Source organism: Anomalospiza imberbis, chromosome 16 (genome assembly GCF_031753505.1).
Source record: "Anomalospiza imberbis isolate Cuckoo-Finch-1a 21T00152 chromosome 16, ASM3175350v1, whole genome shotgun sequence".
Classification (NCBI taxonomy): domain Eukaryota; kingdom Metazoa; phylum Chordata; class Aves; order Passeriformes; family Viduidae; genus Anomalospiza; species Anomalospiza imberbis.
This window is the reverse complement of record NC_089696.1, coordinates 14,076,132-15,192,850: the sequence shown is the minus strand read 5'-3', so window position 1 is coordinate 15,192,850 and position 1,116,719 is coordinate 14,076,132. Positions and strand designations below refer to the sequence as shown.

Genomic DNA, 1,116,719 nt, shown 5'->3' with positions numbered 1-1,116,719 from the left:
GAAGGGAAGGGAAGGGAAGGGAAGGGAAGGGAAGGGAAGGGAAGGGAAGGGAAGGGAAGGGAAGGGAAGGGAAGGGAAGGAGCAAATTACAGCCCTGGCTGGGATTTACCAGCGGGAGCCCACGGAGGTACTGCCCAGCCCTCCCAGCTGTGGTCACAGCTGCTCCTTTCTGGCGTCTTGTGGTGGCAGCGCCGCTGTCACCGTGCTGGGGCGTGGGGGAACCGGGCCACATCGGGCACTGTCACCAGGGAACACCAGTGGTGACAGCTCAAGAGACAAAGGGGACTGGCATGGGTCCAGTGAGAGCCTTTGGAACTGGCCCAGAGGTGTCTCCTGGTCCTGAAGACCCTCCTGGTTTTGGCCTTGTCCTGGACAAGGAATGGTCTGGGAGTGCTGATGAGGGAATTGTGACACCTGGCTCTTCTCCACTGCGGGATCATCACAGGCTTTGCCAGCTCAGGATGGCCAGAGAGGGACAAGAGGAGCAGCAGTGTGACACAGCACCCACGGAGACGGGAGCAGAGCCACCTGAGCCCCACCCAGCCCCTCATCTGCAGCCACCTCAGCTTTGGGACCTGGTGAACCCCTGGTTTGGGACACATCACACCCACTCCTGACCCACCCCAGTCACAGAAACCCCTCCACGTCCCCAAACACAATCACTTCTCCCAACTTGCCCATATTTGCAATAAAAGTACAGGCTATTGGCTCTCACACACTGGAGGTTTGCCCTCAGAAACTACTGCAAGGGAAGAAAAGCACCAGGAGAAGCAGCAGGGCCACAAGAACATCCCTGGAACAACTTCCAGCCAGGACATCTCCACCACAGCGTGGCCAAGGGCAGCCAAGGGCAGCCCAGGGAAGCCACCACAAGGACTCTTATCACAGCAGTGGCTGTGTGTGGAGTATTTCATTTGGCACCCTTTGGAGCTCTCATAATCTTTTCCTTTATGATTAATATTAAACAAGTCATATTCCTTATGGAATTTCCTAACTCTGTCTGTTTATATTTTTCTCTACATCAGAGTTAATATTTTAAGATCGCCGTTCTCTTTTTTTTTTCTCTTTTATTTCACGTTCATCTGTTTTTCCTCATTTTATAAATCAGGTTTCTTGTTTAGTAGTCATGACAACATCTGCCTGCGGTGGTTACACCACAGCCTGGGGCTTTTTATTTTCTTTTCTTCCCCCAAGCTGCCTAAGAATTAAAACAAAAAAAAAAATCCTTTAAATAAATAAAAGCATAAAATGAAAGGGGCAAGTTGGGAAGCGCCTCCTCCTGCTTTCCCTCCAATGACCCACTTCAACAAGACTTCCCAGCATGGTGGGTGAGGACTCATTTGGCTTTAATCCTGCAAAGTCTTATCCACTTAGTTCACTTCAATGGGAACATCAAGTCAGGCACATATGAAAGTCTTTAAAACCTTGAGGTCTGGGCCTGAGAGGCACAAAAGCGAAAAGCTGGAGTTGCATTTTCCTTCTGGGCGTTGAGCTCGGCACAACAGCACAAGGGTTGGGGTGGGATGGGGTGGGATGGGGATGTGCTGCTCCCAAGGGGAGGATGGGGTCACTTCCAGGAGATGCTGGAGTTCAACATCATCTTCTCAACATGGACCACCACGAATCCGGCCACCACAGCCACCCCATGGCTCCCTTGCGCTGGATTCCCAAAAAACCCCAGTGGCTCCTGGAGGCAGCAGGACCCACCTTCACACCCTTAATTCAATTACATCCTGTCAGGACAAGCTGGAGATCAGGCAAAGGAATTCCACAGCAAAGTAGCATCACATCACCAATTGCATTCCTAGCATCTAGGGAATATTAAGGAATGTATTTTTTTCCCCTAAATTCAGTCTTTCAGGATGCTGGGCACCAGTAGCTGAGAGGAAATTTAGGCTTTTGGAAAAACAGGAGTGACTTCTTCCATGAGCACAGCAAGTGGCCACGGAGTTATGGATCTGTGCTTGCCCATGGAAAGACACCACTAAAATTCCATGGGGTGTTTCACCCAGGGAACCAGGAGATGGCCAGGAACACTGAGAGCAGCCCTGGATCCAGAGGAGGCAAGGAGGAAGGGAAAAGGCCAGGAACTGAACAAAGGCAGATGAACCTTCCATGCAGCAGAACCTCTGGGAACCCTGAGCCACGGTGTCCAGATGTTCCGAGGTCGCTGTAACCTGACTCCGAGAAGGAAGAGGATGTATTCCTTCAAATTCCCCGTGGTGCTTTAATTTACTGCAGCCTTGCCGAGGCTGCCTGTGGTGATCACAGGTGGGGTTTCACACTGACCAGAAACGTGGAGTTGGGGGCAAAAGACTCCAATCCTTTCAGCTTTGGCTGCCAAGACGGTTGAGGAACAGATTTCCATGAAAACATCTCCCTTTGCCTGCTTTCAGGGGCCAGAGGAAAACCCTCCAGCGGGGATTCTGCAGCACCAAGGACCCTCTCACTGATGGCCACCAGCACCTGAGACTGCCCAGCCAGGACTTTCCAGCTGATCCCTTCCTGTCTGGGTGGTGGAGAAGGGGAATTGGGAAGGAACAAAACATTTTGAAGCTCCAGTTCTTATCTGTGCTCCCATTTTTTCCCAAATAACCCCAGGAAAATGATCTCTCTCCATCTTCAGGATTCCACTGTCCCTGCAGTGTTGGCCCTGCAGCACCATCCCTCTGCCCCTGGAATCTCAGAGGTGGAGCTGATTTGGGTGCACTGGGTTTCAGGGTGCCCCCCTGACCCTTTTCCCTTGGCTCTGCTCCCTCTGAGGTTTCTGGCTGCAGGGATGATCCGTGTTGGATGAGGAGAACTGGCAGCTTTGCTCCAGAGGGATTTGTGTGGGGATTACAACTGCTTTTCAAGGGCTGGCTGTGGAATAAATGACATTAATCATGCCATTAATGCAATCCCTGTCTCTTTCCCACTCCCCTCTCCCCACTCCTGCCATTCCCAACCCCATCCAAACAATCAATGCAATCTGATTTGTTTTTCCAGAGGAAATTTTGAAATTTCTGTTGACTGAGGCATCCTGAGTTTTCTACTGCTCCTGGATTTTGGCATCTCAGAGGGGCTGGCAGCTTCTCTGAGGGTGACCATGATGTAGAGCCTGGTCTAGTGTCCCTGCCCAAGATGACCTTTAAGGTCCTTTCCAACACAAAACATTCCAGGGTTCTATTTAATACCCGCCCCTTTCTGCTTCTTTGCTCACAAAGTGCAGGGAATCCATCCATGAGCCATCCCAACCACCACTGCCACAGCACACTGGCCAAAATTTGGGACAAAACATTCCCAAACTGCTCTTCTTGTGCATTTTTCTCCTAGACTTCCTCAGCCTTTCCAAAATTGGCCTGATCTGGGATTTCTCCCTGCTTCCAAGCTTTCCTAACTGGAGCAGGGTGTAAATTTAAAGTGCCACTTCTGCCCCCCGAACAGCTCCACGTGTGGACACCAAGCCCAGAGCAAACCCACGTGGTTCCTGCAGAGCTTAACCCGGCCCCAGAGGGAGTTTCACGTGTGGAAAAAGTTCCTCAGGAACGTGGACAAAGCAGCACCGTGCTCCTGGCAGCGATGGAAATAAAATCCAAGAGGAAAGCAGGAGAGGTGAGACCTCGTGCTGCAAACACCTGCCTGGACTGTGGGTTTTTGGGGCTCAGCTCAGGGTTTAGAGCAGCAGCAAAAATCCAGGATGCTCTGCACGATGCCAGCGTAAATCATGGAATCTTTTCCATGGATCAATCAAAACCATGGAATGGTTTGGGTTGGAAGGAACTTCAAAGCTCCTTTCCAGCCCCTTTCCATGGCAGGGACGCCTTCCACTAGCCCAGGCTACTCCAAGCCCTGTCCAGCCTGACCTTGGACACTTCCAGGGATGGGAGGCCACGACCTGTTGGGAAATGTTGTTCCCAACAAAAGGGAAAGTGAGATTGGGGTTTGCAAACAAATTCTCCAGGGAAGGACCACCACTGACCACAGCACAGCATCTCCACCCCACACCCAGGGCAGCACCAAACAAACCCCAGCTGCTCCACGAGGATCCTGCACTAATCTCTGAGCCACAGCTCCGAAAACCCCAGTTTTTACAGGAAGATGAAAGCAATGAGTGCCACAGGTTTCCTGCAATTTCTGGCTGTTGCATCACCAGAGAGATAACAGCCCTGCTGGAGCCTGGGGAAGGGGATGGTGCAGCTGTGTAAACTGCGTGTGGGCTGAAGCATCCCAGGGCTGCAGCCTCATCCCAGCGCTTCCAAAGCAAAATAAAACCTCTCTGGGGGCAGCAGCGATTCACAGGAACATAAACCCACAACCAGCCAAGGAGTTCTTCTCATCAAAGCAGGAAAAGGGAAAATCCATCTTCACCTCCGTCCCTGAGCAGCTCAGGCACCAAGATCCATCCCTCTGAAATGAGGTGGGGTGTGTTGAAATGGCTTTAATTAAAGCTGTCCAGTCATTGTGTGAGGGTGACTGGGGAAAGTGACACCTCTGTCTGTGGATGGTTTCACACATAAAAGCACACACTCATTGAACTGGGCAGGACAGAACTGATTGGAATATGCAGATTACTTCTGAAAACCCCTAAGCTGACCCTGTGGGAGGACACAGGGCACAGGGAAGCTGTGGCTGCTCCATCCCTGGAAGTGTCCAAGATCAGGTTTGGAGCTACCTGGGGTAATGGAAGGTGCTGGGGTTGGAATTGGATGGGCTTTAAAGTCCCTTCCAACCCAAATCATTCCAGTTAAACCATGCCAGGAAGCCACAGTAAGAGCATATCAAAACTGCTCTGACAGCCAGTGATCCCAGAAGGAAGATGAAGGAGCAGGGATGGGAAGAAGCCTCCTTTCAGCCAGGAAAAATCACTTTACCAGCAGCAAAATCCTCCTCTCGCTCCAAGAGCACCACACCAAAGGCATCATCCCACTCCAGCCCCTTCCCCTCCTCGAATGGGCACATTCTGTCTTCACATGTCCATCTCTGACACCAAGAAATGATTTTCTTCATAATAAATGTATTAAAAATCCTCTTTAAAATAAGTTTCTCATCTGCCATCTGTTTCCAGTTAGGCTGTTCTGATTTCATCTCCTTTTTATTTTTTTGAAATGGAATAGAAAACATTATTTAAAGGTCCTGTCATCTTGCTGGTGGGAGGAAAGATCCCAAATCCCAAATCCCACCACTGTCCGAACAGCAAAGGCTTGGTGGGAGCCAAGAGCTGGGAAAGTGCAAAGGCACCAGCTCAGGTAAGGACTAAGGGACAGAAAATGGGATTAAACTTGGAGGACCTTCACCATCTCTTCAAACCATTGCACTGAAACTGGAGAAATTCACAGATATTTAAAGATATTTGACACGTTTTAGTGAGTGAGTTCTTTGGCTTGGGCACAGGAACAGGTTGTGATGGTTTTATTCAGCTTTAGCAGCTACACCTAAACGTAAATAAATAATTATCCCTGGAAATATGGTGCCAGAACATGGTGAAGATCATGTCATGGACACCAGGAACATCTCTGGTTTGCAGCTGCTCTGGCTCTCATCAGACAGAAATGTTTTATGCCCTCACTCACAGCCCCCTGCACTCACATGTGCACCACATCCTTTGTCTCCCAGCCTGGAGCTGAATCCTGAATCCCATCTGGGAAATGCAGATGCTGGAAGCTCCAGCTTGGATCATTTCACTGACAGCATCCTCAGCATCGATTTTCCCCATCCTGCCCAAGCACCTGGAAATTCTGCTGCAGGGCACAAAGGTTCTGGAGCACGCAGGGATTCTGAAAATAAGGTGCAAAATCCAACCAGGGAGCAAACCCAACCACCCTGAGCTGCCCCAGAGCCCAGGAGGTGAAGTCTCCCTGCCAGCCACGTCGCTCCACGAGCTCTGGAAGCTGTTCCTGGAGTGGCAAGAGCAGACAGGGAGCAACACAGAGAGAGCCCCTGTTCAGCTCTAATGTGGCCAACACGCCAGGACTGGGCGAGCTTCCACCCCATTTCAGCAAAGCTTGCAATTTTAGGATCCAGCTGGTGATTCTGGGGTCGGTGCTCAGCAATACTGCCGAGGGCACCGTGGCCCACCCGGTCCCTGGGGCTCTCTGGCACAGAGGTGGCACCAAACTGTGCCACCAGCACCAGGCCAGCCTGGCACACGTGGCAGCTTCCAGCAGGAACCTGGAACTCTGCTGGAACTTGTCACCCTGTTCTTTTAAAAGTTTTAAAGTTCTTTTAAAAGTTCTCCATGCCTTTTGATGTTTACGTATTTCTACTGGAGTTCTCATGCATGTTCATGTAAATAATGATTGTTTTGCATTCTTCTTTGTGGGAGGAGAGAATTGATGGACTGTTGGTTTCACCAGTGTGGTTGGAGAGGTGGCAGTTTCACCCTCCAATCCACTGTCACTTTTAGAATTCTATATATTGTGAAGTCAGAAATAAAACTTCCTCTTTTCCTTCTTCTGTGTCTTGAGTGAGCGTGTGAGTTATTTCATATCGCAGTGTGACAGAAACTCATCCCTGCCGTGCTCCTGCATGGCCAAAGCCACTGCAGCTCCTGCTGGCCCTGAACCCAAGAGCCCCAGTCAGGAGTGAGAACCAACCCTGACCTCCCTGCTGCGTTTTCCAGCCATGGCAGCGCTTCCCACCCCGCGGGCTGCGGCACGCACATTCTTCTGTCTCTCAGGATTTTTTCATAGAGGAGCACAGAGAGAAGAGAAAACAATTTCTATTTCTGCTCCTTGTTCTCCCATGTGGAATGTGTTTGGAGTATTGTTCACCTGGGGTGATTGCTTGGTTGGGTTCTGGTGAGGATTGTTGGAGCTGATGGCCAATCCAACCCACCTGTGGCTGCACTCTCAGAGAGGGTCACGAGTTGTGAGTTAGATATGGGAGTTAGAAAAGCAGGTTCGTAGTTTTAGTGTCTCCTTTAAATAGTACATTAATGGATTATAGCACAGTTATAATAAAGAAATCATCCAGCTTCTGAACTGGAGTCACTCATCAGCATTCCTTCCCACCAGTTCACCTGCATTTACAACAGCGGGCCTCCTGGGCAAATCTGATCTCGTGGCTGGGCACCACATCTCCCTCTCAGGTTTACCAGCAGAGCCAGGAGCAGCAGCAAAGGTGAGCTGACAGGGACAGGACAACCAGAGACACTGCAAGCCCTGCTCCATGGGACACCAGCCCCTTCTGAGCCCACACCAGCACAGACACCGGCTGCCCGGCGCTGCGGAGCCCCCGGGAGCCACGCTGGGCTCCCAACTCTCCAACGGCCCAAGCCCAGGGCTGTGGGATGCCCTCCAAGCCCCCGAGGTGCCAGCAGGATGAGGGATGGTGAAGGAGCCCAGCTCAGGCCTGCTGGAGTCACTGCTGCTCCCCTCTCCAATTAATCAAGTTCCCATACTGATTAACAGCGTGATTCATGGCTCTCGTTAGGAGCATTCTGGAACAAACAAGGCTGTATTTCAAGGCCACTGGCTTAATGGTTAAAATAAATACCTTCCAAATTTCTATTTTCAAGTAGCTGAACCTTTTCCACCTTTACAACTAATTCAGACTTCCTTCAAATTATTTTTCTAAGTAATATAACAATTTGTTTTTCATTAGAGCTTGTCAAAGCCGGACTTGGGTTTATTTTGAGAGAAACCAGCGCTCTCCAGAAACTGTTTAGTACAATCTGAATGACGCCCAAAGGGGTTATTGCAGCCACAATCAAAATAGAGTTTACAGCACTGGCTTGGGGTGACACTTTATTTAATGATTAAAAAAAAAAAAAAAAAAAAAAAAAAAAGAGAGAGAGAAGCGAAAAAGCCCCCAGCGCCCTGAATCAGGAGCTAATTAAATGCACTCCTCTGGCTCCCAGTGAGTGTTTCTCAGTGCCTCTGACTACTGCAGAATGCAAGGACTTAACTTGTTGCTAACTAATCCCAGAGCCCATTATGGGAGCAGTGTTATTTACTGGTTTGGGGTGGTATGTGCTGCTATTCCCGCGTCTGGCACAGCAGATCCTATCGAGCTGGATGTGAAATCAAATATCAGAGTCATTAAACAGTTTGGGTTCTGCCTGCTTAACTCAGAATGTTTCTTGTTGGGGGGCGTAGAGCTCAGTGTTTAATTTAAGGGGGTTTAAATGTAACAGAAAATCTGCCCTGTAACTGCTTTGATTTCACATTCCTTCTGTTTTGCTGTGGGGAAAAGCTGAGCTGGAGCAGTGCCAGGGCTGAGGAGGGGATCTGGGGATCCAGGAGGGCCTGAGGGGCAGGGACACCCCGGCCACCCTCACCCGGGACCAGGATGGCTGCAACCTCCATAATCCCAGCCCAAGCTCCAACATTCCCCGAGAAGCTCGGAATCTCTCTCCCTGCACCTTCCATCTCACACCCCAGGAGATTTAAAAACCCAAAGCGGATTTTTGAACAACTGAACTGCAAAACTCTTTTCCACGGGCCCATTCCTCCCGTCTTGTTCTCCTGTGCATTTTCCTGGGACTCTCTGTTTGTTGTTTCTAAACCACAACAAAATCAACAAGATTTGGACTTTGGGGAAGGCTGAATTTCCTCTGCCCAGCCCAGGCAGTGACACCCAGCCAGAGCTGCTGGGCTGGGGGGACCACGCTCCCCAGCATCCTTAGGGATTTATAAAAAAGCAGGAAAGGGATTTTTTTAGAGGGGTATGAGGCAATAGAAAAAGGGGAATGGATTTAAACTGAAAGAAAATAGATTTACATTGGATATCAGGAAGGAATTCATCCCTGGGAGGGTGGGCAGGCCCTGGCACAGGTGCCCAGAGCAGCTGTGGCTGCCCCTGGGTCCCTGGCAGTGCCCAAGGCCAGGCTGGACAGGGCTTGGAGCAGCCTGGGACGGTGGAAGATGTCCCTGCCATGGCAGGGGGTGGCACTGGGTGGGCTTTAAGGTTTTTCCCAACCCAAACCATTCTGGGATTGTGTGAACTGCAGAACAATTCCTGAATTTTCTGCCTTCTTCATCCTCCGGCGAACTGGGCTTTATTCTCACACACGCTGACAACACCACTCTGCATCCACACAGAAAAACTCCTCCTCGAGCAGTGCCCGTGGGTGCCCAGTGAAAGCCCTGTCGAGGGGCCTGATGCTCCTGCCACGAGCCTGGCACTGGTGTAACCCTGCTAATCCTGCTGGAGACACCCCTGATTTACACCAGCCTCGCCACGAGAACAAACCCAGCTCGGGTCTGACAAGTGAAAACAAACACTGGATTCAGACACTTTCTGCAGGGACGGGGGGCTGGTTAATTTTTGTTCCCTCTCTCCAGGCTGCTGCTGTGACCTCTGCTACCTCCTAAGTCAGCAACACAATCTCTTGCAGCTGTGGCACTGCAGCAGCCTGATTTAATTTGTGTGTGTGTGGCTGCAGGGGCAGCTCATCCCTCCAGCATCTCGTGGTGTGGCAGAGGCAGCGCTGGGACAACGGGGGGCTCGGTCCTCCCCTCCCAAAAAAAGAGGGGGGAAACCTCCACTTGGCCTCCCCTGCCTTCCTGGAGAGATGGGAACAAAATCAACCAGAGGGAAACGTCCTTTTCCATCAAAATTTTTAAGAGGTTGGGGTTTGGCCAAGCCAAGGAGGGAAAAAAAAAAAAAAAAAAAAAAGCAAGAAAATATTTGTTCAACAACTGTTTTCTGCCTGAAAAGAAAAAAAAAAAAAAAAAAAAAAAAGGAAAATGACTTTGCTGCCTGTCCCTGGTGCAGTGCCCAGCTGGGCAAGGGTGCTGCTGGCAGCTCGTTTTCCAGGGGAACAGAGCTGGAGGTTTCTGCCACATTCCCCCTCAGGGTCCCTCCCCCAGCAGGTCCCCCCTTCCCTCTGCAGCTCCCAGAGTCCCCGACTGCTCCTTGGCTGGATCCTGGGAGCTGCTCGGGGAGGGGGGGCTCCTTTCAGGGCTCTGAACCTCGCAGGGGCTTTGGCTGAGGAGGTTTCACCTCTGCCTTCTGCAGGGCTGGAATTGTGCCTGGCTCCTGGCACTGTCACCCCTGTGCCCCTGCACTGTCACCCCTGTGCTCCTGGCACTGTCACCCCTGTGCCCCTGCACTGCCACCCCTGTGCTCCTGGCACTGCCACCCCTGTGCCCCTGCACTGTCACCCCTGTGCCCCTGCACTGTCACCCCTGTGCCCCTGGCACTGTCACCCCTCTGCCCCTGGCACTGCCACCCCTGTGCCCCTGGCACTGTCACCCCTGTGCCCCTGGCACTGTCACCCCTGTGCCCCTGCACTGTCACCCCTGTGCCCCTGCACTGTCACCCCTGTGTCCCTGCACTGTCACCCCTGTGCCCCTGGCACTGTCACCCTGTGCCCCTGCACTGTCACCCCTGTGCCCCTGCACTGTCACCCCTGTGCTCCTGGCACTGCCACCCCTGTGCTCCTGGCACTGCCACCCCTGTGCCCCTGACACTGCCATCCCTGTGCCCCTGGCACTGTCACCCCTGTGCCACTGCACTGCCACCCCTGTGCCCCTGGCACTGCCACCCCTGTGCCCCTGGCACTGTCACCCCTGTGACCCTGGCACTGCCACCCCTGCCCCTGGAACTGTCACCCCTGTGCCCCTGCACTGTCACCCCTGTGCCCCTGCACTGTCACCCCTGTGCTCCTGCACTGTCACCCCTGTGCCCCTGCACTGCCACCCCTGTGCCCCTGGCACTGCCACCCCTGTGTCCCTGGCACTGTCACCCCTCTGCCCCTGGCATTGCCATCCCTGTGCTCCTGGCACTGTCACCCCTGTGCCCCTGCACTGTCACCCCTGTGCCCCTGCACTGTCACCCCTGTGCTCCTGCACTGTCACCCCTGTGTCCCTGGCACTGTCACCCCTCTGCCCCTGGCATTGCCATCCCTGTGCTCCTGGCACTGTCACCCCTGTGTCCCTGGCACTGCCACCCCTGTGCCCCTGGCACTGTCACCCCTGTGCCCCTGGCACTGTCACCCCTGTGCTCCTGGCACTGCCACTCCTGTGCCTGCACTGTCACTCCTGTGCTCCTGGCACTGTCACCCTGTGCCCCTGCACTGCCACCCTGTGCCCCTGGCACTGCCACCTCTGCCCTTGGCACTGTCACCCCTGTGTCCCTGGCACTGTCACCCCTGTGCCCCTGGCACTGTCACCCCTGCCCCTGGCACTGCCACCTCTGCCCTTGGCACTGTCACCCCTGTGCCCCTGGCACTGCCACCCCTGCCCCTGGCACTGCCACCCCCGTGCTCTGGAGAGGGCTCCTGCTGAATTCCATCCCGGGACAGCCTCGCTGGGAGCAGGGGAGAACCTCCAACAGCAACACTCAGGATCTGGAGTGGGGGGAGATGTTCCTCAGGCAGCCCAGCTCCTCCAGGAGCTCTGTCCTGCTGGGGGACCGGGGGGCTGAGCTCACCCAGGGCCTTCTCCAGCCACCAGCAGCTTCCAGGGGCCAAGGCAGGGAGTCCAACTCCACAAACCCATCCAGATCCAAAGGGATTTAAAAGCTTTCAACTCTCCTCACATTCTCAGCTCCCCAGATTGTGCCTTTATGGCTGTGAGTGGGAATCAAAGCAGTGCCCCTGCCTTTCCAACAGCACCAACTGTGGACTTTCCAGGCTATTTATTCATTTATGGATTTCAGTTTCTGATCCTGAAGCTCCTTCCCACCTGGCACTGCCAAATCCACCCCGGCTCCTTCCAACCCTGCTCTACCTGCCAGCTCTGAGGGGCAAGGTGGCTTTTTCCTGCCTCTTTTTTTGGCTTCCCTCTCGCTTCCCCTCATCAACTCATTTGCCAAGCAGTGGAATTTTACTGCCTGGCTTCCAAGGAGCCAAGAAATACGTTTGGTGTGAGCTGGGAGTTAGACAGCGTGAAAAACACACAGATCAGGGTTTGAGGAGCCAGCTCCAGGGTTTGAGGAGGGAGATTCAGGGTCTGAGAAGGGAGATCCAAGGTTTTGAGGAGGCAGATCCAGGGTTTGAGAAGCCAGATCCAGGGTTTGAGGAGGCAAATCCAGGATTCGAGGAGGCAAATCCAGGGTTTGAGGAGGCAGCTCCAGGGTTTGAGGAGCCAGATCCAGCATTTGAGGAGGGAGATTCAGGGTTTGAGAAGGGAGATCCAAGGTTTTGAGGAGGCAGATCCAGGATTTTGAGGAGGCAGCTCCAGGGTTTGAGGAGGCAGATCCAGGGAGCAGTGAAATCCCCACCAAGCTAAAGGATTTGCCTTCCCCAGCAGCACTTCCAACCTCCCACACCCCACAAACTCCTCGGGGTATGGGCAGGCTCTGCCCTGGTGCTTCTACAGAGCCAAGAATAAGAGTCCAGACCTTGCCTGGGGTCTCCAAGACCCTCTAAGATATTTTCTGCCCCCTTCCAGGTACTGACAGCCCCGTTTTAAATTTGATTTCTCCTGAATATTGGGGTGTTTCAGATCCAGGTGTGCATTTCTGAGGCCCACACCCCACCTCTGCTACGAAAACCAGCCAATCACAGAATTGTTAAGGTTGGAAAAGCTCTTGAGCATCACTAAATCCAACCATCAACCACCACATTCACCACTAAACCACGTCCTGAAGTGTCACCTCCACCATTTTCTGAACACTTCCAGGGATCATTTAATCCTGGCAGAAACAATTGGCAGCAGTGCCCAGGAGGTCCATGGAAATGGTGGGGTTTGACCTGAGCTCACAAAGAGGACGTGGCAAAAACCCCGAAGCTGAGGGGCAGGAAACCACAGCAGGAGGGGCCATTCCTGGCCAGGAGCAGCAGCACCGAGTCCTTCATGGATCTGCTGGGAATGGGCTCATCCCAAGGGTCCCTGTGGCCCCTCCAGGGGGGAATCGAGGTGCTGGCAGCACTCTGGTGCCCATCAAAGCCACCCTAAATCCCACCTGGGTCCCATCAAACACAAACCCCAACAGGAACCTCCTGAGCACGTCCAGGATGGGAACGAGGTGGAGCTTCCAGCTCCCTTGGGATAACTCCAGGCTGGAATCCCAGCCCCACAGGAATCCCCTGGTGGACACACATCCATGCTCAGGCTGCTGAGCACCTCCTCTCTGATGTTTCCACCCTCTCTAAGCTTTTTTCCTTACAAAAGTGAGGCAGGCAAGAAGAATAAGTTCACACTTGGAAAAAAAACCCCACTTTCCTCTTTTAAAGCCCAACTTTTTTTGGGTTCCTGACAAAGCAGTATTCTCCAGGCCAGTTGGAATCTGGAAAAATACGCTCACTCAACCTCGCCACCATGACTCCAATAACAATTATAAAATGTCCAATAAAACTTGTCTGTAATGTCAATTCAAATCTTGAAAAGCAGAATTAAGTGGTGTATCAACATTAAACTTTATTGCTTCCTTTGCAGAGCACAAGGATTGTCAATAAAAGTCATTCTGAATGAAGAAAAGGGCAGTAAATATTAAATAAACAGGTTTTTGTTGAAATGCTGTAAATGCACCAGAGCTGCCTCTTACAGTGGGAGCCTTTCTGCCTTCTCAGACTCCCCTCGTGATCGAAATAAGTCACTAATTGCCAGCTATCAATAAAGGGCCAATTAAAGGGGCTTGATGCCTGCACTCACTGGCTGTCGTTAGGACATTTATGGGGTGGGCTCGGCTGTTGCAGGTCCCCTGGCTGTGTCTGAGGTCCCCCAGGGCCCTGCTGCTCCTCAGGGGCCCTGGAGGAGCCGGGAAGAAGCTGGAGGTGACAGGGATGGAGCAACCCCGAGGGGACAAGGGGAAGAGAGGGGAGCACTGAACATGGAGTGGGTTGGGGTGGCAGGGACCTTGAAGATCATCTCGTTCCAACCCCCCTGAGGACACTTTCCACTATCCCAGGGTGCTCCAGCCTGGCCTGGGACACTGCCAGGGATCCAGGGGCAGCCACAGCTGCTCTGGGAATTCTGTTCCAGGGCCTGCCCACCCTGACAGGGAAGGATTTATCCCCGATCTCTAATCTAACCCTGCCCTCCTTCATCTTAACCAGAAGAGAGGGTAGGTTTTGCTTTGTCTGTGGAGTTTTCTTGGGGTTGGGCTGAATAAAATCCTCCCAGTGCCTCCAAAAATCTCAGCAGTGCCACCAACACAGCTGGCACCTCTGGAGTGCCACCCCAGGAGCTCTGTGGGTCAGACCCCTCCCTCCATCTGCCCAAATCCATCCCAAGCCAACCAAAGCTGCCCCAAAAAGGTAAAAGCTGGCGTTCAGTGGCACCCAGACACAACAGGAAGCGTTTGGGAAGCAGAAGGAACCGGGAGGGCACAAACCCTGCCGGGGTTTCTGTCAGACCTTTAAAACCTGAGCAGCATTTTTGTGGTTTACCAGGGGGCTTTATGAGCTGTTCTCCAGTTTAATCATCACATGAACTCACAGGAAGCAGTAACAGCTCCTGAGTAGGAATTTCATGATGCTGAAATGATGCTGGACAAAGGCAGGGCAGCAAGGGCTGGAAATGGAGTTTGAACTCTGCCAGGACAGACAGGAGAGGAATCAGATGGGCTCGAGGAAAGTATTTATGCAGCAGCTTCTGTCCTCTGAGTTTTGCAGAGGTACAAAAAAACCCACCCCAAAAATCAACTGGAACGTGAATCCATTACATTTTCAAGGAATTATTTTCATTTCAAACCTCGGCACAGGCAGTCTGGTATTTGTGAAGAGCAGCTCAACCCTCTTCAGAGATAAAGAACAATCCTCGAGCGATAAATACAGAAAGAAGAATCCCTTCAGAGATGGAGAATTGTCTACAAAAATTAACTCTTGAGGGAATCACAAGGATTCCCCACAGACCCTTTGCACGGATCCTGGGCTGCCATTTCTCTGCCACACAGAAACCAAACATCCAGCAGTGGGAAACAGCCAGGAATTCCTGGCTGGGAATCATCCTCACTCTCTGGAGCCTGAACTCCCATCCTGCCCCCTGAGCCAGCTCCTCCTGGGAGGAGTGGGGAAGCCCAGGAGAGGAGGGGACCCTCAGGATGATGCCTTGTGAAGGCTTGAGACTGGACAGAGCTCAAGAATAAAGCAGGGATTTATTAAAAAGCCTCAGTGGATCCACTTTGGGCAGCACAAGAGCCCAGCCAGGGCTGCACCCAAGATGAACCAAAGGGGTCCCAAAAATGGACTCAAGGTCTCTCGCTGTGATCAGTTCTGCTCCATTTGCACACTGGAGTTCATTGTCCCATTCCAGCTTTAGCCCATGCAGTCCCATCCTGCTTGTTTTTCTCTCTCCAGCCCACGTTGTTTGTGCTCTTGGGCTGAGATTTGGATCATTTGTCCTTGGTCCTCAGCTGGAGAAGGAATTGTTTTGTCTCCCTGCTCTGTGCAGAGAGCTCAGCATCCCCTCATGTGAAGCTCAGACCCACACACCAAAGCAGCACAGAATGTGAAAAATAGAAAAGCCAAAACCTGAGGCATCATGACATGAATCTCAGAACGACAGCCTAAAATCTGAAAAATAGAAAAGCCAAAGCCTGAGGCATCAAGGACACGAAGCAGGAGCAGCTCACCTGGAAGAGGATCTGCAGGAGCCCGTGCAGGATGCTCATCCTCCTGCCCAGCAGCAGGAAGAAGGGCACCACCAGCTCGATGAAGTGGTTGACCAAGGTCTCGAAGCGGTGGAACCACCAGGGCGAGCGGTGCATGAAATAGGAGATGGGGCTGGGCACTGGCTGAGTCTGCAATATCAGAGGGAAAAAAGGAATTAATCCCCTCCAAAACTTGGTATGGAGGGCTGCTACAAAGTTCTGGCCTTATTCCTTATTTCTCTCCCCAAGTTTGCCATCCTGCACCTCTGGGAACTCGCTTCTTTGCAGACAAAATGACTTCATTCAAGTTCTTCTGCACATCTTTAAACAAATTAATCTCTTAAAAACCAAGAGTTTTAATTTTCCCTTTTGTCATCATAACCAAACCCCATCTTAAAATAACCCTGCTATTATTGAACACTGAAATCTTACACTTAGATCAGCACTGAGGGATGTTAAACTGAGTGAGGATCCTCAGAGCAACGGAGCAGACCCAGAAACTGAGCCTAAGATTTGCTTGGGGTCAGGCCTTGGGTCAAACAGAGCCAGGAATGGAAACCAGATTTCAAAACCTCGGAGATCTGCTTTCAAAATGTTTAAAATTCAAATAAATGTGCTGGTAGAGCTGCTTTCCAAGATGGTAATTTGGGAGAGGAAAGTGTAATTCCTCTAAACATGCTCTACTGGTTAAGGTATTTACATACTGGCCTTGGGACAATATTATTCTTTTGTCAGCCTGAAATTTTTTGACACTGGGAGATTTTTCCATCCAGGACAAGAAAACGGCAATTTTTTCAGAGGGAACAACCCCAAATTCTGATATGCTAATAAGTGCCACCCCAAGAAATCCCACAACTGGAGCAAAAAATAAATGTGAATTTATCTTAGCGCATCTGACAGGCTCAAATTCCCTGATATTGTTTTAAAACTTCAACAACAACAACAAAAAAAGAGAGAGGTCGAAAACACAAATGTTAATTGAAGGAGACACAACACATCTTTAAATTATTTGCAGTTAAACCCAAAATACAAACAAAACAGGGCAAATCCTGAAGGATGCACGGCAGCCAAGCACGCTCCCGCTGCCAAATCCCACAACTATTGTAATTCCTTATTAGCAAAGCTGGGATTAATAAAGCCTGGCCTGGGCTGGAGGCTGCTGTGGCCCCTCAGGACAGGAGACCGCATCCTTCCTTCCCGGATGGAGCCGGGCCGGGGTCAGGGAGCTCTGCCAAGGCCACTCCGGCCAGGCTGGGGGGTCAGGGCAGCCCCAGGTGTCCCCCAGGGTCCTTCCCTCCACCAGGACCTGCTTCCAGTTAATCCCGTGCTGGGCTCCTCGCAGCATTCCCAGGGAGGCTCCCAAAGGGATTTTTTTGATCCCAAATTGCTGAGAAATGCTTTTATCCTTCCAAACGGGCAGGTTGTTCCTTGGCTATATTATTATTATTATTATTATTATTATTATTATCATCATCAACATCATCATCATTATTGTCATTATCATCATTATCATCATTATCATCCTTATCATTATAATAGTATTTTAATTTTTATTGTATTGTATTATTATTAATTATTATTATCATAACCATACTTATAAATGTATTGTTAACATCATTACCACAATTAGTATCATACTACCACAATTTATCACCATCATTATCACAATAATAATCATTATTAATGATTTATTATAATTATAAATATAATATTATTATTGTTGTTGTTGTTATTCTTTTTATCATTATTATTATTTTTTTAAGTGCTTGAACCAATCCTGACCCAGCTGAGGCATCGATCCAACAGGTTGGAATGTTTGGCACTCATGGATGAGGTAGGATTACAAATGGCACACCTAACTTCTAATTGCAATTAATACCTTAATGTGCCTTGTTCCCACTTGTTGTTGGAGCTGGATACTGGAGATACTGACTGGAGATGCTGATCCCAAATTGTTTAAGGGCAGCAGGAGAATATTCCAGCCTCAAGTCCCACTGCAGGGAACTCAAGGCCAGGTTGGAGGGCGTGAGGGCGGGCAGGTCCTGGCACAGATTCCCAGAGCAGCTGTGGCAGCCCTGGATCCCTGGCAGCGCCCAAGGCCAGGCTGGGTTTTGGAACAGCCTGGGACAGTGGGAGGTGTCCCTGCCATGGCAGGGGTGGGATGGGATGAGCTTTCAGGTCCTTTCCAGCCCCAGCCAGTCTGGGATTTGAGGATAAAGCAAAGCAGTGATTCACATGTCCCAGATATCCCTGAAACGCTGCTGGGGGAGGAGATGTGTGTGTGTGTGTTCCTCCAATGCCTTCCAGATGCTGCGCAGCACAGGTTTCCTGGGAAGGGAGCTGGGCTTCCCTGGGATGGGACAGTGAGGCAGGAGCAGCCTGTGAATCACCAGGAGCCTGGGATGCTGGAAAATCTCCTGGATTCTTTTTGGGCCCGAGTCCACCAGAGGCACCTATAGCTGGGGAAAAGCACCCTTCTTTTGTCAGCCTGAAATCTTTTGACACTGGGAGATTTTTCCATCCAGGACAAGAAAATGGCAAATTTTTCAAATTTTTACAAATTTGGGTATGTGAATAAATGCCACCCTAAGAAATCCCACAGCTGGAGAAATCCCACCTTGCTGGGATTTTGGAGAGGGAATTTGCCCCACACCTGCTGTTCCAGAGAAATCCTAATCCCATGGGAACATCCCGGTGCTGTTGGAGGTGCTGGTGTCAGGGAAGAGGGAAAAGCTTTCCAGGATTCTTGTTCCTGGGATTTGGAGCTTTGCACTTTGCTTTGTGGCTGTGCTGTGAGGGGAATTATGGAGCCCCAGAACGGTTTGGGTTGGGAGGGACCTGGAGGATTATTATTTAATTCCCATCCCCTTCCATTATCCCAGGCTGCTCCAAACCCCGTCCAGCCTGGCCTCGGGCACTGCCAGGGATCCCGGGGCAGCCACAGCTGCTGTGGGCACCCTGTGCCAGGGCCTCCCACCCTCTCAGGAAAGGATTTGATCCCAATATTCCATCTTAATCCACCTTATTCCATCTTCCATCACAAACCTGCTCTTTTTCAGTTGGAAGCCATTCCCCCATGTCCCGTCAGCCCAGTGCCTGATGAAAATTCCCTCTCCATCTCCTCGTCCTAGGAAGGATCCTAGAAGCAGCTGGGAGCTCTCCTACATCCAGAACTGTGATCTCCTGACACACAGACATGGGAATTGCAGCTCCAATTGCTGGAACTCAACAATCCCAAGGGGGATGCACACGGAGAGGGAGCAGAGCCCGGGGCTCGCAGCAGCCCCGTTTCTGGGCACCTCTGTGAGACTGAAAATGTCTTTAAATTAAAAAAAAAAAAAACCCACAACAATTAGCAAACCCTGGCTTTGTGTGTCAGCACAACATCATAACCCTGGTGCCGGGGAGGAACCGCTGCTGCAAACGCCTTTGGAAATGGGAGCAGGAAAATGAATTCTGTAATTCACGGGGCAGATTTGTAAGGTGTGAGTGCTGCTGCAGGAACTCTGGGTCGCCAGCTCGGGCCAGTTCCCTGGCTTGGATTGAGCAGGTTTTATGAGGGCTGGTAACAGAGTCTAAAAATACACACAATAAACTGGTTTTTTTTCTCCCTACGGGGTCTATGGTTTAATTATGTTCTTAGTGAGAGCCATTAAAGTGCTAAGTACCTGAAGACTCCTAATTTACTAAACTGCACCCCACTAAAAGCCAACAGAAGGCCATTATACAGAGGAGTGAAGGCTCTTCTTGGGGGCTGTGAATGCCCACTCCCAGCCCCGTTATTTCCACAGCTTCCCAGAAACTCCAAGGGAGGATTTAATCCCGGCTTTGGGGAGCCCAGCCCGGCCCGGGGAAAGCTCCAGGCTCTTCTACAGGGAAACAAATCCCACATTGTCCTCAAACAACCCAGTGCTCAGACAGGGCTGGGATCGGGGCAGACTGGGATAGGGGAAGGTGTCCCTGCCCAAGGAATGGGATGGGCTTTAAGGTCCTTCCAGCCTAAACCACCCTGGGATTCTTTACTGGGCTCACAGCACGGCTGCCATGCAAGCAGCTGAGCAGCAGGGGAGTGTGGGGTTGGAGGGTAAGGAATCAGGGGACCATGGAATGGTTTAGGTTGGAAAAGCCCTCTAAGATCAACAAATCCAACCAAGTGCACTGCATTGGCAGAGAAATCCTGAAAAACAGAAGGAAAGGGAACAACAGCAAATAGGAATACATAATGAGAAAAAGCAACTATTTGGTCAAAAGAAACAGAATTCCAGAATGAGCCGGGTTGGAAGGGCTCTGAATTCTCATCCAGTGTCATCCCCTGCTGTGGGCAGGGACACCTTCCCCTATCCCAGGCTGATCCAAGCCTGGCCTTGGACACTTCCAGGGATCCAGGGGCAGTCACAGCTTCTCTGGGCACCCTGTGCCAGTGTCCCATCATCCCCACAGGGAACAATTCCTTCCCAGTATCCCATCCAACCCTGCCCTCTGGCAGGGAAGCCATTCCTTGTCCCATGGAATCATGGACTATCCTCCCCCCTGACCCCACAGAGGTGCAGTGAACACGTCAGGAGCAGCTCTGCAGGCTCCCACAGCCAGGAGAGAGGGAGGGAAAGCCTTTGGCACAGCCAGGCGAGCGTGAGGAGCAGCAGTCCCCTGGAAAAGCAGGCTGAGAGGTTTATTAAAAGTTTTCTGGAGAGCTGTGGAAGATCCAGATGAACTGCAAAGCTCGGCTCTCCAGCTTCCCAAGCACTGAGGCATGAACTCATCTCCTCGGCTTCAAAGCAAAGCCCCACGCTTCTCTTGTGCTTTGGACCAAAGAATAAAAAGGATTCTCCACCGTGGAGCCTAATTGGATCAGCGTGGTCCAACAGGCTGCTCCCTGCCAGTCCATTCTGCTTCAGATGCTGACCTGGCTCCTCAGGCATCTGCAGATCAAAGCTCCTCGTTCCCAAGCCCGACGGGAACATCCCCCCAGCCCCGTGCCAGGAGAGGAGATCAGGGAGGGCACTCCCAGCTGCTGGGAAGTGTGGGCAGATGAGGGTCCTGCCTGAAGCCAGCCTGTCTCGGGTTCTACAGCAACCAAGGATTCCTAAAAAACACCCTGCTTGGAACAGGGGGAGATTCCGGAGCTTCCTCACCATGGAAAGGCTCCACGTGGGCAGCGACCTTGACTGATGAGCAGCAGAGGGATTTTGTACAAGGATTCTCATGTAGGGAAGGGTTTGGGAAGGAAACGGAGCAGGGAACTGCTCAGGCTGGGTTCAAACCCAGCAGCGTCTTGTGCTGGGGGTATTTTATCTGTACACTCAAAGCTCCACGTCCACGCTACTGAAATACTCACGACAGCTAAGCGGTTAAAAATAGCCCCTTCGAAACTTTCCAGTTATTAATAAGATTCCAATCCAAATAAAATCAGAAGGAAAGGAAAAAAAAAAAAAAAAAAAGAAAAAGCTGGATCTGGCTTGAAATGCACACTGCTCTGACATCCAGTGGGTCACAAGGGGTCAGCTCTTCAGCAGCGCAACATCAAAATAATCAAGCCTCGATAAAGTAATAAAAAGAGAAGTTGCCTGTAGGTTCTTGCTGGTCAGAGCTCCCCTCGCCCAGTCAATAGGAATATTCAGTCCATAGAAAAACAGACTGGAATCTGCCTGTTTAAGACAGCAGAGCAAGCCAAGGAGATGTGTGTTTGACTCGGTGCCAGCACGGCCATAAAATGTTGGCAATTTAGTAGAGACGTGGTGCCGCGCCACTCTCCCAAAGGACCTAAATAAACTTCAGATGGAGAACATATATTTTTACTTTTTATATATATAAAAATCTGCTGGTTCATTTTTAACTCCTTTCCCCAGCCGGCCCATGCTCGGAGGTTTTTCAGAGCTCCAGCAGGTCCCCGTTCCTCCCATCTGAGTGAAGGAAAAGTTAAAAGCCTGAAAAATCCGAGCAGTGCTTCACGTCTGGAGGTTGGGTTTCTTAGGGAATGGTGGCTGCAGCTGCCAGAGGGGAAAGGGGGCTTGGGGAGAAGATTCTGCTCTGCAATTTCATGCCTCAGCTCTGTAAAATGTCCCAGGGAATTTGCTGTTTTCCTGTTGCCAACGTTGTAAAGTTCCCGGGTGGAGGTGAAACCTCCCTGCCACCTTCTGTTTTGGTCAGGGTGAATCACCCCAGGAGGATCTGGGGGACACTGAATGATGGGGGCTGGAATCCCAACCACCTGGGTGGGGGCAGAAGGCTCCTTTCTGTTTGCTTTTCCAGCCTGCACCCAGCTCCCGGTCTGAGCCTCCCCTCTCCAGGAACAGAGCCCACATTTCCAGGGCCCACAGCATCCCTGTTTATTGACACTGCTCCTCCGTAACGTGCTCCGAGCTGCTCCCGGAATATCCAGTTAATTGGGGATGGATTACAGATTCACCTATTTATTCTGGACATTCTTGGAGAGGTCCTGAGCTAAAATTACACAAGGAACCACTGAGCTGTTGAGGCTATTTATTTGTTCAAAAACCCGTTCAAATAGCTGGCGGGGCCTGGGGCAGACATTTTGGCTCTGGTGGGGCCAGGAAGAGCTGGTGGAACCAGCTGTGGGTCCTCCCTGCCTTTGGGGTTTGTCAAGAGCAGCAGAGATGGGGCAAGTCGGGCTTAGGGAGTGGGACAGGCTGGAAGGTCCATCCATAAGAATCAGAGAGTGGGAAGAATCTCCAGGATGGTCAGGTCCAACATTTGACCCAACACCACCATACGGTGGAGAAAACCCAAGATTTAAGGGAAACACAAGAAGGTTCCACCCCAAAGGCAAGGTGGGAGCTGAAATCCCTCTCCAGCTTTGCTGTTTCCATCAGATGGTGCTGTTCTGTCTCACACTCCAGGATTTTCCAGCTCAGGTCCCTGGCTTGGAGCTCCCTTTCCCCACGGATCACTCACCAATATTTTAAATTGCCATTTAAGAGCATATTGCAAATGTGATCCTTTAATTGGTCACTGTTATGACTCTCTATTAGAGAAGACAAGTTTTTCCACACAAGGTAAGCCCTGAAAATGTTTAAAAACAACCCAGGGCTGATGTATTTATTATGCATTTCTCCATATATAAATAATTCCATGAAAAGGGGACGTAGTGAGTGGAAACTCCATTTAAAATGTGATCCCAGATGGTGGCAAAGCTCTAAAATTGCAAGGCAACATGTAAAGAAAGATTAACGACCTCAAACAGGGCCAAATTTATGAGGTGAAAGCCCCTGTAATCCTGGAGAAAAATGATACCAAACCTTCGACCAGACAGCCAGAAAATACCTCTGCTTACTCCATGTGCCCTCTGCCATTTTACATTTTCCTTTAATACTCATTATTTGGGGTTCAGTTGGTGTTCTCTGCTGCAGGCCAGAGGTTTTGCTTTGGTTCATGAGCACGGCGAGGGATCGGCCAGCTCCCACCAGGCCCCACTGATAAATCAAGGAGCAGGAAAGTGATGGGAGTAAGCAGTGGAAAGGAGGAAAAACAGAAGCCAGGACACCTCAACAAGGCTTGAGCATCACTGCAGGACCCAGAGCTCCCCCATGGAGTGGGCTGAGGGACAGAGCTTAACAATTCCAGCATTAACCCCTTGTTGTGCCCAAGTGGGAAACGTTCCTAAGGGAAGGATGTCAACATTTCTTCCCAAGGAGCATGGGTCGTCCCAGGCCAGCAGCATCTTCTGTGTCTTAACTCCAGCCAGGAGCAGCCCATCGCCCTGGGCACCTCCAGCATCCCCTGACAGTGCTCCTGCTCATCCCCCTGGCCATCCCCAGCTCAGCGAGGTCATCTGGGCTATTCCACTACGACGTTTTTCAAGGATTCTCCAACTTCTTCCACAGAGTTCCTTGCACACTCTGGTGCCTTGAAGGGCAAGCCTATGGTTTTGGAGAGTGGAAGAACAACTTTCTGAACATCTTTCTGAACATCTTTGCAATGGCTACACTCAGAGGACCCAGAGCTTTACCCTTCCACTCGCAACCCCAGAAACACCCCACGGCTGCTCTCCCACAGCCCCTCATTCCCTCTTTTTTTTTCCCCTTTAAAAAGTCCAGTGCTAAACCCAGGCCCAGTCTCCTTCAGAGGGCCTTTTTTTGGTGTGTGCTCATAAACACGAGCTCAGCACCAGGCCAAGGAACACACGGAGCCCCGGCTCGTGCCTGTGTTTGGATTAGGCAGCTCCGTGGCCTGGACGTTTACAGTCGGGTTGGGGTTTTTTTTTTTTTCTTCCCCCCGCCACAACTCGAGACAAACAGTGAGAGCTTTCATAAAATGTGCTCACAAAGGGTAAATTGTGCCATTAGGAGCCGACTACCTGGTTGGTCACTGGAATTCTCCGAACTGGAACGCCACCGCACTCCCAGCCAAAGCCAGCGCCGGGAGGGGGAACTCGTTTAACTCTGCCACTGCCCGGGAGACAGAGCACACCCAGCACAGAACTGCACAATCATTCAGGTTGGAAAAGAGCTCCGAGACCATCGAGTCCAAGGCCACCACCAACCCATGTCTCCATGTGTCACATCCACATGGTTTCAAATCCAGCGCCGGCTCCACAGGAACCATCGCGACTGGTTCAGCTCTGAGCATCCTGTCCATCCTGGAGCATTTCTAGAGCAGGATGGGATGAAAATAAGACAACGGGAAAAAACAGGTTGCTGTCCCAAAGATGGAGCCAAAAGCTTGGGAGAGTTTGTTTCTGTTTTAGGCTTTCTCCCGAGTAACAAAGGATGCAGCCGGGAAGAATTTAGGACAATCAAAACAAGGCACAAGAAAACTCTTGGCCATGAGAAGCTGATGTCCAAACTCTGTTGGGTGAATCCAGCAGCCAATTCTGCTCCCCCTCGGCAAAGAACGAGGGCCTGGAGTGGCAAGACAAGGGGGAACAGCTTCAAACTGAAAGAAGGGAGAATTAAATTAGAGATTAGGGAGAAATCCTTCCCTGGGAGGGTGGGCAGGCCCTGGCACAGGGTGCTTGGAGAAGCTGTGGCCGCCCCTGGATCCCTGAAAGTGTCCAAGTCCAGGCTGGATGGGGCTTGGAGCAACCTCGGATAGTGGAAGGCACTGGGGTTGGAACTGGATGGGTTTTAAGATCCTTCCCAACCCAAACCCAAGTGATTCCGTGATTCCATGAGCTGCACCTCTTCAGCAGTGACACGGGCATCTCCTGCTGTGGCCATCATTCCAACAACTCTTTCTTAAACAATTAAGAGGTTAATTTAGTGACTTCTTACAAAAACATAACATACTCCAGGACATAACACACACAGTGATACAGAACTTCAAATCCTACTAATGTTAGGAAACAGGCTCGGGCACCTTTGGAGTCCTGAACACAAAACCGTGCTTGTCAGAAATATCCTTGTCGTGCTCAAGGCCTTCCTTGGCTAAAACCAATAATTAACTACATTTTAAAGGACACAGTTTCAGGGAAGTTCTCCAGCACACCCTTAATAACTCCAGTGGTTTCCCTCCTGACACAAAAACGTGACGGATTCCAAGCAGCACGTGCCGGAGCAGGGAGTTGTGCTGTTATCCAGGAGGGAAGAAGCCTCTCCCAGCAGCACCAATGTCCAAATCCTCTTGCCTCGAGCTCTGGCAAGTTCTGCCCTTGTGTAATCGCTTGTTTTGTAAGTGTTGCTTGGTTCTGTGCTTTTCATATAAAAAGAAATCAAGAAATTCTCCAGGCAGATAAATTCCACCCAATAAATGTGTCGCTCCTCTATCCCCATGGACATAATAATGCCCTCACTCTTGTCCCAACTTGGAGCGCTCACAAATCACCATTAAAAATAAATCTGCCAACCTAAGGCAAGCAGCTCATTTTTAATAAAGCCTTTTACCTCCTTTCCTAACGCCAGACAAGATCCTGGAGCAGCTCAGTGCCCGAGGGATAGCAGCTCCCATCCTCTGTGCCAGCCCATCCCAGTGCTGCCATTGGGCTCGTGCCCTGTGTTTTCCTGGGATAGGTTTGGGGCTGGATTTCTTGGTGCCAGTGTTGCTGTGGGGCTTGTGCCCGGTGTTTCCCAGGAAAGGTTTTGGGCTGAATTTGTCAGTCCTGGTGCTGCCATGGGGCTCATGCCTTGTATTTACCCAGGATATGTTTTAGGCTGGATTTCTCCATCCTGCTGTCACCCTGGGGCTCGTGCCCTATGTTTTCCTGGGATAGGTTTGGGGCTGGATTTCTCCATCTCAGTGCTGTCACAGGGCTGGTTTGTGCCTTGTTTTCCTGGGATAGGTTTGGGGCTGGATTTCTTGGTGCCGGCGTTGCTTTGAGGCTCGCACCCTGTGTTTCCTGGCGCAGGTTTTGGGCTGCATTTCTCAGTCCCGGTGCCACCCTGGGGCTCATGCCCTGTGTTTACTCAGGCTGTGTTTTGGGCTGGACTTTTCCCATGTCCCACACCCCATCACCCCCGGGAACAGCTCCCAAACACTGCTCCCATTGATGCCGCGGGGCCGGGGCGATGCCGGGGCAGGGATGGGGGGTGGTTTGCCTGCCGAAATTCGGTTCTGGCTGGGTGTTTAATATTCCCCATCATGCCGGGCTGTTTCTGCTCGCTGCTGCCTGTCAGTTAAGCCCGGGGATGTTTATTTTAACGGCCACTTGTGGTCAAGGCTGGTGCCAGTTGTACGGCATCGGTTACGCAGATTTAGCGCTGGGGACTCGGCCCCCGGCTCCCCGAGCACGGAAGGCAGCCAGGGCTGCCCGGCCTAATGTGAAACAACTGAACTCTTCCAGCAGTGCCTGCTCCAGATTTAACCCTTGCTGGGCAGGAGCTGGCTGGTTCCACAGCTCGGCCTTCCCACACTATCCCATATCCTGGCCCTCGTCCCATCTCCTGCTTCCCAAACTCCCCCGGCAGCAAAACGTCTCGGGGTGATGATCTGAAAGCACCAGAAGGAGCAGGGAATGTCCTCGCTTGTTTAAGGGAGCAGTTTTTAGGGGAAGGAGAGGATTGTTATGGATTTATCATTACTCCAAGCGCACAGTACACTACTGGGAGTGGTCACAAATTAATTGAATTAACTGGAAAAGCCCTCCAAGATCATCTGAGTCCAAGCTGCGACCGATCAGCACCCGATCCACCAGACCAGAGCACTGAGTGCTACGGGATGCTCTACATCCTGGCCTGGTGGGCTGACACGTGCTTGAGACACAAAGCCAGACCAGCCCAGCTCCCTGACAGGACCCTGACCGTGGCACAGCCCCCTCCCCAACCCCAAACCTCGTGGAGGGTGACCAGGCAGGGCAAGGCGAGCCCCTGCTGCTGCGCCAGAGCCGGGCCCATGCTCAAACGTGGAATAACCCGGGGCCCGCAGCAGAACTGTGCATCATTTCTGATCGCCTGGACAGGCTCCAAGATGCTAATCAGCCCCAGATTAAGTCATCAAGCAAACTGATGAGCAATCACATTCTGTCAGTGCAGCTGCACGGCATTACCCGGCGCAGAGGGAAGGGAAGGCGGCTCCGTGCGCGGATCCGACGGGAAGGGAGCACGAGGGCTTGGAGGAGCTGGGCTGAGCTGCCACGGGCTCTGCACAGCAGCAGCCCCAGCTCCTGGCCCTGCTCCTGCCCCCAAAGTTTGCCAATATCACGCCAAGGTGATCGGTGTGGCCGTGCCCAGCCCGATCTCGAGGCACACAGCTGCTCCCATGGCATCCCAGGGTTTTCCTGGATTACCACACGTGGCAAGGGGCAGCTTTGGTTTCCACGGAGAAGCCCTGTGGGAGTGCTTTAACTGGACCATCAAAGATGCTGCTAATAGCTATGAGGGGCAGTAATTAACAGAAACTAATTAATGGTGAAGCACATGGAAAACTGATGCTCAAATCCCAACTCCATTTGGTGGGAATCTGTCAAGGGGAAGAGATTCTAGGCTTGTTCTCAACATAACCCAGGACTTTGCAGAGTTCTCACCCAGACAGAGCTTCTTCCTAAAACCTGCCCAGGAAATAAATCAAAACAGGAGGAGAAGCAGCCTAAATGTCCAATAAGGAGATGCAAAAAACCTCTGGAAGTATCACCATAAAATACTAATTCTGAATTTTTCTGCTCTAAAAGCAAACACAATAAAATAGATAAATGCTGACAATATTAATTAAGAGTAGGATTTCTACTCATGTTTTAATACTGCTTGAGAGGAAATGAATTAACTGGAGTTGCTAGCAGGGAATTGACTCCTTTTACAGATCTTGGACATGGATACACAGCACCACATCTCCAGCCATCCCTTCCCTGTGGTTTTCTCATCACTTTCTTTTGCTCCATTGGGAACTCCCCTCCCAAGACGATTGTTTGCCTGGATGTGAACACCTGGAAAGTCACAGAATCCCTGGAGGGGTCAGGCTGGAAGGGCTCACAGTGGGAATCTTCTCCCATCTCCCTGCTCCAGCAGGGTCATTCCAGAGCACGGGATTGTGCCCAGACAGCTCTGGAATATCTCCAGTGAGGGAGATTCCACAGCCTCTCCTCAGGCACACAGGGAAGGGGGATGATGACATTTAAAGCAGGACAATGACCCACAGCTTCTTTTCAATTCCTTCCTCTAAAAATAAAAATTAAAAAACAATTTAAAAATTAAAAAAAAAAAAAAAAAAAGAAAAGAGAAGAAACTCTGCATTTCAGGGCAGGTGATGGAGATGAAACCAGGACACAACGTCAGATGTTCGATAATAAAAACCTGGGAATAGCAAGACCAAGCTGCACCGTGTTAAAATTCAAGGCTAATTTAAAATCTTGTTCCTTAGTGCAAAAGCTGGAAAGACGCCCAAGCAGAGGGAGGAGGGAAAAAATAATAACCAAGCCAATTGTATATTTCTCCTAGAAATTCCATGTCAGGAGGTACCTCAGGACTGCACCCGCGGGCTCCAATTTCAATAAATCAACACAGCGTGCGGGGCAACGGTAGCACAAAGTCCTGCTCTCCCTGCAGAACCCAGCCAGGTAAAATCACCAGGAACAAAATGCCCATTCTTCCTGCTCCTTGGCAAGGGGACAAATTACTTTCTGCACCTCTCTGTGCTGAAGGAGTGGTTATTAAATGCAGTCGGGGCTGCCCTTCCAGCTGAAATCGAGGGCGGAACCGAGCGAGCGCCGCCGGCCACGAGGGATCCGGGGAGCAGCGCCGGGATGAGGCCACCTCCACGCGCCTCCCTGCCCATCCAAGGGTTTAAATGATTCGGGTTTGGGGTCGGGATGGGCACAGACGTGCCGTGGGCACGGTTTTTCGTCATTAATTTATGGATTATTCCGACAGTCGCCGCCCAGCCCTGAGCGCGGCCGGGAGAGAGAGAGCGAGGAGGTGAGAGGTGCTCCGAGCTGTCTGCTCATCCCAAACGTGTCTGCACACAAAGAATCCTGGTGCTTTTGGCTGAAGAGCAGCTTGCCCATGTCTGGGACACGGCTATGTGAGAACCGTGAAAATAGCAAGGAAGGGAGGGATCAGAAACACTTATGAGAGGAAAGGAGAGAAAAAAAAAAGAAGGGCTGGCCCTAAAACACAACATAAAATCAGTGATTTGAAGAGGGGTGTCCCCATGTCTTCATTCACCGCCTCCACTGTCTCCCCACAAGGACATTTCACACCATTTCTACTACAAATCACTTCACATTTCCTTTACAACCAACCTCCCTCTCTTTGTTCCTGGATGGGACCAGAAGCTCCAACTCCAGACATTATCCCGAAGGATGATGGGAAAAGCCAGGGTTTGGAGCACTTCTAACTCAGTGCTGAGAAGGAGACAGTTGGTGGGAACAAAAAAAAGAAAAACAGTATATAGAGATTTCTGTAAGAGATTTACCTTTTTTTACCCCTGAAATGTGAATTTTCACCGAGTCTCCCAGCACGTGGGATTTTGGAAAGCTCTGATTGAGAGAAGTGGGATTTATTCCAGTCACAACCAGCACATCCAAGCAGTCACTGGGTCCAACCCCTCCTGGAAGCCACATGCCAGTGGGAGATGTCCCACAGCCAGTGACCCTGAGTGCTCCAGAAAAACAGCAGGGAAAAGTAAAGAGTTCAGGATCCAACTATTCCACAAAAAACAGCAGTCAGCCCAAATCTAGCCACGGGCTGGTCCTTCGGGAAAGCACTGCACGTGGCACTCGGTGCCCTGCTTGATGACAAGATGATGCTCAAGGCTCCAAGGGTTGGATTGATGATCTTGGATTCTGGGATTCAGTGATTCTGGGGAGCAACAGAACACAGCTCGTGGGAAATCTGGGTTTCTGTGCAGCATTTCTGCACAGACACAAACTCTCCCTGGATAACCCCTCAGCTGTTTGTTGGGATTTAAATTCCACCTTTAGCTTGCCACATAAAACACCTCGGACTTTGTGCCTTCCATAAAATATTCCAGAAGGCAGCTTCTCACCCCCACAGGCACCTCAGTGCCTTCAAAGTGCACCCCAACCCCAAGAGAGAGCTGCTAGAACCTCTCTATTGGTGATTAACACATTTCCAAGTCCATGCATTAATTAAAATAAAATTAACAAGCCGGGAAATGAAACTCCTGAACAGCACTGGCCATTGAAACATCTTTAGCTCAGCACAGCCAGCAATTTCCTCCTATATTTAGGGAAAATATAGTTATGGGGCTGACCATTGCCTTGTGTAAATAACAACATTCCCAAATTTGGCCTTTTCTCCCAAATTTACCCTAAACCAAGACAAATACAGAAGGAACTGGCAAATTTGGGAAGCCCCTCGGGGTTGGATGGGCAGGAGAGTCCGTGGCTGCTCCCTGGATGGAGGAGCCAGTGCAGAATTCATGGAGAGGGATAATTTTAATGGGATTTTAGAACGGGGACCACCTCAGCTGCCTGAAGTGCAGATCTCAGGAATGCCATCCAGGCCCTGCAGAGCTGATGGAGCAGCAATTTCTTCCAAAACCAAGGAACATTGGGAACGCTGGCGTGAGGGGCTGCTGGAGAGCAAGGCCAAAGGCACAGAACTCCTCTTTGCTTTGTCCACCAGCAATATCTGAACTTCATCCCTCATGGCTTCACCCAAAAAACACAGCTCACGTGGAAAACAGCAGCTGCTGAAGGGGAGGAGGAATTACTGCAAGGAATTCAGCAGAAGCTGCCATGGTCACTGGGGAGGGAAGTGCCTAGAGCATGGAATCTACTGGTTTGTGATCAATAAAAAACACCCCACAATGATTCTGGGCCACATTACACCAAAATACCTTTTTCTAGTATCAGTCGTGGAAAAATTTTAACCATAAAATTTAGGCTGAAGTCCGCGAACGCCGAATTCTAAAAAGCGACAACTTGGATGGCTCCTAAAATTCTTTGAACAAAATCTTCCTGCTATGTTTTACCCAGGAACTCGCAGAAAGAGAGAGAACTCCTCAGGGATCACTGCCATGAATAAAACAGAGGCGTGCAAACATTGATAATTCCCTTCCAGCCAGCTCCCAGCCGGCAGGGGAAGGGTTAATGCTGGGAGCACTGGAGCTTTATGGTGTGCACAGCCCAGAATTAGCTCCCACCCCAAAATGAAACACCGCCAAAGCTGTCCTGCATTAAGGGCACTGGAACTCCATAATAATTTATGAACTGGACTCTGGTTTTTTACACCCCGGGCAAACAATGGCGAGGCAGGAGGTCCGAGGAAGCCGAGGGTTAAAGGTGATTTTGTGTTACCTGAATTCCCTTCAAGAACTCAGCACATGACCATTAGCCTGCTTTATCTGCCTCTATTAAGAAGAGCTGATGAAAACTTTTAATCTGTTTCCCAATGGCTCCAAGCACTGGAGGGGATAGGAGATTGTTTCGTGGGGAGCACGGGGATATAAAAATAAAATTAAAATGGAAGTGGGGAGTGGGGTTGGCCAGGCCTCAGTGGGGATTGAGGAGCTGTGTCCTCACTGTGGGCACCTGGCCAGGGGTGACACTGCCCTGTCCACACCTCTGCCCGGGCTAGGGATGGATGGGATACCAGGGAGGAATATCCCTGATGGGATATCAGGGAGGAATTCCTGGCTGGGAGGGTGGGCAGGCCCTGGCACAGATTCCCAGAGCAGCTGTGGCTGCCCCTGGATCCCTGGAGTGTCCATGGCCAGCTTGAACAGGGCTTGGAGCAGCCTGGGACAGTGGAAGGTGTCCCTGCCCAGGGCAGGGGGGGGCACTGGATGATTCCTAAATTCCCTTCCAACCCAACCCATTCCATGATTTCTGGGAGAAAACACCAATCTCAAATTACCACTGCCTCACTACAGGTGATAAATCACATTTTTTTCCCCACATCAGGATGACTTTCTGCACATTCCCTCATGTCCTTCACACTGCCCCAACACCAGCCCTGCCCCAAGGGGTTCTTGGTCTTACAAATCCCACCCTGCACCCTCCTGCTCCCAGAGCATCCCAGGCACAGAGCCCAGGGCTCTCCCTTCTCCTCTGCCACAGCAATCTGGCCCCAAGGACTGAGCAAATTTATCCCGCTTTGCCCCAAAATCCCAGGAATTTGGCTGACAACGAAGCTGCCAGAATGATTTCATGGGCTAGATGTGTGGGGATTTCAAAGCAGGGAGGGTTCCCCTGCTGCTCCTCAGCTTGGCACTACTCTCACCGTACAAGAGGTTTAACTCCTGGAGCAGAAGTTGTGTGTGGAGAATCCGAGTGGAGAGCATCACCCAGGGAGAAGGGAATGGGATGTCCCCCAGTCCTACAGCCCTGCCTCACCCAAAATCTGCCTCCACTCCTTCAGCAGCCACTGCAGTGCTCTGGCAGAACATTTTAAATATCACCTCTCCACCCCCAGGCCCTCGTGGTGCATCCCTCTTAAACAAACCAGGATGGAATTAACCCAGTAGCTCACCCAGCTGCAGCTCCAGCTACTCACTGTGCATGTGAGGATTAAAAAAAAAAAAAAAAACAGAACTAAACTGGAAACCCTGGAAGGGGAATATTTATTTATTTATTTATTTATTTATTTTGAAGTGGATTTTAATTTTTTTATTTAGTTATTCACTTGGAAGTGGATTATTTATTTGTTTATTCATTTGGAAGTGGATTATTTATCTATTTATTCATTTGGAAGTCGATTATTCATTCATTTATTTCTTTATAATGGATTATTTATTTATTCATTCATTTGGAAGTGGATTATTCATTTATTTGCAGAGCCAAGCCAGACGCATCTACTGCCTTAAAGCCTCTACAAACTCGAGCCACTGCTCAAGGAGAACAAATTGGGGATGTTTCCAACAGAAACAAACAGCACAGGCCCGAAGCAGAGGGAAAACACTGAGCACTCCCCAAAATCTGCTCAGTCCGAGGTGACAGATGAAAGCCCTTCAGCACACCCAGAGCACATTCCCAGGGCTGCCCTGGCAGATTATTTCCCTCTGCAGGCACATCCATCACCCACTGCCACCCCCAGCAAACAGCAGCAGGGACACTCCTCCCTGGAGCAAGGCTGGCTCAGTCAGGGGGAGATGGGTCACTGGGATTTACCCTCACATGGGACAGCTCCAGGAAATCCAGGAGCTCTGGCAATGCAGACATCTGTGGGGATCCCCAGGGATGGGATCCTGTGCCACACAGCCTGTCCCTGGCCCCCGGGCAGTGATCAGTGTGCCCAGCCCTTTGCTCAGCACAGGGAGCCTGGGACAGAGCCCTGCCAGAGCCCCGGGGAGCAGGGGCTGTGGGATGGCACCACTGACAAGGGCTGTGTGTTGAGTCTTAACTTCTTTTTGCCAGGGTTGGGACTAAGTGCATGAGTCACTATTTCTTGTTCAGACTCAGGTATTTGTTAGTTTTTATCTCTGTCACCATCTCACAAAGCCTGAGTTCTGCAGCACTTCAACAAACTGAAAAAGGAGCCCTGTCTCTCTCTATAAGGCCTTTTAAGGATAAACTGTGCAATTAAGAATCGACACCAAAATTATTTTCACTTTTAACCCAATAACCAACCACCCGTGCCCGCAATGGGGACTTTTTTATCCAATGACACAAAACAACCCAAACCCATGGAGAAAGAGAAGAAGAAGGAGAAGAAGGAGGAGAAGGAGGAGAAGGAGGAGAAGGAGGAGGAGGAGGAGGAGGAGGAGAAGGAGGAGGAGGAAGGAGGAGAAGGAGGAGAAGGAGGAGGAGAAGGAGGAGGAGAAGGAGAAGGAGAAGGAGAAGGAGAAGGAGAAGGAGAAGGAGAAGGAGAAGGAGAAGGAGAAGGAGAAGGAGAAGGAGAAGGAGAAGGAGAAGGAGAAGGAGAAGGAGAAGGAGAAGGAGAAGGAGAAGGAGAAGGAGAAGGAGAAGGAGAAGGAGAAGGAGAAGGAGAAGGAGAAGGAGGAGTAGAAGGAGTAGAAGAAGGAGTAGAAGGAGAAGGAGGAGGAGAAGGAGGAGGAGAAGGAGGAGGAGAAGGAGCAGGAGAAGGAGCAGGAGAAGGAGCAGGAGAAGGAGGAGGAGGAGGAGAAGAAAGAAGAAGGAGAAGAAGAAGAAGGAGAAGAAGAAGGACCAGCCTCTGCCCTAAAACCTCCATCTTGATTTATATTTATTACTACATTCTAAACCTTAAACTCTGAGTTTTCCACGCTGTGATATCACACAATTCTAATCAAACTCCACACCCACAATCCCCCTGCTGTCATTCCATTTTGGAAGCTTCTCCACGGCCTCAGGTCAAATGCAGTGTTCTCCTGGGGGCCAGCACAGAAAGTTAAAAAAAAAAAAAATCTCAGCAGTCAGGGTTCCAACAGCTTTGGACCCTCCAAATCCCACTCTGAGCACAGACAGGGCAAGAGCAGCAGGAAAAGGAATTATTTCCTTCACCCCTTTGCCTGGCGTGGCCCATCCCAGATGGCACCAGCACCACCCCCCTGTTCCAACTAAACCAAATAAATTTGGATTAATCCTGGTCAGCACAAGTCTGGAAAAAACTTTATTTGCTCAGATCCCAGGCCAGGAAGTGGAAGCCAAGGGGCTCAGGTGCCTGCAGTCCCCTGGGATGGCCAGGACACTGCCAGGGGTGTGCAGCTTCCATGGTTTTGCTCCCCACCAAACCCCAGGGTGACCACAGAGGAACAGGGGATGGCACCAGGGGACAGAGTCAAAGCACCCCAATTTCTACAGGCACAGACCACAGAAGCTCTAAAATATAACCCTTGGGTGCTTAAAGCAGCCTGGAGCCCAAAGAACAGGAGGATTTTTTATTTAATAACCAGTCCTGCAGGTGCAAACAAGGAGGGAAAGGCAAGGGAGCTGTTTTCCCTTCCCAACAAGTCTGCAAGGGTCAAAACATCCCCGCCCCGGGCTGGTGACAAAATTATATTTATTTATATTATTTATATTTATATTTATATTTATATTTATATTTATATTTATATTTATATTTATTTGTGTGTGCTGGAGCTGAGGGTTTGGGGGAGCAGTGGGCAGAGCACTTTGCTGATGATGCAAAATCTCATTTTTTAGAGCAAGATCACAAAATCCCACAATCCCTGAGGCTGGAAAAGCCCTCCAAGATCCTCGAGTCCCAGCTGTGCCCGATGCCCACCTTGTCCCCAGCCCAGAGCTCTGAGTGCCACCTCCAGGAATTCCTGGGACACCTCCAGGGATGGGCACTCCAAACCTCCCTGGGCAGTTCCAATGCTCAGAATCCCATTCTCTTGTCTTTCAGCTTGTGTTTGACACCAAAATGAGAAGTAAATTCATGACTAAACTAATGAATCCCTCCTGCAGAACACGGGATAACCAAGGTGTTGGGATGTGGGTACCCAAAGCTGCAATCCCACAGAACAACATCCCCCAGCCACAGATCTGGAACCCCAAAAGCCATGGGGCCACCAGAGGCCTGTCCCTGTCCCCAGGCTGGGCACAACGGGGGCTTTGCAGTGGCTTTTGGTGGCAGCCAAGGAACACCAGAGAGCCCGAGGAGAGGATGGGAAGAGAGGGAGAAAGGAGGAAAGGCAAATGAGGGATTTCACACCTGGAATGTGTTTAGGAGACGCAATTAAAACATCTGATCCCTGTCACTAAACCGCTGGGTTGAGATTCCTGCTCCTCTGGGAATCTGTGCCAGGGCATCCCCACCCTCCCAGGGAGCGATTCCTAATTCCCAATATCCCATCCATCCCTGCCCGCTGGCACTGGAAGCCATTCCCTGTGTCCTGCTCCTCCATCCCTTGTCCCCAGCTCCTCTCCAGCTCTCCTGGAGCCCCTTCCGGCCCTGGAAGGGCTCTGAGCTCTCCCTGGATCCCTCCCTTCTCCAGGTGAGCAATTCCAGCTCTCCCAGAGCAGAGGGGTTCCCTGGGAGGAGCAGCCCCCACACCCAGAATGGCAATGCCAGGCTGGGAGAAGCAGAACCCACTAAAAACAAATAATCAGGAATAGCCCAAACCTTCCTCCTGTCCCTGTAACCTTCACAGACAGAAACAGGAACTGGAAGTTGAGCAGTCTGGGGGTTTTAGATCCCTCAGGAGTCAAAGCCAGCCCTTCCTCTCCCTCCTTCCCCAAAGCCCCGTGGAATCTTCAAGCAAGTAAGAAAATAAAAGCCCAATTAGAGCTACTGTAACCCCCCAATTGTTTAGACATAATTGTCTAAATAAAATAAGGGGCTTAATTAGCAAGATCATCAACATAAAGGCAGGTTTGAATAAACATTCACTTCGTCAGTCAGAAGCACTTAAGGTTTCTCTTGATAAGAGCAATCTCAGCTGGATGCAGATGTTTCTAATAATGCAAATATTTTTTTCTGCTTGGAATAATTAAGCACAGTATTTTTTAAAAGAAACTCTGCAAAGGCTGGTGCTGGGAATAATCAATATTTCCCTTTCTCCCCCAAGAACCACATCATGAATGCTTGATAAGGGAATTTTCAACAGCAAGGGAAGTGTCCTCACACTGAGGATTTACAAGAAATACTTTTGTGCCCCACTTCAGTCAAACAAAAAAAATCTGTCCTTTAAAAGCCTCTCCCAGCCCAAACCATTCCAGGATTCTCTGATTTCAGCTGAAATAAGAATATAAATGGAAGCAATTTATGCCCAGTGAGAGTGGGTTTCTATGCATTAATACAAATGCATTTTGCCCAGTGGGATATTTTTAGGGGCAGATGAAGGAAGGACTCACAGAAATGACCTCCTGTGATAGATCTGATGTTGCTCCAACCCAGCTGACTGCTCCTGGCCCTGCAGAGATGCCAGGATGGGATTTTCCCACTCCATGAGCCCTGTCCCAAGGCTGGACTCCATGATTTTGCAGGTCCTTCCCAACCTGAATTATTCCATCCCTGCCTCTGTCCCCGCAGGGCTCAGCCAGCACGGTGGTTTGGGAGATTTCACCCACGCAGGAACATGAAAAGCCACTTATTTAATACCCTCTGAATGGGCTTTGCTCCTTGCTGGAGATCAAGGGGAAGAACACGATGGTAAAAATAAATAAATCACCCTGCAACTTAATGCTGGTGGTGCCCAGGGCAGCTCCTGTCAGTGCTGAATTCCTCCTCCCGTGGCTGATCCTTCTGCACACGCTGCTAATCAGCTCAGCCCTCCCTCCCCTCTGCCCCAAACTGCATTTAAAACACAAATAATAATAATAAAACATCATTAAAACGTCACCAGACAAAGCAAATACACCAGAACCCCAAACCTGCTCTCGCTCATATTTTGTCCCAGCCCCTATAAAATTAACTTTTACAACTTTTACTGGCAACTCCAACCTGGGTCGAAATTATTCTCTGATTACTGTGCCCATATATCTCAGGGCAGCCAGTGACCCTCATCCAATTACCTTCAGGAACACTTTGCACACACCCAGGCTCCACAATTAAATCTGGGATAATGCACACCCCGCTCCCAGGGCGGAAAAGTCTCCCTGGATGATTTGAAATGGGGTAAAAACAAAACAAAAAAAAAAAACAAAAAAAAATTGCTCTTTTAATCCCAAAATCAATCATGCACAAACTTTAACGGCCTGGGAGGGTTGTGAGGGTGGGTTTTTTTGTTGTTTTTCAAACACAAAAACCCAAATAAAAGCCCCCTCAGCATGCACGGTGCTGGCTTTAATTTCCTTGAGTGAACAGCGTGTTTGCAGGGAAGAGGTATACCTGGAATTTGGGCTCGTTACTGCCCTATGAAATATGTCTCCAATGCCAGGCCTGGCTGGGGGATGGAGTTAAGCCTGACTTAGTGCAGTTGCTCCAGCCCAAGTGTCAGGAAGGTGGAGTTTAATTAGCCCGGGCTGTGCTGGGCACTGCAAGCAGGTTCTGCTCAGGCTGAGCAGCTCTGGCTCCCACGGCCCCAAAAGCACTGAAGGGGAAGGAGGGAGAGGAAAGGGGTGGAAGCTCCAACTGGAGCAGATCAGAGACAGCTCCCAGATTGCTCCAGGTTTGGGGGGATGGCTCCCATTGGATTTATCCCATTGGATTTATCCCATTGGATCTGTCCCATTGGATTTATCCCATTGTATCTGTCCCACTGAACTTATCCCATTGGATCTCTCCCATTGGATTTATCCCACTGGATTTGTCCCATTGGATTTATCCCACTAGATTTGTCCCACTGGACTTATCCCATTGGATTTATCCAACTGGATTTGTCCCATTGGATTTATCCCGTTGGATTTATCCCACTGGATCTATCCTGTTGGATTTATCCCATTGGATTTGTCCCACCGGATTTGTCCCACTGGATCTATCCTGTTGGATTTATCCCATTGGATTTATCCCACTGGATCTATCCCATTGGACTTATCCCACTGGATCTATCCTATTGGATCTGTCCCATTGGATTTAAGTTTTTGGGAGTTTTAAACCCCCCAGGACTCAACCCCAGCCCTTCCTCCCCCTCCTTCCTAAAGCCCTGTGGAATCTTCACGCAGGTAAGGAAATGAAAGCCCAGTCAGAGCTTTAGGGTTTCCCACCAAGCCTGGAGGAGCAGAGATCCTCTGGGAAGAGGGGGATGCCCCCAAAGGATGCCCAGCCCTCGGGGATGCTCCCACAGAGCCTGGCACAGCCCAGCCTGTGTTCCCAGTTTAATTCCTCAGGGATCAGGGACAGTCTGGGGCAGCAGCTGGGGATTACTGCCCCCCACACGATTCCCATCCCCATTTATCCCAAAATGGACACATTCCTCATCTGCCAGCAGCTCTGCTCCTGAGCTCTGCATCCACCTGGAAAAGGGGGAGTTCTTTGGGGAAAACCTCCTGTGGGCAAAGCCAGGGCCTGGAAGCACAAAATAAATGTGGAAGCTAAAAAGGCCTGGAATCTGCTGCTGATTATTTGAAAATCCAATTTAAAAATATTTATTACAATATAAATTCTATACAACTGTGTGTAACAGCCAATGTCTGCAAGCTTGAATTTGCCATGCAAAAAAACAAAAAATGGAAGAGAGTCAATAATAAAATGGCAGAAAATCCCAACTCTAGAGACATCCAGAGCTGCTCCAGCAGCACCCCCAAAAGCCAGAGCTCAGTCAGCAGATAAAGAGCAGAACAGTGCAAATCCTTACAGAAGAAAGACTGAATTGACTGCAAAAAGCAGTTCTAAAGAATAACCAATAATCCCCAAGTTAAGCAGCACAAGAGAGAAGCCCAAACAGAATCCTGAAATCTCCTGAGCTGGAAGGGACCCGCGAGGATCATCAAATCCAGCTGCTGGTCCTGCCCAGGACAATGCCAACAAGGCCACCTGAGCCTGCCAAAACCTGGGCATCACCCCTGACGCCGAGAACCCTCCAAGAGGGGTGACTCCACCACTTGGGAGGGAGCTGGAGGGGAAGCCACGCTGAAAAGAGCTGTCGGGGAATCCTGACACACGCAAAGAACTGGAAAGGACAGGCAGGGAATGGGGAAGAGGAGTGTGAAAAGAGGAGAGGGAGGAGAAGGCCCCGTGATGCCCTCAGGTACTCCATGTGCAGCTCCTGCCTTTGGCTGGGATGCACAAAGGGCTCCTTCTTCCGAGGGAGAGGGAGCCATGCAGAACATTCACCATGGCTAATTAATTTCGGCCCCTCAATTACCAGGGGGATCTCGTGACACAGCTTTATTTGTAGCCTCTTTTTTTTTTTTTCCCACTTTTTTTTTATTTTTTAAATAAACAAAAAGCAGATAAGAAGCGTGACACCTTTAATGGCTTTACAATGGCTTTACAACGGCTTTACAACGGCTTTCCTGCCAGCTCATCCCACGTGGAGAGGCTTGTCCTGCCCTTGGGAGTCCCAGCACTCATCCCTAATCGGATCATCCCTGTGCCAGCCACAGGGACACCACACAAATCATGGGATGGTTTGGGTTGGAAGGGACCTTAAAGCTCATCCCAGTCCAACCCCTTTCCACAGGCAGAGAGACTTTCCACTGGAATACCCATCCAAATCCTCCAGGCAACGGAAATTCAAGTGGAAAATGGAAAAGCACTAAAAATGGAATGAATTCAGATAACAAAGCAGAAAAAATCCTGTTTTATTACAAAAGATTTGCTGCCTCACTCGCTGCATTTGGGCAGGAGATGCCCGGAGTTCCTGGACAAAAACCACAGGAATAAACAACACTGTGGGTTGTTTCTTTTTTTTTTTTAACTGGAAAAGGAAAAGCTGTTGTTTCTACACCCCAGCACAGATTTCCACATGAAAATAATTCACCAAACCCACCACAGTCGGAGCTGCTGCCAGCGTGCCCGTGGGGAGTTGGGGACCTTCACAGCAGAGCCAAACTCCCCAAAAATGTGACAGCACCTCGATAACGCTGGGGTGAAGCCCTTGTTCCCTCCTCCTCCTGTCCCTGCAAAGGACACGAGGGCCTGGCAATAATGGGGACATTCTTCCACCCACCCCAAGCCTCCCACGGCAGGGCCCAGGGCCTGCCACAGAAACGGCCCCATTTTAATTTAAAGGAACAAAAGACATTCCCGGAGCACCCTGGGGCTGGAAAGAAACCCTAAAGCCAAGAGTTTGTGTCCACAGCTTTAACATCCGGGGGGAATTCCATGGGGTGGTGTCTAAAAGACCAGGATCAACCGTGTTGGATAATGTAAAATAAATTCATGGTTTGACAGCTGCTGGAGCAGAGTTTGCCTCTCACAAACCAACTTCTGCAACCCAGAAGCTCTTTCCAAGGAGAAGACCAACGTGAAGCCTCCAAAGAAACTGGGAAGTTTTCCACAAATCCCTGGTTTAGCTCGACAAAAGCCAGCAGAGGCCTTTCCCCGTCCCAGAGGGAGGGTTTGGGATGCTCCAGTGCTCTGGGATGTCTCTCCCAGAGCCAGCCCAAGCCAGGGGCTCTGCAGGAGCAGCTCTGGTGCCTTAAGTTTGAGCTTTCGTGGTTTCCAGATTCTGGACTGCATTGGTTTGTAACTCTGAACTCCATTTGAAGTTCTCCTCACAGCTCAGTCACACAGAACAATCCTTTTTTGTCGGATTAAGCCCTTTTCTAACCCAGAGATGGGGTAACTGAGAGGCGTTTAAAAACTTTTATTCTGTTTTCAGTCTCATCTGAAGGGTGAGACCATAGAGATGTTATAATTCACGCCATCACAATCAGAAGCCAGCTATCTCTTAATTATATTATAAGCTTTTCTTGGCCTATCATCTTTTGCTATACTATGCTGTAGATGCCCTAAAGTTAAAAATCTAAAATTACCCCTCGTGGGTCCTACTCCAATGCATCTTTCATAGCTCTATTTCTCTGAAGTATCTAAGTCTTATTTGCAAGGCCATCCTTTGAAACTTGTTTCTGGTTCCATCTCTCTCTCAACAATGCCCCTTTCTCCAGAAATTCCTATTTCTCTACAAATGTTTCTCTACAAATTCATGTCCTGCATTTTTCCAGCCCCAGAACCAAGGACACCGCTGCAGCTCCAGCCCCAAGAAGTGCAAACACCAGGGAATGGAGGAGAGCAGCCTGGGAGGGTGGGACTGCATCACCTGAGCTGGAATTGGGCAATGAACCCCAACATGGAAATGGACCAAAACTTAGAAAAGTGTGAGAACTGCTGACCCAGGGCCCATCCTGGGTGTAGCCACAGCCGGGCCCTTGCACTGCCCAAGGTGCATCCTTGGAGGCCTTTTCATAAATCCCTGCTTTATTCTTTAACCCTGCCCAGCCTCTGCTCCAGGCAGCCTCTCAAGGCACCAGCAGGATCTCTGGGATCTGGTCCCATCCAGGAGAAGCTCCTGTGGCAGCTCCTGAAGGCTCTGACAGCCCCAACGCCTTCCCAGCTCTCTCTACCTCGTGGACGCACTGTGCCAAAGGCACGAGAGCTGAAATTCCTGGTTCCTCCAGCTCTGCATCCTCCTCCTCATCCCACATCAACGTCCCTGCCCCACCAGGCTTCCACTGGCATCAGCTCCATGGCACCTCAGCATTCCCAGGATTTCAGCCACCCCACACCCCCTCCAAGCCCGGCTCCCCTCCCACCTGTGCCAGGTTTTCCTTCTCCAGCAGCACAGATTTGGTTTTAACCCCACGATCCCGAGATCCATCAAAGCCCTGTCCTGGACTGTCAGAGCTCTCCCACATGGAAGGGTTTATGACACCAGAGCTGCAGATGGAATTCCTGTCACTGGAAAAGGGGGAATACCCCAACCCCACTGCAGAGCAGAGCAAGTGCTCAGCTGGGAACCACAAAGTGCCTCGGAATTCCTTTCTTTCCATAAAGATAAGCCTTGGATCCCCATGGAATGAGCAGATCCCGCTGCAGGCCTGACCTGGAATTTGGGGAGATGAGCAACTCCTGATGGTTTTGGGCTCTCCAAAGGCTGCTTTAAACGAAAAATGGAAAAGGAGAGGCCTCTCCTGCCAGACAGCTCAACATAAAGCACATTTTTGGGCAAACTTCAAAAGTTTAAACCATCCCCGAAACTCAGGCACGGAGCAACATCAATCTGGCAAAACATCAGCCGTGCTTGGAACCCCAAATCCAGCCAGAGGAATGCTGGGCCTGGGAGGGATGGTTCAGAAGGAGATAAAGTATTACATTTCTGCTAAATCTCAAGCAATAAAATCAAATTCCAGCTTGCAGGGAAAGGAAGGGAAGGGAAGGGAATGAAAAGGCCGATGTGGAATTGCTGGGTGAAATTTGTGTTTCGTTTACTTGAGAGGGACATTTTGGAGTTTATCAAAACCAGCTGCTGTCACAGCCACACATCCGTGGTCCTGGACCATGGATGTGATTTATCCCATGAAATCTGTAAACGAAACAAGACAAAGCTCTCAATATCTTCTATAATAAATTCTTTCGACAGGTAAAGCAAATCCTGCAGCAAGTTTTCCTAACGGGTTACAATGACAAAAATCAGGAATCCAGGAGCTCTGGGTGGTTTTTAATTTTTAATGGGTTTGGGCTCTCCAAAGCCACAAAACCACTAAAAATGTGGAATATTAAATGATGAGTTCATTACTGTCCACTGACACCGTAACTCTGACACACCCATGGCATGCTCAGGACTGGGATGAAGAAATTTCCCAGCAAGGAATCCTTCCCAAGATGCTTTTAGGAGAGCAAATTTTGGCTAAAAGTTAAATATTTGGATAAAAATCCAATATTCCCATGGGCTGGCACCCTCCCAGCATGGACTCATGACGACATCAGGCATTGTGGAAACTCCTGGTTCCACACCCGAAGCCAGCTCCTGGGATTTGATGGTCCTTGTTCCCCTTTCCCAAACCCAAGGTCTGGCATCACTTTGGGCTCCAATCTGCCAGCTGGAAAAATGGGGATCATTTTCAGGAAACCAGGACTTGGGAAGTGGCAACGAGATCCATGGATGAAGGAAGGACCAGAGTAAGAGGAGGAGGAGATCTAAAGAAGTCAATTCTCTGTTTTTTGGGATGAAAGGCAGCTCTTCTTTTACAGGAGAAACAAACTTAATAATTTCATCCACTACTCCAGGATAAAAGTTCCTGCCTGGAATCTCCAGCAGGCCCTAAAAAAGGAGGTGGACTAAAAACCTCCAGGGAAATTCATCAGAGTATGGGTATCTAGGGGTTTAGTCTGGGAATGTCACAGCACACCCTACAAAGGGCTCTCCTGCCACAGAAACCACAGGGATTGGCTCCACCATTGCAGGGAATGGGGCCAAAAATGCAATAAAAGGCTCCTGGATGTTCCAAGGAGCTCCTGGGACAACTCAGGGAAAGGCAAACCTAAAGTTCTCCCTGAGGATCTGGCTAAATGATTACATTTGAGCTAAAAACCAAAGGGATTTCACCCTGTTTTGGTCACCACCTTTAAGCAGCAGCACAAAAAAAAAAATTCCTGAATCTGGTAGAGAGATGTGAATTAGGATCAGCAGTGAGAGATTCCATGGAAGTGGAGGAATCCATGCAGCCTCTGGAGCAGGGGCACAGCTGCTCCCAGGCCCTGGCACAGCCCCAGGGCAGCAGTGACCCCCTGACCCCACTGCCCCCTCAGCCTTCCCAACCCACTGGCTCCCTACAAACTCCACTGCAGCCAGATTCCTGGCATTTATCATCCCATTTATCCCTGTATTTCAGCATAGTTTGTGTCCTGTTTTATTGCAATGTTCTTATTGCTGTTCACACCCCTAAAATGTGAACTGGATCCCGAAATGCATCCCAAAATTCCCCTGTCTGCAGCATCACCTCCCAGCCTTTATCCATGTAACAGGCAGCCCTTTGTTCCTCCATGGAGGAGTGTGTGTAACCCATCCTGTCCTATCCTAAAGGGAACTTTTCCTTCAGTGCAGGGTGCAAATGGAAGCAAAGAGCCAGAGGAATTCCAGAGGCTCCCCCAGAAACCCCCACCCCAACGGCTCCCGTGTAGGTGACAGATAAAATCCTGGAGGAGAGGAAACATCAGACATCCAGGAGAAGTTAGGAACATCCTGACTGGCAGTTAAACATCACTCCATGGGTGATGTTGAGGCAATCCCACTAAAATCCTGGATTCTTGCCCAAAAAAGGGCTCTGGGAGGGAGATGCAGCCTGGCAGGAGCACAGGACAGGAAACCTGGATTCATCCCTGGAGGATCAAACAGGAGATGGTGCTGAGCCAGGAGTGAGGGAAATCCCTGCTCCCCTGGGTCACTCTTCAGTTATTCCAGCTTGGAAGGAGAGCAAGACCCAAAAATTCCTACAGGATACAAATACAGACACTAAACAGGGCAAAGCCAGGGATAAATGGGTTTAGACTTCCAGAGGGCAGGGTCAGATGGGATACTGGGCAGGAATTCCTGGCTGGGAGGGCAGGCAGGCCCTGGCACAGGTGCCCAGAGCAGCTGTGGCTGCCCCTGGATCCCTGGCAGTGCCCAAGGCCAGGCTGGACAGGGCTTGGAGCCACCTGGGACAGTGGAAGGTGTCCCTGCCCATGGGGTGCAGGAATCTGGAGAGGCACCAGCACCTGAACTTTAATCTCTGCAAGTCTCAAACCCAGTTCCTGTCTGCAGCATAAACCCAAAGTTTCATCAGGAAAGTCAGGTCTGACCAGCTCTGAGACCTGCCTTTGATAGCTGTGCCTAAATTACCCTTCCCCTTGTCCTGGCACAGCAGAGAGTTCCTGGAGCTCTCCCTGGCTCCCACTCCCTCCTGTCAATCCCTGTGCACTCAGAGAGTTCAGGTTCAATGCTCAAAGGGAGGGAAGTGTCCATCAGCTCTGTTTACCAACACAGCTGCTGAGGGACAGGGAAGGGAAGGCAGCTGGAGAGCTCAGGATCCACCCTGCTCCCTGCCCATGGGGAGCTCCTGCTGGAGCTGCTGGAAAAACCCTTTGTGATGATTTTTAGCAACTTAGAATTGTGGCAGCTACACTAAAAATCATTAACGAGCGACACAAAGAGCCCAAAACCATTCCCAGCCCCTTCCTGCTGCTGCTGGATTCCCACATCTGTGCTGGTGTTCCCAATCCTTCAGCTGAGATCAGAGCAGGGCAGGGTCTCACATCACCTGCCAAGCTCCCACAGGCTGCTAAAATTGTAATTAACTCCTGGAATTAAAATATTCCCCTCTTCACCTCGGGGCCAAGGATAACACATTCGATGATTTCTACTGTGGGCTGCTCACAAACTGCTCATGGCAACTCCTGCCCTAAGGATTTACCAGCCCTGATGGATCCCACGTGGAGCAGGGCCACCTCCATGGGGACACTCCTGCTCCTTCAGCAGGTAACAGGGATCAGGGAGGGGGTTTTGTCCCTCTGGCCTGCTCAGGTGAGACCCCAGCTGCAGAGGGGAAGGACCTGGAGCTGCTGGAGCCAGTCCAGAGGAGGCTCCAGGATGGAGCAGCTCTGCTGGGAGAGCTGGGATTGTTCACCTGGAGAGGAGAAGCTTTGGGGTGACCTCAGTGTGGCCCTGCAGGACATTTTAGGGGCTCCAGCAGTTGCTGGTTGAGGACTCCCCGCTCTCTCCTCTGCATGAGCAGCGGTGGCCTGACACCCTTGGGTTATAAAAGCAGAGATATTCCTGGGGGAGGAGAGGGGTGGAGAAGGGATTTTGGTCCCAACTCACCAGCAGTGTGGAATACTGCACTGTGGGAAGAGCAGAACCAGCAGCAGGACCCCAGGAGTTCTCCTTTCTTAGGGAAGGGGAGTGTGGCAGGCACATTCTTCTCCCTCTCAGGATTTTTTCATAGAGGAGCACAGAGAGAAGAGAGAGAAAACAATTTCCATTTCTGCTCCTTGTTTTTCCCGTGTGGAATGTGTTTGGAGAATTGTTCACCTGGGGTGATTGCTTGGTTGGGTTCTGGTGAGGATTGTTTGAGCTGATGGCCAATCCAACCCACCTGTGGCTGCACTCTCAGAGAGGGGCACGAGTTATTAGTTAGTGAGATATGGGAGTTAGAAAAGCAGGTTTGTAGTTTTAGTGTCTCCTTTAAATAGTACATTAATGTGTATAGCACAGTTATAATAAAGAAATCATCCAGCTTCTGAGCTGGAGTCACACATCAGCATTCCTTCCCACCACGTTCACCTGCATTTACAATAGGGGAGTTCATGGAACTCCTTGGCTCTGGGATAAGAAATCCTGCTCCCACCAAGCTTTAATTCCATGCCCTCAGCAGCTGATGGGAAACCCCAGCACGGCCCAGGGCAGCCCTGGGGAAAGGTGGGCACTCCCTCTCCTCATGCCAGAGTCCATAAACCCATGGATGCACTGCAGACACCGCCCAGCCTGTGTTCCAGTCAGAGGGACCAACATGGGTGGGAAACCCAGTCTTGTCCTGGGCTGACTGGGCACCATCCAGCTCAGTCCTGTCACGTGTCCTGAATAATGCTGAGGCCAGAAAAGCCCTTCCAGCCACTGAGACTGAGAGGGAACAGGAAGGATCTGATCCTTGGAAAGCACAGATCAGTGAATTCCTGGGCAGGAGGAAGAGAAATGCCATTTTTAATACAGATATTTCCACGATCTTGGCAAGGGCAGCAAGTCACAATCCCTATTTTCCGTGTAAATTGGTCAAGAGGGAAAAGCCTCTGGAGAGAGCTTGGAGGAGTTAAAGCTTTCTCCCTGGAATGGGGAATGACAGCAGGGTTAGGAAAAAGTTTTATTTCTTTGTCTTGAGCTATTTGGAGGCAGACTAGAAAACTTGGTTATAAAATTCCATAAGTAGAAATCCCAGGAAGTGGAAGAAATGGGTCTGAAAATGGGAATACTCCTAAGGCTGGGAAGAGAAACCAATGTGACTCCACACAGGGATTTCATAGATTCAAAATTATTAAAAATTAAAAATTCCCAATTAAAGAAACAAAAACAACAAAACCCAAAACAAACAGGAAAGGGTGTTGTCCTGTTTTAAACTGGTGGGAAAAGGCTCCCTCCTGCTTTTATGTGAATTTTATCCCCAAAGTGGCTGGTTTTTGCTGCAGCACAAATGACATCATACAGGAGATGACTGGATGGTTCCACACACGATTTTACTGATCTGGGCAGTTTTAAGGCTTGAAAGAGCTAATCCACCCTGAGTTCCCCTCCCAGCTTTTCTGGAGAATGCATCCCAAGAACGATAAGCAAATTATCTGACATTATATCTAATTACAGAAGCTCCTAATTACACATCCCCGTTCGGAGGCAGCGGAGCAAGCACTGCGCTTCCCAGAACAGCAATTCCTGCAGTGCACAGTAAATCAGCTTGTGCTTGCCACTGATTTGAAACTTTAACCTATAAATTAAATTAATAAGAGACAAAGGCTTCTTTTGTGCATTCGCAAGCCTGTAGGATTTTAGAAATAATAGGACTGGAAAGTGATTTATATTCCAAGATTAAAGGTCAGTTTGGCGCACACGACTTTGGAGCAAAACACGGCAGAGACTTCAAATTAACTCGTTCCTGTACCCCCCAACCCTGGACTGCTCTTTTTCCAGAGCTACAAGGGCTTGATGTGAGAACTGGAGTACTCGGAAAGATGGAAAGAACCTGGAGAAATATGTGGAATTCTTCCTGGTCTCTGGGGAGGAAGGAAATGTGCCTGGGAATTGGCTCGGGCCATCTGAGGTGATCACTGAAGTGACACAACCTGTGAGCTGCACTTCCAGTCAAGGTATGTCCAACATGGAGAGGCTAAAACCACTGGGAATTGTATGGAGGTGGCAGAAATTACCTGGAAATTGGAGCTATGCAAATAAAGGGAAGGGCTCAGCTATTTTTAAAGTTCTGCCCATGGTGGGATTTTCTCCTGGCCAGGTCCTGTTTTATTCTGGGGGAATGACAATTCCAGCTGAGCTTAAAACCTTTGGTGCACAACAAAAAAATATTATAATGGAATGGTTTGTGCTGGAAGGGGCCTTAAAGTCATCCAGTTCCAACCCCAACACCTTCCACTGTCCCAGGCTGTTCCAAGCTCCATCCAGCCTGGCCTTGGACACCTCCAGGGATGGGGCAGCCACAGCTGCTCTGGAATCTGTGCCAGGAATGTTACCCAGAGAACTGGGATTGGTCATTACATTTATTCCCAAAAGAAAATCCCAAAAAGAGAAGGAAAAGGAGGGATGTGCACCCCAATCCACCACTGGGATTGCAGCTCCTCCAGCAGAACTGAGGCAAGGCACCTGGAACGAGGGAAAATTCCCTACAAACACTGAGAAAGGTGGGAATGGGTGGGGAAAACGACTCTCCTCAAACTGCACCTGCTGAGGAGGAGACCAGGAAAGAGATTCTTTAATATCCCTAAAGAGATTCTTTAATGTCCCTAAAGAGATTCTTTAATGTCCCTAAGTGCCAGGATGGATGAGAGGAAATGACTCTACTCCTGGCTATGGGGATTAGCTCTGACCCTTGGGAGAATCCAGAGGTGGATCCAGAGGTTCTCACTGGGAGAATCCAGAGCTGGATACATTGGGATGAGGGCCCTGGGCAAGGTCTGGAGGCCCCAAGGCTCCAGACTGGAGGATGAGGACCAAGACACCTTCGTAGAAATCAAGGAGCTGCCAACAACAGCCCAGGAGGCTCCTGGGCCTTTCTGTTCCCTAAAGCACGAGGAAAACCAGACCTGGTAAAAAGTCCTTCCCTGAGAGGGTGGGGAGATCCCAGATTCCCAGAGAAGCTGTGGCTGCTCCTGGATCCCTGTCCAAGGCCAGGCTGGAGCACCCTGGGATAGTGGAAGGGGTTTGGAACTGAACGGGCTTTAAAGTCCCTTCCGACCCAAACCATTCTTCTAAAGACTGGAAAATGCTCTTCTGCCACTTCCCCCTCTCATTTCTGTCTTCCAGAAAGCATCAAAATTTGTCATCTTCCTTCTCTTTGTGCATTTCTTGAAACACCCCATTAACAGGCTCAGAAATCCATAATTTCAATAATTACCAGAGCCTTGCCTGTGTTATCTTCCGAGCTGCCAAACCTCCTGGGCCCTGCACGTTCCAGGAGCAGTGCACTATTCCCCACAGCCCTGGGAGGCTCAGGGAGGTGATGGGATCCAACATTCCTGCCCCTGGAGCAGCCCAGGGAGGACAAGAGCCACGTGCAGGGGCAGAGCAGGGTGGAGTGGCTCTCGTGAGGATTAATCTGATTAGGATTGAAACAGACCAAATGCGCGGAGTGGGGAGGAAAAGGGAGTATTTAAGGGAAGTGAGGAGGGTCCTGGGTGGTCTGTAAACGGGTTGGGAACAGTGGGAGCGTGTGAGGAAGAGATGAAATCCAATAGGTGTACAGGAAGCTTTCACCAGGCTTAAAACAAATCCGTAAGAAAAACAGCAAAGAATCCAGGAAGAGGAATTGTGTTACTGCTGGAGAGGGGATTGGCATAATCCCAACGCAGAGTGACTGACAGCTCTGCTGCTGATCCCATACCCCAAACCCTCCCCGGGGGGGAAATGTCCCTGAAACCCTCACTGCTTTATCCTGCTTTGGGCTGGTGTTGCTGGGAGTCGTGGAAAGCTGAGGGAACCACGGGGGGCACCAGGGGCAGGTGCCACCCACCTGCTCGGGTGGCAAAGGGGGAAGCCCAGGAGGTGTTTTTGGGCAAATACAGATGCTTTTGGTGAAGAATCACAGAGAGAAAAGCAGATCTGAAGCGCAGCAAAGAGAGGAATGAAATCCTGCCCCAATCCTGGTGCTCCACTGCCCGTGGAAGCCATGTCTGGCTGGGATCATCACTGGAACTTAGAATTTACTTGGAATTCTGGAATGGTTTGGGTTGGAAGGGACCTTAAAGCTCCTCCAGTGCCACCCCTGCCATGGCAGGGACACCTTCCACTATCCCAGGCTTCTCCAACTTGGCCTTGGACACTTCCAGAGATCCAGAGGCAGCCACAGCTTCTCAGGGAATTCCATCCCAGCCAGGAATTCCTTCCCAATACCCATCTTACCCTGCCCTCTGACAGCGGGCAGCCATTCCCTGTGTCCTGGCACTCCATTGTGCCAGGATTCTCCTTTGGGAAGTTTCTCCCTCAGCACCTGCCCTACCTCCCATTTCCTCCAGCAGGCCTGACTTCCCGAATCCAAACAACCTGGGGCTGTTTTCTGAGGCTGATCTGCAGCTCCACCTTTTTATTTTGATAAATTCTCTGACCAGACACTCCTCCCCCTTTCTCCTGAATTCCCTTGCCAGGGTCCTGGACCCCCTGCACACAAAGCTGATGCTGATTTTGGGGTGTTGGGACTTCACCTCCCACCCGCCTGCTGCGTTTGGTGCTCCGGGAACACGAGGTTGATCCTGCCCCAGCCCTGCCCGACAGCAAAGCCCTGCTCCCACCAGGACCTGCCTCTGGAAAGCTGCTTCCCTGCCTGCTCTGCTTGGAATAAAATATCCCCCACCACATCCCTGCATAAATCTGCTTTAGTTCTGCCTCAGGCCGGCGTTATCAATCACCTCGTTCTTCCGGCACATCCTTTGAGCCCTGGAATTCCTTCCCACTTTTTAAACCCGGCCTAACTGGGCATCACCGTCAGTATTTATCATTCTGTCTCCTAAAACTGCAACTCCACCAGGGTGGTTACACTTCTGGGAATTCACTGCTCGGAGAGCTCAGCCCTCGTTTTCTGTGCTCATTTCAGTGCCCATTTCCGCAGCACTTCCAAACCCTGGGAATCCAGGACTCCTTCCCAGAAGGGCTCAGCTGGAAGTGACATCCCTGAATCTCTGCCAGCAAACCCGACCTGTGCAAACCCAGCGCGGCAGATCCTCCAAGCCAAGCCCAAATCCCACTCTTAAAGCCTTCGCTCCCTCTTTTTTCCAAGTGATGGGCACCTTCAGAAGAGCAGAGCCAACCCAGCCTTGGGAAGAACAAACCTTTCCAGCAAACTGCACTCAAAGATCCCTTGAATCCATGTCAGAGACCTGGGATTCATCTGGAAAGCTCTCTGAGATCAAGCTCTTCTTGCAGAGCCCCATACAAAGTCCAGATACAGCCTAATAAGCTTTTGATGTCCTGCTGACATTTATCTGCCAATATTATTGCTCCAAGCACTTACCCTGTGATGGATCTCATTATTTCCTTGATCCCAGGCCAGCTCAGCCCTTGGCCCTTCCTCCAGCCTCCTGGAACTCCCCAAAACCCAGCAGAGAGCCCCAAATCCTCAGCTTCCAATCCCCCCCAAGCAGCCCTTGGAGACATGGGAATAAAGACAAGTGGTTTTGCCATTCTGCCTCTGGAAAGGTCAATTCTCAAAACTTCTGACCAAATGGGAAGGAAAAAAACCAAAAACAAACCAAACAGCTGAGCACCAGTGTGTTCTTCCTTTGGTATCAGTCACCTTGACTCAAAGAGCAGTTTGCTTTTGCCCCAGGAGATGGAAATAAACTGCATTTACAGCCCCCCACGGGCAGAACTTTGCTCCCTCCTTGCTCTCCTTGGCTAGAACTCATCAACAGCAGCTTTGGTTCCTCCTCAGAGCTGTCCCATGAGGGCAGAGATGGAGCACAGCTCACCTCCCTCCTGTTTTCATGGAAACACAGCTTCCAGTGGATGGCTTTTCCTGTTCCAGGCTCCAAATCCCATGGCCAGCTCTCAGAAGTGGCCCTGAGCTCTCAGCCACGTGTCCAGCTCCCCCTGAGCCCTGCAAGGCAGAGGCTGCTGGACTTCCCCAAACCCTTCTCATGACTTTTGGGGAAATCTGGGACATCTCCCCACGTCCAGGCTGCCTCTTGTGCCAGACTCGGACACAGCCCTGAGCTAGAACCAGCAAAATCCACCAGCAAAAGCCTCCAAGTTCACACCCTGCACGAAGGAAGGAGAAGAGACACAAATTATTCTGCATTTAATTAAATTTAGGAAGGAATCCTAAATTTTGTGAGGGTGCTGAGGCCCTGGCACAGGTCCAAGCACTGCAAACTTAGGATGCTCCATAAATATTCTTTAATATAATTATTAATAAAAAGATCCTCAAAATTATTCACGTGGTGACTTTCCTTTAATAATTATTGTTTTCTGTTTAATTCAGCACCACTTCCCTCGTCTGAATTTGCAACTTCAGAATTTTCAGCACGAAATCTGAGCACCTGCTTTCCCTGCTAGGAACATTTTCCCTCCCAGCCATGCAAACTGTTGGAACGAAGCCCACCCTGAGCCATCCGGGCTCATAAAAGCAGCTCATTTTCTGATTCATCCCAACAGATTGCTAAATATTATTTACTTTTCGTTTCATAATGGCTCGGAAAAAGCTGGATGAAAAGCTTAACGAGGTCTAATCCAGGGGAGAGGAGGGAGAAAAGGAATGAAGAGGCGGTTAAGGAGCAGTTTGAGCTTCCTTATCGCCCTTATCAGCACAGCTATCAGTCAGCAAGACCTAATTAGGCACAAAAGCCATTGTGCTTCATGCAGAGCTTCTCCAGGAGCTGGGGCTGCAGCTCTGACAGCCTCTGCTTGGGAGCAGCACTTCCACAGCACTTCGGGACAATCTGTCCCCTTCACGAGTGGCTGTGCAGGGTCTTGGGGACGGAGTGAAGCTTTTCTCAGCAGCAGCGACACTTTTGGAGCTAAAACGGGGCTGGGATTAAGCAGAGCTCAGTGAAATCCTCCAGACTTTGCTGCTTTGTGGTGACCAACCCATCCCAAGCCCCTGCAGGGAAGCAAATCCTGGATCTCACTTCCAACTCTGACCGAGATTCCTTGCTCCAGGAGTGGGGTTTAGTTTTGCTTTCCCTTTATCCCTTTGCCTCAGAAAATCAATTCGGGTAGGAAAAGACCATTAAGGAAATCGAGTCCAACATTCCCAGCAGCACCACCGTGGTCACCCCAGGCCCATGTCCCCAAGTGCCACATCCAGGTGGGTTTTGGTCACCTCCAGGGATGGGGACTCCACCACTGTCCTGGGCAGCCCTTCCAATGCCTGACCACCCCTTTAGGGAAGGAATTTTCTCAAACATCCCATCTAAATCTCCCTGGCCCTGAGGCTCTTCCCTCTCCTCCTGTCCCTTATCACCCCCTGGCTGTCCCCACCTGCCAGGGAGCTGTGCAGAGCCAAAAATTCCCCCCGATCCCCCTTTTCTGCAGGCTGAGCCCCTTTCCCAGCTCCCTCAGCCCCTCCTGGGGCTCCATTCCCCTCCCTGGACGTGCTCCAGCCCCTCCATGTCCCTCCTGTGCTGGGACAGGTCAGTGAGGTCCCTCAGGAGGGACCCATGGCTGTGTCCAGCAGCTCGGCGTGGGTTCGGTGCCCAGCAGGGCTCCTGCCCCAGCAGCTGCTCCCACAGCTGCTCCCACCAGTTGGTGGCTGGATTTTCCAAGATATCTGTCTGGAATTAAACAGCAGCAGCAGCAGTTTGGCAGCCAGTAGGAAAAATGCATCACTGGATTGCATCCCACCCCGAGCACCTCCCTGGTGGGACAGGAGAGACGAGACCGCGCAGGGCCTGCCCATCCCAAAACCCCTTTGATTATCTGAACTGCTCTGCCAAAACCTCCACCAGCATCCAAAGGCTCCTTCTGGAGTGGCTGGGGTCAGAAATGCTCCCTCTCCTGCCTGTGCCACCAAAGCTGCTCCGTGCCAGGAGATGTGGGCAGAGGGAGCTCTGCAGGGCTGTGGGATTTTCCAGCCTGGCTCTTACCCGAGGGGATTTGCTCTGCTGTGCCCGTGCCAGCCAGGCTGCACTCCCAGACAAAGCTTGGAACAAGGCAATGGTGAGGCCCTGGGGAGGGGGAGGTGCTCCCCCATCCCCATCCTCATCCTGGCTCAGACCTGGTGCCTCCTAAGAGGGGCTGGAAAGCTGCTCCAGCCCACCTGGGAGATGTCCTGCGAGCTCCAGAAACGGCCTGGAGCGGCTCAGAACCTTCCAAGGCAGATTTTCCCAGAGTGGCTGTGGGATGGAGCTCTTGGGCTCTGGGAATGACCCCTCTGGGGCAGGCAGGGACAGGGGGACACGCTCAGGTGGGGTGGGTGTCCCAGGCACCGTGGGATGGGTGTCCCAGGCACCGTGGGATCTGTGCCAGAGGCTCCAGTGGAAGCGGAGCTCCAGCTCCAGCCTGCAATCCTTGCTCGTGGATTTTGTCAAGCCTGGTGCCCACAGCAGATTAATCTGAATAATCCTGATGCCAAGCAGACCTGAGACCATGAGCAGCTTTCTCCCTGCGGCAGCTGCACCAGGAACAGCTTCCACTGAGGGAAAACTCCCCTTTCCTGGCATTTCTTGCAGGGCAAAGAGCCCTCTAACCACAGTGAAACAACAGCAACCCCCGAGGAGGGATAAATAAACCCATGGAAGGCAGATTCCAGGACTTCTCCTGCCAGGTGCCAGCCAGGTGTGTCCATCTGGATGTGGTGATGTGGACACATGAAGCTGCAGGACACCACAGGGACTGGGATCCCATCCCACAGCCACTCCAGGTGCAAACCATGTCCTCACCTTGGAGCCCCTGGCCTGGACAGCACAGAAATCCATGGAGAAGGAGGCAAAATTCCCTGTTTGTGGTGTCTTGCCAAGCTGGGATTAGAGTTTGGGGCTCCTGGCACCCACAGGCACCATTAATCCCCCAAGCCTCATGCCAGGCAGTTTCCACGTGCCAAAGCTGTGCCTGGTGCTGCAGCAAAGTCTTCTCCAGCTCCAGCAGAATTCCCTACCACACTTCCTGGAGCCCATCTCCTCCTGAGGGACCCAGGAGCGTCAGGCTGGTAGGAAAACCCCTCTCCTGTGCCAACCATGCCATTCCCCTCTCCAAATCACACAGAGAGCCCTCAGTGAGGAGCAGAGCCCCAGCAAGGCTGGGATGAAGGCCCTGCACACCAGAAGGGAAGGAGGAAGGGAAAATGACCCATTTAACCATAACACCACTGGTCCATCCCATGCACAATTCCTGACAAAAGTGGAAATGTTCTTTTCCACGGGCAGAGCTGCAGGTCCTACTACAAATAAATAGTCCAGGCAGGGATGGAGGCCATGTGTTTCCATTAATTCTCTTGGCACAGGAGCCCATGTAGATCTTGGATGCAGCTCGTGCTGGAGCAGGAGAGCTGGGGTGGCCAACATACATCTCAGCACAACCCATCTGGCCCAAAATCCATCCCTGACCTGCTCCAATCCCCACTTTTATCATCCTAATTACGAGCAGATTCCCGGCTCCCTCCCTCCTTCCCAGAGGTACCTTCAGCTGCCCCCTTTTCTCCCTCCCTCTGGCTGAAACCAGCAGGTGAATCCCAGCCTTTAGGTTTTTTTGTTCCATTATTGCTGGTGGACAAAGTTTGGCCTCTTTCATTTTCCTTTTCTTGCAGCCTCTTTTGTGGGGATTACAATAATTGATATTGATAACGAGATCTGCCCCTGCCCCAGGTCCCAATTACTTGCACAGGCTGGGGATCCTGCCTTATGGATCTGACAGGAATGGTCTCAATTATCCCTCTGGGCTCCAGGAATGATGCTGGGATTGATCTGGGGGAGCTGGGATTATTGGGGCTGATTGTTGTGGGCTGGGGTCAGCGCTGGAGCTGGCCGGGGGCTGGCTGGGAGCTGCATTTTCCCGGAGTGCTGCCAGGTGCCAGGAAAAGTGGAAAATTTACTGCAGCCACCCCCATGCTGAGGATTAGAAGGACAGCACTGAAGGGGCTTTTCATCCCAGGTTTTACTGGGGATGAAGTTGGATCCTTGGTGCTGTGCGAGAGCCGAGGAGCAGCAGCCTTTGGACACACTGAGGGGGAACCCCAGTGAAAGTAAGTGAGAGCCACACAGAAAAGGAGAGTTAAAGCTGAGAAGGCAAACAAGAGCCTTTTGGACCTGCAAAATCTTATTTCATGAAGTAATGAACTGTAAAGTTGGAAAAGCCCTTTAACAACAGCAACACCAGCCACGTTCATCACCATGTCCTCCAGTGCCACACCCACGGGGGTTTTGGCCACCTCCAGGGATGGGGACTCCACCACTGCCCTGGGCAGCCCTTCCAATGCCTGACCACTCTTTTAGGGAAGGAATTTTCCCTAAATATCCAACCTAAACCTCCCTGGCCCAGCCTGAGGCTGTTCCCTCTCCTCCTGTCCTCTGGAGCAGAGCGTGACCCCCCTGGCTGTCCCCTCCTGGCAGGAGCTGTGCAGAGCCAGAAATTCCCCCTGATCCCCCTTTTCTCCAGGCTGAGCCCCTTCCCCAGCTCCTCCTCATCAGACTTGTATTCCCTAATATTTGATGGCCACAGATTCCAGAGCAGAGACATTATAACCGGCAGTGGCTGTGGGGTGAATCCAGGGAAGGGAATATTCCTTCAGGACCATTCCCTTCACCAACCCAGAGCTTCTCACCCTGGGAACATCACTGGATGCAACATTTTCCTTTTTACCACCATTTATATAAAACTCAAATGTAAAAATAGAGGCGAGGAGAGAAGGGGAGCCGAGTTTGCCTCTGTAATCAGAGAGGAGACGAACCCAGAGCCAGCAAAACCCCCAAATTTATAATTAAAATGCAACATAATCACTGCAACAGATGTCAAAAAGATAAACCCACGGAGTTCTGAACTGCCAAGGATCTGCTCGGCATGTTGGAGAGCACAGGGATGCTCTGTTCCTGTCAAATGGCCACCTTTTGGGGGTGTAAGCAGGAACAGCACCACCAAAAACCTCCTTTCTCTTTTCTCCTTTCCCTGCCCTGCAGCAGATTTACAGTGGAAGTTCTCAGCAAAGCTCAGGTTTGCTCCTGGATCCACGATGGGGAGGGGAGGGAAGGAGAGAAATTGGTCTTTGAGGACTGTGGTTGGGAAAAACAGCATCACCCAGCTGGCACAGGGACATGGCCTGGCTGCCAGAGTCTGGGATAAAGAGGGAAAACATGGAGAGCTGCCTGGCAGGAGAGGAAAGGTTGGGGGAAATTATTTTACAAAAGAAAAGCAGACAAGAGAAATGAGGTTTTGTGTGCACATCACTCACCTCGTAGTGATAATCCATGCAAGTTAGTTCTCTCCAGCAGCGATCTCCTCGGATTTTAATCAGGCCCTGGGGGGGACAAAGGGCAAAAATACTGTCACAATTATTTTATTTTACTTTGTTTTGTGTCTCAAGGTGCCGACTTCTGTGGTTAAACTGCAGAGGTTGAATGAGACCCACGGCACATCCACAGCCCGGGTCCAGTTGTGCTTCCTAAGGGAACACAATGGATCTGACTCATCCCACTGCCTGGTTACTAAAAATGTGACATAAATCCTTGTGGAATATGCCAAATTCCCCTTCCAGGAAGAAGCCTCAGCCACAACTGAGCCTCTGCTCAGGTCTGAGCAACACAGGGCTCCTGGCATAGCTTCCAGAATCCCTGGGAAGCAGCAATAGGAAAAATCAGGCTCTGCCCCTGGGATAAGAGACAAAACCCAGCAAGATTCAGGATTTTGACATCCAAACCCAACTGTTTCCCTCGGGCAAAGCCACCTCTGCTGCCTGTGGAAAAGGGAGCAGAGCCATGGAGCTGGGGATGGGGACATGGAGCCAGGTGGGGACACGGAGCTGGACACAGAGATGCAATTAAAATAATTAGAGAAACAAAAGAGGGGCAGGGGAAGGAAGCTGCCAGCCCCAAACACAGCTGGCTGCACTGCTGACAGCTCTGCCCCAGCTCAGGTTAGAGGCTGGACCAGCAGGTATCCCCTGCCCTGGGACTTCAGAACAACGAGAGGGGACATTTCCGAATCACTGGGTCCATTCCAGGGCTGGCAGCAATATTGGGATTGAATTTCTTTGCCTCAGAGATGAAGAGCAGAAAGGAATCAGTCGGCCAGAGCAGGAAAGACACCTGGGCAGGGATGGGCTGGAGCAGGAAGACAAGCAATCAAGGCCGGCTTTGATGTCCGGGAGAGGTCCCTGATTAGGATCACAATATCCCAAATTGAGGAAAGCTTCACTAGTCAAAAGGTTGAAGCAGCTCTGTCATCTGCATACAATTAGGGGGTATTTGCCTACCTCTGACATTGCCCTGATTGTGATGGTCCTGCCTTCCCCGGGAGAAAAACCCTGGGCGTTTCTGGGAGCATCCTGAGGCTTCCTGCCATTCGCAGCAGGGAAGGGATCAGTGACCTTCCAGGGCTAAAATGTGAGCTCAGAGGAGGAGATTCCAGCGTTTATGAGTTCCATCTAAATTCCCAGAATTGGAACAGGTTGGAAGAGACCACAGTGGCTCCCTGCTCACGCTAAAACAAATCTTCACTTGCAGCATTAAAGTCTAACATGTTTACAGCTCAAAAGAAATTCAAAATTCCAATTAAAGACCCTCCAAAACTGTCCAGACCTCGGAAATACCCATGAATATCCAGTTCCCAGGGCTGTATATCTGTCTGACAGCTGAGAGCACAGGGCAGAGCAGAGCTGATGAACTCCTGCCTGGCAGAAAAGGGATGCAAAGCGATATCACCCAGCCCTTCTGGGATGGCAAAGCAGTTTTACCTCCAGGGATTTACTCAGCACATCCCCTCCATCCCTCTGGAGCTGGGACAAGACACCCTCACTGTCAGCAGCCACTCCACCCTCCCCTCCCCAGCCTGTCCTGCCCTCCACGCGTCTCTAAAATGACAGGATCAGGCGATAGCATCTCCCAGGATGTGCTGCAGCTCCAGCCCTGGCAGGGCCAGGACACACTGAGGAAGCTCTGTGCAGGAATGCTGGAATATTAAAACAGGACAGTTATCTTGATGACCTTCCCTCCTCCTTTTCCCGGGCTGTTATCAAGCTCTATTATCCAGCAGGGGTAATTAAAACTGCAATTAAAACAAGGATGGGGAAAAGCAGCGCTCTGAAAATCCTGATTTTCCCTGCAATGACTCACTCGGGCAGTTCATCCCTTTTTGTTTACTAGAAAGCTTTCGAACAGGAAAGTCTTCATATCAAAGATGTTTTGCAGCATAAGAAACTCCCACTCTCATCATTAAGGGGTTTCAAGTCAGCTTTACCCTGAGCTGTCCTCGAGGCCACTTCACTCCCACACTGGCACCTGAGTTTTCCAGTTTTCCCAAGGATTTGGACCAAGAAACGTGCACAAGAAAATCTCTGTGTTCCGAGGCTTCAGCTCTGCTGAGAAGAGTCAGGAAGGGAGAAGGAGAATCACAGAAGCCTGGAACTGCTGGGGCTGGAAAAGATCTCCGAGCACCAGGCACGGCACAGCGGCACGGCACATCCCGGGGACTGCCGGAAATCGGGGACTTTTCAGGAATACAAATTAAATCTGAGCTCAAGGCAAGTGACCAGGTGGCCAAGTGAACCAGCAGAGGCCCTTTCACCTCCGTGGCCTCGCTCTGAATCCAGGATTATTAAATTCCCACTGCCGGCTGGTGGCTGCAGGGACACGGGGTCGGGCACCGGTGGCACTCCGGTTCCTCGGGATAATGAGAGCTCCTGGCCTGGGAAAGGGGAACTTGAGGTCCTTGTCACAGGAATTTACAGCAGGAGGAGTAGAAAACGTTGCCCCTGGATTGAATTAAGCTCCAGAATGAAATATGGGCTCAATTCCTCCTCCCCTGCCAGGTTTGTTCCCTCCAGGGCACGAGCTCAGGGCAGGATGGAGATGCAGCACCTGCTCGGACCTGGAAAACCCCGAACTCCAGGCTCCCCTAATTAATTAAGGGGAATTAAATCCAGCAGCCTTTCTCACAGGGCAAGGAAAATTACATTTAGGATTTTTTTTTTTTTTTTAGATTTACTTTAATGGTGGATAATAAAATTCCTGGGTTTAACCACTTTGCCCCCACACTGTCTCCATGCACCAGCCCTGCTCTGGAATATGGAATAAAACAACCCCAGAGCAGAGGAAGCATTCCCATATTTACAGAATGCCAGCAAACAGAATCCAGGGGGATCCAGCAGGGATCCAGCCTCCACCTGAAGGGAGGGAAGAGCTCAGCTCCAACACCAAATCCTGCCCTTTCATCTTCCCGTGGTGGCTGTGCCCGACTGTGCCCCTTCCAGGCTGCTGTACTTGGGTGATTCAAAGTGAAAAAAAGCCAGAATAATTAAAATGTCATTCAAGCCCTAAGCCCATATGAGTCACTGCTCCAAAAAATATCTGAAAAATTCCTTCAGGAGTGGGGGATAATTATATTCCTCCCTATCTATTGATTTTTCTCTACAATGCAGATGTCAGATTTTCCACGGCTTTTTTTTTCCTTTTTCTCCTCTTTTTTTTTTTTTCCCTTTTTTTCTTTTTTCCCTGGAGTGAGTGTCAAGGAGGAACAAAGCACTTCTTTGAGACTTTTTCAGCCCAAAATTAATTCTGAAAAAAATGGTACAGACAGGCCAATAGCACGGGAAGCTGAGCAAAAGCTTGGTGACTCAAGCTATGTCTGCAAAATTCCCTATTGATCCCGGCTCCAGAGGGAAGGGTGGGGAATGGGGCACCCACGTTACAAATTTAGAGTCAATTTAAAGACCTTTCTGCATCTTTGCTGTAAGAAAGATGGGCAAAAACCTACCCAAAATTCCCGACTAAATTCTAGATTTTCATTTTGCTCCTGCTATAAATAAGGAAAGCTTCCAGGGAAAATCCCAGCTCCGTGCACTTCCCACCTCTGCTACCCACAGGAAAAGTGGTTTCACCATCTCTGGGAAAGCCAAACCCTCACCAGGGTTTTCTGAGACAAATTTAGACCCCAGTTTGTGGGAGAGGAAGGAGCTTCCCAAGGTGAAATCTAAAAATAAAACCATTTCAGGATTACATGGCAGGGCTGGAAGAGGCTCCTGGAGAACCTAAATCTGAGGCATCCAACGAGACCAACTTCAGCTGGGGGTCTACAGCTCCCTCAGAGCCCCAGGACCCCAGACCTCCCACATCTCCCTCCCTGCTGATGGATCAAGGTGCGTGGTGCAGGAAGGATGAGCTGGATCCCGGCTTTTCTGTTCTGCAGGGAATGTCCCACAGGGAGCAGGTGGCACAGGCACAGCTTCTGCTGCAGCTGTGACCGCAGCAAGCCACAGGTGAGACCCAGAGCTGCACCTGATGTTCCCACCAACCTCACTGAATTCAGATTCCTGCTGCTCCTTCCACGAGAAGAGAGGAATAACAGGATGCTCCATGCCTGGAAGGGTTTGAGGACAGGCTGGATGGGGCTTGGAGCAGTCTGGAATGGTGAGAGGTGTCCCTGGCCATGGCAGGATGGGCTCCAAGGTCTGCTCCAACCCAAACCACTCCATGGTTTTACAATTCCTTAGCCAGGGAAGCACAGCAGTGTGCTCCTCAGCTGGCTCTGCTTTGCTCTGCACCTTGCCCATCCCCTCCCAGCCCTGTTCCGCTCCAAGCCTGGCACCTCCACATCATCCTGAGAACGCTGTGAGTGTCCAAGGCCAGGCTGGATGGTGCTTGGAGAAACCTGGGACAGCAGGAGGTGTCCCTGCCCATGAGGGTCCTTCCCACCCCAAACCACTGGAGCATCCTGCGATGATCCAGGTGAGCAAACCCCACCTGCCCGCTCCCTGCTGCACAGAGGGGCTCTGAGGTGGCCCCAGGAGCTCGGGTGAACCTCCAGGAGCTCGGGTGAACCTCCAGGGAGCCAAACCAGAGCCACCACAACCCCAAAGCCCCGCACGGGCGCGAACCCTGCAGGAGAACTCCCCGAGGTTGGCTTTGCTTCCCTTTAACTTGCTGCTGCTTGCCTCCCTCAGCTCCCCCAGAAAGCCCCTCTGAGAAACCCCAGCAGCATCTGGGGGGCTCTGAAGGAGCAGTGGGTGAAAGGGATTCTGCAGAATCCTTGGCATTGGCGGCTCCTGCCTTTTCCAGCCACCAAGGAACAGCAAGTCCCGCTGCCAAGGGCTATTACCAGACAAACCGAGAGAGATCAGAGGCACAAAGGAGGTTGCTAAGGAGTCAAGTGTGGGATCCCTGCAGAGAGGAGGAGGCTGCAGCTGGGACGGCAAAGGTCAGAACATTGCAGACATCATTTTCCAAAAATTCCCATGAAGGGCCGGCGCGGGAGCCGGGAGCTGGCCCCGCCGCGCTCGCCGAGGAATAATGAGAAAGGCAGCGAAGAAAGCTCCCTTTCTTCCCTCCTACCCACGCTAATGTAATAAAACAAATTAGAATAATTATTCTCCATTTCAGGGCCGTAATGCCCGGGATGAGGGCACGCCTGTCACCGAGCTGACATCTACATCCGCTGGATTCTGCTGCTGCTCCCCCCTCCTGCGGCTCGGGATCGCCCCACTTCCAACTTTTACTAGGTTCCATTTTACTGCAGGCATCCAGATTCTGTTTGCTTCAAAGTCTTCCTTATTTTTGCCAGAAAGTTCATCTCCCTTCTTAGCTAATCACAGCCCCACCCTTTCCAGTAACCTTTCAAATGCCACCCACGTCCTGACACTTTTAACAGGCTCCAAGCAAAAACAAAACAAGGAACACCAGGAGTTTCACACGAACCACAAGGTTCTGAAAGCATTTGCTGCAGTGGGTTAAAAGAAATACTTTTGAACAGCAAAGAAAATTCAGAACTGTTTAAAAACATATTAAATATCAAGTGATGTATAAATTATCTAGAAGGAATTGATCCTTTTTTTTTTCTTTTTTTTTTTTTGTGAAAAGATATCTCGGAGAAAGAGGGACAAATCCACGGAAAAAAAGATTGTGATAATTTAAGGGGAAAATAATTGATTATTATAATTCTTTCTGTACTATTTTTTCCCCAAAGCTGTCACTTTAAATGATCTTTTATCCTCCTGCAAAAGGGGAAAATATCTCTTGTGTAGATTAGAAACAGCAAAGGATTGAAATTATTTTCGAAGTCTCTGCCTGCCAAAAGCTGCTCCCAACTCCTCTGTTCTGCAGCCACTTCCGAGGATGTTCCTGAACAGCCCAGGGGGCTGAGCTTGGATTTGGGAAGGGGGGGGGCCATTCTGACAGAAAGGGAAATCTGGGAAGTGGAAAAAAAAAAAAAAAAAAGAGAAATTTTGTTTACAGGAAGCAAAGCAAGGGGAGGCACGGCCAAGTTACAAATCCCAAGTGGAAAAGATGCTCTTGGGTTTCCCAAAAATTCCCCTAAACTCCCCCTAAATTCCTCCTCGCGTGTGATGCGAGGAGAAGCTCGTGTGTGATGTGAGGAGGAGCAGAGGGAGCAGCTCCTGGGAAGGGCTCTCCAAATGGGGAGGATAAAAGGGAAGGAAACCCTTCCTGAGGGACCCATCCCAGATCCTGCAACACCTTAAAGGGCAGCACACAGAGAAGGTGTCGAGGGCACTGCACACAGGGCAGATTTTTACAGAAAAATACATTTCTGTTATAAAGAATAAAATTATCACAGAACACACCTATTAAAGGATCTCGTTCCTGGGACAAACCCGAAGTTTGGGATTGGCCTCATGGCCCCGGGACCCATCTGGACACAGACCCCAGAGCCCTCCCAGCCCCAACACCTGCAGCAGGCAGGCAGAGATTGGCAGCTTTAAATCTGAATTTCCTTGCTTTGGGCACTTCTAAATGAAAGTGGTAATGTGCTTTAAATCCCATTTCCCTGGTTTTTCACTCCACTCTTCAATCCTTTCCTGCAGAAACTAATCAAGATGTCTCAGACTCACCCTCACTGCTGCAGCCACCTTCCCTGGTAACTCATTCCATATGGCTGGGATGCTCTGCAAGGCACAGCTCCACCTTCACTCCCTGTTTATTCCCACTTTTCCAGCCTGCTGCTGCACCCCCAATGCTCAAAGCTCCCCCATCTCCTCCGTGCAGCCCCAGCAGGGATAATTATCCCTGTTTCCCGTGGCTGCCCCACCCCTGGGAGTGTCCAAGGCCAGGTTGGATCACCTGTGACAGTGGAAGGTGCTGTGGGGTTGGAACTGGATGAGTTTTAAGATCCTTTCCAAGCCAAACCATTCCGGGGTGATATTCCTTGTACAGAACATCATCAAGTGGGTACAAGTGAGCCAGGAGTGCTTTGGATAACAGACACATCCCAGCAGGGCTGAGCGATCCAGGGAAGTGCTGATGGACACCAACCAAGCACGCAGGGTGCAGCCTGAGCTCCCACCCCAGGGGTCAGCCAGGGAATGCTGCTCCTGCCACCAGGAACAGCCCAGGGCAGAGACATCAGGAGAAGCCCCCCAACGCTGCCCCCTCACCCACTGCAGGGCTGGAGGATGAACCTGCTGCTCCAGGGCTCTTCCCAAACCCTCTGAGATCCCATTCCCGTGCTCCTGCAGCTTCCAGGTGTGCTCAGTGCTGCCGCAGTTGCAGGCAGGTGTTGATGACAACCAAATTCTCACATTTCTGAGCTCCCACAACGCCCCTCAGCCCCTGCACTGATGAAGAAACAGAAACTCTCTTTTATGGGTTACTTTAACAATCCCTGACCACTTTCAGGGCACAAGGAGCTGCTCCAGGCTTTCCTCAGGATGCTGTTGGCAATTCATCAGCTCCAATCCAGCCCTGGGCAGGAATCTGGGCTCCCCCAGGACGTGGCTCTCACCTGCAGCAGGGAATTCCCCAGAATGTATGGACTCCATGAAGTTATCATCTGCTCTCCGGCCTTGCAGGAAAAACCCAGGACTAATTTTTGCTGAATGGGGTTTTAGCCACAAGCTGTATTTGATGGAGAGCTCCTGAGCAAGGCTGCTGCCCAAAAAACCCCCAAAACAACCCAAAAATGAAGCAGAAACTCTTCCACCTGGGAGGGAAAGCCTCACCTTGGAAGCACAGGATGGGGATTCAATCAGAAGCTCCCCAAAAAGCTCCAGGCAGAGCTGGCACCAGTGGGACCGGGCTTTGGGAATCCACGAGATTCAGGGAGATGCTGGTCCAGGGAAGCACAGCTCCAACCAATCCCATTTTTGGGAATCGGGGGTTATTAAACTCTGCACTTTGGCAAAAGGGCTGCCAGGAGCTCCCTCAGGACCCCCAGCCTGCAGTGAGGGGCTGACACCACCCCAAACCCATCCACCACCGAGGGAATGGAGCAGCTGGAAAAGCAACTCTGCCTGCTGGATTAAATATTTGTGTTTACTGCAGAGAGGGGCAAGGCTTGGAGAGCACAGCAGAGTCCCCAGGAAGCTGCAGATGACAAAAACACCTCAGTGCCACCAAGCCAAGGACCCTGCTGGCAGTGGGGCTGCTCCTCTGGGCAAGTCCCCGTGCTTGGTTAACATGGAATCACAGAATTAGCCAGACTGGAAGAGACTTCCAGGAGCACCCACGTCCCCAAGTGCCACATCCAATGTCTCAAACACTTCCATGGTGACTTCACCACCTCCCGGGGCAACTCATTCCAATGCTGACCATTCCTTTAGAGAAAAAAGAAATAATTCTAATATTTAATCTGACCCTCCTGGTGCAAGCTGAGGCTGTGTCCTCTCATCCCTTTTTTGCCTGAGGAGCGGCAGGAATCTCAGCACACACCTCTGCCTCCCACCTCGTGACTCTGATGGCATCACAAACCCATACTTTGCGTCTTCCAAACCACAGGAAATCCGAGTGACAGAGAGTCACAAACAAAAATGATGAAGCCATCAAACCACCGAGCTCTTCTGAGGGAAAGCAGCCCTGCAAATGAGTGTTTGCATCACTCACTGCCTAACGAGCTGCTGGCTCACACAAAGAGCCCCTATTCTGTGGCATGTTCCTGGGAAGCATCCCTCTTTACATCCTGCTCTAATGGATGATTAGGAACATCAAACATATAGATTGAATCACGTAATTATGCCTTTTAAAAAGGCAGCAATATTTGAGCTCAGCCCAGCACTCGCTGCCAATCAAACCCCGGCAGCAGCGCCTGCCTGAGCTCCTCGCCTCCCACCACAGCTGGGATTATCCCACTTCTCCCTAAACAAGCCCAGCCAGCTCCTGTGCACAATACAGCAAGGTCTGGACATGATTTTCTGGGAGGAGGTTTAGCCAGGAAACAGCAAAACTCCCTAATCATGAAATGGTTTGTGTTGGAAGAGACCTTGAAGATCGTCTCGTTCCAACCTCTCCTCCAACACTTCCTCCAAACCAGACCAGCTTTGCTCAGTGCAAAGTCCCAGGTTGTCAGAGCTCCACGTGGAGAAATATCCCAAATATGAGACACTGAGTGGAGGGAAAAGGGGCTGACAAATGAAATCAGCCCCATGGTTCAGGAAGTGACCATGGAAAACAGGAGAGCGCTGGGATGGGAACCTGGAGAGGAAACAGCACCTCGCCCAGCCAAGGAACATTCCCAAAACACTCCCCTAACACCCAGCACAAGGTGAGGAAAGCCCAGCTGCCCCCAGGGAATGCTGCTTGCTTGGAGGATTTCCCAAGGAAAGCCTCACCCCAAGCAGCCCGGAGAATCCCGGGAGAGGCGCGCGGGAAAGCCGAACTTCCTGCAGAAAACACCAGCGCTGCCAATCCCACCCTGGGAAAACTCCTGCTGCACGTGCTGAGCTCCTGGCCAGCTCAGGACGAAACCAAAGATGCACTGGGAGCAGGTGCACCTGGGTTCCAGGAGGATCCTTCTCCTTCCCACTGCCTGCCAGCGCTGTTCCTCCAGCCCAGGAGAAATCCTACATGACTCCAGGCCCCAAAACATTAAAGATCCCATCAATCACTCACTTGGGGGGGTCTCCATTTAATGACCTTTCCATGTTTTCCTCTCCCGTGGCTGTTGGTGATATATCAGCACCCCAGGCACACAGGGACATGTCTCTTCCCAAAAAAATCAGGAGTTATTGCTCTCCTGGCAAAGCTGAGAGCAGCACAGAGGTAACGGGAACAGAGATGTTTGGGAAGCACAGTTTTCCTTCTTATCCAGCCTGACCATAAATTCAGAATATATGAGACACATTAGCAGGAAAAAAGCTCAGGCAGATCCCAGTTTAGAAGGAAAGCAGGAAGCAAATTGGTGATCAGACCAATTTTTAAGGAAATTGGGGATGTTTGGCTACACTTGGTGTAAATTCACTTGACAATCCACATCACAGCTGAGAACCACAGAATCCTCGGATCACTGAGGCTGGAAAAGACCTCCAAGATCATCATCCTGTGACCAATCCCACACTGCCAACCAGAGCAGATCCTGAGTGCCACATCCAGGCATTCCCTGAATCCAAAGAAGCATCAAGATCCTGGGATTCAGCCTGCATCCCTCAGCGATGAAGGGCCTGTGCTGACATTTGGTTCAGATCCCACTGGTGAAAAATGCCCCAAATTAAGCCTTCACCCTGAGATCCCTGAAAAAATTCCAAGGCAAAATTCCAAAAAACCCCAACCACTCCTCCTACAGTGATGATCCTCAGCTTTAAAGTTTTGGGATGTTCTGGAAGGTCCAAGCAGATGGACGCCCCTGCCACGCCTTGATTTTAACAGGGATGTGTCAGGTCCTGATGGATTCCCTTACAAGCTGCTTGGGAATTCCCTCTGGCACTGGGACAGTTCTGCAGCAATTGTTCTGTTTGGAAGCATGGAGCACAGAGTGACAGCTCAGAAAAGCAAAAACAAAGGAGAAGAAATCCGGGGAAAGCTGGGAATTACCAGATTCCAAGAGTCTTGTGGAAAAGCCACAACGCCCAACTTCCCTTTAATTCCTTTGGAAGAGCCCCTCAAGTGCAGCACCAACACACCCACACAGACCGTTCCCTCCTGCTTTTCCTCCTCCAAACAAAACCAGGAGCGAGCTGAAGGATCCTGAGGACCAGAGCAGGGAGCTTTTCCTCGTTATTGGGGAAACTCCCAAACCAACGGATCCCGAGGTGCTGGACTGGGGAAATTCCCAGCTGGGATGGGACATTCCTGCTGCTGTCACCTCCAAGAAGCCAAACGTGAGTTCCCACTCACCGCTCCCAGCATGATCCTGAAAATCAGCCAGCGGAAGCTCCAGATGACAATTCTGGAAGGAGGAGAGCCCTGGGGCAGGCGGGACAGGGTCCAGAGTGGGCACAGGAATATTCCCAGGAATCCTGTCTCCAGGAGCTGTGATTCCCATCCTGCAGGGCCAACGAGAAGTGGAGAAGGAAATTATTACTGTGAGAGTGCTGGAAGTTATCCTGGAATTAAATTTAAAGGGAAGGGTTAAAAAAAAAACCACCTTGAATGCTTTTTAAGGTTAATTTGGGGGAAATCAGGCACCAGGTGCCCTAAAACAGACATCCCACACAGGGGGGGATTCAGGGGTTTGCAGCTTTGGGGTTGTGTTGTTCTTCTCCAAGAACAAACAGCATAAAAGGGGGAATTTTATAAAAATTAATAACTTCTATGAAGCAGAAAAAATGAGATTGAGGTGCCCTGGGAAGTGGCACGGGACAACCAAGCAGTGCCACTGATTCCTCCAGTCATGGATGGATCCAGTGCCATGGACTGGGCTGGATTTTTGCCAAAATGGGGCAGGTTTAGCTTTGAAAAACAGTGATTAACATCCCGTTAGGTGTTATCATCAACACTCGGTGCAATGAGAAGCTCATCATTTTAGTCACAAAAAAAAATCAAAATGGTACCAGAATAGTCCATTAGACCACTGGATTTTACACATCCCTGGATTTAACCAAATTAGCCTGGAGTGAGCTCAAAGCAGAGCCTTGGGATCCCACCATGAATCCATTCCCTGGATCCTCTGGAGCAGACAGACTCCACCTAATCCATGCAAATCTGTATTTTGCATTTTCTCCTCCATCCCAGCCTATAAATATTGGAATGATTATTCCAAGAGAGGCAGAACACACAGCTCTGTTTTGACAGGTGAAGTCCAACCCTCACCACGTCTGGAAGCACCAATTTATCCCTGCCAAAACAAAATTGCTGCAGCTTTGTCCCACCTCAAATTATTCTGATTCTCAAATATTTCTGCGTGATAGAATTGTACTCTGAAACCATTAAAAAAAAAAAAAAAAAAGACATTAAATGGCACATTGGTGAGGAGAATTCCTGAAGATTCCTTGGTGGAGCCATTAAGGCACTGATATTCTCAGCTGTGCCAGTTAAACCAGGCAGTGTCCATGGCTCCAGTCCATTCCCAAGGTTTCTCCAGGCACTTCACCAGTTTGATCCATAACAATTCCCTTCACCCATCCCAAAGAAGCAGGGAAACCCATTCTAAACCCATCCATCCCTTCCAGCTTCAGCCTGAGCCCCCTGATCCCCCACCCCAAGATTTTTCCAGCCCCTGATTTGATGTTGTCACACAGGAAAAACCACTTTGAATTCGCTTGAAAATATTTCCAATAACAGTCGTGAAACCTCCTTCTTTTTTTTAATCTTAATGCGCAAAAACCCCTTAAATCAAAATGGAACTTTTAGAACTCCGATTATTACACATCAAAGCCATTAAAAACTCTCCCTCCTCCCCCCACACAGCCTGTGGTTCCCAGCACAGCTCCCCCAGATGCCCAAATTAATGTTTCTGGAAGGAGAAGTAAGGAATATTGTCCCAAGAGCAGCTGCAGCAGGGAAGCACCGGCTCATCCCAAAAGTGAAAGGTTAATTGTGCCTGAACCCAGCTCCGGGGCTGACTGGCACCAAAAGGGTCGTAGATCTCCCTCATTCCTGCCGGCACAAGAATCCCACTGTTATCCCTGTTTTCATATGGTAATCACCACCCTGCCCTGCTGGGGATGGGTGTCGGGGTGGGATCCAAACTCCTGCATCCCTGTGCATCCATTCCCTTGGAGAGCAGCACTCTCCTCACCCAGCAGGACACACCAGCAGCTTTCCCTGCTGCATTTTTAACCCCAGCTGCCAGGAAGGGGCACAGAAGGACGCCGGCATCCTGCAGGACACTTCCCGCACATCCCATGGCTCCAGGAGGATGCTCCCAGCACCCGCGTGGGCCAAGCCAAGCCAAGCCTTCCTGGCATGGCCTAGACCACGAGTTCAGCCTTGCACCTGTGCTTTTATCCCAAAGGGATGGGCTGGAATCCTGGCACCAGCTGGCACAGCGGGATGGAGCTGTGCCGGGAGGAGCACGGAGTAAACAGCACTGCCAGCTGCTGGGACACAGCCCTGGCACCCCGGCTGCTCTGCAGCTAAGCCGGGCCCAAGCCGGGTTTAACTGCAAGTGCAGCCAAGGACAAACTCTGCTCACGGGCTGGCACAGGAGGCTGGGCCCCAAAATTCGCCCAGTTTGGGGTTAAATCCTGCCCGGCTCTGGCTGCTCCCTGGTGAGCGCATGTGGGGCTGTACTCCTGCCTCAAGGTCCTGCTAAAACCAGGCTTAGGGGCAGATAAGCTGGGAGAGGCTCTAATATATCCATAACCCCCTTCCCAAGTCTCCATATTCACAACCCCCTTCCTGATGGAGTCTCCACAGCTGCCTATGTGGGATCAGTTTTCTGGGATCCATCACCCACTTGCCCGCTCCATCCATCCATCCATCCATCCATTCATGGATCCATCCATGGATCCATCCATCCATCCATCCATCCATCCATCCCATCCATCCATCCTCACCCTAGACCTCTCCTGGCCTCTTCCTTCTCCATCCAGCACGGACTCATCCTGACCATAATCTGCCATTCCTATAAAAACATTAAACTTGTAGAAGACCTCCAAGACCCCCGAGCCCACTCGTCTTTCAGGCTTCATCTCGTGCAAACAAAGTGCAGCTGGACACTGCTCCATGGCCACTGGAAGTGCTGGGGGTGGTGGGATTATCCCAGATGCTCCCGTGCTGTGGTTTCTATAAAAATTCCAGCTCAATCAGGATGATTTGAGGAGATGAATGTGTTGAACACCACAAGTGAATCCACAGCTCAGAGGAGGGGGGAGCTGGGCTCCAGCTCACCCTCACTGGGTTGTAAGATGATGCCAGGCCCAAGATTACCAAATCCATCAGCAGAACCTCCCGTTCCTCCCCGCTGACTCACACACAGTTGTTCACATCTGCCCTAAAAGCCTCACACTCCAAATCCTTCAGATTCTTAGACAGCTCTGAGGCTGGAGCCACGTCCCTGCTGAGGGTTGAGTGTTGTCACCTCTGAACACCACTCAGGGGTTCACAGAGCCCAAACACACAGTGACACCTGAAGGGATCAGCCAGGTCCCCCCACCTGGCAGGGGAACCCTGAGGAGCAGCTGGTTCCTCACTGCCCTCCCAGCTCAGTAACTCCAGGATTTCTCCAGGGTTCCTCAAGGACCCTCCCAGCTCAGTAACTCCAGGATTTCTCCAGGGTTCCTCACTGCCCTCCCAGCTCAGTAACTCCAGGATTTCTCCAGGGTTCCTCACTGCCCTCCCAGCTCAGTAACTCCAGGATTTCTCCAGGGTTCCTCACGGACCCTCCCAGCTCAGTAACTCCAGGATTTCTCCAGGGTTCCTCACTGCCCTCCCAGCTCAGTAACTCCAGGATTTCTCCAGGGTTCCTCACTGCCCTCCCAGCTCAGTAACTCCAGGATTTCTCCAGGGTTCCTCACTGCCCTCCCAGCTCAGTAACTCCAGGATTTCTCCAGGGTTCCTCACGGACCCTCTGAGCTCAGTAACTCCAGGATTTCTCCAGGGTTCCTCACTGCCCTCTGAGCTCAGTAACTCCAGGATTTCTCCAGGGTTCCTCACTGCCCTCCCAGCTCAGTAACTCCAGGATTTCTCCAGGGTTCCTCACTGCCCTCCCAGCTCAGTAACTCCAGGATTTCTCCAGGGTTCCTCACTGCCCTCCCAGCTCAGTAACTCCAGGATTTCTCCAGGGTTCCTCACTGCCCTCCCAGCTCAGTAACTCCAGGATTTCTCCAGGGTTCCTCACTGCCCTCCCAGCTCAGTAACTCCAGGATTTCTCCAGGGTTCCTCACTGCCCTCCCAGCTCAGTAACTCCAGGATTTCTCCAGGGTTCCTCACTGCCCTCCCAGCTCAGTAACTCCAGGATTTCTCCAGGGTTCCTCAAGGACCCTCCCAGCTCAGTAACTCCAGGATTTCTCCAGGGTTCCTCAAGGACCCTCCCAGCTCAGTAACTCCAGGATTTCTCCAGGGTTCCTCACTGACCCTCCTAGCTCAGTAACTCCAGGATTTCTCCAGGGTTCCTCACGGATGCTCCCAGTTCATGAACTCCAGGATTTCTCTCCTGGTTTTCGCCCTCCTCTTGCTGCTGTCACATGGCAGTGGTGATGAAGGTGAGGAAGGTGATGATTTAAGGTCCCTCTCAACCTGAACCATTCCAGGATTCTGCAGTGAGACGCGTTTGCTGATGTGGCAGTGCCAGGAGGTGAACACTGCCACATCCTCCACGTGCACCAAACACCCTGGGAAGCACATCCCAAACCCTCCTCCAACTGCAGCAATTCCCACCCCTGACATTTTGTAGGGCAGCAAAAAACACAGACAGGAAAGAGGCATCTCCATGACCTGGGGGCACTCAGAGAAGAAACTGGGATAGAATCATGGAGTGGTTTGGGTTGGGAGGGATCTTAAAGCCCATCCAGTGCCACCTCTGCCATGGCAGGGACCTCTTCCACGGTCCCAGGCTGCTCCAAGTCCTGTCCAGCCTGGCCTGGGACACTCCCAGGGATGGAGCAGCCACATCTGGGACAGCCCCACTTTGGGGCTGGGGGATGGGAAGGCAGATATTGGCCATTGGGAGCTTCAGGAACATCCACACGGAAGCCATGGAGCATCCCAAAACCAATGAACAATCTGGGAATGAAGGGAGCAACAATCTCCAGTAACATTCCCCAGTCCTGGAGTTCTGGGGATGAAACCCATCCCACAAACAGCAGCAATCCCTCATCAGGGCTCTCTCCAAGAGACAATTCCCATCCTCCAAGCCCCATCCTTATTCCCGGGCTGCATCCCGGGGCTCACTGATACTGCTGGGAACGAAAGGGTCACGTTGTTGACCCACCTGCTCCTGTTTTCCTCACTTGGATCTCGTCAAATTTCAGCAGCTGCAGGGCAGCACAAAGCCCCCCATTGTTATCTCTGGCGCAGCCGGAGAGGGAGCCACGGGCTGGGTTTTTTTTGTGGGGGGGGAAAAAAAAGGAATAAAATCAACCGCCAACGGCGGCTGCGCCCACCCCACACGCGCTCCGAGGGTTCCGGACGCGTTCGGAACTTGGCGTGGCAAAATCCATGGTTTGGGATTTTCCAGAGGTCTCCCCCGGGGCAGGGGAGGAGGAGGAGCGGGAGGATGTGCTGGAGGGGAGGAGGGAAGGGAAGAAGCAAACCCCAAACCCAAATACACTTTCTCCTGTTCCTCTTAGGGTTTTCAAGTGTTTTGCCTCTTCCAAACGCTCGAGCCCCTCACGCAGTGGAGGGTTTGTATTTGTAGCTCGATGTCAAGTGATGTCTAATTTTCATCTTTTTTATTTACCATAAATAAATTCACCATCCCAAGCTACCACAGCTTGGCCATGGCTGCAGAGGAGTCAGCACAGTCCTTTCCCCCAGATCTCCTCATCCCAAATAATTTTATTGGACAATCAGGGAGAAAGCAGTGAGGGAGGAAAGGGCTGAAAGCCTTCAGAAGATAAAAGCTAGGTTCAAAAATAACGAATTTTATTATTTTCTGGTTTTTTGACTAAAAAATATCACCAGGCCAAAATCAACCCTCATACCTGGCTAAGCTAGAAAGAGCTCATGTAATTAATTCTTATTAATTCCCCTTCCTAAAACACGGCACAAGGTGAAAACAGCCAATTGTTTCTCTTTGTACAGGAACACCCACACATCAAATTTACCCAGAGCACGTCTGCACGGCACAGACAAATGCTGCTCCAACAGATCCAGATTTTCCAGCTCCCAGTGCAGCTGTCTCCCTATGGATATTGTGTGTCAGACAGCCCAGCAGCCAAGGGGAGGGAGATATCCCATCCAGACTGACTTTCCCTGGATTCAGACCTGAGCCCACCTCCCTGAAACCCAGCGTGGATTGGTTTCAGCTCGAGCCTTAAAGCACCTGTTGGAAATATCTGAGCTGTGCTGCAGAACGAGGGGTTTATCCCTGCTCCAGGGTCTGGATCACTCCTGACTTGGGGGGTGATTGAATCCCAAATGACACTTTGGGACTGAGCCTCTCCAGGCTCACAGCAGCTTCCAGCTCCCAGCCCGAGGGTCTGGCAGCCAAACCAGCTGGGAATCCTGGAGCCTTTTGGGACAGAGCTCCCCGTGCTGTGCCCAGGGATGGGCACGAGAGCGGGGATGGCCCCGGAGCCTCGGGCACAGCCAGGTCGCATCGGGGCCATTCCATGCAAACACCAACCCCAGAGCCGGATGTGCTGCAGCTCACATTTAAAGGGTTGATTCTAAAACACCAAACCTTGACTTTAAAGTGCTCTCCTCCTCTCCCTGGCCACTGGCTGGAGCTGGGCAGGGAGGTTTTGGTGGGATACTGGGAAAAAGGCACTGCCCAGGCTCCCCAGGGAATGGGCATGGCCCCAAGGCTGCCAGAGCTCCAGGAGAGTTTGGACACCACTCCTAGGGAGGGACTGGATGATCCCTGTGGATCCTTCCATCCTTCAGCAACTTCCTCAAAGGAAACCAAAGCTCCAAACCATCCCTAGAAGAGCTGCCTGGACAACACACCCCCCAGCCAGTCAAAACCCCAGAAATGCCCCAAATCCTGCTCCTGCCAGCTCACCACAAACACCTCGTTCATCTCCAGTGTGGAAAATCAGTCCTAACCAAAGCAGAAGCACCCCCAGTTCCAGCTGGGTTTGGCTCTCACAGGTCCCAGTCATCACCTGTTGGAATGAGCTGGTTTTCCCAGTCGTTTTTCCTTTTCCAGAAGGACAACAACCCTCCCAGACTCCCTCCCTTCACTCCCCAGCTTTGCAGCAGCAGTAGAAACAGAGGCACAAAGACAAGAAATGCTCCAGTTCATGATGAGTTTTCCCAGTTTCCCTCTAACTGGACAGGATTTGTGGTGATTCCTAATGGAGACCCCAATAATCACAACCTGCAAACATCAAACTCCTGTTAATAACCTCAAAGAGCAGCTCTGAGTCTCCTCCATCAACAGACAGAGCACACATCTGAGGATTAATATTGAAATAATTCAGGTCTTCCAGTCAGTGGGAAAGCAAAGCCCAGGCACTTGCACAGCAAAGCTCTCTTTTTTATCAATATAAAGCAGAAAGTTTCAACTTTATAGCCTAAAAACACTGCAGAGCAACAAGGATAACTCATTTTGAGGTCACCCCCAAAAAATCCCCCCAAAATTCTGAGGTGCTGCTCTGAGAAGTGGAGCTGGACCAAGACAGAGAAAGGATAAATGAGAAAGGATAAATTATTTAAAAAGGATGCAATTGCCCCTCAAATCTCTGAGGAGGAGACAGCAAGGAGAGCCCATGATTTATTGCTTCTCCTTCAGTGGTGCCTCTCATCCCAGACCCCAGAACAAAGGGACACCTCTCACAGATGGGGTCTCGAGGCTTTTGAGGGCTCTGAGAGCCAAAAATCTTTGCTGAAGCTCACAATCCCCTTTGGCACCACGTCCTGGGCAGAGCCACCCCAACCCCAGGACACCACAAACCCAAGATCCGATCCAGCTTCCCACAGCCAGACCCATCTTCAACCACCGTTGTGAAATATTTTCCATTTCTTGTTCAAAGTCACCTCAGCCTGGGGATACTTCACATTTCTGCAGCCACCAGAAAAAAGTTCTGGCTGTTGTTGGAAGATTTGGGAGAACGTTAGCAGGAACTTTTGTACTTAAAGTATAAACTACCCAGAAAAAAAAAATAAAATTTAGCATAAAAACTTTTAAAAGCTTCCAAGTGCTCTCCAGGGTAGTCATTAGGAACTACTTAGGTAACAGGAGGGTGATAACTGGGAGTTAATGCAGCGTTAAATTAGCCCTCCTTCCATGCAGAACTTTAAGTGACAGAGGAATCAGTTGGGAGGATTTTTATTTTATTTTTTAAATAATGAAGTTAATGGATTTCCTGTTTTTAGCTCTGTGGGCGGCTGTCAATTTGAGGGATCTGTACATACTGGATTTAATTACTCTGTCTTCAAGGAAGGAAAATAAGTTCAGCCCTGTTCCTATGAACAACCAGGAGCTCTCCAGCTTGGCCTCAAGGTGAGGAGAAGGTGCCCACACTGCTCAGGGAGGTTGAGATGCCCCTGGAGATGGGAAACAGCATTCCCTGAAATCCTCCTGTCCAGAGAATTTGTGGCTGCTCCACCCCTGGCAGTGTCCAAGGCCAGCTTGGACAGGGCTTGGAGCACCCTGGGAGAGTGGAAGGTGTTGGGTTTGGGACTGGATGAGCTTCAAGGTCCCTCCCAACACAAACCATTCCAGGATTCCCAGCATCTCGACCATCCCAGAAAACCCTCACACGGCCAATGAGGTGTGCCTCACATCCCAGGGAGCGAGGGGAACGAGCCCAGGAATGGCTCAGAGCCCGACAGGGCAGAGCACTCCCAGGGCCCCCTCTGACCTAGAGGCTGGCCAAAGAAAGGGGCAGGGTCCCAGCATGCTTTAAGTTGGAAAAGCCCTCCAAGGTCATCAAGACTGACACCAGACAGTTCCCATCTAACTCGGGCCACGCTTTCCCAAATTGTGGGAGACCAGGATCCAGCTCCCTGCTTTGAAACAAACGTTGGAGACAATTCCAGTGAACCTGGCAAGGCTTCAGTCTGAGCCTTAACGCAGGAGAGCTCCACCCCTGACAGTCACCCAGGCCAGTGCACCCTTTCTGATGGAAATCGCGGAATGCCAGGATCTTCAAAGTTGGGAAAGACCTCCAGGACCATCAAGTCCCAGCTGTGCCCAGTCCCCACCTTGTCCCCAGCCCAGAGCACCTCCAGGAATTCCTTGGGCACCTCCAGGGATGGGTGTTACACTACGACACAAAATAACTTACACAAGCAGGTTAGATGTAAAAGGAAAGAAAAAGAACTAAAAAAAAAAAAGCAAACTTTATTTTCTGACTCCACTATATATAGAATAGCAAAAGTGACAGCGGATTGGAGGGTGAAACTGCCACCTCTCCAACCACACTGGTGAAACCAACAGTCCATCAATTCTCTCCACTCACAAAGAAAAATGTAAAACAATTATTATTTATATGAACAGCGTGTGAGAATGGCAGTAGAAATATGTAAGCATCAGAAAGCATTACAAACTTTTAAACGAACTTTAAAACTCCCAAAAGAACAGGACAACAGATGGGGACTCCAAACCTCCCTGAGCAGCCCCTTCCAAAGCCAGACCAGCTTTTCCAAGGAGAAATTCCTCCTGGTGTCCAGCCTGAAGGAAAGCAGAGCTTGTGGGACACACAGCCCACGTGTCCCACAGGGAAATGGGAAGGGCTGGAAGAGCTTGGCTGAGAAATGGGAACAGCCAGGCAAGCGACAAGCGACACCACCAGGAGCAGGCGATCACAGCTACAAATTTGCTACAAATACATGAAAAATAGAAAAGCTGAAATGCTAAGGCATCACTTCAGCACCACACGAGGACACAGCAGCACATTCCCGCTCATCCCAGAGCCATTCCCAGCTTTTTGCACAACCTGCCACACTCATCCCATCTGTTCCTCCCGGGCGGGCCCCGTGCCATGTGCCCGAGGAGCTGAACGGCTCCCAGCAGGTGTCTGCTGGCTCTTAAACCTTTCTTCTTTTCTGGCAGCTTCAGAACCCATGAGCAGCTGCTCCCCCTGATGCCTTAAGTTTGAGCTTCCATGGTTTCCAGATTCTGGACTGCACTGGTTTGTAACTCTGAACTCCATTTGAAGTGTCAGCAAGTTCTCCTCACAGCTCAGGCACACAGAACAATCCTTGTCCAGCCCCAGAACCAAGGACACCGCCGCAGCTCCAGCCCCAAGAAGTGCAAACACCAGGGAATGGAGGAGAGCAGTCTGGGAGGGTGGGACTGCATCACCTGAGCTGGAATTGGGCAATGAACCCCAACATGGAAATGGACCAAAACTTAGAAAAGTGTGAGAACTCCTGACCCAGGGCCCATCCTGGGTGTAGCCACAGCCGGGCCCTTGCACTGCCCAAGGTGCATCCTTTGAAGACCTTTTAAATAAATTCCTGTTTTATTCCTTTAACCTTTTTATTCCTTTAACTTTAATTCCTTCCTGTCCAGCCTCTCAAGGCATCACCCCAATCCCACCTGCTCTCCTCCCCATCCCAAACTGCCATTCCCCACTCACACACTTCAGGCAGCAACAAATCAAACCCAACACCCTCCAGGCACCTGGCGAGGGCTTTTGCCAGCAGACAGCGAGCCAGCCTCGAAATAAAAAGCAAATTAAACAAATTTCTCCTGCTGTGTCACGTGAGGCCCCCACTGCCCCGCACTGATTCAGGTTTAGCCTCGTGCGAGCACAAGTTTCACCCCGGGTGTTTGCAGGAGACAAATCCAGGCCAGGGGATGGTTTTCCCCAGGGATTTGAAGTGAATCTCTTATGGAATATCATCTCTGCCTCCCTGATTTTTTTTTTCCTGAATGGTGCTTTTAAAGCACAGCTTCTGTATGGGTTAGGGTAAAAATTGTTGGGTAATTGACTAACCTCAAGGCAGATATCCCTGTCCAACACCCAAGAGACACAGGAGGGACACCAAGGGTGGGATCTGAAAGGTCTGTGTGAGAATTGTGGAGTTTTTAAGGTTGGAAAAGATCTCTTAAATCATCAATTCCAATGATCAATCCAGAGCCACCATGCTCACCGTGTCCCCAAGTGCCACATCCACTGGGGTTGGTTTTTGAACAACTCCAGGGATGGCAATTCCACCACTGCCCTGGGCTTGACAACTCTTTCCATGAAGATAATTTTTTTCCTAAATTCTAAGAGAAGACCATGAGTGGTTTCTGATGGAATTTACCTGAGCAGAAGGATTTTTTTCATGGAAAGGGTTTCAGGCATTGGAAGTGCCCAGGGAGGTTTGGAGTGCCCATCCCTGGAGGTGTCCAAGGAATTACTGGAGGTGGCACTCAGAGCTCTGGGCTGGGGACAAGGTGAGGACTTTAAATAGTCTTGGAGGTTTTTCCCAATCTGAATGATTCCAGAACTCCTGCACCATCTTTTACACCCAAAACCGTAAAAAAAAACCAAAAAACAAACCCAAATCAACCAAACAACAAAAAAAGATCCTATTTAAACAAGATACCATGACAGAGGTACTTTTATAGTACCTATAAATATCATTTTTCTGATTCTAAAAGGGGATTTGCTCTGTCCACGCTCAAGGCTGTTTTTCAGGATTACAGTCAAATAAGAAAATGGGCATTGCCAGGTCCTTTTGGACATCCTTTCATCCCAATCAAGGCAAACAAGAGTCTCCATTCAGCCCCATCCCTCATGGAACTCAACCAGCTCCAAGGAAGCTTCGGGGCTGGAAATCTGCTGTGATTCAGGGCTGCTTCCATCCAGGCCTTTTGCAACACCATGAGCTCAGAAGTGACCAAAGTGACCCCAACACCCACAGCCTGAACCTCCAGGAACCTCCAGGAACAAAGGAAGGGGGAGCAAGAGGGAGGAGACCAAAAGCGGATCTCAGGAAATCAAAAAGCTGCTTTCAAAAGCTGATTTTAAAGAGATCTGAGGAGATGGAGGAGGGAGCAGCAGCTTTTCGGTGATTATGGGACAAATGGCAAAAAGTCAGCTGGGTTAGGAAGCTGTTCTCTCCCTGCACAGTGCAAAGAGGAGCAGACACACACACACAGAGGCAAAAATGCTGATGGTCAGACACCTGAATTAGGGGGCCCAGGCTGAAAACCTCCCTGGTGATCCAAAAAAACCCAAAAAAACAAAAAAAACCAAAAAAAACAAAAAAAAAAAAAAAAAAAAAACTGACAAAAGCCCTAAATAAAAATTAAAAAAAAAAAAAGAACCAGTCCAGCATCATTTCATAAACTAACACAGAGTGCAGTGAGAATTCCTAGTCAGAGAATCCTGGCATGGTTTGGGTGGGAAGGGACTTTCAAGATCAGCTCATTCCACCCTCTTTCCAGGGGCAGGGACACCTTCCTCTGTCCCAGGCTGCTCCAAGCCCCATCCAGCCTGGCCTTGGGCACTTCCAGGGATCCAGGGGCAGCCTCATTTTCATGGCTCCTGGAGAAAGTCACAGGGTTGGATAATCCAGCAAAAATCCACCTAGGGCAGCTCCAAGGATCCCCTCCACCAGCCCTGCTGCAACCACCAGGAGCCTTCCTGGTAAAGGGAGCAGGGGAGCAGAAAAGCAGCGTGTTTTCCCCCAAAAAATTCCCATTCCCTGGGTCCTGCTGCCTCGTGGTAAAGGGAGCAGGGGAGCAGAAAAGCAGCGTGTTTTCCCCCAAAAATTCCCATTCCTTGGGTCCTGCTGCCTCGTGGTAAAGGGGGCAGGGGAGCAGAAAAGCAGCGTGTTTTCCCCCAAAAATCCCCATTCCATGGGTCCTGCTGCCTCCTGGTAAAGGGAGCAGGGGAGCAGAAAAGCAGCGTGTTTTCCCCCAAAAATCCCCATTCCCTGGGTCCTGCTGCCTCCTGGTAAAGGGAGCAGGGGAGCAGAAAAGCAGCGTGTTTTCCCCCAAAAATCCCCATTCCCTGGGTCCTGCTGCCTCCTGGTAAAGGGAGCAGGGGAGCAGAAAAGCAGCGTGTTTTCCCCCAAAAATTCCCATTCCATGGGTCCTGCTGCCTCCTGGTAAAGGGAGCAGAGGAGCAGAAAAGCAGCGTGTTTTCCCCCAAAAATCCCCATTCCCTGGGTCCTGCTGCCAGCTGGAAGGATGCAGCAGCTCCATGATAACACAAGCTAAGATTTTCCTGTGCTGCTGGGCAGCCTGGCTGGTGGCTTTGCCACGTGAGTGACATCAGGGCCACTTGTGAGCACATTCCCAGCCACATAATGAAGGATTTTTGCTTCTCATTTGAAGCAGCAGCTTTTTACATTTCTCTGGAAACCGCTGGAATCGACCACATGAAAACAACAATCAGCCAGGGCAGTGACAAGTGATATTAAACAGCTCCTCACAGATGTCCCAGCACCACAAAGCTTGTTCCCCCTGTAAGGAATCCAAATGACTTCAGTGCCTAAAATGAACCAGATGAATGATTTCAGTCCTCACTCTGCACTTATTAAATCAGGCTGAAAAATCCTACAATGCTTTGGGGTGGGAGGGACCGTCGAGATCATCGTGTACATGCCCCAGAACAGAAGGATCCAGAAAAAAATTAAAAAAAAAAAAAAAGCAGTTTTTTAAATGTTCAGCAACATGAAACCAACCTGGAACTGTAAACCTGTAAAAAGCAGGTATAGCTCAGGGATTTTCCAGACAAATAATCATCCATAGCCTAAAAGCTGGGAAAGTATCCTGCCACTGCTTTAATCCTGCAATTTCAAGTGGATGGCAGCACCTCTTGCCCCAAGAATGAATTCAGTTTCTGGACTGGAATCGCTGGCCAGGCTTTGATGCAAACGTTCAGTCACTGATGGGGAGCTTGTCAGGCAAGCTGGGGGCTGGGATTCCCTAACTGCAACCATGTGGGAAGGCAGCTGGAACAGCAGCACTGCTTATCCTGGTGATTTATCAACCACCTGAGGCCACGTGTGGCACCCAGTGACACCCTGGCTGCAAGAGGAGGGAGAAATGTCCTGGTTAAAAATCACTTGAAACGAGAAAAGGGAACCAGATCCAAGCTGAAAATATCTGTTATTTGTTGCAATGATTATTAACCAGCCCGTTTTTAAATGGTATTGGGTTTTATACACAAAATAAATTCTGTTTTTTTAATATAATCACGATGATTTGGCTGGAAGGGACCTTAAAAATAATCTAATTCCAAATTCTCAGCTGGGCTAGAAAAGGATTTAAGAGGTCAACCCTTTATAAAGTGAGAGCGTCCCACTCTAAGTGACCACATAAGCACAGATATTAAAGATAAATTATTTTTTGAAGTATCCAAAAATGTGGAAATAAAGAGAAGAGAGCACAGCAAAGCATCCCAAAGGAAGGAAAACTGCATTTCCAAAGGAGAGCCCAGATCCTCTTCCTGATGCATCTGCAGAGAGGGGAGTTTTTAGCATCCGTGGCATCCCAGGACTCAAAAATGAAATCAAACACTTCAAGATATTCCTGTACAGGATAATTTTCCAAAGAGAAAGTGCTGACCCTTAAAGAGCAGCACGTGTTGGGAGCTGCTTTAATTTCATTTTACCTTAAAGCTTCACCAAGGAGAAGTTCAAAATGCTGTTTGTAACTGAGTCAGAGTTAAAAGGTACTCAATAAAAACCTTCACTGATTTCTTCTGGCCATAAATCCAAAAGGTAAGATTGTGCAACACCAGTCCTTCATATTTAATAATAACAAACAGATGGGAAAATATTCCAATAAATTATTTGAACTGTCCAAGCTGTGTGCCAGAAAGTCCTGGCCAAATTCCCCTGCTCAACCATCTCTGGGGCATTTTCCCTGCAGGTCTCTGAGCTCTCCCTGTTCCTGCAGGGGGAAAAGATCAGCATCCAGTGACTTTCTTTTAAAATAAATTGAAAAAGAGGTGAAATCACCAGTGGAGCTACATCCTAGGGCTGACACAACACAGCTGAACACGAGGGAGGGTTTTCCACGACAGAGAAGGAGCTACAGCATGGCTCAAACCCCCAGGGATGGGGGTTTATCCCTGCTCCAGGGTCTGGATCACTCCTGACTTGGGGGGTGATTGAATCCCAAATGACACTTTGGGACTGAGCCTCTCCAGGCTCACAGCAGCTTCCAGCTCCCAGCCCGAGGGTCTGGCAGCCAAACCAGCTGGGAATCCTGGAGCCTTTTGGGACAGAGCTCCCCGTGCTGTGCCCAGGGATGGGCACGAGAGCGGGGATGGCCCCGGAGCCTCGGGCACAGCCAGGTCACTTCGGGGCCATCCCGATGCCTCAGGTTTTGGTTTTATATTTTCACATTCTGTGCTGCTTTAGTGTGCAGTTCTGAGCTTCATTATTAGGGGATGGCGAGCTCTCTGCACAGAGCAGGGAGACAAAACAATTCCTTCTCCAGCTGGGGACCAAGGACAAATGATCCAAATCTCAGCCCAAGAGCACAAACAACGTGGGCTGGAGAGAGAAAAACAAGCAGGATGGGACTGCATGGGCTAAAGCTGGAATGGGACAATGAACTCCAGTGTGCCAATGGAGCAGAGCTGATCACAGCGAGAGACCTTGAGTCCATTTTTGGGACCCCTTTGGTTCATCTTGGGTGCATCTCTTGTGCTGCCCAAGGTCGATCCATGAAGGAGATCCTTTTAATAAATCCCTATTTATTCTTTAACCCTGCCCAGCCTCTGCTCTAGCTCAGCCTTCCCAAGGCACCAATTCCATGCAAACACCAATCCCAGAGCCGGATGTGCTGCAGCTCACATTTATAGGGTTGATTCCAAAACACCAAATCTTGACTTAAAAGTGTTCTCATCCTCTCCCTGGCCACTAGCTGTTTGAAAATCTGAATGAGCCAGAAAAATGTTATTAGGAACGTTATTAGGAATATTAAGAAGCCATGTAAATGAGCATGGAGAATATTTACATTAGATGTTGTGATAAAGGGGACAAAAAGTGGGACTTTAAAGCTTAGCAAAGGACAGATGGGAAGAGCTAGAGCTCTGCATTATCCCCTCAGACACCTCCCTGGCATTCCCCTGCCCATCCCTCTGGGAATTTCTGTCTCCAGCACAGCTGGGCAAATCCAAGTGCACTGACACTGCCCCACATTTACACCTGGGATTTCCCCCTGCTGGTTCCCAACCTGTATTTAATGAATAAAAAGGTCCCGGCAGTGTTTGCCCTGGTGACAGTCTGTGACAAAGGGCTGTGGCTGTCTTTCTCCCTTCCAAAACACCAGCATTCCCTCAGGAACCCAAAACAAGGGACAAGAACCATTTCCCTGGAGGTTTCTGCCCCTCATGCTTCACCTTTTCCATGGCTCCTTTCCCCCCCAGGATCCTTTCACACCTCCTCCCACTCTAAGCCACCACATGAGCACAGATATTAACGATAAATTATTTTTCAAGTATCTAAAAATATGGAAATAAAGAGAAGAAAGCACAGCAAAACTCTATTATTTCTTGTGGCTCCTTCAGGTGCCAAGATCCCCAGTTAGGTCACCCTGGAGCCTCCTCTCCTCCAGGCTATAACAAGGACAGGTAATTTTGGGATGCATCCAGGCCCACCCCTTAAAAAAGAGCAGGAAAACACCAGAAAATTGCCCTAATAGCAGCGACTGCTCCGAGTCCAGGCACGGGAGCTGAGGTGCAGCAGAGATTTCAGCTGGAATTTGCTTTGAAATCCTGACACTTATCTGCTTGGAGTAACAGCAAATATGTACCTTGGCTCCTTCCAGCTTCCCAGGGATGGCTGGGAGGAGGATGGCTTAACACTGCGGTTTCACCCGGCCCGAGGATGGAAAAAAAGCCCATGAGAAAATGATTTCCCTGGCCTTAAAGTAAATAAATGAATCCCATTTCTTGAGGACTTGCAGGGATGCAGTGAGGGGGTGGCCAGAAATATTTGGCTAGGTAGCACTGCCCTGAAATCAGGAATGGGAACATGAGTCTGGGACACCCCAGGGCTGGGGGAATATTTCAGGAAATCGAAGCAGCCCACACAGGGCTCAGCAGGAAGCAGGCTTGTGTGCAAAGATGCCACGAAGGACAGAAAAACACAAAAGGATTTCAACTCCCAGGAAATTCCTGTCAACAAACAGACCTTGGGGACAGCAGGAGAAGTGGCAGCTCCATTCCTGAGCTCCCTGGTGGTTTTGAGACACGGCTCAAGCACTTTGTGCTCTTTCCCTTTAGGTTTTGCACATTGCATCCTGGAGTGATTTAACCCCAAATCAGGAGTTCAGATGATGCAGTGAAACCCCATAAAGTCCCTTCAAGTCTGATTTTTAATGATGCTCAGTCATTAATGAGCTCCCATTTCAAGGCAGGGGAATACAGAAAATCTGGTTGCTAAGAGTTCTTCACATGCACAACCTCACTAAACCACACCATTTCTGTTACCACTGAAGTCTAAATTTGTATTTATCTCTCAACTACAACATGTGTTCTTCCTAATTTAAAGATGGCAAGGCAAAAAGAACTGCATCAATTCCAAAAATCCTGACTTTTCATTTTGCTGATCCAGAAGTCTGCTCAACCTCAGCACATTCCCACAAACAATACCAAGGAAACAACATTTTTGGCCAAAGGGACTTCAAGAAGAAGTCCACAGACAGCTCCATTCATGGAGTTTGTTCCCTGCTCCAGGCAGATCAAGGAGTCTGGATTTAGAGGAAGATCAAACTTGACCTCTGGCTCTCACTTCCACCAGTTCTGATGCATGAAGAGAACACAGAAAATGCAATAAACCTCAAAACAGAGACTTGTGAAGAATCCCAGAGAATTCCAAAAGGGGCTCTGCCAGCATAAATACAATTAAACAATATTTAACCTTCAGTAGCATCAAGCTGTCAAATAAATATCCCAAAGAAGACAACTTAAAAGAAGGGAAAAAAACAATCCCATTCCTTCTCCTCCTTCCTGCAGGAAAAAAGGGATAAGAATAGATAAGAACACAGGACAAATGTCCTGGAAAAAAGCCTTAATTTTATTGCTCAAACCAATGGATTTTTAATCCATGGCCAAAAGAAAGTACCAGATAGGAACAGACAGGAAAATGGAATTTTTTTTTTTTTCATTTTTACTGCAATGCTGTGGCTGCTTCCAGCTGGGATCCTGCAGGGAGATGGAGAAGGTGTTCCAGACCAAGAGCTTTTCCAATCCTCTCACTGATTGATGAAAGACAAAAAAATCAATCATTTAACCTGACCCAAACTTCTTCTCTGCTCATCAAATATTCCTGATGGAAAGCAACACAAATCCACAGACTTCCACCCAAACCTCCACACCCCAGATCAATGAAAAGGATAGAGAATATCCCAAGAGTTGGATTCCTTAAAAAGGGCCCAACCTCCCTCAGAGCTCCCCACACAACTCCCAGCTGCCCTGAGGTGTCCAATGCCAAGATCTCAACCCTTTAATTAATAATTCTTCCACAGAAGAACATCCACCAGGACCCACCATCCCCAGGAAAAACAGAGCTCCAAAACTCCATGAGAAGGGCTGGAATCACCCTCACAAACCACTGCCAGGAAACTTCTATGGGATGTAGATCAGGGCAGAAAAAGGGCATGGGATGGGAACGAGCCACAGAGAAATCAGATGTTGGAAGTGACAGTGGATAATGGAAAAGAAAAACTCCAGCAGTTCCTTGGATGCCCTTCGGTTTATTGTGATTATCCAGGGGTTACTCTGCACATCAAGGTTTATTTAACTTCAGGAAAACACAAAAATAAAAATCAAACTTCTTCCCCCGTGCCAGAGCTGAGCTTTGGATGGAAGCAAGCCTTGAAGGCAGCTCTGCCCAGCTCTCATCCTCCCTCCATCAAAAGCCTGGAGACAGCACAGGGAATTTAAACAGCTCCATGCTGAGAGGTGTCAGCCTGTGGGAGCCAGCACTGATCCATTGTTTTCACTGGAGCCTCCCCAGCTGGTCTTTCTCGCTAAAAATCAGGAGACAACCTTCCTATCTCCCACTTCTGAGTGGATTCTGCTTTTAGGTGGGTCCTGGGCTCACAAAACATTCCCTGGAGCTGGCAGTTTCCAGGTGAAGCCAAGCAGGTGGGTTTTCCCCAGAGTTAGGGACAGCTGGCAAGTACTGCAGGGACAAAAAGTGCCAAAATTGCTTGGCATCCCAACATCCTTCAAGCACAAAGGTTTGCCATCCAGCAGAATTCCATAAATCAGGTGGAGACCAGGTTGGACAGGGCTTGGAGCAACCTGGGATAGTGGAACCTCATGGAACAAGATGAGCTTTGAGGTCCCTTCCAACCCAAACCATTCCATGATTCCATCAAATGAAGCCAGTGTCCTCTGCAGCTGCTGTCACACCTGCCAAAAATCCTCTTCAAAACGCTTGTCTGGGTTTGTTTTTTTTTTTTTTTAATAGAGCAAAAGGCTGAAAACAATCCCACAATATGACATTTACAGGAGCACTTTGTGGGGGTATTTCTGGTCAGCCTTGCTGGGGGACTTTGTTTTGGTTTTCCTGCAGGAAAACTCTTCTTTTTTCATGAAATGGGAACAACCAGAAGAGGGGGAAGCAACGAGCTCCAGGATATTTGTGATCACAGCTGGAGCAGGCTCAGAGCAGCCCCACATCCCTGATTTTCTTTTCCAACTCCCTCTGTGCCACAGGACACGGGAGAACCCTGCAGGTGACAGTGGCCATGCCACAGCTCCCATCCCAAAGCCCATCCCAGCCCGGGCACGTGGGGCTCAGCTTTCCCCAAGGATGCACAAAAGGAGGATTGGATCCTTGGGCTCATTAAAATTCCCACTCCCCGAAGGAGTGGGGGAATAAATCACCCCTTCCCAGCCACATTCCAGCTGGGGAATTCCATGGGATCTCCTAAAACCCCAAAGCAGGGGGTGCTGTGTCCAGGTCAGCCCGTCCCACCCTGAGCCCTGTCCCCAGGCATTGTCACACGATCTGAACTCCAGCCCAAAGTGGTGGCAGCACTTCCCTGGTTTATAGTGACTTTGGAACAAGCTTTTCTTGGTTAAAAAAAAATCCATTTATTAGCACAAACAGGGAGCAGTCAGCCCTAATTGGGATGTTTGGACATTCAAATCCTCCTCAAAACGTGAGGTTCAGCTCCACCTCGCTGGGAAAAGGCTGCTCTAGGATTTTTGAAAGAGCTGAGCTGGCACTTGCCTGACCCCCAGGCTTGCTCCTGCTCTTGCACAGAAGAACTGGGAGCAGGCAGAAAGCCTGGGGGTTTAATGGGAGGATTAACACAAATCCAGGGAAAGCTTGGGAGAGATAACAGAGAGGCTCCTGCAAGATAAGAACAAGTGCTGGCTTGATAAGGAACCCAGGAGAGCTCAGGGCCAGGATCAAACTCTGCAGGTGAACCTGAGAACAGGTTCAGTCTTACACAACAGGAGCAATTACAGCTAATTACACTAATTGCCTTTCTCCTAGTGTAGAATCATGAATGGTTTGGGTTGGAAGGGACCTTAAAGCCCATCCAGTTCCAATCCCAAAACTCTCCACCATCCCAGGGTGCTCCAGCCTGGCCTTGGACACTTCCAGGGATCCAGGGGCATCCACAGCTTCTCTGGGAAAGCCATTCCAGCCCCTCCCCACCCTCACAGGGAGGAATTCCTTCCCAACATTCCACCTATCCCTGCCCACTGCAGTTTAAACCCGCTGCCCCCCATCCTGTCACGATCTGCCCCTACAAGAAGTCCCCCTCCCTCTTTTCTGGCCCAGTCCAAAGTCACCCCTCAGCTCTGCTCCAACAGCCAAACCCTGAGCTGAAGCACCAGACAGGAACAGGAGATAATTCCCTCAGCCACACCAGACAGTTCCCATCTAACTCGGGCCACGCTTTCCCAAATTGTGGGAGACCAGGATCCAGCTCCCTGCTTTGAAACAAACGTTGGAGACAATTCCAGTGAACCTGGCAAGGCTTCAGTCTGAGCCTTAACGCAGGAGAGCTCCACCCCTGACAGTCACCCAGGCCAGTGCACCCTTTCTGATGGAAATCGCGGAATGCCAGGATCTTCAAAGTTGGGAAAGCCCTCCAGGATCACCAAGTCCATTTTTAGAGAAAGATCACAAAATTCCATAATCACTGAGGCTGGAAAAGCCCTCCAGGACCATGGAGTCCCAGCTGTGCCCGATGCCCACCTTGTCCCCAGCCCAGAGCTCTGAGTGCCACCTCCAGGAATTCCTGGGACACCTCCAGGGATGGGCACTCCAAACCTTGCTGGGCATCCCCTTCCAAAGCCTGACCACCCGAATTCATCCCAAATTTCTCCCAAGAACGAAACCCCTGCCTGCAAAAGGCATTTTTGTTTGTTTCCTTTTTCTCGAGGCCGGGCCAAAAGCCGGTCACAAGAGCTGTGCAGAAACAATTTGCTCAGGGAAAGGCTCTCCCACTTTCTGCAAGGCCAGCGTTCCCATTCCACCCACTTACATTCCTGGATTAAGGGAAAATAAAATCACATCCGCAGGCCGGTCAGCAGTGACACAGGTCGAGATCCAGGAACGTGGCAAAGGGCTGGAAGAAAATTCCAGGCGTGGAAAGCTCCTTGGAGAAGTTCTGCACTCCTTCCAGCACCACCATCTCCACCAGGCCTCGTTAAGGAGGATTTTATCCCTTCAGCTCATTTGCATAATTGCGGCAATCAAAGGCACTACTTCACAGTAATAACTTTAATGGCACATTTTTCCTTAAACATTCTTTTTTTGAATGCACCGAGGTCGGTGCAGCCATGTGCCAGGAGAAATACAGGCAGGAGGTGACTCGGGGGGAATGTGGGGTGTGGAGAGGGACCAGTTGCTTTTTCTTTTGGGATTATTTCTGCTTTATCACGCTCAAGGTGCATCCCAGAACGGAAATATTTGTCAATTAAACAGCAGGCTGGTTGGTACACTGGGAATTTCCTGCTTTTTTCCCCCATTCATTTTGCTATTATTGTCTTATTAGGAGGGAATCTGGCTCGTTTCCAGGTTAAAACCAGGTTTTGGAAGGGAGAGTCCAAATCTCAGCCTTTGGTTTGGCTTTACAGAAACCTGGGGTGGTCTGAGTTGGAAGGGACCTTAAAGCCCATCCCATTCCAACCCCTGCCATGGGCAGTGCCACCTTCCACTGGAGGCTTTTCCTGAAAATTTGGACCTCTGGGCTGTATCCCTCAAATCCATGGAGATAAGAACATGGAGATAACATCTCCAAAGCTTCAGCAGCCTTGTAAGGTTTATTTTGAAGACAGGCAAGGACCACTGGCCTAATTTTTAACATAAAACACAGACTTAGAGCAAACAAGCTGAGATCCAACTGGAAGCTGACAGCAGAAGCCAGCTGGGATTTCCACCCTCCAGCTCCTCCTGTCTGTGTCCTCCAGAAAACCCAATTTCACCTCAAACCGCAGCTGTTCCACCAGTGCATCTCCAGCTCCATGGTGCTGGGACGTTCCTCATGGAAAGCTTCCCCAGGAGCACGGGAGCATCGTGGCTTTGCCCAAGCAGGCTCCACACCTCACCCCTGGGGCAGCGGATTTGGGGGAACACTTCCCCTCTTTAGCGGGGGGTCGTGTTTTCCTTTAGAGTGTTTTCCTCACTCTGAGGCTGACATCTTTACTTTTCCCCCTGGAAATATCTCTCAGCCCCAGCTTTACAGGCCCTGAACCAAAGCCTTGCCCCCAGTTTTACCGGGAACAGCTGCCTTTGGTGCTGGTTAGCACACAAGGGAACGGGCAGCAGCTGTGGCAGGCACATTCTTCTCTCTCTCAAGATTTTTTCATAGAGGAGCACAGAGAGAAGAAAGAGAAAACAATTTCTATTTCTGCTCTTTGTTTTTCCCATGTGGAATGTGTTTGGAGAATTGTTTACCTAAAATGATTGCTTAATTAGAGTCTAGTAAAGACTGTTGGAGCTGATGGCCAATCCAATTCACCTGTGGCTGCACTCTCAGAGAGGGTCACCAGTTGTGAGTTAGTGAGATATGGTAGTGAGAAAAGCAGGTTTGTAGTTTTAGTATCTCCTTTAAATAATATATCAATGGATTATAGCACAGTTCTAATAAAGAAACCATTCAGCTTCTGAACTGGAAGTCACACATCAGCATTCCTTCCCACCGCGTTCACCTGCGTTTACAATAAGCAGCTCTCCCTGCCACACGGGGAATGCACTGGGAAGAAACCAGGAACTCAGGAGAGGCCGTGTGGCTTCAGGCCCTGCTTCCTCAGTGCCCCCAGCCACAAGCTCATGCTGCAGCAGGCTGCTGACAGCAGATAAATGCCACCAGCCCCCAGACCAGCCCGGCTCGAGCCAAAGCCCCGCTGCCCTTTAAGGCAGGCCCAGCAGCATTAAACCCAGCCATGGGGCGAGGCTGGGCAGGGAATCAGACAAGCCATAAATTAAAGCAGAGGATATGAATTCCGTGCAGGCTGCAGCACTGGGGTTAACGTGGGTCTGGAAGCAGTTTAGGGAAAACCTGGAGTGGCTAAGGGCCAGCTCTGAGCTGAGCTGCTCTGGCCTAATCGTTTCCTTCAGGCAGGCTACTCCAGCTCACTAATAGGTTTTAATAAAAACTTCCAATTGGGCCAGTAAACCCCTCATTAAGCTGTTTTTAAAGCATGAATTTAAGAGGGCCGGGGGTAAAAGGTCAGGGGGAGTTTTTAATTCAGACCGGCTGGCAAAAGGTGCTGTTGTGATTGAAAACACCAGAGTTCAAGTGTCCAGGGCCACATAAACATCCGACTCTGTCACTAGACCTGCTTAAGTGACAGCTTGAAAAATAGATTTAATAAGACAGAGAGAAAAGTTTCCCACTCTTACAGCAGCAATAGGACCAGCAGATCCCAATATTAGGCAGGAGCAGGAATGGTCTGGGAAGCAGCTCCAGCCCTCCCATCCTGGTGTGGGGTGAATAAAGAGCAGCCCGTGGCCAGCTGGGTGCCCAGGCACTGCCAGGGGCTCTGGGATCCTCTGGGATCCTCTGGGATCCTCTGGGATCCAGGGTGTCCTGCTGGGAATGGAGCAAAGTGCTCTGGGAACAACACAGAGCAGCCCAACCCCACGTGCTGCTGCCAGGACCAGCAGTGCCATGGGATGCCAGCTTGGGAATCCTGTGCTGCCACGTGGAACGTCACAGAATCCCACACTGGACTGGGCTGGAGGGGAGCTTTAGGTTGGTCCAGCTCCACCCCCTGCCATGGGCACTTTTCCACTCTCCCGGGTCTACTCCAGCCTGGCCTTGGACTCTCCCAGGGATGGAGCAGCCACTGTTCTCTGCCAGGGAATTCTCTTGGGCAACCTCCCCCTCTGCAGAGGGGTCTGCAGCAATCTCCAGCTTAGCTCTGAGCTGGGCTCAGCCCATCCCCACCTTAAGCCAAGCTTTGGACCAGCACCTGTGAAGTTTGACCTCAGTTGTTTCATTTTCCTCTCATTTTCCTCCATGACCACAGAGCTGCTCTCCAGGCTGGTGCAGCTAAAGGAAAACTTCCCCCCTTCCCTGGGAACACTCACTGAGCAGAAACATCTCCTCCATCTCACCCAGAACCCCAGCTGCGCACTCGAACATTTAATTTTATGTCAATGCACATCTAAAATTCGAGATCCCTGAAGACCTTTTAAAAGAAAATCCTCCTTGGAACAATTTGCATTGAAGCAAAGAGTGAGGATTTAACAAGTGATGGAGAATTACATATACTCGCTCTCAACTTTTTATTCTACTTCTAATCAAAACACACTTCAGCTCAAATTCTGAGCTAATAGATGCAATATCAAACTGGGGGGCATTTTGGGCAGGAACTCAGTTATTTGCTCATTCCATGTTTACAGATAATGGAAAAAAACCTCCAGAGTTTGTTCAGGGATTGTCTTTTCTCCACACCAAAATGCACAAGGAAGTTTACTGGGAGAGGGAGGGGGGGAAAAAAGAAAATTTTTCTTTGCTTTTAAAATGTGCTTCTAAATCTGGCCTGCAAGGAGTGCAGGAGCCAGGCTCCTGGAATGATCCCTAAGGAAACATTTGCTTTGGCTCCAAACGGGACACTTTGGAGCATCAGGAGTCAAATGGGATCAGCTGCTCCTCCATCCTTTCTGTTTAATGATCCACTGATAGCCACGAGGGCAGCAGATGCATTCCTGCCTCTCCTGCCTGCTCCTTGCTGGGAACAGGGATCCTAGAACCACTGGGATAATTCAGGATCTCTCTGGACAGTGACCTCATTTTCCCTGGATTTCCACTCGCACAGATCCACTACAACTCACTCCATCCTTGCAGTTTTCCTGCTTTTAACTCCCCAGTGCCACCTTTTTTTTATTTTCTGACCAAGACAGACTCAGGACCCTCAAAGTTTCTTCTGAATATCTGGGGGCTCCTTAAAACCAGAAGGCAGAGCAGAAAAAAAAGAGGAAAAAGCCTGGAAAAGAGCAGCACCTTTTCCAAGCCTCTGCTAGAGCAGGGATAATAAATCCCTACATGGAATCAGATTTCCACTGGGAAAAGAAAGGAGTCCTTGGAGGCAGAAGCTTCCCCAGGAGCTCCTGCTCTTGGAGAGAACCCAGGGCCAGAATCAGCAAAGGTGGCACCACCACAGACCTGGTGGGGCAGTTTTGGTCTCATTCCGAGCCAGGAGAACATAGCTCCTGAATTTTCAGGAAGGATAAAGCAGAAATTGGCCCTGGGGGCTCTTTTTAATCCCAGCAGCTTAGAGGGAACCTGGAGAGAGAGGCAGAGCTGAGCCAGGCCAGGCCACCAAGACTCCTGGAAGGGGCTCCAGCAGGGAGAACATGAGGGAAAGGCCTTGGAACAGCAAAACTCCAGGAGAAGATTTAGGCTGAGGAGGGAGAAGCCAGGAAAGCTCTGGAGAAGCAGCCTGGTCCTGCAGCTGTGCTCCAGGGAGGGCAGGCAGCGCATCCAGCCATCCATCCCAACAATCCATCCATCCATCCATACCAAAATCCATCCATCCATCCCATCCCAACAATCCATCCATCCCATCCCATCCCAACAATCCATCCATCCCATCCCATCCCAACAATCCATCCATCCCATCCCATCCCAACAATCCATCCATCCCATCCCAACAATCCATCCATCCCATCCCATCCCAACAATCCATCCATCCATCCATCCATCCCATCCCAACAATCCATCCCAACAATCCATCCATCCCATCCCAACAATCCATCCATCCCATCCCATCCCAACAATCCATCCATTCATCCCATCCCAACAATCCATCCATCCCATCCCATCCCAACAATCCATCCATCCATCCATCCCATCCCAACAATCCATCCATCCCATCCCAACAATCCATCCATCCCATCCCATCCCAACAATCCATCCATCCATCCATCCCATCCCAACAATCCATCCCAACAATCCATCCATCCCAACAATCCATCCATCCATCCCATCCCAACAATCCATCCATCCAGCCATCCATCCATTCCAAAAATGTACCCATCCCATCCAGCCATTCCAAAACTCCATCCAGCCATCCCATCCCACCCATCCAGCCAGGAACAGCCTCACCAGAACAGTGCCCTTCCAAAAATAAGGAGGAGAAGTGGCCCTGGATCTGGATCTGTGCCCATCCACAGGGAAGGACCCAGGTGCCTCCAGCATGCCCTCACTGAGGGCACCCCGCTGGGTCCAAAGCCAGGTTTACAGCAGAGTACCACTAAACTAAGCCTAAAGTGACCCCAGCTCAGCTGCCTGCAGAGCAGCACAAGGCCTGGCTGATGCCCACTCCAGGATCTGCATCCCCGAGCAGCTCCTCAGCTTCCAGGGAGCCACAGCCCAACCTGGGGCTCTGCACTCCTGGTTCCCAGCTCCTTCCCTCCACTGAGGAGGATTTTTAATCACTTTTCCCCACCAGGAGTAAGAGCAAAGAGCAAAACCTGTGGCAATACCAGCTGATCCCACAGCTTGTTGTTACTTCCAGGCTCTGGAGTTCTTCAAAATCCACAGGGACAGCCTGGAGATTGAATGGAGGCTACCAAAACCCATTCTGAGATGTAGCAAAAAAAAAAACCTCCACACTTCCTGGAGGGGGATAGGAAGCAGTCAGCACTTAACAAAGAACTCTCCAGGATTTTTCCTTTTTTTTAAAGGATCTTGCTTTGAAGTAGATGCTCCCAAAGCATGAGGCTTCCAGAGCTCAGCAATATTTAATGTACTGCCCCAGCAATGGATGACAATGTTGTTGTTTCAGCTATATTATAACAAAAATATTGTGGTTTTCCTGTGCTCTAACAAAAGGAACTGGAGATTTACATCTCCTTCATCTCATTCCGAAGGAGCCCTCACGCCAAAAACGGGGAAGGGAGAGACCCCACTGCGTACAAAGGGCTCCTTGGAGGGGGATCTCCACTTGGGACACAAGGAAAAGCCAAAAAAATATGAAACACCACTTGAAAAAAAAAAAAAACAAACCGTTTTTCAACACCCATCAGCAGCACACCCAGAGGGTGAGCAACTCCAGTCCAGCCCTCTGGGTTTGTGTTGTCCTGGATTGAATATCCACATTTAACAGGGAGGAATTATCTGGAATGCTTTATGGAGCAGAATGGAGAAGTCTCCACATTCTGGCCTCCACTTGAAGAAGCTCCACCTCAGCATTCCCAGAAAGCCTCAGGCAGTTCAAGGAGCAACTTGAATTCCAGAACATTCCACTGGGAATGAGGAGACAGCCGCAATTCCCAAAAGGAAAAGGGCCCAAACCTCCCTGGGACACACAAATGGAATTTAGCCATTCTTGTGCCTCCTTTCTGAATAACCAGATTCCATCTGGGAACACAAATCCCAATTCCAACCACGATCCAGAGTCCTTCTCCACCCACCCAAACCATGCCAATCCTGAAGGGAGAACACGCAGCCAAACAGGCTGATTTAAGGTGCTATTCCATGGAATTCCCAGAAAACCAGCAGTTCTCCCAATATTTCCACAGACAGGAATGCTTCCAGCAGGATTTCTAATCTTCCATTTAAGAATGGGTTGGAAAACTGCAAAAAAAAAAAAAATCCAACAGGGAAAAGAAAAATTCCAACCTCCAAGAGAGCAACACCTGCAGCTCATGCCAGGAAAAACCCAGGATAGGAGTAAGAGGTTCCTGATATCCAAATCACCTGTGGAAAGGGAATTTGGGAGGAAGAGATTCCCTCCCAAGAAAGTCCTTCAATCCCTTCATCCCAAACATGACCCTTCCATCAGCTCTCCTCAGGCTCAATTTACAGAATTTCCTTTCTTTAAGGGCACGTGGGCAGAAAGAAATGCAGGGAAACTTAATCAAAAATCAATGCAGTGAAATTCAATCAAAAGCTTAATAAAAGAATAAACTTCATTAAAATACGCTTAAGTTAAAAAAAAAAAACCAACAAAAGAAAAACAAAATTTAAATATGCCATCAAAAGAAGAAAAAAAAATCAAAATTTAAACATGCCAGAGGAAGAGCAAACAAGCTGGAATAATGGAAAGGCTACATACCCACATATGCATCAACAAAATATTACTGCAGCTTTTGGCTCATTTTTAGTCACTTACCAAAGGAATACCTGCAAAACAAAATGAAGAGAAAGCCAAAGAATTAAAACTGGGGCTGATAAATTCCAGGGAACGACGTCTCGTGCTGGTTTTGTTCCTCACTTCCAACATTTGGGGTTTCAAAACGCTGTCAGGGAGCACAGGAAAGTCCCGAGTTGCACAAGATGCACCATAAAGGGGCAAATGCTGCTGCATGGAAACGGGAGAGGAGAAAATTCCTGAATTTCTGGGCTGCTCAGCACTCCAAGGAATTGCTTTGGCCAAAGCAGCAGACACAAAAGGAAAATCCCTGCCCCAAATCCCAGCAGGTCTGGGCTTCCCAAGGGCTGCTCCTGCTCTTCCCACTGCGATTCCCTCCAGCCTCAGCTGCAGCACGGCGAGTTCCTGTAAAATTACCAGTTCTGACCAAAACTGACTGCTAATCCCAAAGCTGAGCAAGTTTTCAGATGCTCTTCTTCAAATTGTGCTTATTCCCAGCATGGCTTCAATCCCACACCAGGAATTTGTATTTATTTGTATTTGTTTATTTATATTTCTATATTAATATGGATTTGTATTTATTTGTGTTTGCTTATTTATATTTATATATTTATGTGTATTTATACATATTTGTATTTGTTTATTTATATTTGTATATTCATATCTATTTATATTTATTTATATTTGTTTATATCTGTATATTTATATGTATTTGTATTTATAAGTCTTTGCATTTATTATTTAATGTATTGTCGTTTATTATTTATTGCATTATTGTTTATTGCATTATTATTAATTGCATTATTATTAATTGTATTTATTTGCAATTGTTTATTTTAGTAATTATTTAATATTTTATTTATTTATAATTATTTATTATTTATTGTATTTATTGTTGTATTTATTAGTAATTTATTAGTAATACAATTGTAATTGTATTATTGTAATTGTATTATTATTTATTGTAGTTACTTGCAATTGTATTGTAATTGTATTATTATTTATTGTATTTGTTAGTAATTGTTTATTTGATTATATTTGTATTACTTGTATTTGTTCATTTATATGTATTTGTATTTGTTTACTGAGTTTATTTGTATTTATATGTATTTATTGATTGATATTTGTATTGATATGTATTTATTTATATTTGTATTGATATGTATTTATTTATTGATTTGTATTTGTATTTATATGTATTTGTTTAATGATTTATATTTGTATGTATTTGTTTAATGATTTATATTTGTATTTATTTATATGTATTTGTATTTGCAGCATATTAAACTAACCACCCAAAAAAACCCACCCCCCAATACTAAGAAACACACCAGATTCCAAACATTTTTAGAAGGATTTGCTACAACTGAAAATCTCCTGAATAAGTTGCATTTTATACTCATCACTGATGGCTTTTTGAACCAATCAACCTCAATATTTCACACCATATTTAACAACAACTTCCTGCAGGTTTACTGATGTATAAAGAGAAAAACAAAAAGCAGGATAATTTGTAATTTAATCAATAATAAAAGCAGCTTTTAATGAAGTTATTTGTCATTAAGGGAACCTCACTCTGCTGATCTCCACCAGGCTCCTGGTGCTGCTCAACACCAGCTCGCAGGAATTATTCTCATTTCTTGGCACAAGTTAAGAACCCCCTGAGGCTCATTAAAAACACACGCCCAGCCCTCCCCAAAATGAGGAATTAATAAAATATTGTATTTTGCTGAACCACATGAAGTTCTCTGACGTGTGCCTGGTGCTGATTACATCAATCCAGGCTCCCGGCCTCGTCATGTGATGACAGGCAAACACTTGTGGATTTATTTCTCTGAAGAAGCCTGTGAGACAAATGCCAAGGAAACCAAACCAAATGGCCCGCTCCGAATCCATAAAACCAGCAGGAATTCTTGCAGGGATTTCTTCGTTTTTAATAGGTACAAGCAGGGCAGGTACCCAATTCCCATGGATTTCAGGCTGGGGTTTAGAATTTAATCACCAGTTTTCCTTTTCAAGGTGGCTACAACGAGTGAACAGAAGTATTTATTAAAAAAATGTGGGGTTTGGGTTGTTGTTGGTTTGTTTTTTTGGTTTTTTTTTTCACATTTTGGTATTTGAAACATTCCCAACAGATAATAAGGAGAAACATTTGATTTGATTTTGCAGGCTTGGGGGTAAATTTCACCTGCAGAACTTTCGATCTGCACGTTGTCAAACGCAGAAATTCTGCTGATTCAAAGGATATTTCACTTGGATTGCATAAGATTCTGCTGATTCAAAGCATATTCCACTTGGATTGCATAAATCCCATTAAAAAGTGATGTCACAGCTGCTTTCTGCTGGGAGAGACAACATTTTTAGCCCTGACTTGTCAGGGGAGGAAAATCCATGTCCCACTTAGCCAGGATCAGCTGGGAATCATAAACATCATTTAATATTTGAGTTAAATTGTTTTCACCACCTTGTCCTGATGATTAATTCTAGCTTCAGTATATTCCTGGAAAGGAAAAACTGAGAGCAAAACCTGCTTTGAACCCCATTATTCCCAAGGAAAACACTTCCTGCTGTCAGGGCTTTGAGGACACGGCTCTGCAAAAGCTCCCAGGGAGCAGGAATTCCCCACCTGACACAAAATGCCACCTTTTCCAGAGAATTCCTTTTTTCCTGCATGCAGAGCAGGAGGGATGATGGTTTTTGCTTGCTGGAGAAGGAGCTCATCAGCCAGACTTGCCCCATAAATTCACATTTCCTTCTCCACTCAGCTACCCCATAGAGCTGCACAGGTTATTTAATGCAGGAGTTGTTTGGGACAGGGGTCTGTAAACCGGCAAAATATCCCCAAAAATATGTATTCCAAATAGAGTCCATCAAAAACAGGACAAACCAGGCAGATTTTACCTTCGCATCTATAAACTCTGTTTGTTTCACAGCTATAAATTCTGGACGTTCTGAGGAAAACCCAGCTGAATTTGTAACAACAACAGAGTAAAACCAGTTCCACCCCAGCAGTGCCCAACACCAGCAGCTCCTCCCAGCTAAGTTCCCACAGGCAGAGAATTCCCTGCTCATCCCTAAATCTGCAGCTGGTGTTAACAGCTCCCACTGCTGCTCCCCACGCAGAACATCCCCCATGGAAAGTGATCCCAGATGGCAACTTCCATCTCCATCACCAATCCCGCTCCTTGCCTGGGCTCTGGAACCTGGGATGAGGGAGAAGGTATTGGGTACAAGGATATTTTCTATTCTCCACCAGGATTTGGTCCCCAAAAGGAGGTTTCCAGGAGGTGTCCACACGGTGGGAGCTCCCCTGGGAGGTATCCCATCCCTGGGAAGGTTGGGAATGTGGCATTTTAACTCTGCAGGTCTTCCCTCTGGCAGGGAGGGATGGATCCCCATATCCCAGGGGGTCACCTGCCCTGGAGCAGCCCCAGGCCACAGCAGGCAACCAAAAGGAGCTTCCTTCCAAAATTCCAGCCACAGGGAAAGCTGCACGAGCCACCTGCCACGAAGCCAGCAGGGTGTTAAGAAGGGTTAAGCCATGGAAGCACAGAAAATGTGGGAAATGCACCTGTCCCAGGAGAGGATTGTGAGAGAATCACCTCAGCCAGAGGCCTGGCCAGGCAGAAATTGGGATTTTCCCTCCCTCTGCAGGCATCCAGCCTGGGATTATTCCACGTGGGCATTTTGGAGGCTTTTCCTTAAGCCTGACCTGGATCTTCCTTCCCACCACACAAGCCAGCAGCTTCTTGTCCTGTCCCCAGAGAGACAGGACAGAGAACAGGATCATCCTGGCATGGTTTGGGTTGGAAAGAGCCCAGATCCCATCCAGTGCCACCCCTGCCATGGCAGGGCCACCTCCCACTGTCCCAGGTGCCCAAGCCCTGTCCAGCCTGGCCTGGGACACCTCCAGGGATGACTCCACAACCTCTCTGCTTCTTTCACACACCTTATCTCTGTCTCCTTCCCTTCAGCTCATTAATTTAATTCACTTTTTCCCTCAGCTAATCCAACTCAGCTCCTTCAGCTTTTCCCCCCGTGCCAAGGTTTGAGCCTCTCCTGTGCCCGCAGCCACTTCCAGAGCAAAGGGACACCCAGACACTGCCACTTCCCTGGCTCTGAGCAGTGGAAAAACTCATCCACAGCTTCCAAAAGTTTCTGAGAGCTTGCTGGAAAACCACAATATACCAACCAAATTAAAGCTGTAAACACTTAGGATGGAAAACACCCTTTTTTTTTTTTTTTTCCTGGGACCTGGGGATTCACTTCCCCAGTCCAATTGGGAAACATCCCTGGCAAAATCCCTCAAAACGAGATCCAGGATTAGCCTGGTGCACCATTATTTTCAGAACATCATTAACTTAAAAGTGTGGGGGTAAGAAACCTATTTGACAGCTGGTTTTGGTCCCTGCCAAGCCTTCAGCACTGCACAGCCATGGTGGGGGGAGGAAATCGGCTGGAATGGGAGCAAACGAGACCAGTCTGGTTTCTGGATTCGCTTTCTTGTGGTCACAGAGCTCTAAGAGCTGGGATTCTGTGCTCTGTAATTACAACATCCACACTGGAACGGGAGGAACAGGGCTAACATTAAAAATAAAGGAGAAGGAGGTTTGCTCCTCGTGCTGGGAAAGGTGCCTGGGCAGGGCTGGAGCCAAGCAGGGGGTGAGGAATGGGATGTGCATCCGCCTGGCTCTTCCCAAAACAGCACACTGTGCTCCCCTGGCAAGGCCTGGTCAGGAGAGCAAACGGGAATTACGCAGCTGAGCCCCAGCACTCACCAACTCTGCCCACGCTCCTTCCCAAAGTCCAAAATGATTCCAAAGCCTGGCTCAGGTGACTGCCCAGGTTGACAGACTCCAGTGGTGCTTGCTCTGGTCAAATCCTGCCAGTGCTCAGGTGGCAGCTTTGGGAACCCCACTGGGAAAACGGGAACAGAGCCCAGGCTGAGCATCCCCAGGCTGGGAGGAGCCCCAGCAGCAGATGCACAGCTGGACACCGATGGAAAACCTCGGCATCAGCTTCAGCCTGGACACACCCAGCACCCAGAACCAGTGGGAATCACCTCCTGAGCACTGCTGGGATCCTGCTGCTACCAGCAGAAAGGTTCTGCAGGTAAAATCCCAGCAAAGCAGCATGTCAGTAGGTGGTTGATTAAAAAAGGAATCCCTTAATTGCATTAAGGAATCTCTCTGGGGGTGGCCCCCGCTGCCCAGCACTCGGCAGCACTAACCCAGCCATGGATCAGCTCCTCCAAACCCCAGCTGAGCAGATCCCACTGGCACCTCCCAAGGGCTGCTCCCACCCCAACCCCAACCCCAACCCCAACCCGGGGCAAGGAGGGGAAACCCTGCCCATGCTGGGAGAGGGGGAGAACACTCAGAGCTTCATTTCTGCCATCAGCCACGATTCAGTTTCCATCCCTCACCCCAGATGTGGTTCTCATTAGCTTCATTAGCTCCCAGTTGTGCTGCAAGGCAGCGGTGTCACATGGAATTAATCTCTGTTTTCATTAATGTGTCATCCCCAGCGCTCAGGGCTGCTCGCAGCATTCTTTGAAACCGATCCATTCCCTCTCTTCTGGGCGGGGAGGAAGTGCCAAAAAGCAGCTTCCTGGGCAGGAAGGATGACCCCCTGAGATCCTGCAACTCTGGCTTGATGTTTGCAGAGATCATCTTTTCTTGCTGGGGACGGAGGGAGGGCAGCTCCGAGCAAAAGGGATGCGAGGCTGAGATAACAAAGAAATTCCTGAGTTTCCCTGCCAAGGCCTGATTAAGGAATAAGATATTCTGGCTTTTCTAGGTGTTGTTTCTGGGGTATTTTGGCGAGCTGGGAAAATAAAGCCAGGTTGCAAAAAGGGTTCTGTTTACAAGGCACTAAAACCCTCCAATTTAGCAAAGGCACCAAGGTGATATTGGTTAGTGAGATTTATCTAAAGATATTTCTTTTTAATACAAAAAACTGGACACTGGATTCAGGCACAGCAGGAATTTCTGCTTCCACTTCCACCCTGAATGGAAAGCTGGTCTCAGTTAAAGAATTACAGCCCCTCAGTACAAGCCTGTATCACTTCCAGACATGATAAAGCAGGATGGAGACTGATGGGAAGCCCCTGCCAAGGTCACCCTGTCAAGCACAGCTGCCACATCCATTCCTGCCTGTGCAGTGATCCCTGAGAACTTCCCACGTGTCCTGATAAAACCCAGGACACCCAGGTTGGAAAAAAAAAAAAAAAAAAAAAAAAAAAAAAAAAAAAAAAAAAGCAAAAGGTCTTCCTGAATTATCCAAACTGCTTCAAAACCCCTGAGCCACCGATTCCTGCTGCCTTGGGCTGCTGGGAGATTTTCCAAGGGGGATTTTTCATCTGCTGCTTGGGACAGGGCTCCTCCAGGCCAGAGGAAAGCCCAGGACGGGCAGAGGGATGGAGCTGGGATAGTTGGGATTGTTCAGCCTGGAAAAGCTTCAGGGTGACCTAACTGTGACCTGCCAGGACCTGAAGGGAGCCTGCAAGAAAGAGGGAGAGAGAGGATTGACCAGGAATGGAGGGATGCCTTCAAACTGGCAGAGGGCAGGGTTGGGTGGGATAGTGGGAAGGAGGGTGAGGATGGTGAGGTCCTGGTGGCCCCTGGAAGTGTCCCTGGCCAGGCTGGACAGGGCTTGGAGCAGCCTGGGGTTGTGGAAGGTGTCCCTGCCCATGGCAGGGCTGGAATGGGATCATCCTTAAACTCCCTTCCAAACCAAACCACTCCAGGATGATCCTGTCCACACTCTTGTGCCCTCAGCATCAAAGGGTCACAAACAAAAGTGCTCAAAAATGGGAATGTTTTGCCAAATCCAGCCCTGATTCACACCCTGGCTGCTTTCCACCCCGGAGTAAGAAACTCAAAGACCTGGCTCCAACCTTTCCTGGGCTGGATCACTCTGGACAAAGCACCTAAAGTCTCAGAACCCAAAGGTGGAGAAAATAAGAGGGAAAAAGCACTGGAAGAGGTTCATTTAATGGCCACTCACGTGCTCCTGGAGAGGGAAAACACTCCCTGAGCACCTCCTGAGCCCCAGCAGCCACTGGAGCTCAGCCTGACCCAGCCCTCAGCTTGCCCTGATTAAACCCTGCATGGTTCAAGTGCTTTTTAATGAGAATAAACCCCACAAAGCCTCCACCACGCTCCAGCCCTTCCTCTTTCTCTGCTGCAGATGAACTCCTGAGGACACTCATTTAATTGCAATTAAAGCACCTGCCTCAGAGCCAAGCCTTCCTGACCTGCTGCACACTTGGCCTTCCAAAATGTCCTTCAGTGTGAAGCTTCCAAGCTGTTCTGTTCCAGCATCTCAAGATGAAAAACCACCAGGAACTTGGGGGCAGAAACTGAGGCACCTCCTCCCCACTGGGCAATTTTTTGGGCTTCAAAGGGCACATTTCATATTCCTTGCAGGATAAAAAGGTGCTGCCTGGTCCTTCTGTAGCCTCCCCAAATCCCTGCCTGATCCTCCTCTAGCCCCCCCAAATCCCTGCCTGGTCCTTTTGTGGCCCCCCAAATCCCTGCCCCCCCCAAATCCCTGCCTGGTCCTTCCCTGGCCCCCCCAAATCCCTGCCTGGTCCTTCCCTGGCCCCCCCAAATCCCTGCTGGCAGCAGCTGCACCACCCTTTTCCCCAAGGGAAGAACACACTAAAAAGAACCTCGTGCTACAACATTTTATTTATTGCCTTGTTTAACTTATTCCCTTGAGCTCCTGTAACTCAACCAGAAAGAAAATAAAGGATTTAAAATCCCACAATCCCAGCTTTTTTTTTTTTTTTTCCCTTTTTTAATCTGTGCTGTCTGACAATGGGCAATGAGCTTTGGGAACACAAGAACCCAGGGGAAGGAAGGGTTTTCAGATGCCAGTTGGAAATGCTGGAAGGGAGGAAACAACAGGAGAAGAAACAGGAGATCAGTGGCAGAGTAGCTGAAAAGTTTGTTTCTATAAGAAAATGTAATAGCTCTCTGGAGACACCTTACTGGGGGATAAAAGTGAATTTATCCCAGAATTACTCAGTCATTTTAGAAGTGCATTAGTGACTCTGGTACAGAAACTGATTTAATTCCGCTGAAATTCCTGCAGAAACCGATTTAATTCCTGCTGGAAGCCTCTCCCACAGAGCTTGTCCTGCTCAACCCCACAAATGGAGACTTCTGGAGTCACCTGCCACAAGGATTTTGGCTAAACCAACCAAGCTTCTCCCATCTTCTTGTTTAAATGGATGAAAACCCAGGCTAGGAATATTCAGGAGGGAGGAAGTGGGGAGAAAGGCAAAGCCACTTGTATGGGACCAGTGGAGCTGCACTCTGGACAAGCTGGATTTGCAAAATTGATGTTGGGCTAGGAGGAATTCCCACAAAAATCTTTTTTAAAGATCTTGAAACAGCTTCTACTCGACTCAAACTGACTGCTGTCATTTTACTCCTGCAGAAATGACAGGAATAATCAAGGTTAAAATGAGCATAATGATTCAGCACTTCACCCAACAGGTCAGGTATTAAATATTCCTCTGCCCTGGCAGATTTTGAACTTCTTTACAGTCTCCTACTTCAAAAGGAAAAAGTTCAAAGTGGCAGATGGGGAAAAAAGAAAAAAAATAAAGAAAAACACCAGTATTTTAAGGCAGACACACTGAGCTCCTGATGGAAGTGTGACACCATCACATGGGTGGCCTTGACCCCAAACACACCCAGGTTTAGTTTGCACAGAGCCACAGCTGGTTTGGGAAACACTGTGCCCAGAACGACAAAAACTGCCACACTTCAAGGTGGAAAGCACTGGCAATCAACCCCACACTTCCCAGGCACCAAAATAAATAAATAAATTTCCCTGCCAGGTCACTTCACTTTGAGAACCACCAAAGTGCATCTTTGGGGCAGGCACATTCTTCTCTCTCTCAGGGTTTTTTCATAGAGGAGCACAGAGAGAAGAGAGAGAAAACAATTTCCATTTCTGCTCCTTGTTCTCCCATGTGGAATGTGTTTGGAGAATTGTTTACCTGGGGTGATTGCTTGGTTGGGCTCTGGTGAGGATTGTTTGAGCTGATGGCCAATCCAACCCACCTGTGGCTGCACTATCAGACAGGGGCACCAGCTGGGAGTTAGATATAGTAGTTAAAACAAGTAGGTTTGTAGTTTTAGTATCTCCTTTAAATAGAATATTAATGGATTATAGCACAGTTATAATAAAGAAATCATCCAGCTTCTGAGCTGGAGTCACACATCAGCGTTCCTTCCCACCGCGTTCACCTGCATTTACAACACATCTGATTTCAGGCTGCTGGGAGTCCAGGACAATGAACTGCCAAAGCCAAGGGACACAAGCCAGGCCTGGTTCTTGGGATTTTAGGCTGCCCAAATACTCTTTACCCTGCAAGCAGCTCAGAGGAGCAGTTTTTTGAGGGGTTTAAGACCCGCCAAGCCCTCAGCTGTGCTGTCCCCAGGCCTGTGGATATTCCCCAGCTGCCAGGTGGGGCCAGGGCAGGCAGAGAACGTGTCCTGCCCTTCAAAGGCCACACTCTGCTCTTCTAAAGCTTCCCCTGGCTGAGCCCAAGCCAGCTGGGCAGCAGTTGAAAGAGCTGCTCCTTCAGCAGCCCAAAACAAATAGGGACATTTAAAATTAAAATAGACAAAAAGGCGATAAAAGGAATAAATTGTCCCTCACTGGCCTAAAGAAGAGAGCTCTATTCCTGCTGATCCTGCTGGACCTTCCCTGGAGTGGCTTCCCAGGGAGGCTCAGCAGAGGATTTTGGTGGATGGGGAGAGCCCAGGGAGTGGCACACAGGAGCCCATGCTGGCCAGTGGATAGGGACAGCAAGATTGTACCAAAAAAAAAAATCAAAATAATGTTTTTATTTTGAGTCACTGGATGATTTTTTTTTTTTTAATTTGGGCCACAGGAAGAATTTCCTGCTCATTTCAGAGACCTCTCTGCTGGGCTGCCTCACCACTCCAGCCAGGAATGCCTGGCATGGTCCTTCCCACTTCAGGAGAGCTGTGCTCTCCTGCAGGTGGCTCTGGAGAAGCAACAGAACCCATCAAAACCTCTCAGCCTGCCCCAAACTGGGAGCAAGACAATCACTGCACCACCTAACCCCACCTACAAACCCGTGTGAGAAGGAAGGTTTAAAGGCAGCCTTGGTTTTAAGGGCAGCACTGCAGCTTTTGGGTACTCTGAGCTCCTCCCTTTCCAGCACCACAGCTCCTGAAGGACAGGGAGGACTGAGCGAGTCCTGCTTTGCTCTTTCCCTGTTTCCCTGCACGGGAAGCAGCCTGCATCCCTCTTTCCAGGCAGTTCCATGTCACACTGCAGGCACCACAGGAATAATCTGGGTTTGGCCCATTCCAGAGGAGCTGATGGAAAATGAGCCCACAGCTGGATGAGCTGGGCTGCTTGGAGTCTTCTCCCTCAGCCCTTCCCAAGAACCACCTCATTTCCTGTTTAATACTGAAATTAAGCAGAAAATCAGCTGAGGGAACACCTCTAATCCCCCCTTTTCTCTTATCCCTTCCCCCTTGGTGTGCTTTTGTTGCACACCAGGCTAAATTTCACCCTCCAAATCTCAAGGAGCAAAGGAGGGGGAAAATAAAAATAATCCAGCCTTATCTCTACTATCAGGAGTCAATTCCTTTCAACCACAACAGGCTCCAGGTGCATTCCTGCCAGGATCATTGTCCTGGAGCTGGGAGGGGACCCCAACCCTCATCCCTGAGCTTCCCCCTGCTCAGGAACTGGGCTTTGGACAAGGGCTGGCGAGGAGAGGGAAAGGCTCCTCTCTGTACCCCCATCTTTGCCTCTTCCTTAAAAAAAGGTGCCAAAGCAGCCACTCAGAGCTCAGCAGGCACAGCTGGAATTATTTTGGGAAGACCTCAGGAGTTCTGCAGGACTGCCAGAGGAGTCAGCACCCCCCATGCCAGGAGAAGTGGGAGCAGAGGAGAGGCACAGCACCCACTGCTCCAAGACACGGAAAAAAACACATTCCAGGTGGGTTTTAAAAAAAAAAAAAACAAAACTACAAGAGCTCTACAGCACCAGCACAGGGAGCACTCCAGAGAGCTGTGGGCACTAATGAAGAAAGCCTGTCTTAATTATCCCACTGCTCCAGCAATTAACAGCTCAAACCTCCAGCCTTGGATTCACCAGAGCTCAGCTACAAAACCATGGCAGCTTCAGGGGGGAGGTTGCTGGCATTTTTTTTTCTTTCTCCCCTCCAAACAGAAACGCAATGAAGAAGAAGCCAAGGATCACAGCCAGGTTTTGCTCCTGTATCCCTGGAAGCCAGAGCAGGAGGATGCTTGAATTCCTGCCCTTTCACATTAAAACACCTAGAAAATAGACAAGAAGTCCTGGAATAATTTGGAAACAGGCAGTGGAAAACCATCCACTGAGTTATTTGTCCAACTCTGGGCTTGGTCTCACAGCTTTAGGTTGGTGCTGAGTTAAGAGCTCAGAGAATGGAGCTTTTCAGAGGCTGTTCTCCTTCACCCACTTACATTCCAGCTGGAGTAGGATGGCAGTGAATGGGGCAGCACATGCAAACCCTTAAAATCAAATCCACTCAGCCCATCTGTGGGGAAAAGGTGTCCTGCTTTGTAAGGCCAGAAAATTTGGGAAGAATCTCCCTGGGCACCTCTTGATGGAAGAAGCTTCTCCCTCCACGTGAGCTCAGCTGCAGGCAGAGGCACCTCAGGAGGTGACCTGATGAAATTTGGGGTTTTCAGGGCACATCCTCTGTCAAACAATGCATTTGGGGCCTTGACAAGAACAAGGACAACCAAACCCCTTTATTTTAGCACCACAGCCCTCCCCTGCAGCAGGGTGACTAACAAGAGTCAGGGTTTCTCCTTTTTTCCCCCCCACCAAACTGTCTGTGCTTAGCCTGAAGCACAGAACTGCAGCTCTCTCCTGGGCAGAGCTGAAAACTCAGAAACCACCCTAGAAGCAATTATTGAGGGAATTCCCTTGCAACAGCCATGAGGGGAAGCACTGCAGAGCTGGGATAACACAGTGTGGAATGCCACGGAATCATGGGATGGAGCCACAGGGATCATCAAACCCCACCCTGCACCAATGAACAGAGGAGAACTCAGGGCAGAGATCCCAGGTAAGACAGAGCTGGGACATTCCAGAAGTCATTTGTGCCCATAAATCATTCCTGCCAGGTGCTGTCCTTCGCTCACATTCCTACATGGATAATCTGGTGAGGAGCAATCACAAATTGGACTGGAAACCCAAACTGCACCAGGGAAAAAGCAGAGCAGAGGGACTGAGAACCCACCAGATCTGTCCAACGTTGACCAGGGAGAGGTAGAGGAGCCACAGCAGCGACATGAGGACCATGTTGGCACAGCCAGTCAGCAGCACAAAGGCTGCCACTGCCAGGCCAGCCAGGGCCAGGCAATCCAAGGTGCTGTCCATGGCAGACCAGTCCAGGAACCAGATGAGCGTGGGTGCATAGCTCAGGGCACCCAGGCCGACCTTCCCCTTGAAGTATTTCTTGACATCCTGCAGGTAGAGCTTGCAGGGGAGCAGCCCCCTCTCTCCTATCAGCTGCTTGTTCTGCTGGAAGGCCACCAGGAAGGCCACGACTGCAAGGGAACAAGGAGAGGGAAAAACTCTGTGAGGAATCACCCAGGATGAGGGAGCTGATTTGAATGCAGAGCTAGAGAAGCCATCCTGGGAAGGAATTTATTCCCAAGTCCTTATCTCCATTAAAATCCAGCACAGCCATTAGAGTGCCCAGCAAAAGGTTCCCTGGCTTGCACCTGGAGGATCTTTAAGGCCCCTTCCAAGCCAAACCACTCCAGAATTCTGTGGTTGCTATGAACCACAATGCAGCAGGCAAAGGAATTCTATAAATCCTGTCTTGGCTTTGGAGAACAGATCTCCACCTTCACATAACATTACCTGGGCATCTATCAAGTACCTGAATCTTTTCCTTGTACTGAAAACACTTCATAGATCAAAATATTGTTAATTAGACAGCTTAAGCTCATCTACACCATTAATGATGGTGTTCACAGAATCCCAGGATGGTTTGGGCTGGAAGGGACCTTAGAGATCCTCTCATCCCACCCCTGCCATGGCAGGGACACCTTCCACTGTCCCAAGGTGCTCCAAGCCCTGTCCAGCCTGGCCTTGGGCACTGCCAGGGATCCAGGGATCCACAGTTGCTCTGGGCACCCTGTGCCAGGGCCTTACACCCTCCCAGGCAACAATTCCTAATTCCCAATCCCCAGTCTCCCATCCATCCCTGCCCTCTGGCAGTGGGAGCCATTCCCTGTGTCCTGTCCCTCCATCCCTTGTCCCCAGTCCCTCTCCAGCTCTCCTGGAGCCCCTTTAGGCACTGGAAGGAGCTCTGAGCTCTCCCTGGAGCCTTCTCCTCTCCAGGTGAGCACCCCCAGCTCTCCCAGCCTGGCTCCAGCCCTGGAACTGCTCCAATTCCTTCCCGTGCTGAGGAGCCCAGAGCTGCTCAAAGCACACTCAATCCTTTGAGCTCATGCTTCACCACCACAACTGCCCAGAACAGCAGCTCTGACCCTCTGCATCCTATCACACTCTGGAAGGTTGGATATCCAAAAATCTTACAATTTTCCCACCCCTTAAATTCCCACTTTTCCATGTCCTTACAGCTGTACCATTTACAGTGTTTCTGCTCCAGCCCTGGACACTCTTAGGCCAGCCAGCTGCTTTTTTTAACAGCACATCAGCAATTTAATTACAGCTCATAGACCTAGCATTTCATGTCCTACAGAGAAAGTTGGGCAGTTTTTAGGCATTATCTCATATTTTAGGCATCTCCTGCAGTTACCAATTTGCAGTTTGTAACTCCAGTAATCTCAATGTCTCAGGGAAAAAAAAAAAAAAAACTGAGGAAGGCCAACATTTCCTGATTAGGCTGCATCCACTAATTTACCAATCCTTCAAACATTACCCAAACACCAGCCACGTCATGGGCAGCAGCACCAGAGCTCCTGGAAAAAGCCAATTTGTTCCCCTCCCCAATCTTCCTTGGTTAATGATCAAATCTGTTTCCTTCCTTATCTCAATGCTGGCATTCTGCAAACAACAACCCTGGTGTTCATCTGGTGTCTCTCACTGGGAGCACTGGGGGAGAGGCTGTGTGAAATCAGAGCCCAAATTCCTATTTCTTTGAAGTCTGAAGCAGCAGCAACCCAAAGTCTGCAGCCCCAGGGAATCCGACTGGAAGTCCCATTCCCCAGACAAAGGTCTCCAGTGGGTTCCACTTAATCCACTTAACGCTCCCCCAGCTCTCTGCACACAGCCATGGGTTTTATTCTCATTTAAAAACCACTAAAAGTCATCATCAGCACACAGCAGAGGTCAGTGGGAGGGTTCCCTTTGATTCCAGCAGATCCTGAACCCCGGCGATGGCACAATAAAGTTGGGAGTTAATGGGTTGTGTCTCTTCCCATCCATCTTTTCTACACAGTGAATGATTTTACAAATAAAAGACATTTTTCTTCAATTATTTTACTCAATTATGGGCAGGGAGAGACATAAGAAAAGTTGATTCAAACACTACAGAATCAGTTCTGGGACACAAATTAAGTGTTTTCTATTTTATCCATATTTTTCTACCAACACTCAGCTCAGCACAACTGTGTAATCAGAAAGTCTGACACAAAACCAGCAGAAATAAAATTCCTTTGAGCTTTAGACAGCTTAATATCTTCATTTTTGGCTCTAAAAAAGCCGACTGAAAGCCAGTTCTGCCTTAAAACTCCGTGGCTTGATTTCCCGTGATTAGCACTGCAATTTGCTGCACAGTTATGCAAAAGTGCTAATCAAATTCACCTCTAAATGCTCCAGAATTGCTGCCCCAACCCATAAATGCTGAGCAGGTTTTTGCCTAAAAAAGTCCAAATTAGACCCCTGCACCGTGCACAAGACAAACAAGGAAAGGGTAAATTAGGAAAAACAAATGCCAGCAATTCCAGCAAAGCGCACACTGGATGGACAAAATCCTGCAGGCAGCAAAACATGGGTTGGAGTTGCCATGAAATTCACATTTTGGATGGCCCAGCTCAGACTCCAAAGGGGTTTTCCCATTTCCCACTGCTGGGATTTCCCACAGCACCATCCACAATGAAAAGCCAGCAGCACCAGCCCCGATTCCGGGAGGATTCACCCCCACCGTCCCACCCGTGTTTGATCCATCACCTGCCAGGTGATGCTCACATTCCCAGAGCTCCATCCCGGATCCAGCTCCCTCTCCTGGACACTCCCCATGCTCAGTCTCCGCATCACTCCAGGCTCCCTCTCCAGCACCTTTGGGGTGGGCTCATCCCCCATTTTCAGCTGCCACCTCCACCCACCCACCCCTCCCTGCTCCATCTCCTGAGGTTTCCTCCTCAGGCAGCAGTTCCTGTGCCGCTGGACACGGGGAAGAGCTGAAACCAAAGACAGAGACTGCAGAGGATTTCAGCAGCACTGGAGATGCCCAGATCCAGGAGGGGAAAGGGGAGGTTATTTATCAGCTTGTCATTGCTTCCTCTCTCTGAAGCCCAGAGAAACTGGAACCTTAAATTCAGTGTAACAGACCCTGCTGCCTTCTCCAGGAACATTCCCTCTGACCATGGCTTGGTCAGGGGGTAAAAAAGTGCCTTTTCCTTCAAAGCCTGTGCTCCTTCCTCTTCCTTAACCCTCACTCTGGAACCTCTCTCCCTGTGGCCTCGTGTTTGGGGATTTCTCTGCATCCTCCAGCTCAAACAACTTTGCTTCCACTTTGGGTGCCGACTGGCACCATCACCACCCTGCAGGGCTTGGGGCACACTGACTCACTTCTCCTTGCTCCTGGAGCTTTTCCCTGGCATTCTGCACCCCTCCAGCCCTGGCACAAGCCCCACCACGCTTCCACCACCCCTGGGCTCACTGCCTGTGCTTCCCACAGACAGTTCCAGGATTTGGGAGTGCCCAGCCCCGTGTTCCACCTGGATGTGCCATTCCTGGGGCTGTGCAGGTGGCAGGAACAGAGCAGCTCCAGGTCTGCCTCCCACTGCAGAGCCTCTGACAGCTCACATGGGAGCTGCCAGCTGAGCTTTACATAATACATGCAAATTACCAGGGCTGCTAATAGACCTTCCCTACTTAGCCTCACCTCGGAAGGTGCTTCACTGTACTTTTCCATTAACTCCCCCCCTCCACCTTCTCCTTCCCCTCCCAGCCTCCCCTGTCCCCCCAAACCCAGCGTGTTCCTTGTTCAGGCCCACACGGTACCAATAACCACCACCCATCCAAAGGGATTCGCTCCATCCAGATTTCCCTGGCACCTCAGCTCCTTTCCCTCAGTCCAGGCTCAGCCTGTCATGGTGGGAGAATGAGAGAATCCCATTCTTCATGCTCAGGAAAGATTTAAAGATGTGAAATCCAAAACTTTCCGGTCATATGGCTTCTTCTGTTCTCCCCCCCTCTTGTTAAAAGAGGTCTTAACTTTTCCTTAATGCCCTAACCACAAGAAGAACTGAACCAAGGACACAGAGCTTTGCCTGGAAACCAAACTACATTTTGCACACACACAAAAACTCAGCCTGGAGCAGTTTATCAAGTGCCCCTTTAACCCAACGAGGCATTTGAACAGGCCCTGAGCTGGGTGCTGCAAGCTGAGGTCGTACTGCTGGAAAGAAGAAAGAGCAGAATATTCCTGGTATTTTATTACCAGAGAAATGAATCAAATAAATTTCCAATTGATGAATTCCCCTGCAAAGTTTTGCAACACAGAAGCAACAACACCAGAGCACTGAGCAAAAGGGTGAAGCCAAGCACTCACAAAAAACACACAACAAAGTGCTCTGGTTTTTTACACCTTTTTTGTTTTCTTGCCTTTCACAGCCAAGCTGAAGACTTTGGGGTGGTTGCCTGGGTGGTTTGAAGTGCTTATCTCCCTGCTGCCTCCTTGTTTGAAAGGGTGTGGAAATAGAAAAAGCTTCCCTTTGGGTCTCAGGCTGTTCAAAACCACCCCAGCCCGCAGCTGGAGGATGCCCTTGGAAGATCCCTCTCCTCCAGAGGGGCTTTGGGCAAGGAGAAGACACGGAGAGACATTCCCTTCTCCACTTGGTTATTTTTTTTTTTCCCCATTCCAGGGGGATGCAGCTGCTCAGAGGACCCAGAGCTGATGTACCGCTGGTGCTGCACAGCCCTGCCAAGGAGCACTGAGCTGGAATAAAACCTCTCAGGCAGCAAAAGCGCCTGAAGATGTTCTCTAATCCTGACCAGGCAGGCTGAAAGCTACTGGGAGCCTTTGAATAAAACTGAGGGAAGGGAAAGCAGGGGAGATGGCAGAGAAAGAGAGGAGGAAGGACACCGGGGAGAGCCAGGAGCCTACAGGAAGCCAAACCCCCCGAGAGGGCTTTGGATTTCAGATTTAGGAAGAAGGAGCCTGAACCTCCTGTAGCTCTGGCGCTGGGGAAAGAAAATACTATTAAACAATACATAAGGAGAAGGAAGATAAACTGGATTTAAATAATAGCTTTTATTTCAAAGCTCTCCACAGAGCCTGGCTGAGATTGGGGATGGTGGTATCTAATTACCGAAATTTCTACTGCTGGAATCTGATGAGGGTAATCACCCAAAAAGAGCACTTAAAAATGATTTAGGAGGGTGAAGGGACCAAATAATGCACATTTGTTGTCGAGAGCTTTGGGACCAGCTATTTACCAGTAAGAGCACTTCCAGCAGGACCTCAAAGTATTTCTGGATTGCCAAAACACCGATCCCTGTCACAGGGAACACACGCACACAGGGCAAGACCAGGATGGAAAAGCTGCAAATCTAGGAGCAACATTTGGCCAAACCTCTGCCCTGCTCAGGTGAGACCCCACCTGCAGCCTCCAGCTCCAGGGTTCCACCACAGGGACGACCTGGAGCTGCTGGAGAGAGTTCGGAGGATGAGCAGAGGGATGGAGCAGCTCTGCTGGGAGAGCTGGGATTGTTCACCTGGAGAGAAGCAGCTCTGGGGTGACCTCAGTGTGGCCTTCCAGGACCTGAAGGAGCCACCAGGAAGCACAGAGAGACCATTGCCAAGGGACAGGACAGTGCTGTAAGGACCAAGCCTCACAGAGCCCTTCCAGCTGGATTCACTTTCCCTGCCCTCCCACCCCTGGCAGCAGCAGGTGGGGCTGGTCTCTGACCTCTCCAAACCCTCAGATCTTCTCCCACCTCCCATCTTCAACCTGCCTCTCACACAGCAGCTGCTTTGCCAGGGACTTCCCAGGCTTGGGCTGCTTCTGGAAAACCCCTTCAAAAGACACAAAAAAAGAAGGGGAGAGTAAAAGCAAAGGGGGAGGGGAGGGCACACAGAAGGACACTCCACACCTGCCTTGCTCTGCCTGTCCTCCTTCCACACAGGAAGACCCTCAGGGAAAACATCTCCCATACCTGCAGCAGGCAATGAACACCCCCTTGGGAATGGGGTGGGGGCAGGAAGGAGGTGACAAACCCTCAGAGCACACTTTGGGGTCACTGCACACCCCAAATGGTGTTTCTCTCCACCCCATCTTCAAGGTTCTTCACTCTCCCACCCAGGAGGGGAACAATCCCTCAGCTCCCAGAGCTGCGCTCCGATCACATTCCCCAACACCTTAACACAAATCCCCCCAAAAAAAGGAAAGGGAAAGGAAAGGGTTACACATAAAAGGGTGAAATGAAAGAAGGGGGGAAAACATCCCACGGCTGAGGAATGTCAAACTGTCACAACGGCATCAACCGTCTCCTCAGCGAGTCTGAGCCTCGGCGCGCGCGGAATCGCCGCGTCTGGGAGAAAAATCAGCTGTCACAGTAAATGCTTCCATCTCCACAAAAAAAACTGGAAAAGCAGCTTGGCACAGAATTGTTTTCTGCTGTTTCTAAAGCCAGGCACTCCAAAGAGATGAAAGGGCAAAGCCTCCTTCCCACTGGAGCATCCAGAGGGAATCTGCCTGCTCACGCACAACAAGCACCTTCCACCCCACAAATCCTGGTGGGGCACCTCTCCTGCACTTCCAGCCCCAGCAGTGCTGCCCATAGGAATCTCACCTGTCTCAAACCAGGCCCAGCTACCTGGCTTTGGGTCACTTGGCACCCCAAACCAGCAGCAGAACTCCCCAGGGCCTGAGCACAGCCAGGCACAAGTTGCACAACAAGCAGGTGAACTTTTCCTTTCCTCCACCTCTCCCCTCAACAAGGGACACAAACATTCTCCTGCCCTGCTCCTTCCAGCTTCAGTACCCCAAACTCTCCCTCTGCCACCCGACCCTCCAAAAGGTTTCATCCCCCCCCCACTTCCAGCCCTCCCCACTCCTCTCTCCCACTTGAAAAAACAGCCACAAAGAATTCTCCCTCTTTTTTTAGCACCCCACACTCACTCACCAACCCGCAAGCTCAGCTTCACCCTCTGGCTCAGCCCCTCCCAGCTCCTTTTCTCCTGCAGCCCATCAGTTTCAATCACTTCCACCTGTATCTCACCTGACCCCCCCCCCAATCAGATCCTTGTTCCCCACCTCGCTGCCCAGGTGTCCCACTCACCACAAGCTCCCACACCTCTGATTTCCACCCATTCCCACCCCTGCAGCCAGCCCCTGCTCCCTTCCCACACCCGCTTTGGTGTGGCACATTTATCACCCCAAATCCACCCCCGGGAAGCAGCAGCCTCCACCGAAGGCACAGCAGAGAGCACTAATCAGTTTCTCATAAGGAAACTGCAAACTGAGCCACGGGAAACTCAGCAGCCTGGATTTACACACGGGGGAATATCGGAATCGCTTTCATTTTGACTGAAAGAGTCATAACCTCGCATTTCACTGAGAGCTGAAACCAAACTAGAACCAGAGCACGTGTCAAAGCCATACGAAACTACAACTTCTGCATGGTTTTGATGCAAAATAATCTAAGCAGGCTGGCAGGCTACAAATTCTAACGATTCTGTGGACAAATCTGGGGCAAGTTTAGAATTTGTACTGTAGTGTGTTACTTGTCAGTTTTGGTTTCACTGTAAATATTTTTAAGCGGAGCACCAGTGGGCTCTGAGCACAGCTCTCAGTGCCAAAGCAGGAGGCAAACGAGCACGGCAGAGGCTGGAAACTGCTTTCACTGTGGAATATTTTAAGGTCATGTTGACTCTAGGTCCTGGCTGTTGGTGGTGTTGGCACCCAGGGATGGCATCTGTCCCTGCAGTCCTGCTGCTGCACAAGACAAAGAGTTCCTCTCTTGCACTGTGAGCGCACAGCTTCAAGGGAAAGGATGAGCAGCTCTGCTGAGAGGTACCAGCCTCGTGGTGCGAGCAAACATCTCCTTCCAGCCCCACCAACCCAATCCACCAGGGACGTGGGAGCGGGAAAGAAGAGAACCATGGAATATGCAGAGCTGGAGAGGACCCACAATGATCATAAAATCATAGAATATTCCCGAGTGGGAGGGACCGCAAGGATCGTGGAGTCCACGCTGTTCCCCTACGGGCCATCCCCAAGGCTGTCACCACGTGCTCGGGGAGCGGTGTCCAAGGGCTCCTCTGGCTCATTCCCCTGGCTCCTCTCGCTCATTCCCCGGGGAGCCTGCTCAGTGCCCCACCACCCTCGGGGGGACGGGGGAAACCTTTCCCCGCTCTCCCCCAGCCCTCCCTGGCACAGCTCCAGCCGTTCCCCGGGCGCCGCTCGGGGACACCGCGGGGGCAAGCAGCGCCCGCCCGGCACTCACAGTACAGGAAGGCAATGGAGCGCAGCAGCACGATGCGGGTCAGCCAGAAGGTGCCCGGGGAGAGCGGCGAGGCCGCGGAAGCGAGCCGGGGCTCGGGGGAGGCGGCGGGGGCCGCTCCGGGAGCTGCAGCCGGGGCTCCGGGCCGGGCCGGGCGGCGCTGCCGCAGCCCCGCGCTGGGCGCCGCCATGTCGGGCACAGCGAGCATGTGCGGCCCGGCGGGGCGGGCCGTGAGGGGACACGGCGGGGACGGGCAGAAATTACGGGGAAAAATGGGGAAAAACGGGCAGAAATGGGGAGAAACGGGGAGAACGCTCTGCCAGGCGGGGCCGCCGTGTCGCGCGCAGCGAACATGTGTGCGGCCCGGCGGAGCGGGATGTGAGAGGACACGGCGGGGACGGGCAGAAATTACAGAAAAAATGGGGAAAAACGGGCAGAAATGGGGAGAAATGGAGAGAAAGCGCTGCAAAGCGGGGCCGCCCTGCCGGGCACGGCGAGCGTGTGCGGCCCCGGCGGAGCGGGACGTAAAGGGACACGGCGGGGACGGGCAGAAAGTCGGGGCAAAACGGGCAGAAATGGGGAGAAACGGGCAGAAATTACGGGAAAAACAGGCAGGAGTGGGGAGAAACGGGCAGAAATTACGGGGAAAACAGGCAGGAGTGGGGAGAAACGGGCAGAAATTAGGGGGAAAACGGGCAGAAATGGGGAGAACGCTCTGCAAAGCGGGGCCGCCCTGCCGGGCACGGCGAGCGTGTGCGGCCCGGCGGGGCGGGCTGTGAGGGGACACGGCGGGGACGGGGAAAAATAGAGGGAAAACGGAGAGAATTCTTTGCGAACCGGCGAGAAAATGCCAGGTTTTATTTGGAAAATAAGAGAAAAGAGGCGGTCAGCGCGGCTGCGGAGGTGTGAGAGGGCTGGAGCAGCTCTGTGATGAGGCTGCGGGAGCTGGGGAGCAGGGAAGGCGAGAGGGGATCCCATGCGTCCAAATATTTCCAAGGGGTTTTGGAGGATGATGCCGGGCTCTGTTCGGTGGTGCTCAGTGACAGGATGAGGAGAGATACCCTAAGGTAAATCAGAATCCAAATCGCAGAATATTCTGGTTTGGAAGGGACTGCCCAGGATGATCGAGTCCCCTCAGTGAATGGCTCACGTTGAATCCACAGCCTTGGAGCTGTCAGCACCATGCTCGGACCGGCTGAGCTCAGGACAGATTAACACCACAAATTCCACCTCAATTTACAGAAAAACTGGTTTCCATGGAGGTGGCAGGGCCGTGGAATAGGGAGGGTGTGGATCTCCCTTTCTGGAGACATCCCAAACCCACCTGGACACATTCCTGTGTCACCTGCTCCGGGTGACCCTGCCTGGGCTGGGGAATTTAAGTTCATTTTCAGTCCAATTCCCCAGGTTTTCCTCATAGAATCACGGCATGGTTTGGGTTGGGAGGCACCTTAAAGCTTAATCGGTTTCAATTTTAGGCACCTTCCACTGTCCCAGGTTGCTCCAAGCCCTGTCCAAACTGGCCTTGGACACTCCCAGGGATTCAGGGGCAGCCACAGCTGCTCTGGGCATTCCATCCCAGTCCCTTCCACCCTCACAGGGAAGGATTTCCTCCTAAAATCCCATCTAAATTCACTGTTTGTGATGCCACCATGATTTTTATTTAAAATAATTTACAGACGTCAAACACTTGGCTGCGTGGAGGTCATAAATAATATTTTTGAGCATAAACATACATTGAGTATCCCCTTAGTAAACACCTCGGTGCTGGTCGCTGAGAAAGCATCTGCTATCAGGTGTAACATTATTCAACACTTCCCAGCCTCTAAACCAGTCCCTTCTAAATGCCCCTTTTGTTTTTCCAGTTTCCCATCACTGCTGTTTGCATTGTTCTCCTTAGGGGAAAAAAAAATAGAAAAAATGCCACATAATGGTGCATTGTATAGGGAAGGAAAAATCAGCTGTTTGTTAAAGGCCACTGGAATACTGCAGTTCTGGATCTGCCACGAGGTTTGGAGAGGAAAATTTAAACAGACGGGAGCTAATGGTTTTCTTTGTGGGGTCTTTTACAGCAAATTCCACATTAAACGGGGGTGTCTGTAAAACAAGCTGGATAAATGAGGGAATTACTGCGGGAAAGTGGAGGGTTTAGGCTAAAGTTTAGCAAAAAAGGAAGAGTAATTGGGGCTGGGAGGCGAGGTTTTCATGGCCGAGGGGCGCTTTGAGATGTGCCACATCGTGGACCAGGAGCACCTTCCAACAAGACGAGCTGCAAATTTTAAGCCTAAACCAGCAGAAATGTGTTGTTACTAAAAAGGACTCAATTCTCATAACAGGCAGTGGAAGCATTTCCTGGCTTTCCTGGAAGATGATTCAGGCTAGAAAGAAAAACATGTGAAAAACCAGTAGTTGATCAGGACACCAAATTACGTCTTTTCTGTCCCAAATACGACTCGAGGATCTTTGTGTGTCCCTCCCAGCTCAGATATTCTGTGATTCCACGAATCCCCTTGCAGGGACCATCACCTGTGCTGGCTTTTCTGCTCACTTCTCGATTTCTTTTTTTTATTTTCACCTGGCGACTCGAGGAAAGAAAACAGTGCAAACCCCGAGCAAAAATAACTCGGATGAAGTACGTGAGAGCGAGGTTTGGAGCCTTTCAAGCCTCCAGGGGAAGGCGATTCATGAATGCCAGGCGGGCGGGGGCATCACTGATGCTCATCTTCATTCACCAAGCCACCCCCAACGCCACGTCCCCTATTTTGCTGTGTTCCAAACCAGCTGCAGGAGTGCCAGGGGAACAAGCCTTTACTGTCACAGCAGCCAGCAGCTGTCCCCAGCAGCACCCCAACCCCGCTGGCTGGCCCTGGCACCCAAAATCGCTCTGTGTTCATTCAGCTCTGGCCTTTCTCCCCTCTGGCTGCCAGGATTTGGGTTGAAAGGGAGCAGAGAAAGCTGAGATCAGGAGCTCAGGAGGCAGCATGAGCACGGGGGGCTCCTCTGAAGGGAACAGACAGTCAGCTGTGGATAATGCAGGCACACACCGAGCACTCAGCTGTGCTTGCTGGAGGGGACATGGGCACCTCACAGAGAATTCGGGAGCTTCCTTCTGCCAATCCATTTTTTTTTCCAGCAGTAATAATTCTTCCCTTTAAAATCCTCAATTTTCCCTGTGGAAATCTGAACTTTAACTCCAGGATTAAGGCTGGAAAGGATTTTTAGAGGAAGAATCACCTTTTTTTCTCATGTATTTGTGCAGGTTAATGAGGAGGGGCTGGTTCAGAAGAGGGATCCTTACGTGGTACCATAGGACAAGCAATTAATAATCACAATAATTGTAATTGATCATAATAATCCCCATTATTTTGAAAAGATGCCATCCAGGCTGTGCTGTGCAGGAGGAAAGAAGAGATCCTTTGCCAACACCTCACCTGGCATTTAATGTGCAATTCATACATGGGTGGGTTTTGATCCTGCAAAAACATTTTTGGTTTTTTGTTGGGATCTTCAAATACTTGAAAAAATAGCAAATAAACTTTATGCAATAAATTTTGACTTTAAAAACTGACATCAGATGTCCTTTTTCTTTGGTATCCACCGCTCAAACCTAGAAGAGGATTTAGGAATCCCAGGCGCTCCTCTCCACTTGCATTCCAAGCAGGAAAGAGAGAAATCAGTGGAGTCCTGCCCAGTGCAGGTGTGCAGAGGTTTTTTATCTACACCAGGTAAATATTCATGTTGGAAAAATGCTGCTGCAGGTCACAGAGTTGTGGGATTGGGATGGAAAAGCCCCCTTGGATCATCCAGTGCCAAGGCCACCCTAACCCATGTCCCCAAGTGCCACAGCCACACGAGCTTTGGGTGAGGCAAGGCCCATTTTGTGTGAACAAAAGGCAAATTTTGGACCTGAAGTGACCTGCAAGGAATGGATCTGCATAAATTTGGCCTTAAAATTGCATGAGCAGGCAGCAGAGCCTTCTCAAGCACCCAGTGTGGAATGGGACCCAACACTATTGTCCACCTTGGGGGCGAAGCTCGTTTTAATTGAAATTAATAGAAATTACCACCCGTCTTTTTATTCCTTCTGTTCAGATAGCAGGAGTTTTTCTGGAAAGGCTTGAACATTGTTTCACAGCAGCCTCAGATCTGCCACGTTCTTGGGGCTGAGCATTAATCCTGCAGGTGTCAAAGGCTGATTTTAACACCACAGGTTCCTCTTATCTGATCAGGGTTTGTTTTTAATTCCCCATAAAGCTCTTTCTCTTTGCTCCTTGGAATTCCCATGTGCAATCTGCTGGCAGGTCAAAGGAGGCCATAAATAAATGGGATAAATGAGAACTTTCCCCCTTGGTCAGATGAAGGATGGAGCCCAGTTTGGGAGGAACACGGCCTGTGTGTGCATCCCAGAGCACATCCACGGGCTCCAGAGATTCCACGTGCTCTCATCCTCTAAAAATGCCTTCCCTGGCTGCCACTGGAAAGGAAATTTTTCCTTCCTGGCACGAGCAGGGCTCTGCCTGCTCTGGAGCCAATGCACACACGCTCTTACTCCTGAAGGAGGAAGGGGTATGGAACAGAGGAATGGGACGGGAGGTGGAGCAGCCTCCATCCCACTGGGGTGCTGAGGATTCCCAAGTGGGAATGTGATGGAGCCAGGCACACAGACCTTGGATTTACTGCCTGATTCCCAGAAACACTGGCTGAGCTGGCCAGGAACTTTCTTGGAGGCCACGTCAGAAAATGAAGCAATATCCCAAATATCAGCCTCTGCCGTGCCCACTCCATCAGGAAGAGCTGGATGTGTTCCCCCAAATCCTTGCTAAACTGGGTGCACTGGGCAGCAGGAACCTGGGTTGTTCCCTCCCAAATCTGCACCCTTTTCCTGGGAATGCTGATGTCAGGGCCTGCTGTGTCCAGCCAGGATGACACAGCCTGTGGGATCCTGCCCTCTGCTCCAGCCGGTGCCCATCCCTGGGCAAACATCCCCATCCTTTGTCATACAAAAATCCGGCCACGACCCCGCAGGACAATCGGCCCCACTTGAACCCACTTGTTCCCTGAGCATTATCTCATCCCATTTCATGGATGAGTGAACTGCTCAGGAAACCAGAGCTCCTGAGCACCTCCAGGTGCTCCAGCTCCCTCCTTTCCCTGTGTTCTGGCTGTGTGAGGCCAGGGAATTGTGCTCCATCCCCCGAGGAGGGACACGGGAACACGGAATGGTTCGTGCGGGATCACGGACGTGCGGCAGGACACGTTCCCTGCCCCGCTCCCAGGAACGGCCTCATCCCCCAGCCCATCTCTGGAATAAGAGGAAACAACCACCCAAAGTCACCTTCCTCCTTCTACCTGTGCTGGACAAAGAGGAATTCAAGCCTGTGGGCTGGGAAATGCAATTCCCTGCCTCAGGCAGGGCTGGGGAGCCCTGGAAGGCAGCAGCGAGCAGGGAAGAAAACCAAAGTCTGTAATTCCTCCTGTCCTTGGGGGCTTCTTTTGCAGGAATCTTTGGAGCTGAAGACAGGGAGCAGAAAAAAGAGGTTCTTGTTCCCATTCCTACCTCCAAAACTCCTGAGCATCCCACAAATCCCTTCCCAGCCTCAGTCACGCACTGAAGCTGGGATCTTCCGAGGAAGGAGCTCCACAGGAGGGGCTGGATTGGGCAAAAATGGACTAAAAATAATTATTATTGCTTGGACTCACCCCTGGCTAAAACAGGTGAAACACTGGAATTCTGTGAGTCAAGGTAAATTGCCCAATGAGACAGGATTTATAGGAATATGCATTAATTATGTGCCACAGGAGAGGGGGAGAAAAGATTTTCCCAAGTGTCCAACAGCACTGCAAAGTCACCAATCCATAGCCCAGGGAAACATAAACTCATCCCCAATCTCATTAAAATTTAGAAGAAAATTTCAGTTATTCAATTAGCAAGTCCAACGCATTTAGTTCGCCTTGAGCCTTGAAATAATTTTTTTTTAAGACGCTTTGAAAATTGTATTTCAAGTATGTCAGGCGGTAACTCTGCAAACAGAAAGCTGAAAACTGGAAAAATTACAGTTTGGGGTTTAAAAAAAAATAAAATTAAATCCTGCTTTGCCATTTGAGAGAACAAATTAATTTTCACATAGAAAGCAGACGGATGTTTGGGCACATTTAAACACATTTAAATTCAAAGCATACGGTTTATTTATTACACATCACAGTAATTAAACACAAACCACCATGTTCCCGGTACTTTTTAAACGCTGGAATGCTTGAAGCCCAATTTCTTATTTTTCCCCTATCAATCTTATACGTGACCCTCTATTTTTCCGGCGGGAAGTAGCAGATGAAATGTGAATTTGGGGAGCTGCTTTTATTTCCCCCCCACCCCCCAGTCGCAATTAGAAGGCTGAATTCCGCGGATAATTAGAATCAAATGCTCCAAAGAAATGCTGGAAGAGCAGGGCTGGCTCGGAAAGGGACAGATTTTGGGGGTCACCCTCCCTTTTTTCCCCCATCCAAAGGCTCACCCCGAGGTGCCGCATCCTCCTCCGGCCGGGACCTCCCTGGCGCTTCCCGGTGCTCGGGATGGAGCCCGCTGCGGGAAGGCTGCGGGAAGAGAGGAGGGACAGTCGGGGAGGGGACACGGAGGGTCTCGTGTCGCTTTCTTCCAGCGATTCCCCGATTTCCTCCGTTCCTCGCCCGTTGGGAGAGAGCGGGGCCGAAGCGACGCGCTCGGGGCTGCGGGAGCGCACGGCCCGCGGGCACCGGGGATCGGCTGCGGGGGACACTCAGGGAGCTCTGCCCTCCCGGCCACGCACCGAGCGCCCCAAAAACCCCTGGAAAAGGGGGTTTGAAGTAACCGGCGGTGCCACAGCCGGAAAAGGACCCGGCCGCTCCATCCCGCACCCGCTGCCCGCTACCCCGGCCGCACACCGGAGCGTGAAACACATCCCCACCGGCGGGGGGTCCCCGCCAGTACCGCGCGGCGGTGAAGCCCCCGGACGACTTGCAGCGGAAAAAGCACAGAGGAGCCGAAAGAGGCAGCCGGAACAGCGGCGGGTGCGCATCCACCGGGCCCGGGCGGCAGCGGAGCCCTCAGCGGGGCTCTCGGCGGCACCCGCGGCCGGCGGCGGCTCCGGCCGGCGGAGCGGCAGCTCTGAGGCGGCGGGCGGGCGGTCACGGGCCCGCCGCCCGGAGCCACGCCCCTTATGCAAATCCCCGCGCCCTCTCGGCCAATGGCGAGCGGCGGCGGAGGCGGGGCCGCTCGCCCTGCCCTTAAAGTAACTTGTTGCCAGGGGCCCCGTTTCGCACTGGACGTGGAGCGCGGCGCGGGCAGCGCGGGGCCCCGGCGGCGGCAGCACCGGCTGCGGAGCGAGGGGGGAGACGCGGATTTTTGAGCTGAGTTTTGAGCGTTTCGTGTCTTTTTTTTTTTTTTTTTTTTTTTTTTTTTTTTTTTTTTTTTTTCCCCCATTCTAGAGCTTCTTGCTTGTGCTCGCTTTCCCGCGGCGCCCCGCGGAGGGTGCGCGCCCCCTCCACCACCACCACCACCACCCCCCGCCAGCCCCGGGCGGGCACAGCGCGCGGCCGGCCCGGCTCTGCCGCCCGCCGATGCTCGACATGACCGAGGAGCACGACAAAGCGCTGGAGGCTCCGTGCAGCCCCGCGGGCACCACCAGCTCCATGTCCCACGTGGACTCGGACTCGGACTCGCCGCTCTCCCCCGCCGGCTCCGAGGGGCTGGGCTGCGCCCCCGCGCCCGCCCCGCGCCCGCCGGGCGCCGCCGCGCTGGGGGCCAAGGTGGACGCGGCCGAGGTGGACGAGCGCTTCCCCGCCTGCATCCGCGACGCCGTCTCGCAGGTGCTCAAGGGCTACGACTGGAGCCTGGTGCCCATGCCCGTCCGCGGCAACGGATCGCTCAAAGCCAAGCCGCACGTCAAGCGGCCCATGAACGCCTTCATGGTGTGGGCGCAGGCCGCCCGCAGGAAGCTGGCGGACCAGTACCCGCATCTGCACAACGCCGAGCTCAGCAAGACCCTGGGCAAGCTCTGGCGGTGAGTCCCGACCCGCGCGGATCCCCCGCGCCGCCTCCTCCGCGGGGCTGCGCGGCCGGACTCCCCCTGCCAGCGCTTCTGCAAGGCTCCTGCCCGCTTTGTTTTTGTTCGTCTCTGTTTCTCGGGGTTCTCGGAGCCTTTCGAAGGGAGCTGCCATCCCCTTCCCCGAGCATCCCGGCGCGCTGCGAAGGACTCGGCGGTCCCTGCTCCGAAAAATCCCCCGAGCAGGGGCTTTGGGCACCCTCGCTCCTGCCAGGGGTGGATTTTCCCTGCTCCGCCACGGAGATGCACAAGCCCTTCCCTTGCCTGCGGCTGCTCCATCCCCACGCGATGAGACTTTTTTAATGACTTGTTTTATGGCTTTTCCAATTTTTTTTTTTCCTTTTGGCTCGCTTGATGCTTTACAAGCTATAAACGCTGCTAAACTCATTTTTAGCAGTTATTTTAACGAGCTTCCTAATTTCCCTGCTTATCTGCTCAGTGCTGCCCGGGGATGCAAACTTTTATTTGCTGAGCAGCGTCCGAACCCCCTTTGCTTTCCAGGGCTCTTCCACGAGCCACGTTTCTCCCTGTGGTTTATCCCATGGTGTCTGCCTGTACCCAATTCCCATCTTTCCTGCATGCTCGGGCCAGCGATGCTCCCGCTGCGGTTTGAGCCTCTCCAAGAGTTTGCAAAGAGAGGTGTGGGCAGGGGGCAGAGAGTTTGGGAAGCAAAAATCCCATCCCTGGTGCCTTGGTGGTTTTTTTGTAAGCACCAAACAAAGCTGGAAATGTTTGTGGCGGTGAGGGGGTGGCATTTGCAGGGCAAACGTGGGAATTATATTTTGTAATTGTGTTAGAAATGTGGAAGGGGGATTTTGTTTTGCCTGGTTACTCCTGTCTATAGTGGTTGGGTTTTTCACGCTGCTGTAGTTGGTATTTTAATCCATTTTCTTGCCGTGGATTTTAACTCCTTTTTACCACAGCAAATTAATTTTGTAGTTAGCTTGCTGAGTGCATGAGAAGTGGGGACGTGCGCGTCTAAAAACAAGAAGAAAACTTCTAAGGAAAAAAAATCCTAATTTTGGCTTCTTTTTTTTTTTCCCCCTCTCTTCCTTATTAAAACAACCAACCCCCACCAAAACCAGCTTGTTGAGCGAAAACGAGAAACGTCCCTTCGTGGAGGAAGCCGAGCGGCTCAGGGTGCAGCACAAAAAGGATCACCCGGATTACAAATACCAGCCCCGGAGGAGGAAAAGCGTCAAAGCCGGGCAGAGCGACTCGGACTCGGGGGCTGAGCTCAGCCACCACGCCGGCACTCAGCTCTACAAGGCCGACACGGGGCTGGGGGGCATGGCCGACTCCCACCACCACGGGGACCACACAGGTAAAGGGCAGCATTCCCGCTGATCCCTGTGCCTTGGGGGGTGGGATGGGATGGGATCCCGCTGCTTCCCACCGCGCAGAGCCCAAGGCAGGAGATGTTGTCCCAAGAGCTGTGCTTGGGAGCATGGCCGTGATTTTCCTTAGTGAGTGCTCGTAGAGCTGCCTGTGCCGTAGGGAATGCCAAAGCACCGGGATCCCGGTCTCCCTGGATGGGGAGAGTGACTTATTCTGGGCTAATTATTTGTGTGATGGGATAATAAGGGTGCCTGGGGAGCAGGGTCCTTGGGGCAGAGCTTCCCAGCACCGGGAATTGGCGTGCTGATTCTGGAGCGCTGGGAACATCCTGCAGCCTCAGACCCCGCTGGGATCGCAGCCCTGGGTCCCTCGGCAGCCCGCAGGGAGAGGATGAGCTCCATCATGGGCTTCACCCTGTGAATGCACCCCCTGGTGCTGCCAGGGTGTCCCAGGGTGATCCTGATGGGCACAGCGTGCTCCCAGCTTCATCCCATGTCCCGAGTGGGAGGCTCGTCCCAGGGGGGACGTGGTCACAGGGGTGGACATCCCCCGTGTCCGACACGGCGCCGCAGGTTTAAATCCCCAAAGGGAGCAGTAACAGACAGGTGAAACACGTTTATTGAATGGTGTTCTGTGTGGAGTTGGGTGTTCTGTGGTCACTGCTGAAGCCTCGCTGTCCCTTCATCCCCAGGCCAGCCCCACGGACCCCCCACGCCGCCCACCACCCCCAAAACCGACCTGCACCACGGCAGCAAGCAGGAGCTGAAGCACGAGGGCCGGCGCCTGGTGGAGAGCGGCCGCCAGAACATCGACTTCAGCAACGTGGACATCTCGGAGCTGAGCAGCGAGGTCATCAACAACATGGAGACCTTCGACGTGCACGAGTTCGACCAGTACCTGCCCCTGAACGGCCACGCGGCGCTGCCGGCCGAGCACGGCGCCAACGCCGCCTCCTACGGCGCCTCCTACGCGCACTCGGGCGCGGCCGCGCAGGTGTGGACTCACAAGAGCCCGGCCGCGGCCTCGCCGGCGGCGGCCGAGCCGGGCCAGCAGCGGCCTCACATCAAGACGGAGCAGCTGAGCCCCAGCCACTACAGCGAGCAGCCCCACGGCTCCCCGGCGCACTCCGACTCCTACGGCTCCTACGGCGGCCAGGCCTGCGCCACCTCGGCCGCCCCGGCCGCCGCCGCCGCCTCCTTCTCCAGCTCGCAGTGCGACTACACGGACCTGCAGAGCTCCAACTACTACAACCCCTACCCCGGCTACGCCTCCAGCCTCTACCAGTACCCCTATTTCCACTCCTCGCGCCGCCCCTACGCCACCCCCATCCTCAACGGGCTGTCCATCCCGCCGGCGCACAGCCCCACCGCCAACTGGGAGCAGCCCGTCTACACCACGCTGACCAGGCCTTAAGGGATTCCCGGAGCCTCCCGAGGCTTCCCTGGAATTATGCACTAATGAAGGAATGAGGAGGAAGAGCGTGGAGTGTTCCAAAGTGCCTCCTGAGCCGCTGGGAACTTTCTGCTGGTCGCCGCCTTGCTTCGAAACTCCCCGAAAGGACAGAGCTCTATTTTTTTTTTCTTTGATCCGTAGGGTTTAAGAAATTCAAAAAACTAAAAAAAAAAAAAAAAAAAACCCAAACAAAAACAAAAACCAACCAAACAAAGGACAAAAAAATTAAAAACAAAAGAGGGGGAAAACAAACAAACAAAAGGAAAAGGACCGGCGATGCCTTTTGAGTAAATGAAGGACAAAATGTTGGACTGAGCCGAACTCGCTCGGCCTGGAAGTTTGGCCAAGTGCAAAACGTGGAGCAGGGGTGGAGAGAAAATGGGGGGGAGACAAAACAACAACAAAAAAGCTGTTTGAGACTTTCAGGGTCTATTGCAATGTGAGGAACGGACCAACCTTGAGGGCAGGAACTCACTGGGACCAACAGGGATGAGCCCCAAAATCCCAGAAAAATCCCGTGGGAAGAGTCTGATGGGACCAACCAGTTCAGTGTCTGTAGTGTTTGTTGATTTATTTTTTTTATTTTTTTTTAGTCAGGAGTTCTTCTAAGCAAGGTTTGGCTGTAATTAACATTTTGTTTTGGTTTTTGTTTTTTGTTTTTGGAAGCTTCAAATGTTTTTGGTTGTTTTGGTTTGTTTTTTTTTTTTTCTAATCTGTTAAATATGTATTTATGTTCTGTATTATTTTGTCTTTTAATTAATGAAGTCATTTTGTGCAAAACGAAAAAAAAGTAGAATTTTTAAAAGATTTTAAAGACGGGGAGGAGCCTAAAAAAATAGTGGAGATGATACAATAAACTGGTGTTATGAGTCTATAGATTTTCCTTGGTTTTTGGGTTTTTTTCATTTTGGGACCGCTGCAGGAGCCGTGCTGGAGAGAGGGACTGAAGGAATCCGCCTGGAAACTCCAATGGGAATGTCAAATAACGAGGGGGGGAATTACTAATTCAATTGGGAGGCTCAAATGCTGCCTGAAAAGGGCAGGTGATTTTCTGGCCACCTGTTTTGGGCTGTTAAAATCGGATTTCAGGAGTCTTCGGAGCCTTTCAGAACCAGGACTACTTTAAAGGAGCTGTAATTCCATGAGAAACCGTCGACTTCTGCTTTAATTTTGGCTTCTAGGGACCAGATATCATCCATCAAGCTGTGAAACTAAAATCTCCTCCACTAAAAAAATGGGTTTAGGGTACTTAGTTTTTAGACTAATATTTCATTGATATATTTCTACTTCTTCCATTGTATGCTGAGCATATAAATAACCATCTATTTTATGGGAACTCGTGCCTTTAAAAGCCTTTGTAAATCTAAACCCACCTTTCAGAGGTTATTCATCTTTTTACCTTTTCTACGTTTTCCTACTCTTTTTTCTAAAAAATATTTTTTTGCATATTTCCTTTCGTGGGGAGGTGGGGAGGGACACGCTGGGCTGGGGGAAAAGACAAAAAAAGCTCATTTTTATGCAATCTATTTTTCTGTATAAAGTTTGAAAGACTTTTGGTTGTTACTGATCTGTTCTCTTCACTCGCTTCTGACTAAGCAATGCTAACTTTTGTACAGATCCATTTGATAAAATTAAAAAGTGCTTTTTATCAAGGATGTGTTCTGTTTTCTTTCTGCTTGAGCCTATTTTCTGTTCTGGGAAAAAAACCTGGGAAAACAGCTTGGAAGGCGACGGAATCTTCAGAATAAAATATTTTCATCAAGGATTTATTTCCCTTTTAGTCTGGATTATTTTTTTTCCTCGCTCCTTTTTCCCTGCGCTTTGTGTCTTACTCTTGAGTTTTTGGGTTTTTTTCGAAATACAGATAAATTAATTTGATTCTTCCTTTAAGAAGGGCATTTCCATGCCCATAATCCTGAGGATTTCCGAGGATTTCAGACTGCTCACACGAGGCCGGCTTTGCAAGGTTTTAGCCCCAGCTGATTTTCCTCCTGTAGGAAATTTACAGGAAGAAATTCCCTTTTCTGCTTGGTAAATAAATCCCTCTGAGTTAGGAGAGCAACCAAATTACACGTTGCACATCAGGCTTGGTGTATTCCTTTTTTTCAACACGGTCATTAACGTTGTTACATTTTTAACTTTTATTTTGGTTTCTTGCAGCAAACATTCCCTCTGCTCGGGGAGCAAAGGGGTCTCAACCTGGGAGGAAAAAAGCTGGGATTCGGGAATTTCAGCCCTCCCTGCTTGAGAGAAAAGGCTCGAGCAGGGAGGGGAATAAATGTGATGACAATTAATGAAGCTGCAGCCCATTAAGAAGGGCTGGGGGGCAGAATCCCAGGCGGAATTTGGTGTTTGCAGCCTCTGCCAAGAGGGGCTGGAAGGCGACACCATTTTCTCCGTGCTCCTTTCCAGCGCTCCTGGCAGAAGGATTTCATTCCAGCCGGAGCCAAAGTGCAGCGTAATTCCCTTCCCTCCCTTCTCCTCCTCCCGTGACTCTGCAGATTTCACTTTAATCCTGATTTATGCCTGGAAAATGGATGCGTTTTGGCTCTGCCCTTGAGGTTGGGGTTTGCCTCCAAACCCGCACGCTGTGAGGGAGGGGGAAAAGGAAATAAAAGGTGAGATGGGGATATTTTTGGGGATGATCTTTGCTTTCTGCTGGATGTTTGATGGTACAGCTTGGAGTGGCTTCACTGGTGGCTGATAAAATTAAAATATCTATGTGAGATCAAATGGTGAGTCACCCAAAATAACGACATTAAAAATTGAAAATCACCCCAAAATATCAAAGACTGCACTGAAGCACCCCTGGTTCCTGGGAGAGCACGGGGAGGGGGCCCTGTGCATCCAGCAGGATGGATCCTGTCTCCTTTCCCTCCTCCCAGGGACGTGGGTGACAGCAGTGCCACGTCCTCGTCCCAGCCAGGAGCTGCAGGACGAGCGTGGAGCTGTGCTCTCATCCCAAGGATTGCACATCCCAACCAGGCAGGTCTTAAATCCACCTGCTGTGGCCACGGTTGGTTTTACTTCCCATAAGCTTTGCGAAAAGAAATTTGATTTTTGCTGTTATTTACAGGAATAAGGTTATTAAATTGTATGTTACAATATAGATCTGTATTGTATTTTACCATGGAATTGGGGTTGGGAGGGATCCACAAGGATCATGCAAATCCAATCCTGATTTTAGATATCATAATTCTATATTTTAGATCCAGTCCATAGGTTCAAGGGGTGATGGGAGCTTTGGAATCATCAAATCCTGGAATGGTTTGGGTTGGAAAGGACCTAAAAGCTCATCCTGGTCCCATCCTGGGCAGGGACAACTTCCACTGTCCCAGGCTGCTCCATCCAACCTGGCCTTGGACACTTCCAGGGCTGGGGTGTTGGAGAGCTCCTGGAAGCAATTCCAGGGAACAGCTCCTGGAGTTTTGTGGGGCTCTGGGTAAAACTCAGAGATGTTGCAGAATGGATTTTCAGGAGGGGGCCAGGCAGGTAAAATGCAGCATTCTGGACACTCCAGTGCTAAAACTCAGGGTTTAGGGGGAGCTGCACATTCCCAAGATCTCCCAAATTTCATTCCCTACCCGTCAATTTACACTTGCTCTCAATCTCCCATGGAGAGGAAAACACGGATCAGTTTTTACCCAAAAAAAAAGAGAATTTTGATCAGAAATTACTGCTGCGCGCACAGCTGCATTTCCAGCCTTGTCCTCCTCTCCCCTTTGCCGATCCAGGCTGAGGGAGGAGAAGGATTTTCCGTGAGTTTTCCAGGCTGAATGGCAGCATTGTGTGTCCCGTGCTCGGGGCTGGTGGCTCTGTGCTGGCGTGGGGCTGGAATGTCTCTGCAGAGTCAATGAGATCAGGTGAAACCAGGGCTGCCTTTTGACCCCTGCCTGCCAACAAAAAAAGGCTTCTCAAGATAATTGCAGGAATCCACGGGTGAGAAAAGTCCCTCCATTTTATTTTTGGAGCAGGGAATAAAGAGTGTTGCTGTTTAGCTCAGACAGTGCTAGTTAGCAAGAAAGAGGAAATTAATTTTATAGACCATATCCACATTCTTTCTGCAGGCTGGAAAAAAAAAGTCCCTTCCCATCCTCCTTGTTTTATTTTTTTTCTGGAGTGACATCAACTCGAGTTACACTTTTTTTTTTTTTTTTTTTTTTTTTTTTTGTAGGTCTGCTGCAAAGAAATGATTAAAAGGAATTTTTATGACAGCCTTGGGCTTTAATAAACTTCCACATAGGGATGTCCCTGCCTGTGCATTGACCTCTTCCCTCTGCCACCTTTACATTCCCAGGGCTGGATGCTCTCTGTGGCCTGGGATTTGGATGGAGGGGAATAAAAAGAAATAGAAAATAAAAATGCCTGGAGATGTGATGTCATTTGGGATACCGGGTGGATTCCAGGAGGGCAGGAAAATCCTTTTCCAGCTGATCCTGGGAGGGCAGAGCTTTGCTGCCACAGGGATTTGGGAGCAGGAGAGGCACATCCGAGCCCATGGGAGGCTTGGTGGCCATGAGAAGGTTTTGGTGGCCATTGGGAAGGTTTTGGTGGCCATGAGAAGGTTTTGGTGGCCATTAGGAAGGTTTTGGTGGCCATGAGAAGGTTTTGGTGGCCACCTGAGGAGACGGCACTGCAGTGACCCCAGCGTGGCACAGCCCTGTCCCCAAGGAGCTGGGATGAGTTTTCCTTTGGGAACCTTTAGGGAAACTCCAACACTGCTGGAAAAGCCTTCAGGGCCATGAGGTTGGATTTAGGGCTCTGAGGGCAAATTCCTAAACACCAACTGACCAAGGGCTCCAAAGTCCCTTTTTGGGGGTGGGAGGAGGGTATTTCACATCAATTCCCGACTGTCCATGAGGGATACATGGAAAAAACCCAGGAGACAACACTGCCACGGCCTCACCACTGCCCTGCTCCTCCTCAGAGGCCCTGCAGAGGCTCTGCCAGGTTTTTTTGGGAGTTCTCCACATTAACACAGTGAGGGGACCCTGCAGAGGATTCCAGGATCCCGGGAGAGCCCGTCCAGCCTGGATCCATCCCCTCTCCAGCAGCACCAGCTGAGCCAGGGCAGTGCCATTCCCAGTCCATTTTCTGCCTGTTCCAGGCAGGAATTTGGGATGGCACCAGGCTGAGGCTTGGGGAGGGAAAGCCATTTCCCAAATGAGTCAGCAGCAGCTAAAAATAATCCCCCTGGAGATAAACCCAAACCACAGCAAATGGGGCTTATTCCAAAATGCCTCATTCCCTGCTGCCCTGCACCCCCAGCCCGCCCAGCTGGGAGGCTGCAGGGCAATCCCTGCCGGGGAATGGGGTGCAGGGGATGCTGCCCGGTGGGATTTGGGGAATGAGAGCCCTCCAGGCAGCACAGGTGGCTCAGGGCGGGTGTCAGGCTGCGGGGCTGCTGTGGCAGAGTGTTTGCAGAGGTTCCAGCTGGGGGGTGAGGCCGGAGTGAATGAGGTAGGAAGGGAGTTTATGATATTCCAGGCATCGTCTTTCCATAAAGCCACGCTGTCTGCATGGGAAAACTCAGTTTGAGCAGAGCTCAGACACCAAACCAACCCCGGCTTCTGCTGCAGCCCAGCACCACAGAGGGATGGGACACTGGGGGGTGGCTGCTGCCACCAACCCGGGCCCTTTTTCCCAGAAACAGTTGGGATAAAGGGGTGGCTGCTGCTGAAATCACAGCTCTGCCCTTCCCAGGCTTGAAAGAGCCGCCAGCATCGCTGCTGACCCCTATTAAACGGGTCCCATATGGCCCCAGAGCTCAGGCAGGCCCAGTGTGTCACTGGCCTAACTGCAGGCTCGGGGTTGACCTGATTTGGGGCAGCCCGGGTTAAAAAAAGCCAGTTGGACACACTGAGTCAGGTTTAAAAACCCCTTCTTTCAGTTTATCTTAAACAAATCAGGGATGAAAACCAAGCTGCTCCTAATCCAGAATAAGAGGAATTCCCTCCGTGCTTTGAACCCGCTCTGGGGCTGGGCTGGTTTGGGGAAAGTGAGGCAGAGGCACTGCTGGGGTGGGAGGAGAGGTCCAGGAGGGATGGGGAACCACACACCTGTCCCAGCATGGCACCTCACACAAATCCCATCCCAGAGCATCACACAAATCCCATCCCAGAACATAAATCCCATCCCAGAGTATCACACAAATCCCATCCCAGAACATAAATCCCATCCCAGAACATCACAAAAATCCCATCCCATCCCATCACACCCATCCCATCTCAGAACATCACACAAATCCCATCCCATCCCACAAATCCTATCCCAGAACATCACACAAATCTCATCCTGGAGCATCACACCCATCCCACCATGGAACCTCACATCCATCCCAGCACCTCACCCTGATCCCATTCAATCCCTTCACACTCATCCCAGGATGGAATCTCACCCCCATCCCACCCCATCCCATCCCATCCCATCCCATCCCATCCCATCCCATCCCACCCCTCTCCGTGTCCCCTCCTCTCTCTCCTCAGCTCTGCCCTTGGCTCCCTGTCCCTGGATTTGTTTGTGGCTGTGTGCTCAGGCAATATTGGGACTGTCAGAGTGACATTAAAACATTTACCCAAAACACCTCTGCCTGCCTCTCTCCTCCCCTCTCTCTCCCCCCTCCTCCTCTTTTCCTCAGTTTTCTTTTTTTTTTTTTTCCTGGCGCTGTCAAAATTCCCAGCGCGGGGCTGGGAAAGGGTTAAACATTTGGAAAGGTCTCGTTTGAGGTAGAGTGAATTTTAACCACCACACACATAACGAATGCGCAGCAGCCTGAATTGCTGGTGAGGAGCCAAGAGCACAAGAGAGGAGCTGCTGAATTTTAATGATTCATTATTGCATGGAAGGCCTTTGTCTTCCTTTATCCGGTGCACAATAAAAGAATTAATTGGACAGAAAATGGCAGGGCAAAGAACTGACAAGTCATTAAGGGGCTCTGAATGGCTGATTAGGTGCACATTGGGGGTGGAATTTCAACTGCACTGTTGCAGCAAGGGCTCCGGAATAATAATGGCATGGCACAGTTTATATTTTGTATGCAGTACCAGAAAGGCCTTTCTGTCGGCATTGTGGGGCTATTTATTCTGCTGTCTATTTAGCCATTGTTGGCATTGTGCTGCCAATAAGAATGCGCAAACAAAGTTGGGATTTTTTTTTTATTTTCCCTTTTTTTTTTTTTTTTTTAGAGGTGCTTGTGGGGGGGGTTGGATTTCAACTTTAAAATAATTGGGGAAGCAGAATCTCGCTCCGTGCGTGGTTTTATTAATTTTGCTCTCTCTCTCTCTCTCTCTCTGTGTGTGTGTGTGTGTGTGTGTTGAGGACTGGCTGTAAATATTTAGACTTGCCAGAAGGAGCTTCATTTAGCACGAGGAAAAAAGAAGGAATAAACTTCTCCTGCTTTCTTTTTTTTGTTTTTTTTTTTGGCTTTCCCCCATTCCCAACGAGGCGGCGAAGCCTCGCGCAGCTGCCGGAGCCCCCGTGGTGGTGAAAAACGCCGGGCTTGGGGCAGGGAGCACTTCCCCAGCCCCACGCCGGGAGGATGCAGCCCAAGGAAAAGCAGCCAAGTGGAATTATTGGTCGCTAGGAAGTCCCTGGGACACCTCGCATCCTTCGGGGCGGCTCCTGCCGCAGCCGCGCTGCTGTTGTTGATGTCGAGTTTCAATAAAACCCCACACACGCACGGGAGGGGAAAAGGCAGGAATAAAAGCTGGGTAGGTGTGATTCCCATGAGGAATGGGCTTGGTTGGTAAGAGGAATAACAAACAGGAATCGCAGTTTGCTGTCGGGGCTGGGTGCAGCTGCTGCAAAGTTTCAGGGGGGAGAAAAAGGAGACTTTAATGGAGATCCAGCTTCCTTTTCCTTTTCCTTTTCCTTTTCCTTTTCCTTTTCCTTTTCCTTTTCCTTTTCCTTTTCCTTTTCCTTTCTCCCAGCTGATTGATCTCATCCAGCTCCTCCGAAGCATCCCTGGATGTTCCTGCAAACGAGATGGGAAGGACTGGGAAGGACTGGGATGGACTGGGAAGGACTGGGATGGACTGGGATGGACTGGGATGGACTGGGAAGGACTGGGATGAATGGGGATGGACTGGGAAGGACTGGGATGGACTTGGAAGGACTTGGAAGGACTGGGATGGACTGGGAAGGTCTGGGAAGGACTGGGATGGACTGGGATGAATGGGGATGGACTGGGATGAATGGGGATGGACTGGGATGGACTGGGATGGACTGCGGTGGATTCCAGCTCTGCCTCCCATCCCAATCCATTCCCCATCCCCATCCCTCCCCATTGCCCAGCCCAGGGGGCTTAGGAACCCTCCCGCCCCTCACACGGTGTCCCAGCTGGAGAGCACGGGGACAGCTCCGTTTGCTCCTCCTCCATCTCTGATCCCAAACTTTCCTGCTGGGGATGGATGGGAGCAGAGGGAACTTCATCCCTACGTGATGCCGTTGGGGTGGTGGCTTTAGAGGAGGGAAAACCATTCCCGACGGGAAGTCAGGACCGCGAGGGAGGCACCGGTGCCCCAGGAACTCCGGGTGCTCCATCCCTGGAGCTGTCCAAAGCCGGGACGGGGCTCGGAGCTGTCCCTGCTCCTGCCCACATTTGCCCTGATTTTAATTCCTCCTTGGAAGCTCAGGGCAATCAGGGGTTAACGACACCTGTGAAATCGGGAAAACGGGAGCGGGGATTTGGGTGTCCGGGACATGGATGAGCTGCAACCCTAAACTTTTTTGGGAAGGAGGAAAGGGAAAATCAAACAGGGGCTGGGACCAAAAATGCCACTCCCAGTAGGATACAGCAATGAGATAAATAAATAAATAAAATGTTTGTTAAATTAATAAATTAATGAAATTAATTAATAGATTCATATTCAGTGAAACAAAAATATTTCAATAAAATGCTGCAATAATATTTGAGGAGTGGCACTCTTCATTCAGAGAGGGAAGGGATGCGTGGCAAGCACAAATAGGATAGAATAGAATAGATAAAATAAAATAATATAAAATAAAATATAAAAAATAATTTAAAAAAATAAATTGGGAAGGTAACTGGTTCCACTGGAGTTTGTTCTTCCTTCAGCTTCTTAACAGCGTGAAAAGAGAATCAAAGGTATATCTAATATATTTAATATATTTATACTCACTTATATTTCATATATATTTAATATATTTTTGTATATTTATTCTATCTATCTAGTGCAATTTGTGCTTCAATATTTTAGATATCAATTGATATATTTTATATATTAATATAGTATAAAATAATTTTCTAGAATATATTAATATATACATATAAATGAAAAAAATTAATATTTGTATATATTTTTAATTGTATATATTTGTATATTAATATATTTACGAATATTTAATATATTTATATATCCTTAAAAATTATTTTTATAAATTTATATGTTTAATGAATCTTTAATAGATTTGTATATATGTATTTTCTAAATGCATATATTTTGTATCTATTTTTATTTATTTATTATGCATTCATGTGGTTTTGAATTTATTTGATGTACTTTCTAAATGTATATTTACTTCTACATATATTAATATATTTACAGCTATATTATAAATACATATTTATATATTTATACTTATATTTTTATTTTTAAACTTTATATAAATTTATATATATATATATATATATATATATATATATATATGTATATTTATATGTATATTTATATTTATTATGCCATTGGTGCTCCTGGCAGATGGAATTCCTACAAATCCCCCTTTTCCCAGCCAGGAGACTCCAAGGAGAAGCTGCTGGGACCTCTCCAGGTGGGCAGGGACGTCTCAGGAGCTCCAGGGAATCCCTGGAGCCACCTGAACCCCGCAGGATCCGTTGGCTTTGGGATCCTCTCCTGGTCCCCACATGGAGATGGGACTGAAAAAAAAATGGAAAAAAAAATCCAGCAAAAATCCAAATTTTGGGAGAAAACAATTCCAGGGAGGAGGAGCTTGGAGCAGAATCCATTGGAACAACATCAGGTGAGGTTCCGGAGCCAGATCCGAGCCTGGAGCAGCTGGAACGGGACACGGAGAACCCCAAAACCACTCCCAAACCCCAGCTGGGAGGGAGTGGGTTTGTCTGAAGGGAAACAACCCCCCGGAACATCCGAGTGGAGGAAGTTTGTGTTCTATTCCTGGAAAAGCAGGAGAGATCCGCTGAACCCCCCCACCCCAGGAAAAACAGGGATTTCAACAACCGGCCCCGAACCACGGAGATTCCCAGAGATTGTTTTTATCCCAGAGAATTTCAAGAATTCTGCTTGGGAGAGGGAGGGAAGTTGGAAATCTCTGGTTTGTGAGTGAAAAATCCTGACTTTTGGGTATTTCCAAGGATACATTTCTAAATCTCTAGGAAAATACACTCAAACCAGGATAAATCCAGAATTTTGGGGTCTTTCCAGGGATAAATTTCAAAATCTCTGGGAAAATACACTCAAATCAAGATAAATCCTGAGTTTTGGGGTCTTCCCAGGGATACAGTTCTAAATCTTTGAGACTATACAGTCAAAGCAGGATAAATACAGATTTTTGGGTTTTTCCAGGAATAAATTTCTAAATCTCTGGGAAAATACAGTCAAAGCAGGATAAATCCAGAATTTTGGGTTTTTCCAGGGATAAATTTCTAAATCTTTGGGAAAATACACTCAAACCAGGATAAATCCTGAGTTTTGGGGTCTTCCCAGGGATACATTTCTAAATCTCTGGGAAAATCCACGCAAGGAAAGGCTGTGGGAATGATGCTGGGATTTGGGATGGTGAAGGAGCTTGTCCTTCAGGAAGGAAGGATCAGCCTGGGGGAGCAGCTGAAGCTTCCTTAGGGAACGACGGGCAGAGTCTGGGAATGGGAACAGCGGGATCCCAAACTGGGGCTGTGTCCTCATCCCGCCCTCAGGACACCCCAGCTTTCCTGGGAATTGCCATTCCAGGGGTGCCCCCCCATTCCCACCTCCCACAAGCTCCTGGGCTGTGCTGAGCTCCCAGCCCAAACCTCAGGACACGGATTTCCAGCCTGGAATTACTCCAGCAGCATCCTCTGGATTTTCCCTTTTCCCTAATTACAGGGATTTATTTTTATTACCACCACGGGCTTGTTCCAAACCCAGCCAGCTCAGGGAAAGCTTCCTCTTGGATCTGAGCTCTTGGATCAGGCCGAGGCACTCGGGGGAGCTTTTCCTATAACAAATTATCCATTATTTGCTGGTTCTCATTTAATTATCAGCCAGAAGCTGCAGATATTTCCCTTCCGCATGCCTTGGGATGGAGGAGCAGACCCCCAGTGCCTGCAGGAGGATCCCATTCCCACAATCTGGGACCAGTTGGATCCGTGGGATTGGGTCCCAGTTTGTTTGGAGCCAAATATTCCCGACATCAGACACAAGGAGGTGGATTTTGGCCAAGGCTCCTCCAGCCCAGCCTCCCCTGTCAGCTCTGTGCCCAACACCTGCTTCACCTTTTTGGGAAAAGACCCTGGAATTGCCTCAAACCTCAGCTGGACACAGGATCCAGAAGGATTTGAGGCACCCCTGCTCCGTGGGCTGAGCTTCAGCTCTCAGGGAGTTTAGGAAAAGTGGGAAATGGATGATTTTGTCTTCTTGAAGAAGGTAGAAAATGAAGATATTTTTTTGGGTTCTTATCCTCAGGGCATTTTTTCGTGTCCCATGCAGCAGAGGATCCCGTGGAGCAGCAGGGAAGCAGAAATGTTTTAATTCCTTTAAAACCAGTGAGTTTTGCCATGGATTTCACTGGAGACCCCCTGACCTTTGGAAGTGGGCTTTGCCTCTCCCTTAAAGCTGCTCTTGGTGTGTCTCATCCTACACAGGATCACCTGAGTGTGGGAATGATCCTTTCTCCCAACCCTGGAATGGTTTCCCCATGGATTCCCTGTTGCAATGAACTGTTTGGAGAGAATAATTCCCAAGGCTCTGCCTCCATCAGGGATATCTGATGGTGCTGACTCTGATTTATTGGATTTGGGGAGGTGGGATGTGCTCTGCTGCTGCCCAGACCGGTGCTAACAGAATTCCACCCCTTTTCCCACATTGGAAATGAGGAATTTCAGTGCTGGATCCAGTGCTTGGCTATTCTCTGCAGGACTGCAGCAATAACCAAGTCCTGGAGGAAAATCTTCCCCCTCGGGACACCTGTGCCTCCCTTGGAAATGGGATTTGGTGCCATTTCTGGAGGTGTAAAGCTCCATAGCAGCAGTTAATATATGCATACTTTGGGTTCCCTCATTACCATTTCAGTTGGCTCGTTTACATAATAACACAGAACAGAGGATCATTTGCATAAAATTAAAAAAAGGGAGAAAAAAATCAAATAACTGAATGTTGCTTTTATTTGGAGAAGGAGCCTGTGAAGTTATTTATATCCCCAAAGTCCTGAGGAGGCGGATCCCCGGCAGGGAGCCGTGCTTTCCACACAAAACAGGACTTGACCACTTCAAATTATTCATGGAATATCAGCTCCCTCCGTGCAGGAGGGTTGTTTTTTTTTTTTTTTTTTCCAGCAGCTGACGGGAAATCCCCTCCCAGCTGCAGCAGGAGCAGCCCCACTCAGAGCCAGACAAAAGTCAATTCCCCCGGCTCGGCTCCGCACCTGAAGGGCTGGGAATGAGGGCTCTGCTCCTTGGAGACCGGTGGCGTGCTGGAAAAATGCCGTGGAAAAGCGCTGCTCTCTTCCAGCACTGCTGCCTGGTGGTCAGAACCTGATCTGGGGGAGTTTCACCCGGCCCCATCCCACATCCAGCGCCGAGAGCCCAAGGAAAGCTCCTCGTGGGCTTCCTGGATTTCCTGACGCGTCCCGATGGAACCACAGGATCATTCAGACTGCAAAATCCTCCAATCCCATCAAGTCCAAGCTTGGGTCCATCACCACAGTGTCAATGGAACCACAGCACTGAGTGCCACGTGCCAGAAGGAACTGTCCCAATTTCCATGGGCAAATATTCCAGCTGGCCTTCCTATGGGATGGCTGCACGCTGCAGGTGGTGTCACCAGAACCATTTGGGTTTGGAGCCGGATCATTTGGAATCACAGGATCATTTGGGCTGGAAAACACCTCCAAGGCCATTGAGTCCAACCTTTGATCCATCACCACCGTGTGAATCGAACCACCCCGTGCCAGAAGGAATTATCCCAAATTCCATGGGCAAATATTCCAGCTGGCCTCCCTGTGGGATGGGTCACTGCAGGTGGTGTGACCAGAGCCACCTGGGCAGCAGAGGAGCCCCCAGGGCCCTGGTGAGGCCGTGGGGAAGGGTGGAAACAGGGGGATGGGATCGTTATTGAGGCCATGTGGATATTCGGGGCAGAATTCCAAGCCTGGCAGGCTCAGAGAGCTCGACCCCACCACGCCCATGGCCAAGAATTCCCATTCTTGTCGGCATTCCCAGAGGAGCCAGGGCAACCCTTGCACTCCCATTTTTCTTGGGAGCATCATGCTGAGGGACAGGGAATTCCCAGCAAAACATTGTCCCATTGTCCCCTGGATTCCAAAGAACAGGGAGAGGAGGCAGCTCTGGGTCAGGTTTCCAAGATTCCATCTCCTCTGTAGGACCTTGCCAGGTTTGGCACTGCTCATCCCAAAAACCTCCAGGAGGATGGGCACCGGTGGGGAAAATGTGGAGGTCAGCTCCTAACGAGGGTTGTGGTTTAATTTCAGGGGCAGCTTCAGCAGGAGTTGCTGGAATAAATCTCTCCATGCTCCAGAGGCTTTGGATGTTCCTGGGCCAGGCTCAGCTCCCGTGACCCCTCTGCAATCCCAAGTCACATTCTCGGTGTCCAGAAAGATGCTGCAAGTTTGGAGACTCGGAAATGAAAGGAGGATTTGGCCTGAGATTTCTCCCACCAAACCTTTCTCACGCAAATCCCAGCCCTCTGCACGCGCCTGGAATTCCAAATCAGCCCCAACTGCACCGCTCAGGCTCCTGTTCCCTCATGGAACCCACACTTCCAGCTCTGTCCGTGCTGGGAACAGCACACGGCTCTCCTGGTGGAGATTCCACTGGGTGAGACCCAACCAGCTCCAAGATCTTTGGATCTGCTTGGAGCTGGATCCAGTAAAGGGAATTCCCTTGGGAATGAGGGAACCCATCCTGCTGACACCCTGGCCGTGCTGCAGGGAATTCCAAGGCTGTTGGGTGTTGGATTATGTCTTTTTCTGACCCAGAGATGGGGCAACTGAGAGGTGTTTTAAAAACTCTTATTCCATTTTCAGTCTCATGAGAAGGGTGAGACGACACAGACGTTACAATTCACCACAATCAGAAGTTAACTACTTCCAAACTAAAAGTCCAAAAGTTAACCACAAATCTATTTCCCACGGTTGGGAAGTGCTGTTCTGTGTCGCAGGGCAGGTGCTCTGCCTGCAAATAACCAGAAAAATAATTATGACCGCTGTTAATTGCCAAAAAAATTAACCCCAACCCCACTCCCGTGGCTTGTAACTCCCTGTTTGGCAGAGCCAGTGGAGGACGTGGAGTTGCCTTTGCTGTAGGAAGAAAACGAGATCCTGGCTCAGCCCTGGAGCATCCCAGAGGGAATCACCAGCTCAGTTTTTGGTGTTTTATTGCCAAAAAGCAGAAGATTTAGCCCAAGCCGTGTGTTCCCTGGGTGGAGCCGGGTGCAGAGCTTCTGATTTGCAAGGGAAATGCTGGGTAAATAATCCTCCTTACCCGGGAGGCCGCCCCTTCCACTCCCCTCGTTATCCCCATCACCTGACAAGCCTCTTTTGCTGAACTTTTTACTTTCATCTACACTCTGGCCTCGCTGCCACAGCTCGAAAAGGGTTTCATTTTTAATAACTTTAAAACAACTTTAATTAACTTTAATAATAATAATAATTTTATTTTCATATTTAATACTATATTTTAAATAATAATATATTTAATAGAATATATTATACACAATAATATATATTGTAATAATAATAACGTTATTTTTAATAATATTAGTTATTATTTTTAATGATATTATGTTATTTTTGCCCCATGTGCTCATCCCGACTGAAGGATTTGTGATTCCTTTACCTCCAGGACTGGGGGCTCTGTGTTTGCTCCCCACTGCTTCTCCCAGGACATCCCAGCTCATCACACCCTCCGGGCTCTCAGGACCTGCCCAGGCCCACAACCAGGATAAAACCACTGGAGCAGCCCCCTCGGAATTATTCCCAGCTGCTCGGTCACTCCGAGGGCAAAGGGGCCCTTTTTTCTGGGAATTTCTGCTTGTTCTCCTCTCCGAGGAGGGATCAGGACACAGCACAGGGCCTCAGGGCTCTCTGGGATGGACGGTGGAACATCTCCCTTCCCAGCTTCTCGCTCCCATCAGATCCAATTTTCTCCTGAGGTCAGTCTTCCCTGTAACTTTATTCCCTTTTCAAAGGTGATCGAAGCTGGATCATCCCAGCTCCTACAGCAGGGAGAAGGAAGGAAGGAGAGTGCCAGCTCAGGTGCTGGTTCTGGGCTCGGGACCTGCCTTGAGAGGCATCAATGCCTATGTCCCCATCCTCATCCTCATCCTCATCCTATCCTTACCCCATCCTGCTTCCCATGCTAGTCCCCATCCCTTTCCCCATCTCCATTCTTTTCTCCATCCCTGTTCCCATTCCCATCCCTGGCCCCATTCCCACTCCCTTTCCCCATCCCTGTTCCCATTCCCATTCCCATTCCCATTCCCATCCTTATCCCCATTCCCACTCCCTTTCCCCATCCTTGTTTCATGTTCCCATTCCCATCCCTGTTCCCATTCCCATCCTATTCCTGTTCCCGTTCCCATCCCAATTCCCATCCCCATTTCCATTCCCACTCCCATCCCCATCCCTGTTCCCATTCCCATCCCTGTTCCAATTCCCATTCCCATCCTTATCCCCATTCCCACTCCCTTTCCCCATCCCTGTCCCCATTCCCACTCCCTTTCCCCATCCCCGTCCCCATTCCCATTCCCATTCCCATTCCCATTCCCATCCCTGTCCCCATTCCCACTCCCTTTCCCCATCCTTGTTCCCATTCCCATTCCCATTCCCAGCAAGCAGCTCCCCCCATTCCCGCTCTCCCCCCAGCCTGTCCTGGAGCAGGAGGACCATGCAGATGAGATGCAGATGAGATGCAAAAGAGGGGGCCCAGGATTTGCATCCTTAGCTCGGTGCAGAGGCTGCTTGGAGCACCCCAGGGCGGGAGGGAATTGTTTTCCAGCTCTGCTGGGGGTGTCCATGTCCCTGCTGGGCCTCGAGGGATTTTGGGATGTGGGATTTGAGGAGAGCTGGGTCTGTGCAGCCTTTGAAGCTCCTGCTCCTCCCTGTGCAAGCGCAGCTGCAGCTGTCGCAATTAACTGCCTCATTTTTTTCCTATTAATTACTTTTTTTTCCCTTCCCGGTGAAATTCCCTGAATTTTAGCTGGTAAAGGCGCTCTTCCCTTTCATCCCAGAGCTCTGCACCCCTCCCTGCTCCTACAAACTCTGCAGAGTTCTGACAGAGCTGTCCCGGGAGAGGGTCTCGGTGCTCCCCAAAAGCAGCTCCCTCCTGGATAATCCCAGGAATTCCAGAAGTGGATTTTACCGAGAGGGATGTGACTTTCCCCACTGTTTTCCACAACAGTGAAGAACTTCCCCGCCTGTAGGAACTAAAACTCCTTGTCCCCATTTGGCAGCATCTCATCCCAAAGGTCCCTCCTGGCTGCGGCTCCTCAGGAGGGCGCTGGGTGCTGGAGCCCGGGGTATCCCTGGATGAATCCCAAGGGATTGGGCAGCACCGAGAGGGACAATCCCGGGATTCCCGTGTGCCTCTGGCTCCTCCTGAAGGAAACAGCCCCGCGCGGCTGCGGGAGCAGGGCAGGGGCACGGGTGGCTCCCGGTCCGCAGGGCCGGTTGGGGTGGGATGGAAGCAGGGAGGGACTGGGAGGAGAGCAGGAATCCCATCCCGCCGGGTTGGAACGGCGTTATCCCTGCCCGCGGCAGCTCCAGCGGCACGGATCCCACATCCTGGGGCAGCTCCAGCGGGCACATCCCGACGCAGGGATGGAAGGATGGGGATGGAGGGGTGGGATTTGGAGGGATGGGACTCACAAATATAAAGATTGGAGGGATGGGATTTGGATGGATGGAGACTGGGGGGATGGGGCTCACAAATATGAGGATTGGAGGGATGGGGATTGGAGGGACAGGGTCTGGAGAGTCAGGGTTTGGGGGGATGGGGTTTGGAGGGACAGGATGGTGAGATGGGATTTGGAGGGAAGGGGTTTAGAGGGATGTGGATTGAAGGGACAGGGATTGGACGGACACTGGCTCACAGGGACTGCCTCAGGAGGGTGGAAGGAGCAGCCAGGGGCTCAGCCCCTGCTTTAGAGCCCTTTTCCATGCAGAACCGACCCTCTGAGAGCAGGACAGGAGGTGGGTACAACCCTTTTATTCAATCTCCTTATCCCCAGGGGCTTGGAATTCTTACCCTGGGCTTGGATTCTGTGCTGTGCTGCCAGTCTCCACTCCCAGATCCTGACAGGGGTAATAAACCTCTCCTTGCTTTGCTGGGAAGAGTTTTCCCAGTCAGGCTGAAGGGATGACCCGCTGGGCTGGGTTGCTCCAGGGCCACCAAGGCCTGGATGGCCTCCCTGTCCCTGCTCTGTGCCAGAAAACCCGGCTGGCACAGAGCTGGGAGGTGGCTCCTCATTCCCCAGCCAAGGCACAGCCCTTTTCTTTTTCCTGGGGCAAATATTTCATGCTAATTGTCACCGGATTTCTGTGGGGTGGGCTGCAGTGGGAAGGCAGGGACACGGCTCTAAAGGGACAGGGAAGGAAAAAGGGATGGATGCTCAGGAAGAAAGCAGCCCCCAGGGGGCTGAGCCAGAGAATCCAAATATTTGGGTTGGAAGAGACCTTTAGAAGCCATTTCTCCAACCCCAAAACTTGCACTTAGCTGGGGATAAAGGTTGGAATATTGACTTCACATCCCAATTTCTCACCGTGTAGGGCCATTAGGGTTTTCCCAAATTCTTCCTTTCTCCCACCCTTCTCCTGGGTGACGTTGACCCCGAGCCCTGTCACCCCAGATTTCCTGTGGAACATTTGGTGTCCAATATTCACAGAATTCACAGAATCCACATCCGAGGTGACTCTCCTGCGGAGAGAAGGACAAACCCTGGGAACTGCTGCAGAGCAGAGCCAGCGCTGCCACCCAAACGACTCCATGGAAGAATGTGCCCATGGCAGAGCTCCCTGAACATTCCAGGCAGGATCCTGCCTGCTCCTGGATGCCACTGCAACAACATTCCCAAAAATCAGCCAGGACTCCGCTCCGGGGGCAGCAGGAATGGGGAGGTGCCAGGGGGGCTCCTTGCTGCCCCCCACACTCCGTGCCCAGGGAATTCTCTGCCCAGGGATGGGGTTGGAAAAGCCAGGGATGCCTGAGGGTTGAGGGGGGTCCTGCTCCCTGGCCACCCCCGTGGGTAAATCCAGGTTGGCTCCAGGAGCTCACTGTGCCAGGCGCCCGGCGCTCCTGGCAGCCATCCCGGCCTCCTCCATCCCATTCCCGGCTCCTGCCAGCCTGGACACTGCTCCTTCCTCTGCAGGGCTGCTCCTCCAGCCCCTGCCAGGCTGCCCGGGACCCCACGGCTCCAGTGCCCTGCGTGGGCACAAACTGGCCCCAGGGAATTCTTGCTGGGAGTCTGGATGGCTGCTTGGAGCTGCTTGGCCAGTTCCAGGGAAAACTCCTGGCATTCCTCTGGGATGGCACCGTGCAGGCTGTGAGGCACCTCCAGGTTGTGTGTGTGCCGAGCCAAGAGGGATTTCACTGCCAGAACAGCAGCTCTCCCCCTGCATCCCTCCAGAGCTGCCGAATCCATCATTTTTCCATGGGATCTCTGACAGCAGCTAACACTTCTCCCCAGCGCTGGGCAGTGCCTGCTCCCAGCTGGGTTCTGGGTGGTTTCCATCCCTGGACAGCTCTGGCTGTCCCTCGCTGGGCCCTGCTGGGGCTGCTGCCACCCCAGAGTCTCCTTGTGGGTGGACGTTCCCAGCCCGGTGCCTGTGGTGGTTTTTCCAGGGAGAGCCGGCGGCTCCTGGCGTCCCAGGCCAGCCAGGGCTGGGCTCTCTCCAGCCTGCAGAGAACAAGGAGCCGATTCAGGAGGAAACTCAAGAGTGTGCTGCTGTCCCTTCACACCTTCCCAGCCAGCCCATAAACCCCTCCAGAGCAGACCTGGAGGGCACAGAGGCGTTTTTGGCTTGTGGCTCTGGCCAGTGGCACCTCGCCCATCGTGGCTCTTTCTCCTTGACCCAAGGTCCCTCTCCTGGTGTGGCTCAAGGTGGCCTCGTGCCAGCTGGGGACAGCACTGGAGGGGCTCTGGGTTCACCCCAAAATAAGATGAGCAGGAGATCCTCGGCAGGGGCGGGTTTGGATGGGGATCTGCTGTGGGGATCCAGAAACAGGAGCAGAGTCCCTGCAGCCCCCAGGAGCCGTTCAGAGCTGCCAATTCCCGGCTCCTGCAGCCCCATCTCCCAAAATTCCCCCTGCTTCCCACACCTGAAGGCTTTACAAGACAAACACCTAATCCTGCGTGGAAATTAGAGCCACATAATATCTCTTTTCACTCCGAGCCGAGGTGTTGAGTCTGATTACAGCACACACTGTTTGCTTTGTGCCAGGGCAAAGCCCCTGTAATTTCTCGGCCAGTCAACGTCGCTCCTGCCACGAGGCTGAAAATCCACAGGCTACTGTGCAAACGAGCTAGCAAATATTAATCCACGGGAAATGATCTGGGAGGGCAGGCAGGGAAAGGGGAGGGAGGTTATTTATACCCCCTTCCCCCCCGAGATTAATAATGCCAAATTAAAAATGGAAAAAAATGAAAGAGGGGAATGAGGAGGAGGAGGAGGAGGAGGAGGGGGGACACATTCCTGCTGTCGCTGCTCCCTGATTTCCTGGGAGGGAAAATGCCCCAGTTCAGAAGATCCTGGAATGTCCAGAGCTGGAAGGGACCCACAGGGATCATGGAGTGCCAGGATGGATCCTCCCTGGTCTCCCAGGAGCTTTGGAGAGTGGCAGAGCTGGGTGAAGCTCCTCACGTTGTCCTGACCTGCCCCGGGCTTCCCACAAGGAGAGAGTCACTAAAAAGTGCCATGACTCAATTTCCCCATCTTTAAACAGGGAATTTTGAGGCTTCCTAATTCCCAAGGGCATCCTAGCAGGATGAGAGGAATGGATGCTCAGCGCTGGGGTGTTCCCCACACAGACACCCCTCGTTTCCCACCTTACAGACCCCCAGGACTGGGGGTTTGGGGCTGCAGCCCCCCTCAGCTCCCTGCAAGCTCTGCCCTGCTGGACCAGCAGCACCTTCAGCAGGGCTCTGCAATCCAGCTCTTGGGCTCTTCCCAGGAAAAACAGCACCTCGGCCTGGGAGGCAACAGGGGTGATGTTGTGTGCAGAGAAAGGAGGATCTGCTTTAACCCCTGTGGGTTTGCAGGGGAAGCACCCTGGGGACTCCAGGAGAGACAGCCCTGGAGCCTGGCCAGGCATGGGATGGGATAACGGGATAACGGGATAACGGGATAACGGGATAACGGGATAACGGGATAACGGGATAACGGGATAACGGGATGGGATGGGACGGGATGGGATGGGATAGGATGGGATGGGATAATGGAATAATGGGATAATGGGATGGATGGGATGGGATGGGATGGGATGGGATGGGATGGGATGGGATGGGATGGATCCTGCTCCTCATCCTGGTCCTGCTGTGCATTCCAGTCTTGCTCCCATCCCAAACCTGCTCCCCATCCCGGTCCTGGTCTGCACCCCGGCTCTCCTGCTCCGCTCCCACCCCTCCTGCCCTGCCATTCTCCTGTCCCAGCCCTGCCCTCCCCTTCCCGGGGCTCAGCCCGGGTTATCCCCAGCTGGGCTCGGGGCGATGGAGCCGGGCCAGCCCCGGCAGTCGCGGCTCGCCCGGCGGTGGCACGGCCAGGTCAGGGGTCCCTGGGGTCACTGGAGCCCTCGTCAGGCGGGTGTTAATGAAGGAAAGCCAGGCCCCTGCGTTGCAGCGCCCTTAAATCTCCGGGCAAACGGGAGGAGAGGAATTCCTGCTCCCAGCGGGGCCCGCGGGGTCACTGCTGGTGGCTCCGGGCGGTGCCCACGGTCCCACACAACCCTCTGCAGGGATCCTCATTAAATTAAAAAATTAAAAATGCCAATTCAGCGAATGCAGCTGGAGGCGGGCAGGAAGAGACGCCCTGGGTGGATGCAGCTGTGTCCCACCACGCTCCCAGTCCACGGCTGGCACATCCCTGCTCCACGTGGTGCCCACACGGGATTTTGGGGCCAGTGCCCAGCCGGGATTCGGAGCGGGAGGAGCAGGGAACTGTTCCTGCAGCACTCCAGTTTTCCTTTCAGCCTCCGAGCTGCCTTGCCAAGTGTTATAAAAATATATCAGTGTGAGCCAAAACATTTAGCACTCCACTTATTACTTTAAGGTTATAGGTTAAACAAATTCCTTCTCAGAATTTACTGTGTTCATTTTAGCTTCACAACACAGCCCTGCTAGTGCTGGATATATTTCACACTGTAATTCCTCCCTTATGGATTGCAGGGGGTGGGGGGGAAAGGAGAAGAGGAAAGGAGCTTTCTAAATTTTTATGTGAACAAAAGCTACTATATAAACTAGCTGCAAACAAGTCCTCTGCAAGAGATAGTTTGTAAAACTTATTTTCCAGTAACCAATAAAAGCAGGAATGAAAGGTAAAGTTTGTTTTTACCTTACCTAATAACTACTTTTTTTTTTTTTCTTTCTGGGTTTTGCCCTTTTTTGGGGGGCAATAAAGCCTAAAAAGAAAATAAAGAGCCCAGCTCACACCTTAGGCAAGCAGGTGGGATTGTTGCAGGGAAAGTGCAGCTCTGTGAGCTGGGCTTAAACCCCTCTTGGGGGACGAATGGATTCAGGGAATGGGAATGGGGTGCCCAGAGCAGCTGTGACTGCCCCTGGATCCCTGGGAATGACCCAGGCCAGGCTGGACGGGGCTTGGAGCAGCCTGGAACAGTGGGAGGAGGCCCTGGGGGTGGATCAAGGTGATCTTTAAGTCCCCTTCCCACCCAAACCGCTCTGGGCCTCAGCTCCATCCTGCGACGCCGTTCCCATGGGTGTCACAGGGAAATGCTGGAAGCAGCTCCAGGGTCACACAGTCCCAAAATAGTTCAGCTTGGAAAGGACCTCAAAGCCCACCCAGTGCCACCCCTGCCATGGCAGGGACACCTTCCACTGTCCCAGGCTGCTCCAAGCCTCATCCAGCCTGGCCTGGGACACTTCCAGGGATCCAGGGGCAGCCACAGCAGCTCTGGGAATCTGTGCCAGAGCCTGCCCACCTCCCAGCCAGGAATTCCTTCCCAAAATCCCACCTTTCCCTGCCCTCTGGCAGTTTAAATCCATCTCCCCTTGTCCTGCCATGACCAGTCCCTATAACAGCCCCTCTCCCTCTTTCAGAATCCCCCTTACGGGACTGGGAGGATTTTCCCTTGGTGCTCCAAGCTGCTGCTCTGGTTTCTATGGAACAGACCTCAACAGAAGGGGTAAAAAAAGCCACAAAAAAAACCTCAAAAAAACCCCATCAGGTCCGGTTCACATTTGGGGTTTGGATTTCACCTCGGAGGGGAGGGAAGAGGGAAATCAGACATGGAGGTGTCGTGTCTGTGAGCTCATAAACCGGGGCCAGCAGCTTGAAGATGGAGGAGCTGAGGGACTGTTTAGAGGTTTCCATCACCAAAATGAGGAGGTGGAGGAAGTCTGGATGATAGTAACCCCATATTAAAAAATTCTGCCCTGTCAACAGGCGAGGAACTACACGGTGGAAATCCGTCTGTGCCGCTGGAACTGGGAAACCAGATGTCTCCGAGCAATAACTGTCCTGGGAAGGACGACAGGAACACGTTTGCCTTGAGTTAGAGGGGGGAGGGGGAAAAAAACCCTAAAAAAATCCCAGCCGTGGTTTCAATTAAAACGGCTCAACCCAAATATTGCTGCTATTAATGGGATGTCCAGCTGTGAGAGCACCGGGGAGGATCCGTGTGCAACATCTGCAGCCGAGGGGCTGCGGGGCTGCTCACGGCTCTGCCGGTGGCTCAGCCCACGTGGAAGGGGAAATCCAGGCATGGCAGAGGCCAGGGGCACAGCAAACTGGGCCTAACTGGGCAAGGGAGGGGGTTTGGGGGGGTAAAATCGGGAATATGGCATGAACTCATGCAGCAGAAACAAGGCTTGGGTGCTGCAAGAGAAGGAAGCACTTTGCTGCTCTTCCAGCAGCTGGAAGAAGCAGCACTTGGGCTCCTTGCAGCTTCTAAACTGGGTTTAATAATCCTAAACCCAAGCCTAAATTGCAGTGCTGGGATGGGAGCTCATAAAGCCGGGATTTGCAGAGCAGGAGCTGCTCCCACCCTCTCAAGGAGTGTTGCCCTGCTGTGTGGACACTCTGGAAAGATATTCCTGGTCCCCTGGGTGAGATCCGGGGATTCTGTGCCCTCTGAGGGGAGGCAGGCTCGGGATGAGCACCCAGAGCCCTGTCTGGGATGGTGGGCAGGAGCTGCTTGCTGAAAATAGTCCTGGAATCGTGGAATTTGGGTTAGAAATTGTGGAATTTGGGTTGGAAAAGATCAGAAGTCAACTGTTCTCCCACCAAACCCTGTCCCCAGGGGCCATGTCCACTGTCAAATCCCTGCAGGTGACAAGAAAATGCTGGAATGGGGCTGGGCTGATGGGAACTTTGCAGCCTGGTTCCTTCTGAAATCCCTCTCCTGAGTTCCTGTTCCTTAGGAATTCCTACAAACCCAGTGGGATAAAAACTGCAGATGTGGCAAGATTTGGGAGACACGTAGAATAAAGAAAGGGATCCTGGAAGGGTGCAGAGAGAAGGCAAGGCAGGGGAAATGTCTGCTCTTGGAGAGGAAAACGTCAGCAGCTGTGGGAGAGGGAGGCAGGGAAGTGTGGAGTCCTTGGGAGTGATGAAACCTGAAGAAATATCTTGGAAGAAAAGTCTGGAAAATCCCTGATTCTGTGGAGAAATAACAGAGGAGGAGGAAGAAGGTGTGCAGGGAGGTGGGAAGCTCCAGCCCTGCCCCCTTTGCATCCTGGTTCCTCTCAGAGAAAGGGGAACACTGGGATGGGGGAGGAACAGGGATGGAGCACAGGGCTGTCCCTCCACACCCTGACTGGGGCAGGCACATTCTTCTCCCTCTCAGGATTTTTTCATAGAGGAGCAGAGAGGAAAGAAAGAGAAAACAATTTCTATTTCTGCTCCTTGTTTTCCCCATGTGGAATGTGTTTGGAGAATTGTTCACCTGGGGTGATTGCTTGGTTGGGTTCTGGTGAGGATTGTTGGAGCTGATGGCCAATCCAACCCACCTGTGGCTGCACTCTCAGAGAGGGTCACGAGTTATTAGTTAGATATGGTAGTGAGAAAAGCAGGTTTGTAGTTTTAGTGTCTCCTTTAAATAGTACATGAATGGATTATAGCATAGTTATAATAAAGAAATCATCCAGCTTCTGAACTGGAGTCACACATCAGTATTCCTTCCCACCGGGTTCACCTGCATTTACAATACCTGACCAAAGTCATCCATCCAAATTCCTTTGTCAGAGGCAAAGCACAAAAATCTCCCCATTTTTCCATCCAGACCGGTGCCCTGTTGCAACCCCAACCTCCTGGGACACCCCTGCTCTGTCCCACCCCATCCCTGCTCAGGGCACAAACCCATCCAGCATTTTCCATCCAGACCTGTGCTCTTATGTCCTTCAGTGTCTCCCAGTGTCCCCAGTCTCCTGGGACACCCCATCACCACTCAACATAAACTCCTCCAACCTTTTCCATCCAGATCTGTGCCCCAGTGTCCCCCAGCGTTCCCAGTGGCTCTGTCCCACCCCATCCCTGCTCAGGGCACAAATCTCTCCAACCTTTTCCATCCAGATCTGTGCCCCAGTGTCCCCAGCCTCCTGGGACACCCCTGCTCTGTCCTACCCCATCCCTGCTCAGCATAAAATCCTCCAACATTTCTATCCAGATCTGTGCCCCAGTGTCCCCCAGTGTTCCCAGTGGCTCTATCCCACCCCATCCCTGCTCAGGGCACAAACCCCTCCAACCTTTTCCATCCAGACCTGTCCCTCTGTGTCCCCCAGTGTCCCCCGGTGTCCCCAACCTCCTGGGACCCCCCTGCTCTGTCCCACCCCATCCCTGCTCAGCATAAAACCCTCCAGCATTTTCCATGCAGATGTGTCCCCCAGTGTCCCCAAGCTCCTGGGACACCCCCTCACTACTCAACATAATCTCCTCCAACCTTTTCCATCCAGATCTGTGCCCCAGTGTCCCCCGGTGTCCCCCAGTGTCCCCAGTGGCTCTGTCCAACACCATCCCTGCTCAGGGCACAAACCCCTCCAACTTTTTCCATCCAGACCTGTGCCCCAGTGTCCCCCAGTGTCCCCCGGTGTCCCCAAGCCCCAGGAGCAGCCCAGTTCTGTCCCAGCCCGTTGCAGGGCTCTAGGTGAGTGCGTGCCTGCCATGGTTTGGTGTTTCCTGCCCGGGACAGGAGCAGTGTAATGTCTGTCTGCTTTTCCTGCTTGTCTCGCTCCAAGGAGCCACACGTTCCTCCCTGCCCGTGTTTATGGAGCTGCAGAAGGAGCAGAAGGAGCAAAAGGAGCTCTCTGCAGCAGCAGTGGCGACTTGGCCGGGCTCCAAGGGGACCCTCAGCCACTTCATTTGCAGGGGCTGCAGTCAGGGCGGGGGGAGCCCGCCGGGGGAGCAATTCCAGCGCTCAGACGCCTGCGCCGGGCTCTCATTTCTACCTCATTAACTTTACAGTTTGACAACTTCACAAGGCAGGGACTTCTGTGGGGATGGCTGCTGCACAGCCCGGTGGCAGACGGTGTCTCCCAGGCCGGGGGTGACCTCATGCGCTGGTGCAATGGGTTTTCCTGCAGCCCTGGGCTGGCAGGGTGTCCCCAGGGGTCACCTCGGGGCCCCTGGCTGCTGTCACAGCTCCTCCAGGTGAGGCCTGGCCATGGTCTCGCACACCAGCAACGGCCCCGGCCCCGCTCTGCCCAGACAAAGGGAAAGCCAGGCTTATGGCAAAGTTAGTTAAAATTAATTAGCTCTCTTAAAGACGGAGAGGACCCAGTGCCCTCTTCCCAGTGTTCAGCGGTCTCAGCACAGACGCTGAATTAAAAGCTCTGTTTTCTTTTGCCATAAAGAAAACGACTCCAAGGCGCGCGGGGAGAGGCGGAGGGTTGGAAACACAACTTTTATAACCTTTCTTCTGTTTATAGGGATGGTTTAACCTTTCAGACTTTCCAAAAGCTCGTTGCACAACCCCTGTCTGGGCTGGCTGGGGCCTTGTGCCGTGGCAGGTGACTCAGGACGGGCTGGAGCAGCAGGGAGGGAGGAGGAAGAGCCATGAAACACAAACACCCGGAGCTGGAGAGCCTCAGGAAAAGCCCAGAAGCAATAGCTGGGAAAGATTACAAATTCTCACGCTCCAGTGCTCTGCAAAGCTCCAGTGAACAGGGGGAAGGACAACCTTTCCCTTCTGGACACGTTGGCTGCCTGCTTGATGTTCCTCCAGCTGGCCTGGGTCGCTCCTGAAGACGAGGGAGACCCAGCTTGATTAAATTCCTCCCCTAAAGCCCGGAGTGGGGACTCCTCCAGCCCCAGCAGGAGCTGCTTTGTCGAGGAGGCAACGCACCCATTACTTCCCGGGATTTGGGATCCAGCCTGGCCTGCTGGAGGCTGGGAATGCTGGGCAGCAGTGACAGCTCTGAGGCTGGCTGTCCTTGCTCGTCACCGAGGCAGCAAGGCCAGCTTGGCACAGTGACCCAGACTGAGCCTGCAGACCCCCGAGCAGCTCAGGCCGAGCCCACAGCTCAAGGAAATGTAGGAAACCCAGGAAGTGAGCTGGGCAAATGCCTCTCACGTGCTGCTCGGCAGGGAGGGCAGGAAGAGCTCTCTGGAAACCTCCCCACATTCCTCTGCTACCCCAAGCCACATCCTGGAGAAATCCCACTGGGAATGTGGACAGGACAGTTGGTTGAGGGGCTGCTCCATGGGATGAGAGCGGGATCATGAGAGGGAACACAGGGAGGTCACGGAGGGACTGGGAGGAAGGTGAGGAGGAGGAGCAGAACGTGCCGGGTGTCCAACAGAGGAGCTTTGTTTGGAACCACCACAGGTGTGGAGCAGAGGGTTCTTCCTGGTAGAGGAACAAGTGACAGGGTCAGGTCCTTGCTTGACCTGAGGGAGGTGAGATTAGATAAGAGCCTGTCCATGCAGTGCCAAACCTGCACCTGGCACTGCCCAGAGGGGTGGGAACCATTCCTGCCATTCCCAAATCCCTGCGCCCTGCAGGAGTCCTCTCCCCTCCTCGTGGGAGCTCAGCAGGAGCTTTGTCCTGCAGGATGAGTCGAAGGTGTGATCCCCTGGCCATCCATGGAGCAGAATCCATGCTGGGAGTCACTAATTAGGAACAGCACAATTCCACCCGGGAAGATTCAGAGGCAGAGATAAAACGTGGGGCACAACCCCCTACAGATACAAAGTGATTCTATTTTCCCTTTCCTCCAAAAGGAGATCAAAGAGGCGTTTGATGGAGTTAAAACTTGGGGCCAGCTCTTTTGATGGCATAAATTGACTTCCCTCCAACTTAGTGCAGGTGAGAATCTGGCTTTATCTATTCAAATAAAAGCTGGTGCAGCACACGAGGTTATAAACTCAGCGAGGCAGGATTATTGTTACAGCAAACAGCTCCGAGCTGCCAAAATGGTTGGAGTTAGATGGGAATCAGGATAGAAAAGGTCATGGCTGTAACAAAAATGGGAGTATCAGGCTGGATTAGTTCACCAGCAGGCGAACAAAGGGATGGGGTGCTTGGAAAAATGCGGTGAATCCCTGCAAGCCTTTGAAAGCAGCCCCTGCTCAGCCACAGTTTGCTGCTGGTTGGGCAAAGGGTTGGGCACGAAATGCCCACGAGGTGAATTTCATGGAAATTCTTCACCTTCCCCGAGCCAGAGCGGGGCAGGCTCCTGATGAAAGCTCAGCTCTCCCTCGGTTTTATTTCCCAGGCTGAGCTGGGGTTTGGGAGGCAGCAATCCCTGCCTTGGAGTTCACCCCCGGCAGGCTCCTGCTGCCTCCACTGGTGGAGCCGGGTTTGGGGTCTCAGCAGGCTCCGATTTCTGAGGAATCACCAGCTCTATGTGACCAGCAGCCCCTCTGCCACCAGCAGGGACAGGGATGCCCTTCCTTCCCTTGGGATGCAGCAGATCCCTGGCCTTGGGGTGCCCTGGCTTCGTGGATAAACAGCCTGGGAATTCCCAAAGCTGTGGAGTGGGGCTGAACTGCCCTGGAGTCGGGATTTGGTCTGGAGCTGGGGTTTGGGGGTCAGGGAAGGCTGAGCACCCCCAGTTTCCCTTTCCTGGTGCTGGGGCAGCCTCAGCTCTGCCGGGAGCACTGGGACCAGCACGAGGCATGTCACCGATGCCACGTGGATCCCTGAGGGGACCTGGAAAGGAGCCTCATTTCCATCCCACCGTACCCTGCCCGTGCTCCTCTCCCACACGAAACCCTCACACAGCTGATGCTCACTCATGCAGCAAATTAAACCTGCAGAAAGATGTTTCCAGCTGCTCCCAATTAATTGGGTCGCCCGATCCTGCGTGGCACGGTGGTGGCATCACCCGTGGCCTGGGGACACTAGCCACTGCTGGGGAAGCCCAGCTGCACCCAGCTCCAGCAGCCCCTGCAGCTCTCTGCTGTGGGAGCGAAAAGGTTTGGACCCTCATTCCAGAGCATAACCCCCAGATCGTTTTAAATTGGTTTTTATTACCGTGAGGAGGTTTCTCGGTCTGTGCCTGCCTCCGATGCTCAAGGCAGATCCTGGTGGGGCAGGACCAACTTTACAGGAAAGGGATCCCCTGCAGATGCAGCTTGTGCAGAAATTTAGGTTGGAATTGACGATCTCTGAGTTTTTTCCAACCTAATTGGTTCTGTGATTCTGTGGAAAGCAAAAGGATGAGCACACAATTCTCCTGACAGACCCTGGAGAACCATCCAGGGCCTGAAGGGGCTCCAGGAGAGCTGGAGAGGGACTGGGGACAAGGGGTGGAGGGACAGAACACAGGGAATGGCTTCACATTCACAGAGATTAAGATTAGGTGGGATATTGGGAAGGAATTCTGCCCTGAAAGGGTGGGGAGGGGCTGGGATGGAATTCCCAGAGCAGCTCTGGCTGCTCCTGGATGTCTGGAAGTGTCCAAGGCCAGGCTGGACAGGGCTTGGAGCAGCCTGGGACAGTGGAAGGTGTTGGGGTTGGAACTGGAAGGTTTTAAGGTCCCTTCCCAACCCAGACCATTCCAGGATTCCACGGGGTGGTGCTGGCTGGGCTCTGGTGACCTCTCCCATGTGCCTGAGCAGGGCCTGGAGGAAATCACCCCTCAGTGAGTCCCTGGATCTCAGTGCAGGGAGGAATCTCAGATTCTCCTCAACATTCCAAGCCATTCCAGCTCCTGCTGGAAGGAGTTCAGGCCTCATTTCTCCCAATAACTTCTCACTCAGCACCTCCCTGCTCTGGGTACCAGCGTGCTCCCACTTCAGACGCCGGGTAATTCTCTGGGAATTCTCCATTCCTGCCCAGCCAGCTCGTCTGTTCCCTCATTCATTCCTGTCTGCTCCCTTATTTATTCCCCACGATCCACCAAGAGTTAAAGGAGAAGAAAACATTTGGCTGGTGGTGGTTTCCAAAGCCTCATTACAGCTGAAATCAAGTAACCACTAAATCTTGTGTGGTTACAGAGGTCACTGCTGTTCTGGCACGGCGGCGCCAATCCCGGGGCAGGAATTTCGCTTCCCTCCCAGGAAAAGTGCGCACAGAGTTGAAGGGATGACAAGGAGCAGCCTCGTGGGGACCACAAGGGCTCTTTCATGCCCGCAGATCCCAAGTTTTCCCCACTGGAGCAGGGACAATGCTCCGTGTTTCCAGGCTCTGGCCCCTGGGCAGGAATTTCAGAGGGATTTGCCACCAACTTGGAGACTTTCCTGGCTGTCCTGTGGAATAAGGAGGAATTCCTTGAGTGTGCACAGGGATGGAGCCGAGCCAGGAGAAGGCTGAGCCTTGTGATGGCATTGTTGGGAATGCTGGGAGTGCATTGGGATACCCCAGTGCTGCTCCAAGCCCTGCTCCTGGAGGGATGGGAGTTTAGAATCTGGGAGTTGTTATTCCAGAGGTGCAGGAGCGTCCCTGATGCAGCAGAAGATGAAATTTTCCAGTGGCCAAAGGATTTCTGGCCCCAGGAGAGGCTGCATCCAGGGATTTGCAGGCTGGGCAGAGAGGCTGAAGTTTGCAGGGAAATTCCTTCCCAGCTGGAGTGTGCTAACAGCTCCAGAGCGAATCTCCCAGGGCAGAGAACTGAGACATTCCATTTCCACAGGGCAGAAAGTTGGGAGAGGATGGAGCAGGGCATGGAGAGCCCGGCAGTGCCACCCACGGGGTTTAGGTATACCAGCAGAACTTTGGGTGCTGGAGATTCCCAAAAATTTGGGAGAAATTCAGAAATTCAGAAACAGCTGAAATTTGGGAGAGTGGAGCTGCCCACCCGAAGGTCCAGAAAAGCCAGGGATGCTCAGGGAAAAGCAGTGGATAAACAAAATCCCTGGAAAAGGCTGGAGCAGAGAGTTCATTCACTTTTCAAACGGCCTTAATTCCATTCCTTCCATCCCGCGCCAAGGGAATCAATCCGAGCTGGAACGTGTGAGCTGTGAATGGAGAGGGCTGCTCAGGGCGGCTGAGCTGATCTGCTCGAAACTCTCACCTTTAATTAGCTGGAATTAATTGTCTCGAGTGCCACACGCAGGGCGGGCTGGGGATTTAGAAGGAAAAATTCCAGAGGCGGCTCCATTGCTTTCCTGCTCAGGAATGCCACCAGAGCTGATTTATTTCAGGGGCGCACGGCAAGGACCGAAATGAAACACGTGCCACACGAACAATGATGCACCTCATTTAAATGTCCCCTTCTTAATTAAACCTGGGTAATTGCGCTGTGCCCTTTTATTGCCCTCCCGGGGCAGCGGGGTTGTAAAGTCACTTCACACACACTCAATTCCTGCTCTCGGCTTTTCCAGCTCCTTCTGCTCCAGCTGGCTTTCCAAGAGGGATGGTTTGTTCCCAGGGCCGTCGGGGTGCAGTGCAGGGACACAGGGAACAAGCAGGATTATGGGATATTGGGAAGGAATCCTTCCCTGCGGGGTGGGAAGGGGCTGGGATGGAATTCCCAGAGCAGCTGTGGCTGCCCCTGGATCCCTGGCAGTGTCCAAGGCCATGTTGGATGGGGTTTGGAGCAACCTGGGATGGTTCCTGCCTCTCTGCTCTGTTTCGAGTCCTGGGGGGAATTTAAGACCACCTTTGCACTTGGTTTAGACCAGGGCTTAATCTGCAAAGAACCTTTGAGAGCAGCCCTTGGATGGAGGCCTCGGGCAGTTTTGGTTCCTTCCAGAGGAAGAACTTCCCAGATGTGCTTCCCATGGAGAGAATTCATGGAACCACAGCCTGGTTTGGGCTGGAAGGGACTTTTGGATCATCCTGCCATGAGAAGGACTCGCTCCCCTAGGCCAGGCAGAACAGCAGGCTGAGCTCATTGCCAGCAAACCCTCACTCCTGCTGTCCCTTCCTGACCCTTGCAGCAGCCACGGAAGGAGGGGATTCCCAGGAGGAAACCCCACAGGAGGATCAGAGGCTGTTCCTTCATGGAATTCCAGCCATGGAAGTGCAGCAATTCCAGGCCATCCCTTGGGAGAGACAGGGACGGGCGAGCTCTGGGGACACCAGAAGGTGACAAAGGCACCGCCCCCATTTTTGGGAATGCTCCTCCTGCCCATCCTGCTTTTCCATCCCCCCCAGCCACAACGCCCCGTTCGTTCCGGTGCCATTTGCCCTGGCACAGCTCCACGTGGGATCAGGGCAGGAACAGCATTCCCTGCCCTCATGTCTCATTTGTTTGGGCATCATCCCGGGCTAATCCCCAGTTAATTACTGCAGGATGATGCTTCCCACGAATGAAAGAGCACCTTTGTGCCTGCTTCAGTTCAGCGCTTCCAGAGCAGCATTTCAGGGCACGACTCCGTGGGCAGATGGAGCAGAGCAGGAATTCTGCATCCCGTGGGAGAGGCTCTCCCACCAAGCGAGCACGGGTGGGTCAAGCAGTGCCTTTCTCTCCTCTGTGGTTTTGGGGTTGGTTTTGTTTTCACAGCTAATTTCCAAAAGCCTTGGTGGGGATCAAAAGGGCTCAGCAAACTCTGGCGTTCATTTTTTGGCCAATCCTGCACAAAATTCATCAGCTCTGCCGTGTCAGCTTCTGCTGTTTGAACTAAAGGGGGAAAAGAACCCCAGAACAGGAACAGTCTGGATTTGATTTTTATAGGGGCAGGTACGTAGGAAAGGCACAACTCCTCCAAATACTCATGGAATCCTGGAATGGTTTGGGTTGGAAGGGACCTTCAAGCCCATCCAGTTCCAACCCCAACACCTTCCACTGTCCCAGGCTGCTCCAAGCCCCATCCAACCTGGCCTGGAAATGTTTTCCTGGTTCCTTGGGACACTGCAGGTCCTCAGGGTGAGGATCTGTAAGAGCTGCAGGACATTCACCTGTTTCACAGGCAGAGCAGCCTCTTTCATATATTCCTCATCATTCCAATTTTTGGGAAGTTTTTGTAGTATGGGAATGATCCCTCTGGAGAAAGAAGAAAAAGAAGGATGTAAGAAACAGGAAAATCAGAATAAATATCATCACAGATGATGAGAGCTCCCACGTGCCTGCAAATGAGGGATTAAATAATTATTGTAGACTTTAGCAGGAATTCTGCTTTATATCTGTGGGATTCTTTACAAATCCCAGTTAATTCTAATCCACAGCATCCCTGGAAGGAACAAACACAATTTTTAGGTGGGATAAGTTTTAAAGCAGGAAAAGAAACCCAAGAGGTGTGGGAGCAGATTTCCCTTTCCCTTTCCCTTCCCTTCCCTTCCCTTTCCTTTCCTTTCCTTTCCTTTCCTTTCCTTTCCTTTCCTTTCCTTTCCTTTCCTTTCCTTTCCTTTCCTTTCCTTTCCTTTCCTTTCCTTTCCTTTCCTTTCCTTCTCACAGTTCCTCCACAGGCACCCCTCTCCCACAAGGAGAAATCCAGGAGGATGAAACACTGAAAACAAAACTGAGATAAGCACTGGGATTTTCTCATCCATCTCCTTTCCCTCTCAGCTTCCCTGGGTAAGAGCAGCCACGAGGTGCCCTCAATGCCAAGATGGGATTTCTCTGTTCTTCCCTCAGCCCACGGGGCTGGGACAGCACACGGAGTAATTAATTTTGACTTACAGAAGCTGGATTAAATTGGATCGAAAGGGGTGAAAATAGGATTAGGAATGGAGTTTAGCCAAGAGCAAACAGAATTAAAACTCACGGAGGGCAGCTCAGCACAGCTGATGGCAGTGATGGGATGAGAGGAGACAGCCTGGCACATTTCTGAGGGGCCATGGCAGAGATTGGAACCCGGTGCCCAATTGGATGGGGGAGAATTCAAAAATAAAGTATTTTTTAAATTGTTCTTGTTGGATTTCTTGATGTTTCCAAGGATTAATTTGAAAACAATTGTGCAGAACAAGCAGGAGTCTCCCTAAACCCCAGCCCACATAAAAGTGTGCAGGGCTTTCAACACATGCCCCGAAATCTAATTAGTCTGGGATTATGCCTGTCACAAATCATCAGAGCTGGAAGGATCCTTAGCAGGAAAACCAACTCCTCTCCCTGAAATCCTCCTCGCAGAGCCTGCAGACAAACCAGGCTCGGAATTTCCGCTTCCAACTCTTCTGTGGTGAGAATTCCTGGGAGTCCTCTGAGTCCCATCCACTGTCTGGGCTTGGAAACTCTTGGATTTAGGTCTGGCTTAGCCCGGTGTTGCTGCAGGGAATAAGGAGCTGGCTCTGCTGGGCTCAGCCTGGGAATGGGTTTGGCCTCTCCAACGGCTCTGCACGTCCTGAGCTCCTTTCCCATCCCTCCTCTTGATCCCAGTGGGAATCCTGTGCACTAAACTGGAGCAGGTCCCGCTCCTCCCTTGCCACTGAGTCAGTCCTTGTCTAACCCAGAGGTGCCCAGGCCTGGATTTGCTGAGAAATATCCCTAAAACAGGAATGTCCAACCTTTGCATGAGGCCTTGCAGCTTCCCTTGCCAACTGCTGAGCACAGAGCTTTACATCCCTCCCTCCCTGGATTTTTATCCCTCTCTTCCTGCCTTTACATCCCTCTCTCCTTTCCTTTCAATCCACTTCTCCCTGGATTTTTATCCCTCTCTCCTTTCCTTTCAATCCCTTTCTCCATGGATTTACATCCTTCTCTCCCTAGATTTTTATCTCTCTCTCCCTGGATTTACATCCCTCTTTCCCTTCATTTAAATCCCCTTCTCCCTGGATTTTTCTCTCTCTCTCCCTGGATTTTTATCCCTCTTTCCTTGCCTTTAAATCCCTCTCTCCCTGGATTTTTAGCCCCCTCTCTTCCTGCCCTTATATCCCTGCCTCTACATCCCCCTTTCCCCGCCTTTATTCCCACCACATCCGTGGAAGTTCACAGCCCGAGGGTTCTCAGCCGTGCTCAGTGAGCTCTGAATTCCCTTTCCGTGTGGGAATCCCGCTCCTGCAGCCCCGGGGAGCTGCACAAAACACGGATTTCTGTTGCTTTCCCTGGGGTTTCCCTGGCTGCTGGCACTGCTTGGTGCCCTTGCCCTGGGGGAGATGCTCCACCAAGGTTTTCTTTGCTCCGAGGTGGCCCAGAACATTCCCAGGAAACCTCAGCGCTCCCAGGAGGAGCAGCACGATGTCCCATGTGGCACATCTGCTGTGGCACAGCCACTGCCCCACAGCCCAGGGCTGTCCCCCTCCCCTTCCCCACGGGAATGGCCATGACCAGCAGGGAAACGCTGGGAAAATCAAACAGGATCGAAAAACCCCTCGGAAAAGCAGCTCCTCACAGCTGACACGAGCTCCAAGCTCCTCCAGCAGCGCCTTTAATGCCAGAACTTTTCCTTCCCCTCGTTCCTGAAGAATTCTGCAGGTGTTCCCTCCCATCCCTGCCTGGGAGGATCAAAGCCGAGGATCTGGCAGGCTCAGCAGGGATTTGTGCCTGCTCTGACCCACCTGGGCAGCCAAGGGGGGGCTCTGGGGGCAGTTCTGGGGGACAGTGTGGGGACAGCAATGAATCCCAGCTCCCCAAAAACCCCAAGGAGGCTCTCAGGGGCTGCCCTGGCATCTGCCTCAGCTGTCCTTGCCTGGGTGTTCCCTGGATTCTGCCAGGGCTGGAGACTGAGGCAGCAGCGTCCTAAAATTGCCCCAAAAGCAGCGTGGGGAGGGGACTCAGTGTCACCAAGTCACCCACCCTGGTGGTCGCCATGCTCCACATCCACAGCAGGGACGTCCAGAATGCTGTTGGATGGACCCAATTCCAGAATTCTGTTGGATGGACCCAATTCCTCCCCCGCCATGCTCAAAGGAATTTCGAGCCCTGAAACGAAAACCTGGCCTCGCTGGAGTGTGGCAGTGCAGGTTTCCCAAATCCAGGGATTTTCCTCCATTTCCTGGTGCCCAGGAGCTGCTCCCAGGAGCAAAGAGTGCCAAGGGCACCAGGCCCATCCTCTTTTCCCAGGATTTGGGAAGCAAATGGCACAGGATCAGCCCGTTTTTAGCTGCAGGGGAAGGGGAGGGGGTTAATTTGATTTTTTCTCCGGGTTTGTATTTTTTTTTTTTTTTTGTCTCACTGCTCCAAGGCAGTTCAGATCCCTGTCACTTTTCCTTCCCCTTCCCAGCGTTCTGCCTCCCCCTTCTCCTCGGAAGGTAACAGTATCCCTGCTCAGACATGCATTCCTTTCTAATAAGGTATTGTGCCTCTATTTATGCATCTTAGGTGCAGTCTGAGGCAGCTGCTGCTCCGCAGGGCCCTGGTGAGGAGCAGAAAATCCAATCCAGCCTGGAATGTGCGGGTGCAGCAGGACATCTGTGCCCAGCCAGGGGCTGCTGCCCCAAGGCCTCCCCTGGGAGCTCTTCCCGGCTCCTTGGGCTGCTCTGCCAGGGGACTGGGGGCTGTTTGGGGTGCCACAGGTCGGGCAGGAGCGTAGATCTGGGATTTTGGGAGCTCTCCTGGGCTCAGGTGTTTGCAGGGATCAGGTTTGCCTGGGCAATGGACGTGGATTCATGGAATTACAGAGTGGGGTGGGTTAAAAAGGATTCTCAAAGCCCGTCCAGTTCCAACCCCAACACCTTCCACTGTCCCAGGTGGCTCCAAACCTGTCCAGCCTGGCCTTGGACACTGCCAGGGATCCAGGGGCAGCCACAGCTGCTCTGGGAGATCCATCCCAGCACCTCCCCACCCTCCCAGCCAGGAATTCCTTCCCAATATCCCACCTAATCTTAATCTCTGTGAATGTGAAGCCATTCCCTGTGTCCTGTCCCAAATCCCTTGTCCCAAATCCCTCTCCAGCTCTCCTGGAGCCCCTTTAGGCCCTGCAAGGGGCTCTGAGGTATCCCTGGATCTTTCCCTTCTCCAGGTGAACGTTCCCAGCTCTCCCAGCCTGGCTCCAGCCCTCGGGCTCTCTCCAACCCATCCAAGTCCTTCCCAGGCCGGGACATGTGGCCCAGGGGCTGCCTGTGGGGTGAAACTCCCAAATTGTTGCCCTGTGTAGCAGTTGAGGATTTTGGCTGCTCCCAGCTGCTCAGGGCAGGTGTCCCCTGTCCCGTCCCTGCCCGGTGCCACCCCCGTGACACCGTGACGAACGTGACACCAGGACCCAGCTGGCACCGGGAATTTCAGCAGCTCTTTTGGGATTAAGCTCTTTCAGACCCCACTGCTTGCCAGGGCCAACTTTCCCTAATGATTTTCAGAGCAATAAATCCTTTTCCTGCCCAGCAGCGTTCGCTCCTGTGGCTCTGCAGGGATGGTCCAAGGTGGCTCTGCTTTCCCAACCTTGGGAAAATCCCTGGATTATTACTGCTGACCTTCATCATGTTCTGAGCTGTTTGAAAAGAAATCCTTTTGGGAAAAAAAAAAAAAAGGCTCCTTAAAATCAGGATTTAAGAAAACTCCACAGGCATTTGGAAGAACCAAGCACAAAAGCTGTTTTTGGGAATCACAGCATCCCTGTCAGTACCAGGGTGGGAAGCCTGAACACTACCCTAAATCCACTCCCCATGTCCTACCCCACTTTTGTTTCCACTTCCATGAATTTGTTAGCCCACAGTGACCTTCATAACCCCATCCCTCATCTCCTCCAAGGCCTCTGTTTCACCCAAAACATTATTATTATTATTATTATTATTATTATTATTATTATTATTATTATTATTATATTATTATGATGCCACCCTGTGCTGACCCGTGGCCTTTCCCCTCTCACATCCCGAGCTGCTGGAGGTTTTTTTGGAGAGCCAGGGGGGCACCTGCACCCCGGGCAGGGTCAGAGAAGCACTCGCAGGGCTCATCAAGGAGCTAATTAATGACCCTGCTGCCGGTGAGGGAGCCCAGGGCAGGGCGAGCAGGGCTCTGCCATCAGCCCTCCCTCCCTGATTAGCTGTCGCTAATGAGGCTGAACTCTGAACCCGGCGGAAAGGGGGGATCCGCTCCCTCCGGGGGGATCCGGGGGGATCTGCCGGGCAGGACGGGGTAATCTCCCTCCTGCGCCCGCCCGGATAACGCAGCCCAGCTGCAGGAGCTGATTAATTGGCCACTTCCAAAGCCCGGCCTGATTAATTGGCCACTTCCAAAGCCGCTCCAGCCTCCGCCAGGAACCAGCAGATAGCCCCCGTTAACCCTTTCAGCACCTGGCACTCCCCGGAGGGGATTGGAGATGTTCCAGAAGGAGGGAATAAATCCAAGTTCGTGCGGGGGTGAGCTGCCCCAGGGATGCACAATCCCTGAATCCGTGTGTCCTCCCTCTGCTGCAGCTCCTGGAGAGTCCCCACCCCAAACTCTGGGCTACCAAATCCCTGGGGGTGGCAATGAGAGGGGGACAGGAAACTGGGAGTGGAGTTAAGGTGGCGTTCAGGTTTGCCACCCTGGTACTGGCACGGGTGATTCCCAAGAAGAACTTTTGTGCTTGGTCCTTCCAAATCCCTGTGGAGTTTTCTTAAATCCTGATTTTCAGGAGCATTTTTTCCCCCCAAAGGGATTCATTTACAAACAGCTCAGAATGCTGGGTTTGTGTGATAAATAAAATGCAGCTCAGCAATGAGCCTGATCTCCATATTTTTCCAGGAATTGGGGATTGTCCTCAGTGCCCATCAGATTTAGACATTCCTAGGGACAGGAATTCCAGTGCCTGCCTTTTGCCCTTAGAATTGTGAGCTGCAGACAGCAGCAGGAACAAGCAGGGAGTGATTGAGGTGTGCTGTGGGTTCCTGATTACTTAAAACCAAGGAGTTTTTCCCCAAAATTCTGCTCCAGCTCACGCAGGGCTCCTGAGCTGGGTGTGGAAAGGAATGTCCTGTGCTCCGTGTGGAGCCAGACGTGAGGATCATCATGGCTCTGCTCGGATGGGAAGAACACCCCAAGTGGGTTTTCCTTCTGTTTCACGTAGGAATATTCTCCAGGAAGGCTGGTGGAGGAGCTAAGGCAGCTCAGGGGGGAATCAAAGGGGAGATGTCTCTGTTCCCAACCCAGCTGCAGCTTCCTGCTCCAGAAAATACCCCAGGAGTGGGAGCCAGGGCCTCGCTTCCCCATCAGGGGTGAATGATGGAATTGTGGGGTGAGGGAAAGGTGGAATTCCCAGAAATTCTCCTCCTGAGGGGAGCACAAAGAGAGTGTCTGTGTGCTGCCCCTGGGATGCAGGCGGGCGGGGAAGGAGAGGGTTTTCCTCTGCTGGGCACGAGTTATAAAGCACATTTTGATGGAATGACATCCTGTCCATGTGGGATCAGGCTGTGAATGCCAGGGGAGTGCTCTGGAGCCCATCCAAGGCCAACAGCCCAGTTTTCATCAGGGTTGGCCTCCCAGAGTTCCCCTTTTTGCTCCCTCCAGAGCTCTTTATCCCCTTGGGGTTTTTGACATGGACCTTGTGGCTCAGACCACACTGGGATATTTTCCTACCTGAGGAATCCAATGAAATCTGGAGCCACAATGCACCTTTCCCATAAAAATGACATTATATTCGGGGGGGGAAGGGGAAGAAGAGGACCCAGCTCTTCCAGGTGTTTTGACAAGCTCAGTGGACGTTGCTAACAGGTTATCCAACCATAAAAGTGATTTGGGGAGAACAATGGTGACATTTCAGCACAAGTTTTCCAGCGAAACACTGACATTCCGAGGGGGAAATGCCTTATCTTTCAAAAGCTGGATTGTTCAGGTGCAGTGGCAGCACGGAGCTGATTATTTACATCGGATTTACCCTGGTGCTGGATGGACAAAACTGGGATTTGGCCTTTCTGTGTCAGGGTGGGTGTGGGGACAGGCAGGGAGAGGTGGCCCACCTGGATTCCATGGATTTAGGGAATTTTCCCAATATCTGATCCTATTTAATCTTCTAATTAACTTGGATAACCTAATCATGTGCATGTTTAATAAATTAGGAGGTGACTTTTCTTCTGGAGGAACTGGGGAGGGGTCACAACTCCAAGCCTGAGTGACCCTAAAATGAGATTATTGAGAGACAAATGCGAGGTATAACCCAGGAATTGCAGGAAAAATCCATGGGCATTTTGGGAAGGATGGAAAACAAACCAGGCAGGCAGGGGGCTTTCAGCAAACAGCCTGAAATTATTGCAGTTGAGCGCACGTTGAGTGTGAACCAAGAGCCTGCTGGAGGAATGAAGGGATGAGGGAAAAGGGAATTGGAAAAGCAGATGAGAGCAATCCTCAAACCACAAAAGAGAGGGAAGGCTCAGCTCTCCACACGCTGCAGAAAGGAAGGCTTGGATTTCAGGGCAAGAGGCTCTGGATGAATTTTGCTGAAAGCTGCTGGAGGGGAGCAGAGGGAAGAACTGTCCCAGATCTCCTGTGGAAGTTCCCCTGATTAAAGAGCAGAAGGGAAGGGACACGAGGGACCCCCGGGGCCGACGCTGTGGCAGCACCAGAAGCTCTTCCAGGGGCAGGGAATTGCTGCCCGGTGATCGGGGAGTGATGGAATTGTGGCGTGGGGGAAAGGTGGAATTGCCAGGAACTCTCATCCTCGGGGGAGCACAGAGTGGCTGTGTGCTGCCCCTCAGATCCCACGGGCAGGGGAGGAGAGGTGCCCTGGCAGCACCAGCAGCTATTCCAGGGGCAGGGAGAGGTGGGAGAGCCTCCCCCAGCCCCTGGTGTCCCCACCCTGAGGAGCTGCACCCGCAGGGCTCAGCAGGAGCCTCAGCTCGGTCCCTCTGGGACAGGAACAGTTTCCTTTTGCGGGCAGGTATTTGTTAATCACCTGCTGCCTCTGATTGTGTTACCCGCTGAAAAGGGATCCTCGGAACGAGCCAGAGCCCCGGGAGCAGAGCAGGGATAACATTTCACTTTGCTTGTGCGCTAATCTCAATCCTCTTCTCCCAAATCCTCTTAAACTCGTTTTTTTTTTTTTTTTTTTCCCCAGCCACCTGCGTTTTGATCAAACATTACGAGACTTCTTCCCTCGCTGAGCTCCTAACGAGCCTGCTAAAATATTTATGGACGGGCTAAACGCTGAAAATCTGATCTAAAACTGTCTGGTCTCTGCTCTGTGCCTTGCCCCACCTTTTGTCTCGTCGGGCATTGTCATTTTAGGACGTGCTGGTCCTTTCAGAGGGTTGGGACCGAGTAATCGAGGCTGTCATCACAGCAGAACTGGCTCTCGAGGCAGAAATCTCCCCACTGCTCCCTTTTCATTTCCTGGCTCGGCAGCAGGGGAAGAGATTATGTGATCTGATAGGTAAAATTATCCCGTCAGAGGTGAATGTCCTCATAAAAGGCTTTTGCAGGCTTGGTTGTGTGATATCCCTGAGAAGGGGACGTTCATTGGGAGCCTTTTATTGAAGGGAATTCTCAGTCCCTGCAGAAAGCCAGAGGGACAAAAGGTGATCCGAGCTGTAGGACACGCACACAAACACACAGAGGGGTCAGGGATGCAGAAATGTTGCTTTTCCCTGAGTGGAAGGAGAGGAAAAAAACAGGAAAATCAACAAAACGCCCCAGTTTTGGATTTTGGCTCAAAGCAGAGCAGGGTTCTCCCAGTTGGGTAAAATTTAGGGTGATGAGCTTGGGCTGGCTGTGTGAAAAAGGAGAAAATTATCTAAAAACCTTCATTGGTGGCTTTGGGGAAATGGGTTCAGGGTCAATCAATCAGGAAAATGGGATTCTTACAGGGAGACCTTCTCCCAGACCTCTGCCTGGTGCTGTCACTGTTTGGGAGGTTTTGAAAGGAGGTTTTCAGGAGGTTTTGAAAAGAGTTTTTTAAAATTGATTAAAAACCCAACCAAATTTCTTAGATTTACTTGGAATGATACAAAATCATGAGGGTGAGGAAGGTGCCTATTGGGAATTCTCCTCTCTCTGCCCAGGAGCTGGTGGGACACCATGCCAGGGCTTTTCCCAGCTCCTGGCTGAGCTTTTCCTGGGAGATCTGAGCCCAGGAGGCTTCACCAACAGGAGGAAAAAATGAGGACATGTCCCTTAATCAACCTGGGGGATTCTGGGGAAGGAGGAGCAGCAGCTCCGTGTTTGCTCTTCAAACCCCGCAGCAAACACTGGGATTTGCTCCTGCTTCTTGGGAAGGCTGGAGGGGAGCACACTGCACTTCCCAAAAGTGTGGTTTCAATTAAAAGAAGAAAAAGCTCCAAAACTCACAGTGGGTTAAACATTCCAGTAAAAACCATTTACTCTGCTCTTCCCTTGCAAAGTATCCCCGGTTTCTGTGGGTGATTGCAGGCAGGTGGTTCCTGTTCCTATTAAAAATGAGTAATTCCAGCTCCCCCAGGATTCCTTCAGAGACAATCTGCACAGAGCTGCAAGTCCAAAGTGCCTTTTAAACCAATAAGTGTTTCCCCTCCACATCCCACAATTCTCCTTCCCGAGCATTTTGAAGGAGCTCTTGGATCGGGATGGTCTCGCTGTGCTTAGGGAGGGGAAATCCTGCTGTCACAAATGAAGAGATTCCCTGTTCCCTGCAGCCTTCAGGAAAATCCACCCTGGAGCTCCTGGTGTGGGAGGAGTGGGAACTGCCAGTTCTGGCCATTTTTTTTCCTAATTTCCCTGTTTCTTCATCCTAAAGGCTCTGCTCCTGATAGGGTGACATCTCCACCAGGAGAGGTGGGAAGGGACACCCTCAGCCTCACTTTGTGCCACTCCCAACTTCCAGTCGTTGTCCCAACCATTCCAAGGACCTGCATTTGCTGACCCTTCCCAAAAGGGAATTCCCAGTGCCTGGATGTGCTCAGGCTGTCCCTGGGCTGCAGAATTCCCAGTTCCCCAGTCCTTGTCCAGCATGATGTGACTTGCAGGGGGTGAGTGGGAATAGTCACTTCTGCCCATTCTTTTCCCAATTTCCCAGTCTCCTCATCCTGATGGGATGACATCTCCAGCAGGAGTGGTGGGCAGGGACACCCTTGGCCTCACCTTGTGCCACTCCCAACTTCCAATCTTTGTCCCAGCCATTCCTTGTGAAGGCTGGCCTAGAGCAGAGACTAGAGAGTTAAAAGAATAAAGCAGGGATTTATTAAAAGGATCTCCTCCATGGATCCGCCTTGGGCAGCACAAGAGATGCACCCATGATGAACCAAAATGGTCCCAAAAATGGACTCAAGGTCTCTCACTGTGATCAGCTCTGCTCCATTGGCACATTGGAGTTCATTGTCCCATTCCAGCTTTAGCCCATGCAGTCCCATCCTGCTTGTTTTTATTCTCTCCCCAGCCCACGTTGTTTGTGCTCTTGGGCTGAGATTTGGATCATTTGTCCTTGGTCCCCAGCTGGAGCAGGAATTGTTTTGTCTCCCTGCTCTGTGCAGAGAGCTCGCCATCCCCTAACATGAAGCCCAGACCCACACACCAAAGCAGCACAGAATGTGAAAAATGTAAAAGCCAAAACCTGAGGCATCATTTGGTTCCTGCTGCGTTTGCCGACCCCTCCCAACAAATCCCCTTCCCAGCTGGGCATTCCCAGTGCCTGTGGGATCCCGAATTGCCCAGCCTGAGGAGGCTGTGTGAGGACAGGGAGCATCCCTCAGCTTTCCTGCTGCTCCAGGAACACCTGAAGGGATTTGAAGGAACCGTGACTCTCCCAGTAAAGTTTGGAGATTCCCATTCCCAGCTCCTCCCTGGTGCAAGAAGGAGACAGAACCTGGAGAATATTGGAGCAGAAGGCCCGAGGGCTGCAGTTTCACAGATCCCCCGGGGGAATAAAAGAACACCACATGCCCAGATCTTTGACTGAACATCGGGATGTTTAATCTTGCCCAGTCAGCAGTTTTTGAACAGATTCCAGGAAAGCTTTTAAGCCTGATAAAGCCGGGCCTTTTGCATTTCCAAGTGATACTTTAGCTCCCAATGACATGCTCCACTTGTCATTCGGCTTTAAAGGGAGGTAATTAAAATCTTCCTCCGAGTATGGTTACACCGGGAAGAGAACCCAACGTAAACTGAAATAAAAAGGGAGAGACAAGCCCACAAAAATGCAATTTAGCAGCTGAAAAATGGCGAAGCAGGCGAAGATAAAAGTATCAAATGCACAATTGCTGTTTGCCCAAGGAGGGCTGAGTGATCTGGGAGGTGCAGAGACTTCCCCAGCAAAAACAGGGCCGAGGCCAGGGAATTTCCAGCAGATCTTATTTGCAGATTTTAGGGCCACTAGAAGCCACAAGACAGACTTGGATATGTGGATTGGAATCCTGGCAGCCCCTGCTCTGCGAGGTGGGAAGTGGAGGTGAAAGAGGAATCCTCCCCCCAAGCTGGGAGAGTTCAAGGAAAGCTTCCCAAGAAAAGTTTTGAGGAAAAATGGATCAGATTGGGTTCAAAGTTAGCTCTGCTGGATTTGGGAGGGGAAGGTGGAGTGGGATGAATCCATGCAGGATTCCTGAAGGAAGGAGGGTGCACAGCTCCAAGGGGCTTCTGTGTAGGGCAGGTGAGGGCCAGAGGGAAGAGCAGAATTCCATAAGGATGGCAGGAGCAGGGAGAGCAGCTCCGTGGGACTTCAGCACAGGATTCAGCACATTCCCCCCTAGAATGGCCACGGCAGGAACATCTTCCCTTCTTGCAAAAGCCTCAGGCTGTGGTGTCATTGTCAGCTCTGCTCCGTGGGGAGGAGGAGGAGGAGGAGGAGGAGGAGGAGGAGGAGGAGGAGGAGGAGGAGGAGGGTGACTGAAGTGCATCATTCCCAAAGAGCCCTCACTCCCAGACAGCTGGAACAGCTCAGGGATGTTCCAGCCTAAAAGCAGGGAAATGAAATTTTCTCCTGGGATAACACCGAGCCTGCATCATTGCACAGCCGTGCAGAGGAGCTCAGCAAAACCAGACACAACCCACCTCTCCGGGATCAAATGGAAAATAAAAATCCTGTTTGTTTTTTTTTTTTCCTGGGGTCATGCTCTGATGCCAGACTGGCTGGAGCAGCTGGGGTAGAGCCCTGGAGTTTCCCTCGTGCCGCCGGAATTCCCTTGGGCTCTGTGTGTTTATCGGTGTCATTTGCTGATGTAAAATCAGCTGCTTGGGGTAGTTTCCCTTTTTTTAGGGATTATCACTCCCTAATTTCCCCACCTCTGTGGCAAAATCCTCCCCCCTGCTCCAGACAGGCCCAAATTCCAGCACGGAAGAGCAGCAAGCTGCGCCCTCGGATGGGAGAGCAGGAAAAGCCTGATTGCAACAGCTCCAGCTTCTTCTCCCGCCTTTCTATGGGTCAGTGTGAGCCCAGCGAGGGACAAAGTTCTGCCAAGAGCCCCTGGAAGGGCTTCCCTTCTCCAAAAAACAATGGGAACACCTGGGGGGAGGAGTGGAGGGGGGAAAGCAAGGATGAGCTGCTTGGGATGGGAGAAAGCGGCTTCAGAGTCATCCCTAAATTTCTGTGTGTGCCCACAGAGGTGCTGGCATGCACAGGACAGCCTGATCCCGTGGGAATCATGGAATTATGGAATGATTTGGGCTGGAAGGGACCTTTAAGCTCATCCAGTTCCACCCCCAACATCTTCCACTATTCCAGGTTGCTCCAAGCCCTGTCCAGCCAGGCCTGGGCCACTGCCAGGGATGGGGCAGAGGGAGAAGCTTTGAAATCCTGGGATGTATCACAAACACAAAAAGTTGGTTTAGATGAGATTTTGGGGAGCAATTCTTCCCTGGGAGGCCCTGGCACAGGTTTTCCAGGGAAGCTGTGGATGCCTCATCCCTGGAAGTGTCCAGGTGTTCGTGGAGGAAGGAATGGTAGAGAAAAAACCTGGAGCTCTTGATGAAGATTCCTGAATATCTCCGTGATCAGCAGCCCTTTTCTGCCAACCAAGCATGGAGAAAAAAAAAAAAGGAAAATTAGGAATTTTCCCTCTCCAGATCTCTTGGTCTGGTACTTTTAAGATGGGAAAAGAATTATTATTCAATTACTATTAAATTATTATTTTAATTTTTCCATTAGATGGGAAAAGCAGCAGCAACCATTCCTTACCCTTCCTATTGTTTTCCACTTGGTCCCCAGGGAATATTTTTGGAAGCCTGGGAGCACTGATTGCTATAACTGAGTGACCTCTGGGAAAACAGGAGCTGTGCCTTGCCTCGAGTCCAACTCCAAGCAAACCCCAGCTCAAAAACAGCAGGAAAAGAGCTAAAAAAAGTGCTGTGTGTGGAATTTCTCCGAATGCTGTTGGGAAGGGCAGCAGAGAAACCAACATTCCTGTCTCCAGTGAGCATTCCACAGAAATTCACTGAGGAAAGACAGAGAAAAACTCACCCAGCCAAGGCACAAAACAATTCCAACAGCTCCACAATGCTGGGATGTGCTTTGCCACTCCCCGCCCCAGCCATTCCTCAGCTCATTACGGGGAGCTGGTAATTCCCAACCCGGAATCCACGTGCTGCAGGAATGGGGTGAGGTGGGAATGGGACAGGGATGGTAGGACCAGATATGGAGTCAGGCATAAAATTCCAGACTGCTTCAGGGTGATGGGAACACTGAAGACTGTCTAGTCCCAGCCCACCTAGAACACATTTCTCAGGGTTGTGCCCAGGTGGTTTTTGGGTATCTCCAGGGAAGGAGGCTCCAAACCCACCCTGGACAACTGGAATACCAGGCAAGTGGAGAGGGAGGCAGCACAGCTGTGTCCCACACAGGGGGTGATGGAGATGCTGCCAGGTGGGCTGGGACAAGGACTGGGAAGGGCTGGAGCTGGAGCAACATCTCCAGCTTGTCCCACACCTTGTGGCAACCGGTGGGAATCAGCCTGGATTCCTGGTGGTGGGACACCATCGGCAAAGGTCCAAACTGGGATTGAGCAGAATCCCACAGCTCCCCTGTGTCAAGGAATGTCACCTGTCTCAGCAGGACAGGTGACCCTGGAGCTGTTCCACAGTTCCTTTCCCAGGGAATTCCTGATCTCCCTACATCTGCCTCGTGCTCCTGGTGTCCCAGCACCAGGAAATCTCCCAAATCCTTTATGGAATAAAGCTGCAGGTCAGCAGGTGACTCAGCCACAGCCACTTCAAAGGGAATCCAATTCCTGAGAACTCTTTTCTTTTCCTTGATAAAGGGACTTTCCTTTTTCTCTTGATTAATTAATCACAGAGCAGAGCCATTGTTGGATCCTAACGACTTCTCTTTATCTTCATTCTTGTTTGCTCTGCTGTGAAAAACTCATTCCAAGAGAAGACTTCAACCAGGTCGTGTTCCAGTGGCATAAAGGAAGGGAAGGGGATGGAAGCAGCATGACCAGGGTGAAAACCCAGCCTTGGCTGGAGCAGGGACACGAAATTCCATTGGGAATTCTCAGGGCCTGAGTGTGGATCTACAGGGACCTGCCTTAGCCACAAAAACATTGTTTAACTTCTCCAAGTTGATTTAATGTGGGCAGTGGAACTGGTCTGGCCAGTTTGAGCCATTTTCACTTCCTCATTCTGGTTTTCAGCGGATGTGGGAAATTAAGGAAAGATTCTGTGAGGGAAAGCTGAAATCCAGCAGTGGCTGGAAAGAAATGGAGGAATTTGCTGAAAGATCCATCAGTTTGGAGGGCTTCTTTTCACTACTGCAAAATCCCCTCCTGTTTCACGTTCTCCAGAGATGTTCCCTCATCAAGGAGAACCTCACAAACTCTTGATCTCCAGATTGGAAGAATATCCAGTTAATAAAGCGGAGGGGAATTGGCCATCTGGTTTTGGTTATTATTTCAAACTCTGTGGATTAGCAATATCTTCTTGTTCTTCTTGTTCTTCATTTTTCTTCTTCATTTTTCTTTTAATTCTTCTTCTTCTCCTTCTTCTCATTCACTTCCTTCTACTCTTTCTCTTCCTCCTTCTCCTTCTCCTCCTTCTCCTTCTTCTTCCCCTTATCCTTATTTTTCTTCTTCTTCTTTCCCATTTTTTAAGGAATGTGTTGGAAGCTGTTTCCACATGCCAAGTGATGAGTCTTCCTGCCAGCCTCCCTCCCCACCAGACAATTCCTTGGACACGGGGCCATGCTCCAGAGGATTTATATGATTCAATCCCTGATGAAGGGGTTAAAAGTGGCTCCTTCCAAGCCAAACACATTTTTGAGGCTGGATCCTGTGGCAGGTATCCCTGGATACCAGGGATAAGGCTCCAGCTGGAGAATTTAAGGCTGGCCCAGTCCCTTCTTCTTTAACTGGTATTGAACTGGATCAAGGATGATCTTTTAAAGGTAGCTGCCATATATTTCTGGAGAGGGATGCATTGGATTGTGCGCATTCCAAGGCCACAGAGAGGGCTGGCCAGTCCAGGACAATTTTTAGGAAGAAATCTGGGCACAGATTGGTGCTGTGTTCCTTGGAAAGGAATAAAAACTAACAATATCAGTGTCTGTAAGATGGGACAGCAACCAAAGTTTTGGGGATGAGCCTGGAGCCCAGCTTGGAGCAATCCTGGGAGAACTGGAAGAGAAAACCCGCTGTGTTTCTGCATCCCGGGTTTTTGCAGGATAATGGGGTCCCCAACGGGGTGTGCAGCAGAACACACCCCAACAGCCAGGGATAAGCACAGGCTGAGGAAAGCCCCTTCCTGAGCCTGCCCTGCCTTTCCCGCTCCTCCAACACCACCAGGGCCGTTTGGGAATTAGCGGGAAATCGAAACCCCACAGCTGGCGGGGCCACCTGTGCCTGCAGCCCCCCCAGCCGTCACCCGCTCCCTGGGGACACCCTCCAGCCATGGCCAGGGCCGGGACACGGGGTCAGCCGGGGAGGAAGGGGCTGCCGGGGCCCCAACACTGCGCCCGTTGTGGAGCGGGATTAGGGTGGGAATTAGTGCCGCTGGATCGAGACGGAGGCACGGGCAGCAACTGGGGGTGTCCTTTCTGCAGCCCCTGCAGGGAATCCAGCGTGTCTCGGAGCGGGGCCTGTGTCGGATCAGCACAGCTGGAGCAGCGCCGCTCCTAATCCGGCTGCACGACGCCAGCTGCCCGCCCGAGGGGCCACGGGGATGGGATGAGTCCAGGGCCAGCCCCAGGATGGGCTGGACCTGCCGGAATCCTCTGAGCTGCAAGGGGAACTCGGCCATGGCTGGAGGCTTCTGGGCTCCACCTGTATGGTGTAGCCTGGTTCCAGTCCAGGTGTGTCAGCCTCCAGCTCCCTTTGCTGATCCTTCTCCTTTCCCTTTGGATATTCCTGGCACAGAACAGTTGGTTCTCCTGCTGATGAGTGTTTGGAAGGCAGAAGGTGGTGATGCTTCATCCTCCTCCTCATCAGCCTGGCTGCATCCCTCCGATCCACAGCCACATGCAGCACCATCCTGGAAAACCATCACTCTTCCCAAAGCGCTCTGAGATCCCAAAAAACCAGTACCAGACACTCCCTCTCACCCCAGCTCCTATTCCTGGGGTAATTAGTCCCTGTGAGTTAATTCCCAGCTGTTGGGCCTGGCAGATGGATCCCAGATCCCACGGCCCCCTCCGGATGCGGATCCTGTCCCAGCTCCGCGCTCCCAGCTCCGGAACACGCGGCGTGTTCGCCTCTGATTAGGGTTGCTCCTCCTTTCCAGCTTTCTGTCACCACACCATTGTTTTACAACTTGATACCTCATTTATTTTCATGACAACAAATAATTTGGCAAGTCCTCCCCAGCCTTGTTCTGGCAAAATCCCGCTCCGAGATTGATAAAGCTGTTAAGCTGAAGGGGTTGGGGGTTGGTTTGTATGTTGGGTTGGGGTTGGGGTTTTTTTTTTAATAGGAACTTGAAGACTTTTAGGAAGTCTTTGAAATATTGGCAGCTTTGTTTTTCTTCTTGAGCTGTCACTCAAAGGAGAGGCGGCCAGGCCAAAAATGGGGAGAGACAGAGGCGTGGGGAACACCAGAGCTTTTTCCTGTCCCAAAATCATCCTGCTCCCTGCTCAGCAGGAGCCAGGCTGCTCCTTGCCCTCAGCATTCCATCCAGCAGGAGGCAAATCCCTCATTCCCAAGGGCTTGGAGCAACCTGAGACAGTGGGAGGTGTCCCTGACCATGGCAGGGGGTGGCACTGGATGGGCTTTAAGGTCCCTCCAACTCAAACCATTCTGGGATTTCATGAAGCAGTTCCAGGGTTAAATCCAGCTCCCTACAAAAGGCTGGCATCCGTGGGATCTGCATGGATCAGAGCAGAGCTGTGGATGGACCAAAATTAAAGTTTAGAAGAGAATTTCTCTGGTTCCTACATGGCTCTGACCTTCTCCTGCCTCTGGCCGTACCACTGTGCTCAGCCTCCACTGAGGGTCTGCAAGAATTCCCTCCCCTGGAAAAACCCCTCCAGCCTTCTCCCAGGCTCCTGGGGAAGCTCCAGCTTTAGTTTGGATCCCGATAAGTAAAAACAAAGAGCCCAAGTGGAGCAAAACCAGATGCAGGAATTAAACAAACACAAACTCCATGTCCCCAGTGTGGAGTTGGCTCTGATTTATCAACTCACATTGAGCTGGAGAAGAATGAGGCCAAAGATCTCCACATCTCCAGCTCTTTGGAGATTTCAGGAGCCCCCAGTCCATGACTTTTCTGTGCTGGCTCACGGCCCCTTCTTGTCCTCGTTGGAATGTGACCTGAGTGGGCCATGCAGATGGCCCTGCCACCTCCCAAAGAACCCCACCTCTGCAGCATTCCTGGGCTTTTCCACCCCAAAAATAACGGGACAAACAAAGGGGAAGGGATGTGGAGGGAGCACAGCAGCGTGGCCAGCCGGGAGGGCAGGGAAGGGGGAATGCCTGGGGATCCAACTCTGGGATTTGGAGTTAACTGGAGTAACTCTGGAGTTACTGAAAACTGGGACATGGATCGCTGGGGGACACTTAGACAGACAGATGCTGAGGAAAGGATGGATCACAGGCTAATTATAATTGTCATTATTTATTATTATTATTATTATTAATCCAATCTCCTCCTTCATGTTCTCAAGTCTTCCAGCGTGTCAGAGCTGGTCCTCCCTCCATACCCACTGGGAAAACTCTGGAAATTCTGGGAGTTTTAAGGCAGAAAAGTAATTTTAACAGGATGGAGTTGAGCACTGAGGGAAACCACTTGAGGATGCACTGGAATCATCCTCCTGGAGAGCAGGTTTGCCTCACAGGTACCACCTGAGGCAGGAGAATGGCTGGGATGGCCTGGGCAGGTCCTTCCCAGCCTTGTTTTCCATCACTCCATGGGAACAACATCCCGTTTTCCCAGGGATGCTTCACCCCGCAGATACACCTGGCTCTGTTGATCCCAGTCCTGGAATGCCACCAGTGCACCCTGGAGTTAACCCTTGTTTATATCCACATCAGCGTGGAACAGAAACACCTCAGGCCTTGCAGAGGTTTAGTCTGGAGCCCTAAACTGGGCTTTGTTTTTAAGCCACTAATGGGGTTGCTGTCCAAGGCTGGGATTTTTGTCGTGCCAAGTCCTAAAACGTGCAGTGGAGCTTCTGGCAAAGGCCAAAATCCCACAAGGAGCTGGAAAGGCTCTGTCTCCATTGGCAGTGCCCAGGGTAGGGGGGGGTGGTTTCTGGGACTGAGCAGGGAAAATCCATGGGATAAATTAAGATGTGGCTGCCTCTGGCTCAGCCCATCCCTGCCACTGCTGGCTGGAGAAAGCCAGAGATTTTTTGGGCAAGAAAAAGATTGATTTCCACCTCCAGCTCTTGCTGCATGAAATTGGTGGTTTCTGCTCACCGCTGCCTTTTTTTTTTTTTTTTCAGGGATTTTTTTTTTCCTAAAACAGCTGCTATTGGATCTATTGTCAAGGTAATAGCTCCTATTTAAATGCACGTGGATAATTGGGAAGGCTCCCATCACTGGGCACTTTTTGGGTTTAATTTCAGTGATTCCTGAGCCCCAGACTTGTCCTGTCCATGGTTTATTCACAGGCAGAGCTGATAATTGCAGTTTCATCTGGAAGGAAAAGCATCCTGTGCAGTAACGAGGATTCGATGGCAGGAGGATCCCAGCAAGCCATAAAAATACCATCCAGCAGCCCAGCTGTTCTTGCATTTCCTGCAGTTCTCCTCGTCCCAACTGAGGCTGCTGGCTGAGCTGTTCCCTTTCTTTTTGAAGGAATGGGAACAACTAGGCAGCCAAAAGGAAATTAAGCCTGGAAGTGAAGGCAACTTTCCCAACTGGAGAAGGATTTCCTTTGCAAGTGCAAGAATTGGGACGTGCTGGAGGGTGCTGCAGAGGAACTGGCACTGAGGGAGTGGAAAAGTAGAGGCCAGGTCTAATTCCAGTGATTTTCCTACTCTGGTTCACAATAAATTGAGATATTTTCAAGTTAAAGGGTCTGTGACCCTGGAAGGGAAGTCCTAATTAGCTGGGGTCTTCTCCAATTAGCTCCCAACTCCGCTTGACCCCGAGGTGGTTAATTAGGGGCTGCCAGGTCATGAAGGTGCCTCCTGTGAAGTTGTTTTCAGCTGCTCCTGAGCTGGCTGCAAAGTTTGCTCCGTGGGGAGGATTTGGGGATAAGCTGAGGCCACAAGGATGCTGCAGATCCAGCTGGCATCCAGGGGTGATCCTGGGATCAGAGTGAGGAAGAACAGCCCAGTCCTAAGGATTTATGGATGATTAACCTTCCCTTCTATCCCAATGGTCTCTTTAGTCCTGCCTAACATGGAGGGCCAGAGGAAGGCCTGAATCACTTCTCCCTCCTTATCTTCCTCCATGTCCAGGAATTTCCACTCTGCTCCTTAGACAAGGAGTGCCTTGAACAACCATCAGGAGGGGAGACAAGTTTTTATTTTCAATTTGAAATGAAAACAGTTCCAAGTGGGCCGTCATTCCCTTCAGACTGTTCGTCTTGGAGCTGCTTCCCAATTCCTCCAGCATGTAATCTTCCCATTTCCTCCAGGCCAACTCCTCTGCACACTTATAATTAGGGCTGGTTTTTATTGCTCCCTCTCCCAAACCTCAGGCTCCAGGAGATTCCAAAAGTAGCTCCTGTCCCATTAGTTATTTATTATTATTATTATTATTATTATTATTATTATTATTCTCTTGTTCTGGAGAGAGAGGTTAAGGAAGGGGATGAGGAAAATGTTTTGTCTGCTGTGTCCTGGAGAAATTTGGGAGCCAAGAGAAAGTTGGGAATGATTGGGCTGGGATGTGTCCAGTGGCACCAGGAAAAACTCATCAGCCATGAACTTCACCCAGCTGCAGCCAAAGACATTGGATTTCACTCGTGATAAAGGAATTTATCCAGAATTTATCATCAGGGCTTGGAGCCTCCCACAGACCTTGCAGGGTTTTCCCCGTGTTACTCTTCAGGAAAAGCAGCAAAAAGGTCAATCCAGGCTGGAGTGGAAGGCAGATCCCTGGCTTTAAGCTCTGTCATGGGATCTTTTGTTCCCTGCACAGCCACAGCCCCTTGGGGACCGTGCCAGGCCGGGTCTGGCTCCGACATCCTGACAGGCTCCAAGGATTAGCCAGGAAAATTGGCCTTGGGGAGCTGCTGCCACAGAGCAGAATTCAGCAGCTCCTCAGATTTTTGGGAGGAAAACAGCCCTGGCCCCTTGCAGGTTTGAAAGGGAATGCTTTCCCAGCTGGAATGAGCCAGCATTCCATGACCTGCCAACCAAAAACCTTCCCAACACAAGGGGGGGAATTTTTTGAGGGAGGTTCTGACTCCTGCACTGGATTTTGGACACAGGAAAAATGTCTGGATGACACTAAGGAGATTCCAGCGCTGCTCTCAGCGCCCAGAGGGATGTTCCTGTGGAAAACTGGGGTGCAGCAGATTATGAGGTATCCAACATTTTGTGGGAACCAGAAGCCATTAAATCTCCTTCAAATGAGAGCAGATTTCCTGGCTGTCACTGCTCAGTGACTTCCAAGATCCAAGTTTTCCTTTGGGTGGTCTTTTCCTTGTTATCCCATCTCTCCCTGTCACTCTGCCTCCCTCCCTGAGCTGCAGCAGATCCCAGGATTTTGCAGATTGTTTAATTCAAAGTGTGGGGGCTGCCTTGGTATCTTTTCCCTAATTTATCTTCTTGATACCACTCTTGGAACAGGGACAATCCTGGCTCCCAGAGATCTCAGCTCAACATCCCAGCAGTTTCCCAAGTTGTTTTTCCAGCCCGAGAACTCAGGGCAATCCCAGGCTCTGCAGCCCACCAGGTCCTGCCAGAAATCCCTGCTCGGGGAGCAGGACTGGCTCTTTCTTTCTGATCCCCACAGAATTCTGGGATTCTTTGGTTGGAAGGGACCTTAAAGCCCATCCTAATCCATGCCATGGGCAGGGACACCTCCTGCTATCCCAAGGTTGCTCCAAAACCCTTCCTCGGATGGTTTGGAACGCAAGAGTTGGATATCCAGGCAAGAAAAAAGGAACTTTTTACAATGAGGGTGGGGAGAGCAGCTGTGGATTCCCCATCCCTGGAAGTGTCCAAGGTTGGATGGGGCTTGGAGCCACCTGGGATAGTGGGAGGTGGTGGGGCTGGAACTGGATGAGCTTTAAGGTCCCTTCCACCCCAAACCATTCCATGATGTTGGAAAAGGTCAGCAGCAACAACACCTGAAGATGTGAGAAGACTCAAAATGTGCTTTTTTTGGGGAGAGGAATAAAGTCCAAAATATTTTGGAATGTGTGTAAAAAGCATGGAAAGAAAAGATTTTTCCCTTGCTTTGCAGACTTCCCATATCCAGAGGATCTGCTCTCCAGGAAGGAGCTCTGGGATCAGGATCCCCGCAGGGATCAGCTCCGCCAGCCCAGCTCAGGCTTAAACTCCTGACCCGGGAGCAATTTCCATGGACTGGTGTCCGGTGTCCGCCCTCTCCAGGAAAACAGGGAGACACGGAATCATTTTCCCAGTTCAAGCCAGCAGCACGGTGCTGCTCCCAGTGCCACATTAGCGCTCAAATCCCTTCATTCCTCGGCAATGAAATGGATACTGATCATTAGGAATGGGCAATAAACTTCCAGACAGGAGAGGCAAAGTTCATCCCGCCGTGGACAGAGGAGGATTTACAAATATTTCAGCCTGGCGGAAAAATTCTGCTAAAATCAATTTATTTACCAGTATTTGGGTGAATTTCTTGGATTTCTTTTTTGAAAGAATTCAGTTTTTGGGATCAGGGAGGTGAAATGGGTATGGAAGGGCCAACAAAAGTTGGGTTGGTTACAGCTTTTTTGTGGTGCTTGAAATGTAGGGATTGAAACAGATTCATTGCTATTCATTAAAATAGCAATTTTCAGGTAAAAATTGAGATTTTTCTTTCCCCAACTTTCCATCTTTCTTGTTAATAAATAAAATTTTTCATTAATATTTTTTATTTTGATTATTAATAGGCTTTCTTGCCACGTTTTTAAACACATCGGTCAGAACTTTCTGTATAATTTTTTTGTTGTTATGATTATGATTATAATTAGATTTATAACCTTATAGTAATTATTGTTATTGTTATTTTATTTTATTTTGGTTTATCTTATTTTAAATACTACTTGGAAATACTGGGATTTCCAGCAATTTGGAATTCTGCTGCCGAGTCCCTTTGCCTGATAGAGCCCATGCTCCAAGGGGCACCGTTATCCTGCTCTTCCCATGGTTTGTGTGGAATTTGCTCCAAATTTTCCCCCTTCAAGCTGATTCCATGCAGTGCAATCCACTCATCCCAGTTATCCCAGTGGTGGGGGGAAAAAATACTCCCAGCAGTGGTGGAATTTTTAGGCTTTAGGGTGGGACCATTTAGGGTTGTTCAGGTGAATCAGAGTTCACTACATTTGGTCGGTGCTTCCGTGATTGTATTCCAAGGAGTCTGATTTCCACTGGATATCATCCGAAGGTCAGGGATTGCTGGAATCCCATGGAATTCCTGCCCTGGACACATTTCAGGCCACCCTGAAGCTCCAGGAGATCCCTCAGCAGCTGCCAAACAGGGAATTGGGAAAGACACTCCCCATCACCAGCCTTGAATTCCCAGAAGAGTATTCCCTGCAATTCCCTGCTCCAGGGGGGCTGATGCCCAGGCCTGACCCAGGCAAGGCTGGGAAGGCAACTCCAGGATTTTTAGTGTCCACTTGGCTGTCTGTGTTTATTTTATTCCAACAACTTGGAAATCTGGGATAGTTTATGTGTTTGATGGACCAGAACCTGGAGTTCGATGGACTCCAGGAGCCTGAAGTGTTTTCCACCATCCCAAGAATGAAGTAGCTGATGCAGATTTTAGAGCTTTTTATTCAGAAACCTCTGGAAAAACTTGGATTAATAAAATTCCACTCAGGTCCAACCTTCCTCCCCTTTCCTGACACATTCCCTCTCAAGGATCCTGCTTCTCTGGGCTTGGAGCATAAAAATCTCTCTTATTCTCAGGAGAGCTCTCCTTGTTTGCTTCCAAATAACAAACCAGGTTGGAATTTTCCTAAGAAAAATGGTGAGATTCCCATCTGACTTCTTTGGCATCTGGATGGGAGCAAGGACAGACAGAAAGGTGGATAGACCCTTGGGAACTCCCACAAATCCACCTCCATCCAAAGGCTGAGACAATCCCCTGAAAGTTGTCCCTTTTGAGGTGTCTTTTGGGGAAAATGGGATTTTCCTGCATTGCGGCAGCACCTCAGAGGAACCCCCCCGGCTCCAGGGAATTCTGAGCGTTTCAAACTCGGCTCCAGCAGAAGTTCCAAGCTCGGAGGAGCCGAAGCAGCTTCCTGGGATGTGTTACAGGAGCCTCCCCTCTTTGTCAGCCCGCAGAGGTCACAAACTGTCCCAGCAGCAGCTGCTGAGCCCGTGCTCCTGCTCCAAGCTGTTCCAGCTTTTAACTGGATTTACCGGGAGGGAAAACGAGCCGGAGCTCTCCCATTAACTCCATCCCTGGCTCCCTTGGCAGCTTGCACAGGCAGCTGCTGCCCACCCGCTCCTCCGCGGGAAGCCACAGGGTCAGGATTGATTTTCCTGGAATTCTGGAGCATTTAGGGGCTGGGTCCTTTCTCTGGAGGGGCTCTGAGTGCTGGTATCCCTCCAAAAGCTGGAGATTCCTGCAGGGCTGAGCTCTTCCCACCAGCCTGAGCATCCCACACTCCTGGGGTGAGGCACATTCCCAAGATTCCCATCCTGGTCCCATGCTGATCCCATCCTGCTGATCCCATTCCAATCCTATCCTTGGCTCTCCTCTTGCAGTGATTCCCATCAAATTTCCATCTAAATCGCCCTATTTCCCACTCCTTTGGACAGACTCAGGGCAGATCCATCTCTGACATCGAGATGAAATCCCTCCAGCACCTCAAGCGTTAACCCAGCTCAGAAAACCGAAATTATTTTCCTTTTTTTTTTCTTTTTGGAGAATCTTTCGGCCTTTTTTATTCTCGTGTTTGGGGTTTTTCGGAGCTGCTAACTGACAGCTGAATGGGAGATATGAATACAGAAATGATTCTTCGCTGAAAGCTGCAGAAAAGCCGCAACCCTCAGATCAAACAACTTTTTTTGTGCCACAGCAAAACGAAATCCGTGTGATTTCCATATTCCTGGCGCCCGGAGCGTTGCCATGGCTCCCTGAGGACGGGCTGGCAGGAGCAGGGAGCAAGTGGGAGAGTGGGAGCCGCTGGCCAAGGGTTAAGGAGCTGCTGAATTATTCAGCCCCATCCCTGCCAAAGGGGGGTCTCTGTGATCCCTGACTGGATGGATCCCTTTAACCCCTTCTCCTCCCTCCCCTGCGGCATTCCCTGAGGAGAGGAAGGGAAGAGTGGATTTCCATTGCTCTGCTTTGCTTTCCTCCCTTCCCTGGTGCTCATTTCCTCTGGAGATGGGATCACAGCAGCCTGCGATAGTGGAAGGTGTCCCTGCCCATGTCAGGGGTAGAATTGGATCACCCTTAAGGTTTCTTCCAACCAAACCGTTCCCATATTCCATGGACACTCCCATTGTGTCACCTGTGCCTCAGTTTCCCCATTTGCTGAAAGCTGCAGAAAAGCCGTGACCCTCAGACCAAACAACTTTTTGGTGCCGCAGCAAAATTAAATCCTTGTGATTTCCACATTCCATGCTGCCAAAGGGGGTCTCTGTGATCCCTGCCTGGATGGATCCCTTTAACCCCTTCTCCTCCCTCCCCTGCGGCATTCCCTGAGGAGAGGAAGGGAAGAGTGGATTTCCTTTGCTCTGCTTTGCTTTCCTTCCTTCCCTGGTGCTCATTTCCTCTGGGAATGGGATCACAGCAGCCTGCGATAGTGGAAGGTGCTGTGAGGGTGGAGTGGGATTATTTTAAAGGTTTCTTCCATCCAAATTGTTCTGATATTCCATGAACACCTCCCTTGTGTCATCCGCGCCTCAGTTTCCCCATTCCCACAACCACAGGGATGGTGATGCTCCTGGAGGAGCTTTTTCCTGCAGATTCTGGGATTTGCTGGCCCTTCCTATTTGGGACGTGCTGTGCTGTGGCCATGGCTTGGGGCATCCATTCTCCAGAGGAATTGGGAATGTTGCCCCTGGGAACTGCTGGAGAAGGGTACAGCCCAGCTGCTGACCAGGACAGGATGGGATTCACTGCCCCAAGAACCTCTTTGGAATATTTTTCCCCAAACTGACATGTTTGGCATATTGGGAACATGGGCTTCTTTTCTCTAATGGAGCAAAACAATGAAAATTCTTGGAAAAACCCCAACTATGCTGGTCGAGACTCCCTCATTAAGGAGAGTTGTGCTTTCAGATGTTTCTCTCTCTTTCCAGCTCTCCCTCACTATTTAACTCCAGAGAAACCCAGGCTGTGTCCCATCCAAACTCCAGAGATTTTCTTGCTGGAAATCACATTAAAAGCACTGCCAGGGCCAGCTCCTGATGATTGGGCTGTCCTGTGATCCGAAAAAAAACGGGGGTAAGGTGAGGTAACAGCTCCGAATCCACCTCTTAGTCACTGCTGGCCATGAAAAACTGCTTTGGTTATCAAAGAAAAATGTTGAAGCAGACCCCGAGAGCCCCGGGGGAGCCAAGGACCTGCTTGGTGCCAGCAAAAAGAGACGGATTAATGAGCTCCAGGGCCACTTGCTCCTGGATTTTTTTCTTTAACCTTTCTTTTCCAGAGGACTTCCAGACAGATAAAGGACAGCGCCTGGTTAATCATTTATCCATCTGCATATCCAGCCTCTCTCCTCATCGTCTTCTCCGGGCCTCAGAGGGAAAATTACCATATTTATGTGCTGCTCTCTCCCCCGCAAGCCGACGGAAGCAATTTGGGCGCAATAGGAAGTCGTGTCCCGTCCAATTCAGTGGGAAAAATTGGGAAAAAGGAGCGGAGCAAAAGGCAGGAGCTGGAGTGAGCGGGGAGGTCTGTCAGGAGAGGGGCGGCCCCGCGCGGGCCCGGCCTGCCCCGGAATGTTTTCCAGAGTATTTTTAGTGGCTGGCCCAGGGGGATTTCCTCGCTGTCTGCCCGGGGGTTGGGTTGCTTTGCTGAAAAGCTCCGGGCAGAGCTCGGGGCTGGAGCTGGAGCTGGAGCTGGAGCTGGAGCTGGAGCGGGAGCTGGAGCATTCCCGAGTGCGGGATCGCGCCGGGGCGGGCTCCTGCTCCCAGGGCCGCGCAGGGCTGCCCTCAGCCCTTCCTCAACATTTCCTCAGCCTTTCCTCCACATTTCCTCAGCCTTTCCTCCACATTTCCTCAGCCTTTCCTCCACATTTCCTCAGCCCTTCCTCCACATTTCCTCAGCCTTTCCTCAACATTTCCTCAGCCCTTCCTCCACATTTCCTCAGCCCTTCCTCCACATTTCCTCAGCCTTTCCTCCACATTTCCTCAGCCCTTCCTCCACATTTCCTCAGCCCTTCCTCAACATTTCCTCAGCATTTCCTCCACATTTCCTCAGCCCTTCCTCCACATTTCCTCAGCCTTTCCTCCACATTTCCTCAGCCCTTCCTCCACATTTCCTCAGCCTTTCCTCCACATTTCCTCAGCCTTTCCTCCACATTTCCTCAGCCTTTCCTCAACATTTCCTCAGCCTTTCCTCAACATTTCCTCAGCCTTTCCTCCACATTTCCTCAGCCCTTCCTCAACATTTCCTCAGCCTTTCCTCAACATTTCCTCAGCCCTTCCTCCACATTTCCTCAGCCCTTCCTCCACATTTCCTCAGCCCTTCCTCCACATTTCCTCAGCCTTTCCTCCACATTTCCTCAGCCCTTCCTCAACATTTCCTCAGCCCTTCCTCCACATTTCCTCAGCCCTTCCTCCACATTTCCTCAGCCCTCCCTCAAAATTTCCTCAGCACTTCCTCCACATTTCCTCAGCCCTTCCTCCACATTTCCTCAGCCTTTCCTCCACATTTCCTCAGCCCTTCCTCCACATTTCCTCAGACCTTCCTCCACATTTCCTCAGCCCTTCCTCCACATTTCCTCAGCCTTTCCTCCACATTTCCTCAGCCCTTCCTCCACATTTCCTCAGCCTTTCCTCCACATTTCCTCAGCCTTTCCTCCACATTTCCTCAGCCCTTCCTCAACATTTCCTCAGCCCTTCCTCAACATTTCCTCAGCCTTTCCTCCACATTTCCTCAGCCTTTCCTCCACATTTCCTCAGCCCTTCCTCCACATTTCCTCAGCCTTTCCTCCACATTTCCTCAGCCCTTCCTCCACATTTCCTCAGACCTTCCTCCACATTTCCTCAGCCCTTCCTCCACATTTCCTCAGCCTTTCCTCCACATTTCCTCAGCCCTTCCTCCACATTTCCTCAGCCTTTCCTCCACATTTCCTCAGCCTTTCCTCCACATTTCCTCAGCCCTTCCTCAACATTTCCTCAGCCCTTCCTCACATTTCCTCAGCCTTTCCTCCACATTTCCTCAGCCTTTCCTCCACATTTCCTCAGCCCTTCCTCCACATTTCCTCAGCCCTTCCTCCACATTTCCTCAGCCCTTCCTCAACATTTCCTCAGCCCTTCCTTGACCTCAGCCCTTCCTCAGGCTTTCCTCAGGCTTTCCTCAGGCTTTCCTCAGCTCTTCCTCAGCCCTTCCTTAGCTCTTTCTTGGCCTTTCCTCCACATTTCCTCAGCCTTTCCTCAGCCCTTCCTCATCCTTTCCTCAGCTCTTCCTCAGCCTTTCCTCCTCATTTCCTCAGCCCTTCCTCAGCTTTTTCTACACATTTCCTCAGCCTTTCCTCAGCCCTTCCTCAGCCTTTCTTCAACATTTCCTCAGCTTTCCCCCAGCCTCTCCTCAGCCTTTCCTCATCCTCTCCTCACCCTTTCCTCAGCCTTTCCTCCCTGGAATTCCATTTTGTAAATAAACCAGCACACCAAGCTGTGTGGCCTTGCAGCATTCCCTGGATAATGCATCTTTCCTCTCAGTGTTCTCCTGCAAACCCACAGTGATAATATTTTTGTGGGATTTTTGATGAGTACAGGTCAGGAATGGCCCAGCTGGGTGCAGGGACCATCCCCAAGAGTCTTCTCACACCCACTTGTATTTTTCTTCGCTTGAAACCCATAAATTAATGACAAAAAAGTGCTTTTAGGGTGATTTATTTGGTTGCAGCCGAGGTGCAGCAGCTCTGCAGTGTCTGATTCACTACTGAAGGTTTAATAAGACGATATTTTAATAAAAGGACAATTTAATAAAATTACATTTTCCCTCAGGCTTCTGGTGGGTGAAGGGTGAGGGGGATATGCTCCCAGCTGGCTCTGGGTGTTCCCTGCATCCTGCATTTTCCACTGCCAAAAATGCCTCTGGATTTCAGGTGCTTTGATCTCCTGCAACCTCTACTGAGAGACAGGAAAATCCTCACTTGCAGAGGTCAGGAAAAACGGGGAAATCTCCAGAACTGGGGCCATTATGGAGTTTGCTTGAGGAGCAGGTGTGCTGGTAGCATCAATCCCTGCTCTCATCCCAGTCCCCACAAAATTCCCAACTCCAGGAGCACTTTGGCAGCATTTAAAGCATCCCCAAAGTGAACGGGAGATTCCTGGCAGGAAAACAGCCTGGAAAGATAAGAAACCCCACAGTGGGGTCTTCTCTTGCTCCATCAGTCCATGTGACCTCTGAGCAGGACAATTTCTCCCCTCTGCACCCTTCGGAAGGACAGGATTTTTGTCCTGGGGAAGGTGACTCAACCAAGTGGGTGCAAAATTTAGGGGCTGAAAAAAACAGCTTAAATCAAAGGAGCTGGGCAAAATTCCCCTCTCATTTCCCAGGAAAAGCAGGTCCTCAGCGTGTGCCTGCGTTGGGATTAATTTGTTAATTGTTACCCGCTGTTAGCAACAGTTGCCATGTTTAGGGTTGAGTCAGAAATGCTGCTAAAAACCCTTAATTCAAAGGCGCCTCCACGAGTAAAATCCGCCTTGGAATGGGATTTCATGGCAACTACAGCAAACACAACCCTGCCTTCTCCATCCAGCCCTTTCCCAAGCTGGGGAAATATAGATAAGTTCTGTGGTATTTCAAATTTTTTCAAGTGTGATTTTTTTTTCCCCCCTTAAATGTTTATTTCTGGATTATTTCCCCATGGCAGGGCAGTGCTGGGGGTTGTGTGTCCCATCCTGCAAGGTGGAAAAGCTGGGTTATCCCTGTGTGATTCCTTGGAAAACCAGTGCAGGGATTGCTCTGGATAAAGAGGAATGGACATTCACAGAACCCCAGACTGGTTTGGGTTAGAACAGACCAAAACTTTTCCCATTCCATCTCCCAAGATGGGGACATCTTCCACTATCCCAGATTGCTGGAGCTGGAATTCATTAAGCAGGGACCCAATCTGAGTCCTACAGCCAATAAATGTAAAATTCCAGAGGGGAATGGATGGATCTGTGGATATTGAGGCCCCACAGAGCTCCCACAGGTAGAGTTTGTGGTCCCAGTTTTCCTGCCCAAGTGCCTTTTCCTGACTTGCTGGCACTTGTTCCTGGAATTTCCCATTATCACTGCATCTGAATTACTGGAATGCCCTCCTGGTTTTTCCTTGGCATCTCCTGGCTCTCTCTCACAGTGCTAAGCCAGGAAATTGAGAAGACAATATTACAACAATCCCTGTGAATCCAGGGTAGGCAGAGGCAGATATGCCAAAAAAATAGTGTTAAAACCTCTGTGTGTCCAGGACTGTGTGGTCCCTCCTCCTGAAATATCCATGGGAATCATTTAGTGAGCACAATCCCTCCCCTGCCTTCTCCACGTGCTCCTGAAGTTGTCACAACTCCAGCTTTAACCATGGGGGAAGTTGGATCTTCCACCACAGCAGGTGCTTCGATCCACTATTCACAGCAGGAATAACCAGTATAGCTGGATTTTTATAGGACAGAGGGAGGTATCCAGCACCCCCCAGTAATGAGGGGGTATAAAGATGGTAAAGCAGGAAAGGAGGAGAGCTTGAAACAAGGAATTATTCCCAGAAATTCCCTGCTGCTGGCTCGGAGCAAAGGCAGTGCCCTGGGAACTGCCCAGAACAGGTGAACAAGGGGTTTTTTGGGAATGCCACTTGTTTCTCTGGAGCCAGCTGGGATCTGAGGGCTGGAGAAACCACTTCTTTTATTGGATTGTCAGGGAGTTGGGAATCACGTTAATGGCCCCTCCCAGAGCTCATAAAACCAGAGGGATGCTGCCAAAGGCAAAGGACGGAGCCACACCAGTGCAAGAGGAGGAGGAATCAAAGCTTCTGACACAATTTTGTGGGAATAAGGTCAGAACATTTTGTTTTGGCTGCCTGAGTGGGACTTTCCCAACGGGATGCAGTGTGGAAATATTTTGACTCTTTTTTGGGGTAAAGGAGGTAAATCCCAGAGTCCAACTGCTGTGTGATTCCCAGCTGAGTGGGGTGATGGAATCCCATGAGGTGTGGGTGCAGTCAAGCTGTCATTCCCAGTACTGATCCCAAATCCACTCTGCTCTCCCAGAGGATCGGGTGCTCTGCCCTTGACGGCCACTCCATCAACCTTTTTTTAGAAATGACCTTTCCTCAAGGTGCAACCTCCTAATCCACCTGAAATTCCTGCTCTGCCTTCATCAAGGAATAAACTCCCTCTGGAAAAGGCAAAGAGGTGCCTGAAATTCAGGGCAGACAATTCCCAAATATGCTGATGGAATGAGCTCCACTCCCCCTTGGAGCATGGCAGGGAACTCATGGAAGAAGTGAATCCACCTCTTTACTCAGCAGCATGACTTAATTCCAGCAGGGAAAAATGAGCTCACAAGGGCTGCCAGTTTCCCTTTCACCTTCCCTCTCCCTCCTCCCGGAATGGGAACGGGCAGGGGAGGGTTGGGCTCGTGCTGACAGCGTCGGCTGAGCTGTGGAGGAGAGAAATCTGCACAGAGCTCACCCAGCTCATCCAGCTTTTCCGTGGAGAGAGGATGAGCAGGGAAGGAGCTTCTCATCCACCCCCACAGCTCCTCCTGCCTGTGCCCGGCTCGGGCCAGCTCCATCCCCCCCTTTTCCGTGGGAAGAGGATCGGTGTCAGTCTGACACCTCGTTATTACTCATCCCGGTGGCTTTGGCACGTAGGGATTTAACATCACACTTTCCTCTAAGTGCTCTAATTCCTGCAGAGCCTCTTCCAGCTCCACTTGGAAGTGGTGGGATGACAGAGGGGGTTGGGATTTCACAGGGAGAAGTCCAGGTCAGAGCCTCAGCCCGTGCAAATCCTCTGGGATGAGCTGGATTTCAGCATCCCAAAGTTGGCAAAGTTGGAAGTGCAGATGTCCGGGCAAAGCAACGATCCCCGGAATTCTGTTTAAATGATGGGAATAAAAGGAAAACAACTTTAGGAAGTGGATGTAAACCATCCCTAATCACAACCAGGAAATCAACTTTGCTGCTGAGGGGCTCGGGGTGGGGACAGGAGAAAGGGAGAAGGAATCGATTTTTGCCGTGTTATGCTGAGGTCACACTGACAGACATAAAGCAGCTGCCACTGGCACTGCTGGAGGCACAACCTGACCACAGTGCTCCAACTTGGGGGAAAAATCCGCTGGCAGGACACCCCCAGCTCCAGGGAAATCCATCCTCCTGCAGATAAGGAGTAAAACACCGGCAAAGATGTGCTGGAGGCGATTGTCCTCATGGACGTGGCCACTGGGAAATCTGCTGGAGAAACAAGCTGAAAGAAAATGCGGAAAAAACCCAGAAGAAAATCTGCTGGTTCCTCTCTCCTTGGGGACTTTTCAGTCAGTGATAAAGTCAAGTGATGGTTTCTGGTTCTGGAGCTTCCAACTCCCAGCCTGACAGCACCACTGAGGTGCCTCTTCATCCTCTCATGGAACTCCGGTGGATATTGAGTCTCTTCCTTTTCCATTCTTCCTCCTTATGGGCCTTTCTGACCTTCAGCAAGAGCAGAAGGCGAGCTCATCTAGGGTGGCCACAATTCAAGAGGAATTTCTTCCTGGAAAGGCTGGTCAGGCGTTGAAAGGAGGTCTCAGGGAGGTTTGGAGTGCCCATCCCTGGAGTTGTCCAAGGAATTCTTGGATGTGCCCCTCAGTGCTGTGAGCTGGGGACAAGGTGGGCATCGAGCACAGCTGGGACTCAAGGATCCTGGAGGGCTTTTCCAGCCTCAGTTCTGGGATTCTGGGATTCTCATTCTGGGATTCTGATCACATACAGCCAGTGCCCAGAGGGTCGTGTGTGGGATAATTTAGAGTGACACCAGCGACACACCAAGTACCCAAAGCGGGAGAGCTGAAGCATTCAAACAGACCACATGGGCCAAAAAATGATCTGATCAAAAACTCCTAAAAATACTGTGGAACAACAGCAACAAAGTCACTCCAAAAGCAGGGATCCAGCTCCAATCTCTCCTGGATGGCTCTGAGCACTCCTGCATTTATGAATGTTGACATCAGCACCGGATGGTGTTTTTTATTTCGTTTCACGCTTTGTTAACTTCTCTCAATTACGTGGAACGCTCTTTTTTTTTCTTTTTTCCTTTTTTTTGGTGGTTTGTTTTTTTTTTTTTTTTTTTAAATACCCAAACTTCTGCCTGTTCCCAATTACCAAAACGAATAAAAAAATAAAAGAGGAAAGAAAAACAGAGTGGAAGAAGCTGGCACCGAAATGAAGTCAAGCACACAATGGAACAGAAGAGTTGGAGGCTGGAGAGATGGAGGAGTTAAGGCACGTGGTCGTAGGAAGCAGAGGAAGGCACTGACAAAGATAGAAAGAGGCCTTGAGGATTTCACAAACCCTGAAGGAAATGTCAAAGATATTTCAGTGATAATTATCCCTGCCTTCTGCTCTGGGTATTTAGAGGATTTATGTTGTCTTGGAACAACAAAAAAGCCAAATCAGTGCTGCTTTTTGGGGGGTAATTTGTTAAATTTTAATAAATGCAACCGAAGCTTCGCCCTGTGCCAGAGGTTCACCTTCAGCAGGAAAATGGAGTTATCCAGACCTTTAAATAGCTCAGGATATGTGGTTTGCTGGGCTTTTGAGCCTTTCTCCAGTGTTCAAAGTTGTTTTTAACACAATTGAAGATGGTTTTGATTCAATTATTGCATTAGTGGGAGGCTGAGCAGGCTCGGGAGCAGCGGGGTTATGGCTCTATGAGTTAATGTTCACACCCCTTTTGGGTGTCCCAGAGGAGCGCCGCGGGCTGGCGGCCAAATTTGAGCTTGACTCGGCTCCCAGTGTGTGAGCCAACTGTTCCTGCATTTCATTTCTGTCATATCCTGGACATTAAAACACCATTAATCCAAACCTTTTGTTTCGAAGAACAACTGTGCTGTAAAACAGCGAGAGAAGCTGCCAAAGTTCCCTCAAAGCTGTGTAATATCGTGGTCATCCTCACAAAATGGGATGCAAAATTAAAAAAAAAATTGGGGTTTTTTGTGTTATTTGGGTCTAAACATGCTACAAATAAGATTTTTTTTTCTTGCTTGGCTTTGCTGTGGGATGAGGGGGGATGAGTCCAAGAGCAGGTTTGTCCCTATGGGATTCCACAGCAATTCCCCCCATTTAACCATTAAATAAGGGACAAGCTGGGAAAAGATTTTGCTGTTGTGAAATGTGTTAACCCCAGGCTTTATTTTGGAAGTGGCTCTGTCCTACTTCCCTTGGCTTTTCCCAGGTAACATGAGAACCACTCCAGCTTTTTTCTTCCCAAATTGCTGGGTGATTCAGCAGGCTCTGGGAGACGCCTCCAGAGGCACGTTCCCTGGATTGGCCACAGAAGTCAGGGATATAGTCAGGATTCCAACAGCTTCTCCGTCTCCATGTGGATCCCATTATTTTATCTGTGCTCGTTTAATTATCTCACTAATTATTTTAATGGAGGGACCGAAAAGGCAGCAAAGGGTGAGGCTAGAAAACCCACGAGCCAAGGGATTTGTCCTTTGTCCTAAAAACACCTCAGCAGCCATCATTCCCAGAGGGATATGGCCTTGCATTCCCAGGGCATGGGTAGGCACGGCCACGTCCCCATCCCAAACATAGCACCCAAGGAAAACACGGAATCAGAGAATCCTTGAAGCTGGAAAAGCCCTTTAAGATCAGCAATTCCAACAGTGCATGAATCCAGCTGTGTCCTTGTCACTGAGGGCATTCATCCTCCTCCAAACCCTCACTCCCAGTCACCCTTCCCCATATTTCACAGCCTCCCCATGGAATCTTGACTTCCTACTGCAGAGGTCTTGGCTTTTCAATCCATGGTCAGACGAGCGGGGAGATTCAAACACCACCATGCACCTTCCTGCTCCACCCAAGTGGGATCTGCTTCCTTGGCTTCCCGAGGCTCTGGATGAGCTCAATCCATAACCACTTCCCTCTCCTCATGGTGCCTTTGGGATCAGGATGATGATGATGATGGTTATGGCCAAGTGTCAGGATGTGATTTTTCACTGTGGGGTGATTTTTGGGATGTCCTACGCAGGGCTGGGAGTTGGGCTCGTTGATCCTTGTGGGTCTCTTCCAAGTTTAGATATTCCATGATTCCAGGACACCCTTCAGCAGCTGCTCTGTGGCTCCCATGTGCAGGGACTGAGTGCTGGATTGGGCTCCTTTCCCAGAGCATCTAGATCTCCAGGAATCCCCCATCCCTTGAGGAATATTCCAGGTAAAACTCTCCTGGAGCTTTTCAGGTGCAGCAGTGGCTGCATAATTTTAAGGACCAAGTGTTTCCTGCACGTCCCTTATTCCTTCAGAGCTGGCAGTTGGAACTGGATGTTTGTGGAACAAGGGGAAGTTAGGAACTGGAAGGAGGATTTAGGAAGCAAAGCCCTGCAAGAGGATCTCTGGCACCAGACATCCAGGAGCCACGGAAGCAGCACTGAGCCTTCCAGACTGGGTTTGGAGGGGCTTTAAAGGAAGTTCAGACCCTCTCCCTAAAAAGGAGACATCCAAACATCAACATCCATGACTCAGCTCATGCCTCTGGATCAACCTGCCATTCCCAAAGAAAACCTGGGATGCCCTTGCCAACAGGTTGGGCTCCTTCATCACACGCTCTCTGTCTTTCATTCCAGGGCTGATCAGGGAATATTTTCAGAGGAATTTAAACCACTGTAAATCCAAGCCCAAGGTAGTGCCAAAAGAAAGAAAGAAAGGGGTTGGGGGTGGGGGCTGGGGAGAAGAATAAATCCTATACCACCAGGAGAGAGGGAAAGATCTTTCCCCAGACCACAAATTCTAAAGCTCCCAGACGAATTTATGACCTGGTGGTTAAACCAACACTCCTGGAGTCCAGGATCCCTCCTGGAACAAGCTGAGATAGATCCATGAGCTGTGTTTTGGGCAGGATGTTTTGCCCCCATTTGCTGTAGTGTTGTCTCCAAAATTTCCCAAATCCCATCCTGAGCATTCCCCCTCCTCTCCCTGCCTTAAAAGCCTTGTTTTGGCTCCGGCTGCAAGGAATAACAGAACGGGAAAGGGGAGGGAAAAGGGCTCTCCGTCAGCTGCTAAACATATAAACCTGCAGATTTATTTGGTAGGAATAATCCCTGAAGGAGAAACAGATCCAATACTTCATCATCCCACAAACTGCCCACATCTGTTCGGAGACAGCAACAGGCGGCCGGGAACATGTGCCAGGAGCGGCTCGGAGGCAACCTGTCCCTGCTTCCCTGGATCCCACATCCCATTCCCAGAGATGTTTCTGGATGCTTCTCTTCCATGGGGAAATTCCCTCGGCTTCTCCTGGGCTGGGGAAGTATCCTGGGACAGCCTGAGGAGTTCATCTCAAAGTCTGTAGTGGGATATATTGGAAATGTCCCCAGAAAAATCCAATGTGCAGCTGACTTTAACCTGGAATTTTCTGCCATAAGCACCAGGAAAAATATTATCTCTGGTGGCTTCAGCCCTGGAGGTGATGGCACAAAGTGCTGGGTGACTTCCCATGGGGAGCACAGTCCACAGCACCCTAATTTTGGTATTTAATTAGGATTTCAGCTCTTTGGGAACACAGAAATAAGGAATAACCTAGTGCCTCAGTCTCATGAATTGTTACAGGACCAGGATCATTCCAGCTGGATCAGGAGCCTGGCAGGACAAAATCCACCCTGCAGAGAAGCACTGAAAAACACCCCAAATCAGCCAAATTTCATTGGATGAATCCACTCAGCGCAGAAACCCTTGGAGGAATGGATGGAGCAAGGTGCTGTCAGGCTCTCCGGGTTCCAGGACTTCCAGGGCCACTTCCCATGGGGAGCACAGCCCACAGTGCCCTAATTTTGGTATTTAATTAGGATTTCAGCTCTTTGGGAACCCAAAAATAAGGAATAACCCAGTGCCTCAGTCTCAGTATTGTTCCTGTCCATGACCAGGATGCTCCCAGTTGGATCAGGAGAACAAAAGCAGGAGAAAAAAATCCAATCCCAGTTGGATCAGGAGAACAAAAATTCAGTGCCTGCAGAGAGGCACTGAAATACACTCCAAATCAGCCAAATTTTGGGTGTTGAATCCCCTCAGCAGAGAAACCCTTGGAGGAATGGATGGAGCCAGGTGCTGCTGGGCTCTCCAGGGATTTCCAGGATTTCCAGGCTCTCCCTGTTTGGCCACTGGAGAAGGGAAGCAGGGGTGGATCCGTGGCTGTCAAAGGGCGATTGTGGGGGTTTGGAGCAGGGCAGGGTGAAAGGGGCTGGCCCTGGAACAGCCTCCCCAGGCTCCCCTTTGAGAACCAAGAGGCTCCGTTGACTTTTCACACCTCATTAAGGAGGAAAACTCACCAGGCTCCCGGTTGACATTCCCGGGATCGTGCTCCCAACCGGCAAACAGCGGCTCTGTGTTCGGACTCTCGTTATTTTGGGGCCCAGGCTCAGCTGGAAAAAGCTGCTTGACAAAACTGCCCCGAGAAATCTCCTCCCTGAAGAGTTTAATTGTCCAAGTTTATGCTCCAATAAAATCCCCAAGTCTGGGCCTTTGGTTTTCCAGAGGGAAAACGTTCCCGCTCGGATCCGTGTGGAACTGCAGCACCTGGGCTGGGGATTGTCCCCTTTGCTGGGCATGGGGTGTGGGACAGATTTGGGATTTCTGGCTCTGTGCCTGCAAAAAGCTGGATCCAGGGGGACGATCCACAGCCTGGTGTCACCTGGAATGTGCCCAGAGCAGAGTGGGCATGGAAAAATGGTGGATGAGGCCATGGAACAATGGTGGACAAGGCCATGGAAAAATAGTGGACAAAGCCATGGAAAAGTGGTGGACAAGGCCATGGAAAAGTGGTAGAGAAGTCCAAGGGCTGGAAATGTCTGGAAGGAGCAACTTGAGGGATGCTGTGAGTGTGAAAATCCCTCCCTGAGGACTTATATAAATGCTCCAACTTCACCCTAATTTTGTCCATGAGACTATCATAGGATCCCTGCTCTGGACTATTCACGACAAAATTTTGAAACACAAAATTAAATTATAAAGGCATCACCACAAATTCCACTTAATTCATTCTATTTCCCATTTAATTTGAGTGACATGCAGAAAAAAAAATTACAGCAAAAAATAAAAAGATGATTTGTGTGAACACGTCATGGCTGCATAAAATGGCAGGTTTTCATTTGGCTACTTTTTAGTTCCTGGAGTGGGAGAACTGCAAATAAAAACAGCCCAGGAAGCTCCAATTCTGGGTCAAAAGCAACAGTTTATGTCACAACCCCCTCGGGGGATGACTTTTGACGCGAGAAGCAAAATGGGTAATTCGGAAAACACAATCTGAGGGACTTAATGCAGATTTAGGACTGAGGAAATCAATTTTTTAAATGGGAGGCGATTTTTGGAAAGAGTTGGATCCAAGAGGAGACACAGAGATTCCAGGGGGAGAGGATGGAAATGACTTTTTTTTTTTTTAGTGTGGGATCATGTTTCCGGTGGAAAAACTGACCTGCAGGGACTGAGTTCCTCCTTTGTGTCACTGACCATCTGCCAGGACATGATTCTTTCTGGATATTAAAGGTTCAAAATCCAAATGCTGGAAGGCCATGTTTAAACCTGAGCCTTGTGCATCACCCAACTTCCTCCACATCCCAAATGAAAATCCTAAAATTGAGCTCATCTGGGACAGAAGTGATGCCCTTTTTGAGGACAACATTACAAATCCCTTCAAAAAACCATCATGAGGTGTCTTCAAACCTTCTCCATCAATTTACGAGGAGCCCAGACTCCAACCACTCTGTTCTCTTGGCTGCTCTAACAACTCCAGCATTCCAGAGAAATCTCAGCAGCTTTTCCTCTGTCTTGTCCTAGGATATTGCAACTTTTTGAGTGTCTCAAGCCCTGCTGAAGGTCAGGAGATGCCTGGACTTGGTGTTTTGCATTGGAACAGCTCCAGCTTGGAGCATTTTGGTGGCACAGACACCAAGCCAGGCCTTGTCTGCCTTTCCCTGTTTCTCTTCCTGCCCCTCTCAGGGTGGGATTTGATCCTTTTGAGGGGAGGTGGGTGCCAGCTGAGGTTTTTCCTTGTCACAGTTTGATTCAGATGAGCTTGGAGGAGAACTCCTCTCAGCAACTGCCTGGAATGTGTGGAGGAGGTTGGAGTTCAGGTTGGTTTTTTCACAAAGTCTTCCCTGGGTTTTGGTTTGGAAACCCCAAATTCAAATGAAAGATTAGGGACTGAGATAAAATAGATCTGAGATCCAACTCAAGCTGATTTTGCTTTCACAAACCCCAAACCATCCTGGTTTGTTCTTCACAGAAATGAGGGAGGAAACCCCCCAAACTTTCATCTGACCCCTCCTCAAAATTCTTTTGATGCTCAAGATAAAATGGGAGCGAGATTCCCACAATTCTTGGGGGAAGAAGAGGCCTCAAAACAAGAGATTCTGGCCCCGGATGGACGTGACCCAGCACAGCTTGGCAGCCCAAATTCTGAAGTCATTGATCCTGGAAAAAGCAATAAATCCATTTGACAGCTCAAGAAAAGCCAGTCTGACCTTGGGCTTTGTTTTGATCCCACTGATGCAGCTGGAGACCTGCAGGAGCACAAAAATGGCAGCTCTGAGCCAGCAGCCAATTGGAAAGTGGGTGGAAAAAATCCATCCTGCTGAGATGGGGAATAGGAAAATGTCTCTCCAGGACAGCAACATCCCTGAGATCATTGGCTGAATTTATTCAAAATCATAAAATCACGAAATCACTGAGGTTGGAAAAAAAATCTCCAGGATCATTGAGTCCAAGCTGTGCTGGATCCCCACCTTGTCCCCAGCCCAGAGCACTGAGTGCCACAACCAGGAATTCCTTGGACACTCCAGGGATGGGGATTACAAACTTCCCTGGGCAGTTCCAAAGCCTGACCACCCTTTCCATGGAGAAATTCCTCCTGATGTCCAACCTGAGCTTCCCCTGATGCAGCTTTGGGCTTTTTCCTTTCCTCCTGTCCCTGTTCCCTGGGAGCAGAGCCCGACCCCTCTGGCTGTCCCCTCCTGTCAGGAGCTGTGCAGAGCCAGAAGGACCCCCCTGAGCCTCCTTTTCTCCAGGATAATTCCCCTTCCAGCTGCCTTTCCATAGGCAGGGAAAAGCTGGGAAAACAGCCCTGTCCCCTGTCAGAAACCGACTGAGTGTCCAACTGGCTCCAGTGGGATGGAAAACGCAGCATGTCCCAACAGGAACTGTTTACTTCTTCCTCCCACCACCTTGGGCTGAAACATCAGCAGCCAGCTTGGATTTTGGAAGTTCTCAGAAGCTCTGGAAGCTGCACAGGGTTTAGGACTCAACCTCACCAGGCTAAAGGCTCGCAGGCCTCCAGGTCAGGGCCTTTTAAGGACTCTTTTATTGCAGCTTTCACAAATCCATTAAAAAAAAAAAAAGGAAAACAATCCTCCTGAAGATTGCACCTTTGAAACGACAGCTACCTACAAAGTTTCACCACAGTAGTTCAAAGTGTTGGAAAAGACACTTTTACATTTAGCAGGGAACAGCAGGTTTTAATCTGTTGTGAGGTTTTTTTCTCCCCAGCATGTTCTGAGTCTGTTCCATGAGTGTTATCTGTCCGGTTTCCAGGTTTTTATAATCCACTGGGGCCTGTGTAAATCTCAGGATTTCCTCTGCAGACTCGGCTCATGTTCCACAGCTGTGCTGTAGCACATGTGTGAGGAAATTAGAAATGAAATCAGCTGATCCAGCGTGGATTAGGACAAGGGGAGAGAGACCCAAGCCTTGCAGGCTCCACAGCCTGTCCAGGGGGTCAGTGCCACCCTCCGGAGCATGGCCATGGGTGGATCAGTGTCCCCTCACAGGAGGAGTGACATGTGCCCCCCTCATCCCCACCCAGGGGACACCTGAGGCCTTTCCTCAGAGGGTCGGGAGACCCTGGAACAGATTTCCAGAGCAGCTGTGGCTGCCTCATCCCTGGCAGTGCCCAGGGCCAGGTTGGATGGGGCATGGAGAAGTCTGGGATAGTGGAAGGTGTCGCTGCCCATGGTGGGGGGTTGAAACTTAGATGACCTTTAAAATTTCCTCCCAACCCAAACCATTCCAGGATTTTATGGTTTTCTGATGGTGTTCCCCATCTCTTGCTTGTCCAATTGCAGGAAATTTGAACCATCAGAAGGTGTCAGCTTGGAGGAAGCCACGTGTGGTTAACTGAGGTCGTGGTTCCATAAATGCTTTGATCTGGATTCACTGTGTCCATCTGCTCCTGCTGCACTTGGTTCCTGCAAATCTCCTCCAGCTGGGAACCAACAACAGGGAATGGACCTTGCAGGATGCGCAGAAAGGGCAGGGTGATGTTTGATCCCAAAACCTGCAAATATCCCACAAAATCGCTGCCAGCAGCAGCCAGTGGACCTTTCAGGATGCGCACAAAGGGCAGAGCAATGCTCAGCCCCAGCATCTGCCCATGACAGACACTTCTTGGGATGTTGGGAAATTCCCAGTCCCAACATCTGTCCATGGCAGATATTCCATGTTCCATGGACTCCATGTGTTCCATGTGCTCCATGGGCTCCGTGTGCTCCATGGGCTCCACAGTCTCTGTGTGCTCCATGTTCTCCATGTCCTCCATGTGCTCCATGTTCTCCACGGGCTCCACATGCTCCATGTGCTCCATGGTCTCCATGTTCTCCATGGTCTCCACATGCTCCACAGGTTCCATGTGCTCCATGGTCTCCATGGTCTCCATGGTCTCCATGTGCTCCATGTGCTCCATGGTCTCCACATGCTCTACATGTTCCATGTACTCCATGAACTCCATGGTCTCCATGTGCTCCATGTTCTCCATGGTCTCCGCATGCTCCACATGTTCCATGGTCTCCATGGTCTCCATGGTCTCCATGGTCTCCACATGCTCCACATATTCCATGGTCTCCATGGTCTCCATGGTCTCCATGGTCTCCGCATGCTCCACATGTTCCATGGTCTCCATGGTCTCCATGGTCTCCATGTGCTCCATGTTCTCCATGGTCTCCATGTGCTCTACATGTTCCATGTGCCCCACGTTCTCCACAGGCTCTGGCAGAGGGGGGCAGGGCTGAGCCCCTGGGGCTCTGGGGTTTATTTGATGCCCCCTGAGCTGTCAGCGGGTGTGGGGCTGTATCAAAGCTGGGCTTAGCGTGGGCTCAGACTGAGGGGGCCAGGCAGGGGTTAAGTGAAGCCTGAGGGCTGTAGCAATTTGGGGCTGAGCCTTTCCCTGCCAGCAAATCCCACTTCAGAAAGATTCCCCCCACACAGCCAACTTTTGGCCCTGGAGATGGGTTTGCCATGAAATACCCACGCCAGGTGAGTTCTACCTGCTTGAAGTGCTCTGGGCCCAGGAAGGTCACCAGGGAGGGTCACTCCTTCCCTCAGAAGGATCCAAGCACAGCCCAGGAACCTGCTGTGGGATTTCTCAAGCCAAACCATCGTTTCATTATTTTTTTAGACAATTTCCTCCCACTGACAGTGACAAAGAGCGCAAATTCCCAGGTGCAGGACCATTCTCCGCTCTTATTAGTGATAGGAAACCTGGCAAAACTCTCCAGGCTTCCCAAAGCTGGGAACACCAGGAAAGGGAAGGGAATTAAGGTAATTGCAGTGTTCAGCAGGACAGAAGTGGCACTGCAAAAAGTGTGGGCAGCTGTGGGTGAACCCTGCAGTTCAATCACCCCGAGCAGGTAAATTCAACCAACTCCTCACCTGAATGGTTCCTCCCTTTTCCAGCACCTGGAGGATCACAAACATCCCTTTATCTCCGGATTGTCTCATGTGGAATTGGCAGCTGGGCTGGCTCCAAACGTCTGTGTGAAGTTGGAATTCCTTAAAGACTTTTCAAGGGGTGAGTGCTGCATTCCACAGTCTGGCAGCACCCCGGGCCCTGCTCCTGGAGCAGGAGACAAAAGGGAATGAGGCTTGGAGAGCAAGTTCCCAACGAGATCCGTAGATGTGACACCCCTGTGCCTGGAAAACCCCACTCCTTTTCCTTTTAAAGGGGTTGGAGGAGCAAAAGAACAGGAATCTAGCCCAGCTTTCCTGCATATTCAAGCAGCATTTCTCCCTCTAGGCCACGGGCTCGTGCGCAGGGAAACAGAACAAAGGGAAAACACAACTGCTGTGAACTGGGATGAACTTCCAGCCAAAGTTAGGAGAAGGAATTCCAGCTTTTGGGAGCTGCTTGGTGTGGTGTCCACTGCTCCTGACTCTTGGCCAGCTCAGCTTTACATGGATTCATAGTCAATAAATTCCTACCCTGAATTCCTGGTGGGCTCTGGTGCCAGTTTGGAAAGGGTGGTGGAGCTGGTAGGACACTCCTATGTCCAGCTGTTCCTGGCTTCGGAACCTGGCTGGAATGAGGTTTGTCATCCACATGCTGTCACCTGGGGTTGAGGTGAAGGTGCCTCCAGCAGGGAGTGTTTGGTTTCTCCCTGGGCAAAAACAGACATTCCATGCAAATACTGCTCCAGACAGTAAAATTCTGAGGAAACAGAGCTGGACTTAATCCTTAACCAGCATTCCTGCTCGTGTGGAGAAGGATGTCCCAAGTGAATTTCCTATAATCTTGGTAAGAAACAGCCCTGAGCTCCAGAGCTTGGTTTCCTGCACGGAGTTCTTGCCCTTCTGGGGTTTTGATGTCTCAGGAGGTGCAAACTCTGCCTTCATTTTCCTCCCTGATGAAGCACCTGCACTAATTGCATTTTCTGGCTCTTAGAGGGATTTTTGAGGAGTGCTGCATTGGGATCTTGCTCTGGGAAGTCAGAAAGCAGGTCTGGAGCAGGGAAAGCTCGGCAGAAGTGGCTGAGAGCTTCCCAAAAGCTGGGATGGAGAGCCTGGGCAGTGTGTGGAGCTTCACTTGCTGCTGGAAGCCAGGGAGGGGCTGGAAAACGCCTGGAATTTGGATCCTCGGGTGCTTTTGCATCACCCACGAGGCTCCGGGCACAGCCATGGGGTGTGGGATTGGCACATCTATGGGGGGAAAGGTCCCTCTTGAAGCTACAGAAGCTTCCAGCAGCTTTGCTAAGCCAGTGCTAGCAGCCATGGAAAAAGTTTGGAGAGATTTCCCACTTTCTCTCCACCTGTTTGGCTCTTTGGCCGTGGTCGGGTGAGGAGTCTCCATGCACGCTGTTGGATTTATGGAATTTTGGTGTTTCACGTGCAATCCTGGGACACAGAGGAGGATCTGGAGTGCACGACGCCCTAACAAGGGCTCTTCCTGCCACCTCTGCTCCGTGGGAGGCCCAGTCCATCCCCATCCCTGCCCTGTGGCCCCATCCCAGTGGCGGATCCGCATTCCGCGTCCCAAGGATCCCGGCTCGCTCCATGCTTGTTGTTCCTCCCAAACCACCCAGACTGCAGACAGATGTCCTCCCTCAGATCCAGCTGTTCCGGGGGAGGGAATTGCAGCTCCCAGCTGTTTGTCCCTGCTCCCCTGCCAGCAGGGCCACCGGGGTCAGTGCTCCCTCATCCATCTCTGTCCGGAGAGCTCCGTTAGCACGGACCTGCTGCTCATTCCCTCTTGGAATTCAGCTTGGGTTTGTCCGAAGGAGCTGGGGCAGAAAGAACCTTGGGAAAACTCCTTCCTTCCAGCCCAATATCAGCATCCTGCAGGACAGGATCGAGCTGACACCACTGAGCTTCCCAGTCCATCCTTTTGGTGCCAAAAATTCCTTGGAGCGACTCATTGTGGTGCAGAATTCCTGCTCATCCCTCCCTCTGTCCCGTCTTTCCCTGCATTCCCATCCCAAGGGAAGCTCGGGGCAGTGGATCCTGGGCCATGAGCCTGCAGATTCTTAGGATTAATCCCATCCTGCCCTCTCCTTTGGCAAGGCAGGGATCCCCCCTATCCTGGCTTCTCCCTGCTCTGTAAAACAGGAATGACGATCCCGACTTTTCCCACCTCCCTCGAGGATTATTGGATAATGCTTTGAAAACACTCGGGGGGTGAAAGCCCAATTATTGGAAAATCCAAACAATCCCAGCCCTCCTTGGGAGTGGGATTTGTGATTCCCAATAAAGCAAATGTGATTCCCAACAAAGCAGGAGCCACTAAAATCTTGGGAAATTTGTGTGAGTGCATCCAAGTGGGCAGGAACAGCAGTTTGAGCTCAGCTTAACTTGATTCATGTGGGTTTTGACTCAGATTAGCTGAGCTTAAAGGGAACAAGGCTCCTATTTCTGCTTCTGATTCCTAAGCTTGGGTGGGATTTTCCCCCTACTTTTCTACTCTCCCTCTTTTCCTTCCTCAAACGACCTCTCCTGGATCCTCATTAGGTTCTGGAAGTTTTGGGTGTGCTGGTTTTCATCTCCAGCCCCAAAGTGTTGCTCATCTTCCTTTATTTCAAACAAAAAGCCAAACTTTGGGAAAAACTCCCTGTTTTCCCCATTTTTTTCCCCCAGACATGCACAATGCATCAATGCATTCCCCCTGTGGAAAAGCAGCAACACATCTGGAGAGTGTTTTCCAAGGAATTATCGGAACAGTGTCCTCAGCTTCGTATTTTTATGTGCCACACATTAAAAATTACTGAGGGGAGGAGGGAAACCATGAGAAATGTTAAAAAACCCAGCATTTTTTTTAATAAAGATATGTTATATCTATCATCATTATTATAAAAATAATTATTATATTAAAAAATAAAATAAAGCTTAGTTTCCATTTGGGAAGGATGGGAACTGGATCTTATGGAGGAGTTTGCAGTTGGAAAACTGTGATTTGATGATTTATTCCTGATTTTTTTTCCCTGGGGGTGTCCTCAGGAAGGAGGGAAACATTTGGGAGCAAAGGGGATCAATGTTTTAGGCTGGGCTGAGAATCCTGGGGACAAGCAGAGCATGGATGTGCAGGGATTTGGATTTTGCCTTGTGTGGCTCTGTCCCTGAGGCTGCCGAGATTCCAAGTCCCACAGATCCTCTGGGAGCGGATCTTGGGAAAATCTTGGTGATTTCAGAGGTTGTTGTACTTCAAGCGTTTCTGGGAATTGTGTAGAAGGGCTTTGACACTCAAAATGTGATTTATGGATCCTGGCTGTCCACGGAAGGGATGCGGGGATATTCTGGATGCACATGGGCACAGATATCCCTCATTTTGGGACACTCCAAGCATGGAGGTGCTGTTCCAGATGGAAAAACAATTCCTGAGGAGCCCAAACAAGCAATAAACTCCCAAGAAATGCTCTCAGTAAATAAATCGTGACCCCAAATCTGTTGCTTCCTGCCCTTCCTTTCCATGCATCCCTTGATGAGCTGCACTTGGCAGGTTCAAAAGCACCTGAATTCCTTTATGGGCTTGTTCCAAGGGGATATAAAGCATTCCCAGGAACCAATGGGAAGAAGGATCCTAAAAGCCATGGTGACAGCTGCATTCCAAAGGCAGAGAGACAAAGGAATGGTAGAATAATCTGGAGTGAAATAAAGATTTTAATAGGAAAACGAAGTCTTCGGAGAGTGAACATGATCCAAAGCAAACCAGACCTTTATTTGGGAATGTGGGAGATGGAGGGAAAAAAAATCCTCTCATTTTTTCCCCCCTAAAGCAAATTGTTCCTCATGGAGCAGTTTCAGATTTGCTGTTAAATTATTAAACTCCTTCTCCTGGGAAAAGAGATCAAATAAACATCTAGCATTCCATAGTTTTTGTGTTTCATAACTGAAGGAGGTTTGGGTGAGTGGAAAAGCAGCCTGACTGTGGATAACCAGGCAATTGGAATAAAATCATCAGATGTTTGGGAATGCTGAGGAGATGTGGAGCCCTCCAGAAATCAACAGCTTAAAACAACAGGAAAAAAAAAATCATTTTATTGGGATCTGGAGGCCAAGATTTTCCCAGACTGGAGGAGGTTGTGTCCCAACACATTGGATGGAGGACGTGGGGCATTTGTCTGTGCTGGAGCAAGGATAAAAGTGACAAAAACATCGGGATGGATCAGGGTTTATGTCATGGATCAGAGCAGGTTTGGTTGGACGTGTGGGAAGGAAGAGCCAGGGAAGGAGAATCCAGCAGGAATGGGATCCTCCAGACCAGCTGTGAGGGATAGGGTGGAAAATCCCCCCAGGACCAAGAACTGGAGGAAAACCCTCTGGCATTCAGGGATGGCAGATATTCCATGGATGGGAGCTATTCCATGGATGGGAAATTTTCCATGCCCTAATCCCAGCACCCTCACCCTTTTCCCAGTCTAAATTGGCTTTTCCCAGTCTCGTTTCCATGCCTGGAGTTTGCCAGTCTTGGAAGTCAGGGAGAAGATCCAGGAGTGCTGCAGTGGGTGCTGAGGTGAGCCATCCATGCAGGTGGAATTCCTGCTCCAGGAATGTGGGACAGGTGAGGGATGATGGATGGAGGGGATGACGGATGGTTGTCCCACCTCTTTTTCACCTGGAATTAGGCCTGGATGTCCCCACACAAAAATGAGGCATGGGAGAGCTTTGAGATCTCAGTTTTCCTTATCAGAAGCCATCCCAAAGCAGAGATTCCCAAGGAAAGGAAACTGATTTCACCATCCCAGGATTTCCTTCCTGATGGCTCAATCAGATCTGTGCAAATCCATAGGAAGTTGGGGTTTTCTGGATGCTTTCCTGAAGGAAGATACAATCCCACGTCTTTGGAAATTTGCTTTTTCAAAGAGGGTTTGGATGTTCAGCTTGATTTCCATGAGCAACAGGGAAATTTTCCTGGATCTTGATGGAATCTACCCCCAAAATAATGGAGGTAGGATGTGGGAAATTCAGGTTTTTCTCTTCAAACAGAGGAAATTTCATCCCTTCTGCTGATCCAGAGGATCCATCAATCCATATCTTTTTAGGGAAAAGCCTTTTCTGAGCTGTCCACACTCCAGGATTTTATAGTTTTCCTCTTTTACTGTCAGGTGAGTCAGGGTCAGCACCAGCACTTGGCCAATTTGGAATAAATTTTCCACAAAATTCCCTTTCTCCTTTGTTTTCCATGACCAGGAAATTCTCTTTTCATGGATATGCAACCAGGAAAAGGAAACACAGAGGGGGAAAAGCATTGATCTAGAAGGAATCTTTGAGTTTGAGTTTTGGCTCCCCAAATACTGAGATAAAAATCAGGGAAATGGGATGGAAAAGGAAATTTTCCATGGCTCGTAGGCTGAGTCGAACAGATTGTGTGAAAAGTCCTGGGATGAAGCAGCACTTTTCGATCTGGAATCAATCCTGGCAGGAAGTGGAAACATTTGCCATGGAGTGGGAAACAACACATGGTTGTTGCATTATATTTACCCAATAAAGTCCCTTTTTTTTTTAATGTAGGATTGGAAAAAAACAGCATTTAATAAAAGAAGGATGCTGGGAATGCTTTTCCAGTTAAACAGGGAGTGATGAGGAATATTTTTGTCCATTTTCTCAGGATTTTAGCAGGTAGGGAATGATCCTTCCACGATCTGAAAAAATAAACAAATGATGGGAAAATAAACAAATATCTTTGATTTTTGCCTGACGATGTTGCGGGGAAATATTCCTGCTGCATCCAGAATACAAATCATTCCATCTGCCATTCCCGCAGAGGAGAGAAGCCCCTGGACACCTTGGAGCTGAATGTTCCTGAGTGCTCCCCGCTGCCAGGCTGGGGGAGAAGCGCTCGGGAAGCCGGGCTGAATTCCCGGCTTTGATTGCCACGTGTGTGGGATGTCACAGGAGGAGCGTGGGCAGGGAAGCAATGGAAGGAGCGTTCCCACCTCCACACGGCATTTCGGGAGGAATCAGACCCCGCCTGGAAGGAGAAGGGCCCGCTGGCGAGGTTTGGGGTTGTGTAACGGGATGGAAGCGCCGCGGGAGCGCGCGGGGGGTGGGACGCGGGATGTGTCACCTCCTGCCCCCACACAGGGCTCCAGGTGAGGATCCTGCTGGATGTGGGCTGATCCAGGAGGGGTGACAGCTTCCCGTCGGATGTGGTCATGGCACAGGGTCCATCCGGCTGGTGAGCTGCTCCGCGGTGCAGGAAGGTTTTCCGTGCAAACCTCGGGAGTTGTCTCCGTGAAGGTGCCTTTAGGAGCACAAAGTGTGGCTGGAGTTCTCCCAGAGTCTCTCCTTCGCTGGGTGCAGGGGCAGCTGATGACCCCACTTGGCCAGGGGTTTAGAATCCCAGAATCCCAGAATCCCAGAATCCTTGAGGTTGGAAAAGTCCTCCAAGGTCATCGAGTTCAGGCTGTGCCTGATCCCCACCTTGTCCCCAGCCCAGAGCACTGAGTGCCACATCCAAGAATTCCTTGGACACCTCCAGGGATGGGAACCCCAAACTTCCCCGGGCAATTCCAAGGCCTGACCACCCTTTCCATGGAGAAATTCCTCCTGATGTCCAACCTGAGCATCCCCTGGCACAGCTTGAATCCTTGGATTTCTCAGACTTGTCAATGGGTGGAGGTTCTGCCAGGTCCTTCACACCTGGAGGGAATTTCCCAGGATGGGGACTGGGGAATGGAGGGTCTGTGGGTGACCCCTGCCATGGCCATGGGAATGTCAAGATCATCCAGTGCCACCCCTGCCTGGGCAGGGACACCTTCCACTATCCCAGGCTGCTCCAAGCCCCATCCAGCCTGGCCTTGGACTTTGCCAGGGATCCAGGGGCAGCCACAGCTTCTCTGGGAATCTGTGCCAGGGCTCCCCACCCTCCCAGGGAACAATTCCTGCCCAGTATCCCATTCATCCCTGCCCTCTGGCAGTGGGAGCCATTGCCTGTGTCCTGTCCATCCATCCCTTGTCCCCAGTCCCTCTCCATCTCTCCTGGAGCCCCTTCAGGCTCTGGAAAAGGGGCTCTAAGATCTCCCTGGAGCCTTCCCTTCTCCAGGCTGGATAATCCCAGTTGTCCCAGCCTGGCTTTGGAGCAGAGGGGCTCCAATCCTCTCATCCCCTTCCCAGCTCCCACAGGGGCTTTCCAGTGATGGAAATGTTTCCATTTCCAGGGAAACAGCACCGATTCCTTAATTCTTACTGCTCAGAGCTGGTTTCCACAGAAACATTTCGAACTCTGAACCTGGAGGATTTTCTTCCCTCCACTCTCCCTTAGCCCATTCCTGATGGGAATTATCCCAACCCAGAGCAGCTCAGACCTTCCCAGTGTCCTGAACTTTTCCCAACCAGGTAAATCAGGTTGGGAAAAGGCTCAGGATTTAAACCAAGAGGACACTTGTGCTTATTCCTAATCATTTTTAACCTTTGCCTGTTGGAAAACCTCTCTGTGGTTGTCTGGGAAGGGAGAGACAACTGGAGACCAGGAAAAAACAACTTTCCTTTTCTCGGAGTGCCTGCAGCTGTCAGCTGAACCCATTCCTGCCCTCTCCAGAACAACAGCTGGAGCAGCCAAAAATGGGATGCTGGGCATGAAGCAGAGCTCCTGCAGGGATCATTTACAGCCAGCACCTCGCAGATGCCACTTCCGTTAAAAAACATAAACTGGGCAGGAAAAAAACACCCCACAGATGGAAAAATTATTTGCCTGACATTGGGAATTCTTGTTGTTACATGACCCCCACCATGTGTTGTGCTGGAAAAGGCAGGAGGGGAAGAAAAGGGAAACTGGAGGAAGGAAAAATTCTCCGTGAATTCGCTTTTCACCTGTTGTCTCAGGCTGGGGTGTCTGGGGATGTCTGCGCTGGTGGGGGCAGGATGGGGCCACTGGTTTGGCTCCAAGGATTCTCTTCCCCAGAAATAATTCAAAAAGGATGGAATTTTCTCGCCAGCAAGTGGGGTTTTTTATTTGCTGCCTTGTGGAGTGATGAAATTGGGTGTTCTTCCCTAGAAAATCCCATTCCAGCTCAAGTTGGAGTGAAGGAAAATTTGATAATGGGCTCTGATGTGTTTTCTCCTGGTTACACAGGAAATGTGTGGCTGGAGAATGGGATGGAATGGAGGGATGGAACAGAAATCCTGGCACAGGGAGGTTCCTGTGGGCCACGCACACCTCACTCCATCCTTGCTGCATCCAAATCTGTGGAAGCTCAGTGGGATCCCAAAATCCTGACACACACAGAGCCATGGAGCTGGGACAAGGATGTGGGGAGCCTGCATGGATGAAGCATCAGGAAAAGTTTGGGTATCAGGGCAAAGCTCTTTGGTGGGGCACTGAACACGGTTCCAGGGAATGGTCACATTCCCAGGGTTCCAGGAGCCTTTGGACAACACTCTCAGGCAGAGGGTGGGATTGTTGGGGTGTCCTGGGTGGGGCCAGGAGTTGGATTTGATGATTCTGATCCCTTCCAGCTCAGGATATTCTGTGATTCCATGAAAACATCCCTTCCACCAAAGGAATCATCAGCCCTTTTCCCTGCTGTGAAGATATCCATAAGTTTTGGGGAGATATCAATGTAATTTGGGAAGATATCAATAGAATCTGTGAAAACATCAATGTAATTTGGGAAGACATCAATGTAATTTGGAAAGATATCAATATAACCTGTGAAAATATCAATGTAATTTGTGAATATATCAATGTAATTTGGGAAGATATCAATATAACCTGTGAAAATATCAATGTAATTTGGGAAGATATCAATGTAATTTGGGAAGATATCAATATAATCTGTAAAATCATCAATGTAATTTGGGAAGAAATCAATGTAATTTGGGAAGATATCAATGTAATTTGGGAAGATACCAATAGAATTGTGAAAATACCACTATGAATTGTCAATATCCTGGAGAAAACATTCCCAGGATTTCTCCTCCGATGGTTCCCAGGTCCAAAGTTCCTGCAAACACTGATTAGTTCCAGCCCTGCAGTTGATTAATCACTGCTTCTCCTCAGTGCTGCAGGTCTTGTCAACATTTCAGGGCTTTGTCCGGGGCTGATTTCCAGCATCATCCACTTAATCCGAGCTGCTCTCTTCCCGCACACGGCTCATCCCCAGAGTTCCACCTTGGGCTGGAGCCTCTCCCAGCTCCAGGAGTGAGAACAGAGTAGCCAAAAAGTGGGGACAGGAGCACGGGTGGGACAGAGATGGGGAGGAAATGGGGGGGCTTTGAGGGGAGATGGAGGCAGACCCTTCCCAGGTAGGGTGAAATAGGAAGAGAGAGAGGAAAAGAGGGGGGAAGGAGGGAGAAGAGGAGGAAAGAGGGGGGGAAAGAGGAGGAAAGAGGGGAAAAATGGGGAAAGAAGGGAAAATAAGGGAAAATAAGGGAAAAGAGGGGAAAATAAGGAAAAAGAAGGGGAAAGGGGAGAAAAAGGGGGAAAAGTAGGGTTAAGAGGGAAAAGAGAGGGAAAGAGGGGGAAAGAAGGGAAAAGAAGGGAAAAGAAGAGAAAAAGGGGGGAAAGAGGGGAAAATAGGAGGAAAGAGAGGGAAAGAAGAGAAAGGAGGGGAAAAGTCCTGGCACAGGAAAAGTGTGGATCCTCATCCTTGATGCTTTTCAATGTTCATCCAGGTGAAGCCCAGGAATTTCCTCCTCATCTTGTGCCTCTTTTGGGGCTGGATTAGGGAGCTGTGGGGTCTCTTCAGACTTGTCCTAATGTGACACAGGGCTTTTCAATTTCCCACAGCATTCCAAAACTCTGGAAGCTCCACAATGTTCATCTGAGCCACCAGGACCAGGATGACAACCCCAGAACAGGTGAGACTTCCCTCACCTCCTCTTTGTCCTCCCCTTCCATCCACAGGAGCCTGGCATCAACCCCCCTCCAAGCTGGGGCTTTCTGGAATGAAATTTCGGCATCACAGACACGGATTCACTTCCCAGATCCCATCCATCCCATCTCCCCCTCACTCTGAATTTGGGAAGCTGCACAGCCCCACATCCCCTCCCTCCAGAGCTTCCCAGAGCTCTGGGAAAAGGCGGCGAGTGCGAGGGAGGAGGGAGCTTCTGCTTGGAACTTCAGCCTCCCCATTAGGAGCGAGCGGGAAGCATTTGCTGGTGGGAGAATGTTCCCGGTGACAGGTCCTAAAATAATTGTGGAGGTGACATGAGTGAGCGACACCGGTAATGAACACGAGTTGGTGGAGCTGCCATCATTTGCTGCACAGCTCTGTGGTCCCCAAGGAGGCTCTGCCGCCCCCGCCGGGCCTAATTTAAGAGAAAGTTTGGGAGTTCGACTTCACCCTGAGCGGAGCCGCGGTGCTCCAACTTTTCCCGTTCCTCTGGTGGAAGATAAACATTAACTCTTGGCTGCTTGAGGGTTGGGATTTGATTTCCAGCTATTTTTCAGCCCTCTGGGAGAAGCGTAACCCCATGGTGACTCAGTGTCCCAAAAAATGTGCCCAGTGTGGTGTCCTCACCCATCGGGATGATCCCAAAGGAGTTCACCTCTTTTTAGTAGGAGATCAGGAATAATTTCCAGCATTGGAAGGAGCAAATGTCACTTCCAAAGGGTCCTTTTGCCTCTGGCTTTCAGGCAGTTATGGTACAAATATTGGGAAAAGGTTTTAGGATCAGGACAGCTGATCGTGGCTGCAGGGCTGGAGTTTTGTCAGGATCTGGAGGTTTGCATACCCTTGGATTTTTTTCCAGCTCTGGAAATTTAGATTAAATGCTTTGAGAGGGACAAATCCCTCTGGATTTGGAGCAGAGCTGGACCCTATCTGTGAATAAATGGAGACCTTTGGGGTGTGATGGTTTAATTTAGAGGTGGCATCTGACGTTGAGCTGAGATGATCCCAACCTCATCCAGTCTGGGAATTGCCTAGATTTTGCGCTGGGAGCCATGAGGGATTTGGACTGTGGGATCAAACTTCCACCCTGGATCCTTTGGGAAGCTCAGGATACTGAGGGATGATTTGCTGCTTTATCACACACCAAGGAGAGAGGAATTCAGCTCCAAGTTCCTCTTGCACCAAATCCAGGTGATCATTCTTGTTCCTCCCTTCAAATCTCCCAGCAAACTTCCACTTGTCCCTCCAGCAACAAGGATTTCCCATGACCCTGGGAAAAAAAAGCTGACATTTTGCTGGAGAAATCAGCTGGATCTTCAGGAGCATTCCTTTGGGTTTTTCCATGATTTTTATATCAGACAAGGGCAGGAAGCTCCTGTTTGTGTCAATCCAGCAAGGACACCCTGTTCCCTCCCTCCTGACATTACATGGAGCAGGTTAAAGAGAGGAGGGAAAGTTGGGATGAAGGGTTGGGAAGCAGCTGGAGGAGAGACACCGGAATTGCAGGATTTGGAGAATATTTCTCTGAGTTTTCCTCCTCAATCTCTGAGATCCCTCAAACTCCAAATCCATTCCATGGGATGTATCCTCCCCTCTCCGTATCCAAAATCTTCCCACCACACCACTCAAATCCCTGCCAAATCCCAATTTCTGCTGGGATTACCCATATTCCAACCCCTCCAGATAAAACTTCCCAACATTATCATTCCAGATAATTTAGCTTTCCTCTAAATTAATTAAATCACTAATTTTCTGACCCTTTCCTTTTCATCTGGGAACTCGCGTTCTGGAGAGAATTCCAAACTCCCTCCTACTTTTCTTTCCTGCATCTTTCCTCCAGAGCATTCTAATTAATGATTGTCAGCTTCAACGCCTCCAGATTATTGCAAATGAGCGATGCCTCCCTAATTAATAACGTCTTAATCACGTTATCAACCTTTGCCATTGCCAGACAGACTGCACGGAGAGGATTCCTTCCTTTGGGAAGCTCTCCACGGAAATGATGGATGGTTTGGAAGGAATCCCTCTGTGTTTTACACGTGTTTTCACCATGTTTATCCCAAACACCCCATTCCGAGATAACGTTATCAGCAAAGGCATTATCAGGGCAGATTTCCTTCATTTATCACCTGCTCTAGGTGTCAGGGTTAACAGGGTTGGGAATCCTTGGATTTGCTCTCCTTCGCCTGGGATAATTGCAATTAAAACATTGATTGTTTTAATCTGCTGCAGATAAGGAGCGACATCCACACAGGGCTGGCATCTCCAGGCCCCGCATTCCAGAGGGTTTTTCAGTGCAAATCTGGGAAATATTACAGATCTTTATTCCCCTCTAGTGGCACATCCACAAAAATCCAGCTGAATATCCAAACTGCTCCTTCCTCAGGGATCAGATTTTTTTTATTGCTTTGCTTCCCAACCCAAATATGCAGGTGGTGTTTGGTTATTAAATTGATTTTTGATACATCGAGGGAGGAGGAGGCATTTCCAGCTGCTGCTTTTTCCAGGATGGGAATGGGGATCACAACATGTTTTCCTGGGAGAGATTCACCTGCCACTCACCACAGGATAAAATCAGGAATAATTTGGAGCTTGAGAAGAAGAACTGATGGGCAGAGGAGCATCTTGGGAGAGTCAGCATCACCTGCCTCGAAGGTGCTGGGAGAGCAACTCAATCCCAATCCCTGCATGGAAGAATGGGATTGAGGGGCTCCCGGGGAGGAATTTGTTAGAGGGGAACTATTCTGGGCTTGTTGTGACTTTTTATCCTGCAGGAGGAGGAGGCTGAGCCCATCTGGGTGTCCACATGGTGAGACTGGGATCCAGGGCTGGGAGCATTCCTGGAATGCCCAGCTGGGCCACTTCGGATGGGTTCACCCTCTAAAGCAAACCTGGAAAATGAGAGAGATGTGGAAACCCAACAGAGATGGGAGAGAAGGAATAACATCAATGGGAAAATCCTGATAGCTGTGAAATGTAAAATATTCCTCTTTTTTAAGCTTTTGTGGCAATTTTGGTTGACTCCAGAATTCCCCAATTTCCAGCTTTGGATTTGATTCCTTCAGGCAAAGTGGAAGAGGGAAGATCATGGCACCTCAATTCCCTTGGGAAGAAAAAGCAAATAAAATCCACTTTTTTAGCACCAACACTCACTGAAGACTTCCTTTTAAAAATTAATAAACGATGGAATTAACAGCAGAATTTCCTTTGGAATTGTTTTCCTAAAATGCAAGAGTGGCCTCTAGTGGTGCCATCTCCTGAGTTGTCCTTCCCAGGCTGTGAAAAACAAGTGATATGACTTATTAATTAGTAGCAAATAATTAGTATCAGGCTTACTAATTAGCAACAAACCATAATTAGAAAATTTAAGAACTCTCTTGGGAACTCAGCCCTCTTTGCCCAATAGTTTTTCTGCTCCTTATCAATCCTGATCTTCCCAAGCCAACCTTATATCAAAAATTAGAGTGAAATGAGGCGAATTTTAAATTGGTATTATTTGGGACGTTTGATGCTCTTACAATGGGAGATAAAGATAGTTCTGAATATTTTTTATAATAAATGAAGGCTTGGAACAAAGTTTTGTTTGAGGTTTGGTTTGGGGTCTGGTTTTGCCCTGTTTTGGGGTCTGGTTTTGCCCTGTTTTGGGGTCTGGTTTTGCCCTGTTTTGGGGTATGGTTTTGGCCTGGTTTGGGGTCTGCTTTTGAGTCTGGATTGGGGCGTGGTTTAGGGCTTAGTTTGGGACCTGACTGGGGGCTTGGTTTAAGGTCTGGTTTTGGTCTGGTTTGGGATCATCTCCACAGCCCTGCTGCAGAATTTTCATGCAGCACTTACTGAGAACTAAGTAAAATAATTTTTTCCCAGGATAAATCCACACATCCCACATTTGCTGTCCCCTCAGGAACACTCTGAGCTGGACTCTCCTTCACCCACCAGTGACTTTTTATTCCCACCTGGTCAGACAAACCCTAACTGAGTAAATTATTCTAAAGCATTGAGAAACCGCTTTTGGGAGTGGTGATCAATGCCAGCTCTCTCCAAAGCTGTGCCAATCACTCCAGGGGATTATTTCGATTATTCCTGGTTTATTTCCTCTTTTTTGCTGCCAACTTCAGCCCCTGCTTTGTGCAACTGCCTGGCAATTCTCAGGTTCAGCAGGAGGGGAAATGATGATAAATAACTGTGCCAAAAAAAGACAATGGTTTTCAGCTGCTCTGGAGGTTTGGGTAAAGCAGCAAATCCCACAAATTCCCTTTCAAAACTGAGGGAAAAGGGTTGGATGAGGATGGTGCTTCCTGGCAAGGATTTATCAGGAATAGACAGCACACAAAAACCATCACTTATTTCTAGTGAGAGTCCCTCAGTCACGGGGGAAAAAATGTGGGAAGAGGAGTTGCATAGAAATTCTTTCTGGATTTCTAGAAATGTTTGGATCTGGCTTTTGGGGTTGAAAATTGGAACTTTTTGCCCTGAGGATGGATCTGTACAACGGAAAATCCAGTGGTTATGTTGTGCTGCTCCTTGTTCCTTGCATATTCCCATGTCACAGGGAATGGCTCTGCCCAAAAGAGGGCAAACCCAGCCCAGCCATCTTCAGGAGAATCCTGGGAGTTATGTCAAAAACCTCCTGGGAGTTATGTCAAAAACCTCCTGGGAATTATGGCAATCACATTCTGGAAATTATGGTAAAAACCTCCTGGAAATGATGGCAAAATCCCCCTGGGAGTTATGGCCAAAGCCTCCTGGGAGTTATGGCCAAAGCCTCCTGGGAGTTATGGCCAAAATATCCTGGGAATGATGGACAAAACTTCCTGGGAGTTATGGTAAAAACTTCCTGGGAGTTATGGTAAAAACTTCCTGGGAGTTATGGCAAAAAACCTCCTGGGAATTATGGTAAAAAAACCTCCTGGGAATGATGGCATACACATCCTGGGAATTATGGTAAAAACCTCTTGGGAGTTATGGTAAAAACATCCTGGGAATTATGGCAAAATCCCCCTGGGAATGATGGTAAGCACATCCTGGGAATGATGGCAAAACCCCTCCGGGAATGATGGCCAAAGCCACCTGGGAATTACAGCAAAAACCTCCTGGGAATGATGGTAAAAAAACCCTGGGAATTATGGCCAAAACCTCCCTAAACTGGCGGGGCTGAGGGAAGAGCAGTGGAAATTCATGGCCAAGCTCTGCTCCAGACCAGGCAGGAGGAGGAATTTCCCTTAGGAAAGCACAAGATTCCATTTTATATGGAATGGGAATGGTTTGGGTTGGGAGGGGCCTTAAAGCCCATCCAGCTCCAACCCCAACACCTCCCAGGGTGCTCCAAGCCCCGTCCAACCCGGCCTTGAACACTTCCAGGGATGAGGCAGCCACAGCCTCGCTGGGAATCCGTGCCAGGGCCTGCCCACCTCACTGTAAAAAAATCTCTTAATATCTCATCTAAATCAACCCATTTTTAGGTCAAACCCATTCCCCGTTGTCCTGTCAAGAATCCCTATTTTTGGAGCTGCAGGACAAGGTGTCCTTGGCTGCCTGGCAGTGACTCGTGGCAGGGCAAACTGTGCCCTCCCCGTGCTCCTCCAGGCGTGGCCCAGCTCCTTTTCCTCGGGAGCACAATGATCTTCCCTGACCTTCCAGCTCAAGCTGTTCCCACAAAAGAAGGAGCTCCAGCTGCTCCACAAAATCCCTTTTGCACCGAGCCTTGCAGTTGGCTTGGGAAACTTGCCCGGGAAAAGCTCCTTCACGAGCTCAGCTTGGAATCTTCCAGAATTCTCGGTCCTCTCAGGAATTTAAAATAGCAAAAAATTAAATGTAAAATCCTTGGATTCTTGGTCCTTTCAGGAATTTAATGTAAAATCCTTGGGTTCTTGGTCCTCTCAGGAATTTAAAATAGCAAAAAATTAAATGCAAAATCCAAGGATCTTTTGGGATGCTGGTGAAGGTGAGCAGGGTTTGTGTCCTGTTCCAAACCCTCCTTGAGATGGTGAAATCACATCAAAGTATTCCCAATAATTTTGAGGATCCAGGAGGCTGGATGGGAACGCAATCCCTTGGGAATGAACCCAGCCTCGAGTGTGTCCGTCTGGAGGGACAGGGAATGAGGGACTCAATTCCAATTGGACCAGTGGGATTTTCCCAGGGAATGAGGGACACAATTCCAACAGGAGCTGTGGGATTATCCCAGGGAATGAGGGACACAATTCCAATTGGACCAGTGGGATTATCCCAGGGAATGAGGGACACAATTCCAATTGGACCAGTGGGATTATCCCAGGGAATGAGGGACACAATTCCCACGGGAGCTGTGGGATTATCCCAGGGAATGAGGGACACAATTCCAACAGGAGCTGTGGGATTATCCCAGGGAATGAGGGACACAATTCCCACGGGAGCTGTGGGATTATCCCAGGGAATGAGGGACACAATTCCAACGGGAGCTGTGGGATTATCCCAGGGAATGAGGGACACAATTCCAATTGGACCAGTGGGATTATCCCAGGGAATGAGGGACACAATTCCCACGGGAGCTGTGGGATTATCCCAGGGCACCTCCCGTGCTTCATCCAACAGCACTCCAAATCCAGTTTGCAGGAATTCATTGGGATTCCAGGCTCTGGAAACCACAAATATAAAGTCAGCCCCATTCTTTTGTTGGGAATAGTGGGGCTTGGAATATTTTAAATCCATATGAAGCACAAGTGGTGGTGCCCACAATTCCATATGAGGCTCAGCTCGGATAAAAAAACTCCCATGGATTAAATCAAACATTCCAAGAAACAACAGCAAACCCCACATTCCCATTGTTTGTGTTACAAATTTAGACCAGAGCTCCTTGGAGAAGCTCCTTGGTTAACCCTTTGTTTGCCTGGGTTTCCCTGGATTTCCAGAGGCTGGGAAATCATGAGGAGGTTTTACAGCTGTGAAGCTATTCCCACTATTCCTGCCTCTCCAGCCTCCCTGCAGCCTCTCCAGGGGGGCTCTGAGGTGCACAAACCTTCCTTTCTCCAGGGGAAAACTCCCAATTTTCTCAGCCTCTTCTCTCCTTCTTGGATATTGTTGAATTCCCTCTTTTTTGGACTCCCTATTCCTCATTTTTCTGCTGATTTTTGTCTTTTTTTCTCCTGTGTGGACAAAATCCAAGCTCTATAAATCCACTGTGTAAACAGGAATATCCTTCCTTGAATGGGATTATTATTCCCAAAAAGCAAGCTGTCATTCCAAGAGGCAAAAGCCTGTTTATTCTGGAGACACCAGCACTGCTTACATAAAATCCAGACTAAATTAAAAGCTCCCATTTGGACCATTCCTGGACAGTTTGGGACCAGTTTTCCAGGTTTTCAGACCCCCAAATCCACTTTTTTCTCCAGTTTAGTCCCTGTTTTCCTGTCCACGTGTGGAAACTCCCGGCAGCAGCCTCACCCCCTGTGGAAGCAGAGCTGTGCCCACTGCAATTCCAGATTTTTTTGGGCTTGGAGAGCTTGGAAGAGCTGGGATCCAGAGGGTGCCCCATGGAGAGGTGGATCCTGCTCGGGATCACACCAGGACAGTGGGAAAACTTTTTTTTTTAATAAAAATATTTTCATTAATAAAAACCTTTTTCTTTATAAAAATATTTTATTTATAAAACTATTATTTTAATAAAATATTTCACTCATAAAATATTTTCCTTGTAAAAATATTTTTCTTTTCACTTTTTGAATTTATTTCTATTCAGAAATCCTTTGTTTAATTGAAAGAATCATCACCTGCTCATTTCATTAAACTCCACCAATTCCAAACCATTCCTGACAAAACTCATCCACCAAGGATTTTTTTCCCTTATTTATCCCAGCCCCACCCATGGATTTAAAGGTTGTTTTCCTTCTTTTATTTGGAAAAGCTGTTCCAAAGCTGTGTCAGCTTTTCCATGGAAACAGCCCCGCCTCTGCTGCAGTGCTCAGAGCTGTGGGGAGCACTGGGAATTGGGGCAGAACGGGAATTTCTGGGAGCTCCGATGGATCAGGAAAACTCCTGGGAAGGGAATATTTAAACCTGGAATGGGAAAGCAGAGAGGGAAAAACTCCCCTTTCCCTCCTGGTGTTCCCAGGCTGATCCAAGATTCCCTTTTCCTTCTCATCCCTGCTGAAGGAATAATGCTGGAGCTGCCATGGGAACCCTGGATCTTCCACCCCAGCTGCAATTTTATGGGGAGCAGTCAGAAACAGGAAAAGGAAAATGAAAAGAGGAATGGGAAAGGAAAAGGAAAAGTAATGGGAAAGGAAAATGAAAGGGAAAAGGAAAAAATGAATGGGAAAGGCAAATGAGTAGGAATGGGAAAGGAAAATGAAAGGGAAGAGAAAAAGGAAAAGGAAAAAAGAAAAAGGAAAAGGAAAATGAATGGGAAAGGAAAAGGAAAAGGAAATTAATGGGAAAGGAAAACAAATGGGAAAAATAAATTCAGAGCCCAAAGCGACTTTAAATAAATCCCCAAAGTGTTTTTCCCAAGGAAGTGAGCGAGGGTAAAAAAGTGTGGGCATGAAAATCATGGAATTCTGGAATGGTTTGGGTTGGGAGGGACCTTCAAGCTGATCCGGGTCCATGGGCAGGGACAATTCCCACCATCCCAGGGTACTCCAAACCCAATCCCGCCTGGCCTTGGACACTCCCAGGGATCCAGAGGCAGCCACAGCCTCTCTGGGAAACCCATTCCAGCCCCTCCCAGGGAAGAATTCCTTCCCAATATCCCATCTACAGCTCCCCTCTTTCACCTCAAAGCCATTCCTGCTTTTCCAGCTCATGCAAAAATCCCAAGGGTTTTATTGTGGCTTCGTTGTTTCCTTTTTTTCCTTTCTCCTGCTTAAAAAGATGCCGAAAACTTCCAAAGAAAAATTCTTTCCATGTGATCCCAGCACTTTCCCTCTTGGCTGGAACTCTGGATGTGGTTTTGGGTTCTGTGGTGGAGTTTTTTTCATCCATTTTTTTTTTTTTTTTAATCCAAATTTTTTTCACTTTTTATTTCCATCCCTGGGAGAGGCCCTGCGGAATTCCAGACTGGCAACAAATCCCAAGGAAGCTGGAGCGGGACAAAGGCGCAGGAGCCCGGCACAAGTTGGTGCAAGCAAAGAAAACCAAGGAAAAAATTCCTTTTGCCAAGGTTTCCTAAGGATCCAGCCTGACTTTCCGTGTTTCTCTTGGATCCCAGCACGGAAGCTGCAGCCTGCCTGGAGAACTGCAGCAGCAGCAGCAGCTGAGGAACAGCAGGGGAAGGAAAATCCAGGGATTCTGAGGAGCCAGGTGAGTTACAGGGATCAGGATAAAGGGACGGGATCCCCTGTGGGAACAGAGCATTCCCACCGCGCTGAGCAGATTCCTTGGGAAAAGCAGGAATGAGGAGCTTTGGAAGCGCTGGGCTGGCTTTAATTTGTCCCAGTTCAAATTCCCTGTCCCGTTTTCCACCCTGCACAGCCCAGGACGGAGCTTTTCCCGGCGGGATGCTGCTGCCAGCGGGATGGGGATGGATCCGCTGTGCCCACGGGACACAGGGCAGGAAGGAGCCGTTTCCCGGAGTCTCCACAGGCGTGGAAACTTCCAGGGAATTGCGCTTCTCCAGCCCTTTGGAATGTGCTGCTCGCTCCGGGATGGGAGCGTGGCCGGGCGGGATCCAGGCACCGCATCCCGGGGGGAAAATCCCAAATTCTCGCTGAATTCCCAGCATTGGCAAATCCCGGAAAAGCTGCTTTTCCATCGGGAAGGGTGAAGGCGGGATCGGTGCCCGCCGCTTCCATCAGGGGCGTTTGTCCTGCGGGAGAAGCTGCCCTGGGAATGACTTTTACTGTAATTCCTGCTGAATCACCGCCTGGGCTGGCTCGGGAGCCGGGAATTCTGCCAGGGAGCCGCCCGGCCTGGAGCAGGGACAATTCCAGGACACTGCAGGAGTCAGAGGTGCCGGCAGGGACACGGAGAAGGAAAGAGGGAAGAGCTGTTCCTTGGGAATCAAGAACATCCTCCTGCTCCCTGTCCCAGTGCAGGGTGGAATCCCGGGATAAAGAGAAGGAAAAAGGGAAAAGCTGTTCCCTTGGGAATCACAAACCCCCTTCTGCTAGGGCAGGATGGAACCTTGGGAATTTGCAGGAATCCAGGTGCACGGGAGCGTTTCCATGCAGGCACAGCCTCTCCTCCCGCAGCACCCCCAAGGAATTGTGTTAAATCCATCCAATCCCCCAGGGGTGCAGGGATATTTCCTTGGGAACCTTGTCTCTTCCCATTCCTGGTGAATTCCTGGTGAATTCCCAGCAGGTGAGCACCCCAGTGGTTGCTGCTCAGGGCTGGCTCCTCCCAGGATGGAGGAATTCAGGGAATCAGCCCCACTGGAAATAGACCCAGGCTCAAAAAAGCACCAGAAAATTAAAAATAAACTGGATAATTGGAAAAGGAGCTGCAAATTCCCAGACAAATGTTCACCCAGGTACTGCAAATCCAGCTGCAGCTCCACTCCTGGATCTCTCCATGGCTGGATCCTGTTTTTCCCTCCATTCCTGCCTCTCTCACAGCTCCAGCAGCACGTCCAGCCCCTCTTCTCCATCATCCCAGGGTTGGATAAACACCCTGGACAAGGACCTCGCTCATCCTCTCACCACAACACACAGTGGGAATTCCTAACCCACTTCCTTTTTTGGGATGCAAATATTCCTGCCTGGGAGTTCTCAAATCCCTTCTGCCACAGCCCAGCTCCTGAAGGACCTCTGGGATATTTTGTCTGACAGGAGCTGCCGGAGCTAGGCACCGGAATCCAGCAGCATTTTCCTTGGAAAACACACAAAATCCTCCAGTGTTTTGGGCTTTTCCACAAGGAGCTGCCCACTAAGAAATTTTAGATCCTCCTGGGGGAGAAAATAAAACAAATCCCGGGGAAATCCTTTCCAAGAGGAAGCGCAGTGTTGGACAATCCCAGCCCTGAGGATGCCTCGTTTCCTGCTGCTCCCGACCCAAGGAGCTCCAGAGCCGTGAGGAACTTCAGGCTGGAGAGAAAATCAAAGGTAAAAAGGCACAACTGGAATATTTTCCATATTTCTGGAATGGTGCTGAGCTTCGGGGCCGGCACACCCGTGAGTTTTCCATCAAGGTTTTGGGTTTAACTGTGGGGTTTTAATCAAGGTTTGTCCACAATTAAAAGGGGCAATGCCTGATGTTGTCCATTAATTTAAAGCAAGGATATTCCTGGATTTCTTGTGCAAGTGAAGCCCTAGGAATAACAGGAAGGAAAATATCAGCAGGAATTCAGAGCGTGGCTCAGGGAATCCCAGAATTTCTGAGGTTGGAAAAGCCCTCCAAGACCATCAAGTCCATCCTGGGCTGGTTTTTAGGATTTTCTGCCCATTTAATCTTCCTGTGTTTACATTCCTGGTTGGAAACTCAAAGGTGGCTTTAAAAAATAATGGAAATTAAAAAGGATTTAATTACGTGGAATTCAAGCCATGAATGCTGATGGAAAAGAGGGATTGATCCCTCCTCCAGCTGCCACTGGAATGAGGTACGATTACAAATCCAAAGGTATTTCCAGTCCTGATGGATTTCAGGAAAGAACATTCCCTGCTCTCGGAGGGAAAGTCGTGGTTTTCCTGCTAATAGGGATTTCTTGGATTTCCAGGAAGGTGGAAAGGTGGCTGACACTTCTTTTGCAGCAGGGAAGAATGGGAAGAAAACATTTCCCAGGAATGCTGGTCCGATCCCACTCCTGACAGGTTTTTCCTCCTTTTCCCCCCCCTGCTGGCTCATTTTGTTCCTAGGGAAGCAGCTCCAAGGCTGGAAGTTCTCCCTCTGGGTATCCATGGAATGAAATCCATGAAATCTGTGAATCCTGGATTTCCAATGGAATCCAGGCCATCCAGCACCCCCTTCCCAACCTATTCCAGGAATTCCAGCTGGTGGAAGAGGAGCCATTCCCAGCCCAGGGTCAGCACAAGTCCATCTCACTAATTGGACTTTGGAGAAGATCCATGGAGGCATCGATCCAAGAAATCTGTCCTGGATGAGGCTCCACGGCAATCAGTGGAATGACACTAATTACACATGGAATGGGAATGAGCAGCCAATCTCCAGCTCCAATTCTTCCCTGGGAACAGGTCAGTGAGGAACCAGAGAAAATTCCTCTTCTTTTCACCTGTTCCTAGGGAGGGATTGGAGCTGATTCTGGGAGAAATCCAGGGAAAAAAAATGCCTTAGATGTGGAAAATAGAGGAATTTTCTCTGGCTCCTCACAGACCTGTTCCTATGGAACGATTGAGCTGAACCTGGGAGAAATCCAGGGAAAAAAAATGCCTCAGATGGAGAAAAAAGAGGAATTTTCTCCCTGGATTTGTCCCAGAATCAGCTCAAATTTTCGTTAGGACAGGTAAGTGAGGAGCCAGAGAAAATTCCTCTTTTTTCCCCATGTGAGGCATTTTTTTCGCCTGGATTTCTCCCAGTATCAGATGAAAATCAGACAGATGAAAATCTAACAAAGGATTCCCAAACCCCAGGATTTGTGCCGAGCAAATCCAGTTTGATGCAGCTCTTTGGGTTTCAATTCCACACATGGGAAAATTGAACAGGAAAACACACACAGGAATTCCGACTGGAAGAGAATATGGGAATGGATAAACCATGGAAAGAAGTCACCAGCAGGAGGCTGCCAGATAACATTTAAAGATAAAAATGCTTTTGATTTATTTTGGTTTTGTTTTTCTTTCTGGGCTTTTTTTTTTTTAATTGAAATAAAATTCCAGATTTTACCCTTCATTTTGAATTTTTTGGGATACTGAGGCACCAAACAAACCAACAGAGCATCACTTTTGTCTTTTCCCCATAAACTTCCCATGGCGGTTGTTCCAAGAACTTCTCCAGCAGAGCTTCTGCTCCCAGCAGGTTTTGTTTGGCTTGGGATTTTTTCCCCCCCATCCCTTTGTTGACCTGATGTCTCTCGGCAGCTGTCACAGGTAATGCCAGCCAGGAATTGCCTTTTCCAGCGCTCCGAGGGGCACCATTCCCACCCGGAGTCTCCCGGTGCCACTCCAGGATACGTTAATAATTAACCCCAAGGAAATCACTCGCCAGGTGGCCCTGATTGGGATCGCCCCGTTAATGGTTTGTGTTCCCTCTCCTCTCCAGCTGCTCCCGAGGATGAGCGCCGTGATCCTGCTGCTCCTGCTTTCCGCCGGGAATGCCGGATCCCAGCCGGAGAAGGCGCTGCCCAGGCGGCGCCTGGCGTGCGTGAGGTGCTGCGGGCCCTCGGAGCAGCCCATGTCCATCTTCTCCCAAAGGTCGGCCAGGATGAGTGACCATCCTGAATATTCCGTGCCCAAAATCCAGCCCACCATTGACATCACCATCCTCAAAGGTGGGTGCAGCTTGCTCCCGGCCTTCTCCTTGCTGCTCTTCCTTGGTGCTTCCCTACAGCAAAATTCAGCTCAATATTCAGAACAAGGGGTGCCCAAAAGTGCCCAAAATCAGGTCAAGGGGTGCCCAAAATGTGGTGGTGCCCAAAACGAGGTTAAGGGGTGCCCAAAATGTGGTGGTGCCCAAAGGTGTGCAAAATAAGGTCAAGGGGTGCCCAAATGTGTCCCAAAGTGCCAAAATGAGGTCAAAGGGTGTCCAAAAATGTGCCCAAGGAGAGGTCAAGGAGTGCCCAAAATGGGTTTGTGCCCAAAATGAAATAAAGGGGTCCAAAAAAGGTGGTCATGCCCATATGTGCCCAAAACAAGGTTAAGGGGTGCCACAAACATGGTTGTTCCCAAAACAGGGTCAAAGGGCACCCAAAACAAGGTCAAAGGGTGCCCAAAATGTGCCCAAGGGTCAAAGGGTGCCCGAAAGGCTGTCATGCCCAAAATGTGTCCAAATCAAGGCCAAGGGGTCCTCAAAATGTGGTGGTGCCCAAACATGGTCCAAAGTTAATCCTTCTGGGAATTGGGAAGCTGCTGATCTCTGACTGATATTCCCAGATTAATCCTTCTGGGAGTTGGGGCACTGTTAATATCTGACCATGGATTAATCCTTCTGGGATTTGGGAAGCTGCTGCTTATCTGATCAATATTCCTGGGTTAATCCCTCAGAGGAATGGGAAGGTGCTGATATCTGATTGATATTCCCAGGTTGGGCAAATGCCCCAGCAGCTCCTCTGCTGCTTGTCTCCAGGCCATTCCTGGAACCTGAGCTTCCCATCCTTGCGTTTGACACGCTTCTCCCTCACCCTGGCAGGCGAGAAGGGCGAGATGGGCGAGAGAGGATTCCCTGGAGCTGCCGGGAAGGCGGGAGAGCGAGGATCCCGCGGCCTGAGTGGCCGGAAGGGCCAGAAGGGCCAGCCCGGCCCCCAGGGTCACTCCTGCAAGCAGCTCTTCGCCGCCTTCTCCGTGGGCCGCCGGAAGCCCCTGCACAGCTCCGACTACTTCCAGCACGTCACCTTCGACACGGAATTCGTCAACCTCTACCAGCACTTCAACATGTTCTCCGGGAAGTTCTTCTGCTACGTCCCGGGGATTTACTACTTCAGCCTCAACGTGCACACCTGGAATTTCAAGGAGACCTACGTGCACCTGATGAGGAACGAGCAGGCCGCGGCCATCCTGTACGCCCAGCCCAGCGACAGGAGCATCATGCAGAGCCAGAGCCTGATGCTGGATCTGCAGGAAGGGGATGAGGTTTGGATCCGGATGTTCAAGAGGGAGAGGGAAAATGCCATTTACAGCGAGGAGTCGGATGTTTACATCATCTTCAATGGGCACCTGATCAAACCCGCCCTGGAGTAGGAGCTCCTCAGCTCCAGGGCAAAGCTTTGGGCCATCCAGCAGTGTCTTCCCTCTTGAAGTGCATCTGTAATTCCATCTGGAATGGTTGTACCCCTGTAAGAGTTGTTTTTCCACATCTGTGTGGATCCAAGCTGCGCAAGAATTCCAGAAGGTTCCCAGCTCCCTTTGTGGCCCCTCAGGAGCATCCCTGGAGTTTGTCCACTTGTCAGCAAAAATTTCCTTTCTTTCTCTGCATCGCCCATTCCATTTGGAATATTTGCAGCCCTTGGAAGGGTGGTTTTTCCACTCATTTATAGATGGAGGGAACTGTTCCAACTGCACAAGAATTCCAGAAGTTTCCAACTCTCTGTGTAGCCCCTCAGGAACATCCCTGAAGAGTTGCCAAGTGTGCAGCAAAAATTTCCCTTCTTTCCCTGCATCTCCCATTCCATTTGGAATATTTGTAGCCCTTGGAAGGGTGGTTTTCCACCCCCGTGTGGACAAAGGTGATTGTTCCACCTGCACAAAAATTCCAGAAGGTTCCCAGGTCCCTGTAAAGACCCTCAGGAACATCCCTGAAGAGTTTGCCAAGTTGACAGCAAAAATTCCACCTTGCTCTGCATCTCCTGTCCCATTTGGAATAATTGAAGGGAGGTTTTCCACCCCTGTGTGGATGGAAGGAACTGTTCCACCTGCACAAAAATTCCAGAAGGTTCCCAGCTCCCTGTGTAGCCCCTCAGGATCATCCCCAAAAATTTGCCAACTTGGCAGAAGAATTTCCCTCCTTTGCTGTGCTTTAGAGAAAGAATTGTAATAATGAGGATATAATTATGATAAAATAATTATCCCTAAGGACCACAGCAGTTATCCAGGTGCTAATTAAGGAATTTTGTTATTCCTGCAAAAATATTGGCTAATTAGAGCCACCTCACTCAGCAGCACCAGTCTTACTCCTCTCAGGCAGGAATTTTGGCATTAAAATCAATATTTTGCACAGGAATTAATCCCAAATTCCGGTTTGGTTGCATGCTGTGTCATATTCCATGATTCCAGCAGAATGGTGGAATTAGAGAAATAACAGCAGATGGATTCGGGAAAGCTTTTCCAGGGAAACAGAGCTCGGTACAGCCACAAGCTCCAGAGAAAAACTTCCCAGAAGAGCATCCAACCTGCCTGGGAATGTGCTTCCCAACTGAGCAAAATGGTGGGAATTTGGGATTTGCCCAGCTGGGATTTCAGGCTGTGCCCCCATCTGGACATTCCTGTTTTGGAGCACCATCATTCCTGGGAAATGGGGGGAAAACTGGAAAGAAAAAGGTTTTGCTTTTTTATTTTTAGGGATTTGGGGTTTTTTTCCACAGAAATTACCGTCTTGGAGCACCTTCATTTCTGGAAAATGGAGGAAAAATGGGAAAGAAAAATGATGTTTTCTTCAAGCAGTGATTTTTAGGGATTTGGGTTTTTTTCTTAAAAAATTATGGATAGGACCATGGTGCATGCAGCAAAATCCATCACTTTATCCCATTCCTTCTTTTCCTTTCTCCCAGTCTCTCGTTTGTGTCCCAAACCTTTTGTACAAAGAATCCAGGGAAATGCTTGCCAGGAAAACGCTTCCATGGATTTCACCTTCCCCGGCTTTGGGAAAAGTAGCTGAAATAAAGATTTTGCTTTCAGTACCTGGGGTTGTTTCTCTCTTTTTCCATAAGTTTTTCCATAAGTTTTTCTGCATCTTCTAGTTAAAAGCACCACACTGACCCTGGAAAAGTCTCTGGGGGAATTTTAGCTCCTTTAATCCAAAGAATTCCCAAAAGGAAGCTGTCACCCACTCCTTTTCCCCTAAATCAATGCCAAGTCTTCAAGATCTCCCAGTTCTCCTGAAAATAGGGACTTTTAAGTAGAAAATTCCACATAAAAATGGATCCCAAGCTTTGGAATCATGAGTGTGCTCCTGCTTCCCTCAACCTGCACCCTGAAAAGGAAACCTGGGAAATTTCCATGGTTTTAAAGCCACATTGGAGAACTCCACATCTTTTCCTACTTCTAAATCCTCCCTGTCCCATCCCGAGGTTGGAAAAAGAATTCCCAGGCTGGCAAGAGCTCTGTGGTGGAGCAGAGCATTCCCAGCTGGTCTGGAATTCCTCATTCCTACAGATCCAGCAGTTTTCCCACAATTTTGGTTCATTCCCATCTCCCGTTTGCTGCACTGACTAAAATTACAATTAAAAATTCCCTGATTTTTGCCAGGGCTGGGAAAAAACCACGCCCAGAATGTTTTCAATCCACAGAATTCTGGAGAAGTCTCTTTCTCCTGGGAAGAAGCAAAAATCCATCATTTTTATCCCTGAATAAACATATCTCCAGAAGAGATATTTGGATTTTGGAGCTCTCATGACTCATCCCAGTGCCAGGAGCAGGGAAATCATTAAATCCACATCGATTCCAGGGGCACAACGACCCTTCCAAGCATCCAAAGGGATCCACAAGATCCAAATTACCCCTAATGGCCTAAAAACCACCGGGAATCTCAACCTGCCGAGGTTTTGGGGGAAAAACTGGAATATGTCAGAGCTGAATGTTCCCACTGCCACATTTTAAAACACTTTTTCAGGGCTGGAAATTTCATTTTGGGAAGGAAATTTCCCTAAAATCCAACTTCAACCTCCCCTGCTCTGCTTGTTGAGCTCCCTCTATCCCAGGAATGCCACAACCCCTTGTTCCCATCTCCTCCCAGCCTATTTTGGGGATAAAGAGGGAAATCATGAAATCTGCATCAATTTCAGGGGCAAAATCCAGAGGGTGCCCACAGGATCCAGATGGCCTAAAACCCACCAGGAATCTCAGCCTGTTGAGATTTTTTGGGAATTAATGGGAATCTCTAAAAGCTGAATGTCCAAAGATTTTCTCACTGCCACCTTTTAAAATCCCTTCCCCACGCTGGAATCCCTAAAATCCAAGTGAAGCCTCCTCTGCTCTGTGTTGTTCCACTCCCTCTGTCCCGGGAATGCCACAACCCCTCACTCCCATCTCCTCCCAGCCTGTTTTGGGGATGAAGAGCCTGTTTGGGTGTGGTTCCATCCCTCTGGATGGATTTTTCTCGGGAATAACAACAGGCACCGCTGCCTTGAGCAAACTCTTCCCTTCCTCTCCAGGAGGAAACTTTGGATTTACGACAGGAACGAGATAACATCGAGGCTGATAAGGAAACCAGGCAACAGATCAGGCTAATGGATTGCCTCTGGATGAGTGGAATGGGATTTAATGACTCCAGCAAGGATCTATCCCACCCCAAGGATTGGGAGAAAATGCAGGAGATGGGAGGGGAAAGAGGGAAAACAAACAGAGAGGCTTCCAAGCCAGGGAGCAATCCTGGCTAAAAGCTCGGATGGAGACTTTGGCCTTCCACACCCTCCCTGCAGACTGGGAATGGCAATTCCCAATCCCTGCACAGGCTGGGAATGCCAATTCCCAAACCCTGCACAGGCTGGGAATGGCAATTCCCAATCCCTGCACGGGCTGGGAATGCCAATTCCCAATCCCTGCACACGCTGGGAATGGCAATTCCTAAACCTTGCACAGGCTGGGAATGGCAATTCCCAATCCCTGCACAGGATGAGAATCTCAATTCCCATTCCCAGTTTCCAATTCCCTGGGAATCTCCATACTTCCCTGGAATGAGAGGTGGGATTCATTTGGGGGTTCCCTGTTCTTGCTCCCTGCTCTGCTCCTGTAAATCCCGAGGATTCCTCATTCTCTTGATTTTCCTGAGTGATTTTATTTTTCCTGGCAAGATCCAGGCAGCAGGACCCCGAAAATCCGTGTGTGCTCTCTGCCCTCAGCACCTTTCCCTTGCTTAATTTTGGGAGATTTCCTGTTCACTCCCAGCTTTTCTAGGAAAACTCCCTGGGATTCTGATGGGACAGGGCCTTCCTGTGGGGAAAACTCAGGATTTGTGTCCTTGTAGGGTTGGATTTGGCCCCAGAAGAGATGTGGGAAGAGGTTCATCCCCTCAGGAATGGGCAAACAGGGAGGATGAGCTGGATCCCTGGGATGAGGAGGGATTTGCTTCCCTATTTCCAAACGTGTGGATGTTTCCTCCCCAGCTGCATTTGTATTCCAGCCAAAAGCTGCTGCAGAGATTTGGGCACCCAACAATTCCTGCCAGACGTTGGGAATGACAGCCTAATGCTATTTCCAGGGAAAATCACATTAAAATCAGCTCTCCAAGGAATTGCTTCCTCTCTGGATCATTCTGGAAGCAAATCCCTCTCTGCTGGCTCCAGGCTGGAATGCTGCAATCCCAAAGCCACTTCAGGAGTGCAATTCCATGTGCAGGAAACTGAGGAATTGCCACTGGATTTGGGGTTTTGCTGATCCAAAACCCAGCACAGAGCCTGTGAATTCCCAGGGGATCACACTGGAATTGTCTCCCTTTTTCCATGCAAGGAAGAATCCAAAACAATTCCTCCAGCAGATCATTTCCCCCTGTTTTTCTGTGTTTTCATCCCTTTTAAGTCAGAATCCTGAATTTTTCCAGAATGGAAAAGACACCTGGACAGGGATGGGCTCAGTGCTGTCAGAGATCTTTTCCCACCTCAGTGATCCTGTGATTCCAGGGATGCAGAACCCTCCATTCCCATTTCCTGCCTCTGTCTGCATGGCCCAGCTCAGCTCCCAGGTTTTTGTCAGGTTAGAAATCCACGGATGTGCTTTTCCCTCCCTGAAAACGTGCTGGAAAAAGCCAAACACCGTCGAGTGCCATGAATTAATTCCATGGAAATGCCTCTGATTCCTGTCAGGAGCCAGGCACAGACACGTCAGGAAATAAAAGAACTCCAAGTGAGGGATGTGGGGCCGTCAGCCCTGTCTGGCACCTGGCATATGGGGCTGGAATCTGTGGAAAAACGGGACAGGGATGCAAACAGGATGCTCTCATTAATTCTGGGAATGCATAATTAATTAATTACCCTGCCCAGGGGAGCTGCTGTCACCACGGCTCCCAGAGCCAGCGCTTCTCCTCCGGGGAAGCAGGAATTGTGTATGGGATTTGTGCTGCCTGGCTCTTGGAAGCAGGAATTGTGCATGGGATTTGTGCTGCCTGGCTCTTGGAAGCAGGAATTGTGCATGGGATTTGTGCTGCCTGGCTCTTGGAAGCAGGAATTGTGCAGGAATTGTGCTTGGGATTTGTGCTGCCTGGCTCTGTTGTTCCTCCTGGGTGCAGGAATTGTGCCCAGCATTGCTGCCCCACCCCTGGAAGTGCCCAAGGCCAGAGCTTGGAGCGCCCTGGGATAGTGGAAATTGTTCCTGCCCATGTCAGGGGTTGGAATGGGATGAGTTTGAAGTCCTTCCCAGTCCAAAGCATTCCATGATTCTTTGTTTTGCTGGGAAAAGCCAGGAGTGCATAAATTCTTTGAGGCCTTGGAGGGGGTTTTATCCTTTATTTTTTCCCACCAAATTCCCCAGAGAAAGCCGTGGTGGGATTCACCTCTGGAGCAGGGAGAGGAAAAGGCCCAAATCTCCCTCTGGAATATGAAATAGGGATCCTCGGGAGCAGTGGGGGCTGCAGTCCTGGATCTCCCATCCCAGAGAGATTAAACCAGGATTATAAACCCCAAATCCAGCCAGCAGAGGTGATCATTGGAAGGTGAAGGGAAAACTCTTCCCTGATAATTTCCAGGTCACTGCACTTCCAGGCCTGGGCTGCGTTTCAATCCAGGGTCAAATCCCCATGGAAATTCCTGTGTTATCTCCCACCCCCACAGGCCAGGATTGTTCATTCCCAGCTTTTCCCAAGGGCTGCTGCTTTTCCTGTTGGGAAAAGCAGGTTCATCCCAGGCTGGGGGAATGGGATACATCCAATATTTGGGATGACTCCTGGCTTGAGGTCAGGAACAGGATCCAGGGCTTAAAGGCTCAGGAGCCGGGAGCCAGCGGGGACAGCTTCACCTTCCGTGACTTTTCAGGGAATGATGGGCAGATAGGGAGGATTAAGTGTTAAAGGGAGAGGGAACACAGAAACCCCGGAGCGTCGCCCATCCCATGGCAACAGCGCCGGATTTCCATGGAGTTCTCCAAACAACACCCAAACGGGCGGGAATGAATGGTTCAGGAAAACCAGGAGCAGGGTGAGGTGAGCAGATGAGGCATTCCAGGTGAGTGAGGGGCTGGAGCTGGATAAAATATCCTGGGAATAAATCTGGGAATGAAATCAGCCGCTCCTGCCTCAGCTGCAGTTCCAAGGAGCAGGGAAAGGCACCGGAAACTGGGATTTGTAGGATTTAAGGATGCTGCTGATGGATCAAGGACTTTGTGGCACAGGGAATGTTTGGATCCCAGGGATAATCCCATCCCGGAACCTCGGGGAACAGAGAGCTGGGAGTTTAACTGGGAGTTAAAGAGGGAAGGTACAAAAATTCCATCCGTGCCCTGCTCTTACTGCAACATCAATCCATTGAAAAATCCTGGGATAAATTCCACACTTCAGGCACTTTCCTGGGTTTTTCCTCCCTTGGGAAGCAGCCAGGAGAGATCCCAAAGCCAGAGGATTCCATGGTGACCCTGCTGAAACACGGGAAGTGCCCAGTGAAGCCCATTAATCCCAGTTCCTCTGGGATGCCCACCTGGAATTTGCCCTTTGGAGTTGCTGACTCCTAATGCCACTTGTCCAAACTGAATCCATGACTTCCCCCCCTCAAATAAACCCATTTTTCATGGAATAAAAAGTGAATCCCTGAAGGAAGCTGCTCCTGTATCCCAAAGGTTGCTTGGTGGATTTTTCCACACACCCTTCCCTCACATCCTTTGGTATCCAGCAGCTGGAATTCCCTTTATTGCATGGATCTCATTAAATATTCATAGCTGGAGCCTGAACCAGAAATTCCAGTTTATTTTTTATTTATTATTTTATTTAATTTTTATTTTATCCAAATGATTTTTCCACCTCCTGAAGGTCAGATGGGCACCAGGCAAATTTTCCATGATCTTCTCGTGGGTGGTTTTTTGGTTTTTTTTTCCAGCAGAGCAGAGCCAACATTTGGAATCCTTGGATGAATCAAAGGAAAAGCTGAATAAGCTGGAATTTGGAAGGATTGTCTGTTGAGGTATTAAAAATGTCACTCAGTCCCTGGGGCTGAGGGATTGGGGTTGGAATGTGTGGAAAAAAAAAGGGATCTGGGGAGTGTCGATGCTGTCTGGAGCTTCCTGGGAAGGGCTGGCTGGGAGGACAGATTTTCCCGTGAATTTGTCAGTCTTTGTGGAAGGATGACATGTTTTGATGGAATGTGTGCAGGGACGTTGGCAGCTCAGCTGGCTCCTCAAAATTCCACTGCCAAGCTGCCAGGAGAAGCCCAGGAACCGTGTTTGGGATTCAGGGAAAAGCCAGCGGAGCTTCCTAAGGCATAGAGCAGGTCTGAGGAAAGATTTTTTTAGGGTGGGGAGGGAATCCTGTGGAGCAAAGGCTGATTGGCACTGGGAGAGATGATCTGCAGGAGCTGCTCCCCAAAAAAATATTCCTTGGGCCAGGAAAAAGAAACAACTCTTCCAAAGCAGCATTCCCATGGCACTGAATTCCCCAGGGAGCTGCTGGTTGGAAAGGGAATTTTCCTGGGAATTGGGGCATTGAGAGCTTTCCTAAGTTTGCTCCTTAAATATGATGGATTGCAGCATTACCAACGTGGAATGTTGGATGGGCTGGCTGGAATTTCTGGTTTCTGGGAATTGGGATCTCCATCCTGATCCGAGGGGATGGGAAAAGAGGTGGGGTTGGTCTGGGGCGTGTGGAAAACGAGGCCCAGGTTCATCCACCTCTTTTCCAGGGTCTGTTCCCTCTGGATAAAACTTCCCTTGGTTAATACCAAGGATTTGATCAAACCCCATGGAAAGAGGGAAGAAATGCTCTTTGCTCTGCCCAAGCCAGGGTTTAGCTCCTTCCCAGAAATCTGAATTTATTAAAGTCCTTTTTCTTTCCAAGGCAGATTTTCCTGCCCCGACCTTGAGCTTTCCAGTGATTTCCCACTCGGGAGCTTTCAGGAGGAATCATTTCAGGTGGAAAACTGAGGGAATCACAGCTCAGCTCACACCAAACCTATGGGAAAAGTTAATTTTATTAATTAATCAGTTAAACCTGGCTGTGCTGGGATTTGGAATGCGCTGTAGGACAGGTGAGCACTGCCTGCTACTGGGAGAAACCTGGGAGTAAATTACTCATGGTCCCAGCCGGGCTCTGGGTGCATCCTGTGGTTGTATCTCGGTGTGTCCAGTGAGTTCCTGGCTTTGGGAGTGTCACATCCAAGAGAATAAATGGAATTATGGAATGATTCAAGTTGGGAAAAACCTCCAGGATTGAAGTGCAAACACCCCCTGGAAACTGCACTAGTCAGGGGGGGGATTGAGCTGGGTTTAATTTCTGAAAACACAGTTTTGAGTCCAGATTTACACTCATAGGGGATTGAGCTGGGTTTAATTTCTGGAAATGGAGTTTTGGGTCCAGATTTACACTCGGAGGAGATTGAACTGGGTTTAATTTCTGGAAATGGAGTTTTGGGTCCAGATTTACACTTGGAGGAGATTGAGCTGGGTTTAATTTCTGGAAATGCAGTTTTGAGTCCAGACTTATACTCAGAACCAAGGAATGAACACAAAATCTCCCCAGGAGCCCACAGCCATCAGCACTGACATCACAACAAGGGGGTCACAGCACATTTCATGGGGTGGGAAGGTGGAAGTGTTATGGCTACATTGATTCCTTTCCAGAATGTTTTCCTAATCTGGGTTTTTTTATCCTTTCTGGCTTTGTTTGAATGGTTCCAGGCTGTTCTGGCTCCCTGGGATGGGTTAATGACAAGAAAACAAAGCAAAGGCAGCACCCAGCACATCAGAACCCATTTCCAGAGCAGTGCTGGTGCCTTTTTTGCATGAAACTCTGAAGAAATCTCATTTTCCTTTCAGAAATCCCCTTGAAGAATTCCCAAAGATCCCAGCAGAGCTGTTTGCTGCTCGGAGCTGATCCCAGCAGTGCAAAGCAGCCTTAAGCCAAGCTTAACAAGGGAATTAGAGCTGGCTTAGTGTTGGCTTGCATCACTAGAGGGGTACAAAGCCTGGAAATCATTCCCCGAAGGACCCAAAGTGGTCCCAGATGTCAGATCCATCAGGACACCACAAGAGCTTGGCACTTCCAGCTGGGAAAAGCAGGGAAGAGCCCTCTGTGTACATTTCTTGGATCTTCTAGGGCTCCACATTTGTCTTTTGCATGAACCTTGAAGTCCCCAAGTCCTCCAGGGGACTCTGCAGTGCCCGGCCATGCCCTCACACCTTGCTGGTCTGCATGTGCCCGTTGAACTCCGCGTTCCTCTGGGTCAGCATGGACTCCTGCAGGCGGCTGCTGTTCTCCTGCCTGTGCTCCACGGGGTCTCCATCCTCCGCTCCATCACCCTTCCGGAGGCAGAGAACTTTCTGGAAGCTCTGCTTGAAGTTGTCGGAGAGGAACCCGTAGAGGATGGGGTTGGCGCAGCTGTTGGCGTAGGACAGCACCACCATGAAGAAGTAGAGCCCTTCCAGGACGGGGTCGGCGGGCAGGATGAGGATCAGGTTGACGATGTTCATGGTGTAGAAGGGCAGCCAGCAGAACACGAAGACCACCACGATGATCACCACCATCCTGGTGACCTTCCGCTCCGACCGGCGGCGCCGCGTGGAGCCCACGCGGATCCCCGAGGACTTGACCTTGACCACGATCAGCAGGTAGCACAGGCAGATGACCAGCAAAGGGCCGAAGAAGCCCAGCACCGAGGTGTAGATGATGAACGCCGCCGACCAGACGTTGACCGGCTCTGGCCAGTTCATGTTGCACGTCTGGAAGTCCTCCTGCACGTCCGAGAAGATGATCACGGGCAGCACCACCAAGAAGGAGAAGGTCCAGACGGTGGCACTGATGAGCTTGGCCACCCTGGGGCGTCTCCACTTGGTGGATTTGATGGGGTGCACCACGGCCAGGTAGCGGTCCATGCTCATCACCGTCAGGCAGAAGATGCTGGTGAACTGGTTGATGCCGTCCACAGTCATCACCAGCCGGCAGAGGAAGGAGCCGAAGGGCCAGTAGGAGATGGCGTTTTGGGTGGCCAGGAAGGGCAGGCCCAGCATGAAGAGCACGTCGGCCACGGCCAGGTTGAGGATGTAGATGTTGGTGACAGTTTTCATCTTGGCGTGGCGCAGCACCACGTAGATGACCAGGGCGTTGCCGCTCAGCCCCACGGCGCACACCAGCAGGTAGCAGATGGGAATGAGCACCTTGTGGATGTACTGGAACGGGGGTGGCTCCGGGAGCGTCCCGTTCTCCGTCGTGTTGGGCAGCAGAGAGGAGTTCACCTCGCCGGGAGCAGCTTCCATGCTGAACGTGCTGGAAAAGTACAGAGGATCCATGGGGTTTTGTTTTCTCTCCGTGGTTTTTTCCTCTTAAGAGAGATCAAACTTCAGGGGCATCTTGTTCCTAGAAGGAAAATTCAAAAATTCAAAAATTTGAAAATTCAAAAATTCAAGGAAAAGGGAGACAGGAAGAGTGAATTCAAAGCAGACTTCTACAATCACTTCCATTTTCTGTTCTATTCAGGATTTGGGGTTGGATTATTCAGACAGGGAATGGGATCAATTCCAAACAAAGGAATTGCACAATGGGAGAATCACTGTGCTCATCCCAGCAGATCCCATGTTCTGTTTAATTTTCCCAGGATCCAGGGCTGGGTGTAGCTGTGATGGATTTTTCCCTGTGAGGGTGGAGAGGCCCTGGAATAGAATTCCCAGAAAAGCTGTGACTGCCCCTGGATCCCTGGAAGTGTCCAAGGCTGGGCTGGACGGGGCTTGGAGCAACCTGGGATCGTGGAAGGTTTTGGGGTTGGAACTGGCATCAGGGGAGAAAGCAAAACTTTCCATGACCACGGAAAACCCTTGGAAAAAAAGCCCTGAGCTGCAAGACAGAAAGGATGATGTCTGAGATCTTCCCCACCAGGTCAGGTTGTGTGCACAGAGAGGGGAAGGAATAAACCCCTTTTTTTTCCATCTCTCAAGATTATTTTTTGTATTCCTGCATCCTCTCCTCTCACCCTGAACTGCTTTTTATCCCAAAAATCCCTTTTTCCTGTAGGAAATCCAAGCTGCAGTGGGCAGCTCCAGGACAGCTGAGCGGATTTGAAGCTGGAATAAATGTTACCAGCCATTCTGAAAAAGGTGGAGATTTTCCAACGCCCCTTTCCTGCGGCGAGCTTGATTCCCAGGAATATTTTTCCACCTTTTTGTCAGAGTGGGGTTCAATTTATCAGGTGGAGAAACTTGGAAACATCACCTATTAAAAACGGAGATTCAAAGCACCAAATCCCACAGCAAATCCTGGTGAAGGTGGAAGAAAAACCCAGCAATTCTTGCTGCCATCACCTGTCGATCAGATTCCCACAATAATCCGGGGGTTTGGATGTGGAATCACAAACAGCCAGCCCACAGCGCTGGAAAAACTCCTTGTCTCCAGGAGCAATCCGAAACCACCTCCATCATGGCTGGGCTTTCTCCTGGGGTGAGAAAACCTGGGGGAGAGGAGGAGCCCCTGCAGCTCCCGGGAGGAATCACAAATGTGCCGAGCTGCTTTGGGAATGTGCAGATGGGGAGTAGGTGTCTCACGTGGCTGGGTGGAGATGCACCAGGGGAAAATCGGGAGTGCAGGGAGAGCTGAGGGAGCTGCCGGAGCTCCGGGGGGTGGGGATGGGGCAGGAGGAGCTGGATGTGCTGCTGCTGGAATATTTGGGGTTTAGGTGTTGGGAGGATCCCTGCAATTCCCAACATCCCGCTGCAGGCAGAGCTCAGCCAAGCTCCTTATAAATTAAACAGGAGTGGGTCAGAGCCTGGACAAAATAACACAGGAAAACTCCAGTGCTTGGACAAAATAACACAGGAAAACTCCAGTTCTGGCTGAAAAAGTGGAATTTTAAATACTGATCTTCAACTTATTTTGAAATTCTGAGTTGTAGCAAACCTCAAGTTATTTATGGGGGAATTCTGGGAGAAGCCGAAGCTGGGACCCCTCATTCTCGGCTGGGATAGGTTTGGAAATTCCCATTTTCCTGCTGTGACCCCAGTGGGATCACTGAAGGAAAGAATAGGAAGGAAAAATACACAGGATGGGGCAGTTGGGGTTTATAGACTCATATCCATGGAGCTGCATCCTTGGGATTGGGAATGTTCTTCCCAGACAAGCTCAGCACATCCAGGCTGGGCCCGAAAAGCCCAAATTTCCATCTGAGCCTGGAAAAAATTGGAAGGCATGGAAAGAAGCAGGGCTAGAGCTCAGCAGGGAAGGTCAGGAGGTGGCTCATCCTCTAAAAAATGGCAAAGGACACTTTTTCCAAAGTCCCTTTTCCCACAGTGCACATCCTTGGATTCGGGACTGGAGGAATTACACAACAACTTCAGTCCTGGTCCTTCCACCACCGCTGGAGTTCAGGCCTTGGAAAGAGGAGCTCTTTTCTTTGGATACTTCCAATTTCTTCTCCGCCTGGAGGAATCCTCCAGCCCCAGATCCCTGTTTGCAGGGGGCCTCGGGCTCTCCCAGCCATCCATTGGCATTCCAGAGGTTTTCCATGAAGGACTTGGATGTGCTTTCCATGCAGAGGTGCGGATTTTTTTGCAATTTTTTGTGGATTTTTTTGGATTTTCCAACAGAGAGGAACTTCCAGGTTCGTTCCCTCACCAGCCAGATTTTTCCTGGAGTCAGGGACACTTTGTCACCTCAGCGTTTTGGGGCTGTTCCCGTGGGTTTGTGGGAATATTCACCTTTCCCTCGGGATTTCTGTTCTGTGGGATGAACTGTACAACATTCCCTGTCACACCGAGTGGATTGGGAAGGGAATCCCAGAACCCTGGAATGCTTTGGGTCGGAAGGGACCTCCAAGCTCATCCATGAGCACCTCCCATTATCCCAGATTGCTCCTGCCTGGATGTGGACAATTCCAGGGATGTCCCAGTGCATTCCCTGGGGGGAAATCCCTTTCCTAAGGCTCTGGTGCAAATCCTTCCAACTCTTCCCTGACTTTTTCAGCACCAGGAAGGAATTTACTCCATCTGGACATTCCCCATTCCTAGGATTTGATGTCCCAAAGTCCCTCAGATCTGCAAACCAAACCCAGATCCCCATTCCACCTTTGCTTCCCTCAGCCTTTGCCTCGCAGCCACCAGAATTCCGGGATTTTTCCTGGAAAAAACCCTGACCAGCTGCAAATCCATGTTTTCCTGGCTGCCTTGGAGGAGCACAGGGAATTTTTCCCCCTGTCCAGGTGACAATTTGTCCATCACCGGCACAATTTGGCCTCAGCTCCTTTTGTCACCACGACCCTGAACCTCCACAAAGGGTGATTAAAGATGATGATTAAAGGTAATTAAGAAGCGCTGATTGATCCCTCATAGCCTTGTTTGGTGTTCTTAATTAAGGGATTAATAACAAACACGCCTCCAGGGGATTTTCTCTCATCCAGCTTTTTTTTTCCCCCCTTTGATTTCCAAGCCCCCACCCTGGGGTTGTCCATAAATTCTGGGTTTTCTGCTTAAAATCGAGGAGCTGGGAATGTAGACCTGGAAAATAATCACTGACAGAATTCCAAGTTTTAACAGAGCAGCATCCAGGAAAAAAATCAGCATTCACAGCAGCTGAATATATCTCTGTCCCTGCTTCCCAAAAAAAAAAATTCAGGGAATAAATAGCAGAGGTGTTATGGTGTTAGAATTTCACATTTGTGAAAACTCCTAAATAAACCTGGGGGAAAAAAACCCAAGGATTAACAGAACAGCGACTGAAAAAAATCATCCCAACATAAGGAAAAACAAACGTTTAAAATCGAATTAAAATTTTTAATTTCAAATTAAAAATGCCCAGACAGATCAAGGCTGAAGTTTTCCCTGGCTCTGGTCACAGCAGGAAAGCAAAAATAACTCCATGGAGAACATTGCATGAGAATGGGGCAGGGATCAGGCAGGAATTGCAGGAATTAAAACTGATTTTCCAAGCTGGATTGGATCCTGCTGCCTGTTTGCCTCTGGAATCATCACTCTCTTATCCACAATAATCGCTGGGAATGGAATTACAGCACCAGCATGGCAGGTTGCTGCTTCCAGCAGCAGGATAATGAGGGATAACACAGCCAGTGGGAATCCAGCCTTTTCAAACTGCCTTGGGAGGAAAAACCCCCGGAGAACTCTCCAGGAATTGTCTCCCGGCAGCAGAACTCCCATCCCGTGGAGCTGGCTGCAATAAATCCCTGGGGCTTTGATAATTTCTCCCTTTTGGAGCTGAGTGTCCATCACCTGCTGCTTCCCAGAGAGCCCGTGGGGCCTCATTCCTTGGGTTTGGGCGGATGGAGCAGGCAGGAGAGGGAGGGAGCTGAGGACACCTGGCAGAGCAGCTCTGGGATAACTCAAAAATCCCGGGAAAGCTGGGTGGGAGCAGCAGGAAAACGCAGCATCACCCTGAGAGCTGCCTCAGCTCTGAGGGATGAAAATGTTCTGTACAATGCAGCAGGGACACCTCGCTTTTCCCATTCCCACCACCCGGAGTTAAAAACATCCAAGGAATCCGTTCAGCTTCTCCTGAAAAGGAACTTTCTCCTTGGACAAATCTGCCTTTGATGCTTCTCGGGGGCATTTGTTGCCTCGAAAAACCAAATTATGGATTTTTCTCTGTTGAAAACAAAACTTTCTCACATGAAATTGCTCCTCTGCTTCCACTCTCTGAATTGGGACTAAGCACCCATCAGCTGAATTCCAAGTTCAACAACTTCTTCCCGCTTTTAAGCCCAAAAAAATATTTTAAAATTGTATATTTGGCACCACCTTGTTACCCCTCAGCTCATCTCAGGTTTTCTCAGAGCACCTGAGAAGCTGCTCCTATTTTTTTAGGAGCAAACAACCCATGAAAGAACCCATAAACCCAAATCTTGGCTGAATGCTTTTTTTTTTTTTTTTTTTCCCAAACACGTTTAAGTCGTGCTCGGGGATTACTCACTTGGGCTGAGCTGCTCCTGCCACACCAACACCTGTGGAAAGCAAATGCTGCTGGGTTTGTCCCAGGTTTAAGATGGGTTTGCTCCTCGATTTAAAATTGGTTTGGTCCCAGATTTAAACTGGATTTGCTCCTGGATTTAAACTGGGTTTGTTCTTGGATTTAAGATGGATTTGCTTCCTGGTTTAAGATGGGTTTTCTCCTGGATCTAAGATGGGTTTGGTCCCAGACTTAAACTGGGTTGGTCCCAGATTTAAGGCTGGGTTTGCTTCCTGATTTAAGATGGATTTGCTCCTGGATTTAAGGTGGGTTTGGTCCCAGACTTAAACTGGGTTTGGCCCCAGATTTAAGGCTGGGTTTGGCCCCAGATTTAAGGCTGGGTTTGCTCCAGGCAGAGCAAGGTGTGGAGCTTGTGGAGCTCCATCTCTGCTCCCCCACCGGGCAGGGGGGCTGGGGTGGAGCTCCCAAACCCGGCTCCAGCTCCAGCACAGCCCCAAACCCAGGGGTTTCCTCAGAGGTTTCTGTTCTGCCCTTCCTCTCTGCAATCCAGGGACACGCGGAGATTTCAGGGCTATTCCAGATGGGTGCAGGAGCGCTAATTCCAGCCTGGGGCTGCTCCCAGGCTGAGGGAGAGCGGGAACAGCCCCGGGCCCCGCGGTGGAAGGAGCTCAGGAACAGCAGCTCTGGGGGTGAAATTCCAGGATTTGGGGTGTCTGCCTTGGATCCGTCCCACTCCAGCACTGCAGCTCCACTGCAGCCACCGAGCCCTGGCTGTCCCCAGGAGCTGGGGGTCCCTCAAGCACCCCCAGACTGGTCCCAGCACTCTGGGAGCGGCTGTGGGGTTTCACCCGGGGGTCTCCTCCTCCCCAGAGCTACAAAAGTCTCTGCTTGAGCCCAAACCGCCTGAGCCCGGCTGTTCTTGCCCTGCTCTTCCATGCCAAGCTCTGGGCTCCGGGGCTGGGAGCTGCAGGGAGCCAGCCCGGGCTCAGCCGGAGCTGCTCCCGGGCCCCAACCTGACCCCCCCATGTCACCTTGGCCTGACCCCCCATGTCACCTTGACCTTGACATCCGTGCTCGCTGACCCCCCCTGGAGCAGCTCGCACCCCCTGCGCTCCGTGCCGTGTTTTATCCCAGGGCTCTGCTCGCTCCCTGAGCCCCATCCAGGGCTCTCCACATCCCCGGGGGGACAGCGGCCCCGGGCCGTGCCCGCTGGTGCCTTTCGCGTCCCTTCCCGGCTCCAAAGCCGCGCTCAGGCTGCTCCTGCTTCAAACGCGGCATCGTCCTCACGACCGGGGTCCCTCCCGGGCACCCCCAGCCAGGATTGTCACCCCACTGCCCAGAGGATCCCTCCCGGGCACCCCCAGCCAGGACAGGGTCACATCACTGTCCAGAGGGTCCCCCTCGCCATCCCCCACCCAGGTTGGAGCCACTCCAGCACCAAAACCCCCTCAGAAGGGCAAATTCGGTGTCTCCACAAGCGGGACCGACGGCTCCGCTGCCTCCTTCACCCCAGCCGGCCCCCCCAAGCAGGGTGCGCTTTGCGGATCCCCCGCCTGCCCCGTGCCCATCCTCCCTCCCCGCAGCGATCGCTCCCGTTCCCCGCATCCCGGCTCGCCGTTCCCGGCTCCCGGCCGCGGTTACCTGCGGCTCCAGGGCTGCTCTCCCGCTGGAGCAGGAGCCTGCCGCTCCCGCAGCCGCGCCGGGAGCGCTCCCCGCGCTGGCCGCTCCCCCGGGAGGAGCCACGGGGCTCGGAGGGGCCGGGGGTGCCGCAGCCCTGGGGCCGCCCCCTGCTCGGCAACTTGGGCTGGAGCTGGGAGCGGCGGGGAGCGGGAGCGCTGCGCAGGGAGGCTCTGCCCGCCGGTGCCCCCGCGAGTGTGTGTGTGTGCCACCTCCCCATGTGTGTGCCACCTGCGAGTGTGTGTGCCACCTCTTCCTGTCTGTCCCCTTTCCCACGTCTGTGCCACCTCCCCATGCCTGCGTCCCCCTCTCCATGTCTGTCCCCTTTTCCATGCCTCTGCCCCACTCCCCGTCCTTGTTCCCCCATCCCTGTTCCTCTATCCCCATCCCTGTCCCCCATCCCTATCCCCACTCCCTCATCCCTGTTCCTCTATCCCCATCCCCATTCCCCCATCCCCATCCCCATTCCCCATCCCTGTCCCTCCATCCCTGTCGCCCCATCCCCGTCCCCCCATCCCCGTTCCCCATCCCCATCCCCGTTCCCCATCCCCATCCCCGTTCCCCATCCCCGTTCCCCATCCCCATCCCCGTTCCCCATCCCCATCCCCGTTCCCCATCCCCACCCCCGTTCCCCATCCCCGTTCCCCATCCCCATCCCCGTTCCCCACCCCCGTTCCCCTTCCCTGTTCCCCCATCCCTGTTCCCCCATTCCTGTCCCCCCATCCCCGTTCCCCGTCCCCATCCCGGGCTGTCCTTACCCGGCTCTGCCGCTCCCGCAGCCCCGGGGCTTGAGCCGGAGGGGGAAGAGCTGCATTTCCCCCCTGCTCCAGCTCCTGTCCAGCCCCGACCAATCCTCCAAAAGCTCCCGCAGGCTGCGAGCGAGACCCTCCCGACCCCCAAAGGCGGCAGCCGAGCCCGGGGTGCGTTTGGGGACAGCGGGAGGGCTCTGACACCCGCGGGGCTCTGGCTTCACGCCCCTGTCCCCGGGCAGAAGGGGAGCCCGAGTGCCAAGGTCGCATCGCGCCTCTCCCCGGGGAGCGGGATCCCATGTGGGGAGGTTTTCCTCCAGCTGGCTCCGAGTCAGGCCCTAAAATCGCTCCCTGGTGGGAAGATGGGGGCTGAAAATCCAGGCTGCGAGGGGAGCCCGGTGTTGGGATCGCTCCCTCCTGAACTCCCCGGGGTGCTGCTGGGCAGGAAGGGGCTGAAGTATTTGGGGTTTTGAGTATTTTGCGATGCAACAAGTGCGATAAAAGTGAGGCAGAGCTCTCCCCCCTCCTCCCCGCACCCTCCCTGCGCTGTCACACATTCAAACATCACTCCCAGCGCCACCCCAAGCGTTTTCTCCCCAATTTCTGGGCAGCTGGGGGGGCTCAGAGCAGCTCCGAGCTCAGCCCCTCCTCATCAGCATGCACAGAGCATCGCGCTCATAATAATGGATCTGATCTTAATCCTCTGTTAAGGCTTTTCAATTAGAGCTGGGTGCTTGAGTCAGACGTGTGAACACGGGGGGGAAAAAAAAGCGAGGCAGAGCTGCTGCTGGCATGTCAGGCTGGAATTCAATCTGCTGATGTATTTATGGGCATGGGTTGCTAAATGCGAGCGAGACTCCAGCCCGCTCTCGCCATGACAATGGGAAGAGTCATCTGATAAAAATAGAATTTGGCATGACAAACAGCCAAGGAGAGGAGCTTCGGATCACCTGCTCGGCAAACACGCCCAGAAAATGCCCACAATTTATTGTCCAGAAATGATCCCGCCGGGAATGGCAGCTTGAAGCCAAATGGGGTTAATTTAAAGGAATTACCTTTATTTTATTAGAATTTATTGGCGGTTTGTGCTAGGGAAAATGTTGCTGGATAAACACGGTGGTGCCTAAGTTGCCCTGAAGAAAGCAGCGCTTTTCCTGTAAATAAACACTCTGGGAAAAAAGGAATTTTACCGGGATCTGTGCTGGGAGACAGGCAGGATTTTCAAAAGCTCTCAAGGCTGGTTCAATTCCTTACCCACTCGAGCCAACAGCGCCGTGTTGGGGCTGAATGGAGGGAACACAAAGCCCGGGAGAGCATTCCCTGCACTCCTGATTTCAGTGCCCGATTCCCCCGGGCAGAGGGCAAAGAGCACAGGGAAAAGAGCTCCTGGCACCCATGGGTGGCACAGAGACCTTTGGTGGCACAGGGACAGCACTCCACAGGGACGGGAGAGTTTCTTTTCCTTTGAATTTTTCTGTGCCTCTCCTTTTGCTGGATGGAATATTTGATGGTCCGTGCGCTTGTGACATTTTTTACACTGACAATGCTGAGCAGAAGGGGAGCTGAGATGGAGATAAAAGCCTCAAAATGAGGGATTTGGGCTGGTTCTGCTCTTCGTGCGTGTCCTCGTGGCCGAGAAGGACAATGGGATGGTGGGATGTGCTGGGAAGAGCATTCCCAGCAGGACAAGGAGTGACCCTGCCCCTCGGGGTGCTGTGTCCAGCTCTGGCTCCCAGCACAGCAGGGACAGGAGCTCCTGGAGGGATGTGAGGATGAGGAAGGGCTGGAGCAGCTCCGTGCCCGGGAGAGGCTGAGGGAGCTGGGGCTGTTCAGCCTTGAGAGGAGCCCTGGCTGAGAGGGGCCCTCAGCCCTGGGTGTCCCTGGGTATCCCTGTGTGTCTCTGGGTGTCCCTGTCTGTCCTTGGGTAGCCCCATCTGTCCCTGGGTGTCCCTGGGTGTCCCTATCTGTCCCTGTCTGTCCCTGGGTGTCCCCCTGTGTCTCTGGGTGTCCCTGGGTGTCCCTGGGTGTCCCTATCTGTCCCTGTCTGTCCCTGGGTGTCCCCCTGTGTCTCTGGGTGTCCCTGGGTATCCCTGGGTGTCCCTATCTGTCCCTGTCTGTCCCTGGGTGTCCCCCTGTGTCTCTGGGTGTCCCTGGGTGTCTCTGGGTATCTCTGGGTGTCTCTGGGTGTCCCTGGGTGTCCCTATCTGTCCCTGTCTGTCTCTGTGTGTCCGCGGGTGTCCCCAGGTGTCCCTGTCTGTCCCTGTTTGTCCCTGGGTATCCCTGGGTGTCTTTGGGTGCCCCCAGGTGTTCCTGTCTGTCCCTGTCTGTCCCTGTCTGTCCCTGGGTGTCCCTGTCTGTCCCTGTTAGTCCCTGTTAGTCCCTGGGTGTCCCTGTCCTGCAGGGAGGGCTCTGCTCCAGAAGAACGTGCAGGGGCTGATCCCAGGAATTCCCCCTGAACTCCTGCCCTGGGCAGTGCCCAGCCCTGAGCAGATCCCACAGAGAGTGTGGAGTCTCTCCCTTGGGGATATTCCCAAATTTCAGGATGCAATCCCATTCTGGGATGACCCCTGTGCTCCCTTCTAACCCGCCCCATCCCAGGATTCCATGATCCGTGTCCAAACCCCTCCCAAATCCCCCTAATTCGGCTCCAAGCCTCCTTCTTCTGCCCCACCCAGCAATTCCACGTCCCGGCGCGATCCTGGATGGGTTTTCCCCCTGGAATGCTGAGGATGGGGAAATGCTGCCACACGTCCCAGCACCAGCCCAACTCAACTCCTGCAAGCGTGACACGGGGGAGCTCGGGGACAGGAGCTCGGGAGGCTCCTCCTGCCTTTGGAATCTTGCTGAGGCAGCAGGGATGAGCTGGATCCTTATTTTTAGAAGGAAGAACTCCTGGAGAACTTTGGCAGCAGCTTTTCCCAGTGGAGATTGGCATTAAGGAGGAGGAATGAAGGGTGTGGAATCACCTCCAGGAGAGACTCGGGTCCAAGCCTGGCTGGAACTGGGTGGAAATGTTGGAATTGAATCCTTAGGGCTGGATTGACTCTGATTAAGGTCTGGAGTAATTAAATCAAGATTCCTTTAAACCTCAGAACTGCAGAGGGACTGAGGAGCAGAAGGTCCTTGGGTTGCTCCCAGTTTTGGGAGCCTTTGCTCCGAAAATGGATTGGATGGGAAGGATTTGACAGAGAATTTTCACATCCAGCAGAGGAATAAGGTCAAACCCAATGGATGCAGTGTGGAAATGAGAGAAAATCTGCAGAGCTTGGCCAGGCTGGGAATGGACAGAATCAAAACCATCCCAAGTGGTGAAGGAGCAGCTTTATACTAAAAAAAAAAAAAAAAAAAAAAAAAAAAAAAAAAAAAAAAATCAAGTTGGAGGCTTTGGAAAAGAGGGAAGCAGTTCCTGGTTACACAGAGGGTTGGGGTTGGACATTTGTCCATTCCTCATTCCCACAAAATTCCCCAAAGTGCAGGATGGCCTTGGGAAGATCCCAATCCCTGCCAGACACAGCATTTCCAGTCAATGAGAGACTCAATCCCAGCTCGTGAGGAACTCAATCCCAGCTCCTGAGGGATCCAATCCCAGCTCCTGAGGGATCCAATCCCAGCTCCTGAGGAACTCAATCCCAGCTCTTGAGGGATCCAATCCCAGCTTCTGAGATTCAATTCCAGCCTTTGCCTGGAATTCCCACCATGTTTTCCTCTAAGGATTTTAAATACTGATTTTTAACTTGACCGGCCTGAGGAAAAGGAGATGAACGGGATGAGAGCTCTGGAAATTGCTGGGAAAATCATGGATCAGAGTGGAAATCATCACTTGGAGTTTCCAGAGCCAACTGAGATTTGGGCTCTGGTGAGCCCTGAGTTATTCTGTTGCCATAGAAATAAATTGATGTGTTTGCTGCTTCTCCCTGCTCTGGAGATATCCACAGATATCCATCACCACCTCCAGCCATGGTGCTTGGTTCCCAGTTTTTCCTTCTCTCAGGAATTCCATCTCCAGCAGTAAGTTTTATTTTTATTTTTATTTATTTTATTTTTATTATTTTTTATTATTTTATTTTATTTTTATTTTATTTTTATTTTATTTTTATCTTTATTTTTACTTCTATTTTTATTTCATTTTTATAATTTACTACTATTTTTATTTTTAAATTTTATTTTTATTTTATTTTTGTTACTTATTTTAATTTTTATTTTAATTTTTGATTTTGATTTTGATTTTGATTTTGTTTTTTCAACGCTGGTGTTCAGCCCGAGCACTTTGGGAGCTCCCAGAACCCGAGCTCAGCTCCCATCTGGGAGCAGCTCCATGACATTCCCACTTTGCAGCCCAAGGTTTTCCCTGCGCCGAGAAAATCGGGAATTGCAGCAAGGCTGAGGCGGCTTCACCTCCCTTTGTTCTGCTCCTGAGGGAGGGAGGGAGGGAAATCAGCGCCTGTCAAAGCCTCTCCAAGGGGCTGGAATTCCAGACCCAGCTGGTGCCAAACTGGGGAACTGGGCTGCGGGAAGATATTCCCAGCTGGATTGTTCCCCCTGGGAGTTCTGAGCTTGGAACTTTCCTCAGAGGGGGAAGCCAAAGGGTTGGATTTGGCACCTGGGGGGAAACTGGGCTTGGAATTTGCAGCTTGGCTGGGAATTTGTTTTTCTTTCCGTGGTTTCCCAGCTGTTTCCCATGGAGCAAAAATCAGGATGAGCAATAGGGAAAGGCTGGGAATGTTCAGCCTGGGCAGGAGAAGCTTTGGGGTGAGCTCAGTGTGGCCTTGCAGGGCCTGAAGGAGCTCCAGGAAACGGAGAGGAATATTCCCAAGAGATGGAGGGACAGGACACAGGGAATGGCTCCCACTGCCAGAGTCAGGGATGGATGGGATTTTGGGAAGGAATTCCTGTCTGGAATGGAATTCCCAGAGAAACTGTGGCTGCCCTGGATCCCTGAGAGTGGATCCTCCAGCCTCATATCAGTTAAACTCAGAGTCGAGCTTTAAATGAGTGCTCAGAGCTAAGCCTAAAATAAGGATTAAATCCACTTTGGGATAGGTGAGCCTCTGGAAAAGGGTTTATCTTGTCTTCAACTCTTATCAGCTTTATTCTCCTGTTCCTTCAGCCTTACATGAGTTAAACTCAAAGTCGAGCCTTAAATGAATGCTCAACAGCTGAGCCTCAAACAAGAATTAAATCCACTTTGGGATGGGTGAATCTCCGGATAAGGATTTCTCTTATCTGTGACCTTTTTAAAGCCTTTTCAGCTTTATTTTCCTGCTCCTCCAGCCTCATACGGGTTAAACTCAGAGTCAAGCCTGAAACAAGAATTAAATCCACTTTGGGATGGATGAGCCTCCAGAAAATTATTTATCTTGTCTTCAACCCTTATCAGCTTTATTCTCCTGTTCCTCCACCTCTTATCAGTTAAAGTCAAGCCTTAAATGAGTGTTCAAAACCAAGCTTAAAACAAGAATTAAATCCACTTTGGGATGGATGAGCCTCTAGAAAAGGATTTCTCTTATCTGTGACCCTTATCAGTCCTATTTTCCTGTTCCTCCTATCCCCCCAAATTCCCCGTCCTTGGAGAGGACGGGTTCGTGGTTTGCCGCTCTCCGTGGTGCTGCACAGGCTCTGAACGCACCAAAAATTCCTTTTTTTGGCCTCATTTTCCCCCCAGCTCCCACTCCCAGCGGGGATTTATTCTGGCCTGAATTCCATGTTTTCCAATCCCCAGAATTCCGCAGGGAAAGCTGATCCTGAAACACAGCAGTGCCTTATTCCTGCTCCATTCCCACTGAACCCACTTTAAATCCCATTAAACTTCCCCACTTGCAAACAAGTCCGAAACTTCTAATTTCTTCCAGTGAGTCATTCCCGGACGGAATTGTTCCCTAAAAATCGTGGGTTGCGGCTGAGGTGCCAACCACCAACATTGAAATTGTTTTTCACACGAGGTTTGAATAAATCCATTCAAATCCTGACAATTCCTGATATCCCTGGATTGTTCTCCCGGACAAAGCCAAACTGGAACTTGCGAAAAATCCCATTATTTTTGGAATTTCTTCTTTCCAGCGCCTCCAAAACGTGGTGAAATTCCTGGAATTACAATTTCTACCATGCCAGACTCTGAATAAAGTTAAGGAAAGGGTCAGGAAGGGAAAGGGGCTCCCAGAATTCCCTGGAGGAAAAGGATTCCTGCATTCCTGTCTTTCTCCTCAGTGATTTTTGGGAATATTTTCCCATTGCAGATGGAATTTCTGGTGAATATTCCTACCTTGGGAAGATAACAACGCCCAGCTCTTATCAAAATCCTTCAGAATCCCACTTATGGGAAAAAAACACTCCAAAATGAATAAAAATGGTTTTATCCATAAGGACCCAAAGCTCTTGGGATCAGAACTCTGGGAATATCAGCCTTTTCCTAATGATCTCTCTGGAGTGCACTTGGGAAAGATCTGCTGGAAGAAAGAATTCCAGGAGCAAACCCCTCTCCTGCTTCTTCCCAGGGCACAATAAAGGAGATTTTTAGTATTTTGGGAGCTCTGGTAAGACTCTGCTTCCTCCATTCCAGGGCGCAGCCAATTTTCAGGAGCCATCCTTTAAATCCCTCTTGGAAATAAAGAAAGATGGAATTCTCCAACCAAATCCACCCCTGAGTACTAAAAATAACATTTTAATGCTTCCTTTTTACCTCAAAAAAAAGGGTTTTTACCCCACATTTTTAAAATGGGGGGAGATTAAAAATAGACCCAGTGCCAAGGCCCAGCCCAGCCTCTGGAATTTTGTGGAATTTGTTCTGCTCCACTGGCAAATCCCAGATTTTCCCCTCGTGTGAAGGAGTTCGGGCTGAGTGGAAGAATTTTTAGGGTGAAAAAAAAGGCATTTTTTTGGGATGGATTCGTTTCAGTTGTGGCAAAGTCGGGGAATTTTCTCCACTAAAAGAGAAAGGAAAGCTGGGAAAATCCACCAAAATTCCGTGTGATTCTGGGAAGATCGATCCATCTTCCCTGGGTTCTGTTTCCCATCATCAAAAAGCAGAAAACTTTGCCAAATCCCAGGAATCCCATGGAAATAATCCCATGGAAATAACCCTGAAGTGGCTGCAGGGTGGTCTGGTTGGGAAAATCCAAGAGCCATGAAAGCTTCTGGACATTCCAGATTTAAATTCCAGAAAATAAAGCAAAATTAGGACTGGCTTGGAGCAAAAACTGGGAAAAGAGGCAGGAATTCTGCTCATTCCTGTCCTGATTTCCAGGAAATTGTTGATCCCAAAGCTGCAGCTCCAAGATTCTCCTGTTCTGGAAACCCGGGATTGGGAAGGCAAAGCAGGAAAGTGGGTGAGGAAAAAATCCAGGAATAAATCCTTTGCCACCTGCTGGAAAAATCTGCTAAAGCTTGCAAACACCGAGGTATTTAAGGAAAACACCAGAAATTCCTGCCCTGCCTGCGTGGGAATCCCTGGAAAAGCTGGCAGCTCCTTCCTGCCGTTTGTTCTGGGGTGAGAATTTAAAAATCTGTTAAAAATCCACACCAAAATAAAATTCTCAACCTCTGATTCCTCCAGAAAATGCTGGGATGGGTGGGGGAACAAGGAGAGAGGAGAAATTCTGGACATGAATGGGGAATCTCTGGCGTGGTGGAGGAGGCTCCGGCCCCGAATCAATCCTGTTGGACAGCAAGTCTTAATTCCAAGAGGAATTTTGGTTTTTTTCAGAGGAAAACTCCTTCACTTCTCCTTGCAGAGCAGCAAAACCAGCTGGAATTTTATTCCAGAGGCAACTCTGGCATTGCTAAACCTGAGATCAAAAAAGAGTTGGGAAATTGGGGATTTATGGCTCAGTTTGGGAATTTTGGGAGTGGAATTGCATTATCCCAGCTTTCTTTTTGCTTTTCCTATTCCTGCAACTCCAAACCCTTCCTGTTTTCCTGCTGCCATTTTTTTTAAAGTTTGATTTATGGGTGAATTGCTCCCTAAAGTGATCACAGAAAATCCTTTCTTTTTTCCAGCCTGGGATGTGGGAATGCCTCAGTTCCCAATCCCACAGAGGAAAATGGGATCCCTCAGGCCCTGATCCTTGCACTTCCCAGATTTAGGATCCCGTTTTCCCTCTGGCAAATCCCACCAGGAAAACATGATGGGAACACCGTGTTTACCTCCCTGGCAGATTTCTGCCGTTCTATTTTTATTCATTCCCTGTGGGACATCATCCCAAATAAGGTTTAATTTATTCCCAGCTGCTGGTGTTTATTTAATTCCCATCTTTTTCCACCTGTGGAATAGCTCCATCCCAGCAGATGTTCCCTGAAATTTGAGGATGGAGCAGGAGCAGGAAAAGCTGCTCAGAGGGAGGGGTTGGGGTGGGGTGGGAAGGTGAGACCTGTCCTGGAGCTGGGGAAGGGAAGGGAAAAGGGAAAATGAAAGGAAAAGGAAAAAAAGGGGAATGAAATGGGAAAATGGGGAAGGAGGAGAAAGGGAAAAGAGGGAAAGGAGGAAAGGAGGAAAGGGGGAAAGGGGGAAAGGGGGAAAAGGGGAAAAGGGGAAGGGAAGGGAAGGGAAGGGAAGGGAAGGGAAGGGAAGGGAAGGGAAGGGAAGGGAAGGGAAGGGAAGGGAAGGGAAGGGAAGGGAAGGGAAGGGAAGGGAAGGGAAGGGAAGGGAAGGGAAGGGAAGGGAAGGGAAGGGAAGGGAAGGGAAGGGAAGGGAAGGGAAGGGAAGGGAATATTGACCCATGGATGCAAAATTTGGGATGAAGAGAATCCCAATCCCAAAGCTGCTCATCCCTGGGGTTGTGCAGCTTTTCCCAGCCCAGTTCCTCACTGCTTTTCCAGAATTTTTTATTATCCCAGCCTCCCTCTCTCCAGCAGATCCAGTCTAAAACAATTACAATAATCTGCCAAATTGCCTCTGTTTTCCCAGGAATGAAACATTTCCACTGCAGCCAAATGGGCCCTGCCCGTTCCTCGGGAACATCCGTGCGCTCCGATGGCACAGGCAGTTAAATGGAGCCTGGAAAATAATCTCATTTCTGCCTCCTCTGCTTTTCATTCCATTTTCCCTCCAGACCAATTATCCCCAGGAATTGAATCACAGGGATTGGCACCGCTGCTCCCTGCGGGAAAAGTGGGAAAACAAGCGGAACCACTGAAGGGAAAGGAGGGAAATGGTTTGGGATGGAAGGGAAAGGGGCTGGCAAAGGGGCTGGGAATTCTCCCTGAGAGGCACAACTGCTCTGAGATCCTTCTCCCAATATTTTCCTGCCCTTGGCAGGGTGGGAATGGGATCAAACCTCACCCAGCAGAGGAGATGCTCCTGAAAACCAGAATTCTGGTGATTTTTAAAGTTCTTTTCAACACAAACCATTTGGGTTTTATAGAAAATAAAAGGAATTCCATTTCACCAGAATTTCCCAACCCTTCCCCCTCCAACTTTCAAACAGGCTGGGAATAAAATCCCTCTTATCAGCAGAGGGTGATAAATGTTGGGATATTTGATAAATGTGTCAGGGTATTGGATAAATGTGTTGGAACATTTGTTTAAATGCCTTGGGATGTTTGGATCCTTTTTTCCCAGCCCATTTTTTCACTTTTTATGGATTAAAGGCTGAGGTTTCCCACGCTGAGGTTTCCCTTTTTCCAAGTGCTGCTGGTTGGGAGCGGTGGGAGCAGAACTTTGCTGCGTGGAATCCTGGGAAACGCGGGATAAAAGCTGCTCCAGGGTTTTCCCTTCGGTCGTAATCCTATAAAATATAACAATTCTATATTATTAATATATTTAGCAATAAAAAGAGGGACGGTTTAGATGGGATTTTGGGAAGGAATTTCAGGCTGGGATGGAATTCCCAGTGAAGCTCTGGCTTCCCCATCCCTGGAATGCTCAAGGTTAGACAGAGTTTGGAAAAATCTGGGATGGTGGAAGGTGTTGGAGTTGGAACTAGATGGGCTTTAAGGTCTCTTCCAACCCCAATCATTCCAGGAGTCCCTGATTTCTCCGTCAGGATCCAACATCTGGGCTATCGGACAGAATCATGAGGAGAAATCCATGAAAAACCCCAAAGGACAACCCAAACTCTTGGATCCCAAACCCTCGTGGACATTCCCAAAGGAATGGGAGCAGCTTTTAGCAGGAATAACAATTCCTGGATTATCCTGAACTCAGATAACACAAAATCCAAGGAATTCAACACCACACCCCATCCATGGGCTCTGCAAATGTCCCTGGCCAGGGTTTTTTGTGGGAATTTTGCCTTTAAGGATTTCCCCCCCCTGCCTTTGAGCAGCTGCTTTTTAAAGGTTAAAAATCCCTGTAAAACAGGAAATGATGGAATTTTGGTCTGGTCATTTTTCCCTGGTTATGGACACGTCACATATTTATCAAGTGCCCAATAATGGCTCCATGGCATTTCCTGGGGGAGCTGATGTGGATAATTATGGAAAAAATGATGGATAACAGCTCATCCACAGGCTTTGCTTCCAGGGAAAAGCCAGAACACAGCACCAGCTCCACACCCCAGTGCTGAAGTGGAAATTCAGGATTGCATTCCCAAGCTGGTTACATTTTCTATTTTTTTCTTGAAAAAAAATTAAAATTAAAAATCCTTGGATTTATCTCAGCTGGTGCCATGGATTGGGAGTGGTTTTCCAAAGGGCAGATTGGCATCAAACCTGGAAAAATTGTGGAAAATTTTCTTTTTTTATTAATAATGTCTGAGCAGCTTAAATTCCTTGCTGAGTGGGTGATCCTCAGTTTTATTGCTCTCATTTAAAACTATAAATATTTTATTTCCGCCTGGATATTGTTATTATTACTAAGAAATATTCACTCCTACTCCTTATTATTCCTAATAAATGTTCACTCCCATTTAATTATTAGGATGAAATCCCCCCAAAATAGGCACATATGCTATAGATAGATTGCAGATGGAAGAAATTGATTTTAAGGCAGTTTAAACTCTGGTTTATGGCTTTTATTAGAGGAAAGGAAAAAAGGAAAGGAAAGGAAAGGAAAGGAAAGGAAAGGAAAGGAAAGGAAAGGGAAAGGGAAAGGGAAAGGGAAAGGGAAAGGGAAAGGGAAAGGGAAAGGGAAAGGGAAAGGGAAAGGGAAAGGGAAAGGGAAAGGGAAAGGGAAAGGGAAAGGGAAAGGGAAAGGGAAAGGCCTTAAAGCATTTTAACCCAAGTAGAAGAAAACTGAGTGAACACAACATTTTAATATATAATTTCTCAATTTATTTCATATGAAAGCTCCCAGATTTTTTTTCCACACTTGCCAATGGCTCAACAGAAAAGAAGGAATAATTTTTCTCCCGGATTTTGCAGGCCGAGTAGAGAAATCACTGTTTGTAACTGGCCACCTTCAGGTCCACGGGGTAGCGAACTCGGTAGCTCATGCACTTCTGCTTGTCAATAAAAATGCTGTTGGCTTTGACAGCGATCTCCTTCTCCAGCTTCATCCTGGTCTCCTCCAAATTCTTCAGGTTCTGCTCTGACTCCGTCAGTTTTCTCTTCAGGGCCTCCAGGAATACTGTGAGTTCTTCCACTTCGCTCACCAACCTGGAAGGAGTTGGGTTAAGTCATGAAAAATCAGGGGATGGTGATCCAAGAGATTGGATTTGGGGTGAAGATTAACTACAGAATCTAAACTTCATCAGGAAAAATCCTCAGAAAAATCCAAGAAAAGATTGGACTTGGGATAAACATTAACTACAGAATCTGAAATTCATCAGGAAAAAATGTCAGAGAAATTGCTCAAAAAGATAAGATTTGGGATAAAGATCAACTACAGAATAAAAAATTTATCAGTGAAAAACGTCAGAAAAATCCAAGGTTGGATTTGGGATAAAGATCAACTACAGAATCTAAAATTCATCAGGAAAAAAATGTCAGAAAAATCCAAGGTTGGTTTTGGGATAAAGATCAACTACAGAATTGAAAAGTAATTTCTGACTTCGAGTAAAAAAATTAAAAGTCATGAGGCAAAAAATGAAAAGTTGTGCTGTAAAAAAAATTTAAACCTTCCCAAAATCACTTTGGGATGGAACAGGAGCCTTGGAGGAGTTGATTAATTAGCTAAGTTGGGGTTAATTGCCTAAACTGGGGTTGATTTAACGACCTGAACTGGGGCTCATCCCTGCAGAGCTCGACGTTGGGCCGTAAGGATCTGTCGTAGAGCCTGCTGTGAGCCACATTCAGGTGAGCTTCCTTGTCCCTGATGGCATCTTTCAGGTTCACAATGTTGGCTTCCTCCTCCCCAATATCCTTCAGGACCTGGAGAGGAAATCCAAGGGGAAAAAAAAATCTTCAAACAATGATAAATATCATCCCTCAAAACATCTGTTCATGGTGAAGCGGTAAAGTTTTCACCACCAGTCTGGAGAGTCAAGTGCAACAAGAATAATTTTCATTTTAGATGAAAATACAATTAATTTTATTTTATTTAAGATGAAATGCAAGAATTAAGGTTAAATACAAGAATTTGACCTGCTTATTTTTAATGTTACACTGAGAATCACAGCTTTAGTTTAAATAAACCAGAAAATATTCTGCAGCCTCTCCCATGCCCCAAAACCTTGGGAGAGATCCCAAACCTCTCCCATGTCTCCTGTGGGATGAAAACATATCCCATCTCCATGGAGTGCTTTGAATTGTAAATTTTAACTGGAAATCCAAGAAAAAAAATCTATTTACTCTGAAGGAGAGCTGCTGATCAGCTTGGAAATACCTGGTTTTCTCAAGAAAATGGAAAAGACAGGAAATCCTGAAATTCTTCCCCTCATAACCATTGATACACATGCAAAAAATAAAGATATCCAGCTGTCATTCCCAAATCCTAAGGAATTATTACTTTTTCCACACTTGCCAATGGCTGAAAGAGAAAAAAGGAGCTGCTCCGTATTGGGAAAGGGGAAGGGCCCAAAGCCACCCCTTGTTCATAGGAAAAATAAAAGTACTGTGGTGGTTTTGATCTCTTTATTTTTATTATTACATGGAAAATCCCATTTTCAGTCTAAAAAGAAGCAGGAAATATTCCCTCAAAATCTCTTCCATGTGTTCTGTGGGATGACAACACATGCCCAGCCCAGGAATTGCGACCATGGGCTAAGGAATGACTTTTTTCCCACATTTCCAATAGCCTTGCTCCAGAGATGAGGAAAAGCTTTACTCCCAAAGTTTTTAAAGAAGGAGCAGGACATAATTAAAAAAAAAAAAAAGCAGTAAATAACTTTTAAAGAGCACAGAATTCCACATAAAATCCACAGGAGGAGCTACTCCACGTTGGAGGAGGCTGAAGTCACCTCCCAGGTTGACTTCACTGCCATTCCAGAAAAATCTGGGAATCCTGGCTCAACCAGAGCTCCCTGGTCAACCAGTTTTAGGGTTTAATTCAGAATTGAGGTGTTTTATTCAGGATTAAGGTGTTTAATTCAGGATTGAGGTGTTGTTTAATTCAGGATTAAGGTGTTTAATTCAGAATTAAGGTGTTCAATTCAGAATTAAAGTGTTTTATTCAGGATTAAGGTGTTTTAATCAGAATTAAAGTGTTTTATTCAGGATTAAGGTGTTCCATTCAGAATTAAAGTGTTTTATTCAGGATTAAAGTGTTTAATTCACGATTAAGTCGTTTTATTCAGGATTACAATATTTAATTCAGGATTAAAGTTCTTCACTGAACTCCATCCCACCAAAAAGCACCGAGATCACAACAAAACCCCGAAACCTCTCCCCGCATCCTAATCTGACCCAAAACCACTTCACCCCGATGCCGATGAACCCGTTTTTTTGGGCGGATGAACCCGCCAGGCTGCCAGAATCCCACAAAACACCCCGGACCTGCTGCAGGTGTTGCTCCAGGCGCACTTTGGCATCATGCAGCTCCCTGCAGCGGATGCCGAAGGCCTCGTCGCTCGCCGCCCGCTGCATGCGCAGCTCCTCGGAGGCGTCGTGGATGATGCTGTTGATCAGGGATCGGAGCTGCGCCGATGCCAATTTTTCCTGTTCCGCCCTGGAAATGTTGTCGTGGCTGAACTGGGCCCAGGATTTCGGGGTGGAGGCGCTGGAAGAACAAGGAATGGGGTAAATTAGGAGTTTTGTCCTTAAAAATTGATTCTTTCCCTGGGAAAGCGGGATCGGCTTCTGGTTGGTTTGGCTCTTGTGGATTTCTTGTGAGGGGTAGGATTAATCCTTCAGTGAGTTAATAAAAATTGTCAAATAAATTAATAAAAATTCTTGGGTAAATTAAGTATTTGGATGAATCAATTAAAATCCTTGAATAAATCAGTTAAATCCTCCAATAAATTAATAAAAAATATTGGATACATTAATAGAATATTCTAATAAATCAATAAAAAATCCTCAAATAAATTAATGAAAATTCTTGAATAAAATAAGAAACATCTTCTAATAGATCAATAAAAATCCCCAAATAAATTAATAAAAATCCTCCAATAAATTAATGACAATTCTTGGTAAATTAATAGAATATTCCAATAAATCAGTAAAAATCCCCTAATAAAGTAATAAAAATCCTCGAATAAATCAGTTAAAATCCTTGAGTAAATTAATAAAAATTAGTGGATGAATTAATAAAAATCTTCTAATAAATCAATAAAAATCCTCAAATAAATCAGTTAAAATATTTGAATAATTTAATAAAAATTCTTGGATAAATTAATAAAGTGTTCTAATATATCAATAAAAATCCCCAAATAAAGTAACAAAAACCCTTGAATAAGTCAATAAAAATTCTCAAATAAATGAATAAAAATTAATAAACTCTCACTCCTGTGGCTTCAGAGGGAACTAAAGCCTGAGATAAAATCAGTCCAAGTGCTTCCATCTTGAGCTAAAGCTGCTCAAGATGTTCACACACATTTTTTGTCCAGTCTTGGCAAATAAACTCAGGAATATATCCAGGATTTACAGGCTGGAAATAAAAAACCCAGGATCTTGACAGGCTGGAGAAGGGAAGGCTCCAGGGACACCTCAGAGCCCTTCCAGAGCCTCAAGGGGCTCCAGGAGAGCTGGAGAGGAACTGGGACAAGGGATGGAGGGACAGGACACAGGGAACGGAGAGCCAGGGACAGATGGGATATTGGGAAAGAATTCCCTGTGAGGGTGGGGAGAGGCCAAAATACAATTCCCAGAGAAGCTGTGGCTGCCCCATCCCTTGGAAGAACCCAAGGATGGAGTTTGGAGCAGCCTGAGATGGTGGAAGGTGTTGGGATTGGAACCGGATGAGCTTCCAGGAACTTCCAACCCAAATATTCCACGTAGGACATCCAGCACGACCCTTCCATCCATGGAGCAGCCTCGAAGCTCTTTCCATGCCCAATCCCAGCAGGGACTGAGCGTTCCAGGTGTGCTGTTCCAGGGGGATCCTGGGAATTACTCACTTCTCCTCGAACTTGACGGAGCTGGGGTGGAACTGGACGTTGGTGCTGTCGGTGCAGTAGCCGACGCATTTGTCGTCGATGTGATACGTCTCCACCTTATCCGACCAGTCCAGCTCACAGTTCTCCTTCTGGATCCGGTTGGATCTGGAGAGTTGGGATCACAGCTCAGCGGGAAGCAAGAGGATTCCCAACCCATCCCTCCTGGGGAAGCGCAGCTCCAGCCTTTGTGTTCCACAGGGAAATAAGGCCACGAAATTCCTTGTGGGCGGGAAAATCCCAAACTCTCCCTTCCTACCGCCGTGTCCTGGAAGAGGAGCCTGACTGAGATGGGATTTTGGGAAAAAATTCCAGTGTGAGGGTGGGGAGGCCCTGGAACAGAATTCCCAGAGAAGCTGTGGCTGCCCCTGGATCCTTGGAAGTGTCCAAGGCCAGGTTGGAGCACCCTGGGATTGTGAAAGGTCTCTGCCCATGGAACTGGATGATCTTTAATGATATTTAGATTAAAATTGCTGCTTTGTTGTTAATTAGAGTAACACATCGTTCAGTTAATTATAATTATAATTATTCTAATTACAAAAGCCTGTGGGTTGTTATCAGCTGATAACACCAGGTGTCACTCTCAGCCAAGGAATTGGGAATTCTCTTGGAAAATGGGAATAAAATGAAGTTAAAATGGGACTAAAACTGGACTAAAATGGGGCTAAAATTATCTTAAAACAATTAAAACCCCCAAATTAAACTCATTAGGCTCTTCTCATACTCTAATTAATATAACAGAGCTACTTTATATTAATTGGCATTTACAGACATTTTTTAAAAATCAGTATTTCTTTTACCAGGTGGAAAAGGAGCAGATTAAAGGATTTTTTAAAACTAAAATATGAAGTTGCCAGCAGTTAATTCCTTTATATTGACAGATTTTAGGATACAACAACATCTTTCCAAAGGGTTTGTCAGAAATTCCAAGGAAATAATCCTTTGGAATGGCAAGGAACACCCGGCCTGGCACAGAAATTCCAGATTTAAAGTTCACACTGACATCTGGTGGCAAAAAACTTCCTCTTGGAAAGCTCCTTTGAGCCCAAAAATCCCTTTAATAATACAAAGATATTCCCAAGAAGATATCCAGAGGATATTTTTATAGCACTGGAATTTAGTGTTGGAAAACAAATCCAAAAGAGTTGTGGAAAGCAGGAAAATTTATATCTACCTGAAAATCCAGAGGTTTCCAGGTTTAAATGGAATTCCCACAGCTCCTAAGCCTGGCCTGGCTGAGATCTGTGTCCACCTTTATCCCAGGAATTATTTGGCTGAAGAATCCTGGGAAATGTTTTACCTTATCTGGGTGGTGGCTTGGATGATGGTTCTTTTCAGAAGATCCCGGATATCCCGGATCAGATCCGCTTCCTAAAGAAAAACAGGGACACTTCGTGGATCCAGAGCAGGAAACACAATACTGAGGAGCAACTTGTGGATAAATCCTTGAATTTCCTTATCTACTCTCACTTTGTTATGGTAAAACTTGGAATTTTGGAGTCACCAGATCCTGAGGGAACTCAGCTCTAAACCTGTGGAGGCTGAAAAACCTGGAATGCTTCAAAAGCCTGGGAATTCTGTGGATTCCATGAAAAAGTCTGAGTGTTACCCTATTATGGAAGGAATTTTTCCCTGGCACAGATTCCCAGAGAAGCTGTGGCTGCTCCATCCCTGGAATGTCCAAGGCCAGGTTGGACAGGGCTTTGAGCAACCTGGGACAGTGGGAGAGGGTGGGAATAGTGGGAAGAGGTGGGAATTGATGATTTTTAAGATCCCATCCATCCCAAACCACTCCACGATTCCATGATCACATCAGATTAAATGGAATCAATTAATTCCTTGCTCAGTTTTGATATAGGGAAAAATCAGGGAATATCCCCATGCCTGGAACCAGGTTAATCAGGATGGACTTGATAAGCTTTAAAGTCTTTTCAACCTAAAAGTTTCCCTGATTCCCTGAATTTTGTAACAATTCCCACTTGGAAATATTCTACACCAACTCTTCCCTATTTATAACTGGAAAAACCTCTTAAATGTTGATTATAAATCAGAAATTACACTCAATTCCCATTCAAAATATTCCTAAATCCTATCATGCCCTCTATGTGGAATTCTAGAACATCCTGAGTTGGGAAGGAGCCAAAGGGATCAAGAAATTCCTGGCTTTTCCCAGGATAATCCCCAAAACTCCACCAGGTTTAAACATTTCAGTCTGATCCATATTTTTTGAATATTAATCCTCTGGTTTAATGAGTAACTGATCATGAACCGACTCTGATTGGAGGCTGCAGGTGAATAATTATTAATTAATTTATGGGACATTGGAATAGGTATAATTCCAGGATGGAAAATACCCAAGCCAATGTGGGTTTTGTAACATCAAGCACAGGAATGACACTAGAATTTTACAGGAATCTTGGTGACAAGGTTGGATCATCACCTTGGCAAAACTCGGGAAGAATTAATGACAGAAACTGCCAAAATTTGGTCAATTTGCGCATAGGAACAGCTGAGGAATATCCCAGTATTCCTGAACTTTTGGATTGTGGTGTTTTAAAGTGTAACCTGCAGAGAGGAGGGGATTTCAAGGCGAGTAGAGAAGGAATTTATGCCAGAATAGGGTTTTTGTGTTGGTGCAGGAAAACTCCGGGTTGGTTTTGTTGGGGTCTGGGCTGAGGGAGGAGGGACCTGCTCTCCTCCAGCCACACTTCCCAAAGTGATTTGAACACTTTTTAAACACAGCAAGGACTGGGAAAATTCCTTGGAGTGACACCGGGAGTGTCGGAAGGAGCACCAGTCCCCGGAACGCAGGAGACACTTCCAGCAGCCGCAGTTTCACCTCCACATCGCTGCTCCTCATTTCAGCGCTGTCACCAACAGGGCAGCAGCGCCAGGGCTGTCACCAGCCTCAGGTGCTGCTCACCTTCAGCAGCTGCCTCTCCACCTCATCGATCACCAGGTCCGGGGGCTGCCGCCGCTCCCGGCACTCCAGGTTATCCACGACAACCGCGTAGGGCACCTCGGTGGCATCGAGCGCCCGCTCCAGCCGCAGCTTCTGGGCCGCCAGCAGCTTGGTCTCGGCGTCCAGCTCCATGATCTCCTTCTGCAGCTCCATCCTCCAGAAGTGGGTGTCCTGCAGCCGCTGGCCCAGGGTGGCCTTGGAGTATTGCTGGGCTCGCTGCGCGCTGGCGGCCGCATGCTTGACCAGGCGCTTGGCCTGGGCGCGGCCGCGCTCCGCCTGCTCGCCCGCCGTGAACGCCTCGTAGCAGACGCCCGTGTTGCGGCGGTGCCACTCGGGCAGCTGGTATTTGGCGGTGCGGAAGCCGGCCATGGCCATGCCGCAGCAGGAGCGCGGCCTCTCGCTGCGGACCACATCGCAGATCTTGCTGGGCAGCGGGCAGGAGGGAACGACCGCGGGCTGCGGCTCGTCGGGCTGCGCCATGGCGGAGCCTCCGCCGCGCCCCGCTCCCGCCCCAGCGTCCTCCCCTCACCGCAGCAACCAACGCCAAGGCGGGCCGGCGACTTGATGGACAGCCACGAGCACCAATCAGAGAGCGGATCCGCCCCGAGAGCGGCGCTGATTGGTGGAGGAGCGGTCTGCGCCCGCCCCCACGCGGCTCGTTGCCGTGGTAACGGGAAGGCGGTTGCGGTTAAATGGGGAAGGCTGCGGTGATGGCGCCGAGCTGCGGAGGGCTGAGGGGAAATGCCGGGGATTTTGGGAGGGTGAGGGCACCTCGTTCCAGGAAGGAAGGAAGGAAGGAGGGAAGGAAGGGAAGGAAGGGAAGGAATAGCTTTTGGGTAAGGCTGTGGGACCAGTCTTTGTCTCAATGTCTCTGTTGTCTACATGCTGCTGGAGGAGCGTCTCAATGTCCTTCCCAAACTGAGGGGTCAGAGCTGGACACAGCACTCAGGGTGTGCCCTCACCAATGCCCAGTACAGGGGAAGGATGACCTCCCTGCTCCTGCTGGCCGCACCATTCCTGATCCAGGGCAGGAGCCATTGGCCTTTTTGGCCACCAGCGCACACTGCTGGCTCATGTTCAGCCGGCTGTCCAGTGCCCCCAGGTCCATTTCTGCCTGGGCACTGCCCAGCCACACTGTCCCCAGCCCACAGCATTGCAGGGGCTTATTGTGGCCAAAATGCAGGACTCGACACTTGGATTTATTCAACTTCATCCTGTTAGACTCTACCCATCCTTCCAGCTGCTCCAGGTCTCTCTGCAAGCCCTCCTACCTTCCAAGAGATCAACACGTGTCCCCAACTTGGTGTAATCTGCAAAGTCACTAATGAAGGACTGCCGCCGTGCCTGCCCTGAAGTTCCCTGGCTTTGCCTGCCCGGCTGAGGCACAGTCAGCAGCGGGGGACACTCTCCTGTTTCTCGATGAGATCTGGGGAGTGGCTAAGACAGAGCGCTGCACTGTTTGCCTTGTTAGGAGGAGAGGCGGCGCCCGAGAAGGTAATGAGGGAGTCAACTCAAGGCCAGGGAAGAAGTCTCAGGTTTAATGCAAGCTCCGAGGAGCTCCGAATGCCATTGTCCCAGCGGCCGAAAGAGCCCTCGAGGCTTTCACAATCCTCTTAAATACGAGGGCAATAACCAGGGGGAAGGGATGCCCACCACCCAGTGGGGGGATTCGGGGGAGTGGAAGGCGGAAAGACAGACAGACACACAAACCAATGGGGGAAGTTCAAGGGAGGGACCTCTGCGCCTCATCCACTCACTGGATGCCCAAGGTGGAAGATTCTGGGCGAGCGGGATGGGGAGCCAAGTGATGGACAGCGTACCAGGGAGAGGACAGGGGAATGACTGAGCATTTTCAGGGAGATTGGCATTGAGGGAAAGGCGGAAAAGCTCAGGGTGGAACCACTGGGAGTAAATGGGGGGTGAAGGGGCAAACCATTGCAGAACTGTTACAGAGATATGAAAACACAATACAACAAAGGACTCAATCCCCTCATCCATGTCATCAGTGAAGATATTGAACAGAGCTGGCCCCAGCACAGAGCCCTGAGGGACGCCACTGGTGACTGTCCCCAGCTGGATGCAGCTCTGCTCACCACCACTCTCTGGGCCCCTGCTGGTTTTAGGCTGCTCAACTGAACACATTTGTGCTCTTTGTTCTGGTTTTATTCCCACATATTCGTTGTTGAGGCCTTTCCTGTGACTCTGGTCCGGGCAAAAAGGGAAGAAAAGGGGGAAGGGGGAAAGGGGAATAAAAGGGGAAGGGAAGTTTGGCTCTCCTGCAGGAGATGTGGATCTTGATGAGATTTGTGGAATTCTCTGCCTTGGGAAAGGTGCATTTTCCAGCTGGCAGAACTTCGGGATGAACCTGGCAGGTGTGGGCAGAATTCCTGGAGTTCCACAGGGAATCCCACGCTCCAGGTGGATTTTAAAAGCACCTCCCCATTCCTGCAGAGCTTGGGGGATCGCTCCTGTTTTGGAAAACTGAGAATGTACAAAACAAAACAGGATTTGAAGGGAATTATTGCTCAGATTCCGGCTTCTCCCAACACTTCAGAGCTTCGGGGGCAATTTTGGGAAGGATTATGGATATCCCTGCTGGACTATGGATACCCCTGCTGGATTGCAACAGCTGGAAGAATTCCAGCCTCCAATCCTCCTCATGCTCTGGAGCTGATTAGCTCTTGGAATAATCCCTGGAATGCGTATAATCCCAGGTCTGTTCCAAGGTTTCGGATCTTTTCCAAGGATAAATTGGATCGGATGGAATTTATGGGATTTACTGTGTAGGGAAGTGCTGATGTAATTTATTTAATTCCTTCATGGAAAAGAGGGATAGAGGATTTTTTGGGATGCTGGCAGCAATTTGGGAAGGGTGGATGAGGGATAAACCTGGATCCAAAAATCATCCCTGGGACAGCTCAAGGAAAGAGAAAAGATCCTGCCGCTCCTGTCTTTCCAAGTTTTCCAGCCTAATAAAAGGATCAGGGATGGATTGATCCTCCCGGGGAGGGCAGAGGGACACAAGTGTCCCCTCATCCTGGTGTTCCCGTGCCCCTCATCCCAGTGTTCCCCCATTCCCGCTTTTCCCGGCACACGTTCCTCCATGTGCCTGCGGCGCCGCTGCCGTGCAGGAGCCGCTCGCCCACGCAGCTCCAATTCCCCGTCTGGAGCAGGGAAAAAAACCTGGAGCGATCCCAATCCCAACATTCCCGGCTGGCTGCTCCCAGTGTGGGGGGACAGAAGAGGGGGGCACTTCCAAGGAAATTTTGGGGTTAAGGAATGTGGCTGTGCCACAGGGAGGGATTTTTATCCGGGCTGGGGGGGGGATTCGAACACAGGGATTTTATTCCCAGCGTTTGGAGCAGGAGATTCTCCGGGATAAAGGGGAAAGTCGGATGTGCTGGGATTTGGGGCGAGGCCACGAAATTTGGGATTTGGGGAAGGAAGGGGGGGGTTTGAATATTCCAGGTGTTGCTGGCTCTGACCCCAGCACTGTGCCTGGAGTTTTGTGGGATTCCTTGTTTTTCCACTCAGGGATCATTCCTTGTTTTCCATACAGGGAACATTCTTTGTTTTCCAAAGCAAATCCCTCTTTTGGGAGAGGCCACACAGAAAAGCAGGAAAGGAACAGGAGCTTCCCTATAAAATATTCACCGGCTCAGCTCCGCTTGAGCCTCCTGAGGAATTTTGGGATCTGGGATAATGAGGCTCCACTGCTCTTCCCGCATTTCAGCCTCCTCCTGGCTCATCCCTTATTAATGTGCCCTTTCTGTGACTTTTCAGGATGACTCTTCCTGCAGGAGCTTTTGATCCCTTTGTTCCTGCTCGAGGAAGGGAAAGCACCACTGGAAAAATGGGAGAAGGGAATTTCCTTCATGCAATTTGTTTGGATTGATGGGATTTTATGGAGCATCCCATTGCAGCCCTGCCATGGATGGAGACACTAGAATTTTTTCATCCCAGCCGGGACAACATTTTTATGGGCAAGAAGGAGGAATTCTTTTCCTCCTGGGATAATCTGGAGCACAAGAGGAGCCTCCTGGAAAAGCTTTCCCATTCCAGGAGGAACCTGGAGGCTCCTGCTGCTTGGATCATTCCCAGGATGGATCATTTATCCCATTTCCACCTCCTTTTTTATCCAAAAATCCCACTTTTTTGTGGGATTGACTCTGGAATGGTCAGGCCGGGATGATCCTGGATTGCTCCTGGAATGGTTTGGATTGGGAAGGGATCTTAAAGCTCATCCCATTCCAACCCCAACGCTTCCCATCATCCCAATCTTCTTCCAGCCTTTCCTAGGACACTTCCAGGGATCCAGGGGCAGCCACAGCTTCTCTGGGAATTCCATCCCAGCCCCTCCCAGCCCGGAATTCCTTCCCAATATCCCATTTATCTGGCAGTTGGAAGCTATTCCCCCTTTTCCCATCATTCCATACCCTTGGGAATATTCCCTCTCCATCTTTCCTGGAGATTTCAATCATTCCCGCCCAGCTGAGGGGATTTTCCTGGGAAAACCAGGAAAGGTGGTTTTATCCCACTTTTTAAATGCCGGGAATTCTCCATCCTTGGAACGGAAAGAGGGAAATCCAGGAGAGTGGGAACACTGGGAATTCAAACTGAGGGAAAACCGGGAGCAGGAGCAATTCCAGAGGGAGTGAGGTCAGCGGGAATCCTCGGCAGGAAAACCCGGCTGGTTCCCATGGAAACGCCCAGCCAGTATTTCACACTCCACGAGTTTAAAGTCGGCATTCCATAAAAAAAAAACACGGGAAAAACCCAGGGAGGGAATCCTGAGGGAACCCCTCCAGTACCTTTATTTTTCCTTCATGGAATGTTTGGATAAATAGGAACATTTGGGAGTGGAGCACAATTCCAGGGAGCTGCTCCCAGTTCAGACACTTCCAGGTGATTTTCCAAGATTCCAGAGGGTTGGAATCATTTTGCCATGGGATAATCAGTGGCACAAGGAGCTAATTGGAAACTAAAGGAATTTTAAGGGATAAATGAAATAAAATTAAGGAAAAAAGGGAATAAAAGGAGCCTGGAGGTCAAGAATCCATAAATTCCTGATTTTCTTCTTGGGAAAAATATGGAATTGCTGGATCTGGGAGGAAAAGGGAATTTTAAGCAATGAGAAGTTGCCATGGACAACTAGAATTCCAGCCCCGATGTGGGAATTCAGGAATTCCTGAGTGGAGCAGGGATTCCCTTCCAGCAGCAAAGCCCATGGAAGAGAGAAAATCAGGAGATGCAGCTGGAAAATCCAATTTAAAAAGAATAAAAAAGGCAAAATTCCCAATTTGGAGCTGTTGTGGATCCTGAAGGGTTGGAACTGTGGGAGAAACGGGAAGGGGTTTTCTGGGATGAGGTGGGATGGGTGGGAATGGGAATTGACAAAAATATTCCATAACTGATCCTCAGAAAGTCAAATAATCTGGAATTTTGGGGATTATTCCCAAACTCCAGTGGCAGCACTGGGCTGGGCAAATTTGGGAATTCTCTCCCCAGAGAGAATTCCAAAAGAAATCCATGGATTTAGCCATAAACCAGGAGTAATGATGAAACTGGATTGGGAATTTTTTATTCCTTATCTCCTTTGGGGTACACCAGATTGATTTATTGGAGCCAAAATATCCTAAAAATCCCCTTTAAATGGGAAATAATCCAGGAATGAACCCCAAGGAGAGCTCGGAATCTTGGGAAGCTGCTCCAGCTTTCCCTGGGAATCCTGCTGGAATGAAAGCCCCTCCGCAGAGCAATCCCGAGCCTTTGGGATCACAGAATTAGGGAATGGTTTGGGATGGAAAGCTCAGCCAGCTCCATCCCAACATCCCACAATTCCAGGTTGCTCCAAGCTCCATCCAGCCTGGCCTTGGACATTCCTAAGATGAGGCAGCCACGGATTCTTTGGGAATGCTGGGATTTTAGGGAAGCTGTGCATTCCCATCACGGAAAACGCAGTTCCTGACAGAATTTGGGATGGAGGCCGGGCTGGACATTGGGAAGAGGAGAGCGAAGCAGATAAAAGGAAATTTCCCAAATTGTCCTTGGAATGTGGGATGGCATTGGGAAGAACCTCCCAGGTCCTGGAGGGAGCTCATTCCTGCCCTTTACAATCCCACATGAACCCCGTTATCCTGCTTTTCCCTGGCTAAAACTCCCTCTGGGGAGGCTCCTTTCAGCCTCTGGATCATTCCCAAAGATTTGTTCTTATCCAGGCTTTTAGAGCCAAACCCAGCTTTACAAAGCTGGGCTTTAAAGCCGAACCCAGGCCCTTGGAGACAAAGCCGGGCTTTTAGAGCTAGAGATGGGCCCTTAGAGACAAGGCTGGACTTTACAAAGCCAGGCCTTTAGAGCCAAAGCCAGGCCATACCTAAGCCGGGCTTTCAGAGCCTAAGCCAGGCTTTTAGAGGCCTCCCATGAATATTTTAGGCCAGAGCAGCACAGGGATGAGGCCGGTGAGAGCTGCAGGGATGGGAGATGCTCCAGGGGGAATTTTCCAGAATCTTCCAGCTGGATTTGCTGGGATGAGCTCGGATCCTCCAGGGTGTCCTTCCCTCAGGGTCTGGAGCACTCAGGGAAAGTTCTGGAATGGGAAATGTTTTGCCTTCTGGAGTTGGCATCAGCTGTGATTTCATTGCCGTGTGGGCTGGAGGCTCCCAGTTTTCCTGTTTTTTTGTGGATTTGGGAGGGAATTCCTGGCTCTGCAGCCCCTCTGCACCAGGAATTCCAGGGGCCCTCAGAGCTGGGGCTGCGTCTCCTCATTTCTATCCCAGGATAATCTGCCAAAAACAGAGCTTCTGGAGCTCTCACCTCATTTTTGGGATCACCAAATCATTTGGGCTCGTTTGACCCCTCCTGCTCCAGGTTTTTAGAGGCCAGATAAGGAGCTCATCCCAATTATCCGTAGAAAAGATGATTTCCCTTTTTTCCAGCTTCATTCCTTCCTTGTTATCCCAAAAAAATGAACATCCAGGCCAGGAGGCCAAGGAATTTCCCAGATAGCAAAGAGAAATTAAATTACTTTATTCCCCCCTGGCCCAAGGGGGTGAATTCCTCCCTGAACTCATCCCTGAGGATTATCAGGAATAAACTCCGACTTTTCCAAAGTTTTTAACCTGGCCCAAAGGTTCCCTGACCTTATTCTGGGCTGAAAATTCTGATTGGAGAAGTGCTGAGCTTCCCAAAAAATAATAACGGCTTGGAAGTGGAATTCTGGGAATTGGAGGTGCCGACCTGAATTTTGGGAATGCAAAGTTTGGATGAGGGAAGGAACTTTGTAGGGAATATTTAGGAAGTGCAGGTGGCTTGATTCTGGTTATTCCCAATATCCAAAATTCCTTTAAAAATGGATTTCCTGGAAAACACCAGTGTTGCCTTCAAATTTCCATCTCCTGGTTTTCCCATGTTTCATGAAATCCTGGGAATGGTTTGGGTGAGAAAGGGATAAAGCTGATCCCATTCCAAATCTCAGGTTGCTCCAAATCCTGTCCAACCTGGCCTGGGATTTTTCCAGGGATGGGACCACCCAGCTTCTCTGGAAAACAGAGAATTCCTGCCATGGCTCTCCCACTGATTTTGGATATCAGCTGGGATAAAACCCATAAACCCCTGCTTTTTCCTCATTTATTTCAGGGACAGGGTGATACTGAGAGCTCTTGGAAGCAGAGAATTCCAGGGATTTGGAAGCCCAGGGTTCAGGGGCTCCTTCAGGATCCAACCGGCTCCAAAGGAAATCCACGAGCTCATTCCCTGCTCCTGGAAATTCCCGTGAGGATCAGATCATATCCAAGGATTTTCCCATATTTGAAGGGCAGCCCCAAATCCTTCCCGGCCGGGTTTTCCCGGTTTTCCCTGGAAAAGAGGCTGCCAGCAGAGGGCACACAATCGATGGAGATGGGAACCTGCTCCCAGCTCTTCCCGAACCCCTTCTCCAAGAGGACAAATGGAGGCAGGAAGCGACATTCCCGAGGTTGGAGAGGGTCGGGAATAGGATCTGGGATCCACCAGAACTTCCAGGAGTTTGGGATGTGATTATGGATCAGAAATCCCTGGCTGCTCCTTCCCAGGGATCCAGGATCCCTCAGAACTTCCAGGTGCTTGGACTTTAGGATCAGAAATCCCTGGATGCTCCTTCCCACGAATCTTGGATCCCTCAGAACTTCCAGGAGTTTGGGATGTGATTAAGGATCATCAATCCCCAGCTCTTCCCTCCCAGGCCGGGTGGGAATGCCATAAATCCCAATAAACCAGCAGAGCCGGTTAAAGGAACCGGGAGTGATCCATAAAAAATCATGGAAAGAGCCAGATGTGACTCCCAGAGCAGGAGCAAATCCTGGCTGTTGTTCCCTGGCACCTTTGGAATATGGTTTGTCCTTCCTGATCCATCCTCAGCCGGAACATTCCTTGCTCCATCCCAAACTTTAGCAGGGATGCAAATTCCCCTCTGGATGCACTCCCTGATCTTGGATTTGACTTTGAGGCTGGAAGGGAAAAGCCGAACAATTTCTCGGATGGAAAAGTGATTGGGAGGCTCTGCAGATCCCAAATTCAATGATTCCTCCTGAAACATACAGAATTTATTCATCCCAACATTTCCTGGGTGGATTCCTGGCTGGATGAACTCCTCCAACTCATCCAGCTCTCCGTCAGCATCCTGGATAATTAATTTCAGGAATTAGCAGCAATTCTCTTGGGTTTGGGATTTGGTGCCACCAAGGGGGAAAGGAAAAGGGAAAGGGAAAGGAAAGGAAAAAGGGAAAGATGCAAAATAGGGATTGCATCAGAGATTCCACACTTTGCTCCCAGCTAATTCAGACAAATCCTAAATTCCAGAGTGAAGATGTGGCTGGGAGTTGGTGGAGCTCTTCTGGAGTTTCCCACTCCGGAGTTCTCCAGTTCAGGAAAAAGACTTTTAGAAGGAAACAGGAGGTGGAGTCAAATGGGAATGGGGAGAAGAAGGGGCCAAGCAATGCCTCGACCCCATCCCAAAGGCAAGCAATAAAATTCCCAACTTTCCAGCAGGGTGTCAGGAGAGCAGGATGCTCCTGGGAATGCTGAATCCATCCCCAAATCCATCCCTGGAGGAAAGAAGCCCACACTTTCCTGGCATGAGGATTTATTCCTTTCCATAATTCCTGAGGATCCCACAAGGAATTGGGAGGAGGAGGGCAGATCCTGCTCTCTTTATTCCAGAGTTTATTCCATTGGGTTGGAATTAGTTAAAGTTGTTTTTTTTCCACCCGGACACCTTCCACTATTCCAGGATGCTGCAAGCCCCATCCTTGAACAATTCCAGGGATGTGGCCGGAGCAAGGATCCTCCTCACCATTCTGGAATTCTCTTTCCCAGAGTCAGGAATCCCAAAAGCTTGGGAAACAATGGGACTGAGACCCCCAGGTGAGCTGGAAACCCCAAATCCTTCAGAATTCCCACAAACTCACCCCGGTTTTCATGGAAAACATCAGCAGGAAGGGCAGGAAAAGAGGGAATTCAACCCCAGGGAAGGAATTCAAGCAGAATTCAACTGGAAGATCCTGGTGATTCCCTTTGGGTTTTCCCGTGTGCCTCATCCCAATCCTTCATCCCATATCCCTCCTACCCCCGTGGCATTCCCGCAAGCAGCCCTGCAGACAGGTTGGATCACCCTGATGAATTTTTGGGAATGCTTGCATTCCATCCTCGAGGTCTTTTCCATTCCTCTCTCTCCTGCTTGGCAGGGTTTTTCCCTTTGTATCCCACACTAAAATTGTCACACCCCGTTCATCCCAACCTGGGAACATCCCATAAAAACCTTGGAATCGCCGCTAGATCCCAGCTCTTCAGGAGCCCCATTAGGCTCAGCTTTGGGTGCTTTGAAAGCCGCCTGACCTCTCTTCCCAATCAATTCCCAGTTATTAACCGGGAGAACATCGGGAGCTGCATTTGCAAATGGAATGTGCTGCTGGATAATGAACTCCTGAAAACATTCCAGGGGACGGGAACCCATCCACTCCCGGATTTCAATCCCTTCCGCGCACCCCCAACCTGAGAGAATTCACGGAATTCCAAGGAATTCAAAGGGATAAAACTTCCCGAGCGGAGTTGAAGGGCTGGAGCCTGTGAGGACTTTCCCTGAGCTGTTTCCTGGGATGCCTGTGAGTTTTTTGGGAGTTAAACCCTGGAACAGCTGAGCTGCGAGCTTAGAGCCGAGCTTAGTTATTAAACCGCTTCTACCTCCCACCTGGGCTCAGCCAGGGGCTGGGGGAGCGCCGGGAGGGGCGATCCCCCCTTTCAGGGCTCCATCTCCCTTTTTAGGGGCGCATCCCCCCCCTTTTTGGGATCTCCCCCCCTTGGAGGTGCCGGAGCCGCGCAGCCCTCGCGGGATGGAGCGGAACCAAACCCGCACCGCCCGCTCCAAATCCTCTCCGCCCGCCCGGGGATGCTTTGGGGAGGGTCCCCGGCTCGTTGCCCCCCACCCATGGGTGCCCTCCCGTCCCGCAGCGCCGCGCGGAGCCCGAACAAAGGCGGGGGAGGGGGCGATGCGGGGCTGCCCCGGCTCCTCCCGGCCCCCGCCCCCGCCGCCCCCGCTCTCCCCTCCCCTCGCTCTCCCTCCTCCCCCGGTAAATCCGAAGTTTCCTGTTGGGCACGGGCGAAGCTCGGCGGAGCTGCCTCCTCCTCGCTCCTTGGGATTTACCGTCGGGAGAGGCTCGGGAAGGGCCCCCGCCACCTCCTCTTCCTCCTCCTCCTGCTCTTCCTCCTCCTCCTCCTCTCCCCAGCCTTCCTCCATCCTCCATCCCCGCGGGCGGGCGCCGCACGCCGAGCCCCAACCCCTCCCTTCCCCCCGCTGGATTTTGGGGGTGTCACCGTGCCTGGGGGGGGCTCGGCCACCCCCCGGAGCCGCGATTGTCGCCGGTCCCATGTGAGCTGCAAGGCACGGCTATGCCCCTGGGGACACCGCGCTCCGCCCAACTAAGGTAGGACACCCCCCAAGAATCCGCCATCCCCCAAAATCACACGCCAGAAGGCTCCTCCAGGGGGTCCCCGAAGGGTGGGGGGCACCCCCAGCTCGCCGTGGGGGGCGGGAGCGGCCGCGCCCGGGCGGAGGCTCGACCTCCCCCCGCCCGCCTTTGTTGTGGCTGGAGCGCCGGGACCCGGCGGAGCATCCCCGGGAGCCGCGGGGGAGGGGGCCCGGCCCTGACCCGCTGCCCTCGCCCCGCAGGTGCCGCTGGCCGCGACCATGAGCGCCGGCGAGAGCCGCGAGCCGCCGCGCCCGGCCGAGGTGCGGGTGCCCATCACGGCGCTGCCAGCGCCGCGCCGCCCCGCCGAGCAGCCGCCCGAGGATGCCGGCAGCGGCTCCGGCAGCGGCTCCGGCTCCAGCAGCGGCTCCCCCGGCCGAGAGCCGCCCGCCGAGCTGGGCTCCGAGGAGGAGGAGCAGGTGCCTTACCCGGCGCTGGCACCCACCGCCTTCTTCTGCCTCAAGCAAACCACCCGCCCGCGCAGCTGGTGCCTCAGGCTGGTCTGTAACCCATATCCTTTCCCTCGGGACACCCCCCGGGACACCGCGACACCCCCGGGACCCTCCCCGTGGCCGGAGCATCCCGGCGGAGCTGCGCGTCCCCGCTGCCGGCAGCGCCCGGGGATGCCACGGAGCCACCGGCGTGTCCTCGGTGTGTCCCCAGTGCCAGCTCGGAGAGGGGGACAAGGGGGATTTGTGGCAGCGGGACACGCAGGGAGCGTGTCCCCCGTGTCCCCCGTGCTGGGGACACGCCAAGGTCCCGCAGCGGCTCCGTGCGAGTGTCCGGGACGGGCAGGACGGAGCCGCTCGGTGGGTGCGGAGCCGCGGCCCCCCGAAATTCCCAGCGGGAAAAATCCCTCAACTCCACTCGCGGCTCGCTGGGATGGGAATCCTCGCAATTCCAAAGGCGACCTTGATGTTATTGGGATGCCGGGGGGGATCAGCCCCTCCGCTGTTTATATAAGAGCCGCGAGTGCACGGGAGCTTTCCCGACCGGGAGAAATGGAGCTGGAGTTGCTTTGGGAAAGGCACATTCCCGAAAAGTCCCCTCCGCTTTTGTTCTGCTGCAACTTGCAGGGAAGGAAGGGAACAGTGAATCCCTTAAATCTCCACCGTTGCCGGTGTCCTTTCCCGGGTTTAGGAATGTTAAATAATCATCCAGCAGCGTTTTCCTCTGGCTCGTGACATCCAGGAGATGGAATTTTCCTCGGAATGCTGGGTGCGAGAGAGTTGTCAGTTTGTGCCCAGAATCTTTGGGAAGTGAGCTTTTAGCACAGGCATTGTGTGGAGAATTCCTGCTTTTCCCTGCCCCCCATCCCTGCCTGCCTCTCTCCCCGTTATTTATTAATTTATTAGCCCCATTATTTATTAATAAGCTGATTATTGATCTGCCTCAGCTCCCCACACAAAACCCTGGTTCTCCCCAGCAGCCGGCCCAGCAGGAATTGCACATTCCTCCCGGAATGCTGCCCCTGGGTTGGGAGCTGCAGGAATATTTGGAGGGAAAATCCCATGGATTTGGGGCTCCTTTTGTTTTGCACAAAATGTTGACCAACTTTGGTCCTGTAGCGATTCCTAAAAACACTCAGGGATTCATTAAGGGTTGGATTTAGTCAGGAAAAATCCCTTTCCCAAATTCTTTTCTCTGGAAAATGGAGTTCCTTGGCCCCAGCTGATTTCTTGGCTCTGCTCTCGTTGGGTGAAGTCTCTGCTTGCAGCAAATCTGGGCTTAAATTCCTCTTCCTAAAGTGCTCCTTGCTGGTTAAGCCAGGCCTAACATCGCCAGTGCCCTCCTGGGTGCTCATTCCAGCATTCCTGAGAGCCTGGATGCTGGAAAAAAGGGATCTGGGGCAACTGCAATTGGGAATAATGATTCCGTAAGAAAAGTGGGATGGAGCTGGCCTTGGGGAGGGCACTGTGTTGTCACAGGCAGGAGTGAGTCAGGATGGATTTATTCCCTAATCCAGGTGCTTGTGATGGAAAACTTTGGGAGTCTGTGGGAGGAAAAGTCGTTTCCTTTGGCTTTGGGGGAGTCTCTGGGTTTGGCATTCCCAAAATCTCCTCTGGCAGGAGGAGAATTCCAAGGCAGGTGTTTTGGGAGAGGGTTCAGGTGTGCTAGGGCTGGGCTTGGATTTTCCTGTTGGGAATTCCCAGCAGAGCACCTGCCTTTCCCAAACTTCCCCATCTGACAAAATATCAGCTGGAAATGGGGCTGGATTGTGAACAGCCAAGCAGGAATTCCATAGAAATCCCAGGATTTCAGTGCTGGTGTGCTTGGATGGCAGCAGGAGGGATGAGTTCCTTGCTGGGATTTATTCCTGTTTTCCCAGTCTCCAAAATCAAATCCTTGGATTAAATTTTTCAGGAAGAGCTGGTTAGGATTTTTGGAGCCACCTCAGAGCAGGATCTGGGTCTGGGTGTGTTGGATACACCTGGAAACGGGGAGCTTGGGAAAAATTCCATGGAGTGGGACACTTGGGAAGCAGCTGGATGAGGGGATTGGAGGAGGAGCACGGCTGGATCAGTGCAGTGAGGGCTGGAATTTCTGGGAGATTTTCCACAGGGAAAAGATCCCACAGAGGGAATTTCTGGCTGTGTGGGTTTGGATTCTCTTCCTGCCCTTCCCGAAGCACAAATCCATAAATCAGGAAAAGGAGTGTTGGGTTTTCCTTAGGATTTATGTAAAGGAAGGATGGGAATTGGGAATGCTCCCAAAATCCTCAGATCTTCCCGATGTGCCCTTCTTGGATGGGGCTTTTTGGTTGTTTTTTCCAGGGAAGTTGTCCTTGCTCCCACTAGGATTGATTTGGTGGGAAGAGGGAAAGGTCTCGCTCTGTGCCCTCCAATTCCCATATCCCTCTTTTCCCTGTGCTTGCTGGTTTGGGAATTCTCCTCCTGTGAAATTCCAACTCCAGGGTCCAATTTCCAGCAGCTCCTTTAGGCTTATCCCATGGGACACTCTGGGAATGGAGCTGCCTTCTGACGAGGCACCCAAAATTCCAACTGTGCTTCCATCCAATAAACCCCATGAGGATCTCCCTTTCCCACCCAGATTTTCCAAGAGCTGCCAGCCACTCCAGATATTTTTGGGAATCAGAGCTATCCCAGCCCTGTGGCCCAGAGCAGGTGGGAATCTTCCCAAAAAACGTGATTTGTATGGAGCTTAAGCAGGAAGGGGTCACTGGGAGGCTTTGGAATGGCTAAAAAAAGCTGGAGCCGGGTTCTGGAGGGGACAGGTGGGGCGGGATCAGTTTACGGAGCCGGGACCGTTCCCGGGAAACATTCCCAGCCGGAGGCATCAGTGGGAAAAGGGGGATGGGGCAGATGGAGGAGCTGCACTTGGGGGTTTCAGCCTTCGGGAATGCCAAGAACAACCTGGGAAAATGATCCTGGAATGGATCCTGCTCTGCCTCCCCCTCTGCTTCCAGAGATTTGGGTTAATAATGTATTCCAGTTGAGAATTCTTGAGGAAAAGTGCTGATTTTGGGGGGTGGGAGCACTAATTAGGAATGTGTTAATTCAATTAATCCGAGCAGGGTCACTCTGATGTCACTTCTGCTGTGCAGTGGCATTCCCTGGATTTATTCCTGGATTTTATGAGCTCAGGAATCTCTTCCTGAGCTCCAGGGTCACCTCCAATCCCAATTCTCACCCCAAAATCACGGATCACAACACACAAACAACCCAAACATCATTTTTTGGGATACAAGTCCTTATCCAAATGGGATTTTCCCTCAAATCCAGTTGGATTTTCCCTCTGTTTCCCTGCTGGGCTTTGAATTTCCCCCTTTTTTTTTTAATCCACATAAAATTGGGAGCAAAGTTATTTATTTTCCTTCGGATTGGATCTCCTACGTCTGTTTATTTCTGGAGGGCCGTGGGTGGCATTTTGTGCTGTTCCCACGGGGATCTGGGATTTGCCACCCCTCAGGGTCATTCCATGGCTTTTCCCGAGTGGATCCATGGAAAGTCAAATGGGGTTTCCTTGAATATTTGGGATTAGCAAGGAAAGGGTGAATCCCTGGATGTCCTTGGGAGGAGTTGGAAGCACCTCCTGGATTTTTGGGTCATGGATGTGACCCTGGATGGGCTCTAATGTGGAGGAAAGCTTGGAATCCATCCCGGGACATCTCCAAGGGGCTTTCCCTTTGGAAAACTGGGAAAAATGGGATGGAGGGATGGGAGGCACAGCACTGGGAATCTGCTTCCAAGCCTGGCTTTTCTAGGATCCCTTTATCCTAATCCATGTTTTATTGCCAATGGATTCCAGCATTATCCATCTCTGCATCCCCAAATCCAGGGTTTCTCACAGAAAATAGGAATTCAGTGATTCCAGGGTGGTTTTGGGACTGCTCCTGATTTAAGTGACAGATTTTCCTGGGCTGGATATTCCCTGGAAAATCCCCTCCAGTGCATCTCATTGGATTTTCCTGAAGATTCCTCATAATCTCTGGGAAATATCCTCAATTTATTCCCTATTCCAGACTAATTTCAGGGCAGGCTGATTCCCATTTTCCATGGTATTTTTGGATGCATGGATCCATGGAAATCACAGACTCCACTTGGCTTTTCCAGTTGCCTTCAGTTCCTCCCCTCAAATTTGCTGGAATCAACAAATCCCATTCAAGTTTGGAGTTTGGTTTGGAATTCTGGGTTGTGGATTGAGTCCAGGTGTGTTTTCCAGCATTTCAGGATGGCAAATTCCTTGGAACTGTGGACCAATGTATCCCAGGAGTTGAACTGGGAATGCAGCAGATCGCAGGCTCCCGCTCATCCCTAGGGTTGGATCTGGGGCAGCAGGATCCCAAATTTTCCATGGATATTTCCTGAATGACCATTCAGCTTCTCTGGGGTGTTTTGCTGGTTTTGGGGATTTCTTTAATGGAAAAATGGGATTAGATTGATTTAAACTCACCTTTCCCTTGGCTTTGTGTTTGGGCACTCGGGCTGATCCCTTTGGATCCCTGACTTTTCCAAGCTCCAAGTGGAATAATTCCATTGGGACAACAGGGATCGCTCTTGTTTGCAGTCAGTAAACTGGGAATTGGGATTTTCTCCCCATTTTTGCATGGATTTGGGATTTGTTTCCCAATCCCTGCTGCAGCCAAGAATTCCTGCTGCCCATTCAGAGTTTTCCCTGGATTTCCCCACTGGTTCCCTGTCTGGGCTCTCCTCGGGCTGCTGAAAATTCAGGAGGAATCCCAGGGATGCCCATCCAAAGCCATCCAGGTGTGTTTTCCTTTAATCCCTCGGAATTCCATCCCCTGGAGTGCCTGCGCAGTGTTCCAAGGCTGGAATTCCTCATGTGAGGAATATTTTCCGAATATTTACACAGATGTTGGAAACTCAGATTTTGCTCTTAATTCTCAAGGCAGCAGCTGCTACTTGGGGCAAATCCCTAAATCCCCAATCCCTAAATCCTTGGGATTTTAAGGAAAATACACTTTAGAGGGAATATTTTGCTGCTTGGGATATGAAGGAAGTTACTCCTGGGTTATTTCATTATCTCACCTAGGAGTTAATTCCAGAACTTCCTATCCTTTTCCTGAAGCAGCACGGGAAGGGAATTAGAGGGTGATGAGCTCCGTGTCCAGGGCTCTTCCCGACCTCCCTGGAAATCCGGGAATGGTCACTCTTGAGTGGTCTGCGAAACTTTGACAAAAAGCAGCTGGAAAAGACAATTTTCCCTTTTTTTCCCAGATAAAAATCCGGTCTGGGCATTGCAGCAGGAGCAGGGATTTGGCAGCGGATGAAATGCTCGGTTCTGGGATCTCATTTTCCCTCTTTCCATGGACAGATGGGAATTGTGTGAGCTCACAATGCTCCCAGTATTTGGTTGTTTTTCCCTGGAATGCCAGAGGAATGGGATGGCTCTGTGTGTGCAGCTATTCCAGGCAGGAATTCCAGCAGGGTCTCTGCTCCCAATCCCTTCCCTCCATCCCAGCAGGGAGGATTTGCCTGGATATTAAAAATCCTGGGAGATCTTGCTGGAAGCAGGAGTTGCAGTGTGGGTTTTTGGGATATCAGCCCCATTCCCAAGGGATGGAGGACATTGGATGGATGTGACAGACAGGGATGTTTTGGGAAGAGCATCCCGTGGGATTCGTGTGGAGCTCATTGTACCCAAACTCTCTGATCCTCTCTGCGGGTTTGTCTGGATTTTCCTGCTGTCCCAGGAATTCCTGGGAGATTTGGGATCAGAACACAGGTGTTTCCATGGATTTCTGCTCCTGTCTCCGAGGATATGGAGAGAAGGAGGAACTGGCACGTCCTTTATTGGGAATGACAGGGAGGGAAGGACGGGAGACAAAGCAAAATGTGGGATTTGGTGCCACAAGTGGGAATTCTTTGAGATTGGGAAAGGGCTCATTCCAAGGCCTGGCAGCTCAGGTGAGATGGAGCTGTTTAATCCCAAATCCCAACCTGCCAGGGATCCCAAATCCATCTCCAGCTTCCCTTGGGACAGAGCTGAGGGCAAACAAGGCAGGATCATCCCTGCTGGAGTCACCTTAGGCCCGAGTTTAAGCCAGGCTTAACCCTGCCTTTCCCGAGACCCAGGAACAGGGAGATTCAAGAATTAGGGAGCTGGGAGCAGGGAGATTCAGGAACAGGGAAACTCAGGAATCAGGGAGTCTCAGGATTCAGGGAACCATCAGGGAATGCTCTTGGCCCGGCAGCGTGTCCTGATCCCAGCTCCTGCTGGATGTTCTCCAGGACTTCTGCACATTCCAATGGCTCCTGGAGGCTCCAGTGCCAACAATTCCTGCTGCTCCAGACATCCCTGGGATTCTGTCTGCCTGGGAATGCTGGACCAGAATCCCTAAAAAGGCTCCAGGGCTGGGGCTGCCAAGAGGGATGAGCTTGATCTGGCTGCGCATCCCGTGGGGTTGGTTTTCTGGAATTCTCGGATGTGCTGCCCTTTCCAGAGGGTTGGGAAGCCAAAAGCTCAATCTTTTCACCGGGAGCCTGTCCCAAGCTCCTTTAGACTGGATGTTGGGAAAAACTTGGTTTTTCCATGGAAGTTCTCACCAGTCCATAAATATTGCCAGGAATGGGATCTCCCCAGGTTGGAAGAAACTTGGATAAATGTGGAATTATCTGGGATGACCTCAATGCTTGGATTTATATCCTGGCAAGTCCATGAATTTCCAGATGATGTTTGCAGAGGGCTGGACAAGTTTGGGACAATGGCAGGAATGACAGAATTCCCACCAAAGGGGCCGGGCTGGATTCCCTTTGGAATGGTTGGAGTTGCTCTATCCCAGTTCACAAACTGGTGGCCCAGGCCAGAGCCAGCAGCTCCTCACAGCCTTTGGAACAGGGATCCTGGAATATTCCCTCAAGTGTCACTGTTAGACATAAATCCTTTGGATCTGATCCAGGTATCCCAGATTTTCTAGCAGTGCTTTTTGGGATCGGTGCTTGGGATCTGAGCATTTTCCACCTTCCTTCCCGGTGTTCTGGAGCATCCCTTTTATCCCAGAGCATTCCTGGATTCCCAGAGCATTCCCAGTGTCCCAGACCAGGCTCAAAGAGAAATCCCAATTGTTATAAAACTCCTCTGGAACAGTTCATATTCCAAGCACAGCCTAATTCCTTGAATTGTGTAGGGAAAATCCTAGGAGTGGGGTTGGGCTTAGCTCTGATTTGGGAAAGGTTTTGGAATTCCAAAGATTTACTTTGGAGGAAAAACGTGTGGAACAGGAGGAAAAGAAAGTGAGGAAAAGGCTCTTTTCCAGCTAAGCTCAGCACAAATTCCATGGATTGATTCCTGCCTGGAATTTTGGGGATTGAAAGAGGTAGAAAAGTATGAAAGGGACAGAATTTCCCAGGAATTTTGTAATTGAGGGATCAAGCGTTGTTGTCCCTTCAATTCCAGTTGGGAACAGGAGGTGACGATGGAGAAAAGTTCAACTGGACTGAAAAAATGGGAATATTTTAATATCCCCTGTGTTGCCTGATTCCAGAGTGTGGAATTTCCAGGGAATTTCCCTTTAGCAGCTCCCAGCAGAATTCTGCTCCAATTCTTCCCTCATTCCCAGGAATTTTGCTGTTAGAGCAGCGAATTTCCCACATTTTTCTCAAAAGTCTATTTCCTTCCCTGTCTTTTCCAAGTGAGATTCCCACCATTCCTCTCTCACCTGAGCTTGGATATCCACAGGATAACGGGATTTCCTGGAAGTGCTGGAAAAGATCCAGCCAGGGGATTTTCCAGGAGCGCTTTGTGTTTCCTGGGAAAGCCAGGAGGGAATTCCAAACCAGAGTTTGGATCTCATCCTCCTTCATCTCCCTTTTCCCATCTTTTTCATGTCCTGTTCCTCTTGGAACCCAACCCAGCTTTTTTTTAGGATGAGGAGGGAATTCCCAGTTTGAATCCAGGGAGAATAAATTTATCCGAGGAATTGGGACTTGGCAGGACATGAGGGAGCAGAGAAGGAAGAAAACCATGGAATTTTTTGCCTTTCCTCAGTTTTCATGGCAAAATCTCATTTTTTCCTTTGAGAGCAGCTCTCAGGCCACAAAAAAAAAAGGGAATTATCCCTAAAATCCTCATTTTATTTGAAATCCCAATTGGAAAAGGCGATTTGGGGACACGAGTGGGAATTTCGGTGCTGTTCCTTCATCCATGCACATTCCCGGTGAAATTCCCACAGGATTTTCCACCCCACGCCCAGGAAAAGTTGTTTTGGGTTTGGTTTTTTTTGGGATGGGGGGAAGGAAAGGAGGAATTAATGAGCTTGGAGCCGTTGCCATGGCAACCTGTTGCTAATGGATCTCTGGGGTTTCCTCTCCACCTCCAGCCACGTTTCCTGGGAATATCATTCCCATGGCAACGGATGGCGCTGATCCCTCCCGGCCACTGCCTTGGAAGGGCACAAAAAAGCTCTTTTTTCCATCATCCCAGGAATTTTTAGTGGGAAAGAAAATTCCTGCTATTCCAGAGAGTTTTTTTGGAATGCTTGGAGTAAAAATTCCCAACTTGATCCTGTCTTTTTTTGGGAGTTTTTCATCCCAAATTCAACCCTCACTTCCCATGTGCTCTTTGCTGCCTCCTCTTCCTCACGCTCCCCTTTAAGTTGGAATTCTGGGAGAAAAACCCAGGAAAAGTGGGAATTTTGTGGTGTGGGATAATGAGGCATGAGGGGATCCCCTTGACCTTGGAATTTTGGGAGAAAAACCTGGGAAAAGTGGGAATTTTGTGTCAAGTTAATGAGGCACAAGTTAATGACATTGGAATTTTGGGAGATAAACCTGTGAAAAGTGGGAATTTTGTGCCAGGATTACAAGGCACAGGGGGAACTGCTCATTCCTTTAAAAAATTCCCATTCCCTTTCTGTGTTGGCTTTCCATCACCTTTGGATGATAAAGATTCCATCAAATTCCTTCCTCCCAGCCTGAGCTCTTCCCTCTTCCCAATCCAAATGGATTTGGATCCAAATGGATTTCTTTGGATGAGCAGCACTCCGAGGAACTGCTTTTCCAAGGAAAACTGGGTTTGTTTCTCTTTCAATCCAGGGATGGTCACTCGGAGTCATTATCCAAAGTTTTCCTGTCCCGTGGCCATCTCTGGTGGATTCCTTGTTTTCCAAAGGCTTCCCGGGAATGATGGCTTTGCTAGGGAGCCTGGAATGATTGGATCTTCATTTAGCCTGTTTAACCCAGAGGTCCTGGAGTTCAAACACTTTTCCAGCTTTTCCAGAGGGTCCAGCTTGATCCACCCTGGAATCCCAGGAGGATCAGCACCATTCCAATAGCAGGAAGATTTTTAGGGATTTAGAACCCAATCTAGTGCTTCTTGCTCTTCCTTTTCCCAGAATTATTCCTGGAACCCCGCTCCTAGCCGGTGTGGTCTTGCCATTTTCCGTGTCCATTCCGTGCCGGATTCCCAGTGGTGCCTGGAGATGAAAGGTTGGATTTTAGGGAGATTTATGGATTCTGGCAGCTTTTCCAAGGATGTTCTGGCATCCTTGACCTTGGAGGAGAAGCTGGGCAGCACTGCAGGTTCCCACTTGGCTCCTTGGCGTGAATTCCCAGCCTGTCAATCCTGAAAATGCTGATGTTGGGATTTTAGCGGAGCGTTAGAAATCCGGGATAATTACCTTGGAATTAGATCATTCCATGGGAGAGGTTCACAGCTGCTCCTTCCTAATCCGAGGTGCTGATTTAAGCTTTATTCCCTATTTCCTCTTGGATTGTTTACAGGGAAAATAAATTGGCTCCATTAAAAAAAGATGGAATTCTTGCTTTTCCGGCAAATCTAGGCCGTGATTAAATCCTTCCATGGTAAAAAAGTAATTCCAATTATTGGAGAGCGAATTTTTTCCAACCAAAGCTTAAGTGGTCACCCTCAGTTAAATTCCACCTTTTACCAATTTAATTAGAAAACATTCATTCCATGAAATAATCTGGGAATGCTGGGAAGGAATCGCCAGTTGCCAGGACAACCCATTTCTCCCTGGCTCCCTTTTTAATCCTTATTTTTCCTCCCCCCTTTCTTTCTCCAGTGTCACTTTGGATCATATCATCCTGACGGGAGATTTCATTATTTGGGAATTCAGGCAGCCTGGATTGAAAGGCAGAGGGATTTTTGGGAAGTTAATGGAATTTAGGGAGCTCTTCTTGTATCCGTGCCTGTCCTCCACGGAAGGTCACAGGGAGAAGTGGGAATGACAGGGAAAGCTGGGAAATCAGTGGAAGCAAACAGGAGGCATCTCCTCCCTTATCCAAACACCTCATTCCAGCAGATTCCAGCTGGGAATGCCCTTGAATCCAAGTTGGATTTGTGACATGGGACACGGCGTGGGATCCATGGGATCCATGAGCTTCTGGTCAGTGAAATTCCAGTGGCAGAATGACGGTGGCTCAAAGTCTGCTGGATCCGGGATTTTCCTGGAAAACCACTTCCCTCTCTCCCATCCTTTCTCCTCCCCACTGGAATAATCAGGATTTCAGGTTGGGATGGAATTTTGGTTCATGAAGAAAGAAATCATTCCAGAGGAAGTCATGGACACCGGGCTGGATCTCACCTCAAAGGGTTGGTGGCAGGTCTGTCCACATTCCATAGGAATGGATTGGACATTGGGAAAAGGACCCCGGGCAAAATCCTGACAAAGATCCAAAGCCTTCAGTGCAGCCTGGATCAGGCCAAATCCCAGAAATCCCTGGGTTTGCTCATTCCAAGGAAACCCTTGGCTCAGTGTCCCAAGGGTTTGACATCCCAGGATGAGCTGTGGCTGTGTTGAAAATCCAAGGACAGGATTCCTCTTGCATTGCTGGGAAAAATGGGAAAAGCTCTGGAAATACATCCAGGAATGGTGCAGCACTGATTTCCACGGAGATGATTTTGGAGCTGGATTTGGGGGCTGTTCCCACATTCCTCAATTGTCCCACAGCTCCCAGAGCTGCCAGCCTGGATGTTGGAATCTTGGGGGAAATAGGATCATGTGGAATTTTTGGGAATAGACACCCGACTTCACAAGTTAGCCTGAAAAACAAAAGACTCGAAAATAAGGTTATTCCTGAAAAATCTTGGATTACTTGGAATCCACTGAAATCCCAGCCTCCTCTGACTCCGGAGCTCCGGAGGGGATAAATCCATTCATTCCGGCCCCGTTCCTGATCCATTATTTATGGCCCAACATTTGCTCTGGAAAACATCTCTGTGTGCTCACTGCCAGAACCTTTGGATCCCGCGGGATTTTCCCTGTTTAATGAGTCCTGGGGGCGGGAAGAGGGGTCAGGAGAGGGGGAGACTCTGAGCGTCTCCGCTCGGGTTTTTCCTGCTCTGGGTTGCTCCAGTTTTGTAGGAATTCTCCTCCCAGCCAGCGAGATCAAAGGAAAAAGGGAAAATAAATCCGCGGAGCCACTCGTTGGGATTTCCCTTTGGAGACACCTAAATTGCAGCTTTGCTTTTCCATCTGCTAATTATCCATTGTTGGATTTTTCCATTTAATTTGATGGTTGTTCCCTTTTTTTTTTTTTTTTTTCCCTTTAATTCCACTTTTTTCTAGGAGCACTGGGTTCTGCGGGAAGCTCATCCATGCCGTCCCAAGGATGCTCTGGAATGAATCCTTTTAGGATCATTCCCATTTTTCTGCCCCCTCCCTCGCCCTTGTGGCTCTGGCTCCAATGGGATGATTTATTTTCCATTTGCCAAAGGATGGAATAATCCATATCCGTGTGCCTCCGGCTCTAATCCCTCTTTTTTTTTTTTTTTAACCCTGGGCAATTGCATTCCGAGTGGGAGGGGCTTTAAAGCTTTTTTGGTTTTTTTGGGATTTGGAATTAAAAACCAGGCTGGAAATGCAGAATGGAATGTGAGGAATATTTTGCTTGAATTTGTCCTTTCCCCTTGACTTCACTTGAATTCCAAATAAATCCGGGAATTGCTCCCTGCTCCCAACATCCTTGGCCAAGGATCAAAAATTCAAATTCCTGAAAAATCAAGAGAGTCAGTGAAGCTTCCTGGCTCCATCCCCTCCATCCTGGAGAACTTTTTTCATGAACTGTGTGGATTCCAATTTCCCTTTCCCGCTAATTTTGAGGGAATGAACCAGTCAGGCTCCTGGAAAAGGCAGCTTTTCCACGCTAAACAGAGGGAAGAAAGAGGATTTAGAGAAATTAGAGGGGATGTTCCCAGCATTCCTGATCCATTTGCAGTTCCATGGGAATGTGGCAGTCCTGTTCAATCTGTGCAGCCTCACTGATCCCCAATAAATCGTTGGGATCATTTGATGCCATTCCCTGTTCCCAATCCAATGTCACTCATCCCACATGCCAGCGCTGCCTCCAAACATCCCAGGCAGCTTCCAGCCCTTCCCAGATGTGGATCTGGACTCCCCAAAGCCTTTTATATCCAGGTATTTAATGGGAAAATCCATCATTATTTATTTTTAATCTCAATTTCCTCATCAGATTTTGCAATTTTGGTGTCTTTCCTTTTTTCCTGGACTTACATGATTGGATGCTCCATCCTCCCTGTGTTAAGCAGGAAAGGCTGATGTTGGGGCAAGGAAAATAAGAAATCCATGGATTTGGCTTGGCACAGGGACAGTGACCACACTAATGACACTTACAGGGATCCAGGGGCAGCCAGAGCTTCTCTGGGAATTCCATCCCATCCCCTCCCCACCCTCCCAGCTGGGAATTCCTTCCCAAATCCATTGAAACCTCCTCTCTTCCAGTTTAAAGCCATCCTTTTTTTCTGGGGGGAGGAAGCTTTTAAAGGTAAAACAACTCTGGGAATATTTAAATTTTTCTCTCTTTGAGCAAAATTCCTCCAAAATCTGATACATCCTGGATAAAACCATGTGATTCCACACAAACCTTGGCCTTTCCCTGTGCTGGGCAGGGAAGGAGCAGGATTGGCTCCAAGAAAAAGTTTGGGAAGAGCATGGAGATGTCAGGGCTTATCCAATGGAAGGGGAAAAATGCCCGGAACCCTTCGGTGTTCCCGAGGTTTGTCAGGAAATCTTTCCTAATGACTTCACTCCGCTTCTCCAGATGGAGTTCCGATGGGGTTTGGAGGGAGAACATCGGAAAAGATGGATAACAACGGGAATTCAACAAGGACACCGGCCAATTTTCCTTTGCAATCCAATTTCCACAGGCAGGATGTGCCACTGCAAATGCCAGGGCTATTTATGGATCCTGGGATCAAGGGGAAATGTAGAAAACTTTGGAATTTCAGCAGCTTTATTGGGATCTGGGAGGAGGGAGAAGCTGTTAATGCTGGGAATGGTGTGGAGGGAGCTGGGGGACACATCCAGCCCCATTCCCTGCCTGAGGAATCCCAAATCCTGCTCCTTCCTTGCCTTTTGTTCTCCCTGGGTCATCCATATATGGGGCTTTTCCAGGAGAAACCTCCCAGCAGGGCTCCAATCTAAACAGTGGCAGCATCCCAGGATTTCTGCAGCTCCAAGCTCCCGGAACAGCTTCCAGCTGGAATTAGGAGCCGTTGGGAATTCGGAATCCCAAGCAGTTCTTTTGTCATTGTCAAACTCCCACCTGGAATTTGCTTGGAATTTGCTCTGGCTGTATTGGAAAACTGAAAGGAGAAATCTCTGGAATGCAAGAGTTCCTGGGATTGGAGCATTTTTAGGAGTTTTTCCCATTTTCCCCTTTTTTTGGTGGCTCTACAAAGCTCCCATCTCTGCGAGTTGATCTCTCCATGGATCCGTGTTTTGTGCAATCCAAAATCTGCACCTGCAGGGATCACACTCGGAATTCCTGCTGGCAAACTCAGAGGGTGCATCCAGAATTACCTGATTTTTTGGGGTTGGATCAGAAAGGAAGAGGAATATTCCCTCTGCTCCATGCGTGTGTGAGCAGGGAAGGGCTGATCCATGAGGAAAACGGACAGAGATTCCCAGGAAAGCTGTGGTTGCCCCTGGATCCCTGGAATTGTCCAAATCCAGGCTGGAGCAGCCTGGGATAGTGGGAAGTGTTGGGATTGGAGCTGGATGAGCTTTAAGGTCCCTTCCAATTCCAAACCAGTCTGGAATTAGTCTGGATCAATGATAGCATCCAAAACTTCCCAGTTCAATGGGATCATCCCCTGGATTGTGATTGGGGATTTGGGATAATTAGGGCAAGATTTGATCCTGGATATGTCAGTGTTGTATCCATGGATATCAGCTCCTCGTGTCCTAAGGTACAGGAGGAAAAGCAAGAAGAGAAATGGGAAAACCAAAGCTTTTCCATCCTTCCTGTCCCTGTTTTCACAGGATGGAAATATCCTGCTCCAACCATAAATCCAGATCCCGGGGGGAATTTTTTTCCCTCTGGAAATGGAATTTTGTGCCGGCATAACCTGGCAACCCACCCACGTCGGAGGCCAAGTTATCCAATAATTATTGGATATTGGACTGGGAGCAGCTTCCTCTGCATCCCTGGGCTATTGATCCTTGGAGTATCCCAGGATCAGAAATGCAGGGAAGGAAATGGGAATTGGCATTTGAAAGGTGGCTCTGCTGGGGATAATAATGGGATCATTTCCTCTGGAGCAACAGCAAAACTGGGCTGATCCATCAGGGATGGGGATGTGAGGTTTGGGCTAGGCTGGCACTGGAGAATTCATGGAATCATGGAATGGTGTGGGTGGGAAGGGGCCTTGAGGATCATTTTGTTCCAACCCCAACACTTCCCACTATCCCAGGGTGCTCCAAGTGTCCAACCTGGCCTTGGATGTTCCAGGGATGAGGCTGCCACAGATTTTCTGGGAATCTGGGGCCTCACCACCTTCTCAGCCAGGAATTATTTTCCCAATATTCCATCTAAACTTGCCCTCTGGCACAGAAGCCCCATCCATATCCCCTGGACAGGTAGCAGCCCGTTCTCCAGGAACCTCAGATGACTTCCCAAATCCTTCCGAGATCCCAGGAGTGGGCACTGAAAGGAATTCATTGCTTAAAATGAGCTGAGAATTTCATCCCAGAATTAAATTTCAGTCAAATTCCTGCCCTCAGGAATTTTCTGGCTGGTTTGGAGAAGGAAAAGCATCTTAAAATCCAATGTTATTGACTCATCCTCTCCCACGCATCCTGCAAATGTGGCTTTGGGAAAAGCTGGAATTTTGTGGATGGGAAGGATCCGTTTGGAGCAGGAGCTGTGTCCAGGCTGGCTCCTGTCTCCCATGGGATGATGGTGCTGAGGATTTGGGGAATATTTGGGTTCAGAGGCTCTGGAAATGCCCACTCCAGAACGTGTGGAGCTGTTTGCAGTTTGGTATTGGAGCTTCCCGCTGATCCTGGCTTTTCTTAGGGATAACTCTGGCCCTTGGGAAGCCAATGTATTTTTGAATTGGATTCAGTTGCTTTTAAACTTCGGTAAAATTTAGATTTTGGCTGTGGAGATGCTGGATTTGGATGATTTTTCCTGGAAATGGGACATTTATCCCTGAAAACAATTGCTGGTGGTGTGGGATTTCTGCTTTTCCACACTGCTTTCCCAGGCTTTTTCCATTAAATCCCAGAAAATCTTTTGTCTCTGCTCCCCTGTGACACTTCCACCTGATTTTTCCTTTCCCTTTATCCTTCCATCCCCTCTCCCGCCTTTCCCTGCTCCACTTTTCCCAGGAGTTCAGCCCCTGGTCACAGCCAGGTCAGAGCAGGATTGAAATGAGGCCAGGCTTTGTCCCAGTTGGAAAACGAGGAATATTTTTGCTCTTGGAAAACATTCCCGATGTCACTTCACGTTAGGCATGACACCACCACCAGCACATTCCCAGTGTCTGCTAGAAAATCAGGGATTTCTGCTGGAAAATCAGGGATTTCTGCTGGAAAATCAGGGATTTCTGCCTTTTCCAAGAGAAACCAGGTGCTCAGCAGGTGGGAATTTCTCCTCTGCTGCTTTTTCATGTTATTTTTCCTGGGAAAAATCTCTCCTTCAGGGAGAAGGGATGGGATTGCTGGGAATGGGAGAGTTTAAAACATGCTGGGACTCAAGGATTTGGCCACGACCAAATTCCTGCTTTATTCCTATTGGGATTTTTGGGAATCATCGAAAATCCCATGGGATTTAAGGCTGAGGAGGGGGAGTGGGGAGGGAAAAGAGCATTGGATGTTTGGATTGGGATCAAAGGTTGGGATCAGCCTAACCTGGGCTGCTGATCCCTGATCCCAAGGATCCCAAATCCCCCTTTTCCATGGAGCAGAGGTTGGGAATGCAGCTCTACCAGGGGCTGCTGCATCTGCCAGAATTCCACCCCAAAATTCAGAATTCCATTCTCATCCAGCCTCAAAGCTGCTGGGATTTCCCTGGATTTGTGGTGTCCCCCAGGGCATCCAAAATTCCATGGCTGATCTCCCATCCAAAGGGGTTGGAAAACAGCAGAAAAACTCTGATTCCCAAATCCAGGCCTGGATTCCCAACTCCTCCCGGGATCTTTAGGAGGGAGCAGCAGTTTTGGAGCTGTTTTGTAGGGCAGGATCAGGACAATTCCAGCATTTCTATGATCTAAGGTTTCTTTGGGAATATTTTGGTGATAATTAATCCCCATTCCCAGCATTTCCAGAGTCTCCAGGAGCTGCTGGATCTCCAGCTGCTCAGAGCCATAAATATGGAATTTGTGTCAGCTTTATCCCTTCGGATTGGCACCCAGAGGAGGGAAAATGCCTGATCCAGCATTTCTGTCCTGTAAAAAAAAATCCCAAAGCCAGCGATTTTGGATGTCAGGAAACCCTTTGGTGTCCAAGGTTGTCATTTTGATCTCCTCTGGTTTTCCTTTCTGAGTGGAAAGAAGTGAATGTGCCCTCGAAATATCGGAAGCGCTGGGATTTTTTTTTTTTTTTACCACCTTTTCAAGGAATTAAAAAAAAAAAAACCCCACAATTTCTGGGAATTTTGAGAATTGGATTTGAGGGGTGTGAGGAGTGTCCAAGTCCCACCAGTGGGAATGCTGGAATGCACTGGGGCACTGTGGAATTCCCTGGAAGAGGAAGAAGCAGCAAATTCCCACTTTTTCCTCCTGCACAGCTTAAAAGTGGTTAAGGTAAGAATTGGGAAAAGTGGAGGAAAATCCATCTGAGAGCTCTGTTCATTCCCAAGGCATAAAATTCTGGAAAATAGGGACTTAGAAGGCAACGCTTGAAATGATCCCACTTTGTGGAATTAATGGCAAGGTTTTTTTAATTTTAAAATCCATTTCCAAGAGGAGAAATCTTCCCTTCAGCAAAATGGAGCAAAAGGAAAAAGATCCCAAACCCTCAGGCTCCTGGAGCATCCTCATTTTCCAGCCCAGCAGAGTTGGCAAAACTGCTGCTTTTCCTTCATTTCCCATTTCTCCTGGTGAAATAAGGATTGGGAGGTGACAGGTGTGAAGTGGGAAAGGCCTGGGATACAGATCTGGCATTCCAGCTCCTTCTCCCATTGGATTTGCCTCTTCCCAGTTGCTCCCAGCTGGAAATGTTGCTCCAAAGGGAGAATTTGAATGGGAAGTGGGAACGGGACCGTGCCCGGGTGTCCTTGTGTTCATCTCTGAAAATTCCAGGAATGCTCATGGATTTAATGGATGAGGTAAAAGCTGGGTTTAAGTGCAGGAGTGGCTCCCACCTGCAGAATTCCCTATTAATTAGTGGGAATTAAGGAATGATCGCTGCATGGAGGCAGGAGAAGGATTTACCCATCAGCTGGGTCCTGCTTTTTGCCAAGAGTCAGAGGGAAAGGCAGGGTTGGATCAGAGAATTCCAAGAGTTTTAAAATCTCTTTTTTGGCCTGGCTTCTAAAATAGGGCACGGAAAATCCTGTGCGGGAGAATTCCATGGAATTCCGAGGCGCTGCAGGGAGGGAGAGTTTGGGAAAGGCAGGAACGGGCAGGTCTCATCCAGGAGCAAAAGCTGGGCTGGGAGGGAGATCCCTGGATAAAATTATCCAGCATTAAAGGATGACCCCGGGGGAGCCTCTCTCCCTGCTCCCTCCTCTTCCCATAGGGAAAGCTTCTTCCCATCCCGGGATTTGGGATGGGATGCAAATCCAAAATGCCTCGGGCTGGGGGAGGCAGCACCCTTTGGGATGGGATGGGGACGAGGTTTTTGTGTCACCGCCGCCACCTGCCCAGACATTCCCACCCCCTGGCACAGCCCGGAGCCTCTGGAATTGTCCCAGGCGCAGAAACCCGAGCGGGCGCTTTAATCCTTGGCTGCGCCAGGGAAAATCTCAAGGTCACCGCGAGGGTTCGGCTCCCCCCGCTCCTGGAATCTTTCCTTTTATGTGGGAAGTGTCGGGATGGCTCCTGGCCAGCTGCTGGTGTCCCTGTCCCCTCCTCCATCCCGGGAATCGCCGCTCCATGGGTGTCCCCAAAGGAATGTGATGGGCGGGATGAGCGGAGCCGGCCCCGGGCACTCAGCTCTAGCGTATCAAACTTTTAAAAGTTTTATATAAATATAAATATAAATATAAATATAAATATAAATATAAATATAAATATAAATATAAATATAAATATAAATATAAATATAAATATAAATATAAATAAATATAAATATAAATGTAACTATAAATATAAATATAAATATAAATATAAATATAAATGTAACTATAAATACAACTGTAAATGTAAATACAAATATAAAATATAACTACACAACTGTAAATATAAACACAAATATAAATACAAATATACCTATAAATATAAACACAACTATAAATATCAAATTTTAATTTAAAAATTTATCAATCATATAAAGCTTTATAAAAGTTTTATCAAATTGGATTTTATTATTTTAGCTGAGTTAACAGCTAACCTATTGAGTTCCCATAAGAAGAAAATTCTAAGGATGAAAATCAGTTTACATAACAATCTATTCTTGTAAGAAAAACAGTTCACACCTAAAAAATAAAAAAAATTATCCCATGGAAATTCATTTTAAAAAATATAAACTATCTGGAAAGAGAAAAGTTTAATAAACATATACACAAGCAATTTACTAACCAATAAAATTTTAGTAGATTGCAAACTAATTAAATTTAACACGGTACCTTTTAATATTCCTATAAATATAAGCTAGGTAAATAAAAATTCAGCCTTTCTATGTTAAAAAACCCAAATATCTCAGTTATCTTTATATTATGACACAGCTTCTCTTCTCTACAGCTTGGAAAATCTTGGAGAGGCTGGAGCGGGGGGAATTCTGCATCCCATTGTGAAAAACACTAATTGCTTGTTTTTTAAAATCTGAAAAGTTTATTAGTAATAAAATAGTTATAAAAAAATAGTAATAAAATTAGAGTAATAAAAGTTTGGACAGTGAGGATCAGGACACTACGAGACAAAAAAAAGCAAAGAATTACGGACGTCCGGATGTTTTTGGGCACTGAGCTGCCAAAAACATTCCTTGTGAATGAAGGAATAACCCTTAACAGCAACAGCCTGTTGCATATTCATATATCTCACACATGATGCATAAATTCCTTGCAAATTAAGAATTTTTCTGGTTGTCAACTTCTAGTTAATCCTGGTGGCTCCATAAGGATGGAGAGGAGGTGGAAGATGTTTGTCTTTTCTGATAAGGGGGCCGTAACTCTTTGTGTGCCCTGTCGCTGTTATCTCTGTGCGAAGAGTTTCTTGATTCTCTTATCCCTTTTCTTGAGCTAGGAAAAAACATCTTACATCGCAGAGTTTCTATTTTAACATTGTGTTATAACCTAGGACGGTATTTAACACGTAGCACTTAACACTTAGGAGAATTAATACAGCATAGCTTTCTAACATCACAAATATAATATTCGTTGTCATATTTGCGAAAAGCCAATCATAAAATACGCATTTTTCACACCATCAAACGGGAAAATGCGGAGCCGTGCCGAGGGCTCTGCCCAGTGGGAATGCTCGGCAGCCGAGGGCGGGGTGGGTCCCTGCTCCCCTTTGGGAGGAGCATCCCAAAACATGATTCCAGGGAAGGGAGCTAGGCAGGGACAGCTGGGAGCGGGGCAGGAATGTCCCCGAGCTCTTGCTGGCAATGCCAGGCCCAGCCCAGCGGGATTCCCACCATCCACACCCCGGCGTGGGAGTGGGAGCAGCTGGATCCCAGCCCCCCCCACCACCCCGGCTCATGGAATGCTGCTGGGGTGGGAAGGAGCAAAGCCCATCCCAGAGCACCTTTGGAGTCACCCAGGTCCTGCTGAGACCTTCTGGGGGGGTCTCAGTTGGGAAGGGACAGCCTCTGAATCCAAGGAATATCAGCGTGTGTGTCCCTGTTGGGATCCTCCTGGAATGCCACATGAGTTCTGTGTCCGGCTGGGAGGGGAGCCCTGGCACAGATTCCCAGAGATACTGTGGATTCCCCATCCTGGGAGTGTCCAAGGCCAGGCTGGACGAGACTTGGAGCAATTTGGGATAGTGGAAGGTCCCTGCCCATGGAATTGGATGAGCTTTAAAGACTATTCCAACCCAAACCATTCTGGGATTTTTTTTTCCGAGCAATCCACTGCCCTTTTGCTGCTGCAAATCCTGCTGTGATCCTGCTCTGCTCCCATCCGGGTGTGCCTGGACACAGGGACGTGGGACATTCCGTGCCACCAGGGCTGTCCCATGCTCCCCCTGGACAAGGAGCCAGATCCATTTGAAACTTTAAACAGGATTTGGGGAAGCAGAGGAAAGCTCCCGATGTGTGGGAAATCCATGGATATCCAAGAGGGGGAGATTCCATTGTGCAAACTGGGAGATTCCCACCTTTGGAGCTGGGAGATTCCCATCCTTGGAGCTGGACTCATCCTGAGGTCAGAATACAGGATTTTCCCGGAAGTTTCTTTCCTCCTCTTCAATCCCTCCTTTTGAGATTGCTCTGGTTTGACTGGGAGAGCTCATTGCTGATTCCTTGTCCCCATGGATATTCCCAGCTGGGAATTCCTGCTGGAATGGCTCAGTCCTTGCCTTAACCTCAGCCTAAAATATCCCTGATGTTCCCGCCCTGCAATTCCCAGCTGGATTTCACATTTTGGGATGCACTGGAAGAGATTTTAGGGCTGAGGGGTTTCTCCCAGCAGAGAAGGAAATTCCAATCCTCATTTCCTTGGTGTAATCCCATTTTCCTGCGTGTTCCATCCCTTCTCCCTGTCCTGCTTCCCACTGGCAGCCGGGATGTCTGATCCATAGGGAATGTTGGTGTTCCATAGGGAACCATGCTGAGGCTGCTGTTGGCAGTTTGCTCCCTGCTCCCACCATCCCACCTGGATTTTTCTATGCCTTGGAGCCAGGATTTGCTGCTGAGCTTGGCTTGGGAGCCTCGTGGTGGGATGAGAATGACAGGAACTCAGGTCAGGAATCGTGGGAGAGGCTCAGGGCCAGCTGTGGAGGTGATTCCCAACATCTGGCCTGGCTAAACATGGCACAGAATCCCCTTGGAATGGGCCAAACTGAGAAATTCCCACTCCTAGTGGCTCCTTCTTGAGCATTTCCCACCTCTGGAGGTATCCAAGGAATACCTGGATGTGGCCCTCAGTGCTCTGGGCTGACAAGGTGGGATCAGCAGTCCTGGAGGGTTTTTCCAACCTCAGTAATTCCAGGATTTTATGGAGAGGGAAAGCACTGCTGGAGGCATTTCTGTCCCTGTGTGCTCTGGGCTTTGCAGCAATCCCAGGTTTTTTTTCCCTGGATTTCTGGAGATACCCAGTAGCCAGCAGGTTTCATCCCCAGCCAATCTTCCCTCTGGATCTCACAGAATCTCTCCTTCAGCCCAAATTCCAAATAAACATTGCCATGTTTGGAAATCTCCCTGCTGGGCCCCCCCTTTCCTCCGTGCAGGAACTTTGGCTGGAGGGTGACTCATCACAATCCCTTCCCAAACAGCAGAAATTCCCAACGGAGCCACCAGCCGGGATCTGCAGGGGCCTTTGGATACCACAAAATCCCATCCATTCCCACCCCTTTGGCCTCCAGATGGATTTTCCCCATTTTTCCCCCATTTTTGGATTTTTTTGGGCACTCGGAGCTCCTCTGCCAGCAGCAGCAGGAGCAACACCCTGGATGTGCCATTCCATGGGGTGATCCCAAATTTGGGAACATCTTTTTCCCACTTCAACTCTTTCCAAGGCACACCCAGGCTGGGTTTATCCCTCTTTCCTTCCATGGAGTGGATTTTAATGGAAAAATTCACTTTTCTTGGAATCCTACTGAGCAGGGGCTTGGGGAGGTGGCTGAGAATAACAATTAGTGCTGGTCAGCCTGACTTATTAATTAATTAATATGCTGCTAATTACACTTAGATGAGGGATAACCTTTGAGGTGTAATTAGAGGGGCGCAGTAACTAGCCAGGCTGGGGTGGAGGGGAGAATTCCCAACCCAAGTTGGGATCCAAAGCTGCCTTTGGCAATCCACAGGGCCAAATCTCCTCTGCTTCTGAGATCAGATCAGAATCAACCAAATCCATTCCCAAAATTCCTGGTTTTCCAAAAATAGGAGAGATGATGAACCAGCAGTCGTGAAGGCAGGGTGGATTGATGGGATTTTGGGAAGGAATTCCTGGCTGGGAGGGTGGGCAGGCCCTGGCACAGATTCCCAGAGAGGCTGTGGCTGCCCCTGGATCCCTGGCAGTGCCCAAGGCTGCTGTTCCATCCTTGTGGATTGGTATTTTCCGTGCTCAGGGAATGCTGGGATGAGTCTGGCTTGCTCCTGGCATTTCTCTTTGGACACTTCCACAAAGTCCCAGAGGATTTGGGGGTTCCCTAAATCGTGGGATGTTATGGAATCACAGAGCCATGGAATGTTTTGGGTGGGAAGGGACCTTGAAACTCATCCGTTCCCATTCCATGGGCAGGGACACCTCGCACTATCCCAGGCTGCTCCAAGCCCTGTCCAGCCTGGCCTCCCAGGGATCCAGGGGCAGCCACAGCTGCTCTGGGAATTCCATCCCAGCTCCTCCCCACCCTCCCAGGGAATAATTCCTTCCTCAAATCCAATTTAAATCTATTTATTCCCTCCTGTCCTGACCCTGGTAAGTCTCTTCCCATCATCCCTCCCAGTTCCAGAGCCATGATTTCGGAATACTCCTGGGATATCTCACCAGAGCTGCCTCAGCTGATGAGATCTCCTTGTCAGGGGCTGCCAGGAGCTCCCATCCCTTTCATCCATTGCTATTCCTGGAAAACATGATTTTCCAAGGCTCGGGAGCTGCACTTGGGCAGTTCCTTTAAATAACCCTGATGATAAAGCGTTATCCATGGAAAGGCCATCTGTTCCTTGTGCTCCCAGAGCAGCTCCTCATGCATCCCTTCCTCCTTCCAGCATTCCCAAAGTTTCCAGCTCAGGCTCTCCCCCACCTGTCCCACCCATTCCAAACTTTTTTTTCCTGATTTTTGCATGCCCTAAATCCAGCTCTCCTTGGAGGGAAGGTTGGAACTTCACCTGAAGTGCCAGGAGCTGCTTCCCTTGGAATTCCTGCTTCATTCCACAGGGCTCTGGAGCAGAGGGATCAGTTCACCTCAGTGATCTGTTTCCTGTGTTCCCAGACTGTGCAAGGCAACTTCTTCCCACATCCCTTCTTCCCTCCAGAATTCACAAAGTTTCCACCTTGGACTCTCCTACCTGTCCCACCCATCCAAGCCCTTCCAGGCCATTTTTCCCAGTTTTTTTTGTGTGCCCAAAATCCAGCTCTCCTTGGAGGAGAGTTCACTCTCTGCCCCTGAAGTGCTGGGATCTGTTTCCCTTGGAATTCCAGCCTCGTTCCACAGGGCTCACGTGGGGCTGGGCTGGAGCAGAGGGAGCAGTTAACCTTAATCAGGGCAGCCACAGGAAAGGTTGGGAAATAATTCTGTTGGAATGTTTGGATTCGGAGAGCTGACATTAGAGCGGGTAAATGTCAGAGGGAGTTTAAACAACGGAACAACTCTTAGAGGGACACGTTTTCCTCTGGTGGATTGGGCTGCAAATCCACTTCCTTTCCACCCAGAATTTCTAAGCAGGGCTTGTATTCCCACTTGGAAATCTGGCCATGAACCTGCTGCTCCCTTCCCCCCTGCAGCCCAACTTTTCTTTGGATCCCACTTGTGTTTTCCCAGTTGTTTCCACCTTTCTGTGTTGGCTGGGTCCCTCTCCAATGCATTTTCCACTGATCCCACCAACCTGGATTTTCTGGAGCATTCCAGGGTCTCCAGTGCCATTTCCCACCTGGAATGGCCCGTTGAGGATGAGCAGGGATGAGCTGGAAATAGAAACTCCCATTTTTGGGGCAGGCATCGTTCCCTCTCCCTAAGGGACAGGTTGGGATGGGGGATTGGGATTGTCCTGGGCAGGACCAGGAGTTGGATTTGCTGATCCCTGGATCCCAGCTCAGGATATTCCCTGATTCTCGCTGGGAGCAGAGAGCTGGAGCTGCTCACGGGTGGAATCTTGGCAAAGTGCTGGCAGGGAATTTATGGAATGTGCAGACACTGGAAAACCATTGCTATTCCTGGGAAAAGGAAGGGGCACAGGGAGGAGCTGGAGGTGCTGCTGGGTGGACTGGGAGCAGCGGATAAACCGGGATCCTTGTCTGATAACCCATTCCTGGTGGTCTCCATGGAATCATTTGGAATGAGATAAGGACTGGGCTTGGAATAACCTGATCCAGTGGAAGGTGTCCCTTCCAGATGGGATAAATATCCGTGTTCAAAGCTGGAGCTGGGCACGATCCAAACCACAACTGATTTCCAGGTTGTGCTTTTTGGGACAGGGTTGTTTTTCCAAGGGTTTTGTGTTGAGATTCCCTGAGGAATTTTGGGATGGCTTAAATTTGCACACCTTTCCCACCCCACCAAATGGATTCTCCATCCTCTGGATGGGCAGCTCTGGCCTTTGGAGCCCCAGGGAGGTTCCTGCAGGATTTGGGATGATCTGCTCCACCTGGTTTTAGCATGAAAGGGAAAATTTGGGTGGCATCAAGAGGAGACCACCATGGTGGGAAGGGTTATCCCACCAGGAGCACCCTCACCCCAGCATTCCATCACTCCATGGCCACTTCCCAAGTCGTGTGTTATCCTGGGATAACAACTCACCAGTCCAGCCATGGACATCCCTTAATTTGCTCCTCCCAACTTAGAATTTGGGGGGGATCCACCTCCAGGGGCAGGATCCCTCCTCCAGGAGCAGGATCCCTTCTCCAAGAGCAGGATCCGTCCTCCAGGAGCAGGATCTGTCCTCCAGGAGCAGGATCTGTCCTCCAAGAGCAGGATCCGTCCTCCAGGAGCAGGATCCATCCCCCAGGTGCAGGATCCCTTCTCCAAGAGCAGGATCCATCCTTCAGGAGCAGGATCCATCCCCCAGGAGCAGGATCTGTCCTCCAGGAGCAGGATACCCCCTCCAGGAGCAGGATACCCCCTCCAGGAGCAGGATCCCCCCTCCAGGAGCAGGATCCAGTCCCCACGAGCTGGATTCCCTCTCCCAGCTCATCTTCCAGGGCTTCCCCGCTCCATGGCTCCCATCCTCCATCCCAGCTCCTGGCAATTACTCAGCTGTTTCTCAGCTGTTCCCTGGAGCGGCAGGGATGAGAAGGCAGCAGAGATATTGCTCCGAGGTTTTTTTTTCCCATATTTTATGGCTGGGATAAGCTGCTCCCGAGCCGTTGGAACAGCTGTGGGTCGGCAGAGCCGCGTGCCGGGCGCGGCTCCGGAGGCAGCGCCGAGCCCAAGGGCTCCAGGTGGTTCTTTATGACCCCTGCTCCCGGTGTTCCTTGTGGCTGGGGGGGCTGATTGCCAGGCTTTTCCAAACGAGCCTTCTGGGAGCTGTGGGATTAGGGAAAGGCCGGGAAAACAGGACTGATCTCCTCAGGCCCCAATCCTGACAAATCCTCACGCGCTCCCTGGGCAGCGTTGGTTTTACTGCTGGGTTTTCCCGAGGCTGATGGATCACCTGCTTCCCTCCCTTCCTCCCTCTCTTTCATCTCCTGGGATTTGTTCGGAATCCTGTGGATTTGTTTTGATGGGATTTCCTGGTTTTCCGTGGCTGAGGGCATCCTGGCCATGCACTCGCTCCTTGCTGCTTAACAGATCCTGCAGCTGCCACGGCCCAGGTGTGGCTTTTCCTGACCAAAAGCTGGATTTCCCTGAGAGAATCCCTTCCCTTGAGGTTTTCCAAACACTGCAAGCTCCTGATCCTCTGGGATAAATCCATGGCACAGAGGAGGAGAAGCCTGAGCAGGCCGGACCCTCTTGTTCCCCTGTCAGTTCATTTGCCTCCAGAGGCTGCTCCATGAAGAAGTACTGGAATTGCTCTCCCGAATTTCTAGAGCTTGGCAAGGTTCAAGCAAAGCCTTCCCTGGCCCCTTTTCATTTCCCAAGCCCAATATTCCAAAGAAAATCCCTTTGCTTCCCGTAACCTGCAGGCAGCTCATTCCTCACCACACCAGGCTGGAGCAGGGCGGCCTCATGTTTAACTGAATCGGAAAGGAGAATCCAAGAGGGAAAACCCAAGGATCCCAAGGCTGATACCGCAGCACTTTTTGGGATGATCTGAGGGTGCCTCACTCCGAGATAACCCCGAGGATGCTCAGGTGCAGCTCCCACCCACGCTCCGCTCGGCAGGACCCGCAGAGCCTCGCCCACATTCCCGGGTTGCCCTTTCCAATCTGGCAGCCGCCAGGTCCTTGGGAAGCGCCTCAGCAGCGTTCCCTTGGCAACGGCGGGAGCTGGGAATGGCAAGGTGTGTGGGAGAAACACCAAACCCCACATCCGGCCACTTCCTTACGGGGACAGCCCCATCCCGAAGGATTTTTCCCCTTTTTTTTCACAGCCAGGGGGGTATTTTTAGCTCTGACACGTCCCAGGGATCAAATATCCCACAGGATCGGGGAATTGGCAGGGGGGAACCCTCGGGATTTACCGTGTAAGCTAAGCCTGGCCCCGGCTGCCAAGGATGAGCTTGGATTCCCCCGGCTGCTGCTCTGGCTGAACTTGGGGTTACCTCCAGCATTCCCCATCCCGAGGAATGACTGACACAGCGGGAAAAATGCCAGAGGTTTTCCAGCAGAAGGGGGAACAAATGAACTTCGTGTGCAATCCGTGGCAGTCTGGGCTGGTTGCAGCTCCCTGCCAGCTCTGCTCTCCTTCTCCTCCTCAATTTATTCATTTGTCCGTCTGCTCCCAGGGAAGGTTTTTACAGGAGGGTTTCTCTTCCCTTTCTCAATCCAGGAAACCAGAAGGAAAAAAGGAGCTGGGGAAGGAATCTAGGCCATCCCATTGTTGCTCTATCTGGGGCTTAAAACCATCGAGCTGGGTTTGTTTGAAAGGTTCCATTTCTGTCTCAGGCTCGCTCGTTTGATTTTATTTGGATTTTCCTTTGTTCACTCAGCTGGAACAGGCGGGCGCAGAGGGAGGGGAAAGCAGAGGATTCCAATAATGGGGTTTTGGCAGCATGTTGGGCATAAAACAGCTTTATTTGGGATTTTGGTACTTTTTTTTTTTTTTTTTTTTTTTTTTTGCAGCAGATGAAAGGAGCTCACGGAGGGGCTGGGGCAGCGGCTGGTGATCCCCAGGCTGTGTCATGAGTCGTGTCCCACCCCAATAGCTGGGATTTTGCTGGGAATCCCTGTCCTTTTCTGCTGGGAATTACTGAGAATCCCTGTCCTTTTCTGTTGGGAATTACTGGGAATCCCTGTCCTTTTCTGTTGGGAATCATTGGGAATCCCTGTCCTTTTCTGCTGGGAATCATTGGGAATCCCTGTCCTTTTCTGCTGGGAATTACTGGGAACCCCTGTCCTTTTCTACTGGGAATTATTGGGAATCCCTGTCCTTCTCTGCTGGGATTTACTGGGAAGCTGTTGGTGATTGATCCATGGCTCCAACCTCGATGCATCCACCCCACTCCTGTGCCCACTGCCCCCAGGGCATCCCAAATCCTGCGATGAACACGGCAGGAGGTTGAATCATGAACTGGGTAGGGTTGGAGGGGATCTGAAGGATCACCTAGATCCAGCTTGGAGTCTTGTTCCCACTCTGGGATTTGGCTCCCAGCTGGAAGCCACCCAGACCCAGCTTTTTCCCCCATGGAGTTTCCTTTGGGTTTTGCTTCCTGCAAATCCAGATTTTACTGTTTTGGTGCAGTCTCAGAATGTGCTGATGGAAACCTCCTGTTTGGTCGTTTTAATGATGTCAGGAGCCCAAAACTTCCCATATCCCTGGGATGGAATTTTGGGATGTGTGTGCTATGGCAGTGTGGGATCAGGGAGTGGTTTGTGTTGGGAGGGACCTTAGGGATCATCTCATGCCATGGGCAGGGATGCTTCCCACTATCCCAAGTTCCAAGTTCCACCCCTCCCCTCTCCCTCCTTCCCTGACATCCCACCCAATTCCCCTGGTGTTCCTGGTGGGACTGGATGGGCTTTAAGGCCCCTTCCAACCCAACCCAACCCATTCCAGGATTCTGGGAAGCAAAGCTTTGCTGTCTGATCATCCCTAACCAGCAGCCAAGGTGGGATTCAGATAAACTGAGCTTATCCTGGGCTCAGCTTGACAGGCTCGAGCCTAAACCGTTGTGCACGTGCTGAAGAGCTCGGCTGAACAGGAACCCTTGGGAGCGAGCAGGAATGTTTTTGGGAGGAATCATCTCAAATGTCGAGCTGATCTCCAAATCCTGGTGGGAGTAAATGTCACTGGAATGGCTGAGCCTGTGCCAGCCATGGGGGGAGTTTGGGAAAGGCTGGAGTTGATTGGAGCAGCTCCAGCAGGCAGCAGAAGGGGGGGTAACTCCAGGATCCCATGGAGAGCAGCATTCCCGGGATGGTGACGGAGACAGACCCAGAGCTCGGGGCTCTCCAGTGGGCTTCTCCTTCCTTAGGTGTGAAACCACCTTTGGAAACCTGGGATCTTGGAACAGTAAACTCTGGGGAGCTCTTGGAGGACATCTCTGAAGGGCGAGCTGCACTCTTGGAGTTTTCACCTTTTGTTTTCCCATGGGATGAGGGGATGGGTTTGGAGCAGCCAGTTCCATCAGAGCGATGTCCACACGAAGTGTGGATGGGGAGACGTTGGATCCAAGGTGTAAAATTCCCTGTGAAAGGCAGGAGCTGGATTCCTCGCAGGACAAGGGGTGATTGTTTTAAACTCAAAGAAAGAAGACTTGGATTGGATATTGGGAAGGAATTCCTGGCTGGGAGGGTGGGCAGGCCCTGGCACAGATTCCCAGAGAAGCTGTGGCTGTCCCTGGATCCCTGGCAGTGTCCAAGGCCAGGCTGGATGAGGCTTGGAGCACCCTGGGATAGTGGAAGGTGTTGGGGTTGGAACTGGACAGGCTTTAAGTCCTTCCCAGCCCCAAACGCTGCTTTTTGGTGGGAATTCTCTACATGGACATCCCTTGTCTCACCCTCAGCAGGGACAGCTCTTCCCAAATTCCAGGAGGGTGCTGAAGGAGCCTCCTCAGCCTCCCTGCACTCATGCTCATGGCAGGAAACATCCCTTGGAGTGGCAGCTCCCAAAGAAACTTCCTGGAGCAGTTCGGAGCTCCAGGCAGGGCCCGGATCCGCCCGGATCTGCAGCAGGAGCCGGCTCCAGCTCTGTGCTCAGAGCAGATGGAAGGAGCAGCATTTCCCTCCCACGCTCCTCCCCAGGAGCCCCTTTGGAGCGATGACATTTTTCCTTTAACCCCCTGATATTTTTCCAGGATCTGAATGAACAGCCCACACACGAGCATGGGTTTTTTCCTCCCTTTCTTTTCTGTCTCTCCCTGGATCCAGGGAAGGGGCTGCTCCGAGTATTTCAGTCATTTGGATAACCAGGAAAAGCCCACCTGGCAGCTCTGCTCAGAGAGAATTCCTCATTAATTGGAATTCCAGGGAAAGATGAGAGCTGAGGGGAGGTAATTTTGGTGCTGCAAGTGTGGACATCACCTTCCCAAACCCCCCACCATCCTCAAGTTCTCCTTTCCCAGGGACCATCCCCAAGGGATGAAGGATTCCTTTTTACCAGACTTCCCAGGGTGTAGTTTTCCATGGAAGAAGAATATCCCTGGAAGTATTTAAACTTCTGCTGCTTATCCCTCGCTCGCTAAGTCCCAAAGCTTGTTAAATCCCAAGCTTTGGAGCAATGGTTTAATGTCTTAAGCCTTGACCTGAATTACCTGCTCTGTGTCCTAGGATTAGGAATGTTCTGGACTGGGAAGAGTCCTCTCCTCCTCCAGTTTTCCCGTGTTCCAAGCAGTTCTGCATTTGGAAGCTGGATTGATTTAAAGTGCATTTGGGAGCAGCAATTGGACTTTTCCTGATTGGAAGGCTTTTTTCCTGTAAGCAGATCGGGAGGGTTGGAGTCAGGCTTAAAAAGCCTTATTCATCCCTAATCCCAAATAATTCCGTCTCCGTGGCTTTTAACATGATTAAATCAGGGCAGGCTGTGACGACACCCGGCAATTCCGCTTCCCAAAGAATATTGGATTGAACCCGGAGCGAGGCTCCTCGAAAGGAGGAATTTGGTGCTTGGGTTGGGCAGTCCTGAGTTCAGCCCCCTCTTCTCCCCTGGGGTCCAGGTGCTGCAGAATTCCAGGCTGGAAAAGCAGAGCCTTTTCCCGTGGGTTTTGCCTCATCCCTGGATCTAAAGCAGTCCGTGTTCCCTGCTTGTGCTGCTCTCCACGTCCCAGGATTTCCTGGTGTAGAGCTCTTTGTGCATGGATGGGATGGAAGGTGGAGTGGGGTCACCTGGATTGTCATGGCCATGGATTTGTCTGTCACCAAATGCCAAATCCCCAGAACTGCATCCCCTTGGAACTGCATCCCCCTGGAATTGCACCCCTCTGGAATTGCACCCCTCTGGAATTGCACCCCTCTAGAATTGCATCCCTCCACTGCCCTCCTGCAGGTGCTCCCCTCTGGAAAACCCCAGGAATAATTAGCTCCCTGTGTGATTCTGGTGCCAGTCACTCAACCTCGTTATGTCCCAGTTCCTTTGTGCTGAGCCAGCAGATAATCCAGGAAAGGAGCTTTCCAGAGGGTGCTGGGGGATAAACCCATCAGCAGCTCTGAGGTGCTGAACCACAGGATGTGCCAGAACCCTGGGAATACAGCAGGGAAAGGAAATCCTTGGGAAAAAATGGGATTTAATTGCTGCTCCTCATAACAGAGCTCCCAATAAGTCACAATTCCCAGACAAGGAAAGCCCCAAGGCAGAATTCCCCACTGGTGAGAGGGAATCCTGGGATGGGGTTTATGTCTGCTCCATAAATTCACATTGCTCTGATACATTCCCAAAGCTCTGCAAGTCCAAATTCCTCATGGATCTAAAACCGTGTCATTTTCCAGGTCTTTTTTTCCCCAGTCCTGCCAGTCCCTCAAAAAACAAAGAGAGAGGGATTGAATGAGAGGGGGGGATATATCCACGGATTGGGATCAGGGCTCTGATTCCCAAAGCTCCCAGGCAGTTTGGGAAGGGAGACACCACTCCCATCCAAATGTGTCTCAGTGTTGTCACAGCTGCACAAGCTCCCAAAATTGAAGCCGGGGTCACTTCCAGGGATGGATTTTTTGAACCAGGGTGTGCTCCATGATTTTTTCTGGAGCCTGGAAAGAGGGAGAACAGGCTCGGAATTCCTCATTTCCCTCAGACTCCTGATCTGCCTGTGGGGATTTCGTTTAAGTCTGGCTTTACTCTTTCAAATAATTTCTTCAGCTCTTCCCTGGCCACCCCACAGCCACCACATCTCCTTTGGCACCACTTTCCCCAATATCAAAATATTCCCTCTCCACCTTGGCCTCCATCTGAGATTTAATGTGCAGGGAGCACTTGTGAGGGGAAAAATACTCAGATTTTTCCTTGACTTCTCCTTCATTTTTAATCCTTCAAAGGGCTGTTGAGTCCCGATTCAAAGGGGCCTCGTGTTTCTGTGTTTTGGGGAAGATGCAACTTTGTCATGGCAAAACAGCTGCAAGGAGACATGAAAACAGAATAAATGTGGGAACAGAATAAATGGGAGAACAGAATAAATCAGGAGCTGCAGAAAGGAAGGAATGGGATGCTTTTATCTATTCCAACATTGTCCCCAAATGTCCCCATTTTCTGTCACTCCCTGCTCCTTTCAGATCTGCCAGATGGGGACGTGGCACTGCAGGGGATGAGGAGAGATAAGGCAGTGGGACTTGGTTAATTATTAATATTAATATTCCCAAAGAATCGATGGGAGCTGTGGAGGGCTCCGAACCTCAGGGCACAAAGCTCAGCTTTTGGCCCCATATTTAGAATTCTCTCATTTGGGAGATTTGGGCTCATCCTAAAGGCAAACTGGACTTGAGGTTTGCTGAGAACTTGAGCTGCTTTTGGAGGTTTCAGGGCAACAAATCCCTGGGGAAAAGCTCTGAGCCAAAACTGCCTTTCCATGGTGCAGCCACTTCCTCCCAGCACCTCCTTCCCAGGTTTTAATTAAAAGCAGCTCCATCCTGGTGGTGAGAACGAGCCAAGGTGATCTCCAGGGCCACCATCCAGAGCGGGAGAAGTTTGTCCTCCTGCTGTCCTTCCCTCTCCGCAGGCTCTGGGGTTTCTGGAAGCACAGGCAGTGTTTAGGTTTAATTGGAATCTCCCGAGCTTCCCATCCTCAGAAAAGATGGAAAAGGGAGATCTGTGGATGCTGCTGAGCTCCAGCGAGGCGCAGGAGGTGGGAGGTGGATCCATATCTGCACCTGCCCATGCTGTCCCTGCTCTTCTACAAACCCAATTCCATCAAATCCTCATTTCCTTCCCATCCTGATGCTCTGATGGAGCTGCAACAGGAATTTGCATGGGATAATGGAGATCTGGAGGGATAATGGGGATTTGGAGGCAGCTCTGCCCCCGTGGGGTTGCTGGGGAGGAGAGGGATGCTCCTCTCTCAGCATTCCCAGGAATCCCTTCCCAGCTCCCCCATACCTCGGGAAGTTGGGAATGTTTTTGCTGTGCTGATGCCAGGGCATGGCTCTCACTCAGCAGGGTGGGATGGTGCCAGGGTGGAAAACCCCCAAATGGGAACATTTGGCTCCCTCATCCATCCAGAAGTGGGGCTGGAAAGGGGGAAGCAGGAATTCCCACTCGAGTGGGAGGGAATTCCCACTCGAGCTGAGGCTGAGCCTCAGCTGGATTAGAGAAATCCCAAAAATCCAGTGCAGGAAGGGGTTTAGAGTCTGGGCTTTTGTCTGATTTATTATCAGGGGATTTTGAGGCCTTCAGAGAACCCGGAATGGTTTGGGTGAGGAGGAACCTTAAAAATCAGCCGGTGCCACCCCTGCCAGGGCAGGGACACCTCCCACTGTCCCAGGCTGCTCCAACCTGGCCTTGGACATTCCAGGGACAGAGCAGCTACAGCTTCTCCAGCCAAATTTGTCCCAATATCCCATAAAATCCCATTCCAACAAACTCCAGCCACCAGGCCCAAGCGCTGCTTTGCCAAAAATCCTCATTTTGGGTTCATCCCGAGGTGCTGTCCCATTTCCTGACCTTTTGGGTGGCCCTCGGGTCATTCAAAGGATCTAAACGAAAAACTACAAAGCACTGGAAGCATTACAAAATGAAGCTGAGCCACTGTGAAATAAAGGAAAGAGAAGCCAAGGCAGAGAATGACAGGAAGATTGCACCAGAGCTGCAATCCCCACCATCCAACCCGACCTTCGAGAGGATCCACGCTCACATCCCATAATCCAGGCTTCCCTACAAATCCATCTGGACTCATTAACATCTCGGGAAGCTGCGGTTCCCTAGGAAAGCAGGGAGATAAATCAGCAGCTCCTTTGTTTCCCTGTTTGCAGGGCACCCACCGCGCGCTCCGCGGGGACGGGTTTGTTTAACGGGAGCACCCGGCGGCGCTGGGAGCAGGAGCTGCTCGGGGTGGCTCATCACAGGCAGTAATTGAGTGTCACACCGCTTTTTCCCCTGGTTTTTATTCCCATTATTCATCAGCCGGAGGGAAAAGAGGAGCTGACAGGCAGGCGAGGAAGAGCCAGGGCCTGGCGGGTGCCCGGCAGGCAGCGTGGGTGGCACCTCCCGAGCTGGCACCGAGCCACCCAGGGGACACTGAGTGACTGCACGGTGGCCACTGGAGACTGACCCTAGCAATATTTTCCGAGGGTTTCTTGGGAAACAAAAGGCTAATTCCCAAATTTAGCTGCGTCACAATTAACGGGTTCTAATCTGCAAGGAAATTTTTTTTTTTTTTTCTTCCTGGTTTGGTTTTCTTTTCCCTTTGCCACCTTTTTCTTTCCCATGTTTCCTTCCAAATCCCTTTTTCCTTTCTCTGTGCAGCCCGCCTGGAAGTGTTTTTTTCTTCCTGTTTTTTTTTTTTTTTCCCTTCAAATTCAATCGATTCCTCCACATGTCTTAGAGCTGGAGCATCGAAGGAATTTCCAGCCTTTGCCACCTTTTTCTTTCCCAAATTCCCCCCAGATCCCTTTTTCCCTTCCCTGTGCAGCCCCCCCCAGGATGAGCTGCCCCGTTATCCCATCCTGGCTGTGCCTCCCTGTGCTTCTGTGGGACTGAGCCGCTTTCCAGAGATCATTTGAGGCAAGAAAGGCCCAATTAACTGCTCACTCCAGCCCTCACCTAATTGAGAAGGGAATTGAGGATTTTTACTCAGTCTGGAGACAGCAAAATATTTTCCTCGCTGGGGAAGTTGTTTGGCACAGTCAGAGAGGGACAATCCAGAAAATTCCAGCTGGGAAACATCAGGTCATGGCAGGCATTGAGGGATTCCATCATGCCAAGCTCGGTGTTTACAGCTACTGCAACATCCTGGGTGGAAAAAGGGGGATTTTGGGATCTAACTCACGGCTGGAAAAAGCAGTGGCAAATTCCCATGAAGTGCTGAGGGGTCTCTGCTGCTTGCAGCTGGATCTGAGAATTTTTTTGGGAAGAATTCTGGTTTTCCTGGCGGTGGTGGTGATGCCGTTGTTGTGGGGTTTGGGTTTTGCTAGAGGCCGGGGAATTTTCTGCTGGATTCGTGGTGGGAAGTGGGTTTGTGGATCCCATGGGTGTGGTAGGAAGCTGGAGGAGAGCTGGGCAGATCAATCCAAGGCCTGGATGGGCTTGGAGAAACCTGGGAGTGGTGGAAGTTGTCCCTGCCTGTGGCAGGAGGTGGCACTGGATGAGCTTTTCCAAAACCATCCCGGGATTCTCTAAGCTGGACACAGCCAGGCTGGGGATTGAACCCCTTGAGATGTGCACGTCCTGCTCTCCAAACTGGAATTTGCAATGGGAAACATGGAAAAGTCAGACCCTGCTGTTCAGACCACGACAGGAGGAGCCTGTGGCCATTCCCATCTCATTCAGAGCATGGATAAGGACACGGGAATCTCCTTGGATTTGGTGTTGGATGCCTTGGAGCAGTGGGAGAGACAGGGATTGTCCTGTTCCATCCCACATCTCCACAGAATTCTCCTGGATCCAGAGCCAGTCTGGAATATCCAACCCAGAGTCTGTAGGGACAGCAGTAACCTCCAAACCCCGGTGAGGGCAGGATCCGTGTTCATTAGGGCTGCAATTAACGCTGCTAAATGAGTGTGGGGCCCCCAGGCCTGCAGGGTGTTCAGCAGGGCCAGAACTACCCAGGTTGGATGAGAAAATCCCAGAAAATCCCAGAGGAGCCACACGCAGAAAAGTTCCAAAGAACCTGAAGTGTGCCAGGGTCTGCACTTCCCAATGGCCTGGATTTTGGGAGAATCCAGGCTGGGGAGAGCTCCTGGGGCAGCTCAGACAGAGCCCTGGGGGCTGGAGCTCAGGTGGGAATTCCCGTGAGGAAAACTCGGGTGTTGTGTCTGCCATGAGCTCCACACCTTGGATCCCTGCAGCTCAAACCTCCCAGAATTAACCCAGTGAAATGGGATGAGGTATTCCCTGGATTTATTAATGACTGGAACATGGGGTATCATGCTGGAATTAAATCCATGAGATGTGTTCTCCCAGAGGAGCAGCACAAAGCCTTTCCAAGGATTGCCCTGGCGGCTTCATCCTGGTGCCTCTTTGGATTTTTCCCAGCCTGGCTGTGCTTGGAAATGAATTTATACCTGACTTATGTTGGGATTTATATCTGAGAAAAGGAGTTTGGCACAGACAGCTCCAGAAAGTTCAGCCTGAGGTGGGAATTGCTGATTGGAGCTCGTGTTTGTTGCTGGCTGTGCTCAGCCTGGAGCTCTGGGAGGCCTGGGATTCCTTCAGCTTTGATTCCCAGCCTTGTTTTAGCTTTGTTCTGTTACTGAGAGGGGAAGAAAAAATCCCCGATTTGGGTTGTTCTTCCTGCACACAGAATTCCCCAATTCCAGCTGAAAGCTTGGAGTGATTCCCTCTTGGAAATCACCCTCAGAAGTGTTCTTTGGAAGGAGGAAATGGAGATAATGAACAGTGCCCTGGCAGAACTTGAGAAATTCGGGTTCATCTTTGCTGGGCTACCAATTCCCGTCCTTCTTTGCTTCCTGGGAGTTCCTCTCCTGCTCCATCACATCCTCCCCTCCTGCTGTTTCATCCTCACCTTCCATTCCCAGCCCTGCCCACTTAAACCTGGGTGAAATCCACAGGAAAATGTTGGTTTAAGTTCTCTGCTGGATTCGGGCCAGCTCTGGTTGGATTTGCAGATGTGCTTGAGCCAGGACTAAACGCTAAATACCATCACTCAGGGCTGCAGCTCAACGTTGAAATATCCATCAGTGCTCAGAGCAAAAATCTGTTCCTTGCAGCATCCTCAGGGTGCAAACACGTGGGAAGATGGGACAAATCCCCAGGATTTCCATCCCAGTTTAAAGCCTGGCTCATCCACGCCTGGCTGGCACCTGTTGCTCTCCAGGGCAAACTTCCCTGGAATTTTATAAGTGTTTATAAATGATGCTTTGGGGTTTCTCCCCAATTTCAGACACCACGCCTGCTGTGATCCCTAAGGAAACACCCCCCAGCCCTGGCACTGCCCCTCTGTGCCAGCTGCAGCTCCCTGAGCCCCCTGCTAACGAGCAGGGCCTTAATTAGTGGCAGGGCCTTAATTAGCAGGAGGAGGGAGAAGCTAGTCCCAAATTCATCCTGGATCCAACCCCACATTTCTTTGCTTGCCCCGTGCTCTGCTCCTCCTGGGAGGGACAGGAACCTCCTGCAGGGGAACCCTGGGGATTCTGAGGGACCTGAGGTAGGAGAGCTTGGGAAAAGGGTGGGGAAAAGGGATTTTGTCACCTCTTTGCAGCTCCCTCTCCGCTCCTCGTGTGTTTGGGTTGCAAACCCAACCTCGCTTGTTTGGGTTGCAAACGCTGCAGGGGGAGTTTTTCCCAGGAGCTTTCTTTTATTGCTGTGTGAAAAGAAATAAAGGGGGGGAAAAAGGCAGCCCAGTAACTTTTCCATTAATGCCGAGCTTTGGGAGCCTTTTGTTTGGTGGCTTTGTTTACAAAACCTCTTGGAGCTGAGCTCTGTGAGACCTTCCCTAGGAATTAGTGCTGGGATCAGAGCTCGGAGCCATTCCAGGCTTTTTGGGGAGAATCTCAGGGGGCAGCCACTGGGCCTTGCTGATGTTCCTGGGGAGGAGCTGCTGGGATGATGGATTTAAGATGGGAAAAAGGAGCTTTTTTTTTTTTTTTTTGGTGATTTATGGAGTGACTCAACTCATTTGTGTGATGGGCACAAATATTTGGGAAGTGTGGTGAAGGAATTCCCATCTCCATCAGCTCTTTTTATCCCAGATTCCCCCTCTCAGAATGAGCTCCCAGCCCGTCCTGCTCAGACCCACCTGGATCAAGCCCTCAGTGGGATGTGCATCCCTCTTTTCCACCTGGCTTTTCCTGGAGCTCTTTTCCAGCTGCAAACCGGGAATTTTGGGTTAGAAACTCCGCAGCTGAACCTCGTGTGGCCTGGAAATCTGCTGGCTCCTTTCCCTCAGCTCCAAAGGGATGGCCAGGGCTCCTTCCTTTCTGCCAGCTGCACCTCGAGATGGTTTTTTGTTTTGATTTTTGGGGATATTCCAGTTGGAGGCTGGCGGAAGAGCTAGCACAGAGACAAGTCCAGGCTGGTGGGAGCTCTTCCTGGTGTGGCCACCCAGGACAGCTCTGGGGTCACAGATGGCTGCAAAAGTCACTTCTGGGGACTTTTCCCTCTTCCCACTGCGACATCCTGATCCCAGAGCTGCTGGGATCCCACTTGGAGGTGGGATTCCAGTCCCTGGCTGGGTGGGAGAGAATTCCAGGAGGGCTCTGCAGGAGGAGGCTGCCAGAGGCACTGAATGGGGTGTTTGTTCTCCGTGGGATTTGGGGATATCCAGGGAGCCACAATGCTGCCGGTGGAGCATTTTCAGGCTGTGCAGCAGAGAGGGATGGGGAGTCCATGGATTTGTCCTGGTGACAGATGAAATCCAGGAGTTAAATCCACCGTGGATCCAGGTGTGATCCATGCACAGCTGGACTGGAGGATCCTGGTTGGATTCTTCATATCCTGTAACCTCCCAGAGCTTTGGGATAAAACCATCCCAACCCTCAGTTTCCCTAAATTAATTTATTTCTCATTCATTTGGAACCTGGCAAAGATTCAGCTGCAGCAATGAACCCAGGGATTCACAGCTGCCACTCTGGATTTCTCCTCAAATTCCTGTATCCACTCCCTGTGGAGCAGATCCTGGGAGGAGATTCAGGACCAATTCCCTGGTTTTGGGGTGGATTGGATGTGGGAGCTGTTGTTATCTCAGCTACCCCTGCTGCATCTGCCTGTGCCTCATTTTCTTTGGTATTTGGGGCCGTGTTTGTCATCCTGGCAGAGCCGGGATAAAAGGGAATAAATCCGGAGGGAGGAGAAGCACAGGGAGAGGATGAAAGAGCGTTTGGGGTGAGGAGCAGGGAAGTGCATTACTCACACAGAGAATTAAAGATCAGGAGCCTGTCTGGGATCCCACAGCAGCCTGGGAATCCCCAGGATAGAAACAACATCTCTGGGATGTGTGGGAATGTGTTTATGTTGGGATTGTGCTGCTGCAGCTCAGGGATGTGTCACAGCTCCTGGGTGGATTCACCCATCCCAAATTCAGCCCCAGAAAAGGAAGGAGAACCTGGGAATCCCTGGGAAATATTTACCCAGGAATCCAAACCTCCAGCAGGGACAGAAGTGGTTTTTTTTGTGACCAGAAGCAAACCCTCAGGCAGGAATTCCAGGTGGTTCAGCTCCAGCAGATCCTTAGAAATTCCTTTTCTCAGCGGTGGAATATTTGTGGGACCCCACACTGGGGGCACCCCATGCCCAGTGCTACAGGTTCTGATCCCTTTTGGGGGCTGAGGATGGGGGTTCAGGATCTCTGGGATTCCTCAGAGCTTCAGTGGAATGTGTCCAGTTCTTTCCATTGACCAGCTAATCCAGGATGGGAAAATGGGATGGAAAAAACGAGATTTCCGTCTCACCTGGATTTTTCAGGGGAAATTCAACCACTCAGCATAAATATGAGGGGTTTGGGGAGAGTGAAAACCCCAAAGTGCTGCACTGAGATGACCCCAGGTGTCACCTCTGTCCCCAGATGCGGCACTGAGTGGCCTCTCCATCCCCTGCCCAATCCCAGAGCAACCCCAGGTCGCTCCATCCTTGAGGTCCTTCCTGAGCTCATGGGAATTTGGGGAATTCCTGCACTACCAAGTCAAAAATCACAGCTGAGAATAAAGCTCGGCTTAACTTTGAGCTCGTTTAAATGTCAGCCCAAACTGCCCCTGGAATCAGAGCTGCTTCAATTATCCTGAAAAAATAATTGCCTCTGTTCCTCAGGAGAATGTGCCAGGGATCCCAAGTGGAGCGTGAAGGATTTGATTGGGGATTTGAGTTTATTTTCCCCTCTTTTTGTCGCTATTGCAGTCAGGAGAAAAAAAATAAAATAAATAAACCGAGCCCAAACCCTCTTTTGTGTGCCAGTGATGCTCTCTTTGAAGGGAAAGGTCACTCCATGGAATTGCAGGATGGGATTGGTGTAGCCTGGCAGGGGTGGATGCTGCTGCTCCTGCAAATCCATCCCGAGGTTACGGCTCTTTGCGAATGCCACTGGAATTCAAAATCAGCTGAATTCAAATCAAAATGAAAAAAATCCCAGGATCTCCCTTGGAAAAGGGAGCCCGGAGGGGGCAGATCGTGAGGAATCCCAGGGTTGTAGGATCATAGGAGTGTGATGGATGGAAAATTCCTAAAAGTCTGAATCCTGGAATCTCCTGGGCTGGAAGGGATCCCCGAGGATCCAACTCCTGGCCCTGCACAGACACCCCAAGATCCAGATGTGTCCTGTGGGAGCCCAGGATGCTCAGGCAGGGAACAGAAAGTTGGAAAGCTCCAAAATCCCATTTTCTTTTGTCCCTTGTCACCTCTTTTAGCCACACTCATTCCCAGGCCCAGCCCAGCTCGGGAACACCGAGGGCTCTGCTCCAGGCTCGGGGCTGTGGCTGGAAAAGCTCCACTGAGCTCTGCACATCCAGAGCCAGGGAAAAGCTGGGAAAAGAGCTCCTGGAGCGTGACAGGGCCTGGAGCTGGTCCCGCTCCCCCAGCCCAGCACGAGCCATGGAAGCTGGGAGCGTCGTTCCCGGGGTGAAAAGGGCATTCCCTGTCTGGATCCGGCTTTGGGAGGGATTTGTCTCCTCCAGCCCAGCACGTGGCTGGAGCAGATGTTGTGGACAGTGCAGCAGGAACGTGTGGCTGCTTTGGATCCAGCTCCAGCCCGGAGCTGGGAATGCTGCCAGCTCCCCCTTGCTGCTGCCCCTTCCCGAAATTTGGGGCCAGGCAGCGCCCGCTTCTCCTTCTCCTCAACTGCAGCTGCAAAATCCTTTCTCTGCTGAGTAAGCCCAGGAAGGATCATTGGGAATGGCACGGGATAAATCCATCTGTCCCTGGGTGTGTGTGCCGGGAGCTGGCCCTGGAGTGTTCTTGTGGGGTGGCTGGGTGGGCACTGGGTGCTGTGCCCTGGACATTCCCTGGGGAGCAGAGGGGAAATAAAATCCCCGAGGAGCAGAGGGGAAATAAAATCCCCGAGGAGCAGAGGGGTAAAAAATCCCTGGGGAGCAGAGGGGAAATAAAATCCCTGGGGAGCAGAGGAGGAGCAGGAGCTGCTCAGGTTGGGGTTCATGCCCAAGTTAAGAGCAAAGGCCAAGGGAGAATCCCAGAATTACTTAGGAAAAACTCTCTGAGATGGGATCAACCCACTGCTGCCAAGGCCACTGGTGACCCCCAAAGCCACCAAATGTCACCCAGGCAGTGACAGCTCGGCACAGGGGGAACAGGATCAAACCCAGGAGCTGCCAGGGCTTGGGGCTGAGCAGGAATGAGTTTCTCCTCTAAACAAACCCCTCACTCTGGAGCAGCCCTGGGATGGTTTTGATGAACATTTTTGGGAATTCCACACGTCCTGCCTGGGGGGAACATGTGGCTCTGCTGGCCCTGCCTCCAAAATCCCAGCTCCTGGAAAGATTGGCATTATTATTGTCCCTTTTTTTTGCTTCTTGTCACCTTTTTTAGCCACATTCATTCCCAGGGACATTTCCTCTCCATCTGGGGCTGTCCTCAGCAATTTTGGGGCCAGGTGACAATTTTGGGACCAGGCTCTGCTGTGTGCTCACCCTGGAGACAACAGCGTGACAATTTTGGGACCAGGTGACATTTGGCTCTGCTGTGTGCTGACCCTGCCTCCAAAACCCCATTTCCTGGAATGACTGGCATTATTATTGTCCCTTTTTTTGCCCCTTGTCACCTCTCTTAGCCACACTCATTCCCAAGGCCAGCCCAGCTCGGGCTGCTGGGGACAGCAGGGTGGCAATTTGGGGACCAAGCTGTGCTGTGTGCTCACCTGGGGACAGCAGGGTGGCAATTTGGGGACCAAGCTGTGCTGTGTGCTCACCTGGGGACAGCAGGGTGGCAATTTGGGGACCAAGCTGTGCTGTGTGCTCACCTGGGCACAGCAGGGTGGCAATTTGGGGACCAAGCTGTGCTGTGTGCTCACCTGGGGACAGCAGGGTGGCAATTTGGGGACCAAGCTGTGCTGTGTGCTCACCTGGGCACAGCAGGGTGGCAATTTGGGGACCAAGCTCTACTGTGTGCTCACCTGGGGACAGCAGGGTGGCAATTTGGGGACCAAGCTGTGCTGTGTGCTCACCTGGGGACAGCAGGGTGGCAATTTGGGGACCAAGCTGTGCTGTGTGCTCACCTGGGCACAGCAGGGTGGCAATGTGGGGACCAGCTGACACTCACAGGACGCCGGTGTCACAGCAGGGCCAATCCACAGCCCAGCATCACCTGAAGGGTTCCTGCTGCCACTGCTGCTGAGCCAGCCTCAGGAAAAGCCCAAGCCAGGCTTAACTTGCAGAGCCCGAACTGCGGCTGGGGGGAGGTGGGGATGGCGATCCCGGCTGGAAGTGCAGGAGGAGCTCCTGCCCTGCCTCCTCCTGCCCTGGGTGCTTCTCCCAGCTTTATTCCCCTCTGCTCTGCTGTCGGAACCCAGAATGTCCCTTGGACACTCTTGGATGTTCCGGGCCCAGGTCAGAAGCATTTGAGATCCTGGAATGCAGCCACAGACCCCTGTGGCTTTGAACCTGATCCATGGAACAATTTACCAACCTTGCAGGAAGAACAAGAAATCACAGAAGTTCAGGTATTATAGTAGAAGTAGTCACAAAGTGAGAGGAAGAGTTTTTGAGGTCTGTACAGGGGGGTTTAGGCCTTGTACAGAGGGGTCTGAGTTTTGTACATGGGGGTCAGAAGTTCTAAGATGGAGGGACTTGGGTGTGCCCTGTCCACTTTCCTTCTTCTTCCTAACCTCCATGTTCTTGGTGATGTTGGCACTCACAGATTGGTTTAGAGTAGAAAGTCACTGTTCAATACAGGTGATGGGCATTGGGGAAAAACTGTAAACATCTGATACGTAATGTATGATATAAAAGAGGGCACCAGCCCCCTGGGCGTCAGTATGTGCCCTTGCCTGACTGCTGAACGGACCGCAGCAGCTCGGGGAGAAATCTTTTAGATAACACACAATAAACTACCTTGAGACCGGACGGCTGAAGACTGCTGAGTCTTTCTTTGGAGGCACGGGTTGGAGGAGAGACTTCCACCTTTCCGGGCCACCCCAATCAGGGAGTGAGCCCGGACACTCGGCTGCTCGTTGCTGCTCTTTGCTCCCTGGATCATCCCGGTGCTCCCTTGGGAAGCCAGCCCTGGGCTGGGCCGCGGCTCCTCCTCTGGATCATCCTTGTCCTTTGTTCATCCCTTTGCTTTGCCATTAGTAACTTGATGATCATCGTTATTATCATAATTATTAATTGGCATCATCATGGTTATAATCATTATCTGCACTGCTATTTTATTATCATGTTATTGTAGGGTATTACTATTATCTATTACTGTGGCTTTTATATTATTTTTGGTTTATTTGTGTTTGATTTTGTTCAATTTTATTTTATAAATATTATAAAATTTAAAATAATTTACTTAGAATAAATTATAATTTATAATAAAGTATAATAATATATTATTATACTTTATAATAAATAATAAATTATTATAATTTATTGAAATCTTTTCTCCCCCTTTTCTCCCCCTTTTCTCCCCCTTTTCTCCCCCTTTTCCTTTCCCACATTCCCCACCCAATCCCGGGAGCAGGACATCCCTGGAATGCTCTGGAATTCCCAGGATCTCTTTGTGTGTATTCCGTGCATTACTCACATCTCAAACCACCCAAACTGAAACTTCCCTTGGCCGCCTCTCCCGTAAACATTTGCTTTTTTTCTTGGAACCAAACTGGGATTTACAGCTCCGGGATTTTCCTCAGCCTCTGGACAGATCCATAATAACCAGGATCCTGCCAAATCCCAGGGGTTAAAATCATGGGTTAAGTCTCCAAAATCCCCTGAGTGGCTTAAAAATAATAAGATTATGGGAAAATAGTGCCATGATCTTGCTTCTGTGCAGTTCCTGGTTGTCGGGCCTGTGGCTCCGGCCTCTCCCTCACATGGAACGAGGGTTGGGATTGGGAATTTTTAAAAGGAGCTGCTCCCTCTGGAGCACCTGGGAATTTGGGAATTGTAGCCTTCATTCCAAGCATGGGATGAGAGCTGTGGATTTGTCACAGTGGTGATGCCATCCCAGAGTTTTTTTTTTGTTTGTTTTTTGTTTTGTTTTGGTTTTTTTTTGTTTATTGCAGGAATGTTTGTAGGATTTGGGAGAGGGATGGTGGAGATCCATAATAACCAGGAGGCTGCAGGATCCCAGTGGATTTGGCAGTGGAAAATAATGGGTTAAAATCCACTGAGTGGCTTAAAAACAATCTTATGGGAAAATAAATTCCACAAATCCCCCATGAAACTGGCGGGGAGCATCAGGAGAGCCTCCCTGGGAGAGTCAGGAGCGTCGGGAATGGTGGGGGCAGAGCCTGGGTTTTGTGGTGCCGCTTTTAAACTCAGGACTAAATCCCAGTCTAAGAGCTGCTGTCGACCCCTCAAAGCAACTGGGAGCCCCGGAAAGGGAATCAGTCTGGGAATTTAAGCTCGGCCCAGGTGTTCTGAGATGTGTTTTCCGTGGAATTTCTGCCAGAGGAAGAAATGTTGAGCGAACCCTTTGCGATCCTCTGTGCCCCCAGCGCCGATCCCCCTTTGGCTCTTTCCCCTTCCAAGGATTTGGGAAGCTGCAGCTCTTCCCGAGCCTCCGTTGCCATGGGAACTGCCGAGTTCCCGGTTTTAGGGGATTTGCCGGGAGGATCCCGGTGCCCACGAGGAATTTGTGCCACCCCTCATTTTCCCTGACTCCCCTGCTGGAAAAGTGCTCTGGGAACATCCCCGAGGATGTTCTATGGGAATTCCCTCTCCAGTCACATCCTTGCTCTTTGTGCTGCTCCAGGACCTTTTTTTCACCTTTTCCTCACTATTTTTTTCCTCCTCTGGGGGTTTCCCTGTCCTACCAGAACTGGATTTTTCATCCCTGGTGGATGTTCCAAGCTGCTCCAGGCTCTAAAGGATGCTGGGAATGTGATCCCTAATCCCACCCTGCCAAGAAGCATCACCCCCCATCCCAGAGGACTTTTTGGGGCATCTCCATGGGGCTGCTGGAGCCTGGATGGCTTCGGGAGGCTCTGGAAAACAGGAAATCGGGTTCAATCCCAGTTTTTAGGGCTCCAGGGCTAAGGAAGGGGCAGTGAACTGAAATTCCCTTCAATTCCAGCCCCATTAGGGCAGAGCTCTGGGAGTTATCCCGCTCTCCACTGAGGGATTTCCCTGCCATTTATCCCATGGGGAACTAAACAGGGCAGGAGGGGAATTTGGGCTGGAAGGGCTGAGGGAGGACAGGAACATCCCTGGGAATCCCAGGCCTGAGCAGGAACTTCTTCCCTCCCCTGTTCTCTTCTCCATCCCAAGCAAAACTCTTTTTTTTTTTTTTCCCTCCCTCCTTTTTCTTCCCTCCCCTCCCCCTTTTCCCCCTCTCTTTTTCCCCCTCCCTTTTTTCCCCTCCCCTCCCCTTTTTCTTCCTCTCTTTTTTTCCCACCTCCCTTTTTTCCCTCCCCCTTTTCCTTTCCCCTCCAAACATCCATGAGCACAAACCTCTGGCAGAGCCTCCCTTTTTCACTTGGAAAATCCAAACATCTCCTCTGGCATCCTAAAACCACCAAATTCCAGCTCTGGGGTCACAGGGATGGGGACAGCAGTGGCTCTGCCTGGATTTAAGGAATTAAGAACCAGATTTCAGCTCCAGGGACAATTCTCCTCCGGGTGGTGATTAGCCATAAAAAAGCACTTTTAGATCAGTTAGGAGATGGAAAAAAAGGATTTTTTTTGGGGGTGGGATGAGCAGAGCACCTGATCAAAAATCCAGGGAGCTCCGCGGAGCCTTTGAACAGTTCCAAATCCACAGGCTCTGATTTTTGGGACTTTAAAGGGGAAAATAAATATCTACAAATAAAGGAAATTTATGCAACTTCAGGCACAGGAGGCTTGGGAAATAGTACAGGAGCCCTGTTTATAGGGAATTTCATGTGGATCCCCTCACTCCACAGAAATACTGGGAATGGGATCTGGCCGTGGTTGGGGTTTTCAGGCAGGATTTGGGTGTTGGCTCTGTGGGGTTGGATTATCCCTGGGCTTCCAGTCAGAGAAAAGTATCCAAACAGCTCCTAAAGGTGGGAAAAATCAGGAAGAAATCATGGAAGGGAGGGAGAAATGAAACCAACATTGGAATTTCAGCGATGGAAAAATCCCACCAGGAGCTTCTCCAGCTTCATTCCCAGGATGACTGGGATTTTATTTCATTTATTTCTTGGGTTTCCTACCTTTATTTCCATTTTGTGTTGGTTCCTAGCTCCGAGGTGTTCCCAGCTCTGAATTAAATTTTATTTATTAATTAATTTTTAATATTAAATTATATTGTTTTCCAATTAAAGCCCCTCTAAAATAAGAATTTGGGATCAGATTTTAGGTAACTGCAAAATCCCAGTGATTTTTCCCTTTTTTTTTTTTTTTTTTTTTTTTTTTTTTTCATCTGGATGAATAAGAACATGCAAAACTGGTTTGAGACTGAAGCTCTGATCTGCTGCAATAAATTTTATCCTGAACGGATAAAATCCCAGATAAAATATTCCTAAGTAATAAACATGGAGGGTTTTTTATCTAGGAATTGCTGTTATCAGAAATAATTCAATGTTTGTGCCTCTCTCTGCCTCCCCCAGGCGTGGGTTTGGAAGCACAAAGGTTTATTCACATCCAGATGTTTCCAATTATTTTCCCTAGAAACAGTTCTCTCGCTCCTGCTTAATTTGTGGAATTATTCCATCTTTTTGTGGGATTTTTAATTGTCCTGCCAGCAGCAAACAGCAACTTTGGGCCTATTTTGCGCTGATGCAAATCACCACTTCCTACTTAGATTAATTAATTGTCGGTTAATTGAGCACTGGCGGATCCTGTAAGGAATATGGGGGAATTTTGGAGACTGGAGACATCCAACTGGGAGTCCTTCCCTTCTTTTTCATGCCCTCTGGATCCTGAATCCCAACATTCCCATCCTTGGCCCCACCAGCTTGGCTCTGTTTTGTCTTTGTCCATCAGGATGTGAAATCTGTCATTCCCTGAGATGTGGAATTGAGAGGACCTCATTCCCATCAGGATCTTGATCTGAGTGGAATCTGACATTCCTTGAGTTTTGGGAATGGGGTTGGAATGAGAGGACCTCATTCCTATCAGGATGTGGATCTCAGAGTGGAATTTGTTATTCCTTGAGAAGTGGAAATGGGCTTGGGATGAGACAACCTCATTCCCATCAGGATGTGCATCTGATATTCCTTGAGTTTTGGGAATGGGGTTGGAATGAGAACCTCATTCTCATCTCAGAGTGGAATCTGCCATTCCTTGAGTTTTGGGAAGGGGGTTGGAATGAGAACCTCATTCCCATCAGGATGTGGATCTCAGAGTGGAATCTGTCATCCCTTGGGATTCGGGAATGGGGTTGGAATGAGAGAACCTCATTCCCACAACTCCAGAGGGAAACAAGGAGAGCAGGGTTGGAGCACGGAACTCGGCACTGTTCTGCTGGTGGTGCCCTTGAGTTGCTCTCTTGCTGTGGGGTGATTCCCTGCTGAGAAGCTTGGAGCTCGGAATAGCCCGGGAGAAGGGGTTTGGACGGGAGGAGGGTTTGGATGTGCTGGGTGTCCCCTCCCGAGGCTGTGCTGTCCTTAACCCGGCGTCACCTGGTTCGAGCACGTGAGCATGCTGGTGATCCTGCTCAACTGCGTCACCCTGGGCATGTTCCAGCCCTGCGAGGACGTGGAGTGCCAGTCGGAGCGCTGCACCATCCTGGAGGTGAGGACCCCCAGATCCCTGGGATTCATGGGATGCACTTGGGGGGTGGCTGCTCTGGGAGACGGGAGCCCCATGGTGTTCCTTTTCCCCGGGAAGAGCTTTCCCACAGGGATGGGGTTTCCACAAAGCCTGGCCTGTGTGGGATCTGCTTGGGGTGAGGCCTGAAGGCTGATGTGGATCTGTCCCAGCCAGGTCCCTTCTCTCCATCCTTAACAAGGGCTCAGAAGTGGGAAGCCAGATCCCACTGGATTCCTTGGACACCACAAAACTCATGGACTCCCATCCCTGGAAGTGTCCCAGGCCAGGCTGGACAGGGCTGGGAGCACCCATGGAAGGTGTCCCCATGGCAGGGTGGCACTGGATGACCTTTAAGGTCCTTTTCAACCCAAACCATTCCAGGATTCCATGGGGGGGAATCTCCCTCACACTCCATTGGCTCGATCCCAGCCAGCTCCTGCTGGGATTGCTCCGTGCCACGTGGCACCAGGACGGCCTTTGCCACTCCTTTCCCTTCTCCATGAGGAAAGAGCATGGAACGAGCCCGTCCCTGCTCCCCTCCATGCCAGGAGAAGCGCATTTGGGAATTCTCCCCCATCCAGAGCCCCCCATCCCTGCTGGCCACCCCGAGCTCAGGGGACATCAGGCCTGTCCCCTCATCCCTCCTGGAGTCCCCTCGCTGCCATGTGCCCGCTGGAGCAGCTTTGGAAGCACATCCTGGGGCATCTGCTGTGTGGGCAGCTCCTTGGCTCCCAGCACATTCCTCGGGCTGGGAACGGCTTCCCTCATTCCCAACCCCAAACCACTGATGTCTTCAGCTCCTTTGGATCCCACATCCCTTGGAATGTCCCAGCTGTACGGGAAGGCCACTGGGATCCTCCATGGAATCCCAAACTGGTTGGAAGGGACCTTAAAGCTCACCCAGTTCCATCCCTATCCACACCTTCCCTATCCCAGGTTGCTCCAAGCCCTGTCCAACCTGGCCTTGGAAATTTCCTGACAGGCTTTAGGCAGGAAAGGGATGGAAAATCCCCATTATCCCTCCCCTGTCCCAGCCTGCAGGAGGGATTGGAAGCTGGAGCGTGAGGTGGAAAAGCCTGAACTTCATTATGGAGGAGTTTGCACGTCAGTAATTAAATGAACTGCAATTATGGAGCAAAATTTCTGTGTAGCTCATTAAGGGCAAGTTGGTTAATTAAGACAAGTCCCTCTCCAGCTCTCCTGGAGCCCCTTCAGGCCCTGGAAGGGGCTCTGAGGTTTCCCTGGAGCCTTCTCTTCTCCAGGTGAACATTCCCAACTCTCCCAGACCAGCTCCAGAGGGGCTCCAGCCCTGTAATACCCTCATGTCTTATCAGGGGATGAGCAAAAGCTGGGGGGCACTTCCCAAGCCCTGGAATGAGCCAGGAGCTGTGCCAGGGGCTGCCAGCACCCCGCAGGTTTGATTTTGGAGTTGGGAGGTGGCACTTTGGTGACGGGAACATGGAATGTTCCTGTGCTGGGAGCACTCAGGACTGACTGAAATCCTCTTTTCCCTTTTTCCAGGCATTTGATGACTTCATTTTCGCCTTCTTTGCTGTGGAAATGGTCATCAAGATGGTGGCCCTGGGCATCTTCGGGCAGAAGTGTTACCTTGGAGACACCTGGAATCGCCTGGACTTCTTCATCGTCATGGCAGGGTCAGCAACCCCCTCTTCCCTTCACCCTGAGGGCAGGAAAATCCCAGGGAGCCAAATCCATGCCTTGTCCTGGCTGCTTCTCACAATGCCTTGGGAGGCAGAATCTCCCAAATCTGATTTTTTTTTTTTTAATCCTCTCCCCAAAACCACACTGGGTTTGGGGGTGGGTTGTGAATATCAGGCAGAGCTGTGGGGGTTTGGAGCAATCCTTTAATCCTAACACATCCTGAGCTGATCCAGAGTTGTCCCAGTGCTGCTGTCTCCAAAAAAAAAATCAGCTCAGCCCCACTCCTGCCCTGTGCCAGCAGCAGAGGCAGGCAGGCATGGGGCAAACAAGGAGAACTCAGCCCAAAAACCCCATTGGGAAGGTGGAAATCTCAGTGGGAAAAGCTGGATGGGAGCTCACCCAAATTCCAAACTCCTCCTGGTTTTACAGCTTCGTTCCATCTCCCCCAGCTGCTGGTTTGTGCAGGATGTGTTAATAAACAGCTCCGAGGATGATCCCACTGCTTTTGACACCACTTCCCTCACCCCCACGGGGAATAACTGAGTGGAGTAAAAGCTTGGCCAAGCTCAAACTTTTTTTTTTTTTTTCCCCAATAAATAAACAGCTTTGGAAAGCCCAGGCTCTCCTACCTGCTCACTACATCCTGGGAAGGGATGGAAAGCTTTAATTACTGCCTGACTTCTGAATTCCTGCGTTCCTAATGACCAGCCCGGGGTTAATTAAAACATCCTTGGAATATGTTGGGGTGTTTTTCCCTTTCCATTAGTGCTGTGCCATCTTCCCTGCACTAATGGGGTTTTGCTGTGCTCCGTGTTATTTCTCTGGAATACAGTTAGGAATGGTTTCAGTGCTCTGAATAAAACATGAGCTCTCCTAAGCGGAGCTTCCTTGGAACTCGGGTGCAGTTCCAGCCCAAGAAGAAACATCAGGGACAGCAAAAATAACCCTTTATTATTAATTATTTTTACCTTAATTATGTTTTCCAATAAAGCTGCTGCAGTGTTTAAGGGAGGAGTGGTAGGGGAAGAGCAGGGATATCTCGGGATCAGGATTCTGCTCAAGGTGTTGAGGGTGTTTTTCCATGTTGGATCTGTGGGATAAGCAGAAAAACCCCAGCTCCCCAGAGCTCCCCCAAACCCAGGATTGGGGCACCCCATGGAGGCAGAAGGGCTGAGCCCTCTGCTCATCCTCAGGGGCAGCTTTAGCACTGGGAATTTTGCTGTTGGAATGAGGGGGAAAGTGGCTGGTGAGGACATTTGGGAGTTTTCCAAGGTTTTTCCCCACCTTCCATGGCTGGAATATGTTTGGGGAGGATGAAAACAGCAGGAGACCCCACTGGAGGTGTGACATTACCCAGGCTGGAGATGAGAAGAAGAAAAACCCCTTCCCTGGCTGATCCCAGACCATCTCCAGATGGTTTTGGTGGATTTGAGCCAGACCTGGGATAGGATTTCCCACCTTCCCTGGCTGATCGTGGGAAGGATCATCCAGAATTCATCTCCAGATGTAAGCCAGACCTGGGATATGATTTCCCATCTTTCTGGCCCATCCTGGACCATCTCCAGATGGTTTTGGTGGATTTGAGCCGTACCTGGGATATGATTTCCCATCTCTCCAAAGAGAGGCTGGAGCTGGGAGTATCCCTGGGGGAGGAGAAGCTGTGCCAAGGGCTGGGATTCACCTCTCACCACCACCACCACCCTTCAATCCAGCGTGTCCTCCTAAAACTGGAGCTGTTTTTAGCAGGGAACTCACCCCTGGAATAACAAAGCTGCTTTTTCCAGCGAGGGGGTGGATGTGCTGAAGTTATTCCGAGGTTTTTTGTGATAAGAAGGGGAACAAGTGATCAGCAGGGCTTTGTTAGCCCCGTTCTGCCTCCTCAGAGGAGCTGGTTTGCCTCAGCAGCAGCTCCAAAGGGAGCAGGGGAACTACAAGTTAAACACAGCTCCTGCCTCCAGCACGGATTGTGTCTGAAGTTCCTTCCAGCTCCCAGAGTCCTTTCATGTTTTCCTCACCCCAGAAATGTTCCCTGGAACATTTCAAGCCCGGTGGAACTCGCGGGCTCTCCGTCTGCCCAGCAGCTGAGTGGAAAGCGTTTCCCCTGCAGCAGGGATGGTGTTCAGGAGAGCTGAAATCCAGAGGTTCCTGGTGCATCCAGTCCCTGGAGACATTCCAGGCTCCCAGGATAAAATTTGGATTTGACAGCTGAAGGTTTGGAGCTGTTGATGGCAGAAGACATCTCAAAGTCTCATGTCTCTTGTTTTTCAGGGCAGGGGATCACCTACTGGGTACCAATCCACCCAAAATTCCCAGCTCCAGTGGATTTCTGTGGGGCATTTCCAAGGGATTTGGGATTTAGAGGTGGGATGTGAGCACAGGACCCAAGGGTTGCCATCCTGGTCCATCCAGTCCCTGGAGATCTTGGAGGTTCTCAGGATAAGTTTTGGGTTTGACAGCTGAAGGTTTGGAAGCTGTTGATGGCACAAGACATCCCAGAGCCTTGTGCCTCCCATTTTCCAGTGTAGGGAGTCATCTACTGAGTGCCAATCCATCCAAAATGTTTGGGGGGAGTGGGGAAGAAGAATCGAGAAGAAAATGTTATTTTTAATAATCAAATGGAAAGCAAATGATTTGTGCTTTTTTTTTTTTTTTTATTGGTTTGGGTATTCAGGTTTGGTCACAGGAGGACAGAAAAGCTGGGGTGCAGCTCCTTGTCCTGGAGAGTCAGGGAATCATGGAATGGGTTGGGTTGGAAGGGACCTTAGGGATCATCTCATAGGCAGGGACACCTCCTACTATCCCAGGGGTTCCAAGCCCTGTCCAGCCTGGCCTTGGACACTCCCAGGGATCCAGGAGCAGCCACAGCTTCTCTGGGAATCTGTGCCAGGGCCTCCCCACCCTCACAGGCAGGAATTCCTTCCCAATATCCAATCTAAATTTCCCCTCTTTCAGCGTGAACCCATTCCTCCTTGTCCCATCACCACAACCCCTGCTGGAGTTTCCCTCTCCAGCTTCCTTAGAGGTTTCTTCACATCCTAGAAGGAAAATCCTGCTTTCCAAAGTGTTCCCTGTGCTGGCAGTAAAGGCTGGAAGGAACCTTAAAGCTCATCCCATTCCACCCCTGCTGTCAGCATCCAGGAGCACACATAATCAGGGAATATGATTCCATGCAGGTGGTTTTATTGCAGAGCTCTGGGAATCAGGGGTACAGACCCAAATCTGACTCCGACCTGGCTTTCGAGTTGAACGTATTTTATATTCTATCGTCATAGAACTTACATATTAATTATTAAAGTGATATTGTTCTATTGTATACATTGATCTAATTCATGCATGAATTTCTTGTGATCTTTCTCAAGCCCCTGACCACAGTTTCTCATGATTATTCTTACGATTAAACAGTAATTATATTTAATTACTAAACAATCATTGCATCTAACAATTATATCATTTATCATGTACTGGTTACACAGGTGCAGCTCTAGCAAGCACAAGGCCTAGACTTTCCCAGGGCATTTTCCCAGGGTATTTTCCCAGGGCCTACTAAGCCAAACTTCCCTTCTAACTCCCCAAATCCCCATGATTTTAAACCCTTTTGCTATCACTGCCATGAGCAGGGATAACTTCCACCATCCCAGATTGCTCCGAGCCCCATCCAGCCTGGCCTGGGGCACTTCCAGGTGTGGAACTGCATCCATGGAATTACAACCAGGCACCCCTGGGCTTGCAGGCAGCGAAGCTTTCCCTGCCCCCAAGCCTCAGCATGCCCATCCTGACTGCTTTGCTGTTTTCCCTGCAGGATGATGGAATATTCCCTGGATGGACACAACGTGAGCCTCTCCGCCATCCGCACCGTCCGCGTCCTGCGGCCCCTGCGGGCCATCAACAGGGTCCCAAGTAAGTGACAGCACCTGGGCACGGCCCTGGGGAAACTGGAGAACCACGGGAATAACCCCCCCACCAAACACACCTGGATTTCTGAGCTCAGTCTGGGAAAACTGGAAAACCCTGGGAATAAACCCACCCCCACACCTGGATTTCTGAGCTCTGGGAAAACTGGAAAACTTTGGGAATAAACCAACCCCACACCTGGATTTCTGAGCTCAGTCTGGGAAAACTGGAAAACTTTGGGAATAAACCCCCCCCCACACACACACACACAGACCTGGATTTCTGAGCTCAGTCTGGGAAAACTTTGGGAATAAACCCACCCCACCTCAATCTCTGAGCTCAGTCTGGGAAAACTGGAAAACCATGGGAATAAACCCACCCCCATACCTGGATTTCTGAGCTCAGTCTGGAAAAACTGGAAAACTTTGGGAATAACCCCACCCCATCTCGATCTCTGAGCTCAGTCTGGGAAAACTGGAAAACCTTGGGAATAATCCCCTCCCACACACCTGTCTGTCTGCTCTGTGTAGCTAATGAGAGGAAATCAATTAATTTAATTTTTAATGGTGAGTTAGAGATCGTCATTGTCATAATTGGTGTCAGGAAAGGGCAAGGGAGCAGGGAATTGACCCTCGGAGCTGTTTTCCAAGGTTTTTGTGACTTTTCTAGGGAAAACAACTCTCTGGTGGTGTAAAGTAAACAATGTTCCTCCAAAGGAATGGAAAAGGTCACTTCCAAGAGGGTTCTTCTTGCCCTGCTGGGTTCGTTCTCCCTCCTCAGAGATTTAAGATCTTTCCAGGACTTTATGTTCAGGATTAGCAGCTCAGGAGCTTCCCTTGCTGCTAAAACCCCAGGGAGGGTTTGCTCCATGTGAAACAAAATTGGGATCATCCTCGATAGGAAGTTCAAGTGGCTCCTAAATCCATTTTCAAGTGGCTTCAGCTGCTTGGCTTCTAAATCCAGTTTTAAATCCGAGCCACCACGTTGGAATAATTCCCTGCTGGAATCAGCCAGCTGCTGAGCCAGCCTTTGCAAGGTGCTCGTTCCACAGCAATTCCATCCTTTTCCAACCCAAATCCACCTCAGTCAAAATGCAGCAGCATTGTATGGAAATCACAGGGATCCTGGCAGGAAAAAAAAAAAAAAAAAAAAAAAAAAAAAAAAAAAAAAAAAAAAGGGATATTTCCTGTGCTGTTGGACTGAGCCAGCCCCAAATCCTGCCTGGATTCAGCACATCCAGGGACAGCCAAACAACCGCCCTCAGAAGGGGTTTGATTCTGAGGAAAATGTGAGGAAACAGAGAGATGTTTACACCCAGAAACCTCGGAAATTTCTCTCAGAACTCCCAATTCCACAAGGTTTTGTTTTTTTTTTTCTGGAAAACAAGGAATAAAACCAGTGAATAGCACAGAAACGTCCTTAGTTAAAAACAGGGCCGCAAAAAGGAGAGGCCAAAAGGCTCCAACCCTTTGGAGCTTTGTTTTCCTAACGAGGTTTTGTTGCCAGGGTTTTGGAAAGCACAACACCAAGTTTCCCTCTGGGATTTCGGGTTCCAGAGAAGTTTCCCTCTGGGATCTGGCACTCCAGAGAAGTTTCTCTCTGGGATTTCGGGTTCCAGAGAAGTTTCCCTCTGGGATCTGGCGCTCCAGAGAAGTTTCTCTCTGGGATTTGAGGTTCCAGAGAAATTTCTCTCTGGGATTTGGGGTTCCAGAGAAGTTTCTCTCTGGGATTTGGGGTTCCAGAGAAGTTTCTCTCTGGGATTTGGGGTTCTGGGGATGGCGGGGAGCAGAGGGACCATGGGCTGGTCTTGGAGCCCTCCAGGCTGGGACAAGGATCAGGCTCCCTCTGAATTCCTTCAAATCCACAAAACCCTTCACTATTCCCATGGAACAGTGCGAATCTCAAGCTGGGATCCAGCTGGGCTGAGGGCAGCAGCCGGGGGAATTGAAGGATTTACACCGAGCTCCAGGGATCCAAACAACTCCAGCTTGAGGTGGAATTTTGCTCTGAGCCCAACTTGTGTTTGTCTCCCTTAGCCCTGACACCAAACGAGCCTTCCAGGCTGTTTGCACTGCACTTCCCACGGGATTCTCATCTTTTTCCAACAGGCAGGTGATAGAAAACATCCCATTTTTTGTTAATGTTCTGTGGGATGAAATCCAGCACGTTCAATCCGTGTTTGGAGTGGAGGTGCCCGAGGAGCAGCTGGGCTGGGCTGACACCACCAAAGGGGATCTGAGCACCAGGATTAGGATTCCTAGAAATTATTCCCAGAAATATCCCCATTCCTGGAGGGTAGATCATCCAGCCTCCACTTGTCCAACCCCACCCACTCGGAACATCAGGAATTTTGCTGTTTCAGACCGAAATATTCCAGACTCTGTGGAGAGGGGATGGGAAAATCCCTGGATTTTGGTGGATTTTTGTGGTTACATTTTTCATCCATGATGGCACAGCTCAGCCAAAGGATCTCCTTGGAATTCCAGCCCATCCCAGCATCATTCCCGCCATACCCAGCTCTGGGATTTGGGAATGGGATTTTCCGCCAGATAAAATTTCCAGCTGGATCAGAAGAGATGAACCTGGTGCTAAATGCAGGGGAACAGGGAGAAGCAGCCTGGAGATTCATCCCTGGGATTCCTGGGCTCTTCCCTGGGATCCAGCCAGCACCATCAGCTCGTGGCTTCCAGGCACAATAAATTCACCCACGAGATTCTTTCAGCTCGATGCAGTTTGTTAAGAAAAGAAAGAAGAACCCCGGCCAATAAAAACATCATTTCTATTAGAAATTATTCCTTCCAAACCACTGTAAAAGTGGAATTCCTGCAATTTATTCACTTGGCAGGGGCTGGAGTCAGGGATTTTTTTTTCAGCAGTGGTCACTAGGTTGGTTTTTTTTTCAAATCCATTTCACTGCTTTATTTTTATATTTATTTTTATACTTATTTTTACATTTATTTTATACTTATTTTTATTTTTTTCTATTTATTTTTATGTTTATTTTTAATTTTTTTTTTAATTTTTAATTTTATTTTTGTGTATTTTAAAAATTTATTTTTATTTTTATGCTGGGGGGGTTTAAACCAGGCATCCCACAGAATGGGAATGAAAATCCCGCTCCTTGAGCCTCAATGATGCTCTTTTCCCATGGCACTCTCGACATTCCAAGGAGAGCCCGGAGTGGCTGGAGAACAGCTGGATTCAATCTCTGGGATGGATGATGCCACTAAACAACCCCAAATACCAAAAGCAGCTGAGCAGGGAAAAAAAAATTGTCTGGCACGGGGAGAGAAATTTTACCCATTTTTGGAAAAAAGAGGGAGGATATCAGTGAGAGAGGGAAGAAAAAACCAGGAGAAAATCCCAGCATGGTCCTTCCAGGCGGGATTTAGTGTGTCCTTGCTTTCCCTAGGATGGATTTACCAGGAAAATGTGGGATTGCTCCCGAGGGGGTGACAGTGCTGGGCAGGGCCAGGAGTTGGATTTGATGATCCTGGTGTGTCCCGTCCCACTCGGGGTATTCCATGATTTTGTGACAAGACACATTGGGAATAACCACCAGGAATTCCAACCCCGCTTTGGGAATAACCACCAGGAATTCCAATCCCTCTGTTGGGAATAACCACCAGGAATTCCAACCCCATTGTTGGGAATAACCACCAGGAATTCCAACCCCGTTGTTGGGAATAACCACCAGGAATTCCAATCCCTCTGTTGAGAATAACCACCAGGAATTCCAATCCCTCTGTTGGGAATAACCACTAGGAATTCCAGTCCAGCTTTGGGAATAACCACCAGGAATTCCAACCCCACTTTGGGAATAACCACCAGGAATTCCAACCCCTCTGTTGGGAATAACCACCAGGAATTCCAACACCCCACCCCCCCTGCCACTTTGGGAATAACCACCAGGATTTCCAGCCCCTTTTCCTCCAGGCCTGCAGCTCCAGAGGATGGGATTTGCTCCATCCTTCCCTCGGGGTGGCACAGGGACAGGGACAGGGATGGGGGTGGTGGCACAGCCTCTCCTCTGGCCAGGATCCAGGCCAGCAGCAGGAATTGCAGCAGAGCCAGGGCCCAGCTGGGCACGGAGACCTCACAAGGCTCTGGATGCAGAGGCCATTACTCATCCCTAATTATTAATTAGCTGGGAATTCTTGGCTGGGCTGGTGGATGCCCTCGTGCCACGGTGGCAGCTCCGGCCCCGCTTGGCTCCCTGGGATTCCCGCTGGCAAATCCACAGGAGGGATGGTGTGAAGGGATCCCAGCTCCTGCCAGCAGGCCCTGGGAAAGCTGGGATAGACCCTCGGGAATGTTGGGATAGAGGGAAAACTCCTGGAGCCCCTCATGCTCCCAAAGCCCATCCCTGAGGGCTGCAGATTCCAGGCTCAGCACCAAGGAATCACAGGAGGCATGAGGAGCAGCTTGGGAGAAGCCACTGGAATCTGCTGGGGGACAGTCTGAGGGCCTGGGTGCAACGGGATGAATGATGGAGAGCGTTTCCTGGGAATATCCAGGGAGAGGAGCCTGCAGGCAGGCAGGAGAAGGTGTTTGCAAGGGAGGATTTTAGTGGGTAAAATCCCTCCAAAGCCAGCCGCCACAATTCCCACCGTGCCGTGAACTTCAGCCCTGCTCCCTATGGATCCCAAGGCTTGGATTTGGCTTTAATCCCACCTATAATTCAGGATTTGCTTTTGCTCTTCCTTTTCTTCCTCAGTTCATCAATTATCAGCTGTTGGACAATGCTTTATCCCTATCCCAGACGTTCATTTAACCTCTGCCGAGCTCCAAGTTGTTATTCCCATTTTATTCCCATTTTATCCTGGAGTTTGGAGGTGCCCTGAGGTGTGAGAGGGGGCAGCTCCCAGTCCCAGCCCCGTCCCTGCCTCCTTTCCCAGCCTCTCCCAGCAGCGGTGCTGGGAATGCCAGGCTCAGCAAGGCTCTGCAAGGCGCTCATTGCTCCAGTCAGAATATTCCAGGTGGAATATTTGGCATGGAAATCAGCATTTCCCTGGCACCAGAGGCTGGAGGAACTCGGGGTTCATGGAGATCCTTGTGCAGAGGTGTGGGATTGGTGGGAAGGTCCCCACAGCCTCTGCATGGGGAGGGAAAGGGAGCAGAGCTTTCCTCGGAGGAAAAGCATCCTGCTTTCCATCCTCAAAAAAAATACCCCAGAATTCCCCTCCTTTCCAGCAAGGAGAGGAGTTCTCCATGGAAAAGGAGCTGTCTGTGGTGGAGGCCCAGCCCCCAGCCCACCCTAGGCTCCGTGGTTTTTAGGGGAACAATTCCTGTGCTCCATGAGGGGAGTTTGCAATGTTTACAAATCCATATTTTATCAATTCCTCCAGAGGCTGACGATTCCTGGGAGCATTTCTCCAGGAAATTTTGTCTTGTAGGCTGTGTGTCCTTGAATGCTAGAGAAAACACCTGGAAATCCCATCCTTGAATCCACGCTCTGGAGATTGCTGTTATTCCCATTTCCTGCCAAACCTCTGGCATTTTCCCCTCCCTTTTCAGCCTCGGCGTTTAGGGGAAAACACCAGATCCCAATTTTTCTGCCCTGGCTGCACATCCAAGGTGGGAATGGTGATTTCTGCCCATCCTAACGTGGTTTTCCCTTCTCCCCCAGGTATGAGGATCCTGGTCACGCTGCTGCTGGACACTCTGCCTATGTTAGGCAACGTCCTCCTCCTCTGCTTCTTCGTCTTCTTCATCTTTGGGATTGTCGGGGTCCAGCTCTGGGCAGGGCTGCTGAGGAACAGGTGCTTCCTAGACAGGAATTTTGCCATGTAAGTACAGCAAAACGAAAAATTCTCCACCTTTTTCTTCCTTTTCCCTCCACCTTTCTCTCCCTTTTCCTTCCTTCTCCAGCAGGGGATTTTTCTGTCCCCTGCTGGAAAAATCCCAGCGCTCAGCAGGATCCTTTTTGTCAGGAAAAAATCCCATTTGTCAGCAACTTCCTGAGGGTTTTGTGAATTCCTGCTGCACCTGAAGGACGAGGATGGGAGTGGGCTGCATTAGCTCTGCCTGAGATCCCTGACTCTGGGAGTTGGAGGATTTAGAACAAATTCCCAGCTCTCCAAACAGTTCAGGTCACCGAGCACACCCCAACCCCTGGCCGGGGCTGGTGATTTGGAGATGCAGCTGAAACCCAGAGATAAATCCTTGTCAGGGATTTAAGATAAGAAACTGGATGTGAGGAGCATTAAAATCATTTGGAGACAGCTCTGAGTGTGGGACAGGCGTCGGCGATGGGCAGGACCTGAATCGTTCAGGCTGGAAAACACCTCCAGGATCATCAGACCCAACCTGAAAGAGGCAAATTTCCATTTGGGTTCTTCCAGGCTGGGCAGCTGTGTGGAGCAGCCCCTCTGATAATAAACCTTCATTGCCCTGCTGAGCCTCACCTGGGACCCCCCCAGCCCCGCCCAAGGCCCAGATGATCAATTTAAGCCCAGCCCAGGCTCTTAGGCCTGGTTTGGGCTGTGCTGCTGGTGTTTGTCTTTGCTCCTGAGCTCTCTGGGTAAATCTTGGATCTGGCTCATCCTTTGGACCCTGCTGCCAGCCCTGGGCTCTTCCTGCTGGGTTCAGAGTGGGATTGTGGAGGTGCTGCTGGAGCTGGGATGGGCTCCTGGCTCATCCCAGGCTTTGGGGCACCCCTTGCTGCTCCCTGAGCTGTCGTGCCCCTGCCCCTTCCCGGGGTTGAGGACACACCTGGATGAAAACCAAGCACGGAAAAGAGGGATTTTCCTGGAAAAGCCCTTCCAAAGGCTCCTGTCAGAGATGTCAGCGGCTCAGAGGTGAGGAAATGCCCCAGCCCAGCTCTTAGGGCACCTCTAACTCTGTGAGAGGAGATGGAGCCTATAATTACATCCCTGGGTAATCATCCGCTGTCTGCACTCGGATTGTCTGCAAGACAGGCAGGGATCATCCCTCAGGTCCCGCTCCTGCCTCTCACTGCTGGCTCCTGGGGCTCCCCCAGCCTCTCCCTGTCCTCTGGACCAGCTCTGGTGGCGTTTATTCATCCCAGCAGAGTGGGAAAATCCATGATCCTGCCATGGGTGTGATCCCACTCCCCCTCGCATGCCCCAAACCCTCCCCTGCACCCCCAGCATCAATTTGCCTCTCACCAAACCCCTCCACGCTCAGCTCCACCCCGGAGCTGCCCTTCCCAAGCCCAGATGATGCTGCCGCAGCCTTGCTTGGGTGGCCCCGGTGCTGTAATTAACTGCAGCGAGCCCCTCTGGCTCTCTCTCTCTCTCTCCGAGTCAGGTTTTTAAACGCTCGGTGATTTTCTGCGAAGCGGAGCTTTCAAGATGAACCACAGGGGAAGCGTTCGCTAAGCACAGACATTAAGCAGCAGTTATGTAATGGCCATTAGCAGCATCAAAGGCCTCGCAGGATTTTTCTTATCAGGGCTTGCTCCTTGTCAGGGAAGGTTTTGGGATGAGCTGTGTTTGAAGGGGTTTGTCTGGGATCGCCTCCTTCCCCCTGGGATGGGTTCTGCCACCCCCCAAAGCCATCCCCTGATTCATTGTGATGGAAGTTGCAGCATCCCAAAGGAATTTGGGGAAAGAGGGGTGCTCATGGGGCAGGAAAATTCCAGCTTCCAGTTCAGTGTCAGCGGGAGAAATGTGGGGTTTTCTGGTGCCTTCACCCCGAGTGCTGCTGCTGGGTTGGGCTCTTTGCATTAATTTTAGACCTGAGAAACCCACAATGATCCAGTCCCTGCATTTCCAGCTATCCCTATTTCCTGGAACTCGGTTTTAGAGAAGTTTTGGGAATCCAGATGGAACTATTCCCATTTTTTAAAATAATTTCTGACTCCTTCTCTCACCCAGGCATCAGGGCATGGTTCCCCCCTGCAGTGGCTGTTAACACACCAGTAGCAAATTGTAAAGGAAAAAAAGGCATGGAATGACCTGGAAAACACTTCAGGGTTCCATCTTCCTGCCGTTGGACAGATCATGGAATCCTGGAATGGGCTGGCTTGGAAAGGACCTTAAAGATTCTCATTCCACCCCCTACCTTGGGAAGGAACACCTTCCCCCATCCCAGGCTGCTCCAGCCCGGCCTCCAACACATCCAGGGCTGGGAAATCCACAATTCCTCAGGGCACAGAGGTTTCCCAGCCCTTCAGGAGGCTGGGAGGGGCTGGGGCTGAGATCCTGGCTCTGATTTCCTCTACAGCCCTGGAGACAGGGAAAACCTGAAATATTGGAGGGTCTCCCCTTGGTGCTGCTGCCAAACCCTCCCAGCTGAAACCAAAACTGCTTTAAACAGAGGATCTGGACAAAATCCAGGGGCCAGCAAGGCAGGGTCTTAACCCCAAGTTTTCCGGATGAAAGGAGGTGTAAGTGAGCTCCCAAACAGCTGCTTCAAATCCAGCTTTGCCTGCTGTGTTCTGCCCTGCAGCTTCCTGCGCCTTCAGCTCTTCCAGAGGCATCAGATGGAAGGACTGACTTTGATTTTTGCCATCATTCTTCTTTCCCCATGGAAACCTTTTCTTTTCCATCCCCCTTGAAAGTTGGCAGCTCAGAGAAAAGCAACTATTTTTAAGTCGAGTGCATTGTGAGAGAAATTTGGGGACTTTTTGGAGGTGCTTTGGGATTTTCTGCTTTTCTCTCTCAGTCTTTCAGAGCTGTGCTGTTACAGGGCTGGAATGAGGTTATTTAAGGATTTTTAGTGGGGATTCTGAAGGAATTGCTGGGTTGTTGCAGGACTGGGTTGGAACTGGGTCTCTGCTCGTTGGGACATGGGAGAATCTCTCCCTCCTCGCCCAAATTGATCCTTCAAAACCTGGGATTGCATGGAAGAGCAGCGCCAGAACGGGCTGTGAGGGATGCCAGGAGATCCTGGCACTGGGAGCTGCAGGAGAAACTCCCCAAGGATTCTTTGGTGGGAAGGAGGAAGGTTTGCTGTGCCCTGGTGGGAAGGACAAGCAGAGCCAGCAGCTCCTGGGTGACATCTCCAGGATGGTTTTTCTCCCCCTCGGGCTCCTTCCCACCCTCCTGAGCTGCTCCCGGTGGAAATAAAGGAATTGGGTCAGGCCCAGCCAGTCTGGGCTCTTCTCCTGGGGCTGCTCCTTGTGCTGGGATGCAGAGCAGCATTTTCCAGGCCGGGAGTCTTTCAAGGAGCTCAGTGGCTCAGAAGCAGGAGAGGGGAGGGAGCTGGGAAGTGTTCCGTGTTTCTCTGCTGCCTCGGGACACTTGTGGTGCGACTTTTCAGTCTTGATTAACTCGGGAGCTGCTCGGTGTTGTTCTGCCTTTGGCTCCTGGGAGCAGGCTCAGGAATTTGTCTGAAAGGTGTTTAATTGTTCCTGGTGGCATTGCTCAGCAGGATTCGCTGGGAGAGCAGGGAATTCATCCTGAGTGCTGAGCTCCTGCCTCCTCCTCCTCTTCCTCCTCTGCTCCCCCAGCTGGGCCAGGGCTGTGCTCAGCTGTGCTCCAGTGGTTGGGATGGATGGGCTGGGAGGGTTTCCCCTGGGGGAGGCTGGAGCAGAGGATAATCCAGTAGGAGTGGGAGAAAAGTGGATTTTCCTGCCCCTCTCTCTTGTCCTTCCTGCACATGGACATGCCGAGGGACAGAGAAAGGGAAATCCAGGAGATGAGCAGGATTGGGTGAGAGAGGTGTCAGTCCTCTCTGATGGGATAACAGATGTATCCTGGGGCTCAGCTTCTCCTGTCTTTCCCCCAGAGCTCTCCTGATTAGAGGGCTCATTAGCGTTAATGAGTGAACTGTCTCTACCTGTTGGCAAGGAACAGGGAAGTCAGGAGGAAATGGAAGGTCCTGGCAGAACTCATCCATTTATTTGGGGGATATTGAGGATTTCCTCATTCTGCAGCATTCTTGTTTCTCATTCTTGCTCTCCTTTCTTCTTTCCCCCTTTTTGGTTTTGCCAGGGGAAAAAAAAGGGGGGAAAAGGTTTTAAGAAAAGGTCTGAAATTTGCAGTGTTTGCTGCCAGTTTGGGTCCCTTCCCCCCTCACTGGGTGGTGCTGGAGCTTCCCACAGGAGTGGCTCCTTCCCAGTGGGAAGGACAGGGAATAAGGGGCAGAAAGTGCCCCCCCGGTGACTGATTTTGTCATAGGGACAACTTTTAATTTGGAAATGTTTTTGGGGACAGCTGCAAAAGCGAGGAGAGCAGAGGAAAGGGAAGATTGAATCCTTCAGGCAGCAGCAGAACCGAGCCAGGCTTCACCCACCCCTCCTAGCAGAGCTGGTTTTTGTTTTCCTGCCCAGATTTTCCTTTCCCAGCCACCAAACTGCTCCAGATTCGAGCCCAGATCTTCTCTGTGCAGCTCCTTAGACCCCAGCCCGGGGCTCTGTGTCCTCAGAGAGCTGTTCTTCATCCCAAAACTTCCCAAGTGGAGATTCCTGGGACGCACAGAGCCCCTCAAGCTGTGGGTGCCTCGTTCCAGTGGGATGGGGACTGATCCTGTAGTTTGCCTTTTGGGAGCTGCAGTCACTTCTCAGGTGTCTCCTCTCTGCTCCTTGCTTCTTTTCCCGAATTCTCCAGCTCTTCCCAAGTTTTCCTGCATCTTGGCCGTGCTTTAATCTTCTGTTTAATCCTCCCAGTGTGTGGCACTGCTGGGTGGTGTGTGATGTTCTCCAAAACGGCTGCTGCAGCTCCTGGCCCGTTCTCCAGCCTGTTTCATATGGAAATTTCCTCCCAGGGAAGCCAGCTGGTGGGAGGGCAAGGAAAAGGCTTGGGGAGGAAAAACATCTTCCAGGTTTTTGTTGAATCCAAAGCCCAGAAACAGCGCAGGTGATGTCACAGTTTAGTCTGGAGCTGTGGGGTGTGCAAGGAGGAGCTGCTGAGCACAAAGAATTCTCAGGCAACAATTCCCAATTCCCAGGACGGGCTCCTCTTCCCTCTCCCCATTCCTGAAGCTGATGAACCCTCCACACCCACCTCAGGTAATTGGATCATGGAACAGAACCAAATTCCCCAGGGAAGTCGCTGAGGGCTGATTTCCCTCAGCTCTGCCCTGCAGCAATTGTTCTCTCCTTAAAGTGCAGCTGCAGAGCGATTCCTGCTTGGCTCCAGGGTTTTGGGGAGAAATTCCAAGTAATTGTCTGGAATAACACTTGTTAAAGCCAAATCTCTTCACCAGATAGGGACGTTCAGAGAGAGATAAAAATAGAGCTGTCCTGGCTGGAAGAATTACCTGGTTATCTTCTGCCCACATCTTTTATAATGTGTGTTGCCTCTCCCTTCTCTCCCGGTGATTATGGAGCAGCTGAGATCCCTGGAGCTGGGAAAACACTGGATCAAGTTGGCTCTGGAGCAATGCAACTCCTCAGCTGCAGCCCTGAGTGCTGCAGGCTCTCACCAACGCTGAGCACACGGCCCAGAAAGTGCCAGAGCTGGGACACGACTCGGGGAAAAGCAGCTCCTGCCCTGCTGCAATTCCAGCGTTTCCTTATCCAGGCTGGGACAGAGCCATCGGCTTTATCCAAGCCAGTTCCACCAGAAATGCACCAAGCACGTGGTTTTCCCATTATTGTGGGCTCTTCCTTTTTTTATAGAGTACAGAGGGAGTGGGAGATGGCCTCTGGCTGGGTCTCTCCTTGTGGGAGCTCAGCCCCTCATCAGAGACGTCCTGAGGGGCACAATTATTGGGAAGCTGCTCTGCCACCAAAATAAATATCTTCAAATCCTTCCAGAGAGCCCAAAAGCTCCCTGGATTTTGGAGGAGACCCTGATCTGCTGGGATTTTCTCTCCATCCCCTCTCATTTCATGCTTTTACCTGCCTTGTTTGCCTGGGGGGAAAACTCAGACTGGTCTTTACGGGGAGATCAGCGGGGCCTTCCAGGGTGTCAAATTTGGTTTTTAAATTTTGACAGGGACTCGCTGAAGGGTGGAGGGATAGCAACCAGCACCTTTTCCTGCTGCTAAAATCAGGGATGAGCCGTTTTTTCCCCTCATCCTTTTCCTTCTTTCCCCCCCCCCCACTCCAGGACGTACAACCTGACCTTCCTCCACCCCTACTACCGGCCGGATGAGGCGGAGGAGAACCCCTTCATCTGCTCCTCGCACCGGGAGAACGGGATGCAGAGGTGCTCCAACATTCCCAGCAGGAAGGAATCCAAGGTGGAGTGCACCCTGAGCATGGAGTCCTACAGCCCCAGCCTGGGCAGCCCCGAGCCCAGCAGGAACTCCTGCATCAACTGGAACCAGTACTACAACATCTGCATGGCCGGGGACGTGAACCCCCACAACGGGGCCATCAATTTTGATAATATTGGATATGCCTGGATTGCTATTTTTCAGGTAGGATTCTCCCAAAAATGGGATTTTTTTCCTTCCCTGGTTTGGTTTTGTTTTTGGTGTTTTTTTTTTTTTTTTTTTTTTTTTTTTTCCTGTTGATTTCCTGGTTTTTCCTGGTTTTGGGTTTGTCGTTTTTTTTTTTGCTTGGCAAGGTTTTGGTGAATGCAGCAAAGTTGGAAGGAATTTGCTCAGCCCTGAGTGAAACTGCAAATAAGGAAATGGGGAATAAATGAATCAGGCAATGAATGGTGCAAGAGAGCATTTGGAGAGAAGAAACTTTTATTTTGAAATCATTTGAAAAGAGGGGAAAGAACTTCTGGAAGCAGCAAAACTCATGGCAAGTTCCACCTCTGCAGATCAGATAAATCCCAGGGATTTTTGGGAGCAGGGTCTTCATTGTTGGAGCATCAGGAAACTGAAAGTGCTGTTGAGGTTTTTAAGCAAGATTTCACTTTGTGCTAAAATGAAGGAAACTGGCATGGATTAGGCTTGGTTTTAAATCACAGGGTGAGCCTGGTGAGCATGGAATGCTGGAAGAGGGAACAATCCGTTCTGGCCAGAATTCCTGAGAGGAAATTCTTCCCCCAGGGAATTTCAGTCTCTTTTGAAGCACTTCAGAAAAGACCAAAGTGTTTCTCTCTGAGACTGGGGGAGATTTTACAGGTGATAAAACTCTTCATAAGGGAAGGATTTTCCACGGATTTTCATGTCCAGAGGCTGTGGTTTCCCAGGGCTGCCCCAGCTGGAAGATCCCCGTGTTCATTCCCATTTTTAATGTGCATTTTTTGGTGTTACAGCCTTTCTTTGGCTCTGGCTGGGTGTCCTGGTTGATTCAGTCTCCCCAAAGTGGAGGTGACTTCTGTTCCTAGAGCAGAATTCTCCTTTTAGCTTCGTTAATGAGGAATAATTACTCATCCAGAGCTCTGTGTTTCATTTGTGGATTTCCTCCCAGTTCCATGTTACCCATGAAGTTCATAACTTCCAGCTTTCACCCGGGGAATGTTTGCTCTGAGCACCTTCCCTGCTCCTCAGGAGCTGCCCTTGGGTCACAGTGCTGGTGCCAGAGGCTCAGAACCAAATCCAGAGGGGTTCAGGCAGATCCCACTGGGATCTGAATCCCAATTTTCCCATTGGGAAAATGCTTTGGAATTAGTGAGGAAGAGAGGAGCTGGTGGCTGCTAGTGAGTGCTGGATAAAGGGAAGAGGGAATTCTCCTTTTCCTTCTCTTTGATGGATCTGAGGGATGTTCCCAGGAGATCCCACCTGGTTCCTTTTCACGGGAAAAGGACACCGAGGGGGAGCAGGAGCTTCTCCAGAGGGGCCCCGCTGCCTTTTTCCGTTTTCCAGGCTGCAAATCTTCATTCCATTTGATTTCCTCATCCTTAAAAGGCTCAGTTGAATTTCAGGAAGGACCCCCCAGCCCCAGGAGAGGTTGCAGCTGATTCCTTTGGGCAGCACAATGTCTGGCAAAGTGGGATCTCGTGTCCTCAGATGGTTTTGGCAGCTGCCAGGAGGTCGATGATTCGTTTTAGCGCTGCTCAAGCCATCCAAGGGCTCCAGAGGAATTCCAGCCAAAACCTCTTCTCATGTGTTTATTCCTGCTGGAAGTCAGGGCTCATTTTTGAGGAGCTGGGAATGATTTAACTCCAGGTAAAGAGGGCAGCAAGGTGCTGGCTCAACCTGGGTGTGGGAAATCATCAGTGCAGGAGGTGAGGTGCTAAATCCAAACAATTGCTGGAAGCAGGGAACATTTAGCAAATAAATCCGTGGGATTGTGCTGGATGGCACCAGGTCAGCATGGGATGAGGGCTCTGAGGAAGTAGTGCAGAAAGTCCAGCTGATGGATTTAGGAGCTCTGAGCTTCCCTGGGGATGGTGTTGGGTTACTGGGATGAGGCAGGGCTGGCTGTGCCGAGCCATTGTTCTGCAGGATGATGAACCCGTGGCTTTGTGCAGGAATTCTGATGTGGGGAGAGCCCTGAGGGCTGGCAGATCTCCTGTGGGAATCGTGGTAAGCTCAGGTGGCTGCTGGACAGAGCTTCCCTCAGGATTTATCCCAAGTGAGCTGGGAATCTTGGGTTTTTCAGCCTGGGAAAGAGGGGCCCTGGGGGGAGAGACTCTTGGAAAGGGTCTGGAGTGCCAGGACAAGGGGGAACAGCTTCCCACTGGCAGAGGGCAGGGATGGATGGGCTCGTGGGGAGGATGGTGAGGCCCTGGCAGAGGTGGTCTCGTCCCTGGGAGTGTCCAAGGCCAGGTTGGGATGGTGGGAGGTGTCCCTGCCCACAGCAGGGATGGGACTGGATGGGCTTTAAGGACCCTTCCAACCCAACCCATTCCATGATTCCATGACCTGGTGTGGTTTAGGAGCTGTCAGAAGGTGGGGGGGAATGAGATGAGCCCCACAGGGGAGATCCAGCAGAAACTTTCCAAGTGCAGGAAGCGCCCAGGAGTTTCCAAGGGCAGTTTGATACCGTTCAGACCACGAATGAACCAAACCAAAAGCAGAAAAAAAGCAGAGTTTGCAGAAAGTCTGAAGATTTCCACTCCAGAACATCCAGCAAACTCTGCCCCAAGGATGGGTGAGCTCTTCCAGCTGCCAGAACTGAGATTTTAAAAGACATTTTGTTCAGTGGGAGTGACCCTGAACTTCCCAGAGCTGGGACAGCAGGAAAACAGGGAAATGTGTTGTCCACCTTCTGAGGAGAAGTCAGAGACAGGAGAACCTGGTGCAAAAAAAAAAAAAAAAAAAAAAAAAAAAAGAAAAATAATCAAGGGAATGGCTGAGTGCTGTAAAGGATGATAATTCCTTATGTAATCCTGAAAGTGATTCATGTGTTGCTTCCCCTCATTTGTTGTGCAAGAGGCTAATTCGTGTCTGTATTTGTTACAAAGGCACGTTCTGTGGCAAATTAGGTGAACTAATTAGCTTATTACAGACTAAATGAAAGGAGATGGAACCTAAATTAACTGTGAGGTTTGGCATGATATGAGGATCCCTTTATTGCACATGAATTCCAGCCCCAACAATCCGAGCAGTAATTACAGGTATTGTTGTCACACGGCGGATGATGAATTACCCACCTCAACAAAGTCCAATTTAATTGGAATTACTGACAGTCCCAGTGGAGCAACCAAAACCTTCCCACCTCCCTGACCTGCAGCCTCGGGGTGGCCAGGCCTGAGTGCAGAAATCCTGGTAAAAAAGGGGATTTGGAGGCTGGAAGTTTGGCAAGAAGAGATATTTAGGCTGCTTTGCAGAGCAGAGAGACTTTGAGTGGATAATTTCACATAGGATTTGTAGGGAAGCAAGGCCTCTACTCACACTTTACTCCAGGGGCAATAGTTCTGGCAAAAGTTGAAGGAAAAAGCAGTCGCAGGCAGATCCAAGAGGAATGGTTTTCCCACTGGCTGCAGCACTGTCCAAAGGTGCTGTTAATCCCCTCTGCTCCCCCACTCCCAGGAGTCCTGCAGAGTTTGGGAAAGAACCAAAAAGCTGGAACAGAAGGAGAAGGTCTGAGGTTTCCAGCTGTGCCCAAAGTCATTTTGGGGCTGTGTTTTCAGGAGCTGTCACACTGGCTGCCCATGTTTTTAGTGTTCATTGAGCAGAGAAATTCGGGATTCAGGACCAAAAGGAATTTTTTTTCCTCCGATGGCTCAGCCTTTAAATTGGAGAGCGTGTCAACAACGCTTCTCTGTGCTGAATTTGGCAAGAAAAGAGTTTGGAGCTTTTCATTCCCACTGCTTGGAGATGATGCTTTGTCACTCAACTCAGATCTGTTTTGGATCACCGAAAATATTTCCCTGGAAATGACGGGGTTTGAGCTCTGTTGCTGTTGCTTTTTTTAATTTGGTCAGCCAAATAAACAGCACTTGCTGCATTTGAAGAGCTCTCAGGCTGAATACCCCAGCTAAAAATATCCAGCCCTTTTCAAGCAGCTCGGAGCGTGCTTCCAAGAGGGATTTGTTGCCTTTGGAAAAAATCTTAGTTTTGAAGGCTGGGAGGAGTTGTCTGGTGTAGGACAGGGCAGAGAGGCCACCCTGATGCCAGGAGTGGTCCCATAACTTATGGGGGTGCTGGACGGAATTAAAACCTCATGTAGATGAAGTGTGGACTTCCAAACCTCTGGAGGTTTGGGAGAGTTTGATCCAAGCTCAGTGATGGATTCCTGTGTTTGGAGTAGGAAGAGGGGTCCTGCAGCAGGCCCTGGCCTGAACTGGAGTCCAGTCAGGAGAGCAAAAAGCTGCTGGTTTTGAGGAACATCAACAATTGATCCAAGGGAGCGGCTGCAGCTGTGTCAGGGAGGTTGAGGTTGGATTTTAGGGAAAGTTTCTTCCCCCAGAGGGTGGTGGGGCACTGGAACAGCTCCCCTGGGAATGGGCACGGACCCGAGGCTGCCAGAGCTCCAGGGGGGTTTGGACACCACTCCAGGCATGCCCAGGGTGGGGTTGTTGGAGTGTCAGGGTTGAACTCTGCTCCTTCCAGCTCAGGATATTCCAAAAGTCCACAATTCTCACAGGGAAATCTCACTTTGCTTCGGTTGCCCCAAATCTGCTCTGTGACCTTTCCCCTGAGCCAAAGGTGCAGCTCCTTCCCCCTGAATTCCCAGCCTGTGACCCCGGTCCTGCCGGATATGATTTGGAATCAGTTGTAAAATCCCCTCAGCTGAAAGCAAAGATCTCAGCCTGCCTTTCCTTCCCTTCCCCTCATGGCAAACCCTTCCTCCCCCAGCTTGGCTCTGCCAGAAATCTGGGATTTGTGGGGCTCCCTGTGCCCACGGTGCTACAGCTGAACAGTTAAACCCCTTCCCTTTGCCAAGGATCCTTCACACAAACCACGGGGACACGGGATCACCCTCCCAGCAAACCCGACTCGGGAATGCGGGCTGGGATGGGATTTGTTGGAGCAGCAGCTGAGGGAAATCTGGGAGGGTTTTGCTGTCGGGTGGGAGCCTTGCATTGTTTAGTGTGAAACAACAACAATTCACCTTCCCTTTGGAGCCAAACTTGGGATTTGGGCTGGTCTTGATCCCAGAGCTACAATTCCATGAGGTTTTGGGTGACAAACAACAGCATCAGTGACGTGTCTGACTTTACCCCATGCTTCATTTCCCACTTTGCTTCTCAAAATCCACCAAGAACTGCCAGCACTGCCCAGGCCTCGCATTTATGGGAACAGGTTCGACAGGTCAGGAGCACAAGCAAAATTTCCTTTTTTCCCATTATTTAGGGCCACTTTTCAGAGCAGATTCCTGCTTTGCAAGGCTCAATTTATAAAGAAATGATAAGGCCTCGAAGTGAAAGGAAAAGCATCTGTTCAAAGGATGTTACTCAATGTAATAAACCTGTTTTTCTGGCCACAGAGGTTCCTTAACGAGATGTTTCGGGAGGAAATAATTAAAATTGTGACGTTGGCTTCAAAAATAGGGATCTGATTATCTGCCAAGCTCGCTCTGCCTGTGGAATATTCCCTGGAATATGCACTGGGCAGTGCTTGGGAGCCAAATCCATGTTGCCCAAGAGGGTGGAATTCAGATAAGAGGCTTTCAGAAATGGAGGCTAAAGGCCTTATAAAACTTCCTGAAGCCATCAGGGTAATTAATAACTCTCACAATTTATAGCACTGGATCCCATCTTGATACGTTTGATGAAAATAAAATATCAGAAAAGCCTGGCAGCAGGGCCAGGGGAATGAGGAGATAAAAACTAAATGACCCCAAACACTCATGGCCATCCTCAGAGTTGCTGTTGGGTTCAGGATAATTGATTTGGATGCAGATAATTCCCATTTTTTTTTCCCCAAAGGACCCAATTTGGGCTGAAGAAAAAGCAGCTGAGTGTAAATTAGAGATGTCAGTCAAGATGAAGTCTTCACATGTGGGTTTCTCTGGGTTTCCAGAGTATCTCCTGCCTCAGCCAGGCTCTGAGCTCAGCCAGCAGCTGCAATCCTGGAATCAGAAGGAATTTCTGGTTGCCAGAGCTGTATTTTATCAGGATTTTAATAAGGGAGAGATGCTGATCTTGGGTGCTTGCTCAGGGAGGCTGTCACTCCAAATGAAGTTTGTTCAAGTAATCAGAGCAGGGAAATCTTGCCATGAGACAGCTCCAGGCTGGAGTTTTGTGTGCTCTGCACTGGGTTCTGATCTTCCCTCGCTGCACACGGTGATTTTCCAACCTTCCCTCGACTGATCAGTGGTACCTGGAGGTGGGTTTGGAGCTGCAGCTCTGGCACCAGCCCTTGGTGCTTTCCAGCAGCCAGGAATCCAGTCCTTGACTAATGGAAGCTGGAGTTTGAACGAGGTTTTCTCCCCTGGATGATTCTTTTTGCTCTTTGTTATCTGACACTGAAGCAAAAAAACCCGTCCCGCTCTCGAGTCGGCTGCAGCCAAGAACTTGCAAAGATTTTGGCAGAGCTCAAAGAAAAGAGGGTTCATGATGAAAACTTCTCGACACAATAAAAGAAATCGTTCTGTGCAAGCTCTGAAGTGACCCCAGAAAAAGCAGTGTAAACCTGCTGCCTCCCTGGGAGCACCGAGGAGGTCTGAGTTAATTGCCAGTGTCTTTAATCTCCATTTCCCTCGTGATTTTCACTCTGGAATTTTAGATTGACTCTGATTAGCTTGCCTAGAAGATCTGATTCTGTCCCCAATTACTCTCCTATAAGTCAGACGAGCATCTTTATTACAGCTGATGAAATTACTGTGGCATGAGCAGAGCAGGGGGATCAGAATCAGCAAAGACCTAAAAAAATTAAATCTGATTGGGTTTTGTCCACACTCATCCTGCTCCTGTGACTCAGGTGCTCAGCAAGTGTTCAAGCCAAGCATCGGTGAAATCAAAACCTGTCTGTGCGTTCCCCTGAGGGAGTTTTCTGTTCTTACAGTGAGGGGAGAGAGAACTGGACAAAACTGAGAGATTTACTGGTATTAATGGGAAAGAAATTATTTATCCCAGCCCTGGGGGAAGGGGTAAAGAACTGGAGGAGCAGGGAGGGACCTGAGCATCACCCAGGAGCTGAGTGGGGTGAGAGGACAGCCCTGTTCTCCTGGCAAGGCAGAATTCTCTTCCCAGGTCCCTCCCAGGTGTGGAGCAGGAGCAGCACCTCCAGCACCACCCTGCCAATCATCTTAATTGAATCTCCCAGCTCTGGCCCTGCAGCTGCTGATTTTCCTGTGCCTTGCACATCTTTCCCATCAGAGCCGAATTAGGAGCGAGTTCTCACCCTCTTATCCCGCTGATAAATAATTGTGGGTTGCCTTGGTGGGAGCCTTTGAACTGGAGCCTTTGGAGAGGCTCTTTAACGGGGCTCCGTGTGAACAGGCAGGGCTTGAGCTGGCTTTAATTACTGAGAAGGGATTGCCCAGACTGGGAAGCACCAGGAAGGTGCTCCAGGGCTTTGGGAGACATCCCTGGAGGGCTTGGAGGGGCAGTTAAGTGGATTAATCAGAGTGGGGATGGAGAGAAGAGAAAGTGGAATAAGCAAAGCAGAGCTGAAAAAACATCCTGGAGTTCCTGGGGGCATGGGGAGAGCTGCTGGTTCTCCCTCATGGAATCCCACAGGGCTTTGGGCTGGGAAAAAGCCCCCTCCAGTTTGGACAGGGACACCTTCCACTCCCCCAGGCTGCTCCAAGCCCATCCAAGCTGGCCTGGAACACTTCAGAGATGGGAGCTCAGCTGGTCTGAGGAGACACGGGTGGGATCAATGCAGCAAACCTTGCGCAGGTGCCCCAGTTTGGCTTCCAAAACCAGTTAAAGGCTTTAGCTGGGGTTTATAAAGCAGCTGTTGGCAAGTCCTGGTGCTCTGGTTCCCATTGCCACCAGGGCCTTGCTGGGGATGTGCATTTTTCCTTGGATCAGGGACAAATGACCTCGGCAAGTCCTTGAAATCCAGCAGGGATGAGGCTGGAAGGAGCCCAGCCCTTGCAGGTGGCTGTGCACGTGTTGTCCTGCGTTTCCCCAGAGCTTTGGGATTAAAAACACCACTGGATGTCTAGGAGCCTCCTCTTTCCTAGGAGGGCTGCTGCTCCTGGATCCTGGCAGCCCTGGGAGGCCAGGAATGAATCCCCCAAGGGGTCGAACACCAGGGCAAACCCCAGAGGTCTCTTTGTCCCTCTTGCATCCCCCTGCTCTACAAATGAGCAGTAAATAACACAAATTCTAATTACACCTGGAATATTCAGAGAGCTGGAAGAGCATTTTCACCCTCCAGAGGAGGAACAGGGGGTGTTGATTGATTCTTGTGGGAAATGCTGCCTCTCATGCAACAAAAATATCCCTCCAAGGGTTGGTGGGCCCTCAGTGCTGGCTCAGAAGCCCTCAGGTGACTACTTTTTTTTTTTTTTTTTCCTCTGTGTTTAATGGGTTTAATCCATCGGATTTGAGGATTTCCAGCTAAATCCAAATCCAGTGTAGAGGTGCATCCCATATTTTTGGGGTCCCTGGGCTGGTTTTTCATCCCTCATTGGGAATGGCTGGAGAACCTTCTGTGCATGCAGAGGGGAGTGAGGGAGGGAGCCGGGGCAGCACAAAGGAAATAATTCCTGGGTAAGGGGCAGAGATTTGGTGTCACCTCCTGGCGAGATCCCTCTGTTCCCCTAAAGGCTGTGGGAGGCTCAGCTGTGCACAAAGCCCTCACAGAGCAGGGACCTGCCCCAAAAGGACTTTGTTCTCCAGAAATGTGCTCAGGGAGGGGCAGGAAAGGGCAGGAGGGGTTTGATTGCTTGGCTGTTCCTCATGGATGAACACCCAGGCAGCTTAACTCCTTCCCACTGGGAATAACACCACCACGGGGAAAAGGGGGATAAAAAACTGCCACGGATTGATCCCTGGGGTTAATGATGAGTAAAGAATTCTCTGGGGTTTTGTCAAAGCTGCTTGTGGCAGGACAAGGGGCAGTGGTTTTAAGCTGCCAGAGGGCAGGGTTAGGTGGGATTTTGGGGAGAAATTCTTCCTTGTGAGGCTGGAATGAAATTCCCAGAGAAGCTGTGGCTGCTCCAGCCCTGGCAGTGTCCCAGGCCAAGCTGGACGGGGTTTGGAGCAGCCTGGCACAGTGGGAGGGTGTCCCTGCCATGGCAGGGCTGGGATGGATGGGCTTTGAGGTCCTTTCCAGCCTGAACCACTCTGGAATTCTGGGAAGCAAAGCTTTGCTGAGTGGTGGCTGATCAGCGAGGGTGGGATGTGGAAGAGCAGCTGAGGGATGTGAGGAGGAGCAGTTTGTAAAAGCAGCCAAGGTGTCAGACCCGATCCCCACGGGCCTTTAACAGCCCTGACATGGGAAACAGCTGCAGAGACAAATTTCACAAATGATCTCCTTGGCAGATGAGCTTGGTTGGCTTCAGCTGTGCTCCTCCTCACTCAGTGGGGTGAACCTCCACGAGCTTCCACACGGGAAGAAGCTCGGAAACTTGCTGGGAAAACATTTGGAATTGAGGGTGAGAAATCCCAAAGAGGCAGCAGCAGCCCCGAGCTGCTCTGTGGGTTCTGATGGTTTTGCGTGGTCGTGTCCTGAAGATCCTTATCCAGGAGTTTTCTTCTGTTCCTTGAGTAAAAAAAAAAAAAAAACAAGGAATTCATGGATTCATGCCTGACTTCCCTGCAAGGTTTTATTCACTGCTTCAGGGTTTATGGATCAGCTTTTGGGGACACACCAGGCAGGAAATCCCCTACACCCACAAGGTCTGAGCCTTCCCTTCCCACAGCAATTCCTTCCCTGCAAACATGGTTTAAATCAGGAATGATGCCACTGAAATTGGGACAGGAGCAGTTGTGGGGTTTGCCAAGACCCCCCAGGCTCACATGGGGGATGTTACTGGGAGTGGGTTCAGACAGGAGCTCGGATTCTGATGGAAATTGCAATTCCAGGATGCAATTTCAGCTCTAGTAGCAAGCCAGCACTGGAAGTTTGGGGTATTTTATCTAAATAAAAAGTGTAAATTACGTGGCAGAGCTCGCTTTGCTCCGCACACAGCCTGGGTGGTGTTAATTAAACCCTCAGCTGCTTTTTTTAGTGGAAGGAAGGCTGAGAAAACGAGCCTTAAATCAAGTCTACATTTAATTAAAGCCTCTCTTCCATTCAGATGCTCTCCCACTATGATAGTGGTGGTGCAGTTGGAATGCTGAGCCAGGAGGAATCAACAAGGAAATGGGGTTTGCAGAAACAAAATTATGTCAAAAATGTGGGAATTTTCTGGGTTACATTACAAAACCAGCAGCTTTAGGGAAAACTCCAGATCTCTGCAGGGAAAGAGGTTTTTTTTTTTTTTTTGGGGGGGGGGGGGCGGAATTAATCCCTCCTTGGAATTTCTTTGCCTCAGAACCAGTGTTTCAGGTGGTTTATGTGAATGTTTCATGGTTTTAATTGTACCAGGTTCCTGTAGGAACCTCAGGCCAGTCCTTTGGCCACATTCCTTCTCTCTCAAACAAACTTGGGATGGATCCCGAGAGTTTCTGTGGAGGGATGGGTACCTGGCACTATGGGAAAATTGATATTTAACAACTTTTTGGGGTGACTTTTTTCCTCACACTCTTTTTCTCTGTCTCCCTGTAGGTGATAACCCTGGAAGGATGGGTGGACATCATGTATTATGTGATGGATGCACACTCTTTTTACAATTTTATATATTTTATATTGCTTATCATAGTAAGTATGGCTTGGCAGATTCTCCTATTCCTTGTCCTTGGGGGGTGAAGTTGTTCCCTGTTTTTTTCCACAGGGAAGAACCAGGTAGGATTCAGGGCTTTCCCTCCCTCTTGCCTTCCCACTCTTGGTCTTGTGACCTGGATGTGTCTGTGCCCAAAAATCCAGGTTTCTCCTCCTTTAACCTCCTCCATGTGCCAGAGGGAGCCTCGTTTCTTTGGAGGGCCCTCAAACCTTTGAATTTCACCTGGAACCCTTTAAATAATAATAATTCTCATAGCAGCAGTGCACCTCTCTGAGCTCCCACATTCCTAAAAACAAAATATCACCTGCTGGAGCTGCTGGGGGTTGTCTCCAGAAGCTGCCAGTCCATCTCCACAAGGTTCTGGTTTTCCAAAGGGCACAACCTCCTCCAAGAAGTGGAAAATTGAAATATTTAAGGCAGGAGGGGAAGGTACCACAAAGATTTCAGGCAGGACGTGGGATGGTGTTTAAAAGTGATTTTGTGACTGGATAGTCCTTCCAGGTAGCCCTGTCCTTGTCAGGGTGGGTTTGGAGGCCTTGGGAAGTCCAACCAGTTCCCAGCAGCAGTGGGAAAACCTGGATGAGAGCAGGGTGAGAGTGCCCTGGAGCAGTCAGGGATTTCTGAGCTGGAGCAATGGGCCATGAGCAGAGATTCACGCTCCACTCCCCTGAGCTGTTCTCTCCAAGTGGATCCATGTGGAAAAGCCAGAAGGTGACTCCTGCCCAAGTCACCTGGAGCTGGGAAAGGCACCTCTGCTGCTTCTCTGGCAGCATCCAGGCTGATGTGACACTGGAGAGCAGCACCACAAACCATCTCCACACAGCTTCCCTGAGGATTCACCAGACAATTCCAGGTTCAATCCATCCATGCCCAGGGCTGGTCCTGCCCTGAAGTCACTCCCTTTTCACCTCTCAGGGCACCAATTCCCTGCTGGGAACATTTGGCATTTCCCTTTGGCTGATTTAGGAACCTGGGTGGTGAAAAATCACTTTGTGGGCACCACAGCTGAGGGGAGGATGCAGCTTTTGGTCACGTCACATTCTTGTCCTTGGGACGTCATTTTGAGAACTTGGTGTCACCCAAGAATGTGTCAGCTCACCCAGAGACTGAATCAGCCCCTCGGGAGCACTGAGTGTCCTGGAGATGCTTTTCTGTGTCAGGGAGCCTCAGGAGCACCAGGTCACAGGTCCATGGGCCCTGACCGTACCCCCAAAATGATTTCACACTCTTGGGGCGTGAAATGATTGAAGAAAAGAGGATGTTTCAAACCAGCACAAATTGGACTTGAAATCATCTTTCCCTGCAGGTTGGCCGAATTTCAGGAAAAGGTTCTTCACTGAAAGAGTGATTGGGCACTGGAATGGTCTGCCCAGGGAGGGGGTGTGGAGTCACCGTCCCTGGATGAGTTTAACAAGACCAGGAGGGGAAAATGTGGCTCTCGGGGCCATGGTTTGGTTGATGAGGAGGTGTTAGGTCATAGGTTGGACTCAATGATCCCAAAGGTCTTTTCCAGCCTGGTTCATCCTGTGATTCTGTGAATGTCCAAAGCAACGCTGCGCTGGGGACCGTGTGTGTTTCCTGCACCCGTGTTAGCAAATGTCACTGCTTGGTGGAGAGGAGGGTGGAGAAGGCTGTTGCTAAAATAATTGATCATGCTTCAGAGCAGATTTAGCAGCTCAGGCACACGTTGACAGCACATTTGGCGAGCAGCCCTGGGATTTGGCGCGTTTGGAAATCCCAGGATTGCCGAGAACCGTGTGTGGCGGCGAGGAGCTTCCCTCGCTGCGTGCCATCCCTGCTGACTCCTCCCCCTGTCCTCCCCCCCAGGTTGGCTCCTTCTTCATGATCAACCTGTGCCTGGTGGTGATCGCCACCCAATTTTCAGAGACCAAGCAGCGGGAGAACCAGCTGATGCAGGAGCAGCGGGCGCGCTACCTGTCCAACGACAGCACCATCGCCAGCTTCTCGGAGCCGGGCAGCTGCTACGAGGAGCTGCTCAAGTACATCTGCCACATCTTCAGGAAGGTGAAGAGAAGGACCATCCGCCTCTACAACAACTGGCAGAGCAAACGCCGCAAAAAAGTCAACCCCAACAGCAGCGGCGGCGGCGGGCAGAGCCAGCGGGGCAGGAGGAGAATCACCTCCATCCACCACCTGATCCACCACCACCACCACCACCACCACCACCACTACCACATCAGCAACGGGAGCCCGCGGGGGCCTCGTGCCAACCCCGAGATCTGCGAGCTGGAGCTGCAGGTGATGAAGCCTGGCCGGCAGCTGATGCTGCCCCCGCCCGCCTCGCCCAGGCCGCCGGGCCCCGCCGGGGCCGTGCACAGCATCTACCACGCCGACTGCCACGTGGAGGGGCCCCCCGGAGGCTGCAAGGCCACCAGTAGCCCTGTGGGCAGCAAAGTGGCCGGGCTGGGCAGCCACGGCAGCATGAACTACCCCACCATCCTGCCCTCCCCCGGCGGCAAGGGCGGCTCGGCGGCGCTGCCCAAAGGGAAGAAGAACGGGAGTTCTCCGGTGGCCGCGGGGAACAGCCCGGGGAATCTGGGCCTGGATTCGTACGGGAAGCTGCAGCAGCTGGTGGGAGAGCATGGTAAGGGCAACCGAGCTGGGGTTTTTTTGGGAGAAGGGCAAATGGCTCAAGAGGCGAGGTTTTAGTGGCAGCTCTGCGTGGTGCTGAGGGCTGGGATGATGGGAGTGTGCTGGAGCCAGAGGTGGGGCAGGTAAATCCTTGGATTTACCGTCATGGATGGTCCAGGCCACTCTGGAGGCCTCTCTGCTGTGGTTACAAAATCAGGATTTGAGGTCTCGTGTGCTTTGTGATATCCTGGAGGTGCTCCCACTCTTCCCAGAGCTCTGCAGCCCCTGGGATTACACCTGCAGTGGATGCTGGAGCTCCAGCAGAGAGGCCCCAGGGGCTGGGAGATGGTGCCTGGAAGAGGATGAGCAGGTGGAATCTGCAGGAGAAGCACAAGATAAAGCAAACTGAGATGTTTAAAACAGGCAGGCACTGAAAGAACTCGAACCAGACGCTTCCAGTTCTGCTCTGATGGGCCCAGGAGCCTCTGAGTCTCTTTTTGGCAAGGAGGAGCAGCAGTTTCAGTGCTCAGAAGACGTGTGGAGGGCAGGACAGGAGCAGAGCTGCACATCTCAGGCTTTCCCTGTGTGCAGAAGAAATGTGGAAGTGAGTTCTCCTGCAGATTTGGGGCTCCATTCAATCTGGGGAGCATTTTGGGGAACTGTTCAGTGCCTCTGTCCCATCCTCTGTGCACGGATGCAGCCACCCCAGCACAGGCAGGGAGGTTTTATCTCCCCTCACATATAAATCACCCCCTGGAGCAGTGATTACACGCAACACTTGGATTTCTATTTTATAAAATGTTTTTCCAGTCCTCGTGGCTGGAGCTAAAAGCTGCAAAATACTCTTAAGCCCTCCAACAGTGAAAAGTCACAAAGATCCAGCATCTATTTTTTAATCTCTTTAAGCCAAACTCGTCATTTGGTTTTTCAATGCCTGTGTTTTCCAAAACTGTTTATTTGCGTCTGCATGGACACAAATATTTATCCTGGTGATGGATGTGCTGAAAAAATACCAAGCCTGGCTTGGGTGTGGGGGGGGGGGGGTCACAGGAAAGCTTGCTTGACAGAGAGTTCGGGAGCCTTGCCTTTGTTTTGTTAATTTTGTTGTTTTTAAAGACCACACAAAAGGGTAAAAGTGGATTGTTTATAGGAACTGCCTCGGGCAGGCGCTTCCGAACGCTCGGGAGCTTGGCACGGGGGGCAAGGTTACTGCCAACAGTTCTGTTGTTCAGCAAGGACTTTTTATAAATCACTGCTTCATCCTTAGCTGTGCCAATTAATGAAGGTTTTTAGGAGAATGCGTTTTTACCTTGAGATAAAAACTCAGGCTCTGCAGAAGGCTGGAACTTGGAAAGAAAGGAGCAGGAGAGCTGTTGAAGTCAGAGTTTGGATCCTCCTGCTTGCTGCTGGGGTCCTTTTTAGGAGAAGAAAGGCCCAAATCTCAGTCCCAACTGTGACATCCTCGAGCCACCTCGGTGATTTAGGAGATTTTCCTGCAGCCTGGGGTAGTTCTTTGAAAGCTGGGATTAGATTGAGTTGTCATTAATAATGCAATTACAGTGTCCTCTTTCCACAGAGGGATTTCAGCCCAGAGGATGCCAAAATGCTTTAAACAAATCTCCTGGAATTGTTTTGTCTCTTCCAGAAGTGTGCTCACAGCTGGGAAGGGCTGGAAGGAGGGGAGAGGCTGCTCATCCATCCCCTGAGGGAAATGGGCTGGGGAGGGATTTGGGGCAGACCTGGAGACCCTGTGAGTGCCCAGCTCTTCCCTTCCATGGATCTGCCTCTTTCCAGGCCCTTCTTCCCACTCAGCCATTCCTGCGGGGCTGAGTCAGGGTCAGTTCTGCACCAGGAGTGATGGATGTGACTTCCAGGGGTGCTGGATGTGACTTCCAGGCTTTGGGATGATCTTTAAGGTGCCGGCGTGGAGCTCTGCCAGGCACAGCCCCCAGTTCCCATTTCTCCATCCCTAAAACTCAGCAAAGGAGCCATGAGCAAGAATCCCAAGCTCTCCCAACCCTCCCTCAGCCTTTTTGGGGGGAAACAAAGAGCCTTTAATTCTCTCCTCTCCTCCCAAGCCAGCAAGCAGAGCGTGTTCAGTGCAAGACTTGTGCAGGGAGAGCACAGAAGTGTTAATTGAGAGCTTTAAGGAGCATTAACAGCCCGGGCTCTCCCAGCCCCAGCTGGAGGCCAGGTTGGTGTCTGCTGGGCAGGATGCAGTGGTGGGAGAGAGCATTCTCCTGCCTCTTTTGTTGTGGATTTGAAGAGCTCCGAGTACAGCCTGTTCCCCGTGTTCCCGTGCCCTGCAATGCTGGAGGTTATTTTAGCAGGCAGCCAAGGAGACTCTGGTATTTTGAAGACATCTGCGGCGCCAGGGCTTTTCATATCATTTTTAACACTTTGATAGCATTAAAAGCCATCTGGCAAACCCCCTCCCTGTGCTGCTGCCGGGGCTGGGCTGAGCCTTCCCCCCTTGGCTCAGTCCCGAGCAGGAACGCCGTGCAAGGGGCAAAACATTCCCGATCCCGGCGGTGGCTCTGACGCAATGCCCAGGAGCCAGGCCTGTCCTCCAAGGCCCTTCTGAAGGCCACTGACACCCACGTGACATTCCGGCGAGGAAAGTGTGTTTTGACTCGTCACATCCCGGTTTTCCAGCGAAGGGTTGCGTCGGCTTGGCTTGGAGCTAGGGTTGGAATCAGCTTTCCTGCTGGGTGAGCTCCAAGCTCCAGGGCTCAGAGCCAGGAGCAGCCACTGCTTTTAGAATGGGCTCCCCAAAACTCATCCAAGTGGTCGCCATCCCAGCTCCAGACAGGGACCACAAGTGGAGGTGGCACTCATGGATATGGCTTCATGGACTTGGTGAGCTTAGAGGTCTTTCCCATGGTTCTGTGAGAGGGGGAAATTGTCCCTTTGCCTTGTGTCCATGAACCTCAAGGAATTGATGCTTAAACAGAATTCTGTGGGAAGGATCCCATGCTCGTGCCATTAATATCTGGTTCCTAAATATAAGGAGACTGAGAATAAGGTTCCTAAATATGAGGAAACTTAAGGATTGGACTCCTAAATATGAGGAAATAAAATCTGGGTGCCGTTCCACCCAAATCATCCCAGTTACTCTTGTCCCTGTCCTTGGTGGCTCTCAGTGCGTGGTGGCTCTCAGTGGTGTCGCATGGTGGCTCTCAGCAGTGGGTCTTGGTGCATGGTGTCTCTCAGTGGCGGCTCTCAGTGCATAGTGGCTCTTGGTGGTGTCTCGTGGTGGCTCTCAGTGGTGTCTTGGTGTCTCACAATGGTTCTTGGTGCATGGTGGCTCTCAGCAGTGTCTCAGTGTCTCACGGTGGCTCTCAGTGCATGGTGTCTCCCGGTGTCTCATGGTGGCTCTCAGTGGCTCTTGGTGTCTCTCAGTGTCTCATGGTAGTGAGTTCTCAGTAGTGTCTCTCAGTGGCTCCTGGTCTCTCCCGGTGTCTCATGGTGGCTCTTGGTGCATGGTGGCTCTCAGTGGTGTCTCACGGTGCCCTTGTCCCCGCAGGTCTCCGCCGGACGCCCAGCCGGCTGTCGGGGCTGAGCGCGGCCGGGGCTCTGCCCAGCCCTGGTGGCCCCGGGCTGAGCTGCGAGCTGCAGGACTGTCCCTTCTGCGCCAGCCTCCTGGACGACCCCGAGTTTGCCCTCAGTGACTCCGACAGCAACGGCGACTCCGACAGCAACGGCGTCTACGAGTTCACGCAGGACCTGCGGCACGGTGACCACCGGGACCAGCTGCAGCAGCAGCGGGGCAGGAGGAGGAGGAAGAAGAAGAAAGCCAAGGAGAGGAACAAGGTGATGAAACTCTGGAAGGCGTTCGGCACCAAACTCAAAAGGATCGTGGAGAGCAAATACTTCAACCGCGGGATCATGATCGCCATCCTCATCAACACCCTCAGCATGGGCATCGAGTACCACGAGCAGGTGAGTGACCTCAGAGGCTCCTCAGGGTTTGGGTGCTCCTGGAGGGGTGGCTTGGGGTGACTCTAAAGTGATTTCAGGAGAAACGAGGATTTTCGTGGTTGGAAATGGGGCTGAAGATGATCCCATGAGGAGCAGGAGAAGCCTTAGGGGTGTGGGACAGCTGGAAGTGCTGCTGGGGGTGTGCAGAGCTGAGATGTGTGTGTTGGATGTGTCTGCTCAGAGCCTGGCTGCTCGTTGGCTGGGAATTATTCATACAAATAGGAATATTTGTGGTGGAAATACCTTTGGTCTGATGGTTGTGCTGGAGATAACCCAGGCAGAAATTTCTTCTTTGATCTGGACCTTCAAATAAGACTTAAACTATCAGGCAATACTAAAAGCAACAAAGAAAGAGAAATTAGGGCGTCCCTGAAGGCTCCAAACCCTTTAATTTGCTCTCACAGGGTGTGAGTAGGACTTTGTAGAAGTTTTTGGAGGGAGGGAAGAGGAATGGTGCCATTCTTCCCAGTGTTGGGGTGGCAGCTGAGGTCAGCTTGGGACTGGAGGGGCTGTGCCATGGGAGAGGAAGCTGAGACAGGAGAGCATCTCCACTTGGTCACCCTGACAAAGTTCTGTTCTTCTGGGCTATTCTTGCTTGGAAAAATTGGGGATTTTCCACTGTTTTGCAGAGGCGTGCTCGGGAATTTCTCGTGTCACCTCTGTGTCAGGTGCAGGAAACGCATCCCAATGAGGCCAGGATCTGTTTTTCTGGGATCAAAGGCATCCAGTGCTTCCCCAAAACCTTCCCTGCAGGGTCATGACCAGGTCAGGGTTATTTTTAAAGCTGCTCCTCCTCTCTTCCATGTCTGTCTGTTTGGGAATGAGGAGGAAAGGCAGAGCAGCATAATCCACCCAAAGGCAGGACAAGAGGCTCTGCAGCTCCTTCTCCATCATTTCCCAGGATTAAGCACTGCTCAGGACCATGACAAAAAACCCTCTGGAGTGCTGCTACTTCATTTTCTCTGCGCTTCTGTGCTTTAACCTCCCCTATTTTAGGTTAAGACTTATTTTCTTTCAAAAAAAAAAAAAAAAATAGGACTCAGCTAAAACAACCTCAGCCGTGAACGACAAATCAGAATTACAGCAAAGTGTCCAAATCCAGCAGAGATTGAGCTGTCCCTGTCAGCTCCCTGTTGAATCCTGCTTCGTTGTTCCACAAGAAGTTCTAAAATTGGGAAATACACCTTGTCAGTGCCTTCTGAATAGGCCATTCATCCCTCATTTCTGCATGGATACTCTTTTGTCAGGCAGATACAGCTTTGTCAGCCCTTGGATTTTGCTGTGATGGGAGCTTGGGGAAAACCTGAGGCAGGCAGCAGGAGAAAATCCAGGGATCACATGGAGTGTGTCCCCAGTCAGTCCCATAAAGGCGAATTGGGATAATTACAGCCTTGCTGCTAACAAAGGAGAGCTGTAGCTGGCTGGCTTTTATTGGATTTTACCTTGTAAAAGCTTGGCTTTAGGGCATCTCAAAGCCAATGGCAATAAAGATTCCGAAGCTTTTTGGCTGTGGAGTGGCAGATTCCTGCCAGCTCTGCTCGCAGTCACTGCCCAATAAAAAGGGAGGAAAATGGAAGTGAAACCTGGAAAAGTTCTCCCACGTGCCTGGGACACTGGGATAATGAGTTGTGGAGTGTCAGAGCCCAGCGTGGTGACACCTCGCCCAAGGCCTCTCCTCCCAGCCGTGTCCCAGGGGCTGAGGCACTGTCCAAGTCCAACAGGAAACTGCTCCAGCTTTTGGCACAAAGCTCTGTGGCTTCTGTGGGCAAAGCGGGGGGATTTGGGAGCCCCCCTCGTGTGAGAATTGGCTGCAGGGCTCGGGGTGGGGCTGCTTCGTGTGGAGAGCAGGAGGAGGTGTCTGGGCAAAGTGTCCCGGAGCCACAGTGTGGTGTTGGGGTGGAGGGAGAGGGAAAGGCTCCCTTTGGGGTCGTGAGCCTGACAGGAAAAACAGTGGGATCAGAGCTTTCTGGGTGCTGCCCAGCATCTGCTCCCAGAGAATTCCAGGTGGGAAGTTCTGAGCCTCTCCAGGCTGTAACCAGGTGTGGGTGTTGCCGTTGTTGTCTTCTCCATCCTCCCAAATCTGGAAGCCATTCCCCACTTTAAAAGGATTTAGGAGCTGCTCTGTGGCTCTCCTCTGTTTTCCTTGCTCCCACCAAGCTGTTCCATGTTACTCCAAGAGCAGTTTTTAGGGAATCCAGGGAAGCCTGTGCTCTGCTGGTGGCTGCATAGGAAGGGCTCTGCTGGATCCCAGCAAAACACAATCACAGAATCCTGGAATGGCTTGCAATTTTAAAGTTCATCCACTTTGCCATGGGCAGAGACACCTTCCACTGTGCCAGGTTGTTCCCTATCCAACTTGGCCTTGGACACGTCCAGGGATGGGACATCCACCACTTCTCTAGGAAACATGTCCCACCAACACTTCCCACCATTTATTCAGAGTGAAGGAGCTTCAGCAGCTTCTCTGCTCTTGACTTTGACCACTTTTTTTAGGCCGTTTTGTGGCTGGATCAAACTGCAAACAAACCAGAGCAGCAACCCCAGGGAAGCCCATCCCAATCCTCAGTGTCCATAGGGAAATGCCCAATCCCGTTTATAAAATTTATTCATGGCTTCTTGCTTTTTTTTTTTTCTTTTTTTTTTTTTTCCCCAACTTCTTCGTAGTCCCCAGTGGCTTTGCAGATAGATGGACGCAGAAAATCGATTTTTATTGGAGCTGATCAGAGCCAAAGCATCAGCGCGGTGTGTGCGGGTGGGAAAGGCGAGGGGTTCTGAGGAGAGATGGGGCAGGGCTGCTCCTGCTGCTCCTCCTCTCATCCTGGGACGCGGCAGAGCTCTGCAGAGAGGTCTCACGGAGCCCTCTTGAGGCAGTGGAGCATCATTGTCCAGGTCCTGTGGATGAGGGAATCGTGGCTGGAAGGTGCCAGGCTGGAGTCAAAACCCCCCGGGCTCCTGGGACTTCTCTGTCTTCGGAATCACAGAACATCCTGAGTTAGGAGGGATCCTCAGGGATCATCCAACCCTGCACAGACCCAACAACCCCACCCTGGGCATCCCTGGAGCACTGTCCAAACCCTCCTGGAGCTCTGGCAGCCTCGGGGCCGTGCCCATTCCCTGGGGAGCCTGGACAGTGCCCAGCACCCTCTGGGGAAGAACCTTTCCCTAAAATCCAACCTAAATCCCTCCTGTGGGACAACTTCATCCCATTCCCTGGATCCCGTCGCTGTCGGAGCAGAGATCAGGAGGAGCTGAGGTTGTGCTGCCACAGCCTCCAGACAAAGAGAGCCCTGGCCACGTCCAAGGCCCCTCAGGACTTCAGTCTGGGTTTTTACGGGAATGTGAAATTCCCACCAGTCTGCTCACCTGGCTGCTCTTGGCTAAATGGCACCACCCCCTTTAGTGCACGTGGCTTGGGTGAAGTCATGGAATCATGGAATGGTTTGGGTTGGAAGGGACTTGAAATATCAGCATCTCATTCCCCCCCAGCCACGGCAGGGACACCTTCCACCATCCCAGGCTGCTCCAAACCTCATCCAGCCTGGAGCTGGACACTCCCAGGGCAGCCACAGCCTCTCTGGGAATCTGTGCCAGGGCCTGCCCACCCTCCCAGGGGAGAATCTCTCCCTACCACCTGTTCCAAACCATGGTTCCCAACCCTCCAGGGGATCCTGTCCCGTGCCTGTGGCCAGGACGGTTCCTGGGGAAATGAGGAGATGCCAGAACTGCTTTGCAGAGCTTTTCTCAGGGCAGCAGAGCCCCGTGGTGGCAGGAGATGGGGCAGCTGCTGATGGGAAGTGTTTCCTTGGCATTGCAGGCCCTGGGAGCAGTCGGATCCTGCCCGGGGCACCCGCAGGGTTCAGAGCCAGCTCCACCTGGGACATGGCCGGGAATTCAGAGGTTCCAGGGTGCTGTTCATTAGCAGCAGCACAGCTTGGATTTCAAAGGTTAATTGCCTGCTGTGGAGTCGTCCCTTGGTTGTTTTGTTTTGTTTTTTTTTCCCCTCCTGTGCTGTGTTTATTTATTTATTTTTTATTTATTTATTAATTTATTAATCCGTTCATCCCCGGCACAACGAGCGCTCCCACGGATGAGGAGAGCCAAGTACCAAGATCCTTGCATTAATCTTCCAGGCGATTTCAGAACATTGGATGAGTTTTGTTCTGCATTCATTGCAGCTGACAGCTCTCCAGAGGATCTGAGAATGTGCCATGGCACTGCAGCACTGAGCAGGGAACAGGGCACTCCAAAGGCACCACCTTTGGCCTGGTGGGCTGGCATACCTGGCACAGGGATCCTGTTCCAGGACGTTTCCAAGTGGAAAACCGATTCCTTTTTGCCCCAGAGTCAGCATCACCGAGTGCTCTGAGGAAATAATTGCTGCTCCTTCAGGCTGCCTCGATTCCCAGCTCTGTGGTTATCCAGGAGAAGGACAGAGCCCCTCATTTGCCCAGGAGAGGTGCTGGTGTTATCCCTGCAGAGGGAAATGATCCATGAGCCCCCCACTCAGCTTCCCAGAAGAATTCACTGAAGGAGCTGTTGATACTTGTAATGATTCCACATAAAAAGCTCCATTTACATCAAATGGCACTAGAAACGTTATTTTATATTCTCTCCTCAGCAGAGAAGTACAAATTAGTATTTGTTCCAAGCTATTGCTGTTCAAAGAGCTTTTAATTGCTTTTCTGATCCCTCATCCATGGCGTGTTTCGTTGGGAGCAGCTGCCTTTGGAGCAGGAGCTGACCTTGAGGTGCACCCAGTGGTCCGTGGCTTGTCAGAGGGAGAGGAGTGTTGGTTTTGAGTAGAACATTTTATTATTATGGAGTAAAAAGTCATTCTGCGTGATTGAAGGTAGCGCTCGCTTCAGCAGTGACGTCCTGTTTTAGCGTTTGTCAATTTTGGCTTGAAAAATTGGTTTGGCATGGAAAGCTCAGCACTTACTCAGAAAGCAGAGCAGGATTTTTCAGCAGTGTTTGAAGCAAATTGCTGAAATTCCTTTTGAGTTGTGAGTCAATAAAATACTACCCTGAGCTGAGATTCGCGCTTTCAGCTGGCAAAACTTGTTCTCCCTTCCAGATTTCTGCAGGATCCAATTTTCAGGACTCACACAATGGCCGGATTTGAGGAAAACTGATCCCCCCAGCCCAGGCTGGGATGTGAAAATTCAGCCCAGTGTGTTTGTGGCTGTTGTGTGGATGGTGTGAGCCTCATGCTGCCCTCAGGAGTGCTTTGGGTTGTGTTTGGGCTGTGCCAGCTGCATTCCGAGCGCTCCCTCCCCTGCTCCCTCCCCAAGGTCCCAGCAGTGAGAGGACAACTCTCCCCAAGCCTGGGTTGGATCAGTGGAGAACACATCAGTGATGGAAATTCTGCATTTTCCACAAATTGGGGATAACCTGAATTCTGTCTCCACCTCAGGGAAGGGCTTTTCCTGGGGAACTTTGGGAAGGAAGGGATGTTTTCCATCTTTTGTGCCCCAAGATGTTTTTATTTCACACCCAGGCCCTCTTGCTGTCAGGTCAGCACCAGGTTGAGGATCCCCCCTGGTCAGAGCCAGCAGCAGCTCCCACGTGGAGATTTCCACCTGGAAGGTGTTATCCCCACCTCAGAGGGAATCAGAGGCAGGGTAGCAGGAAGTGGTGGCAAGGAAAATCCAGGTGTCCTGGCTCGCTGCTGGATCATGGTCATGGATAAACCATGTCCTTCCACACGGAGCTTCCTCTCTCCCCCTTTTCTCCAATTTAAGGGCTCCTCCCCTGCTCTGTTTTCCTTCTCTTGGGATATTTTTTTTTACTATATAAGGGAAAGAGATCCCAGAGATCCTTCCCTTCCTGGGAGCAGACAGGAGCAGCACCTCAGCAGGGCAGTGCTGAGGTCATAACTCACCCTGGTGCTGGCACCCTGGGCAGAGCCAGAGCAGTGGGGGCTTTGCTTCCTCTGGATGTGCTCATTAGCCATGGGAATATCCCCAAATTCCCTGTGGAACTGCAGGCACGTTTCCCAGTGCCTGCTTCCCCTCGCTTCTGCCATTATTTGTCCTCTCTGCTGAGGGGTTGGGATAGAAAGGGACAGTGGCAGGCAGGCAGGTGACAGTGACAGCTTTCCCTGCTGCCTGCAGCCTGGGGGTGTGCTCAGTCCCACAGCGTGCAGGATGCCCCAGATGTGGGTTTTTTTTCCCATCTGGATCCATCCCCAGTGCCCTGACCCCACACAACCCCCTCTCCAAAGCCCCGGGGTGGCACGGGGCCGGCAGCTGGCGGCTGCAGCCAGGATGTTTGAGTTTCAGCTGGCAGGTAAAATAAACCCAGCAGGATCCAGCCCCCAGAAGGAGAGCAGAGTGCTCCTGGCAGCTGCATTCCATCAGGAATGTGTGGAAATGGCAGCCAGTCCCTGCTGCTGGGACAGTGGCTCTGATGTGCTGCAGGGTTGGCACCGTGTGGCCGCTTTGTGCAGAGGGACACGGGCACGGAGTGGCTTCCACACCACAGAGGGGCTTTTGTTGGGTCTGGGCCTTCTGCTGCCAGCCAGATCCCTGCTTTTCATCTGAGACTGGCTTTGGGAAAGGAGGGTGAGGGTGGCTTTGAGCAAATCTGCGTTCCACAGGCAGCCCCTCAGTGACAAAGGACAAGTTCCAGGCACAGTCTGCCCGGTGCCAGCTGTGGTAAGGGACCCCAGAGATGTCACAGTGCCCCAGCCAGGTCCCTCCAGCAGCTCCCATCCTCCCAGGAGACTCCAGAAAAAGCAGGGACAAAAGCAGGGAGAGCAGAGAGGGAATTGGGAAAGGCTGAGGCAGGAAAACTTTGGCACCTTGGGAAGCAAGGAGTGGCTGGGGTTGACACAGGAGGGATGGAACTGCTGGAACACCATCAGCTGAGGATGTTTCTGCATCCATCTTGTGTTTCCTGGGATTTTTTTGTTCCCTGAGACCAGGATTGCAACGTGCTCTGTGCCAGCCAGATGTGTCAGGTGGCATTTTAGGAAATATTTCCTCACTGGAAGGGTGGTTAAATGCTGGAAGGGGCTGCCCAGGGCAGTGGTGGGGTCACCATCCCTGAAAACGTTGGAAAAATCAGTGGATGTGGCATTTCGTGTGGGTTGGTGGTGTGTTGAGGATCTTGGTAGACTTTTCCAATTTTAGTGGCTTTGAGTAATTGCAAGGAATGATAAAACTGGGAATGGGAGCAGAGCCTTGCACCTCTAAAGCAGATTAATCTGAGAAAAACGTTGTGAAGGCATGGGGGGACCAGCCAGGTGGGATTAAAGATGCTCAGGGTGGCAATGCTGCTCCTTCCCCCGGCACCTGAACAGCTCCATTCCCCCAGCTGCCAGCCCAGGCAAGGATTTTCCTCAGCCTTTAACCAGGGACAGTGAGATTTCCCCGAATGACGACTGAAGTTGAAAATGTCACCTTGCATCTCCTCCTGGGGTTTGTGTCCCGGGATGGGGATGCTTTTTTAGGAGTGGGGTGGAAAGCTGGTGTGAGAGGAGCGAGACTCTTGGAAATGAGGGAGGTTTGGCATCCCTGCTCACATTCTTTTTCCAGCTCTATTTTTGTTTGCACTGTCTGGTTTACAGCCCTAAAGACAGCCTGACTCCCAATTTGGAAAAAACACTGTGCACAGGCCTTGGAGCATCAGTGGCAAAGCTTTTTTAGAGCAGGGAGGATGGGCCAGGAGACCACTTTCCCAGGAGTTTTCTCTCCTGCCTGATCCCTGTCCAGATGAATATCTCCTCTCTCCCTGTCCTTGTCCTCTCCTTGTCCCACATGCAGACAAGTCTGAAAGTTGTGACTGTAGTAAAAAAGAGAAAACAAATTAAAAAAAAAAAAAAAAAGAAAAAAATGAGTTAATTTTATATTCTCCAGAGGGAATTGGCTTTGCTGCAGGCAGATGGATCCTGTAATTCCCTGTCTCTCGACATGACTATACATGGATTGGTTCTTTCCTTTGGATTGGGGTGGGGTGGGAGGCCAGGGGGTGCTGGCAGCTCCCAGAACTGCACCTGGAGCAGAGCTGGGATCGGGGGCACAAATCCCTGGCTCTCTGTTCCCCAGGCACATCAGGCAGGAATTTCCCAGCTCTGAGCTGCCTCAAATCCAATCAATAAACGGGAATAAATGAAACCATTGGGGAGAGAACAGGATATGGGAGAGAATCAGCATTTTCCTTTAGTTCCTGAAGGGTTCAGGGGCAAAACATCCACCCTGAGGGCATCGTTTGTCCCGGATGAAGAGTTGAAAGTCCTTTGTGGAGATGATTTTGGGCCAGAGAGGCCGAGAACAGCGTGGGTTGCTGGGCAATTATCTCCTCAGAGTGACCTGTGTGTGCTGCAGAGCCTTCCTGGAGCTGCCAGGAGCAGGGATGAGCACCTCGGGTGGCTCTGGAGGAGCTCCTGATGTGCTGCTGTGTGTGCCAGGGGGGCTGGGCTGCAGACTGGGCACAGCCAGAAATCCCAGTTTGTGCCTCTGGAAGCGTCAGAGCCAGAGGTGATGCAGGGAACAACTCATAACCCCCCCCCCCCCCCAAAAAAAAAAACACTTCTGCAAAATATCCGAAAGCGTTTCCCATTTCTCTGCTTGTCTCCCTGGCTGTGTCCCCCCTGTCCAGGCTGGAATGATGGCATTGGCATCCCTGCCCTCCCCTGCCAGGCTCGCAGCACACACAGACACCCCAGAGCAGCAGGAATCCTCCCTGGCTGCAGTGGGGGGAGTCTGGTGGCTGGGGGATGCTCCTCAGCTCCCTCCTTTCCCAGGACCAGCTTTTCCCTCTTCCCGAGGCTGTGTTTAACCTGGAGAGGGTGATGGACAGGCCGGCTCAGACTCCAGACAGGTAATGAGGGAAGGAAACCATGCAGTGCAGTTTCCCACCCAACTTGCACAAGTCCTTTTGTATTTCAGAAATTATTTTAAAGCCGTGGATTTCCTCCCACTCCTCTTTTTTCTCCTTTTTTTTCCCCCCCTCCTTCTTGCTCGTCAGGGTGTAACAGCAGAGGGTTTCATCCATATTTGATTTTTTCACTCTGACAGGAAACCTGAGTGCTGGATTTATGGCTGCAGCTGTCACTCCTCTGCAAACAGGCAGGGAAATGAAGGTTAACAAGTTTGGGCTCAGGGGAAAGCTTGTAAAACAGCCCTGCAGAAGGCTTTGTGTCACCACACCCGCCCGAAGAACAGATCTTTTCCGAGGTTCTCCAGCCCAGGGTTATTTATCATCATCTGCAGTGAATATTTTTCTAATTGTATCTCTCAGCTGGAAACTCTCGAAACCCCAAATTGAATTCTTTTTCCTTGTTTGATAGGGAGGGGAAACGCAGGCTGGGGAGCCTGGGGGACTGGTTTGATGGTTTAAAAAAACCCCAGTGGCACTGGGCAGGCTTGCTGCAGCCATATGTTCAAATCCCAGCGGGGAGCACTCACCGGCAGGCACAGGGTGCTCCAGAACATTCCTGGTGTGTTCTCCAGATGTCCCAGCTCCTGTGGCTGAGGGCAGGGATGCTCTGCCTGTCCCCCAGGCTGCCCAGTGTCCCCTGCCAGGCTGGCACTGTCCCCTCGTGCTTCCTCACTCCCGTGGCTGAAGTGTGAAGTCCTGGCTGGGTGATTTTTAAGGGAGGTTTGCTGAAAAGAGACAAAAGGACCTCCTGAGTTTGTTTAAAGGAGGAATTTGGCCTGGAAAGTATCAGATCTACTCGGGAATGGTGTGCTTGGAGTAGAAGGACTCGTTAGAGCATGTGGCTGTGTGTCTTTAGGGTCGCTGCACTCTGCTTTGGGCTCTGTGTGGCTCCAGGGAGCTGTGTCAACAGGATGTGAAGTTTTGGCTGTGTCCGTGGACTTTCTGTGCCTCAGCTGGCCTGGAGAGGAGGAGGCTGAGGGGAAACTCCTCGGGATCTGCAGCTCCTGGGACCAGGGAATGGCTGGAGCTGTGCCAGGGAGGGCAAAGTTGGATTTTAGGGAAAGGTTCTTCCCCAGGGGCTGCTGGGCACTGTCCAGGCTCCCCAGGGAATGGGCACAGCCCTGAGGCTGCCAGAGCTCCAGGAGGGTTTGGACAGCGCTCCAGGGATGCCCAGGGTGGGGTTGTTGGGTCTGTGCAGGGCTGGATGATCCCTGTGGCTCCTTTCCAACCAGGATTGGTATTTATGATTCCATAATTCTGTTTTGGGAGCCTGCTCCCTGCAGCTCAGAGGCAGCAGGTCCCCAGTTCCCCCCTCACTCCTCTCTCCCAGCCTTTGCTGCTCCCCCAAACCTCTGCCGTGCCCAGTTCTGCACCCAAAGGTGCCTTTGGGGCTTTGTTGGGCATCTCCAGGGAAACCTCTTTGGGTTTGTGGAGTGCAGGGCTTGGATTTGAAAAGGAACTCGAGGAATGCTTCAGTGGGGTCAGGTTTTGGGGCAGCAGTCGGTCCAGCCATAAAAGTTGGGAGAGGAAGCAGTTTGAGCTCTCAAAGGCAGAGATGCAATGGTATCCTGCCACGTGAGTTCGGGGTGAGGCTTTTATGCTAACATAAACTTTATCTGGAGATGGTTTGGAGGGAGACAGACTCGGTTCTGACTCTCCCACAGAAATCTGGATGAGCTCCTCACCTGGGAGGAAGCTGCAAAGCTGCTTTTTGATGTGCCAGCTACTCCTGCACCTTGTTAACACATCTGTCTCTCAGCGTGACCTCTCTTAAAGGGTTTAAACGCTGATGGATTCTTTTGCTTTTGATGTCTGAGCTAATGAAGTGCTGGGTCTCCTCTGTTTCATATTCTAGTTCATGGATTGAGGCTCAGGAGCAGCCAGGATTGGAGCTGGGCTTGGTTTGAAGCTGACTGAGGGACAGGTACACAGAATCACAGAATGATGAGGTTGGAAGAGACCTCTGAGATCATCAAGTCCAACCTGTGCCCTAACACCTCAACTGGACTATAGCACCGAGTGCCATGTCCAGGCTTTTTTAAACACATCCAGAGATGGTGATTCCACCACCTCCCTGGGAAGACAGTTCCAGTACTTTATTATTCTTATGGTGATTTTTTTTTTCACTAATATCCAACCTGTACCTTCCCTGCCGTAGCTTGAGGTTAATTCAGGCTTGGCTGCCACGAGCTGAGGATGCTTCCCTGGCTCTGCACAACCACCTGAGGCAACTCCTGCCTGGGGCTGAGCTCCAATAAAGGCCACCATGAGGCAGGGGAGGAGGAAATTCCGTGCTGTGCTCAGCTGTGCAGGGGTCAGGGTGCTTCAGCAGCAGCAGCAGCCCGTGGTCACCACGGCAATGCCAGCTCATTGCCATGGAAACACTCGCCACCTCCTCCAGCCTGCCTGTGAGCAAATAATTGCTTGAGATCTGCTGTGGATGCCACAAATAAAATAATCGGGCAGCTTTCAGCATGCTTTGGGAGCCCACAAGGAGGATTTCCATCAGGGCAAGAGTTTTTGGGAGCTCGTGGCTTCCTCGGGGGCTCGGTGTTTGCACGGGGTTGGCGGTGGAGCTTTAGGAGTTTATGAAAGCCACCAGGCAGGAGCTGCAGTCTAAATTCTCTAACTCCCACTCTCAAATTCAGCCTGGTGTTGCCTGTTCCATCCCTACCTGGAGGATTTGGATTGGTTTGGCTCTTTCCTGGGAGCAGGAGGTGGATGCAGGCCCCGGAGCAGTCTGGGCTCTGCGGGGGTTTGGAGCAGCCCTGGTTCCGTGTCTGCTCCTCGTGGCTCTTCCCGCAGGAGCTGCTTCTTCACTTCTGCCACTCGGAGCCACGGCAGGGCTGGGAAAAACCAGGGGGAAAAAACGTTGATTGGGGCATGGAAGAGAGAAAGTTGCAAATGAAATAATCCCAGAATCATTTGGCTTGAAGGGACCTTGAAAGGGATTTTGTTCCCCGACCCCAGGCTGCTCCAGGCCTGTCCAGCCCGGCCTTGGACACTGCCAGGGATGGGGAATCCAGTGAAATCCTGGTCTGTTTATTTTTCACGGCTGTCCCTGCCTGCCATCTCCTCCCCATCTGCATGTGGGATGTGCAGGGGGTTGACAGAGCCCGGCATGATTGGAGAGGTGTTGTTATTGCTGCCGTAATTAGTGGCAGGTAATTAGTGTTCCTTAACAGCCCCCTTTGCCCAGCTCACCAAGGCTGAACTAACGACCCCCAAAACCAAACTCACCCACTCCTGCCTGGGGAAGAGTCTCAGGTGTTCACCAACCTCACAGTAAGAGTGAACTGCAATAATTTTAATTAGTGCTGCTGTTATTAGGGCTAATCCAGCTGAATTTCATTATTTTAGCAGTGATTTTATGTCATTATATCAAATTAGAACCACTGATTTTTATTTTTTCCTGTATCATTTTGTTCCCATAACAATAAAACCACACTGAAATCCAGGGCAGGCTTGGGGGTGAGACATCATTCCTGCAAAAGGAATCAGAAAAATCTCATGGAAAGTCACCTCCTCTGTTTGAAGTCCTGTTTTCCAGACCTTTTTCTTCTTCTCCCAATGTTAGGAATAAATACGGCACGAGAAGCACAGTGCAAAGCCAGCACAGTGATTTCTGTGAATATTGGTGGTGGTTTCATAGAATTTCATTTCATTGGAGGTTTCTTTTTGCCAAGAAGGTGAAAATGTGGGAGCACTGGGCCATCTCCAGACTCTGAAATCTAGAAATTCTGCCAGGTGCAAATCCTGGGCCTGGATAGAATTATGGGATACAAACAGGGATGAGGAGAAAGACTCACTGAGCTCTCCTGCTGCTTTTTGCTCCCTCTTGGAAATTCCAGGCTTTCACTCAGTGCAGTGTCCAGGTGATCCCACTGTGCTGAAGGGCAGCTCCGCCTTGGAATTCCTCCCTGACCTCTGGTGTCCTTCCCTCTTCCTTGGAATTCCTCCCTGACCTCTGGTGTCCTTCCCTCTTCCTTGGAATTCCTTCCTGACCTCTGGTGTCCTTCCCTCTTCCTTGGAATTCCTTCCTGACCTATGGAGTCCTTGGAATTCCTCCCTGACCTCTGATGTTCTTGGAATTCCTCCCTGACCTCTGGTGTCCTTCCTTCTTCCTTGGAATTCCTTCCTGACCTCTGGTGTCCTTCCCTCTTCCTTGGAATTCCTTCCTGACTTCTGGTGTTCTTGGAATTCCTCCCTGACCTCTGATGTTCTTGGAATTCTTTCCTGACCTCTGGAGTCCATCACTGCCTCAGCAGAACAAGCTGCTCTCGTCTCAGGGAGCAGGAGGGATGTCGGTGCTTGCTGTTGTTTTTTCAATTCTTTATTTCATTTTTATTGTTGTTTTTTAACCTTTTTTTTTTAATGTTTATTTTTAAATTCCTCAGGCAGAAGTGGTCTGCAGCTTCTCCTGAGAGCCATGGAGAGCTCTGCTCCCTGCTGGAGCTGTGCCAGGGGAGGTTTAGGTTGGATTTTAGGGAAGATAGATTTTAGGGAAGATGCCTGACACCTTCCCTGGAGGGTGTCGGGCACTGGAACAGTTCCCCAGGGAATTGGATGGCCCCAGGGCATGTGGACAATGCTCCCAGGGTCTCGGGGGCCTGGAGGTCGAGGTGACCCCAAGAATGTAAAAGTCCTTTCTTCCCAGCCCGCGCGGCCAGAGAAGGAGTCGCAATGCGCAGGGTCGGCTTCTCAAGGTCATTTATCTTCTCTTATCTAGAACATTCTTTCTCAAGGAGCTGTGGTCTGTCTGGCAGGTCAGTCTGTGACAGATTCCCCCCCCTTGGGGCGGTGTTCACATTTTATCCCAAAAACTCCATGTGCCACGTTTACAATAACGTGCCAATATCTGTCATTTCTGTTGGGCAGTGTGTCTGTACCTTAAACCAACAGAAAAGTGTCACCATCACAGCGAGACATGGAGGGCAAGGAGAAGGAGAAGGTCAGGACACGCCCAAATCCCTCCAGCTTGTCCCCTTGAACCCTACTCTAAAAAGCCCCAAAATTCCACTTTTTCACCCTGTGTTAACTCAACTTCCTCACCACTCAAACCCTTGTGGCTTGTAATTCCTCACACAGAGCTGGCAGCTTTTCCCAGGGGCTAAAATGGAAGCCACAGGTGGTTTTGACTCCGTGTCAAGGTCTCCAAGCCCCCTGCCAGGGTCTGGAGCCAGCCAGGGCAGCCAGAGGGATGTGGATGTGGATTCCCACACCAGGGATGCACAGGTGGGATTTTTGCAATGCCTGAGCAGGGCAGGAGCTGGACTCTGCCTCCCAGCTCAGGGCATTCCATGATTCCGTAATTCCCGAGCTCAAACGGAGCAGCAGCTTCTGGGGAGCCGCTCGTTCCCGGCGCCAGCTGCACGTGCTGGAGGCTGCTGGCAAGCACAGCCTCTGCTTTTGTACCTTTTTGTCTTTTTGCCTTCCCTTTCTGATCCTGGTGGATGGGCTTTAATTGCTGCTTTAGTCTGGTGCTGGTGGCTAAAAGGAGGGATCAATAATTCACTGGGAAGAACAGCGTGGAGCTCCAAGGTTCCCATCTGCCTGCTTTGGCTGAGGACTGCAGCACCCTGGGCTCTCAGAGCTTTGTGTTTTCCCAGACAAAAAGGAGCTCAGGATGGTTGCTGGGGTTGCTTTGGGTTTGCTGGAGGGGAGGAAAGGTGGATTTCCCCTGGATTTGTTCACCTGGCTCTGTGTTGGATCTGAGCAGGGAGGAGCTGCTGCCTGGGTTCCAGATGTGGGTTTGCAGATGTTCATTTCTGTGCTGGTAAACCTTGGAATCTTCAGCACTTTGGGAGCGTTTCTGTCTTTGGGAAGCTGTATCAAACTTGGGGCTGGACCAAGTGCAGTCCAGTCTTGGGAGATAAAAGGGCTGGAGGTTCCTCCAGCTGTGCTGTCCCCACTGGATGTCCCTGAACTTCACCAGCCTGTGGAAAACATGAGATACCTACCCTAGGAATGACTTGGATCCAAGGATCCCAAGGGATCTCTTTGGTCCAGTGTCACAAAAACCACAATAAATAGAGCTCAACTCAGCTGATCCATCCCCAGGCTCTAAGGCAGGATCAAGTGTTCCCATGTCAGGGTGCTCAGAGGTTTCCTGGCATTGAGAAGGTGAACAGCCCTGGTTAATTGGGATTAGCTGGAATTGGGATTGTTCAGCCTGGGGAAGAGAATTTGGGGTCAGTGAATTGTGGCCTTTCAGTGCCTAGAAGGAAATCTGCAAGAGAGATGGAGAGAGATATTTTACAAGGGCCTGGAGTGCCAGGACAGGGGGAATGGCTTCAAACTGACAAGAGGGCAGGGACAGATGGAATATTGGGAAGGAATTCCTCCCTGGGAGGGTGGGGAGGCCCTGGCACAGGTGCCCAGAGAAGATGTGGATCCCTGGAAGTGTCCAAGGCCAGGTTGAACGGGACTTGGAGCATCCTGGGACAGTGGGAGGTGTCCCTGCCCATGGCAGGGGTGGCATTGGATGGGCCTTAAGGTCCCTTCAACCCAAACCATTCTGGGATTCAGTTTCCCAAAGGGAAACCCCTAAAGAACTCCCTGTGCCCAAACGAGACACACCCCCAGGTTTTCTCCTGCTGCCCTCCATCATTTTCATTTCCTCCTTCTGTTCCAAGACCCTTGAACCTTTTAAAACCTCTCCCAATCTTCACATCCCACTCGGGCACTCTGAGGTCGGGTCCAGCCGCCGGCTTCCATTTTTTTTCAAGAATTACCCTCTCCTTGAACTCATTTCCCCCTCCAGCCTCTCCGGCTCCTCTCCTGGGCTACACAGATGACTAATCCGAGGGTTTTTTTTGAAACGCAGACTAAACACATCCCCACCTTCCTCCCCAGCAGCAGCCCCTGCTGTGCTCCCCTGATGTGTTTCATCTCCCGATGCCCGCGGATCACCAAAGTGCATTTTTCAAAGGGTCTCTCCATAAAGCTCTATTAGCAGGGGATGAGTAATGGCTTGACAAACCAGATTTAAGTGGCCCCTTCTGAATCATCTTGGCAGTAATAGGGGGAGTGTGTCCATTTTTTGATTAAATATTTCCAGTGCCATTAACTCGGCCGAAGTAAACAACTTCTATTGGGTTTGCCTGCTAATGACAACCCAAAGGTCTTTGATCCCGGGGTTTCAGAGAGCCAGGAGCTGGATAAAGATCATGGAATGGTTGCTAAAGTGTCATCAAAGAGCTGGGAAATGGTTCTTTACTCGCTCTGTGTGCGTGTCCTGCCCCCTTCAGTGCTTGTGGTGCCGCCTGTGATGGGCATCTGGAACCTCTTGGGCAGCTGTGGGGTGTGGCTGGAGGATTTTCCCAAGAAAAATCCATGATTGGCCTTCATTTCTTGTGCAGATTCCTTCAGGCTGGGTCTCTGTTGCTCCTTTATGCCTGCAAGGGGCTGTAGCATGTTCCATGGGTTTTGTGCATATCCCAGTCTTAAATATTCCAGCTCTTCATATCCCAGGACTCGGTTCACACCTAAAAGGAAAAGGTAGAGTCTTGTTCTTCTTTCGAATTAATGAGATTTGAGATATCTTTGGCCTAAATATAAAGCTATATTTCTTATTATATTTTTAAAGGACCATAAATCAGTAGGAATGCTGCATTATATTTTAAAAATTAATTCTTTGTGGTTAACCAGCCAAACAAAGCTGATTTCAGGCATTGTGCTGATGATTTTGGGGCCATTAATTATTGACTTCAGCACAGAGCGTGGTCAAGAACAGCTTTGCAGTGGGCAGGAACCATGTGGATAGAATTCCTTGTGTGAATGTAATTTTTTTTATGGCGAGGGAGAAGCCAAATTTCTTGGATGAGAGTCAGCCCAGGCCCTGCTCTGAGCTGTCCGGCCAGCAGATCCACTGGTGCTGCTCAGCATATGGATGGGAATGATTCAGGCTGGATGAATTCCCTGGATTTTGGCCAGAGGCTTTTAAAGGAGCCAAAGCCATGCAGGGTGGGATGGCAGCAGAGAGAAACCTGCTCCTATTTCCAGGGAAAATGCTCCAGTAACAGGTTCTGGGATGTTGGGAAGGGGCCAGAGCATCTCCTGGTGGATGATCCTGAGGGTGATCCCTGCACCCAGCACAGGAGACATTCCACATTTCCCATTTTCCCTCCTTTTCCTGCCAGTGCAACCAGCGTGCAGAGTCCAGTTCTCCCAGCTGTTCTTGGGGCTTTGCTGGAGCCTTTCCCTGCTTATTTGGAGAGCTGGCTCCTTCCTGCTGTGACTTCTCATTTAATAACTGAACCTGAGCACTGCTGGCCTGCTTTGGGGCATTGTTTTAGAGAGTTTGGGTGGGTTTTTCTCATTTTAAGGCTTATTTTTGAGCCATCTGTCACTCCAAGTGATCCTCCATCTGGATATAAGCCAGCTGATTGCCCTGCTTTCCCAAACAGTTCTGCTGATAACATTCCAGATTGCCCAGGTCCCGTCCTCCAGAGGCTGGAGGAGGCAGCACTTGATCTAATCCTGCTTGGCATTTCTGTCACTGGAAATGAAATTGCATTTTGCTGAATGAAACTGAGAAATGGGAAAGTAATACTGCAAATATGTTCTGCCACGTGGGACCTCCTGCCTGGGAAGCTTCTGAGGGAAGCTGATTATCCCAGAGAACAAATTCTGCTCTGTGGCTCTTCTTGCAGGACAGGGAAATGTGGCATCCAGGGATTCTTCTGGACAGAAAACACTCCCAGCCTGTGGCCAGGGATGGGTTGAGTTGGAAGGGACCTTAAAGCTCATCCAGTGCCACCCCCAGGGTCACCTTCCACCATCCCAGGGTGCTCCAAGCCCTGTCCAACCTGGCCTTGGACACTTCCAGGCATCCACAGCTTCTCTGGGAATCTGTGCCAGGTCCTCACAGGGAACAATTCCATTCCAGCATCCAAACCTGAACTTGAGGGACTGGCATAAAAATCTTGGGGAGTGCCTGAGTGTCACTGCAGGAGAGGCTGAACTCTGCTGGTTTGGGGTTTCAGTGCTTCCTCCACCCCCCAGTGTCCCGTTGGCAGCTCGAGGAAGGAGCGGATTTTTGCTTCTGGGTATGGAATCATTAACCATGGAGCAGAGAGTTAAAAGGAACTCTGCAGAGCATTAGGAGATCAAGCAGGTCAATTGAAAGGAGGAGAAATTACCATCAGTTATCTTCAATTAAATTGTTATCGCTCCACATGAAGGATCCCATTTAGAGGGAGGCATAAAACCTGAGAGCGGAGGTGACTGAGGGAATAAATTCCCCATTTTTCATTCCAAACCCAGAGAGGGAGCATCCATCAGCAGGCACAAGGAGGAGATCTCTTTTTCCTTCTGTTTCCAGCCTACTTTGAAGCAGAGCCCATTTGGAAATCTCTCAGTGACACTTTTTTTTTTTTTTTTTTTTTTTTTTTTTGTTCAGTGGGAAGCACAAACTCTTTAAAGCCACAGCTTTTAGGAGAGGCTTTAATAACAGAGAACCCCTTCTTGAGTAGGACTTGTGCTTCTGAGAGGTTGTGGTTGTGTCTGGCTGTTAAATGTGGGGCAGTGGCACCCCAAAATAGCAAAATATCTCAGTTTCCAGGGCTGGGATATCCTGGTTCAAGTCCCTGATCCCTTTCCAAGGCCAGAGAGCAGAAATAACTTTGAACTGTGCTCACGAGCCTGGGAAAACACCACCCAACCCCTTTTTTTTAGGAAGTTATATCTCATAAAGGAAGGCAATTCCTGTGGTCTAGATGGACTAAACCAGTTTGAAGTTGATTTTCAGACATGAAGTGTCCAATCTTGTAGTAAATAAACTTCATCCAAATGGTTTACACAGGAGATATTTTCAGATGCAGGAGTTGAAAAGCCAACTTGTGTTGTTCCTGGGTTTTTTGGGTTTGTTCTTTTCAAAGGCAGGGAATGCAGAGGAGGGAACAGCCAGGTCTGCAGTTGCTCGGGGGGCTCTGCTTGTTTGCTTTGCTGGGTTGTTTACTTACCTCAGAAATATCAGAATTGCTCAGTTTGATCTTTGACAAGCAAAGGAGGAGAGAAAAATAAAGGTCAAAACGGAGCCTTCATCTTTGCTGGGGTGTCACTTACATCCCCTGACAGCTCTGCTTCCTCTGCCTCCTGAAAGTCCCTGGAAAAGGAGCTTTTCCCAGCCTGCTCCAGAGGCAGGGGAATGACACAGCTGGAAATAAACCCCAGCAGACTGCCGAGTGCAGGGCAGCCTGTCCCTGCTGTGTGCACCTGAGCACTGAGTCCCTGCTGGGAGATGTCACAGCTTCCCTCCTTCCCTCTTCCTTCTCCTGGGAATGCTCAGGTTTCTCCCTGTGAGGGTGGGGCGCAGATTCCCAGAGAAGCTGTGGATGCCTGGAAGTGTCCCAGGCCAGGCTGGACAGGGCTTGGAGCACCCTGGGGTAGTGGAAGGTGCCCCTAGGTGGGACTGGATGGTCCATAAAGACCCTGGGTTCCTTCTCCTCTCCCTGCATTCTCTGTGGGTTTTTATTCCACGCCATGGGGCTGCAGACAGGTGAACTCTGTGGCAGTGGAAAACCTGGTAATTGGAGAATTATAATTGCCCAAAAATGAGGTGAGGGGAGGAAACACGGAGTGCCCGGGAGGCAGGCAGGGATTGACAGATCATTATTGTGCCTGCTCAGAGCCTCTGTGGGCTGAATGAACATCTAAAGCAGAAAAGCCAACATAAACAAGTGCTGCAAATCCCATTGACAGCTTTAGGCTCGGGACTAAGAGAAAAAACAACCCAAGTGCAAAGGATGTTTATGAGACTCAATGTTCTGGGTTTGTTTACTGCTCCTCAGGGCTCTGCCACTCTCAGATCTCCCGGCTCAGGAAAAGTTGAGCTGCTTTGGAGGGGGATTTCTGAAGGAAAACAACGTTTTTAACGCTGGAAACTTCCTTGGTCATTCAGCAGGAAGGAGGTGGTGTGGAAGAGCTCTTTTCTCCGCTGTGAGGGATGCAGGTGTGATTATTTTAGAGTTTCAGAGCAGAAAGGTGTTCAGTTGTCCTGCTGGGACTGAGCCTAAATTATGTAAAATAGCAGCTGGTGGATGCAGCAATCAAAGGAGATGAGGGAGAAGGTGGGCGAGAGGAAAAAGAGGCACAAAGAGATCCCGGTCCCTGGAGAACTGCAGGAATTCAGGTGCACAAAGATAATCTAAGGCTGCAAATTCCACCCTTCATTGTCTGCTTGGAGGAGCCATGGATAATTGGACCATGATGGGTTTCTCTTTTATTGGATTCAGTGGTTCCAGGAAGGCTCTGGGGTACTTGCTAAAACCACAAGTGGCAGATTCTCAGCTTCCGAGGTTTTCAGACCTAAACTGTTTAGGAAAGGATTTTTTTTTTTTTTTTGGTCTGTTTATCTGAACTTGGAATGAACTGTTTGAGGTTTGTCCCTAATAAAAGCATAGTTTGGAATCGCTGGAATATTCTGCAGCATAAATATGGCCTTGAAAATGGGCAAAGAGGGGATGTGTTTTGCCTGCAGTCAGGGCTTGCTCTCATTTAAACTTAAGGATGCTGAAATCTTCCAAACTGATCCCACCCAGCTCCTGCCCTTCCCTTGAATAGTGGGACATTTAATCCTGCAGTCCAAGGATGATTTAAATTTGAAATTCTAAAGTTTAGACTGAAATCTGAACTTTTTTGAGGATTCCCTGGGATGTGCCAGTGGGACTTGGGGTTAAGCCATTCTGTGCTGGTTTTTGGTCACGGTTTCCAGCATGGCCATTCCCATTCCAGCCTCCACATCCGGACTGGGGGATCCTCATGCCAGCATTGCCAATCTTCTCCCATATTCTGGGGATTCCTGAGCATTCTCGATCCTCCTGCAATTCCACGTGGTCACCTTTTGGCCCTGGAATCCTGGACTGATGTAAAGGTCAATAATTGCAGCAGCAGAAGGTGTGGAGATCCCCAAAGCTGCTGGGGGGTCCTGCTCATCCTCTTTGTGTTTGGAAAAGGAATTTTTTTCCTGGTGCAGCTCGGAGCCCAATGGAGGGCAGGTATTTTCCCTGCCAGAGTTGTTGAGGCTTCAAAAAATAATTGGCAAAAAGCAAAAACCTCCACTTTAGACCAACTCTCCTGGAAGTGCCTCATTTTGCTGCCAAGCTTTGTTACACATCCCAGTCCGAGCTGCATTTCATGACAGAACCATTGCTTGAGCCAGAAGCCTGAAGTTTCTAGCTCTGAGCAGCTCAAAATGAGACACTGCAGCAATTTGGAAGTGTTGTTGCAATTTATTTTTCTCCCAGCCAGAAAGTTGGACGAAAATAATCCTCGCCATGAAAAGCTTTGGTTTCAGCAAATCAACGATTTGTTTCACCCGGAGAAAAAGACTCCTGGAAAAATTCCTGCTCGGGGATTGGCTTTAATTCGGGCAAAACCAACAGTGGCTCCTAGTGGCTGACTGCAGGGGAATGGCCAAATCCATCTTGAGTGTCCCTTCCTTGACCCTCCTCGTGGATCTTTGCTCGTCAGCGCGCGGGAGGAGCGGGAAATTTGCGCTGCGAGCAATAAACCATTTCAGAAGGCATAAAAATATCCCCGTTTCCCGGGCTCCCGTTGGTGTCAGGAGAAGATAATTACACTGGAAGGCTGGAGCACTGGATGTTTGGCTCATCTGCTCCTCAGCATCCACTCCAACAATCCCCAAGCTCCCAGCAGAGCTTGGCTGCCGTTCAGGGCCATCCGTCCTTGTCCGTGCCCGGCGGGTCCTGCCTGGTGTCCCGGCAGGATCCTGCTCCAACATCCCTGCTCACAGCTGGCCCTGTCATCACATTAGTGCTGCCTGCCTCCAAACACCATCCCAGAAGGATAATGAAGATCCCTGAGGTGAGATTTTGCAGTGTCAGCCATCTGTCAACCTTTCCCAAGCGTCCTGCCGTGCTCCAATCTGCTGGATCAGCTCCTGGGCACAGCTGCTGACGTTCCAGGCCACCTCCTTGTCCTCTCCTGTCCCTGTCTCTCGTGGCCTCTCTCCCCTCCCTGACAGATCACTGCAGATTTTCTCCCGGACTTCAATAGGAAACAAAAGTCACAGCGCTGGAGACAAAGCAAAAAGGGCACAAATTGTCAAAGGAAATTGGGAAATAAATTCAGGATTGGCTCAGTGCTCCACAGGAGAATCTTGGGTTTGCCTAAGGAAACTTGGGATTTTAGAGAATAACAATGTACAAATTCCTTTTATTTGCCCTAGGGTGTTTTTGGGGTTGTTCAGCTTTTCAGACCCAACACTGACTTTTTTGGTGGTGACTCTGAAATTGTCTTATCATGATGCACTCGCTGACCTTTGAGGTATTTTCCAACCTTAGCGATTTTGTGCTGCTATATCCACATCATTCCAGGACTGGGGATTTTGAAGTGACCACCAGAAAGCCCAATTTTCATGATAAAATTGTAACTCTTGGCAGCAGCAAGGGGAATTTGGAGAACCCCACAGTACGTTTGCCTTCGATGCATGAGGCTGCTGCTCCGTGGGAGAGGATGAGGTGCTGGGAATAGCAGTGGGCAGGTTTTCCATGTTTCCCAGGAAAAAAGTGCTGGCAAACAGCAGGGAAAACATATCCACCCCAGCAGATTCCTGTCAAGAATGGTGGTGGCTTCAGCAACAGGATGAGAGGAAATGGCCTCCAGCTGTGCCAGGGGAGGCTCAGGTTGGACATCAGGAGGAATTTCTCCATGGAAAGGCTGGTCAGGCACTGGAACTGCCCAGGGAGGTTTGGAATCCCCATCCCTGGAGTGTCCAAGGAATTCCTGGATGTGGCACTCAGTGCTCTGGGCTGGGGACAAGGTGGGGATCAGGCCCAGCCTGGATTCGATGGTCCTGGAGGGCTTTTCCCACCTCAGTGATCCTGGGATTCTGTGTGATTCCTTGCTGACGATTGCCATTCATTTCCCAGCCTCAGCCTGCCACCCACACCCTGTTCCAGGAGCTGTGCCTGCAGGGACGCGAGAGTTTAATGAATTATTTTGCTCCTTGTCAAGAATTCCCTCGTCCAACCCTGCCAGGGGGGACCCTGGACGTGCCAGGTCCTGACAAAGCGCTCGGGGACGGTGCCAGCGCCGCGTCCTGTCCCCGCTGTGGCTTGGAGCAGGACAGCCTGGGAGCCTGCAGGGCTATTTTAGGATCAGTCTCTGTGGAGAGCTGGTCAAATCTCATCCCAGAGCAGCCCTGAACCTCTGATGAGGGTTTTTTTTTGTTTTTTTTTTTGCCTCTCCTCATGGTGGTTTGGCATTGTGAGGGGAAGGAATAGGAGGGATGAGCTCTGCCTGAAGTGAGGGAATAGGGCCGTGCTGCTCAGGGAAAGAAGTGCAAATTTCCCAGTCCTTCCCCGGTATCCCATTGCAATTCGAGTTTATGGATTAGAACCTGGAGCTCTGGGTGCTCTCCCCCCGGATAAATGGTTGAGCAGCAGACAGACGAGTAATTTAGCAGTGAATGATGGCTCATTAGCAGCCCACGGGCTGGAGGAGATGTGTGGGCTCTTCCCAAATCCCAGTTAACTCTTTCACCCTCTCCTTCCATTACCAAGGGTTGGATTTGCTGAGTGTGGAGCTCAATGTGTTACAGAGCCTCAAGGAGTGCAACATCATCCCCCAAAACCAGCCGATTTTTACCCCCTAACGAGGGATGGGGAATAAAGGAAATTATTATCAGTCCAGGAGATGAGTCAGATATGAAAATCACACCTTTTCCCAGACAATGTTATTACACTGAGGAAAAGGAAATGAAAAATATTCATTTTGTCTCACAAAAGAGCAGGCCTGGAACTAGAAATGCTCATTGCAGAGCTGGGTGCTGTTGGAAGGAGCAGCTCCAGTGAAGGAGCAGATCAATCCCACCTTTTCCCATTTTTTCTGCCACGTTTGGGAGCCTGGGTGCTGAGCAGGCTTTGCTACACTTCCCAGGAAAGGAATGGAATGTCTGGAAGCAAGGTTGGAGCCTGAGGGAATGTGGTGCTGGGATAGAAGAGGGGCATGGGAAAATCTGGGGTTTCAGCTCCATTAAAATCCTGTGCACCCAGAGAAACTCAGAAGTCCTGAATGCAGTCCTGGCACTCAGGGCCACGCTGCTGGCACTTAAAATCTGCTGGTTTTAGGAAAGACCATTTTGGGGTTTTGGGGGCAATTCCCAAAGGGAAATAAGTACTTCAAGAGACATAAAACTGTTGATCCCACTGACTTTAGGTGTATTTTTTTTCCCTAATGCTCTTAGGAGATGTCTGGAAGAAAAATGCTTTGTTTTAATGAACAGAGCTGTGATATTCCTATATCATATAGGAATATCCTCTATCCCTATATTGCAGCGTCCTTAAAGTTCTGCTGGAGTCAGTGCAGTAAAAGCAGAGTGATCCATGTGAATCCAGGCAGATTCCAGCCGGGATAATTCTATCTTAGAACAGTGAACAAACCCTTTCCTTTGCTTAACTTGAATTATTTTGGGTTGGGCACAGTTGTTCTCCAGCTGCTCCACAACTGGGCTGGAATCCTGTGATTCCAGTAAAACTCACAGGGAACTCCAGGAGGTTTATCTGCTGTTCCCTCAGACACTTCCTTTTTCCTCCATGGCTCCCCAGAAGGAGCACAAATCCCAGTGTGAGGAACATTCCAGCCTTTCCCATTTTCTCTGACCGCGTTGCTTTTCTGCCCGTAGCCAGACGAGCTGACCAATGCCTTGGAGATCAGCAACATCGTCTTCACCAGCATGTTTGCCCTGGAGATGCTCCTGAAGCTCCTGGCCTTTGGGATCTTTGGCTACATCAAGAACCCCTACAACATCTTCGACGGGATCATCGTGGTCATCAGGTCCTTCCCCCGACGTGGCTTTTCTGCTGAGGGTTCAGATGTGCTGGGGAGCGGGGTGGGGATCTATAATAATGCATAAAAATGCGTAAAAATGCATAAAAATGCGACGATCCCCAGATGTGGGAAGAAATGATAATGTCTGGCTCCAGATCACAAGGCTGAAGGATAGCTTTATTAAAACTATACTATATTACATTAATATACTATTTAAAGAGAGACTATCCTATTCTACATACTTACTTCTTACCTAACTCACTCACGCTCGTGACTCTCTGCTGAGAGCCCGAGCCACAGCTGGATCCTTTTGGTCACTGACCCCAAACAACGTTCACCAGGATCCAACCCAGCAATCACTGCCGGTAAACAATCTCCACACCACATTCCACACGGGGAAAACAAAGGAGCAGGGATAAAGATTGTTTTCTCTTCTTCTCCCTGTGCCTCTCCTGAGAGACAGAATGATGTGTCTCTGTCCCAGCCACACTCCGGTGCTGGGATCTTTTGTGGTCACCCCTCAATCAGTAATTTGGGGCAAAGAATTCCAGGGACACAGAGATGTAAGCCAGGATAGTGCCCTTGGCACAACCCTTTGATCCAGACAAGGTGCAAGGTTTGGACAAGTCAAGGTTCTGAACAAAGGTTATTCCATGGTCTGATCAAACCAACCCCCGCAAAAATCCCCCTGGATGTTCTGAAGGGAGATAAATGCCTAAAAAGACATAAAAACTATTGGTCCTACTGATTTGAAGTGGTTTTTTGTTTCCCTTATTCCCTTAAGGGCTGCTGGAAGAAAAATGTTTTGTTCTAATGAATAGAGCTGTGCTGATATTCCTATACGATAAGAATACGTATTCCTGGGACAAAATTGTGATCCACATTATCGTAGTGGTGAAGACATGAAGAACCTTGGGAGAAAAAAAGGGAATTAAGGAGAAATTTTGGGGAATTGACCTCAAAACCAGCTCTAAAGCAGACGAGCCGTGCCACCAGAGGTGCGACCGCACCGCTGGGGAGCGAAGCTGCTTCCCCAGGAGCAGGAAAGGAGCAGGGAAAGGGGAGATTCCTGGGGGGGACCAGGTGCCAGGGAGCAGAACCGCTGGTGCTAGCAGTGTCCCCGTGTCCCCACAGTGTCTGGGAGATCATCGGGCAGTCGGACGGGGGCCTGTCCGTGCTCAGGACGTTCCGGCTGCTCCGCGTGCTGAAGCTGGTGCGCTTCATGCCCGCCCTGCGCCGCCAGCTCGTGGTGCTCATGAAGACCATGGACAACGTGGCCACCTTCTGCATGCTGCTCATGCTCTTCATCTTCATCTTCAGGTATTTCTTGGCATTTCAAGTATTTCTTCAGGTATTTCAGCTCTTTCTCCAGGTGTTGTTCCGCTTCGGGATAGGGACATGCCACCCGTGTGGGGTGGGGGTGATGCCTTGGGAAGGCTGAGCTAGAGCAGAGGCTGGGCAGTGTTTTAAAGCAGGGATTTATTAAAAGGATCTCCATGGATCCACCTTGGGCAGCACAAGAGCCCAGCCAGGGCTGCACCCAAGGTGAACCGAAATGGTCCCAAAAATGGACTCAAGGTCTCTCACTGTGATTTGCACATTGGAGTTCATTGTCCCATTCCAGCTTTAGCCCATGCAGTCCCATCCTGCTTGTTTTTCTCTCTCCAGCCCACGTCGTTTGTGCTCTTGGGCTGAGATTTGGATCATTTGTCCTTGGTCCCCAGCTGGAGCAGGAATTGTTTTGTCTCCCTGCTCTGTGCAGAGAGCTCGCCATCCCATAATGTGAAGCCCAGACCCACACACCAAAGCAGCACAGAACCTGAAAATATAAAAGCCAAAACCTCAGGCATCAGGGGGAGTGCTCACAGTGGGATATTTACCCCTTTCCAGCCTGCTTTTCATGGAATGCCATCATTCCCGAGGTGAATGAAGGTTGCAAACAGTCAATAATTGCCCCTCAGAGGCTCCTGAGCTGTGCCTGTCACTGACTGGACCATACCAGTGTTACATTTGGGGTGGAAGTTGTGCAGATTCCAAGATTTCTGTCTGTGTGACCCTCTAATGCCCCTCAGAATCCTTTGCCTGGAAACCAGGGAGCTGGCAACGTGGTTTGTAATTTTTCCAGACAAAGGAGATCCTGGATTTTCCTTCAGTGCAGACAACTGGAATGAAATGTGAGGCAGGAGAACCGAATTGCAGGGTCAAGAAAAAAAAAACACTGGGAGTGGAAAAGTATCCATAAAACCCCTGCAATCCTCCCTGCAACCACATTTCACCCAGGTGTTTCTTCCATCTCCCTCTTTCCCCACTCCAGCATCCTTGGCATGCATCTTTTTGGGTGCAAGTTCAGCCTGAAAACCGACACGGGAGACACAGTTCCAGACAGGAAGAATTTTGATTCCTTACTTTGGGCCATTGTGACGGTGTTCCAGGTAAGCTTTGTGTCCTCAGGGATGTTTTAAGAGGGAACATGAGGAGTTTTCATTCCATGAACCTCTTCCAGGAGATGTGAAATTTGGAGTGAAGAGTTATTAGGGCAGAGATGGTGTTTCTGGGTCTAAAAGCCCTGATGGAGAAGAAATCTACTCAAAATCAGCACTGTCCGTGTCTCTTATCAGTAAAAGGAGGGAATTCACTCTTATTTTCCTTTTTGCTGTTCATCCTGCTCCTACTCTGCAGATCTCTGTCTCCTTCACTGCCTTTTGCAAACAATTCTGTGTAGCTGGGGGTGACAAATCCCCTCCCAAATCAGAGCTGGAGGTGCTGGGGAAGCCTTGATATAAAAAGTTGTGTTTCCTCTGCAGCCTGGTTCATGCCTGAAATTCCTGGCAGGTTCCACAACAGAGGAATCAGCTGGTTGTTTCAAGGATATTTTAAATACAAAGATTAGACTTTTGTGTTTCAAAGCTCAGGCTTTAGAATCTGAGTGCAACAAGTGTAAATAAAGTTTCTAAAGGCAGAGTAGCATCACTCAAGGTGGAAACCAGGCCAGAGCCTTCCCTGTGGATATAAATTCTCGCAAAGGAACAAGGACAAATCAGCGTCAGAGCTTCCCATTTTCCCCTTCCCAACACACAGATTGCTGCATTCCTCCTCCCAATCCCTTGGGAGATGCAGCTGGCACGGAGCACAGAGGCTCGGTCCTGTGTCCCAGGAAGGTTATTGAGCAGCATGACTCAGTGCAGCACTCCTGTCCCCAAAACCACCTTGGTTCAGGGGGTTTGAGGCCATTTTCATTGCAAGAATTAACATGGAACATGAGCCTGTCATCCATTTTTCTAAGGCTCCAGGGTTTTTGAAGCTGCAGAGTGAAAATCCCTGAGGAAGATCCCTCAGAGCAAAGTTTTGCAGTGATGGGGATTTTTTTCCCAATGTTTTTACCTAAAGGAAACAACTTCCCTGAGGTTCTGGAGCCACCCAGTGTCATTTATCTCATTAAATATCCTGTCCCTTACCCCTTCCTTCAGCTCCAGCTGCCTTCTGAAGAGCAGCCTGAAAGGAGACAAGATCTGTGGCCTCAGGTGTGTTATCTTCTGATGGTTATCAAAGGAGGCAACATCTCCAGGGAATAATGGGATTAGGACAGTGCCTCCTTCACCTTGGGATAGCTTGGATCTAAACTGTCCTCTGTGGGCAGGGGAGTGCCAGACCTTCCTGCAGGGAGGGGAGGCTTGGCCAGCAGAGGTGCAAAGATCTAAATAAAGGCAAATTTCCACGACAAGGTGATCTGAAATCACATGCAAAGAGCTGAGAAAGGCAATTCCTGCTGCCTCATCTCATGAGACCTGCCTGTGGAAAGGTCGGGAGGAAGGGAAAATGGCAGGATTTCAGTGCTCAGAGGAGTGGAGGAGCTGAGGCTCTCCCCCTGCCCTTTCCCTGCAGATCCTCACGCAGGAGGACTGGAACGTGGTGCTCTACAACGGGATGGCCTCCACCTCCTCCTGGGCCGCCCTCTACTTCGTGGCCCTGATGACCTTTGGCAACTACGTGCTCTTCAACCTCCTGGTGGCCATCCTGGTGGAAGGATTCCAGGCAGAGGTGAGAGATGCAGGCAGAGCGAGGGGGAGAGACTTGACACACACGTGTGGGGATGATCCATCAGGGAAAAATCCACCCAGGCAGCCCAAAATTTAAATTTAAGGGGTGCAGATGATCTGTGCTAGGCATGTGAAGCTCTTCTGGATCAATATTTGCAGCCCTAAATTTAAATTTAAGGGGTGCAGATGAGCTGGGCTGGGCATTTGAAGCTCCTCTGGATCAATCTTTGCAGCCTTAAATTTAAATTTAAATTTAAGGGGTGCAGATGAGCTGTGGTGGGCACTTCTGGATCAATCTTTGCAGTTAAAGCCCACTGGATGTGGCATGGGGATTGGGGGACCAGGACTCTGATCTCCTACACAGTCTCCTGTGTTATTTAGAAGAAATAATTTAGGATTAATTTTACTCACCAAATCTCCCATATATCCCATATATAGGTTTGTGTTTCTATGTGATGGGGACTCAGGCTTTCGATACATTCAAAAGTTGTGCTAAAATCCAAAAGGATTAAATCAGCTGGCTTCCCTTGGTAAGGGCTGGTTACCTCGTCCTGAAGGGAACTCAGGGCTCTGAGCAGGACTTTCTCCTCCTGAGGCCGTGCTCTCCACGGCTCTATCCTGTGATTCCACGTGTTCCAGCCCTGAGGACCAGGCAGGATGAGCCCTGTCCTTCCCTTGGGACTCTGTCCCCTCTGGAATATTGAAAGCCAGGAGCACAGCTGCTCAAAAGCTGCTCCCAGGTCCCTGACAGTGAATTCTCAGATCTTTAGGACGATGCTTTGAGGTGGAAGGAAGTTTTCTCCTCTCAGGGATCTTTGCAGGGAGCAGCTGCCATTCCTCCCCTGCCCTCTGGGAGGTTGAACATGGTGCTGATGTGAAGCCAGAGCTCTCTGAGTGCCTGATTGCTCCTCCAGACAAGCTGTGGTTTCCCTGCTCAGCCCTAATGGCTCCTTTCAGAGCTGTTACAGACCATGATTTAAATGTGTGCAAGCTCTGCTTTTCCCCAGCCTGGATTATTCACCCCAAAGGCCAGTAACCACAGGCATGGCATTTGCAGGGCACATTTTGCTCTCCACTCCCATTTATTATCAATCCTGACATCAGGCCTGTGGGCTTGTCACTTGTCTCAGGGAGAGGCATTACACAAGCCCCTCCTCAGCTGCCAGGGCTCCTCTCGAGCCTTGCACTGGGAAATGATGGAATCCTGGAATGCTTTAGGTTGGAAGGGACTTTAAAGTTCTGGTTCCAACCCCCTGCCACGGGCAGAGAACCTTCCACCAAACCAGGCTGCTCTGGCTGCAAACCAAAGGCAAATTCTCGTGGAGCTGGGTTTGCTTTTGTCATCCCTGGTTCTGCTGCTACGCTGGGAATTCTTGTTTTGACCTCTTTGACTTTGCCTCTGACAGGGGCTGTTCTGAGCAGTCACAGAAGTCACTGAGGGGAATTTCTCCTCCATTTGCTCAGGTGTTTCTTTTATTTATCTGGAGAGGAACTCCTGGGACAGAAGAGAGCTGCTCTCAACTCAGAACCATCAGCAGGGCTTCAGCAAGGACACAAAAAATTGTCCTGGGAAGCACAGCACACGCTCTCAGCCTGGTCCCAGCTCCTGATCTGCCTCTGGAGCAAGTTTGCCAGGAGTTTTCCTTAGAAGAGAACAGACTTAAATGGCCACAACCCCATTTTTAGTACATTTGTGTTTAGTACAAGTAGCCAGACTTCCAACAGGGCCATAATTGCATATTTGTGTTTACACCGTTCCCATGTCATTTTAAAATCTCCCCCAGAGCTGCTCTGGGAGAGCAGGCAAACCTTCCAAAATTGTGCAGATCTTTCATCCACTCTGCACTGGTGTTTCTGCTCTGAAACAAAGATGAATCAGGGAGCTCGAGCCGCTCAGTCATCCTGGCTGCAGCACTTTGCAATAAATCACAGGCACAGTGAAGTTCATTGCCACTTCAGCACCGTGTCTCTGGAAACTGTGGGGATTTGTCCAGGCACCAGGCAAGGAACTGTGCTCCTTTCTCTGGGATCAGCTCTTTAATCCATCCCTTTGCTGTCAATTTGCACAGATTTCTGCAGTCGTGAGGAATCCAGCCAGAGTCCTGCTGGCATTCTGCTGGAATCCCTCCCTCAGCAAGGAGAACCTGAGGACGGCTCCTCTGTCCCGGGCTGATCGTGTCTGGTAGCAGATCTGTCCAACAGGGAAGAGGAGCTGGGCTCCCAGGAGGAAAGGCAGGGTGAGGGTGGCTGTTCCCTGTCCTGAGCTGCTACAGGGCTGCCAGGCAAACTGGCCTCATTCCCTCTGCCTCAGGTTGCCAAGAGATTTCCCAAAACAATCCCAGCCAGCACGGAGAAAGCAAATCAGGCTTTCCAGATCTAAGTCAATTTGAAAGTGCTGTCAAACACAGAATTCAAACCCCCTGACACCCTTTGACATCAAACCCTAAATGCTTCCAGCTGGGATCACGGAGAGAGCAAACAAGGAGCCCCACCGCGCCAGGTTTTTCAGTCATTCCTGCAATTCCAGCTGCTCTGGGATGTTTTCCCCTGGGATTTGCTGTTCCTGGAGCAGTGTAGGAAGCACAGAGACACGGCAGGGACATGGTGACAACCACAGCATCGTCCTTTCTGTCCAAATGAGTGAAAACAAGGGAGAGGGACTTGCCTGAGGTCATTCCCAGGGTGGTCTCAGAGGGAATTTGGCATAAACCACCCACGGGGAGCAGAGGTAGCTCTGAGCTGCTGAGGGATCCTAATGAATTGGGTCTGTTAATTACCCTGCTCCTCTCTGCAGGGAGATGCCAACAGGTCAGACACAGATGAGGACAAGACATCTGCCAACTTCGAGGACGAGTTTGAGAAGCTGAAAGACCTCGGAGCAACAGGTGGGGCTTTGTGTCTGCATTTTCCTGGGAATCTGGGAGCTACAGCTCTGCTCCCACAATGGAAGGATCCAATGGAAGGATCCAGTTAATTTAGCAATTAATCTGACTGCAAAGTCACCGGAGCAGCTCTGCAAAGTGTAAGGGAGGCTAAATGAGCGTTGATATTTCCTTTAGACAGATGTTTTTCTAATTTAAACGTTCCCCAAGAATTTTTAGCTGTGTCTCCTCCCTCCCCCTGCACCATTAGCACAGAGTGCTTTGCTGACAGCAATGTTCTCACCCCACTTCTCGGCAGCTTTTCCAATCAATCAAGTTCTCATCTGTTCCTTTTGGTTTCCCACACAAAATGCATTTGGGTGAGGTTTGATGGATGGAAAATGTTGCTGCTCATTTGTGTTCCAGGAGGGTCTGGCAGTCGATTTCAGGGGAGGCCCACACTGCTCTGGTGTACCAAAACCATGGAATTGGAGGTGACAGCCTTCACTTTGCAGCCAGAGGGGTGACAAAAGGGGATCACACTTTTTAACAGTGAATGATGGCAAACAGGAGCCTCTTCCGTTCCTGCTTCCTTTGATTCTCAGCTTGGGCTCTGTTAGGATCCCTCCAAATGCTTCTAAACCAGGATTTGTTTCAGCCAGGGAGATGCTGGATGTGGGGAGCAGGTGGAATTCAGCTGAGGAAGGGGCCGAGTCATTTGCTGGGGAAGCTGAGGCAGAGGTCCCTTCCAAACCAAGCCACTCCATAATTCCACAATTCCTTTGGAGGACACCGAGTTCCCAAAAGCCCCTTAAGAGTTTGTGGCGTTCACCCGACACCTTTCAACGCCCTGGGGGGATCCCACTGCCCACAGTGGCAGAGTTCCTGGAGGTCCCCAGGAGCAGTGTCCCCTCACATGGTCTCCTCTTCCACGCAGAGATGAAGATGTACTCGCTGGCTGTCACCCCCAACGGGCACCTGGAGGGCAGGGGGGCCATGCCCCCGCCCATCATCATGCGCACGGCGGCCACCCCGATGCCCACCCCGAAGTGCTCCCCACACCTGGACTCCCTGCACGCCCTCGGGGACTCGAGGAGAGGCAGCAACGCCTCGCTGGACCCCACGGGCTACGACCAGAAGTCCTTGGTAGGTTCTCGTGGCCAGCAAGTGACACAGAGCACTGTGGGGGCTTTGTTTCCAGGTGTGGGGTGTTCTGGGGTGGATGGGTATTGTAAATGCAGGTGAACCCGGTGGGAAGGGACGCTGATGTCTGACTCCAGTTCAGAAGGCTGAATGATTTCTTTATTATAACTATGCTATAATACATTCATGTACTATTTAAAGGAGGCACTAAAACTACAAACCTGCTTTTCTAACTACCATATCTAACTCACTCCCAACTCGTGCCCCTCTCTGAGAGTGCAGCCACAGGTGGGCTGGATTGGCCATCAGCTCAAACAATCCTCACCAGAACCCAACCAAGCAATCACCCCAGGTGAACAATTCTCCAAACACATTCCACATGGGAGAACAAGGAGCAGAAATGGAATTGTTTTCTCTCTCTTCTCTCTGTGCTCCTCTATGAAAAAACCCTGAGAGAGAGAAGAATGTGCCTGCTACAGAAGGGACCCACAAGAATGGAGGGGATGGCCCTTACAGGGGTTGATCCCACAAGTTTGGTGTTATCAGCACCAGCTGAGCTCAGCTTAGGGTCATGGAGACATTTGGGACAGGCGTTGCTGGAAAATGAAAAGGAGGGTGGTGGAGGTGGGAAATGTGTAGAAAAGCAGGAGGAGAACAGAGCTGGGGTGTGCAGTGCTGGGGCAGGGCAGTGACAGCAGAACAGCCAGGACGGTGAGGTGGAAAGGGAAAACAGGGAGGTACCAGGATCCGGCGTTTTCCTGCTGCCCTGGAAGCCCTTGCCAAACCATCTCACTGGAGAGCCATGACCTGAACGAGTCCAGCTACCCCCAGCCCCTCAGAGGAGGAGCAGGGATCTTTTCCAGCCACACCTGCCATTTGGGATGTCTTGGAGAAGCTGTCAGGTGTTCTGTGAGGATGAGACCTGCAGCCCCCCTGGTGTTTGGGGGTTGTATCTTGAATTTACACTGTGCCGGTGACAGTCCCACAGCCCTGTGGGAGGGGAAATTGAGGGAATAAGGGATGAAAGGGTTTGGAATGAGGAGATGATCTTCAAGGTCCCTTCCAAGCCAAGCCATTCCATAATTCCATGATTCTTTTGGAAGGCACTGAGTTCCCCAAGGCCCCTTAAGAGGTTCTGACATTCACCCGATGCCAGGATCTGATGCCAGATGCTGCTCTGGCAGCCGTGCCTGCAGCAGGGGGGCGGGAGGGCAGCTCTGGGCACACAGGGAGCAGAGGCACCAGGCAGAGTGGATTTCTGCTGCTGTTTATCCGTCCCACTCCTCTGCTCCAGAGCTGCGAGATCATGTTCAAATCAAGGCAGCAGACCGTGAAGGCACCTCACGCCCAGGCACAGCCACCACCCCCCTTGCTAAGCTGCTCAGTCAACATAATGCCTTTGAAAAGAAAACAGAGCTGACTGCTGTTTGCCTTGGGCTTTCATGGCATTGCGAGCTGCTGGACAGGGATGTTCATGCTTCCAATCCCTTCTCGGGGAGCGTGGCAGTGCCACCAGCCAGAGGCAGATGAAGCAGGCTGGGGAGAGCTCTCCAGCACGGAGGAGGAGGAGGAGGAAGGCAGTTTGCCTTGGTTTGTGGTGGGAGGAAGCCGTGGAGGGAAAAGGAGTTTTCCTCCTGGCTTTTCTGACAGAGCTGACCTTAAGCTCTGTCATCCTGGGAATTGCCTGGTACCTGCCCCAGTGTGCCGACACGCACTGAAATTTGTGGAGAGGAGGAACAATCACTCCACTGCCTCACACAGCAAATGGGAGGAAAGTAATGGAAAGAGGGGCACAATTCCCACCAGGCACTCGGGTGACTCATGTTCCCTTTGGAAGGCAGGGGAGTTCTGAGCTGAAACTACCGGAACGTGAGCAAAGTTCAGCAAAATGCCACTTATTGATGTCTTTGGGTTCATTTTTATGGAGAGTTGGTGTTGCCAGGGAGTCACCAGGACAGAGGGTTGGTGGCTGTGCTCCAGGTGTGGTCCAGGACCACCTTCAGGTGCTCCCATCCCAAGGCTGGAATGGAGTGGTGCTGTGTTGGTTTGCATCACAGAAGTGATGTTTTGAGAGAAGCTGCTAACAGTTTCTTTTGTGTTTGACAAAAAAACAATTAGTAATTAGCTTTGAGAATTAACAACCTGTTAAATACTGAGAAAGTTGACACTCCTTCATGAACAGGGATGTAAAAACTTATCCATGTTGGGAATTTCCCTCTTTTTCTTTTGCTTGGAAAGCAGGTAAACCCACCACATGAATTAGTGCACTAGCCAAGAAACCTCAAATTAACAACTAAACTGTCGCTATCGGACTCAAAATGAGTACACAGAAGCTTGGTGAGTTCAAAAGAGAAAAAGAGCAAATTTTATTTCTGACCTTGCAATATATGGAGTTCTAAAAGTGACAGTGGATTGGAGGGTGAAACTGCCACCTCTCCAGCCACACTGGTCAAACCAACAGTCCATCAATTCTCTCCTCCCACAAAGAAGAATGCAAAACAATCATTATTTACATGAACATGCATGAGAACTCCAGTAGAAATACGTAAACATCAGAAGGCATGGAAAACTTTTAAAAGAACTTTAAAACTTTCAAAAGAACTATAAAAGAAAACTTAAAAAATCAGGGCAACACTAAACCACGCGGGAAGGGGAGACCATAACTTTGACCAACCCGGGCAAAACTCCCCAATCTTTCGTGTTCCTCCTGCAAACAACCCCTCCCTCTCTCCCTTCTCTCCCAGTCCAGCCTCCGCAGCTCCCCCTGCGCCAACTGGGCCACCAGCAGCAACTGGGGCAGCCGCCGCTCCAGCTGGAACAGCCTGGGCAGGGCGCCGAGCCTCAAGAAGAAGAGCCAGTCTGGAGAACGGGAATCGCTGCTGTCCGGAGAGGGCAAAGGCAGCACGGACGACGACTCGGACGACGCCAAGTCCAGCACGCTGAGCCGGCCCTCGCCGCCGCGCCGGGCGGAATCCCTGGATTACCGCGGCTCCCAGGAGCTGCCCGAGCTGCTGCGGGTGCCCTCCGTGCGCCAGCTCGGCCTCGGCCCCGCCGCCCTGCTGCCCGCCGAGTTCCGCGGCTGCAACGGCAAGATGGGCCACGGCCCCGCCGAGTTCTTCCTCAGGGTGGACGGGCACAAGGAGGACACGCTGGACTACGAGGATGACGTGGAGGATGTGAGTCCTGAGGGAGTAGGGGGCTCGTGGTTTTCCGTTCCTAAAAGGATGGGTGGAAATCCGACGTGGAAATGTGTTGTCGTCTCAAGGCTGGGGTCGGGAACGGCGATCCCGAGCTGAGGGATAGGCCTTTGCTTCCTGAAAAATGCCTTTTTTAAGAGGTCTTTTTAGGCCTGTGACATTCCCATGAGGTAAAGCTTCCCTTTTTTTTCCACAAATGCCTCATTTTTGGGCTAATTGGGATTGCCCTCCTCCAAAATGAGCTGCAGATGCAACAGGTGAATGGCTTTACTCAAAGGAGCTGTTTGGTGTCATGAAAGCTTGAAAACCTAAAAAGAGATGTTTTCAACTTAACTTTTTGGCTGCTTGAGGCCTTTTTGGGTTTGGCACAGCTCTGTGTCTCAAAATGACACCTTCCCAGAAGTCTTGCTTTATCCTGTCCATCTCTTCCCTTTTTCCACCGCTTTCCTCCTTATTTCTCGGACAAATGTGACAGTGGCCACCACAGCTCTGTCCCAAAAGCTGTGACCGCCTACAGACACAATAAAAAGCCATTTCCTGCCCCCCTCCTTCCACAAAAATACTGTGAAAGTTGAAGAGGCAGGAAAATAAAAGAGGAAGAAAAGGTCTTCCTTCTTTCTTATCCAGAGTTATTGCTACCGGATCCGCAAAGCCCTGGAGCCCTACAAACCCCAGTGGTGCAAGACTCACGAGGACTGGTCCCTCTATTTGTTCTCCCCACAGAACAGGTAAGAAATTCCAGTGAAGTTCCAGCCCAGCAGGTGTTTGAGGTAATGGAATATTGCATTCCTAGCCAGTCTCCCCTTGGGAAAAAATCCCTCAGAGCTTTAGAAATCCAGTTCCTGATTTGAGGTGAAGTTTTCCTTCAGTGTGGGCAGAGCGGCGTGGTTCACCCCATTGCCGTCAGTGGTTTAGCCAGCATTAGTAATAATTAATAATTAATGATAGGCTGAAGCCTGTGGAGATGCTGCCTCACCGCCTGGGCTGGTGCTGGTGGCACATCAGCAGGAGGGTTTTTTTTTTATTCCTGACCCAAACTTCTGAAGGATCTGTTTTTCCCACCTTTCTCCAGGTTCCGAGCGATGTGCCAGAAGGTCATTGCCCACAAAATGTTTGACCACGTGGTGCTTGTCTTCATCTTCCTCAACTGCATCACCATAGCTCTGGAGAGACCAGACATCGACCCCCTGAGCACGGTGAGAGGCATTTCCTTCCTCTATCCCCCATCCAGATCTTCATCTCCTGAGGACCAGACCCTACAAGATGAATGCTGGGTTTCTAAGTTGTGTCTCTTTGTTGTTCTGTGTTTTCCAGGAAAGGATATTCCTAAGTGTCTCTAATTACATCTTCACTGCCATCTTCGTGGCTGAAATGATGGTTAAGGTAATTAGAGCTTCATCCCACGGCCCAGAGCAAATTCTGGCAAAGACCAGAGTTACCATGCCAGAGTCACCATCTGGGTGAAGATTTCAACATCTCCCTTCTCCTGGCTGCAGGTGGTAGCTCTTGGCTTTTTCTCTGGGGAGAACACGTACCTGCAGAGCAGCTGGAACGTCCTGGATGGAGTGCTGGTCTTTGTATCCATCATTGACATCATTGTGTCCATGGCATCAGCAGGAGGAGCCAAAATCCTCGGAGTCCTTCGTGTGTTGAGGCTCCTGCGGACGCTGAGACCTCTCCGGTACGGGTTGATAAATCAGAGGGTTTGGGAAATGCACAAGGTCTTGCTTAATACCTCAAAAAACTGAAATACAACACAGGTAGAAACATCTTTGGGGATTTCTAAACTCGGTGAGAAACTGTTTGAAAACAGTGAAAGGAATTCCAATTCATCTTCCCCAGCTCGGACACACACGGCTGGGGTTTGGAGTGAGAGGTGTTGTCAGAATCCAGAGTGAGGGCAGTCAGAGCCTCCTCCACGCTGCAGTTTTATCAGCCCTTCCCAAATCACTCTTCCCAAATCTTCAACTGCACAGCCTCACAGGCATTCCCCAGCAAAGAGGGATTTGCAGCTGAACAGGTGCTGATGAGGATTTGATAAGCTCCAGCATCCTTCCCTGCTCTCCTGACCCTGCCAAACATCCCTGCAAAGCAGCTCCTCCCTCAGCCAGGCACAGGAGGGCAGAGCTTCCAGTGTTTGAGAACAGGAGTAAAGATAATTTGTATTTTGGTTATGATTACGCAGTAAAGAGAGATATTGCTTGGGGGGGATTTGGATCGGCTCCTGTTCTGGTTTCATCCTGCTTGGCAAGAAACAGGAGCCTTTTTTTTTCCTGAAATTTCAGGGGAATGAGACAGTCACTTCCAAAAACCTGGAAACTTTCTGGGACAAAGCCATGCTTGTGAGAGTGGTAGGAAGAGGGAATCTTTCCGACCACAAGAACAACAGCTCTTTGTGCTCTGTGTCACCTTAGTGACCAGGAAATCAGTGTTTCTGGCTCCTCGCTGTTCTGCTGGTGACACCAGCATCCCCTGGCTTTGCTGGCTCCCCAGGACACCCTGGACAAGTCACCATGTGTGACCCACAGAAGTGGGGACAGAATTCAGGGCACGGGCAGTTCATCAGGAAAGGGAAGGGGGGAAGAGGGAATTGGTCTTTGAGAATAACTAGGCCAGATCCTATGAATAGAAAGGAATTCATCACCTCTCACCACGGCCTCACGGAGCACAGGATGGCTCCAGGGACCGTTCCTAACACTTTGGAGGTGCAGTTCAGTCTCCACGTGATTTCTCTCGAACAAGACCCTGTGGAAATGCTGCAGCACAAAACGCTTTTCTCTGGGCTTGGCAGGCACAAGGCGTCACTATCCGTGTGAGCTGCAGCTCCCTGAAAGCTCACCCTCTACAAGCCCATCCTAAAATCAACTTTGATGCTTTTCAGGCAAAACCCCCACCTGGCCCTTGCCCAGGAAAGCTTGGCTTGGGCTGGTTCCACTGCCACAGCCCCAGGGGAGGGCAGTGCATTCCCCAGGCTCTCCTGCAGGAAAGCAACACTCCTGCTCCTCCTAACACCCCAAAGCTGCCTCAGAGCACACCAGCAATCTGCTTCCCAACGGGACTGACCCTTTGGCTGTGCAGCTGCTGATCACAGGCTCTGTTAGCTAAGAGCCAGTTCAGGAACTAATTAGGAAACAGACTGGAATGACTCTGTTTGGAAAGTTGTCATGGCCACTACTGGTGGAGGAGCACCAGACGTGCTCTCCAGGCCCACTGGGAAGATGTTCACGTGTTGGGAGAGGAAGGAGGGTCCTGCCTGTGTCCCTGTGCTGGGATCAGAGCCTCTGGGGGGATCAGGCTCCTGGAGCGAGGTACAAACCTCCCACACTGGGAGCTCTGGGATGTGCTGCCCTCAGGGAGTCTCCCCTCCTCACTCTGCCCTCCTGTCACTGTTTGAATTCCATCTGGGACTGGGAATGTTCTGGTTGTCTGAAGAAATCCCTGCCTGCAGGTAGAGGAGGGTTGTGCCAGCCCCAGAGAGCAGAGGAGAAGCAGCAGGGTGACAACAGGACATGCATGAAAGTTAAAAGATTCGTTGTTTTGTCTTTTTTTTCTAGAGTCATCAGCAGAGCCCCAGGTCTGAAGCTGGTGGTGGAAACCTTGATCTCCTCCTTGAGGCCTATTGGGAATATTGTTCTCATCTGCTGTGCTTTCTTCATTATCTTTGGGATTTTAGGGGTCCAGGTAAAGTGTTTCCCTCCCCTGTGAGTGACTGCTGTGAAAGAAAAGCTGCTTTTCTCACCCGCTGGGGCTGAGGTGGAAATAATGAGCTGAAATGCCTCCAAAGGAAGATTTCAGTTTGGGAAGAGCCAGGCTTTAGGAGAAATGATCCAGGGTGGGGCTGGCAGCTGCTCCCAGCGAGGATCTCAGGATTAGGAGAACAGACAGACCTCCCTAACAAACTCTACTGCAGGAATGAAAGATAAATCAGAGAGCAGACTTCTCAAAGCTGCTTATTTTTTGTTCAATTTTTTTTTTTAATTGGTGTTCTCAAATGCAGCTTTTTAAAGGCAAGTTCTACTACTGTGATGGCCCTGATGTCAAAAACATCACCACGAAGGCTGACTGCACCAACGCTCACTACAAATGGGTCCGGAGGAAGTACAACTTCGACAATTTGGGGCAGGTAAAGTCCTCCCTGCAGGGGTTTTCTGTGCCATCTTTTCAAGGATGGACACTTGAAATGTGTGGTTTTAGGAGGGTGTGGAGTCTCCATCATAGGAAGCTTCCAAAATTGATGTTGCGATCATTTATCAGTGGGTTAATATTTGCACTCGGTGATCTTTGAGGCCTTTTCCATCCTTGGTCATTCTGTGATTTTAGCTGGAAATCTCTGTCTTTTACCCTAAACGTGTAAATATGGATCAGATCAACCCTTGATCTCTTGCTATGGTTGTACAATTCCTTGGTTTCAGGAGTGTTGTCCTAAAGTCACTTCTTTGGGATGCAATCCCTCAACTGCCCCTTTTATTCTTGAGGTTTCCTGCTGTTCTGTTTGCAAATGAAGAAAATAAAGTGCTTTATATGGCTGAAAAGCAGGCCAGGCCATAGGAGGAGGTGGGAGCTCCTTCTCTGGGGGACTCAAAGGCAAGACCAACCCCTTCTGTTGGTTTTGCAGGCCCTGATGTCCCTGTTTGTCCTCTCCTCCAAGGACGGCTGGGTGAACATCATGTACGACGGGCTGGACGCCGTGGGCATTGACCAACAGGTACCTGTCCTGCAGAGCCCAGCTGTGCTCCTCTCCCCAGCCTCAGGCCTGGGCACTCCAGGGTTTTTGAAATCTCAGCAAGCAGCAGAGCTGTAGAACCTCCTTGAGGTTCCTTTTGCTGATTGAGCTGCCAGTTTTCCATTTTTTTGGAGCTGCTTCCCATGTAGGACAAGCTCTGACGTCAGGGGATGTAGGATGAATTAGAATGAGGGTGCTATGGGAAACCACCAAGAATGTTGTGGAAAAGGCATTCAGTTTGTGAGTTTCATGGCATTTTCTGTGGGAAGTCGAGTCTCGCATGAGTAAGACCCACCCAGAGCCACAGTAACACTTTGGACTTCATTTCCCCCACTTCTGAAGATCTGGTAACAACTGAGAAACATTAAGCAGGAGCCCACATCTGAAAAATTCAAAATCTGGAGCCTATCTTTAGCTGAAACAATCTTGCTGGTGGGATGATGCTCATCCACTGAGACTTAGCTGAAGCTGTGTGAAATAAATGCCAAAATAATCAAATCCTGTAAGGCAGTTTTGGGTGGGTTTTGCACCAAACTGTAAAATCTTAGTCAGTGAGAAGGTGAATGAGAGGAAAATACTTCGGGAAAACCCTCCTCCCAGTCCTCCCCTCCTCCCCACACAACTTGTTGCTCCAAAAAACTGACTCAACCCACCCGGTCTGTGCCGCTTCTCCCTCATTTTTCCCTCCCCTCCAGCCCATCCAGAACCACAACCCTTGGATGCTGCTCTACTTCATCTCCTTCCTGCTCATCGTCAGCTTCTTCGTGCTCAACATGTTCGTGGGGGTGGTGGTGGAGAACTTCCACAAGTGCCGGCAGCACCAGGAGGCGGAGGAGGCGCGGCGCCGGGAGGAGAAGCGGCTGCGCCGCCTGGAGAAAAAGCGCAGGAGTAAGGAGATGTACCTGTCTGGTCGGTAGAGTGCCTTACAAACCAAAATCTTTCTGAGCCCTGCCTGCTCCCAAAGCAAGAATTCCTTTTTTTTTTTGTTTTGTTTTTTTGGGGTGTTTTTTTTTTTGTTGTTTGTTTGTTTGTTTTTTGGTTTTTTGTTGGGGTTCACAGGTTGTGTTGCTTCGTTACCTCTTTGGCGGTGCCTTAAGGCTCGGGCTGGTGACACCTTGGGATTGTCCTGGTGGGAAATGTTCACCTGGCTGGGGGGAAAATGCTCCTCCAGCAGAGTCCTCTCCACAAGGCCACGAGGGACACGGGGGTGAGCAGCTTCCCTGCTCCCCCTGTGCCTGGAGGCCACTCCGAGGCTCCCCCGTGCCTTAACGCGCCGCCTGCATCTGAGGATGGTGGTGGGGTTTGATTTGGGAATTCTTTCCTCAGCTAAACCAGTGCTGATGCTGTTTGGGAGTCCTGGAGCATGGCCCCGCATGCCACAGACACTGCATGGGGGCATGGGCAGAGCCACGGCCTGGGGACAGCAGGGGAGCCCCAGGGTGGGGCTGCAGGGAGAATTCCTCTTGGGAACATGTCCATGGCAAGAGATGCTCGTCCCATTCCAGGCTGGGCCTCAGTCCTGGGACTGTTTTGTCCTTGGAACACTGGCCAGGGGCAGGGCCATTAGCCAAAAGAGGCCTTTAGCCAAAATGTCCTTCTCAGTGGATCTCATAGGGACCATCAAAGCCCAAAACCACCTGAGCCTGTGCTCCTTTCCTGCCCCAAACCTGTCCATTCCCATCTCCCCCAGGCAGGCTGCACCTGGGAGGGTATTCCCAGGAAAACTGCCAGGAAAGCAGCCCCAGCTTTCCCAGAAGTTTCAGTGAGCAGGGAGAGCCTGCCAGGCGTTTTTGAGGGGTGAGCAAACCTGGCTTGGCCACTGAGATCAAAGCTGAGCTTAGTCAGAGGCAAGGCTGAGCTTTTCTGGCCCTGTTTGCTTGCAGCAGTGCTGTGACTCTGCCTGGCCGTGTCATCTCCTGGAAGGACCAAATACTGTGATAAATTGCTTGTGTCCCACACATCAAGCCGTGGATGTCCATTTCCAGCTGGAAAAGCAGCCCAGCTCCAAGGACACGGCCCAGGCTAGGCTGGGAAAAATCCCATCCCATTCCCCGCTTCCCTCCAGGCCTGGGGCAGGAGCTGTGTCCCTCACAGCCCCTTTCCTGCTCCTCTGGTGCTCCTTGGTAGAGCCAGGGGACACCTCAGCACTAAGTGGTGGCACTGCTGTCCCCACAGGACCGTAATGACACCACAGGGAGGGCCGAGCCCTTTTGATTTTAGCCAGTTGTGAGTTCAGTGCCTGGCTCAGAATGAAATCCAGCTCAGACACTGAGTCTCTCCAGAGATTTCCAAGAGTTCAAATGCAATTTCCTTCCCCTTTTCCCATTTTGCTTTGGGAGTGTGAGGGTGGAAATACTGAAGGCAGCATTTCCAGCACAGGGAGGAGAATCAGTTTTAGGGTCCCAGGGGTCCTCCTTGTGCAGCTTCTACCCCAGTGTGCTGACCTAAAAGACATTCGGGTAAACTCGAAGTTTATATGAAATTAAAAAAAAAAAAAAAAGCCATTTTTAAGCCTCTTACATCCTTAGAGAAAAGAGAGGCACAGGTATGGAGGCACAGCTCAGTTCCTGATTAGGAAATAAATCCTATTAAAGCCTGGCTGTGACTCCACAGCTCAGACACCAGAAAGAGCCAGTCCCTGTCAAAGTGATGGACACGGTGACATTGTCCCTCTTTATCCACCACCTCCAAGGAGCTATTTCAGCCCAGCCATTGCACAGATGAGGGTTGTAACATTTCGTGGAGAGCACACAGGGAGGAGGACAGATTTCTGGAAGGGGATCAAGTCAGTAGAGCAGCTGAGAAGTGAAAAACATTTGGCCATGTGCTGGGCTTCCAGAAGGTTCCCTGAAAATGTCTGGCTCTACCTGCAAGGACAGCTTGGCATCCAAACTGGAGCTTTTAACAAGGTGAACCCGAATATCTGCTACATATTTGGGAAATTGCTGTTTCCATTTCAAAGGATTCTTTTTTTTCTATAGATTGGGAGGGGTTTGAACCTCCTGGGTGATTTAGGTGACTAATGGATTTGATGAAAAAACCGTGGCAGACTCAGAAAGATGTGAGCTGTGACTGTGGGCAGTGTGTGTGTGCTCGTGGAGCTGTGGGATCTGCATGGTGACAGCAGCTGGCAGCTTCCTCTGCTTCCATGTGTCCCTTCCACTGCTTCCATGTGTCCCAGCACTCTGTGTCACCCCTGTGGAGCAGCCTGGCCACCCCAGGGAGAGGAGGGAGGAATGTGGGAAGGCTGACAGAGATCCCTGCTTTGACCTCAGTCATCATTCCCAGCGCTGCACAGACCAGGAGAGGAGGAAAAATTTGTGTTTTAACAGGAGGAAAATCCAGCCTAGGCCACAAATGCACCCTCTGGGCTTGCTGTCTGCCTGGCACCTTGTCTGTCTATCCTGTCCCCTGTCTGTGATGTCCCCTGGGGATTGAGGGCTGGGGGATCTGTCCCTTCCTGCACACGCAAAAATGCACCACAGAGCTGTGGCAGGCTGGGCTTGGGGCTGGGAATGGGTTAAACCTCAGCTGGGTGATCTGGGTGCCAATCCCAGGCTGGAGCCAGGATTTGGAGCTCAGCAGAGGGATTGCTCCATGGAGGACACAGCCCTGGAATGGGTTAAACCTCAGCTGGGTGATCTGGGTGCCAATCCCAGGCTGGAGCCAGGATTTGGAGCTCAGCAGAGGGATTGCTCCATGGAGGACACAGGCCTGCAGCAGGACCCAGCTGCTCAGGTGGGATGGGGAGTCATCACCTGCTTTGGGGTGATTTTTTAGCAGAATGGTCCCTCTGAGCCCAGTTCTCTGCTGTCACCACCTCAGATCTTTCCAAAACATTTCTTCTTTCCCCATCTTCTTTCCCATTTCTTCAATCCCACTTTGCTGCAGGGATTGGCAGCAGGTTCACTCTGCTCGAGGAGACCAGAGGGCAGGGGGTGAGGACACTGAGAAATGCATTTGATGTGGTTTTAAAGGCAGAGCTGCTCAGTGAACTTTTTTATGTGAAGGGGGAAAAAAAATTTCAAGATAAACCAGAATATTTTTCCTGACGCTGTCCCTGCTCCATCCATTACATCCAAGTGTAATTTAACAATCCTGCTGCTCTCAGCCTTTTAATGAGCTTCTCAGAAGACACAGACCCAAAGCAGCCTCCCCAGACTGAAGGTTTTCATTAAAAACACGTGGATCAGCTTGATCTGCTCTGCCTGTGGGATGCAAACCCAGCCCTCCTGGATCTGCCTGGCAGGCCAGCTCTGGGCTTCAAAGGCTGCAGGAGGGTCTGGGTGACACTGGGGGCTGAAAGCAGAGCAGGAAAAGCTGGAAATCACAGCTCTAGCTGGGAGCAGAGTGCCTTTCAGTGGTGTCCCTTGGGGAAGACCCCAAAAATTGAGAATGCAGAAATACTTTTCCCTGATTTCAGCTCTATGAGAGGAGAGTGGCCACAAATCTGCTCCTCCAAGGCTTTTCCCACCAGAGCTGGGAATTGTGGAAGGATGAGGGAGATTTTAAGCCCCAGCAGAGGTGCCTTTCAAAGCAGCGACTGGAAACCTTTCCCTAGAGGGTGGCACATGGTAATATTTCAATTTAAACACCCTCTCAATGCCACAACCTCTCTGTATCCAGCAGAATCACTTGAGCTGGAACTAAAATTTTGGGTGCTGTATCCCTGAGTGTTCAGAGTCTCCAAGCAGGGAATTCTCAAACCCTGCTGCTTGTTTTTCCAGGCAGCTGCAGGTACAGAGCTGCTCTGTTCCAGGCATGAATAACCCCATTAGGGCTTTCTAATGTTTCATGCAGAGCGTTGTAATGGAGGAGCTGGAGCTGGGAATTGTAATGCCAGCTAAAAATGCTTTTAAGCCAGGGGAGGACGGGGCTTCATTAATTTCCATGTCAGCAGAACCACAAGCAAAGTTGAAATACTCTGCAGAGAGGTGAGATTCAAGTATTAGCCAGCATCTAAAAGCAGGAGGAGGAAAGGCTGGGATTTTCCTTTTTTCATCTGTTTGATGGTTCCTTTTTTTCCCCCTCCATCATTTCCACCAGCTCAAACCAGCAGCTGAAGGGAAACTTGTCTGTGTTTGATGGAGAGAGAGCATTTACAGAGCACAGAGTGCCAGGACAAGGGGAATGGCTTCCCACTGCCAGAGGGGGCAAGGTTCTGGGATATTGGGAAGGAATTCCTCCCTGGGAGGGTGGAAAGGGGCTGGGATGGGATTCCCAGAGAAGCTGGGGCTGCCCCTTGATCCCTGGAAGCATTCCAGGCCAGGTTGGATGGGGCTTGGAGCAGCCAGGGACAGTGGGAGGTGTCCCTGCCGTGGCAGGGGTGGCACTGGATGGGCTTCAAGGTCCCTCCCAACCCAAACCCTTCCATGAGGACAGAAATCTGCCAGCTGGCTGATGGCAGTCTCACCCCAAAGCCCATTTCCCAGAGACCCCAAGGCACAGGTTGTGCTTTGCCTGCTGGGATTAGCAGTGGATCCCTGGTGGCTGTGCCCACGCCCCGTGGAGCAGAATCTTCCTCACCCAGGTTCTCCCACAGACCCCGCAGCTCTGCTTGTGCCAGCAGCAGTGTGGGGGTGTGCAGTGAGCCCTCAACACAACTTGGGGGCTTAAAATTCCCTCTAAGAGTTAAAAACGTGAACTGGGAGGAGCCCAGAGCTCTTTGCTGTGCTGCCAACAGAGGCAAAACTTCCTGAAGGGCTTGGGAATGGTCAGAGCTGGGGCTGTGGAGCTCTGGAACTCTGCCTGTGCTGCCAGAGCTGTGTGGGGCTGCTCTCCCTCTGCTCCCGTCCTGCTGCAGCCCCTCTGCCTTCCCGGGATCGCTGACCCAGCCCAGCTGCTCGGGCACTGCCCTGGGCACGGCCCTGGGCACATCCCTGCTCCCTCCAGGGAAATCCCTGGGCACATCCCTGCTCCCTCCTGGGAAATCCCTGGGCACATCCCTGCTCCCTCCTGGGAAATCCCTGGGCACATCCCTGCTCCCTCCTGGGAAATCCCTGGGCACATCCCTGGGCACGGCCCTGGGCACATCCCTGCTCTCTCCAGGTACATCCCAGCTCCTTGGGCACATCCCTGGGCACGGCCCTGGGCACATCCCTGCTCTCTCCAGGTACATCCCAGCTCCTTGGGCACATCCCTGGGCACAGCCCTGGGCACACCCCTGCTCCCTCCAGGGAAATCCCTGGGCACATCCCTGCTCCCTCCAGGCACATCCCAGCTCCTTGGGCACATCCCTGGGCACATCCCTGGGCACATCCCTGGGCACATCCCTGCTCCCTCCGGGCACATCCCGGCTCGCTCTGCCAGCCTGGCACGGGCAGCATCTCCTCGAGTGGACAGTGCATGGGGTCCCCCCGAGCATGGCCCTGCTGCATGTGGTTATTGTCACCTCTGTCACCTCCATGCCAGCTGTCCTTGGATGTTTTCCCCCTGCTGGAGTTCCCTTCCTGTGCCTTACTCTGGCTTTGGGCTGTGTGCATCCTAAAGGAGCCAGGCTTCACCCAGAGCTCCCTCGGGTTAAGCCTGTCCTAAGTTTTCCCAGCAGGAATTTGGGCAGGGCTGAGAGACCTGTGGGAGCCCTGTGTGCTGTAGGACAGAGCCACCTCTGGGCCTGGCTGCTTCCTCCTTGGTTTTTTCCTCTCCAGCCCATGGACAGAAGGAGTTCTGATGCTGCCAGGGAATTTAGGAAGTTTTCAGCTCATGCCTGACAGTGGAAAATGTCTTCTTGTGATTCTCCTTCTGTAATTAGTTGATAAAACAGAATAAACACCTGATTTTTTTTGCTGAATGGTGAATAAATCAGGCATTTGGGCAGATGAGGGGTGGTTAAAACCACCTGCAACCTCTTTTCCTTATGTGCTGCCAGCCCATCCCTGCTCATCTCCTGGACTCCATTAATCAACCATTCATCATTAATAAAAATCCCTTAATATAGCACTTAACTATTGAGGGTATTCTCAGACCTCCCAAGGAGTTATTTGCACTCCCAAGGAGACATTTCCCTAAAAATAAAAAAAAAATTAAAAAAAAAAAAAAGGACAAGGATGTTGTAATCCTGAAAACACATGAAAGCACATCGTCCAGGCTGAAATAAATATTATACTGCAATGGTTTGATTATTATTTTTCAAGCAGGCTGAGCTCAGTAGCACAGACAGCCTCAGCAGTCCAAGATGACTTGTAGGATTAAGGCACATGAAAGCAATAGGAAAAAAAAAAGTATTCAAAAACAACTCTGGTTGCTTTCATCTTGTTTTTCCACACCCTTTAGCAGAGCAAAAAAAAAAAAAAAAAAAAAAAAAAAAAAAAAAAAAAAAATAAAACCCTTGGTGACCCTGGTCAGAAGGAAATGTTTTTCAAATGCCTCCACTGTACTTTTAACTACCAGGAAAGAAAATGTACTTGAAAGAGAGCTGCAGATTCTGTTTCCCTTTATCCAATTAATTTTAAGGTTTTGGATTCTGATCTGGCATCAGCTGCACCAAAACCAAAACAAAAAACTCCCACATTTCAAGAGTCCTTCCATCTGAAATGTATTAGCAGGATGAGAGGAGTGGGAGATGGATTTCAGGAGGGCACTGAGTGCTTCTGAGCTGATTTCCCTCCTTATTGCCAAGGTGAAGCAACTTTTTCTGAGCTCTTCGTGCATTGAAAGCTGAATTTGCTGAAATATTTGCAAAATCCCCTCTCTGTGAAGAACAATCCTGCTCTGACTTGGTGTGACCTCAGTGTCTCTTCCACTTGTAAAATCCACAGTAATGCAGCCTTGGCCTTGTGTAAACTGGGAATATTTACATTGCTGCAGTTTGAAAGGAATTTGAGTGCCCACAGCCATCCCTGTGGTCACACTTTCATTGGAGAGAGGCACAGGCAGTAAATGCAGTCCTGGGGTCCAAACACTCTCCTTGGAACACTCCCAGGAATTTGGTCACAGGCAGAAATTGCCACATTTTGAAGAGAAAAAAAGGAGGAATCACGACCAGAGGCAGAGATATAAAATTCATGTAAATGGTTTTAGATGCAGCCATGCCCCGAGCCCTAGATATATTGTTTAATTATCTCTTTTATAAATATAAATTTATATTTCTTTTTCCAGAGGAGCTTGTGCTGGTTGTCCTGCAGAGCCAAGCGCTTTGTGGCTGTGTCCTGTGTGCTCCCATCCCTCAGGAATGCCCTGCTGCTTTTCCTTAAGCATTCCAAAGGCCCCAAAAACCTTCTGGAGCTCGGGGCATGTTCTCCTCCCCCCTGGAATATTCCTGGCACCTGCAGGACTGGGAGGGATGAGTGCTGCCCCCAGCTTTGCCCTCGCCTGCAGCTGCAGCCTTGCTGGGTTTGGAGCTTTTCCCTCGGCTTTGGGTCCCGTGTCCATCCTGCTCCTCCCCTGCTTCCCGTGCCAGGAGGAGACTGTGGGACAGAGGGAAGGACCTGGCTGGCACCTGAGTCTGCTCATCCCAAAATCCCCACCGGGGCTGTGCTGGGAATCACTCTGGAATTACACAGGGATCAACCAGGGATCACACAGGAATCACTCAATAATTACACAGGGATCACTCAGGGATCACACAGGAATCACTCAATAATTACACAGGGATCACTCAGGGATCACACAGGAATCACTCAGGGATCATTCATCAGGGATCACACAGGAATCAGTCAGGGATCATTCATCAGGAATCACTCTGGGATCACACAGTAATTACTCAGGAATCACTCAATAATTACACAGGGATCACTCAGGGATCACACAGGAATTACTCAGGGATCACACAGGGATCATTCATCAGGGATCACACAAGAATCACTCAGAGATCACTCAGGGATCACTCAGGAATTACTCAGGGATCATTCATCAGGGATCACACAGGAATTACTCAGGAATCAATCAGAGATCACTCAGGGATCACTCAGGGATCAATCAGAGATCATTCAGGAATCACCCAGGGATCATTCACGGATCACTCAGGAATCAATCAGAGATCACTCTGGGATCACTCAGGGATCACACAGGAATTACTCAGGGATCACACAGAGATCACACAGGAATTGCTCAGGAATCACACAGAGATCACACAGGAATTACTCAGGGATCACTCAGGAATCACTCAGGAATCACTCAGGGATCACACAGGAATCACTCAGGGATCACTCAGGGATCACACAGGAATCACTCAGGGATCACACAGAGATCACTCAGGAATCACTCAGGAATCACTCAGGGATCACTCAGGGATCACACAGGAATCACTCAGGAATCACACAGAGATCACTCAGGGATCACACAGGGATCACACAGGAATTACTCAGGGATCACTCAGGGATCGCACAGGAATTACTCAGGGATCACACAGGAATCACACAGGAATCACTCAGGGATTACTCAGGAATCACTCAGGGATCACTCAGGGATCACACAGGGATCACTCAGCCACTTCCCATGGTTTGTCCACCTCCGCTCTCCACCCCGTGTCCGGGTGGCCTTCAGGCCCCGTGCTGGTGGCCAGCAGCCCTGCAGCCCCCTTGGCTCATGGCTGTCCCCTGTGTCCCCACAGAAGCCCAGCGCAGGCCCTACTACGCCGACTACTCGCCGGCCAGGAGGTACATCCACAGCCTGTGCACCAGCCACTACCTCGACCTCTTCATCACCTTCATCATCGGCGTCAACGTCATCACCATGTCCATGGAGCACTACAACCAGCCCAAGGTAGGAGCTGCCCCCAGCACAGCTCCCGTGGGGGGAGATTGGCCATGGGGACGTCCCCAGTGGTGCTTCAGGGTTTTGGATTTTATGTTTTCTATGAAAAAAATCCTAAGAACTGCTGGCTGCGCTTTGCAGATTTTATATTTGTGATCCTGCAGTTCTTTGGTGTGTAACTCTAAACTCCACACGCAGCCTGAGCTGCTGCTGTCCCATTTTGGGGCAGACACACAATTCCTCTCCAGGCCTGGCAGCCAAGGACACCTCACTGCCCCAGGCCAGAGAGATGGAAACTAAAGTGAGTTGGGAGAGCAAACTTGGGGTCAATGACTTCATTAGCTGAAGCTGTAATTGGAACATTAACCCCCAATATGCAAATGGACCAAACTCATAAAAGTGTGAAAACCCATGGCCGTGGTCCATTTTTGGGTGTAGCCTTCGTCTGCCCTAAATGTACCTGAAGGCCCTTCAATAAACAGAAACACTTTTTATCCCCTAATTTTGTCTGGCCTCTGTTTTTAGGTAGTCCCAAAGAGGCATCCCCAGTTTTTGGGAAGCCTCAGCATTCTGATCCAGCTCTGTCACTGCCTCAGGCAAAACCTCCATTTCCACACTCCCAGCTAATGGAGAGTGAATTAAGCTTTTACCAGGAAAAGACCAATCCAAATATTTCCTCCCCTGATCCCAAACCTGACTGAGCCTCACACTGGAAAACAGTCCAGAGTTTTAGAACATTCCATTAACAGATATAAACTCGGAGTTATGGCATGCAGAGCGTTTCTTTTCCTCAATGAATGCCGAATAGACCAATTTAAAAGTACAATCCTCACTTTTTTAATGCGTTATAAAATCATTCTCCCCTCAGAACACCTTTGACATAAATCACAGGGGCTGACAGATAAATTTATATCAATTTATAAATTTTCCATTTCTTTATCATTTATGAAGCTCTGGCTCAGCATTTACTTTTCCTGCATTCCATGGTAACCTGCAAATGCCTCCTGGATGCTGAGCCAGAGGGTAATGTGTGGGTATGTGTGTGCGTTTTACACCAGGACAATTCCTTTGTTTCCCATGGAAATGTTGTTTGTCCAGATTAGGTTTTATTTACTCTTGGTTTGCGTTCACTTAACACAGAGTTGTAAATCCAAATGCAAACGGTCACAAACGATGGCAGAAGTCGGGCTCAGGCTTTGGATGGAACAGGAAATTGTCCCGTGTTTTTTAAGCTGCCATTTTATTTTAGGTACTGGAACAAAAATAGGAATTGATGCCAACACCTAAGAAACTTCCAGCTCTCATTGCCAAAAATCAGGGCATGACCATGCCCTGGTGACCTCACTGTGTGTGGGGTCAGCAAAGCCAGGCATCACACAGAGGGGACAAAAAGAGCTTTCCTGTGCCCTGGGGTTTCCTGCAGGCTCCTCTCTTGCGTTTATTTCCAATTTTGTCTGGTTTGATGCTCACAATTCCCATTTTTTATTGGAAATTCAGAGTCCTGCGCTACACTAAACTAAACCCCCCCTCCCTCCCTCCTGTCCCCCAATCCCTCCCCACCCCAAGAGCTCCTTCACCCTCCAAATGTCTATTTTAAGGCCCCACAAGATTCCTGTGCTATTGTTGGCCCCCGGCTCCAATGAAATCCATTATAAACACTCATCATCCCCAAGTATAAACACTGTGGATTCCTGACTTCCGAGGGCGGCGCCGTGGACAGCGGGAGCACTGCACCAAATATGGACACGCTTTGCCCAGCTCTGGAGATGTCCCATTTTTCAACAAGGAGAGGTTTCATCCATCTCCAAGGTTTATTTATTTTCCTCAGCTTTTTAAGCAAAGCCTTTGTCCCGAGGGCTGGAATCAAGAAATGATCCATCAAGGCTTTTCTTCTCCCCAAGGCTGGGCACTTCAGACCAAGGAATCTTCAGGAGATGGGGAAGGGGTGAATTTTTTTCGTGTCTGGCCCAGGCTGAACAATTTGTGCACTGAGCTTGAACCTGACGTATTTAGCAGAACTAATCTTAGTGCTTTGGAGGGTTTTGTTTGACTCGGGGGCTAAGCCTTTATTTGAGTTCTGCTGGGTGATTTAGTGAGCTCCACGAGCCTTTATGACTTTATTCCTGAATTTTCTGTGCTCCTCTCACCCTGCTCCCTGCCAGTCCCCCTGTGGGGGTGTAGGAAGGGATAACTGGGCTGGCCTAACTGGGATCTCTCTTTCCAGTCCCTGGATGAAGCCCTCAAGTACTGCAACTACGTGTTCACCATCGTCTTTGTGTTCGAGGCACTGCTCAAGTTGGTGGCCTTTGGTTTCCGGAGGTTTTTTAAGGACAGGTGAGAGCATTTTGAACCCCCGTGGATTTGGGATGCAGGGCTGGTGTGACCGAGTTTCAGAACCAGATTCTGGGTTTCTGTGGTGACACACAAAGAGCCCAGCGCTGGCTCTCAGTGGGTGCAAACTTTGTAGTGTAAGAACTAAAAATCCTAATAACTGCTGGCTGTGCTTTGCAGGAGGAATTCAGGAAATCTCCCAAAATTCCACATGTTTTTTGCATCTATTCCCCCAGTATTTCCCTTTTCACCAGGCCTGACCAGCTCAGCTTAGAGTTCAGAGACACTTCCCAGTCAGCCCCCAGCCACTTCCCAGATTTTGTGGCTCATAGGATGTGAGCTGGTTTTGTACCACCTAAAAATCACAGGCCCAGATGAGAACGAGGAGATGTGTGGGAAATAGATTTGTAGAATTTTTTTTTAATTTAATAGAAAGTTTATATAGTATATATTTGTATATAAACTTTGAGATAAGAAATATTGATTTAGGAATATTATGGAATAAGATAGATATTGTTGAGAGAAAAACAGAAAAAAATAAGTTTTAAAGGATGGTCTTATTAAAAAAACCCTAAATACTTTGGAGAAATAGAACTATAAAATATATATTGTATTAAAACTCAAGAGGAGTAATTTTAGATAATTAACTTAATCCGACAAAGAAGCATTTGGGATTTGCTGGTGCCTGTTATTAACATAAAATCCCCTCCTCTTGGATTATCCATGTATAATTGGAATGTTGGGTGTCCTTCCTGTCTCTGCAGGTGGAACCAGCTGGACTTGGCCATAGTCCTGCTGTCCATTGTGGGGATCACTCTGGAGGAGATCGAGATGAACGCTGCCCTTCCCATCAACCCCACCATCATCCGCATCATGAGGGTGCTCAGGATAGCCAGAGGTATGTCCTGCTCTGGGCTCTCCAGCCACCCCAGGAAATCCTTTGGAGATTTGTCCTTCTAGCCCTGCTGGTTCATTTCCAGTGGGGAAGGTGAAATGGCAGCTCAGAGACCAGCTGGGGGTTCCATGGGGTTTTCCAGTGGTGTCTGGGGTTGGGTTCTGATTCCAGCCTGGGATCACAGAGCTTTTATCCTGGCCCAGAGCAGGGTGGGAAGTGATGGCAATTAAGGCTTGGGAAGATGCTCTTCACTGGTGAGGTGCCTCCCATTTTCCTGCCTGGGCACGGTGGGGTTCTTGTAGGTTTTTGTCCATTTTCATAGAATTCCAGGATGGTTTGGGTTGGAAGGGACCTTAAAGCCCATCCCATTCCACCCCTGCCATGGCAGGGACACCTTCCACTATCCCAGCCTGGCCTTGGACACTTCCAGGGATCCAGGGGCAGCCACAGCTTCTCTGGGAATTCTATTTCAGCCCCTCCCAGGGAGAAATTCCTTCCCAATATCCCAGAACCCTCTGGCAGTGGGAATGCATTCCCCTTGGGACTGACAGGGGGATGTTCAGCCCTGTGGGATGCAGAGAACTCCCCACGTGTGCAAACATCAGTAAGAGAGATCTCAACCCTCCCTGCAAGACCTGAACCTCGATCTCCTGCCTGGATTTGCCCTGCAATACCCCCCAGCCCTGCTGAGCAGGACTTGCTCCTCATTTCAGTGCTGAAACTGCTGAAAATGGCCACGGGCATGAGAGCTCTGCTGGACACGGTGGTGCAAGCCCTGCCCCAGGTAAGCCCCCAGAATTCCTCCATGCCCGGGGTGTTCCCCTTGGGGACAGAAGTGCCTTTGGGGCCTGGGGACAGCTCTGTGTTTGGTGGCCTCCAGAAGCCACCTGGGGAGGGTCTCAGCTTTCTCCAGGCCATGGGAGTGGAGTTTTGCGTGGCTCATCCTGGAGTGTGTTTGATGGGAGAAGCAAAACGATGGGAAAAGAGTTCCCAGAGAGCAAATTCCTGTAGGCAGAGCTTGTACAAACCCCAAATTTCATTGGCAAGTTTGGGAAACACCAGCAGGGACAGAGAAGGATGTTGGAGAAAGCACTGGGAGCTTCCAGCTCAGGAGTTTTATTTGGGAGGCAGGAAAAACCACAGTTATTGACAGAGGTTCTGCAGCCTTGGAAAGGCAAACTGGGGAGATGCTTCTGAGGGTTAAAAGCTTGATTTGGGGTCACCAAATTCTTCTGTGCTGCAAGAGAAACAACAACACTTCCAGACTTAGGGAATTTGATAGGATCCTGCAAGTGTTCACTTCCTGGGACCTCTTTTTTATGGATCCAAGAAAAGAAGGAAAGGAACTTTTTGCTGGCTTCCTGTCCTCCATCAGAATTCCATGGTGTTTGGTTTGTTTTGTGGTTTTTTTTTGTTGTTTTTTTTTTTAGTTTTATCCTTTTTTCCTTTTTGAGGTGTGTTCTGCTCGTTTGTGGGTGTGCTGGTGTAAGCTCTGATGGTTCAGTGTTGGAGTTAACTCAGATTAACCCTTCCCATCCCAATTCCCTGGATCCCAGGAGCAGCCAAGGGCAGACCCCATGTGGGTGGGAGTCTCCTCCAGAGGATGAGTGGCCACAAGAGAATCAGCAGCAAACACGGAATTACCCAAAAACACCCCTGGGGCTCAGTTCCTAAGTGCAAAGCAACCCACAATCTATTCCAGGAGAGCTGGACAATGGGGGATTTCTTTTCCTTGCAAAGACCCCTTTGCTTTGCTCTTCATCATTGCCATGAAGATGTTTCTAATCCCAGCATTTGCCCTTTGCCATCTGGATTTCCTTAAGGATTTGGGCTGAGGCTAAAGCAGGGATTTACCAGCCTGACCCCTGGGCTGGCATTTCAAGAAATCCTTGGATTTGTGTCTGTTTTTCAATTTACAAAGCATTGTCACCACAGCCCATATTTTCTCTCCCTCCTTGTTTTCTGTCCCCCCTCCCCAAACAATACCCAAACAATAGGGTGGCTCCAGGCCAGGTTTTTGATTTCCTTGGGGTGTTCTTGCAGTTTGCATTCCCAGCAAGGTCTCTTGTCAAGGGAAAACCCCAGGGATATTCCGAGCAGATCTGGTGCAGATAAAAAAATGCCACTTTGGTCTCCAGTGAAGCTCAGAAAATGAGAAGGGAATTTTAAGAAGAGCTCTCTGACAACCATCACTCTTCATAAAGCTGCAGCTTTCATTTCCAAGGCAGGGCATGAGTTCCTACCCTAATTAAATTAGCATCCTAAAACCACAGCTGGAAAATCCTCATAGAATGTGGTTTCTAAGTGACAAAAAAAAGCTAATTTAATGTTTATTCATTCAGGTTTGGGGGGAAATTCTTTGTCTGGTGTGTGGAGAATGCCCATTTATGGGCTGACAATGACAAGGAACTGTCACTGCACTTCTGGGGGGTGATTTTCATCAGCTTTGGATTTGGTTTTTATTCAGCAATTTGAGTAACACTTGGAGAACCAATTATCCCCAAATTTGGGGGAATGCAGCATTTTGATCCAGGACTGTCGCAGGATTAATCTCCTCTTTTGGGATTTCAGACTGAGCTTGAGCTGCTCTTTTCAAAGTGTTCCTGCCCTGCTCCTTGTGTGGTAACCTCTGCCTGCCAGGTCAAAGACCTTCTCCTCCACCTGACCTGTGGAAAAAAATGAGATGGAAAAGAGGAAAAAAAATGAGGAGAGCCCACAGAGACAGAAAGAATGGTCAGGGAATGATCTCAGATTCTCTGCCCACCTTCTCCATGCCCTCCCAATCCCTGGTTCTTGTTTTAAGGATTCAGTGTTAGGGAATCAGCCATCCCCCGTTAATGGAATACATTCATGTTTATTCTTCCTACTAAAAAAAAATAATCTGGTGAGGTTAGTCTGAATTAGCAAGGTTTGGTTTTTCACTGGATGTAATTTTGGTTTTTTTCTCGTAGCACTTCTCCTGTTTGGAGCAGTTGTAGATAAAATAATCTCCTGCAGCCTGGTGAACAGGAGAGCAGTGAACTCCTTTAATCTCTCGGTGTGGAGCAGCTTTTCAAGACCTGCTTCAAGTGTTTTTCTCTTCTTTCTGAGCTCCTGCTCGTTAAGGCTCCATAATGAATTACACCACTCATCCATTACTGATCATTTCCTTGCTCCTGCATCTGGTGGCTGCTGGGTTGGCAGCAAAGGCTGCTCTCTAAGGCTCCTGTTTGATGGTTTTCCTTTTAGTCCTTTAGTCCTTTTCCTTTAGTCCTTTTCCCATTCCCAGCTTTCCAAAGTCCCTTTTTGTATCAGATTTGGGGTATTTTCCAAATACTCCTTCTGAATCAGATTTGGGTTAAAATGCTCCTGGTGGAAGCGAATCCCCCAGCAGTCACTGCTGAGCTGCCACAGCTCTTCCTGGTGGAGAGGACAACTGGAATCCAGCCCAATTCCCACCCTACAACAACAATAAGATGTGGAACTTCTCTATCAGAAGATCTGGGTTGTTTTCCCTTCTCTGGTCTCACGTGATCCGTGGATTGGCACATTAATTCCCTGCAGGCTGTACAAGAGACTCCTCTCTGTCTTCAAAAGCTTGGAGCTGCCCCCACAGGGACTCTGTGCCAAGAAAAGAATGAAGAACTCCTCATTCCAGCAGAGCCCTGAGGGGCAGGGCCTGAATTCGCTCCTGACCAGGAGTTTATCTCCTCTTGGTGCTGTCTTGTCTTGGTGCTGGGCTTATCTCAGTTTGAGCTCCTGGAGAGCTTTCCTGGCATTGTCCCACAGCTGCTGGGGGACAAAACCAACAGCCTGCCTTTGCCAGCCCCTGGAGAGCCACAGGAATGGGAACCAGGCAGCAGGAATGGGAATGTGTGAGCAGGCAGCACTGGGGATGATGGATTTGGGGAGATGGGGAGGTGTGGGCTGTGCTGCAGAGATCCCTGAGGGATCCCTCAGTGACACAGAATCCCAGAGCTACAAAAATCCTGCTGGCTCCTGGGGCTGAGGGGACACAGAAAGGGGACCTTGCTCAGGTCAGCCTGTGAGGTGACTTCACCCTCCAAGGTTCTGGCTCTCCACCAGTGCTGGAATTCTCACAGATGGCCTCTGTTTCCCAGGCAGATGTGCCCATTTTCTCCCAGACCTAGTGCATAAATCAGGCTGTGTTATCCCACTGCCAGGGTTACTGCCTTGGCTGGAGAGTGATGGAAGGAAGATGGGGAGAGATCATGGCCTTGGAAAGGCTTGGCAGGAGCTTAATTTTATGAGGAATTGCTCTGGACAGGCATCCCAGGGAGCTGAGTGCATCAAAAATGGGAATGCTAATGGATGTCAGAGCAGGAAGAGGCTCAGGAGGAAGAGGCTTCACCCAGAGAGGAGCAGAGGAGACACAAATTCCATCAGTGCCTCTCCCAGAGGCAGCTGGGTGCGTGGAGAGGGAAGCCCTTCCTTTGAGCTGAGGAGGTTATTCCAGGACTTTTGCAGTGGTAGGGTCCAGATCCAGCTGGGATTCACTGGGAGAGTCTGGAGCCCCTCCTGGAGGCTCTCCCTGCCCCTCTGGAGGGCATAAAGGACAATGCCAGTGTCCCAGTGCTGCCAGCCTGCATTCCAGAAGGGAAGAATCACAGATAGTCACCAGCATCTCCAGCTCTTGTGGCTTCTCTGGGGTCTTCAGGGCACCAAGAATATCTCCAAAACATTCTTCATCTGTGCTCCTGTCCCTGCAGTGCACCGGGTTCCAGTGCCATCCTTTCCAAAGGCCATCCTTTGAAACTTGTTTCTAGTTCCATTTCTCTCTCAACAATGTCTGTCCTATTCCATGGCATTTCTTATCTCAAGGTTTGCACACAGATGCACATGGTGTGGGCCTTCTGTCAGGCTTGGAGAATTCTCTACAGATCCATTTCCCACATTTCTCCTGATGGATAGCCCCTGGCTGCTGGAGAGAGGGGATATCTGGAGTGTTCTGTGCCCAAGTTAAGGGGAGCTGGATGAATCCCAGAGCCTGGGCTGAGCTGTTCAGTTCTGCTGGAGCAGAACCCCTTCTCAGGGCCAGCTGGGGCTGAGGCTGCTGCCAGAGCTGGATTTCTGTTCCTGCTGGAGCATCCAGCACAGGCATCCCAGCTTTGGAGAAAAGCTCCTGCCCCCTCCCATTCCCTCCAGCAGCATGATTCATGCACCATCTTCTCCTTGTCTGCTCTCAGGAGATCTCAGAGTGCTTTGGAGACATTGATTATGTATCCCCGAGGGGATTCCAAAGGGGAACGGAGTTACAGGATGGGAATGACTCACCAGGATCACAGACACACCCAGGCTGTGCTCAGCCCTGACCCAGCTCCTGCTCCCCAGCACATCCCTGGGACTGTGCCTGGAGCCTTATCCATGCCCTTGGTGGAGGCCATGGGCTGAAGACGACTTTTCCTTTTCCTTTTCCTTTTCCTTTTCCTTTTCCTTTTCCTTTTCCTTTTCCTTTTCCTTTTCCTTTTCCTTTTCCTTTTCCTTTTCCTTTTCCTCCCCCTCTTCTTTCTCCTCCTCCTCCTCCTCCTCCTTCTACTCCTCTTTCTCCTTCTCCTTCTCCTTCTCCTTCTCCTTCTCCTTCTCCTTCTCCTTCTCCTTCTCCTTCTCCTTCTCCTTCTCCTTCTCCTTCTCCTTCTCCTTCTCCTTCTCCTTCTCCTTCTCCTTCTCCTTCTCCTTCTCCTTCTCCTTCTTTCCCTTCCCCATTCCCTCTTCCTTCTCCTCTTTGTTGAAATCCAGATAACACCTTTTACAGACAACCTGGCAGAAACTCCCACGTTACCCTAACTTCTTTGGAATTCCATCAATGCCATAAGTTTCCAGGCTGATTTTTCAGGCATCAAAATCCTCAGGCTGCCTAGAGCAAAACCCAACACCCTCTTCTGTTACCTCAAGCTCGAAAGTTTGTTTATCCCTCTTATTTTCATTCCCTGTAATTATTTGCTCGTTTGCCTCCCCAGCAGTGCGTGTGGTGTGTTTGTGCTTGTGCCTGCTTGTTCCTAATGGCTCCCAAACCATCAGTGGTCCAGCAGGCAGGAGTAGCAAAAGCTATTCCAGAAGGCAGCAGAGGCAGATGAAATAACCCAGCCCAGCCATCCACATCCCTGTTTTATCTTTATTATTCCCTGGAGGATTGTAATAATGTTAGGGAAATTGCAGAGCCAGTTTAGGCTTTATAGCAATTACAGCCTGCACTGGGTGATTGGACTATTCCCATTTCTTTAATATAAACAAATCCCCTCTTTCATCAGCAAGAGCTGTGTTAATTTTATAATGACAGATATCACACTGATAAACTTTCTGATTAAATTAAGCACAGTACAAATAACCAAAAAAAAAAAAAAAAAACTGTGGCTGTACAACCTCAGAGAAGAAAACTCTCCCAAACTCAGAGTTCACTAAAATGCACCTCAGAGATCAGGAATCCCTGGGCCTGACTGCCTGGATCACCTCCTAGCTCTTTGTTTTTTAGGGATAAAATCCTGCTGGTGGTACAGAGAGCTCACTTTGTCTCAGTTAGGAGCTGCTAACAGAGAGATTAAAGTGGCAGCAGAGACAAATGTGAGCAGGTGGGAGCAGGTCAGGTCACTCTGCCCTTCGTGTTCTCTGCCTGAATCACCAAAAATCTGCTCCAGGAGATGTTTCTGAGGCTTGGATTCCGTGCTGGGATGGGATCCAGCACGGAGAGCTGTGATGCTGGTGGTGTGAAGAGCTTTTGTGCTGTTTTCATGTCACTTGTCACCCCCTTCAGCCACCCTGGGGGCTTGGAACACCTCCAGCAGCACCTGGAGCTGCCAGTGCTGGTGTTTGGGATAAGGATTTTCCTGTGGGACACGGAAAGCTAAAATCCAGGAAGTTCTTGTTGAGAAGGGCCTGTAAAGGAAAAGGCTCAGGGAGCTCTCCTCTCCCTGGAGCACGGCAAGCCCTCCATGCCAGTGAAACCTTTGGAAACCAGCTCCTCTCCTGGCTTGCTGCTGCCTCAGAGTCCCAGCAAAGGAAAGGCCCCCAAAAGCCAAACCAGAGCCCAGTCCCAAAGCAGCCCTGCCCTGCAGACTGCCCTGGGGGGACCAGTGGAGGGTGATGGAGAAGCTGCTGCTTCCCCCAAGGGCATTTCTGCTCCTTCCCCCACACAAAGAACTCCCTGGGCCCCAAAAGGCAGAACTCTGAGAGGGACCAGGGGAAATCTGCTGGTCCCAGGGGAAATCTGATATGCCTCTGGCCCCCCATCCCTGCTGTGCTTGTGTTGAAAATGTGATGGAGTGATTTCATTCATGACCTCGACTTGCCTGACCCTTGTTCTGCTTTCTCCTTGTGTAGGTAGGGAACCTTGGCCTACTTTTTATGCTCCTGTTTTTTATCTATGCTGCCCTGGGAGTGGAATTGTTTGGCAAGCTGGGTGAGTAATGGGCCCGAGGCCGCTCGCTTCATCCGGTTGGTGTTTATTTGGTATCTGGCTGCTTCCTTTTCTCCCTCTCTCTCTCATTCTTGGGCCTTCCTTAGCTTCACACTCATGTTCTGAAGATGGACGTTTTCTCTTGATCTCAGGGTCAGAGCTGACACACGAGGATGTAACACAGAACCTTTCTGACACACACACACACATTCAGGGCTTTGGCCAGCACCACCCTTGGCTGGAGAGGAACTCTTTGCTGTTTAAATATCATTGCCCAGCATGGATGTGTTCAGGTTTGCTACTGGAGACACAACACGAGTCTGCAGAGCTGGATGGGGGTCAGACTCCTGCTGGAGAGATGCCACCATAAACATGTCCCTGCTCAGAGCTTCCCCCACAGCCCATCAGTTCTCAGCACTTGCTGCCACTGCTCCTCCAGCTCCCAGGGCTCCTCTGTCCCGTGTTCCCAGCATCACCTTCCCCCCTCTCCATCGATCAGGAGGCACCCAGTGCTTCCTGCTTGTCCAGCATTAATTAATCCTGCAGTCTGAGGATACTGCAGCTGCTCAGGAAGGTGCCCATCACTAAAACCAGAGCAAACCCCAGCCTTGCCCAGCCTGGAATATGCTGTTGGAGGGAGCTGTGTCTGCATCCTCAACATTTCCATCCCAATTAGAGCTCCAGGAGCACCAGCAGGGCCCTTCCTGAGCAGAGTTTATGGCTGTCATTAATCCCCTTTATGAGCCCAGCCCTCTGCTCAGATTACAAGTGCCTCAGAGCAGAATAATTCTTTCAACCAAAACCAAATTATTTTTCAGTCTCTCACAAATTCCGGGGAAAGAATTAGTTCTGCACCCACCCTGAGTGAAGCAGTGTGGGTTTATATTCCATCCCTGGAGTTATGGGTGAATTAGTTCAGTCACAGGGGTGAAAAATGGCTCTTCTGGTGTTTCCACGCACACCTGGGCAATGCCAGCCCAGGGAACCCCACTGGGGCAGGACTCTGCTTCCCAGCCCAATTTAATGGGAATATTCCCTCCTTTCTCCTGATCAGTCCATGCCAGCCACAAGAACCATCAGCCCTTTCTCCCCCAGGACTGGTCATTTTTGGGTTTTTCTTGGATTTTTTTGTTTTGTTTTGTTTTGTTTTTCCTTCCAATTTACCTTGGAATAATTACCTAAGACTGAAATGCCCAACCAAGAGCCATTGCTGCCTGTCCTAATGGATATTTAACGAGGCTGTGTTTTATGGGAAGATGGATATTTCATATGTTCAATTTGCATTCATTAGGCTATTAATTCTCAGGGGGAAAATGTCAAATTGCTCCACTTTATCTCAGTGAAAATATCCCTCGTGGTGGATGTAAAAAATCATCAAGGCAAGAGCACAATCAAGAGGAAAACAGACAGAGGAGGCTGTAGAGCAGGAGTAAAGAAAATCACAGAAATCAGAAGATCATGGAATGGTTTGGGTTAAAGAGGACTTTAAAGCCCATCCAGTGCCATCCCTTGCCATGGACAGGGACACCTTCCACTAGCCCAGCTTGCTCCAAACCCTGTCCAATGTGGCCTTGAATGTTTCCCGGGATGAGAATTCCACCACCACCATTTCCACACCTCCTGGTGTCCTGTCCCACGGTTCTCCAGCTGAAAACACCTTTCCCCCTGTCCCCCCTGTTCCTCCTGAGCAGGATCTCACCACCCCCTGGTGCCATAAATCCATGGGACGTAGCTCAGGGTGCCACCCCCAGCTTTGGGGGCTGCTGTGCACAATCCAGCATGGCTTGTCTGATGTGCTGCTCCTTCCCTGCCCCACAGATTGCAGTGAGGAGAATCCCTGTGAAGGCCTGAGCCGCCACGCCACCTTCACCAACTTCGGCATGGCCTTCCTCACCCTCTTCAGGGTGTCCACAGGGGACAACTGGAACGGGATCATGAAGGTGTGTGCAGTGTCTGGGTGCTTCCTCCTCTCTGGAAGGCTGTAGGTACAGTTTTCAAATGGATTTAGGCAACTCTTGGGTGCAAACAAAAATGTTTCCTCTTAAAACATCAAAATGGGACTTCCTAATAGAAAAGCCAGGTGTGTTTTCAAGATTTGTCCTAAGTCTCACCCAGCCTGAAGCTTTGCTCCTGGATATAATATTGAAGGAAAATTATGCCAGGTTTTTGACTGGGAGGAGTAACCATGAGCTCTGTGTGCTGTGTCTTTGGGATGTGTCATAGAATCACAGGATCATGGAATGCTTTGGGCTGGAAGGGACCTTAAAGCTCATCCAATTCCACCCCGTGCCATGGGCAGAGACACCTTCCACTACCCCAGGTTGCTCCATGCTCTGTCCAACCCGACCTGGAACACTCCAGGAGATGAGAAATCCAAAACTTCTGGGCAACCCATCCCCCTCTTTGTAGGTGCCATACTTCATGATCCCTGTACTTTCTCTTATCTGTTTTAGTCCTACCCACTTTGTGTTCTTTTGGTGTTTCTGCACCTGGAGCCCAAGCAGAGCCTCACTAACGCCTGCCCTGTCCCCCCCTGCTGCAGGACACGCTGCGGGAGTGCACGCGGGAGGACAAGCACTGCCTCAGCTACCTGCCCGTCATCTCCCCCGTCTACTTCGTCACCTTCGTCCTCATCGCCCAGTTCGTGCTGGTCAACGTGGTGGTGGCAGTGCTGATGAAGCACCTGGAGGAGAGCAACAAGGAGGCCAAGGAGGACGCTGAGATGGACGCTGAGATCGAGCTGGAGATGTCCAGGGGAAGCGGCGGGAGCAGGAGTGGGGCCGTGGCCGCGGAGAGCCGGGCGCTGCACGGGAACCTGGAGCACGCCAAGGGGAAGCACCAAGCCCTGGTGAGAGCTGGGGTGGGGAGGGGATGGATCCCACCAGCCTGACCAGCAGATTCCAGCCAGGCAGATTCCACAGGGGGAGACAAGGAGCTGTCCCAGCCCCTACAGCAGGGATGTCACCACCACCCCACGCCCCGAGGCAGCTCCCAGGGTTCCTGGAGCTGGAAGGTGCTGGAACATTATCCTGGCCATTATTCCAGACGAGGGTTCAAAGTCCATCTCTCCACTTCATTCTCAAGTTGTGGATTTAAGTTCAGAGCCATAAAAGCCACAGGTCCCTGTCCTGCTGTCCCGGCCAGTCTTTGTCATTTTTTCAGGGCAGCAATCCCAAAAATCCTAGGAATGCTGGCATTGGGAGCCCTGGCACCTCCAGCATGGGATGGGATAAATTCCCTTCACGTGGGCACTGCTCAGGTTCTGTTTAATCCCACTTTGGGATTTCCAGAGGATCCTCCAGCAATTCAGTGCTGCTGTAAACCTGCAGGTGCCCATGGCTCTGCTTAGGACATGGAGAACTTGGGAATTATCAGAGCCCCTCAGCAAGGAACTGCACGTTCCTGGGTTGCTTTCTGGAGGTTCCTGGGTTGCTTTCTGGAGGTTCCTGGATTGCTTTTGCAGGTTCCTGGGCTGCTTTTGGAGGTTCCTGGGTTGCTTTCTGGAGGTTCCTGGGCTGCTTTTGGAGGTTCCTGGGTTGCTTTCTGGAGGTTCCTGGGTTGCTTTTGGAGGTTCCTGGGTTGCTTTCTGGAGGTTCCTGGGTTGCTTTTGGAGGTTCCTGGGTTGCTTTCTGGAGGTTCCTGGGTTGCTTTTGGAGGTTCCTGGGCTGCTTTTGGAGGTTCCTGGGTTGCTTTCTGGAGGTTCCTGGGCTGCTTTTGGAGGTTCCTGGGTTGCTTTCTGGAGGTTCCTGGGTTGCTTTTGGAGGTTCCTGGGTTGATTTTTGGAGGTTCCTGGGTTGCTTTTGGAGGTTCCTGGGTTGCTTTCTGGAGGTTCCTGGGTTGCTTTTGGAGGTTCCTGGGTTGCTTTTGGAGGTTCCTGGGTTGCTTTCTGGAGGTTCCTGGGTTGATTTTTGGAGGTTCCTGGGCTGACTTTTCGGACACTGCCTGCTGTCTGCTCCCTGTCAGTCCTCCAGGAGAACAATCAGAAATGCAGGGGGAAGGAGGGTGTGAGATAATTGTCTCAGCCCATGTCAGCAGCCTGTGATTAAGAGTGAACATGGAACTGCTTTGTCACCACGATCACAAATAAATCTACCGCGAAATCAGTGGGGGCTTGGAGATTAAATTACATTAAATTAGATTTTTGTGAAATCTATCAGACTCCATTAGAGCAAGGAAAAAGATTTGGTTACACAGCGATGGGGAATTGGCCGTTTGAATGTTGTTCCTCACAAACATTCCTGCAGGGAAATGCACAGGTTGCTTTTCTAATTGAGGGAAGGGAGGGCACCTCCCTCATCTTCCAGTACTCCCCAAGCACATCAGGAGCCAGGCAGAGCCTCCTTTGAACCCTGGAGGTGATGAGGGGGAGAAGTGTCCCCTTCATCCTTCCACCATGTCCTGCCACCGTCCCACCAAAGCCCAGGCCACCAGGCTGAGGTGGCTGATGTCCCACCCATCGTGGTGTCTGAGCTGTCCCAAACCTGTCCCTGCACAACCACAACCTTTCCAGCCTCTGTCCTTTCCAGCTGGGAAATCCCAGAGCAATCAGCCCTATGTGGGATAGGAGTGAAATCCTCTTTTTAGCCCTTAAAATGTGCATTTGGTGTGACTCCAAATGTTAAACCCAGAGATGCGGGCAGAGCTTTTTGTTGGTGGAGAAAACAGTGCCAGGTTTGATTTTATTGTTGTTATTGCAAGAACTTGTTTATGATACTGAGGAAACTGAGGCAAGGGGGGATCAACACCTCAGGCTTCCAGCAATCCCCAGAGCTGCGGGTTCAGGAGATGCTCCAGGGAGATTCCCAACAAACCAGAAGGGCTTCAACCCCCTCTGCCCAGTCCCTCTCAATCACCCCCCATGCCCAGGTCCCATCCTGATTTCCAGGGTATGGGATCAGGCTCTGGAGTGCAGCAGGTGTTTCCCAGCAAGGAGGAGGAGCAGCAGTGATGTCTCCAAACCATCCTCACTGTCCAGAGCAGCTCTCCAGGTGGGAGCCAACAAATTTCCCATTCATGGTTCATATTTCAAGCCCTTATTTCATTTGAAATTTACCCACGTCCCTAATTCAGTCAGATCTCAACAGCTGATCCTTCAAAAATTGAAGTGGCTGATGTCAAGGGCTTTCTGTTCATTTGTTCCAGCCACAGACAAGCTGAGCTTTAGGAGCCAAATCCTGAGATCCTTCTGTTCAGGTGCTGAGACCTTTTGTTCTCGGTGTGGCTCCGGGCTGAGCAGGAGCCCCTGGCTGCCCCCAGCCCAGGTGATGCCGTGCTGGTGGAGCTGGGGTGGCCAAGGACCAGCTGGCAGTGGCTGCTGAGGCTTTAATCCATCAGCTGAGAGCCCTGGGTGGCTCCTGGGCACAGCCACAACTGGCAGAGCTGGATGCCAACGAGCTGTAAATACCTGCTGCCCCCCCCACTTCCCAGCCAAGCTGCACGGGGGAAAAAGCAAGGAGTAATTCACCTTGGGGTGTGCATCTTCAGGGAGCTGAGGGAAGACATTTCTAAGCCAGAAATACAAGGGAAAACCAGATTTAACCAGATCCTTGGTGAGCTCCAAACCTGAGGGATCTCAAGGACAGGTTTTGCTGGCAGAGCAAAGCAAAATACATTTAATTTAAGACATGTAGCTGGGAAAATGTTTTCAATCCGTCACTGGGAGCTGATGTGAAAGGAGAACCAGAGGGATTCGCTGTGTTTGAGATAAAAGGGTAACCTGGGAGGGAAACATGTCCAGCCAGGCTGCAGGGCCTGGCCCAGGGGCTCCTGCTCTCCCAGCACTTGGCCAAGTTCTGGCATCACCTCTCAGCTTCTCCATCAGCACCTCAGGGACATCATTTGTGTCCCTAAAGCTCCCTGTGACCCCAGGATGGATTTGCTGAGTGGGGTCAGGTTTAAGGATTGAGGTGAGCTCTGTGTGGGCGCTTCCAGCCAGACCCATTTCAGTGACAACAAAGAAAAATCCCTCTTCTGCCCCCACCCTCACTGCCACGATGTCTTCTCCTTCCCTCTGCCTCCTTCTTCAGGGCTCAGTGGAGCCCAAAATGCTCCAGGTTTTAGGAGAGAGGCCTCGAGGTTTGCAGTGGTGTCGATGTGTTTAAATGTCTGCCCTGTGAGGGCGTTCTGGGGAGAATTTCCAGAAGGACCTGTTTTGGCCCCTCTGTCCTCTGTTTGAGGAGAAGGATGTCACCCTCAGGCCTCCTGAAAGCATTTCCTTGGAACACCAGATGGGGAAAATGTGAGAAATGCTGCTTTTCTCACGTGTTTAACAAATGGCCTCCTTTTTCCTGGCCTTTCCTTTCTCTCTGTGTGTCCAGGAGTTGACTTTGGACAAAAAGTTGACTTTTTTAGTGGTGGGTCATTGATGCCTCCCTTTATTCCGGCCGCATCCTGAGCTCCTCCCTCAATGTAACTCTGCTGTCCTGTGTCACCACGGCTCGGGGTGGGATCCCAGTGGGCACAGCAGCACAAAAGGGAAGGAATTCCCTGTAAATCCCCCACTGGGCTGACCCCATCTCGCTCTCCCGTTGCTCTGCAGGGCGGTGCAGCCTCGCTGAGGGCCCAGGACTCCCAGAAGCTGCTGACAGTCCGGAAGATCTCCGTGTCCCGGATGCATTCCCTGCCAAACGACAGCTACATGTTCCGGCCCGTCACCCCGGCCACGGCCCCGCTGCCCCTGCACGAGGTGGAGATGGAAACCTACCCCTGCAAAGCCCAAAGAGGTACCACCCTCGCAGCTTCCCCTGCTCTGAGGCAGAGTTTTGGGGTCCTCACCACAAGAAGGATGTGGAAGGGCTGGAGCGTGTCCAGGGGAGGGGATGCAGCACCCGGAACAGCTTGTGGGGGGCTCAGCCTGGAGAAACTCAGGGGGAAGCTTCTCACTCTCCACAAATGCCTGACAGGATGGGGCAGGGTCGGGCTCTGCTCCCAGGGAACGGGGCCAGGATGAGAGGAAACAGCCCTCAAGTTCTGCCAGGGGAGGTTTGGATTGGATATCAGGGAAAATTTCTTCACTGGAAGCATCAGAACAGGCTCCCAGGGCAGTGGTGGGGTCATCATCCCTGGCAGTGTTCAGAAAAACTGTGGATCTGGCGCCTGGGGACTTGATTTAGCACTGGCCTTGGCAGTGCTGGATTAATGCTTGGAATCCATGGTCCTTTCCAATCTTCACAACTCCATGATTACCAGCACGGGGCAGGAGCTGCACAGGGGGGTTCAGTGGGGAGCAACCCACCCAAGCATGGCCTGAGCAGGGCTCGCTCCCGTTTGATTCCATCAGCACCATGGTGGTTTCCCACATCCGGCATCATTCCGCGTTTCCATCACTTCCCCAGGAGCAAGCTCAGAAGCAAAGCTCCCGAGCACAGGCACAGGTTTTTAGCTGAGGGAAAGGGAGCTGTGCATTCCCTCTGACTCCTCCTCAATAACATCCCCAGGCATAAAAGCCAGAGCTGGGATTGCTTCCAGCACAATTCCTCATGTTTCAGGCAGGCTGCAGCCTCAGGGCAGTGCCTTTCAGCAGCACACGAGGAGTTCAGAGCTGCAGGAGTTTATTTGGGAGCAGAAAGATCAGAAACCACTCTCTGGTTCTTCCCAAGCCTGGCCTTGTAATGAATGTCATGGAGAGACCCCATAAGCCAGGAATCACAGAGCCTTTGAGTGGGCATTCATCCTCTGCATCCCAGCACATTTCCCTGAAAATGCCTTTCTGTCTCTTCTGTCGAGCTGCTTTGAAGGGGAAATTGTTGGAATTTTGGATGTTGAGAATTTTAGATGTTTTTATGTTGATAGATTTTGATTTTTAAAACAGTATTGTATTTAATGGGAAGCTGTAGAGAAAGTTTTTAAAATTAAATGATAGAATTGAGATTATGAGTGTGTAGTTTGATTAGAAGTGTATAATATTATATAGTGGAAAATTTAGAGTTTAAGGTTTTAAAATATAGTGATATATGTGAAGTAAAATAGGGGTTTTAGAGTGGAGGTTGGGATTTTAAATTTTTTTTATGGGTTTGGGTAGTATTCTGTCATTGGATAGAAAAGTTTGTATTGTGGGATATAAGGGATTAGTTATTAGGTTAAAAGTAAAAATACAACAGGAAATCGATCTGAAACACAATCTCTGCCTCCCTAAAAGCACACGTGCTCCTGGAGGGGCTCCCAAGAACTTTACTCAGCCTGGTTCCCTTTGATCCAGCAGGGTTTGAAATGCCAGAACTGCCCAGTGAGTTTGCACACCCTGATTTGCTCTGATTTCCTTGGGAGAAGGAACTCTGTGTTTGCTCAGACTCTCTGGGAGCCAGGTCATGTTCTCTGCTCGGTGTTTATTATTATTTCACCTGCAAATTCCTCGTGAAGGAAAGAAAACAGTGGTTGAGTTTCACAGGCTGCCTCCTGGGGCTGCTTTTCATCCCTGGAGTGGCTGCAAAGCAGGATTTATATCCATATAAAACTGCCGGCACGTTGGCAGGGGTGGGTAGAGCCCACCAAGGATTCTCTGATGTTTCCTAAATTCCTAAATTTCTCTCCAAGAGCACTGGAGGGATGGATATGATGGATATGGCTTTACATGGTGGTAAAACCTGCAGCACCCCGAGCTGTGCTGCTCCTGAGCTGCCCAAACTCTGCTTCAAGTCACAGATCCATAAATTATATCCGAATAAAACTGAGCCCATGGAGACTCCCGTGAGTGTTTCCATGGGCTTCAGGATGTCTGATCTTCTTCCAGTACTCCACAGACCACACAGTGAAAATCTTGTGGGATGAGCAGATCTCGGGATAGTTTGGTTTTAGATGCAGTTTGCTGATTTCCTAGAAAAAACAGAAAAAATATCCAACTCCAGAGATCTTCAGTGCTCCTGAGCATCCAGTTTGGAGGGGGTTTGGGTTTCCTATATGAGAAGAAACTTTCCTCGATGGAAAGTTTCCAACAGGAGGAAATTCCAGCTGAGGACAGGGAGTGGAGCATTGAGTCTGGATTTTATGACCGTGTTTGTGACAGACTTTATGACAGAGTTTTTCTGCATCATAAAAAGCATTTTATAAAGCCTGGAATAGCACGTGAACAGCACAGGCTCAGCCTGAAACTCTGGGTCTAGGAGAGCCCAAAAAAAATCTGGGGAGAAGCGGGGTGGGGGTGGGAATTCCTTCTGTGGTGTTCTGGAGAAAAGCTCCAAAAGAAAAATTATTAAACACTCACTTTTCTTTGTCCCCACCAACAAATCTGTCTGTGAAATGCAACTGTGATGTGTCTGGATGGCTTTTGTCAGGGGCTCAGGTTCCCTGACCCCTGGGTGAGATCTCTTGGAGTGATGGATAACGGTGTTTGTAACACGGAGCTGGGCAGCGCTGGAGGAACAGACGCTGGGTTTCAAACTAATGAGGACAATAAATCCTGCAGCCCAGAACCAGAGAAGATCTTTCAAACAACTCCCAAGTGCAGTAAAGCAGCACCACGGATGGGCTGGGGAGGAGGGATGGCCTTCAGACCCAGCCTGGGAGGCTTTGGGAAGAGAGAGATTCCAGCCTGTCCATAGCTCAGGGCTGTCAGAGTGCTTGGAGCAGCTCCTGGTGGGACCGTGCTGAGCCGAGCTGTGCCTCGGGGACAGCCCCTGCTGGGCTGGGCTGTGCTGGGTGGGAGAACTGCCCTGGGCCTGCAGAAGTTGTAGAATATCCTCCGTTAGAAGGGATCCACAAGGATGAGAGTCCTGCACGGACACCCCAACATCTGTGAGCTCCCTGCCATCCCTGCTGAGGTTCAAAGCAGCAGACAGGACAAGGGACAAGGTTTTAAATCCAAGGTTTATGCTGAGGTTTGGCATTTTGGCCAGGCCAAACAGGTTTTTCCTTCTCCCTCCTGTGTTTACTCCCCTCTTGAAGCTTCTGCCTCAAACCTTGAGAGCCCCCAGGCCAAGGCATGACTGCTCCCTCTGTCCTGCCCTAGGATCCATCACCTCCATCCGCTCCCAGCCCGTGGGTGGGAGCTCCTCGCTGAGGGTGCCCACGGAGGCGCTGCCGGTGGCCGCGCGCTGCCCCGGCCACGAAGGGCGGCACCGCTGGAAGGGCCTGGCCCCCCACGGCTCCCCCCGATCTCCTGCTCTCAGCAAGCTGCTCTGCAGACAGGTGAGGGGCCACGAGCACCCAGAGGTAACTCCTGTGTTGTCACCTGGTTCCCTCCCTTCTTTCCCTGTCCTCTCTTGTGTTACTTGGCTTGGAGCTAAGAGTGGAATTCCTGTTTCAGAGCGAAACGTGCCATGAATTTTAATATATTCCTGTCTTAGCAAATGACATATGGGAAGGCCTTTTTTCCCTACTTCCAACTTCATGGCTGTGCTATTCCAGGAAACAAGACCTAAGGCATGGGGAGAAGGTGCCCCAATCCATTTTACCAGTGCTGGGAGAGCCCTCCACCATGATGGGTTGTGCTGGCTCAGGATTTGGGGCTGGAGCAAGACCAAGGCCCAGCAGATGCCAGCCCTGAACATGAAGGCTCCTGCCAGCTAAAGTTTCTCCTCTTGTACAGGAGGGTCTGGCAGGACTGGCACAATGGGGCAGGGACGAGGTGGGCTGTGTTAGACCCACCAACACTTTGCCTCGTGCCATGGGCTCCCCATCCCTGTGAGTGTCCCAGGCCAGCTTGGATGGGGCTTGGAGCAACCTGGACTGGTGGAAGGTGCCCGTGGCAGGGTGTGGAAGGAGATGAGCTTTAAAACCCCTTCCAACACAACGTGGTTCTATAATTCTGTGTCCATCACTGGAGGTGCTGCTGCCCAGCACATCCCCAGGCTCTCACCCCACTTCTCTCCCCCCCCTTCCAGGAGGCTGTTCAGACAGACTCGGTGGACGGACAGACTCCAGAGCGCAAAGACAGCCTGCAAGCAGAGCCTGGAGAGCCCCAGCCATCAGCAAAGCAGCCCCAGAGCACCCTCACCCCCAGCCCTCTCCATTCCCCGCTCCCGGCCACCCCTCCACGCTCCCCCCCATCCTCCCCACACCGGCCCCTCGGCCCCCTGGCACGGAAGCACACGTGTGGCCAGCACGGCGTTCCCAGCCGGCCACCCAGCCCCACCAGCCCCCCCGGCCCCGAGGGCTGCCAGGGCGAGCCCTCAGACCTGGCTGACGAGGAGGTTCGGCACATCAACAGCTCAGCCAAAGACTGGGCAGAGGAGCACTCGGACCCCGGCAGCCGCTCCACCTCGCCCTTCACCTCCCCGGCCCCGTCCCCCGTGCCCCTCAAGAACTGCAGCACAAGCAGCCTCTCCCGCAAGGAGAAGGACTTGAAGAAGTTCTACAGCACCGATGCCAAGGGCTTCCTCAGCAAGCCCAGCTGGGCCGACGAGCAGCGGCGGCACTCCATCGAGATCTGCCCCTCCGGCAGCACCCTGGACTGCGGCTTCCAGGAGCCCACCGAGGACAAGCAGCGGCCCCCTGGCCACGTCCAGCTGGAGGCCGACTACATCCACGGAGCCCGGAGGAAGAAGAAGATGAGCCCGCCCTGCATTTCTATAGATCCTCCCATGGAGGATGACGGAGCAGCGGCCCCACGCAGCAAAGCCTCCGAGAACACCCTGCTGCGGAGGAGAACCCCGTCCTGCGAGTTCCCGGCCTACCGAGAATCCCTGGAGCTCCCAGAGAGCCGAGGTGAGCACCTCAGCATCCCCAGCTTCTCCTTCGAGCAGCTGGACGGCGGCTCCTTGAGCAGCCTCTCGGAGCTGCTGGACAGCGGGCAGTCCACGCCGGCCTCCGTGGACTCGCGGCCGGACGCTGAGCTGAAAAAGCAGGATCACTTAAAAACTGAGAGGGGCAAAGAGCTGCTGGGCTCTGCCAAGAGCCCCCTGCGCAAGCAGGACTTGGGCCCCGTGACTGCTGCCACAGAAGAAGGCACGGATGACCCAGTATAGCTGCTGGGATGGGGGACAGGGGGGAGTCTCAAGGGCTTGTCACCAATGTGGGGGTTCCAAAGCGAGGGGACCCAGGGCTCAGGGGTGGCCGTCACCACGGCCGTCCCCTCCCGGCGGTCACTCGTTGGGAAGCGCTGTGGAAGTTTGCAAAAAAACCACACACACACACACAAGTGAAAATATGGAAAAGAAACCAAATGAGCGGCTGGACGAAACTGGGGACGGGGTTTTGGAGGGATTTGGCAAGAGGTTTTGGGGTTTCTTTTCTAAGGGGAAGGTGGAGGGGTGGCTTTGTTCCTCCCACCACGCTCCGTGGCCTCGATCACATTGATTCAGGTCTGAGGCGGTGGTGGTTGGGATTGGGGGGATTCACTTGGGGTTTTGTTGTTTTGTTGAGTTTGTTTATTGTTTTTATTTTAAAGATGCTCAACTTTTCCTGAGGCACCTTTTTGAGCAGTTACGTTACGCTGGAGTGCCTGGGAGCTGGACATTGTCTGTATATCAGCAGTTCTATAAATAAAAATTCTGTATTTGTGAGCTACAAAATGAGGAAACAAACAAACAAACAAAAAAAAAAAACCCTGGAAAACAGACCCACAAAAACTCTCTCTTCATAATGCACATATTTTTATAGAGAAACAGAGATGCTGTTTTTTGCATTACATGGGTGGTGTTTCCTTGGGTTTTCTGTGGAATTAATTATTCCAGCCATTGATTTTCCAAATGTTTCTCCTCTTTCCTCGCTTCCCTTCCCTCCACCATCACCCCACCAGCTTCTTCTCACAGCTGATGCTTCTGACGTCTCGCTCATTTTCTTTTGTACTTTAGAGGTTGTCCTAATTACAGACAAAAAAAACCAAATCACTACTGAATTGTAGCCAGTGCAATAATAAGTTATTCATTCTTCTTGTCTGTCCAACTGTCCTGTTGCTTTTTCCCCCCCTTTTTTTTTTAACTGAAATTCAGGTTAAATGTCGCAATAATCTGAACTAACGTGCACAAAGACGGTTTCTTGTGTTACAAAGAGAAAAAACTAATGAAAAAAAGGAAAAATAACTACATTTACAGAGAGATTAAAAAAAAAAACTGAACAAATAAATAGTAAATTATTTAAGAAATGTATTTTGTTTACTGCAGTTCTAAGTAAATTATTGATACAGTGTGTAAAGGTGTAAAGAGCTGTCGTAGGTGATGTTCTTTGTGAGCATTTAAGGTGATGATTTGTCCTCCTCGTGGCAGAACAACTCCGACCCTCGGGGCAGTTTGCACTCCCTGTCCCTCCCTCCCCATCCCTGGACACCTTCCCTTCCCAAGGCCCTTCCAGAAGCCTCTAGAGGAATCCAGGTCACCTATTAACACCACTTTGGGTTTGGTTTTTTTTTGCCGCTTTTGGGGTTGATTTTCCTTTTTTACCCTCCTTCCCCACCCCTCCTGCAGGCCCTGTGTCCATGGCACGGGAAATAGGAGCAGGAAGGAGCCCGTGGACACCCAGGGGGGAACAAACCCATCCACTCATTTCCGTTCGGTTCCTTCCGTGCCGCCTCATATTTATGCCTTCACATTTATCTTCTGTTATCGATGCATCCATTACTCCAAAGGAAATGTATCTTGCTTCACATCTATTAAACTGTATAAACTGGAAGCGTGGCCTCCCTTTGTGCCGCAGCGGGGGGAGCCCAGCTGTCCCTGCCGCTCCCAGAGCTCGGCATTCCCTGAAAACTCTTTCCTCAGCCTCTCCAAGCTGCAGCCCCCCAGGTGTGAGCCATCCCTGCTGGAGCTGGAGGCTTCTCCCACCTCCTCCTGAGCTCAGAGAAGCCCTCACCTCACCTCCATATGTTGATCCGGCTGCTTCCGAGGAGCACCTGCGCCGCTGTAATTAAGAGTCATTTAGAATTATTGTAAATAATGATTCTGTCTCGGTGGGATAGCGAGGAATTCCAGAAAAGAGCCACAAAATCCATGATTAACAGCGCTTTGGGGAGGATGGCAAACTGCTTTTGCTGCAGTTTAAGGAGGGGTGGTGAATCCCTCTGCTCCAGGCTGAGTCCTGCCTGGAGGGGTGGGGGATGCTCCAGATTGTCCCTCAGCATCAGGGGACACGCAGGGTGTCATTGACTGCTGAGATTATTTAGCTTTGCTGGAAAAGGCCTGAATTCCCTTCTGGCCCTGTTCCTGAATTCCCTTCAGGGGGAAAATCCTCTCACCTCGGGGTTGGTGGCTGATGGTGGTGAGGGAGAGGCGGGTGTGGAACAACGTGGAAGGGCTTGAGGCCATGGCAGTGTTGGGAATGAGTTGGGATATTTGCTCCTGGTTCTGGCTCTGCTCAACCTGACATCCTTCCCAAAGCCCTTCCCAAACCCCTCAAAGCTCATCAGGAACTCAGAACAACCCCATGAGGCTGCAGGAGCATCCTGGCAGCGTGGGGAGAATCAAGCTCAGACTGAATTTCCCAAGAGCAGAGAGTGACCGTGGATTGCTCCCTGATGCCTCTCTTTTGGGGACACTCACCTGGACTTGCAGGTGCAAAACCCCCCCAGCTGCATCCCCAAACCTGGCCATGCCCAGAGAAACTATTTAACATGAGCAGTGTTAATTTTGTTGATTAAATCTCTGCAGCATTAAGCAATTTCCCCCTGGACTGTCTGCAAGCCTCACTTAAGATCGGAAGTGAAAAGCACGGGGTAAATGCAAGTCATGATTATTTAATTGGATCGATTTCTATTTTGCATTTTTAATGGCCATTCAGTCCTGTCCATTAATCAGCCAGGCTCTGCCCCAGCACTCTCCATTCCAGCAAACCCACAGCCCGCAGGGATGGGCGCTGTGTCCATCTGGGCTGGCCCAGAGCCACCTCAGCACCCTTGGAGGAGCAGGAATCAAACAGGGATTAAAAACCACCATGCTGAGGAAGGAAACCATCACAGGGGCTCTGCTTCAAGGGTAAATCTCAGATGGCATCGATCTGAAATTCTCTTTGTTATGCTGGGGAGGGGAAAAAAGCTTTAAAAAATATCAACCACCAAATCTGACGCCATCCTGGGTGCAATTAGCCCCAACCTTAATCTGTCAGAGCTGTGAGATCATACAGGTTGCATGAATGCTAATAAGCATTTGATATTTGTACAAGCTTTCTGGGGATGAATAATTCAATTGACTTCATCCATTAAATTTCCCCTATTAAGTTTTCAAACCATGGCTGGGTTTTAATGGCTGGGGCCACCTCATCCTCCAGACGAGGGGGCTTAATTAGGAATTTTAGCACACCCTGACAGAGCCACAGGAGCTGAAATCTCTGTGGCTCTTTGGGTTTTGAGCAGCTCGTGTCTCTCAGCCGGAGCCCTGCTGAGCCCCTGGAATAACTCCAGCTCACACCAGGTGAGTGCTCCATCCTCTTCCAGCATTACGGTGCTGTCACAGAACGTTTTAGCCCTTTCCATGGGGTCAGCCCCTCTCTGGAGGTTGGGAAGGTGCTGAGGGGCTGCTTGGGATGAGGGATGCGCAGTGGCACTGATGCACCCCCTGGATTTTGGCACCACTTCCATGGGTCCCTTCCAACTCAGGATATTCTATAAGTCCACGATTCCCTGGCACTCACCGATGCAGAGACGTCACCAGGAGTGTCCCATACCCAGCTTGGGCTGCCCCTCATGCCAGGACCCTTCACCCGTGCCCCTCACTTGTAGGTCAGCGTTGGGTTGTTTTTTTCCAACTGTGGATGTTGGGCTATCCAGTGAAAAATAAATCTGTCCACAATGAAAGGGAGAAAATACCAACGACCCTCATTAAGTCACACCACAGGGAAGTTCCAGATTAATGATTTGAATATTTGATTGAAGTCCCCTGGAGCAGCTTCTTCTGATTCTGCTTTGCCCCACGTGGAGGCACAAGCTGCCGAGGGCCCGTGGCCACGTCTGCATGGTCTGTTGGATGCATGAAAAACAGCCTTCCCACCTGAGTTATTCCCAAAAAACGCAGTCATCCCTGGACACAAGCAGGAGGGGTCCATGCCTGGCAGGAGAAGGAGATTGTTTACCCTCCCCTCTTCTCCCTGCTTTTATTCCTTATGTCCTTATCAAATCCAGCTGTCCCTCTGGGCACCCTCTCCCCCGGTCTTCCTCACCCTCTCCCCTCCCTGCCTCTGTGGCAGTTTATTCTGACTGGCTCATTAATTCATTTTGCTCGTTAACCAAAAGAAATCTCACCAATGATAACGAGTTCCAATACAAATGAATTCTTCAGGAAAGACCAGGCACTTCACAGCTCCTTGGCAGCGTCCATGCCCAGCAGGGCCCCTGGCATGGGGCTGGTGGCCACATGGACACAGGGATCATCCCTGGAAGTGTCCAAGGACAAGGCTGGACAGCAAGCTGGGATAGTGGAAGGTGTCCCAGCCCATGGAAGGGGGTGGAATTGGATGAGCTTTAAGGTCCTTTCCAACATAAACCATCCTGGGATTCAGCCACGGAACACAAAACCCACCCGGCTTCACCCAGGTGCCTTCCCACCACCAGGTAATTCACCAGGAATTACAGCAGGAGTATCCCCCTGTGTGTGCTGCTGCGAGATCCCACTCACTCCCTGGTTGATTTGAGCAGCAGGAGCAAAAGGCAGGGAAGACAAAGGGCAGGGAAGCTCTCTGCAGCCTCCTGGCAGGCAGGGATGAGTCAACGCTGTGCAAACAACTCTAAAAATACAAATGCTTTATTGCAGATTAATGACACCATCAAATGTATTTCACTGGCCATTTACCAGGTGTTGATAATAAATATTTGGGATTCGAAATAAACTTTTGTGCTGTGCCACTGTGGTGTTGTGTCTCTCCCACCCTCCCTGGATCAGCCCTGGGGCTGCTGTGATGGGGCTTGAGCAGGTAAAGGAGACCAAGGAGCTGCTCCTGCTCCCTCCCTGCAGCACCGGGTGCCTTTCCACTCTGTTTTCCAAGGATCTACTGCTCCTGCTGCAGCTGCAGTGGGTGAGCCCAGAGCTGGGGTGATACATCCCACAGGTATCCCCCGCTGGCACTGCAGCTCTGCTCAGGAGGAGGAGAGCCCCTGCCTGCCCTCCCCGGGGCTCATCCAGAGGCAGTTCCCAGGGAAACCCAGGGAAAGGGCTCACCACAACTCTCCAGCCTCCCTGGGAGCTTCTGGACCTGGAGCCAGGCAGCCTGGGCAGGTCACGGTGCCTGGGTTGGATTCAGAAGCTCCCAGTGACAGAGCTCCCAGCAGTTTGGATTTTTCCAGCCTTTGGCTCTTGCTGGGAACGAAGCAAACATAATTCCCTCAGCTGTTCCACTCCGTGTCTCCAGCACGGAGGTCAGTGCTGCAGGGACACTGGGAATGGTTCTCCAGGAGCTGGGATCCAACCTGGAAGAGGTGACAAGTCAGTGATCAGCAGCAGCATGTCCTTCCTCCCCGGGAGCATGACTGCGGCTCCAAACAGCCCAGGGAGGCTTCCCGTGAAAATCACAGGATCAGGACAAGTCCCGGAGAAAAGGAGAATGTTTTAAACAGCCAGGAGAAACAGCAGCATCACTAAATAACATCCATGGGGTCACCACCATCCACAAACCTTCATCATGCCTGGAAATCAAACTCTCTGATGGAGCATTAATTAAGTTTTCCAGCAGGATAAAACCACTTCCTTGCTTGGGATTTCACTCTGCTCACAAAGATTAAAAATACAGCTAATTAAAACAAGGCTGGCATGCAAAGAAGGGAAGAATAAAAAGTCTTGTCATGGCTGGGAGGGGACAGAGTCCTTCCAGTTGCAGGTACAGATGACTCACGGCTGCTGAATAACCCCCCTGCTGTCTCTCTGCCATGGGGAAGGTCTCCTGTTGCTGGGAGAACTCCTCCAGCAGCTGTGTATCACCTGCCAGGCAACAAAAATGTCCTGAAATTGGCTCCAAGGTAGCTGGTAGCCAAGTGCAGTGTTAATTAAACAGCCTCACTAGCTGCTCCAGACAGCTGCTCCAGAACTGCTCTACTTCCCCCCCACCCCTGATCATTTTCAGTTCAAATGAATTCTTTTCCCTGAAGCATTTCTGAAGGGCTGTGGAGAAAGGATAACATTTCAGGCATTCCCTCCCATCCCTCCTGCTTTCTTGTCCCTTTCTTCTCTTGGCCAAATTTGTTTGGCCTGAAAAACCGAGTTGAAACAGGTATTGAGCAAGAACACATCTCTTGAAATGTGGAAGGGCTTCCCCCACTCTTGCCACCCATCCCCAGAGGGTCTGGCAGCAATGAACCACCCCAAAAATCCCTCACGGAGAGGGGAAGGTGGCCTGGGATGTGGAAAGGAGAAGGATGAACCACAGCAGGCCATGGCCAGGCTGGGCAGCCTCCACGGCCCTGACACAACCACAGAACCACAGAACAATGAGGTTGGAAGAGACCTCCAAGATCATCAAGTCCAGCCTGTGATGTGTGTGGGCGGCAAATTTCCTGGCACAACCACGGTCCCGATGGCCAGCACCGTGTCCCCAGGCCGGCGCCGTCCCGTCGCCCTCACGCCGCGGGCACCATCGCAACAAGGCACCACCAGCGGCCACAGCTCTTGCAAAGCCTCAGCACGTCCATCCTCCTTATTTGCACACCCGCCTCACCCTTTCCATTTTTAATCGGAGGGGGATAATTAAGCCAGCAGCCTGCTGTTCCCTCCTTTTCCCGCCGCCATGCAGACCCAGCGGCGTGAGGGCACTTCTGACAGCCATGGTTAACACCCGCCCTGCTGAGGGCTCTGCTCGCCAGCGGGGCTGAGCCTCCGGAGAGCACAAAATCCACCATTTCCCTCCTTCTCCCTGCAAACACCTCCTGCCTCCGGCCCTTGCCCGGCAGCATCATCTAGCGGCCATGGCCTCCACACGTGGAATTGTAGGATGGGGAATATCCCGAGCTGGATCATCCCAGCCCATCCTGGGATCCCGTCCGGCTCCAAACACCCCAAAACCCCCCCGGCCTGTGTGTGCATCCCTCAGAGCGCTGTCCCTGAAGCCCGGCAGCTTTGGGGCCGTGCCCATCCCCTGCGCCCCGGTTGGGGTTGCTTCAGGCTTATATTAAATAATTATATTAATAATAAATAAAGTTCTGGACACGTGGCGCTGCGAGGATAACGGGGCAGCGCCGGGCGGGCTCAGCGACTGAGGGGAGCGGATAGGATCCGCCCGGGAACACCCGTGCCGGGGATGCCGTTGGTACCGGGGGTTCCGGAGGTGGGGTGGCCGAGTTTTGGGGCGATTTTGGGGCGATTTTGCGGATCGGGAGCCCCGCGAAGCGAAGAGAAGCGAAGCGAAGCGCGCCGCCGGGGAAGTTTGGCCGCTGCGCCGCCCCGTCCGTCGCCACGGCAACCGGCGTGCCCGTCATGGCGGCGCCCAGCGTGTTCCTGCTGGCCGTGAGCGGCGAGATCGAGAGCGGAGAGGTGCGGGAGGGCCGGGGACAGCGCGGGAAACACACCGGGACAGCACGGAGGGATGGGGGGATCGCCCTGGCCCGGTCTCGGTCTCGGTGCTGCGTCGCCCGCGCGGGATGAGAATCTGAGCTCCCTGAGCCTGGCTGGCCTCGGCCCCAAACCCAACCCGTCCTCATCCCGCCCAACCCTGCACACCCTCAGCGCCCCATAACCCTGCCTGGCTTCATCCCCCTTCACCCACCCCTGTCTTAGCCCCTCCCAAACTCAGCCCGGCCTCAGCCCCCAAACCCATCCCAGCCTCAGCCCCCAAACCCAATTCCAGCCTCATCCCCCTCAGACTTATCCCAGCCTCCTCCCCCCCAAACCCATCCCAGCCTCATCCCCCCCAAACCCATCCCAGCCTCATCCCTCAAACCCAATCCCAGCCTCATCCCCCAAACCCTATCCCAGCCTCATTCCCCAAACCCAATTCCAGCCTCATCCCCCTCAGACTTATCCCAGTCTCCTCCCCCGCAAACCCATCCCAGCCTCATCCCCCCCAAACCCATCCCAGCCTCATTACCCAAACCCAATCCCAGCCTCATCCCCCAAAGTCATCCCAGCCTCATCCCCCAAACCCAATCCCAGCCTTTTCCCCCCAAACCCATCCCAGCCTTTTCCCCCCAAACCCATCCCAGCCTCATCCCCCAAACCCAATCCCAGCCTCATCCCCCAAACCCATCCCAGCCTCATCCCCCAAACCCATCCCAGGCTCAGCCCCCAAACCCATCCCAGCCTCATCCCCCAAACCCATTCCAGCCTTTTCCCCCCAAACCCATCCCAGCCTTTTCCCCCCAAACCCATCCCAGCCTCATCCCCCAAACCCAATCCCAGCCTTTTCCCCACAAACCCATCCCAGCCTCATTCCCCAAACCCAATCCCAGCCTCATCCCCCAAACCCATCCCAGTCTCATTCCCCAAAACCCATCCCAGCCTCATCCCCCCCAAACCCATCCCAGCCTCATCCCCCAAACCCATCCCAGTCTCATCCCCCAAACCCATCCCAGGCTCATCCCCCAAACCCATCCCAGCCTCATTCCCCAAACCCATCCCAGTCTCATTCCCCAAAACCCATCCCAGTCTCATCCCCCAAACCCAATCCCAGCCTTTTCCCCCCAAACCCAATCCCAGCCTCATTCCCCAAAACCCATCCCAGCCTCATTTCCCCCAAACCCATCCCAGGGCTCAGCCCCAGCCCCAGCCTGTCTGTCCCAGTCTCGCTGGCACGGGCTGCCCTCAGCCCCCTGACTCGGGTAGATCCTCACCCCCAGAAATTCCCGGTGAATTCCCAGTGAACCCGCCCCTCTCTCTCTCTCTCTCTCTGTCTCTGTCTCCCCCGCAGTTCCCGGGATTCGATGACCTCTACTGCAAGTTCTCCTTTGTCTACGGCCAGGACTGGGTCCCCACGGCGGTACCGCCCCTGTCCCCACCCCGTGTCCCTGTCCCCAACCCCGGGCTCAGCCCGGCCCCAGGCTCACCCCAGGCTTCCCTGCAGGGCCTGGAGGAGGGAATCTCCCAGATCACCTCCAAGAGCAGCGTCTCGCCCACCACGCTGGTCTGGAACTTCCCCATCGACATCACCTTCAAGAGCACCAACCCCTTCGGCTGTGAGTGCTGGGGGGGGCGCGGCCCTGGTGCCAAACCCCCCCTCACCCCCATTTCCTTGCAGGGCCACAGATTGTGCTCAGTGTCTACGGGCCTGACTTCTTTGGCCACGACGTTGTCAGAGGTTACGGAGCTGTCCACGTGCCCTTCGTGCCAGGCAGGTGAGTGCCAGCCGGACCTGCAGGACTCACACGCGCCCTGCTCCGGTTGTTCTGGAAGAAAAAAAGAAAAGAGCTCCCAAAAATCTCCTCACCGTGCCCTGTCAGCTCACAGAGATGCTCTGGCAGAGCTCTTTCATCATCAGAGAAATTCTGTAAAAGCCCAAAGTGGCCTGGAAAAAGCCCAGATTTGAAGCTGAGTTACTCACACAGTCAATCCTCCTTCCCGGCACTGGGAGTGGAGGAAGATCTGTTGTTCCTGGGCAAACAAACCCTTTCTGTGGGAAGGGAAAGGACCTGATGTGGCAGGAATTCTGTGCCTTCATAAACATAAAAATCCTGCTTTTTATCCATTCCTGAGGTTCTGGCCTCTCCTCTTTGTTTCAGGCACAAAAGAACCATTGCCATGTTCGTCCCAGAGTCCACCTCCATGCTGCAGCAGCTCACAAGGTAATAATTAATGACTTTAATTCATTAAGGAGTGAATTTCTCTCCTGTCCTTAGCCACAAAAGCATTTGCAGCCTCTCAGTGGTGCAGAGGTGTGACTGCTCTGTGCCATAATCAGTTTTCTGTAGGTAAAAATCCCATTTTCAGGTGTCTAAAAGGGTCTTTGAAGAGCTTTCATAAAAATATTAACAACATGTTAATTATATTAACAACATATTAACAACAATATTCTATTAATATAGTAATATAAACATATTATATTGGTGTAAAATATATTAGTATAGAGTAATATAACAGATTACATTAATATATAATATAACAAACATATTAATTACCTGCTAACTGCAGGTAATTAATTACTGCCTGAATCTTCCTGGGGAAGGACAGCCACAGGAAGAGCAAACCCGTGAAAAAACAATTCCCAATCCATTTTTTTTAAAGAAATTCAAGGTCTCAAAGCCTCTGTCGTTCTCCGGGTGATCAAGAAGAATTTTTCAACAATATCTTTGCCACAGAAAGATTCTTCTACCCCAGAAAAAAACCTGGATTTAACAAAATCTGTATGAAATCAGGTGCAGCTTTTTTTCCTCAAGGCAAAGCTTACCTTTGATTGAAGTAGATCAGTAAAGAGAATCAGGCTTCAAAACCCTCCTGGGCAGTCTCACTGACGTTCATTCATGGCCTGGATCAATCTCAGCCACCCAATCCATTAATTTGCATTTTGCATTCATTATTTTGTATTTTGCATTCAACAAATTGTATTTTGTATTCATTATTTTGCTTTTTGTATTCATAATTTTGTATTTTGCATTAATTAATTTGTATTTTGCATTCATAATTTTGTATTCATTAATTTGTATTTTGTATTCATAATTTTGTATTTTGCATTCAATAATTTTGTATTTTGCATTCATTGTTTTGTTTTTAGTATTCATTATTTTGTTTTGTTCGTTCATTTGTATTTTGCATTTAGCATTCATTATTTTGTATTTTGTATTTTTTGTATTCAATAATTTTGCACTTTGCATTCAATAATTTATGTTTTGCATTCATAATTTTGTATTCAATATTTTTAATTTTGCATTCAATATTGTATTTTGTATTCATTATTTTTTGTATTTATTAATTTGTATTTTATAGTCAACTATTTGTATTTTGTATTCAATAATTTGTATTTTGCATTCATAATTCTTAATTGTGTATTCAATAATTTTATATTTTGCATTCAGTAATTTGTATTTTGTATTCATAATTTTGTACTCAATAATTTTGTATTTTGCATTCATAATTTTGTATTTTGTATTCAATCACTTTTAATTTTTCATTCAAGAATTTTGTATTTTGCAATCATAATTTTTAATTTTGCATTCAGTAATTTGTATTTTGCATTCAGTAATTTGTATTTTTCTCCTCCTAGCTGGTTCACGGGGAGACGCCCGGAATTCACGGACCCCAGGGTGGTGGCGCAGGGCGAAGGGCGGGAAGGTGAGTCCTGGCAGCTCCTGCTGGCAGCTGCTGTGCTGGAGCAGAGCTCCACAGTGAGCCCCAAACCCTCCTGTGACAATCCCTCCCCGTCCTGTCCCTGCCAGTGACCAGGGTGCGCTCCCAGGGCTTCGTCACCCTTTCCTTCAACGTGATGACCAAGGACCTGCACAAGCTGGGCTACGACGTGGGCCAGGGGCCTGGGCCACAGGGCCTGCACGAGTCCTGAGCCCCCCGAGCTCTCTGCACCTTCTTAGGGAAACTCCAACTCCAAACAACACCAGCCCGGGAGGATTTGGAGTTTGGAGTGTCCAACTCCAAACACCAGCCCTGGAGGATTTGGAGTTTGGAGTGTCCAACTCCAAACAACACCAGCCCGGGAGGATTTGGAGTTTGGAGTGTCCAACTCCAAACACCAGCCCTGGAGGATTTGGAGTTTGGAGTGTCCAACTCCAAACAACACCAGCCCGGGAGGATTTGGAGTTTGGAGTGTCCAACTCCAAATAACACCAGCCCTGGAGGATTTGGAGTTTGGAGTGTCCAACTCCAAACACCAGCCCTGGAGGATTTGGAATTTGGAGTGTCCAACTCCAAACAACACCAGCCCGGGAGGATTTGGAGTTTGGAGTGTCCAACTCCAAACAACACCAGCCCGGGAGGATTTGGAGTTTGGAGTGTCCAACTCCAAACACCAACCCGGGAGGATTTGGAGTTTGGAGTGTCCAACTCCAAACAACACCAGCCCGGGAGGATTTGGAGTTTGGAGTGTCCAACTCCAAACAACACCAGCCCTGGAGGATTTGGAGTTTGGAGTGTCCAGTTCCAAACAACACCAGCCCGGGAGGATTTGGAGTTTGGAGTGTCCAGTTCCAAACAACACCAGCCCGGGAGGATTTGGGATGATGGCCAAGCCCAATCCTCTCAGTAAGGCTGAAGTATTGTGGAAATTGATGTTATTGATAACATTCAGTGTTTCATGCATAATTATTGTATTTTATTCCGTGTTTTTAGGGGTCAGACTTTCTCAGAGTAAGGCCTGTAACAAAATATTTTTATAGCAGCCTTTTGTACACTTTTTTATAGAATTAATGACACAAAAAGTTTCAAGCTGTATTAGTTTCCCTGCAGTTAAAACTTTGCAAACCCAGTTTCTTCTTAGTGGCTTTTTTTTTGTGTTGCAAATGAGGAATTGAAATTATTGCACCTTCCAAAAATGGTCCTGTGAAATGCATCCCCCTCTAAGCTCTTCTAGGCTGAATAAACTCTGATGTATCAATAGATTCATTTGTCTTTCCGCTGCTAAAGGGGTTTCTTTCTTTGTGCCAGGATGTTTTTAAGCCCTAAATCATCCAAGCTCTGCTAGAGTTAAAGGTAGAAGAGAAAAAAGTGTTTCAATGCAGTGACTAATTGCTGAGTCATTTCCCTGTTTAATTTTGGGCATGTAACCTCTTGTGTTTGACTGCAAATCCCAGGAGAACGACACCATCTCCCTAAAAGGGAACTACCAAGACCTCCAAGTGTAGAAATCCCAGGAAAAACACCAGGGATGAACCACAAATCCTCCAGGACACAGGTCAACAAAACACCAAGGCAGAGATTGTTCTCATCCACAGTGGGATGGAATAAATTTAATTTCTGAAAACATAAAGTGGTCACTGGAGCGTTGCTGGGAGCAGCAGCACCTTTTATATGACACAGAAATACTTCTCCAAACGTTTTTAGGGATAATTTTTCATCTCCTGCCTTGTTTTTGTTGACTCCACACTTCCAGTGGAGTTGTTTTGGTCATTTGTAATCTCTGAGCTGAGTCTCGTTGCAATCCAAATTCAGAAGCATTTCCTGTTGGCTCAGAGGAGACTCAAGGAATTTTGTTTCCTTTTCAGAAGTTTGGGAAGCAGGATAAATATCAGTGTTTGAAAGGCTTGGGAGGCAAACACTGCACCTCCTGCTGCTGCCTGAAGACCCAGTTTCCCCTGGAGCGCAGTTCCTGCCCACATTCCAACTGCAGCAAAGCTGCACAGGAACCTGGCACAGCCCAAACCTGGGATTTATTACAGCCAGCTCCTCATCCTGCTGCTCAAAACCCCTGAATTCCTCCTGAACCCCTGAATTCCATCCTGCTCCTCATCCTCCAAACCCCTGAATTCCTCCTGTTCCAAAGGAACTCATGGATGTTTCACCCCGGTGGCACCAACCAGACCTGAGCCAGCTTCCCCCTGACAGCTGAGGGGAAGGGAGGTTAAAAACGGTGAACAGCAAAAATCCTGAACTCCATAAGACAGGATTAAAGAACCTTGAGGTATTTAAGCTGCTCTCTAAGCAGATCCCACACTGCTACCTGCATTATTAGGGCTTTTTGCCTATTTCCTCTGGGTTTAGTTGGATTTTGGGGTGGTTTTGTGCTCCTCAATGGCTTGAGCACATCTAAGAACGTCACTTACCTTCCTCAAGGGTTGGGCAAAGTTTCCTTAAGTTTCCTGTGAGTGTTTCCCTCAGGGCATCACCCAGGGGCTGATGTTTGGAGTTTCCCAAGCCTCGTGCCCGTTGATATCCCTCAGAAACTTCTCCCAGAAGTGGCCTTGCTGCTGCCTTTGTCATTGCCTGGTTGAAGTCTTGGCTCCTCAGGTGTGGCAGTGTTTGCACCTGGGGACAATCTGTGAATAAAGATGGACACAAGACCTGGACACGACACGGTGAGCTGAGCAGGGAGCAGTGACAAGGAAGGGATTTAGGATCCCTAATGGTTCATGGAAGTTAAACCCTGGAAGCAGCAGTGCTTTAAGAACAGCTAAATCCCAGTAAAAGCCAGCAGCAGGAGCTCACGGTGATTTCCTCTCACCCAGCTGGAACACCCTGCTCCTTTCCTGGTTAATCATTCTCCCTCCTCTCCAAACCTGCTCTGAAATTCTCAACCCCACAAGAGCAGCACGAGGCTCTCAGCTGGAGCTCTGCTTGGTTCCCCTGAAATCTCTCCCAGACGGTGAAACTGGTCATTATCCTCCGAATTCCAGATGGGCAGGGAAAATCTGGAGAACGACTTCTGACACAGGAGGGGGCTCCGAGGCCATCACAAAGCAAGGAGCCTGGGAGATGTTCGGGGTCTCTGCAGCTCTCCTGGCCTGGAAAGGCTTTGGATTGACTCCATGGGACTTTTCCTGCTGTTACCCGGGAGGGAGACAGCCAAGGACAGGGACTGAACAGCAGCTTGGGGATCAAACCCTCCAGAAAAAGGAGAAGAATCACTCGGACAATCCTTAGGAATTGGTATTTACCGCCTTTCCTACCAAACAGCAGCAGCAGCAGCTCCTGCCCTCTCGTGGCTGCTCCCAACCTTTAGGAAAGCGCTGGAAGTGATTAATATCAATTAACTCCGGGGCTGAATGAAGAATTCCGAGTTTTTCCCGTTCCTCCATGGAAGCCGCTCCGTGCTGGCTGCCCTGGCACTGCCCCTTGTCCCCGGAGCAGGGGGCAAACACCTCCCGGGGCTGCTCCACGGGGAGCGGGGCTGAGCCAGGGATCTGAGCATCCACAGGAGGCTGCCAGGCTGCTTTACACCAGCAGCTCTGTGGCAGCAGGGAATTATCTCCATCTGAAAAAGAGACGGATTCAAGCTGACAGCAGCTTCTCCCCAGCAGCAGTGTCGGGCTGGGAGCAGGAGATTTGTGAAATGCTCCAAAGGAAAAAAAAAAAAAAAAAAAAAGAAAAAATCATACACTCAAGCACAGAGCAGCCACGTTTGAAGAAAATTGGGGATTTAGCTCCAATTCTTGACAGGTTTTAAGTGTTTCCTCCCATTTGTGCCACTGGAGATTCGGGAGGGATAAAGGCCCTGGGTCCGTGCTGGACACGGATCTGGGGGGTCACAGGACAGCACAGCTGGCGTGGGAGCAGTGGCAGAGCCAGGCTGGGCATTCCCCATTCCTGGGACACCCAGACCCGGGGAACAGCAGGAACCCCCACCCTGGGCCTCTCCCCTTTGGGCTGGCAGCACCTGGGCCCCAGCAGCAGCTGGATGGGCTGGTGGCCCTGGAGAGCCCACCCAGGGCATCTCCAGGGGGTCCCTCAGACCCGAGCCCCCCGTGAGGGCACTGAGAACCCCCCAGCAGCCAGCCCAAGGTCCAGGCACCCCTGAGCAGCACATCTGCAGCAGCCACCAACTCCAGTTTGGGATGTTTTCCAGGCCAGTCTTCCAGGCCACACCACCCCCAGCAGGAGCCCAGCAGAGCTGGGCAAAGGCCACCCCGATCCCACCCTGTCCCCTCTCAACACCCACCCTCGGGGTGCAGAGGGGATCCCTGAGGGCTTTTTCCATCAGCTGAGGAGTCCTCTGGGAGGCAAACGTGGGGGAGCTCAAACCCCAAGTTCTGCGACACTCATGGATATTTGCAAACCCAGGAGCCACCTCCACTTTTGAAAGCAAAAACTCCCAAACCTGCAGCTCCCACCTGGCTGCAGAGCTGCCAGTAGCCTCCAGTGCAGCCCCACTGGGGCTGGGAGCACAGGACAGCACAAATCCCTCAGATCCCATCCTTAGGGCATGGAAAGCAGGGCTGAGCCCCCGGGAGGGAGCGAGGGAACAACACGAGCTGCATTCCCAGCAGGATCTGAGGGATCCAGCCTCGTCCTTCAGAGGGAAGAGCAGCAGACGCATGGAACTGCTGAAGGTGTCTATTTTTGGCTCCCTATTCAGGCCAGGATATTTAAGTACCCAAATTCACCTCAGAGAATATCAGCACTCCATTTAGTGCCAGACTTGCTGATGAAGATATTAAAAAAGCAGAAAAAACCTCCTCCACCATCACCCAACACAACCCCAGGCAGCCCACGGACTCCAGGGCTGCTGCAGCACAGCAGAGCTGGCTCCCCGGAGCTTGGAAAATCCCTGAATTTCATTCCATGGCCACAAAAAGCACTTTAGGAAGAAGGCAGACGTGATTTGCACAGGTTCTAGGGGAAGAAGGACACAAAGGTGTCTGATGATTTTTCATCGCAGGCATTACTCCAGGTGGCTCAGCCATGGTGCTGTGGAGAACTCCAGGAGGGCTGGGGAGAGGATGGGTGGGATGGGGGGGTTTGGGATGGATGGGTGGGATCAGAAGGAGGGTTTGGGATGGATGGGTGGGATCGCGGTGGATGGGTGGGATCAGAAGGAGGGTTTGGGATGGATGGGTGGGATCAGAAGGAGGGTTTGGGATGGATGGGTGGTATCGCAGTGGATGGGTGGGATCAGAAGGAGGGTTTGGGATGGATGGGTGGGATCAGAAGGAGGGTTTGGGATGGATGGGTGGGATCAGCCCTCGCCAGGTCAGCGTCCTGTGGAGGATCCTGGCCTCCATCCGCTCCAGCTGCCCGGCCCGTGCTCCTGCAGCCCGGCCAGCCCAGCCACGGGTGCTGATCCTGCAGGCGCCGGGAGAGGGGTGGGTTCACCCGGGGGTCATCAGTCAGCTCATCTCCACAGGGAAATAAATCCCAAGTCTCCGCTCCAGCAACACCCCCCTGGCTCGGCTGGAGCTCTGACCCAACCTCCAGCAGCTCCGCTGGTCAACCAGGCCAGGAGCCAGGATGCCATTCCTGCCTGGGAGGATCTCGAAGGGATCAAGCTGCAGAGCTGGCAGCAGCCGTGTCCCAGCGAGGTCTCCTGACGGGAAGCAGCAGGCAGGGAGCTGGGAAGACAAGCTCCACCTTTGCTCTGGCTTTATCCAGGTGGTTTGAGGTGTCATTGATTTTCCTTCACCTGAAATGGGAACGTGTTTGCTCCACAAGTGCCAAGAGCAGCTCAGGCAGAGCCATGTGAGCTGGCCTGAGAGGACACAGGTGATCCTGGAACGCTTTGGACAAAGGCCTGGAGTGACAGGACACAGGGAATGGCTTCCCACTGCCAGAGGGCAGGGTTAGATGGGATATTGGGAAGAAATTCCTCTCTGTGAGGGTGAGGCCCTGGCACAGGGTGCCCAGAGAAGCTGGGGCTGCCCCTGGATCACTGGAAGTGTCCGAGGCCAGGCTGGACAGGGCTGGGAACAACCTGGGATGGTGGGAGGTGTCCCTGCCATAGCAGTGGGTGGGACTTTCTTTAATCTCTCAGGGAGATATTTCCCAAAACCGTGAGGGTCCCACAACTCAGTCTGGATCTGGGACAGCTCTGGGCTCTCCCTGCACAGCCCCAGGATGGGCTGTGTCCCCCCAGGGTATCCCCACATTCCTCATTTACCTCCTCCCAATTCCCTATGGATCACCGGACCCTGCCAGTGAATCTCCCTGGCACCAAGGGGAACTTCCAACTCCTCGGCTTCCACAATTACAGGGTACAATCAATCACCAGCAGAACAGCAAAACAGAAGTGCCACCACCACATCCCACACTGCCTCTTCACCATTCCTAATCCCGAGCTCCCGAACAAACAGCAGTCCTTAGGAAATCCAACTCATACATGGGGAAAAGGTGATGTTTCAAGCTAACTTGAAAAATATGGGAGTTTTGAACGTGAGGGGCTCATAAATCCCGCTGGTTCCCTGAAATGCAGCTTGCAGGGTGTTGCAGAGGCTGTGCCAAAGCCAGAGAACAAGATGGGCCCAGCCCTTTCCCCACAGTTCCATGAAAAGCAGCAGAAGGGCCAGAGCTGCACCCTCAGCCCAGCACAAAGAGGCAACTCAAACCTCAGCAAAATCTTCGGCAACAGCGGCGTGGGCGAGGGGAAGCCAAAAGATAAATCCTTATCCAGAGTCCTCTTCCTCTGCAGAGCAGGCAAATCCTCCTCACTCCTCTGGAGAGGAAGAGGAAAAGGAAATGTGGGATGGGGGAGCAGCTCTGCAAGCTCAGCAGAAAGCTCGACCACGGGCACAGCTCTGCTCAGCACGGGCTGGGGCAGCTCAGGCTCCCCTGGCTCACACAGCCACCAGAACCCACCAGAGCTCCCCAGAATCCACCTCCTCTGGAAGAGATCAGTCACCACAGCTTCCAGCCTGAGCCATCCCCACATCTTCCAAACAGTGAGCAGATGTCACTGAAAACGTGCAGTTCCAAGAGGCAGAATCAGAGAATCCCAGAATGGTTTGGGTTGGGAGGGACCTTAAAGCCCATCCACTTCCAACCCCAACACCCTCCCCTGTCCCAGGCTGCTCCAAGCCCTGTCCAGCCTGGCCTTGGACACTGCCAGGGATCCAGGAGCAGCCCCAGCTTCTCCAGGGACACCGGAGCGTTCCTGGGGCAGCAGCTTCCCCCAGCTGAGTCCAAACCAGAGACTTTTCTCCCCAAAGCCGCCTTTCCCACAGCCACACCTCCAGCATTAATTAGTTATCATTGATTAGTGATCAGCCTGATTGGCAGCAAACGAAGCAGGGAACCTGGAGGGGCTCTGGAGAGGCAGCTCCTGCTGGTGCCTGCTAATGAAGTGCCCTTCAATTAACACAGCCAGGATGAGAGGCCTGGATTGCTTCCAGGCTGGAAGCAGGCGCCCTGCCAGGTGATCCGTGCCACAGAGCCGAGGCTGAGCTACAGAAGTGGGAAGTGAGGACTCCTCAGGTCCTGTCCCAGCTCCCCAGCCCTCCTTCCACAGCCACCTTCCCCACGTTCCTGCCTGGACACAAATCCAGAGCCTCCAGCGAGGCACCGCCCCAGCTCCCTCCACGGGAGCTGTTCCAGGGGCAGCGTGGTTAAAAGAAGGAATTCAGTCACCTGCAACACAACCAATCTCCATTTTTATTGAGTCAGTAAGGTCTCAGCTGAGCCTGATTTCAGTGAGCCATAGAAACCCTCCTCTCTCCCAGCCAGAGCAGCCTGTCCTGGGAAAAGTCACGGATGCATCAAGGAATCCAGAGCATCCCTCAATCCTCCTGCCACAAACCTTCCATCAGCTCACCCCAAACCCATCAGCTTCCTGCAAACCTCCACCAAGCAGGGCTTGGGTGGGAATGGGAGAACAAACACCACGCAGAAGCCTGGAAAAAGCCACACAGCTGGAATAGAAGCAATACAATTTTAATTCTGACCAGTCACCTCCAAACCCCTCGTCTTTCCACTGTTCTGATGGCATCGTTTAAATATCACATCTGTGACACCGCTGGGGGGAGAAAAAAAAATGACACAAAGATACAGACATTATGGTACAATAGTACAAATGATAAATTATTTATACAGTAAATAATGGCAATAGTCAGCACAAATCCAGAAAAAGCAGCTGGCTCCCAGGGTTATGAGCAGTTTGGGAAACATTGGAACACTTGGAGAGGAAGAGTTGTGCGAGATTCTGCTGGGAAAAAGAAATCTCCTCTTTCTCCCCACCTGTGCAATATTCAGGCACAGAGAACACCTCGAGCTGGACCAGCAAAGGGGCACAAGGGGAACAAGAGCTGTCGTGGCTATGGAACTTCCCAAAAACTGCAAACACCACAACCCACCAGGGCTTCCCTTCCCTGCCCCCTCCACAGAGCTGAGTTTCTCTGGAGCATAAAATTGAATAAATAACTGAGCTTATTTAGGGGGGAAATTATGCCAAGGAGTGTGTGGTGTGTGTGTGTATGTGTGTGTGTTAACTTTTTTTTTCTTTTTTTTTTACAAGATATTTAATACTTTTCTTTTTGGTCAATTTGACCAGTAAGGCTATTTTGGGCTACTAATGTTTTAAAAATCAAAAAAAGGGAAAAAAAGCACTTTGAATATTTGCAAATTGAGAGAAAAAAAAAAAAAAAAAAAAAAGAAGAGGGGGAAACGGAGAAATGGGGCAGAGGGGATGTGATAGGGCACAGAAATATCCTCCAGAAATGTGGGAAGGCCAGGAGGGAGGGAGGATGATCCTGCAGAGCAGGGAAATCATCACAAATGAGCTGGACCATTCAGAGCATCCCCAGCCAGGACAGTGACCCCCCTGTGTCACCCCCTGGGGACACAGCCCAGCCCAGGAACATTTACCAAACCAGCTCTTTCTCCTGCTAAACTCAGCTCCTGCCACAAGCCCTGTGCCAGGCTGGGATCTGGGCTTGCTTAGCCTCAGCCTAAATATTTCCAGCACCAGAATTTGGGCTGTGGCTCCTCAGGGAGCCTCCTTTGGGTTTGTTGTGCCATAAATGTCTCTATTTAATATAAAAGGGATAAAGTTCTGGGGGCAGTGACTTGGGAGGAAAAGCAACAGTTTGCCATTCAACAGCTTCATTAAGCCAGGGCTCCCTCCCAGAGCAAATTTACAGTGACAGCTCCAACTGCAGATTATTTCAGCACTTGAAATATTTCTTATCAACCTCATCTTGCCTCTAGAAAGTTCCCCAGGACATGGCCAGGACTCCTGGCTGGGCAGACAATGCCCCATCCCACTGCAGTTCAGGGGACAAGGGGACAAACCCAGGGTGACCTTGATTCCAGTGCTGGTCAAATCCAACTGGGAAAACAACCTGGGAGGAATCTGGTCACAGATCAGCTGGAAAAAAACACTTTCCCCCCCATCTGCAAGAATCACACCCTTCCTGCTCTACACTTTCCAATAGCTTCAACAACAACAGAAAAAGTCTTTTTCTTTGCTCTGAAAGGCGACATGAATGGGGTTTTGTTTTGTTTTTAAAGACAGGCTGGGTGTGGACAGCAATCCTCTTCCCTCCTCTATAAAAACAAGGATTGGGAAGGCTCCTTGTCAGTTCCAGAGGATCCCAGAGGATCCCACATCTGCACAGGAACATCCCCACACTGAGCATTCCATACACTACCAGAGCTACCCTGCCCTGCACAGCTCCAGTCTGGGCTTGTCCCTAAATCTGATCGTCCTTCAGCCTCCCCTTCCCACCAGGAGATGGATCCCAGTCTTTCCATGGGATCCACTCCTTCCACGGGATCCAGCCCCTCTCCAGCCCCACAGGGAATTGTTCCACCACAACACAACTCTGGCAAATTCTGTTTTCCCCCCTCTTAAATTAAGGAAAGGCCACCAAGCCCGTTCAGAGGTGCCCTGCAGGCAGGAAAAATCCCTTGCCATGGATTTTTGGGAGAGGCTGGTGCTCCAGCAGAACCCCTGAGCGTGGGGAGGAGTCCAGACATGAAAATTCATTTAAAAGGGATAATTCAGCTCCCAAGGGGTGGCTGGACATGGAAGCAGTTATCCTACAGAGTGCACCTTCCAACAGGAAAAATCAGCGGATAAAATGAAACAAGTTCTGTTTGTACATCAGGATTTTTAACAGCTCCTCAAGTTTTACAAGGAAAATAAAACCAAACAGCCTCTCTTGGGATCGTCATCAAGGCTAAAAGTCTGCCCAGGCTGGGGATTGGGAAATGGGAACAAATCAAGGGAAAGGCGACTTTAGTGTTTTTTCTTTTTAATGTAGTCTTAAATCATGTTATGCTCAAATTCAATTCATCTAAAAATAATTAGTCACGAGGATTTGTTTTTGATTTGCATTATGAATACTTCATTTAAAAGTAAATATTTTAGTGTTAATCTTCCCTTTTAAACTCTCTTTACAGAAACAAAGAGCGAAAACCATAAATAAGAGGGCATTAAAACCATAAAAATGACATTTGCCAATATCTTAATTTTTCAGCCAGACTTGATAAATCTATCAAAACCAGACAGTTAAATAAGAACCACATTATAAAAATTAGCAAAAAAAGGACTATTAGGTAACTCTGCAAACTCAAAATATGAAACTGTACTAAACAAAATATGTGCAAAAGTATACAAGAGTAACTGCATATAGCAAGGTTAAGCCTGAATTAGTTTTAAAGCTTGCCCCGGTGAAACTGAATTCGAAGTTGTCCCACTGTATTTCTTTTTTTTTTCCTTTTCTTTGTTTTTTCCATTTTTTTTTTCTTTCAACTCACATTGTAAGTCAAATAAAAACAAAATACACATGAAAAAACTTCCAAACGAAGCTGGTACTGGACAAGCACAGAGCAGGACACTCACTCAGCACGAGTGCAGCCACTCACAGAGTTCCAGGAGTCCTTAGAGTAGTGTAGGAATTCAACGCTGCACACGACAGCACAACTCGAGCATGGTCTTGGGTGTTTTGTCTGGGGTTTTGTGTTCTTTTCCTTTCGAGACAAGCTTGCTGTTGTCAGTCACACCTCAGAGATACCAAAGCAGTGCGAGTTTGCAATGTTTAATGCATAAAAACCAAGCCCCCCTGGGCCCTCCGGGTCGGTCTCTTCTAAGAGTAAGGACTATGGGTGAACCAACAGTCTAGAACTGTGTGTAGTTATGTGCAAAACATTCACTAGCACTCGGAATCTCAGGTCTATCTTACGGGCAGAGGAAGTGACAGATGCAGGGGAAGAGTAACTTCAGGAATCCAGCACATGATCTGACATCTACAAAATAGCCAAGGGAGTTTTCCAGTGGCAGGTTCTCTCCCTAGAAAGTGTGTTTGAAATGATTAACAAAGTAACAAAAATGGGCAGAATCTAACTTTGGTGAAAAGTCTGAACATTTCACATGATGCTCAACAAGCCAAAGTAAGGTACCATCTGTAGCAAAGACTAGATTTAGATTAACTGGTAAGTAGAGACAACTCTTCAAAGATCATAACTGTAAACTGCAAATCTACTTCCAAGTCTCTCACACACCGTTCAGTCCACACAGGCCACGTTCGTTTCGCTGGAAAGACTTCAGCCTGGAAACACTAAGAAAAGAAAAGTTCCTTTAATTGGGTCTTTATAGGAGGAAAGGGTTAGTTGTATTTGCAGCCTGGGAGGCTGCTGGCGGCATTCCTGTACTGTGCAGAGCTTGGGGCATTGATCCTGCAATGCTGAGCCCCTGGCCCATCCTGATGGTGCCCATGGCCGGCAGCGGTGCCATCCCCACGGGCACGGGGGCCATGGAAGACAGAGGTATTGGCTCCATGCTCATCGGGGGCACGGCGCTGAAGGAGGGGCTGCTGCCCATCACGGGACTCGCTCTCATCTGGTTCAGGGTCAGAGGCTGAGGCTGGTTCACCTGGAAGGGGTTGATTGGAGTCGCTGCAGCAGCGGCACCTGGGGAGGAGAGAAGGGACAGTGAGGCACTGCCGGCAGCACCAGGGGCTGCAGTCATCTGTCCTGGCAAAGAACACTCCCTGTGGGCATCCCCATGCCCAAAACACCCTGTGGAGCATCTGCCCCCCAGCAGAGCACAGTGTGCTCCCTGGAAGCAGCCAGTGCCTCCAACACCCCTTCACTGGCCAACAGCTCCCACCTCTGACAGCCCCGACCGGAGTCACGGGTTCCAAATCTGGTTACCCGCAAAAGCCCTAACCACGACATCCACATCACTGATTTGATTTTTTTATATGCTACTTTGCAAGCTCTCTGTGCTCCTTTACTGCAGAGAGTGAGTTCACATCAGATATTGGGAAGAAATCCTTCCCTGGGAGGGTGGGCAGGCCCTGGCACAGGTTCCCAGAGAAGCTGTGGCTGCCCCTGGACCCCTGGAAGTGCCCAAGGCCAGGCTGGACAGGGCCTGGAACAGCCTGGGATAGTGAAAGGTGTCCCTGCTCATGGCAGGGATGGTTTTTAAGGTCCCTTCCAAACCATCCTGGGACTCTGTGATTTGTGTGTTTGCTCCAAGCTCCCAGCAGCCACCTCCATTTTCGTGTTTCTGGCACCGAGCTCGGACAAGAATTCCCAAAGTAAACAACTTGTTTCCGAATTACAGCGGTGCTCGAAAAAGCAGAGCACAACTTTCCCAGCCTCTGAGGTTCCCTGGATTGCTGCCAGCCCTACAAATTCCTTTTAGTGTACAAGCCTAGGATTATTTGGATGGCCCAGTGACCCCTCACAAACTTTTTGTAGTACCCGGGAAGGGCAGATACACAGATTTCCTCTCTCTCCCTGCTCACTGCCAAGGCTGCTCAGAATCACTGCTTTTTTCCTACTCAGGGATTTTAATAAATTGACTTTTTCTTCCATTGGAAGAGTGATGAAAATAAATACCGAAAGAGCATTTCCAACTTTTACCCTATGAGCAACACAGGAAAACATCAGTGCAAATTCAGCTTTTAAAAAACACATCTGCCACATGTTTGGTGTCACCATTTCAGTCTGCTCCAAGCAAGGGCTCACTTCTAACAGGCTCAGCTTGCAGGACAACTGCAACAGCCAATTTTTTTTTTTCCACAATACACTGAGAATGTGTTTTCAGATCAAAACTGGCTCACTGTGCCAGCCTAAGACAGACTAACCAGCAGCTCACTGAATTACCCTGCAGAGTTTGCACTCTGGGACTTCAGGCTGCAGTCAGAGATCTCCTGTGCCTGCTGCAGCTCCAGGAAAAGGGCAATTCCAACCTTCTTCCACAGGGAACTCCTACCTGTTACCTTCCCAAGGCAATCTTACCTGTTTTGACAAAATCCAGCTGAAGTTCAGCCATTTTTAACAAGCCCAAACCTTCTAACACAGACCATTCTGAGTGAGGGGGACTGCTGGAATGAAGTTCAGCTGCAGACCAGGAGCAGAGACTTTGTGTTTTCAGGGACTGTCACTGTGCTGGGTGAGCCCAGGATGCTTCCCTGAGGCCCTCCTGCTCTTGCTCATGATCTGTTGGCTGAAGTAACCAACAAAACCAAGCCCAAATCACCCACCTTTAACTCCAGCAGCACCGAGCTGTGCAGAGTTTTCCTGCAGGAAGGGAAAGCTCAAACAGAAACTGTTTGTGGAGGACTGTGCAGAAACCAACCTGGTGCCAAGAATGGGTTCAGAGAAGTAACAGGTTGTGGTGGCTTAGACACCAGAGAATCCAGGTTCACCAGGGCAGCGTTGGGGCCCAGGAAGGACTCCGGGGTTTTCCGGGCCGTGCTCTGTTTGCCCGATGTCCCACTCGAGTGCTGGGACTCAAAGAGATCAGGACTCGTGGTACCACTGTGCTGAGATGGCAGAGTGGAACCTGATTCAGCTGCAACAACACAAAGGGACAAAGAGAACTCCTGGTTAATGCACAGAGGCAGGCAGAGAGAAGCCTGCAGTGTGTGAGAGCAGAGGTGCTTTATGCTAAGTTTGTGTTAGTCAGGGCTCAGTGTTTCAGGCTGTTACACCCTCTCAGCATGCAAGCAGGTCAATGTCCTTGAGCAGAGCATGAAGAAGCTACAGTCAGAGTTGAAGTGCTCTGCTGATGGAATTCCCACAGCTTTGCTGCTCCAGGTGGGACTCACAGGCTCCAAGGAACAGATACTCCAAAGCCTTGGCTCGTGCCCTGGCCCTACACCACCGCTGTGCCCTTCCTAGCTGGATTCCAGCCAGCGTTTTCTTCTCAAAAAGCCCAGCTGTGCTTCAGGCAGAACCATCCTGAGAGCAAAGGTAGCACAGCACTGACAGGGTCTGGCAGTTTTGATTTACTGACCACTGACCAGAGGAAAAATAAATTAAGAGTATTCACAGAAGGTACTTTCTCATCATCCTGCTGGAATGTACACATTTGAGAGATTCAGTCAGCATGGTTCTGGTTGAGTCTCTGAGCATGAGCCCGGCTCCAAACATGTTGGACACTGGAAATTAGGAAGTCCAACAAATTTCTGGGTCAATGCAGCAGAAGGTCACAGGGTGCAATTCCACGGATTACAAAAGGCCCATTCCCCACGAGTTCATGCACAGGCCAAAATGTGAACAAGGAGCTTTTACTGCTGCATCATCACTTCCTTCCCTTTGTGAAAACTGATTTTTTTGTTCAGTAAAATTTAAGATCAGAGACATTTGTTGCCGTGACTGTCACCCAACCTGTCCACATGCTAAGAATTTGATTCGTACCTGGCTTTTTGGAAGTTCGAAGTGTGTCAAATTCAGAAAAATCATCTTTAACTGTACCATTCAAATTACTGAAGAGGTCAAAAGATGTACTTCCTGTTCAAAACAACAAGACAGCCCTGTCATTAACACATCTTCGGTTGCATCACACAGCTGATCCTCCTGGAAGCATTTCCTAACCCATTCCTATTACCAAGAAGCCACCACAGGTTCCAGGGCAGCAGCTGGGAGTGCTCCTACTCTGAGCTGGGAGAAGGAAAATGTCACAGAATTGTCCTTTCTGACAGCATGGAACAACTAAACCGAGCAGTTTGCTTTTGGATCAGTGTAGGGCACACCTGAGCATGCTGGGGTTTGGTTGATTGAGTGTCTGCATTAGAGACAAGCAGATCTTGCTGTGGAAGGAAGGAGAGAACAGAAATGGATTTACAGCCTCTACTATCAAGTGTTAATCAGCCCTCAAGGAAAACACCACCAGTGATTATTTCATTTCTGTTTCCCAAGTGGAAAGGAGGAGGAATGCGAGAGCAAAGGCTGTGGAGATGGCAAAGCACCAGCTGAAGCACCAGCACTCACCCAGAGTTTGCAATCAATGAAACATCACCATTCCCAAAGGTGGACACACTCTTACCTCAGACTGGAGGCACAAAAACAACACCTAAATGATCAGCAATCACACTCCTGAACAGCTTTAAGGTTTGTGTGGGTATTTTTAATTAGCTGAAATGTTTTCTTCGTTTACTTTTAACCTTCAACACATTTCAAGCAAGAAGAGCTCAAGATGACAAACCCCAAGAGAAGGAGTGAAAATGGAATATAAAACCAATATTTATCAAGAACAAAGAGCCACCATAGCCAAATGCTCATTTCACAATGCTCCAGTTATTGCCCTTTGCCCAGGGAAAAGCTGCTTAGAAACTTTTTGCAGCACTCGGATTCCTTTGTTTGCTGTGTACGGGGATGAGTGACGAGCAGAAAATGCATTTTGGATGCTTCTAGCCACGGTGCCAATATGAAAATGCCAGGTATTAACACCCATCAAGGTTGTATTAGTTACAAACCATGAAAAGACAATTACAGCAGCACCTTCTGCATCTTTACCAGGGCTCAGGGAGGGTTTCACACTCTCAGTCTGAAGGAACAAACCTTCATTTGCACCTCTAAAAGTCTCCTCGGAGCTGCTCAACCTGTCAATCTACATCTGCAGAGGCATCCATCTGCAGAGCTATTTATCATGAGGAAAGGTGAAATTAGAGTATCACTCATTGCCAGAAATGAAGTCCTTGTCTAATTAAAGATAAAACCCAAGAGCAGCAGCAGTCCCAAGTGCTCAGCAGGCAGCCACAAATACCAGGAGGAGCACGAAGCAGCACCACTAATTCAGAGCTGTAAGTCTGAATAATTACATTTAAATTTCTTTTTCCTGCTCGTTATTACAAGTCCCTTTTATTTTGAAGACCAATTCTGCCAACTGTCCAGCTTCTTTGAACCACACAATGCAAGAAATCCATTTGGACTTCTCCTCATTACTCAAATAAGGTGGATATGGGATGAGAATATTGCTCACCAGAAGTAGAGAGAGGTTTGTTTGCAGGTGCTGATCCCCAAGGATCCACAGAAGATTTTGCTGCAGTAGAAGATGGCTGAGCAGGAGCCCAAGGGTCCACATTTTTTGCCAGAGGCTGAGCTGTGGATCCTGCTGGTGCTGCCCAAGGGTCAACAGAAGCAGCTGGTTTGGCACCTGCAAGAAGAATCAGCAGAAAAGAAGTCAGTGCAGCTTCCCTTTGGAAAGCTTTCCTTGGAGACTGACCCCTCCCAGGAGCCTTTCCTCCCAATTAACACTGAGCATTAATGGGAGCAGCAGCTCAGCACCAGCCACTCCCAGCATCGGTCACACTGACCAAGAGCAGCACCAGGAAATTCTGGGCAAGGCAGAGGAATGAACAATTCCCCTCTCTGAACCTGGTACAAATACCTGCAGTTCCAATATGAAAATAAACTTGCCTCTGTTCCTGACATTGCCACCACAAGTGACAATCCCTGGCTGGAGGTGACCTAAATCACAGGCTCTATTTATGAGCTCAGGGGAAAGTGAGTTTATAAAAAGCCCAAAGGTAAAAGGTGTGAGATACACAACATTAACCCTTGGACAAAGGAATCTGTAAGATACAGAGGGAATGTTTTCCAGCTCTTTTAACCACACTGCTATTTTATAAAAATATAATCAGCTCCCCTGAGCCAGCTGTGCTTTTTTATTCCCATTTCTAAGCACTCCTGACACACATCTAAGCTGCCCACTGATAGCCCTTTATTAGTTTTAACCCAATGCCTGTATGTTCAAGGTTCTCATTTTTACTCGAAGAGGCTGACAGCTCTTCATTCCTACAAATTCAATCACAAAAGGTTTAATTCCCAAATGAGGATTTTATAACCCAAGAGAGCAGGACAGAATCACCCACATGCAACAACTCTCACCTTCAATATCCTGCAGGTTTCAAATTACAACTGAAAATTATTTTAGCTTTTAAAACTCCATTCAACTCCCCTGGCATCCCAATATTCCTGTAAATCAGGAATGTTGCACACAGTGGCACAAATTCCAGCTGGAATTTTGGGTTTTGTTTCATCAGCAGGCACGTGGTCGCTACAGCTCCGGAGCAGGAAATGCCGAAACTCTCCAAGGAAGCCCCATTATTCCCACACCAGTACTCCCATTTCCTTTATCTGCCCCCAGTGCTGAGTTAGGAGCAGTGCCACACTAATGACAGCATTTCCCATCACCAGCAGCTTCCCAAAATGTCCTTTCTTCCCTAAAAGGAGAGTGTGCTCGGGAAATTCCCTTCCCAGAGCTTCCATCAGCTCCTCTGAAACGCCACAGCACTGGCAGGATTTGGGAAATGCAGTTTCATGAGTAATTTTTTTTTACCAGCAAATTCATAAACTTGCATCTTTGAGACCATCCCTGGGAGCATCCAGCAGGCTGGAAGCAGGGATTGTGCTGTGGTGACAGAATGCTGGGAAGCACTGAGGAAATGCTATGGCTGGAACTGGTACAAGGAAAATCCTGTCAGAGGGTGACACATCAGGCTGGAGATTTGAGGAAAGGGGATTTTGGTTGCTTTTAGCCATGGAAAAATAAACGGAATGGCCTTAGAGCCCAAAATCTGGGCTTTTTCTCAGTTCCTATCACCAAAAAAAAGCAGGTTACACTTGGAATGATGACCTGGCAGTTGGCCCAGGAGCTTTGTAGGTGCCTTTAATGCCATCATGAGCAGGGGAAAAAATCCCCAAACAAGACATTTCATTATTAAACTTCCAATTTTTCATCAGGAATCTGATGGTGGTGTGTGGATTGCAAATGACATGGAAGCATCTCAGAGCAGAGGTTGTAGAATCACCAGCCCGAAGCAGAACTGACAGAACAAAGCTGTCAATCTTCATGGAAAAGCTTCATCAGGATTTGCACAGAAGCTCCCTGACCTTTAAAAAAGTCAAGAATTCCAGCAGAAAAATAGATCCAGCTCAAGTTCCAAGTGTTACCCTGTGAGAAGCCATCCACTTTCTTTCAAAGGAGTAATTCCTTGGACAGGCTGTGGCTGACCCAGACATCAGCCCACCATACAGGCAGCAACACACAGAGAGAAAAAAAACACACAAAAATGTGGCTTAATTGCTCTTTAAAATGTGAAACACTGCACCTTTTCCTTCAAAAATATTCCATGGATTTAGCACTGAATACCTATGGAACACAAAGTATTTTAAACGGCAACCTGCATGTTTTTGTCTGCTACAAAAACCTTCATTTAAGTAATTTAATCCTTTTGGTTCTGACCATACACAAGCACATCACAATTCTCTAGGAGCATCTAAGGACATGGTAATTCACAGTGATGGCCTTCCTAAGCTCAGCACCCTGCCTAAATATCAGATTAAATTCTGGGAATAGTCTAAACCCACGGCACTGGACACAACCAGCAGCAGGACACGAGCTGGACAAGTTGGTTTTGCTGTAAAGACAACAGAAATGCCACTCTCCTCTTCCTCAGCATTCAAACTGCACACCCGGAAACCCAAATGCTTAAAAAAATGCAACTGCCAGTGGCTGGTTTCTGCTTGGAAACGAGCAATTTAGTGAAATGAATGAAAATGGACTCATACATTGTGCAACTTTGAAATGCTCAAGGTTAAAAAGCAAAACCTTGAAAATGCCGGTGCTCCTGGCAGTTTGCTCTTACCAAATGATTGCCAGGGGTCAGAGGCAGGGGCTGCAGCTGTGGATCCTCCCCAGGGATCCGTCTGGTTGGCAGCAGCAGCAGCAGCAGGAGGTCCCCAGGGCTCGGTTTTGGGCGGGGCAGGTGCCGAGGAGGGCAGGGCATCCATCAGGTCCAACAAGGTGGTGTGCTGAGGGCAGGAATAAGCTGAGCTTTACTCAAGAGCTTTGCCAAGCTTGAAGTACAAACCCGTGAGAGTGAAGAAGCAATTATTTATTATTATTATTATTATTATTATTACTATTTTTCCTTTTACACGCCTGCATTGTCTAGCTCCAAACTTAACCCACATGGAAGAAGCTTTAAGCTACACAACAAAGCAAACCCAAAAGCATAAAAGAGCTCAGTATTAAGCTAAGTTTGTGTTACTGTATTTCAGCTTTTGGCAGCATAACCGGGAATTTCTTAGGCGAAGGCACTACCTCCTTCTTTTTGGGAATTTTAATTGTGTCTCTGCGACTCTCCTCCAGAGCCATCTGTAATCTCAGATCGTCCCCGCGTCTGAGGCGCTCCTCCTGCAAAGGAAATCAACACTGGTGATATAGACCACGAGCCTGCTCTGAGCTGCTGCTCCCTGCAGGGCTCCAGCCCTGCCACCCTGTGCTCCACAGGGCTGCAATTTCCACAGAACACACGCCAGGGAAAGGAGCTTTCCTCTGATTCCTGCCTCAGGAGCACCCCGACCCTGCTGCCGTCACAACAGCAGCCAGTCTGCTGGTTGGGATTTACCCTGGTGGTGTTCTGTTCCTCCCAAAATTCAGGTAGAAACACCACGGAACTCCAAGTGAAGAAGGCATTTTTAAATTAGCATCATGGTTTCTCAGCATTCAGATCACCACTGAGGGTTGTAGGGAACTAAACTGGAATTTCCCTTGCTTTTGCTCACTTCCCTCCGCGTTGGTGCAAGATCCACCAAGGGAATCATGTCCTGCCAACTCCATGTGTAATGTGAAGGTTTAAACATCTGTAACTACAATGTTTATGCCACATTCAACTCCTTTAGATATCTCTGCTTGCATCATGTCTCTCAGAAGTTGACTAATCCCCCAGCTTGTCATTTTTGAAGCGACTTCAAATGCTTAGATTTATATTTTTGTTCCCTTTATTGCCCAATAATGATAAAGTTTACTGGGTGATAGTTTCCCCTTCCAAGCACTCGTGCTTAACACAGAATTGTAAACTGAATTGTCAGAGGATGCCTCTAAAATATTACAGGCACTCAGCATGGCGGACTTGAATTTTCACTCAGAGCTGAGATCTGACTTTGCTATATATTAAAATGTTTTATCCAAATTTACTCCAAATTCAGAATGGAGCTCCTAAGAATTAGCACAGCAAGGTAACCCAGGTGACAGACTGGGAGTGAAGTGACTTTCCATCACTGTTTGGATAGTTCTGGTACTTTGGGTCAGGTCACCCTCCTGCTCCAGGAAGTCCCACCGAAGGAACGGAGCGTTCCAAGTTCCACTGGAAGCGGAACGCACTGACATTAATGGAGCTCTTCGGGAGCAGTCGTGATTTCAGCTCCTCCTAACTGAAAACAGCTCCAGCCACGGGATGATTAACATCCTCCCACACAAAGTCTTCTCTCTAAGTGACTGGCATCTTCCACTAGTCTCAACAGCTCGGAGGCTGAAGTTACTTTAAAAAGAGATTTAAAGAATAATATTAAAAAAAAAACAAACCCACACACAAGATTCCACCTGGAGCAAAGCCAAGCTGCCATAAATGGAATGAAATGAAATACAATAAAAGGAAATTAAATTTAAAAATAAGATAAAGTAAGATAAAAAATAAGAATAAGATAAAGTACTATAAAATAAAATGAAATAAAATATAAAATTTTAAATTAAAAAAAAATAAAAGCAAAAAATAAAATAAAAATAAAAATAAAATAAGAATAAAATAAGATAAAAGTATTATAAAATAAAATGAAATTAAATAAAATATAAAATTTAAAATAAAAAAATAAAAACAAAAAAATAAAAAAAAAAATTTAAAAAAGTAAAATAAGAATAAAATAAGATAAAGTATTATAAAATAAAATGAAATAAAGTGAAATATAAAATTAAAAATAAATAAAAATAAAAAATAAAATAAATAAAAGAAAATAAAAATAAAAAAGATAAAGTATTATAAAATAAAATGAAATAAAACAAAACATAAAAATAAAATAAAATTTAAAAATAAAAATAAAAGAAAATAAATAAATAAAAGAAAATAAAAATAAAATACAATAAGATAAATTAAGATAAAATAAAAAATAAAATAAAAATAAGATAAAATCATATAAAAATTAAAATAAGATAAAACTTTAAAATAAATAATGAATTAAATAAAATAAAAATAAGATAAAATAAAATAAGATAAAATAAAAAAATTAAAATTTAAAAAGAAAATAAGATAAAATACTATAAAATAAAATTTTAAAAATAAAAATAAAATAAGATACAATTAAGAAATAAGATAAAATAAGATACAATTCAAAAATAAGATCAAATCCAATTAAAAAAATCAAATAAGACCCAACAAAATTCAAAACTAAAACCAAACAGGCTCGAACAGGCTCCACACAGCAAGCCAGGCTGCGATGATCTGAGCTCTCCAGGCGCGGAGCCTTTGGAAAAGCCCCGGGGCACCGACCTGCTCCGCCACCTCCCGGCTCATGGCCAGCGCCAGCTGCAGCTGCAGCTCCTCCTCGCCGCTGGTCTGGGGCCGCGCCTGCTCCAGCTCCGAGGACACCCGAGGGGACGTCGCTGTTGGGAGACAAAGCCCAGCACGTTGAGCACAGCAGGAGGAGAGGCCGCGTTCCTGCACCCCGTGCTGGCTTTCACAGCTCCCTCGGGGTGAAGCTGCTGCCAAGGCGGAGGGGGTCATTTAGCTCTGCGTGGCAGTTCAGATGCTTTAAGGGGAAATATTCCGGGAAAATCAGAGGTTTTTTATATCTTGTGATATCAAGAAGTAACCCCAGCTCATGCTGGATCGACCCTGAGTGTATCAGAGCTCCTGACTTAAAAATTCATTGCTGAAGGAAACATTTGTGGGTATTTCTTACATCTTCCTTACTTTTCTTACATCTTCCAGTGTCAGTAAGGATCGGCTGGGAGTGGGCCAATATCAGGGTAAAGCTGGATACCACCCACTTTTCTGTAAAATAATACAGTCTTAATGGGAAGATAAAGAACTATTCTTAACTGCGGGGCAGGCTTGGGGATAAACAAACCAGCTATTCAGACTCCAAACTGACACAAATACAGGATCAGTCTCTGTTAAAGAAGAGTTTGGTAAATGGGTTGGGGGTGTTGGTTGGTTTCTGGGGTTGGTTGGGGTTTTTTGGGGCTATCTCCTCCCCTCCTCTTCAAGGAACAGTCAACTTTGACAGCTAAAATATGCAATTTCTCAACACACAAACCATCTTTTAGTGATGTCTTTACTCCAGGAGCATGTGAAATTCCCATCCTACACCACTAGCAGGTTTAGCACTACACAGTAATTAAACAATTTTGTGCTCACTCTCTCTCAGACAATTCTTCAGCATCCAAATCATTCACACAGGAATTTTACCTCGCTTTGGCAAGGAAGTTTGTATTTAGTGGCTGGACTGATGATTAGTTTGGCAAAATATATACTGATATTTAATACATTTAATTGAATGTTTCAAACTAGCGTGTCAAGCTTGAAGAAATCAAGCTTCTTCCTACCAGCTCAGCTGGGCATGTGAAAATGAGACTGCCAAACTCAGTCTGAAAACCACTTTTTCATCTCTACTTTAATCCTCCAAACACTTCCCAGTCTTGTCTCTCCTTAAGTTTCAGGCCAAAATAACATCACAAAACAAGTGGAACTTTCTCATCCAGCAGGGCAGAAGGAAGTGGAAACAAGGAATGACCTTTCCTCCTCCCCACCACACCCCGAGGTGCCCTCCCACCCCATCAGCTTCTAAAGGCACAAATTAATTTATCACCCACAACGATTCTTCCACCTTGTGCTGATCCTGAAGCTCTCAAGCCAACCTTATTTCATTTGAGATGCTACTCATAGCTCAATTCGATTACTCTTTCAAACTTTCTCATATATAAAATAATTAAATTTAGCCTGGTTGATGAGTACTTACTGCTCCAGCAGTCACTGCCAGGCTCTCCAATACATTACATTAAAAATATGATGATTAAAGCATGTGATAATTCCCAGCCACTCACCTAATACAGGTAATAAATTAGCACTAATTCTAATCATTCTAATCCAAAATGGATGATTTTAAACCAGGACGGAGGTGGAAACACTTCCCTTTGGAGCCCAGAGAATGTTTTCTGTTTATCTTTGCCAGAAGAAGATGGAGCAGTTTATGGCTGTCAAATACCTCAGGCTTGCAAATACCAGAGAGAGAAAAACTATTTGAGATAAAGGGGCAAGAATTCATGGTATAAACTGGCCATGCATAGATTTGAGATGCAGATGGAGAAGAGCAGTTTTGCAGCAGGGATTAGAGAAGGGAAGAGTCCTAACTGGTTTAAAAGCAGAGCCTGGGACAAATGGGACAGACACCAGCAGAGTCACCTGAGAACAGATGGCACCTGGACTGGGAGCAGGGAGGAACCTTCTGCTCTGCTGGGCTTTTAACTGTGGGGGGGAAATGGGATTTCCTGCATTTCCTGCATCCCAGCTCTTCCATCTCTGTCACATCACTGCATTCCACAACAACCAAGAGCCTGATGGCAGAGTGGCATTAAAATTCAAATGATGCAAAATGGGTTCAGTCCCATTGCTCTTCCTCCCATTTCCACACAAAGGACTTGCTGAACTCACTGCCCAGTGCATTCCTGCCTGGAAAAGCTGTTAAAAGCAGAGATTGCATCCCACTCCAAGCCTTTCCCTGGCTCTGCACTCCCAGCCAGGCATGGGAAGGGCTGGCTTGGCTTTGGCAGGGAGCTCCATGAGCTCCCAGCAGATTCCAGAGCAGCAGCTCCGGGATCCCCACGCGGATACCACGGGCTCACACATACATACAGGTTATTCCTTCTCACTTTCAGGCTTTCCAGCAATTCATTCTACTTGATTTCATTAACTCTAAAAGGTATTTCCAGCTCCTTTTGAATTAAAATAAAAGGGGAAAACGTCCATTTGAAGTTCTTCCTTGGGCCTCAATAAAAAAACAAACTATAGGAATGTTGCTGTTTTCCATGTAAACCTCTGCAGTGTTATAAAAACCATCCACATTAAAGAGCTGCCAGCACTTTTTTTTTTTTTTTTAATAATTAAGGGAAATTCAAAGCACCATTCTTGGGAGTAACCTGACAAGTTTTATCTAAGATTCCTGTCCATATGGGCCTCATCCTGCTGTAAGGTCAGAACTCCCAGGATCCAGCAGAAAGGTTACAGCCTTAGGAGCAGGATGGTGCCACACAAAGCATCCCTTATCCCCAGCACATGACAGTTAACTCAGATGTTTATGTAAGATGGGACTCAATAGATCAATTCTGACCTGCTAAGCCCTGCTTTGCTGGGAATTTGGGGATCCCTGTCCCTCCAGGAGCAAATCTGTGGGATCTGTTCCTGCAGGGAGCACAGGGCTGGCTGCTCAAGGAAATCATCTGGAGGCTCAGTTAATCACTAAAGCAGGATTCTACTGCACCATCTGTGCCTGGCCAGGCTGGGACAGCTCCCAGACACATCTATTGATAATTTCCTATATTTTGGCTCTATTAAAAGGCCTCTGAGGCTGGTTATAGATCTGGCTGAGTTAAAGTGAAATATAGGACATGAAGAGCTGCATTAATAATAAAAATCAGACTGTATTTTCATTCAGAATCCTGAATCCTTGGGTTTTGGGGCTGTTTTTGTCATTTCTCGGTTTTTTTCTTTAGTGTCAGGCTAATTTGCAGGTGGAATTCTGAAGACCAGAATTCAGCTCTCAGTCACATTTGCTCAGAATGAAAAGCTGCTTCCTCGCACACTCAATGAAACTACAAAGGTGGGCAAAACCAAAAGTGACTTGAAAATTTTAAATAATATCAAGGTAAGGACTCAGAAACCAACAGCAATTCACCTGGGGAGCAGGCAGAGATCCCACCTGTCAGTCTGCCAGTGATAAATAAAATGGGATCATTTTAAAAAGCCAAATGATGGAAAGGCAAGTGCAAGCTGCTTAATCTAGAAGGAATTGTGTAATCCACCTTTCCCCCGGGAATGAAGGGATCTTTCAGGTACAAGAGGAGAGCTGGTAACACTGATGAATGTGAAGAGGTGGAGCTGCTCAGCCTTTCTGCAGGATTGCACTGAGCAGACTGAGAGCTGCTGAAATTCATTTAACACTCAACAAATCCTTCAGGTTTGTTTTGCTGGGAGCATTTTCCTCTTAGGTGATCCCTACCCCCGTGTGAATGGACACAGTTGGATAATTCAGTGTCACTACAAAGTCTGGATGCACCAGTGGCACCTCCCACCTTCAATCTCAGCACCAAAAAAATATATGTATGAAGAGAGGATTTAATCAAGCTGTCAAATGACATCTGACAGGAGTCTGCCACATTCCTTCAACACCTCAAACTGCAGGAATTCTCCACGCTGTTCAGCCAGATTCATTGCTGGGTGATATTCCCTATATTCCCTGACTAAGATGGAAGGGCAGGGATGTGTTCCAACCTGCAGAGATGCAGAACAGATTATTCAAGAAATAATTATTAAATAAAAACCAAGCCCTTTAAAAACAGGAGTGCTCTGAATGGGTCAGTCTGCCCAGAGAAGCTGTGGCTGCCACATCCCTGGAATGTTCAAGGCTGGAGCAACCTGGGATAGTGGAAAGTGTCCCATAGCAAGGGCTGGGACAAGATGAGCTTCAAGGTCCCTTCCAACCCAAACCATTCTGGATTTCAAAAATTTCCTATTGTGTCAAACCCAAAACAGCAACTCCTCTGAATTATTTTCTACTCCAAGCAAAAGGGGAGACAAAACAGAAACAGATGAGTGAACACAAACTTGCTGAGGCTTCACAAAACTGGTTTTAAATAACGAGTCAACTTAATGGGAATAATCACTGGAAATATTAAACTCATTAATTCAGCTACAGCAAATTGTTCACAGAATTTTTCCAGGGCCAGGTTAAAGACTTGGCATTTCCCAAGATCCACAGAAGCCCTTCCCAGGGCATCTTTCAGCATCTCCTCTCTCCAGCAGGCTCTGAGCACAGCGAGCTGAGCTGAGCCCACCTCGGGCAGTGCTGCTGGAATCAGGTCACACTTGAGCTCTGTGTGTCTCTGAAATCAGCGTTTGTGTCTCTGAAATCAGCGTTTGTGTCTCTGAAATCAGAGTTTGTATCATTGAAATCAGCGTTTGTGTCTCTGAAATCAGCGTTTGTGTCACTGAAATCAGCGTTTGTGTCTCTGAAATCAGGGTCTGTGTCACTGAAATCAGGGTTTGTGTCACTGAAATCAGAGTTTGTGTCTCTGAAATCAGAGTTTGTGTCTCTGAAATCAGCGTTTGTGTCTCTGAAATCAGCGTTTGTGTCTCTGAAATCAGGGTTTGTGTCACTGAAATCAGAGTTTGTGTCTCTGAAATCAGGGTTTGTGTCTCTGAAATCAGCGTTTGTGTCACTGAAATCAGTGTTTGTATCATTGAAATCAGCGTTTGTGTCTCTGAAATTCTGGCATCCATCCCTCTCATCCCATGGACCCCATCCCATTATCCCATCCCATCCATGGACCCCATCCCATCCCACTCCGGATCATCCCACCCCATCCCATCTTCCCAAACCCTCCTGGAGCACAGGGAAAAAAGGAAGGATGAGGGCACAACCCAAAATAACACCTGGACATCCCAGCTTGGGCATAACAGGACTGGATCTCTTAAAAAGCATGGCCTCAGTAAACTTGGTTTTAGAACATCTCCAGTGTTTGCCAGGCTGGGAGCAGCACCCCAGCTCAGGCTTAAGAGGTCTAAATTAAGAACATCCTACTTTTCCTCCTGCAGCCATAAATCCAGAATCCTATTTAAGTGGTCACTGGCAGCTGGAGATGAAACAAGGCCAGGAACAAGAGGCTGAAGTTTTTGAAAGTGGGTGACAAATGTCAGGCAAAAACCCAATTATTTAGACCCAGAGGCAGATCAGGAGTGAGGGATTATTGCTCCAAAGGATTTAAAATATCTCTATAAAGATATTTAAAATATCTTTATATCCCTTCCTCTCCCCAGGAAGTTTAGTTTCAGCACCACACAAGAATATTTCCAGATATATCTGATATCAGATTTGATGCAACTCTACGGAATTGGCACATTTTCCAAAATAAATAAAAGTTATGCATTTTGTCATGGAATATTTAATAGCTCCTAATCTGAGCATTAATTGTCCCTGGTTTGAAGCTGGAAGGTAAAACCAATTGTTCCCAGTATGTCAGAAATTGCTGACAACATGGAGGTTGGGAGGAGCTTTATTTCTGCTTTTTGCTTTTGAGTATCTCTCATGGCTTCCATTTTCAGGTTCTGAGACTGTGTAGTAAGAAACCCCACAAATACTTTTACAATTCACATGCCATAATGTGCTCCCTGCAATTATCCAAGCACAGAGATCTTCAGGGCCAACAAAGTCAATAAGCAAAGCTTTGGGGGAAAGGATTTTATTAAAAACCATCAAGTTGCACCATTTCATTTTGCAGAGTTTCTGAAGGATTTTAGAGATGAAATGAAAATATTCTCAAGAAAACAGGGAAAAATATCCTTATTTGCCTGCAACATTGAGGGATGATTGGACATCAGTCAAGAGATCCTTTTCCATCTTAATTGTCTCTCACTATACAAGGTATCAATACTGATTTTGTTTTGTCGCAAAGGATGAATCTGGGACACAAAAAGCAGCAATTCTTTAAGAATGCCCCTTGTGGCTCAACATCAAGCAAAAATCCAATTGTTCCCATGCAAACCTGCACAGGCTGGGAAGCTGGAGAAGAGGAGGAGTTTGAGGAGAGTTCAGTCAGTGCTGGCTGTGCAGTGCAGCTGATTCAACATTCTCAACAAACTGACCCAAAAAGGCTTCAGTGATTTAACCAAAACTGCACTTTTAGTCCCTGAAAGGAGAGGGCAGAGCTCCCTCACATCCACTCCAGTACCCCAGTATCCACTGGAAGTTACTGGTGAGCTGTCCTGCAGCAACTACCAAACTCTCAGCTCCTTCTTCTGCAAGAAAGCACTAAAAATGAAATTTTATAACCCAACATAAATTCTTCAAGCAAGGGGAATGAACTCTGCAACCCCCACCCATCGTGGCTAGAAGGAGCAAGAGTAAAATGTGCTGGTAGCAAACCACTGAGGGATGAAACATTTCCTGTGGTGGTGCTGCCAAAAAGGCTCTGCCACTCTCCCAAACTTTATTTCTGTTTGCCTGCTAAGCAGACGTGCTGAACATGCAGCAAAGAGGGTGGCTGGACATTTTGAAGAGGCAAATCTCATGCTGTAGATGGCAAATCTGAAAGTCTCTGATCTTTTCTTCAAAGGCTCAGAGGAATGAAAGAGAATTCTGCCACAATATACAGAGCAGCAACAGCATCTTAGAGATGTTCTAAGGGGAGTATTTCCCAGGAGCGAAGCAGACCTTCATTCCTTTTACAGATTTTTTCTGAATCCAGATTTTCAGCACAAAAGAAGGGTATTAATAATAAAAAAAAATAATTTAAATATATTTTAAAATTTATTTTTAATTTTCTTTTAAATTTTTTATTTCTATTTAATATATATTTTTATTTAAATTTAATTTTTTTTTAAAAAAAGAACATATGATGATTACAATCTCTTTCACTTTAAATAATGAAAAGCATCTTTTCCATCCAACTTAGCAGGCACAGGAATAACTCTACATTTATGTAAGAGATTAAATGTCTGGATTTTAATGAAACTCCTTCCTCGTTTCCTGGGATAAAGCTCTTCCCAGTTTCCCAATATCAGAAGGACTCAGCACAGCTGTTCTGGAAGGTGCTGGTTTGCTTTGCTCCACTCAATTAAACCAGACAAGAAACACATTAAAACCTCTAAACAGGCAACCTGAGAGCCACCTGGATTTTTGCTGATCCACAGTGAAAAAAATCCAGGAGAGCTGGAAGAGGAAGAGAGGAAGAACCGAGGCAGGGGAGGAGAAAAAACCCCTGAGATTTCTAAAGCTTCTTAGGAGGTGAGGGGAAAAATAAAAGCTTAAGGAATCTTTACCTCCAAAGCAATCCTGCCACAGGACATACACAGGGAGGAGGGAGCAGTAAATCCACCCTTGGAACACTGAACAGCCAAACTCGCTGCTTCTCCCATCAAAATTCCTAAAGCATCCCAGGAACAATTGAGGAACACGCCCTGCATTGCTCAGCCCTGCTGGGAGGAATAGTTTGGAGCCTCTGGCAGCATTTAAGATTCCAAACAATAGTTCCAAGCATTAATTAAAGTTGGGACTGGTGGAGCAATAATTCTGTGAAAGCCAAGGTGTGCTCAGCATACCTCAGTCACTTATTTCAGCCCACCAGCCCAAGTTAAAATTAATATTTTAAGCTACTTCTAAATTAAGAACTTTTGTTGTAGTCAACAACAATCTATAGATTTGAAAAGGAAAAATGTTGTTATTGCTGAGGTAACAATATACGAGCTTTTCTTTAAAAATTCACAGTGCTCAAGGATGGTTATTATAGAAAAACTACACAAATGCAGAAAAAATATTATTACAGAAAAATTAAGATGTTTGTTATCCTACTGCTAATTAAAAGTCAAGATCAAAAATTCTCATAGCTGGAAACCTTCACTCACATTTTTTGTACCCTCTCTGCTAAAAAAATTCCCTTTGGAAATATTTTTTTCTGCTTGTCTCCAGAGCTTTAAACAGAGATTTTCTCCATCCTGTTTTGATTTTCCTGCTATCTCCTCCTGCAAATGTCAGCAGGGCTGACCCCACTCCTGGATTTATGATTTAAGAAGCACTTTGGGACCCAGGACATGACAAACTTCAGATTCTTAGAGCTGGTGCTCAATGGTTCCTGCACCCTGGCTCAGTCACAGCCCTCCACACACTCGAAACATTCATTTAAAGAAAAGATTTCCCTTCAGAATTAGACCACAACCACTGACATTCCAGCCAAAGCAGCTTTCATCAGATCATTACTTACATTAAGGAGGATTTAGTGCCAAATCAGGCCTCTTCCTGACATGACAGGGAGTCCCACCAAGCAGTGGTGGAAAGAATTTGTTCTTCCCACATCACTGTATTCATTTTTTAAGAATGAAGTATAGTATTTAGTACAGACACACACCAAACACAGAGAATTTAAATACAAATTTAAAGCAGTCCTCCTCCAAGAACTGCTGAGTAAGCAATAAAGGAAATTAAACAGCAGCATTGTTGCCAAAGTACAATAGGAGCAGCATAAAGTAGCAAAATTATTCAGGAAATATTCCATATTTCTTATTTATTCTTAATCCAAGACCAGGTTGGACAAGGCTTGGAGCAACCTGGGACAGTGGAAGGTGTCCCTGAGCATGGCAGAGGGGTGGAATGAGATCAGCTTTAAATTCCCTCCCAACCCAAACCATCCTATGATTCCATCCTGAACAAAAAGAACACATCCTCAAGCACTCCTTTTAAAACCAGAAACGAACAGAAAATCCCTTTCACACCTTCCCCATCACAGCAAACCCTGGAACATGCTCACAAGAGCAGCCTGGCAGTGCTACTTTTGGAACTGACAGTGAACAAGGGCTTTTAAAATCCATTTCCATCGCTACACACATCCTCTCCAAAGCAAATATTTACCCAGGCATCTGCAGGGACATCAACAGCACAGAGCAGACCCACAGAGATGCCAGATCCCCTGGCAGGCAGCATTTCCACTCTCCCACAGGCACCATTCACTCCCACCCCCAGGAGCAGCCCTCCAAAGAAAAGCATGAACACCTTGGGATGTGTTTGCCTGTACTTACAGCCGTGGTAGGATGCTGGGGACCCTCCAGACTTTCCATACTCCTGCTCTGAGTAGCTGGTGGACAGGTTGGGCTGGCTGGAGCCTCGGCCAAAGGTGATCTGGTTGCTGCCCACCCCAGTGGCCACCTGAGCCATCCGTTCTTTGGTCTTCAGGGCTTGGGCCCTCTCTGTCTTGAGGCGCTCGTCGTCCTTCAGAAGGGACACCAGCTGCTTGGATTTCTCCCTCACGTTGATGCCCTGGTCTTTCCCATCTCGATCGATGTACTGAAAATCTTTCAATGTCTGGATAGCAAAAATATTCTCTTTACACTGCTGGGCCACCCTCTCGGACCCAGTTTTAATCAGGTAATCTAAGAGAGTGAGGGCTTTGTAGACGTGTCGCCAGTTCTTGCCGTGGTCATTCAGTCGTTTCCAGATCATGCTCATAATTTCAGAAAAGGCCACAACATTGTAGGTCAGATCTGCTATTTCAGTCATCAACGAACTGGAAGGACCCCAGGGGTCATTCGAGGTTGCTTCCCGAACTTTTATTTCGGCCTCTGAGTAATTGTTGACAATGTTCTTCATCTGCCGTCGGATAGACGAAGTCGTCATTTTTATTTCCCTTTTTACCAAGACAGATTCCACAACACAAACAGCGAAGGGCTAAATTTGCTCTTCTAGGAACGCTTCTGAACTGCGAAGGCTCCGTAGCAGTGGCGTGGTTGGGACACGTTCCGCTACAATCATTTCCTCTCCTCAAGAGAATGACACGAGAAAATGAAAATCATGACCTGAGTGAGGAAAGAAAGCAAAGCAGGTTAGTTGGGTCTGATTGTTCGGCACAGCCAGCAAGCCACACACGCTTGGGAGAAATTTTCCTAGATTAACTTTTTCCTCTTCAAATTTCTTCGGATTTTGAAGACAACTTGTTCTTCTCACAAGTCACATTAAACATTTAAGATTAAAAACCTGAAGGGCTGAGCAAAACAAAAGCAAGAAGACAATCACAGTGATACAAAGGCAAAATTTTAAAAGCAAACCAGAAACAAAATCCAACCTGGAGACTTATTTTCCAACGTAAAGCCTACTTAGAACTTTAAATTACAGAGCTCAGATGAAACCACATGAGAAATTCCATGTTCAGCAGCCCTCTGACAGTAGGAATCTGCATCCAGAGAGAAAGAGGAAATTTCCAAAAAATCAACCAAGCATTTCTGAAACCCTGGGTAGTTTAAAGGCCTCTCAGCCTCAGGACAGAGATCCTGTGGCCCAACATACTCCAACTCAAGGTGACCTTTCACGATAAGCAGATTAGAAGGAACTCTTTTTTCTCAAATGCATTTACTTTGTTCATTTGACAACACTCAGCAGATCCACACTTTCTGCTCTGTGTGTCCTTTGCACAGCACCAAAGAATTTTTAATTCTATGAGAATGGAATTGTAAAGCCAAAATGATTGGCGAGAAAAGGCAAGGACAAGCTGTGGAGCTGGAAAGCCGTGTCAGTTCTTTAGTTAAGGTCACTGTTTCAAGTAAACAGAAGCCTATTAAGCTTTGGAATAAATTACTTGAGCAAGCTGGCAGATTGGCCATTCCATGAACACAGAGTAGCCCTGAGAGCCACCAGTGGCACAAACACTGAGCAGGGACTCCGGAACTGAGCTGGCCACGTTCACAGAGATGCCCATCCACACGGCCTTTAATAATGCTCCTCCAAACACTCCCATCCCTCACAGAGACACTGGAGACAAGGAAAGCACAGATTTCAAACCTGACATTGTTATCATTCTTCAAATTACTGAAGTGCCATTTGGAATGGAAGCAGAATTCAGTGTCAGCACAGGTCTGTAATGGCTTTTTTTAGCATAAAGAGAAATTCCCTTTCTTGGAAACCTTTCTGGGCAGGTTAAATTACCACAGAACACACCCAATGAGATATTTTATTTGATCTTCTTCCACTGAAGTTGATTTTTGGCAGAACAAAAGCCTCTTATGACATGATGGAAGATTAACTTTGAATGAGACCAACACTAAGCTTCAGGTAAACTTCATGCCCCAGTATTTAGAACCAGCTGTAGGAGAGGACATGGATAACAGCAGCAGGAATAAAAAGGGGCATCTCCTGGGACATTTAAGTTCTGTGTGGATCAAACCCAGAATGTGAAAATGTTGATCCTACACAAACATTCCATGACTCTTCCTTCCCTCTGGAATTTTACATTGCCCAGATTTGTTGGCTCACCTGCCCCTGTGATCCCTCTCTAATGTGTGACTTCTAAAAGGTGAGGAAACAATAAAAATTAAACAGATAAAGCAGAATGTACATCTTATTTAGCCTAAGCCATTTCTTTTTGCCAAGAATGGGTTAGGCAAGTTCCCAGCAAAGCTGAAACCAGTTATCCAGGGGATCTGGAAGGTCACACTGAACTGGGAGCAGGCTGCAGGCAGGAGCTCCTGCAGCTGGAGGCAGCACAGGATCCAAGTGCCAGCAGAACCATGGACACAATCCTGATGATTATACAGACCCCAGAGCAGAAGAATCCAATCCCCCCCATAAAAACTGAGCTTTTTCAACCAGAAAAGCAGTGAATAACATGACAAATCAAACCCAGGAGAGCTACAAAACCTTCTAAACCAGTTGGATTAGAAGTCCACCAAGCCTGACATCCTCAGACACAAATCCTTGTGCAAAGAGCCTGAGATTACTCCCTCGTATTCCTCATATTCCCTTGTATTATCAGCAATTGGGACACCCTGGATGCCAGCATGGACACACTGGGCCTCTCCCACCCCCTCTGGAAGCCACCTGAGCTCTCTGTGTCACCCTCAGCAGGTACAACCAGTGGCAGAGTGACCACAATCAACTAACAACTCCTTCAGGTTTCTGAGAAAGAACACATCCACTTTGGGCTTCTTTATGTCCCTCATGGTTTTATGGGAATTGGCCAACTCCTTCTGAGCTGAGGTTTTCTGAAATTCAGGCTACTTGGAAGCTTCTCCGTATCTCCATCATCCCTGTGGTCTTTCCATGCATAGATTAAACTCTATTTTCTTGGGATACACACAGTTCCCAGCACTCTGCATTTCAGATTTGGCAGCAACAGAAGTTTGTATCACAACACAAATAATTTACTGCTTAGCACTCCCCATGTATCAAATACTTCCTAAAATTCCACGTGCCCCTTGGGAGTTGTACTTCTACTGCACATTTCTTCGCCCTGTGCATTTCACCTGCCACTTTATCCCTCAGCAGGTCTCAATCTTTCATCATTCCTTTCAATTCAAGATTAAATTCAATTTGACTAATTTGCTTCCATTTAGCCATCTTATTATTTCAGGCCAGTCTGCTAAAGGGAGTATTTGCAAGAGCACTGATCTCTGGAAGGACTCGGAGCCCTTCCCTGTGAGAACCAACGTTTACTCCTAACCCCACTTCCTGTACTTTAACCCACTGCAAATCTATGAAAAACATTCTTGCCTTACGGAAGTTTTATTTCTTTCAAGGCCAGGGATGAGAGGCCTCCCCAAAATCTTTTTACAAGTACACTACAGGAGCAGGTGCCTCACCTGTGTCTCCCCAGTCAAAGACAAGTTTCTTACTTTACAACTTCACAGGCTTTTGGAAAAATCATTTTAATACCTCACATGTAAAAGTCCCTGAAGAATTAACCACCCTCACAATACAAGACTGCTTCCCTTTTCTCTCTCACACACCAAATACAGCCATTTTTACACAACAGCATGGGAAAAATACTCCAAGTCTCCTAAGCTCTGCAAGATGAGTAAGAACAACCCAACCCTGGATCACTTCTGGAGCTGATTAAATGCAACACAAAGCTGACAAGGTCTAAAAAAACAGAGCAAAGAGCCTTCATTCCTTCCCAATTACACCCCACTAGGAAAGCAGGCACTTGGTTTTGGAGAAGAAACCAAAGGAAGAACTCCTTTGGAAGCTTTTCTAAGTCTGGAGGAGCGCTTCAGAAAAACAATCCCAGAGCAAACACAGGAGAGAACACAATGGGTAAAGAGAAACCAGCAATTTACACACTTCCAGGAAATTCAATATTTCACTTGTTGTTCTGTAACAGACTCAAAACCCATCAATCCATCAACGCTGAGGGATTCTTCACTTTCACATCTTGGAGTCCTGAAAACCAAGGCCTTCAATGAGAGAAACATTAAGGTTTGTTTTTTTCCTTTTCTTGATAGACATGTTTTCATCTTACTCTACTCATAGCCCATAAAACCCAACTTACTCTAAACCTCATAATGAACCCCCAGGGGAAGACAGGATGGAAAGCTGATGGAGCTGCTGTTCCCCTCACCAAAGCAGCTGTGCCAACACTCAAGGTCCTGCCTTGGCAGTGGGACTGAGCTCACCTTAGAGCTCTGGTTTTGTCCCTGCTTTACTCACTCTGCTCCCTCACCACACAATGGAAGCCTTTTTCTGGATTATTCCAAATCTTGCAGCACCACAACCTCTTTTACCATTAAATAGATCAAAAAGCCAAACACCCCAACTGCATAAAAGTGAGGAACAGTTTCTAACATATCCTAACAAATTCTTACATAGAAAATTTAGATTTTTTTTTCCAGAGACCTCAGTGAATTAACTTCTCACAACAAACCACAAGGAAGCACAATGCACTTGCAACTTCAGCAAAAATGTGAGTTTGCATTTTTAACAGCAGAGTTGCAAAGAAAGCAGAAAGTGAGACCACTTGATTAAAGCTGTTTCTGGTTAGCAGAAAAAGGCTTGAATAGATTTCTGTGAAAGTTAAACAGTTCAGTCTTGGGGAGCCTTCCTCATTTTTGCTCTTGGTCCCTACAAGCCACTTTCTCTGATTTTGAAATACCTTGACATCTGCAAATGGCAAAGCAAGCAGATGTGCAGACAAGGAGGTGGAGCTTACCTGTGTTACCAGGGCTAAGCTGGAGGGAAACACCCCGTGCCCTTTTCCCTATTCCAGCAGTTCCATTACAAAAATCACGAATTCTCCTGGTGCTTTCCTACACACAGCGTGCAGACAGAAGCAATTCTTGCCTGAACTCCTCATCTCTCTCACGAGAGATGAAGCTCAGTGAATGAAATCTGCATGAGAAAACATCTTTAACTTGCTGAGACTAACACAGAACCACGGCCAAGCCACAAAGTCCTTCATGAACTCAGTTCAAAGCAAACAGCCCCACAAATCCACCTACAGACAGGCTTTCAGCAGAATCCATTCACACCTCTGGAATGTAAAACTCTAACCAGGATTTGTCTGCACTGATAAAATGTCCTTCATATCAGACTGAAGGTAAATATCTGCACAGCCCAGCTAAGCGTGCACCAGAAATATATGAAAAGCCTTCAATATCAAGTGTGAAAATTAACATTAAACATCAGGAGTTCACCTGACACGTGCATAAAATTTTAATTAACAGTATTACAGACAACATATATCCTTAGATTAGACATTTACTGTAAGTCACATGCATGAAAAGGGAGGTTTGGAAAACAGTTATTAATTCAGTCAGTCTGTGATCTGAATCTGCAGACATCAAATCTACATAAAAACATCCCAGCCTTGCTGCCTCCCCTCTCAGGTGGGAATACACAGAGATCTGCTCTCCCTGCTGACAAGCTGCAATGACAGAGGCAGGTGATGCTCAGGGACCTGTATTCCAGGATAAATCAGGGAATTCTTGCCAATCTGCAAAGGATCAGGCTCAGAGAAGCTGCTGCCATGTGCTGACTGAGGAATCTGACAGACAGACACCGACAGCACACCTGCACACACAACCCCAATCCCAGCAAGAAGTCAGCTCCTATTTATGGCAAAGAAAAAGGATTCCCATTGCCTGACCCTAAATCCACATCCTGCTTTTCCTGGGATAGCTCATTGTGTGTCTAAATCCAAGCCCACTGTGTTTTAGGAAGTCTCATTTTCCACAAACAGCTCAGAAATCAGAAAAATCCCAAGCACAAACCTTCATACAAACATCAGGAATATAATGCAGAAAAAACTCATTTTTCTTATACTAAATCCACACTGCTAGACAGATTTTCAAACTTAACTAATTCTCTTATTTTTTTCTCTCTTCATAAATTATTCTCAGAGAACAACTGGCTGACCAGAGGGTACCATTGCCCTGCCTAGGATACATTATTCAACTGCAATCCAAACACTGCTCCCAAAACCAAACAGGAAAAGGGGCAACTGTGCATCGTGGCCACTTGGAGGACAGGACTGAGAGGAGACAAGACACTTGGCACTACACAGAAAAGCCAACAAGCAGAACACTTATTAGCTCTCTTTTGCTATTCTACAGCAGAGAAAACAGCAATTCATGGGAATAAAACAGCAAAATGAAGAGCCTGAAATTCCCATCAATGCCCTTCCTCAACCTTCAAAATTATTTAGGAAATGAGTTACAAATACAGATTGGCAAATGGTTTGGAGAACAGGGTTAACTCCAGATGAAAGGTTTAATTTCCATTTTTCACAGCTTAAATGCTTGTCTTCAGTGTAATTTCTGAGGAGAGGAAATGGTTCAAAATTCAAAGTTTGGAAGCTTTCCACTCCCTTTTACAAATGAGAGAACAAGGTCAGCTTTCACAGACAGCAGGTGGCCAAATTATTTCTTTATTTAAAGAGTTAATGGTGAAAGATAATTCTTCAAATTTATGCATATTCATGAGTGCCAAGGTTCGATTCTGCACTGGTTTTACAGTCCTGTCTCAGCATCACTGAGGGAAAGGAGCTCCAGCTTGAGGAGACTCTTAGCTGTAAACGAGATTTACAGACACAAACCTGGTTCTGTTTTCTCCATACCACCTTTTGTTACTCCTTGCCTCCTTAAATTCCCAGGATTTGAGCTCCATGGGGAGCTCATTTCTAAGAGTGTATGGGAAAGGGGGGTGAGGAGCAAATCTCTAACCTACCTCACACAGCAGCACCACCTGGCCATGTCCTTTTGGAACCTGCCAAGCCACAGCTGCTGGGGCTTTGTCACCCCCAGCTCCCCTGGCCTTTGTGGGGTTCTGTCACCCCATCTCCCCTGGCCTTTGTGGGGTTTTGTCACCCCATCTCCCCTGGCCTTTGTGGGGTTTTGTCACCCCCAACTCCCCTGGCCTTTGTGGGGTTTTGTCACCCCATCTCCCCTGGCCTTTGTGGGGCTTTGTCACCCCCAACTCCCCTGGCCTTTGTGGGGTTTTGTCACCCCAGCTCCCCTGGCCTTTGTGGGGTTTTGTCACCCCATCTCCCCTGGCCTTTGTGGGGTTTTGTCACCCCATCACCCCTGGCCTTTGTGGGGTTTTGTCACCCCATCTCCCCTGGCCTTTGTGGGGTTTTGTCACCCCCAGCTCCCCTGGCCTTTGTGGGGTTTTGCCAGCCCCAGCTCCCCTGGCCTTTGTGGGGTTTTGTCACCCCATCTCCCCTGGCCTTTGTGGGGTTTTGTCACCCCATCTCCCCTGGCCTTTGTGGGGCTTTGCCAGCCCCAGCTCCCCTGGCCCTTGCAGCTGGAACCATTGACAGGGTGGCTGTAAATGTGCTCTGAAGGGCTGGGAGAGGGGACAGCTCTGCCATACCTGCAGATCATCACTCACGACCCAAATCCAACCTGCACTGGGCTCTAATTTTAGGATTACCAGCTTTAACAATAGCTCTTTAAAAATAACACATTCCTCCTTCTACAGCCAGGTCAAGTGTCACCCACAGTGCCACCTGCACTGTGGGCATGTTTGTAGGCTTGATGTGGCTTTTTTGTAGTTGTTCACTTACTAATTTTTTGAGACTATTTAATTTTTTTTTTGTTTCAGAGGTTTTTGAATAATCTAAATTGGCTGTCTGGTTTTCTATGATAAGATAAGACTAAAAGACTTTGCAGAATATTAAGACTAAATTTAAGACTAGTATTTAAGACTAAATACTTTGGAGAAATAGAGCTATGAAAGGTGCACTGTAGTAGGACCCACAAGGGGTAATTTTAGATGATTGGCTTGAAGGCATTTACAGCATGGTGTGGCAAAAGCTGATAGACCAAGAAACACTTCTAGTGTGTTGTAATTAGGAAATAGTTGGCTTCTGATTGTGGTGGCATGAATTATAACATCAGTATTGTCTCACCCTTCTCATGAGACTGAAAATGGAATAGAAGTTTTTAAAACACCTCTCAGTTACCCCATTTCTGGGTCAGGAAAAGGGTATTGTCTGAGATGGCACATCTCAGTTTATTCTCCATGCAGCAGGTGTGCAGTAAATATCAGAATATTGCAGAATTACACACCTGTGTGAGGCCAGGCCATTACACACTGAAGCAGAAATGCCAAATGCAAATTAATCCAACAGGGCAGTGAAAATACCTCCCCAAACTTCCCAAAGGAATTTGTTCTCTGGGGATTACCTGCTTCAAGGAAAGCATTTCATCTGTTTTCTCACAAATTGAGTAGGAAAAAAAAGACCACCCAATGTGTGCCTTGACTGAAAGGTAACAATCTGAAATAAATTCAGCTTTCCAAGTATACTTGAATTGTATTTTCAACTGAATTAAGGGCAGTAGGAGACACTTTTCTCCCTTCACATTTTCCTTTTGGAAGGAAAGAGGACATCCAATATTCTTGCCAGAGGATGTGCCTTAGAATCTACTACTAATTAGAAAAATCCAGCCTTGTCACTTAGGCTGTTATGGGGTGACAAGCACCTGCTCAGGCCCTCACACATCAGCTTAAACACAGGAAGAACTGCAAAAAGTAAAAGAGAGCAAAATGTCACCTCATTTCTTTAACCCCAGTGTTCTCCTATAGCACTGCAATATTTAAAATTCATATTCACCTAGATGTGTGCTCATATCTCAGACTCCGTATTTTGGGAATGCATTTTGGGAAGATAACTGCTACTTAAAATTACCCAACGATTTCATTAACTAAATTGATTTTGCACTTTTATTAATATGAAGTAAACGTCACCGAGTGCGGCTTCTCCCATCCTCCTACACACACCAGACATGAAACCACATTAATACACTCAGTAGGCCAGAGGCAAATGCTCACCATGACAAAGATTAGGGGGGAAAAACAGTTTAACTCTCCCATGTTACTACTGGTAGAAGCTGAAGGATTAATACTTTTATTTTATGGCATGGATTTCTAAGGAAAAGGATAGTTCAAGAAGTACAAGATGCCAAGAAATACCTGTCCATTCATCCAAACGCTATTTTTTCCATTTTAATTAAGTACGCTTCCTGCCAGCACAAACTACAAGCCTGCAAAGAAAACAGAGATTGATTTAATATCCTACTTACATTCATCAATGTCCATTCATGGCATAAAATTTCAAGTGCCTTCCCTCACAGCCAACAGATTTTGCACAATCATCTTGAAATGTCTTAATTCAACTATCAGAGCTGGTACCAACATCAGATTGCTTTAAACCTCAGAAATTCAGGTACATGAGCTGTCTGCTCATGAGATTGGAGATCAGCAGAAAATCCTTCCCTGGGAGGGTGGGAAGGCTATGGCACAGACTCCCAGAGAAGCCGTGGCTGCTCCATCCCTGGAAGTGTTCCAGACCAGGTTGGATGGGGCTTGGAGCAGCCTGGGAATGGGGAAAGTGTCCCTGCCATGGCAGGGGTGGAACTGGATGAGCTTTAAGGTCCCTTCCACCCCAAGCCATTCTGGGAATAAACTGCTGTTAAGATTGCAAAGTAGGAAACACATCCCAAAATCCTGCCTGAGGAATATTCTGGCCAAAGGCCAGGGTTCCAGAGCAGGATTTGCTGCCCAGCAGTCGGGCTCAGAGGAGAAGTGAGGATGGGATTTTTCAGCTCCTGCCTCTCCACTCTGCCCCACACCAGAGCCACAGGTGGAACAGCTCCGGTGACCTGACCCCACACACCGGGGCAGGCAGGGGGACAGGCGGGGCTGGGGCTGCTCACAGACCACACCACCCAACCAATTAATGCCAAGGTCACTCTAATTACTCTAAAGAACACCCCAAATAAGGGGAGCACCAGGCATTTCACCAGCAGTCTCCAGTTACAGCTCACTGGGCAAAGCTGCACCTGGGAAGCTCAAACTGGAGGAGAAGTTGATGGTTTGGCTTTGGGACTTGGTTCAGCAGGTGACTGTGCAAGGACTGCAGACTGGCCTTCTGGGAAATCTCCTTTTCCTGCCTAGGGACAAAGCAATTCCATGTTGAAGATGGCCCCAGAGAAGGAGGAAATTTGGTCCTTCACTCTCCAAATTACCAAATTTCATAATATCTTAGCCCTGGCCTTTTCCCACCCCGATTTTAGCTCTGTCCTCAACACCAAATGTTCAGCTTTCCCTCTGATTCCTCCCTGTCTCCTATCTTTTCACACCACAGTTTCCAAAATCCTTCCCAAACCAACACACCTCTTCTCCCTCTTCCTCTCAGACCTGTCTAACGTGTCCAGCACCACCACCTTGGCAGGAGCAATTCCAGAGGAGAGGTCCCAGCTGTGCCACCAGCAACCTGATCTACACCGGATTCTGGCTCCCAGGAACTAGAACTCAAGAATATTGAATAATATAAAAATAATTCGCTTTGGTCAATTTCTGTGGTGCCCTAGTTCCAGATTCTGAGCTATATTTTTAAGTTCAGCTTTGATGGAAATGAATCACTTAAAGATTTTTTTTTTAAATATCAGCACATTTGACATAAGGATTTTGCCTCGTTTTTCTGCTTCAAACTTTCCAATTCCTTCATTCATGCACAAAAAAGAGTCATGTTTGATCAACAATAAAAATTTTTGTTATTATTTTATTATTATTTTGTTGATTTTTGTGGAATTGGAAAAAAAATCTGGTTTGAAAATGCCAGTGAATTCCACATTCTCCTATGCAGATATACAGAAATTTTCAGCTGTCAGCATAACAATTCTTCAAGTTTTCTGAATCCATCCTCCAGCAGTAAAATTCTACCTACTCTTTTATCTATTCTGGATATTTAGACGGAAAATTATTTGAGTGGGAGGCAGCTTGTTCATTTCAAAGAGGATGACAAAGACTTGTTACTCAAAAGCATCTGTGCCTGTTCCTTCATTAAAGGTCATTTTCTTCCAGTCAGCTCTTGCAGAGAACATCTTCTACCCCTCAGCTTTGATACCCTGCAAGCAGCAACTGGATCATGGCCTTGGGACTCCAGACATCTCCCAAGGAACCCACATGGAAAAGGCAATAACTACTCTGTTTCCAAAGCAGTCGATTGTGGCTTGGGATATATTGAATAAAATGCAATAAATCCCTGGTGTAGCACTGCTCCTCCCTGTCCCTCCCAGAGCTGCCTGGTGTTTATTGTTTTGACCATTGTTTTCATGCAAGTCATTAAAAACATTCTCTCGTTTGATTTAGAAGCAGAACACAAAAGTGGCTTAAAAACTCACCCACTCCATTGTCTCATTTTTTTTTCAAGAGCTTTCCACCTAGTCCAAATGCACAGAAGAAATTCAAGCCCATTAACATCCATCAGAGAGCAGTAATGAATTCATCAATATTGCTCCAGTCCACGGGCACGGCACCGTGCTGAATCATTTGGTAACTACATCTGCAGCAGGAAGGGCTCACACAACCCTCCCCACCTCCCTGAAGAAGGGAAAATGAATGTATTGAGATCTCCCTCAGCTCTGTTTTCTCTCTGGATGGGGTTGCTGGTGCCTCTCCCCACCAGGATTCCCACAGCCATCAAATCCTCCTGGTGCTGCTCCCCCTGGACATGTCCCTCCATTGCCAAGCCACCTGCAGGCTGGCAAGGAGCTTTCAGTGCTCTTTCTTTCTAGAAATGATACAAGGATTTGGTTTTCCCCTGGTTTTTTTTTAATGCATAATGTAAATATATTAAGCCTTAAATCGAGTATTTAATTTGCAAAGAAAAAAAAGAAAAAAAAAAACCAACAAAATCCCCTCCACACCAGGTTACTGCAATCACACTGAACTATGATTTTATTTTTGTGTCTATTTACAGACAAACCTCTTCCTGCAGCAAGAAGTTTTCCTAACATGTTCTATGCATAAGAAAAGCTAAAAAGCTACCAAAATCAGCCAGTCTTAAAAGAAAATAATATCAAGTAACATGGACGTTTAGCTGCCAAAAAAAGCCCATACCTGTGGCTGGAGCACAACAGTATTTAGTTACTGTTCTCACAACAAAGGAAAAGGAACCTATTCTTGAAAAAAAAAAAAAAAATCAGCCATAATGATACAAACAAAATTATCCTTAAATGTAGATTGGAAACGACTCTGCCTGCTTTGCCTTGCCCAGGGATGCCAAGGCTGGTGGGCTCTGCAGTTTTCTATCTCTCCAAGTCCCTTCCTTGTGTTTACACTCAGTTCTAATGGCATCTCTAATTAACCCCATGAATAAACAGGGTTTGTTAAGGTAGCCCTCACAAAGCAAGTACAGCTAACTGAGGTCTCAGCACTCTGCTGCCTTAACACAGAGGATGTCTCAGAACATACACTCACACATGTGTCTACACATCCTCAACTCCCACGGCTTAATTCAATTAATACTATTAAATCTTTAATGCTTGCCTTCAAAGGCTTTTTTTTAATTTTTAATAGCTCTCATAGGTGAGCACGAATGTTTTAAATCTTTCTGCTATATTTTAAATAAACTCCTCTTTTCTTGCCACTTTGATGTTTGCCTTTCTGACAAACCTCTGCTCTGTGAAGCTGCTGCGACTTTGTTTTGTGTGCAAGGATGACATTACAAGCTCCAAAAGATATGTTAATCACCGAGCTGGAATCTGGGATTTTTTTAATTCCTCTCACCTGCCCTCTGGGCTGGGAGTTGGCACCAGAACAACTTTCATCAAAACAATGAAACCCAGGAGGAGAGAAGAGGCAACTGGAGGGAGGGGGCTCTGATTTGCATCTGTTTAGCATGGAAGTGGCAGGCAGGGCTTAATTCTCTTTTACTCGGCTTTCCCATGAAAGGAGATTTTATTTCAATAGTATTTTATTTCAATAGTATTTTATTTATTATTAAATAGTATTTTATTTAAATAGTTAAAATAGGAGTTTTGACAAAAGACTGGTCAAGCTGAATGGAAATATAAGCCTTGTGGCATCTAAAGGCACATCCATTTCACACATCTGATGGGCACTAAATGTGTTTTTAATTCTCCCCTCCTCTCACTCCAAACTACCTTGAGACCCCTCCCCACCTTGCCCTGCCCCGTTTCAAAATTTTGAATTTGTGAAACAAGAGAGAAAGCTTTGACAGCACATTTCAGGCCTTTCTATAAAGCATAAACTACAAGAAATGAAAAAGAAAAGAAAAAAAAAAACCACAGAGTTTCCTCCTCCTTTAAAGTTTATTTTTCTTCTGAGTAAGAAAAAGAAAATCCTTCTTAAAATAAAAGTAAAAATCAGCATTTCCAGGGACAGGAAAAGGCACTATAGTATTATATACACTATCCAAGCTGACACAAAAAAGAAGAGATTAAAAGCTTGGCTGGAAGCCAAAGGCATCCAGACACAATTTTGTACAGAGCACAGAGAACAAAAGTGTTCCTGCATTGAGGATGTTGGAGCGTGTTTCCTGCACTCACACCTGAAAGCAAACAGCACTAAAAACCAGGGATCCCAGTCAGCCCCAGATCAACAGGTCCCCCACCCCTCCAGAGTGAAAGATGTGCTCACACTTTGCTTGATCCAGACCATCTCCTGCAGAACAGACCCCCCCCATAAAGCAAATTAAAAACAGAATAATAAAGACAAGCTACAAAACTCTCCTGCTGTTCCTCACTCCTCAACATTTCAGCAGAGCTCCTGTCACACAGAGTACTCCCCAAAATCCCACATCTCCAGCCATACAACACGTCCTGACTTTTAAAGCCCACGTAAATACTCCTGGAGGCATCCTATGGCCGTATTATGATGAAATTAAATATAACCAGACACTACTGGTTGGCAGACAGACACCAAAATGGCAATTGCAGCACTCAGTGTGTTTAAAGCAGCAGGCCAGGCAAAAGGAGATTATTCACTAGGTAGTCAAACGTAAAAAAGAGCCAGACATTTCAGTCTGTCTCAGTGTCTCACAAAGGGGTCAGCGATTTGTAAATTTTAAACACAACACTTAAGCAGTTTTGCAGACTAAAAATCCTTTGATGATTTACCTCAGTGCTTCTCTGCAATAAACCAGTTTAAAAGTGATTTTGCTGTACTTGAGCTTTTATACTTCAGCTTCTCTACAGGAATTCTGAAAGCCAAGTCAAACCAATTATAACATTCCTGTATTTTACTTCCTTATTAAAGCTTCCCAAGAGAACCAGTAAACATATAAACATAAATATCTTTCAGAGGAGTCACCCAAGTACCAATAAAATCTTCAGAGAGCAGTAGCTTTGTTGAAAAAGTATGAAATACCACGATCATAGCCTGGTGCAAGGACAGTCATGCTGTTCTTCTGAGCAGCAGATAGAAATTTCTGCCTTAAAAATATACACAAATTGAAAAGATTCTCAAAAATGACAGTATTAAATATTGACTTCTGATCTGCATTTGCATACTTCTAAGAAAAGTAGTCTGTGTCACCTATGCTGTTTATCTGAAAACATTCCAACAGAGGCATTATCTTGACTTTCTGAGAAACTCTTCTAAATTGGTAGACAAAGTTTAACTTCGCGAACTCTGCTCAACAACAGCAGCAAAATATAGTAACACTTCTCAAAGGTAATAAGCATTCCATCCTTAAAAAAAAAATCACTGCAAGCAGCAGAACACTGCAAGAAGCAATCAAACCCCTGCAATAAGGCAGGATGGGCTCAGAAGGCAAATATTTCATTAGATAATACAACAGAGGGGAGTTTGTGCTTTCCAGTGGTCATCAGAGAAAGAGGTTTTCATCAAGTAATTAAATACCTGGGCAGGGGCATTTTAAAGATGCATCAGATCTTCCTGGATCTGAATATTGAGGGTAATGCCTGATCAGGAACCTCTAACCAGACATTACCAGTCACAATCCAGCAATGGCACAAAATGGAAGGGCGTTTCTCTGATTAATTAAGAGAATAATTAAAAATATTCAAGTTCTGTTTTTCAACTAACAACTGAAGTGCTTTCCTTTACGTGCACCATGTGGCAGAGCACGCTGTGCTTGACCATCCACCAGAGAACAGGCATGTTAGAACAGCTCTGCAGATAAGGATTAATTAATGATCTTCAATTCTGCCTGATTTCATAGGTTAGAGCAAACATTTCTGCCTTACTGCTGTTGTCACAAGCCTCATCCCTGTCCAAACAGAGCTGAAAGTCAGTAGAAAAGCAGCTTCAGCAGCAACTGGGTCAACAGATTTGGCTGAAGAAATCCTCATCACTAAAAAGAAAGAGATAAATAAAAATCAGAATGACAAAACTGAGGTGATGCTTGGGGCCTGGTCACCCCCACGAGGAACCTCCTGGGAACAGAATTCCCACCTAGAGGGAAACGTGTCTGAGGGGTTCTTTTGTGCTGCCATCTCAGGGGAGGAAGTTACCTTTAAAAAGACTTTGTTTGGTGTCTCCCTGAGGAATATCAGAACTGTCTGTATCAGTTGTTTCAGTGGGGTTTGTCCCACAAAGGTTTTACTTGTGAAGTGCACAGCTCTTACACCAGCGAGCAGTTTACTCCTGCGATTACTCCCGGTGGACTCAGAAGAACTGTGTGAGAAAGAAGGAGCTTTGCCAACCTAAAGGTTGCACAATCAGGGGAAAAAAAAAAGTTCAACCAAACCAGGGAGGGGGATAAATTGCAACTGACAAAAACTACAATCAAGAAATAGCTGGTGACAGATTGTTATTTAAGTACAAGGAAGTGATTTAAACAGGAGCAGTTGTAATAAGATTATACGATTCTCTATTAAGATTCTTAAAATGTCTTTGTTCTAGCAAAGCTCTGAAAAGACCATTGCCCTTGCAAAGGTTCAGAAACTACTAAATTGATGTTAAGTCTAGAAATTAATATGATTTGGGAGAATAAAGATAAAAATGTAAAAGTACATCCCAGGCATCATTAGTACCCTGTCACCCGTGCTGGTACTTTTCCCTAGCAGGAGTACCACGTGTGTTGTAGCATTTCTTGGTGGCAAAACTCAAACCCATCCAACAGAAGTATGGAGCTTGCTCTGCCTGGGTTTCCGCTTTTAAATAATGAAAACTCCCAGGTGAATTTTAGAAGCCATCACATTATGTGACATCTCCAGAAGGGCAGGGGAGTTTCTATGAGGTTATACTGGAGAGTGATTAAATCAGTGTCTGGCTGCTGAATTTCAGCCATGACCCCCAGACTCCACCATGTATTTTAAGTAATCAGTTCTAAAACTCCAACCCCCAAAATTGGCCTTAACTCCTACAATACTGAAAAGCAAACAAGGCAGAGGAGTCTTCAGATTTCTGTCTGGTACAATGAACATAAAACATCCGTAACTACAGTGTCTGGCATGGTTTTAAATTTATAAGCAGATTTGAACTTTCAAAAAAAAATTTATTACTTAATTTGTACAAGTATTGTTTACTGAGTGCTGCATTCTGAGAAAAAAAAGCCTCAAAGAGCCAGGTCTGTCTCAAGCCTGTAGAAGCAGCAGAGGCCTTCCCTTGCCTGGGTCACCCTATAAACTCTCCTGGACCTCATGACCATTTAGGATTTATTATATGGTGACACTGAGGGGCTCAGGCACTGCAGACAACATAGCTAAAACAGCTCTGGGAGGAGAGGCAGGGACAGGGGCAGGGTGGAAGGAAAGGCAGGAGCAGGGTGGAAGGAAAGGCAGGAGCAGGGTGGAAGGAAAGGCAGGAGCAGGAACAGGGTGGAAGGAAAGGCAGGAGCAGTGTGGAAGGAAACTGCAGAGGTCTCGTGCACAAATTTCAGCTAATTACTCAAGGCAGCTCAGGGAGCTCCGCTCCTGGTGGTGGAAGGAAAACCATGCCTTGAAAACAATTTGTATGGATCACAACAACAAGAGTGTTTGAGACTCCTTCAAACTTCCCCCAGCCACCTCCAGCATAAAACACAGATAAGGGGAGCCTCCAAGGTGGAGCTGCACCCAGGCCTGGGCTGGGACTGGTTTTACCCAGTCCCAGGGCAGAGGCAGCTGCACTCCCACTGCCAGTGGGGACCTGTCCAAGCCTGAGCTCCTGCTACCCCACCTGCACAGAGCTGGATTTGGCAAGCCAAGGCACAGGAGGCGTGAACAGCCCAGGCCTGACCTTGAACACAAGCTCGAGGCACCAGTTAGAGGCACTTCTGTTAACAGCCCTGGGTGACAGGAAACAGAGAGACAAACTATTAACAATTAATGTAACACAGGGCATTGGCTCTGAGATCAATTCAAGTTCAATTTTTGTAACAATACCAGAAAAATGAGCTGAAAATTATCTATACAGAAGAAAAGCATCTTGCTAGCATAACTCAAAGTTATATTTCCATATAGAAAGGTACAATAGTGAATTACAAACTGAATTCTGCAGACATCTCCAGTGCCAGTGCAACCAACAAACACAAAGTACTTCTATTCTGATCTTCTAATTAGTGTCATCATTCATACAAACTCCACTATTAGATATTTACCTAGAACTCAATCTTGGTAACTTAAGCTACTCTCCTTAAACTCTGCCTACAACCACTGGTAACCTACAGAAAACACCACAGAACCTTCTGACCCAACTGCTTCACCTTTATCAATGGTCTGGAGCAGCATCATAAAACCAAGCAAACCCCAAATCTGGAAACCAGAGACAAAACCGCAATTTTTAAAATGATAAATAAAGAATATCAGTTTTCCTGTAGCTTTCTACCTGCTGCACCACTCACCGAGAGGCTCAGCCCAACAGCCACTGAGTTCCAGATCCATCCTGAAGCCCACAGTCTCCGAATTCACTCACATTCAACCATTCTGAATTCTTTGTCCATGCGGAACACGAAAACAGTCCTGTAACAACCAGCTAAACTGATTAACTCAGGCTTTTTAGGGTCTGTTATTCAGCACAGCCAGTCTGTACCAAACCTGGAGCACACCAACGCTAGCAGACCTACAATCAGCCCCGGCAGGTTTTATTCCAGAGGACAGCAATCCATGTTGTTCTCCTCCATGGAGGCTCCTGCCTTCTTAATGAGCAGCCAAGCTACTGAAACACACAAAAACCTGCTGTTCTTTGAAGCACTTAAGCCAGCAGGATACTGGTACGGTTTAGATATTTTCCCTGCACAGATCAGAGCAAGGCAAAGTGGGAAAAGAACATTACAGGCGTTCCTACAAAGCAGGCACATTTCATTTTCTATTAGCAACATCCCAAGGGACACTTTAGCACTCGGCAAATATGGCCCTGGAAGACTGGGAAGTTGCTTCCTGAGTACCAGTCATTAAAGAAAGGTATTAGAGTAACTTATATTCTTCTACACCAAGCAAAAGCCAAAGTCATTTCCCCATCGCATGTATGAGACCTAAGAAAAGCAAGATCAGGAACATCATAACTATTCTTTAATGTATTTCCCCTAAACTGATTACCATTTAATGATTGCTCTCCCTCTCTCTCTAAAGATATAAGTTATATATAAAAATATAACAACCACAGAAACAAAACCCCGGTTTCTGTATCAAGAGAGACTATCAGCATTTTTATGAAGTAACAAATTAGGCCTTTGGCATTTCCCAGCAGTGATCCAAGATTTGAGGCTTCTTAAAAGCTCCAAGTTTTAAAGCAATCAAATGGCTGACAGCTGGAACAAAACTAGCATGATTAACCAGTTATGTAAATAATGATGTGGTCAGTGCAAGCTGAATTCATTTCTGCTGCCTGCATTATACTGGACATCAGATGTTCGTGAACTCTTCATTACATGTGACTGTAGGAATAATGCAAGTGAAAACAAACTTGAGCATCACCAGCCAGGCTACCTGATAGTCGGGGTCTCTCCTCTGGTCCTTCCACACCCATCAGGTAACTCATAAGGAGCACTTTTTTAGCCCAAATATTACCCACCACTGCTTAGCTTCTACCTAGGGAACAAGTCCATGGAGAGGTGGAGAAAGATGGAGAGAGGATATTTATTTACAAGGGCTTGGAGTGACAGCCAAGGGGGAATGGCATCCCACTGCCAGAGAGCAGCGTTGGATGGGATTTTGGGAAGGAATTCCTCCCTGGGAGGGTGGGGAGGCCCTGACACAGGTTCCCAGAGAAGCAGTGGCCACCCTTGGATCCCTGGCGGTGTTCAAGGCCAGGCTGGGCCTTTTTTTGGAAAAACCTGGGAGAGTGGAAGGTGTCCCTGCCATAACAGGGTGGGACTGGATGAGCTTTGAGGTCCCTTCCAACCCAACCCATTCTGGGATTCAAAGATCCTGTGAGTGCTACCTTGCATTTCTTACAGGCTGATAATAATTTCCATTCCTCAGCAGATGTAAAAGTCAAGCTGCTGTGTCAGAGAGCTGTTGTGACACAGGAGTAATGTTGCAGGGTAACTTCATGGAATAGAGGAAGTTACAATCAGCACCCCCAAGTCAAACTTCCTCAAATGGAACCCACAGTCAATTTGGCCTTATCAGAATCCGCCTTCAGGAATGCGCACTCATGGGTCATTTGTGCTTGATAAATTTTGATAACATAGTTAAATATTTAATATGGGTAAGATTATCTCTGAAATTCTGCCGAGCTAGTTTACCATTACTTCGAGCTTATAAAGGAAAATTTATCAAAAGTTTTGATTCTTCCCAATAAAACGCTACACTTGAGTTTGTTCAAAAATAACACATCTGAGAATCAGCCAAGACAAACATATTTAGAAGTAACTCCTAAACAGGCTGCATTTTGCCAAAGATACCATTACAATAAACTTCTGATTTAAAAAAAAATCATTCATCCCACATTTCACACCCCAACAATGCAATTTCCTATGACCTTGTGTCTCACGAAACACAGCAACACACTGAAATTATGCAAGAATTCTGTTTTACCATAAAACACGTATTTCAGTGGAGAGAATAATAAAACTTAATCTCGTGGCCTGATTTGCATTTTGAACTCCTCAAGTCAGACTCTACAGCCCATAACATCTGCAACAGCTTCACAATCCCAACAAGTCTTTTAGGCCTCCTGTTGAAAATGGATGAGCATGAGCAATTCAGGTTATTTTCTTAATAGATGAGAACAAGAAATAAGTCCAACTGCTGTAAATTTAAAATCTCACTTGGCTTTTCAGATCAGTGTCGATAGCATACTTGAAAAGGGGGAGGGGGAAGCGTTACACACCCATAAAACTGAGACCAAACGCTACCAGTTTTAAAGCCTCAGAGCTTTAAATTTTAACATGAATATTTTAACATTTACATTGAAGCCTTACGGCTTTTAAATAGGGGACTTCCATTGTGGGTAGCCTGTGATGATTACTGTTACAATATATTTCACAGCAATATTGTAATACAGCTCGCTGACTACCCAACCCTAATCTCTAGCATCACAGGCACTGCAGGTAAATTTTTTTTTAAATATATATATATATATATAAATATGTAACGGTGTAAATATATATATAGGGAGAGAGAGAGAGAATATCACAGAACCACAGAAAATCACAGAATTATCAGGGTTGAAAGGGACCTCTGGAGAACACCTAGCCCAAGCCCCCTATACAAAACAGACCCTTAAAAATCACTAAAAGCATTATCACACATCTCCCAAACAACGATATTACTGAAAATACAACAAAATAACCCCCGCCCCGCCACGATGGAGGCGAACAACGCCGGGGCGGGGGTCGGACCGGGCGGACCGGAGCCCCCCCGCCCCAGCCGGGAGCCCCCCGAGCCCGCAGGCCCCGCCATCCCCCGCAGCCCCGGGAGGCCCATCGGCAGCCGGGCCCAAACTTGGGGCCGCGGGGGCCCAGCCCGTCCCCGCCGCCGCCCGCCCAGCCACCCACCGGCGACAACAAAGGCCACCGCGGCCCCGCGCCCTCCCCGCGGGGACCCCCGGGGGCCCTTCCCGCGCCCCGCGGAGGGGAAAGGCGGCGCTGCTGGGGCTGCCCGCCCGTTCCCCCCACCCCTCCCCCGTCCCGCAGCCCGCGGGAGCCGCGCTGACCTGCGGGCGCGGGGCGGGCGCGGTGTCCCGGTGTCCCGGTGCCCGGCGGCCGCGGGCTGCGCTTGACACCCACACGCACCATCCAACATGGCGGCGGCGGCCGCGGGGAGGCGGCGGAGGAGGCGGAACCGGCGGCCGCGCGCGGCCCCGAGGCGCGGCCGCGCTGAGGGCGGGGGGGACGCGGCGCTGCCCGTCCCCTCCTTCCCTGTTCCCGTCCTTCCCTCCCTGTGCCCGTCCTTCCCTCCCTCTTCCTTTCCTTCCCTCCCTCCCGGCGCGGCTCCTCGCAGCCGGACCCAGCGCCGGTGAGGAGCGAGGCAGGATCGGCCCCCCCCCCCCCGCCCCGCCGGGCACGGGCGACTTTGGATGGCTGAGCGCCTGGGGAGGCCCCTCAGGGCTCAAAGCGCCCAGGGGTCCTCCAGAAACCTGGGTGAAATAATACAAAAGAAGTCTGTCATTACAAAATAACCCGATTTATGGGTCAGGGGACGCTTTAGAGAGAGTCCGGGGCTGGCTCTGATGGAAGCACCTGGGGATCCTCCTCAGTGTTTAGGAGGAACTGGGTTCAGGGCTAGAGATCCCCCAAGACCCAGGGACAAAAAATACAAATTAATTACTCTCAGTACAAAATAACCACATTTGTGGACCAGGGCACACTTTAAAGCAGGTCTGGGGCTGCCTTTGATGGAAGGAGAAGGCTTGGGGAACACAATCCACCTCCACACAGTGCCCAGGAGAAACTGGTTTCAGGGCAGGGCAGCCCCCCAAAAATCGAGGTCCAGTGTGGGCTGGCAGCAGAATCCTAGAATGAATTCGTTTGGAAAAGACCTGAGATGATCAAGTCCCAACTTGTGGCCAGCACCCCCTTGTCAACCGGACTATGGCACTGAGTGCCACATCCAGCCTTTCCTTAAACACCTCCAGGGCCAGTGACTCCACCGCATCCTTGGGCAGCCCATCCCAATATTTAATCACTTTTCCATGAGAAAATCCCTCCCGCTGTCCAACCTGGCACAGCTCCCATCGCCTCGCACAGCACAGGTACTCCCACTGAAGGTGCCAATATAAAATGACCCCATTTATGGCTAAGGGGACGCTTTATGGGCACATTTGTGGATCAGGGGCGCCGCGCTGGGTGATGAAGGGGAGCTCGGCAGGGGCACAGAGGCACGAACGTGGCAGGAGGAGCAGGACGCTCTGGGTGGGTCGGAGCACACGTCCTTCCCCTCGGGATAATGACTAAACCTGTGTCCGGCACCGCGGGCTGGAGGAGGGTACTGCTCCCATTGTAGTCCGCCCTGAATATATTTGTTCCCATCTTAAAACCGGGAGACAATTCAAGGAAACGGGACATGGCTGCTCAGGAGACAGTGGGGATTGGTGTGGGCCAGGGGAGCAGCTGGATAGCAGAGCTCTGCTTGGATCACTGCCGGCACAGGGCACTGCTGCTGGTTATTTAAAACCCAAATTCCTGAGGAATTGTGCCTTACAAAAGCATAGGGAAACAGAAATGTGGAGCAAAATCCAGTTTATGAGTCACTGCTTTTAAGTGAAAGGAAGGTCAGGCTGAGCGCTGCAAACTTCATCAAATCCCACAATGGTTTGGGAAGGGACCTTAAAAATCATCTCCTCCCCCCCGACAGGGGCAGGGACACCTCCCACTATCCCAGGCTGCTCCAGGACCCATCCGACCTGGCCTTGGAAACTTCCATGGATGGAGCATCCACCGCTTCCCTCCCATGGAGCCACTATCAAATCTGCCACAGATTTGAGGTTTAAATACAGAAGGACGGGGACTGCAGTGAAACACTGGGTGAGCTGCATTAAAAGCAACTTGTTTAGAAATGCTGCACATTCCAATGCCTTGAACGCCATCTGGGAGCTGGGAAGCTTCAAATCTTCTGCAGTGAGCTGTGATTCTGGCTTAGCTGTTAACCTTGAGCTAGGCAGGATTAAATTCTGGGTGAAAAAAATAAGGGATCAGCACACATCTGATGGTATCAGCAGGAGCTGAAAGAATACTTCCCCCTTTTCTTCTTTGCAAGAAAACAGCAGTGATGGAAACCCAATGTTTCTGGGCATGTTCATTAATCCTAATGATCAGGTGCTGACAGCTCTAAAGGAGGGGAAGAAAGCTCTTGGTTAAAATAAAATGGGAAGAACAGGATTGTTCCTGCTGCCTTCTCTCCTGCCTGTGTTCCTTCCAGATCTGGGCAGATAGCTCTCCAGAGCAGGAGGCAGCTTCCTCTCCATTCCCAGCTCCATCCCAGGTGTTTGTCTACATCATTAGGTGTGCAAATCAGCAAACCCAGCAAAAACCTCCCGCAGCTGGCACACTTCCACCAAAAAAACACTTTTCTATCAACCAGCTCAAGCCCCATAGTGCAAGTAAAACAAACCAGCCAAGTAAAATCACTTCTTTTTTGATTATTATATCTGTGTTAATGCCTTAAAAAGTGCAGTGTTCCTGCTGCCCTGGGCAGGTACATGAGTGGTAGAGCTGCACCAGCAGAGCTCTGCCCAAGCTGCACAGGGATGTTCCCTCATGGTGGCCCCTGAGTAGACTCGTGGCAGTGGATTTATGTCTCTTGTTTCATATTAGCAACAGGAGGTCACTGCATTTGTCCTGTGATTTTAAAGCCAGGAGCTGGTGCAGAACACTTCCCACTGCAGCCCTGCCCCATCCCTCTCTGGAGCAGGCTGTACCTGGATCTTGACCCGAGCCATCTCTGATCCTTCCTAGCCCACAACATTTCAGCTGCGTTGGCAGAACCAGAGTCCAAGGCCACAATTTGCAGCCTGAGTTGGGCACCAGGAGCTGCGGCACCACCCTGATAACCAGCAGAGCAATCCACATGGAGAAGACAGCTCACAGACTCGTAGGTTGTCCTCAGGATATGGAAGGGACTCACAAGGAGCATGAAATCCAACTCGTGCTCCTGCACAGGACAACACCAATGATCAGGGACACCTTTCACTAGACCAGGGTGCCCAGAGAAGCTGTGGCTGCCACATCCCTGGAAGTGTCCAAGGCCAGGTTGGACAGGGCTTGGAGCACCCTGGGATAGTGGAAGGTGTCCCTGCCCATGGAGGATTTTTGAGATCCCTTCCAACCCAACCTGTTTTGTGATTCTATAAATCCCACCCTGTGCCTGAGAGCATTGTCCAAACACTCCTGGAGCTCTGGCAGCCTTGATGCCATGACCATTCCCTGTTCATTGCCCCAACACCCTCTGGGTGAAAACCCTTTTCCTGATAACCTAAACTTTCCTGGCACATCTTCACGCCGTGCCCTCAGGTCCTGTCACTGGTCACCAGAGATGAGCTGGTGGCAGTAGACCCAGCGAGTGGGAGTAGGCAAGGAGCAGGAGGATAAGGAGCAGGAGGATAAGGAATGGGATGTCTGGAATGCAGGAGGCTCTCCCAGAGAAGATGAGGAAGGCACATCCTCCCCCAGCTGCCCTCCCAACTAACCTAGGGAAGAGCAGCTGCCAGGGAGCCTCAGGAGGGGCTGTTCCACAGCCATAATGGGAATATCGCCCACGTGGGGCTGAGCACACCACTAATTAGCTAATGAGTTTGTTCCAAATGTCTGGCCACAGTGCGAGGGACAACAGAAGCAGCACTCGAAAAGCCCCAAACAGTGACAAGTGCATTTGTCTCTTGTCGCTGACCCCAGCCCCGCATTAACAAATAGGTCACAACCAACGGTGCTTTGCAGTGATCTAATCCTCCTGCCATATGTCGGCTGCCCGAAAAAACACTGCACAGAGAACGCCCCAAAGCTCTGCAAAAATCCCAAGGAAAACTCGATAAATATATCCCTGCCGTTTGAAATTTGATTTCCTCACTCTATTGTTCCTCATTTCCTGAGAGCTGGCTTGGTGGATCACATTCTCTGCTTCTGTCTCCAGTGCTTGTAAGCAAACAAGACTGAATCTCATTATCCTGATGCATGGCCCTGGCTGCGTGCAATCCGATCTCTAAATCACAGTCATTTTGCTCCATTACTGATTTTCCTTCCCACTCCTAACCTGCAGGCCTTCAGAGGAATCAATGCAGAAATAGAGATGAGCATCATCTAATGAAGGTGTGTTTAATGTTCAGCGCTTCAGCCTGGATTAAATAGCCAAGTCAGGAACTGCCTCGTGTCTCAGGAGGTTGGGCACCCTCCACTCCAGTGGCAGCTGGAGCTTCCCAGCCTTCCTGGGAAGCCACATGCTTCCACATGGGGTAAATGGGGACTTCAGTCCCTAAGAGCCCAATTTGGGAAATCTGCTAATTAAATAGTCTGGGCAAACACAGTCATCATTGTCCTTAGAGCCAGAGCAGTGAGATGTTTCTCAACAAGCACAGACCCTCCCCGGAATTTTCTGAGCTGTCTGCGTGTTGCTGACAGTTATAGAGAATATATTCAGATTATACAACTTGATGTTCACCCCGGGTTATTCTCTCCTGGATTCATGAATATTTCATTGAAATATGCAAAGTCTGAGTTACAGTCTTGTCTGCTTCAATTAGACACACGGATCCACGGGGTCTGCAGCCCTACCACACTTCCAGGGTTTGTCTACAAAGCGAGGAGAACCAGAATAAGAGTTTAGCTCCCATCATATTTAGCCTGGCTTCTTCAAGCATCTTTAAATAAGGGAGAAAAGCAGAAGGATGGGAATGAGGGAGAGTAGAGCCAGTGAGCCTGTGCCTGAGTTCAGCTGGAAGCAACCCAAGCTAATCAGAACAGAGCCAGCAGGAGGGGGTTCGTTCCTTCATGATGCAGACAAACTTGTAGAACTGTTTCCAATGCAAATATTCCTTTTGACAAGTTCAAAATTAATACACCTCTAATATGGGTATTCAAACCAGACCTTTTCTGAACACGTTGGCAGATTCATGAAAAGAGAAGGGAGAATGCAAGCCCAGCACATTCTGATTTTCTCAAAATGAATGTGCTCTGACAGTGCAAGAGGCAGTGACGTTTGAATGTGCTTAGTTCTAGTAATTACCAAGTGTTGTGTTTCTTTAGAAGCTGGAGCTGTTCTCATCTGTGGGCACCTTCCCTCATTCCTTTCTCCTTACTGCTCCCGAGGTGCAGTTTCTCCCATGCCACTGCAAGAAGCCAAGGCTACTGTGCTGCTTACATTAAATCCCACTGAAGCCTCGGGGTGAAATTCCACAAGTTATAATTGAACTAAGTCAGGGTGTTGTGGTTCCTGCCCTTCCTCCACCACCCCTTCCCATTCCCTCCCTGCCACCAGCACCAGCTTATACCACCTGTGGTGAAGATTAATCAATTTTTGGGGGGGAGTGCTGCTTCTCAGCCAGTTCAGCTCCCTGAACCAGCTCACCAGAGGCTCAGATCAGCACCCACATCAGCAGAAAAGAGAGGACAGGGCCATGCAAGGCCACACCGACTGCTGAGGAGGTGTTTTTCTGGGTTTATAGGACACAAGGAACACATTTGACCTAAAGAGCCTGGATCTGCTGCTTCTTTCCAGGCTGGGAGCACTCACCCATTAGGACCATCTGCACAGTTTGGAGCGGCAGACTCGGGCCCAGCAAAGTCAGGCTCGTTTATTGTTACCATCTGGCTCCCCCGAGCAAGTCACCAAGGCAGAGCCTGTAAGCTCCTGCTGGAGGATGGGCATTCCCTTTTGCTTGGTACAGTTTGTTCTATCCCTCTTGACTTCTTCCTGGTCACAACAAGAGGACTTCCTGCCAGGATGGAGCTGATGGACAACATGACCCATCAGAATTCCTCCTCCTCATTCCTGCAGCCACCCAAAGAATGTCACCCGGAGAGTCAGCCCCTCCCTTTTGCCCCAGGCCCATCCTCAGACTGATAGAGGCTTCATAATCACTTCCAAACTGCAGGATGACCTGTGCAGTTGCACAAGGATCTCACGTGGCCAGGGATTATCCTCACTCCTCCCAGCTGTTTCTAACCTTGAGGGAAAACGCCCTGTGGGCTTGGCTCTGAGGAACGTGTCAGGAGCTACACTCCTGGTTCTGCAGAATCCTCTGGGATTTGGGTCTCCTCTCTCCTGTTGGAACAGGAATTTTGGCTCGTCCTGGCTGGAAAGGGTGGCAAAAGACTTTGTACACTGGTAGAAGAGGGGGAAAATGATGTGTACCTACAACCAAGCACCCAGCCTGTGGCCACTGCTGGCAGAGGACGTGGTCTAGCACAAGGAGTTTCATTTTTAAGCACAAAACCCCAGAGAGCACCACCTTCCCCACAGGAATCAGATGCAGCAAACCATCCACCCCTTACCTGGGGTGAGTGAGGGGTGCCAACACTGAAATCAGCATCATCACACCACAGTGTGGTGCTCACAGAGATTTGGGGCATCATGGGGACAACTGGAGCTTCCTTCACGTGTGCTCTGCTCCCAGAGCATCCAATGCCTGGAAAGCCACCTCAGCTCCAACGCTGGAAGCTGAGCTGCACAGCTGCAGCCAGTTTTAGCTCAAATTTCAGAGCCTTGCTCTCAGACACAAAGGTGTGACCCCCAAAGCAGAGCAAGTACTGGAAGCTGCCGGTATTTTGTGTCTTTTAAACAGAGAGGCTGGATCAGTGCTGCCACATCCCTGGATTACAGCTGGATGCCCATCACTGAAAAGCTGGTAGCTTTCCCCCTTGACAGATGAAAAGTGAGAGCTGTCTGTTTGGTTTGTGTTTGCACAGCATCCAGCCAGTCCCTGAATTAGTTGGCCCAATTTCTGGGTTTCTGATTCCCACTTCTGCAAGTAACTTCCTCCATTCCCAGGCTCACAGAGCCAATTGAAACTTTCATATCTGCATGCACGGTTGTGACTCCAAACTTGTCCCTGCTGCCCCATCTCATCTTCAGCAGGGCTTCCCAGGAACTTTCACTCTGTAAAAAAACCCTAAACAATGCTGCAGAGCTGTAAATACATGGTCCCTGGGTGATAAACAAGCAGATTAAAAAAATTCACCAGCTGGGCTGGAAGAGATTTGTGTCAAGCCATCAGGACTCCACAAAGCAAACCAACTGCACAGCACTGCAGGCAAGAATTCCTCCAGAACGTGTTCAATCCTAACACTGCCCAGCCAAGCTGCTCCATGGATCAGCCCTGCTCCGAGCTCCTCAAAAACTTGGTGGAAGGAAAACATTCCTCTTCAACAACAGCAAGTCTCAGGAGCCATTTGAGCACCTCAGCCAGTCAAGCAGGTTATAATTGGCTGTAATTAATACTCCTACGAGCTTCCACATTCTTATGGACTGAGATGGAGAAATACAGGATTGCTCCCTGACCCTGTGAACACGAGAGGAAGTCAAGGGGGTCTGCTGCATTCTGATTTTTAGAAATCAAACATCTCTGATAGGAAAAGGTGAGAGAGAGGCAAACACCAGCGCTGCTGGGAACTGGCTGTGCACGGCCCCATCTTTTCTGGGACACAAACCACAATAACCTCAACCAAAAATAACTGCAGAGCAAGTTGCTACAGACAGCAAGTTTCCTCTGTCCCTCAAGATGCTTCCACGTCACTCTGAGCATTTTGGGAGGGGCATGGGGTGCAAACCATGCACAACCACAACAGATTTTAGCAGTACTGAAAGTGGCCTTTGGTGAAACATCAGCTGAATAATCCACTCCAGGAGAGTGAAAACTAAAGAAGCCCAAAATGCCTGATGTCATGAAAACCCCACATGTGTCACCAGCGGGCCGGAAGAAGGGTTTGTGGCACCTGCACAGCTCAGCTGAGTTCTTTGCACTCAGCAGGATCTCCAGCACCTGGGGAGGAAGGGCTGGGCTGTGCAGGCCATTTCCTCCAAGAAGCCACCGACTGACCCTTAAATGAAAACTGACAGGCACTTCCACACAAGCACCCTGGGCCTTGCTCTTCCTTACGGGCACGTTCCAGAGCGTGTCTGCATCAGCTTTTCCAGCTTGCACTTGAGAGAGAAACGTGAGACTCCCGTGTTTTCCCTCCAGGCAGGGCAGGACCTCTTGCTTTGCTCTGAGATCAGAGCCTGGGGGAAGGCAGGGAACTGGAGATGCTGTCACTCAAGGGTGCTTCTTTCAAGATGCATCTTGCAGACACAGCTCCAGTTTGGGAGGTGCCCAGAATTACTGAATCCAAGGAGAAGAACACAGCGTGGAATTCCGTCTGCTCACTCACTTATTCCTCTTATCCGAGAATCATGGACTGGTTTGGGTATGAAGGAACCTTAAAGATCATCCAAAGCCCCACCCACGGCCAGAGACACCTTCCACTATCCCAGGTTGCTCCAAGCCCCATCCAGCCTGGTCTTGGACACCTCCAGGGATGGAGCAGCCACAGCTGCTCTGGGCAACCTGGTCTAGTGCCTCCCCACCCTCACAGGGAAGATTTTTTTCCTAATACCTAATCTAACCCTACCCTCCTTCAGCTTAAGGCCATTCCCCCTGATCCTATCACTACACACCCTTGTGAAAAGTCCCTCTCCAATTAGATCCTCCCATTATCCTCAAACATTTGCTATAAACACTGCCAGTGCTCAGCTTTTGGACTGGACACCTGCTTTTAAGCAGGATGGATATTCTTATCTTCCCACACACTGGCTCCCAGCTCCAGACCTTCATGTTTACCATCCTACAGAGCAGAGGCCGAGAGCAGCACCCACGTGCTGTTTTCCTCAGCTCTCCTGGGTTTCTCCCAAAAGCTCCATCCCTGTGAAGCTCCTTTCTCCAGACTCTCCATGGACTGGCACATTTTCCACCCTCAGGCCTAAAGCCTCCCCTGAGCCTTGCAGACACTTGGCACGTTCCCTAAGCCTTCTGCACCCAGAGGTGCTCAGGGAGATTTAAACATATGCTAAAATGATTTATTGAACTGTCTCTGCCCCAGGGAGCCAAGAACAGCACAGCTGCAAACCACTGGAGGCTGCATTCCTGATCCCAGCTGAGGCAGCAGCAAGCAGGCATCAGGCTGGGATATAGAATTTGTGCTAATCTGGTTTCCAGAGGGAGAAGACAGGTGTCCACACTGGAGTGGGGCTGTAGCCCCTTCCCAAGCTGTTTTTGAGGGTCTCCCACAAGTGATTCCAGTCCTTTGTGCCCAGTCTAGACTGTTCCTGTTGCTCCAGAAGTTCCCTGAGTTCCTCCAGCCATCTCACCCTCCACACTGTCCCTTCCACTTGAAGCTGGAGCTTGTCCACAATCAAACTCTTGCCCCTGTTGCTCAGCTGATCCCTTCCAGGGCACCCTGTGCCCCGTGGTGCCTCCAGCCCCCTGCTCCCAGGCAATGCCAGAGGCTGTATTATGCTGAGTTGGGTCACACAGGGATCATTGATCCAACTCCTGGTCCTGCAGAGACACCCCAACAATCCCACCCTGTGCCTTGTGTTGTCCAAACCCTCCTGGAGCTCTGGCAGCCTCGGGACTGTGCCCATTCCCTGGGGAGCCTGGGCAGCAAAGCCCAAAAACCAGCAAAACCCAAACCCAGTTCCTCTTTCAGCCTGAGAGAGGAAGAGAGGGGAGGAAGAAGGAAGGAAGATGACAAATCTGCATTTCAGATGCTGAAAGGAACACGGTGTAGAAACAGATATTTTACAGGATTTTGCCAAATGCTTTGCTTGCTACTGCAAGTGCATCTTGTGCCAAGCACACCTACATGGGAGGGTTTTTATTACCTGTGCTAATGTTAGTGCCTTACATCATGAGCCCTGTCAGAGCAATGCTGTTCCTTTGCCATCAGCTTCACAGGGAGGGGGCTCCGGACCCATTTTCCTGGGGATCTCAAACTCTTCTATTGAAGCAAATGCTGTTTCCAGCTCTACAGGAATACTTCAAGAGAAAGCAGTGCCTTGGCTTTCTATTGAAGATGCAGAATTGCCTCCTAGGAGTGCTGCATTTGCTAAGAGAGCAGAAAGCAAGAACACACATCTTGGAGCAAACCCCTGGGCAGTGTTCCTTTAACACGGGCCAGATCCTGCTCTCATTTACACACAGATATCTGGAGAGGCTTCCATGAAATTACCCTGGATTGCCACAGCTGATGTGTCAGAAATCATAGACCAACACAGCCCTTAGGAGGAATTAATCAGTTTTATTGTGGCTTCCTAAAAAACCTGCACTCAGTTTTCCCTCTTGCCTTGCACAGGCAAAAATCACCACTCAGGAAAAGTGCCCTGACAGGGCTCTGCCACCAGAGCAGCAGCTTTATTCAGCTCGGTTTTCCAAAGGGAGCAGCACGGTGTGGGCTGGGACAGACAAGGCCACGTGTGGATTGTCCCATGTGTCCTTTGGGGCTGATTCCAGCCCCAGCTGATGACAGGCTGGGCAGAGTTTTCACAGCCACTAAATTACTAAACATTTCCTGCAGATACTCAGCTGAGGACAGGAGAGAGGTCAGAGCAATGAGGGACAGCCCAACCCTGGGTGACACTTCAGGGAATATACACACACCTATAGAGGAAAAAAAAAAAAAAGCAGCACTGGACAGCGTGGCAACAGGAATAAATCAGAGTGACAGCAGGGCTGGTGACTCTGGGGGGATTCCCGAGTGCATCCCCCACGAAAAAGGGCAGCGTGGAGCATCCGGGGAATCCACAGCTGCACCTGCATCCGTCCGGCCACACACAGAGGCCTTCAGTGCTCCATCTTCCCTCCGCTTCCTCCCTCTTGTCCTGCTGCTCCGTGCCCTGAATAGGCGGTTTCAGGAGCAGCACAGTGCCCGGATTCTCTGCGGTTCGCGGCGCATCCGGCGCTGCGCTCCAGCTCTGCCCGGGATGTGGCACCGCGCACATCAGTGGCCAGCAGGGACCCTCCTCCTCCACCCTCCCTGTCCCCACGGCTGTCACCATCTGCGCTGGCACTGCCCAAATTCCTGCTGCACGTGGTTCCTCTCCCACCAGCAGCTCAGCCAAACGCACCATGCCCCAGCCTCAGGTCACTGCTGTGCTGGCGGTCCCCCAGAGCCCTGGGAGGTGTCACCATGGCCCTGGGAGGTGTCACCTGGGCATGTCCCCCCATCCCCAGCAGCCCTGCGGGGAGGGGACAGCTGCCCAAATGTCCCCCCAAAGCAGCAGGGTGGGTACGGAGCCGAAGGAGGAACCAGGGCCGCTCTTGCCACACTCCCAGAGGAAGGCATGACGTGAGCTGTGGCTTAATTGGTTATTAATAACTTCTTTGTTAACCAGCCAGCCCTAAGGAGGAACCGAAATTTGACTACCCCGGTGGCAAGCTCAGTCACCGGCAGCCAGCGATCATTCACAATTTCTCCCTGTATTTTTTTTTGTTGTTGTTCCCGGGAGTCGCAGCCCCCTGCGTGAGTCATGGCGGTGACAGCAGGGTGACAGCACGGTCCCCTCACCTACGCACATGGCACAGCCTTCTGCAGTGGGTTTTTCTTTTTAATTCCTAGAAAAATAACAGATGCTTTTGTTGAGGGGGAGATTCTTGGAATCCATTCAGGCTGAGCCTGGATGTGACCGAACTCCTGGCTCCCCTCGAACAAGCCCTGCGGGAGCCGCGGAGATCCCCTGCCCATGGGTGGTGACTCCGCCAGCCCATGCCGAGGGCGAGGAGCCTCCCCCCACGGCAAACACCGACAGCAAACAGCCTCCACACCCAAATCCCACGCCTCCTGCCCGCTTTCTTTGGAACTTCCACTTAAAGGAACCCTTTTCATTTGTCTCCCGTGTGAATCAAAGCTGGGACCCTCTGCACCTCCACGCTGCGCTGACAGAATGCAGCACAGGGGGGTTTTCCAGCTTCAGCTGTCTGGGAATGGCTCCTGAGGACTCACAAGAGCTGACAGAGCATTCCCCACTCCCATCCATGCCGCAGCAATCAGCCCATCTAGGAAATTTAGCATGGGGACCTGGGCTTCTCCATAGCCCAGGCCCAAGGATGGAGATTGGAGGCCAAACACCGTTGCTCATCCCAGGAGCCACCATCAGACATTACCACAGCAGGATTCAGCAGAAAACATTCCTCCCACAGCTTAGATTAGAGCCTGACCTGCATGAGCGCACCCAGCATGTCCCAGAGTTCCCCCCAGGTGTGTCAGCGACCACAGCAAGGCCCCAGGACAGAGCCAAGGACCAGGACACCACAGCCATGGGGCACACAAGATCTGCTGCCAGGTGGACACCGAGGACCTGCTCCAGGTGGATCTGGACAGCTCCATCCTCTCCAGGTCACACCAGGGAAGACTCAGCCACCACAGAGAGGAGCAGCTCACCTTTTCCTCTTGGTGCATCCCAGGGAAGAGCAGGATCTCAGGAGTAGCTCCAAGACACAGCCACAAGAGAGAACACTCCCTTCTCATCAGTCCAATCCCAAGAAGTGGCCTCCAGGTCCTTTTATAGAGCCCAGGGAGGCAAATAACCTCCAGTTGTGCTGGCCCTGATGATTAATGGTTCACACCTCTGTAAACGATCCTGGCCTGAGCCCCCATCCCAGCGTGCCCAGAGCCAGGCACTGACAGTGACCTCATCCAGCAGCCAAAACAGAGTCCTGGGAACTCCCAGGAAGCCCTCACTGTTCCCCTGTGGCTGCTCTGTCTGGACTCTCCCTCCTCACCAAAACAGGGTTTGGCCTTTCCCAGGAGGCCAATCCCAGCCACCATCCAAGGCTGTATCCCTCCTGAAGGGGTTGTTCCGGAGGACCCCGTCAGCAATCCTTTCTTGTAGGTTTGGGGTTGAATTCCACTCCTGAGGCTTCATGACATCCACTTCTTTTCCAGATCCATTTTTGGGGCCAAAAGCCTGCCCTCGGATTTCTCCCATAAGAGCACAGTCCCACTTCCCAACCCACCTACATCACAGGCAGGCAGGCCGTGCTCTGATTTACCAGCTCAAAAACCCCAATACCAGCCCCAGCCACCCATGCTGACCCTGAGGAGATGCAGCTCCACGTCTGGAGACCACCAGCGCCTCAAGGAGACTTTCATGGCCACGCTGGACCCAGTGTGGCCAATTGTCTCTGTGTCTGCTCCTCCTGTAGATGTTTTCCCACAGATCCTGTGGGATAATGTGAGGTCCAGAGGGGTCTGATCCTCTGTCCTCAGCTAGACCAGGGTGTAACTGGTGATACAAGTTCCTCAGTGTGGGCTGAGAGGCTGAGTTATGCACAAGATCCGGCGCTCGGGAGTCACCGACGTGGCCTCTGCTCCAGGGGGAAAATGCTGACTCTGAGATCCTGTCTGGGAGCCCTGATGTGGCATTTTCTAGCCCAGGATGTCACTTCCTCTCTCTGTGGGGCCTCGGTGGGGCTCGAGAGACATCCGGGTCCCCATCGGAAGGGCTGATTCCATCCCTGGGCACATGGGCAGCTGCAGCCTTTATCCTACAGGATTTATCCGCATTCCCCATCCCAGGCACAGCCTGGATCCTGCCTGCGCTGCACTCCCAACCCCCAGCACAGCGCTGTGTCCTGGGGCAGCATCCGTCCCTCTCCCTGCTCCGGGGGCAAAGCCCTGGGTCTGCAATGAGCCAGCTCCAGGCCCAGCTCAAAGCCTTGCCCAGCCCTGCCCCATCCAGGCCCAGCTCAAAGCCCCCCGGGAGGCAAAGCCAGGCTTGAGACACCCCCTCCATGGGCAGAGCAAGGGGTCACTGAGGCAGCAGCAGGAGAGGAGCTGGGGAGCCCGGAGTGGTGTCCATATCAAAGCTCCCCAGGCTGCAGAGGAAGGGGAAGAGGCTCCCCTCCCTCCTCTTCCTCCCTCCCGCGTGGGGATTTTGCAGCCAGGTAAACACAGGATGTTGATGAAACAGGGCTGGGCAGATTGGGCAACCCGGGAGTCAGCAGGAGCTCCAGGCAGCTCCCAGCGCCTGGAATGGCCCTGCAGCCGGGAAGGGGCAATGCCAGAGGCCCTGGCACCTTCCTCCACCTGTCCCCAGGGTCACAGAACTCCCGGGCTCGCAGGGAGAGGCAGCGTGGGCTCGTGGCCAAAGCCAGGGCAGGGTGGGCTGCCACATTCTGCTCTGTGCCCTCGGGTGATCCTTGGGATCCCTTGGGATCTCCTTGCAGGCTCAGCTGAGCTCATTACCGAACCCCAAAGTTCAAGCTTTGACACCCCACCAACAGCAACCGTGTCACTCCTGTGTCCCTCTGAACACTGGGGACGTGCAGGGCACAGGAATGAGGGGACAGATCCCCCAGGATCCCACCCTGCCGGGCATCGGCTCACGGCTGGCACAGCGACTTGGGATGGGCACCCGGGGACCAGCTGAACACTGCAGGGTTTGGCTGCCGACCCAGAAACGGGGCCACAGCCCAGCCCAGCCTCTCCTGGGGTGCAGGTGCTGCTGTCACCCCCACCGTGACTACGTGAGCTCAGGCAGCAACCAGGGACAGCGAGCCACGAGCGGGCCACCAGCGAGCCACGAGCGGGCCACCAGCGAGCGGAAGGGACCCGGACCCTGCCCGGGGAGCGCGGCCGGGGCAGCGGGAGGGGTCGGGGACGGGTTGTGATGTAGGAGGTGACAGAGATGTCGAAGGGGCTGCGTGCCTCACTAGAGCCTGAGCGGAGGGGCAGGCGGCGCTGTCCCCAGTGTCCCCAGTGTCCCCAGTGTCCCCAGTGTCCCCAGTGTCCCCTGGGGCACTGCTGCCATCTGCTGGCAGCATCCCAGCCTGCTCCGGTCCTGAGCCGGGCCACCGCGCCAGGCCTGGGGACCCTCTGTGAGCCCACTGGCCTGTGCCCCCTCCCAGGTACTGTGGGACCGCGTGTGGCTCCAGTCCGGACACCCCAAGGTGCCTCCAAATCCCCCCTGCTGCCCCAGGAATCCGAACCCCAAAACTGCTCCCGGTGTCCCCCATTTCACAGCTGATTGTCACCCCCCATAACCCACTCCTGGGCTGCAGGTTTCTCCCACACCGAGCCCTTCCCGGACACCCTCCCTGCCCTATTGTTCTCCATGTGGGATGGCCTGGAGTGGCCTCTGCATCATCCATTTGGGCTGATGGGGCAGGGACAGGATCGGGCCCTTGGCTGCAGCAGTGGGGGAGCAGCGGCTCTGCTGGGCTGCTTTCCCCAGGGAACATCCAGCTCCACCCCCCCAAGGCTGCTGAGGGGCAGAGGAAGATCATCCCAAGATGATTTCCTGCAGCATTCCCATCCCCTGGGTCTCTGGGATGTGGGGATTTGCTGAGTCCCCTGCTCCCTGTGACAGCCGAGCACACTCGGAGCCTCTTCCCACGGCCTCCCTGACCCTCCTGGCCTTCCCAGCACCTCCGTGTCCCCTGGGAGCAGCACATCCCAGGATAACCATTGGGGACTGTGCCTCGCTGGGTGTGAGGACACCCAGTGGCACCCTGCACATCTCTGTCCTTCCCACGGGCACTGGGAGTGGCCTCAGTGGGGTGCTAGAGGGCGTTTGCTTTTCGGATGCAGTCGGGAAGTGGGAATAAGGTTTGGGAGAGGCGAATCGCCGAGCCCATGTCCCCGCAGTGGCCCTACAAGCACCGTGGCTCATCCCACCCCGGGCAGATGGCAGCAGCATCCTGCTCCTCGCTGGAAAATGCCCAAATCCACGGGCAGGGACTGCGCTGCAGCTGTCCCTGGTTTAATTCCTCGCAGCAAAGCGAGGCAGTGTCTGGCGAATTTTCCATGCGCTCCGTGCCCCAGCCCACACACAGGAAGGCTGAACAGCTCCGGAGACCTTCCCGCTGGGAATGCTCCCCGGCGTGCGAGCCCTGCAGACTCCGTGCCTGACGCCCACGGGAGCAGCAGGAAGTTTTAGTGCTCAGTTTTAGTCTAAAAGGGATTTTTATTCCCTAAGCCCTGCAGAGAAAACTGGGAAAAATCAACCCGCTCAAGGGACCACAGCCCAGAGAGCCAATATCAGTTGTGCTGAAAGCTCTCTGTTCGGAGCTGGGCCACGGAGGGTTCGCTCTGAATTCCAAAGAAAGCAGGTGTGTGCACCCACCCACCTGCCTCTGCCATTCCCACCCACCGCCATTCTCTTCTTCTGGAACAACCATTCCCACCAAGCCCCCTTTGGCAGCTCAACCAGAGACTCCCCCATCAGCGCTGTCCGTGCTCTCCAAACACCCTTCCCAAAATCCTCAGCCCGTGCCCGGCCCATCACCATCCCTTTTCCATCCAAACCCTGGCCGCTGCCCACCACTCACCGCAGGGGAAACGCCAAATCCTTCTGCCATCCTTTGGCACATGGATCTCCTGGCACTCGGGTGGGCTGGCACGGCTCTCCCCGCCTCCGCCGCACATCTGGGCAGCTGTGGCCGCGGCAGGCCCCGCGTGGTGCCCCGGCAGCGCTGACATCAGCGCGGTTTCCTGCCCGCCGCCGCCGCCGCACCGTGTGCGCAGCCCCGACCCCGGAGCCCCGCGGGCCCCGGGACCCCTCCTGCAGACCCCCACAGCCATGGAATCGGTGGCCCTGTACAGCTTCCAGGCGACGGAGAAGGACGAGCTGCCCTTCCAGAAAGGCGACACCCTGAAGGTACAGGGCACACGGGTCACCAGCTGTGGGGGTTGGATGATATTGCTTTGGGGTGACAGAGTGGGCCCATGGTGACACCGGTGCTTTATTTGTCCCTGACTTTCACGCTTCTGGGGCTTTCTGTGGGATATCAGGAGCCAGCCTCGAGGATTTTGGAGTGTGGAGGAGCATTCCCTGCTTGCCTGTGCCACCAGGCACAACTTCAGAGAAGGACACCCCCAGCTGGGACATGGCATGTGGCCTCCCTGGCTATCAGTGCCACCAGCTGTGTTCTGCGGCAGCCCCTTGGGTCTGGGACACCTCTTCCCTGTCCGAGGGGCACTGGAGGTCACAGGGCAGCGGGGAGCATGTGCCCGAACACCCAGCCAGGCACTGGCATCGGGGTGGGCTCTTAGATGCCACCTGGCAATCCCAAAAAGCTCCAGGGGGGCTCAGAACATCCCCGGGGGGCAGCAGCCCTGCGATGGGAGTGAGGGCAGCCCCTCCCTGCCCATGTGCTCATCCCTTCGGGCTCCTCCCGGACCCCTAGCACCCTGTAGCCCCCCGGGGTGGGGACAGAGGCACATCCAGGCTGGAACCCAGAGCCCCAAACCCTCCGTGCCGTCCCTGCCTCCCGGCGTGTTTTCCCCGTGCCCTGACCCGGGGTTTCGGATCCTGTTTTCACAGCTGTGCCGGCCCCGGGCCCCTGCGGGGGAGGCTGGAAAATGTTGTCACACGGAAGCGGTGTCAGCACCCACTGCCACCGTCCCGGGGGACGTGGGGGCCTGGCTCATGTCCTGGCTACTCCAGGGACAGATTTCAACCTCTTCCCTGGGCAGGGGTTTGGGACAACACCGGGCACCTTCCAGCTCTGTGACCCCAAAGCCCCCAGAGTGTGCCAGCACTGCCAGAGCCCCCTTTTCCCCAGGGGATGCTTGGTGGGTGTTGTGGGGTCCGGAGCAGCAATGGGGTCCTGCTCAGCCCCTCTGCCCTCTGACACCTCCCTGCTCCTCTCCCACCTCAGATCCTCAACATGGAAGATGACCAGAACTGGTACAAGGCTGAGCTGTTCGGCCGTGAGGGCTTTGTCCCCAAAAACTACATCAAGGTCAAGCCACACCCGTAAGTACCATCCCACCAGCCAGGCAACAATCCCAATTCCCAAAGGTCTGCCACGAGCCAGGGTAGTCCCACACATGGGGAAACTGAGTCACAGAGATGGGGGGTCAGTCTGCCAGTGCCACCACAGCCTGAAGGGACAAGAGGCAGCAGCACGCTCACGTACCCCCAAAAATCCAACCCTCACACCGAGCTGCCACTAAATAAATGATAACTGGGGAACAACAAAGCGTTATGGGATTATGACTGCATTAAACACAATCCTATTACCGTGTATTAAAGCCCGGCCTAATCCATCTCTGATTGAACCTATGTTTTATATATCCTTAGCCCCTGGTAAATCACATTTAAATGCCAGAACGAACGCGTGGGCTCGGGGCAGCCCAGGGCACATCCCACTGCTTCTCCAGCTTGGGATAACAAGCGGGATGGGTGAGACACAGCCTCTTCCATGCAGCACCTGGAAGGCTGGATCTGTGCTAAACTCCATGGCTGATCATTCACCGGGCAGTTTTTACAGCAGCAGAGAATCTTCCCAGCCCAGGGACCCAAAATACCCGGGTACAGGGTTGGGAGACGGGGACTCTGCTCTTTGAGCTCGTTTGGGAGCTGCCGGCGGTGCAGCAGGAGGGGTTTATCCCGGCACCGAGGGATTTCTGCTTACCCCTGGAAGGGCTGTTCCCACCAGAGGCCAAGGGACGCGGAGGAGGGGACAGGCAGCAAAGCGGGGCCGAGGCACGGGGTGACAGCCCAGGTGACAGGATGCGGTGGCGGCTGTCGGTGACGCGGAGGGGGCAGCGCGCCCACAGCACCCTGCGGTGCCCCCCGAAAATTCCGGGATGAACCCGGAGGGGGAGGGAAGGGAGAAACTGCCGGCGGAGGGTCGCAGCCCCGTGAGGAGCCCGATGCAGACCCCTCTCCCGGCGGCACCGGGAGTCTCGGTGCCTCCACCCCGCAGGCTGCGGGTGCGGCGCTGGGGTGTTCCCCGGGCGCCCGGGGGTGCCCGCGTGGCTCAGCCCGGTGCCCCTCGCAGGTGGTACGCGGGCAGGATCTCCCGGCACCTGGCAGAGGAGCGGCTGCTCCAGCGCAATCACCTGGGAGCCTTCCTGATCCGCGACAGCGAGAGCGCCCCGGGCGAGTTCTCCCTCTCCGTCAGGTAAGTGCCCCTGGGACGCGCGGCAGGAGGGGAAGGGTCCCTGCAGCCCCCGCTTTGGGGCCACCCTCGTGTGTGCTGGGGAAGCACCCTGCCCTGTCCTGGCCACCTCGGAGGGTGTCCCCAGCACATCCAGCACGGCCTCGCGCAGGACCTTCCCCTCCTTCCTCTCCTCCACAGCTCCGCCTCCATCCCCGCTTCTTCCTGCTCCCTGCACCGCTCCCCTGGCAGGGACACCCTAAACACAGCCCCGTGGGTGATGGCGGGGCTGGGGCCGAGCTGCAGCACGGCCTGGGAAGCAAAGCCCGGAGCACCCCCAGGGATGCAGGGCTCAGCATCCCCAGGGATGAAGGGCTCAGCATTCCCAGGACTTCGGCACTGGCTGTACAACGGGCAAAGCCTGTCCCCGGGCATCTGTCCCCGGGCATCTCATCCCTGCCCTACCCCGACCTGGGGAGCAGGGGGCGGCCCCAGGCCAGCCAGGCACTTTCTCACACTTTTAATCCCTAATTGAACGTTTCGGGAGGTTCTTGTCCCTAATGAAAGGGAGCTGTGCTCTGCCCTGCGTCACCAGCAGTGCAGCCAGGTCCTGCCCCTGCCCGGGGCACCCCAACCTGTCACCCCAGACACACCCTGCGAGGTGGCAGCAAGGGACATCCTGCCTGCCCCATCCTCCTGCAGTACAGGGGTCCCCGGGGAGCACAATCCCAGCCTCTGCAGCCTTCTGGCTTGTGCCCAGACCTGCAGCTCTCACCACGCCTTCCCCAGATGTGGCCCTAGACAAAGCCACTTGCCCTCCATGTGGCTGGCACGCTGCCACCCCTGAGCCCCCACTGTGCCAGGGCCAGGCACCAAGCCTTGGCTGCCTGTGGGGTGAGTTGCAGCACAGCTCAGCTGTGGGTCCTCACTGCAGGGCCAGGAATGGCCCCAGTGCCACCATCACTTCTGCCATGGCAGGAGGGGTGCAGTGAGACCCATGGGCTCACCCTGACCTTGCCAGCATCCCCAGACTTTACCCACCTCAGAGGATGCTGCCAGGATGTCCCCAGGGTGACATCCATCCATCCATCCATCCATCCATCCATCCATCCATCCATCCATCCATCCATCCTTCCATCCACCCACCCTCCTTCTGCAGCTACGGGAAGCACGTCCAGCACTTCAAGGTGCTCAGGGAGAGGAACGGCAAATATTTCCTCTGGGAGGAAAAGTTCAACTCCCTCAACGAGCTGGTGGATTTCTACAGGATGACCACGATCGCCAAAGAGCAGCAGATTTTCCTGTGGGACGAGGACCAGACCCAGGAGGTACCACCATGGATGGGGCCGTGGGTCCCAAACCCCTGCGTGAGCCCCCTCGAGGCTCAGTGTCCCTGCAGAGGGACAGGGACATCCCTGGCTGGCACTTACCCTTTGGCTCGGGGGGAGAGGGTGCAGCAGCCTGAGACAGGCAGTGCTGCAGGGAGGAAGAGCTCCTGGAGCAGCTCAGCGGGGCAGGGCAGGGCACACATCCCTGTCCCTCGGGCCAGGAGTGATGCCCAGGACAGGTGGCAGAGCCAGGACAGGGCATGGCCAAACTCCAGCAAAGCCAAGCTCTAGGGCAGTGGTTGTGGAGGTGCCAAAACTGGACTTTGGGAGCTGGGATGGGGAAGGCTCCAGCACCTGGAAGGACCTGGGAAGGAGAGGGTGCCAGCTGCCTCCAAGGGTCCCCTGGGCACCCATCTTGGGTCTCCCAGCAGCAAGAACAGGGAGTCTTGTGCCCTGGGGTGTTCCCCTGCAGCTGGGCTTGTCCCCAGCACTCCACTCTTCCCTTTTCTTGCTTCTGTCTCTCCAAGCAGGCACCCCAAGGCTCGTCCTCGTCCCGTGGTGGCACAGCGTCCCCATCAGGAGCCAGGCAGTGCTACCCAGTGCCGGGGGCTGGCAGATGGGGACCCCTCTCCTCCCACCAACCCCTGCCCTCGGCTTCCCTGCAGGTGAAGAGACCCCGATTTGTGCAAGCCCAGTTCGACTTCTCAGCCCAGGAGGGCTCCCAGCTGCCCTTCCTCCGCGGGGACATCATTGAGGTCCTGGACTGCCCTGACCCCAACTGGTGGCAGGGGAAGATCTACGGCCGTGTTGGGCTCTTCCCCCGGAGCTACGTCCACCCCATCCACAAGTGACCTTCAAGTGACCATCCACGAGTGACCCTCACCACGCTGACCGGACAGGACCCGGCCCTGTTGTCCCCACTCACCAGAGCTGCCCACGTGGCCTGAGTGTCCCTTTGTCCCCAGGATGGTGCCTGGTCCTTGACCCCCTGCTCTGTGTCCCCCAGCCCAGGGATGGGGCTGCAGTGCTGCTCCCCGGGGAGGGAGTGTGGAGTGCTCAACCATGGCCATAAAAGCTTTTCCAGAGGCACAATCCAGTGGGATGACAGCAAGAGAGGGAGTGAGCCCAAAACCCCAAACCTTGAATCCTCTCCAAACCCTGTAAGCAAAGCCCCAGCTCCAGGGAGGGCTGCAGGCAGCCAGGACACAACCAGGATCCACAACTCCATGGAGGAATCCCAGGACTCAGGGTACCAGGGAAGGCTGATCCAGGGGGATTCCATCCTGTGGGTGCTGTTCATAGCTGCAAATTGTGGCGCTTTTTTATATTCTTTTTTTATTTAGGGCCAATAAAATGTGTTTGGGTGTTGCCCCTGAGAGTGGCTGCTCCTTTTCCAGCACTGCCAAGGTGGTCCCATCCCTCCATTCATGCAGGTGCTGCTTCACTGCAATTTTGCTTCCCTGCAGCTCCCAATGCCTGTCCCAAATCCCCCCCCAGGGATTTTCTGCCCCCACAAATGCCCCCCACACCTCACAGCCCCTGGGATGTACTCAGGGAATGCAGTGCTCAGAACACCCAACTTGTTGCACCAGTGGATTTAAACATCACGTCCCAAACAAATGAAAAATAGCGCCCAAATCCTCATTTTTCCCCTCTCCAAGCACCTCTTCCCCACCCCAGGGGCTGAGCAAAATAGGCATAACAGAAAATACTGACACACATCAGGACAATGGTGTTGATGCCACAGACCCAGGCCCAGAACGGGGGTCCTGTGGGGTCCTTGAGGGTCACAGCCCTGGTCCCGTTGCCCTGGGTGGCTCTGGGTGTCCAGGCTGGCTGAGCAGGAACCTGTCACAGAAACATGGTGAAGTGTAGGGGACAGATGACCCTGGGGACAGCCACCTCCTGGAGCTCAAAGCCCCAGGTCTGGGAACTTGGAGCTCTTTGCCACCTCGCCACAACCCAAGCCCTTTCCTCAGGGCTGGAACGAGACGATCTTTGAGGAACCTTCCAGCCCAAACCGTGATCCCAGGATGTGACATCCCCTCCCTGGTGGGTGTGGGGGCAGTTGGCACCCCTGACAGCTACTGAGGACCCGACCCACGCTGAGGAACACCTCAAACTTGCAGCTCACACAGCTTTTTCCCCTCTGCCAAGCACATTTCCTTGGCTCTATCCCTACGACCCGCAGCGTCCTGCTCGCATAATCAGCCGACACTGAGGAAGTTGCCCGGGATCCACCGCAGCAGCGACTCCCGCCCCGGGCGGGCAAAGCCCTTCGCAAACATTCATTACCCATCCCCGGGAAAGCCGTCCTGCCTTGTCACGCCCTTGTCACCGGCAGCGAAGCCAGTGCCAGGGAGGGGCTAAGCAGGCCCTGAGACAAGCGCCCCTCTTCCCAAGCGGCACAATACCGGACCCCCATTCCCCGGGATCGCTGCCCATCCCCTTCCCACCCCCTGCACGTGGAAGATGCCGAGAAACAGCCGCTCCTGCAGCCGCTGGTCCAGCCAAGCCTCCGCCGAGCCCTGCCAAAGCCCTGACCCAGATTCGCTCCTTGTTATTGTCTCCCCGGCCGGTGGCACCGTGCCGGGCGCTCCCCAGCGCTGACTGCGCCGCCCCGGGCGCGGCTCCGCGGGCACCCCCGGGGCAGCCGGGGATGTGCGGCCGGCGCTGCCCTCCGCACCCGCCCGAGCTCCCCCGTGTGCGACCGGGACCGGGCTGCAGGCGACCGGGGAGAGGCTGCACCGAGCGCCCCGTCTGCATCGCCAGCGCTTTCATCCATAAAATAATCCGGGGGCTTGTGTTCCTTCCATGAGCCAGGCTGAGCGGAGGCGCTTTGCAGGCTCGACCGGCCCCACGGGTCTCCCCGAAAGCCCCGGTCAGCAGCTGCCCACGAGGAGCAGCTCCCGGACACCGGCCCGCGGCCGCAGTTCCCTCCAGGTGTCCGTGGAGGAGAGTGAGCTGCTGCTGGTGAAGATGGAGGTCAGGGATGACAGCAGTGCTGCCATCATCACCGCGAGCATCAGACCCCGCAGCCCTGCGGGAGAGAGGGAGCGTCAGGGAGCGGCTGAACCGGGACAGGATAACCCCGGGATGGTGCCTACCCCTCTGCAGCCACACGCTGGGATCTCCTCTGGGGCGAGGATGGGGTTTGGGAACATTCAGCTGCACCCCGGGACCTCACATCCCCTGACCTCAGTGCTGGAGTGACCCTCGGAGGGGCTGCATGGGCTGTGCCATGCACAGAGCCTCCCACACCGTCGGTGGGGTCCCCCCAAACACAGAGCCTCCCACACCATCGGTGGGGTCCCCCCATACACAGAGCCTCCCACACCATCGGTGGGGTCCCCCCAAACACAGACCCTCCCACACCATCGGTGGGGTCCCCCCAAACACAAACCCTCCCACACCATCGGTGGGGTCCCCCCAAACACAGAGCCTCCCACACCATCGGTGGGGTCCCCCCAAACACAGACCCTCCCACACCATCGGTGGGGTCCCCCCATACACAGAGCCTCCCACACCATCGGTGGGGTCCCCCCAAACACAAACCCTCCCACACCTTCGGTGGGGTCCCCCCATACACAGAGCCTCCCACACCATCGGTGGGGTCCCCCCCAACCTCCAAACCCTGGCAGCAGCCCTGGGGTGCAGCAAAGCCCAGTGGGGATGGAGTCACCCCCTGGCACCCACCTACCCCTGGGCATCAGCTCGACCACCAGCCTGGGCTAGGCGATGTTGGAGCAGCCCACGGCGGCCCCACACACACGGGTGCCCTCCGCGGGGTCCACACAGGCCACGGAGTCTGGGGGACAGAGGCAGGTGACATGTTGAGACCCCTGACAGGGTGGGGGCCAGCCCTGCACCCCTTCACCCCCCCATGACCCCTCCCACTGAGCCTTTGCCATGGCCACCATGGCCAGATCTTGGCAGGACACCGGCTGGAGGAGCAAGGAGCACATCCCACCTCAGAGGTGAAAATCCACCTCTGCCTCACCTGCCTCACTCCCACCCTCAGCTCCAACACTGCAGGGCCCATCCCACCCCTCACCTCCTGCTGCCCAGCCCGGTGCAGGCCGGATTTTCCCACATTAAACCCAGTGACAGCTGCCCCGGGGGGATCTCCAGAGCCCCGCCAGGACCCGGGGCTACGGCCAGAGGCAGCAGAGCCCCGGGGCAGGCACTGCCCATCCCCACCCACGGGGCCAGCCGGGTTCGTGCACCGTTGTGGCAATTTCCTGGGCATGGGCAGCACCAGCAGCTCCTGGGATTTGCGTGGCAGCCCTCCAGGATCATCAACACCCAATTATTTCTATGTCTCAACGAGCGCTGAACCCTTTTTTTTTTTTTTTCTTAATTGTTATGCTCATAAAATATTGAAATGAATGGAAATTAATGTCAGGCATAAATATGGATGGGCTGCCTGTCTCTCCGGGCTGCACCCGCCCAGGCAGGAGCACGGGGACGAGTACAGGTGATCCCTGCACAGGACTGGCAGCACTGTCCTGGTTCTCCTGCCTGGTGACCTCCACCAACGCAGCCCTCAGCCTCCCAGTTTGTCTCAAACACCAGCGGTGACACCTTGGGACTTTCCACAAAGGAGCATGGGGTGCGCTGGGAGCACGACTCAGTTGTGGGCAGACCACAGGCCGTGCTCAGCACATCCCAAGGATGCCAAAAATCCCAACCTGGACTCAACCCTGAGGTCAGAGTCAGCACTGAGGCTCCAGTGACTCCTTCCTGCAGCAGCCCTGAGCAAAGCTGCCATCAGCGCTCTGTGCCTCAGTTTCCCGTCTCTAAAACACCACGTTGTGCACGGCTCCATGCAAATCGTTGGTGGCTGGAGGGTGGAAAAGGTTCCAAAGGGCAAGGCAGTGTCTGGATGTTGTATTCCAGCTGAAATGCCTGCCCCAGGCCTCAACTCTACCTATGAACACTTGGTGGCACCTCGGAGTGAGTGGGAAGCAGGATCCTTCGAGCCAGGAGCAGAGCTCAGTGTCATACCCCACTGCCTCACTTTCAGACCCGCTGCTAAAAATGGAAAATTAGTTAGGACCTTGTAATTAATGCTTCCATCTGCAGGAAAGGGGCCGTGTCTGCAGCGGGTGCTGCCTGTCCAGCTGGATCCACCCGGGGACGCCTGGAATGATGAGGACCAACCTGCTCAGCCACAGCCAGCCAAGCCTGCAAACAGGGGCTGCACCCAGTTCAGGGCCTAAATTCACCACGTGGGGTGAAGAAACCCCCGGGATGGGGAGATGGGGGAGCCAGGTGAGGATCAGGTGGAGATGCTCCAGGTGTGGGGCTGTGCCACCCCGATCCACCCCCGCCAGCAGAGCCAGCACACAGCACACGATGGCTGGGATGCAGCATTTACCCCACATGCAATAAATCATTAGTGCACACACACCCCGTGAAAGAGTCTGTAAATCTCCTGGCACAATAAAAACACCTGGAGCGAGCGGCTGAGGCGGCCAAAACCACAACACGCTCCTGCCACGCCACACACCCACACTCCAGCACCCATCTGGGCCATCTCCCATCGCACCCAAAGAGGTCCTGGGTGCTGGCTCAGTGCTCACCTGTGTCCATTTGCTGTCCCCATCACTGCCAGCAGCGCTGGGATTTCACCTAAAACACCCAGGTTTGGTTCCAGCTCCCTCAGTCTCTGCTGCAGCAGTCACTGAGCAGGCCACGGCGTGGGGAGGTCATCTCTCCACTAGGAAATCCCTGCAGGGCCAGCCACAAAGTCACCAGCTCCACCTGGAACACCTCCTGAGCTGATATTCTTTGGGAGACAAACACCTGGATCTTCCCCAAGCTGATGTGACATTTGGGGACATGGTGTAGTGTTGAAGCTGGCAGTGCTGGCTTGGACTTGGTGATCCTTTCCAACCCTAGTGATTCCGTGATCCCAACAAACTGCTGTCACTTTCCTGTGTCCCCCAGCCCCGCTGCCACCTCCTGCACGGGCCAGGCCAGGGCTGGGCACAAGCCCATGCATGATTTGTCACTGTGGGACGAGCAGGGCCACTGTGCCTGCACAGAGGAGCACTTTGATGGCCGAGCACCCGGCCAGACAGGCGGCTTTGCCCCGGGAGCCTGACTCAGGCAGGGCCCTCATTTATCCAGCTGTGAATCCAAATGAGCCACACCAACGCCAGGGACAGACACACAGCCCATGGCACTTCCCTTTTTTTTGCATTGGCGCAAAAATCTGACCCCAATTCTTGAAATTTGTCTTCAGCTGAGCTTCCAAGAGAAAAGCTCAAGAGAGCTTCCACAGTTCTGGCTTGTGAGCACCAGCTGGTGAATCCAGGGTGGGGTTTTTTGTCCATCTCACAGTTATTAATGAGATCTGTCACAACCAGATCTGGTGATGTGACCGTGACCATGCTGCAAATCCTGTAGAAGAAGGGACAGGACAAGACAGGACATGACAGGACAGGACAGAATAGAATAAATGGTTTCATTTGGAAGAACCCTACAACAATCATCTGGTCCCACTGCCTGACCAATTGAGGGCTGACCAAAAAAATTAAGGGCATTGTCCAAATGCCTCTTAAACACTGACATGTTTGAGGCCTTGACCACCTCTCTAAGAAGCCTGTTCCAGGATTGGAACACCCTCTCCATAAAGAAATGCTTCCTAATACCCAGTCTAAACCTGCCTCAGTACAGCTTTGAACCGTTCTGGCAGCTCCCACTCGATGCTGCCCCCCTGGACCCACCCTGGCTCCGAGCTCCTGCACCAGCACAGGAGGGGTTAACCACAGGACAGAGCTCTTTGCCTGGAAAATATTGACTTACCAGCCGGCACGTCGGGAGAGGGGGGAATCTCAGAGGAGAGATAAAAAAATAAATAAATAAATACATACATAAAAAGACAAACCACCCAAAGCCCTGTGGAGCCGCCCAGGACCCTCCCACACCCGCACGCTCCGGGGGGCTCCGGGCTCGGCTCCGCAGGTGTGAGGGCGCATCAGCCGAAAGAGTTAATCGGGCTGGGCAGGGAACGTGTGAAGGCAGCATGTGACTGCAGGTGGGGCAGGGCGGAGGGATGAATCACTCTTTTCCTTTTCCTCTTTTCACTTCTTGCTGTTACCTGTCCGGCCCGGCACTGCGCGCCGGCAGAGCCCCGAGCCGTGCGCTGCCGGGGCGATGCGCAGGAGGCTGGGGCACAGCGCCGAGCACCCCCCCGGCTGCCCCGCTCCTCCGGGAACGAGAGCCAGGCACGGCACCTCGGCCGAGACATCCTGCTCCTCGCTGCCCTGCGTTAAGCCGCTTTTCTCTTTGTTTCTTTCCCAGTTTTTTTATTTCATCCGGTGTTAGCGTTGTCTTGGGAGAGCGGAGGATGAGGAGAGAGCGGACGCGGGGGTGAAGGACCTTCCTGGTGCTGTAGGTACACCTGGGGCTGTCTGCCCCGTCACGCAGCCCCTGCTGGGGGAAGCTCCGCGTTTTCCTTGCCTGGAGCCCGGAGCAAGGCAGAAACCAAACCCTCCTCCCCGGCAGGAAGAGCTCCGGCGTGGCAGGAGCCGTTGGAAAAGGGAGCGGTGCCTTCCCCAAGCTGCGCGTTGAGCCGGGGAGGGTGAAGCAAACTGTGTATTTAAAGACTGGAGAATAATTAATTCCTATTTATTGCCGACATCCGGCGCTCGCTGGGGGCACAGAGCTCCCTCGGGAGAGGGGACCTGCGTGCGGGGTCACCATGGCTTTCTCCCAGGTGCAGTGCTTGGACGACAGCCACGTCAACTGGAGGTCCAGCGAGTCCAAGCCCGAGTTCTTCTACAGCGAGGAGCAACGCCTGGCCCTGGAGGCACTGGCCTCCCGCGGCCCCGACGCCTTCTATGAAGTCCTGAAGAGGGAGAACATCAGGGACTTCCTGTCCGAGCTGGAGCTGAAGAAGATCCTGGACACGCTGGAGACGTACGACCCCGGCTCCGAGTACATCCCGCGGCACGGCAGCAGCGGCGGGGACAGCGAGGGCGACCGGAACAGCCAAGGGGACGAGCAGGACATGGCCCCTTCCCTGGAGTACTGGCCCCAGAGGTCCGACCGCTCCATCCCGCAGCTGGACCTGGGCTGGCCCGAGACCATCGCCTACCGCGGGGTCACCAGGGCCACCGTCTACATGCAGCCACCCATCGAGGGCCAGGCGCACATCAAGGAGGTGGTGAGGAAGATGATCTGCCAGGCTCAGAAGGTGAGGTGCGCCGGGGGGACGGGGCAGGATTGGCCCCAGGGCACCGTGCTCCAAGTCCTGCCCAGCCGGGCAATCCCTGTCCTGCGGGAAGCTCTGCCCGAGCAGAGGCAGCGGGGCCAAGCGTGCAGGTTTTTCCTTGTAATCAGTATTTGGGGATCGGGTTTTGCTGAGGATGCTGCCAGCCGGCTTCAGCACTCCTGGCAGCAGCACAGCCCTTCCCAATATCCACACAGCAGCACTGCTCATCCCAGCGTCCCTGCGGGGCTCTGGGGAAAGCTGCTGGGGAGCAAAATGGGTAGAGCTGTTCTCCAGCTGTGAGCCCATGGTCCCAGCCACTCCACAATCGTTATTCCCGGTGTGACAGCACGTGACAGCATGCAGGAACCTGGGATTGTGCCCTGGTTTCAGGCCCTGGGTCCACCAGCTGTCCAGTGCTGACCCTGGGGTCATGGCCCAGCCTCAGTTGCTTGTGTCCACCATCCGTCCAGTCCATGAGCCTGGAGCAAAGTAGTCAAAGCTTCTGGTCTAGCACTGACCCACACGAGGGTCAAACTTGGCCCGAGATGGCTGCAGGGCTCCAAGCTGGCTCATCCTGGCTCTCAGAGGACAAGGATGAGCTGGTGAGCAGGAGGGACAAGGCTGGGCAGATGCTGAAGGGATTTGGGTTGAGACTCGTCCTCCCTGTGGCGTCAAGCCGAGGAGCAGGGAGTGGGGATGCATGAGCCATCACCCAGGGAAGGAGGGAGATGGTGGCCTGTGCTGAAGGTCAGCAGAGGTGGGAAGGTGCTGCTGGTGTTTCCCAGTGGCCCAGTCCCAGGAGGGGTTGGTACCTGCTGGTTTCTTGGTGCTTTGAAGCTCCTTGAGTTCAGTGCATCCAGTACCGTGAGAGCTCCAAGGAAGGAGCTTCCCATCGCAGAGGATGTTCCAGCAGGGAAACGGTGAGACCCTGCCAGGGTAGCTGTGGAGCAGAGGGGACAGGCTGGGATACATCAGGTCCACCCGGCTGCTCCAGAGATAGTGCTGGGGTTTGCAGATCCTGCTAGGAGAGAGGGAAACCTGTGACATGCAGCCAGCAGAGCCTCTCCAGACCAGCTCGGACAGAAAAATGAATCTCTCAAAACATCCAAGGCAGCAGGATCACGAGAATGGCTGTTGGGGGTGTCAGGGCTGTGGGCAGGAGCCATCTCTGGCCACTGTCACCTCACAGAAGTCAAGGTGACTTGTGCTCACCTGTGACATTTTCCCCGCCAAAGCGCATTGCAGCGAGGGCAAAGGGAAGGGAGAGCTGACATCCCGTGGGATGGAGGATGGGAGAACAATCCCACAACAAACGATGTCTCATCTTTGGGTCTTTCCGGCCGCCTCTGACTCGGGCTTGCAGCTCCCGCCTGCCTTTGCCTACTCACCGCTTCCCACCTGCCCCCACGCAAGCAGCTCCTCCTGAGTCATCCCACGCCCTGCTCCTGCTCCCAGAGCTGAGTCAGGCACATCCCCACCTCCCCTGGAGCCTCTCCAGGACACGGGGACGTGGCCACGGTTGATGCTGCTGTGCTCATCACCTGCACTCGATGGTCCCTGAGCAGGGCTGGGCTCTGCCTCCCGCTCCAGACGGGCCCTGACTGTGGGATGAGACATGGTGACACCACTGGTGACATGCAGGAGCCTGCTCAGAGCTTATGGTGCCTCAGGAAATGTAGAGATGGGTGAGTGCTTTGTGCTGCAGGGTCTGGGGGTGGCAGGAGTTACAGGAGAGTGGGGTTCTTCCATGGTCTCACACCCCATATTTGAGCACAGAAGTCCTTGCAGCTGAACCTGCTGTCACACAGCGGGGCCCAGGTGACAACTTGTGGGCACTCCTAAGGGTGGGGGACACTGGGCTAGACCACCCTGCAGATTTCTGCCAGGGCTCAAGGTCTTCACAGCAGCTCAGAGGTGAAAGGGTTTGGCTGAGGAAGCTGCGAGTGGACAAAGGCACCGTCCTGCGGCCACCATCAGATGTCACACACACTGTCCATGTGCTCCGTCCTCCCCGGGGAGGTCCCTGCCCCAGTGCTGTCCGCCACGTGCAAAGGAGCACAGGCTTGGGAGAGGTTCACAGTTCCCTGCCAGAGGATGACCCTTGCTCCAGACGCCGTCCCAGACGCTCGCTCTGCTCCCGGTGCCAGCCCCAAACCCCGCCGTGTGAGTCGCTGTCCCATGGCCAGGAGAGCGAAGTCCTCTGGCGCTGGCCCAGGAGAGTTCAGAGCCCACGAGAGCAGTGCTGGTGTTGGGAGGTCACACAGGCTCACAGGGGTGAGGAATCCCAGGGATATGAGGCTGCTCTGAGGGTCAGAGGAGCCCTGGTGCTCGCAGGAATGAGGCCAAACGCTGCCGAGCTCAGAGCCTCAAACCCAGGCGTGCCAGAGAGGGAGAAGCAAATGATCCTGTCCTCTTGCTGGGAATAAACAGGAGAAAGGAGAGGCAGGATCCCGTGGCCACATCCCTGAAAATCCCATCTTTGTGGCCAACAAGCAGAGCTGGTGAGGGATTCCCCCAGGGACCTTCACCAGGCCGAGCCGTGGCACGGCCGTCTCCTTGCTGCGGATCCCTCAGGCTGCAAAGCTCACAGGCTGGACATCAGGAACAATTTCCTCATGGAAAGGGTGGTCAGGCACTGGAAGGGGCTGCCCAGAGAGGTTTGGAGTCCCCATCCTGGAGGTGTCCAAGGAATTTGTGGACGTGGCACTCAGCGCTCTGGGCCGGTGACAAGTGGTGATGGGTCCAAGGCTGGACTTGACAATCCTGAACGTCTTTTCCAACCTTAATGATTCTATGGTGGAAGGGAGGAAGATCTCCCTCCTCCTCTCCTCTTGGCTCTCTCTGACCAGAAACCAGAGCATGAAAACATTGACCTTGGCCCGGAGCCAGCGGAGAGAGCAGTGACTCTGACCTCCTCTCTTCACTTGAGGCTCCAGGTTGGGATTGTGGTGATGTAATTACCCTGAGCAACTTCCAGCGAAGGTTGGGAGGCCCTATTAATTACTGTTTACAAAACGTTCTGCTGTTCCTGGATGAAAGGGTCGACAGGGGAGAGCAATTATTAATGTTACTTGTCCCACCTCTCCTCCAGCCCAACACTCTTCCTCTAATTGTGCCTCGGTGCCTGCCTAATTTATTAAATGCCCACGTGGTGCACCCCAAAAGTCATTATCTGATGATTCATAGTGAGACAATAAAGAGCTGCAACTTCCTCTATAAAACATGATCCTGCAGTTTAGGCACTCATCAAAGCCGTTCCAAAAAATCACAGGAGCATTTGGGATTTTTTGGGATTCATTTGGGATGTCCAGGGGGATACAATGCTCCCTGCTCCTCAGGGATTTGGGACCCAGCACATCTGCAGGCAAGAAAAGCTTCTCCTGCATGGGCACTGGGAGCCTCCAGCTGTAGATTTAGGGCTGATTTCCTCTGCACCCTCCAGGAGAATGGCAGAGGGATGGCAAAGCTTCCTGGGATGACACAGCAGCAAAAGGGCTTCAGGAAAGGGAACGTCCCAGCACCGAGCACTGCCCTGGTGACAGGGACAAGGGACAGGCTCGCTCCTCACAGCCAGATGGCACAGCTTGCTCCAGACACTCCCATTCCCCAAGCTGGGAAGCAAAGAGCGAGCAGGATTTCACTGCTCCAGAGCAGGCAGACCTCCACTCTTTGCAGATTACCCCTGTGCCAGGGTTTGGCATGCCAGGGCTCAAGCCCAGCAGCAGATTTCACCCAGACAAGGACAGTCCCCACATGGGGAGTGCTGCCAGTGCTCTCCCGGCCCCGTGCCAGGGCACTGTTGGCACACTGGAGTGAGATCCCGGTGACAAACCAGAGCCAAGCCTGTCCTGCAGGCAAGACACGGTGGGGAGGGCAGCAGGAGCTGAGCAGTGACAGGATGCACCCAGCTGAGCAGGAGGAATCGGGTTAAAACGTGGGCAAGTGGCTGAGAGCTGCGCTCCCTTCCCGCGCCCGAGCTGGCCACCCTGGGCCACTGCCTGCGGTGTGTGAGCAGGGCTGGGATGGGGCACAGTGCCCTGCCCACAGCCCTGCAAAACTCCCTCGCGCCTTCAGAGCCACAGCTGTGAGCCAAGGCCTCGGCACTGCCGGGGCCACAGCGGGAAAATGTTCTTTTCCCTCAGAGACGAAGGTCAGCGCTGTCCTCATCCCCATTCCACAAGTGCTCAGCTTTTCCTGGGGTAAACACAGCACACAGGAGAAGTGACGTGGGCAGGGAGCATCAGGGTCAGAAGCAAACCGTCTGCCACCAAACCAAACCCACACTGTCCCACCAAGGTGTCCCTTACCCAGGACTCATGGGAGACAGCTCAGCTCCTCCCCAATTTCTTGCTGAACATGGCAAATCCAAGCCCCAACTGCTTTGAGCCCATCCCACTTTGCATCCATGCACATCCAGCAGCTGATTCCTGCCTCAGTTTCCCCACCAGGACAACATGGATGAGCAAAACACACAAGTGGGTGCACAAGGGAGTGAGGATTTAGACTTTCACAGCAAAGCCTGGGGAGAGGCTCTTGGGTGAGGATAAATGGGAATTCAGTTAAAATCGAGCGGCAAAGCCATAAAGTGCCCCCTCACCTGCCTCACTGGCACCTCCCAGAACACTCCTGGGTGGCCAGGGCTGGGGACACCAGGGTGGCATCAGGGACAGCAGGGCTGGGGCTCCCCACACAGCATTGCTCTTGCCCCCATCACCTGCAGAAAAGGAAGAGGCAGCAGTGTCATAACAATCCTCTGCTTAATTAAAGCTCTCTCCACGTCCTGTGGCACAGAACTAATTAAAAGGCAGCTCGTTGCTTTGAGAGCTCCGGACTGGACGTGTCTGAGTGTGCAAGCACCCAGCACCATCCCAGCCCCTTCCTTCCTGAGGGAGGAGCACCCTGGGGTCTCCCTGGTGTCCCCTCTGGCTCAGCCACGTGCCATGGCCAGCAGGGCCCTCCTGGAAGGGCAAGTGGCCGAGAGCACCCACCTGCCCCCAGCCCAGGGCACCTTCCAGGAACAGCCACAGGGGTGGGAGGAACTCCAACCATGGGACAATGACAAACCAGCACCCTGATGCTTTTTCCTGGGATGAGGGGAGGCAGAAATCCCAGTGGGGCTGCCCTGGGATTGCCTCCAGCCCCTCTGCCTGCCATGAGCTGCTGCTCACTGCCACAGGTGATGCCATCACCAGGGAATCAACACCCATGGGCACAGGCAGACATTCCAGTGAAACTCCCAGCGTGGCCCAGATCCACTTTCCTATCAGCCCCAGCTGTAGCTGGGACAGCATCAAACGCCCTGGGGTCCAAAGGCAGCTCCAGCTTGTGACTATCAGTGACACTGCCTGTGACAAACACAGCTGCCACTGCTGTCCTGGCTCTGCTCCCTCCATCCAGCCTGGGAGGAGGGAGGGATGCTGTGCAGGAGGAGCAGCAGCCCAGGCTGGGCAGTGAGACCAGGACAGATGGACACAGCACTCAGTAGCTGGGCTTGATGATCCTGCAGGTCTTTATCAACCTTAACCATCCTGTGACCGTTGTGCATCAAAGGTGTCCCCTTCTGATGCTCCCTGCAGTGCTGATAGCAAAGGGACACCAAACTTCTCAGCCAGAAACTGGACTCTGAATTTTGTGAAGCCTGTTAAAGGCAGGAAAGTTAGATTCACCCTCAGTAACTGTTTTTGATCAGTAGGTTATGCTCTGGATCACCACTGAAATGGTTAGCGTTGGAAAAAACATCCAAAGACCATCAAATCCAACAATTAACTCATCACTGCCAGGGCCACCACTAAACCATGTCCCCAGGTGCCACATCCACCTCTCTTGGCGATCAAACTTTCCACAGTGACAGCAGAGGAATGGGAGGACTTTCCATCCTCAGACTGTCTGGAGCTGGGGGCAATCCTGGGCTCCCCCACGCCAAATTCCAGCCTCCCACAGGGAGCCTTTGCTTTGCCTCACAAAACAAGCTCTGACTGTACCTTGGGTTATCCCTGGCCACTCTACCCAGACTCATCTCTCCTGTCCCCTCTCCAGGTCATCGCCGTGGTCATGGACATGTTCACCGACGTGGACATCTTCAAGGACCTCCTGGATGCTGGCTTCAAGAGGAAAGTGGGAGTCTACATCATTTTGGATGAGACCAACGTGAAGCACTTCCTTCAGATGTGTGAGCGAGCCCACATGCACGCTGGACACTTGAAGGTAGGGATGACCCGAGGGTCTGGAGCCAGGGAACCTCCTCCAAACGCAGGAGAGAATCAGAGTTACCATCCTGCTCCCTCCCGTCCTGGGAGAGACACGCCAGTTGTGAAGAGTTTAGTCCATTTTTCCTGTAGCCAAAGCTGGAGGTGATGCCCAAATTCGGGAGCAGCATGGAGAGGTGGGTGAGAAGATGGGATGTGGATTTACCCCCAGCAAAGCTGGATGCAGAAAGCCCAGGGGGCTGCTGGTACCCAACCAGCACTGGGACTGGGACAGAGGAGAGGCTGAGGGGTGCAGCCCTGCAAGGGTGGGCACAGCAAAGCCCAGGGCAAACCTGCGAGCTCAGCTCCTCCCGAGGAACGAGCTGGCGATGGGGAGGGAGCAGCAGATGCTGTGCCAGGGCCGGATCCGTGCTGTCACCAGCTCCCCGCCTGCTGCTGCCCCAGGGGCAAGACCGGCACCGCTCTCCCGCAAGTCAGAGGCTGGAATTAAAAAACTTGATTTTCCCCTTTTCCGGAGCCTCCGCCCCAGCACGGGGCCGGGAGCGGAGCAGGGAGGCTCCCACGCTGCCTGAGGCCCTGGCAGCTGCCAAGGATGCCCTCACTGCTCTCACTGTGCTGGGCAGTGCACGCTGGAGGGACTGATCTTCCCGGCCATGGATGCACGTGGAATCACTCCTGTGCATGGATCCCATGGAAAACCAGGGAAGGCAAAGCACTAGGAGGGATGCCTGTCAGTGCAGGGGCTGGTTGGATGGGGCTTGGAGCAACTTGGTCTAGTTTAAGTCGTCCTTGCCCATGGCAGGGGGTTGGAATGAGATTTAAGGTCCCTTCCAGCCCAAGCGATTCTGGGATTCCCCTTCCACATCCCTGTGTGAGCAGAGGGTGCAGAGAAAATCACCTGTCACAGAGCCCATGCAAAGGCAGAAGAAGGGGCAGAGGAGAGGACAGGGGGTTATTTCAGCCTCAGGAGCAGCAGCCAGAGCAGGGACCCTCACTCCAGCCACAGGACAGTCCCAGGCTCTGCCCCGGGCACAACGCCCCCATCACCAGCATGGCATGCAAACACACCAGGGCAGCCCCACAGGCCCACTGGGGGCTTGCAGACCCCCACCCCTGGCCACCAAGGCTCGGCCTTGCCTGTTGCTTGGCAGAAAAGTGATGTTGCTGCTGCTGACGTCAGCCGGCCGCGCGCCCGCTGCCAAATGCCCGCCGGGAGGGCCCGTGCCCGGGCAAGCTCCCCAGATTTGCTTGGGGTGAGGGCCAACCCCTGGCTGAGCAGAAACACGTAGGAGCCACGACACCCTCACACCTGGCTGGCACGAGGTGGGGGCAGCGGGGGCTCAGGGACCCCCCAAGCCTCACACCTTCCCCAGCTGCCGTGCCCGCCGGCCTGGCTTAATTGCTGCTCCCAACAATTAAAGCAAGCACAGCCCAGCTTTTACCCGCGTCCCAGCTCCCTGGAGAGCCTGGGATCCCGCAGGCTGCTGCCGCTTCAAGACCAGAAAAGCCAGCGCTGACGCACTCCGGTGTTTTCCTGCATTAGCAGCCCGGCGGCAGGACTGGAAAAGCAGGAGAACATCTGCAGAGCTCTGCAAATGTCTAGAAGTTGGGATTTGCCACATATTGCAGCCAAATCGCTGGCACGGGGTGCGGGAGGAGGTGAGGAAAGTAGGGCAGAGTCTGGGAGCTGCTTCTTGAGGCAGGAGATGTTAACGAAACGTCCCTCGTTATCTCGGTGCCGTCGCTGGCAATTAGCAACCGGCTTGGGCAAGGCGGGCGCTGCTTGAGCAAGGTCTGCCTGGGGAGTGATTCACCCAGTCCGGCTCCTCGGCCGTCCCGCTGCCTCGGCAGGGATTATAGAAGCAGATTTTACCTAACAGCAGTGATAGGAGGAGGAAAAGGGATCAGCACCGGGAGCGTTGTTGTCTGAAAAACACCCGGAGCTGCTCCTTGGGTTTGGGCAAAGGGTCAGCTCCGAGTGGGTGATGGGCAGAGGGTGAAGCCTTGGGTGCCACTGCTCTCTCAGCAGCCCCACAACATGGGACAGGGGCGGGAAGTGCCATCCCAGCCCCCTCAGTGCAGCACACTGGCAGGAATTAGGATGCTCAGCACCAGTTTCGCCCCAGCCACAGCAAGCGAAAAGGAGAATGCTAAGAAAAACATGAAATTCACAGAAAAGTCCCCCCAAACCTTCTCCGTTCAGTGAGTGGAACTTCCCTGGAAACACAGTCAGGAAAGCCGTGGCTTTCACATCATCTGCACTGAATTTCCCTGCCAGGGGTGGGGGAGCAGGGACTAGGGGTGCACCTGGGCTTCGGACTGTGCCCGGTCATGGTCTCCAGGGAGAGAGGAGAGCCCGGGGAAGCAGATGAGAAAGGCTGGAGGAGGGGAAGACAAATATTTTTGATGCTTTTCTTTAAAAAACAAAACAAAACACACAATAAAACAGCCATGGAGGGCATGACCCAGTGATGACACAGAGCCTTTTGCAACAGCATTCTCAACATCCCAACAGGAACAGGAGGAATGCAGGCGCTTTCTTAAGAAAATATTTTCTCCCCACCCAAAAGGAGCCCCTTTGCCGTGGGAGATGCTATCTGCTCTGCTGTGGAATGTGCCAGGGCCCTCCATGGAGACACCGGAGACAGGAGCCAGACTGGGGATAAAAAAAGAACAAAAGCATTTTCACAGAGCCAGGGCTGCCCCTGCATCACTGGGTTCCCTGGGGAGGACACCCTACTCCACTCCAGGGACCTGCTCCCACATCACCAGGTTTCGTTTCCCGAGGGTGAAAAGATGTTTCCCCACTACCTGATTTCCCACCAGCCCCTAAAAGCAGGACTAGATGCCCGAATTTAGGAGCACAGCAAAGGGGGAGCGTGGGGAAGGACAAGCCCACCGCCAGCAGGTCCAAGTGGGCTGTCCTGGGGTCACCACCTCCCCCTAAAAGCCCCTGCAGATCTCCTGTGGGAGCAGGTGTGGAACCTCCTCTCCCATGGTGGCATTTGCATAGATTGCAGGAGCTGGGGAGCGCTTGGCAGCACCACCACACAGCACTCGCCCACGGACACCGAGTTCAAGAGATGGCAAACACAGCCTGGCACATGGGCAAAGCAGGAAACTCTCCAAGCCGAGCCCATGGTGGCCTTGGGCGAGTTATTTTATCTCCCCATCGCTGTGGCCTCCTTTGAGCCAGCCATGAAGAACATTCCCAGTCCTCAGAGGGGCTGTGGAGCATCCAGAGGGGCGTTCTTGGAGGGCTGGGTGGTGGACTCACAGCCGCTCTTCACTCCTGCCCACACCTCTGCCTTTGCTCTGCAGAACCTGCGCGTCCGCAGCACCGGGGGGACGGAGTTTTTCACCCGCTCGGCCACCAAGTTCAAGGGGGCTTTGGCCCAGAAGTTCATGTTTGTGGACGGGGATCGAGCCATGTGTGGCTCCTACAGGTAATCAGTGACATCTCCTCTTGCCCACCCCTCGGAGGTGTTGGCCAAAGGATCGATGTGAACCCTCATGGTCCAAGGCCCCAGGACCCAGTGCCAGATTTGCTCTCCTCATCCTAAACTGGGAGGAGATTTTCCAAGGAGATTTGGAGTGAGCCCTAAGGGGTTCCCACCACTCCCTTCACCGCCAGGTCTAGGACACCCACCCTTCTTGGAGGTGGTGGGACACACCAAGTGTTTCTGTGCTGATGAGCACAAGGAAGGACCAAAGCACCAAACCACAGCCGGTCCCAGCTCTCACGCCAAGCTCGGCTTTCCCAGTCAATGTCCTGCACAAAGTATTTTTCATTTTGTTCAAAGGAAAACTTACTTAGGTAGAAATGGACCAGCCCCGGTCAGGTTTCAGGTCTAAAAGACAAGTTTTACAAACAGGGAGCTGCAATATTTCCTCTTTTCTGGCCATAACAAATAACATCCACTTACGAGTCACTTCTCTTAACCCAAACTGAGACAGGAAAAGCAGCCAACACTAAGGCGAAAAACTGACCCCGCTGCAAATACCTTTTATTTTTACTTCAAGTCGCACTGTGCTCAGGACTTCAACCCTTCACTCTAATTTGGGATGGGAGCTATTTTGTCAATCCCATTATTATTAATGTTTACAGTGAGATCATGTCCCTGCTGGCTCCATCAGTCCCCCGGGGAAGGCCAGGCCTGGGGAGAGGTGCTGTTTACCAGTTGAGAGTCTCTGATGTGTTTCTGTTCCAGCTTCACCTGGTCCGCGGCCAGGACGGACCGGAACGTCATCACGGTCCTCTCGGGCCAGGTGGTGGAGGCGTTTGACAAGCAGTTCCAGGAGCTCTACCTCATGTCCAAGGGGGTGAGCCTCAAGTCCATCTCCATGGGTGAAGAGCCCGAACCCGAGCCCGTAACGCTGCCCTCCGTGGTGCCGGTGACCCCCGCCAATGCCGTGGTGAAGAAGCTGATAAACCCCAAATACGCCCTGGTGAAGGCCAAGAGTGCCGACCAGATCAGCAAGACCTCATCAGAGAACCAGGACAAAAACCAGAAGAGTGAAAACAAAGGCAAAGCACCTCCCGAGGGCCAGGGGGGCGACCGGCACGGTGACGTGGCTGACGTCTCCCTGCTCATCCACCCCGGCCTCCTGAACCTGGAGAAAGCCAACATGTTTGACTACCTGCCCACCTGGGTGGAGCCTGACCCCGAGCCTGGGAGCGAAGTCTTGGGCTACATCAACATCATCGACCCCAAGGTGAAGAACGTGAAGCTGTCGCAGATGAACCGCATCAAAGTCTGCGATGTCTCCCAGGCCAGCGCCCAGCACCGGCAGATGCTGAAGAACAGGGAGATGGAGGCCAGGAAGAACTCAGACCAGGAGCTGCCTCTGCTGTCCCCCAGCCACAGACAGATCCCACAGCCCCCCATGGAAGCTCCTGCAGTCCCCACTACCACCCCCATCGAAGGCATCAGCTGGACAACGCGGCAAGTGGGGACATTTGCCTCTTCACCGCTGGGCCACCATTTGAAGCCACAGGAGGAGGCACTGGAGGACGTCAAGCCTCCAGTTCCAAAGCCAAGGACCGTCCCTGTCGGTGTCCTCATGACCAAAGTCACTACAACCTGTGACAGCAGCACTGCCCTGGAGGGTGACACACAGCCACCACTGGCCGACCACACGGGTCTGAAGCAGGAGCGGGAGGAGAAACCCAACCGAGCTTCCAAGGAGACCTGCCACATCCAGCCGGAGCGGCCAGCAGCAGCTCCACAGGAGGACAAACGGCCTCCCTGCGCCCACAACGGGCTGGGAGAAGAGGAGGAGGAGGAGGAAGAGGAGTACATCACCCTCAGTGACCAGGAGAGCTACTCCAGCAGCTCTGCTGACCACAGCTACCGCCGCTCCAACGCCTCCTCCATCTCAGACGAGTACTTTGAGGTGAGGGATCGCTACGGGCCCCTCCGGAGAACCAACTCGGACGTCACCCACAACGGGGAGATCCTTCCCATGCAGAGGAAGCTCAGTGACCCTCACATCAGCCGGGGCACCTTCATCAGCCCCCTGGGCAGCCTCCCCTCCCTGAAGCACTTGCGCTTGGAGGACACGACGAAGAGGAGGAGCAACGCCGTGGAGATCAGGCCCATGCTGCCCCGCGCCATCCTGGATGGCAACAGCTCCTACCCCAGCAGTGCTGCCCAGGTAGGACTTTTTGCTATAACCTTTTGTTTCCCCAGCCTACAAAGGTTTGCAAACCTGGAGGTGACCCAGTCAGCTCAACCTAGGTGTGATGTCGTCCTGAGTTTTTTGGTGTCATCCCGACCTTTGGTGTTGTCCTAGATGCTGAGATCAGACTTCCCATAAAGGAGAATAACACCCTGCACGTGGCCATGGTCACCCAAGAGGTGACCAAAGACGTGGTGGCCATTCCACAGCGGTTGGTGTCCAGCAGTGGGGGTGGCTGTTAAAGGGGAGGGTTTTGGTAATTAAAGATTATCCCACTGCACTGGGCTGGGGGTGGAGCTCCAGCCACAGCTGGACAGATGTGCTGGGGCTCGCTGAGCTCCATCCACAGCCCATCAGCGGTGGCATCACGCCCAGCTGGGGACAGACTGTGCACGCAGGCGTGTCCTTCTCAGGCTTGTTTTCCAGCGCCCTGCCAGGGTGATTAGCATCAAAGGGAAAGCGCTCGGACACATAATTAGGCAGAGCAAGACAGCGGAGAAACAGGGACAGCAACCTCTGTGGGCGAGTGCCACAGTCAGCAGCTTTGTGGCTGATCCACGAGTGACGCCAGACCCTGTCACCGCACAGGGCCAGCACCCTGCTGCAATTCCATGGGGAGCAAGGCCGGAACCCCGCTGCCAGGAGCACGAGGTCACAGCAGCATCCCCACCATGGCCAGAGCATTGTCCCACCCAGGGGTGATGACACTGCCATGCCCCGATTTCCACCCGAGCTCTGCAACCTCCTGCAGCTCTGCCAAGCATTCCGTCTTCTCAAGGCTCCCCGCCCGCTGTTTTTGGGGCATTCCAACCCCCAGGGCTAAACCAGCAGCTGAAATCACTGAAACTGCCTGAGGTTACCCCAGCTGAGCATCTAATCTGTATTTACAGGGAATTAAATGTACCATCCCAGAGTCCACTTGCTTCTCCCTTCCCAGGCAGTGACAGGGAGCTCAGAGCTTTAATCCTTGCACATCAAATACCCCCGAGCCCTGCAGGGCAAGGAGCATCGAGCTCTTTGATGCTCTGTGACCCAGGTCCCAGGTGCCACCTTGCTGGGGACGGCTGGGTACGCTGGTGTTCCTGCAGTAACTTGTTCTGGCCCTTTGATGAGAGGCAGATAATTAGATAATCAGGGTTAGGAGAGCCAGCACTCAGTGGAGAGGTGCAGGGAAGAGTTTCTCCCATGTGTAAAAATAATAAATCGAAGTAACCCTTGACTAACTCTTGAAAACTCAAATTTGACAGAAATCACTATCAAGTCTCCCAAGTTTTTTTTTTTTTTTTTTTTTTTTTTTTCTGGGTCCACATCTCTTAGGTGTTGGCCCATTGCCCAGCATAGCCCAAAACACAGGTGCCCCTCACTCAGGGCAAACATCATGTTTTCCATCTCACAGAAACCAATTTCTCTCCCAGTTTCTCTCTGGAAACCACCTTCCCTAAATACACAGCCCCATTCACAGCTGGATGCACAGCAGGCTCAAGGAGGATGGACACCTGGGTCCTCTCCTGCCCCTCTCCCACGTGCAGAGCCCCCAGGTCTGTGCAGAGCAGAGCTCTCCGGACAAGCCCCCCTCCCATTCACCCCTTAGGGACAGGGAAAATCCCCACCCCACCAGTGCCACGGCCACATGGGGGGCCCTTACCTGGGTACAGGACCCTGCTGACCATCCCTGGCAGACGATGAGGAACAGGGGCAGCATCTTCAGGTCTGGCCAGAATGGAGGCAGCCTTGGTGTGGCTCGGGTTTTTGGCAGAGAGTGACCGCTGGACGATGACCTGTGGAGAGCCAGGCAGGAGGGCTGAGCAGCAGCAACATCTACTCCACATCAGCCTCTTCCCTGCCAAACTGCATCCCAAATGCTGGAGCCACTGGGCATCGGGCCCAAAGGCAGTGTAGACATGCACCCAACCCACAGCGGGGTTTCTCTCCAGACCAGTAACGGGTTGGGGTTACCCTGTAGCACCAAAAAAGCCCAGTGCAACCACAGCAGCACATCCTCCAGCCAGGAACCACCATTCCCCACCACCATCCCACCCCTCTTGCCCCTTCTAGCCAATCTCCTCCCGAAAGAGTGCCCACAATGACATGGAAACCGAGTCCAGCCTCCTCCTCCCACAGCTCCACTCAAACCATCACACCTCAAAGCTCTGGCCAAGCCATGTCCGTCCACAGCACAGCCACCCCTCGGGCTTTATGGTTCCTAAATAGGCAACATCTGTAGGAATTGCTGATTTCACAGAGCCCAGAGTCTCTCCAGAGGCTCCCAGAGGAGTGCTCAGCACCCAGCAGGATTCAGGCTCTCCTGGGCAAGCACTGCCTCATTCTGCTGGCGGGCAGGAGGGGCAGGGTGCTGGTTCCTGGGGTAGGATACTTGGTTTAAGCCATGGTTTAGCTTCTTTCCAAGAGCCAGAGCATGTCAGGAGCCACAGGAGCCACCACCCAGCTCAGGCACATGATGAGCTCAGAGGGAGAAAAGCCAAATCACCCTTAATCCCTCTCACCTGAAGCCATCTCAAACCTTAACACTGATTTTAAGCACCTAATTAAATCAATCTCCGACTACCTAAGCTAAACTGCTTTAACACAACCCTCCTGGTCAAAGCAGGAGGTGTCAGATCCAGGGTCAGGGAGGACTTTGGGACTGCCTGACAGTCGAGCTGCTGCCAGCAGCAGCACGGTGAGGGCCGTGGCAGAGGCAGGGCAGGTTGGCACAGCTAGCTCTGCAGCCTGCTGGCCCCAGCTCGTCCTGCCATCTGCACCTTGGCTCACCAGACCCCACCTCCCCTGGTACCTCTGCACAGGTGCAATTGCACCTGCAGATCATGGCGCAGGCACACCCAAGGGGGAGATAAACATCTGGTGGCCACAGCCATGTGTGACAACCTTACCCAGGCCAGAATTAGGATTAATGGTGCTCAGAGCCGACCCAAACGTGTGTCTCAACCCAGCTAATGAGAGCCACCCCCGCAGTGGTGTTGCAGCTCACTGCTGTCTCCTGACCCCACCTCCTCTCCCAGCCCTCCATCCTTTCATCTGATCCTGGCACTCACCTGATCCCACAGGCTGGGTCTGGGTGACTGAATGCTCTTTGGGGCTGACGTGAGGGCTGAGATGATTAACGTGGGTGTTCAGGCTGCTGCTGGAGAGAAGGTGTTGAGATGCCTTGTCCTGGATCTCCAGGCAGGAGGAACTTGGCTCGGGACAGCCTCCAGACTGCCAGGGCTGCTTGGGAAGTGTCAGAGAGTTTGGTACCAGAGTCAGGAATCAGACGAGCAGTCAGGGTTAATATTTGAGGCCGTTCCGAGCTGCCACTGAATTTGGGCAGGGCACCAAGGGACAGAGGGATTTGTCCACGAGGACACCTGGCACAGGTAGGTGAAGAGGCGGCCTTGCAGGGAGCAGCACCCTTCCAACAGCCAGAGCTCACTGTGTCTCTGCTCTTTCCCAAACAGGGGACTCACATCTACCGCTACCGACCCAGGGCCCCGGCGGGCAGAGAGCCGGGCAAGGAGGTCTCCTGCTCCCCGACGCACGAGAAAACCCTCAGGGCCACCAAGTACAGAGGGGAGGGAGCAGAACCCAAAAAGACCATTGCAGGCAGCCAGCCCTACTGGCAGAGCAAAACCTTCAGCCCCAGCAAGCCCACGGCACCCGGCCACCTGCCCCCAAACACCCCCGGAGCGCCGGGCAAACGCTTCACCTCCCTGCAAGAGGGCCAGAAGCCAGCCGAGGAGATGAGGACACCCCTGGGCATCCCGCTCTCCAAACTCTCCCAGTCCAAGCACCTCAAGAACAGGGTTGTGGGGGCTCAGGCTGCTTCTGTGGACTCCAAAAAGCCACCCCCCGAGCCCACGGGCCAGAAGGACCAGTAGGGGCTGGGGACGGTGGCCTTGCAGAGCTGGTGGAGCCCAGGCAGGCGCCACCGCCTTCCTTGGGGCAGGGAGTTCTTGTTTACATTTACCAGCACCACGTGGCCGTGATGGACAGCCCAAAATCATCCCTGTCCAGGGCAGAGCTCCAGAGGCTGGGTCTCGGAAGGGGTGCATGGCACCCGCCCTGGCAGGTGGCAGTAGTGTTGGGAACAATCTTGGATGGCACAGCCTTTAAATAGGTCTCTTCCAGGTTGGGGTGACCTCCGACCTCGTTAAAAGCTGGGAAGCATCATGGGGGGAGCTGGCACCCAGCGGTCTGTGGGATCAGCTGGCAAAACCCAGCCAGCTCCTTATCCCAGAATGCTGCCTGGAAAAGGAGGGATCGTCCACGATTGTGTTTTCTTCTGGTTATTTAAGAGACTCTTCTGTTACCATTTTGCACAGCAGGTCCCACTGCAGTCTGCCCTCCCTTTGGAGGGTGACCCCGTGTCCTGGGACAAAGACTCCTCAAGGGACCCACCTCGTTTAAACTTGTACTGTAAAAAAGCAACTTGTTCATTAAAGCTCCCTGGTCCCACGGCAGGAGAACCTCGCCTAAGACTATTAAAATGCAAGATTTGGTGGCCTTGGACTCAATAAACTGCAGCTCAAGGTGCCTTGGCACTAATGTCCAGCCAAATATTTTCTACCTCCCCGAGCATTTCCCCAGCACCCCCGTGTGCTCCCATCCCCAAACCTCCAGCAAGCAGTAAAAGAAAAATAAGAATAGAAGCCCCTTTTCACTGCATTTTTTCCTAGGAAATGGGAGCCAAGGTGTGAGCCTGAGCCCTGACAAGGACTATGTGCCATGAACAAGCCCTCACAAGCGAGCTCCCAAGCCCTTGGCAGCTGCCCCGTGCTCCTCCTCAGAGCTGCCAACCAGCCCTGGGCTCTGCCCTGGCTCCCCACTGCCTCCCTGCTCCTGGGGGGCATGGGATGATCCCTCCTTGGAGCACCCCCCAAACCCACACAGGAGCATTTTGGAGCCAGAGGCATCACTTTTTGGAGGGAGGGATGGGAGGCACCCACCCCACTCCCCCCACACCCCATGGCCACCCACGCAGCAGCCTGGGGAGATGAGCAGGGAGGGGCATTGGCACCCCCAAACCCACAGCAGCTGCTGAGGCTTGGGAGAGGAGAGGAGGCTCCAGAGGCTTCACAGAGGGAAGAGACAAAGCAAGACCCAGGAGCATCCCTTGGTGGATTCCCCACAGCCGGTCCTGCTGTCTCCTCCTGGATCCCTTCCATCCCTGCAGTCCAGCCCCTCTGCTTTGCCCCCTCCAGCGCAGCAGGATGAGGTGGGAATGTGCTCCTGGGCGATCTCCCTCCCACAGGACCCTCCCCACGGCTGCTGCTGCCTTTAGCCCAAGTGCAAATCCCTCAGAGATCAGGCACTGGGATCCCCATCCAGTCCAGCTCGAGCAAATCCCAATTCCCAAGCCTCTCCCACTGTCCTCCCTGCCTGAGAACGGCGCTGTCCCTGCAGCCCTCCACTTCCACGGCCAGCCCACAGGCTGTCCTCACCCCAGAGCATCCCCCTGACCTGAGGCTTTTGGGGAGCTGGCAAAGGGGCATCGCCCACCCTATTCCCCCTCCATCCACCTCCCCGTGTTCCACAGGGACTCAGCATTTGGGAGCTCCTCCTGCTCTTGTGCAAGAAGCCCTGGCCCCACTCCAGAGCTCGGTTTATCCAGGCGCCGGCTACTCCCAAGCTTTGCATGGGCGTTGGGCACCAACAAAGGCTCTCCAGAGGCAGAGGCCGGGTGCTGAAAGCAGAGATTTGTGCCTGGGGGTGCAGACCTGCTCCCTTCCCAAAGGCACTCGCCAGCAAGTCACAGCACCCACGCCTGCCAAGGAGGAAGAGCAGGGAAAAACCCTGCAGGCAGCAGGAGCTCAGCTGGCAGATGCTGGGATGCAGCACAAGGGCTCTGCTGGGATTAAATCCCCGTGGTGAATGGCAGGGGGGTGGGATGGCTCCAGTTTGTCTCATCTGTGATGCCAGAGCTAGGCAGAGCCATCACAAAGGTCTGTGTTCAGCAAAGGTGGTTTAAGCTGACAGAGGGCAGGGCTGGATGGGATATTGGGAAGGAATTCCTGGATAGGATATTGGGAAGGAATTCCTGGCTGGGAGGGTGGGGAGGCCCTGGCACAGGGTGCCCAGAGAAGCTGTGGCTGCCCCTGGATCCCTGGAAGTGTCCAAGGCCAGGTTGGAGCAGCCTGGGGCAGTGGAAGGTGTCCCTGCCATGGCAGGGAGTGGAACGAGATGAGATTTAAGGTCCCAATTCATCCTGGGATTCTACTGAGTGTCCTTTATGAGCTGAGCCTGACAGGAGCTGGGGCAAACCGAGCACCCGTGGGGCACACCCACCTCCAGGCTCCCGAGACCTGGGGAAAAACCTGAGCAACCAGCAGCTTGTCTTTTGGCTCCCCTGGATCCTCCCCTCTGCCAAGCACCCTCACCTCCCTGCAAACACCGTGCCACGTTCACAGGCAGCAAAGCCAAAACAAACCAGGCTCTGCAGTTTCCCCGGGGGATTTTCCAGGCTTTGCCTACCTGCCCTCCTCCTCTGGCTCCTCTGCACAGCTGCACCTGGCAGAGACAATCCTCAGAGAGCCCCACGGCCAAGGACAGCTCCAAACAACAATTCCCAGCATCCAGGCACTGCGGCCACTGCTCGGATCTGCCCCGACAGGCAAAGTCCTCCTGTGCCTGGAGCAGCTCTGTGCTGCTGTTGGGGTGGATAAGTGCTACTGTCCCTTCTCCAGAAAGTCTCTGTCCTTTCGCCTGCCTTTTGTGAACAGGCCTTGCTGCGTCCAGGGCTCTGCTTTGGCACAGGGGAGCAGCCACAGGACTGGGCTGGGGCTGCTCCCACCTCCACAGCTCTGGGTCAGAGCCTTTCCCACCTGCCTGCCTGCACAGCCTTCCCCAGGAGATGGTGGAAATCATCTCAGGAGAGCGTCTAGAAACCATCCTCTGCAGTTAAACACCTGCCTTTGAAGCTGGGACCTGACTTTTTGCTTCCTGCTCCTCAGGGCCAAGAGCCCCGATGGCAGAGCCAGGCTGATGAAAGCTCCCGGCCTCCCAAGGGTGCTCTGAGGCAGAAAAAGGGGAGACACAACAGTGCTGGGGGCTCAGGAAGGGCTGGTGATGAACCACCCTCACTCCAAGCCGGAGCAGGGCACCAGGATCCACATCCAACCCTGCAGCAGTGCCTTGTTCCTGCACCACCTCCTGCCGGGCACATCCCTGGGCTCTGGGATCCTCTTTGGAGAGCCCACCAAAACTCCTGGAGCAGAATTGGGAATTCTGCTCTGCTGTCAAACCCCTGATCAGTCTCAGAGCGAGACACAAACCTGTGCAGCAGCGGTGTCCACAGGAATGTCTCCAGGGCAGGGGACAGCCCCACACGGAGCTCCAGGGGAGTGTTTCACAGCACCTGCCCTGGTGGAATGGCACACAGGGGCACCACAGATTTTATTGAGGTGACTGCTGCAAACCTGCTGGGGCATCTTGGCCACCAGATTGCTCAGACTGAATATTTATTCCCAAGACCACCCTCCTGGGGAAAGGGGGTCCCCTCTGAGTGGATCTGTGCTGTGCCAGCTCTCACCTTTCAGTGCCAGCACCATGGCTCCCAGGACCGTGGGGAGTGTCTGTGGCGTGTGTAGATGCCAGCTGCCAGCCCCCCTGCACGGGACAAAGGCACAAAGTGTTGGAAGCACAGCTGGATTTGGGCTTGGAGCAGTCAGAAAATCCCAGTGAAAGTGCCAAGCTTGCAGGGACATGCCTGTCACCTGCCTGGTCCTGCAGACACTGTGCTGGCCGTGGGCAGGGGGAACAGCTCCTTGGTGGCTCTGGAGCCAAGGGGGGACAGCAGCCTCACAGATGAGGTGGCAGGGAGCAGCTGAGAGCCACAGGGGCTGCAGCCCCACCAGGGGCTTGGAAGGGGAGCTGAGGGGTGGCTGGAGGGGAGGGATGCAGCCCCACACCTCCACACAATCAGGAGGACACCAGCCAGCCCCAGATCACATCCAGGACGTTGATCTCATCTTCATGCCACCTCTCCCTAAATCTCCCCTTAGTGCACCCTCAGCTCTCCTGCCAGCCCTACAGTTTTATTTTCCCAGCACCTGGTGCTTAGCAGGGTCCCCTTTGGCCATCATTTGTCCCTTTCCATCCCAAGCTCTCCCTCCAGACCTGCTGCAAACCCCAGCCAGAATCCATCACTCAGCACACCAGCAAAAACATCAAAAAGTAGGAGAATTTTTTTAAATGGGTCAAAAATGGAACCAGCAGTCACTGGGCAGCATCCAGGGACGTCAGGGCTGGGATTTGGAGGGATGTCCAGGGTGATGCAATGATCACACCTGGCTGAGCTCACACCACAAGAGGCCTTGTGGGCAGGGAAAACCCGAGATGGGATTTGCCTGAAACCAAAGACTTGCAAAATGCACCGTGTTATGGACACTCTTTGAATTGTTCTGAACTGGGATGAGATAAGGAGGGAGGACTCACTGCTGGTGTCTCCACTGGCACTACCAGGGGAGGGAAGGTCCCAGCCAAAACAACGACCCAAAGGGCTGCCAGGGGTACACGGTGCCATGGGCTCAGAGTGGGGCTGGGAGCCAGGAACCCAAAATTTCCAGCTCCAGCTCCATCACCTCCAGATCACAGAACCGTGGGTTGACCCTGCACAAAACCAGCCGGCCCCACAACAGGGAAGCGGGGCCAAGGAATATTCCTGGGGGCTTTGGGAAGGGAGGGCTGCAGGCTGCCTTGAGGGCAGGGCCAGAGGGAGGGAAAGGAGCCAGGTCAAGAGCTCTCAGGCTGTAGATTCCACAATAATAATCCTGTAATAGGAGCAGCTCAGCTCATTGCTGGTACAAATAGGTACACACACAGGAAAAGTGCTTAAGCAGGGCTGGGGGAGGAGTTATTCCAAATAAAAAGGTGAAACGACAGAGGAGAGGTCGAGGGTTGAGTCGTCACCTGCTCCAGAAAGCTGATCAGGGACTGGCTGGATGGGGCAGGGACATAAACCCCACTGGTATAACCCCCTAAAACCCCTCCAGGAGCACAAAGAACAATAATCAAACACAAGCAGAAGGGTAAGGGGTGTGTTTCAATGAAAGACAAAAATTGGAGGCCAGCAGATGCTGAGCAACCCACCTGGACTGGCGTAGAGCCCCTGACCAGAGCATCAGGACAGGGGACAGGGGAAGGCCCCAGCCCAGCACGAAGGAGTACAGACCTGTGTGTGTGTGGAAAAGGAAACACAGGAGCTGGGACAGGTGACACCCCCACCCAAGGGCTGCTCCAGGAGTGACACAGCAGGGAAACAGCCGCCTCTGTGGGGAAACCTGGAAACCTGGAATGGTTTGGGTTGGAAGGGACCTTCAGGACCATCACATTCCACCCCTGCCATGGCAGGGACACCTCCCACTATCCCAGATGGCTCCAAGCCCTGTCCAGCCTGGCCTTGGACACTTCCAGGGATGGGGCAGCCACGGCTTCTGTGGGAATCTGTGCCAGGGCCTCCCCACCCTCACAGGGAAGGATTTTTTCCCTTGAATCCAATTTAAATCTCTCCTCTTTTATTTAAAACCAATGTCCCTTGTCCTATCGCTATCTGCCCACATAAAAAGCGGGTCTCCCTCTTTCTTATAAGCCATTTAAATACTGGAAAGCCACGTTCAGGTCCCCATGGAGCCTTTTCTGAACCCCTGTGGCACACACCAGCACAATCCTGAACCCCAGAGTCCCAGGGGTGACGAGGCGTGTCACAGACCACCCTGGCCCAGCCACAGGGAGCAGAGCAGGCAGCTCCAGCTGCCCCGGTACCCACGTGGGGGTGGGCACAGCCTCGTGGAAATGAGATATAAAGCAGAGACTCCGAGCTGGGACACCTCCCTCAGCAAAAGCCGTGACACCACGGGAGGACAGCACCTGGCACAGTGACAGTGGCAGTGCCACCACCACATCTCCACCCAGAGCTGAGCTCAGCCATCCCCAGCGCTCAGCTGGGGCATCTTCACCAAATCCTTGTTTGGGGAAGGGAATGAGGCCAGAAGGGGCAGGAAGAGGCAAGAAGAGCTGACTCCACACCCTGGCCCCGAGCTGAGACGGGTTCCCACAGCCAAGACAGCGGCTCTGATTTGACATCTCCTCACACACCTCCCAGCAACCCTCTCCCAGCAGCAGGGCTGTCTTGCCCTGTCATGTGGGAGCAGTCCCTGGGGATTAGGAAGGTGCTGGGCAGGCGTTGTTTCCCATGTCACCCCTCCTCGCCCAGCTCTGCCCTCCTCCTGCTCTGCTCCAGCACATTCCCACACGGGGCCGAGGATCAGCGTCAGGTGATGGAGAGGGGCCCTGCAGGATCATGCAGTGGAAGAGCAGAGGTGTGAGCTGCCCAGGGGGGCTCCACCAGCCCTACACCCAGGAGGGGAGCACACATCCAGCTTCAGCTGCTCCCCAGCACCTGAGCCCACAGTGCTGGACACAACCCGAGTTAAATCAAATCAAACCAGCCAGAAGAGCACTTACACCGTGATCTTGAATATCCTAATTCAGAGCCTCTTCCATGGCGTCTGGACCAGGCTCTACACCACAGCCATGCCTGGCATTCCCAAGGGAGGCACTGCCTCTCCTCAGCTGCACTTGGGATTAGCCGTGTGTCTGGGAGAGTCCCTGTCAACACCAGGAAGGAATTCAGACCTGGAATGACCTCCTGGAGAGGAACCAACTCATGGGCAACCATGCCATGACCTCCTCCAGCGGCTCCTCAAGTATTTTCCCACTGCAAATGCAATCCAACCACAGCTTGAGAGCCCTGAGCAGCCCCACAAGAGGACAACCGAAGCCCTCACCCAGCACAGTCCCACCGACAAGGCAGAAAAGCCCCAGCCAAGGGCTCTCAGCCACCTCCTCCCAACACAGCCTGAAGTGGGAGCCCAAAACAGTCTACGTTTTCCTAGCACAGTGCCAGCCAAGCATCCTTGGTGTCTTCCAGAGCTCCTCATGTCCCTCAGAGGGATCCATCACTTGTCACGTCAGCACCAGCCAGGAATTTTTCTCCCCCTTCTCCAGGAATTTTTCTCCCCCTTCTCCAGCAGCCCTTCCCCACAGCCCAGCTGGAAGATTCAGCCCTGGACAAGATATTTCATCATTGTTTCTCCTGGATTTCTCAATGCTTAATCATTTTTGCAGTCGTCTGCAAATGAGTCGAAGCCTTTGCTATGAGGAAGCAGAGGTATCTCCACCTCCCTTCCTGGTAATTCTGCAAGGGTGGGAAAAAAATAAAAGCACATGTGACCGAGGCATTAATAAGACATCCCAAATACAAAAACAAGCTAATTAAAACCACGCATGACCTATTCAGAAAATAAGTCCTTTCAACCTCAAGAGGAGAGGAGAAGCCTTTGAAGTCAGGCTTCATAATCCAGAGACATCCCTGCCTCCACCAGTGACCTCACCTGGAAACTTGTTCTTACCCAACTGTCGCCAAAGCCTTCCCAATAAAAGCTGGCTTTGGAGACAGCTTGGGATTAACAATTGGCGAAGCCAGAACCTCGGTAGAACGAGTTCCCCAGGGTACAGAGGACTCTCCAGGGGCTCTTTGCCAAGGCTAGGACGTCTGTGCAGCTCCTCACATGTTCCTAGCTGGGTGGGAAACCATCTCCCAGCAGGATTTTGGGCTGCCCTGCTGCACCCTGCCATGAAATGTGGAAGGTTGGGGTCCACCAAGAGGAGATTTCCAGAAGAGGAGGGTCTGACATCCCCACTGCCAAAAAGAAGAGCTGAGGGAGCAGCACTGATGCAGTGCCTCAGCTTGGGAGAACGTGGAGCAAAAATCCATCTGTAAACACAACATCTGCTGGGAGAAGAGGCAGGAAAGCCCAGATAATCCTGGGCTTTGAGGCAGCCCCCAGCAAGGACCAAAGAAACCCCTCGGGACACAGCCCTGCCTAATTGCCCCGAGTTTCACACTTCCCTCCCACACTCGCCATTGTGGCCACCACAGGGATGGGGACATGGGGCCAGTTTGGCAACGCCCCTCGTGTCTGCAGACACTCATCCCAACCCACTGCTGGAAACAGCCATTGTCTGTAGGGTTTACTGTGAATGCAGCCAGATGCCAAGATAATCCCCTTATTAGCCTGATTCCTCTTCTGTTGCATCCTGCCTGACTCAGAGATCAGAGAAAGCTCAGCAGACCAAAGAAACGACAGCACTGGCTGAGGGAAGGCTCAGGAAGAGAAGTTCAGGGGTGTCCATGGAGCTCCAAACACAAGGCTGTGTGGAGAAGGGCCCAGGGAGCTGCAGAGGTTCCCACTGCAGCAGGCACTGCACAGGGGTCACCTGCAGGTTCACCTGGTGTTCGGCAAGAGGTGACACCACAGCCACCCCCCGAGCTGAGAAGGAGCTGGTAGGACATCCACCCCTTCTGGGCAAAGCCACGGAGAGGCTGGAAAACAAAGGGACCAAGCATGTCCCCATGGCTTAGCAGGACATCATTTGGTGAGAGAAGAGGGGAAGAGACTGAAAGACAACCTCAAGCTACCAGTGATCTCTTTCTTCAAATTCTGACCAGCAAGAACAAACTATCCCAGCACAAATCCTACCCCAGCTTCCTTTCCTTTTAAATGCCAGCAGGGATCTGTGAGAACCCCACAGATCACAGAACCAGGGACCACAGGCACACACGTGCCCCAGCATGTCCCCTGAGCTCCTCCTGGATCTTTGCTGGGAGCAGGAAGATGTGACACATGAGGGGAGTGAGTTTCAGCAGTTTACTGGATACCAGGACAATCAGAGATTAATCCAAGTGTCACTGTCCAAACTTGCAAACCGAATTTGTGCTCCAAAAGCGACCAAGATGATTGCAGGAATAGTGCTGTAGGATTTTTCGATGTATGACTGGGATATGAAGAATATTAGTTATATGGAAGGATGCCCTCCAGCAGGACAGAGCATTGTTTTCTGGGGGAAATACAGAGCACAGCTGCAGCACCAGAGTCACCAGTGCCACCTCTGCCACTCTGGAAGGCCTGAGGTTGTGGAAAGGGCTGCTGTGTCCCTGTAAGCTGCCTGTTAAACCCACGGTGCCTTGCCCAGGGTCAGAGAGCAGCTCAGGAGGGGAGACAGGGCTCTCCTGGAGCCGGGGATTCCCAGCAGCAGCGCTGGGCTCTGTCCCAGGGGGGTGCAGCCTCTCCCTTTGCATGAAGCACTGATGGATGTGCACAGACAGCCCCGTTTTGGGCTGCTCCATCCCCCACACCCCTCGGAGGGACAGCCAGAGGATCCCCCCACAGCTCAGCCCAGGGCCTGGGGCTGCAGAAACGCCGTGCAGGGAGCGATGGCGCATCCAGAGACGCTGGATGAGCACAGGGACAGATGCTGAGCGCCTCCTGCCTCAGCCTCTGCTCTGCAAAAGCACTTTTCCTGCAGCCAGCCACCTGCAAAAGCACATTTCTTTTAGCCCCAGCAGAGCCCAGGACAGATCCACCTGTTCCATCAGAGCAGGATTGCTCCCTGCGGCAGGTTTTCTTTCTCTCCAGCTTTTCTGAGCTCTTTGCTCTTGATCTCTGTCTCGCTGTCTCCAGCCCCCCAGGGCTGTCTGTGCCAGGCTCTCTCCTGCTTGCCCTAGACCTGGTATCACAGGCTCTTGAGCTGTTTTACCTCGGATAAACTCTTCCCCTGGTTACCAGCGTGAGCAGAGGCTGCACACAGGGAGCTGTGAATGAGGTTAAAACAAGGGGAAAACATCCCTGTGGAAAAGTACCCGATTTCCAGGCACTGTACAGGCTTGCATATCCTGTAGCAAGGCTTCCTTTCCTCAGAAAACCCACGAGCCCCAGAGGAATTAATACATTCCCAGTTCAGTCCCTGGCTGTCCCACATCCTTTGGGAATGCTGGAAAGCATCACTGCCAGAGATTGGAGGCAAACCCCGGCAATGCAGCCCAACCTCTGAGCACATTTCACCCACAGCCTCTGCTACAAGGCAAGTTTGGGAATCCTGACACTCACCCACACATCCATCGGGGCCCCCTGGAAAGGACCATCACTGCTGGATCTGTCTTTGAACTCGTGGGATGTCACAGACAGCATCTGCCCACAAATTCCCATTTTTTATCCCACTTCTTCCAGGAGCATCCTGCAGTAGATGCTCTCCCCCTGTTTGGCTGTACAAGGTTTGAGCCCAAAAATAACCTTCTGATAGCTGGAAATAAGTCCTGGATTGGTCACAGAGTTGAAGGTGGGGCTACTCACCAAGATTTTGGTGAAGATGGAGAGCAGGAGCACCAGGCTGGAGAGGTACATCCAGATCCTCTCCCCTCCAAACCTCTGCTGGAGATGCTCAGGAATTGAGACAATCTGCCAGGGAGGGAGATTGCCCTGTGCAGGCCCCATCCTCCTGGGATGGTCCTGGCAGGGCAAGGGGACAGCAGGATTCCCAGAGCAGAACTCAGGAGTCCCACAGGATTCCTGGGAGTGGGGACCTGTCCAAGGCCATGCTCCCCACAACAGGCTCAGGGCAGCTGTACATCCCCAGATGAGATGTAGACAGGCACAAACACCCAGGCCAGTGCCAGAAGAGCATAAGTTGCCTGTTAGGAAGGAGGAAAGAGAGAGAAAAACATGGACACTGCTGCAGCTCAATGCTGACTGCAGTTCTAGACCCTGTCTCTGCTCCTGATCTGCTCCTGGTTCACCCTCGAGGGCACATTTGCACCCACAAATGGCTTCAGAGACCCTTGATACCCTTTTGGGTATGGGAACATAGTGGAGACCCCCTGGCTTCCCTCAGCCCTTCAGCTCCTGACTGGACATTTCCCACCAACTCCTGGAGCACCACAAAAACCAAATGCTTTTTTGTTGTTGTTTCTGCAGGACCCAAGGACTTTGGATACAACGTGTGGGGAAGCAGGGAATGGGTGACTTATTCAGCCATGTCCCTGTTAGGACCTGCAGGGGCTGGATTAGGAACTCGGCTCCAAAATGTCCTTTTCCCTGGGCACGTGGAGCTGAGCTGACTCCAGCCTCACCGCAGGACACTGGAAAAAGCTGAGTTAGCAGGGCTGTGTTAATTAACCCCCTGAGCGGCTCCTCCCAAACCTTTCGAGACTGTGAAATGGTCCATCTGCTGCGACAGAAGTCATTGTCTTAATCACACGACACATTTCTGACATTCCACTCGGAGCCGGGTGCCGGAGCCTTCGCTGCTGGCCAAGAGCGAGGCGCCGGTCTGCGGGGAGCCGAGGAGGAGCTGCAGGTGCTCACAGGAGCCGTGCCAGCTGGACCAGCTTTGGTGCTTCCCCAGGGGATAACTCAGGAAAAGGAGGTGGAAAAAAATAAGGTCGGAACTGGAGCAACAGGGCACAGACGGCTCCGTTGTTCCTAAAAGTAAAGTGTGGCCAAAGAGCCCCCATGTGGGATGAGGGGGGTGTGTGCGTTTAGCAAGAAAATCCTTCAACACGTAAAATTCAGGTAGCTGGATGTGATGCTCCCACAGCCCAGCTCATCTGGACGTCCCTGCTGGGTTTGGGACTGACATTCTTGTCTCCAGGAGGATGAGGAGCCACACGTTGCTGTGTTTGCCACAAATCCTGCTGGAGGTGGTCCTGTGAAAGGAGAAGGACCAACAGCAAGTTTGTCAAAATCAGACAGAAATAAGAGGGGAAAAAAAAACCAAACTTGGGATAGCCATTGTTGGAGTCACCAGGGGCATGCAGGAATGGTGGAGATGGACGTTTGGCCCCACAGATCCCTCCCCAAGCTCAGAGCAGGCTGTGGGAAAAACCCAACAGCAGCATCCTCTGTGCAATGAGAAGGGAAACACAGCTCCAAGGACATAAATTCTGGCAGGAGGAGGTGGACAGGGTGGGGGGAAAGCAGTGGAGAAAGCAGGGGGGGATTCAGTGGGGCTGATGTCCCTGTGCCCAGGGTGTCACGAGAGGGACACAAGAGTGTCTGTACTTACTGGCCACCAGGCCATGTCACTCCCAGCAAGGAAATAGCCACTGACAGTGTTCACCCTGCAGGAAGACTGGGAGGAGGAAAGATCAGCACAGAGCACCCTTTCCCTAAAACCCAGACAAGTCACCAGGACCCAAGTCTCCCAGACAAGAAGCCAAGAGACAGGAGACTCGATAATTAATGGGAGCTCTGCAACTCGAGCTTAATTACACGAAACGGTGGCTGCACCCCAGGTACCTGGAGCCATGAATAGCAAAAGGAAGCACCTGGAGAGGGGGAAGCAGGGAGGATGTTCCTGTCCTAGTGCCATCCCCAGCAGACAGGTTGGCTAATAGGACACAGCTCTGGCCAGGGTTTTTCTGCAAGGCAGAATAAACGCAATTTATCTGAGAGTCTTTATCTGAGGCTGTTCTAGCTGATCGTCTTTGCTGTTATCAGGGCTGTTATCAGGGCACCTGGCTCAACACCCTGTAATAGACGAGGGGCAGAGCTGCTCACACCCAGCAGACAGAGGCTGGGGGAGAGATGGTTAATTGGTTAATTCTGTGGTTAATTCCACCTTGCTCCCAGGCTATAGGAGCCTTTCCATCGGGGGTGAAAGGGGCAGAGGACTTAAACAAAACAGAGCAAGTCACAGAACACCAGAATGGTTTGGATTGGAAGGGACCTTAAATCTCATCTTGTTCCAAACCCCGTCCACTGTCCCAGGTTGCTCCAAGCCCTGTCCAGCCTGGCCTTGGGCACTCTCCAGGATCCAGGAGCAGTCACAGCTTCTCTGGGCACCCTGTGCCAGGGCCTCCCCACCCTCACAGGGAAGAATTTCTTCCCAATATCCCAGGTAACCCTGCCCTCTGTAGTGGGAAGCCATTTTTCCTTGTCCTGTCACTCCAGGCTCTTGCCCCAGTTCCTCTCCAGCTCTCCTGGAGCCCCTTTAGGCACTGGAAGGGGCTCTAGGGTATCCCCCAGACCTCTCTCTTCTCCAGATGAACACCCCCAGCTCTCCCAGCCTGGCTCCACACAGCACAACACCCAAAATAACAAGTGAAAACAACAAGAAAATAACAGAAGCTTTCAAATATTCCATACAGAAAATATTCCAGCCCTGAAAAGAAAACCTATTCCAACAAGACAGCAAAAAGGAACAAAAGGTTCTTACCCATATTCCCACACCAAGGTTTAAGGAAAAATAAACCACTACAACAACAAAGTCAGCAATGCTGAACTGCTGTGAGGGGGTAAGAGATCCAGCAGTGGAATTTAACTCCTTCATTCCTCAGCCTCACCGGGTGACTGAATCAGTAACTCATTAGCAGCCCAAGGGCATTCATCATTAAACAGCCCATAGCAGGAATTGTGCTTCCAAAGGTGCCTGGGTGGGCAGCCTGGCCTCCACTGCTTCCCACCCCTCTCCACTCCCCAGGCAGCCAAACCCACCTGATTTCAGTGTCTCACAAATGGGCAGGGTTGAAAAATGTCTGAGTGACACCTCACGTGCTTCCCTCCCTTTCCACCACTCCATCAATAGCCAAAGGACCAGCAGCCCAGCCTGATGGATGCAGTTTGTTCCCAAATTCCTGAGCCCTCATCAATATCATAACTGCACTGCATGAAACCAGGCAAAGCTGGGGGTTTTCTGTGTTTTAAAGCAAAGATCAAACAGGAGTTTGGTGAATGCCTGAGGTGGAGCCTGGCATAGCAGCTGACCAGAAGAGACCCCCACAGAAGAGATCACAGAATCATGGAATGATTTGGCCTGGAAAAGTCCTCTAAAATTATTAAGTCCAACCATTATTCCACACCCACACTGCTTTTAAATCCCTGGTGATTCCACCACTGCTCCGGGCAGTCTGTGCCAATGCTTGACAACCCTTCCCATGAGATTTTTCCTAATATCCAACCTAACCTCTTCTCCTGGTGCAACTTGAGATTGTTTCCTCTTGCTATGTCTCTTGTTAACTGGGAGAAAAGACCAACCCCTCACCTGCATCCTCCTGTCAGTGGAGAGAGGAAGACACAGCAATTCCTCTAAAGGACAACATGAGACAGGCACAGGAAACCACCTCAGAATCCCTTGTTTTGGGGTATGTAGCCATCAGTTTGCTGCACTGGACGCTTGTCTGGCTCATTCCCAAGTGGCAGCACACTTCCACAAGGTTTCACTAATAAAATAAACACGGTGCAGTTAATGTGCCCATCACCGAGTCAGGTCAGCATTTCTCCTCTCTTTGAAGGAGCCGAGGCAGCACCGGGAGCAGCTCTGCACATCCCTGAGAGGAACTGACCTTCCCCCTCAGTGCTCAGCTGGAATTTGACCTGCATTAACACATCCAAAGTACCCACACGAGTCAATAAGTCAGCCTGGTGTATCCATTAACATCAAGGAAAGCACCTGGTTTTATCCTTTCAAGTCAATGAACCCTCCAAAGTCCTGGGAAGTTTGTCTCCAACATAGAAATGGTGTCAACAAAGGTAAATTTTCACTTCTGAACACGCCAAAAGCTTTATACTCATTTGTAGGACATGATGGAAAGATTAAACCAAACAGCCTCTAAATGCTCATCAATTCCACCACTGTTTTCTCTGCAACAGCTGAAGAACTTGGGAGTCTCTGGGACTGGGAGCTGCTGCCTGGCAGCCAGCCGGCCATTCCACCCACACCTGCCCAAGGAGGGTTGGGAAAACAAACCTGGACAAGTTCAGCTCTGCACTATGGTGTATTTTTCAGCTCGTCCACGCATTCAGGGCAGGCAAGAAACCTCAAAACCCCCCCACCCCCCAGTTTACTGGTGATGAGCTGATTTGATTTTACCAGCTGGAACCTACACCCCCCACAATATTCCCAAGTCACAGAGTCACAGAATGGTTTGGGTTGGGAAGGATCATCTCATTCCAAAATCTTGTCATGGGCAGGGACACCTTCCACTATCCCAGGTGGCTCCAAGCCCCATCCAAACTGGCCTTGGACACTTCCAGGGATCCATGGGCAGCCACAGCTTCTCTGGGAATCTGTGCCATGGTCTGAGCAAGTCCCTGTTGCTCCCTGCCATCCACCTGCCATATTTAAGGACACACAGTTTAGAAGACTAAGGACCAGCACATGAACATTTTTAGAAAGCTCACACAAAACAAGTCTTTATTCTTTGTCGCAGAAAATAAATACAGGTGCATATTCCATATGCTTTTCTATAAAAGCACTCCTACAAAATCACTGAACTGCATACAACAGTACAACCTTTTTGGCTTTTAAAATGCAAATATTATACAGTCACTTCATTTTATTATCATTTACAGCACTTGTAGCAAGCAGCTTTGGAAAAGGAATGCTTAATTTAGAAGCCAAATTCTTGCCTCAAGTGTTTTGTGGGATTTTTCCGTCGTGTATAGTGCAACTAACCTAAAAGCAACTAGAACAGTTTTTGTAAAACGTTTATTCCCACCAACCCCCCCCCCCCGACCAAAAAAACCCTGCAAAGGGAAAAAAAAATATTGTCTTAAAAACTGTTCTACCTTGATACTTAAACCAAGAAAAAACAAGAAGTGGCTCAATGGAAATATTAAGGTAAGCACAATGCTTCACAGCTCGTTCTCTGTTCGATTCCAGTTTGGCCCGGGGTGTTTCTTTAGAGGAAGAAGCTTTAATCATCCACTCCTATATTCCTGAACAGGTAGGACATGGACTCCCCATTGTGGATCCTGCGAATGGCTTCTGACAGGATCATGCTGATATCCACAGTCTTGATTTTAGGGCACTGAAGTTTTTGTATTTCATGTGGAATTGTGTTTGTAACAACCACCTACAGGAAGAAAAAATGGTCAGGACAACGTAGCTCTGTTGTTTCCCACCTTTTATACTGGAAGGGTGAAAGGGAGAATTACAAAACCACCCTGACTGACAAAGTAACGTTTTACATCACTGCCAGGGTCACGATCTCAGGAAGAGCCATGTGTTGCCATAGGTTCCGTGTATCCATGGATACTAATGGCACTGTCCCTCCTTCCTTTCATTCAGCCACACAGATCCAGAGGAGGTACAAAAATATCACACCCACTGAAGAGAATGGTATACTGATACTGACAGTCCAGCACCTCACCACTTCCCACATTTCCCCCTGCTATAAAGACATGTGCATGCTAATATTCCAGCACACAATTCCATAGTAAGAAAGCCTGAACCAGGAACTTCCCATCTAAATCTTTCATGGCAGCATATGACAACAATCAATCCAGGAGAAAAAGCCCCAGATCACTTGACCAGAGCTCAGACTCCACACTCACTTCATCGATGGCAGACTCCTCGATCAGCCGGGGAGCATCTGAGGACAGCAGCCCATGGGTGGCCATGACAAAGATCTTGTAGGCCCCTCTCTCCTTGAGGGTCTCAGCTGCAGCCAGAAAGCTGTCAACGTCATCTATGATGTCATCCTGCCAAAATCCCAGAGTCACTGAGGGTTCACCACATCAGACAAACCAACACAGCAGATCTGACTGACAGCACAGCTTTAACAAGCGTAGCAAACCCCAAACTATCCGAAAATTGTTCTTTTCCTTGACAAACCCAGAGATTACACTCTGCTTTAGAGAAGAGTGCATCAAGGAATGACAGAATGGCCTGGGTTGGAAGGGACCTTAAAGCTCATCTCATTCCAAGCCCTGCCATGGGCAGGGACACCTCGCATTAGACCTGGCTGCTCAGCGTTCCACACAGCCTGGCCTTGAATGCTTCCAGGGACAGGGCAGCCACAGCTGCCCCCATAGGGCAAAATTTCTTCCTTATATCCAATCTAACCCTACTCTCCCCCTTGTGCTGTCACTGCAGGCCCTTATCAATAGTCTCTCCATCTTTCTTGCAGGCTGTCCTCAGGTACAGGACAGGCACAATTAGGCCACCTCAGATCCTTCTCTTTTCCAGGCTAACAATCCCAGCTCTCTCAGCCTTGACTCACAGCAGAGCTGCTCCATCCCTCTGATCATCCTGGTGGCTTCCTCCAGACTTGTTCCAACAAGTCCAGGTCCATCACCTCAGCTTCACTGGCATTTCTAAAGTCACCAGTAGGAACAGGGTGATGCTCCCCTCCTCCTGTGGTGTGCATGCAGTGCCTGAACCCCTTCAGGTAAGCACTGAACAGAATTTCACCTGCTCTGCTCATGGAAACAAGGTCCCAATGCTGCTTCCAGAGTGGATCCCTGCAGAGCTCCCAGCCAGCTCTGAGAGTGTGCTCAGTGCTGTCCCTTCCTATCAGAAGTCCAGCAGCAACCAAAGTTTAGTGGCTGATACAGAACAGCTACTTAATTTCTGCAACTTTAACATGTTTAATATCATTTATGAGAACTGATGGCATCTCACTTACCACAATGATAGCTATTCTTCCTCCTACATCTCCAACAACTGTGATGGGTGGTTTTTCCTTGGGAATCAGCACTGATTAATGGCAGATGTTTTTAGAGGGGTAAAAAGGAGAAAGAAAAGAGGAAGTTTATATAATTTATTTGAACTATGGAAATGTCTGATGGGTCACCACTATTAGAGACATGAAGCAGCAACTATTTCAACATCACTACTGAATGAAAACCAGCAAGATTCTAATGCATAAATAATTTTAAAGCTTAATTAAATTATTAACTATATTCATTTATACCTGAATTCTTTACCAATTCAATCAATTCTTAATTTCAGCACAGAAACAGTGGCTTGCAGACACAACCAGTTCCGTGACCCATTGACACCCACGCTGGGTTTGTGCCCTGCAGTTGTGGTGGTTAAGATGTAGGTCACATCCACACTCAAGCATGAAGGAATCATCTTCTCCCCACTAAGAAAGATGATTTATTTTCCCTCTGTGCAGAACCACTCTATCACATAGACAGTCCATCCCTGCCAAACCCAATCCCTAAACCCACAAAAACACCAGGTAACACTTTCCCCCACACACTTACTTACTGGGGATCTCCAGGCTGGGGTGGATAGCAGCTACGTATTTGGCTGTAGGAGGGGAGTGCCGACCGTCCACCATGTCAGACTCAGCATCCTGAGCTTCCCCGTGGATCACGGCGATTCCCAACCGCAAGCGCTCAGCAAACGACTGTGCCCTGCAGGGGAAGGGTTAAAAGAACCCAGGAAAAGGTTACATATCAAAAAACTCACCTGACTACAATCCTAACCTATTTCCATCTTATTTCTAATGTTTCAGAGGGAAGTCAAACCATCCTAAAATTTTAGGAGAATTCATGGAAGAATTCAGTTGCCGCTCAGTATCTTTTTTTAATCAGGTTTGTTAAAGTCAGAATAACCTTCAAAGTGCCCATATGGGCCTTAAAGCTACAAAATAAATGCTGCAAGTCACAAAATGCTGACTACTCCCTTCTGCTTTGCCTAACAGCCAAAATAACACTTCCCAGCCTTCAGCATCCTCGGGATCTCATGCTTTAGCAGGACACATCTAACAGTAACCAAGAACAGCCTTGATGTCTGGATTGTCAACATTTAATAGGAAAAAAAAAATACTCATATAAAAAGAGAAAACAAGTGTTCACCTATTTATTTAGTACTAAGTAAAGACAGTATCCCTGACCTGCTGACACACAACCTGAGATACCCTATGGAAAAGGGGATCAGATGATCATTCTGCCTAACAAACCACACTTGGGAGTTGAACAGCTTGCATTTTTTAATTAGCTGACACAAAGTTCCTTCACACTGCATTATTTCTTCAACTAAAATTAGAAATTTCTATAAAGAAGTGTAAGGTTACTTGGGGGAGTGGGAAAAGCAGGGAGTCAGGAAAACAGGAATTTGCATCCCAGATATTGGAAGCAGCAAATACCAATTAGCACATCCATCCCACCCTACCTTGCACGCCCAAGGGTTTGGGATCCTGCCTAAGCCACCCATCCAAGTCTCCTCTGGTCCAAGCACATCCAGAGTGATTCACTCTGCTCTAACATCAGCACCTCAGACCAGTGCCTGAATCACCTCCTCTGTCCTTAAGCCTTATTTCACTATCCAAACAATTCAAAGTCCAGAGAATGATTTGCCCATCGTGATACTCAGTTAATTAAAAAAGAAGAATCTTCCACCCTGTGGTTATCATACAGTTGCAATATTTTTGCAAGTAGTTAATTACAGGTAATTATCATTACAAATATTAAGAGTTATGACTTAGCAGGAATAATCCTATCAATAAAACCATATTAATTACCTTAAAATGCACTATTAAACTGAATAAAGTTCAAAGTAACAGCCAAATGATTTATTAATTTTCCAGTGAGCTCAGAAACCACTGACATTCCGAACTTCACCACAAAGGATTCTCTTTCACAAGCAGGCATTCATCAAAAGTATTTTCCTAGATTGTTTTCAGCCTGAATTAGGCTGAAACATCCAATTATCCTTCTCCCAATACAACGTAACTCTTCACATACTGTCCTTAAATACTCACAGGAACATGTGAAGAAGCTAAACAATACAGTTCTGGATCCTCTCCTCTACAAATCACTGCATGATGTGCAATTCATCTGTCTATTTGCTGGCATTGACAATTACTGGATAAGCATTAAAATGGTGCAACAAACCCTTGCCTCCACCCAAGAGGCAATACTGACACCATGGAAAAGAAATGCAAAAGAAACAAATGTAAAATTACCTGGCCAAAACAAAAGAAATCACAAAAAGTACTGCTGGAGAAAAAGATGACAAAAGGTGGTTTGTTACAGAAAACATGGAAAACACAGAGTATCACAATTCACTGGCATGGAAGCCCAAGTATCTTTTCAACAAACTCTTGGTTTGTCACCACGCAAATACAGCATCTCTTAAACCACCATCCAGCTCTCACAGCACCTGCTGACAGCACTGTAATTCCAGAGTTTAGAACAGTCAACTAAAAAGCTTCATGGATTAAGAACAGTCATTCAGCCACCAGAGACTTCACAATCACAATCATCTCAAACAGCAAACCCAGTTTCACCATCTGTGTTTAGGATCTGATCAGCCATGTTCTTAGTTATGCCCATGTTAAGAAACTCATCTGGATTAATGGCATTACACTTCCAGCCACTTTTCCTCATTTACAGCAGGAGATTTATAATGTAAATGCACACAATATAACATGATTAAAAACCTTCTTTATCATAAGCACTGCACTGATTTACCACATCCTTTTGTACTTCTTTTAACTCTCCTTAGATTTATTATGATTACAGCAATGATGTAAAAACTACACAGCTGACAGAGGAGAATTGGGAGGGGTGTGAAGGCTGCATCTTCTAATTATTGCCCTCACTAATTATTTGTCCTTCACTTGATCCTAGGAACAAAATCCCGACAGAGATTTCCTGCTCTAAGGCAAGAGAGCAGATCTTACCCACCTCTTTGCAGACGCAGGAGATTTGGCCACAATTACAGCATTCCTGTAGTCTGGTATCTGTAGTAAATAACAGATAGCAATGTCCACTTCATATCTTTAGACAAATTTAAACTCAGTAAGAATCAGAGAACTTTATTTTGCCAGAAGAATTTTAAGCATCGAACATTTTACCTAAGAGAGCAACCTCAAGAATCCATGATACATGATCAGGGTTGACAGCTCAGTAAAAACATGTATTTAGAAAATTCAGATATTAACTTCAAACCTTTTATAAACCCCATTTTATAGTACAGATAACAGAAGAGTAAGTGCTTTAGGACATCAGTGTTACACCCACAAGTGTTGAAAGAAACAGGAAACCATCAAAATTAAAGCTTCCTGTTCAACCTAAGTTGTCTTTCATCACTAAAAACCAGCATTTTACAACTTCCTATTGTCTTATAGAGTACCCCAAGAAAAGTCACACCTCTCCATCACATCACAATGACTCTTTCTCTGGACCATCAGAAGGGACAAAACTTCCACAGTCACTGCACTGATCCTGGAGGCAGTCTCACAGTGCTGCAAACTCTGCCACGCTGGTCAGCACCAGGAGATGCTGCTGCAAATGCTGACAGCACCAGAGGGATGAGGCCAGCAAGTCTGGGTTTCCCTCTGATGTCTGACAGGTGCTTCAGTCAGGCTTCACAAGCACAGTCTGCTCCTGAGTTGGCTGTCTCTGCCCCATTCTCGTACTGGTTTTTCACTCCAGACTCCTGATCCCTATTTAACCAGCATTTTAGTCTCCATCTCTCAAAAGTTTCTTATTCTCACCTCCATTTTCCCTGCAAACAGTGACTCCACATCAGATTCATCTGGCTTGTAACTTCCCAAGCATTCCAGCATTCACACTTTCAGTTCTCCTTTCCAACAGCAACTACAACTGCACTCCCTCTGGCACCTCAATTTACCCCACTCCTTGCAAACTCAGCCTTTTCCTTCACTGCGCTGCCCTGGGATGATCCATCTCTATGGAGAGCACCTTAAAGAGAACCTGTCTGTCCTTCCAGCCAAAAAAGACAGCCCTGAGCCAAGCAAAGTCCTACAGAGCAGGTCCAGTCCTCAGAATCCCAGTGTTAAGGGATGGAAGACACTTCACTAAGTACCTGCAGATGGATCTGATAGGGATGGAATTCACAGATTTGTGGGGATGACACCCTGTCATGCAGCTCAGCACCTTGTCAGATGTCAAATACCCATTCCAGAGCACAGAAATACTTGGGGTTTCTGCAAACGCAGGCAAAGTAAGTTCTTCCACAATCTTATCCACAATATACAAACTGCACTGGCTGATTATTTCCAAAACTCTACCTGAAATGGGCATGGGAAAGAAAAAATAAGTTCTGAATTTGGGCAAGGACTCAACCAACGGAAAGTAAGAAATTTTCTGAGGACGTCAGGCAACATTAATAATCCACAATGTTAGTAACTCCACCTATCAACTGGGAATTCAGCATGTTCTGTCCTCTACAAAGACGGAGTTATACAAGAGGCTGCAAAGATTAACATGACGGAAGGTATGGACAAGGCAGGGCCTGTCACTCGACATAACAAAGGCTTTGATCTAGTTCAGACACCATTGCCTCCTTTTTCTTCTGCCAAATTAACAAATTTGTTCTCAGCTCTTCAAAAATGAAGTCAGAAAGCCAGAAATGTCATCCCAAAGACTCTGAGGTGTCAAGGTGTCCATGTAACAAAGGGCTGTGTCACTCTGGGATTAACACCTGCGCAAAGGAAAGAGAAGCCACAAAGTATCCAACATTTGCCAAGCACACAGAGGAAAACACCAAACTATTTTCATATCACAGGAATTTCACTGACTGGACTGTCTTCATCCCAGAACAGCAAGTGATTCTCTTCACATCTAGGCATAAATTTCCAACAGGAAACAACTACAAGCCCTCATTCTCCTAACTTTCAGTGAAACGTTTTTTAAGTGACTTTCATTCTTATCAAGCTGGACTCCATTTCATGCTCCTCAGTACATCTCATCATGATTCCCATGGCTTTGAAGGCTCTGGCATTCCCAGCACAGGATATCCAGCAAGTTGTGGCCACCAGGAACTTGAGATGAATACTGAATTCCCCCTGAGCAGCAAAGGATCAAAGTTTTAAGCACAGATACTATAAATGATCTGGCTGGTGAAGGTACTTGCCAGTACAGATCCCATGTGATCAGATCCATTCAGATAATTCTGGTTTTAGAAAATCCCCTCATGGATGAGCAGAGGGATGAAGAACTAAAAGTATCTTTTAAAACTTCTTTACACATACTTCAGATCTCTACAAATAGCCACATTTTAGACTGCACAGCAGTGCCAGACTCAAAGCTGCAACAATTCTGTGTAAACCATTAAAAGCTCAGGAACCACAATGTGCTTCAAGACCAAACCAGGACCATGATCTTGTTATTGACCATAAACCACAGTTTCAAGCAACACATAAAGGCAAAACTTGTCTTGTGTCTGTGTATTTGGTTTTCTACTTTTGTTCTTTCTTTTTCTTTTTTTTTTTAAGTTAGGAAGTGCTTACAAGGTGCAATACTTCTTTCCTGGAACACAAGATGAATGACTGTGGCAAAGCCAGAGCCTGCAGAGCCTGGAGTTTTGTTCTGCCATCCGCTTTGACTCTATTACCAAATGAAATTATAATGAGGCATTGAAACAGATTTTAATACTGTCATAACAAAACCATGTTGGTTTGGGTTTCTTTAAGGGGGTGGGGTGGGGTGTGTTTTGTTTTTTAAACTGAGGCATTCCTATCTTTATAAAAAGAAATAGCTTGGATTCAAAAGCAAGAGTGAGCTAAACCCTTTCACCAGGAAGAAAGCACTTGCTTTATTCCAAATTACCATTAGTCAGAGGCTTAACGTGCATCTTATACCTACAATTATCATTTGCACATTTTGTACAGGCCAATCTACCAGTAGCACTTCTCAAAACCCTTATAAAAATAAGATGGAGAAACAGAGGCACAGAACATCCCAAGTTAAGCTCCTCAAGTCAAGACATGCAGTCTGAACTAACAGTGAGTGAGACTTCCACCCACCAGCCTGAATTTCAGAGCACAATCAATAGGCTCTCTCATAGTTTACAACTTCCAAAGTGTTTCTTATCATGTGATTTAAATTTATACCCACACAAGCAGCCCATCCTATAAATGTCAAGGAAACTGGAAATAGAAAAGGAAGAGGACACTGAGAGCAAGAAAATCCTATTTTTTTCAGTGTTAGGGGAATATATCTAAGAAAAAAAAAACCAGCATTGCTGCATGGCTAAGAAAACACCAGCTCTTCAGGAAAGCAAAAGTTAAGTGTGGAGAAGAGAAGAACCAACAGCTCCCAACACCACTCCCTGCCCCAACATGACCCTTCCCCCTTAAAATTCAGTTTGAAGAGTTTATCTTTTCAGAGGGATTTGTTTCAGATGCCCTGAGACATGACAAAAAAAGAATTTAGAAAAACAACTGTAATAACAGGCCTTCCTCACCTCTTCTTGGATGTACTGGAGTAAAAATGGGGATGCTCTCAAGTTATCAACTGGAATATTGAAGAAACCCTGAATTTCCTTCTGATGTAGATCCATAGTAATAAGATGAGTTAGTCCTTTAAAACAAAACAGTAAGATATACAGAGAAGCCCATCAAGACAAATAAGAGAGAACAGACATTTATTTTTCTAATAAATTCACTGCAGTTTGTCCAGAAAATTTCTAAGCTGTATGAGAACACTAAAATACCTAATACATTAATTTCAGTCCCTCTTAAGCACACTGGCATTAATGTGTTTTGAGGCTTCTAGAGTGACTTTTTTAAAAGAACCTCAGAACGCTGCACATAACTGACTCTGCAGTGCCACACTGAGGCAGGAAGATCCTTCTCCACTGGACACGGGACAAAATGGAAGCACTCATTTGTCCTATGTCACACAGCAAGACCCTGGCTCGCTCATTAGTTCTGAACTCCTGAAAAAGGGGCCAAGCTCCTAATCAAAAACCACTTCTCTCGAAATAACAGCCCAGATCCCATCGTTTGTTGTAACTGCCTGCTTTTTCCCAGGGATGGGAGTGAAAGGAAAGAAGCAGAAAATGTGTTGAAGGCTGTGAAGATGAATAATCTCATTCTCCCACATGGTCTCAAATGTAAAGGACAAAGTGCATTCATCCAACAAGTAAAAAAAGTAAAAAACAAGCCAGAAATGACAAGGCACAACTGTTCCAGACTGTAAGAAAGGCAAAGGTTGGTATTATGAGAGAACCCAAAGCAGCTCAGCCCAGCAGACTCATTTTGCCAGCTCAGTACAACTCAATGTAAAATGGTTGTATTGAATTTGGGGTTTTTATGTACTCATAATTTGGAAACATTTCTAATTACATTCTCCTTTTTACGTAGGTTTTAAACACATGAAAAGCTTGGCAGTTATTTTTGAACAGAGTCCAAACTTGTGTACAGATCTCTCTAAACCTGGAAGCTGACAGCAGGAGCCCCCCTTGCTCTGATTTAAGGACAGCCACATTCTTACCAGCTTTGCACATCATGGAGGCCAGCAATTTGGAGACAATGGAGCCCCTTTTCCTCATCTTGCACTGTTTGCTGTAGGGGAAGTAAGGAATCACTCCAATAATGCTTTTGGCACAGGAGGTCTTACATGCATACACCATGATCAGGAGCTCCATGATCGTGGTATTCACATCCCTGCAACGAGAAACAACTGCTTCTGTAGCTGGTGCATAAAATTCCTCTATTCACCACAGTATTTGCACCCAGCAGAGATGGAGAGGGCACATTTTTAGAGAACCGGTCATCAACTAAGATCTACATTTCTGCTGCCATTAAAAAAAACGACTTAGCATTTGTAAAGTTCTTTTCACATAAAATTAAAGAATTTCTGAATCACAGAACACATTGCCCAGGAAACGTTCCTCCTACATCTTCACTTTGTGATGGTGGTAGAGAGAGGGAGCTGAGCAGAGAAGAATTTAAAGAGATTGACATAAGCAAAAGAATACACTTAGGGAAGGAATGCAGAGACCAAGAGGAAGGTTTTATTGATATAGTCACTAAAATTAAAATTGTAGAAGCTACCTTATGCCAAAGCTGTCTTTGTGTACATATAAAAACCCAACAAAACCAATACCAAAAACCTTCCACAACCTCTATCTAGTTCATATAAGCTTATTACATTGCATCACAAACATAAAAGGTGATAAAAAATGGAAACCAGAAGCATTGCTATGGACAGCCCACATCAAATGCTAGCACAGGGTCTTTAAACAGTTACTCACTTTGAAACTGTTTGGATGATAAATACATCCTTTCCTCTCACAGACTCCTGAATCTGCACTCGTGTTTCTGCCAAGAAGAGAAATATGTAATATTTGCAAGAGCAAAAACCTCTTTTTAGAGTCTAAGAAAAGGGGAACCAATAGATTCAAATCAGTGTCAGGTGCATTTTCAGTTTTGCTAATTAAATGCTCACCTCTGTTTGGCTCTTGATAAACCTGAACCTTCCCCATCTCAACTCCCAAGCGCCTGCAGGAAGAGAAATAAGGTAGAAGTCAAAAAGGGGAGAGGAAGGGCAAATCCCATATAATGCAACAGTTACTGAAAAGGCTGCATTCCGTGGGAGAAAACCAAGGAAACAAAATCCCAAACCATAAAACCAGTTAATTACAGTGAGCATCTCTTTAAAAAGCACCTACAATTTCCAAAAACTGCACTGCCGACTATGCTAAACTTATTTTCCAGTCAAGCTCAGGACAAGCAGCAGGAAAAAAAATGCTGGAATACTAAATCATATAACATTTTTTAATTTTTAATATTTCTTGCCCCAGATATATATATATATTTTTATATATATATATATATATATATATATATACACACACGTGGCAACATACATGTGCACAATACTTAAAAAATATTGCTTTTAAATCACTCTTCTCTATAGAAGAAAGTCAATGCAGAGTGAAGAGGAAAGAGTAGCAAGCACTGTTCTATGGATACTGGAAGAATAATATCTGCTGTATTTATTACCTGTCAGCATTAGCTAGACCTCATCACTACAAAGAGATCAGAGTATGCTCTGCACTCAGGCCCAAATTCTTTCTATACATAACTTCAGTTCCTTTGCACTCCCCTTCCTCTATCACACCTAACTTTGGGTAAATAAGCCTCTGGAAGAAATCCATCTTGTCTAATATTCCCAGTAATGTTATGCATCCTAATTAGCACTGCAAAAATGTACATAAATCCTAAAACTTCTGCTACAGCTATTCATGGATTTAAGCTAAAGAAATTTTCCCATCCAAAATATGCAGAGAGCAGGAGGGATGTAGCTTTCCTGCCTAAAAACACCCCAGTACAAGGAGTGAAAACTTCTGCCATGATGCTTTAACACTATGCAAACATTAATTTACCCCACGTGTTTCCTATGAAATGCTGCAGCCAGTCACAGCCTGCCACGGAACAATTCAAATACAAGTTACTCTCTCTGTTACTGAGCTGTTGAAATACACTTTCCAATAGAGCACACTCCATATTCTTGCAAATCATGGCAGTTTTCCCACGTAACCTTCCTTAAATAGGGAAATCAAGTGTCCAGTAAAACAAATCCCATCAGAATAACCCCAAGATGGCAAGCTCCCTGCAGACTTTACTTACTCAGCAATCCTCTTGGACAGTTCCATGCATGAGGAATTGGAATTAGCTGAGAACAGCACCAGCCCACCCTTGGTGATATTCATGATGGCCCCAATTTCAGTTGATGGCACACAAAACATCAACCCCAAGTTGTTTTGCCGCTCCTAAAAGACTGTAAGAGATCAAAGGTAATTTAAATCCATGTTTAAAAAACAAAACAAAACAAGACACACATTTTCTCTGTTTAGAAAGTGTAGTCTCCCAGAACCCTGGATATTCCAGCATCCTTAAAATCTGTAATCCCCACTTTAATAGCACCAATTTTTTTCTTCCTTTTTAACTGTTCTCCTCAGGCTATCATTCAGTAACACTGATGCTTTTATTCCATCAGCTTGTCCAGTTCATTTTCCAGAACTGAGCAACCTTTATTGACTTTTCCAAAATCACAGTCTGGGGTAGAATTGAGCCAAAAAGAGCTCCTGAGCCCTGGCTACAAGAGTCTATTTCCAAAGCTGAGTCTCTTCCCATTACTCTGCAGTAACTTATAAACTTACAAATAAGGATGAAATGTAAGGAAGAATTCAGTGAAGCTGACAGCTGTAAATAATGACCTCTTGCACAGCAAATCCCCTTGCTGAAGCAGCTGTTGTCATTCTTTGAAAGCAATATCTCTCCTGTGAAAACAGGAGAAAAACATCAGGAGGCAATCAGTTTAATTTGGTTTTTTTTTTGTTTCAAATAAAGGCACAAACCACTAATCTCACCAAGGATTTGATGGGATTCCATGTTTTTATTATTCTTTGTAAATCACATTTTCATGGTTACTTCTACTATAAAATTTTAGTCTAAAGGGGAAAAAAGATCCCATTGACCAGCAGCCCTGGACAGATGGGAGCAGCATTCAACTCAAAATCCTGCTGCATAAACAATCCAATCCTTCATCATCCATTTCAGCATTATGTAGGAGACTGGACATATCAAATAGGAGTGGCATAATTTAAACCAAAGTAAACAGAAGTTACAATGAAATCAGTAATTCTTTCCTGGTAAACATCTCCCTGCTGAGAAACAGAATTACCTAATAGTCAAACGTAAAATTGGTTAGAAAAAGCTGATGACTTAAACTATTAAGTACTCCAAAACAACAACCAAAAGAAAAAGAAGGGGTTTGTATTTACAAGAACAGCTGGCTAGGTCTGTAACGAAACTCCTTCACACCTCCTTTACAACCAGACAGTCTGGCTCAGTTTAACTTTGCCAGAGGAACCAGATTCACTCTTGTGAAGAGCCAAAGTCAAGTCAGGAACTTCCTAACAACAGATCTGCTGGTGCCGAGGCTGAGCTGTGCTCAACTGCCGTGAATGAAAACCTGCCTATCATCAGAACTGTGCACAGACTGAGCACAAACAGCGACAGCTTCAGCCCCCAGAATGTCTGAATGTTTCACTGCACTAAAACCAGAGGGGCCTCCCATATCCCCAAAGCAAGACCTGTATCCCTCCCAAATTAAATACCTAAAAAAAAAAAAAACCCAAAACATTTCTTATCTAGTGTTTCTCTGCTCTGCTGCTCACTCTCTGCAACTCCCAGCTGTCACCTAATGGCCATCACCTATCAAATATTCATGATGGCTTTCAAGATCCATCTCAGCTCCACCAGAATGAACAACCTGAAAGGATTTTAGGTCTGAGAACAGCACCTGAGAGCACCTTGCTTGTGTGCCTGGATGGGAACAGCGTGGAGGCAACTTTCTGTGTTACTAAAAGCAGTCATAGAGCGTTCAGAAGGCGTGTTCTTATCCAGTTGTGTGTCCTCTTTGTTCCATAGATTAGGGAAATGAGGAGCTGATTAAGAGATCAGAAAAGATGAGTTGCTGGCTCCCAGCTATTGCTGAGGGTGCACTTTACACCACGATATACTGATGTATTTACAAGCAACAGTTAACATTGCTCAATGTTATTACAGGTCAAGGACTTTCTTGTGGATGTACTTCAGCAGCTGCAGGTGGGCTATGGTGTGTGTGGGCAGGGAAGTTGCATTTCAGGAGTAATATGGATATATCAACCTTCAAACAGGTGTTGGGATAAAAGCAAGCTCACAAAACTTTATTAGATGTGCAAAGGCGTGACTCCACAGGGGTACATGGGACAACAACCTTTGGTTTGAGGTGGGCCAACCTTCCAAGATTGAACACAAGGACCACAGAACAGGCTGCAGCACAAACACCTGCCTTTCCTTTTGGGCTGCACACACTTACACAGACACATCGTGATGAGCACAACAATTACTGGGCACACATGGCTTTATACCTCCATCAACTGAGCATGTCCACACAGAAAGCCACAGAAGCAGGAATAAGTGGATGGCATAAGGAATGGACCCCATGGGATGGAGGGAACCTGCACCCTCTCACCAATCTCCCCACAGGGAATTTTCCCGTCCCTCCACACTCACCGATCCCCGTGGGCTAACAGACCCTGCCAGCCCACACCTCCCTACCGGTCCTTCGGATGCTCCAGGTGGGTTACACAGGCCCCGTGGATCCCATCCCTCCGCCCCGAGAGCGGCCCGGGCACGCCGCAGCCCCACGCCGCTGCCCCTCACCTGGGGGACTTGCGGGCAGCCCGAGCAACCCCGAACAGGGGCCGCCCAGCAGAGGGTCTCCATCCCCTGAGGGAAGGGCGACGTAGCCCATTCCTCAGGCGTCGGAACCCCGCGTGGGGAAGGGGGATGTCCTGCCCTCACACAGCCGGCTGAACGGGGCTGAGCGGGCGGGAGCGCCCCTCGCTGAAGGCCTTACCTGCCGGCTCCGGCCCCCCGGCCCCGGGAGAAAGCGGCCCGGCCGGAGGGGAAGGAGGGGGAGAGGCAGAGGCGGCGGCGGAGCTCAGCCCCTCCGGTGCTCCGCGGGCAAGATGGCGGCGGGGCGTGAGGGCGGGAGCGCGGGCGGGCGGGGCGGGCCCGAGGCGACGCCCCCCCCCCTTCCCCCTTCCCCCGCCGCGCTGAGGGGAGCCCGGCGCCATCTTCCGCCTCAGCGCGCCGTGCTCCGGGGCACCGGGACGGGCGCCGTGCTCCGGGGCACCGGGACGGGCGCGCCGCGTCTGAGGGTTTTAGACTCGTCAGTGCTGGAGGAGACCTTCAGGACCGTCCAGTCCGACTGTCAGCGCAGCAGCACCACGAAACCGCATCGGATGCCTCTTCCAGCACCTCCACCACCTCCCTGGGTGCCTATTCCAATGCCTGGCCACACGGACAGTGAATTTTTCTGATTTCTAATTTGTATCTCCCATGTGTCAGCTTAAGGCCATTGCCAAGACCAACCCCCTCACTACAACACCCTTTCAGGGAGTTGAAGACACCCTCCAGAGTAAACAAACCCAGCTCAGCCATCCCTTATAAAATACATTTTCTAGGCCCATCATGAGCCTTGTCCTTTGCTGAAAGAGAGAAGCACGGATCCGAGTCCCCAGCTGTGATGATGGAGGGGGACCCCCAACACCATACAATTCAGCTGCCGCCCCACCAAAAATTACCCTGGTGCAAAATCCAGGTGGAATAACGCAGTGATGTCCAGAGGGTGCCGTTATTTCGGAGCTCCCACATCTGCATCCCCACCAGACAGGGATGGAGGGGCGGCTCCATCCGCGCCGGACACCGAGCTACCGTCTAGCCTTTGCCATCAGCAGTGTTTATAGAAAGAGAGGCATTTCTGCAAAGTAAATTTAGAACAGAAGCTATCAGTGGCCTCTCAGTTCCGTGTCAAAAGCGCGCACGATTTATCCAGAGTCCTCTCAGGACTCTCCTGGCCACATGCATCGGTTGAACTGCACAAAGATTCTTCTGACATCTGAAATGAGGCTCTTATTTCAGTCGCCCTGTTTAAAAAGAAAAAAAAAAAAAAGCTTTATCCCAAGACACCCATGACAAAACTGCTTTGAGGAAGTTGCAGTCATCCCACACAGATACACATCCCTCCTTTAAATACAAAACCCAAACACCATGTTTTTTCCCCAGACTGCACAGTTAGAACCTGTTTTAAACTACACTTCTCAGTACACCCAAGTTGAACAGCATTTTATGGATCAGAATTTTAGCATTTAGCATAAAGCTACAAATCAGGTACTTTCTACTGCAGCCTTTCTCACAAAAAGCAATTTAATTTGATTATTTCTGGACTGCAGGGTGCACTGGAGCAAAGCTGATCATCCCAGCAGATATTTCTGCCCACACTGGCCTTAACATAAAAGAGGAGAAAAAGCCACAGGCAAGCTCACCAAACATGCCTAGGAATGGACAACATTAAATTCATCGTTTGAAACCATGTTTCTGCCTCTACAAGCTGCGTTTTCCACTTTAAATATTCACAGGCCAGTGTTTTCCCCAGATTTCACATTTGTTTCTCGCTTCATGCATTCCAAGACTTAGTTGTCTCTTTTTCTGATTTTTTTTTTTTTCAGCTGAGTCGGAGGTGGGGAAGGAAAAGCCATTTAACGTGGAGCAGATGTTGAGCACTCCACTTGCAGGCTCACCAAGCCAGGACATCTGTTAGAGATATGTGAGCAAAGAGGCCATCAAGCCTCTTGGATGCTGCAGTGATCCTCTGCCTTTCCTACATCCTCTTCCAAATTACACTGAGGTGTAAGGGAAGAGTCCCATCCCTCACCACCTCCACCATTCCCAGTCCATGTTTTTTTGCTTCCAGGCTGGTGCTTCCACACAGTTGATTCAGGACCATTGACCCAAGCAGGTTCTTTTTTTTTTGTTTCAGGGTTTTCAGGACAAAAAGGAAGGGGGGTGAGCTTTTTGTTGGCCTCTTCACAGAGCAGCAGAGATTTCTCTTGGCATCAGTTTCCCTCGCGGGATCCCGCTACAGGCTGGTGTGGCAGGGGAGTTTAATGCAGAACAACCAGAAACAACACATGGAGAAGCACTGACCCATAATGTAATTAGCAGCCTTCCCCAGAAGCATTTTTCAATACCCCAGGGCACTCAGAATTTGCTGACTGTTTTATTTGTGCTGCCCCAAATTCCTGACATTGCTTAAGCAAACCACAGGACCGGGAAATAAGTGATCCTGTCTTCCGATCCTTTTTTTATAAGGCTACTGCCTTTATTTTCTCAGAGAAAAAAAATCAATTTCTTTCCCACCTCTGTCTTCCTGATCAGAGGAACACCAGTTGAAATCTCAGCTGCCAAGGGAGAGGGATTTGTTAATTTGACAATACTCTATTCAAATGCTAAGAGTTCAACAAACACTTGCTCCAAGATGAGCACACAGGATTTTGTTTCATTCAAATGATTCAATTAGCAGCCGTCTAAGGAATTCTGAAAATTTTCTGGGTGTGAAAACACTGGCTCACAGAGGTTTGTTGTTCTTAATCCAGATGTTACCCTGGCAAGCAGAGATGTGCAAAAAAAAAAAACTCCCCCACACCACACCTAGTCCAGCCAAGGTGAAGGGCACTGCTCACCCTGCACTGGGCTGGATGACAGCCTGCATCCATCACCGGAGAGAAAATAAATGCTGCTGTCACCCCAGCTCCTGAGCTCCATCCATCACTGATCAACCAGGCTGGCTTTTGTTTGTTTGAAGTTGTTTCTGTTAAAAAAAAAAAAAAAAAAAAGTGGACATTAAAGCTCACCTACCAAACCAGCTGACAGTGAGAGCTATCAGACATGGTGCACCAAAATAACACTCTGATTTCATCATGACAGAGCCCTGTGGATAGGTTTGGTCTCTCCCAACAAATAAAGGCATCCCAAAAACATCCTCTACCCTACACAGGTAGAGGCCACAGGGAGGCTCTGCAGCACACAGACACCTCCACACTGAGCACAGACCAAAAGCCATCACTCCCCTGCTCCCCTGCCTTCAGCTTTATTGCCTGGGGGACAACTGTGTCCAATTTCCAGATGATTCTGCCATGGATACTACCCAGATAGGGAGGCAGAACTCAAAACAACTATAAATGCATTTTGGAGTTGATGGAGGGAGCTGTAATTTTATCAAATCTTGGGAATGATCCGGAAATAGCATTCTCCATGCCTGGAGGGAGGTCCTGGAGGAGGGGACATGTCTTCTCTGTGTGAAGGGATGTGGCAGACAGCACGCATTGCTTTATCAAATATTACTGCTTGGCTGTCTGTAGGAAACAGGCACAGACTCATTTGTCCCAGACCTGTTCCCCCCAAGTCACAAAGCTCCGACTGAAGAACTCCCTTCAGGGTTTTTTTTTCCTGTTTCCAACTGCGCTCCCAGCTCCGGATCAGTCTGTAATGTTTAACAGATCTGCTGCATCAGCTCCAGCACAGACACGGGGTTATCACCAACCAGCCTCCCAACAAGGCGATGAGGGGTTTGTGGGAATACCTGGGGTGCGACAGGTGCTGCACGGACAGACGGCTTGAGCTGGATATCAGAGTGAGGGTCTGGGCAAACACAAAGCCAGAGGTGGTGCCTCTTGTTTAGCTCTCAGATTCCCTCTGCTTTGCTGTGGGAGGGCAGCTCTGTCCTGCAAAGTCTGTCTAAGATTCTGTTCACGCCCATCACCTGGTGTTTACAGGTGTGGTTTGCCCTTTGATTGGCCTTTAGGCAAAATTGGTTGGACTGCACAGTGAAATCATGTCATTTTAGGGAATTTGAACAGCTACACAGTCCATGACAAACACTAATTAGTGCTCTGTTCCTCTTTGTCCTACCAGCTGAGTCCCAGCATGATTTGCCATTTGCCTCACTAAGCTGCAGCTCCTGTCCAAAGAGCACACAGGCACTATGCCCTGTGCAAGCATTTAGGGAGCACAGCAAGGGCTTGACTCGGTCACTGCAGAGCAACTTTGCAGATTAAAGCAAAATTCAGTGTATGAGAGCAGGTCCTATGTTTTGCATGGACAACTGTGGGGTGCAAAGAAAGATTTGGTACCAGCCTTGGCCTGTCGTTGAGGCAGGACGGGAACAAAGAGACTCCAATTCAGAAGACGAGAAGAGAACTAAACTCAACTGATTTATTTCAAATACATCACTCTTTTTATAGAGAACATCATGCAGACCAATTTCATTGGTCTTAAAGTAAAAACATCTCACACCATTGGTGCGCAGTGAATGACACACAGTGGCAGAACATATCTATAAACAATGTGAACAACAAGAGAGATAGGGAATTATTTACATTCCTTTGAAACTCTTTCCCAGGCCCAGCCTGGTAGAAAGCTCTCCTTTTCTCTCTGACTGAACTGAGAATATCCATATTGGCCCATACACTAAAAAGGAGCTAGAAGAGGTTTAGGGAAGCAGAAAACTGCAATCAGCAAAGAGTATAATGTGTCCTGCCCAGTTTAGTTCTGACCAGGACCAGCGAGAGCAGATTAATGCTCTCACTGGGAGTGGGACCCTCATCCAGCTGCTACACCAAAAAAAGGCTGAGCCTTACTCAGGCCTCTTCAGCCTTCCCCACTTATTGACACTACTACCAACATCTCCTTCACAGAGAAGCTTTCGACCAGAACCTCTCCTCTAATTCACTGTATTATTTCCTGCATGATTTCAGCTAGGAAAAGGTTCTGCTCTCAGACCTCTGTGCATTACCTTTGACCTTATCAAACAAGTCAATCCCCCAAGTTCAAGACTGGGACACTTAAAAATTTTACTCACCAGGAAAGTCTCACCAGAGGAGAGGCATGGGGACTGTGAAGCTTCCCAGAGGCTTTTATTGTCTCATTAAGCTCTTCTTAATGAGAATTTCCTCACCTGCTGCATGTCCCTCCCATTCATTTGCATTCACTATCCTGCTGATGGTACTCAAGGCTGTCTTAACTCCCACTCCTTCCTCTTTCCTCATAACTATTCTGATCCCATTTTTTATCTCCCTGATCTCATCAAGGTCCCAGGGAGAAAATAATTTCTCCTCTTTTGTTACTGCTTGCCACATCCTCCTTGGCTGGTTTCCTCCCTGACATCTCTGCAGCTTCTCCCAGCTCCAGAGTCACCTGCAATAGTCTCTCCTCCAAAGCAAGGCAGCAACAGCTGCTCGTGGTGAGATCTCTGACTTAAATGCTTGCTAAAAACTTGTTCTCTCAGCTAAGGCTCCCCGTGCACAGCCTGGATCACACACACCTCAGTGCCTGGACCCCGAACCCCCCAGTGGCTCTGCCCATCCCAGCCCGGTGTTGGCAGGGGCGGGGCGGTCGGATCGGCCCCTCCGCAGGACCAATGAGCCTCACACCGGCAGGGCAGCGGGTTCAGCGCCTTTCTCAATGACTGCAAATACTGGGGGGGTTCAGGCTGTTCCACTCCTCCCATGGCATCTGAAAGAACCTTGACAGCAGAGCTGCGTCAGAGGGAGCAACAGCTGCCAAAGCAGCCGTTCAGCCTCCTCTGATTGCCTGCTGGAAAGTATTTCCCCCTTTTTTTCATTCAAGCTTTTCTAGATAAGCATATGGCAAATGGAAATATCAGAGAGAATGAACTGCCTCCTAGTTGGGAATGAGGGACTGACAATTATCCCTGTGATAATGAGATAGTCTGAACATGAGGGAACTCGATACAATGGGAGATTTATCTTGGAAGCAGTCCCTTGGCAGCCTGGCCTGTCTTGCTGTCAGCACGGTTTCCCATTGCACAAAGGGCAGGGATCGTCAGACCCAGGATGACAAATCCATCTCTATCCCAAGCTCATGCTGCTCCATTACCTACAGCTTTTCCAGTGGTAATTCCTCAGATCATCCAGACACTCTGCTTCACTCAAACCACGTTCTCCCATGGGAATCTGTACCCACCTTTGATCTCCAAATGACCCAGAAAATTGCTTTCTTTCCTACAACAAACCAGGTCAACACTTCAAATCCTGACCTTCAAGGCTGCCAGGGTTGAGGAGAGAGGCAAGACAGGAGTCCAAGGTCCAACACTCATGGAGACTCTTGTCACAAGGAATTATGTGGACTCTGCAAAAAGATAAGGAAAACCAGAAAGAGCAAACATGGGTCCGCAAAACCTTGACATGGCAATCGATGCTGTAGTTTACCACCAGGAGCAAGTAAATAGCCCCAGAGTTATGTGCTGCATAGCAAACATTGCAGTTTTATCTGCATGACAGGCAGCAATTTGTGGCAAAGGTTAAATCTCTGTTCACTCAAACTTGACACATGATGGTCGTGTTACATTCCCCGTTCTCAGTGGGTTTGTGCATGAATGTGAGGTTAAGTGCCTTTAGGATCACGACCTTCATTCAACACTGCATGGCCCAGCAGGCCCATAATTAATCCCCAACATGTTCAAGTGACAGCTCTCATTCGTAATGTCATCCATGCAGAGCAGTGAGGTACGTGTAAATTCCTACAATCCGGCTGGGAGTCGGAGATTTTCCAGCCACTGGAGCAGGGAGGCTCCAAGGCAGGTTTCTGACAGGACGAACAGGACAATTGGTAGGTTGGACTAATTTACAGGTAAATTTGGTAGGGCAGGAGAGGGAGGTGTGATACAGTCACTTCTCGCTCAGCTGCTGAGGATGGGCTGGGAATGACAGCACTGAGGTGTTGTCATGACCAACATTTTCTACTGTTACATGACCAACATTTTCTACTCACAAAAATGTCAGAGTTCCAGAGGCTTATGAAGCCTGTAAGAAAGTCCTCATCTTCTTCATCCCGGACAGCTTGCAAACATGAAGCTTGGCCAGACTCAGCTCAACCACTTGTTCTTTTTTCTTCTCCCAGTCACTGTTTTTCAGATGTACCCAAAGGTACAATAACCCAACAATAACCCAAAACCATAGTCTGGCAATCAGATCCATGTGCCCCTGGCAGATCCTCACACCCAGGTCATGTCCTGTCTGCCTCACTCATAGAGCTGCTGCTAATACCAGTGGTTTGTTTCCAAATTCTAGATATTTAATCTTTTTATCTGCTTGTTCTGTTACCAAAGATGAACCTGCTCGGTCAGGTTGGATCAAGTGTTTTATCTCACAGGCAACACAACAGGCTGGGTATGTTTTACACAAGTTTATTGGGGGTTAATATTCATTCACCAACAGCACAAAGTATCAGGTCTGCACTATTTAAGGGCTGGAAACGTGTCAAACACAAACAGAGACTAGCATTGCTCAGAAATACATCAAATCTGAGTAACAGCAGCACAAACACTCATTTGTTCTGTCTGAGGAGAGAAAAGGGTGTCTTACTCACTATTCCCTACAAAAACACATACAACCATTGTATTTAACCCTCTTTAAATAAAGGCTCCATACACAAGAGTCAAAATGCACAAGGAGTAAAATGCTACTTTGACCCACCTTGCTGCAGCTCCAGAGAGTTCTTCCATCCCCATTGTGGGTTAAATCACAGCATATTTGAGATATCTCCAAAACATGAAATCACACCTCGCTAGCATGTGAGCTCTGAAATGAGGGAAAATGCAGAGAAAAGAACGACCCCTTCCACACCAGCACCTGCTCAGACCCTCGGGATCTCCACTTCCGAAGCAGACCTGGACTTGCGCCGGTTGCTCAGGCTGCCCAGGACCGACTCCTCGCTGAAGGCCCCTTCGAAGGTCGACAGGATGGACTGGCGAAACTTCTCCTTGAAATCCGGCCCCACAAAGACATACAAGATGGGGTTGATGCAGCTGTTGAAGAAAGCAAGGCTGGAAACCAAGGGGATCCCTATGTAAAGGGCCAGTTTCATCTCATGGCTGGAAGAGTTTTTGGATATTTCCAGCAAGGAGAAGACGTGATAGGGGAAATAACAGAGGAAAAACGAGACTGTGACAGCAATGATGATTCTGTAGGGCTTAGCAGAGTTGGCCAACTGCCTCCTTTTCAGCTTGACAGCCACGACGCTGTAGCAGATGAGAATCACCATGAAGGGGATGAGGAACCCACACAGGAATCGCGTGATGATCATCGCTTTGTGCCGCATCCTCCACAGCCTGCGCGTTGCCTCCGACGTGTGGTCGTCGGACAGCGCGAAATTGTTGTAACAGCTGGTGACGTTCCTGGAACTGACCACAGTGTCCCGAAAGACAAGGTACGGGGAGCTGAGCAGGACAGCCAGGACCCACGTCCCCAGCGCGATCCTGGCCGCCAGCTCCGGGCTCCTGCAGTTGTGAGACCAGACGGGAAAGGCCACAGAAACGCAGCGGTCAATGCTGATGACCGTCAGGAGAAAGACGCTGGCAAACATGTTGAGGAAGGCGATGGTGCTGTTCAGCTTGCACAGGAGCTTCCCAAACGGCCAGTGGAAGCCCAGGGCGGTGTAGGCGATGCTGAGGGGCAGGAAAAAGGTAAAGATGAAGTCAGCTATGGCCAGGTTGAGGAACCAGATGGAATTCACCGTCTTCTTCATCTTGAAGCCTGCAATCCAAATGACGAGGCCGTTCCCTGTCACCCCCAGCAAACAGGCAATGCTGTACACCACCATGGAGAGGACGTGCATGGTCTTCTGCAGCCCAGAGTAGTAGTCATGGTCAGTGGCATTCTCAGGCTGCTCCGTGGGGCAGCTGGCAGAGAAGGCGGAAGGGGAAGAAGAGGTGCTGTCCATCACTCGCAAGCCAAGACCTGGAATCACAACAGAGTTGTTATCTGCAGCTCAAGAGAGGTGAAAATATTGGCAAGCAACTGTACACAAAATGTGTATGAAAAGCCAGATTAGATAAATGAATTTATAATTACTATAAAGTCCTTCTCTATAGCATGTGCAGCTGCACCTCACAGAAACCACCTGACCAGAGAAACCTACCCCTATTTTGGTGTTGGTGTCAGTGTGTCAGAACAACACCTTCATCACCAGCCCACAGCAGCAATCCAGCATGGGCCAGCAGCAAAACCATGGAAACCTAGATCCCCCCCACTGTGACTAATCCTCTTTGGATGACCAGTTACAAATTATGACAGCAAAAACCATCTAGACTGGTAACAATGATGTTAACAGACTATTCCTTCACCAAGCCCCTTCCAGGGAGGTGCAGAACAACACCTGAGCTGTATCCAAGTGTAACCACAGACTCTTTACACACCCACTGCCCTCTGGTGAGCCCACCCTTCTCATCTCTCTCCTGTTCATCCTGGCACTTGCCTTGGCAGATCCTGGCGGGGCTCCCCGTGCTGCTCCTTGGCTGCTCTGCCCACAGCGGGTGGTCTCACCCTCCTGACTGACTCCCCTTGTGCTGCTCCTCTCCAGGGTGACTCACGCTGCCTCGCCCCATTTTCCTATGGCTTGGGATCACGAGGAATTTAGTAGGATCACTTATTCCCTAATCTTCTTCCTCAATTTGTGGTGTGTTGGTTAACCCCTGAAGCCCCAGAGGGTGCAGGTTCCCTGGGGCCTGTTGGCCAAGCCCACCCATTAACTCAGATTTGATGAATGAAGGAAACACGGCCCCACTCCTGCCTGTGCCATTCCTCCCCTTGGCTTCTCTCCCTCCTGAGCACCACGAAATCCCTCTGGGCACTGGGGTGCCCTGCCGCCAGGGGGGACAGGGCCAGCTCTGCTCCCCACAACAGCAGCAACGTGCCCAGCCTGTGCCAGGGCCTGGCACACCCACTGTCCTGGAGACACAGTCGTCACAGCCTGGGCTGGGGGGTTTTGGAGGTGCCTGGAAATGCTCCCTGCCTGCTGCAGGGTGTTGGGGTGTCCCATCCTTGGGCTCATGGGGTGGGACTCTAGGAACACTGAAGGGCTGGGGGAGAAGCACCTGGGGGTGCACGGCAGGCAGGGCTGGAGCTGTGGGTGACGGCAAGGGGTGACGGCACAGGGGTGACGGCAGAGGGGCAGAGGGGTGACGACAGAGGAGGGGTGGCGGCAAGGGGTGATGGCACAGGAGTGACGGCAGAGGGGTGACGTTAGAGGAGGGGTGATGGCACAGGGGTGATGGCACAGGGGTGACGGCAGAGGGGTAACTGCAGAGGGGTGACGGCACAGGGGTGACGGCACAGGGGTGACGGCACAGGGGTGACGTTAGAGGAGGGGTGACGGCAGAGGGGTGACTGCAGAGGGGTGACGGCAGAGGGTTAACTGCAGAGGGGTGACGACAGAGGGGTGACTGCAGAGGGGCAGAGGGGTGACGACAGAGGAGGGGTGGCGGCAAGGGGTGACGGCAGAGGGGTGACGGCACAGGGGTGACGGCACAGGGGTGACGGCAGGGGCGGGGTGACGGCACAGGGGTGGCGGCAAGGGATGACGGCAGAGGGGTGACGGCACAGGGGTGAAGGCAGGGGCGGGGTGACGGCACAGGGGTGACGGCAGAGGGGTGACGGCAGGGGCGGGGTGACGGCACAGGGGTGACGGCACAGGGGTGACGGCACAGGGGTGACGGCAGAGGGTTAACTGCAGAGGGGTGACGGCAGAGGGGTGACGGCAGAGGGTTGACGGCAGGGGCGGGGTGACGGCACAGGGGTGACGGCACAGGGGTGACGGCACAGGGGTGACGGCAGGGGCGGGGTGACGGCACAGGGGTGACGGCAGAGAGGTGACGGCACAGGGGTGACGGCACAGGGGTGACGGCACAGGGGTGACGGCAGGGGCGGGGTGACGGCACAGGGGTGACGGCACAGGGGTGACGGCAGGGGCGGGGTGACGGCACAGGGGTGACGGCACAGGGGTGACGGCACAGGGGTGACGGCAGGGGCGGGGTGACGGCACAGGGGTGACGGCACAGGGGTGACGGCACAGGGGTGACGGCACAGGGTTAACTGCAGAGGGGTGACGGCACAGGGGTGACGGCACAGGGGTGACGGCACAGGGGTGACGGCACAGGGGTGACTGCAGAGGGGTGACGGCACAGGGGTGACGGCACAGGGGTGACGGCACAGGGGTGACGGCAGGGGCGGGGTGGCAGCGTGGGGTCCCCGGCCCGGCCAAGGTCACCCGCGCTCCGGGCACCACGTGCGGGCCCCGCCGCCAGCCCCGCCCCGGCGCGGGCCAATGGGAGGCGGGCAGGGGGCAGAGCGCGGCGCTGATTGGTCCAGGCGCTTCCCAGCGTATTCCCCGCCGCCGGACCCGGGGCGGAGCGCGGCGCTGATTGGTCGAGGCGCGGAGGGGGCGGGGCCCGGCCGGGCTATGGTAGCGCGCGGGCTCCCGCGCGGTAGCGGAGTCAGGATCGGGTAAGGACCGGGACCGGGACCGGGACCGGGACCGGGACCGGGACCGGGACCGGGACCGGGACCGGGGCCGGGGCCGGGGCGTGCGGCGTGGGGAGAGCAGGGCCGGGGCACGGCATCCCGCTGCGGGTCACAGCGGCCAGGCAGCGCCGGTCCCCGCCACCCGTGGCAGGGGCAGAGGGGGGCGTCCCCAGGCACTCGGGGTGTGGGAGGTGATGGAGTCGGGATACAGGGGCTGCAGAACTAGGTGGAGATAGAGCTTCGGGGATGGGGTTCTCCAGCTGAGGTGCCAGGTGTCCACCGTGGTGGGGGGGGGGGGGTCGGGGGTCTCATCCTGACTGGGAATGGCAGCTCTGTCCCCCTGAGCCAGAAGCAGTGAGTGAGAGTGCTGCAGCACCCTGTGCTGGGGGGACATGCAGGACCTGCATCCTGCTCAGAGCCAGAACACCTCCTCTCGCAGCCCTTTGCCCTGCCCAGCCCCTCTGGCCGTGAGGGTTCCCACCCTGCCAGCGAGGCCTGGGCTTGGGCCAGAGCACGGCTGAGCATCCCTGCCCAGCAAGGGCGGCGTGAATGGACTTTGGCAGCTTGGCACAAGGAAACCGTGTGGGATTGCTTAGTAACCTGCTCACGGACCTTCACCCGTCCTTGCGGGGTTAATGAGTAAAAAGAAGCATTGTTTCCTGCCAAGGCAGCAGCTGGGCTGTTACTCCTTCCCCAAGAGCAGCAGTGGCATCAACTGGGCCAGAGGGCTCCTGCCAGGCCTGGGCATCACCCATGCCATGGAACAAAGCAGAGGCAGAGCTGCTGCCTCTCAGGCCCTCTCCGCTCCACAAGATGCTTCAGTCAGGGTTTGGGGCAGGACTCTGAGCTGCTGGGGTTTTGCCCAAGGGAAAGCGGCCAAGAGGTTTAAGCGTGTTGGGCACCACAGCGTGTTAAAAGTGAGATCTGTGGGTATGAGCACTTCACTGCCCTTGGAATTAAACATCAGGCACTGCCGAGCTGGGCAGGGGGAGCTCAGGGAGGGGTGGTGATGGGAGAGTATCAGACATTAACAAAGCACAGTAATTAACAAACTGATCTTAAATCAGCAGGGGAAGCCTGGGGGCTGTGCGTGTTTTCCTCACCCAACAGCCCATGGCTGTTCTCAGGGAATAGGTGGGATGGCAGCAGGCAGCGCACAGGGACGTGTGTAGGCACCCAGCCCTGCTGCCACCCCACAGACTCCCTGCTCCCCTGGCAGGTGACTCAGAGCCAGCAGCAGCACCATGGCGAGCTCCACACAGGGCCTCCCCGGCGCCGAGCTCTGGGCCTCCCATAACAAGATGGTGATGGAGCCGCTGGACACCAACGACCCAGAGGTGAGAGCCCCTTCCTGGCTCCGGCCCAGCTGCTTCATTCATCCCCCAGCCAGCCGTGGGGATGCTGACCTTGTCAAGCCAAGGACATGGCAGGGTCCAAGGCTGAGCTGCTGGAACCCATCCATCCTCTGTGCCCTCTCTGTGACTGGTCGGGATCAGCTGCGCCAAGAAGGGATCACGTCTCTGACCTCCAGCACCTTTCCAGGCTCCTCTCCAAGCCCTGTCCCTGTGGTGGGGCATCCACATCTCCGTGCAGAGCCAGCATGGCTGAAGCCATTTCTCTCCTCTCCCAAAGGTGCACAGCATCATCAAGAAGGAGAAGCAGCGGCAGAGGCTGGGGCTGGAGTTAATTGCATCGGAGAACTTTGCAAGCCGAGCAGTCCTGGAGGCCCTGGGATCCTGCATGAACAACAAATACTCCGAGGGTTACCCAGGACAGAGGTATGGGGCTAGGGCTGGGGCTAAGGCCCACCAACCCAAAGCCTTGCAGGGAGGGAGAGAAACCCCCCATCCTGCCAGGCCTCACCTCAGGGAAGGAAGCAGTGTCCTTATGCTGGCAGCCAGGCTCTTCTAGGACAGGCTCTGACCTTCTCGACCTCTGTCCTTGGCCACACAAGGGACTGTCTCAGCGGGGTCATGTCTGCTGTGGCTGCACAAAAGGGGCATCACCCCAGTTTCTCCCCAGCTTGGTCACAGGGCTTGTCTGAGTAATGAGTTTGGTTTTACCCCTGCCCTGTCCTTTACTGCAGGTACTACGGCGGGACGGAGTTTGTGGACGAGCTGGAAAGGCTGTGCCAGAAGCGAGCCCTGCAGGCTTACCAGCTCGACCCCCAGAAGTGGGGAGTCAATGTCCAGCCCTACTCAGGTATTGGGGTGCTCAGGAGAGCCAGGACGGTTTGCCCAGGCCCCTGTGTGCCCCAGCATTCATAACCAGCCCGGTGCGCTCTCGCTGCAGGGTCACCCGCAAACTTTGCGGTGTACACGGCCCTGGTGGAGCCCCACGGCAGGATCATGGGGCTGGACCTGCCCGATGGTGGCCACCTCACCCACGGCTTCATGACGGACAAGAAGAAGATCTCTGCCACCTCTGTCTTCTTTGAGTCCATGCCCTACAAGGTAAAGAGCTGCTCCAGCCAGAGCCAGGGTGCAGTTTTCCTAAGTGTTGGTGTTTCATAAGGTTAAAAATACCAGCATCGGGCTGCCAGCACCCTCTCCTGCAGGACAGCACTGCAGCTGATCTTCACTGCAGCGAGGTGGCTAAACCCTCCTCTTCCTCTCCCAGGTCAACCCCAAGACCGGTTACATCGACTATGACAAGCTGGAGGAGAACGCCCGGCTCTTCCACCCCAAGCTGATCATAGCAGGTAAGGATCACACCTGTACCAACCTCTCTGGTGGCACAGCCAGGGTGGGGGTGCCTCCCTGAAGCCAGCAGCACCCCCGTAAGCTCATGGATGCTGCAGTGCCAGGAGGAAACCTCCAACACAACCACGCTGGAAGGAGCTCGTGCACTGTCCCCAGCTGGGCTGTCCACACTGCAGGCCTGGTCCTGGGGCTGTCCCAGGGTCCTGCACATCTGCTCCTGTCCCCTCCTCACCGCCTGTCCCCGCAGGTGTCAGCTGCTACTCGCGGAACCTGGACTACGCCCGCATGCGGAAGATCGCCGACGACAACGGGGCCTACCTCATGGCCGACATGGCCCACATCAGCGGGCTGGTGGCCGCCGGCGTGGTGCCCTCGCCCTTCGACCACTGCGACATCGTCTCCACCACCACCCACAAGACCCTGCGGGGCTGCAGGGCCGGCATGATCTTCTACCGCAAAGGTGCCCGACCTGCCTGCGCTGCCGGGAGAAGCGCTGCAAGTTAACGCTCCTCCCTGCTCTAACTGGGAAGGAGGGAGGGCAGAAAGATCCTGGGAGTGTCTGGGGAGCTTCCCTGGGCTAACCCTGGCTCAGATTTGAAGAGGAACAACCACTGTGCCTGCTGTGAGCAGCCAGGGGGTGAAAGCAGCTCGTGGAAGGATGGCTGTGCTGCCTTGTCACCATGTCCTCCCTGTCTCACAGGAACCCGCAGCGTGGACCCCAAGACAGGCAAGGAGACCCTCTACAACCTGGAGAGCCTCATCAACCAGGCGGTGTTCCCAGGGCTGCAGGGAGGTCCACACAACCACGCCATTGCAGGTATGCAGCCAGGCTGGCTGCCAGCTCCAGCATGGCAGAGGGAGCTGGCAATGTTGTCCTGGCAGGGCTCTGACCCCAGCAGCAGCACGGGAGGTTCCAGCTGCCTTACAGGGCTCACAGCCTGGGGACTCTGTGGCAAAAGGCAGCTGGTTGATCCAGCATTGCCCAAGGAGTGACCAAGTGTCCTATCCTGTGTTTTGGCTCATGGCAATGCCACCAGCCTGGAGAGGGGAAAGGAAGGATCAGTCCATTAGTTTGTTCAACTCCAGTATGGCTTCTGCTAGCAGTGCCATTGCTGGGGGGAGCCCCCCAAATCTGACCCTGCCTGCCTCTATCCACAGGGATCGCCGTGGCGCTGCATCAGGCCATGACACCTGAGTTCAAGGCTTACCAGCAGCAGGTGGTGGCCAACTGCAAGGCACTCTCATCAGCACTGATGGAGATGGGCTACGACATTGTCACGGGTGAGGACACGTCTCCGCAGTGGGATGGGGCTGACCCTGGGGTCTGACCAGGGCAGCTCTTCAAGGACACCGTGGGCAGGGCTCTGTTGGTCAATTCCTCACCCCTTGTTACATCTCAAGTCTTCTTTTGGTGAAGTTTCCTGCGGGAGCAGCATTTCCCCAATCCCAGCAAACCCCTCTCTTTGCAGGGGGCTCTGACAATCACCTGATCCTCGTGGACCTGCGCAGCAAAGGCACAGACGGCGGCCGGGCCGAGCGGGTGCTGGAGCTCTGCTCCATCGCCTGCAACAAGAACACGTGCCCTGGTGAGAGATCCCACAAGCTCTGCCAGCTCCTGGTCCGCTCCAGGAGCCAGGCTGGAGTCCCACAGGCGGTGGTTTGGGTGCCAGGTTTGGTCACATGTGCCCCGCTGTGCTGCAGGTGATGTCAGCGCCCTGCGGCCCAGCGGCCTCCGCTTCGGGACGCCGGCTCTCACCTCGCGCGGCTTCCGGCAGGACGACTTCCGCAAGGTGGCCCAGTACATCCACAAAGGTGAGCCAGGGGCGTGTGGGCCAGGCCTCAGCTCCAGCACCAGCCTGGACCAGGGCAGCTCCCCCGGGTGAGGAGGCACCAGCTGAGCCACGCTGGAGCCATCGCCACGGCTGGCAAGGGAGCACACCCACCAGTGAGGAATAATCATCCTACCTCCACATCTGGATGTGGGGGAGGGCATCTGGCCACAGCTGGGACCAGCCAAACTCTCCCCACTGCACAGGCAGCGGGCTGAAAGCCTGTCCCTCTCGCAGTTTTCTCTCAGTTGTCCTCAGGAGTTCCAAGTTGCTTCCCTGGGCAGCAAGTCCCTCAGATGGGAAGGAGGGAGGGAGCAGGGCTGTGTCCCAGGGAGCAGCAGGGCTGGGAGAGCCATGGGAGGCAGCAGCTGCGAGGGCTGACCAAGACATCTCCCATCCCGGCAGGGATTGAGCTGGCTCTGCGTGTGCAGAAGGACATGAGCCCCAAGGCCACGCTGAAGGAATTCAAGGACAAATTGGAGGACCCAAAATACCGTGGGGAGCTGAAGGCACTGAAGGAAGAGGTGGAAGCCTTCGCAGGCACGTTCCCGCTCCCAGGGCTGCCTGTCCTGTAAGGGGACACAGCCATGCCCGCTCCCAGAGCCACGGGAGTAGCCGGGATCGTGGCACACCCACAATCCCCAGCCTGAGACCAACATCCCAGTGCCTTCTCCCTGCACTTCCCTGTGGAGCTGCAGCAACAGCTCCTCCTTTGGCTCTTACTCCCCTTTCCCCTCCCATGTGGGGCACAGGGACCCCAAGAGTACAAGAGTACAACCCCTGTGGGGACACCAGCCCTTCCCCGCTGTGTCACCACTGGGACCGAGCACCAGGACACCCTCACCTCATGGCCAGGTGCCATCCAGCTCCTGCTGGCTGCGGAGCAGCAGATGACATTTAGGCTGGTCTGTCCACATTCCCTGGACACCCTGCCCATGGCAGTGTGAGGGACAGGGGCTCCAGCTGCACCAGAAACCTCACAGCCACTAAAAGTCCCCCTGGTTTCAGCCTCGAGGATTCCCCTTCATCCTCTGTGCCTTGCCACCTCCACAGGCTACGACAAGGCCAAGCCTTGTCCTGAACATCCCTCCTGGGATCACCATCCCATCCTAACCAGTATTTTCTCAGACCCCTTGGCACAAAGCTTAGGTTGAACCATTTTTTAATAAGCACGGTAAAATTAAGAATTTAACCACAACGTATGACAAGAATTATAAGCTTTAAAAAATACAACCAAGTGTTTTTTTCTTTTTTTTTGTATTTCAAAAATATCTGAGCCCAAATAAATATTTTTTTTTAAAAGTACATTTCTCAGACTAGTCATTTGGTGTTAACATCTGTTAAACTCTTGTGCAGTAACACTTACAGCACGACACTAAGACATGCTTCTTGGATTTCTCCCGGTCACACTCGCCCTAACTACTGACGCAAGCATTCGGCACGCACAGGCACACACACGGAACTCAACATGCAGGAATAGGATACAGTGCTTTTAAAATAAGATGAGAATTCATCACAGCCTCCTGGCAGCCTTCAGAGGCAGCTCCGAGCCCAGCCCCATCCCCGTGGCCAGCAGCCGTGCCGCCGGCAGGACCGGGTACCCTGCTTCTGCCTTCCAGTTAAATCCGTCTCAGGGAGCAGTGGGTGGGGGTTTGTGACCCCTCCAATATCGGGGTGCAGTTTGGTGCTCTGACATTGTGCTCTGGGGCAGGTGTTCTCCTGCAGCCTGGGCAGCTCCCTGAATTCCCTCACACCCTGTTACAGGAGCCTTCTCACTGTGCTGCTACAAGCCCCAGGTCCTGCCCAGCTCCGGGAATCTGCAGCATGGGCTGGCCCCCACCACCAGACCAGGAGGCTCAGGACCCTCACACTCAATAAAACCCAAAGAACTGGTCTGGGGGCACAGAGCCATCAGCTCCCACCCCTGGAGTGCCTCTCCCACCCTCCCACCACGGTGAATATTGCTAGAGTATAGGCAACTCCTCCCTGCCGAGGCAAGGCAGCTGTGGAGCTGCTCAGAAGTGATTGCTATCAGATGAAAGGAAATCTGAGCACTGTTTCTCTGAGAAATGAAACCTTTGTAGGGTTAAGATCACCTACAGCTATGGCTGAGCCTCCTGGGGTGGGAGCTGGAAGCAGTGGGTTAGTGGAGAGCAGAGCAGGGGCTGGCAGCTGGGAAGAGCAGGAGTGGGAGACGGGAGCCCTCCCTCCTGGCCGGGGGAGGCTTCTGCTCTGATGAATTCTCGGTCAGCTCGAACATCTCCTCTCCCCGGCAGCGAGGGGGCAGCCAGCCTGGCCGTGCGGGAGCGGGGACATGCTGGGCTGGCAGCCCTCACGAAAGCAGGGGACGGCCATGCAGGGTACCGCTGGCCCTGGCAGCTGAAAGGCTGGTGAGGATGGCACTGCCACTGCCAGGAACCCACCCTGCTCCTCGTGGAAGGATGGCTCAGGCAAGACGACGATGACACACGTGCCAGAACGCGTGGCGGGAGCTATCAGTGCAAAGGTTGTGGCTTGTTGTTAGTCCGTGAATATCAGGAACTGGTGAGGAACCACACCAGAGATGGGGGGAAGTCCAAAAGTGCCAATACAGGGATCTGTACTGTACAGCAGCAGAAAAACAGAGACAGAGAAATTACAGAGGAAAGAGGAACTCAGCTCCCAAACACCAGCTGCCCTTGGAATTTCCCCAGTTTCTGCCACCACAAGCAGAGGGCTCCAAATGCACAGAGGTGCCACAGCCCGGTGTCAACTCCCCCTTTTCCAGTCCAAGTTCAGAGGTTACACTGCTGAAAGGAGGACAAACACTCCAGGGCGTGTTTCTCCACAGCTCCCAGTTGCAGATAATCCCAGAGCTCCCGTTGGGAATGGGATGATGTTCCAGCCAAGCCCCCAGGGCATCCTCCCCAGTCAGGGCTCCTTTGTGGCAGAGAGGTGAAGCAGGTCAGACAGGTGGTAGTGCAAGTATTGCTCAACACAGCCTTGAACTACTACAGGTTGGACAGAGGGAGTAAGAAGTGAGTTATTTATCAATTTATGAGCACAGCTGAACACCACAGGTCGAGACCACTGTGACTAAGATGAGCCACCACGAATCATCTCTCCCACTCCGTGCTGGAGGAAGACATGAGTGAGTCAGCAGGAAAAAAAGTCTGTCCCCTCCCTCCCTCCTTAAACCCAAACAGCACTAGGTGGTTTCTCACTGCTTTGAGCACTGCTCCAGAGCAGGTTGCTGGGAGCTTTCATCTGCCTGGTGTCACCTGCATTACTCATCTACCCAGATGCCTCTTCCCCCAGGGAATCTCACCTCAGCTTTACTGTGGAAGTTTGGGTGTGCACAAATCAATCAAGGGGCACCTTGAGTCACTTCAGGAAGCAGCCAACTGGATGGACACGGAGGCCTTTCACCAGCAGACTCAGCTCACATGAGACAGGAGGGCACAGGCAGGACAGGAAGAGGCTTTGAACATGCTATAAAGGTGAGAAGCTCACCTTCAGCAAAGGCCACACTACACTGCTTCCAACCATGACCTCAAAACACCATCACAAGCAACCCCTGACCCAGGAAATCTCTCTGGAGTGTACTACAGGCCAACTTGACTGAGCCACCACAAACAGCAATAACCTTAAAAACAACTTTTCTGCCCTGCTGGTTTATACCCCAGAGCCCTTTCCAGGGGAGAGGAGGAGGTGGCACAATCCTGAGGCACTGATGCTGGTGCAAAATGACAGCCTCCCCAGGGAGCCTCCCTGCCTCCAGACATGGTTTTGGAGGAGTGCAGGTCTCACAGCAAGTCTCAGTGGGGTCTAAGCCATGCTGGGGAACCCCAGGCTGTACACAGAAACTTCCCAGACTCAGAAGGAAGATCACATTCATCTCCAAAACTGCCTCACATTATCACCATAAACAGAAGTTTAAAAAAAACCCCAACAAACCAAAGAACAGATCAGCTCTTGTATGATGTCAGCTGCTCTCACCCCATAATCAGCATTAAAAAGAATTAAAACCAGGATTAGCTTTCCTAGAAACCAAGATTAGCTTTCCTTTCAAGGTACTTAGAAGTACCTTGGGAGCTGCTACTGCCACATGGCACCGGGCAGAGCAGCCCAGGCTCAGTATCACCTACGAGACTCCAGAGGGAAGTGCTGTGCCCAGGCACAAAGCTTTGGGCACTGACAGGAACGATCTGCGAGTGTCACCACGTTGGTGGCACATCCTTTATGGCACAGAAGCTTTGAAAGGAAAAGTTCTCAGTAGCCAGGCTCAGAGAGCAGCAGTTCTGCCCCATCCAGAGCCACCCAGGAGCCCCGGGAGAGGTAGTCAGGACGTGACAATGGCTCAGCCAGGAGCAGCAGGCAGCAATGCCAGCCCTGTTTTACCACAAAGCACAAATGCCAACTCCCCAGCAAAATAAAATAAAATAAACTATTATGGTTAAAACATAGAATCCAGTACCTTCATCCCCAATCTCTCCTGAGCGCTTGTACCTCACCAGCCAGGCAGCCTGTGCTAACAGCGTGGCTCCAATGGAAATCACATTGTTTCCCCATCACAAAAAGCACCTAAAAAGAGGGCCCTCACCCTCCTTCAGTTCCCTTCTGTCTTTAAAAAGCCACCCCTGACCTCACAGTTGAGGATTCCCAGCCTCCCTGCAGCCTGCTCGGAGGCCGCCCAGCAATCGGACGTGACAAATGAACAAGGCACAGTGCTCTACATGAACAAGGCACAGTGCTCTACATTCGCAGCGGCCGGCGCCTCCCTCGGGGCTCACCAGCCTCAGGGAGTGCTTCCACCTTCCTGATTTTAACAAAGCTGGGAGACACTGGGAAACCCTTTCTGGAGAGAAGCATGAGTGCCTCCACTGTGCTCCCACTCACTCAGGGACAACCTATCCTGGGAAGTGCCCAGAAACTCAGTGCAGGAAGGGACACCATCCACTGTGGCTGTGCATGGACCTGTGAGCTGCTGCCCTGCCAGGGGGCTCTGAGCTACACTCCCGTGACAGTCACATCAGTGGATACAAAACTTCACATGGCCTTTACACCTCTGATCACAGCCCTGGCTCCTTGGAAGGGAGTGACAGTGCTCAGGGTTCTGGCAGAAGCGTGCAGGACACTGTGCTATATGGGGGGGCTGCACACTAGTCAGTATTGATCCCCGAGATAGCCCACCTCCCCTCATGCCATAACCCCCGGGATGCTGCCGTGATCCACTTTAACAGTGCCCCTTCTAACGTTTACAGAGTGCCCGACGGTTTATGTGATGGAACATCTACGCTTTTGGCTACAGGGAACACCCAGAAATCCACTCCTGCAGACCTGGATTTCTGCGGAGCAGAGACACCAACACCTGGGCCCCTTCCCGATGTGTGAGAGCTACTGCAGACAGCGGCAATGTCAAGCACGGATGAGCTCTGTCAGACTCCGAGCACGTGGGCACACGGCCTGTGCAAGGCTAGATTTTGTACAAAAAGCTGGGAACATAGTCAAATCTGAGCAGGGGGTTGCCCCCCTGCCCCGGTTCCTGAATGTAGTGCAGCTTCAGCAGCTCGGCCAAGTACTGCACGATTTTGATATCTTCATTTGCAAGGCCCAGTTGAAGCTTTAGGAAGTTCATCCTGCGATTCACAACGGATTCCTCCGGTTCCCTTTCGCTGATGGGAAGGTGCAAATGATGGCAGAAGGTGTAGAGGAAGGCTTTAGAACACAGCTGGGTGAGGATGCTTTGGACGTGCATGTAGTAGGTGCTGCCACGCTTGATCTGCGTGCGGTGGTCGGCCAGCCGGGCCACCACGGTGCCCTTGTAGAGGGGGCAGCGCAGGGTCTTGCTGTCGGCGTCCAGGATGCTCAGGTAGCGGCTGTACCGGCTCAGGGCGTGCAGCACGTTCACCCCGGCAGGGGACACTGCCCTGCAACAGCAACAGACAGGTCAGGGCTGCAGGGGAGCCAGGATTTAAGCAGCAGGGTGTGTCCGTGCCCTGTATCCCGTGGAGTTTCTCCCTAGCTGATGAGCTGGTGCAAGATCTCTGTGGGTGAATAAAACCTAGCGGGGGACAAATTGGCTCTCCAGCCTGCCAGATCCTAAAGAAACCTCAATTCCCTGGATCCCCACATGCCCTGATCTGTACTGTGCATGCTGCAGCATAAACCACCACACTTCTGGTCAGCTTCCTCCCTCAGTGACATGCAGAGGGACATGCAGAGGACATTTCTGGTGAACAGACACATCTTACGGCAGCTGGAAGCCTCCCGATGTGACTCAGAAACCCAAAGCAGTCCCCCTCTTTCCAAGATCTCCACATTCCCCCCAAATCGCTTTGGGAGGGAGCTGCTCTGAGGTGGTCGAAGCCCTGAGTGGAGCAGAACCTTGCGAATTTCCTAAAAGAGAGAACCATCCTTAACCCACAACATTCCGTGGCTGAGTCTGGCTCTTTGTCACTCAGGTGCAAACCCACAGCATGCTCACAAGGATACAATTACCCACCAAGCTTAACCTAACGTTATTGAAATGCAAATTACAAGCCTACACAAACCCTTCAGCTCCTCCATTCTTCGTGGTGATAGTTGCTGGGCTGAGATACAGTTCCCAGCCCCAAACTGGGAGCCCCAGCTGGTGTAGGGGCTGCCCCAGTGCCCAGGCAGCACCTGGCCATAGGAGACACAGGATCCTTACTGGAATAAATAGTTCAGCCTCTAAATTCCTTCCCAGAGCTCTCCTACAAAAGGTTTGTGGAGAGCGCCCACATTAAACTGAACACTTAATTAACATTCCACAGAGGAGAGCTGAAATGACTGACACATGTTACAGGCAGTTCTTAAATAAAGATTTCTGTTTATAAAAATGGCATCTAACCACAAACATTGAGCAACGAGTAAACACTTGGGGTTTTTAAAAACCTCACTGACAGACAGAGAGCTTGCGAGCAGCTGCTGAGAGAGCTGTCATCCTGCCTCACAAGCACAGAAATGAGAGCAAACTCGCAGTTTTGGATAATTTCAGCATCCACATCCCCCAGCAATACAATACTCTGCAGCTCAGAAAGCAGGTTTCTGTGTTTTAATTTTCCTGCTGTTTACAAACACTCCTGCAGGAGCTGTTCCAGCCTGGCTCTGAGCACTGTCTGCCACTCTGACTCATGTTTTCCACACTGGTGACAGCAATGGCCATTCCCTGCCATACCTGCACCCAAAGCACAGAACACATCCTGGAACACACAAAAAAATCCTTTTCATAACATCAACAAGGGCAGGGCCCTTGAGCTGAGCAAACATTCTTTGCTAATATGAGCTGTGAAGCCATAGTTCAGGACTGAGTGCGGGGAAGGGGCACTTGTTTTTGGGACAGTTCTCACCCTAAGCAGAGGTTTCCTACAATCCCAACACTGCTCCTGCACAACTCCAGGGACCTTTCTTCTTCACCAGCACAGACTGAGGTGCTGCACTCCAATTCTAACCTACAGACCTCAACACCTCTTCAATAGGCTCCAGAAGAAAAAACCCTCCCCTCCAGCACAGCACCATTTACCCTAATATTCCAGCTAGAAATGTGAGAAGAGTTCCAGCAGGAGATGGCAAAGCAGAGCACCCAAGGGGCTCCAGGAACACTTGTATCAGATCAGGCAGGAACCCAGCATGACCCAGGTGTTTGTTCTCTGCTTTGCCAGGCAAAAACCTCCTGGCCAAGTAACTCACCTGAGGCAGGCAGCAAGTGCTGTTTTAAATATTGACTCCCCAGTGAGGCTGGATACAAGGATAAGTCTACTCCTTTTCCAAAATAAATCCCACCAGCAGAAATTCGTGGCATCTATGTTGGTAATTAAGAGACCACCCCTGCACACCCACTGCCCTCTGAGATGAAGTTCTTACCACACACCTCAACTCTACTAAAGCAATCAGATCCTTGCATTTACCTCTGGAGTCCAATCAACTTCCACTTCTGGAAATCCACCAAGTGCAGAGCAGAGGTGACCCAGTGCTTCACGGGCTTGGCGTACGCGCCGCAGTTGGGCACGAAGATGGAGAGCGCCGTCACGAGCCTCTTGACCATGGCCTCGTCCTCCCCCAGCACGACCAGGGTCCTCCCGCTGAGCAGGGAGTAGATGGCGGGGTGGGCAAAGGGGTACTGGCGGATGAAGCGCAGCGCGTTCTGCCCGGCCCTCTTTCTGTGCCTCTCCCCGGCCGCGCAGGCCAGGTGGGCGGGAGACGGGGTCCTGTCGGAGCACGTGGAGGCGGCGCTGCTGATGTAGCTCGTGGAGTCCGAGCACTCGTCCAGGCTGCTCTTACTCACCTCCCTGCTGCCCGTCAGGTAGCGCGAGTCGAGCTCGTAGGGCAGGAGCCCCCCCGAGAGGCCCTCGTGGGAGGGGAAGCCCCCGCGCAGCCCCTGCTCGGCCGGCCGGTACGGCTGCGGGGGGATCCGCACCACCCCGTCCTCCTCGCACGGCTTCTGCCCCAGCTCGGGCAGGGGCTCCAGGAAGTTGGGACTCTCCTTCCCGATACAACAGGCAGCATCCACCTGCACTAAGCTTTCTTGCTTTGACATGTCGTCCTGCCCATCGTCGACGCCCGGGTTTGCTCTGGGGGTGAAGCGAAGGCCTCCCTCGTCATCATCGGCGTAGGGCTCCTCGTTAATGGCACTTGGGTAGCTCGCTTTGAAGTCCTCTGGGATGAGGGACTCGGAGGGACACGTGCTGAGCACCTCGATGCTGTCCTCGCTGACCGTGCGCCGGCTGCCCACCTTGCTCCGGCCCGCCTGGGGGCTGGGAATGACGGGCAGGCTGGCCTGGCTCTCCGACTTTGCCAGCCCAGATCCCGACTTCTCCGTTCCCAGCACCTCGATGCTCTCCCCGCTACTGATGCTGCCTTTGATATCTGCATCCAGATAGTCCAGGTTCTCCTGGTGCTCAGACATCACAGACTCAGACATTTTGGGCTCTTCAGAGTCCTCCATTTCCTGCTCCATCTTGATGGGCACACACTCCACACTGGACTTGTAGGAGCCCAGGCTGATGATCACTTTAGGAGCAAGGGACTCTTCTGAACACTTTTCATCTACGGCATCTTGGCCGAGCCCCTGGCAGCCTCTGTACTGTCTTTCAGGAGGTTTTTCATCCAGGAAAGACACATCCTCAAAGAGGAAGTTGGTGACACTCTGTTGCTTTAGGAGAGCCCGGCTGATCTGCTCTGTCAGGAGGTAACAAACATCCCCTCGAAAAGTCCTCTCGATATGGTGCAACTGCTCAAGGGTCTGGGTGAAAAAATAAACATCACAGAGTTCCTCCAGTGTCTTCAGCTTCTTGTCAAAGCACTTGGCAGACTTGGCTTTGATGAGTTTGGGGGTGTAGGATGGCACGTGGGTGTAAAGGTGAGTTTCTCCGGGCTCAGCGGGGTCGGAGGCAGTCGGGTCCTGATCGTTGCCCACGTCAGCCCGGTCCAGGGCACACTCTGGCTCGTAGGGGTGGAATTCAGAGTCCTTCAGCTTCCTGTAGGGATATGACCGGATTTGCCTCAGCAGGTCTTGGTGCTCGATGATTGACTTTTCCACACTGGCCAGCTCGTTGGCCTTCTCAATGGCCTGGGTTGTGTAATACCCCTTGTCGTTGGCTTTCTTCTGTTGCTCAGTCTCGTTGTGCAGGACGGTCCTGGTGTAGTCAAGATCTTTTAGTTTCTTTTCCAGTTCATTGGCGAAAGCTTTCCGGTTCCCCGTCTTCAGGCATTCGGAGGCTTTGGAGAACTCGGTGGAGAGTTCCTGAAACTGCTGCATGATTTTGAGCTCGTCAGCAGAAATATAGGCCATGCAGAACGGCCTCACAAAGCCCCTGGCCTCCAGGTCATACAGGGTCAAGTGGTGCACGTAGGCAAAGGCCCCTTCCTTGGAGTCCCCCAGCACCACCTTGGAATCCTCCACAAAGTTCAGCTTCGGGTAGGCAGAGCCGGGAGGGTGCCCCACAAAGGATGCCTGGTAATCCACAGACATGATCCGCAGGGAAAAATAATTGAGATCGAAGGTGCCCGACACCTTGGCGTCATCGGGGATGGTCAGGAGGGGCTGGGGCCCCACTTGCTCCGAGAACTCGGAGATGAGGATGAAGTCCCGGGTGAACTTGGAGCCGGCGACCTTGGCCCAGGGGTTGGCGCCCTGGCCGGCGAAGGGGAACAGCGGCACCGAGTACTCCTCGGGCAGGGGCGGCTCGCGGTACAGATCATCCTCCAGCTCCTCCTCCCTGGTGAAGGCCACCACGTCAGGGGCGCTGATCATATTTCCCGCAGGACGGGACCGACATGGAGCAGCGACGCGCCCCCGGTCCCGCCGCCACCGCCGGGCCCCGCGGGAGGCACCGGCGCAGCCCCGGCCCGGCCCCGCCGCAGCCGCAGCCCCGTGTCCCCCTCACGCCGCCGCCATGGCCGGAGCCGCCGCCTCCTCACGGCCCCGCAGCCATCTTGGAGTCACATGACGCGCGGCCTCTGACCCCGCCGGCAGGAAGCGACGCCACCGCCTCCTCCTCCTTCTCCTCTTCCTCAGCTGGCTTTGTTTATATTTAACGTCGTCGCCCTTTGTCGTTACCGATCCCGGGACGGGCCCAGCGGGCGGCGGAAAAGGGGGAAAACCGAGGCGGAGCGGCGGCGGGAGGGGACACTTGGTGGCGCCGCGGAGCATCTCGGGAGTTGTAGTTCCGTGCCGCCGCCGCGGCTGCGCTTTACGGCAGGACGTGACGGTGAGGGGGAGCGCCGGCGGAGCGCGGGAGGTCTGGGAGGTGAGGGGGAAACGGGGGGAGAAAAGGACGAAAGGAAAGGGAAAGGACTGCCCCGGGTAAGGGACAGCCTGAGGGGGATCTGGGGTGACGAGGGGGCTGCGCTGCCCCGAGTAAGGGACAGCCTGAGGGGGATTTGGGGTGGGGAAGGGGCTGCGCTGCCCCGGGTAAGGGACAGCCCGAGGGGGATCTGGGGTGGCGAGGGGGCTGCGCTGCCCTGGGTAAGGGACAGCCCGAGGGGGATCTGGAGTGACGAGGGGGGTAAGGGACAGCCTGAGGGGGATCTGGGGTGGCGAGGGGGCTGCGCTGCCCTGAGTAAGGGACAGCCTGAGGGGGATCTGGGGTGGGGAAGGGGCTGCGCTGCCCTGAGTAAGGGACAGCCCGAGGGGGATTTGGGGTGACGAGGGGGCTGCGCTGCCCCGGGTAAGGGACAGCCCGAGGGGGATCTGGGGTGGGGAAGGGGCTGCGCTGCCCTGGGTAAGGGACAGCCCGAGGGGGATCTGGGGTGGGGAAGGGGCTGCGCTGCCCCGGGTAAGGGACAGCCCGAGGGGGATCTGGAGTGGGGAAGGGGCTGCGCTGCCCCGGGTAAGGGACAGCCCGAGGGGGATCTGGGGTGACGAGGGGGCTGCGCTGCCCTGGGTAAGGGACAGCCCGAGGGGGATCTGGGGTGGGGAAGGGGCTGCGCTGCCCTGGGTAAGGGACAGCCTAAGGGGGGATCTGGGGTGGGGAAGGGGCTGCGCTGCCCTGGGTAAGGGACTGCCCGAGGGGGATCTGGGGTGGGGAAGGGGCTGCGCTGCCCCGGCCGTGGGGGAGAGGGCAGCCCCAGCTGGGCAGGAGAGGGCCGAGGGACAGGCTGCGGGACCCCCCCCGACAGCTATGCCCAGAGCAGGATGACGCCTTCTCCATCCCCGAGGGGCTGCCCTGAGCCTCCCGGCGTGGTCGAGCGGTGACACCGGCGATCTCTCCATCCCGGCAGCATCCCGGGACGCGGAGCAGAAGCATGGCCTGGCCTCGCCTCCTGTGATGAACCTCAACGCGCGGCTGTTCAGCGGGGCCAGGATGCTGCCCCAGCCCTGGCGCTGCTTCTCGCGGGCCGCGGAGGACTTGGCGCTGCAGAGGATCCGCAAGGTCCTGTGCGTGGCGGAGAAGAACGATGCTGCCCGAGGCATCGCCGAGCTGCTCTCCAACAGCAGGATGCGGCGGGTAGGAACAGCCCGCATCGCGCTGCTCCCTGGTGCACGGAGACAAGGGCTGGGCGGGTCCGTGTCGTGTGTGGCAGCCCCAGCACTCTCGGCAGAGCTGGGCATGGATGCTTCACATCAGCACGCTTGGCGCTGGTTTTGTCTCTGAACACACAAGGGTACAAAAATGCACTTGCCCAAATGTATTTGGGAGTCTCAGGTCCTTGTGGGTTAAGTCCAGTGGGAACTCGGCTCCCTCTGCCTTCCCATGGTGAGGGCTCCCCGGGTCCTTCCTGGATTAGCAGTGTATGACAAGGGCTTCAGAAACTGACAGCATCCATTGGCATGCATTTCCCTGTCTAAAAGCACCACTTCTGCAGCATCAGCAAGTGTCAGGGGTTTACTGGAGGTCACCAAATAAAGCAAAAACAGGCTGTGGTTTAGAGAAGAAAAATTCAAAGATTTCTGCTCTCTGCTGCTCTGGTAACAGTTTGCATAATCACTTGCTGTTTCAAAACTAAGGAATTTCCAAACTAAGGTGCTACTAAACCGGAATCAGAGAGTCACTGAGGTTGAAAAAGATCTCTGAGATTATCTAGTCCAACCCATGATCCCCACCTTGGCACCCTGACCAGAGCACTGAGTGCCACATCCAGTTGGTTCCTTCAACACCTCCAGGGGTGGTGATTCCACCACTTCCCTGGGCATTTGCAATGCTTGATAACCCTTTCCATGAGGAAGTTCATCCTGATGTCCAGCCTAAACCTTCCCTGGGACAGCCTGAGGCTGTTCCCTCTCATCTTGTCCCCTGGGAAAAGAGGCTGACCCCCACATGGCTCCAACCTCCTTTATCTGAATAAAAGGTGTTATTGAGAACCTGGGCGCTGACAGTCCCAATCAAACATCATCCTGCTTCTGTGGAAAATGCAGTAAATACACAATCCAGAAACTTCCATGAGTCCCGGTTAGGTGGGAGGTAGCCTTGGGGACACTACTTGTCACTTGGAAAAAGATAGGAGTTTGTCAGGAGTTTCTGAATACTGGCCCCATTAAATCAATCAGTTCCTCATTATTCATGGGGAGATAACCCTGGAACCACCTTCAGGAATGGTTTAAAATCCTCTTACCTTGGAAATCACCATTTCAGTGTCTCCATAAATGATACAGGAGATTTCCGTCCCCTTGCTGCAGTTCCCATTAGCTCCAGTAGCTGGTTTTCCTTTGCCATGTGCCTCTTGTGCTCCATCCCAGTGTGGACAAAGCAGGGCAGGATGGATTTGTTTCCTGTTAAAAATTTTAATTTAAGAAAAATTTAAAATTTGTGTCCTGTTAATTAATAGCCAGAAACTCAGGAATTCTCCTTTTCCTTCCAGAGAGAAGGGTTTTCCAAGTTCAACAAAATCTATGAATACGACTACCACATGTTTGGCCAGGTAAGAGTTTTCTCTCCGTCTGCTGCTGGATTAATGAAGTAAATATACTAATTAATAAAAGCCATTTGTCAGGAGTTACAAAACATGGCTCCAGCCACAGGGATGTTCTGCCCAAAGATGAGAAAAACTCAGATGTTTTCTTGGCTCAACCACCTGTTTTGTTGCTCTAAATCTTTTAACTTCCCGGTTTTATGCCAGTCAAAAATTTGTTGCTGTTTAGAATTGGGGGCATCCTACAAAAGTTGAGGATAAGGCCATGGATAGAGCTTGTTAGGATGTATTAGTTTTGGTTGCTCCATCCCTGGAAGCAATCCAGGCCAGGTTGGATGGGGCTTGGAGCGACCTGGGACAGTGGGAGGTGTCCCTGCCCTTGGCAGGGGCTGGCACTGGATGGGTTTTAAGGTCCCTCCCAACCCAAACCATTCTGGGATTAACAGGAGAAAGGTGTCACTAATCATTTAAATTGAGAACTGAAGGGAGATTTTGGGGCTGTGGGTAGTTTTTGGTGAGTGATGGGCACTAATTTCCTTGCTGTGTCTCTTGCAGAACGTTACCATGGTGATGACATCCGTGTCAGGACATCTACTGGCTCATGATTTTGTCATGCCATTTCGCAAATGGTTGGTACCTCGTGCTCCTGGCAGGAAGGGGAAGGGCTCTGTCACCTCCTGGCCCTCACAGGAGGGGCCTGTCACCTCCTGTTCTCATCCTTGGCACTGCAAGCATCTCCCTGACACATCCTCAAAGACAAAGGGGCAGGGAGGGACTCTGACTCAGAGCAGGGTGATGACTTCCAAATTTTATAGAAAACAGACAAAATATTGTTTCAAATTCCTGTCTTCAGAGTGCTAAAACCCCCTGAAGACATAATACTGGTTAAAATACATCAAGGCAGACACAGGGAATTAAAGTGGTTCCAAAATGGGGTGGTTTTGTGTTCTTTGTTCAGCTAGGAGCTGTTCTGGGAAGCAAGGTGCTTTCTCTGCCTTACCTCTTTTTGTACTCTGGGCTTCAGATAGGACAAGCTGCTTGTTGCCTTCCAGATTTGCTGTTTTCTCTGGCTGGTTTTCATTCTGTTGCTTTTAAATGTTACTCAGCATTTCATGTGAACTCTCTGTTGTCTGAAACAAGGCCTGTAACAAAATACATTAATTCCAGTACTTAGATAGCACCAGGTAGCGTCTCACAAATGGTGGTTTAGTTTATGTGATGCACACACACATTTCTCCTCTGTTTTCCAGGCATAGCTGCAACCCTTTAGCTCTTTTTGATGCTGAAATTGAGAAGTATTGCCCTGAAAATTACCTGGATATCAAGGTACATCATGGTTAAGACTTTGAAACTGAGCTCAGGTGTTGGTTCAACAAATACTGTCCCAGACAGAAGGATGATCTTACCTTTGTCCTTAACATCCACATTTCTGCAGTTTAGCAGATTCCTCCTACATTTCCTAGGACTATATATGCTGTTCAGTTGTGGCACTGAAACTCTTGTTCATGTACAAGTAGTGCAGTGAAGGAACAGCTAAAAATAGAAATGTTTTTTTTCCAGCAAGGTGGAATTGATGATAGTGTCTCAGTCCTACAGAAAAAGACATTTTTTAGAAAACAGATTGTGGTACAACCTGCTCCAAGCCAAACTTTTTAACAGAATTAGGTGTAAATAAATGACTCAATTCTTTTAAAAGCTGCCTGATCTCTCGAGACACACAATTACAAAATGTTATTGCAACAGCCCATCTCCATGGATACACATTGCATTTGGTGTTCAGTGAGTCATTCTGAAATGAAATGACAGAGCAAGTGGCCTGGAATGTTCTCCCTGTGTTGTTTTTCTCCTCTCAGAGAACCCTTGAACGAGAAATCCAGCAGTGCCAAGCCCTGGTGATCTGGACTGACTGCGATCGAGAAGGAGAGAACATTGGCTTTGAGATCATCCACGTGTGCAAAGCTGGTGTGTAGAGCATCTCCATCAGTCTGAGTTCCATTAATGGTTTAACAACTCCTTTAGCAGAGGCAAATTCTCAATTTTAGTGTGTCTAGGTTAAATGCTGGCTAATTCTGATAAACATGTGGCTGTGATAGGCCAGAAATGCATCCAGCTGTTGGAAAGCTGACGGCACATTCTCTCAGTAGCTGTTTATTCGTTGCTCCTTTCTGTTGGTGTTTGAGTCCCTCTGATTTCTCTTCTGTGTGTGTCTGGCAGTAAAGCCAAACCTGCAGGTTTTCCGAGCCCGGTTCTCCGAGATCACACCTCACGCTGTCAGAGTGGCCTGTGAGAACCTCACCCAGCCCGACCAGAAAACCAGCGATGCCGTCGACGTCAGGCAGGAGCTGGACCTCAGGATAGGCACGTAAACATCTGTTACTGGAACCTCAACACAAGGCAGAAGTGCCCTCTGTAATCTCATAAACCTGATTTTTAGATCAGATATTCTGCTGGATCGGTCCGTGTCTCACAAACGGGATGCACCCTGACTGGTTGCAGACTTAGGATGTATTATCTGTCTGTATCCTGCAAGCAAAAAGCAAGAGACACAGGAAAATAACAACATCCATGCAAACACAGATCAGAGACAAGATGGCAGCCCATGCAAAGCCTTTTTCTACATATTCTGTGAACCAATAGCATAAAAGAAAAGGTGTAAAGTCATTATACTCTAACCAATATACTCCTTTTCTTAAAGGACCCACATGGGTTTAACATTAACAAAAGGACTTCTATGAACCTCAAACAATACACAATAATTCATTATTTAAGATGGAAACTTTTTCTATCATTGCAATGCATATATCTAGGATTTTCACATCTTGAGCCATCAATAAGTTCTTGTTCTTTCTTGTTCTTTATGATAAATATAAATGTATTCACTTGGTTCTTAACTTTCTAGCTTCCCATGAGAAGGTTTAGAAATTTCCCAGCGTTTTTCAGCTTTAGAAAGTGTCTTTTACCTTTTTATATTCCTACAATTCCTCTCTTATGTTTTACTGGAAGTGTGCTCTTTGAATCAGAGCATCATCAACTCCCAAGATCGAGTCCAGCCAGTGACTGATCCCCTCCTTGTAAACCAGACCAGAGCACTGAATGTCACATCCAGTTCTTTCTTGAACATCTCCAGGGATGGTGACTCCACCACCTCCCTGGGCAGTCCATTCCAATGTTTAAAAGCCTCTTCTGTGAAGAAATTGCTCCTGATAAGAGGAAATTTCTCCTTGAAGCAAATATTAAATTAGTAGCTCATGCAGCACTGACAAGCTCTTCAACTGAGTATTAAACAGAGTAAAATTAATGCTCAGAATATTAAAAAGATCTGAAATACTGTGATTATCATTCAACATTGTTGTATTCAGTTGTGGTGCCCATTTTATTTCCTCAGGTGCTGCCTTCACCAGATTCCAGACTCTGAGGCTGCGGAAGATCTTCCCTGATATTTTAGCAGATCAGCTGATCAGCTATGGCAGCTGCCAGTTCCCAACACTGGGATTTGTAGTCGAACGCTTTAAAGCCATCCAGGCCTTTGTTCCTGAAGCCTTCTACAAAATTAAAGGTATGTTTGGGGAAACACAGTCCTGGGCTCCATCTTCCAGGGTTTGATGTGGATAAAAAGGAAAAACGTTGGAGCAACTGACACAAAAACACTCCAGAGACGATTTTTTCTTCCTCTGCCACAAACACTGAGCAGAGCTGGAAGGTTTCCAAGTTCTTTTGTGGTATTTCCATTTTGTGGCTCCTCCATCAGCCAGCTCTGTTGTCCATCACAGTGACCCACGAGCACGAGGACGGCAGTGTGGTCTTCAACTGGAAGAGGAACCGGCTCTTCAATCACACAGCGTGCCTGGTCCTTTACCAGATGTGTATGGAGGTAGGAAAGCTTGTAAATAGTTGCATAATCCAGATTCAGCCAAACATTCCCCGTATCTGTCTTGTTCAAGACTTTTAAAGAAGAGTTTGTGTAAACTCCTAAAGGATATGTGGGTTTTGCTTACTCTGTTTAGGATCCGGTAGCGACTGTTGTTGATGTTGTGAGCAAGCCAAAAAGCAAATGGAGGCCCCTGCCCCTGGACACTGTGGTATGTTTGAACTCGGGGAAGGGTTTTCTGAAAAGAGCTTGGAACAGATGTTTTACTCACTGCTTTGAATTATCCACTAATACTTTTGGGTTTTCTGGCTCTTCCCAATGCAGGAACTGGAAAAATTGGCTTCCCGCAAACTGAAAATAAATGCAAAGGAAACAATGACAATAGCAGAAAAACTCTATACTAAAGGGTAAGAAAGCAAGACTTGGCTTGGTAAACTTAATTCTTTTAAAACTAAATGGCCTTTTGTTCAAAATGGGAAGCATCTTGGAGCAACTCTCAAAGTGCTCTCCTGTCTTTCTTCCTAAGATTCATTAGTTACCCTCGAACCGAGACCAACATTTTCCCCAAGGAGCTGAACCTCTCTGCCTTGGTAGAGCAGCAAACACAGGACCCAAACTGGGGAGGGTTTGCCCAGAGGATTTTGGATCAGGGTGGGCCAACCCCTCGGAGTGGAAACAAATCCGATCAGGCTCACCCTCCCATTCACCCCACAAAATACGCCAGCAACCTGCAGGTGAGTGTAACCAGAGGGAACTGGATGGGTTGTGTTGCTTGATAAATAAAGATAAAAGTCTTAATGTGGGCATTAGCACAAAATCCTCACCCGAGATCCCACTGATGATGTGATGTCTTGTTAACCTGGGAGGACACTCACCCTTCTCACTGTTTGATCTCAGGGCAATGAGCAGAGACTGTACGAATTCATCGTGCGCCACTTCTTGGCTTGCTGCTCTCAAGATGCCAAAGGACAGGAAACAACTGTGGAGATCGACATTGCCAACGAGCAATTCATTGCTCAAGGACTCATGATCCTGGCCAGAAATTACCTGGAAGTGTATCCTTATGACAAGTGGAGTGATAAGGTAATCCCCTTGAGTAACATAAGTGGGAGAGGCTAAAGTAGCACTTTGCTGCCAGCTTCAGACCTCTCTGCACAGCATCTTTTGACCATTTCTGGCTGTTTGACTCAGAGCCTTTGTCCTGAGTGAACAGACCAGGAAGCAGTTTCAAAGAGATTCTCCTTCCCTTCAGGTTATCCCGCTGTATCACAAAGGGTCTCGCTTTCAGCCCACCACAGTGGAGATGGTGGATGGGGAAACCAGTCCTCCCTTGCTCCTCACAGAAGCAGACCTCATTGCTCTCATGGAAAAACATGGCATTGGTCAGTATTGCTCTTGGCAGAGGGAATTCTCCCCAGGGAATTCTCCAAATGTTGCTGCAGATAAGAAATTACTTAAATCTGCAGAAAAAAGGGATATAAAGGGCAAAGTCCAAACATCCTCAGGAGCCTGCAGAGTGCCTCCAGTACCCAGGGAGATGGGACATTTTGGGTTCAGGGTGTGCCACCAGCACCTTGCTGGCCTCAGTGCCAGCAGGGCATGAGGGCAGTGCTGCTCCTCACCATAAGTTGTGTCCTTGTCCCTGGGCATAGGGGAGATCACTCCTCGGCTCCCGATTTGACTGACATCTCTCTGCTTCCAGGGACTGATGCCACCCACGCCGAGCACATCGAGACGATCAAGACGCGGATGTACGTGGGGCTTACGGCGGATCAGCGCTTCCTGCCCGGCCAGCTGGGCATGGGGCTGGTGGAAGGTGAGGGGAGAGCCCTCACAAAGATGGCAGAGTCCTTACTTGCTCCTTCCTTTCGCTTACCATTCCGTATATTCCTCAGGCTATGATTCCATGGGCTACGAGATGTCCAAGCCTGACCTTCGAGCTGAGCTGGAGGCTGATCTGAAACTGATCTGTGAGGGGAAGAAAGACAAATCTGTAGTGTTGCAGCAGCAGGTCCAAAAGTACAAGCAAGTCTTCGTTGAAGCTGTGGCCAGAGCCAACAAGTGAGTATTGTCTTTGCCCTCTTCCTTTTGCTTTGTTTTTCTGGGAGGTGCTGGCTGCTTTTCTGGGGCTCAGCCTGGAGTGGGGGATCCTGTCACACTGTTTCCCTGGAGCTCTGCCCTCTGTGTGTTGGTATTTGCATGGGAAAGGATGACTCAAAGCCTGGCAGACTGTCAGGAGTTCCTCCCAGCTAAGGGTTTAAACCAGGATGAGCAGTTAAGTTTAAATTTGGGGATGGCAACATGCACTGACCTCTGATGTTGTACCCACACCTTTCCTGTTTCAGAAATGTGGTGCTGAGTCAATGTGCTCGTGGAGAAGCTCAGAGGGGCTGTGTGGGGGCAGCAGGCTCTGAGTCACTGCAGCACCTGATTGCTCTTTACAGAAACACTCAGGATGCTCTGCTCATTTCTTTACAGATTGGACCAGGCCCTGGCTCAGTATCTGGGAGAAGCTGCAGAAGTTCCAGAGCAGGGTGAGGTGTACCCAGCAACGCCCGTTTCTGTTCGGAAATGTCCCCAGTGCAACAGTGACATGGTGCTGAAGACCAGGAAGAATGGCGGGTTGGTGACCTCTCTTTGTAGCCTCCTGTGCTGGTTTGTGTTTCTCCAGGCTTTTGTTCACCTCCTTTGGTAAAAGCTTGGAAACCTTGGGCTGCAGCTTGCTCACTCCACCAGCTCCATGAGCTGTGTGGACTCAGCTGAATGTCTTTTCAAGTAGGTATTTCCCCTGAAAAATTGCAGTTTTGACCACTTCTGATGGCTGAGAAGACACAAGAATGGATCCCCAACTGTCTCGAGTTTGCATCTTCCTCATCCAGCGCCTTTGTCCCTCTGCAGGTTCTACCTCAGCTGCATGGGCTATCCAGCCTGTAAAACTGCAGTCTGGTTCCCTGATTTCGTGGTGGATGTGACCAGGGACGAGAGCGTCTGTGATGTGTGTAAACCCCATCCAGTTCACAGGTAGGTCGTGCCAGTTATCCCTTGTTGGACAGTGGGGCAGAGACTTCCATGAGCTAGGCTGGGCAACCATTTTCCATTCCAGTCTTGGAAAGCTAGAGCAGCACTTGGCTTGGGGGTGGAAAGAAGAGGGGTTGGGGAAACTGTCCTCCATATAGCAGAATCTAAACAATAAATAAAAGTTCAAGTATGAATTGAGGTCTGTTGATGAGAAACTGCAGACTTTGACTCTTCCTTTCCTTGCAGACTGAAGTTTAAATTCAAGAAAGGCAGCGTTCCCCCTGTGATGCCCCTGGAGTTCGTTGGCTGCATTGGAGGCTGTGATGAGATGCTGAAAGAGCTTTTAGACCTCAAGTACTTGCACAGATCATCCCAACCTGCATCATCCACCTCCCAGCCAGGGCATCACCTGCAGGCCAACCACTCCCTGAACAGAGCCAGCAGTGAGACCAGGCAAGCCAGGGGGACCTCAAACCTGGCACGGGGACACCTGCTCTCTGTCAACTCCTCCAGGACCCCCAGGGCTGCTCCTCCAGCTGCTCCTCCAGCTGCTCCAGACGATGGGAATGCTGTGGTGTGCAACTGTGGGAGTGAGGCGCTGCTGCTGACCGTGCGCAAGGACGGCCCCAACAAGGGCCGCCAGTTCTACAAGTGCAGCTCCAGCACCTGCAACTTCTTCCTCTGGGCTGACGAGCAGCCACAGGACAGAGGCAGCTCCATGCCGCTCCAGCCCACTGCTGGAAGAGCCCCAGCGGGATTCCAGCGCCCAGGAGGAGGGAGAGAGCCCTTGGGCAGCAGCAGCTCGGATGCCGGAGGCGGCACGGTGTGCAGATGTGACCAGCCCGCGGTGACGCGCACCGTGCAGAAGGACGGGCCCAACAAGGGGCGGCAGTTCCACACCTGCCCCAAGCCCCGGGAGCAGCAGTGCGGCTTCTTCCAGTGGGCAGATGAGAACGTGGCACCAGGTACGGCCGGGCTGGGGGCAGACACCGGGGCTGCAGGCTGTTCTTAAGCTGAACAAAACAAGGAGCTGCTGGAGAGGGTCCGGTGGAGGCCACAAAGATGGTGAGGGGTCTGAAGCACCTCTGTGATGAGGAAAGACTGAGGGAGCTGGGCCTGTTTAGTCTAGAGAAGACTGAGAGGGGATCTCATTAATGCAGCTGAATATCTCAGGGAAGGATGGTGACAGGCTTTTTTTGGTGGTGTTCAGTGACAGGATGAGGAGCAATGGCCAGAAACTAAAACACAAGAAGTTTCACCTCAACATGAGGAAGAACCTCTTTACATTAAAGGTGGCAGAGCTCTGGAACAGCTGCCCAGGGAGGTGATAGAGTATCCCTCTCTGGAGGCATTCAAACCCACCTGGCATGGCAGGGAAACTGTGCTGCTCCCTCTGCCCTAGTTTAGGGGTACAGGGAAAGGGCAAGTCATTCTGGAGCTTTGATCAGAGATGAAACTGTGTGGAAAGATGCTGAAAAGAAAAATAATGACAAAACAAGGGTGCAAAAGAGAGAGAACCGACAAAAAGAGACATAACCAGGTACAGAGGGGGAGATGGGGTCTGTGAGAGATCCTCCTCCTCCTCCTCAGACATTTAGGCCTAAAGGGGTAAAATCGAGTTTTCCAAACTACTTAAACCCCAAGTTCTTCTCTGCCACGTTTTGTTTCTGCTTCAGCTGCAGACCAGAGCATGCAAGCAGGCAGATCAGCTTCCCCCGTGCTGTTCCCACAGGTCTCTAATGCTGCAAGACAAATGGGTAACATTTCACTGTTCAGACAAGTCTGAAGCAATGCAGGTTCAGGAATAATCTGAGAATCTTTGATCTATTTTGAACTTACCTTGTGTTTCTCACCTATTCATGTTTTCAAAGATCCTTAAATTCAACTTGTTTATCTCTAGGTCCTTCTGGAGATGACTCTTTGAACCACTTTGGCAGCAATGGATACTCCAGAGGGTTGGGAAGCAAGGCCAAGAGACCAGGCAATCTCTCCTCAGCATCTGCTGCCAAGAAGCAACGGACCTGCAGCATTTGCCACCAGCCTGGGCACACAAGGAAAACCTGCCCTCAGAACCACTGAGCTGGGATGGTCCTCTTGAGAGCCTGCAAGGACCAGGCTTGTGAACTCTGCAGGAACCACACAGAACTGGACTCTGGGAACAAGTCCCTTGAGTGTTTTTTGGAGGGGCTGGTTGCAGGCTGCTCCTGCCAAAGGATGCCATTTGTTTCAGCAAGGGTTCAACCAACTTGGAAAAGTGGTTCCACTACCAACTTTTGTTTCCAGCTCTTCTGCTGAGCAGGTTGGGAAAGTCTGAACATTTCAAGGAAGCATTTGGAAGCTGAGTCTGTGGAGAAAACTGCACTGCACCTTCCCCCTGCACCATCCTGGTGGTTGTTCCTGGCTTTCCATGCAGGGAAGAGCTGGATCAGGGCCACCAGGACAGACACCAGGGCTGCCAAGCTCTGCTCAGTCCCTGGCTTTCCACAGTGTGGAATTTAAGTTCCCTTCTCAGTTGATGTTATCTGAGCAACATTCCCCTTTTTTTGTCACCCTTGCCTGGGTTGTCCCTGCCAGTGAAGGAGGGTCAGGTGCAGAGGAGCTGGATCTGGTGCTTGCCCTGGGAGGAGCTCAGCTGCAGTGCTCAGGAAAAGCCCTCATTTTAGATGGTTCCTGAATCTGAAGGCAGGTTCTTCCTCAAACTTGGAGACATGCCTTTGTGATGCTGCTAGCTGATGAAAGTTATTTTTGTCAAACTAATGAGTTTCTTATTAAAATATTATTTAAATTTTAAATTTGATGCAGTGACACCTTAACTCTGCCTGATTTTCTTCCTACATAAAATAGTGAAGCTTTTACTGTAAAAGCATCCAGCCAAATCTTGCTCTTTCCAATCACTGGAACAATAGAGGAGCTTTCTTGGCAGAAACTCCCCACAGCAATTTAGAAGTGAGCTACAAAGAGATGGGAAAAGTGGTTTTTATCTCACCAGCTGCATCTGCTGACCTGGGACAGACAGACAGAGCTGGCTGAGCTGAAGAGAAGCTCTGTTTTCCTGTTCTTCAGACTGAACTCCCTGGGAAGCCAGGCTGCCTCTTCCCTCGTTGTTGGGCCTTCCTCTGTTCATCAAAGGAGGGAGATCTGCAGGATTCCTGTGTGCTCTGCTGCCAGGAGCTCCAGTGCTGCTCAGGATCCTGCCCCTGGGCACGGAGCAGTTCCTGGGGTCAGCACTGAGGGGGGACAGGCTGGAGCACTTGGAAGCAGAGCCCACAGCAGCACAGGTCAGAAAGAGAGCCTGAAACCCTGCAGCAGTCCATTGCTATCAGGCCTAAATCCATGCAGAAAGTCGGGAGAATTTGGGTTGCAGTTCCCTGTAGCCCTCACTCCCACCATCAACAGCCGGGGCCTAAAAATACACACCCTGGGCTAAAATAACAGCATTACAAAGGCTTTGGAATGCAGCCACTGAGCCAAGGCAGGGCAGCAGCCTGGCCAGCCACCTTGGAATGGCAACAGAGTGGGAAGCAGCTGTGCAGGACACAGGGAGCAGGTTAAACCTTGCTGGTGGATCAGCCAGGACCAGCTTTAGGAGTCTCAGCCTGGTCAGCGCTCAGCTGAGCCCTGTAAGTGGTACAAGGTCAGTGTCCAGACAGCTCCCACAGTGCAGCCAGGCACTCTGTGCGTCCATGGCTTTGGAAGAGGAGGAGGAAGACTCTGAAGGATGGGATCTAACCATCACCAAGCTCTCCAGGCAGCAGGGACACACCCTGGGTGGTTCCCAGGAAGGCCACACAGCTGGGGAGTCACTTCAACCCTTAGCAGGGGAAAGGAGACAAAGGAGAGCTGACACCACAGAACCAGTGTGCACAGGGAAGGTTTATTCTCATCACTAACACCTGGGAAGTGGTTTGGAGGAACAAAGGAATTGTCAGACTGGTAGGAAAAGCAGTTTTTTTTTCCTCCCATAAACAAGATGATAGCTGTAAAGAAAACTAAACCACAACAGCTGCTCACAGTGAAGTCCACAGGATTTCTCCAGCTCCCCCCGCGTGCAAAACCAGCTCTTCCCATTAAATACAAGAATAAATTGCTTTTCTCTGGGACTAGAGCCAGACCAAACCCTACTAGCAGCCACTCAAAGGAAAAGAAAACAACAAAATACCCAAACAAAATATATCTTCTTAATAAAAAGCATAAACCACTTCAGTTCTTGCAAGCACTCTGCTCACAACATCATTCCTGCCCTGCTTCCCCACCCCATTCCGTAGGGCTCCAGGGCAAAAGGACCTCAAGACAGCAGCAATACATGTGTGAAAAGGTGACCAGACAGACTGGGAGGGGACAGGTACCTGCAGACAGACACTGGCAGCCACCCACCCACTGGGGAGGGGAAACGGCCCTGCTGCAGCCTCCAGCTGAAACCAGGAGCTTCCCCAGAGCCAGCAGCTCTTCTTCAGGACATCTTCCAGCAAAACACTGCGTGGGACAAGGGCCCCTTCTCCGGGGCAGCATCAGCACTGTCAGAACAAAGAGGTAGGGCTGAGCTCACCCCTTCTGGCTGCTGGAAGGGTTTCCAAGGAATAAACCCCCATCCCCCATTTGCCATGGCTGTGCCATCCAGCACCCAGATCATCCACAGGGCTTATTTGGGATTGGCAAAATCCTACAGGGGGGTGAGGCTCCCCCCTGCCCCGAGTGCTGGCACAGTGAGGCCACGCGGGGTGCTGGTGACAGGACCAGCCCAGGACGTGGCACCTGAGGGGTCTGCAGGACACAGCAGTGGGAAGGGGCTGCTCCCCTCCAGCTCCAGCTGGTCTCAGAGCCTGAGGGGGAACCTGGCAGCTGGGACAGGCAGAGGACACCGAGAGCCAGAGACCAAGCATGCTTCACTGGGCTCCCAGCAGACAGAACTCACATGTGTGGTGTGGGCTGCCCTCACCCCGGGTTCAGCAGAGCCTCTGAGCCAAAGGCTCCTTCTGCCAGCACCCACCTCTGCTCAGGCACGTTTTATTCACCCAGGAAATGTTTTTTTCTTTCCTCATAAAGTGCAAGAACTTTGCCTCTTACTGACTAGTCAACTAGAAGCATCACAGCCCTCACAGCGGGGAGCAGCAGGCAGGGAGGGGAGCAACACCCCACATTCAGGAGCTCCCGACACAGCGGTCACTTCAGCAGGACCTCTGGCTCAGATATGGCCCTGTAGAGCACAAAGCCCATCTCATCAATTTCCTCTTCCGACAGCCCGGAGAACAGATTGATTTTGGGGTTGAAATAGGAAGGCAGGACTCCTTTCTCCAGGGAGGCCACCAGCTCCTCGAGCACCTGCTGGAACCTGTCAGCAAGGCTCTCCTCTGCCCAGTCTGAAGCAGCGTCACTGAGGTGCAGGATGACGTGGGTCACGGGGCTGCCACCCAGTTTGTGCAGGCTGGGCTGGCTCTTGCAGGCGCCGTTCAGGATGCGGAGGCAGAGCTGCCGAGCCCCGGAGTCACCAGCGTCCAGCTCCTTCACCCTCGAGACCTCCGCCCTGTAAAAGCTCTCCAGCCAGAGGTTTTCCACCAGTCCTTCAGGAGGAACAGCCAGAAGAACCTTGTCCTCCATTTCCACCACTGGGAAGAGGGTGATGCTCAGATCAACCTGATCGTGTTTGACTTCCAGCTTCAGCTCCCGGGAGGCCACGACGGGGTGGATGGCACAGCCCAGCAGGCCACCGATGGCAGGCCAGTTGATGGAGGCCACCAGCAGCTTGTGGAGGGTCTCGTTGAGCACGCTGGAGGAGAGGTACCGGCCCACAATGAACCTGTCCCAGGGGCTGCACCCACGAGGGAAATACCCCAGATCGATCCTCTTGATCATCCAGTACTGGGGGTTCCTCACCACGGTGTCCTCTCCCGAGATGAGGCTCCAGAGCCCGGCGTCGAGGACCACCGGGAGCATGAGGTGGATGTGGTCAGCTGCCAGGACCTCGAGGCCATCGAGCAGGGCTCCGCTGAGGAAGAGGCGGCCGAAGGGCAGCTCCGGGCTCTTGCTCCTCAGGAAGTTCTGCAGCTGGGTGCAGATGCTCCTGGCCAGCTGTGGGACAAGGGACACTTGGATCTCGGGCACGGCCAGCTGGCTGCTGTGTGAGAGGAGCTTCTCCTGCAGCGTGAGGCAGCGCAGGGGGCTGGACTTGACTTGAGGAGCCCCCAGAGGGGCCGAGGAGCCCCTGGGATCTGTAGGAAGGGAAGGGAGAAGTCACAGCTCTGAGCACATCATCTGAAACCCTCAGCAGCAGAGGGGAAGGCAGGAGTTGGGTGCCCAGCTCTCAGCACACCCCTCTGGAGGTGACACCGACCTCACCAAGGACTCCCATCGAGCCCACTGATGTTAAGAGCACTTCTTATCCATGCAGAAACCAAACCAACCCCAAAACCTGACTGCTCCCAGCCTCACTCCTCAGCCAGAGATGGGAACCAGGCAAGGGACTTGCTGCCAGGGGCAGAGAACCACAGAATATGCTGAGTTGGAAAGGACCTAAGAAAATCATCCAGTCCAAGTCCTGGCCCTGCACAGACACCCCAACAATCCCACCCTGTGCCTGAGAGAAGTGTCCAAATGCTCCTGGAGCTCTGGCAGCCTTGGGGCCATGACCATTCCCTGGGGAGCCTGGGCAGTGCCCAGCATCCTCTGGGGGAAGAGCCTTTTTCCTAAAATCCAACCTAACCCTCCCTGACACAGCTCCTGCTGTTCCCTCATGTCCTGTCACTCACTGGTCACCAGAGAGATCAGTGCCTGCCCCTCCAGCTCCCCGCACGAGGATCCTACAGACAATCCTGCTCTGGGTCCATTATCTCAGGACATGCCCTGGACCGAGCTGGGCCAGTTTCCCACTTGGAAAAACGCCATCTCCATGGGCAGCTGGACAAGGCAGCCTTTGTCTGCAGCAGCTCCGGAGCGCACCTTCCTGCAGGCACAGCTGACCCAGAAAACGAGCCCAGCCAACGCTGCTCCAGAGGAAACAAACCCCAGCAGCCCCTGCCAGGACACCCCGGGTGTCACCAGAGGTCCTGTTTCCACAGGCATTGCCTAAAAAGGGGCCGTGGCTCGGGAGCCTCCCAGGAGGGCAGGCTCAGCGGGGTCGGCTTTCCGGACACCGAGCTAAAAATAACGCGGCGCTCCCGGCACGGCCACCCCGAGCACGCCAAGGTGATCTTCCTGGCTGGGCACCAGGAGCCTCACCTGGCACCAGAGGCCGAGCTGGAGAGAGCAGAGGCTCGCTGAGGTCTTCCCTTCTCTGCTTCTTGGGGGGTTTTGGTGTTGTCTTGATCAACGCCAAGTCCTGCCAGCTCTCCTCCAGGGACTTCTGCTCAGCTTTGGGGTCGCCCTCATCCCGAGGGCTGGTGGCTCGGTCGATCAGCTGGAGGGAAGAAAAACCCAAGAGGACAAGATGTTATCTTTGTTTTCCATGAATTACAGCTGGCAACAGCTCCTCTGGAGCACACCTGTGGGGGGACAGCCCCACTCAAGGCTTCTGCTCAGAAAAACACCCAGTTTGGGGGGCCACAAATGTGCACATCATCTTCCTGCAGGTTTTACGTGGAAAACAGATACCCAAATACAACTTAAGTCCCAGGTGCCTTTTGGGATGGGATACCATATCCCAAATGCTCCAGGCAAACAGAACATGGATACATGGTCCCACAGGGTGGGAGCAGGCAGCTCCATGCCCATGGCACTGCTTCCAGCACCCGTGGCATTTGTGCCATATGCAAGGAACCCGCTCAGGAGCAAACGCAGAGTTTGGGGCACATCTTGCCCCACCACACCGGGGCCAACCCAGCTTCTCCTGGGCATCTTCTGGTGCTCTGATCCCCGCCCCAGCCTTACCCTCTTGACAGCCAGCGTGGCGATGGCCAGCACGGCCGCGCCGCTGACGCCCAGCACCAGCCTGGCGTTGGCCAGCAGCACGTCGAACACGCTGCCCAGCCCGTCGATGACACTGCCCAGCCCGCCGTTCTCCTGCCGCCTGCCCCGCTGCTGCCAAAACGCCGCCATGGTGGCCCTGCCGAGAACAGGAGTGTCACCCCGGGCCGGGGGACCTGTCTCCCCGGGACAGGCACAGCCGCAGGGCCGGAAGGTTTGGGGAACAAGGGGTTCCGCTGGGCCGCCTTCCTCCGGGACAAAGGCTCCCGCCGCCGCCGGGACGGCTGGGTGCGGCGAGGGAGCAAGGGTCACCCGGGGAAAAGACACCCCGGGGGAGGGACGGCCCCGGGAAGGAAGGGACACCCCAGCGAACGGGCGCCCCAGCGAAGGAAAGGGCACCGCGGAGAAGGAATGCACACGCCGCGGAAGGGTCACCCGCTCCTCACCCAGCCCTACCGCAAAGCCTCGCGGGCACCGGGGCGGTACCGCGGCCCGCGGGAAAGGGAGTCCTCCCGACCCCGCTGACCGAGGGGAGGCGGCACCGGGACCGGGACTGGGGCTGGCACCGGCACCGGGACCGGCACCGGGACCGGCCCGGGCCCGCGCGCGCCCCCGCGCCGCGCTCACCGCGCGCCCCCGGCGCGGCCCCAGCCAATGGGGGCGCGGGCTGCGCGGCCCCGCCCACCAGCGCGCGGAAGTAGCGCCCGGCCCCGCCCAACCCCGCGTGCGTCACGGCCGGGGCGGGGCCAGGGGCGGGGTCCGCCAGGGGGCGGGGCCTGCCGGGGCGCGGTGCCGCCGCAGGGTCCCCCCGCCCTTCCGCCATGGCGGCCACCGGCGTCCTGCCCTTCGTCCGCGGCGTCGATCTCAGCGGCAACGACTTCAAGGTGCGGGGGAGCGGGAGCGGGGGACAGCCCGGCCCACAGCGCCCCAGCGGGCCTGGGCCCCGCGGGGTTGTCAGGCCTGGCTCGGCCCCCGGGGCGGGGGAAGCCCGGCCCCGGCCCCGCCCGGGGTGGGTGACCTGGGGCAGTCCCGGTCCCGACCCCGCGGGGACTGCGGGGTCGGGAGATCCCTGACCCCCATCAAGCCGCTGTGGTTGAGCAACCCGGCCTTCAGCCCACGGGGTGCCAGAGAGATCGGTGATTCCCGAGCCTCCAACTCCCCATCCCATAGGACTGCCGACCCCAGCTCCCAATCCCGCAGGACTGCCGACCCCAGCTCCCCATCCCATGGGACTGGCGACCCCAGCTCCCCATCCCATGGGACTGCCGACCCCAGCTCCCCATCCCATGGGACTGGCGACCCCAGCTCCCCATCCCATGGGACTGCCGACCCCAGCTCCCCATCCCATAGGACTGGCGACCCCAGCTCCCCATCCCATAGGACTGGGCGACCCCAGCTCCCAATCCCGCAGGACTGGCGACCCCAGCTCCCCATCCCATAGGACTGGCGACCCCAGCTCCCCATCCCATGGGACTGGCGACCCCAGCTCCCCATCCCATGGGACTGGCGACCCCAGCTCCCCATCCCATGGGACTGGCGACCCCAGCTCCCCATCCCATAGGACTGGCGACCCCAGCTCCCCATCCCATGGGACTGGCGACCCCAGCTCCCAGTCCCGCAGGACTGGGTTTCCATGGCCCCCAGCTCCTAGGCCCCTAGGACCGGGTGATCCCAGCCCTCTAGTTCCCAATTTTATGGGACTGCTTGATCCCAATCCCTGCAGCTCCCAGTCCCTTAGGACTGGGTCATCATGACCCCACACTTCCCGTAGGACTGCTCGATCCCAAACCTCCCATGACCACAGAGCCTCCATCAGACTGAGATCCCCGGATCCTCATCCCGTGGGACAGGTGGTTTCCTCACCCTCCTCCTCCTCTGCAGGGCGGGTACTTCCCGGAGCATGTGAAGTCCATGACGAGCCTGCGCTGGCTGAAGCTGAACCACACGGGGCTCTGTTACCTGCCCGAGGAGCTCGCTGCCCTCCAGAAGCTGGTGAGCCCCATGTTTTGGGATGGAATGGGGCTCCCCTGTCCCGCTGGGGCCGTAGGATCCGACGGGAGCCTGCTCCCTGCCAGCCTCGTGGCTCAGCAGCGAGTGCTCCAGTGTCTAATAATAGCACTGAGCTACAACGTGTGGTTGAAATGGGATGCAGGAGCTGTCAGGAGTGGGGTTGGGATGGGCTTGCACTCGGTTTCACCCTGTTTTCCTAGAAAACCAGATTAAAAACCATGCTTAGATCCTCTACCCTGCAGCAGAAGGGAAGGGTGATGGTTACAATGGGGACAACCAAGGTTTTTGGGGCTTTTTTTCCTTTTTCTTTGCTGAAGTATGTAAAAAGCAGGAGCTGGCAGCTGCCTGGCTTTGTTTTTCGGGTGGTTCAAACAGGCCCTTGGTGGAGCTGTGGCTCAGCTTGGCTTTGGTGGTGTCCCCAGCACATCAGGGACCTCATCCTGTCAGCGTCAGACAAACTCAGTGCTTTAAACGCTGCCAGGCGTCCCCGTCCCCGTGCCAGGTGCAGGGAATCCCTCCGTGCCACTCCTGCCAGCCCTGCCAGGTGCTCGGGGCCCACAGCAAGACTGAAATCCTGGCATCCCGCCCACAGCCTGCCAATGCCTCGTGTTCCTGAGCAGGCAACAGCCGGGCTGGTGATGCTCAGAGGAAAACGTTTCCCCAGGGGAATTCCTCCTCCCCCAGCAGTGCCCACGTCTGCCCGTTTCCAGATCGCCCAGCTTCCAAGGACTGTGTGCACAGGGATCTGTTTGTGTGGGCATCCCAGAGCACCCCAAAGCCCACAGCAGGGCTGAGGTGTCCAGCCAGGGCTACCCCAGGGGATGAGGGCTGTGGAGGCAGCGCAGGCACGCTGCGCCAACCAACCGGTTTGAGACTGGGAGTGTCCCAGCAGCCCGGTGTGTGACAGGGCTTCAGCTCTCGTGGGATGGAGGAGCCTCCACATCAGTGTGGGGGCCCAACCCTTGCCCCGCACAGCCCCGGCTCCTCTCTCTGCTCACTGGGGCTTGCCTGGGGCTTCCCTGCAGGAGCACCTCTCCGTGAGCCACAACAGCCTCACCACGCTCCATGGAGAGCTCTCCGGCCTGCCCTGCCTCCGGGTGAGTGTTCCCCTCCTGCCTCAGGGGTCCCCAGGCACCTCTGGGATCTGAGGGCACACGAAGATCATACCTGGTTACCCTGGGGGTTCAGCAGGCAGCTGCATTCCTGCCTCTCTCCCCTTTGCAGGCAATCGTGGCTCGTGCAAACAGCCTGAAGAACTCAGGAGTCCCTGATGACATCTTCCAGCTGGATGACCTCTCAGTGCTGGTGGGTGCAGAGTCTTCTCAGCTGATGCAGGAGCCAGCTCAGACTCCTGGGTCCCATTCCTGCACCTTGGTGGCTCCTCGTGCTCCTTGGGAGCACCAGTCCCAAGCCCATGGCTGAGCTCCAGGGAAGCTGGCTGTCGGCAGGGTGACCCTCTGGCAATGCCTCCTTTAAAGGCTGATGCCATGGATGGGCTCCCTGGGTTCCCTGTGTGCTGCTCCAGCTCCTGCTGTGGCCCTGGAGATAGCCCCCGGTCCTGAGGTTTGGGTGGTGGTGGCTGGGTGTGGCGCTGAGGGTGACAGCTGCTTTGTGCTCCCATTTTCCCAGGACCTGAGCTACAACCAGCTCACAGAGTGTCCCAGGGAGCTGGAGAATGCCAAGAACATGCTGGTCCTTAACCTTGGCCACAACAGGTGGGTCCAGGCTAGAGTGACCATCTCCCCATCCTGGCCATGGACACCTCTGTTGGTCACACTTTGCTCTGGCTCCTGCTCTCTGCCCCTCCTCAAGGGAGACCCGGGGCTGCTGCAGGTCCTAGGCCCTCCTGAATTTCCCCATATCCCTGCAGCATCGACACCATCCCCAACCAGCTCTTCATCAACCTGACGGACCTGCTCTACCTGGACCTGAGCGACAACAAGCTGGAGAGTCTCCCACCACAGATGAGGCGCCTGGTGCACCTGCAGACCCTCATCCTCAACAACAACCCCCTCCTGCACGCGCAGCTCCGGTACGGCCCCGCTCCCCAGGCTGGCTCCCAGTCTGGCAGGGCTGGGACTGAGCTTCCTGCTCCCTCCTGACGCTCTCTCTGCCCCCCGGCTCTCCCTGGTCCTCAGGCAGCTCCCGGCGATGACGGCCCTGCAGACCCTCCACCTCCGCAACACCCAGCGCACGCAGAGCAACCTGCCCACCAGCCTCGAGGCCCTGGTGAACCTGGCAGGTAGGGCCCCACAGAGCCCCCCAGGGGCTCTCCCAGCCCCAGTGTTGGTCTGGCTGCTGGTGTCACCCCGTTGTTGCTTTCCCCAGATGTGGACCTGTCCTGCAATGACCTCAGCCGCGTCCCCGAGTGTCTCTACACCCTGGGCAGCCTGCGGCGCCTCAACCTCAGCAGCAACCAGATCACAGAGCTGTCCCTCTGCATCGACCAGTGGACCCAGCTGGAGACCCTCAACCTGTCCCGCAACCAGCTCACCTCCTTACCCGTATGTCCCTGCCCTTACGTGCCATCCCTGCTCGTGGTTCCATGGTTCCCCCTCACCCCGCCATCTCCCCCTTCCCCAGTCGGCCATCTGTAAGCTGACCAAGCTGAAGAAGATGTACCTGAACTCCAACAAGCTGGACTTCGATGGGATCCCCTCGGGCATTGGCAAGCTCACCAACCTTGAGGAGTTCATGGCAGCCAACAACAACCTGGAGCTCATCCCTGAGAGCCTGTGCAGGTAAGGAACACACAAGTGGATCTGCTGTGTCCCCAGGAGGGAACACAGAGGTTGTGTGGTCACAGGTCACCCTGGGCTGGCCTGTCACCAGCATCACTGTCCCACAGGTGCTCCAAGCTGAGGAAGTTGGTGCTGAACAAGAACCGCCTGGTGACGCTGCCGGAGGCCATCCACTTCCTGACGGATGTGGAGGTGGGCACCCAGTGCTTCTCTGCCTTGGGCTGGCTCCACCACAGCCTCAGCAGCTCCCTGGGACCCCAGGGCTGTAGGGTGGGCTGGATGAGGTGAGGGCAGGGGAGCTCAGGGCCAGTACCTGCAATCTGCCGCATGGTTCAGCCCAGGCAGGCCATGGAGCTCCTTCCACATCCCCTCATCCTAGTGATGCCTGGAGTGCTCCAGAGTTCTCCATCCCATGCCACACTCCCAAATGTCCCTGTGGGCATGTACTTCATCGAGGTCTCTGTGCCCTCCCTGGCAGATCCTGGACGTGCGCGAGAACCCCAACCTGGTGATGCCCCCGAAGCCGGCGGATCGCTCCTCGGAGTGGTACAACATCGACTTCTCCCTGCAGAACCAGCTCCGCCTGGCCGGAGCCTCCCCCGCCACCGTCGCCGCCGCCGCCGCGGGTACGCGTGCAGGGATGGGGGCACACGGCCCCCGCCTTGGCACGGCCCTGGGAGAGGCTGGGCAGTGAGCCCTGCTCCATAGGGTGCCCCACAGGCGGCGTGGCCGCCTCTCACCCCATCCCCGTGTCCCCAGGGAGCAGCACCAAGGACCCGCTGGCCCGCAAGATGCGGCTCCGGCGGCGCAAGGACTCTGCCCAGGATGACCAGGCCAAGCAGGTGCTGAAGGGGATGTCAGATGTGGCCCAGGAGAAGAATAAGAAGATAGAGGTAGGGTCTGGGGTGGGAGAGGGGCCCTGAGGGCATCACAATGTCCCTGGCCTACCTTGGGTGCCAGCAGAGTTCCGGTTGTCCCTAATTTGACCTGTTCCCATCCCACAGGAGAGTGGGGAGGCGAAGGCGCCAGACCTGAAGACACGGCGCTGGGACCAGGGCCTGGAGAAGCCACAGCTGGACTACTCGGAGTTCTTCAGCGAGGACGTGGGGCAGCTGCCCGGCCTCTGTGTCTGGCAGATCGAGAACTTCGTGCCCACGCTGGTGGACGAGGCTTTCCACGGCAAGTTCTACGAAGCCGACTGCTACATCGTGCTCAAGGTACCCGGGGAGGATCAAGGGTCCCCTGCATCCCCTGCCAGGAGCTGCAGCCATCCTGTCTCACACCCTGTCCTTCCCAGACCTTCCTGGATGAGAACGGTTCCCTGAACTGGGAGATCTACTACTGGATCGGGCAGGAGGCCACGCTGGACAAGAAGGCCTGTTCCGCCATCCACGCCGTCAACCTCCGCAACTACCTGGGGGCTGAGTGCCGCAGCATCCGGGAGGAGATGGGGGATGAAAGCGAAGAGTTCCTTCAGGTGAAGCCAACCCCCAGCTCCCCTGTAGCCCCCGACCCCTCCTATCCCAGCCTCACCCCCGCCCTGCCCCCAGGTCTTCGACAATGACATCTCCTACATCGAGGGTGGCACGGCCAGCGGTTTCTTCACCGTTGAGGACACGCAATATGTCACCAGGTACAGCTGGGGACAGGAGCTGGGGGGGATGTGTGGGGCAGGCAGTGCCCCATGTCCCACCACGGCTGTCCCTTCCCCAGGCTCTACCGTGTCTATGGGAAGAAGAACGTCAAGCTGGAGCCGGTGGCGCTGAAAGGGACATCACTGGACCCCCGGTGAGTGGCCAGGGGACAGAGGGACCTTACAGAAGGTTCAGCAGGATCCACCTGAGACATTATAGCTGCAGTTCTGTGGTGCAAATGGGCTATGCCAGTACCTTTCTACGAGAACATGGGTTCAAACCCCCCTTGGTGCCCTGCAGGGACCCCCAGGTCCCCATTCTCCCCCAGGAGAATGCTCAGCACACCCCATTCTCTCCTGAGTCCTCTCACCTCTCTCCTCCAGGTTTGTTTTCCTCCTGGACCATGGCCTTGACCTCCTGGTGTGGCGTGGGAGCCAGGCCACGCTGAGCAGCACCACCAAGGCCAGGTAGGGCTGGTGGGGGTGCCGGGGTGTGGGGAGCCCAGCTGCCATCTCACCTGCTGCCACTGCAGGCTCTTTGCCGAGAAGATCAACAAGAACGAGCGGAAGGGCAAGGCCGAGATTACGCTGCTCACCCAGGGCCAGGAGACCCCCGAATTCTGGGAGGTGCTGGGAGGCCAGCCTGAGGAGATCCGACCCTGTGTCCCCGATGACTTCCAGCCCCACAAGCCCAAGCTGTACAAGGTGGGGAGCTGCATCCATAGGGCCACCAGCCCTGCTGAGGTCCTGCTGCTCCCACTCACCTCTGTCCCGATCCTCTCTGCAGGTTGGCCTCGGTCTGGGCTACCTGGAGCTTCCCCAGATCAACTACAAGCTCTCCGTGGAGCACAAGAAGAGGCTGAAGGCTGATCTGATGCCAGAGATGCGCCTGGTAGGATGGGCCGGGGAGGTTCTCCCAGTCTGACCAGTGAGACTGGTTTCATGCCCCTTCTGCCTCCAGCTGTGCCCTGGGAGAGGGAGGTTCAGCCAGCAGTGCCTGGCTGGGGGATGCTCCGCTCTGTCGGGAACAGGCAGGGTGTTTTCCAGCTGGGAAGGCCTGCAGGTGCCTGACCCCTCTTCCCTGCGGTGCCCTCAGCTGCAGAGCCTGCTGGACACCAAGAGTGTGTACATCCTGGACTGCTGGTCCGACGTCTTCATCTGGATCGGGAGGAAGTCGTCACGGCTGGTGCGGGCGGCGGCGCTGAAGCTGAGCCAGGAGCTGTGCACCATGCTGCACCGGCCCAAGCACGCCATGGTCACCAGGAACCTGGAGGGCACCGAGTGCCAGGTGGGCATGGACCCCTCAGATGGGTGCTGGGTGCCTGGGAGGGGACTGAGGCTGAGGGTCTGTCACCTGCTCCCCAGTTTACACCTTGAATGACCGGACGTGGCACCTGGTGCTCTGGTCTGGTTGATGAGGTGAGGATCGGTCACAGGTTGGACTCTATGATCTTGGAGGTCTTTTCCAGCCTTAATGATTCTGTGATGCAGGTGTTCAAGTCCAAGTTCAAGAACTGGGATGACGTCCTGCGCGTGGATTACACCCGGAACGCCGAGACAGTGCTGCAGGACGGCGGCCTGGCCGGCAAGGTCCGCAAGGACGCCGAGAAGAAGGACCAGATGAAGGCCGACCTCACTGCGCTCTTCCTGCCCCGCCAGCCCCCCATGCCCCTCAGTGAGGTAGGGCTGGGGACCCCCATGAATCCCCCTTGGCGTGGGGCCGGGTGCTGATGGAGCAGCTGCGGGGCTGACACAGCTCATGGGGCCACAGGCGGAGCAGCTGATGGAGGAGTGGAACGAGGACCTGGATGGCATGGAGGGCTTCGTGCTGGAGGGCAAGAAATTCACTCGCCTGCCCGAGGAGGAGTTTGGCCACTTCCACACCCACGACTGCTACGTCTTCCTGTGCAGGTGACACCTGGCTTGTCCCCTCTCAGGGGCTGCTGGACCACCTTGTCCCCAACCTCCCTGCCCAGTCCTCCCGACTGTCCCATCCCTCACATCACTCCCTGTTCCTGCCCTCAGGTACTGGGTGCCAGTGGAGTACGAGGAGGATGAGGAGAAAAAGAAGAAGGGTGAAGGCAAAGGGGAAGAGGAGGGTGAGGAAGAAGAGGAGGAGAAGCAGCCCGAGGAAGACTCCCAGTGCATCGTCTACTTCTGGCAGGGCCGGGAGGCCTCCAACATGGGCTGGCTCACCTTCACCTTCAGCCTCCAGAAGAAGTTTGAGAGTCACTTCCGCGGCAAGCTGGAGGTGACACAGCTTGGGGGTGACACAGGGGTGCCCCAGCTTTGCCTCTCTTCTTCTTCGTCCCCTCTCTGCCCCTCAGGCTGAGGCAGGGGACAGCAGCAGAGATGGGGGCTGGCAGGGGGATGCAGCTGGGGCTTGGAGCTGTGTTTGGGAAGTCCCTATGCCCCTTCTGACACCCACCCCTGTGCAGGTGGTGCGCATGACCCAGCAGCAGGAGAACCCCAAGTTCCTCTCGCACTTCAAGAGGAGGTTTGTGATCCACCGGGGCAAGCGGAAGGACCGGGTCAGCGCTCCCCAGCCCAGCCTGTACCACATCCGCACCAACGGCGGGGCCCTCTGCACCAGGTCAGTGCCCCAGGGCTGCTCCGTGCCAGGCAGCACCCACGGGTGCCAGATCCAGGTGGGATACCTGCTGGCGGGCACAGCTGCTGGGTCTCCCTCTGATTTGTGCCTCGGGGGCTCCGTCTCCAGGTGCATCCAGATCAACACGGACGCTGCTCTGCTCAACTCCGAGTTCTGCTTCATCCTCAAGGTATGACGTGGCTGAGCGTCCTCAGGGCTGCCTGGGGGCCCTCCTGCCCCTCTGGGCAGCCCTGACTCCACTGTCCCCCAGGTGCCTTTTGAGAGCACGGACAACCAGGGCATCGTCTACACCTGGGTGGGCCGGGCAGCTGACCCTGACGAGGCCAAGCTGGCTGAGGACATCATGAACCACATGTTTGATGACTCCTACAGCAAACAGGTGAGCGGGGCTCAGTGCCACCTTACCTGGGTGACAGTGACCACCCAGGCCACACTCAGCCCCGTTCCTGCCCTTTCAGGTCATCAATGAGGGAGAAGAACCCGAAAACTTCTTCTGGGTGGGCATTGGGGGCCAGAAGCCCTACGATGAAGATGCTGACTACATGAAGCACTCACGGCTCTTCAGGTGGGCACTGGTCTGGAGGGGGACGCTCCAGTCTGGGCTGCTTGCCTGTGCTCTATCACATCCCTGCCCTCTACATGAGCCGAGTCCTAACAAACTCATGCCTGATGCTGTCCCTGTCCATCTCCCTGCAGATGCTCCAATGAGAAAGGTTATTTCTCCGTGTCAGAAAAGTGCTCAGATTTCTGCCAGGATGACCTGGCAGATGATGACATCATGCTACTGGACAATGGGCGGGAGGTGAGCTGGGGGCATGAGGCTGTCCTGGGCCCAGATCTTCCAGTGGCTCTGTGGGCTAAGCCCAGCTGCTGATCCTTTCTGCAGGTCTACATGTGGGTGGGCACCCAGACCAGCCAGGTGGAGATCAAGCTGAGCCTCAAGGCGTGCCAGGTAAGACTTCCCTCCATCCTGGGACTGTGTGTGGGAGGATTTGGGCACTTCCTTCTCCCCTCGGGGCCCTGATCTGGGTGCTGCAGAGCTCTGGGCTGGGGAATTCCAACCCCGGAGGTGGGTGAGGGCCAGGACCCCCACGGCAATGCTCTGCCCCAGGTCTACATCCAGCACATGCGCTCCAAGGACCCCACACACCCCCGCAAGCTCCGGCTGGTGCGGAAAGGCAACGAGCCCTGGCCCTTCACCCGCTGCTTCCACGCCTGGAGCGTGTTCCGCAAGCCGCCCACCTAAGGGCAGGGGGCACCCGGTGCTCCGGCCACGGCCCCCCTGGCACGGCTGGACCCCGGCACCCCGCGCTGCCGCCAGCGCCAGGCTCAGCCTGGAGCCGCTTCCCCCCGAGCTGGGGCCAGTGGGGATCACTGGGGCTGTCCCTCTGTCCCCTCTGCTCCCAGCACAGGGCCCAGCTCAGCCCCTTCCCTTCCTGGGGAGCATACGGGGTGGTGTGGGCCCCTGTCACACCCTGCTTGGGGATGCTGCTGCCCCAAACCAGTGCCGAGCTCCCCCCGTGACTGGGGGACAGGAGTGACTCCCAGTTTGGGTGGGAGGATGCTTTGCTAAGGAGAACTGGGGGGAGTGAGGGGCTCTCAGCCCTGGGCCTTACAGCTGGTCCCTGCTGTCCTGGGGGAGGGACCCCCAGCAGGGATCAGCCCATCTGAACCGTATCAATAAAGGCTGTACTTCTCACCTCAACTCTGTCCCAGGCTCTCACTCACTCCCAAGTGGGGTCACCCCCAACCCTGATTGTGCCCCTCTGCATCTCAGCACTCACCTGGCTCCAAGGCTCAGCAAACACCTGCAGCCCAGGCAGCTGATATTAAATGCTTTATTTTCAATATTAAAAACCAGTATTTTTAATAACTAAACAATGCTAAATTCATCTTACCAAAAAAAAAAAAAAAAAAAAAAAAAGATGAGGTTTGGTGGGGGAGGTTCTACCAGGGACGCTACAGCCCCGGCCTCGGCCGGCAGCAACAGAGCCCGAACCCCCCCAGCCACACACGTACCGCAAGAGAGCCCGGGGGGGCCACAGGTCCCCAAAAGGAGAGGGGCAGGGGCCAGCTGAGCCCTGAGCCCCGTGGGAACAGCCACCATGGGCCACGGGACAGACCGCAGCCCCCCAGGAGGACGAGGCCAGGCTGGGAGCCCAGGGGGGATTTGGCACAGTGAGACCCCCGGGGTGGGGCAGCCCAGCCTGGGGCAGGAGGGGGCTGGGGCAGCCCCATCTGCCCCCGCCCAGCACCAACATGGACCAGGACCAAGAGCCCGTGTGTAATTCCACAGCGTGATCCCATCCCAAACCCACCCCGTGGCAGGAATTAGTGTCAGAAAGGAGCAGCAGGCACAGAGCCCAACCTGGAGAATAGCCCTTGGAGAAGCCACTAAGAGAAAAAGGCCACCTGTGACCCCCCACCGTGCCCCTCCTCGGGCTGCTCAAGGCCTCTGCTGCCCACCTGGGAGCCAGGGGATCCCCGCTGGGCTCCCCTGGGGACAGTCCCTGTGCAGCAGCCAGAGCCTCCTGGCAGGCAGGGAACGGGGCTGTAAACTGCAGGGAGCTGGGCATGTAAACACAGACCAGGGTACGGGGGGGCTGTGCCCGGGGGCTTCTGGCCCCCCACTGCCCCAAGGGACCAAAACCGGGGGACAAAGCAGGGGTCCACAAGCCCCAGCCCTCCCCGTGGAGCCGGGGAAGCAGCAGCATCCCCCAGGAAGGGGGCTCTGGAGCAGGGGACAGTGACACTCGACCGTGTATAAAAAAGGAACTGATCTTCCCCGGGAAGAGTTTGTGCCCCACGGCCCCGGCTCGGGGGGCCCGGGGCCGGCGGCGGGCAGGGAGGTGTGTGGGGAGTGCCGGAGCCGGGCTGCAGATGTTAGAGAGGAGACGAGTCTACGTTACATGGGGAGGGGGCGCGGGGGTCCAGTCGAGTCGCGCATCCCGGGAATCCGAGCACTGAGATGGGTCAGGGAGGCCGGCGATGCCTGTGGGTGAGGCAGCTCCTCAGAAGGAGTTGGTGGGGATCGGGACAGGCATTCCTCCTGCTCCCCCTCCTCTACAAGCCCCAGGGATCACAACTCCATCCTCCCACCATGGATTAGGAAGCCAGGGCACTGCGCTGGGGTCCCAGCTCCATATCCCACTCCCACCCCAGGGACCACCAGCCCTTCACAGACCTCACTTGATGAGGATCCCCGTGGGCCGGGCCTCGTCCTCGCTGGTGTTCCTCAGGTTCTGCTCTGCTTCCTCCGAGGACCTGGGGCAGAGCAGGGTGAGAGGCACTGCCACGGCCCCTCAGCACCATTTACCCCATTCCCACCCCACTCACGCCAGGAAATCCTTCACTTCCTCCACGGTGATGTCCCCGGTGGTGTCCAGCGGGTTCTCCATGCTGCTGCTGGGGGAGTCGATGGGGCCGGGCGAGAAGGTGGCCGAGTGCTCCTCGGGGGACCCTGGGGAGTCACGGGAGAGGAGGGATTGGGGACAGCCAGGACGCAGAGCCAGGCTTGGAGCAGGGCTGTGGGACACCGTGTGTGTGCAGGGACAGGGTGGTCACTCACGGTCGCTGTCCGAGGGGGAGTGCTGGCTCTCGGAGCTGCGTGGAACGTGGGTGCCGTTCGCCTGTGGCAGCTTCGGTGTCACCGTTGAGCTGTTGCTGCAAGGAAACAGGGAGAAGTTATGGCCAGAACCAGTGTCACGGGGCGGGTGTACAGGGGTTCCCACACAGCAAAGCCCCCCACGCCCCCGAGACAGCCCACCTGAGGCAGGAGGTGTCCTGGAGCCGGGCGACCTCCAGCCGGCACAGCGGCTCCGTCACATTCCTGGCGCTCAGCGAGAAGCGCTCAAACTCGGATGGTGAAATCAGGTAGAAACCTACAGGGGGGGCAACAACGAGCCTCAGGAATCCCCCACAGGGCTGCGGGTGAGGTCAACATCCCATCGACACAGATGTCACCTGGTGTCCTCACCTTGGCCGTGCTTGGTGAAGACACAGGAGGCAATGCCACTGATGTCCTCCTTACGGATGCAGCTGTAGTGGACCTGGGGCCGCAGGCTGGGCACGGTGAAGATGTGGATGTCCCCCAGGTTGGTGAGACAGGCCAGGCAGTTTTCCAGCCGCTCTTCAGAGCTAGCACTGGCCAGGCTCACCAGGGCCACCTTCCGCACCCGGCAGCCCTCATGTGCTGTCAGCTTGAACTTGGTCTTGGCGCTCACTTTGGGCAGCGTGAACACCTTGGGGAGGAAAGAGGAGTCAGGCTCAGGGGAGAACAGGAACCTGCAGGGTTTAGGGGGATACCTTCCCCTTGGATTCACCACCCTAGAATAGGCATAGGAGTGCCACTAAAACCTGACTGGTCACCTCCAGTCCCTGCGTGATGAGGACATCCAAAGAGGACATGGGACATTTTTCTCTACCACAGTGGGACGCTGAGCCCCGCACTCACCTTGAACTGTTCCTCGGAGGAGATGAGCATGGAGTGGCTGCCCTGCATGTCGGGAGCCTTGGCCAGGTCCCGAGACACCTCGTAGGGCTCGGGCAGGGGGTTCCCCCGCCCGTCCAGCACCGCAATGGCCACCACTGGCGCCCGGTGCATCAGCTGGATCTCCTTCCCCAGCACCGCCTCCACCGCCCGCTCCGAGAACTTCTCCTGCGACGGCACCTCCAGGGCGTAGGCGAACACCGACCCGGAGTTGGTCCCTGCCCACATCGTGGGGCCGTGGTGGGCAGCTGTGGTGGAGCAGTGTCAGAGTCCCCTCCCCACAGACCCGGCCTGGGGCCTTTTCCCTGGGGAGGGAGGGACGGAGGGAGGGAGGGGGGGGTCTCACCATCGCGGAGGAAGGTGTCGGCAAAGTAGAGGCACCGCACGACCCCCGAAAGCGAATCATCGGCCGAGCGAGGCTCGATCCGCCGCTGCACCGGCGTCATCTCCACCTCGGGGGGGCCCGCCTGCTCCGCCAGCTGCGCGTTGGCCTCCTGCACCTGGGGAGGGGACACGGGGTCAGTCCCTGCTTGGTGGGGACGGGGAGCTGCCATGGTGGCCCCCACTCCATGCCCACCTTGCTGGAGGGGCTGCTGGCGTTGAGCCTCTTCTTGCCCGACACGCGGCTCTTGCGGATGCGGCGGAAGGACTGGCGCAGGGACTTCTTGAGGGACTTCACGCGGGACAGGGGCCCCTCCATGGCCAGCGAGTCGTTGGGGTGCAGCGTACACCTGCGGGCATCGACACTGCTCAGCACCCACCATGCCACTCCAGGGGGTCCCCAGCACCGAGGTCCCCCCATACCTGGCTAGCACGGGGTTGCGCCGGTAGTAGTCGAAGAGTCCAAAGCCGTGGCTGGTGCCGAAGGCCACGAGGTTCCACTCGGAGTGGAGGGTGACGGCGGTGACGGCGGCGGGGGGCACGCACTGCACCAGCACGCTGGGCTGGAAGCCGGGGGGGAAGTGGAGGGGCCCATTCCGGGGGGCCAGCCGGTCGTGGCCCTTCCAGGTGAAGCCCTCACGGTCCTGCAGCAGGTCCACGGTGGCCACGCTGACCGCGTGCTCCGACTTCTCGTCGCTCAGCTCCATCACCAGCACCTGCAGGGACAAGCACAGACAGGGGGACACGCTGGACCACCCCCCCCAGACAGCCAGCTTGCTGCACATCAGGGGTTAAACCCATACTAGGAGCCCTTCAAGGACAACCATGGGGGTCTGTAGCCGCCTCATGCTGTGGGTCCCCAGTGGGAGAGCCGAGAGGTGCTCGGCAGCCCCTGCTCTGTCCTTGCCACCTTACCTGCCCCGCCGTGCCAGCCACCACCATCTTGGCCGTGTACTTGCAGAGAGCGATCTTCTGCACGCCCAGGCGCGGGTCATCGCTGTAGGGATCAAAGCAGCCCACCTGCGGGAGGGGACGGCTGAAGGGACAGCCAGGAGCCCGCCCAACAGCTGTGGGACAGCCCCCCCTGCACACCCACATCCCTCCACCAGCTGTGGCACACGGGCCACTCTGGGCATCACGCCCAGGAAAAGTCTGTCCCCACGCACCCCCCGGCTCTGTCCCCCATGGTGGGGCAGACCAGCGGGACGGGGCCCACGGAACAAGCGTCCCTTGTGTCCCCACAGTGCGTCACACAGCAGCTGTGCCCTGAGCCGGGGGACACGTCCCCGGGGCGCAGCCGGGATGGCTCCGGCAGGTGCATCCCCCGTGCCCAGCTCTGGGTTTGTCCCCTCCAGTGCTGGCAGAGCCGGGAGGGTGCTGAGCTCCACGGTCGTGTCAGCTCGCCCAGGGGACCTCACCTTGCGGAATGGAGGCCACTCCTCCTCGCCCGCCTGGTTGAGGCTGTCGTTGTGCTCACAGTCTGTCTGGAAGATGTTGGCGGTGCCCAGCTTGTAGAGGGGCTTCAGGGAGACCCCCGAGGCGTCCCAGAACCGCACCGTGCCGTCCTCGTGCCTGGGCGGGGGGGTCCTGTCAGCGCGGGGCCCCAGCATCTGCCCGGCTAACAAGAGCTGCCTGTGTGCTGGCAGCCACCGTGCCAGAGCGGGGGGACAACGGGGGACAGCGCAGCGGGTGACACACTCGTGCCCGGCCAGAAGAAGAAGGGGCAGCCCACTCGAAAAGAGGGAGTGGATGCTACCACCATGCCATCCCACTCCCCCGCCGCAGGAACCAGTGTGGATGTGTCCCCCCGCGTTTTGGGTTTCCCAGGCCCCCTCCCTGCTGCCAGCCCACTCACCCGGTGAGGAGAAGCCCCCTCTGCGTGGGCTCCTGGGCCAGGTTCTTTCCCCCATCAATGGGCCAAGCCTGGAGGGAGGGATGGAGAGGGGATGGAGGAAGGGATGAAGCCCACCGGGCCAGGCTGGAAGAGGCTCAGGAGGACCCCTCCCCACCATCCCCATCACTGACCGCAGAGGATTGCCGGGGGCTCTGCTGCTCGCCCACACTGACGATCCTCTCCCAGAGCTTGAGGGGCACGTTGGAGACATGGCAGGAGCAGGTGATGGCAGAGGAGTGGAGAGGTGCCAGGTATGGGGCGGGGATGGTGGGCCAGCCCGGCGTCTGCAGGTCGATGGCCACCAGCTCCTCCTCCACCAGCACCACGAGGGCTCGGGGGTTCTCAAAGCCTGGGGAGGGGGGAGATGGCTGCTGCACGTGGAGACCCCCACACCATCGCCCGCTCCCTGGGTGGCCCTGGCAGGACGTACCTCCCTCGGGCACCTCTGCGCTCTGCACAGTGAAGAAGTCAATGACGCGGGAGGTGAAGTCGAGCGTGGCCAGGGTCTGGCCCTGCAGCACGCTGACGCAGTGCCTGTCACCGTAGCTGGCCCGGGGCATCCCCCCACTGAAGATGATGAAGGGGTTCCTGGGTGGGACGAAGCAGCTGCCATCAGACCCTGGACCCCCAAGTGGCCCGTGGGCCCATGCCCAGCCCACACACCTACCCTGACTCGCAGGTTCGCCAGAGGATTTTGCTGATGGCTTTGCAAGGGAACGGCCCTGAAACGAAGACACCAACACTGGTTGGAGCACTGGGATAATGTGGGGGATCAGCTCCCAACCCCAGAGCCCCCCCAGACCCCCATCCTGTACCGTAGGGGATGGTGGACATGACGGGCTGCTGGCTCCTCTGGCCGGTGCCGCTCACTGCCCACACCATGTACCCGCCGTCGCTGTGGGAGCTGACGATGCTCTTCCCACTCTGCTCCCAGGCCAGGCTCTCCAGCTGCTGCGGGGCCACACGGGGGGCTCAGCACTCGGATGGGGACACACACACGGGGCCACAACCCCGCCGGCCCCACGCCAGCCCCGGTACCTGGTTCCCCAGGAAGAGATGCTGGACAACACGAGTGCTCTGCTCCCACAGGACCACCAGCCCCCGGCTGTACCCGATGAGGAGCCGGCTGCCGTTGCGTGGGTGCTCCTGGATGGACTCCACGGGCCCCAGCGCCTTCCCACAGCGGTAGTCATCGGGGACACTGCGGGGGGACAGGCACAGAGGGGTCAGAGGGGGGCTGGGGGTGCTGGGGACAGGGCATGGGGCCCGCAGGGCTCTCACCTCTGCAGGATCTCATCTGGGAAGAGGGTTTTGTCCTCCAGCAGCGTCAGGGTGGGCAGGGTGACAAAGTACACGGCACCGCCCTCGGTGCCCAGGCAGACCATGGCACCAGCAGCCATAGGCAGGACCACGGTCACCCGTGTGATGCCAGGGGAGCAGCTGGGGGGGGGGGAACAGGGGCTGCCTCAGCACCGTGTTGGGTCTGGGGGAGCATCAAAGAGACCCCAAACCTCCCCTGCTCCATTCCTACATCCCCATCTCCCCGAGTGCAGGAGGACAGGGAAAGGGACAGCCTCAGTGCCGACAGCAATTAGAGCCATTAATCACCCCCGGGCCCTGCCAGCACCAAAAAAAGTCCAGAGCTGTTCCCTGCGCTCAGCATCTCAGTTCGGATCAGAGGAGCATCCCAGTGGGGAAAACACCACCACGGAGAGGACCTTGGCCACCATCCCGCCCCAGCAGGCCGGCTGCTCCCACGCGCCGTTCCCAGCTGGCAGCGGCACCGTGGCCGCAGCCCCGCGGGGGAGCGGCTCCGACCCCCCCAGACAAGTACTTAGCGCTGCCGGACCCTGGGCGTCCCGGGAGGCCGAAGCTGCGGGTCTCCTCCAGGTGGGAGCAGCCCTCCTTCTGGCACACCTCCCACAGGTGCAGCGTGTTGTCGTCCAGCAGCGAGAGGAGCCAGCCCTGGGGATGGCGGGACGATAGAGGGGTGTGTGAGGTGCTGGGGGCTGCTGCCAGGTTCTCCCCCGGGGACACCCACGTACCTGGCCGGGAAGGAAGTGCAGCTGGGTGACAGTGGCCGTCTCCTTGTGCAGGCCTGTCAGCTCCACACCCGGTGCGCCATATCTGGGGGGGCCGTCAAAGAAACAACGAGGGTAGAGCCCCCCCCGCCCCTTCCTCAGCAAACCTCAGGACCCTCGGAATTCCCTCAGGTCACAGCTCTGCCTGCAAACACCAGTTTAGCCCCCAGTCCCCAGGAGAGCCAGGGCAGAGCATCCTCGGCCGCACCCCATGCCAGAGCTGGCCATGGTACCACCATCCCCATCTGGGACCCACCAAGCACCTCCAGCTCCAACCAGGACGCTCTGAATCAGCCTGGAATCCACCAAGCACCTCCAGCTGGGACACTGCAGGTCAGCCTGGAATCCACCAAGCACCTCCAGCTGGGACACTGCAGGTCAGGCTGGGATCCACCAGCCACCCCCTACCGGGGTGTCCCAGGTCAGGCGGCGGCCAACGCACACAGCTGGGGTGGGTGTGCGAGAGGCGCCGGGAGCCCCGGCACACAGCGGCAGCGGGGTGGGGTTCGGCATGCGCCGGCACAGCCTCACTCACCCGACTGGTCCCGGCTCCTTTGCTCGGCAGGAACCACGGCAGGACCCGCGTAGCAGCTCCAGCACCGCACAGAGCAGCCCGGCCTGGCATCCCCAGCGCCCCCAGACCCAGCCAGCTGCTCCCCCCCAGCCCGGTGTCACCAGTACACTGTGCAGCCCCATCTGGGCATGCCGTGTGCCGGGGGTACTTGCCCCTGGCCACCTTCTGGTGCCCTCAGCACAGGGAACCAGCCCGGCGGCTCTGCCTGGCCAGACCGGCAAGAGCTGTCTGGCAGTGCTGGGCACAGCTGAGCTGGCAGAGCCAGGTGACAGCCACGGAGTTTTGGGGAGAACAGGCAAGAGGGCATGGGAATGAAGCAGGGAGCACACAGAGGGCTCTCGGTGCTACGTGCTCGGGGGATGCCACCCATCCTTGCTCATTCTGGGGTCTTTCCCCACCCAAAACAGTGCCACAAGAGCCATCAGGGCAAGTGGCTCAGGCACGCTAGTGTCACCAGCATGTGGAATGGGGGTCCAAGTGCGGGACCCCCAGATGCCTCAGGAGACCCCCCCAGGCGCTGGCTGCCCCTCAGTGCCGGGCTGTCTGCAACCAGATCCGCCCAGCCCGGCCGGGGAGCACCCAGGGGTGCCCCCACTAACCAGTAACGCCAGTCAGGCCAGCTCCGGCTGCTGCCTCGCCCAGCCCCGGCTTCCCCGGCACCGCCAACCTCCAGAAGCATCACTTTGGAGGCAGCCGGAGCGAGGCCGTGTAGGCACGGGGTACCACGCTGGGTACCACCCCAAAACCATCCCCGCAGAGGATGCTCAGGGCATCGCAGCCCCCCGCAACCGCATCCCCGCGGTGCCGGGGGGAGGGGGGGCTCAGCTGGGACCGGCACCGCGGGCCAGGCGGGCGAGTGGGGCGGCCGGCGACGTCGCGGCCGGGCTGGCACCCGGGCGGCCCCGGCAGAACAAAACACGCCATCTTTGTGCTCGGGAGGCAGCGAGCCGCCGGCCTGGGGGAGGGGGAGTGCGGCCGCCCCCCACAGCCCGAGCCCGCTGCGGGCGCAGCCGCCCCCGCGCCCCCACCCCGCATTCCTGCGGCGCGGGGCCCCCCGAGCACGGGCCGCATCCAGCCCTGGCCGCCCGCCAGCAGCCCTCTGAAGTCTCCCTGCACGCTGCCGGCAACAAAGCCCGGCCGGCCCCGCTCGGCGTCCCCCCGCTTCGGCCCCCCACCCGGGACCGGGCTCCGCGCCCACCGCAGCCCCTCTCCCCGGTGCTGGGCCGGCCAGAGCCCCCGCTGCCCCCCCGAGGGCTGCGTGGATGACAGGATGGACAGGAGCCCCCCGGGATAAGCGGGGTAACAGCAGGAAGGACCCCACTTGGGATGCCGTCCGGGACGGCCGAGCCCCTTTTCTCCCCCCCGGCGTTTTGGGCGAGGTGGGGGTTTCCTCCAGCCGCCCCCTCGCCGCCCGGCCCAGCTGCAGCACAGCTGGACGGAGGGATGGACGTCAGCCGAGTGGGGGCTGCCGGATGGGCCAGAAGCAGCACAGCCACGTCTCCAAGCATTCTCCGGGATGGGGACAGCCGGAGGAGTGAGTGCGGGAGGGTCCGGGAGGTCCTTACCTCCTGCTCATGTGGGAGGAAAAGGATACAGCTTGACGGCTCCCGCCTTGGTGCCGATGGCCATCACACGCAGGACGGGGTCGTAGGCCAGGGCGCTGGGCTGGCTGGGGAAGCCGTGCTCCACCGTCTGCCATGGGGACAGGCACGTCAGAGCGGGACCCCCCCACCTCTGACACCCCCAAACCTTCCACAGCCCCCCTCACCCCCACAACTCCGATCCCGCACCGGCCTGAGCATCACCCCTGCGAAGGGGGATCACGAGGATGCTGCTCTGTCCCCCAGTGCCACCAAGGAGGGCCTTGGGGAAAGGGGACATCACTCCTCACCCAATTTCCACCCAGCACCCCAAAACCCAGCCCAACAGCCACACCACGGGCCGGGGTAAGGCTGACCTTAACGAGCTGTCCCAGCACCCGCCAGCACTTTGGGGGTGGGACCCCCCTGCTCTGAACCTCGGAGGTGGGGACACCCCAGGAGAGGCGAGCGGGACCCCCACTGCGACATCACCGGGCGTCCCCGATGCCGGGCGGCAGAACCAGGCGAGCGGGACCCGCCAGCGCCAGGGACGTCCCCGCCGGAGCCGCGTGTCGCCCGAGGGCACCTTCCCAAGGAAGTCCCGGCCGTCCGGCGTGCCCGGGCTCGCCGGCTGGGGAGGGGCTGCCCTGGCAGCGGGGGGCACCCACCGGCCCGGCCCGCGGTGCGGGGACCGCAGGGCTCCCGAGGGCAGCTCGGCTGAGCAGCGACGGCGCGATCAGACGATACGGAGGCCGCCGGAGCCAGACTGGCCGGATCCTGACCTGCTCCCTTTGTCTGGGGCATCCGAGAGGCGCAGCGGGGCGGCTTTCCGCACCCGCCGGCGGCAGCCGCTGTCACCGCCGCTCCTGCTCCCCTCCCAAGGGACACCTTCAGGAGCGTGAAAACGTCCCCAGCCCATCCCAGGCGTCCTGGCCCATCCAAGTAGGTCCCAACACGTCCAAGGGGCGAGGAAGTGGATGCTCGCGGGTGCCGACCCACGCAGGGTCATGCTGAATCCCCCCCGGGATGCACGCTGCCCTGGAGGACGGAGCTGGGACAGCAGCAGCACAGGGACACCACAGCGATGCTTTAGGCCAGAAACCAACACGGTGACACCGGCAAAGATTCCCCAAAAAGCGCTGTCGCAGTTCCCCAGCACTCCCAGTGCCAAAGGGGGACCCGGCTCAGCCCCCCACCCGCAGCCCCCGCTCCCGCCCGCAGCGGGGCCGCATCCGGCAGGCTGTGCCGGCCGGCCAAGGCGCGCTCCCGGCCAAATTACAGCAAATCCCGGCAGATCTGGAGCTCGGGAGGAAAAACAACCCGTAATGGGAGGCAGGTGGGCAGCCGGCGGCCCCAGGGCTGGGACGGCCGGAGAGGGGCTCTCCTCAGCCTCCCCCCAGGACATCCCACTGGCACACACCCACCCTGGGCACTCGTCCGGGCAGGATCCGGCCGTGGGACCGTGCTCCCCAAAAACAGGGGGGCTCAGGCTGGGCTGAGCCTTGCACCCCGGCCAGACCCTCACCCACGGCAGAGAGTTGGGGGGCCAGGGCTGTGCTGGGCAGGGGGAGCTGGCTCTGACCCCTCACCACTGCACATCCCGACACCCGCAGCCCCTCCCGCTGTGGGACAGCCGGGGGTCGCTCCGGTGCACGGCAGCGTCCCCGGCAGGAGCTGGGCAAGTAGCCCACAGCAGTGCCAGGACGCTGCCGAGTGACGGACAGATGGGCACGGTTTGGGTTCATCCAGGGGGCACTGCCGGTGGTCTCATGCCCCGCGGCCAGGGCAGGAGAATGGTCCCGTTGGCACAGCCCGGTATCCCGAGGGAAGGGTCTGGCACCCCAGGGCTTGTGGGGGTCGCTCCAGGGTTGTTTGAGTGTTTCCCACCCCAAATGAGGGGGGCAATTGGTAAAACTCGGAGGGAGGAGGGAGACAACCGCTAACCTCTCATGTCCCCACAGAGACACATCTTTGGGGTGCCAGGGAACCCCAAAAGCCCAGGGGGTCATTGCCACAGCCCTTCCGGCTGACACAGGGGGTCCAGCCCCCCAGTATCCCACCCCTGGGGAGACTGGGGTGAGGGGCTGAGCCCCACATGGGGGATGCAGCCAGGGATGCTCCAAGGCCAGACAGGGTGCGGGACCGCGGGTCACCCCAAAACGCCCGTGAGCGAGGCCTCGGGGAATGCACGGGACAGGGGGAGTGCGGGAACCGGGGCGCTCCAGGGAAACCCCCCAGGAGGGGCCGGGGACAGGGATGTCGCGCTGCTGAGGGGGTCGCCTCCTCTCCCGGAGTGCCCGGTGCCCTGCACCGCACGGGGAGGAGCGCAGCCCCCCCGGATCCGCACCCCGCACCCGGCGCTCCCGGTACCCGCCCCCGGGGGTGCATCCTCCCGCGGCGGCCCAGCAGCCTGTCCCGGGATCTCCCGGCCAGGCAACCCTGCCCTTCCCGCGTGCCCCTTCCCCGGGAGCGGGGAGGTCCCGGTGCGCGGCTCCCCCGGGGGTTCAGCCGGTCCCGGGGGGCGGTGCCCCGCACGCTGCTCGCCTCCCCGCGGGCAGCATCCCGCCGGGGTACCAGAGCCCCGCGCCATCGGGGGGCTGCCCGCACGCCGCACCCTGCCCGGTACCCCCGGTGCCTCCCGGCGGTCGCCGCCCCCCCGGGATCCCCCGCCGCGCCCCCCGCTCGCCCTAGACGCACCTTGCTGAAGGCGAAGAGGTCGTGGCGGAGGCGGTCGCGGTGCGGGTCGGCACCCTGCCGCCGGAACCGAAACTTCATCATGGTTGGGCCGGCGGCGGCGGCGGTGGCGGCGGCGCGGTACCGGGCGGGGCGGGCGCGGCCGGCGGTCCCGGGGCCGGTCCCGGGACGGCGGTGGCGGTGGCGGTGGCGGGGCGCGGCGCGGGGCGGGGCGGGGCCGGCAGGGGGCGCGGTGCCGGTGCGGGGTCCCCGGTGCCGGTGCGGGGTCCCGGTGCGCGCGCCCGCCGAGCCCGGGCAAGCACCGCCGCGGCGGGGGCGGGGCGGAGCCCTGATGGACAGCTCCGCCCGCCAATCACCGCGCGGCAACGCGCGCCGCGCGCCGCGTCCCCGCCCACCCGCGCTGCGCCTGCGCCGCCGCGGCCGCCGATGGGATATGTAGTCTTGCAACTCAACGCCCTCTGCACTGGGTTTATTTATATTATTTTTTAAATCCTCTTCTTTCGGTGTCTTCCCTCCCCGAGGGCATGGTGAGAGATAGCGAGGATACCCCAAGCCTGGTCATCGTGGTCACAAAGACCCCACAAACGCGGGGTGTCGTGGATTTAGGGTCTCATGGGGTGCCCCACAGCCATGGGGTGCATCAACATGGCGGCGCCCCAGCTACTAGGCCCGGAGCATCCTGCCGGCTCCCAGAATTAGCATTCGAGCCTCATTCCCGGCTGGCGACTCATTATTCCCGCCAGGGCACCGGGAATGTTGTTCCCCACTCCCTCCACGGCATGATGCCAAGGTGGGAGGGGGAGCAGGCTGCCCTGCGCCCAGTTTTGGGGTGAGTCAGCCCGGGCAGGGCACGGCTTCCCCTCCCTGCTGACTAACCCCGGCCCCGGGGAGATGCGGCACTGGGGTGACGCAGGGTTCTGGGGCGGAAAACAGCCCGGGGGCGAGCGGGGAACGATGGCCCGGTGATGGGCTGGGGGCTCATGGATGGCTGGAGGGGCCTGAAGCGCCGGCACAGCCCCGGCGACTGAGGGTGGGGAGGCTGGGTGTGCTCTGAGGAGAGAGAAAAGGAGGAAAAACTCAAAGGAGGAAGAAGGAAAACAGAGGGGGGAAAGAAGGGGGTCGTGAAAAGGGGAGGAGAGAAAGCAGAGAGGCAGAGGAAGGGAATAAGAGATAAAGAGGTGTGAAGAAGAGAGGAAAGGGGGAGGGAGAAGAGGAAGAGAGAGGAGAGCTGGAGAGGAGGATGAGAATAGGAGAAAGAAGGGAGAAGAGCAGGAAAGAAAGAAGAGAGGAGGAAGAAGCAAGGCCACAGACCAGCAGATCCCATCCATCCCTCTCTGGCACCTCGCACCCACCCCATCTCCCTCTTGCAGGAGGGAGGCACCAGGAGGACGAGGGGCTCAGCACGAGGCCGAAGCACAGGGTGCTGGCAGGAAGGGGAGAAGGCAGAGATCCCTGTCCCTGCTTTCTAGGACAGCCAGGAAGCACAGCCACCGCATTTGGCCGCCCTGTCCCCAGGGAGCCGGTGACTCCCTTTACTTAGAACCAGTTCCCTGCTCCAAACCACCTCATTCCTGCCAGGGGGAATCGAGGCACGTCCCGGTCCCCAGTACCACACAGCCAGGCCGAGAGATGCTTTCTGCTTTTATTCAATTAATGCAGCAATCTATACAAGAAAAAAAAAATGAAACCATGAAATTCCAAACCCTGACAGTGAAGAACCAAATTCTTCCTAAGAATCAACTGGAATTAAAACGATTCCCCCATGTCAGACTGTACATAAAATAATCTCTGCTCCATTTACAGCGTTTCACACAGTACTTCTCGTATCTCAAACTTCAGAACTGTACAACTTTGTTACAAACCACGCTTTTTCCTAGGAAAAGCTTACAGAAAAAAATATTGCCACTTTCTTTTTTATTATTTTTTTTTAATTTTTATTTTTTATTGGTAACAAAAAAAAAATTAGAATCTTTTAAAAAACAAAAAATGAAAGTCAGCCAGAACTTCTAAGTGTGGGCAGGGGAAGGAGCAGAGACATTTCTCACCTGAACGTTTCTCCTCCCAACAGGGAAAGGGAACACTTTTGGCAGGTAAAAGACTCTTTGCTGCTGGTGGGGGTCTAGACCCTGTCCCCCCCCTGCCGAGTCCTCCTCAAAGCCTGGCAGCTGTTTTGATCCACGGGCTTGGCTAATTCCACCACTGACCCTTCTCGAGATACGGCAACAGGAACAAGCCCCAATTCCTCCTGTTCTTTGTGGAAAAGCAGGGATGAACCCCACCTTCCTGCCCCTTCCTTAGGAAAGACAGTTCTCCTGGTCTGGGCTGTGGGTCTGGGCACATGGATTGTCACACTGGATGTAGCTCCCAGTTTGGGGCTGAGCACGGACACGCTGTGGGTGGATGGAGAGGTTGGACCACACACAACCAAATCTGACACAGGACAAACCAACGGGGCCAGGGCTGTGCATGAGCCTGGCCCAGGGGAGGAGTTTTGCCTACAAACTCGAGCTCACCCCACTCCCTGCTCAGCACCAGCCCCATGCCACCAGCCTGACCTGATGCCTGTGTGCAGCCCAACAGTGAAAACCAGGAATTCCAAGCCACAGTTTCAACCAGACAGGTTACAGGAAGGATCCAGACCTCTGGATCAGTGTGAAAAACATCTTCTAGTTTCGAATCCAGGTTTCACTCCGATGTTGTTCAGTGCAAAAGAGTTAAAAAACCATGTTATCTACACATATACATCCGTGTCTATAGAAAATGTCTGTACAAGTGGGAAGATGGCCCTGCCTGCACGCTGGGGACTCCTCTCCTGAGGGATCCTGCTCCCTCTCTCTCCAAGGTGTCAAGCCCCAACCAGTCAGGTTAAAAACCAAGAGCAGATCGTGGCTGGAGAGGAGCTCCTCCTGTCCCCCCAGCCCCGGCTGCCAGCTCTGACCCACTGCACAGATGGGAACAGGGAAGGAGGGGAAAGCTCCCGAGCAGGACATGCAGGAATACCAAAACAAGCTGGGAAAGGAATCCTGCACGCGTACAGCCTGCACAAGGATGGGATGAGGCGGTGGCTGGGACCAGGCTAGAGGTGTAAGACCTCAGCACGTCCAGAGACGGAGTCAGCGCCTCATCCCATGGAAGTCCTGCTCTGGGAAGCAGCTGTGGAAAGGCCAGCTGCTCCAGCTTCATTCAGAGTTGACACCAGGGTAGAGTATCCATACTGGAGAGGTAGGGATAAAACTGGGAGGCAGGAGGGAGAGCTGGGACCTCTGGCAGTGACCTCTGTCACAGTCTGCACCCCCAGCAGAGCTTGGCACCGTGACTAGAACAGGGCATGGCCAGGATGGATCCAGAAAGACAAAGCCATCAGGAGGAGAAGGGATCTCTGCTCCCTGCGTGCGGTTTTGCTGTCAGGGGAACGCCAAGCTGCCCAAAACGGGGGGTTTGTAACCAAGAGCTGGCCTGGATTCACAGCAGAAAGCTGGGAGGATGAGGAACGCTGCTTCAAACGCTACGTGTGGTCTGAAAATGGCATTTTCAAGGTTTCACAAACAGCAGAAGCACAAACTTTTGGATCTCTGGACTGACACGACACGTTCCTCTGGAGGCTGTGCCTCAGCACGGAGCCAGTGGGGGCTCCCACCAGGAAAACCACTGAATGATCAGACAGGCACTGCAGACCTCACCAGCACTGTGCTGAAGGTGATGGCAACATCCTCCGAGCTCATGTGACAAGATCCAGCCTGAGCAGAACCCCAACACCAGGAAAAAATCAGCAGGGAAGGAAAAGGACAGCGGGACCCAGATGTCAGCAAATGTCCTCGATCAGCACTGCAGGGAACAATGCCTGCGTGGTTGTTTTAGAACAGGAGCCCCTCAAGCCAGCAGCAAACAAGTTTCAAAATATATTACATCTTTTTATTGCCAAGCGTGCAGACCATGAAGTGTGTAGGGGACACGACACTAAGAAAAACTACAATTGGAGGGAGGACAAAGCAATAAAAATTTAAAAATAAGACTACTCCTTACCACTGCCAACACTTGGGCTCAAAGAATCAACTGGAGGAAGTTTTCCTTAAAACTACAGCTCTAAATATGGCATTGGGCCCCAAACTTTGCAAACACCAAGGCTTTGGTCTGGGCTAACACAAACCAGGTGGGAGAAGAGGATGATGATGGCAGATGCTCTAACACAACTCCACAGGGCTGAATGCCTGATTCTTCTCAGCATTTCCTGTAGCAACCAGAACACTCCCTACCCCAGGAACACAGGCAGGAATAAGCCAGGAGAAAGCAGGCAACTTCAGTGCTGGATGCACTGAACTGGGGCCAAACTCGAGCCCTGCAGCGTCCCTGCTCCCTGAGCCAGCCTCGGAGGGGACAGAGCTGCTCAGCTCCCCCAAGGCCACAGCAGCTCCTGCTCCACGAGAGTGCAGCCAGTCCTTTGGGATGGGACACTGTGCCGGGAATGCTGCACCGACTCAGCTCTCTCCACCTGGAAGGGGCAGTGGAGAAGGGCTCTTCTCGGGGGTCTCAAGGCACAGGCCCTCACAAGCACAGCGTCTCCTACTCCTCTTTGCTATCCCCAGCTCTGGGAAGCAGCACGTGCTCAGTGTGATCCCTCACTTGGCAGCCCTGAGATTCCAATATGGATCTCAGGACAATGCTGGGCCACGTTTCCTTCCTCCTCAACCACAGCCCCAGTCAGACCAGCACTGAGAAACCAGAGCTCTAGTACATTCTTCTTGGAGAGGGCAGCGCAGGGACACAGGGCTGTGAGCCCATGCTGGCTTGGGAAAAGGGTCTGGAAAGGAAACCTACGGCATTTAAAACACTAAAGTGCAACAAAAATGTCCTAAACCCTTTGAAATTGATCGCTGCAAGAGGGGTCTGCAAAGCTTCAAACTTCCAGTTACTGCAGGGCACCCTTAAAACAGACCTGACAACCACCAGGTAAAAAAAGACCAAGGAGCCCTTTGGTGAAACAAGGAATACGAGCCCACCACAGAATTTCAGCTCCTGGGGTCAAACATCATATTTAGAACATTTAGAAAGGGAAAGTGTTAAAGCAAAAAAAAAACCAAAAAACCAAAAAAAAAAAAACCCACCAAAAACCAAAACAAAAATACAATTCTCGAATCTTGCGCAATGAAACAGTTAAACTTTTTGGTGTTTTCAAAAGAAATCCCAACAGACAACCTGGCATAACTTCATCTGCTTCCTAAGGGAGAGATGCCCCCTTGAGCCATGACTCAGGACACCATGTGCACTGGACATGTTCCATCCTCATGTATGTCTCAGCATTCCTCCATTCATAAAACCAAATCCTTCCCGTTTACTCTTCAGCCTGAAAGGAAAAACCAAAACTGAAGCTAGATGGAAGATAGCCAGAGGGAGGAGAAAGTTTTCACAGACTGGAGGCCAATCTCATCAGCTCCACGAGCCTGGGAAGTGCAATCCTCAGTGTCGCCTCATTTTCACTTTCCTGGCGGGGCTGCCGTCCTCCTCCTCCTCGTCACAGTCCTCCGTGTACTCGTAAGACCTTCGCCAATAGTTCTCAGAGCTGAAGTTGCTCCGTCTCCTATGTTTTGGTAAGAGGACTGAACGCCTGTTCTCCTCCTTATCCATTTCTAGAATCCGTGGCCTGTGGAGAGGGAGGGAACAGGAGTGAGAGCACACCACGACGGGATCCAGGCCTTCCTCCTGGACGCTATCTGCAGCTAACCTGCCGTGATAGCTCTGCCTGTTTCCCCTCTGCTTTCCCAGCACTGGCTACTTGGCAGAGCAGGAACAGATCACCAAGCTGCACCTCCCTAGGGGAGCTGAGAACTTTGCTATGATGGGCCAGTTTCTTCCCTTCCCAAGGCAAGCTTTGGCCTTTACCTCCACCAGTAACACTTCCAGTCAATCTCTTTTTTTTTTATTTTATTTTTTTTTATTTGCAGCTTGTGACCCCAAGAAAAATCCCTTGGGCAGAGGGGTCTGTCTCTACTGCAGCAGAATTTAGAGCACAGAGCTGAGCTCCTTATGGTGCAGATCACACCACAGCTCCAAAATCCTTTGTCCTCTCAAATATTAACACAGTGTAATTGTTATGTATGCAGAGCTGCCTCTGATCACTTTCTGGCAGGACTGGGTTGGTGGGCTGCACACACCATTTACTTTATCTGAGTGGTTCCTGAGAGATCCCACTATGATATCCAAGAGAATTACCTGTTATACTGGAGTCTCTGAGGCCAGAGAAAGAGAAAAACATGTTTTTCACACCCATCTGCTGCAGGAGCCTATGCAAGCCATCCCCCACAGCCTGATAAGGTCACATCAGGCTGAAAAACAGCTCTGACGGATGTGCACATTTGTCCCGCATGATCGCTCCTCTAATCGGACACCGGCCCTCTGCGTGCTCCCAGGGAAGCTGCATCTGCAGCCCAGCTCCAGATCTTCATCCATCTTCCAGCCTGCATCCAGGTGAATGAACACTGCTCACAAACAAACCATCCCCACCCTCCTCCCTCCAGGACAGGTTCAAACAGGGTTGGGACTGCATGGCAGCCAAGCCCTGCGACCAAGTCAACTTTTGGGTTGTACTCATTGTGCAGAGAATGCCATCTGGGTCCTCAATTGGAATATGCAGGACAGCTGGCAGACTGGCTATCACTCACAGCCATCAGTGTGCTCACACCAAGGTGTTTAAAGGAAGCCTTGTGCAGAGCTCAAGCTTGTCTGAAACCTCAGCAAGGAGCTTCCCTGAAGGTCAGGCTTAAATATCCACACGGTCTGGTTTCTCACACAAAAATACACACACGCAGCTCTGGAATCAAAACAGGCCTGAGAAGCTTCCCAAGAAGTCCTTAACCTTTCCCAGATAGCAAACCCTCATGTTCCCTCCCAGGACTGCTTTCATAATATAGTTTAACTCAGCTGCACAGGTTGCTTGGCAATAGAGGTCAAAAATGATTAGCTGCAGGGAAACTATTGTTCTGAACGACTGCATTATCAAAAGCCAGCCAAATCTATTGCTTCTTCATTATGCCACTCACAGGATAAACAATGTAAGCTGCTTACAGCCAGAGCTCAGCCTCCACAAGTCTGGGAGGAACGTATAAAGAGCTCATTCTGATAAAACAGATCTGGGCATTGCAGAAAGCACCTGGCAGGTGCAAATCAGAATGGTTTTAAGTATGTTCTGAGGCCAGGGACCTCAGCTATGCACAGAGACAACATCCCAAACATGGCTCTTAGGAGAGATGATCCTACCTGTGGGCAGCATCAGGATCTGCTTTGCGATGGGACCGCTTTGGTTTCAGGATCTGGTCCCGGTTGCTTCCCGACAGGCGGTCAGAGTTATAACCTGGTGGCAACACAGAGCTACTCAGGGATTTTGTTTCCAATCGAGGTGCATCTAGTCTTGTTCTGCAAATATTGAAAGAGAAGAGAATTTGCAAGGAGTTTCTACAGGATCACAGCAGAACCCTCCACCCCAACCACACAGCTCAGGAGGAGGGGCAGGAATACCCCATTTCACAGCACAGCAAGCTGCAGCTTTGTGGTACTAGAAGCTTCACAGAATCACAGAATGGTTTAATTTGGAAGGGACCTTGAAGATCATCTCATTTCCAAACCCCTGCCCCAGGCAGGAACACCTTCCACTAGACCAGACTGCTCCAAGCCCTGTCCACCCTGGCCCCGGACACTTTCAAGGATGGAGCAGCTACAGCTTCTCTGGGCAACCTGTGCCAGTGCCTCAGCACCCTCACAGGAAAGGATTTTTTCCTTATATCTAATGTAAACATACTCTCTGTCAGTTTGAAGCCATTGCCCGTTATCCTGCCTTGGCTTAGGGACACACAGTCATGAGGTGAATGCAAAAGGTGCTGAGCTCACTGCAACCCCAGCTCTGGGATAAGGAGCAGAGGTGCTGGAGCAGCTGTGAAATCCCATGAAATCACTTGGCAATAACTCACAGCTCCAGTTAAGCCACCTGGGTGGGAGATGCCCTGCAAAAGCATCATCACCTGCAACAGTAATAACTGCTTCCACCTGGAAACTCCCTCCTGCCCACGGCTCTCCTGGGGTCAGGTGTTCCTCAGCTTGACTAAGAGGTGCAAAGAGTTGAAGTACGAGTCAGGAGAAGGTGTAGCAAACAGAAGCTGCACCACATCCCTTCCAGCAGCTGTGCTGGAGAGCAAGCACAGCTCATCCCAAAGGAGAACTGTCACAGGACTGTAGCCATGCACAGGTGGAGGAGGCAGCAAAAATGAAGGGGGAGAACCACTACTTGCTCTCCAGTGCTGAACTTTAGCTCCTGAGGGAGGTTTCCACAGGAGAATCCCGATCTAGATTTCCATTAGGAAACACATCCAGTTGCCAAGCTTCTCTCTGCCATCAGGGAGAGCCTCCTCAGCTAATCAGGGTGATGCCAGTCTGGCACAGGCAAAGCTGGGCATGGCAGCCTGAGTTTGCCCAGCATGCCAGAAACGAGGAACACTTCCACGGGCAGCTGCCAGGCTGGAGCCTGTGCTAGTCCACGCTGTCATCCTGAGGTGTTCTCAGCTCTAGGGCTGGACCCAGTCCAGCCTGAACACCAAAGGCCTTGCAGATCCTGCCCGTGAAAAGGGACACGGTTTAAATACCTCTCAAATACAACAGCAACTGCAGGGCTGCAGTTCAAACAAACCAACACCCAATACACTGCAAGGGCAAGGGAACATCAGCCATGCTCCCTCTGGCCAGGTACAAGGAGAGGTGACACTAAAATGGAGAACAGTGTACCTTCAAATAGAGAAACTCTACTTATGAGAGTGAAAGCAGAATGGCAGCAAAAGCCTCTAAAATTGCTTTACCCACCTCCCACGTTACCTCTCCCAGCATCTCATAAATTGAGAGCACCATTCCTCCCCTCCCCTGGCTCAAAGCACTTCCAAACCCTGCTGGCTCCTGGCAGCCCTGTGATCTGATACACAGGAAACACTGAGCACTGAAGTGTTTATGACCTGCTTGGTAACCACACTGCTCTGGAGAATCCTGCAAAACCCCACTGCTCCTCCAGCTCCCACAGCTTTGCTCTCCTGCTGCTCTCAGCGAAAACACGCTCGGAGCAGAGGCAAGAGCAGAGCCAGACTCAAACGTCTGGGAATTCAGAGCCCAACATCCCAGCTCCGACCGGGACGATCCAACTGATCTGATCCGGAAAGCTCAGGGCTGATCCTCACCACGAAGAAGAGGAAGAGGATTTTTACGAGGCTGCTGGCTGCTCTCAGGCCACCAGGGGAAGTAGCTGCTTTCCTGGTTGCACAACACCCTGTTCCAGGCACAGTCGCATGATCGGGGGATCGGGAATGGCGATCCACAGCGCGGCACAAGCAAAGGGCGCGGCGGCCCCGCCGCGCGCGCAGGGACACGCAGGGGACACGGGGAGGTGGCTGCCCTGGCCAGGGATAAGCAGCAATTAATAAGCTCTGATGGCAGCAATCACAGCCCAGCCTTTGGCAAACATCGCCACGGATTCACCACAGCTGCGAAAGCTACGCAGAAATAATTACCAGGGGGTTCATGCTTTGCTCAAGAGAAAAATCCTGGTGTGGTTTCATCTGGTCTGTCTGTTGGGTCAGCCCCTCACTGTCTGATGGGCAGAGACACTTCTGCTCTGACATGAAGCAAATCAGGCCCCAAAATTCAGGGTGGATGGGCAAACAAAGCCAGCAGAGCTTAAGGCTCTGTCCCTTCAGCAGGACTGCACCAGATCAGCTGGGTACAACCAGGGAGACCTCACTGCTCCTCCCAGGATTTAAAGGGGACTTATAAAAAACACAGAGAACAACTTTTTATGTTGGGAGATGGTCATAAGACAAGAGGGACCAGTGTTAAACTAAAAGAGGGAAGATTTAGATTGGATATTAGAAAGAAATCCTTCACTCATAGAGCAGTGAAGCACTGGCACAGGTTGCCCAGAGAAGCACAGGCTGGACGGGGCTCTGAGCAACCCGGTCTAGTGGAAGGTGTCCTTGCCCATGGAAGGGGCTGGAACGAGGTGAGGTTTAAGGTCCCTTCTTGCCCAGATGCACTTTGAGGGCAGCCAGGCTTGATTGGAACAATCCAACACCCTCAGCTTATCAAGGCTGGAGAAAGCAAGAGGCAGAGCCAGTTCAAACAGGTACATTGGATATCTACACCAGTTTGGGCAGCTTTAGCTTATTTGAGTCTGTCTTTTCCAGAAAACTGCTCCACAACCTAGGACAGGCAGCTTCTCTTTCCCAAAGTCCAGCCAAAACAGCTACAAGACTTGGGAGATGCCTCCTTGTCAGCAATTGTGCTGCTTTTCCCTGGCTGCTCCAGCACCATGAACACAACAGCTGTAAGCTCTTATCACAACCTCTCACCCCAAACCCCATGTGGCCATACCCAGCTGTGGGGTGGTTTGGCTACAGCCTGCCTTTCATCCCACTCTATCTCCTGCCACATCTCATCCTGCCTCCCCGGGTCTGGGCTGATTTTGCTTGGTTAACGCCTCAGGGCTGCTGTTTTTCCTGCCTTCATTCCATGGGTTTCTCTAACCAGATGTCCAACTCCACTCCACTGGCTTTGTGCCATATCCTCATAATGTTGCCAGACTTGTTTTGAAATCAACTAAGCCACCCAAAAGCTCATCCAGTCTGGATCCAGACCACTTGCCTGCAAGCCTTATGCCAGCCTGGACCACAACCACAGCCCTGCCACCAATGCCCACGTTTCTGGCTGGGTTTACAGGACTCAAAGTGTGTATTTTCATTTATAAAGATGCTTCTTGACAGTAGAATTACTGCTAACACCTTCCAAGGCACAGTCAGCAGGGGTCAATGTGTGGCAGTCACATTTTTTGGTCTCCTAGTAGAAGGAACTCGTAACAGAGGACATTTCTAGGCAGAAAATAAGGTTTTAACGAGGGACTTTGGGGTGGGCTTAGTTTACTTTGTCTCTCATTTTCTTAAGAGCTTTAGGAACAAGCACTGATTGATGAAATGTCATCAAGAATGCTCTTCTAGAACAGGAAGCCCCTTTCTAAAACAGCTTATGGAGCTTGGCTTCCCAGCACAGACTCGAAGGACAAGCTCTGTAATGAGCATTGAACTATCGATGTGTTTCCCTCCAAAGCCAGTGTCTTCCTCGCTCCCCAGGAAACAAAAGCCATGATACCAAGAACACTTTCTCTGCTTCACAGGACATTCTTCATCACAAGCATCAGCTTCAAAAGACCACCCAGGTAACTCACACACGTGGGTATCACAGGACCAAACACCTGAACACACAGCCCAAAACAAGAGAGTTTGATACCCTAGGTGTTTGGAGCTGGGCAGCCAAGGGAAAGAAAGCCAGTTTGGGCACCAGAAGGTCTTGCAACCCCAGACATTACAACAAAGTGCTGCTGCACAGAGCCAAGAAGCGATTAACCCTGCAGGAACAGGTTCCAACCACTTCCACTGCCGGGTACGGCAAGACACGAGCGAGCGTCAGAGTGACACCTAATCAAGGTGTAAGATCAAGCCAGCAAATTAACAAACAAGGCAGTCCTCAAGTGTTTAAGCATCATGACACCACATCCACGTTTATCTTGCTGTCTGGAGGGCTTCAACACTTACTTTCGGAGGATGATGACAGCTCTCCTCTCCTTGATGTCCTGTGGTCGAATGCAGTGTGTGATTTCGTCGGCCGCATACCCACTGACAACAGAAACAAAAAGCCACCGTCAGGGAGATGCCAGGCAGAAGCAGAAAGTGGTTTCCAGCCTCAACAAGTCAGTTTGGCCAGTACTTCCTAACTTCCACCAGGAATTCCTCCTCCAAACACCACCCCCAGGCACACAGGAGCTAGACTTGCAGGCAGGAACAAACATCGGGCAAGAATGAGGACAGTCAGGGGGTTTTGGGGGGTTTCATGACTCAGTTTTTCAGCATACCCCAGAGGAAACTGCCACCTGCTCCAGCACTGTGAATAAAACATGTAGAAATGTAGAACTGTAGATTCAGACAATTAATTTATGAAGAAATTAGAAAGCAACAGGGGAAAAAAATGGGCACATTCCTCCAAAGCATCATCTCAAACGTGCCTATGAGAAAAGCCATCTCTCACAGCTCAGATGTGCAGCACACCCAGACCCAAACATGTAACACATCAGGGAGGTTTTTTAGTCACAGAGGGGTGCAGTCATGGTAACAGCTGAGCCTCTCACCCCCTTTCCCTGAGCACAGACACCTGATCATCCTCCCCATCATACAGCACATCCTCAGCCACCACAAGAACATCACCAGCCCTAACCTACTACTCATGGGGTAACCTACAAATTCAGACCTGCAAACCAAGCTGCACTCCTCTAAAACCTTCCTATAACAGGGTGAAACAGCTCCCTGGGCTGAGGAAAAGCCCAGGCTCAAGCAGTAGCTGTTGTCAGCAGGAGTGTTTCACTGTGTGACGTGACTCCAGATACTCCACATTTTCAGCAGGCTGGAGAGGAGCCACAGCCAAGGACAGCCCCGGCTTCCAACAACACACTGGAGCATTTCCTGATGGCTGCTTCTGTTTCCAGCTGGGCTCCTGTGCCCAGCAGAGCAGGTGAGATCACGGTGGGTCCAGGGAGAGCTGCCACCACACCTGCTCTGACACACAAACCGTGCTGGGAGCACATCCCAGTCACTCCAAGGGTGTGAGCCAGCAGATCCCAGCGGTGGGGCCTGCCCTCTACCTGCCATTCGGAGAGTGTCAGCTCACCGAGAGCCTTCTCGAGTCCAGTATGGGCAAAAGAGAAGCTGAGCATCTTCAGAGCTTCCTGAAACACCCAACAAGGGCAAGAACACCTTGGGAGACACTTGGCTGAAGGCTGCTCAAGCTTGCACACCCAGCCTGAAGCAGAAATCACCAGGCCCAGTGTCCCCACAAAGCATTACCGTGCCACTGCTGGCACGCCAGGGTCAGGGGCTGGCAGGTTATTCAGGACACCCTGAGCAGAGAACAGAGCTCAAACACACAAGTCCTCCCTGGGGACAGGACCGGGTTTCCTTGATCTGGTTAGATAACCCACCCACTCACCCAGAAACACCTCCTCACACACAGATTTACTGCTCTGCAAGGACAGCTGAAAGTCTAAGGCCTGCCCAGTTGAAGCAGGGGTGGTGTCCATCCCCACCGTGCTCCAGGCATTGCAGAACACAAAAAGGGGCTTATGATGATGCTCTATTATGTTCCTGGAATCTCTGCATCAAGCTCCAGTGAATTCATGAATATCACCCACATTAACATTCAACTCAGCATCCTCATCAGCACCCTGAACACCAGGGAAGGGTCTGCTTCCAGACCTGCACTCTTCATCACCAGGTATCAGCCTGGACACTTCTTTTCACTCCTTCCCCAGATCACTTCCAGAGTGGCACCAGGAAGTTTGTGGTCCCAGATCCATGTGGGCAACATCAAACAACTGCCACACCACCCCGGTCTGAGACCATAAGGGGGACACACCAGTCTGGCCTCAGTGCCAAACTGGTGTGGGAAACTCTGCACTATATCATATATAGTGATGGAGTGCCTCTGCACAGGCAGAGAAACGAGAGCAAAGGATTATTTGGTTGTCATACTTGTGCTACCTCGTGCCAGCATGAACTCACCCACTGCCCAGCCTTGCATGCCCTGAGGATGGGTGAAGGGGCAGACCCTGAAGGAAAACACCCATCATGATATTAAGCACAGATTTCTTGCCCAGAGAAGAAACTCAAAACAGCCTGAAAAGGAAAATCATAAATTCCTGCCCATGAGAACACTCAAGTGTGACATCTCCATCCCAGAGCGTTTTCCAGAAGAACATGGGGAAGTGCTGATGTTTTCCACACACTACCCCAAAACCAGACCCCATTTCCAAACTAACCTGTCAAACCTTACACCCCCAACTCTTCCCTGAGTCTTTTTCCATCCGGAAGAGCCGCTGCTGAGCCAGAATTGATTCACACAGAGATAAAAGTGGATATTTTTGTGCAAACATCACCAGAAAGGAAGCCTTGAAGTTCTACAGACTCTAACAAGAAAAGCATGAACAAATCTCTGCCTCATCACCACTGGCACACGTGGAACTTCCTCTGCACCAACAGCCTGTTCTGAGGGATCAGGCTATTTTGGAGCAGACAGCTGCAGAGAGATTCCTCCAGCTGGGAAGGAAGGAGGTTCATCCTCCAGCGACTCCAACCTGCTCTGATTATGCTTCCACCAGGCACGCCTCGAGACAACAGGAGGGACACACATCACAGCACTCCCCTGCCATTACAAACAGCCAGGAGACGACCTGGAGCACTCTCCAGCTGCGGGAGGGAAGCCTGTATGGCACAAGCTCTGGGAACTTGGGAAATGTTACCTGTGCCTTTCGTTCCTCCAGCTGCAGCGGCACTCTTTCCAATGCTCAGACAACACACCTGGCAGTTTCAGTGCTGAGATTTGCTTCCTATGACAGCAGCTGCAGGGCAGGGATCCACCTGGAACCCCCCATCCTAGGTGACTCCACACATCCCCCGTTCCCTCCTTTTTCCCAGCCCAAGCATTCTCAAAGCACACGCTCCCCAGATGAAAAGGCAAATTCCTCCATCTCCCCCTCACTGCTTCTATCGATTGATGCTCACCAAATTGTTGTTAAAATAAGAAAAACCCACAAACGTGGTGAGGTCAGCAGCCCCTCCCAGCGAGCTGATGGCTCACAGGACTGGGATCCAGCAGCACACACTGAGCTGATGCTTCCTCCTGGCCTGGCTGCCACTGGGACAAACCTGCAGGAGCACCTGCTTCCCAGGGCTGCAGGACAAGAGGGGACTGGAGGAGGTCATCTTCTAGATCACAAAAGCTACAAGAGCAAATCCTCCCTGCGGATGTGAAAGCAGAGGAGAAAGGGCCTTGCTGGAAGAGGGAAGGGCTCATTAGCAGGTCACAGGGTGGCTCAGCCTTTGCCTTCTGGCAGAGTGGCACAGCCCAGCCACGTGAATCTTGCTCCACCTCACCTGTCAGTTGAGGTCTGAACACTTTCCAAGGAGTCTGAGGCAGGTTCAGGGCTGGCAAACACCACATCCTGCTTCAGGGCAGGCAAACAAAGTCAAGGGAGGGAAACTCTGCAAAATCCCTACTGGGTCAGCAGCTGTGGAATTAGGAGCAGGAACGGGACAGGGGCAATCTGGGGCCAGCATGAGAGTGCTGTGGGGTCAAAGAGAGGGATTCAACACCTTCCTTTAGATCCTCAGGACTTCCACACAGCCCCCAAACACACACGGCTTCCCTGGAAGGGCTGCAGGCCAGAAGCAGCCACTGGCCCAGCAGGATTTGAATCCCAGACATTACAGGCATGCCACCTCTATCTGTGCCCGCTCCCCATCTCCAGGGCAACTGCCTCCAGCAGCTGTTTACCCAGAGGAGAAAACGCCAAGTTTGGAGAGTTGACTTAGTCATGACCAAGGGCTGGATTTGGTGACACACCCCTGAGCACGGTCTGCACCTCTCCTGCTCCTCCAGATTGCTGGGGCTAGATGGGAGACCAGGAGAGCTGCTGTGAGGCAAGGAATTGATTCCAGACAGGATCCTATCAACACACATCAGCCACTTTGGCAGAATCTCTCCTAAGTGAGTGTAAAGTACCTGCTAACTGCTGTACCAAATTTGAAATAATCCCTGTTTTAAAGTCTATTACTTGCTGGAAGGCAGAACATCTGACCACGATCAAGCTGCAGTGGGTGGGTCAGAAAGCAGCCCTTGGATTTGGAGGGAAAAGATATCTCAGATATCTTCATCTGGTTTGTAGGATTGCTTCAGCCACATGAAGAAACTGATTACAGCACCTGAGTGACACTGGCCAACAACCCAAACACCCCTGGGAGACACCTCACTCCAATTCCATGAGCCCTGAGCCAGCAGCCTCTTCCCAGCAGTTTTGAAGGAAGAGCAAGGGTCTGGAATAAGATAACATCATTCCCTGGTCCTGGAGAAGAGAAAGCATCTCTCCTTCCTCCCACCATCCTTCACTGCAGATCCTCCTCCGGAGTTTTTCAAGAGGCTTTGACTGCAAGACTTGAGGCTGACCCTGCATTAACAGCTCTGCCAGAATGCTTCCAAGCAGGATAAAACTCTCACTGTCCTTAAAAACTAAGGCCTCTGGCTGTAAAAGGAAGGACAACTATTTATCCAGGCCTGACAAGGAAAGACAGCAGAAGGGCTCGCATCAGCAGCAGGAAAATTAGGGTAGAAAGTTTCCCTCCTGGTATCTTAGAGAAGTCAGGGAGCAGAGCAGCTGCCTGGGGATGGAGCTTGCTCTGCAGTAAAAAGATACAGAGCAGGATGGGTCCCCTTGGGTCCCATTTCACAAAATCACCCTGACCTCTGCCCCCTGAGCCCTGTCAAACCACCAGAGAACGAGAAAATGTCCTCAGCACCATTCCCGACCCCCTCTGCAGCCTCCCTCATCCCTGGCTAATCCACACAAGTTACCTAACATCGGGGTACGGCAAGGATTAGTTAATGTTTGTGCAGCTTTTCCGAGATAAAAGCGACGTGAGATCTCAGCATTTATTATTGATGCACCAGTCAAGGAGGCCGTGTGTTTGTGGGGGGAAAAAATTCCTTCCCGAACCCTGCAGCGATCAATTTACAAGCCAAAGCAAGGGATTGTATTACGGCCCGGGAGCCCGGAAAAGTGGCCTGGACCTTCACCAGTCCAAAAAAACCACTCCCCAAAGGAGGCTAGAGCTGGTAGCACTGCTGGCACAGTCCTGGTGATCCCTGCTGCTGGCAGGCAGCACTCTGACCTTCAGGGACACAAGGCACCGGCAGCCCCGGTGCCAGGCTTCGAGCTGCCCTCCCCAGGAGCTGGACACCAGCAGAATCCCTCTGCTCCAGCCCTTCCTGTCCCCTCACCTGCCTGCTCCCCCTCCCAGCCCGTACCGGGAGGCAGTGGGATTAGGAAGCAGGCATTTCCCGGTGCCAATCCCAGCTTTGCTGCCGGCCAACTGCGTGACCTTGGGCAGGTCATTCCACCTTCCACGGCTCTTCCTCAACACACACAAAGTCCCTTCCTGTGCCCGTGACCCGCTGCACTTCCAAGTGACAATCACGCGGGGCTCTGCACTCTGGTCTCCCCGTCATCATCACTGGGCAGGGGAGGGTTCAGCATTCCCAGTTCACAGACTGGGAAGACGAGGCCACTCACACCTTCTCTCCACGATTAAGGTCAGGTCAGAGAAGCACCGGCCGAGCTAAGAATAGACCCAGGAGCCCAGTCCCTACCAGCTGCTCCGCTCTGACCACTCTTGGGCAAAGGATCCATTTTGTGTCTCAACGAGTTATTTTAACCATTTACGGGGACTCAATGGCTAGCTCAGCTCTGCTAGCACGCTCCCACCAGCATTCGCCTCAAGCCCCGTGGAGAGGGCACCCACCCAAATCCTCACCCACAACGACGGCAGGACGCCCCCCCTCTCCCAAAATCCCCGCTTCACCCCTTCCAGCCCAGCGAAGCCCTGAGCACCTAGAGGCGAGGGAGATGGAGCCCGAGGCGCCGTCGGGGCACGCATCCGTGCGCCTCGTGATCCGCGTTACACAACCGGGCCCCGGCTCGTTAGCGGAGCCTCGGCAACGCGGGCGAGTTACCTGAGCACCGTGACGCTCCCCCTCTTCACGGGCAGGAAGAGAACGGGCTCCGAGACCCTGATGGGTTTGAACTGGAATTTACACCCGAAGCAGAGCGCCGAGTCGCTGAAGAAGGACACGGAGACGATGGGCCTCTCAAAGATATGGATGGGGTCCACGTGGGAGACAATGCAGCCCCCCGGCTGGTAGTCGTTGATGACGGCACTGTTCACAAAGCCCTCGGGGATCACCCGGTGCTCCACCAGCTTCCTGATCACCAGGTCGTGCACCCACTCGGGGATGGCGTCCACCTCCCCCCGCGGGTACAGGCGCTCCTGGCCGGGGCCTCGCCGCTGCAGCTGAGACCCGTAGGTGTAGCCTTCCCCGAAAAAATACTTGTTCCGCAGCGGCGCCCGATCCACCGTGTGCTCCTTGTAGAGCCCCTTCTCCGCCCGGGACACCACGTCCTCGATGCGCGCCTCGATCTTGGCGCACTCCTCGGCGCTGAAGAGGCGAAGCTGGCGGATGCCGCTCTTCACTTTCCGAGCTTCCTCCTCCTCCTTCTGCTCCTCGTAGTCGCTGGGCTCGGAGCCGGAGTCCTCCTGGTGCCGCCGCTTGCGGTCGTACGGCGGTTCGGGGGGCTCCCGCGGGAGGCCGCCGCCGCCGCCGCCGCCTTTGTGGCCGTCCCGGTAGGGCATCATGGACTTGAGCTTCTCCCGCAGGTCCGTGTAGCCGCTGCCGGCCATGGCGCGTCCGCAGCCCCCGCCTCTATCGATCCCGGCGCTGCAGGCGGCGGCGGGCGGCGGCGGGGGACGCGCAGCTGCTGCTCATGGCACCCGCCGCCCTGCCGGGAGAGAGAGCCCCGCAGGACGGGGAGGTGAGGACGGGACCCCGGTACCGCACCAGACCCTCTCCCGCCCCCCGCCCCCCTTCCTCGGGAGATGGGACCCCGCTCCCGGCGGGCAGAGCTCCCGCCCTCTCCCTCCCTCCCGGGGCAGGGGCGGCCCGGCGGACGCCACACTCACGGCTTGGCCCGGGGCGGGCGCGGACAACGTTGCCGGTGCCGGTGCTCACGCGGCGGCAGGGCCTGGCACATTCCCAGTGGCGGACCCGGACGCCCTGCCCGTTCCCACCGCCGCGGCTCTGCCCATGGCGGGGGACAACCGGAGGAGGTGTGGGGGGTCCCGCGCCGTGCCGGGGGACAGCGGCGGGCGGGGGTCTGGCGCGGCCCTTCCCGCTACGTCACCAGGAGCCGGCCCGACATCCCGGATCGCCGCGGGGCCGCCCCGCCCCGCGCCCCGCCGCGCACGCGCCGCCACCGCCCCCGGCCCCGCCCCTCTCGCGCACGTACGGGCAGAGCGCGCGACCCGGCCCCGCCCCCACCCCCCGCGCGCACCCACCGGCGCCGTTAACCGGCAGCGGCGGCCCCGCCCCGCGCGGCGCTGATTGGCCGGGGGGCGGCCGCGAGCGCCGCGGGCCGGCGGCTGATTGGGCGGTTGGAGCGCGCGCGCGGCGGCGGCGGGGAGGGTGGGGGCGCGGAGGCGGCGGCGGGCGCGCGGCGGCGGCGCCCCCTGGCGGACGCGACGAGCGCGACAGGCGGGCGGGAGTGACTGAGGCGGGGGGGGGGGAGCACGGGGAAACTGAGGCACGGGCGGGATAGAGGGGAAACTGAGGCACGGGAACAGGAAACACATGGTGATCGATGGGGAATCAGACACGAGGGGCAGCATCCCCCCTGCAGCCGCGAGCGTAACACAAAACCACGGACACCGAGTCATGCCGGGCTCCTGAGCGTGTATAAAACCCCAGAACAACAGCAGGTTGGTGCCAGGGGGACAGCTGCCACTGGCCAAGCTGGGGACACCCCATGGTCACTGCACCCTCTGTCCCCCATGCCGGGGGTCCGGGCCATGGCGGGCTCAGAGCAGGGTGATCTCGCTGGGTGGCAGCGTCAGCCTCTTCTCCCGGGCACCCAGCAGCCTCTCCATGTGCGCGGCCACCACGCGGCACAGCTCCAGGCCCTGGAGAGGGACACACCGATGGGCAGTGGCCGTGCCACCGCTGTGAGAGCCCCAGCAGGGCCCCCACGATGTCCCCAGGTGTCCCTGACCTGCTCCAGCTGCAGCTGGGTGATGCCCTGGGCCAGGAGGTCTCCCAGTGTGATCTCCACGTAGGGAGAGCTGGATCCGGCCGCCGGGCGCTGCGTCCGCGTGGACTGGATCTCATTCAGCGAGAACTTGGCGATGAGCTCCTGGGAGGGGGACAGGGGGGTGGCCCGTGTGCCCTGGGAACCCCTCTAAGGGGACTGGGAACCCCGGCTTGGACAGGGCTTAGAGCAAACTGGTCTGGTGGAAGGTGGCCCTGCCCATGGCCAGGGGGTGGAACTGGATGAGCTTTAAGGTTTGTTCCAACCCGAGCCATTCCATGATTCCACGTGTCCCACACGGCCCCACACCTACGTGGGTCTCCTTGCTGAGGAAGTTGAGGCCGTTCTGGTTGACGGCCAGGATACAGGGCGAAACGATGGCGTTGTTGCTGCAGCTCTGGATGTAGAAGAAGGACGAGCCAAACATGGGGTAGGCGCTCAGCAGCCCTGCAGGGTGGAGGACGGGCTCTCAGTGCCCACTGCCACCCCCATCTGCCCAGTCCCCAGGGTGGCCTGCACCCAGGAGCAGCCAAGGGAAATAAGTGTCCCGGGTGGGGCCTGGAAGCAGCCTGTCCTGTCCTGCCAATCCATCCTGCATGGGCAGCACCCCAGGCTCTGTGCAGGGACAAGGGCTGCCTGTCCTAGCAGCATCCCATCCCCATCATCCTCACCCCCCAGGCAGCATGGCATGCCCAGCAGCATTACATCCTCATTAGCACTATGTCCTCCTCATGAGCACTGCATCCTTTCCCTGCGGGTGTCACCTCCCCGTGCCCATCGCTGTCCCCTCACCCAGGAACTGTGCCCTGGCCTGGTGGGCGCTGAGTGCCTGGGCTTGCTGCACGTGCTGGGTCACCATCTGCAGCCAGGACTGGGGCTTCAGCAGGCGGAAGAGCTGCGGAGGGACGTAGTCCTGCATCTCCCGCCTGTGGGGAGCCCGAGGTCAGGGCCAGCGCTGGCCAGTGGGTCCCAAAGCCCACGGGACATGTGTTTCCCCCCCCTCCAGGTGCCCCGTCCCCTGCCCTACGCGGTGGGGAGGTGGTGGCGGTCCTTGGCTCGGTGCTGGAGGGCGGCCAGCTTGGCCACGTGCGGGAAGTGCTGCTCTCCCGGCCTCGCCGGCGGCAGGACGGTGAACAGCCCCTTGAGGTAGTCAGGGAGCACCTGGGAGGGGGACAGAGCACAGGGACACGGCTTGGGGACAGGGCACGCTCTGAGGGAGACAGGGAGGTGGCCCTGGGGGAGGCTGATGGGGTGGCCCGACCTGGTTGTAGTGGACGGTGACGTAGAGCTCGTTGTCGAACTTGAGGGGCTGGCTCCAGACCACGCGGCGGCACCAGAAGGTGTAGCTGGTGTCCCGGGGCTCCGTCTCGGCAGCCACGTCCAGGACGTATTCCCGGCGGGTCAGTGGCCGCACGCTCTGCCCTGTGCCACCCAGGAGTCTGAGTATGGCCACCACACGGCCCGCATGGCTGTCCCATCCTGGCTTGTCCTGTCCAGTCTGTCCCATCCCTGCCAGCTCCTCACCTCTGTCGGTCACCACAAAGAGGATGTATTCCTCCAGAGCCTCTGGATTCTGCAGCCCCATCTCACAGCACAGCTCCTCGATCACATCCAGAGCCACCTGGGCACAGGGACGGGTGGCTGGGACACTGCCACGTCCCCCCGTTGTGCTCGGGGCCACCAGCTTGGCCTGCACTGAGGCTCATCCCAGTGATGATCTGCTTTTCCCAGAGGATGAAGTCCCGCAGCAGGGACAGCCAAAGGGTGCAGCCCCCCACACATCCACACCCTCTGGGTGCCCACAGCTGAGGTGTCACCATGATCTTGGGGTGCACTGAACCTCCTGTCCCCTCTGGCTCACCGAGCACGTCTTGATCTTGAGGTGCCTCTCGATGCCGCCGGGCAGGAGGAAGAGCTGGCGCTTGGCACTGCGTCCAGCCTGCATGGGAGGACAAATTGGGGTGCAGGGGGACCCTTCACACAGCAAGAACCCACAGGACACCCCAAATCCTGCAGCTATCCCTGAGGAACCATCTCACTGGGATCATCCAAAGCCCATCCTCTCCACCTGAACCATCATGCCCACCCCCCACTCCATGTCCACAGAGCTCCATCCCCACTGGGGACCCCTGAAGGCTCAGGGTAGCCCCGAAGTGGTGAAAAGCAGACCCTAAGAAGGCCTGTGCTCTCTTGGGGAGACCCCCAAAAAGCATCACCCTCCATTCCAGGGTGGTGTCTGAGGGAGATCCCAAGCCCACAGGGAGAACCTGGCACCATGTGGGTACCCAGAACTGCTGGGGGGGATCTCAAGCTGACACCAGCCCTGTTCCACCCCACGGGCACCCACGAGCCCCTGGCCTCACCACCATGGCCTTGAGCTCCATGCTGCTGGGGAAGAGGCTGCGGCCGCCGAACTGCAGGGTTTTCCTCAGGTTCTGCTCGCAGGCTTTGGCGATGCCTGGCAGGAGCAGGGACCGGGATGAAGGATGGGGCAGAGCTGCCACGCTGGCTCTGTTGGAGCTCCTTCTGAGCTCTGTGAAACCTGGGGTGTCCTTTCCCACCGTATACCCAGCACCCTGGGGTGTGCACGGCCCCTACCATGGAAAGGCAGCTCCGGGTGCCTGCTGGCATCCTGCAGGAAGGCCAGGAGGAAGGGCCGGAGCACCTCAGAGCACTTGTAGTAGGCAGCGAGGATGTAGAGCAGCCTCCAGCCCCTCTGGCAGCTGTCCCTGTGGGAACAGCCAGGGCTGATGCCCTAAGCAGGGCGAGGGTGCCCGCGGTGGCACCCATCAGCACAGCCCTCGGCACAGATGAGGTCCCCGGGTCTCCCCCGAGGCTGGAGCAGCTTGGCCTGGACAGGGGTGCAGGTGTCCCAGTGCCAGCCTCTGCTGTCCCACATGGGTGCAGGCACTCACGGCTTGGAGCTGGTGTTGTTGGTGATCTGCTTGATGATCTGGCAGTACACCTCATCCCGCAGGACCTCGTGCTCCGCACACAGCTGGGGGACAGGCACAGCTGCCACCTCTCTGCCACCCCCTGCCCAGGCCACCCCCAGGACTCACCGCCCCAGGGATGGATTTACCTTGAGGATGGTGCAGACGATGTCCAGCTCTGTCTGCCCCCGCTGGGGGTGGTCACCCATGAACTTCATCACAGCTGGGGACAACAAAGCCACACGGTGACACAGGTCAGCATGTCCCTCCCCCAGGGACGTGCTCTCCTGGGGGGGCACATCCTGGGCCCATGGAGCAGTGGGACCAGAGCTAAACTCCCCTAGGACACCTCCTCTGCCCATCCCAGTCCAGCCCCACCCTCCTCCAAGGACTGAGGGACAGGGGACAGGACACTCGTGCCCCTGCCTACCTTGGAAAGCCTCAGCAGCCAGTTTGTTGAGGCCACCATCCACAAATTCAATGAGTGACTCCTGAATAGGAATCTGGAGCAGGGTGAGAGGGCCAGCTCTGGGACCCTGCCGGGACCTCAAAGAGACCTGCAGGTGACAGCAGGACAAGGGCACCCCAGAACTCCACTTCCCCATACCTTGGTGAACGTCAGCATCTCCAGCACACTTGGCACCTTCATCCCACGGGAGTCCCTGGCAGAGGGACAAGGGAGCAGGTGGGCACAGGTGTCCCCACCATGGCATGCCCCTGTCCCACCGCTGGACACTCACGTGGTCCCACGTCGGGCTGCACGGAAATGCCGCTGGGCAAAGGCCAGCATGGGACAGGCCCCGGTGACATCCCTGAGCTGCTCGACACCATCTCCCTCCGGACCCTCCACAAAGGTGGCACTGGCTGGGGACACCTGCGGAGCGGGGCAGTGGGCACCGGGCACAGCCAGCACCGGGGGGCAGCCCCGGGCCAGGACCCACCTCGGTTTTGCGGTCCAGCTCCTGGGCGGCGGCAGTGGAGGCCACTGCCACGGCCACGGCCGCCGAAGCCGCCACCTTGCCCTGCTTGTCCCGGGGCGGCTCCTTCCTCTCCGCAGGCAGGTGGACGAAGTCGGGCGCCGCCACGGGCTGGACGTACTCGGCAGGGAAGAGCCCTGACCTGCCATGGATGGCCCCAAACTTCCACCCTGTGCCAGAGAGAGCGTGGGGATGGCCCCGGGCTGGCAGCCATGGGGTCACCCCTAAAGTTCTGCTCCCTCCTGCCTCTGCACCCCCAGCCCTTTGCAGGGATCTGGCCAGGGGTTTTGGCTGGAAGCAGCTGCAGTTTGGCATCACTCAAGGGAAAGGTATAGACCAGGGGCCACAAAGCCTGTCCCCTGAAGGACATGGGTGGCACCAGGATGGGACCTGCAGGGGAGCAGGTCAGTGCCAAAAAGACCCCAAATCATCCTGCTGAGGGGTGACAGAGGCAGGACCCTGCCTCGTGCCCCAGACCCAGGAGGGGACACAGCTCAGGCACACACACAGGGACAGTGTGGCACCCACCAAAATCCTGGGTGCCTGTCTTCAGCTCCTCCAGGTACATCACCTTCTTGCGGACCACGCAGCCATAGTAGTGGTCTGCAGGGACACCATGGGGACACCATGGGGACATAAGGTGTCACAGGATGCAAGGCAAGTACACAGCCACCTCCAGGGCAGGGCAAGCCAGCAGTCTGCTGCCCCTGTGTCCCCCATCAAAGGCATTTTGGCATGGGGACCGTTGGGGGTCCCTCACCTCTCTCAGGGTGCTCCAGTGACTGCAGGTGGATGATGTCCCCTTTGTGGAAGCTGAGCTGGCCCCCGTCCTCCGGGCTGTAGTTCCTCACGGCCACCACATACTGGGAGTCCTGGGCACAGGGGGTCTGGCACAGCCCGTGCACGTAGGGACACCCACACCCCACCCAGCACAGGGACTTCAAGCACCTGCAGCCTCAGCACCATTCCCCCAAATCCAGCCACGGTCCCATTCGCAGCATGCCCTCCTCTGCCCGCCCCAACCTCCCAAACGCAGGCACAGGGGCAGGGTCTGACCCCCAGGACAAACCCACCCTGGCCCCAGGGCACCCCCCACCTTCCTGAGCTCTGTGATGAAGTGGTCGACCATGACCTTGACCTGGGGGGCTTTGGGGGAGAAGAGGATGAGCTTCTCGCCGCGCAGGTTGAACTCCAGCATGTTCCTGGATGGGGTGGTCACGAAGAGCACGTCGGGGTAGCTGGGACAGGGCGAGGGGAGGCTGAAACACCTGGCATCTGCAGCACCCACAGCACCCACCCCACCCTGGCCACCCCTACCTGTAGGCCCGCAGCACCCGCAGCTGCTCCCCGGGGACGTTGGTGCCCTTCACCACCCGCAGCAGCTTGATGCCAGTGTGGGACACAGCCAGGATCTGCACACCCGTCCCCACGCTGCCCTGGGGGCCAGGACAGCACCTCAGCCAGGGGCACGGTGACGCGGTGCCCCCCACGCTGCCCTGCCCCACAGCTGGCCCCTCACCGTGGCAGGGAAGAGGCGAGAGAAGTACACCTCGCAGCCATCCCGGGCCGCGGCAATGATCTCCCTCTTGACATTCTCGGTGGCCACGGGGCTGAAGGAGTCCAGCTTGTTTTCCGCTGTGGGGAGGGGGAAATACCTCCCGTGAGCACCCCCTGCCTGGAGAGGATGTGGACAGAGCTCCCAACAAAAGCAGGGGTGCTCATGCCCTTCCCATGCCTGGCAGGACTGTGTTGCAGGGACAGATGTGTGTCCCCCAAGCAGCTGGCTGAGACCTGACACAACTTGTGATGTTGTGGAGCACTAAATTACAGGGGCGGTCGTTGCTTTTGGAGGCAAAACTACCCAAGGTTAAGCAGAGCCAGTCCTAGCTTGGAGATAGATACCCAGGAGATGAGGACAGGCTCAAGAGAGGCTGGGTGTGAGCCCCCAGGCAGGGAGCAGCAGGACACAGGGTTACCAAAGAGGGATTTCAGGCGGAGCCGCTCCTCGTGGCTGATCCGGATGCAGGTGTCAGACAGCACATCATTGAAGATCTGGGAAAGGGGGTGAGGAGCAGTGGGGTTGTGTGGAGAGGAGCAAAAACCCCCCCAGCCCCAGCTTGCAGCAGCCCCAGCTCCTCCACGGCAGCTCAGCAGGGGAAGGCAGGGTGGCCTCAGCGGGATGAGTAAGTCATCACCCCACTGGGCAATCATCACCCCATCTCCCAGGGAGCCCCGGGGGGCTGCGGGGCCAGCCGGTGCCTCACCTGCCGGAAGATGAGGTCGAGCAGCAGTGGGTTGTTGATGGTGTCCTTGGGGTAGAAAACCTGCCAAGGAGAGAGACCAGGGCTTGGTGTAAACCCCTTGTCCCGGTAGGACCTTGGTACCAACCTGTCCCCAAGCGTCCCCATAACCTGTACCTCCTTCCGGATGAATATTTTCCAGGGCACGTTGTGGTAGGTGTAGAAGTCCTCGCTGCAGCTGCGGTGCAGCTGGGTCTGGACCTGCTGCGCCTCGGACGGGAGCTCCCGTGAGACAAAGACTGCAAAGGGACAGAAAGCCTTGCGATCTCCAGGGGGAACCACCAACAGCTGCCTTCACCTGGGGAAACTGAGGCACGGGGAGCAGCGCTCTGGCTGAGCCGGACACAGCAGTTATCCCACCAGGCATCAGCCGTGCCAGTGGGAGGGTGAAGTGCCTCACTCCGCCGTGGTGCCCCCAGTGCCACAGCTCTGCCCAGCAATACCTGGGGGCTGTGTGGCTGCAGGACGTCCTGTGGGTGCTCGCAGCTGGTACCTGGCACTTGGCACCGGCTTCACCGCAGCCACCACGTCCTTGGGCCCCCCCTGCGAGGCACAGAGGGGCTGTGTTCAGTGCCAGTGACACCCCCAGCCTCGTCAGGGGGACACGGGGGCGGCCACATCCCTACCCCAGCTGATGGCACCCGGGCTGCTGAGAGCTGCTCCTTCAGGATCTGCATGGCTTCCTCATGGGGGTCCAGCTTCTTCCCAAAGAGCTTGCTGCCGAGACAGAATCACACATCAGCTGAACCCCAGCACCAGCTGCATCCCAGCATTCCCTCTACTTGGCACCAGCTGCATCCCAGCATTCCCTCTACTTGGCACCAGCTGCAGCCCCATCACTCGGGACACCCCATCGTTCCCTACACCCCATCATTCCCTACACCCCGGCATCAGGACCAGCACGTGCACCCCCAGGCAGGAGAAGCCCGAGGCTCGGCTGGGGACCCAGGTGTGTACCTGTGGGGCTGGGAGCTGCGCGGGGCTGGCTGGCACTGCCGGATGATGTTGCGGATGTCGTGCGTGGGCCGCGGGAAGTGCTCCGAGTTGAGCCGGGAATGCCGCACTGGCTCTCCCGGCCACCGCCAGCCCACGGCTGCTGTGGAGCCAAGCACACGGCTCAGGGGCCCTGGCTCAGTGCCACGAGCCCCTGTGGCCACCCCGTGGCACCGGGACCCCTTACTGGCTTTCTGTGAGTAGGGCCGTGGTTGGGGGATGTGGGCTGGTGTCCCCTCTGTCGCTCTGCCCTGCAAGGGACACGATGCTATCAACACCTGGCACCTCCAGCCGCTCCCATCCCCAGGGGCTGCCCCAGAGAGGTGCCCTGAAGCAGAGAAGGGACTCAACCCCTCCCGGCCCTGTGTACTGACCGGGGCTCTGGGTGGTTGGTTGACATCTGCCCGGCGCCGTGGGGACGGGTCTGGCTCTGTGCCTTTGACAGCAAAGAGAGCTCAGTCAGAGCTGTGGGGCTCTGGGTGCAGGGATGTTCCCCACACCAGGGATCAGACAGGGAAACTGAGGCGGGGAGCTGGCTGGGGATGTGGGAGTGCTCGAGGCGCTCACCCCTCGGCTGACGCGTCTCCGCAGCCACTGGAGGTTCGCTCCGGGTGGCATCAGTGCCACTGTTCCCCCCTCCCACGCCACCTCCTCCCTTCAGCCTCTGCGAGAGGATGGATGGCTTCTCCAGCTCCTGGGGGACAGGTATCAGGACACAGTGGCCAAGTCACCTGCACCCCAAAATGCCTCGGGCAGGGGGACACCCCTCTCACCCCATTGCCGTAGGAGAGCACGGGGTCAAAGAGACTGTCCAGGTAGCGGTCCAGACCCTTCTGGCTGCGTGGCTCCCCAAATTCCCCATCTGTGAGGGGACAAGGCATGAACCACTGCCATGGCAGGGCTTTGTCACAACGCTGGCGGACAGGGGCTGGGGGGAACGATGCCCTACCATGGGGGTGATACGCCTCCATGGAGGGCAGTGTGGGGGCTTTCACAGCTGGGGGAGGAGGCACTTCATCCAAATCAAATCCATGTCCCAGCACCCTGCAGAGAGGGAGGATGCACTCACCGAGCACCCACTGGGTGCCAGGTTTCCCCTCAGGAGCCCACCCACCCCTGGCACTCATCCAGCCTGGTGCCAGGGTTCCCCCCACCAGCCCCACAGTGGGGCACACATCCCTGCCCGGGTACCTACGGCCGGCTGTCCCTGCTGTGGCTCTCGGTGCCATCCCATGCGATGAGGAAGCAGGATTTCTGTCTGGGGAAGCCCCGCAGCAGCTCGAGGTCAGAGACAAGGTCCAGGACATAGTCGTGTCCAGCCAGCTCAGCCCACTGGGCACCCGCCTTCATAGCCACGGACCAGCCACGCCAGCCCTCTGCCAGCCCTCTGCCAACAGCCAGACACTGGGGATAGGCACACGCTCCACAGGGACACCCTGCCCACGAGCTGGACATTCAGGCTCCCAGATCCTGGGGACACCGAAGAGAGCCCCAGGTGACACCGTGACCTGCGGGGCGGGTGGGTGCCAAGCCAGCACGTACCTGAGCTTCAGGACATCCCCTGCCAGGTCCTCGCCTGTGCTCCAGGAGTGGATGGGGCAGGAGAATTGGTCACCTGGGAGGGATGGACAATGAGCAGGTGCCACCAGTCCCCCGTGCCCGTGAGGGTGGTCCCCCTGGGACCGACCCTCGCCAGCGCCATGCCCAGCGCCACGCTGCCCGCACCGTTGAAGCAGTGCAGGTCCAGGGCCATGCTGGCTTGCTGCCGGTTCGCTGTCCACTCCAGCAGCGAGGGTGGGAAGGTGCGGGCGGCCGCGGCGCCCAGCTGGGAGCGGGCCATGGCGTGCATCAGCTTGCGCTGGCACACCGGCTTGTAGCCAGCAAAGGCGTAGTCAGACACAAACCTGAGGGGAAGGGAGGATGCTGCAGGAGGGATGTGGGCAGGATCACGTGTGCCAGGTTGGGACAGGGGACCACAGAGGGATTAAGAGCATCCCTGGAGGGATCTCGACAGCATCCTGGGCACAGGTGCCAGGCTGGCCCAAGGCATCTTGGAAGGATCACAGAGCATCTCTAGTGGGACTTGGCCAGTATCCCTGGGTACATGTGCCAGGCTGGCCCTGGGGAGCCTAGAGGGACATGGGCACATATGCCAGCTCGGCCAGAGGGATCCTGAAGGGACCTCAGAGCATTCCCAACAGGACCTGGCCATGTGTGCCAGGCTGGCCCAAGCAATCGTGGAGGAACCAGTTGGGGCCTAGGCAGTAACCTTAGCCACAGGTGCCAGGAGAGTCCTGAAAAGCCCCAGCAGTGTTCCCAGGCATGAGCACCAGTCTATTCCTGAGGGTCCCAGCCATGCCCATTCCCCTTCCCAGAGCCCATCCCCAGCTCACTTGAGCAGGTACTTGTCGAAGGCGGCGGACGGGGGGAAGGCGCTGAGGCAGGTGGCCAGCAGCAGCCAGCCCCGCTCCTCGTTGTTGACGTTGGTGTTCCTCCACACCTGGTTGGCAGCTTGTGCCAGGAGCTCGTCCCGCAGCCCCGGCACTGACAGCCCCTTCTGCACGATGTAGTTGCCAAAGAGGGTCTCCTGCGGGCCGCCCAGCCCCGGGTCCCCCATGAACCGCAGGATCTGCCACAGGGACAGCCAGGTCCTCCCTCTGACCCCGGGCACAGAGCGGGCAGGCAACTGCGGTGATGGATCCCGTGCCATCCCACCTACCAGCTGGAAGAGGCTGAGAGCCTCGTGGCACAACTCCTCATCCAGCCGGGTGAGGGGGGCTTTCAGTGGGGCCGTCAGCATCCCAAATGCAGGTTCCTGCGGTGACACCCGCACCCATGGCTACCTGGGGACAGCCTCAGGCCACGAGGGGCTGGCCCCATGGTGCTGAGCATGGTGTTGGTGCTGGGTGGAGCCTGTGGGGCTGCCAGAGGGCTGGGGTGAAGGATGGGGCCAGCAGCGTCCTGGGAGTGTGGCAGGGAGGGGCTCAGGCTGTGCTGGCAGCACCAGAGATGGGTGGCGAGGCCCTGGCACAGGTTGCCCAGAAAAGCTGTGTCTGCCCCATCCTTGGAAACGTTTAAGGCCAGGTTGGCCAGGGCTTGCAGCAACCTGGTCTAGTGGAAGGTGTCCCTGCCCATGGCAGGGGGTGGAACTGGATGGTCTTTAAGTCCCTCCCAACCCAAACCATTCTGTGGTTCCATGGCAACACCTTGGCGAGGCTGAGAGCCTTATCCAGCCCCGGTGCTGTCACTCAGGATGCCGGGGACTGGGAAATACAGGGCAAAAATAGGGATGAGGAAGAGGAATAGGGCAAAGTGACGGTGGGTGGGGCCGGGGTCCCGGGAGCAAAGCGACCTGGTCTCCCGCCCCAGCGTTCCGGATCCGCCCCGCGTCGGGCGTCCAGGAGGGCTCAGCGGGTCTCTCTCCGATAACCTCAGCAGGGTCCCCCCGGCCTCTGGAGACGACAGGAACCCACGGGGAGGGAGGGAGGTGGCAGCCAGCTCCCCACAGCACCACAGCCACCCCGGATCCAGCCTCTCTTGCTACCCGTGGTGTCCCCGGGGTGGGAGCCGAGGCAGACCCCGGTGGGACAGTGCGGGGAGCCACCACGGGGACCCTGAACCTCACTGCTCCACCACGACCGGGCTGCCAGGGACTCCCCAAAAGCTGTCTGCCCGTCGGGAAAAGCTTCCCCGCTGCCGGGCCGCGGCGCCCACCTTACCTGGAAGTGGCCCCGCACGTACTTGGCCATGGGGTAGTCGTTGATGTCGAGCGGGAGGGTGAGCTGGGGGTCGGGCTGCAGCGCCGGCGGCGGCACCAGCACCACGCAGCCGGCATTCACCTCCCGAGCGGCTGCGGCACAGCGGGAAGCTACGGCACGGCCGTCGGCAGGGGAACAAGGGGCTGGGAGCGATGGCGGTGCGGGAGCCGCTCACCTGCAGCGGCCTCCAGCAGCCCCATCAGCTCGGCCGGGATCTCCAGGTGGGTGACATCCACCACCTCCCTCCGCGTCAGCTCCTGCCGCCGCAGCACAGGGATGTGCCCGCCTGCCGTGCTGGTCCCTGCCCCGGCACCCACGGGTGCCGCGGCCAGGAGCGCAGGGATGGGCAGGGGTGAGGGCACAGCAACACGGGCTGCACATGCATCACACGCGTGCTCTCACCCCCGGGGCCGCACATCTTTACCTGCTTCATTCGCTCCTTCTCCTCCTCGGCCCGCCGGCGAGCATCCTCCTTCCTCTGCAAGCAGAGCAGCCATGCTGAGTCCCACCAGAGGAAGGGAGACCCTGAGGCATCTCGGCACCCTGGGTTGCCATTGACCCCTCCCCAATATCAGCAGGGTTTTCAGCCCAAAAGGGCACTGCCCATACCCAGTGGGACACGGAGGAGGTGGTAGTGTGGCACGTGGGGGGGCTCGCGATCTGGGGATGCCACTGTGTCCTCTCCAGACTGAACATGCAGCAGGGTGGCAGCAGGTCCCCTGGACCCCCTGGGATGTGACAGGCCCCACCTCACCTTGAGGTACCTCCGGCGGTTCACGTAGATGTGCACCAGTGACCTGAACTTGATGAGCGTGTGCCGCATGCGCCGGTACCGCTGCCTGCAGGAGGGCACCTGTCACCCTCTGCCACCCACCTGTGCCCACCCGCCACCCCCGGGGACCCCCACCTGGCCAGGTATCCCCGCGCCCGGCTCTGCAGGAGGACGATCTTGCGGCGGAGGGAGCGGAAGCGCCGCTTGATGAAGAAGGTGCGAGCGTAGCGCTGGAGCGTGAGCGCGGCCAGGTGATGGGCACGGGATCTCTTGCTCTCCAGCGCCTGGTACAGCTGCTCCTTCAGGAAGAGCTGGGAGCAGGGGTGAGGCCATGAGCTCCCCACCTTGGCCACCACCCCCAGGGCATGACCAGAGCCAAGCCCCCTCCTGGGACAGTACCTTGGTGACACCGACGTAGTACATGCTGGGGTTAACGGGGCAGAGGCTCCTCAGCATCTCCACACAGTTGGCTCCATTGGGAATGACATTGGACCACATATCAACGAGGCAGCGATACCTGGGTGAGCCCATGACACTGTCACCACACAAGACCACGCTGGAACACCAGCACAGACCCTCCCTGGGTGTGACAAACACTGCGCCTGGAGATGCAGCTTCTCCCAGAGCTGTGTATTAACACGAGGGGTTCCCAGCTCCCACTGTGGGGGAACCCCAGCCCAAATGCTGCTCCCAAAACATCCACAACCTCTGTGGTGTCCCCTGGCTGGGATGGCAGCGCCCAACCCACGGTCCCCAGGCACCTGTCGATGAAGACAAGGAAGGGGATGCGGATAGGGTAGCCCTCCTTGCGGATGCGGATGGTCTCCAGGATCCCCGAGTACCGCAGCTGGGTCTTGACCACGTCAGCCTCGAAGAGCCCTGGCTCCTGAGGCGGGGATGGGGAGAAGCATCAGCAACTGCATGGGCAAACCCCCACCTACCGTGTGCCCACACACTCCCAGTGCCAGCGGGGCAGGCGGCACGGGCACCAGCAGCGGCAGGAGAGCCCCGGCTCTCACCTTCTTGTTGTTGGGCTTGATGCAGCGCACAAAGAAGGGGTTGCACCTGTGGCACAGAGACCCTGTCAGCCACGGGGAACAGGAGACAAAGCCAGCCCAGGCACCTCGGGCTCAAGTCCAGCTCCCAACAGCCCAGAGGACGGCCTGGCTGCCCACCCTCTCCACACTGACCTCTCCATCCTCTCCACTAGCTCCAGGAGCGACTGCTGGAACCGTGCGGCCACGGTAGGAGCCTTGTACCGCCGTGTCCTGGTGCTGCTCCTCCTGATGAGGCTCCTCTGCCGGGCCATCACCTGAGCATGGCCAAAGAAGAGGTTGGCCACCACCTTGGGGAGACAGGAAAGGTTAGAGAGGAAGGTGGCCGGGATGGTGCAGCTCTCCCACATCCTCTTCACAGCCCGGCCACTCCTTTTTTGCCCAGCCCTAATTGTGGCAGGATTGCCTGGATAGGGATGGGGATGAAGATATGGATAATACAAAGCACAGGAGCAGCCCATGTGCCTGTTTCTGCCAAATGCTTGAGGGGTCAAAGCCCACAGGATCCCATGGGTGGAACCAGCGGCATCCTCTGCTTCTGGTCCCCCTGGGTTTTACTGGCCATGGGGACATGCTTGGGGACATGGAAAGGGATGTATGGAAGGGGGCTATTGATGCCCAGAGCCAGCACCAGGCAGAGCCCTACCTTGGTCCTGCTGCTGATGAACAGGTCCAGCACATCCTGACGGACCTGGTCATAGTTTTTATCCAAAAACTTGTGAACCTGGCAAATAGCAAAAACTCACGGTGAGGAGCCTGGCAGGATGACAAGGTGAGGCAAGGAGCTCCAAGGTCCCAGCCAGACCCCCAGAGATGCGTTTGTCTCCTTGGTGCAGGATCAACCTCCTCTTTAACCCGCCTTAACATCCCTGCTGGACATCCCAATGTCACACACCTGGTAGGTCACCTTCCCTGCATAGTGCTTGATGGTGAACTCGGGCAGTGGCATCTTTGGCTTAGTGTAGAGTGGGTTTGTCCCGTGGTGGTAGTGACACTTCTGGAGGAACGTGTGGTCAGTGGCCTGGGAAGGGACACAGGAGTGACACACGGCTCAGGCGATTCAGCAGCAGGTTGGAGATAGGTGATCTCCAAGGTCCTTTCCAACCCAAACCATTCTGTGATTCTTTGGGCTTATCTAGCCTGGAGAAACCTGGGGGTTTCCCAGGTTGTCCAGGACAGCCCAGGAGAAGAGCAGCCCTGGGCCATGGTGATTCCCCAGCCACAGTGACCTCCCAGTGCTGGCTGCACCTCATCACCAGGCAGCCCTTCACCTGGGGGAAGCAGCTCTGGTCATCCAGGATCCGGAGGATGCCGTAGGGTTTTTGAGAGATGAGGTCAATGCAGGGCTGGTTGTCGCTGAAGGGGATCTCCTTCCACTCGATCTGCTCCCGGATATACTCCTCCTGCAGGGTGGGCACCAGGTCAGCCCTGTGCCCCCAGCCCCACAGCAGTGCCCAGCACTGGGGCAGTGCCCAGCACTGGGGCAGAGCCCAGCACTGCCCAGCAGCCCCACCTGCTCCTCCTGGAACACAATCCTGTTGAAGAAGAACTGCAGATACTCGTTGGCGTAGTTGATGCACAGCTGCTCAAAGCTGTTGAAGTTGAGGTCCTGCAAGAAGGAAGATCCATGGAGCCTGGGAGGATGGAGCTGGGATTGAGCCAGGATGGAGGTGGGATGAATCCTGCTCACCTCGAAGCCGTAGATGTCCAGGATGGCAATGGAGAGAGCCTCCTGCCGTGGGTACACCAGCTTGTTGATGCGGTCTGTGAGCCAGCCGAAGAGCAGAGAGTAGAGGGTCTTGGCAATGGCATCCCTGGGAAGGGGAGAGATGAGCAGAGTGCTGGAGCTCTGGAATGGCACCAGTGTACTCCACTGCCACAGCCAGCACCCACCACAGCATCAGTTTTAATCACCACAGAGTCTAATCCACACTGGGGAACCTGATCATCCCCTTTCCCAGCTGGCATTTCACATCCCACGCCATCTCTGGGGGTCAGACCCCCCCACACCCTCCTGCAGTGCTGCCTCCCGTCCCTCTACCTGGCATCCACGGCGCTTTCAACAGTCAGAGGGGTAAAAATCTTCTCCCGCTGCGTTTCCTGGTTGGGAGATGGCATGATGGGGTTCCAGCAACATCCGCCCAGGTGGTCCCCAGGGCCCAGAGACCCCCTCCCAGCCTGTGTCCCCCTGCACTCACCGTCACCTTGAAGGTGATGGCTTTCTGCAGGCCCTCAGGGGACACCTGCAGCAGCTCAGCCACCGTCCGGATCTCCGTGGCACTCACCACCGTGGCGACCTCCTGGCAGTCGGTCTGCAGGACACGGCGATGCCGTGGCATTGGTGAGAGCCCCCATTTGCCACATCCCAAATCACGCCCGAGGAGCGCAGCTTGGCTCCCCACGGGGTACCTCGTATTTCTCAAAGTAGACGTTGCCCAGGTGGAGGACGGAGGAGAGGATGCGGAAGATGCTGTTCTGCTCGTCCACGCTGAAGTTCAGCACCTCCATGGTGTTGAGCAGCCGGCGGAAATCCTCAGCGTCATCCTTGCCGGGAATCTCGCAGTTCCCACCCTGGCACAACCCCCTCGGTCCATCGGTGGGTCCCGGGGGGGTCAGCACCCGGCATGGGGGGGTCACCCTGCCCTGGGCATCCTCTTCATCCACACATTGAGGACTCGGGAACCCACCAGCCCCCCAAAAATCAGGCCGTGGGAGGCCGGGGAGGGGACACACTACCTGGTTCAGGTAGTAGTAGGTCTCGGCGCCCTGCAGGCAGTACCGCTGCCGCTGCTGGGACGGCAGCCCTGCCAGCATCTCGTAGAAGATGTGGTAGTTGCGCTCGCTCTTGGCCTGGAGAGCAGAGGGCAGAGCTGGGGAGGGGGTGGCAGAGGGGGCAGAGTGGGGGGCAGAGCCCAGGACCCCCTCACCACACACCTGGAAGACCACGCGGGACTTCTCCAGCAGGTACTGCGAGGTTATGGCACCGCAGATCAAGCCGCTGCAGGGGTGAGAGTGGGCACCTGGCTGGCAACCTCGGCGTGGGCAGGGGCTGTGGCCCCCCAATGCACCCAGCCATGTCCCAGATGCCCCCCCACCAGGGATGGGTGGGCAAGGAGAGGTGTCTGCACCTGGCTGTGTCCAGGGGTGATATGGGGCACCCCCTGTCAGGATCAGTGGGGCCGAGAGAGGATGGGATGGGATATGAGGACAGGGATGGGGACTGGGAATGGTAAATATGCCAGCCAGGTCACAGCATCCCTGCCCCTACCCCAGGGACAGCCACGTGTCCTCAGGTGCCATCACCTTTCCAACACCAGGTTTGTCCCAAAAACATCCCTATGTGTCCTCCCAGAGCCAAGGGACAAGGGGCTGGCTTGGGCTGGACAGCCCTGGGGCAGCGGGGGACATGGGGTGGGAGCAGCCACACACGGGTTACTCAGCATTACTTACTCCTCCAGGAAGATTTCCACAAATTTCCCAAACCTGCTGGAATTGTCATTCCTCACGGTTTTGGCGTTGCCGAAGGATTCCAGCAAAGGGGTCGCCTCCAGGATCTGTCATGGTGATGGGGAGAGCTGGGGGGTGAGCCTGGGCACCCAACACACCACGGGGCAACTCCAAGGCTAGGGCCCCCCCTTTGACACGCTGCCACCCTCCCTTCCACCCCATGTTCCACTCACACACCCATGGGTGCCCAAATCTGAGGTGTGCACCACAGCCAGGTTAAATGAGGATATAAGAGAGCACTCCATCTGTGTGCATGCACTGATTTCCTGCTGTCCCTCCCATCTTTCCCCTGCAGCTGGGGTGCCACGGCCCCCTAATTGCCACCACAATTCTCTGTCCTCCTGACCCATCCCAGCCCACATGTCCCCTCGGTACCTCTATCTGCCATGGTCCAGGTGGAAGCGTTGGGACAAGGAGAGAGCAGCAGAGCCGTGAGGAGGGATGGAAAAGAGCACTTGGAGGTGGGAGAAGATGATGGGGACATGGGGATTCAGGGATGTCCCCAAGGCAGCACCCTACCTGTGGGGCAGTGCTGCGTTTCTGGCTGACAGCTGCCAGGTAGCTCAGGATCAGCTTGGTGGCTTCGGTCTTCCCTGAGCCGCTCTCCCCACTGAAACACAGAGCAGGGGCATGGCTGGGGCCATCACCAGTCAAGCAAGGGATGCCCCCCCCAGCACCCCATCCCCAGGGCCAAGCCAGGCTGGTGGCAGCTACCCAGCAATTAGGGTGGCGTTGATTAGAGGCTGTGCATGGGGACAGCCATGCCCCACCTGATGACGATACACTGGTTGTGTTTGGCATCCATCACTTTGGAGTAGGCGACGTTCGCGATGGCAAAGAGGTGCCTGGGGTGGGCAGAAGCAGGGGGTGGGAGGTGCCACGCCGGCCCAGCACAGGGACCCCCAGCCGCTCCAGCACCCAGTGACCCGGGGTTCCCCAGGCTCTGCTGCGGGATCCGAGTGTGGGGGACGGAGGGTGGGAGTGACCCCATCCCCACAGGGCGTTTGGGGACAGCCTGGTACTCACGGTGGGTTTTCACCCAGGGCTCTGCCTTCGTACTGCAGCACCTGCTCCTTGCCGTAGATGTTGTAGAGCCGGTACGGGTTCACCGACACCAGGATGCTGCCGATGTAGGTCTGCCAGAGAGAGAGTCCACACTGCGAGCCCTGGCTCGCAGGTCCTGGCTCGAGAGGTCCTGGCTGCGAGCCCTTGGCGGGGGGTGACTCCCCAAAGACCCCACCCCAACTTTGGGGGATGTTGTGTCCCCCTAAGCTTACGTAGATGAGCTGGCGCTCGAACCGCGTCCGGATGTTGCTGAGCACTGCAGCCTCCTGGAGGTCCCTGGCATGGAGCAGAGGCTGAATTAGCGGGTGACAGAGGGACAAGGGAGTATCTGCTGTGCCCAGAGAGTCCTCAGCATCTCCAGGCCCGGGAGGCTGAAGCAGAGCCCATACTGGGATGAGATGGGGTGGGATAGCAGGGTCAGGGGTATGGGGGGCTGCAGCCCCATTGTCCCCCCACAGCACTGAGTCATGGCGTAGGGGACAGGGACACTCACTCCAGCTGGGTCATGTCCTCCAGCCCATCCTCCTCCTGTGGCTCCTGGTACCTTACGATGGGCAGGCTGCACAGTGACTGCATCTGCATGGAGCAACCAGCCCATCGTAGCAGGGATGTGCCAACACCCTCAGCTGTCCCACCCAGTCACCACCACCACCCCAAAACACCATCTGTGGCCCCACACCAGGGGACACGCAGTCAGCATTGGAACCCCAGGAAAACACCCCACAGCCCCAAAACCAGTCTCCCAGCAAGAGCATTGTGTGTCAGGTGAGAGCAGCAGTGCTGGAACACAGAAACACGAGGTCACCAAGGCCACCTTGGGGCCGGTCCCAGGAAAACCTGGTCCTGGGAATCCCGGTCCCGCTCACCGTGGGCCTTCAGTGGAGGTGATGGAAGGGGGCTGCAGCTGCTCCCCCCGGCCACGTGCAGGGGTGACACAGGACAGATGTCACACGGGAGCTGCGCTGGCGCCCGGCCAGGGGGTGGGCAGGAAAGCGGACACCCCGCCGGGTCACCGTGCCACCTGCACCTGTCCCCGCCGGATCGGGTCTCTGCATTTCCATACGCCAGAATCAAGTGTCCCCAGAGGGGCCGCTCGTGGGGGGGACACACAACCGGTGATGATCCCCTCTTGCGGTCTGCTCCCCACGGGAGGACCCCCGCCAGCACCCAGACCACCCACAGCCATTTAGCCCCACGCTGGGCACTGCAAACCCCTGTGCACCGGGAGAGCCACCCTGGGCACTGCAAACCCCTGTGCACCGGGAGAGCCACCCTGGGCACTGCAAACCCCTCTGCACCGGGAGAGCCATCAGGCACCTCAACTCGCCACCCTGCCCCGGGTCCCGCCAGCTGCCAGCTCACCCCCGGCTCCATCCCCCCGAGGGGGCTCCCCGCGGGCGTTACCTTGCTGCGCCAGGGCTGCTTGCTGCCCAGGTACCCGTCTGCCCAGGGGTGCCTGTCCCGCCAGCCGCCCGCCGGCGAGCGCTGGCACAGGTATCGGGCGATGTCGGCTCCCCACTGGCCCGCCCACCGCCGGCCGCGCTGGGTGGGCTGCTGGGGGAGGCCCTGCTCGGTTGTCCAGGCGTCGGGCATCTCCCGCACCCGCACGACGTGCTGCGTGGACCAGTGCTGCTTGTACATGCGGGATGCGCGCCGGAAGGAGCCCAACCTCTGCACCTGCGGCGTCACCACCGCGTAGCGCCCCGCGCCCTCCTCCCCGGCCGCCCCGTCACCCTCCGTGGGCTCCGCCAGCCCCGGGGGACGAGCGCCGTGCCGGGGGACAGCCGGAGAGCCGGGGGCTCGCCCGTGGGGTGGTGGGAAAGCGGCACGACGGGGCGGTGAGGGGCTCCGGTTGCCACGTGCGTTGGAGGGGAGGATGGGGCGCCCGACGTCGGCCCAGCCCCGGCGCCCCGAGGGTGGGCTCGGAGATCGGCGGGTGCTCCCGTCCCGCCGGGATGGGCGCCGGGGCAAGGAGGGCGAGCGAGTGGAGGGAAGGCGGCTGGGTGGTGAGGATGAGGGGGCTTTGGTGGGGGCTATGCTCCTTACGAGCAGAGAAGCCAGGGACTGCGCCACGGAGCGCCCCTTGGAGAGGCTGCGCCCCCCCACTTCAGCAGATGGCCTCGGTGGTGGGGAGTGCGGGGCCATCCCGGCAAGGGGCTGCCCGATGCGCTGGATGAAACTTTTGGGGGTGCTGGGAGCGGGGCTGGGCGGAGGGGGCACGCCGGCGGGACCCCGCGGGGCGCCCTGCCAGGGGGGCAGCTCCTCATCCCAGGAGGGGCCGCGGGGGCCGAGGCGGCGGCTGCCGGGGCGGGACGGTGGTGCCCGGAAGGGGGTCCTCTGCAGCGGCTTCACCGCCTTGGTGGGGGGCTCGGGAAGCCGGGGCCAGGCCTGGGGGAGCGGCAGCCCGGGGGGGCTGCTCCGGCGCGATGACAGAGGTCTCCCCGCCGCGGGGCCCCCCAGGCGCCTCCCCCCCGGCCCCGGGGAGCGCGGAGCGGGCGGTGGCGGGGTGGGGGACTCGGGGCCGAAGCGCCGGAGGCTGGCACCGAGGGAGGGGGATCGCCGTGGCCCCTCGCCCCGCGTGCTACCGGGGCGCGGACGGACGGGCGGCGGCGACGAGGAGCGCCCGGGGTTGGCGAAAGGGTTACGGAGCGAGGGCCGGCGCGCAGCCCCCGGCTCCCGGGGAGGGGGCGGCCCCCAGGGCCCCGCCGGTGGGGAGGAGTCCCGGTCCCCCAAACCGGCGCTCTCCATCCCCGCCAGCCGGCGGCTGGAGAGCCTGTAGGAGGGCTGGGGGGTGCGGGACCCCCGAAATCCCCCGGCACCTCGCGGCGGACGGCTGGCAGGAATCGAGAGGGATCGCTGGAGGAACTGCCCCAGAGGGCTCCCGCACGCCCGCGCTGCCGAAACCGGGCGTCCCGGGGATGCCGCGGGGCTGGGGGCTGCCGGAGGCGGCGGCGGCTCGTACTCGTCGTAGTCGTCCTCGTCACGGGCGGCGGGAAGGTGGGGGGACGGCGGAAGGGGGACGTCCAGGCGGTCCCTGCCGAAAAGCTTGACCTGGGGTCGGGGGAAGAGCCTGAATTTCCTGTTGAGGGAGAGCTTGGAGGACAGCGTCTCCCGCATGCCCCGGAGCGAGGAGGCGCTCAGGATGGAAAAAGGATACTCCTTCTCTTCTTCCTCCTCTTCTTCCCACTCCTCGGGCTCCTCGCCCTCAGCGATCTCCTCCAGGCCCAGGGCGTAGGGGTTGCAGGAGGACTGGGCGTGTGGCGCCCACCCCCCCTCGCTGTACTGGATGCGATGCTCGGGGTACTCGCCCCCAGGGTACCCCCTGGCAAAGGGCTCCCCAAAGTCCTCGTAGGGGTCCCCCCTGTAGCCAAAGGGCCCCGCTGCCTCCTCACCATACTCTGGGTCGCTGCTGTACGGGTCATAGAGGCTGAGGGGAGACCCACCACCAAACGGTCCCTCATCCTCGAGCTCTGAGTCACCGTAGGGGTGCCCTGGCTGGTCACCATCCTCCCAAAACCCCCCGTAGTAGTCATACTCCTCCTCTGTCTCATAGCCAGGGTAGTCAGAGTAGGGGGTCGGCACTGCATCCTCGAAGCCGTACCCTGCTGGGTAGGCTGGGTTCTGCACGTAGCCTTCCTCCTCCTCGGAGTAGTTGTGCCGGGGGCCGTAGGCTCCATCCTCGTCCCCGCTGTAGCCATGCCACGGGCTGTAGGCTCCATCCTCCTCGGCGTAGCCGTGTTGGGGGCCATATGCTCCATCTTCCTCCTTGGGGTGACTGTGCCAGGGCCCATAGGCTCCATCTTCCTTCCTGGCATAGCCACGGCGGGAGCCGTAGGCTCCATCCTCCTTGCCGTAGCCTCGCCGGCGGCCGTAGGCTCCGTTCTCCTCCTCGGCCCAGCCGTAGCGCGGCACTGGCGGCTCCGCGGCCGCGCGCTGGGAGCGCCGCCGGGATGGCCGCCTCACCATGCTGCCCTGCCGCGAAGTGCCGGGCGCCGACAGCCCAACACCGCCAGGGATCCGCTTCATGTTGGCCCGGTGCCTGAGGATCTCGTCTTCCGCGGGGAACGGCAGCTTCTTGGCACCGATACGGGACAGCCAGGCCGTGTCAGTCGCCCGGCTGCCCCCCACCAGCCGCCCGCGCCGGGAGAGCACCTTCCTGGCCAGCCAGCCCGTGGCAGCGGCCGCCTTGCTCAGCACCTGTGCCCGGGGCTTGAATTTCCTTTCCGGGCGCCGGCGGAAGAGCAACGCGCTGTCCTCGGGGTCCTGCCCGCCCCGCCGCACCAGCAGGAAGGATGGCCTCGATGGTGACTCCTTCTTGGCCTCCTCCTTGGCCTCCTCCTTCCTCTTCTTGCCCACCTGCTTGAAGCGCATCATCAGGTTGGAGGTGGACTTCAGCACTGCCTTGTTCTTCTTTTTCTTCCTCTTCTTGGTGCTGTGCTTATGCAGCCCCCAGAAGAAGCGGGATGTGTTCTTGAACTGCCCCTTCTTGGGCCGACGCAGCCCCAGGTTCTTGAAGCCCAGGAAGAGCTTCGAGGTGCTGCGGAGGCTCCGCTTTGCCCGGGCCTTCGGAGGCGCTGCCACCTCCTCCTCGGCTGGGCTGGCTTCCACAGAATCTTTGGGCTGGCCCTTGGCCTCTGCACCCTTGGCCCCTTTCTTCTTCTTGTCGATTGCCAGCCCCATCATCAGCTTGGAGGTGCCCTTTGTGTTCTTTTTGGCTGTTGCAGCGTTGCTCTCGCCCTCCTCTTCCTCCGTCTCCTGCTGCGCCTTCTTCCCACGGCCCAGTTTCTTTGCCATTCCTGCCTTGGGCAACCCCTTCTTCTCCTTCCCCTTCCCCTTCTTGGGCTCCTCTGCAGCCACCTCCTCCTCATCTTTCTCCTTTTCCACCTCCTTTTCCTCTTCCTTTTCCTCCTTTTCTTCCTTTTCCTCCTTTTCTTCCTTTTCCTCCTCCACCACCTCAGTCTCCTCACTCTCCTCTGCCTTCAGCAGCTCCGCATCCGAGGCATCCTCTGACTCGTTGGGATCCTCCTTCTTGCCCTTCTTGCCATCCTTCCCTTTCCCTTTGCCCGCCTTCCCTTTGGGCTCCCCCTTCTTGCCGACCATCCTGGCAGTGGCGGGCGCTCATGCTCCGGCCCCGGCGGGGCCCTGGGAGGTGATGCCCTGTGCCGGCAGGAGCCTGCTCCCGGTACAGCGGCCGGCTCCGGACCCCGCCGCCTGCCCCGGCTGGGTATTTACCTGTGCCCGGGTTTGGCGAGGCACATGCCCGTGCGTGGCTCCCTCGGGCGCCGGTGGCCGCCCGCTTGGCATGGCGCTGGGGCGCTGGGACCCGGCCCCGGGGCAGCCCGGCGGAGCTGCTCCTGCCTCCCGCGCACCCCGCGAGTCGGCAGCGCGGTGCCGGTGGCTGGGATGCGGCTGTAACCCAACCGCCAGGCTTGCGGTGGCATGAATAATGTAAGGGATGCACCACGCCAGCCCCGAGACTTTTCCGAAGGAGCAGGGAAGGGCCCCTGCTGCTGGGAGCATCCCCCACGGGGAACGCTGCAGGGGCAGCACCGTTACCCCAAAACGGGACCCTGCCACCTCCCCATGCCTCGGGGCTTGCTCTGCCCCTCCCTGAGGAATCAGCCTCTTCCTCGAGTCAGCACGGAGACGGGTGAAGCCCGGGGATCCGTGAAGCCGAACGGCGGCACCAAGAGAGAGGTGGCAATTCTGCAAAGCCCAAGGCAGCAGCGGGAACACACCCAAGGGGAGCGACGCGAGGGAGGGACCCAACACCAGACCAAATTCCACAGCCCTGCTGGGAAGCACTGAGGAGCCCAGAGCCTTCAGGGGCACTCCTCATGCCATGCCAGGTGGCAGGTATGTGTGGGGTGCCACACGTGTCCACACACAGCTGGCAAGAGGGGTTGCATGTGCCACACGTGTGGCCTGTGGCAGTGCCAGCAGCGTGTTTGCACACACACGTGCCCAGGCACGGGGTGACCACATCAAATGTTAATGCCAGGCCTGGATTCCTGCAGCTCATCAAAGTTTAAGCAGCAGCAGTGGGAACTCACTGTCCCACATGGATCAGTGCACGCAGCAGTGAGGCTGGTGTGGGCAGGGGCAGCACCTGCTGCAGCCCTTTACAGGGGATATGTTTGGGGAGACAGAAACATCCAGCTGTGCAGCAGCTGACAGAACCAAAGAACCAGCAGCAGTTGCTGGACTGAACCCACTGACCTCCCCCAGGATCAGAAGAGCCCAAGGCTAGCACCTCCTGGCACTGTGTTGTCCCCAACCTTGTCCCTCCCTGCCACATCTACAGTGAAGCACCATCCACCACGATCCCATGGCTTTGCCTACTCCCTGCATTAATTTCTGGGATAGACACATCCTGGTCTGCACAGATGGAGGCAGCTCTGGAGTGCAGGGTGGGCAGAGGGGCAGAGTGGGATGAGAGGCACCTGGCAGGCATCAGGAGAGGGTCTGTGACAGAAACACAGGATCAGCAGAGCCCTACCTGGCACTGCCACAGTCCATGCGCAGGTCTGCCACGGCCACGGAGCCACATGGGGCTGACAGAGCCTGCCCTGCCAGGGGCACAGACACCTGCCACACAGCATCCCCCACCCTCCTGGCATGGCCACACAGAGCCTGGGCACCACGATGTGGCAGGGAACCACCTCGGGCAGGGACACAGCCCTTCTCTCTCTGCTGGCAGAGAGCAAAGGGGTACCTGGCTGGTGAAAAGCTGGTGCAGGTCACTCCCTGCATCCCACCACTCGTGCAGTCCTTGCAACCACCACACTGCCCTCCACAGTCCCTACCTCTGTCCCCCAAGGCAGGGCAGCCCCGGCAGTGCTCTCAGAGCCCTGGCACAGCTCCCGTGCTGTTGCCATGGCCGTGCCCATGGTGCATCCCTGCCCATGACAAGGGTTGTCTGAGAGGGGGAATAAAGGGAGAGGGAGGGGCTTCATCCCACACAGATGCTGCCTTCCATGGTCCCAGCCTCCATACCAGACCCCAAAACACCTCGCCACGTTCTTCACCCTGGTTCACCTGCCTTTGGCACGGCAGAGCTGGCCAAGAGGCTTTAGTGCCCAGGTGCAGTGGGATGGAAGCGAAGCAGGGGGTTGGAGGGGCACCCACATTTGGTGGCTGTTTCCTGGGTGTCTGGGCACGGCTGCATCCAGCAGCAGTGCACAGGAGGGACCCTGGGTGCAAAACCTGGCAGTGAGGGGTCTCTGTGGTGACAATGGGTACCAAGGCTGTGGTAGAAGGTACCCAGAGCATCCTTTGGTCGGGTGAGTCCTGAATGTCTCCAGCCACATGAGTGAGGTAGGGAAAGCCACCTCACCCCAGGGACACGGCCCGGAGCAGCCCCGGTGCCACTGCTGCAGCCTGCGGCTGTGCCATGGCTGGATGCAGGGAGGGGATGGAGACTTTGGCCTTGGGGGTTCACCCGCCCCAGCCCGGCAGGACGCGCGGCTGCCCAGGACTGTACCTTTGGAGTGCCGGCATCGGCGGGCAGAGCTCCAGAGGCAGCAGCTCCACGTCTTCAGGCAGGTCTGCGGTCACCAGCCGGCCCCGGGTCTGCTTACAGCCTGTTTCCAGTTACAGCCGGAGCAGGGCTCCGTGCCACCACACCACACCACGCCACGCCGGCCCCGGCGCTGCCGTGCCTCCCGGGAGCCCCGTGCTCTGGCACTACGGAGCCAGCCCAGGCACCTCCTGGCTGCGGCAGCACCTCTCAGTACATCCCCTTCCCTGTCTCCAGTTCTGCATCATCGCACATCCGCTCTCAAACACCTGTGAGCAGGTGAGGAAGCCCAGCCACAGCTCTTGTCACTCCAGCCACAGCTCCAGGGATGCTGGGAGCATAGGGATTAGCTGGACCCTTCCAGCAGTGTGACAATGGCACAGCCCTCCAAGCCCCCGAGGCACAATGGGGGTCTTTCCTTGCACCCCCCCAAGCACACATCAGCCCCCTGACCTGGCTAATTTCCACCCCCTCCAGTTCCTGCCTCCAAAACAAGGACAGGGACTCAGCACATGAGCAATACACGACAATCCCTGCCTGCCAGCTGCTGCCTGCTCCCCACGAGGGAGGTGTTATGGGAGGAGATAGGCCAGAGCAGATGCTAGAAGAACAAAGCAGCTGGGCACGATGCTGGCGTGCACCCAGGAATATGCTGGCTGGCAGCCCTGGAGCCAGGTCACAGCCCTGTGCCATCACCTCAGTCCCAAAGCCAAGCCCAGGAGCTTTCCTGGGGCAAAACGGCCCCGAGGTAAAAGGAATGTGGGGAAAGGGTGGTAGGAAACATGGGGTAGAGGGTTCCAGGGAGGGAGGGAGTGTTCAGGTGAAGCTGCTCTGCTCTGGAGGGCAGTGGGAATATGGAGCGGTGGAGAAGGTGGGCAGGCAGAAGGTGAGATAAGGGAGGATAAAGACAGCAAACAGCCAGGCAGGGACAGGCAGAGGTGAGGGGACACCACACGCCTTGACCGGGATAACCTGAACAGCAGCGCCCGCTTTAAAACCACAATCACACACAAAGGTCCCTTCCCGGCAAAGCCCCTGCGGCACCTGCGAGCCCAGGGGAGGTGCCGCCCAGCTGGGGCACCCCGAGCCACTCACCTGGGGTAGCCAGCTGCCCTGCATGGCGCGGGGCTGGCTCGGTGCTCTGCCGGCCCCGCGGGACCATCCCTCCCCCGGCAGCTGCGGGACCCGATGCATATTTGATGACTGCTATTATTCTCATCTCCACTCGTGAGCAGAGCGATGGGAGCTGATCTTCCCTCACAGAGCTGCAGGGGTGAGGGCCGCCTCCTCCTCCTCCTCCTCCTCCCGTGGTCCCTGTCCCTCGCACCCCTGGTGACACAGCTGGACTGTCCTGCATCCCTCCCAGGATGTAGGTGAGCCTCAGTGTAGCCCAGATGTGAACAGCTGGAAATGGCCCTGACCCATTTGGGCCCCCAAACCAATGGGAGTTTAGAAGAAATCACAGAATATGGGAGTGAGGAACAAATGCATCTCCTCACAGCCCTCTCCAAAGGTGGGCTTGGGACCAAGCAGCTGCAGAGGTTCTGGCAGGGATCTAGGCACCCATTACCCCAAAAATATCAGAGCATCCTCTCCTCCCTGGATAAGCAGCACACTCCACCTGCCTTCACAACACTCCATTCTCCCCATTCCAGCACTGGGCTCCTGCATCCCACCAAACTGGGGAGCGTTGTCCTGCAGCGATGGAGCCTGTGGCTCTGCCCAGTGCAGGGCAGGGAGAGCATCGTGCTGCAGCACCCGAGCCGGGAAAGCCTCCGCTTCCTTCTCCTCCAGGCAGGCACGTCCCAGCTGTAATGCGGTGGGTATTTATTATGCTGATTCCTCAGAACGCGAGGGCTTAACTGCAAATTACAATCAATAGCCCCAATCCCCTCGGGGCAGGTTCATCATTTAGCAGGCGCAACCAGAGGAATTCAAAACTATTTGCCAGCCATAAATCCTCCTCTCCGCAGGCTCCCCAGCCGGCTCCGCGCCACTCCCGATGGCTGGTTGGGGTGACCCTTGTCAGCATTTGAGACAATTAAGCTGTCACTGCGGATCGTGACTCTTATATACGGCCCTGAGCAGCACTTTGAGATGTCACCGTGATGGGGTGAGGGGAGCTGGCTGAGGCAAGCCTGCCGCAGCAACCATCTCTCATTGAATTAAATGAATGTATTTGGAGGCAGAGTCACTCTTTATTACCTTGCAAACGATTCCTGACTAAATTAAATTATAAGAGGAATGTTCAGCCAATCAAACCTGCTTGATTGCCTGGAACATGCATTTTAAACAAAGCACGCCTCGAGTCGTCGCTGGTTGCTTTGCAGCGCTAGATGGAGGGTGGCTGATGGGCTGTGGGGAGGCTGAGCCACCCTGCTCCACACCTGGAGTGCTGCACGGCCCCAGGGATGGGGCAGGATGAGCACAGCCCCCTGGGCACAGCATGAATGAGCCAGGGAGCAGCTGCAAGAGCAAGGGAAGGGCAGGAGCACAGAGCAGGGCTGCTGAGGGCAGCTTTCTCTGAGCATCATCTAGACAAGGCTTTCCTCCTACAGCAGAGAAATGCAGGGTGTTGCTCTTCTGGGGGCAAATTCACAGCTCCTGCCTGCACCCACCCTCCTGGAGAGCCCTTCTCCCAACACACAAGGAGAATCTGATCACATTTTCCTTCAGCAGCTCCCCAGTGAGGGGCTGTGGTCAATGCATAAAATCCCAGAATGATTTGGGTTGGCAGGGAGCTCAAAGTTCATCTGATTCACTCCCTGCCATGGACAGGGACACCTTCCGCTGTCCCAGGTTGCTCCAAGCCCTGGCCTGGGACACTTCCAAGGATGGGGCAGCCACAGCTTCTCTGGGCAGCCTGTGCCAGTGCCTCACTACCCTCACAGGGGAAGAATCTCCTCCTAACACCTCATCTGTATCACCCCTTTCAGTTTAAAACCATTCCCACTTTCCCTGTCAGTGCACGCCCTTGTGAAAAGTCCCTCTCCACCTTTTTCATAAACACCTTTAAATACTGAAATACTGCAAATTCCATAAACCTCAGGAGGCTGCAGTACAACCCTAATGCTGCAGCAGATTTCCCCCTTGCCCTTTGGACCTTGTCTTTTCAGGACTTGGAGAGCTCTTGGAGGCAAACTCACTCCAGCACGAACTGCAACGTTTGCTGCTTTTAACATAAGTGCAGAACAATTAGGGAAGCTCCTGGAAGAAGGAATACTGCAATTAAATGGTGCATTTTCAAATGCAGCTATAAACTTGCTGCCAAAAAAGCTACTCTCTCTGAAAAAAGAAGTTGGCTCCTTCTAGCTTAACTATTTTTACTTCATCCCCGTTCCAATTTTAATCATGTATGTGTTCATTTTGAAGAGGATAAAATGCCCATTTTCCTAAATGAAGCTAATTAGGCAGAGGGAGTTTTAACAATGATATGCCAAAATCAATTTGAAACCCACACTGAGGTAGCAGCAGCTATTCAAAGACGGGTTTTAGCAGGTAACACTGTGCATTTCAGCCTCACACCAAGCACCCCCTGGCTCCCAGCACTACCTGGGCTGAGGATGAAGCCCTGTCAGCAGTTCTGGTTGCCCGGCTCCATGCCAAGGCTTGGCAGGCTGCAGGATTTGGATGGAAAAGTCAGAAACTAAGGGACAAAACGAAACCAAAATTAGTCTTTGTGAAGGCAACTCTGCCTGTGTGACCTTCATGTGAAATGGGAAGGGCGAGTTAATGTGCTGGAACAGCATCCCACCCAGCTCACACCGGGAAGGGCCAGCTTTCCACTGCCAGACAGGGATAATGGGGATCATTTGGAGCTTGTCCTCCACTCGCTGCCTCCGTGGTCAGGATTTCCTCTGTGCCCCAGCTGTGAACTAAGCCAGGAACAGGGAAGGGAACTTACAGAGTTCAAAGTCACCTTCTCAGCTTGGGCACTGTGTATGGTATCTATTTATCTCTCATCACCAGTCTCTTGCAGCCACTTCACCTTCTATTGCCCCCTAAATCTCCTGCGACATCAGCCAGGATTCCTCAGGTGGCCAAAGGTAAAAACGAGAGTTAGGAAACACACCAAGCCAACTACCCACCATTCACATGAAATAACTATTTTTTATTTTCTCAAATAAAATAATCCTTCCATTTCTGCTCGATCAGGTTGTGAGGGGTGGGAAGGAGCAGGGAGGAGGGGAGGAACCCTGCTCAGACAGGTGTCACACCTGTCCTCACAGTTCTGCATCCACGTCAGACCGAACCCTTTTCCAATGAAAGAAAATAAAAGCTATTGGCAGCTCTTGAGCCCAGAAGGCAAGAGCTGTCCTCTATCAGGCACTCTGAATTGTTTAGCAACAGTATTCAATGGAAAAGCATGATTAAAAAAATCCCAGATTTCTGATGAACAATATCCAGACAAGCAATGTTTAACAGGGCTGGGGTAAAACACACAGCATGGGGTGGTACCTTGAGCTCCAAAGAGCTGAAACTGCAATTTAGGGGCATGGGTGATGAGACCTCCACCTTGGGGGCTGAAGGGCACGACAACTCCTGCCCAAGAAAGGAGAAATTTGCCAAGGCAGCTCCTCAATGAGTAAGATGACAGACATGAGTCCTCAGCCCAGACTACAGCTCTTGGATCACACCCCACTGCAGTCTGGCCAGGCTAGACTTAACCATTAACCATGACTAATTAACCATTACCAGTTTAATTTCTCATCTCTCAGTACCAGGATGTCCTACAAACCCCACTGCAAGGCTATGGAGAGGCACAGAATGCCAGGTTTAGTGTTAATTGAGGTGGGACCATTAAAAATAGGGGTTGTCTCAGCTGCAGAGACATGTCCAGAGAGCAGGGGAGGGAAAACTCTGATTCTGCTTCAGATCAATGCTTAAATTAAGTGACTGGATAAGCAGCAAAGCATCAGCAATGTTCTCTCAGCCCAAAGCACAGGGCCAGATTTTTTCACACAAACCCAAACACTTCCCACTGGGAATGCACATGGATTCACGTGCAAACCCCACAAGGGGCAGGACACTGCTGTCTGTGGAACTGTGCCCTAGAAGAACTGGCTCCTTTTACATTTTTAAGAAGTATCATTTGGCCTGAAATGCTGCCAGATGGAAACCCATCTTCCCCATCCCCACCTGCAAGCACAGTAGCCTCAATTCTGCCTTTCTCCAAGAGAAGGAGCTTCACAGAAGCTTTCTTGGCTCTGGAACACATCTCCCTTTTTCTTTTCTTTTCTTTTTTTTCCTTTTTCTTTTTTTTTTTTTTTTTTTTGCTGTGTTTTGTTTTGTTTTTACATGGTCAGTTCCAATTGCAGTGATTAAAGGCAAGGCCAGGCACCAGCAGTTACTTCTTTACGATCTGAATGACATCTTCATGCTCCATCATATGGGTTAAGCCCACTCTTTGAGGGCTGTACTTTGTGCTTGTCCCCTTTGAAGCAAAAAATGGAGAGAAGGGTTAGAAGACCAGTCAGAGACAGCTGAAGACAGGGATTCCAGCTGCTGTCTAACACTTACCCACACCAAGGCATATTTGAACTGGCTGGCTAATGATCTGTGAATCCGATGGCACTGCAAGACAGACAGGCAGAAGTTGAAGTATTTACATTCACCACTTTGCAAACAACTTTTTCAATACCCAGGAATTAAAAGAAACTCGAGTCTATGCCAGAATTTACAATAAAGACTTTAAGAGCCAGTTAAAAGCACTTGAAACCATACAGAACAGGTACAGGAATCACCAATCCCATAAAGCCCCATTCCATTGTTTCCATGTGCTTTTTCACTGGGCTGCATTAAATAATTACTGTTTAAACCTTTTATAGCAGCTGTGAAAGAAACCTGAGGCAGATAAAAGGCAACAAAAGGCGAAGCACAACCAAACACTGACATGTCCTGAGCTTTATGGAGCACAAATCACAGCAGGTCCAGGAGTAACTGCCTGCTGCACACAGGGAAATGTAAAAGATGCAGAAAAATTACCACATGTTCCACAGAGGCCCCTTTCCGTAGAATAATGGCATCTGTAAAGTCTGGTCTCTCTGTGGAGAAGCAGAAGAGGGGGGAAAAGCATTGGATTTCTATCAGGAGTGTTCTAAAATGCTGACACCATCTCACATCACCTTGTGCTTACTACTCCCAAATTCCTCCTTCCTGCTCCCAGAAAGAACAGGGATCCAGTACCTAAAAGCATCAAATCAGCTCTCCACTACCCACAATTGCAATTACCCACTCCACACAGTCAGCACCTTCCTCACAACCCACCTGATCTGACTCCATCCCAAACCCTTGACTTAAAGAGAAACAAAACCACCTAAGTCAAAACACACCTGGCTGCTCAAGGAAAAACCAAAATCCCCAAGATTTCAGAGCTTAACAAGCTCAGGAAATTCCTTGATCTCCTCACACCCACCCAAGTTCAGCTGCACACAACCAAACAGAGCAAGTTATAGATGTGCCTTCACCATTGGGAGAAGTTGCAAGTGGGTTATAAAGCAAAAGGAGGCTCAAAGTCACCTCCAAGGGCATGGGAATCACCAAATCAGCAGGAACAGGAAACTTCCTTCTGGGTTGTGATGGGCTAAACAGCTCACCACAGTGTGCATAACAAGGAAAAAGCTGTGAACTTGCACACTTTATTCCCCTATATCATGCAAAGAGTTATGAAAATTCAGCTCTTGTAAAATACAACAGCAAGGCCATGGTGGGATCCACACACGGCAGGATCAGACAGAGGAGGAAGCATTTGCCAAGAGCTGAAAGATGATTAGGGAGGGTGTTATTCCAGCATTTCCAAGGTACCGGCCCTGTCTGCCTTCCACGAGCAGCAGCAGCATCTGTGCCTTTCAAACCTTCTGTTCAGCTCGTGGTCACTTACGTCCCCGTTTCTTGGTGTAGATGCAGGTGAGTGCCAGGTACTCCCAGAGCTTTTCCAGCAAGTAGTCCAGGTTCAGCTTCATGCCACAGCTGCAAAACACCAGGATCATGTTTACTGCTGCTGTGATTTAGGGATCCAGAAGAACAAGGTGAAATGGTTTTATTAAAGTGCTGGAGAATGAGGGCAAAGTCTTTAATGAGGGGAAAGTCTTTAATGAGGCAAGGACAGGAAAAACACAAGGTAAAACTACCTTAAACTGAAAGAGGCCTTGGTTAGATTAGATATTAGGAAGAAATTCCTTACTAAAGGGGTGGAGAAACCCTGGAACAGATTGTACAGAGGGTTTCATGCTCCATCTCTGGAATTGTTCAAAGCTAGGTTGGATGGGGCCTGGAGCAAACTGATCTAGAGGAAGGTGTCCCTGCCCACGGCAGGGGGTGGAATGAGATGAGCTTTAGGGTCCCTTCCAACCCAAACCAATCCATGATTCCAGAAGGGTGAACAGCTTTGAAGCAGCAAAGCCCCAACAGATATATCAGCACATCTAAGGAAACAAGCCAGACTGTTTGACTCTGTCCTGCAGACAGCACAGAAGCCAAGCTGCCTGCATCTCCAGGGGAAGGAAATCTGGGAAAAGCTGCACAGCAGCTCTGCTTCTCACCCCAGCAGCCCTGGGAGAAGTCCCTTCCTGGGAGAAGCTAGAGAAAGGGGTGTGAAATGAACCCTCCACCAGGCAAACCAGTAGAAAAGGCAATGTGACAGCTCCTACCTGATGACAACACTGTGGGGCCTCCGAGCAAGACGATCCACCTCCTCCATGGATATCTGGTCAATCTTGTTATAAACCTAAACCAAAGGGAAAACAACACAGCCCTTAAAAAGGCAATTCAGCAACATGTACAAAGAACAAGGTAGCTCCAGCACCTGAAACAGAAACACAGATCTTGTCAGAAGATAAGCCAAGACTCTCAGTAGAACAAACTATTAAAATTCAGAAGGCTGAATATAAATTTTGGCCTTTTAAAATTCTCCCTTTGGGATGACTTGGAACACGTTCTTTGATTTCATACAGACCCAGTGGCTACAAACAGAGCCCTAAAGGGACCTCTGGCACACAAGGGACCAGATGTGAAAAGTTAAACACGGAGCTTGCAGCAGGAGAGTTGGAGGCTCCACACGTGGGAGCAAAGCCTGGCACTAGGATTGGAAGCTCTGCTGCTCCAGGGCAGCACCAGCCACAAGAGGGCCCAGGAAACACACACAGCACATAGCTGCACATCCAAAGCCTATAAAAAACTCCCTGTCGAGCTGTTTTCCACCTCTTAAACTCCAAATCATTTCTGTTTTAGGAGCCAGGAACAAGGTCATGGAGTAATAGGACAAGGGGGAATGGCTTTAAATTGAGAGGGCAGGGTTAGATGGGATATTGGGAAAATATTCTCCCCTGTGAGGGCAGGGAGGCCCTAGCACAGGTTGCACAGAGAAGTTGTGGCTTCCCCTAGATCCCTGGAAGTGTCCAAGGCCAGGCTGGACAGGGCTTGGAGCACTCTGGGATAGGGGAAGGTGTCCCTACCCATAGCAGGGGTGGAATGAGATGAGCTTTAAGGTCCCTTCCCACCCAAACTGTTCCATGATTCTGTGAAGCTCCAACGTTTCCTTTGGCACAGAAAAGAGATGCTGGTGTGACAGAAGCCAGGCTGCCCAGGATACTCACATAGAGGCATGGCATGTAGACCCTGTTTCCGACAATCACATCAATGAACTCATCAGGGGAACAATCCTCTCGGAACAGGACCTCAGCGTTGAAGATTTCTGAGGTGGGCACTGTCAAGGCCCAAATCCCAACACATCACACGGGCTGAGCTCCCTGGTGACAGCCTGTTGCCAACCAGCCAGCACCAAAGTGACACCAAGGCTGTCTCACAGCAGGAAGCACTTAAACCATGAGCTGCTGATGGCTTAAGGGTCTTCCATTTCAGGAAAGGATACTGTATTCATGGAGGATGAGCTGAACCAGCTTCTCAGAGCACTGAGTCAACGTGACAGTGGAGTTGAAGGAGATGCCTCCACCCTTCTTGGGCTGCAGGAGGCAAAAGAGCAATGTAAGAACATTCTGCAAAGCCCAGAGCCCCCTCAGCCTGTCCAACACAAGGGGCAGCACCGAGTGAGCTCAGCTTTGAGCAGACAAGCTGTGCCTCCAGGAGCTCAGGAATCCTCACCTTGAAGTAGATATTTGGTTTGCTTTTGTTCAGCCGGATTCCTACAGATTCCAGTTCTTTCTCCAGCAAGGCCCTGCAGGGACACGTCACCTGTGAGGCTGAGCGTGGCCAGGTGACACCCAGACCTTTCCCTTTTTGATTCTTGTGTTGATACAGCCCTGCCACAAGCCTAAAACCCCTGTAATGCAGGTCAGAGTCTGTGGTGGAAATCCAGGCTGACATTCCCATCTCTGACAGCCGTGCTGTAGGAATGACCCTCCAGCTGAGCACGCACTCCAGTCAGCAGGATGCTTCTCATGGAATACAACCCCCATCTTGTACTCAATGATTTAATTCCTCATTCCCCAGGTGCTCTCCACGATTCCTCAGGGAGCTGGCATGTTTTCAAGCCCAGAGCCCAGCTCACACTCACCTCTGCACCTCGCCCTTGGTGGCATCCAGCATCATGATAACCACGTCTGCTGTCCTGGCCACAGCGATCACCTGCCGGCCTCTGCCCTTCCCTGGGGACACAGGAGGGGGATGCACATCAGCAACTGGAACCAGCTGAGTGCTCTGACAGATGGGGACTCCTGCCCCATGCAGCAGCTTGAAAGCAAGGAAAAAGATCCTGCAGTGCTGTTCTGGCTGCAGTCAGCTGCTGGAAGCCCTGGCAGCAGCTCCAGGCAGCACAGAGAGCTCAGCACAGAGGACACCAGTGCCAGAAGGTGCCTTAGGAAACAAAGACACTGTTCTAGTGACCCAAGGGAATGGCTGGAGCTGTGTCAGGGAGGGTTAGGTTGGATGGTTGGATATTAGGAAAAGGTTCTTCCCCCAGAGGGTTCTGGGCACTGCCCAGGCTCCCCACGGAATGGGCACGGCCCTGAGGTTGCCAGAGCTCCAGGAGGGTTTGGACAACACCAAGCACAGGGTAGGATTGTTGGGGTGTCCTGTGCAGGGCCAGGAGTTGGACTGGATGATCCCTGTGGGTTCCTTCCCAGATGTTCCATGACTCCCTGATTTCCTAAGCTATTTTCAGACAAACAACCAGCCAAGGAGGACAATGACAACACAGAGAGACAAAGCCAACATCTCTTCCCAGAATCAGGAGTCATGGGAGGACTGGCAGGAACTCAGGGAATTACTCAAACAAGGTTAGTATTTAGCTGTAATTCTCCCTCCTCCTCTCCAGCATCTTTCTATAGATTTCCTCAGTACCAGAAAACAGATGAGCCACTTAACACTCAGGCAAGGATGTGAGAAGTGACTGGCTTGCTTTGGCTCCCACCTCCAGAAAACCATCTTTGTGCTACATATAGACCCTTCTGTGGGCTCAGGGACAGGAATCGTGCCTCACATAGGATCAAGGACTCAAAAATTTGGAAAGACAATGTAGGAACTCTTGGCCCAGGCAACATGTGTGTATCTGAGACACCCAGGGGCACTACTGAGGGCAAATCCCTCCTGTACATGAACACAGACATGAGCCAACCTTGAGCTGCTCCTTCGATGATTCCAGGCAGATCCAGCAGCTGAATATTGGCTCCTTTGTACTGAAAGGGAAATGGAAGGATGGAAAGTTGAAAGCGTCTCGCAGGGCACCCGAGCTGCCCCAAAAGCCCCAAACACTGTGCTGGGGGTCCACATCCTGAGGAGAGTGGAATTGGATGGAACTGGCAGGCCAGGGGAACCCTGCACAAAGCTCGTGGCTCTGTCCTGAGGCAAATTCCAGAGCTACGGGCTGTGTTCAGCAGCACACACAGCTTGCATTAGATCCTGACCCCCTAAAGCATCCTGTGGCTGAGCTGGACAAAGCAGCAGGAAAACAGCACAGCAGTCACACATTCCCAAATTTGGGGAATGGAAAGGAAGAACAACCCTTCTTTTCTCAGTCTAATGAGAAAACTCAGTAATGAACAAGTGCTACATCTCTTACTGTGATAGATCAAACTATTCAGGGGTGCTGCAGGTCTTACAGTACCAGGAGAAAACCCAGCAGACTCTTATTCCTAGGATTTGGTCTCCAGGCATTGGCTCTCCAGATGTTGTTGCAGCTCACAGCTCTGCTTGAATGTGTTACTTTAAACTCCTTTTCCCACAAATACAGTTACTTTCATTATTTAACTCTCCCTTCCATCCTGAGCCAGATTTCCTCATTACTCTTGGACACTGTTCAGTTTGATGCCCTTTATTATTTGCTTTACTGATGGATGCTGAGGTCACCACTAATAAAACCCCTCAAGGACAGGAATAGCTGCATTTTGTTTTGAAAGTGATCACAGCACAGATTGCTTCTGTAAAGCTTCATTAAAAACAAATCTGTCAAGGTTTGCAGCCAGCTGGTCACTGGCACCGACAGTGGCTATACAAAATTCAGTTGAGAATTGTTGTATTGCTCTGGTCAGTCCAAGAGCAGCACAAAAATCCTCATCAGGCAGCCAATCCTGAAGAGTTCAGGGAAGTGCTCCATCAGCACTCACACGTTTAAAGCAAAATTCAGCTTTGGAGACCTTTGGATGTGCGTGTTCCTTAGTGGCAGCACAAGTGTGGCTGGTGCAAACACACTTACACAGCTGGAGGAGAATCCTGCTCACCTCTATGACTCCTGGGATGCAGGTCAGCGTGGTGAACTCGTAGGACGCGGCCTCGCTGGCAGTCGAGGTCATTAAACTCAGAAACGTGGACTGAAATGCAAGAGCTCAGCATCAGCAGGCAGGAAAATGAGAAGGTTCAGCAAAACAAGCAGCACCAAAGGGCTCCTCAGGCTGTGGAAGCTGTGCTGTGGCTGTTCCAGGCACAGGGACTGAGGTGGTGACACTGTGATGGAACTCAAGTAAATCAGTTTTTTTCTTTCCTCAGCACTGCTGGGGCTGGGCAAGAACAACGTTCAGGCAGCAATGAGTTCCACAGGGCAGAGCACACAACATGAAGGAGTGTTTCCCCGTCTCCAGCTTTCAGCTAGATCACAGAATCATGGCATGGTTTGGGTTGGAAGTGACCTCAAAGCCCATTTCATTCCACCCCTGCCATGGACACCTCCCCCTATTCCAGGCTGCTCCAAGCCCCATCCAACCTGGCCTTGGACACTTCCAGGAATCCAGGGGCAGCCACAGCTGCTCTGGCACCCTGTGCTAGAGCCTCCCCCTCCTCACAGGGAAGAATTCTTTCCATGTATCTCACCTAAATTCCCCCTCTTTCAGTGTGAACCCATTCCCCCTCTTCCTGCCACTACAAAGAATCCCTTTCCAGCTTCCCTGTAGCCTTTGCAGCTACTGGAAAGTGCTGTGAGGTCTCCACACAACCTTTTCTTCTCCAGCCCCAACTCTCTCAGCCTGTCTCCGCTCTCCAGTCCTCTCTCCAACCTCGTGGCCTCTTGCTCCAACAGTTCCATGTTCTCCTCATGCTGGAGACACCAGAACTGTGCCCAGGACTCCAGGTGGGATCCCACCAGAGGAGCTTTAAAGTGCCTCCCAACCCAAACCATTCCACGCTGCTGTGATCCCAAACCTGCTCTGCAGCCACTGCTGTGGCAGGCACATTCTTCTCTCTCCCAGGGTTTTTTCATAGAGCAGCACAGAGGACAGAAAGAGAAAACAATTCCATTTCTGCTCCTTGTTTTCCCCGTGTGGAATGTGTTTGGAGAATCGTTCACCTGGTGTGATTGCTTGGTTGGGTTCTGGTGAGGATTGTTGGAGCTGATGGCCAATCCAACCCACCTGTGGCTGCACTCTCAGAGAGGGGCATGAGTTATTAGTTAGATATGGGAGTTAGAAAAGCAGGTTTGTAGTTTTAGTGTCTCCTTTAAATAGTACATGAATGGATTATAGCACAGTTATAATAAAGAAATCATTCAGCTTCTGAGCTGGAGTCACACATCAGCGTTCCTTCCCACCGCGTTCACCTGCGTTTACAGCACACTGCAAACCCCAGCCTGGAGACACAGGGAGCACAAAGCCTGACTGACCTTCCCCACAGAAGGAAAACCGATCAGTGCCACCCGGGCATCTCCCGATTTCATCACATCGAAGCCCTCGCCCTTGGCAGCCGGCGATTTGGAGGGTTCCAGCAGCTGAGCTCTGTATTTTGCAAGCTTTGCCTTCAGCAGGCCCAGGTGGTACTCTGTGGCTGCAATGACACAAAGACAAGAGCTGGGTGGCAGAAAGTTGCTGGTGATTTGCTTTTGGGGGCGAGAACCCTCCTAAAAAGGAAACACTTATGGATCTTGGTCAGCATCTCGAGCATGGCCAGGCACCGAGCTGCCCCCAGCTGTTCCATCACTTTATGGAACCCTGGGCACTGAGAGCAAACCTTCCAGGGACCTGCACGAAGTCAGAGTGGAGGGAAACAGCCAAAAAATTCCTGAGTTAAAGGAGCAGGGCAGAGGGAGAGCAGGTGCAGGAATGAAGGGAGCCAGTTCAGGAGAGAGGTCACAGGGGGAGCAGCCCCTCCTTACACCTGCTCACAGTCAGCACCCCAAAACGACCAGCTTATTTTCCCCTCCTCCTGTCAGCTTTTAAAGACACATTTAACCCAGAGCTCACATGTGTGAAAGTACTTTCCTGCCTCAGTCCTGGCAAAACACTTGAATTTACACCTGAACCAGAAAAAAAAAGGAAGGTAGCTGTCTCGCTTTGTAACAGATAAGGGCATGAAAGCAGGAGCTCCCAGGTTTATTTCTATCATTTACCAGAGCCCACAGCCCCGGCAGCAGCTCTGGCAGAGCCCACGGGGAGCCCCCAGAGCACTCAAAGAGCAGGAGCCTCCTGTGCCAGCGGGACTCGAGATGGGCCCCGCTCCCAGCTCCGGGGGGGCTGCGCCTGCAGCACAGGGCAGGAAAGAGAGCGGCCCCCGCCCTCCCCACACAGCCCCAGGGCTCACCCTGCTCCCAGCACCCCCGATCCAGCCCTCTGTGTCCCCAAAGACCCCCCAGCTTCACAACGCCCCCCTCCTGCCCCCCACCTCTTCCCACAGAGCCCCTCCCAGACCCCACAACGCCGAGCCCCCACAGTGCCCACAGCCTCTCCCAGCCCCCCATAGCTCGCAGCCCACCTCACCCCCAGGCTCCCCACAGTTCCCAGTCCCCTCTTCCCTCGGAGCCCTCTCAGCCCCGCCATAACTCAAAGACCACCTGTGCCCCCCCCCTACCCCCAGCCGCCCAGCCCGCCCGCTGTCCCCGGGTCCCGGCCGCCCTCCGCACCTTTGTTCTTCTGCGTGCGGGCGATCTCCTTCTCGATCTCCGAGATCTTCTCTAGGATGCCCATGGCGGGCCCCGCTCCGCGCCCGCCGGAAGCGCCGCCGGCCCGGCCGTCCGTCCCCGTCACACGTCCGGGCCGCAGCGCACTGCGAGCTCCGGCCGCGCCCCGAGCCCCGCGCCCCGCGTTCCGCCCGCCGCCCCCCCGGCGGCACCGGGAGGGTCCCCAGGGAGCTGACCCCGCGTGGGGGCGAGAGCTGCGGCGACAGGAGGCTACGGAGGGAGAGGCTCAATGGGAAAGGTCTCAGAAAGCAGGGGAGCCCCTCACCGGGACTGCCTCCTCCTGCTCCTCTAATTAAGGCTGGATCCTGGAAGGACCGTGGAGCCGGGGGGATCGGGCTCTTCTCCCGGGCACCCAGCGACAGGACACGAGGAAACAGCCCCAAGGGGGCCGGGGGAGGTTCAGGTTGGGCATCAGGAGGAATTTTTTTCCCCGAAAGGGTGATTAGATATTGGAACAGTCCGTCCAGGGAGGTTGGTGGAGGCCCCATCCCTGGAGGTGTTCATGGAAAAGACTGGATGTGACACTCAGTGCCACCAAGTGAAAAGGTGGGGATCGGACACAGGCTGGCCTCGATGCTCTCAGGGGTCTTTTCCAGCTTTAATAATTCTGAGAGTCTGTGAATTAAGGCCATCAGAAGCTGCTGGGATTCCTGGAGAAGCCCTCAAGGAAGGGGACGAAGCACAGCGATGCCCAGGAATCACAAAGTGCTGTGGTGGACAAACACACACGGACACAGACCCCTTCAACAGAATTCGTGTTTAATTTGGATGTTGATCACTCCACAAAACTCCTCCTCGGCCCCCACACAGACACCCTGCTGCAGCCAGAGTGCTTCAAGAGACATCACATCCTCTCCCAAGCCCAGAGATCCCATTTCTCACCTCTGCCCCCCAGATCCTCCCTTGGGCCATTCCCTCTCACCACACCACGACGTACAGAACATCTCCCCTCAACTCAAACAGGTCAAAGAAAAGGAAAAAAACAAAGCAACGGCCTTTGAGGAGGGAAAATCCACACACCAACAGCCCCTGCAAAACCCTCAGCTCCACAGCCTGCTCGGCTCCTGCCACACATGACATCCAGACAGTTCTGGATCTAAGCTGCAATTCCCTTCAGGATGGTGGGAAGAAGGCAGGCACAGAGCAGGATGCTCCTTCCACACCCTTCTCACAACATATCAAGTCTTAAAAAAAACCAAAACAACCCAACTTCATTGGTTTAGGGATAGTTACACGTGTTAAACACCCCCAGGACCATCCTAACTCAGCTTCTGCCAACGAACAGGGTTAATTCAACTAAACCATATCAGAAATCCAAGTGTCCCTCTGGCACTGACAGCCCTGGGGAGCGCAGGGACACTGGTGCCACCAGCAGCATTGCACAGACAGCTCCAGAGGGCTGGGAAAAGCCCTTGGAGCTGGGCCCCTGCACTCACACAGCACCTGGGAAGGAGGCTTCACTCCCACACTTGGTCACAGTGGAGCAGCACCACTGGTTTTCACCTCTAAAACCAGAACATCTCCCAGCACCACCCATGAGGAGACCCCTCTCCTCCAAAGGGGCTGAGTTTCTCCAAGAGGAGCAAATTAAAATGGGAACACGCTTCCCAAACGTTCTGCTCACAGCCCCAAATCACCTCAGTGCTGTCCCTGCACATCCCCCAGCAACAGCCAAGGCACCAGCACACAGTCCCTGGGAAGGGCCAGGTCTCTCCCTTCTCCCCCAGGCATCTGTCCACGGGGAGAATGACTGATCCACGGAGAGCAGCACGCGCGAGGCGGGCGAATTCCGCATCATCTCCCGAGACCAGGCACTCCAAATCCCAACTTGGAATAGAGGAAAGGGCTCTCCAAGCCCTGACTCCTTCCTCCTTAAGGCTTAAACAAGTTATAACTGCTGCCAAAAGGGAAATTAGTTAAAAAGAAGCAAAACCCAAAGCACCTCGTGCCGGCACGCGGAGGCTTCAATCCCCTCTCCCAGGTGGAAAATCCATCCTCAGCACCAGCCGTACCACACGTCTGCCTGGAGGAAGCTGGGCTTTAAAACAGCCAGAAAAAAGGGCAAACTAAACTCTCACAAAGCCCCACAGGTGGGGCTGACAAGGTAAAAACACAACTGAGGCCAAGTTTTAAAGTGTCTTTAAAAAAACCACCCCACACGCATGCACACGCTTTGGCACAGGAGCGTTATGTCACTTGGAACATTCAGAGTCGGGGGGAGCTACTGAGAAGGGTTTTTTTAAAACTTTTTTCTTGTTTTTCCTTGTAAAAAGGTGTCAAGCAGTGGTGGTGAAGCATGAAGGGGGAGTACAAAGGCTGAGCGGTCCCAGGGCGACGCTGCTCAGCGTTTGTGCTCTGGTTATGTTCCCAAAGCTTAGCTGGATACAGACACAGATATAAAAACACAGACATTCCTGGTTTTCAATGTGAAAACAGTAACATGGAATCCAGTATTTGTGCATTTGCCATAGGGTCCTTTGGCAAAGGAACCATAAAAATAGATTTTTTTTTTTTTTTAATAAAAGGGTGTTTTTTTTTGTTTTTTTTTTAACTTTTTTTTTTACCCTTAACTTAAGTAAAGAGCAAATATACACCTACAAGCAGAGTTCAGATCCACTTTACTGAGAGCCTGGAAGTCCGTACATCAAATTAATTCCCAATGGCGTATCCAGACACAGGAACAGCTCCCAGCTCCAAAGGGCCAGTGTTCCTGAAAGATCTGCAGCTACCTTGTTAGCCAGCAAAGCCTCATTCCAGCCTTACCTCAGCCAACACTCCCCCAACAGACTCCACAGCTGAGCCTCACACCCAGGACCTGGCTCTGGGAGCACCACAGCTGGAAATCTGGGCAAGAAACCTGAATCCTGGTGATTTCAACCCACATCAGGATGTAACAAGGAAAATATAAGCCTTGAGCTTACATTTCCTTATTATTTAGAGGCCAGAGCACTGATTCCAGCTACTGAGAAACAGCTTCCAGAGGAGAGCCGGGAGGAACTTCAGTGACAGAGAAACGAGCTGTGCAACAAGAAAGTGCATTAAAGTAGCTTAAAACCAGAGTAAAGATCAAATGGCCACTCGACAGGAGGGAGAATCAAGCTCCAGCAGCTCCTCGGGCTGGGTGAGTTAACATCCAGGCTCTCTCTCTCTCGAGTCCAAGGGCAGGAGAGAAGCGTGCATTGCCGTGCTCCCACAGGGACAGTTCTCCTGGCAGGCCATGCTCTCCTGCCCGTTTGCTTCTGGGCGCTATCAGATGTGGACAGCTGTCATCGGAACTCGTAGATAGGAGCACTGTGCTCGGGAACGTGTGTTAAATTCAATGACTGATACCTGGCAGAGAAGGAAGAGAGGATTACACAGAGTTCCTGCTTGGCAGCCACAGAGCAGACACTCTGCTGGCTGCTCTTCTCTCCCCGTTTACACACCCAGAGTGCTCAGACATCCAACAGCCACTTCCCACCGTGCCAAAATCCTGGCAGGACTCAGCATTGCTCCTCATCACTCTACAACTCCCTGACAGGAGGGTGCAGCCACGTGGGGGTCGTTCTCTTTTCCCACAAAACTAGTGATAGGACAAGGGGAAGCAGCCTCAAGTTGTACCAGGAGAGGTTCAGGTTGGATATGAGAATAAAATTCCTCACTGAAAGAATGGTTTAGACCTGGAATGGCCTTCCCAGAGAAGTGGAGGAATTACCATCCCTAGAAGTGCTCAGAAATCAAACAGACATTCAATTTAGGGTTTAGAGGGAATGGCGGTATTCGGTCAAAGGTTGGACTTGATTATTTTGGAGGTTTTTTTCCAACCTTAATGATCCTGTAATTCCCACTCTGGTCCCTCTGAGCCACCTGCAGCAAGGCAGCATTCCAGTGGGCTGACTGTGGTGGTTTTTTGGACTCCCTTTGAAGTTCAACAACTTTCAAGTTCAAACAGTGTTTGCTACAAGTGCAAATTACACATGAGTCTTTCAAAGCTCAGCTAGAGGGAATGTGTCTGAAAGCCTCCTGGTTCCTTCCCTCCCCCTGAGAGCTTCCAGCCATCCACCTGCTGCTCATGACAATGATGCAAGGGAAAAGAGCTCTCCACAGCTACTTGTCTTCAACAAAAACCCCACCAATTAGCTTTGACTGTTCTCTAGTCTTAACAGCAACACCCCAAGGACCTCAGAATACAAAACACTGGCCTGACGAGATTTCTGCCTAAAGGGAGCAACAGCCAAGCTGCTCCTTAGGAGAACCGAGCTCCCTCACAGCACTTCTCCAGACCCTGTATCATCTTCCCTTCTCCATCCTGCCATCCCAAGTTTCCTCCCCCTTCCCATAAGGGCAGCACTTTATATCACACCAATGGACTACACCAGCCTGCTCAGGCCAGCCATGGCCCACATCCCCCGCTTCAGCCCCAAGGTCCAACCACCAGCCTGAATCTCCTGCCTGGACACTCCCAAGATTGGGGACAAGCAGGAGAGGAGTCACAGCTTGGTTTAAATCTTCAGGAGGCAGGAAGCTTCCTTACCATTCTGAACTCCTATGGTAGTAATAGCCCTCTATAGATGCTGCTGACTTCTGAAAGCAGATGTAATAGAAACCAGCAAAGGAAGCACCACTGATGTCCTTGATGGTGTGATCTGGGACTAGGAACTGCTCCTGCATTCAAAACATAGGCTGCATCTTAAAATGTTGGTCAAATACAGCCCCACCCCACCCCACCCCAATCTGCCCTCCCAAACCAAGTATTGGCACCCACTAACATGAAGACATTCCTGGCTGAGCACTCCCTGCACTCTCAGCAGCCCAGAGCAGAGACCAGTGTCCCTTCACCACCTGCCACTGCAGGGACCTCACAGGGAAGCAGATAACTGAGAACAGAATGGGTTTTAAGAGTGCAAGAGATCAGTTTCAACACCTGTCCCTTGCAAGCCAGAAGCCCATTGCAAAACTGGGAGTCAGAGCCTGAGAATGAAGAGAAGGCCCCAGGGAGTTACCACTGGAGCTTTTCAACACTTATGGGAGCTTATGGGAAAGGTGGAGAGGAGCTTTGCTAAGGACATGGAGTGACAGGAAGACAGGGAATGGCTACCCACTGCCACAGGGCAGGGTTAGATGGGATATTGGGATGACATTTTTCCCTGTGAAGGTGGGGAGGCCAAGGCAAATAGGACCCAGAGAAGCTGTGAGTGCCCCTGGATCCCTGGTAGTGTCCAAGGACAGGGCTTCAGGGCTTGGAGCAACCTGGAATAGTGGGAGGTGTCCCTGCCCTAGGCAGGAGGAGGGAACAAGATGAGCTTTAAGGTTCCTTCCAAGCCAAACCAGTCTATGGTGACTCTGTGATGATCCCAGCTGAAGAACAGAGCTGCAGACTGGCCAAAGCATCAAACACAGGCCCCACACGGGGACTGGAGACATCAATTCTCTCATCCTCTGCAGCATCACCAGGCAAGATTTTCCTGTTGTGTTTTTAGCCATGACTGCAGCCCTTAAGGACACAATTAGCTGGCTAGACAAGAGTCATACTGGAACTTGCAAGTACAGTGGGTTTTGGGGTTGACAGGGTGAGATCTTTCATTAAACCATCATAGCTGGAAAAGCTCTGAGACATCTCAAGTCTCTGTCAGTGCCTTGCAAGCAGCTCAGCAGAGAAGGAGACAGGCAGGGTTTACCTTCCATCTCATGAAGACATAGTCCCCATTTTTTAGATCTTCATAATCAAAGTCATCAGAGTTAAATGTTTTTGCATACTGGTAAAAAGCCTGGAACTTTCCCTGAAACAAAAAAAAAAAAAAAAGAAAAGAAAAGAAAAGAAAAAAAAACAACCCAGGATGTTTATTCCAGGAATAGAACTTCTAGTACCAGCTGCTGTTTAGGAGGGAAATCTACCTACTGACACTCACAGCAATATCCAGCCTGGCTGGAGAAGCTCCTGCACTTCCAGAGGAAGATACTTTGACAGAAATACAACAAACATCAAAGCTTGGCAGACAACAGCCAAGGTCAAGGGTGGGGGGGTGATCAAGTGGTTGCTGTGGCCTCACAACACAGCAGCAGGTACACCCTGCCCTGAGCAGGGACACAGGTACCAACTACCCTACCCGTGCTCGTGGGATCCCTTTCCCCTTCTCCATTCCATTTTGCAATAAGTCTCCAAAAATAAGGAGTGTGTTCTCTTAGGGGGTCAAGAGATAGGGATTGCTCCTGCTCCCTTCCAACCCCCAGGCAAACAAGTGGAAAACAAAACATCCCCTCCCTCATCACAGATCACAGCTTGCTGAAGAGACCTCTACTTGCAAAGATCCCAGTGGGAGAAGGAGGGAAACAGCAAAAAGGAGAGGACTCCAGGCCTTTCTGCCAGCTCTTGCGTTGGCACACACCGCACCTCTCCTCCAAACCAGCAGCCCAGACCCACCCTCTGCCCCCAGATTTATTTACCCAGTGTTTACGATCCACGTCTTCGTCGGCGTCCCACTTGCGTGTTAGGAACGGGTGCTTCTTACTGATTATTTCACCCTCGAAGAACGTGGTGAGGGTTGGGTACTCCTGGCAGAGGGGAGACAAAGGTGGGGTCACAACTGTCACCTACAGACACAAACCCAAGAGCAGACAGAGCTCCATGCACTCAGCAAAAAGCATCTCCCAGGGAGAGCTCTGGGCAATCTGAGGCGGCTGCTGCTCCCATCCCTTGTCCTGCCCCACACCTCTCCAAGGCTGACTCTTTCACGCTTTTATTCCAGCTTTTCTTCACTTTATGAAACCAGGAGACATGTCAGAGCTGGGCTGTGGGGAAGGATTTGGAACACAAGCAGCTGAGGGGGCTGCCAGGTGGGGGTCAGGCTCTGCTCCCAAGGAACAAGGGACAGAACAAGAAGAAATGTCCTCAAATTGCACCAAGGGGGGTTTAGATTGGATATCAGGAACAATTCAAAAGAGTGGTTAAATGTTGGAACAGGCTGCCCAGGGAAGTGGTGGACCTGGCTGGGTCCTGGGTCACTGGTTGGACTCAATGATTTTAGAGGGCTTTTCCAACTTTAAATGATTCCATGGAGCTCCCAGCTGGATGATCACCTGTGACATTTACAGCCAGCACCATTCCCCAGCTGATCCCCTTTGATCAAATCTACACCATGCTCAACCTCACCACTTCCTATTTTTGGCAGCAGCTTCTCTCACTCCACCAGGAAAAAAAAAAAAAAGCCTTCACAGAGCCCCCCTTTTGTGTTGTTTTGCAGTTAACACTCACCTCTGTAAGGCCTTTAATCTTCAAGTATCCACAGAGGTAGGAGTTTTCCATATCCACATGCTGGAAAAGAGTGTAAAGTCCAACCATAAAAACAGGCATGAAGGTGCATACTTGATCCAAAGCAGTTTCTAACCTTTCCAAAGATAATTTCAGCTCCAGCTGGTACCCACTGCCCTATATTCACAGCACTTTTCCATTATGAGAACCACCTGGAAAGATCATTTGCAGGTGCCCAGCTCACCTCTGGAAGCCTCCACATCCCAGGCCTGCTCCCAAGACAACACCCTCTGTCCAGAACTCTCCAGCAGGAAGCAAATCCCCTTTCCAGCCGGAAGGGATCTGACTCACAGTGTTCTCCAAGAAAAAGCATCCCTGGAAGAATCACCCACACCCCCAGCATTTTACAGGCCTTTCTCCTAAATCTAAAGCTTTTATGCCACCTGCATTTTGAGTTACCAGGCTGCATCTCTCTGCCTGTGCTGTGCAGAAACTAGGCAAGGATTTGCCTGCTCCTTTAAAAGCAGGGATTTTCCAAGGGATTTTTTCTTTCCCCCGACATCTCCAGATCCTCTTTCAAAACACGCAGTGAGTTATTCAGGGAAGTGCAAACCTCCACCCGTGAGAAGATGGATATCCTCCACCTGTGACCAAAGGACAGCAACGTTTCCCTGTGCTCAGCACAGGGAGAGGAGGCCCCCTCTCCTCAGCTGACACATGCAAAACAGCCACGATTTCGGCACAAAAGCAGCGTTTTTAAGCACAAAACCACAGCCAGCCCCTGCGAGGTGACAGCGTGCAGTGGAGCTGAGCAGCCATGGGATGTCCCCACCACAACAAATCCCACCAGGAACGCGGAGAAGCGAACATAAAAATACCCCGCCGGCTTGGAATCATCACAGAATCACTGAGGTCGGAAAAGAGCTGAGATCATCCAGCCCATCCTGTGACTGATTCACCACCTTGTCAACCAGACCACAGCACTGAGTGCCACGTCCAGTCCTTCCTTAAACACCTCCAGGGATGGTGACTCCACCACCTCCCTAAGCAGCCCATTCCAATGTTTAGTGACCTTTTCTGCGAAGAAATTCCCCCTGATATCGAGGGGTAGGGTGATGCGGGTGCTGTCGCAAGGGGCCGGCAGGGCGGGATCGGCCACCGCGGCCTGAGGCGAGCGGGGGGGGGGACCAGCTCGCCTCAGGCCGCGGTGGCCGGGCCCTGGGGGGACCAGCTCGCCTCAGGCCGCGGTGGCCGGGCCCTGGGGGGACCAGCTTGCCTCAGGCCGCGGTGGCCGTTCCCGCCCCGCCAGGGCCCGGCTCGCCCCGCCACCCCCCTCACCTGCATGACGACCTCCACCTCGTAGGCGTTGCCTTTGCTGCGCTGCTGCCCGCGGAACTTGGCCCCGCTGTAGAGAAGCGAAGTGGCCACTCCGGGCTGCGCCGTGTTGATGGGGGGCGGCGGCACTAGGCTGCTTGCGGCCGCTCCGGTGGCAGGGGAGGAGGCCGAGCCCCCCGCCCCTCCAGCGCGGCGCCTCTCGCTCCGAACCGGCATCTCGGGAGGGTCCCCGGGCGCCAGCGTGGCCGGGGCCGGGGTGCGGCCGGGGGACGCCGCCCGCTCCGCTCCGCTCCGCTCCGCTCCCTCACGCCGCGGCCGCCGTTGGGTCGGGGCCTCCTGGCAGCGCCTCCGCGCGCTCCCATTGGCCCCCGCGCGCGAGCCTGAGGGGCGTCCCCTGACTCTGATTGGCTGCTGGCACGACGCCGGGGCGGCCATTGGTTGTGCTGCCACCTGGCGCTGCTGGGAAATGTAGGTTTTTTAGCCAGGCGGCGCGGATTGGCTGCGGCTGCTGGCAAGATGGCGGCGCCCAGGGAGCGGCGCTGAGCGCGGCGGGGACGAAGTTGCTATGTCGTCTGTCGCGATGTGGCGCGGCTGTCGCCGCCTGTGGTGGGCCCACTCCCCGTCCGCTCGGCTCCCCCGACCGCCTCCTGCAGATGCTGGGAGCGGCCCGGTGGGGTCATGTGGGCGCCGGGCCTATGCCCCGCCGACAGGTGAGGGAGCACAGGAGCGGCTCCAGCCCCGTGTGGGGAGAGGGATCCTCCCCTGGGGACCCTCATGCCGGGGTCACCCAGGGCAGGGCTGGGATCGGCACGGCCTCGCTGAGCGGCCCCGGGGCTGGGGCTGTCCCCCGCGCCCTTTCCCTGGCGTTAATGTGTGTTTGGAGCGGGCAGGGTTCGCTGGCAGCACGGCCGAGCCCTCGCTGAACCAGTTTGTTACGCTTGTTTTTGTGTTTTGTTGGGTTTTAGGGATTATGAGGGAATGGGACTCAGACGAGGGGGTTCAGGTATGTTCTGGCCCGCGTATACCTATCCAGAGATTTTGCTGGAATCACGTGGGTTTGAGAACAGTAAAATTAATGTCATTTTGTCGGAGGTGAGGCTGCAGTATCGCGGTGACTCATGACAAGGTTTTGGGAGTCACTGATGAGCCTCGGGGCTCCTCTGGGGTACACACACTTTAATCTGTTTTTAGAACTGTGCCTGAGGCCCCAGAGCTCACAGGTCACCGAGCCTGAGCAATTCCTTCAGTTTCCCCGGTGGGAATGTGCTGGTTTTAGCCTGGAATAGCAGACCTGCAGGCTGACCTGTTTGCTGTGCCCTTCACGAGTCAGATTTATGGCTTTGGGATTTACAGCCTGGTTGCTGTTGTCAGGGGAATGGCTCATGGATTCTTCCTGCCTTGTGGGAGGGGTGTGAGCCTTTGGGAGGGTGTAATCCCGCTCTCACAGTGTTAGGAGTGCTGGTAGCAAAGGATGCTGCTCCCAAAATGAGACCTGAAATTTCCTCAGGCTCATCTTGTTGGTGGAGCAGGTATATTCCTGAGCTGGACTGGGATGTTTGGGCTGCAGTGTCCTTTGGGATTAATTTGTCTAGAGTGACTGTAATTGTAGACTCTGGAAAGGCTGACCCTGAAGCAGAACAACTGAGGAGAGGTGGGACAGGCCTGCTTGAGAAACCAGCCCTGCCACACCCTGAGGCAGCTGAGCCCCCAGCCTGGCAGGAGTGTAGCTGGTTCTCTTTGCTCCTGGTGGAACTCACTGCAGCTCACAGCTTGGAAACTGTGGATGAAGGGCTGGGGTTTTGTGGCTAGGCCACCTCGACAGCACCAAAGCTCTGTCTGTTCTGAGCTGTGATGGGGAGCAGGGGAAGGGGCTGAACATTCTCTGTTTGCCCTCTGAATGTTCTCTTTGCCTTCTGTTTCTGTGCCTAGAGAGGAAGAGGTTCTACCAGAACGTGAGCATCTCGCAGGGGGAAGGTGAGTATGGCCACAGGCATGGGATGGGATGGGATGGGATGGGATGGGATGGGATGGAGGGGCTGAGCCCTAGGAGAGGTGTCATCACCCCACACCACATCAGCACCTGCAGCCCAGGCTGTGGCAGTGGCAGGTTTGTCACCAGCTGCTGTGCCCCCTTCTCATCTACAGCAAAGCTGCATGGTGGGAAGCAGCTTCCAGGACCAAGTGTATCCAAGTGATGGTGGGAAACCTGAGTATTCCTGGTCTCTTGCTCCTCTCAGCTCCAGCTCTGAATCTGCTCCTGCTGTGGGGTTGTCTGTTGTTCCTTAGTGCCTGCTCCTCTTTGATTCCCCAGGATTTCTACTCTGATTCCCCAGGAGGCTTTGAAATAAACCTGGATCACCGAAAGCTGAAAACGCCCCAGGCCAAGCTCTTCACTGTCCCCAGCGAGGCCTTGGCCATTGCAGTGGCAACAGAGTGGGATTCCCAGAAAGACACCATCAAGTTCTACACGATGCACCTGGTGAGCACGGCAGGGTGGAGTGCTGAGACCTCCAAATGCAGAATGTGGAGGCAGCAGGTTGTCCTGCTCCTAATGAGCAGAAAGTTAGGACTTTCTCTGGGCTGGCCAGGTGCCTGTCTAGAGGGAATCTGTGTCACTAGTGGAACGTGAGAAGGGGCTGGACAGTGTTATTTGGAATAGTGAGGGGCAGGAGGAAACTGAGCTCTGGAGCAATCCAATTCTTCCCTGCTGATTAATGAGCTGTTTCCAGGGATTCTGAAAGATTTGAGAAGATACCTATTACATTAGCCATTTTGTAGCCCTGCACCCCTCAGTTGTTCATTTGCCACAGATCCCTCTGCTTCTTCTTGGCATTGTACCATGGAAGTTGCTGTTTTTTCAAGCCTGGAATAACAGCAGTTTCTACTGCTTTTATCCCCAGACCACTCTGTGCAACACAGCGCTGGACAATCCCACGCAGCGAAACAAAACGCAGCTGATCCGAGCGGCTGTGAAGTTCCTGGAGACAGACACAGTCTGGTATGAGATGGGGACCCAGCTGGATTTTGGAAAGAGGGTTGGGTAAAATGAGGGAAGACATCTGCACTCACCCAGTCATGGCATGGCTCTGTGCTGGTTTTTGCCTGAGGGATTGAATTAGTTTAGATCAATCCTGCTTGTGCAAACCTGGTTGTAGTCTGTGCACCCAAAGAAGGAGCATTGGATTTGGTCCTCTGTTTTGGACACCTCCCTGCTAGGCAAGGGTGAGAGCAGTGGGAAATGAAGATCTTGGAGAAAAGAAAACATCTTTGAAAGGCCTGTGGGGATCTGTCAGCCAGTCCCTGTTATTCCTGTGCCAGTACAGATAGCTCAGACTACTTGTACCAGTCCCAAAATGCCCTACATTCCTTAAAGTCCCTGTAAGCTGTAGGATCAAGCCTGTTCATGCCCAGGCTCCTGTCCCAGCCTCCACTGGCAGCTGCACGGTTCCTGTGGAGAGAGAGGAACAGGCTTGCCCCAGCTGCCCTTGTGGCTTTGGTCAGACTGGGGGAGCAGGGAATGCTGAGCTGAGCCACTGGGCAAGGAGAAGCAGGAGTGGCCCCACAGAGAGTTGCAGTGGGGTTTGTACCCTCCTCTAACTGCTAAATATCACTTCAGTCTGTGGCTTGGGGCTGCCTGCAGTTTTCAGTTGGCTGGTTCACTGCTCTGTTTGGTTCTGTGATGTCCCAGCTATCGTGTGGAGGAGCCTCCAGCCTTGGCAGAACTACAGAAGAATGAATGGGATCCCGTGGTCGCCTGGGCTGAGAAAAGGTGAGAGCTCAAAGGGTTCCTGGCTGCTTAAGGCCCTGCCCTGCTGAGCCCTGGAGCTCTGGTGCTTAGAAGTGCCAGGGCCACAAGCCCCATGAGCCCTGGGCCTTTCCCCTGGGCTTTGCTAAGGGTTTGGGTGATCGTTCCAGGTACAATGTGACAATTGGCTCCTCGACCAGCATCCTGGGGCCAAACATTCCAGCCAGCACCAAGGAGACCTTCGTCAGCCATCTGGCATCCTACAACATGTGGGCCCTGCAAGGTGAGCAGGGCTGGGCCAGTGAGGAGGTGGTTCCTCTCCACGGGGCAGGAGAGTGACTGGAATGTTTTTCATCTCCTGCTCCAGGTGTGGAGGTTTATGTTTTAAATCTGCAGGTCAGGCCCTGACCTGCTTTTGTCACAGGCAGGGATTCTCTTCAGTGCCACTGGTGTTCAGGGTCTGACTGTGCTGTCCCATGAGCTGCTTGCTCCGCCTTAGCACAAATAACTTCTTTAATGCCAAACCTTCTAATGATCTAATCCCTATCTGTTGTTACCAGGAAAAGAAATCAGGCTTAGTACTCCAAAGTGCCCACACTGTGCACTGTCCTCACTTTTTTATCCTTATATCCCACTTAATCTTGCCTGAATCATTTGAATGACACTGAAAGATAAAGAAATGAAGGGAGGTTTGCTTTGCTCCAGACCTGAATGAGCAGCAGGAAGTGAAACCCACAAAAGACACAGAATTCTCAAGCTTGGGGGGATATCTCTTGCCTTTGCACAGGGAAAGGTTGTGGCAGAATAAAAGGAGGTGGTGTCCAGGGCATGGCCTTTGTCACTGTGGTGGCAGGGCCAGCACAATGCGCTTGCCTGGTGTTAACCACAGATCTGAGTGCCCAGGTGCGGGTGGGAGGATCACTGGCCCTCCCTGAGGGGATACCACAGCCGGCCTGTCTCTTCAGAGCATGTGAAGATGCTGCTGTAATGCTGCAGAAAACAGCCATGAATCTTGTTTGGTTTGGGTTATTCCCTTCCAGGTATAGAATTTGTAATCACCCAGCTGAAATCGCTGATTCTGTCCATGAGCCTGATTGACAGGCACATTACAGTAGAGAAAGCTGTGCTTCTGTCTCGCCTGGAGGAAGAATACCAGGTAAATTATGTTACAAAACAGCCCTATAATTCAAATAGCAATAATCTCAGCATGACAAATGCATCTCCCACCACAAATAACTGGCAGGGGAAGTGCCTGCTATAGCAGGAGACGTTCCACTCCACCAGTCTCCATGTCTGAGAGCGTTTGGAGCGTGCTGCTGCAGAGCAGCACCACGGGCACACCAGCCCAGAGTGCTCCCAGGGCTGCCAGTTTCTTTTCACAGAGCCCAGATGGCTGCTTTTCTCCCTCTCTAATCTGAAGTGCAAAGTTGTGGCTGACTTCTCTTTCTGAGGGTTATCCAGCCTGGAGGCTTTGGTAGACACCAAGATACCAAGCTTGCTGGAAATTAGCTTGGTGTGAAGCTCTCCTTGTCCCAAAAGTGGCTGAAGTTGGGAATCTTTTCATCCTCCTGTTAAGAGGCTTTGCCTCAGACCCCAGTACAGATGAAGCACATCCTGATCTCGAGATATCCCTGCCTCAGCAGTCGAGGATCATCTCAGTTCCTGGGGGTGGGGGGGTTACCTGTGCTTGACAAACATGAGAAGGGAAGCTGAGAGTTGCTGAGATGCTTTGAGTATAATCCATGTTCCTCCTCTCCTTCAGATTCGGCGCTGGGGCAACGTGGAGTGGGCCCACGACTACGACCTGTGTGAGCTGCGTGCTCGCACGGCAGCTGGGACTCTCTTTGTTCACCTCTGCTCAGAGAGCTCAACTGTAAAACACAAGCTGTTGCAGGACTGAGGCAGCTGGGCAGGGCACAGAAAGAAAATGTCCAGCTGGGAATTGCTGGCCTGAACCCAGTGGATGGTAGCCACCTTCCTCCCATTCCACTTTTCCTGGGATCAGCTTCATGTGCTGTGGTTTTGTGGACAACTCTTCACTTGGATTGCCTGCTGCAGTGCAGCACACAAGGAGGAGAGGTCAAGGTGAGTTTCCTCTGAATCCCCAAGCCAGCAGCTCTGTCCTTTCCTGGTGTCTGTAACTCATCAGAGGAGCTCCCACAGAAGAAACAGCTTCCTGGGCAGGGCACGGCACAGACATACCCAGCATATGCCACATGTCTTCATAGCTGCCAGCTCCTGACACACACTTGTTATGGAAATCTGAAAACAGACTCCACTGCATCTGTTGTTCATCCCTCGGCGTGCCTGTCTGTAACACCAGGGTCTCTGTGTTCCATTAAAGACTCGCCCCTGTGAGGTACCAAAAGCTGCGTGTCTTTGTTTCAGTCACCAAACTGTGGGGCGGGTCCTGAGCTGCCAGGTTGTGGGCAGGTGCTGGGATGGCTCCAGGTATTAAAAATCACAGACCAGAGCAGACAGTAACTACTGTGTGAACCACTCCGTGCAGCTGAGGAGGTAGCAAGGAGACAACTGTATAGTCGTGGAGCAAGAGGGGTAAAACCAGGGCTCCAGCCATCTTCAGAAGCACAGAGCATGATGAGCTGAATCTGTGTTTGACAGGCAGCACCAGCCACGGGGTTTTGTGAGACCTGCTGTGCCCCTGGCGAGCACAGCCACCCTCTCGTTTAACCTTCCCACCTTCTCCCTGCTGCCTGCCTGGAGCAGCACCGCCCCGGCCAGCACCGTTCTTCAGAAGCTGCCCACAAGCGAGCATGGCAGCGCCTGTCACCGAGCAAGGAGGGGAATTAATGACTCCTCACTTGGCTGTCGTGAGCGGCGGCGCGTGAGCTCCTGTGGAACCATTGATTTCCCTTCCTGCTGGCTGGGGGCTGCTCTGCTCACGCTGCAGAAAGCCGATTGCGAGAAGGGGTGAGAAGATGAGGCTCCCAGGCATACGGAGCCCCCGCCAGCCTTGTGCTCGCTGAGCTGGAAACCTGCTGTTATCTCGGGGGTGGTTTGATGGAGAGTGTTCCTCTCCCGAGCTGCTGCCTCGTGCCAGCAGCTCACAGGTTCCTGCCACTGAGCTCACAGGTATCGAAGCTTTCAGGCATGATATGCTACAATGATTTGGTTCAATCAGCTCACAGCTGATCCATAACCCCTTGTGACCAGGTCTGAGTTGTCTGCACGGGCTTTGTGCCAATGTGATGGAAGAGACAGGGCTTTGGATGCTTTTCCAGAGTCAAGAAGTAGCTTTTATTTGCAGTTTATGGTGGATGGAAGAAGTATGCATTTGGTCTGAAATGTCCCAGGCAGCTTGGCCATAGAGAGGCAGCTGTCCCTGCTGGGGGCTGTCCTGTGTGCCCCAGCTGAGGCAGCTCCCCAGCCCTATTCTGTAGGCTCCAGGATCACTGTGCTATCCAGCTCCTTCTGCAGAGTGTTGATGAAGCAAATAATCTTTTTGATACAGGCACGGTTTCTGTCGCTCTCGGTTTGGAAAGCCTGGACAGATTGAAACCAAGCAGTGAATCTGCAGGTGTGTCAAGGTCCAGCAAAGATCTGGGAGTGTATCTCCTCACAGTGTCCCTGCCACTTGGGCCAGACCTGTCTGTGCCCCATCCCCCTGAGTGTGAGAGTCTCTTACCTTCCCTGTCACTGAGATCTGCCACTGGTAGGTGTTGCAGAGCATGTCACTCTCTCGCTTATCAATCTTCCGCAGGCGGATGCTGTGGGACATGTTGATGATGTTGACAATGGTGTTTTTGTCCTCAAAGAGCTGGGAGGTAACGTGACCGGATGAGAGGAGGGGTGAGCACACAATGAACGAGCAGCACAGCAGTGCTCAGAGGGAGAAACCCTCTGTCTCAACCTGGCAAATCCCTACTCATCGGGATGAATCCAGGGCTCTATCCTTGGCCTTGCTGCGGTGTAATGGGGCATTATCCCTAACACAGGTGGGGAAACAGAGGCAGCACCCTTGGCCCCACGTGCTGAAATGGGGAGATCAGTGCAAGCAGGGCTGCTGTGCAGCTGGTGTGGAAGAAAGGCTGTATATGCTCCAGCATGCCTGGAAATGGAAAATCACACTTGGAAGGGATTCCTGCACTGCTGGCGCTGGCCGTAAATCTTCATTTTTGGATAGTCCCAGCTTCTAATGGAAGCGGTGACTTCCCTCATGGCTCTAAATAGAGGGTGGCTTCACTAACCCATAATGAGTCTCCTCCTGCAGCCAAGTGCAGCTGTTGGGCAAATGAATTCCCTTCTCCATGGGAATGGATGGCAGTGAAGCAAAATGGGTGCACGGCAGTGGTGCGGAACTGCCACCATCTGCACAGGCCATAAAGCAGCAGCTCCCCGGGGGCTCAGGGGTCTGGTTTGTGTCTGTCAGCTTGTGATTACCTGGACTGACAGGGGGCTGGGATAATCTGGACAGAGCAAAACCGCAGCTAATGCAAATTCAAGTAATTTAGCCACTAAATGAAGGAATTAAAATGAAGGAATTATGGAGGCAAAAAGGGCAGCAGCGTTGCTGAGTGGAGCACTGCAACAATGTTGGTGCTTTTGGAAAGGCTCCTGGGATCTTTGCTTGCACAGCAAGACTGAGGGCTCGGTGGAAGGCTCCATTTAAAGTGTCATGTCCTGCCTCCAGATCAGCTCATGGGCTCAGGAGCTCCAGGAAGGGATTTTGAAATCACTGAGGCAAACAGAGCCCTGGTGTAAGAAATTCAGAGCAGTGTTGGGATTCTGCTGAGAGAGCAGGGAGAGTCTGAACAAAACCAGCCATGAGGGAGTGCAACAAAGATGCTGCCTGAGTGCCTGGAAATCAGCCAGAGCAGTGACTTGTGCTGGAGGCAGGAGGGAGATTTCCTCAGCACCTCTCCTGGGCTGCTGCCACCAGCTCTGGCAGTGCCCAGGGAAACCTGCAGTGCAGTTATCTCCTGTCCTAGTCAGTGGAGATGTTCAGAGGCACCACAGTTTAGCCAAGCAGCTGGACCCTCTAGGAAGGAGGTTATGCTGTGGTTCAGGTATGGCTCTGGCAGCAATGAGCCTCCTTGAAATTCTGTCCCTTCAGAGAAGAGGCTGTGGCCTCATTTTCTTGCCTATTCTCTCACAGACATTAATGGTTTTGGTGACCTCACCCTTCGAAGATCATCTGGAGAATCCTCTTCAAGCTCACAGCGGTCCAATTTCTTCAGAGTGGCCATGGCAATCTCCATCAGCTTTTCATGGTGTTGATTTTCCAGGTCCCGGCACTGGCTAAACGTACAGAACATGGCTGAGGAAAAAGCTGACCACACCACTCATCTATGGAGATTAAATGACCTCCTGTAACTGGGACCAAGTGTCTGCACAGGGGGATTCTGCAGAAATGAGCCTGACTGCTCCCAGAAGCTGCTGTGGTGTCAGGATATCAGGATACACACTTTCATTTCTTAATCATACACTGAGTCTCATCTTTACTGCCAAATATGACAGAGGAGTGAGAGAGGACCTGGGATTGCCAGGGAAATTGGAAGAGGCCTGCAGGTGAAAGCTAAGCTCTGAATGCAGTGCAATTATTTGCACCAGGCCATCAGATTTCTAGATTTAAAGCAGTGTGACCTGACACTCAAGCACTTCAATATTCTCATATAACTTTTTTCATCACACATCAAAAATACAAAAATGAACACCATTTAAAGAGTATTCAACCAGAATTGTAGATATTTCATTTACTGCTATGGCAGGAAGGTACCTAGACAACAGTCTAACCAGATCTTCCCTCTGTTTTGTCTTCTCTGCATGGAGAAGAAAGGAAGATTCCCAACAGGGTGAAAGCTGCCTAAATCCTACAGACTTTCAGCACAGTAGAATTTAGATCTTTCTGTGCTCTCCATAGTCTCCACATAAAGAAGCTGGGCACGTTAAATGACCGTTCCTCAAGGCTGGGAAAATATATTTTCTATTAATTAAAATTAAAAAAAAAAGTTTTTATAGTGGAAGCTCATTTTTTGATTTAGAGGTGAGGTGTATGTGCATGACTGGAAGGTCCAGGCCAACCTACTGTGAAAAGGATATATCCCTTGAATGCTTTCAGTGAATGTTGATGCTATGACATCAATGCTTCTTTTAAAATCCTGTAACAGTTCCTTAACAGAGAGGAAAAAGAGGAAATATCACAATGAAAACTTGCACAAACATAACAAGGAGTCAGAGAGTCTAGGAGGAATCTACAACTTATTGTAATTTGGAGTCACTGCTGTTATTAGCACAGTCAGAAACTGAACTGCCTCAAGCATTTAAAGTGTTTTCAAGATTTTATTCCCTTGTTCAGGGACAGAAAATCAGAATCAGTTTATTGGAGGGAAGTTGACTGAATACTACCTTTACCCAGTGTCTGGAGTAAGCCAGGGGATGCTTTGTTACCCTCACCTAAGCAGTGCCTGGAGAGGGCTGGATTCCCATACCCTGCCTTACTGCAGCCTCCTTGTCCTTGTCTGTATGAAGAGCCTCTTGTCAGAAGCACAACCCCTGCCTGGGCTTTACTGCAGCTCTTGGTTTAGTCCTCAGAAATTAAAATTGCAGCTGCCTGTTCCCTCTCTCAGAAATAGCTGATGGAGAATCTGTGAAGTGTTGCACTTAAATGTCTTGGTACCTGAATCCTGCACATCCAGCAGGGCACAGAGGGAGGAATGTTTCTGCTCATCCCATCAGTGATTGCAGATATGTAAGGGCCAACTCAGAAAACACTAAAAAGGCACGATCCTGATGCAGTGAGGATCTGTTTTGAGCTGCTGCTTCCTGCCATTCCTGCTCACAAAACTAAACTGCTGCAGACAGGCCACAGCTCCTGCCTGCTCATTTTTAAACAGATTAGTTTGGGTTTTTTTCCTTCGATGAAGATGCTCATCAGCAGCCTTGCCCTAGTTTTTGAGGAAAAATCTGGGGAGGAAAAAGCAGCTATTATGCAAGCAAATGCAGCAAGCTGAGCAGGAACGTGTATAATCTTATAGCAAAGATCAGCTTCAAAGAATGATATCTCTAGAATTCCAAATGCATACCCCATGCTATGCAGCAACTTGTGCAGACTTATAACGTGATTGCACAACCTGCCTGCCTCTGAAGTGTGGGAAATCAGCTTGGATAGATGGGATGGACATACTGTGTTCTGCTCTGAGAAACAGAAATCTGCTGTAAGGTATCAATGTCCAGGGCCTGATTTCGCTCCCATCAACTTTGAACAGAGAAAGAATAAGACGGGGACAAAACATTTCCAGAGTGGAAGTCCTGGGCCTCCCTCTTTGTGAATAAGCTGCTACACAGGGCTGCAGGGACAGAGAATTGACTCCCCAACATTCTGGCTGTGAGGTCCCACAGGTGTGAGCTTGGATCTCACCTCCAGGTCGTAAGACACCAGTGCTTCCAAGGTCATGAGTGCATCCCACAGCTGATTAATGTCCTCCTTGCCCTGGGCTCGTTTAGACTCAGCAGTTTCACCACTCCCAGCCTGAGAAAGCTCATCCAGCCTCTAAACACAGAGATACATGAATTAGAGTTTGTGTTCAGCACTCCATTGCAATTTAATTAACTTGTTACATGTGTGAGAAAAGTTCCTGCCGCTGATTAGCTGAAATGAAATGTGATGATTCAGGGAAGTCTCCAGATTTACATAGTGGGTAGTCAACAGTGCTGAGGTTTGCTGCTGCAGGAGGATTGGGAAAACTCTTCCTCATCCTCCACTCAGCAGAAGACTTTGCTCCTTCTATGCTTCCAATTTTGGTTCCCCCTCATTTCAAGCAAAAAAAAAAAAAAAAACCAACAACATTTAATTCTTGACATTGCTGGCTGTGAAGAAGAAATTAACAATTGGTTTGGAGAAAAAAAGGCAGGTGTAAATCCTGATCCACTTCCTGCCAAGGAGAATCTTGACTGATTTCCAGTAGGGTCAGGATTTAGTATTCTGAATATGGAATACCTATCATTGCCTGCCTTCCTCTTACAGCAAGGATTTATTGCCCTTCAGAATTATGTATTGATGTCACTTTTGTATCAGGCAAGATTTATGTTTGCTTGGATCAAAAAAAATCCTCTTGTGCTGCATGTGTTATTTTCAAGTCTGTTTAAAATCAGTTAACAATCAACTGCTTAAAAAAGGAGGAAAAATATATATGTTTTATTATGTCTAATCCACTCTCCTGAGAGGGAATGGAATGGGGTGAAATAAAGAATTGTGTTAAAAAACCCTGCCAAGGCTTGTGTTTGGAAATGGGGTGGATTACCCAAACTTTGCAGTTTAAAAGGGGGAAGGGGTGAACAAGGTGTCTTCTTTTCTAATGTAAACAAGTTAGGAGGCTCAAAAGGCTCCAGAGCCACTCAAGCTGCACCTCTGGGAGCAATAACTTCAAAGTTCAAGGCCTTTAATCCTCCGTAACCAACTTCAGAGTGCACAGTGATTTTACAGGTTACCCAAGTTTACATGAAAGGATTACAGACAGACAAACAGCCTAAGAACAGCTCACAGACTGCAGTCTGTTGGGACCTCTATGCCTTTTAAACTCCTCCAGCAATTTTAAATGATGGGGAAATGATGTTAAAACACTGTGTTCAGTTTTGATACAAACTCCTCTAATATTTATATGAAAATTGGCATGCTGAACCCTGTGTCCTGTTTATAGAGAATCACAGAATCCCGGAATGGTTTGGGTTGAGACAGACCTTAAAGATCATCCAGTCTCACCCCCTGCCATGGGCAGGGACACCTTCCACTATCCCAGGTGGCTCCAAGCCCTGTCCAACCTGGCCTGGGACACTTCCAGGGATGGGGCAGGCACAGCTTCTGTGGGAATCTGTGCCAGGGCCTCCCCACCCTCACAGGGAAGGATTTCTTCCTAATATCCCATCTAAGCCACCCCTCCTTTAGCTTAAGGCCATTCTCTCTTTTCACCCCTTGCAGCCCAATCCATAGCTGAGCCTGTAGGTCAGACAGAGGTGAAGGGGTAAAATCTGACCTCAGCTGTGTATCTTTGGGTTTTGTTGCTGTTTCTTTGTTTTTGTAGGTGTGAAAAATGCATATTATATGGCTCTACGCAGATATTTACTATATGTATTATGCTAGGTTGGAAAGTTATGTTGTATTAACATTTTAATAATATAGTAAATGTAGTTTTGTAAGCTTTAGCAGTTAAAATAGAAATTATGTGTGTATTCTTTTAATTAGCTCAAGAAAAGGAAAAGATAATAAAAAAATTCTTTGCACAGAGATAACAATTACAGAAACCCATAAATTTTCCAAAGGAGAGGAGTTTATGGTTTTCCTTATCAACGGAAATGAACTTTTTCAAGCTGGACTTAGACTGGAAGGCGCCTGGGGATTATAGAAAATTTTTGACACGTACCAGATGGATTTCTTGTTTTAAATAAAATATATGCATATTTATAAAGTGTTTTGTATATGCAACAGATTACCCTTTTTAAGGAGTAAAATTTCTTTTAACAGGGTCCCCCCTTTTCCTGGCTTACTTTTGTCCAGAGAGGGGTACCCAGCCCGGGCTGTAACTCTTTGCTGTTATTGTCTCATTAATTGTCCTAACTCTAATTGTGTAACCTTTATTACTACATTTGTATTATTTTTTATAACTATTTTATTTTTATTAAACTTTCTAAATTTTTGAAACAAGTGATTGGCATTTATAACATAGGTTTTGCAGGGTTTGCTTTGCTGGTTTAGGCTTATTTCATGGAAGATACAGTGAGAATTCAAGCACAACTTAACTGAATATTCAAATCAAACTTCTGATGATCTTTTAGGTCCCTTCCAACCCAAACCATTCTGCAGTTCTGTGACTCTGGTAGCGCTGCCAGCCCCTGGAGCTGCTGGATGCAGATTTCCAACGTGAGTCAGCAAGGTTCAAGGCCCCAGGAGCAGAGTGACTCAGCAGCTGTCAGCCAGTGACGGGCACTGAAATAAAAGTGACCTGGTTTCCAGCGGGAGCCAGCGCTTGTGGCTCTGCTGGTGTCACTTGTCAGGGACTTGCTCTCTCAGCTGACAGTGTTACCAGGCTTTACCCCTCCCTTATTTTATTTTTTTTTTTTTTTTCCTGTGGAAACAAAGTCATGATCCATCTATTATACATGGTTAGAAAAGGATCCAGCTAGAAGCTACGCCCTGAGCAGCCACAATGGGTGGCTGTAATTGAGCATAATGAAAAGAGAGAGTTTCTGCTTTAAAGGACTAGAAATACATTAAAATAACTTTCTCTAATTTTTTTTTTGGTTATAGTTATTTGAGCTGTTGTTGAGAAAATGAACTGAAGCAGAAAATTACTTGAAAATAAACTGAATACCCTGCAATTTCCTTCCTTTTCTTCCTGTTTTTTCAATGAGGGAAGAGCTATTGGAGGCTTCAAATAGAAGGGGAGTAGCAGTAAACATCTATCTATCTTAAAAATCAACTTTATAGAAATATTTAAATTAAAAGGAAGGTTGAGCATTTCCATTTTCTTAAATATTGATAACTTTTCTGGATGGGAAAAAAAAAAGTAAAAAACTCCACCCTGTTTAGCCACATTTTTTGTAAACACTTGAAGGACTTTTACCTTTATAGATGATAACATTATGACATATTAGTTTTGTTCTACACTGAATTCCCAGTATATATAAAGGCTGTGTTAGCTGGTTGTAGTTTGCCCAAAGGGTAGAAATTTCAATCCCCATTTTTTTTCCTACATAAAATATTAAAAAACTTTTCACATTATGTCAATGACATTATATTAGCTAATAAACCAATTTTTCTTTGTATAAATTTATGTTGTAAGAAACACATAAGGAAATATTAGTGAGTGAGCACTGGAAGAGGTTTCCCAAAGGGGCTGTGGAGTCTCCATCCTTGGAGATATTCACAGTCCTGGACAGCCTGCTGTGAGTGATCCTCCTTGACCAGAACCAGATGACTTCCAGAGATCCCTTCCACCCTCAACCACGCTGTGATTCTGTCATTAGGGATCAAGTATTAATTTCCATTACAGCACTGTCAATCCAGAATAATTTTCCTATATTTAATGTAGTTACCCCCATTTTCAGCAAAATTAAAAGCTGGTATAGGATGCAGAGAAGTCATGTATCAAACAAACAAAAGTATAACATTACCCTTTGGTTCCGACTCTCAAAGTCTGAGATTATTCTCTTGCTTTCTTGCTGGTTGACTGCCAGAATTTCATGGAGTCTTTTGTAGAATTTAGAGACCTCAGCTTCTCGTTTTTCATACTCTTCCAGTCCATATTTATACAGGTTCTCACAAACTAAGACAAACTCCTTCTTGTATGTGACAGCAGAGTCAAGGTCTTTTGCTTGCTCAGTGGAGCAACACGTTATGTTCCTTCTGCCTCTGCAAATCTGAGCATCAAGAGCTACTAGCTACTTTTATGTAAACTCTGTGGTTCTTGCTGGGAGCTGCCAAATATTCTGTCTGGGGCAGGACTGGGTCACCCGTTCACGTTTTATGCATAGGATTTTGCTGCCTTAAGGGTATAGAGAAAGCTATGGCAACTTGAGAGGGGAAAAAGGCCTTGAGGAAGAGAAGAAAATACATTCACTTGTCTGACTCTTCTGACACAGCAGCAGAAGGAAGCCTACAACCCTATCTGTCTTCACAAGTGTGAATACAGTGCCTGTGTAGTTAATAAATACAGCTCTGGAGCCCACAGCCAGAGCACAGAATAAACTACTGACTTGGTAGCATCACAAAAATAACGTCAATTTTTCTTCTGCTATTATCTTGGCAATGGAATTGTTTCTGGAGTCTATTGTAGTTAAGCCATAATGCATTTTTCCCCAACAGTGTAATGCAATTTTAAGGAAGGTCAAGTTACTGGCCTTGACAATACTCTATTAATCTGAATGAGAAAAATAAAAAGAAAAAAAAGTGTCTGCTTTCTGCTCTCCCGTGTAGGAGCAATGATCAGAAAAATGTGCTGGCCTGGAAACTTCACGTTGCCAGTTCTGGCAGGTTGTGAGATATGCGACTTGTATCATTCTGATTAGTCTGTTCCTATCTCCTACCACTTCAATTTCAACATGATTTTAGCAACTGTGCTCTTACAATCCAACCGACAGAGATTTATCTTCCAGCTCATTTTAAACTTTAAGTGGATTCCAGACTTAAAGAAAGTAAAAAGTCTTGATTTTTGAAGGGTCAGGAAAGGAGGCTACCAAAATCGTGTTTGATTCAAGGGAAGGAAAAGGAATATGGTAATTACAGCAGTGAGAATTTAAAATGCTGGGATCTCATGACCTGTTGGGGATAGAAATGAGTGGTTTTACAAATGGGCTGTCTCAAGCTGGGCTGGCCGGCTTGTCAGTAATATAAACCATTTGTTTGGAGCCCTCATATTTCACAAGATATCATGCCTTAAAGCTGTCAGTGGTCTCACAGCCTTGTAGTGTAACTTTTGGTACCGTTCCAAAATTGAACACAGACTGCCTCAGATCTTAGATCAATGTAGCTTTCAGCTCTGGACAAAAGCAACAGATGAAGAGTCCCTGTGGATGCACTTCCTTCTTAACTCAAGGCATTACCTGTCAGCTGTAGGTATTCCAAACCCAGGAAGGATATGCCTGCAGCAGGTCCCCCACTCCAGGGAGGGAAGCCAGTTTGGCAGCTTCTGTATCCTCTGCATGCAGACTGTCAAACAGGAATGATCCATTCAGGTACTCAACAAAGGCTGCCTTTGAAGAGAAACAGAGCAAAATAAGTAAAATAGAGACACCAGCCTGCTGCCAGTCCTCAGGATGTGTCTCTCCTATAAGCACCACAGCAGCAGCAGAACATGGGTGCAGACACAGTTACATGAACACAGCAGAAACACCAAGCAAGCCACGAAAGCGCCTTGCAACTGGAGTGAAACCCATCCCAGGGGCTTTGCTGCTACAGCTCTGTAGCCTAAGGATAGAAAACACTGTTTCATCTTGTATCAGATCACCGAATCATAAAATGGTTTGGGTTGGAAGGGACATTAAAGATCATCCAGTCACACCCCCTGCCATGGACAGAGACACCTTCCACTCTCCCAGGTTGCTCCAAGGCCCATCCAATCTGGTCAGGAACTCTTCAGGGATGGGGCAGCCACAGCTTCTCTGGGCAGCCTGTGCCAGTTGCTAGTTTAAGACATTACCACATACAAACACTTATTGCAAGGTTATTTAGCCTTGCAATAGAGTGACTCAGAGCAAGAGTCACTCTAGATAAGGAGTTGGTGAACTTTGGGGAGGGACAAAGGGAAGAGTTGCAGCATCCTCCCTGGCACTAAGCACTCAACTTAAGCCACTCTGATCTTCTAGAGGTCTGGAATACAGAGCCAGGCTACAACTGAAAGCACCATTCCACCTGGTCTTGCTTTCAGCCCGTTCAAAGGACTACTGTGATCTCCAAAAGTCCTGGAGAGTTTAACCATAAAACTAATGAAAAGCTTGACTTAGTGTGAAGGAGAAAAAAAAAAGACACTTCACTATGAAAACGTTAACATTTCCCTCAGACCTGTAATTTTCTTAATCTCACGTCAGGCTGATAAGCTCCCTGGGTATGATTTACTATTTAGCTTTGCAGGGTCTCTATCTGTAGTTTCATTGTTCAGCTCAAAGAATTATGTTCCTCCACGTCATGTGTATTCCACAGCAGCTCCTGTTTCCATCCAAAAGATAAGATTCAGAGATCACAGAGATTAATCTGAGCCTTAGTTTTAGCAGCGTTGATGTTAACCTCTCATTAAATCTTCAAGCAGGGAGAAGACAAGTCAGTATGTGTTGTGCTTCTTTCTCCTGAGACAATACATAGCCAGCCAAAGAAAACTTACCTGGTGGTACTCCAGCTCTTTCTGCTTTGCATCTTTTACCTCCTGCAGAGCAAGGACCCGAGCCTCCTCTTGCTCCAATAGCTTAGTAAGATCTTGATACTTTAAAGCTGCAGCTTCTCTCTGAGAAATATAAATAAAATATTTGTATTAGATTATCCAACATTGCTCAATGAGTCAGGGCGTAAGCAACTGATCTTTCTAGAACATGCACCAGAGTGCCATCTGCCTCTCCATTTCCTCATGGGCTTTTTATTAAACTACTTAGGAAGTTTCTAATCTAATCCTCATCCCATTTTTTGCTGGCATATTGCTCTGTTTCTGCATTCAGTGCATCAGATAATTCAGTTGCAAGAAGCTTTTCTCTCTCCATTTTCTCATCTTTAGAGTTGTTTTTTTTTCCTCTTTTAGCAGGAAGTTCTATTTTGACTTCTAGAATTTGAGCTCCAATTTGATCAGTCAGCGAGGTTAATACATTTTCTAGGGAGGAGAAGGTTCTTTGGAGGAGTGGATGGCGAGGTAGTACCAGGGGCAAGCACCTCATTAGCTTGAAACTGAAGCTTGACAAATTTAACTATGCAATTCTCAGACGTCCCTGATGAGCAGGGGCTGCATTCCATGACCTGGAATGCACTTCCAGTCCTATGGCAAGAGCAATGTACATTCCAAGTACAGGTCCTGCTCTGTGACAAGCAAATTTACAATTAATCATGTTCTTTGGTTACTAAAAAAAACCCCAAACCTTGAACAAAAATCTCTCTTTGTTCCTTTGAGCCCTGGAATGATAAAGCAGCTCCACTGGTTACTGCTGAGGATGAAGAGTCTTATTCTCAGAAATCAAAAGTGGGAAGTGCATCCAGGCACCTGCTTGCCTGGATTGTCAGTTTGCTACTGAAAGAAATCACTCTGTGAGCAGCAGGACCACCAAGGCTCCTTCCCCCTGGATCCATGTCTCCAGACTGATTTCCTCTGAGATTCTCTAAGAAGACTCGCACTCACACTGCAGCCTCTCTGTGGCAACACGAACCAGGCCCCTCTCCCCCACACAGCTGCTGATTTTCACAAAATCTGTGAAGACATCATGCTTCTGACACCTCTACCTCTCTGTCAGATTTGACAGAATTTGGCCTACAGGTTCACAGCTGTTATGTGGAAGCAGAATAAACACTGTGTGTTTCTGTGAGCCTGATTTCTGCGGGGAACCTGCCCCCAGTGCTGGAATATTGCTGGCACACCAACAAAGCAAAGGCTCTGTAAGATGCTGTTGCCTGATTTCCCAATCAGGGAATGCAGAAATCTCACCGTGGAGTTTCTCACGAGCTTGAAGTCCAAGTACACCAGGCTTGGAAGATGAGCAACAACAAACAGCCTGTAGTGCTCTTCACTGCAGAAAGGGTTCCCACTGAGGTTCAGTGTCTGTAAGCTTTTTAACCTCCTGAGATAGATAACCTGTGCCAAAGGGAAAGAGCTCTGTATTTCCCAGTGCTGAGGAAACACAGCCTTGGAATTTATTGCTTTTATTACAGTTGAGCTGCAATATGTATTCTGCTCTGCTGCCAAATTCACACGACAGTCAATTATGAGTTTCTAATGGTTTTGGGAAAGGAAATACTTAAATTCACGCTGGCAGAATCTAGACAATGGGTGGAGAGAGGAGGCAGATGGGCTGCACAAATCACAGGTCCTAAATTGGTAAGATGCCCTCAAAAGAACCCCAAATAAATCCTAGCCTCCCCCCTTTTCTAATGTGCAGCCACTTTTTCCTTTTCTAGCTTTCATGGGAGCCAATAGGAATTTTGCCATGGCTGAGAGCAGTCACAGAACTGGGCCCCCATGAGTCAATAATCTAAAAGAAAAATGGCTGCAGTAAGCACTTAACACCAGAGGACCAAAACCATAGCTCAGACTACTTAGAAGTCCTAAGAAGAATTTTATCACCTAAGGAGGGGCTTGGACACAATGGCAAATGCCAGTTTTAGAATATCTGATCCTTCAGCAGGGAATATTTGCAAAGCCAGGGAACACTCACATCTTCCAGAATGGTCAGGTTATTCTTCCCTATGGAGAAAATCTGCAGCTCTTGCAATGTGTCCATGTGCTCAATTTTAGATATTCTGTTATTGTAGAGACTGAGGTCCTGCAGTTTGACAAGAGTATCCAGGCCCTCAATTACTTCAATATTGTTGAAGGACAGGTCTGGGGAAGAATTTATAAATCAAGCATCAAATTATTTATTGCAGAACACCCTGATTCTGCCCTTTAGTTCTAGATGTAGCAGTTTAGGTACAGATTTTTCTCAGGGGTGGTCCAGGTCCCACAGGAAATGCTCAGCATTAAATCATCCTTTATTCCCATCTACTCCTTGCAATTGTCTGTGCAACTTTTAAATGAGAGGAAAAGCTGCAGTTAGTCCACGCAGAGTCCACATACACAGCCTGAAAGGGACTTCTGCCTTACGGGGAAACACAAAACAAGAGGTGAGGAAATGCCCTTAGAGGGGAATTTTTGTGATAAATCTCCACTGTCTTGTTTCTTGCAGACTCTGTCCTGCCACACCAATGCCACAGTTGTGGTCACTCCCACAGGACCAAGATAAAGCAGTTCCATGTCAGTGGAATTATGCAAAGGCTCACTTTAGCTGTTTCACTTATTGAAATGTCCTCTTCCCCTGGCAGAACATCTCTCCTAACACCTACGCTCACCATGACTAAGGGCAGGATTTGCCTTTGGACTGGTACTGAGCAAGCCAAAAGTCCAAAAACATTTTATGAGGTCTCTTGGGTGGCTGAGACACTTGTACAGCAGCAGCTGAGCCACTGCAGCCTTTGGGCAAACAAAATAAGTGAGTGTGCTTCAAAACACTGTGCTTACACTGATCAGCTGGTGATTCACAAGTGCCTCAGTCATCTGTGGAGCAGCACAGTGCAAACAACTGGGTGGAAGAACCCATTAGACATTTCCCAACATGCTTATGAGCTCAAGCCCTGCATGCTGAGGATATATTTAGAATTCCAGCCAGCAACGTGGCTGCAGTTCCAGGGAATGCTCTAAGCTGTGCATCTGTGTAGCTGCAAGCAGTCACATAAGGCTACAAGGATGGGCACTCCTTGGGACAAGGATGACACCAAGCCCTTAAGGATATTGGGGTTGTAGGCTTTGGAACGCCTGCAGCAGCTTCGGAAACAGAATGCAGGCTTCTAAATCACAGAGGTGTTTCCATAAATATTCCTGAAAGTCACCCCTAAACACAATACAAACCTTGGAAACAACCTTGAAACCTCAGTCTCCTGTTCCTGCCACATCAAACATATTAAACCCAGTTTTTAAACATTTGAAGGATTGTTTTGCAGCTCTGATACTCAGGCATTTTGACATTTGACAGTCAAATAAGGAGACACACAGACAGCTGACAGCCTTCCCAGGGTAAGCTCCTATCAGTCGTGTTTGAGAAGGAAGGTGACATCTAGGTTTATCACAGATTGCTCTGCACCTGCAAAGGCATCCACCCTCCTCTGTCTGAATCTCACCAAGCCATACAAGGTGAACCAGACTCTCCAGACCTTCTATCTTCTCAATGACGTTGTTGTCCAGCTGCAGTTTAGTCAGATTCTCTAATGGCCACAGATTATCAATCTGCAGGATGTCTAAAGCGACAGGGAAAAAAAAAAAAAGGAAAGAAAAAGAAAAGAAAATTGCTTTTCACATGAGCCAGCTTTGTTTTAGCAGACACTGTCTTGCACAAGGAAAACACGTCCAGTCTTGCCTCCAAAAGGATTTTCAGCGTGTGATGAGTGCCCTGGAGAGCTCAGAGGTGCACTGGCTGGACGAGATTTCAATGAAACAGCCCACTTAACCTCAGTGTCCTGCACCAGCACACGCTGCTCATCAGCGAGGCCAACGAGGCGTGCAGGGGATGCTGACTATGGCCCTGCACTCCAGTGGCTTTATGAATCCACTACTAGGAGGCCTTGACCTTCATTTTCCTCTCCAGCTCCAAGCAGGAGGTTTGGGATGAGACTCTGCTTTTCTCTGCATTTGCAGTCTAGCAGTGCCCAGCTCCTGCTTTTGTAAATGACTCTCCTGCTCCCGGGATTCTCAGCACAGGAGAGGAAGTTGGAGTCTAGTTTTTCTGTGAAGGCTGCAGTTTAGAACTAATCAATATCCCTGCATTTAGTTTCCTCCAAAAACAGAATCACAAGGGCAGGCCGTTAGTCACCACAGCAAAGCATCAGGACCAAGGTGACAGGAAATACAGAACATTCTCACTCCCATTCCTCTTTCCCCTGCAATGGCTTCCCAGAAGATTTCATCTGCTGTCCTGCTATCCTTATTCAGTGAGGGCACCATAAACCAAGGAATTGCACACGCAAAATATTCACACAGCTCTGGGTTTTCTATTTGCAAGCAAATCTATGCAGGATCAGGTCAAGGGAGTCTTTTCTAAGAAAATCAACTCATACACACATTATTTTACTGGAGCACACATAGAATAATCAACTGAAATTACCCCCCTCCCTCAAATACTCAAATATTGAGCCAAATGGTTTTTCTTTTCATTTTTTTGAGTGCAAGTTTACGACAGGTTTGACAGTAAGAGGCAAGCCATGGTAATGCTATGGATGACCAGAGAATGCCATCAGATTGGACTGTAATCACCAGAATCTCCCAAACAGCTCTCACACAATCACCAGCCGTGGCAGAGCCTGCCCAGGGTTGGATTTGGCCACGAACTGAGGGGTCCAACAGGCCTGTGGCCTGTAGGTGTCACCACAATATAAATGTTAAATGAGAACAGCAGTGACAATAAGAGAGGGAAGTGAAGCAGTTTTGAAGTCACCCATCAGCAAAAGCTCCCTCTGATGAAGTTCCTTTGTACAAGTGTGAGCTAAAGTCCAAGTCCAGATGTTAATTTTCACATAATAAATCCAAGCTAATAATGGTTGCTTAATTGCCAGTTACCCACTTATTCTCTTACCTTCTAGCAAAAGAAGAGGCAAAATATGTATATATTCTGATACTCACTTTTAAAACTAAATTGTAGCTCTGTCACAACCTTAACGTTAATACTTTCTTCTCTGGCAATATCTCCAAGGTCCTCTGGACACTTCTCTTCAATGGCTTTCTGAAGCATTTCATCATCAATAATGTTTGGCTCAATATTATTGAAAAACTGACTCATTGTGAGACGAAATCAGCCTTAAAGGGAAGAAAAGAAAATAAATTCAATCACTGCCTGGCTACTCTTTCCAGCAGTCATAGAATCCCAGAATCCCAGAATAGTTTGGGTAGGAAAGAACCTTAAAGATCATCTCATTCCATCCTCTGCCATGGGCAGGGACACCTCCCACTATCCCAGGTTGCCTCAAGCCCCATCCAGCCTGGCCTTGGACACTTCCATGGAAGGGGAATCCCCAGCTTCTCTTGTCAGCCTGTTCCAATGCTTGACAACCCTTTCAGTGGAGAAATTTTTCATGGAAATTTAAATATCCCTAATGTTGCCCTGGAGGCAATGAGACTATTTGTCTTTTTCAAACTGTGCAGAGTTAATGAATCGCCGTGAAGGACTTGAATCTTCAAACTTTTGCTTGTGTAAGATGTTTATAATTACAGGGTAAATTCTGATTTTGTTTTTTTTTTGCATGGGACAGCGATGATAAATGTCAGAGCTTAGAGAGGTGTGTTCTCATTATGGCATTTCATTAACAAACCAAACCTCTCTGTGGCTGTGTGCAGTACAGACCGAGGAGCAGCAGGCCCTGGATTTATCCACCCTTCACCTTCCTCTCTCTCTTTCTTGTACATTCACAGAATCGGTTGGGTTGGGAGGGACCTTAAAGCTCATCTTGTTGCAGCCCTGCCATGGACACCTTCCAGTAGCCCAGGTTGCTCCAAGCCCCAAACTGGCCTCGGACACTCCGAGGGATGTGCGCTTGTCCAGCGTCTCTTCGGACATCGCCGGTTCCAAGCACCCCTGCCCGCCGCCTCTCGCTCCCAGGGCCCACCGAGGATCAGATCCCGGCCCATCAGGCCTCTCACCCGCAGGTCCCCCGGGGTCAGGGTCGGTTCCCGGTTCCCGGTTCCCGGTTCCCGGTTCCCGGTTCCCGGTTCCCGGTTCCCGGTTCCCGGTTCCCACCCGCGCCTCAGCGCCCGTCGCTAAGGAAGCCCGGGTGCGTTGCTAAGGGCGGCACGTGACCGGCTCAGACGCCAATGGGAGTAGTGTGGGTGGGGAGGTCAGGGACCAATCAGAGCGCGAGAAATCCGTGTCAGCCAATCAGCACTGGGACCGTGCCCTGGGGCGGAGTGGGCTCTGATGATTGACGTTCCCTTTGCCCAATAATGTTACAGATAGTTTCGGGCCTCGCCCAATAGGGAATGGCAGTCTCATTGTCCTCGCTGTCCATCAAAGGGAGGGAGGGGAAAGAGGCGGGACTAGAGCGGGGGCGGGCCCTTCTCTTGACAGTGATGGACACGCTCTTTGACCAATGGTTTTGCTGCGCGTCCTGCAGCTGTCCAATTGAACGCGGGGAGGCGGGACTCAGCCGCCAGAGCGCGCTGTGGTTGGTGCGCGCGGCTGTCGGTCAGGGCGCGGTGCGGGAGGGGTGGGCGCTGGGCCGCTGTTTGTTGTCATCCCAAGATGGAGTTTCTGCTGGGGAACCCGTTCAGCACCCCGGTGGGGCAGAGCCTCGGTACGGCGGCCTGGGGAGCGCGGAGGGGCCCGGGGGAGCCCGGGGAGACAGCGGGGGCTTCGGCCAGCGGGCGAGGCTGGAGGCAGCGGGGGGTTCTGGGGCTCGGCGAGGGGCCCTGGGGGCTCTGGGGGGTCTGTGAGGAGCTGTGGGAGCGGTGGGTGGAGAGTCTGTGAGAGCCCATGGGGGAAATTTGGGCTCGTAAGGGGCTCTGGGGCTTGGTGGAGGTGTCTGGGGGTTATGGGGATCAGGGCGGGTTGGTGGGGGGGCTGGGGGTGGTGGGGCTGCTCTGGGGGCTCTCGGGGCCTCGCCAGGTGTGGGAGGGTCTCTGGGGAGCACGGATTCCAGGGCTGGTGGGGGCTTGAAGGGGCTGGAAGGCTTTTGCGTTTGGGGAGTGCTGGAGGCCTCAGTGCGGGTCTCTGGCGTTCGTGGGGGGCGTGGAGAGATCCGAGGGCAGAGGAGGCCTGGGGAACAGGCTGCTGTCCATGGGAGGAGGCTGCCTCCACGTCGAGATGGATGCAGGAAGGTTGTTGCATCCCACAGCTCATTTTCCTGAAGTTGAGTGCCTTCCTCCAGACCACCCCGTCATTGATGTACTTGTTCCTAAAATACTGAAACCTCCCCGTACCTCTGAGTGGGCGAGGGGGTGATGTGGTTTGGAGACACAAATAAGTGCTCATTTTTCAGCCTGGAGGCTGATTCGTGGTTTTGGTAACGTTTTTGTGCCATTAGCAGGTTATTCTGAGCCAGCTTTCACTGCGTGGCCAGTCAAGGCCTCCCTGGGCTGCTGTGGCTGCTCCCTCCCTCCCACAGACCTGTTCTTTCATGGCTGCTCATGTTTTGGTCTGGGTTGCCATGGCTGGGGCAAAGAAGAGAAAGGAGAAAGCCTGGACATCACTCGTGCAGAGTTTGGTAACTCTGAGTTTTCACCTCAGCTGGGTGCGCTCTCAGTGCCTCCTGCTTTCCTCTGTTGGGCCCTGAAGAAATTTAAGATCTCTGACATTGCGGTGGGAAGGAGCAGGCTGGCTCAGGTTCCTGCAGTGCGGGAGGACGGGCAGTCCCAAAGCCAAGGTGATGCTCAGTTGAGCATGTCTCCTGCGAGGCAAGGCTGGGAGAATTGGGATTGTTCAGCCTGGAAAAGAGAAGCCTCGGGGTGAGCTAACTGTGGCCTTCCCATATCTGAAGGGAACCTGCAGGAAAGATGAAGAGAGAGGGTCTGGAGTGACAGGGCAAGGGAGAATGGCTTCAAACTGACAAGAGAGTAGGGGTGGATGGAATATTGGGAAGAAATCCTTCCCTGTGAGGGTGGTGAGGCCCTGGCACGGGTTTTCCAGAGAAGCTGTGTCTGCCCCATGCCTGGGAGTGTTCCAGGCTAGGTTAGACAGGGCTTGGAGCACCCTGGGATAGTGGAAGGTGTCCCTGCCCATGGCAGGGGTGGAATGAGATGATCTTTAATGTCCCTTCCCACCCAAACCATTCTGTGGTTCTATAACATACAACTATGCATAGTCTAGTCTAGAACTATTCTACGTTGATTTATGGAATGATGGAAATCTTTGAAAATCATAGTGGAGAAAACTTTGCAGAGTATCAGCTCATGGCCTCAAAGTTCTTTTCTAGTCCTTTCCTCATCCCCATGTGCAGGGACAACCCCTGGTCGAGGTGAAAGGCCCTTGCATGGGTGAGTCTCACGCTGTGCTTTGAGCATGGCTGGGCTCTCTTTGCCAGGCTATATGGAGCATATGTATAACTTGCTGTTTATCCTCAGCCATCTGGGCTGTTTATTTCTTCTGCTGAGGGAGGGAAGTGCTGGGAATCAGAGGAGAATAACGAGAACAGCTCAAGAGAAAGGTGATTTTAGAGTGAATGGGCTTTGTTGTGCTTGGCCATCAGAGCACCCCTGCCAGGACAGCTGCTGCTGGGCCAGGCCTCTGCCGGCAGCCTGGGGAGGGCAGGCTGCAATTTCTCCTCTCTTCATTGGCAGCTTCTTTTAGTGGTTTGAAGGAACTGAAGAATTGCTGGGGGGCTGGGAGGGAGGAGTGGTAAAATCTGCTTTTTTAGCTTTCTGCCTGTTTAACTCCGGAGTGCAAAGGTTTTCACAGCTCTCACATCCCTTCGCTCGCTGAGCAAGCGGCCGCTGCCAACTTCGAGGCTTTGAACACTGAGCTGCTTCCATCAGATAAGGTTAGGTGTGCAGCTTCCCTTAATGCAAAATTCAGCTGCACTTTCAGAATGTTTTTCTTTACTCCCAGGGGGAAGAGATAACTGCAGATTTTATTTTGGAAGACAAATTTTTCTGCTTCTCCTATCGCTGCCAGTTATCCCTTTCTGAGACAGCAGTAAAACAAAAGCATGCCTTGTTCTCAGACACTGCTATTTGCCCAGTGCTTCCACAGTTTGTTTTTCCAATGAGCTTGTGGAATATAATTTTCACTTATGCTTCTCTTCATTCTTTGAAAGAAATGGAATAATTTTGTATTTCTGTTTAAACATATTGTGTTGTACACAGTTGTGATGTTTTCAAGCAAGGCCTAACACTCACCATAAGGGAGAAGTGCAGAAAATCCTGTAGGTCCATCAGCACACCAAGAATGTGTGTTCTCTGCCAGGAAGCAGCAGAAGTTCACGAGAAGATTTAATTAGGGCTCTGCAATATCTGCAGATAAATGCCAGGTCTGAAAGAAAAAAGATGTCAGAAAAGGTTTGGGGAGAGCTGAGAGAGGTAATACAAGGGATTTTCTCTTTTCTCCTCTTTATCTGGATAATGTCTGAAGCTAGGCAGGCTTTTTATGTTAACTCTTTTGCTTAATGTGGGAAAGTAATGCTAGGATGAGCTCAGAGGATTTGTAATGGAGATGGATAGAGTCTCCTGCATCTAAAGTGCCAGTTGAAATGGCAGCCAGGTTCCTCATGGCTGAAACATACATGATTTTTGGACTGTCTTATATGGTACCCTCTGTTTAATTCCCAGTGGAGACATAGCAGAAACAATATAAGCCACCACCATGGCTGCTAATTACAAACCTCACCTAATTTTGCTATAATACTTTACTTTGATTGACCTGTGGACACTCAGCTGACCTTGTGTCTCCAACAAAGTCCTCTCCTGAGAAAAGTGGTTGGTTTTTGGTGGGGCTGTGTGGAAGGCAGGTAGCTGTGCCTGAGAGATTCCTGAACTCAAAAAAACCATTTTAATTCCACTTTGCTTTTTACCTGGAGGTTGCTGTGAAGGGAGCTTATAGCATCATTTTATGTATAAACCAAAAATCTCACCCAGGATTTTGTAGCAGAATCCAGTACTTCCCAAAGGTTTTGTGAGGTGCTTTTCAGAAGGTCTTTGGGAAGGCTGGTGAGAGTCTAGAGGGTGGAATTGGGTGCCATGGATTTCATAGGCTGCCAAGTACATCGAGGTTGACAAGATCCTTTGTGGCACTGGGTGCTGGCCCAGTTCTTAGTACTGAACTGTTTATTTTTTCCAATTACCACTGTAAATACTATCTTGAAGAATACCCTGACCAGTGAGGAGCAGAAGAGCAGGAAGATGTGTAGTAAAGCAGCTCTGACTGAGTGCTTGCTATGTGGAGAGGGATTGGCCTGGAGAAAAAGCTGCAATTTACAGTAGTGGGAATTTGCCTTGAGATTCACCATCCTGCCATAAATTGCTTTTTTATCTTTCTTTGTTCAGTGGAGCCATCTTTAAAGTGTCACCACTCAATTCAAGGTTATTAGAACAAATACCCCTGCTGCAGGTTAGCGAAAACATCTTCGATGATTAAAGCTGATTGAATTACAAGAATGTGGAGTGCTGGTGACTCTTTTTTGGCCATTCTGCTTATTTGATAGTGGCCATATGCCTTACACATGAGGACACAGGGAAGCCAGCTTTAGGGTTTTTTGTTTGTTTTACTCTGGAGACATTGCAAAGGCTTCAAGAAAGTGCTTCTTTTTTTGAATCCAAACCAAACCTTGCTGCTGCCCCCTCATGCAGGTGCAGAGGGCTGACCTGGGGCAGTGAGGTGTGAAATGGGCTCCTCATGGGGTGCTGGACAGGGGCAGCAAGGTCAGTTTTGGTCAGGCTCTGGTCAGGGCTGTGTGTGCTGCTGAACTGAGCTCTTCTCACTGCAGCCCCAAATATGCCTGACGCAGAGCCAAAGGCCTCTGGGGATGAAGTTCAGCAATTAAGTGCAGCAAGACTTGAAAGTTAATTTTTAACACTTCAGTAGAAATGAAGTTGTCCTGTGTAGCTGGGAGTGGGGATCAGGTGCTGCTGGTTTGCAGCCCTGGTGCCTGTTGCTGAGAGGAAGTTTCAATGCACAGTGCTGGTCTGGGCACTTGGAGTCTGTTTTTGGAGGAGAAACAGTGTGGTGATTTAAGGAGGCTACAAAAACAAGGTTTCAGCAAAAGATACAGAGGCACTTTATTGAAGCAACAGTGAGGCAGACAGCTTCTCAATTGATTTTTATCAAAGCACTTGCAGTTTCCATTCAAGGCTGTTAAATTGATAATATATATGGTGGATACAGGCTGTTTTCAAAGCTGCTGTTTTGTTCCCCCCCCCCTTTTTTTTTTTTTTCCTTTTTAATGGGAAAGTGCTTTAGGGGGTTTAAAACACCTTTTATTTTCCCTTCCATAAGAAGCACTTGAGCCCTTTCTTCAGGTTTCTTATATCTGTAAGATTTTTATGATTCTTAGAATAAAAACAGTTCCTAAATAAATGAGTTGATGACTACATGTAGGAACAGAGAAATGCATTAGAGCCAGCAGCCCATGGTAGTCCTGTGGGAGGCATTAATCCAGGCTTTCTTGTCCACAATTTCCCTAAGTTCCCTTCAGAGTAAACTTACTACTTTGCTGTGCTGTGAAACATTTTTTTTAATAGATGAGCCTTTCCCCAATACTAGAAATCAGTGTTTAAAGTGTACACCATAATCTTCGGATGTGGTCCACATAAAATATCATTTTTGCAGTGTGCTGTTGGGCTCTGAATCTTCTCTCTCATCATTCATTGCCTTATAATGAAATAAAAAGTCCTTTGCATTTACCCACAGCCATGGAAGCATTGTCCCTTATTCTAAGGAAAGCTTTTCTCCATACAAGGTGACCGTAACTTCTCTTGCTGTATCAAAAAGATGAACTTTGCCTTTGCCTGCAGTGAAATGGGCACAAGAAGTTCTCTCCTCAGAGCTGAAGTATTTTTCTAGGTACTCCTGTAGCTGGTCAGTTTTTAGAAATCCAACCCCCCACTGCTCATTCAGAATTGTGCTTGTCATGCAAAAAGAGCCTGATAAAGTGCTTTTAGTTTTATAAGATTATTTGGATCTGCTTTCACTTCATGACAATGGATTATGTTGTAAGGAAAATCTCCATGAAATACAAAAATGGATATCTTTGCTCTTTAAAGGAGCAAATAAATACTGAGTCATGAATCTGGCAACTTGGAGAAACTACGTACACGTGTGAAGCTGGGTAATTAGTATAATGCCATTTAATACTGGGTTACTAAGACTGGATTTATTTTATAGGCACAAAAGCAGATTGTAGTTCATGAAGGTATTATAACATGTATTTTTGGGTAATGCTGTTTTATCTCTTTCAGCCTGGTACGCTTAAATGTATATTCCATATGCTTCTAATAGCCATCTATATGTGAGAGTGAGGACAGCTTGTTCCCAGTTTGGTACTGCTCTGTTCATGAACTCAGCAGATTTTTTTAGACTTTATATTTAAAATATGCTTGCCTAAAAACCACAGAAAATCCCCACAAGCCCTTCCAACTGATGTAATATTTCATCCAAAACAATTTTCCCCCAAAAAAGTACTCTGTGTTTTCCTTAGTGAGGAACAGCTTTAAGGTAGGCAGACTTTTCTATGATTTCATAAGCTACGCTGAGTTTCTAATTAACAGTTTTTGAAGGTGTTGAAGGCATTTGTGGCATTCTCAGTGACAGTGATCAGTGGAGGGACAGCAGCAGCTCTTGCAGAAGTTTTGGTGAGATGATCCTTGCCTGGGAAGGTGCTGCCTGATGCCTGCAGGGCTGGGGCTCTTTGAGGCTGGCCTGGCAACCTCCCTCCTCATCTGGTGTTTCCTTCTTGGCCAAAAACAATTTCATCCTCTGTGTTTGGGTTTAAAATCTGTACAATGGGTAGGGGATAAGAGCATAAATGTTTGGAGAGCACAGGGAGAAAGGATGTTGTGGGAGCCCTGTGAAATGAGGAAATGACCCAAAAACTCAGCCTGTGAAACACAGCAATGAGTCTGCACAGATCATCCAGAAGTTTTCCTCCTTCTCATTTGCATCTGCCTGGGGAATTCCTAGCTTTCTGTGTAAAAGAAATTTGTTGCTGAGCATAAAAATCCCACCAAGGATAGATAAGTCTTATCTTCTGTATTTGTGTAGTTATTCTATTGATGGTTCTGTCCCATCGTTTCAGTTACTGCCAGTGGCAAAAGGCTCTGTTAAAATTGATGATTCTTCAGTACAAAAGGTACTGGTCGAAAAGCTTTGCTAGAGCTGGGACTCTCTTCCCTTAGGAGCAGCTCCTTTCATGTTTTTATACAAGCCAGGGAGTCAGATCTTCCAGCTATAGGTAACATTTCCCACTGCTCAGGAAGGGGAGATGCAAATAAATCCAGCCAGTCTCTTATTGGCAGCAGTCTTTAAATTTAAATATACGGTCCATGATTGTTCTCTACCTGCCAGAATTTTAAGATGAGCTCCACAATACAGTAACTCATTTCAAAATCAAGGATTAAGGATGTAAAAAATCCATGCCCTGTCTGTGTTTGAGCAATTCCTGGCATGGCTGTGTTTGGACTATTTACCCATGCTCCTGTATCACTTGGTTCACAGCATTTGGCAGCTCAGTGTAGTCTCAGGGAGCATCAGGAGACTCAAAAATGAGGAGATACTCAGAAGGAACCTGTTGAGTAAGTTGGTTACCTTGTAGCCTGCTTATTCCTTGAGAGTAGGGCAGCCTGTTCCCCAGCTGGACCTCGGAAACCTTCTGGGTTAAATTAGCTTGGGAAGAAATTCTTTTTTCAAATTCAGATCAAAGAAAACATACACAAAGTGAAGGCACAGACTTGTGTTGTAAGCTGTTTAAACTGTGTTCGAATACCAAGAATTTTTCAGAGCATTGGTTTCATGTTTTTAAGGCAGGAAAGACTTTGTTTCATCCCAAATGTGGTCAGGAATGTTGAAGATGTTAACTTGAACATGTTGCATCCTCTTTATTTCCATGGGATACATTTACTGCAAGAAATATGACTCGTTTGCTATTTGACCCAAATAACAAAAATAACAAAAAAAAAAAAAAAAAAAAAAAAAAAAAAAATCCCATTTTTTGCCTAGCTTAATAAATGCAAAAAGTCCCTTTTAGAAATCTGGTATTTCCTGACTATTTTTTTTAACTTTTATTTTGTCTCAATTATAGCTTTCTGCATTTATTTTACCTTGCCTTTCCTTGCCCATAAACACAAAAAACTACCTTGAGCATATTAAATAAATTGCAAGCTTCAGCAGCTTTGCCAGGAAAGTTTTATGATAATCTGAGCCTGCAGGTGACAGATATTTCATAGCTTTGTCTTTTGAGACTAATAAATATATCTGTACATTAAATAGAAGCATTTTACTTAAGCTTTGGTGACCTAACACGTACTGAAATACAGATAATTTTTTAAGAACATCTGCAAGGCTTTAATTAGTAGTTTTGTCCAAGAAGTCCTGTCTAAGGTTTTGACTGAGATGATCCAGAGATGAGGTACTATGTTGTAGCTTTTCCTCCAAAACCTCATTGATTGCAGTCTGTTGGGCTCAACAATTTCCCCTCTTTTACTTAAGTTATTGAGGATCTTAATTCCTCGGTTTTCACCAAAAAGCTCTCTGCCCAGTTAACAGAGTGTTAAGGAATTTCATGAGTTAATTGGTTCCTAATTTAAGGATTAGGAGAGAAAATATGGAAATTTTATTGGAATATTTCATCTGCAGTGAGTCTTGAAATCCGTCTCCACGCTGTGACCGGAGTTATTTCCTGAATTCTGTCTGGTCTTTTCCCGAGCAGTTGTTATGGGATATAGGTATGATAATAAGATGATTGATAGTGGGATGGAGAGGTTGGGCTGGATGCAGCGTGTATTTGGGTTTGTGTTACCCCGAGCTCACATTTAAGCTGTTGCAGTAAATAGCTTGGTTTTTTTCATTATCTTTGAGCTGCCCTTTCTCTACTGATTTTCGGTGGTTTTAATTAGAAGGGTATTTTGCTGAAAAGAGCGAACTCAGACCTTTGCGAAATTTTCTGCTAGTACAAATAATGGTAAATCTGAAATCACTTATTAGACAAGGAGTTGTTATGGCAACTATAAGATGGTTGGCTAATCAGAGAGTGAGATCAGTTTTTATTTACAAGTGTAATGAGCAATTAAGTTTGAGCAGCTGTCAGACTTGGAAAGTGATTAAAGTTCAGCAAACAACCCAAATGGGTCAGTGTTCAGTTCTGATGGTTTTCTGACACTGCAGCTTGATCATCTGTGGGTTTTACCTACTATAATTAAAATTGCCTTTTAAATCCCATCCGTGCCAATGACTTGGCATAGCCAATGAGTAGAAAAACCCCTTTTTCCTACCAGGTTCCTTAATGGGTATTGGCCTGGAGTCTTGCTGTGGGAAATGAGGTATTTCACGTGTAGCATTCCTTAAAGCAAAGCTCAGTTTGGATGCGGAATCATCTCCTGGCTGTGGGGATCACCAGGAGGGAGCTGGGGCGGCGCAGCCTGGCTCAGCCTTTGCACCTCTAAAGGCTCCCTTTCATTAGAGGCAGCATTACGCAGTTGTTGGTTGCTTAGGGAGCTGCTGCTGGGCTCAGAGGAAGGATGTGCACAGTGTGCATGAGCATGAAACCCAAAGGAAGTGGAGAAAGTTGTGATTCACCCAGAAACAGGAGGGAATGCCCAGGAGAGGCTGACCTTGGCCCCAGCTGGTCACAGTGGACAGGGCAGGCTGCTCATCCTCGTGGCTTTCCCAAGCGTGAGGAGCTGCTTCTCTGCAGATTCCAAAAGACTGCATGTGTTCACACTGGGAGGGTTATCCTCCCATCCATACTTTGCACCAGATCAGCCTATTTCATTGCTGGGCTTTGCTTCCCTGCTGCACGTGTTAAATAAGCCAAACTGTTTGTAAGCCTTGCTCAAAATTTGTGTTCTAGTTAGAATTTTAACTGTCCAAAACAGTTAAACCAGTAGAGTTATTTTCCAAAATTATGCTGCAGTCCCATGATGCATTTACATTTTTATTAATTTCGCCACACTAATGGTATGATGTAATAGAGGCAATTGCAGTGGAACTTGAAATGGATTGGGACAGCTCCTGACCTGAAGAGTTTACAAAATTGTGTGCCTAGATAGCACAAGTTGGTGAATGGGGACTTAAGGGGAAATTAAAATGACAGTCTCAGAAATAGGCATTTGCATACTTGACCTAAACTTCTGGTATTTACATTTTCTATTTATCAGTCTTTTTCAGGCTTATCTACAGCAGTGGCACATGAGAAAACAGGGCTGTAAAAATGGAACAGAATTTTTAGTAGGGTTATTAGAGACCAAGAAATCCACATTTCTCAGCCCCCAAGATGGGATTGCACATACGTATCTTGTTATTGCTGTTGCCTGATTTGCACTCGGGTTTCCTGAGGAGATTGCTTGGGAGTGTTTATCTGCTAAGCTTCTGCAGGCATAGCAAGCAGAATGGGCAGCTGGCAGTGGAGCCTTTCAGTCACCACAGCATTGGCAAAAGTCATTCCTGTCACCTCATGGAAGAGGAGCCAGCTCTTCCCTCCTCCCCTGGTGGAAACACTTAGAGTATTCCAGATGCTGATCCTCAAGCCGTGGAGATTTTGGAGAATTGGGGTGGGGTTGGAGCTTGCTGCCTCTTGCACGGGCCTGCTGTTGTTCTGTAGAGCAGTGCAAGGGAAGACTGCAAAACTGAAATGCAAACTGAAGCTTTCACACAAGAAAACACAACCCATCCACTCTCAAAAGCTGCAGACTCGTCTGTCTGGGTCACTCTACATGTGGGATAATTGTGGTTTTCCAGAGATGCAGCTCTTTCCTTCCTAGTTGTAGGAGAGCTGGGGTGGGAACATCCACTTGGAATAGTTACTGCAAGAGTTGTTGCATTTCACTTGTAACACATTTTAATTATCACATGTGAACATTTGCTTAAAAATTCCGTGTAGCGTGCTGCAGCAAAGCAGCTAAACCTGTTCTTGTAGGAATGAGTGATTTTACCTATTTTTTCCCCTCACTCAATAGTATTTTCAGTTTATTTTAAGCATGTGAAAATGTGGGCAAGTGATTTTAGGAGTAACCTGTAAAAAATAATACAAATAATTCTAATGTAGGAGCGTGATGATTCTTTCTGCCTCATAGTTTGTTTGCAGCAAACATGTTATAAGTGAGCAGGTGGGAGGGGGATTTTGAAATATATGGGGATGGATTTTTAGAGTTTGCAGCTGACATGGATTAAAAATTCTTAGAACATTTCATCCATGAAAGGCAATTAGTTTTGTTTTATGAATATGAAAAGCACGTAGCTTGTAAGTACTGGAGTGAAGTCCCAAGTGAGTTATTAGAACTTGCTTTACTCATGTAGTACAAAATTGGCCATCAAGAGCTGATAGATTTCAAATATAGCTCACTGACACACTGATCATCCATAACTTTTCATAAAGTCATTTTTTTGGGCTCACCTGTAATTACTGGATGCTGTTGAAGTCCTGAATGGGGCAGATAGTCACACATCAGGACACCTCCTTACTCTTGATGGTGATTACAGCATGTTGTGCTGCTGGGAGATGGAATTGTGATACCTCTCAGCCTGCTTTTCCTACTTTCAGCTGCCCCTTTCTCTGAGTTCTCTTTCTAAGTTAAGGCTAATAAAATTAATGGAGTCTGCTTTTTTTTTTAGCAGTTGGTTTTTTTTTGGCATTCGGAAAAATTAATGCAGTCATTGGTTTTGGATTTTTGGGGCTGTCTGTATGAGTAGCTCTCATGGAAAATGATGATTTTTTTCAGCTTCTTTGTTTATTTTTTGGTTTTTTTTTTTTTGGGGGGGGGGGCCAAAACTGTTAGAAAATTTAAAATTTAGGTAATTCTAGTGTTAATCAACAGATGTTATTCATCCAGTATGTCAGTGCTTTAATACCTGCGATTCTCAGTTAAGGAACCGGTAGCCCAAGTTAAAGAATGAGGTAGCCCCTCCAACCATCCAAATTCCACGGAGAAACTAAAACAGGATGAAAACTCTTTGGCAACTGGTGGGCTACAATCTAAATTCTGCCTGTGGAAATGACTAAATGTTGATGATCTTGTTATAAAACACTGGCTGCTGGACAGTGTTCAAAGGAGGAGGAGATTTGGGTACCCATCCTGATGCACTGACCTGTTAAAACAACACCGTGTTGATAAATTCTCCCACACAGAATCGCACGGACGCATCGCAGCAGTCACAGTTAAATTTAGAAAAGGCAAATCTGAAGGAGACCATTTCATCACCCAGGAGATTTTAATTCATGCTTTCGTGCCTCTCATCCAGAGAAGAAAGATGGACACTCAGAGTGGGATGATATTAAACTGCTGGAAGTGTTGCCTAATAGATCACAGATGTCTGTGGAGTGGCAAGTCATCATCCCCCCGACACAACGGGACGAGGGGACACTGTCACGAGATGTGATATGTCATAAAGGATCATTGATTTGTTGTTCCCCTACTGTAAATCAAACATCTCCATTCAAATCCATTAAAATCCATTAATACAGGGTGCAGATTTTAAAACTGCTTTGACATTTCTGATTGAAGGCTTGGGCGTATCGATTCCTGACGTGAGCAGGTCCTTGTTTGTCAATCAGAAAGTAGCACCATCATCTGAAAATCGTGGGTTGGCAGCGAGGTGGGAATCTACCCAAGGTCACTGTTAAAAGAGATGAGGAAACGTGCAGTGAAGGCTGAATTTTGGGGAAAAGTGCCTCTGAATCATGCAAATGGCTTGATGAGCTGGGAGCTGCTTGTGTATGACCTCGCTCTGAAGGACGGCTATTTACAGTACATGGGTCAACATGTGAGCTCTGATGAGTGTCAGGGCATGGGAGGAAGGTGGCTTTCTGTGCTTTGTTTCTAAAGCTGTGTAGAACGGGGAAGTCAGATGGATTTCACTGTGTTTTAAAGAAGCAGTAGTGTCTCTCTGCCATCTGCTTTGGAAGAGAGCAACTCACATACACATGTCATTCAGTGGAGTTTGCTGTCAGCAGCAACAATTTCTGCTGATGGGGGAACTTCAGGGAGAAGATTCATAACAAAAGCCTTTATTGTATAGAAACACACCGTTCTGCTTGGGATCCAGCTTCCAAATGCTTTTAAGGACTGTGACTAAACTACCATTTATGCCTGAGATGAGAGACATCTGAGTACAGAAGCTGCCTGGACCAGGTTGTCCTGCCAGGCCTTTTTTGTGCAGCACAATTGCAGCTGGGAAGGTCCGACTGGTTTTACACCCTGCAAATGTATCAAGACCTTTGAGATGAGATAAACTAAGTGAGCCATGCTGATCTGCTCCCTTGCCTGCTCTGATATTATTATAAGGCTTTCTGTTTTGGTTTTCTTTTTGTTCAGGTGAAGCTCTGATCTGAGTATGAAAGAAAAGTCTTCTTTGTTGTACAGCTGTTAATATTTGTTTAACATGTATTAATCCATTCACCTTGCTCTGCTTCTGAACCTGCAGTGCAGCTATGCTCAGTTAATCACCTGGAGTTTCCTGCACCTGAGAGGCTGAATTTGTGGGTGATGTTTTTTTCTGCAGCATATCTAAATCACGAGAATGTTGTAGCATGTCTGTGAGTACCATGAGGTCCTTGAAAAGGCACAGTAATTACGTACTATAGATTCATGATTGCAGGTACGTGTGATCTGGAAAGCAGGTTGGAGGAAGTTTGGCATTTGGGTGGCACCTTCAAAAAGAAGAAAACCTGAAAGTTAATTGGAGAAAATGACAGTTCCCAGTTTACTGCTGTGCTTTCCAACAGCACTCAAGCTAAATACTCTTTAGGATTGCACGTGTGCATGTCCACAGTGTCTCTTTATTTTATTTTAACATAGACTCTGCAGCCATTGCCAACTATTCATTTATTCAGCACCAGAAACTTTGGCAAAACAATGAATGGAAGATAAATTATTTGATCCCAAAGAGTTTTAGTGTGAGCATAGCTAAAAGCCAAGTGAAAAATCGCAGTGGTCCTGACAAGTGGATGGCCGGTGCTGCAGCAGTCCAACCCAAATCACATTTTCTGTAGTGCTTTGCCGTTCAGATTGAGCCCGTTTGTTCTAGCTGACTGGCTTTTTCCTTGGAAGTGTGAAGCTCAGCATTTTCAGAGCAGTGTGAAATAAGGAATGTAGAAAAAGGACTTGGAGCAGTGAGGTGGCTAATTGAAAAATGCTCTTGGAGCTGCGCGCTCTAACAAAGAAGCTGGCAGGGTTTTATGAGTAAGTCACTCCAGAGCTGAGTTTTGATCTTGAATTTTGAATGAGTCACATTTATATTTTAATAGGAGCGTTTCGATAAAAAGGAACAATCCTCCTGTTGGTTACCATAATGTCTAAGTGGCCGTGACTGTCTTTTTAAAAGCAAATATAGAGAAACAAGAACAGTCTGTTGGGTCCAGGAGTATCCAAGTGTGTTATTTGAGTGTGTCTGTTTCCCAAGTGAGATGCCTTGAATTCAGCAGCTTTGTGAGTGCTGGAGGTCTTTGGTCTTAGGTCTTATCTTCATTTTACTTGGACAGCTGAAATATGTTTCTATGGCCTCTGTATGGTCTTTCCCTGGATCTTATTGATGGTGCTGTGGGGTCATTGATGATTGAATCCAAGGGAGACAGCTGCAGTCACAAAATGTAATGGTGCTTTGAAGTGTAAAACAGTTCTATAAGCTACAGCTCAGAGATCATTTGAGCAATCTTGTCTGGTTTGCATTGCCTTGCAAAACTCTTGCTATTTTCCTGAAAGCCCAGTCTGTAAAAGCATTTTGCTTTTACCCTCAGCTGATGCCCCTCGCTTCTGAGAGAGCAATGCTGCATTGAAGGGAGGGGAGCCAGAAGGATGGAAGCAAAACCCTGCTGTTACTGTGGCTCCTTCTGATCCCTGTTATGCAGAGTGAAATATAACATATCTGACTGTTTGATTTGCTAATTTCAGTGGTGGAGCACAGCTGGTAGGCAGGTGGACTGTTAAGAGACAAGACAAAGATCTAAGATCTGCAATCTTATGAACTTGCAAGCAAAAAAAGCAAAAACAACCGCAAACCCTAAGATGTTTTATGCTATTTGAACACCAAACGCTGTTGGAGGGAAGGGGAGAAGTTTGGACTTGGAGCTTTCTTGGTTTTGGATCTCTCTATCACAGTGCACTTGTGTGCATGTGTCTTGCATAAATAGAAGGTGATTTTGTGTGTGTCGTTCATCCCAAATGTATGAATCGAGAGTCTCTGGAGCAACATCTGGAGAAGACCCAAGAGAGAAAACTGTGAGTTTTCTGAACATAAAGATCTGTTCATTCATGAGAATCTGATATTCAAACAGAAAACTGCAGTTGTGTCCTTTCCATTTAATGTTATTTCTAGCAAGTGCCACATTTAACTTTCCCTTTTGCCTTTTATCCCAAGATCATTCTACAGCACCATAAAGGCTGGTACTTATAGATGGACTTTTGGAGAGACTTTTACCCTGGTGCTGTCATCATTCAGACTGGAATAGCTGCTCTCAGTGCTTCCAGCAGTCAGAATTCCAATCTCAGCTGTACAAACATGCACATGGAGCAGTGGTATGGATTGAAGAGAGCCGAGAAGAGCTTCTTGAGGATAACCAGTGTTAGTGTTTCTCTGTGAGGCCGCTTTTGACCTGGTTTCAGGATGGGTGATAAAAGTTGTTCTATTTTCTTCCTGCATTTAGAAGCTAATTCCTGCCCTGCCCTGCGTAACCTGTTTGTTACGTGGTGATTGTACAGGAATTTCTAACCTGGTTTCCTTGTGGTGACACCTCAGGTCAGAGCAGGTTGTTTGGGCAGAGGTTTGGCTGTGGGTGTGTGCACCGAGACTGTTTGTACTGGGAGCTTTACACTGCTGAACCCTCTGAGTGCTGTAAATGCTACAGGATGTCAGCATGAGCAGGGAAATGCTGATATTGCCATTTGGCAGAGCATGGAAATTTGGCCACAAGAGTTGGATCTCAGAGGGAAAGTGTGAATGAAGAAAATAGCACCGTTTTTTCTCCTTTCCCTCACAGACTACAGATAAGCTGATGCTGTGTGTGCATAGGCAGTGCCCAAGGTCTGCTGTGTGTCAGGCATGGAGTGCCAGATTGTCTTTCTTCCCACCAGAACATTTATGCTTTAATTTGGGACACGTGGTGGGAACTGATAGCATCTTGTTTCAGAGAGAGACTTTCTGATAACCTCAGTGGTGGTATCGTGTCTCTGTGTGAGACACAAACCCAGCATTATCCCAGGGCTCAGAGCTGCTCCCGAGTCAGGAGCTGTGCAAGGAGCCCTTGGCACCAGGCTGGGAGCTGCCAGCCCTTCTGTGATGCAATTAAACTATACCACAAACTCTTCAGTTCAGGGCAAACTCCTCCTCATCACCTTCCCTCTTAACATTTCTTATTGCACCCTGGAATCCTTTGGTCACATTCCAGAGTTCATGTGTGAATGAGCTGGTGCCTTTTAACGGGTCTGAAAGAGGTTGAGGAACTGATTACTCTTCCAAAGGGGACTTGCATGATTTGCATGCCATTCCTTTGCTGTCCTGTGTTAGTTTCCAAAATCTGTTTAATTTTGTCACTCGTGTCTGGGTGCTATTTGAGGAGGAGCCTTCCAAAATGTCCATGAAATACTGATCAGGTTATTGAGTATTTTTAATTTCCTGCATTTTGGTTATGTTGGGTAGGGATTCTCCTACAGCTGAGTGCAGGCAGAGCTGTTTCTCTAGAAATCCAGAACTACAACCTGCTGTGTGTTTGCTCCAGAAGAGCTCTGCAGGCTCTCAGTTCGTCATAGCACAATACTGCTCTTCAGGCAAATCCCACCCAAACCTTCTCTGCAGCCAGTGAGCTCCTTTGTACAGCTGAGAGAGCACTGCAGCAGCAAATCTGGGTCACACACCCTACAAAGGACACACAACTCCAGATGACAAGTGCTCGTGTGCTCTCTGTTGCTGAAGAAGAGACTAAAATTAGCTTCTGACTCTTACTCGAATTAAAAATTACCCAAGGGGAAAAGAATTAATTCTCAAGAAGGCAACTGTTATGTCTTAAACCCACACAGTCTCAGCTGTGTATGCAGAAATGCAAAAATAAAAAGGTAGCAACCAAGTTTTTTGGGAGAAAGGGGATTTTGTTTTCACTGGAGTATCTCAAAAAGGGAATATGACCAAGGTTATCAGGGACCACAGTTGAGCATTCTAGTGCTAACCTCTGTACAGTGATGCAGCAGCATCTCTTTACTCTGCTATCTTCAAAATATCACTTTTTTTTACCTATGGAGTGCTGCCATATCCACATTTTGTCAAAATAAACCTTAAATCCGTGGGTTTTACAAGACCAGCGAGTGAATTGGCTGCCAGCACAATCTTGTGCAGGATCAGCATTTTCCAAAATCATATAAAAAGTGATTATAGCGGACCAGAGAGAATAAACATTGCTAAGTTGCTGCCTGATGCCAAATACTGTCAAGAACACACAAATTTGTTAATACAGTTTAAGATTAAGGAAACAAATGATGTGCCCAGCTTAAGGAATACTCTCTATTTAAGGCACAATCTCTTATTTTGGAGCATTTGGCTTGTAAATCCTTTGCAGCTCTGGGGATCACCTTCTCTAGCATATCAGATGTAGTCATGGGGTTTTTTATCTCTGAGTGTTAAGGGTTTTTTTTCTAATGTTGAATAAAATGTTTTCTTAAGCAATAAGGACTATATGGAGGTGAAAGCAGATCACATTCTGTAGCAATAAAACCTTATGTAGACTCTAAGAACACAAAGCAACTAAGAGAAGTGATTCTTGCAAGTAGCTTTGCACAAAGATAAATTCCTGTATCCTAGAAAACATTAAACAGCTCTGCCTGCACTGTAAATGCAGTAAATTAAAAATACTCAGTAACCTGTCCAGTATTTATTGGACATTATGGAGGCTGTGCATCTCTCAAGCATAAAGAACTTTCATTGACCAACGTGAACTTTACCATGAGGGGATGATGGCTGAAAAAGATCCAGCTGGGAGATTTTCAGCTTCCATTCCCTCCCAATTGGTACCAATGGGTACATTGCAGTGCTGCTTCTCAGAATGAGAAGTGAGGTCTGTAACAAATGTTTTCCCGTTCCATAATCTCCTTTTCCATGATGTCCTCTCCCTTCTGTTCAGCTCTCCCTTCTGGGGTTTTGCACAGCTGTCTGGTTTGTCTCAAACTTCTGTAATTGCTGTCCTTGGTGGAGCTGCTTTAACCACAATTTTGGTGTAGACAAGTCACTGAAACTTGAATTACCCAGGCACAGTCTTTCTCCAAATAATGTCCCCAAATAATTATGGCCTGTGGGCATCTGTATCCTCAGTCACAGTGATGGAAATATTAATAGGAAAAAAAACACTATTGGTAAACAAAAAGAGATGTGTGAAGTCCTTGGAGCCTGGTCATTCCAAACAGAATCTGCCTTGTCCTGGGGTACAGATTGAGGTTAGATGTAGGCAGAAGGATAGTTGGAGAAGATGGTACCTGTGATTTTGTTTCTGCTTTGAAATGTTTAAAAGTGGGTTTGCTTACCCTCTTTGTCTTCCAGCATTGCATGCCAGGGATCTGTAGAAGAGCCCAGAGTAATTTAGAGAAGGTCATGCTTAGCTCAAAGGTCTCCTTTCTAGATCTTTCTAGTGACAGGCTTTACGTTCAACTTGACATCATTCCTGACTGTGGGTAGCAGATAGGATCTGAATGCTGCAAGTGAGGAGTGTGAAAAATTCCAGGGATGTTCCAGGCACTGCTAGACAGAACTATATTGATTTAGGAGGAAATCCCAAGGAGGAAATAGTTCTTGTCAACTGATTACTACAAGTTATGGTTATGCTACTCCTGCAGACATCTATAAATTAAACTGCCAACAGTTGGCATCTGCCACTGTCACAGTGCTATAGGTCATCCTTCCCTGGGAATTGAGTGATGCCAGAGTGACTTAACCTGCCACACAAATAATGAGGGAAGATCTGGGAGGAAGGCAGAGCTTGGGAGGTGTGTACAGAGCCCCAGCATGGAGAGGGACATAGCATGGGACAGATGTCATGATACCATGACCTGAACTGTTATGTGCCAAATGTTTTCACGTGCTGGTGGGTCTTTTCATGCTGAAATTCCTTGAATTCTGTCTCCAGGTTGCTATTTTTCTTCTCTCAATTCATGTGGAGGTATTACCTGCTGAAACAGGGAGGAGGTCATGCTGGTTTTGGGGGGATATTTTCCTAGCTCATAACTTGCCAGCAATGCAGCATCTGAAGAGTTCAAATTGGAATTAGCTGACATTTTCCTACTCTCCCAGGAATTCAGGAGTCTTTGAAGAACAGCCCATCTATGTGGGCTGGAGGGATAATTGATTCTGTCTGGAAACCTCTGTGCTGATCCCTAAAACCAGGATGGAAGGATTGACATTGTTTACTGCCAGCAGGGATTTGGTCTTTTTCTGTCTGTTGCTGAATAGTTTCAGCTCGGAGTAACTGAAGATGGATTGAGGTATAGACCTAATCAGGAAGATGTGAAAAGATTTATTTTTCTTTACTTCACAGAAAAGGCCACAGATGGCTCTTTGCAGAGTGAAGACTGGACACTTAACATGGAGATCTGTGATATTATCAACGAGACAGAAGAAGGGTATGTGCCATTTCAGCAGACTTGGAAAGGTCCCTGAACACAGTCTTCCTCTAGTTGCACTCAGCATGTGAGGAGGTGCAGCAAGGCTGGGGGCAGATGCTCATGGTTTGAATGCAGTTTGCAGATCAGTTGCTTGGTTTTCCTGCTCCTTAGACCTCTCCTGCTCTCAGAAAATACTTTATGATGCACTACCTGTAGGATTCAGGACAAGAGGAAATGGCCTCAAGTTGTGCCAGGAGAGCAACTTACTTAGCTGACATATTAGGAAAAAATTCTTCACTCAGAGGGTGGTCAGGCATTGGGTCAGGCTGCTCAGGGAAGTGGTGGAACCACCATTCCTGGAAGCATTCAAAAAACACGTGGATGTGGCATTTTGGGAGGTAGTATAGTGGTGGGCTTAGTGCCGAGTTCATGGTTGGACTCAATGATCTAAGAGGGCCATTCCAACCCAAATGATTCTGTGATACTTACTGTGGTCAGTCTCTGCTTGGGAGGGCTGGCATGAAAAACTTTTTGGAGAGGGTGCCACCTTTGTTTTTCAGCAGGTGTATCTCTTTGCAATGCCTTTACTTTCAGCTATTTGTGTAGATAGCTTTTCTGACACACCTCCAGCACCAGAAAGCTTTGCTGCTTGCAGTCTGCAGAACTGATCACTGCTCTTACTCCATGGGCTTGTCAGAGTGGCTGTCAGTCTTCCCTGCCTAATCAACAGCCTGAATTTTTGGAGACTTGGGGCATTCCTCCAGTCTTGACTTCTGTGGTACCTTGTCTCCTCACATATTTCTCCATAACCCTGATTTGGTTGTAGTCAGATGATCTGAAGTTAACCCACATGCTTATGTCCAGCTGAAAATGGCAAAGGATTAATTTTCCCACAGTTTATGGGATGTGAAAAGCCTGTCTGAGCAGTCTATTAAAATGGTGTGTTTCTCCTTCAGGCCCAAGGATGCCATTCGAGCACTGAAGAAGAGGCTGAATGGAAACAAAAATTACAGAGAGGTCATGCTGGCGCTGACGGTGAGTGGGGGCAGGCTGGAATGCCTCAAAGGGCAGAATCCTTTTGTCATTTTCCTTTTCCTGGCACTCTCTTGAATGTACACACTATTTCCTTTAACAGCCACTGCTCTGCCCTTTTCTTCTCTCCAATTGCCTCCTCACTTCCTTGGGGAGAGCTGCTGGAAGCTTTGCATAGCGGTTTTCCGACTCAATTGATTTCTGCTTCTTTTCATGGCTCTTATTCATCCCAAGGACTGACTGAGGAAAGTTAGTGTGGCTCAAATGGGTCTGTTACTCTTTGAGGTTTTCCTTTCTACTCTCATTTCCCTGTGTCCAACTGTTCCTCCACTCCAAGGCAACAGCTGTGGACATATCTGCAAGTGAGGATGATGAACTTGCCGTATTTTCAGCTTCATAAGTAGCTGATGCACAATTTCCCTTGTGAATGAATCTCTGTAGGAGACAACGCATTAATTTATGCTGATCTAATTTCACTCAATAAAGTGTAAATTATATTCTGTGCATTTAGACAGCACTGCTAAGGTGTGGGATAATTTAGCAGTGACCTTTTCTGCTGATGGCTTTAGCTGGAGGTTTCCTGGGTAGTACAGCCCTCCTGAGTGGGGTGCTGGGCTGGCTGTGGCAGTAACTAGATCGAGTTATCCTGCTGTGGGGAGGTGATCTGCATGATTCTTTCACAGAGCTCTTGTTGCATCTCCCTGACGAGGCGTAACCGTACTTTCTGTCTTCTTGCCATTTCCTATCCTGGATTGTCATTTTGACAGATTACCAAAGTCCGAACCATGAGATTATCCATTGTGCAGGAAAGAGCAAAATCCATCAGGAATGAGCCCGTGTCATCATGGCTGATGAAAGTAGCTGAAGGAGGAGAATAATTACAGATTCCTCAGTACAGAGTCGCAGTGGTTATTAGGCATGGCTGTAAGGAGAAGTGACGCGTTGGATTTATCTCCATGCTAATCATGTTCTTCAGAGAGAAATCAACAGCTGTTCTTCCATGGCAGTTGAATGGCAAGTGGAAGGTGCCTCCAGCTAGGTTGCAGGGGGAAAATGTGTCAAAGTATAACCTGTCAGAGCATTCACAGGGGAGTGTTTTGAATGAGTGAAGATCATTCACCTGAATTCCCAACTCTAAAACATGGCTTATAGCTCGGAGCAACTGGGTCCAGCTGTGTTCCAGGCACATAGAAAATGGTGGAGTGGCACAGCACGATAATATCTCACTGTGACAGGATGTCCTCTGTCTTACCTGCTCCTGATGTGCTGCTGGGTACTTGGCTGTTCAGCTGCACTGGCTGGAAAGTTCTGCTTTGAAGACGAAGAAACTTCCTATTTCTTTACCTTGAAAACAGGAAAGGTGGATCACAAAAATGCCCAATATGTTAACAGTGGGTGAGGAACAGCTGAATGTGTGTGTAGAGAAGTTTTTTGGCAAAACTGAGGAAGAAGAGAAGTAGTAAGAGTATAAGTGTAATCACCCTTCTATCTTCTCACCCTCCTATCAAAAAATCTAAAATAAATTTTAAAATCTGGTGCTGTGTGTATGTATGATCAAGCTTTGCTCCAACAATGAATGTTGGGTTTTTTTGTGTGTGTAGGTGTTGGAGACCTGTGTGAAGAACTGTGGCCATCGCTTCCATGTCTTGGTGGCAAACCGTGACTTCATCGATGGAGTTCTGGTGAAAATCATCTCACCCAAGAACAACCCCCCTACTATAGTACAGGATAAAGTCCTAGCACTGATTCAGGTACACAGCTTGTCTCTGCTTCCATATGTTGCTGCCTGAAATAAGGACTGTCTGCTTTGATGCCACGCATCACTAAACATGCTGTCATCGTTAAAAATGTGGCAAGTTTTTTATGTATAAACTCAAACAATATATCCAGATTGATGGGGGAAAGCAGACATGAACACACGTAGATATTTTATCCAGGGAGAACTGTCTGGATTCTAGTTAGAGGGGTACCATGCTAAAACAGGAGGATTTAATAAAAGGTAAATTGATGCTTTTGCAATTTAGCAGTCATATCTGGAAGCTGGAGACTTGCCTCGGTGATGAGCTTGTCATCTGAGGCCAGGAGATTTCAGAGGATTGCGCTTTTGGTGTCAGCTGCAGAACACTTGCCTTTCTGTGTCTGTTTCCCTGACTGGAAAATGGAGCTGTTTCCCTCCACTTGAAAGCATTATGCATTCCTTTCAGAGATGGTTATAGAAGAGTAAATGACCATATAGGAATTAAAATGGTTTTGGTGTCTTTTCCGTGGTTATTGTGCAGTAAAAGCACACTGTCAGATCCTTGCCTGCAGTGGGAAGTTCAGACATGGGCCTGTCTGCCACTTCTCCTTCTGTGCAGCACAACAATAAACAGCCGTGTTAATTCCACAAACCATTAGCCACACATGAGGAAACATTGGTGCCTGCCTGGAGGAAATCTGACAATTATAGGAAGCTTTATCACTAAGCTTCCACAGGCTACTGCGTACACCAGAGACTAAAAGACACTGCGTATTTAAAATGATATAAACCTGCTGCAGTGTTCCTTGTGGGGAGGTATTTACAAATGCGCAGCATCATTTGCCAGATATACTTCTGATTTTTATGGCAAAGCATGCACTTGGATTTCTGCTGCTTTATTTCTTATTTGGATACAGGGATAGGGCATCCTTAGAGCATGACAATGTGAATAAGTGATTTTTGAATAGGAAATAGGTAGGGTGGTGGAATTAGTGGGCATTGTGTTGGGGTCTGTGGGGTCCCTTTATTTCTGGTATATGATTTTGTGGCTTTTAAAAAAAGTAGCACAAAATTAATGAAATTATTAAAAGCAATTCTTGTGCATCTGACTGAGCCCTCAGGTTTCTGCCTGCTTTGGTGGGAGAGTGGATGCATGCAGTGATCAAGAGATGAGGTTAAAAACTGTCCCATAAAGACAAACTGGGTGTGTTTCCATGTTGTTTCAGGGGATGTTGGTTTTGCTGGGCTTTGGGATTAAATGGATTCCCAATCATGAATGCAGCTAAGATGGGAGTGTTTGTAACATAATCAGAAATCCACAGTCATTGCCTCAGTGTATTAAACAGAGCTTTATCTGAGGAGACTTCGTGCATAGAGCTAAAAGCCTCACTCTGGGTACTTAATGCCTTTTGATATAAAAAGCCTGAAAATTATGAAGGTTGCCTGTGGGTGGGTTCTGTTCGTGTCTCTTTAGCTGGAGGTGGTAGGGGACTTTGTTTTCCAGACTGCCTGACAAGTTTGGAAGAGTGATGGCAGTCACTCATCCCAGGTGCCCTATGGACACACCCCCCCAAAATACCCCGTGACAGCTTCACTCAGCTTAGGCTGTGCTCTGTAGAGCTCCCTGGGGTTGGAGTTAACCCTGTCCCAGAGGGCTGATCTCAGCTTTGCCCCACCAACATTGTATTTATCCCTTTCTGTATCCAGGGTTTTTTTAATTGGAGAATTAATAAGAACGGAAATGAGGATTAATAGCCCAGACTTGGAAGAGAGCTGTACAAACAGCACATGTCTTCAGGCACACAGCTGTGAAATTCATGGGCCTTTCCATAACAAGGGGAGATAAAGCTGCCATCCAGTTTCTTATCTAGAGACTTGTTTTGAGATGTTGAGCATCTTGTGTCTCACTTTCTCAATCTATTTCCCAGTGTACATGAATTAGCATACTTTACATAGTGCTTTTCCTTCCTTCTTCACCTTGCTAGGAGGCCTTGGAAATATTCCTTGTCACTGTGCCCTGGTAAGAGCTGGCCTGTCACCCAGTGTCCAAACACTGGGATGGTCCCAGTGGCTGGATTTACAATGGTATTTATGTGACCTTTTGGGCACACTGAGGATCCAAGTGGGATTTATCCGGAAGTATCTACATTTGATAGTCTGGCCCAAAGTTACAGAAGCTCTGAATTCAATCTCCCCTCTGTCCTACACGTGTTTGGACAATGGGCAGGTCTCCTAAGCTCTAGTGTAGCTCCTTATCCATAAAGCAGAGCTAATATTGCAGCTGCCTAGTTGGGTTGTAAGCTGTCTAGGACAGGGATTGTCTTACAATGTGTGTAGACAGCACTTAGGACAATAGTGCCTGTCCTGCTTGTGACCTCTGAGACACACTAATGTAGGTAATGCTCCCAGCTCAGGTGAAGAAGAATACAGATGGAAGTGTCTCCTTTCTCCAGGGAAGAGAATTGCAGAAGAGAGAATATTTTTAAAAGGTGGAGTGCAGATGAAATGTGATCATTTTGCAAAATCCACAGGAAGCCAATGAAAGAGGGGATGCATTAGTACATCCTCCTGGACAAAAACGCTTCACTAAAAACTGGGGATGGAATGCAGCATATTTTTCCCTCTAAGTTTCTTTCAAGTGATGTTTATTAAATAGAACATCTCTTGCCTAACACTTTTCACTTTTGCTTGCAAATAGAGTTGAAGTGGTGAACACCATTATGTAGAAGCATCATTCAGATGGCTTCTGATGTAAATTGAAAAGGCAGTGAAATGGCAAAGGTGGAGTTACTTGTGCAGTCAAAACCTCCATCAGAATTGGGGATGTTTTGGAAGGTCAGTTCCAAGGAAACAATGGCTGTGTGCTGTCAGAGCTGTTTTCCCTGGCTCAGGCAGGGCTGTTTGGACTTGCACTGCATCAGAACAGTTGATGCAGTTAATTTACTCTTTACAAAGCTGAGAAGCAAACCCAGGATTGTCTGCTTGCGCCTGATAATGGATTGTCTCCTGGGCACGGATGGTAGGAAATGCTCTTTCTTAGAATTGAACAGGATAGGAATGCAAGTTAAAAATTAATATTATTTCTTGTCTTTGCTGTCTTGGATTTCTGTCCTCTCAAATATACAAAATGGTTCAAAGAGCTTTTAAAGTAAAAATAGTCAAAGAACTAGTGTAAAAGTGATGACTAAATGAATTAAGTTTTGAGCCCACATGCGTCTCACAGTAGTTCTGGATCCAGCACACTGATACCCTGCTCCACACATGTGGGGGTTTGTGGAATGCTTCATTTTTTAATTGAGTCATAATATTTCAGTTTTTCCTTCCTCTACCTTTTTAATATTTGATTCATTTCCAACACAAGTGAAAGGGGTTGAGGCTTTTAGCATCCTGTGCTCCCAGCAGCTTCATGAGTGCAGGAGGCTGGCTAGCCAAGAGAAGCACTTAGTACTCCCACTGAAGGAGAAGCTCAAATGTGAATTGAAGTCTTTTTAGACACCAGAGAATTCATGCAGGAGAGACATTATGAATGTTCTGGCTGTGGGAATTTCTCTCTTTTAAACTCGTCCTTTGTGCCACTGGGGTGCCTTGAGTGTTGGATATGCTCTGTCAGAACCCAGGCGTCGTTAGTTCAGCTGCTCAGGGGACTGTCTCTTTCACAAGACAAGAACCTCAGAAAGGACCTTTTTTTTTTTCCATTTAAGTCTGGTCCAGATAAAACACTGAAGACAACTTGGTGGCTGTGCTTTTCCTTTGGCAACAAATGAGGATGTTTCACAAAATGAATGGGGATTACTTAAGATGATTGTACAGCTTTGTGAATTTTGGTTAGATCTGTTGAATCTTTCACACAGACCTTTTCTGGTGGATCATTTGCTGAACAATATGCCAGAAAATATCAGCATCAATCCCTGCTGAGGAGAGGAGATGGGAAGAGACTTTCACGTATGTTCACAGATTTTGATGATGTCAGGAGCTACTCACAGCTACTCTCTACTGGGTTCCTTTCTGTTTTGTCTCTGAATAAAATATATAGGTGACTGTCTTAATACTTGCAGGACCTTTTAGACCAGGTCTGATGAGTCCGATTTTCCTTTGAAGCTGAAATCTGTGAAAGCTTTTACAGTCAGTATCTGAGGTCAGGGTGAGGCTGGAGCTTCATTTGGAAGGTTTCTGGATAATCCCTCGTGTTTTCCAGGCTTGGGCCGATGCCTTCCGAAGTAGCCCTGATTTAACTGGAGTAGTGCATATTTATGAAGAACTCAAGAGGAAAGGCATCGAGTTCCCCATGGCAGATCTTGATGCTCTGTCTCCAATACACACACCACAGAGGGTAAGCTACAGCCTTGCAATTCCGGGGGTGTTTTCCCAGCATGTCTAAATAGTTGGATAACTACTCGTTTTTCCCCTCCCCATTTCTCTGAATTTGGCTCATTTTCTCACTCCTGGAAGGACATTTTAATAGTGAAAGGGTATGTAAGAGGCATAATACAGACTGATAAGCTATCTCCTCCCTTGAGTCAATCATCAATCTGAGAAGTTGTAAATTGTTACATTTAATCTTGTACCATAAGACCACCAAACAAATGCAGCTAATTTGTTCAAAGAGAGCCCAGCAGGATTTATGATTGAGATTTACTTCTTTTGCTCAAAAGTGTGGTTGCTCCTATTGGGGATAACCAGGAGCCAAGGTCTGCCTGTCTATTAGGGATAGAGTCTGTATCTCTCTGATCCCACAGTAATGTGAGAACTTCACACCTCTGGAAAGTTAGGTCTGGAAAGTCGACAGAACTGCTGCTTGGAAGTAACTTAATGATCACAGGTGTTCTGATTATTCACTCTGAAAACTGAAGTTAATGAATCTTTGAAGCGGCAAATGCAAGTGATCAAGGACTGAGAGATTACAATTCTTGTGTCAAGGTTAATTAAATTCAGTATCTACGTATCACATCATTTTTTGGAAGCTTGCAACTTAATTCCTAGTTTAAAATAATTTATAACTATTTCTCTTTGGCTCTTGTTTTTATTTTGCTTCTCACTTTTCTTGTAAAACTAAATGGACTTAAATGCTTGTGGGTTGGGTCAAAATATATGGGCTTGGAGGATTTTTGGAGCTGCCAGTCTTTTCTAGTAGCTGCACTGACCTTTCCCACAAGGGGCAATTATGTTCTATATTTGAGCCTGTTTGGCCTGAGGTTGCTGACAAAGCAAGTGCTGTCCCAGCTCAGCTTTTGAACTCTTGTCTTTCTGATGTGGCAGAGTGTTCCTGAAGTTGATCCTGCAGCAAACATGCACAATTCCCAGTCTCAGCAAAGGATGAGCAGCAGTTCTTACTCTTCGTCCTCTCCAACAGCGTATTCTGCTCCTCAGGCCCCAGCCTTGAGTGTGACTGGTCCCATCACTGCTAATTCTGAACAGGTATTGGCATGTTGATTCTTTCAAGTGAGACTCTTGCAGCAAATAAAATTAGAAATTAATTTGCAGAGGAACTTTCATTTTAACTCTTGGGACTTTGTCTGCTAGGTCTGGCTCTACTTAGTAATCTTTCTTCCTGTTATACTGTAAAATCTGGGCTTTGGATGTGTCTCTGTGGCCTGGTAAATGGCAGCACAATCTGCTGGTCCAGCTTTCTCAGCAGCATTTTAGCAGTTATTCCCATTAGCCCTTCTCCTTTCAAGGCACAGAATGTCACAGATGCAGGAAGTCAAGCCCTTGCAAATGCCCTAATACAGGATTTTTTTCTCCTTGCAAAATGATAACTTCAGAGACAAAGATTCTACTTAAAATGTGTACATCTTTCCCCACACTGGAATGAGGCACCACAGCCAAGGTCTGGCTTTAGGTGCTGTTTGCAATTGCTTCCCTTCCATACAGACACAGCACATCTGGGTTTGTGATGATAATTCTTCTCTTTTTCTCTTCCTTTTCTCCTGGGTAAACTTTTTATCTTATTTGGTTTTTTCCCTGCTAGAATGTCTGGAGCCTGAGATATCAAGTCAGACAGAACCAGAGATATTGCAGTCAGCTCTTGAAAATGAACTGCTTCAACTAAAAGATTATGCAGTGTTTTGCTGTCTTGTTACCCCGATTTAGATTGCCCGGCTGCGCAGTGAGCTGGATATTGTTCGTGGGAATACTAAAGTGATGTCTGAAATGCTGACAGAAATGGTACCTGGACAAGAGGATTCCTCAGACCTTGAGTTACTCCAGGTAAGTTTCCTAGGAAATATGTTTCTGATCCTTCCTGTGCTTGTGTTTCTCTGGGGGGTGTGTTTTGTTGTAGCTCACTTCACAGCTCATGCTTGGGTTCATAATGGATCTGGGCTGTGCCTGACCCTGGCAAGTGCCATCGCTTGATTTTATTCATTTGTTAAAGGTTCCAGTGACGAGGATTTCCTGACTGCCCTTGAAACTTGTTCCAGTGCTTTCCTCTTTGTGTAGCTAGAAATTTTCCCCAGTGTTGAATATCAGGTCTCCTTTACCACTAAGCAGCTTACAATTGCCACAGGTTCTGTAAGCCCTGATCATTCCTGCTTCTTGTACACCCCCCATCACCACTTGTACAGTGTCAAAACATTCCCAGTCACTAGGCAGGAAAAAGCACTCCATATTTCCATCTGGACTAAAGAATGCTAAGGGTCTGTGGATCCTCTGCCACTTGCAATCTTACCTAGGAGCTAATTGTCTTTCCAGAAGATGTGTTTTCCTGAAGGTGTGGTGTCTTAGTGCAGGTGCTCGGGTGAAGGCATGTGGTAAGTTCAGAGGGCTAGACTGTGTAATCAGGAGGGATTTCTCTGCTGGAAAATCTCAATCCAGTACAGCACTGTGCATCTCAAGAGGGAAAACAGTATAAATTGAGCTCGTGTCTCAGGCTTCACACCTATTTCCCAAGGCTAGTGGTCGTGGGGTGGCCTTGTGGCTGAGGAAAGTCACAGAGTCCCACAGATGAGGAGCATTGCGATCTGACATTCCAGCTGCTGCCCTTAAGGTGGGATTTGCCTTTCCACAGCTTCAGAAATAATCTTCTGTTGTGATCCTCCAGCAGGGAGGATGGGCTCCCACAGCAATCCGTTCGGAGGAAGGCAGGGAATTGCTCTCTGTGATACATCAGAGTTTGAAATCCATCCAAAAACTGGTCTCTCCCATGCAGTGGCATTGTGTGTTTGTCTCAGAGCCATCATGGCAGCTGATGAGAGGCTTTGCAATAAAGAGCCTTTCAGTCACTGCCCATTTGGGTCGAACTGCTCATAACAAAAGCAGCTTCCAGAAAACCATGACAGGCCGAAATCGAACAGTTTGCTTACGCTGAGAAACAACCACCAGCATCTTGACAGCCTAACCTTAGAGCACAGCTTTAAGGTGAAAGAACTTGATCATAAAATGGAGTGACAGCAACGATTCTTTATTCCAGCTGGTTCCCTTCTGTGACTGATGCAGCCTAAATCTGAATCACAGAGCTGGGGAGAACCCGTTTTTGATCACAAAGGATGGTTAGCCTTTTGAGAGCTGTGAGCTGGGTGCTGCATGCAAGGACTCCTTGCTTTGAGGTTTATATAGCCCTCCTCCTTAAATAATTCCTGACATTTTCTCCAACAATCAAATGTAAACAGCCTGTGAGAGAGCCAGCTCTGAGCAGAATAGATAGGTACTGTCAGCCCTCTCGGAAAGGCAGCAAACAAACCTCTGAAATGTCACAATCTGCTTCGAAAGTGATGGGATCAAAACTGACATTGGAGAACACATTCCTCAAGCTGTTAAGGCAGCTGGATTGCACTAGGTGAAATTTATCCAGAGCTTAGGATGTCAGACCATGCAAGGAAAACAAACACATTTTTGCTTTCATCCTGAAGGCTGTGTACCAACAAGTCATCCTTGTTTAGTGCTGAATTTTTGCTGTGAAGTGGAGCTGGGAGGAGTGGAAGATGACAGAGGGACATGCTTTAGCTGGAATGTCAGTGCTTATTGAAGTAAAACCGTTGGCCTGATCAGAGGCACTCTGCCATACGTCATGTTTCTTCTTGCTGTTCTCCTCAGCAGACCAGTTTGGCCTTTGGTCTTGAGGCCTTTCAGGACTACAGAATTCTACTAAGTATTTGGTGATGGAAGAGATGTCCTGGAAGCATGAGAACTGCTGGTCTAGACAAACTAAAATCTAGATTTCTTGATGAGAGGCTTTTAAAATAAATGCCCTCCCTCTGCATTCCTTAAAATGTTCTTCTGAAACTCCCCATTGCCTTTGTGCAGTCTCTTGTCCGTCCTGTCAGTGGAAGGGAACATTTCTGTGTGTCTCAGTGCTGGGGGGTGTGTGGAACACTCACCTTTTCATGCTCCTGCTCCTTGGTTTGTCTTTACCCTCATGTTCCCTGAAGTTGGTAAGTTTTCATCCTAGCACACACTTAGTATTTGTGGTAGCCCTGATGAACCTTTTTTCCCCCACATGTTCCACCATCCACATAATTTAGTTTTTAAGGATGATACTGCCAGAAAGAGCAGATTGAATTTTCCTTGAAACCTCTCTTCTGGGAAGGTGTTGTATTAACATGTTTTATTCTTAAAACAGATGACTAAAATACAGATATTTATTTTCTGAAGTGCTCAGAGTTAAAGAAGAATCAGGAAGTTGAATTGTGAATAGGCTCTCAAGGTTTTATGCCATCATCTCTTGAAGGGCGTTTGATTAGATGTGCTTTTGGGTGACATTTAATCATGCAAAGATAAACTTGTCTTAGTGTTTCTCAGCTGGGGGATATGTTTGGCTGTGAACAGAGCTCAACTAAATCTACTTATTGCTTGTTGCTTATCAGACTGTGTGTGCACAATGCATTCCTCCTAGGAACTGAACCGAACCTGCAGAGCCATGCAGCAGAGAATTGTGGAGCTTATCTCACGAGTGTCCAATGAAGAAGTCACAGAGGAGCTGCTGCACGTGAATGATGATTTAAATAATGTCTTCCTCCGATATGAAAGGTGGGGCATCTCTCCCAGCAAGCATTTGCATTCATTCAGGGTTTTCACATAAGAATAAAATAGGTCAGTTGGTGAAATTGGGCCTTCTGGGCCAAGGGTCTAACATGACACAGAGAGCCAAACCACAGGGACCATTTACACAGTATTTTTATGGCCTTTTATGGTAACATTCCTGTTTCAGTTGATTCTTTTAATACTATGATTTTTTTTTTTACTATGTATTGAATTTTTGTGGGGCATATCCATAAAATGCAATGCAATCTTGTGAAAATGCTTGAGTCTGCAAGTCCCTGTTGCGCAGGGCTGTACAGGTGTAGGGACTTGGGACCAAAAATAGCACAGCCACAGTCACTGGTTCCCCTGCTAGCCCAGATTCTGCACAAATCTCTGTGCTGCTTCCTGGCTTAAGGAGGCTCCCGTGTGCTCTCTTTGCCCTCTGATCTCTGAGCTTTCCAGTCCCAGTGCTGGTGCAAGGGGAGCTGCCTGAGGTGGGCGGGAGCATCGTGCATGCAAAGGGTTTATTTTTAAGTAACACTTAAAATCTTGAAAAACAAAAAAAGCCTGTCTTGTGCAGAGCTAATGTTTCAAAGAGCTGGTCTGCAGGAATCAGCCCCAGGGACAGGACTTGGGGCACAGAACTTTGGACATGTCAGACAAAGGCGCTGTCAGGCACATCTGCTGCCGGAGGTGACACGTGATGCTGCAGTCTTGGGAAAGTTTAATCTTCCCCTTAATGACAGGCCTGGGGAGCGAGGCACCAAAGAGTACCCTTTGTTCCTTGCTCTTAGCACAGGGCTTTGTTTCTCAAGCCTTTAAAAATAAATTAGACTCTAGATCTGTGAATTTGTGCTGTCACGGCAGAGGCTGCAAAGACGACTCGGTGCCCTCGATTTTGCCTTTGATTTCATCGTTCAGAGGAGATGGGGCAAACTTTGAAACAAACGCTGGCTTTTTGTGTGAAATGGTGTGTGTTTCATGCACAAGCAGGGTTCTACAAGTGGCAGAGTGTAACTATCACTGAGGTTTAGTCTGGTCACCCTTAATATTTTTTCTATTTCTCCCCATCTGCGACTTTGCTGACTGTGGCTGATGTGTTTGTAGTGATTATTCATGAAAGGGGAGCTGAGTGATGTTAGCAAGCCATTTGTGGTGGAATAGCTGCCCTGGTCTGAGCGTTCAATACATTCCAGTTCCTCCTCTGCTATTCTTAAAGCTCCACATCCATCATGCTGATTTCTAGCACAGGGACCAAGCTCTGTCAGTGACTCAAGCAGGAGCTCTGGCCTTTGCTGTGAAGCCTTGGGATGTAAATGAACAGAAGCCTTTTGGTGAGAAATGAGGTGGGAGGTGTCTTAGGTTTCCAGCAAAGGGAGTTGGATTTCCAGTAATAGCAAACACCCACAGTTTCCTAAAATTGAAATTTGGGCCTGAATTTGGATTTGCTGCCTTTTAAGTCTGCATTTTCCTCTGTTACATTAAGAAAACATTTTTATTTGCTTGACATTCCCTGTTTTATTTTGTCCATCTGGGAGAAAACCCGTAGGATTATATGAATATTTTGGGCTTTTTGCTGGAAAGAGAGACTACTTCTGAAACTACTTTGAAAAATTCAAACCTCCAAGAAATCATGGTGCTTTTCCATGGTAAGAAAGATCAGACTGGCCTCAGACAGGCCATGGGAGCAGGTAGTTCCCCTGCTGTTTTGAGTTCATAGAATCACAGAATGGTTTGGGTTGGAAGTGACCTCAAAACTCATCTAATCCCACCCCCTGCCATGGGTGAGGACACCTTCCACTAGACCGGGTTGCTCAAAGCTCCATCCAGCCTGGCCTTGAAGACTTTCATGAAAGCTGGGTTTAGGTTTGTGGTCCCAGATGCACAGAATAAAGAGATCAGAGCTTGGCTAACCTGACTCTTCTCCTTAGAAGTATGGAGGTTTTATCCAACATCATTGCTTTTCCTTGTTGGAAAGTACCAACCTATTTGAGCATAGGCTGTGACCATCTTTGAGTTGACTCAGGTTGTTTTAAGCAGTGAATCTGCTTAAATTGTCCATCATGCCACATGTGCCTGACTTGGGCTGTGCCACACACATGTGGCTCCTCATTTACATTATTGCAGCAAGAGGGAGCTGGTAAGTGGGAGTGAGATGAGCTGCAGTGCTTGGCTTGTTCAGCTGTGAGCATCGATCTTGCTACAGTTCCTCCTGTCCCTTGGCTCACACAACAGTCTGTCACAAAGCACTTAATGATTAAACGCCCCCCCCCCAACCAAAAGACAAATCCTGCAGTGTTTTTCAAGCATGTTTGAGCTGCAAGATCAGATTAGTCAACTTAAAATCTACCTCTGCCAAGAGTGCAACTTCTCAGCAATCCTGCCTTTGTCCTGGTTTGGAGTTAAAGCTTTCAGGCTTCCCTTTGGAGCCAGAGAAAACTAAGTTCAGTGGCAAGCATGTCATGGCTTGGTTATAAACTGATGTTTTTTATTATTTATTGGTGGCTTTGATAATCCATGTTGGATTTTCTTTTTTTTCCCCTGAACAGATTTGAACGATACAGATCGGGACGCTCAACACAGAACGCCAGCAATGGAGTAAGTACCTGACTCCATTGATTCTCTCATACCAGCTGTAGTACTATCAGTAGTATCACACCTTGTAGCTGCCCAGCCCTGTGTCCTGCCTCTACTGGCTAATGGTGGATGCCAGGAAAAGTAAGAATGTGGCAAATCCCAAGGGACAACTTTTAGCTCAGGAAGTCACTTCACAGTAAAACATCTCTGTGTTTACAATCCGTGATGGATTTTCATTCTTCTATTAACTTTTTTGATTGCTTTTGAGTCTGTGTGGACTTTAGGAGTTCACACTGTCCTTAAACAATAAGTTCCACAGTTTCACTATACATTTTTACATATTTATTTTGCATTTATATATAACAAATATTTTGTTTACATTTGATCAAGTCACTTAGTGGTTTTTGTTTGCTTCACCTAATTTTTCTTCACCATGTCTTACATACCACTGTTCAGGTTAATTTTCTTCCTGCCAATCATAATTTTAAGAACCACTCTCATCTCCTATTTATGCAGCCCCTTTCCAAGCTGAAGAGTTCTAATTATTCTTTAAATGGAAACTCTTTTGTAGTTGTTTTATAGTGGTCAACATCTGAGTTCATGATGAATCTTTACTTCTATTATGTTTTCTATTCTGCATTCCTAACTATTTCCTCTGTTTACTGTGCTTTACCACTTCTGCAGTGTGATGCAAACTTCAGCAAAGACTCTGTATTGACACTTTAGTCACAACAAAGAAGTTTTGTTTCTGAAAACAGTTTATACCTAATGTGGAAAATTGTGATGTTTAATGTTGCACTGCAAGAAGAAATTTCTGGTATGTGTAACTTCTGTGTATCTTGTGTCCTGACAGGTACTGAATGAGGTGACAGAAGATAATTTAATAGATTTGGGTCCTGGTTCTCCAGCTGTGGTGAGCCCAATGGTTGGAAACTCAGCACCTCCATCTTCACTTTCTTCACAGCTTGCAGGGCTTGGTGAGTGCCTGATCTAGATCATGCTCTCCTCTACCCATTAATGTTGCCATGTGGCCTCCAAAAGGTTTGGGTATTTGGCTTACAGGAGGATTAGAAGGCATTCCCACTCTCCTGCACTGTGGCAGTCTGCAATTGAGAGCCAGCCTGGCACAAAGGGAGGGCTTTATTAATCAGAGAGAAGAGTGATGGAGAGGGTGCAGGTTGTTGTTCGTGGCAGAACTTGTACTACTACTTCTATTTCTGCTTAGTTATAGTTCTTTGTGAAATCAGTCTGGTGATGATCTTGATTCCCCTTCTACAAATAATATTTGAAACCTTTGGGTAAAAGGTTTTATGAAAGTCTTAGGTGGTTTGCATTAAATCAAACCAAAGATTGTGTGATTGGATCGCTGGGTTTGACTGAAGGTTCTCCACCTCTTTCAGCACTGCACCAATACCATATCCCTTTGTTTGAAAGTGTTGGTTTCACAGTCAGTAACTGAGAGAAAACATTGTGGAGAAAAGTACTGTCCATGCCCAAAATTTTGGACAGTGTTAGTGACCACTCAGTGGTCACTCAGAATATCTCAGGATATTGGCAGCCGGTTCACGCCAATTCCCAAATGCTGGCTTCTTGATGACGAGCATTTATGGAGTTCTGCTTCCAGGATGAATTAGATCATCTCTACATTTTTCTTTTAAGAACACATGATTAGCATCCTCCAGCCTTTCCTGAACAAAACTCAGTGCTGCAGCTGTTAATGATGATGGTGTTTGCAATATGGTTTGTTATTTCGCTGGTTCACTATTTTTTCTCCTCTGGTTGCAGACTTGGGCACAAACAGTGTCAGTGGCACACTCAGCTCCCTCCAGCACAGTAATCCTCGTGATGACTTTGACATGTTTGCACAGACAAGAGGCAGCTCCTTGGCTGAGCAGCGAAAGAAGTAAGTTGGAGTTGGTCTTCAGCACTGAGTCATGGCACTGCTGTTTTCTAAGGGCATAAATCTGAAACTTCTTGACTTCAGACTGAAAAACTAGTTTTGGTGTATGTTTTCGTGCTTTTAATCCAACCCCTATCCTTTTGGTTGTTATTAATATGAGCAAGTGGAGAAGTTCCTGCTGTTGGACAGAGCAAACTGGCTGAGTACTGACTGTCTTAGTTAATGAGCTCACTGGAAACTTGGAAGTGTGCTTGCCCGTACTTCTGCCTTCTCCTAAAGGCTCGTCATCCCATCCACCTGTGTTTGAGATACAGGAGCAGAAGGGTCCTTCACCTGAAGGTCATGGATGTACTTCGGTGACTGAATTACTGTCATCAAAGGCTTGGAGACAGAATTGCCATCCAGTTAACTCTCCTTTTGGCCCCAGTCAGACTCTCACAGGCTGTCAAAGTAGTGTAGCTTGCCTGGCTTCATGCTACCCCTAATTTGTTTATATGCATAGGGCTTGTATCTCTAGAGCTGCAAATCTGGCACTTTCAAGGGCATTTAACAGGTCAAATTATTTTAATGTAAAATAAATCTCTGCACTTATTAAGAAATCCTTTGATCCCTGTCAAGTGATATTCAATAAAAGACACACTCAGGTATTTTTCTTTCATATATTATTTCTTGCCTCCTGGCTTCAGACGTTAGAGGAAGTAGTCAGAACATCATCAATGTCTTGTCTCAAGCTAAGAAATGCTGTTAAATAGTTTATCAAAAATTTCGAAAACTTGAGCCTACAGATTTATTGGACTCTTTTATTTGCAATTATCAATATAGCTGTTGGTACTGCCTCAGCTATGGTAGCAGTGCTGAGAAGAAATTCTGTCATGTAGAGGGATAAGCCACCACTGGAGATTTTGGGCTGGGAGCCTTAATGTACAGTTAGAAAGGAGATGCATTGCAGGAGAGATCTAATCAAGGTCCCTCTGTATCTTGTGCTAAATGAAGCACAAAACTACTCTTCCCACACCGTACCTAATGGAACAAGGAGCACAGATCATCCATGATTTCACAAGGGAGGATTGCTCTGTCTTCCTTGGATTGTGCGCTGTATAAACAGAGCAGCGGGGAGGAGGAAAGGCATGAGTGTGACTTGCTGTGGTGTGTAGGTGACAGCTCTGGGTGTGAGAGCTCTGGGTGCTGTGCTCACAGCTTGGGAGAAGCCAGCATGAGGAGGGGAGGAGAGAGGGCTCCCCCTGCTCAGGCAGCCCCTCCCAGGAGCTGATTTACTGGCACGTGTTTGTGTCTGCTGCAGCTCATGGTTCACCACTGTGCTCTGTGAGATGCTGCTGCTGCCTCTGTCACCTGACTGCTACATGTCCCTTTTGCATTGCAGTTTAAGAAGCTTTTAACAGCTTTGTAAATAGTGCATTTCTTTGTCTGCTTCACTGCAGTTGCATAATTTCATCTCTCTTTGAGTCTCGCTCTGCCTCCCCACTCATGCACACAGCAAGGTCAGGCTTCCAGATGTCATCTCCAAATCTTTGTTGAACATAATCTGCAGTCAGGCCTCTTTTCACAGTCCCCCACTTGCTCTTGGACATTCTTAGGGTGCCTTGTGACCTGTTTGCCTGCCTTTCATAATGCTGATCTTACTCTCTTTACTTCAAGGTGCTTTCCAAAACTGACGGGTGGCCTTTGTACAGACCCTCTTCTTGGGGTACACACAGTACCCTCCAAGTCTTGTTAAGAAAAAGAATGTGCTTTCTGGTTCCCAGGGGAGCAAATCAGGGTATCCAGAGTATTGTTCTCCTATGAGGAAAGGCTGGGAGAACTGGGATTGTTCAGCCTGAAAAAGAGAAGGGATTGGAGTGACCTAATTCCAATACCTGAAGGGAGCCTACAAGAAAGATGAGGAGAGACTATTTACAAGGGTCTGGAGTGACAGGACAAAGGGGAATGGCTTCAAACTGAGTTTGAAGGGCTAGATTGAATATTGGGAAGAAATTCTTCCTTGTGAGGGTGGTGAAGCACTGGCACAGGTTGCCCAGAGAAGCTGTGGCTATCCCATCCCTAGAAGTGTCCAAGGCCAGGTTGGACAGAACTTGGAGCAGCCTGAGGTAGCAGAAGATGTCCTTGCCCATGGCTGGAGGTGGAATGAGATGATCTTTTAACACCCCTTCCAACCCAGGCCTTCCTGTGATTCCATGATTGCTCATGGATGACTGCTGGACTTTCTTGCTAAGTTGTGTGGTTTGTTCTTTTCTTCCAGCGTGACGTATGAGGATCCACAGGCTGTCAAAGGACTGGCATCTGCCCTGGATGTTCGGAAACAGAACACGGGAGGGGTAGGTCACAGCTCTGTGTTTTGTTATCCACGTGGAATCCGAGCTGGAGGCAGCTGCTTTGACTGAGCTTCTCATTCTGGATTCCAGCAACGTGGTAGTAATGGCTATTTTGAAATTGATATCTGGGAGCAAGTGCTTGCTCAGTAATGATGTCTAAAGGGATGCTGCCCTTCAGTCTAAAGGACTTCAGAATCATAGTGGGTAAATTCTCCTGTGTCCTTGCAGCTTGTCTGGGGAGTCCAGCTCTTTGGCTGGAATCACTGCTGAGAAGAATCAAGTGGGGAATATCCTGTGAACACTGATGTGCATTGGCTTGGTTTGGTTTTGCTTGTGAAAGTCTTCATCTACTTACTAGACTTTGCTCCAAGTGCATGGATACACAAACGAGTTACAGGGAGAGAAATTATGCAGACTTTTAATGCTTCACGTTCTTTGCCATAACTGCCCTCACTTGCTGCCTGGTCTGTGTGCCCAGGGCAGGCTCTTGCTCTTTTGTGTGGGCAGAAGAGCCCCCTGTGCTGTCACCTCGCAGCAGCTGACACTTAAAACACAGGTGAGAGAGCTTGGGCAGCTTTGTCTGCATCCCTCAGTGAAGGCAGAAGTGAAGGAGCTTTCAGATCATCCCTTGACCCCTTTCTACCACCCTGCTTTTAAAAACTCTGCTGCTCTTTTGTACGCAGCTGTGTGTAATTTTTTAGAGGATGGAGCAGGTTCAGAGCCTTTTCCAGTCCAATTTTGGGCTGTGATGACCACTAGGGAGCACGGCAGAGCCAGCATAGCATGGGAGAGCCAATGCAGTGTGCACATGCCTCTCACTGGGGAGAATTGCCTCCCCATGCCTTGGCTGATCCCACCCTGGTTCTTTCATGAAGTGGGAGTGCTCTGGGCAGCTGGCATGCCTGGCAGCTTGTGCTCCAAGCCAGGGAGAATTTGTGCTGGGAGCCAGCTGGGGTCAGATCACAGCTGCCTGTCTGTCCAGGCCATCATTCAGTGGGAGCAGGCCCTCAGCTCTTACAGAGCATCCCCCACCCCACAAACCTACCTGCCCTTCCTGTCCCTGTCCTTCTGCAGGAAGGGCAGTTTATAACCCGGGTCAGCCCCATGACCAGCTGGAGCTCAGCCCCACAAAAACTCATGGCAAGAGAACTGAGGGAAAAGGGGAAGCATGAGGAGGCAGGGGCAGAAATATTCCTTCCCAGGTATTCCTGAATCCAGTGTGACATCCCAAGCCCCCAGTATCACTGAGCTGTTATTGGCAGGGCCTGGGGAATGATTTGAGATTCTGCTCTTTGTTCCTGGCTAACCAAATGCAAGGGGCTTGCATTTAGCTGGCCAAGGGGGCTGTATTCCCCCCAGTGGCCTCAGGGTCATGTCTTTATTTATTAACACTTTTGTTCCCAGCCTGTTCTGCTTTAAGCACCAGCACAACGTGTCATCCACACCAGCAGAGCTGCTGCTCTGCCCCAAGTGTTGTCAGTTCAAAGGGCTGTGGCTAAGCTCATCTGAGGGTCAAAGTTTTTTGGGGTAAATGCCTTACGGGTTGTGGAACTTGAGGCTATGAGATGTCGAGACTTTCAGCCTCTTTTCAAAGGTCCTGGAGACTGTAATGTGTAATCAGAAGAGCTTGTTTTGAAATGCAGTCACTCTGTAATTGGTGAACACTTTTTCTCAACTGTCGTGAGGCTTGTGGGTGTCTCTTCTTAAAGGAAATAAAAATTAAACTCTCCTAAAGTTACCAGCCCCAGTATGTGTAGCAAAAAACTGGCAGTGCTCAGTAAACGAAAAGACAGGCTTTAATTTGGGTACAGCTAATTTAAGAACAGCTCTGGGGAGGAGCCAAAAGCTTTGCAACACATTCCTCACACACGTCTCATTCCAGCACAGTTGTCCAGTGGTAGGATTCAGCACATCCGACGTTTCTAATGCAGTCATTCTCAGAATGGTCTGCAGAGACGGGGCTGATCACGTGGCATTAGCTGTCTTTTAATGTGATTTAGCAGCTGGAAACAAGATGAGCTAAAAATACACTGTTTTCTTAATATTGCTTTTCCATGTTGGGAATTGCTTTTGTTGCCACTGAGTTGTTGCATGATCACAACTGGGAAGAGAGGTGTCCAAGAAACAATTTTCCAGTGTTACACAGAGAGTAGATGAAATTGGAATGATTTCCCTTTATTTTTTTCCCCTCATAAAATGAGACATAAAAGATTGCAGCTGATTCTCCATTACCTGTATTAATGGGGATAGGAGAGGTGTCCTGTGTGCGCAGGTATCTGTGTGGATGTACATAACACACCGGTGGCTCTCTGCTGAGCTCACCCAGTTCTGGGCTGGAGCCACTGCACTCTGCTGAGCCCAGGCAAGCCCTTCCAGAGCTGGAGATGGCTCTGCATCCCACCCTGGCTCAGGGAGGAGATGCTGAAGGACACAAAACCATCTTAGAGTGTTTGTGGTGCTGTGCCATGCAGTCTGCAGCCTGCTCAGGGGAGCTGGATGCATCAGCAGTCCTTTAACCTCTGCGCTTTTCAAGAGGGGCAGTTTGAAAGGCTGCCAGGACACTGCAGCAAACTACCCTGACTTCCCTGCACTCAACACCATTGCAGAGCTGCTGTGCTGTCTGTGTGGGGCACAGTCTGTCTGCTGAGGTCAAGGACATGGGCAGGGTGTGCTGCAACCCACAGCTTCATAAACAAGGGGGACTCCACGGGCTGTGACAGGAGAGTTTCCAGTGCAGCCTCACTGCAGTAGCTTGTACAGCCTCACTTCTTCTAAGAAGATGACAAACATCAGCCTCACTACTAGCCAGTGATTGGTTTCTTTTATTATCATTATTTTTATTTTTAAGGACATCATGGAGGGAGTGCTAAAATGTTGTGAACTGTCTGTAGGAAGTGCAGAATTCTGGGTGAGGTCTGTCTCCTTATGGACAGAGCTGGCAGGCAGAGGGGGACACAGCTGCTGCCAGAAGCTACTGTAGGCAACTCTGTGTGTGTATGTGTGTCTGTGTATGTGAAGTTTTTAACTGTTTTATTACTTTATCACGGGTTGTTGCTGTGGTTTCTCTCTTTATGGACCTTTCTGTTCTCAACACAGAGGAGAGGTAAAGGTGGGAACTCAGACATGGAGCCCATAGACAAGTGGCTAATTACACAAGGAATGGTGAGGATTTCACCAGTGAAGCAATTCCTTCTGCCCACCCCAGTCCCTGACCTAGAATAACCATCCTCCATTCACCTCTCGTCCTGCCCTATTGAACCGCTTGAAATCGGACAGTACAAGGAGTTTATTTCCCACCTGCATCATTACTTGGGCCAAAGGAAAGATTTGCACCAATTTCTGGTTTATACAGCACAAAGACCTGTAAATCACTGAATCATTTGTAGGATCCCACGTCACCTTTAAGAAGAGGCCTGGGGATCCAATTGGTTCCTTCTACTGTCTTGATTTATTTATGCAGTATCCACTTTTCGAGGGATAAACACAAGTCTCATGGATCTTATTCATAAAGAGGACACTTGCTATCTGTTTGTAAAGCAGCCTTTTCTGGTAGTGCTTAGCTTCATGGTCTGGAATAAACTTAGGGAAGTTGTAGGATCATATGTAGTTGAATTGAGTAATGTAGGGATCATTCTTTATGCAAGGAAGGAAGTGGGAGAACTGCTGCCCAGATTGACATCTTCAACCCCACTGGCATTAGGAATCAGGCTCCAAAAGGTACAACAGTGTTTCTGGCTTTAAGGATTTAATTCCTATGTCTGGTGATGCCAGTGCCTTGATAAAATCAGGCTTCTGAAGATCACTGAACCTGTGCACATTCTGACCTTGTTTGAAGTTGTCCTTCATCAATGTGCTTGCAGAGAGAAGTTCAAAGCTTGCTTTAGGTGCAGAAGCCAGAGGAAAGGAAAAATACCCTCAGCTATGCCTTAAAGCCAAGTTCTAAGACCTTTTTTTTTTTTTTTTTGGACAATGTAATCCATCATTTTAAGTGTTTGAGATTAGTACCAATAATGTGACCTAACTGTAGAAAATCCTCCTGAGACAGTTCTGGCTGCAGCTGAGTTCAGAGAGGTGCAGGGAGAATTCCCTTTGCTCTGGGGTGTGCTGGCAGTGCAGCATGTGGGGCTGGGCACCAGGAACAGGAATGTCTCACTCCAGGGAGAGCCCTGAATGTCCCAGACTAAGCTGCCAAGTGTTTAAAAAAGAGAAACATCCCAGAAAGCTTAAAGTTTAGAAAATCCAGAGTGTGCAGTATCTACTCTGTGAAACACTTGCATTTATTCTTCTGGATTTAGGGCTAATTCAGATTATTTCTCAGGGCCAGCTTGGAAATTTGGCAGAATTTTGCACAGCTGGCGCACACACAGTGATGGGACAGGTGCTGTATGAAACTGCCTGCCCAAAAGCAGCTCCATGCCTGCTCACACACGTGGATAAGCCCACTGTGGGTACCTGTCCCTGGGAGCCAGAGTGTCATTTTGGTGCTGTCAGACACCCACAGCTCACAAGGTGAGGGTGAAAAGCTGTAAAATGAGCAGCAGTATCAGCTTTGCCTCTGATGCTGTTGGCTGTGGCTCACAGAGGCTCGCACTGTTCAGTGGCTCTGTTGCAGCCAGGGATGTGCTGTGCCACTGTTGGATGTTCATCCATAATGAATAATCCAGTGATTGAGTTAGTTCTTCTTCTTTGCCTTTCCACTGTTTACAAGAGCGGGGAAGCATGAAATCAGCACCCCTGCTGTTCACACCACTCACACCACTGCTTTATTAAAAAAGCAAACAGCATATTCCTTCATTGGCTTGTGGTTATTCAGTCTGGAAAAAGGATACTGCAGCATTCATGGAGGCATATGGATTTGGGGAGGGAAGGGGGCCTGGCTGTCCAACCAGTCACTGCTCTTACAAACCTGTCACCTTGTTTGTATGCTAAATACGAGAGAGAAATACCTAAAATAAAACTAAACTAATCATTAACTCTGTTTCTCTCTTAACTGGCTGTAGTTCTTAACAGTGTTTATTAATATGGCCTGTAGCATTCACAATGCCAGTGGATAACTAGAACCCCAGGTATGAACTTGATGTGCCCACTCTGTGGGGTACTTTTTGTACTTTGCTGAGGAGGAAAGGGGTGAGCTGACACTGCTGTTCCCTGAGCTTGTACAACACTGAGACCACTCGGAAGGAATTCTCCACCTGCCAGAGTGGTTTTCACATCCCTCACAACCTGATATTGTTCTGTACAAACTGTGATATATTTCAGCTTTGGGCTTAGTCCTTCCCACTCCATTTCTCTGCATCCCAGTTCACCACACACTTTTGCAGTCTCTGGCTCTCCTCTCCAAGTGAATTTGGCAGTGTTGTTGTTGTTCTTGTTTCCAGTTAACCTGTGGCTCAGTTCTGCCATCAAGACAATGCCAGAACCATGGAGACAGACACAAGCCACACTTTTGTCCATCCCAGCTCTACCTACAAAACTAAAGTAGATAAAATGACATTGGCAGAAAATGTTTCTGGTTTTTATATGGCTGAGGGATGGGAGGTGGGCAGTTCAGTGACAGATCTGTCTGCAGTGTGAGGTCAGGGTTTTGCAGGTCTCACACAGGGCTCCGTATCAGCAGCAGTTAGGCACAGATTTACCACAGAGCCACATTTTAGTGCAGGTAGTCTCAGTTCCCTTCTCATGAGGTTGAACAGCTACTGGATTTGCATTAATATATTCCTTTCTTAGAGTAATCTGTCAACCCACTCACATACCAAATGGGTTATTTGTTATGAAAGTGAGAAGTAGGTGTTGCTTAAGCCACCATGTCAGGACATTAACTGGGACAGTGGCTGGGGAAGGATGAAACTGAACCAGAATTCACAGAAATTGATATGAACACCACTCAGCACTCTATCTTGACTGCCAGCAGCATGCCTGGCTAGAGAGGAGAGCCCTCTTTGTAGGAAAGATAGGTGAGTAAAGATTAAATGAAACCTCTGTTAATTAGTAACCAAGTGGGATGCCGCTATGTGCCTTCAAGAGAGAGATAGGATCTGAGATGTGGAAATCACTTGGGTAACATGAGACTGTTGAATAACATCATCATCATCTTGGAGACTGAAGTGCTTGAATGGTGGATAAGCCCTAAACCAGACACGTGAAGATCTCATTTCTTCCATGTGGTGGGACCCCTCTCCCTGTTGAAGGCAAGCAGGTGCTTCCCCTTACCCGAAGACCGCGGGGGTCTCCTTAGGCAGCTGTGGTGTTTTTAGAGCGCTGTGCCAGGACAGCCCAATCCCTGGTGTCACTGTCAGCGAGGGCTGGCACTGCCTGGACACGCCTGTCACATGCAGGTGGGCTGGTTGTTGTACAGCCTGTCAGAGCCTGGGCACAGCAGGCTCTGCTGGGGAGCAGCTGCAGCCCAGCTCCTGCCTGCCCGGCCCTGCAAGCACAGTTCTGAGGAAGCAAGGAGTTCGTTTAATCCTTACACCTAAAGTCAGGCGTGGTCTGGTATTGAGGCCAAGCAGCTATTTCAAGATCACAACAGCTTTAAATAGATGGTAAGGCTGTAGTAGTAAGCTGGAGTAGCCTGCTAGTAGCCTAGCTCCTAGTGCTGCTGTAGGAATGACAGACCTTTACTACTGCTAAGCAGCAAGGAGGAGTGAGGAGCAACTAACCAAGAACTGGTGTCATCTTTGTTAAACATCTAGAAAGAAGTGGAATTAACTAAGCTATTATAAGGCAGTAGTCTAGCAACAATTAGCATAAACCTTGTTAAACATTTTAAGAACATTAATGAGCTCACCTAGAGACCTGAATTGTCATTTCATACCTGCTTCTTTTCCAGTGGGATCATTTTTAATAGAAATAAAATGTGGTAATAATAACCTTAAACCGTCTTTTTAAGGGTAGAATATTGGATTTTATGACTTCTGAGGAAAAATATTGGCAATACTCTTTGGCTTTTGATTGCTAGTGAGAACATCAACACAATCTAGCTTAGATAAGTAGGAGCTTGATTTCCAGGTTCCTGTGGGTTTTGTGGGATTGAGCACTTACTTTTGTTCTCCCAGCCCTCCTTTTCCATTTCTCTTTCAGGACTGTTGAGATGATCCCATTTGTAGGATTTTCCAAAGACTAAATTAAAAAGGAATTTAAACAATCAGACCAGTTTTTAATTAAAGCCAGTTACTTGAAGTACCCAAAAATATTTTGTGACTTAATTTCCATTTACTGTAAGTATAGACTTAAAAAAAAAACAACAATATCTTTATACAAACAGCTCTTGCAGCCTGTGCTATCTGGGGAGCTCTCTTGCCAAGACTGAAAGCTTCACTAGACCATGGAAGTTTGCATAATCAAAATATCAACAAGACAGTGTCCCATTCCAGAGTTTTTTCCATGTAGTCTGTGGCTGCCACTGCTGCTTGTTCCCAGAAACTGTTGTCTTTTTTTAATGTGTAAACTAGTTAATTTATTTTTACATTGCCTCTGCTGGGATTTAGGGGTTAGTTATAACAAAATTCCCCTGCACATTTTTCAGTTTAGGGCTTCTGAAAGGGGAAGATTTGCCAAGTACCCAACTGACTGGCAAAAATTGACCTTCTCTGTATGTTCTCTTCTCAGTTTAAAATGAAAAATAAATGGTACAATGTTATCGTTAAAATAATTTAAAGCTTCCAGTTGCTCTTTGAGAGTTTCCTCCCTCTTTATTCTTGAACAAATTAAACCTGACACATGTAACCCATGTTTTATGAGGAAATGGGGCTCAGAGTCTTAGGAAAGTAAACTGGAAGTTTGTGCATGGAAGGAGCAATAGATACCAACCCTCAACACTTCTGTGGGTGTGCTGGGAGACAGGGAAAGCTTTTTAAAAGGTCAGTGCTGAATAGCAAACGGCTGACACACTCAGATGTTTATCTTACAGCTTTGTCTGCTTCTCTGCAAGAAGTGCTCTTGCACTTCTGAGGGCTTTGTTTGTTTGTTATAAGTAGCTCTTGCTGAAAGTAGAATTCCTTTATTGGCCTTTTTTTTTTTTTTTTTTAATTTTAAAAAATTCTTACAAAGTGCCACAGCACAAACCCTTGTGCTGCTGAGCTGTTCTTCGAGGACTTCTGCAAATTCAAGAGTCCTGTGATTCTCAGCACTTGATCAGTCATCTGTCATGTTTTCAGGATAATCTAGATTTGAGCTGCTGTTCCTTCTAATACAGTGGCACAGTACTGCCACACTTTTTAGAACAGCTGCTCTTATATTGATAAAATCATAAAATCCTGGAATTGTTTGGGTTGGGGAAAAAAAGATCATCTCATTCCAACCTCCTGCCATGGGCAGGGACACCTTCCTCTCTCCCATGTTGCTCCAAGCCCCATCCAGCCTGGCCTGGAACACTTCTAGGGATGAGGCAGCCACAACCCTTCTCTGGTAACCTGTGCCAGGGCCTCCCCACCCTCACAGGGAATAATCTCTTCTAATATCTAATCTAAATCCACCCTTTTCCCACCATTCCTCCTTGTCCTGTCACTGCAGGCCTTTATCCAAAATCCCCCTCCAACTTTCTTGGAGCGCCCTGAGTTCCTGTAAATTTTATTCACAGAAAAGGAAAAACAAACCAGCTGTTTTCCTCCTCCCTCCCATACACATGTTCTTATCCTTAGAAAAACACGAGCACCTTTCTGAGCTGCAACCAGCTAACAGCTCAGAGCTGCACCTTCCACAGTGTTAAGCAACACAGGAGAGAGGCAGCAGTGCAACTTCTGCCGTAGGTTTTATGTTGCTGTAGGCTGAATAAAATCATTAATTTATATCTCTGAAGCTAGTATTTTATAAAGCTGTTAAACCAAGGAGACAGTTTTACAAGATGCAACTTGTCCTTGGGAAGGAACAGTGTTGGAAGGTGCTTAGAGCTCTTCCCTTGTGAGTGGCCATCTGGGCCAGCTCGCAGCAGCTTCAGCTCACTGTGATAGTGTTGTGTGTGCATGATTCAGAAAATCAGAAAGGAATCCTAAATCCTTATCCTAAATCTGGCCCATGCCAGAGGAAACTGCAGAAATTTATTTTCTGTTTGGGATCTTTATGAATTCACTGGAAGGAAAACGATTCCTTGTACCTCTGACACCAGGAACTGTCACTTTGTCCAGCAACCTGTCAAGTCAGAGCCCAGCCACCTTCCTGGTGCTGCTCGCTGGGGGAGATGCTTTGGATTGAGTTCTGGATTTCCAGTTCTTGGACACAACTAACCCACTTTAGCACATCTCACCTCAAGTAAGGGCTTAACTGGCCTCCTCAGTACAAAGGGCCACTTGATTCTGTGAAAAAATTCCTGAGGAGCTTTGCTAAACAGCCTCAGCCTCTGTGATCCAGCATCTATCCATCTTCCCCTGCTAGAAGTGCCTGAGAAAACTACATTTCCCAGGAAATGCATCTGCAGAGCCTCTTCCAGCTCTTCTTATTGAATCACAGAGGCATTAAGGTTGGAAAAGTCCTCCAAGACCATCAAGTCCAACCATTAACCCACCGCTGCCAAGGCCACAACTAAGCCATGTCCCAAAGCACCACATCCACAGGGTTTTTTATCACTTCCAGGGTGGGCAATTCCTGTGAGAGGTTTCAGGCAAAGTTGTGGAGAGCCCCTGACACCTTTTCTGCCTAGGAGACTCCCTCTAACAGTGCCAGGTCTCCTCCCTGCCAGCCCTGCTGCTCCGCTGCCATGCCCTGGCCTGGAACTCGCATGTCTGACATTGTTTTCCAGCTATTTTTCAGGTTGTCCTTAGGAGATCTATTGTGGTGTTTTCCTGTTTACCTCGGCAGGCCTCGGTTGTATTTAAGCAGTGTAGTTGAGTCAGGAAATTCTACACCTAATACTCAGTAATTTCCCTTTGCTGACCCAGTTCCCTTAGCACTGTGTGAAATCGCTGCCCTTCAGCTGCCTCTGCGCTGCCTGGTGTAATCACACCGGTGTTGTGACCAGTTCCACTGCAGGGGCAGAGACAAACCTTCCAAACCTGAGTGTTAAACTATCCCTGGAGCCTGACCTGCTCTGGAGAGCCCTGCTGCAGCTCTGGGGCTGTCCTCTTCTTCTCTGCCCCATCCTCTTCCTCCCTCACCTTTGGCACATGCTGGGCTCTGCTGCCGAGGTCACCTCTGGCAGAGGAGTGGGAACTGGGAGCTGGGATAGTTTTGCTTTAAACCCTTGTGCCAAGGCTTGCCAGGGCTTAGTGGTGTGGTGGGAGGAGGATCTGGGAGGAAGCATGACTGTACCCTGGGCTCTGACTTCTCCACCTGCGCAGAAAACCAATTTGTTTTCATAGGAGTGTTGCCTAAAAACTTTGAGCCCCTCTTTTTTTCTAACCCTTCGCTGCGGCTAATACCCATTTTAAAAAACAAAAGGTGTAAATGTAACATTTCAAAACCTGACTGATATCCAGTATTCTACCCTTAAAAGCATTTCACGATCAAGATTAGAATCATCAGTCCATCTTGATGGTTTTAATATGTGGTCGAGAAGTTACTCATCTTACGCTGGCATCCAGTCACATCATTCCCCATAATCTTTCTCCTGTTTTTTTTTAGCCTTGTTGTTCATAATTTCCTTTCCAAGTTGTTTCTTTATTTGAAATGCCATTTATATTTTGTTGCCTTTTTTTTTTTTTCCAGCACATCTTACATCTTTGTTTTTGTTTTGTTTTTAATCTTATTTCTGGCGTTTTCCATCGCTCTGTGGCCATGATTGTGGATGTGTTTTGGTTTTTGCCTGCCTTGCTGTTCTCTCGCTGCACTCCCTAGATCCCTGTTGCACAGTCCTCTGTCATGGATGACATTGAGGAGTGGCTCAGTACCGACTTGGTGAGACTCTTTATATTTTCATTTTTCACTTGCACGGGTAACTTACAATGCATTGCTGAGGTCCTGGTACTTCTCATAGCAGGAAGCAGTGAAACTTCCCAAGCAGAGAGTTTGGTTCCCTTTGAAGGGAATATCTAAGCAGGAGGAGTCAGGGTCGTGTTCAGCAATTCAATCAAAACACTTTTTGTCTGAGCTGTTTTATTTTCCCTTCTCCATGTGAACATCACAGAATAGCACATGTTCCAGAAAATGTGGGATTCTGATCCTCAAATAGGGAAGCATTAAACATGGGCTGAATTTTTCTGCACCAGACTTAAAGTCCATGTTTAAAGCTTCATTATTTAGACAGGATGTAAGTTCATGCTTATGCTGAGGCATGCTTTTAAGAGATGCTGGATCAGGGCGTAGATTCCCTTCAAACCAAGATGTCTTAGTTAAACTGGCAGGCAATCTTGACATGTTTCATAATAGTAATAATAAAAATTTGTAACAGTCTCTCTTCAATGTTTATAACTTTCTCCTAAATGGTTATTGTCTAGTAATTATTAAATAAACAAACAAAAAGCAGAACTAAAAGTAGCTTTGCCTTCACCCTGGAGTTTGTTTTGCTGCCCAACACACATTTGGTTTAAGCAGGATAAACTAGTACACATTTACTCTGTTTTGGTTTTTTTTCAATGTAAGCATATGACTCAAATCAACCAAGTGCATTTTGGGGGGTGGGGGGTGGGTTGTGTCCACACTGTTCTTTTAAACATGGTTTTAGTGAACTCAACTTGCACTCACCATATCCCCAAGGATCATCTGGTTCCATTCCTCCAGCTTGAGGCAGAAAACTCCCAACTCCTTAGGGTGTCCCCCAGCCCCCTGCTGCTGCCTGCTCAGCTCCCAGCTGGGAGCTGTGGGATTCAGCAGAGCTGCAGGCGTGCTCTGGCACGTCAGCCCTGCGCTCTGGCACTGCAGGAGCTGGCTGTACTGGAAGGAAGAAAATTCTCCGGCTCTCCCGAGGTGCCTGAAATGCTTAAACAGATTCCAGGTTCAGTGTTTGATTTTGGCAGACTGACTGGCTGGCTCTGAAATGTCACTGGGTTCCAGCTGCAGGTAGGTTTGTCAGGCCTCGGTACAGGAGTCACTTTCAAATTTAATTACAAACTGGCCTCATTTTGTTAAAGAAATACAGTAAATGTAGCATGTCCACTCTGCTTAACCAATAAACTTTTGTCTTTGCCATTTAAATTAATTTAGAGGGAGAGAAGATCTGATGGAGAGATATGGAGGTAGCTTTGTGCATTTGTCATCCCCAGCACAGACTTGCTCAGAAGGAACAAAGCAGAGAAGTGTCCTGGAAATGCCTGAGCAAGCCTGGGGATGTCCCTGGGTCCCCATCCCATCCCTATGTGGGTGCAGCAGAGAGAAGCCTGTGAAAATTTGGACTGGATTTTTGTTTTTACTCTGGGTCCCCTCCTCCTTGTCTTGTTAGCAGCTCATTTCAGTTCTCTACTTCCCAGGCGAGGAAGCTGCAGGTTAGGTTGGATAACTGGTATTTCCTTACCCTTTTTGGGGTACACTGGCACAAACAGCAGCTCTGCCTGTGAAGAGGCTGCTGTGTGAACCTTTGGAAACCTCAGTGCAGTAGGAAGCCAGGAGATGCTCAGGCTCCAAAATGTGAGGCCCTACCCCTGGTAAAGAAGCCAAGTACAGACAAATACTTTACTTTTTCAAAGCAGTTTAAACATGAGGTTTTCAACCAGTGTTTTTACCCATCTTAAACATCCTGATAGATTGACAAGGATGGCTATGCCTGGACTTTTAATTTCATTATTTGAAAAGCACATTGAAATGCACAAACTGGTGGAAATGCAGTGACCCTGTGGCATTCCCAGCCTTTGATTCTGATGGACAAACACTAACTGCTGTCAGTATCCTCCATCCAGCTCACCCTGGTCTTGTCTTTGTGCAGCATGGGCACAGGAAAGCTGCTATATTTTGTTTGAAACCTAAAACGGACTCTCACAGGAGGAATGTTGACCCCATACAATTTTGCAGGTGTCCTTTGTCAGCTAAAAGGGCATTTTACTTTAAGACATAATGCAAACCACAGTCCTGACTTCTTAAAGGACTGTGTGACAGAAAAGATGCCATCTGGTACAGTGTGTGTGTGACTCACACAGCTCAGATTTGGACCAGAATTACTGTCTGAAGGGTAAACAGCACTGGACTGGCATTCAGATCCAACAGGGAAAGCTCAGCTGTCCAGCAGCAATCTTCAGAAGCACCTCAGTGCTCATCCTCCTGCTCTGCAGCACAGTGAAATGTCAGTCCCCACTGGCCTCCCGAGGTGGGAGCCCTGTGATTTCCCCAGGTCGCCCTGCTCCCATGGTTAATATGTGGAAACAAGTGGTGGAAACTGTCCATTTGTATTAAAGATGGAGGGGATGACAGGGAAGGGGAAGCACTGCCTGTGCTCACGTGCCTTTTTGTTCCCATTGCAGAAAGGCAACGAACTGGAAGAAGGAGTGACCAGTGAAGGTAAGCAGAGATGCCCCTGGCTTTGAGCCATTCTCAGGTTAGTGCTCAGATGGAATTTGCTTTGATCCCTGCTGAGATGCTGCCTTCTCCCAGCCTGATGTTCCCCAGCAAATGCTTCTCTGCTCAGAAAGGCGGGAGGAGAGCATTTCACAAGAAAAGGTTCATATTTATGGTGTGGGGAGCCCTCCTGGCTGGAAGTGCTTCCCTGCCATCTTCCTTGGCTGTGCTCTGTGTTTGTGCCAGCAGGAATGTGTCCCCAAGCTGCTCAGCCTTTTGGAATGATGTTTCCCTGGTTCTGTCACAGCCGGTGGCATAGTGTGGGTTTGATTCCAGCTGCTGCCTGGGCTCGGGTGTCTCCAAGGACGGCTGTACCCTTTCCCGAGGAAGTCAGGCTGTGCCACTATTTGTGCCTGCAAACACAGCCCGACAGGATGCCAAGCCCTGGAATTTCAGCCCCTGCCAACCTCTGTCCCTGGGGCCAAACCCACGGCCCCCATTCTTACCTGTCTTCCTTCTGTTTTTACATTGCAGAGTTTGACAAATTTTTAGAAGAGCGAGCCAAAGCGGCGGAGATGGTTCCCAATCTGCCATCCCCTCCTCTGGAAGCCCCCACCCCTCCGACAAATCCTTCCAGCAGGAAAAAGCAGGAGCGCTCGGAGGACGCCCTCTTTGCACTGTGAAGGTGGCGCGGAGCCGCCGTTCCTCCCGCCCCTGTGCTCCGCCGGCGAATGTCGCCGCACGGCCACTCTGTCCTCCCTCAGTCCTTGGCTAACAACGACTCCCGTCCCCGCCATTCCATAGTTTGCTTCTCCTTCCCTCCCTCCCCAAATGATCCACCCCCACAAGCTGACTCTTTCTATTTAAATCCAACACTATTCCTGCCAGACCACGATTCTCCAGCACTCGCTTAATCCCCTCCTTCCTGTCCCAGCTGCACAAAACCAGCTCTTGATGCTGAAAACCCCTTCAGAATGCACGAGTACGTCACACTGGGCTGAAACAAAAGCCCAGGGGGAAGAGAGCAGCCTTGCCCTTCAATTTATGTAGGGATCATCCTCTTCTGTAGGCAGGTCCTGCCAAGTAGACGGCTCTGTCAATCAGCATGTAATTGACTGAGCTGGAATGTTCAGGAGGAGTGTGTCTTTATTTTTAGATAAAATGTTAATGTATTGGCTTTTGTGTTGGATTCGACAGCAAGGAACAACTGTTCCCCTTTCAACATGTGCTTTACAAGTTAAAATCCTTTACTCTCCCACTCACACATCTCCTGGTACCATATGGTAGTCCCTTTTCCCCACTTTCTGTGGCGTTTCATTTCTAAATCTCACAGGGTATTTTTTGCCTTGTGTTTTATCTGGGCTTGCTCTAATTTGAAGCAGTCTGTTGGCCATGTCCAGTCGCTCTGGCAGTTGATAAAGATGGAAAATGCTGGGCTAAATGGATGCTGTAACGATGGCACAGGAAGCGCCTCGCTCTTTGGGAGACCATTCTCACACAGGAATTTTCCTGGTGTGTTTGCCTTTTAAAATAGCTTAGTTATTTTCTCCTTACCTTAGATTCCTTCTTTGGTGACTCTAGAGCTCTACATTTGGTGTAAACATCCATGCAGATGGATGGGACTTGCTCATGGATTGGGTCTGAATTGAGCTTTCTGGTTTCCCTGCCATGCCTGGTAGGACAGAATGCTGGTTCTTGGGGGTAGGGATGAGGAAAAGAGCAAACCTCAGAGGTTTGTATGGAACGCTGAGGGAAGTGGTTACCATGGAGGGATTAGCTGTGCCAGCCTGTGCTGGAGGTGAAACTCCTCATTTCCTTCCAGTTTTAGGCCTGAGAAAGTCTTGAAATGATTGTGACCATGTTATTTGTAATTTTTGGAATGTCCTTTGATCCCTCTGCCCTTCATTAACTCCCGGCTCCTACGGGGCTGCAGTCTCTGTGCAAACAAACATATTCCCTTGCTTGCCAGAGGCATGGCCAGGATTCCTGCTCCTCTGGGGCTGCCAGCAGGGATTCCAGCATGTGTGCCTGCCTTGCTGGGCTGACAGGCAGAGCTGGAGCAGGCAGCTCCAGCCATCGCCACGTCCCCCAGCACGTTCCTTGGGAGGAATCCAGTGGTGGAGGATGGCAGGATCAAAGAGAGAGCTGAGCAGTGCATGGCAGGAGAGTCTCCCATCCTGACAGAGAGGCACTTCATCAGCTAAAAGCCCGTGCAAGCAGCAGGCTCCAGCCCCTCTTCCTCAGGGTGTTTCTCGGCTTAGGCAGCCTCCATCTGACCTGACATGTCTGAGCTTCCCAGGATGCTGATGTGTGTCAAGCTCTCTTGAAAGTTGTTCTAGGGCAAGTGATAGAAGCTTTTATCTGAGCATAGCATTTTATCAGCCCATACCATACTCTCTGAGGACCACCCCCTTTGGGACGTTGTGACACACAAAGCCTGTTACCAAATGCCTGATTGCAGCGCTGATGGACTTTGACAGCGGACACATTAATCTTTGAAGGGAAATGTTGTTTGGTGCAGGATTTCCAGGCCGTCCCAGGTCAGGTTTCACTCTGTGCTCTCCCTGCTCATCGTCTTCTCTGTCCTGCCCTGCCTGTAGCCTCTTCCAGGATCCCTGCATATGTAGCTGGGCCCAGGCAGGGCTGTCCTGCCACCCCTCTGTGCTGGTGTGACACTTCATCACTGCTCTGTGTAGCACGGCTTACAAATGGACAGGCAAAACCAGTTTAAGGATGGAGACAACTTGAGGATCAAGCTTTTCTCCCCACTTGCTGGCCTTCTCTCCACTTGAAGCCCTTCTGTGTGGGTCTGCAGAGGCTCTCTCCCATTCCATCTTCTCCGTGGCTAGTGGAACAGTCTGCCTTGGCTGCATTGCACACTCCTGCTCTCACCCACTGCCCTCACTGCTCAACACAAGGTGAGCCCAATGCTCAGGGATTGGCACTGCCAGCTTGCTGCAGCACATCAGATATGGCCACCAGCTCCCAGAAACCTGAGGAATCTTCTGTGGCAACGCTGATTTGATTTCAGACGGCGTCTGGTGATCGCCCGAGCAGTCTCGCCAGCGCAGAATGAATTGCTGGTGTTCCTGTCAATGCAGAAAGCTCCGTGGGTGTTTTAAGTGTGTATTTTCTCTTCTAAATCCTTGAAACACATTGACCCTGTAAATGGCCACATCAGGTGATTCTAAGCATGTTAATCCAGCTTCCCTGCCAAGCCAGAGGAGATAATCGCATTGCTCAGGCACGGGGACACTGTCAGATGGTGCAGAGTGGCACGGATGTCACTGTCACCAAGCCCCCGCAGCGTCCCACTGCTGCAGCTGTGCTGGCCCTTCATCCCCTACCCCTCAGCCAAAAGGTGCTGGGGAACAGTGCTTTTAATGCTTTTTTCTGTCAAACTAAACCCGTCCTGGGACCTCCAAGGTGTTGCTCTAGGGAAAATCTGGTCCCTTTCTGGAAGATTCTGCAGAGCTGTTGGTGGTTGCTCTCTCCAGCTGGGAGGAAAAGAGGTAGAATGAGAAGGCTGGGGGGAAAATACAGAGCGTGTGTTGGCAGAGCTCAGGGGGCTCTTTTGGTTTGTGCAGCCCCAGGCAACCCGTGGTCCCTGCTGACACTCCACATTGTCCTCTGGAAAGCCGTGGCACTGCTTGCGGGGAGTGGCAGGTGCCACCAGCACAAGTGGTGGCTTTGCTGGAAGTAGGGCAGCTCCCAGGAGATGTCTTCCTAGGGAGGAAATGTACTTATGGAAAGACCCGGGATGGATCTGGAGCCCAAATCCACCACGCTTGGCTCTCAGGGCTGGAAGCACCAAAGGGAACAGAGTGTGGCAGAACAGGTGGTTTAGCCCAAACCTTCTTTAACCAATACAAGAGCTATGCTAGAGCTTCCCAAATGTCCTGTATCAGGATCTCTCATCTTCCCTGTCCTCTTGTGGTCTGCTGAAAACCAGAGCGGTGGGAACTGTTTGAGGGAAAGGGAAGGGGTTTTTCACTTCAGGAGACCAACTTCTCGATTTATCCTTCCTCCGCTTTCACTCTTAAGTGCTTCCTCTGTGCAGGTGGGCAGAGGACTCGCGTGGCTCCAACGCTTGGGAGAACAGGGATGGAGCTGCAGCCTGATCCACTTTCCATAAGAAATAACATCCCAGCGCTTTCTAGGCATATTAGGAATCACAGCTTGACACTCAATGACACTAAATTATTCTCGGGGTCCTTTGTAAGGTCTAATCGTGCCCTGTTCTAGGTTAAAATATTTATTTTGTCTATATATTTTCTTTCCAGTGTGTTTTTTAACCTCTTCTGTTAACTCTTCATGTGCTGAGATGTAAGGAATCAATGGTTTCTATTTAAATATATCCTTTGGGTTTTGGGTTTTTTTAAATTGTTCTGTGTAGATTTCAGCTGCATCTTCAGCAGGTGTAATAGATAACAATGTGCTGTACAGTCATTTAGGGTGTTTAGGGTGTAGGTAAGGCTCATAGGAGAACTGCTCATAAAAACGTAGCATGGTGTCTCTTAAAGGGAACAGCATAAACGGTGAGACTGGTCCATACTGGGACCCTCACGTAGCCTCCAACATACCTTTTCCCTTCTGATTATCACAGCCTCCATCTCTAGGATGTGCTGATCAAACCAGCTCTGTCATTCCCAGGGCTGGTCTTGCTCCTCCAAGCTGAAGGATTTTTTTAGTGAGGATTTCTGTTTGTTTGACTTCATTCAGCATTTTTTGATGGGATACATTGGCTGTTTCCACTTTGAAATGGAGGACTGGGAGCTGGCTGTGGTGGCGAGATGTTTCCCTCCAGTGGTGGAAGAACAGATCTGGGCCGTGGCTTCAGGCCCAGGGCAGGGGTGATGGTCCCTCCGTGCAGGAGCTCCCAGCCAGCACAGCCTGTCCCTGCTCCTCTATGCCCTGCTCCCCTGATGTCACCCACAGGGACAGGATGTGCAGCCCAGGAGAGCAGACAAGATGGATTTCCAACACTCACTTTCATCCAGTGAGTTGTTGAGTCTCCTGCGGCGGCTGGGAGCCCTGGAGTGGGAACTGCTTGTGCTATCTCCATTCCCGTCCATCCCCATCCAGCTCCGTCATTGTTTACCTCCTCAGGGCTGACCACAAGCCTTGCAGAGCCTCCCCTGGAAAAATACAGCTCAGAACAGTTATTTTTATGGAAATAGTGAAGCAGTGAGTGGATTTAGAGCTGTGTTGGAGGTAACCCTTCCGCTGCTGTGGGTTCCCACCAGCCAAGGAGTCGAGGTGCCCACACGGCACCTCCCACCCGTCCATCCCAAACCACAGCCTCAGGAGCAGGCTGTGCCTGCCTGCTCCAGCCCCAGGTTCCACACACCTCCTCCTCACCTGGAGAGAGGTGAGGCTGTGTGTCACCAAGAGCCAGCTGGCCTTGAGCAGCACCAAGCTCTGGTGCTGGTTCTCTTTAGCCCATGGCAAATGCACGACTCCAAAATTCCCACCCTGCTCCGTGTTTTTATGAGTACGAGCTCCTCATTCCCTACATGTTCCTATGAGCTGTTGTTAACCCTACAAACGTAACCTGTGTAATAGCTTCTCTGTATATTACAGCTGTAGGCTTTCCAGATAAAAGTGGATAATATTTATTTACTGAAGATACTGGATATTTTTTTGTTTGGGAATGGGGTAGGGGGAGAAAGGGGACATAACTGTTTAAAGAGATTGTCTACGTAAGGAGAAACAAAATACACAAGCAGCAGAGAAACCCAACACTAAAACATCACTGTATTCAAGTAGAAAGCGTTTCCGTTAAGGACGAGACAACTGTATTAATCTGCCATTGTTTAACTTGCTCCAGAAATCATCTCCTTGGTTCCTGCATGTGAGATACTCCAATAAATACACTATTAGTGTGAGCTGGGGGTGCTATCGTCTGTCTCTCAGCTGGGGACTCGCTTGGCTCCACTGCCTGGCCTGAGCACAGGGGACATGTGCAGCCCTTGGGTACCCACCAGATGTCAAAACTGGGAGTCCTCGTTCTCCTCCAGGAGACAGAACCTGGGTATTCCCACTGGGAGAAGGCTTGTCCCCAGCAGTTGCTCTTTGTGTCTGCGTATGGCTCGTGCTGCCCTCGGTGCTGTGTTGCCAGTGCTGCTAAATGCGTGTCCCACTAAATTCTGGCACATCTTCTGAGGGTGGCATCAGGCAGATGCATGGGTGACAACCTAGATACTCGGTAGGATGTCTGCCCACCTGGCAGGGCTTAACTGATAGTCCTTGGAGGGCAACTGTGGGTCACCACCCTGCTGACCTGGAAAGAGATGGGTGATGTTCCCAGCCCATCCAAGGGTCACTTTCCTGACTCATCAGCCAGGAATTTGTTCCAACATCCCCATTACAATGGTGGGTTTGATAGGCAGAGAAGGAAGAGCACCAGCTTAGGAACCCCAGAGAAGTGGCATGGGCCAAAACCGAGCCAGGCTGGCTGAATGCTGCCCTCTGTTCTGCACGTGGAGATTCGCCCTGATTGTTTAAATCTGGGTAAGGGGGTGTGGAATAGCTGGAATACCTACAGGGTACATACTAGCATTAAACAACCCTGCCCCAGCTTGTTTAGCCCTGACTGATCATGTGCCTGGCTCAATGTCGGATACATTCAGGGAGGCTCCTGCCCTGGATCTGTTGGGAAAGGTGTGGAGCCGCTGCTGCCCTGACAGGGCAGAATCACACAAAAAGCACCGGGTCAGAAATGTCCAGCGCTGTGCAGGAGGGGCTGTGGGAACGGGGGCTGTGGGAGTGCGGGATGTGGGAGCAGGGGGCCGCTCCTTCCAGGGGCTTCAGCGCATTGTCCTCTGCAGCCGCACAGTTACACTCGTGAAGGAAAGATCCCCTCTAACCCCAAATTCTGCCTCCAGCAGAGGCCAGAGTGCATGAAAGGGAAGAGTGTAAGAGCAGCACAAGCACACAGGGACTTGCCTGTCCCACGTGTGCCCCTCCAGCCTCTGGTGATCCAACTCCCCAAATTGAGCATGGCTTCCCCAGGTTTGTGAACCCTGATGGAGTTCTCCCGGCCTGCTCCCACAGCGACCGTGCGAACTCCCACCATGGGCTGGGGGCTCCCACACTTCACTGCCCTCCACCGTGGGCTGCCAAGCCCAGGCACAGAGCACGGCGAGCCCCATATGGGCAGAGCCTCGGGCGAGCTGAGAGTCACTGCTTTCTGGCATTGGGCAGCAGGTTTGGATGCCAGTGCAAATAGGAAATGACCACAGGTCATTTACCTTTCCCCATTTCACCCGAGGGTAAATAAACCCGGAGTGGGGGCTGCACTGGAGTGCCACCAAAGCTGGCTGTGCCTCCCCGAGCTGTGGCTCAGGAAGGGACAGTTGGCAAAGCCGAGTTACACGCAGTGAAGGAGAGAAGAAGCTTTTGAATCTGTTTGCGACACAAATTAATGATTAACGCCGCGCTCTGCCACAGCAAAACAAGCCCCGGGGCAGGCAGGATGCCAGAGGCTGGGCACAGAGCATGGCACGCTGCTTCCAGCGCAGGGCTAAGGTGTGCTGGCAGGTGGGAAACACCCGGGGGCTCGCTCTGGGAGAGCCCAGCTGCCTGAGCGAGGGGCCAGCAGGACCGGGGGATGCTCCGTTCTGGGGCTGCCGCGTTCAGGCTCAGCACGTCGGGAGCTGCTGCCGCCGCTCGGGGAGACGCTCCACAGCCCCGCGGAGCCGCACCAGCCTGCCCGGCCGGCTCGGTAGCCCGGTGGCCAGAGCCCAGCCATGCCGGGGCCGGTTTGTTTTCTTTCTCATCCTGCGGTTTCCTCCCAGCGTGCGCTCAGGAAAACGTCTCAGCGACTCGGGAGCGCCCACGTGGCCCGTCCGCCATCCCCGCAGGACTGCCGTGATGTAATCGCGGGCCCCGGGCCGTGATGTAGAATCACTCCACTCACGGCCGCCGCGCTCATTGGCTGCGTGGCCCTGGTCCTACGGGCGGGGTTTGCCCTGCTCCGCAAGCCAGCGCACCCCCGGGAGCCCCACCCCGCGTGGAATCCATCGGCCCCAAAGCCGGCCCACGGAGCCGCCGCGCCGCTTCGTCCTTCCCCGGTGCGTGGAGGATGCTGCTGTTCGCTGGGGGAAACCCAGGGGCAGGGACAGCTTCACGTATGGGCTCCCGGCGTCCTCGGGCCCTCTGGATCGGGATCGGGGATGAGGCCTGGCAAAATCCAGCTTTGCACGCAACTTGTGCAAAAGTTAAGCTGTGTTTATGTGTGTTGTTTCCCCCTTCCATGCTTACGTGTGACTTTGCCCTTCTGCGTTTGTGTGGGTTTGTCCCTCGATGTCCCTCAGGGAAGGCTGTGCCCCGGATCTTGCATGGGTTATTAAAGGTCTGTGACCCCCATGCTTGCACAAGGCTGCTCTATATCCATGGGGATCACAGCACATCCGTCTCCCCGGCCCTGGAAACCTGCCCTCTCCTCCCACAGCACAGGGACTGCACCAAGGAAAGGGAAACGCCATCACCACAGAGCCTGGCTTCTCCGCAGTGACCCCAACAAAAACAGGGGGGAAGCACACGGCTCCCTGCATGCCCCAAGGCAGGTCACGGCTCTCCGACCATGAGATCGCTGTTCCCCCAGTGATGTTTGCTCTGGGTCAGGGATGTCCGAGCGGCTGATGCTGCCCCGGCTGCTGGCACAGAGCTGAGCCAGGATTCCCTGGGCTCGTCCCCAGCTCGGGCACAGGTCAGTGTCCCCGGATTGAGGAGGCTGGAGTGGGGTGAGGGTGCAGAGGAGACAAGCAGGGCTGTGCAGCTCCAGCTCTGCTGCCCGGCTCTGTGTGGTCCCCTGGGGTGCTCCGTGCCACACAGGGGGTGCCTGTATTGCAGAGGGGTGCCTGCTGTGCCACCATGTGGGAGCCAGTGAAGCCAAAGGGAAATTTCTAAGCCGCACCCAGGTTTAATGAATTTCCAGGTAGCCTCAGATTGTGTTTGGTGGCACAGAAGAGGAGAGGGCAAACTTCCAGAGAGCTGATGTTGCAGCACATTTTCTAGTCCTAAATGAATCCCAGCAGCAGGACAGACCATGGAGCTCTGCAGGGCACAGGGCATGGCATTTTCCTGGCACAAGACTCCCGCACTGAGACCTACCACGCTTGGGCAGCAGCCACAGCACTGATCCCAATGGCACCAGCATTTTTCCTGGATCCCACAATTGATGGCTCCCAGGAAGGTGCATGGGCTCAGCTGAGGCTCACAGGGCAGCGCTGGTGTGTCCCTAACCAGGGGGGTGAGAGCTTCTCCCACCCTGGGCCATGCCATGGGCGGGCAGCACAGGTGGGATGTGCTCTGAGCCCTGGAGCTGGGACAGGGAAGGCCCAGGGCCCTTGAGAGGGTTGATACAGCGGCCCAACCTCGCCCTGGCACGTGGCATCCGCCGTGCAGATGTTTCTGCAGCCACGGCCATCACCTGCCCACACGGGCTCTCTGACCTGCTCCCTGCATGCCCCGTCTGGAACTGAGGGGGCTCAGTGCCCAGCCCAGGTGTTTAGAGCCCAGCCCAGGGATCTGGTGCCTGTCCTTAGGGTTTGGTGCCTGTCCCCAGGAGTGAATGACGTCCCCAGGGCTCAGTGACAACCCCAGGGATCGATGATTTCCCCGAGCTCAGTGTCTGTTCCTAGGGCTCGGTGCCCATCCCTTGGGGTCAGTGACATCCCCAGAGGACCGCGTCCTGCTCAGGGGTTGCAGCCTGCGCTTCCCCCGGCCCAGCTCGTGGTAGACCAGCACCCAGCCCGGTGCCGCGGGGTCCCTGCCCGGTGTCCCCGAGGGTCCCCGCTCGGTGCCGCCGGGGGTCCCGGTGCGGCGGGCGGCGCGGAGAGGCGGCGCGGGGCGGGACGCGGCGGCGGCTCCGCCTCCATCCACCCCCCCGCCCTCCCCGCCCGGTGGCAGCTCCGGGCACGGTTCGCGGGAGCAACTTGGCGGCTCGTCCCCGTGGTGCCTGTGCCCGGGCCAGCGCGGCCATGGCGGGCGGGTGGCCCCGCCACCCCTAGAGCCTCCCGAGCTGCCGGAGCCACCGGAGCCACCGAGAGCCACGGGAGCCACCGGAGCCGCCGGGATGAGCGCTCTCGCCTTCGATGACGCGGCCCTGGAGGGGCTGGCACCGTCCCTCGGCCTCTCCGGGGCCAGCGACATCGACACGGCCCTGCTCAGCGACATCGACGGTGCGGACCGGCGGGGACGGGGCCCGGCATGGCCGGTGCTTGGGGCATGACCGGGACCGGGCTGGGGGTATAACCGGGGCTCGGTGCACGGCGGGGCTCCGGGCCCGGTGCAGTCCTGGGGCTCGGTGCATGACCGGGACCGGGCTGTGGCACGGCCGGGACCGGGCTGGGGGAAAACCAGGCTCGGTGCACGGCCGGGGGCTGGGCACGGTGCGGTACCGGCTCTTGGAGCATGGTCGGGACATGGCTGGGGGTATGACCGGGGCTTGGGGCACAACCGGGACCGGGCTGGGGGTGTAACCAGGCTCGGTGCAAGGTCAGGACCGAGCTGGAGGCGTGACCGGGGCTCGGTGCGTGGCCGGTTCCGAGCTGGGGGTATAACCGGGGCTCGGTGAATGGGCGGGCGCGCTCGGTGCATGGCTGTGCCCGCGGGGTCCAGGCTCGGTGCACGGTCCGGTCACTTGGTACCGGCATTTGGCCGGGACAGCGGGATCGGTGTATAACCAGGACTCGGTGCATGGCCTGCGGACCGGGCTCGGTGCCGGGCCCGGCGTGGGGAGGGGGGACACCGAGCTGCTGGAGCGCGGAGTCGGTGCAGAACCGCTCTGGCTCCGTTACCGGGGGCTGGTCCATAGCGGGGGGCTCGGGGCGGGGGAAGAGGGGGCACCGGGACCCCCGGGCTGGAGCTGCCGCTACCGGGACAACCCCGACGATCCCCCCCCCGTTCCCGGTCACAGCATCGTGTCGCGGGTGGCCCCGCCCCCTCCGTGACGTCACCGGCGGGGTTACTCTCGGTCGTTCCCTCCAGGACGCCTGGGTTCTCCCAACCCATCCAACCGGCGTGTGGTGAGATGGGGCGGCTCTGCTCCTGCCCCGGGGCTGGCACCCGCCAACACCCACCTCCCCGCCGGTCTGGGCTCCGTGAACCCATGGGCATGCTCCAAGGGAACCCATTCCCGGAGGGAACCCACTTCCCAAAGGGACACATTCCTCAAGGGGACCCACTTCTCACCGTCATAGCACCACGTGTGCCGAGTTCAGTGTTTCCAAGGCTTTAGCAAAAAATTGGGGATCCCAAAATAATTGAAGATCTCAAAAAATTGGGGATCCCAGCTCTCGGCAAGCCCTGCACCCGCCTTGCCACGTGCTCCAGCAGCTCTGTCGATCCACGCCATCCAGCACAGCCGGTGGAACACGCGGCAAGGCGGGCACGGGACTTCCAACACCTGCCCCACTGTGTGGTCCGTGGTGGTCTCTCCTCCGAGATCTGGGGTGGAGATGGCATCCCAGGTCTGCAGGTTCATCCCAGTGGCTGTCGGGGTGGATCAAAGCAGATCCAGGTGCCACCCGCTTTTCTTGGCGAGGTTTTGGCGTGGGCAGGGAAGCAGGAGCTGTGCCAGGGCTGAGTGGTGCCGTATGGGATGAGGTTTTCCCTCTGTGGGGTTTTGCCATGCTCCTTTGTATCACAGCCACCTCGTACCCTACAGTTCCCCAAAGTGGGCTTGCCACCGGTCCCCGGTTGGCCATGGCTTGTCCCTCATCCCTGGACCAACCCTAGGGTGATGTGGGATGTATGCCCACGGATGTGGGTGCCCTGAGCCTGCTGGGACCTGCCAGGACCCACAGACGAGTGGGTCTGCCCCACAGGTTCCCACGGTGGTCGTGGAGGTGGCACTGGTGGGTGCCCGTTGTCCTGCTGATGGCGTGGGTGGCAGCGGGTGCCACAGGATAGAAGCACCTGGAAGGTGCCAGGAGGGTGGGACAGCCGTGCCCACCCCCAGGCTGGGCAGGAGGAAGTGGGAGGGGGGACAGGAGGGAGCACCCCCTCTCTGCAACCCTAGACTTTGCTCCGGACCGCGAGGGAGCCCTGGGGGGAGGAGGGGTCTCTTGAGTGGAAGGAGGGGGCTGGGAGCCCCCCGGAAGGACACCCACCTGCACAGGGCAGCATGCCGAGGGCTGGATGTTTTTTGGGGTGTAACAGTGCTGTGTGCGGACCCCGACGGTTGCGGGGTGACTCCTGGGCAATGAGTGCGGGGGGTCACACCGGGCTGGGGGGGGGGGGGTTGGCGATGGGGCGCGGGCAAAGGGGTTAAGGGGTTAACGGAGTGTGCCCCCGAGTAACCGCGGGCGGCTTGCGGCCAGTGCCCGCGGGTTACCCGGTGCCGGGCTCACCTTGGGCGCCGGGGGCTGTCCGGGGGCGGCCGGCGGGCGCGCAGGCGGCGATTGGCGGAGTCGCATCACCCCATCGCCGGCCGCGCTCCAGCCCTGGCGCGGGCAGCGCGGGGAGGGCGCCGGGGAGGAGGCGAGAACATGGCTTTAAAATATCCCGGGGCCTCTTCGCTGCCGGGCACGGGGCTGAGCGGGGGCTGCAACCTCCTCCTGGAGAGCCCTCCACTTCCACCTCCATGGAGTGCACCTTTGAAGGTACCCCCGGCTCGGCGGCCGCCGCCGCCTCCTCCTCCTCCTCGTCTGGCGGGGTCACCGCCGTGGTCCCTCTCGGAGTCTGCACCCCATGGGGAGGGTGGTGGCCGGGGGCTGCGTGGCTCGGCGGGGACATGCCGGGGGTGTGTGCGTGGGGGGTGCCCTGGGGGCATCCCGGGGTCCGTGTGTGCAGGGGGGGTGAGCCTGGGGGTACCGGAGTGTGGGGGATCCTGGGGTCTGTGTGCCCCCGGCGGGATGTGCCTGGGGGTACCGGGATGGGGACAGCCCTGCGTGGTGGGAGCATCCCAGGACACGTCAGGGGAGGACACAGAGACCCCGATGTGTCTGTGGGGCAGCCCAGGGTGCCCAGGTGCCATTGAATGGGACAGACGCCTGCTCGGGCTGTTTTAGCCCTGAGCTTGCCCAGCTGCCCTCCTGAGGGCAGTTGTGATCAAACACACCTGGCACTGGGGTCTGGCACATCCCGGGGTGCCACCCTGCTGTCCCAGTCTGAGCACCCCCTCCCCTTAAGACAGGGGCTGATTTGGTGATTCTCGGGGTTCCCAGAACAGAATAAATGAATGAATGAGCTGGCACAAGCCCCCCTCGATATCAAAGACACGCTGAGATATGCCCTGCCACTCCCAGACCAGGCTGAAAAACACTGACTGCTGTTGGACAAACCCTGACACCCCCGTTTTGAGCGCAGTGCCTCAGTTTCCCCAGTGTCAGTATGGGTAGGAGGCTGAGAGGAGCAGGGCACAGCAGATTCATGGACTCTCAGGGAATTTTGCCTCTGAATTATGAGGATCTGCCCCCTAAATGCTACACTGCGGGGAGGGCAGGACGGGACCAGCCCAGGCCCACCCTGGGAGGTGGGGGCTGCAGCTGACAGCACGGGGGGCGTGTTTTACAGACATGCTGCAGCTGATCAACACGCCGGACAATGACTTCTCGGGGTTGTTCGACTCACCGTTCAGTGCCCCGGACAGCGCCGTGCCCCCGGGGCTTCCCTCCACGCCGGGCACCCTCAACACCTTCCTGGGTCCCAGCAAGCCGCCCCCCGCCGCCCCCTCCGGCAGCGCCTACGCGGGGCCCCCCGGGATGGCCACCTTCACCCCGCCGCCCCCGGCCCCGCTCCTGCCGGCGCCATCCCTGGGTGTCAAGGAGGAGCCATCCGTGGTGCCCAGCAGCCAGCCCCAGCCCCAGCCCGGCGTCATGCTGGCCCCCAGCTTCGTCCCTGCGTCCCCCAGCCCGTTCACTGCCCAGCCCTTGGTGGGCTACCAGAACCAGCACAGCTTCTCTGGTGAGGATTTGGGGGTGCAGGGCGAGGATCGGGGCTCCCAGGGTGAAGGTCTTGCTGGAGGGGGGATTTGTCCCTGCAGGATGGGGCTGTGCGGGGTGGGCTGGTGCCAGGGGCTCTCTTAACGCTGTCCTTTGCTCCATGCCCAGCTGTGCAGCCTGGGAGTGCGGGGCAGACCCTGCCAAGCCCTCTGCCCACCCCACAACCCAGCCAGCCCGTGCCACTGCCCGGCCCCGTGCAGAATGTGGCACCCCAGCAGCTCCTGGCCTCCGCCGCCCCCACCACCCAGTCTGTGTCGCCACAGATCCAGTCAGTGCCGGTAAGCCCAGGGCCAGGGCTGGGGGGTCCCGATGACCCCCACAGCCCCGCTGACCCCCACGACCCCTCAGGTTCTCCTGCAGCCCCATTTCATCAAGGCTGACTCCCTGCTGCTGACGGCCGTCAAGACAGACACCAGCAGCGCCAAGACTTCCACCATCGCCTCCCTGGCCACCAGTGCCAGCGGCTCTGCCACCCCGCTCCAGGTGCCGGTAGGTGCCACCGCTGGGAGCTGCAAGGTGGGGAGATGCTTCAGGACCGTCACTGACCCCACCCTGCACCCCCGCAGGCGCTGGTGAGCGGAGGGACCATCCTGGCCACGGTGCCGCTGGTGGTGGACGCAGACAAGCTGCCCATCAACCGGCTGGCGCCCAGCGGGAAGCCGGCACTGGTGCAGAGCCGGGGCGAGAAGCGCACGGCCCACAACGCCATCGAGAAGCGCTACCGCTCCTCCATCAACGACAAGATCGTGGAGCTCAAGGACCTGGTGGTGGGCACCGAGGCCAAGGTGGGAGCAGGGGTTGGTGGGGCAGGGCCCGGCAATGGCGGGGCTTTGCCCGGAATTCGGGCTGAACCGTCCCTGCCCACTGGCAGCTCAACAAGTCTGCGATCCTGAGGAAGGCTATCGAGTACATCCGCTTCCTGCAGCAGAGCAACCAGAAGCTGAAGCAGGAGAACCTCACCCTGAAGATGGCCATGCAGAAGAACCGTGAGTGGAAGGGCAGCTCTTGGGGTGGGGGGCTCAGCTCCATGCCCCCAAGCAGCCGTCAGCTTACTCTGCTTCCTGCAGAGCCTGTGAAGGAGCTGGGCACCCGCTGCAGCCGCAGCGCCAAGGCAGAGGCCCCCATGGAGGTGGTGAAGACGGAGGTGATGGAGATGCTGACACCGCCGCCCTCGGACGTGGGCTCGCCATCCCACAGCAGCCCACTCTCGCTCAGTGGTGGCAGCAGCAACAGCAGCAGCGACTCGGAACCCGACAGCCCCCTCTGTGCCCATGGCAAGGTGAGGGAGGGTTGGGGGGATCTCCTCGCCCTGAGTGGGGCAGGGGTTCTGCTGCTTCATGTAGGAGGTGCCAAGGGCAAAGTGTACCAGATGGAGATAGAGCTGAGAGCCCTGGTCTTGTTCTCTGAGGCTGCTCCTCACATGATTTGGGGCTGGGCATGGAGGCAGTTTTGTTCTACCCTAAAATGTGCTCAGTGCCCCACGCCTATACCCTGAAATCCGTGCCCCTGTACACCAGCCTGTGCCTCATCACCGTGCCCTGTACCCCATGCCCTATATCCTATATCCCATTGCCTATATCCCATGCCCGTCCCCCATCACCACGTATTACATGCCATGTACCCCATGCTCTGGATGCCGTGCCCTATATCCCATGCCTGTGCCCACCACCCCATGTCCATGCCCGTGTCCCAGACTCACAGCAGCTCTGCCCGTGCAGGTGAAGCAGGAGCACCCGCCGCCCTCGCCCAGCAGCCAGGGAATGCTGGACCGCTCCCGCATGGCCCTCTGCACCTTCGTCTTCCTCTGCCTCTCCTTCAACCCCCTGGCCTCCCTCCTCCGGGGTTCTGGCTCCCCAGCCCCCTTGGGGAGCCAGGACACCGCTGGTCCCGGCAGGAGCATCATGGCTGAGGCTGGCACTTTGGGTACGTTCTGGTGTGGGGTGGGAGATACTGGAATGGAGATTGTTGGGATGGGTGTGGGATGGAGGCTGTCAGGGTGGGCATGGGCTAGAGGCTGTTGAGGTGAAGACCATCAAGGGGCAGGATGCTGGGGTGGGTGTATGGCAGGAGGTACCTGGCTCAAGGCTCTTGGGGTCAGCATGAGGTGAAGACTGTTGGGATGGGGGGGCATCAGAGTGGTGACCAGCATGGAGGACATGGGGTGAAGGCCATCAGGAGGGGAGTCCCTGGGTAGGTCTGAAATGGGAGATGATTGGGGTGGACATGGGGCAGAGGCCATAGGGTGGATGCTGCTGGGATGGGCACAGGGTGAAGGCCCCCAGAATGAATATCCTGGTGTGTGTGTGAGGCAGAGACCATTGGGGTGGAATCTCTTGGGTGGAGGCACTTCAGTGGACATGGGATGAAGGCCACTGGATGGACACCCTGGGGTGGGCACAGGGCAGCATTGGTGGGGTGTTGCTGACCCCATCCCTGCACAGAGGACCCGTGGGGGTGGACGCAGTGGCTGTGGCCCACACTGGCCTTCTGGGCACTGAACGTGGCGCTGGTGCTGGGTGCGGTGGTGCGGCTCTTCGTCTGCGGGGAGCCCGTCACTCGCCCCCACTCCGAGCCCTCCATCCTCTTCTGGCGGCACCGCCGGCAGGCCGACCTCGACCTCGACCGGGTACGTCCCACCGTGCACCATGTCCCCTGCCCCACCTGCCCTGTCCCCTCATCCTGCCCACACCGACCCTGTCTCTCCGGGCCGCAGGGAGACTTCGCGCAGGGGGCCCAGCACCTGCGGACGGCGCTCGGGGCGCTGGGGCGGCCGCTGCCGGCCTCCCACGGGGACCTGGCCTGCAGCCTGCTCTGGACGCTCCTGCGCCACCTGCTCCAGCGCCTCTGGGTGGGTCGCTGGCTGGCTGCCCGCGCCGGGGGGCTGCGCCCGGACCCCCCGCCCCCTGCCCACGTCCGGCAGAGTGCCCGCGACGCTGCCATGGCTTATCACCGCCTGCACCAGCTGCACCTCGCCGGTACGGACCCGCGCCATGGGGGCTGAGGGACGGGACCCCTGTGCCCCGCATGTCCCCACAACCCCCGACCCCATGCCTGAGCCTCCCATCCCCGTTCTTATAGGGAAGCAGGCTGGGGGACATCTGCTAGCCATCAACCTGGCACTGAGCGCTGTCAACCTGGCTGAGTGCGCCGGTGACGCCATCTCCGTGGCAGCGCTGGCCGAGATCTACGTGGCGGCTGCCCTGCGGATCAAGGCCAGCCTGCACCGCTGCTTCCACTTCCTGGCGGTGAGCGTGGGGCACTGGGGTGTCCCCTGTGTCCCCTGGGACTGGGGTCTCAGGCCCTTCCTGACCCCCTGCTCTCCCCGCAGCGCCCCTTCCTCTGCAGCGCCCGGCGCGTGGCCCTGTCCCACGGCGGGGCCGTGCCCCCCGCCATGCAGTGGCTCTGCCACCCTTTGGGCCACCGCTTCTTTGTTGACGGGGACTGGGCGGTCAAGGGTGTCCCCAGGGAAACCATCTACAGCTCCGCCGGCAACCCAGGTGAACCCAAGCTCCCGAACCCCGCACCCCCCATTTGGGGGTGTGGTGTACCTGCTGACCCCATCTCTGTGCCCCAGTGGACCCGCTGGCACAGGTGACCCAGCTCTTCCGTGAGCACCTCCTGGAGAAGGCGCTGTGCTGCGTGGCCATGCCTGAGCCCGGCCGTCCCACTGCCCAGGGAGAGGGGTGAGTGCTGGGGTGGGCACCTTCTCCCCCTGCCTGGCGTGGGGCCAGCCCCCTCACAACCCCCTTCCACAGGCGGTTCTCCGATGCCCTCGAGTACCTCCAGCTCCTCAACGGCTGCTCGGATGTCAGTGGCACACCTGGCCCCACACCCTCCATCACCTCCGGCTTGGCGGCTGTCACAGGTGAGGCTGGCGTGTCCCCCATTGGGGTCACTTCACATGGGGGGCCATGGGGGTGGGAACACCCTGCTCCTGTGTCCCTCCTACCCCGCAGGCACTGACCCCGTGTCCAAGTGGTGGGCGTCCTTCATTGGCGTCGTTATCCACTGGCTGCAGGGAGATGAGGAGGGGGCTGAGCGCCTCTACCCGCTGGTGGAGACCATGCCCCGGGCACTGCAGAGCTCTGAGTGAGTGCTGGGGACATCGGGGACAAGGGTGGCACCTCATTGCCTGCCTCTCATCCCCCTTTCACTGGCACAGCCTCTCTGAACACACTTGGAGCACCTGGTGTGTATTCAGGAGGGGTGCAGCCGTGCACGGCGAGGCGTCTGCAGTGACCACGTCCCCTCCACCTTGCAGGAAGCCCCTTCCCCGTGCTGCCCTGCACTCTTTCCGAGCTGTCCGTGCCTTGCTGAGCAAACAGGATGGGAGCCAGGCCACCCTGGGCCACTGTGAGAAGGCCAGCAGCTGCCTGCGGGAGAGCCTGGAGCTGGGCAGCCCCCCCAAGGGCACCATTGACAAGGTGAGCTGGGCTGGGGAGGGACGAGGTGGCCGCGAGTCCCCAGCCCTGGCGGGAGGTGCCCCCGACCCTCGCGGGGGTGCATTGTAGTTGCATTGCATGTGTCAGACTGGGAGTGCAATGCCCCTGCCATGCAGCCCGGCGGGGGTCCCGCGCAGCAGCGCCTGCCCGCAGCGACCTCCTCGGCACCCCCGTCCGTCTGTCCCACCCCCTGCTCACCCCGATCCCCTTGTCCCTGCAGGCGGTCCAGCTCCTGCTCTGTGACCTGCTGCTGGTCACCCGCACCAACCTGTGGCAGCAGCAGATGGGGGCGAGCCAGCAGCGCAGCTGCCTCTACCAGGCATCCGCCCTGGAGCTCCGCGGCTTCCAGCAGGACCTCAGCAGCCTGCGGCGCCTGGCACAGACCCTGCGCCCCGCCATGCGCCGGGTGAGCCCCCCAAACTGTCACCTGCTGGGTCCCCTGGTGCCCTGCACCTGGCTGTGCTCACTGTCCCCCCAATCCAGGTGTTCCTGCACGAAGCCACTGCCAGGCTGATGGCCCGGGCCAGCCCCACGCGCACCCACCAGCTGCTGGACCGCAGCCTGCGGAGGAGAGGGGTGCAGGGCAGCAAAACAGGTGGGCACGGGGTGGGACACGGGGTGGGACACGGGGTGGGACACCTCACTCCTCACCTGCAGCACCCCAGCAGCCTTGGGTGTGGGACATGTGGTGGGACGGGGATGGGACACATCGCTGTGCACCCACAGTACCCCAGAACGTTGGGTGGTGGGACATGGGGTGGGATACCTTTGTCACCACCTTGGAGGATGGGAAATGGGGTGGGGCACCCTGCTCCACACCCACAGCAGCCCTCATAAGTGTTGGGTGGTGGGGGACAGAGTGGGAAACCCCATTCTGCACCCACAGCACCCCACCAACCTTGGGTGATGGGATATGGGGTGAGACATAGGGTGGGACTCCCCTTTCCCACCCGCAGCACTCCAGCACCACAGATGGTGGGTCACTGGGTGGGACACCCCACCTGCAGCACCCCACGAGCTGGGACACGTGAGCTCCCAGCCCCTCCGTTGGTGGTGGCACCAGCTCCAGGGTGGGCAAATAACCCCATCCCCGTGCCGATCCCCCTGAGATTTATTCAGCCACTTCCACGGGCGCCCTCGGTGCTGACCTTGGCTCTGTCCCCTGCAGCTGGCGAGCCAGAAAGCCACCCCACCCCCCGGGAACACGCCGAGGCGCTGCTGCTGGCCTGCTGCTACCTCCCGCCCAGCTTCCTGGCGGGCCCGGGCCAGCGCGTGGGGATGCTGGCCGAGGCCGCCCGCACGCTGGACAAGCTGGGCGACCGCCGGACGCTGCACGACTGCCAGCAGATGATCATCAAGCTGGGCAGCGGCACCACCGTCACGTCGGGATAGGTGGGGAAGGGGCCGCCAGCCCCCTGCCACCCCGCCGTGGGTGCGGAATGTGGGGTGGCAGGAGGCCGTGCCTCAGTTTCCCCGCAGGCTGATGTTAGGCAGCGGTTTAGGGGGTGAAGGGGTGGGGTGGGGAGGGGTCGGGTGATGCCTGACGGGTGCGGGGTGGAGGTCCCAGCGCGGGGCGGCCACACGTGGGGTGCCCTGGCGGGGCTCCCCCCGCCGCCGCCGTGTCCGTGTCGCCGGCCCGCGTGGGGCACGGGGCGTGGTGCCCCCTGGTGACACTGTGGCGGTATTGCAGGGCACCGGCACGCGCGGTGCCAGCCGACCCCCCCCCCCCCCCCATCCCAGTGCCACCCGCATCCGCCCCGGTGTCACCTGTACCCCTCCGTGCACACGGTGGGGACCCCTCCCGGGGTCTCTGCGCGGCCCCCCGTGGGTCCCACCGCTGCAGGACCCCTTGGGTTTGGGGCTTGCTGCTGGAGGTGTGGCCCCATGGCAGCGGGGAAGTGCCCCCTGGCCAGCCACGCCCATGGTAGGCAAGAGGGGACCCCCACCCTATCCTCTCCTCCCCAGCACTGATCCCCACCCCTCCATTAAGAGCTGCCACCACTCCGGAGCATGGACAGGCTTTGGGAGAAGGGATGGCAGGGTGGCACGGGGCTCCTGGGGGGCTGGTGGGTGCCCCTGTGTCCTTGCTTCACCCCCTCTTGTACATAGATCCCTCCCCTCCCCTCGCCTCCCCCCACTCCCCTTTTCCCTTTTTAAACGGTATTTTCATAGTCGGAGAGTTTTGTACAGACAATTAAAGCTGATTATTTATACTGGTGTGTGCTGGATTGGAGGGGGGACTGACACCAAAAGTGGGGGGCAAGGGGCCCCCCATAGCTGCGGCTGCCTTGTCCCCACAGGGCTGCACGGGAGGGGGGGACACGGGTGGCAGGGATGGGGACACTGGGTGCTGAGGGACCCCAAACACCCCCTCTTTACCCCGTGGTGTCCCACGGGTGCTGTCCCCATGCCCCCTCCCCTCCAGCAAGACCCTTGGGGACAAAGGACCAGGCCGGGGCTGTCACATCCCCGGGGGGACCCCAGCAGCCCCCCAAGGATAAAGAGAGGCCACGAGCAGGGCGCCACGTACTTCCAAAACAATCGTTGTATCTTTATTGACGCTCTGAATGCAATGACCTGTTTTTTTACTCTTAAGGAAAATAAACATCTTTTAGAAACAGCTTGTTACACACAATCTTCAGTGTGAAGCAATATACTAATAAGAACACTAGTCTTAACATTTACAGTCTTCATATATATTATATATATGTATATGTATACATATATATACACTATATAATGAGGCAATATATAATACACACGGTTTACCATTTTACAGTCATATGTACAAGATGTCACTAAAAATAGCCAGATTTCAGGCAACACTGCCAAGGACACGGGTTTGTTTTTTTCTTCTTTAAATTAATTTATTATTATTATTATTATTATTATTTCTACCTTTTAAAAATTTTTTTTCTCACCTCCTCTTTTTGTTTTTCACTCCTGTGTCCGAGGCAGCTGCTGAAACAACAGACATTGTGTGGCCAGCAAACCTTGGGGCAGGTGGGATGGAGGGGACACAAGAGGTGGTGGGGACATGGGGCGCTGGCTCTGCGGGGGACATGGATGGGAGCAGCAGCGTGCCCCTCCCTGCAGGGTGTTGCAGAGGTTGGGGGACAGCCAGTGGCTGTTTTTAGGATGAGATTTGGAGTTGGTTCACCCTGGGCTGGTTGCTACCTGTGTCGGGGTGTGCGTGACACAAAGATAGGTTGTGGAGCCTGGGGATGTGGGCAGGGGTCACCAAAGTGTTGGGCACTCCCCCAGCTCCACTGAGGTGGCCAGGAAGCAAAAGCCGAGGGAGCTGAGCAAACCCAGGGCAGTGAGGGGTGAGCCAGGCCCACCTGGAGGGAGGAAGCAAATGCCTCCTCCTCCTCCTCCTCCAGTTCAGCACGCAGAGCCGTGGGCTTCAGCACAAGCACAGGGAGCAAAGCCCCCCCAAGAGGAGCCACAGAAGGGGTGCTGGTGAGGCCAAGCACAGGCAGGAGGGTGGGTTTTGGGGGGTCCTGGACAGCAGGACCAGGTGTCCCCAGCCCAGCAGTGCCAGCGCCGCATGGAGTGGGAGGGTGGAGGGTGCAGTGAGTCAGGGTTTGGGGCTTGGGAGTGGAGCTGGGGCAGCCTGGTGGGTGCCCACCAGCCTGGCCAAGCACCCTTAGCCTCCCAGCACCCTGGGTGTGGGTGGGGGCAAACAGGAGATGGAAGAACAAAACGGAAAAAGCAGAGTGGTGTTTCAAACAGCAGGCCGTTGATTGCCTTTTTTTTTTTTTCCTCATTTTTCTATTTTTTCTCTTTTTTTTCCTGGTCTTTTTTTTTTTGTCTTTTTTTTTTTTTTAATCCTCTTCTTCGCTGAACTATATACAGACACCATGAGGTTTGCTGAAGGCAACATCTCAGATCAGATCAGTGTGATATTGAGAGCCGGGACCCACGGAGGGTCCGGCGGCCCCACAGTAAGACAACATCGCCGGGACCCCCCCTGGTACACGGACACCCCCCGCCCCCCTGTGCAGCCATCGCGGGTGGGAGATCCCGATCCGTCCCCCGCGTATCCAGACCGGGTTTTACCGGGACCCGGCGGGAGGGAAAGCCCGGCGCTGGCTCCGCCCGCCCGGAGCGGGTTCGGGGGGTCCCGGGGCGCTCACGGGCAGCGGGGGCTCCCCGGTACGGCCCGGCCCGGCCCCGCTCTCCTCCAGGCGCTGCCTCCTCTGCCGGTCCCTCGCTGGCGGCGGGGTGGGTGCCCGCGGGCGCTACACCGGCTGCCTCTGCGGGGAGAACGGAGGTGTCAGCCCGGGAATCCCGCTGGAGGCGAGGGGTGGCCCTGGGTTATCCTCATCACCCCCCCCGCCAATAACCGGGCACCCAGCCGGGACGCAGCGCTTTGAGAAGGGGTTCAACCATCGTTCACTTCCCTGTCTGTGCTCAGGGAAGGGGATAAGACCCCCAAGACCCGGCTGGGGTGCCCCAGACCCAGGGGCTGGCCCACCCGCTACCCCTAGGATGTGATGCCCACACAGAGCTGAGCGTCCAGGATGGGTGTCCCCAGGAATCTGGGGTCTGAAGGCAGGTCCTCCTGCCACAGGGAGCTGCAGAGCACTGCGGGGTGCACAGGGGGCTCTGGCTTACCTTATGTTTGGGACATCTCAGAGAGAAGCTCTCCTCATTTAATAAGCAGCCTGCGAGGAGAGGACAAGGATGTGTCAGGGGACAGCCTGCACTGCGAGGCAGCTGCCCGAGTGGGGGAATGCAGTGTCCCCCCGGTCCACGGCCACCCACCAGCCACAGCGTTTGTGTGAAGGGCTCAGCTGAGGCCAAAGAAGCTTGTGACACCTGCCAGCGCTGCCAGCCCCGTGGGCATCACCATCCTGGCAAGCCAGCGAGCCACAAACCCCTGACCCTGGAGCAACGGGCCCCACACTGAGCTGGGTCAGAGTGCCCAGGACCCCGTGCCCCATCCCTGTGGCCGGGCTCACCTGTGTCGATGGCACACGCGTAGTGGTAGGTGTGGGGACACCCCTTCTGGCAGCAGCCCACGGTGGCTCCTGCTTGCTGGCAGCTCGAGCACTTCTGTACACGCACCCGGGAATTCGGAGCAGGGAAGGAGAGATGTGGAGAGACAGAGAGACCCTGTCAAAGCCCAGCACAGAAGAAGAGAACCACGACAGACCCAGCAGTGAGGGCAGCACGGGTGTCCCTGATCCTCTCCAGCCCTTGCTTGCCTCTTTCAGGCAACATTCTTCCTCCCGTGACAGCGCACTGTGAACCACACCATGCCTGTCACTTGGTTGTCTGCAGCCATGCACCAGGTTTCTACCTGCCATCCCACTCCCCTGGACGACACTGAGCCCACAGCCATATTCCATGGGGCAGGAGCTCAAGGGACATGACCTGGGTTGTGCCCTACCTGCCCTGTTGCCAGTGGGTGCTCTGGGGTGAGCACCCGGCTCTGGGGTGAGGGCAGCAGCCTCCAGACAGCCATGAAACGAGCACACAGGCTTGGGAATACAGCCAGCCCCCAAACCTGGCACTAGGGGACTTGCTGGAAACCCCCTGCACAGCCTCTGATGGGAGGCTGTCCCCTTCCTCTCCCCAGCACTAAAAATCCATGTCACAGAATCCCAGAGTGGTGTGGAAGGGACCTGAAAAAAAATCGTTCCAGCCCCCTCCCACAGGCAGAAATACTTTCCACTAGAACAGGTTGCTCCAAGCCTCATCCAGCCTTGAACACTTCCAGGAATGGGCCAGCCACAGCTTCTCACCCCCTTCACCAACCTCCCTATTTTGCTCACACGATGTGGCCTTACTCCAACCACCGTGGGAGAGGAGCAGGGCAGGGTCATCCCCTCCCCCTGCTGCCCATCACGGTGGCATCAGGCTGTGTTGTGCCCATTTTCATCTCCCACCCTGCGGCATCTCTCCTGCTCTGAGCCACCCCGTGCAACACACGACTGGGCCAGGGGATGTGACAATCCCAGGGGGGCCCAGTCGCCTTCCTGAAACATCAACCGTAGGTTATTTCTGGGCCTAAAAGGGAGAGCTCAGGTGCTATCAGAGACGCAGCAGCACAAATCTCGTAGCGACCCAGCAGGGCTCATGGTGCTGAGCACCTGTCCTGCTCTCCCAGGGCAGAACTATTAATTTTCATCCCGACCGGAGGCGCAGACACGGGAGTGACGTTGGCTGAAGGAGGCCAGCGGGAAGACGCCGCCTCGGGCGTGCGGCCGAGCTCTTACCAGGTCGGCAGCCGCCTTGACAGCCTCCTGCAGCCCATAGAGCTTCCCCGCCACCAGGAAAACCCCAGCGGTCCATACGGCACAGGCCTCGTGCAGCCAGTGCTCCTGCGTGTCGCCCGCCGGCTCCTGCGGCGGGGACTCGGCCTTGTGACATTCGTGCCGCCGGGGCTTTTCGGCCGCCTCCTCGCCCTCTGTCCTCTCGTCACAGCAGTAGCAGCTCTGCAGCCGACGGAACATGCCCCGCGGGCTGGAGCGCAGCGCGCTCTGCTTGGCCGCCTCGGCGGCCCCCTCCGGCCGCGCCGCCTTCCCGCCGCCGCCGCCGCCGCCGCAGCCGCCCTCAGTCCCGCGGGGCGCCCGCTCGGCCGCGGCGGCCACGGCGGAGTCCTCGCCCGGCCCCTCCGCCCGCGTCTTCTCCTTCAGCCGGGATTTCTTCTTGGGCAGGCAGTCCTCGGGGTAGTAGGGCCCGCAGAGGTCCCCCAGGTCCTTGTAGTTGGCGGGGTTGCGGCAGAGGCAGCAGACGAGGCACGCGGCGCTCAGCGCCTTCGACACCACCGGCCCCATGTGCATGGTGGAGGAGGCGGGCAGGGCCGCCCGCGGCCGCGGCGCCGGCCCGGCCGGTCCCCGCTGCAGCCGCGCCTCGTCGCCGGGCGAGTTGACGACGGTGCAGGTGGTGGTGAACTCTCCGCGCCGCTCCACGCGGACGTAGGGAGCGAAGGGCGGGGCGCGGCTGTCCGCCCGCAGCCGCTTGCAGGAGATGTACTTGAGCCGGATCTCGGGCTCGGCGGGGTGCAGCAGCGGGGCCTGCTGGGGCTGCCGCCGCCGCTTCCCGCGGCTCTTGCAGCGCGCCGGCACCGCCTTGGCCTTGCCGTGGCCCAGACGCTTCCGCTGCCGCTTGGAGTAGCCGTTGTAGTTGGAGTGGTTGGCCCGCGGCTTCGGCCCCCGCGCCGGCCCGGCGGCGGAGCGGCCCTCGGGCGGGCCGTCGCTGCTCCCCGCCTCCTTCTCCTCAGTCTTTGGTTTCTTCTCCCGAGGCGCCTCCTCCGCACCACCCGGGCCGGCTACGCGCTCCCGGGGCAGTGGTGGTGGCAGTGCGGGGCTCAGGGGTGCCTTGGCCATGCCCAGCGCTGCTGCTTTGCCCTTGCGGTTCCTCTTCTTGGGCAGGAGCCCCATGTTTTTGGCCACCATATTGGGGCTGGACTGGGTCCCTGGCGTTGACCCACAAGCCTCCCCCTGGCAGCCGTCATGGGGCAGCTTCTTCCCACCACCCGGCTTCCCCTTTGGTGCTCGGCCATTGGGGTTCCGGCAGAGCGGCTCAGCCACCGGCATTGCGGGCACCTTCTGTGCTGCCCCCAGCTTGGGCAGCCTTGCCTCACCCACTGCCACAGCCACGCCACTGTGCTTCACCACCCGCTCCCGCTCTGCCCCAGCCGGGCTCAGGGAGGAGCCATAGGCAGCTACTGTGGCTGCCACTGCCGTGGCCGCTGGTTTGCAGGTGAACTTCTTCAGGTTGGGGGAGGTGATCTTCTGGACGATGGCCTCCAGCTTGAGGCCGCGACCCTTGCGGGGAGGCAGCACTTTGGTCTTGGTGGCCTCCTGGAAGGCTGCCCGGGAGGTGATCTTGATGCAGACATCAGGGGCCTCCTTTGGCATGGGGGGCTTCAGCATGGCTTCGCCAGAGCTCTTGGGGGGCAGCTTGGCTTTCACCTTTCTGGCCACCGGCATCTTCTTGAAGAGGCTGGGGGGACCCTCTGGCTTCTCCTCCTTCACGCCACCGCTGTTGCTCCGCAGGACCAGGTTCCTCTTCTTGGTGGGGATGGGGGAGATGAAGGTGGACTTCCTCTTCAGTGAGTGCAGCGGCCGTTCTGACATCTTGCCCCCCACGCCCGGCCCTGCTTTGGGCAGCTTCATCCGGGCACCCACCTTGCCCTCCTTGTGGGGGCTGCCCGGCGCTGGCAGCTTGAATGCAGGTGGGAGGTGGTTGTTGGATATGAGCTTCTTGGGCGCCTTGCAGTTCTTCAGCCGGACATCAGCTGCCCGCTTGCCCCTCTGCCGCTTGGTGTAGAAAACCTCCTGTGTCTTCGTGCGGGAGCGCAGGATCATGGACCGCTGGTCCCTCTCCCCGGCTTCCACCGCGTCCCCCTCCAGCGGTGTCGGCCCTGCCACCTCCTCTGCCGCCACCAAGCCGGGCACCAGGAGGGTGGCATCGCTGGCGTTTTGGACCACCCTGGGGGCCGGCCGGCTGTTGCGCTTCCTGGTTTTGAAAGCCACCCGCTGCTTCACGCCGCAGCCGGGCTTCTTCCCCAGCTTCTCCTGGTGCGTGGGGGCCTTCAGTCCCTCCAGCGGGGCAGGGGCACGGGGCTCGGCCAGGGCGGTGAAGGAGCGGGTGCACATGCGCGCTGGCAGCCCCTCGGCTGGAAACCGGGGTGTTTGGCTCTGGGCGCTCTTGCTCGGCACCTCTGTCTGTCCGTCTGGCCCCAGGCAGGCGCCGGCCATGCTGCTGGCTGCTGGCAGCTCATTGAACGGACTCAGCACGGTGCTGCCGGGGCCATCCCCCTCTGGCAGCCGGCAGTGGACCCTCTTGTTGCGGAGGCTCTTGCCCCGTGAGACAGGCTCCATCTTCCCCAGCACATTTTCGGGCACGAGTTGCTGCTTCACCATGACCGATGAGGTGGATTCAGCATCGGCCGCCTCCAGGTGGGATGTCTCCCCTCCGCCATTCTCCTCCTCGGGCTGGATGTGGGGCAGGGAGGATTTGAACCAGCTTTTCACCTTGGTCTCCGTGCCCACAGCAGGGCCCAGGAGGATGACAGACTGGCCAGAGAGGCGTGGGGTGGGAGCTGAGCTCTCCTTCTCCACTGTGCTGACAGTCTCCTCAGCAGACACAGGCACCTCGCTGGAGGACAGCACAGCCGGCATCTCCGGGGGCTTTGGTGGTGAGGCATCGTATGTCACTGACTTCTGCTCCGAGCCAGCCAGCTCACAGAGTGAGGAGTACTCCTCTGCCTCCAGGTCTGACTCCTTCAGATCCGGCGAGGAAATGATGGGGATCTCACTAAAGTCCCCAGCTGAGCAGCAGTGCCGGGTGTCCTGCAGCCACCTCTCGCTGTCTGCCTTTGTTGCTTCATCATAGGTCAGTGTCTCCTCCTCCTCCTCCATCACCTGCTGGCCAAAGTCCTGGACCGGCTCACTCTTGGCTGGCTGCTCTCCATCGCACAGGTCCAAGCCGCAGGTGTTTTTTTTCTCCTTACAGGAGCTCACCAGTTTGCTGGGAAACAAGCCCTTGGGGAGGTCGGTGGCCTGGAGATCCTTCCACCGCAGGCAGGCCTCACCCAGGCTCTCCTCCGGCCACTCGAAATGCTCCATGGCATTCTCAGATGCCACCGAGTTGGCGGTGGTGTTTGAGTAGCAGCTGTAGCCAGTGGCTCCTGCGCTTGATGTCGCTGCCGGGATGCTGGGCTTGGAGTTGAAGGCCAGTGGGGCAGTGTCCTTCAGCACATCCTTGCTTTCGGTGGCTGCAAACTCCACCTGGGGACCCTCGTACACCTCCTCACTAAAGTCCTTCCCTGTGCTGGCTCCTGAAGCTTTGTCCAGCTTGAGGGGCTCGGTGAGTGTGCTGGAGTCCCCCTGGCTGGGCCAGGAACCTTTCACCATGGAGTCCAGGCTGGGCCGGTGGTTCTCCATCTGGAAGGGGGACTTGGTGGTCTCCTTGCCCAGCATGGGCAAGTTGGCCCAGGCTTTGTCTGCCTTCTCACTGATGGCATCCTGCAGAACGATGATCTCGGAAGCCAGCTCCTCCTGGGACAGGGCGCTGAGGAGCAGTCGGGGGCAGTCCCGTTCATTGCTTACATACTTGGTGAAGGTCTCCAGGGGCAGGGTGGCGTGGATGCTCTGGAAAGAGTCATCTGATTTGGTGGACATGTCGTCTGGGGAGGTCACAGAGCAGGTGGACACTGACTCAGGCTTTGCCTTGGAGTTGCTATTGACTCGGGCAGGGCTGCGGTTCTGGTTGCAGTACAGGAAACTCCTCTCCAGCTGGTCCTCTGACCCACTGAGATAGTCAGTGTCCTGTGTCTCAGCATGGACAGACTGGGGGGTGCTCAGCGGGTCGGACAGGGGGGTCCCCACCTGCTCTGCCGAGTAGGTGCTGCTCTCAGGACTGCAGTGCTGCCCCTTGAGCTGCTCAGGGGTCCTTGCTGGGGTCTTGATGCCCTTTTTCTGGGGCACAGCCCCTTTGGAGAGCAGCAGCTGCTGGACAGTGTTGGAGATGTTCTCCACCTGGGAGGTGAGTGCTGTCAGGCTCTGCAGGCTCAGGTCTGACAGCAGGTTTTCGGGCAGCTTCTCCTTCTGCAAGTTTTTGCAGTTCCCAGATTGAGTGTCGGGGCTCGTCCCATCAGTGGGAGAAGGGTTCAGCAGTGGCATGAAATGGCTGTGGTCAGCAATGCCGGCCGGGAAGGCACCAGCACTCAGGGGCTGCTGGCTGTATTGGAAGTTCTCCAGGTTGGGCATCAGAGGGGAGGGAGTGGAGCTGTAGGACGGGGACCTGCCGACAGAGCGAGCCGGCGAGTGGCTGGCGCTGGGGCTGAAGGTCTGGTAGTACTGCTCCGGCGTCCGGACGGGCGGCGCATCGCCCTGGCAGTAGGTCTGGCCTGGCTGGTTGTAATGTTGGTACTTGGCCAGGTTTTGGTAGTGGAGGGTCTCTGAGGCGTGATGCCGCCCCTGCATGGGCTGCGGGGGCTGCGGGGGCTGCGGTGGCTGTGGGGGCTGTGGTGGTGGCGGCTGCGGGGGCTGCGGCGGCGGCTGTGGGGGCTGCTCGTAGCCAATGCGGTTGGGCTGGTAGCCGTGCAGGTTGGGCACACGGGGGCCAGGGGCCAGGCTGGCAGCGCTACCCAGGGGCCGCTCCAGCGGCGGCTGCCCCGAGGGCGCCGTGCAGCTCTTGTAGGAGTGTGCCGGCTGGCTGCCCCCCGGCACCGAGGAGTAGGTGGAGGAGGCAGGGAAGGACTGGGAGTGCTGCCCGAAGTGAGGGCTCTGTGAGAAGGGCATGGGTGAGGAGACATCGCTGGGCAGTTTCTGCCGCTGCAGCTTGGGGTAGGGGAGTGCGGGCGGCTGCTGCTGCTGCTGTTGCTGCTGCTGCTGCTGCTGCTGCTGCGGCTGCTGCTGGAAGTGAGTCCGGAAGGGCAGCGAGGTGGCCGCCGGCTCATGGTACGGCCGCCCACCCGCCAATGCCACTGTCTTCTTCATCAGGTTGTCCTCATACTTGGCCACGCCGCCGGGCAGTGCCTGTGGCTGGCCACCCCACGCCTGCAGGCTCTCATCCCCGGAATACCGGGCCGGGTAAGGGCTGTTCTCCTGCACAGTGTAATTGGAAAAGGCCGGCCTGCCCTGCAGCTGCTGCCCCGCTAATTGCTTGTTTCCCCGGTGGTATTTCTCCACGGCGCTGTTCTCATAGCCCGCGTACGGCAGCTGCTGCTGACTGTAGTACTCCTTCGCCACCAGCCTCTGCCGCTCGCAGTTCGGCCCTGCCTGACTTTGATGCCTGTAATTCTCCAGGCGTGATGTATCTTGTGAAGTCGGCTGGTAGCTCTGCTGGTTGCCATGGAAACCACACCTTTCTCGAAAGGACTGCATGGCGCGGGCTCGTTATCTGCGAAGAGAGAGAGGCGAGAATTCAAATGAAGTGTCGCCACCGCGGTGGCCCAGGGTCCGAGAGGGCCAGTGTCACCTGCACCATGGGGACATCACTACCTCACCTCAACTGCTGGGCATTGCCCCACTGGGCATCATCTCACAGCTGCCCTGGAACACAGCACGTGATGTGATGCTGCATCACCTCGCATTGCCCTGCATTGTCTGGTATCACCCCATGGTGCATTGAATTGCCTGCATGGCCTTGTGTTGCTCTCCAACACCTCACCTCATACTTCACCTCCCTGCATATTGTTGCCTTGCCTCACCCCGAACTGCATCCCCTGATTTGCCCTGCATTGCATCGCCTCACACTACCTAACCTTGCTTCATGTTGCTCTGCATTTCATCACCCTGATTTGCATCGCCCTGCATCACATTGCTTTGCCTCATCCTGCATCGCATCACTTTCCATTTTGACTCCCTGCATTGTTGCCTTGCATTGCATCACCCTGAACTGCATTGCCCTGCATCGCCTCCTCCTGCCTCACCTCACATCACCCTGCACCACATCACCTTGCATTTCATCTCCCTGCATCCTGCTGCCCTGCATGGCATTGGCTTGCATTGCCCTGCATCTCATTGCCCTGTGTGGCATCCCATTGCCCTGCATCCCATCCGTGTGCACTGCACCGCCCGGGATGGCAGCAGCTGGCTCTGCGTCACCTCGCATCACTCTGCCTCGTGCTGTGTCGCCCTGTATCACGCTGCCTGGGCGCTGCACCCCCACCTTGCAGCGTCCTGCATCCTCCTCTATCCCCTCTCCCTGCATCGCAGCACGGTGCCCGTGGCCAGGAGGGTGCTGGGGTCTGGTTGCCTCCTCCCCGCCTTCAGTGGGCTCAGCCACCCTCCTGTCCCTGCTGCTGAAGCTGCCCATCCCTGCTGCCCACCCCTCCCTGCCTGGTCACCAGGTGCAGTGATCCCCCCCCACACCGTGTCGGGGTCCCTCTGCTTTGTGTTTCACACATCCACCACCCCTCACATCCGCAAATCACTCCCGCCCTTCTCACACGCCTCCCCAGGGATGCGGAGATCCTGCGAGCGCCTCTGCACACCCCTCTTATCGCCATTCTTTTTAATTATTGGGCTAATTACTGGAAGCAGCAGCGCAGAGGGCCAGAACCGCAGGCTCTGCTGCAAAAAAAGTCATTTCAACTTGCTGGCTCTGCCCGTCTCTGCCGGCTGCTGCCTCCCGCATCCCCCCCGGCCCCAGCGATCCCCCTGCCCCGGCGCGATGCCATCTGGAAGCTGTCTGCTCCCGCCAGCAGCCGTCATTACTGAGCGCCTTGCCACCGTCGTCATTAAAGCTCCCCATTTCCTCAGCCCGCTTGCTCTGGGAGCAGGGACACACCTGGGTCACTGGTTTGATCTCTTAAGGCAGTCAAGTGGCTTGTGGGGGCTAATGAAGGGCTTGGTGGCAGGGGGATGCATCCTGCCTGTCCTCAGTACCAATGGGTTGAAGGTACTGGGGTGCACACAAGCCTGGATGAGATAGAGATTTGTCAGCCTGGGTTAGAGCAGCCTCAAGGGTCTGTGGCTGTCCAGGGACATCCTCGGTGCTGCTCCCTTGGCAGCGACACAGTGGTGACACCAGTGCTGTCCCCTCAGCCTCTATCAAGGCAATGAGTAAAGCAAGAGGAGGGCACAGGGTGCTGGCAGTGTCTGTCTGAGCCCAGCTCCTGGCACACTTCCCTGTGGTGCCAGGCAGCCTTGAGCCGGGACATGGATTCGTGTGTGTCCCCACATGTCCCTCCATCACCCTCATACCACTGCCACAACATGTCAAACACCACACAATCCCTTTGCTGGCAGTTCTGCCACAGCCATATAAACCACACTGCTGGTTTGACAGGTCCCAGCTCAGCCCTTTACCTTGCAGCACCCACCAGTAACACCTCAGCACCTTTTTGGGGTCTACATACACATGGGGCTTTATTTAATTCTATTTCCACAAACACCAGCTGCTCAGGCATGCACCGATCACACAGTGTCCTCGGGCACCACTGCAGCCAGGCTCAGTGCCACCCACACCAGCCCAGCACCCCATCCCTCCCTGTTCCCCATCCCTTTTTGGGATGTTTTCCATGCCACTGCCACATATTGCAGTTGCATCTTGCAGGCCTTGTGGGCAACTGGATGCAGCTAAAGCCTAAATTCCAGGGAAATGATGGGTCAAAAAAATCTGGAAAGCTAGCACAAAAACCCCTACCACAGCATGGTATCCTGTGCCAGTGCTGCTGGAACAAAGGCAGGAAAATCAAAGCCAGGCTGTGGGGCAGCCCTGGGCTGTGGTGGGAGAATTAATGGGAGCAAAGAGCCCTTCATGCTGTGTGGGAGTGGGTTTGAAAAATGAAATTGGCTTGAGAAGACCCTGGGCTGAAGCTTTAGGGGGAGCTTTTCTCCCCTTTCTCCTTTATTATTAATTATAGTTGTTAATTATTATTATTAATTAATTATTGTTAATTTTCCAAACAGCTGGGATAATGTTGGGATGAGCAAAAGCGCATGGTGCAAGGGGAAGGATCAGTCACGCAGAGGCACGCAGAGGTGGGGATGCACAGAGGGAACGTGTTCCAGCTGAAATCTCACAAGCCCAGAGCCATGGTCCCATGTCCCTGTGGGCCACCTGGGCACCAGGCTGTCCCTGGGAGGGGACACGCTCATCACCAGCAGCACCCGGAGCCGCTGGCAGTGCCAGAGGCCAGCTCTGCTCTCGGATCTGCCACGGCGTTGCCGGGGAAGGGCCGTGCCAGATGTTGTGCCTGATGCAGGCTGTTTCCGAGCAAACGCTTTAATGGCATCAAATCAAGCTGTCGACAGCAGGGAGGTTACAGCCTTCCCCTGGAGAGGGAGGTGGCTGTGGCTGGCCCCTGGGGCCCTGCCCACTCACTGTCCCTGCCACGTCCCTGCTGGACGTGCTCTCCCGACCCTGAAGAAGTTTCCAGCCACTGCCTCTGAGATGGGAATCGATACGGGGCTGTCGGTGCATGGCTGCGGCTGGACACCTGCCCTTGGCAAAGCCGTGCTGTGCCCAGGGCTCATGGCGTGGGTCCCTGGGAAGGGAGAGGACAGGGACTTGGGGCGCCCACGGTGACCAGCACCGGCACGACCCTGTCCCTGGAACACAAGGAGCAGCGCTCACTGCTGACTACGGCCAGAGCATCCGTCCCCTTGGTCCCAAGGGAGCACGGACAGCCCAGCACAGCCCATGTCACTCATGGGGGACACACAAGGACCTGATGCACCTCCCTGATGCGCCAGGATATGACCGGGGGCCGTGATGGTGCACGGGGTCATGCTGCCATGGTGCCGGGGGCTGATGCATGGCACGGGCTGATGCCAGGAGCCGAGCCAGGGCACCGTGTGGCACTGCCAGGCCAGCATACGCGGTGGCCCGCAGCCCGCCTGCTGCTCGGGAGGATTTGTGCTGTATGGCTGGATTTCATGTTTCCTTCCTTCCCTTTCCTTCCTTCCCTTTCCTTCCTTCCTTCCCTTTCCTTCCTTCCCTTTCCTTCCTTCCTTCCTTCCTCCCTTCCTCCCTCCCTTCCTTCCTTCCTTCCTTCCTTCCTTCCTTCCTTCCTTCCTTCCTTCCTTCCTTCCTTCCTTCCTTCCTTCCTTCCTTCCTTCCTTCCTTCCTTCCTTCCTTCCTTCCTTCCTTCCTTCCTCCCTTCCTTCCTTCCTTCCTTCCTTCCTTCCTTCCTTCCTTCCTTCCTTCCTTCCTTCCTTCCTCCCTCCCTCCCTCCCTCCCTCCCTCCCTTCCTCCCTCCCTTCCTCCCTTCCTCCCTTCCTCCCTTCTGTCCTCCCTTCCCTTCAGTCCTCCCTGCCTTCCTCCCTTCCCTTCCCTTCCTTCCCTTCCTCCCTTCTGTCCTCCCTTCCCTTCCGTCCTCCCTGCCTGCCTCCCTCCCTCCCTTCCCTTCCCTCCCTTCTTTCCCTTCCTGCCTCCCTCCCTTCCCTGCCTTCTCCCCTTTCCTCCCCCTTCCTCTTGCCTGGCAGGGACATGGCATGGCTGGATCCGGAGCCCTCTGAAGGCAGCCCAGGACTTCCCATGGCAGGGACCCTCGGTAAGCACCCAAGACCCCCAACACCACAGCCCCATGGGGCAAAAGGAGTCCCCTGGTTCCCTGCACGCTGGCCTTGCTTCCCAGCTGCTGCTCATCCCGCGGGGGCTGATCCAGCCCTGCTGCTCCTCCGGCTGCTCCCTCGCCTTCGCTGCTGTACCATCAACAAGGACTCAGCGACTAAAAATAGCAGCGCGCTCTGGCAGGGGGATGCTCCGCCATCAGAGCACTGCTGGCACCGCAGACAACCCCGTTCCCCACCCCAAAGCCCCGGCGCAAACCCTCTCCCAACCCTCGTCCCACTCCCAGGGGTGCAGCCCCATATGGTGAGCTGGTATCGGAGCTGGGAACGAAGCGATTGGACCCCCCTGGATCCCCCGGCAGCTCTCAGGGAGGGGAATAAGCGCCTATCGAGTAGCGTCAGCCCCGGATTTGTTTAATTGTGAGCTGGTGGAGTTTAAAGAAACCCTTTCTGGCTGGCTGCCACACCGCAAAGTGCTCCGGAGAATTTGATTATTAAGGGAGGAGAGAAAAGGGGAGGCTGCGGGGGCGGGGGGAGCCGGGCTGTGTGGGACAGACCAGGAAAGGGCATCCTGCCTCAGGAGCTGGGAACGAGAGGAACCGGGGGGATGGAATGCACACAGACCCCCCTCAGCAGCGCAGAGGGACCCGAGGGGCTCGCCCGGGGTGGGGGCAAACCCTCCAGGCACTTATGGAGCTGCTGGTGTTTGTCCCTGCACCCCACAGACACCCCGCTGGCAGGGAACCCCCCCTTCTGTGAACCCCTCTAATGCACCCTCTCCCCAGTACACCCCCTCAATGCGCCCTCTTCCTGCACTGTCCCCCAATAAACCCCTTTAATGCACCCCAAAAACGGTCCCCCTCCCCACTGAACCCCTTTAATGCACCCTCTCACCGGTGCACCCCTTCAATGCACTCTCATTAGTGCACCCTTGCCCCAGTGCACCCCGATAATGTGCTTTCCCCCCAGTGAACCCCTTGAATACGCCTCCCCAGCCCCTGCCATCAGCACCAGCATCCCCCACCACGCCAGGGCTCCGTCCCAGTGCAGCGACCGGGGGGTTAGGGTACCCCAGGGCAGCCCGCAGCCCCTCGCAGCCCCCCCAGCCCCGCGTCCCGCCCCATTTCGGCGCTCAGCCGACCGGAGCAGCTGTTCCCTGCACACTTCACTTGCCCGCAGATGATGATAAATGGAGCTGGGGCTGCGCCGCCCATTGCGTGGGGGTGGGCGGATGTGGGTGAGGAGGAGGAGGAGGAAGGATGGGGTCCCCATCTCCCGCAGCCCCCCCAGATCACGCTGCTCCTCCCATCCAGCTGCTGGGGAATTCCCTGGGCAGGTCCCCCCCTATCCAAACCGCCCTCCCGGGGGTTGGAACCTGCCCAGGGAATTCCCATCGCAATGGGGGGCATCCTCATCCCCAGATCAGTGTCCCATTTAGGGGCCACAGTCCTTCACTGCTGCCCCCCTCTCAGCTCTGCTCCTCCCCAGTGAGGAATTTTCCTTGGGAAAAAAATCCACCGCCTGCGAACCGCACTCATGACTCAACGTTTCTGCTGGCCCCGGTTCCTCTGTCGCTTGCCAGGGGAAGCCCGTGGCCGCCCCAACCTCATCCCCTCACATGGAAATCCGGCTCAGCCGCCAGCTCCAGCCTCTCTCCCCTTGGTTTTTCCTCCTTTATTTTGGAAGGGGGGGGTTGGGTCCTTGATGTCAGGGATGGGAGGTTTGCAGAGGGTTGGGCTGGGGAGGATGATGGGAGGTTCTGGGAGTCAGAGCAAGTTGCTGGGGTTTTTTTTTTCTTGGTGGTGGAAAATGTCAGTTGGTAAGGAAGGATTTGAAAAGGAAGGGAGGAAAAAAAAGGGGGAATAAGAGGAAGAGAAAAGGGGAAAAGAAGAAAGAAGGGCAGGGGGGCAAAAAGGAAAATTAAGAAAAAGAAAATTTAAAAAAAAGAAAAATAAAAACACAGATAAAGAGAAAGAAAAATAATTAGAGAAAAGGAGAAGGAAAAAATGAATAAAAAGAGAAAAAGACAAAAATAAAAAGGAAAAAAAGAAGGGGGGAAAAAAAGACTGAAGGCTCACAGCAGATGCTCAGCCTGAGCCTTCCTGGGCAAATTCCCTCTCTGGAGGTGAACCATGTTCCACTCCAGAGCAAAATTCATGGCCGGATGTACCATGGAGTGAGGCTCCACATGATCCCGCTCCCGGCCAGCGGCTGGACATCGACCTTGGGGCTCTGAGGGGAAGGAAAACCAACCCTGCAGGAGGCTGGAAACACAGCTGAGGTTAGGAGAGCTCCAGCAATCCCAGTCTCTAAACCCAAATCCTGCTGCAGACCTGCCTGGAGCTGTCAGTACAACGGCGCCAGGGCACCAGTGGGCACAACCGTGGCCGTGGGGTTGTTGTCACTGCTGTAGTGACCTTCAGCCAACCCTCCAGCCTCACCCCAAGTGAGCAGCATGGGGCCAGCACGGGGCCAGCGTGACAGCCTGGCCAGTTCTCCACACGCTCATGGCTTTTTTCTTTACTCATTTTCTGCTTGACAGCTTGGGATCCTTCTTCCTTCCTCCGTCCCCTCCTGCTCTCGGCCTGACTCACTTCAATTCCAATAATAATTAACCATTCCAATCATTACTGCGACTGCTAATATTAACCCTCCCTTCATCTCCCACATCCCATGTTTGTCCCCTGCCTCAGTTTCCCCTTGAGGCAGGACAGAAGCTCCATCCCTGCCAGGAAAGGCAGGGAGCAGATGCCATGCCCTTGGCACCCTCCTCCGCGATGCTGATGCCCCAAGGGGTTCATGCTGCTTACAGCAAAAATAAAAGCAAATAAAAGCTCTCCCAAGTATGGAAAAGGGAAAGGATCCTCATCCCAGTCCTGGATCTGGTCTGTATCTCATGAGCTGGTTGCTGCTGGATGTGTTTGGCTGCACTGCCTGGGGAATGTGACAGGGATGCCTCGTGGTCCCCTGGCACCTACTGCTGACCCTTCGGCCCAGCAAAACCACCCCAAACCTGGTGGCAGGACCTGGCAGCCACCCAGCAGCTCGGAGCTGGAAAATCCACTGGGTTGGAACCAGGACCACTCTCCAGCTGTGCCTCAGTTCTCCCACTGTAGAGCGGTCCAGGTTTGTGCTGGGGTCCAGTATTGATGCTGGGAAGTGCCAGCCCAGGAGCAGGGGAATGGAGCAGGCTCGTGTCCCAGCCCCAGGGTCCTGGACCTCCTCCCCAGTGGGTCTCCCCATCCCCAACAGAACTGGAGAGCCCAAAGGATGACAGGTGGCCATCACCCCCAGGACATTTCCAGCTCTTCTGAATGTGCCACTGGGTCCAGCCTCTCTGGCTCATCCCTGGTCACAGCCTGTTTTTTCCATCAGCAAAACTCAGCAAATTCATGCTGCCACATCCAAAACCAGGAGGCCTCAGCTGCTGTGGGATGGCTGCTGACAGCCAAGGACAGACCTTGGCACCATCCCATGCTTTCTCCCCATCCCAAACTCTCTCTCCCTGTCAAGGAGAAGATGGGGCTTTGCCCCAGCGTCCCCACCACGTCAGGCACATGGGACATTTATGGCTGTGCTTTAGACAAGTGCTATTCAATTATCACCGGTGATCCCAGAGAGATCCCCAGTCCCCGCCTCACTGAGACCCCCTCACTGGGATTCATGCTTATGGGGGGCACTACCCTGCCCTCCTTTTGCTTTCCTGTGGCAGCTCCTGCCTTCACTTTTGGGGCAGCCAATCTCATGACCCAGCAACCACCAGCTCCCCGCTGCCATCATAGCAAAATCTGTGAGGTGCCTTCAGATATGGGCACCCCGCAGATGCCACGTTTCAGCATCTGCCCACAGACAGGTCCGTGCACCGGAGCCGATCCCGGCTGTGCCGCCGCCGGGCTCTGCCCTGAGCCGTCCCCTGCCGGCAGCAGACAGCTCGGTAATGAAGCGTAATGCTCCGACACTCCCCTGAGTGACAGTGGCCAGCACCGGCTGTGTCCCCACGGCTCTGCCTGCCAGCGAGGGGATGAGCATCCCCCTGCCACAAGCAGGGCTGGGGGCTGCAGAGTGGTCACCTGCTAGGGGATGCTGAGTGGAATCCCCTGGGGGAAAGGAAAAATAAGGATAAAATGGTGTTGAAAGAAATAAATCGAGTGTTAAAAAAAAAAAAAAGAACCATAAAGGAAAAGAAGGTTGAAAATAATAAATTGAAGGTTGATGCTGTGTGGTAAATTATTTTGGTATTATATATTCCCCAGCTTCAAATCCTGAAGACAAATACTGGGGCAGGTGAAGTGGGAAGCAGATTTCCAAAGGCCTTCTCCCGGCTCCAGGTTATTGACTCTGTCAATCACGGCGGGCGCTGTCCCCACCTTTGGCACCCCGCAAAAACGGCTCCTTTTGTTCCTGCTGAAAAACTGGGGGCGGGGGAAAAGGAGGGGAGAGGAATTTGGGGCAGGGAACTTCCAAAAGAGATGATTAAGGAGTTAATCTGCCTGAAATAGATAAGGAGCTTAGAGCTGCTGGTATTTGACTGTCCAAGTTTGGATTCAGCGTGTCTTAAACACTGGCTGGAATGTACTTAGATATGACCAAAGTACATGTCCCCCCGAGGAATTACCAGGTTGCCAATTAGATTTGCTTCCCAGATTCACTCAAACCTTCACAAGCTTCTTCAGAGCAGGAAAATTGCTGCCTGTCCCTGGAGAGACACAGAGCAGCCGCTGCTGCCTGGCGCCGCAGCCAGCACAGCACGGCATGGCACGACACGAGATCCCAGTGGGCAGCCACAGGATTTGCAGGAAGGTGGCACAGCCAGGGTGATGGCAAGGAAGGGATGGATGCCTGTGCCAGGGTATGGGGGCATCAGGCATGGCCTGCTGGGTGCTGCTGGGGGAATCTGGGTGGTTTGGGGTGCTTGGGGTGCCGGTGTGAGCCTTGTCATGGTCATGGTGGGGCTGGTGCGCTGGTGGGGCTTTCACCAGAGCAGGCTCAGCATTCCATGGGGTTGCAGAGCCATGGCTCTCCCTACCTCCAGCCAGGCTCACAGTGCTGCCACGCAGCCAAATCCAGCCTAAAACACCTCAGCTCACCCTCCAGGCAGGGGACACAACACAGAACAGAGCCATGATGGCACGTGGGGAAGGCAAGCAAACGCCAAAACGTGAACAAGCCCATGTGGTTAACACCTGGCTCCTGGTCCCTCTGAGCACCTGGCACACCACAAACTCACCACAACCCAATGCTCAGAGCAGTGAGAACCCCTGCCCGTGCCAGGCTGAGGGTCACCACTCAAGGTCCACAACAATATCCAGCACCGGGACAAAGTGGAGGTAGAAAAGCAAACACCAACCCCTGCAAAAACCCTTCACTATCCATTTATTTTAACCACTCCATTCCCATCCTTGTTATTTATGGTGCTTCACAACATGACGGTGAAAGTAATGAAGTCTGGGGGGCTGCATGACCAACACAGAGGGAGGACCATTTTGGAGGATCCCACCACCAGCTCCCACATGCAGGCACCAACTTCCTTTCCCATCCTGGGCTGTATTTACTAAATCTGAGCTCAGTTTCTGTGCTGGCATCCCAATCCCAATGAAAAGTGTTGAGAGTGGCAGCCGGTCTCACCAGGCCGGTGTCGGCACTGTTGGAGTGGTGGCGGCACCGTGATGGAAAGTTGCTGGAACATCAGCTTTGGATGCTGAGTCCTGGTAACAGTTGCTATGTGAAACATTCAGAGGTGGAATTTACTGTCACAGTTAATAATAGATGAAGGTTTTTGAATTTTTGATGCTTTACCTTTTAAGCTGTTTGATTTATAATATTTCAGGTGAGGGTGGGGGGAGGCAGGAGATGAACAGCAGCACGAGGTAAACAAAGCAAGTGGGGAGGTGGGCAAAAGGCTCCATCCATCCATCCATCCATCCATCCATCCATCCATCCTCCTACCCATTCCAGAGATGCACTGAGATGGCCAACAATGGGATGGGGTCTCCCCGCCAACCACCAAAACCCCTGAGCATCCTGGTGGAAAACCACGGCACGACTGGGACGGAGCCCCTCAATTCCACATCACACTTCATTTTGGATTTTTTTTTTTTTTTTGCCTGCATCTCTTCTCCCTGTTTTCATTCCGGCAGGTTGCTGGGTTATTTACTTGCTGGTGCTCCTCTCTCCTCTCCTCTCTTGCAGGTGTATTTCAAGTAGCTCCGTAAATAGCAGCGCGTGGCGTGCCTGCGGCGGGGTGCGCGGGTCCTGCTGATTAGGAACGCGCTGCCAAAAAAAAAGAAGGGTCTCAATTCCCTGCCAAGCTGTCACCCTGTTTCCACAAAGAGGTGCCAGTGTCCTGTGGGGATGCTCCCCTGGGTCCCAAGGGGCTGGTGCATGCTGTGTTCACTCCTTCCTGGAATGGAGCAGTGAGCAGAGGTGCTGTGTGAAGAACCTCGGTGTCTCATGGTGTCCTCAATGTCCCATTTTGGGCACCAAAGCTCTGTGATGGCTTCAGCTCTGGCACATTCTTCCCGCTTCTTCCAAATGCTGGAGCATTCCAACATTTCCAGTGTGTGTGTGGAGCAGCATTCCAGCGCCTCAGATGTGTGGTCAAGAGGATTTAATCCCAGCTCAGTAGGGCTTCAGGTCATGACACGAGGAGCAAAGCGGTACTGCACACTTCCTCCACCAGTGCTGGGCATGCAGTGACATCTTGACAAAACTGGGGGGTGGGATGGAAGAGAGGGGGTTCCCCTCTACTCCCCCAAACACAGTACAGAGAGGAGATAATTTACAAAGCTGTTGGGAGGATGTGGTGACTGGAGCCTCCAACACCTGAAGATATTCCAGCCCTAACCAGCTGCATGGCTCCTGCCAAAGCCCTGAGTACACACAGGGGCTGCCAGACCCCAGGAGGTGGCTGAGGTGCATCCCACACCACCAGCACCCTCCAGCCCCTCTGGAGCCCCTGATTCCCCCAGGACCAAAGACTCCCAGGGGTCCCGGGCTGAGCTGCCCCATGATGTCTCAATCAGGGCTGTGCATCGCCCCATTTACATATGCACATCCCGTCTGGAGCCGAGTATAATTTCCTTATAAAGCAGCTTTGACACATGGGGTAGCTCGCCTTAATGAGGAGGGTAATTCCACAAAGATCCGTCACTAATGGGCTTGGGGCAGGCAGAGCCCGTGCATGCAGACTCCTGCTGCCAAACCCAGCACCACACCACACCCAGATCTCCCCACGGACACGGCATCCCCACCAGAATTACACCCACAGCTGAGCCAGCGCTGGCAACCTTGGCTTGGTGGGATGTCACCCTGATCCCGGTACGATCCTGTACCTCTGCCAGCTGCCTCTCTGCCTTGCATCAAAACCCACTTGGAGGTCCAAAAAGGCAACCGCGAGGCACATCTTGGCATGGAAACCACTCAACCCTTCCAAAAAACCAGCTCCAGGGAGGGAGATCAAAGTCAGCACAGTACTGGAGTCCCCCAGTACGCACGAGGTACCTGAAACGCCAAACCATCCACGTCCCTGTCTGCACAGGCACCCACTCTACCAAGGCACCAGCTCTGCCAGCGACCGGCCCACCATCACCACAACTGCCTAATTAAAAAACACATTAAAACCCGTGACTCCCCCCAGAGCAACACCCTCCCTGCAGAGCCCTGACAAATTCAATGCCCAGGTTCATCCCCACCACTCCCCCAGGGACCCCCGTTAGCGGCGGGTGCCTCGTTCGCCGCCGTTGTGCCGGCGATTGGCTGCAGCTCGTTCGTGGCGTCGAGCAGCTCTGCCCCAGACACCTTCTCCTGCAACCGGAGGCGCGCTACGTCCCAGGGCACTGTCACAATATATTAAGACGCGGCGCTAAAAATAAGCAACAGCAAAAATAAGCAGGAAAATCGCGGTCCCTGCCTGCCCCTGCCGGCCTTGCACCAGCGGAGCTCCCGCTGCCACACGCGAGCTGAGGAAGCACGTCAGGAACGAGAGGATTTTGCTGGGTTTTATTAAAACGACGTGTTTTTCCCCTCCCTCCGCCCCCATCTCCAGCCTCTCTGTGGAGCGAGCCCCGCGGTGACACACAGGACTTGGTGACAAATCATCCCGGGGGTGGGCGGTTTCTCTGCATGCTGGTGGTTCCGGGCATGGCCACAGCTGGTGTGAGGCCCTGCCTGTCCCTGCAGGGCTGGAGCAGATCCTTGCCCACCCCACACAGCCCAGGATGGGGCTCTGCCCCCCAATGGGGACACCCCAGGAGCCACAAGCGCTGCTCTGTGTGCCCAGCCACGGTGTGCCACCAAAGGACGGATGGTTTTGACCAACCCCCTGTTAGACACAACATCCAGGCTGGCTCCCTGTGGCTATCCCCATTCCCGGAGCTCCCCAACATCTGCAAACACCCCATTCTCCCGGCTCGCTGCTAGCCAGGCACATGAGTGCCGGTGTGGCACAGCCCATGGCATGGGAGCTGGGAGAATCCTCAACCCGGGAATGCATCTGGGAGCACCTGGGGAGGGGGCAAGAGGCTCCTCCCGCAGCGTGCTCCCCGTGGGGTACCATCCTCCACGCGGGATTCCTCGGGGCTGTCGGAGGCACGGGCAGGGACACAGCCCCTGCTTGGCTCCGGGAGACGAAGGAGCAGCTCCGGGCGCGGGGACAGCTCCGTGCCTGCAGCCCAAGGCGTGCGGCCGCCGCGCTGCCTCGGCTGCGGCTGGAACGAATGCGTGCACATACCTCTGCCCCGGCACGGGTGTTTGCTCTTCTCTTCCGCGGCTGTGATTGATTAAAGGATCAGGGACATCTGAGAATGGAGGCAGCAGCGGCAGCAGCAGAAGCAGCTCCCTTTGGACTTGGAGAGCTTCCTTGCCTGCTGCTTGCTGCTGCCGTTGCCTGTCAGGCAGCTTTTAATCAAGGTTTGCTTATATCTGCAAAGGCCTTTCCCAGAGGGATGAAGGGAGGAAAAGAGGGGGGGAGAGTATATTAACATGCCAGCCACCCTCCCTCTCCCTCTCCTTTGTTTATGGAGAGGGTCAGTGCTTGGAAACGGCTGGCGGGGACCGGGAAAGGCGCTTTGGGGGTGCTGGATTGTGGTGCAGCTCTTGGCATGCCCAGGTCTCATGACACAGCCATGGGTAGGGAGGGCATCATACTCAGCTGGGGTGTGCTCAATAACAGCACCAGTCTGTGCAGGGAGCAGGACCTGGGGGCCAGGGCTTGGTGGCTTCCTCGGGGTGGCCCTGGATGCCTGGCATGTCCCCCCAGGCACGGCAGGGAGGGGACCAACCTGTATAGCCCCAGATCGGGGTTTCAGCCCAGAGAGACCAACACCAACCATATGCAGTGACCAGCACTGTCCGTACACCACTCAGGCAGAGGGAGCCCAGGCCCCTCCATCCCACCCCTGGCCTCAGAACCTCCACCCTCATCCTACAGCTCACTGGGACTGCAGTCGGGATGACCACATCACAACACCCCATCTCCCTTCCGCAGGGTGGGCTCTGGCAGTGAAACCAGGGCTCAGAGGGACCGACACCAGCCCCACACCTGCCCCAGGGCTGGGTTTGCCCCATGGCACTGGGGTTTCAGCACTGCACAGTCTGGGAGCACCCTGGCATCACCCACCACTCCACCATCACCCACCACAGCCACCACCAGAGCCCTGCACACCTGTACAAGCCACGTGGGAGGACAGGTGACCCCCAGCCCCATGTCCCCTCATCAAGCACTGTCTCTGCCTCCACTGCCATTCCTGCACATCACTTTGGCTCTCCACGTTATCTTATTGCTCAGCTAATGACCTGCTAAAAGTATTATGTGAAAAACCTGCTCTTAGCCAGCCATTAGACTGGTTAGGACCAGCGGGTCATGCTTTATTGCTTTAATAACGGAGTTTATGAAAGGTCGTCTCATAACTGATAACATGCATAATTTTTGTAACTTAATTAATGCTGCTAATATACTGGAGTCTCCATCAGCTGCTGGTGCAACTGATGCGCAGTTTGCATCCCGAGCAGGGCTGGGAAGAGTATCCCAGGCCAGGCTCTGCCTGCTGTCCTTGCCAAGCAGCATCCACAGTGGGAACGCAGTTCAGATCCACACCAAAACCCCACTGTGCCACCTCTCCACACTGGAGCATCCCGTTAAGAAATGCTCCAGCAGAGACCGGGAGTGCTGTGAGCGGGCAGAGGGAAATGGGAACAGATCCAGCTCCCAACCCCACAAGCCTGAAGGGAAGGGATTTCTTTGCTTCCACTCTGCCCAGCCCACGGAGAAGACAAGGGCAGATGTGGGACCTACAGTCAGGGAGAGTTTTACCAGTGGAAGAACCATAAAACCTCCGAGGGATGGGAGCTGCTCCAGCAATCCCATACATCTCTGCCTGAAGTTACAGCTGAGCAAAGGAGTTTTGCCTTGATTGGGGATTTGTGGCTGTGCTCCAAGAAGGTTCCCCTGGGAACCCCCAGACTGACTCTGCTCCTCTGGTGATGCTAAGGACAGCCAGGCTGGCATGAGGCAGGATCCTGCTGGAACTGCTGCCTCTCTTTCCACCACTGGTTTTTAAGGACAACCTCCTTGACAACAATTTTGACAGTATTTTTTGATAATTTCTTTTAAGAACACCCTTTTGTGAGGCTGGTGAGGCACTGGCACAGGTCGCCCAGAGAAGCTGTGAATGCCCCATCCCTGCAAATGTCCAAGACCAGACTGGACAGGGCTTGGAGCAACCTGCTCTGGTGGAAGATGTCCCTGCCCATGGCAGAGGGTGGAAGTGGATGGTCTTTAAGTCCCTTGCAACCCAAACCATTCTACGATTCTGTGACAAATAGACACTTTTCTCATTAAAAAGGAAAAAACACAAAAGCAAACAACTTCACTTCTCCCCACTACCCTGGCGCACACCTGGGGGGCTGAGCGTCCACGGGGGAAGGTGGGAATCAGACACATTTTCCAGGCAGCAAAATCAAGCCCTTCCCTTGCCAAAAAAAAGAAAAAAAGAAAGAAAAAGAAAAAAAATCATGTAAATAGGAGCCCAGGTGCATGCGGTGTGCGAGTCCCTGATATGCTGCCACCAGCAAATCTGGTGAGCTGTGAATCCGCGGCACCGCGCATCCAACGCTGCAAATCCGAGCTGCTCCAGTCGCCTGCTTAGTTTTGCAAATTCTTTCCTGCTGGCTGAGAAAAGCCAATATGTCTGCTGCTCCCGCTCCAGCGCAATAATTGTTCAGCACTGGTTATCATCCTGCCAGAAAGGCACGAGCTACCGCTGGGGCACTCTGCTTGCTGTAAATGCAGCGAGATGATTTCCTAGCAAATGCAAGTTTTCCAAGGAAGTGGGTGGAATCTGCTTGTCTCTGATTAGACAGCTTGGGTTTTTGTTTTCCTGGTGCTTTAGAGAGAAAGAGAGAGAGAGAGAGAGAGAGAGAGAGGGAAAAAAAAAAGGCATAAAATATGTAGCTTTGCATCCCCTCTGCCCTGAATCGCAGGCTCACATGCATCCAGGCGATGGTCCCCTTGGGACTCGCAGCTTTGCCCACACTCTGAGCAATGATCCCGTGGAATGAGGCTATGATCTTTCATCAATCATTGCCGAGCGCTTCTCCCTCCCGCGCCCGCTCCCCGGGCTGTGCCCGCTGCGAGCGCGCAGCCCCGCAGCTCTGCTTCCCCTTCGTGCCTCCAAAAATCAAGGGGTGCAGGCTTGGCCCCCCCAGTGCCTGGGGGGTCAGGACTCTGCTTGGGCACAAGGGGCACAGGGCACCCCCTGTTTTACCTTCCCAGCTTGGCACAATCAAGGGATGCTTGAGGGGGGATGCAGGATGATGGAGAGGCTTGCAGGACAAGAGGGTAAATCCCGAATTCTGGCGCAGCAGCCAGAATAGCCAGGATGCTGCAAGGGAGGTGGGATCAGGACAAGCCCTGAGGCTGTGAAGAGACAGGTCTGCCTCCCCGCCCTTGCCAGGGGAGGAAAAATGACTTGAAATTAAGATTTCCTGATGTTTGGGGGCTTGGAGACCTTGACACCCCCTGCGTCCATCTGGCTCTTCCCCTCTTGTGGCAGCTCACTCCTGCGTTCCTGTCTATCCGTGAATACCAATTATGGTTTAGGAGAATGTGTATCTGAGATGTGCAAATACAAAAGGCAGGAAATAAAAGTCATCTCTTACTGAAGAGGAGAGGTAACCATGACTACCTGGGACCTCATTTAAAACTGTGCCGGCCGCAGGCTAAAAGGCAACGCTTCCTATTGTTACACGCGTTTACGGAAAGCTTTGAAAACCCGTTTTCCCCCCCAAAACCAGCTGGGAAGTAAGAATGAAAACGAGAATTGGAGGCGGGGTGGCGGGGGAGGAGGATATAGAAGATATTTATTGGTGTTTGTGGGCTGGTTTTGCATCCCACCTGCACGAAAGCAGCTGGCGAGCTGAACTTCAAATGAGCAACTCGGAAGGAGACGGAACGCCAGCACTGCGGCGTCGTGGCTCCGGTGCCACGTGGCAGCCGGCCGGGAGCCGCGCGGCACCGGCCGAGATGCAGCTGCAGCGCTCGGAGGGGGACGCACCCCCGGAGGAAAGTGGGGTGCAAGTGAGCCTGTGAGGGCTCTGCATGCTGTAAACACCGCCAGGATGCGCTCAGGGTCTGCGGGGAGCTGGGAGCAGTTGGTGGGTCTCGGTGCTGGCACCCAGACATGCTTTGCCCACTGCCAGAGCCTGCGGTCGGTTGGATTTTGGGAGTGCCCAAAATGTGGTAGCTGCTGTTTGCATGCCAGATCCTGCAGCCTGCAGGAGGGATACCTGGGATGGTGGGGGATAACTGGGAATTGCTGGCTGCCCAGCTGAACCTTTTTCACCAGTCAGATCTGCAGGGCCAGGGGACATCAGCTCATTGTCCTCAGCAAAGACAGCCCATTTCTCCAACACATGTGTAACCACAACCTGTCCCAGCCACATCAAAGACCAGGAAAGCTGTCTGCCAGCCACCAGCCTCGTCAGGACCTCGCACCGCTCTCGAGCTCGTGGTTACAAGGCCAATGACCAGGCAATTAAACTGATTTTTGGTTCAAAGGCCATCCCACCTGGCACACTCAGACAGCAGGAACCACCTCAAAACCAGATGCTGCTTTCTCAGGGATCTGTGTTGGGCACCAAGAGGCATCACTGTGGATGCAGACAAACGTGGTGCTCACCTCCACCCCCATCATTCCTGGGCACCTGCCACAAGCTCCCAGCAGCAAAGCCATGGTCCTGAGGCCCCCCGTGCCAGCACCCCAGACCCACACCTGGGACCACACAACGGGGCTGCAGGCAGGAGCCCAAGCCAGGAATTATGGTCTGTACAAAAGACAATGACAGTGAATCTTGTTACTGGCTTTTCAGCAAACGTAATTCCTTTTTATTAGAAAATTAAAGGGTATGAAAAGCTTTCCAAGGCTGAAGAGCTGAAATGTGCTTTCATAAAATATGCGGCGTCTGATAAAACGGATTTGCTTGTCTGCCTGCCCCGGCCCCCTCCCCTTCCTGGCTATTATTCCTACTGGCAAGGTGATGCCTTTTGCCAAAACACCGACCCCAGCGCGGCCAGTGGAGATTCCTGGGGACCAGTGCTGCTCCCTAGCATCCCAGTCATCCCACCATGAGGCACAGTCTGCACCTGTTTGAGGCTGGGTTTGGGTTGGTTTTTTTAGCTAAATAAAACTCTGAGGGGCAGTTTTTCCCCTCCAGTGTTGCAGGTGAAGGCTGACAACAACCCAAACCATCACCCCAAACGCAGCTGTGAGGATGCATCAGTTGCCAGCAGGAGAAGGTGAAGCCAGGCAATGGCAGACAGAAAGCAGTGGATTCCCCCAGACATCACACCAACAGCAAGTATTAAAATCTTCCTGGGAAGTTCCCTCCTGAGGAGAAAGTCATGTGCCCTCCCGTGCCCCAGCACCGAGCTGCACGTGAGAGGTGCCGAGGGCCCGCGAGTTGCCGGCAGCGGGCAGCTGAGGTAACAGAGGAATCTCGATTTCTTCCCTTTAATAGTTCTCTTTCTCTGTGCCTCTTTCATCTTTCTGATGGTTCGAGTCAACCTTCCATGTTTGTGAGGTTAAAGATTCTTGCTATCTCCCACTTGGGGCTGTGGGGCCAGCACAGACCAGGGACCACAGCACCGCAGAGCGATGCTGGCAGCCAGTGCTGCCTCTTCCATCCTTTGTGGGCAGAATGCCCCTTGCCAGCCCTCCACAAGGACTACAACCTTGGCACTTACCTCAACCCACCAGGTTTTTTATTTCCATTCCATTACCAGGTCAGTTTTGCCTCTGCAAGTCCCCGAGGATGCGTGGCAATGGGAGGCATCCATCCCCACACAGAGATCCCCACAGGGACACTACAAAGGGACCTCACTGTGTGCACAGGGCTGGCACCCTCTGATGGTTTGTCACCCTTGGCACGGCAGAAACAGGGGAAATGAAACAACGTCCCCTGAGTGTCATCAGGAAGCTGACACCTTGGCTGGGAGAGGACCTGGCAGCCCTGGCCACTGTCCCCAAATGACTCCAGCCCTGGCAATGTGACACGAGCAGGAGGCAAGGAGACAGCAGCACCCACTGCAGTGTGCAGGACAAACCACTGGACATGGAGTCATTGGGCCGGTGGGGACAAGGACAGGCAGATCCAGCTGTGTTTCTGCCACCATTCTGGGCGCCAGCGCTGCTGCCATGGGGAGACACAACTCCAGCAGCAACACCGTGTCCCCACACGCCCCCTCAGTTCTCTTGCGAGCAAATGTGCCACGACCCAGCTAGAGCATCTCCTTCCCACCGTGGGTTCCCCGTGCCACTGCGGGCTCCCGGTGCCACTGGCAGTGCTGTGTGAGTGCTGCCCGGCCGGCTATTACCACAGGAAAAGCTGTAACACTACAGCAAACCTCCCTGCTCAGCCCTGCTACAAATCAGGGTCAGGCGGCAGCGCTGTTAGACAGAGCCCGCCGGTACGTGCTCCTGCTCCTAATGTCCTCCTGCCACACACTTAATGGGGACACACAGGAGAGCGACGTGACGAGGCAGAGGCCGGGCCCCACTGCCCATCCGGGGGCTCCTGCCCTCAGCGCCAGCTCCCCACCGCTGGCAGAGCCGAGGGTTAGCACCAGGGAGGCAAGGCATGGCCCGGGATGTTTCCTTCCCCGGGGCTGCTCTGGCTTTACCTTTAACATCTGCAAATGTGGTTAAAAGTTTGCCGAGCCTATTTTTAGAGCCTCTCACCACATGCGATTTCTCCATCGTGAGACAGGAAATGCTGATGAGGCTGTTCGCCTCGGAGCTGCTTTCTCCTCCCTGGATGGCCTCTGAGCTCCTCTGGCCTGTGTGGTGCTGCCACGGCCACTGGTGCCCCTGGTCCCCACCTCCCAGGGTGTCCCACAGTGGCAGCTATGGCAAACCCAAGAGCTGAGGGTGACAAAATGCTGGAGGGTGCTGGCCCTGCACCTGCCAGTATGGTGGTCACACCGAGGTCCCCATCCCTGGTCCCTAGACAGTGGGGGGACAAATGTGTCCCAACGCCACTCAGGGACTTGAAGGCAAAACTGATCCAGGCAATGGAAATAAAAAACCTGGAGGATGAAACCAGGCCCCAACATTATGGACCTTGTCCACCATCTTGCCTCGTGCCTCGGTTTCCTCAAAGGAACAAAATGATAGCCTGGCTGCCCACCCTGGAGCAGCACTAAGGGCCTTGAGCAGGGGATGCATCAGCACTGGGCACGGGGACTGCCAGCAAGCAGACCCTGGCATGGGTGTCCACTACTCTCCGTCACACCCAGTGCCCCCAGCATGAGCAGCTCAGTGTGTCCCCCGCCACCACACCCAAGACAAAATGCTCTGGAGCCAAAGCAGACCCGGCTGCCCCATCGGGCTCCGGCCCTCCCCGGTGCCTGGGTCGGTGTCACGGGCTCGGCAGCACGCAAGCGCGGCTGCGGCCGGGCGGCGCGGGTACCCGCTGTTTGAATGTCAACACCTCATTTATACATCTTGATTGGCTCTCATCAGCCATGCTGCGCTACACCTGATTGCTCCGAGCCGACGCAGGGTGCCAGGCTGCAGCGCCTAATTCCAGTTAATTGGCCCTTCATCCGAAGCAAAACAGAAATACAGGAATAAAGAAACAATAAAGCATCCTCCCCCGCTAAAAAAAAAAAAAAAAAAATTAAAATCTTGGCGTTCTGGGGGCTGGTTTTATTTCACAACCATGAGCAGGCCATGCTGTGGGCTATGGGAATTCCTTCCCTGGAGCGCTGGACTCTGCGTGAGCTGGGAGATGCTTTGCCACCCCACAGGCTCAGCTCACTCGTGCTCCCCCTCATCCCACGACGAGCCCTGCGTTCGTGTCACGCTCGCCTGTGCTCCTGCTCCCGCCCGCTCTCGTGAACCACTGAGGCTGAAATTTCAATTAAGCACGAGAAATAATTACCCGCCGCTCCACATTTCCTCTAAAATGGTAGCCAATGCCGGCAAGCCGAGTCACCGCCTCCTGCCACGTCCTGGCGCTCACCGGCGGGCTGGCATTCGGATGACATTTCCAGGATAATGCCGGCCCAGCTGCCGCACGCTGCTGGCTGCTCCCACAGCCATGCTGGGAGGCCGATGCTGGCGGATGCTTGGAAGAGACGCTCTCTTCCTCGGTGGGAGTGGGGCTGCTGCGAGCCCCTGCTGCCCTGGCACAGCCTTTGATCCCTCTGCCCGCTCCCAGCCGCGCCCTGGGCTGGGATGCTGGTCCCCTGCTCTCCACCTGGCAGAAGTGATCCGTGATGACTTGGCTCATCTCCTTCCAAGCCACACGTCATGGGGAACCACCATGCTGCTGTCCCCAGCAGCCGCTGTGCACAGGGGTGGGGCACATGGGGATGTTCCCCTCACTCCAAGGAAGAGGCTGAAGTGCTGGAGTGTGTCCAGAAAAAGGATCTGGAGCGCAAGGAGTGGCTGAGGGAGCTGGGGGAGGGGGGGTTTCAGCCTAGAGAAAAGGAGGCTCAGGGGAAAACTTCTCACTCTCCTCAAGTCCCTGACAGAAAGGTGCAGCCAGGTGGGGGTCAGGCTCTGCTCCAGGTACCAAGCGATAGAACAAGGGGAAATGGCTCAAGTTGAGCCAGGGGCCACTGAAGATGGATATTAGGAAAAATGTCTTCACCAAAAGGGTGGTCAGGCATCAGAACAGGCTGCCCAGGGTATTGGTGGAGTGTTCATCCGTCCTGGAAGTGTTCAAAAAATGTCTGGATATGGTATCTGGGGACATGGTTTAGTGGTGGGCTTGGCAGTGTTCGGTTAATGGTTGGACTTGATGGTCTTAGAGGGGTTCCCAACCTTAATGATTCTGTGATTCAATGATTCTATGCAGGATGGGCAGCACTGGGGCAGGCAGCAGCCTTGGCTGCACCTCTGGCATGTGGAACAGCATTGGGAAAGGGCAGATGGACCCAGTTTCAGGACATGTCCCCAGCCTGGGGACACCAGCAGTGTGGCTGTGTCAGCCTCCCCCATGGTGCTACTCCAGGCAGATGCACCAGCCCAGTGCTCACCAGGGCACCTCAGACCTGCCCACAGCTGCAGAAATCCCACTTCTTGCACTGTTTTAATTTAGCACAGCCAGAAATAAGAGGAACAAGCTCCATCAGGGTTGGAAAGGGTACAAACCCCAATCAGAGGACAATCTGGCACCACACAAGTGCTCCTGCAGCTTTCCTTGTTGAGACAGTCTGTCCTGGCTTCAGCTCATGCCCTGTTGGGGTGACACAACCCTGTCACAGTGACACAAACTCGCCCCAGAGAGCTGAGGGATTTGCAAGCCCTGGGAGAAGGTAGAAATGGGACACTGACCTAGGCACAAAAGGCTCCTCCATCATGAGGATGGATGAGAATGAGGGAAGAATGAACAAGGATCCAGGCTGCAGCAGAACCAGCTGGTGTGGAAGATGTACCATGTCCCCAAAACCAGACCCTCTGCCACCAATGTAGATAGATGGTGTCTTATTTTCCCTGGATTCTTTCCCATAATCCAGAGCTGGGGGGGCCACTGCAAAGCCTGCAAGCCCCGTGACTCCAGTGGCCGGAGATGCAGGAGCCCTGGGCAGCGATCACAAGAACAGGGAAAGCAGCAACCTCAGGTTGCAGATTAGCTTCATTTTACAGCCAGGGAGGCAGAAACCTACCGTAGTTCAACATCTTGCTGCAGACCACACAGGGAGCCTGGGGAAAGCCAGGGAGAGGTCGCAGGTCTCTGCGGGGTGAGAGCATCCTCTCCCCGGGGAGGGAGGGAGGCAGCTCAGAGCCAGTGGGACCCCACAGCGGCCCCAACCCATCGCCGCACCCCAAACCTCACCCGGGGCCACACGCTGCACCCCTTCCCCCTCTGACCCCAAACGGTGGGGGCTGCAGAAACCAGTTTGGCAAAGAGAGAGAGGCTCTTTACCCAAGTTTAAATGCACTTCCCTTGACTCGGTTCCCAGTTCAGCGTAGAGGAGACCCAGCTTGGCCGGCAGCCACGGCGCTCAGCTCTGCACGTCCCCGCCGAGAGACACATTCCTCAGCACTGCAGCTAAGTGCAGCACAGCCTTTGAGGCCTTCACCCCTCCTTCAATGATAATTTATGCCCTCTGACCCAACTCCCCCTTTTAAATCGGGCTGATCAATAGAGAAATCAGACAATCCTTTTAAGAAACTATCTCATCTGATCCTGCCAGCTAATGATCTCTGCTCTCCTTACAGCTGTTTGCAGATCTGCAGCCTAGGCTGCTAGGGGAAGCAGGAGGGAAAAAAGCCACTGGGCCAAATTCCTCCTTCCTCAGTCCAAGCAGGAGCAACAACAACGCTGATGATTTGTATGGAACCAAAACAGGAGATGCCAACTCCTGTTTTTTGGAAAACAAGCTGAGCATCATGCTGCAGGGAAGCACTAGCTCCCAAAATTTGCTCCCTCATCCATCTCACCACCAAACATGCTATTCTCCCATCCTGGGAGCCCTGACAAGACATCCTCACTCTTCTTACAGGTTCCAGCTTCCAGGCTTTCCAATCCTCCCCTCCAAAGAAAACCCAGCAACACAAAGCAACAACCCCAGATCTGGTTCCTGCTGAGCCACGGTCACCCCCACCCTGCTCTGTGCACAGCAAGGCTCCAAGGGGATGCTGTGAGCACTGGGATCTCCATCACTTGGCTGGAAAACCCTCACCCCTGACAGAGATCCTCACTTCACCAGGGCAGCAGAAGCTCGGGGGTGCAGCCACCTGCCCATGGAGGAGCTAAACCAGATCAGTAGAAGAGGGAACAGCGTCCAGCACAGCTCTGGGAGCAGTGTGTGGCAACATCCATGGAACAGCCTCCAGAAGGGCTTTATTGATGGCAGCTGCATTTCTATTTAACTGGCAAAGGAACAGGGTTAACCAGTGAAGAGGGAAGCATCAGAGAACCCTTGAAGTCTTCAAAGTAAATCAGCTCCTGGAACAAACACACTCGGTAGCCAAATGTCCCCTTCTCCTTTGTGTGCGCAGAGATATTGACATTTATTATGATGCCCAAACCACCCAGAGGAAGGATGCTTTCCTTGCATCCAAGGGCCATTTCTCACCCTGGCAGTGTCACAGGGATTTCTGCCCTGCCAAGGCAGAGAAGCCACCACTCCCTCCTTTAAACCACCCAGGAGGCAGGATGGGACCGTGTCCTGGGGATACTCAGCACCTTCCCAGCCCCACCAGGAGCCAGGGACCGGGCTCCAAGCCCAGGACACCTCCAAGGTCCCCCCACCGTCTGTCCCCTCCCACCCAGCCCTTGCTCTGAAGCCCAAGAGCAGATGCAAAAGCCAAGGGGTCTGAAGGGCTGCGGCAGCACAGCACGGTGCAGGTCCTGCCACAGCAGTCACAGTGAATTACAAGGTATTAGAGCCCCGCGCTGCCGTGTCTCTGTGCAGCAGCAGTCACGGTGAAGGACATGCTATGATAGGACTAGAGTCTCCTCTGGAGAATCCAGTCACCAGCCTGGTGGAAGGCAGTGGTATGAGAGGCCAGCCCTGTTCTATAGATCATGTAGCGACAGGCATGTGAAGGACACGCTATTAAAGGACCGGGGGGGCTGGGGGCCGTGGGGTTTGGGGAGGGGGGACGGCTGTGCCTCGCTGGATCACTGAGTGCCCACGCTTTGCAAGCCAGCAGCCGTGAACGTTTTTAATTATGCCTTCCTACTTTATCGAGCATCTCATTTTCATTTACACGCCAGCCATCTCCACCTGAGAACGTGGCCACTGCTGCTCCTTTCCAGCACTGCTCCCGTATTCCCTCACGCATCAGCTGGAGGGACCCGGCGGAGCTGGAGATCCATCCTCAGCATAGGGGACCCATTTGGTGACAAACCTGCCCTGCAGCTCCCCTATGCTCCCCACATGACGCCAAGGACCGTAAGGAAACTGGGCAGAGCCTCCCTGATGCTCGGTGTCCCTCCCTGTCGGAGCAGCCAATTTTAGTGGCTGCCATAAATGCAGCAGGAGCAGTGTCCTCTGGTGAGGCATCGAGCGGTGACTAAGAGCGGAGATGACAATAAAGCAGAGGAAGCAAGGTCTGACTGCAAAGCAGCAAACCACCCCCCCGAATCCTGCTCGGAGGCACTGACTGATGATGCCCCTCCAAACCAGAGCCTGAGCCCAGTGAAGGAGGGCTGGGCTCTCCGGGGCTCAGGATGAGCCCCGGCGCAGGCTCGGTTTGGGTGGAAATCCCATAAACAGGAGGGGAGAAAGGCTTCCCCCATCAGGACACCGGGATGGAGTTCAAGCCTCTTAGCAAAGCACACAGGGAGACTTCTGTACAGCCCCTACAGATAAATCTACCCCCTGAAGGCGTTCTCAGTGGTAAATGCGGTAGAGACTGTGCAGGACTTGACAGCTTGAGGTGTATTTATGGTGCTTTGGCACCGGAGATACAACCAGTTGGGATTTTTGCTCGGCTCTACCACTTGGGCATAGCACAGCCACAACAAACCCATTTGAATACCTCTTGTTTCAAGCAAGGCAGAGATCCAGCCTATTCCCTGCGGAGCAAGCACCAGACCTGGGGCCAAATTAATCTCCGATGGATCTCCATCAACTTCATGGAGTTACAACTACAATTTGGCCCATGCCTGACACGTAAATCTGCTCATTTTTCTTCCAAATCGTCCAAATACCGCCGCATTTGTTAGCACAGGAGAGGGGACGCATCCTCCGGGAGAGATCTCTTTGGATACCGCGCCAGCCCTTTCTTTTTTTTATTTCCTTTGCTGCCTGGGATAAAAGGCAAGCGAGACAGACCGTGGTACGTGTCTGAGCTGTTTGGGAAAGAAATAGGAATTTCCTCCTGCCATTCCCAGTCTTTTGATAGGCAGGTGGGATGCAAGCAGGAATAACTCAATCAAGACAGAGCAATTTTTAATTAATTTGTGGATCCCTTCACCGGCTGATTGCCTTGGAGACAAAAGGGAAGCCTCTCCTTTAACACTTGTGTGTGCCTGGTACTCTGAGCCTCCCCTTTTCACCGGCACATCTTTGGTCTTGAAAGCTGCACAAAAGGAAGAATTCCTTGATCTTTTGCCTCGGCTTTTGCTAAGATGGAGACACACATGAGGGGAAGCTGGGTTGGGGGTTTTTTTGGGTTTCTTTTATATTTTTGGGGGATTATTAAAGCCCAAAATTCACATGGAGAGAGGTGGGGAAGGAAAAAAAAAAAAGAAGGAAAGGGGAATAAAAACGCTCAAAGCTAAGAAAGGAGAGCATTTTCCGTCAACACCTTCTGCCCAGCCCGCTCCATCCCCAAGGGGAGGGAGTTGAAAGGTTCAAGCTACATCAAGTGGTGAGTAATGCAGCGGGAGGCTCCTGCTCAGGGCTGGGCTCTTGCCCTCTGCCACCCTCCCTGCCCCATGCCCAGTGCTGGTGGGGCAGAGCCCAGCTCTCACCCTCCCCTTCTCCCCCCACCAGCGACCGTGGGGATGCGGGAACTTCCAAGGCAGTGAGTGACACCACAATTATCGATTGCCGGCTGCAAAGGCTTGCTCTCGCCTCCCCCTCTCTTCTCACTTGTTTTCTTCTGTGCAGCAGTGCCAGCCTTCAGAGACTGCTGCTGTAAAAGGCTCAGATTGACGGGGTGTCAAGATATCCGCTGCCCCTGGCTTTTAACGTTCCCTTGCAGGGGGGAGCGGGAAGAGCCCCTGCACCGGTGAGGGGAGCTTGGATAGCTCCAAAAGAAAGGGAGGAATGAAAAGCCTCCCTCTCTCCTCCGTTGAGGAGATGCTCTTGAACCACAAGCAGCTTTTTCAGCCTCAGCTTGGCTGCGTGCGTCTCGGAAATCTCAAGATGCTGGGAAGGAGGAGAGGCGACGTGCCAGCCGGCCCCTGCCAGTGCCGGCGTCCTGCCCAAAATCAAGGCACCCAGGAAACACACCACGCTCCCCAGCAGGTCTCTGCGGGGTGGCACACACACCTGACCACCCAGCAGGTTTGGCAGTAGCCATTTTAAAGGTGGGGAAGACAAGACACATCCAGGCCAGATAAGGTCAACCAGAACAGGCTGCAAAAGGACTGGGACACCCCAGCCTGGGCAAATCCTCTGCTGTTCAACACTGATGGCACAAGGGGTGTCAGATCAGAGGGTTTTCCTAGCAAAGACTGGCAAAGCAGGAACTCCAGGTGATCCCCGGATCCCCCACCAAAGGCTGTGATGTCACCCTGCCCAATGGCCCTGGGATGGTTCCTTGCCAACCCTGCCCCCAGCTCAGCTGCCCATCCACAGCAAGTGCCCTCCCTGCCACAAAATGGGGACGGTCACCTGCCTGTGGAGGTGTTTGTTTGCAAAGCCTGGCGGCACCTTGGGACCATGGCTAAGTGTTATGTGCTGGAGCCAGGGGCCTGAAATTAAAGCCGGCTCCACGGCTGTCGGTGTCGACACCTGGTGATGGGAGGAGAGGGATCGATGATGGAGAGTCTGTCGCTCCTGATGCATCGCTGTCAGGGTCAATACACAATTCCCGGGGAGATCAGATGTCCAGGTTAACTGCTTTGCCTCCCTGCTAAGCCGATGGGCTGGCAGAGCCCCATCCTGCTCACACATCCTCCTCCCCAGCCACGCTCACCCCACAGCCACCAAATGCCACTGACAGCAGCCCTGGGGCTTGTGGCTCTTGTTTTCACCCATGCAGAGCTCAAGTGTAGTTCAAATGGCTGGGAAAGGGATGCAGGGACAGCATCACCATGGGACCTCGTGGGGACACAGGCCAGCAACTCCTCTGGCCACCCGAGGGGGCTGGGAGGGGAAGTGGGGGGTGATGAGACCTCTGAAGGGGGGAGCCCCATCTGCCAGTCTCCCTGCGCACCCCTGAATTCCTGAGCAACAGAAAAGGCAGGAGAAAAGAGAAACTTGCCCAGCACAGGTCCTACAGGCTCAGTGGCTGTGTTCTGCTCCTCACCCTGGGTGGGCAGAGCATCTACGTGGCTTTGGCACAACACCTGTCCCCTCCAGGTGACAGCAGAGACCCCCGTGGCACAGAAGAGCCGTGACAGCAGGGCTGCACTGTGCCCTCTGCACCAAGCAGGCTTGTGGCACTCCATGGCACCCCGGAATCATTGCAGTGAGCCCAGGCAGGAGGCAGAAGCCCCGCTGTGCTCCCGTTCCCATGTGCCACAATGGGCAGGATCCGTCCCAGGGGGTCCTGTGAGGACGAGAGCCACCCGCAGCCAGGCTGCAGCATCTCACCCCGACAGCTCCCGGGGGCTTTCAGCTGCTCATCTCCTCCTCCAGCAAGGCACAGCCTACCCGGGGAGCCCAGTGTGACCCCCTGGGGAGGGGACGAGGGGGTCCTACCTGTTGTCAGCCCACGGAGCCACCCTGGGGGGGACACAGCATCACACCCGGCGCAGCCACACTCGCATCAGCCCCCCCAAAAAATCCCAAGAAAACAGAGCGCGGCATGAATAACTAAAGCAGCGATCAGTAAAGACTCTCCCAAGAGGCTGCAAGTTCTTCAATTAGAGCTCACATTATAGGAATGAGAAACTCCACGCCGTCTTCCGTAAGGATAACACTTTTTTCCCCCTCTCTTTTAAAGAATAAAGGGAGGGAGGGAGGGAGGGAGAGGAAGGGCTGCATCTCTAATGCAACAGACAGGTCTGCTGAGATTCACTTTGGCTCTTATTTTGACTTTCATCTAAAAGAGCTGCCCTGGGAATCCATTAAGTCCAATTTAAATCGGCTCTCCGCCCTCACGGCTTCTCCCCGCCTTCGCGGCCCCCCCAGCTCCCTTCTCCCCCCTCCTCGGGAGCAAACAAACACAAAAGCAAGGCCAGGCAGGGCAGGCACCGAAGGGCAGCACCGGCGCGGTTTCGGAGCCCTTCCCTGGGGGATTACAGCCTTCCCCAGGGCAATTGCTCCATCTTTATTTCCGCGCAAATAAACACAATCCGGCCACGTTTGGATCCCACCTCGGCATCCCCCACCTCGGCGGCGCTTTTGGGGGAGCCGCTGGGGTTTCGGGACCTGCTTCTGCTCCCTGCACATCTCCCCCCCATCCACACACAGGCATATTTCCCCCTGGTTTTATTATTTTTGAGGACAATTAGCTCCATTAACGCCGCAACCGGCAAAGTTGGACGGGATATAATCACATACTTCAGGTTGGTTGTGTTTTTTTTGGGGTATTTGGGGTTTTTTTGGGTTTTTTCCCCCCTCCCCCCCCCAATGAGCTTCCCCACCCCGAGATGATTCCTCTGCCTTTGGGAATCGCCCCCCCTCGCAGGCGGGCGAGGGCCGGACCCCTCGCCTTTCATCTCACCACACTCATTCAAGCTCTGCTTCTGTCGTATAAGCAGTTTTCCAGCTCTTCCCCCCCCTCCCGCCCCGTAACACACCCGCTCTGCATTGCATCCTATTCATATGTTTTCAATCATCGCCGTTTCGTTATTTAAAACAAAAGCACACGGTTCCCCACCCCCGGGCAGCACTCCGAGCCCCCTCACCGGGCTCCACGGCTATTCCCCGGTTTGTTTGTTTATTAATGTCAACGGAGGATTTGGAGGCAAAATTTGCCGTGGGAGAATGGGAGCGGGAGGTGAAAGTCCCATCAAGGGGCTTTCCAAAGGCGCAGCCAGATGTGCAAACCCCACGATTCCTTGGGTTATCTGCTAGATCCATTTTTCCCTGCCCCGCCAGCCACCGAATAAAAGAAAGAAAATCCATCAAGTCAGCGTTCTCACGTGCAGACAACGGCAAGGAGAGCCAGGCGCCCGCCCGCGGCACCGCCGCAACTTTTGGAAGTATAAAACCATGCACATCCATAACTCCTCAATTAAATAAGCCTTCCCGGGAACACTTCCCTCTGCAGAGGCTTTCGCAGCCCCGTGCCCATTATTATCTTAACTTTGCAAAAGTAGGGATCCAGGACAAGCAAAACGAAATCCACCCCTTCCACGCACAAACATTTCCAAGTCTCAGCTGTATCTTTGTTCAGACACCCATCAATCGGCAAGTCAGGAGGGGTTTTTGGACCGGTTGCAAATTTCTTTATTACTTCCAGAAAAGCAAAACAACCCCCCCACACACGCCCCCCGGCTCCTCCGTTGCTGCTGCAAATAGGACACACACACAACACACAACACACACACACACGCACGTATAATCCCCCCTCCCTCCCCAAACTCCGCGATGCCGGCGCCGTGCATCCATTCAATCGCAGCAGCACACGAGTTGCACAAGAGAAAAATAAATCCGGAAAAAGCTCTGTCCGCACACCCTCGCCCGCCGCCCCCCCCCCCACCTCCATCACGCCCTCCCTTCCAATTCTGCTGCGGCTTCAAGGAAAAAAAAAATTAAAAAAAAAAAAAGAAGGAAAAAAAGGAAAAAAAAGCACAAAGATGTAGCTTGCAACAATACCTGCGATGGTCCTCGCTCTCTCCTCTCTCTCCTGCTGGCTCGCTCTCCTCCTCTTCCAGAGCACAGTAGCCAGATTAGATCCTTAGAAAAAAAAATGTGAGAAATAGCACAATTCTCCCTTTTTTTTTTTTTTTTTTTTTTTCTTCCCTTCTCAGCAGCCCTTCTGAGCTCCTTCACTAACCATTATTCATAGACCACTAGGGGATATAAGGTAATTAGAAACGGCCCTATAGCATCCAGCCTGAAAATGTAATGCCAGCGGTAGGAGTGGTGGAGGGCTCTGGCTGCGGGCGGCTCCGGCAGAAAGTGCTCGCTGGAGCTGGGGACCGAGGTGAGAAGTGGGGTGGAGGAGAGGGCGAGCGGCAGCGGGTGCTGGCAGCTCTCCCGACAGAGACCAGGGTGGCCAGGGACACCGAGCGGCACCGGTTTGGGTTGGGTTTGGGCTCTTTTTTTTTTTTTTTTGGTTATTTTTTTTGTAATTTTTTTTTCTTTTTGTATTTTGGAGTGGGCTCGCCGTGCCCGTGTGAGCCGTGCTGGGGCTGCGTGTGTGTGTGTGTGTGTGTGTGTGTGTGTGTGTGTGTGTGTGTTTGTGCCAGGAATAGCAATCAGCAGAGGCAGCACACAGAGCGCAAAAATGCCATCATGCAGGGTCAACAGAAAGCTGCAGACATTTTTTTTCTCTCTCTCTTTTTTTTTTTTTTTTTTTTTTTTTTTGTAGGCTTAATCCTCTGGAGCGGGGGAGAAGGAAAAGGAGGAGGCTGCTGCCTTCTTTATAGTTTTGATTTTTTTTTTTTTTTTCCTCTTCCAACCTCGTAGGATCAGATTAACCCCCCCTCCTCTCCCCTCCACGCACACACACACACACACACACACACTCTCTCCAGCCCCAGCCATCCCAACCCTCCGCCAGCACTGCACCGGGGAGATGCCGGAGTCGGCGCAGGGTGGGATGCGGGTCTGGCCGCCGCGATGAGCTGGGTGGGATGAGCTAGGTGGGCTCGGCAGGGAAGCAGAGCAGGAGGGAGGCAGCGCGGGGGGAAAAGGGGGGAGGTGGAGGCAAATGAACAAATCACACCTGCAGCTTTCTGCGTGCCGGAGCCAGCTGCAGCCCAGGCAGCGACCGGCAGGAAAAAATCCAGGCGCGCGGGCTCCCAGCACCATCATCTGCGGGGAGATGGTGGCAATCATCGCTGGGAGCGATTGATTTTGGGGAGGTTTATTATTAGCAGGAGGGGGGAAAGGGAGGTGCTAACAAAGAAGCAACCCTTCCACACACACCGATTTTTTTTTTTTTTTTTCCAAGGGGTAAATAAATAAAACCCGTCGCAGAGGCGAGGAGGGGGAGCTGGTCCCCTCGCCAAGGGACGCAGAGCTGTGGTGGCCCTGGCACACCGGGCCACCCGTGCCGTGCCGTGCCGTGCCGGGCTCGCTGCCGCGCAGCTCCGCGCCCCGGCTGCTGCCCCAAGGGCGCAAACGCCCAGCCCTGCCTCCTCCCACGGCTCCGCTCCGAGCCTCTCGTTAATTGAACTAAAGCTGTTCACCTTGATAACGCAGCACGGCAGCAAGTTTCCGAGCCGTACGCGGGGGGCTGGAGAGCTATTTGATCCACTTCCAAGGCGCTGCCTTTCAATTCAACCCCTTGCTCTTGAAGGATGGATAACCAGGCCCTCTCTTTTCCCTGTTAATTACTCGAGATAGGAGCCATCAAGCTGCAAACCAGACCAAATCTCACAAGGGGACACAGCACCTGCAAACGCAGACTGCTTGTTCTCATCTCCCCTGTCTTTTTCCTCCCCACCCCCATCCTCATCCTCATCCCCATCCCCATCCCCATCCCCATCCCCATCCCCATGGCAGACCCAGTCTGGCTGTTTGTGGGTAATACACCACAATATGCTCCCAGCCACCTTCAGCTTCACACATGTCTCTCTGCAGGATGTTAAATCAAGCTGGGACCTCATGGCTCCCCGGGGACTTGGTGTTATTCCCTGTAATCACCAATCTGCCCTGCCCTTCACACACAAGAGCCTGGCACTGTTTGGCATCACAAGCCGTGACTGCCACCCTAGTAAAGCCAAGGTGGGATGGACCCAAAGGACATCACCCTCAGCTTCTCCTCTGGGATTGACAGAAGACTAAAGGATTTGTTATTTTTACACTACAATCCAATATATTCAACAATCTGGTCTGTCCATGTTATTTCCCAGCTCCGGTATGTTTGAAATCCCCACCTCCAGGAGTCCTGTGATTTCAGGAAGACCTCATCCCTGCTCTCCTCCAACCCTGACCTCACCGTGGTGGGGAGAAAGGCTGAAACCACAAACCCCAGCGAGCCCCATATGCAAATTAAGTCACCACCAAACACTCTGATTATTAAACACTGTTATTTTTCCAGAACCTTTAAAGTTCTGCTCCTATGATTTACGGGTTCAAAAAGGCTGATTTCATGACTTCTCAGCATTTCTGAGGTGTCAACACCCACATCACCTCTGTTTGCATGACACGGTCATGTCTGTCTAAGCCCAACCACTGTCTGGGTGGGAGACCACCACCTATGACACCAATTAACTTCACTCATTAAAACCTCCAAGCTCATAGAGGATGCTGCTGCTCAGTTGTGCAGATGGAAAAGTTTCCATCCCCTTGATAAAATCCAGATCCAGAGCATCCTGGAGCACATCTCACCCTGAGCTACCACAAAACAGCACGACCAGCATCAAAAAGCCTCTTCCCATCTTCCCTGCCATGAGAGCAGGGCTCACCTTGCTGATCAAAGTTGGAGGCTTCCCTGGATGTAACCCCGCACCTCCTGCCCTGGAGAGGCTAAAAAATAATGACTCATAGCAATGCTATTTTCTGGAGCTGCTAAAACAAAGGCACTCTGGCTCCCTTGGTGTCTCACCACTTTGACCTAAATGATAAGGCATCCTGAGAAAACTGAGCTTTTCCCACCAGCCTCCTCATCCAGCCCTGACATGAGTGGCCAACCTGGGGTCCAAGGACCTCCCCAGTACCTACACAGGATGCTCTAAGCTGGCTCTCTTTCACTCATCTTTCTTTCATCCCCCTTCCTGGCAGATTTTCCCTCAGCCCCACTCCCAGCCATCCCAATGGATGGTTTTTGTCCCCTGGCCCAGGTGCCACACACCCCACACGTGCGGTGGCTGCTGGCAGGCAGGAGCAGCAGCCCTGCCCCAGCTCTCATCAAGCTCTGTGCATCGGCTCCGAGCGGATCCGATGGATTTTCATTTCCTAACTTTGCCCTTCGGGCTATTTCTAACGAGCTTCCTCACGCTTAAAAAAAAAAAAAAAAAAAATCCTTCATCTTGCAGCACGGTGTCAGAACAGCAACACTCGGGATGACTGTGCCTGCGAGGAGGCTGGAAATTAATTATATCACAGTGGCTTTAGGTAGGGATCCATCCACTGACCTCCTTGTCCAGCTCCCGTCTGGGACCCAGAGAACAGCCAGAAATCCCCTCCCAGAGCAAACAGGCTTTTTTTGGCCTTGAAAAATGTATTTTTGTGGTGTGATGTTTGGTCTGTGCAGCACAGCCTTGAGCGTGGAGCCACCACTGTCCTCCCGTGACCCCGTGCCCTCCCCGTACCCCACATCTCCAGCCTTGAGCCCCCTTGTGTAGCCTCTTCCTGCAGCACGGGTCCACCCACCCTCCTGGACTCATCCTTCCCACTGAGAGGGAGGAATCAGTCCTGGGTGCCTTAATTTCCACTAATCAGATGTTTTAATGAGTTTCTCAGATCCCACTTCCCACCACCACCACCCCCTCCGAGGCCGGCCCCGCTCCCGCGCCGTGCCGAGGCCCCTGACATCTCGAAGGCTTTCCTTGGTGGGAGAGCAGCGATTATTTCTCTCAAAAGGTCTCTTATAATGGAAACCATCTCTGCAACCCTCCTTGGTCTCCTCCTGCCGTGACCCAGGCTCCATCGAGAGGAGCTCTGCTCCAAGGCAGCGCCGTGTTTCCATGGAAAGAGTGAATAGCAGAGTCTTCCCAGTGGTTTATTAGAATTCCTTTTACTTCGATGGAGAGTTTTAGAGCAAAGTAGAAAGGCTTTAATGTGGGGCTAATGGAGCCCCTGGGAAGTCCAGGAAGGAAATCTCCCCTGGAGGAGGCGTGAGGAGAGGGAGGGCAACTTTCAAGACGAATTCCTGGACAGGTTGAAATTTTTTTGCAGGAGCCATCTCAGGCAGTGAGAAATGGAAATGAATGTTTGTTTTATTTTTAACAGATGTTACAAAAGACCTGCCAGTAATTCAGTGAACGATGCAAAACCTAGATCCCACTCACTTTTCCCGGCATGTCTTCCATCCCCTCCCTCTCCTGCTTGGTACAAATGCTTATTTGCATTTAGCATATCATATTAAAAAAAAAAAAAATAAAGCAATAAAATAACAATCATACGCCACTTCATTTCCTCCCTCCCTAAGGCTTTCGTTTCAGGTTAAATCCTTGGTTGGAGCAGCTATTAATTGTTTTTAATAAATTTTTCTGTCTCTTCAGATTTCCCAAACCTATATTCTACTCACCCACTTTAGAGGTGCCCTCTTGCCCAGGCCCCCATCCCTCTCTCTCCCTACTGCTCCCTCATGGAACCACTCTTGACTCTGCAAAGTGTTTGGAGCCTCAGTGTGAAACACAAACTGCAGCCTCTTCTTTGGGAAGAAATACAGAGATTTGAAGTTAAGAGATGGGGAGATGGAAAGCAGAGGAGGTACAATGAGAGGGTCCTAAAACCATGCAGCCAGGGGCTGGAAAAGCAGTAAGAGTGTGGCTCTCCAAAAAACACAGTGCAGAAAGTGATCCATGAACACACACCACAGCACAGGGAATTCCAAAGCTGACCTGAAACCCACCATGATGCCAGAGGGGTATTTGGGATGAGACACAGCACTTATGAGTGACGCACATGAAACTCAAACCTGGGAGGCCAGCGACAGTCATGGAATCCCAGAATGGTTTGGGTTGGAAGGGACCTTAAAGCCCATCTTGTTCCAAACCCCTGCCATGGGCAGGGACACCTTCCACTATCCCAGCTTGCTCCAAGCCCCTTCTAACCTGGCCTTGGACACTTCAAGGGGTGGGGCATTCACAGCTCCTCTGTGCCAGGGCCTTACCACCCTCACAGAGAAGAATTTCTTCTTAATATCCAATCTATCCCAGCTCACTGTCAATGTGAAGCCATTCCCCCTTGTCCTGTCACTCCATGCCCTTGGAAAGAGTCCCTCTCCAGCTTTTGTAGTCCTGGCCAGAGGAGCCCTGAATCCCACGGATACCAGATTTCCTGAAAATGAGCAACTTTGGCAGCTCCCGGTTTAACTCTTGCCTGCAAAACACAAGCTGCAATGGTTCCCCTTTTCATGCCTAACTGTGAAATACCACTTCTCCTCTGGATACCCAGCTTTCCAAAGGGCAAGATACCAGGAAAACCTGGAGTGGGCAAATGCAGGGTGATTTTCTGCCCGGTTTCCTGTTAGCAACCCTGCATGCATAGCCCCAGGGGGCCCATGATCTCACACACCAGCATGCCCTGTGCTGGATTCACACTCCATCGGTGCCTTGTTTGTGGGATCCCAAGCAGGAAAGGAGGAAACAGGCTCTGGGGAGCAGCTATAGGTCAGTACTGACACAAAAAGGGTGTCCCTGCACCCGTTATAATTCCTAAAATCTGCCTGATTTTCTGGCAGAAAATGGCATCCGTGTGCATTTCCAGGTGACAGAGGAAAAGTGGCTGTTTTCACTGAGCTTTCTCCTCTTCCCGTTACAATCCTGCACCTGGTTAGCAACTGTCGGAAAGAGGTTAATCACAGTCCTTAAATCAGGAACCTTGTTGTGGTATGCTTGGGATGCACATCTGTGCTCTCCATGGCTCATCCCCGGCGGCATTTGGGAGAAGGCAATATGCCAAAAGAACCCCACCCCCAAATAAACCACCCAACCCCCCCCCGAAATGAGCGACAAGCATCCCAGGGTGCAGGATCCTGCTGATTCCTTGAGCTGGTTCTGCAGCACACGTGAAAGGCTCATGATGCCCCCAGCCCCACCACGGCCGTGGCTTAAAGGCATCTCGGATAACGTGGTGTTGGCACAGGCATTATGGGGCAGAAAAGGCTTTTGAGGGATTGGGGTTTTGCTCACTGGCCAACCTTATGATGGAGGGGAGGAGGCATCACTGGAAACGCCTTGGGAGTAAACCATGGGGACCAGGGGTGGTCTCACATCCCAGCCCAGAGCTCAGCCCTTGGCAGCGCAAAGGCTGGAGCTCCAGCAGCCTCCAGCTGCCCAGCCTGGCTCCTGATTTCCAAGCACTGCAAAGCCTGGCCTGGCCTTGCTATTTCTAGGCCTGTCTCAGGGGATTACCCTGCTCTCCCTGTTTTGGGAAAAAGCAGCATTCCGGAGCGTCAGAGCCCTGGTGCTCAGCCGGGCCCCGGGCTGCCGGTGCGGCAGAGAGCGAGGCCGTTCCACGCACACACACGTGCACAGCCCGGAAAAGGGAGAGGAATTGATCCCGGAGGCAAATCTCTTTTGTTCTAACCCCGCTGCTGTAACTGGATCTCCCCAGGTTCTCGGCTCAGGAGCTGCGGCGGATCACATCGCTTTCATGCCTTCTCCCAGTGCCAGCTTGTCACATTCCCCCGTCGCCGGCGGCGGGGAGGGGACGGGTGGGAAGGGGAAGCATCGCTCCCAGCGCTTGTTTACCTCAGCACCGTGCACGGGGGGTGTACGGCGGTAATGAGCAAAAACCTGGAGGGAGCAGATTGCACAGCCGCGGCATGAGACCACCCCCAACTCACAGGCTGCCCCTTTTTAATGAGGTTCTCCTCATCCTCCTCCCTGCCAGGCTCCCCGTGCCCTGACATCCTCCTGCCTTTCCCCGCTGTCGTGTTCCGGCTGCAGAAATGCTGATTCACAGAGCCCGGCGCAGGAGGCGTTTGGGAGGCAGAGAGAGCAGCACAACACCGCCCGAACGCACCCGACCTCCCCGGGCGCCTTCGCACCGGTCACTGGCGACAGCGGAGTCGCTGCAGATTAATCCGCTCTGCGCTTATTCCAGCACCTCTTTCCCAGTGTCTCCCTCGCCTCTCAGCAAGGTGAATCCATCCCCTCCGCTTCCCGGCAGAGCTCGCATGCGAATTTGCCTCCCCTTTCTGCACAGGGGAAAGCAAGGTGAAAGATTTCCCGCTGCGCACGACAGCGGGATGGGGTGGATGGCACTTCCCCAGGGAAGTCCTCTGCTTTCCAAATGGCAGGGCAAAGAAAACAGCACCCTGACCCGCTGCCAGGCAGGTGTCAGCCCTCACTCTTGGATGCTTTGATGCATCACCGGCAATCCAGACCCCGTCTGCTCCTTCCAGGGCAGGCAGTGCCCGGCGGCGGGGTCCGTGCCCCGGCTGGCTCCTGGCACCCACGTCGAGGGCGCAGTGCTGTGACAGCAGCCGGCACGAGCAGAGCTGCCCGCCCTGCCTCACCTTCCCTCTCCTCTCCTCTCCTCTCCCCTCCTGCCAGCACGGTGCAGCTGGTGCAGCAGCAGGGCTGAAATCTGAGACAGCAAAAGGATGGTTTTTTGGAGCAGGCTGTAGGAACGGTGTCCCCAGCAGCCCAGGGAAGGCAAATGGCTGCAAAAGCAGGGGATGGCTGTCCAAGGATTTAGCTTCTCCAAAGTCCAGGTCTCTTCCCTCTGGGAAAACCACAACACACTGCAGGAGAGCTCAGGTGAATAGATCCATCCTGCTCTACTCCATCTTGCATTCCGTGACCCCATTCACTTCTCCCCCCTGAGGCCATTTCACCCCAAAGTCACCTGTGGTGCCACAAGGGATGCAAACACTTGGGAACCCCGTGCATTGAACAGCAGGATGTGACACAGACTTTCCTGTCACCCTCACACTCCTCCCTGCTCCGCGTCCCTCTGGACCAGCTCGGCACTGCTTGGATCAGGTGGGATCCGTCCCAGAGCAGGCCATACAGAAGATAAACCCAGTAAGCCAGGCAGGGAAGCCAAAATTGAACCCAGCTCTGCAAGCCCATGGGAATGCTCTGGATGTGTCAGGGGACACCAGGGCATCAGGACACCCCTTGCCACCACCACGCTGCTGCATCTGCAGCCCCGAGGCTCAAAGATCAAATCCACCTTTAATCCTTCCACATATTTTTGTAGGGTTTGTCAAAGCTGTGCTGGTCCGCTCTGCATGGGTGACCACCTGCCCACAGCCAGTGGCCAAGCTGGGCTGCTCAGCTGGCTCCCCGAAAAGCCATGGTGCATCTGAATAGATTTCCACCGTGCAACCGTAAAGGCCTCAGTGGGTTTGAATAGAAGCCCCTTGAGGTATTATCTCAGCAGTGCCTCGAGGCAACCACCTGAATCCTTCCGTGACTGCTGCACAAACCTGGAATGTCTCAGGCAGCTGGGGATTATGGACAGACCTCGCAGAGGGGCCCCCAGACCACCACAGCACAGCCAGCACCATCAGCCCTCAGATGCTCCCACGTGCAGCCAATCCTCTAAAAACACGCACGGTGATGCTAAGAAGACCAAAGCCCAGATGCCAAGGCAGGAAACCAAGCTGAAGTTTTCACATTAATCATATCGAGCTCTATTCTTTTTCATCTATTTCAAGGCTAGTCAAAAAGAGGTTCACACTCTCCCCTGGCAAACCACAGAGGATGACATGAGCCTGTCTCTTGCATTGCAAGTAGACTGTGTCAAGCAATTAGCAAGTCATCAGGAATTCAGATAGGGTGGGCAGGATACGATCCCTCAAAGCTCTGTCAGGAGCATTACCCACCCTGGAGTTTCCCATCAGGCATAGAAGGCAGCAGAGGGAGCAGGGGCTGTTGGTGAGCTCTCAGGAGCAGAGCAGACACCGTGTGCCAGCAGAGCCTGATGCCATAAAACACCTCACATTTAGCCTGTGCTGTAGCTCAAAGGCCCTGGGCATTGAACACAGATTTCTCCTCGGTCATTCCCCAAACTCAGCAAGGTTGTCAGGGCAATCCAAGGACCCTCAGGCATCCTGGAGGCCTGCTGGGTCAACCTGAGTACCTCACACATGACCCATCCCTGGGTGTTTTGGCATCGCATCAACTCTTGCTGCTCCCACCAGCTTCAATCCCTGCAGCTCTGACCATGCTGGTTTTTCCACTCAGCATCATCCCAGCAGCCCAAACCTTGCTCTCCTGGAAGTTAGTGGCAAAACCCATGCAAGAGGAGGAGCAAGCCTCCCACACTCATGCTGGGATGAGATTTGCACTTTGGTCCCCCAGAGCTGCTAAACCCACACCACACCAAGTCCTGGCACAGCACACAAGTGGAGCAGGACCATCTCACCAAGAGCACCTTGGAGGGGAACTTGGTGGCTTGCAGCCTCCCCAGACAGCTGGCTGGTCCCTATGGACACCCAACCAGCCCTAAAAGAAAAGAGGGAGGATTATCCTGAGGTGTGAGCAGCCAACCTGGGCACACACCTCCCTGTGCAGAGGGATCTGGTGTGCTGGGCAGGTGGCACAGGGGATGCCTAATCTGCCACCTGCCCTTTCTCCTCTCCATTGCCAAGGTAGCAGCAGACAATGCTATCTGCTGGGTTGTCAGCCGGCCCTCCTCCCGCCGTCTCTTTAGCCAGAAAACTCTCCATCTGTCTCCAGATGGGGTGTTTCTACCACTCCAGTCAAACCGATTCAGAGTGGAACAATGATGCTTTGTTAACAAAACAATTTTTGTATGTCAAGCCCTCCTTCTTGCGGGTTTTTCTCTCCCCCCCCAGTCCCCAGTGGGTCAGCTTTGTGTGGCGTCCTACATTTTGTTGTTTCTTTCACATTTTAAAGGCTCCGTATTTTAGTACAAAAGGTGCCTGCGGAGCAGCTTTTATCTGCGAGGCAAGATTTGACACATACGCAGATCACAATTGCGACAGGAGGTTCGTGATGTGGTGGTTAAGGGTGGTGTCAGGACCTTCAGAGTGATGAAGCATTATTTCCAGTGATTTTTGCCTCCAGGATAAAAATTACAGCTGGTCCAATGCTGCATGTATGGCTTCTGTGAGCTGGAATCCCCCAAGGGCTCATGGAGGAGGCAGAGAAAGTTTGAGCTTGCTTTGGTACACAACTGGCATCACCTGTGTCCATCCGTCCTTCTCGTGTCCTCCTGTGCAGGACAAGCCACCTCTGTCACTTGTGAGCGGAAAGGATTTGTACATGGAGCAAATCTACGTGCCTGTGACAAAACGACAACCCTCTCCCCAGCACAATCCCTGTGGTGGCCAGCAAGATCAAACCTCAGCCCTCCAGTGGCCAGAGTGTCTGACTGAAGCTCCCGGGGAGTGCTTGACTTCTCCCCAGCTACCCAGGGCTGGATCATCCCCCTTGACCCCTCACTCAGCAGCAGGAAGGAGAGCCCTCTTTCTTCTTCCAAATACAACTCCACCACACAGGCCTCCAAGAAAACCAGCTCTTCCTTTTTTTTTTCTTTTTTTTCTTGCCCTGAAGCAACAAGCATACAAGCCACCTTCTGCTCTGCACAAAACCAGCAACTCCCAGCAAAAAACCAAGCCGCTGGCTCCAGAGCAAACAGCTCCGTGTTCCTAAGCGGGCTGGAAATTTCTGCACAAGGGGGACTTTTTCTTCCAGCTCCCTCCACATTTGCAGGGAAGGTCCCTCCTTCTTCCTGTCCTCAGGTAACAGCATCTTCATGGAAACACCAATATTTTTATGAGTCATCCCCCTTCTTCCCCTCTCCTTCTCTGTGGCCAACACCCCTCTGCTTTCAAGATCAAAGCCGAAGGGGACCAGCTGTGTTGAGTCTTTTCCTTTCCAGCCCTTTCCATCTCCATTTGCAGCCGTCGCCAGCGCGAGTCCCTGCTGTTCTGACAGCGCTTTGTGCCGCCCCTCCAGCACCACAGCTCCGTGCCCGCCGTCTGCTCCCCCTCCATCCCTCTCCTGCCATCCCAGCTCCTGCTCCAGCCACGCTGGGAACACAGGGAACCCTCCCTGGCCTGGGCTCAGTCCCCTCTGGCATGCATGGGAACTGCCCTGCTGGCTGCCCCGGCTGCCCTGCCTGTCATGTGCTGATTCAGAGGCAGAAATGTGCTCAGAGAGAAACGGGATAATCTGCTTCCACTGAAATCCCATCCTAATTCCCCGTGTTTGGTAACTCCTCTGCAGACCAGAGCATGAGACTACATCTCCCTTCCAAACAAGCAACTCCATGGGGACCTTTGCTCCAGGCTGCTTTCAGCAGGGGTACAACCTTGGCTGGGAAAGTCCAGCTCCTGCTGTGAAAGCAGCTGAGGGAACAGGAATCTCCCTCCCCATCCAAAAGGCTGAACATCTCACACAGCCCCCGGTGCTGCAGCAGGGATTTGCAATGTGATGGGATAATTAGAGTCAGGGATGTGCTTCTCGTGCTTCTTAACTGCCAGAGGGCAGGGTTAGATTAGATATTAGGAAGAAATTCTTCCCTGTGAGGGTGGGGAGGCCTTGGCACAGGTTGCCCAGAGCAGCTGTGGCTGCCACATCCCTGGAAGTGTCCAAGGCCAGGCTGGATGGGGCTTGGAGCCACCTGGGGTAGTGGAAGGTGTCCTTGCCCATGGCAGGGGGGTTGAATGAGACGATCTTTAAAGTCCCTTCCAACCCAAACCATTCTGTGATTCTAGGATTCTTGATACATCCAGGAAAATCCATCCGTTTTTGGTCTCCTAGTGAGTGTCATTTGTGCACGTTTGATGGAAGCTGCTTCCATGTGCAGCGACTCACAGGTCTGACAGGTCCCTCTCAGGGTCATACACCCCATCCTTCATGACATCTCATCTTGCACCACGTGCACCTCCTGGGTGCTGCCATCACACGTCCTGCACTGATACAATCCCTGCTTCCCAACACCTTGCTGTAACTCAGCCCAAATCCAGCTTGGAGCTGTCTCTCCTGCAAAGACTTTGAAGAAAGCATTGCACAGAATTAAGTCTTGGTGCTTTTTATATGTAAAACACTGAATTTAGCTGCTAATGGCAATTCCCAGCAGAAAAGGATGGTTAGTAGTGGTGGGTATATTTATGAATTCTTTCTAAGCAAATGCCGTGAGGCGGGAAATATTCCGGTCCTCGTGGAAAGCTTCCCGGGTTGCTGCTGCAGGCATCTAAATGCAAAGTTTCACCATGACTTTTTGAGTCCTGTGCTCTGCTAGACACATCCCTTTCAAATCTCTTCTCTCAGGAATGCTTTCCCAGCCTCTCTCCCTGGGGTCACGCGTGTGTCACCGTGACCTGCCCGTCTCCGTGAGGGCGGCAGCATCTCCGTCCTTCTCCAGCCACTCCACTGACTTGCCAGTAAATAAAAGTCAGGGGATCTACTTGACTGGTCTCCTTAGCTGCTCTGTCCAAAGGGCTGACTTATAAAATACCCACGTCCTGGATTTCTGGGAGGTTCTCACTGAGAGCACATTGTTTTTCCCCAGCAAAGCCAGAAAAGAATTTACAGTCGGTCCACACAGCGAGACTGCTCTGCTTTCTCTTTCCTGGGACAGGAACTCAGTTTGAAACAGATTGCTAGCAGCTAAATGCAAGTTCCTTAGCAGCTTCCAGAGTGAAAATATTCCCTCTCCAGATCTCCTTTTATGTCCACAACACATTATTCCGGTGGAGGGCTCTCTTGCTAAGAAAAGCTCTGGTAACTCCCAGCCTTGTCTCCAAAGTGGTTCAGGTGTGGAAGCCAGCTCCCCTGCAAGCATCCCTTGGTCCTGCTGCCCAGCTGAGATGTCCTTAATTCCTCCATCTGTCCCCTCCAGGCTCTGGCTGGCTCTGCTCTCAGACAGTGAATACATACAGCAGGCTGCAAGGCTGCTTGTCCTAAATATACACTTTTCCCACAGCTTCAGGAGAAATGATGTCTTCTAAGTCCCCCAGCCCACTCCTTGGGGTGCTTCTGGGGCTTTCCGTGCTAAGCTGCCTTTGTCCCACACACTGCATGCAGACAGACGAGAGGTTCACACCAAAACCCACCTCCCCTCTCTGCCTTTAACTGAACCAAAACAAAAAACAGATGGAAAATGAAATGCTGGCAGTGTGAAGCATGTGGGCTGCACTCACATCAGCCCTCCTGGAGCTGCAGAGTGTATTCCTTCCTGCTCCGGGGTCCCAGGGCAAAGCCAGACCTCCCCAAAAGGGTTATTGCTGGGGGAGATCCTGCTATTCCCCCTTGCCAGCCACCATGCAGCATGGAGGTGGGACAGAGGGAAGGAAGGGAAAGACAGAGGCCAGAGCAGGCTTAGCATTTTGGGAAGTCCAGGAGGAACAATTTCAACCCCGAAGCAGGATTTGCACAATGCACAGGGAACAAGACACTCGGGCTGCAGACAGAATACTGGGGAGACAGTCACAAACTGGACACTGAGCTGCTTTTAACCAGGCTCCATCCATCCCACACACTCCCTGAGGCAGAGACACTGCGGAGGAAACACCTCAAGACCAGAGTTAAGGCTGTCCCCTAATGAATGCATGGCATTCCACGGCCATAAGCTGCTCAGATGTCCTTAATTCCAGGATTTCTTACACGCTCCCTGCCTGACTTTGTAACCTTAATCATGTATTTTTTAGTGTTGCTCTTGTGCGCACGTGAGCTTATCTCCTTTTACTGTGGGATCTTCTCTTCACTCTCTTGTTAGGATAAACAATACCCACGACTCTTCCATGTCCCTCCCTGGGAGTGCATCAGTGTCCCCGAACTCCCCTGGACACTCCCCAGTTTTGCAGAGCGAGCAGTGGGGCTGTCCAGGCTCAACTCCAGCTCCTGCTGGAGCCTTGGTCACCCTCAGATGATCGGAGGTCGCTCCCACATGTGGATGAGCATCTGGATAGCCCCAGTGCCACACCAAGGCTCCCTGCCCGGCACAGGAAGAGCAGGAGCAGAGGGAGCCCGCGGAGGGGGCAGGGACCAGCAGCGTGTTTGTGGAGTTCCATAATGGATTGCCTTGTTTACACTGGGCCCAGGGAAAATCACTCCAGGGATGGAGACACAGAAGCGTCCAGAAGCCTCTGAGAGCAGGAGAAGCTCTTCAGACCCTTGCCTCTTACTTTTACTTACAAAATCATCCCCCCCGCCTCGCCTCCTGCATCACTGTCAAGGGGCGGAAGCTTTAAAATCACTGTAGTAAGCAGGGGAGGGATGAGGAAAGGAAAGGAAAAGTATTATCAGATGGGAATGTGGCTTTTTCACTCCTCCTTGCCAAAAGGAGCCCTCAGTACCCAAGGACGCACCAAAAAGGGTTGCTGGGCCACAGGGTGCAGCGAAAGTTGCGACAAATTGCTGGGAGAGGGAAAAGAATAAATAGGAACCACCTTAAGGGAGGGGAGCCACCAGCAGAACAGTTAAAATGACTAAATACTTTCCCAATATCACTCCTCCACGTAAGCATTGCTGTAATTGCCCTTGGGATGTTGCACAACGGCGAAAGGGAGGGGCAGGTGCTGGCAGGGAGGGAGTGAAGGCGTGCAAACCTCCAAATCTCCATCCCAGGCGCTGCTGTCATCGAGGAGAGACGCTCACGGACATCTCTGCCACCTCGGGCCCTGGTGGATTTATCCCCTGAGGGGCCATTCCTCACAGGAACTGGAGGACTCCCAGAAGAACTCACTCCTCATGCCTCTGAGACACAGCGGGCTGCCCCAGGGAGCAAGAGCAAAAGGCGAGGAGGAACAGAGCCCACGCTGCACTGTGTGGCCAAAAAAAAAAAAAAAGGAAAAGAAAAGAAAGAAAAAGAGAGAGAGAGAGATAAGGGCTTCATTCAAGCACTCTCGCTCTCTGGAAGTCTCACACAGAGCAGCTGGTCTTTAAGACTGTTGCAAGCACGCCATGCAAGCACAGAGCCCTTCCATTCCTGGGTGCTTTCATTAGTGACACTCAGACAGGGACAGCCACTCAACCCCCATGAGAAGGAAAACGGCTGACTCATTCTTCCAGCAATGCTTGAGAGCAGGACACGGTGCTCGTGCTCTGTAGCAGCAGCCTGAGTCCTCTCCTGCTTCCTAAGCCAGATCACCGGATCTGGGCTCGGATGCCACACACACACATGCACACAGAGCTAATCCACAGATGTGCTGGGTCCCTGCATAGAGCATCCTCATAGAGCATCCTCAGCCTTTGCTTCCAAAAGCTGCCCAGTGATGCTCGAGTCAAAAGGGAAACCTCTGAGAGATGCAGTCTTGAGGTTTAAAACGTCTGTGGGCCATCAGCCATTAAATGGGATGCGATGCTGGTTTTCTGCTCTCGGGTCTCACGCCAGGTTCATCGCTGTGCCGGCTGGGTACCGTCCAGCAATGCATTAAGTGATGTGACTATTTCTGTTCTCATCACATGTTTGCTCTCATCCTCTCCAGGGTGTGTGCGGGGGAAAAAAAACACACATTCATTATGGAGTGTCATCTTTTGGTAAGGCTTTTCGTTTCTCTGCGTAACACCGGGCTCTTGGCAGAGGAGAAGGGGGATTTTGTTTTCCTGATATCCATGTACTCAGGTATTTCTGTTAGAGGAGGCAAAGTCAAAGAAATGCTAATCAAATATCCAGGAGTGCACAGTGCTGACATCCGCACCTCGCTACTATATAGCCTTTCATTAGCATTACCTAAATGTACGACCGTACAAAGAGCAGATTTCCTTAGCAACAGGGCTGCCTTCATATTTCCTCCCCACTACCCCCTGCCCTTAGAAGAAAAATGACTTCAGCTCTTTCTCTGAGCCCTGCTCTGCGTTGCAGCAGTGCTCTACACCACTGCCAGGCTTTGCTATATGCTGCATCTGGGACGCCTGCCTCTCCACGCTGGGATCCACGAGCCATAAAGCAACCTCTTGACTTAGCTCTTCTGCACAGCCACAATAAAACTCCTCTTTTCCTAACGGAGCATATGCAAAACAGCCCTGTAACAGCAGAGGGGGGATCCTCTCCTCCAGATGACTTACAGCTCCCATCGCTGAGGGAGGATGTCCAGCATGCTCAGCAGAGCCAGCATTGCTGGCTGGCGATTCCTTTGCTCCCTGCCACCTGGTTGAAGGGTGACAACTGCCCTCGTCCCCAAATGGCACTGTAAACCACCTTTGCCTTGGGCAGGGAGCTGCCAACCCCTCCTCTCCCCGGATCTGGGCCAGGAAGACGGAACACTTCATCCTCCGCGCTCTCCCCCGGTGCCACAGCCTGGTGCGCTGGGCTATTTTAAGAGCTCGTCTGGGAGACTGGCACACGCACCGCGCTGCCGGGAACTCCCTGCTTCTGTTTCAAAAAAGCTGGAGGCTGGGAGCCTGCTGGGACTCACCCCTGTGATTCCCAAGGTCTGACCCTCCTCTCGCTGGGACTGGCGCAACGCTGCCGAGTCAAACGGAATTAGTCCCAATTAGCACCGGTGAAACGGGAGGAGAATCGTGCCCTCCCCGGCATTTCAACCCCCCAGCCAGGGGCTGGGACGACTGAGCCTCCCCCTGCAGCCATGCCCCTGCTCTTCATCTCCCTGCTCTCCAACCTGCTCGTTCTGTGTCGCCATTCCCCGCCTTTTTCACACGGATACTCAATCCCCTTTCCCATTATGATAGGGTCTTTGATTGCACGATCGCATAACTATAATGAGACAAATATTTATTTTGCAGATATGGGTTAATCAGACCGAAGGTATAGAAATATTTCATGCGCTAATCAGAGTACCTTCAGCAATCAGTATAGCAAATAACTCAGGTAAATTAACATAGGAGAGTTCCCTTATCAGGTTTTAGTCTAAGATATATGTGCATTAAGGACTAATTTGCTCTCCCCCCTCAGATTTGGGCTGGAGCCCAAGATGAGGTTGAGACCAAGGTTCCCTCCCATCAGCTTTCACAGGAGCTGTGCAGGCTTTGCTCCTGGCAGCATCAGACACCAGGATGAATATTCAGCAGCGTAAACGCCTTTGTTTTCTGTGCTCTGCACCTTTAAATTTCCAAGGGCTCTGCTGTTTTCAGCTCAGACAGCCTTTTTGCATTCAGTTCGCTGCAAGCTGACACAGAAGACACGATGGAGCAGGTTGTGTCTCCTGCTCTGAGCCCTTCACGCCACTCTGGCAGCGTTCAGGGGCCATATTAAGAGCTGCGAGTAATTAGTGAATTCCTCCTGCCCCAGTGCGGCGCAGAGCGGCCGAACCGGGCATCTCGTGGCAGGCTGGCGGTGGCCAGTGGGCACACGTGGTGCCAAGAGCATAGGTGCAGTGGGAACACTTGCCTCCGTGCGGGTCCAGAGGGGCTGAGAACAGGATAAGCCGAGTGAGAGCCCAAGAAGGGCTCCTGGGTTCAACAGGCCTTGCCAGGGCACTCACCCAAGCTCCTACAAATTAGCAGTCCCAAGAGACGCCTTATAGAATCATTAAGGTTGGAAAAGGCCATCAAGAGTTGCCCAGACTCCTCAGGCTCAGTGTCCCTCACTCCAGTGTCCCCAAACCAGGAGCGGCTGCACTCCCACCCCAAAGCAGCTCCTACAACTGCATTTTCCCTGCTTGGCTCTGAAAAAGCTCCTGCAGAGGAAACACAGAGGATCTGCCCTTGCCTCTGTCATGTTTTGGGATCCCAGAGAACAAAAAGCACCGGAGGAATGGCAGGCATTATAGTAACGATGGTGACAAATTTAATTAGAGCAGGAAGCTCTGGAGTGGATTTCAAATGGCAACACGGCATTTTGTGTGAAAGCATTGCCTCACTCCCCCCCCCCGCCTCCACCACGCGGCTCCATCCAAACCCACCCCACCCTGCGGGATGCATCCCTCTGATTTTCCCACATGTTGTCCCCTTCATCCTTTTTCCCCCTACACTCCTGAACCAACACATTCCCGTGGTCTGGAAAATGCAACCATAGAGCAATTCAATAATACAGCAGCCAGATGTGCAACAGTATATCCAACATGTCATTCAAAGGAGCCCTTCAGTGGAGCCGAGACATGCTATCCCGCAATCTTAACTAATACATCCTGAGGCCCTGGAGGAGTTGATGGATGTATACAATTCCCTTTCCTACAGCTGTGGTCCCTTTTAGAGGGGGCATCCAGACTCAACAATAGCCCTGCTGTTGCTTTCAAGACAGAACCTCTTCAGACAAACCGGGCTTAATCCTGACCCCGGTTACGCCCGCCCGGGCTCTGCCGAGGTCGGTGAGGTTTGGGAGCCAAGGGCTGGGAGCTGGACCCAGCCTCATGGAGATGCTGTCTGCCGTTTCACCTTGTGCTACAGGCTCTGAGAAACCTTGGTAACTGGTTGGAATATAACCACCTTGGGGAAAAGGCAAGCGGAGAGGAGCAGGTAATAAGATTTCTAACTGGTGCTGGTAGAAAGAAGGAAGTAATATAACAGTTTAATTAATCTATGCCTATTAGCGTTATTAAAGAAAACAGGGAGCTATTGGAGGTTTACCTCGGAGAATATCATCAAACGGGGACCTTCTGCGGGGAATTTTATGTCTCTGTGCCCAATTTATAACCAGCACGGAGGTGTGGTGTTAGTGACAGCCAGTGCTGAAATGTCACAGTGCTTAGAAGTCATTAGCTGGGGACACAGGGAGAGAGAAAGAGAGGATGGAGGAGGGGACAAGGGAGAAATGGGGAAGGAAGGAAAAGGAATTAATTTAATTAAAAATATCTTTAGAGCCTGTCTCTTGATTTGTGTGGTTTTGGGGCTTGGCAGAGCAGCTGAGAACGGTGTGGAAGGAAAATCAAGGTTGCTGGGGCTTTTTGAAGCTGATAAAAAAAAATAAGCACACTTTTCATGTTCAGGAAGATAAATCCCCATTTTCTCAGTCTCAAGACAATCCAGTTATTTACTGACAGTTTTACTGTGAAATAAAAAGGGCTTTAAGCTTCTTTCTACTTGATGTCTCCATAGCCTGAATATTATTAGATCCCAGCCTGGTGCAGCTGGAGTTTTGGTTAATAAATTTAACGTCATTAGACAGAAAAGCCTTCGACTGAATGTTGCAATTCTTCCCCCCCCCTTTATTTTTTTTTTTTTTTTTGCCGTTGCAGTCAGACTGTATGTAGGTGGTAAGACTCAAAAGAAAGGAAGTACGCTTGGCAAATAGGGGAGTGCTAAAAAAAGGTTTTGCTCAGGCTGGGGGTTCAGTGCGAGGGTGTTTCGCCTACAGCCGAGGCGAGGCTGAACCCCCCCGCAGGGGATGCACCCTGACGTGGCAACGGTTCCTGCAGCATCTCTCAGGAGACCAAAACACTCCTGATCTCACAGTGATGGCATTTCTTAGGGTGCTTGTCCCACTCAGAGGGGTGGCACTGTGGGTGGCCATGCCACTGCCACCGCAGCGAGGTCTCGGATAGTCCCCGGCAGCAGCAAGACCACGATGCTCAGGGGCTGCCTTGGTGCCACCACCATGGAGCTGTGCTCGAGGTGACTTTTCTGAGAAGAAAAGTCTGCTTTTCCACCCAAAATCTGCCTCGAGGCCATTGCATGGCCAAGTGTTGGTGCAGCAAAATGTCTTGGTGGGACAGTGGGGGAACAGCCAGCATGGAGTGGGCGAGGGGAAGGCAAACGGTGGTGGAGCCGCTTGTTCTTCCCGTGGGGAGCCAGCTGCGGCCCCTCGGAGCAGGGCTAGCTCACATGGAGGGAGAGCACCCACCAAAACCCAGCAGGTCCCTGCTCTCCCCCTCAAAGCGGCTTCCATCTCGAGCCTCCCTCTGCCACCCCCTCTCCTCAGCTTCTGCCCCCGCCATGGCCGAGCCTTCTGCCACCACAAAGTGTGCCCACTGGCAGAAAGGCACTGAGGAAGACAGCACAGCACTCTAATTCCCCACCACAAACCTCACCTGCCTCTTCCCCAGCTCCTGCCCTGCTGCCTTCCCACCACATGCCGGCGGCGGCCATGGCCCGGCCTTCCCTCCCTGCTGAGCCTGAAACATGGCAGGCTTGGGGGGATGCTGGTGCTGGCGTGTTGGCTAAAAACATCTCCCACACGCTGGGTTTCTAACCCCCAAAAGCCCACAGGTGTTGTGGACACCAAGAGGAAACTTCTGTGGTGGAAGTGGGACGCTGAGTGACCCCCACCCGGCAGCTCCGCCATCGGCTTCACTCCAGGAGAAACAGTCTCTAAGTCCTTCACAAAATAAACAGCGGTGGCTGGAAGGAGAGGAGCAGGACAGGGGCATCGGGGAGATAGCGAGGCCGGGGCTGGGCAGGGAGGGCTGTGGAGCTGGGGTGCCGGGATGGGAAGGAAGTGGTTGTTGTGGGAGTAACGTCAGGAAGAGCCTCGGCTGGGGCCCGGGCGGGCAGGGAGAGGGGAGATCTGAGTTCATGGCACGGCTACGGGGAGGAAGCGCCCGAGGGAGACGAGCCAAGGGAAGAGTCCAGCGTGGGGACAGGGAGGGGTCCGGTGCGGGGAAGGAGAAGGGTCTGGTGAGAGCCCAGTGTGGGGACAGGAAAGGGTCAGGTGTGAGGATGGGGAAGAGTCCATTGTGGGGATGGTGAAGGGTCCAGTGAGGGGACAGAGAGTGGTCCAGTGTGGGAATGGGGAAGGGTCTGGTGTACAAATGGGGAAGGGTCCAATGTGGGGACAGAAAATGGTCCAGTGTGGGGATGGGGAAGGATCCAGTGGAGTGACAGCGAAGAGTCCAATGTGGGGATGGGGAGGGTGTGAGCATCCACTTGGGCAGAGGTGTGCTGGAAGACACCTATCCTGGGAGAACAACCGATCCCAAAATCCTTCTGGATTTGGCCTACTCGCCTTCCAAAGAGATTTCTAATAAAGGTTGTTTTTGGTTTTTTTTTAATTCCCCCCTCTGGTGAATAAAAGCAAAAACAAATAACCCCAAGCAGCGAGGCTGGGTGATGAGCAGCAGATGGCTGGTGATAACAGGTACCTTCATACCTGTGCACCCCTTACCCACAGCTTTCCCACTTGGAGCTCCCAAGCTCCCAGCTCTGTGGCTCTAGCCAGCCCAACAATCCCAACCCAGCTAGGGGATACGGGAGTGCAGACAGCAGCGAGCTGCTTTAGGGAAATCCAGTTTGGAGCCAAGTCAATGCATGCAGAGTCATTAATCTAGGTCTGGTGCCAATAGGGATGGCTTTGCATTAGCCGGGCCCCTTTGTAGTTCAGACAATCAGTTGCATTCAACCAGCGCAAGATAACGCTGCAGAAAGCTGAGACCATCGCAGCTCATTCCTCCTGTAAGGGGCGGGGGGAGAGGATTTACAGGCAAAATAGCATTGCATTAATGGGACTGCTCAGTATTCTGCACAGACGCTGGCGGATAATGTCTTTGCAAACTAACTGCAATAAATTAATTAAATTAATCTACTATGCCGTGCTTGTCCCCACCCAACATCAAATTCAAGGATGATCAGGGCTTGCCTTATCCTCCATAGCCTACGAAAGAATCTGATCTCACTTGCTCTAGAGTTTCTGAGGCACTGAATTGCAAAGTACCACCTGCCTCACTAAACTAATCACCAGCCTGGTGGTTTAGATCACATCAGTTTTACATGTAATTAAGACTGTCCAGGAGGGCATGCAGCTGCTTACATGGTCGTTCCCTCTTATACAGCAACGTGCCTCCTGCTCAGATAGGTGCAATTAAACAAGCCTGTTCACAGTCATTAAGCATTAATGCACCTCATTAGCATAAGAACTGGAAGAAGCTTTGATGCAGGGAACCCCGCAGGAGAAGGAGATAGAGAGAGATGTACATACAGACAGGAAGGCAAAGGGCTGGGCCACCACCTTCTCGTGGCCCCGACCAACCATTCCAGCTCCATTTCTCCAAAGCAATGAGCCATGCCGTGCCCTCCTCCCCAGAAATGGGTCTGGGTTATCTTTCTCTCCCCCTCCCCCTCTTTCTAAATTATGCTGGTGGAAAGGAGGGAAAAAAAAAAAAAAAAAACACCACACCAAACTGTTGGGATATTAACCTAGCGAATCCATTAATAAGCTGAACTCTCTGCTGGCTTTGACACAGCACACTAAAGCTTTAAAGAGACAGGGCCCCAGACACTGGAGATAGGGGCAGAGACAACAGCGCTAACAAAGAGCCACTGTTGCCACAGCCGTGGCCATCTCGGGTAGGTCCAGCTGTCTTTGGTGTTCTGTTTTCCAGACACAAAGAGCAGACTGAACCGTTTTGGTCTGAATGGCTTTCATTTGATGGTAGAGAAAATGAGAGGGAAGAAAGAAGCTAAGTAAAGTGTCCAGGAGAGAAGGGAAAAAAAAAAAAAAAAAGACAGGAGAGGAAAAAAAAGAGCATGGTGTGCTGCAGGTCTCCAGTGAGAAAGGCTGCACCTCCCTCGAGCACAAAATGGGGCTGTCTCAGGGAGCAGAGTGAAGGTGACATGGTGTTTTTGGAGCAGGATGGAAGTGAGGATCTGTGGGCAAGCAGGACGCACGCTCCAGGGGAGCCGGGAAGGATGCTGCCTGTGCCTCACCTGCTTGCCCACTGCTTTGCACAGCAGCGTCCTCAGCACTGCCAGATCACAGACTGCAAATGGCTTGTCTAGCTGGGGTTTAATCTCAAGGGAACAACCTGTGTTTGTACAGTCCCTGGCCCCTCTGGGCTCAGAGCCTGTTAGGAGCCTCTAGCCCGGACCAGGCGCGTTATCACACAGAGCCTCAGCCAGCTTCACTGTCACCATGGCGAGAAATGGGCTCGCACGAGGACGTGAATCAGCTGGAAAAAGTGAATCTCCAAGTGAAATGTCTTCAAGGAACCACCACATGCTACCATGGAGCCGCTCCAAACCCACACCTCAGCCCAAACTGTATCCCAAGGCATGAATAACCCTCCTGCTGCAGCCTCAGGATGCCCACATCATGCCCTTGCATCTCTGCCAGAGGCCAAACCTGCATCCCGTAAGCTTGAAAAACAGGCCTGAAACATCCATTCCAGGCTCCCCTATTATAAAGCACAGCTCTGAAAGCCAGGAGTGGAAGCTGAGACCGGATAAATCAGTACCTACCCACTGGAGAGCCACACGGGCTCGTCCCTACAATGCGCTCCCTGGCCTCCATCTAGTCCACCTCATAAGTGATAAAAGCGTCCACGACTGCAGCTCTCATCTGGGAAAAAGAACAAACAACCCAAGTAGATCTTACCACTGGGAAATGGTTTCTAAGGGTCTCCAGAGATATCCTCTTTCCTACGCTCATTCCATTAGTGCTGTGCATGCTCCATTGTCCCAGTCTCTCCCTCCTTAGTGGTTACATCCTACAAACACAAACAGATTTCAAATCCCCCGTAGCTCTTTGGCCCATGATGATAATAATTTTCCCTCCTTGAGCACCTTTTATCTAGAGATCTGGAAGCATCTCTCTGGCATTAATAGCTATTAGCTTCTCCACCATTGTGCAACACAGGGTGAGCACCGTTACATCTCACAGCTGAGGGGAATTCGGGCACGGCACAATTAGGAATTCACTCCTGCCAAGTGGTGCATCCTCTTGTGCCCAATCAGTGGCACAGGGATGGTGGTGTTTGGTCCCTGGATGAATCTGGCTAAATCCTAAAAGATTTGCCAACAGCGTCAGCAAGAGGAAGAGATCCCAGGTTTGTGCCTGAGTCACCAAACCCTCTGTTTTCCCTTCTGTGCCTAGAGAAGTCAATGGGAAGTCTCCCATGGATGGTAATGGGAAATTCAGGCTTTTTGAGTCAGTAAACAGCTTTTTCTCGAGGATGGGGGGAGAGGTTTGGGCAAAGAGGCTTTTACTGCACAGTCATTTTGATAAACCAAGGAGCCGAGCTTTTACCCAGCAACAGGCTGGGAGAATGACTGATGGAGACCATGACCCCAGTGAACCACAGCCTTGCTCCCCCAGTCCCTTCCCATTTGCCTTTTGTGATTACAATTAGTACTGGGGGCTGGCAGGTGGGGGAAAAATGAAATAAAATAAACTAGAAGCCCCCCCTGCCCCGCTGCCAGCCCCTCATTGTCTGCAGAGGCTGGCTGGGGCTCTGCACACTGCAGTCCTCTGCCCATTGTACTGCTGAGAACATGCGAACAGACGCTCTCGGGCGATGGGTTTTATTGAACGCAACTTCAATGGCAAATGGAGAGAGAAAGGGGGGGGGGAGAGGAAAGGAAAAAAAAAAAAAAGCCTTGAAAATCCATGCCAAAAAAAAAGAGGTGGGGAGGGTGTTTTTTAATGCAATCAATGGCTCCTTCCTATAACTCTGCCTGTTGTGAGGAAATTTCTTTCCAGTAGCAGCCAGCAGCAGTCCCAAGGCTGTGACATTGCTGTAACGCTTGGAGCTCAGCTCTCTATCTCTGGCAGCAGCCCCGTCTTTTTGTCATTATTGGCTGTGATTGCAGGGGGTGCACGCCAGCTCGCCGAGTGCTGAGATATTGCTGCCTTCCCCTCCCTCTGGACAACCTGCCCTCAGAGAGGAGTTTGGGGAGGGGATGAGGGTGAAACAGGGAGCTGAATTCTCTGTGCCTCCCCTGAGTACGCTCTGATCCAAGCCCACATGGATAGGTAGAGGTCCCCAAGGCCCTTTTCGGAAAGCTCATTAGGAAAGTAGTGACAGATGCATTAGCTATTAAAAAAAGGCGGGGGGAGAAGCTATCATAGAACTTTAAAAAAAAGCAGCAGCAGCCGCCCGACAGTTTTATTGCTGTCAGATCCTTTTTTTTGTGGGCACGTTGCAAAGCAGGAGAGGTTTGGGTAAATATCTGACGCACGCACGCACTTCCCATGCTCTGGGCTGTCTGTCAATAATCCAGCCAGGGTATTTCTCACACCCTCAGGAGGCAGCTGCCAGCTCTGCCCATTGCCACTGCAGCTACTCACCCTTCCTATCCACCCCCAGCACCTCCTGGAGAGGAGGTTTTGGAACAGGCATGTCTGGCTGCATGCAAAGCTGCGGGAAGACCCTGCCAGGATGCCACAGGGAGTGAAAAAAAATGGGCATCAGCTGCTGCCATCTCTGACTCCGAGCTGCAGCCTGGGGAGGACAGGTCTTGGCATGAGATGTTCCCTCCTGATCTAAGCAGAGGCTGCTGAGATGGAGATTGAGTCCTGCATGCCGGGACCTGCTGTCCCTGCAAGCTCTAGCAATGCTCTCCATGAAAGGACAGAACAGGTCACGTTGTGCAACTGCACTGGACACTCAGGCCTCTGTCCATGTCCCACACCCCACATCACAGCCCAGAGCCCTCGGAGCTCAGGGAACAGATACGCATCACTGGGAGGAGCTGCTTCCCTGCACCCAGGATGAGCGACACATCAGCTGAAAGCAGCTGGAAGCCACAAAGCCCCACGCAGGGACCAGGGACCAGGCATGAGGAAGGTGGGAAATGCTGGATACTGGATGAAGATGCTCTGGATAGAGTTCTGGGCCGATGAGCTGTGCTGGGCGGAGGGGAAGAAGATGGGGAGGATGAGGCAGGATGATGGCATGAGTTTTGTCCCTCCCCATCCTATGAACCAAAACGGCCACCACTGCTCTTACACCTGTGTGAAGAGCAGAGCCCAGGTAGTAACAGAAGAACAACAGATGTTGCACCTGCATGACGGCTCCCGAATGGCACCAGACGAGCTGGAATTCACATCTGAGCCACAATGGCAAAGCTCTTCCCACAGACAGCAGTGGGAAGCAGGGATCAAAACACCACTTCCACAGACGTGCTCCCAACACTGGGTCCTGCCTCCACACACCTCATTTTCCACGGACCATCCTCATCACTACAAGACAGTCAAGCCAAATATGTCCTCTCCAAGACCTCAGCATCCCTCAAAAAGGGGGCACAGCTATTTCAAAAGGAACTATGGGGGTACCAGAGGCAGCCATCAATCTGTGCCCCCCAACCTCACCTCCTGCCACCTTCCAACCACAGTCAGGAGGCAGAAAAGGCAGAAACCTCGCTGGAGGAAAACAGCAGCAGCAGCAACCGTCCCCCTCGGTCGGGTTTTAAATGGCTCTCAGATCCCTTCAAACAAATCTAAATGCACCGATCCTATTGTGTGCATAAATCTTTGCACCGGGGCCTGCACGCCTCCACACTATTGATAAAGAGAAACGAGTCTTAAATATTTAATGAGCGAATAAACCCGTTAAGAGGATATGATTAACTGCACGCCACGGCTCTGCATTTAAGGTGTCCCTGCTGTACCTTTAGAGGGGTTTTATTTTTAAGGGAAATCGGCAGCAGCAGCTGGTGGAAGCGAGCAGCCGGGCTGCGCGGGTGCTGCACAAACGGGAACACCGGCACAACGCTCCACTCCAGAGGCATAAATATGCCACGGGAGCCCAGGCTGCTCAGGGGGGGCTGTATTGACTCAGCCCGATGGCAGGGAGGGCAGAAAACAGAGCCAAGGAGGTTTGAGGTTTTAGGTGAGGTGGCAGGAGCCAGGCTGTCGGTTAGAGAAGACACGTGAACTCTGCACCTTGCCGTCTCGCCTGGCAGCCAGGGGGCTGCTGGGGGGATCAGGAGACCTTGGAGCTATTTCCAGCTGAAGCACGGAGTGTGACCTTGGGCAAGTCACTTACAGTCACCCTCTGCCTGGAGTCGAGCTCTGCGCGAGGCAACTGGAGCCTTGCCTGCTGAGGGTGCGGATCGAGGCAGCGTGGGGTGCCAGGATGGTTGAGCCTTCCTTTTCTCCACCTCCACCGAGCTGGGAGCAGCCTCTGCACGGGGCTGGAGCACTGAGGGCCAGGGTACAACACACCAGCCAGCCCACAGGATGTTTCTCATGCACACAGAGAGCAGCTGATGGAAGATTTTATGAAACCAAGCACTATAAATGTCCCCTTGCTATGTGACTTTTTAAGTTTCTAAATTATTTTGATCATTATTTTTACCAGAGCGAGGTGAATAATATACAACAAACCACTGTGAATCATCACTCCAGTTTTTAGATATGTTAAATTTAGCTGTTTTGGTGCCACCTTTTTGTTTATATTCTCCAAGTGTTTCTTGCCAACAAGTTACCGGCAGGGATTTTTAGCCGGGAAGGAGAAGGAAAAAAAAAAAAAAAAGTGAGACAGATTGTTAATTTCTGTTAATTTTAAGCATCAACATAAGATATTGGAAGAAAGTGGATTTCAAATTCTTAATTGCAACAGTTTCCCTCCCCAAACCTCAAGTCTAAAAATTAAGCCTGCCCAATCGGGAAGCCAAAATCCATCATGTGATGTGAGATCCCAATTAAAACGACTCTCATTCTTGAGACCAAGTATTCACAAAAGAGCAAAGACCGCGAATTATTTGCAGAAATTATCTGGAGAACAATTTTGAATAATGAATACGATGGGGGAAATCGCAGTCACTTGGAATACTTAATGCAACTACAAAAAAAATCACCAACAATTTGCGAACAGAGAAGAGGTGAAACGCGTGGAATAGATCATTTAGCACAGTCCTGCCACCACCGGTGACTATTCCAAAGGACCAAGGCCCCTGCCTGGCTGTAAATGCTGCAGGAATTAGCAATAGAGACTGATGGACAGATGGAAGTCATGCTTGGAGATACACCTAATCAAAGAGGCTGTGCCACCACAGCCGACATGCCTGTGACCTGGTAAAATCAGGGTGAAATAACTCGGGAAACAGGATGTTCCAAGCAGCCCCAGGCAGGAGGAAGGGATGCTCCGGGTGACGCAGCCAAGCGGAGAGCAGCTGCAGAGGAAGAGGAGCCCTGACACACGCTGGCCAAATCCCAAGAGGCACAAGCACAGAGGAACACCAAGGACGAGCTTCTGTGTGATTGTGGCTGGTGGAAGGGGTGGGAGATGCCCTGGGAAAGGAGAGGTTCTAGGTAGGTCTGGATCAAACACAGGTGGATGCTGCATCACCAAATGCTGGCTCTGCCACGGGAAATACCGTCCCATCAGCCAGGGACTGTGAGTATCCCTGGGTGTCCCCAGGGTGTGAAGGTTGGAGATGGGGCTCCAGCAGAACCCACTCTGCTTCTGCCACCTCCCTTCAAGTGCTGGGCTGAGCCAAACTCTGGCCTCACACTGAGAGCTGCTCCCATGGCCATGATCAGAGCATGCAGGACACGAGAAGCAGGAACCTGCTGAAAACTGAATGGTCTTTCTTGCCCAGGAGCCAAAATCTGCCTCTCTGTTAGATTTCCTTTATCACAGCACAAGCTTTGCATTTCACCCACCAGCAATGAGCATGGGGGCCAAAATCTCACCACTGCCTGTAGAGTCCAGCTGGGAGGAAGGATCTGAAGGGAGAAGGCAGGGAGAATTTGGAGGGCAGGAGCAGGCAAAGGAGAAAGGGGTTTGGAGGACCTTGGGGAACCACAGCAGGGCATGGAGGAGATGGGAACCTTGTGGGGTCAGGCAAAGTCTGCAAGCATCACTCAGGTGGGGAGATGCTGGGCCCTTCCCTGCCCCAGTGCTGAGTGAAGAACAGCAGCAAAGGTCTGGTAGAGACGGAGCTTTTTCACATCCCAGCCTGGTCAGCTGACATTTATCAGGGTAACAAAAGGATACAGCCTGATCACAAGACAGGCTGACAGCGCATCTTCCCCTCCTGAGGAGGAAAGTCAAGAGCCAAAGTTGTAAAAAGTAGTCCAGTCATCTTTTGTATCTTCTCTTTCCTGAAGTTTGACGTGTGCAGGGATACTTCCTCTCTTCCTTTGAAATGAAAGATGAAAGAAAAACGCAGAAAATTCTGCATTTTACGTGCAGGAATTAAAAAATAAATCAAATTCTTCCAATGTTTCAGGTCAAATATTCCCCAAAGCTTCTGTTCTGGCAATCTAAGAATGTAGAGGCTGGATCTCTTCAATTCCCTTGAATTCAGGATGTTTCTATCAATCTGTAGCAGTATTTCAACTAGCCTGGCTGAGGCTGCTGAGGAAAGCCTGGTTGTTATATGCCTGGACTGCGGCAACCAGAGAACCACTCAGGAACTGAGAGACTCATTATTTGTTATTAACTCACCTGGAATCTCTGATTTCTTACATGTTATTTTGCTACTTGTCTGCAGAGTGAAACAGCTCCTCAAAAAATAGAAAAAGGAGAAAGTGAACCACCCACCAGTGAAGGATCATCTTTCCAGTGGATTCTAGTAGGTCACCAGCAACTGCATCAAAAGAGTGTCCTGGGGGCTTCAGTGTTTGTTTCTTGTGCCCCTTTATTTACTGTTGATTCCCTCTGTGGCAGCACTACCAGCCCCTGCAGAGATTGCCCTGTTCCAGCCTCTGCTTTTCCAGGTTCAGGCACTGGGTATTTATTGCATTCGGCTGTTTTCAGAGCGTGGGTGTTTGCTTCACATGTCCCCACAGAGCAGAGTCCCCTTGGAAAACTGTTCCAGGCAGGAAACTGCTGCTGCTCCTGGTAAGGGAATCACATGGGGAAAATCAGTTTCTTTTTCAAAAAATCCTCCAAGTGAGGAGTTTGTTCCGGAGAGATGGAGAACAGAGATTCCCATGGGCTCTGCTCCTGCCTGTCTGATGGATTCCCCCCAGCACCCATTTGGCTGGTACAGTGGTTGCTGTAATGAATTTTTAGGGATAACAGTTTGTTGGGATAATGACTTTAGGTGCACAGGGCACATCTATGCCCCAGCCCTCCTACAGCATCTGCGTGTTACCTTGCTAACCTTGCAGACAAAGAAACTGAGGCACAGGGCTGGCTCTGGAGAGGGACAAGGCTCCAGCAGCAACTCCAACTGCAGCACTCGGGTGCTCCATGGATGCTGCAATATCAGCATCACCCACAACCTGGCTGAACTTCCCAAGGCTCCCTGACAAGAGATCTCCCCTCTGTCCCCAGCTCAGCTGCCATGAGCTGCTGGCCCTGGTCCCTCTCCTGAGCATCACTTTCTGTCTCGGGCACCCAGCAAGCTCCTCTCCCAACAGCTGGGCTCTGCCCTGGTGATCTCGAGGTGCCACCTCTGCCTGCACCATCCCCAGGAGGGCATCACAGCAGGGCTGGTGCATCTCCACCGTGGCTGGGGACAGCAGGGAGGACAATGACATTTACTGCAGGAGCCTGACATTGAACCCAGCCAGTCAGAACAGCGGGTGTTTTGCTGGCAAGGGTAGAGGCTCTGCTCTGACACCGTCAGCGAGGGGACAGGAGAGGGAGGGGAAAGGAAAAAAGCCGAAGCAGCAGCCAGACAGCTGCCTCTTCCTCCTCCTCCTTTTGTGCAGAAATGTGGTTTTGTTTGTCAGTCAAACAGATTGTTTTCTCCTTCTTTGCAGGCCAATTGTTTCTGCTCCTGCAAGATAAGGGATTGAAAAGGGCTATATTTTTATGGCACTGAATCTAGGCCCTCCGAATTGGAGGGGACACATCAAGTGGGAGAGGGATGCCGGTTCAAACCAACACTCCTCTCCCCAGCTCCACTCTCCAATCCCATTTCCACCCCCATTTTCCTTTTTTTCTCCTTCCTTCTCCCGCCTGGAGCTGCCTCTCGGCCCTCTCACTATTTAATCTCCGTCTCTCCAGTGGACTCAGGAGGTTTACACAGCTTCATCCTCTTTGCACCATCTGCTGAAAAGAATCCACCTTTCCCCTGCTGCTCTGTCCAGCGGCTCCTCCTGCCACCCTCCCCCCAAAAATGGGGAAAGCAGAGCCGGTGCCATCACAGAAGAACAAAACCCAGGAGGGGGGTTTCCTTTTCTGCGAAGGATTTGACAGAAAGCACCTTGGAGAGCCAGACCCCAGAGTGCAGCAAGAGCAGGATGCAGAGACGAGGGAAGAAAATGGTCAATAAGAGCAAGCCCAGGCCTGGGTAAGACAGCGGGATCCTCTCCAGGCTTCTACAGTGGGTTCAAGGAGCCTGTGTCCAGTCTTCCTCTTCTTTCTTGTTGAACTCCCCCAAATCCACAGTCCAGATGGGATGCCGTGACTGAGTGATGGGAACGATGGAGCGATGACCTCTGAACGACCGCCAGCATCCCCAAGCCAAAGGACATGGAGAAGGTCCTTGCTCCAGGGACAGTCAGGGCTGGAGGCATTCTCACCCTCACTGTATCCAAGCAGGAGTCCTTTGCTCCCAGGCGCTGATCACATCGCACACCGAGGACCAGAGGGAGGATTTGCCTCTCCTCCTTGGGGTTTGAGAGCCTGGAAGGGGGCAGCGTGGTTCATATCCAACTCATAAGCCTCTCAGAGCTCAGGCTTGAGGACTGAGATTCACTCAATTAATTTTGCTTTGGCAAAAAGTCCATTTTTATTGCTATTTCATGCCTTCAGTATAGATTTTCCCTGCTCGTCTCAAAGGGATAATAAAACCCGACTCGTTCTTTTTATAAAAGTCTCACACTCCCTCTCTCACCAGGCTCTGTGTTCCCCAGCTAGAGATGTAAATTTAAAGGGGAAATGCTGTCATTTAAAACAAAACAAAACCAAAAAAAGCAACTCAGAAAGCCCAGCTTTGAGCATATTCCAGCTCTCAAAACTAGGCCGTGCAACCAAAGCAAAAACCAAGCTGCCACCTTCCCGCGGTGAAGCGGCATTCCCGCAGCGATCCCAACCTCCCACAGGGGAATCGGGGGTGACTGCCAGCCCCAGGAAGCCACTCTCCATCTTGCAGGGCTGCTGGTGGCCCTCTGCTTGCTGGGACGTGTAGTTTTTGCCAGCTGGGTGCTGGTGGGCGCAGGTGGTGAGCGCTGCTCGGAGTGAGCTCCTTGTGCTTGGATGCGATGCTGGAACCCCAGCACCTGCACTGCCTCCCACCTCCTCCTCCTCCTCGTCCTCCTCCTCCACACCAGGTGAAAGCCTCGCTGCTGCCGGCCTCAAGCAGCTGGACCAGTCCTCCTGGGGGAAATCCCAAATCCACGCAAGTCCGAGCAGGTGGATTTTGAGCGTGTTTTCAGGCAGGACACGGGACAGGATGGTGGCAGGACAATACAAGGGCCTGCCTGCTCCACCCCAGCTGGGATGCATCCTGCCTGCTTTTCAAAAGGGCTGTAGCAGTGGAGGATCCCTCTGAGAGGTGAAAAAGGGAAAGGGAAACTGCCTTTCCTCTGCCTTGTGCCTTGCTGCCATGACCTTCTGGGGGGATAGGATGCAAGCAGCCGAAGCCAAGTGGAAGTCTTGTCATCAGCGGGCGGCAGCAATTGCCTGGGGACAGGGCGGGGTCCCCAGCACCATCAGGATTTAAGGGCAGGTTAAACCGAGGTGCACGCCTGGCAGGGCTGATGCAGCCTGCTAGGACAGACTCAAGCCTGTGCCTCCTGCCTTGGCTGTGTGTCTGATTTGGTGACGTGCATAAATCCACCATCACTGGGACTCTCCCGGCTCGGCAGGAACCAGGAGCAAATCCAAAACAGAGCAAATCCAAAGCAGAGCAAATCCAAAGCAGAGCAAAGCCGTGCGAGGCAAGAGAAAACACACAGGTGCCTGCACTGTGCCACCCTGGCCCAGGACCAAACCAGGCCAAGAGGTGACAGCCAAACCCTTCATATCCAAATGCTTCTCCTTCTCCCCATCCTGTACCCTTTTCCTGCACCACCCTGCCCGGCTGCCTGCACGCCCTGGCTGCCAGGAACTCGGGGCCCTGCCTGCATCTGGCAGGGCAGGCAGCGCCCACGGCGAGAGGAAACGCACAGCTCGCTCTGCTCCTGCAGGTGTGCCTGCAGCAGACAAAAGTTTTAGGGCAGCTCACAAGGACGGGCAGGAAAGGAGAGACAAGGAAACCCAGGTGCTATCACACTCCCTGGCTAACCGATGGTGCAGCACCTCCAGGCTCACCTCTGGTGCCCCCGGTGAGGCTGTGGCACAGCTCCATCAGTTAAACCAAAGTTGTGCCATTTCCTCCGATGGCAGAACAAACGGTCCTTCCCCATCGTGAGCTGCCTGAGGGATGCTACAGAAAATTCTGCACCTCCCTCGTTTCGTGGGAAAATCAGTTGGAGTCCCTAGATTTTCCTGCAGAGCCCTCACAGGACTCGACCCTCCAGGCTGGAAAATCCTTAGCGTGCTCTGACAACCTCTGCAGCTCAGGCAGAGGCGAGAGATGATTAAGACTGGCTGAAATCTCCCAGGACTCTGACATCTGAGAGGCCCCATGCAAGGCAGAGAACCACCCCAGGCTGCTCCTTGCAACCTGCAACTCCCCTCACCTTAGCACGGAGCTGAAGGGAGACCAGGGACCCAGCGGGGCCAGGAACCAGGTCACCGCTGCTGGTTTCCAGGCAGCAAAGGTTTGGAAGAGCAGAGGATCATTTAGCAGAGCGACAGTGAAGGTTCAGAGCAGAGCCTTCAAATTACACGCTACAGAGCACTTTTCCTGCCTAAAAGGTCTCTGAAATGACTGTGGCGGCTCTGAAACGAAGCACTCTGTATGCAATTGTTCCCTGGGGCTTGCAGCGGAGACAGAGCCGGGAGAGGAGAGGTGGGTCTGCGGTCCCTGGCACGGGCAGCTCCTCATCAGATGAGGATACACACTTCTTCTGGGCTCCACAGCACAGCACTGCTGCTTCCCTAAATCTCCCTGGTGGTTTCTACCAGTCGTGGTCTTTTTTTTTTTTTTTTTTTTTTAATTTCTCACTTCCTGCCTTGAATTTCACACAGCTCCTGGCCTGGCCTGCAGAGCTGCTGCTCAGGGTGTGGGTGCCCCTGTGCTGTGCACAGACCCACATTGAACCCCTCACCATCATCACTCTCACCACGCCTCGAGGCACACCTCAATCCCACGGGGAACAGGGAGGGAAGAGCACTCAAGGGGAACATGTCCTGTTCTCCATCTCACTTGGCTTCTTCCCATCTTTCTCCACTCCATCTCCCAGCAGCTCGAGGTCCATTTTCATCAGGCAGTGACAGTCACCGGGAGAAGCAGTCTCAGCACCAGCAGGCACCACGCACAGCCAACCTGTGCCTCGCCCGCCGCGGGTCCCCCCACCCTGTGTCACCAGCACACAGGTGACAGCGCCCACATCTGCACAGCCACCACGGCACCGCTCACCCACCTGGGGCACACACACTGCCACCCTGGGAAAGGCAGCTGTGGGGCAGGAGCGCTCCACAAAGTCCTGGCACACAGCAGGGAACCATTTCTGCACCATCAAGGAGGCTCCGGCGATGCCCAGGAGCTGGGGCAGCTGGAGCTGAGCTGGGAGAGCTCTTGGAAGGTGCTGGCACCACCAGCAATGCTCTCCCTCGGCTGGCACAGGGCCCTAGGAGCACTCTCCCATGCAGAACCCTAACTGTTGGGTTTGTTCCTCCACACCATCACTTTGGGAGGTCACCTGAGGGCAGCCAGCACGGGCACCACTGGCAGCCAAGGGGAAAGCGGGCAGGGCCAGTGGCCACAAGAGCTTTCAGCAAGCCAAAATCTGCTCACATCTAAGGGATGGCATCACTCTCCATCAAAGGCAGTGGGGAACAAACATGCACCCCAACAGCTTCCCACCCTGACGTCAGCGAGAACCTCCAGCAGGTCTGCAACGTCAGCCACGACGCTTCCACCGGCCGGAGAGCCCTCGGGATGCCAACCCCTGGGGCAGCTCAGCACCTCCACTGGGATCCCACCGCCACGCTCAAGGTGCTGCTCCAGCTGCGCATTTCCAGGGAGAGTGGGAACGGGGACACACACACACACACACCCACACACACACACAGAGGAATTTAAATGGAATTTCACAGCTGCAGCAAAAGGGCACAGGAGGGGCTCAGGGCTATCTATCCGAGATGCACCATGTCCCCGCTCGGCATTTCGGCACCACCGGCCGGGAGCACCGCGGCCACCCGCACCCGCGGGACCGGGGGGGCCGGGGAGCCCCTCCGTGACGTCACCGAGCCAGGGACAGGCTCGCGTTTTGGGGGGATCGAGGCGGGTTTGGGGGGAGTTCTGGGGGGGGGGGGGGGCCGGAACGGGCTAGGGTTGGAAAAACGAGTGCGGTGCGGTGGGAGCGCGGGGGGAAGGGAAGGGAAGGGAAGGGAAGGGAAGGGAAGGGAAGGGAAGGGAAGGGAAGGGAAGGGAAGGGAAGGGAAGGGAAGGGAAGGGAAGGGAAGGGAAGGGAAGGGAAGGGAAGGGAAGGGAAGGGAAGGGAAGGGAAGGGGATGTGGCGGCGGTTTCGCGGTGCCACAGCCGCTCCAGCGGCAGCAGGAGAGCAGCGGGCCCGGCGGGAGCCGCGGCTGCAGCCGCAGCTGCGACGCGAAGCCCCAGGGGGGTAACGGGGCGGCGGGCAGGGCCCCCCCCCGCCTCCGGCAGCGCTCCGCTCGCCCGGGCCCTCCGCTCCCCTCGCTCCCCCCGCCGGCCCCTATCACCCGCCGCCCTCCCCGGGCCCTCCCCGGGCTCGGCGGCCCGCCCGGTTCCCCCGGAGCCGCGTCCGGAGCCCTCCTTACCTGGCGGGCCGAGCCCCGCTGCCTCTCAGCGGCGGCGCTGGGCGGGGGCGGCCCCGGCGGCCATGCCCGGGCGGCCGCGCCGCTCTCCCGCGCCGTGCGAGCCGCCTCGGCGGTGTCAGCGGGCGGGAGCCCCGCGCGGCGCCGGGAGCGAGGGGAGGGACGGCGGGGGCATGACCGAGCGCCGTCGGAAGTGCACGCGCGCCCGCCGCCTGCCCGCGACCGCGGCGACACCTGCCGGCAGCGCCGCCGGTGGCACCGGGAACGGCGGCGGGGCGGCGGCGGCGGGAGCCGCGCACACCGGGGGCGGCGGGGCGGGCGCTGGGCACGGCACAGCGGGCAGCGGGGCACGGCGGGCGGGCGTGGGGAGCAACGGGGCGGGCTCTGGGCGTGGCACAGCGGGAAGCGGGACATGGCGCAGCGGGTGTCCGAGCACGGCACGACAGGCACCGGGCACAGGGGCAGGCACCGGGCATGGCCCGGGGCACGGCTCACACCGAGCGCCGGGCAGCAGCAGGAACCGTATGGCGGCTCCTGAGCTGGGCACCGGGGACCAGGCAGTGGAGGGTGGAAGTGGTGTTGGGTACCGGGCACCCTGATGAGCGCAGGCACCGGGGACCATTCACGAGAGAGTGGCACCGGTGCTGGGTGCAGGGAAGCCCTCCGGCCCCTGCCGGGTGCTGGTACAGGGCACTGGAGGGTGACACCGGTGCTGGGTGCAGGGCATCCCACTGGGCAGCATCTAAGGGGTGCTGGCACTAGGCAGGATGAGGTCCCTGCAGACACACACCCGACTCTGGGTCCGGGTTTGGAGCTGGAGCTGTCTCTGGGCTTGAATCCACATTTGGATCAGGACTGCACCACGTGTGGGTCTGCACTTGGGTCTATGTCTGGATTTAGATCAGGATTTGGAACTGGATTCTGATCCACATCTGGATTTGCATTTGGAGCTGCATTTGGATCCACATCTGGACTTGCCTTCAGAGCTGGATTCAGATCCTCATCTGGATCGGAGTCTGGGACATGCATCTTTCACAAAGGATGGATGTAGCCTTTCCACCCCCTGCTCTCCAAGCATTCCGTGGGTGCACAGAGCACCATCACCCCACGAGGTGTTCATCACTGCCCACTTACCCTGCTCTGGGCAGCCTGGGCACCTTCAGGGGGAAGCTGGGGTCTGCAGCAGTGTGGCAGGAGCCCTGACCAGGGAGCAGAGGGGAGGGACGAAATGGCAGCGGTCCCGCTGGCCTGGGCTGTGCTCAGCGGTGCGTCTGGGGCTGAACGTGCTCCAAGGAGGAGCCGAGGTCAGGGAGGGGGATGAGTGCAGGAAACATATTAAGTGAGGAAAATTGGCTGCAGCCAGCAGCGCTGCCTGATGTTTGCCTGGGATTTTCCTCTCCATCAGGTATCCGGTGTAAGCCCTCGCTGCTGGGTGGTGGCAGCGGGTTATTCATGAGCGTCTTGGATGTGCCACTGGCCACCAGCACCTGCTGTGCACCGAGAGGGGTGACACCCAGGACCCCTCCGTGCTTGTGTCCCCATTGCTGACACCCAGCTTTGGCCAAGGCGACGTGTGCAGATATTTTAAGAGGAAGACTCTGTGCTCTCACAGCTTGACTGCTAATTTATAATCCTGTTTTCCTATTAAAATAAAAGCCTCTCTCTTATTCCCGAACGTGAGAGCCAAAGCGGAGCTCTGAGGAAGTTCCCTGTTTGCAGAACACACTGAAACACACAAAGGAAACGAGGCAAAACCAGCGTTTTGCACGTTTTTGAGCCTCATTTTAGCTGGGACTTGGAACAGCAGAAGGGAAATCTTTTCCAGCAGGATGTGCACAGCGGGGGCGTGCGTGGAGCTGCTGGTGTCCCTTTGGAGCAGGGCCACCTGCCAGCCGAGGGACAGCAACCGCTGCGGTGCCTGTTTGTCCCCGAGGGGTGGCAGGTCCCTTGGGGATGCCAGGGATGAGAGATGGAGCAGCACGTCCCCCGTGGGGCCGGCCAGGCGGGGATGGCAGCCGGTGGCAGGAAATACCTGCTGCTCCGCCGCTTCCCGGCCAGAGCGAACAAGAGGGAGAGTGTTCGGAGGGCGGCTGCGGCCGCGTGTGGCAGGAGGGGCCTCCGAGGGACACACAGGCCATTGTTCCTCGAGGATGTGGGGCGGAAATTTGGATGGACCCGTTGCGTGCCACACTCCCAGCATTGCCGGGACTGATCCCAGACTGAGTGGGCTCAGGGTGGGAATTCATTAAACGCCGTGTCTGGTGGAGGGGTCACTGATACGGGTGGTGGGACAGCCCCAGCGGAACGAACCCTTTGAGAGGGCTCTCCTGCTCCTTGCAGCTGGGGCATGGCACATGCCCAGGGACTTTCAGCCTTTCCAGAGCTCCTACTGGTATTTGTTGTGTCCCTGCAGTAGCTCTGCTGTCTGCCCGTTCCACCCGCACCCCACCAGCCTTGCAGCAACCTGGAAAGACATTTAATACGGGCTGGGTTTGATCTGCACTTTGACATTCCTTCAAGTGTTCCCTGGTGTTTTCCTGTCGCTTGCACAGTGCCTTTTCCCACCAACGCTCCCTCACTGCCGTAGAAAGGAAGAAAAAGGCTTGCAGAGTGTGCCCAGCCTTGCAAATCCCTAATTACCCACCGCACATCCTGGCTTCCCTTGGAGCAGCGTTGCTGTCAGCAGGGATGGGGTGCAGGCTCCCCCCAGTGTGGCTGATGATGCTGGCCCTCCCATTGCCCTTGCAGAGAGAACAGTGGGGTTTGTCTGGCTGCTCCCACCTGGCTCTGCTCTCCTTCCCCCAGCGCCCATCCCTGCACCGGCTTCCAGATCTGAAGCGGTTTTTAAAGAGAGAGGCTGGAAAAGGGGGAGAGAAGAGAATGTGCTGCTCTCCTTCTGTGCTTCACCCTTTCTCAGGAACTGGCCAGATTGTTTCCATTAGGAAAAGCTGAGGATCCAAGTATTTGTCAATGACCAGGAGAAGATTTGCTGATGGAAGCTGCCGTTCCCTAGAATAATGTTGAGCGAGGTGCTTGGCGTGGACCCATCCTTTTATGGTAAAATTAGGGCTAAACGCTGTGGGGATTTGCATTTGAAGTTGATTGATACGTGGCATTAGTGCACGCGTAGATAATTTTGTATTTTGAGATCGCTGAGCAAGGAATAATTTTTATTTTGGGTCAAAGATAAGGGCATTACGTTGAGATGAAATATGAAGGGGTGCTGATCTGTGTCACGGACACTGCGTTTCTCTTGGCTGGGTAAGGGGATGGCAGACCTGCATTACCCATTCCTGCCCTTGCTTTTAAGTGCTTTGGGTCTGTGCCCGATGCAAGGAGTGATCCCCTGCTGTCACTTAATGCCAGGACACAGTTCCAACTTTACAAGCTTTGGAGTTTCCCCTTATTAAAAAAAAAAAGGCAAAAAAAAAAAAAAAAAAAACCAAACCAGAAGAAAGCTCTGTTATATTTTATTTACTTATTTTAGTAGCTGAAGGCTGTGCCACTGAGAAACATTAATTAAATAGAGCGGTGTGGCTTGATCATTACAGGAAAGGTGTGGGGAGAGCATTGCCAAGCTGGCAGTGCCTTCCAAACCCCCCTCTGGCAACCTGGACTGATGCTGTCAGCAGCACCTCGGCCCTCCCAGCTGCTCAGTACCAGTCCCTGCCCTTGCCCTTGCTCTTGCAGCACATCCCAGGCCAGGTGGCACGGCTGGAGTCACACCAGGATGTGCAGCTGTTCCCTTGGCAGTAAGGACAAGGGTTCAGCACTGTTGGGAACTCAGGAGTGGAGGAGAGGGGCTTCCCTTTGGCTTCCAAATCCACAAGGGCTGAAGAGGTGGTGGCTGCTTTTCTAAATGCATCAGCACAGGGCAACTCCAGACACGAGAGGTAATCCCTCCCTCCCTCCCTCCTTATCTCTATCCATTCATGGAATCACTGAATCCTAGAATGGTTTGGGTTGGAAGGCACCTTAAAACCCATCCAGTTCCACCCCCCTGCCATGAGCAAGGGACACCTTGTCCTATCCCAGCTTGCTCCAAGCCCTGTCCAACCTGGCCTTGAACACTTCCAGGGTTGGGGCAGCCACAGCTTCTCTGGCAAACTGTCACCACTATCGTGGGAAAAATTCCTTCCCAATATCCCATCTAACCCTGCCCTCTAACAGTAGGAAGTGATTCCCCCTGTCCTGTCACTCTATGCCCTTGTCCAAAGTCCCTCTCCAGTATATCCATCCATCCATCCATCCATCCATCCATCCATCCATCCATCCATCACTCCATCCATCCCTCCATCCCTCCATCTCCCAGCAGGAGCACATGGACTCTTTTGGCAGGGCTGGGTGGCAGGAGCAATGTGGTTCATGGGGTACAGGGAGCTCTGAGGAGAGGGAACTGCAGACATTAATTAGGCAGTCGGTGAGATCCTCAGGTGCTGATAACTCAGCAGAAGCACCGGGCCATTTGCATGCAGGAGATGTCCCAGAGATAAGAAATTATCCCCCATGTCCCTCCTTGTCCCTTTGATCGGGTCCCAGGGCCACCACAGCTGGCAGAGCAGGGTGACAAACCCCCTCCTCCTCCACCAAAGCAGGTGGAGGGAGTTAAAAAGGAAGGGGAAGGAGGAGGGAGAAGAGCTGAGGAGCAAAATCAGCTGCACTACAAAACGCCCCGAGCAGTCACTTGTGCTTGAGGCCATCCCTGCTGTGTGGCCGAGTGGCTTTTTCCAGGCCTGGCAGGAGAAGCCCGGAGGGGTGGGAAGGGGGACTGGGATAAGGGAAGGAGGAAGAGGGCCCCAGTTCGAGCTTCAATAGCTTTCAGAGGCATTTTGGGGATGAAAGCTGCCCTGGGGCCCCTCCCAGCGAGCAGCATTGCTGTGGGTATGCTGCAAGCATCGTGTTTGGCTGGCTGGCAGCTTCCTTGGTGTGCTGAAAATGGTATTAAAAAAAAATAATAATAAAAAAAGCAAAACCTACAACAACAAAAAATATAGCACCAGCCCCCCTCCACCCCACCCCCCCGTCTCCACCACCCAACAACAACCAAGAAAGGCAAAATCTTTCACAAGCCCGGAAGATGTCACCATAGAAACAGAAATCAGACCCACTCCACGGATCCTGCCGCCTGGGAAGGTGATAAAATGTTTTCTATCGATTGCTGTCGGGAAAGTCACTGCTGATAAGCCATCCGAGGAGAAATGGAGCGGGGACGCGGGGACGTGGGAGCTCTTCAAATGAGGCTCCAGATGGTCCCTCGGCTGCCCCTGTGCAGCGGGCAGGGACCGAGGGGCCGAGGGCTGGCCAGGGGGTGGCTACTGTGCCCCGGGCTGGTGCCAGTGTGTGCCCAGAGAGGTGTGAGCGTGCCATGCCCTTGGCTGCTGCAAGCACCCAGCGGAAAGCTCAGTGTCTGCTTTCCCGCTCGCTTCTGCAGCACAGCAGCTGTTCCTGGCTTTAAGCTGAAAGAGAGGAGGTTTAGATTGGATATTGACAAGGAATTCTTCCCTGTGAGGGTGGTGAGGCACTGGCACAGATGCCCAGAGAAGCTGTGGATGCCACATCCCTGGAAGTGTTCAAAGCCAGGTTGGATGGGGCTGGGAGGAACCTGGGATAGTGAAAGGTGTCCCTGCCCATGGCAGGGGGTGGAATGAGATGAGATTTAGGGTCCATTTTAACCCAAAGCATTCTATGATTCCACGAAAAACACGCCACGTTGGGACAGATGAACCTTCCCCTGACTCCGGATGTGGCACCACCAGCATTTCACCCCCTCCTGCCTCGCCTTGCTGGGTATCACTGTGATAATCCCGGTGGTGCTTTCCAGCATTCTGCCCTCCCAGAATCCCCATTCCCAGTCCCCATTTGCACGCTGGCGGCTGCTCTGCAGCTGGGAGCATCCCTGTGGCTGCGGCGCCGGCTGGGAGGTGTGGGATCTTCCCGGCGGCTCTTCCCAGGGCTCCGCACAGCGCCGGGGCCTGGCTCGAGTGCCCTTTGAAGAGACGGAAAATCCTATTATCTGCTCATTCTTCTCGCAGTGTGAAGCCTCAGAGCATTCAGCAGCAGTCGAGTGTGGTCTGCTGCCTGCAGCCCGGCGCTGCCTCCGCTCCCACCCACGCGGGAAGCTCTGGGTCACCAGGGATGGGCATCACATTCCCATCCCCTGATCCCTGCATTTCCCATCCCCTGATCCCTGCATTTCCCATCCCCTGATCCACGCATCTCCCCCCACTCTGATGCATGCCACAGCTCGGGGACCCAGCTGTCCCCACGACACCCTGCGCAGCTTCCAGCAGTGGGGTGCAGAGGGCATGCAGGGGAGCGCTGTGGGGGTCTGTGTGCTGATCCCCTGCTCCGTGGGGAGCCGAGGTTGCTGCTCCAGCCTGCAAATCCTCACGTCATTAAGGCCGGGAAGGTGTAACCCATCTCACATCCTCCATCCCCGAGGCAGCTTTGCTGCCGGTAATTGGCAGCAATAAAAGAGGCGGTTAATCCAGGGCAGCGTGGGATGCAGGCAGAGGGATGTCTGCAGTGAAAGGCACCCTGGCAAGGAGGAGCTGAGGAAGAATATGCTCCTGGGCACAATTTGCAGCCCTGGAGAGCTGGTTGGATGCCACGGGGAGCATTTGCTGGGGATTTTGTTAATGATGTAGGCGCAGCCTTCCCAGCTTGGCCTGTGCTAAGGCCCTGGCTCACACAAGCTGAGGCTCTTTGGCTTGAACTTAGACCAGCTGCTTTCCACTGGCTGGTGGATTTTTGTCTCGTTACTGGGTGGTTCCATGCGGGAGATGAACAAAGGAGCAGTCCGTGGGTGATTTCACCTTAGGGGTTTTTTTTTTTTTTTGGAGGAGAAGGGAAGGGTTAAACCATGCCTTGTTACTGAGTTATTTTAGGATGGTTGCGCTGAAGGGACTGCGAGAGGATTTGTCTGCACATGGGAAGATGGAATTTAATCAATATTGACATGAGCCATTCACCAAAACAGGCTCATTCGCTAATGAAAGCCAGACCTGGTGTGTCCCTGGGGAAGGACAGCTTTGGGAAAGAGGGGAAGGAGGCACTGGAAAGACACAGCTCCCACTCCCATGCTCCTGGTTCTTACGAAACCAGGCTGCATTTGGGATTGATTTTCCCAGCACAGAAAGACTTTGGCTTGTTTTCCTTGTAGCTGCAGGATGCTCAGGACCAGTCCCTGTGGCTGCAAAGCAACGTTCCCATCCCTGCCCAAGGATCTGGGTCCATGTCACCCCCACAGGCACAGTGTCCTAGAGCCAGGCAGAGGCTGGGGTGTGTGTGGTAGCAGCAGAGCCAGTCCCACACAGACAGCTCGAGGTGCATCGGGGCAGGATGGGGTTGCAGGGTTTTTTTGCCCTCCAGCTCAGATAACAGCCAGGAAGTGAAGTCTCCTTCCATGAATGGAGGTGATTCCATCCAAGCCGTAAAATCTGTTGGGTTTTCTGTCCCCTGTTTAACTCAAAACACCCACCAAGGCAGTGGGAGAAGATGGTTTTGTCAGAGTCTTGTTTTCCCCTGTATCCTTGCACTTAAAACTGGGAAGTAGCCAAGACACCCCTGTGACCAGCCCCTCCCAGCAATGGAGAAGAAAACTAATTTCTGTGGTTGGCAGCTGATATTTCCCATCACTGCCAGCTCTGTATCCTGGAGCTGGGCTGAGCTTGTTATCCTACAGTGGACAAAAAGTCCTGCCATCCCGCCCGCCCCCCTGTGCATCCCCAGATTCCTGGAAAGCCATGGAAGACAGCGAGCCAGGCATCATCCCGCTCCATCACAGCATCCGTGTGGAGCAGCAACCGGTCTCTGCTGTGTGGAGGACTCGACTTAATTTGTTGGGCACTTTTTTTGTCCCCTCTAAAAGGCAGCACCGTACCCCCAACCTTCTGGTGCAGCCGCGGGGCTGTTCCCGGAGCATGGGGGCCGAGCGGGATGCGATTGGAAAAAAGGAAGATTTTGATCCCCCGCCAAGCCTGCACAATCCCATCCAAGTTCACACTGGCAGATAATGAGCTTTAATGAGCAGGCCACACTAATTGGTAAGTGATCCCAGAACCGGCTGTGGCAGAGGCGAGGGAAGGGCAGTGGCAGCTCAGGGTGAGGAGGGGGCCAGGGCTGAGCAGCCCCTGGTGCTCCGGAGGGCAGGGGCTGCCAGGGATGGGGCTACTGGCAGCGAGGGTCTGCTTGCCCCCGTGGGGGGCTGCCTGCTGGACTGCCAGGGGGGCTGCAAGCACGGCTGTGAGAGGGATTGCAGGATCTGTTCCTGGGTGCCATCTGTGTCCTGGGGAGCAGCAGCAGCAGTGTGGCCAGCAGGTCACAGGAGGGGATTCTCCACCTCTGCTCTGTTCGGGTGAGACCCCCACCTGCAGAGCTGCCTCCAGCTCTGAGGCCTCCAACATCAGAAGGATGTGGAGCTGCTGGAGCAAGTCCAGAGGAGTCCAAGGGCTCGAGCATCTCTGCTCTGGAAACAGGATGAGAGAGCTGGGGGTGTTCAGCCTGGAAAGAGAAGCCTCCAGAGAGACTTCAGAGCTCCTTTCAGGGCCTAAAGGGGCTCCAGGAGAGCTGGAGAGGGACTTGGGACAAGAGCCTGGAGTGACAGGACAAGGGGGAATGGCTTCCTACTGACAGAAGGCAGGGTTAGATGGGATGCTGGGAAGAAATTCTTTCCTGTGAGGGTGCTGAGGCTCTGGCACAGGGTGCCCAGGGAAGGTTTTGCTCCATGGGGTGATGAGTGGCCAGCAGCCCTTGGACCCAGGGTGAGGCAGGGTGAGCCCAAGTGGCCGGCAAGCGGATGGTGCAAATCAGAGACATTCCTGAGGCAGTCCTAATCGGAGATCATTGTAAATTCCCCTCTCAAATGGAGTGGAAAAATGCTATTAAGCTAATATAACATCACTGGGAAGGACGCTCTGCCACCGCCGTCTCCAGGGAATCAGGCTGTAATGAGGGGAAGGAGCAGGAGATGACAGCAGCTGGAAGGTGTGGGGTGGGGGGAGCTGCTCAGGACCACCCAGCCCTCCTTGGCTGTGCCCTGCCTCAGTTTCCCCAGATGGCCAAGGGGCCTTGAGCTCTGCTCCAGCACTCAGGGGACCCCAGGAGCTCGTTGGAGGGCTTGTTTCTCATTGAACCACTATAAAGTCAGGGGAAACTGAGGCAGGGGAGAGCTTGCCAAGGACAGCAGCAGGATCCTATCCCTGGGTGCCTTGGTGCCACATTCTCTAGGAAAGAGTTGTCTAAGTCATATTGTTTCAATAGTAACACATCCAGGAGAGCAGCAGGAGCAGAAGGCTCCAGGGAGACCTTAGAACACGCGCTGAGCAGAGAAACTGTGACTGCCCCATCCCTGGAAGTTTCCAAGGCCAGGCTGGACAGGGTTTGGAGCAACCTGGGACAGTGGAAAGGGGGTGGAACTGGGTGGATTTGCAGGTCCCTTCCAACCCAAACCTTTCTGTGATTTGTGTTGGGCATTGTGATGGGGGTGATTTGGGCAGTGCCTGGGCACGGGTGAGGAGCAGCTCAGCTGTCTGGGGTGCAGGGCTGGTGGGGGTGACCTCTGCAGGCACCCCAAAGGGACGATCAGGGGATACATGAGCACGAGCCCCATCAGCCCCACCAGCAATTATCAGCAGAGCCATCGTTAGATGGGACCACCCGCACCCGGGGATGCTCAGGCACCCCGGGGGCTGAGCAGGAGCCTGGGGACCTTCCAAGGAGCATAGGAGTGGCCTGTCCCCAACCGCGGCGCTCTGCCAGCTCCCTGCAGCAGCCGTGCTCCCTTCCAACACTAAGTGGCAGCCTCTGCCCGGCTTTGGGGCAGCCCCTGGCAGCGCCCGGGCAGCGGAGCCTGGGCAGCAGCGTCCTCTGAGTGGGCTTCAGCATCCTCGGGGAGGATTTCAGCATCTTCAGAGGGGGCTTCAGCATCGTCAGGGGGAGCTGCAGCATCCTCGGGGAGAGCTTCAGCATCCTTGGGGAGGGGCTACAGCATCCTCTGGCTCCCAGGACTCCCAACCTGGCCGAGACCTGCCTGGTGCCAACCACACTGAGGGTCCTGCCAGGGGACATCCTCATGCCCACAGCCCGGGGTGCCAGGCTGAGCCCTGCACAGGGTCAGATCGGGTCAGTGCCGCCTGCTAGGAGGGAGATAAGGCACGGGGTTGGCAGCTGTTGGTACCATATGCTGAATTAGAATCACAATCCACTAAACAAACACTGTCTTGGGATAAAAACGTGCTGCTTAAGGCAAGGAGGTATTTCTGCTGCAGGTATTGCTATGACCCCAGAACCCACCGTGGGGATTTGCAGTGCTATCAAGAAGCACAGGGATAGAAATGAGTCCTGGGAGCTCAATCCTGCTTGTGTGCATGTCGGTGTGTCTGTGATTAGGGAAGCACGTTGGGACTTGTGCTGGATAAAGTGCTGACACTTCAGGGAAAGGCTGCTCTGGGTTTTCTGCAGCACAGGATGGGAGGAAAGTAAAATAAAAATAGGTCAAATGACCATCATGGGTGTTTTGGTGGAAGGCAGCAGTTCAAACCAGCGTGGGAGATCAAAGAGACAGGCAGCATGACACAGGGCAGCCCCCGCTCCCTCCCAGGCATTGTCCTTGGCACGATGACAAATTTTGACCTTGGGGAATCGCACCCAGTTTGCCAAGATATCCCTGTGGAGAGCAGGAGCCCTTGCTCCCACGCGGAGCTGGATCCACAGCCTGTCCTGCACCATCAGGGCACAAAATGCAGTGTCTGAAGTCAGGATCTCCCCAGCCCCAACCCAGCTCAGCACGTGCAGGCAGCACAGTCCTACATGCACTTTATAAAATAGAATTCTAGGCTGGTTTAGGTTGGAAAGGACCTTTGAAAGGTCATGTAGTCCTGCCCCCTGCAATGAGCAGGGACTAAGTAAATAAAGTCACTCAGAGCCCCGTCCAACCTGAGCACAAATATTTCCAGGGATGGGGCATCCACAGATTCTCTGGGCAGCCTATGCCAGTGTTCTACCACCCTCACTGTAAAAATATCTCCCTTTTATCTAATCTAACTCAGCCTTTTTTCCAGTGAGACGCAGCAGGCTGTAATTTACGTGCACCTCAACAGGGGTGCGTGCAACCTTCAAGGCTGCAGGTGCTTTTTTCCCCCCGGGCTGGGGACAGGTACAGCTGATGGTCAGCCAAGGACGCGGTGGCTCCTGGCAGCGCTCGGTCCCATCCAGCCCCGCTCCCCGGAGCTGGCGCGGCCGCTCCGCAGCTGCGAATCCCGATAAATCCCATCCCGGCTCACGTGTGAGCCCCTCGGTGCTGCTGCTTTGTCACAGCCCAGCGCTCACGCCGGCTTTATCACAGCTGAGTCGGCTGGCACGCGTTCCACTCCACATTTATCCCTTCCAATTTTGGAGCAAGCAGCCGCTCGGAACCATCCGCCCGATGCAAACAGCCCCGGGCTGAGCGCGGTGCCTGCCCACCCCGTCCTGCATCGCCCACGCTCCGGAAGGCTCCTTCCCCTGTTAGATCAACAAGATATGTGCTACAACACCCCGAAATCCTGGAGAAGCCCAGCCTTCAGCAGGCCTGGGAGGTCTCCAAGGGTTGCTCTTCTCCCTGGGATCAAGCGATGGGAAGTGTGGGAATGAATCATAGAATCATTAAGGTTGGAAAAGACCTCCAAGATCATCAAGGCCAACTTCTGAATGGTGCAAAGTTGTGTTGTAGGGGGTGTTAGACTGCATATTTGAGATTCTTTCTTTCTGGAGAGAATGGTAAAACCCTGGAACAGGAAGGAGCTTCCTTCCTTCAGTGTCCCAGGCCTGTTCAAGCAGCATTTGGAAAATGCCTTTAATAACATGCTTTAGCTTTTGGTCAGCCCAGAAGTGGTCAGACAGTGAGACCAGAGGATCATTGTAGGTCCTTTCCAGCTGAAATAATTCTATTCTATTCTATTCTATTCTATTCTATTCTATTCTCTATTTTAAAACTCATTCCCATATCCACCTTGAAACCCCTTTGGGCTCACATGCCTCGTCCCCATGCCCAGTCTCAGGCTGCTGAGTTATTTCCATGGCCCCCAGATGATTTGTGGCCTCCTGCCACTGCTCAGAGGACAGGGACACTCAGATGAACCCTCCAGCCTCTCCCCCCACAGCTCCTCGGTGTAAATCAGCACAGCACTGGCGATTCCAGCCGGGCTGATTTATGCCAGCAGAAGGACGCTCCGAAGCTCCGCCGTGATTTAGAAATTCCATTAGGACCTGGTCACTTCTGCAGGAGAGGTGCAGGAGGCTGGTTTGTCTTCTCCTTCTGCAGTGGCGGCACTGGCAGCCAGCTGTGGCTGACTCCAGCAGGATCAGTGCTCCGAGAGCTTCATCCCAGGAAGGTGAAATCTCCTCTGTAATTTACAGCAGGCAGGAGAAGCCAATCCCATCTGCTACACCAGGCACCTACTCTGTTTTTTTTTTTTTTTTTTTTTTTTATTAAAGCTAATATGAAAAACAACAGGGCAGCAGTAAAAGTGACTTCCATGGGCAGGGTTCCTGGGGAGGAAGGAGCTGTGAGGAGCTGAATTTACCTCCATGGGAGCCCTGGAGAAGATGAGCATTGTTTTGTAAAAGGGCGAGTGAGGCAGATAAGCCAAAAACATCACCTTAGGAAAAAAAAAAGAATCTCTCAATACTCGCTCATTTCCTGATCCTTCCCCTGGTCTCTGCACACACTCAGGGCATTTTGCCCTACATGATGTTCTGCAGCTGGTGCTCAGCCACACAAATCACCCTTCAGCCAGGCTAACACATGACTAAACAACTGCAAAGGCACTTTGCACCATCATTTTTTTCACCAGCTTTAGCAGCAGACTGGCTTTTATGGCACAGCTCTCCCTTCCGTCACTTTATCCAGCCTCCATAATGTACCACCCCCTCAAGAAAAAAAGAGGAAAGCGGTTTAAAACCAGGCCATTGCAGAGAAACAGCTCCCACATGGAAAATTGCTCCTCGAGGGGTGCTGCAGCCTCCCCTGCTGCCATGGAAAGGCCAATTAGAGCTGGAAAAAGCTCTCAGGGGAGGGCTCAGGTAGGAGGTTTGCTGCTCTTTTGGGGTGAGGCTCGGAGCAGCCAATGCTCAGCTTGGTGTGAGGGTCTGCAGGTCCCACCAGTGGGAAAGGGGTTGCTGAAGACAGGGAAAACCTTTCTGAAGGATGCCTCTCCCGTATTTTCTGGGCACCCAAAGGCTGGTTTTTGCACTCCTGGTACCATTGCTGCCAGGAGCAGTTCATCTTCCAGTCCATCACCAGGCTGCTCCATCCTTATTCCTGGAGTGGGGGTACCCACAGACCCTCCAGTTCCCACCACTATTCACCTTGCAGGGCCCTCCCAGTGCTCTCTTCCTGAGGGATTTTTTAACATTTCAGTTCCTTTTTGCAGCTTGTTGTAACAAATATCCCGAGACTGGCTTTTAGTGCTTAAATATGTTGTGTGTGCTGGTGCTTGTGTGGCAGCCCATGGAGGGGGTTTTGTGGGTTATCCATCCTCCCTTTTTCCCCCCCTCTGCTGATGGCAGGATCAGACCAAGCCACCAGCTCCTGTCCCCAGTGTCCCCAAGCTCAGCACTTTAACTGTCTGCATCTGGGGGGCAAGAGGGGAGCTTGGAGGGAGAGGAACTCTGAGGGAGGACACAGGGCATCCCAGGGACATCCCCAGCCCCACAGCAGGGTTTGACCTTCACAGATGAAACCTCCCCCCTTTCTCCACCTCTCTCATCCTTCCTTTTCTCCTCCAGGAAAACAAAACTTCTCGCACAAAGCTTGGGCCAAGGAAATGCCATGCCAGCAGCCACAGCCTTGGAGAGCTGGGGACACGCTGTCCGTCCCAGGGAACTCCCTGAAAAGTCAAGGCCGGGCTGGCTCTGTGACTAGCACACTCACAGGAGGCTGGATTTACTTCTGACCAGAATAATCATGTAATGCCACAGCCTTGCCGTGTGCCCTTGGTCACATCCCTGGTTCCTGGCATTCCCCAGCGCTGATGATGCTGCTGGAGACCGTGGGTGAAAATAAGAGAGTGATGGAGGGATGGAGCAGGAGGCCGCTGGCCACACACTGTGCTCCTGGCAAGGCTGGGAGCTGCAGACGTGTCACACGGCTTCTCCCTCACGGTCTCCAGGATTAGCTTAATAGCACAGGGAAATAACAGGATGAAAAATTCGCTCCCCTCCAAGCACTAAAAGCCAAGTTTCAAGGTTAATTGTCTGCCCTGTAGGAATAGCTTTTACACACTGCAAGGGGCTTAATTAGTGTCATTTTAGCCAAGCAGAGAGAGCGTGCCCTGGACCCATACTGCATGCCCCCAAGCCTATTTTCCTCTCCATGAGAGGTGATGGATTGCAGGCAGCTTCCCTGCACCAGAACTCAGCAGGGACAGGTTTAGGGCTGATCATGGAACCCCAAGATGCTCCTTGACAGCTGCTGCTGCCCCAAGCCCCATCCCTGCACCCACTGCACTCTTAGGTCCTGCACTGAAGTGCTGAAAAGTGGCTGGATCCTGTCTCTGTCCCCACAGATGCCCCTGTCCCCACTGGCCAGGGGAGCACCCATCCCACCGAGCACCCACTTGGGAGAACACGCTGCCAGGCCTGGCTTTAAGGAGAGCACAAGGGGATGGAGGGAATTTCTCTCCCCAGTTAGGGTTGTCCTGGGTGTTCCTACCAGCTTTGGGACATGGCTATTCTCCATGCAGCCAAGATTTGTTTTCAGCCCAGCACTGACCCCAGAGCGAAGCCAGACACGATCCAGCTCCAAGGTATCAGAGAGGCAGCTGAATGCCAGGGTCAGTGCCAGCAGCGGGGTCTCTGGGGGTACAGGGGCAGCCCATCTGCAGAGTGACTCAGGAATTTCCCAGTCCAGGGCAGCTGCTTTCCCCTGGAGTGTTCTTGGAGCAGGGAGGGAGTCCCCAGGGAGGGTCCCATGCCCTGGCTCGGAGCCACCAGCAGCCCCTGGCTGTGGTTTCCCATCCTCATCAGGCTGCAGCTCACAGGTCCCACAGGGACAGCCACGACCTCCCGTGCACTCCTGGCCAGGAGGCTGCCCTGGATGCCTGCCCATCTGGGCTGCAGCAGACCTTGGAGAGGAGCAGCCTGCCTGCTGGGATTTTAAGTTTTGCCCATATTGAAGAATTCATGGCAGCCTCCACTAAACCCATCTGCTGGTAAAGCCTCCTCATTCCTGCTCCAGCCCCACTCCCAGCTGGGCTTCCCTCCTCCCACACCCCACACTCTGCTCTGGGGTTGTGGCCAGTGGGTGCTGGGGCCACCCCATGCTCCCAGCTTCACTGCAGCCTCTCCCCCTTCCTTCCCTGACCTTTGGATTCAGTTTCTCCCTGTTAGCTGATGTCCAAACAGGGTCCCAGGGGCTCTCCACCAGCAGAAACAAACCACAGCAGGAAACATCCATCCCAACGGACAGGGCTGGCAGGGAGCCCCCACACCCCTGCCTGGGCATTGACCCACATCCCAGCTGCTTCCCTTTTTTATGGGAATCTGCAAAAATGCCCCAGTTCTTGGCAAGTGGGTGATGCTACAGGAAAGCACCCTGGCAAAGGGAATGTCTGGAGTTTGGTGCTTCCAGGTGGGTGTAGAAAGGGGAGATGCACGAAGGAGGGGACGGGGACAGCATCTTTCTTTAGCACTGAAGGGATTAAACATCTTAAACCTGAAACAAGGTAAACAGCCTGCTTTGGCTTGGGTGGGGAAACCCCAGAACTCTGCTTCATGCCATTTTATACAATCAAAGATCAGTTTGGGCTGAAAAGGTGAAGGAAGAGAAGCAAAACGTTGTCTCCAGCAGTTTCTTTTTGTTGAAATGAATTGAATCATGACCCAATAATGGCACCCGGCTCCCAGTCTGCCTATGGGAGGATCATGGCAGAAATCCTGGTTACTCAGTTTGGAGGGGTCCAAGGGCCAAGGCATTCACAGCTCACACTCCCCTCCTGCTGCTGTGGCTCCAGGCTCACACTGGTGAGAAGTGATGTATTTTTAATTCATTTAAGGGAATTAAGCTCATCTGTGTCTGACTATTCACATGGCCTCCGCTTTCATTAACTTCTGAGCTGCTTGCCTGGATTCCTCTGGCTCTGGCAGGGAGACCAATTTCCTGCAAATTTGACAGATGTGGGTCGCTGGAGAGCAGCAGGAGACCCCATTTGCCCCTTCCCCACAGTGGGGAGTAGTTTGGGTCACCCACCACAGCAGTTCCATAGGGACATTCTGCATTTCCCATCATGTCCTGCTCGGGAGCAGCGTGCTGGACCTCCAGAGGTCCCCAGCCTTCTCCCTGGGTTCCCTGACCTTCTTCCCAGGGTCCCTGTCCATCTTTCCATCTTCCTTTTGAAACCCTTCTGTGATGCAGCTCGTAAACAGACACAAAAGCAGGGGGGAAAGAAGAGATAAGATAAAAATAACAGCAGCAGGAGTGGGTTTGAAGTAAATAACAGGAAAACATCAAAGAGGAGGGGGAGTGATGCTCTGAGGAGGTATTTATAGCTGGCTCTGTGGTTCCTCAGGATAGACCTGTGTGTCCCCATGGAGCCTCTTCTCTGGCCCCCACAAGCATATGTTTGTGTCCCTGCCTTGCAGTCAGCCCTTCCCCAGGAGTCTTCCACGTGGATTCAGCCTGAAGGCAGAGCACCTCCCCACAGCTTTTAGAGACCACTCAGGGAAAGGCTGATGCTCTGAAAAGGCTCTGAGCCCAGCTCTCTGTGGCACTTGCTGTAGGGACCATCACACCTGGCACAAAGCAGCCTCCACTTCCAAAGCAGCTTTTTTTTCCCTGCCAAGTCCTCAATGAGAGCTTTTTCTCCCCACAGCCCTCCTGGGGCTCACATTTGAGAGCAATGCTGATTGCCTGGGAAAAGCCAGGCACCAGCAGAGCAAGATATGAGAGATGGCCACGGAGGGAATGCTTGGTGCTGTGACTCAGCCCCCTCCATATGATGGATCCATCCCATTCCTCCTCCATGCTGCAGTCAGCATTGGGCATCTGGATAGCTCAGCTAATGGGGACGCCCTAATTAGATGTGTCTGGAGCAGGGCACCTTACCCCTGGGCTGCTGATGTGCAGGGCATTTTTTTGGAGGCTGGTTCAGCCCTTTGCACCTTATGGGAAAAGGCGCTGGGGGTGCACAGGGTGGTTTGTAGGGGCAGAGAGGACCTGCAGGTGCAGGAAGCATTAGGGAAAGCTGTTCAGCCTCTTTGGATGGACCCAGGGCCAATGGGGGTTGCCCCCACGTCTGTCATGGGACGTGCCTGTGGCTAGGGAACATGGTAGCAGTGACCTTTTCAGCTGCCTTCTGCTTTGGGAAGCCTCAGCTTCTCTTAAAGCATCTGTCCCCATGAAAATTGCTTTGGGGGGATTTAGGGCTTTGGGGGAGAGCAGATTGGCAGTAAACCTTCCAACCAGCTGTGCAGAGTCAGGACCTTTTGGAAAAGGGAAATCTGGGTCATTTCCACCCACCTGGAGCCTCAAAATGTCCTCCTCCTCTGCAGCCATCTCCCAGGCTGGGGAAGCAGCCGCTGCTCCGTGCTAACTCTGCACACCCTCGCTGCTGCTCTCTAATCAGACTCAGGGCTTGCAATTAAGCGACACAGAGTAACCCTGGGGACAGAACCTGCTGTTTGAGCCCAGCTCAGACAAGTTTGGGGAGGGAGAGACCTGATTTCCCACTTAGCAGACAGGTCACGATCGGTGGATTCATTGATCCCAGAAAGCAAAGCCTCCGCTTCATTAGAGACATGCTGGTGATGAACGTGGCCTCGGGGAGCAGGGAAGCTGTGAGAATCCTTCCCTAAATGTTATCTCCACGAGGCTCAGAGCACAGATGTCGGGAAGCTCCTCCGACAGGATGGCTTCCTCTGGAGGGAGCCTGCTCCGTCCCACTGTGCCCATCACATGTGAGGCTCTGAGGGGCACTGGAGCTCCCTGGAAATGCTGAGGCTGGAAAAATGCACCTTTATGCCTCTGTGTGTGCCCCTTCCCTGTGTGTTTCTCCCCACTGAAGTGTGACAAGGGCACGATGCCCTGGCTCAAAGCAGTGAGCTGTGGCTGTGCCAGGCAGAGCACCCAGGCGAGACCCAGCTTCAACATAAGGTTCACCTGGAGTCAGAGTGGAATTCCCAGAGCCTGGGGGGTTTGTGAGGGATGTTCACCCAGAAGCGTGGACACAACAAGGCCTTGGAGAGCTGGTTCAGGTGCAGGCAGCAGGGGCAGGGCAGAAAGAGGCAGCCCCACCAACTGGGCTCACTGAAGCTGGGCAAGACCCTTGAGCAAAGTCCTTCTCACTCTGCTCCTGAACCACGACCATGTGCATACAAAATGTTCTGAGAGTAACAGCCAGATCCTGCTCTGTCCTCTGCTGCATTCCCGATTTTCCCTCCCCAGGTCAGCTCTCCCAGAGGGAGGTTTCCACACTGGCTCCTGCCAATGGTTACTGGCAATAACTTCTCAATGCCCTTCAGTGCAGCTGCTCGAGGCAGCAGATGGGGATGGGGGTTGAAGCTGAGCCAGACTGGCTGCTTTGCAAGGATAGCTAGCTCAAGATAAGCTGGACTTATGCAAGTAGCTCCATCTACTCCTGAAGTTCCCATTCTCTCCTGTAAATACCTGTTGAGATACTGGTGTTACTGGGAGCAGTTTCACCGAGGTGAGTGCTGCCCACAAGCTGGAGCACGGCCCTGCACCATCCCCTTCCCTGAAATCACGACTCTGCATGGTAACAACACCCACAGGCAAAAAGCAAGGGAAGGACTGTAAGCCTTCCACATGGAAATTTTGAAGGTTTTCCTGGTTCTCTGCATGAGGGGAATCACGCAGGGGATGTGGCTTTTAAGAAGGTTTCTGCTCCAGGGAATCACGCTGTGCTGCTGGTGCGGGGCAGGAATGTGTCATCCTGCTCCTGCAGGTGTTAGGACTTCTTTTTGCCAGTTCTTCCAAGAAAGCATCTCCCGTGGGCAAACCTGGCTGGCAGGACTCCCTGACGCCAACACAGGCATCCTCAGCTTTCATCAGTGACAAGCCTCCCACGCCGTGACACGTCCCCTTCGCAGGGGCAGATCTTGAGCTCCCAAGCATTTGGCTCCAGTTTCTGGCTCATGCTGACACATGGACGAGCTGGAAGCGAAGCATCCTCTACCCAGCTTGGCTTCCAGTTTGGGAGCATCTCAGGCTTTTGGAGAATTTAGGTACGTGGAGGTGGTGTTGGTTGTTCTCTGTATCCCTGGGTATTTAAGGGAACTCAAGGAACGGGGGGGTGGGCATGGAAAGGAGGAAAGGAGCAGCTGTCTCTCTGGATTTACAGGGATCAGCAGCTGAGCAAGTCCTCAGCATAACCAGGGTGTAACTGGGAGCAGAGTCTGCCTCACATACCATATGCTCCCAATCCACTACGCTCAATCAAGCCTAATAAAATTGATAGGAGAGCATTGAAAATCTCGTGATTAATTCTTTATGATCTGTAATAGGGGAGCTGTGTGCCAATTACTCAAGTAAATCATTCATCAGAAAATAAATAGAACTAACCTCCAGCACAAACACTAGAGGATTTCCACCAGGATTGCAGGTCTGGATTGCAGCATCACACCGCTGGTAACTGTACATTATCTGATAGAGGACACAGGAGTAGCTGCAGTTTTGCTGTTTCTCCCCAGGGTTTCAGCTCTGTGCTCCAGCATCATTTGTTGTTCTTCACCACACCTTTCAATGCTCTGTCCTTGATCTCCATGACCCATCAGCACAGGCCCTTGCAGGTTTGCAAGGGCCAAACCCACAGGGATCAACTTTGTTTCAGGGCAGGTTTGAACATGAGGACCATGACACAGGGACATGGACAAAAAGGAATAAGACTTGTCTTTTATTTTCCCAGCAAGGAAACCAATCATTTGGCCTGGAAACTTTTTCCTGGTCTTGCAAGGAGAGCTGCCCCTCTGCGCCAAAGTTACCGGACTGCAGTTTCCCAATCAATGTCCCATTTCTAAGGGAAAACCGCCCAACAGCACTCTGTGCCCTAGATTTCCACATGTGGGGAATTTCCTGGGTTGTGTTTGAAATTTGAAATGCTCCTGAACAAACTGCATCTTGCCAAGCCACAGTCCTGCTAACACACATTCAGCATCCTTCACCGTGATGCAATTCCATATTCATCGGGGGCCTCTTGGGACCGTGGTGGGATTTCAAGGGGCACTGAGGGAGTTCATGCTGAGAAAGGACTTGGGAAAACTGAGGGCAATGTCCTTTTCCTGAGCTCAGTGCTCAGAAAGGGAGAGTTGGATTAAAGGCATGCCATGGAGCGAAGGGGAGGGATGGGCACATAAAATCCAGCCTTTGCAGAAAGCCCTCTTTGTCTCCTTCACAGCTGCAGGGATGTGTCCAACGCGGGATGAAGGCCAGCATGGAGAGGCCCCACTGCCACAAACCTCTTCCTTCCCTCCTACATGGAAAAAGTTCCACGGACCGGGAATTTGGCAGTGGAAATGGCGAGGAGGCTCAAGTGTGATTTGCTGCCCCAAACACAACTGAGCCGGTGGCAGGACACTGGATTCTGCAGCCTGTGCCTTCACTGGGGTGACAGGACAGACGTCTCCATGACAGCCCAGCTCTGCTGACCATAAATGAGGAGCCAGCGAGACACTTCATCCCTCTGCACCTCGTCACCATCCATCCCTCAGCAAGACCCGTTCCTCCCCTCACCGTGCCACAACACCGCTGTCCTTTCCCAGCTGGCAGCGCTGGCATCACCAGGACACCCTCCCCTTGCAGCTGTGAGCACAGCTTGGAGATTTCTCCGCTGATTCATCCTGGAGAGGGACATTAGCATCTCGCACATCCCAGCCACCCTCGCTTCCCCCACCGCATCCACATCGCCCTTCCTGCTGCTCCCAGCACCCAGCTGGTGGGACTGAGAACAAACATCCTCCCACCTGCTCCCGCGGCCCAGCCCGGGAGATGGCAGAGGCGATAATTACACACTTGGCACCGCAAAATTATCCAGCGCAGGGGAGAAGAGGCCGGAAGCAGCTGGAGATCATCCATGGGGAACGCTGCTCCCACCCACAGTGCCTCGGTGTGTGCCTCACCCCAAACCAGCCCAGCTCGTGCCGTGAATGTGCTCCTTGGGCCCTGTGGGAGCACCCCGAGTGCCGGAGCTGACGGTGCAGGTGGGGAGGTGGGGCTGTGCTGGTGCTCCGAGGGGTTTGGAGCAGCAGAACTAAGGAAGGCTGGCTTCCCATGGAGCCAAACTGGGATCCCTGGGGTGTGCTGAAGTGTATCCTCCAGAGATGCCAGAGTTCTCCTGGGGAGGGCTTCGAGTGAGCCATCACTCATGCACATTTTGGTGCCTGCCAGGACACGAGTGCTCAGATATCCTGTCCCTTTCCTGCTCCCATGAGACCTCCGGGAGGGACACTTGCAGCTCATTCACACCAAATTCCTTTTAGAAGAAGATTTATTTCCTTGCAAAGCAGGATCTGCAAAAGCAGAAAAGCAGAGACCCTCAGGGGTCTACAGGGATGATACTACCCTATTTTCCAGACAGGTCCAGGACTGTAGCCTATGAGTGCACCAACCAGAAACATCCTAGAGAGGACTGAAGAAAAAAAATAACATAAGTAGTAATAATAACAGCAATAAAAAAAAATATACTGCACTGGCTGAAGGCAGAAGGCTGCAATGAATTGTCCTTAAAATACGTTTAGACTTGGTAGCTTTAGATTTTGCCCTTGAATGAGTAATATTGGTCAAGCAGCATTTAATTTCCTGTGCTAGGGAGCCTCTGCAGTTGTTTCCCAGCTCCTGGCCCTGGTGCGAGCAGTGAACTGGGACAGGGCAGGGGATGGGCAGGGATCACAGAACCATGGAATCAGGGGATGGGCAGGGGTCACAGAATGATGGAATCAGGGGATGGGCAGGGATCACAAAATCATGGAATCAGGGGATGGGCAGGGATCACAGAACCATGGAATCAGGGGATGGGCAGGGATCACAGAACCATGGAATCAGGGGATGGGCAGGGATCACAGAACCATGGAATCAGGGGATGGGCAGGGATCACGGAATCATGGAATCAGGGGATGGGCAGGGATCACGGAATCATGGAATCAGGGGATGGGCAGGGATCACAGAACCATGGAATCATAGAATGGTTTCGGCTGGAAGGGATCTTACAGATCATCTCATTCCACCCCAAGCCACGGGCTGGGAAACCTTGCACTAGGCTCCAAGCCCAGTCCAGCCTGGCCCGGAACACCTCCAGGCATGGGGCAGTCACAGTTTCTCTGGGCAAAAGGGAATGGGGAGGAACCAGGCAAGGGGCAGGCACGGGAGCTGGCAGGGAAGGGGCAGCGGTTGGCAGGGCACAGGTGGGGGCTGGCAGCGCCTGTCTCTGCCCCCGCAGCAGCGGTGCCCACTCGGTTCTCGCTCCCTCTCCCACCAGGGCCGTCCCACCCCCAGCCGCTCTCCAGCTCCCGGTGCGGCCCCGGGGGGTCCGTCCCGCCCGCTCCCGCTGCTCCCGCGGGCACGGTCAAAGTCCAGCCCCGGCCGCGGGGCCGCTCTCCGTCCGGCCGCGGCCCGACACGATCACGCACCCGCGGCGTGAGGTCAGTGCTGCCCCCGGCCCGCAGGCCCCGGGCCCGCCGCGGCCGCAGGCCCGGCTCCTCCCGGCGGGGCGGGCCCGCGGCTCCCGGCAGCGCCACCGCGGGCCCGGCGCTCGGGCCGGGCCGGGGGCGCGGCGGGGGCGCCCGGCCATGGCGGGGCGGCGCGGGCCGGGCGCGGGGCGGCGGGAGGCGGCGGCGGGCGGGGCCCGGCGCTTCCCGCGGGAGTGCTGCGAGGGGCTGGGCGGCCTGGACTACGGCCAGGTACCGGCGGGCCGGGCCGGGCGCGGGCGGGAGGGCGGCCCCGGGAAGGGCCCGGCCTGGGGCAGCGGGGGGAGCCCGGGGATGCATCCCCCGCCGCCCGCCCGGTGCCGCCGCGGGGCTCGGCAGATCCGCTGGGAGTCTCCCGAGGGTTCTGCCCGCAGGTGCAGCAGGCCTCGGGATGCTCGGTCCCCGGTTCCCCAGGTGCACCCACCGCCGTCCGCAGCCCGGTTCCACCCCAGCCGGGGCGGCACGGTCTGAGCAGGCAGCGGGGGCTGCACTGGCACTGCGCGCAATGCCCGGGCGTGCTGCCACCGGCTCACCCGGCTGCCCCTGCAGCTCTCGTTGAAGTGCCCATGCAGCTGTCACCCAGGTATCCATTCGTCTCTCACTCAGGTGCCGATACAGCTCTCACCCAAGTGCCCGTGCACTCATCTGGGTGCCTGTATTGCTCTCCCCCAAGTGCCTGTCCAGCTTTCAGCCGTGTGCCCGTTCATGTCTCACCCAGGTGCCCGTGCAGCTGTCACCTGGCTGCCAGTGCAGCTCCCACCCAGCTGCCCGTGCTGTTCCCAGCCTTCCCTGCCTTCTGCGCTTTGATCAGGCGGGCGCCGCTTGCCGCGGTCATTGATCCCCCAGCGCGGAGGAGGGGGCAAAGTTGAATGTTCTGTGCCTGTTACGTGGCTGTCCCAGCAGCTCGCAGAGACAGCTCATCCCATTAGGGCTCCCCTTTTATCCCGAAAAGCACACGCCAGGCACAGGCCAATCTGCCTCCCGCTGGCAGCCGCGAATTTGGTTGTTGAGCAGGAGAAAAGAAGGTGAGTGCAATGTTAACGATGGTGCCTGCCAGGAGTTAGTAGGTCAAGAAGCTTTTGTTCAGCCCGTGCTAGCACTGTGCTCAGCAGCGTACAAAACGAGAGGAAAGAAGCTGTCCTGGTCCCACGGGATTGCAATTGAAGCGGGATTAGACAGTTCGGCCCCGGTGCCAGCAGCTGCCTGGGTTGTGCCTTGGCAGTTTGGAGGGATGAGGTCTGGTGGGGAAGGGCTGCTCGGGGGTGAAGGGAGGGGAGGAGAGGCTGTGGAGGATGGGAATAGGGGGAGATGGGTCTGGATCAGGCTGTTCCCATTGTTCCCTGCCAGCGCCTGCATCCCCAGGGCTCGGATGAAGGAGCCTGGAGGACCTGGGGCAGTGGTGGATGGAGGGCAGCTGTGGGCCCCCGTGAGGATCCATCCCCCCTTTCCCCAGGGCTGTGCCATCTTTGCTTCTGCACTTTGCACCTTGGGCACTGATGCCTGGGCAGGAGGCACTTGGAGCGACTGGATGTGCCCTGGGCCAGCACGGGAGCTGTTCCCACAGCCTTTTCTCTGGGCTAGGAAAGGTGCTGGGTTTACCAGCCCATTTCCACGGATGACACTGTGGCTCTTGTTCTTCCCAAGAGCCTTTGAGGAGCCAGTGGGAATTTCCCTCTCGATACCTTTTCGAGCTGTGCCTGTCCCCTGGCATCCAAAGGTCTTGAAAACACAGCTGTGTTGGGGAAACAAAAACCTTCCGCATCTCGATGTTGTCGTCTTGGTTTTGTTTCAAGTGAGGGCTGGGCTTGGGATGGGCTATTTTGGTTTTTGTTTTCAAAGGTTTTGACCAAAAAAAAAAAAAAGACACTGGCTGTTTTTCATCCAAATACCAGCACAGGGAGAGGGAGTGTGGAGGGAGAAGCAGCATGGCTTACTGCACGTAAAAACGCTGACAATGTCAGGGAGCTGTCTTGGGGAAAATCTCTCTTTTTAAAAAGGAGAGCAGCGAGTTTTAAGGGCTTTTTGTTGTTGTCATTAAGACAGGAAATACTTTTGCAGTTCCTTACAGTGCAAATGCATTCCCCCTTGCTGTGGAGGGGGTTTGCATCACTCTGACCTTATGGGAGATGCGTTTGAGGCTGACACAGTTCATTGCTAGGGGATTCCATGCAGAGCTGCATCCCTGGGAGAGTCCTGTGTCCCCAGGGACGCTGAGATGCTGTGGAATGGTGCTCCCTCTCCTAAAACACTCATGAGCTGGCAGCTGAGGACTGGTGCTCATCCTCAGAGCAGCAGTGTCACCTCTGAGCCTGTGTCCTGTTGGGCATGCTGTGAGTGTGGGGCTCCCGGAGGGCCCAGCGCCCCGAGGTGTGGGGGGACAGCTTGGAGAATCCCCCATCCTTCTTCTGGGCTTTGCACCCTGACCCAGCACTTTGCAAGCTGTAACAACACGTTGCTTAGGGCTAGTAAAAGGTTCATCTACCCTTGGGGCAGCTGGGGGGTTTGGCTTGAGGTGAAGTGTCCCTGTGGGATCCTGCACTGCAGTAACCATCTCTTCTTCCACAGGTGGATGTGGCAGCCATGGTGCAGCTCTTTGGCTACGTGGATGTGACCGACACTGGCTTCATTGTGGCTGTCCTCTCAATCGCCTTCAACCCTTTCTTCTGGAATGTGGTAAGAACTGCCTTTGTGCCAGCTGCTCCTTTACTCTCAGCCTTCCTTTCCCAGCTTCCTTTGGGAGGAAAAACCTCTTTCGAGAAGTCTGCTGGGCTGGGTGGGGGGATCTGTGCTCAATGAGACCTTAGGAGTGGGTGAGCAGGGGGCTGTGCTGCAGCTCCTGGGGCTGGGGGTGACTGTGAGGGCTGTCACAAAGAAGGTGAAGGTGGGAGCCAGCTCAGGATACAGAAGGAATTTAGAGCTGAGCTTGGGAGAGGGAGCAGAGTAATCAAACCCATCCTTCAGCCACATGTCCCACCCAGCAGCCAGGCACTGCTCACTGCTGGGACTGAGCATGAATGGCATTAATCCCCATCAGGGTGGCTGCACTGGATATGTTGCCTGCTGCTTCCCCTTGAAATATGTTGGCAGCTGTTCTTGTGGATGGCAGGAAGCAAAAACAGACAGCCAAAAGTTGGCCTGAAAAAATTCCTCCTCCATATTGCTGCAAAGCCTGGCAGAGAGCTGCAGGGTTGGCAGCAAGCCAGCCCTAGGAGGAGCAGGATACCTGTGCATGGGTGATGTTTGCCGTGGCTGCGGGTGCCACAGTGCTTTGGGAGCCAAGGCTGGAGAAACCTCCACTGCCCGTTCCTGCTGTGGTTTGCTGCCTCCTTGCAAAACCCGCAGGAGTCATTGCTAGCCCCATTCTGGAGCCAATGTGCCAAGCAGGAAGCCCAGGGTGGCTGCAGGGCGAGGTGACTCCCACCCTGCAGCACCTTCAGCAACACAGCTGAGGTGTGGGGTAAAACATCCCTGCGAGCACTCCTGGGAATGGGATGTCATCTCAGCCATGATTCCCAAATCCACCTGCCAAACCTCCCTGCAGGGATTCTCTCCCTGGAGAATTCTTCTTAAAAAGGCCTTATTTTTCCAGAGGGGAAGGACTCGTCTCTCTCTGAGTGCGGGGGCTCTTGAGATTGTCTCACACTGGGCTTTGGAAAAGGGAGGCTCTACTGGCTGTGAGTCACTTTGGAAACCTCTGTTGGAGCTCTTTGTTGCAGCCTCTCTAATTTTTCATGCAACTCGTTATTAAAAAGTCTCACGGTGTCTGAAATGCGAGCTGGAATATGCCACATTATTTCGACTGCGGAGTCATCATTTAGCATAAAGAATCAATGAACAAGAAGATTCAGGATGTGGTCTCTGGGGGGAGAGGCTGGTTCCAGCGAAAAACTGCATGAAAGGCAAAGAAAAAAGTACTTTATTAGCATTTGCTGCTATGCCTGCAACTCTTGGGACGCCTGCAGCTTGGGAAATAGCGTTGCTTTTTGGATCGGGAGTTTGGCTGCTGTCAAAGGACAGGGAAAGCCGATGTAAGAGCAGGAAGTTTGTTGCTCTGCGCTGCTGTTGTCCCCTCGCAGGGACTGGAGAACGGCACCGTTGGCAGCAGGTGGCACTCCAAGCCAGACGAGCAGGAGGTTTGAGTGAGCAGCATGAGCTGGGTGTTGGGGAAGGCTCTGAGCGTGGCATTCCGTGTTTCCCCGGCTGGAATGGGCTGGGTGGGTCTTGCAGTCCATGTGCCTCTGTCCCTACTCTGCTCAAAGCGCCAAGCATCTCCCTGGTGTTTTCAGTCCCAGTGTGTGGCTCACACCAGGCAATGCTGGAAGGCTCTTGCAGGGAGTCTGTGGGTCCTGCAGCCCTAAACAAGCCCCCACTGTCGGGTACATTTCAGCGAGAGCGGCCCTGGCTATCCTTGGATTTTCCCTGACCTCCTTCCTTTACCTCCTCCCCATCCTTTCATCCATGTGGTCATTGTCCCCTCCCTGCACCCAGCCAGCAGCTCTTCTTTCTTTCCCTACATCCCTGCACAGACTCTCTCTGTCCTTGGCTGTTTGAGTTCCTTCTCAGCAGCTGAGAATGCTTCTGCATCTGAATTACTCTGGGTTTCCAAGAGCTTCAGTGCAAAGACTGGAATTCTGCACAGTGCCAAGCACTCTTTGCTCTCTCTGCTCAATAACTAATGTGGGATGCTGCTCAAAATCTCTCCTGTGCATGAAATTCCTGATTTGGATAGAAATGTGGTGGGGATGCATTGATTTAGTTCAGTGTCTTAATTCCCTGTTTCTGCTGAACTCCAGCCAGGTCTGCCTCTTCCAGAGTTTGGTGCCGGGTTGTCCTTGCTGTGCAGTGCCTCTGAATAAATATGTGGTGGGGAAACACTGGCTCCATGCAGTGCTTGGATCATGGGGAGGCACATCCCAAGGCCTTGATCATAGCAAGGTGACCTGGTGAGCACCAGGCATGTTTCTCTGGGACAAAATCTGTAGAGTTTGGGGATGAAGCACGAACTCTAGAGGCTGTGGAGGAGTGTGGCCTCCAGAGAAAAATGTGATGCTTGTCAGGTCGATGGATGTGCTTTAGGTAAGAGTGATTTTGAGGACCAGAGCCTAAATGGGGCAATTTGCAGACTCCAGCTGGGCTGTGCTGATGCTCCCTCCTGTTCTCTACAGGGGAGAAAAGCTCTTCCAGAAGGCCTCAGGACTAGCAATTCCCACCTTCCTGCCTGCAGGCATGTGCAGGAGGGTACCAGCAATGTCTCCACAGGGCCACCTGCTGCATTTCCTCACCAAACCTTGGGTTTGCACCCCCTCTTCTGCTTCCACCTCCTTCATGCCAGTTAAAATCCTGCCTGTCCCTGGACAGGTTATATTGTCCATGGCATAGCCTGAATGTGTTCCTGCACTATTCTCTAGTTTTTCTCATATTTTTTCCCTCTCTCCTGCTCGTGCTGTCTCTGCTTTCCCACCCACTGTGTCTGTTATGAGAGGAGCTCCTGGGAGCTGTGGTCCCACAGGAGGCAGGGTGCAGGTGAGGTCTCAAAAGGAAGCAGCAGAGCTGTTTTGGGAATGAAATCACTTAAAACTCCCCAAGGATGTTCAGTGCAGCCAGGAGACATGAGCCAACGTGGGGCTGTAGAGGGACACCCAGCAAGAAGCAGGCACATCTCTGGAGCTGTGCCATAAAACGTTAATGAGGCCAGAGCAGCAGGAACTTCAATAAATCCCATCTGTGTTTGGAAAGCCCCAGAATGATGAGAGAAACTTCTCATCCCTTGGTAACTAAGGAAGGCATTAAATAAAAACTCCTCAGGGACAAACATTTTCAAGCCAAGAGAGGCAGATAACCTGCATGCAGGAGGCTCTAAAGAGCTGGCTGAGCCTTGGCACGCGAGGACTTTCTAGAAAGCTGGAAGGTTTCTGTCACTCCCAGTAGCAGCCAGGCATAGCCACGAGGCCGGTAGTCTGACGTCCATCACCACGCAAGTGGGGAGTGCATCCATCAGCAATCTTTTCTTGATTTGAGCCTCTTAAAAATTTAGGTCTGGCGTCATGGACTGATTTAGAAATGGCTCATCTTGAGCTGGCGCCCTCACTCCTCTCATCACCTCTGGTCACCCCCGAGAGACACCCTTGTGTCTCACAGGAATCTGCAGGGTGAAACCTCAGATGTCACAGCTAGGAAGAGGCTTGGCGTAATTTAGCGTGATTTTAAAGAAAATAGACCCCATCAGACAGTGATTTTATTTTTCAAGGTTGCAGCTTTTCCTGTTCAGGGTAACACGATCTCTGTTCTAGACTTCTGTCAAGTGTTTAAGCTGCATGAGGTTTTGATTAAAGAAGCAGTTGCACAGGGACCTGGGCTGACAACGCCTTGTTCCTGATGGATGTGTATCTCTTGGTTCATTTATTTTTAATTTCCCATCCTTTTCTCCTTCTTTGGAGACTGGAGGAATCTGCCTAGTGGGTAAGAAATGCTTGCACTGGAAAGGAGTGGGGAGGATTGCAGTCACTGGCAGTCTGATTTCACCTACCTCTGACCACTTCTTGATAAACTTGGAGGAAGGAGCCTGGCCCAAACATCCCCACGCTGCTGGGAAGTAGATGGAAGCTCAGGAGATGCCGGGATTCAAACCTCAGTGAGCCAAAGTCTGAGAAACCTTTTGGAGACAGGAGAAAAAAGCCTGATGCTGGGAGATTTCAGCATCTCTTGCTGCCTGTCTTAGAGAAGGAAAGGATTGAGCTGTGGCTTGATGGTGGTGTGTCAGCACCTTGCTGGGGAAAGGAAATTGCAGCTAGAAAATAACTGTGTGAGGGCTGGGATGGCAGCAGAGCCTTGCAGGGAGTGCACCTCAATCACCTGAAGTTTACAGGATTGGGAGATGAATGAATTGGGGTGAGTCAATATTTTTTTTCTGGCCTTCAAATTCTGTCAACCTGCGAGACTTTTGTGGGCTCCCTCACAAACCTTTGCCTTCCTGCAGCTGCAGGGGAGAGAAGAAAACAGCCCTCAACCAGATTCTGGAAAGTGCTTTTAGACCCCATCATAGCAGCCATGGCACAGCGGCGATGATTATCTGCTTATAACAGATGCTAGATCAATAGCAGGGCTTCAAGCCACGCTGCAAGGCAATTGACTGCAGAAAGTGTTTCTTTATTGGGGTAAAGCTGGGCTTGCAACGAGGCTCAGATCCGCTCTTACATCTCCGGTCTTAAAATGTCACCACCAGCTCTGATGCCTTTTATCCTTTGTTCAGGGAGAGAACGCACATTATTCATAATTGGACTCTCTACCAGGCAGCAATAGCCATTTTCATTTCCTACAATAGCTGAGAAAGAGTGAGGATTTGCCTTTTTTTTTTTTTTTCCCATCTCCCAAATAGCATTTAGTGGCAATTTTATTCCAAGTGACTTGGTAACGCTTTCACTCCGGCAGCGAGGGCTTCGCAGCGCCGCTGTAACGCATGGAAGCGGATGGCATCGATTCTCCAGCTCTCGTAACAGAGCCAGTCCTGCCTGGGTGTGTAACACCAGGCCTGTTTGTCTCCTAAATTTAGCTTTTCCAGCGTGTCAGCACCGCTGTGAGCCTCATAACAAGCACCAAAAGTGGGTCGCACCCTCCGGCGTGCCGGCTGGGCTGGCACAATTAGGAGCGCTGTCACCTTGAGGGAGAGCCACATCCTTTGTCCCAGCACTGCTTCCCACAGCCTCACAGCTGGAGGTGCTGGTGTTTACATCTAAATGCTCTTGAAGGAGCTGTGCAGTGTATTTTTATGATGTCCCTGCAGGCTGAGCTGCCTGTGGTGGGGGTATGGTGGAGCCCAGCCTGGCCAGGCAGCTGTGAGCTGAGATGCTTTGTCTGTGTGTCGAGCTGGGCACGGTCTCAGGGCTCTGGGTGAGGTGGTGACAGTCATTCCAGCAGCTGCCCACCCACTGTGCACGGGTACCTGCCAAGGCAGGCTGTGCTTGGGAAGCTGAGCCATTTCTGTGCCTGTTCCTAGAGTGAATTTGGGATCCAGCTGGTGTGCAACGTGCCAGCTCAGCATTTCTCAAAACCAAGGTCAGAATCTGCCTCTCACCTCACAGCTGACCCGACCAGCAACCTCCTTTTTTTAGCATCTGCAGAGTGCTTCTCTGAAAACTTAGGGTCTTTGTTGTATATATTGGACTTCTCTTGTTTAGTATTTTAAAAATAAACTGCAGGCTTCTGGCAGCCCTGCTGGAGTAAGTCAGCACACACACAAAAGATGAAAAAAAAAATATTTAAGCCAAGAGTCTTGTTTCCATATGGGATCAGAGGATTATCTTTAGACCGTGGAAGCTGGAAGAGGCCCTTTCTTCTCCATCCCACTCCATCCCTCTCCTGCCATCCTGCTGCTAAGCCTTTTCACGTGCTGATGAGGTGCTGCTCATGAAACGCAAGTCTGTGGCCACCTGTGTCTCACGGGACAAGGGAAAAGGTGCAGCTGGAAGCAAAAAAGAAAGTGGTTTTATCTACGCAGACCGGGAGGTGTGGAAGAGGCAGCTCCTCCTGCGTGGCCCTGGGCTGTGGCAGTGTTTGTGCCTGGGGGCTGGGAGCTGCTGGAGCCCCGAGGGGAGAAACCCCCCTGCCACCCCCGGCATGTCAGTGACAGTGACACAGGGGCTGGGCAGGGGCCTGCCACAACCACAGACATGAGCCGGCTCGATTCCAGCCCTGCCGTGGCACGGACTGTTTAGGAGAAGCCTGCCCAGTTCCCAGAAGGATGGGATCTCCCAAAACAGGCTGTTTTGACGGAGAAATGCAGATGTGCAGTGTGCTGGGTGCCCGTGGGAGGTTATTTCCGTATGCCTCGCTGCTGTGCTTCCATCAGGATGCAGTTGCATCTTCTGCATGTTTGGAGACTTAGGGTGGGGAGGGAGTCCTTGGGGTTTCATGGTGGGGGTGCTGACTCTGGCTTGTGGCAGGCCGGTGGCACCCCAAAGAAAATGCCACCTCATTTTCCCTATTTTTTCCCCGCTGGATGAACTCCGAGGGGACGCATCTCCAGTTGCTCACAGGGCAGCAGCAAATAGGTGGGAAAGTAGATTAGTAAATCACTAAAGCAAAACCCTCCATGTGTTTTCCACCTCTATAGTGACCTCAGTGACATGTGCAGCAGGAAATGGTTCTTGGCCGGAGCATCCCACATCCCTGCTCTCCTGAGTGTGGCACCAGATACTTCAGCAGCCTGGTCAAAGCAGTGCTTGTTGGATATTGCTTCCTTGTAAATATTAGGAACCTCATCTTAATTAAAGCAAACAAGAATGTGCAGCCTCCTAGGCTGCCTGCCTGCATCACCCCCCTTACATTCCCCTTCTTAAGGGATCCTGACAAAGCTTTAAAACCCCTTTAATACCCAAACCCAGGGGAAAACGATTTTTGGAAGCTGGTGCCGATGTGTTTTGTTGGTGGAGGACATGAGCTGTGGACACAAGAGTGTGCTTGGGTTGGTTGATACGTGGCAGAGGGATGGGAGCAGCAGTGCACTGACTGTACTGAGCAAAGAGTTTTGACTTTGGAGGGTGACCCTAACCCAGAGGAAGGGCTGTGGAGCTGCTGCCTGAATTTTCCTGTTCCCTACCAAACCATCTGAACTTCTCTGCTTGCTGTCATGCAGGTATGAGGTGCAACTTTCTTAGGAAGTTAAAAATTTTGTTTCCGGAAAACACCTGCACATGCACATGGCTTCATCAAACTGACCTGCTCATCCAGTGGGTGTTGAGGTCAAGGAGAGGAAGACAGGTGGGAACTCTTGATTTTCCCACGTGTCCTTGAAATCATGAACCTCTGTGGTGAAGTACAGACTCACCTGGATTGGACAATATCTTACTTGTTTTTTTTTTTTTTTTTTTCTTCCTGAAACCTTTTTTTTTGTTCCCTCTTTTTACTCCCCCAGGCCAGGGATGGTGCAGCTGTGGGCTCATTCTGCAGGTCTGCATGTGCAAGCTCTGCTTTGTCTGGCTGAAGGGTTTTCACTTGCTATCTGTATAGGTACATTTTTGGTGTGATCCTTTTTGTACTTTGGGGAAGAAAAAGGCTATGAACAGCTCACAGCCCTGAAGAGGGTGAAATGGAGATGGGTTTCAGCAATTTTCTGTGCTTTTGGCTGTTGCGGGGAAGCCTGACCGTCAGGGCTCCCAGAACGCCTTCGTCACCTCCTTTGTACCGTGGGAGGGTTGCTCATTATCTGGTTTCTGCTTCGCTTATAAAAGAAGCTGTAATTGTAGCAGCTCCTTGCCATAAAAGAAGAAAGACATTTTCTGTGAAGGAAAGTGTACATGCAGCTTTTATGATCCTTTACAGTACTTTTTCTGCCCGCTTTTCTTGCCTCCTGCCCTTGTCCAGCATCATCTCTGTGCCTGCCTGCTGCTCAGCGCGACCACCTCTGGCTCAAACCTCTTCTTTGCACCTTTCAGATAGAAGAAGTTGGGCATCCTCCTTGTCAGTCTTGTTGGGTGAAGGGAAGGCAGACCCCAAATCCCCCCACGTAGTCAGGTGTTCCAATTCCTGCCTCTTCCCTCAGAGCTGCCAGCCCAATAGCAGATGCTCAATCTGCATCATCCCAGGTAGGGTTTTGGACTGGGGAAGAGAACCTTGTCCATCTGTCTGTGGCTGAGGTGTCCATCTGTAACAGGAAGTAATACCAAATCTGATCACTTTGAGGCATGCATGCCTGTTCCTATAAAAAGCCAGAATGACCTCAGATGAGATACTGTATTTTTAACTATGAAGCATTCCTACTAAATGCCCTTTCCTGTTTATTTTTACCAGGACATTGTTGTAATGACTGCAGACTTACTCATTTCATTCCCAAGGCTGGAGAGCAGCACTGAATTAGTTTCATTCCGAGATTTTGTTGTACAATCATTTTCCAGAGACTGATGTACTCGGATGCCAAAGCGGGTGCATTGCCCAACAGAGGAGCATTACTTTTCTTCCTGTATCTATTAAACTTTGGCCACTGGTGTGGATGTGAGTAGATCCATATCTGGAAGGACTTTATCAGCCTCTCTCCTCCACCTCTGTGCAGGCCTCTAGTAGAAATTTGTGGAGCAAAAGGCTGTAAGAATCTTTGAGCACTGGATGCAGTGCTGGTATCTGTATCCCAGCACTGGGCTTTGAGGCTGCAGGAAGGGGAAGGAGCTCCCCTGGGATGCAGATCACAGGATCTGAGGATCACTTGACTTTTGGGTTCCTTTTCTTGTACTGAACAGATGAACAAATGCCGTGGGGCACGTGGTTGCACCCATCCACACCCAGAGGAACCCCAGTGCTGACTCCAGCCGGGCCGAGCGGTCCAGTGGTTGTGTTTAACCCTTCAGGCTGTTACTACCTGTTGTGCCCGTGTGTTGAACATCTCATCCCTGGGCAGAGGGGAACAGAGCCCGTGTTACATAAAGATCACATTGTCCCTCTCTATTGCTGCTGCCACGACAGCAGCATCGCAAACATGCGTGTCCTCAGTGGGAAATGTTCCCAGGGGAGCTTAACACGGAGCGTGGAACATGATCTGTCCAGCTGGGAGAGGACAGGAGGCCCTTCCAGACGAAATCAGTGCTTTGCTGAGCATGGCCAGTGCAGCCAGTACCTCTATTCCAACAACCTCTCACTCCTCTGTGAAGGAGTATTGAGTTTCTCTTGCATTTTGTGCTCTCTGAGGCGGATTTATTTTTTTCTCCCCCCTTCCCTGTCCCCCTCCCATCACAGCTCCTGGGGGAACGAGGAGCGGGTACACGCTGTCCAGAGGATGGGTGTGTTGGGACTCCTTATTAGCAGACTTATTCTAGAGAATTAAACCCTAATTTCACAAAAGGGCAGCAAGAGAGAGGCTGCAGCTCTGGGAGAAGCTGAGTCTGCTTTGTGTGTTGTTTGCAAATAGCACAAGAAGTCCTGGTCTGAGCCTGCTGGTCCTGGTCACTGGGGTATTGTGACCAAAAGAGTAATTGCTGTGTTTCTTTTCTATTTAAAACAAAAATTACAAAGTCGTGTAGAAGGAAACCAACCATGGCTCCTCTACCATGCTGTCACTTGTGCCTCCACTTGTTTTTGGTTTCAGGCAGGGCTTTAAAATGTTTCTATTCCTCTTTAATTTCATCTTTTTAACACCCCTTTGCAAAGTGTTCGTCTGCCTTGCCTGTCATTGTTTCTCCCTGAATTAATTGTTGTGTGTAATTGTGACCTGCTGCAGGACGCTGCCTTGCTCTATTAGAGAGAGGTGCTAATGAAGAACATTGGGTACCACATTACAGGAGAGCAAGGCTCAGCTCTCCAGGACGTGTACTTGCTGTACTGTTACTGCCAGCCCGGCAGAATTGGTGTTTTTGTCTCATCACTCACTGGCTAATGATTGTAATTTTTACTTGCTGGGAAACTCTGGATATTGTGGACTTCATTAACAGATACATGAGATGCTACCAGATCTGCATAAGGGGGAGAGAGGAAGAAAACAACCCCTGCGTGGAGGCAATTTTGTTATTTATCTGTAGCAGTAGAAGGGATGCAGAATTAGTGTGGGATTCGGCAGTGTGGCTAATGAGCTGGGCTGAGCTGGAATCCAAGCAAACCTATTAACGAGAGCAAACTGCAAAGATGATGCCCAGTCCTGAAAACCTTCACATCAAACACAGGATCCAGGCAGTGCTGGGATGGCTCAGCTGCTTTATCTTCCTCTGTGTGGGGCTGGGTGCTTGTGTGCTGCTGTGTTTGTGTCTCGAGAGGCTGGTGCTTGCTGTCACCCACAGCCTTTCTCCATCGCCTTCTCTCCTGCCAGCTCCTTCTTACTCACACATTGGGTGAATTGGAGCTTCTGATTTAATCTTCAAGACAACAGAGCCAGAGTGTTTTCACTCCCATGGGCCACAGCTCCTTGAGTAATTGCCTGAATTGAAATATTGCAGCATCCAGCCCTAGTTTTCAGTTGCAGGCAGTGTGACATCTGCAGGTTGGGCTGGCTGGGGACACTGACTGCTCACAGTGGTACCTGAACCTGTATCTGCAATTAAATACAGGTCATACAGGAGAGAAAGAATCACCTGATTTAGCTGACACCTCCAGTATAGCTTTACACAGTCTCTTTGCAATGAATCAGAGCCTGCAAGTAATGTCAGTTGTTAGGTGACCTCAATCTCCTTTTACCTGGAGCCCATGAAGGCTTGTTTCAGTTCAGGAACTGGATATTTCTTACATAGCACACTCTGGCTGAAGACTGAGCATTTTCACTCCACCTACAGTAACTGCTTTTTAATCAGGCTGACCTTATTTGCAACAGTGATAGCAATTGGAACTGGAGGTTTGCAGCAGCATTGGAAAGCTTTGAGGAACAGAATGGATGCTTCGTGATGCAGATAAAGCTTTATCTCCACATTTTAAACCAAAGCCAAGGCTCTGAAGTGAATTCAGAGGGACTGGACCTCAGCACTGTGATCCATTGGGATCCAGGGCCTCGTTTGGAAATAACGCAACTGAACGGAGGCGCGAAAGTGAAAGGTCTTAAGAAAAAAAAAAGGAGAGATGTTTATCTTGTAACGTGGCATTTGTACTGAGTCCTTGCTGACAGTGTGGTGCAGCAAAGAGCTTGTCTTCCTAAATCCGTGCCAGTTCAAACATCGTCAGTGCTATTGTTGGATCGCTTTGTTTGAAAATGGGTCTGTTGGGTAGACGGCCTGGTTCAATGAAAGCAGCTGTGTAGAACACTTCAGGCACTTCCTCAGCTTTGCTTTATTTAGGGCTGCATGAGTACAAGCAACAGGAAAAAATCCCATGCAAATACAGGGTGCGAGGTGGGCAGAATGTTCTCAGTCACTCAGGAGACTGGCACACACCTTTGCTTCTGGTTTGTTTATGAAAGTGCCTGCTATGGGCTGCCTGTTTCCAATCTGTTTGCCCTAAGGAAAACATTCTGAGCTTCAGAGAAACGTGTGAAAATACAAGGCTTGTGGTTTTCTGGATGGGGACTGTGTGCAGTGGGAAGCTGAGTGTGGGCCAAGTCATCTGGGCATGGAAGATGAAAAGAAATCTGTCAAAATGCTTCACCGTCCTGCTCATGAGATGCTCATCTGGCAGCACTTACCTTCCCTCTGAGCTCCAGCAGAGCCCCACATATTTGTGTAGGGGCAGTTTCTGCCTTTCCCTAATCTCAGGAGATTATTTTATTTGGTTACATTCCTGGTTTAGAAGAGCTGGGTGTGTTCCAGCTGTTCCCCGTTCCCCCATGCAGCCCGTGTCCCTCCCACTGCTGGGCCATCCCTTCCATGGCCCAGGCTGGGACTGGAAAGGTCCTTCCCCATCCCATGCTGTGCTCTGGAGAAATCATTATTTCACAAATAGTTTTTCCATGGGATTTGCTGGCTGGGAAAATCGGGTTGGGCTGAGCCTGATTCCCCGTGGCGGGAGCGCATCGCCCTTCCCCTTCGCTCTCAGGGAGCTGATCATAAGGGCTCCCCATGCCCACTCTCAGAATTAATTAACACAGCTCGTTCTGGGTTATTGAAATCACCTGCCTTCAGCTTCCAGCTCTTTGGACATAAATCATGAGCTCTTTGCTTTGAGGAGAAACTGTTCGGATTTTGTGTTGGAAATTGCTAGCAAGTACAGCCCATATTCTGTGTCATTTTTGTTTTTATTGAAGAGGAGAGGATGTGGCTCATGGAACATCGATGGATCCAGGCTGCCTTGGCATACACTAAGCAAGGGCTTGTTTTCATTGCAGCCAGCTAATGAGATCCTACTTTGACAAATCACATAAACACTATTAGAGAAATGAAATTTTTTATCTCACTCTTTATCATGAGTGGATTCAAGGTAAAGGCTCATATGGAGGTAATCTGGAGGGATAACTCTGAGGTAAAGCGTACCTAGTCTTTATGAAACCCTTATCTGTTTACCTGCAGACTTGTTTTGTTTCCTCAGCTCAAGGCTGTTAGCTGAGGTGACCTGTGCCGTCTCAGTCCAATTACTTTCACTAGGCATGGGTGCAGGGAGGGTTGTTTTTTAGGCTAAAAGTGGTGGAGGCAGGCTGGGTTACTTCAATATCCTTCCACTTTTTTAGAAGTGGAGTTGCTTTATTCTTCTCCCTGTCTCAAAGTGTTCAGACTGGACCCTGTTGATCTCCTCACTGGCAGCATTCATGAGGACAGTCACTAGAAGAGGCACTCAGATTATGTTTCATCCTATTAACTTGCTGGTTTGGGTGATGGGGAGTGTGGACAGTGAGGGTTTGTCATGCTGTCTCATCTCACTGCAGCTTTTTGGTTTTGGAGAGCAGCCCACCCTGCTCTCTGCTTCTAGGTAGTTCTCTTCTTCAGCACTTGGATGTTCTCCTTTTTTTGAAGCCCTTTGTGTGTTCCAAACCCCATGTTCCACCGTGAGAGCCTGCAAACATGTGGTTTTTCCCTCTGTGCAGCTCTTTGTCACCTGGGTGTGCAGCCCCAGTGTTCCAGCTGGCTGTTCCTCACCTCAGTGTCCTTGCACAGCCAGGCCACACATTGCCTTGTCTCTCCAAAATCCCTCTCCTGTTTCTTTTGGCTGGAACAAACAACAAACCCCCCATCCAGAGCCAGTGAAAGGCAATGGAAAAATCCTCCTTGCGTCAAATCGACGCCTTCCTTTCCAAACTGAAAGCTCTTGGCAGACGTGGAGGAGCTGAGCTGTGCTGCTCAGCTGTGGCTCGCTGACAACTCTTACTGCCATCACACCAGTGAGGGAATGGGAAAGGGGAAAAACTTAACTGGTGTAGCTTACTGGGGAGAGCTGGATGAGCCAGCCTGTCCCCATCTCTTGGGACACTTGCCTGCCCTCAAACCAGGGTGCTTGGAGCCTCCAGGCTCTGCCAGAGTCCCTGCCATGCTCTGGCTCCACGTGCATGGGCACAGACTGTCATCTGTTGTCCCCAGTGCTTGTTGCTTGCCATCAAACCATCTCTGGGTGCATCTTTTCTTGGGATATCATGACGAAAAAGCCTTTACAAGCTCCATGGACACAGTCCTCAGCCTGGTTTGCCTCACAGCTCACATGAAACCACTAAGACGGTGCTTGTCTCTTCTCATATCAGTTCAACGTTTTAATTGCATGAACTGGAAGCTGTTGCTCCAGTACTTGGTGGGGGAGCTTCACAAGGCTTTAATCATTTGCTAAAAAGCTTTCAGGCTGCATTACCATCTGATGGCTCTCTGTAATGGAGAGCCTGTGAGTTGGGAAACCTTCAGAGAAGTAACTCAGTCTCTGCATCAGGTAATCCAAAGCTGCCACAGTTTTTCCTAGTGCAGGCAGGAAGCAGCTAAGCAAAGTGGAGCCCACTGGGATGCTGGCAGGAGCCTGGCAGCTGTGAGCAGCTCCCACAAGGCACGGTGCTGGCAGGAGGGGCTCAGAGCCTAATGGTGGTCTCCTGGTCACCCCAAGTGCCAGCTTCTTCTCCTGGGCAGTGTCCAGTGGGAGTGGCTCAGCCTCCAGCTCTGCAGTGCCAGCTTTCCCTAGTTTAGTGCTTGCGGAGGTGAGGGGTGATGCTCCCACCCCACCAAAGGGACAGCAGGTGATGGCACATGGGATAAAGGCTGCTGGAGGATCTGCTGGCCCCAGTGGAGGAGCACAGCTGAGAGCTGGTGGTTCATAGCCCAGAAGAGGTGGTGGGTGGGGAATGCCTCAGGGACTGACCTGCTAAAGGCTGGAGGAGGGAAGACACCCAATGTCTGCCCCGTGTTGGGAATCACCGACCAGCGATGGGCACTGGGTGGGCACAGGGGAGTCCCCACAGCCCAGCTCACCCCTGCCTGTCTGCCAGCCTTGCCCACGGGGTGGCTTTGGGGCTCTTGTGGGTTGAGGACCCCTTCCCAGGGCCGTGTGCCCACCCAGGGCTGGCCTGGTGCTCCCAGCATCACACAGGGAAGGAGTTTTGTGCTTTGTATCGGAGGCACCGCTGTGCGGGGAACGTGACTGCAGGGAGGTGACGGCTAATTGCTGCAGCGAGTCAAGGACTGTTTAAGCAGCTAATTAATTCCTCCTAATCAGCCCTTGATCTGTTGAAAACTGCATGGCATTATCTCCTCTGCTGCAACACCTTGATAATTCCTGTCTGAATGGCCTTCACGGAGAACATATTTAAATAAACTCAATAGAGATTTCAGACAGATAGCAACTATAATTACCAGCTTGTACAAATTAAAACCGTGGTTTGTTCTGTTCTTTTCCTCCTGCCTTCGCTGCCCAGAGCTCCTGCTAATCATGTTCCTGCTGCCAGTGGCACGCAGGTCCCCGGGGCATTTTCTGCACATGCCTTTGGAAAGCCTGTGCCTGGTGCTGGGGTGGGCTGATGTGGCTGCACATGGGCACATGCCAGCCTCGGGTGGTGTCATTCCTGTGCCAGGGGGCTCAGTGCTGTCCTGGTAAACTGCAGGGACAGCCCCCACACATCCCATGGGGTGGCCATGCACGATCCGCCCCAGGAGCAGCCCTGCGGTTTCCCCTCCTGCCTCTCCTAAGCTTTGCAGCCTCTTGGAAACACAGAATTTTTCTCACCTAGGAGGGACACACTCAGCCAAAGTGATGCAGGCTTTCAGCCTGGCCAGTGTTCACCTGGTGCCATCGGTGCTCCCCTTTGGCACTGCACCGAGTGCTGCTGGCTGCAGCAGGGCTCGAGCGCCGAGTTAGGAGGGATAAGGTCAGGCCACACTCATTTCCTCCACAGCCACTTGGGACAGCCAGAAAGGCTGGCTCCTCTGGCATTTGGCAAAGGTCAGCCAGCCCCAGTGCTTGCATTTCCATTCCAGCCTGCTCTGCTTCCCTGCCTGCTCTTGGGAGCATCACAACCAGGCCCTGGGTGCTCAGGTCTATCTTTTTACTCCCTGTCTTTAGATAAATGTAATGGCTGTGAGCAGGATTGTTTTCCAGCATCCAAGCAGTGCCAGAGAGCAGAGAATGTCCTCATGCTTTAATGAGGGATTACAGGGAATCAGAAAGGGGAAAATGGATTTTTTGTAACAGGAGCAGGTCGATGCCTCTGGTCTCTGTGGGTGAAATCAGGGTAATATCAGGTTTCGTGCTCTTTCAGCAGGTCAGGAGCCAGCTGGGGCATGTCTTTCCCAGTGGGAGATGCTCACATGGAGCCACCTAAGCCCAGAGTCAGGGATTCTCCTGCCCTAGCACCCCAGGGGAGAACTTACCCCATGGCTGGCCTAGGAGAGATCAGACTGAAGGAGAAATTTATTCTATTGGAAGAAATTCCGTACTATAAGGGTGGTGAGGCCCTGGCACAGGTTGCCCAGAGAAGCTGTGGCTGCCCCATCCCTGGGAGTGTCCAAGGCCAGGTTGGAGCAGCCTGGGATAGTGGAATGTGTTGCTGCCCATGGCAGGGGTTGGAATGAGATGAGTTTAAGGTCCCTTCCAACCCAAACCACTACGTGATTCTATGCAAATAAATTTGCTCAGGTCAGTTTTGTCTGAAGGTTTTTATTGAGTTGGGGCTGGATCACCCATATATCCAGGGTTTGCCCTATGAACATGCATCCTCTTGGGACCGGGGCTCAGATGTACCCTGGAGAGCTCATTGTTGTTCTTCCTCTGGACTTCTCCTGGAATTTCTGACTTACGGACCCCTCAGCAGGCTTCCTAGACCCCATAGGATGGGGGAAAATCCTTCATGCTGTCAAATACTGTGAGATGGGTATGTGAAGGGAGGGCATCCTGGTCACTGTCATATTTTCTCCATCCCAGACTTGGACACTGAATATTTCCATGCCACCAGTTTGTCTGGGGCAAGGGCATCCCAAGAAATGTGCAGAGCATCTCCCCAGGTGGATGATGGGATTTTGCAAGATGTAGACAGAGCCCCTCTGCCTTGCTCCCTGGAGAGCTGGGAAGGAGACTTTCACCTCAGTCTTCCTGTGCCTCGGTTTCCCTTGATTCGAAAGGAGCTGCTAATCCATCCCAGGCTCCCAGGAGTGCCACAAGGCTAAATTCTCCAGTCCCTGCACGTTTTTCTTTGGCTGCCATGGTGATGGGGCAATGTGAGGACATAAACTGACTGATTTGCATTAAGATGCAAGGTGTCCCTTTGTCCTGAGCCTTTGGGCTATCTGGTTTTGTTGCCCATCTCTGGGGCAAGCCAGATACAGCAATGGAGTCACATGAAACAGCACAAAGGCTCTAATTCAGAGCTGAGACTGAGCAATTAAAATGTAGCGTGTTCAGAAGGCAGCTTCCCTGGATGGCAGACAAAAAGAATCAATTTCCTTCAAACAAATACTAAATATTAATGAGAGGCCGTGGTCTGCCATGCACACAGAGCTGGAAAGAGCATTTCCCGTTGATCACTGCGGAGGCAGGTTCGTGAGATGAAATTGCTTTTTGAATGGTTATTTGTGGCCTTTCTCGAGGTGGCTCGCGGTTTGCCTGCCCAAAAAAAGGAGAAGGAAACGCAGAGCATTTCCATTTTCCATCAGGGCAGGCACTGGGGATGTGTGCCTGTGCTTTCATTTTTGTTTACGCACTTGCCCGAGTGGTTGGGGAAATGTCTTGGATCGGTTACGTAGAAATCAGCCCCAAATTTACGTCTAGAAGGAAGCAATTCCCTGGGAACATCAGCCAGCTGAGCCTGCCCCCAGAATGGCCTGCCAAAGGCAGAACATGGGACCCAAGAGCATCCCTGGCTTTGCAGCCACATCCGCTTGTTGATTTATTTCAATAACGAGCAGTGGGGGAAACATTAAAAAAATTACTTGCAGCCCTCACCAAGTATCCTAAAGTGAAAGCAGAGTGCTGGGAGCTTTGGAAGAGGAATTTTTTCTATTGCTTTGACCCTTGGGTAAGTCAGGAAACTTTGTATTAACTCCATTTCCAAACTTGGAGTTGGAAGAAAAATAAAAATGCTCCTCTCTCTCCTTTTCCAGGGCACAAAGCCTTGACATGGGGCTTGCCCATGGTCAGCACAGTGCCCACCTTAGCTGGGAGGGCAAACAGCACACCAGGAATGGGTGCAGCCTCCTGGGAAACTTCTGGTCTCAGCCCTGCTCTGTCCCACACACGGCTGTGGAAGATGCTGGAAGCATTTTGCATCCATCACACAGTAAATAATAACACGTCGGCTCATGGTTTTATAAAGCCTTTAAGGCAGCTGCGTAGCTGTGGGTCGATCGAGTGCTAATATTAGCTCAAAATGACTAAAATTAGAAAATTAGAACCAAGCCGGAACTAATTAGTTGTTCAAGGAATAGAACCAGAACCGGAACTAATTAATTGTTACTGAAATATCGCCGCAGGGCCCGCTGGGTGCCGCCGCTTCCAGCCCCACGCTGGCTCCCAGCTTTGCTTGGGATGGCTCCTGTGTGGGCTTGAAAAGGAGCCTGGGGTCCCGTCTGAAGGCTGTGACAGCTAAATAAGAGTTGGCATCTCAGTCCCAGCTGTGTGGTGCAGCACAAACTGGGCTGTGCTGGGAGTGATCCCATCACAGCCGTGGCAGCTGCTGCCTGAAGGGCTCGGGAGCACGGCCCCTCATCCTGGAATTGCTGCCCAGATGTGCCTTTCTAAAGGTGAGGGTAATTACAGCGAGCGCCTCCCTGGCTCCCAGAAGCACACCAGCTCTTTCCTTTGATCCCAGTGGCTCTGCCTTCTCCTTTTCCTTCAGCTCTGCTGCTGCCGAGATGCTCTTCAAAGCTCCCTGAGCAAGCCAGGAGCTGCCATCCATGCAAACACTGCCAGAATCATTTCCAGGGAATTAGGAAGCTGGTACAGATAATTGGCACGTGGCTGCATTTTTCCATCTGTGACTCAAGTCACCTGTATGGTCACTTCTTTTTACTTCCCAAAGGTGGTAATGCACCTTATATTTCTTTTTCCACTCTCTCAGTGCTCAAACAGCAGCTCCGATTTTAGCAGCAGCGTGACGCACGGTGTTTTAAATTCAATTTAGAATACAAACTATTTATACCAGCCAGAAAAAGGCAGTGAAGCAGCTCTCTCTGTCATGAGTGGATTTGTAATTTCAGAGCAATCATTGCATAACTAATTGAATCAGCTCTCAGCATGTGAAATCAGTGCCCCTGCTTACCAGAGGTTTTCATCTTTCCCCCCTCCTGAAGCCAGCAGTCCCCCTCCACCAGCAGCATTTTGTGCTTCTGCAACAGCTTGGGAAGTAAGCGAGACCTGCAAAACTGCCTTTTTCTGCTCAAATTGAGCCAATAAATTACCAAATACATTCAGGGTAGATGAAGAGCTGGGTTGCAGGTGCCCCCAAAAGATGCCCAGGCTCCGTGCGAGGGAGTGAAGCTCATTTGAAGCTAATCAAGTGCCAGCCGTGTCTGAGAAGCAAATTGGTGCCGAGATGTTCTGCTGACTCCCACTTCCTGCTTCATTGCCCAGGTGTGCTCTCTCTCCTTGGCTGGAATTTCGGGTCTGATGTCTGATCCAAACCTCCGGCTTGGTGCCTGAAAGTGGAGCCTGAGAGGGGCGATAAATATAGCGGCAGCTTTCCGAGGGATGCAGGCAAGGTAGAGAATAAAGTAGCTGTAAGGATTTTTATCAGCTGGGAGTGCCAGGCCTGGGTTTAGTGACTGGGGTGGATCTGGTCCTGCAGATTTTGGGAGCAGCTCCAACCACCTGTGTGCAGCAGCCCCCCAGGGCGAGAGGGCACCTCCTCATCTGTGGGGCGGTTTGGGAAGGGGCCCATCAGCATCTGCAGAACAGGGAGCTGAACGTGGGAACCAGGGAAAAGTGTGCTGTGAAGGATGCTAACACCTCCCCAGGGATGCTGTGTGTGGCTGTATGAGCCCTGGGCTGTCACTGCCAGGCTGGGGTGGGTGAGGAGGGCAGACTAAACCTGAATGGCTGCAATTGCTGAGTGCTAATGAAGGCTGAGCTGGTTAAAGTGGAAGCAGTTCTCTGGGCAAAGCTGGCAGATCTTGTCTTGGGGAAGTTTGAGGGAGGGCTTGCAAACTTTTCTGGATGTGCAGAGGAAGGGGATGTTCCTGGCAGGTGTGGTCTCTGAGACTCATTGTGGGAGATGCTACAGCCCAGAAAATGAGCTGAGCATCCCTGTGTGGCATCCCCTACTCAGGGATCTGTTTTCCTTTTTCATATTAGGATCCATGGCAGGGGCCTCTTGTTTCTGGTGGCCAGGGGACAGCCTTAGCAATGCTCTCAGCCTTGCTGGAGACAGGTCTATGCCTTTTATTCCCTAAAACTGATGTGTAGGGTATTTTCTGGTTTGTTTTTTTCTCTTTTTTTTTTTTTTTTTGAGCTTATTGAGATTGTTTGAGCCTCTTTTTTTTTTGATGCTGCTGACTGACCTCGTGTGCAAGGGCACACGCAACACAAGCAGGGTCTGGCACAGGTGGGAGAAAGAGCTCCCATCCCCAGGCTTGATTCAGCCATATCCCATCAGTGGCCTCCACTTGTTTCTTGCAGAAAGCCACACAGACAAAGTGTTCTGAGCGTGTGAGGCCAAGGCTGTGGGATTTGTGCTCCTGGGGCAACGTGTTCCAGGCACCCCAACCACCCACTTTGTTTTCCCTTGTCTCTCCAGGTAGCCAGATGGGAGCACAAAACACGAGCACTCAGCCAAATCTTCGGCTCTCCCCATGCTGCCTGTTACTGCCTGGGTGCCGTGATCCTGGCGCTGAACTGTGTGCGGAGCCACTGGTAAGGAGCTCTCCCTGCTGCCATATATCCATGGAAAGAAATGCCCCTCCAGAGTGAGGGGGAAAAGGGACATTTGCTCAGCAGTGTTAAATCCAACCCCAGCGTATTGCTTTTCCATGGTTGGATAACTTCAGCCAGCAGCAGATTTATTCCAGGGTTTGTAATAAAGGTGAGGGATGCTGCAGCATGGCAAACCCATCAGTTTCACCGGTCGTTAAGTGTCACAGGTTACCTTGCTCTGCTCCCTGGGGATGTTTCCTCTCTCCTGTGAGCAGCCCAGGTGGCAGGGCTGTTTACACAAGGTGGATCATACGTAACAGCAGAATTTGAAAATCTTCTTGTAAAAACCATAAACAAAATTAAAGCTGCTTTTAAGAAGCCGCAGTTTCCTGTGCAGAAGAGCAGGATTACCTGTGCACTTAACAATCAGTCTCTTGAAACTCTTATCTGCTGTCTCTAAACACTACCTGTGCTAGCTAAATAGTTTTGTGTGACTGATGCACCACACTCCATGGGAATATGTCCTTTAACGTTCCCAGTGCAGCTGAGAGGTTTTACTGCAGAAGATTTCCTCAATGCCGGCAATTTATCTGCGATCTGGTTGGCTTTATCTCCACTGCTGTTAGGAGAGGCAGACTCACTAAATTCCCAGATTCAATTATACCAGGGTCACAGCTAATGGGTTGTTTAGTACTCTGGGTAATTTCCCAGGCGAAGAGTTCTCAGGTTGGAATTTGCACATGTATTTAAGAGCTCCGCTTTCCTGGAAATGACACCAGGACCTGCCCTTGCCCTTCTGTGTTCGTCCCAGCTACTGCTGATGGCAGAAACTAAAGAAAGCTTGCAGTGAACAAGGCTATAATCGAATGCAGAGGGCATGTGTGTGTACTGCTGATGTCTTAGTGACACAGCAGGATTGGATTTTGCTGGAGAATGTCTCGACAGTCTCTTGCACAAATTACATAGTCGCTTGTTGTCTGGGAAGCAATGCAAAACCTTGTCCTTGCCTTTAATTAAAAACACAGCTGGTGGAGGGACAATCTTCATTTCCAGTGGTCCTGCTGGCTCCTGGGTCAGCGAGGCTCGTGGGTCACAGCAAGGCACTGGGAGAGCCAAAGTGGCCTCGTGTGTCCTGGCACTATGTCACACTTTGCCCCTGCAGAGTCCTCAGAGCCCCACCAGGGCTGGCTCTGCTCTGTGTCGTGGGTCTGTGGGGACGGTGGGACTCGCTGAGTTTGGCTCTGCCTGTGCAGCCCAGCAGTTGGGCCCTGAAGGAAGCAGCAAGGTCGATCCAGGGGCTGGAAAAGCCCCCTCTGGACCTTGGGTTTGGAGGAGAGGCTCTAGAAGACGGGGCAGCTCAGCCCCAGCAGAACACAGATGAGACAGCCCATCCCGATGGGCCAAAGCCTTTCAAATTATTGCAATGGAAAGTTTATTTTGCTCAGATGTTTCCACGTGGTTGGGTTATTCCCTCCCCTTTCCTTGGTGCTAAAGTTCGCCTGAGTGATGGCCAGCAGGCTTTGGAGGCTCTTCTGGCAAGGCAAGCCCTTCACTGTGGGAGGGATTGGGTGATGCCAGGGTGATCATCAGAGCAGCAGCTGCTGGAGTTATCCCAAAACACACCTGGGAGCCTCTCTGCCTCCATTCCCAGCTCAGTGAGCCCTCCAGGGCTGCCCAAGGCTTATTGCTCCAGCCTGGAGAGCTTTTGCTGCTTGGCAAGGATTGATCCTGCCCCTTACCCTTGCAGGATGATACCAGCCAGGTCCAGCCCAGGGTTCCACTGACCAGAGGGGCTTCGTATGACACAGTCACTGTCATCTCAGTGACCGGTGATGCTGGGAGAGACATGTCTAACCTGCTCTTGCTATTTTGCTTTTCCCTTTATTTTATTCTCTGAGCAGGTTTTCTGCTCCTCAGCCCCTTGGAGACCGACCATCCCTTGGCACAGGCTGTGCCTGGCATGATGGCCAGGGTGGCTTGTGCAGAGCATGAGGGCTGCTGATAGTGAGCAAAAAAGCAGCCTCAGGGGTCCCTCCACCTCCAGTGCTGTAATCCAGCCTTTAAAACTCCTCTTTTCCTGCTCTGGGGACTTGTTAACGTGGGTGGGGAGTGATGAGGAGCCCAGGGGATGTTTCCTTTGGTTTTAAAAGCCTCTTTCCTTTTTGCAGCTGAATTTTTGAAAGGCTCTGAGCTGGAGGCGGAGGAGAGGAGGGCAGAGCAGACAGAACTTTGGGAGTGGGTTGGCATTTTAGCTGACAGCACCTGGGAGCCAGGATGTGTGGCTGCTTCACCACCCACCCCACGCAGAGTCTGTGCTGGGGTTCTTCCTCAGCCCAGCACCTTGATGCTCTCATGCCAGCTTGGCTCCAAAAGGATACCTTGCATGTAAGAAGAGAGATGTCTTTGTGCTCAATTAAGCAATTTGATGCTTCCCAGCTCTCAGCTTCATTATCAGCCTTGGCTTGCAATCCAGACTGACCTGTGACCAGGGGGGACCTGCTTAGTCAAGTGCACAAGACAAGCATCCTTAATTGCTTTGGTGCAATGATTATTTTCATTACAACAGTTTCTTTCTGCAAGAAGCAAGGAACTCCCATCACCGAGGTTTTAATCTGTGAAAACAACTCCTGAACTTTTGAACTGCGTGCAGTTTGTGGCTGTTATCTGTGTGACATGGGACGTGACAACCTTCACTGTCCTCCAAACTGGCATCCAGTATCTCTCACTCCTCCCTCACCACGTTGTTGGTATCTTTCCCTGCATCAGTTTATTCACAATTAGCCACTGGCACTGCCTCCAAACCCCCCTGCACTGCCTTTGGCACACCCTGGCACATCCCCACCCTTGGGCAGGTACAGAGGGAGGTTCTGAGCCTCCCTCCTCACAGGTTAAATGAGCTTAAATGCAACATCCATGTGCACACCTTGACTGGGGGGCCTGCAGCTGTTGGGGTGTCTCAGTGTGAGTGAGTCCCACAGAGGCTGTGCCAGCCAGTGCCACAGGCAGTGGCTCAGTGGCCTCGTGCTGCAGGCTGGCATCAAGTCCTGCATTGATGCCACACTCTGGGTATTGCCTCCTGTGTGGATTTCTCACTTGGAGCTGATGCTTCCAAGAAAATAAATCTGCCCTGGGACAGGATTTTGCACGGAAAAGGGGTTGTTTGTCATTGCCAGGTAGTGCCTCTCACCTTATGCTCAGTCCTGTTTAAATTTGTGAGCTGGCACCATGAATGAGTGTGCTGTAAATGGCATCGATCCCGGAACCACAGGGCCCTGTGTGCAGAAGTGACCAAGGCTGATGATGGGAATCGAGCATGGCCTGACAGAGCTGGTGCCCCCTCTGAGCCACAGTGCCAGAAATATCTGATGCCTGTTCAGGAAAAGCCCCAGGGAGCCAACAGCACCTCCTGCCCACGGCATCCAGATGAGGAAACCTCACAGCTCATATGTAAGGCAGGGGGAGAAGCTGCCACAGCCCCCAGCTGACCTAAATAACACACGCACCCCAGTGCTGTCAGAAAAGCAAAGTCATTATTGGCAAAAGAAGCTGTGAGGATGATGACCGGGCTGACAATTGCCAGTGGTATCGGCAGGATGATTTCGGTGTTGTTGAGGTTGCTGTTTTCTAATGAACAAGATCTTTTGTTGCAGCTTGTGCTGCTGGGCACCACCGGATGGTTTTTATCCCCGTTGCCTCCTTTAGCCAAGAAGAACAAAACCTCCAGCATGGGGGACAGGCTGATGTACCGCACAGTGACTGTGGCACCTTGCAGTGGTGGCTGTTGTCACCGAAACCCTGGTTGCCTGTACCACTGCTGCTTCCTTGCTGCCTGCTGGCCCCTGGCCCAATTCTGCTCCAATTGTGCTTATCAGCCCCAGTTTCCAGGCTGTTTTTTGGGATCAGTCAGGGAGCACTGCTGGGCTGCTCCCTGCAGCGACCCAGTTTGCTGGATGAGGTCTTTGTCCTCCTTTGGAGGAGAGGGATGACAAAATACACTTGGTGGGGGCCACTGGGAGATGCCCCCAACAAGACCTAGAAACCTCAGCTTCTCTTTTAGTACAGTATTTCTGTGTTTTCTTCCTGCTCCATGTGGCCTTTGGGGATTTGTTTCGGAGTGTGACTTGTTAAGTTTTCTGGTTGAATAAATCAGCACCTGATGTGCAAACCTGGCTGCACGTCCTGTCCATGTCCCAGCCAGAGGATCTGCTGCCCATTTCCCATCACTCCCACTTTCTTCCTGTGAACCCACTGGCGTGACATGTCCATCCCCATAGTGCAGAGCCACTTTGAGTGGTTTTCCAGTTCATGTGGTGTATTATATGGCAGACAGAAAGAGGAGAGATTCAGACTAGGTATAAGGAAGAAACTTTTTATGAGGAAATGTTTTATGAGGAAACACGGTTGCCCAGAGAAGCCATGGCTTTCCCATCCCTGGAAGTGTCCAAGGCCAGGTTGGGTGGGGCTTGGAGCAACCTGGGATAGTGGAAGGTGTCCCTGCCCATGTCAGGGGTTTGGAACAGGATGAGCTTTAATGTCCCTTCTAACCCAAACCATTCTGGAATGTTTAATGTCCCTTCCAACCCAAACCATCCCATGGAATACTGATAAGACATTCTGAGTGTCTGAGCAAGCACCTCTCTGTTTTTGGGAAGGGTGAGCAGAACAATGCCTACTGCTTTGGCTGCTCCTATCCTGCCAGGAATTAGCCAAATCTGCCAGTTTGGCTAGAGCAGAGTTGAAGGATTTGGGCTTTTCCCAGCTGGTGGAGAATGTGTGCCTCTGGCATCATGCTTCAATCTGGCAAGTGTGGGGAGATGTCAGGGGAAGCCCCATTACTCCATTTTCCCTTTGCAAAAGCTGGGGGCATGTTCCAAGCCCTGCCATGGGGACAGCCATCCTCATGACAGCATCCCTGTGTGACCAGAGGAGGTCTCAGCCTCGCCACCCTCCCCTGTGCTGCAGGAGGAATGGATGCTCCTCACCATGGCAATCGCTCCGCTCGGCACAGAATGCAGGTCCAGGTACTGGGACAAAGCCTGGCTCTAATTGATGTCCTCTTGGATGCTGAGCTGCGCCGCTGCCTTGTCGTGAGCCTGAAATAAATGCTGTCACCAACGTGACTCAGAGGCACGTGGAGGAAGGGACTGGTTTCATGACAGACTGAAATATGTCATACTTCAGGAGACCGGCTCCATAGCAAGGGAAATGCCCAAAACCTTGTCCTTCCCTGCCAGGGAGGGCGAAACACGGCCAGGGAGGCTCCCTCACCTTCGTGGATGTTGGAATAATTGATGGCTCCGTGCTGCTTGTCACGGCCCAGCGTCATAAATGCTTAAAAGGTTTATTTACCAATTCTGAAAACTCCTGAGCGCATCATGTTTAATGCAAATAGAGAGTGTGTTTAGGAAGATATAAACCATTCCTAGAGGGAAAGGCAGTCCATTATCTCCGTACAACACCTCCCTCCCTAGCTGTAAGCCAAACAGCGGGGAGCTGAGCAGGACATGCTGATGAGAATAACTAATGCAGGCCTATCCGACCATGGAAGGGAAGGATGGGATCATCTGGAGCAGGAGAGACAGCTTTGCCAAAACAAACCAAACCATGTGCTGGTTGCAAAACTTCCAGTGCTGATTCCAAGCCAACCAGTTTGTTTTCTTGAAGCCACCTTTGTTCCACGTTCCGAGACCGAGTCAGGTCATCAGCATCCCCGAGGGTGTGAGAGAGTGTGAATCCAGCTCATCCAGAGCAAGAAGCAGGCTCTGAGGGCTTTGCTCTTGCTTTACCTCTCTCCGTTTTGCTATCTCCTTGCCAATGCCTGGGATCCACATGGGTTCCAGCACAGCATTGCTGTCCCAGATTTACCTCCCTGAGGATCAGCAAATTGCTGTAAAATTTTTCCTGGTACTGGTGCCCTCTGTCACCTAGACACCTGGCCAGATGTGGAGCCAAACCCTCATGCTGTGAAAGGCACATCCTCCTCTGTGTGAGGAAGGAGCTGCAGAGCATCCCCAGGGATGTCAGAGTGTGTTTTGAGTGCACAGCCAGGCCAGGATTCTTCAGGCAGAAAGGCACATGCCTTCAGGGGGATTGCTTTCCTCCCAAACCCAGGCAGTGCTGGTAGCAGGGACATGGATTTTTTGGCTTCCTCATAGAGGAGACTTGTGCCATTTAAAAATAAACACCCGGAGATGATGCAAAGGGTTGTGCAGCTGCTGCTGCTTCACGGCGCGGCCAGATTTGCGTCTTCCCGTCGGAAATGATTTTAAGCTAAGGCAGTGTGAGCTTGGTGAGCACAGGGAGCTGTGCTGGGCACTGGAGGAGGGCCAGCCCTGGGGACTGTGCCTACATCGCCTGGGGCCACGCTGTTGTTCCTCTGTCTGTGCTTGGCTCCTGGGAAAAGGAATTTCCCTGTAATTTCCAGAGTGCAAATCACCCGATGCTGTGGTTTTGCTCACTTCTGAGCGTAATGCATTTATTCTATGTTTTGTTTCCTTGCTTCAATCCAAACTGATGATTAAATGTCTTGTTCTGGGGTCCTAAAAACTCCTCAACAATAAAAAGCCTAGTGGGAGCAAGCTCAAAGTGAACAAAGGATATCATCCAGGTTCCTAAACCACAGAGTTTCAGTATTGTCCTGGGCTTGCTTGGTGCATGAACTTGCCATCAAGCCTTTGAAAGGTGTGTTTCCAGCTGCCTGGCCTTCAGCCATGTAGGCAGCACTGTCTCTCTTGGCTTTTATCTGGGCAACAGGGAAAATCCAGAGGTTTGCAGAGCTTAGGGAAGATGGACACCAGGGAACAAAGCTATCCCAAGCCCTGCAGGTAGCATTACAGAAGCACTTTGCAGCTGAGGAGCCCAGGACTGTGGGCAGGAGTAACTCTCCTGGCCCTGACAGACAGTGGTGGCCAGAGGCGCAGGAGAGCTGTTATTCCACTTGAATCTTAGCCTCCAGGGTGCTCATTAAAAAAAGGCTCAAAGTTTCCTACCTCATGTGTCAACAACATGTGGAGAGACACCGTGTAGAGTTCTGCGGGCCTGTTATCTCCCCTCGTGTTATTAATGGTGTTTTTTTAATCACAGCACTGTCTCTTTTGTCATCGTGCGTCCGTGTGGGAGCCCTGCGCGATGCTGAGCCTGCCAAGCCCTGCCCTGGGCAGAGCTCAAGGGGCTGAAGGGAGGGGTCACCATTACTGCAATCATAAATGAGTATTTGGAAGGTCAGACCCGAAATGCCTGCCCCAGCCCGGAGCGGAGGAGCTGTGCGAGAACGCCTCATCTCGGATTTTCCTTTCGCCGTTCCAATCCTCCCCCTGACTGTCAGGCTCCAGCCGTGAATCACTCCTGGGCACGTGGCTAACACATGAACGCTGCAAAATATTTTGATGGAGGGGAACGGGGGTGGGAGCACGAGATAATCCAGCCAATTGTTCCCAGCCCTTCGAGTCCTGTGCCGAGGCATCGCAGCCTCCAGCATTTTCAAGGGCGTCTGTCCCAGAGCTCTCAGTCAGGATGAAAACTGGGATTTGGTGAACAAGGCAAAGCATTTGGTATCACAAGTCAGTGGGACTGGTATTTCCAGGAGCGAGCAAGGGTTGTGAGTAGAAATAGCTGCCCCAGATCAAGCCCTGGCTCCTCACAGTCTTCAGCTGATTGCTTCTCCCATTGGGAGGTTGAGTAGGCCCAAGTGGAAAAAGGAATCTGAAGAGGGGACCTCCTCAGCAGCTTCCCAAAGCTCCACATCCCCCAGGGAGACGCGAGTGATGTTAGTTATGAGTTGCTGCTTTTAACAGCCCTTGTTGTCTCCCCAACAGCTTCACAGAAGCCATGAAGAGCCAGCCGAAGCTGGAGGGCTGGGACTGCCACTGGACCTACTACTCAGGCTTGGCCATCTCGGCTGTAGGGACCTTGTTTGTCATCTCCAGCTTCTTAGCACTGGGATTCACCGGGACATTCCTAGGTAAGCACTGAAAATCCAACAGCTTTACCAGAAAGTGCATTTAATCCTTGCAGGGATCTCTTGCTCCTGTAGGACTTTCCTTGTCCTTGCCTTCAGGGCTGTTAGATTTGGCATTATGATACCAAAGCAGGACCCAATCCTGCTCTTACCACAGAGGGGACGGCACAGTGGTTTTATACAGCAAATCCCCTCACCTCCAGCATCGAGCCTGGAGGTTTGGAGTACAGCTGCTCACCTGCCAGCCCAAAAAGGGGCTCTTTCCCTCCAGAAAAGGGACCCCAAATTCAAGACCTCACAAGTGGCACTGGCACAGCGAGTGTGAGCTGTCCAGCAGCCCTACTCCGAGCACCCACCTGCTCATCACACGTGCTGAAGCAGGATGTTGTTTGCTCTCCCCTCTGCAATAAACCTGATGTTCGTTGACAGATCCTTTTATCTCCCGCTTTATGGCAGAAGGCATTTTCCACTGTGCCTGCTTTCACATTTAGAGCGTAATTCTCTTAGCATTGTTGACTTTGAAAACATGCCAGTATGTGTGGAATTCATAAAAATAAAGTAGAGACAGGAACAATAAATATCCAAGGAAAGGGGCAGCTCCTGCTGGCTGAAATAATCACAGCCCCAGCTTTGACACCTCATTTAGGCTGTGCTTTTGCAAGTGCTTTACAAACCAAATTCAATTAGCTCCTGTGGCGTCGCTAGGAAAGAAGAGAGGGATGTAATAAGCCTTCCTGGTTTCAAGTGGAGTTGCAAAGAAATGCGTTGAGTTGGCCGAAATCCTGCTGCCAGAAATAGAACTCAGCACTCCTAAACGTGTGCCCTCACCCTTGGTGTGCAGCCTCACTCCTGGCCCCCTGTCACACCCCTGTCCCTCAGCTACCGGGCACCAGCATCCTCCAAAATCACCGGCAGCCCCTGAAGTGATGTTGTGCCTGTGGAGACATGTCCAGAAAGGCCAGGCACAGGAGTACCCGTCAGCAAGAGCTGCTTGAATGCTCCTGAAGTTCAGCCAGATCTGGAGTTGTTTACGTAAAGCCTGATTCATCCGACCAGGAGGATCCACTGGACTTGAACCGCTGGGAAAAAGCAAACAAGTGAGTCAGGCTCAGCGTAAGAGGTGACAGGGCCCTGTCCCTCACATCTGGATCCCCCGAGGCAGCGGAGAGGTGGGTGCTAGTGGTCCATATAAGGCATTTCTGCTCCATCCTCCCTGCCACCACTGCCCTGGACTGACACGGCAAGGACCAGCTCTCTCTGCTAGCCAGGCATGACAGGCACCAGAGCAGAGCTGAGTCACGGTGGGGACGTGCCAGGAGCACATGCCAGTGCAGCCAGGCTGGCTCAGGACCTCTGCAGCACTGAGGCATGGCCCAGCTGGAGGATCCATCCTTGGACTGGTAACAGCTTCTCCACTCCACACAAGCCCCATGAGTCCAAGTCAGCAAACTCTTAATGGAGAATGTCCCTCAGCGTGGTTTGTGGCCCGGCCAAGGGAAAGACAATGGGTCTGCAGGTCTCTGAGGATCTCATGTGGGATATTCTCTCTCAGGACTGGTGCTTCAAAGATCCATGCAGGATTTTAGTGCTGCCCTGGTGCTGCAGGAGGAGCAAGGACTCCAGATAGCAAAAGGCTGCACTGCTTTGGCAAGGAGGAGAATTCAGCTTCTTCTCACTGTCGACATCTGAGCTCAAGAGAAGTTTTGAGAGAGCCTCTGACAACAGGCACTTCAAAAATTACTGGAGCTGGATTTGACCCTTTGTGGGTTTTTCTACAGCAGTGACAGCTGAACCCGGCAGGGCACAGGGCTTCCTGTTGAATTCCTTCCTTACAGCACATTTAGGCTTCGGAGCAGCTGCAGAACACTTTGTCTCTCTAGTGTGGGTTAAATTGTGCAGTGGGAGCTGTGTGAGTCACCCTTCTCCAGCAGCCTGGCTGTGCCACCCCATCTCCAGCACGGCAGCTCCAGCTCCAGATGCTGTTTGCAGCAGCTGGATGTGGCCCCTCTCCCTGGCAGAGCCATCCCTGGTGCCCTGTCTCCATGCTGTGCCCTCACTGGGATTCAGGCATCACTTCAGCATCACTTCAGCACCCTCCTTTTTTGCCCCGTTTCCCAAAAAACAGTGATGAGGGCTGGGCTTATCTCAAGGCTGAGGATGTGGAGAGGCTGCTTTGCCTGTCTGAGCCCATCTGCCTCATACCCCAGTGACATTTCTTCCAGCACTCACCGAGATTTCAAGTCAATCTGACTTGACCAAAGTCTGTGGCTGGGCCTGGAGAAGCCGACAACTCTTCGGGGTGAAGCAGAGGTGGTGCTCCAGCCCAGGTCAGGCTCCAGGCATTCTGGGGGACCTTGCAGAGTGCCCTGAACGGCTTTTTGCTGCTGTGATCCCACCCTGAGCAGTGAGATGGCTGCACAAACCTCCAGCAAAAAATAGCTCCAATTAGGTGCCAAAGTGCCTCAGCTTGGCAAGGAGCTGATTCCTGATTTGAGGGCTCAGCGGAGGCACAGGAGATGCCCAGGGTGATGCTGTGCAGCACAACACACAGACCTGTCCCTGAGCACCTCTCTGAACATAAACACATAGAAACCACCTCTCTGGTGGTCATGCTCATTGACCTGTGCAGGTTTAGAGGCAGAGATTACACTGGAAAAGCTCCTGGGGAGCTGCCTGTGTGCTCCTGCTCGTGGGGAGCCTGCCTGGAGGGTTGCACAGCCCCAGCAGTGCTGGGCACAGATAAGCTCCTGCCAGCCCCACGGACCCAAGGCTTTGTGTGAACCTCCTCAGTGCCAGTGCCGTGTGGGGAATGAGGTGTTCAGCTCAAGGGTGAGGGCGGGCAGGGGAAAATGAAGCATTTTGACACATAAGAAAGCACAGAAATGGGCTGTGGCAGGGGGTGGTGTGTTCTTTCTACCAGAACAATCTCAGAGATGTATTGCCAAGTAACTGTGAGAACATATAGTATGAATACAAGGCAATTATCTCACTTAGTGGCCTGCAGTTAAAACCCAAAAGCATTGTGTAATTGGGCAGGGGCTGTTTATCCTTAGAAATAAATGTTTTAGCACCATGTGAGGTCAAAGAAATAACACTACGATCCAGGTAATAATAATAACCTTGAATAGTTTGCACTCCTGTAATGCCTTTCATCTGGATTTGTGAGCACTTTCTCACCATACATTAATCCTCACCACCCTCTGTGCTCTAAGAAAGACTGATGTTATGATCAGTGCACAATAGCACTTGGAGGGACAGAGGAGACTGGCCCAAGGTCAGGGAAGGGGCTGGCAGCAAAGCTGGGAGCTCAGCCCGGGGTGGTGGCAGTGCCCTGGGCTGAGGGACAGGCTGCTCCTCACGGATCAGTGGGCTGGCAGCATGGATGGTGCAGTGGGCAGAAGGGAACAGAGCTGGGCAAGGGGCTGCAGCACCAGGAATAGCTGAAAGAGCTGGGGTGGGCTCAGCCTGCAGAAAAGGAGGTTCAGGGGGAGCCTTTTGGCTCTCCACAACTCCGTGACAGGAGGGTGCAGCCAGAGAGGGGTCAGGCTCTGCTCGCAGGCAACAAGGGACAGGGCAAGAGGAAATGACCTCAAGTTGTACCAGGGGATGTTTACATTTGATGTCAGGAAAAAATTCTTCACCAAAGGGGTTGTCAATCCCTCCAGGGCAGTGGAGGGATTTAAAAGTCATGTAGATGTGGTGCTTCGTGGTCTCACTTGTAAGACCAACAGAACCAGAGATCTGCATGCTGGCCCTTTACCCCTCTGAAATGTTGCCCACGAGCTGCACATCTCCTTGTCATTTCTTTCCCAAGCTCTTTTCAGGAGGGTGGAAGGATTGCTCCAAGGTAGATGGGAAGCTGGTTGGATGCTGGCAGTTCTGAAAGCTTTCCTCATTACAGATGACAATCACCCATTATCGTCATCATCATTGTGCCAACAACTGAGTGTTTTGTAGGCAGAGGTGCTATTTTCTGAAATTCTGAGAAATTCTCTGAGCTATGAGATAAGGGTGACATTATAGATGAGGGCATTTGGTTGTGGTGGTCATGATGAAAAACAGCTCCAAACACCATTACACAGCACTGGGTTTATTATCACATTAAATGGATTTGATCCCATGCACTTTCTCCCTTGTGGAGTGGCATTTGACAGGCAATTTTACAAATGAGAAAACCAGAATTAACCAGTTGGGACCTGGAGAGCTGTGTCCTGATGAGGGACGTGGCTGCCACAGCCTCATTGCAATGCAGGAACTTTCCTCGTGGGCAAAGAGCCATTCCTGGAAAAGCTGATAGACACAGAGTAAACAAACAACTTATTTGTTGCTGTTTCCTCAGCCTGGAAGTCAGTGCTGAAACCCTTTGCTGTGAATCCCTGCCAGGGATACCCTGTGGCACAGGGAGGGTATCAGTGTGCCAAAGCCCCCCCATGACTCCCAATTTCATGGAGCCTAACCAGAAGCTCTCTGCTTGCTCTTAGGTGATTACTTTGGCATCCTGATGGAGGAAAAAGTGACCAGCTTCCCCTTCAGCATCCTGGATAATCCCATGTACTGGGGCAGCACAGCCATCTACCTGGGCTGGTCCCTCATGTGAGTACGTGCCCCTACAAACACCTCTGGTTGTAGGGTCAGTGTGGGGTCTCTTGGCAGAGCATGAGGTGCCACGGTGCATTTGGGGCCAAAAAGACACTCTGTGATGGCAGAGAAAGTGCAGCCTGCCCTGACTTCTGGCTCCCTGGCTATTTTTGTGCGTGGAAAATCTTGTGCTGTCTGAAAACACTTGCAGAATTTGTTGTAAAAAAATAAATAGCGGCCAAGTGCTGGGGGAGAGGAGGCATCAGCAAATGCTCTGCAGCTGAACGAGGTCCTTGGCAGGCTCTGCACGTGGAAAAATCAACAGTCAGGGCCAAATTCATGCAGGGTGTCACTCGGCAGGGGCAGGGCACTGGTACTGGGGAGCAGTGTGACCCTGCAATTACTCTGAAAAAAGCAAAACAAGCCAAGCCACCCTTTCCCCCAGCCCACGGTGAAAACACTTCCGAAACACTCCTTGTGTGATACAACACAGCTTAATAGCCTGCTTAGGAGGAAATGAATAGGCTGTAATTTAGCAGCAAATGAGCAATATACTCTATTCAGTGTAACAAGTTTGATGTGGTTTTCATTTAATATCACATTTTATTTATTTGCACAGGAGGGGAAAAAAAAAAACCCTGGCTGTGTTACTTCAGGAGGCCATGGAGTGTTGCAGGCTGTTATCACTGGGTATTTTGCACTGGTGCTCCTGACTGTGACCACCTCTCCTCTGCCTGGGTGGAAAAAATGAAGTGCTTTGCCACATTCTGGTCATTTTTTCACCCATGTGTGCAGCCCCTGGTAATAAGTAAAGCTGATGGTTTCTTTCCTGTCTCCACTGAGCCTTGTTGCTGTTAGTTCTGCACTTGAAATCCCCCCCAGTGCTGTCAGGGTTGGGTGCATGAGGCTGTTTCCCTTCCTGGCAGAGCCATGGCCCTGGATGGGGTTGAAATCCTGGGAAATGGTGCAGGATTTAAATGCCAAAGGGAGGCAGTGCTGGGCACGAGAGTTGGCCACTGGGTCTGCAGCAGCACCATGGACATGTTTATGTTGCTGTGGGAAGTGGGGCAGAGCTGGGTCAGGATGAGTTCCCCCACACCACACCACACCACGACCCCCACAGCAGTACAGAAGTAGGGATTTGGCCAGGAGGAATTATAAGGAGATCTTTATTTGTTTTAAAATCAGCATCAAACTATTTCCTAAAACCTTTGCAGAAGCCACTGAAACCTCCTGAGCTCTTTCTGTCGCAGAATCCCTTCTTCACCCCTCTCATTGTGCTCTTCCACCACAATTCTGGGCAAGAGCTGCTCCAAGCAGCTCAGGACAGCAGTGATTGCCTCTTTTTTCTCGTTAAAAGGCTGCCACCATTAAGGGCAGCCAGGCGTGACAAATAATTGCTGTGAACAAATTGCTGGAGCTGTGCAGAGTGGCACCAAGACACCACCCACCTGCCTGGGGGAAGCTCAGCACAAGCCTTCTCACGGTGCTTTTGGCTGTTTCTCTTCCCTGGGACCTCAGTTCATACAGTCACAGAATCATTTAGGTTGGAAAAGAATTATAAGATCATCGAGTCCAAGCATTAACCCAGCTCTGCCATGATCAGCACTAAAACGTGGCCCCAAATGCCACGTTCACATGGCTTTTAGATCCCTCCAGGGATGGTGACCACCACTGTCCTGTGTAGCTGTCCCAAGGCTTGACAGCACTTCCAGGGAAGAAATTTTCCCATTATCCAACCTAAACCTCCTGTGGGGCACCTTGAGGCCATTTCCTCTTTTTCTGTTGCTTGTATCCCTGGCTTCACCCTTCTGCCAGGGAGTTGGAGAGAGTGAAAAGGTTCCCCCCGAGCCTCCTTTTCTCAGGGCTGAGGCTCCCCCAGCCTCAGGTGCTGCTGGTGCTCCAGACCCATCCCCAGCTCTGTTCCCTTCTCTGGACAACCTCCATTGGCTGATTTTTTGGGAGGTCCACACTTTCTCCTAAGGTTCCAGGGCTTTCAGAAGATGTCAGGTGTCTGCCCTCAGAGGCCAGAGCTGATGTCCCATCCTGGTGGCAGCAGGAGGGATGCTGGAGGAATCCTCCAGGTGTCTGATTCTGGCCAGACCTAAAACACAGAGCACATTTGTTCTCTCTTGGGGATGCATCACACTTCTTACCATGGTATCAGAACCCAAAGGATTGATCCTTTCTCTTCCATAAGGGATGAAAACACATCACATCAACCAGCCTCTCCTCTGACTCCAGTCCAGCCTTAAAAGCATCAAGTGACAACCCACAGCCATGGGGAGCTGCAGCAAGGCTGGGGACAGACAGACTTCCTGCCCAAAAAAAAAGTCCTAGCAGGAAAACAAAACCTTCCTGACTGACTCGTCATCACTGCTGCAATCAGATGTGGCCCAATATGTAGGTCAAACTCGTAAGAGGACAGAACAGTTCACCCAAATGCTGCTCATCACCTGTGCTGAGCAGCCTCATTTCTCCTGCCAGACAAATGGAGCATTCAGTGTGTGGGGACAGCTTTGTGTGCCTCTGGTAGGGAAGTGTTCTAACTCACAGCAACAGCCTGTGTAAATCAGAGCTGGAGCTGCAGCCAAATGATGCAATTAGAGGTCTTGCTGTCAACAAACAATCATGTAAATTTGTTCTCTCTGATAGGAATCAAGAAGGAGACATGACTAAGCATGTAATAGCAGGGGCTTGGGAGAGAAGGAAGTTGCCTGAAGCTTTCTAATGAGGGAAAAAGTTATTGCAGAATGAAAATGGTGAAAAAATGGAGATTTGTGGGTGCCTCTCCAGGGACTGCTGAGGCTGGGTGGTACCTGAAAGTGGCTCCAGTATGAGGTCTAGGTAGTTCAGTCTCTCTCTGCAGGTGTGTTTTCCCAGCAGCACGAGTCACCTTGCACCAGGCTTGTGGGATGTTTATCCTCATAAAATCACAGAATGGCTTGGGTTGAAAGAAACTTTAAAGCTAATCTTAATTGTCCCCCTTAATTAGGACACTGGTGATTGCCTTTAATTGCTGGTGGCAGCTCTGAGAGGGATGAGAGCTGGCTGTCAGCAAATATTTAGCTGGTCCTTGGTGGGGAAATGTGCAAGGCCAGCTGGACAGGGTTTGGAGCAGGCTGGGATTGTGGAAGGTGTCCTTGCCCATGGCAGGGATGGGATGAGATGAAGTTTGAGATCCTTTCCAGCTGAAACCATTCTGTGATTCTACAATTTTATGACATCTCTCTCTGGAGCAGGAGGTGATGAGGATTTTTGGTGCCAAAGCTATGGCCTCTGCTAAAAGGAGCAGCCATCTCCATTTTACCCTCAGTTCTTGGTCATCTCTCCCCACAGCCAGCCAGTGAGGAGCAGTGGTGGCATCGGTGCCCCGTGCTGTGCCTGGTGACATCTGGCTGGAGGACACATTCCTGAAACACCTTGAAATGGGTTTAAAAGTGAACCCAGCACCCAGCCCCAGTGCAGCACCCACCCCAGCACCCTTCCCAGGGCAGGAATGGACCTTCCCATCCCTTTCCATCCCCATCCCTGCACTGGCTGAGCCACCACTTGGATGGCCACGATGCCATACACTGCTCTGGCTGCCTGGTGTCCCCTGTACCCTGGGTGGCCCACCTTTTTGGGACATCAGGCATTTCCCTCAGAGCATGGGCTGGGAGCTGCAGCCGTGTGTCAGCAGCTGCTCAGCCCTTAAACATCCCCATCATCTCAGGATTTAGCATCAAAGCAGGAGCTCTCATAGCAGAGACGTGCAGGGATCAGGCTTAAAAGAAGTCGCTGAAGTAGGCTGGGGAAGAGCCTTTGCCAAGTAACATCCGTCTAAGACAGTTAACATTAAGCACAAAAAAAAACCCAACCCTTTTGTTTCCTTCTGTTTAATGAGCGAGTGAGAGCTCTCTGCAGCCCAGTGTCTCATTTCACTTTCTCAACCAGGTCTTGCATAAGCCCATGTACTTACCTGATCTTTTCCTTCTCTTTCAAAACAGGCACGCCAGCCCAGCTGGCCTTTTGCTGACAGCTGTAGTGGCAATTTCCTACACAATCGCTGTGCTGTACGAGGGGTGAGTAGCTGTGCAGAACTGGAGAGCTTCTAATTATTTCTACCAGCTTTAACTCTCGAGGTTTCAGAGAACTGCACAAGTAGAGATGGGTTTTTTTCCAATTAATTCAGCGGGGAAGAATGAAAACAGAGGATTTTTTTCAATTGTTTTGATAATGGGCAGATTCCACTCTGAAGCTATTTGCTGACTTCTGGGAATATTTGTGCGTTTTTTTATTTTTATCAAAATGAGGCCTTTTTTTCCTTTTGGGTGCCAAATTCTGTCTATAGAAGAACAATAAGGAAGGCAGTGAGAGGACTCATTGTGTCTCCAGAAGAGCCCCCTACAAGAAGCACTTTCATTTTGTAGTTCCTTGGATGGGCTTCTCTGCTGTTTTGCACCACAATAGCCCAGCCAGCAGCACAGGATGGAGCAGCACAAATTAACTCCCAGAAATAGCAGTTGTACTTCAGCAGTGAAAGGTCTTTTGTATTTGCAAGGGAGGAGGAGAAGCAGAGAGCCATGATCTGCATGAGGGGGAGCCTGGGTGTGTGCTGAGCCTTGTCCTGCTCGGCACAGGGATGGTCCTGTGCTCCACAATCCAGAGAGGCTGAAGCCAGAACTGCCACGGCACAGGAATAGTCAGGCTGTGCCCACCTGTGAAGGACAGATTTTGTAGGCCCAAAGGTGAGCACTCAGTAGCCTTGATTTTAATTCTTCCTCCCTTCTTTTGCCCCTCTCTTTCATCTCTGCCCCCTCTCTCCCCAAATTCCCATCCTCCCAACTACAGGCCTTTCACAGAGGAAATCTATCGGAGGAAGCAGAAGGGAGTGAAGAGCAAGTAGCCCCAGGTACGTTTGCTGATGGGAGCATTTCAGGGGCTGCTTTGCTGGGCTCCCCCACCAACGAGCAGCCCAGCCCAGTCCTGCCTTCCCTGGCTCCTCCAGAGCCCTTCCCACACTCCTCAAAGCATTTGAGCTTCAAGCCTCTGCAAAATCCCAGGCAGAGAGGCTTTTCACAGCAGCAGTTGTGTCCGCCTCTTGGCACCTGACCAGCAGCCCCCAAATTGTTTTGATTATACACTTGAGAATCAGTGCGAGGGAAAATTGCTGGGAAGCTTCAAGGCTCCAGGCTTAATCTGAATCAGGCAGAAAAATACAGCTATTGGCCATGGCAGGTGCTCCAGAGAGTGGCAGGGATGGTGTGAGAGGGCATGTGTGCCTGCTCATCCCTCAGGGAAATCAGGCCTCCCTGCTCCAGCTGCTCCTTGCCTCAGCCAGGAACATTTCTGCCAGTGGGCTCACCCTAAAACCTCAGCCCAGGCTTGTTTGGGGGACCAAAAGCTTCTCCAACAGCACAAGCTCCTGGCCAGGCTCCTTTCCTGGGGGTTCATTGCCATCTTGGAACCCCCAGTGCATTTGCCTGCTGGTTTTTGGAGAGCTGGGACAATCCCACGGTTCTGCTGAGGTTTTGGCAGCACTGTGCTGCTGTGACAGAGCTGCTGTGGCACCAGTGAGGTCCCAATGGACGCTTGTCCCTTTGCCTTTTGCAGGGCACTCTCTGGGGTACCTCGTGCCTCTCCGGTCCCCACACTGTCTGATTTGCCCATTTTCCTACTGAGATGTATCCTACTAATTAACCCTGCAACCCTTAATGAGCCGACTGAGCTCCCTGCAGCACTGGAAGTGACCAGAGAACAGCCTGAGCGTGGTGGCAGCCTCTTGCCACAGCCCGTGGGAGATGGAGGTCCCTGTCCCCAGGGCTCTGTCCAGGTCACTGCAGCTCCCGATGCTCTCCCGGGAGTTCCACAGGGTGGGACCTGCCCACCTCTTCTCCCACACCAATTACTGGAGATCTGCAGGCAAAAAGGAATTCCCTTTGGACTGGAGAGAAAGCAAAGTAATGATGGAAACACCGGGGGCCTTTCTTAAGTGGGCTCTGAGCATATGGAAGCACCAGCTCCAGCTGATCCTGAAGATCATCTGAAGGTTCAGCCTCAGAGCCACGAGAAGCAGACAAAGCTCAGGTCCAGCAATGGAGAGAGCTCAGGAGCCCCTGAGGATTCAAACACAGATGGGGAAGATGTTGTGAGCTCAACAACAGCAAAACCTGCTGCAAACCCAAAAACCAGCCCCTTCTTTTTTGGGAAAGGAACCTCCCCATCCAGAGCTGCATTTCCCACCCGTGCAGAGCCCTGCAGCATCTCCACACTATTGCAAAGGCTCTGAGAAAAGTGACTGAAAAGTACAGGAGTGAGAATGTATGACCTAAAGCACACCCCAGTGGCATGGAGGGATGGCAGCTGTCCTGTGGGGAAGCCCCAGCATGGAGAAGACCCGGGGGAAGAGTCAATCCCTGTCTGCACTTCACAGATACCCCACCCCTGGCCACGTTGATGCCCAGCCCCTCCTTTTCCCTGGGTCCACATGAGGGTCCTGCTGCCTTTCCCACCACCCAGTGCCTTCCAGCTGTTTTCCACCGTCTTGCAGGGGCAGTGGGAGGGAGGGAGGAGAGGGAAAGGTTTGTTTCTGCCTTCCACACCCACCGTGCAGCAGCCAGGTACAGATGTGCCCCTCCGCCCCTGCCACCAGCCTGTCCCAAAATTGTCTAGTGCTGAATCCTGCCTTGAACAGAAAGATTCCAGAGGTGATGCTCCAGCCCTGTTTTCACAGATTCCCAGAACAGTTTGAGAAATAAACTGTAAATGACCAGACGAGCAGGTGCTGGAGAAGGGAGCTGTGCTGCTGCCGGCTCTGCGCGGGCACTGGAATGTGGCACCACATCTCAACATCACACTGTCCCCTCCACAGAGGGTCCTCCCTCTTCTCAGTGTCACCTCCGTGAAACAGTTCCATTTCCTTTTGCTTTTACACATTGTAATTAACTCACCCTCCAGGCATTGCTCAGCAGAATTAAAAGTGTTGGTCTCTTTTCAGTCTGGCCTCCATTTCCTGTGGAAGGGCTCACAAATGCTGTGTTTGTGTTTCATCACTTCAGAACCATTACACATAGATTTATTTTTTATTGCCATCTCAACCACCTTCTTCTCAAAGATTTGGGCATAGTATTTTATTTTTAGATAAGTTTCCACATTCCCTTCACAACTAATGTTTATAGAGGGAGGCTAAACTGGCCCAGTACCCATAGCAACCATCGAGGAGAGGATACATTGCATTATTCAGACAATTTATGTCAGAGTTGCCAGTCCTGGCTCAAAGTCTCTGATGTCAATAAACTTGGATTTGGTGATAAGTGAAATCAGTATTTACTGAAGAAGCACGTGCTCATACGGGAAGAATTATTCCTAATGAGAGCACAGCGAGGGCTGTATTTGTGCTGTCTCGTTCTGGGGACCATGTGTGCCTTTCCCAGTCCCTCCTGCAAGGCCAGAAGGGACCCCAGTTGTACCATTCCCCTCCCCTGTCAATATCAGCCTCCTAAAACGTGTCTGTCACCATAAACCCCAGTGGTGGAGCTGCTTCCCGTCCCATGCCCACAGCACCCCGTGAGCACGGGGGTTTGGTGCTGTGCTGGGACTGGCTTCACACGCTCCTTCCCCCTTGAGCTGCCATTTCCAGCACATGGTTTTTTTGGGGGGGCTATGCCAGACACATCCCTGGTTTTAGTAGCTTCTTCCCACAGCAGCCAGCACGGATTAAATGTCTCTGCCTTCACACAACTGGTTCTGGCTGCCATAAAGTTGTAGTTTGATATTTTAGAGGCACCTTCTCTCTTCCCTGAAGAGGGAAGGTGAGGAGCTGGAAGTTGATGTTTCAGCCCATCTCTCATGGGGTCTGAGCCCACCTTTCTCCCTGGGGCAGGGGGTGGCCTTGGCCAGGGCCAGTCCCAGGTGTTGCTGTGCTGCTCTCTGGGGCTGCAGGGAGGGAAACACAGAGACACCATTATTTATGTTGTTTTATGGTATTTAGCAGCAAGGAATTAGGGGACTCTCCTTGGTTATAAGGAAAAAAAAAAACGTGATTCCTCTCCAATTGCCTAATATTTCCAAGAATTGGAGATTACACGGGGAGGGGATGAAACCTTCAGGCTGAGCACGAAGTGCTGGTGGTGTCACAACTCTTTCCCCTCTCCCTGGCTGCAGCTGGGACGCATCCTGCATGGATGCAGGGGTGGGCCTCGTGGCCAGGATCAGAACATGAGTCCTGCTGCTTCCAAAGGACAGACCTGCACTCTGGGACCCCCAGGACCAGCTGGTTGCAGCCCCAGCTCTGCAGTGGCACAGGCAGGAGCGTCCAGCTCTTGCAAAGACATCGAGGACCAAATGGGGTCCCTGGAAATGGGGTCATGGGGCCGTTTTCATACCTTCACGCCTTCAAAATCCAGCATGGGGCTTTCTGGGCCCACTGGAGCTTGGCAGGGAGGTTGTTTGCAGCCTTGGGAATTACTTCACGTGATGCTGTGTGCTGACACCGCAGATAACACTTCCTTTGAAGTTTGGGATATTTCTCCAGAGCAAACACCGGGAAAGGAGAAACTAGTTAAATCTCAACTCCTACCTGGCAGGGACAGCTGGGTCACCCAGGTCATCGCTCTGTGCTGCCTCAGCTCTCCCCATCCCACCAGACGAGCTCTGTGCACACCCTCATGGAGGTTTTCTCTGCGTGGTTGCTTGCATGGCTCCCCCCCACACATCTCCCTTCCGTGGAACTGCAGGTGGCAATTCCTTGGGATGAGAGGATCATCTCTACAATGAGCACCCCAGCAACGGGGATGAGGGGCCAGCTCCACAGGATGCTTCATCCAGGAACACTTCAGGAGGTGGAGGCTGCATCCTGTGGTCCTTTCCCTGATGGTGGTGACACCCAGGAGCAGGGACACATTCCCAAAGGCCCTTCTCTCTGCTGTGACCACCTGTAACCCCGTGCCCCTGTTTGCTTTCACCCAGGGAAGCTGCTCTGCCTTGCCCCAGGGCAGGGAGGGCCATGGCCCTTACTTGGCCAACAAACACAGAATAAACACCGTGGCCAACAAACACAGAATAAACACCGTGGCGAACAAACACAGAATAAACACCGTGGCGAACAAACACAGAATAAACACGTGGCGCAGTCGGGGTGGCACGTGTGGCACCGGCAGCACTGGGAATTCGCCATTCCCACCCCGCTCCCGCTTGCTGCGTCTGCACTTGGGCTGGTTGGGAAGGTGGCAGGAAATGAGGGGCTCAGGGCTCTGGTGAGGGCTCCCAAACCCATCCCAGCTCTGAGGCAGATCCTTTTTTGCCAGTGGTTGGGATTTGATGTAAAAGCAAAGATGAACTTTGAGGTTTGGGGGCAGTTTGGGCACTGCTTTATTTGTGATCGCTTAATCCAGAGAAGGTGGACAGGGGGCATGACAGAATTTATATTTGTAGGGGAATAAACCAGCCTGTTCTATCCCTGCTGTATAGGGAAAACAGTCTGGACTTTAAATGCTCACAAAGCAATGGGGAGAACGCCCTGGTGGGAAATAATTCCCACGTGGGAAACCCCCAGTGCTGGAGCCCAAACAAATTCCTAGGGCAGGATGGGGATCCCAGAGCTGAGCTGCATGGGCTCTGCTGGCAGGTCCATGCTCAGGGATCTGGGATACAGGCAGCTCCCAACTCACTGGTGTCCAGGGAATGCTTTGAAATTTCCCCCAGTGCTGAGAGAGCAGCAGCAGCACCCCACGGCCATTGTCCCCCTGCCCCAGGCATCACCCCCGTCAGGGACAGGGTGGACAAGACTCCATCCAAGGCAGCCCAGCCCATTTCCACCCTCACTCTGGGGGCCCTTACGCACGGAGCTCCCGCCATGGGGCAGAGGACAAGTTACCAGGCTGTTTTCTTTAATTTCCACACTCAAAAGCCGCCCCGAGACAGCCCGGTGAGCCGTATCCTCCTCGGATCCTGTTTCAAAGGAAAAAAGCGGTAGGAATGTGCTGCTTTTTCCATGTTGCATTTTCTTCGGGAGGAGCTGTTTATGGAGCACAGCTCCTTTCCCAGTCAGGGGCGCAGGAGGGCTCAGAGCCACCAGAGTCCTGGGAAGATGTCAGGGCCAGGCTGTGCCTGCTGGGATGGGAGCCTCGAGGGTCCTGGATTTGGCCGCGGGGTCAGCCTTTGTCCAGCTCAACTCCCCAAATCCCAACCTCTCCACCCCTGCGCCGGCCTCAGCCCCTCAGGAGCAGATGTGGGACCTGACAGGGAACTTCTCCAGGCTCTGAGCCCTCAGCACTGCTCCTCCCTCTGCCAGCTCCTCCTGGCACTGCCCACCCAGCTCCCTGCCTCCTCCTGGGCTCTCATTTCTGTCCTGCCAGCCCTGCCAGGCATCGCTATTTCCATGGGAACCTTCCTGAAATCCGCAGCAGTGCATCCACTGGGGTCACCAAGGTCCCTCTCCCCTGTGCCTCGTGTTCCAAGCCCAGCTGGTGCCTATCTCTGCTTACAGGTGACATTTCCCTCTAATCCCAGAGAAGCTGAAGGAAACTCTGCTCCTTGGAAGGGAGCAGAAGGTGCTGGAGTTTGGGGACACATCCAGGACATGGAGACACCTTTGTTCATGCTGGCAGGTTGACCTGTGGGCAAGAGGATGGGATGAAAGGAGGTGGAAACTGGGAGCAGGGGATTTCCAGGCTGCTCCTGGCTCGGAGCTGCATCATGCTGAGCACAGGGATGGTGTCTCAAGGGACCTCTTGCCACTCCTTGCCTGGATAACTCCAGGAGCTGGGGATTTGAGACATCTCAGGCTTTCAGATTCTCTGTTAATCAAATCCCAAGTGCTAAAAGGAATCAAGAGACATGAAAAGTGTTGCTAAAGAAGCAGGGGGTGGGGGAGGGAAACAAATAAAGCCACCCCCCCAGTCCCCAGAGAAGGAGCAGCTTCTGCATCATATCTCATCTGGGAAAAATTATATTTTGGGAATTACGTGCTTCTTCTGAAAAGCCTTAAAGAGATTTAATAAAATGAGACAAGCTAATAATATAGGGAATGAATAGCAACCCTGGATGCTGCATCTTGATTTAATCAGATACTTCTCCTCAGGGGGACAAGCAAGAACTATAGCTAAAGCCTCCCTCCCCTACCCAGCTGCTCCCCTCTTCCTCTGGCCATTCACTCCTTCTCCCACCCCAGTGGAGCAGCCGGGGCAGGATTTGGGGTCCCACAAGTCCCTGCTGTTCACCAGCAGCTGCTGGGAAATGCTCAGCCCACACTGGTTCTTTGGGAGCGGGGCAAGGAACCGGACACCAGCTTGCAGTACAGCCGCCAGGGAGAGGGGCCCTGTCCAAAGAACAGTCCTGGGGGAGAAAAGCAGGAATTAGGGAGCCAGGAGAGCCGGGCTTGCTTCCATGTGCGTGGTTGCTCCAGAGCCTGGGAATGCTGTGTGCTGCTGCAGTGGGGATGAGCCCTTGGTGGGATGTGAAGCATCTGATAAGGAGCTCATGCGGGATGTGTCCCTCTCCGTGGCTGGGACAGCTGCAGGGTCTGCACGTGCCAGGTGGGAAGGACACGAATGGCTCTTCCAGTCCTGTTTCACCGCTCAGACCCGCAGGACCCAGCCGTGAACCGAGGCCAGCCCGGCCCCGGGGGATGATCCTTCCCAGCTCCGCAGCACACTGAGAAACCAAACTCATGTTCTGATGTAATTGTCCTTTTCCGAGTATCCCCCGCTCGCCTGTCCCTGTGCTGGGCACCTCGGTGCTGCTCCTGCTTCCTGGAACATTTTGCTTCCTACATTTCTGCCGTGGTGCTGCTGCTGTGAGCTCTGTTTTGCTGCTGCACAGTTCGTCCAAGCCAGGCCCTGGGGAGCCGCGTGTTCTGTCGCCGGGATGTTTGTGTGACTTTCGTGGAATTTCCTTTCCTCAGGCACTTGCTCATGGACACAGGGTGGGTTTTGCTGGTTGGCAGGTGGCTGGTAAACCGAGGAGGGTGAAAATAGGGAGGGAAACAGCAAGAAAACAAGGACTGATCTGTGCTGAAGGTGATTGCATTAAAGGTGTCGCTGGGGTTCGTGCAGAACATCCTGCCTGTGGCTCTGGCTGTGCTGAGCAGCTGCATGAAAGGGATTCTATCCTCCAAAACCAGGCAAGGAGCAAAACATCCCACAAACAGCAGGGACAAACTCTGGCAGCCGTGGGGGAAATGCCCTTTTACCTGCCTCTGCTTAAGCCTTGGTCTATTTGCAGTCAGGTCAGAAATAGGTGGTGATTTGTAACAGAGTCATAACTGTGGGAAGGCTTTGCCTTGCAGCGAGGTGGATCCTTTATCATCAGCTCCCAGCAAATGGGCTTTGCTCCTACAGGAGATGAGTTTCTAGATGAGCCTGGGAGGACTCAGCTAATGCTGTGTAATGCTCCCTGCTCAGGCTCTGCGTGCCTCCATGAGGAGCTGGGCTCTGGGATGGCACAGGCAGTGCCCACGACCTATTCTCTGGGAGCTCCCACCACCAGCAGCTCTCCTCCACCCACCCCAGGTCCCTGACATCCTGTCCTTGCTGTCAGCAGGCCCCTGGCTCTGGTCCCACTCCACCAAGCCCACAGAATCCCAGTGCACATCTGTCTCCTGGCATGCTCTGCCCAAAGAGCTGTTTAGAAGGAGCAAATGGATTTTTTTTCCTGTCAGCCAGGAGCAGGCTTCAAGCAAGCTATTTTTACCTGTTCCTGACTCTATTAATAGTTGTACGGCCAGCAATAAATGCTGATCGAGATATTTGATTTGTCTGTCCTCCAGAGGTTGCCACTTCCTATTCCCCCTGTTGTTTCCTATCAACCGCTTCAATTAAATGATCTTTTTGTTATTTGGGGTGATACATTTGGGCTTTGTGTTCGGCTATTAAACTTCTTTGCTGTCTCACACACAGATGAATAAACACAGGAAACTGTCCCACTTTCTCTCCTCCAAGCGTCCTTGTGCCTCCGGGCAGGATGTTTCCCTGCAGGCAGGGCCGGCGCTGTTTGAGTTGCTGCTCCCTTCCAGACAGCCACAGACAGCCACAATCCCTCCGTAAGCCTTCCAAGGGTGTTTAAATTAATATCCGAGGGTGACACCACGCTCAGGGGAGATGAGGAGCTCAGCACCATCCATTTCCCTAGTGGTGCTGATCAAAGGCACTGCTCTGTCCCAGTCTGCGTGTTCTGGCTGTCCCTGAGGTCCCTCTCTGTGTTATAGGTGAGGCTTCTGCTGCCCTGAACCTTACTGAAGCATCACCTTTTGCTAAGATATTTTTTTTGTAAGTGCGGGATTGTTTTGCTTTTTTTTTTTTTTTTTTTTTTTTTTTTTTTTGTTTGTTTGGTTTTTTTTTAATTATGATTATTTTATTTTTATCATAGAACAGGCTGGGTTGGAAGGGACCTTAAAGCTCATCTTGTACCACCCCCTGCCATGGGCAGGGACACCTTCTCCTACACCAGATTGCTCCAAATCCCATCCTACCTGGCCTTGGACACTTCCAGTGATGGGTGCAGCCACTCTGGGCAACCTATTCCAGTGTCTCGCCACCCTCAGAGGGAAGAACTTCTTCCCAAGATCCCATTTAATTCTGCCATCTGTTAGCGTGAAGCCATTCCCCCTTGTCCTGTCCCTCCATCCCGTGTCCAAAGTCCTTCTCTATCTCTCTTGGAGCGCCTTTAGTCACTGGAAGGGGCTCTAAGGTCTCCCCGGAGCCTTCCATTCCCCGGGCCGACTATTCCCAGTTCTCCCAGTACAGCACCGCTCCTGTTCCCATTCCCATTCCCATTCCCGTTCCCGTTCCCATTACTGTTCCCTCGCATTCCCATTCCCATTCCCATTCCCATTCCCATTCCCGTTCCCATTCCCATTCCTGTTCCCGTTCCCGTTCTGGTTCCCGTTCTGGTTCCCATTCCCATTCCCCTTCCTGTTCCCGTTCTCATTCCCCTTCCCGTTCCCGTTCCCATGCCTGTTCCCATTCCCGTTCTGGTTCCCGTTCTGGTTCCCGTTCCCATTCCCATTCCCATTCCTGTTCCCATTCCCATTCCCCTTCCCATTCTGGTTCTCATTCCCGTTCCCGTTCCCATTCCCATTCCTGTTCCCATTCCCATTCCCCTTCCTCTTCTGGTTTCCATTCCCGTTCCCATTCCCATTCCCATTCCCATTCCCGTTCCTGTTCTGGTTCCCATTCCCATTCCCCTTCCCGTTCCCGTTCTGGTTCCATTCCCATTCCCATTCCCATTCCCGTTCCCATTCCCATTCCCGTTCCTATTCCCATTCCCGTTCCCGTTCCGGTTCCCATTCCCATTTCCATTCCCATTCCCGTTCCCATTCCCTTTCCCGTTCCCGTTCCCATTCGCATTCCCATTCCCATTCCCGTTCCCGTTCCCGTTCCCGTTCTGGTTCCATTCCCATTCCCATTCCCATTCCCATTCCCGTTCCCGTTCCCGGCCCTGCACGCGCTGCCGCCGGCCGGACTCTCGCCTGTCCCCTAGCGGGGAGAACCGGCGCTGCAGCGGCACCGCTCGGCACCGGCACCGGCACCGGCACCGGGATCGGGACCGGGACCGGCACCGGGATCGGCACCGGGACCGGCACCGGCACCGGCACCGGGATCGGGATCGGGACCGGGACCGGGACCGGGACCGGCACCGGGACCGGGATCGGGATCGGGATCGCGATCGGGATCGGGGTCGGAGTCGGGGTCGGGATTGGGGTCGGGATCGGGGCCGGGATCGGGGCCGGGATCGGGGCCGGGGTCGGGGTCAAGGGAAGCCGCCGTCCTAAGAGCCTCCGTGAAGGTGTCACCGCGCAGCCCCCAGCCCGCGCTGCCGCCCTCGGTGGGACCGAGACTTCTCTCTGCTCCCGGCCCCGCGCACCGGAGCTCGCACCGAAAGGGATGTTTTCTCCGGTCTTTCGGGCATTTGCACCGGGAAAGTGTAAAACGGAGCAAAACCACGGCAGGGAGCGGTGTGGGACCCCCTGCACCCCCCGCCCCCGGTTCCTGCAGCTCGGGGTCACCCCATTCCCCGAGCCCCCGGAACCCCGAACCGGCTGCGGGGCGCCGGGAGTCCGCACCGGGCTGAGAACGGGACGGGTACAAAGCACCGGGAGCCCGTGCGGGGATGCAAAGAGATCTGTTTGCAAACGGGACTGTGAAAGGGACCGGGAGTGCGAGCGGGAGTTCGAAGCACCAGAGTTCCGATCGGGCTGTAAATCTTCGGGAGCGCAAACCGGGAGGGGAACGGGACCTGTCTGTGCACCCCCAGGAGGGCGAACCGGGATGGGAACGGGACCGGGCTGCGCAGCAGCGGGAGCGCGAACGGGGCTGCGAACGGGACGGGGCTGCCAAGCACCCGGAGCCCCAGCCGGGCTGTGAACGGGACCAGGCAACCGAGCCCCAGGAGTGCGAACGGGGCTGCGGACGGGAGCGGTGTGCGCAGCCCGGAGCCCGGCGGGGGGCGCGGGCCGGGCCGGGCGCGGAGCCGGGCGCTGACTCAGCCGCCGCCGCCCCGGGCCGTGACGCGCCGAGGGGCGGTCGCTGCCGGCTCTATATAACGCGGCGGCCGCCGTGCAGAGCTCACACCGACCCTTCCTGAGAGGGAAGAGGGGCTGAGCGGCCGGGCAGGCAGCGCCTTCTTCCTTCTGCTCGTCTCCTTCTCGGCGCAAGCTGCACTTTTGCCGGCGTCAATGAAACTGGCAGCGATGATCAAGAAGATGTGTCCCAGCGAGGCCGAGCTGAGCATCCCCGCCAAGAACTGCTACCGCATGGTCATCCTGGGCTCCTCCAAGGTGGGCAAGACGGCCATAGTCTCGCGCTTCCTCACCGGCCGCTTCGAGGAGCAATACACGCCCACCATCGAGGACTTCCACCGCAAGTTCTACAGCATCCGTGGTGAGGTGTACCAGCTCGACATTCTGGACACGTCGGGCAACCACCCCTTCCCAGCCATGCGCCGCCTCTCCATCCTCACAGGTACTTGTCAGGAGGTCCCTCTGCCAGATTCTTGCTCAGTTTGGGGATGTTTTGGCAGTCCTGGGAGGAGGGAGGTGCGATTTTGTGTGTTCAAGTGGTTGGGCAGCTCTTCTTGGTGCTGCCTGTTCCTTCTTTCTCCAAGCCTGTATTTGGCTTAGGAGTGGGTCTCTCTGTGTCCCCATCCCTGCAACCATCTCACGTTCCCTCTTTGTCCCCAGGAGACGTGTTCATCCTCGTGTTCAGCCTGGACAACCGAGACTCCTTTGAGGAGGTGCAGCGCCTGAAGCAGCAAATCCTGGAGACCAAGTCCTGCCTGAAGAACAAAACCAAGGAGAACATCGAGGTGCCCCTGGTCATCTGCGGCAACAAGGGCGACCGGGACTTTTACCGGGAGGTGCAGCCCCGGGAGATCGAGCAGCTGGTGGGAGGGGACCCCAAAAAATGTGCCTACTTCGAGATCTCAGCCAAGAGGAACAGCAGTCTGGACCAGATGTTCCAGGCGCTCTTCGCCATGGCCAAGCTGCCCAGCGAGATGAGCCCCGACCTGCACCGCAAGGTCTCGGTCCAGTACTGCGACATCCTGCACAAGAAGGCTCTGAAAGGCAAAAAGCTGCTGAAGGAGGGGGGCCGGGGCGGCACGGAGGAGGCGTACGGCATCGTGGCCCCCTTCGCCCGGCGGCCCAGCGTGCACAGCGACCTCATGTACATCCGGGAGAAAGCCATCGGCGGTGGGCACGGCAAGGAGAAGGATCGCTGCGTGATCAGCTAGGAGCCCCCACTCGCCACGGGAAAGAAGGAAGGAAGGAAAGAAGGAAAGGAGGGGGGAAAGATGCTCGTTTCCGAATTGACTTTGGGCAGGTGCCCACCCGGGCAGAGAGGGCGTTGCCTCTCCCCCAGCCTCCCTCCTCCCGCTTTCATCATGTCCCTCCCTGGGGATGCATTTTGGGAGCGAGGGATGCGAAGGGGGAGGCTTTGGAGGGCAGGAGGGGATGTCACTGGGAACAGCCTCCTCCTCTAGGCAAAGAGGGAAAGGGTGAGCTGCTGGGCAGCCAGGTGGGAGGATGAGTGTGGAGGGCACAGACCTTGGTGTTTCTTTCCCTCCCAAACCACCCAGCCTCAGGCACTGCCTTCAGGAGGGAGAGCAGGGGCCTGGCCAGCACCTGCCTGGGGCTTTGGGGTTGGTTCTTGAATTTTTTTTTCCAACTTGAGAAGCTGTGCACGGACTCTGGCCTGGCCAGCACCTGCCTGGGGCTTTGGGGTTGGTTCTTGAATTTTTTTTTCCAACTTGAGAAGCTGTGCACGGACTCTGGCTCTGTGTTGTGTGTTCATCTGTGTCTGCAAAACACATGCAGAAGACACTCCTAAGCTGTTGCAAAGACATTGCAGAGTTACAGCCCTGATGGACCAAAAAACTGACTCTTGTTTACATTTGTCTTGTTTGATTTGCAAGATTTGGGGAGGGTGGGGGGAGCGGGAAGGGTTTTACAAATAAAATAATAGGCACTTTATGTAGGTATTGTTTGTCATTGACATGAACAAAAAAAAAAATCTTCAAGTGTTTCTACCGTGGGTGAAACTTGATGTTTTATTTTTTCTACAAATCAATAAAATCTTTTTAAAAATTACACCTGTAGGTTTGCCTTTGCTTCCTTGCCCTATCCCATAGCAAAGCCTGCTCAACAAAAGGCCTGAGCTCCGAGATGGCAAAACCAGCCTCTCACTCCAGCCCTGTATTGCCCCATTTTCTCTGACTCCCAGTGCAAAGGTTCCCGCCTCTGCAAGCCGCCGGGGTTTTGCCACACAGGGGTAACAAGGGGCCAGGCAGGGAGTTGCTCACTCCAAGGGGTCACTGAGCCAACACTCTTTCCTCACTCCACTACGCCGAGTGACGGTGCTGCCAGCCCCATGACACGCCGGGCATGGCATGTCACTGCCTGCAGTCACCCAGCAAACTGACATCACTTCGTTATAAAGAGCTGATTGTGTTTCGTGCTCTTTGATGATTAACTAAGCACACTTTAATGATGTCAACACAGACTGATTCATTGGCACCCCAGCTGGGATATTGTTTTTACTCTGCAATATGAGTAAAGGAAGTACTTTGCTCGAAAGGTCACCTTTACATCTGATGGTTTTTAATCTCTTCCCAATAACAAGTTGCAGTAATCATTGCTAGAAGTGAAAGGGAAACAGGATCACTCTTCAAAGAAAGCTCATTTTCAACCTCCGCTTTCCCCTCATGCAGCGGCACAAATCTGTGTTTAGTACATATTAATGGCAAAAAAAAATCATATTGAAGCCACAAAACAACAGTGAGGGAATGAGGCTGCAAAGAAAACCATCTCAAAGCAAACCCTCTCACTTTCACTTGAAACTTGGATTCAAGTTGACAGAGTTAACTTGTTCCTGAACTAAGTGCCAGACATTTCTTTGGCAACAAGTTGTTTCTTCCAGCTCTGCCTATGCCTGATTTCACAGGAACAGCAACTGGCAAAAGAATGGAAAACATCGTCCAGACATGAGACACAGGAATTTATTGAGCTGGGACAGGCAATGGCTGATGGAAAGGCAATTTCAGTAATAAAAAATGTGTACATTGTGCTTTGTTTATCTCGGTGTTCTGCTTTACTCAGAGTTTACACACTGGCACCTTCCCAAAGAAAGTACTAGTACAGTATCTCAGTGGGGACAGAGTAAATCTCTGAGCTACAGGTGAGTTGCAACCATCCCACTGGGCAGAATTACTTGTTCCAGCTGCTCAAATGTTTGTGGTTCTGGGAAGCCCCTGGATGTGGAACTTACCTGTCCTGTTGAGCCCGACTTTAATATGGAATAACTAAAAGCTTTTATCATTTATGCCCTTTGTTTTGATTCTTGCCCTTCCTCTGTTTTAAAAGGGAAAGACATTGGAGCTGGGCCCAGAATCCCATGTGCTGCCAACATCCTGCCCCTGCTCTGCCCACATCCACTCACTGAACACAAGAGGGGCAATTTGGAATTTATAAATCTTTATTTGACTCATCTCAGACACAACCACCAATTGTTTAAAAAGAGAAATACAGAAGTAACTGAAAGCAATCATTCCGATTCCAACACACAGGGAATGGAAAGTGTACCAGAGACTCTTTCCAGGAACAGGGCCAAACAGTTCACGCTTCCCTCTTATGTTCCCTTTTGATGTTTGGCCATTTTTAAGTAAAAAAAAAAATTGCAGAAATGCCCCCTTTTTCACCAGCAGGTACTTTGACCCTTAGTGAGGAGAAAGCAAAATGTCTCCTGCTTGTTTGAAAGTAAAAAAGAATGAACCCCACCCTGAGAGAAAACAGGAGATGGGATATATAAGTGCACAGTGCTGCAGCTGATCAAGGGAACGTGCTGCTGCCATCGTCCCAGGAGAGCACACGGTGTCCTGGCCCAGTGTCACACACCCATGGCCCACACAGGCACAACGCCACAGCTCCGTAACCACAAAACCTAAAGAAAGAAATGTCAGCTTCTGCCACCCTGTTCAGTTTGGACAGGAGGTATCTCAGATCCAGAGAGTGGAGCTGTGTCTTTCCTACTCCTTGGGGATTTCAAACATGCAAAGGCTCTTGTACTTCTGCAGCAGCTCGTTTTTGGTCCGGACCTGCTCCCGCAGGTTCTGCAGCTGCTGCTGCTGCTGCTCTGGGCTCACCCCAATGCCAGGCATGGAGCTGATCAGCTTCCTCATCTCCTGGAACTTGTTCTTGAGCTCATTCAGTACCTGGTGAACATCCTGGCTGTCTTTGTCCATGCTGCAGAGGAGAGAAAATCGAGACACTGTGAATTCTCCTATTAAAAACATTGTAATTTCCAATGCAACCAGGGTTTAAACTGGAATTCACTGGGAAATTTGCTCTTGGTATCTAGCTACACACACACCTGATTCACCTACTCCAATAAAACGACACAGATGAATATAGACTGGGTAGCTATGGGGCAACCTGGTTTCCAGCAAATTTCCAGCACACAATCTAGTCACCTCAGAATGTATTAATCAGGTTAGGAGCTGCTCTGCAGCTTTCAAACATCACCCTGGAACAGGCTAAATTCTCCCTCTGAACTCCTGTATCTCTCTTTGGTGAAGGTAAGATTGCGTATGTGTTGTGTGTAGTCACCTGGAAAAAAAGATCTCAGTCTCACCCGTGACCAGTTGCTGCTGTAATACAAAAAAAAAAAATCAATGTAGCCAAACAGCTTGACAGCAGAAAACAGAAACTGTTCCCCAAAGTGTCAGAGAGTGTCCAAAGGCAGAGAAATTGGTACTTGGGAGCTTTCAAATGAGTCTCTGGGGATTTATACTTAATAAAAGAGAAGCAGTGGGGTTTTTTGGGGTTAGTTTGTGGTGTTTTTTTTTAAGAGCATCAGAATTGGCTCTGCAGCCAGCTCTGTGCTTTTCAAGGCTCAGTGTTGTCTGAGGCAGCGTCTGCCCTTGAACCCTCATTAGTATCTGACTCAGCTTTGTTAGCACCAGCAAGAAGTTTTACTGATTCCAGGCAAAAGCAAGTCCCCGCTTCCAGGCTGCCTGTTAATAGGGAGAGCAGGATTCTAATGGTCTTTGAAAAACTGGGAGCCTGTTCAATAGCCAGACCTAAAAATAAATCTGCTTGGCATGACCAGGGCAGAGAGGTGCTCGATTATAACTTTGGGGAATCGTGACATGGCTGAGAGCAAAACTTTTAAGCAGATGGCCGCCGCTTGTTTCAAAAGCCTGTTGGAACAAAATATTCATTATTCCTTTCTAAATAAAACTGCAGCTGGTACTACAATGTCTCCCCATTATGCAGGCACTCAGGGCCAGGTCGGCAGTGGAAAAATACAGACACACAAACAACCAACCCCATAGCACATCTGGGGAAGGATGGGGTGACACTGCCTTTCATCCACCACAGCTGCAGGCTGGCTTTGACAGGGCTGTCCTCCCCACATCCCATCCCCTTCCCCACTCAAAGAGAGCTGATTGCCTGTTGCCTGGTTTATCCAAAGGGATAAATATTTCAGGGTTGGTGTTTTTTTTTTCTCCTGATGGGTAGTTTTCCTGCTGTATCAAGCCACTGAAGTGATTCCCTCCTTAGGGGCATGGAGATGTGGGAGTGAGGAGGTGTGGGAAGAGCCTGCAGCTGCCTGCACCAACGCAGGATTCAACACAGCATCCAGCCACAGCCTGTGCTGATACACCGGGCACAAAACCTGCCTTAAGGCACAGTGCCCTTCACTACACCAGCACAACCCACAGTGGTAGAGCCACACGGTGGGACCTCAGCAGTGATGCTGTTGACTGTACAAGGCTGAAAACATCATCAGACTTTGTTTAGGAAAACTTTCTCCAGACCCAAACAACAGGAAACAGCACCCATCCTTGAATGTCAGCAAATTTACGCGATACATCCTCGCTCCTGAGCACAGAGTCACCTTGGAGATGTGTCCTCACAGCTGAGTCAGTGTCAGAACAGCAGGGCTGGGCTCTGCCACTCGAGGCAGTGTTAGTGTTAGAGGACAGCCCGTTTGCCATCTGTCAGGGACAGGAGGCACAAGATCCCACCGCTGGCCATGGTGGTGCCACCTTTCTGCCACACTGTTCAGCCCCTACGTCGGCTCAAGCCGCCCAGGAAACGCCAAACACAAAGCCAAGGGAGGTAGCTGGGCAGCAGGAGTGGGTGGCTCGGTGGGACAGGGCACAAGATATCCCTGGGACTGTCATCTGTGAGTCACTACAACCTGATCAGTGACACATCACAGTCTGGGAGGTCTCAGCCCCTGGCTACTGCCCACTTTGGTGATGTACACGCACACACCTGGCAGGGGATTTAGCCTCACTCTGTGGTCTGCACGGATCAGAGAGAATCAAGGTCAGGGGGCAGCTTGATGGCTTACACCTAGCACAGTGGGGAAACTGAGTGAAATTACAGTGTTTGTGTTCTCATGCCCATTCTGGACTGGTGTGTCAAAGGTATTAATTCCCATGGACTGGGCTGCTTGGGCTGCTGAGCCATTAAGGATAAACCTCCCTCACCTTTCAGACATGCTTGCTCCCAGTGAAACATCAGCAGGACACAAATCAGCTCCTCAATGAATGCAGAGGGAGAGGGCAGGAAGAAAGCAATTCATGCTTCCCATGCCCACTGCCTCACCCTGCCCAGGTGAGAGCACAGAGCCTTGCCTGGATGGATTTCCAGGGCAGAGACATCCCCTTTCTGGGAATTCAGATGAGCACCTCTGGAGGGCTTATCCTGGCCCAGAAACACATCAGTTATCAGGACTCTTGTACCAGCTCCTTTCACCTGTACAGTGCTTATCTTGAGCTGGGAAGAGAACAGTGTAAGTCCCACTGAGGAAGCCATCCCCCTTTTTACAACTTCCCAGAAATGGGCTGCATTCCTGACGCACTGCCCGTACTTCCTGAGCTGTTATCAGCCAAAGAGTACAGTTCTCTGGAGCAATAACCCAGTGGACACACGGTGCTCCTGCTCTGGGGTTAGTGGTGGGGCAGTGTACCTGAGCCATGGCAGCACTTGCACTGCTCAGGTGACCCTGACACCACCCAGGCACTGGCGCGTCTCAGAGTGGAGATGCACTTGGGGCTGCGCCAGCTCCCTCCAACACTCTTCCCAGGAACTCCAGCTGAGAGAAAAAGGGCAAAGGAGATGCTGGGAGCATGGAGAGCATCACTAGAAGGGTGACCCCATTGCCCTGCTACCTCTTCAGGGCATCCTGGGGAAGTGAGGGCTGGGAGAGCATCACTTGAGGGAGGATCCAATAGCTCAGCTCACTGTTCAAGGCATTATGAGGATGCTAAGGATGGAAAAACAACTTACAGGGAACCCCACTGCCCTGCTCCCCATCCAGAGCATCCTGTGGATGGCGGGAGCCGGGTGAGCATCACTAGAGGGGGCATCCCATTGCCTCACTCCCCATCCATGGCATCCCCGAGGATGCTGTGACTGGGAGAACATCACCGGCGAGAGCACCCCTTAGCCCTGCTCCTCACGCAGGCCCCCCGCGAGCTCTGGTGTGAGGCAGCACCGTCCGAGCGGGGCGGCCGCGGCAGGGCCGCGGCTCCCGGCGGGGCGGGGGGTGGCGGTGGCCGTGCCCGCCGTTACCATTTGATGATGTCGTGGACGAGCGGCAGGAAGGAGAACTCCTCCTGCGCGGGCGGCAGCGGCGGCGGCTTCTGCTCGGCGGGCGGCTCCGGCGGCGGCGGCTCCTCAGCGGCGCGGCCCGCGGGCCCGGACGCCATGGCGGGCCCGGCAGTGACGGAGCGGGGCGGGCCCGGCCTGGCTCCGCCTCACGGCCGCCAGGGCCCGCCGCGACGGCCCTCACGGAGCCGGGAGCCGGGAGCCGGGAGCACTGTGATCCCGCTGAGACCGCAGCGATCCCCCTGAAACTGCCAGTGATCCTCCCCGAAAATCCCCGTGATGCCCCCTGTGCCATGCCCCAGTGTGCCTCCACAGAGATCCCGCCTGTGTACCAGTGATCCCCCTGCACCCCGCCAATGATCCCTCCTGAAACCTCCAGTGATCCCCGAGACCCTCAGTGATCCCTCCTAAAAGCTCCTGTGATCCCTCCTAAAACCTCCAGTGATCCCCCTGAGACCCTCAGTGATCCCTCCTGAAACCTCCAGTGATCCCCCTGAGACCCTCAGAGATCCCTCCTAACAGCTCCTGTGATCCCTCCTAAAACCTCCAGTGATCCCCCTGAGACCCTCAGTGATCCCCCTGAAACTCCCAGTGAGTGATCCCTCCCGAAACCCCCATTGATACCCTCTACGTGCCTCCACAGTGGTCCCACCTGTGCCCCAGTGATCCCCCTGGGATCCTTCAGTGATCCCCCAAAACCTCCAGTGATCACTCTGAGACCCCCCCAGTGATCGTCCCTGTGCCCCCCTATTGCTTCTCCCTACAGCCCCCAGAGATCCCCCTGCACCCCTCAGTGATCCCCCTGCGATCCCCAGGGATCCTCCCCTGACACCCCCACAATGAATCCGCCTCCCACCCGAGCCCCACACATGAGGTGGGGGGTTGGAGGAAGGAGGGATCGTGGAATCCCACACCCCAAGGGCAGAGTGAGGAGAAGGGGTGCCAGGAACCATCCGGGTGTCCCAGGAGCCATTCAGGGACCACATGAACCACTCAGAGGTCCCAGAAAACATCCATGTGTCCCAGTAACCATCCAGGGATCCCAGGAACCACCCAGTGGTCCCAGGAGCTATCCGTGGGCTGGTCGTGGCTCCCGGCCCCTCAGCGCACTTGGATTGGTGTCTCAAGTCTCTGTACATCCCTCTCTTGCAAGCCAAATCTGAGGGGGAAATTGCATTATTCTGTGTAAATAACCACAGCAGGGTTTCACTGTCTTATATCCCAGCTTTCCAACATATTTTTTTGTTATTTGGAGTCCTCAGTTTAATGCAAATGGGGGTTGGATGGGTTGGATGATGGGGATGTGATCCTTGAAATGCCTTAAGGACAGATGTTTACGTGGGACCAGACTTTCTGCTCAAGGGAGGAAGCATGGCCAGCATCAGTTGCAGGGAAAGCAAGCTGGAGTGTTGGATGAGAGCCTGGGCTGGAGACTGGAGGAATCTGGAGGAAGAAAAGAAGCATGATGTCAGGGCTGGGACTGCTGTGAAGCTGGAAGAGGGAGAAGAAAAGAAGGCTGAGAGAGCTGGGGATGCTCAGTCTGGAGAAGAGAGGACTCTGGGCACACCTCAGAGCCCCTTCCACTGCCTAAAGGGGCTCCAAGAGAGCTGGCGAGGGACTTTGGACACGGACTGGAGTGACCGGACAAGGGGGAATGGCTTCCCACTGCCAGAGGGCAGGGTTACCTGAGATATTGGGAAAGAATTCTTCCCTCTGAGAGTGAGGCCCTGGCACAGGTTGTCCAGAGAAGCTGTGCCTGCCCCATCCCTGGAAGTGTCCAAACCTAGGCTGGACAAAGTTTGAAGCAACCTGGTCTAGCAGAAGGTGTCCCATGGCAGGGGATTGGAAGCAGGTGATCTTTAAAGTCCTTTCCAACCCAAACCATTCTGGGATTCTGTGAAGAAATGGAGCTCAGGTGTGACTGACCTGCAGGGGGAAGAGGTGGCTCGGCATGGTGAGTGGTCAAGGCTGGGAGAGGGAGGGTGATGCCCCTCTGCACCAAGCAGCCTCAGTTTGCTTCAGTGAAGTGCTGCCATTGTGTTCAAACCCCTGTAACCACACAAAGCATCACAGCATGGATAATACCAGCCACAGCTGAGAGCTTTTTTTCCTGGTTTGGCTTAGACAAAATGCATTATTTAATTTTTCATATGAAATAGGCCTCCCTGCTTAATGGTTACAGGCTGAGGAGAACTGGGAAGGCAGTTTTCTTTTTTAAACCAATTTCTTTCTGAAAACAAACAGAGGCTATTTATACATCTAATGAGAATGCTGGCAACCATTTAAATGAGGGGGTATTGGCTGTTTGCTCTAAATATAGCAGATGCAGTCGCTCACTTTGTTCCTACTGTCAGGAATAGATCCTGGTTCGGTAACTGATGCTGGAATGTGCAAAGGAGCCTGGGGGAGCCCAGGTTCCGCTGAGCAGATCCCTGTGGGAAGGCTGGTGGTATTTATGGCCCTTGACTGAGCCAAGCAGGAGGCACAGGATGCTGTGCCCTTCAGATGGGGCTGAATGGTTCATTTCTGCCTCTTTTTAAGGGCTGTTTCTAAAGCAGGAGTTGATTCAGGCTCTGTGGGGGCCAGTTCCCTCTGTACTGTGCTGGTTTTAATTCTCCCTTTGGCTTTCTGGAGGAGAGCAGCAATAATTGCTGGGTTGCTGGATGCCTGCCTCTGATGTTTGAGTCAGGCAGTTGTTCCAGCAGGTGACAACATGCAGATACCATTCAGTACCTAAAGTGCTGTCAATCAGCATTTCTTTTTACCTTTCCATTTCTATTTGGAGTCTCATGTTCCCAAAGAGCTGGAACACTGCTTCATCTAGGTGGTGTGTCCCTGCCTCTTGCTTTCTCTTCCTTGTGGAAGCAGCTCCTCCAGCTCCCCCAGGTGACCCACCTCTGTCCTTTGGGGCTTGTCATGTCTTGTGGCAAGTCCAGGGGACAGCAAAGGTATTTCACAGTCTGGTTAAACTTTGAAAGGCTCCTCCACCACTGGAGATGCTGGTGAATTGGTCAGATGAGACTGCGTGGTGTCAGCCTGCACGAGGGCACAGTAGAGCTGTGGTCTGTAGCACAACAGTGTGTTCAAATCCTTCATGAGGGCTGCAGGGAGAGCTGAGAGCAGCTGACAGGCCTGACAGGGAAGAGAAGATTTTTGATTTTCTGCATTGTGGGTGTGCACAGTGTTGACCTCCGGTGAGGAACAGTGCTGATTTGCCCAAATCTTCACCTGTCCTTATGGAGCTCCAAGCTGTGAGACCTTTGTTCCAAGGGGGTGACTTTGGTGACCTTTGTAATGTCCTTGTAATGCAGTTCTTTCCAAATCCTTTGGCAGTTTTGCTGAGGTCTCCATCTCGGATGGGAGGGCTGTGTCAGCCCATCCACTGTTCTCAGGAGGAGCTGGTGGTGCGTGGTGCACTGCAGTTTTCCCTAATTTTCATTCTGGATTTTTTCCCCTGCTATCAGTTCCTCAGCAGAAGGGTTTGAATGAGCAACCTGTGAAAACTCCATGTGAGGCAGCTAAAGCATGAACAAAGACACTTAGTGATGAATGAAATGAATAATTTTCCCTTGGATTTGGTAATAAACCTGAAGTGCAAATGATTGACCTGTTCCTCAATTTAATTGTGGCTCTTTGTACAATTCATTTGCTGGACAGGCAGTGTCTGAAATGTGTGAATGTTTCCAAACCATCTGATTTTCTGTGTACATTCATTGCTCACCCAGACATTTCATTAACCGATTATCCTAAAACCCAGCTGATCAAATAATCCCTATCCAGAATATCTTTTGTTATTGTCTGTTTCTTTATGATACCAATGTTATTCTTTCTTCTCCTGTTATTTCTGTACAGATTGTACCTTTCGTCCTCTTCCAAAGGGAACTTTTGAGGTATTTACCACCAGTTATTTAATTTAGCACCCAGTGACTCTGTGCCTGTCACTATTTCCTTACAATGACTTGATGTTTTTTATATTGATGGTCTGACATTTCACTGGGCTCCACTTCTTGCTGTTGGACCATCTGGAGCTTGTCATGCTGTTGCCACTAGCTCTGTTATCGTTTTTTACTATGTGGCTATCACCAGGTTGAACTTTATCTCTTCCTCCTGCTCCTGCACTGCATCATCAGCTGAATTTTCTGTTTCAGTCTTGCTAAGCTGCTGTGGTGGGATAAGTCTGTATTGTTCCACCTGGGAGATGTTGTCAGGGTTGTGGCCACCTGGAAGGGGGTGATAGGAATGAGAAGTTACAGCTCCAGCCCTTGGCTGTGGTCAGGGCACCTTTTTGTTAGGTCATGGCTGTGATCCTACAACTGCTCAGGTTTGTGGCTAAGATCTCCCTAATTTTGACCAGATGTGAATTCAGTCTTGGGCTCTGCCCTGTCTTGACTCCTGGGACCATTTCAGGCCCTAGTGTCTCAGTCTTCTCATGGGGTTGCTGATGGGAGGGGCAGGTCATAAGCCAAGCTTTATTCTTTGAAACTGTGTTTTACCAGAGGGATTTAGGCCCTGGAGGTCTGGCTGCCCCAAACACTCAGCCCTGCACTCCCACATGATCGTAGAGCTGCTGGTGCCCCAGATGCCATTGAAATTTAACATCCAAACAAGCAGCACCAAAGACATCCACATCACCCTAATGCCTCCTGGAGTCGCTGGCTGCTGGGAAAACTGGGCTGCCACGGGAGAAGGGCCATCATCCCATGACCCAGGAGATGCCACCCTTGAGGAGAGCCCAGCGTGCAGGACAGAGCCTGGATAAGAGGTGGCACAGGAGGCTTGGCCAGGCTGCCTGTAGCCTGGGTGTCACTGCAGGGCATTGGTCTGGCCATGCAGGCCAGTGCTTCGGTGCTCCAATCCTCAGGAGGTGAGTGGGAGTGATTCAAGGCCACAGGGAGTGTCCAGTGACCTCCCCATGTTCTCCAATGCCACCCCACTGCTGACCAAACACGGAGGCTGGCCCAGGCCACCCCAGGGGAGGCACCCTGGCCATTTCGTGAGCAGAGGGAGCACCGAGGACTTCTTGCACAAGATCAGCTACGCAGAAACACGGATCGAGGAAAACACGCAGGCAGAGCGGCCGCAGCCTGGCCCAGCTCCAGCTGCAGGTGGCTCTGGAGCTCACTGTCTCTGTTGGGCAGCTCTGTGATTGTGCAGCACCCCAGAGTGCTGAGTCCTGGGAGCCACCAGTCCCTGCAGAATCATCCCACAGCCAGGTTTGAACGCTCCGAGCTGTTTTCCACCCAGGGCAAAGGGGCAAAAGTCACCTTGCAGGAGCAAGAGGGGAACTTGGAGTGTGAATTTGGGGTGTCCCTGAGGAAACCTACGCCTACAGAGAGAAGTGCCCTTGTTACCACTGGGCAAAAGCAGCCCTGGATCCCTGCTGGCTCCCGCCGCAGTGTGGTGAGTCAGCAACGTCCCTGCCATTATTTAGAAATAATGAGTGAGGCTCCGAACACGTGCAGCCAAAAACATGAGGCGGCAACAGTTTCACTCTCAATATGCAATCGTGGCCTTGAAGCGATGCTGCAAGAGCCTGCACTGAAGGGCAAGGCTCAGCCCAAGCAAGGGTTTCTCTCCTGAGCTCCTGGATGCATACCCAGCATGTTGGGAAGGTGTTGGAGCGGGACAGCACATATTTGTGCATCCCTGTGCACACGCATCCGTGTGTGCTTGTACATTCCCGGGTGCATCCCTGGGTGCATCCTGGTGCTCTTGTGTCCCTGTGCTTGTGCATCCATGGGTCCCAGGGCACCACTGCCCTGCACAAGGACACTGTGGGCGTCACAGAGGACAGATAAATTTACCTGGATGCACATACTAGACACTCACTAATGGGGTCACATTAAGGACATTAATGAAATCCTAGCTTCCTTTCTTGGTGTCAGTCCTTATTCTTGTAAAGTGGGTCAGGCTTTGTTTGTGTGTTTGTCAGGGTCCCTTCAAGCATGGCAGAAAAAGCCATTACCTGATGCTGGAGCCCTTCAAAATATTTCTCTTGGGTTGCTTAAGACAGGGGGAGAGGAAAGGAGCTTTGTTCAGGCTTTATTTTGGCACCATAGAAAATGCATCTGGTTAAGATTTTAGCCCATCCTTCACTTGAATTGCAAACAACATTTTGCTATAATTGGCCTAATTACTGAAATGAGACAAAATTTTTATGGGCTTTGCAAGGTCAGTCAGGTGTCCTCAAAGAATATTTTTACACAGCAGAGCAGTGAGTTTCTGAGGCAGCACTGGCACTGTGGGAGACACATCTTGGGAAGTGGAGAAGTCTCCCTCCAGCTCCAGTGAGAAACCATTTAATCCTTCTCCTGATGGGGAATGGTGCATCTCTGCAGGGCCATGGCAAGACCAGTGTTTTGCTGAGCCTTTCTCCTCCTGACCCTGGGCTTTGTGAGCCCTGGGCATCCCCAGGGTTCTGCCATCCCCACCTGGAGTAGCCTGTCTCCCTCCTCAGCCACACCAGCAGGTCCCACCTGGTTCTGGCGCTGGCATCCATGAGTGGCTTGTCATAGTCACGTGTCCCTGGCCCCAAGGATCCCTGTTTGCCAAGGGCTTAATGTTTAGCTGCTAATAAACAAGGCGTATGAGGGAGGTTTTGATGACCAGGTAGCTAAACTTTCCTGAGAAGGTTGTTTTCCTGCGAAGTTTGCTGACTCTTGTGGCACAAACAAGACCAGGACGTGGTGACATTTTTGTCTCAGATAAAGTTTTAGAAGTTTCCCAGAGCAGGCTTCCAGCATTGCTCCAGCTCCTACTCCCTCACTCCTGGGCATTCCTTCAGTTGGCAATCCAGTGCTCAGCCATGTCCCATCCTGCCCAAAAGCTTTCTCTCCATCCTGACTGCACACTGATTTATCCAAGGAGGAGTTGTTTATTGGGATTGGATTGGTGTGAGGGTTTGGCTCTAAGCAGCTGCAGGGGAACCAAAATAACGTTTTCAAACAATGTCAAGGGGGAAAAGAAAAACCCTTCTTGATGTTCTGATTTGAGAAATGAGTGAATTTGTCCTTCCTGCCTTTACCCCATGGGCATTTCTCAGCCAAAACCTTGACTTTTTTCCCCAAAGGAATATGCACTAATGCCCAGCTCAGCAGCTGCTGCCCATCTCAGTGACCATTGGGAGCCCATGGCTTGATCCAGCCTGGAGCCAGATTTGCCATTTTCTACTTTGTGGATTAGCTGAGCTCATCCTGGCTTCTCTTGTGGGGGCATCCAGCAGAGAGGGAGGCCGGAGAATCACTGAAAGCATCTCAATCCCTAACACCATCCTCTTACCCCAGTGTGGCTCAGCTCATTCATCAATGATCCAAATGCAAACAAATGCCATTAGAGAGGGACATTTGGCATTCAGGTAAACACTGACCCGTCCTCGCCCTCACTCCCATGCAAAACCAGCCCACCTGGCACTGCAGGAAGCTCTTGGGATGCTCCCACTGCCCTCCATGGCAATGGCAGCTGATGGCAGGCTGGGCACCGCATCTCTCCCGCCCAGGGATTACACCAGGACCTGGCTGCCGGCTGGCCCGTTCCGGCATCTCTCAGCAACTGCAGAGATAATTGCCATAAGTCTAATTGTTCCTGCTGGATAATGAGTATTTTGCATCATCATCCCCAGCTGCCGAGAGCATCATCTGAGTTGCTATTTCAGGGCTGGAAAGCAGCTCCTCTGAGCCAGGAAAGGCCAAACCAGGCTGGATCTGGGCACCTGAAGCAAAGTCTGCACGCTGAGGGTCCTCTGACTGCAGTGCTGGTTTGCCGGGCTGCTTTGTTACTGTGCAGTTGCTGCTCAGAGTGTGATGAGCTCTGTGTGTTCTGGTGCTGTCCCTGGTTTTGTGCAATGCCATTGCAGGCAGCAGAGTTTGTCACAGCCTCCCCATGCTGTTCCTTCAGGCAGACCTGCTCCATGCTGCCAGGACACGCGGCCGGCTGGGACCACAGCAAGAGTCACCCTCTCCCCCCATGCGATGGGTTGGATGAAGCGGCCACGTGGCAGGAACCCCTGACTGGGCATTGATTTCTCCTCCATCATCAAGCACTCCGCAAGGCTCGAGGATCCACCAGCTCAGATCAGGGCTGCTCAAGTGCACGAGGCTGGCTTGGCAGCAGGGACGGCATTTGAACAAGGCAGGAACATGGTGCTTCTCCCTGCGCCCCATCTGGCACCTGGGATGGCTGCTGATAATTGCTCCATGCTGCAGGATGTCTTGAGCAGCCAGCTGTGGCATTCCCACTCTGCTCATGCTCACAAACATGTGGGTTTGAGGCAGCGTCAGCAGAGGCTGTGCATCCCATCCATCCCATCCCACAGCTCCTGGCTCAACCCTGGGCTCTGTACCTCACTTGCTTTCCCTTCTCCACAAACCAGCTGCAGACAACTGTCAAGTGCAAACTTTGTTCTCAGAGCAGCACCCCTTGAATTAACCCTCCTGCCTTCGTGGCTGGAAGGGGTTTGAGGACATCCATGTGGCATAAAGATGCCAGGCAAAAGGGTTTGGCTGCCAGGTTGTCACTTACGCCCTTCATGTAATACACAAACCCGTAGAAATTAGTTTGCAAAAGATGGTGCTGAGTTTGCCTTGGGAAGGGGTGGCTTGGGATTTGAGATAAGAGTCCTACGAGCTGGCTGGGAAAGGAGAGAGAGGAAAAAATGCGTCAGGGCAAGAAAGGGGAGAGATAAGTGACGCATCTGGGCTGGGAGCATGAAGCCAATGGCCTTCCTGGAGCTATGGGGCTGCAGGATGGCCAGATCCGGGCTGTGACAGCCTTGGATGGAGCTGGCCCTGTGGCAAAGCCTGCTTGCTGGCCAGGCTTGGGAGCCCTCTACCAAAACTGCAGAGAGAAGGGAGGAGGCAGCCCCAGCCAGGGACCTGCTCTGGCTCCTAAGGGCTGTGCAGGGAATGGGTGATGGGGATGATGCCCCCCAGATTCATTTACTTGCACCCCACTCTCTGCTCCATTCCCTGCCAGTGCTGCCATCCCAGGGCACGGGGTGTGGTCTGCACCACACCACATGGGTTAGATGTTAATTTTTCATCTTTGGGAACATCCTGCCTGTCGTACCAGCTTGAGCTTTTGGGGCTAGGGTAGGTTGTGTACCAAAACCGCCTCTGCTGCTGCCCAGATGGGGATTTGGGTGGCCAAGGTCACCCAAAGCAGTGTCTTCGGGAGCCAGGTGGGCGCTCGTGGCCGATTTTGTATGTTGTCTCCTAATTACAATTCTTCATGTTCCCTCAAAGCAAAAGGTGCAGTCAGCTGGAGGACGGGAAGCGCGGGGATCCGGCAACAGTCGGGAGCTGCTGGCGAGAGGGCGGCTCCCACTTTAGCAGGGTCCCTTCTCCCCCACCAAACCAGCCGCTGGCATTTCTCCTGCCACCATCTCCGTCCTCCTCCTGTGGTGCCACATCCGCTCAGGCATCCTGGCAGGAAAACCGGGAGCTGGCAGCAGCTCCCTGTCCTCGTCCCAGCAGCGCCGCACCCCTGCGAGCACACAAACACTTCTCTTCTGCCAGCTCCCTATTTGCAGCACTGTATATACAGTATAATCCACCCACGGGCTATCCAGGCTGTACTTGGCTGGGAAGGACAGAACATCCTTGTGATTTAAAAGGTCAGAATGAATGTCAATATGTTGTGAGCAAGAATGCCAAATTCACCTTGGAGACACAGGGTGCTCATAGGGACCTGGCTGTTGGGTGTGCTGCTCCCCAGCAACAGGCATGCGGTGCCCAAAATGCCTCTGCTTGCTGCAGGGTCAAGCAGGGCAGCTATCCCTGAGACTAAGAATTCCATGGTGTGCTAACAGCTTTGTCTGTTCAGTCCACAGGTCCCTGTACCCTCTTTCTATGCCAGGATAGTGAGGGAGTGAGCAGGTTGTGATGCCCCTTCATGACATCCTCCCTGTCTCCTCCATTTTCTGGCTCTAAAGCCCAAAACTGCCTCCTCCACAGGGCTCTGGTGCAGAATTTTCTTCCCACGGCTCAGCTGTGGTTGAGGTCCATGGGCAAAACACAGCTGTTTGCTCTGATATCCAGAAGGCAGCAAATCCCAGTGAGCACTGGACCGGGAGAAACCACCCCTCCTCCTGTTCCCAGGTGGAGTGAAACTGCTGTCATTTCAAGCTGGGCCGGAGGAAGCTTGGCTTGAGTGGATGGCTGGGATTGATTTCCAAGTGACAGAGGCACTCGCGTGTGCCTTGAGCTCCCGGCCCTATGCCTAACGATTTTCCCTGTTAATAATCTCCACTGAGCAGGCAGCAGTGGTGCAGGCACAGGGCATGGGGATGAGTGGGATCATTCAGAGCCTGACGTGGCAATGGCAGGTCCATGCTGTTCTCCCTGACATATGGATCCTTTCCATTCCTCCCCAACCCATCCCAGCAGGAGTGCTGCCCAGGAGCCCTCGATGCCAGCAGCACCAGCCCCCCTAATGATGGCCCTATTTAATGAAAACAAAGCCTTCTCAGGGCTTGGGGAATTTGAAGGTGAATTAAGAAACCCCTTCACAGTGGCAGGGAAACTCCCAGGAGCTGATGGTGTTTTGCAGGAGGGGTTTGAAGGCTTTGGAGCTGTCCTGAGCACAGGGGTTCCATAGTGTGTCCTCCTGGACACAGCATTCCCACCCACAGAACTGTGGAATGGCCTGGATTAGACAGGACTTTAAAAGTCATCCAGTTCCAATCCCCTGCCATGGGCAGGGGCACCTTCCACTATCCCAGGTGGCTCCAAGCTGCAACCCGGCCTTGGACACTTCCAGGAATCCAGGGACAGCCACAGCTTCTCTGGACAACCTGTGCCAGGGCCTCACCACCCTCACAGGGAGGAATTTCTTCCCAATATCCCATCTAACCCTGCCCTCTGGCACTGGGAAGCCATTCTCCCTTGTCTTGTCATTCCCTGCCCTTATGCAAAGTCCCTCCCCAGCTCTCTTGGAGCCTCTTTAGGCACTGAAAGGGATTCTAAGGTCTCCCTGCCACCTTCTGTTTCCAGGCTGAACACCCCCAGCTCTCTCTCACCCCAGCTGTCCCTGCAGCAGAGCTGCTCCAGCCCTTGGAGCATCTTTGTGGTCTTCTCTGGACCTGCTCCAGCAGCTCCACATCTTTCTTCCCTTCCTTCTCCTGATGCAGTGCAGGAACAAGAACATGAACTTGTGCGCAAGCTTCTCCAAACACAGACTTTTGGGACACCCCCAGATGTCACCATCCTGGTGCTGCCAGCGAGGAGCCGTGTGCAGGAGGAGCAGTGGGACACTTCTGTCCCTGCTGGAGTCGAGGTCGGGGCAGGCGATGGGAGCTGGCAGTGCTGCCCAGCCTGGCAGGGCTCTCGCGGCCCCGACCTTTCTGGCTTTGAAAACAGGATGGGAACAAGACGCACTTTTGTTTTCAGTTTGGGAGCTGGAACGGGACCTTCAGGCTGTTCCTGGGATGTTGCAGCCTCCGGGCTGTGGTGGGGGTGGGGATCAAGCTCTGACACCCCAGGCAACCTCATTGCTCCTTTGCATCCGTCCCATTTTGTCCTTCGTCAGCAGATCCCAAAGCTATCCCTGTCCTCTCCCGCAGCCAGGCTGGCTGGGGAAGCTCCCCTGGGAGCACAAGCAGGGATGAGCAGCTCTCACTCAGCCTTCAGCTGGAAACCCCCCTGGCTCTCACCACGTGCTCATGTGCTGGGGAGCCCAGGGAGGTCAGGGAGTTTGTGGTGCTGTTCCATGAAAAATGTGACTGTTGCCCTGGGTAGCACAGGGCACTCAACTAGAAAACCAGCATATAAGGATTTCAAGTGCCTGCACCTTGTCTCACCTCTAAAACCCAGCTTGTGGCCACCAAGGAGCTGCTGGCAGCAACCCTGGACTGTGCTGTGGGGACAAGGCCGGGGACAGGAGGGCAGGGAGCAGCTGGGGCTTGCAGCAAGGCCATGCTTATACTCACAAAATGGAGGGAAATGGGATTGAATTCCACATTCCACCATGAGCAGGTTGGCTGGTCCTTACTCAGGGACCAGGGGACTCTGAGTCACAGAAACTAGGGACAATGTGACCCTGCACCAAAATCAAGAAGAGCTCTGGGCATCTCTCCCTGCACAGGGCTGGCAGTGGTTCACTGCTCGATATCTCAGCCATGAGGTGGTCACCCTCATCATCTGCTGTGGGTATTTTGTTCTTCTGGTGTGGCAAGGGAGATTTCTAGAAGAAACAGTGAATCACTACAATCCCTGATGGCAGGAGGGGATCTGGCACTTCACTGTTACCCACCGCCAGCCCTGGGACAACCCCAAGGACAAAAAACTCAGTCTCCCTGCTTCCTGGCCCTGCTCCTTATCAACCTCCCACACCCACAAATGGAGAAATAATCGGCCTCGTTCCTGTGGAAGAGATTGTGAGCGGCCAGTGATGAGAAATCACACGGGTCCTGCCACGTTGGTGCATATGCAGGCACACAGAGGCTCCTGCAGCATTTCCCAGCAAATCCTTGGATTGTGCCAGTAACTCTCATGAGCTACTTTTGCTCGCCCTCCATGGTTTTCTGCCCCTTTTGTGTGCTGAGATCCTATTTAATCTCTTCACTGACAAATTCATACCACCTTTTGCAGTCTTGGGCTTCCTATGGCAGTTGTCACAGCAGGAAAACAGGGGTTTTTTTTAAAGAAAATCAAGATTCCCATGTAATTTCTGCTGTGGGGACCTCAGGAGTTTACTAGGAAAACTAAACCTGATCTCAACTGCCTGTACCGTGGAAAGCGAGGGTGAGGCTGTTTGTGTGTCCTGTGGTGTTCGGTCCAAAATCTCCCCAAATCTCCCCACATTCTTCTCCTGGCTGAGCCCAACCAAAGCTGAGTGAAGAAGTCCCCACAGGGCAGGAGCTGCTAATGGGGCTGGGAACATTGGGGTTTGTAAAGCACAGAGTTGGGAAAGGGGCTAGGGAAGGAATGGGGACACCCAGGGCAGCTCCATCCCTGTCCCCTTTGGCCACAGTCCCTCTTCAGGGCAGGAATATCCAGCATTTCCTTGAACCCCCAAACAGAAAGTATTCCTGCCCTGTGTCCCCATTGCCCTGCTCGGTTCTTTTTCCTTGTGCTCATATGAGGATTCATGCAGAAGTCAGGTCAGGGACCACATTCAGCTGGGAGTGTGTGCCCTGCCAAAGGTTTGTGCCCCGAGTTGTCCCTGCACGGGTCCGGCTGGATCGGTGCCGCCCCGAGGTGCTGCAGTGCCAGCACCCTCTGCTCCAGGGCCTTGTTTGTGCCTCTGGGTGATATTGTCCCTGTGAAAAACATGATCCTTGTTTTTGCTGCCTCAGGGCTGAACCGCTGCCCTCCTCAGGGACGGGTCCCTGAGTGCTGGCAGGGATTTATAGCCTGCCATGATTTATGGTGGAGGTGGAGCGGGACAGAGATGTCACAGCCAGCACCAAAGGAACCCCGGCATTAGTCCAGCATGACCTTACCTGGCCATGCAGGACAAAGCTCTGAGGTCAGAGAAGTGTCCCCTAAGGACAGCGGTGGCATCCACAGGACGGGTGACACTGTGCATGTGTTCAGTCACCTGTTCCCCTCATGGAAAAAAACAGACATGAGAATTTAAAATGCAAATTTTTGGCTCTAGTTCAGAAGTTTGCTCATCTGCCACATCCAGGAGGGACATGGTAGGAGTTGGCACTGCCACGGGGTACAGCAGGTGACCCAAAGACAAAGCAAGTCATGCGGAGTGGCAGCAGATGTGGTGTTGGACTCGGGGAAGTCACTCAGCAATAACACAAAGCAGAGGAGCTGTGGAAATACAGGGCTCCTGAGTAACTGGGATCTGGGACATCTCTGGCCCCCAGGCACCTCTTCTCCTTACACCACCACCCTCCTCTGCAGAGAGGCAGGCAGGGGAGAGGGCAAAGCCAGACCCAAGTGCCAACCCCAAATGCCAACCAGTTCTCTCCCTTCCCATCCAGCTCCTCCTTATCCATGCAGGGCTCTGCAGCCAGACCAAACAGCTCTCGCAGGGCTGCAACCCAGACAAATACATTCAATACAAGCATCTTGTCTTCTGCAGAGTGTCGAAATCCAACCCTGGGTTCTCCCAGCCTGTCTCTGCCCTCCTCCTCCCCTCCTGGGTGAGAGGTCTGTGGTTGCTCAGCTCTGTTTGCTAACTGGGAATTTTTCCCCTCAAGCTGTTTCTTTATTTTCACTGCAAAGTGATGCATGACCACCTTGATTGAGAGCAGGTGAAAGTCCAGCACTGATGCCTGCACCAGTTCAGACCAGCAAGGAGCTGGGCATTCTCCTGGGGGGTGGGTTCAACATGAAGGGACATGGAGAGGTCCCTGCAGTGGGATCAGGTGTGCAGATTTGGGGTCTGCCATGAGCTGGGGGACACTGAAGTGGTGGGACGTGTGGGGTCACACCAAAGCCAGCGCTGCCTGGGGGAATGCTGGGGATCCCTTTCCTCTGGGGACCCCAGGTGGGTTCTGGGGCTGTCAGGATGGAGCTGTCCCCGTTCTAAACCTGGGACAGCATCACCACCATCCCTCCTGGGACAACTTGAGACAGTGACTGGCCTTCCAGACAAAGAGCCTTTGGTGATGAAATGACTCTTGAGCAGCTCCATACCAGACTGACAACCAACCCGTGCTGAGGTCATGCTCTTCCAGCTGGGTTGCCACCAGCCAGTGAGTTATTGCAGGAGGAAAGAGAGGATTTAGCCTTCGTTTATCCTTGCTGCAAAAAACTGGGTGTCTCTCCCCCAGCCCTGAGCATGGATCTGAGGCTGTGAGACCCTCACCGTACTCCCTCCATGGCCCTGTGCATCCCTCACTGCCCTGCTCCTGCAAGGTCCCCACTGCCAGCCCAGTGTGTGTGAGCTCCTGGGAACCCCCTGCACAATGCAAGCGTCTTCCAACACGCTCCCCGCTCACCAGAGTTTGGGCAGACCCTGGATTATCCCCACTTTGGGTCCTCCCCAGGTTGGCCTTGCTGCCCGGCCTGGCTGTGCAGAGGAATGGCAAACAATTCCAGCACAACAAGGGCTGTGCCGGCCCCGTCCCAGCCACCGGCTCTGGGAAATACCCAGTGAGCCCACAGGGTTGTACTGGCAGGAGTGATACCAATCCCTGTGGCTGATAACAGCCTTTCACGGCTCTTAGCCAGGCTCTCTGGGAGAGGTGAAGCAGTTCAGCCTTCCACAGCCCTAAGGAGAGGAAAGGCAGGTGCAAACAGCTAAAAATTAGTTTGAGGAGAGCCAGAGCCATGCTGTGCCAAGCCCTGCTGTGTTCACAGTGGGTATCAAAGGCGGTGTTGCTCCCCAGGTGAGCCCCTTTCCATGCCACATACCCCCCACTAACACTTTCCAACTCCTGTGCTCATTTTCACCCAAATTACACTGGAGGTAGAAGTCAAAAGGCAGTTTCTATGCACATCAGGAGAATTGCTGATGGAGGATAGAGAGGTGAGACAGTTCCTGCTGAGAAAAACGCTGCAGCATGAGCCCAGCCCTTCACCAGACACCAGAGCAGCCACCTGGAGGCCGAACTTCCCAGGAAATCTGGCTTCCTTGGGCCGGCCGCTCACGGCGTGGCTGGGTTTGTTTTGTTCTGGGCTTGAGATACCAGTGGGATGAAAAAAATGCTTTGTAAGTGTTGAATTAAAAGGATGATGCAAAAGCTGCAGGGTGCTTTGGCTGGGAAACGTGAGCGGCTCGCAGTCGGCCCCGACGGGGCTCAGGCTGTTTGGAGAACATGGGGTTTCTGTGATTAGGCTGCTCATATGACTCAATATATAACCACCAGTTACACACTAGATTTAATCTTGGGTCAAAAGTCATGGATAATTCAAACCACGCAGAAAATGTTGATCGCCTGCTTGCTGGAGATGTTTTTCTCTGCAATTCTTTGTTTGGGCTAAACAACCTCTGCAAAGCAAATGCAGCCTGGCTCAGGGCAAGAGTGGAGCCTGTCCTGGCTGGAGTAATCCCTATTCTCACTCCAGAAGCTGTCTGCTCTGCCTGCATCCCACATCCAACTTTCTGAATCTCATTTGATCTCATGCATTTGCTGTGGGGGAAAACTAAGGATGATTCACACCCTAAACTTCCAATTGGAAGCATCTCATCAGTCCTCAGCCAAGTCACCTCACTGTCTGGGCAGTGAGGGTGCCTTCCTCATCCTGAGGGAGCAGGGTTGGGAATGCTGCCTGCCATGACGCTGTAGCAAATTGGGTACCTTGCTCCCTGCATTCTGTATTTCATTTGGTTCCTCTCAGGCACTGCCCCAGTTTCTTAGTTTGGGCAGTTTCTTTCCCAACCAAGTCACAAAAAACACTCTGGTATCCGAAAGATGCCAGTGGGGATGGTTAGGAATGTTCTGCCTGATTGGGTTTAATGAACAAAGGATTCCCAAGAAGGGTCCTGGAAACATTGATCAGGTCAAAGATCTGTGCCTGGGGTGGTGAGGGACTGGAACTGGATCAGCCCAGAGAAGCTGTGGGTGCCCCATCCCTGGGAGTGTCCAAGACCAGCTTGGACAGGGCTTGGAGCAACCTGGGATAGTGGAAGGTGCTCCTGCCCATGGAAGGGGACTAGAACCCCATGACCTTCAAGGTCCCTTCCAACCCAGGCCATTCCATGATTCCATGATTCCGAGATTCCATGATCTTGAGCTCTGAGGTTTGAGTGTGTTTGTGGGGAGTTTGCTGCTCCGTGCCCCCATGAGTAGATGGTTGTCCTTTCACTGCTTTCCAGAGGCAGCATTCCTGATTTCTGGCGAGTTGCTTCTCTGCTAAAAGCTTCACTGGGCAGGAAAGGGAGAAGCCATCCTTTAGCTTTGCAGAACACTGCCTTGCAGGACGGTTTATTTGTAGGGAATGCAGCGTCCCTTCTGCCGGCGGCAGCAGACGTCACTGCTCGGTTATTGCACAGGGACAAGGGCCTGTCGTGGAGCATGGCTGAGCTCATCCATCACTGAGCTCCTCTGCTCCTCAGTCTCCTCACAGGTCATTAGGAAGGATGAGTGATCCCTCCCTTCCTCTACAAAACCCTTTGCCATGCAGTGACAGAGAAGGATGCGAAGAGCCCCTAAGAGCACAGAAAAGCTTTTCCCTGTGGGAACACAGGGAAAGGAGGAGGCAGAGAAGCAGCATCCAGTCCATTTTGCAATCAGGAGGGGCACTGAAACAACCACCTCACCCAGGGCTGGGCAGGATGATGTTAAACCCCATCCCTGGGCAGAACCTCCTCCTGCCCTCACCATGGAGCTGCGGGCACAGCCAGAGCATTTACCAACAAACCAGGGATCTGAGCCTGGGGTAGAGCCAGCCACAGCCTGAGAGGGCTGAATCCTCTTCCAATACATCTGCACAGGAAAGAGGCAAAGCCCTTGGGGATGAGGAGAGAAAGCACTGGAACAGGCATAAACAGCTTAGTAATAATACTAATGATAGCAGTTAGCACGTCGGCAGCGGTTTGCAGCGCAGAGCTCTGTACAAACATTAATTAGTGCAGGCAGACAATTCAGCGATATGGTTCCCATTTTGCCAACTACCACGAGCAGAGAACCGACCATCTGCTTAAATCCTCTTTAATTTAATCCCAGCGCCTTCCCAGGAAAATCCTGAGCCCGTTTCAGCCTCAGATGAAACTGCCAGGAGTGGAGGGACCCTTCAGACTCTCCTGGATCCCACCAAGGGATGTTTGAAGGGTGTTGGTGGCTGTGGGCTGAGCCTGGAGGTGGAAAACACACAGCGGCTGTTTTCTGTGTCAATAAATACACGTGGTGTAGCCATAGCCAGAGCACTGGTGGTTTTCCTTTAGACACGTGTTGCTGGACTCTTTGGGGTTTTCCAGTTGCAGATGTAAAGTTGGTTTGGGCTATTCTCACGCTTTGCTGCCCTGCCTGTGGTAGTTTTTATGACTTGTTGGGACAGCTGGTTCATTAATAAAAATTAAAGCAGATGGTATTAAAGCCCTTTGGGCTGACTGTCCTGGCTCGAGGGACATGTGTGGCTGAGACTGCAGGCACCAAACACCAGGATAAGTTCAAACTGCTGAAATTGGGCTATCCAGGGCTTTTTTTCTTTGAGGATACTGCTTTGTATTGCACAAGCAGCACAGACTGCAGCGGGGTTTGGCCAAGGATGGGGGTCAGCACTTGGGGCTTGGTTGAAGCCCAGCACAAGGCAGGCACAGGAACAGCCCCCCAAAAATTCCTGGGGGAAATGCAGATATTGCAGGAGGGTGAGCCAGGAGGGTGAGCAGCTGGAAGCAGAGTTGTGATCACACCTCAGCACTGCAGTGCAGTGCTGCTGGGGGTGCAGCCATGCCTGGGGCTTTCTGCAGCCCTCCCTTGCTCCACAGATAATTCCCAGGCAGGAAAAGAGGCAGATGGAACCACAGGGGATGGGAAAGGCCAATGCTCCCACAAGGAGACCCCCTTCTCCTTCAGCAGCAGGAAAACATGTTTGCCTACTCTTAAGCTAATATTGAAACCACGGAGCTTTCCCAAACACTGTGTCTGAATTTCCCACTGCACGTGAACTCATCAGCCTTACACATGGAAGAACGTGCTCAGCTACAGCACAGGCTGCTTTTCCTAGGCTGATTTATCAGGATTAGTGTATTTTTTTTTTCACTGGGATTAGATTTAAAAGTCCATAATGGTGGAATTTTCCCCTCTTCTCTGGGCAGGTGGGTTCTAATACAGAGTCAAGAAGGGTTTGCAAAGAATTTTTTTTTTCTTTAGAAAAAAGAGCTCCTGAATCACTTTGTCCCTGACTGAGAACACCTCATATTTCATCTAAATCCTACAATGAGCTGAGCTGGACCTGCAGCTACATCGCAATTACGCAGATGCTGAAATGCTTGGCTAAATCAGGGCTTTCCTCCTCTCACCATCTCCCAGGGCCTTTTCAAATTATCCCCCAGCCCAGCCATGTTTTGAGTCCAGGGTGGTGCAAATGGTGCAGATAATGCTGATTTCAGCAAGATCCTCTAAGCTTGGGCTCTCAGTTTTGTCTTGTGAATGGCATCCCCAGGCAGTTCCTGCATCCCATCTCCACACCAGCTTGCCTTGTTAAGTGTCTGATTTTAATTTCTCTCAATCAGGAGCTGGGCCCAAGCAATTACGTAGTAACGAGCAATTCATCCAGGGGGAGAGTGTGGATCTAGGTTAATTGGTCTGACAACTGAACCCAAGCCTTTCTGGTTTTGCCCAGTTTTCCTTATTTTTCTCTCCTTCTACACAATCTCTGCAAAGCTCTCAGCCTTGTTAATTAAGGAGGTAACTTCACCCCAAGGGCTGCTTTGTTTTCCCCTTCCTCCTTCGAAAGCAAGGATAAAAAAAGCAGCAAGAATTAGCTAGTTTGGGATGAAACAACCTCCTCGGAGCAGGACAGAGCCGGCTGGAGTCAGACTGTGTGGAGCTGCTGCTGTTCTCCTGGGCTTTGGGGAAACAACGCTGCGTGGGTAAAGCAGGTGCTGGGCCAGAAACACCCCTCCAGGCACGTTTGACGTGTTCCACAAGCACATTGCAAAGCAGGACAGGGTGGAAAACAGCAGGGTCCCCAGGGCTGGGTGGGTTCTGGGTCATGGCTGGGGCTGCAGTGCTGCAGATTTGGGTTTATGACTTCTTGGGAACATACAGCCCTAAAGGTCCGGGCACTTCTGGAACCCTTTTTGCTAAAAAACACTGTCAAAAGCCCTGTCCGTGGGGGTCTCTGCCCTGTGGCCACACCAGGAGGAGTAGAAATGAAGCTTTGCCCTTTTTTTGTGGACTCTTTGTGGTCTCTTTTTATGAATTCCCATTACAAAGCTGGGCTCTGCCCATGCCGGGCAGGGTGGAACACCCAGCTCCCTGTTTTCCTGTATCCCTTAGGTGTGGGGATACATATATACCCCACTATACATGAAAGAGCTAGAACATATTCTGTGCCTCCATTTTCATAATCTGAATGGTTGTGGGTAACCCAGAGATCAGTTTTGGAGTGATGTTGATAGTCAGACGTTTCCCTGCAGACTGGTATGTCCTGCAGAGAATGAACTGGCCCTAGGGCAAGGAATCAGTCCCAAAACATCCCCTGTGCTCCAAGGGTGGCTGAGGCTGCCGCTGGCACCCGTGCCTGTCCCCAGGAGCCACCCAGGAGCACTTTCCCTGGGATAAAAAAGGATGTGCACAAGATGCATGAGCAGGAAGCACAGCTGTGAGACCGTTCTGCTAGACTGGAAAAGGAAAATCTGTTATAAAACAGGCACCCAAGGCATGAGTTTGCTTTTCCAGAGGCTGTGAGAGCCAGAGGGTCTGGGACTGACAGCAAAGGAGATGCCTGCAAGAGGAGGGGTGGTGACACCTGGAAAGCTTCAGAGATTGTTCCTCGGGGCTCGTGGAGTTGTTACCTGGCATGGCTGTGACTGGGAGGGGAAGGGAGCAGGTCTGGGGCATTGAGCCAGGGGATTCCCAGCTGATGCCCGGCCAAAAGCATCATGCAGGTGTGCACAGAAAGGGTAACAGAGGCACCAGGGATCCCTGTCCCACCGAGATGGGGAGCTGGCTGAGAGCTGGGACTGGCTGCTGCCACACCTGGATGGTGCCTTCAGCAGTGACATCACAAAATGGTCTGGCTTGGAACCTTAAAGATCATGCAGTTCCAACCCTGGTGACAGCACTGAGCCTTGCCTGGGTGGCAGCAGTGTGGTGTTCAGGTGCTTTGCAGCACCAAGTCCCTGCCTTTCCCATCCCTTCTCCTGGGAAGGGCTCAGCCCATGCAGCAGGAGCTGCTCCTCGTCCTCAGATGTCCCGTGGTGCTCACAACAGGGCCCTCTTGCCTCACTTTTACTGAACAGAAGCCAACTCCCAGCCTCCACAGCTGCTGCCAGTGCATCTCCCAGCACTTTTGGGTTTCCCTGAGCCTTCTGGGGTTTTGAAGCCATCTCCAGGAGCTGTTGGGTGATTCACCAGACGGATGTGAAGGCAGCACAGGTGCTGCCCAGCTGAGGCTCCCACTGGGATGGCATGAAGGAAAAATGTCATGGGCACACAGGGTCTCACAGGCTTGATTATAGCTCCATAGACCCTCAAATGCTCTCACCCAGTATTTGAACTACAGCCCTTCAGTAACTGCTGCTCATCTCCCTCCCCTGGATCTCAGGAAAACAGACCCAGCTCCAGCCCTGGTTACCTGGAGAAGCTGAAAGCTGATTCAGATGCATGGAGTATTGAACCCAGACACACACACCCAGTTCACCCCAATTCTGGCAAGTTAGAGTTTAAAATAGCATGTGTTCAGGGCGAGTCTGTTCTGGGAGAGGAGCAGCACCGTTTCTCCAGGACACCTTCTCCATCCCAGGATGTTCGCTGGCACCCACCAGCGGAGGAGGAGTGGACAGGTGAGGGATAGGGATGAGCTGAGGGTGGTGTGGGGTGTGCAAGCTCAGCTCCACTGGTCTCTGCCCATGGTGTGGCCTGAGAGCAGTGCCCTCCCCTATGACGGGTGGTTACAGAGCTGGACAGGATCCCTGGAGCCCTTTGGCTGCAGGACACCAGGGTTCTACGAGGTCAGACCCTTCCCCCAGCTGCATCCATGAGCTGGGGACCTCCAGGAAAAAGCCATGAGCTGGGAACCTCCAGGAAAAAGGCACTGGTGGGATGTTGCTGGCAGGTTTGGTGGTTGGTGGGAGCAGCAGGCGAGGTGGCCTCGTGCTCGGGGTTGCTGGTCCCGGCGGTGCTCCGAGTGCAGCGTCAGCTGGATTTTGGCAGCTCTGAGCCCTGGCCCCTCTCTGCCCACAGTCCTGGCCCCAGGGAGGCAGGGAGAAGGTGGCATGCTCACGTCTGAATACAACATGTTCCCCAGGCATGTTTGTTAACATAGTCACAAGTAAACATTTTGCAAGATTTTTGCCAGGAGGACGGGCTTAATGTGTCTGGAGCCTTGAAGGACAGGAGAAAGCCAGTGCAGCCTATCATGTGGGCTCTTGTCTGGCCTCCCCAGCACTGCTGGGGCAAGAGAAGTTGATTTCTCTCTGGGGAGTACATTACTCAAGTCCCTGTGCACAAACTGAGAAGCAAATCCCATTAATCCAACCAGAAGGGAAATATTATGGTGCTGGAGGAGAATGGAAGGGCCAGCAAAACCCACCAGGAACCACTCCAGTCCCCCTGTCCTCCCCACTGGCAGATCTGCTCCCCAAAACAGGCTCTGGCTTCAGAGTGAGCAAAAGGAAAAGACAAAGTCATGTTCCAGCTCCTTGGGGGGTTTCAGGCTTTCGGGGCCAGGATGAGCAATCTCAGCCCTGGGAGAGCTGTGGGGTCCCAGGGGGAAGCAGGGGCAGAGCTGAGCAGGGGAAGGAGGGATGTGCTGGGCTGTCAGAGGCCTTCAGCCTGTGATTTTTCCAGCGATATTTTCTATATGGACCCTATAGGTGCCTAGTTCATCTTCTAACCCACAAGTCATTCACGTTTTTGCCCATCCCATTCTCTGCCCCATCCAGCTGGAGAGAGAGCAAGTGGCTGGGAGGAGGCTCAGTAGCTGGTGGAGGCCACCCCAGAACACTTCCCCGTCCCTGGAAGTGTCCAAGGCCAGGTTGGATGGCGCTTGGAGCAACCTGGAATAGCTGAATGTGTCCAGGCCCATGGGTTGCAATGAGGTGTGTTTTAAGGTCCCTTCCAGCCCAAACCATTCCGTGATTATCTGATTTTCCTGGAGCTGCGGCTGCCCCTCGGTACCCCCTGGTGCATGGCCCGCTGCCGGCAGTCTGTGCCTCCGGGCTGCAGTGCCCAGCGGGAGGGACGCAGAGGGCACCGGAGCCTGGGCTGGGATAACCGGGAGGGCTGGAAGGAGGACTGGCACCTGGTGTGAGCGCAGGCTGGCAGCAGCGCGCTCCACACGCGATCACACAGTCCCCTCTAGTGGATATTCCTCTTCCATCCACATCCCATCCACATGGATGTCCTGCCCACACCGCCTTGGCACGCCCGGGCTCCAAATCCTGCTCCCAGCAGTGACCCTGGGGCACCATCCTGCTCCTCTCCTGCAAGCGGGCGCGGTGGCAGGAGCAAAGCCCATCCAGCTGCCTCCAGCTGCTCCATCGCTTCCTCCGCTCCTTCCCCTCCTGCGTATTCGGGTGGCTCACCCTCCCTCCAGCCCCGTCCCCTGCCCTGGCTTTGTCCCCCACCACCCGCTGCCCTTGCGTCAGGGCTGGCCCCGGCTGGCCCCTGCATTCCTGGCTCTCCCCTCCGCTGGGATTTCACACTGCTCCGAGTTATTTGGGCAGTGGCCAGCATGAGCAGGAGCTAATGAACACCCGCTGGCGACTGCTTCCAGGTCCCAGGGGCGAGCATCACTTGTTCCCACCCTGCCAGGGCCAGCTCGGACTGGGGAGAAGTGGGATGCTCTCAGGTGGGAATCCCCTGAGGGGGATGAGTGTTTGCACATTTGTCCAGCAGCTCCTGCCCACGGGAAGGGTGCAAAGGCTCCTACCAGCACCTTGAGCACTGCTCTGTGCCCTATGTACCATCTCCTTACCCCTCCTCTCTGCCTCTGCCTGCTTTGGAAACTGCTTATCACCTGGAATTTATGTGCTATCTGCAATCTGAGGCTTTTCAAGGGGAAAAAAGCCACGTAAGAGAGCATGGAAGAACAGACACAGCTGCAGACCAGGAGTTCATAATGCTCCATCAGGATGCAGTCCCTCCAACTTGCCCCATCTTCTACTGCAAACATGACCCTGGTCCCCGTGCCACATGCAGCAGCCCCAGCTCAGGGCAGAGCTGATGTCAAACCCTCTGCCTCCATCCCTGGGCTCTCCTCTGGGGAGCTGGGACCTCCAGTGCAGGGCGAGGGTAATGGGGATGGAGGAGGAGTTGTGGCCCAACGCTTGCTGCCCGGAAGCCCCAAAAAGCTGCTGGAAGGGCAGAGAGATGCTTGTTACTAAACCAGCCCTGGAACAGCTTTATGGGCCCCACAGCAGCAGCCTGGGGAGGTGTACACCCAGTTCTGTTTGAGCTGGCAGCTGAATCACCTTGTCCCCTTGCTGGCCAGGAGTCCCTTGGTGTCCCAGCTCCAGCAGGACTACAGATGTAACCCCTTGTGTCCCATCCTGGAGCCACACCAGTACAAGGAGCACACAGTCAGGTTCTGTCTGGTGATCCTGATTTTTCCAGCTCTGCTGGGATGATCCCACAGTCCTCCCTCCCTGGCTCTGGTCCCGTGTGTCCAGCTGGGCTATGGCATTGCTCACAGCATGCAGGTCCTGGTCATGCACAGGGATTCTCATGGCACAGCCCCACAGCTGGCAGGGGAGTCCTGAGACAGCTCACAGGAGTGTGTGGATGTGGAGCAGCCAGCAGTGATGGGTAAGGCATAAAATCCCAGGGAGAGGCAGCCCATGGCAGTCCCAGCCCCTTTTATAGCTTCTGCTCTGTGGCCCAACAGGACACACACTTCACAGCTTTATTTATCATAAAAGATCTTTAGGAAGATGAACTCTACCCCAAATCACCCCTTGGCTTTATTTCTGCCCACAGGGACTGTGTCTAACAGGGTGAGGGTACTGCCAGGGCAGCAGGGATGGTTCCAGTTTTTCTGGACAAGGGGACATTCCCAAACCTGGAGGTGAAACACCCCCCCCCTCCCCACACAGAGCCACAGCTGGGAAACTGCAAACCCCAAACTCCATTTCTAGGCAGCTGGATGTCAAACAACCCAGTGTTTATTGCAGTGCTCCTCATTTGCCTCGGGTTTATGGATGTACATTCAGAAACAAAAGCTCTGTGTATCTCAGCTGGACACAGACAGGCTTGAACGATGAACGGCTGATCCGTCGGTGATGGAGTCACCTCCTGGTCCCGAGTGTGGAAGCAAACAGTGCAGCTACCAGCTCAGGATCTCTGTGCATAGAGCTGGAGCCTCAGGCATGAGAAACTCCAGCTCTGCTTTCAAGTATATTTGGTGTGGTGTATCTATCTCTGGCATCACATCTCACCACGGGGAAAAGTCCTGCTGGCCCCAGAGAGCTACATCCCTGGGGTCTGCCCCAGCCTCGGGGGAAGATGACAGGTTTGGGCAGCTGCTGGAGAGATGTGCAAGCTCATTTTGGCTCAATAAGCAGGGAGAAGGCTCTGGGGAGCTCGGGCAGCTCGTATTTACATGGTACCATTAGAAAAAAAACCAGCTTGGACCCCATGAGGTCACCCCGGCTGCACAGAGGGGCCAACAGCTGGTGGAGGTCTGGTGGAGCCAAGGGGTTCCTGATGTTCAGCAGCTGCAGCAGCTGCCCATGGTGCTCCCACACTGTCCCAGTTCCCAGCTTGCAAACCCTCCAGCCAGCTCTTGGCAGGAGGCTGCACCTCAGGCAGCTGCACATCCTAAATAGACCCCTCCAAACCAAACCCACTGCCCAGAGAAGCACACAGTGGTTTAAAGAGGAAAGAAAAATGAAAAAAAAAAAAAAAAGAAAGAAAAAAAGATGCTTGTGGTATGTAAGTCCCACTGCCCTGGGCCAACCATGCTGACTTTGTAAATTCCCCCCCATCCCAAGAAACAGGGCAAGCCCCAAGTGGACACAGGCCCCATCCCTGGCCCTGCAGCACCCAGGGAAGGCACAGGTTCCAAAGCACCAACTCCAGAACCCTCCAGGTCCTGGATACAGGAGGGGTCTGGCTGCCACTGCTGAATTGCATTATTTGTTGGTTATGCAGCTTTAAGTTCACGTCCTTTCGTTGATGGGGGCCCACAGGAGAGCAGAGAGGCAAAACAAAGGTGTGAGCAGGATGCAGGGTGGCAAACCCTGGCCAAGCCCTGGCTGCCACCTCTGCCTGAGGGGTTACATGTCCAAGTAGGGAGTTTTACTGCTGCAGCCAGCAAGTCCTTGGGCCAGGAGGGCAGTGGGATCCTGGACAGCGTGGGCACACACAGCAGTGGGCACAAAAGGCCTCTGTGGTGTCAGCAGTGACATACCCAGCTCATCCCTGGGGTGGCCCAGCACCAGCTCCCACTGGGGACAGCCGGGCTGTGGCTGCCCTGTCCAGTGCCACAGGCAAGGGAGGGTTTGCCAGGCTCTCCCAGCAGCTGGGATGTCTCTCTGAGGCCAGGAGCAGCAGCAGCAGCAGCTTTCTCCTGCCAGACAGGTTGTTGAAGTTCAAGGCCAGACTGCTGCGGGCTCGGAGAAGCAAAAATGAGACAAACAAGGGAGGAAGAGGCTGTGGGCACAGCTATGCTAAAAACACCCCTCTTGGAGCTGCCCCTTGGTTTAAACCCTCCCTTTTTGGTGGCCAACTGCAGCTTCCCAGCAGCGCTGGCTGCTCCCAGAGCTCAGCAGCCCCTGCACTGTCCCCTGGCAGAGAGGGCTGGTCCAGCTGCGTGTGCTGAGACCCCTTTGCACCAGCCAGGCACTGAACACCTCTCTGCAGGGGCCCAGAGCCAGGCGAGTGGGGCTGGCAGCACGCTCTGTCCCCAGACATCCGGAGTGGGACTGTGGCGGAGCAGCAGAACAAACTACCCTGTGATACAGCTCGTGGACACCTCTCATGGGCTCCCGTGCTGGTTTTGGCCAGGGTAGAGTTATTTTTTTTCACAGCAGCTTGTATGGGGCTCTATTTTCTGTGAAGAAAATTAACTCTGCCCTGGCTGAAACCAGCACAGCTCCCCAGCCTTTAACAGCAACATCCCCCAACATCTTCCCTTGCAGCATGTGAGAGCTGCAAACAGCATCCATGGATGTGCTTGTGACAATTCTCCACCAACACAGGGACAGCCTGGACAGCCCCTGCCTGCTCTCTCTGCCCTTCCAGCCACCCCTCTCCCCAGATCCAGGCACTGCTAGGGGAAAGATCTCCTGAGGCAGCCCCTTGGGATGAAATCTTGCAAGGACTAAACAAACCACACTCATGATCCCTGACCATAATGTGGAGGGGAGGATGGAGAGCTGGTCTGTGCCATGCAGTGCACCAGGCAAGGGCAGTGACACGCTGAGGGTGACCTTGTCCATCAGGAACGTTGGGCTGGCCCTGTGGGGGGTGCAGATGCAGCACAGAGACCCCAGGAGGCCAGTGGGAAATGCCCCCCAGCCAGGCTGTCAGGTCCACAGGCACAATCCTGCTGGTGCTCCCTTGTGGCAGGGCTGGGCCGGGGTCTGTTTTTCAAGTCCAGGTGACCGTGGCGCTTCAGCTCACCCTCCTCTTCCTCTCTGCAGCAGGGACAGCGTCTGTCTGTCCGTCCATCCTGGCCTTCAGCAGGACTCCCCAGGGACACAGGCAGGTGGCTGCAGCCCCAGGTGGCCGTGGGGGCTGGTGTTTAGGTGGCCTGGCCAGGTGGAAGGCGTTTGCTGTCCAGAATGGCCTTCCAGTCGTCCGACCAGGAGTGCAGCCGGCGGCTGGGGGGCTTCAGCTGCAGGTGTTTGTTGTGGCAGGCAGTGAAGAGCACGTGCTCCCAGGTGGGGTTCTGCTCTGCCCCTGCAAGGGAAGGAAGGTCAGTGGTCTGGGTCTGGACAGCTCTGTGAGACACTGAAGTTGATCTTACTCCAACATGAAGACCCCAAAGTTACAAAACCCAAACAGCACAGAAAGACCAACACCCTTCCCTGGCTGCCTCCAGCCACTGCTTCACCCTCACCCCTTACCTGTTATATCAGGTCTGTCATCTATAAGCAGATCAGCAGAAACCACAGTCTTATCTCGTGTCAAAACAATCTGCTCAAGAAATTCGGGGCCAAAGTGCTTCTCCACCCAGGCATACTGGAAGGCAAGAGATGGCTGGTGAGCTCAGGGAAGGCTGATGGATGGGGCAGGGGGTGCTTGGTGGAGTGGAAGCAGCCCTGGCCCCCACACAGGGAGGATATCTCTCTTAATAAGTTCATTAGTGGGATGGATTTGGATGCTGCTGGAGTAAAAGTTCTTTGAAAGCCAAGCAGCTTTTGATGTCATGATGAAAGACTAAGACAAGAGCCTCAGTGCATACAAATTGATGGAACAGGTAAATTTTACAGCTAGAGGCATGCAGGGGTCAGACACCTTTCACTGGGCAGCATGGATGGGATGGGGAGCTGGGATTTGGGCCTGCTCACCTTCTCATAAGGGCAGTACCGGTACTTCTTGATTGGGCTCGTGCAGATGAACACATCAGTGCTGCCACAAGGAGAAAAACAGGGGCAGGGTGTCATTCTGGGCCAGAAGAGGCTGCAGCCCAAAGCCAACCATCCACCACACACAGATAAACAGATTTAAGGCATTAATCCCCCATTTCACAGAATCCCACAATCATATTCCCCTTTTCACAGCCTTTGCTGGGAGCAGAGACTGAAGGGAAGAGGCTGCACATGGCTGATGTTCTAGGTGAGTGCTCCAGGAGTCAAAGCCCTCTCTCCCCTCCCTTCCCTGATGGCTGGGAGATATTTATTTTTAATGCTGTTGTTCTGCACTTCTGCCAAGAGGTGGATGTGAAGACACAGCTGCTCCTCTGCCCATCCCCACACGCAGGTTCATACTCACTCTGCCAAATTTGCCATTTGCTTCACAGCTTCCACAGCCCCAGGGAGTGGGTCCAGCTCAATGAAGAAGTTCTTGGATTCCCAGATGCTGATGGCTTTCTCCTGTGAGGGGAAACCAAGCAGTTACTGCACTTCTTGCAATTTTTCCTGCATGTGCATCCTCCTCACCCTTTGCTAGGACAGAGGATGGGACAGGGAGAGCAGTGGGAGCACCACCAGCTCCAGTCCCTCCTGCTCACCCCCCTGCCTCTGTGGGTGCTACTGCTCCCCACCCACCAACCTGCACCCATCCCACACAATTCAGATTGGAGATGCTCTGGAACAAATCAAAAAAAAAAAACCAGGCTCGGTTTTGCCTCTGCAGCCCCACACACAGAGGGAGCTGCACCTTCCTGTAAAGGCAAACACCAGAGATTATCCAGATCCAAACCAAACCCATCCAAAGGGATGGATCCACGTGGATCCAGCTGACATGGCCTGGTGGCCCTGCTCTACCATGATGCTGTTCAGGCACAGGTGCTGTCTGGCCTATTTGTGTCCTTGAGATCACTTAAAATAGCAGCCAGGCTGCTGTCCCAGGAGAAGGTACATTACAGGAGGAACCACATGTCAGGATGAATGCAGATGCTCCTCCTCAGGGAAGCCTGGACAAGGTCTAGCAGGCAAATAGAGCATCTCCAGGCAAGGATTTGAAACACAACATGTAGGACAGCAGCCTGGGTGCACTGGTATGGCACAGGGAGAACACAGAGGAGACCACAGGGAGCAAAACCTTGGGGTGAGGGCAGAGTCCAGGGGCTGCCTGCAATGGGTCCAGCACAGCTTTAAGGAACAGCAGCCCCTGCACTGCCTCAAACAGGTTAACAGCTTGTCAGGTGCCAAGGAAAGCAATTATTTTGCACAAACACCGTGTCCTCGGGGAGGAGAGCTGGGAAGAAGCAGAAGCAGCCCAGCCCCAGTGTTGTGGTGCAGCTGAGGAGCTGCAGATGCAGAAATGCCTCCAGGCTCCACGGCAAGAACAACCATCCTAAAAGTTTGCCACAGGGCCATGCAAACATTCAAACTCCAGTTGCTCTGCCTCAGACTGGGGAGCAGTGATGTTTTATTTTTAAGATATTGTCTGTAGTTACACAAGAGACGCCTGAGAAATGCAGCCGCATGCAGCAGAGCACTTCAAACTGCACTGAAGTGTTTTCTCACAGCAGCACTTCCACAGCTATCTCGCTTCCAATTATGTCAAAAAGCATTTTGCAATCAAGCTTGAGGAGGGGAGAACTAAGCTCAGCTTGAGGAAAAGACCCACTCCACTCCCAGAGCCAGAAAAATTCCCTGTGGCACCATGACCAGCAGATGGAAAAATCCCCCGGGCTGGGAATCCCACCACGTGCCAGGGCAGCCCCTCAGCCCCAGAAGGAATTTCCCTGCCTGTCCAGGGCTCTCCATCCCTCCAGGTCTGTGCGCTGTGCATTGCTGAACTCTCTCCCTTTCAGAGCTGGGACCTGCAGCTCATTGGACTCTTTGGCTCCTATTTTCTGGTCCCTGAAGCAGGTCAGTGGTGCTCTCTGGTCAGAGACTGGAATGGCCCACGTGTCTGTAGCCACAGAGCAGCTCCTACTCACGTCAGCCCTGCCCTGAGACCACGGGGAAAACCAGGACTGCCCTGAGGTCAGATAGTGCCAGTTTTGCTACTTGTTCAGCCCAAGGTTTTGGTGGTTTTACATGATCACAGCAGACACAAGATGAGCTCACTTCATTTAACACATCCAAAGTAGTTACGATCAAGAAAGAAAAAAAATGTTATCATGTGTTAACCCTGCCAAACAGGGGTTTGAGCAGATGCTTTACTGCACAAATGATTGCCTGCACTTCCCTCTCACCACTCCCAGCCAGGAAGGACACTTTATTCCTTCAGCTCATCCAGTTGTTTAGGACTTTGCCCATGGGAGAGCCCTGGACCTTATTCCCACTCCTTTCCCTGTAACCATCATGCTCCTAACAACAGGAACACTTTTATTTACCATAACACATTTCAGCAAGTGCTACTGCAATCCATGGATGAGACCACAGACATCCACTGGGATGGCAAACTTGCAGAGGCAGAAACCAACTCTTTACAGCAGTCAGCCTGTTGCTGAATGCTACATTACAACATTGAGAGAGCTTCTGCTTTTAAGCTTTAATTATTAAACTGAATATAATAATTCCTGGCATGGGAGGGCTTGGGTTGTTTTAATTTTAAGTAAGCCCTCAAACGAAGCATCAATTGCATGGTTTGTTCTGAACTGATCTGCTGCATCCCACCCCTCACATTGCTCTTGAGGAGCTAAATAATCCATCTAGGAATGGTACCAATCCAAATCAGAGCTAGAAAAACCCAGCTTGTATACAATCTGGGGTATTTCAAGACAGATGTTCTGAAATACCCCCTTTCCTTGCATCTGTCACTGTCCAGGCATGCAGAGAAAAAGCCCATCATGTCAGCCTGGTTTAGTGGAAGATGTCCCTCCCCATGGCAGGGGGTTGGAACGAGGTGGTCTTTAGGGTCCTTATCAACCCAACCCAATCTAGGATTCTAAGACACAGACATGCACAAAAAAAAGCCAGATTTCTGGGGGAAAACCCACTGCTGTGTTGCTGTGGGAGCTTTTTGGTGGCCCCCACAGCCCTCCCCAGCACTGGCCTCACAACCTGGGGGTCAGAGGGTCCCTGAGGGGGACAAGCCCATGCGCGGAGCCGGGGGAAGCACAACTCACACTCAGCTCGGGTCCCAGGCGCCCGTACTGCTCCGACACCCAGAAGCCCCTCCGGTCCTCCAGGGCAATGTAGGGCTTGTCGGGGTACCTGGCCCTGAATTTCTTCAGGAAGCCTCCCTCGAAGTCGGCCAGCACCCCGTCCATGTCCACCAGCACCCGCAGAGCCCTGCGGGACCCCGCTGTGGGGCCCAGCCCCCTGCCCAGCCCGGCCAAGGGGCCGCAGCGCCGGGGCCGCAGGTGCAGGAAGCTGCTCAGCAAAATCATCGTGGAGAGGGATTTGGGGAAAGGGATGGGGTATCTGGGGAAAGGGGATGGGGGATTTGGGAAAAGGGATGGGGTATCTGGGGAAAGGGGATGGGGGATTTGGGAAAAGGGATGGGGTATCTGGGGAAAGGGGATGGGGGATTTGGGAAAAGGGATGGGGTATCTGGGGAAAGGGGATGGGGGATTTGGGAAAAGGGGCTCAGGGGAGGGAATGGGAGGCTCAGGGAAGCAGGTTCAGGGCAGGGGATGGGGGTTTGGGGGGGTCAAGGAAAGGGATGGGGGACGTGAACAAGGGGATGGGGGCTCAGAGAAGGGGATGGGGGCTTGGAGGAGGGGAAGGGGACTTGAGGAAGGGGATGGGGGCTTGGGACAGGGGATAGAGCCTTGGAGCAGGGGAAGGGGGCTCAGGGAAGGGGATAGGGGCTTGAGGAAGGGACTGGGGAGCTTGAGGAAGGGGATGGGGCTTCGAGCAGGCGATGGGGCTTCCAAGAAGCAGATGGAGGGCTTGGGGCAGGGGATAGGGGGCTGAGAGCAGGGCTGGGGGGGCTGTCCAAGCAAAGGGGGGGTGCCTCTATTTCAAGCACGCACCGGGGCAGCGGGCAGCCCTGCCAAGCGCATCCCTTTGCAGCACAGGGAAGGAGCGGCTGGGGGGTGCAAGGGGGAGCGGAGGGGCTGCCGGGGGGCGCGGGGGGGATGCAAAGGCCCGTTCTGGCCCCAAGCGCGTCCTCCCCCTCCCCGCCCCATCCCTCCCTGGCAGCGAGCGCGGAGCGGCGGCGGGAGGGCAGCGGGGGCAGCGGGGCCGGTGGCCGGCGCAGAGCTCGCCCCGACCCGGCAGTGCAAAGCCCAGTTCCTCTTCCCGGTGCCTGCCGAGCCCGGAGCGCCGGCACCGCCTTAAAGCGGCACAAGCGCCCTGCGACAGCGCGGCGGCTCCGCCGCCCGCCCGCCTTAAGGCTGCCCCAGCCCCGCTGCCCTTCCCCTGCCTGCCTCAGTTTCCCTCGCTGCCAGCCTTGGGGATAGCCAGTCCCCCGCCCGCTCCCTCCCCATGCCCGTCCCTGCCTGCAGAGGCGGTGGGTACATCTGGGGACACCCGTAAAATGCTGATTTTTCTGCATAAAACGCACTCGTTTCTGACAGTTCTTGCGCCGTGTGACAGCTCTGTCGCCACGCGTGACAGGAACCCTTAAAAGCCAATCCCCGGACCCCAAAGAGGCACGCACTGCACCAAGAAGGGCTCGGTGTTCTGAGCAGACACCAAAAATCCGTTCAAAAAACACTTTGGGGGTTAAAACTGATGAAAAAGAGGGAGTTCTGCAAGTGGTTCTGACAGGATTAGGCAAACACTGAGCTGGGAAATTAAAGTTTCTGCTCGACAGCAATTGTAAGGTTCCAAAATATTTAATTTTTCAAGTCCAGAATGTTTTCAAGTGGAATGTATTTTCTTTGTTTCATAGGGAGGGCAAATTTGCTGTTGGGATCGGGTGACCTGGGGAAGGTCACGCAGGGAAGGAAGGAAGGAAGGAAGGAAGGAAGGAAGGAAGGAAGGAAGGAAGGAAGGAAGGAAGGAAGGAAGGAAGGAAGGAAGGAAAGGAAGGAAAGGAAGGAAAGGAAGGAAAGGAAGGAAAGGAAGGAAAGGAAGGGAAGGAAGGGAAGGAAGGGAAGGAAGGGAAGGAAGGGAAGGAAGGAAGGAAGGAAGGAAGGAAGGAAGGAAGGAAGGAAGGAAGGAAGGAAGGAAGGAAGGAAGGAAGGAAGGAAGGAAGGAAGGAAGGAAGGAAGGAAGGGCTGGACACGATGGTGATCTCAGCTGGGAGGGGAATGAAGTTCAGATCTGTGTTTTGCTTTCACTTGCACCGCAGGCGTTTTGCTTCCTGCAAGGAATGCGATTTCAACACAGCTGGGTGTTCCTGACTAAGCAGGGAGGGAATACATGGAAATTTATGGCTCCCCAGGGCAGTGGTCAGGGCACCGAGCCTGACAGAGTTCAGGGAGCATTTGGAGCTCTCAGGCACAGGGTGGGATTTCGGGCTTGTCCTGCGCAGGGCCAGGAGCCTGACCGGAGGATCCCTGTGGGTCCCTTGCAGCTCTGGACATTTTACGATTCTGTGATCTCCACTCAGGCTTCCATCACCTTCATGAATACTGAACACATTCCCTGCCTGCAACAGCTCCGGGACACGCCGCTGCAGCTCCCGAGGGATGGCAAGCACAGATCCATGGGTTAACCTGAGGGATTCAAACCCCACTCCCTGATACCAGAGCGAACATTCCACGCAACCAGCCCGCCCCTGCGGCCCCGGGCCGAGGGGACGAAAGGGATTAAACCTCTGCTGGTGCAGCGCGGCCATTCGGCTGGGCTTCACCTCCCGGCCACCCGTGTCGGCGAGGGCCCGCTCGCCGCGGGGCCCGCGTGTGGCGGCGGTCCCCGCCGTCGCGACAGGCCGCGTGTCGCCGACTGCTGACGCGCCATGACGTCACCGCCGCGCCCCCCCCCCGGCGCTGCTGAGTCACGGCCCCTCCCGCGCGCCTGACGCGGGCCCGGCGGTTGCCACAGCGACCGCGGCTCTCGCGAGAGGCGGCGGGCGGCGCGCGGCCCCCGCGGCGGGCCCTCATTGGCGGGCGGCGGGCGGCGGCTCCCGGCGCGCGCCGCTCCCCCCCCCCCGGCCCGCCCCGCCCCTCGGCGCGCGCGGCCGCGGCGCGAGCCGCCAAGATGGCGTCGGCCCTGGAGCAGTTCGTCAACAGCGTCCGGCAGCTCTCGGCCCAGGGTGAGGGGGACGGGGCCGGCCGGGGGCACCGGGAGGACGGGGCGGGCCCGCGGGGCCGAGGGAGGACGGCGAAGACCGAAGGAGCTCGTCAAACCGCGCGGGTGACGGCGCGGCGGGCCGGGGCCTGCCCGCTCGCACGGCGCTGCCTCAGGCGCGGGTCCGGGCTGCTGCACCCCCGGGGCGGCGGGGGCCGTGCCGGGGTTAGTTCGGGACAGCTCCGGAAGGATCCTGGCGGTGTGGCAGGGCACGAAGGGCCGGCGGTGCTCTCACGGAGCTCTCCCAGGGGGTGGTTTCGGTAGCGGAGCCCGCACCGGTGATCCTGCCAAAATCTGAGCCTTTAAAACAGGGGGAGGAGCGAGCATCGCTAGGGCTTTAAATGGGATTGTGCGGCCCAGCCTGTCACCTCCCTAATGAACAGACTGGTTGTGATAAGTGTGGTTTAAAATGTTTTTCTGAATTGTCCAAGTGTCCGTTCTCTACGTTTGCAAGCAGAGCATGGACAGAGAGTCCCGCCCCACCACGGAACTGTGTGACAGATCTGACACTGTACCCACGTGTCCACAAAGGGTTTTAATAATCACAGTTAGAATTCCTCAGTGTTACTGCCAAACTCCTAATTTTACTCTGTGTGGGCGCAGCGTTTCCTGGTTCTTGAACTTTCCCTGTGTGTTGATGCTCTGTGAAATGTCTTCTGACTGGTCTCTGCCTGGGATGTTTCCTCCCAGAAGCTGATCAAAAATTGATGTTTCCCACCATGGCCTCGGGTGTTTTATACATTGCAGTTCTTGGGTTGAGCTCCAGCTTTCTCCTACTCCGGTTTCACATAATAAATACAAAGTATTTCTGCTTTAGAGACAATTTATACCTGCAGGGTGTGGGTGCAAACCAGATGTACAGTACAGATCCAGTACAGATCTTTGTACTCCTGGAGCTGAGCTGGAGAAGTTTCTGTCACAGAGTTTTGGGGATGCAGAAGGCTCAAGGGGAGACTGGTTGGCTTTATGGAAGCTCCCCCATTAGGGATGAGCCAGGGAGATGTTCCCTGTGAGAAAGTCCCCAGCACAGTAAGGGCATGGACTTGTTGGAGCAAGTCCAGATGAGGCCACTAAGATGATTGGAGGGATGGAGCTTTGAGGAAAGGCTGTGAGAATCTGGATTGTTCAGCCTGGAAAAAAGAGAAGGCTCTGGAAAAATTGTGGCCTTCCAGGATCTGGAGGGAGCTACAGGAAAGATGAGGAGAGACTATTTATAAGGGCTTGGAGGGCTAGGAAAGGGGGAATGGCTTCATAATAATCAGAGAGTAGGGTTAGACTGAATATTAGGAAAGAATTCTTCCCTGTGAGGGTGGGCAGGCCCTGGCACAGAACTGCCAGAGCAGCGGTGGCAGCCCCTGGATCCCTGCAAGTGTCCATGGCCAGGCTGGACAGAGCTTGGGGCAACCTGGGATAGTGGGAGGTGTCCCTGCCGTGGCAGAGGATGGAATGAGATGATCTTTGAAGTTCCTTCCAACCCAGACCCTTCTGGGATTCTGTGAAAGCAAATCCAGAGCCAACAGCTGGACGTGAGAGCACTCAGGAGCAATGTGTGTGTACTTGTGCTGGTTCCTGGCTGGCATTTGGCCACCTGGGAGGTGACAGAAAGGGACATTTAGTTGGGCCTGGTACTGGAATTTCTGCTTAGACTGTAAATTGTTTGGTGTACGTGTGTGGGTAGAGGGGTAGATCACAGAATCCCAGAATGGTTTGGGTTGGAAGAAACCTTAAGGGCCATCTCTTTCCAACCCTTGCCATGGACAGGGGCACACTCCACTAGACCAGTTTGCTCAGAGTCATTTTGGGGTTTACTTTATTTTGTTTTGTAGAAGGGGTGGATTTCTGGAATAGGGAGGACAGCAGAACTAGGGTTTTGCAGTGCCTGAGCACCATGATCAAAGCACAGAGTTTTACAAGCCCCATTCCTTCCCATGCTTATGTCTTTTTTAAATTCCATATGGAGGAGAATGGTTCTGGGCTCTGGTCTCCCATTTGGAATTCTGCTCCCTCTGTCACTACAAAACTAACATTTAATTGCTAGAATTTCCCTGCTTTTCCTTTCTCAAAGAAAAGACCAGAGACCTGAGGGTAGTGTAAATCTCTGTGAATGGAGGAACTATTCCTCATTTTATGGAGACTTTTGTTAAGGGTGAGAGAACCTCTGTAATTTCTCTCTAATCTGCAAGGATTGAACATTGAAACAATACTCTGCTTCAGAAGGACGTAGTTTGAATTCATTCAGTTAATTGCTGGGGAGGAAGAGTTTGAAAGCAGCGCATGGGAATGGATCTGCTTTCTTTTATAAGGGTTTTGGGGCTTGCCATACCTTCCTCATTCAAAGTAGTCACTTTTCATGCTGTGCACATAGCACACAGCATATAGAATAACATTGTAGTGTTAATTGTACAAAGTAAATTTTAGGACAGGTTTTTAAATACTTTTGTTGTAGGTACTTAATTGTAACTTTAATGTCTACTTCAAAAAAAAATGCTTATGAGCAGACCTGAAAGTTGGGTAGTGCTTGAGGACTAGCCAGGAACAAGCTCTGGTATTTATTTTATATTAAAAAAATATGGTGGGCAGAAAATTAATGCTTGTTTTATTAAAGAAAATTAAAACTTGGGGTGATACTATTATTTCCTCTGTTACATGAGGAAGCAGGGAGGTGTGGGAATGGGTGAAAGTACTCTAATTAGGCTTTGACAACAACGTTTTTTATTTTTCAGGGCAAATGACCCAGCTTTGTGAACTGATCAATAAAAGTGGAGAGCTGCTAGCAAAAAATCTTTCCCATCTGGATACAGTGCTTGGTGCCCTGGATGTGCAGGAACACTCACTAGGCGTTCTTGCTGTCTTGTAAGTGTTGCTTGCTTTTAAGTAAATACTAAAACTTCAGGCAATGGGCTGAACTGTCAGACAAGCAAAGCTTTTTGTTCTGGCACTGGCACAAGTTGCCTGGAGAAGCTGTGCCTGCCCCATCCCTGGGAGTGTCCAAGGCCAGCTTGGACAGAGCTTGGAGCAGCCTGGGATATTGGGAGGTGTCCCTGCCCATGACAGGGATTGGAACTGGATGGACTCTGAGGTCCATTCCAACCCAAACCATTCTGGGATTCCATGATAAGTGTTTTTCCATATGCGTTCAGAAAAAATATGTAGAATGAGCTTTTAAAACTTTATTTTCAGGGCATATTTTCACTGAAATGTAAGCATGGAGCAAGATGTTTTATTCCAGTCAGAAACAAGCTTTTATCATGGGTCTTGAATGTTTGTCTGTAGACAGCACCGGGGCTCTTGCTGCTGTCTGGAGTTTAAGATAAAATTGAGTTGCCTTGGGGATGCTGAACTAAGGTGAAGATATTTAGTTCCAACTGGCTGTATCTGACGTCCAGTGAACTATCTGCAGGTTTCACTGCTATTTTAAAATTCTCTTAAGGGAAAGATCAGAATTCTAGCACTTGCTCTACTACTCTTTCAAAACAAAATACTGATAATACTGAAAATTGTCTTTGCCACTGTAGTTTGCACTAAATTGATAATTATGTTGTGCATTAAAAGGTGTTTTCAGATGTTGTGCAACTACTGGAGAAATCCTATGCTGTGTCTTATAAGCACTTAGGATTTGTTTGCAAGCATCTACATGCAGAGACTTCACAATGAAAATGAATCTTTTTTTATGAACCTCCAAGCAATAAATGCTAAACCTTTTGTTTCTTTGTTTCAGGTTTGTGAAGTTTTCTATGCCCAGCATCCCTGACTTCGAAACGTTATTCTCACAGGTGCAGCTTTTTATCAGCACTTGCAATGGAGAACACATTAGATATGCAACAGACACTTGTAAGTTAAGCCTAATTTCAGACTTGATATATTTTTGGATAGTTTGGTAATACTGATTTTTTTCACTGAGGTGTTTTTCTTGTTTGTTTTTTACTGTGTCTAGTTGCTGGCCTGTGCCACCAGTTAACAAATGCCCTTGTGGAGAGAAAACAGGTGAGCAAGTACCATCTAGTACAAATGGGTTACTCCATACCCAAGGCTTAAAAGGGGGTGTTACCAGCCTCTTACTCCATAAAGATTTGCCACTAACGTTCTATGCAGCTCTCTAAATGTTAAGTTTTCTGAAAGGTAATGAACCAAATTCAAAATTCTAAGATTTCTCCAAGGAAAACCTAAGGAAGATAATTTTTGGGGGAGAAAAGTCACCTAAAAATATGTTCTCCCACACAAAATAGGAGATCTGTAGTACCATGAGTGTTCTTCACACAATGCATGAGTAGAGGAGGGAGCTGCAAGGGTTATTAGCACTGCTGAGTCATTGATTTTAGTTTCAGTGTTACTCTCACTGGTGTTACATAATGTTCTTAATGAAATGCCTTAAAATATGCAGGAAACTTGATTAACAGATACTTGGCCAGTGGTTTTGTTGCTAAAATCCTGACTTTTCCAGGCCACTTTGGTGAAGTCTAGCCTGAGACAGACCAGATTGATCTCTACTTCTAGGTAGCGTGAAGTGAGAACCTAGTCTGTAGTATTTGTTGGGAGTTTGGATGGATTCATGGAGTCAAGGAAGGTTTTTTATTGATACAGATTACTGTGTTCCTGGTGAGATTGGCTTTGTGGAGCAGAACTGAGGACTTTATCAGGAGAAATTGGATAGCCAAGGTTAATTTTATTTTCCAAGAGACTGCGATATCCTACAAAAAGGGAACCTCAAGTTAACTATTACTTAATGGAACCTGTCAATTAGTGTTATTTTTCATTTGTAAGTGTCAACATAAGATCCAATGTGCTGCCATCTATGAGAAATTATCTGAAAGAGATGTAATTTCTGACAGCCCCTGCGAGGAATTAGCATTCTCAGACAAGCCATAGACAAGATGCAGATGAACACAAACCAGCTGACCTCAATACACGCAGATCTCTGCCAGGTAAGGGGATCACAAGGGCTTTTTGTAAGAATAAAAGCTTATAAAATATCTATAAAACTTCAAGGAAATGCATGTTTGCACATTTCAGCGTACGAATGGATTTTCAACTGGATTTTTGTTTGGTTTGTTTTTTTCCCAGTATTAAATAATATGATGTACTGAAGTAAAATCCAAATCTGATATACAGATTAAGCATTAATTTTAAATGTTCAGTGCATGTCCTCAGATCTTTGGTTTTGTTGATGACTTCAAAAGTCCTTTGACATCCCTTCTCTCTGGGCTGAAAGTCACGCTGAACTTATCTTGGGTGGTATCAGTGTAATATCCAGCTACTGTCTGCTCAAGTCTGACAAAAGACATGTTTGTCTTGGTGTCTTTGGCCTGGATTTGTATTTCTGTCTCATTCTTGGCTCCTGGGATTTAGGGTTGGACAGGAATGTTCAGAGCAATATTTAGTGCTGCCAGCACAGTAGTCTGGCAGTCCTGGAGTTTCAAACAGCTTTGTCAGAGTTTAATTTCTTTAGGAGTCAGACAATTTTATAACAGTTCATATCTGTGTTAAAGATTTTCAACTTGTGTTATTCCACTACTGACATGCTCTGTTTTTTAACTCGTGGGAGAGTGATATTTATGCAGTAGTACTAACTAATTTAATTTCAATTCCTTCTCATGGAAACTTGAATGGAAATGGCTAATTTATGAAAACTTGATTTATTTTCTTGTAGCTCTGTTTGTTAGCAAAATGCTTTAAACCTGCCCTCCCGTATCTAGATGTGGACATGATGGATATTTGTAAAGAGAATGGGGCATATGATGCGAAGCACTTTTTATGTTACTACTACTATGGTGGGATGATATACACTGGGCTAAAGAACTTTGAAAGAGCACTCTACTTTTATGAACAGGTAACTTGAAATGAAGCCGTAAGTCTGAAGTGTGATGTCTGGAAAGTCAGAAGTAGATGTGTAATAGTGCTGAGAAAACACAGCACCTTTGAACTGGCACAAGAAGGCTGTCTTTGGAGGTGTTTTCCTTTAACAAAGTCTCTCACAGCCTTATTGCACCATAAAGCTGTGCAGCTCAAAGAGTGATGTTAAATTTATCTCAATATAAATATTTTTCAGCTGCCTGCTTGAAACTGCAGCACAGAAACAGGTTATGGGCTGACACATGGTTGCATGTCCTTAAAAAATAGTCCTTAAAAAATAAGGCCTTTGCTACTTTTATGAGAGGAGTGATACTTCTTCAATGCTGTTATAGTATTTGCTGGTTTTGCTTTGTCTGGGAAGGAAATAAAAATAGTAAAATTAGGAAAATCTTGTGTATGAGGGAAATGCTGTGAAATGTGCAAAACAAATTGGTGCAGCATTTTTTTTTTTTTTGGTAAATGAGGGTCAGCTCTTGAGTCGTTCCAGTATCATAGTGAACTAAAATCCTTTTTCCCTATTCTGCAGACCTCTGACAATGTAATAGCTTTATAAAACCTCTTTGAGGGTCTGTGTAAATCCAGGTTCACGGGTAGCTACAGGTGATTTCTGGTACAACTTTAGATATATTCCAAGGAAGGAAGTTTTGATTCTATCTGAGCAGATCTATTTTAAGACAGGCACCACTGTAATGTGATATGTTTTGAGTAGCTTGTATAAAATTTCCTTTCTTTTGCATATATCTGGATAATTAATTTTGACAGAAGTTAGTTAAGCTTCAGCACTCAAAGGAGAATTTCATATGTCACTGTATCCTTTCTCCATGCAGCTTGCAATTGAGTTTTTTATTAATGCAGTAACTACCAGGATCTACCAGTAAGCAGACTAAATTTCTGTTCCATTTCTTTCTCTCTTGCTTAGGCAATAACTACTCCAGCCATGGCAGTCAGTCATATTATGTTGGAATCATATAAAAAGTATATCCTAGTTTCTTTGATACTGCTTGGTAAAGTTCAGCAGCTACCAAAATACACTTCCCAGATAGTTGGTAGATTCATTAAGGTAAGTATTGCAAATGCATCTAAATAAAAGATCAACAAATCTGAATTTGTAAATGTGTAACAGTGGAAAGTGTCCCTGTCCATGGCAGGGGTTTGGAGTAAGATGAACTTGAAGGTTCCTTCAACCCAAACCATTCTATGATTGTATGATGTCAGTGATACAGGTTTTTAAAATCTGGGAAAAATTCAGTGTTGAATAGTACTAATCAGTATTCCTTTCACTGATACTGCACATTCCTTTATAGCTTTTTATGTTAAAATTTAAAAAATACTTAGATTTCAATTGACTTTCAAGCTGCAGTGTCATTATGAAAAGATTTGACCTGTAACTTCATCTGATTGAAGCACAAAATGCTAAACAGTTTATTCCCAAACCCCAGCTTTTTAAAGAATAAAAGCTTCTGAAAAAACTGTGAGCTTGGAGTCCGTAAGCATTTGGATTAGGAGGTGTAGGGTGGGAGACAAAACTGCTACTGAGACAGTTCTGATCCGAAGTAACACACTTCTAAAGTTAGTTCTTATTTAACACCGAGTTTGTTGATTTACGACCAAAATTCTAGAGAGTTCCAAAATTCTTCTAACTTCAGAGACTAATAAAAAAAAGCTGAAAACATTTTAAGGTAGTTTAGGTGAACTGGTTTCACCCTCTGAGTCTCTGCTGTCGATGCTGTGACCTGAAGTGGTCAAGGATGGATGTCTTAGAGGACAGAGGCAATACTTACCTCAGCTGGTCAGTTGAGAGAGTTGTTTCACACTGCTGTAAGTAAAGCTGTCACACAGAAGTCCTGGAATGATGTTTATTAAATGTTACACTGCAGTAATACAGATTTTAGTGTGTGAGGGTCTGTCATTGCCATAAAGCCATGTATAGGCACTCTGTCTTTTTTATGAGAAATGCCCAAGCTGCTTAGATTTACTTCAATGCCTGCATGGCTTCTAATGTTGGAGCACTGAATAGGTTTTGTGAGGCTGGGTGAACACTCTGTTCTTCAAGAAGGGTTCTCATTTTTCTAATTGCAGCCTCTTAGCAATGCTTACCATGAATTAGCACAAGTTTATTCAACCAATAAACCCTCGGAGCTTCGAAATCTGGTGAACAAACACAGTGAAACTTTCACAAGAGATAACAATATGGGGCTGGTTAAGCAATGCTTGTCATCTCTCTACAAAAAGAATATTCAGAGGCTAACCAAGGTAAGAGAAACTGTGAACAGTTTTCCCCTGTGAGAGTGTATTTCTGAAATATATTCAATTTAGAGCTAAATTATAACATAGTAACGTGGCAGAGAAATTACTTAAGCTGACATTTGTGTCTGAAACAAAGGAGACTAGAATGCTCTGTACAGGAAAACAAATCAGTTGGCTGCTTATGCATTATTTAAAAGGTGATTCAATCTGTCTGTCAGAGGTGTTTGCCCGTGGGGTTTTCATAGGTAATCAAAAAAGTGAGTGCTGCAATCCAGTGACCTTGATCCCTATTCAAAAAATAAGAAAACTGAACTTTACAGGCCACTTCATTAGAAAGGAGGGAGTAAATAGGAGAGATTTTGTAAGTGTCTGAAATAAAAGGAAAAACAGAAGCACTGAAGTGATTTGCTCCTTCAGCTGAGAGATCAGATTAATCCTGAAAGGTAATTGGGGAAAGCAGGTTTTTTTGCAAGCTCAAACCATATTTGTTGCAGTAGAAAAAATCTCATAAGGAGCTTAGTATATGCATCTCTTGAAGGAAATTCAAGGGGCGGAGTGTCACTTTTTTTTGTGTAAAAAGGTGAGAGAAAGAGGTTGGACATGGTCAGGACTGTCTGGTGTAGAATGAAATTGCAGGAATGAGTAATGATCCCCACGTGCTCAGTGTAACTAATGTCTGGAGGAAGAACTGACTCACTCTCACTCTTCAATAATTGTGTGTTCCACTTGTTCCTTCCCATCAGACTTCCACAATCAGGTTACATAGGCCATGAAGCATCAACAAGAAAATCCTTGACATCCAGTTTTAACACTTCAAAACTTTCTAAATTTCAGACGTTTTTAACATTGTCATTACAAGACATGGCAAGTCGAGTGCAGCTGTCGGGGCCCCAAGAAGCAGAAAAATACGTCCTCCACATGGTAAGACCTCTGACTTGGGGAAGCTATCCCAAAATTAGTGTTTGGGTTGGCAGTACACATCCTGAGCAGCTCTTCTTCAGGGTGGAGGAAATGCTGCCAGTCTGCTGTGGTGTTAAGACTGTTCTCAAAAAATCTAAAAAGATTGTAAGATAAGGCATGAATCGTGTTTTGGGGAAGCTGTGGGAAATAAAAGCAACCAAGTTAAAGACAATTCCACAAAGAGTCTGTGTGTTGTAGTTACCTGAAATTCTGTTCTTGGTGATAACTTCTATTAAACCCTCTGTCATTTCAGATAGAAGATGGTGAAATCTTTGCAAGTATTAATCAGAAAGATGGTATGGTCTGTTTCCATGATAATCCTGAAAAATATAACAATCCAGCTATGCTTCATAACATTGATCAGGAGGTAAATCTTTTACTGCTTTTGGAATTCTTAGCAAAGAACCTTAGACTGTAATCAGAGAGGTGCTGGCAGAAGCCAGTGTAGTAACTTAGATACAGAGAGTGAGGACTGTAAATCACTGTATTACTATTTCACAGTATTTTCATGGGTTTTAGATTAATACTCTCTCTCAGTGTATTCCCTGTTTTGTCCTGCACAGCTTGAGCTGTTTCAGGAGACTGACTGCTTGCTGTTGGTGATGGGAAGATCCTTGAATGGATTAGAAAGATTGTTTTTAGAGTTTTAAACTTGAAGGATCACTTCCATTGGCTCTCAATAACCTGCCTGTAGGTTAAGGTGGTTGAGCCTCAGGGGACTGGCTATCAGTGGCCTTAAAAAGGGCTATTAGGAAGACACGGATCAAACGAAAGGAATAAAAAATGGTCTGGCACTTTTGTTTGGGAGGTGAGGGATGAGAACATTTTGATGTGGAACTTTAGTGGTGGCAAAAGTTATTTGTTCTACATGGCACAGCTGTGAAATGTGGGGAAGATCAGGTACAAGCTGGACAAAGTAATCAATTTCATGCCTATTTTTAAGATGCTGAAATGTATAGAGCTTGATGAACGACTGAAAGCCATGGATCAAGAGATCACTGTGAACCCTCAGTTTGTGCAGAAGGTAATGGATTTAATGTCTTGTCAGAGTATGTAAGAGATTCATTCGGTGCAGCGAGTGTGTTGTACTGAATGTCAGTATTTACAGTGTTGTTATTATACATTATTAATAATATGTGCATAAACATCATGACACATTGTAAAAATAATTTATTAATTTTGAAGGTGCTTTTCCCTAATTAATCCTGCAGTGATTTCAACCAGAAAATTAAGTGCATGTTATTTCATAGGCACTTTATTTTCCTCCCTGCTCACTTCAAAGAAATGTCATTCTCAAGCCTGCAGACCTGTTTCTGAACAGAACTAACTCTCTCCCTTTCAGAGTATGGGCTCTCAAGAAGATGACTCAGGGACCAAACCATCCAGTTATTCTTGAAATTAATGTTGCTCACCACTCCGCTTTCAAGTAAAAGCTTATGAAAGAATCACACCTGGAACAGGGCATTGAGGAGTTCCACAAAGAGAGCAGAGAGAACTGAGCTTTGCTTTTCACCTGGACATTAAGAAAATAAAAGAACACCCTCTCAGTACTGTATAATATCAGAAGTATTCTCTGCAAAGAAAAAGGAAATCTCAAAAGAAACTTGAAAGTCTGTTGTGGATTTATTTATCTTCAGATTAACATTGTTAATGCATTAAATAATCTACCTTTTGTTTAAAGGGTTTGAATGTTGCCGTGTTTCTGTAGCAGTCCTTCTCTTCTGCAAAAGAAAGTGTTATTCAGGGAAGAATACAAACTAGTGTTGGTTCACTTATAATTATTGGTTCATTATTCTGTATTTAAAGTTGGCTCAAAGTGCAGATTTTTATTATATGTGTGGTGGGGGCAGAGGGGTGGAGTTCAAGCAAATCATAATGTAGGGAATTTGCATATGCCCAGTGTAGCTGGTGCTGTCTGTTAAATGAGGAAATAAGAACTGTTCTTCCCAAAAGGATGAGGATATCAACTTGTCCTTGTAAGGAAGTTTGCTGCAAAGTAAGACTCATATAAGGAAAACATACGTGACAGCTCTTTATGATTTTAAGTTTCTGTTGCAAAATATCTGCTAATATTATTTGCTCTTTGATGAAACTTATTAGACCTAAACACAAGGATATTTGGAAAACATTGGTGTGCTGGAGGATTCTAGATAGGAAGTTGTTTACACTGAAAGAAATTTAAATGTTTGTTCCTGTGCAACTGGCATGAAGGTATTCAACAGACTGATAGTTTCTTTGGTGGAAAGCAGTATTTCTGTATGGAACATAAACAGAATTCTATACAGCTCTCAAAATGCAGGATTTTATTCAGATATAATGTGTTGGAATGGTACCTGGTTTTTAATTTACTATTTTAAACTTTAAAACTTTGTTATTGGATTCTTTAAAGTGCTTCACCCCTTAAATCAACAGGCTGTTTAATTTTCTGTCATTCTCGTGTATCTGAAGATTCTCACTGTTCAAACACCTTCCTGTCAGGCAGAAATAAACCTGTCATCAAGTCAGAAAACAAGAAGCTCAACAGCCACTGCTTCCTACTGAAACACCTGACCAGGAGCTGCTTGCTCCTGCTGCCCCGCCAGCTTTTTTCCAGGCGGGAGCTGAGCATTCCTGGCTCTTGCTGTGTGAAGTTTGTATGTTTTGAGGTCACCTGTGGTTGAAAATATTCCATTTGTGCTTCCAGTGCTGATAGAGAAGTGCTGGGGCTTTCACTTAAAAGCGGTGTTGCAAGTCTAGCAGAGCCTCTGTGGCAGCAGGAGCTGCCTTCTGGTGAGGAGAGGTGTCCCAGGTTGTGGTTGGTGGTGGAGGATGTTTTTTAGAAGTATAAAATAGCAGTTTAGTAGTGAACACAGTGGAGGTCCACAGTGTGAGTAGCTCATCACTTCCTGCCTGAGAGAATTCCATTGGGACAACTTTTATATCTGATCTTCAAGGAAAATCTTGGGGTTTTTCATAACTCACAAGTCTTGTAACTAGAAGAGATCTATGATTTTGAAGGTTTTTAGGCTCATTAATCCTGTAGTGATTTTAATGCTGAACATACACCATTTCCCCCTCTGGTCCCATGGAAGTGTTAAATGAGTAATTAGTGATGCTGTGGCTTGAGCCCAAAACAGGGTGATTGTTACAACCACGTGTGGCACTCACAGAAGGGACTGCAAACAACTGACCCCAAACCCCACCCATCCAGAAATGTGCCTGGCTCAACTCTCCTTGCCAGTGGCTCCCTTGCCAGGGGAGAATGTATTCAGGATGCTGTCATGGAGTCAGAAAAAAGCAGGATTGTCGATTTTTACACTAGTAGTTCCCATTAGTGAGCATGGATTTACCTGCTGAGATCTGCAGGATGGTTTTCCAGCTGTGGAATTAGAAGCAAGCTAATCCATGCAGCTGGTGAATAGCTCTAGATTTTTCTCTTTTCTTGCCCAAAGTAGATAAAACAAATCTATGCTCACATCAAAAGGATGGCAAAAATAGCTGTGTAATAGTTTAAAGTGATATATTTCATTATATATCGGATTTTTAAGAGGGCAGATGCTTTTAAAGTTAGAGAACTGCTGAGGTTCCTTTTCTGTCTGTGCTGTTAACATCTGAATTCTGTTAGATATTCAAAGTCAGGTCCTACCTGTAGAATCAGATAAAGCATTTACCAAAAGTGCTGCAGGGAAGGGCTTTTAAGTCCTAGTTTGCTGAACAGACATGGTCTGGCATCTGCATGTGTTGAGATAGCGCTGAAATTAAGTCAGATTTTTAATGAAGCAGCTCCTTCCAAGTCTTGGAACTAATAGCCTGGGCTGTGGTCAGCTGAGAGGCTTCGAGAACACTTGGGCTTTCTGGTTTTAATTTGTATTTACTGCAGGGAAGGACTTCTGCTGAAATCTAGGAACACTGCGTGCTGTGCTGCTCCCAACTTGGACTCTCAGAGGTCCCGTGGCTGTTCCTTCCCATCCTGCATGGTCACAAGATGTGTCCAGGGAATACTGAATGCATGCTTTGATATCTGACTCTGCTTTTGATGCATTTTAATTAGCAAAGACACAAAAAGCACTTCTGAAGGCAGCATTAGATGTGCAGCTGCAGTTCATAGCCACAGGAGGGGTCTCTAGGCCAGCCACGGTGAGATTTTGAAATGTTTCTAAGAAGGAATGGTTGGAAGCTGTGTCCAACCAACCCCCAGTCCTGGTTTTGTGCCACTGAGGAGCCGCAGTGCGTGACCTCTGCTGAGCCGTGGTGTAAGTGCAGCTGCCCTGTGCCCAGCACAGGCACAGCCCCGTGTTTGTGTTGTCGTAGGCCATCTGTATATCATAGGAAATGTTCTCCGTGTGGCCACGCTGGCCCGGCAGCGTAGTCCTGAGAAGTTGTTTAAATGTACTATTGGAAAATAAAGATAACAAACGAGTGGTTCTTCGTTTGTCTTAAATGAGATTGTAGGTCTTTTCTATTTGGGGTTTCCTTAGTTTTCTGGGGGGGATCTCTTTGTTCTGGTTGCTTTTCAGGAGGTGATTTTGGCTGACTGGGGAGGCTGCTGGTTGCCTGCTGCGTGCGGCAGTGCCCTCTGCTCCAGAGGTGCTCAAACCCTGCTGGTGGCTTCTCAGAGCTCTGCTGAGCAATTCCAAGTAGAAATAATCTTTCTTTAGTGTCTTTCTTGAGAAGTGCTGCTGCAGGTCCTTGTCTGAGATGAGCTTTGGGATTTTGGATGGAACGCTTTTACTCTGAGCAACCTGGTCTAGTGAAGATGTCCCTGCCCACAGCAGGGGCTTGGAATGGGATGGTCCATGAGGTCCTTCCAACCCAAACCATTCTGGGATTTGTGTCTGAGCTCTGTGTTTCTGTAATAATCCATCTTGCTGACCATCTGGCTATTGTTTTAATCAGAGACATAATTATTAGTCCATGTGTGGCTGTGCTTGGATCCAGAGGTGTGTCTTGTAGTGCTATCAGCAATAGCTGCTCTTTCTTGGGATTAAAGTACAAGCTTTACTCAGTTGAATAATCGATGCTATTATCTACTTGAAAACTTAACTTTTTTTGTTCAGATTCAGGTATTTAAAGTTCTTTAAGTGGCAACTCCAAGGAGCAGGGAGGAATCTGGTGCTTTATTATTTTGAAGGCTAATAGTTCACATGGAATTTGGTTTAGCTAACCGTCACAGATTCTTAGAGGTAAATAGTCTTTTAATACTTAAAGGTGACACCCTGAAGAGAAGCAGGAGTTGTTTAATGGAAACGAAGAGCCTGAACAGGTTTAACTTGGGCATTTGCTCCCCTGCCTTTGCCGGGCTGTGCAAACACTTCCACAGAGCCGCTTTATAAATCGGGAAACGACAATATTTTGGAACCTTCATCTGCCATGATCTTACATTCTAAGCACTTGAAGGAACTAACACAGACGCTGGGCGCTGAGTCTCCAATGGAGAAGTCGCGCCGAGCCTGGCGAGAACACGGCACCGCCCTGAGGCCGGGGAAAGTCCCGGGAAGGGGCTCTGCGACAGCCGATGGCGAAGCTCGTTAACGCGGCAGACTCCAACCCGCTCCCGGCCCCGCTCCCGGTCCCGGCCCCGCTCCCGGCCCCGCTCCCGCTCCCGGTCCCGGCTCCTCCGGGGCCTCCGCCCGCGGCCATCCCGGGCCCCCTCCCCGAGCCCGCGGGTCACGTGACCCACGGCGCGGCCCGTACCACCCCGCGGGGGGAGCGCCGCTCGCTCCCGGGGCGGCCCCCGCGGCTCGCTGGCTGCCGCTTGTCCCGTCTCGTGTCCCCGGTGATGGGACACCACTGCTCCGCTCTGCGCTGTGGCAGATGGGCGGGTGTAGCGCTGGAGAGGAGGATGCGCCTTCCAGGCCTCCTCACACCCCCCTCCTTTGAGATAATGGCTCCGCCCGGCCCCTGTGGACAGGGCGGCCCTGGGCCGAGCCACTGCAGCAGCCGGGGGGTGGCGGCTCCCCGGGAGAGCGGCGGGACGGCCAGCTCAGTCCCGCGGTACGACCGGGCTTCTCATCTCTCTCTCTCCTATCTTGTTCTCCATCTTCTCGCTTCTCCGCGGCGGCGGCGGGCGCGCTGGCGGGGAGCTGTCTGTCCCCGTCCCCCCCAGGTGGCGGTGGGGTGGTACGGCCGGTGGGTCAGTCGGTGTCAGGCGCCCGCGGACACGGGACGGGCCGGGGGAGCCGCGGTGAGCGGGGGCTCCGGGCACGGGCAGCCGGGGCTGACGGGGCTGACGGGGCACGGGGAACCGGGCACTGGACCCGCCGGGACAGGCTGGCTCCGGGAGGGCCTGAGGCGTTCGGGTCCGTGGGTGCTCCGCAGCGCCGGCCCGTTCCGGCCTGAGGCTCCGGGCACGGGGGATCTGGTCTGAGCTCAGCCTTGATCCAGAGGAGGCCACCAAGGTGATCAGGGGGGGAAGAGCACCTGTCCTCTGAGGAAAGGCTGGAAGAATTGGGATTGTTCAGCCTAGAAAGGAGAAGGCTTCGGGGTGACCTAATTGTGGCCTTCCAGTACCTAAATGGAACTTACAGGAAAGATGGGACAAGACTGTTTACAGGGGTCTGGAGTGACACGACAAGGGGGAACGGCTTCACACTGACAGCAGGGTCAGATGGGATATTGGGAAGGAATTTGGCCTGTGAGGGTGGGGAGGCCCTGGCACAGGTTGCCCAGAGAAGCTGTGGCTGCCCCGGGATCCCTGGAAGTGTCCAGCCCCAGGCTGGACGGGGCTTGGAGCAGCCTGGTCTGGTGGGAGGTGTCCCTGCCCGTGGCAGGAGGTTGTACTGGGTGATGTTCAAGGTCGCTTCGTACCCAAACCATTCTGGGATTCCCTGAACCTGTCCCTGCAATACTGGAGGTATCTGAGCATGAGGGATTGGTCCGGCCCCATTCACCCCCTCGGGGCCTGAGGTGTCCTGGATCAGCGTCCAGCATCTGGGCCTGGCAGGCTGGGTTGCTCGAGGCCATCCCATCAGAAAACACAAGGTTGGTCCTGGATCAGTGCAGTGCCCGGGCAGGTGTTGGAGTCACCATCCCTGGAGGTGTTTAAGGAAAGGCTGGACACGGCACTCAGCGCTCCGGTCTGGGTGACAAGGTGGGGATCGGTCACAGGTTGGACTTGATGCTCCTGGAGGTCTCGGTCTCGGGCTGAGCTTAAGGCCAGCTGCTCCGGGTGGGATGCAGAGCAGCACTGGCAGCAGTGAGGCCTGAGAGATGCCGTGTGCTGACCGTGTGCTCTGCCCCTGGCTGCAGGAGGCCTGGCGGCTGTGCTGAGCCCTCACTATGAACGCCATCGTTGCCCTGTGCCATTTCTGTGAGCTCCACGGCCCTCGCACCCTCTTCTGCACCGAGGTCCTGCACTCGCCGCTCCCGCAGGGCGCCGGCAGCGGGGACATCTCCGGGCAGAATGAGCAGGCGGAGGAGGAGGAAGGTGGGATTCAGATGAGCAGCCGCATCCGCTCGCACAGCCCGGCTGAAGGGGCCAGCGCCGACTCCAGCAGCCCAGGGCCAAAGAAATCAGACATGTGTGAGGCAAGTGGGAAAATCTGTGTGTGGGGATCACTGTCCTTGGCTTGGCTAAAGGGCTCTGGGATTCTCTGATGTAAATTGAATTGTTTAGAGACAAATAAAAATGTGAACAGCGCTTGTTTTGTATGTGTCAGTGCCAGAAGATCTCCAAGTCCTCATAAACTGCAAGCTAGCCCTAACTCTAATCCTGATGATCCATGACAAGAGGATGAAGGAGCTGTAGTTGAACACATACACCTTGACAGGACCTTGAGGTCTCTTTAAGCTCTGTGATTTGTGATTCTCTTGTGGCTGAGAAACGCTTTGCTCATCCTTGAAGAGCATTTACTTTGTTAGATTAGGTCAGATCACTTATTAATAGTAATTTTAAGAGCAGTATTGGTTAGGAAACAAAAAAAAAATGCAAAACTATTAAAACAATAGGAAAAATGTTTATTCTGAGTCATTCGGGGCTGTTCAGCCTGGAGAACAGAAGTTTTTGTGGAGACTTTGCAGCAGCCTTCCAATGTCTGAAGGGGCCTGCAGGGAATCCAGAGAGGGACTCTTCATCAGGAACTGCAGTGATAGGACCAGGAGTAGTGTGTTGAAACGGAAAAAGGGGAAATTTAGGTTAGATACACTAAAAAAATTTTCCCTCTCAGGGCAGTGAGGCCCTGGCACAGGTTGCCCAGAGAAGCTGTGGCTGCCCCATGTGAGGAAGTGCCCAGGGCCAGGTTGCATGGGGCTTGGAGCAGCCTGGGATAGTGGAAGGTGTCCCTGCCCATGGCAGGAGGTGGAATGAGGTGATCTTTAAGGTCCCTTCCAACCCAAACCATTCTGTGGTTCTCATACTTGTCTTCTATCAGTACTTCCTCTGACATATTTATTATTTACTTTCCCTTCAGTTGTGGCCAGTTTTGTTTGGCCCACAGCTGCTGTAAGTGAACTTTACCAGCACCAAGTTCACAGTGGAATTAAATAGCGGAAAATGAGCATAAAAGCAGAGGAAGTATATCAGAGTTTTGCGTGGGGAGCTGAGTTCAAATCCTGACCCCGACTCACCTTCCTTGTCTTTTGAAGTCTTTGTGTTCCTGTCTGTGTGTGTAAATAACATTTCGCAGTGTTTTGGAGGGAACAGTCAGAGCTCTTTGGAAACCTGAGATACCTGCACGCTCATTTATGGCCGGATTTGCTTTTCTGCCTTCAGGGCTGCCGCTCTCTTGCAGGAGGACACCCGGGGTACGTCAGCCACGACAAGGAAACCTCCATCAAGTACGTCAGCCACCAGCACCCAAACCACCCCCAGCTGTTCAGCATCGTGCGCCAGGCCTGCGTCCGCAGCCTCAGCTGTGAGGTACCTGCCTTGGAGGAAGGGAGGTGCTATTTATGCCTCCTGTATCACTTCAAAAACAAGATAGTCCATTGCTGATCCTGGCTGCTCTGTGCAGACTGGAGCGTGGAGGGAACCGGGTGGAAAGACAGGCACAGAAGTCTGTTCATTCCAGGATTGGTGGTATTTTTATGGTATTTTTTAAGCTTGATCTTTGATGACCTCAGCGGTTCCTTCCTCTCACCTTGTGAGGCTAAAAATATGCCCTTCTTGGTTTTGTTCCTTGTGCTTATTATTTGTCATTGTAAGATAACCTGTTTTTTGTAAAAAACCTCAGAATGTGGTGTTGAGTGCCCTTTGTAGACCATTAATATTCATCCTCTAACAGACACGAAGGAAAAACCTCACGGATTAATGAACATCTGTGTGTCGGGATCAGCAAAATTCCTTCTGGATTCTCAGTGTTGTAGTTGAATGGAGCTGAATTCTTAAAATACAGTTAAATTGAAGAATTTGGAGTGTTTGTAGGATATCTCTGGAAGGCTGTTTGACCACACTTTTGGGATAGTATTGTAAAAAGGTTTCATTTATTCACCAAGTGGGCGTTAAAGTGCAGGAAGCTGTTTAGTTGGTTACTCTGTGATGTGTTTAATAACTTTGGTGTATGTCCCTTCCCTTCAGGTCTGCCCAGGACGTGAAGGCCCTATTTTTTTTGGAGATGAGCAGCATGGTTTTGTGTTCAGCCACACCTTCTTTATCAAAGACAGCCTGGCCCGAGGTTTCCAGCGCTGGTACAGCATCATCACCATCATGATGGACCGGATTTACCTCATCAACTCCTGGCCTTTCTTGCTGGGAAAAATCAGAGGCATCATTGATGAGCTCCAGGGCAAAGCACTGAAGGTGGGGCAGTGCACAGAGTCCCTGTGACTCAGTGTCAGTGCAGCATCGTGATGCCTGATTGACAGCTGAGTCAAAAAGCTGATCCAGCTCATGCCAGGGTGGTCATTAAGATTGACACAAGGCTCGGGAGGATGGTGTGTATCCCCATCCCTGGAAGTGTTCACGACCAGGTTGGACAGGGCTTGGAGCATCCTGGTCTCATGGAAGGTGGCAGATGCCTGTGGCAAAGGGGTTGGAACAGTTGATCTTCCCAACCCAAACCATTCCAGGATTCAGTGTCTGGGGATTAGGAGGGGAAGGAACTGGGTGTTTTTGTCATTTGAAACACTTAATGCTTTTCACAGGCCTCGTAGACAACAGCTTTGTTACAAATGTAATTAAGTAAATCTGGGAAGGACAATGATTTTGGAGCACAAGTGTTACTTAATGACAGTTTTAGTCCATCTAAGAATAAGATATCCCTTCTCTCTGTTTTCCCATGATTGGATGAGTGTGTGTGACGCACCCTTTTCACTCGGTATTTTTGGGGTGTTTTTTTTTTTTTTTGCCTGAGTTTTGCAAGCAAAACCTGAACCTCTTTCAGTCTGTGACACTGCCCTTGCTGTGTGTGCAGGTGTTTGAAGCAGAGCAGTTTGGGTGCCCCCAGCGTGCCCAGCGCATGAACACGGCCTTCACCCCGTTCCTGCACCAGCGCAATGGGAACGCCGCGCGCTCCCTGACGTCCCTGACCAACGATGAGAACCTCTGGGCCTGCCTGCACACCTCCTTCGCTTGGTAATGCCTCTGCTGTTCTCAGCTCCTTCCTCAGGAGGATGCTGCCATGTCCTGAAAGAGTGGGAATGGGATTTGAGTGTTTGGGTTTGGTTTTTTGGGTTTTTTTTGAGGTAATACTTAGACTTTGCTAAATAGTGTCTGAATTGGAAGGAGCCAACACTGATGTCTTTAGGACAAAAAAAATGTCTTTTTGCTGTGAAGTAATACTGATGTGGCAGCTAATTGAAGCCATGGCTATGCAGATGGAAAGGTTTTGCAGTAAGGAAGAAAGGAATAAAAGATGCTGCTACCCCCAGCGTGTTGCACCTGGAACTCACACGTGACAGACCATGGTGGTTCACCTGGGAGTTGCCCCTGTGCTGGGATCAGCAGCGTGGGAGATGCAGCCGTTGGGCTCTGAGAGAGTCCAGTTGCTCCAGTGCCTGACTGGCTCATTAAACTCCCCTGGAAAGATGCCACAGGGAGGGTTGCAGCACTGGCATGTGATTTGGATGGGGGGTAAGCGTGCTGCACAAAGAAATTGCAGAATGCTGGGATGACTTTATGTGGCAAGGATTGTAAGATGGGCTGGTAGTCCCACACTGAGGAAAGCACAGGCATGTGCTGGAGGGTAGCACAAAGTGGTTAGTGCTTGGATGTTCTGTTTGACATCATGACATCAATCTTACTGGATTTTTGCACCTAGCAAGCTACATGACTCTACTTCTCTTCCTTTCAATGTCCCCAGGCTTCTGAAGGCTTGTGGTAGCCGGCTTACGGAGAAGCTTCTGGAGGGAGCACCCACAGAAGACACCCTGGTTCAGATGGAAAAACTTGCAGGTGAGACAGAGGTTTCCAAAAAATCCCTCTGAGAATGCTTTAGGTGATGAAACACTGAGTCCTTTGATCAGCATCTTAAGCACAGCCATTGCTCATCAGCTTCACCTTCCTGGAAGTCTCTGAGGCAGCTGATGCACTCTCCCATCTGGAGATGGCTCTGACAGGAATGTGGAATCCAGGCACCTCAAAGGCTCTCTGCACTGGTGTTTGTCACTTGAGTAGCGGAGTTGCATCATCAAGATTGTTGCTCTCTGTGGCTGGGCTGGCCCTCCCAGAGAATCTGTACAGCCAGAAGGATTTGCAGTCACAACATAAGGATTTCTTGCTGCTTTTTCTACAAACTCTCTAAAAGTAAAGGATCATAGTTTGTTTGTTTTTTTTTCCCTGTGTTGAACTATTTTATTAACCATGTAGACTAGAATCTACAAAGCTTTGTCCATAACCTTTAAAACAAGAATAGAGAACATAACTAATCAAAAAATGTGACTTTCCGTTCTATAGAAGATGAAAATTCCTTCTTGACCCTTCAGTAGTTATTTTTTATCTGAATTAACACTTAAGTGTGTCTGTGCTGCTGCCAGTACTTTCAGTTACTGTGTTCTGAGCTCTCTCTTCCCACATACACCCGAAATCACATGGCTGCAGCATGTGAGCACTTTCCACTTTCCATTCCTACAGAACAGCAATTTTTATGACCAATCTCCCTTATTTTTTTGCTAGATCTGAAAGAAGAGTCGGAAGGCTGGGATGGTTCTGAGGAAGAAGAGAAGCCTTCTTCTCAGCCAGATGTTGTGGAAGGGCAGGAGCTGTCCAAAAGCTCTCCTGAAACATCTCTGATGCCAGATTGCAACAGCTGGAACGTAGCTCACAGAAGGTTGTCTGTCTTCCGCTCTCTCAGGCACATGAGACAGGTAAGAAAGGCTGCAGAGTTCACAAGCTTTTTTCTCCTGATAATGTTTTGGGTTTTTTAAAAGATACATTTATTTCCTGCAATCTGCACATTCCCTGGTGCTGTGTTCAGCACAGTGCCTGCCCAGCTAGGAACATGATGGGAACTGCATCTCTGGGCACGCTCCCTTCCTCACGTGGGCCTCTGGTGAGCATCAGTCATGTGGGGTGGGGTCAGATGATTTCTCTCAAATTCTGCACCTCTCTTCTTCCCAAGAAGAGTAATTTAATACAGAGGTTGTGCAGCATCCTCAAAGCCAAGTAATATTTGCTTTAAAAAAAAAGTGTTTCAGAGGGAAAAATAATTTACAAATAGAATAAATTATTCTGTATGGATCTTGCTTTTCTCCTGTTCTCCCAGTGACCCAGCTGAGGGGGAAGGTTCATGTGCCCAAGGTTCATGTGCTAAATTTCCATGTCCATTCCTGCTGTTCAGGTCTAGCCATTTTCCTACCTGTCACTCATGTTTTTGACAGGGCAAACTAGCCAATTCACTCATTTTTATAACCAATGCAGAATGGTTTGAGGTTTTTTTTCCAGGTTCTTGGGGCATCAGCATTCCGAATGCTGGCTTGGCATGTTCTGATGGGGAACCAGGTCATCTGGAAAGCTCAGGATATGGATCTTGTCCAGTCTGCCTTTGATGTCCTGCGGGTAGAAACCTTTATTTTTACATGTATTTCTCTGCTACTCCAGCCTTTATAATGATCTGCCCCAACATGTAATCTTGTGAAGAGTGTGTTCTAAATTATATGGTTTTGAAAAAACAGCAACCAAAAAAACCCCAAAAACATGCACAAAACAAAATCCCCTCAACCTCTGTATATCTTGCTCCTCGGTGACTGCAGGGGCTCTCAAACTGAGTAGTTTACTTTGATCCCCCAAATCAGGAGCATCTGCCTAAGCAGTGCTCCAGGTCTTAGCCTGGAAGCTAAGCTCCAGGTTTAGCCCTGGAAGTCGGGGAGAGAATTGTACTTACTTGTTTAATTCCAGAGTTTCTCTTGGCTGGTTTCCTCCCCCTGCAGACGATGCTGCCCATCGGGTGCGTGCGGATCATCCCCTACAGTGACCAGTATGAGGAGGCGTATCGCTGCAACTTCCTGGGCCTGAGCCCACACGTCCAAATCCCACCCCACATCCTGTCGTCTGGTAAGAACCTGTTGCAGAACCCTCTCCCCTCCCTGTCATGTCATGTTAAAGGACACTAGATTTTTTTTTTTTTTAATAAGTATTGGCTGCCTGAAATAAAGCCCAAACAATTTCATTTTGTTTTCCCCGTGTCTTTGCCTGAAAGATGTGACACCTTCTCTAGGCAAAGCAGGGTCTGTAGCTGTGTTTTAGAATCTGGGCTAGCACAGCTCATGCTGTTTTGGGATCTTGTTGCTCCAGAGTTTGCAGTCCTCGTGGAAGTCCGTGCTGCCACCCGCTCCAGCCTCTACCCAACCCTGTTTGATGATGAGCAGTCCCTCAACAAGTATGAGTTCCTTGTCACCAGTGGGAGCCCGGTTGCAGCAGATCGAGGTGGGTGATTTGGAAGCAGAAAGAGCCTCTGTCACTGAGATTAAAAGAGCATCTTGATCTTTAACTGGTTTTCATGTACTGGCCCTTAAGGAGGTTTGGGTAGAAGCCAGGTCAATATTCAGCTGGGATTTAGCTGCTTGAGGTGAGGTTCACCACAGATTGTTCAATTATAAAAGATTTGCTCTACCAGATCAGCATTTTGCCTATAAAGTTTCATAAATGAGAAATGGATTCTGCAACATAGATGTAAGAAAAATTGTAGGGAAATTCTGTAACCCACAGGGAACACTTTCAATCTTTGTGTGATTCTTGTATGTTTATTTTGAGTAAGGCTAACTTGTAAGGACCATGACATCACTAATTTTCCATGTTCCACTTGGTGGTCAAATATGACTGGTAAGAGAAATACCCAGACTTTTTTATTTAATTTTACCTACTTCCTTCCAGCAGTTGAACACTTGCACCTAGAGGTGATTTGAGTCAGGTCCATCAGTCTTGTGTTTTCTGGGAAGTCTAAATTTAGATGAATTGGCCTCACTGAGTGTCTCAAAAGACACAGCAGATGGCTCATCCTTCCTCTTTGTCCCTGAAGACAGAGATGCAAAGCTGAGACTTGCTCTCTGCATAATCCTCTTCCTGTTGTTGCTCCCACGTGTATAAATACAGCAGTTTATTTTCCATCCACTCAGTGGCATGTCCAGAAACTTCTGCACAAAAATAGTCACTGCAAGGTCTTTTCTCCACCACAGCATCAAACTTAATAGGCCATGGACTGCTGGGAAAGAAGTCTCCTAGGGACTTCCAAAAAGTGGTCCAAGAATGCCTTGGGTTGGTTGCTGGTTTATTTTTTCACTAAGTATCCTAGAACTGCCCTTAACATTAAGAGGAACATTAAATCAAGTATAAGTTGAGGGTTTGTGTTTTTATGTGTATGTTTGTATGTTGTACAAAGGAGCATGAAGGTTTTTTCATAACCTTGTATTTTTAATGATCTTTTGATAAGGGCACAACAAAAGCTAAGCAGGGGTTTAAAAGTGGGTCTGAAGAAAAAACAAAGGCCCCTGAACCTTCTTGGATGTCCCAGGTTCCTTCACTAACTTCCACGTTGCTTCTTAGATCGGATGTTTTTCTAATGGGATGATCTTTAGCTCCTCTTCCATGGAAATGAAATCCCAGCAGGCCCCTGGGGGACATAGCTAACAATTATTAGTAGTAAAGGTGTAAGCAGTAACCTTTAGCTTGTGTGTCCTCTTTCTCACCCTTTCCCCCTTTTTCTGCTCCTGCAGTTGGCCCAACAATCTTGAACAAGATCGAAGCTGCCCTGACCAACCAGAACCTCTCTGTGGATGTTGTGGATCAGTGCCTTGTTTGCCTGAAGGAGGAGTGGATGAAGTAAGTACAGCTCCCTTGCTTTCAGAGGAGCAGCTTTGGTGCTGCCCCTGGAACAGCAACAGCAGAGTGCAGGACCCACTTTTGTCAGGTGACTTGTGCTGCAGTTCAGTTGGATTTACAGGAACAAATTAAGTCAGGAGTTAAGAATTTCCTACTCTAGCCCTAGCTCTCTTTTTGGCTTCCAGCAGTTCTTAACCTTTATGCTTCAGTTCACACATCTGTAGGTTACCTGCATGACAACACCCGTGTGCCTCACCTTGGTTAGGAGGATTAAATATGCAGATCCCTCTGTGCCTGTCAGTGTGGCCATACCCCAGCACAGGTGACACCCAGACACATGCCCGGGTCCTGCCTTCAGGCACTGCATTTCAGAGGTGCAGGCAGCTGTAAAGGAAGACCAGTCAGTCATGTGAAATAATTCATGGAACATCATGACTTTGTGAAGTTACCTGAAGGCAGATGGGCACTGGATGTGTCTCCCAGTTGTCACAATTAATTGTTCTACTTTCCGCTAGAATGAAAAAGCCAAACTAGAAATATGCCCATTATTACTGAAATAATGAGTCATCTCCCTAACTAATCACCCTCCTTCAAAGCATGAGAATAGTTTCAATTAAACACTGGTTGAAGCTTTTATTAACATTTAGTTGCAGTAGGTGCCAAGAGAAGCTCCAGTTCCTCCTTGTTCCCTGGTCGATGGCGTGTGAGTCCATTTGATAATGACAGGAATCTCTTGTTCCTGCAGTAAAGTGAAAGTCCTCTTTAAATTCACTAAAGTGGACAGCAGACCCAAGGAGGATACCCAAAAACTGCTGAGCATTCTGGGAGCTGCAGAGGAGGACAACGTCAAACTTCTCAAGTTCTGGATGACCGGCCTGAGCAAGACCTACAAGTCCCACCTGATGTCAACAGTTCGCAGCCCGACGTCCTCAGAGTGCCGGAATTAAAGGGTGCCCAACCTCCCTGCTGCCTTCAGAGAAGGGCAGGGACCCCTGGTTACCTCTGCTGAGCCTGCAGCTTGTGCTTTAGGTGGATAGTGAGGCTTCATCACTATTCTCCTGGTCCTCAAACCAACTTGAAGAGTGACTTGAGTCTTTTCTACTTGCTGTGAGACTGGACTAATAAGTGCTAATCCACAGTGCTGCTGTCTCTCCAGGAACTCAGCTCTCAATCTAGACGTGCACACTCAAGGCTAAAACACAGCAATGCTCAAAGAATCAGCTGAATTAATTAATCCAGAACTCCTGGGAGTGCATATGGTTAATCTCACTGAAATCCCTCATAAATCTCCTCAATGCCTGAGAGGACGAGAACCAAAAATAAGAGGCACGTCACAGGGTATGGATCACATGTAAATTATTTCAAACCACTTCGTGCTCAGATTTACGAGACTATTTTCTGCTGTAGCATAAGTCAGGACATCCCATGGGAGTCCTGTCACTCCTCTTTATTTATTTATATCTTAACTTGAGACGGTTTTAGCATTTGCTTTGGAAATCTTGTCTGGGAGGGCGAATTGTAAAATTAGAAGTCTTAAAATGCAGCCTGCTTGCCTCTCAGAGGGGAAAATACTCGCCTTGTTTTGCCTGTGGTTGCAGAACTTCCAGGTAATGAAGATAACCTCGCCAGGATAAGGTTCTCTTCTGTCTTTTTTAGCTTCCTAATAAAGCAGAAGAGATTCAACCTGTAGGTGCTCCCTTATATAACTCTATAGTAGCCATTTTTGCTTAATAGCTCATGAAAACATTGGTGCATTTTTTAATTACCTAACCAGATATTCCTTAGCTGTTCTGTAAGGAATCTCTGTTTCTGTTGTGAAGTCTGGGGTTTATGTCTTTTCTTTTTGTTTTTCTGGATCATTATTGGGAACACTTGACGTTACCACAGATATTTTGAACAAGCTAAAGGCAAGTTTTACCCAGGTGACCTTCTACACTCACTCAAGCTCAGAGAGGATGTTCCAGCTTGTCACAAATTCTGTTCTTATATATAAAATATGGAGGTTGATTTTTGTCTGGAACATCTGTAAAATGGAGACAGGCATTAAATTTCATAAGAGCTATTTTTGTAAAATGAACAAAGCCTGGTTTTGTGTTTATTTTCTGTGTGTGTGTTGTGGTGGGGGAAAGCAGCAGCTGATCCACAAAATTCCTGCATCCTTAGCCTAGATCTAATGTAGAGAATTTAATACAGGTCTTTTAGTCTTTTCTTTGTATTAGTTTCTTGTAGCCTGACCTAGTAATCTGTATTTTAAAGCTATTCTGGTCCAGTCCAGAGCTGTGTAACAGAGCAGTTGAGACTGCATTTGGCATTACTGAGACCTTCTTGATTGCTGAACTGGTTTTGTCTTTTAAAAAAACAGCTCTCCCAAGAAATCCAGCATCAAAACCCGACTTAGTGCTTCCTTCCCAAACAGCAAAAGGGTTGATCACAAGGTCGAGCCCGAGGCTGCTGCTTCTGCCTTGCTCTTGGTGAGTCCTGCACGATGTTGATCCCTCTCCATCCTAGAGAAATATTCCCAGTGCCAGTTGGAGCACCAGTTGTGAGTTTGCTGGCCCCAAGTTGGGCAACTCCCTGGGGGCTCCCCTGGCAGGGGAGACCCTCCTGGAGCAGTTCTGTGTCAGGAACCAGAGATGCATTGGACTTTTTCAGTCTTCAGCTTCTCCTTATTGTTATCTTATCAAAACTTCAGCACACTGTGTGCACCAGACTCTGCGTGCAGGAAAAGCAGCACAAAAATGGCCAACAATCTCTTGTTACGAGGCCTTTTAAGTAATCAAAAACTGAGCTACCCAATTAAGAAGTGACACCTAAATTATTTCCCTTTCTAACCCAATAACTGACCACTAAAGACCTGCAATGCGGATTTTTCTACCCAATTACAAGACAACACCCAAACCCAAGCAGAAGAAAGAAGAAGGGAACTCAAGACAACACCCTGTACCCTCCATCTTGAACCCATCTATGACATACCAAAAATCCTAAACCCTAAATTTCTCACCCATGTGACACACTCCACTACTCTCTAATCTCTATAATCTATTTCACACTTTTGTGGTTTCTAGTTTACCTTGAGGCTTTGGAAGTTTTCTCCATGAACGAGGGTCAAGGTCAGTGCTCCCCTGGGGGTCAGGACACCCCAGAGCAGAATGAGGAATATTCCCTGTGCCCTGGGTTTCCACACATCCTGACCTGAAACAAGGCTGTCATGGACAAGCAGACTCAGTTTTGAGCCAGGGCAAGGAAACCACTAACTTAACACTTACAAAATGCTCACAGGAAAGAAGGGGGAGAGCTGCCAAGCCAGTGAACCTACACCCCAGCTGTGCTTGCCTGCCAGAACACATCTGGGTGTGGGATTACCAAATGATTGCCTGGGCAGGTTCCTGCAGCTCGCAGCTGAGGCCGCGGGTGCTCCCTTTGCCGTCAGCGAGGGCTGGAATGTGCACAACTTAATTAACAAAAAAATCATGTCTGCAGACATCTTTCACCGCCCTCCTTCCCTCCAAACGATACGCCTCAGAGACAAACTGATTGAGGCAGGATAATTCTTTATTCCAGTGCGATTTCTGCCTGGCTGAGCAGCGTGTAGCTGGGAGTGAGGTGGGAACGGTGAGTGCTGCAGCTGCCGTGTGATGGAGCCAGTGCTGGGTCACAGCTGGCTGCACTCACAGACCAAGCCTTCTGGGGCCAGTTCTGCCACGCCGGTGCCCTCAGCCAGGCAGGGTCCAGCAGGTGATGGTCGCTCTCTATTCCGCCCTCCTGAGACCCCACCTGCAGAGCTGCCTCCAGCTCTGGGGCCCACAACATCACGAGGATGTGGAGCTGCTGGAGCCAGTCCGGAGGAGGCCACAAGGATGCTCCAAGGGTTAAAGCTCCTCTGCTCGGGAGCCAGGCTGGGACAGCTGGGGGTGTTCACCTGGAGAAGACCCAGGGAGAACTTAGAGCTGGAGAGGGACTTTGGACAAGAGCCTGCAGGGACAGGACAAGAGGGAATGGCTTCCCTCTGCCAGAGGGCAGGGTTAGATGGGATATTGGGAAAGAATTCCTCCCTGTGAGGGTGGGGAGGCCCTGGCACAGGTTCCCAGAGCAGCTGTGGCTGCCCCGGGATCCCTGGAAGTGCCCAAGGCCAGGCTGGACGGCGTTTGGAGCAACCTGGGACAGTGGAAGGTGTCCCTGCCTGGGGCATGGGGTGGGAACTGAATGATCTTTGGGATGGATCCCTTCCCACCCAAACCATCCTGTGATAAAGGATGCGCTGCGTGCTCGCAGCGTCCGCTGCAAGGGCTCGGCGTGTGGTGAAGGGTTCTCTGTCAAGGTTGCGGTACCTGGGGAGGGGGCTCGGTGTTCGGGGAAGGGCTCGGAGCCTGGGGCAGGGGCACCTCGGAGCCCGGCCCGGCTCCTCCCCCCAGGCCGCGCCCGCCTCCGCCGCGGCTGCGCGGGCCGGGCCGGGCCGGGCCGGGCCATGAGGGCGGCGGGGGCCGCGCGGGGCGCGGCGCTGGCGGCGGCGGCGGTGACCGCGGTGGCGCTGGCGGTGGCGGCCTGGCGGCGGGCCCGGCCCGTGCGGGAGGTGCTGTTCTTCCCCTCGCAGCCCTGCTGCATCGAGGCGCTGCTGGCCGAGGCGGCCGAGCCCGGGGCGCCCGCCCGGCCCTGCCCGTGCCCGCTGCCGAGCGGCGACACCGCCCTGAGCCGCCTGGTGCGCCGCCTCCTCTCCGCCCGCCGCTCGCTCGACCTCTGCCTCTTCTCCTTCTCCTGCCCGCAGCTCGCCCGAGCCGTGCAGCTCCTGCACCGCCGCGGGGTCCGCGTCCGCCTGGTGACGGACGCGCAGTACATGGGGCTGCACGGCTCCCAGATCGGCCGCCTGCGGCACGCGGGTGAGCGCGGGCGGCCGCGGCACGGGCAGGGAGCCCCGCACCGGGGCTGGCCCCGGCCCGCCGCGGGCCCGCTGAGCCCTGAGCCGTGTCTGTGTCTCTGCAGGGATCCAGGTGCGCCACGACCAGCACAGCGGGTACATGCACCACAAGTTCGCCATCGTGGACCGGAGGATGCTCATCACAGGCTCCCTCAACTGGACCACCCAGGCCATCCAGAGCAACCGGGAGAATGTGCTGGTCGTGGAGGACGCCGAGTACGTGAAGGCTTTTCAGGATGAGTTTGAAAGGATTTGGGAGGAGTACAATCCTGCCAATTACATTTTTTTTCCGAAAGGCAGGAAATGATTGAGCTGCCTCACAAGGCTAGTGGAGCATGGTAACCCCCACAGATTTTATTATTATGTGTAGACATCACTGTTTTGTCCATCTGGGTGTAACTTTGTAAATGTCTCCAGAGCAGTGAAGTGTTCTCTGCCCCAGAATGCCGCAGATCCCTTGCTGTGGGTCATTCCCGTGCTAGAGGGAATGACAGAAGTGTTTGGTTGTGAGGGTGACAGTGACAGAGCTGCCTCCATAGGCATTAAGACTTTGGGCAGGCTCCTTGCTGTGCCCTGGCGCAGACCAGGTGTGTCCATACAGTGCTGAGCGTGCGTTTCAGTGGTAAAAGGAACATCTTCCAGCTCAGGATATGGAATGGAATTATAGCCAATTCCAGGTGGAATTGTAGCCCAAGGGCTCCTCTACACTGGCAAAGAAGGGAGAGACAAGAGGGCTACAGCAGAGTTAAGAGTTTCTATAGATTAAGTGCTTGGATACATTTCTTGTTGGCGTTAATTGTTGAAAGTTGTTAAAAGGAAATTGGTGGGAAATAGCAACAATTTTTAAGTTTTGATTGTGTACATGTTTCTTTTGGTTAAAGGTTAGCAGAGCTCCAGTGTAAAACCATGAGCACAGATGGTAATGACAGCTTCTCTTCCAGCAAGGAACTGTAGGGAAGTCTGGAAGGAAATGAGAAATGGTTCTCTGGGATCAGTGTTTATCTGGAGAGCAGACACAGCCAGAGCTGGGTCACCCAGTTCAGGCGGGCTCTGAAAACCCTGGTTCTTTCAGGTGTTGGGACACCGTGTCATGGTCTGTGCCCTCACCTGGCAGCACCAGCCTGGCGACAGCGAGGGGAGGCAGGTGACATCTCTGTCCCCACAGCTCAGTGTGGAACAAAGATGATGTAAACCTAAGAATTTCGAATTTGAAATAGACTATTTCAAACTATGTAAGAATTGTTTTATACTGAATAGAAAGTGCCTTAGTATCTCTCAAAATGAAAAGAGGTTTTTATATTCTGTTACCATTTTTGTTACCAGTAGTGCTGAGATTGGCACTGTTAAATAAACCGTTTTCACAGAAAACATCAACAGCCTCATCTGACTTTTGCATTCTTTTGCATTGTAGATCCTTATTAAGATATTTATGATACATGGACATCCCAGATTTTAGATTTGTTCTGAGAGTTTGCATGGGGGAAAGAAAACGATGTTACCTGCATGGAAGCACCTAGGGAAGGTCATTCTCCAGTAAATCCCATTCATCAGCACTAGATTTAAATTACTTAAAATATATTATTGCTGTCGAAGTGTTGCCTGTTGCATTTCCTATGTGAAGTGCAGCTATAAAAACAAACATCTCCCTTTTCATGCTCTGACCTCTGCCCTGTTCTTCCTTCTTTTTAGAAACAGAAACCTGTTACACACGGCATGCAAGGGGTGGTGCAAAAATAGTTTATTACCATATAGTTAATGTAAAGTTAGGTAATTATATTTACAAAGTAAAAATGATCAGCTACATCCAGGGGAGCCTAGCACGTCACATAAGGTTTGTAAGGAATAAATACAGTGAGAAAAAGCGACATTTCTATTACAGCAAGCAGATGATCAGGAATGGTGGCTCTTAAAAAAGCACTGGAATAAACTGGGAGTGGAAGGGAGAAGGGAAGGAGACAGGAACTCACACACAGGGAGAAACAGGAGCCTTCCACACCCTTCCCCTTTGCAGGGGAAAATAATAATGTGTGAGAGCCCTGAGGCTGCAGCATCCCAGCACTGCCGGGTCCCGCTGGCCCGGCTCAGCCCTGGAGCTGAGGGCTGGCTGCTCTGTCACACATCACAGAAACATCTCTGGGAAAAACGACTCCTTCACCCTCAGTGCTCACTGTCCCGCTGTGTGCTGGCTGTTCCCAGACACACATGGCAGAGCACAGTGCCCAGACGTGACCCAGAGCGAGTCCCCATCGTCGGTGCAGCTGCGCCTGGACAGAGCCAAGGCTGAGCTGTTCCCAGGCCACTGGAGGAAGACAGGCCACTAATACCTGAACTGCCACATCAGACACCACCCTCAGCCTCACAGAGCTTCCTTCTTTCCCTTCCCTCAAGCCTCCATCCTTCCAAATCATTCTTTAAACTCTCAAGTCATCCAGAACTCCAGGAAGGTGGACACGGGCCAAGCCAGAGGATTCCTGCTTCCTACTTACCATAGTCTCCAGTATTTTACATGCTTTGCTTTCTCTAGGTGAGAACAAACAGTGAGCACTCTTGTCCTGCACACAGGGTGAAGAAAGCATGAAGAAAATAATGGTAATTGCACCCACTATTAATGAGTTCAGAGCCAGCTGGGTTAGTTCAGCTGGTACCAACTCGTCGGGTTTCTCGAGTAAATCCCACAGCCTCTGTTTCCTCAGCAGCCTCACACTGAGGCTGTTGTTCCCCTGTGTCTGCAGCAGTGCCTTGGCTCTTGCTGCTGTAGTTCCACTGCATTTGAAGTTACACAGTGAGGTGCAGCTCGTGGCCACGCTGCTGTGGGGTGGGTGTGTGTGCAGGGGGGCTGTGGCTGGCAGGGAGTTGGTGCTGCTCTCTGTAACAACAGGGCACAGTTTGCACGTGCACAGCGTCGATGCTGCTATCAAACACAAGATTATTGAGTCCTGTGACTGGAAAAAAATACCCCAAATCTATAGCAAAGTAGGTTACAGTGGTCAAAGAGACTGTACACAATCTTCAGACAGGTACCTTCAAAGCTAAAGGCATGGATCAGCAGAAAAGGTTTGAAAAGGTATTTATAACAGTCCTCAACCCCCCAAAAAAGCAGTTTATCAGGGCAGATGGGGTGGCTTGGACACATTACACTCGTTCCTCCTCTCCCAACCCACACGTGGGGCCTCTGTGCTACAACAAGCCTTAAAAATCAAACCCACAACTCAGCCACAAAAGAGAACTGTCTGCAAACTGCTGAGGAATAAATATTTACACTGCACACTTGGAATACTATACAGGTATTAAATTACTTTTGTTTTTAAAAAAGAGAAGAGTAAGAAAGCTTTTCTTTACCTAGAAAATGGAAAAAAATACAGAGCAAAGGCAGACCACAGCGAGTGTGCGTGTGCTTGAGCATCCACAACAAACTGAGTATCCAAAGCAGGACAAATATGCAAAGGTCTTGTGGAAGTGCCATCAAATAGAGTAGGTACAAAATGTGAGCACTTTTACTGCAGCCCAGCCCTCTGGTACCAAAAAAAGGGCATTTTCTGGTTTGCAAGCCAGCACCAACTCTAAGCAATTATATTTTTGAAATGAACACAATTTACTTGTTTTTTTAGTATGTGAGCAAAGAAAAGGTGACATTTCAAGAAGGATTCAGTCTGGCTCAGAGGAGATGGTGCAAATGGGAGGAAAATTTTACTCAGGAAAAATAAGATTACTTGGAGCCAACGAGGCTCCAAGACCTGTGCCTTTGCTGCATTTGAGTTCTCCTAAACCTCATTTTTTTGGTGCTATCAATAGTGTGGAGTGATGCAGAATGCAGCAGCTTGCCCACACACTTTCTAATTTAAATAGCCACTGATTAATCCCAAAAGATGGATGAAGTCAGGAGCAGGAAGAAGCAGGAGGAAAACTGAGCATCATTGCTACAAATAAAAGGACTTCTCCCTTTATTTTCAAGTAATTGGCTCTGCAGGAATATTTCAGTTTGGGGCTGTTTATTCGTGCTGCAGGTTCTTTTTCCTTACAGTAAAGGCAGGTGAAGTGCTGCCCCTTGCCTTGGAGAGATGCTCAGACTCCCCAGAGTGAGCCCAGAACCCCCAGCAGGGGTTCAGAACATTTGGCTGCATAAGGGACCTTCCTTCCTTCCTTCCTCCTCTTCCTCTCAGTGACCCCCAGAATTCACAGCTCCCACCCTAAACACACCCCAAACATCCTTCCCAAGCACTGCCCCAGAGGGTGTGGCTGATCCTGATGATGTCAAGGCCACTGCTCAGCCCTGTCTGTACAGCAGACCAAGATTCTCCATTTATTTTTCCAGAGGAGCCAAACTCCCCCATGGAAATGTCTGCTCCTATAAGCTAAAGCACACGAGCAGGATTTTCTGGGGAATCTAAGAAAGGGCAGGGTCCACATGGCAAGAAGGAGACCAGAATGTTCTGCTTGGTTGGCTAAAAAGGGCAAAGTCCCATCCCAAGTCTAAAGAGAAGAGGAGGAGGAGGGTTCTCCTAGAGCCAGTGACATCCTGCAAGAGAAGAGCAATGACAATGACAAGGCCCACGTGCCATCCCAAATCCATGCTGCCTCCCATGGCCTCTGCCAGGAGATCAGAGCTCAGCACGCACCTGGAGCAGCCAGGGATGAAGTGGCTGGAGAGGTGATCCAGGCGGGACATGGCAGGATCACCCCAGGTTCTCCAGAGCCCAGGTCATGGAAGTGCTGCGGTGAACTCAGATGCAGTGCCTGGCTGCACACCCACACACCTGAGAGCACTGCTGACGAGGGAAAAGCTTTGTATCCAACAGCTTGAGCATCTTTCCTTCCCTGCTCCCATCTCCAGCACCTCCATGCACACCCAGGCACACAGAGCATCCCAGCAGAACAGCTGCTCTGCCCCCTGCAAGGTGCTTCCATCCTGCCTGGGGACAAGCAGGGCTCCTCTGGGCAGGACCAGCTGCCAAGTCCTGCTGTGAGGTGCCAAGCTGGACACTTGGCCATGGGAAGGCCACACAAGCTGGACAAGAGCCTGACTCCCACCATGGTTCAGTGACACCATGTCCTGCTGAGGGTCTCATGGCTGGAAAGAAGAGATTCTGCTCCCAGGAGGATGAAGGTTAACTCCAGCAGCTGCTCTGGTCCAGCCTGGCAGGACTGGGGGTGGCTTCACCAGCCCCGTGGGGCTCTGAGAGCTGTGCCTGTACCAACCACCAGACACAAAACCAGCAGGGAAGCACTGGGAGCTGCCGGCCTCAACCTTGGCTGAGTGCCTGAAGGACAAGAGGAAGCTCTGCTCCGGATGAAGGCCAGGGTATCTTCCACATCCCAGCCTGAAGAGGTCACTCAGCACCCAACCAGGCTGGGAAGCCAACGTGCCAGAGTCTTCCTTCAGCCCTGGTGACCTTCCAGGTGGCATCTTGAGATTTATCCAGGGATGAAGCTCCACACCTGCAAAGCAGCACAGGCTTCTTCTAGGAAGCCTCTGCTCAGCTGGCTGTGACCATCTAGTGCTACCAGCTCCTCATCCCTTGGTTTTTATGTGTTTATCTGCCTCATGGTGCTAAATGGTATGTTTTAAATACAGAAGCTATTAGGACTGAGAAGGTCTGAAGCACATACTGGTTTTGAGATCTTTATTTCAGGAAAAGATTAAAGAATTAAAATAGGAGCTGCCCTGCTGACAAGAAGAGTTGAATTCAAGAAGCTGGTAAAAAAGGAGCATTATATGCATTGAGCACTGTGCATTTTCAGTCAATATTGGCTCTACTTTCTACTCTACTTTCCTTTGACTAGGAAAAGGGAGTTTCACATGCGCACAGACCCTGGGATACACGGGATTCAATGAGAGGAAGGGAGTAACAGCAAAAAAAAAAAAAAAAAAAAAAAAAAAAGAGAGTGCTGGGCTTGATCTAACAGAGGCAAGAAAGTGATCTTACAGCTCGGCCCCTGGAGCACCAACTCCGACCACCAGCGAGACGGGAGCGAAGACGTGCCGACGGGGCCGACTCGATGGTGCACTTCAGTAGCTGCAGCTCCCCATCCATAACCACCTGGGCAGCCACCAAAGCTTGCCAGGCTTCGGTGGCACCTACATTCAGGATACGGCACAGTCACGGGGCAGGAGAATCACTTCTTGCATCCTTCTCCAGCGAGATGTCAGTGTTGTACCTCCAGGCTGCGGACGCGACAGCTTCCCCCGGCTTTCCCCCTTGTAGGTGCAAGTAATGCAGTCGAGATCAATGGTTAGATCAGGCTCCTGGTGTGCTCTGAGCACGGGGTCTCTAGACAGCAGTAAGAGCTCGGTCTGGCTGACATCACCCAGGCCCTGCTCGCTCTTCCCGACAGAGCTATAGCTTATTAACAGGCTACTGAGCCTTAATACTGACACTTAGTGTAATGGTTTACAGTAAAGAAAGGATTCTCCTACAAAGCGCCGAAGAGAGGGGGGGAAAACCCCACTCCAATCCCTTCCTCTCCCTCTCAGAGTCTCTGGAGCATCTCACAAGCAGGGAAAGGAGCCAGGGAGGCGAGGGGGGCACCGCCACCGCGGCGCCGGGTCCCGTCGGGGCGTCAGGACGAACGACAGCGAGGACATCGTAAGGAACGAGAGACAAACGGTGCTGGTGCTGTGCTGCCTCAAGCTGGGAGGTGCGCGTGGTCAAGCAGAGCGGGGAGAACTAGTCTTTCTTCAAGTCCCTGGATTCAAAAAGCTTCAGGCGTTCTTGCACAGTCAGGCCTTCCTTCAGACTCTGGGAGAGACAAAAGACAGAGAGCGTTGGGGCACGGGCGGCGCGCGGGGAGGGAGCGATGCCCAGGCAGAGACATGGCAGCGAGGAACGGGCTCCTGGGCGGAGGATTAGTGGCACATGCTGAGAGAGAACACACGGTTATGGAGGGCTGTTACTGGCGGGCAGGGCCTCGAGACAGGGTGAGAGTGCAAATGAACCAGGCGACGAACCAGAAGCAGATGAGAGGCACATCATGCTGCAAGCGGGATTAGCTGACTTGGGAATGACCCGCGGAGCTCTCAGGGCACTGCTGGATGGGGCAACTCCAAAGGGGGGAGCCCCAGGCAGGCCAGCTGGGATCTGTTATGCTGGAGCCCCAGGATGCTGAGCAGGACCTGCAGGCTGGTCCTTCCCTGTCTCCCACACCACTACAGCACCCATGGGGACAGTCCTGGCTCCACTCCATGCAGGATTTGCTCAAGAAACCCTGGAAACTGCTGTGTGCTGCCAGCAACCATCCCACCCCTTCTCTCAGCCCCACCCTGGGACTCTCCCAAGCCAAAGATGCCTCGACAGCCCACGGTTAGACAGAGGACTCCTAAATGCTGCTCAGGTCTGGCAGGCTCTGATGCCTGATCCAATTCAGATGCAGCATCCAGATTTCAAGGCACAAGTCTCAGCTGGCCAGCAGCCCCCTGGCATTTGGAATTGTAAAATCCATCAGCTACACATGGGGACTCAGTAGCACAGCGCTGAGGGGGCAGAAACCCAGAAACAAATTGCCTGACTCCTGTAGGACAGCTTTAAATTGAAACCAGCCTGAGGGGATGCACCAGCCTAAAGCCAGCACCCTCCCTCCAGCAGCCCCAAACCTGAGGCACGAGAGATTGAGGAGAGCAAAGCATTAGGTGGTGAGTTGTCCCTGTAGATGAGGAGGCACAGCCACCTCCCATCCCTAAAAACAGCCCCCATAGCCAGGGCTCTGCCCCTCTGTGCCCCACTGCCTGTCCCAACCCCACAGCTCTGCCTGCCAGCCCGGTCCTTGGAACTTGCAAGGAATCCATGCTGCAGCTGGAACATTATTTACTTTACAGACCAAGCCTTGGCACCTTCAAAGGCACAGAGTGGAGGGATGGAAATCAGCTCCTAGGAGGAAAGTCTGAGGGAACTGGGATTGTTCAGCCTGGAGAAGAGAAGGCTCAAGGTGATCTTAGGACCCCTTCCAGAGCCTAAAGGGGCTCCAGGAGAGGTGGAGAGGGACTCTGGAGAGAGCCTGAGTGACAGGACAAGAGGGGATGGCTTCCCATTGCCAGAGGGCAGGGTTAGATGGGATATAGGGAAGAAATTCTTCCCTATGAGGATGAGCAGGCCCTGGCACAGAGTGCCCAGAGAAGCTGTGGCTGGCCCTGGATCCCTGGAAGTGTCCAAGGCCAGGATGGATAGGGCTTGGAGCAACCTGGGACAGTGGGAGGTGTCCCTGCCCATGGCAGGGGGTTGGAACAGGATGGTTTTTCATCCCTTCCAACCCAAACCATTCTGTGATTCCATGATCCTACTATCAGACAGCCACCTCCCCTTCTTTCCCTTCCCTGGCTGTGGGACTGTTCTGCCACAGCAGCAGGTTGGACTTTTGGGCTGCATTTTCCTTCCCATGTATTTATCAATGCAGGACTCCATGATAAACTTGCCCCAAGGCTGTGCAGATTCCCATGGTTACTGTATTTCTGGAAGTGTTTTTCCTCCCACAGGCCCACAAACACAGAAGGGCTTTGCCAGGCAGCATGGAAATGAAAGCACTAAATTGGACTGAATTTCCAAACGCTGTGTGCTCTCTTTCCAACAGGCAGCAGAGTCCTCTGGGATGAGTCTCTGAGCACACACTTCCCAAGGAAGTTTACTTTGGGCCTCTTTAAATGGCAGCAGCTCATGCATTCCAGTTCTCGCATCTGATTTCTCAGTGGATGGAAAGAGACACCAGGAATCATCAGCCTGTTCTGCCTGATGGCACAAATTCCAGCAAATTCAGCCCCCGGGCAGTCCCACAACCATTTCAGCTGCTGATGAGGAGAGCCTGATGATGTGAGACTAATGTAGGATGATATCTGTGATAAAGGGATCTTCCAACAGACTTCCTGGGGCTCTCCATCCACGGTGCCGGGGGCTCCCCTCTCCTAACCTCCCTCTGCACGTGTTCCCACCTCAGTCTTTGCCATAGGCCAGGAAATTCCCTATTTCTCCAGATAATGGAGATATCTGGCTCATTAGAGTCAGCCTCATTTCTTATCAACTCCCTCCTTTTGCTGGATGAGCTTGGAAGCCTTGGAGGCTCAGGGATGGAGAGCAGGAGGAGAAGGTTACTGGGCAAGGAAGACTCTTGCTCAGGCATGGATCAACCTGAAAAAGCAGCAACTGTGGGTAGAGGAAATTAGGGCAGTCCAGGACATTCCCTCTGCAGCTGAGGTGCTTGAGACCATTTTACATGCTCCAGGCTGTTATGGGAAGTACACTTAAAGGCATCTCAGACTATTCCTGCACCTGGCTAACAGCAAAACAGGTGTTTTCCTACGAGACCTGGACAGTGCTGGAGTTTAGTCTGAGGCATGCAGAGTCATTCAGGCATGCACACTCAGTGTCCCACACTCCCAACACGGTAAACAGGAAAACGTGCCCCACACCATGTCCAAATCCTCTCCGTGATGATGAGCTGTGTTGGTGAGGGTGGGAAGAGCAGGAAGACAAAAAGCCGTATCCCCCAGGGGAGAGGCAGAGAGACTGCGTTTCACACTGATCCTGGCTACACTGACTTCTCCCCTCCCCTTCCCCTTCGCCCAGGAGAAGAATTAGCAGTGAATAAACCCGTCAGTCAGTCATTAAGAGAAGGAGGGCTGTAGTTTGGCAGGGAGGTGTGAGCAGTGCATGCAGAGGTTGGGCCGCCCCGTGGTGGCTGCGGCGCTGGGCGGGTGCCGGTGTGTTTACCTACGTGGCAGGGAACCTGGACTCGGGTTCATTTCAGTTATCCCATGAGACCTGCTCAATAACGGACTGTTGAAGGAAAAAGCAAAATAAAACAAAAAAAAAGAACAAAAACAGAAGAAGAAGCTCATAAATCCCAAATGAATTGGCGCTGGCGCAGCCCCAGCCCCCCGTCCCGCAGCGATGGCCTGGCACAGCCCCTGCTTCTTCTTCTCTCCTTCCCCACCAAGCAACACACATGGGGACCACACAGAAAGTGATCCAAGTTGAAGTGGTGAAGGGAAACCCAACATCAGAGTGGCCCTGCAGGTCTGGGCTGCCCCAAAATGTGCAGAAGTCTCTCTCTGCTCACTGGGTGCAGTGCAGATGCTCCGAGCTGAGGAGCTGCTGCTCACAGAGCTCCAAGCGTTTCCCCACATGGTCACCAAGTCAAAGTATTTTGCCTGCCCTTGCAAGGGCCCAACCACTTCAAACATCAGCAAGAGACACCAGGTGAGAGGCAAAGCAGGTTTGCTCATGCTGAGCTTCCTCCCAACTGCCCTATGTTTAATGCTGACTCCTGATCAGCATTATTTGCCCTTCCTTATCCCTGCGGTCCCACATGATGGAACTGGCTGCCAAGGAGAGCTTGGCACAGCATCACTGGGCTTTGGGATCAACAGCAAGCACAGAAGGACCACAGAAGCACAAGGCCATCTGCACCACGTTAACACACAAAAAAAGTGTGTGTTAAATATGCCCAGGACCCAGACATTGCTGATACACATAAAGACAAAAAATCTTGCAGTGATGAACACTAAAACTAGAATGATGTGCACATTTCCACCTATATTTCAACTGAAAAGAAGGAGCAGATACTAGGATAGTCCTCCTGTGAAAGACCAAAGAACAAGGAGAACGTCAGCCTTTTTTCCAACCAGGGAGCAGCTTCATGCCTCCATCTGAGCAGGGTCTGGAGTGGGGGAGTGAGCCCTGCCTGGCTGCACAGTCAGTCCTTTAGCAGTAAAAAACCATCCAGGCTAGCACTAGTGGCTGGGAAGTTCTTAATTTTGTTCCCCTGCCCATTTCTTCCCATTTGGGATCCCCATCAAAGAGAAATGCTGGGCATTCCTCATTCCCATCCCACTGGGCAGGACATCTGAGCTCACCTTTGACCTGATATTCCTTAGTTGCCGGCTAACACTGGATCTGTCTTTCTTCAAGAAATCAGGGTTGCTTTTTGATTTCATAATATCTGGGAAGAAGCAAAAGAAGTGGGATTAGCCTGGTGCTCACTGCCTTCCTGCAAGGACAGGGCTGGGGCTCTGCCCTCCCAGCCCAGCAAAGTGCCCTGATGAGCCCAACTCTTAGCACTGCCCCAAGGGCAGAGGGGGCTTTTGGGCATGCCCGCACCATGAGGTTTTCCTGATGCAAAATGCCAGAAAGCTTTGAAAGCCCATCAGCTTTGGGTTGGAAGGCCAAGTCCTACACTCAGACCCGTTCCTGCACAAGGGTTTGTACTCCAGGATTCCCGTGTTAGCTCGGGACACCCAGGACTGCTTAGAGCTGCTGGAGGAGGACTGACCATATCCCGATACAGTGGTGTTCACAGGGGATTTCTCTCCCTGAGCTTCTGTGGCTGCTTTCAGCTGCTCTTTCAACCTGCTGATATCACAGTCTGCCTTGGCCTTCACGATGCTCAGCTCCGTGTAGATGTCTTTGTACTTGTCGCTGGCGTATTTCTTATCCTGGCAAGGGAACAAGAACAACCCGATGGAGCCAGACAGACAGCTGGAGCCGAGGGGTTTGTGGATGCACTCGAGAGGAGCTTGGCAAATGCCGACGGAAGAAGAGCCGGCAGCGGGAGAGAGGCTTGGCCAGGGCAACACAACCCCTCGGAGCTGCTTCCAACAGCGACCCGAGACTGCAGGAATGGAGACAGGCTGAGAGCTGAGAGCCAAGGGCCAGCACACAGTGCTGCCCGTGCATGCAGCCCCTCAGCTACAGGGCTGTTAGTGGCTTTTCAATTTAGCCAAGACACAGCATTCAAGCAGAATTCCCAGAAATGGCCTTGGCTTGTCCAGAGCAAACCAGTTCCACCGCTGCGAGGCTGGGCAGATCTCTAACACTGATTGTTTGTGCCATTTAAATCTGATCTGATGTGACATTAAATGGGGAAGTCATGCTGAAAGGGATGTTTTCCCACACTGTCTCCTTTGTGGCTCAAGTCTGAAGTTGATACATGGAGTGCTTTACTGATGACACCAAAATGGGTATTGAATTACATTCAGGGGAAAAATTAAATATGGTTTCAAATCTAGGTGTAAATGGGCTGAAATCTAAGCACAGACACTCAGGAGCAAAGCACAGGAAGAGGATTTTCAGAACCACCCCTGGCATTACCCTCAGTGCTGTCTGCAGCTCGTCTTTGAGGGAGCTGATCTCCTGCTTCAGGTACTGGATTTCAGATTCTTTCACCCGCAGCAGGACCTGTGGGAACAAAAAACATCATCTCTGCATCCGAGCAGACACAGTGTGACACCTGCTGTACACAGCAGCAGTCAAGCCAAGGGCTGGAGACTCAGCCCCATGCCAGCACCACAAAGCCTCTGGTCCACCTGTCCTCTGCCTCTCACAAGAAAACTCCTCCTGGTTCTCTTGGGAACTCGCCCAAGCTTGCAGTGCTGATGTGCTCCCTGCACACCCCAGTTTCTGTCCCTACTGCTCTGCATGGATTGGATCCCAGGGACAAGCAGGGGCTGCAGAAGGAAGAGTGTCTGGCTCAACGTGGTGAGGAGATCAGGACCTCAGAATCTCCCGGCCTGATGCAGCTCATGGTAACAGTGCTGACCAGCCATGAGAGCCGACTGGGGGACAAATGGCTGTGACACCTCTCAGGCTGTGACACGCTCCCGGGGTACACAGCACTTGTGCCCACCCACGTGCCTCTCTGCAGAGCTCACCTCCAGCTCGTAGGCGTCCTTGCCCTGCGTGAGAGGCGACCCAGCAGCCTCTCCCCCGCCCTCCCCGGTCAGCAGGGTCCGCAATCGCGTGATCTCCGCAGCCAGGCGGTTATTCAGCTCCTGGGAAGAGGAGGAGAGCCGTTGTGGGAAGGGGGAGCACGGACACAGCTCAGCACAGAGCCCACGGTCACCAGGGCAGGGAGCCTCACCTGGTTGTGGGCGTTGAGCTCCTGGTTCTCCCGCTGGCACTGGCGGAGGGCCTGCCTCTCAGCCTCCAGCGCCTGCGCCAGGTGGGCGTTCTCCAAACACTTCTGGGAATACTGCTCCGAAAGCACCTCCAGCTCCCGCTGCACCGACTGCAGCTCCTCCCTGCAGAACACACGTGGGGGTAGTGCCCTCTCCACACAAACACACATCCCCAAGCCCATTCTTCCTTCAGCATCCCAGGACAAGCCAACAGGGAGCTAAGCTCCGAGGATGAGGATTGCATATTCCCTTTGGGGAAAAAACTCAAGCCCAGAGCAAGTCAACTCTTCCCTCTCCTGGCAGAGCCAGGCTTGGGCACCAAAAGGGACAGGAGTTTGTTCTCTCAGAAGTTAAGTGACAGAACTTTCTCAGGTTTCCAAAAACTGAGCTGAGATCTATCAAAATCTACCAATGCCAAGTTATTCCCTGTGAGGGTGGTGAGGCCCTGGGAGAGGTTGTCCAGAGAAGCTGTGGCTGCCCCATCCCTGGAAGTGTCCAAGGCCAGGTTGGACAGGGCTTGGGGCAACCTGGGATAGTAGAAGGTGTCCCTGCCCATGGCAAGGGGCTGGAATGAGATGAACTTTAAGGTCCCTTCCAACCCAAACCATTCCAGGATTCTAAGTTTGCTCTGGGCACCTGTGTCCGGGTATATTCGCACACCTCCCCAAGTTACATAGACGTATCAAGGTTGATAAAGCTGACAGGCAGCCCTGCTCAGTTCCCATGGGAAAAGAGCCCTGCCATGGAAAGCTCAGAGCTTCCTTGGCACAACCCCGCTGCTGCAGCTGTGTGAAAAGCAGCACTGGCTGCTCATCTGCTACTTCTGAGGACCATAAAGCAGCTATTTTGGGTAATGCGGGGACGTTGACCTGGAGCCTGAAAGATTACGGGCAACCAGGAGGCTCTGATGGATGCAGCTGGGTTGGCACCAAGGGAAGATGCCCCTGAAATAACCCCAAACTCATCACCAGAATCAAATGGGAGAGAAGGGTCTCCCACACATGCTCTCCATGCCAAATGGCAACAGAGGACAGTGATGGTCTTACAGGTACTGCCTTCGGAGGGCCTCGATGTCGGCGTTGACGCTGCTGATCTGGGAGCGCTGGGACTTCTCCAGCTCCCGCTCCAGCTCCTCCCGGTGCGCGTTCTTCATGGCTTCGATGGCTGTGAGGGGCAGCACAGTGTTAACACCCAGCACCCTCTGCCCACGGGTGGGATTTTGAGTTTTTGTTCATTTCTTAGAAGAACAAAAGCAAAGTCATCCCCACAAATCTCCCACTGCTTCACGGCCCCTTCAGCCTGCGCCCCAGCTGCAAAGGGGCTTCTGCAAATCCTGCTTTTTTAACAGAGTCCAAATGATTGTCCCCTTCACACATTGTTTCCTGGACTGTGGGACTCCTAATGCAGAGCCCCTGAACTCCAGTGTTTTAAGATTCCCTGGTGCACTGAAGAATGAATTCAGTGTGGGATTGGCAATAATTTAACCACAGGAATGACTAATTCCTTTCGGAGTTGGAATGCAAAACAGATCAGACTGTGTAACAGCCAAAGACAGGGGTACCAAGTCTGGAGAAGGACCCGGAGATGGGCCCCAAACCTGGATGACCAGGGTGGACCTCCATCTAAAACATCTTTCCCACAGGCCCGTTCCCATCTCCCTGTGCAGCCCGCCCAGCCCTCATCCCATCCCTGCTTTGTTCATCAATTCAGCCAACACCACCCAAGTCTCCATCACCACCATCCTGCCCCACCATGGGGTCCCTCTGGTACCTGAGATGGTGGCAGCCGTTTCCTCTGCCAGCAGGCGATCCTTCTCCTCCCGCAGCTTCTCCAGCTCCCGCTGGTGCTGCCGCTGCAGGTCCTCGATCTTCTTCTGGTGCGTCTCCTCCATGGCTGCAAAGCCCCTCTCACATGTTGCCTGCAAAGGGAGGAGGGGAAAGGGTTGGCCCAGGAGCACAGGGCTGGTGCCATGGTGGTGGGGAGCCCACCAGGAGCCACACACCAGCAGGCAGCTCAGCTCCCCAGGTCCAGCAGGGATCTTCTGCTTCCCCAGCCATGGAGCACGATGGACGTTGCAATGGTCAGGACTTGTCCTGCAGTTGCTTGACCCCTGACATCTCCAGGGAAAAGGATGCACAGGGGCAGACCCAGTTAGGGAATGCAAATATATGTCAAAAAAAAAGAAAACAAAAAAACCTTCTGTGCCCCTTCTGCTCTTTTCAATGCCTGTTTTTTTCAACCTCAGGGTGGAAGGAAGATGACGTGACAGCAACAGGATCTTAATTCCCAGCTGAGTATTGCTACAAATGCTGCAGGGAAAATTACTTGCTAATTGAATTACTAGGAAAGAACTCAGGCCAGGACACAGGAGGAGCAATTTGGGGAGCTGGGATTCACCAAGGGTGAGGTCCTGAATTCCTGCCTGGTCCTTCTGTTCCCAGCTCAGCTGCCAGCCTAAACATATCAGGATCCTGGATGGACACACGGCTGCAGGACACGGACAGGACCAGCAAAGCCACAGGCAGGCCCAAGCCACAAGGGAAGAAGGGGCACACACTGGGGACAAGATGCTGAGCCCCATCAGGCAGCTTGGGACAAACCTGATGCCAAGCACTGTACAGGGCTTTTCCCCTTAACGACACAAGCTGGCTTTATTCCCTGATTTCAACTGAGCTCCCCTTGATTAACACCAGTGTTTTCCATGGAAAGTGAGAACTGTCACCTCTGGGACCCCATGGGAAATTTTAGGGGGAGCAGATTCACTCCCCCAGTGGCAAAAGTGCTCAGGACAGTCCAACACCACTGACCCTCATTAACACACACCCCTCAGCATCACCTTCTTGGCTAATGCTCTGTTACCTACACCTAATCCTCATTCCCAGTGTTTAGCTTTGGTGGTTTTTTTTTCCCCACCCATTTAATTTTTAATCCCGAGGCATTCTTCACTTTCCCATCCTTGTTTGTTTGTTTGTTTTTTTAGACTCCTAACTCAGTGCCAGAACCTGCCTGGACTTGGCTGTGGCACAGAGCAGCCCTGCAGGATTCTTCGTTACACCCAGAATCATAGAATATGCTGAGTTGGAAGGGATCCACAAGGATCATCAAGTCCAACTCCTGAAACACCTCTAATTTTGGAAGAAAAAGGTGCATACTCTGCCATAGGTCTGGCTGTAGATTCACTATTTAATGTATTGTAAATGCATTGCCATAAACCCACATGTACAAATCAGTATCTCATAGAAGCACAGAATTATTTGGGTTGGAAAGGACCTTAAAATCCATCCAGTTCTACCTCCTACCACGGACAGGGACACCTTCCACTATCCCAGGTTGCTCCAAGCCTTAAACCTGGCCTTGGACACTTCCAGGGATGGGGCAGCCACAGCTTCTCGGGGCCACCTGTGCCAGGGCCTCACCACCCTCACAGGGAAGAACTCCTTCCTAATATTAAATCTAAATCCACCCTCCTTCATCTAATGGCCATTCCCCCTTGTCCTGCCACTTCATGCCTTTGTCAGAAGTCCCTTCCAGCTCTCTTGGAGCCCCCTCTATGCACTGGAAAGGGCTCCAAGGTCTTCCTGGAGCCTTCTCTTCTCCAGGTTGAGGAGTTACTCTTGTGCTACGGATGTTACATTCCCCATCAGGTTCTTAGGAGAAGAATGGAGCACATTCAAGCCTCTAGTTTGGGCAGGTTTCCAATCTCTTGGTTGGCTTCCTGACCACCGCAGCTTAATTCCAATGGGATTCAGCAGAACTACTGCTCTCCCCAGGCTAAAACCAGCTTTTGGCTGGAGCTGAGCCACACCTCACCCCCAGCTCAAATGTGTGCTGGATCTTGTGGCTGGAAGCAAGCTCTCCCACATTTTTGCTGATTCTTAAGAGCAATTGGTCTGTGAAAGCCTCACTGGCACAGCCTCAGCATCGCTGCCCTTTCGGCTTCCTGTTCAACCTGGCAGCCTCCCCTTGTGCTGCCAGAGTCCTCTACAACCCTAAACTCACTTCCGAATCGGGAATGCTCTCCTAGGAAAAGCAAACCACCAAACCCATTTTTTTTTAGGTGCTGGATGATCTCAAACCAGTTTTACAGCCAGTCTGACTGGTGGGGCAATTTGAACGGTGGCATTTCATCACCAGTGGGTTCCTCTGCACCCCACCTGGGTGTTCCGTAACTGTGCACTCTTTGTTGTGTACAGAATTACCGTGTCCAACACCAGCATGGTCCTCGCAGCCTCCTGCAGAGGAGCTCTGCTTTGCTACAGAATTTGGTATGTGTTTGCAGTTACTTTCCCTAGCAACATACATTTTGAGAGCATCAAGTTTCCATTTCATCCTGCATTTTTGAAGGCAGCAGAGACAGACTGGAGATTTGATCAGACTGGGAAAGACAGAGCTGAGGAATGCTTTTAAAGGGAAGTCACAAACAAAATGTACGTGTTAGGTACAAGGAGAAACACTGAGGTCTTCATGTTGAAGGAGAGTGTGATGTTATCGAGCTCCTGTGAAACTCTCCCTCTCCAAGCGAAGACCACCTCCAGAAATCCACCTTCCCAAGCCCTCAGCAATGCATTTAGAATACCCCAGCATGGAGAAAAAGGAAACACCATGCTTTACAGAGGCCTGGCTAATACCCTTGGGCTTGTTTCAGCATGCTGGCTCTTCCAGGGGATATCCCTTGGATTGGCAAGTGAACCCTGGGACTGCATGTGCCCTCCCACACGCTCAGCAGCAGAAGGCAGAAAGTGTTAAACATATCAAGACCTTTAGGTTTTCAAAGTCTTTCTGGTATTTTTCCCTCAAAGTGGAAGCGTTCCCCTCCAGATGTTTGTTCTCCAGCTCATCCCTCATGACGTTCATCTGGGCCTCCAGCTCCTGGATGCGTTCCCTCAGGCCGTGCATGGAGTCCGGGTCGCTGCCGGGGTCCTGCCCGGTGCCACCCGCCTCACCGGCTGCCCAAGTGTCCCCAGCGCCCGGGGCCACGGCAGGGGACGCCTCTGGGTGCTGCCTCTGGTACTCATCGAGGGTCTCTTGCAGGCGCTGCAGGTTCTGGCTGTAGTGGTCCTGCAGTGCCTGCAGCTCCTCGCTGTGGATGACCTGCAGCTCCTTGATCTTGGCCTGGAACTTCTCCTCCAGCGTTTGCATCTGCTCCAGGTGATACTGCTCCATGTTCTGCTTGTCGCGGACAACGGCATCCAGCTGGTTGAGCCCCTCCACCCTCTCGGCCTTGAGGGCATCCTCCGTCCTGTTGAGCTGCTCGATCACATTTCGGATCTCCTCCTCGTACCGCCCCTGCAGCTCGCTCAAGCTCTTGCTGTGCTCGTGCCCTTCCTCCTCCAAGAGCCTCCGCTGGCTGTCCAGCTGGGACACCTTTGCCTTGAGGTCAGCGTTCTCCCTCTCCAGCACGGCGATCACCTCGCTGTACTCGCCCTGCTGCTTCCTGAGCAGCTCCTCGTACTCGTCCCGCAGGAGAGACACTGTCTTCACGCGCTCCTGGCACAGCGCATCCATGCTCTGCAGGGACTCCTTGTAGGACTTCATCTCCCTCTCGTGCTCCAGACGGACTTTGCAAGCGGCGTAACAAACCTGAGCCTGAACAATGGCATCGTGGACTAACAAAGACGAATACCGCTCCAGGTCTCCCATGCACGAATGGTAGGAAAGACTCTGGGACATCTTCAGGAGCTTCTGACAGTCTCTCATGGCCTCCTCGGGAGGCAGAGAGAGTAAGGCAACAGATATCTCCTTCAGAACATTGGATTTGTCCTTTAGCTGCTGGGCAAGATCTTCCTGAATGGAAACAAGAGCTTCACTACCACGGTCTGGGGCACTGCCAGTCTCCTCCACCTTGGCTAATTCCTGGCATGGCGCCATTTGGAGACGGCTCCCATCCCAAGAGATCTGGGTTCTTTCCGAAGCATCTTTTTGTATTTCAAGTGCTTCAGAAATCTGGTGCATAACTCCATCTAACTCAGGAGTCCTGTACGCTTTGATGATCTCCTCCAACATGCATTTGTGCTGCTGGAGAGCTGTTTTGGTATTATGGAGCTCTTCTTCAATTGCTTTTAACCTCTGATGAAATGATTCTCTCATTTTCTCTGCAACAAACCCAAGTTCTGCCTTGATCAATGTAGCATCTGCTACAGCACTGAGAAAACATGGGGAAATGCCCAAAGTTGTTTCTGATTTACCCTCAGCTTCTCCTTCTCTAGTGCTCAAGTGTGCTCTCAGCTCCTCCACCTGGCTCCAAAACTCCCCTTCCAGCAGCAGCTTTTTAGACAGGATGCTGGCCAAATCATTGGCTGTATGAGAAACACTTGCTGGCTCCAACAAAACCACCTCGGCTGTTCCCTGGATCTCTCTCAGAAGCTGGGCTATCTCAGAGCTTGCATTTTTCAAAGACTCTGCTATTTGGTTGATGAGAGAGGCCTCAAATGCCACCCTCTCAGAAAGCCACCTCAGATGGCCAGTGTCAAACACATCTGCTTGCTGCTCCTTGGAGATGTGCTCCTCTTCTAAATCCCCTCCTTCTGGAGCAGGGCTAACCGTGGTGAGGCTTTCACTCTGCTGATACTCTGATGGGACTGGAGCTCCGCTCAAGGCTTGGATTGCGTTAGATAAAGTTGTTTCCATGCTGGACAGAGTAACAAGGAACAAATCACCCTCTTTATCCTTGTCCGATTTGGGCAAGGATCTTAGCTGCTCCCTGCACTTCTCTAAGCAAGTCAGCGCTTGATCGTTTTTCATCTGGAAACCTCCCAGCTCACTGACATGACTTTCTATGAGCTTGAACTTTTCCTGCCTCTCGCTCTCCAGCTGTGAGATCAAAGCATTGACTTGGGACAAGCTGGTCTGAAGCTGTTCCCGCAGCTGGGACTCCGTGCTGGCCCACTGATGGTGGAGGGCGATGAGTGTCTCTTGGTTATGGCCGTGCTGGCTTTCAAGCTTCATCGTCACATCTTTGAGCTTTTCCTCTGTAATATACAGTTTGGTTTCCAGGGAATGGATGATGGAGAGATAAGTCTCAGAATCGCTCGTTCCTGATGAGGGGTAACCCAGAGCTGGCTCTGAGGACATGCTTTCTTCAGACAGAGATCTGTCCTGGCTTGTGTCTGAAGAGGTACTGCTTGTCCAGTTTTTCTCTGATCCATCTGGATGGATGTATTTCTGACACTGGATGCTTGAAAAACGGATCCTTTGCCTCTTGGCCCCCATGATTCCTACATCAGGCTTTGCTAAAGCTTTCTGAACCAACTCTTGGTCCTGGAGCTCTACAACTTTAGATGGGGAGCCAAATTCCTCCACTTGCCTCTGACTGGTCTCAAGAACCTCATCCTCCTCCTCCTTCAGTGCATAAGTCAGAGCTGGGAGGACATCCTGAGTTTGCAGAGCCTGCCCCGGTTGGGATGGATGACTTTCATCCACCTCAAGACTGGGGCCAAGGTCTTCTGCCTCCTCAGCACATGGACCTGTGCCCACACTAGCTAATTTCTTTAAAGCCTCCTCCTTAGCCTTTAGCTTTACTTTAGTCTCCTCTAAACTGCTATCTAAAGCAACCACTTTAACCAAAGCCTCACTGAGATCTTGATCTTTCTTCTCCACAATTCTCAAGTGCATTTCCTTAACGTGTCTCAGCTCTTCTTCTTTCTCTTTCAGCACCTCCTGCACCCCCCGGAACTGATCCGACACCTGCTCGAATGACTGCTCCAGATTGTGGTAGTTGGCCTCTTCCATTTTCAACTTTGCTTGCAGCTTTGCAACTTCGTTGTCCGACTCGGCCACCTGATTCATGAGCTCGTGGAACCGGCACTTGATCTGATCCCTCTCTCTTTCAAGCTCCTTGATGTGCTCGGCAAGTTTTTGGATGCTGGCCTCCTTCATGGCCAGCTGCTCCTCCAGCTGGTGAACGAGCTCACTGCCTTCGAACTTGGCGCTCAGCTTTTCCTTCTGCAGAATCTCCATTTGCTGCTCGCTGTTCTGCAGCTGATTCTCGTACTCATTGGCCCTGTCCTCCACCTCCTTCAGGCTCCGTATCAAAACCTGCTTCTCCCTCTCGCAGCTCTCCAGCAAAGCCTCATAGTTCTTCTGCAGCTTCTCCTCCATGAGGACCCGCGCCTGCTCGCTGGCATTCAGCTGCCCGCTGAGGTCTGCGATCCTGTCCTGGAGCCGCTGCACTTCTTTCTGGTGGTCCCGCTGCAGAGCCTGCTGCATCTCCAGGTCCCGCAGCTCCTGGGTCTTCTCCAGCAGCAGAGCCTCCGCGCTCTTCAGCTTCTGCTCGCTGGCCTTCAGCTGGGAGCTGAGCGCGGCCTCGCCGTGCTGCCACTCCTCCAGCTGCTCTTTGGCTTTCTCCTTCTCGCTCTTCAGGTCGCTCTTGAGCTTGGCCAGGGTCTGCTCCTTGATGGCGAGCTCAGCCGCCGCGTTACTGAGCCTCGCCTGCAGGCTCTGAATCTCGGCCTCGTGGTGCCGGATCACGTCCTTGGCCTCGGCGTAGCTGCGCTTCAGCGACTGAATCTGCTGATTGATCACCTCTTGACGCTGGCATTGGGCTTCCAGCTCGCTTTGGAGGTCTTGGTTGACTTTGTGGAGCCTCTGCCAGGCACCTGATGGCGAGGCGGCCACCTCGGTCTTAAAAAAATTGATTAAATACTAGATTAGTAACACTCTTGGCTCTCCCTTCTGAGTGTCACACCTCTGGCCAGGCAGGCCATGGAAAAGCTCCTCACAGCGACTTGGCTGCTACCCACTGCTCCAATTGGGATGATTTGTTCTTGGCACAATTTGGTTTGTTTAACCAACTTTTTTTTTTTTTTTTTAAATGAGCGACAACTGCTTTCCAGTAACAGAAAACACTGACCACAACATCAAAACAGCTGTACAGTAACAGGCTAAATGGAAAAAAAAATAAACCCAAACTCAAACAGAAACAAAAAAATTATGAAAAAGGAACACCAGCAATAAAACGGAGACAGACAGACAAAAGAAAAATGCCAGGGATGATGATGTGGAAGAGATGGAACAAGGTGGAGGAGAAAGGAACTGCTATTTTTTAGCAAGTTTCTTTGTTTGTTTGTGAAACAAAAAGTGCACAGTTTAGGTAATACAGTCCACCGACCAAAAGCAACAACAGAAAGTGAGGTGGCAGCAAATGACATCACATCCCACCCAAACACGGGGCGACGGGCCAGCCATTGTGGTGGCGATGTCATTTCTGTGCCTGCCAAACAGGACTGAGTGGCTGCTCATCGTTTTAGAGAGATGCTGTTATGCTAAAGCTTAGGGCTAAGGAGGATCTAATTTCTCTACCTGCAAAATAAAATAAACCAACAAAGGACAAAATAAAAAGCCCGACAAATGGAGGGAAGGAAAAGGTGTGATGAAAACGTAAAAATGAAAGAAACCAACCTTTGTGAGATTCAAACCAAAGCAATGGAGCATGCAAAGAGAAAACTCACAGAAAGCGTCATGCAAAAGGCGACAGAAATTATGTATCTTAAAAAAAAAGTACACAGACAGGAAGAGGTGAGAGAAGCACAGCGTTAAGCCTAGGAATTTGGCCTGCCTTGCTGTACTCTGGTTGCTGATTAAGGAAAGCCCACAGATGTGACACTCAGTTATGTTAAGTTAAATTTCATGCTTTACACCAAAAACATGCAAGAATATCCGTCTGGGACAGGTTAGTACGTGCCCCCTCCCACCCACAGTGACCGGAGCAGGGGATGTCTCCAGCCCATTTGCCAAGAGCAGGAGCTCCTGGTGTTTCTCCCAGTAGGGATCAAGGTTAGGGTGCCCCATCCCGAGGAAGCTCAGAGCAAGAGAAGGGTTACACGAGGCCAGAGAGGCTTTGGTGCATGGCACATGCATTGGAGGGGTGGCTCAGCACTGCCTCACGGAACAGGCAGTGCATGGGTGTCCCTGTGGGGCTGGTCATGCTGCCAAGGAAGGGTTGGTGCCTCCCAGGCAGCTCAGGAGGGATGGGTTTGGCAGCAGTCAGGCTTCTCCATCAGCCCTCCTCATAGACAATAAGGAACATCCCCAAAATCAGGCATGATAGGGGGGATGGGCACATGAAATTCAGAGGGGTTGTCCAAAAAAATGCTGTGATGTTTGTCTGCAGTCTGGGGCTGCAGAATTCCACCAGCGGCTTCACTCTCTCCACCCCAGTAGGGTTTGGTGGGGTTACTCCTTCCTACAATACGACTTTAATCCCTCTGGTTCCCCGGAAACACAAGGGAAATCCCCATAACAATTAGATTGGAGCAGACAAAAACCTCCAACCTTTCCAAAAACCCTCTCCAACTTCCAGGTCCAAGTTTGGGTCATTTCTCTCTGCAGCTCAGCCTCTCTGCAGGCTTTCCCTCTTGCCACCCCCTCCTCGTATTGAGGCACTGTGGCCAACTTCAATGTGATGGTGTATTCAGCATCCAGCTTTTATCCCCATTCCCTGATTTTTCCAGGCTCCAGGCAAAGGGAGGTCAGACGCCTCTGCCCCAGGGAAGTGGGACTTAGTTACTTTTTCAGCTCTGCCAAGTGAAAATGGAACTCCTCCAAGCAGGCACTGTCAGCTCGGAGACTCCAGAAATGAATTAATTACTCCTCCTGGGAGATCATGGGCAAGGAAGGCAAGATGTCCCCCTCCCTGGGCTGGCTCCACTGCCTGTGCAACTTCTTCAGGGAAAATTTTCCTGTGAGAAATAAGGATGCAAGATTTGGCATGGACACTGGGTTTTGCTGCCACGGGAGCGCAGCGTGCGGCAACGCGCGGCCACTTTGATCCACAGCCAGTTTGGTCAAGTAGATTTGAGCAGGTCAAAATGCTGCCCCTGCACAGAACAAAACTATGGACCCCTGAGAGCAGCCAGAAGCTGCCCTGCAGGTGTCACAACTTCCCCCGGGCACGGATGTTCCCAGAGGAAGGGCTGGAAAAAACCTGATTTGTTTGTAAGAGGGGAGGAAAGGTTTTCCCAAAGACCATCCTGTTTCTTTTGTCAGATCCTCCAAAACTCATTTCAAGGCTTTGCTGAGGAATCTTGTGACCGCAGAAACCACCCAAGCGACCCAAGATAACAGGTCATCCCAGTGCAAATCCCACCCTGGCTGGAGGGAATGCGAGTGGGAGATACATCTGAGTGTCCTGTGTTTGCCCATGTAACGGGCCAAAACAGTCCCCAGCCAGGAGCAACTGGTGGACTACAGGATGCTTGGAAAGCCTTGTGCGCACCCCGCTGCCTGAGGGGAGAATCTGGGGCACAGAAAGGGGGAAACAGCTGTTGCAAAGGCAAACACAGTATGGGATGGATCAGAGGTGGACTTCACTGAAGTCCCATCTGTCTGGCTCTGTTTTGTTTTCCCTTGGGAATGCTAACAGGTAACACTACCTTCTATTCCATCCCATATCAGAGGTTTCCATAAGCAGGTGACTCTGCTAATGCTACAGAATTAGCCACGTTTGCAAGAAGGTCAAATCTCTCAGAGCTCAGTGATGGTCACCCAGGATGTCCCCATGAACAACGCAGACGGAAGCCCACCAGGGATCCCTCGGGCACAGGGAAGATGGATCTCCATCTCCTCCCTGCTCTCCTACCTGCAACACGTAGCCCTCCCGGGCGCTCTGCTCCCGGCCCAGAGCCACTTTCAGCTGATCCTGCAGGTGCCGGTTCTGCTCCAGGAGCTCCAGGGCCTCCTTCTGCTTCTGCTCCAGCTGGAGGGACATGAATAGAGACAGCGTCCAGGGAGTGGGCAGGGGATCAGCCATAAGGAACAAGTGGCTTGGAGGGGACACAGAGCAGAATTAACGGAGCTTTTGATGGCACCACTGCTCTGCTCTGCTCTGGGACCTGGATTTCATTTTGCCAGGAAAATCCCTCCCCTCTGAAAGAACTTATTTATGCAATAGTGTAATTCGTAAAGCTCACTCCGTCAAAGGATGAATGGCACCAGCTCGACCCTGGCACGGCCCTGGCAAATCCCAGCCCAGTTCAGCTCAGTGATATTCCTGATTACTCCGTAAGAAAAGGTTACCCCCTTCATTCCCACTAATACACCTTAATCCCAACTAACAACAACCTTTGTTATCCCAGGCACGGAACTCTTCCAAGTGAGTTGAGTCTCCCCCATTCTTTTCCAAAAATCTTAAGACTATTTGATGTAGGCTCCACAAAAAGGGAACCTTTGTGGTGTGTGTTACAGCTCATGGCAGTTTATAAATGCAGGCACAAGTCTTTATAGCTGCAGAGGCACAGAGGATTGGGAGCTTGAATTTTTAGTCTGGTAGATACACTTTGATTGTACCCATTTTGTCAGAGACAGGCTGGCTACAACCACCACAAATCAGGCTGTGTTGGCTGGGAGGGGTAAGGAAGTACCAGGCCATAAGAACAGCCCTTTCTGCAGCTGTGGGAAACTTGAAAGCTGCTGGCAGGGCTGAACAGGAATGGATGCATATCTGTGCCCTGCCAGCTCCCCAAGGAACCTACTGCCTCCCTACTAGTTGCTATTATGAAGGAGGAACAGCTATTTTAAAGCCTGTATTACGCTCCCTACAGTCACCCCCGTGGCCCGAAGGCCATTCTGGCAGGCAGCCTGCACCCTACACACCCTTTACCTCCTTCTCCAGCAGCGTGGTCAGGTGCTGCTTCGTCAGCCCCTCTTCCCGGTCCTCGGCGTGGGCGAGGTGCAGCGGCGTGATGGGGATCTGCTTCTCCTCCCGCAGTGGGGTGGTCTCCACCTGGTGCCAGCGCTGCTCGATCTCCACGTGGACGTTCTGCGGTTTGATGTCTGCTGGGACAGGCAGGATTCTGTCCACCTCCATCCTCAGCGCCTCTTCTGACCCTGCCCCGTCCACGGCATCGATCATCTCGAAGCGCTTGCGCCGCTCCTCCCGCCGCCGGGCCCGCTCCCGCTCCAGCTCTCCGGGGTCGGCATCGGCAGCTCCGGTGTCCCTGGGGAAGGCGGCCGAGCCGCTACTGGAGGAGTCTGCAGCGTTCGCACGCTCCTGCACCAGGGCCTGCTGGATGGGGCGAAATTCAGCCCAGTCAAAGGTCTTGGACCGTCCTTCTCGTCGGCGTTCCCGGGCACGGCTCCGCTTCTGCTCCGTGTCCAGCTCGGCTTGTTCCGCATCCGGCTTCTCGCTCGGCTTTGGACCAGTCTCGAAGGAAGAGCCTGTTTTGCTTTTCTCTTCCGGCAGCGAGCTGTGAGGACAGAGAGAGGGTGAAGGAAAGCGTCAATGGGTGCTGGAGACAGCCAGGCGCTCCCATGCATGCCTCCAAGAGCCGAGTGGAAAAGGGCTGCTGGAAGCCCAAGCCAATGCCACGTGGGTGCCCCCTGCCCCTCCATCTCCCCTCGGGTGCAGGAGCTGTTGCTGCCCTTCCCCAGGATGTGCTGGTGTGCAAAGCCTTGGAGCAAGTGGCCCCAGCTGCTCCTGGGACACCCTGGCACCCGGAGAGTGGCTGATCCCAGCCTTGTTCCTCCTTGGCAGCCACACTGGGGCCAGTGACCATGAGCAAGCAGCAACCCATGGCTGAGGCAGCGACCCCAAACTGTGCTGTCAGAGGTTCCAACAGCTCCTCCAGCCCCCCGGCTGTGGGGCTCCATGCATGCCCCCCGGCTGGCATGGCCATAGTCACGTGCTTGTGGGAAAGATGCCACCAGTCCCACCAAAGCCAGGCTGGCCTTGGAGCTGTGAGGTGGAGAAGCACAGAGCAGCTCTGAGAGTCTTGGGAAACAAGTGTAAGGTTCCCCTTCAGCTTGGAAAAGTATTAATGGGTCCGTAACTTCTCCATGCCACTCTCTGCACTGAAGGCACAGACCTCCCCAGGGCACCCAGCCCCGCAGGCAGCATGGGCAGCCCCCCTGGCCACGGGCAGCCCCCTGACATGGGCAGGGGTGAGTGCAGCAAGGAGAGCACATTACTCAGCACATCACAGAAATCACCGAAAATGCCAATTTCTCAAGCAAGGAATGATTTTTAGCGCTGAGTTAGAGGGTGGTGGGTTGAAGGGGGAGACATACTCATCAAGCAGGGGAAGTTAATAGGGGAAGGCAATACCATTTCTAACCTACAGATAATCCATAAAGCAGTATTGGCTTATTAAATACGGACATGCCAGCCCTGTAACATGCAGATCAAAATTAAACCAGAAAACAGCAGTATGCTAAGTCCGTGAAGGAAGCCTGTCCCAGGGGAGTAGTGGGCACTTGCTGAACTCTCTTTGCTACCCAAAGCTCCAAAAGCTGCCTCCCAAGGCACAGTCCTGCTGCTCAGGCTGACTCCTGGCTCTCCCTGCTTCCAATACAATCACAGCATCCCCAGCCTCCAGCAGGGACTCAACAAGCTTTGTGCAAGAGCTGGAAAGCAGCTCACTGGGCCCTTCACTACAGGCTCTGACCCATGGGATCACATGCATGGGGACTGCCGTGATCAGGAACAGCAGCAGCAGCAGCATCACATCTTCTCCCAGCTCAGAAACACAGGCCAGCCCCCAGCCAAGAACCTCATGGATGTGCATATGCCCGAAACAAAGGACGGAGCAGAAGACATGGCTCTGTGTGGGCTAGTATCTTCCGATGCACTGTCATCCAGCAGCAAACCACAGGCTCAGCAGAGCTGGGTTTGCAGCTCTACTGGCAGTTACAGGCTAAAACCAGCTCAGAGATGATTCCTTCTTCAGTGCTGTCACTTGCAGCTAATAAAATAAACCCAGATGGCACAACGATGAAATGTCACTGCTCCTCACCCATGATACTGCATGACTCCAAAGCCAGGCTCTCAATCTGGAGTCAGTTAGTGATTACAGCTGCATTTTAAAGTAAAGCAGGGATGAGACTGAGTCTTAAAATGGAGAAGAGCTTTAGGAAAGAAATGGGGGTCCTGGAGCCCGCCATATGGTGCTGGGACACAGATATTTTGCTGCTCTAAATCCCACGTGGAAGAATCTTGGCATTTCTAGAGGTGACATCTCTCACGAGCTCATTTCTCCTCTGCTGCTTTCCAAAGGGCATGGGATGTGGGTCAGGGAGCAGAGGGATGGCCGCTGGAAATGAAGTGAAGACACTCAGAAGGTTGACCCAAAGTCTCTCATTTCATCTCCTGCAAGTGCCCCACGGCTATTAATACTACTCAACTATTTCACATCTCCTTCACCACAGAGAAATTAATTCATATCACACAGGAAGGGGGTGATCTTTGCCTCCCAATGGTATTTATAGGTTAAAATAAAAAGGCTTTTTTTTAATAGGGGTGGGTGTGGGAGTGGTGCAAGCTGCAAGCTGAGCACGCTGTGGCAAGAAGCGCACAAAGGTTGCAGGGAACTGGGGTGCACTGGGGAACCCAGCCTCACAAGGGCTGTGAGCTCAACATGGATCCAGTTCTGAAGCAGCCACTTTCATTCATGGGGGTATTTTCCATTTGCCCCATCATCATTAGCAGACTGTAATTAGTGCCTCTGCAGATTGCAGGGCACTGCTGAGGGCAGGGAGCAGCGCAGCATCTGCTGCCCATGCCAGGTGCTGACACGTGCAGCGATGTAAACCATCATTAGGGCTAAAGAAACCAAGACAAGGAGTGTTTGGCTGGGTGCAGCCATGGCAGCAGGTTAATGAGACACAGCTAAGGGCTGCAAGAGTTTGTGGGACCATCCTCAGGGGTGGGTGAGCACTGCTGCCCTCCCGGCACACTGAGCACAACACCCCGCCACTGTGCCAACACCTGGCACCCCTCCATGCTGAGCCTTGGGCAGTTTGTCCTTCCAGCAGCCCCCTTCACCCGCTGCTCCCCTGGTGTGGATTGCAATGGCATCCCAAAGCCAGGTGGGATGGGCTGGGATACCCCACGCTGCTGCAAAGGGCTGCCAGGCAGGCACCAGTGAACACAGCCCTGCTGCACACACAGAGCAGGACTCCAGCAACGTGACTAACCCACGGCACCAGCTAGGTGGGAAACCACAGAAGCACACACATCATCCCCTTTTCCCAGCTCAGGATTGGTTCACGCTCTGTTTGTGCAGTGTAACAAGTTACTGCCCAACCGGGACCTGCGCCTGGACCCTCTCAGAGGGAAAGCCAAGTGAAACCACTTTGTGTGGGCTCGGAGCAGGTGCAGACAGTGAGCACAGGGCTATCGTGCTGCAGTAACCTGTGAGCAACCATAAATACATCTGGCTCTTTAAAGGCAGAGAGGTCCCCTCAAATTTCCTTGGTCTTCATCTTCGTATCTAGTCACATCGGAAGATACCAGTGTGGGGAAATCAAGGGTCAAGACCAGGTTGCTTCTTCCCTTCTCTCTGGCTTTTATTTAAAGGAAAAAAAAAAAAAAGGAAACGGGGGAAGAAAAGAAAGAAAAATAAATGGAAACTGCAGGACTTCCCATCCGAGGTGCAGAAAAAGAAGAGCATGCAGTGAATCACAAGATATACAAACCACAGAACGTTAATACAGGAGAGAACACAGTTTTCCAACCTGGGCTTCAGCACGGATAGTTTCAAAGAGAAGTTTTTCCTGGGATTGCATGGAAATCAAACATACACACGAGTGAGGAGAGAGGCGGCTTCCCTGAGAAATCCACCAGAGCTCGGGCAGGGCTGGGAAAACAGTGGCTGAGGGCTAAGCAGGATGGAGAAAGAGAGGCTGGAGCATCTCCAGGTCAACAGCACTGGGTGAGAAGAGCCATTCCATCAACACAGGAACAAACCTGGCAAAAACCTGCTGGCTGCAGCTACAGTAAGGACAGGAGATGGAGTTAGTGGTGCAGCCGTGTCCACACAGCCTGTAAGAGGTGGCTGGTGTGAGCGTGGCCAGCACAGATGGCTGTGAGGAGGCCAAACACCCTGTAGACATAGCCAGAAGCACCCACAGAAGGTACTCTGTGACGCAGGAGGTTCCCTTCCTCTGGCACCGACGCAGGAGGAGACACCAGCGTTACTACAGCTTAAGGGGGACGAGCTGCAGCAGCTTTCTGGAAGATCAGAAGAGGAGGGAAGATGATTTCCTGGCTGGAGTTTAAAATAGATCAGAGCCAAACAGTTTCTAAACTGAACCCTGGGCTCCTGCTGCTGTGACCCATAGAGGGACTACGCAGCTCGTGCTGAACAGTAGCCAGAGGAAAGGATGAACCCAGCACAACTGAATCCAAGTGGTTTCACAATACCTGGTGGAAATCCAGAGGAGCCTTGATATAGGAACAGTATTTCATATTCCTATGCACAAATTAAAACCACATTTTCAACCCTCTTTGAAATCTGCACGTGTAAGAATAACTCTGCATATCAGCGTCCCCACAACATGTATCCAAATTAAGCTTAAAGAGATGTGAGAAAAAGCTGTAGCTTCCAGAACAGACAGGCTCAGAAAGAGGAAAGAAAAGGGATGAGGGACACTCATGATGTTACTCCTGCACAGCAAACCACACAGCTGCAGGGGCTGCTTCAGCCTCCCCATACCTTGTTACATCAGGAGCAGTTGTGGGGCGAACGTGTTTCATGATGGTCTGGATCCAGTTGCGGCGGATGCCCGACGTCATGGCAGAGAGGGTGAACTCCCCTTCCTTTGTCTACAGAGAGAGAAAGAACAGATCAGAGCAGGTGACTGCACCCACCAGCAGCTTCCCAACTCCCCAAGACCACCCTGCACCCATCCCCAAGCCCCCAGTGCTAAGGCACTGCTTGCTGGCCACACAGAGGTCAAACCCAGCCCCTCTGTCCCCCAGCACATTCCCAGTGGGAATTAGCATTTCTCAGCAATCAGGCTGATCCTGCCAGAGGTGAGACCCTAAGGCTGTGACAAAACCTTCCCTTTCCCCCTTCCTTTTCTGACAGTCAAAAAACTGTCTCTCAAACCCAAGGCCACAGCTCTCTGGAGCACTGTGTGGGGATGCTGAGTGGCCTCTCTTGGGTGTTTGGGGAGATGTTCCCCTTGTCATGGACAAGCACCCCCATCAGCTGTCCTGCAGGTAGACTCTTCCTCCTCCCCACATTTTTCTTACATGGATCTGGAAGCCGTAGTTCCGCTGAACTGGGTACTCAGTCACATCGTAGCACGTGGATAAATCGATTTCTCCATCCAGGTCAGCTGCCTACAGAGGGAAGAGGTAAAATAAGCCACAAAGCTTTGCAGCCCCAAAGCATGGTGGGCTCACAGGGAGGCACAGCAGGCCCCTGAGAGGCACAAAGCCCTGAAGGGGCGCCAGGACTTTGGCATCTGGGAATGGGGGCACTGAGGGAGGCAGTGATGTGCCCAGGATCCATTTGGGAGCACCAGGAGCTGCCCTGTAAAGGGGTGAACGCTGACAGAAGACACTTACCTCCTCTGCCACTGAATCCCGGTAGTATCTCAGGCTCTGGTCAGTCAGCACAAACCAGTGCTTCTTCCACTAGGAAACAACAAAGATGGAGCAGTTACAGTCCTGCTCCTTCCCCACCACCAGAATCATGCCTGCTTGTCACAGATCGACCGGCAGAGCCACCCTGCAGGAGGCAGCTCAATGCCTGTCCCTCCCAGCTCCACACATGGCTTCATCAAGGCCCCTCCATGGGAAAGGGGAGACCCAAACAGGCAGCAGTGCAAGGGACAGCGATGGTTTGCTGCCACCCTGCAGAGTACCAGACACTGCACGTGACAGTGACACGGCGAGAGCCACGGGACAGTGGCAGCCTCCCCATTAGCTCCACTGCAAGATGAGGCTTTTAGGGACTGCAATTAAAGCCTTTTTAGCACAAAAAACGTAGTAAAACATTCATGTTTTATCTACAGTATCTAGAAATTGAGTTGGGAGTCTATTCCTGGCCCTTGCTCTATACAAATCCGCCTCCTGAATGCTTCCAGCACAGGCTCACCCAAGGCAGCTTTCAGTCAATAAAACGCTCACTCCAGCTGCCAATTCCCCTTTGGCTGTATATGGATGTGTCCTTGGACCCAGGGGTACCCACAGCAGAGCCTGGGCCACCCACAGCCACAGGCAAATTGCCCTCATTTTCCCTGACAGCTGAGCAGGAGGGAAGGAAATGCAGGGAAGGGGTGATCTGCAAACAGCCAGGGCCATCCACGCTGCCTTGTCATCAGTGCCCACTCCTAAGGCTCCAATAGAGCAGAACATCCTGCATTCCCTTTGGGAATTGGCAGCAGCAAAGTTGTACCAGCTGCTTTCCTCAGAACCATTTATTTATTTATTTATTTATTTATTTATTGCCATTTCCCTGGCACTCAGGAGACTTTACCTGAGCCTCATTTCTGACACCAAAGAGGTTGCCAGGTCACAAGGGAGACGAGACTAATAAATAGGGAACAGGAACATGAAACCAGTGCTGCCATCCAAGCTGCCCTGGCTCCCTAGAAACCCACAATATGATATCCACCTTTGAAACCTCCCTAGGACAGAGCAACAACGATTCCCACTTCAAGAGAAGCCGAACACTGATCTACCCAGGGCGCTGGGGCTCCATCAACACCGAGAGCTGCTCCATGCGCAGCCAGCACAGGATGTTAGAGTGAGCTGCCAGAAACCAGGACTGACCACAGCACCAAACACTGACATGAAGAGCAGAGCTTTCTCCTGACTCACCTGCCCATCCTCATACTGCTTTGTCAACCAGCCCTTCTTGAAGTTCAGCAGGTCGGGCTGGAAGAAAGGAGAGAGGGATCAGGAGAGGGAAGAAGTGTCTGCACCCAGAAGGCAACAGCAGCGAGTTGATAAAACCCAGCAGAGCAATGAAAGAGACCAAAACTAGTTAAATTCATAGAATAACAGAATAGGTTGGGTTGGAAGGGCCCTTTAAAGGTCATCTACCCCAAACTGAATCATCACACTGCGTGGTGGCTAAATGTTTGCTCCGAGGAGGAATGGTGACCTCTGCACACTTTATTCAGGCTGTTCTCTTCCTACCATTTCTCCTGCAATTTCCTACTGCTACACCAGCATCGCAGAGAAAGGATAAACAAGGAATTAGCAAGACTTCAGGCAGTTTTACCCTCTATATTATGAAAGAAAAACTACGTGCTATTGATGCAAGGCTGCAGGGTTCAAAACAGGTTGAGTTCCCAAGGCTGGAAATACAGGGAATCCGAGCCCTGCACCACCCAAATGACACCTGCTTTTTGCTCCAGTGTGGGTGCATGGGGATGTTGAATTCCTGAAGAAAGCAAGCAGGACAGCGTGGGCTAACTGCTGCCAGCCCCTCCTCCCAGCCCTGCCCGTGTGCAGGGAAGGATGTGGTGGAAATGCTTTCACTCCCCCGATGCTGAGCTCCTCCAGCTGCTCCACGTGCTGCAGAGTGGAGGAGGAAAACACAGCAGTGTGTGAAATCCAGCTGCAGCATCTGAAATGGGTTACAGCAAGGGCAGCAATGGAAATTGGGTCTGGGAGCCTATTCAAACTTGTGGAGCAGCACATCCCATATTTGAGTGATCCTGTGGAGGTGGGAACCCAGTCCTGCTCCACAAAAACACAGGGGAAAGTAAAGTATTGAACTATAGAATGCTTTGGGTTGGAAGGAACAGTAAAATCATCCCGTTCCAACCCCTGCCATGAGCAAGGACACCTTCCACTATCTCAGACTTCTCCAAACCCCATCCAACCTGGCCTTGAACACTCCCAGAAATAGGGCAGCCACAGCTTCTCTGGGCAACCTGTGCCAGTGCCTTACCACCCTCACAGGGAAGAATTTCTTCCTAATATCTAATCTAAACCTGCATGACTTTCTTCACTAGATAATGTGCATTGCCACTTCATATGCACTTCTTGCACTTTTTATTCCCACCAAGAATTTAAAAATCACTCTTGTGGCTGTACAAGTCTATAGGAAAAGCTCCAGAAACACCAAGCTACTGCATTTTTCTGATAAGTCCTTGAATAGAAGCTGTCCATCCACAAAAAATGCAACCTGTATTTACAGTAGCTCTGTAATCTATTTGAGAGATTAGCAAGTGTATTTATTTTGTTCCTACAGAAGGGTGGTTAGGGAGAGGAGAGTGCTTTGTGTTTATTCTGTACTGTTTGCCTCCAGGACTCGTGAGTATTTGAAATATGCAAAGGGAGGAAAGCTCAGGAGGGAAGGTTCAGCCCTTCCTTGCAGCCTTCATCCCACTCACACCCACTTCCAACTGCATAAACATCAAGGAAATGGCATTAGAAAACTGGGACATGTGTTTGCTCAGCCTGGTCTGTGTCCCTGCCCCTGGCAGGGGAGCTGGAACAAGATGGTCCCTTTAAGGTCCCTTCCATCCCAAAACATTCTGGGATTCTGTGATCCTATGAAAGTATCACAGTCGTGACAGAGCAGCTGGTCCAAGTCCAGAAACTGGACTGACCCTCTGCTGAGCTGGAAATGCCCTGCTGCAGCCTCTGCTGGGGGACACCATGGGGCAAAGAGAGGCTCTGGCCAGGCGAGGTGACCTCAGAACTTCTAGGGTGACCTACAGCATGAGTGTCTGACACATCACACAAAGCATCAAGGAAATGGGGTATTCCAGAGGAAAATAACCAGAATAGGGTCTGCTTCCCAAGCTGCTGCTGTACTTTAAGGAAAAGTGCTCCTCACAAGACTCTGAGTTTTAATTACTGCAACAGGCAAAAAGTGTGGCCTTTCTCCAGCTGAGCCCCTGAGACTTTCAGCTTTGGTTACACCTGGTTCAGGTCCCTGAACCTGCTCCAAGTCTGAGTGTATCCCATATCCCATGTGCTGGCTGGAGGAAAGCAGCAACAGTCCAGTTTCTGTGGGACCTTCTGGGAAGGGCCTCTCATGTCCTCCCCCAAGGCAAGGGACACCCTCCTGGTGGCTCACCGTCATAGAGGACTCCGTGGACCTTCTGTCCAGAGATTTTGCCCGGCGGTGTGGGGACAGAGGTGACGCAGACACGTCCAGGATGGAGCCCACGGCTGCTCCTTCACAAGTGAAGTCCTGTGTGAACAGCATTAGCCCAGATCAGTGCAGGAACTAGGACAGAGTCCTGCTCTCTTGGCTCATGGCATAAAAATCTGCTTTATTTAAGGGGCATCTCAGGCTCAGAACAAGTGTCATTTCCTTGGCAATACATTTTTTTGTCCTTTCAGGCATTAATTTGTTCCCATTATACCCAAGCATATCTAGGACTCTCAAACATGTTTCTTTTGTTACTTCACCCTATCCTGATGTGTCCTGCCATGCCAGATCTGAAGTTTCCCTTTGTATTATGAAGAAAGAAGAGACAGCCTGATTTTCCTCTCCAATCTGCTCCTGGCCCAAGGGAGCAGAGCAGGAAAATTCGCACAGACTGAGCACACACAGAGGTTCGGCTCCTGCAGGAGCTGCCTGCGACTCCAAATCCACATCCAGGGATGAACCCTGTAGCTAAACCCTCTATGCAGGGCTGCAGGATTCCAGGTTTCATCTTTCCAGGATTCCTTGGCTGAGCATCTCACCCGTTTCCGTGGGAAAACCCTCTTCTCGCTCCTGCCCTGCCGCGTCTCGCTGGACAGGGCAGCGCCGCCCGGCGCGTTCGTCTCCATGTGCTCCGCGTTCTCAATATCCAGTGCCTCGAATTTCTCAATCACCTGGGATCTCCTGGAAAACAGGGACAAAAGGGAAACCAGAGATGCTTTAAACACAAGAGCAGCAACTGCGTGGAGCTGTACAACCCCACAAGTTCAACGTCGCAGAATTGCTCGACCCGGAGTTCATGCACAGCTGGCTTTTGGTCCCTGTTTCTCTGCGAGCTCCAGCATGGCCAAATCCAGGGTAAAAACCCTGATCTGACATCATTTTACCCACAAAGTGGGGAAAAACCTCACACTATTCAGCTCTGCACCTAGCATCTCCTTCAGTAACTAGAAACCCTTCAAATAACCAGCAATAACTTTTTATTTGTGACTTTTACAGCCCCTTGGGAAGTAGGGATTATGGACCAGCTTTGGCTTAAGTGCTGCCTCTACCCTCTAGCACTGGGGCTCTCAATTGCTCCCCATACCCCAAAGCACTGACACATCAGACCAAGCTGGGGTGCAAAGGTAATGGGTGGCTCTGGGTCCCCCAGTGTGTTCACTGCAACAGGAGCCCTCTGAAAACTCAGCCCCACACAGGGAACAACCACAGGATTGCATTGAGCACGGGGTGTCCATAGGTGCCCCCAGACCACGGTTCTGGCTCACAGGATGCACCTGCTGAAAGGGCGTGGGGAGATGAGGAGCACTCTGTACCATGACAGGTACAAGGTGCTCCCTGAAGAACCTGGAGCCTTTCCCCCTCTTAAGTGGGCTGAAAATCCAGTCTGGACATCAGGGGGCACAACCTGGGCTCTCAGACACTGCCTTGGTGGCCCATTGCACCGTGGCACTTGTGTCTCTGAGGATGGAGGACTATGAAGAAATGTGGATGGAGCAGGAGCCAACCCAACCTGGATCAAACCCAAATGGGATTCTCTTAAGGATGAGCAAACAGGTGGAATTAGAAGTGCTGCTTCAGCATGAGAAGCTGCTCGCTGACCCACAGGAGAGGAATTTCCAAAGAACCTGCTCGTGTCGAAGTTTGCATTTCCAGGGGTTCAGGAAAGTATCAGCCTCAGGTCTTCAATCACAAACTGGGAATATAAAGCAACCCACCACCAGCACGTGCCAGCTGTGCTCTGAGCTGTGAGGCTAAAGTTCCATTTCAAACCTCCCCAAAAAGCTCTGTCCAGGTGGTTTCTTGACACAAAATTTGGACCCACATGTGCCACATCTAAACTTGGGGCTGCTTGCTCTGTGTGAGTCTCTGATGTGCATGAAAATCACAATGGCAACCACATGAGGCATAACAGGTTATCCAAAATAAAAACATTTTTAACACTTCCCACAAAGAGGAACAGCAGGTTAAGGGTTCAAAAACCATGAGATCAGTTTTCAACCAATATTTGCACCAAATTCTATAAATGAGACAACCAGTCTGAGCACATCCCATCCCCTGGGGGCTGGGGCCCCCCACTGCTGCTCAGAGTCAAGCTGCCAGGACACAACCAAAGAGGAAGGGACAAATTTGGTGGGGAAGACGTTGCTTTGTAAATTTAAAGATCTTTGATGCTTTTAGGGGACACCTGTTCAGTCCCTGCTGCCTCCCAGTTTGAAAACTGGGAGTGGGCAGATTCCAGGCTCGTGCAGAGCTCCCAATTTCCCTGAGATGTTCTGCTCATGAGATGCCTGACATAGGCCAAGCTGTGTAGCATAAATCCATGTTCTGTGTTCACTGACAGACAGGGAATTGTTTTAGAGTCACATTATTTTAACCCTTTTTATACTGGCCCAGCCTTCTCTGAGTCTCAGTTCGGGAGGGAGGAAAAGGTCCATGAATTAACATTGTCTGTGCCCTATCAGGTGAAGGTCTGAAGAAAAACAAATCAAGAGGAAAAAAAAAAAGAACAAAAACCCAACCAAAAAAAAACAACATAAAAACAAAATCAAAAGCAGGTTGATTTCTCATGAAAGGGGCTGCACCACCAGGTTGTTCTACGGCTTGAGATTGAGATGAGATGGTAGCGAAGCAGGCGAAGTAAAGGTGGACACGTCACACAGCAACACAGCAGGAGAAGGTGGAGAGCAACAAGACCTGGAAGAAAACAAGGCTGGAAAATGAATGAACAGAAGAGGAAATTATATATCTGCATCTACATACAAAACAAAATCAAAATCATTCCAGTCATTCATCATTGAAAAAGGGAGGAGAAAAATAAATCACTGCAACCAAATCACAGCCCCAAGGGTTAATATCATCCAGATTACAGGAAAGAATATTTTTTCCCCATTAGATCAACATTTCAGAGAGGTTACTGCCAGAGATCTTGGAGGGACGGCGAAGGAAGGGCTCTCCTCCCCTCCCCACGCGTTGGATAGAGCTGCTCCCTCTGCACAGCAGCTCTGGGTGGACAAAACAAAGCTGGGACAGGTATGAAGAAGCTTTTTAAAAGCTGCGGTGCCATTTAGTGTTTTTCAACTACAAAAGCTCATCCCAAGGAATTCCTTGGCCATGCAGGCTGTTAATCTTTTCCAGGCCACTAAACCCAGGCTGCAGATCTCAGCTGTTAGTGGAGGGGGTGTGCAGTGGGAAGAAAAGCTCAAAAGACCAGGATGAGCTGTCATTAACATGATTCTCTCTGATTGGAAGAAAGGCATTTATTTTTATTGGATTCATTCATTATTTAGCATCAAGAAAGATAGTGAGTGTCAGGAAAAGGAAGAGGCATTTCCCAAGAGGTCCATGAGAATGATGAGGATAGTTTTACAATGAAAAAAATCTGTATTTGGGAGAGCAGGAGCTCCTCTGTATGGGGAGAAGCAGAATTCAGAGCAGAGCTTTACACCTCAAGAAACTCCAGAGAAGGAATTTGAGCGAGAAGTCTTTTAAGCAATTTCAGGCAATTCTGTTATTAATTGATGCTAGAAATACACCTCAGCCCCTGACCACACTCCCACAGCAGATGTGGCTGACACACAACTCTTGCCAGTGAGAGAAGGACATCAGGTCAACTGGGAAAGCTGTGGTTTTACAGGCTGCACCCCTGGAATTGTGCACAAAAAACCAAGTTTGTCAAACAGAAATCCTGAGATGTGCAGGGATTTACCCCTGCAGCTGCAGAGTCCCTCTGGGACATGGGAACTGCTGTCTAAGGACATTCCTGCAACTCTTTTCAGCTGTGATTTTTGTCTGCAACACCTCAAGATTCATCCATGGGGTTTTAAAGTGCTGCCCTTGCCCTTCTGTCCTAGGGATGGGTCTGAGAGGGGAAACTGGAGATGGCTCAACCTCTCTGGCCTCAATCCCTGTCCCCCAGCCCAGTGTGACATCCTGGTGGGTGCTGCAGCCCCGTCCTGCCACGTGCCAGCAGAGGGAACTCGCACTCTGCTGCTCCGCCAAAATCGTGGAGATTATCTCCTGTTCCTGATTCCTGGTTCTGAGTGGCTGCAAGCTCAGACGTCTGCAGCGGCATGGAGGCAGAGTCAGGTATAAATGGTCAACACAGAGAATTCCTGGACTTAAATCATGTAATATTTCTTGTGATAAGGAAACAGGATGAGAAGCCTCAACAAATGGCTTTATCTGGAGCAAAGCCTGCAGGTATGGCACTCAGGACGCAACACTGAGTACCTGAAATAATTCTTTTCCATCCACAGCTCTGACACTTGCACTGATTTACACACAAAAAAATGGGAGGAAGAGCTGAAAATACCAACAGAATCTGAGTGAGTTCATTTGGTTGCACTGAAGGGCAGATCTGCACGATGCCTGGCTGGTGCCTGTGGGGTTGGCATGGGACAAGTGTTCCCAGACATGTTAGTGGGTTACTGGGAAGGATTATTACAAATGGTGTTAAACCAGGGGGAAAAGCCAACCCCACAGCATGGAAATGAGCTACTGTATCTGCCCAACCTCAAACAGCACAGTCTGAGCTCAGAGGAGAAAAATGAGAGGGACGTGGGGACTAAGTAAACTCAAGTTAAAAAGCAGCCAAGCCAAGCTGAGCAGGGTGCTGGGGAATGTTAATTCTCTGGTGCAACTCTGGACAGTGTCTCTGTGCCCTGTTGAGTCCACTGAGCTCCAACATGGCTGTCCCAGCTCCATGACACAGGACCTCTCCTCCCACACCACCTGCACGGCCAATTCCCAGGTTACCAGAGGAGAAAACAAATGTGCCTATCCCTGAACACCCACTGAGCCATCCCTGCTCACGGCACATTCCTCCAGCACCGTGGGCTGTGATCCACGGCCAAACCCTCTGGCAGGTGGGGACCCCTCCTCCTCCTCTCTGCCATCACCCCCCTCCCAAAAGCTGGAGCAGGTTCAGCCCCATGGGCAGCAAGATCCCAGTGCCTGGTGCAGCTCCTGCTCCTCTTCCTGCACCCGTTCTGCTCTGATAAAAGCCCTGGGCCGATACAGGGGAATTGCTGCCAATAGTGATAAAGCAAAAATACTGTTAACAGCCTGAGCAAGGCTGGGGAAAACAGACTTTCCCTGGGAAAAGGCATCCACCAGCAGGCAATGAGTGGGGCTGACATTAAAAAAGGACAGACTCTGGCAGCAATGTCCTCTGCCAGGCCCTGTTATCTGTTATAATTCTGCTCCCCAGCTCCGTGCAGGATGATCCCAGTGCTGCAGGATACCCCAGGGCAAGGGACTGCTGGCACTGGAGGAATGCACTGCTCTGCCATGCTGGGGACAGGCACTGGCCAGGGCATCCTGTGCAAGCAAACACAGCAGGGATGAAATGTCACAGGCAGCACCAGCTCAGCCTGAAAACCAGAGCCATCAGCCTTTTCTCAGCCCTGTCCCCAGCCAGGAGGGCCAAGGTGGTATCCTCCTCCTCCATCCTGGGGAAAAGCCAGTTCCCAAGGCAGACAAAGCCAAACCCAAGCTTTCCTCATTTATTCCCAGTCCAGCACTCCCCGCACACACTCTGGGCCAGGTTTGGGATCCTCCTGCTGAATGATGGCACCAGCACAAGGCTGTGCTGTACATCCCAGACCTGCTCCCAGCTCTCGGAAGCCAGTCTGGAAAACAGTCCTTTAGGGGCTGGGAAGGAACAGAGGAGAAGCTCCTACTGAAACTGTGCGAGAGAGAACATGCCCGGAGGAGAACCAGGGCAGGAAAATCAGACTGGCAGGCAGCCCTCTCGCCCAGGGCCTGTCTCCCAGTTTGCTCCATTGCCCTCACTGCACAAATGTGTCTCTCCCAGGGCGAGTGGAGCCCATCCTTAGCCTCGCCCAGAGGGCACCAGGCGCGCGCTGCGGACGCCCTCCCCGTCCTCCTCCACACTAAGCTGTTTTGCAGCCTGCTGAGCCCTGCCTTGGCACTGCACCCACCTCTCCTTCCTCTCCCAGATTAACGCCGTGACATTTTGAAACCTCTCTCAGCTCATTAGGCAGTTGCGTAAGGCACCTGGCACTAATGCCACTAGGAGAGCTAACCTAATTAATGGTGCCGGCTGCCAGCGTGTGCCGTGCCGGGAGGGGCCGGCAGGGTGGGCATCCAGCACCACCCAACACCAGGGTAGGTTTAGATTAAATACTAGGAGGAAATTCTTCCCTGTGATGGTGGTGAGGCACTGGCACAGACTGCCCAGAGAAGTTGTGGCTGCCTCATCCCTGGAAGTGTCCAAGGCCAGGTTGGACAGGGCTTGCAGCAACCTGGGACAGTGGAAGGTGTCCCTGCCCATGGCAGAGGATGGAACTGGATGAACTTTAACATCCCTTCCAACACAAATCATTCTATATCCCCAGAGCAGCCAGGCAGGGTGACACCTGCCCACTACCACTATTAAAGACATCCCACCACCTGGTCAGCATGGATGGGCACCCTTAAACCCAGGAGCACTGAAAAACAAAGAAGCTCCACCCACCAAATCCCATCTGCTCCATCCAGGCTGCGCTGGGGACGCAACCTCACTGCTGCTGGAAGCATGCAAGGAGATGAGCCACTCATCCCTTACCTTCTCTCATTCCCAAAGAGCCGGGCCACTTCTTCTCTCCCAGGGCTACGAGCCCGGGTTCTCCGCTCTAGCCGCTTCCTCTCCACCTGGAAGGCCTCACGATTACTGATCCTAATGGCCTTGGGAACGTCGGCCAGGGTGGTGTACTGCCGGCTGGCTTTAAAAGAAAGGGGACGCCCCGATTTCTCAGCTCCCCTTCCTACATCTCTGCTGTTGGAGTCCTTGTGCATGGGGCAACTGCTCTTCGAGTCCAAGGAGTTCAGAGAGAAGCTGTGAATCATTCGGTCGCCTGATCGGATACCTGGGGAAGGAAAGGGCTGGGCGTGCTCCTGTGAGGGCGATTTGGGATAACTGTACCTGTTGTTCGGGGTGCTGGGGCTGGGTGGGCTTGGTGGGGGTGGCAGTTGCTGCTCTTCCAGCTTCGAGTCTTGTTTGGTCTTCTCCAAGGAGAAGTACCCGCTCTCGACACGCGTCTTCCGCCCGCAGTCTATCCGGTCTCCGTTCATGGAGCTCTCCTCTAAGGGACAGAGAAGTCACCGTGCTTGATTTCAAGTCCAAGTTCTGCTTTTAAGAAAGAAACACCCTGATTCCACCCAGGACAGGGGCAGGTGTGAGAGCAAAGTTGGTCTGGGCACCAGCCCCATGCAGTGCTACCTCCTGCACCCTTGGCTTTCCCACCCTGACCAGCCCTCATGCCCATGGAGATGGTAGGATAGTCTGCAGGGAACTGGGGACTCTGATCCAACACTTGAGCCAGGTTTCTACAGGTGAAAGATCTGGATTTTCAAACCAAGAAATGGGCGGCTGTAGTTATAGCTCTGCATCCATTTCCATCCCTGTCCTTCCCAGCCTGGCAGCAACCACAGCTCCATGGGTGCAAGGCAAGGGACACCTCACTGCAGAAACCATTCCCCATCTGAGTGGGAAGATAAGGGAAATGTCTCCAGCACTGCAACCGGTCCCCAGCCCCCATTGTTCTAGGGAGAACAATGGCATGACCACCACAATGCCACACCTGTGCTGCTGGCATCCCCTCCTCTCACCTTCCTTGCTGTCCAGCACGGGGTCCTTCATGGAGCTGGCAGCCCCAGCCTGGCCTTGCATGGGGCTCTGGGCTGGGCCAATGCCACTGCCCCCATCTGCTTGGTCTTTGCCTCTCATTTCTTCCTGCCAGAGTGTGGACTTGGTGGCAGGGACCTTCTCAGCACTGGGAATGTTGCTGCTGGTCACAGCCATCTTAGCAGGACCAGGCTCCTAAAAGAACCAGTTGACACAAGAAGTTAGAGAGTTTGCCCCAACTCCACACTCAGGGTCCCCAAGGGCTTGGCCCCAAGGTGTGAGTTCCACACAGCTTGGGTGCTGCCCACGACACATCACAGCGGGACAGGGATGGGGCAGTGACATGTGTCAGTGCTTTACGCCCTTTTAAAACATTCCCCATTGTCTTCAGTGTTTCTCTGCTAACAAGGATCTCTGGAGCCCATCAGATGATGGATGATGCCCCGTTGGTGGCCACAGCCCAGCTAGCCCAGGTTCAGAATGTGACCCAGAAGAGGCAGCAGCTTTCTCAACTCCTTCCTTGGCTTTGTTCATTAGCAGATGTTTTGCTGTTGTCATATTAAACTTCTGTATTCACAGATTATTTTTCTTAAAGCCACCCATAAATCAATGACAATTAACTCCCCTTTGGATTGTGGGAAGTTTTCCAGCTGCTTGCTCCCTTTCCATGGAGCGGGGGGAAAACACAAGTGCACAAACTGGCAACTGAAAGCTGGGAACAAGAGCTGCGAAGAGCATCCTCTCTATCCCCTCCTCCCACATCAGGTGGGTTTTAGCCCTGCACCTCCACTGGCATTTGCAGGGCTGTGCTAGAGCCACCAGGGATCTCCCAGGGAGTGTGTCTTGCCTCCACACACAGCCATGACAAGCAGCAAATGACCTCAAATTAAAAAAAATATCCCCTTGGGAAATTTCACACTAAAGGAATGCAGTGTTGGAGGTAAACGATCCAGAGTTCATGGGCATCCTGCTCAAGGGGACTCTGCTCCAGCAGAGGATTGGGCCAATCTCCGAGGTCCCTTATACTCTCCTTCATTGATCCAAGCCCAAAACTAATCACCAGCTCAGGATATATATCTTTATATATCTCTTACACACACCCCCATGTAATTATTTGTAGATATGCATTTAATTAGGCAGAGATGTGGGCCAAAAAGAAGTCTGTGAGGGAGCAGAGACATTAACTCTCTGCTGCTCAGGGGTATGAACAACTCCAAGAGGCAGAACGAACCAAAATCAGCAAAACCGGCCTCTGGTTGCATGAGGTGTGTCTGGGCACGCTCTGCTTACCTGTCCCTGCCACACCCCTGTGCAAACCCAGGGCAGAGCCTCAAATCCCACATTTCAGCCCCAAACCCTGCCTCAAGTTCCCATGGGCAGCAGGCAGGCACAGGCATTCCAGTCTCTCCTGCTGCCGGAGCACGGCAAAAGCTGCAAGAGAAACCTGCCCTTTTCCCCCTAAAACTGCAACCTGCTTGCAAAGCAAAGTGAAAACACCTAACACTCCCTGTCCAAAAATCTGCAGCAGGAATGGTATTCCCTGCATTGCTCCCACCCTGGTAATTTTGCATAGGGATGATGCAAAATGATGGGGGGAGTTGAAAATGACCTTGATGCTCCAAGAGCATCCAGCTGTAACCAAGGTCTGCTCTACCACAGACAAGCAAAAGCTATGTGAGAGTGAGAAAAACCAAGAATATAAAATTCTTTTTTTATATCACAAGGTGTCCAGCCCTCCCTAAGCAGCTCTAAGAGATGATCTGCTGCCTGATTAGTGTGTGGCCATCTTCAGGAAGAGTGCAAGCTTTCTCCACCAGCACTTGGAGAGCAAGCTGAAAAGCAGCCAGCCTCAGGAGAGGCCATTTCAGAGGAGGACTCGGTGCTGATTTTCTCCTCAGCATGCTCTTTCCTTCCCTGGACCAGCCACCTGCATCAGCAGGATCTGGGAGACAGAGGAAAGATGCTGCTTCTGCCTTTGCAAGGTTGCTCCTAAGTGCCTGACACAGCACAGCATCCATCCAGCAGCAACTCCCACATGGAGGTTGGTTTTGCAAAGTGAATTTGAGCCTTTTTCCAGCACCATGGGGATGGAAGCCATGGGATGGAGAGAGTGGAAGGAGAGTAGCAAGCAAGACAGGGTGGTCTGTCCCAAGACAAGAGGGCAGTGTGCCACAAGGGTCCCCGGTCCCCATTCCCAAGCACCTGGGGAGCCCATCTGCCCAGGGGGAGCCGGCATCCTTCCCACAGCCGCTTCCCTTATTTGGTGCTCAGGAGCTCAGATCCTGTACGGTTTCCAAGAAGTTGCCATGGCGATGAAATGTAACCCAGAATGATGTTTTTCTGGCTCTGTGCCGCTTGTCATCTCCATCCCGTCCCCCTCCTGAACCCAGCCTGGGTTTAGTGGTGCACCCTGGCCGGGGTGAGCATCCCTGCCCTGCTGCATCCACTCCCTGGGGTGCCCCAAATGCAACAGTCTTATAGTCCGTGTCATGGGAATTGAGGATTGACAACTCGTAACATGAAGGAAGGAGGCATCTTCCCTGGAGCATCACCAGAGCCAGCACTCGAAGGGCTGTGAGGACCCCAGACCTTGGCAAGGGATGGCTCAGACTTACAGCTTGGTGTACAAAATAGGATCATCCCCCCCATTAACTTTTTTTCCCCATTGCCCAGAACGTCTTTATCCAGGAGAGTGATGAAAACTTATTCAAACAAACACTGTACAAAACCCATCCGTGGCCCAGTTTGCACCAGGGCCATCCTTGGAACTTCATCAAAGAGGACTTGAAAACCAAGGCTCAGGGGAGCCCTGATGCTGGTTTTGGTCCCCAGCACAGCTGGAGGAGCCCTCCCAGCCAGTCCCCTGCAGTGGTGGGACACACACCCAGAGGTCAGGCGGCCTGAGGGACATGGCTGTTCTCAGCCCCAGCGAGGGACGAGGGTGGCCCTGGGGTCACGTTCCCCATCTGTGGGATTGTCCCCCATTCCAGCCACGTGGGAGCCAGGCAGGAACGAGTGAGTCACAGCCGGCCCCACTTTTTACCATTTATAGTCAAAGTGAGCACGAAGCCACTGCCGGGTCCCTGGAGAGCCCAGCTCCGGCCCCCGGAGCTCCCAGCCTGGCCCTGGCCTTTAGTATTTTCCTTTCATTCCCATTATCTCTGGGGTCATCGCTAAGGGAGTAACTGGAGCCCGATGGAATTTCATCCTGTTTCTGACAAAAAGGCCCATGAACAGCACCTCTTCCTGGTCCCCCATGGGGACTATGTGGCTTTGTGGCCACTCCCAGGATTGTGTGCAGGGATGGCGCCACATAACAGCACACAGGGGGCAAAACGTGGCCCCAAAGCAGCCAGGAAAGCAGGAGTGTGTGACCCTGGAAGTGATGACCAGGAATTAATTTGCACCGATCTGCTGTCCTGGTTTGCACCAGCTCTCACCCTCCACACGGGCAGCATCAGAGGGCTGGTGATCCTGATGGCTTGAAGGGATCTACCCCAGGATCAGAGCAAGGCCATGGCCCTGAGAGGGAGGCAAGGGACTGGGTGACAGGGGGTGTGTGTGTGTCCCTGGGTTACCTGGGGAGTTGGGGGCTCTACCTTCCTCTTCTTCTTCTGATTCTGCTTGTTTGTCCTGGGATAGACAATCAGCATCTCCAGCCACCTGCAGGCAGAGAAGCAGAAGGTGAGGTCTGTGCCACAGGGACAGGAGTGATGCTGACCTGGTCAGGGTCAGCTTGCTGAACAATACCCAGAAACCATCCCAACCAGCTCCCGGGGGAAAAATAAGGCAGGAGAAGATGGATGACCCTAGGGTGCTTTGGCTCAAACCCCGCTTTCTGCAAAAGTGAGGCCACAGCCAAGGTTGACATGAGGCAGGGATTCAAGGATCCTGAAAGACAGTGGAGAGGGACAGAGCCTTCAGCAGGACCGTCCCCTTGGGCGATGCCAACACCCGCACACTGCAGACAAAGTGCTTTTGTCCAAGGAAGAGCAGCATGAACTCGGCATTGAGAAGTCCTGTGTCCTCCCACCGTGGCCTGACAACCTGCCCCCGCATCTCTGAGAACTCCACAGGGATCCCTGGACCACTGGGAAACATTCCCACTTCAAATGTCCCTGCTCCCCTTTCCTTCTCCCCCTGCTTTGTACGCTGTGCTGTAAAGTGTTCAGAGATGACAACATCAAATGGGGTTTGGTTGAGCAATGAACACCAGAAGGACAGAATGAACGTAAAACAAATTCTCCCCCAGCCAGGGAAATCTTCCTGTTGTGCTGCAACTGCAAACAAAACCAGCCTGGCTCGGCCCCAGAGTGGGACTGCTCGGGGATGATTAATGCCTGCAGTCAGGAGCAAAAGCACTGCTTCAAAACCCATCGCTGGGCTGATGAGCAATAAATCAGCCCCACCTCACTCCGCAATGCCTCTCCCTCCCACGGCAGGCAGGACCAGCAACAAAGGCTGAGCTGGGAACTGGAGCGTGGGGAGAGGGTGGAGAGAGCAGGCCATGGGGGCTGGCCATGGTTTGGGGCATAGTCACTGCTCCTGCTAGGGAGGAGAGGAGCTCACTCCCCTGTGCTGTGATTCCCACATGGCTCTGCATCCCAGCTCCACAGCCACTGCAACATGTCTCTGTGAATGGGGCTGGGGGGACAGGTTTGCCAACCCAAGGTTCACCTGTGCTCTCTTGTCTCAGTAGGGCAGGGAAATTTCAATGCATGAAAACACTCATCTAGTCAAAAATCACAAATTCTTGGTAGAAAAATGTCTATTTCAACAAGTATTTACAGAACGAGGGGAGTCTCAACTGAAGATAAGGCTTGGAAATAGAAATCTCAGCAGAAAGTGCTGACTCTGCTGCTGCCAGGGCTGGGGGAGGCAGGAGATGCTGTGCCTCGGGAACAGTGGGAAAGAGCAAGTGTTCATCCCTTCAACATCCTGCTGGAGTTTCAAATGTCAAATTCTGGGAGGGAGGCACTGAGCTCTGGGCAGTGCCCATGTGGGAAAGGTGAGCAGCAGTACAGACACACTCCATCACTGGCAATTCAGCTCTCCAGGGCTTTGCACCCTCACCAGCACCAGCTTCAACCCCAGCTGGCATTTGAGTGATGGAAGAGCATGTTTCTAGGTCACCACCCAACACCTGGAGTTGGGGAATTTACCATGATTTGCTTGTTTTAGTGGTCTAATCTTTGGTGTCACTGAGCCACTGTATTTCTGTGATATTTTAACCATCCTTGGAGGTGAGATGCTCCCCTGGGACCAGGGAGGTGGGGAGCATCCACCCCAGGATTCCACATCTGCCCGGGGATGGATGAGGACCAGAGGGTGTATGGCACTCAGGGCTGGACATGCCAGCCCCAGAATTATGGGACCTGTGCCAGTGGGCTGGGTGCCTAAAATGGGATGGGATGGGATCCCTAAAAGCACTGTGGGGTCACCACAGCACCCATCATGAACCCCAGCACCCAGGATCAGCCTGGGTATGCATAGCTATAGTACCCAGCCTTACTCAAGGTCCTACCCACCTTCCTTTTCCTCCTGGCTAATGGAAGAGCCTGGGAGTGGCTCTGCCCCAGCTCTGCACTCACCCACTGATGATCTCCTTGTTCTCTGCCCGGATGAAATGCTCCTTCTCTGGTGTCAGGATGCACAAGGAGAACTTCTGCCCTGTCCGGCTCTCCCCATCCACCACATCCGTGCACTGGTTCATGTTGATGGTGCCCTGTGGGAGGGTGGTCGGCTGTGAGGGAAAGGAGAAAGGAGCAACATTAAGGAGAGAAGAGCAGAGGAGTGCAGAGCTGAGCCCTAAAACCTGTCCTGGAGGACACCAGGATCCTACACACTAAGATGCTTTGCCCACAGATAACCAGATCCATCTGTGTGCCGTGCCCAGTGCACAGCAAAGCTGCGTGCCATAAATCAGGGGACACAGACCAACCAGTACAACTCCTGCCAGACCAGTCTGCTCCACTGCTGCCAGCGAGGTGCTTCTCGTGTGCCAAATATCCAGGGAAGGATGGCTGCCTTGTTGTGGCACCTGGACACTGAGGAAAGGCACCAAGTGGCCAACTTTGGGTCTGCAGCTGCAAGCCATCTGGGCTGGTGGGGTGGCACCGGGGGACAGGGATGGCAAAGCAGCAAGGTCTCACTGTCCTCAGCACAGGACGGCTCAAGGATGAACAGACAGACACAAGCACCAGGTTTTTTCCATTAAAATTTAAAAGAAACACAGAGTTTGCCAGGGAGGGACTGCAGCATGGAAGGGACCTCGCTTGATGGGTTTTCTGAACAGTGTCACTCTCAGCCTGATAGCTCCAAGGAGACCTGGTGAAGTGGGACAGGTGGTGGCCCCTGTGGCCCAAGGGGACACTGAGGGACATCCAGAGGGGTGTCAGCACTGACAAGAGCTGACAGGTCCATCTGGAGCAGCGCTGGCTCATCCGATTACAGCGTATCCACCCGTCCCCAGTGCCTGCAGCCCTCCCCCCTGAGCAATTCCGTGGCTCCCATGTCCCCAGCCTGCCTGCCTGCCTCCACCAGGCTCAGTGACACTGGGGTCCTTCCAGCATCCCAGGGCAAACCTGCACCTAGGACATAAATGACTGAGGGAGAGATCCCTCCAAGCTGCCAACAGCACCAAAGGAGGACCTAAAGCAGCCTGTGCACACCTCCTTACCCTGCTAAAGCCTCCTTGTGCCCTCCAGATGGCCAGGCCAACAAGGAGACGGATTTCTGGCAGATGCTGTTAAGGTTTTTACCATGGAAACTAGCTCCCCTGCCAGCAAAACCCCTCCAAAAGCAGCCTGTGCCATGCAAAGAAAGGGTGACAGGAGACAGCTCAATGGCCCCAGCCTACAAACCCAGAAAATTCAGATCAGTCTCCCAGAGCTCCCAGTTTAGCCATCTGCAGGTGGTGGGAAATAATCCCTTTCCCCAGGAAAAAGGTTTTCCCTGCAGCTGTGTCCCTGGGTGGGAGCACCCCATGACAGCCCAGGGGTGGCAAGGAGCCATCACAGGTGCTGCAGCACTGGGAGCATGAACAGGACCAGCTGTACATCAGAGACACCAAACCCTCCCCTTCTCCTTGCGGAAATCAGCATCCAGAGACCCCCCAGGATGGAGGGAGGGAAAGCAAAGTCCAGCCCAGACCCCAAGCACAGCACATGCCCAGCCACTCGCTCTGCACTGCCATGGGTAGTCAGCTCCTAAGAGGATTTTTTGTCTTAGACAACAAAAATAAAACCCCGCTTTCCGGGAGCTATAAAAACCCAACGGAAAAACTTTCTCCTGTTCCAAGTGGAGTCTTAGAAAAGTTTTTGTCTTGCTGGCCTCTGGCACAGCCAAGGCCTCCAGGACTGTAAGGTCTGGGTCCAACCTCCTTCCCCTCCCAGAGCAGTTGTGCACCAGGGAATTCAACAAAGACAGGGGTGAGGAGGAGGGAGGGAGCCCCACAGGGGGATCTTGGGCCACTCAGTCCCTTGACTCCCTTTAAGGCCCAGGAGGGATTTGGCAGGGAGCTGGCACAGGAGGAGAGGAAGAAGCAACACCCTCCAAGCCCATGGCAGTTCAGGGCGGCTGCTCCTGCTGCCCACACCCAGCCCTGACCGAAGCGTGCCGGGAGCAGAGGAGCCGGTTTGGGGGCTGGCCCTGCAAAGTGGTTTTGCCACTCAGCCCTCCTTGTGAAGGGTGAATGCTGGCATCTTGCACAGCCTGACACATGAGTCTCCATCCACCACTGCACCTCCGAGCCAGGACACCAGGAAAGAGCTTGGAACAAAGCTGGGAATGACCCTCTTCCCCCTGTGGCCCCAGGGATGAACCCTCCATCCCACAGCTGCTCTCTTGCACCCCACACCCCTCGACAGCAGATGAAACCTGACAGACCAGCAGCCTCACTCGCCTGGGATGTAAATTCCTTTACACCATTTGTTTCCTTCCTTGAAGGCAGCACAGGCACTTTGAAGTGAAGCAAAATGCAAATGGTGCCTGGTGGAAATGCGTGTGCACGCACACAAACTCCACCAAGGAAAAGGGGAAGGCTTGGACCCCTTCTTCACCTCTGAGCACTTGTGTCTGGCCTGAAGGGTTTCTCAAGGCTAGGGAACCTTAGAGAAGGATGAGCAAAGCTGGTCCCTGGCCAGGGAGGACTGTGTGGCTCCAGAAGGTGGAAGGAACTAAGTAAATAAATGAAGAAGCAGAGAAGTGTTGCATGGCAGACACCAAAACAACAGGGCTGGGATTTCAACCAGCCCTTGGAAGAGCAGATGCTTTGATACAAGGCTGAACCCAGCATCAGACCCCAGGGTGGCTTCGTGTCTGGGTGAGGAGCTCAGCCTCATCTCCTGACTGCCGCCAGTCCCCAGCTGAGGGACAGCCCTGTCCCCAGGCACTGGCCCTGCCTTTGCTCTCTCCCATGTTGCTGCCAATGGGATGGGGCCCACAGCTACCCCAGAACTGGATCTGGTGGCTGGGTGTGTCATTTAACTAGCGGCAGGCGTGGAAGCACAGCAGGGTGTATCTGTGGAAGCAGAGGACACCATTAAGGCCACCACCACCACCAGCAGCTCTCCTTGAGGCCACCAGGTGCCTCCAGCCCAGTCACTTGACCAGTCCCTGTCCCTCACCAGTACAGGAAAAGGAGCACTTGCATCACACGAGCAGCTACAGCTCTCCAGGCTGCCAGTACCAGCAGAGGAACCAGAGACAAGAAACAATTGTGTTGCTGTTTCCCTCTGGAGTGACAGATCCCTATTGACACACACACGTGCTCACAGTGTCCCTCTCCATAACACACAAAGCCTATAGAGAGCTCTCCTCCTCCTCTTCCTCCTCCTCCTCTCCCTCCCCGGGTGCCCAGGCTGTGAGTCATGCCGGGCTCTCCACATCAACAACATCAGCAGCCTCTGCATGAGATGCAGGGATCTTTGGATGGATGCAGAGCTCAGCAACTGCAGCAGCCCCCTCCTTGGGGAGTGGAAAGGAAGGAAAGAAAGAATTGGGACCTCTTAGAAGCCTGAAGGAAGAAATCCCAAGCAGGGCATTACTGCATCCTCCTGCACAGTGCTGGATGTTTCACAGGTGATGAACTAACAGGTACAGGAGCTGAAGTTGTAAATCAAAAGGTTTTATCTGCAAAGTCCCTCATTTCCAGAAGGCATTGCAAGGCTGAGGTAGAAAACCAGGATTATTTGAGGTAGAAAAACAGGGTTATTTTTATTTTAAAAATTCTGTATTTTTTTCCAAGGACTTTCCCTGTCATTTCTAACACATGGAGATCATAGCAGCTTGATACAAAATACAAGAGAGCTTTGCTCAGGAGCTGTACACAGGATGTTTTAGGACAGGTAACCCCACGGTCAAGCTGCCAAGGAGGGGCTCTGCCATGGCCAATGCCAACCCATTATCCGGGGCTATTACACAACATGGGTTGATGAAATCTGGAACACAACCTTTAAAGAAAGGCGATGGGGCAAGGGGAGGAGGAAACCAAACAAAAGGGACATTTTACTTTCTGCCAAGAACCAGGAGGGGAAGAGAAAAAAAAAAATGCCCACAACCATTTGTCTATCTCGCATGGCGAGCTGGTTGCCTTGGCACCAGGGCCTGGCTGTCCCAGGGGAGATCACAGCTCTGCTGTCCCACTCTGGGCTCAGGATCTGGCAGGCTCTGCCCTGGCTCCCAGCACTGCCCTGGAGCAGCAGCGAGCCCGCAGCGCCTGGGGAAGAGACATCCACGCTGCCTCCATAAATGTGTCTTGACAAATGTTAATTCTCCCAGCTAAAATATTCATGAAGGTGGCTGCCGAGTGCTGCTCACTCACAGCACTCCCGAGTGCTCTGCAAAGGCAGCTCCTGTGTTTGCTAAAAGCTTCACCCATCCCAGTGCCTGGGCTCAGCTGATCACAGTGCTCCAGGCAGGATGCAAACAGAAGGGAGCAAGACCTCGCTGTCGCATCGTCACAGGCACATCAGGGCAACACGGAGACAACCACGGCTTGGGCAAGGGCACAGACAGAGCTTGGACACGCAGCTCCCAGCACCAGCATGGCACTGGAAGCCTAACCCAGAGCCACATCCATCATTCCCACCTGGAGGCCATCAAGAAAGCACCAACTCCTTGAAAAGTTACAGAATTGTAGAAACACCCCCAATCATTAACCCACGGCACTGCCAGGTCCTCCACTAAACCATGTCCCTAAGCACCACATCTATGTGTTTTTGAACACTTCCAGGGATAGTGACTCCTCCACTTCCCTGGGCACCCTGTTCCTATGCTTGACCACTCTTTCAATAAAGAAATTTTTCCTAATATCCAACCTAAAACTCCTCTGGAGCAACTTGAGGCTGTTTCCTTACTTGTTATCTGTGAGAAGAGGCTGACCCACACTTGACTACCACCTTTCAGGTAGTTGCAGAGGATCCCTTTTCAGCCATGCAAGGCGAGGCAAGACCTCCAAAATCCCAGCTGGGTCTGCAGCTCCCAAATCCCAGCTGGGGATGCTCCATGCACACACACAGGGCTGGCTCAGCCTGCCCTGAGCTGCCCAGGCGCCAGGCGAGCACAGCTGGCACAGCAGCAGGGCTTTAATAAGCCTTTTGGGCTTCCTGCCACCAGGCACGAGGCTATCGATGGGGCCACGACAGGGCCAGAGCGCTGCGGTGGGCGGATTTTATTACACTTATAGATTGGCTGGCAGGCTGAGCATCCTGGATTTATTAAATTAGACAAAGGCTCTTGAAAACAACTTCTGTGGGCTCTGCAAAAGGATGGACTGGAGGAGTCACCCATCGAAGGGCAGCAGAAGGTTGTGCTCCCACATCTCCATGGCAGCTCTGCTTTCGCTGTGCCATCCAAGCAAGAGGCAGGTATCTTTTCTCAGCCACCTGAGCACACCTTTCTCACCTGCAAACTTCCTGTATCAGCATCTATTGCTCAGTGAAAGCCACTGAGAAACCTCCAGCCATGCACCAGGCAAAGGAAAAACAGGTTTTTACCACTGGCAGGGGAATCATAGAATCATAAAGGTTGGAAAAGACCTTTAAGATCATCCAGTCCAGCCATCAACCCAGCACCACCACCATGTTCACCATTAAACCACGTCCTCAGGTGCCACATCCACAGGGCGGTATCAAGCAACACATGTCCCCTGCACTTCAGTACCCACACCTTGTGCCCCTGTGCAAGAAACAGGGGAAGATGCTCTCAGATGTCACCACTGCCTGGATTCACCAGCCTACCAGAAGCCATTAGAGGACCAGACAGAGGCACCAAACTGTGCTCTGCAGATGTGGCCTTGGCACCTGCCAATGTGACTCTCTACTGGCAACAAATCTGTACCAGCATAAGAAGGGGATGGGACACTTGCTCTGGTGTGCAGCCAGCAATGCAGAATATCCCCCAAATGGATAAATGCCACAAATGCCACTTGCCCCAGCCCCACGGATTTCCCCACTGTTGACCCGGTTTGTACATCACAGGTGCCGACAGCCAGCTCCTGAGATTTGTTTTGCTGAAAGAATTCCCCATAGCCCCAGGTCATCCACCTCAAGGAGGTGGGATGGGTTGGCAAGTGCCACACACACCTGTCCCTGCATGCCAGCCCCTGAAGAGCCCTCCTGAGCCTCCACCAGGACATAAAACAACATCAGCTCCCCTTTTGCCAGTGGGATGGAATTTTCTTCCTTGGGGAGCAGTTTGAGAAGGGGGTGAAGGGCAGGGGCTGGGCAGGAGAGTTCAGCCAGAGGCCGCTTTCAAGCAGAGTCGGTGTTTATGTCCACAGACAGCGAGTCTAAACACTGAGCGAGGCCAGGAGCTGCCTGTGAACCGGCTGGGTGCACCCTCGGGTTCCTCTCCCACCCAGTGCCACCTCAGCCAGGCATGGCCAGCACCCATCCCAGGGGTGCCCAGGCAGCAGGTCTGGGGCCACACATCCCATTTGTAGCCCCATCCCCGCAGGCACCCATCCGGTGAGCGGGTGCTGGAGTGGAGCGAGCCCAGCCAGGGCTGTGCGGAGGCTGGAGCCGGCTTGTCTTGGCCTTATAAGGCTATTTTCGCACTGCTCTTGCAGCTCCCAGCTGCTCCCCACTCCAAAGCAGGGTCGGAGTTGGCAGCCAGAGCCTAGCCTGCCTCCTTCCTGTTAACCTCTTTCCTGCTGAACAGCCTCTGAGGGGTCTGTGCATGGTGGGAACAGCCGTATCCAATCTTGGCACAACCACCCGTGCTGAGCAGGGAGGGTCAGCAAACCCTGTGGTGGTCACCAAGTGGGTTCAACCTCCCTCAGCACTGGTGTCTGACCCTCTAGGTCCTCAGCAGCATGGACAAATCCAGGAGCCTTTCAGGGAAGCTTGCAACTATGGATACGCACATTCCACTTCCAATGCTGCTGGAGAGGAAGAGGGAGAGAGATGCAGAAAACATTGGCACCATGATGGGAAGGACAGCAAGGTCCCACCAGGATGGGGTATCCAGAGGCGGCTCCGAGCTGCCATCCCAGATGTTTGCGGACCAAAGGAAAAGCCAAACGTTGTACAAAGATCTTGGAGCATCTGCTCAAGCCCTATCCCAACTCTCTGGGGACCAAAGCAGAAGCCCAGAAATGCACAGGTATTTGCCAGTCCTGCAGTGCCAAAGGCACCACCTTGCAGCCCTGCAAACCCAAAAGTTACTCTTTCCTCTTGCTCTATGGGATTTAGATGCATTTAAAATGCAAAATGTCCTCCTCCCCTCCAAGGAGGGGGATGGGAGGAATACATGATAACAGATCCGACCCCATCTGCTCACAGCTGCCAGCGTGGCATCTTCCCTGCTCCCAGCTGCACAGGCACAACAGCCAAGGGGGAAGCAAATATCTGCAGCCTTCCAGCAAGTTGTCATGGTAATCAGCCTGATGGCAAAATCCCGGCAAGACCACGGACAGACCAGAGCTTGGTGCAGAGATCGTGACAGGAGTTTCCTGGAGAGGGAACTGCAGTCGGTTGGAGGTGGGAAGGAAAAACAGGCTTCATTTGCATCTTGATTCTTGAATCTTAAATTGCACTGCTCCAAATTGGCCTTGTCAACTTTATCCTCCACCCCCTCGGTGTAGGAGACGAGTCCCAGGTGGTTCTTGCACCGCGTGCCAGGCACACATGTGCAGGAGCTCACCACCACCTCTGTGCTCACAGCCTCCACAGCAGCAAGGGGCTTCACCAAACACCAGCAACCACAGCTCCCTAAGGTCACCCACACACAAAGATGGCCATACACACAGTGATGCCAGTTTTGGACACAGCCAAGGAGGAGGAAAGCTTGGATTGAGGCAGGATGACCTCTATCCGTGTTGGCCAGACCTATTCCACCACAGCTGAAACTGGATTTCTGCTTCATGAGGGTGAGGGAACATGACCAAGGTAATTGTCATCCAAGGAAAGCAGAAAATTAGATCAATCAAATCCCTGTACATCCCACTAAGTAAACCCATCTCCCTTCCAGCTTAGAGGGAAAGGAAGGACAGGCCTCCTCCTCCACAGCCATCCCACAACCTTTCCTGCAAATGCAACCAAGTAGAGGAATCAGTGCAAAGACACAGGGATAGAACAAACCATCAGCAGCATCACAGCCACGAAGAGCCACCTCCAACAGCCATTGTCTGGAGCTCTGGATAATTTCAGGCCCTGCAGCCACCACCGTGGGGTATCCCACCTTCACTCCCCCAGGACTGTCAACACAGGGTTTTGTACTGGCACTCAACAACTGCAGAGGAGGAGACGCCAGCCCTGAGGATCAGCAGCACCAGATCCACCGGAGGCTCGGGCAACTCCCATGGGCGCAGATGCTTCAGTGGAAGTTCTTGAATCCGGCCAAATTAGTCTGGAAATCTCATTATTCCCCAGCGCCGCTCTTATGAGCTTTGCAGAGCTTCCTGCTGGGCTGGGAATACCAGGAGGCCGGGCTCCCAGGGCACTTGGGGTCTGCAGCTGGAGGTGTGAGGGCCAAGCCAAGCCAAAGAGATTGGCTTGGCCAACCAAGTAGCAGCCACATCCTGCACCCCACACCCCTACAGAAAAACCCACACCCACTCTGCATTGCTTCCAGCAATTTCCAGACCAGCTTGGACCCTGCAGACCTTCCCAAAAGCCGAGGTGATGGCTGGAGAGAGTTTTCCAAACTTTGACCATTGGCCATCCCACCAAGTGGCCCAAATTGTGAGCCTTCTGGGCAGCTCCAAGGAGAAGAGTTCCCAAAAGGCACACACATGACTGCTGTGGGGCACGGAGACCATCCAGCAGCAGTTTGAGCTGGGCTTTGCCACCACAGGGACGATGTAGTGGAGGCACTGAAATGATAGCAAAGAGCTGTCCTGGCCAGGCAGGCACCACCAGGTTCAAAGGCAAGTGGCACCTAGGGTAAAAAGTGCTTTAAATGCTCAGGATAAATTCATGAGTAACATATAAGGTTGCTGGAACTGTCCCAGGGCAGCAGCATTTTCTCCCTAAACCTGCTGCTCACATCTGGCGCCTGCAGAGGAGTACAGGGAGAGGAGGGAGTTCACAGCCCTGTGCTACTCCCAACCCCTCCTTTGGGAGTAGCTGTGCAATCCCAGCAGAGGGGAGCAATCTGGGGCCAGTGCATGTGAGGGGGATGAGCACAAGAGGTTTCCCCTTGGCCCATGCCTGGGATGACAGATTTCACACCCCCCAGCACTGGCCTGTACATGGCATTAACCACCCATGAAAGCCAAGCATCCCCTCCCTCCACACATCTGCTCCATCCATAATCCCTGCTGTCCCTCCCGTAACGGGAAAGCAGCCAGGAAAGTGAACCAAAACCCTAATTATATCCCAGTAGCTCCCCAGTGCCCTGGTGATCCCTGTGACTTTATCGATGCGATCGCAACAGGGCTGATGAAATCTGGAGGAAAGGGCCAAGGCTGGGTGTGCTCCAAAACCCCACCTTTCTCTCCAGTCACACCATCACAACAGGTGGAAATCCCGTATGAGCTCAGGATGCTGCCGGGACACTTCTAAAACCACACTGTGTGCCTGTTCCCTCTGTCTTCTCTGCCCAAGGACCAGTCACCCACAGCAAAGGGAACTGGGAGGAGAGTGGGGACAGCCATGGGTCACAGTGGGACAGCAGCCCATGGCCTCACTGCAGTTTCCCAGGGCTCTGTTTGGCCATAAAATCATGGAAAGCCACAGCTACGGCACCTGGAGCCACAGCACCCAAGGCCGAGGGGGTGCAAGAGCCAAGACCTCCATGATCCTGCCACAGAATCCCAGAATCGTCTGGATTGGAAGGTTCATCCAGTTCCAACCCCCTGCCATGGACAGGGACACCTTCCACTATCCCACGTTGCTCCAAGCCCCATCCAACCCAGCCTTGGATACTTCCAGGGATGGAGCAGCCTCAGCTTCTCTGGGCAAGCTGTGCCAGGGCTCCGTCACCCTCACAGGGAAGGATTTCCACCCTGCAGCCCCATGGCAAGGGGTGCCATGGCAGCAGACACGTGGCATGGCCGTGGGGTGCATGCCAGGAAAACACAGGGGGGAGAAAACCTCCATGGAAGGTGGGACCTTCCCTGCTTTCCCCAGCTCCTGGAGCATCCCAGGCTCCACATGCAGCACAAGAGGAGCTGTGCTGCCTGCGGGAGCAGAGCACAAGGCTGTTAACACACTCCCACAAACCAGCTCCTGGATCGGATCCTGCAGGAAGGAGGTGAAGGGTAAGCAAAGTTGCCACACATGTGATTTACCTATGGTAATTTCAACTTTCAGCAAAGCTGTCTGGCTGTTTCATCTCGTTACCTGCTTGCAGTCAGATTTCAGTGACTGCAGGAAAGAGCCTCCTCTGTAGCTCTGAAGAAACAGGGCAAAATAAAAAGATCTTACAAAATACATATTACCAAGAGCACATTCACATGCTGTTACCTGGTTCTCCATAAAGGAAAAACCGCATTTTGATGGCATTTTTTTTTTTCTACTTTTGTATCTTGCAGCCCATGGTAAGTAAATGAGCAAGACCAATAATCACATCTGCCTGGAAATTCTCATTTTTCACCAGCAATGCCTTAAAGCAGCACAGACAAAAGGGGGAAGACTCTTGCAAAAACCCTGCACTTGGTAACCCTGAGAAAAGCTGTTTACAAAACCTCACTGAAGACCTCAGCTTGTCTCCACGCAAGTTTTAACCTGACGTCCCTTTTACAGCCTCCAATCCCTGATGAATAATTCATGCCTGGGATAAAGCAGAAATATCATATTCACCAATGCTTACCTAACACAGAAACAAAGATTGCAAATAAGTAATTTATTAACCCCGAACCGTGTTGCTGCTTGAACACAGGGCACAACTCGGCTTTTGGTGGAAAAATCACCCCTGAGCCGAGGCAATAGCAAGCTGAGACCCCTCGTTCTCACCATGCTCCAGCACAAACACGCCTTGTCCTGCACTCAGTGAGATGCCAGTGGGGGGAAGCCCTCCAAGAGCAAGGCTGGGAGCTGCCACCCTTCCCTCCTCCTCCTCCTCCTCGGGGGTCGCAGCCGCCCCTTGTCCAGCGGCGGTGGGAAGCCCACAACCCCGCACTCGCCCACGGCTCCAGCCGCTTTCTCAGGCATTCCAAAATTTGGCCGGAGTCTCTTTTTGCAGCACGCCCCCCTCCACGGCTGGACGCCTGCCTAATTGCGTATTTATTTATTTCTGCATTTTCCCAGCTCCCCGCACACACTGGCAGGGAAGCCAAGGCCGGCTCCCAACGCGGACCCCAAAAAAAAAACAAAAAAAAACCAAAACAAAAAAAAAACCAAAAACAAAAAAAAAAAAAAAGAAAACCAAAAAAGAGGGAGTGCAGCCCCCCACATTCCCCGGAGGGTGGGAGGAAGAAGCCGGGAAGCGCAGGGCTGGCTGGGAAAGGGGTGGGAGCGGGGGGCAGGAAGGGGGGACGCCAGCGGCATCGCCCACCCCCTTTGCTTTGTGCGCGCTTGGGGAAATTAAAAATAGCTGCGTCCAAAGAGTGGCTGCAAGCGCCACAAAGAGCGTGTTGAGCGGAGGCAGCTGCAAGCTATTTGCTGCCCCTGGTAATCAGCATCTCGGCTTGCAGAACCCCTCCGGCCCCCCCAGACCCTTCCTCCCCTGCCAGAAGCTGCCGCTGCCTTTCTCCAACCCACATATGTCATGTCAACAATCAATGAATGCAGGATTTCTGCCGGGGAAAGAAAGGGGGAATGCGCTTTGATTTTTGGAGCAGCTTTGTTGCCTTGTTCCATTCATGTCCTCGTCCTCCTCCCTGAGCTGTCACTGAGGGGTTTGCAGCACTGAATCCCACCAGTCAATGCCAGGACACCTCATGATCCTCAGCGGAAAGAGGCATGTGCCAGCTGCTGGGATGCTGCTTCTTCTAGGAGCAGGGAAAGGGATGCTATTACCCAGCTTCACCCAACCTGTAGCCCACAGCCCACTGGTGGTCCTCACCGACCTGATACGGTGGAAAGAATTAAACTCAACCCATCCCCACCACATGGCTGCAGCTGGTGTGCCCAGGGCTGTTCTGCAGGCACCTCGTTTCACATCCCCTCCCCAGCACCAAGCGACAGCAGGGCGATTCTGCTGGTTCCTTGGGTGGTTTGGTCATGCACGTGTGGACTGGCACGGCCACCCAGGAACTGGGGGATGCTTGGAGCCCAGCAATGCCCTGGCTTGGAATGAGCTGGGATCAGGCACCTACCGCTGGCCCTTCCTCTGCTGCCTGGGGGACCACGGGGCCCATGCAAGGGTATCTGCTCAGCCTTAGCTGTGTCATTTCACTGCCAGCCCTGACATCTTCCCTCCTAAATGCCACCAGAGCTTGATTTCCACATTAACCTTTTCCAGTAGATACAATTTTTCCTCCACCAAGAGCCCACAGCCGGGCTGGAAGCCACAGGTCCAAGAGTCACAAAGGAACTCCAGCTGCTGCAAGTGCCTGTTTCACTCTGCCCCCCCACGAACAAGATAAATGCAATCTGAACTCCAGCTCACTTCCCTTGCTGCTCTGGCACATGTCTTCTACAGAAACGTCTTTGCTAGGTCTCGAGGGACGAGGAGAGGGGAAAAAAGCAGAAGGATGGAGCCACTTGAACCTGTCCTTGCTGCTCAGCCTAAGAGCAATTCCAGCTTTGCGGCTCGCCCTGCAGAAGACAATAGGGGTTGTGTTGTTTCCAGGAAGGAAGCACCTGGGCCAGGTCATCAAAGCAGCTTGTGTTAGGAGGTCACTGGCTGCATGGAGCTTTCAACTCCACTTTCATCCTCTTTCTGCCTGTTAACTCCCAAACCTCCCACCACGGATTGTTTTGCACCGGGGCTTCTCCTGAGAGGGTCCTGCAGCCACGAAATGTCCTTCTTGGGGGGCTTGGATGTGGACAACAGTGTCCTCCAAAGCTCACAATAAACCCAGGCACTTTTGGGGCCCCGATGATGGTCCCAAGCCATTGTCAGTTGCCAGGACACGTGATGGAGCCATCCCTGGAGGAGAACTTCCTGTTCCCTCAGCCCCCTCCCAAATTCTTCTGCAGCTCAGCAGTTTTACCTTCCCAAACACAATAAGCCAAACTAAAAGACATAAGCCAGAAGAGGGTTTAGCAAATGTAGGGAACCATTCCTAGAGGAGCCCACGGGTATCCTGACAGCAGGACCCACTTCCCACAGCAACTGGGGCTAGACATTTGGAGCAGAAAGAAATGGGAAGACATGAACACCCCAAAGTCACCATTATGGGATCCCCACACCCAAGCCCAGTAATGACACTTGCATCAGCATCAAGACAGACATTAATATAAAAACACAAATGAAGATTTGTGTATCCTCCTCTCACTCCCTTCAAGGCTGCTTGGTCCTGACTTCAGCAATGTCCGGGGGAATGAGTCCCCAGGGCTCCCTGTAAGTTCAGACTTTTTTCACCCAAATCAGTATTGAAAATTAAACACAACAAATTCATCAAAGATCTCTGAGCTCTGTTCAGAGTCATCAGCACTTGTGCTGTCTCTGTATCTCCTCTAGAGCAGACAGAAGGATGTAGTTTGTCCTCTCTCCCTTGCACCCTGATTTCAGGTGTCCCTTTCCTGCCCAGTTTTCCTGAAGGAGGAAGGATGTCTGCTTCCCAATTTTCCCAACATTTCCTTATTTCTACTGCATCATCTATGAGATACACACCAAACATCCCACATAAAACCTCACAGATCATTGTCCACCCTGACTTGACTACATCCAGTCTTGGAAAAAAACTGGGATGGGGGGTCCCTGTCACTGTCTGAGCCTCACACAGTCACTCCCACCCAGCCTTTCTGTCTCTGCTTACTTTAAATTTCAAACATGCTTTGATTCAAGCCAAAAGCTTTTTATGCTAAACAGAAACTGAAAGTCTTGATCTGGCAAACAGAGGCACTGGGAAAATTGTGTCCATGGGGGGGAACCACTGGGAATGAGGGGAATGGGGTTTGTAAAGCCTGGTGCTCCCACAGAGGAGGGGGCAGGGAGAGCTTGGAAACACTTAAATGGCAAAACGTGTGGAAAAAGTAAGGACAGAGAGGCCAGGATGTTTAAGGCTCGTTTTTAATCCCTGCCAATGAATTTCAATTCTGTGCCAAAACTGAAGTAAACTGCTTTGATCTAAAAAGGAGGGGAAAAACACACACACACGGGCCCTCAGCTTCTTAAAACAATACAGATGACAAAGGAGGTAACTACAATGAAAACCAACGCAGCACAGCTCTGCTGACAGTGACATTTTAAAATGCCCCTTTCCTCCAAATAAAGAGGTGTTTGGAAGGGGGTGAATTAGGAAACAATCACACAGATCTGTGGATCACAGCATCAGCAAGCACACATCCCTTCCTCTGATCCCCCTCCAGCTGCCACCAATGCTTGCACCATTCTCCATTTTTTACCCATTTATCAGTTCCTTAGGTTTCTGTGGCCAGGAATGGGGTCTGGGGCCGAGCAGGTCTCCAGATGTGACCCCACAGCCCTGCTGTGTAGTGCCAGACCTCCCACCTCTGAGCTGGCCTCTCTTCTCCTATTTATACACCCAGCCCAGGGGTCCCACTGCTCCCTAACCATTCCCAGATGCCAGGCTGGCCTCACTCTTCATCTCGCCCCAGTCCCATCAGCTCCCAGCTCCCTCTTGACCTCCCTCCCTGCCATCACAGGCTGGAGCAGAGATGTCTGCTCCATTGTACTGAGGTTAATGACATTAGGATCCATCCGAGTTCCTGATTTAGGAGCAGGACCACCCTGCTGTGAGCTCGGGAAGGGTCTGCAACACCACCATAGAGGACACAACCATCCAACCCCAGCAAACTCTGGTATTGAGGTGGCTGACTACTGGTTCAAGTATCCTCCTAGACCCCTTCCCAGTTTCACAAAGCAATTTGACTCCAGCAAGTAACAGGAAGGGTAGAGACAGGGCTCACACATTTCATCAAGCTGGGAAGTGCCAGAGACTGAGGTCAGTTTGTTGCAAAATGGGGATGTCATGCCCAGGGATGCTCCTCCTGAATCCCTGCAGGGAAACTAAAAGAGCCCATCCAGAAGATGCTCTCACCTTGCCTCTCATACACAGCACCAGCAAGTTTGAGATGCTCCCAGACAAGCCAGAATTTTGTCCTGTTTACAAACCAGCATACGCACAAAGCAAAAAGCCTCTAAATTAATAGTCTCAGCTACCAAAAGGAAGCCTGATGTGACACGAGAATACCCCCAGGGAAATGCAAAATGCTAACCTAGTATAAATCCCAGCTCAAGAGAAATGGCACGGGGTAAACTGAGGCACAGAGACAAGGCCTGGCTTGGATATGCAGTGATTCATTAAGAAGCTGGCCTGGAGATGCAGACCCACTCCTCTGACCTGCCCCAGCCACGGGGCTGGATCCATCCCCAAGCAGTGCCTGAGGCCATGGGCCCACCTGCAGGCCCAGGGAGGGACATGGCAGCGCTCTCCATCCCCACAAAGCCCCTCCTGCCTCTCCATTCCCACGCAGGCTGGCTCTATTTATAGAGACCTCGGCCGCTAATTATAGATCACAGCAATCTAAACAAAAGCAGGCAAAAGCTCTGCATTTGCCACTCGCTGGCTCTGGCCCCTGAGCCCGGCACTATTCTTGTGGCAGCTCCCATATCCCAACCAAACCTCCCAGACCACCCCAGCACCGCAGTGCCAGGCTGCTCTCCCCCGGCAGTGGTTTCACTGGAGACCACAGGGTGCTTTACCAGGAGAACTGAAACTTGTCCTTGGACACTCACAACACGGCAGCTCAATCCCAAGCCTGTTCTTTCCTGCTTTCCCTCAATAAGAGTGGCTTTGTTATTCTCCAGCTGCTGCAGAGAAGCATCAGCCCCTATCATCATCAGTCCCAGCATGAAGGTTTATCAAACAGCAGGAGCAAGCCACCATCAGGGTGCAATCGTGGATGTTCAGGATGGGAAGGCACCCCCAAGTGATCACACAACCTCCACATCCACCCAGAGTTGGGAGGCAGGAATTTCTGCATGTCTGAGCAGGCTCAGCTTAGCCAGGGCTCGGCAGAGCTGGGAACAGCTGCTGGCACAGTCCCTGCAGAGGGGAAGGGGGTGGGATCTCCTGGGCATTCCCAGTGACCAGGCTGGATCTGGGTGCCACCAACTGCACCCAGCTTTAAAGAGGGTGACCCCAGGGAGAGTCTGGCAGCTCAGCCTGGTCCGAGGGAATGAAGGTCCAGAGCCTGTGCAAATTCTCCCCATCACAGCCATCATGCAGAACTCATTTTGTTATCAGACTGGAACTGTGGCAGAGCAAGGACAGAGAGAACGACTGACACGCAGAATGAAGGTGGTCAAGCAGGAGCACAGACTCAGGATCAGCTCTGGGATATCCCTGGGCAGGTCTCAGGAGAGAACAGGACAAGTGGGACAGCTGCTGCCTGCTTCCCCTACTTCCCATGCCCAAAATGCTCCAATCCAACACCAAACTTTACCCATCCCATAGCAAAAGGCTCCCTGGGCCCAGTGTTGCTCCATTACATGGTGTCTGAGTACCACAGCACCAACATCTCTGGGGACTCCCCGAGGTCTCCTCAACCTGGGCTTGTGCTTTGAGCTGCCCCTCCACACCCCACTGCTCTCCAACCTGCTGGGAGCCAGGAGCAAGCAGAACCTCCCTGGCCAGGCACAGGAATGTCTCCACCAGCATCACCAGTCCAGGATTCCCCACCCGAGCTCACTCCTCCCTCCAATTCCACTTTTAATAAGAGCAGAAATTGCCAAACCCACAAAATTAACGTCTGAAAGGTCCAAGCAGAGCCATTCAATCCCAGCCTGCCACTGCCTGGGAGGTCTCCTGTTGCATCAGACCCTTTTGGGATCCATCACACCACAAGTGGCCATGGGGCAGCGAGTCCAGGAGCAGGCACAGTGCTGTCACACTGCCCAGGACACCATCCCATGATGCACATGTGTGCCTTCCCTTTTTATTTTTCCACTTTTTCCCCTTCTCAAGGGGAAGAAGCCTAACAGGTGCCTGGAGAACTGTGGAATGCTCCTGCTGTCCTCTAAGTGCTCTCTGGCCCCTGTGGCACAAGGCTGGGGCACTGCCTGCATGCTGCTGTCCAGATGTGGTAGAACCTGGGGCAGGTCAACTTGGATTGCAAAACAGCAAAAAAATATTCCAGATTGTGTTTCCCGGTATTCCTGCACCTCTACCCTCAGACTGGGGCATCTCCCTACTCCGCCCAGACACAAAGCACCCTCCTGTCAGTGTAGGACAGGAAACACCAGTCCAGTGCAGAGCCAGACTGCTGACACTGAAAATGTATTAAAGCCTCCATTGCTCCTACCCAAGACATTTAAATTATTTAGGGCACTTGGACCAACCCCAAGTAAAAATACAAACAAACACAGCATGAAATCTGAGCCACACTTGCCGTGCCTCCTCATTCCACGGTACCCTCACAGGAGGTACTGGAGGAGGACCAAGGCACACTGACCTCGCAGGGAGCCTCCCTGCCACAGATACAGGTCCCCATGTGTCCCTGTCCCACAGCTGTGCTCTCTCCAGCTGGCTTCCTGAGCCTCCTGCCCAGGCAGATCCCAGCACATGAGTGTCCACTGTGCCAGCCTGCTCAGCCTTGGGCACCCTCCCGTGGGCTTCCTGTAGCCAGCAGGATAGATCAGCAGTCCTGGGTGCTCCTGGGACTGACCTACTGGGCTCTTAAGCCCCACTCTGCAGCTCACAGTGAATGGGTTTCCCTTCCTTTGATCCCCTTTTGCTGATGGGAACAGTGCTGGTGACAAGCTGCAGCTCCAGGGCGGGCAGGCGGAGGGAAGGCGTTCCAGCTGACCTACTTTCCACGGGCATTGCTAGGCAGGGCCTCCTTCTCGGACACTGCCAAGGTGATTCACCACAACCAAAACCCAGCTGGCACCGGAACACTGGGCAAAAAGGAGGGGGAATGACCTTGGGGACCCCCTCTAGCACTTCCTGCCAGTGTGGGATCTGTCAGCAACTGATGAATCCTATGCCAGGCGGGACTCACACGCCTCTGAAACACCCACCCATCCTCTGCACAACGTCCACTGAGCTCCCACACAAACCCAGCCTGGCACAGAGTCAGATCCAGCAAGCACAACTCTCCTCCAGCTTGGCAGAGCACTCCAAGGGCAGCAGATAACCCAGCTGATCCCCAGAGCCTGGACACAGCTGGGCAGCACTCACCATCTCGTCGAGGGCATAGCGCAGCAGCCCGTGCTCGTAGAGGATGAAGAACCGACGCTGCCATTTCTGCAAGAAAAAAACATTGAGGTGGGTCATGGCAGTGCCCACCAGCCCCTGGGCCTTGCTGGGAGCACTGGAGCTGCACATCAGCTGGCAGGGCTCTGACAAAGGTCTGTGTGCACCAGCCCACATTGCCCAGGGCTGACTGCCTTGAGCTCTGGCAGCCTTGGCACCTTGACCATTCCCTGGGAAGCCTGTTCAGTGCCTGATCACCCTCTGGGGGAAGAACCTTTTCCTAATATCCAAACTAAACCTCTCATATCTCAGGTTCATGCCATGAATGCTGGGAACACCAGAAGGATCCCCAAACTAAATGCTCTGAGCCCTCAGCTTCATCCTTCACCATCTATTCCAGCATCCAGTGCTGGAGGGTGACAGGGTGCCATGTCAGATGTCCCCCAGCAGCACATGAGCTCAGTTTGGATGGCGGCTGCACTTCTGGCATGGCTCTGCCCAGGCAATCGTGGCACCACGCTGGCACTGCTGCCTCTGCAGCTGCACAACAAATCAGATTGGAGAACTGATCTGGCTGGAAAATTGCCTTTTTTTTTTTTTTTTCATGTGTGCCAGGTTGTTTTCAGCCAAGAGCAAAAACTGGTTGAGCAGGCTGAAATAAAAAAAGTCCTGGATTCATAGCCCCAGTGCAGCAATTCTTATCTCACTTTTCTCAGCCCTTCGGGCAAAGTCCAGGGTGCTCAGGGACAAGCAGAACTACGGAGGACCTTGTGGACCTCCACAAGCCCCAGCTTAGCAGGCAGCCTGGGTTCTGGGGAGAGCCGGGTCCCATGTCCCCTTTATGTCAGGCCAGCAAGCCTATGACAAGCTGTGACTCCAAATGATGACTCATATACCCCAGGCTGAACTCAGAACCCAATTCTTGTTCATTCAGGAGCGATTTTTTTATTACAAACAGCTCCCAGAACATTTTGGCTGTGTGACAGAGGGTTCACGGACCATTGCCATCCCTCCCACGCACAAGACAGCCCCATCCTGGCAGCCTCAGCAGCAAGCTCCCTGCAAGACAAGCTTGGGGACAGGCTGGAGGTCCTCGTCACAAGCCAGCAGTGAAAGGACATCAGCCTGGCCACATCCTTCTGAGCCTCACACCCCCCAGGACAGGAAAGTGGGGGATGCTCGGACCCCACAGGATGCTGCTGTTTCTGCCAGGCATGAGAAAACCCCTTTGGGAAGGAGCTGAGTGTGTCCTGCTCTCTCTGCAGGTCCCTGCTGCCAGCACTTGGCTTCAGAGCTCGGCAGGGTTATAGCAAATGGGAACCACCACTCAGCCCCTTCCTTGCTGCAGGACCTGCCTGACATTGGCATATCCGCACTAGGGAATGGGATGCAGCCTCCCTCTAGAGCTCTGGGCATGCTCATGATGAGCTGCAGAAAATAAAGAAGTTGTTTCCAAGCCCCAAAGGAAAACTAGGAGCTTTTCTGATGGTCACAGCACAGCTCAGAGTCACAAAGCCCACACCCCACTGGCCTGAGCACCTTCCTGGCAGCATGGCATGTGTCAGGCAAACCAGAGCAGCATCAAAACATCAAAAAGCAAAAGGAACAAGCAATAAAATTGCACAGACTGAGCCTGACCCACACCTGCAGTGCCCCAGGCTGCTGCCCAGCATGGAGACCTTGCATCCCAGAAAAGGCATTCCAGCCTTGCTGCCAGAAATATCTCCCAGCTTCCTGGTTTGCACAAGAGAATGGGTGCATGGAGGTGCTTTCAGCATTCCCAGGGTCACAGCCACCCCCATGGGCAGGGACAGCCCTTGCTGCTCCTCCTGCCACCCCCACCAACGCCATGAGAAGGGGATGTCTCAGCTTCACTTACCCGGGAGCGATGGACGGGGTTGTCAAAGTCTGTTCCTTCCGGGGCCAGCAGCAGCCAGCCACCATAAATGGGTTTGGCCTGCAAAGAAACAGCAGAGAAACACTCACACACAGCTGAAAACGGCTCAAAATGGATCAGCACCACAGGGAATCAATGGTCAGGGACCACGGGAAACTGCAGCAGCCCCAGCACGAAGGCAGCTGTGTGAGCTCAACCTCCTGCACGCAGGCAAACTCAGCCTTCCCAGTGCAGGGAACGTGGTGTCTGATGGCAACCCGTGGTGTGACACACACTGTGTGCCAAAGGGACTGAGAAGAGGACTCGGGAGGAGGCAAAACCCCAGCCACAAACTCCAAACACAGCTGCTCCTGCATGGCACCGTGCCCGGAGCACCAACCTCCCGGGTGCTGCCGGGCGGCAGAGCCCATCCCCACCACGGCTCTTCCCGTCGCCATCGGCAGCGTGCCTCCTCTCCAAAGCAAAAACACACTCCAAAGGAGAGCTCGATGTTTTCCGTTCGTTAATTAAGAGAGGAAAAACTACCCAGCTCTGGCAGCTCTCCAGCTCCCAGCCGCTTCCCGTGCTGTGCACATCCAACTCCTGCTTCCCTGCAGGGGCAGCCCCTGCCAGCCTGCTCCCCCTGCCAGCAGCATCCAGCGGCCCACGGCAAGCACACAGGAAGGTCAGAGCCAGAAGGAGGGAAAACAGCTCATTCAGCCAGCCGGGAAGAGAAAGGGAAAGAATACTCAGAAAGAACCTTGCAGCACTGCCGTATGTCAGTGGAAAAACAATATCCAGGCTCTTTGCACCGGTGGCTTGGATGCAGAAGTGGCCAGGGTGAAGCTGACCCATGCCACGGCAAGCGGTGGGATGGGGACGGGCACCGGGCATGTCCTCCCTCGCAAACTCCTGTGGGCACCGCTCCCGCTGCCTTGTCAAGCTGTAAACGATGAGCCAACACCTGGCAAGGGCTGGGGCCAAATCCTGCTGCAAGAGTGGCAAGACATTGCCACACCAGCAAGGCGGCTCCACAGATACCAAGACAGACCAGGAGGGAGGAAACCCAGAGCAGATCCAGCTCCAGGAGACCCTGGGTCTGGGAACACTGCTTTCCACCATGGAACATCCATGCACGTCCATCCTGGCCCAGCCAAAAAGTCACAAGGACACACACTCCCAGCTCTTTTCTAACTGATTCAGTTAATCTTGTTGCTTTCTTTCTTTTCTGTTCTTAAAGTTTAAAACTGTTTCCAATTTGGTACCTCCCCTAGATTCCTCCTGCCAGTTTCTGTGGTTTTGTAATTTTAAAAAAAAGTTTCCCCTCTGGAAAAATCCCCGCAAACAATAGAAGAAACTGCCTATACACCAGAAACTGTCAAATGCATGAAGCACTGAGTAAGCAAACTGGAAACACGCCGGAGGAGACCTTTTACTGTTTATAAAGTGAAAAGAAATAACAATATCTCTTATCCCCTCCACAATATGACATACCAGCTCGAGGTGTTGCTCTCCCAGCAGCTGGGAAAACATGATTTGAGAAGATCTTCCTTCCTTTCCCCTTTAAATGAGATTTAAACCAATGAAAACAAAGTGCTGGGATTGGGATCCAATTTGGGGGAGTTATAGGGGCCCAGGGCACCCCTACACCTGTTCCCACGACCACAGTGGGGGCACAGAAAGGCACCTGTGTGCACCACAACCCTCCCTGGGTTTGGCAAAGAGCCCGGAGCCCCCCGTCACCCCTGCCCAGCTCACCTGGGTGCTGGTGCCCTGCTCGCCCGTGGCCCCCATGCCACCTCCAGCTGCTCGGCACCGCTCCGTGCCCAGCTCCGTGCCCGACTCTGTGCCGCCCACGCTGCCAGCGCCCCGCAGGTGAGCCAGGCTCTGCCACTCCCCCGGCAACCCCGCCCCGCGCCCCCACCCAAAGCCGCCCGTGACGCACCCGTGCCCACGCCATGGGAGGACTCTGCACTGGGGGATCCCAACGCTCCCCGCCATGCTGAGATGTGGCCATGGCCACCAGTGTGGCCTGGGAACAGCCAGACATCCCAAATGTCTCTTGTGTTTTGCAGGGGAAAAGCAGAATTGCAAATCGCTAATGATGACCCATCAGAGACCCTTCAATGGGTCACTGCGACAGGAAACGGGGTCCCCAAATTCCCATGAGAGAACTTGGGGTGAGTGCTGAGCAGCTGGGGCTTGGGAAGATCTTAGGAATGGCCTCCACCATGCAGAAACAAGAGGGTGACAGTGACAGCAGCACGTGACGTCCCCAGCGCTTGGCACCACTACACCAGGGCAGCACCCTGGTGATGCTCCGGACAGCCAAGCTGCAGGCAGGGCTCGGCTCTCCTCCATCTCCGTTTTTCCATCCCCCGGTTTTCCCCTCCATGCCCCAGCACAGCTCCTGACCAAGACCAAGTGCTCAACCCAGCAAAGCCCCATGAGCAAAAACTCTCCCTGACACAAGCTACAGCACTGCAGCCACCCCAGCCACTCCGAGCACCCCACAGCATCCAGCCTGTGTGACAAGCAGCAGGCAGGTCCCAGTGACATACCAGGGACAAAGTAACTGTGAAACCAACAGGGGACATCATCACCAGGGCCAGCAGCAAGCAGCCTTAACCCAGTATTACAGGCATGAAGTCCTGCCCTACCTCAGCCTGGCTCACACCCCCCAGCAGACATTATTTTGCCTTCAGCCATTCCAATTTTAGCTTCAACTGTCTGTAAATAAACACCGAGCACCTGAAATACACACCCTTAACACAGCACGGTCATTTCTGTACCAGCATCATAAAAAAACCACCAGTGGGCTACACTTACTTTGGCAGAAGCATCCAATTCCAGATATTGAAACCAAAATAGCTGAAAGGTATGAATTAGAGCCAGGCAGCGTGGGCAGCCTGGTTCCACCCATCAACAAATGAACACACAGCAGCGCTTTTTAAAGCCAAACCAAAACAAGCTCCTGCTAAAACCAAGCCAATGCCCAGAGAGATACAAGCCTAAATGAAAGGGATATGAAATAGAACACAAGGTGTCTGAAATAAGCTCATCACACCTGCATTGGAATGGCCCTGCTGAAGCAAGGTTTAAAATAAACCCGATGTGGGAGGCAGGTCACGGGGGGTGCTGGAGCACCAGGATGGAGCTGGAATCACACGTCCTTTCCACTGGCTTGGCTTCCTCTGGAAAGCTCCTCAAGAAGAAGAAAATGCAACAACCAGCACTGAGCAAGACCTCAGAGCAAAAATTCCCTCTTCCAAGGATATTTGTCCAACTTCACATTTAGGGATGGTGTTAGAACAACCTCAGGGTTCCCAAGATGCCTTTGACCACGCAGGGCCCTGCTTGCCTCCTGGCAGTTCTGGTGATATCCAGGGGGCAGCTCCACGTTGTTTCTCCACAGGTAGCAGCCACACGGGGTGCTCAGGCACTGGGTGGGTGGCTTTGCTTTTATCCAGAAGGCACCTGGCCGGAGGGTGAGCCACAAAATGCTGTGGGAAAGCAGAGTGGAGAGCGGCTGCTGATGGAGCTGGGGTGGGGTGACGCTCACCCCACCATCATGTGAGAGGTGCGGCCGGTTTGCAGCCCCACAGTGCCTGGTTCCATCCCTGGGACTGCTGGAGGCTGACTCAGGCAGAAACGGCCCCACGTCACCGCTCCGCTTCCTGTCACACCTCTGGGAGTGTTCAGGTATCGCATCCCACCTTTGATCCAACACTGGAGCTGGGCTGTGGGGCACACCAGCACCTCTCCTGCCTCTCAGGTCACTGTTCCAGCCACTGCTTCCATCCCCTCAGCCCACGGGCCTACAGTGCATCCAGGGGGAGGATGCTGCCGCCAGCCCAGCGCCGGCAGCACGGCGGGTGGGAGGAAGCGGAGAAGGAAGCGGCCCCAGCTGGGTTTACACAAAGCTGTCAGGCTGCTGTGCTGATGCTGCCCAGGCATGGACAAACCACCCCAACCAGCTCCACCAGCGCTGGGAACACAGTTCCCAGCAGACAGAACTGGGCTTGAAGGACGTGCAGAGCCACTCATCACTTCCCAAAGCCCAGGCTGATACAGGAACCCCTGCACACCGCCAGGGCCACAGGGCACCCACTTTCAGAAGGCAGGATGGGTCACAGGAGTGTGGCAGCCCATGGAGCGCCAAGTCATAGGGATGGAGGTGGGCTGTGACACCAACTAGCTGCCTGCTGGATGGGCTTTCACACCTCCTGTGTTTTTGGTGGTACCTTCAGCTCTTCCCTCCCCATGCAAACCAGCCAGACACGCAAGATTCAGCAGAGCCACACTGTGCCGGCCCCACAGTGCTGCAGGAGTTCATTGCACAAGGTGGAACAGGAGAGCTGTACCAACACCCACATCCCCCCTTAGGGTCCAGACTCAACCCCACGGCAGAGTAGCCACATCCCCGCTGGGGTGCTGGACACTCAGGTGGGCTGGGATGCCCCCACAGCCAGTGCCCACCCACCCCCACACGTTGAGAGGGAAGTCCGAATTCATTGCCGGGAGAGACTCCTGGCTCCGAGCGCGTGGCGGGAGGGATAATCTGTTTAGGCTGCCGGCAGACGTAATCAGCCTGTCTCGGGTGGAGGCAGGGCTTGTTTTGTTCAGGCTTGGCAACTGAGCGGGAAGGGGAAACGAAATGGATTTTTGCATTGGAGCTTTAGGCTCTGCCTTCAGCACCGGGAGCAGGGAGCCCTGTGCACCAGGGAAGCGATGCCAGGGCTTCCAGCAGCCCCACAAAAGAATGATGTACCAAACCTGACCCGCGCTGTGGGTGGACGCAAGGTAGAACTTGTTCCATCACCTTAATAGGTCAGCTCCAATATTCACCAAAGGAGCCTCTGATAGCAGCACCTGCTGCTTCCCACACCCAGGGGAGCACAGCAGGGTGACAGCTCTCATCCAGACCCAGAGAGGGGGGACAGGAAGGTCATCGTTGCCTGTGTGCTGTCTCCTGATCCACTCAGAGCTCCCCAGAGGAAGGGATCCATTTCTGGCACAGTTCAAGGAGAAAGTCACCACAAATACTGTGGTTGCAACCTCAGAATAGGAAATCTGGGCCGTTCCAGCTCTGCTCTGCTCTCAGTTTTGCACACCTTGGAGCCAAGAGAACATCGCTGATGGATGAGTCGGAGCAGCCGTCACTCGGCAGGAATGGGGAAGGTGACACGGTGTTCAGGGAGGGAATGGGATGCAATACCTAAGCAGGTGTTCCTGCCCCCAGCATGGCTTCTAGGAACTGAGAGACAAGCATCGCTCGACATTCTGTGTGCTCCCAGTGGGATGGCAGATGGAGACCCACCAGAGACCCGGGACCACGGCTGTCGGGAGGCTCCACAAACACTGCTGTGCAAATCCACACTCCAGCTGCAATCCCAAGGGCTGGGATGAAGCCCAGGCTCAGTAGTTAAGCTGCTTACATCCCTGTTTCCCTGCCTGTACAATATTTCCCCACTGCTATCTGTCACCTGGTGATGACAAACCCCAGCGCGGAGGCTGCAGTGCTGCCTCTGAGCATCCACAACCATTCCTGAAGCAAAAACACTCTCCCATCCCCCAGCTTCTCATCCAAGTGGCTGCTCACTGCCCCGGGGTTTAGCCCAAACAGTGCTTTTTCCAGGACGAGACCTGGGCAGCTCCAGGATGATGGGGAGAGTCCCCTCTCCATCCATATCCTGCTCTTCAGCCAAAACACATTTGCACAAGGCGGACATGAGTCGGCCACTGCCAGAGCTGCAAATCCCAGGCCAGGATTTCACCACCAACACATCTCCACATGCAGCGCAAGGCCAAACCAGACTGGATAGACTTGGCCTGGGGCACAAGGAGCACCAAGTGCCACTGCCATGGGCCAGCTGGTAGGCACTGCGCATGGCACAGCCTCTCCTGGCACAACGCTAGCACCGACCCAGGTATCAACAAATCCCAAAGGACAGAGCTGCCTGAACAGCTTGCTGTGCGGGCAGTGGGAGTGACCGACCGATCAGAGGAGCAGGAAGAATTCAGCCTTCGTGCAAACAGCCCCCTTCTGCAAACACCCCTGGTCCCAGGGCTGCGCTGGGGTCTGAGCAAGAGCTGCCATTGCCTGGGGCAGTCGGAGCAAGGGCTGGCCGAGGCCGGTTGTGGCATGCACAGGGAATTGGTCAAACAGCAACAAAACAAAGCGGGACAGAATGGACTTTGCAATTCCAACTCCTTGAGCAGCCCCGAAGCCGGTGTGCCTGGCAGCGAGTAGGCATATCTAACCACTTCCCTCCACTGGCCTGCCTCAGCGCCTGGGAGAAGCCGCAACATCTCTCCACAGTGCTGGAGAGGGGATTTATCATTTTGTCGGGTGCCGGCGCAGATAAGGTGCGGCGCCATGCAAAAACCCAGCAGTACGTGAGTGCGCAAAGGGGATGGTTCTCCAGCACCCAGAGGCGCCACCACGTCCCTTCCCTTGGGCCAGGCGGAGGTTCAAGTGCACCCCAAATCAACGCCAGCATCCAACACAGCTTCCGAGTGCCTGCTGCCCTCCCTGCCTGCACGTCGCTGTCCAAGGATGGGATGCTGCCCACAAGGCAGAGCCACGGTGACCCTGCCCCTCAAGCCTCCTTGGCTGTGCCCTCCAAGTCCCTGCTCTCCACAGCCCCCGACAGAGGCAAATTTGACATTTGCAGAGAAATCTCCCCCTGTTCACTGCTAATAATCAGTCAAGTAGAGGCGGATTTTTGCAGCATGATACAAGCAGCGGGGAGCAGGGAATGCAAGTGCGGGGGCTGCTTTCCAGGAAAATGGGGGCTTTTCCTCCCAAAAAGGAGCAGAGCTGGAAGGAAAAGTGTGGCTGGGACATGATCCCTCACCCTGTCACCCTTTGGACAATGCAAGGGGTCAGGACAAGACCCCTGCAGCACAGGGGATCCCAGCCCCATGGATGCAATGTCCCAGAGCAAAGCCAAGCCTGTGACCCAACGCTGACATGCTCCAGCCTCAAGGCTGCTGGCCACCAGCTGCTCAGCATCCAGAACAGTAGAAAAGTGATAATGTCCAATGGAGAAGAGATGGAATTAACCACCCCCTGTCACTGGGCAGGGGTGTCACAGGAAGAGGCAGTGGGAAAAGTCTGCAAGCTTTATTTTCTAACTGGGTGGTCCTCTGGGCATCTATGCCATGATGTCTAATAAAAAGAAAAAAAGGGGGAAAAAAAAGACACTGGTAGCTGGAAAGACGTCCTCAAATTCCTCTATCTGTGCCAGTCCCCGCACCCCGAGAGAGCAAATGCATGGAGAAAATTAAAAGCAACTGTTTTACACTCTGCTCTTCTTCCAATTCAGGCCAGGCGAAATTTTTAGGTTAATTCCCAGCCTGTCCCATGTTGTTGGGAGCTTCATCTCACAGACCAAGGGCATGTGTGTGCAGACATGGATTGGTCTGGAACAGCCAGCATGGAGAGCAGGGACCCCACGGGGATACTCCCACGAGAGTCTTGGGTGGCTGCTTGGGAAAAGGGTCCCACTGGACAGGCTGGCTTTCTCTTGGAGACAGGACAGGGACCCTGGGAACCATCCATCCTCCCAGGGCAGGTTCTGGAAAGTTGAGTTCCATATGAGGTTTGCAGGTGGTTACAGAGGGACCGTGCAGTGCCAGCATGGGCATGTCTCGCCAGGAAAGTGGAAATTCCCACAAAAAGGGAATTTCTCCCTGGATAGGAAAGGAGCAGCATAAGACAAGCTGGCAACAGGTGGGTGGCACAGCCACCAACAGCACCACGTCTGCCAGCAGCCAGATCCTGCCACCACACAGGATCAAGGGATCTGACAGCCCACTACCCACAGCAACAGATTTTCCCAAAGGGAGAACAGCTGCGCTGACTGACCCAGTTTTTCCCATGCTGTGTGGGCACCCCAGAAGGTCAAACACAGACTGTGGGGGGCAAGGGCACATTACCTCCCACCTGCAGCCCTGGGAGGGGACAGTCACGTCTCCAACAGGTGGTGGGACCACATGTAGCTGCTCCAAATCACACCGAGCCCCGTCCGGCAGCAGAGCCACGCACAAAAACAACTCGTGAACGCAGCGCTCCCGGGATTAGGGACTTAGCGTCCGCACAGCCCTTTGAAGTTGGAAGTGCTAAGACTGATTATTATTAGAGAGCTCCAGCTCATTAATCCTGATGTTTGGGGCTGGATTTCCCCCCTCCCAGCCCCATTCCTAAGCTGGTTCCCCAGTACGATGGAAATCCACTACTACCACTAAATATTTGTGACTCTTTGCAAACACACTCTGGGTCTCTGCCCCGAGCGGCTCCAGCGCCCTGCAGCATCCCGGGAAGCAGCGGGGGCAGCTCCTGACACGCACGCAGGTATTTTTATCTGACAAAAATCCAAAAGGGACACCAGTGCGTAAGTGTGAAGTACCTTCACCTTTCCTCCAAGCCAAGTACAAAGGTCAGATGACTCCAAAAGACTTTTCTAGCCTGACTCTAGGTAATCACCAACACTGTCCATGTCCATGGGTCCAGCAGGATGTGCTGGGCAGTGAGCCCCCACGCTGCAGAGTGGGACCCCCCCAACCCTAAAATGTTTGAGTGAAAAAGGCAGAAACATTCAGAGCTGTTAAATGAACCGTTATTCCTGGGTGTGCTTCGGAGCCAGCACACCCCGACATCCAGCCAGGCTGCGAAACGGGGCAGAAAGTGGGAGGGGAGGCCGGCAGGGTGGCGGGGAAGCGCCGGGGTGGCCGCGGTCGGGGGGCTGCTGCTCGCGGGGAGCTGCGGGCAGGGCGGGAGGTGCGTGCGTGCATCACACACTACCACAGCCACCATCTTATCTGGGAAGCGGGATTACTTCACCCCAGCTGCAAGGGAGAAGCCGAGCAGGACTGCGCCGTTTTCCCAACCGGAGCCCCCCGCGCAGGGCCTGGATCCGGGCCACGGCGCTGACCCCGACCCCATGGGAACCGGACGCGAGGGCAGCCCCCCAGGGCCGCTCACCACCCCGACGGCAACAAAGCCAGCGAGGGGCTGCCCGAAACGCGTCCCTGGGTCCCCGGAGAGGTGGGTGGCAGGGCAGGCAGGCACTGCGGCGGGCTGCGTGCGGTGCTTTGAGCCCCCCAACAAAAGTAAATAAGCTTTGCACCAGGAGGCAGCGCAGTCCCCGGGCAGCGGGAAGGGGCCGGCCGGGAGCGGGGGGCTCTTGCCGAGCCCCCTCCGGGATGGCTCCTTTGTCTGGGCACGGCCGCGACGCTCCGCGCCGCCCGCCCCTTTCCCGCACACACCACGGCATTTTTTTCCAGTTACATTTTTTCCATATTAGCCCTCAGATTTCACGATGCCCCCCCCCCCTCCCCCCCCCCCCCAGCGAGCGCAGCAATATGTCTGATCTCATTGCCATAATAGGATCGGGAGCGGGGATGGCAGCGCTGGCCCAGAAAGGTGTGGGAGGAGGGAGGGCGGCCCTGTTCCCCTCACCCCAACACCACGGACGGGCCCCCGCATCCCAAAAACGTCCCCCGTGTCCCAGACACCCTCTGCCATGGGAGCGCCGGCCTCGGGCCTGCTTGAGGCCTGGGAGGAAGAGGAGGAAGAGGAGGAAGAGGAGGAAGAGGAGGAAGAGGAGGAAGAGGAGGAAGAGGAGGAAGAGGAGGAAGGCCCAGCCCTGGCCGCCCCCCAGCGCTGAACCCTCTCTGCAAAGGGGCTGGGGTCCCCTTCCCACGTCCCCGGGAGAGCAGGGGGTTGTCGGGCAGGGGGGGTCATGTCCGGCTCGTCCAGGAGGGGACGTTTTGTTTTCAACCGAGTTTTTCCCAGGACTTTCTGGATTGCCTGATGGGAGATCACAGGACACCCCCCACCTGCTGCCATGCACCCCAGGAGGGGACAGGATCCCCCCAAGTGCTGGTGCGGGACCCTAAATGGCTTCAAGGGGTCAGGCCCCCGGGGAGGTGGCACTGGGGTGAGCCATGGCCTCGGGGACCAGTGGGCACTGTGGGGGCTCTGTGGGACACCTGGGAATCTGTGGGGTCAGCAGGCATCCCATGGGATCCCTGGACACCCTATGGGACCAGAGAGCCCCCAAAGCGCTCGTGGATATCCCGTGGACTTCGCAAATACCTGTGAGTCCCTGTGCTGTCTGTGGGGTCAGCAGACACCCCAAGGGACGACACGCTACGCATGGGACCAGCAGGCACCTGCTGGAATACCTGGATACCCTATGGCACCAGAGAGCAACCACGGGGCTCCTGGACACCCCATGGGATCCACAAATACACGTGGGTCCGTGTGCTATCGATGGGGTCGGCAGGCACCCCACAGGACCACACACCACCCATGGGGTCAGGAAGCACCCCATGGGACTCCTGGACACTTTATGGGACCAGAATGCAACAGTCGGGCTCCAGAACACCCCACAGAATTCATGGATACCCTGGGCTATCTGTAGGATCAGTGAACACCCCATGGGTGTTCTTAGATACCCTACGGGACCAGGCAGCACCCTTGGAGTTCCACAACACCCCATGGAATACAGGGATACCTGTAGGTCCCGGTGCTATCCACGGGACCCCACAGCATCCCTTACCTGATCCCACGGTACCTGTGGGAGCCACAGGCACCCACAGGACCCTACAATATCAGTGTCCAGCAGACACTCCCTGGGACCTCTGGGGATCCCATGGGATCCTGGGAGAACCACGGGGACAGCAGGCACGCGTGGGACCCTATACTATCCATCGGGACACCCATGGGATCCTAACCTACCCAGGGGGCTCTCAAGGTACCTGTGGGACCCCAGGCTACCCACGGTGCCAGCGGACACCGCACGGAGACCCAGGGCGCCCTAGGGGCGGGACGCCGGGGTAGATTTTGGGGGGAAAACAGTGGGTTTTGGGGAAAGATCCCACCTGGTTGAGATCCTCGTCGTTGAGCAGGTGGGACTCGCGGGGCTTGAAGCAGTTCTGGCACTTGCTCTTGTTGAAGATGTTGGCCTGGAACTTCCTGCAGGGATTGTCCTTGGCGGCCATGGCGCGGCCCGCGCCCGCTGCGCGCCCGCTCAGCGCCCCGCGGAGCGGCCGCCCGCCGCCGCGCCCATCGCCGCCGCCCCGCGCCCGCGGGGGGCGTCACGCGAACGCAAAAACCAACACAGAACCCCAGCGAAGACAGCAGGGAAAATCAAAAGCGGGAGCGAAGCGCAGGGCGGCCGCCTCTGCTGCGGCTCAGCGGGCGCGCATAGCCGGGCGGCGGCGGCGGAGCGCGGAGGGGCGGCGCTGCCCGCGCCGTGCGGGGCCCGGCGGGACGGTGAGGGGCGGCGCGGGGGTCGGCGCGGTGCGGGGCCGGGCGTGCGAGCGCTGCGGGAGCCGCTCCCGACTGCGCCGCCCGCAAAGTTTCCAGCGCCGCGGAGCCAGGCGGAAAAGGGGGCGGGGCCGAGGCGCGGACGGACGTGCCCGCCCGCCAATGGGAACGCGCCTCCGCCCCTAACGAGTGGCCGCGCTGGCCAATGGGAAGCAGGGAAAGGGGCGGGCGCGGCGGGGCCGCTCGGCCGCGGGGGAGGGGCGGTGCGCTGACAGCTGGGGCGGGATCGGCCCCCATCGGCTCCGCTCGGCCGCGTTCGGCTCCGCTCGGCCCGGCTCGGCCTGGCTCGGCCGCGTTCGGCTCCGCTCGGCCCGGCTCGGCCCGGCTCGGCCGCGTTCGGCTCCGCTCGGCCCGGCTCGGCCTGGCTTGGCCCGGCTCGGCTGCGTTCGGCTCCGCTCGGCCCGGCTCGGCCTGGCTCGGCCTGGCTCGGCCCGGCTCGGCCCGGCTCGGCCGCGTTCGGCTCCGCTCGGCCCGGCTCGGCCCGGCTCGGCTCGGCCCGGCTCGGCCCGGCTCGGCCGCGTTCGGCTCCGCTCGGCCCGGCTCGGCCGCGTTCGGCTCCGCTCGGCCCGGCTCGGCCCGGCCCGGCCCGGCCCAGCTTGGTTCGATTCGGCTCGGCCCAGCTCGGTTTGGCTCAGCCTTGCACAGACTGGTCAGCTCAGCCCAGCACAACTTGGAGTGTCTTGGCTCGGCTCGGCTCCGCTCAGCCCAGCCCAGCTTCCCTCAGCCTGAGTCAGTTCAACCTGACTTGGCTCAGCCTGGCACAGATAAGCTCGGCTTGGCTCAGCCTGGCACAGATAAGCTCGGCTTGGCTCAGCCTGGCACAGCTTCTCTGGCTCTGCTCATCCCAGCTCAGCTCTCAGCACGGCTCAGTTCAATTTAGCCTAGCTCAGCCGGGCTTTGCTCAGCTCAGTTTGTCCCGGACCAGCTCAGCTCAGCTCAGCTCAGCTCTGCTCAGCTCAGCTCAACTCAGCCGGGCTCTGCTCAGCTCAGCCGGGCTCTGCTCAGCTCAGTTTGTCCTGGACCAGCTCAGCTCAGCTCAGCTCAGCTCAGCTCAGCCGGGCTCTGCTCAGCTCAGTTTGTCCTGGACCAGCTCAGCTCAGCTCAGCTCAGCTCAGCCGGGCTCTGCTCAGCTCAGTTTGTCCCAGCTCAGCTCAGCTCAGCTCAGCTCAGCCGGGCTCTGCTCAGCTCAGTTTGTCCCGGCTCAGCTCAGCTCAGCTCAGCTCAGCTCAGCTCAGCCGGGCTCTGCTCAGCTCAGTTTGTCCCAGCTCAGCTCAGCTCAGCTCAGCTCAGCTCAGCCGGGCTCTGCTCAGCTCAGTTTGTCCCAGCTCAGCTCAGCTCAGCTCAGCTCTGCTCAGCTCAGTTTGTCCCAGCTCAGCTCAGCTCAGCTCAGCTGGGCTTTGCTCAGCTCAGTTTGTCCCGGACCAGCTCAGCTCAGCTCAGCTCAGCTCAGCTCAGTTTGTCCCGGACCAGCTCAGCTCAGCTCAGCTCAGCTCAGCTCAGCCCCTGGTAGGAGCAGTTGTCCGGTGCCCCCGTGGAGCACAGTGAGCTCCCCACACAGCCCACCCCCAGCCGTGGGACACACGGTGACACAGGGTGACAATCCATGACCCTGGCCCTGTGCCCAGCCCTGGCACACGAGGGCACACGGGCGTCACCAACCCTCGGACGCTCAGATTAGGTGGGGACAACGTCCCTCACGCTCCTGTGGCACCTGGGTGACTGCGGTGCTGGGGACAGCAGGGATGAGGCAGGGACACGGGTGCGTGTCCCACCCCAGCCACGTCCCTGCTGTGCCACCGCCCTGGGGCCAGCTGGGAGCTCCTGTTTGTCCAGTGAATTTTTACCCGGTGGAAACCGGCAGGTAAATATTCCTGGCCAGCTGATAAGGAGCCGGTGTGAGGCCACAGGTTTGGCCTCCCAGCTCTGCCCCTGGGTTCTGCACAGAAGCACCAGGGAAGGGACCTCAGAGCCTGTGGAGCATCACTGGGTCAGGAGAGAGGTGGGAACGCTGACCCTGGGGCAGGGGGACGGGGCAAAGGTGCCAAGTGGCACCCCCAAAACGCACCCAAGACTGGCACATCCTACCACAGTCAAACCTCACCATGGCACGGAGCATCTCCTGCTCATCCCAGTGTTCCCCACCGGTGTGGGATGGGGCCCTGCTATGAGGAACAGCCTCATGGATCTTCCTGGATTTTTGGGGCCAGGAAAAACCCGTCGGAGAAGAGGTGATGGCGTGGTCCCCTCGCGCCTGGCGCTGTCCTGTCGTTTGATGTGGGGCCCGGCCCGGGCGGCCTCGCCACGCCGGCTCCACGCTGTCATCCCCAGTAAATAAAGCCCGGCACAATTGCCTGCTCATTTATTAATTTTTGCTTCATCAAAGGCAGCTTTAATCACCTGTCTCCCTCCTGCCAGGGCCACTCGCAGCACACACTGTGTGCCATGGATTGGCATGGCACCAGTGACCCCAGTGCATCCTCACCCGGCCCCGAGCCCACATGGAGATCCCAGGCTGGGGGTGGCCACCAGACCCCCACACGTCACCATCTGAGTGGATTTTCCCACCTTTTCCTTGATCCTAATGATATAAAAGCAGCATGACCCTACCCCAGGAAGAGAGGATTTTCCCCTCTGGATTGTACAGACCCCGCCGCCCTCGCTGTGGGTCCAGGGTTCACCTGGCACATGACTGCGGAAATCCTGCTCCTTGGAGAGGGGTGGATGATTTTCTCAACCTGCCCTGGTCCTCGCCTGATTCCCCTTTCCTCCCTCCCTGCTTCCATCCCCAGTGTCGCATTATTCCAATATTGCTTGCTGAGGTGCTGGCATCCCACAGTTCCTCCAGCACTTCTTTTTCCATCAAAAAGCCCCTCTGCGGCTCCATGGACACCTCCATGTGTTCTCTTGGACCCCAGCCCTTCTCCACCTCCCCAGGACATGGACCCCACAGAGTGGAGGAAGCCTCCAGGAGGGAAGGGGCTATTCCCTATGTCCATGGGGCACCGTTCCCCCAGAGAAGGGCGCAGTGCTGGCACAGAGCAGTCCCTGAGGCTGTGCCTGCCCCGTGGGCTCGGGGCCGTGACCTGGCGCCACGCACGGCTCTGCCGGAGCCGGCAGCACCTCGCGGGAAGCAGCTGCTGCCGGAGCTGGCTCCAGCCCCTCCAAAAATCCAGCTGAACGGGACAAGCTTCTCCACAAACCTGTTGGGCCGCATTCAGCCGTGCGGAGCCGGCCGCCCGTTCGGTGCTGCTGGAAGCTCACTGCCCGTGACACCCCCTGCGTGCCCCAGATGCTGGCACAGCCCTGGCTCTGAGGTCCCCAGAGTGTGCCACGGGGTGGGTGTCCCACCCCATCATCCCATCCCATCCCATCCCATCGCCACCGCTGTGGGAATTCCTGCTTGGGGCTGCCGTGTCTCCTCAACCCACAGCCAGTTTCTTTCCGGAGGATTTTCTTAAATGAGGGTAATTAAAACAATGGGGAAATGGAAAGTTTTTGTCAGGGAGCTGCAGTGGCAGAGGGGGAAGGTGCTGCGGTGAGTCAGCCCTCCAAAAAGAAGCCCCAGCGCCAGGTAAACAAGCTGCAGACCAGGAGGTGTTAGTCACCAGCCCGGGCTGTGCGGCCCCAGCCTGGGAGGCACCGGCAAAACCCTGCAGGAAAGGGTTCAGCAGCACCAAACCCCAGCGGAGAGGAGAGCAGCACCTGCTCCTGTCCTGGCACCACGCACTGCCTCTGCCCGCCAGGATGCCACCGCTCCGGGGACGCGCTCCGCGTGGCCGGGCCGTGTTTCCCGGCACATTTCACATTTTTCTGCCGGGCCGGGCAGGAGCAGCACGGCTGGGTGCTCCGGGGTGCCCATCGCTCCCCACGGGACCTTGGGCAAGTCACTGGATGCCTCTGTGCCGCCAGCTCGCCGTCATTACCGCGGAGCCAGCCAGACAGACAGACAGAGGGATGCCCGGGGCAGAGGGCAGGAGTCATGGCTCGGAGCTGGCGAGCCCTGGGATCCGCACTGGGTCCAGGCTTGGACTGAGCAGCGCCTGAGAGGGCTCCCCCCTCCTGCCCTGCTCCACGTGGAGTCCCAGTGTGGGGTGCTGGACACAGCCCCTGGCTGTGCAGGGATCCAGAGCCTTCCACAGCCCTGCCTGGGAACATCTGGCAGGGAAAATGCTGACCAAAGGAGGCTTGGATGCCCCTCGTGCCACCGTGTGTCTTAAAGGGGTGAGACACACCGGGGGGAAATCCATATGGGATGAAAAACACCTTCCTGGATGGAGATGAAGGCCCCTGGGCTGCTCTGTGCTCAGCTGTCACACAATCAAAGAGTGGTTTAAGTTGCAAGAGACCTTAAAGACCATCTTGTTCCACCCCCTGCCATGGGCAGGGACACCTTCCACTAGACCAGGTTGCTCCAAGCCCCATTCAATCCCATTTTTCCCACTGGGAAAAATAAAAGGACCCAAATCATCCACTGTGGAAGAAATCCACAGCAATCAGCTGCAGCCGATGCAGTCTGGAGGGGAGGATGCAGCTTCCATGGGGCTGGAAAAGCCCATGAGGATGGTCCAGAGCAAGCTGCACATTCATGCAGAGGCTTGAGCTTGTCCCAGAAGCCACAATAAATCCTGTCCCACCAAGCAGAACTTGTCCTCTTGTACCTTACTCCTAAAATTGATTAATTACACTCACAGTTGGGTTACCAGTGGCTGCTGCTGCCATCAGACCTTGCTGTGCTTCAGCAGGAAAATCCACGTCTTTTGTTCCCACCTGTTTTTCCCCACCTTTTGGCTTCTGGGCAGGGCAGAGGGGATCCTGTGAGGCTGCCTGCCCTGCCAACCCCCTCTCACCTCAGCATCCCTGCTAAAAACACCACCCTGTGCAAAATCCAGTGCTCTCAGCCTCCTCTGTCACTCGCCCCCTTGGCCACCGCCCCGGAGCTGCCAGCGCAGCCGTCGGATGTCTGCTCTGCTGACTCCATATAATGCAAGTTCTACAGATGAAAATGTCACATGGCCCCAAATTAAATACTTTGGAGAAACCCATTATAATGCAGCAGCACAATTAGCTTTATCAGCCAGCCCAGAGTCATGCCAAAAACCAAAGCCGACTCACTTGACAGGAGCTGCCATCCATGAAACCAAGCTAACGACCTTAATTATATTTTTAGCTTCTAATTTTTGGCTGACAGTATCCTCAATTACCCAGCCCTTAATTTGTGCAGGGACGGTGATCAGCCTCACCTGGCCTGTAATTCTCAGGATCAGCCCTTTCATCCCTTTTAAATATTAAATTGACTCCCACTGGCCACCCTCCAGTCCTCTGGAATTTCCCCAGTGTTTTAGTGTTAAAAATTAACAGCAGAGTTCCTGGGCAGGCTGCAAACCCCTTCCCATGAGGGTTCTGCCAGGAAAACACCTCTCCAGAGAGAATTCAGCAGTGAGGACAAGGAGTTGTCCCCACCAGGTCAAAACTCCACGTAATCAGATCAGCTCTTCTGGCCAAAGATTGTTCTTTGACTCATCTCCCGTATCCACCACCCACGCTTTACACCTCAGCTCACAACCCTGGCACTGAACCCTCCTTTTCCTGCTCCTTCCCTACACATTTTTAGGGCTTTTTCCTCATTTCCGTGCCACACCTCAGCCAACCCAGGTCTTTTCCCATCTGGCCAGCCTTGGTCTCCAGTTGGCTGCTGAGTTTGGGGAGCCAGCCCTGAGCACAGCCTGGGGTTTTGGTACAATGCTTCCCTTTTCCTGATCTGTGCTGGGTTTTGGCAAGGAGGCTGTTGCAGCACCACCCTGCTGATGCTCAGGGCAGCTCTGGAGCCTGGGTCACCCAGGGCTCACCCACAGCCCCGGCACAACCTCTGGGAGGGTCAGACCCCGGCACCGGGGCTGCCACGGTGCCCAGACCCCGGTGGGGCTGAGCATCCTTGGGATGATGTCCCGCTGCAGCCCCAGGCGTGGTGCCAGGGGCAGAGGGAGGAATGGAGCAGTGTGGGCTGTACGGGGGGCCCTGAACCCCCGGCTCCGGGGGTGCTGCAAACAGAGGGGCCAGGGAGGAGCAGGAGCCAGCCTGGGGGGCTGCATCCCACATGGAAGTGTCCAAGGCCAGGTTGGATGGGGCCTGGAGCAACCTGGGATGGCGAAAGGTGTCCCTGTCCCCTGTCAGGGGAACTGGATGAGCTTCAAGGTCCTTTCAACCCAAACCATTCCATAAATTGTGATTCCCCCAGGTGCAGCCAGGGCTGGAGCGGCCGCGTTGGAGGATTCCGGGCTGCGGGGACAGCCGGGCTGGGCTGGCCAAGGGTGCCATCTCCTGGGGACAGACCCACAGAGCAGATCCTGGGGACAGACGGACAGAACAGACCCTGGGGACAGACCCACAGAGCAGATCCTGGGGACAGACGGACAGAACAGACCCTGGGGACAGACCCACAGAACACATCCTGGGGACAGACGGACAGAACAGACCCTGGGGACAGACCCACAGAACACATCCTGGGGATAGAACCACAGAACACATCCTGGGGACAGACGGACAGAGCAGACCCTGGGGACAGATGGACAGAACACATCCTGGGGACAGACGGACAGAACAGACCCTGGGGACAGACCCACAGAACAGACCCTGGGGACAGCCGGACAGAACAGACCCTGGGGACAGACCCACAGAACAGACCCTGGGGACAGCCGGACAGAACACATCCTGGGGACAGCCGGACCCCGGAGCTCCGGACAGGAGCGGGGACAAGGAGCCTCGCCCCGGGGGCCAGCCCGGGCACGCAGGGATGCCCCTTCACGAGTGGGACTGCCACGGCACGGCCACGGCCCGGCAGAGCCCCGGGGGTCCCCACGGCCTCGCAGCAAGCCGGGTGGCAGCGGTGGCTGTCGGGCAGCCCCGTGGGCTTGGCCGTGCGGTGACTCTGGGGTGTGCCATGAGGGGATGGTGGCAGGACAAGGACAGGGGGGATGTCCCGGGGACAGGCACGTCCTGGCCCCAGCGCCCCCGAGGGAATTGGGGGGACAGAAATGAGCCCGCGGAGCCGCCTGCGCTCAGCCCGGCCCCGCAGTGGCAGTTTCGACCGAAAAAGGCTCCTCTTCCCCTTCTTCCCCCACAGCCCCTTTTTGTCAGGTCCTAAAGGGAGCACGTGTGTGAGCAGACGTCCTGGCCGGGGCTCGGGGCTGCCACAAGCAGATGGGCTGAGGAGAGGAGATCATCCCAGCGAAGCTGCTCAAGGGGAAGGCAAAGCACCCCCTAAAAGCTTCAGAGCCAAACGCTATCCACCCTGTCTGCCCGTTACCTGCAGCTCTCCTTGCAGCACTGCCACTGGGGCAGGAGACCAGCAGAAAAACAGATTTTGTTGTCAGGAAAAAACTGGGCTCTGTCACCCCAAAGAGAGTGTGGCACCTCCAGAGCCAGGTGGGCACTGCAGGATGCAAAAGCACGTGGGGGGATGCAAAGCCACGCAGAGGGATGCCTGGCACTGGGAGGATGCACAGGGAGCTGCTGGCTGATGCTCTGGGGAACCAGTGAACTCAGCAAAGGAAGGGTCTAATCCAGAAATCCGGAACAGGGGGCTGGTGGTGGCTGCCCAAAGCACAGGAACAGCCCCAGGCATGGCAGGGTGGCAGCCACTGCCTTGGCTGTGAAGCCAGGAGCTCATGGGGCACATGTCTGGAGGTGCTGGAGAGCCACAGAGCACCCTCAGAGGCTGCAGGAGCGGGTGATGGTGTCTGGGGCACAGGGGGTGAGGCCACACGGCCGAGCAAATGGGGCTCCAGTCCAGACAGCCCCAGAATTCTACAGCTGAAACCACACTGCCTGATCCCTGCTCAGCGAGGAGGGACAAACCACCCCCAAGTGCTTCTCACTTCCCTCTTGAGGGCTCACCAGGGTGGAAACTGCAAGTCTCTGGTGCTATTTACAGAGGTGAGTTTCCCCTGCAAAACCCCGAGAGCAGCGGGCTGGGGCCATCTCTCCAGGGCCATCTCCCTGCTCTGCCACACTCAGCCAGCTCAGGCAACGCCAAAATCGTGATTTCCCTCCCCGTGGGAGGCTCAGCGCAGCAACGATCTCATCCTTTGTACCAGACATGTGGCATGTGGCAGTGTTGCAGTGTCCCAGTGTCCTCTCCCGGTCCTTGCTCCAAGCCCTGTGGTGCACTGGATGGTGCCAGTGCTGCTTCTCCCCCTCCTCCAGGATCTGGGATGTGATGGGCCACACCCAAACACAAGGCGCTGGGCTCCTCTGCTTTGGGCTCTGCTGCCCATGAGCAGGATCAGCCTCCAATGTCCCTGCAATGGACACAGTAGCAAAACATCCCTTGGCCTCTCCAGCTCCACGTGGCAAGCACAAACCAGGAGTTTTTGAACCAAACAGAAGAACCCTTGATGCTGCTCCACGAATGTTTTTAGTCACAGGTATTGCTGCTTCCTTCCTCCTTCAGCTGCTTCTGCAGAAAGGTCCCTCTGGACTGAGCTGAGTCACAGTTCTGCCACGCTCCCAGCACCTCGTGCCCCTTCCTGGCACAGCTGCCAAAGCCATGCCCAGCATCCCTGCAGGAGCAGGGACAAACCTCTGGAGGCTGCCAGCAGTGCAGAGGTGGCTCTTTGCCTCTGTGAAAACAAGCTGTGCTGTTAATGTGCTATTAATGTGCTATTAATGAGTTATTATTGTGCTATTAATGAGCTATTAATGCTTTGTGCCCCAAGCCCAGCCAGGACTCAGCTGCCCATGCAGGGCGTAGCACAGCCCTCCTGCCTCCCAGACATGGAGGCACCTGAGAAAATCAGTGTTTAAGGCTGTGGATATTCTCAGTTCAGTCAGAGAGAAAAAGAGAAAGATTTCTGCCAGGCTAAGCCTGGGAAAAAGTCCGAGAGGAATGTAAACAACCTATTATCTTGTTTTCAATTTATATTGTTTATAGATCTGTTCTACCACACTGACCCAAGTCCAGGGTACCAATCAGGTGAAATGTTTTTACTCTAAGACCAATGGAATGAATGTTCACGATGTTCTCTATAAAAGAGAGAGGTGCTTTTGAATAAACATTCATTTACCTTCTAAAATCGTGTGAGTCATTTCTCCTGTCCCTGGCTCAACAGTGTCATAGGGCACTCACTGGGCTCCAGAGATGTTCTGTGAGCTGTGAGCAGGAGACGGGACAGTGGCGTGTGCTGACCATCCCGAGGACGTGGAGAGGATGGATGCTGCCAGCAGTGCTTGGTCCTGGCATTGCCTCCTGAACAGAGTGAAACACCTTCCCCTGAAGGAAACATCCCACTGGCACAGGCTGCAGCGGTGGGAGCACCACCCTGGAGGGATTGAAGAGGTGTTCAAGTGTGGCACTCGGGGACGTGGCTCATCAGTGCACGTGGCAGTGCTGGGGGCATGCTTGGACTCCATGACCTTAGAGGGCTTTTCCAACCTTTCTCATTCTGGGATTCTGCTGCAGTCCCGTGATGCAAGAGCAGGTGCTGCAGAGCTCCCACTCCACCAAGGCCCTCTGAAATGTGGCCACCTGGCCCAGGACACCTGTCCCTGGTCCCGGTGCCACATCACCCCGCAGTGTCCCCCCACCCTGTCCCCAGCAGCCCAGGGACCCCACGAGCCAATGCAAGGCGCTGAGTGTGAGGCCGATTTGCATGGAAGGGACAAGGGGAAGCCCCAGGAAATGCACAGCCAGGCACTAACCAAATCTCTCTAATAATAACCCCTGAGCCATGCAGGGGCTCAGGGCTGCAGCTCGTGGGGCCATGGCTGGAGCTGAGGGGGAGTAGCCACTGCTGGAGAGCCCGACGTGAGTGACCCCATGGAGGGGCTGTGGGGGGACGGGGTGAGGGGTTTGGGGCCAGGGCTGGGGGCTGGGCATGCTCCCAGTGCCAGCAGGGAGTGGAGGATCTGCTCAGAGCTCCCACCCTGCTGAAGGAGGTCCGTGCTGTGGGGCTGGAGAGGGAATCACAGAATGGTTTGAGCTGGTAGGGAGCTGAATTCTCATCCAGTTCCAACCCCCTGCCCCAGGCAGGGACACCTTCCCCTGTCCCAGGTGGCTCCAAGCCCCATCCAGCCTGGCCTGGAACACTTCCAGGGATCCAGGGGCAGCCACAGCTTCTCTGGGCAACCTGTGCCAGGGCTTCCCCACCCTCACAAGAAAGAATTTTTTCCTAATAACTAATCTAAATCTACCCTCCTTCAGCTTAAAGCCATTCGCCCTTGTTCTGTGGTGGCTTAAAGCTTGGCATGACGGGTCTGTGGGGGAATTCAGAGGGGTCTGGTGGTTGAGAGGAAGAGGGAAAGACTCACCTGGCTCTGCTGGAAAGTCATGGCTGAGAAGTCCATGCTGGGAGCACCTCATGTACCTTGGGACTCCCCAAGGAGGGAAGGTCTGTCCTAGATGAGGCCAAACATCTCCCTGGACGTGTCCTTGCAGCACTGGGAGCGAGGTTCCCAGCCTGCAGCCCCTCAGCTTTGACACAGCCCCAGATCTGCTTCCCATCAATTTTCCCATGGGAAACCCCACCTGGGTCAGGATGGCTCAGCTCCCTGCCGTCCCCAGGGCTTGCAGTAACCCCCAAAGGGCTTCCTGCCACCCCTGGGGGGCTTCTCTGGGCACAAAGCCCAGTTTCTTCCAAGAGCACCCGAGGAGAGCCACAGCCCGAGCCTTGCTCTGCCCTGGGGATGTCTCCAGTCAGCTCGACAGAAAGTCATTATTTCATTTTATAGCAGTGTTAATTGGACAGCTGGGAGTGTCAGGCCAGCATCCCAGTGCAGAGAGGATTTTTCCCTGGGAGTGGGAGGGTTTCCCGTGTGCTGGCCCAGGCAGGACCCTGCCCATCCTGCAGGGACGGTGCTGGCTGGGCAGGGGCAGGACAGACGTGCAAAGTGCCCAGCCTCTGAGTCCTGGAGAGAGAGGAGAAATCCCGGCAGAGCGCAGGGGATTTTCTGTATAAAAACCAAAGGTTTGGCTCTGCCAGAGCAGCAGCCCAGCCTTCGGGCACGCAGAGGCTGACTCTGCAGCTTGGGGACGTTTTGAACCTTTGGGCCCCGTCAGCACCAGCATCTCCCACCCTGCAGGAAGCAGCTGCGGCTCCAGGCTCGGCTCCGGGGGGGCCGAGGCTCCCGGGAGCAAAGGGGACATTGCCACCACGGCCACCCTCCTGCCGGGTTAGAGCTTCCTGCAGCTGCTCCTCTGCAGACCCCGCGAGTGGCACAACACAGGAGCTGTTACCAGCCAGCTAATTCTTCAAAATGTGAGGTTTAGATGATTTGTATGCTGCTGAGAACTGCTCCTGTGCCTCTGGCACAAGGGCACTGGGGCAGCAGAGGATGGGACAAGCAGCCCGTGATAGGGACAGGAGCACGTCCACCTCCAGCTGGCACTGGTTAAACTGGTGCCTCAAGTCTCCTGGGGAGATTTCCCTCCTTCTTCTGCTCTGACACGTCTTACACATCAGCCTGGTTTCACTATGACACCAGAACACCCAAGAGAAAGGGCAGGAATGACACACAAGGTCGTGGTTCTAGTACTTTCAGAGAAGCCTGTAAGGACAGGAATAGTCCCCAGTGCTTTGCTCCCACTGGCAGGTGCAGGGACCCCCAGACCCTTGGGGCACAGCTCGGGGCCACCCCTAGGCCAGGGTGGGCTCTCTGTGTGTCCCCTGGGACTGGCACAGGACACACACACAGCTTGGAAAGCAGATTTGGCTGCTCAAGCCTGGGACCAGAGAGGGCTGAGGGACAGCCAGGATCTCCCTGCCAGGGGTCCCAGCCCTAGAAAGGGACGAGGTGGCTGCAGAGCAGCCCCTGTACCTACCTGTGTCTCTGTCCTGCAGCCATGGATGGGCCACGAGTGGGGCAGGATGCCATGAAGAACTGCACAGACCAGGAGTACTGGGACACCCTCGTTTCCCAGTGCATCCCCTGCAGCCTCGCCTGCGGGCAGTCCCTGGCCGGGAAGTGTGATGCTGTGTGTGGTGAGTGCTGGGGTGCCCTGCATGGAACAGTCAGGGATGGGGCCCAGCTGGGGGGCAGGATCAGAGCCTGGGATGGTTTGAGCTGGTCGGGAGCTGAATTCTCATCCAGTTCCAGCCCCCTGCCATGGGCAGGGACACCTTCCACTAGACCAGCTGGCTCCAAGCCCCGTCCAACCTGGCCTTGGACACTTCCAGGGATGGGACAAGGAGCCCCAGGGCAGGCTCGGAGCCAGCTCAGCTTTGCAGAGCTTCAAGCCAAAACCACGGGGGGATGTGACAGGCTCCCCATGGACGGGCTGGGGCTGGCAACAGCTCAGGACCAGGACCAGGTGCCTGCACCTCTGCACTGCTCCCTTCTGGGGTCACAAGGCTGCACCAACACTCCTGCTCCCTACTGGGGCCACCCCACCTTCCAAAGGCAGGGATGTGAATAATGATAAACCCCCGGCCTGGGACAGGCCCTGAGGTGTCCTGAAAACAGCTGGGGAGGGGGACAAGGGACAAATGAACTTTGCACCCCAGCCCTGTGCCAGTGCCCTTCCATGAGTCACAGGCTGAGGTGGCTTCACCCATTCCAGGGCTCATTCAGCAGCCACAGGTGAACAACTCCTCCTTGAGGTCAGGAGATGCCGTTCCTGGCATCCTGAGGCAGGTTTTGGTGTGTCCCAAAAAGCTGTGCAAGGCCCAGGGCAGCAGCAGCAGCTCTGAGAGCAGCAGCCAGGAGCTCCAGGTGAGCCCAGCTGCCTCTGGCTGGCGGAGACCATCCCCTCCCCGGGCAGCTGCCTGCAGATGCCCTTCCCCAGCTCCCCAGCCAAACACCACCCAAATCCAGGCGTGTCACCCCGGCAGCCCTGCAGAGGCTGTCAGTGCTTCGGGCAGCGGGCAGGTCCCACCCTGTGCCAGAGCTGGGCTCCTCCTCCCGTGCATTGGGGTGGTGGGGGGATGTGCTGAGGACACCCGGGTCATCTCCGTCCCCTCCCTCCCCCAGAGTCCATGGACTGCAACAAGAGACCTGGATTTTACTACGATGATCTCGTGAAGAACTGCATCAAGTGCAGCTCGGTGTGCGGGCAGCACCCCCGGGAATGTGCCCTGTCCTGCGAGCGTGAGTCGGGGAAGGGGCAGCAGAAACCCCCGCTTCGTCCCAGGGAACTGCACTCTTGGGGGCTGCCATCACCGGGGCTGGGGAAAAGCAGCCAGGGCATCTCTTTCCCATTTTCTCCATCCCACAGTGGCTTTTCCCTGCCGTGTGCCGCTGTTTTACAGGTTGGGCAGCTCCCGCGGGCAGGGTGGGGTCGGCAGCTGTGGATCCCACCCGGCTGAGCTGCCCCAGCCCTCGGGGAGGGGCAGCAGGAGGGGACAGGTGGAGCCCCAGGACCTCCCAGTCCTACACTGGGGTTGAGGCGATCCCTGAAGATGGGGGACGGTGTGGATGGGGCGTGGGAAGGGATCTGCTCTACCGCAGCACCGAGGAGAAGTGCCAGCGAGCAGAGGGGATCCAGAGCTGCTCCCAAACTCTTTCCCAGTGGAGGGCACAGGCGCTGCCAGCTCTGTCCCTCCCAGAAAGGCACCCCAGAGGTGTCTGAGCTGCCCCATCTCTCCTGCCCCACAGCCACGCCCGCGGGGCCGGCGGCCGCGCTGGAGCAGAAGGCGTGCGCGGAGCAGGACCCGTGGCTGGTGCTGTACCTGCTGCTGGGGCTCTGCCTCTGCACCCTCATCTGCTCCCTGCTCCTGGGCTGGACCCACCTGCGCAGGAAGGGAGAGGCCGTCTCCTGCCAGGCCAGCGCTGGGACCTGCCACTGCAGGGAGGACCCTGCCAAAGGTGGGTGCTGGCAGCGCTGGGGGCACTGGGACAGGCTGGGGAGCTTGTGGGGGCAGGCTTGGGCTGCCAGAAAAAAAGCAGAGCCATTTCCCAAAAAGGGAGGGAGAAAAAGCAAAGAAAAGTGTGAGAGCCTGGAAGAGCAGCAGGACTGGACCCCTGTGCCCGATTCTCCACCCTAACCCCTCAGTCACTCCCTCCCCAGGCACAGCTTCCCTCTTAGAGCTGCTCCGTGGGCAGCACCTCTCCAGTCTCCATCCAGAGCCAACCCTCCTCCAAAACAAACACCCCACAAAAAACCCAGTTCTAGTTCTGCAGCCAGAGGGGCTTCACAAGTCCTTGTGTTAGGGAGAAAAGGAGAAAGGATAATGTGGAACAATTCAACATGGAAAAGGTGGTTTCATTCTTCCTCCTTTTCTTCTCTCCTGCCTTTCCAAAGAAAAATTGCCTACTTACCTATTTCTGCACACACATCACACACATCCATGTTTACATACATCCACTCAAAGCCATCAATGTCAAAAATCACAGAGGAATGCCCCATGAGCCAAAGTGACACCCAACACTCCAAGGACTGTCCCTCAAGCCATTCCTGTCTGCTTTGCTGAAGGACACAGGCATCAAAGGGTCATTTTTAAGATAAGCCACCAGGTTTGGAGAGATTTCCTGCGTGTTCTAGGTGATGCAGTGAATCCGTGCTGGGAGTTGGTGTCCTCTCCAGTTCCAGGACCAGCTTTTCACAGGTTCTAGTGCAGCACTTCAGAGCATTCCCAGGTGAAAGCTGCTCCTGGCCCCCCTCAGCTGACACCGAGTTTATTTGCAGATGGGCTGGTGGAAGCTGGCAGCGTTGGTGATGGATTCACCAGCATCAGAATCCCAGAGCCTGTGGAAACGTGTGGCTTCTGCTTCCCTGGACATGGCTCTGCTGTACAAGAGACCAAATCCTGCCACAGCAGCTCCTGCCACCCTGGGGAAAGGGCTGCTCCCTCCTTCTCCGGGATCTGCAGCACGGGAAGCGCCGGGGCCGTTCCCAGCCCCGACGACGGCCACTTCAAAATCATCTGTTCTCCTGCCCAGGAGAAGACACCCATGGTGTGAGCACAGAGGGTGTTCCAGCACGGGATCACAGTGGAGGGATGCTCTCTCTGCCCCAAACCAAAGCTGCTTCACCCTCTGTTGCCAGTGACTGGAACAGCCTCAACCCAGCCCGGGCTGTGCCAAGGGCTGCAGGACACAGGCAGGGCTGGAGGTTGCACAGAGCTGTTTGCTTCCACTCAGGAAGCCAAATTCCCATTATTCTTGTGCACTCCCAGTGAAAGAAGTCACATCCCATGTAGCAGCATCTGACTTCATCCTCCAGCTTGGCCTGGGTGCATCCCGGCCACTGGGGGCATCTCATGGGGGCTTTTCCTCCTGGTTCCACCACCAGCATCCCTGCAAAGGGTCAGGTGCTGCCCACTGGTCCCCATGGAGATCTCCCCTCTCCCTGCCTGGAGATTCCTTCACGAATCAGAACAATTTTCAGCACAGCTGTAAATGTCTCAAACGTGGAATTGGATCCAAGGATTTACTGGTGGAATTGATAAGGAGCCAGTGTGGGAAGCTCCAGTGCCACTTGCCAGCACTGCCATGGGTGATGGTGAGGCTTTGCCTCATGACCAGGACATGATGCTGCACATGAGGAGCTGGGACAGGCACCAAGGCCCGCAATGGAACTGGGTTTAAATATGAAAATTCATCCAAGGCTGAGATCTTTCTATAGAACCGGATTTATGGATTTATGTATATCTGACCTGGGTTGTTCTGAAGAGCTGGTAAAAGCGAGGAATCAGCTGGAGATAAAGCTGCTTTGAGAGAATATTTTTATCTAACCTGGCTTTGAAAGCTATCCTGGAAAAATCGGAGTTTCAATGTGTAATTTGAAGTTCTCATTTCCACTAAAGGAGACTGTAGGATTTTTTTTTTTTTTTTTTTTTTTGCAAGGAATCACTCCTGGTAGGAGCCCATCCCCTCCACTGTCTTAAACTAGAGCTTTAAACTTGAAAGACTAGATGTCATTCAATATATGCACAAATTGGTGCTGGGAAAGCAGACAGCTGGAGAAAACATGAGCAGAGGTATAACAGATTCTATCCCTTCTGTATTACACATTTGTTAAAATGTAAATGCTTTCTTATCATTAAAAAAGGCATCACCTGGGAGGTTGAGCCTCTCACTCTGGTCACCCCCCACTCTCTCAGCACCCACAGTCCGTGGGCCTCCCAACCTGCAGACCTTCTCTGTGTCCCAGCACACCTGGAGACCCTCTTGGCTTCTCCTCTCACATCAGCACCTTCCCCTCCTCCTCCACAGCAGCATCTTCCACAGCCTCAGCTCCTGTGGAATCTGCTCCAGGGCCCTCTGCTCTCCTGCTCTCAGCTCCTGTGGTTTCCTGCCCACAGCCTCAGCTCCCACAGTCTCCAACACCACGGCCCCACATCCTGTGCCAGCAATAGCAACCCAGTTCCTCTAGAACTCCAAAAGTCTTTCAGCCCCAGAAATCACCTTGGCCTCCACCCTTGCTCAGCCCCCCACCCTGCTCAGCCTCAGCTCTCCCTCATTCTGCAGCCTGGCATGGATTCAGCTCTCCCTCAGCGTCCCCAGGCTCTCAGTTCCTGCCCAGTCCCTTTCCTGCCCTCCCACCATCTCTGGCTCTGCCGTTCATCTCCTACATCCTTCAGCCTCCCCTTGCACTCGTGCTCTGCTCCTGCTCTCTTCTCCTCAGGTTCCTGTTCATGCCCAGACCTCCAAAGCCTCTTGGCTTCTCCTCTCCCCTCGCTCCTTCCTGCAGCACCACGTCCCCCACCCTCACTGGGGCCCTGATCCCGCCTCAGGTGGGGCCCCCCAGCACTGACAGCCCCACATCTCCTCCTCCTCTGGGTCTCCCTTCCCAAACTCTGCAGGGAGAATCCCAGGATAGTTTGGGTTGGAAGGAATCCTAAAGATTATCACATTCCAGCCCCTGCCATGGCAGGGACACCTTCCACCATCCCAGGTTGCTCCAAGTTCTGTCCAACCTGGCCTTGGATACTTCCAGGGATCCAGGGGCTGCCACCGCTGCTCTGGGCACCCTGTGCCAGGGCCTGCCCGCCCTCACAGGGAGGAATTCCTTCCCAATATCCCATCTAACCCTGCCCTCTGGCATTGGAAGCCATTCCCTGTGTCCTGTCCCTCCATCCCTTGTCCCCAGTCCCTCTCCAGCTCTCCTGGAGCCCCTTTAGGCCCTGGCAGGGGCTCTGAGCTCTCCCCGGAGCCTGTTCTCCAGGTGAGCACCCCCAGCCGTGCCAGCCTGGCCCCATGGCTGCTCCAGCCCTCGGAGCAGCTCTCTGGCCTCACTCCAGTTCCACATCCTGTTTGTCAGGGGCTCCAGAGCTGGAATCACTGCTCCAGGTGAAGGTTTTGCACTGACCTTGGGGCAGCACCAGCACATCCTCCCCTGGCACCAGGCTGGGAATGCCCCCAGCTCTGTGCCCTCTCTGCCCAAGCACTTCCCAGCAAGGACAGGGAATCCAGGAGAAGGAAAACCCTCAGCAGCAGCCCGTGCCTCACCAGGCTGCCCCTTGCCAGCAGGGAGCTCCTGGGGACACGTGGATCCAGTCCAGCTCTGGTGACCTACAGACCTTCAAGTGTCACCTCCAGGAACCCCTGGCCACGGTATTTATAGAAAGAGATTCAGAACCTTATTTAAAAACAGGACAGAATTAAGTGAACACGTGCCACCAGTGTTGCAATTAGGGCATCCCTGGAGGATCAAGAGGCATCAATTATTCAAATGAGAAGGATTTTGGGGCCATGCCTGTGCTAGTGAGAGCAGGAGCTCACCCTGAGTGGCACCAGCAGCTCCTGCCCCAGCTGGCTCAGGAGGTCACTCGCCTCACACCCAGGCAAAGCCAGGGCTGGGACAGGGCTGCTCCTCTTGCACCATGTGGTGTCTCAAAAACTGGGCAAATACTCGTCAGAGGCCAAGTCCTGCCCAGACACAAGAGGGGAGCATCCCTCACCCTCCCCTCCTTGTGGGAATGTGACTGCAATTATCAGCAGAGAAAAGGTAACAGAGAACAACTTGAACAAATTAGCAGGAAAATAACAAACCCCCTTAGCTGGAGAACCAGGAGGAACCAATGGAGTTTGGTGTTTTACAGCCACTGGCCAGCAGCTCTGAAGGATCATACCTGGAGACATCAGTTCCAGTGTTGGAGGGACACAATGTACAGGACACCAGCAATTCCAGATGGGATGAGTCAGACCACATGGAATTAAGGGCACTGATTCTGAGCAGGATCCCCTGCCCAGGCTTTAACCAATTCTCACATTTCTGCTTTTTTCCATCAGGCACCAGCATCAGGCAAAGCTTTATCTCTACTCGAGTGGCTGAGGGACATGAAAATGTAGCTAAAAGCACTTTCTGGCTATTTTGTGTCCCCTGTAGAGCTGTGCTCACTGCTGGCAGGTGGAGCACACCCCACCGTGAGCCTGCATCGTTGCACCAGTCTTTGTTTCCAGCCATTTCTGCAAATGCCTCCTCCCAACAGATCCAGCTGTGCCGACAGAAAATGTACCTCAAAATAAACAAGTCAAGCCCAAAGTGCTCCCCTGGTTGAGGAGCTGTCACTGCTGGCTGTCACCACATCAGGGAGGCTTTGCTTCACCCTCCCTTCGGCTGTTCCGTGGCCGGCGCTGTCCCGCAGGCGATGTTGAGGGAGCTCCGCGGAGAAACCTCGCGGCTCTGCCGGGAACAATTCGGTGCAGGAGCTGGATCCAGTGCATGAGCTGCCCGGCTGCTGAAGGGATGGAGGGGGAGAGAGGGCTGGGTTTGAGAGAAAGCAGCATGACGGGCAGCGCTGCTCCTACGCCAGCAGCTGCTCTTCCATTTTTATAGGAAAAGGGAAAATGCTGTCCCCTCCTCTCGGAACCGGCATGGATTTACTGCTGCTGGAAATGGAACCTGGTGATTCGGACAGGGACACGGGGGTTGGGCTGGTAGGCGGGAGAGGGGGCAAGAAAAGAATAATAGACCTTTTAATACCCTAAGAATTCTGCTTTTGAAACCAGAAAGAGAGCCTTGAAAGCTCCCCCCGAGAACCATCTGCGCCGCTGCAGCCGCACAGAGCAGAACCCTCTCCACCAGATGGGCGGGGAGGAAAAATTAAGGGTGATTTATACGGCTGCCTCGTCCCTAAACAATTTGTTCCTGAAGGCTTAACAAAGCCGGCTGCAGCAGCTCCGCCGGCTGAGCGTGTGCCGTGGAAAACAGAATTCATTAAAAGGGCAGCCAAAGGCTCGGACCTCGGCGTCACAAAGCGAAGGCACCGCCGGAGTCATCCTCACCCTCGGCGGGCGGCAGCCGCGGGGTGGCAGCCCTCGTCCAGGCGGGGATGGCACTGCAGCAGCGCTGGGGATGACGAGAGGCTGGCTGCTGCCTTCCTCCGCAAGCCTGCTGCATTATTAAAGAGCAGCAGAGAGCGTGGCACGGCATCCGCACCATGCCGGGCTCGCTCGGGGCAGGAGGGGCCCCTCTCCCGCGGGAGCGCCGGGCACATCTCCCATGGCACATCTCCCATGGCACATCTCCCATGGTACATCTCTCATGGCACATCTCCCATGGCACATCTCTCACGGCACATCTCCCATGGCACATCTCCCATGGCACATCTCTCACGGCACATCTCTCATGGCACATCTCCCACAGCACATCTCCCATGGTACATCTCTCATGGCAAATCTCCCATGGCACACCTCCCACGGCACATCTCTCATGGCACACCTCCCATGGTACATCTCTCATGGCACATCTCTCATGGCACATCTCTCACGGCACATCTCCCATGGCACATCTCTCATGGCACATCTCCCATGGCACATCTCTCACGGCACATCTCCCATGGCACATCTCCCATGGCACATCTCTCATGGCACATCTCTCATGGCACATCTCCCACGGCACATCTCCCATGGCACATCTCTCATGGCACATCTCTCATGGCACATCTCTCATGGCACATCTCTCATGGCACATCTCCCATGGCACATCTCCCATGGCACATCTCTCATGGCACATCTCCCATGGCACATCTCCCATGGCACATCTCTCACGGCACATCTCCCATGGCACATCTCCCATGGCACATCTCTCACGGCACATCTCCCATGGCACATCTCCCATGGCACATCTCTCATGGCACACCTCCCACGGCACATCTCCCATGCCACATCTCTCACGGCACATCTCTCGTGGCACATCTCTCGTGGCACATCTCTCGTGGCACATCTCCCGTGGCACATCTCTCATGGCACATCTCTCATGGCACATCTCTCATGGCACATCTCCCATGGCACATCTCTCATGGCACATCTCCCATGGCACACCTCCCACGGCACATCTCTCATGGCACACCTCCCATGGTACATCTCTCATGGCACATCTCTCATGGCACATCTCTCACGGCACATCTCCCATGCCACATCTCTCACGGCACATCTCTCGTGGCACATCTCTCGTGGCACATCTCTCGTGGCACATCTCCCGTGGCACATCTCTCATGGCACATCTCTCATGGCACATCTCTCATGGCACATCTCTCACGGCACATCTCTTGTGGCACATCTCCCGTGGCACATCTCTCATGGCACATCTCCCATGGCACATCTCTCATGGCACATCTCTCGTGGCACATCTCCCGTGGCACATCTCTCGTGGCACATCTCTCGTGGCACATCTCCCATGGCACATCTCCCATCTCCCCAGTGCAGGAACGCTCAGCTTCGACCGGGCGGCACCCAGCACAACTGGAAATTAAATTGTTACACAGGGAAGGAACGCGATGGCCTTGGCAGCACTGGGGCACCCCCACACATGGAATTAATGGCACTGATTCTGAGCAGGATCCCCCGCCCAGGGTTTAACCAATTCTTCTCACATTTCTGTTTTTTCCATCAGGCACCAGCATCAGGCAAAGCTTTATCTCCACTCGTGTGGCTGAGGGACGTGAAAATGTAGCTAAAATCATTTTCTGGCTTTTCTTCCCACACTGCACCCAACCTCCCGGGCCTGGCTCGAGGGGCTTCCACTTGTCTTTTCCTCCTCTGTGCCCTGTCACAGATGTACAAAACCTCCTCGTACTGTTCCAGTCTGTGTGCAAATCAAAAGAATTCCACCTGTTCAGCTGCTCTTATAAGATGGTAATTCAAAACCCAAACACACTCAGTTCCCTTATTTTCCTGTTTTTCTGTTTATCAGACTGTGTTAGACACCTGTACCTAACAGGTGTATCTGTCCTGTATTCTGTATCTGTCCTGGAGCACAGAACTAAAGGCTTGGATCCCTCCCTGCCTTTCCACACTGGCAAGGCTGAGGAATGGCTGCCTGGGGATTTATGCAGAGGTTCAAGATCAGAGAAGCTGTGGCTTCTCTGGATCCTTGGAAGTGCCCAAGGCCAGGC

General features: G+C 52.1%; 36 protein-coding genes and 5 long non-coding RNA genes across 78 annotated transcripts in view; 21 read left to right on the top strand and 20 right to left on the bottom strand.

The window, feature by feature from the left end:
• The window catches only part of LMF1 (lipase maturation factor 1), a 146,860-nt gene extending 29,855 nt beyond the window's left edge, over positions 1 to 117,005 (bottom strand). The window contains exons 1-6 of one of the 4 annotated variants that reach the window (XM_068207261.1): positions 116,786 to 117,005; positions 108,375 to 108,684; positions 96,101 to 96,111; positions 67,944 to 68,092; positions 57,125 to 57,190; positions 15,445 to 15,612 (exon numbers count right to left, since the gene is read on the bottom strand). In XM_068207261.1, the coding sequence (XP_068063362.1) occupies positions 15,445 to 15,612; positions 57,125 to 57,190; positions 67,944 to 68,092; positions 96,101 to 96,111; positions 108,375 to 108,684; positions 116,786 to 116,990 (909 nt within the window). In that variant the 5' untranslated portion in view covers positions 116,991 to 117,005. Of the gene's footprint in view, positions 1 to 15,444; positions 15,613 to 57,124; positions 57,191 to 67,943; positions 68,093 to 96,100; positions 96,112 to 108,363; positions 108,685 to 115,462; positions 115,553 to 116,785 lie in introns of those variants that run through there. The other 3 variants (XM_068207260.1, XM_068207264.1, XM_068207263.1) reach the window with 3 other exon arrangements.
• Positions 117,006 to 122,944: 5,939 nt separating this feature from the next.
• On the bottom strand, positions 122,945 to 123,864 carry LOC137483850 (uncharacterized). Its single transcript, XR_011004666.1, has 2 exons — positions 123,724 to 123,864; positions 122,945 to 123,373 (listed from the first exon to the last, which is right to left on the bottom strand). It is a non-coding gene; the product is annotated as an uncharacterized lncRNA (long non-coding RNA).
• Positions 123,865 to 124,320: 456 nt separating this feature from the next.
• On the top strand, positions 124,321 to 127,802 carry SOX8 (SRY-box transcription factor 8). Its single transcript, XM_068207259.1, has 3 exons — positions 124,321 to 124,818; positions 125,946 to 126,184; positions 126,890 to 127,802. Exons 1-3 carry the CDS (start codon positions 124,376 to 124,378, stop codon positions 127,609 to 127,611), a joined length of 1,404 nt encoding a protein of 467 aa, XP_068063360.1. The 5' UTR covers positions 124,321 to 124,375; the 3' UTR covers positions 127,612 to 127,802.
• A 74,189-nt stretch (positions 127,803 to 201,991) lies between these two features.
• Positions 201,992 to 204,657, top strand: LOC137483377 (uncharacterized). Of its 2 annotated transcripts, XR_011004447.1 has the most exons (4): positions 201,992 to 202,256; positions 202,420 to 202,541; positions 202,677 to 202,791; positions 203,017 to 204,657. It is a non-coding gene; the product is annotated as an uncharacterized lncRNA (long non-coding RNA). The 2 variants fall into 2 exon arrangements; XR_011004446.1 differs by having other exon boundaries at positions 202,677 to 204,657.
• Positions 204,658 to 225,298: 20,641 nt separating this feature from the next.
• Positions 225,299 to 228,607, top strand: C1QTNF8 (C1q and TNF related 8). The gene is made up of 2 exons (XM_068207258.1): positions 225,299 to 225,893; positions 226,751 to 228,607. The coding sequence occupies exons 1-2, from the start codon at positions 225,638 to 225,640 to the stop codon at positions 227,296 to 227,298; spliced, it is 804 nt and encodes a 267-aa protein (XP_068063359.1). The 5' UTR covers positions 225,299 to 225,637; the 3' UTR covers positions 227,299 to 228,607.
• Positions 228,608 to 236,577: 7,970 nt separating this feature from the next.
• SSTR5 (somatostatin receptor 5) lies at positions 236,578 to 244,142 on the bottom strand. The gene is made up of 2 exons (XM_068207257.1): positions 243,944 to 244,142; positions 236,578 to 237,757 (listed from the first exon to the last, which is right to left on the bottom strand). Exon 2 carries the CDS (start codon positions 237,688 to 237,690, stop codon positions 236,578 to 236,580), a length of 1,113 nt encoding a protein of 370 aa, XP_068063358.1. The 5' UTR covers positions 237,691 to 237,757; positions 243,944 to 244,142.
• Positions 244,143 to 255,910: 11,768 nt separating this feature from the next.
• Positions 255,911 to 263,613, bottom strand: TEKT4 (tektin 4). The gene is made up of 6 exons (XM_068207256.1): positions 263,056 to 263,613; positions 261,433 to 261,503; positions 260,097 to 260,240; positions 258,535 to 258,757; positions 256,817 to 256,971; positions 255,911 to 256,257 (listed from the first exon to the last, which is right to left on the bottom strand). Exons 1-6 carry the CDS (start codon positions 263,572 to 263,574, stop codon positions 256,038 to 256,040), a joined length of 1,332 nt encoding a protein of 443 aa, XP_068063357.1. The 5' UTR covers positions 263,575 to 263,613; the 3' UTR covers positions 255,911 to 256,037.
• A 10,072-nt stretch (positions 263,614 to 273,685) lies between these two features.
• On the top strand, positions 273,686 to 431,807 carry CACNA1H (calcium voltage-gated channel subunit alpha1 H). 3 transcript variants are annotated; one of them, XM_068207249.1, is made up of 35 exons: positions 273,686 to 274,049; positions 274,295 to 274,602; positions 322,132 to 322,243; positions 323,783 to 323,916; positions 327,723 to 327,820; positions 333,444 to 333,603; positions 339,778 to 340,090; positions 350,630 to 350,722; positions 352,572 to 353,349; positions 356,863 to 357,278; positions 381,850 to 382,001; positions 383,130 to 383,315; positions 384,310 to 384,427; positions 385,878 to 386,033; positions 388,827 to 388,917; positions 389,831 to 390,039; positions 392,781 to 393,212; positions 393,861 to 393,961; positions 394,306 to 394,429; positions 394,548 to 394,616; positions 394,730 to 394,914; positions 396,788 to 396,914; positions 397,231 to 397,356; positions 397,849 to 397,938; positions 398,652 to 398,865; positions 407,507 to 407,658; positions 409,874 to 409,983; positions 410,745 to 410,878; positions 411,589 to 411,659; positions 418,190 to 418,268; positions 420,084 to 420,205; positions 420,808 to 421,113; positions 424,804 to 424,987; positions 428,209 to 428,387; positions 429,083 to 431,807. In XM_068207249.1, the coding sequence occupies exons 2-35, from the start codon at positions 274,313 to 274,315 to the stop codon at positions 430,163 to 430,165; spliced, it is 7,194 nt and encodes a 2,397-aa protein (XP_068063350.1). In that variant the 5' UTR covers positions 273,686 to 274,049; positions 274,295 to 274,312; the 3' UTR covers positions 430,166 to 431,807. The 3 variants fall into 3 exon arrangements, with proteins under 3 accessions (XP_068063350.1, XP_068063351.1, XP_068063352.1); XM_068207250.1 differs by having other exon boundaries at positions 273,687 to 274,049; positions 398,652 to 398,844; XM_068207251.1 differs by lacking the exons at positions 273,686 to 274,049; positions 274,295 to 274,602; positions 322,132 to 322,243; ... (1 more) ...; positions 327,723 to 327,820; positions 333,444 to 333,603 and adding an exon at positions 338,239 to 338,732.
• A 3,583-nt stretch (positions 431,808 to 435,390) lies between these two features.
• LOC137483376 (uncharacterized) lies at positions 435,391 to 436,468 on the bottom strand. Its single transcript, XR_011004445.1, has 2 exons — positions 435,951 to 436,468; positions 435,391 to 435,823 (listed from the first exon to the last, which is right to left on the bottom strand). It is a non-coding gene; the product is annotated as an uncharacterized lncRNA (long non-coding RNA).
• Positions 436,469 to 437,409: 941 nt separating this feature from the next.
• On the top strand, positions 437,410 to 443,343 carry B9D1 (B9 domain containing 1). The gene is made up of 7 exons (XM_068207248.1): positions 437,410 to 437,581; positions 438,954 to 439,022; positions 439,107 to 439,218; positions 439,281 to 439,377; positions 439,762 to 439,824; positions 441,240 to 441,307; positions 442,631 to 443,343. Exons 1-7 carry the CDS (start codon positions 437,525 to 437,527, stop codon positions 442,639 to 442,641), a joined length of 477 nt encoding a protein of 158 aa, XP_068063349.1. The 5' UTR covers positions 437,410 to 437,524; the 3' UTR covers positions 442,642 to 443,343.
• An 8,705-nt stretch (positions 443,344 to 452,048) lies between these two features.
• Positions 452,049 to 505,571, bottom strand: EPN2 (epsin 2). Of its 6 annotated transcripts, XM_068207242.1 has the most exons (10): positions 493,241 to 493,381; positions 487,405 to 487,511; positions 472,204 to 472,977; positions 462,910 to 463,022; positions 460,689 to 460,781; positions 460,231 to 460,396; positions 457,563 to 457,736; positions 455,999 to 456,091; positions 454,935 to 455,150; positions 452,049 to 453,256 (listed from the first exon to the last, which is right to left on the bottom strand). In XM_068207242.1, the coding sequence occupies exons 3-10, from the start codon at positions 472,796 to 472,798 to the stop codon at positions 452,937 to 452,939; spliced, it is 1,770 nt and encodes a 589-aa protein (XP_068063343.1). In that variant the 5' UTR covers positions 472,799 to 472,977; positions 487,405 to 487,511; positions 493,241 to 493,381; the 3' UTR covers positions 452,049 to 452,936. The 6 variants fall into 6 exon arrangements, with proteins under 6 accessions (XP_068063343.1, XP_068063344.1, XP_068063345.1 ...); XM_068207243.1 differs by lacking the exons at positions 487,405 to 487,511; positions 493,241 to 493,381 and adding an exon at positions 505,431 to 505,571; XM_068207244.1 differs by lacking the exon at positions 487,405 to 487,511 and having other exon boundaries at positions 493,320 to 493,406.
• A 3,946-nt stretch (positions 505,572 to 509,517) lies between these two features.
• GRAP (GRB2 related adaptor protein) lies at positions 509,518 to 514,223 on the top strand. 2 transcript variants are annotated; one of them, XM_068206348.1, is made up of 5 exons: positions 509,518 to 509,649; positions 510,653 to 510,750; positions 511,781 to 511,903; positions 513,039 to 513,207; positions 513,735 to 514,223. In XM_068206348.1, exons 1-5 carry the CDS (start codon positions 509,572 to 509,574, stop codon positions 514,056 to 514,058), a joined length of 792 nt encoding a protein of 263 aa, XP_068062449.1. In that variant the 5' UTR covers positions 509,518 to 509,571; the 3' UTR covers positions 514,059 to 514,223. The 2 variants fall into 2 exon arrangements, with proteins under 2 accessions (XP_068062449.1, XP_068062448.1); XM_068206347.1 differs by lacking the exons at positions 509,518 to 509,649; positions 510,653 to 510,750 and having other exon boundaries at positions 511,492 to 511,903.
• A 6,316-nt stretch (positions 514,224 to 520,539) lies between these two features.
• FAM83G (family with sequence similarity 83 member G) lies at positions 520,540 to 537,230 on the top strand. Its single transcript, XM_068207252.1, has 5 exons — positions 520,540 to 521,413; positions 527,468 to 527,635; positions 530,959 to 531,083; positions 531,849 to 533,295; positions 536,775 to 537,230. The coding sequence occupies exons 1-5, from the start codon at positions 520,919 to 520,921 to the stop codon at positions 537,192 to 537,194; spliced, it is 2,655 nt and encodes an 884-aa protein (XP_068063353.1). The 5' UTR covers positions 520,540 to 520,918; the 3' UTR covers positions 537,195 to 537,230.
• A 15,086-nt stretch (positions 537,231 to 552,316) lies between these two features.
• PRPSAP2 (phosphoribosyl pyrophosphate synthetase associated protein 2) lies at positions 552,317 to 572,227 on the bottom strand. Of its 2 annotated transcripts, XM_068207254.1 has the most exons (13): positions 571,895 to 572,227; positions 569,758 to 569,849; positions 564,808 to 564,927; positions 564,275 to 564,425; positions 563,091 to 563,143; positions 562,897 to 562,963; positions 562,134 to 562,306; positions 561,103 to 561,218; positions 557,577 to 557,632; positions 555,151 to 555,299; positions 554,561 to 554,631; positions 553,488 to 553,634; positions 552,317 to 553,006 (listed from the first exon to the last, which is right to left on the bottom strand). In XM_068207254.1, the coding sequence occupies exons 4-13, from the start codon at positions 564,391 to 564,393 to the stop codon at positions 552,848 to 552,850; spliced, it is 1,110 nt and encodes a 369-aa protein (XP_068063355.1). In that variant the 5' UTR covers positions 564,394 to 564,425; positions 564,808 to 564,927; positions 569,758 to 569,849; positions 571,895 to 572,227; the 3' UTR covers positions 552,317 to 552,847. The 2 variants fall into 2 exon arrangements, with proteins under 2 accessions (XP_068063355.1, XP_068063354.1); XM_068207253.1 differs by lacking the exons at positions 569,758 to 569,849; positions 571,895 to 572,227 and adding an exon at positions 567,054 to 567,197.
• A 2,001-nt stretch (positions 572,228 to 574,228) lies between these two features.
• On the bottom strand, positions 574,229 to 576,157 carry LOC137483839 (chemerin-like receptor 1). 2 transcript variants are annotated; one of them, XM_068207240.1, is made up of 2 exons: positions 574,534 to 576,157; positions 574,229 to 574,397 (listed from the first exon to the last, which is right to left on the bottom strand). In XM_068207240.1, the coding sequence occupies exon 1, from the start codon at positions 575,777 to 575,779 to the stop codon at positions 574,694 to 574,696; it is 1,086 nt and encodes a 361-aa protein (XP_068063341.1). In that variant the 5' UTR covers positions 575,780 to 576,157; the 3' UTR covers positions 574,229 to 574,397; positions 574,534 to 574,693. The 2 variants fall into 2 exon arrangements, with proteins under 2 accessions (XP_068063341.1, XP_068063340.1); XM_068207239.1 differs by having other exon boundaries at positions 574,229 to 574,393.
• A 3,151-nt stretch (positions 576,158 to 579,308) lies between these two features.
• SHMT1 (serine hydroxymethyltransferase 1) lies at positions 579,309 to 584,191 on the top strand. Its single transcript, XM_068207235.1, has 11 exons — positions 579,309 to 579,695; positions 579,991 to 580,136; positions 580,445 to 580,560; positions 580,651 to 580,811; positions 580,978 to 581,059; positions 581,308 to 581,520; positions 581,761 to 581,877; positions 582,219 to 582,341; positions 582,530 to 582,646; positions 582,762 to 582,872; positions 583,295 to 584,191. Exons 1-11 carry the CDS (start codon positions 579,603 to 579,605, stop codon positions 583,462 to 583,464), a joined length of 1,449 nt encoding a protein of 482 aa, XP_068063336.1. The 5' UTR covers positions 579,309 to 579,602; the 3' UTR covers positions 583,465 to 584,191.
• Positions 584,192 to 586,942: 2,751 nt separating this feature from the next.
• On the bottom strand, positions 586,943 to 593,213 carry SMCR8 (SMCR8-C9orf72 complex subunit). Its single transcript, XM_068207234.1, has 2 exons — positions 590,800 to 593,213; positions 586,943 to 588,798 (listed from the first exon to the last, which is right to left on the bottom strand). Exons 1-2 carry the CDS (start codon positions 593,142 to 593,144, stop codon positions 588,345 to 588,347), a joined length of 2,799 nt encoding a protein of 932 aa, XP_068063335.1. The 5' UTR covers positions 593,145 to 593,213; the 3' UTR covers positions 586,943 to 588,344.
• A 1,400-nt stretch (positions 593,214 to 594,613) lies between these two features.
• On the top strand, positions 594,614 to 605,920 carry TOP3A (DNA topoisomerase III alpha). 2 transcript variants are annotated; one of them, XM_068207232.1, is made up of 19 exons: positions 594,614 to 594,840; positions 596,192 to 596,251; positions 596,798 to 596,871; positions 597,493 to 597,568; positions 598,096 to 598,204; positions 598,457 to 598,600; positions 599,628 to 599,798; positions 600,013 to 600,113; positions 600,247 to 600,321; positions 600,435 to 600,517; positions 600,637 to 600,844; positions 601,008 to 601,193; positions 601,363 to 601,492; positions 601,813 to 601,926; positions 602,006 to 602,171; positions 602,589 to 602,732; positions 603,009 to 603,131; positions 603,375 to 604,093; positions 605,029 to 605,920. In XM_068207232.1, the coding sequence occupies exons 1-19, from the start codon at positions 594,661 to 594,663 to the stop codon at positions 605,205 to 605,207; spliced, it is 3,042 nt and encodes a 1,013-aa protein (XP_068063333.1). In that variant the 5' UTR covers positions 594,614 to 594,660; the 3' UTR covers positions 605,208 to 605,920. The 2 variants fall into 2 exon arrangements, with proteins under 2 accessions (XP_068063333.1, XP_068063334.1); XM_068207233.1 differs by lacking the exon at positions 598,457 to 598,600.
• Positions 605,921 to 606,983: 1,063 nt separating this feature from the next.
• MIEF2 (mitochondrial elongation factor 2) lies at positions 606,984 to 611,633 on the bottom strand. 2 transcript variants are annotated; one of them, XM_068207238.1, is made up of 4 exons: positions 611,471 to 611,633; positions 610,989 to 611,163; positions 610,341 to 610,518; positions 606,984 to 609,334 (listed from the first exon to the last, which is right to left on the bottom strand). In XM_068207238.1, exons 2-4 carry the CDS (start codon positions 611,154 to 611,156, stop codon positions 608,289 to 608,291), a joined length of 1,392 nt encoding a protein of 463 aa, XP_068063339.1. In that variant the 5' UTR covers positions 611,157 to 611,163; positions 611,471 to 611,633; the 3' UTR covers positions 606,984 to 608,288. The 2 variants fall into 2 exon arrangements, with proteins under 2 accessions (XP_068063339.1, XP_068063338.1); XM_068207237.1 differs by having other exon boundaries at positions 611,481 to 611,603.
• Positions 611,634 to 611,756: 123 nt separating this feature from the next.
• Positions 611,757 to 621,722, top strand: FLII (FLII actin remodeling protein). Its single transcript, XM_068207229.1, has 30 exons — positions 611,757 to 611,908; positions 612,906 to 613,016; positions 614,060 to 614,131; positions 614,259 to 614,339; positions 614,664 to 614,749; positions 614,905 to 615,066; positions 615,173 to 615,276; positions 615,363 to 615,538; positions 615,618 to 615,775; positions 615,883 to 615,967; positions 616,254 to 616,401; positions 616,535 to 616,668; positions 616,780 to 616,992; positions 617,073 to 617,252; positions 617,326 to 617,408; positions 617,489 to 617,563; positions 617,793 to 617,876; positions 617,942 to 618,113; positions 618,196 to 618,300; positions 618,505 to 618,696; positions 618,900 to 619,088; positions 619,180 to 619,319; positions 619,434 to 619,659; positions 619,847 to 620,001; positions 620,128 to 620,188; positions 620,270 to 620,398; positions 620,478 to 620,584; positions 620,716 to 620,821; positions 620,906 to 620,971; positions 621,131 to 621,722. The coding sequence occupies exons 1-30, from the start codon at positions 611,846 to 611,848 to the stop codon at positions 621,263 to 621,265; spliced, it is 3,798 nt and encodes a 1,265-aa protein (XP_068063330.1). The 5' UTR covers positions 611,757 to 611,845; the 3' UTR covers positions 621,266 to 621,722.
• Positions 621,723 to 621,841: 119 nt separating this feature from the next.
• On the bottom strand, positions 621,842 to 633,894 carry LLGL1 (LLGL scribble cell polarity complex component 1). Of its 2 annotated transcripts, none has more exons than XM_068207231.1 (23): positions 633,716 to 633,894; positions 631,033 to 631,130; positions 628,829 to 628,910; positions 628,633 to 628,748; positions 628,065 to 628,223; positions 627,822 to 627,984; positions 627,599 to 627,734; positions 627,451 to 627,505; positions 627,214 to 627,371; positions 626,915 to 627,132; positions 626,745 to 626,812; positions 626,308 to 626,461; positions 625,805 to 625,909; positions 625,313 to 625,605; positions 625,086 to 625,239; positions 624,855 to 625,008; positions 624,473 to 624,756; positions 623,996 to 624,260; positions 623,786 to 623,900; positions 623,588 to 623,682; positions 623,356 to 623,479; positions 623,204 to 623,283; positions 621,842 to 623,011 (listed from the first exon to the last, which is right to left on the bottom strand). In XM_068207231.1, exons 1-22 carry the CDS (start codon positions 633,794 to 633,796, stop codon positions 623,205 to 623,207), a joined length of 3,156 nt encoding a protein of 1,051 aa, XP_068063332.1. In that variant the 5' UTR covers positions 633,797 to 633,894; the 3' UTR covers positions 621,842 to 623,011; position 623,204. The 2 variants fall into 2 exon arrangements, with proteins under 2 accessions (XP_068063332.1, XP_068063331.1); XM_068207230.1 differs by having other exon boundaries at positions 628,618 to 628,748; positions 633,716 to 633,891.
• A 1,446-nt stretch (positions 633,895 to 635,340) lies between these two features.
• On the bottom strand, positions 635,341 to 652,627 carry ALKBH5 (alkB homolog 5, RNA demethylase). 2 transcript variants are annotated; one of them, XM_068207226.1, is made up of 5 exons: positions 652,345 to 652,622; positions 651,341 to 652,163; positions 645,322 to 645,402; positions 640,964 to 641,119; positions 635,341 to 639,350 (listed from the first exon to the last, which is right to left on the bottom strand). In XM_068207226.1, the coding sequence occupies exons 2-5, from the start codon at positions 652,063 to 652,065 to the stop codon at positions 639,167 to 639,169; spliced, it is 1,146 nt and encodes a 381-aa protein (XP_068063327.1). In that variant the 5' UTR covers positions 652,066 to 652,163; positions 652,345 to 652,622; the 3' UTR covers positions 635,341 to 639,166. The 2 variants fall into 2 exon arrangements, with proteins under 2 accessions (XP_068063327.1, XP_068063328.1); XM_068207227.1 differs by lacking the exon at positions 645,322 to 645,402 and having other exon boundaries at positions 652,345 to 652,627.
• A 379-nt stretch (positions 652,628 to 653,006) lies between these two features.
• MYO15A (myosin XVA) lies at positions 653,007 to 675,761 on the bottom strand. The gene is made up of 64 exons (XM_068207224.1): positions 672,230 to 675,761; positions 671,319 to 671,401; positions 671,038 to 671,101; positions 670,787 to 670,896; positions 670,531 to 670,605; positions 670,280 to 670,370; positions 670,136 to 670,141; positions 669,704 to 669,807; positions 669,188 to 669,251; positions 668,990 to 669,103; positions 668,663 to 668,824; positions 668,452 to 668,565; positions 668,295 to 668,353; positions 667,944 to 668,067; positions 667,767 to 667,862; positions 667,525 to 667,656; positions 667,149 to 667,274; positions 666,900 to 666,977; positions 666,389 to 666,543; positions 666,218 to 666,263; positions 665,960 to 666,084; positions 665,598 to 665,715; positions 665,334 to 665,509; positions 665,181 to 665,265; positions 664,851 to 664,904; positions 664,602 to 664,683; positions 664,388 to 664,518; positions 663,388 to 663,483; positions 663,062 to 663,297; positions 662,394 to 662,572; positions 662,211 to 662,283; positions 661,864 to 662,055; positions 661,618 to 661,712; positions 661,442 to 661,530; positions 661,236 to 661,362; positions 661,043 to 661,104; positions 660,856 to 660,919; positions 660,633 to 660,771; positions 660,302 to 660,392; positions 660,119 to 660,218; positions 659,793 to 659,914; positions 659,640 to 659,699; positions 659,352 to 659,427; positions 658,895 to 659,010; positions 658,693 to 658,811; positions 658,472 to 658,613; positions 658,136 to 658,247; positions 657,904 to 657,978; positions 657,340 to 657,545; positions 657,139 to 657,272; positions 657,006 to 657,060; positions 656,829 to 656,901; positions 656,548 to 656,621; positions 656,381 to 656,463; positions 656,064 to 656,194; positions 655,829 to 655,923; positions 655,327 to 655,404; positions 654,990 to 655,086; positions 654,727 to 654,887; positions 654,493 to 654,626; positions 654,258 to 654,391; positions 653,779 to 653,912; positions 653,430 to 653,570; positions 653,007 to 653,340 (listed from the first exon to the last, which is right to left on the bottom strand). The coding sequence occupies exons 1-64, from the start codon at positions 675,617 to 675,619 to the stop codon at positions 653,239 to 653,241; spliced, it is 10,161 nt and encodes a 3,386-aa protein (XP_068063325.1). The 5' UTR covers positions 675,620 to 675,761; the 3' UTR covers positions 653,007 to 653,238.
• A 6,673-nt stretch (positions 675,762 to 682,434) lies between these two features.
• Positions 682,435 to 692,769, bottom strand: DRG2 (developmentally regulated GTP binding protein 2). The gene is made up of 13 exons (XM_068207225.1): positions 692,620 to 692,769; positions 691,387 to 691,547; positions 690,017 to 690,106; positions 688,915 to 688,975; positions 687,856 to 687,946; positions 687,444 to 687,516; positions 687,214 to 687,304; positions 686,939 to 687,036; positions 685,994 to 686,070; positions 685,225 to 685,313; positions 684,330 to 684,388; positions 683,865 to 683,918; positions 682,435 to 683,778 (listed from the first exon to the last, which is right to left on the bottom strand). Exons 1-13 carry the CDS (start codon positions 692,681 to 692,683, stop codon positions 683,692 to 683,694), a joined length of 1,095 nt encoding a protein of 364 aa, XP_068063326.1. The 5' UTR covers positions 692,684 to 692,769; the 3' UTR covers positions 682,435 to 683,691.
• Positions 692,770 to 694,799: 2,030 nt separating this feature from the next.
• Positions 694,800 to 701,689, bottom strand: GID4 (GID complex subunit 4 homolog). The gene is made up of 6 exons (XM_068207221.1): positions 701,243 to 701,689; positions 699,908 to 699,967; positions 699,100 to 699,207; positions 698,334 to 698,435; positions 697,190 to 697,320; positions 694,800 to 696,006 (listed from the first exon to the last, which is right to left on the bottom strand). The coding sequence occupies exons 1-6, from the start codon at positions 701,672 to 701,674 to the stop codon at positions 695,943 to 695,945; spliced, it is 897 nt and encodes a 298-aa protein (XP_068063322.1). The 5' UTR covers positions 701,675 to 701,689; the 3' UTR covers positions 694,800 to 695,942.
• Positions 701,690 to 701,738: 49 nt separating this feature from the next.
• ATPAF2 (ATP synthase mitochondrial F1 complex assembly factor 2) lies at positions 701,739 to 707,352 on the top strand. The gene is made up of 8 exons (XM_068207222.1): positions 701,739 to 701,949; positions 703,169 to 703,213; positions 703,573 to 703,718; positions 704,140 to 704,237; positions 704,928 to 705,008; positions 705,155 to 705,267; positions 706,025 to 706,140; positions 706,747 to 707,352. Exons 1-8 carry the CDS (start codon positions 701,805 to 701,807, stop codon positions 706,882 to 706,884), a joined length of 882 nt encoding a protein of 293 aa, XP_068063323.1. The 5' UTR covers positions 701,739 to 701,804; the 3' UTR covers positions 706,885 to 707,352.
• Positions 706,989 to 725,072, bottom strand: DRC3 (dynein regulatory complex subunit 3). The gene is made up of 13 exons (XM_068207223.1): positions 724,944 to 725,072; positions 723,833 to 724,006; positions 722,338 to 722,454; positions 720,840 to 721,006; positions 720,113 to 720,259; positions 718,814 to 718,933; positions 717,577 to 717,689; positions 716,112 to 716,286; positions 712,363 to 712,494; positions 711,045 to 711,115; positions 710,126 to 710,249; positions 708,631 to 708,762; positions 706,989 to 708,488 (listed from the first exon to the last, which is right to left on the bottom strand). The coding sequence occupies exons 2-13, from the start codon at positions 723,987 to 723,989 to the stop codon at positions 708,375 to 708,377; spliced, it is 1,569 nt and encodes a 522-aa protein (XP_068063324.1). The 5' UTR covers positions 723,990 to 724,006; positions 724,944 to 725,072; the 3' UTR covers positions 706,989 to 708,374.
• Positions 725,073 to 725,341: 269 nt separating this feature from the next.
• On the top strand, positions 725,342 to 782,191 carry TOM1L2 (target of myb1 like 2 membrane trafficking protein). 4 transcript variants are annotated; one of them, XM_068207217.1, is made up of 16 exons: positions 725,342 to 725,496; positions 744,349 to 744,433; positions 745,372 to 745,450; positions 747,049 to 747,198; positions 751,381 to 751,515; positions 752,442 to 752,600; positions 753,276 to 753,392; positions 756,016 to 756,149; positions 758,693 to 758,741; positions 759,574 to 759,697; positions 760,506 to 760,623; positions 762,878 to 762,953; positions 766,047 to 766,112; positions 773,718 to 773,777; positions 776,270 to 776,306; positions 776,838 to 782,191. In XM_068207217.1, the coding sequence occupies exons 1-16, from the start codon at positions 725,445 to 725,447 to the stop codon at positions 776,984 to 776,986; spliced, it is 1,590 nt and encodes a 529-aa protein (XP_068063318.1). In that variant the 5' UTR covers positions 725,342 to 725,444; the 3' UTR covers positions 776,987 to 782,191. The 4 variants fall into 4 exon arrangements, with proteins under 4 accessions (XP_068063318.1, XP_068063319.1, XP_068063320.1 ...); XM_068207218.1 differs by lacking the exon at positions 766,047 to 766,112 and having other exon boundaries at positions 725,343 to 725,496; XM_068207219.1 differs by lacking the exons at positions 766,047 to 766,112; positions 773,718 to 773,777 and having other exon boundaries at positions 725,343 to 725,496.
• A 3,956-nt stretch (positions 782,192 to 786,147) lies between these two features.
• SREBF1 (sterol regulatory element binding transcription factor 1) lies at positions 786,148 to 796,209 on the top strand. Of its 2 annotated transcripts, none has more exons than XM_068207215.1 (19): positions 786,148 to 786,490; positions 789,828 to 790,217; positions 790,364 to 790,533; positions 790,604 to 790,744; positions 790,822 to 791,040; positions 791,127 to 791,241; positions 791,323 to 791,534; positions 791,974 to 792,178; positions 792,697 to 792,881; positions 792,969 to 793,230; positions 793,334 to 793,500; positions 793,584 to 793,752; positions 793,830 to 793,938; positions 794,011 to 794,120; positions 794,212 to 794,344; positions 794,517 to 794,679; positions 794,918 to 795,103; positions 795,181 to 795,292; positions 795,866 to 796,209. In XM_068207215.1, the coding sequence occupies exons 1-19, from the start codon at positions 786,385 to 786,387 to the stop codon at positions 796,087 to 796,089; spliced, it is 3,378 nt and encodes a 1,125-aa protein (XP_068063316.1). In that variant the 5' UTR covers positions 786,148 to 786,384; the 3' UTR covers positions 796,090 to 796,209. The 2 variants fall into 2 exon arrangements, with proteins under 2 accessions (XP_068063316.1, XP_068063317.1); XM_068207216.1 differs by lacking the exon at positions 786,148 to 786,490 and adding an exon at positions 788,761 to 788,914.
• A 2,289-nt stretch (positions 796,210 to 798,498) lies between these two features.
• RAI1 (retinoic acid induced 1) lies at positions 798,499 to 872,041 on the bottom strand. Of its 4 annotated transcripts, none has more exons than XM_068207213.1 (7): positions 871,835 to 872,041; positions 859,678 to 859,789; positions 836,581 to 836,661; positions 800,925 to 806,562; positions 799,665 to 799,758; positions 799,318 to 799,367; positions 798,499 to 798,956 (listed from the first exon to the last, which is right to left on the bottom strand). In XM_068207213.1, the coding sequence occupies exons 4-7, from the start codon at positions 806,544 to 806,546 to the stop codon at positions 798,942 to 798,944; spliced, it is 5,781 nt and encodes a 1,926-aa protein (XP_068063314.1). In that variant the 5' UTR covers positions 806,547 to 806,562; positions 836,581 to 836,661; positions 859,678 to 859,789; positions 871,835 to 872,041; the 3' UTR covers positions 798,499 to 798,941. The 4 variants fall into 4 exon arrangements, with proteins under 4 accessions (XP_068063314.1, XP_068063313.1, XP_068063312.1 ...); XM_068207212.1 differs by lacking the exon at positions 859,678 to 859,789 and adding an exon at positions 859,542 to 859,641; XM_068207211.1 differs by lacking the exon at positions 859,678 to 859,789.
• Positions 810,519 to 811,156, top strand: LOC137483820 (uncharacterized). The gene is made up of 2 exons (XR_011004663.1): positions 810,519 to 810,664; positions 810,749 to 811,156. It is a non-coding gene; the product is annotated as an uncharacterized lncRNA (long non-coding RNA).
• Positions 836,791 to 838,772, top strand: LOC137483823 (uncharacterized). The gene is made up of 2 exons (XR_011004665.1): positions 836,791 to 836,911; positions 838,516 to 838,772. It is a non-coding gene; the product is annotated as an uncharacterized lncRNA (long non-coding RNA).
• A 22,376-nt stretch (positions 872,042 to 894,417) lies between the features above and the next one.
• PEMT (phosphatidylethanolamine N-methyltransferase) lies at positions 894,418 to 936,973 on the top strand. Of its 3 annotated transcripts, none has more exons than XM_068207209.1 (8): positions 894,418 to 894,460; positions 897,071 to 897,178; positions 917,028 to 917,143; positions 924,958 to 925,103; positions 929,582 to 929,693; positions 933,668 to 933,742; positions 934,512 to 934,572; positions 935,274 to 936,973. In XM_068207209.1, the coding sequence occupies exons 2-7, from the start codon at positions 897,086 to 897,088 to the stop codon at positions 934,564 to 934,566; spliced, it is 597 nt and encodes a 198-aa protein (XP_068063310.1). In that variant the 5' UTR covers positions 894,418 to 894,460; positions 897,071 to 897,085; the 3' UTR covers positions 934,567 to 934,572; positions 935,274 to 936,973. The 3 variants fall into 3 exon arrangements, with proteins under 3 accessions (XP_068063310.1, XP_068063308.1, XP_068063309.1); XM_068207207.1 differs by lacking the exon at positions 894,418 to 894,460 and adding an exon at positions 894,576 to 894,718; XM_068207208.1 differs by lacking the exon at positions 894,418 to 894,460 and adding an exon at positions 895,376 to 895,530.
• An 8,245-nt stretch (positions 936,974 to 945,218) lies between these two features.
• Positions 945,219 to 946,845, top strand: RASD1 (ras related dexamethasone induced 1). 2 transcript variants are annotated; one of them, XM_068207194.1, is made up of 2 exons: positions 945,219 to 945,619; positions 945,909 to 946,845. In XM_068207194.1, exons 1-2 carry the CDS (start codon positions 945,334 to 945,336, stop codon positions 946,682 to 946,684), a joined length of 1,062 nt encoding a protein of 353 aa, XP_068063295.1. In that variant the 5' UTR covers positions 945,219 to 945,333; the 3' UTR covers positions 946,685 to 946,845. The 2 variants fall into 2 exon arrangements, with proteins under 2 accessions (XP_068063295.1, XP_068063294.1); XM_068207193.1 differs by having other exon boundaries at positions 945,222 to 945,619; positions 945,838 to 946,534.
• A 1,765-nt stretch (positions 946,846 to 948,610) lies between these two features.
• On the bottom strand, positions 948,611 to 952,901 carry MED9 (mediator complex subunit 9). The gene is made up of 2 exons (XM_068207195.1): positions 952,741 to 952,901; positions 948,611 to 949,395 (listed from the first exon to the last, which is right to left on the bottom strand). Exons 1-2 carry the CDS (start codon positions 952,875 to 952,877, stop codon positions 949,179 to 949,181), a joined length of 354 nt encoding a protein of 117 aa, XP_068063296.1. The 5' UTR covers positions 952,878 to 952,901; the 3' UTR covers positions 948,611 to 949,178.
• A 24,529-nt stretch (positions 952,902 to 977,430) lies between these two features.
• On the bottom strand, positions 977,431 to 984,304 carry NT5M (5',3'-nucleotidase, mitochondrial). Its single transcript, XM_068207192.1, has 5 exons — positions 983,976 to 984,304; positions 981,224 to 981,324; positions 980,800 to 980,860; positions 980,356 to 980,470; positions 977,431 to 980,188 (listed from the first exon to the last, which is right to left on the bottom strand). The coding sequence occupies exons 1-5, from the start codon at positions 984,237 to 984,239 to the stop codon at positions 980,031 to 980,033; spliced, it is 699 nt and encodes a 232-aa protein (XP_068063293.1). The 5' UTR covers positions 984,240 to 984,304; the 3' UTR covers positions 977,431 to 980,030.
• Positions 984,305 to 986,890: 2,586 nt separating this feature from the next.
• COPS3 (COP9 signalosome subunit 3) lies at positions 986,891 to 997,770 on the top strand. 2 transcript variants are annotated; one of them, XM_068207205.1, is made up of 12 exons: positions 986,891 to 986,998; positions 989,757 to 989,886; positions 990,752 to 990,864; positions 990,968 to 991,017; positions 991,863 to 991,955; positions 992,681 to 992,860; positions 993,803 to 993,943; positions 994,963 to 995,136; positions 995,965 to 996,051; positions 996,344 to 996,457; positions 997,034 to 997,114; positions 997,433 to 997,770. In XM_068207205.1, the coding sequence occupies exons 1-12, from the start codon at positions 986,944 to 986,946 to the stop codon at positions 997,484 to 997,486; spliced, it is 1,272 nt and encodes a 423-aa protein (XP_068063306.1). In that variant the 5' UTR covers positions 986,891 to 986,943; the 3' UTR covers positions 997,487 to 997,770. The 2 variants fall into 2 exon arrangements, with proteins under 2 accessions (XP_068063306.1, XP_068063307.1); XM_068207206.1 differs by lacking the exons at positions 986,891 to 986,998; positions 989,757 to 989,886; positions 990,752 to 990,864 and having other exon boundaries at positions 990,989 to 991,017; positions 991,795 to 991,955.
• A 4,142-nt stretch (positions 997,771 to 1,001,912) lies between these two features.
• FLCN (folliculin) lies at positions 1,001,913 to 1,013,340 on the top strand. Of its 2 annotated transcripts, none has more exons than XM_068207204.1 (12): positions 1,001,913 to 1,002,063; positions 1,003,318 to 1,003,596; positions 1,004,780 to 1,004,926; positions 1,005,584 to 1,005,805; positions 1,006,419 to 1,006,579; positions 1,007,307 to 1,007,398; positions 1,008,119 to 1,008,309; positions 1,008,887 to 1,009,000; positions 1,009,372 to 1,009,495; positions 1,009,736 to 1,009,867; positions 1,011,154 to 1,011,259; positions 1,012,005 to 1,013,340. In XM_068207204.1, the coding sequence occupies exons 2-12, from the start codon at positions 1,003,348 to 1,003,350 to the stop codon at positions 1,012,204 to 1,012,206; spliced, it is 1,740 nt and encodes a 579-aa protein (XP_068063305.1). In that variant the 5' UTR covers positions 1,001,913 to 1,002,063; positions 1,003,318 to 1,003,347; the 3' UTR covers positions 1,012,207 to 1,013,340. The 2 variants fall into 2 exon arrangements, with proteins under 2 accessions (XP_068063305.1, XP_068063304.1); XM_068207203.1 differs by lacking the exon at positions 1,001,913 to 1,002,063 and adding an exon at positions 1,002,109 to 1,002,253.
• A 2,363-nt stretch (positions 1,013,341 to 1,015,703) lies between these two features.
• Positions 1,015,704 to 1,017,545, top strand: PLD6 (phospholipase D family member 6). Its single transcript, XM_068207210.1, has 2 exons — positions 1,015,704 to 1,016,133; positions 1,016,237 to 1,017,545. Exons 1-2 carry the CDS (start codon positions 1,015,725 to 1,015,727, stop codon positions 1,016,476 to 1,016,478), a joined length of 651 nt encoding a protein of 216 aa, XP_068063311.1. The 5' UTR covers positions 1,015,704 to 1,015,724; the 3' UTR covers positions 1,016,479 to 1,017,545.
• Positions 1,017,546 to 1,021,778: 4,233 nt separating this feature from the next.
• Positions 1,021,779 to 1,095,449, bottom strand: MPRIP (myosin phosphatase Rho interacting protein). Of its 8 annotated transcripts, none has more exons than XM_068207199.1 (26): positions 1,095,000 to 1,095,448; positions 1,084,110 to 1,084,187; positions 1,082,216 to 1,082,281; positions 1,064,106 to 1,064,257; positions 1,062,093 to 1,062,177; positions 1,058,499 to 1,058,709; positions 1,057,813 to 1,057,972; positions 1,051,427 to 1,051,568; positions 1,050,810 to 1,050,926; positions 1,048,592 to 1,048,648; positions 1,047,335 to 1,047,403; positions 1,047,017 to 1,047,106; positions 1,046,475 to 1,046,584; positions 1,045,495 to 1,045,533; positions 1,041,644 to 1,042,229; positions 1,040,624 to 1,040,740; positions 1,033,807 to 1,037,667; positions 1,030,819 to 1,030,966; positions 1,030,095 to 1,030,212; positions 1,029,012 to 1,029,171; positions 1,028,803 to 1,028,922; positions 1,028,243 to 1,028,329; positions 1,027,425 to 1,027,587; positions 1,027,009 to 1,027,094; positions 1,025,864 to 1,025,929; positions 1,021,779 to 1,022,908 (listed from the first exon to the last, which is right to left on the bottom strand). In XM_068207199.1, the coding sequence occupies exons 1-25, from the start codon at positions 1,095,117 to 1,095,119 to the stop codon at positions 1,025,897 to 1,025,899; spliced, it is 6,975 nt and encodes a 2,324-aa protein (XP_068063300.1). In that variant the 5' UTR covers positions 1,095,120 to 1,095,448; the 3' UTR covers positions 1,021,779 to 1,022,908; positions 1,025,864 to 1,025,896. The 8 variants fall into 8 exon arrangements, 7 of the variants coding, with proteins under 7 accessions (XP_068063300.1, XP_068063299.1, XP_068063298.1 ...); XM_068207198.1 differs by having other exon boundaries at positions 1,025,868 to 1,025,929; XR_011004660.1 differs by lacking the exons at positions 1,025,864 to 1,025,929; positions 1,045,495 to 1,045,533 and having other exon boundaries at positions 1,021,779 to 1,022,679; positions 1,022,714 to 1,022,908; positions 1,057,456 to 1,057,972; positions 1,095,000 to 1,095,449.
• Positions 1,095,450 to 1,105,183: 9,734 nt separating this feature from the next.
• TNFRSF13B (TNF receptor superfamily member 13B) lies at positions 1,105,184 to 1,110,688 on the top strand. The gene is made up of 5 exons (XM_068206346.1): positions 1,105,184 to 1,105,249; positions 1,107,282 to 1,107,422; positions 1,108,411 to 1,108,527; positions 1,108,990 to 1,109,244; positions 1,110,065 to 1,110,688. The coding sequence occupies exons 2-5, from the start codon at positions 1,107,284 to 1,107,286 to the stop codon at positions 1,110,337 to 1,110,339; spliced, it is 786 nt and encodes a 261-aa protein (XP_068062447.1). The 5' UTR covers positions 1,105,184 to 1,105,249; positions 1,107,282 to 1,107,283; the 3' UTR covers positions 1,110,340 to 1,110,688.
• Positions 1,110,689 to 1,116,719: the final 6,031 nt, after the last annotated feature.

What these genes read in the sequence shown, in the direction of transcription:
- GID4 (XM_068207221.1), bottom strand. Translation starts at nt 701,674, where the DNA reads ATGGCCGCCCCGGCGTCGTGCCAGCAGCCAATCAGAGTCAGGGGACGC. An exon ending in ACGTGGATCGTAAACACTGG is followed by an intron (nt 698,436 to 699,099) that starts GTAAATAAATCT and finishes TTTTTGTTTCAG; the next exon opens with GGAAAGTTCCAGGCTTTTTA. An exon ending in ATGTCTTCATGAGATGGAAG is followed by an intron (nt 697,321 to 698,333) that starts GTAAACCCTGCC and finishes TTTTGAATGCAG; the next exon opens with GAGCAGTTCCTAGTCCCAGA.
- SMCR8 (XM_068207234.1), bottom strand. Translation starts at nt 593,144, where the DNA reads ATGATCAGCGCCCCTGACGTGGTGGCCTTCACCAGGGAGGAGGAGCTG. An exon ending in AAGTTGATTGGACTCCAGAG is followed by an intron (nt 588,799 to 590,799) that starts GTAAATGCAAGG and finishes TTGCTGTTGCAG; the next exon opens with GGCAGTGTCCCCTGCCGGGG.
- MPRIP (XM_068207196.1), bottom strand. Translation starts at nt 1,095,119, where the DNA reads ATGGCCGCCAAGGACAATCCCTGCAGGAAGTTCCAGGCCAACATCTTC. An exon ending in ACTACGGCTTCCAGATCCAT is followed by an intron (nt 1,046,585 to 1,047,016) that starts GTAAGAAAAATG and finishes CTCTCTCTGTAG; the next exon opens with ACAAAGGAAGGGGAGTTCAC. An exon ending in CACCACTGTATCGGGATATG is followed by an intron (nt 1,027,095 to 1,027,424) that starts GTCAGTCCTCCT and finishes GCTTCTTCCCAG; the next exon opens with ATATTATGAAATCAAAAAGC.
- ALKBH5 (XM_068207226.1), bottom strand. Translation starts at nt 652,065, where the DNA reads ATGGCCGGCAGCGGCTACACGGACCTGCGGGAGAAGCTCAAGTCCATG. An exon ending in GCTGTCATCATCCTCCGAAA is followed by an intron (nt 641,120 to 645,321) that starts GTAAGTGTTGAA and finishes CAATATTTGCAG; the next exon opens with AACAAGACTAGATGCACCTC. An exon ending in GATCCTGATGCTGCCCACAG is followed by an intron (nt 639,351 to 640,963) that starts GTAGGATCATCT and finishes CCCTCTCCACAG; the next exon opens with GCCACGGATTCTAGAAATGG.
- LLGL1 (XM_068207230.1), bottom strand. Translation starts at nt 633,796, where the DNA reads ATGATGAAGTTTCGGTTCCGGCGGCAGGGTGCCGACCCGCACCGCGAC. An exon ending in CGACACCTTCCTCCGCGATG is followed by an intron (nt 624,757 to 624,854) that starts GTGAGACCCCCC and finishes GCTCCACCACAG; the next exon opens with CTGCCCACCACGGCCCCACG. An exon ending in CTTCACCAAGCACGGCCAAG is followed by an intron (nt 623,901 to 623,995) that starts GTGAGGACACCA and finishes CCCCCCCTGTAG; the next exon opens with GTTTCTACCTGATTTCACCA.
- SSTR5 (XM_068207257.1), bottom strand. Translation starts at nt 237,690, where the DNA reads ATGGATCCTCTGTACTTTTCCAGCACGTTCAGCATGGAAGCTGCTCCC.
- TOP3A (XM_068207232.1), top strand. Translation starts at nt 594,661, where the DNA reads ATGAACCTCAACGCGCGGCTGTTCAGCGGGGCCAGGATGCTGCCCCAG. An exon ending in GGAGCTGGACCTCAGGATAG is followed by an intron (nt 598,601 to 599,627) that starts GCACGTAAACAT and finishes TTATTTCCTCAG; the next exon opens with GTGCTGCCTTCACCAGATTC. An exon ending in CCCTGCCCCTGGACACTGTG is followed by an intron (nt 600,322 to 600,434) that starts GTATGTTTGAAC and finishes TTCCCAATGCAG; the next exon opens with GAACTGGAAAAATTGGCTTC.
- NT5M (XM_068207192.1), bottom strand. Translation starts at nt 984,239, where the DNA reads ATGATTTTGCTGAGCAGCTTCCTGCACCTGCGGCCCCGGCGCTGCGGC. An exon ending in CAAATGGCAAATTTGGCAGA is followed by an intron (nt 980,861 to 981,223) that starts GTGAGTATGAAC and finishes TCCTTGTGGCAG; the next exon opens with CACTGATGTGTTCATCTGCA. An exon ending in TGACAGACCTGATATAACAG is followed by an intron (nt 980,189 to 980,355) that starts GTAAGGGGTGAG and finishes CTTCCCTTGCAG; the next exon opens with GGGCAGAGCAGAACCCCACC.
- MED9 (XM_068207195.1), bottom strand. Translation starts at nt 952,877, where the DNA reads ATGGCGTCCGGGCCCGCGGGCCGCGCCGCTGAGGAGCCGCCGCCGCCG. An exon ending in GTCCACGACATCATCAAATG is followed by an intron (nt 949,396 to 952,740) that starts GTAACGGCGGGC and finishes TCTCCTCTGCAG; the next exon opens with CATGGACAAAGACAGCCAGG.
- FLII (XM_068207229.1), top strand. Translation starts at nt 611,846, where the DNA reads ATGGCGGCCACCGGCGTCCTGCCCTTCGTCCGCGGCGTCGATCTCAGC. An exon ending in CTCCTGCACGCGCAGCTCCG is followed by an intron (nt 615,067 to 615,172) that starts GTACGGCCCCGC and finishes CCTGGTCCTCAG; the next exon opens with GCAGCTCCCGGCGATGACGG. An exon ending in AAAGCGAAGAGTTCCTTCAG is followed by an intron (nt 617,253 to 617,325) that starts GTGAAGCCAACC and finishes CCCTGCCCCCAG; the next exon opens with GTCTTCGACAATGACATCTC.
- MIEF2 (XM_068207238.1), bottom strand. Translation starts at nt 611,156, where the DNA reads ATGGCGGCGTTTTGGCAGCAGCGGGGCAGGCGGCAGGAGAACGGCGGG. An exon ending in CCACGCTGGCTGTCAAGAGG is followed by an intron (nt 610,519 to 610,988) that starts GTAAGGCTGGGG and finishes TCTTCCCTCCAG; the next exon opens with CTGATCGACCGAGCCACCAG. An exon ending in AGCTCGGCCTCTGGTGCCAG is followed by an intron (nt 609,335 to 610,340) that starts GTGAGGCTCCTG and finishes CCCTTCCTACAG; the next exon opens with ATCCCAGGGGCTCCTCGGCC.
- DRC3 (XM_068207223.1), bottom strand. Translation starts at nt 723,989, where the DNA reads ATGAGTCAGTTTTTCAATAATATTGAGCCAAACATTATTGATGATGAA. An exon ending in GTGGGGGACCTGCTGCAGGC is followed by an intron (nt 716,287 to 717,576) that starts ATATCCTTCCTG and finishes CTCTGCTGTCAC; the next exon opens with ATACAAGAAGGAGTTTGTCT. An exon ending in TGGTGTCTTACGACCTGGAG is followed by an intron (nt 711,116 to 712,362) that starts GTGAGATCCAAG and finishes CTCTCTGTTAAG; the next exon opens with GAACTGTTACAGGATTTTAA.
- EPN2 (XM_068207243.1), bottom strand. Translation starts at nt 472,798, where the DNA reads ATGACGACTTCGTCTATCCGACGGCAGATGAAGAACATTGTCAACAAT. An exon ending in TGACCCCTGGCAATCATTTG is followed by an intron (nt 457,737 to 460,230) that starts GTAAGAGCAAAC and finishes TTCTTCTTGCAG; the next exon opens with GTGCCAAACCAGCTGCTTCT. An exon ending in GAACCCATTCTTGGCACCAG is followed by an intron (nt 453,257 to 454,934) that starts GTTGGTTTCTGC and finishes TCTCCTCCCCAG; the next exon opens with GTGCCGCTGCTGCAGCGACT.
- LOC137483839 (XM_068207240.1), bottom strand. Translation starts at nt 575,779, where the DNA reads ATGGACAGCACCTCTTCTTCCCCTTCCGCCTTCTCTGCCAGCTGCCCC.
- TNFRSF13B (XM_068206346.1), top strand. Translation starts at nt 1,107,284, where the DNA reads ATGGATGGGCCACGAGTGGGGCAGGATGCCATGAAGAACTGCACAGAC. An exon ending in GAAGTGTGATGCTGTGTGTG is followed by an intron (nt 1,107,423 to 1,108,410) that starts GTGAGTGCTGGG and finishes TCCCTCCCCCAG; the next exon opens with AGTCCATGGACTGCAACAAG. An exon ending in ATGTGCCCTGTCCTGCGAGC is followed by an intron (nt 1,108,528 to 1,108,989) that starts GTGAGTCGGGGA and finishes CCTCCCAGAAAG; the next exon opens with GCACCCCAGAGGTGTCTGAG.
- FLCN (XM_068207204.1), top strand. Translation starts at nt 1,003,348, where the DNA reads ATGAACGCCATCGTTGCCCTGTGCCATTTCTGTGAGCTCCACGGCCCT. An exon ending in CTGCACACCTCCTTCGCTTG is followed by an intron (nt 1,006,580 to 1,007,306) that starts GTAATGCCTCTG and finishes CAATGTCCCCAG; the next exon opens with GCTTCTGAAGGCTTGTGGTA. An exon ending in ACCCCACATCCTGTCGTCTG is followed by an intron (nt 1,009,496 to 1,009,735) that starts GTAAGAACCTGT and finishes TTGTTGCTCCAG; the next exon opens with AGTTTGCAGTCCTCGTGGAA.
- B9D1 (XM_068207248.1), top strand. Translation starts at nt 437,525, where the DNA reads ATGGCGGCGCCCAGCGTGTTCCTGCTGGCCGTGAGCGGCGAGATCGAG. An exon ending in GCGAGATCGAGAGCGGAGAG is followed by an intron (nt 437,582 to 438,953) that starts GTGCGGGAGGGC and finishes TCTCCCCCGCAG; the next exon opens with TTCCCGGGATTCGATGACCT. An exon ending in GAGCACCAACCCCTTCGGCT is followed by an intron (nt 439,219 to 439,280) that starts GTGAGTGCTGGG and finishes ATTTCCTTGCAG; the next exon opens with GGCCACAGATTGTGCTCAGT.
- SREBF1 (XM_068207215.1), top strand. Translation starts at nt 786,385, where the DNA reads ATGAGCGCTCTCGCCTTCGATGACGCGGCCCTGGAGGGGCTGGCACCG. An exon ending in GAACCAGCACAGCTTCTCTG is followed by an intron (nt 790,218 to 790,363) that starts GTGAGGATTTGG and finishes CTCCATGCCCAG; the next exon opens with CTGTGCAGCCTGGGAGTGCG. An exon ending in TGGTGGGCACCGAGGCCAAG is followed by an intron (nt 791,041 to 791,126) that starts GTGGGAGCAGGG and finishes GCCCACTGGCAG; the next exon opens with CTCAACAAGTCTGCGATCCT.
- CACNA1H (XM_068207249.1), top strand. Translation starts at nt 274,313, where the DNA reads ATGAGCGCCGGCGAGAGCCGCGAGCCGCCGCGCCCGGCCGAGGTGCGG. An exon ending in GGGATCATCGTGGTCATCAG is followed by an intron (nt 382,002 to 383,129) that starts GTCCTTCCCCCG and finishes GTGTCCCCACAG; the next exon opens with TGTCTGGGAGATCATCGGGC. An exon ending in ACATCGACCCCCTGAGCACG is followed by an intron (nt 394,430 to 394,547) that starts GTGAGAGGCATT and finishes TGTGTTTTCCAG; the next exon opens with GAAAGGATATTCCTAAGTGT.
- GRAP (XM_068206347.1), top strand. Translation starts at nt 511,587, where the DNA reads ATGAACCCGGAGGGGGAGGGAAGGGAGAAACTGCCGGCGGAGGGTCGC. An exon ending in GAGTTCTCCCTCTCCGTCAG is followed by an intron (nt 511,904 to 513,038) that starts GTAAGTGCCCCT and finishes CTCCTTCTGCAG; the next exon opens with CTACGGGAAGCACGTCCAGC. An exon ending in ACGAGGACCAGACCCAGGAG is followed by an intron (nt 513,208 to 513,734) that starts GTACCACCATGG and finishes TGTCTCTCCAAG; the next exon opens with CAGGCACCCCAAGGCTCGTC.
- DRG2 (XM_068207225.1), bottom strand. Translation starts at nt 692,683, where the DNA reads ATGGGCATCCTAGAGAAGATCTCGGAGATCGAGAAGGAGATCGCCCGC. An exon ending in GCTCATCCTCCATGAATACA is followed by an intron (nt 687,037 to 687,213) that starts GTATCCTTTCCT and finishes TGCCCACCTCAG; the next exon opens with AAATCTTCAACGCTGAGGTC. An exon ending in GGGCCTCTGTGGAACATGTG is followed by an intron (nt 683,919 to 684,329) that starts GTAATTTTTCTG and finishes TCTGTCTTGCAG; the next exon opens with TGCCATCGGATTCACAGATC.
- C1QTNF8 (XM_068207258.1), top strand. Translation starts at nt 225,638, where the DNA reads ATGGTTTGTGTTCCCTCTCCTCTCCAGCTGCTCCCGAGGATGAGCGCC. An exon ending in TGACATCACCATCCTCAAAG is followed by an intron (nt 225,894 to 226,750) that starts GTGGGTGCAGCT and finishes TCACCCTGGCAG; the next exon opens with GCGAGAAGGGCGAGATGGGC.
- COPS3 (XM_068207205.1), top strand. Translation starts at nt 986,944, where the DNA reads ATGGCGTCGGCCCTGGAGCAGTTCGTCAACAGCGTCCGGCAGCTCTCG. An exon ending in CTAGGCGTTCTTGCTGTCTT is followed by an intron (nt 989,887 to 990,751) that starts GTAAGTGTTGCT and finishes TCTTTGTTTCAG; the next exon opens with GTTTGTGAAGTTTTCTATGC. An exon ending in ATATTCAGAGGCTAACCAAG is followed by an intron (nt 995,137 to 995,964) that starts GTAAGAGAAACT and finishes TCTAAATTTCAG; the next exon opens with ACGTTTTTAACATTGTCATT.
- TEKT4 (XM_068207256.1), bottom strand. Translation starts at nt 263,574, where the DNA reads ATGGCGCAGCCCGACGAGCCGCAGCCCGCGGTCGTTCCCTCCTGCCCG. An exon ending in TGGAGAGGCAGCTGCTGAAG is followed by an intron (nt 261,504 to 263,055) that starts GTGAGCAGCACC and finishes GTTTTTCTTTAG; the next exon opens with GAAGCGGATCTGATCCGGGA. An exon ending in TCCGTCAAGTTCGAGGAGAA is followed by an intron (nt 258,758 to 260,096) that starts GTGAGTAATTCC and finishes TTGTTCTTCCAG; the next exon opens with CGCCTCCACCCCGAAATCCT.
- SOX8 (XM_068207259.1), top strand. Translation starts at nt 124,376, where the DNA reads ATGCTCGACATGACCGAGGAGCACGACAAAGCGCTGGAGGCTCCGTGC. An exon ending in ACCCTGGGCAAGCTCTGGCG is followed by an intron (nt 124,819 to 125,945) that starts GTGAGTCCCGAC and finishes CACCAAAACCAG; the next exon opens with CTTGTTGAGCGAAAACGAGA. An exon ending in CCACCACGGGGACCACACAG is followed by an intron (nt 126,185 to 126,889) that starts GTAAAGGGCAGC and finishes CTTCATCCCCAG; the next exon opens with GCCAGCCCCACGGACCCCCC.
- PLD6 (XM_068207210.1), top strand. Translation starts at nt 1,015,725, where the DNA reads ATGAGGGCGGCGGGGGCCGCGCGGGGCGCGGCGCTGGCGGCGGCGGCG. An exon ending in CGGCCGCCTGCGGCACGCGG is followed by an intron (nt 1,016,134 to 1,016,236) that starts GTGAGCGCGGGC and finishes GTGTCTCTGCAG; the next exon opens with GGATCCAGGTGCGCCACGAC.
- PEMT (XM_068207207.1), top strand. Translation starts at nt 894,608, where the DNA reads ATGGCGGGGCGGCGCGGGCCGGGCGCGGGGCGGCGGGAGGCGGCGGCG. An exon ending in TACCTGGGCTGGTCCCTCAT is followed by an intron (nt 929,694 to 933,667) that starts GTGAGTACGTGC and finishes CTTTCAAAACAG; the next exon opens with GCACGCCAGCCCAGCTGGCC. An exon ending in ATCGCTGTGCTGTACGAGGG is followed by an intron (nt 933,743 to 934,511) that starts GTGAGTAGCTGT and finishes TCCCAACTACAG; the next exon opens with GCCTTTCACAGAGGAAATCT.
- RASD1 (XM_068207194.1), top strand. Translation starts at nt 945,334, where the DNA reads ATGAAACTGGCAGCGATGATCAAGAAGATGTGTCCCAGCGAGGCCGAG. An exon ending in CCGCCTCTCCATCCTCACAG is followed by an intron (nt 945,620 to 945,908) that starts GTACTTGTCAGG and finishes CGCCTGAAGCAG; the next exon opens with CAAATCCTGGAGACCAAGTC.
- MYO15A (XM_068207224.1), bottom strand. Translation starts at nt 675,619, where the DNA reads ATGGCAAAGAAACTGGGCCGTGGGAAGAAGGCGCAGCAGGAGACGGAG. An exon ending in TCGAGCGCCAGCTCATCTAC is followed by an intron (nt 670,897 to 671,037) that starts GTAAGCTTAGGG and finishes TCTCTCTGGCAG; the next exon opens with ACCTACATCGGCAGCATCCT. An exon ending in GCTGCTGGAGGCCGCTGCAG is followed by an intron (nt 664,519 to 664,601) that starts GTGAGCGGCTCC and finishes GCTGTGCCGCAG; the next exon opens with CCGCTCGGGAGGTGAATGCC.
- ATPAF2 (XM_068207222.1), top strand. Translation starts at nt 701,805, where the DNA reads ATGTCGTCTGTCGCGATGTGGCGCGGCTGTCGCCGCCTGTGGTGGGCC. An exon ending in AGTTCTACACGATGCACCTG is followed by an intron (nt 703,719 to 704,139) that starts GTGAGCACGGCA and finishes TTTTATCCCCAG; the next exon opens with ACCACTCTGTGCAACACAGC. An exon ending in CAACATGTGGGCCCTGCAAG is followed by an intron (nt 705,268 to 706,024) that starts GTGAGCAGGGCT and finishes ATTCCCTTCCAG; the next exon opens with GTATAGAATTTGTAATCACC.
- PRPSAP2 (XM_068207254.1), bottom strand. Translation starts at nt 564,393, where the DNA reads ATGTTTTGTGTGCCATCAACTGAAATTGGGGCCATCATGAATATCACC. An exon ending in TTATCAAGAGCCAAACAGAG is followed by an intron (nt 562,964 to 563,090) that starts GTGAGCATTTAA and finishes TCTTCTTGGCAG; the next exon opens with AAACACGAGTGCAGATTCAG. An exon ending in TCCAGTACATCCAAGAAGAG is followed by an intron (nt 557,633 to 561,102) that starts GTGAGGAAGGCC and finishes TATTTACTACAG; the next exon opens with ATACCAGACTACAGGAATGC.
- FAM83G (XM_068207252.1), top strand. Translation starts at nt 520,919, where the DNA reads ATGGCTTTCTCCCAGGTGCAGTGCTTGGACGACAGCCACGTCAACTGG. An exon ending in GCCATGTGTGGCTCCTACAG is followed by an intron (nt 531,084 to 531,848) that starts GTAATCAGTGAC and finishes TTTCTGTTCCAG; the next exon opens with CTTCACCTGGTCCGCGGCCA. An exon ending in ACCCCAGCAGTGCTGCCCAG is followed by an intron (nt 533,296 to 536,774) that starts GTAGGACTTTTT and finishes TTTCCCAAACAG; the next exon opens with GGGACTCACATCTACCGCTA.
- SHMT1 (XM_068207235.1), top strand. Translation starts at nt 579,603, where the DNA reads ATGGCGAGCTCCACACAGGGCCTCCCCGGCGCCGAGCTCTGGGCCTCC. An exon ending in TTGAGTCCATGCCCTACAAG is followed by an intron (nt 580,812 to 580,977) that starts GTAAAGAGCTGC and finishes TTCCTCTCCCAG; the next exon opens with GTCAACCCCAAGACCGGTTA. An exon ending in CAACAAGAACACGTGCCCTG is followed by an intron (nt 582,647 to 582,761) that starts GTGAGAGATCCC and finishes GCTGTGCTGCAG; the next exon opens with GTGATGTCAGCGCCCTGCGG.
- TOM1L2 (XM_068207217.1), top strand. Translation starts at nt 725,445, where the DNA reads ATGGAGTTTCTGCTGGGGAACCCGTTCAGCACCCCGGTGGGGCAGAGC. An exon ending in ATCAACGAGACAGAAGAAGG is followed by an intron (nt 744,434 to 745,371) that starts GTATGTGCCATT and finishes TTTCTCCTTCAG; the next exon opens with GCCCAAGGATGCCATTCGAG. An exon ending in CAATACACACACCACAGAGG is followed by an intron (nt 751,516 to 752,441) that starts GTAAGCTACAGC and finishes CTGATGTGGCAG; the next exon opens with AGTGTTCCTGAAGTTGATCC.
- RAI1 (XM_068207213.1), bottom strand. Translation starts at nt 806,546, where the DNA reads ATGCAGTCCTTTCGAGAAAGGTGTGGTTTCCATGGCAACCAGCAGAGC. An exon ending in TCAAGGCGGCTGCCGACCTG is followed by an intron (nt 799,759 to 800,924) that starts GTAAGAGCTCGG and finishes GTGCGTGTACAG; the next exon opens with AAGTGCTCGAGCTGCCAGCA. An exon ending in CGCGTGTGCCATCGACACAG is followed by an intron (nt 799,368 to 799,664) that starts GTGAGCCCGGCC and finishes CTCTCCTCGCAG; the next exon opens with GCTGCTTATTAAATGAGGAG.